The 1,053,353-nt window shown below is 47.8% G+C and overlaps 1 protein-coding gene across 1 annotated transcript; it reads left to right on the top strand.

Annotated features, from left to right (window-relative positions):
- The first annotated feature begins 93,405 nt into the window (after positions 1 to 93,405).
- On the top strand, positions 93,406 to 586,172 carry LOC146862728 (uncharacterized). The gene is made up of 7 exons (XM_085643288.1): positions 93,406 to 93,616; positions 289,719 to 290,126; positions 406,922 to 407,287; positions 510,933 to 511,298; positions 526,042 to 526,140; positions 527,863 to 527,890; positions 585,947 to 586,172. The coding sequence occupies exons 1-7, from the start codon at positions 93,574 to 93,576 to the stop codon at positions 585,948 to 585,950; spliced, it is 1,314 nt and encodes a 437-aa protein (XP_085499414.1). The 5' UTR covers positions 93,406 to 93,573; the 3' UTR covers positions 585,951 to 586,172.
- The last annotated feature ends 467,181 nt before the right edge of the window (positions 586,173 to 1,053,353 follow it).

Below are 1,053,353 nucleotides of genomic sequence, written 5' to 3'. Positions count from 1 at the left end.
TCCCCTCACGGCTGGTTCGAATGGAGCAGAAGTGGAACAACCAGGTAAGCGCGCGTCCCGCGCTGCGGTGGTGCTGAGGGCCTGAAGTAGGGCCCGGGCGCTGCAAGATGACGTATGCAGTGCGCGCCGGGCGCTGAGGCCACTGGGTAGTGTAGTCTTTTCCCGAGCCGTTCCCCTCACGGCGTGGATACAGGCAATATCGAGGCAGGGATGTCAGGACTTGGTAAGCCCCACAGATGAGCCGTTCCCCTCACGGCTGGTTCGAATGGAGCAGAAGTGGAACAACCAGGTAAGCGCGCGTCCCGCGCTGCGGTGGTGCTGAGGGCCTGAAGTAGGGCCCGGGCGCTGCAAGATGACGTATGCAGTGCGCGCCGGGCGCTGAGGCCACTGGGTAGTGTAGTCTTTTCCCGAGCCGTTCCCCTCACGGCGTGGATACAGGCAATATCGAGGCAGGGATGTCAGGACTTGGTAAGCCCCACAGATGAGCCGTTCCCCTCACGGCTGGTTCGAATGGAGCAGAAGTGGAACAACCAGGTAAGCGCGCGTCCCGCGCTGCGGTGGTGCTGAGGGCCTGAAGTAGGGCCCGGGCGCTGCAAGATGACGTATGCAGTGCGCGCCGGGCGCTGAGGCCACTGGGTAGTGTAGTCTTTTCCAGAGCCGTTCCCCTCACGGCGTGGATACAGGCAATATCGAGGCAGGGATGTCAGGACTTGGTAAGCCCCACAGATGAGCCGTTCCCCTCACGGCTGGTTCGAATGGAGCAGAAGTGGAACAACCAGGTAAGCGCGCGTCCAATACCAGTACTTGCCCCGTTGTATATTTTGGAAAACTGATCAATCCATTAACCCTCTGAGATAGCTACTTCAATAGTTGGGCCCCCAACTGGGGTCAAAAACTGTGTTTTAGCCGCTTTCCAGAATGCGGCACTATCTTTTGAGTGTGCAGCTCCGGAAAGCTTCTCCCATGCCTCTTTTCTGAGAGCATTCTTCCTTTCTTGGAGAGCCAGTCTGTAGTTCTTACTCGCCTGTCTGATATTAGTGATGTTCCTTGGTACATTGTGCAGTTCTTGTTTCAAATGGGAATGTGCGCGAGACCAATTTAAATCAAACCATCGCTGGATGGCAGGCTTTTTACCCCGACGTTTGAACATTATGTCCCGAACCACAGTTGCCAAGTTTTGAAATGAGGACAGTATGCTCTCAGGGGATGCTAATTCGTTCAGACAGATGTCAATGTCCTTACTACACCTTGTGATTATTGTTTTATTAACTACCTCGGGGTACATCATGTTCCAACGGAGTGTATAACCATTTTTTTTATCTAGTTTTAAGTGTATCAGGGCATCATCTATCTCCTGGTTCTTTCTTTCCTGGCCAGTCACAACAAGAGTCAATGTGATACATAGAGGGAAATGATCACTCCGAGAAATTGTATCAACTTTAAAAGTAAGCAAACTAGGGGTAAAACTGTTTGACAATAAGATATAGTCTATTGTGGAGCAATGGCCCCCACCATTGTAGGTCTGCGGCATTGGGACAGATCTTGTCCATAGATCATTGGCAAAGCCTAGGTCTAGGTTGAAAACTAGTTCGTTAAAAAGATCACCTGTACCCTGATGGCAAAAGTGTGTATTATGTGTGCCTTCTAACTCATTAAGACCACATATCCTTTCGCCCTCAAAGGGGCACAGTGTACAGTTAAAATCCCCACATACAATGAGCATATTTTCAAGGCCCTTTACATTACACATAGTATTTAGCTCTTTACAGAGTGTGTGAACCACCTTGGAAATACTGTCAGGAAAAATATTATTATAAAAATTAACCAGAGTTATTGAGTTGGAAGCAGATGAATACAAGGTTAAACATTGGTAATAAGGGGACGCCAATTGAGAGACAGTTCTAACAAAATTTAGCTTGTTGCTTACATATATACAGAGACCACCTTTAGCTCTGCCGTGAGACACCCCTATCGCTTGGGTATCAAATGTTCTATAACCATTCAAATGGATTGGTTCCTTTAACCAAGTCTCTTGTAGGCAAATAATGTCCTGTTTTAAAACATATTGAAACCATAAGGGATTGTTAATCTTGGAGCGCAAACCAACTATATTCCAGGATACAAGGCTCTGCCTAGGATTCATATTATCATTGGAAGAACTAGCTAACCCCAAATCGGTCACATTAACAGCAACGTTGCCTTCCACATGCCCTAAACTGGGGCGTGAGTTAGTTGAGGATAGCGGTAATGTGTGTTCCCATGAAATAAGCCATTTGAAATACCCTTGTCCACAATAGTATGCATCGGTGGGAAGCCCAGGGGGACAGCTGATGCCCCAAAGCAAGACACATTATCATGTAATTCAGCTGCTGTAGATTGTTCATGGGGTATAAAGCTTTGGACTTCTACTGTTGTGTAAGGCCTATTTATATGGGTTCTCACACTGCATCCAGACTGCCTAACTTGCCCACCAATAGGACTAATATAATTCCTAGAGTGTGACTGTCAATCAATGTCATCCAACGTGTGGAAGACATCGAAACGATTACTGTATGGGACAGAGTATCTAGCTCGGTTATCTTAGGTGGGCGCCTTCTCCCTAGAAGAAAGCCATGGGTTAGCCGATAGAGCCTGCGAAGATGGAGGGTAAAAGTGCCCTAAGGGTAGTATGGCGGGCTCATCCAGTCTAACTGGCCCATAGCCAGCCCTTTCCAGAATTAAATGAACAAGGCTGGCAATCTAAATGACACCACAATACAATCACCTTTAAGCTGCTTCCTAGATTGACCCACCCAGCCAATTCTACGTGCAAACTTGTATTCTGAGTACAAGAGGTTTGTATCAATCCCAGTCCTGGCACTGAGAAAATGGAGAGATTTATTCCACAGGACAGACCAATGCTTGCTATTATTAGCTGGCAGTGTGTGAATATGTGCCACTACCACAGTATAAGGTGTTGCCTCAGGGTGTAGATGTAAATTTGTGACTAGTATCGGGATAGCATCACGAGCAGGGGACTTACTTCTCATAAAGCTTGGGGGAGGCCACTCCTCGGTTGTGTGAAATTTTCCCTGCTTGTGTTGTGTTGTCACTAGGGTAATTACCAGATGCTCCCTGCAATGGAGGGGTGTGGCTTTGTGCAGCACCACGGCTACTGGTAGGTGTTGAGGACACTAAGCTTCCGCTCTCCTTATTACTAGGGCATATCTTCTGCCTTATAGGGGCAACTAAAGTTGGGTTTAATGGCCCTTTGTCAAGAAGACCATTATCATACCCATTACACCCATGTTGGTACCTAGCTGGATTAACCCCTTCATTCATCTCCTGGTTTACCAGTACTGATTGTGAAGGAGTTGAGAGGATTGTTTCCAAGTTGGCTAACCTGACCTCAATGTGAGAAAGTTTTTGTATTATGGGGTTAAGGAGGCGTGAGAACATTAATTCCATTTGACAAGGGGAATCCTCAGTCAATAAATTGGCTGAAGGTTCGGCTATCGCCCCCTCATCCCTCGCCCACTCAATCATAATTGTAGTTTTGCCTTGACGGTGTTCAGTGAGGGGCTGGGAGGGTTTCCGACCTATATACTTCCATGTGGGTTTTTTGATTGCCCTGCCCTTTCCTTTTCTTAGATGGAGGGGCTAAGACATGGGCCTGGGCGCTCTTAGCCTTTTGGCCCCTGGTTGTAAAAGTGGGGCCTGGGGTACTAATTACCGATTGTATCAGAGCTGGTGGACCTTGATCTATAACACCCGAGTCACCTAAGGGAGGAGGAACCTCCACAATCTCCTCACTCTCCCCCGGGCTCAAAGGTGACGGTATAGGCGGTGTGGAATTTCACATCAAAGGGCATTGGAGATCTAGGGATAGCCTCCTCTCCGTAAATTCAATTTTGTGTACTAGGACTGAGTCCGCCATTTTCAAGAAGGCGTCCAAAGTCCCCACAACTCTCTGCCCAGGTGTAAATTTTCTACTCATGTTGAGGTCCCACAAGACAATGCAAGTACCCCTGTATAACAGGGCAATTTAATATCAGTATCTTGTCGTTATCCAGACTCAGACATGGATCCTCCAGTTTGCCCGATCAATAATGTAGCCCTTTCCGGCCTCCTTCGGGCTCTGACGGGCGCAGACGGGCCCGCCTTTGGCCCGGGCTTTGCCCAGGCACGGCTAGGACACACCCGTGCGCGTCCCGCGCTGCGTGAAGCCTGTCCCCCTTTTGTGCGCCTCACGGCGCTGCTCGTCAGGTGTGCAAGGTCCGCTAAGGGTACTGGGAGCAGTAGTCTCTAGTCCTTGAGACCAGCTCTACTCTCCAGGCGACTCTGGTTTTTACGGCGTGAGCAGGCAGCAACTGACGGTGGCGGCGTGTGCAGACAACAACTGGCAATAAGCTACGGCGTTCCGCTCTGCGTGAAGCCTGTCCCCCTTTTGTGCGCCTCCCGGCGCTGCTCCTCAGGTGTTCAAGGTCCGCAAAGGGTACTGGGAGCTGTAGTCTCTAGTCCGTGAGACCAGCTCCACTCCCGAGGTGACTCCGGGTTTTACGGCATGAGCAGACAGCAACTGTCGGTGGCGGCGTGGGAAGACAACAACTGGCAATAAGCTACAGCGTCCCTGTATGACAAGTCAGGAAGAGGCTCACTTTCTTCCTAGACCTCTTTCGACATAGCAATGACATTTCACTGTGTAATCTCTCCGGAATTAAGGCTTAAGTAGGTTCCCCTGTGGCACCTGGATACACCAAGTAGTTCACATCAGATACCTTCTGCAGTACTTTGTAGGGCCCACAACATTTATCTTCTAAAGCTCGGGGAGAAATGAGCTTCAACACTAACACCCCTGACCTTCCTCGTACCCAGTGAGCATTGCCTTCTGGTCAATCCCTTCCCTCATCAGCGCTTGCCTAGCCTGACCCATGTATTGCACCATCAAATACCTAAGGACAATCCAATAGTCAATTACCTCCTTCTGTGGTGATTCCGAAGTTCCTTTCCATCCTTTTCTTATCTAGGTGAACGGTCCCTGCACTGAGTGTCCAAATAAGAGACATAGCATTGGAAGATCTTACTTCTTTCCTAGGTTCTTTGGTAGAATTCCCATCATACTCTTTAAGGATTTGTTGAACTGCTCTACTAACCTGTTGCATTGTGGATGATACACCGTGTAAAGTGTTCTGTTACACCAGTTTGCTCCCACATGTATGAGGAGATTGTGAGACATTGGCCTGGTATATGCTGTCCACTAGTTAAAGTGGGCACCCTGTACAAGTCCAAACAACCCTTATTTATGATTAGGTTAAAGACAACCTTTATTGAAAGCTATCCTAGTGGTCGCTATGGAGATCAGCCTTCAGGCTGTCTCGAAGGAATGTAAACCAGCTTGGTTTTCCAGATTATAACCTCTTGAATGACCAAATGAAAGGAGAACCACACAAGGGTTATATATAAAATATATGTATTTATTACTAAACACTCTCTACTAACCTCTTTATGAGATTAGAGAACAAGATACAAAATATTAATTCACTAAAACGACAGTAAATAGCACAATACACAGTAGGCCCCAGGGGGAGACCAAACCATATATTAAGAAAGTGGTATAACAACCACGAATTGACTAGACACAGTGCCTAGAGCACGTAGAATCACTGGGACCCCAAGGAACCACCCAAGGTAGTGACACAGGGGACCCACCGGGGACACGTGCAGCGTGAGAACACAGCAGCGAGCTCCGTACAATCCTATGGGAAAGTAGCAGGTGGAATTTTAAAGCTTAAGGATACTTAGGAGAGGACTTTGAGCAAACCCTTCCAAACTTAGAATGTTCTAAGGCCAGCACCCATGTGAGCACCGGAGAACTCGTGTTACCTAACCCAGGGAAGCCGGGTGGATAGGTGCCAAATGGTGTCGGGAATCTTCGTCGTTTTCAATGGCGGGATGCTGCAAAGTGCTGCTGCTGTGAAGAGGAAAAGTGTCCGGTGTGATCCAAGCCTGGATCAGAGCTGAGAAAAACCTGAAAGCAGAGGGGACAGAGTCTGGGTCACTTGCCAGTGACCAGGGGCACGATAGACGAATGCCTACCGATGTCGGGTGTTTCAGGTGGGAAGAGCTGAAGCTTGACTCTGCAGCCACAGGGACCAGGAGACATTGATGATTACCAAAGTCCGCAGGCGAGCTGTCCCACGAAGGATGTCGAGTGCTGGGGGGTCAGTGTCCGGATTGGAGACCAACAAGCCTTGGCAACTGCAACCCACACGGTCAGAGAAAAGATGCTTTGGTGTGGACCAGCAAGGTCCTGTGGACTCCCCAAGCAATGGAGAGTCAGGCCACATCTGGAGCAACCAGGAAAGTCCACTGAAAGTTAAAGTACCCTTCTCAGGGACCCACAGGTCGACAGACCAGGGATCGCGAAGGGACCTCGAGAGGAATCACTAAATACCAGCCCACAGAACACTCGTGGAGTGTAGGCCAGTAATCATCAGTGGAATAACTGCTCGGGTCTGGACTACAAGTAGCCCAAAGCACAGCCTCAGGGATTGCCAAAAAGCATATGTTGCTGCAAATGTGCACGGTGTTCAGGGGTTCGGGTTGCATGGTCCCCACAGGGGCTGCGGGTCTCAGGTTTGCTGAGAGCATTGGTCGGCCTCGGGGAAGCTTAGGATCCCACCTCCTGTCTTGCAAAATCTTCGGAGTCCTTCAGGTGCTGCGTAGATGCAAACTGGTCAGATGCGTCTTTGGTGCCTGCCTTGCATGCTGCAGCCCCTGAGAGGCCTCTGGGGTACCTATGCCATGGGTATATAGTATACCATATACTAGGGACTTATAAGGATACCCCAGAATCCAATCTGAAGTGTACCTAAAGTGCCCATGCGTGGGTCCCGGGCTCACTGTGCCACTGGATTCAATCTAGCCTGGCTGAGGAGGGGTTATGCCCCAAAACCGGTCCCAGGATGCTTGTTTCTGGTCCAGGGAGGACCTCGCTTGGCAGTTCGGACTGGACTGTTCCCATGAGGCACAGGTTCAAGACTGATTTGCATATGGCTGGGTCTAAACTGGGGTGGCATGGTGAGAAAAAGATCAATGTATTTAACCCAGATCTCTTGACTTGGGGTGTATGTTTGATTTGCTCTGCACTCCCTCCATCATCTGTGTGTCTTATACTTTTAGAAAGTAGGCATTTTCTTGTTTAACCATTCTGTGTGCCTTTGTCTGTTTGTGGATTGTCTGCCTGGTTTTGGAGTGACAGGGTCTGTGGACGCGCATTCACTGTAGACAGCCACTGTGGGGTTGGGGCTTGAGGTGTGCCTGGCCCTTCCTGGATGGCTCAGAGCTGAGCTGAATAGACCTTAGCTAAATTTAGTGTAGTGGGAGGAGATTTCCTTGCACCTGAATAGGGCCTGTCTCCCGTGCACAATGCTATCTCCACCCCCTGTCGTCATCCTGCACAAATGAGGAGAGAACTGGTTTGGACTGGGCTCAGAGACCCTTGCACAAAAAGAACAAAGACAAAATGGGGTATAAGTAGTAGACCTTAACCCCCAGAACTTTAGATTACTTTTGGACTCAAGAGGAACCTTTGCCAAGGAGAAGAACTGAAGAGCTGTGAAGAGGAGTACTGCCCCTTTGTTGTGTTGCTATGTGGGGTTGGCCTGCAGTTGCTGTTTCTGCCAAGTAAAGGACAAAGACTGGAATTTTGCTATGAACATGCTTGAAGAAGATCTCCAAGGGCCTGTGTGTGCTGGCGATTCTGAAGTCTCAGGGACACAAAAACTTCACACTCAGCTCCCCTGAACTCTGTTGCTGAGAGTTCTGACCTTCCAGATGGTGCCTATTCCAGTTGTGGACCTCTGGAGGTTGTCCCTGCTGCTGGGAGCTGGAAGAAAAGAAGAACTGAAGAAATTGACGCATCGCTCTTCTTGCGGCACTTTTTTTCTGAAGCAGCACCGCTGTGCAAGAAGAATCTCCACGCATCGCTACGCTGCTGCAGAACCTAAGTAGCGCCTGTCACGGCTGCAAGAACTGATGCATCGAGGGATCGCGACTGAAGAAACCGATGTAGTTTAGTCCAACCATTAAAAGAGGCGGGTGTTACACACTGGAGGGACATAATATAATGGACAGTAACAAATTTTTCTCTTGGGATTACTGGAGGAGTCTTACTAGCGGAGCTCTTTCTAGATTTAAGTATTACCAAATTTCATCTTGGTGTAAGAGCCAAATCTGGTCTTCCCCTGAGGCCAACTCCATGGAAGATGAGTTACAAGATTCAACAGTGAAAAAGAAGGAACTAGGACTGTGGTATCACTATCTTCTTGTTGGTGCAGACAGGAAGATGGAACGTGCATACCTGGTCTGGGAGAGGTGCTTGCCAAGCGGGGAGCTGAAAAATCTCTGGCAAGTATCATTAGACACACTATACCCACTGATGAAATCTGCTGCACTTAGGAGGAATCACTTTTTTACACTCCATAGGATATATTGGTCCCCACTTAAACTCTCCAAAAGAAAGGGCAATGGAAAAGCAAGGTGTGAGAGATGTGGCGCTCTGAAGGCGGATGACATACACGTATTTGTGGCCTGTCCTGTGATTCAAGAATTCTGAGGTAACGTGGGTAAGACCTTGTCCGATGTCCTGGGCATGGAGATTGAGGTAAGCCCTTCTCTTATCCTTTTTGGTATTGTATTGAAGCCTGAAGGGACGCCAGGTTTCTCGGGGCTACAGAATAAATTGGTGTTTTATTTGGTCCTTTAGGCATTGACGGAGATTTGTAAGTTATGGCGCCAGGCGCTACCCCCAACATGGAGAGCTTGGTGGAATGCAGTAAGATACTTTTGAGACTTTTACCAAAAAGTTAATGTATATAGAGACAGAACAGAAATTAGGTTATTTTGTAATTTGTTAGATTGTTTAGATTCCGATTAAATTATTTTACAGTGTCCAATGATTACACCTCTTGGTCAGCTCATGATGTGCGGTGCAGATGGTTCTCGCAAGAACATCAGCAGAGACTGGACCCCTAAATTATGAGCAACAGGGGCAGATCAGATTCAGGTTGAGAGGTTGCTTCATCTACAGAGGTCATATGAGGACAAAAAAAAAAGAAAGCGATGCAGTGCCGCTCGATGCTGCAGCATCCATTGCCGCCACAACACGTATTTCCACTGTATGCAGCAGAACTGTCGCTTTGCCTCCCCGAGGTCTCAGGAACTTACACATCTCTTTGTTTTCGATGCTTCTCATCTCTGCGGCTGTTTGGCCTTATAAATTTTGACGCATCTACAGGTACTTTGTGAGAAATCATGCATCCATATTTTTCTATGAACCAAGTTGTTTGAAACCTTTGAAAAGTCATATTCTTATTACATGTATGTTGGTTTTTTGTCATTTTGGTGTTGTTGGGTTTAGATAAAGATACTTTAACTTTCTAAACTGGTGTGGTGTCCGTTTGTGGTGTTATCACTGTATTACTGTGTGTTTTGAGTACAAATACTTTACGCATTCCCTTTGAGATAAGTCTGTTTGCTCGTGCCAAGCTACCCAGTGGGTGAGCAGTGGTCATCTAAAGGGTGTATCCCCCTTTCCCTGACTAGAAGCAAGGGTCCCTATTTGGACAGAGGTACCTACTAAAGCCAATTAGAGACATCCATTTCAAACACAGAACTAGTTGGATGATGTTTTTTCCTTAGCAGTTGCAGCCTCTGGGACATGTGCAGGGTTCTGCTTTGGAAGTGACAGTGATCGACAACACTGTGCTAGCTTGGGTTGCAAATATTCTTCACACGTTCACCAAAGAAACTATGTAGTGAGCCCGGTGGCCCTTTATGCCTCGGTCTGTGTTGGTTGTGCTCCTGATGGTTGTCAGCTTCTCCTTGGTGTTCCATATGATGGTGCAGGAAACACCACTGGGCTTCCCCAGACAGTCTCTCCTCCTGTTAGGCCAGACAGTCTCCCTCCCTCTGAGCAGCTATGAGTGAAGGTGCTAGAAGGACCCTCAGGCTTCAGGTGATATCTCTTGGTGTCACAGCAGTGCTTTGAGTACTCTGCAAAGCACCGCCTACCTCCATAGGGTGAAGCAGCCGGGAACAGTATAGTGGTTTGGGTCTCACTTTATAATAATTTTTCAGACAGAGGATATTGATCTACTGATTACGTTTCTGGAACTGGTTTGAGATGGTTGCCTAATAAATTTCATTTTTTTGCTGTAGTGCAGACTGCAGACATAGCCTTTGGGCACGTTGATAGCTCTCACTGCAGATAGTGATGATGCTGACTTCAATGCAGAAGAACCCAAAACATGGACAAAATGAAGTCTGAAGACTCTGTACTTAGTTGTCAGTAGCCTTCCTGAAGCAGCAATCAGGGAAGGAGGCAAAAGGCAGCAGAGCACTGTATATTATGAAAGGCAAGCTCAAAGTTAGCGAGCAATAGTGAAGGAGGCTGAGTTGTGAATGATTAATGTGTTATGGTGTAGTGTTCTTTAAAGAGGTGAGGCTGCAACTTTTTCCTAAATTGGAACTCAGTTGGGGCGGTACTGATGGATATAGAGATGTTGTTTCAGATACTGGGTGCATAGATGGAAAAGGCCTGCTTTCTCACTTTTATACTTCTTAACCTGAATTCTGATGGTGTCCTGGCTGCAGGTGTGCCAAGAGCAACCAGATATGGTGACATTGTCTGCAAGATAAGTGAGGGTGCTGGTTGTGAGGGCTTTGTAAATTATGCAGCTTGTTTTGAAGATTGTGTGGGCTGGCAAGCATGACCAATGGAACTCTACCAGACTAGGGTGATGTGACCATTTTCTTTCAGGTTCCGATCAATGCATGCTGTATTGTGTAGGCTGCCCTTAAAGGGTGCTAGTATTGAGTCTGGGAGGCCATGTAGCAGGACTATACCACCATACAGTTGCAAGTGTAAAAGGGCTTGAACAACAGTTCTGATGTTGCTCTCTGGAAGAGAGAGCTGGTACCAGGTCAACTTTTGTTTGCCAATGTGTTCCTTGAGGGAGTGATTTTGTGAGAGCTATAGTTTGAAACTGCCAAAGTTCATGTCAGTGAGCCAGGTTTGCACTGAATCGTGTTTGTTGTTCTTGGCAAGTAATGGACATTCTGTTTTCATTTGGTTAAGCTTCAGGTTGGTAGTAGACATCCAGGTCTGGATTATGTGGAAGCTGTGTTTGAGGCATTGAATGTCTAAAGCAGAGGAGACTTTCAAGTAGAGTTGTGTATCAATGGCATATTGGTGAATCTTGATGCTGTTATGTGTGAGTAGTGCAAAAACAACAGTTGATGGACAGAATGCAGAACAATGTCATACATCTAAATCCATCCTTTTTTTTATAACCATGTCATTCCAGTTTGAACCCAGCCATATGCAAATCAGTCTTGACCCTGTGCCTCATGGGAACAGTCCAGCCCATACTGCCAAGCCAGGTCCTCCCTGGACTGGAAACAAGCATCCTAGGACTGGTTTCAGGGTTTCACCCCTCTTCAGCCAGGATAGCTTGATTCCACTGGACTGGAAACAAGCATGGCGTAGTGGGCAAAAGAACAATGGATTTAACCCAGATCTTTTGACTGGGGGAGAATGTTTGCATTGTCAGCATTCTGTCCATCATTTGTTAGCTGTAACACATTTCGCCCTAAGTGGGATGGGTATGCCCAGACGTGGGTCCCTTGCTTACTGTGCCACTGGATTCAAGCTAGCCTGGCTGAAGAAGGGTGACATACCCTAAAACCGGTCCCAGGTGCTTGTTTCCGGTCCAGGGAGGACCCGGCCTGGCAGTTCGGTCTGGACTGTTCCCATGGGGTACAGGGTAAAGACCACTGTTCCCAGCAACGTGCGTGCGTGCGCGGGCGCGCACCTCTTTCACTCCCAGCGCGCAGTGGCTTTGAAGTGCGCACATACAGCACAACCATTCCCCTAGAGGCAAGAATTCATTTTGATCGCTGCCCCCTGTAGAAGCATGATGGGCGCTGCGATCAACAGGAATACTTTAACAAAAGCAGACAATATACTTTAACAAAAGCAGACAATCTGCCCCCAGCTGCGCTGTATTAGGAAAGGGCATGCTTGCTATTAACAAAAGGCATGCAGCAAGCCTAAAAGCACGACCTGTGCTTTCACAATCACTAATATATATTAGTAACTAATATATATTAGTGATTGTGAAACGAGTGCTTTCACAATCACTTTTAGATATTAGTGATTGTGAAAGCAAACGTCGTGCTTTTGGGCTTGCTGCATGCCTTTTGTTAATAGCAAGCATGCCCTTTTGCGTGCCTTTTTGAAAGGTTTCTTGTTAATTGCAGCCCGTGTATTAGCATTTCGGGTGCTGCAATTAACGCAAAACTTTCAAAATGGCACGCAGTCTGCTGCACTCTATTACCAAAAGGTATGCAGCAAGCCTAAAAGGACGACGTGTGCTTTCACAATCACTAATATATGTAAGTGAGTGTGAAAGTACACGTGGTGCTTCTGGACTTGCTGCATGGCTCAGACCAGTCACAAATATCTGCATTTCTCCTCCGATATGTGTCACGTTTTAGTTTTTTGATTATTGCAGTTTTATATTTCTCCAACTTAAGTGATTTGCTCAGGATCACAGGATGATGAGCCACGCTGAGACTCAAACCAAGTTCCCCAGGTCCAAAGTAGGCAGCTCTTAGCCCTTATGCTGCATCCTCTTCATAATCACTGCTCTGATCCGAAGAACACCCCAAGCGCAAACCCCTAATCCTTCTCCCCCCCCCCCGTTTCCCCTAGCCTGAACAGAAGGGTTAAAGGAGTGTTTCAAACAGAGGCCGGGTCATTCCATATGCCGAGTATTCATTGGACTTAAGTGTGGCGTTTCCAATGTTTGATGTGATTATGTGACGCTATTGTACAGATGGGTCATGGATATTCGAATTAAGTACGTCATATTTTATTCAGAAATACCCAAGGACTCACCAGACACATCCGCTCCATGGGCAGCCTTCATCCAGCGGTCTACCGCAGCGTAAGAAACCCCAATCCCACGGCAGCCCTCCGGGCATACACAATACATGACATTCAAACGTGTACTTACAACACAACACTAAAGTTTGACCCTTTGAGTGACATTTTGTTTCGAGTGGCGCAAACCGGTCCTGCCAATGTAAGTGAATGCCTTTCACGAATGACCCCTTTATATGCACTGTTGGCCCCTCTATTAAAAAGGTACTACTATAGCAGGAGAGACGTTTCCTACATGAGCACGTAATTCAGTTTATGCACCATAAAAGCCCGATCTTTATTGATATATAGTGCTCCTTTTGATTATGTCAAAAGTACTGTTGCAGACAAACTTCGTAAATAATTAAGACCACTTTTATCCAGTATAGGGCTTACTTAGCATTCTGGGACTAGTAGTATTGTAAAACTAGGACCACAAATCCCAGAATGCAAGTGATACGTCTATCATCACTAGTCGTGACACAAGTAGCTGGGAATTGTGGAAGGTATGCTCATGCCTCCACCTTCCCAGGAGTGAACTGGGCCTCTCCTCCTCCAGGTCTGTACCAACGTTATGTCTCCACAACAAGGGGGTTCTCAGCCCCTCTCCCTGGCTTGCATTTTACTTTTCCAGTCTGAGACTGACCCAGATTGTTCTCAGGGGCAGAACTGGCAGCTTCTTTTCCATGATCAGTCTCTACCCTAATGTTGACTGAGGGTTTTTAGGTGTCGATCTCTTTGCACTTTGTCCACCACCCAAATTAATTTCATATTTCCCTATACTAATTCCCCGCTAATCCTGTTTGGGTTTCGGAGTAGCGTGCTACTCACAATCAAGCAGGAATCCCTATGTCAGAACCCCTGTTGCTGCACCCCAACGGGCGGTACGGTTCTTGACGCACATAGCCTTGGCTGCAGATCACAGAGACCTTACACTGCCGCACACAGAGGAAAAGAATTAGAGGGAACATTGGTCAAGACTGATTTTCATATGGCTGGGTCCAAACTGGGGTGGCGTAGTGGGCAAAAGAACGATGGATATAACCCAGATCTTTTGACTGGGAGAGAATGTTTGCATTGGCAGCAGTCCGTCCATCATTTGTTAGGTGTAACACTTTTCGCCCTAAGTGGGATGGGTATGCCCAGATGTGTGTCCCTTGCTCACTGTGCCACTGGATTAAAGCTAGCCTGGCTGAAGAAGGGTGACATACCCTGAAACCGGTCCCTGGATGCTTGTTTTCGGTCCAGGGAGGACCTGGCCTGGCAGTTCGGTCTGGACTGTTCCCATGGGGTACAGGGTCAAGACTGATTTGCATATGCCTTGTTCCAAACTGGGGTGGTGTAGTGGACAAAAGAACGATGGATATAATCCAGATATTTTGACTGGGGGAGAATGTTTGCATTGTCAGCATTCCGTCCATCATTTGTTAACTGTAACACGTTATGTGTGAGTAGAGCTCCAAGTGGCTCCACGCAAAGGTTGCAGTTGACAGGAGGCAGTATTGAGTCCTGGGAGACGCCAGATGTGATAGGGATCTTGTGTGACCTGGCAAAGTCCATGTGAACAAACTGGTGTTGGTTGGAAGGATAGGACGAGTGCCAGTGAAGGACTTTGATGATGATTCTCATTCACGACTCAAGGGGGTGTATGAGGGTGGGATGGTTGACTGTGTTGAAGGCAGCTGAGAGGTCCAGCAGTATCAAGAGACAGAGGTAATCCTCATCTGTGGTCAAGAGAGCATTGACTGTGATGTGTAAGGTGGATGTCTCCATGCTGTAGCTTGATCTGAAGCCAGACTGGTAGTTATGCAGGTGATGGTTTGCGTTGATGTGACCTTGGAGTTGAACATGGTCTGCTTTCTCAATGATCTCGCCAATGAATGCAGGTGAGTGATGGGCTGGTAGTTGGAGAGGTCATCAGGTTCTAATGACAGTTTCTTTTTCAGTGGGAGGAACTGGCCTGTCTTGGGAGCTTCTGGGAAGATGCCTTGAGTGAAGCCGACATTCTTATTGGTAAGTAGGGGTAAGACAGCATTCCCAGAGACAGCTTTGATAAAGGACGGTAGTAAGACTTCATCTTCATAAGAAGTTGTGTTGAGGGACTTGAGTATGTCAGCCAGATCTGGGAAAGGGAGTGCTTTGAAGGTTGACGATTGCAAGATTCTGTGGGAAAAGGTGAGTGCGAGAGATGAAGCATGCTTGGTATCATTGATTGGCTGTCAGATCTCCTATATTTTTTTCACAGAAGAAAAGGTTGATGGCATTGCACTTTTATGTGGAATGAGGCACAGGTGGGTCTGGCAGGAAGTTATTGCAGAACTTGTCTATGTAGACGTCTTAGAAGGATCTGAAGGTTTGGATTCTCTTTTGTATTGACCCTGGTTTGTTGGCAGTACATGAGGCAGGACGATAGGTTTGGCAGAGTAATCAGTCCAGTCCCAGGGTACGGGTGGTTTGCATTGAATTTTTGTAATGTTGAGAAGACAAGATCAAGGATGTTGCCTCTGGAGTGCGTTGGTTGTGTAACCTGCTGTGTCTTGTTGAGTGTATAGATGAGGTTGAATTGGGTGTCTCTTGTTTTTCTTGCGCTAAAGTCACCCAAAAGAGTGGTTTACGTATGCAAGAGAGGAGAGATGAGAATTCATCAATTCTGTCCTTGTCCTGCCAGGCCTGTAGATGAGATGGAATGTGGTGGTCTGAGTTGCAGAGAGAGGAAAATGGCATGTCAGCAGCTCCATGGAGTTGAGTGTTACTTGGTTGCCTAGTGTGCAGGACTTCAAGTTCAATTCAACATGAACGTATCAGTGTTTATGTACTATGGACAGCCCTGTGTGTATATCGACGTTTCGACCCAAAGAGAACTAATCCACAGATCTCCTCACAAAAGCACCAACTCACTTGTATTTTTAAACCAAAGCAATATTTGAATGTCAGAAATGGTTGTTACAAACATTTAGGCCATGTTCAAGAGATACAAACCTTTTGGCACAGGCAAACATCTGTGTTCAGTAGGCACATGACTTGCAACCACGGTCCATTTCTGAGATTGAATTCATGTTGAAGTTCGATTCATTCTGGATACTTATTGTTATTCGGGTTTATATATGTAAATATGTTTTTTTGCACTGAGCACTTTATGCACCTTGTGCCGTCTGCACCGATTTTTACAATTTTGTTGTCATAACATGAAAATAATATCAAAATAATATTTAACGTTGACATTGTGCTCTGGGCCTATTGTTGCATTTATTGATATAATACCATACCCATAGCAGATAAAGTCCCAGGGGGGTGGAAGATCTTTGGTAAATATTTGATCTATAGGGCCCTGTGTGTGTTTGCTTAGCAAATCAAGTGATGTCACTTCCTATGCAGATAGGTGATGGAAAATGCAGTGATATCACTGTGTGCAGATGGATGATGGAAAATGAAGCCTACTTATTTGGCTTTTTTTTATTTTCTGGGCTAAACCAGTGATGTAATTTCCTGAGCAGATGAATGACGGGAAATGCAGCGATGTCACTTCCTGTGCAGGTAGGTTATGAGAAATTAGTCGTCTTGCTTGGCTTCTTCTTTTATGGATCAGTTCTGTTTATTGGGGTTAGATATATGCTGAAGCAATCATCTTTCTACAGCTTTCTGTCTACAACCCATGGTCCGGCAGCTTGAATCAATAGCAAACTGGTAACAAAACCCAACTTTTATCCCTGTAAAACTGCCACCTCTCTCTCCTCACTCCTGCAAAAGCATGACACATATAGAACACTATGCCATCTAGTACGCAAACTGGGGCTGAGGTTAGATTGCGTCCTGCACCCTGCGCATAGTCTCTAGATGTCATTGGTTTATCTCAGAGGTGTTGAGGGTGGGATCAAGTGTTGTAGCTTAAGATAGTTCAGACAGATTGGCTCGTTGAAATTCAGGTGACAGGATGTTAATAATTGGAGCCTACAGCTCCTGATAGGTGTTTGCTTTAAACTCCACTGGGGGTGTCGGTTTTTCAATCCCTAGAAGGAACCAGAGTTTATGTGGCATGCTGTGTAGTCTGGGGTTTTGTCACAGCCCTATAGTGAGAGTGTAGCTTGGTGGGGATCTCCTAGGCAGGGACTGTCTTCCGCTCCACCATCAACTTTAGAGGGTAGGTCGAGGGATTGGGAAGCCCCAGTATTGTGTATGCAGGGAGCCTCGATAATTCAGTGTTGAGGGCTCTATCAATATCATTGAGTATTTTCCCCCAGAAGTGGACCAGCCTAAGGCAGTGCCACAGATAATGCATTAGGGTGCCAGTTCCACCACAGCCACTCCAGCATTCCCCTGTGTTCTCCGGACTCCATTTTTGAACACACGCAATACAAGGCTAGTTTGAAAGCAACCTCTGTACAAGCCATTGTAGGAAAGTAGGATCTGCTACTTATGGTTACCCCCTCTTTTTGCTTGATGTTACACTGTTTTTGACTAGTCTGACAGAGATCCTGCTAATCAGGACCCCAGTCTACCACTTTTTCCCTAAAATGTATTGACATGTACTTAGGTACACACCAGATTGGATACTGGGGTACCCTTATAAATCACTAGTATATGGTACACATGTACCCAGGGCATAGGTACCCCAGAGGCCTCCCATGGCCTTAAGCATGTATTGTGCCACCAATGAGAGGCCATGAAAAAGGGAACTACATGCCTGCCATTGCAGCCTGTGTAAGATGGTACATGCATCACTTGCTTTAGATATAGTTTTACTAGATCTATAGGTCAGTGCACTTAAAACCTATAACGTACCTCTATAGCAGGCCTTGACAATCCTGAAGGCAGGGTGCTGGGTTTTACGTGAGAGGGTGCCCTGGCATGAGCAGGGCACTCCTGCAGCCTTCGGAGACTATTCTCCGGGGTTGTCGGTGACGCAGCCCGACATATAGGTAGAGGTGCATTATAGGCTTGCGTAAAATGCTATCTCGAAAACGGCTGCAACAAACTATCTTGTGTTTGGTATCAAACACCTTGGAATCATACCTCCACACCGGTATCCGGTGTGGGAGGTATGATTCCACCCCTCAGAAGCAAGCTTCGTGGGTCCCTGGTCTTCCCGGTACCAGCCTTCTCGACCTGGACAACACAAAATGGATGCTGCCAACCAGAGACACAGTTCTGCCCTCCTGCTGCTGAGCCAAGCTTGAGCAGAGGAAGGCAGCACGATAAGTATGCTGTCACAGGGAGCTGTGACCACCTCCCAGACAGAATTTAGTGTATTGTTGCTAGGCGGGTGCAATTCCAGTGTGCCTGAAAGTCTGCACCAGGGGCACATTTGGTGTCCCTGTGCACAGTCCAGTTCAAACCAGTTCTGGGAGCCACTGGCTCCTGCTCTGGTGCAAAACTGGACAAAGGACATGGGTGTAACCATTCCCCTGCCCTGACCCTTGCCTAGGAGGGTCCCCTGAATCTGTCCAACCCTCTCCCATGGGTACAAAAGGGCTTACCTGGCTGTTGGAGAGGTAACTTTGCTACTTCGTTATCCACGGGTGGGGTGGCTCTCCAACTTTCAATGTTCCAAAGGGTTTCCTCATAATCCACTGGGAAGGATCCATAAACTTTAAAACTGCAACCGCAACTCTCCCATTGAATCGTACGTAGCACGCGGACATGTTCTCACACTGCACCCGTCCTCCGTGGGGTCCCTACTTACTCACCTTGGGTGGTTCCTTGGGTTCCCAGAGATTAAATATCCTCTAGACATTGTCTTGACTCGAGTCGTGGTTCTTATACCACTATTTTAGTATATGGTTTGGTCTCCCCCTGGAGCCACTGTGTATTAGTGCTACTTACTATTGTTTCTGTGCTAAAGTATTGTGTGCTTTCTGTGTATCTGCGTGTAGCAGACACTGCAAGGTATTAGGGTGTGTTATAATTTTAAATATATATTCTTATAACTACTGTGTGGTTTCCTTTTATTTAAGCAATGCAATAAGGTTGCATTCTGGTAAAATAAGCAGCTTAACATTCTTTCAAGACTAAGCCTGAAGGCTGCTCTCCACAGTTACCACTTGAAAAGCTTTCTAAGGTTATCTTTGAACTCTTAAATCACCATAAGGGTTGTTTGGACTGGTGCAAGGTGCCCACTTTGATTAGTGGACATTATATACCAGGCCAACTTCTCACATTGGTGTGCAGTGGTTGGGATTCAAGCCTGCATTGTTTTACCAGATACATCTTTGTATTTATTAACTGAAAACTGCTAAGTACTAGGTACATATAATATTAGCTTAGAATAAGTAAGTTCTACTGAATTTAGAGTTGGGTAAGCCAAGGGTCTAGCACACCCTACCTCCAACCTCAGAGAGTTTAGTTCCCACTAGGTTAGGTAAGTGCAACACCTTACCACACTTAGTATGTCTTCTAAAGGAGATGCCAGTGGCTCTCTGCCCTCTAGATACAGTGAGCTTTCATTCCAAGAATTGAAAGTCCTATGTGCCTCTAGAAAGCTGAAGACAGGGAGAACTGCAAACACCCACCGCCTCATAGAGGCCTTGCTGCTAGATGACCTCAGGAAGACCCCATGGTCAGATGAACAGGAGAAAGTGGGTGGGACAGAGAATGAGGACAGGTCAGGAGGTGACACCTTCTATGACCTAGACTCAAACCCTGACCAGGAGGAACAAGATGATTCCCACCTGGACAACTCAGACCTTCAGGGAGATGGTGAAAAGGGCCAAAATGGCCCTCTCTTCACTCCTCCTGGAAGAGTGCAGAGTTTACCAAGGATATCTAGATTTCCCTCTGCAGAGTCACATCACTCAGGACAGTCTGTAGGGACCTCTGTATCTAGTAAGAGGGACCATTCCTTGGACAGGGAGTACCAACTGCTTGAACTTGAGGAAGCTAGGTTTAGGCTCAGGCAAGAGCAGTTGACCCTAGACAAGGAATCCCTAGAAGTCCAGAAAGCTAGAGAAAAGTTGAGACTAGAGTCCCATGGTGGCAGCAACAGTGTCCCTAGAGTTAAGGAACATTCTTTTGACAATAGGAACCTGAGCAAGATTGTCCCTCCCTACCATGTTGGGGATGACATCCTTCAATGGATAACTGCTTTAGAGAGGACCTGTAAAGTTCAGAGGGTCCCTCAAGAGCAGTGGGCATCTATCTTGTGGCTCTTCTTTGCTGACAAAGGTAGAGAAAAGCTCCTCACTGTTAGAGAAGAGGATGCTGACAACTATGCAGTCCTGAAGAGTGCTCTCATTGATGGGTTTGGCCTAATTACTGAACAGTACATGATTAAAGTTCAGAGACACCCAGAAGGCACAGAATCAGGACTGGGTAGACTTTGTGGATAGTGCTATTAAGGCTCTGGAAGGCTGGTTGCTTGGCAGCAAAGTGAATAATTTCAGGGGATTGTACAATTTGATTATGAGGGAGCAGATCATTAATAATTGGTAAAATCAGTTGTTGCATCAATACCTGGTTGACTCTGTTTTGACTTCTCCCCAAGAATTGGGAAAAAAGGCAGATAAGTGGGTCAAAACCAGGGTGAAGCAGATAGACCAGAACTCTGGAGGTGACCAGAAGAAGCAGGATTCTAAAACCCCAGATAAGGGTGGGCACAAGGGTAAAGATCAAACGTCTTCATCAGTGCCCCAAAAACCTGCATCTGGGGGGGAGTCCCAATCCAACAAAGGAAAAGGCAAGAGAAAACCTTGGTGTTACTTTTGTAAGGTAAAGACCCATTGGACAAAAGATGCTGATTATCCAAAAGCCAAGGAAAACCCTCCTACCACCACTGCCACTACTGCAACTGCGCCCCCCAACACAATTACAGGTGGTGGTACAGGGAACAAGGGATTAGTAGGGTTAACCCAGGGCTCTGAGGTGGGTTGTGGCATAGTCAGAACTCCAGCTCACGCTGTGCATGTCTGTGATGTTGGCGTGGATATTTCCACCTTATTTGACAGTCCCAGTAACCTGGGCAAATACAGACAACATCCTTTGATTAATGGTAAGGAGGCCATGGCATACAGGGACACAGGTGCAAGTGTCACTATGGTGACAAAAGATCTTTGGACCCTGATCAGATCATACTTTGTGAAATGTACTAAGTGACCAATGCTAACAATGCCAGGACTGATCATTCCTTGGCAGTTGTTAATTTCAGCTGGGGAGGGGTAACTGGTCCAAATAAAGTTGTGCTTAGCTCAGACCTTCCAGTGGAATGCTTGTTGGGCAATGATTGTGAAACTTCAGCCTGCACTGAAGTGGAATTAAGGATTCATGCAGCAATGCTGGGCATCTCTGCAGATGTGTTTGGTGTGACCAGGTCACAGGCCAAACTGATGTGTACTGAACAGTCCCTGAATTCTGAAAAAATGGACAGGTGCGTTCCAAGAGAAGGAGCAGGAGGGGTAATGCTGTGTCTTGCCCCCATGCTCAGAGAGAGGATCAGTCTCTTGAGGCAGATGATCCCAGTCCCTGTGAGGGAACTGTCTCAAATGAACTGGAACCTGTTCAGGTTGAGTTCTTGGGAACAGGAGGCCCTTCCAGGGCAGAACTGAGTCAGGAGCAGCAAACCTGCCCCTCTCTTGAACCCCTCAGACAGCAAGCTGCTGCTGAGGCTGCTGGGAGTGTCATTGGGTCCCACAGGATCTATTGGGATAAGGGACTCCTTCACTCAGAGGGTAGAGACACCAAGCCTAGTGCCACCAGGAGGTCGGTCATACCTCTGAAGTTTAGGGGCTTCCTACTCACCTTGGTGTGTGACATTCCCTTAGCAGGACACCTAGGCAAAGTAAGACTTTGGACAGGCTTGTCCCACACTTTCAATGGCCTCACATGTCAGAGGACACCAAGGAGTTTTGTCGCTCCTGCACCACCTGTCAAGCCAGTGGTAAGTCAGGTGGTGCCTAGAAAGGCCCCCTTAACCCACTACCTGTGGTGGGGGTTCCCTTTGAGAGGTTTGGGATTGACATAATTGGTCCCATGAACCCTCCAACTGCATCTGGGCACAGTTATATTCTTGTGGTGGTGGACCATGCCACTAGGTATCCAGAGGCTATACCCCTTAGAACCACCACAGCTCCAGTGGTGGCCAGGGCCCTCCTGGGAATTTTATTCCAGAGTGGGGTTCCCTAAGGAGGTCTTAACTGACAGAGGTGCAAACTTCATGTCTAGTTACATCACTGCAATGTGGAAGGAGTGTGGAGCGAATTACAAATTCACCACACCCTATCACCCACAATGCAATGGGTTGGTTGAAAGGTTTAACAAAACCCTAAAGGGCATGATCATGAGCCACCCAGAAAAGCTTAGGCGAAAATGGGATGCCCTGTTTTCCTGCCTTCTCTTTGCCTACAGAGAGGTCCCACAAAAGGGGGTTGGCTACAGCCTTTTTGAACTTTTGTTTGGACATATAGTTAGGGGTCCCTTGTGTTTGGTGAAGGAGGGATGGGAGTTACCTCTCAAACCTCACAAGCAAGACATAGTGGACTATGTACTTGGTCTCCACTCCAGGATGGCTGGGTACATGAAGAAGGCCAGCAAAAACTTTGAGGCAAGTCAAGAATTCCAAAAAAGCTTGGCATGACCAAAATGCTGTACTGACTGTGTTTCAGCCAGGACAGAAAGTATGGGTGTTGGAGCCTGTGGCCCCAATAGCTCTCTAAGACACGTGGAGTAGACCCCATACTATTCTTGAGCATAAGGTAGAGGTCACCTACTTGGTGGATCTTGAAACTCCCAAGATCCCCTATTGGGTGCTCCATATAAACAGGCTCAAACCCTATGTGGACAGGGCAGACATGGGCTTGCTCATGGCTACTGATGAGGGACAGGAGGAAGAGAGTGACCCACTCCCTGACCTCCTCTCACAGAACCCTGATGATGGATCAAATGATGGTGAGCCTTGGCAGGCCGCCTCACTGAGAAACAACAGATTGATTGCAGGAAGGTCCTCAATCAATATAGGCACATGTTTTCCTTGACTCCTAGTCAGACCACTTAGTGTACCCATAAGGTGGACACAGGTGAGAGTCTACCTGTTAAAAATAAGATTTACAGGCAGCCTGACCATGTCAGAGATTGCATCAGGACTGGAATTGGGAGTGATTGAACCCTCAGATAGCCCTTGGGCTAGTCCAGTGGTCCTGGCACCCACACCTCATACCCAGGGTGGTAAGAGAGGGGTGAGTTTTTATGTGGACTACAGGGGGCTCAATGCAGGCACTAGGACTGCTGCTCACCCTATTCATAGGGCAAATTAACTCATTGATACTTTGGGCTCAGCCAAGTTCCTGAGCACATTTGACCTTACTGCTGGTTATTGGCAAATCAGACTAGCTGAGGATGCCAAACCAAAAACAGCATTTTCAACACCTAGTGGGCATTATCAATTTATTGTGATGCCCTTTGGCTTGAAAAATGCACCTGACACATTCCAAAGGTTGGTGAATAAAATCCTTAAAGGCCTGGAAGCCTATAGTGCAGCATATCTTGATGATATAGCTGTCTTTATCTCCACCTGGGAGGATCACTTGGTCCACCTAAAGAATATTTTGGAGGCCCTGCAGAAATCAGGACTCACTATCAAGAACACCAAGTACCAGATAGGGCAGAGCAAGGTTGTGTACCTGGGCCACCTTGTGGGTGGAGGCCAAGTTTAACCACTGCAGAGCAAAATCCAGACATCTGACCCTCGGTCTAGGTCCACACTCCCGCAGCTCTGCTGTGCCGTCTCTTGCCTCCAGACCCCGACCTCCTCCTTGGGAGGTTTGAGGCTGCTGTCCACTCCTGCGCCTGCTGCCCACTCCAACTGGGACCAGACTGCCTGCAACCACCGTAACCTTTCTTAATTTTTCCCTGTTGTGCCAGTGTTATTGTGCCCATCTGTGTCTTGCTCTAATTCAACCACTGTTTTCATTTTCTCGTGCCTGCCTGTTCCTTTCGCCACTGCTGCCCCTGCGGCCCCTCCCCCCCTGAATTCCCCCTGGGAATTCCCCCCTGAAATTCCCCCCCGGAATTCCCCCGCTTCCGCCTCCCAGCCCCTTCTCTCTCCCACCTCCCCTACTTAATGGCGGCCACTGCGCGGTCATGCCGCTGGCGCGCTGAAGGATCGCCAAAGGCAAGCCCGTCTGCCACCCACTACCCATCGCTACGACACCCCCACCCTCCTCGCACTCAACCCTGGAAGACAGAGAGAATGCCAACAGGCCTCGCCAAACACGACCCACGGCCAGTTCTCCTGCATCCACTGCCGCCAGACCCTCACCTCCACCCCGGCCTCCAACACCGCCAATGGCAGCACCGGCGTCACTCTAAAATGCATCCTCCTCAACGTACGCTCCGTACACAAACACGCCATGGAAATCTGGAACCTACTCAACTCTCTCTCGCCCGAAATTGCCTTCTTCACAGAGAGACCTGGGCCAACGCATCCTCCGCCCCTGACATCAGCACCGCCATCCCAGACGGATAGGAGATCCAGAGGAAAGACCGCCCCACCCACCCAGGAGGGGGCCTTCCCATTGCCCACAAGAGCACCCTCCGCCTCACCACCTCCAGCAAAACCTTCCCCTCCATCGAACACCTGCACTTTCAGATCCAGACCACCCCCCAAAGCCACACTCCGAGGACCCTCCGGCCCTCGAACACCCTTCGCCACCACCATCACCAACTTTATTGCACCCCACGCCATTGCCTCAACAAACTAAATACTCATTGGAGACCTGAACTTCCACCTTGACAACCCCAGCGACCCCAACTCCACTATCCTTTGTGACAACCTCGCCAGCATCGGACTTAAACAGCTCGTCAACATACCAACCCACAGAGCAGGACACACCCTCGACCCTATCTTCGCGGCAGGAAACAGCATCCAATTCAGCCACACAACACAGCCGCCATGGACCGACCACCACAGCGTACACTTCGCCATCAACAAACCCAAGACACCCAAACCAGCCCCACGCCCACCACGAAGGAACTGGAGCAAGGTTACTGACAAGAAACTTAACTCTACCCTCACCCGAGACAACCACACCTGGGCACTCGACGCAAACGACGCAGCCAAAGAACTCCACAACTGGATCTCCGACTGCACAGACGAGCTCGCTCCAATACGGAACCTCGAAGAGAATGCCCCAGGAAAGCCACCAGGTTCACCACTGCTCTCCACGAAGCCAGACGCACCTGCAGACGCCTGGAGAAGAACTGGAGGAACACCAAGACAACCGAAAACCACACCACCTACAAGGACGCCATGACGGACTACCACAACCAGATCAGACCCACCAAGAGGAACTTCATCCACAACAAAATCCTGGCCAACTCCACCAACTCCAAGGAACTTTTCATTGTCATTCAAGAATTCACCAACCCACGCAGCGAAGCCACAGACATCACCCCATGCCAAGACCTATGCGACAAGCTTGGAACCTATTTCCACCTCAAGATCAAAAACCTCTACGACAACTTCATCCACCATCCACCAGGTGCCACAGACGCCCCCCCGCCCCCTAGAAACACCAGCCAGCCTACCTTCCCCAACTGAACACCGATCACGCCCAAAGACACCGCCTCGACCATGAAAAGCATCCACTCGGGGGCCCCTACTGACCACTGCCCCCCTCACATCTCCCACAGAGCCGCGGCCACCATTGCACCGGAACTACAACACACAATCAACACCACCTTCAAAACAGTCACCTTCCCAGATGACTGGAAGCGTGCAGAAGTCAGACCTCTGCTCAAGAAGCCCACATCTAACCCCACCGACCTCAAGAACTATCGGCCCATCTCGCTCCTGCCCTTCGCAGCCAAATTTGCAGAGAAAACAGTCAACAGGAAACTGACACGATTCATTGAAGAGAACGCCGTCCTCGACCCATCTCAATCCGGATTCTGAAACAACCACGGCACAGAGACCGCCCTACTTGCCACCACAGATGACGTCCGCACTCTCCTGGACCAAGGCCACTCCACAGCTCTCACCCTACTTGACCTATCAGCGGCCTTTGACACCGTCTACCACTGCACACTAGTCGCCAGACTACACGATGCAGGCATACAAGAAACAGCCCTGGTCTGGATCTGATCATTCCTCACCGGAAGAAGCCAAAGGATCAGACTCCCACCCTTCCTCTCCAACCCCACGAAAATCATCTGCGGAGTCCCAAAGGGTTCATCCCTGAGCCCCACCCTCTTCAACATCTACATGGCCCCCCTCACAGCCATCGTACGACAACACGGCCTCAACATAGTATCCTACGCCGACGACACCCAGCTCATCCTCTCCCTCACCAAAGACACCACCACTGCCAAACTCAACTTCCAGAAAGGAATGCAAGACGTTGCAGTCTGGATGACCAACAGCTGCCTGAAGCTCAACGTCGAGAAGACAGAAGTCCTCGTCCTCGGTACCACCCCTTCTGCATGGGACAGCACCTGGTGGCCGACTGCCCTCGGAAGCCCACTTACCCCCTCAGACCATGCCAAGAACCTCGGCAACGTACTCGACTCATCACTCACCATGAACCGACAGGTCAATGCCGATACCTCCAGCAGCTTCAACACCCTCCGCAAGACCTTCTAGTGGATCCCCCCTGAGTCAAGAAAGACAGTCACCCACGCACTCATCACCAGCAGACTGGACTATGGAAACACACTCTATGCCGGCATCAACAAGTCCCTACTCCGCAAACTCCACACAATACAGAACACCGCCACCAGACTCGTCCAAGGCATCCCCGATACGAACACATCAGTCAACACCTACGAAGTCTCCACTGGCTCCCTGTGGAGAAAAGAGTCACTTTCAAAATCCTCACTCACGCCCCCAAATGCCTACTCAACAACGAAACCAAATACCTAAACGACAGAATCAACTTCCACGTACCCAAAAGAAACCTCCGATCTTCCAACCTCGCACTGGCCGAAACCCCGTGCATCCACAGAGCCAGAGCAGGCAAAAGATCCTTCTATCACATTGCAGCCAAGACCTAGAACGAGCTACCGGCAGACATCAGACGTGCCCCCTCCCTGAACAACTTCAGGAAGACCATCAAGACCTGGCTCTTCGGCTAAACAGATCTGCGGAACCCCCCCTCGGCGCCTTGAGACCCTCAAGGGTGAGTTGCACGCTTACAATTCCCTGATTGATTGATTGATGATGGACTGGGTAGCTCCCAGTACCCAGACTCAGGTCAGAGCTTTCTTGGACCTGACTGGGTACTACAGAAGATTTGTGAAAGTATATGGGTCTAAAGTGACTCCCTTGAATGATCTCACTTCAAAAAGAATGCCCAAGAATGTTCAGTGCAAAAACAACAGTTGATGGACAGAATGCAGAACAATGTCATACATTCATCCCAGTACAGAGATCTGGGCCTAAATCCATAGTTTTTTTGCTCACCATGCCATTCCAGTTTGAACCCAGCCATATGAAAATCAGTCTTGACCCGTTGCCTCATGGGAACAGTCCAGCCCGAACTGCCAAGCCAGGTCCTCCCTGGACTGGAACAAGCATCCTAGGACCGGTTTCGGGGTTTCACCCCTCTTCAGCCAGGATAGCTTGATTCTAGTGGCATGGAGAGCACGGGACTCACGTCTGAGCATACCCGTCCCACTCGGGGTGACAAATGCAATAACAACAGTTGATGGACAGAATGCAGAACAATGTCTTACATTTACCCCAGTACAGAGATCTGGGCCTAAATCCATCGTTTTTTTGCTCAACATGCCATTCCAGCTTGAACCCAGCCATATGCAAATCAGTCTTGACCCTGTGCCTGAATCTTGTCCCTGAACCGGTCCTAGGATGCTTGATTCCGGTCCAGGGAATACATGGCTTGACAGTTCGGGCTGGACTGTTCCTATGAGGCACAGAGTCAAGACTGATTTGCATATGGCCATGTCTGAACTGGGGTGGCGTGGTGAGCAAAATAACGATGGATTAAACCCAGACCTGTGACTGAGGGTGAATGTTTTGCCAATGTGCAACATTCCGTCCATCATCTTGTGTGTTTTGTTGTTCGCCCTATGTGGGAAGGGTACGCCCAGACGTGGTTCCCGTGCTCACTACGCCACTGGAGTCCAGCTATCCTGGCTGAAGAGGGGTGAAACCCCGAAACCGGTCTTAGGATGCTTGAATCCGGTCCAGGGAAGACATGGCTTGGCAGTTCGGGCTGGACTGTTCCCATGAGGCACAGGGTCAAGACTGATTTGCATATGGCCATGTCTGAACTGGGGTGGCGTGGGGAGCAAAATAACGATGGATTAAACCCAGATCTGTGACTGGGGGAGAATGTTTTGCCAATGTGCAACATTCCGTCCATCATCTTGTGTGTTTTGCTGTTCACCCTATGTGGGCAGGCTATGCCCAGACGTGTGTCCCATGCTCACTACGCCACTGGGGTCAAGCTATCCTGGCTGAAGAGGGGTGAAACCCCGAAACTGGTCCTAGGATGCTTGATTCCGGTCCAGGGAAGACATGGCTTGGCAGTTCAGGCTGGACTGTTCCCATGAGGCACAGTCAAGACTGATTTGCATATGGCCATGTCTGAAATGGGGTGGCGTGGTGAGCAAAATATTGATGGATTAAACCCAGATCTGTGACTGGGGGTGAATGTTTTGCAAATGTGCAACATTCCGTCCATCATCTTGTGTGTTTTGCAACAAAGTTCAGTGGACAGTTAGCTGTCAGAAGGCATTTGATGACCTCAAGCAGGCCATGTGCACTGCTCCCATGCTGCAAAGTCCTGACTATTCCAAACAATTCATTGTCCAAACAGATGCATCTGAGTTGGGAGTAGGGGCTGTATTGTCACAACTTAATGCAGAGGGTTAAGATCAACCAGTAGCTTTTATCAGCAGAAGGTTGATCCCCCCAGAGAGAAACGTTGGCCAGCTATTGAGAGGGAAGCCTTTGCTGTAGTTTGGGCTCTGAAGAAGCTAAGGCCATACTTGTTTGACACTCATTTCATTGTTCAGACAGACCATAAGCCCCTCTTATGGCTAAAACAGATGACGGGTAAAAACCCCAAACTTTTGAGGTAGTCCACGTCCCTACAGGGGATGGACTATACATTGGAATATAGACCTGGGAGTAACCATGCCAATGCGGATTATCTCTCCAGATATTTCCACTTAAATAATGAAGACTCAACTGGGCAAGGTTAGTCTCATCTCCTTACGTTGGGGGGGAGGTTGTGTCGGAAAGTAGGACCTGCTTCTTATGGTTACCCCCACTTTTTGCTTGATGTTACACTGTTTTTTGACTAGCCTGACTGGGATCCTGCTAATCAGAACCCCAGTCTATCTGCTTTCTCCCTAAAATGTATTGACATGTACTTAGGTACATGCCAGATTGGATACTAGGGTACCCTTATAAGTCCATAGTGTATGGTACACATGTACCCAGGGCATAGGTACCACAGAGGCCTCCCATGGGCTGAAGCATGTATTGTGCCACCCATGAGAGGCCATGTAAAATTGAACTACAGTCCTGCCATTGTAGCCTGTTTTACGTGAGAGGGTGCCTATGCATGAGCAGAGCACCCCTGCAGCCTTCGGAGACCATTCTCCGTGGTGTCGGTGACGCAACCCGACATATAGGTAGAGGTGCATTATATGCGCGCCTAAAATGCTATCTCAAAAACGGCTGCAACAAACCATGTTATGTTATGTTATGTTAAGGGAACTTATATAGCGCAACGATTACCCGGAGGTTTCCTGGCGCTGATTATTATCCCTAAGTAAAGAGACGGTGAACTGCTATTACAGGTTAAAAAGCCAGGTCTTAAGGCTCTTCCTAAAAGTCAGGAGGTCTGGGCTTTTTCTCAGGTGGAACGGCAGGTCATTCCTTGCTTTTGTAGCCCTTACAACAAAACTTCTTCCGCCCCAGGAGGCTTTTCTTATAAGTGGTACAATAACCAGCTTGGCTTCCATGGAGCGCAGTGTCCTTTTAGGCCAGTACCATCGAATCTTCTGTTTCAGAAACTCAGGGCATGTGCCCTGAAGGGCCTTGAACACTGTACACAAGGCTTTAAAACACACTCGTTTTCTGACTGGTAACCAATGAAGTTTTGCTGATTTCCTTGGAGATGGACGCAAATTTGGGTGTGCCCGACAGCAGCCTTGCTGCTGAATTTTGCAGCATTTGGAGTCTATTCATAAAGCGGTCCTGTGGGCTCAGATAAAGGCCATTACAATAATCGAGCCTGGACAGGACAAGCGCTGTGACCACTGTTCGTTCGCTGTCAGCCGGTAGAAAGGGAAGAATGTTTTTGATCATCCTAAGTAAGTGGAAGGTGGCAGATGAAATTGAGTTGATCTGATCTCCAAAATTGAGCTTGTCATCTATCATGATGCCTACATTTTTTACCTTCCTTGACGGTGTGGGAAGAGTGCCAAGTGTTATTGGTCACAGATTAGGGGTCCAAAAACTAGCATAATTCCCAAAGAGTTTAGTTTAAGGCAATTTTGGGTCATCCACCTCCCCACAGCTTCCATACAATCGTGGAACTGATTATCTAGTTCAGTATCCTGGCCTGGGCACAGTGACACAACAATCTGTGTGTCATCAGCGTAGGATGTCAATTTAAAATCATAGGAGCTAATCAATGGGGCAAGTGATGAAACATACACATTGAAAAGTAGGGGGCTAAGCGAAGACCCCTGAGGCACTCCGCAGGGCAGGGTAAAAGGCTTGGAGTGAAATTTATCCAATGCAACTATTTGTGAACGCTCCAATAGGAATGACTTTAGGATCATCCGAGCTTCACCTTGAACCCCGCAAGCCAACAAACGGTCTATCAATAGGCCATTATGGACCGTATCAAAGGCTGCCGATAGGTCAAGCACGCCAGGGCAGCCTTACCTCCCCTATCCAGAGCTTCGCTAATCTCTTCTGTCGATTTTATTAATGCTGACTCAGTGCTGTGACCCTCTCTAAAACCGTATTGCGTGGGGTCCAACACTTGGTTGTCTCGTAGGACGACAATGATTTTTGCCGGTAGTGGGAGGCGAGAAATCGGTCAAAAGTTGTTTGGGTCCTTCGGATCGAGGCTCGGGTTCTTTAGCAAGGGTAGAACCGAAGCGAATTTCCACAATTTTTAGAAATGCCCTGTATCAAAAATAGCATTAAAAAGGGAAGTAAGTACCTGCGCTACAGGAGTCGGGCGAGTTTAGTCACCGAAACCGGGCAGGGATCAAAGGGCGAGCCTGATCTTGGTGCCATGAGAAATTTCTTAATGTCCATTAGGGATATATCGGCAAATTTATTGAAGACATAGGGAGGGTCCCTAAAAGGCCCAACTCCTTCCTGCAGGACCGCCGGATCTGTGGCACTTGCAAGAATAATTGCCGAAAAAATGACCTCCACCTTGTTCAAGAAGAACCTTGCGATGTCCTCGCATAGTTCCTGACTAGATTCGATTTTTACTGGCAAGGGGAGACCAGATTAGATACAGTTTTAAACATTTCTTTTGCCGAGTTTCTTGCTAAGTTGATTTGATTTGCGAAGAAACTTTTCTTAGCATTGAAAATTAGAACCTTCTATGACGCAAGACTCTGTTTGTATCTCTTTCTATCTGACTCCTCATATTTTATTCTCCAGTTCCGCTCAAGGGATTTACATATGAGTTTCTGATTTCTCAGCTCCTCCATATACCACGGGGCTGTTGGGTGAGATCTTTTTGGGAATCGGAGTTTTATAGGGGCTAGTTTATTACATGCTGATCCCAGTCAGTTTGTTAAAGAAGTAGTTGCCTCGTCTGTTCCTGTGGGAAGCGGACCCGAAGTTGCTATAAGTGTCGCCTCTAGTTCTTTTCCCTCAATTCTGTTCCATGACCTACTCTCAATGTGTCTGTTAGTGCCCCTCTTGCTGGTGCCGTGACCTGTACAGGTCAGTTTAAAAAGTACGGCTGAATGATCGGTCCATGTAAGGGGTAGCACGCCCGTGCGTGTCAACTGTAGGGTGAATAGAAAAGATACCATCCAAAGTGTGGCTTGCTATGTGTGTAGGTCCTGTCACCTTTTGATTGAGATCCCCACTCTTCATCGTGACAATAAGAGCCAATGTATCAGGATCCAAGAGTGCTTCCAATGGTAGTTGAAATCAAACACCTTGGAATCATACCTCCACACCGGTAACCGATATGGGAGGTATGATTCCACCCCTCTGAAGCTAGCTTCGTGGGTCCCTGGTCTTCGCTGTACCAGCCTTCCCGTCACAGACAGCACAAAATGGATGGTGCCGACCAGAGACACATTTCTGTCCTCCTGCTGCTGAGCGAAGCTTGAGCCGAGGAAGGCAGCCTAATAGGCATACTGTCACAGGGAAGTGTGACCACCTCCCAGACAGGATTTAGTATATTGGGGCTGGCTGGGTGCACTTCCAAAGTACCTGAAAGTGTGCACCAGGGGCACACTTGGTGGCACTGTGCATAGTCCCGTTCAAACCAGTTCTGGGAGCCGTTGGCTCCTGCTCTGCGACAAAACTGGACAAAGGACATGGGTGTAACCAGCCCCCTGTCCTGACCCTTCCCTGGGAGGGTCCCCTGAATCTGTCCAACCCTCTTCCATGGGTACAAAAGGGCTTACCTGACTGTAGGAACCTAGGTTCAACATGGACAAGATTCTGAACAAGAAACCACTGACCTTCGACCGTCTGGACACTCTGGACTTCGACTGGGCCCAACTTCGTCTCCCCCTCCGTCCAAAACATCCGTGCACCATAAAGGCTCCATGCAGGACCTGTGGAGCATCAAGGACAACTGAAGTATCTCCCTTGGAGTGAAGGAGTAACTCCCCTGCGTTTGCAGGCACTGTAACGCAACTGACCAGTCTGCTGATCCTGAGCTCCTTCGGACTCCGAAGGCTCCAGCAACACAGGAGGTGGTTTCCTACGTTCCCTGAGGTTGAGCTACCCTCTTATCAAGTTTTAGGCCAGTATCCCTCATGGGGACGGTATAACCCGAGCCCCTGTGTACCACGTACTTTGCAATTGCATATGCTTGTTGGGGTTCCCCAACTTTGTGCATTGGGCTGTCAATAGACCTCACCTCTGTGCACATTTTGTACAAAGGACTTTGGCCTTCTCACACTTTGTGCCCTGCAAGCTGTTGCTTTGTGAAACTGCTAGAGGTCTCTTTGTGACTTCTGTGCCTTCGGTCTGTGGGTCCTTTTGAGGGACAACGCTGCTATTTTAATATATAGTTTGGTCTCCCCCTGGAGCCCACTATGTATTAGTGCTACTTACTATTGTTTCTGTGCTAAAGTATTGTGTGCTTTGTGTTTATCTGCGTGTAGCAGCTACTGTGAGGTATTTAAGGTGTGTTATAATAATAAATATATATTCTTATAACTGCGGTGTGGTTCTCCTTTCATTTAACTAATACAATAATGTTGCATTCTGGTAAAACAAGATGCTTAACATTCATTCAAGACTAAGCCTGAAGGCTGCTCTACACAGCTACCACTTGGATAGCTTTCTAAGGTTATCTTTGCCCTCTTAAATCATCATAAGGGTTGTTTGGACTGGTGCAAGGTGCCCACTTTAATTAGTGGACATCATATACCAGACCAACTTCTCACAGCCATATTGTGTGCTATGTGCCTCGCTCAATTGTAGATGTCTTCCCATTCTTTGTGCTTGAGTGTGCGGCCCAGCTCTGCTTCCCATCTTCCCAGCCCTGCACTCTTATCTTGTGGGGCGTTTGTCCAACCAGAGCATAGATTTCAGTGATGAGACGTTTGCCATCCCACTTAAGAAATATCCATCTCTCAAAGGGTGTCAGAGGCCTCTCAGCATATGTTTTGATGGACGGGTGCATCACCCAGTATCAGATTTGTAGATACTGAATACAATTTACCTCCACCAGCCCACAGTCTAATTTTATTCAGTTAAACAAAATGGTTCAGTGGGTATTGAATAGACAACCTATGCGTTTATGGCCATCTTTGGAAGCCCTCATCCTGTAGGCCTGGCATGAAGTCTGGGTAGGCTACTTTTGGGAGTCACTGGGGAAGAAAACAAAGTCAGCCCAGCTTGAACCGCCACTTCATCCCACTCCTTGAAAGTTAATTTAGTGACAGGTGATAAGTACAGACTCCAGGTAATGTGCTTGTGAGGTAACCAAGGCACCCTCCAGATGTGTGTACCAGCCACTATCTGGTCCATGAAGCACTAGTGCTTTTCCATGGTTGTTCTGCCTCATTCCACCATGAAGTGGATTTGCATTGCCTGGTAGTACCTTGTAATCACAGGAACATTCAGGCCCCCCCCTAGCATTGTACCGTAAAGGAGCTTCTTGCGCAGACAAGGTTTTTATACCCTCCTATTTAAATGTATTTATCCGTAGTTGCAAGGAACGGATGGTGTTCTTAGGAGACATCAGCTGCAGGGATTGAAATATAAATTGGAGTTTAGGGAGAAGGTCATCTTTATAGATATTCTCTAAAGCCAGTAGAGTTGAAGCTGGCGCCATTTAGCCAAGTCTGCCTGGACTTGCACACTAAGGGCAGAGTAGTTGATCTCCACTGTCTTGTCTACAGTGCGGAACAGTTGGATCCCCAGGAATGATATGGTTGACTCAGTCCAGCCCATGTGGAAAGCGGTGCGAAGGTGCTCTTCATGGAGCGTGGGAAACTGACAGGTTAAGTATTTGGGATTTTTGGAGATTGACCTTGAACCCAGATATGGCCCCAAAGTGTCAAAGTTCTGTCACAATGGCGGGTAGTGATGACATTGGCTAAGTGAGTGGTAAGATAACATCATCAGCATAGAGGCTGATAGTGTGTGTAGTCCTTCTGAAGGGAATGCCTGTGATGTTGGGGGCTGTCCGAAATGTGTGGGCTAGTGGCTCCATGTAAAGAGCAAATAGGAGAGAGGAAAGAGCGGGCAGCCTTGTTGTGTTCCCCTCTGAATGAGAAAGGGCCTTGACAGCACCTCATTTACCCTCACTGTGGCCTGGGGGGAGCTGTAGACACTGAATCCATTGGGACAACTTGTCCCTGAAGCCAAAATGCTTCAGAGTTGCAAATAAGTAGGGCCAATGCACTCTGTAGGATGCTTTTTCTGCATCAATGGCAAGAAGCAGTGCCTCCTTCTTAGACCAGTGGATTTTATCAATGAGGTAGAGGATACGTTTAGTCTTTTCTCCACAGTCCCTTTTGGAATGAAGCCTGCCTGGTCAGAGTCGATCAAGCCGGACATGAGATGATTGAGTTTTTGTGCTAGGATGCTCATGAACAGTTTGGCCCCCACATTGAAAAGGGAAATAGGTCTTATGAGCTACAGAGTGTTTTATCTTTGCTGGGCTTAGGAATGACTGTGATGCTGGCGTATGTTTTGTGGGCTGCGGAATAAAATGTGCAGTCTTTAGCAGTAGGGTGGGATTGGCTCCACACATCTCCCAGGCCACACTCGCTCTCTCAACCATTTCAAACCTCCAGCTGAGAAAGCCCCAGTTTGAATGAAGCGCTGGCCTGATCAGTCCATGTCATTGTTCATAATGAGGTTTAGACCACCTTACACCAAAATGGCTGCATCTGGGGATTGCAGAGCTTGCATCAGGGCTTCCTCACTAAAGTGTTCCTGTTGTTCATTAGGACCATTAATAGAGGCAATTGTGACATGGAGGTGTCCTATCAGTATGCGATATGCTAGCATCCGCCCCTTAATCTCGATTAATTTACCCACTACCTCTCTCTGGAGGCCCCTTGAGAGCAATATAACCATCCCTTCCTTCTTCACCTGTCCTGACAATCAAAATTGGTGAGGAAGCCAGCTTCATCGTATGCTTACCCTTGGCCAGTAAAGGTGTCTCCTGGAGTAGGCAGATGTCACATCCGCTACGCTCCAATAAAAGTATAGCAGCCCTCTTGATCGGTTATTTAGGCCTCTAACATTGAGGCAGGTGATTTAACCTCCATAGTATCAGTTCATAGTCCATTCCGATCTAAAGACACCAAGATCATCTGCGGCGTACCCCAAGGATCGTCCCTCAGTCCGACACTCTTCAACGTCTACATGGCACCGCTCGCCAACATCGTCCGATCGCACGCCCTCAACATCATCTCATATGCCGATGACACCCAGCTGATCCTCTCCCTTACCAAGGCCCCCACCACTGCCAAAACCAACCTCCACGAATGAATGAAGGCCATCGCCGAATGGATGAAGAACAGCCGCCTTAGACTGAACTCAGACAAGATGGAGGTCCTCATCATCGGATCCACCCCCTCCGCCTGGGACGACTCATAGTGGCCGACGGCGCGGGGAGCTGCACTGACGCCCACTGACCACGCACGCAACCTGGGGGTCATCCTGGACTCATCGCTGTCAATGTCCAAGCAAGTCAACGCCGTCTCCTCCTCCTGCTTCAACACCCTCCGCATGCTACACAAGATCTACAGATGGATCCCCACCGGAACCAGAAGAACGGTCACCCAGGCCCTCGTTAGCAGCAGGCTGGACTACGGCAACACCCTCTACGTGGGAACCTCAGCCAAACTCCAGAAACTAATACAACGCATACAGAACGCCTTTGCACGCCTCATCCTCGACATCCCCCGCCACTCGGGCTGGTATCCTTTGGGTTTGGGGCCCTGGTTCTCTGCACCATCCTAACAGCCTGGGCGACGTAGGAACACTCTGCATGTCTTACGCTGCCGCCATCTTGGTCATGCCTCACCTTGGCTTCTTCTTTTAAAGACAGTTTTGGCAGGAAATTGATGCTATCGCTTCCTGTGCAGATGGAGAATGCAGTGATGAGTGATGTGACATCCTGTGCAGAAGATATAGTGAAAATCATTGTCTTGTCTTGTAGGTCACTAATATTGTGGGCACTTTCAGCTGTGGCAATTCTATTCAATCTACGCTTGTGGGTAAAGTGTTGAGCGATGTAAATCATATGTGTGTCACACAACTGGTTAAAGCAGTGCTCTGCTTCTTCCTTTTGTAGAGTGAGCTTTTCCGTCTACATTGGGGGAGCAAGAACAAAGTAAACACTACCTAGAGCTCCTCTGACTCAGCACAACGTAAGGTGTTGTGTGGATTTTATGAGATGTGTACGATTGTATGTTGAAATAACGATGACAGACACTTTGTGCTTCCAAAATATTGTGGCTAAATATTGAGGACCAAATTATTGAAAAGTAAGTGAATATAGAAGTATAAACGTACTATTCTTAACACTCCATCTGCGTAGCTTGAAGATGTATAACGGCAAGGCACATGGGTGTGGATTTAAGGCATGTAAAGCTGTACTTATTAACTGACCTTCATGAAAATGTATTGCTCGTTATTTTGTCCACCATATTTTGGAGTCACTATTAAAAGGGAATATCATATGTACAGGATACAGGTAGGATCGAAGTCACGTGAAAACCTCAATGTACAGATTAGGACACGCAATCTCTGAGATGTTATACTACATTCTCCCTACCGAAGGCATTTGCGGCGCTTGCTCGCACTTGCTCATCAAACACAGCATCTTCACTCCTCATGAATGGTGCAGAACTATGGCTCCCCGAATTGCCCTTGAATCCAGAAATAGCTGAGAACTAAAGCTGGAGGCATCTTTGGACAGTGGAGACGGGTAAACTAGAGTTCAGTTCATATCGCCAGGAAGGTCGCTCTGGTGACTACCGTTATTTCAAGCTCAGCAGGGCCACTGAAGGGACTCTGTTATTCAGGCTCTTGCGAAATGGAAGTCAGAAAATGGTGAGACCAATATAAATGATGCAGTTTTCTTCAAAAATGGGCTGTAGCAATTAGATCTCAAACCCCCTCAGATTTACAATGAACTAAAAAATACAAAAACATATAAAACATCTGCAGAGTCTGACTTGGCCACGATTAAAGGCAGCAAACACTGCAGAAAAGTTCACATCTTAGAGAGGCAATATTCAGGGCCACTAGAAATACGAAGCAATGGACCACCACATTATGTGACGTAGCTGGCTACATTTTGAGACAATGAAAGGCAAATTATGCAGCATTATGCCACACTTTGGGTTTCACCATTCACTACTTCGACATTTCAACTCATAATGTCTGGAGAAAGGATGCACCTCATTAGTTCCAGTTTAACACCCGAATACAGCAAATAGCAACAGAGAGGTCATTAGTTAACCCTTACAAAGAGCCTATTGTTGCTAGAGCCGAATGGTGCTGCTTTATTCACTTCGAGCAAGAAATACTGCACATCGCTGGTGCCAGGAATGACAATTTATCCAGTCTTAAGACCATCCGTGACGCTTTTGCGGTACTAAGCTTGAATCTTTCCTGCATATTTGTAGGAAATGTGAATATTTAGATTCTTCAAAAGAAGGTTTGTGGCCCACTTTTGACCAAAACATGTGCCAACTAAGAATTGTGACTGCATAGTTGTGATGCCACTGGCTCAGTTATAACGTCTGTTTACTGTGAATTATGTAATTCTGGTACTTGATTTTAATGTATCCACGTGTATGGTTTATCTAGGAAACAAATGCAGTACCTGTGGTATTGCACCACACACTTGACCAGTTGATTTTTCCCAATGAACTGGCATACTAAGGTGGGCAGGCAGGTAAACTACTGTCAGTATGACTCAGAACATCTGTGAGAAAGGGCCATCTTTCTTGCATGGTATGCCCCCACATTTTGCTGAATTGCTGAATGTACTTTGACTGAGTGTGCCCTGGACTCCTGCCAATCAGGTGCACAGGGCCTATGTTCCTTCTCTAAACAAATACCTCAAACCCAAATTGGCTAACTCTGGCCACATGTCGACCCCTGGTAAATGGTACCCTAGGTACCCAGGGCCTTGTGACCAGGGAAGGCCTCTAAGGGCTGCAGCACTCATTGTGCCACCCTTGGAGACCCTGTAACCTAACACACACACACTGCCCTTGCAGGCTGACTGTCTGTGTACAAGACAAAACAAAGAGTCGACATGGCACACGTCCCTGTGTGCCATGCCCACCACCTACACTGCCCTGGCATACATCAGCCACCCCTCTAGCTGGGTGACCTATGCCAGTAGTGTGGGCACAGGAGCATGGGCCCTGTGCCCCTACAGTACCCAGGTCCATTCCTGGGCCCTGTAAGTGCAGTGCTACCATTTAAGAGTACATGGTGCTGAGAGCTCGTCAAACACGAACTCCACAGCACCATAATGGTAACACTGACGACTGAGAATTTTGGTATCAAACTTCTCAGCACATTAAACCCACACTGATGCCAGTGTGGGATTTAATGTACCAAGCACCACAGAGGGCATCTTAGAGATGCCCCCTGAAACCTAACCTACAATCCACATCTGGTCTGAGAGGCTGCCTAGGTTGTCACACAGCAGACATGTTGCTGGACCCCTGGGTAGGAGAGCCCCTGCTCTCCTGGGCCTGCAACAATGCACATCCTGGGCGAGGTGCTAGGTCTCCGCCCCCAGGATGGACAGGAGGAAGCTTCAAAGGCATGCCACCTCTGTGAGCTTCCCCAGGCCACTTGCAACCCCCACTCTGATGGGAAGCCTAGCCAGAAACCCCAAATAAGGACAGGAGATGTGCCAGCCTGCCAACCCCACCCCTCAGGTGAGGAGGCGAGGTGAAGCACATCTCCGGGCACTCGCCATCTTGAAGATGGGAGGCCCTACCCAATCAGGACTAGGCTACTGCCCCCCTCCACAGGAGAGTGGCAGAATAGGGGGTGTACCCACTCCAGGACAGGAACCCATTGGTGCCTGCCCTTTACCTACCTGTAACGCCCCTAAATCTAGTATTTAGGGGCACCCTGAACCTTCCTTCCCCAGATTCCAGATTCCGAAATACAAAGAAGACCAAGAAGAAAGAAGACCTGCCCTGCAGCTGCTAAGAAGAGGAAGACACCAACTGCTTTGGCCCCAGCCCTACCGGCCTGTCGACCCTCGAACCTGCTCCTGCTACAACCCGGCACCTCTTGTGGCCAGCAACTTCACAAACCCCGGAGGACCTGGCTACCTTTTGGCTCTAAGCACCTGGGACTCCCATGAGTAGAGGCTCTACTCAATATCAGCTTCTAATCCCTGGCATCAGCCTGGAACCGCGAACCCTGCACATTCTGCACCAGCCAAGCCTGGCCTGTGCCGGAGTGAACAAAGACGATGAGGACGACCCCCGGCGACTGTGACCCTGAGTCCGGCACCCAAGGACTTCCCTCAACGCTCCTGACGATGCCTGCTGCCTCAGAACCAGGTACCCCCCCAACCACGATCAACAGAGGGTAAGATTTCCCGACACCAAAAGGCACCCCTGCACCCGGCGCCCTGCGCCCCCCTGTGCCCAACTCCTGGGTACCTGCCTATCCTCCAACTACCCAACTTACCTCTCGAAGTGGTGGTGGCACCTGAAGAATCTTCGTCCCCGAGCTTGCAGCCTTTTTCCAAACCGGAGCTTTCCCATTGAAATCAATTGAGCACCTGAAGGCTCAAAAGCACCCTGCACCCAGCCGCCCGAGTGGCCCTGGCAGTGTAACCTCTACACCTATCTACTTCCCCATTTGCCCTGAGCAAGTGACCAGGAGCCCAGCTCCCACTGCCGCGTGGCCTGCTAGTCAGCAGCCACCAACCAAGGCCCCCCTGCCTCCCGTAGGATAACATTGGGCCTAACTCACTCTGCACCCGGCTGCCCCTGCGCCGCTGAGGGTGTAACAACTGTACCTACCTGACCCTGGGAGACCCCTGAGTCTGTGCCCAGAACCTTAACTCTGCCAGTCGAGTACTTACCCAAAAGCCGATAACTCAATTTTCTCCATAGGGTAACATTGACTGGTTTCTTCTGAAATTTCTTCAAAGTGTGGAGTTTCTAAAACTTAAAATATTCACCAAAAATCAATCAAGTAACGAAAACGAAAATACTCACCTGCTTTTAGGAGCGATCCCAGTGCTGGATCTTGGTTTCCAGCACTGACCCTGAAAAATATTCACAACCGTACTTACCAGTAACCCAATTTTCTTCCATAGGAAACCATTGACTGTTTTTCTGTGAAATTTCTTGTGTGTCGATTTTTGCAAACTTTAAATATTCTTTAAAAATCGTGCTAACTGTGAAAACGTAATTACTTACCTGTTTTAGATAGAGGTCCCAGTACTGAGTCTAGGCACCCAGTACTGGATTACAAAAGTGACGAGAACATACTATACCTGCAACTTGCAATTTCTTCCATAGGGAATCATTGACTGTTTTCTATGAAATTTCTTCTAAGTGTCAACTTTTAAAATAGCAAAATATTGCCTAAAAGTCCTAGCAGTAACTAAGTTGACTTTTATCACTTGTTTCGAAGAACTGTCCCAGGAATGAATCTAGGATCCAGTCCTGGAATTACAAAAGTAATCCCGAGAGTAATCTATTGCAAATAACGTGAAACTTCCATTGAACTCAATGCATTATTGTGTTTAAAATTGTGTTGCCTATTGCAACAACTTGTAATTATCTACAAAAGCCAATTGCGTATTGCAAAAGTATTTACCTAAAGCATCTCATTCTGAGAAACTATATTTTAATACCTATTGTTGGTTCTAAAATAAAACAAGCATATATTTTTTATATATAAACCATTGGCCTTGAGTTCAGTTATTGAGTGTGTGAAACCATTTGCTGACTGAGTGTGTACAACAAAATGCTTTACACTGTCCTCTGATACTGCCTTACGGCTCGACCAAGCTACCACTTTAGAGAGTACGGTTATATCTAACTTTAGCCTCTGCCAAACCTCTGGGGACTGTGGACTCTGCACACACTCTACCTATTTGGGAACAGTATATACAGAGCCACTTTCTCACATTGGTTGATCAGCGGTGGGATACAAACTTGCATTTGTTGGACTACTTAGTTACCATCTGATCACACGACAGAACTCTTAAAATTGCCTTTAGAATTCTGATTGGTGTTTCCCAAAATACTAAAAGTCTTGTCCCAAGTTGCTTAAGTTCCATTAGAATTTAGAAAAATAAAAGTCACTATAGTCAGGGTAGAGGATTAGAACTGGCAGGTTATAATGACTCAAACGAACCCAGCTATTAGTGAAAATAATAACATGGACCTGGTGGAGGAGCTCGACCTCACACCTTACTTACAGTTGTCTTTCAAGGAATTGAGGTCGCTATGCAAACTTAAAAATATACCAATGGGCCTACATTCAACCAAACTAGGGCTCCAGGAGCTCTTGGCTGAGTATGCTAAGGACCACCCATCTGAACATGGTGATGGCCAGTCAGATGAGGAAAGGGAAGAAGAGGGGGTGAAAACTGACCCACCCCCACACTATTCCCTAGGGAGGAGAGGGCCCCCATACCCTTCAATCCAAGAATAAGCATCTGGGGACCTAGGGATCACACAGGTGACCCTGGTGCCAGAGAGATCACTGGGGGACCCACCAGTGAAGAGGACAGCCGTTTAGCAAGGCTGGCCAAAAGATTAGAGCTAGAGCTAGAGTTAGAGTTCAGGCTCCAGGCTCCTGGCTCTAGAAAAAGAAAGGAGAGAGATGGGTTTAGCACTCATCAATGGCGGCAGTAATAACAAAAACAAGGATAGGGAGGAAACCTCTGGTCCTAAAATCGCCAAAGGGATTGTCCCTAAATTTTAGGAAGGTGATGACATCACCAAATGTTTCACAGCCTTTGAGAGGGCTTGTGAAATAAGAAGAGTAAATAAACCTCTCTGGTGGGCACTCCTGTGGGAACTGTTCTCTGGTAACTGCAGAGACAGGCTTCTGACCCTCTCTGGGCCAGAGGCAGGATCCTATGACCTCATGAGAAGACTCTGATTGAGGGATTTGGATTCACTACTGAGGACTATAGAATTAGATTCACAAAACCCAGACCCAGTCCTGGATTGACTTTGTAGACTTCTCAGTAAAGACACTGGATGATTGGTTAGCTGGACATGGTGTGCATGATTTTACTGGATTGTATAATTTATTCATGAAGGAACACATATTAAGTAACTGCACAAATGAAAAGTTGCATCAGCATTTGGTAGACCTAGGTCTAATTTCTCCCCAAGAATTGGGAAAGAAGACAGACCACTGGGTCAAGACTAGGGTGACAAGGACAGCCACTGGGGGTGACCAGAAGAAGGTGGTCACAAAGCCTCCCCAGGGGAAAGGTGGTGAGAATCCCCAGGATAAAAAGTCTGAGTCTTCCAAAGGGCCCCAAAAACCTGCTCAGGTGGGTGGGACCCAAACTACTCCCTATGTGCCTCAACCCTATAGGGGGAAGAACTTTGATCCCTTAAAGGCCTGGTGTGATAACTGTAAGAGGTCAGGACACCTAACTGTAGATACATCTTGCCCTCATAACAAAGCCCCTAAGGCACCCAGTACAGCTACTCCTGGGGCAGCAAGTATACAGATGGGATCAGAAGTGTACCCTGAGCAAATCTGGGAACACACTGAAGCGAGTCTAGTCTCACTGGGGGAAGTGGAGTTTGCCACTGTAGCTGTGTGGCCACCCAACGTGAAGAAATATTTGCAGTATCCCTGGGTGAATGGAACTAGGGTAGTAGCTCTGAGGGATACAGGTTGCCAGTGTCACTATGGTGAAAGACACACTGGTTTCCCCTGAGCAATGTTTGATTGGGAAGTCTTACCCAGTCACCAATGCTGACAGTGTCACCACTAGTCATCCCATGGCCATAGTGACATTAGGCTGGGGGGTGGTGGTTACTGGCCTGAAACAGGTAGTGGTCTCTCCAAAGTTGCCAGCTGCATGTCTGCTTGGAAATGATCTGGAAACCTCGGCCTGAGCTGAGGTTGAGCTAAAGGCCCATGCCGCCATGCTGGGCATCCCTGAATTGGTGTGTGTATAAACCAGAGCACAGAGCAAGAGGAAGGGTGAAAAAGTAGGTCTGGAGCCTGAAGTAATGGCCCGACCAACCAAGAGAAAAGGTAAGAAGACTGGGGAACCAGCTTCTGCACAGTAAGACATTCAGGACCCCTCTCCACAGGGAGAAGATTTGGATACCCCTGAGGGAACTGAGCCCATGGAGCTTGACCCTTACCAGGTTGAACTCTTGGGCCCAGGGGGACCCTCAGGGAAGAACTGTGTCAGGGTCAGCAAGACTGTCCCACTCTTGAAAGCCTGAGGCAGCAAGCTGTTTCAGAAGCAAAGGGAGATGTCAGTGGTGCCCACAGAGCTTATTGGGAAGAGGGATTACTGTATGCTGAGGCAAGAAACCCCACTCCTGGAACCACCAGGAGGGTGGTAGTGCCACAGAAGTACAGGGAGTTCCTCCTAACATTAGCTCATGACATCCCCCTAGCTGGACATCTGGGGCAATCCAAAATTTGGGAAAGGCTGGTGAGTCACTTTTACTGGCCCCAGATGCACCAAAAGGTGAAGGAGTTTGTCAGCTCCTGTGTTACCTGTCAAGCCAGTGGCATGACAGGTGGCCACCCAAAGGCCCCCCTCATCCCACTACCAGTGGTGGGGGTGTCCTTTGAAAGGGTGGGAGTGGACATTGTGGGTCCACTTGAACCTCCCACAGCCTCAGGGAACACATTTATTCTAGTAGTAGTGGATCACGCTACTAGGTACCCTGAAGCAATTCCACTTAGGACTACTACAGCTCCTGTAGTGGCCAAGGCCCTCCTGGGTGTTGTCACCAGGGTAGGGTTTCCTAAGGAGGTGTTTTCAGACAGAGGTTCCAACTTCATGTCTGCTTACTTAACACACATGTGGAAGGAGTGTGGTGTGCAGTACAAATTTACTACACCCTGCCATGCACAAACCAATGGCCTTGTTGAGAGATTCAACAAGACATTAAAAGGCATGGTCATGGGTCTCCCTGAGAAGCTCAAAAGGAGATGGGATGTCCTGTTACCATGCCTGCTTTTCGCTTACAGAGAAGTACCACAGAAGGGAGTAGGTTTCTCACCCTTTGAACTTCTGTTTGGTCATCCTGTGAGGGGACCACGGTGTCTTGTAAAAGAGGCTGGGAGAGGCCTCTTCAAGAGCCTAAACAAGACATAGTGGACTATGTGCTTGGCCTAAGGTCTAGAATGGCTGAGTACATGGAGAAAGCATTACAAAACCTTGAGGCCAGCCAGGAGCTTCTGAAGCACTGGTATGACCAAAAAGCTGCACTGGTTGAATTTCAACCTGGGCAACAGGTGTGGGCTTTGGAGCCAGTGGCACCAAGGGTCCTACAAGATAGATGGAGTGGCCCTTACCCTATCTTAGAGAGAAAGAGTGAGGTCACCTATTTAGTTGACCTGGGCACTAGCAGGACACCCAAAAGGGTTATCCATGTGACTCGCCTTAAGCTCTACAATGACAGGGCTGACATCCCCATGCTGATGGTGACTGATGAGGAACAGGAAGCAGAGAGTGAACCTCTCCCTCACCTCCTCTCCTACAGCCCACAAGATGGGTCAGTAGATGGTGTGGTCTTTTCAGACGCCCTCTCTGCCCAACAGCAGACTGACTGCAAGCAAGTCTTGCAACAGTTTGCTAGCCTCTTTTCCCTGTCCCCTGGTCTCACAAACTGGTGTACCCATGATGTGGACACTGGTGACAGTGCACCTGTCAAGAACAAAATCTATCGCCAGTCAGACCAAGTCAAGGAAAGCATCAAAGCTGAGGTCAGCAAGATGCTGCAGTTAGGGGTCATTGAACCCTCTGAGAGCCCCTGGGCTAGCCCAGTGGTTCTGGTCCCCAAACCTCATCAACAAGGTGGAAAGAGAGAGATGAGGTTCTGTGTGAACTATAGAGGGCTCAACTCTGTCACCAAGACAGATGCTCACCCTATTCCAAGAGCAGATGAGCTGATAAATAAATTAGGGGCAGCCCAATTCCTCAGTACCTTTGACTTAACTGCAGGGTACTGGCAGATTGGCATGGCCCCAGGAGGAAAGAAAAGACAGCATTCTCCACCCCTGATGGGCATTATCAGTTTACTGTGATGCCCTTTGGGTTAAAGAATGCCCCTGCCACCTTCCAGAGGTTGGTTAACCATGTCCTGGCTGGGCTGGAGTCCTTTAGTGCAGCTTATCTTGATGATATTGCTGTCTTTAGTTCCACCTGGCAGGATCACCTGATCCACCTTGGGAAGGCTTTAGAGGCTCTGCAAAATGCAGGTCTCACTATCAAGGCATCCAAATTTCAGATAGGGCAGGGCACTGTGGTGTACTTGGGCCACCTTGTAGGTGGAGGCCAGGTACAACCCTTACAACCCAAGATCCAGGCCATCCTGGACTGGGTAGCTCCAACAACCCAGACCCAAGTCAGGGCATTCCTTGGCTTGACTGGGTACTACAGGAGGTTTGTGAAGGGATATGGGTCCATTGTGACCCCCCCTCACAGAACTCACCTCCAAGAAGATGCCCAAGAAGGTTAACTGGACAGTTAGTTACCAAAAGGCTTTTGACACCCTGAAAGAAGCAATGTGCTCAGCACCAATTGTAAAAGCTCCAGATTATGCCAAGCAGTTCATAGTGCAGACTGATGCCTCTGAGCTAGGGATAGGAGCGGTCCTATCCCAGACCAAAGATGAAGGCCAAGACCAACCTGTTGCTTTTATAAGCAGGAGGCTAGTCCCCAGAGAGCAGTGTTGGAGTGCCATTGAGAGGGAGGCCTTTGCTGTGGTTTGGTCCCTGAAGAAGTTGAGGCCATACTTGTTTGGTACTCACTTCTTGGTTCAAACTGACCACAGACCTCTCAGATGGCTAATGCAGATGAAAAGGGAAAATCCAAAACTACTAAGGTAGTCCATCTCCCTACAGGGAATGGACTTTGAAGTGGACCACAGACCAGGGACTGCCCATGCCAATGCCGATGGACTTTCCAGGTTCTTCCACTTAGACAATGAAGACTCCATAGGGCAAGGTTAGTCTCATCACCTTTTGTTGGTGGGGGGGGGGGGGTGTTGTGTGAGAAAGCGCCATCTTTCTTGCATGGTATGCCCCCACTTTTGACTGAATTGCTGAATGTACTTTGACTGAGTGTGCCCTGGACTCCTGCCAATCAGGTGCCCAGGGCCTATGTTCCTTCCCTAAACAAAAACCTCAAACCCAATTTGGCAAACCCTGGCCACATGTCGACCCCTGGTAAATGGTACCCAGGGTCTTGTGACCAGGGAAGCCCTCTAAGGGCTGCATCACTCATTGTGCCACCCTTGGAGGCCCTGTACCCTAACACACACACACTGCCCTTGCAGTCTGAGTGTCTGGGTACAAGACAAAACAAAGAGTCGACATGGCTCACGTCCCTGTGTGCCATGCCCACCACCTACACTGCCCTGGCATACATCAGCCACCCCTCTAGCTGGGTGCCCTATGCCAGTGGTGTGGGCACAGGAGCATGAGCCCTGTGCCCCTACAGTACCCAGGTCTATTCCTGGGCCCTGTAAGTGCAGTGCTGCCATTTAAGAGTACATAGTGCTGAGAGCTCATCAAACACGACCTCCACAGCACCATGATGTCAACACTGAAGACTGAGAATTTTGGTATCAAACTTCTCAGCACATTAAACCCACACTGATGCCAGTGTGGGATTTAATGTACCATGCACCACAGAGGGCATCTTATAGATGCCCCAACCTAACCTACAATCCACGTCTGGTCTGAGAGGCTGCCTAGGCAGCCACAAAGCAGACATGTTGCTGTACCCCTGGGTAGGAGAGCCCCTGCTCTCCTGGGCCTGCAACAATGCACATCCTGGGCGAGGTGCTAGGTCTCCTCCCCCAGGATGGACAGGGGGAAGCTTCAAAGGCATACTGCCTCTGTGAGCTTCCCCAGGCCACTTGCATCCCTCACTCTGACGGGCAGCCTGGCCGGAAACCCCAAATAAGGACAGGGGATGTGCCAGCCTGCCAATCCCACCCCTCAGGTGGGGAAGGTAAGGTGAAGCACATCTCCGGGCACTCGCCATCTTGAAGATGGGAGGCCCTACCCAATCAGGACTAGGCTACTTCCCCCCTCCCACAAGAGAGTGTCAGAATAGGGGGTGTACCCACCGCAGGACAGGGGCCCATTGGTCCCTGCCCTTTACCTACCTGTAACGCCCCTAAATCTAGTATTTAGGGGCACCCTGAACCTTCCTTCCCCAGATTCCAGATTCCGAAATACAAAGAAGAGCAAGAAGAAAGAAGACCTGCCCTGCAGCTGCTAAGAAGAGGAAGACACCAACTGCTTTGGCCAGAGCCCTGCCGGCCTGTCGACCCTTCGAACCTGCTCCTGCTACAACCTGACACCTCTTGTGGCCAGCAACCTCACAAACCCCGGAGAACCTGACTACCTTTTGGCTCTAAGAACCTGGGACTCCCATGAGTAGAGGCTCTACTCAAAAGCAGCTTCTAATCCCTGGCATCAGCCCGGAACCGTGAACCCTGCACACTCTGCACCCGCCAAGCCTGGCCTGTGCCGGAGTGAACAAAGACGACGAGGACGACCCCCCAACGACTGTGACCCTGAGTTCGGCACCCAAGGATTTCCCTCAATGCTCCGGACGACGCCTGCAGCCTCAGAACCGGGTACCCCCCAACCGCGATCAACAGAGGGTAAGAGAGTAAGGTTATATCTAACTTTAGCCTCTGCCAAACCTCTGGAGACTGGGGACTCTGCACACACTCTACCTATTTGCGAACAGTATATACAGAGCCACTTTCTCACATTGGTGGATCAGCGGTGGGATACAAACTTGCATTTGTTGGATGACTTAGTTACCATCTGATCACACGACAGAACTCTTAAAATTGCCTTTAGAATTCTGATTGTTTTTTTCCAAAATACTAAAAGTCTTGTACCAAGTTACTTAAGTCACATTAGAATTTTAGAAAAATAAAAGTCACTATAGTCAGGGTAGAGGATTAGAACTGGCAGGGTAGAATGACTCCAACAAACCCAGCTATTAGTGAAAATCATAACATGGACCTGGTGGAGGAGCTCGACCTCACACCTTACTTACAGTTGTCTTTCAAGGAATTGAGGTCCCTATGCAAACTTACAAATATACCAATGGGCCTACATCCAACCAAACCTGGGCTCCAGGAGCTCTTGGCTGAGTATGCTAAGGACCACCCATCTGAACATGGTGATGGCCAGTCAGATGAGGAAAGGGAAGAAGAGGGGGTGAAAACTGACCCCCCCCCCACACTATTCCCTAGGGAGGAGAGGGCCCCCATACCCTTCAATCCAAGAATTAGCATCTGGGGACCTAGGGATCACACAGGTGACCCTGGTACCAGAGAGATCACTGGGGGACCCACCAGTGAAGAGGACAGCCTTTTTGCAAGGCTGGCCAAAAGATTAGAGCTAGAGTCCAGGCTCCTGGCTCTAGAAAAAAAAGGAGAGAGATGGGTTTAGCACCCATCAATGGTGGCAGCAATAACAAAAACAAGGATAGGGAGGAAACCTCTGGTCCTAAAATCCCCAAAGGGATTGTCCCTAAATTTGAGGAAGGTGATGATATCACCAAATGGTTCACAGCCTTTGAGAGGGCTTGTGAAATAAGAAGAGTAATGAAACCTCTCTGGGGGGCACTCCTGTGGGAACTGTTCTCTGGGCCAGAGGCAGGAACCTATGACCTCATGAGGAAGACTCTGATTGAGGGATTTGGATTCACTACTGAGGAGTATAGAATTAGATTCAGGGGGGCTCACAATCCCAGACCCAGTCCTGGATTGACTTTGTAGACTTCTCAGTAAAGACACTGGATGGTTGGTTAGCTGGACATGGTGTGCATGATTTTACTGGATTGTATAATTTATTCATGAAGGAACATATATTAAGTAACTGCACAAATGAAAAGTTGCATCAGTTTTTGGTAGACCTAGGTCTAATTTCTCCCCAAGAATTGGGAAAGAAGGCAGACCACTGGGTCAAGACTAGGCTGAGAAGGCCAGTCACTGGGGGTGACCAGAAGAAGGTGGTCACAAAGCCTCCCTAGGGGAAAGGTGGTGAGAATCCCCAAGATAAAAAGTCTGAGTCTTCCAACGGGCCCCAAAAACCTGTTCAGGTGGGTGGGACCCAAACTACTCCCTATGTGCCTTAACCCTGTAGGGGGAAGAACTTTGATCCCTTAAAGGCCTGGTGTAATAACTGTAAGAGGTCAGGACACCTAACTGTAGATAAATCTTGCCCTCACAACAAAGCCCCTAAGGCACCTAGGGGCACATGCATCAACCATTTTTGCGAGCGCAAACGGTGCGATTCGCAAAAATCGTCCGTTTGCGCCCGCAAAAAGGGCTTTTGCGATGCATGAAGGGTCAAGGCACTCGCAATTTGAGAATTCGCAATTAATTGTGAGTTCTCAAATTGCAATTGCATTTAAGGAATCGCAAATTGAGATTCCTTAAATGCAATGCATTAAAGTAAAATAATTAGTGATTTCGCTGATAGGGGGCGCAAATTGCCATGAGGTTGAACTTCATGGTAATTTGCAAAAACTTTGAAAAAGGCACGAAAGTGCATTTTTCAAAGTGGTAGGTTACACACACACATGTCCTTTGGACATGTGTGTGCGCAAAATTTGTACACAGATCGATTTCAGGGGTGCAACAGGGTGTCGTTTTGACACCCTTGCACCCTTGAAATTGCATTCTCAATTTGCGATTCTCTAATTGAGAATCGCAAATTGAGAACTTCCTCCCATTCATTCCTATGAGCCTCTAGGCCCATAGGAATGAATGGGGAGGTATTCCTTAATTGCGACTCGCAATTTGCGACTCGCAATTAAGAAATATTTAGAAATCGCTATTTTGTAAGCAATTTCTACATGCATAGGCTTTTGCGATTCCTTATTAGCGAATCCTTATTTTTCGCTAATAAGGAATCGCAAATGGCATTTTTGATGCATGTACTAGCTAGTACAGCTACTCCTGGGGCAGCAAGTATACAGATGGGATCAGAAGTGTACCCTGAGCAAATCTGGGAACACACTGAAGCGAGTCTAGTCTCACTGGGGGAAGTGGAGTGTGCCACTGTAGCTGTGTGGCCACCCAACTTAAAGAAATATTTGCAGTACCCCTGGGTGAATGGAACTAGGGTAGAAGCTCTGAGGGATACAGGTGCCAGTGTCACTATGGTGAAAGACACACTGGTTTCCCCTGAGCGCTGGGATTGGAGAGTTGCAGGGTGACGTAGACGCTCCTGATTGGTGCGTTAGTGTAAGGTCGCGCTGCGATTGGACAGAGTAGCAGTACAGTCAAAGAGGAGAAACTAGTGAAACACGGAAAGACAGAAAAGATGTATTTTGATCCGCCAGAAAAAGAGAAAAAGTCCTGGTTTGGGAAAATTAAAAGGTGGTTTAAGAAGGACAAACCGATTGTGACAAGTGAAGGACAGTTACTTCCTCCACCGAAAACCCCCGCATCCTTCATGGTTGCGAAATATGGGTACCATACCTGTATTTGGTTAGACAATTGGGTAAAATACACTAAGGACGACGGAGTATTGGCTTTTCCAGAGCATGGTTCTTTTAATTTGGCAGTTTTCAGAAATTTAAGGGAGAAAATGATGAGTTTAGAACCGAGACCTAGACCGACACAATTTGAAGCATTGACTGAATGGGAAGGTGAGATGCATGATAGAGAAAGACAGAGGAGTGGCGGAAGGTATAGGTACAGGTTTGGTCGATCGTACGGATACGAGACTCATGATGATCGAATGAGAAGGTGGCGAAATGCGAGTATGACTGAAGGTGTGTTTCCTGTAAGAACGTCAGAAGAGACTGAAGGAAGAAAATGTGTAGAGAAGAGACATAATGTGGAATCGAGAGGGTATGGAGTGAATGAATCGGAGGACGATGTTCTTGATGATATGTTTTATAAAAATCCACCTCCGAATCGATCAGAACCCGAAATGTTGACACCAAGTGCCCCAATGAGAGAAACTTTACGAATTATAAAGTCAGAACAAATGTCTCCAGAATTAGAGAAGGGTAATTCCATTAGAGAATTGGGAAAGAAGTCAGAGAGTAAAATAAGTGGTGAAAATTCAGCGGTACTAGCCAAGACAACCCTAGAATTGACAGCGAAAATAAGAGAATTGACTAAAAATCTAGAAGCGGTAACAATTCCAGTAACGATAGGTCCAGTGATGCCTATATTTGATAAACAGAAAAATAGCGAACATTGTTTGACAGTTCCTTATAAAAGCAATAACCAGGTTGAGCAGCCAAGAACGAGTCAAAATGAGAATCAGTGGAGACAGACAATGAGTATGATTGAACCAAATGTTTCGAATAATCCATTTGTAGGGCAGAATTTTTCTGAAAGGGGTACAATAGTAGAACCGATGTTAGAATCACAAAAGGATTTAGGACGAGGTAGTGTAGAGAAGCCAGTAGGACCATCTACCGAAGAATTGAGTGAATGGTTGAGAAGCTTGCAGAGAAAAGACAATGAAGCACAATCAATAGATGTGGCCAAATTACGAATGGTATTAGAAGAATTAATAGTAGGGACCATCCCCACAGAGAAATTGAAAAATTACCAGGATGAGGAATTGTTATTTTTGTGCAAAAGTGTGACATGGAGAGCGAAAAGTCTGCATGAGCGACTAGAAGAGGTAGCAAATGAAATGGGCATAGATATTGAAAAGGTAAAGACTTTGCAAAAACCCTATCGAATTGATTTCACTGAGAAAGATATTGAAAATTTGAATACCACAGGAAGAATAAGTCAGATTAAGGAAATAATTGTTTTGTTGAGCAAATGGGGAGATGTGGATAAATGGAGAAGCAGGTGGTATCGGAAACGTGATGATGCCTCAGATAAAACTTTTGCAACATTTCCTGTAAGAGAAAAAGAAAAGGCAGTGACTGAATCCCCTATGAGAGAGATTGCAGGAGGATGATATGTGCATGTTCCATGGACACGACAGGATATTTTGTCTTTTACCAATGATTTCCCTCGACTACGCGAAAAGCCTGTCGAGTGGTATAGACAAGTGGACAGATTTGTGAAATTGTCTAAAGTCTTATGGATTGACTTGAATAGTCTATTTGACATAATAGTACCAGCAGATTTATGGACAGAGTGTAAGCTCATGATCAATTGGCCAACACAAGAATACCCTAGGGAGCCAAAAACAGGAGCACCAGACCCCGAGGTAATAAAGAAGTATGAGCAGGTAATTGTCTTTCTGAAAAACAAAGTACCTCCCAAAGAAACAGATTGGGTAAAGATTGACAGAACACATCAGGAAAGCAAGGAATCAGTACAAGCATATTATGAGAGATTGACATTGTCTTTTAAACAGTTTAGTGGAGATGAACACCTGAGTGAAAAGGATTTGAGTCACTTTGTATACAGATTTGTATACGGTCTACGTTCAGAGATTAGTGAGATGATAAAACAGCATACTGTAGATTGGCAAAACAAGAAAATAGATGAAGTATTGAGACATACTAAATATTTTAGTGATGAGATTGAGGCAAAGCAACGAAAATTAAAAGAAAAGGCTATGTGGGCACAGGTAAAGGTAGCAGAGAGGAAGGAAGCTCAATTAGTGGAACAAGCAAATAATACAGGATCAAGACCAAAATTTTATCCTGGGAAAGGTAAAGGAAATATAGAAGAAGCAAAGAAGAAATTCCCGTGCCATAATTGCGGTCGGATAGGGCATTGGAAATCTGAGTGTAAATTTCCCCTGAGTACTAACAATGAAAATCCATCATTGAATTCACAGGTGCAGAATGAGGTGAGTGGACAACAGCAGCGACAGCAGCAGGTTGTAACACAACAGAATCAGGTGCCAAAACCGCCTTTGCCTCAGAGCAAAAACTCTCAGAAATTTAGTCACGAAGCGGGATTCTACAGTGAAGAACAGGTAAATAAGCTGCCACGTGCAAGCGCTGTTTCACAGTATTGGCTGCAACGCGATGAGAGTGATTCGGAAGAGGGTTATTGACGGTGCCGTAGGGAAGAAGAAGAGTGCGTACTTGGCGCAACTCTAGAAGTAGACCAGACAGGCCCATTTGTAGATGGAAAAATTAACAATGAAAGTATTACTTTCCTAGTTGATACTGGTGATACTCGATCAACTGTTAGATCAGCTGATGTTAAGAATCTTCCTCTCTCGGATGAAACGATCCAAGTAGTTGGTGTATCCAACAGACAAGTTAAAGCGTACCTGACAGAACCAGTGAAAGTGAGTATAGGGAAATTTTCTGAAATGCACCGCTTTGTCGTGTGTGATACTAGTCCTGTGAATTTATTAGGTAGGGACTTGTTGTGCAAAATGAACTGCACTATATTTTGTTCCCCAGACGGGATAGCATTTGAAACTCCAAATGAGGATGTGCTGTATAAAATGACCATGGCAAACAGGGAGAAGGAGGTTATTGGAACCTATGCTGTATTCGATCCTGACGAGTTACCTAAAGAATTGAAAGAAACTGTAAAGGCAGAGGTTTGGGATTTCACAGGAGAAGATGTGGGATTAATGAGAAATGTAGATCCAATAAAAATAACAGTGAAGGAAGGAGTAAGTTATCCAAATGTCCCTCAATATAAATTGACACCAGAAATAATTGAAGGAGTAACTCCTGTAATTGAGAAAATGATAAAACAAGGAATTTTCAGAGAAATAATGAGTAGTCCATGTAATTCACCAATTATGGGACTGAAAAAGCCTAATGGAAAGTTCAGGATAGGACAAGATCTGAGAAAGGTAAACAAAATTGTTGTATCATGCTGTCCTATTGTACCAAATCCATCTATGATTTTGTATCAGAGTCCCCATGACGCAGAATGGTACACAGTGATTGATTTGTGCCATGCTTTCTTTTCTATTCCATTGCACCACGACAGTCAGCAAATTTTTGCGTTTCGTTTTGGCGAGCGTATTTTGGATTGGTGCCGAATTCCTCAGGGGTATACTGAAAGTCCCTCAGTATTTAATCAGCTATTGAAGAAATCTTTGGAAAGTCTAGAAATGCCTGAAAATTCAGTGTTAGTTCAATACATCGATGACCTTCTTGTGGCGTCGAAAACACATGAAGCCTGTGAGATAGACACTATAGCTTTGCTGAATCACTTGGCAGATGGAGGACTTAAAGTGTCACCATCAAAACTACAATTTTGTAAGAAAGAAGTACAATATTTAGGACATAACATTGAGAAAGGCCTGAGAAAAGTGACTATAGACAGAATCAGGATCATAAAAAGAATGAGTGCACCAATGACCCAAAGAGAAGTGAGAATGTTTCTGGGAATGGTTGGATATTGTCGTCAATGGATTAGCAATTTTTCCTTGATTGCAAAACCTTTGGTGCGACTGACAAGAAGTGATGTGAAAGATCCCATTGATTTGACCAAAGAAGAGTTGACAGCATTCAAAAGATTGAGAGATGGATTGTGTGAAGCACCTGCATTAGGTATGCCTGACTATGAGAAGGAGTTTGAGTTGTACTGCAGTGAGAGAAATGGATGTGCGCTCTCTGTGCTAATAAAGAAGCACGGAAAACTGAGGAGACCAATTGCATATTTTTCATCGATGCTTGACCCAGTAGCTGTAGCCTTGCCTGGATGTCTGAAAGCAGTAGCTGCCACATGCCGAAGTTTGGAACAGAGTGAGGGAATTGTGATGGGATATCCTGTGAAAGTGTTTGTGCCTCATGATGTGGCAATCCTTTTGACAAGAAGTCACACTCAGTATATGACACATAGTCAGCTGACTAAGAATGAGAAGGTGATACTAGGTGCAACAAATGTAAGTCTTGTGAGATGCGTAAATGTGAATCCTTCAACGTTGTTGCCTGATGATGAGAATGTGGAAGTCAGAGATGAATCACTTAAGAGTCAATTGTGCACTGCGTGGTTGCATGCAAGATCCTAGTCTGTGCCGTGCTCCTGGGTATCACTCCCTGCTTAGGAGTGTTGAAGTATCAAAATATGTAGCAACCCCACCCACGTGGGGTGTCTCCCTGGGCACTGGTCTGTGGCTGAATTAGCTTTTCACTTGGTTGTAAGTAAATGTGTTACTCAATCGTTTGCTGAATGTTCAAGATTGTTTTTATTTTCACAATCATATCTTAGTTATTCAGAAAAGAACTTCATTTCCCAAAATGCAATATTGATGTTTGCTTCAAAGCATCGTCTTATTCAGCGTTCCAATGCATTTCGGCGTATCGCCTTCATCAGGGAACATCGGTGCTGTGAGCTGGCGTGCTTGTTCGCCCGGAAATCTGTCGTCTGTGTGTGAGAGATTAATCAACCATATTAATGAAAGAATTACACGCGGGATTTGCATTTGCATGGCTGAACTAATTTGTATACTAATATATGTACGCATATTAATGGTAGAAATTAGAATATTGCATGATATATGTTGCTTTTGTGATGTATTCGTAAGTTGCACCAGATGACATCACTGGGTGAATATAAACGCTTGAAATGTGGCTATTATGCTAGATAATTACACACACATAGGGGAATTAGTGAGGGTTTAACATTTTATTAGCCATTTCCATGTTGTAATTAAGTTTTGTGTTTGTTTTGCTTAAGTTGACCATTTGGGCCTAAACAAGATGGCTGACCGAGACGAACGACATGACTGCGTCTGTTTCACGAGGTTCTGGGTGAAGTGCGCCTGCGCGACTGCCAGCGACAGTGGCCTAGTCCTGACCCCAGGAAACGTGTACCAAATAAAGGACACTCTGGGAACATCGCCGGAATATGAAAACAATGGAACTGTCTTCAAACCGGAACCAGCAAGTGCGATGACTTAACCTAACGGACTATGTGAGAACTTTGCTGAATGACCCCAGACCAACCAATCAGAATTGCCTAAGACTGATACTTGTTGCATTTTGACATTAAAATCCTTATAAAAGACGGTAGAATAGTGAGGTGACAACTTCCTATTTCGATTTCCTGACGTTATGCTGACGGAGAGGGACGGTGACACTGCTGGACAGCTGTTTCCTGAATCTTTGACGGACTGAACTATTGCCGATTTGATGAATTAAAGATTTTCCTACGACTTGATTGACTTAGAGGACGACTATTAGCCAGATTAGGTAAATATGATGTTTCGTGATGTGACTAATGATTTATTGAATTTTGAAGAATATTAGATAAAGTAAGTTTGATTATTACACAAATGTGTTGGGTTGTTTATTGATAAGGTTAGATTAACGACGAGAGGAAGGATTTGATCACCAATAATCCAAATACAACAAACTGATCTGTCGACAATAATGAAAGGAATATCTCGAAGAATAGGGGTTTGATTGGAGTATTGTGTCGATTGAATTCTAAGGTAATTAGGTATTTCTTTCATGCCAGCGTTTGGAAACCGCATCCCTCCCAGGAGTAAGTAGTTGGTGTTATGGGCCCCACCAATAAGAGTTAGGTAAAAAGTGCTAGCGTGACATACGAAGGGAGGGATTGACATTCCACGCTGCAGCACTCCATACACGGCGAGACCAACTGGATTTTATGACTAACAACAAGTGTAACATGCACTGGCAAAGCTAATGGGTTTCACATTTGTAACCTCTGTGTTCTAGTTGTTTCCCTGTTTCAGTGTGTCTCTCCTCTCCCAGTGTCCTGTGTTTCCCTGTCCAGTATATCCCAGCCCCTGTGTGTTCACCTTGTTGTGTTCCAGCAGCTGCCTGTTCCATTGTGTCCCTGACCCAGTGTTTGTGTTTCTGTTTCAGTGAATCTCTTTCCCAGAGTCTGCTTTCCTTATTTTACTGATTACTTCTGCCAGTGACGCATTTCCCTGTTCCAGTTACTGTATCTGTGGCCGATTGTGTGTGTGCAGGGATACATTCCCTGCTTTCAGAGCTAAATGGCCAAATCGACTTTTTTTTCCTTTTTTTTTTACTAATTTGCTAATGCACATTTTCCTTTTCTTTTTCATGCACTTACCTTTAATAGGCCCATAAATCCCCTTACAATCCAGGTTTACTGTGCAGCATAGATATTGGAATTTGAAGGTACTTCTGTAAATTGTCAGGGTATACCTCACGAAATTTCAGAAACTACTAGTTGAATTTAATATAAAGGAGAACAACGGACGTATTTATGTCGCTTAAAAAAAAAGGCTGCGTTAATGGATAGTTTTGCCCATGGTTTGTTACAAAAACGTTAACAGCCAAGTTAAAGACAGTTCATAGGTTAACACATACACAAAGGGCCTGGCATTTCCAACCGCTTCTGCTGGGACTCTCTGGGCGCATTGGTGCAGTGAGCACATTTTGTTCTATTAATTTAAAAGTGTCAAACGTACCTAAAATCATGTTAATTCACCAGGGCGCTGGTTACCCGGAGGAACAGAGAAAACCTGGGTGTGAAGTATACCGGTAATGAGTGACTACTGCTTTTAAAATTATAAAAGGCAATGCCATTTACAATGACAATAGCTCTAAAATTTGCAATTGCGAGACCTATTGCATTTTTAATATTTGTTGAAAACAGTATTGTGGATTTTTGTCGTTTGTGGTCTTGTGTTAAGTCTATATAAAGAATACTTATTTTTATAAAACCAGTGTGGTGTCCATCTGTAGTGTTTTTACTGTGTTTCTGTATGTGTTCACAAATGCTTAACACACTGCCTCTGAGATAAGCCTTTCTGCTCGTGCCAAGCTACCAAGGGGTGAGCAGGGGTTATCCAGGAGTGTAATCCCCTTTCCCTGACTTAGAAGCAAGGGACCCTATTTGGTAAAAGGTACCTACCTTTGCCAACTAGAGACCCCCAGTTCTAACACAGTGTGTAAAGCATTTGTGAACATATACAGTAATACAGTGAAAACGCTACAAATGGACACCACACCAGTTAAGAAAAATAAGTAATCTTTACTAGACTTAACACAAGACCAACAACAAAAATCCACAATACTGTAATAAAAATATTATTTTAAAATGATAGAAATAGCTAAGTTCAATGTAGATGGTAAATGCAACACTTTACTCTCAAAGTACCTTGGATGCATCACGCAATACAAACAATAGGGTCGCATGGAAGGTGATGCATCGGTTCCTTGCTTCGGGGGAAGTGATGCGTCGGTTCCTTACTGCAGCGCAGGGGTGATGATGCGTCAGTTCCGTACCGGAGAGGAGGTGATGCGTCGGTTTCTTACTGTGATCCTGTGCGATGCGACAAGATGGCGCCTTTGATGCGATGCAGCAAACGGGGATGCGATGCGTGCACGCCCGACGGCCGTGCTGCAAAATCGATGATCTTTGGAGCCGCGACAGTCCCTGCGACACGCTTCTTCAGTGATGCGACCTCTGCGGCGGCGGCATGCTTCTCCGGTGATTCAACACGCTTCATCAGTTGTGGTGGCGGCATGCTTCTGAGGTGATGCGACAGCAACTGCTGTGGCGGTGACACGCTTCTCCTAGTTGCATCGTGCTTCCAGCTCCCAGCGACACGCAGTCTCTCAGAGGGCTCAACAGCAGGCACCTCACTGCAGGTCAGAATTCCCAGCAAGGAAATTCAGGGGGAACTTCAGACTGTGTCCCTGAGACTTCAGACAGGAGGCAAGCTCAGTTCAAGCCCTTGGAGATCTTCCTCAAGATGGCAAAGCAAACAGCAAAGTCATTTTCTCCTTTCCTTGGCAACAAGTAACCACTGCAGGCCAACACCAGATAGCAAACAGCACAGGGGCAGTAATCCTCCTTCAGCTTCTCCTGTTTCTTCTCCTTGGCAAAGGTTCCTCTTTATTTCCCAGAAGTGATCTAAAGTTCTGGGGTCTGGGTCCCCCTTTTTATACACACAAATCCTTTGTCTCTGAAGGCAGAGAGTGTCTGTACCTAGTCCAAACCAGTTCTGGGTGCATTCTGCCAGTGCACAACTTTTTTCATTGTCAGTGTGGGCCAGGGTCATTAGACGCACCACAGGAGGTGGAGCCAGCATTGTGGAAGGCAGGCACAGCCCTATTCAGGCCCAGGTGCTACTCCTTCCACCACTCCCAATGCAGATATGTCTATTCAGTATAGTGCAGACTCACCCTGCCTCCTGGAGCCACCCCAGTCCCTGTCACTCACAAACCAGAAAGCAATACACAACCTAGCAGAGGCAGGCTGGATGGTTAGACACAAACCGTCCTACTTTCTAAAAGTGGTAATTTCAAACACTGAATGTTAAAACCAACTTCACTAAAATATGTATTTTATCATTCTGAGTTCAGGCATACTAAATTCGTTTTTCTACCATGTTCCCTGGGTCATTTAGGATTATCAGATGTTATAATCAAACTGCCCATTCTGGCATATGGAAATAGGTAGCCTTGCAATAGTGAAAAACGAAATTGGCTGTAGTTCACTATCAGGGCATGTCCTACCTTTCACATACAATGCACCCTGCCCTAGGGCCTACCTTAGGGGTGGCTAACATGTAGAAAAGGGAAGGTTTAGGGACTGGTAGGTGGGTGCACTTACCAAGTCAACATTGCAGTCCCATTCTGCATACAGGCCCAGCAATGGTAGGCCTGAGCCATATTTTACAAGCTGCTTCTGTGGGTGGAACACCAGTGCTGCAAGCCCACCAGCAGCATTTGATTTACAGGCCCTGGGAACACATGGTGCACTGTACTAGGGTGTGACAAGTAAATCAAATAACCAATCATGGAGTCACTAATCCAAAACATAATTTAAAAAAGAGAGCATATGCACTTTAGCACTGATCAGCAGTGAAAAAGTGCCCAGAGTCATAAAACTAGCAACAACAGGTCAGATTAAATACAGGAGGAAGGCAAAAAGTTCAGGGGTGACCCTGCAAAAAGGGCCAAGTCCAACAAAGGTGAAGAAGATGAATGTGACCCTTTACCCTAGGAGAAGGATGTACAAAGAGATAAACTACTGGAAGTGGTTTTGCATATTTGAAAATGGTTGGGTTTTAAGGAAGCTGAACTAGAAATTACTTATGATTTATACACCCAATATGACTTCCCTGTAGCAGTGACCCTTTCCCCTTTCTCTTTCATATGATCATGTGGGGTATGGTGTCAAAAAATGGAAGGACATTGACAAGACATGAATTCCCCATTTACTAACTTTGAAGAGGTTCCTCAAGTGAAACAAATGTATTCCATTCTTGCCAGCATGGCTACTTCATTGACCTTGGAGCCTTAGAGAATTGCCAAATTCAATGCATAACAAGTTACAAGGGGCACTTAAATGCTTTTTTACGGCTTCCAATTTTTCCATCTGGGCTGGTACTTATGTTACCTATGCTGCAAGGCCATGTTAAAGGATTTCCACGTTCTCTTTGAGTGCATGAAGAAAGATGATGCTCTGTCTCCATTATTGAGTGCCACAGACAATTTAGCATGTTTCCTTTCTGACCTCATATTTGATCTTCTGCAGTCCTAAACTATGGCAGGCAAATTCGTCAAATCGTGTCGATGTCACTTGTGGTTAAAACTTCAGAAATTGGTTGGGGAACAAAGGGCTTTGATTGATTTGCCATTCCCCAAGCCTTTATTTTTTGGGCCACAACTTAACCCCTTCAGTGCCCGCCCCTTTCCCCGCCCAGTGCCGGCCGTTGCATTAGCGGGCGGGGTCTATGACGAGCTGGACTCGTCATGGGCACAGCGCCACCGCGGCCCATGACGAGTCCAGCTCGTCATGGGCACTGAAGGGGTTAAAGGATTCATTCATAAATCTGCGAAGCAACAAAAATTCTTCAACCTTTTAAAGTCCTTCCTGTTTGCTGCTGCTCCTTTGCATTTTGCAAAACATCACAAGGGGGTCAAGAACATCACCATCCCTTTCACAGTCAAGCATTAAACTTTCAGGGGCATATTCACAATGAAGTGACAGAGCACAGCGTTAGCTTTGTTGGTTTAAGGCAGCGCTCCGCAACTTCAGAAACGAGGAGCTGTACCGTATTTACAAGAATACAGTCAGCCCTGCATTTCTCCCTGCTCTGGTGCTAATTGCAGCTACCTAGAGCCAACACAGGTACTCTTGCACCATTGTTGTGCAAGGGTGCCTGCGCTACAGGGAAAGATTGTTTATGTGCAGGAAGGTTTCCTTCTCTGCACATAAACAATCACAAATGGTGTTTTTTAACTTCTATGTGTGCTGCAGAATGCAGCACACATAGAAGTTGCAACGCACATTCTTTTTTAAAGATTGTTTATGTGCAGGAAGGGACACCTTCCTACACATAAACAATCAATGGAGTTTTGCTGTTTCTACGTGTTGTGCACAATTCAGCACACATAGAAACAGCAAAAACAAGGAAAAATAAAGCATTTCTCCTCTTTTCGTCAGGGTAATGCCAGGTTTTTTCTGATCTTAATTTTAGCACTGCCCCATATTTACACCACCCTTGTAAATATGGGGCAGCATCAAAATCAATAGGAGTTGCGGTGGAACGCCCACCACAAAACTCATTGCCTTCCCCTTTCATGCGAAGTATAGCGTGAAAGGTTGCCTTATTTACAAGGCAGCCTAAAGCCACGTAAAGTGGCTTAACGATGCCTTGTAAATAAGGCAAAGCTGTACCGCCACCACAACATCACTAAAAGAGACATTCTGGTGGCGATAGGGGCTTGTAAATATGCCCCTCTGATTCGTGCATTTCTACAACAGCATTCTCCAAAAGTATGACTTTGCCACCTCAGGAGATCAGATCCAATCTTCTTCTGGTAAAATATGACTGGCTTCTGAACACTATCAAACATGGTTATATTAATGAGTTCTCTCATCCTCTCCATGTGCCACATTTGAGGATCACTCCTCTGCCTTATCTCCTGGTCTGTCATCAAGCTTTAATAAGAGGGATTTCTTCACTCCCGCCTAAACAGGCCATTATTCTGGTTCCATTAAATGAAGTAAAACAGAAATTCTCTATCCTATTTTTGAATTCCAAGCAAGAGGTAAATATTTGAAGGAAGTGAACCAATTTGTTTGTTGCATTGCCCTCACAATGGTGATTCTACAATAAACAATTTAATTGGAGACTCTAAGGCATTATCTGGCCACTCTAGATCTCAAGGATAATGTTAGACATTGGAGTATTAGTTGAGAGGGGTGAGAACACACCTCAATTAATAATCACAGACCTTGTCAGGGTGAACCACAACAGTCACCAAATAAACCTTTGCTTATCCCTCTAGTAGCTTGCCGCATAAGTTATTAGGCTGAACTTAGACCTTAGAAGCAATCTCAAAAGTATTTTTTCAGCACTAAAACAGTAAAAAAGTCAAAACACAACACAAGAATAAACCAAAACCAATTCTGAAACGTAGATTAAATGTTAATGAATAAAATACCACCTAAACACCAAAAATCATATTAGTGGAGCTGGAGACATGAATTTTTAAATTTTGAATTAGAAATAGTACCAAAAATCACAAGGTCTCAGCCATGGTTATGACGTCGTGCTAGACCAGGTGAAATTCAAAAGTTAAAGCCAACTGCAATGGAGCACATGTCTGAAGCAGAGACAAGGTTCGTACCGGTATAAAATGTACCTTCTGACATAGAAACGTTAATGAAGGAATAATGGATGATGATGAGTCGTCAACGGGGCAAGCTTAAGCTGGATCCAATAGAGGACTTAAAGACAACAGGTTGCCTAAGAACAGGCTGGTGTTACGGTCATCGACGATGGTGGAAAAGTTTCAAGCGAGCGAAGTTGATGCCTAGGATGGCCTCGCTGTCGATCAATGCTCTTCTGCATTGGTCCTGATGCAGTCCTCTACCTTCAGACTTAGAAACGTTTTTGAAAGTCAGATCTCTTTCAGCAGGGCAAACCAGTAAGCTGAGGCCAATTGGGGATTCGACAGCTGCAGTTTACATGGTGATCCCCGTCTCAGTCGGGTCTCAAAGCAGAAAGTTGTCAAAAAGTATAGAAGTCCAACTTTTTGCAGTTTGGGGACAGGAGGAGTACACTCTAACATCTTAACACCAGCCAAGGGCCCGGGACCAAGGAAGCAGCACTTGGGGATTAGGACTTACTCCAATAGAGGCCCGCACTAGGGTTCAGGGCAGGTCTAGTTGGAACTGGTTAGCTGGGCAGTCTCTGGGAGCAAGGCCTCTGGAATCTTGGTGTGTCCCTGTAGTTCAAATAGGAGGTCAGGAAACTTACCCTTGGAGTCACTTCTTGGGTCCTGGGCTCAAGGTAAGCAGGTTTCAGACATCAGGGCAGTCCTTATTCTGATCTTCATAGGTCCAGGAGTGTTCTGAGGAGAGGTCTGTGGGGTCCACCTTTCTGCCCAATGCCAGCATGTGGTTGGAGGACAAGCCTTTGTCACTGTCTAAACCAGTTCTAGCCAGTTCCTCTATCCTCACTGTATTTGGTTCCAGCCTGGCTAGAGAGACAAATGGGAGGCAGGCCTAGGTGTGAGATTCATCTGCCAGTGAAAAGGTAGGTATCCTTTGTAGCTCAGGAAGGGGCTGGGCACAGCCCTCAATTCAGCCTGTTAAGGGAGGCATCCCCCAAGTCACACCCAGATCTATTTGTCCACTGTCTGGGTGCAATACACATCTCACCACAGGAAAGCCATCACTGGTCAGGTGACAACTGGACACTGGTTTTAGGTAGCAAAATGAAAACTTTCTCAAAGTGTAATTTCCAAAACAGCAACATAAAAACCTGCTAGACCATTAAGTTGGATTTTAAATTACAATTTAAATTACCCCTTAAACCATTTTTATAGCATCTCCCAAACTAAATGTAGCACTTATTAAATGGGACATTGTAAATCAGTGTTATCCTATAGGAGAGCCAGCCATGCCACAGTGAAATATACACATGTCCTACTTTTAAATACAATGCACCCTGTCCTATGGGCATTTAGACCCTACATTAGGGGTGATTTATAAGTATTAAAAAAGAAAGTTTAGATATGGCCAAAGGGTTATTTTGCAATATTTTGCAATGCCAAAATCAAACTGCACACCAAGGCTGCACTGGCACGCTGGAAAACATGTCTTCCAATGCTACTTTAGTGGGTGCCATAATGAATGCTGCAGCTCACAAATAGCTTTCAATTTCGAGGACCTAGGTAACTGTGGTACCATATACTAGGGACTTATACATAAGTAATTCAAATATTACAACTGGGGTATGCTAATTCCAACAGGTATAAAGAGGAGAGCACAAGCACTTTACCACTGGTTAGCAGCTGTAAAGTGCAAAGAGTCCTTTGGTCAGCAGAAACGGGGTTAGCAGCAGATGGCTAAAATCTGTGGTGACCCTTCAAAAAAGGCAAATTCCCAGCATAACCCCAATCTCCCCCCCCCCCCCCCACCAAAAGCCAGGGTAGCCTAATTAATACCTTGAGGGGCTCACTACTCAGGCAATGGAATCTGTGCAATTTTCCTCTTCTGCAGTGGCACTTGTCTATTCTATGCCCTTCTGAACCTAACTGTGCCCTTCTGTCACCATCCTCCTAAGTCACTGCACTGGCTCATGGGCAACCAAGGACTGCAACCAACATAGGTCACTGACAACTGGCAGTGTCAAGCCTGTGGCAATCCAATGCCAGGTGGAGGTTCTGATCTGGTGTCTTTGTCAGGCCCCACTTCCAACCTTATAGCTGGACAGGAGTCCCCCACTTGCTCCTGAGGTCTTACTTGCCTCAAAGGTTTAGGACAACAGCCCTGGGTTGATATGCACCCTATTTTCACTTTCCCTTCCACCACCTCAGAGGTGGCTTCCTGAGACTGGCCAGTCAACCTATGGTCTATACTGTGAGAATAAAGAGGTGCCTGGCAAGCCAAGACCTATAGGGGGGAACCACCCCCCCAAGGTTGATTCCCTGGGGCATATGTACAAGCCGCTATCGCCACCACCACGTCACCTATATTGACATTGTGGTGGCGATAGGGGCTGTGCCTTATGTACACGCCAGCATTAAGCCACTTAACGTGGCATAAAGCTGCCTGTACATAAGGCCCCCTTTCAAGCTATTGTTAGCATGAAAGGGGTGGGCAGTGGGTGTTGCAGTGGGCGTTCCACCCCAACACCCATTCATTTTGACACTGCCTCCTATGTACAAGAGTGGCGTACATAGTAGGCAGTGCCAAAATTAAGACCGGGTAAAAACTGGTCTTAAGTTGGCGAAACAAGGAGAAATGCATTATTTCGCCTCGTTTTTGCTTTTTCCATGTGTGCTGCCTTGTGTATGAAGCAGCACACATAAAAGTGACAGAATGGCATTTCTAGGATTGTTTATATGCAGGAAGTGGCACCTTCCTGTACATAAACAATCCTCCCCTGCACGCAGACACCCTTGCACTATGGTGCAAGGGTGCCTGCGTTGGCGCTAAGTTGCTAAACTTAGCGCCATCACAGGGGTAAACGCAAGGCTGCAACACATTCTTGTAAATATGGTACAGCCTTGCGTTTCAGAAGTGGAGGAGAGAGGCGTTAAGCCAGGGAGGCTAATGCCTCTGTCCTCCACATCCTTGTACATATCCCCCCTCTGTCTTGCAGGGGCTTGCCTGGTGCAGGTTTCCTGTTTTCTGTCTCTGTGACAGCACAGGTAGCACATCCTCGTCAGAAGTGGTCTCACCAGAGTCAGTCTTGGAGTGCTGTTCTCTCAGAGAGGGTGAACATGAATCCACTGGTCCTCCTACTATGGATTTGATCCACCTCCTACATCCTGTTCTTCATCTGGGCCAAGGAAGGGGATATCTCGATCTAAGAATAGTAAATCATCATGCTTGCTTTTGTTGATCACTCACTACATTTAGGGAGAGTCTTCTCCTTGTAAATATATCATACTCATGACCTACACAGATGTCTGCTTTCCACATCACACATGTATTACTACCTCGATCGATACCTAGGCTTATGTATAATATTACTGATATTCTTTTGCCTACTTAATTAGTATGCTGGTATTGCTACACCATGTATTGTTGTCCTATATGGCTTATTACTCTTTTGCACGTATATATAATCAATATATATAATAGTTCAATACCCTGACTAACATGACTAATACTAATGTATATGCACAATACCATTAATAGCTCTGTCCCTTTTGATCATTAATTGTTTGATTTATGTAATTTTGTTTTCCCTTCATATCTTCACTCCAGCTTGTATCACATCCTCTATCTCTTATTCATGTTCTTCTAATTACCCTTTGTTCTGAGTGCTTATTCTGGAAGCACACTTATCGTTTATGTTTATGGATTTATAGAGCGCATAGCTGTCCAAAGGCTTCCCAAGGCTGAGAAGGTGCTGTGAGGGAAAATTTGAGTTATCATCTCTCCTTCACGCATCACATCTACGTCAATCCTATACACGCCCCCCTTTTCATTACACTATCCTATTCTTATCTGCCTGTCACTACTTTCCTTACAGGCCTCTACCTAACATCTACTTCCTGGCACACACCTCTTTCCCCTCTTGTGTATTTGTGTGCACATTTCATAATCAGCCTTGAAGAAGCCTGGTCTGCTGGTCTCTGGGCGAAACACATGTCGGCTGTTTTTGCTTTCATTTGTTTTCTAATAAAGAAGGATACGACTATAACGACATAGCATTCCACTCCCTGTTTCTTGCACTCCAATCCAGATTTTGGGTTTTTATTACCTTGTGATTCAATTTAATAATTGTGGGCACAAACCTATCTGTTTTGTGAAAACTTACCCTATACCAGGTGGTCCCTGGGTGAAACAACCGATTAGGCATGTGCCATAGCTACATTTGGGTACTGACCAATTGTGTGTGAACCCTGGTAGCACCCACTACCCGCTAGCACTAACTGTGGTTATCTAGTTGTGCTAGACGGGTCAAAGTCAAAATTCAAGGCCGACCACGATGGAGCACAGGTCGGATACCTTATGTCTTAGAAACATTTATGAAGGAAAAGTGGGTGTCAGCAAGTTGTTGGTGGAGGAAGTTCAAGGTGAATCCGTGGGGGCTTGATGATGACAGGCTGCTGAAGAACGGGGTCCCAGTGCATTTGCCAATGACAGTGGGAGAGCTCAGAGCAGGTCAAGTCTGAAGTTTTTGCCAAGAAAGGCCTCAATGCCTATCGGATGCTGCACGACATTGCTCTAAATAAGTCATCTACGTTCATTCTTAGAATTGAGTTGTCAAAACCTTTCTAAGCTCCACTTCTTGAAGTTTGAAGACAGGAGAAGCACACTCAAACATCAGCTAATAGCCCAGGACCTGGGGAGCACCACTTGGGGGGTAGTATGCACACCAATACAAGCCAGCAGCTGAGTTCAGGGCAGGTCTAGTTGGAACTGGTCAGCTGGGCAGTTGCAGGGCGAGAGGTCTTTTGAAGATTGTATAGTGACACAATAGGACACACCTGGAGCCTGCACTCCCAAGAGGAGGCAAATGCACTACTGCACCTTTAAACAGCACACATTTAACAGCACTCTCAAAAGACGAGGCGATAAAACAAAACCCAGCACTCTCTTAAGGCGAGGCAGGAAGACAAATTCAGGTGCATTTAAAGTGACACACACATGTTTATTAATTCAATATTTTAGAAAGGAAGGCAAAATATATCAGGTAATGCAGACTCCCAAATATCAAATGACTCAAGTGCAAAACCAGAATGAAATGCAGCATATATACATTTAGCAAAGAGCAAAGAAACTTAGAAATTATGTACATAAAGGAAGGAACACCTCACCAATCGATCATGCAACATCCTTGCAAACTCAAGCTGGAGAAACCCTTCGACAGCCCAGGAAGGAGTTCGATCGGGGCCCAAGTTCCGTCACTTTCACAGCAGTATGTCTACTCTGTGATGAGCTTCTACCTGTTCAGCATATAGCTCACTGGTAGTATCGCAGTATGTTAGACTTGTTAACTAGGCCGTGTCTTTTGTCAAGTATTTGCTTCCCCAGTGAAGGGCGATCTTTCAATTGGCTAGTAACAATGCAATAGCAGTGAATGTCGGACACCCCCTTGTATATCCCTGACATAACCCATCAAGGCCAGCAAAGGTGCAAGATCAGTACCAATCATGAGTGAGAGCTGGAAGAATATGTCAAGCCAAAAGGTCTTGATGTGACTGCATGTCCATGTCAAGTGTTCAAAATTGGACCATCTGCATGGCACTTGAGGCAGCTAGAGGATCTGGTGGGGTCTATTCGTGACTGTGTGCCTGGTGTGACATAGGCTCCACTGAGGAATTTTCTAATGTGTGAGCTGGTGGCGGTGGTTGGGTGAGACTAGTTGTATTTGGGCACAACAAAAGAACCAAATTTTGTCAGTCTGGTGGGGGTTCCAGGTTGTTAGTAGCCACAATATTGTGGTTCCTTGCCGGGCTTCAGTAAAGGGTTATCACCGCTTCCCGTAGTGTCGGGGGGAGTACCCCTTTGTCAAGAGATCCTGCATATATGGTAAGCAGGTGAGGGGAAAATATGTTTAAAGATTTTATAAAAGACTCCGTTAAGCCTGGCTAGGCCGGGGGCCTTAGACACATCTAGTGTGTCGATGGCTTGTACTATCTCTTCGCTCCAAATCAGCTCACTGAGGAACTGCCTCTGGACATCTGTGAGTAAGAGTCCCACGCTCCCCGTCAGTCGTTTGTAACTCTGGAATGTAAGAGCTGCCTCTAGGCTGTCAGAGTAACCTGGCCAGTGTGCGGCCTAGTCACTCACCCTCCCCAAAGCGCTGGTGTACTACCCCAAGTAATGTGTCTCACGCACTGACAAGTCTTGATATTTGGCCAGGAGGGTGATACATCAGTGTAGTTGTGGCCTATGGGGTTGTTCAGCCTCTGTGTGGTCAATGTCTATCAATTCAGTTTCTATACGAGTCAGGCTATTACGTATGCCATACAGTACCCCAGTTTGTTTGTAGATGCACACCCCATGGATATAGGCCTTAAAGGCCTCCCAGAGGGTGGTCTGTGTGGCGATGGAGGCCTCATTGAGCTCGTAGTTCGAGTTCGTAGCGGAACAGTTCACCTTGTAGTGCAGTGCACCGGAAGCACAATTGATGCTCCAGGCCCCCCACCAAAGGGAATACAAGATCTGGACCGGGGAGTGATTGGAAAGTGTGCACATGAGGTGTGTAACAAAGTTCAACCATGGGAAAGCATGGTGGAGAGAAGCCAGTAATCTATACGAGTCCACATGTCATGGGGTGCGGAGTACAATGTGAATGCCAGGGTGGGGGTATGGTGTAGACGCCGGGTTTCTGAGTAAATAGGTATCACAGATATCGCGGAGGACCTGCAACAAGCATGGCTTACCAGCAGGTGAGCCAATGGTGGTGTCCAGCAGCAGGTGGAGTAGCATGTTGAATTCGCCACCCATTATTTATTTGAAAGGTTATATATCACGGGAACGTGACCCTCACGGGCATCAGAGCTCTTTACAACCAAATCAAACCACAAACATATATATCAGTCCAACATGGTCTGTAAGCATACATCAAAGAAAAAAAAATGTTCAAACAGGAAAAAAAAATATGTACTCTAATCTAGAAATTTGCTTATAAATGTAAGTTTGACTTCTTTCTTGAAAGATGTGGTTGAGGGGATCATTCTTATTTCAGGGGGGAGAGAGTTCCAAATACGAGGGACAATGCCAGAGAAAGCTCTATTGTTGGATTTCTTCCTGAAGAATCTCTGTGGTTTTAGCAGTAAGGTGCTGGAGCTTTTAGAGGATTTTGCACCTCCCGAAGTTCAAGCTTCGGGTATTGAAGTGTAAAGCTTTATGAGTCATGCATGCAATTTTCAGTTGAATTCTTGCTTTATAGCGGAGCCATTTGAGGGATTTCAGGTCCGGAGAGATGTGATTGTTCCTTTTTGATCCCGTGATGAGTCTTGCAGCTGAGTTAAGGGAAGCCCTTAATTTTTTTAAAAATGTTTTTATTGTTGTTATAGTTTCATTAAAGTTTGAGAAACAAAACAGTTTACAAACAGTCTGTATACATTTTTGGTAATCTCTGATACAGGTGTCCAATACAGTGTACAATATGGTTATGTACAATATACAATGATTTATTTAAAAGAAAAAGGTTATAGCTCAGCCATCAATGAGGATAATACACAGTCCAATATACTGCGAAGTTGAGAAAACAAATGTAAATGGGGGGGAAGAAATCAAAAGGATATATTAGGTAATGGGGTCTCAATCAGTACATATAAATGGAATCATGTTTTACAGTAATACAGCCTCTCAGTCTAAATCACATGAGGTTAAAAGGAAGGGGTATAACTCCAGTCCAATAAAGTTCTGCTGGCTTAGTGACAGACCCTAGAATAGGTATAAACATTGCCTTCTGTGTGATCGCTGTGCGAGTTAAGATTTCAATGAGCACTAACAACCAAGTATGTTGCAGCCATGTATTAATGTATCTGGGTGGGTGACATTGGTGGGACAATGTCGTTATTGATATGTACTGCCATGTCAGTTGTTGCATCCTGATCTAGCTCCGCCGAGCGAAAATCTAACAATATTGCATCCCAAGCCGGCGCCAATGGTTACCTACGTATCCCTATCGCACATTCGCGGTAGAAGTGCAACACTCTCCACCTGCGCCCAGCATCAGAGGGAGCGGTACCAGGCCTTGGCCGCTGAGGGTTCAGGAGATTTCCAACGGCGTGTGAGTAACCGTTTAGCTACTAGGAGGCCTAAGTCTATGTATCTGGATGTCACTTTGTGTTTCTTAGACCTGTGATAAAGACCCAGGTTACACACATTCCAGTTCCAATCAAGTGCCAGCTCTTTGTATAATGCCAGTCTCCTAGTAACTTCGGCCCAGTGTGGCTGAATAATAGTACAGGACCAAAGCACATGTAAAAGATCCACCCCCAATTCGTTACATCTGGCACACTTTGTGTCTACACGATTAAAAATTCTATTAATTTTGGCAAGTGTATGGTAAGCCCTGTGGAGGATATATTACTGGATGAGCCTAAAACGTGCATTACGAGGAATTTACCTGGAGCTCTCAAGTATGTGGCTCCATTCATGGTCTGTGACCTGCCGTTGAAGGTCCACATTCCAATGGGCACGCAGAGAGAGCAGCGGCGGCATTGTGTGGGCCCTTAGTGAGTCCGTGAACCATTTGGTGAGATGGCGACCAGCCCCAAGTTCGTGCAAATAGTGTATGGTAAGATGTGTGTCTGGCTCGTGTAGCTTGGTTCCCCACTGTGAAGTGAGCGTGCGAGTCACCGAGGCATGCAGGTGGAACTGCCTGCGTGGCGGGCCAGTATTTTCAGCCAGGTCTTCAAAGGGGATAAGTTGTCCATCAGTAAATAACTCTCCCACAGTTAGTATGTCCACTTTCTACCATTGTATGAGTTCCGCCTTAGATACCGCTTGTTGCCTTCTGGGAGTACCCAGTATAGGCAGAGAGGGCACATAAGGTACCAAGTGGTGTGTCAGGCGAAGGCAGCGGCGATAGCATTGATAAGCTATCTTCAGAAATAATTGTATAGGGGGCTCCCTTTCCTGTTAGGGTGAAAGAGCGCTACTATTTGAGGCTGGGTGTGTCTGGGGGCCTGTGTTGCCGTGTCTCCAAGATTGCGGGCACTGAGCCAGCGTGTCACTCACTGAAGTTGTGCTGCTAAGTAGTAGTGTTGCATATTGGGTAATGACAGGCCTCCCTGTGTGGTTGACGGGTACATTTTAACCATTGCCACCCTGCTGCGTGAATCATGCCAGATAAAGTGCCGTACATCAGACTCCAAATCCTTAAAAATAGGAGGACGGAGATAAAGTGGCAAGTTAGTAAAATGATGGAGTTATCGTGGCAGGACCACCATTTTTATTAGCGCGATTCGGCCCATAACTGATAGGGGTAAGGTTTTACGGAAGGACACTTGTGCCCGTATTGCAGTGACGGCACGTGTCAGATTGACCTCCAGGAGATCCTGCTGCTCGCGGTATATATGAACTCCGAGATAACGGAACGCTGTCATTTGCCAATGCACTGGTTTACCATTAATAACTAATCACGGGTTTTGGACAAACACCACGAAGGAATAGAAACATAATTTGTCCCAATTCACTTTTAGTCCAGATACTAAGGCAAAATGTTCCAGCGTACGCTCGACTGACCCGCAAGGCCGCCAGACATCTCAAAGATAAATGAGCAGGTCATCTGCATACAGCGATACCGCATGTATGTCGTCGCCTAGTGGAATCCCTATTCATCTTGCGTGACCTGTAAGGTTGAGAATGGACAGCCCTGCCGCGTGCCACGCCTAATGGGAATTTGGGTCGACACATATTGTCCAGTCCTGACTTTGGCTGTGGGGTTCGTGTATAACAGTTTAACAAGACTCAGAAACACATCCCCAAGGTCATACCTTTGTAACGCTTCAAACAGAAAACCCCATTCCAAGGTGTCAAAAGCCATTTCTAGGTCCAGAACCAAGCACCCAGCACCCAGCACGTGGCAGTTGACTCCAGAGTAGTGCGCTACTCTAAAGAATTGTCTCAGGTTCAACTAAGTATTCCGAGTTGGCACGAACCCATTTTGATCCATGTGTACCAACTGAGGCACCAAAGGAGCAAGCCTATTCGTTAGCACCTTCGCCAATACCTTAGTCCTTATTAAGGAGTGCTAGTGGCCGATAAGATCCGATCAGCTCCGTATCTCTATATGGTTTAGGAAGGGATACTAATAAGGATTTGCATAACGTGTCTGGTAACAGGCCAGTCTCCTGTGCATTCTGGTATACCGCGAGAAGTTGTGGTGCTAGAATTTGCCGATAAGCTTTCGAATATTCAGCCGGGTAGCCATCCGACCCAGGTGTTTTGCCCGTAGCAAGGGAGGAGATAGAAGCCTGCACCTACAGAAGCGTACGCGGCTCATTCAGCTCAGCACGTTGCTCAGCTCTGATGCAGGGTAGTCTTAGAGGCGTAAAGGACGCCTCCATATCAGTAGGTGTCGCGTTATGCGCAGATTGGTAGACACTGTCATAATGTGTGACAAATGCTTCATGAATGTCACGTTGAGTAGTGAGTAGCAGTCCAGTCTCAGAGCTCAGCCGCATGATTGATGTGTGTGCATGGTCCTGCCGAATCATACGTGCTAGCAGCCTTCCCGCCCTCTCTGCGGATGAATGAGAGTGCACAGCATGGGATGCATAATTGAGACAGTGCAAGAGTTCCAATACTGTGGTGTGTTGAGCTCGACAGTCATCCATTTCTGTCCGAACTGTAGCGCCTCGTGCAAGTCTAACTAAGGGAAGCCCTTCATGGGGCTGTAGTGGATCTGGGCAGGCATGAAAGGGTTGCGCTCCCATATTCCAATCTGGAATTCACGGGAGGGCTTGCACTGCAGATTTGAGGTCTTTTTGGGGGAGGAAGGGCTTTAGTTTCCTTAATATGTACATATGGAGGTTTGCTTCTTTGGTAGTGGCACTTATGTGCTTTTGCATATTGAAGTTTTTGTCAAGGGTAATTCCTAGTGATTTTGCTGAATCAATAATTTGTGATGTGCAATTGAATGTGGTCAATTGCATCATCCATTCATTGACAGTATGTGGCTGATTTGGAGGGGCAATTAAGAGGAATTTAGTTTTTTGAGTGTTAAGTTTGAGGTGGTTGCATGACAGCCAATTTTGGATTTTTTGAAGAATAGGATTGAGGGCTCATATGTCTTCAGGGGATAAGATTTTCAAGTACAGTTGAATATCATCAGCATGCAGGTGATAGTGGATGTTGGATGCACTGAGGATTTCTGTTAGTGGCTCCATGAATAGGTTAAAGAGGGTGGGTGAGAGGGAGGAGCCGGGTTGGACCCCGAGTGTGACCGAAGCAATCTAAGAGAGGGATTGATTTACCTTGACTTTTTGTATTCTATTTTGAAGAAAAGAGGTAAACCAGTTTAGTACGTACCCTGAGATACCCATCTTGTGTTCAAATAAGTTAAGTAGATAGTCATGCTTAACCATATCAAATGCTGAGGAATGGTCCAGGAGGATTAGTAGGCATGATTCTTTTTGATCCAGCATTTACAGAGCATCGTCCATTATATGTGTCAGGGTCATATCTGTGCTATGCCTGGAGCAGAAGCCAGATTGGAATAGGTCAAAAAGATGGAATTGCTCAATGTGGTTACACATTTGGATGTGAACACATTTGTCAAGAAGCTTCGCCAGCATCGAAATGTTGAATACGGGGCGAAAGTTGTTGAGGTTGGTTGGATCAGCCATTTTCTTTTTAGAATTGATGTGACCTGACCCGATTTTAGATAGTCAGGGAATTTAACTTGTACAAGTGGGGCATTTATAATCTTGGTTCAGAGTGGAAGTATGGCCATTAGGATCTTGTTGAAGAGGATGGGCGGAAGAGGATTGATGAAGTGGTTTGAGGGTTCCAAGTTTGTTCGAATTTTGAGGATTGCGTTTTGATCAATTGCTTCGAAAGAGCTCCAGAAAGCTTTGGTTTTGAGGATGTGATCTGGAAAGTACATGGCCCCATCCATCAATGTGGGCGGACTTTAGTGATTAGTGAGTGGGGACAATGCTCCAGAATTTTCTTCAGTTCGTTTTCATGTTGTTTGTTTTTCAAGGAAGAAAATAGAAAACTCTTCACATTTGGGTAGTGGGATGGATCAGACCAGGGAGCGGTTGGGTATGCCACTAGATTGATGCTTGACCAAGTCAAATAATTTTTTATGTCAGTTTTTGGCTTGATCCAGTTGGTTTCGGAAGAAGTTCGCTTTGGCATTTCTAATACATTTGTAGTAAGTATTCCTATGAGATCTTAGATGTGAAATATTTACCACATGATGGCGCCCGAATAGGGACACTTTCTCATCTCACGCGCCGGCGGTGCGTTGCAGGCCCGGTCTCCTGCCACAGCTGGACGGACAATAACGCGTACCAGCAGGATTTCCTGTATCTCCCTCCGGTCAAGCGGGGGCGACTGAGACTGCAATCAACACCCAGACGAGGCGGTGAGAAGTGCGAAGTATCCCGACCAGAGCCTAGCTGAGAGAGCAAGATCCGAGGTATACAGAGACCCACCAGTCCGACGTCAAGCCCAGTGTCCGACGAGTCGAGTCGAGTCCAGTCCAAATCCGAGTCAAGTTCAAGTTACTGAGGCCTTCCGTTTCCGAAGCTACCCGGTGAGTACCATTACTGGGGAGGCATTTCTGACGTGCACATAGGTTGTGCCGGTCAAGACGGGTTTGGGTACACAAATCCGGTCTGCACTGTTTTAGCAGTGTATCTGTACTGTTTAGCAGTATATCAAGTATTCCGAAGTGTCTAGTTATTATCTAGTTATTGTCGAGAATTAAGCTTGGTGATTAGTTATGCAGACGATCATCATTGTTGTTTCAGTTAAAGGTTTAATGTTTAATGTTTGAAGTGTTTAAGTATATCGTGGTATGAATGACTGTTCATTATCGTGTTTATTGTATTAAGTCTGTTCAAATTCAAGTATCAGGTCAAAATCAAGTATAAGGTCAGTTCTCAATATGCCGTTCTTTTCGAAATTAAGACAGATCACTACCAGAAAAGGGGTTCTCGAAGAAGCCGTCCCTATTCCTCCTAGGGACACCCCAGGGCACTTTATGTATCACAAACATGGATTAGACGCTATATTATTTCTTGATTTATGGGTAGACTATACCAAGGGATTACCAGAAAGTCAGAGGTGGCCCACAGCAGGGACCTGGGATGCAGAGTGCATCATGAAAGTCGAGGAAGAGTTATGGAAAAGGAAAGTCAGACAGTCACAGAAAGACGCCGTTGAATTATGGCGTAAAGAATCACATAGACGAACAGAAAAAGCACGTAGACAGGAAGAGAAGAGTAAAGAGAATTCCAATAAAGTTCGAGAGAATCTATTAATTGAGGAAGGTATCCGAGTGAAATCAGAGCAAGTAGACAGACAAAGAAATGCCCTTATGAATGGTATGTATCCCCTTCTGGCCGAAGGATTACCTAAGGCTACTCCGGAAACGCCAAAAGACTTGCCAACCCCATTGTTCCCCATAAAGGTACATCCTAAGGGGCATCCTAGAACCGCAGAAGATGTTTTTCTTTCCTCATATTTAGATGACGCAGCTCCCGAGTATGCCAATTCCGCCCCACGTAGACCGCCTACCAGGGAGGTTCAACGCCAAGATCCAGTACCCGTATCCCTACAGCAACAAATCGAGTCACAAGTTCCGGCAAGCACATCGGTTTCTGTATCCGCTCCTACAGCTACTTCTATGGCTGTGTCCACACCTGTAGTTGCTGTGTCACGTTCAACGAATCCTTTTACACCCGACGCCCCAGATGGAGCCGCGGGAGGAGCTACCAATGTCTTTTCTACGCCACCCAGAATAAATAAGCTTACTTTTCAAGAGTCAGCGCATTCACGTACACCCAAACTCCTTAGTGCCCGTGCGCTTAAGGAACTTCTTATAGATTGTAGATATGACCCGGTGCCTGGAAAAGAGGACGAAATGACCCTAGCATCATTGCGTATCAGACGAGCCGCAGTGTATTTAGCGAAGTTACCAGGAATGACTGCGCATCTAGATAATATATATCATTTTGTCCAAACAGGGCGAGATCCAGAATGTATTTACAGAGCTATGGAATACCAGAAAGTAGAGATACAGGGGGAACTGTTACGTTTCCTCATAAACTGTGTGATCAGAAATCAAGACCGACCGGGGGTAGACCCGGAAGCCATGAGAATTCTTACAAGATGGAGCCAGAATATATCAGAAGGGAGACATGATAAACAAAATTGTATAATAGCCATGTGCCGAAAGATCCGTAAAGAAATAGAACGCCTACACGAAGAGAGATTAGAGACAGACGAGTTCGAACAAAACGAGGAAGAAGGGCCAGGACTGCCCACAGGACAGTCAGACACCATAGCCTATGTAGGTAGAGGAAGATCTTGTAATAGGAATCAGACTAGATATCATACTGACTCAATACATCCGACGTGTCCAGATAATAACAGGAATTTTCAAATACCTATAATTAATATAAGGTCTAACGAGCATTCGTTCCAAACCGCCGACAAACTACTCCGAGAACGAAGGGGTTATCATTTCCTCGATTCTATGGATGAACAAGATTTAGCCAGGGCAGCTGTCCATTGGGTGGACAGTCCCGGAAAATATAGTGATGATACAGTAGTACGCACATTTTTTAATCTTACCCCAGATGAACAAAGGTTAGCTGGGATTTATATGATCCAACAACTCATTATACTATATCGGAGTCAGCATTCGGACCCTGGTCCCTTGCCTGACATACTGACTGAATTACTTATGAATAAATGGAGAGGTCCAGGTACTGAATTAATTAAAGAAATTCTAGAATCAAGAAAGCAGTATATTCTTTTCGTATGTTCAGAACATGTTCCATTGTCCGTCAAGGAAAGAACTACGTATCACATAGATAGACAGAATCCGTTACGAGAAGTGCACCCAATAAAGGGTGAGGAAAATGAGTTTAAACGCGTATTTGTATATACGCCTATATCGAAAATAGAATTATTAGAAATGAAGAAAGTAGTACCCAGTCATGACAAGGACCCAGCGGGGTTTCACCGAGAAATTAAAGACATGTTACTCATGGGAGAGTATACCTACCCCGACATTATGACAATATTAAAGGTGTTGATGCCTGCTGGCATTTATGAGAAACTCAAAGAAAAAGAGTGGGAGGTAGGTGATCAAAAGATAGAATGGTCAGCATTAGAAGCAGAAGAAAGGGCCCGAGGTCCAGGTTCGGGGCTTGGGGACAAAACTAAGGCATTACCAGGACTACTAGTACAGGTACTGCCACGTTTATTAACTACGAAAAAGGAAGATTGGGGTACAATTTCAGCCTGTAAACAGAAGCAAGATGAAGACACTAGTGATTACTATGCCCGTTTTGAAAAATGTTTTGGTATAAATAGTGGCATAAAAGCAAGTAGCGAATCATACCCACATCTGTTTGTAACAAAATTAGTAGAAAATGCTCTGCCTCCAGTAAAGAATAGAGTATTAAAATTCGAAAGTACCTGGCAAGGTAACACTCCAACACAAATGTTACAAATGTTACAGTACCACCACAATAGAATTAAAGAGGAACAAGAACATGAACACAGACGCATGAAAGACACAAAAATGAAAATGCTAGTTTCCCAGACAGTTCCAGCTGAAGGACATAAAAAGGGTATGACACATTCCGATTCAGCAGGACCTGTAAAAGGGACATGCAATTATTGTAAAAAGCCAGGCCATTACATACACGATTGTCCAGTTTTAAAACATAATATCGCCATAGGTAAAACACAAGAAAGATCACGGCCACTCAGACAAGACCAGAATGAACAAGGAGCTATACAGCATGTCCAGGCAATGCCAGCCGCACAACAGCCAATACAGTTTGTGCCAGCTGCACCCCCATTGCCTGTTGCTGCCACACAAACAACAACACGACAAATGTATCAGACCGCACAGTATGAATATCCCGAGTATCAGCGTTACGCATGAACTAGCCTAGAGAGGGAAGTTGACTTACCCCTTATCGAGATTCCTGTAGATCAAGAAGGACCTTATGTACATAGTAAATTATTAGGTCAAGATAGAAAATTTTTACTCGATACAGGGGCAAGTCGAACAACTATAAAACGTAGTGAAGTTCCAGGGGCACCCCTCTCAGGCTCACAGAATATTTCCCTTGGTTTTTCAGGCAAACCTATTGTTAATGAAGTGTCACAGCCTCTTCCACTCACGATAGGACCTCTGACCCGAACTACAGATTTACTGCTTACTAAATCATGTCCAGAAAATTTATTAGGAATAAAAACGTTAAAAGCTCTAGGAGCCATAATATGTTGTTCTCCGGAAGGAGTAAGATTGTTTTTACGTGATTTTAAAGGTCACTATGTATCTAGAGACATGGATCCCCGACTACAGACTTTACCTACACATCTATGGGCACAAGGCCCTACTGATGTTGGTTGCATGAATATTACACCATATCGAGTCACACTAAAGGCAGGAGTGGTGCTACCACGAATGCGACAATACAAGTTACCACCAGATGCTGTAGTGGCTTTACTACAAATCATTGACGAGCTCATTGCCCAAGGAGTAGTTGTGGAAACAGACTCCAATATATGTAATTCACCGATAATACCGATTCTTAAACGAACAGATCCGAAGGCCCCGCCAGTATATCGATTGGTTATTGATCTGCGCGAGTTAAACAAATGCATTGTGCCACAATTCCCTGTGGTCCCAGATATCTCGTCATTACTGACAGCTATTGATTCCGAAGCGACATTCTTCACTGTAATCGATCTCAAGAATGCCTTTTTCAGTGTCCCAATAGATCCGGAAAGCCAATATTTGTTCGGATTTAGTTTAAATGGACGTAGCTTTAAATTCTCACGCGCTCCTCAAGGATTTACAGAAAGCCCCAGCATCTATAGCCAAGCATTGAAACGAGAACTTGACAGTATCCACATGCCAGTTAACACGGCTCTGTTTCAATACGTCGATGATCTGCTGATCACCGCAAGAAGTGAACCTGAATGTGAGAAAGCATCACTGACAGTTTTACAATTTCTAGCCGAAAAAGGGCACAAGGTGTCCCCTTCTAAGCTGCAATTCTGTGTCCAGCGAGTTGTTTATCTTGGACACTCGCTGGACAAGGAGGGAAGGCAGCTTACACCCGACCGCATTCAGTTGATAGCTAACATGCCAATACCCAAGACACAAAAGGAGGTGCGGGCTTTCATAGGCCTCACTTCATATTGTAGACAGTGGATCCCGCAATATGCATTCCTAGCAAAACCACTCATTCAGTTGACAACCCAGGAGGCAGCCACATCGACTGTTCTCCCTTGGACTCAGGAACACACACAAGCTTTTGAAAAACTAAAGAAAGCTTTATGTCAAGCACCAGTTTTAGCAACACCATGTTACAGAAAACAGTTTACACTCTTTGTTACAGAACGCGAAGGTACTGCTTTGTCAGTACTCACACAGGAACAAGCAGGAGCACACAAACCATGTGCTTATTTTTCTAGTACATTAGATCCCGTAGCTCAGGCTTTGCCTGCATGTCTGAAATCAGTGGCAGCAACAGCCTTAGCAATCAGACAAAGCGATGCCATAGTGTTAGGACATCCATTAACAGTTCAAGTACCACACGCAGTAGAGGTTCTTGTAAATAGAACACAAACACAACACTTGACCGTAGCACGACTTACAGGGTATGAACTTACATTGTTTCAGCCACATATAGAAATAAGACGCTGTAACACATTGAATCCTGCCACACTTTTGCCAGTAATCGGAACAGACCCACTAGCCCATGACTGTATTGAAGTTATTACTGTAACGACAAAACCCAGACAAGACTTGACCGATGTTCCATTGTCAGATCCAGACCTGACATTTTATGTCGATGGTTCATGCATGAGAACAAGTACAGGAGAGTTAGTAGCCGCTTATGCAGTCACAACAGATACTGAAGTCATTGAAACTAATCGTATAAATACTTTGTCAGCTCAAGCCGCAGAGCTCATCGCTCTGACACAAGCCTGTATTCAAGCCACGAATAAAAAAGTCAACATATACACTGATTCACGTTATGCATTCGGAGTTGTACATGACTTCGGCGTGCTGTGGCGAGAGAGAGGTTATTTAACTTCCCACGGTGCCCACATTCAGCACGGACCCCTCATTCATGCATTATTAGATGCAATACATCTACCCACTGCAATATCAATTATGAAATGTAAAGCCCATACAAAGGTTACTGATACCATTTCCCAAGGCAATGATCTAGCCGACAGAACAGCTAAACTGACTGCTCAAACTCAAACCCCCGATATGACAAAGACAATAGTCCCGACACCGACACATTGTATGACAGTTAAAGCTCCTACTCTTGACGTAATTGACATACAGACACATGCTACACCGGACGAAATAAAGAAATGGACTGAATTAGGAGGGATCCAAACGGACCAAGGATGGATGATGAAGGAAAGGTCTGTATGGTTCCTCCCTGATTCAATGGTCCAAGTCATAATTAACACTATACATAGTCCAGCACATCTAGGAGAAAAAGCTATGCTAGATAGCATTCAACACATTTGGTTTAATAAGCATTTACGAGCAGCAGCCAAACAAAAGGTCCGTACCTGTATGATCTGTTGCCAGTTCAACCCAGGAAAAAGTGTTCCCGTAGAACAGGGTGGATTTCAGCCTCCTGATCACCCTTTTGAAGTCCTACAGATGGATTATATCCAGATGGAACGATGTCGAGGATTCAAATATGTTCTCGTAGTTGTCTGCGCTCTGTCCCGTTGGACAGAGGCGTACCCGGTTTCAGATTACACTGCCCCGACTACTGCCAAACAGTTGGTTCGAGAATTCTTCCCACGATACGGTTTACCACGTGTTGTCTACTCAGATAACGGCCAGCCGTTCTCATCCGAATTAATGAAACACGTTTCACTTCTGTTAGGTTATCAGTGGAAATTCCACTGTGTCCGACATCCCGAGGCAGCAGGTCTCGTAGAAAGACATAACCAGATACTGAAAATCAGACTGTCCAAAATATGCAGAGAGAAAGGGGTCGACTGGATAGTAGCATTACCAGTTGCACTCTTTTACATGAGAATGGTAGCACACTCTAGAACAGGGCTATCCCCGTATGAGGTGATCTTCGGTAGACCACCGAATATGTGGGGGACGCCCATACCACGCAAAATAACTGATATTGACTGTAATATGCTGACAGATTACTTGGCTTCCTTGATGTCTGCACTACAATCTTCTCGTTCACAGGTAGCTGCAGCCTTTCCCGACAACACTGAGGTGAAACCCCATGACGTTGTTCCGGGTAATCTTGTCTTTGTGAGAAATTTCGACAGAAAAACTCAACTGGAGCCCAGGTGGAAAGCACCCAAGTTGGTCCTGTTGACCACAAGAACAGCCGTGAAGATCGAGGGCCGCAAGGGCTGGATTCATTCAAGCCACATAAAAAAATTTCATGGACTACCTTCGGATATAGACATTGTACCCTGCACTCCCTCCCAGACTGATACAAAACTCCCTTTTGTTGAACCTAACAAATCTGAAAATTACAAACTAAAGCTTAGGCCCACCAAGTCGAGCAATTTGATTGTTTAAGTCCTCTCCAAGGTGAAGCGGTTGAATTGTCTCTGACATGTATCCCCTGGACCTAAGTAGAGGAAATACCGGAAAAATGTTGAAACGACAGGCGTATTGTAAATCACTGCGAAGCCACTGCATAGTGACATTATTAATTTTGTTTTTATTGAGTCTTTTAATAATTATTACAAGTATGTTGTTGCACATATATTACCCTATTTCTAGACATGTTTATAATGTTGCTGCTGAACATTCTTTTAGTGACTTACCTCCGCATGAATTGTCTTATAGACTTGCGCTGCGCAATAACACTTTCATTAGTATGTTACATCATTCCCATCAGACTAGTAACGCCACCAATTGTTGGGTGTGTGGCCGACTCCCTCCCTATCAGAATTATGAAGGAGTCCTGCCTTTCTTTCCGCATCCATTTACACATAATGGCTCCTGTGGGGCATGGTTTAGTTTAATTAATTCCATAGACTCAGACACAGCAGTTTACCAAGACCATTGGATATGGGGAAACCTGAACCTAGTTTTACTCAAAGTCTGCTACCCTGACAAGGAGGGTCGCCCCAAAAGAACAGGAACTGATCTAGAAAATGAAGTATATGGATTAGGTAATTTTACACCTAATCTCATGATTCTAAATGTCGTATCCGAAGTTGAGCTAGTCTTACCCACCATGTCAGTATTCCCAGCAAAAGGTGAATTGTGTGTAAGAAAGGTTGGTTCTATACATATGGGCCATAGTAAATGCACTACTACAGTAGAATTCAGTGATCAAGGCAAATCTTCATTCAGAGCTTCTCGCCACTCCTACTTTATATGTGGTCAGACTGCATATATGCGTCTACCTCTAGATTGGGATGGTACCTGCTACATAGCATTCCTTTTGCCACCTGTTTTCCTAGCTCCTCCTGATTATTACAGAAATATTCATTTAGTACACAACAGAGAACGGAGAGATCTCCCCATTGTCGATTACACTGAGACGGCATGGGACAAGTATGTAGATTTTAATAAAGGCATCTTTCCCTATATAGGTACTGTTACTAATAGTAAGCTAATACGTAGATTAACTAGAACCCTTGAAGCAGTAGTGAATGAAACTATTTCCGCCTTAGGCAATTTAACAGAAGAACAGTCTGCTATGCGGATTGTTGTGCTTCAAAATCGTCTTGTCCTTGACGTCATCCTGGCTGATAGAGGCGGAGCTTGTAGGGTCATCGGATCAAGCTGCTGCGTATTCATACCAGAAAATTCGCCATCCGTATATAAAGCCATCACTCGCCTTCATAAGATAGTAAGCCAGATACACCAGAACCCAGGCACTTGGACTTGGTCCAGTTGGTTTTGGAATACGGTATCAGCCTGGGGATGGAGAGTTTTATCCTTCCTAGGTATTGGCCTTCTCATACTATTCAGTTGCTGTCTATGTCTGCAATGTGGACCAGCAATTTGTGGTCTATGTGCCACATCGTGCATTCCACATCAAGATTTTCATTCAAGATCCCGGAAGAAGAAAGAAGAACAAATGATGCTATATGAACAGATCAATGGATTGATGAAGATTGATATCTCTTGAAGGGCAAGAAGGGGACAAGGAGGGAATGTGGAAATATGGATTTTTCTGGTCAGTTATGTCCCCTATCTTGGACCCCAACGGTTCTATGTGCATGTCGCAAGTACATGTATGCTCCCTCCAGTTCCAGTAATGATGACGCAAACACATGTGCGTCCACCGTCAACATGTCCTCTGTCAGATCCGCCATAAATGGGCTGGATATTCCATTCCTAAATATGAAAGGCCACCGGCTTTATATGGTTCACTTATGCCATTTTACAGTCCAGGCAAGTAGGCCCTGATTCTGTCATCGAACTCCTTTTGCCTTCTGCCTCTGAAAGCTCCAGTTCAAGCCTGCATCTGTGACCATGAACTTTGTCTCATTCTCTGCGCGGCTCACGAAGCCTAACATCAGCCTATTCTCTGCCAAGAACTGTATTTCACCTTCGAATTATCTGCTTCCCCCTCAGCCGATGCATTCCTGCCTAGTAGCTTAAGTAAACATTCTTCCAGTTACCAAGCAAAAAGGCCCATCTTCTCTGTCCTCATGCAAGTAATTCATAGCCCTGTTACCATGGAATATTCCTACCCCCTCGCATTCAGTGTAGACACCTAGACGCTTGTACACGCATGCACAGTCAGTATAGAATAGATTCTGTCCGAGAGTCCTTCTTTTGTGGATAACATAGTTCTTTAAACATAGGATGTTAGATATGATTTGGGATTAGGTTGACTTGACCCCCCAGACTTCCTGTCTCCACACGTAGAGCTAAATGTCAAGTCCCCGTCACCCCCTAGTTACACGTCAATTACACGTCAGACTGCTGCGCGCGCATCAATGCCAAGTATTATCTTATAGATCCACCTATGTATTACATCATAGCCAATCATGTTCCTTTTTACTCATTATTACACCCATTTTCGGTTACGCAAACCAAACGTCAATGTCCTTATCAATTGTTACGCCTACTGTATTCACTTCATTATGATGTATGTATTATAAAAGTTACTGCTTGTCAATAAAGTATGTACTTCACTTCCTGAACTCCCGTGGTGATGGAACTTGAAGCATCCGATTATAATCGCTTATTGGAATAAAGCCCATTCTGAAACTCTAATATCACGGATTCTGCCTCTCATTTCATTGAGCTATTTTACTATGTTCCTGTATCAAATTCAGTCCCGGTAAAGGAGAAATATTTACCACAGTTAGTGCGGTCTTGTACAGCTAGTATATCGTCTGGGCGTATTTGGATATTATGGCTGAGGAATATCAATTTGGCCAGACTGATATTTCTTGTATTTCTTGTATTTCTTTTCCACATTTTTGGTTTGAGTGCTTGTGTAGTAATAGATCTAAAGAGTATAGAGATGAGGAATGTGATGCGATGATGGTCAGACCAGTCTCATGGAAGGATAGATTTAAGTTGGATAGAATAGTCATTAGCGATGATAAGATCTAAGATTGTACCCTTGTAATGTGTGAGACAGTTACAGATTTGTGTCAAGTTGAGGTCAGTAAGAAATGATTTGAGGCTGTCAACTATAGGGTCATTCAGATCATTCAAGTGGAGGTTGTAATCACCAAGGAAGATTATGATGTGTTCAGTGGCTATGTGTCCAATTAGGGATAGGAGTGTTTGAAAGAAATCTGGGTCAATCAATATTAGGGGCATTCACATTAAGCAATAGTATTCTCTGTCCTGCCAGGGACCCTGCCACTATGACGTAGCGATCGTCTGCATCCAGAAAACTGGCATAGGGATGAAAGGGGAGGCTTTTATGTACCAACATGCAAACAACGTGCAAGTAGGTACTATAGCTCGAGAAGTATCTGTGGGGGCCACATGATGAAGCTAAAGTGTGAATATTCCCAGGAGGGAGATGAGTCTCATCTAGGAAGGCGATCTGTGTGCCATGTTGGGTGAAATTCTGCAAGACGGGCTTTTCATTATGGGGCTTATTGAGGCCTCTGATGTTCCAAGAGAGAATGACTGACTTCCCAGTATTGCATGTTGTCTCAACCCAACAGCGTAGTCATAACGTGCCAACATTCCGCACATACAGTATTCTCTACTGTGAATGAATGCAAACCTACTAAAACAAACATTCAAACAACTGTCACCTGCGCCCCCCACCTACATCAGGCAACAACAAGCCCAGTGAATCCCTGTATTGGTGCCTAAAGAAGCAGAAAACCCTCAAAATTCCCAGGGTGGTTTTCATCTTGGGGGGACAGAGGAATGCTGTGGCGGACAGGCCCTAGCTACGGAATGGTCTGGAGGAGGGGAAGATAGTAATGGCCACGTAGTTATTATCAGGGGTACGTAATTCGGGGTGTTGTTATGTGGGGAGCCTCAGAGTGTTTTAAGTGACCTGCTCAGGGGCAGGTCAAGGGAGCACAAAGCCATGGTCCATGACTCTCTGGGGGTGTTAATCTGAAGTGAAGAGGGCAACAATTGCCGAGGTATGCATATCCAGAGTAGTGAACTCAGTCGTGCTACAACCAGGAAGGGTCTTTTCCTTGGCATGTTGTTTACAGAAAGCAAGAACCTCAGTCAGGGTTTCAAAGAAATGGAGTTTACCATGAAAATCAACTCAATAGGCAGGGTAGGGCATCCCATAGCATAGTCCCAGCTTCCGCAGCAGAGACTTAAAGTTGGAGAATTTGTGACATATCTCCTGCACCTCCATTGTGAAATCTGGAAATAAGGAAATAAGGGGATAGTGGAATCCTGCAATGGGACATGTACATGTGCCAGCCCCAGCACAGTGTCTTGACCCCTAACATTTAGATGCCAGGCAATTATAAGATGTGGTGGAGGGACCGGAGTGGGGCGTGTGCTGAGCAACCTGTGGGTCCGCTCCTCAACGAAAGTTTTGGTGGCCAAAGAGTTTGGTGAGTAGGTATTCTACAAGTAGGTCGAGGCAGCCTGTGTCGGTGGATTCCACTGTGCCGAGAATGCGGACGTTGTTGCGGTGGCTGCATGCTTCTAAGTACTTGTTTTTGATGGCCACCGTTTTGAGTAGGTGTTCCAGCTTTTTCAGCCGTTTAGCAGTCATCGCTGCCCCATCCTCCAAGCCCAATATGTGCTCCTCTGTGCCATCAAGTCAAGTGTTTTGGCAGTCCAATCATCCTCTCCATGCGGTCTAGGCAGCCGGCAATGGTTTTGAAATGGACAATGATGGAGCGGAAGCCTGCGTGGAGCTCTGCCATGATTGTGTCGGTCCGCTGCTCAGGATCCAAACCCCCGGCTGCTCCACCCCCATCTCCGGGGTGACCCCCGACCTATCAGACATCTTGGGCCACTCGAATGACAGCTTGCTCTGCTTGGGGTCACCTCGCACCATGTCTGTGACGGGCCCCTCAGCAAAGAGTCGTGGGTGGCAAGGCTGGTTTAGTCAATGGGGATTTAGCGCCACTTTCCACAAAGTGTTCCACCCCATATGGTGAGCAAAGGGAGGACCCGGTCAGGTGTTGTTGCCAGCCAGCGTTAGCAGGAAGAGTGAGGCCTGAGTCTGGCCAGTAGCAGGGAGATGGACTGAGTTGTGGTGCTCCTCCATCAGTTAGATAGAGCCCATGCTGCAGCTACCAGGAGCGCACTGTGGACTGGCGGAGTGCGCCTGGCAGGCCCGAGTCATAGAGGCACAGTGGCAAATGTAGAGTTTCCTTGGCGATTCCTGGTCCACAAGCGGGGTCAGCGACCATGCGAGGCAATCCCTGCTGGAGCCGAGGCATCCTACCGGCAGGTGATGTGTGCAGTGGGCGCGGTCAGTCCTCCAGGAGCAGGGAGTCAGGTGTCTCTGTACTGCTGTATTAGGGTGCCATCATTTAGCATGACGGCGTCTATGGGTCTGGTGTTATGTGCAGCACGGCCCCCAGATATCACGTCAGAATGGCTCCCCACAGTGATATCGCGGGCGGGGAGAGAGATGGTGATAGGAGCATCTCGGACAGCTCGGCGAGGCCCAACGGTCTTGTGCCTCAGGCTCACCTGCGGCCCCTGTCACCGCCAGGTCTCTGAGGCATGGTCTGGGCCACTGGTTGCTGTGTGCCAATGCGGCGCATCAATTGTACCAGAGAACCCCAAACCGCTAAATCGCAGGTCGTGTATGGCGAGGTTGTGGGAGAGCACCCCTGATGTTTAGGGATGCAGATTGCAGCCCATTCCCATTTCGCTGGGACCGAGTTTGCCAGAGCTTCAACGTCACATGGCCATGCACCCTGTGTGGATTCTTTTGTGGTGTTTTCATTGTGTTACTCTGTGCGTCTGTTGCACAAATACTTTACACATTGCCTCTCTAGATAAGCCTGACTGCTCTGTGCCAAGCTACCAGAGGGTGAGCAGGGTTATCTTTTAGTGTATATCTAGCATACCCTGATTAGGATTGTGGTTCCTGATTGGCCAGGGTGCATACCTCTGCCAACAAGAAACCCAATTTCTTGCACCGTACGTGGGCGGACCCTAGGGGACGATTTGCAGTATTGGAGGCCCAGTGGGAGGGAAGAGCGCTTAACATGATTTCATTATACCTGCCTCCAGGGTTGGGTAAGGAAGCCCTGGTAAACCTTGGTAGTATACTGACCGACCTTCCCGAGGGCGCCTTACTCCTGGGAGGTGACTATAATATGACGATGGATGACACAGTTGATAGACACCCACAGCGACTGGGAGCGAGAGCGAAAGGGCTCATGGATGAATTTACCACAGCGATGGGGCTGACGGATGTTGGGCGGGCACTACAACCGAATAATACACAATACACGTACTTTTCCAATGCACGTAAAAGTTTATCTCGTATCGATTATTTCCTAACACATACAGCCTCACTAGGTAACTTTAGACACCCCATAGTCCTGCCGAGAGGCATTTCGGATCACTCCCCGGTCAGGATTGAATTCACACATCGGGAACAGCAACCGCGCACTACTTTAGTCCTGAATCCGTGGCTGCTGAAAATTCCTGACATAAAAGAGGAATTGTGTGTACAAACGAGCAACTATTTCAAAGAAAATTTAGGCTCAGTGGATTCAGCACAGACCATATGGGAGGCATATAAAGTGGTTTTGAAGGGGCAAGCCTTGTCCTTAAAAACCGGGTATCTACAAAATAAGCGCCGATTATTATTTCAGATGGAAGAAGAACTCCAACAACTGGAGTCAGATCATGCGAATAGCCCATCGGAAGACACCCAACACTGCTTGGCACTTAAACAAGAAGAGTACAGAATTAAAACTAGAGAACATATGATGGCCAAACACCACAGTATTCAGCATAGACTGTTCGAATTGGGTGACAGGGCCAGCAAAACCCTAGCGTGGTTGGAGAAGCGAGAACAGGGAACAAGATGGGTGCCCAGGTTAACACTGTCAAGTAGCGAGATCCTCACTCACCCTAGGGACAGATGCGAAGGCATTCGCTGACCATTTAGAGAAGATATACTCCCCCTCTACCAACTAAACAGCAGAAGACTCGCGTCAATTCCTCTCGGATAGTGACTTGCCGACACTCTCGGAATCAGATAGGGATACCCTTGATGAAGACCTAACGGATGAAGAGATTCAACGGGCCATCGGTCAAATCAACTCGGGAAAAGCGATGGGACGTAAAGGTACTCTTATCGAGTTTCTAAAAGCAACGGCCTCTCAAGTAGCCCCACACTTAAGAGCTATGTACGATGAAAGCTACAAGAAGGGACAGCTGCCTAAGGACCAGCGTCTGGCTACCATAGTAGTTATTCACAAGTAAGGGATGCCTGGGGATGGTTGTGGCTCATACAGGCCCATCTCGCTGATAAACGTAGAGGCTAAAATCCTAGCGAAGGTCCTGTCCATGCGACTCGTGGCAGTCATCTCCTCCCTAGTCCACCCAGATCAGTCTGGCTTCATACCGGGAAGGAATAGAGCACTCAATATCCGTCGTCTTCATAACGTGATGGCGCGCAGAGAATTCTTAGCAGAAGATGCAGTGGTGCTGTCGTTGGATGCCTCCATGGCATTCAATTCTATAGAATGGCCATACTTATTTGAGGTGTTAAGCAGGGTGGGATTTGGCCCCAAGTTTCTGGGGTGAGTTAAACTGCTCTATACCAATATAAGGGGACAAGTGCGAGTCAATAACTACACGTCCCACGCTTTCACGCTACGGAGAGGTACCCGACAGGGTTGTCTGTTGTCTCCACTGATATTCTCCCTCATTCTAGAACCCCTCGCTGCATGGATACATCGTGACGTGATAGTAAGGGAGCTGAAATGGGCAGAGGGTCAGGAGGACCGAATATCCTTATATGCCGACGACATATTACTGTACCTAGCCTCCCCTTATAAATCCATACATGCTGTTTTAACCATTTTCACAAACTTCGGGAAATATTCAGGATATGCAATTAACTGGAGTAAGTCGGTATCATTTGTGCTTAGTGGCCCCGCGCCTTCCAGTGAACTGTACGATAGAAGTGGCTAGTGAGGTGTTCCGATATTTGGGGATATTTGTAACGTTAGAACGGGCTCTTTTTCACACCAATAATCTAGCGCCCCCACTAGTCAGGCTGCGATCTGATGTAAAGCACTGGCAGTCCCTACCCCTGTCCCTAGTGGGCCGTGCCACCCGCTTTAAGGTGCTGGCCCTTCTGCGCTTTTTTTATATTCTTCAGAACTGCCCAGGCCGTGTCCCGGATGCATACTTCACAGCAGTGGAAAGTGACGTCCCCACGCTGCTGTGGGATAGAAAGGCCCCTAAGGTGGCGACGAAAAAGCTAACAAAAAGTTGGTATGATGGGGGTATAGCACTACCAAACCTTAAGCTTTACTATTGGGCCGCACAACTGGTAGCGATAAATCACTGGATGTATCACCTCCCCAACGATCCAGCCTATGCTCTCGATAGATACCAAACAGACCGCTTGGGGTTTTTAGGAGTCCTATATTCTAAAACCAGGAAAGGCTGATATTTTGGGCCCACCTTGCACACGTTAGGGATTTAGCACCAAGTAAACTCTCGACTGGGCTGGGCTGCCACCCTCACCAAAGCAACACCATTGTGGTACACCCAGAAATTAGGCATGCTATGTCAACAGCCGGGATTCGACAAATGGGACTTGATAGGAATTTCAGTGGTGGGTGATTTTGTTAAGAAGGGATCTATCCTTAGTTTTGAGGAACTCCGGGAACACTACCAGATGGCTCAAGGGGAACTATTTAGGTACCTGCAAATAAGACACGCCCTACAGACAGCTTTTCCAAATCTTAAAGATATACCAGAATCATCCCCATTAGAAGACCGATTGTTAGACGGGCCACTACACTCGAAAGCTATATCTTTAACATATAATGTAATAATCTGCCCAACATCTTCAGTAAACTTAGAGAGCAGTGGCAGAAGGACCTAGGACCTATTGATGAGGAGGATTGGCAGTCGGCCTTAATGTCCCCCAGGGAGGCAGCCATCACACTCCGCTTTCGATTAATACAGCTTAGGATTTTTCATCGGTCCTATATGACAGGGATCACCTTGGCTAAAATAGGCGCGAGACCTGACGAACTCTGTCTGAAGGGCTGCCAACAACCACCTTCTACCACATTGTCTGGGGTTGCCCCGCCACTTAACATATATGGGAGGAGTCCACGACTGATATTCAGACCGCACTGGGAAAGGAGGTGGCTCTCACTCCACAGCTGGGACTGCTAAATATTTGGGCGGTGACCGACCTTACCGAAATTGAACAACAGCTGGTGACGCTGGGATACACACTAGTCAAGCGGCAACTGGCGTAAGGGTGGGGGGGCAGCTCCGCCTTCCACTTTGGTCTGGGCGAAAGAATTAGACAAGTTCATGATAGCGGAGAAGGAAGTATTTATAACCCGGGGGTGCCCCAAAAAATGGGACAGGGAATGGTCCAAATGGAACGTATACCGTCGAAACATATGTCTATCCCCAATGGTGGAGCTGGAAATGCGCAGAAGTGAGAACAGGGAGGTATTTGATTTATGTATGTGATCTGCTGACCCCGTACTATTTACTTATTGGCATTGTATGTACGATTACAATTGACTTCGATAAAAAGTTTATTATATTTCTAACAGTAATTAAAACATTATTATATACAAGCCATTAGTTAGGGGAACATTCCATGTTAAACTTATCATGTGACCTTTTAAATGTAGGTTTCATAAAATAACATACACTTGCATTTGGGAGCTCGGGACTGACGTGAACATTTTAAGAAGGTAACTTCTGAATCGGAAACTGTCTTTCAGGATTCGATTGCTCACTAACAGGTTTATCTGAGTGTTTTTTTTTGCTCCAAGGGTAATAGGAAGACTGTGGTTTATTTACAGTTCATCAGCACACACAGACATCTTTTGGAAGAAGTGGTATAATGTTGCCTTTTGCCTCTACATTGGCAGTGTCTTCAGCAGTTACATGTAAGATGATGACCATGATGCAAAGTGCAGTATGTATTAAATAATTTGCATTATGTAAAAGTTTTAAAAAGTCGTAAGTCCACGAACAACATCAGCTCCTGAATTGTACTACAGTAGTCAGAGTCAACCGAGGGTATAGCATTTTTTGCTAGCGGACAAGAAGTGGGTGCATAGGTGTCTCTTGCATTTAAGAATGACTGTTCATTGCAGATTTTGGTTCTCTTATAGGGTCTATTTTTCATAGTCCCGTGGCATTATAAACTCATTCCGTTTCCCAGAGGAGTCTTAAAGCAGCTTTATACCTTCTCCATTAAGGAAAACCTTTATAAACAAAGGTTAGCTCATTCTTTTAAGTCCATGGCAGAGAAGGTGGGTGGTTATTTTGCCTGTTCTGTGAAGCTCATGAGTGTTTTTTTTAACAAGTTCCTCCTCTGAACACCATGTGATTACAAAAACATAAATAGAATTGCAGTTTAGGCCGTGGGCCTTGCTTCTCCGAATAAGTGAAGCTCATAGAGGAAATTGGGCCTTTCTGGATGTTGCAAGCCTGTTTCAGAAAAAGCGTAATGCTAAAAAAAACACAGGGACGCTGAAGAAAACACTCCCACACGGAAGCACGTTTAGCATTTCTTCACTTCAGATGGCAATCTTCTGAAATATTTCCAACCTGAAGTAGCACCATGGCTGCCCCTCTCATTCTCCTGCTGCTGACAGCACTCTGTGGTGAGTAGCCGCACGCGTTTTGTGATGGCAGAGCGTTTATGTTTGTAGTGCGTGTTCTGTAAATCTTGCCCGTTTATAGAGAAGTTTAGATTATGTGACAGAAATGTAATGCGCCTGTCCTCCGGGTATTTCCAGGACTTTCAATTTGGTGTCTCTGAGTGGATTCCTGTGGCCATCGGAATGATCTTCTTAGTCCTCACTGTTTATTCCACCGTTCCAGTCAAAATGCTATCAAATCTAGGAAGGGGGTTCTACAGCAGCAAGCTTGGGATTCACTTAACCAAGCTGCAGAACTTTCTAATTACACATTATTTTGGGCAACGGTTAACTCCCCATTCCTCAAAGAGGCTAAGGTACCCGAGCTAACAGCAAACGTCTCCAGTGAAGGCTGGATTACTCACTTTTCGACTATTTTTGACTCTGACAAAACCAATGATTCTGGCTCATCTAGTTGGCCTATTTTGCCACTTGATATCTCTGTGGATGAGGTTATTAGTGGGATTCGGGCGAGTAAGGGCGGGAAGGCTCAAGGCCCGGACGGGGTCCCGATTGACGTTTATAAAGCCGCACCTAAAGTCTGGGGTCCTCTGTTGTCCGTTGTTTTTAATGCTGCTGTCTGTATTGAGCCCCCTCCAACCTGGGGGGAGTCCATTATCGTTCCAATTTATAAAAAAGGAAGCAGGTCTGATGCAAAGAATTACCGCCCTGTCTCCTTATTGGACTCCTCTATAAAGGTTATGAGCAGAATTATGCTTATAAGACTGGAAGAATGGGTGGAACAGGATGGTATTCTGGCAGACAGCCAGTATGGTTTTAGGAAAGGCAGGGGTACGCTTGATCAATGTGTTAATTTTGAACTGTTGATCGGGAAGTACAGTGACGCAAAACCCGGCCTTATGCACCTATGTTTCGCTGACTTAAACAGCGCTTTCGACATGGTTGACCACTCAATTTTGTGGCCAACCTTGTTGAATATGGGAGCACCGGAGGGTATAATATTTTTTCTTGCCAGGATGTATGAAAAATTAAAAACCTGTGTGCGTTTTGGCAGGAAGGGAGAATGTACCCCAAACTTTAGTGTCAAACGTGGTATTAGGCAGGGTTGTGTTTTAGCTCCTCTCTTATTCATTTTATTTATTAATGGAATTGATGCCATTTTAAAGGAAGTGAACGCAGATGCTCCTAGGATCAATGGTGTCTCAGTGCCGGTGTTATTATACGCCGATGACGCTGTATTGTTATCCAGAACTCCTGTAGGATTGCAGCGGTTGATGGATAGCTTTGCATCCTTTATTAAAGATAGGAAATTAGTTATTAATAAAGGGAAAACGTACACCATGACCTGTGGTCCCAAGAATCCAAAACAGACCATAAAAGGGTATTTTATTGATAATGTAAAGGTGCAACATGTGGATAAATTCTGTTATTTAGGTATTACCTTCTCAAGTGATAAGAAGTGGACTTATGAATTCAATAACATACGCAATAAAATGGCTAGAAATGCCCACGGCATCTTTAGATTTGCCGCTAAAATTGGGGACTGTAGGACCGGGGACATGCTTAAAATTTACCAGGCTAGATGCGTAACAATTGCGTTGTATGGGGCAGGAATCTGGGGTTATTGTTGCGCCCACAATCTGCAGCTCGAAGAAAATCTTTTTCTTAAAAAACTTTTATGCTTGCCCGCATCAGCCTCTAATGCTTTGAGTCACCGGGAATTATCTGTTAACCACCTACTTGACCTTTTATCCCTTAGGCCTTTGATGACCTGGCGGTCCATTTGGCTGAAGGATGAGAAGTCTTTTACTAGATCTATTATCCAGGACTGTTTGCAACTAGACAAATTTGTAGCAATACCCTGGATTAAATACATTATTGTGTGTTTTTCAGATATTTTTAACCTGAACATTGTAAATGATCCCAAAGCAGTTTTACTGATCCCCAAAGTCGAGTTAAAAAGGGTTTTTCTGGCCTTTGTAGAGAGAAAGAGGGCTGTTGCCGCTGGAACTCTGTCCACTGTCACATTTTATAACAGATATTTATCTACGGATGGATTTCCTGTCTACTTAACCTTGGTCACAAGACCGTCACATAAATTTGTGTTAACAAGACTCAGATTTGGAATGGCGCACCATTTGGTGGGCCATCCAACAATGAAAAAACATCCATCTGGGCCTTGTAGATGTGACGGGATCTCCATGCAAAGCACATTGCACTTTATGCTATTTTGCAAATTGTATTCTAATTTTCGGATTGCCCTTCTCAAACCAATGTTTGTTAAATATGGAACACGCTCAGTTGAGCAAGCAATGAAACTAATTTTTAATTTGCAATCTGCGGATATTTGTTTTTATACTGCAACCTTTTTAAACAAATGCATCAATTCCAGGAAAAGTATGTGTTTTTAACCATGGGTGCAAATGCCCCTATTTTTTTAATTAGTATTAATTAATTAATTTATTGTTTTTAATGTATTGTTATGTCTACTATAATCTGCCCTTGTATTTATTTATTTATTTATTTTCTTATTATGTTTGTGTATTGTGCTTTTATGGTCATTAATTTGCACCGAATAAAGCTTAATTGAATTGAATTGAGCTTGTTTTATGTTTTAAACTTTTGACACAAAGATTTGAGAAAAAGTGCTTAAATAAATGAAAACAAAATTGCATTGTTTGTATATTTGCATACTGACTGTGAATTGGACTGCGTAATGCACATATGAATTGTGAATTCTGTATAGTGACACTGAAAATAAATTCGTTTTGTACTCTGAGTCTGTGTTGGACCTACGGCACTAGCTTTCACTTGTGGTGTGTGTTGTGTTACTGCTGTTTAATTGAGGTCCTAGCAGTTAATTGTCCTCTGCATTGGGTACAGATGCTGAGCTGTATATCTTGGTGCTAACAGTGCTATAGGTGTTAGGAGTTAATTGGGGTGCACTGGAGATGATTCAAGTGAGTTGAGTTTTGTACTGAGGATGCTGACTCCATGAGAGCATTAGAGGTGTTGGTTATGTATTAATGTGCTTCTGTTCTCTCAACGAACTGGGAATCAGGATGAGGGTCTAGCAGTTTACCACTGTGCATTTGGGGAAATGGTGGCATGTCATTGTGGTATTAGCAGGCTACTGCATTGTATTCTTATTGTTGGCTGGATATTTTATTGGGCGTGTTTACAGTTGTGTTCGATATTGGGTTCTAGGCTGACTGGTGAGCCCTAGACAAATAGCAACCACAACCTAGTCAGGGCAAGAGGAAGGCAAACCCTAAATTAATTTGCACTCATCCTCTGGTAGCTTGGTACAGAGCAGTCAAGCTTGTCTTTTGAGGCAATGTGTAAAGTATTTGCACAACACTTCAAACAGTAAAACAGTAAAAACACCACACAGAAAGATTCCACAACAGGTTAGAAAAATAGCTCTTAATCTAATAAATAAAAACAAGACCAAAATGACAAAGATCCAATAAGTAGAATTGATATATGAATTTTTAAAGAATAAACTGTAAAATACCACTTAGTAGCAATAAGCGTTTATGTGGAATATCTGGTCACATCATAGGGGGACAAAGTCAAAAGTTCAGGCCGACCGTGATTCAGCACGGGCTGGATACAGGGATTCACTGAGGTCCTCTGAACAAAAGTACCTTAATCCTGGCTGCATTGACGTCGAAGATGCGGGGTGCAGCCGAAGCGATGTGTTGGTGTTGATCCACGTAGTGGCGATAGCACGTTGGTCCGGATCCGTGCAGCAGCAGCGATGGGTTTGCTCCGATGAGCAGTAAGCTGCGATCTGGAAATTCGACATCAAGACAGCCATCGAGAAGTTGCGAGGACCTTGCGCGGAGACAAGTGGTGATTCCGAAGGCGATGTGCCGGTGCCGATCCTTGCAGCAGAGGCGATGCTCCGGTTCCGATCCATGCAGCAGAGGCAATGCATCAGTTTTGAGCTGCACAGAAGCGGCAATTCATCAGTTCAACAGCGGTTGTGTCTGTTCTCCTGGAACAAACACCTAGGGCCCACTTCGAAGGGTCCAGGACTGGGGGACACCACTTGGTAGGGTAGACTCACAGATGGCAGAGTCCAGGTGCAGAAACAGGGTGGTTGTAAGTCTTATGTCCCTGAGACTTCAGATCAGGAGGCCAGCCAGCTAGCCCTTGGAGTCACTCTGGGTTCAAGTGATGCAGATCCAGTCCTTCTGACCCAGGCCGGGGACCAGCAGGCAGCAGGGCAGCCCAGCAAGGCAGGAGACCAGCAAGGTAGCAGTCCAGCAGTGACAGTCCTTTCAGCAGCACAACAGTTCTTCTTCCTGGCAGAGCCTTTACAGGTCCAAAAGTGTACTGGAGTGATGGTGTCAGAGGTCCAGTATTTATACCCAGTTGGGGCTTTGAAGTGGGGGAGACTTCAAAGACTGTTATTTGAAGTGCACTAAGTTTCATCCCTTCCTGTCCTGGCTCCAGACTCACTACCGGGTGGTATGCAGTCCTTTGTGTGGGGACGGGACACAGCCTATTCAGGTGTAAGTTATGCTGGGTCCAGCTTTTCTCTTCCATCCTTGCAGGATGGCCCATCAAGTCAATCAATCAATCAATCATGGGTTTGTTAAGCGCAGCTACTCACTCGAAAGTGTCTCAAAGCGCTGGGGGCGGAGGGGCACGCAGCTCCTGAATGCTCATGGAGATTCGTCGAAAAGGCCAGGTCCTGTGGTCCATTAAAACCCTCCAGGGTCCGTGCAGCTCCTGGATGCTCGCAGTGATTCATCAAAGAGCCAGGTCTTGAGGTCCTTCAGGAACTTGGAAGAGAGTTGGTGTCTGGCAGAGGTGGAGAGGGAGGGTGTTCCATGTCTTGGCTGTGTGGAAGGAGAAGGAGTGGCCTCCTGTTCTGGTCTTCATGATGCGCGGCACCATCACAATGGAGAGCTGGGCTGAGCGGAGGGATCTTTGCGTTGCGTGGATGGAGAGGGGTTGGTTCATGTAGATGGGACCGGTGTTGTGGAGGGCTTTATGGGCGTGGGTGAGAAGTTTGAAGGTGAATCTCTTCTTGACGGGGAGCAAGTGTAGTTCCCGCAGGTGTTGGGTGATGTGGCAGTGGCACGATAGGTTGAGGACTAGTCTGGTGGAGGCATTCTGGATGTTCTGGAGTTTGACGGTGAGGTTCTTGTTGATCCTGACGTAGAGTGCGTTGCCGTAGTCCAGTCTGCTGCTGATGAGGACGTTGGTGAAGGTTTTTCTGTGTTTGAGGGGACTCCAGTTGAAAGCCTTTTACGTAAGAGACTGAGGGTGTGGAAACAGGATGAGGTGATGGCATTGATTTGGCAGTCCATTTTGAGTTCAGAGTCCAGGATGATTCTGAGGTTGCGTGCGTGGTCCATGGTGGGTTCACGAGGGCGGGGGACCACCAGGTGTCGTTCCAGGCATGGGCCTATGATGAGTACTTCGGTTTGTCCGTGTTAAGTTGTAGGCAGCTGTTCTTCATCCACCTGAAGACTACTTCCATTCCTTCTTGAATATTGTGCCTGGAGATGTTGGGTTTGTTGAATAGGGAGAGGATGAGTTTACGTACGATACGATATTGAGTCCGTGTGATCTGATGATGGATGCCAGCGGGGCCATGTAGATTTTGAACAGGGTGGGGCTGATGGAGGATCCTTGGGGGACTCTGCAGGTGGTTGGTTTGGGATCAGGGTGTGTGTGAGACTGTTTTGAAGGCCGCGGAGAGGTCTAGGAGGATGAGGGCCACAGTCTCTCCTCTGTCGAGTGGGGAGCTGATGACGGCTGTCGCGGTGATAAAGGCAGTTTCGGTCCTGTGGTTCTTCCTGAAGCCTGATTGGGAGGAGTCGAGGATGTGGTTTTCATCAATGAAGGAAGCGAGTAGGCTGTTGACAGCTTTTTCCATGACTTTTGCCTGGTACGGAAGTAAGGAGATCGGTCTGAAATTCTTGAGGTCGGTGGGGTCCGCCGAGGGTTTTTTCAGGAGAGGGTTGATCTTGGCGGGTTTCCAGTCATCGGGGAAGGAGGCGGTCTCGAAGGAGCGGTTGATGATTCTTTGCAGCTCAGGGGCGATGATGTCTGCGGCTCTGTGGTAGATATGGTGGGGACAGGCGTCCATGGGGTCCCCGGAGTGGGTGGTCTTCATAGTCTTTAGGGTGTCTTTGATGCTGCGGGCAGTCCAGCTGTCCAGGGATTGGAGAGTGTGGGTTCCTCTTGGATATTGTTGTTGTCAAAGTTATCATAGATGGTCCTGATTTTATGATAATAGAAGGCGCTAAGTCTGTCACAGAGGTCCTGGGAGGGTGGTATGTCGGCAGTCTCACTATTGGGTTGGGTGAACTCTTTGATGATGCCGTAGAGTTCTTTGCTGTTGTGTGCGAGGGTGGAGATTCTGTCCTGGAGTGCTTTCTTCCTTGAGTGTCAGATAAGTCTGTGGTGCGTGGTGGTGGCTGCTTTGTAGTTGTCAAGGTCTGCTGGGGTTTTGGATTTCCTCCGTAGCTTTTCGAGACGTCTGCAGGTTTTCTTGGCATTAGGTTTGGAGGATTTCTTGAAGGGGGAGATGGTGTAGGCGCAGTCTGTGATCCATTTGTGTAGGGTACGGACGGCAGTAGTAGGGTCGTCATATGTGGTGGTGGGAGCGGAGCTGGTGAGGGAGGCGTTGAGCTGGTTGTTGGAATTCTTGCTCCAATTCCTACATTGGAGCTGGGGAGTGTGTCTGCGGGAGATGTTTGCTTTGAAGGTGAAGTGGACGCAGCAATGGTCCGTCCATGGGAGTTCGGAGGTGTGGCTGAAAGTAATGGAGTTTTCTGATGTGAAGATGGGGTCAAGGGTGTGTCCTGCTGAGTGCTTTGGTTCCGGTACGATCTGTTTGTGTCCGATGATGTAGAGGTTGTCCAGGAGGGAGGTGGAGTTGGGATCTTGGCAGTTGTCGAGGTGGAAGTTGAGGTCTCCAAGCAAGGTGTAGTCGGTGGAGGTGATGGCATGCGGGGTGATGATGTCGGTGAAGGAGTCGGAGTAAAATGCACGGGGTCTGGTGGGTCTGTAGATGAGAGTGCCTCGGAGGGTGGCCTGTATCTTGAAGTGGAGGTGTTCTATTAGGTCTGTGGGCCTGTCGGTGTAGGTGCTCAGATGGAGTTTGGCCCTGTGGGCGATGGCGATGCCTCCACTGGGGTGATTTGGGAGGTCCTTCTGAGTGATTTTGTATCCTTCGGGGATGGCGATTGCGATGTCTGGTCCTGAGGTGGCATTCGTCCAGGTTTCGGTAAGTCAAGTCAAATCAAAGCTCCCTTTGTGTGTAGGTGCCTAGGGGGAACACACAAAGCCGGGCTGTCAACCACCCCAGACTGACCAGAGACAGGCAGCAGGCACCACATGGCTAAAGCAAGAAAATGCCAACTTTCTAAAAGTGTCATTTCCCGAAGTGTAACTTAAAGTCTGAATTCATCATAAATTAGGATTCCAGAGACACCAGACTTGGGGACCTGATCTCTTCCCAGTTGGAAATGACACTTATAAAATGTAATAAGGTAATCCCAATGATATCCTATGGGAGAGATAGGCCTTGCTGTAGTGAAAAACAACTTTGGGATTTTTTCAGTACTAGGAGATGTAAAACTTAAAAGTACATGTCCTACCTTTTAAATACATTGCACCCTGCCCTCTGAGTTGTCCTGGACCTACTTCAGGGGTGACTTATATGTATAAAAATGTATACATGTATAAAAAGGGAAGGTTTGGGCCTGGCCTAGCAAAAAGTTTTTTTTGCCAGGTAGGAATGGCAGTTTAAAACCACACACACACACACGCTGCAATCGCAGGCCTGCTACATGTTTAAAGGGCTACTTAAGTGGGAGGTACAATCAGTGCTACACACCCACAAGTAGCATTTAATTTACAGGCCGTGGGCACATGTAGTGCCACTTTAATAGGGACTTATAAGTTAATTAAATATGCCAATTGGGGATAAACCAATGATATCATGTTTAGGGGAGAGACCACAAGCACTTTAGCACTAGTTAGCAGTGGTAAAGTGTACAGAGTCCTAAAGCCAGCCATAACAAGGTCAGAAATGTGGAGGAGGTGGGCAAACAGTTGGGGGGGAAAACCACCCTAAGTCTGTCAGGTCTAAAAAAGTTGAAAGTAGCATATCGGATTGTGTATGTAAGTACTGACAGTGCATGTGGTTGGCCTTCAGTTGCTGTAGGTGTGAAACAGTGTGTTTGCCGGGTTTCGAAGGGTATTAACATGATCTTGGACGGGTTGCATTATAAAGTACTTCACATGGTAAGTGCTGGTTATTGACAGGTTGGATTCCTGCCTGTCTATTGCAGTCATGCTGAATGTCGGCTATCGACATATCGTTCGACTACTGGTGGTATCCATGTTGAGTGCTACCTCTTAACATGTTCTTAAACTGCTGACAGTATATATTTGGGTTGATTATGAGTACTGTTTATTGACATGTTGATGGGCTATTTGCAATATTTAGTAGTCCGGGTTGAGTGCTGATTATATATTTGTTCTGGCTAGCAGCAGTTTTAAGCAATTTGCATTTTAGTGTCTTTGGAGTTTGTGGCATCTCATGAAATGATTTTTAGGGGGAGCACATATTGGTCCACATATCTATCTATCTATCTATCTATCTATCTATCTATCTATCTATCTATCTATCTATCTATCTATCTATCTATCTATCTATCTATCTATCTATCTATCTATCTATCTATCTATCTATCTATCTATCTATCTATCTATCTATCTATCTATCTATCTATCTATCTATCTATCTATCTATCTATCTATCTATCTATCTATCTATCTACCTACCTACCTACCTACCTACCTACCTACCTACCTACCTACCTATCTACCTACCTACCTACCTACCTACCTACCTACCTACCTATCTATCTATCTATCTATCTATCTATCTATCTATCTATCTATCTATCTATCTATCTATCTATCTATCTATCTATCTATCGATCTATCTATCTATCTATCTATCTATCTATCTATCTATCTATCTATCTATCTATCTATCTATCTTAAAATGCCTAAGTTTCACTTTGCATACATATGTGTGTGTGTGTGTATATATATATATTCACTTAAAAAACCATAGGTTTCACACATGTTATAGTTAGGTGGACATTTCACTCGTAAAAAACCAATGAAATTCCCCCGTTATAGTTAGTTCAGATAACTATAACTCGCGCGCCCGCAATCCACTGCTGATGACGTCACATATTACATCACTCATGACATGGTCAGTGGCATCACTCATGACATCACTGATGACATCATCCTTGTGATAGAGTGGCGGTAGCGCGAGTTATAGTTATCTGAACTAACTATAACGGGGGAATTTCATTGTTTTTTTACGAGTGAAATGTCCACCTAACTATAACATGTGTGAAACCTATGGTTTTTTAACTGAATTTGCAAGGTTTTTTAAATGCTAATTCCTAACTATAACGTGTGTGAAACCTATGGTTTTTTAAGTGAATTTGTACGTTTTTTTAAATGCTAAGTTATGTATTTATGACTTTTTTTTTTTCAAGGTTTTTAACCGTGCGCGCACCGTACGCGCACGGTGCACTGCGCACATGGTGGGCGCGCTTTGGTTGCACCATGCGCGCACCCCCGCGATTTTTTTCAAAAATAATAAAATGTTTTTTTCACCCTTGGGGGTCCTTTTGTGACCCCCTGACAAAGGCTAGGGGGTCAGGATCTCTCTTCCCTGCCCCCTTTTCACGTTTTCCACCTTTTTTCCACTTTTCCTTTTCAGTGCGACAGACAAAATGGCGGCCGACACTTCCTGATTTCGACCGATTCGAATGTTTACTGATATCTATCAATCAATCAGAATTTCGCTCGCGCACGGCACCATGCGCGCACAGTGCGCGCACGGTGCACGCGTATAGATATTTATATGCTTTTAAATGCTATTTTCTCAGGAAACACTGAACAGATTGACACCAGACCTGCAAAAGGCACTTCCCTGACCTGAGGACTACCTCTCTGCTAAATTTCAAGTAATTGTTTTGGGACCCCCCTTTTTTCTCAGCCCCCCCCTTGATGAATCACCCCGAGACTTTCAGGGTAGGAGCTGAGCGGAGCGCCCCATTAGTTTTGAAAATTTCGCGAGGATTCGTCATCCGGCGCCAAAGTTATTCAAAATAGAATTTTGAGATTTCCTATGGAAACACGATCCTAACTATAACTATCTACTGGCGACCGCCAGTAGATAATATATATCTATATATCTATAGGGATATATATATATATATATATATATATATTCACTTAAAAAACCATAGGTTTCACACATGTTATAGTTAGCTGGATATTTCACTCGTAAAAAACCAATGAAATTCCCCCGTTATAGTTAGTTCAGATAACTATAACTCGCGCGCCCGCAATCCACTGCTGATGACGTCACATATTACATCACTCATGACATGGTCAGTGACATCACTCATGACATCACTGATGACATCTCAAATGACATCACTGATGACATCACTGATGACATCATCCTTGTGATAGAGTGGCAGACCTCCTCTCACCCTAATATAACCTTTGATACACACATTCAAAAATAGAGACTAAACTTTTCAAAACAATGGACATACCAATACCAGTTACAACAACCTCTTCAGTAATTCTAAGATCCACATACACATCCACTCATTCACCAACAGTCCTATACAGTCACTCATACATGTATTCACTCATCATATGTACTCATACACCTATACATCCTGTTACACAATGCCACTCATCCATAGAGTTACTCACACACAGTCACTCATGCTAATAAAGAATCAAACATACATTTATTTGCATATACAGTTATACACACACCACCACACTTACTAAAACACACATCCACTGCCGGATGTGTAATACTTTTTATTTTACTCTCTGGAAAGGGGACGAACATCACTTGAGAGTCACAGCGCGCTCCTGGCAGAGCCCAATGCTGTGTTACACCCACCATTGCCTGCTGAGTGCCACACACCTCTGTGTTGTATTCCACTAGCTAGTGCATATGCTATGACACTCTCTAGCCCATGTGCACTGCAACACCACCTCGTGAATATGTCATGCCACACTTGTCTTTGCACGGGTTATATTGCCCCATCTAACGTGCCTTCCTCGATGCCTATGTTATAACGCACAGTGCTATGCCATACATATTACAATCTGGGATCCATATCTTTGTCACAGTGCATATGCAACGTTACACTCCCCAGCACATATTTTATATTACAACTTTAGAGACTAGTTAGGTTACACAACACCTGTGCATATTACACTCCAAGGCACATATCGCATAGCACGCGCTAGTGCCTGTGCAATCTCGCGCTCTCCAATGAATCTGTCATTGCGCACAATGTATTGCATATTATGTTTCACGCCCGGTTCATCTTATATCACACTTTTTGGTGCATAGTTAATACCAGACACTATATCTAGTTTTCATTTTCAATCGTGCTCTCAGGACTATGTTCTATATAACACTGTGTTCACCTACCCTTTTCACGGGCATTACATTTTGTGATAGGGGGTGGAGGGTCAGGGGGTGTTTCTGCCAAGTGAGCCCGGAGTCACAGTCACAAACGTCCTCTTCTTCCTGAATAAAAGTGAGATTATGCAGCATACTTGTTCATATTTTAAGTAGTTCGCACAGACACACGTTTTAAAAACAATAAAGTTCCTAATACCCGCCTTCTCTGAACAGTTAGCTTGCTGCCCCATCCCCCTCCTCCCTATCCTCTGTTGTGTGAATCCATGGACTAGCCTCCTCCCTCCTGCCATGCATGGTCTGATGTGCTGCCACTGCCCTCAATTTAGTATGATGTACCAGTCCACTCCTCCTGCCCTCCATTGCCCAATTCTATGCCCCATCATTGACCTCCTGCTTAAACTCTGTGCTTAGCTTGCTGCCCCTATTCTCCTTCCCCCTGCCCTCCGATGTCTTTGTGTATGCCCCTGCTCCATCCTTTTTGCCCACCATGTTCCATGGACCTGCCACTCCTATCTACTCTGAGTGTTCTGTTGAGCTGCCACTCCCCTCCCACCTGCCTAGCATTGTCAGATGACTGTAACCTGTCCCTGCCACCTCCACCCTGCCTGTCCACATGCCATGCCCCTATCCTCTTCCTCCTGTCCTACATGGTCCATTGTACTGCCACACCCTTCTGCCCTCCCTGGTCTGTTGTGCTGCAGCTGCTCCTCCTGCCTGCCCCGTGCGGTCTGTTGTGAGGCCCCTTCCCCTGAACTTTCTTGTCTGTGCACGGGTCCTGACCCTCCATTCTATCCTCCATTGTCCTTTGTGCATGCCCCTGCACCCTCCTTCTTGCCCATCATAGCCATTGTGCTACCACTAACCCTCCCACTTGCCATGCATGGTCTTCTGTGCTGCCATGGCCCCTCCCACCTTCCCTGTGTAGTCAGTTAGCTGCCCCTGAACCCCTCCCACCTTCCCTCCATGGTCTGTGTGTATGCCATCACAGTCTCACTGTTGCTCTTCATGGTGTGTCTTGCTTCTAGTGCCCATCCTGCCTGACCTCCATGGCTATCTTGCTGCTCCTGCCCGGCCCCCTTGCCCCCAGCTCTCTGTTTACATGTGCAGACCCCTACTCCCTCCCTCCTGGCTTGTCTGTTCCATTGTAATGCCCCTGATCCATCCCTCCTGACCTTTATGGTCTGTTATGCTGCAGCTTTCTCTCCTGTCTGTCCATTATGGTCCTGCCTCTTGCCCCTCTGTTCTCTGTTGTCCATGTGCATGGTCCTGTCCCCTCCCTCTTGCTTTCTATGGATTGTTGTGCTGCACTCCCGTCCCGCATGCCCTGTGTGGTGTATTGTGCTGCTGCAAACCCTGATGCCTGCCCTGCAGGGTCAGTTTGGTGCACCTCTCCATGTCCCTCCTGTCCTCTGTTATCCAAGTCCATGTCCCTACCCCATTTCCTTTCATGATCCAATGTACCATACTTGCGAACATTTTGAACTTGGTAAGAGGGAGATTTTGAAAAAAAACTGGGGTATTGATTTTCCCCTTTGAGTTACATTGGTAAAGAGGAGATTGTAGACAGGAGACAGATAAAATAAAGCCCATTTGAGCTTAAAAACATTGGACGTTTCCTGGCTGAATCGGGTCTGTTGGCATGTATGGTTGTACTACCATTGCCTCTTCCTTCTGCCCACAATGGTCTATTACATTGCCACAGCCTCTCTTGCAAGTCCTGTATTGTTGGTTTGTTGCCCCTTCCCCCCTTTCCACTGCCCTCCATAGTCTGTTGTGCTGCCACGGCCCTTCCTGCCTGCTCAGTGTGGTTAAATTGTTGCCTTTGCACCCTCCTACCTGCCTTCAATTTTCAGAGTCCGTGCCCCTGGCCTCTGCCTCTCAACAGTATCCTAATGAGCAACTAGATTGCTAACATTCTATATTACAAAAGTGTGGAACGCCTGACGTCATCTTGATGTAATCAAAACTGTAATACCTAGAGCATTTCCTTTAGAAATTACATATATGAGAGGGTCTTATTGGCATCAAAATTATGGTTAGTGCTCTAAAAGACTAAAATAAGGACATATTTTCTGAGTTTTCAAATAGCGAGAAAGCACTTTTAAATTATTTGTTACCTTTATGTTTTTTTATCCAGTTGACCACTTGATTAAATGTTGCACTCAGGGGAGAGGATGTGGTGTTACTTCCAGAACTGCAGACTTTGCAACTGGGGAACCAGGTTGGAGTTTCTGCTTCAGCTCGACATTCTGTGATTCTGGTCAAATCACTTAGTCTCCCCATGTCTACAACCAAAAGGAATTTGTTCTTGTGTGATGTAACCAATGCTCATGTAAAGCACTCCAATACCTGACAAGTCTGCACTATATAACACTGCAAAAACACAAAATAATAAGTGTTTTGCACACTTCTGTCATTGGGCTATATTTGGGCTACATCTGGGTGATTTTGGGCTACATTTGGGCTCTTTTGTCTCCGGTGGCCATCTTGGGAGATTTATTTGTTATGAAGTTTCCTAATTTCCTCATGTACTGCAGTCTCCTCAGTAGGAAATGCTTTCAGTTTTTTACTTTGATTCCATCATGAAAGTATTCAGATATGTCACACATTTGCCACCAATTCTGAATGTTAGCACTCTAGTTGCTCATTAGATCACTGTAGTAAAACTACTGTTCACCATGGAAGTCTGCTCCTGGTATTAAAAGTGCATGTTTCAGTCTGCATGTCAGAATTTTTTAATGAAATAGAAGAGGATTGAGAAGTCACTCAAAATGTGCCCTCATTTTCTTTCTTCAGCATTAATCATAATTTCTATGGCAAAATGAACCCCCTCATTGTGTTCCTTTTTAAATTAAATGTTTTAAGTGTTTCCAGTTTATTCCAATCAAGATGGCTTCAGGTGTGCCATACTTTTGTCATAATGAAGACAGTAAGCGCTCTAGTTGTTTTTAAGAACACTCTGGGACATTCTGTCATTGGGCTATACTTGGGCTACATCTGGGTGATATTTGGGCTACATTTGGGCTCTTTTGTCTCTGGTGGCCATCTTGGCAGACTTATTTGTTATGAAGTTTCCTAATTTCCTCATTTACTGCAGTCTCCTCAGTAGGAAATACTTTCAGTTTTTTACTTCGATTCCAAAGGCATTCAGATGTGTCACACATTTGCCATAAATTCAGAATGTTAGCACTCTTTTTGCTCATTAGATCACTGTAGTAAAACGACTACTGCTCACCAGGGAAAACTGCTGCTGGTATTGAAAGTGCATGTTTCAGTCTGCATGTCAGAATTTTTTTATGAAATAGAAGAGGATTTGAGAAGTCACTCAAAATGTGCCCTAATTTTTCTTTCTGCAGCACTAATCATACTTTTTATGGAAAAATGAACCCCCTCATTTTGTTCCTTTTTAAATTAAATGTTTTAAGAGTTACCACTTTAATGCAAGCAAGATGGCTTCAGGTGTGCCATACGTTTATCATAAGTAGGACTGTTAGCGCTCTAGTTGTTCTTTGGAACACTCTGGGAAGCTGCAGTAGAACACAAAGGAATAAACTGACAGTCTCTGCCCTTGTTGGATGTACATGTTTTACTGAGAATGTCAGACTTCATTCTCACATGACTGAGAAAGATAATGTGAATTTACAGAAAATAAGCTCTCAGTTTAGTTTATAAATCACCTTCCAAACCTCTGTGGGAAAAGCATGAGAAAATATTTTTCTCTCAATCATGATATCCCAGCAGAAGGCTTTTTCACATGGTGAAATCACCTTAGAACATACCACAATTCCTAAAATGAGTATGGTACCATCAACAAATGATTTATAATGTAACTAAAGTCTTAAAACCTTCTATTAACTGCAATGCTTTTTAATGAGGTGCTATCATGTATATTGGTCCCAAGATGGCTGCCAACACTTCTTGGATGAAGTGCTGACAGCCAATCAGATCTCAGGATGAGATGTGTGGTTAGGCTCCGCCCACATATATATATGATTTTAATTTTGATTTTCTCAGGAACTACTGAACAGATTGACACCAGACCTGCAAAAGGCACATCCCTGACCTGAGGACTACCTCTCTGCCAAATTTCAAGTAATTCTGTTCAGCCGTTCGGGCTGTACCTTGGACTAAAGGTCCCTATGGAAAATTGCATGGGGAAAACGCGTTTTGGGACCCCCCTTTTTTCTCAGCCCCCTCTTGACGAATCCCCCCGAGACTTTCAGGGTAGGAGCGGAGTGGAGCGCCCCACCTATTTTGCACATTTCGCGAGGATTCGTCAACCGGCGCCAAAGTTATTCCAAATAGAATTTTGTGGATTTCCTATGGAAACACGGTCCTAACTATAACTATCTACTGGCAACCGCCAGTAGATAATATATATATATATATATATATATATATATTACTTCATTTCCAATCCGGTGATGATAATCCGCCGAACAAAACAGGACACAGACCCAGAGTAGGTGCTCAAAATTAACGTTTACTCCTTCTTCGCCATGACGCGTTTCAGCTCATCAAAGCCTTGTCCCCTTCAGAGTCTGAAGGGGATGGGCGGTCCAGCGTCATGTTGACTAACATGATTGTCAGACGGACCAGGGGCAACAGGCAGCAGCTGCAGCACAAGTGCGCATGAGTGGGGAAGGTGAGCGAATTTTCGCGCCGTACCCAGTCATGCGCACTTGTGGCTGCACAGGCTGGCAAAGGCTTAAACCTCGGTCTCCTAATGGGCAGGCGGGCGAGCAGTAACCGTGTCCTAAGCCAATTCTGGCGCTGCTGGCAGCGGCAGGATTGTCTGAGAGGGGCTGTAGGCGCCATTGCGCCAACGGACCTGAGGCGGCGCGGCCCTGCGCAGGACCTCGGGTAGGATAAGGATTTTTATACTCCCCCTCGCGGCACCCCGTCCTTCCCCACGCGAGCCACAACTGGGAGCTACAACAGATTTGAGAGAAGCGGTCCGGGCCGTCCGAATTCTACAAGAGGAGCCAGTGCAGCTAAAACGCACCTCTAGCCAAATCATCCTGCAAATTAAAGGTTAAGAAGGTTTTAACACAGTTTCTTTTATTCAATTTATCGTACTACGTATTGTTTTCAAATAAAAGAGTGTGCGCATTAAATGAAAGTTAATATGTTCATGTTCGCGACTGTTTGGCAATCATTATTTTCCCTTTTCCACGCATCGTTGTCTTATAATCCAATTAATACATCTCAACAGAGGCCAGCGCTGTAACATGACCAATCACCGTATGGCTTTATCATGAAGCCATGCTGTGATTGGCCATTTCTGCTCGTGCCTCTCTTTTCACTTCACTTCGTGCACATTGCCGGTTTTGCACATGAGGGAGCGCTGCAGTCAAGACCCCTCCTTCCCAGGGGCTGCTGGTGACTTTTGAAAAAGGTAGGGCGTAAACGTTGTGCGTGAGTTACCAGCGGCAAGAGAGATTGACTGTCAAAAGAGGGGTTCAGGGAATTTCCCCCTGAGAAAATTTTGAAAAAAAGAGTGGCCAAATGGTGCATTTTCAAGCAAATTTGAAAAAGCAATTTGGTTAATAAATAAGACCCCTCCTTCCATCAACTCGTGAGTCCCCTTCCCCACTGGACATGTACCGGGCCGGCCGAAATTACAAGCACGTTTCAAGTCACAGAAGCGGCGGGCCACAGAGTAAAACAAAAGGTAAACTCTGTTTTGTTGATTTTCTATGTTTAAGTGTTTCTATGGTATGCCAATGCCGCCGTCGCCAATGTTTGAATATGCAGCTGTAGGCTAGTGCAGTTTATTTTTAAGGGTGCTGCTAATAATAAATTGTGTTTGTGACTATTTATAAATTACAAGCAGGGGAACCCGGCTTGAGTCTCTGCGTCCGCTCAACCTCCTGTGATCCTGGGCAAATCTCCTCATGCCTCAAAATAAATAAAGTGTCTTTGTGTAAAGTAACTGCTGCTCATGTAAAGCACTCTACTACCATCTTACATCCTGCTATGAAAAGTTACTTTTGTTTTTCTTGTTACTAGTGCATGCATTGCTGGCCGTGATACACTGCAGAAACAAATTAGATTACAATGAATGTCTGGCCTTTCCCTTGGATGAAGTATGACTGAATTTATTTTAATTTTTTCAATGGAGCGAACAGCAAAAACGTGTGCGTTGTTTGCCCTTGTGAAGAGCTGGGAATCTTGCCTCGCTATAAATCGAAGGGTACTGTAAAATCCAGTGTTTTCAAGCTTCTGGGGTTATGAGGCCTGATCAACTCTCTTTTGTCTTTATTGTCGCTTTACATATGCTCTATGACTGGGGTAAGTGCAGGCCCTTATCTTGAGATAGATGGTAGTGTGCTGGTGTGTCAAAAGTCTCAGACTTCCACGGATTTTGACTTTATTTATGGAAAGGCCAAGGGAATCTCCTTTTTAAATGCTGCAAATGCAGACTTGCCTGCATGTGGCACATTTTTGCTAGGCCTATGAAGGAGCCAGGGTTGATCTCCCCCATTCACAAAATTTATATATTGGAAACAGTGCACTTTGCTGTTAAAATGAAAATAACTTTTCCGGGCCCCCACATGTGTAACTCCGTTCTGTCAATCAGCCTGAGAACTAATATAACCCCATAAAAAAATGCACAGTAAATCTCCACGGACTTCCATTAAAATGTCGTGCCCCCTCTCAGCTCACCACTGTCAGACTTCACCAACCACCACTGACACTTAGTAAGTCTTGCTCCTGTAACGAGGCACTGCTGCCATCGCAGCATCAGATGCAAGATACTTCACTAGCATATTCCGAGGTGTTATCGCAAAGTCTGTTAAGTTCTGTGGATATACTGGATAAGCAGCTACCTATGTCATTATCATATGAAATCTTTTTATTGATTTATTAACCAACTTGCTTTCTCAAATTTGCTTGAAAATGCACCATTTGGCCACTCTTTTTTTCAAAATGTTCTCAGGGGGAAATTCCCTGAACCCCTCTTTTGACGGTGAGTCTCTCTTGCCGCCGGTAACTCACGCACAATGTTTACGCCCTACCTTTTTCAAAAGTCAGCAGCCGCCCCTGCCCACACCCAAGGCTTAGGTGCGATTGGTTGATGAGTCTGCTCACTATTTTGGAGAAGGTCCACACACTCCAGCACGGATCTTGTCCAGGTTAATGAACACTAGAGTCTTCCCTGGATGGTCCTCAGTTCTGGGAAATACTGTCTTTTCATGGAAAACCTAAAAACTGCATGGTCTCTCCAGAATCTAAGGAGGCGCACTAGCTCTTTATTCAACTCTTGCATGAGTTAATGAAGTGACTTCGCAGAGCTCTTCCAGAATAAATGAGAATCACCCTTTTCTGGAGATAGGAGGTCTGCTAGCCCCACTGTCAATTTTTGGAAAGAAGAGGGAACTCGGGGCTAATGCTAAAAACCCCATTGGACTGTAAAGCTTGCCTTTCCCTGGGACCGTCTGTTTCTGCAGAAAATAATACATGAAGAGGGGAAGGTATCAGTGGACACTGCTGCCAAATGGTCTCTTTTTGGTGCCCATGAACAGAAAGAAACAAAAAGATGATGGATGGATGCTTGAATTGATCTCTGCCACTGATAGTTACTATGGGGTGCATTCTACATCACCATCCATCCTGCAGTGAAGACACAAAATAAGATGCCACTGCTGCATTAGCATATGCCCTGTCTCAATCCCACCACAAGCTGTGACCTTGATCCCCACTACAACATGTACTAGCTCCACTTGACCATTGATCCAGCGGGTTACCAACCTTAGATACTCAACTACCATATACTCACCTGGGCCCATAACACACACTCATTCACATAGGCTAGTGGATATCGCTGGGGTCAATTTATTGAACTAATATCTGTAAGATGAATTTATCTAACCATTTCTTACCAAACCTTTCTGATCCAATGTACTTCCTCTGGTCAATGGACCTTTTAGTTAACTGAGTATGCAAACATTACATAGAGTAAACCTTCTTTAAATAACCACAGACTGGAGAGTTTTAAATGTTTATCCAGTAAATTCATGTGAGCCAAGCGCCAAAATACAGTTATAACACCGTCTTCTCCAAGGAGAGGAAGGGAATGAAATTTAATTAGAATAATCGTTAAACAAAGTTATTACGATGACAGAACCTGAATAGGGAGGAAACAGAGAGAGCAGTACGATGACATACTACCCAGAATTATAGTTACCTAGAATGGTGTGGAAACCAACCCATTGGCCAAGGAATTGGAAAGGGTCCCCTGGGACTGATCAGGTGACAAAGGCTCAGGACCTCTTCTAGATACGACGCCTGCGTGGCACCCCTCTCTGACACTATCTTCCTCCTCGATTCTTCCGCGATCTTCTATTATGTGCCTCCTCGATTCTTCCACGATATTCTTCTAATTAATTGGCTCAAAAGTTCTAAGTCTGGAAATGGATCTTCTTCAGTATTCACTTAATTCTCGGACAGCATCTCGGTCTCTCAGCATTCTCTGTCTCGCTGTGGTGTGTGACTAACTAAACTACCTCAATTATACCTTTCTAATGGTATGTACCACCCCTAAATGTTTCAACTTTATGAAACTTCTAACTCTGATTGGACAGGAAAAGGGGAGAAGATCATCACACCATGCTAAGTTTAATATTTTTCATTAAGCTCGTTGTTCTATGTTCCCGCCCCTTAATTTACTTTCCCATGCTTTATTTCCCAAGAGTTCACATTTTTATCAATCAAAAATATACAATTTAATAACTTCTTTATTCATCGGTCATGAAGATGATTCTGTTCCCAGGACAAACAGAGGTTGTGGCCTTGGATGAGTTTCAATTCATTAGTCATGATTCCTGGCGGGTTGAAAATACGCATGTGCAGGGGACACATTGGGTATGGAGACCTGTCATCCCTTGAGGCCCAAAATATGAACTAATAAAGAAGTCAGAAAGAGACATATTAAATTCAAATAAAATGATTTCACTGTTTCCCACCTATCTCTACTCTAACCCCTTTTACTTATATAAATCTTTCGCATTAGCATTTTATTAAATTTGCAGGGTTTAGTTTCAGCTTTAGCATGCGCATTAACATGTGAGTTCCAAACGGCCATTTTGAAAGCGATTGCGCAGCTGCAAAGATTTCCCTCCAAAGCATAGTACGTCATTACTACGTAGATGAAGTTGACGCATGCGCAGTAAAGATTCCCGCGTTAGCAGCCATTTTTAATCACTCTCGGCTTACTTGTTAGTACGACACATAGGCAAGCTTCCCCTAAGCTTAAGTGTACGTATTTTCGACATATTATTAGTATTTACGCACACAATTAATACGGTATTACAAGTTATCTGAGAAGATTGCATTCGAGCAAGTCTCTTTTATACGAGTCCTAGCTCCATCAATCCCCTCTCTGATGGCATTATAGGCCATCACTAATTTTCCCATCACTTAAATTAGATGCCAACTTTAGCACATCTTCAACCTTTTCATTTCCTTCCTTTTCATTTCTGTACTGTAAACCCTTCATCCTTTTATATAGTTTTCCTTTCATTTCTTCAAGTTGTATTTCCTCATACTTTCCTTTCTTTCCAATTTCATTCACTTCATACCTTTTTCTTTTCTTGCAACATTTGAGCCATATCGTTACTATTAAAACTAATAATGCTATTCCCAAGATTGGCAGTATTATTTGACCTGTTAAGCTCTTACCTATGTTAGAAAACCAGCTCCCTATTGCAGTAATACTATTTGTTAATTTCTTCCATACACTATAAACTTCCAGTGGTTTAAAATCTTCTTCCAATTTCGTGATTTTTTTAATATATCCTCCATTTTCAACACTTTTGTCAGGTATGTGGGTGCCTCAATGTTGCGCCTTCAGCATTATACAGACTCCGCCCTCTTTTACCAATAATATATCATGAGCAAGTCGATTTTGCATAACAATAGATCTAATTTCAACCATTTCTGTGTTGATCATCAAGAATCCTCCAGCAGTGTCAGTAGATAACCGATCTACCACCGTAGACAAATGACACATTTTTCGTGAATTCAGAATTACTCCCACTGAAGGTATCAATGCACTGAAAATATCACCTACTATTTCAGAAAAACTAACTCTTTTTATACGTGTTAGTTCCTTTGCGTCTTTATTGCTTCCAGGGATTCTTTTCACATGGTAGCAACTCCCGTACCAATGATCAGGCAGACTGATATAGGCTTTATTGCCACATACGTAATAAACTCCAGGAAATACTGGATCTGCTCCACCTTTTAGTCCCCATCCCCCAATAACTAAGAAATTATCTTCACATTCACTGGAACCAATAAATTCATTGTTATGTTCAGTCTTAAATCCATGGAGGCAGATCTTCCCTTTCTTTTCAAAGTCCAAGGACATAGCAGCATGAGTCTTGCCAGTTTTATAAATTTCATCTTTCTCAGCCCATTGAGGTATCTGAGGTTTCAGTTCAGAAGCCCTTCTTTGGAAGTCCTGTCTCCTTTGCTCAACTAAATTCAAAAAGATCTTTTCTTCTTTGTGTAATTTACATTTTAAATTGTGCTTGTGTGCTTCAGCTATATCTATTGTTTTCATAGTTAGAAAATGTTCTCCCATAAACTGTGCATCTTTAGTACTAAGAACTGGGTTCATGCTCTTTCGCATAGGAACCTCGGAAAAAATCACATCTACATTCTAATAATAATATTTTAATCTCCCTGTTCTATAAAACAAACTTACTAAAATACTACAAGAAACACCATAGGTTAATGGAATATGGTAACATGTTCCACTTTCTGCTACTGATGCAGGTAATTTCATACACACATAACAATCACTAACTTCCATAGTGTCCACATATTGCACTTATAACTTTGTAAATACATTTAAAGCAGTGTCATTATTTGTCACAGTGTGGTGTACATCTAACTCATCTGGTGCTCCTAAATCTACTCTGTCTCTTTTAGTTTTTGGCTCGTCTGGTGCTTCTAATGCTACTCTATCTCCTTTAATGTTAGCTACCCTTTCATGCGTATTTGTGTTATTCTTTTCTTTTGTAACCATCAAATAAGGGATGGCTACTGTTAGTACTACCCAAATTATAAGTAATAAAAATATACTACATATACATATTCTACAACATCTTTGTATACAATTTCGTTTTGGTTTTCCAGCAGCACTGTCATCAGCAATTTTGCGTTAAGAAGATTTCTCTTATTTACTTTTGAATTATTTGTGAAATTCAAAATTTCTTGGGGAAAGTTTCAGGTTGGTCTCACTTCTTCGACAATCTGTTCTGCATTAATATCTTCATCACTTTCTTCATTTAAATCTAAATTCTAGAATTCTTCAAGAATTACATAGGTCCATTCAGGACCCTTGAACTTATTTTTCAATACTTTTAATCTTTGACTTCTTCCTTTGGGCTTATCAGTAGATGTCCCAGACTGAATAGAAATTTCGTTTCCTGGTCAGGTTCTTTATTAATTGTCTTGAAATGATACTTTCACTTTTCACATCACCTGACCAATAATCACCTCTTCTGACCCTTTTTGCTTGCACTGCACTGTTACTGTCTTCGAGAGTTCTTTTATTTCATTAAGTTGTGGCACAATTTGATTATCTTCGTTTTCGGAATCCCTCTCTGTCTGACCCTGTCCAGGGCTTATTCCTGTAATGTCCTTTTCTGCCTGAATGTCTTCTTCTTCCCTGATTTGACCCTGTTCAGGTTTTATCTGGATTTTCTCTTCTTCTTTTACCTGAACCTGTTCTTCTTCTCCTAACTGGTCCTGCTCAGGTCTTACTGCCCTTTGGCTTTCTGCAGCCTGAACATGTTCTTCTAGACCTATCTGTCCTTCGTCAGACTCATGAATGGTTTCATTCACTTGTGTCTGAGTTCATTGTTCTTTCCTTCTCTGATCCTGCTCAGGTTCTCCAACAATTGTATTTTCACTTTCCTGAGCTTGTCCTTCTATACCTGACTGGTCCTCACTATTCTCTTGTCTATCTAACCGGGTTTGACTTCTTGTTCTCACATTTACTTCAGGTATGTCAACCACTAGTATCCAGTCATCCTGAATTATTCTTGGTTGTTCTTGATCAGCTACTTCAGGATCTGTTATTCTATGTCCTTCAGCTGCACAACCTTCTGCAGCCTCAACTGCTTGAGTGAGTTGGGGTCCTTCCTCGTCAGGTGCTGGTACTCTCTTAGTGTGGCTTGCATGAATCCAATTAGGCAAGCCTGCACACTTCACTGCTGTTGTTGTAACCAATATAACCTGATGTGGTTTTTCCCACCTTGGTGCTAGGCACGACTCTCGAGTGTGATTCTTCACCAATCCCCAATCACCGGGATTTAGATCATGTGCTTGATCCAGCTGCCTTGCAACTGCGTCCTCTCTAACCTGGAGAGAGATAGAATGCACTAGCTCAGCCAGTTCTTTGCAATAGTTTAATACCAAATCATCAGTTATATTCAACGGTTTGTGTCCTGGTATACATGCCTGCCTCATTGCTTTTCCCATGAGTATTTCATGGGGACTCAATCCTATATTCTTGTCAGAAATGCTTCTGAGTCCTATCGGAACAAGAGGTAAAGCATCAGGCCACTCCAGTGGGGTGGATCCACATACTTTTGCCAGTCTTGTTTTTATAGTGCCATTTATTTGTTCTACCACTCCAGAAGCCTCTGGGTGATATGCACAGTGCTGTTTTTGTTCAATTTTAAATGCATTACAGATTAGTCGAATTATTTCATTATTAAAATGAGACCCTCTATTTGATTGCAAAGTTACTGGAAAACCAAACCGTGGAATCAGTTCTCTCAACAATAGCTTGGCAACTGTTATACTGTCTTTTCTTCTAGTAGGGTATGCCTCATCCACCGTAAGAACAAACAAACTATAACGAGTATGTACTTCAAACCTCTGCAAGATGGTAATTGGATAAAATCTATTTGTAGCCTTATAAATGGGCCTTCTGCCTTTCTAATTTTTCCCATACAGACCACTGTTTTCCTTTCTGGATTCATTTGTTGACATGTTGCGCATCTCTGGCATAGACTCTCTGCTACATTCCTGAACTTTGGATGAAACCAATCCTGTCTAAAGGGTCTGATCATGGCATCCCTGCCTATATGGGTGTCTCTGTGATACATCCTAGCCAATTGTGAAAGCATACAGCCTGGCATTACTGGCCTGCCATCTAGATAAATCCATACATCATCTTCTGACCTCTTTTGGCACCCTACTTTCACCCAATCCTCTTTTTCTGTCATCTCTACCTCATCTTGCAGTTGGCTTACTTCTTCCCATGTTTCCAATCCTGGGAGTAACATAAGTTGGCAGCTAATTCTACTTGTTTCGATATTCTTGTTTACTGCCAATTTATTTCTGGCACAGTATTGGGCAACCTGGTCAGCATGCCTATTTCCGGCTGACACATAGTCATCTCTTGACTGATGTGCGGCACACTTGACCACTGCCACTTCTTTTGGCAATTGTATTGCTTCAAGCAATTCTTTTATGAAATTTCCATTTTTAATTGGGGACCCTGAAGAAGTCATGAAATCCCTCTGCATCCAAAGTTGGCCAAAATCATGCACAACCCCATAACCATACTGGCCATAAAAATGGTTACTTTCCAGTTTTTCCCAATTTTGCAAGCATTAATCAAAGCTATCAATTCGGCTACTTGTGCAGATTTGAATCCTGGCAAATAGGATGCTTCGACTATTCCAGTCAATGTACATATAGCGTAGGCAGCACTCAGTCCTCCCTCCTCATGGTGCATACATGAGCCGTCTACAAACAGCTCATGTTCAGCATTCTTCAAAGGTTCTTCCTGTATGTCTGGACGGGGCTTGGTGCAAAGTTCAGTCACATCCAAACAGTCATGCTCGACTTCATCCCTTACTTCTTCTCCATATACATCTGGTAACAAGGTATCAGGGTTCAGTACCGTACACCTGACTATTGTCACATTTTCAGCACCTAATAATTTTATTTCATACTTAGTCATCCGACTAGGAGTGCGATACTGCGTTAGAGTTCTTCTTAGGAGAATCTCAACTGAATGTGGAACATGCACCTTTACCGGATGTCCCATCACAATTGATTTGCTTTGTTCCAGACTCATGCAGGTTGCAGCTACTGCTTTTAAACAGCCAGGTAAAGCTGAGGCTACAGGGTCCAAAGTGGTAGAGAAGTATACCATTGGACTCCGCATCAAACCATGTCTCTGGGTTAAGACTGGAAGTGCACAACTCTCTCCCTCTCTCTCTATCACACACACACAGTCTCTCTCTCTCTCTTTCTCTCTCTTTTTCTTAAAGCAGAACAAGGAAAAGCATCACTGAATGGTTGCCTTGTATGCTCCACGTGCAGCCACCTTGGACTAGTTTTTTAAAAATTGGGCGTCTTTTAATACAGGAGCAGCCAGAGTGCGAGGAGGAGCAAGGGAGTCAATTATTTGAATAATGAAAGTGGGGGATGAGAATAAGAAGGGAAACTGGAAGAATACAAATAAAGAAAGGAATGTGGAGGTGAGCGAGTGCTGGGGGATAGCCAAATATTTAAATGAAAAGTTAAGGGAAGTAGAAAAGGGAAGCATGGGGCAGGGAAGGTACGGTCAGAGAAAATAGTTCCTTAGGCACCACAGTGCAGGGCCCTGGTGTTGGCAGTGGAAGTATATCACAGATTCGATCAAAAAACAGTGAGGCCGAAATGCTTCATGGGCAAGACAAGTACAACAAGCATTGGCATAGGCAATAGGTCTCGCCTTTGGGACCTTATAAGTGTTTAGCCATGCAACAGTTGATGTTGTTGCACCAAGGATATTGTGCTGCATAACTAAATACTTATAAGGTCCCAAAGGCGAGACCTATTGGCTATGCCAATGCTTGTTTGAGACTGGCACTTATATTTCCTCAACTAACTGATGCAGAGAAAGAGAGAAAAACACAAAAGGGGAAACAGAGAAAAAGAAAGCTAGAACACCAGTGATAAAGAATGAAAGCCAGAATGAAAAAAAAACATACTACAGTAACAAAGACAGGAAGTCTCTGGTGGTGAATTAGAGACATAGGTTACAATAAACACTACATAGTCTTGCTATTTGGCACCCCAAGCTTTCATAAAACCAGCTGCGATCTTAGGAACAAAAGCTTTGGGCCCAGATTTTTTATAAACAAAAAAAGCAAGGACATGTTAGGCATTTTTACACATTGCATTAAATATTACACATTTACAAGTACAGTCACAAGGATATTCTATAAATTACACCGAGTCACACAACATACACACAAAAGCAGGAGCATAGATTAGAATCCAAGAATACACTTTGGAAGTAGACAGCTTAGCCACTGCACCACTTTCGTTAGTTTTATACCCATCAGTAGTTTTGCAAACTTAACTGCCTCAGGTGCAATGGAACAAGCCGTTCAAAATTGTGCAGACAGAAAAAACTGCATATTAAGTTATTTTATTAACTTATTGATTGCTGACACAAACTACACCTTTAATACTTGATTTTTTTGTGAAAAATCTGTCACAAAACACATTTAGTTTAAAAAAAACACCAGTAGTGAAACTCTTTAAAAAAAAGCTTAATTAGCAAGAATTTCTCATGGGCATATCACCTCGTTTTTCCTATTATAAAACATTACTAATATTACTAAATTCTGATTTCAAAACAAGCATGTAGTCAGCACTAAAAAAAATATCTGAGCAATATTAAAAAATATATATATATATAAGAAACCATTATATCGACCATAAACTCACCAGTGCTCGGCTTTAATTCACATCCCTTTCTATGATTCGAGGCGACTGTGATAGACTCCAAATGCGCCTAATTCGTTTTGCAAGCAGCAATAACTATTTTGCCTTGACACTTCTGTATTTAATTTAGTTAATCCTGTCAGACTTCCAAAGCCAAGCCTACTAGTAGGGTGACTAAAAACAGATCGTTAATTCTCACAAACTTTCAACAACTCAGGTCTGCATTGCAGCGCTTCAAAAACACAGATTTGGTGGACTGAAATACCTCACCCAGGCCTGTTTTCAAACACAATAATAACCGTTCTGCATTCTCAGAATCCTCCTTGGATATAAATGGACATCAATTCTTCAAAAAGGTAAATGCCATTGTGTGTTGCACTCGGGCGCGCCCTAGGCTGGCCTTGTAATTGGCAGTAATGAAGGTCATATGCACATCCTTGAGCTGTCCTGCTCCCTGCATCGCTGGTCCTAAGAACCCCACAAAAGAAGCGACAATGAACCCGAAGCACCCACGAAAAGGATGTATGCTGCCAACCTGCATATTCAAATTATTAAAAACGAAACCCGAACATAACGTGCTTTGTTTCCCTAGTTTAACCCCTTCCCCGCCCATGACGGAACCGCTCCGTCATGAACCACGGTTGCCGTGTGCTCATGACGGAGCGGTTGCGTCATGCCACGACCGTTGGCGGCCGCTCCGCCCACGCGGCGCTGTTTCCCCGCCTGTGCGGGGGGACAGCGCAACTGGGCGGAGTCATGACGGAACCGCTCCGTCATGAGCACAGCTCAACCGTGGCTCATGACGGAGTGGCTCCGTCATGAGCACAGCGCCACCGCGCTGCCCCCCCGCACCCTCCAGCGCTGCGGCAGAATTCCCGCCGCAGCGAAGGGGTTAATGAGGACCTTGTAACAGCACACACGGTTTACGTCGATGTGGCCTAACTGCCAGAGTTGCCGACTTAGGAGCTGGGGAACCTGGTTCGAGTCTCGGCGTGGGCTCAACATCCCGTGATTCGGGGTAAATCCCTTAATGTCCCCGTGCCTACTAAAAACGAATGCGTCCTTGAGTAACGTAACTGGTGCTCATCTAAAGCGCTCCGATACCTACGGGTCGATTTCGCGCTATATAAAAACTGCAAAAACATTGAAAATACATTGACTGTAATGGTGGAGATTTACAAGGGCATCTGGGCAACATTTCCACTACCGTAACCCGGCCCCGCTTACAATACAGTGTCAAACGATACAACTCATGCGTGTGCATATGCGCAGGCTCAATGACAAAGAGAACGTAAAGCACACAAGCACAAATGCACGCAAACACGCGCAATAAACCAGAATAATAGTGAATATGGGCTAAGAGGCGCTACATGACTGACAGATTACTCGGGGTCCATAACAATGTCATTCGTGCCAGCAGCACAGCACAGCATTACACAACGTGGGAACGGATGCGGCCGTCATCATGAGCGCTGCGGTGTCCTATTGAGGGAGGGAGTCGGAGAAGGGAGGGTGTAGGAGAGAGGATTAAAAACCAAGCATTTGCAATGCAATAGGTCTCGCATTTATAAGAGTTTGAGCTATTGGCATTGTAAAATTACAATGCCTTTTAATTATGTTTTGGTTTTTAAACAAATAAAAGGCATTGTCATTTACAATGTCAGTAGCATAAACTCGCATAAAAGCAGTGTGTGGAGTGCAGCAGTGTGCGGCGTGAAGCAGTGTGTAATGCAGCAGTGTGTAATGCAGCAGTGTGCGCAGCAGTGTGTGACGTGTGGTAGTGTGCGGCGTGCAGCAGGGAAGAGGAGAGACATCCACTGTAGGCAGCCAGAGGATGAGACAGTGGAGCAGAGAGGCGGGCATCAGATCACCGACAGCCACACGATAAAACAGGGATGGGATGAGAGATCGAAAGAGAGGAATGGGGGCGACAGCGCAAGGAGCGAAAGATAGATGGGAGATGCAGTCAAACAGATAAAATGAGATAGGGGGAATACAAGCATTGTGAATAGAGCGAGTTAAGAAGAAATCCACGCCAAGCAATCAACACCATGAAAAGAGACAATAGGAGAGCGACAGAAGCAGGGTGGGAGACAAATGGACGTGAAAGGGAGACAATAGACAGGAAGAGCAGAAGAGCGCATGGAGGGAGGCAGTGACAGGAAAGGAGACAGATGGATAGTGGCAGGCAGAGACAGGGGGACAAGTAAAGCAGCAGGCTGTGTGTGCCGTACAAAGAGACAACAGACAGCAGGAACAGTCAACAGCCAGGTAAAGACAAGATAGCGGCAAGGAGACAGGCAGGGAAAAGGATCACCAGGGACAGGGAAAAGACAGACGAGAAGACGGACAGGAAAACATACGGAAAGGGCAGAAGTGGAGCATGACTGATACCGAAAAGGCATGCAATGCAGACGGGGAGAAAGCACAGAGGAAGGCAGGGCGTGGGGCAAGAGGAGAACCCAAAAGAGAGGGATAGGAACAAAAAAGGGTAAGAGGCATAAGGAGTAGCCGACGGAGACCACCAAAGTCAGGCGGGGACAAGCGGCAGTCAGGGACAAGGGTGAGTGCACGTAGAGAGGGTTTTAGGCCAGTGAGTGTTAGAGAGTCATATAAAGAGGCAGATACGGGAAAAGGTAGATCGATAACAAGCGGAAGGCACACAGGATGACAGCAGTCACACAGACCAGTAGAGGGAGTGGCAGGAAAAGCATCAGGCAGAGTGTCTAACAAAGAGACATAGGCCAGCAGGCACAAGTGGGGTGATACAAAGACGCGAGGAGCAGCCAGACACAGGGAAACGCGTATGCAGACCGGAAGAGAAGCAGGAAAATTAGGCAGCCAGATCTGGAGCACGACTGATATTCACCACGATGCAGAATAAAGGGAGAGGGAAAAAACAGACAAGGGTAGGAGGAGGGCAAGGAGACTGGAAGAAAGGCAGAGTGACGTGATAACAAAAAGTCAGTCCAATCATGGAAAGGCAGACAGAGTAGAAGACCGAAGCTATACGTAACAAGGGGACTTCACAGACACAAGGAGCTTGGCAAGTGGAGCAACAGGGAGAAAAATGGCAGGCAGAGATTGATTGAATGGCAGAGTATGTGACAGAGAAGGGCAGACAAACAAAATATGCAGAAGAAAAGCATGGAAAGCTGCAGGCAGGTGAAGGGTAGACGAGGAGACACTCAGGTGGTGAATGAGACACATGGAAAGGAAGAACAATAGACAGTGGGGCAATAAGCACAGTTGACAAAGGCCAGCAGCACAGACGTGTAACTGGTAAAGACATGAATCGCAGACAGATAGAAAGAAGGATCAGAGGAGACCGGAAAAGAATTAGGAAGATTGGAAGGGACGCTGGAATACAAAAATAGGGACACAATGAGCATGGCTGATATTCAGACAGCGGCAGATAATGAGGGGGCATGCAAACAGGAAGAGTGGGGGGGGAAGTTGAGACAGGAAAACACGAATAAGGCCAGACATGGAGTATAGCTGATGTTCAACCAGAGGGAAGCAGTGGAGGCAGGAAGTCACAGGATGTGGTGCCAAGTGACCGGAAAGAGGAGCAGGCAACCCGACACCGGGAAAGTGAGATCCAGTAGGAGACAGATGGAGCTGGGGGAAGGGCTCAGAGCCAAGAAGATAGACAAGTAAAGAAAAGAGGCAGACGAAGATGGGAACAGGAGCTGGGTGCAGTGTGAAGGTGCAAGCAGCGTGGTAGACAGCAACAGAAATGCGAAAAGGTTGTGAGCAGACAGAACAAGACTGAGGCGCAAAAGTGAAAGCAGGCTGGCTGGCGAGTGGTGTGCGATGTGCGCGCACCATGACGAGAGAGGAAAGCCATATGGCACCTCTCCTCGCCATTGTGCACGTAACCGCACGCCCGTTGCCAGTGCACATGCCAAGGGTAAGAGGAGGGCAAGGAGACTGGAAGAAAGGCAGAGTGACGCGATAACAAAAAGTCAGTCCAATCATGGAAAGGCAGACAGAGTAGAAGACCGAAGCTATACGTAACGAGGGGACTTCACAGACACAAGGCGCTTGGCAAGTGGAGCAACAGGGAGAAAAATGGCAGGCAGAGATTGATTGAATGGCAGAGTATGTGACAGAGAGGGGCAGACAAACAAAATAGGCAGAAGAAAAGCATGGAAAGCTGCAGGCAGGTGAAAGGGTAGACGAGGAGACACTCAGGTGGTGAGTGGGACACATGGAAAGGAAGAACAATAGACAGTGGGGCAATGCGCACAGTTGACAAAGGCCAGCAGCACAGATGTGTAACTGGTAAAGACATGAATCGCAGACAGACAGAAAGAAGGATCAGAGGAGACCGGAAAAGAATTAGGAAGATTGGAAGGGACGCTGGAATTCAAAAATAGGGACACAATGAGCATGGCTGATATTCAGACAGCGGCAGATAATGAGGGGGGCATGCAAACAGGAAGAGTGGGGGGGGGAAGTTGAGACAGGAAAACACGAATAAGGCCAGACATGGAGTATAGCTGACGTTCGACCAGAGGGAAGCAGTAGAGGCAGGAAGTCACAGGATGTGGTGCCGAGTGACCGGAAAGAGGAGCAGGCAATCCGACACAGGGAAAGTGAGATCCAGTAGGAGACAGATGGAGCTGGGGGAAGGGCGCCGAGCCAAGAAAATAGACAAGTAAAGAAAAGAGGCAGGCGGAGATGGGAACAGGAGCTGGGTGCAGTGTGAAGGCGCAGGCAGCGTGGTAGACAGCAATAGAAATGCGAAAAGGTTGCGAGCAGACAGAACAAGACTGAGGCGCAAAAGTGAAAGCAGGCTGGCTGGCGAGTGGTGTGCGATGTGCGCGCACCATGACGAGAGAGGAAAGCCATATGGCCCCTCTGCTGGTCATTGTGTGCGTAACCGCACGCCCGTCGCCAGTGCACGCGCCAGTGGCCTGAAGCGCTTCCCCAAAAGTGGATTGCATGGCGGCACGATGCACGTGATTGTGCGTATGCTCACCATGCCATCCGCTTTTGGGAGCACTTTTGGGAGCCCCTTACTAGAGTCTCGCTGGGCGATCGCTTACGCGATAGCCAGGCGAGACCTAAAAATGACATCACGCAGCAATGATTGCGGAGAGGCGAAGCGAGTTTTCAAAGTGCTGCTGGCGGCCGGCTGCGCGCGTGCACGCATGCGTGAACACAAGCGCTAGGCCAGCCAGCAGCACTTTGAAAACTCACCTAGAAAATGGCTCTCCGAGCAGCACATACGCGCTGACTCAGCGAGACCTAAAAATAGGGAGGAAGGCCATTGAATCCTGAGCAGGTAGCTGAGGCAGTTAGGAAAGCCTTTGAATCAACACCTAAAAAGCAGGCCTGACCTGTTCGCTCACAATGCAGATATTACAACCACACGAGTAGGTGGTGCCAAATGTCACGTTTTCTCTTTTCCTATCAAACTTGTTTTCCTATTTATGAGGTGCTTCTTAAACTACAAACTGGAGAGGTTTTGCTGTGGGCCCCCTAAAGCCTTTTAACTGCTTTGCTCTGGGCCCCATAAAACCATTCAACAGGCCTGGTATGATTACACTGACGTTTGATTTCACCAAAAATAAAGATTTTGTACCGAAACATTACAAAATCTTTACTATATTATTTTTTGAGTCCTTATTTTGTATAAGTTTGAGCTAATTATCAATTTACCTATGAACCCTTTACCCTCCAAAACGCACTTGCACGTTTAATGAGAGGGGAACAAAAAGAAAAGAAATAAAAGATATTGCTTTGTGACATTGCACATATTGCTGAAAATGTCCTGAAGTTAAATAAACACACGCACACTAATTCACTAATATAATTCTAGCACTGATATCCTCATCACTCTCAGGTGGCTGCAAATGGTTTGAACAGACTTTCATGCCCCCACCTAAAAGGCAAGAGCGCCATAGGGACAGTGGTGCTTTGGTCATTAGATATCACAAAAAAGAAAAGAAAAAATGGTAATTCAAAGTAATGAAAATATGTGACAGGTGAATGACACCAACCTGGGCTCTGATTGATAGAATATACAGTAAAAGAGTGATGGGGAAATGTAAATGTGAAGTAGTATTGCTATTACCATGGCATAAACAGGTGCAACAAATATCACTGTAAGTAAAGGGAAGAAAGCCAAACTGTTTTTAGAAGGGTTTTGAGATTCTCTCATCCCCGAGATATTTTTGAGAAAAACAAAACAATACAAATGATGAAATCTGCAGCAGAAGTTTCAGACAAAATGATTTAAAATTCCACAGGTTCTACAGTGCCCTACATATTCTCAGTCGGATGTGGGATCTCACACTCACACAGACTGGGTCAGCGAAAAGTATCTCGTCTAGTGAATGACTTTCATACACGACAGGAAGCGCCTCTAAGCTGATGGGTCCCGCACACTCTGGCCAGCGCTATGAGCTGGTCGGTCTCACACAAACTGCTTTCAGTGTCTAGAATCGTGTATACCCAATACGTTCCATCCACTACAGTCGGTGCCTACAGTACCCTGTAGGTGAGGGGTCTAACACACTGCACTCAGCTCCTATTATCCTATAGAGTTTATGGGCCTCACAAACTGCATCCAGTGCCAATAATTCTCCTGCATCTGTAGGGTTTGCACACAACTGTCAGCCCCTTGAATCTCCTGTACCTGATAAATGCCAGACAGTGCAGTTAATGTCTAGCTTCCAATATAATTGGCTGGTCTCACAAAATGTAGTCAGTTTCTCGTTATCTCTCATACTTGACACATCACACTGCAAACAATTGCCAGCAATATTCTGACCCAAAGCCCGCTGTAGGTACTTAACATTCGGCAGCTGTCTATAGATGAAACTAAAAAATATCAATAATATCTGAGTGAATATTTTGTATGCGTCACAACTGTATTTAAGCCCGAGAGCAGAAGCAACAAAGAGGAAGTGGGTCATGGCGGGTATAAAATAGTGCAAGATTAACCAAAAAATAGAGAACTTCAAAGTATTTTACTCGCAGGGGTTAGTTTTACATGATCTCTTTTGTGGTGACTGCAGGCAGCTGTGCTAAAACAACAGCACCAGGGGGCGTGCCAACACACTGAGCCCAGGTATGTGTGGGCTCACTTGTCAATTGCCTTTATTGTGGTACCGACCCTCTTGGTAAGGCACCCTTACCGATTGGTTTAATGCAGATGAGCAGTATCAGTGCTTAATTTGTGAAAGAATAAGTGCCAGGGCCCAATTTGTTCCATGAAACCTACTGGCTCCACTGCCGGATATATGAAAAATGACCAATACCAAGACAATCCAGTCTTTGGTCAGGATTTAGAAGTTGGCGGACGTGCCATCCTCCAAAATATAAATCTCATAATATCCTATGGGATTCATATTTCTACTGCCGGGATATTCCACACCACTGTGACGAGTAACCCGACCGCCGAATTCTAAATCAGGCCTTTTATTTCACCTGATGCCTCTTTTATCCTTCAATATACTCTCCCTGTGCCTATATATATATTTCTTTTCATCTCTGCTTTCTTACTTTGCCACTGTTATTTCGTCTTTCTTTTGCTCTCTCTTTCCCCCTTTGTTGTTTTTCTCTTGTTCTGGGTCAGTCTAATGATTAAAAATAAGTGCCGGTCCCCGGAAAATGGTGCCCGTGGTCCCAACCTGCAACTACTAGCTCAAATTAAGCACTGGTAATAGCCTAAAACTGAATGCAGATAGTGAAATTTTCCAGTGCTGGTAGCTTGGCCTGGTTTGTAAATCCATTTACTGTTGTCATGATTGTCTAGTAACACTCTTCCTCCCTTTTCATAATGTCTTCTCAGTGAAGGAGCATGGCTGCGTTAAATTACATTTCTGGAGATTGTTGCAGGATGTCCAGAGAGAAGCCCCTGATGAGCTGGGGGGTAACCTCAAGGGGGCAGTTTGGAGTCTTACACCACCTAATAAATGTTTTTTAGGGTAAATACTTGGCTACAAATGCTTTCAATTGGGTATGGTGAAGTGTCTGTTAGATTTAACCATGGACCTTTACATATACAAAAACGTGCACACAATTCCCCTCTCTCTGTTTTGAAAGTCTTAACAAATTTTTCAAAATACCGTGTTTTCTCTTACTTAGTACCCCTACAAATCTGCATTCCTCTCCCTTTCCACTGCCTCTTAAGCCCCTCTCATGTGCCCTCCTTGTATTATATATTTAATTATTATACGCCCACGTGATTGTTAGAAAATCTGAAGCTCACCCCCCGCCCTCCCCCAGTCTTGCTGACCAAGCTACTCCCCCTGCTGATGAGGTACCAGAGAGAAAGAGAGAGGAGAGAGTCAGTGTAATATTAGGGATCACAACTGATGTGACAGGAAGTACATGATGTGCGACGAGTGGTGTCGGCAACCACAGAGAGCCCAAGCTGTCAGTGAAATACTGTACACAGGCTCAATGCACAGAGCAGCTCGGAACTGCGTCATGTTATGCTATATTGTATTATGTTGTGCTATGTTTTGTGTACTTGTAAAACACACTACCACCTGCTGGGGTATCCTGGTGCTGAGCAAGGGTGTGCCTAGCCCTGCCAAGGATAGGTTTGTTAATTGAAAAGCCAGATCTTCAAGATCCTCTAACCACAGATAGAGACCACACAAGAGCTGTGACTCTACTTTCAAGAAGTCCTTGTGAAGAAAAGTAGAATCAATTGGTACTGCTGGTAAGTCCTCACATCTCATTCACGGCAATACCATGCATTTCTGGAAGGTTTGTGAATACAAATATTAGGGCAAAATGTAATGCCATGAATATTTGCTAAGAAGATGGCTCATTAGAACAATTATTCAGCACTATTGATAAATACATGCCAGGCAAGTTTTCATTTTACCCTTCTGTGACATTTCCATGTTTTAGTGGGCAGGACGCGAGGGGCGGCGCTTGGTTTAGCAGCTCGGCGCAGTGGTTCCCCAGTCCAGATCCATCAGGAGAGGGCCGGTGGGTTGCAATCAATAAGCGGGGGTTGGGGCTTGACTGCAGCCGAGGCTATGACCACTGAGACAGGGTTGGATTGGGAAGGTGGGCAGTCTGGTGTTGGGTGATGGGCCGGTGCCTCCGGGTCACCTGTGGGCCGTTTTTTAGGGCCTCTGTAAACCAGCCCAAGAGAATTACTTTCTTCCTCATTCCCCGCCAGGCCACTGTAATGTGGCTCTAGTATCATGGGCACTCCACTGCCATGCTGTAAATTGAGGTGGAGGCCAGGTGTTGCTTTGGTCTTTGGGGCATTCTCACCTCGGCGCCCTGCCTTGTTGTGGCCGGCCCTACTAGAAACAGTGTTATCCCCCGCTGGGCCATTATGGTTAGGCCATGGTGGGTGTGGGGACGGTGGAAGTATGCAGCGGCCTCGCAAGGGGGTCAGGTGATTTTGGGACATTCACACCTAAGGCCCCCTGGTGCAGCAGTGAGCTTTTCTTGAGTAAGAGAAGTGGCCTCCCTAGGGGCCAGGTGTTGTCACCTCGGCCCCATTGTCTTTTAGGCATTGTTGGGGAGGGGAAGGTTATATAAAATTAGATGTTGCATTATGGTTAGAGCTACCGATGTTGAAACTAGGTTTGAGGCCCAGTGCCAGCTCAACATCCTTTGATTCTGGGCAAATCACTCAATTTTCATATCTAAAATAGAAATGAATTATGTAATGTAAGTGGTGCTCGTGTACATTGTTCCAATGTTGTTGGGTCGAGTTCACATTATATAAAGCTTCCAAAAACAATTTAACAAAAAAAAATCAGCCAGATTCCAATGAGACTAACCAGATGGTGATCCATGAAAGGGACGATCTGCGAATTGGGGCACTATTTTGGGAGTGCCCGGGCCTAAGTGTGATCCCAATCCGACCCTCCACTGAGACCACGGAGCTCTCCAAAAACTACACGGCCCCTGGAATCCCCCAAGACTAGCGGCTCACCAATTTGTTTGGAGATGGGTTCGCTGCTTGGCCGCCTGATGGGCTGGATTGCTTGTGCTGTGTAGGATTTTGGAGGCTCAGGCGGGAGCGAGCTTGGGGCATTAGGCACCTGTAGGAAGGATTGAGTGTGGGGTGGAGTGGGATCGGCCCACTTAGGAGTGGGTGTGTCTTGCTACCCCCTTGTTCCCACACCCCATCTGCCCTGTTGCCTTAGTATATGGTCTAACTGGCGGTTCTCCAAGACCTAATCATCTGATCCATATGGGCTGCATCTAGCTGAGTCAGCAGCGGGGTCAAATTGCACCAGCCCGGTGAGCCATCAGGCCAGCAGGTGAGAGTGAGCGTGGAGAGTCCTAATCAAGTCAACAGGTTTCAAATCAGACATTTTACAACATATAATTTACAAGGTACAAAGTACCACTTTCAGCAGTTTAAGGAGCTTACACGTCTCTCAGAGCACAAAAATAGTCGAGGCTACAAAGGTAGGCAGGTGCAACTGGATACTTGAGGTTAATGATGATGGTGATAAATCAAACAAGGCAACTAAGGCAATCAAGGCAAGATTCCAAGGTGTCACCAAAAGAAAACGCAAACATCGAGCAATCCAAAGCAAAATTCAGGAGTTTTTTTTATAAACCTCACGAAGGGACTCAAGCCCATGACACCCCTAATTCATTGGTTAAGCACTGAAACCCAGGAGTCCTGCCTCCCTATCCCATCAGGTAAAGTTGGAGACTCCAAGTCTCCTACCGAGAATGTAACACGTGAAAAGTCACCTAGGCTCTCCCCCACATGCACTGCTCCTTCAGATTCTTTTAATTCCCTAAATATGGCTTCTCAGCTAACAAACTAAAATATCGACTAGCGAGAATCTGGAATATACCACCCATCCTAGGCCTTCAGTAACTTTGGATCTTCAAATCCCCAAATCACAGCTGAAGGCAATGGAGGAACCCAAGGGGACAAAACAGGATCCCAATCATCCATACCGCCTTAGACAGTGTTGGTAGAAAAGTGGGAGCATGGTCAAAGTACCTGGATACAATTCACCATCTGGGTGAAAAAAAAATACCAGAACCAACACAACCCACAAAAGGACAGCCTAGCCTGGACAACATTGAATCACCAGGAAGGTCAATGGAGCATGGGCTAGGAAAAATCAGTGCAAACAATGTTTCCTTCTGTGAAACAGTGCAAGCGGGAGGTCGCTTAAAGCATACTATGGTTTATGACAATGAGTTGTGCACTAAGGTACAAGAAGAGGCCCCCCGGCAGTAAGTAGAGTCAGTACAAGCGGAAGGGCCATTAAAGCACACTAAGGTGTATGATGATATTTTGTGTAGAAAGGTGGAAGAAGAGGCACCCCGGCAGAAAGAAGGGTCATAAGTCACACAAACCAGTATTCATTACATCAACGCCAATGGGGGTGCAAAGGAGGACCTTTGATTATCCATCTTAGCTATGGCTCAAGCTACAATCGAGGCCTTAAACTTCCACTCCGAAAAACTAGTGATTCAGGTGGAGCTACTCCATAGGCTGGCACTGTATGTGACTGGAATTGATGCTGAGCTATAAACATTACTAAACACCTCTTCTCAGTTAATAGGGTCTCACAATGTTGATTCCAAGGATTGCTCGTGCTCTCCTCTTGTAGGCAATTAAGTTCATTACAGAGCATTTTACAATCCCTAATAACAGAGTTAAAGAACAATCCAAAGACCTCACTTTCCAACAGTCCGATGAACTGTGCAAAACAGCTAGTACATTGTGGTATCTGGGCTTAGGTGCTATGTATCTTCCCCGCTTACCTGTCTTGCTGCTCAGCCTGTGTGGATGGATAGTGGAATGTTGGTGTGTGTGATGTAATGATAGAATGTGGAGGCTACCTGATGGATGGATGTCAGTTGTGAGATTGGGATGAGCAGCAAGGGAGCTGCTCCTGGTGGGGCTTTCTATATTTCTATACTTAAGAGCTGATTCTTCGGTAATCCTGTACTAAAGATCTAATAAACCTACTTAATCATCATCTCCGGCTACATCTTTTAATTATTACATTTGGCGACGATTGGATTGAACCTACACCTGAAGAAACTTCAAGAAACTCCAAGATTAAGATCTACAAGCAAGACAAAAGAATTCCTCAAAAGCAACTCAAGCTTACTGGCACCCCGACCTAGCCCCACCAGTGACCTTCCACCGGTCGCCCTCAACTTTGGATGTGCCAGTTACTGCCTGCATACAATTTAAGTGTGCCAGTCCCTGACTGTTCACAGCATCACGCTTCTTCCTGCCTGTCTCTACTTGCCATTGAGACCACTACCTGTTCAGTGTGGAAGAGCGCCAGGGACTACTGCAATTTCCACCTGCCCACAGATCCTGCTTTGCTGCCTTCCTTCACCCTTCAGAGAGACAGAACTGAGGAAGGAAATCAGAACCGGGACAAGAAATGTCTACCGGGTCAGTGATTCCTGATCTGCATCAGCGAGACGAAACCGGAGAAAGAGACCCAAGGTCAAGAAGCGAGCTGAAGTGTAAATTACGTAATTTTATTGTATACCAGTGGAAACAAGTGGTTACGTGCTGCCACCTAATGGAGGAGTCATGTTTAAGGAAGTTAACTTTCTCGTTCTACTTTCCCGTGTCTGTCATAAGGGAAAAAGATCTACTGTTTCTGCATATGCTGCTGGGGCGTGAGCATTATACGTGTTACCAACACCCCTGTGCTGCGATGGTTTACCGGCAGCTACAGCCGTGAGGATTTGCCAACCCGGTGAGCTAATGCGTGTATCTAAGTCCATTGGCCGTGACTGTGAGTTTTATTTTGTTTACTTTATTTGATGCGCTTGAGCAATTTGATGAGTTTGTGCTACGGCAGTTGAACTGCTACTGTAATTTGAATTCAATCACACAGCGCGTGCAACTTACCTGGTCCTGCTCCTGCGATGCCTCTTAATTTTCTCCCGTGACGTTTCTTCTCACCGTCACCGCAACTACCCAGGAATCTTTGGAGTACTCATCCTCCGTGAGACATCTGGTGCAACGTCGCCCGTACGTCCCGCCATCTTGTATTTGGCACACCATCTCTTCACGGAAGTCATTCAAGTCATCTTTGCCGACCACGTGTTTTTTCTCGTGTCACTTTCAATAAAGTTATTTTGTAAGACGTCGCTCCGCCTTTTCATCGGCACTCCAGTGAAATCTTCACTACTTGGTGATGTGTGCTGGCACGATTCTTTGGATTACGATGTACTTGAAGGTCTGTTGGTACTTCAGTGAGACAGATTTTCTGAAAATAATATTGCTCCGTTCATGTCTCCATGCTCATTTCTTCCTGACTGTTCTCACCTAGTTTTATAACAGTAAATAGTAATGTGGGGATAATTTCAGTCATTTCATTTTGTTGCAGTTTTTAGTTACGAGTTCAACAGCGCTTTCTAGTTAAGAATGTGAAATATGTATAAGCTTTGGCAAAGTAGTTTCTGATTTAATGTAGTGGAAGCAACCTATGTTATTTATACTGTAGTTAGAGCTCCATCTACTGGGCACGTTAATTAATAGCTAAATTGTATTTCTAACAAGCATTTAATTCCACAGGGATATCATTTTCTTTACAGGTTTGTCTTTCGAATGTATTTCATTTAATCCACATTGATAATGCATATCCTGTTTATGCTAATGTCCATTTTAAATTTAATTGTTTGCATTCGCACCTTCACATGAATATTTGTAGGTGGAATTGTATTCACTGTTTCTGTTTAGAGTTACAGGTGTAACATCCATTTTATTGTTTCCACTTGTGCATTTATGCATAATTAATGTGCGTGGATTGGTTAAATGTTTAGATCGTAATAGCTTCATGGCTATGTGACATGCCACCGTTACGTGGATTTGTCACCTATTCTGTTTTAAAGGATTTCCTTACAGCGTTTTTGTTTCGCAAGTGTTAGTAAGGACAGTGTTATGGATTTAGTATACATTTTAATAGTCTTCGGACTATGTGACCTTTAGTGCATGATATTAAACTTATTTAATTTGCAGTGCTATGCGTGTGCATATGAGCATGTGACCTTCCACCTTTCTTCAATTTAGTGCCCGTGGATTCGTCACTCACTTGTTTTATACATATTATTTTATCTATAGTACTTTGCATGTGACTTTCCACTTTTACTTAAAGTATTGCCCGTGGATTAGCCACCTACATGATTCTTACATGTTTGTTCACAAGTTTCTTCATAGGAATTGTTATTAAGTTAGGTATGTGTTGTAGTAGCTATTAGCTATAATTTTCTATAGGTGTTTTTCACTTTCACATGGTACCTGTGAGTGACTTCGCACCTACTTACTTACTATCTATGGATTTATTTTAACGTGAGTACCTCCTTGTGCCTTTCATTTTTTCTTTTCTCTGTTACCATCACCATGCTGGTCTGGCCAACTAGTATGTCCTGTTGGTGACAAAGAAATCAATTTCTTGTTTTCGTTCTCTATGCTTGTATTATTCATTTGTTTGCCTTCCTTTAAGGGGGAAGGTGTGTGGTATCTGGGTTTAGGTGCTATGTATCTTCCCCGCTTACCTGTCTTGCTGATCAGCCTGTGTGGATGGATAGTGGAATGTTGGTGTGTGTGATGTAATGATAGAATGTGGAGGATGCCTGATGGATGGATGTCAGTTGTGAGATTGAGCTGAGCAGCAAGGGAGCTGCTCCTGGTGGGGCTTTCTATATTTCTATACTGAAGACCTGATTCTTCTGTAATCCTGTACTAAAGATCTAATAAACCTACTTAATCATCATCTCCGGCTACATCTTTTAATTATTACATACATAAACAATAATATTACAAGAGACAGTAAAATCAAAATCAGAAAACACTAAAAAATAAGGAAGATAATATACAGAAACCAATAATAGTAACTGCCGAGGTTTAACATAGTGGGAGAGACCTTGAAGTTCCTAAAATCCCCGGTTTCGCCGGCTGGTTTCCCGCTTGAACCCAGAGTCCCATGACCAAAACTCTTCGATCACTTCCCCACAGGAAGCTGATTCTCTGGGGCCCCTGTCCTCAAATCAACTGCAAAGCATAGCTCCCTGTGAAAACACCACAGACACTGCAGTCACGGCAAATTTAAATGGGTGGCTGGATGGCTTCACAGGGACCCCCAAACCATCAGTTGCGCAAGGGTAAGAAAGCTATAAATTGTCAAAACGCCAAAGTAAAAGATTACCTAAGGGTAAAAACAAGGTGCAACCTTTAGCCACTCAGGAAGCATCATCACGGCCAAGCTAACTAGCACAATGCACTAAACTCTTCCCGATTTTCCAGAGATAAAACTCAAATCCGGTTCTCAAGGGACTCCAGATAAGTCGTCAGGAGAAGTAAGTGTCCAGAAAATGGGCACAGGGGATGGGACCAACCACCTTGAAATAACATCCAGACTAACAGATGCAAAATCTATCTGTGATGACAAAAACATTGAGAGCTGTAAAGACATAAACTGCCCCAGCCCTGCATCTAAAATTAACTGTTAAGTCTCCAGGGGCCCAAGCCACACTCTGATCTGAAAGATAAGCAGCAAGAAATTATCACCCTTGGTACATGGGGTGACCTGTTAAATGAGGTTGACATAATTCATGAAAATGCCAATAATGTTCCAGGCATAGGAGATAATGGGTTTGAACTCCAAAGTAAATCCAGAAGAAATCCACCAAAGGACTCTCAGGACAAGGCTCCAAAAACTGTAACATGCAGCATATATGTCAACCTGCTAAACAGAGGTGACAAAACACATGAAACGATTACAGCAAACCATAGTCATAGTAAAGAAAGAGCCAGAAATTCAAAACAAACCCCGAAGAAATCCAGATACGAGAACAATGCGAAGGGCGCAGTCAGTCAAAACAACCAGGTAGCAGTCAATGAGTCAAACCCTCTCTCCGTCGGTCGGCATCCTGGACCAGACCAAGATCTCCAAACTGCCAGGTCTAAATCCCTGTTTGAGTCCCCAGAAAGAGCGTTGTTTAACAAAGGAAACCATCTCGCAGTCGGGAGTAGCTAAGTGTAAGGAACACAATGTACAGTTACTCCTGACATCAATGTATGTCTGCGGGGGACATCTCCTTATATTTAAGACCTGGCATCTTTTGGCGTGTTACCCTTGTCTTTTTGCTTTCTGAACTCCTGGTTTTGGCTCTGTTTTTGCTGGTTTAGTGTCTCTGTGCACTTTCTCACTGCTGTTCAGTGTTAAAGTGCAAGTGCTCCTACTGTAAATTATATTATGCATTGATATTTCGATGATTGGCATATTTCATTTTCTGGTAAGTCCCTATCAAAGTGCACTGAGAGTGTCAGGGCCTGTAAATCAAATGCTGCTAGTGGGCTTGCAGCACTGATTGTGCCACCCACACAAGCAGCCTTTCAAAGGGTTCTCAGACCTGCCACTGCAGAGTCTGCGCACAGTTTTTACTGCCATGTCGACTTGGCAAGTGCACCTAACCTTCCCTTTTATTTCATGTAAGTCATCCTTAAGGTTGGCTCAAAGTACCCCTATGGGCAGGGTGCAGTGTATTTGAAAGGTAGGACATGTCCTGGTGTGTGTGACATGTCTTGATAGGTAAATACAGTGTATTTCATGTTTCACTGTTGAAAGGTTATCTGTCCCATAGGCTAGAATGGGTGTTTACTTATAACATGTTATAAGTATAACTTCCCATTGGGACAAGATGGGAAGATGGAGTTTAGTATGCCTGAACTCTGAATATAAAAATACTTCTTTTAGTAAAGATGGTTTTTATATTGTGTTTTTGAAAATACCACTTTTAGAAAGTGAGTATCTTCTTGCTTAGCCATCTTGTGTGCCTCTGCTGGGTTGTGGATTGACTGTCTGCCTTTGGAGTGACAGGTGTTGAGGGTGTGCATTGTCTTCAGAATGCCTCTAGGGGGTGGAAGTGTGTCCTACCTTTTCTGGATGAATCAGGGCTGGGCTGAATAGAGTAGTGGGAAGAGATTTCCTTGCACCTGAATGGTTCTAGTCTGCCTTGGACAATGCTGTCTCCACCTCCTGCTGGGAAGCTGAGCCAGAGAGGACCAAACTGGTTTCAACTAAGCACAGACACTCTCTGCCCAAGAGAACAAAGAGAAACACAGTATAAATATTGGGGCCCAAACCGCAGAACTTTAGAACTCACCGGAATCAATGAACCTGCCAAGAAGAAGAGCTGGAACAACTGCCAGGAGGATTACTGCCCCTTTGCTGTGTTGTTGCTTTGCTGAGTTAGCCTGCAGTTGCTGCCTCTGCCTTGGGCAGTGAAAGGACTAGACTGAACTTTCTTTACTTGTTGCTGAGTATCTCCAAGGGCTTGAAATAGAGTTTTCCTCCTGTTCACGAAGTTTAAGGGACAGCAACGACTTCACTTACATCTGGGTACCGCCTCTGGAACCGTGGTTTCAGTTGCCACAAAGGGGGAAAGCAGCCAACACCATCACCAACACGACTGTGGGCTCCATGCCTGAAGGTACCGCAGAGGGCACAGCCACACTTCGCACCCCAAACCTGGTCTTATTGACGACCACCGCCGCCACTGAGCAGCTGCTTGCACAGTGATCTGTGGGCTCCACACTCTGTGCCGCCTCGCTTTACTCCACTGCCCTGGTCTCACCTACGACGTCGCTGCCTGCTGACTGCAACACCTGTGACAGCACCGCTCATACGTTACACAATGCACCACCCCATCCCACAATGCAGTCTGGGCCGTCCAACGCCAGCTCCCATCAACCGGCACTGTTGTTTGCACCGTGACATGTCAGCACCACAACGAGCACTGCCTCACTCCGCACCGCAGCCCTAGTCTCATTGATGCCGCTGGGTGACCGTCACCGAGCCGCTGCCTGCACCGCGACTTGAAGACACCGCACTTCGAACCGCTACACTTCACATCGCAACCACGATGGTCACCACAACCAGCCCGCACCGATGCAGTCGGCCGGATCCAAAGGTACTGTTTATGAGTCTCCTGACACTAAAGCCAGTCTGCACCGACGCGGTCAGCTGGAACTGTTGGATTCTGTTGTTTTCAGCACCGAGATAGCACCGGATGGAGCTACTGACTTGAAGGAACCTCATTTTTGAGTCATACTTACAAAGTGTCTATTTTTGGTTACTGTATGTTGGTCTTTTGTCGTTTTGGTCTTGTTTGCACAGATGAGTATTGGTTATTTTTCTAAGACTGGTGTGGTTGTAGTGGAGACGGAGTTCCATGTACACACATTGCTATGTTAGCATAAGCACCTTCAATGTAAAACGTCATCTTGCCACTTTTGCTGCTTTTACACACGGCACTGCATGTAGCTGTTATTATAAGAAAATCTGCTTGCTTGCTTTTTCTTCAGATGAGAACGGTCTGTTGTTCACATCCCTAGACGTGCACCGCGACCTTAGTCTGAACACTGTGTGCAGAAGCTGTCAAGGTCAAATAACAATGTATGCTTTTGAATTCATGTTGATCGGCCCACGCTCTAGCCATAACATGCACACAGCTGCAAATATCTGAAACTCGGGAGCCTTTAATATTGCATTTGCATGCATGATTCAGACACTTTGGAGAAAACCTTTTCCAGACACAGAGCAGAGCTGACCCTGTGATGTGATTCACCTAAGATGATATTTACGGTATGGGCTTCCCCATTCAAGCCTAGAGACCTTCTATTAGTTTCATAAAACTAGCTTACTAGCGAAGGGAGGGTGGCTATATTCCACTTTCATTTGTCACATGATTTCTCCCTTAATTTTCTATGGTATTGTAACAATGCTGATGGTTTTGTTTTTAATAATTTGTCTGCTTATGTTAGCCAAAGTACTGCACCTTAGGGCACGTAGTTAAAAATAAACATTTTAAACTTTACTGTGTCTCTGATTACTCTTGTTGTGGACTGATATGAGAATAATAACAAAAAGGTGTTTCTGATTCCCACCATTCCTGGAAGTACTCCAAGTCGCTTGTTCTGGGTTGTCTAATCATTCGTAGCTTCGAGATGATACGGAGAACGAATGACACACTGATGCTAGTCAGATAGGGGTTCTGGGTACTGAGGTGAGTTTTTGGTACACCGCAATTCACTGAGGTCCTGGTTTCCTGCACATAGTTCTGTGCATGAGCAGAATCCCTGCAACATGGCGCACCTAACGTTTGGTCTTATGTTTGAGATGCCTTAGTAGTGCTTATATTAGTCCACAATACCCTCACTCTTGTTTCCAGATGGCGGGAGTGACGGTTTTGACCTACCTAACTAGTTGATGTATCGGTTCTCTCAAGCTTGACAATTAAAAAGGTTTCATTTTATCTTATACCCCTTTTTGTGCTACAGTTAGTATAGATTGTTTTTCGTCTCTGTGTCCTTATGGCTGAAGTCGCTATTGCAGCGCATAGTCACGCGCCTCTCCGGCGTCATTTGACGCAGGTCGGGGTGCCTGGCGATGGGATGTCTATTATCTTTGTAGTGAGTGCCGATGCATCGCATCCCTATGAGCTATTTTACTCTTGGGTTACCTTGCCGGAGGTGAATGCGGATGATGGTACGCTTCACTCATACACTCCTACGGCAGTCCAAGCAAATTACACGCCATACAGGACGCAGGAAATTCCAATTTCCGCTTGGCAGCATCGTATTTGGTTCAATGGCGCCTTCCCCCACACGGTTACACCAGTTCGTTTGGGTCCCTTGTCCATTCCAGGGGCCACTTGGCCAGTGTTGGCCGGGTTTACACCACATCCACGTTATTTGCAAGCCACGGTGAATGAGTTACGTCAACTCCATACCGCCCTGATTACGGTACATCGGGTTTTAGTTAAATACGTTTCATGCAATGTCCAGGTAGGGGCACCTGTGGTTGCAGGGCAACCAGCTGGCCCGGCTGGGATTACTATTAGTCCCGTCATGGTTAATTTGGTAATGAGCAAGCGTCCCCAAAATAAGGACGATATGCCTTATTGGCTTGCTGAGAAATTTGACCAGCTGGAAGCAGTTTTTCCGAATTCTACTCCTGTGGAAAAACACAGTATTCTCACCATTAGTTTGCAGAAAGACTTGGTCCCAGAGGTAGCTGATTGTGATAACTGGGGTAAAGTGTTTGCAGCAGTCTACTTGAAGTGCTTCGGCACCCCGTCTATGGCTGTACTGCCCTCCGTGGTCAAACGTGTTCAGGATCAACATGGTCCGGAGGCGGCGGTCGAGTTAGGAATGAGGCTTGTCGGCGTGTTCGACGTAGTTACCACACTCATCCTTGCCAACGTCAAGGGAGATGCGGTTAACTTTCAAGTGTCGAATGAGCTGCGCCTCGTCGCCGACGTCGATAAACCCCGGCAGTTACCAAAGATTATTGCGGAGGCGTATAAGACCATTGGCCGCAATATTTTAGGGGTTAAGCCTTTTGTTCAGACAACAGCTACACAACCGCAAACTAAAACGGGGACGTCTTCTAAAGACGGCCGTCCAGCTTTTCCTAAACAAAATTGGAAAGCTAAAAAACAGGGGAAGCAGCAACAGAAACAGGGGTCTCGTCCCGCGTCGCCAGTCCAAGCAACTACTGAACGCACATATGATTTGCACGATCGCACTAGGATTAGGTCTCCTGATAGATTTCAGGTTCCTGAACAACGTTCTCCTCATTCTTCACAGGAAACATCGGTCTCACAGTCCGGTGGAGGAGAACGTGGCAAAGGTCGGGGTGCCCAACAAGGACGTGAGCTGCCCCGCCAGACTGACGGTAAAGGCAAGCAGTACGAATTTGCACGACAACGACCCCCGTTTCAAAAGAAAAAAGTTGCTGCACTAACAGCGAGGTATGCCAAAGATAGTGAGAACGCAGCTTCGGAACCTGACATGGGCACTAACGCTGCTCGACAGTGCGGCGGAGGTTACAGTAGTGCGGCAAGCACTGCGTCCATATCTGAAGGCGACAGCAACTGACACATTCATTACTGTAGAAACTGCTGATACTAGAGTGGCTCCCCCTGACAGACTATATGTCATAGTCCTTTTGATTGAAGGTGACATACAACGTACCATAAAAGGGATTTTTGGGGAAAATCTGACCTCTACATATGACAGACTGGCCCCCGGCTTTCGTTTTGGCCGCTCCTAGAGGGGAGGAGGTAATCCTCCCATCTTTCACGCACACTGTGCCGAAGGATCAGGCACAGAACTTTGCAGACGAGTGGGCTCAGGTACTTGCTCCGGCGTTGTACCGTACTCAGGTTGGGTAGGATAACTTGTCGCCAAGCCATGAGATTCCATTACGGTCTATGCCCCAGCCGCAACCCCAATATCCCATGCGCCTCGAAGCTAGATCTCACGTTGCAGAAATCCTTGAACAATTGGAATATCAAGGTGTTATTTAAACATGTGTGTCACCCATGAATAATCCTCTATTCACTGTAACTAAACCTGATGGGTCGTACTGCCTAGTTTTGGATTACCGGCATTTGAACTCTCATTGTCGGACCTGTGCTGTACAGAATACCCACAGTTCTGCCCTAGTTGATAGTCTCGTGAGAAAAAGGTTTAAGACCACACTTGACATCTCCAATGGCTTTTATAGCCATAATCTGTCCTCTATTAGTAGTCAATGGACAGCCTTTACTTCAGGCGGCAAACAAAAACAATTTAAAAGATTAGCCATGGGCTATAAAAACAGTCCAGGTGTCTTTGCCGCACGTGTAGTCTCTCTGTTAGAGAGCATTGACCCTGATGCATACTTGTATGTTAATGATATCTATCTCACAGACGACGAATTATGGCCGCATTTGTGTCGTGTTGACCGCATCATTGTCATGTTTGCGGACTTCGGTTACAAATTCAACTTTGCTAAGTCACACATTGCAGAGTATACAGTGTTGTTTTTGGGCTATGAACTCAACAATGAAGGGCAAGGATTAGCACCTCACTTCCTGGAAAAGTGCGCATGTTTACGTGCTCCGACAACACTGAAGAAACTACAATCTTTGCTGTGTTTTTAAAATTTTGGGCGTACTTACATTCCCGATTATGCCCAGCGTATCAAGCCGCTATATGCCTTGGTACAACCTACTTTTTCCAAATCGAGCTGGCTGCCAGAACATTCAGCTATCCTGCAATCTTTGCAGGCTGATCTTCTTGCTTCGAAATACTTACTGACGCATGATAACCACACTAACCTGGTAATAAGAATTGTGCCTGGAGCAGTGGGTTTCACATACTTAACGTTCAATGAGGGTGGCACAGTCCCCATTGCTTACAAATCACACTTGTACACTTCGGCTGAAATGCCCTTTTCCACTGTCGAGATTTTTTTTTGACTGCGGTGCAGATGGCGATTCTAAAGGAGAGAGTGCTGTCACAAGGGAAACGCATGTTGGTTGTCACATCGTATCCTGCCCTAGAGGCAGTGACGAAAGCCAGCGTACCTAATTCTAAAGCTTTGCATCCACATTGGATAGAATGGGCCACTTCTTTGACATCGCCGGATGTCACTTACATCTTTGATGCCTCATTGCAGACTCAGGAGTACTTGCAGTATGAATTTGTTCATCCAGCTCCTCTGTCTTTGCGCCCACTTGAGGATTACCATTGTGTCATTTATACTGACGGTTCGGCGCAACTGGCATCTAAGCATGCTTATTCAGCGGCCTGCGCAATAGTGGCTGGTACTTTCGTGAATGATTAATTAAAATCTGAAGTCGTACACACGCAGTCATTGGGTGATTGTACCGTCCAATTGGCAGAGCTACGTGCCCTGGTGCTTGCACTGGAGTTTGCTGATCCTCGAGTTACTACTCTTATAGTAAGTGACTCTTTTTACTGTGTTCAGTCTTTTAACGACAATTTATTCTTTTGGTCTCAAAATGAGTATCGTGATTCCATAGGTAGCACAATCAAGCATAAAATGCTTTGGGTTCGAGTCGCAGAACTTAAACAGCATCTGCCTCTCGTGAATGTAATTCATACTCTTGGGCACGCTGTCTGAAACAGCTTAGCTGATGAAGCAGCGAAAACAGCAGTGGCAACATATCTAGTAGCAGCAGTTACAAGATCCAAAAGTAAGATTGATGATGACATATTGGCAGCTATTGCTGCAACAGAGAAGGGAAATGATTACCCTAGAGGTTTCCCTTCTAAATACTTTTATCATTTAAGTCCTGCTAAAGTTCCCTATGTGAGAATTAACGACGTTGGTGACAGATTAATTCCCAACGCGGACTGCAGACTAACCCTGGGCTTGACACTACGCTTCGCCCACGTAGTGTACGTAGAGCTGCCTGCTTCTCAGTTTTCAAAGTAGGCGAAGCAGGCAGCGCTACACACACGCCAGGGCGAAGCGTAGCTGCCTGCCGCCCACCACCTGCCTCCCGCCCGCCCTCCTTTTAAAACATACCCTGAATGTAAAATAAATAAAAGCAAAGACACTTACCTGAAGCGCGGCGTCTCCGGGGCTCCCTCTTCCTGGTTTCCAACTTCTTCTGACAAATGCGCATGCGTGGACGCCCGCGCATGCGCATTTCTCGCAAGAAGTTGGAAACCAGGAAGAGGAAGCTCCGGAGACGCTGCGCTTCAGGTAAGTGTCTTTACTTTTATTTATTATAAATTCAGGGTATGTTTTAAAAGGAGGGCGGGCGGGAGGCGGGTGGCGCGTAGTGGGGCTACGCGGAGCGCGTAGTGTGCGTAGATTTGGGCACACTACGCGCTGCTTCATGTAGCCCCACTACGCCCACTACGCCCACCCTTACTGCAGACTTTCCTTGATAACAGCGGCTCACAAAGGTATGGCTTCTGCACATGCCGGCGTTTCAGCGACTGTTACTCTATTACAACAACGTTACTGGTGGCGCGGATTGTATAAACAGACTCGATCTTATGTCCTTAATTGTGACATCTGCCAGCAGATTAAGCCTTCAACTGCTGCGTGCCCACCACAAACACAGTTGTACATATCTAATAAACCACTTGGGCGCGTTTATTTAGATCACTGCGGTCCTTCCTCCTCTGATACTGCGTATAAGTACATCTTAGTTGCAGTAGATTCGTGCACACGTTTTCTTTGGGTCTGGCCGCAACGGAGTGCTGATGCTCGAACTGTCATCAGGGATTTGCGTGTCTTTGTGGGAATTTTCGCATGTGGTACCCTTCATTCTGACCAAGGTCCTGCGTTCGCCTCTAAGGCGTACAAAGAAGCCATGAGATCTTTGGGGGTCAAGTCAAATTTTCGTCTCCATACCGGCCTGAGGGCAATAGTGTTGTGGAGCGAATGAAACGTGAATTAAAGCAATCCCTGACAGCTAGGGTTTTAGGTACTGGCAGAAACTGGTTGGCCCATCTGTATAGCGTTCAACGTGCACTTAATAATCTCCCTAGAATGTCTCTGGGTGGGCGGACCCCATACGAAATGCTCTTTGGCATAAAGATGTTTGTCCCGGACCTTGATGGTCTAGACATGACGGCTTCAGTCGCACCCTTTGACGTAGATGATCACTGTGCTGTATTACAGAATCTACAAGAGACCAGAGAGAGTCTTGCAAAGGAACACTTGCCCTCCACAACTGATGCTGCGCTTCAGATTCTGGTAGTTGGCTGGCTACCTCGAGTTGGTGACCTGGTCCGGAGAAGGTGGAGAACAAGAAGGAGTTCGGCCCCTCTTATCGTGCTCCAGTTCCAGTGCTTGGCGAGCAGGGTACAAGAGCAGTCATTTTATCTCCACTTCCTGGTCACAAGCATAACAGGTACATCTCCATTGACAATGTCAAACTACAGCGAGTGGCCGATTCTTCTTAGTATGACTCCAGCGGTCTCTTGTCCAGCAATGCTAAGAAATTCTGTTTTGGCTCCGGCGACTACCAACAGGCCTGACATTGCCATCGAGATGCATACAGTTACTAATCCTTTATTGCCTCCACCGGCTGGTGGTCCAGTTGAAGATACTGAGTATACTTATCCCACAGATGTGTCGTTGCCTGGTTTACAATCAAGTGCAGTTGACCAGTTACGTTTTTCATTTGACACTGACTCTATGACTTCCAATGCCCCATCGAAAATTTCTATTTTTGCCGCTTGGTTTAAAAGAAATTTTTTAATTCCCCCTTGGACTTACATTTGGCTGGTGCTCATTTATTTTTTTGTTTATGTCAATTGGATTTGTGGTCTTATTTTTTCATCTTGTAAATGGACACTATCTCACCGAAAGATCTACAATTAGATTAATTGATATAACTTTGGCACCCCACTCCTCGTCACGCATCATGAAGAGGGACCAGACTTTTGTGAATATTACTGCCTGGCCTGTGTTAGATGGGATTGTATGGGATGCTGTTAAATTTCAAATTCATGGTCCCACAGAGGTGATTAATGTCCCCAATGTACTTTGTATTTCTATGGGGGATGTCCAAGCCATAGAGGCTCTTTTTTCTGATTTGAAATATTATAGTGCTTTTGATGCTGAAGATTTGTATTTGGACACAGCAAACTACGGAGAGTTGTTTTGCTACGAACACTATGGCAATCATTTCCTGCATAAAGCGAATACATTTAGAAATGTCAATTATACGCAATGGGAACATTGCCCAGCGCCCATTAAAGGCAGCTCCAAAACTCTAGTGAACAAATTCACTTATTTTACTGATTTCAGTGTATCTGAACCTGAAGCCTTTTATTTTAAAGTGGCGGCTGAGCCAGCTTCCAAAGTTAGACTGACCCACACTAATTTATTGTATTCCAAGTCCTTTATTGATGAATTGGCTATTGGGGGCTATGAGTTGTGGAAAGATACCATTGATCTTACATCTGTTTGGGGTTCTAAAGCATGGCAGGTACAAGGTACAGAAGCTCTGCATCGTGCTTGCCTTATCCCAAACCACATGTTGTTTTTGTATTCTACCATTTTTCAAACCATCTGCTTTGGGTTGGCTACTTCTAAAAATATTAATTCCCTACCTATTCCTGATCTGGACACTTATCCATAATGGAATAATCACACAGATATGTCCCTTGCTGCGTTGCAGTCATATGTTATTAATACATCCTTAAGGATGGTTGATATGGCAGAAGAGCTCAGATTCCTGTCAACATCGTTTTCTGGGTCTATACCCTGGCTATTCACAGGTTAGAGTGGACCCCCGATTTGAATCTTCCCATTCTGTTACTACCTATTCTGTGGGGAAGTTATGTCAGAACTGGCTGTAACATTTCACCTTGGCATCTGTTAAACTTAATTTATCAAAATTAAATGACAAAGTAGATTTTAATTATTTTGTTAAGTGTCCTGTGGGTGTCAGGTCCAAAAGATGGGTGTATGCTATTTATAACGAAGTTTGGAAATTATCTCAAATTGTTTAAGTTCAGTTCATGTATGAAACATTATGCTCTAGGCAGATATGAACCATTGGGTACTGCTTTCCTGCATGAAGTTTGGTCACTCCCATTTACATACAGATACATGAGAGAGGGTAAAGAAGTTTATTTGAAAGGAGAGGAATGCACTTCCACACCTGATCACTCAGTAGTCTGTAGGCACATCCAATTGCATGGCGCCTGCAACGTTCAGGCACCGAATTTAGCTTGCATTCTGAAGGGAAATCCTGTGCCTGCAATTACGCCCACTTTTACATTATTAGCTAACTGTAGTTATTTGCATTTAAATAATGAGGCATGCTGCGTGATGCTAGTGGGGATTCCGTACATTGTAACTGTCTCACAATGCGTAGTCTGCTGTAAAAATGTCCTTTTCCCACCCCCGCATGGGAGACTAGATGTATCCATCTGGCCTTCCATCCCAACCTTGAAAGCAGAGTTCAACAAGATGAGCAGAATACGGGCTCTATTGTCTCAAAAGAAGTCGCTCTGACTTCCTCCTGTGAAACATTCGTCCTTCACGTGGCAAACACCCGCACCTAGGTGCATGCGCTTTTAAATACTGATCTCCCCCTTCATTTCGGTGCTCTGATTCATACTATATTCAATGCCTCGTGAACAACTGGCTTAGTGCATTTTTTCAAAGTTGTAGGCTCCGGCCTCGAGACCTCCTTCCAAACAATATTTGGTGTGATACCGGCATTTTTTCATTCTATTTTTTCCAGCGTCTTTGGCGGGCTTCTGTTGATTCTCGCCCTCACTGCTGGTGTGCTCCTGTTGGTCTGCTTGCTGCGCAATGGCTGCACGATATGTATCACACGACAGCCTGCCCCGGCTGCTTCATCTGCGTAACCGGATGCTAGAATACTATGGAACATTACCACTGGCCACTTTAAGCGTAGCCTATGGATTATCCTTCCGGTTCTCCTACTTTACTTGCGTGCAACCTGTTTTCCATTGCCTAGATTATCCATTCGAATGGGCTCTGGATTTGTGCCTGTCGAACTCGGCATCTCCTGCCCCAGATTATGATCGACTAATGAGTCCCTTAGTGGCTCATGAGTTAGACTGTTCTGGCATCAGGATTATGGCCTGTGGAGCAGCACATGGAGTCCTTGGGAATTGGGATATGTATGCGGAAGCTTATGACTTCTTGGCGAGAAGTTATCTTGAAGAACACGCAAGTTGTCCTCTGATTGTGCTAGAGGCTCCGGTTATCAAAGAACATGTATGTTCATTTACTTTGCTAGACTGGATGGCGGAATCTTTTACAGAACATTATAATTACTTCCTCTTGGAGGCAGTTGCTACTTATTGTGCCTACACATTGATGGATTAAATCGTTAGTAGTCCTTCTTCCGCAAGTCCAAACCCAATTTTTTTTAAAAATTTCTTTTTTACTCTACACTTAGGCTCTGTCAAGCCTCTGCGAGATGTTTTAATTTTTTTTGCTCTTTTCGAACTGTCACTACCAATTATATGGATTGGCTATACATGAACTTGGTTCTGTCTCTATCGAACTTGAACTCTGCGTTCCTACTTTGCTTCCCTATTTTGTTCGTGGTCAGATCAGGGGAGGGTGTAGTGGAGACGGAGTTCCATGTACTCACATTGCTATGTTAGCATAAGCACCTTAGATGTAAAACGCCATCTTGCCACTTTTGCTGCTTTTGCACACAGCACTGCAGGTAGCTGTTATTATAAGAAAAACTGCTTGCTTGCTTTTTCTTCACATGAGAACGGTCTGTTGTTCATATCCCTAGATGTGCACCGCGACCTTAGTCTGAACACTGTGTGCAGAAGCCGTCAAGGTCAAATATCAATGTATGCTTTTGAATTCATGTTGATCGGCCCACGCTATAGCCATAACACGCACACAGCTGCAAATATCTGAAACTCCTTTAATATTGCATTTGCATGCATGATTCTGACACTTTGGAGAAAACCTTTTCCAGACACAGAGCAGAGCTGATCCTGTGATGTGATTCACCTAAGCTGATATTTACCGTATGGGGTTCCCCATTCAAGCCTAGAGACCTTCTATTAGTTTCATAAAACTAGCTTACTAGCGAAGGGAGGGTGGCTATATTCCACTATCATTTGTAACATGATTTCTCCCTTCATTTTCTATGGTATTGTAACAATGCTGATGGTTTTGTTTTTAATCATTTGTCTGCTTATGTTAGCCAAAGTACTGCACCTTAGGGCACGTAGTTAAAAATAAACATTTTAAACTTTGCCGTGTCTCTGATTACTGTTGTTGTGGACTGATATGAGAATAATAACGAAAAGGGGTTTCTGATTCCCACCATTACTGAGAGTACTCCAAGTCGCTTGTTCTGGGTTGTCTAATCATTGGTAGCTTCAAGATGATACGGAGAACGAATGAGACACTGATGCTAGTCGGATAGGGGTTCTGGGTACTGAGGTGAGTTTTTGGTACACCGCAATTCACTGAGGTCCTGGTTTCCTGCGCATAGTTCTGTGCATGAGCAGAATCCCTGCAACATGGTGTCCTTTTGTAGTCTTTTCAATGTATTTACTTTTGGTTATGTGTAAATGCTTTACGCACTGCCTTCTGAGATAAGCCTGACTGCTCGTGCCAAGCTACCAAGAGGGTGAGCAGGGGTTAATTTAAGAGTGTGTCTCCCTTATCCTGACAAGAAGGAAAGTCCCCTATTTGGACAAAGGTGCAAATCATTGCCGACTTGAGACCCCCATTTCTAACAATATATTAAACTGAAGAAATATCCTCTGGCTGATCTGGAGCATTCCGATTCTCCGGGACATTAATTCTTCTGACATAGTACCTGCTAAATGTGTCCCAAACACAAGATCTTTAGGTGATTCTAAGGCTGAAACAATAGTTACTTGGCACTCAGCGGAAATAGCCAAGGCGGTACTGACGAGTAAACCACACTTCGAGAAGTGAGGTATAGACATAACAGTGCATGCTGAGGAGGTCTATCCACACATCCTTTCGAGGAGGCCCCTACCTCAGCTAAGTGCATCCTCCCTACGTGCAGTACTCCATTCTCTAGCTTACTCGATTCTCAGGAACCTTATTGATAAAAATTTGTCAATTATCAAGGCAAAGGAGTCCCAGCCGAACACACCCACAAACACATGCACTCCATGGAAACTCTCGGTTGACAATGGGAGTTCGTTCCTATTGACCCTACTAGTAAACAACAAAAGAGTATGGATAAACATTAAAAAGGGGAGTAAAGCCAGCGCAAAATCAATCAAAATTGTTAAAAGAGCCCTCACTCACCAACCTAGTGGTGACATGCTTCATCATTGGGCTCCCACCAGGGAGGTCGAGTACCTCCCCGGTGTGCTACTACGCCTGTTTACAGCAGAGCTGGTGATTGAATGTAATGTAAGAGTGCAAAAAGAATTGGTGAGTGCAAAAAAAGGAGTGATTAAAAAATGCCTGAATTTTAAACCAAAAACCATTTATTATGGTAAATCCGGCATTAGTTAAAAAAGGTCATAAGGTCGTGGGTCGATGGTCATGTGACCAAATGGGAGGAGGGATGTTTGTGGCGGCCATATTGGAGTGGTGAATGTTTACCGTGCGCTGAATGTGGAGGAGAAGGAAAACCGCTAGGCACTGGCGGTGGGAATAGTGGTGTCCAGTTGGAAAAAGAACGTAGAGCATTTAGAAGGTGATTGGAGGACAGAGAAGTGCGTTAAAAGGATCGCGTGTCAGGGGAGCGAAATAAGGGATGGTTGCTGAGTAGCAGCGGCCATCTTGGAATGGTTAGAAGATGCAGTGAGTACACTGGGGAGAAAAAGGGGTTTCATCCAGTGAGAAGATGAAGGGATAGGGATTAATGATAGTCAGAAGATCAATTTGAATGAAGAAAAAAGAGTAGCATTGTAGTAATTAAGAGAAAAACGTTACAGCCATCAAGGGTCTACATCAAACAGTTACATGCAAGATGTAATAGATGCAACGTAAATCAGTCAAAGCGCAGAGGGAATGAATGTTGGTACAATGATAGGGTTACAACAGTGTTGTCCAGTCTTCAAGGCGGTTTAACCCTGTGTGGATACTGCCCGTTTTAAGGATACATTTCAATTCCTCTTTGTTGAGCAGTTGCGAGAGGTCAGCTCCCCTCGGTGGTACCTTAACCATGCTTATCACTGTCCAGCGTATGTCATCTTCAGTATGACCTGAATTTTGGAAATGTTCAACGAGAGGAGCATTGGGCGTGTTGCAGCGGAGTCTGCTCCTGTGTTGGCAAATTCTGATCCGAATCTTTTGCGTTGTCTGACCTATGTAGATCTTATCACAGGGATATAAAATAGCATAGATAACATTGCTAGTGTTACAATTGGAAAATTCTCTGTCTATATGTTTTATAGTGCCAAACACAAATTCCTTACAGTCAAAGGTAAATCTACAGGCAGTATAGTTACCACACTTCGTGTGTCCGGTTAGGCGTGGGAGCCCCAATGGTCATGAAGAGTACCTGTGTGGGGCAGACAAGGTAGGGCTGCCCTGACTAGGTGGTCTTTAATGTTTTTATTCTTTTTGAACGCAAAAAGTGGTCTGTCAAGGTTAAGTACGCCAGCATTGATCACATTCCAGTGTTTTAATACGCTCTTACGTAGTTTGTTTGAGGAGGGAGAAAAAATTGTAACACATACAAGCAAAAGTATTGAGCACCAAACTCACAGCCAGAGGATATCCTAAGAGATTGATACGCAATGCCCTCAAAAGAGCATGGTATTGCCCGAGAGAATGCCTCCTGGTACCCAAACCAAAAAAGACACAGAACCGCATTGTATGTGTTACAACATTTTCTCCCTCCTCAAACAAACTACGTAAGAGCGTATTAAAACACTGGAATGTGATCAATGCTGCAATGCTACTCTTTTTTCTTCATTCAAATTGATCTTCTGACTATCATTAGTCCCTATCCCTTCATCTTCTCACTGGATGAAACCCCTTTTTCTCCCCAGTGTACTCACTGCATCTTCTAACCATTCCAAGATGGCCGCTGCTACTCAGCAACCATCCCTTATTTCGCTCCCCTGACATGCGATCCTTTTAACGCACTTCTCTGTCCTCCAATCACCTTCTAAATGCTCTACGTTCTTTTTCCAACTGGACACCACTATTTCCACCGCCAGTGCCTAGCGGTTTTCCTTCTCCTCCACATTCAGCGCACGGTAAACATTCACCACTCCAATATGGCCGCCACAAACATCCCTCCTCCCACTTGGTCACATGACCATTGACCCACGACCTTATGACGCCTTCCCTATCACATCAGTCAGATCCATCCCGCTGCACCGGAATCCACCGTCGGACTTCACTCCACCCGCCCATGAGGTAAGCACCATCACTCCTCGTAGACGACTCCGTCTCTCCCCGTAATCCCCAGCGTTACACCATCAGCCTCGCAGGCCTTGACATAATGGCTATCCTCTCTTACAGGCCTGTCCCTCCACCGCGAGTTTTAAATACTATTGAATCTCCTACCTTCAATCAGTAAGGTAAGACCCACCTTCACTTTCGGTTTAATTACCCTCCTATGTACCGCAATCCCGCCCTCACTCCCACCCCTTCCATTTTAGGTTTCAAACAAATTGTCCCACTCCGGGATGCTTCGGATTCGCCTCGCCCTTTTTCTACATTGAGCCTCCGTGTCTTATACACGAGCACCGCGTCGTCTGAGGGTTTTACCCTATTTTAACCTTCTACTTCCCCGCAGACCTCACTTATTCCTTCACTGTTACCAGCTCGTTCACGTGTTATTCCTGGCACGATATTTTTGTGCACCTCGCATCAGCCTCTCACTATCTTGTCCATCACTTCACCTTAACGTAACTCCATTGGGTTAGCCATTAATTCGAAAATTCGAAAATGCATGGCCGCGCTTAGATAGCTTCATTATTGCGCAATTCTCTCACTTGTAAAGCTGTCACTATGCCGTTCCGCTTAAGTATGCATGATTCTGACGCCATTCTTTGACTTCACCAGTCACACCGTACTGTTTCTATGTTTCTTATTCATCAACTAACTCCAGTATTATGGCTATTTTCTTTTTTCCCTCTCCAATTCCCTTTTTTTCTCTTACTTATATTGTAATCTTAGGCAATTGTTCACAGGCATTTTAATTGTTAAAGTCCTGATGATGATCCGATATCTTTTTGATAAGGATCGAAACGCTGTCGAGACAGTTGTCAGTCTTACACATATTATTTTCCGTATCTAAGTTCTTGTGAAGGTGACCTCATGTATATTAGTTGTTTCGTCATTTAAGCATTTACTGAATGAAACAACCACAAAACTGCTTGAGCCTTTTTTCTGTACTCAACTGTTTGTATGATATGTAAGTCCTCGGATACAGGCTTGTATCCCACTGTCATTTGACTTGCAATGTATGTACCTTTATTTCAATATTGTATATATTAAAATGCGCCTTTGTCCGGCTGGATATTGGTATAAATATAGCACTGATTGAAGCTATATTCATTGTACTAATATTTTCTAATTTTTCAGGGACCTCTGTCTCTAGTAACAAATTAGTTCCCAAGGTCCCTGACCTATCGCCTTTGGGTGCCCTTGTTTCTTATATATTCCAATGCATTACGTCATGAGCAACACTTTGCCATAGGGAGAAGAAATCAGTCAAATCCATGCAGTGAGATAACTTCCAGAAATGACCCTTTTATGCTCATTACTATGGGCTGGATATTGCTTTAATCAGTAGCAACATGCCGGAAGTTCCTAGGCAAACTACTTCTGGTGGATCCACTTGGAATACAAGCATTAAGCGAGTTTCTCGGGCTTGGCCCATGAAATACAGATGATTGTGTGCTGCACTTACATCAGATGCTGAAAAGCTCCACCTTACTTATGGTGAACATAAAGTGAAAATGGCTCCCTTTGGGGCTTATTTATGAGCCCCTACGTCACTTTTGCTCTGCCACTGCGTCACTTTTTGTAACATAGCGACGGCGTAAAATATGCGCCACGTTGTGCCCTATTTACAAAGTGACACATCCAGGAAGATGCGTCACTTTGTAAAGCCCTGCGCCACATCATACCTGAGTTAGATATAATGTATACAGGGTGGGTGTTCCCCCCCAAGTAAGCCATGTAGAAGCGGTGCAGTGAAATCTCTGAGATTTCACTGCATCACTTCTAGGATGCCAATGTGTCAAAACCATACGCCTGCCTCATGGCAGGCATAAGGGTGACGTAGTACCATAGGCATAGGCTTACCCAAGGCATTGCTGGAGCTGTGTCATTCTTACGATGCTTCTCCAGGAATGCATGGGTTTGTGCCAACAGATGCGTCAGGATTTCTGACACATCTGTCTTTCCTTGTGACATGGAGTGTCGTACATTAAATACGGCGCATCCATCGTGTCGCAAGGATGGCGCAGAGAAACTGACTTCAGTTTCTCATAAATGAGGCCCTCTGTTTTTACTACACGCGGGCATTTGTTCCCTAAATTGTTCAAACACATCTATGTAGGTACACATTCACCGCTTCACTGCCCCTATGTCATCACTGCCCCTTCTCATGCTACCGCCTTTGCTGCCCATTCTCATTGCCCTCCTCTTACCCTTCAGAGAATGATTGTTTCTTCATCCATCCATGTATTCACTTACCCATGTAACTATCCACTCAAGCAATCTATCTTTTATCCATGTTTTTAATCCCTCACAATCCTATCCAATTAATTAAACTATAGAGTTATTCTTTTTTTTATAAACAAATGTTATTGATTTTGAATCATATACATGGTCCGGAGGGCTGAAATATATAGGAAGAAAATCATAAGAGAAAAAGGCATAAAAAAAAAGAAACTACCTGCACACCTAGCCCTGCCCCACAATCCACCCACTTTATAGCAATAAGATACACAACAAGTCTAATAATCAGATCACTTGTTCCTCCCCGACCCTTCCCCCACTCATCCCATGAACGTTCGAATTTCATCATTCACTAGTTGTCTCATAGAATGTACAGGTTCTAAATCATGTGCCTCTATACTCCGCTCAAACCTGCCATATCTTGGGATGTTTCTGTGGACAGCCTCTAGGCTTGCACACCGCCAACTCCAGGCACATCCAGTGGTCTATACCTTTCTTTCAGACTGCCAGGCACTGGGTGGGGCCGCAACCTTTCACTACCTCGCTATGTCTCATTTCGCTAGTGTCAGGCCAAGAAACAATAGTGACAACTTATACCTATTGCCACCCAGAGTGTCTGTGATATGGAGGAGAACACCTTTTGGGTCCATCGGAACTGATTTGGTCACAACCCTCCCCAGGCAATATGTCATTCCATGTCAAGGCTCTCTGCTGATTCAAGACTACTCTAGTCACTGTAAGAAGATCACCACTGCTGCCCTCTTCGTATAGATATGAGCCAAGAGGGGTGTCTCCTATTGCCCATCTCTCAGATGCAAAGGCGGGTTCACCCTGGAGGTTGTACCATTAGTCATTGATGACCAGCAGATGCAAAGGCGGGGTCACTGTGGAGGTTGTAGCATCAGTCATTGATGACCAGCAGATGCGACGCACAATAATATGATTCAATATCAGCCGCAGAGATACTCCCACAATAAGTAGATTGAAAGCATATACTGAGGGCAATTCAGGGGTCCCACCCTCCCAGAGGAAGAATGAAATTCAGTTTTCGGCACCAGTGCTGTGGAATGTCATACAGAAAATTCTGCAGCTGGTATAGAAACCTGGAGAATGACAATTTTTTTAAAATTGCAGCCCTACCAGTCAGGGATAGCGGCAAGACCGGACAAGCCTGCACATCTTCTCTCAGGAGCCAAGGCAGGCTCCAAGTTACATGACCATGCCAGTGCGGCACGGGTGGACACAATGACACCCCAGGCACTTGAAGCTACCCGAGGCAATTTGCAATCCCGACGCCCAACCAAAGTCCTGCAGGCAACTACCTGCCAGGAACTCGGTAGATTTCTATGCATTAATGTAAAGAAACGAGGTTTCACCAAAAATTTGCAGAATTTGCAGGTTGTGAGGCCTGAGGTCTCGGGGACGGTGAGGAAGAAGAGGACATCATCAGCATGTAATGCTATTCTATCAGAGAGCCATTCCCCCACTCAAAACCATGTATCCGAGCATCCATCCTCACCCACACAACCATAGGCTCCATGGCAAGAGCAAGGAGCAGGGTAGACAGAGGACATCTCTGCCTAATCCCCCGCTGTATACAAAACAGATCTGATCTGGCACCAGCCACCCGCACCATCGCTGTTAAATCAGTGTTATAGCAGTCTGATCTAGGAAAGAAGCCCAGGGGCAAAAATTAGGTGATGAAGGAGTATAAACAAGCACTCTCAGCTCTTGGAGTCAAATTCCTTGTCAATATTGGCAAGGAGATCTGCCGCTGGTCCCTCCAATCTATTGGCTAGCACCAACGCGTTAAATAGACATTGAATGTTATGTTGAGTGGCATGACGAGACATAAATCCTGATGCACCAGATCAGGAATTAATCACACAAGCCTATTCGCTAGCGCTTTCGCTAGAATATTAACCTCCAAATTCAAGAGGCAAATTGAGCAATATGAGGAGTGTTCTACCACCGGCCAGCCAGGCTTAGGGAACACCACACCGTCCGTGTGTTGCAAATCAGGCAGCCGAATGAATTACCCACAGCATATGTTCCTGGAGTCTAGGCATGTAGGCTTTGAAGAATTCACAGGTGAACACATTAGGCCCTGGGGCTTTCCTGGGTTACAACCTCAACGAAGCTCCTCCCCAGCGAGCACACTCTCCAATCAGTCAGGATCTACAGATAGGAGGGTTCATAAGGAAATGGCATTTACAAAGTCTACTATCAGTTCCTGTGATAGGACCTCCTTCCGAGTGTACACATCTTCAAAATGGGCAGCAAAACTGCAAGCTACCTCCCCGGGATCGGTGACCAATGTGCCATATGGGTCCTGAATGAGTGGGGTGGAAGAAGAGTGACAAGTAATCTGGCTTAACCTGTGTAGGATTTTACTCGACTCCTCTCCCTATTGATATTTGCAGCTCTGGGCCACCAGCCAGGAAAGATTGGCCTCTCCCAGCAGAGTTTGCAGATCTTGTTGTTGTACAAGACCCAATTGTCAATGTGCCATGTGGCCCTCCTCCCGGCGACTCTGTGCATCCAAATCCTCCATCTGGGATTCAAGATCCACCAAGTCATGCATCCGACGTCACCGCTCCGACATAGAATAACTAATATCTGCACTGCAGTGTGTTTTTCAAAGCCTTCCACAGCATCGCCCGAGATGTTAGGGAGCCAACGTTATGTGAAAAATATTCCTCAATGTAGCACTCTATATGCAACCGATAAACAGATTATCTCAGTTTTGTAAACTCCAAGGTGAGAGGCATCATCTGAAAGCCGGATGCAGACGGCCCACTCGGATATAAATATCCACGGGGCGTGACCACCAAGATAATGGCATCTGAAACTAGAGGTATGTATGTGTGATAAGAAAATAATCGAGGTGGTAAGAGGAGCCGTGTACTGTGGAGAAAAAGGTGTAACCCCCCTGGAAGGATGATGTGTCCTCCAAACATCAACCAAACCCAGAGCGGTTGCAAAAGTAGACAGGTGAGTTTTCCCAGACCCCATGGGAGGTCCATGTGAATGCCATCGGTCCATGACTCCACTCCAATCTTCCCCCAACACCGTGAGCCCCTCAGGATGGTCACCCCACAATCTTGTTATAAAATCCACAAAAGCCTGGCTAAGAGGGGGTTGGGCGTAGATACAAAGGGAGACCCCCATACAAAGAAATGTGAAAGATTTGCCATATAATGTGCCTGTGATTGCCATGTATCAGCCCTGTTGGTCTAACCATGTCTTAACATGCTGGAATGGAACATGATTTTTTTTATTCAAAGGCCTGTCCTCCTGACTGCCCACATGAACCCAGAGTGGGAAACTTAAGTGTTGCCAAACAGGGTCAGACAAGGGACCTTGTTACCTACAAGATGTGTTTCTTGAAGTAGAAGAATGTCTGCCCCCATCCTCCTAGCATGTTTTGTTGAGTAAGTGTTGGAAATTGTCCTTTTTGCAGGTTTATCCCTAAACATTTTGCTTCTTCCTCCTATTTTTCCTGACCTGTTGTTGTTGGCTATAGGACTCTGGGCGCTTTACCACTGCTGATCAGTGCTAAAGTTCATAGGCTCTCTGTGCAAATTGTTATTGAGATTGGCTATCCATGATGGGCGTATTTGTTTTACCAGTAGGCCCCGAGTAAAGTGCACTGAGTGTGCCAGGGCTGGTAAATCAAACACTACTAGTGGGCCTGCAGCACTGATTGTGCCACCCACATGAGTAGCCCTGAAAAGATGTCTCAGGCCTGCCACCACGGTGCCTGTGCGCAGTTTGTTAACTGCCATGTCGACTTGGCAGGTGCACACACTTGCCAGGCCCAAACCTTCCCTTTTCTTACATATAGGGCACCCCTATTGTAGGCCCAAGGTACCCCCCTGGGCAGGGTGCAGTGTATGTTAAAGGTAGGACATGTACTGGTGTCGGTAACATGTCCTGATGTTGAAATACTGCCAATTTCGTTTTTCACTATTGAAAGGCTAACTTGCCCATAGGACAAAATGGGGAATGCTTTGTAACATTTTACAAGCATATCTTCCCAGAGGGATAAGATCGAAAAATGGAGTTTGGTATCCCTGAACCCAGGATTTAATAACACATCTTTTAGTTAAGATGCTTTTTAAATTGTGTGTTTGAAAATACCACTTTTAGAAAGTGGCTATTTTCTTGTTCAACCTTGCTGTGTGCCTCTTCTTGTTTGTGGATTGACTGTCTGGCTTTGGAGTGACAGGGGCTGGGGAGGTGCAGTGGCTCCAGGAGTCTGGATGAGTCAGCACTAGGCCGAATAGGCCTGATATGCATTTGGAGTGGTGGGAGGAGTAGCACCTGTACCTGAATAGGGCTGTGCCTGCCTTCCACAATGCTGGCTCTGCCCCCTGTGGTGTGTCAGGATCCAAGGCTCACACTGACAATGGATGTTGTTGTGCACTTGCAGAGTGCCCCCAGAACTGGTTTGAAATGGGCTCAGAGCCCAGTGCACAAAGAGAACAAAAACATTTTGGGGTTTAAGTATTAGACCTAAAACCCCTGAACTTTAGATAATTCCTGGAATTCAAGAGGAACCTTTGCCAAGGAGAAGAGCTGGAGAGACTGCGAAGAAGGACTTTGCTGTGTGCTGTGTCCCCCGCTTGAAGGAGATCTCCTAGGGCCTGAAGTGAGCTGGCCCCTGTTCTGAAGTCTCAAGGACACAAAGACTTCATCCACATCTCCCCTGAACTCTGCTGCTGTGAGTTCTAGCCTGCCAAGAGGTGTCTGTGCCAGTTTTGGGCCTCAGGAGGTTGTTGCTGCTGTTTGGGAGCTGGAAGAGAGAAGAAACTGAAAGAACTACAGAAATTAATGCATCGTTCTTCTTGCGGCCGTTTTTCGGACGCATATGCACAGCGCAAGAAGAATTTCCACGCAACTCCGCCTCCTGTGAAAACCGTTGCAGCGCCTGTCGCAGCTGCAAGAATCGACACATCGAAGGATCGTGGCTGAAGAGGACCGATGCAGCACAACGCTGCCACATCGATCGCTGGCGCATCCCGGATTTCCAGGCTTCGTACCTGTGCGACAAGTTTTTCCGACGCATCACCTGTGGGCCGGAACCAGCACGAAGAATCGATGCATCACTCCCCATACAGACTGGAATTGACGCAACCCTTCCTCTGTGTGCAGCGGGACTGTTGCATCGCCTCCTCAGGGTCTCAGGAGTGTTGCATATCTTTGTTTTCCGACTCTGCGGCTGTTTGTGTTGGTGAACTTTGACGCAACTACAGGTACTTTGGTGAAAAGTCATACATCCATAGTTTTCTATGGTATAAGTTCTTGAAACCTTTTGAAAGTCATATTTTTAACTGTGTATGTTGGATTTTTGTCGTTTTGGTCTTGTTTAGTTTAGATAAAGATATTTTATTTTTCAAACTGGTGTGGTGTCTATTTGTGGTGTTTTCACTGTGTTACTGTGAGTGTTGGTACAAATACTTTACACATTGCCTTTGGGATAAGCTTGTCTGCTCGTGCCAAGCTACCCAGGGGGTGAGCAGGGGTTATCTAAAGTGTGTTTCCCCCTTAACCTGACTAGAAGCAAGGGTCCCTATTTGTACAAATGTACCTACCTCTGCCAACTAGAGACCCTTATTTCTAACAGTAAGCCATTCACTTTCTACGAGACCACATGACGCTGGTCGACAGAATTGCCTATTGTAGAGCTACTAATGATGCACTAGGGTGGAGTTCCCGGCAGATAGGGTGTGCAGTTGAAAAGACACATGGCAGGTTTACTGAACAAAACTAATAATGATAACAGAAACAATTTCCAAACTCCCCGTACTTCGAAAACAAGAAGTATCTGTCATGAGGCAGACCACCGCATGGTCCGAACAGGGAACCCCTTTAGGCCTCTCGCAATGAATCTCCATAACCAACAAAGTGATTAACTAGGAAGCTAAATACACTGCCCTCAAAGTCTTGCGGTCATGAATGTTCTGGACCACATCGAAGTTTGCTGGAAACAACACAAGGATCAATTTCTATCATCAGTGTCATGAAGGAAGCGATTTGCTAACGGCTAACATCTGAGGTTCCGGGGGTTCCCCACCCCCACCCAGAGCCCTCTCATTCGTCTGGGAGCTCCTCTAGGAAGAGCAAGACCTGTTGCGTCTCTTCGCTTGGGTTTTAGCCTGCTGGTTGCATCTGTCCCCTTGAGACAAGTCAGAATCTATGTGCGGGGGAGTGTGTGGATTCAGATGAATCATGTAATCGGCCCATTGAAAGACCTCCCCGGGTGTCTCAAAGAAGAGGGTCTGCGATTTGTAGATGACCTTTCATTTAGCTGGAAAGATGAGCATGGACTGACTTTTGAGGTCACAGAGTTGTTGCTTGGCTGGCAAAAAGGATTGTCATTGCTGCTGCACCAACCTGGTGTTATCTGAAAAGATCATGATGGTGTGAGACTGGTAGGTGATCTTGTCTTGGCGCCGAGCTTGTTTGAAGATAATATCCCTGTCCATATAGTTTAAGAACATCACAATCACAGGTCGGGCCGAGCCCCTAGAGGAGGGTGCTGCACCAATGCTCTGTGGGCCCGTTCACTGAGGAAGTAGGAGGATAGGGCCTCTGAGGGCATCAAAGTGTAAAACCATTGGTATAGGAAGCGTTCCATCAAAGGACCTTCACACCGCTCAGGGAATCCCACAAACCTCAGGGTATTGCGGCAAGCTCTGCCCTCTCATCCCCTACTCTCACCTCTAGTTAAGTCATTGTCTGTTGTAGTGTGCTACCAGAGTACTCCACCCCAGAGACCCTGGTCTTCCACCCCAGAGACCCTGGTCTAGGCCTAGGGAATCTGCTCGATTGTGTTCCTGAGAGCTTGGCAGAGCAAAGTAACTGTCAGGACTCAGTCCAGGACACTGGCATGTGTCAGGGACTCTGGCAGTGAGTGGTGCCAGAGAAGATAAAGTAGGCAGAATACTGGGTACAGAGCTACCGAACATCATCCAGCGAGTCAAAGAAGAAAGGGAATTCTAAGAGGAAGCTCTGTACAAGAGACTAAGAGTTAAGGCTCAGAAAGGAGAGGCTCTCAGAGGTCATTTAGTATTCAGAAAAACTAAACACAGGATGGATATGCAAGACATTTATATAAACCAACATTAACAATAAAGGCTGAAGCTCAGTAAGTTTCTCATCCACAATTGCTGTTACAGATACTGACTGCAAATACTTACATATAGGCTATGCATGCAAAGGCAGGGTCTGTGGAGCTGATACCTATGGTGATGTTTTAAATGTTACTCAAAGACAATACTCACAGTGACAAGAAACACCACCTAGGTTGTCAGCTGTGCCCATGGATCCTGGCGATCAAACAGGAACACGCAAGACAGTAACAGCAAGGGGGGTAGAATTAAAAACATGCGCACGATAGACAAGGAGCTAGCAAGGAGGAGTGCTTAGTAGGAAATCACGGGACACACGTGGCAGAAAGCAAGTAACAAACATACAAGGTAATTAGGAGCAAGACAGCAGGAATAGAAAGACAGCAACTAGGAACTGGAAACAAGAAAATGGGAAGAAAAGCAGGGACTGGAAAAGGATATAAAGAAGGGGAGGCTACAAGGATATACTAGAATAGTATTGAATCAGAAGACAAGAAAACACAGTAGCACTGAAGGCTGTGCAGGAGCAGAAACAAGAATTTAGCAAAAGCTCAAGAGCCAAGGTAGCACCGCAGGCAGTGCTAGTTCAGGAACAGGAAATTACTATTGTTTAGGAGTCAAGGAAGTACTGCAGGCACTGCTAGTTCAAGGAAACAGGAAATAGCTACTGCTTAGGAAACTAAGAGTCAAGAGAGCATTGCAAGAGGTGCAAATCAGGAACAAGAAATAGCTGAAGCTCAGGAACAGGAACAAAGAATAACTTTAGCTCAGGAACTCAGAAAACAAGGTAGCACTGCAAGCAGTGCTAATTCAGGCACAGGGAATAGCTATATCTCAGGAATTCTGGAAACAAGGATAACAATAGTTCAGGAAACAGGGTCAGTGGCACTGGTACACAGCTACAATGACCAACTTTGGCCTGAAGGGAGTCGGGCTTAAAGAGCTCACAGTAATCACATGCATTAGGTGTGAGCAGGCTAGCAGCAGCCAGCCACATGTGAGCTGGTTTCCTCCACCCATCCTTGGCCTGCAGGGGTTGAGACAAATCAGTGAGCGTGGAATTCTAGGTAACAGAGTGTCAAACATTAGCAGGCTGGCTTCAAGCATGAGCAGGCTGGCTTTCACAAAACCCGGCATGGATTGGGAATGGATGTCGATGCCCAAATAGTGACCAAATGGATGGTAGTTAGGATATGCATGCAGGGAAGTATCTGGAAGCTTATTAGAACACTGGAGAGTCCCACAGTTCAGCCCCCTGGTGGTGGATATGAGAATGCATGGAGCGAGTTGTGACAGTAATATTGGTACCCAATGTTCCCATTTTAGCATCTAGCATGTCATGTGACTGAATATTAGCCACCAGGAGCTTAGCATTGTCCACATTTGGGCCATCTTGTCCGCATGCCCCAGAAAGAGATGAGGGCCCCCAGGCTGGACATATTTGTCTAAAGTACTCTGTTTGGTGCCGGGGGGGATTTTATACTGGTCATGTTGGTGAGAGTGGCAAGGGACAAATCAGCCTGACTCTCACCGTGTCCTAGCACATGAGGCAGTACGAGCAGCCAGAGTCCAAGGCCTTCGAATATGGGAGTGTCCACGAAGCACCAAGGGAAGGGCAGTAAGGTCCAGGAGGAGAACAGGAGAGGCCTACCACTGAAGACTGCATCAGGGCTTGGCCTGTCTGCCTCGGCCATGAACACACCATCTCCCAGAGTTACCCCCTAACAGGGTTACATGCCAAAATTATGAATGGGTCCATCCAAGACACCAAGGAGTGGGCGCATTAAGAGGAGGAAATATACAGTAGAAATCACCACATCAGTGACCAGTCGCAGCGACCTCCTAGGCTCCTCACACAAATCACTCATGCCACAATTCACCCTGGGGTCCGCAGCCTCCTCACCAGCATCTATCATTGGAATCCTATGAAAGGCACTACCGCTGGTGCATGGGCCGAGGCTCATCATCCTCGACATACCAATCTAGGCCACTGGGAGTTATCACAGGTCCAAGAGAAGTAGTTGCTCCCAGCAGGGGAGTCCAGGGAAACCCCTATGTCCAGGAGATGAGGGTTTGCGGAGTGAAGCCAACATTGTGCCCCCCTGCATCCAAAAACTTGAGGAGAGGACCTACCACTCCACTAACAGCAGCAATATTTTGGGCTCTTTGCAGCACATGGCATTCCCAATGTCCTCTGGGGGCCCACCGCTTCCTCTCTGGTGTATTTTGCACCATCTCAGGAGAGTTTAGGAGAGTGGGAGTGGAGCCGGAGCCTCGCTCTTCACCACATCCATCCTTGGCCGCAGAATGACATCGAGCTCCCAGCCACGTGATGAGCCAAGACAGAGCAGCTGCCCCAAGTGGGGGAATCAGAGACTGGGGGAGCAGGGAGACCCCCATTGGCACCCTCCGGAGCCACACCCTTGGCCCCAATGCCAGGAAACTGTAGTATGTCCCCACGTCGACCCCGTGCAGTGCCAGTCCGCACCATCCGATGCAGCCCACTCACCCTGCCTGAACTGCTGTCGGGGCACCCACTAACACCAGACCTCACCTCTGGCGTAAGTAAAGCCAAGTGGTTCCCAGCCAGTCAATTCTAAAGCGCCTCCAGCTCTATGTGGGCCTCGATGATGGATAAGTGGCAACTGAATGGAGCAGCATTAAGGGACAGCAGACAAGCCACGCCCACCCCCATAGACCAATAGAATTCTTCTTCATTTATCCCTACCACCATACAAATAAACAGACCAACTGACTTTGCCAATGCTTGAATGCTGTACACATTCTATGTTATGTGTGGTGTTTTACGATGACAGGAGGTCACGATAGACAGCTAAAACTGTCTCTAATTAGAATTTTTTTTACATCTTTGTAAAGTGAGCTAGAAAAATAGTAAGGTAAAATCTCTACCCTGCGAAATAATTAACGTAACTAGATGAATACAGACTCATTGACAGTTGTTGATGTGTGCCATAAAAACAACCATGTTGTTTATAAAGAAATCAACAGGGTAATTGTAGAAGATCCGTTGCTAATCCTAGTAGTGTCAAAATAGGCAAAAGATGGGGAGGTTCAAAAGGAGATGCCATTCGAGAATAAAAGGGGTTGAAGTCTCAAAGACCTAAGAGGGATCAGGGATAAACATGCTACAGGGGTGAGGGAAAGGTTAGAGGGGACGATGAAATCTTGGCATAGACAGAGATGAAAAGGTAGACCACGACAGAAGACTAGACAGCATCACCCGCACATTGTATATAGGGTCATCGCTGAGTGGCAGAGCAATCGATCTAATGAAATGAATTGATGTTTAAGAGAGCCAAATCCCATTGACCATTAATACCGCAACCACCATGTTCTAATGAACCATCAATATACTATGCTCAGTAAAGCTAGAAATAAATAAATAATAGCATATTTGAAAACATGACAGATTAGAGAAGTACTAATTCAAACATGTTCCAGGACAAGGGAAGAACAAACAGGTCCCTGTACCAGCAGGCCCTTGCGCCAGCTCCCATCGCTGCACCCTTGCAGTTCTCTCTGATGCTGCCACTTTGTGCTTCTGCCGCTCACCCCCCTGCTTGTCACTGATCGCTGCTCCCGCCCATTTACTGTATTCAGCCCAGCTGCTTATCTATCTCAGTACAGCCTTTTCTGCACAGTATAGCTACTCGTGTTAGCGCGGCCTTTGTTTTCCTGTATAGATTAGTCATCTGTGTAGCCTTTCTTTCCCTATATAGCATGTTAGCAAAGCCTGTGTTTTCCTGTGTAGATTAGCCATCTGTATAGCCTTATTTCCTAGTATAGTGTAACACACTAACGCCTACCCCTTGTAACTGGTGTTATTCTGTTGTTTTTCACTCTCACTGTTGCACTTGTTTTGTTTTTCTACTCTGCGAGCTGGCCCGACTCACCTCTCTCTTTCACGCAGTTTTGAAGCTCTTGTCTCCCACCACTCAGCGCCTCGCCTTCCCCCCAGGGCTTAGTTAATGAGGCCGCAGGGCGGCCACGCTGCCAGCGTGTCAATGGCAAGCCTTTTTTCCGCACCTGGACAATGCCCAGCACTAGGAACCCTGTCCCTCCTGACACAAAAACATACTCCGCCGCAGAGCTCCGAGCCCTGGACCCCAGACACTGCAACAACAACTGCTGCATCGCATCTCCTCTATCCATGGTAGGCCCCTTCATCTACTGCTGCTGTCTCTCCGCCTGCAAATCCGGACATCTTGCCCGCACGGAAACCTCCACCACAACCGCCCCGCCTATCGCGACCACCACGGAACTGCTCCATTGCTTCCTGATCATCGTCCAATCACTTTTCAAACACACCACTGGAATCTGAGACACCATCACCACCATCACTCCTGACGTGATCTTCATCACAGAAACCTGGCTCAACTGCTTCTCCACCCTGGACATCACCACCGCAACACCCAACGGCTACAAGATGATTCACTGGAATTGCACCAACAAACATGGAGGAGGCATTCCCATCATCCACAGAGAAATAATCTGCTGCACCACCACTGAAGATAACACCACACCGATCATGGGACACCTCAACTTCCATCTCCAAACCTATTGAAGAACCACCATCAGACGTACCCTCGTCTACAGACCCCCAGGACCATGCCCCAGCTTCTGCGATGCCATCCCCGAATGCATTGCCCCTCTAGCTATTGACTCCAAGTACTACATCTTCCTCAGCATCCTCAACTTCTCCCTTCGATGACCCCAAAGATGCTAATTCCACCAACCCCATGGAAGGCATGAGCACATTGGACTCACCCAACTGGTCACCAACCCCACACAGCGCAGGACACTCACTTGACCCAATTTTCATGTCTAGCAACAGAATCAAGTACAGTCATGTCACCAAACTCACTTGGACTGACCACACCATCGTCCACTTCACCATCGCAAGATCCATGTGCACCACCATCAGGCCCCCCATTCCCTTCCACCACAGCTGGAACGAAGTGACAGAGACTCAATGGACCCTCAAGACAACCGAGTACGATGCCACAAACACCCTGGAACAGGTCATCCAGAACGTATCCACCTGGATCACTAACAGTGCCGACAGAGTTGCCCTTACCAAGCCAGCCAAGACCAGCAGATCCACTAAACATTACTGCTGGTATACACCAGGACTCAAGACCATAAAACGCATCTGCAAACGGCTGGAAAGAAGATTGTGCGCCAGCAGAAATCTCACATAGCGAGCCACCTTCAAATTAGCCCTCAACAAATACCGCTAACACCTTAAGGACAGGAAAAAAAGAAACCACCCGGGCAGACCGCATCGAAGCAAGTGCCAAACACAGCAAGGAACTTTTCAGCATCGTCAGAGAGTTTTCCTGCCATTAAGCCATAGAGAACTTGATCTATCTTTCCCAGGAGCTCTGCAACGCCTTGTTGAACTATTTCCAAAACAAAATATCCACCATCTACAGCAACTTCGAACCCAAAACCACCGAACTGTACAAACTCCTCACACCAGCGGATGCCACCAATCAATCAATCAGTCAATCAGGGGTTTATATAGCGTGGCTACTCACCCGTATGGGTGTCAAGGTGCTGAGGGGGAGGGCTGTTGATCTGTGTGTGTGGGTGCAGGGGTTCATTCGAAGAGCCAGGTCTTGAGATCCTTCCTGATTTGGGTCAGAGAAGGGGATTGCCTGAGGTGGAGAAGCAGGGTGTTCCAGGTCTTGGCGGCAAGGTGAGAAGGATCTTCCTCAGGTTCTGGTCTTGTGGATCCGTGGGATGGGGGTCAGGGCCAATTGGGCGGAGGGAAGATGTCTGGTGGGTACGTGGAATGAGAGGCAGTGGTTCAGATATGCTGGTCCTGCGCCATGGAGAGCTTTGCAGGCATGAGTGAGGAGCATGAAGGTGATTCTTTTGTTGGATGGGGGCTAGTGGAGTTCTCAAAGGTGTTCATGATGTGGCTGTGGTTTAGGATGTTGGGGACCAGTCTGGTTGCTGCATTTTGAATGTTCTGTAATTTCCTGAGGAGTTTCTGGGTGACGCGAGGATATAGTGTGTTGCTGTATTTGAATCTGCTGGTGATGAGTGCATAGTTTTTCAAAGCAGGTGGAGCGATTGGAAGCAAGATGAGGATATGGTGTTGATCTAGCGGTTCATTGTGAGTGAGGAGTCCAGTATGATGCCATGGTTACATGCATGGTCCATGGGGGTGGGTTCCCAGTGCGGCGGGCCACCAGGAGTTGTCCCAGACTGAGGGGGTGGATCCCAGGATGAGTACTTCTTTCTTGTCTGAGTTGAGCTAAAGACAGCTATCTTTCATCCAGGTTGCAATGGCCTTCATCCTGCTGTGGGAGTTAATTTTGGTGGCTGTGGATTTGTTGGTGAGGGAGAGGATCAGCTGGGTGTTGTTGGCGTGGGAGACAATGTTGAGTCCGTGGTTGATGACGATGGCAGCGAGGGGTGCCATGTAGATGCTGAAGAGGGTGCTTATGGAGGAGCCCTGGGGCACTCCGCAGTTGATCTCTGTAGGTTCTGAGAGGAACCAAGGTAGTCCAGAGCCTAGTCGTGGATGCCAGCGTCTTGGCGTCTCGTGAATAGGGTGCGGTGGGAGATGGTATCGAAGGCAGCTGAGAGGTCCAGTAGGGCTGTGGTTTTGCCTTGGTTGAGGCGGGAGCAGATGTCATCCGTGGCAACAACCAGTGCGGTCTTGGTGATGTAGTTGCGTTGAAAGCCAGATTGGTAGATGATAAACTCAGAGAGTTGGGACACTGATGTCCTTCTCGATGACCTTGGCTGGGCGGGGAGCAGGGAGATAGATCTGAAGTTCTTGAGGTCTGTCGGGTCGGCGGATGGCTTCTTTAGCAGGGGGTTGATCTTAGCGTGTTTCAAATCATCAGGGAAGGTGGCAGTCTCAAAGGAGCAGTTGACGGAGTTGCCAAGCTCAGGGGTGATTGAGGTGGCTGCTGTATGGAAGATGTGATAAGGGCAATGGTTTTGAGTGCGTCGCCTGTGGTGAGCGGAGTCCAGTCGAGCAGGATCTGTTGGGGTGCAGCGTGGTTGCGTGCTGTGGTTTCTGGTGTGATGGGAGGGTCTTAGGTGTCGAAGCTGTCGCAGATCTGGCTGATCTTGTGGTGGAAAAAGGTACTGAGTTTGTTGCAGAAGTTTTGGGACGATGGGACGTCTGTGGTCTAGCTGTTGGGCCTGGTGAACTCCTTGACGATGGCAAAGAGTTTTTTTCTGTTGTGTGCGTTGGTGTTGATTCTGTCTTGGAGGGCCATTTTCTTTGTGGTTTTGAAGAAGAGGTGTGTGCGTTGATGGCAGTTTTGACAACCACCTACTTACTGTATGGCAATAGCTCACCTCACAGCAGGGCCGGCTTTAGGACTTATGGCACCCAGTATGACAATAATGTTTGGTGCCCCCCCAGTGACCTCCTCCATAGATCCCCTCACTACCACGGGGCAAATGTGCCCCTCACCTCTCCATAGCCCTTCTCTCACATATATTTAATTTGTTTTAAAGCACTGGTAAAGGCTGACTTTAATAATAAGAATGTATATTTACCCAATCGCCCCTCTTTAGCAAGATTATGAACAAATAATTAAAGACTGGGGGAAAAAATATAACGTCCTAAGCTATTTTATACACTTTGCATGCAACTCTTTGATGACAGTTGTTACCAGTCACTGTTTTATATTAGAGTTGTATCTTATGAACTGTGGTAACAAAAGGATCTCTGTGACTAAAGCAGTAATCCACTCAGCTATCCACATAAAATAAGGATCTGTGCTCTGCATGGTACGCGTTCTGTACAACAGGCATGTTAACACTCTGCGCTACTTTATGGATAGTTAAAACTGCCCCTTGACAAAACTCAGGTCTCTCTCTAGCAGGAACATTAACCACCAGAGTAATCTTAACAATTTTATTGCTGCCTGAAAGCTGAACACACAAGGCACTCTGAAACAGGTGTTTTTAAATCTTGAGTTACTGCTGAATGCAGTGCCCCCTAAAGGCTAGCGCCCCCTCCCCAGGTCAGCGCCCAGTGTGACAGCACCAGATGCACTGCGCTAAAGCTGATGCTGCCTCGCAGAGCACCACAGACATTATGAACTCCATCCACGGTGGAGCACCGAAGAATCCCTGCCACCACCACTTTTTCAACCTCAGGAGCAAGTTAATTAGCCATGAACTCAGCTCCATCCTCAACTCCTCCATCACTATGGCTGCCTTAACCCGACATGTAAACACACAGAGGTCTGACTCCTCCTCAAGAAACCCTCCGCCGGCCCCAGTGTACTCAAGAACTACCACCCCATCTCACTGCTCCCCTTCCCAGCTAAAGTACTCAAGAAGGCCATCAACCTCCAGCTCACCGAACACCTGGAGAGAAACAGCATGCTGGGCGCCTCTCAATCGAGTTTCTGCGCGAATCACAGCACCGAGACCACTCTGATTGCTGGCACCGGCGACATCAGAATCCTCCTCGGCCTGGGTGAAACAGCTACCCTGCTCCTCCTTGACCTCTCAGCCACATTCGATATAGTATCCCACCACACCCTCACCGAAAGACCACATCAGGATCCAGGGAGACACCCAGGAAGGGATCATATCCTTCTTCGTAGGATGTACCCAGAGAATCCGCCTTCCACCCTTCAACTTGGAACCTAAGAGCATTATCTGTGGCTTCCCTCAAGGTTCATCTCTCAGCCCCATCCTGTTAAACACCTACATGAGGCCTCTGAGTGAAATCGTTTGAATCCATGGCCTCAACATCATATCCTAAGCAGATGGAACCCAGCTCATCCTCTCGCTATCAGAAGACCCCTCCATCACTAGATCCAACTTCCACAACTGCATGCAGAGTGTTGCGGGCTGGATAAAGACCAATAGCCTAAACTAAAAACTGACAAGACAGAAGTGCTGATCTTTGTGAAAAACACCTCCCCATTGAATGACACATGGTGGCCCTCTGAACTCTGATCCACACCGACCAACTGTGCCAGCAACGTTGGCATCATCTTGGACGACAAATTCACAATGAATTGCCAGAGAAACGCAATCTCCTCTGCCTGATTTCACACCCTCCGCATGCTGCGGAAGATGTTCAGGTGGCTCCCCTTCAGCACCAGAATAACTGTCACCCAAGCCCTAGTCACCAGCTGTCTGGACAGCGGCAACCCGCTTTATGCTGGAATCACCACCCAACTCCTTAAGTGACTCCAGATGATACAGAAATCAGCCACCAGACTCATCCTCAACCTCCCCAAACAGACCCACATCATTCCCCACCTTAGGAACCTCTACTGTCTCCCTGTCCAGAAAAGATGCCTTTTCAAGATACTGACACACCCCTACAAGGTCCTCCACAACCATGGACCAGCATACATCAACCACCGCCTGAACTTCCACCAACCCTCCAGACACCTGCTCTCTGCCTCCCTTGCCCACACTCCCAACGCGGCATCCACAGACATCTCCGAATCACGGGCAGGGTCAAAATATTTCCAACATGGTTTGTGCTGAGAAAGCTTGTTTGGTCACTTGGAAAGCTTCCTCTTGGGCGGGTGCCCATCCCCACACCACACTTGTTTTGGTCAGTTCTCAAAGTGGAGCTGTGAGAGTGGTCAAGTTCTGAATAAATTAGCCACAGTATGTGACCATCCCTAAGAAAGTGTAGAGGCCTGCAACACTGGTTGGCACCACAACTTTTGCAGGATTGTACTTGACCCCATTCTCAAAGAAACAGTGTCCGTAGAAACCTATCTCCTTTTGGAGAAATGCACACTTCTCATGGTGTAGGGTGAGAGTAATGGCTTGCAATCATTTTAATCTTGCCCTCAGACTGTCAAGATTTTGTTCGATGGCCAGGACATGCACTAGGATGTCATCATTGACATTGATGACCCCATCAAGACTAGCCAACACACTCCTGAAGGTATCTTGAAAAACTTCAGCCGCACTTGACACCCTGAAACTGAGCCGTTTGTATCTCCTGAGGTCCACATGAATGGAGAAAGTAGTGATGGAACTTGATAAAGGAGCCAGCAGAAGTTGATGGTATCCTACTTGGAGATCCATCTTTGAGAACCATCTTGCACCACTCATTACTGCCACAATATCATCCATGGTGGGTGTCAGGTAGCGTTCACGCTGGATGACCATGTTAGATAAGCGCATGTCGATGCAAAACTTAACTTCACCAGACTGTTTAGGCATGCGGGCTATCACAATTGGGGAGAACCAATTGTGATAGCCTTCTACCCTCTCGGTGATATCCGCCTGCTCCAGTTTTCTCAGTTCATCCTCCAACTTCAATCTAGATGGAAGACCACCCGGCAATGTCTCAGTGTGACTGGCTGGATCGACTTGTCTAAGGGGAGGTGTATGGGGTGGTCCTTTGGACACCCAATGCCTTGGAATAGCTGTGAGAATTCAGTCAGCAGGTCATCCACACTTCCTATGTGCACACTGAAAGCAAAAGAGACTAGGTGAAGTAGTTACGCTGTTTGGCAGCTCAGCAACATTCCTGAGCCACTCTTGGTGACATACACCTTGGCATGTATTGAACGAGACTCATGCAAGATCTCTGTCATAAAGATCACTGTCAGTGGGAGTTGCGTGAAGGACCCATAGGTAAACACTTGGGTGGCAGTGGGACGCAGGACAGGCTGTAGCAGGCGAGTTTTCAGTGCAGGCTGTGCAAGAATGTTTACTGAAGCTCCCTTGTCAGTCAGGGCCGGTATTTTGTGACTAGACAGGAAGACTGTGCACTTCGTGATGCTCCGTCGGGGGTACGTTCCTGGCTGCATAGAGTATATGACATGTACCGCCCCATCCACATCATCATCATCCATGTACACTTCGTCATCTTTAGCCACAGGTGTCTGCATGACATTGACTGACTTTGGTTTTTATGCCTTTTGAGATGTAAAGGATTGACAGACTATTGCAAAATGATTTAGTTTGTTGCAGGTGGAACATATCTTTCCCTGGGCAGGGTATGACCCCTGATGAGGGTAGGGTCCCACGCATGTGTGGCATACCTTGTAACTTGTAGCAGGCTTGGAACAGGTCTTCTTCTTTTCTGCCCCCATGGTCGTAACACTTGACTTGTCGTTATATAGCTGCTTCCATGTGCTCAGCGTGCACCTTAGAAAGTTCCTTTGACCATCCCACCATAAGTATGTCGGCCATGGACATTATTGGGACCTGTAGAATATTTTCCCTCAGCTTGACAGATATGCAACCCTGTATAAACTGTGCACGAATCTTATCTTCTGCATCAGGCAGCATGCAGGTCCTAGCAAGTTCTTTTAGTCGAGCATGAAAAGTGTCCACAGATTCCCCTGGAAACTGCTTGACCTGGCGTAGGAAGAACCGCACGTAGTCAAGATTTGCAAGCGGTTCAAAATGCGCCGCTAGGGCTCGCTTCACGCTTCAAAGCAGCGTAAGGAAATGGCGGACCAGCCTCAAACAGAGACTTTTCCAGCTTATCAATGGTGGCACCTGCTGGATGCAGGAGCATTGGGCTATGTCTATTTTTTCTAAGGCCTCAGCAGCAAAGTAGTTTTCCAGTCTCTCTCCCCAGTCTTTACACTGTTGCGCCTGCACAGATGGAGGTCTCTCAACGACAAAAGGCCCAGGTGCTGGTACCAATATTGGCTGCCATGGAGCAGTATGGTGGAGCAGTAGGGGAGGTGGGGGTAAATAAAAAAATAAAAATTGACTTACCTGCTGGCCGCCTCTTCTCCTCCATCCTCTTCCGTCTACGCAGACAGGTAGTGGGAGCCTGTGCATGTTCTCCAGCCAGGCTATGCATTACAGCCCAGTGGTGAATATGTTAAGTGCGCATGACTGTTTGGCCCGGGCCAAGACGGCCGGCCAAACTTTCATGCGCACTTAGAAGGTGCTCACCACTCCTCCCCCTGCTCCGTGGGCAGCTCCACCCTGCACCATTGGAGTCTTCTGAAAAATAAAATGATAATAACGTGGTGTGATTATAATTTTAATATTCCTGTGGGGAGACGCTTCTCTGCAATATCGGAGGAGCCGCTGCTGGCTAGTACTGAAGCCATCTCAGACAACCAGGTGGCCTATGTGCAGGAAGAATAACGGTGCAGCAAAACTCCCCACACAGGAAAACAAAGAGTGAAAGGGACACCCACCAGGCGGAGAGTACACGCTGGGGGCAGTTAGTTAAGTACCACCCATGAATACCAGAAGACACACTTGTCACAGGTCTCTATGAGGCAGCAGACGTCAAACAGACAGCAAGAAGATTCTCACCCCCATTTAAGAGCAGGCAGCAGGCAGCAGAGAGCTCTCAGCGGAGCAGGTGGCGTACCCGACTCCACGGTGACACATGCCGTGCAAAGCCAGGATGAGCAGAGTAACTTGCACACCCTGTAAGATCCACCTCAGACAGAAGAGAAAGTCGTAGCAGCGAGGCCAGGAGCAACAAGTAGCACTCCCCGGCCACCAGCAGTCAGGCAGCACAGCACCACTTGCCCTGACAGGGTGTGACGCGCTGCAGGTGAGCAACGGAACAAAAGCAGGGTGCACTGGTGGGGAAATGAAACCCCCACTCCTCACCAATTTGCTGTGTTGCGGCACACCTAGATCAGAAGGGCACCGCGTATATGAATAATGGAGCTGATACCTTACTTTAGTTTTCTGGACTATGAGGTCTGGGCCACTGGCCTTTTATTCCCTTCCCCGTACACGTCATGACCACTACTGTTTTGGTCATGCGTGTTGGTGAGAGGGGCGCCGTGCATATGTATAATAGAGCTGACACATTACTTTTGTTTTCTGGAACACAAGGTCGGGCCCGGGCCTTTTATTCCCTTCCCCATACACGTCATGACCACAACTATTTTGGTCATGCGTGATGGGGTTACTCTTTAAACTCCCTTCTCCTGGGTTGCTAATTGGTACATTCCAACCCCAACACACCAAACACTATACCCTAGGGCATCCAACAGAAATGTGTTGCTGCAAGCTAATGTGAAAAGTTTGTAAAATCTGCCCTAAATCAGGACACTTAGGGCACCACCCAAAAGGCATGAATCCAAGAGGAGTTGAAGAAGTCATGTCCCAGTGCAGAATACAGGTGTGTTAGGAAAGTATTCTCTTATGGAACAGATGTCAGTCTGCAAGCTAATTGGAGTGCTGAAAATCTGGACAAGCAGTTTTTACAGTGAGTTACTGGATAGATCTGGCAGTCATTTCAGGATTCCTTGTTGTTGCTTCTACTTACTAGTGAAAATTCTCTGGGGACAGTTTCGGTACCAGGGATCCAATATTGATTCATGTACTACTAAAAACCTCGTGGATTTGAGGAAGTTGTAGAACAACTCCTTCTCAAAGCAGTTCTTTATCAAAGCAAGGACTAAGGGAATATGTTGCGTCTAATTTAATTATTTAAACGTTGATTTATGAGAACCAACATTTGGCAGTCAGGAACAGTTTCACATTCAAATCTGGTGACTGAGTGAGTCCTCCCTTTTTAGGTCGAGCATTCAAGACCTCTTGTATATACTTTAGTTCATACTTATATGAGTATGTACTTTGTGGGCTCTGGAGATCAACCCAACAACTTGTCTTCTTCTGCTTAGGGACTTTTTTCTGTTCAACTGCCTCTATTTAACTGTCTTGATGGAAAACGACCAGTAGAGGTCAGTAAAATACCAGATATTGCTTTCTGCTTGTTCAGCTGCCTCTATTTAACTGTCTTAATAGAAAACAACCAGTAGAGGTCAGTAAAATACCAGACTTGCTTTCTGCTGAGGGTCTTTCTTTTTTTAGTTTTCTGGCAACAGACTCTATCTACCTTTCTTGATAGAAAACGACAAGCAGAGGTCAGTAAAATACCAGAATCACTTTAGCATTCTCTAGATTACAGTTCATAGAAATTGTCTTCCACAAGCACCTGTAGACAATAATATTTTTTTCAAATCTTGTATTTTCAGCGATATGACCACCGAAGGCCCTGATTTTATATTAAAAACAGAGCTTTGGACTATACCATTTCCAGCTTGAAGGCAATATTTCTCTACATGTGTTCCCATACCTGAAGTGTCACGCCGTTTGGTGCTTATTTTCCCTCCATGTTAAACAGTAGATGTTTCAGCACCCAGGCTAATGTGCTGCATAGCTAAATAGATATAAGGTCCCAAAGGCTAGACTGGTTGCATTGCAAAGGCTTGTTTAGTGCTCACGGCCATACTGTCACCCTACCTAAGATTCTTAACACAGAACATATGTGTTATGTTTTGTTAGTGTTTTCTTGTAAAATTCCAACTATCCCTACAGCTGCTGAGCACAAAAATAACCTGATATGCAAAGGTGCTTTGCAGTGGCAAAGCCTGGGATTTTCAAAATAAGAGGGTTTACGAGTGCGAAATGCCTTTTTACTATTTACAAAAATCATTTTACAATTGGGAGACGTCTTTCTCATGTATAAAAGAGTTTATGTGACCCTGTCAGACCACCAGTAGGAGGGGGCATGAAAGAGGCATGCCCCACCTATCTGCAATTTGGAAAGGGGTGTATCAATGGTTTGTGATTTCACTCACAGTCCCAAACTATTGATTTGATACTGACGCCTCAGAGGAGGTTGTACCTGATTTCCAAAGGGAAACTGTCGTGTAGGGTATCGTTCCCTTTGGAAATCATGTTGCCAGCCTTAGGGTGGGGAGCCGGCAGTGGCCCAGCGTTTCCAATATGGAAATGCAAATACGGGATGGAAGTCGGGCTGTCCATTGCAGGCCTTCACCACATTGCGACTTGCAAAATTAATATTGATTAGGCAGGTCATTTGTGACCCGCTGTGAATGGACAATTTGAAAGTTGCATTCCCAATCGCAAACCAGTTGGTGTGCAAACCGCACATCCCTGGTTTTCGACTGGCAATAGTACACTAGGTCTTAGACTGTGAAAGGGACGGAGAGCAACTAAAGCTCTGTTTGCATGCAATACATTACAGGAGCGTTGTAGCCCTTTGAAAGAGAGTGTGGCACTTCGACAGACAGCATGTGCTACTATTTGTTATCACCATAGACGATGGTAGCATCCAGCATCTTAATCCAGCAGCTCACCAGCATCAAAACCCAAGTCCAGGTTCAAACAATTCATAGTGACTATTTGAAAAGTAACCTCATTGCTACGCGTTCTAGCTTCACATTTTACAAGCAACACAAGGTAAACAATCAATCAATGCACAAATAAAGGCCAGGATAAAACTGACCTTTGCATTTGATGTGTAGCTGAGGAGCCATGACACAGAAAACTTGATAATAATGTAGAGTGAATCCAAAAAGGAGAAGTGAAGGCAGGAAGCTTGGGTGACTTCCTAATTAAGTAAAGCAATGGTGTATTGTGGTGATTCTGGGAAAGTGAGGGTTTAGAGTTAGGTCACCGATAAATGCAGAAGTGGTGTGAAGTGTGCCAAGCAAAGCCATGCAAATCAATGGCATTTATTCAGCGAGGACTCAGTGGTTTTTATGGAGGTTCCAAGAACTGGAACGTGGGCGTTTTCTTCAAGTCTCAATACTACAAGAGTGAGTTTGAGTGCAAAATAAGTGAGGGTGACTTGCCTGAGTCAAAGCTTCTCTGTGAATATGGACATAGAGAGCTGGCATGGGGTCACAGTGATGAACACTTAGACGAGCTCCACTACCTTCAAACACTAATCTCAGGAAAGAGATGTGGATAACGCCGTAGCACAGATTGAAGTTAAAGTTTGGCCTTTGTTGAGCCCATGAATGGAAGCCAGTCCCAGGGGCAGAGTGTGCTGGCAGGGGTTCCATTGATAAACACATAGGGGCCTAATCACAAGCTGCATTTTATGGTATATTTAGTAGTAATATAATAGTACTAATTAGCGCAGTACAAAATGCTGGTCACTATCCTAAGTGTCGGAGGTCTGTGGTTTCGCCTCTTCTATCTTTTATGTTCGGAGTTCTCTGCTTCAGTTGCAGAGATCTCCATACATATAGGTATACATTTTAGTAATAAATGTGTGAGGGACAAGGGGAAGTTGCTGTAAAATGGGGAATACTTATGACTAAAGGGGAGGGGTTAAGGGAGGAGTAAGGACTTGTTAAGAGAGGAGTAGGGAGGGGTTCACGGAGGGACATGCAAACATCCACAAAACAGTAAACCCATTCCCATTCACAAACTGCACTTCTATATTAACTACAGCCCAAAATGGCTCACAAAATAACAAATGTATTCCAGCTCAGAGGTGCAGTAAGTCCAGCACCACCCATGGCCACTCACATGTCTACAACAGAGGCTCAACTAGAGCCAAATTTCGGGGGTGGGGGGGGAGGGCTAATTTAAATTCAGGGGGCAGTAATTCTTCCTGCAATAGACAGAGTGGAGATGCAGGGGCTCTAAGAAGGGGTGGAACAACAAAGCCTCATTAACAAGTAAAAGGTCTTTTAAAGACCTGTGAAGTACTCGGGAACGGCTGTGTGTGTGCCCAGGAAGCTGTCTCAGCCCGGGCTGACACACACGACGGGGGTGGGGGGTGGGATGTGGGGGGTAGGGGAGCTGAGCCCTTTGAGCCCAATGGTCTACTACACCCTCCCATAGAAGACAGACCGTCCAGGATTTAGCGATTTGCAGACAAATTGCCCTACGGGCAATCACCTTTCTCAGGAAACAGTTAGGGTCAATGCCATAGCACAAAGAGAAGTTAAAGTTGGGCCCCTCAATGGAAGGCATTTCCAGTGGCAGGGAACCTCGGTGACATAGTTACTGAAGAATGCTACAAGGCTGAAAGTGATGGGAAATGAATTTCTTGTAATGTCAAACAGACAAAAGGTGACTAATGAAGTATTCCACATAGTCTATACCACTGTCTATTGCTTTGGGTAGTATTCCAATCCATTGTTTTTTAGCACTCCCTGTATAGATGACATCTGACTTCACTCCCAGAGAGATGTCGCTTTCCCATAATGCATGATTTATTTGTATGAGGAATTTCAATATATGAAACAATGCATGTTTTTACCCCTAAGTCCCCACTCTGGTCAGGTAGCCACGATTGTAGTGTGCGTTCTAGAAACACATCACTGTTGATAACACTGCCAGAGTGGAGGAGCGGCCTTCTCTTCCTCCGGAGACTGCAGCCTGCAGTATTAAGTGGACCTGCCTGCTCGCGCCCGTGAGGAGCTGCGAGTGACTCTCGGCATGGAGAGGCCTGGCTGATATGGCCAGGTACTACCTACACCTCCTCCTCCCCACTCAAGACCCGTGACAGGAGAGAAGTTTTTGGATGCGGGGGCGTGACACCCCCCGGCCGTATTTATTATACACAATTAATAAACATGCTGCTTTTTCGCTCCATCTTCCGGGGCCTGCTTCGGAAGTGGAAATCGTACAGGCACCGATTTGTGCCCTGGATTGCGTTAAACGTGTCCAAGAACCGCAGATTCACAATTGCGCCAGAGCTCTACCCTGCCAGCACCTCGCCAGCATTGTTTGCCACCGGGGACACCAAGTCCCAGAGGTCCGTACTCCCTGGAGGGAGGAGCTAACCCCAGCATCGTGCTCAAAACGCGCGTGAACACCCGCGGCGTGGGACGCGCCCGGGCCAAGAGCGGGCCCGTACTTGCCCGTCACTGCCCGGAAGCGGCTGGGCTGGGCCACCCCCCTAACATCTGTCGTTTTCCACTGACCGAACTAGATTGACTGTGCTGCCACTGGACTGCCCGCAAAGGTACTGTTTTCCAAAAAACATTCTCTTCGCGGCCCCATAATGGGCAAGAGGAAACTCATGGAGGGAACCGGGGGTGTGGGGGGACCGAATGCTGCAAATGCAGACCAGGGGCCAGAAAACCCAAGAAAGCTAAGAAAAGTAAGAGAATGCTTATCGAACATGTTATGGAACGAATTGAAACACTAGTTGATGAGTGTGAGGGTATACTAGCGGTAGACTCCATCCAAAGTCTAGAGGTTAACAAACGACCACCGCCAGTTCGCATACCCAAGATATTTTGTAAAACGCCAAGTATAAATCCGGCTACTGGAAGTAGTAATACAACATTTAGTCAATCTAGTTTAGGGTTGATCACCACCTCGCCTGACCAAGTACCCACCCCCTCTTTGGCACAGTCAGTAATGAGTCATCTAGAGCCTCCTGTTATAGCTTGTACTAATTGTTATACTGCTCTGGCTGAGGAAATTACTCCATCTGATGATCTGGCCACCCAGGCTCCACTAGAAGCACTTTGTCTTTCTCAATTGAATAGCGAAATAGACCATAATGGAAGTGGCCGGATGTTGATGCCAATTATAAATTCACTTGTAGCTCAGGTGAGGGATCTTAAATCTTTAGTTCTAGATTAAACAGCCACTGTCAGAACACTATCTCTTCAACATATGGCCAGCATACCTCCAGATGTTCCCCCGCTACCTGTACCGATACAAGATAATATTATTATTGCAGAGAAATCTATTCCCGTGCACGCCACATTCACTCCTTCTGTTTCCCCTCACTCACTAGCAGGGCAAAATGCGACATCACAGCTGACCAAAGCTAGAAGGCTAGTTAGAGCTACACAGAATAATAGTGACATCAATCTTGCAACCCCAAGAGCTAGACCTTTATTGCCAACTTCAATCGCATCCGGTCCGCATTTTTCCGGACCTACCACCACATGCAAGAGGCAGCCAGTGTTTATGGTTAACGTTGCAAAATATTTTGGCCATGAACCCGAGGATTCTCTTAAGAACAAGGTCATCCATTGGATCCGTCATGTTATAGGGTGCCGGTCGCTGATAAGAGAAGATATTGCTAAAGTGAAAAGGCACTCCTCTCATGACCTCCGACTAGTTACAATAGAAATCATTTTGACTTCTCCCCAGTTGGCCGAGGACTTATTAGCTCTAGACTATAGGACCTCTGCCCCTGGTCTATCCAATATCCAATTTAGATCTACCCCACTTGATTCTAACACAAACACGAGGGCCACAGCTCCCAAACACAAATCATCCAGGGAGTCGCAACTAGATGAAAATGACTGACTATCTCCAGTTGTACAAAGTTCTCTTGGGTACAATATAATTCAGGAGTGTGCTACTTTGGCCAAACATCCTAATGCACCTATTGTACGGCCTAGTTTATCTAACCAGGCGATACCATCTGTCATTGAACCATCTCATATATCTATTAGTAAACAACATTCCCTGCACATAGATATAAGTATTGTCGAACAAGGGTGTCCCAGAGATAGTATTTCTAATCTCAAAATTATCTCTTGGAACATAGCCGGTCTGTCCAAGAACCTAGCCATCCCTGACTGGAACAGACATATTGACAACTACACTATTTGTATCTTCCAAGAGACTTGGAGTACGATTCCCCACCATAAAGTTGGCTTTGCTTTCTATTTTATTCCTGCAGTATTATCAGTATCAGGAAAGGGGCGGCCATCTGGTGGCCTCCTCATTTGGGTTCGCATTATACTGGATTGCACGATACAAATAACCAAGTGCAATTGCCCAGACCTTCTAAGACTGACCCTTAGGGACAATAAAGGAGGGAGGTCTCTGGAAATTTTCAACATCTATGTATGTGGTACAAGGGGTGGAGTCCAGTCTCCAATAATTAGCTGTTTGGAAGCAGGACTTTCTCGTTACCCCCCGAATCTAGCATCCTGGTGGCGGGAGATTTCAATTGTACATTTGAACCTCTCTCCACCGAGGATCTGTTGGGTTCGGAGGAGGATGACGTAAAGCAGGGAATCCCCCTGCTGAATCTACCCCCTATAAAAAGGTGGACTCAACTAGTCATCCAGCTAAATTCTATATCATTGGAGTATGGTCTTAGGGCTACTAATGGAAGATCACCCTCCGACCCCTTAGGAGCACATACATATAACAGGGTGGGCTTCTCCTCACGTATTGACTGTATCTTGTTAAATCATAATCTCTGGAGACATCTAATAGACATGGAGGTTATACCTACTATCGATAGCGACCATAATTTGCTGTCCCTGTCGTTAAATCCCTTATGGCTCTCCAACCCAGAAAATACGAGCAGAGACGCCCATATGATATCAAGGGAGGTTACCCTCTCGAATTGTGGAAGGCGCCTTAAATGGCAAAAGTTAGCAATGGATGAGGGAACATTATCTGCTATAAGGGAGACCCTGACAGAGGCACTGAGTGACCTACAAGAAATCGCTATAGATTTAGATGGTACCCAGAAGGTATTTTCAATCTATGCGGGATTGGTCAATACTCTAGGGTTCCTATTTTTACAACTACGGGTAGCAAACCATGTACCTCGAGTAGAAACACCACCAACCCTTGGTACACGAGGACTTGCAGACGGAAAAAATCATCCCTAATTATGGCCATTAAAAGCAAGTCCCCTGTCAGGATCCAGGCTGCTAGAAAGGACTATAACCTGACAGTCCTCAAAGCGAAGAGAGAGTGGGAGGAACAGCACTGGCAAGCATTAGAAGCAGCCAGTACAGCGAAGGATGCTAGCCTTTTTTGGAATCTGGTCAGGAAAAAGGTTCGTCCCGATAGTGGGCTAATAACGAACAACATCTCGAGTAAGAGATGGTATGACCATTTTCTGAACCTATATTCTGACCTACAGGAAATTACCTTAGACGGCCAATCATCGATCCTTGGGCTCCGGGCCAGGAACCAAATACAGAACCTTTTTCCGATCTGGAGGTTGAAGCTGCTATCCAGCGAATAGTCCCGGCCAAGGCAGCAGGACCTGATGGTCTGCCAGGGGACCTCTTCCGAGCTGATTCGGTAAAATGGGCAAAACTTATTGCACTGTTAATTAATGCTATTGATCATGGTTGTCCCATCCCAGATTCTTGGAAGGGGGCAGAAGTTGTGCCTATTTTTAAAAGGGGGGGCAGGGATGACCCGACCAACTACCGCCCGATAAGCCTGATCGACTCAACTCAGAAAGTAGTTGGTCGGGTATTGCTAGAGAGGATCCTTGCATGGGCTGATGAAAATAGGATCCTTTCTGACTATCAAGCTGGCTTTAGAGCGGGGACAGGAACTATTGAACAGGCGTTCAGGCTTTTACTCCTATATTGGAAGGTGGTCAAGCTAGGCAAAGGCAGTCTTTACCTTGCATTTATTGACTTAAAGACTGCCTTTGACCTGGTCCCTCGTGAGCACCTGTGGCAAGTTCTGTCAGAGCAGGGGGTGCCCAGGTATATCCTTAACATGCTAATTCGCTTGCATGAGGCCAATTATGCCCAAATAAGATGGGGTTCACAAGGGCAAACAACAGCACGGATACCGGTGAACAGGGGAGTCCGCCAGGGCTGTGTGCTAGCTCCCACCCTATTCTCTTTGTATGTTAATGGGGTGGTTGAGCACCTACAGCAAATACCATCTGATGCCCCAGCCCTGGTGGGGGGAAAAATCCCTACTCTCCTGTTCGCGGACCTGTTCACCGTGAGGGTACTTCCCCCCGATTACCCCCGTACGCTCAGTACCTGTTCTCCATGCACCGTAGAAGGCCAACGAAAATGCCACTGTGAATAACCGTACCTCCCCTGATGTGCTGCAAATTGCGGGGAGGGCTGCTAGTAATGACGTCAGGAGCTCCACCCCAATTGGCTGCCTTGTGTCTGGGGCCGACCCTTGGAGGCGTTGCCAACCTTTCAGAGCCTTCCTCACTGTACAACTATTAGTGGGATCCCCCCTGTCGCTGATCTGAGCGAAGAAGGAGATCGCCGCCACACGCCACTTAGCTGCTGCAGCCAAACGCCCATTGGTCTTTAAACAACCCAGGTACTGAATGAGTGCCCCAGTGTCGTGCCACCTCTCAGCCCACCCCACACCCAAGAATGAACAATATACCAGAACGCCCCTTCGTATGCTTTCCTGTTCCTGGGTGCTAGGCTGGCTGCCAGGAGGTCCGGTAAGTGGGGGCACCAATCTGCCAGAGTCGTTCTGGGAAGAGGGTGGCATACTCTGCTGCTGCTGGGAGGTGAGCCCTGAAAACCTGCATCTTAAAGCGAGAAAGTGCATCAGCAGCATGATTAAGGTACCCTAAATTGTACATTCAATTTCATGCATGTGAGAACAATCTCCTTCAAGAGGCGGAGAATCATCTTACACCGGGCTGCTTGCTGGTTGATGTATTCAACGACGGTCATGTTGTCTGACCAGAAAACTACTGACTGATTACGCAATTGTTCAGGCCATACAGTCAAGAGCTCCAGGAACCCAATGTTACCTGTTAGGCCGTTCCCTACCCACCATGCCGGCCAACGTTGTGCGACCCACTCGGTACCGAGTATGGTGCCAAATCCCTCACTGCCCGCGGCGTCAGTCATTAAACCCAACTCCGCGGAAGCAGTGGGCGGACCAGGCCACACTACTCTGCCATTGAAATCCTGCAGGAATGCCATCCAAATCCGCATGTCCTGCCGAACTTCAGCCGACAGCCTTGTGTGGTGATGTTTCTCCTTGAGGCCCGCCATGGCTTGGGAGATAGATCTGGAGAAAGGTCTAGCCATTGGAATGACCCTTAAAGCGAAGTTCACTTGCCCTACTGTCTGCTGCAGCTGGTGTAGTGTGACCTTCTGTTTGGCCAAGCATAGCTGTAAAGCAGCTCTGAATTTGTTGACTTTGTCAATGGGTAACCTAAAACACCTCTGAATAGAATCCAACTCAATGCCCAGGAACTCTATCGTAGATGCCGGCCCAACTGTCTTTCCCGGAGCCAAAGGAACCCCCAAAGCCTGCATGAGAGCGCAAAATTCCTGCAGCGCCCACCCACATTCAGGGGAGCCCTGTGTCCCCAGGATAAGAAAGTCATCCAGGTAATGCATGACCCACTGGTGCCCTGTCTTTTGTCTGAAAACCCATTCCAAGAATGAACTGAATTTTTCAAAATATGCGCATGAAACAGAGCAGCCCATTGGCTTACACATATCCATATAAAAACTTCCAAGCAGATGATAATCGTCCGGATGTACTGGGAGTAACCGAAAGGCCGATTCTATGTCAGATTTTGCCATCAATGCTCCAGGGCCCAAACTCCTGAGGATCTGCACCGCTTGGTCAAAGGACACGTATTTAACACTGCAGAACTCATCATCAATTGCATCATTCAGAGAATTACCTTTGGGAGCTGAAAAGTTGTGTATTAGTCTGAATTCCCCTTCTACCTTTTCGGGGATTACACCGAACGGGGAGCAGGTTTGCTCCATCCTATGCCAACCTCTTTATGGAGTTGTTTGAGATGGAGCATGCCTGGGGCCCGGGGGCTAAAACATGGGTTGACAATATTCTTTTCTATACAAGATACATCGATGATGTCTTTTTGATATGGAGAGGTAGCTCTTCCGAACTCAATTACTATTTTCTTTTTCTTAATGACAATGAACGGAACATCAAACTCACTGTGAATAGCTCGAAGCATGAGATCACTTTTTAAGACCTTAGGCTCTATATAAAAGAGGGTGTTATTCACAGTGACCTGTATAAAAAACCAACTGCGTGTAACAGTGTGTTACATGCGTCAAGCTGTCACCCTAAGACTACAATTGCTGCCATCCCATATGGTGAGATGGTACGTATTCGCCGAAACTGTAGTGAGGATAATAACTTTGAGAATCACATGTGTAAAGTAAAAAGGGATTTTAAAGTAAATCCGATTAAGCAAAAGAAAAGACACCCTAACACACAAGAAACGGGATACTGACAGGACTACTTTTGACCAGTTAGCATTTATTACAGAATATGGGATATACAGCAACCATATCTTTAATATACTTAGAAAAAATTGGCATTTGCTCAAAACTGATAGTCTTCCACCTGATTCTGTTTAAAAAAAAACTAAGATAATCTATCGAAAAGGGACCACCATCAAGAAAATCTTATGCCCAAGTCATGTCGTGACACCGAAGACTGTTCCTTCAACATGGTTACCAGTTAAACCAAACGGGTTTTACATCTGTGGCAATTGTTCCATTTGTAAATATGGTTTGAATAAAAAGAAGGTCTTTCAATACAATGGTCGAAAAGAATATCAGGTTATGTCCTTTATCAACTGTAACACAACGCACACTATTTATGTAATCATATGTGCATGCGATAAAATCTATGTAGGCAGTAGTATTAGGAATCTTAAAATTAGAATTCAAGAACATGTAAGGGATATAAAAAATGGCGATGTAAGAAATCTGGTAGCCCAACATATTGTAGATGTCCATCCCAATAAAAGAGATATTACATTTCATGCTATAGATCACATTGATTTTAATATCAGGGGAGGAAATAGGACCTTACAACTTAGACAGATGGAAGCACGCTGGATCTGTAGGTTACGGTGTGTGCCACTAGGATTGAATGTTCATAAGGAATTTCATTATTTCCTATAACAATCAAAACAGAGCAGTATATGGGTAAAATGATGTCTCCCATTGACGTTTTTGCGCTAACTGAATACTAAAAACAAAAACAATTGTTTCAAGTAACACCTTTGCTAATCTTGTTATCCCATATGTGTAAATAAAATTATCTATAGTGAAAAAATGATGCACGAGATTTTCAACAATTTGTTCAAAAAATGTTTTACTTTATATTTGAAATTCAAAAACTCACAATGTTTCAATGATATATCTTAGCTCAATATATAAATTCAAAAGAGAATTAGTTATATTGGCACAATTTGCGCTTTACTGGAACTTGTAGTGTCTGAGTAAATTCATATCTTTACAAGATGGCACCCAAAGTAATAATGTTACGATCTGATCTATCTCAGATTTGAAAATAAATACTAAAATCATAGACATCTAGCTTTTGTGATTAGTGTACTAAAAACCTCTAATATACACTCCTGTTGACATATCTGCATATGTTAGATTGCTGTGTGGATTGTATATAGACTTTAAAAAACTTTCGTTCTGTCCAGTCAGCCCGTTCCAAAATGGCGCTTGATTTCTGCGTTTCTTCTTAGTTTCCTATTCTATTTGGAACTTGCACTTTCTGAGTTTTTCATACCATTACAAGATGGTGCCCAAAGCGATTACGTTCCGATCCGATTCATTTCGGATTTGAAAATAAATACTGAAATCATAGACATCTAGCCTTTGTGATTAGTGTACAAAAAATTTGTAATATATATTCACGTAGATTTATCTGTATATGTCAGATTGCATTATGGATTACATATAAATTCTAAAAAGGCTTTCGTTTTGTCCAGTCTGCCTGTTCCATAATGGCGCTTGATTTCTGCGTCTCTTCTCAGTTTCCTATTTTACCTGGTTTCTTTGGCGCGAAAAAGAGGCACTGATTAGACCAATTGTTTGACTCAATTGATCAATTTACCAATTGTGTTGTATATAAATACACGGTCTAACGCAGATTCACCTAATCCTCAATGTGAACCGGACGGGCGTGTGAGGACGGACGAATACTGTGACCGTAAGTTTCCGTTGGAAGTTCTTTTTCACTAAACGGATCGTTATAGTTGATCTATAAGATCTTTTCAACATAGTTTTATAATATACATTAGTCAGATCGTGATAATATTGAGAATATGATTGAGAAGGTACTACTTGTGGCTGTTCTAACCATTTCAAAATGGTTGCCGAAATTTTCCTTCGTGCAGACTATATTTCGGTAATATGAACATTTGCTTATAGCGAAGTAGGAACACTCAACTGTCTTAATGCAGTATTTTTGAGGTGTGAATTTTAAAAAGAGAAACCAAGATAGGCGAATATAAAAGCCAGCTAAATTCAGTAACACTATATACACGTACCTCTCTTTGATAGACTTCATCCAAAATTAAAATCGAATATTTGCATTATTCAAGTAATATAGGATCGATATACATTATTTACTTGCATTATTGTATATACTTTTTTTAGGACCCATTATCTGCCCCAATGGAAACATAAGATGGACGATGTCCGGACAAATCTTTACGCAAACAGACTTTGTTAACCATATTGAATATGAATAATTGACAATAGAGAAAGCTTACTGTTGAGGTATGTGTGCTCTTAAAATGATTTCTTAAAATGGACAAAATTGTTACAGTGATTAATGAAAATATACTAGATTTATAAAAAAGAACCTAATAGGGTATATATAAAAAAGAATTCTCTATAGATGACTGCTCCTCCTTCATTTTCTTCTTTATATATGATCTTTGAATTAAGTTCGGGATGGTGTACATACACCTGGTACATAATGTCATGTGGTTACTTTTGTTGGATTAAGAAGAGAAATTTATAAAGATTCTGACTATATTGTACATATTTTTGTATAAAACGTTTTTAATTCTTGTATATACAGTAGTGTAAATAGCATTTTTTCTATATATTTTTGTAGCCCTAAAGAGTCCATGTGTGGACGAAACGCGTTGGCGGTTGCACAATGAATAAAGATGAAAAATCAACATCAACTGAATAACGTTGTCTCTTTATATAAGCATACAACTACACTATAATTGTACCTTACTGTGGAATGCTGAGAATCGAATATTTACAAGTGTGCAGAGCTATCTCTTGTTGTGGGGAGCAGACAAAGCCCTCAACCGGCACAGACTCGAGAGGGCCCGCCACCCTACCCAGGTGCAACTCCTTGGCAATCTTTGTGGAGACTATACCTGGATTGGTCCGGGCAGAGAGTTGGTTCTGGCACTCAGATGATCCCACATTTTTGTAGCTGGTATCCTAAACCCATCCCTGAAACCCTCCAACAGAGTTCTTGCTGTAAGGTGGCATGGGTATTTGTTGAGCCATGGTGTCAGAGCCGTCACATTAATGGGGGAGCGCGCTTTGAGCGGGGACCCCATCTGACTCCTGTTTCTTCCTACCCTTATCCTTTGATCTTTTGAGGCATTTGGATTCGGGGTGGGATGGGTTGGCGCAAATGGAACACGCGTGCTTGAACCTGCACTGACCCTGTGGTCTGGTGCAAGTCTGCCTGTTGAAGTCCCAGTACGACCCTTTCCTTCCACCATTACCGTTTGAACTAGTGGTGTAACTTGTGTTACCCTGTGACCGAAAGGGCTGAAAAGGCTGAGTTGACTGCGGGGACTGACTCTTTGTGGTACCGTGCCCCTCGCCCCCAAAAAGATCCAACCAAGATATTGTGTACATTCGGTCCCATGACAAGGATGGGTCGGATGCTTTGGCCACCCTGAAATTTTTATCATACACTAACCCCCCTCTGCCTGCAAATTTATCATGGGCCAGCACTATCCTGTTCTGGTAACAAGCCATCTGCGCCTGCAAATTAGGGAAACGCTCAGCTGTGACTGCCATGAATATGGAAAAGGCTCTGATCCAGTTGAGTACGTTTTCCTCTACCCTGTACTTCAACATCTCACTAGCCCATTCCCTGGGGAGCATATAATCTTTGTTCTTCCTTGACTCCTCCCTCTCCCTTTCGCAGATCAGTAATGAAAACGTGTTAATATATTCACCAGCCCAAATTCTGTTCTTCAACTCTAGAGACACATGCCTGCCTAAAAACTCCCGCTCAGAGCTGGTCTCGCCCACGCCCAACATTGGTAATGTTGGCAGTTTACCTTTTGCCGTGGTCCCAGGTGCCTCCTGTTGAATCACTGCTGCCGCACTGGGGACTGACAACCCCTTGTTCTCCAGAGTGCCGGTACCCCCCCCCTGAAATGACAGGTAATGATGCAGTTGGCCCCGGAGTGATTTGATCCTTGGGCCCCGAATTAAACTTTGCCACAATTCACATTGCTTCCGCTAAAGCATCGGTACCCAAATCTTTCGCCCCCACAGCCGGAGCGAGAATGCCTGCCTTCCAAAACCATGGCAAGATTGCCGCCATATGCGACACAATGTCTTGTGGGACCACCCCCTCCCCCGGCGGTGTCTCCCCAGCGGGTGTTGGTAAAGGAACAGTAGATGGGATGCCCGTGACTGGCGCCCCTGGGGGGGTGGGCTGGGGCATTGGGACCACAGGAGTCGCTTGCGGCTCTGGAAGCGGAGGTGGGGTCAGTGGTGCCACTGGTGGGGCAAGCACTGGCGCCACCGGAGGGGCTGTTGCCGGGACTGGTGACATTGGGCTCACTGGTCCTGGTACTGGGACAGGTACTGGGTTAGGTGGCACGGGATCGTTACCACTGGGGATCTCAGGAGTGGGTGGAGCTAGTCCATTCCCCACGCGCTTCTAGTTCTCGCCCTTTTAGGGATTGGAGGGAACGCAGCCTTGGGGGCACGTTGGGGCGCTTAGCCTTCTCTCCCTGTCCCTCCCACCCCTCAACTTTCTCCCTGAGGTTGGCAAGATCCTGTCCCATCTCAGTCACTTTCAGCATCATATCCTCCAACAGCCTCTCCATACGAGAGCCCTGTTCCTCCCCTCTTAGCTTTTCCCGCCATTAAGCGATAAAACCTAAAAAAAAACACAAACGCCCTCTAAATACAACCGTTACCACAACCTTGATTTTACAACCGTTAGTAAGGATGTGAACGGAGAGAATGTGAAGCTGCTAATTACATTCAAACAGAAAGCAGTAAAAAATCATGATTTAGACAATGCAGAAGTAAAAGGCAGTCTTGCGTAATAATTCACACCACATTTAGCTTACTGAGAACCCACACAAGCAGAAATCAGGCAACGTTTCAGCAATTCAATTTGTGCCAATAAATTGCCCCCAAAACTAGACTGCACTCTATTCGTGAAAAGAACTTAAACAATCATACTGCCCCCGCTGAATGACAACCGCGCATTTAGTACATGCGCTGCACCGACGAAAAAACAGCTGACGCACGTGAGAAAGAACGAACGGGAATCTATCAGCCGATCCTCCGGATCGAACCTTCGCGCCTTAAATTCACAAGCTGCTGACTAGCGTGCGGTGAGCGATGCTCCGTAACATAACTGATGCGCGTGAGCAAGCCAGGAATTATTTAAAGGGGCCGTTATAGCAATGTGAACGTGCCTATGTACGCAAACAGTATGGCTGAATTGAAGCTGTAACCTTGAGAGCAAGAGTCTCTAACCCTTATGCCCCAATCGTTCTGAACATTGCGGGGAAAGCAAACGGTTTAAAACACCCCCGCGCACTATGCAAGTTATACGCTTGGCCACAACCTTGTGAGCAATGACCCCGCTAGCGCTCCGACTTAAACCGGCGCCCCGCTAGGTAAAATTAGGCTCCCCATAATTAGCAGCTGGAGGGATGCGCGCGCCCACGAGCTTCTCGCGCCACCTCCCGATACCTGGAGTGACCCTACACCGTCTCGCCCCTGCAGTCTCCGCGATCGGGTCCTCTGTCCTCGCCACACGACCCAGGCGGAGCGCAGCTCGACCGGGGACCAGGAGACCAACGTTCCGAGTCGATGTTCCTGCTCGCCGGTCGATCGGGAACACCAGAACCAGGACACCAACGCTCGCAACGCGACGTTGAGTCTTCGATCCAGCCAGGAAATACGACCTGCAGAAAGATAAAAAAGCAAAAGTTAACACCTCCTAGCGAGGCTTGGGGGCAAGCTGGGGAGCCAGGAACAAAGAGGCAGATTCCTGGGCTCCCCAGCCCTTTATACCCTAGGTGGCCCGGCCAGAGCTACTGGCCGGACGTTTGCCAATCGGCACGACCCGGAAGTGATTCGAATCACTTCCGGGTCGCGCCCCAAGACTGGGACCTATGGTGGTAGGGGGCGCGCCTGTCGCGTCACAGAGGTGTGTGAGAGGCACGCCCCCTGTTGTAGTGGAGGGGGCCGGCTCGACCGCCATACCTTTGGCGTGGCCGATGCCGGCCCCGCCATTCTACTTCCTTCTCTCAAGACTAGGCTGATCGGCGACGGCATCTGGACCTGGTCTGAAGCGGAGCCCCTTGCTGGGACAGCGCATGGTGGGGTCTTGGGGGGGAGGGGGAGCATCGTCTGTGCTTCAAGCTTACTGAAATCAATTGCACATAACCGAGGGGTCGAGTACTCCCGAGCGCGTGAAGCGCGTTCCTGTGCATCAATGCACTCTCGGCCTGAGCCCAAACCTGCTTAGAGAGAACCCACACGGAGCACATTGAAGGGTTCGCCCCTTTCCAGTTCTGGGTAACCAGGCTCTTCACCAGAAGGAGGGCTAGGCCATTACCATTTTATGATTTTTGTGTACCGTTTAAGTCCCAGGATGCAGAGCTCCATGCAATGTGCTAAGTGTGTTATGACATCATGTCAGTTAATGGCCAACGAGGGACAGGACCACAGCATGTGAACTGGACTCGTCTAGTGTCAGACAACGGGGGCAGGTAGTATGGGTGCGATGAAAATGGCAGTTGATTTTGCTGGGAGTCAAGTAGGCTCGATTTAAAATATACAATTGGATCAATTTAAAATTAGCATTGCTTGACACCAAGGAAGGGTATGCTAAAATAGCCAGGCAATCACTATCTGTGCAGGCGCTGCCAAGATCTGTGTCCTGGTGTCCAGGCAGTGTGGCGAGAGGAAGTGCCGTGTGTATGCGCAAAGCACCGGCTATTCACCTGGTCTGAAATCTACCCGCACCCAGTATGTGTAGGTATTGCATAGCTAAATGTTGCGGGGGTTCCTGTTGTATCTCACCCCAGATGTCAGTGCATCGATAAAGGAGGCATGTAGTAGGAACCGGCCTGGTGGGAGCTCAGTGCTAGCCGTTTGTTCTTCTATTGGAAGGAGAGATCCAGCGTTCTACAGGCCACATACGCTGTGTAGGCCTGCTGCGTGCCACAGTGTCAACTCCCTGACGGTAGTAGATACGCGTCCTCGTGGCATGCCAAGCAGCGGCAGTGCTGGGGAATGGGGCATAATCAACGGAGTGAGGAGTAGTGCCCTGTGGTAACACCAATAAGGGACTTGGAGAAGAAGGGTGTTTGGTGGCGGAGCCATGGCAAGTTTTAGAAATAGGGTTAATATATGCTCCAAGTCCCAGGAGGGGAGAAGCGAGGCAGTGTAAGCAAGATTCGTGCTAGCAAACCAGTGCAACACCCACTGAAGTTGGGAAGCCAAATAACAGTGCTCGAAATTGGGGACATTGGGGTCTATTTGTATGTCGGGCGGATTGCAACCGCCCGCATGGCGGTGGCGATCCGCCCGACATTTACGTCCGCCCGCATGCCATTTCCCCACCGCCATATTAGTATGGCAAGGGGGACCCCGGCGGATGAAAAGACCGTCTGCCGGTTTTCCGCCAGTCGACGAGTCGCTGGGTGGAAAGGGGCCCTTATATGGTGGCGGTGTCTGCAAGACACCGCCAACCATATTACAATTCATGCGGTGAAATGCCTTTCCATGGCGGCGTTGCCGCCATGGAAATGCATGTGGTAACTGCATGCAGGGGCCCGTTGCGGGTCCCCAGGGTAATCGGCAGTGGAGGGTGCACATGGGGGGTACCTATGGTACCCACCTGCATTTGCATGCACAACATGGCAGGCACGGTGCCTGCCACGTTGTGCATGCAAATGCACAACATGCCTTTTTGCCATTGCGGCGGGTGCTGCTGAAAGCACCGCCCGCTGCAATGTTAAAAATGCGGGATGCTCCCACCAGTGTGGCGGGGGCATCATAATCTTCCCCACAGGACCGCCGCACATATGGCGGGCTGTCCCATCACCGTTAGGGTGGCGGGCGGACAAGAGTCCGCCCGCCATCCTAATCAGGCCCATTGACTCTGCCAGAATCACTGACATAATATCGATGACAAAAATATATATGTCAAAAATATCAATGTTAAAATATCGACATCCTATATATTTAAAAAGTAAATGACAAAAATATCGAAAAAAATATAGATGTCAAAAATATCGAAGTCCAAAATATTGTTTTTTTAATATATAAAAAATAATGTTAAAATACTTATATTGTTTTTTTAATATATAAAAAATAATGTTAAAATACTTATATTATAAAATTAAGTAAAATAATAACCACTTAGATATAATAAACATTAAACAAAATATAATAAACACTTTTTATTTAACAAAAATGTAAACAGAGATATATAAAATTAAATATATAAATGTATATTTACTTAAAAAAAATTAATAAACTAATAACTCTGAGAGCATGCAATGGCCGGACAGCCTCAGACACACCAGGGAAGTCCACCTTTAATAGAACCGGCCACACCTCCCTTCTTGATTATATCCTAGTGAAGACAAAGCATTGGCACAGTGTTGACTTTGCAGTATATTCTCGCCATGACAGCGATCATAACGCTTTATCCCTTGTAGTGGATTTACCAGACCTGGGAACTGCCTCTACCACTACCCCCGCCGGAGATAATTGGCTAACGTTGGCTAACAACAGGAGAAGAATAAAATGGGAGGTAATATATCAGTCTCCAGGGAAGCTGTCCGTGTTATATGCAGCCGTAGCCCCAGTCCTAACAAAATTAAGTGAACTGGTCTCAGGGACACCCACGCCTGACTTATTTAAAGAAATTGCAGCATTGCACGCAGGGATGACATCTACATTAGCGGACGTGTTCCACCCAGAGATGCATACTTAGAGGAACAAAGTAGTCATACACTCCTGGTTTAATGATAGCTGCCGCAAGACCAAGCAGGATCTATTGGCGGCTATAAAAGCCAACAATAAACCACTTATCAGGCTAAAGAGGGTGTCGTATAAAGAGATCACACGCCTAGCAATAGAGGAGTGGGAACTGAACAGATGGGATGATTTAAAAACTGCATTAAGCTCTAAAGACTCGAAGAGGTTCTGGTCAATAGTCAGCACGGGCAGTAGTGAGGGAAAACTAGCAGTGGAACCCAACATAGCCGCAGAAGTGTGGCAAGCGCACTTTCAGGCTCTGTGCACCACTAAGGAAACTCTGGGCTCCTACTCCCCCCCAGCACCATCGCTCTACAGGGATAGCTGCGAAGAAGTATCACAGTTCACCCTGCCAGAGGTGGTAAAAGTGATAAACAAACTCTCGCCCGGCAAAGCTCCTGGATTGTACAAGATCCCAGGAGATCTTTTCCGGCATGAGCCAAAATTCTGGGGACCTTATTTCCAGACCCTATTCAATGCCATTTTGAAGGGTATGCCAATCCCCGAAACCTGGGAAGGAGTGGAAATAGTCCCAATTTTCAAAAAAGGTTCCCCTCTCATACCAGCCAATTACAGACCGATCAGTCTGATTGACGAGGCACAAAAGCTCTTCGCGAGAATAATTCTCGAATGCCTACAAGGTCGGATGAATGACCACGCGATCCTAAGTCCATACCAGGCTAGCTTTAGGAAGAACACCTCCACAATTGATCAAATCTATAGACTACAACTAATTCTGTGAAAAACCGTGAGAATGGAGGGTGGAAACCTTTATGTAATTTTTGTAGATCTAAAGTCGGCTTTCGACCTAGTGCCCAGAGGAAAACTGTGTGAGGTACTTATAGAACTAGGGCTTCCCCCTATCTCCTGACCATACTTGTTAGACTACATGATACAAACTTTGCTCAGGTGAGATGTGGGAAAGGAGGAGAAATGACAGCGCGGTTTCCAGTTGACAGAGGCGTAAGGCAGGGCCGTGTGCTCACACCTAACCTGTTTTGCCTCTTTGTCATCGCTTTACTGGCCCAATTTACTGAGGTGAGGGAAAACGATGCACTCAAACTGGCCGGCACCAAGGTCCCCGCTATCATGTTTGCCGATGAGTCGGACACCCTCCTAATGTCCAAATCCCCTATGAGCATACAAAGGATTTTGGACTGTTTTGCCACCTTTTGTAATAAACGGGATTGGAGATAAATACTCAAAAAAACAAGTTTATTGTTTTTAATCCACCTAAAACACTTCACCCCAACCCCAATTTAGATGGCACCAGGGTGACAGTATTTGAAACATCTAGGGGTCACCCTGACAGAAAATATGGAGTGGGGCCCACAAATTGCCAAATCGAAACTTAAGTTAGCGCAGACATCGGGGGGAATCATTAAATTATTTAGAAGCTCTTCCTCCAAACCTGCTGGCCCCGTAGTAGAGATTTACAAGATGTAAGCCAGAGGTGTGACACTATACGGGGCCGAATTATGGGGGCACTGCTGCTTTCAAGTTCTGAGTAAAGTCGAAAATAGCTTTATGAGGCACATTTTGGGTTTCCCTTCCAGCACTCCTCTCATCCCACTCCGGCTAGACCTGGGGATCAGGCCAATTGGGGAGGAAATAGGATTTAAACCCCTCACGTTCTGGCGCAGATTATGGGTGACAACCGAGTTGACTGTTTACAGAACGGAACTGAAGGAGATATTGAGTATTCCTGGTGTGGTAAAAATCCCCTGGTTCATTCATGTACAAAAAGAATGCAGCAGGCTGGGCAAACCAAGCCTGTGGACTAACCCGGAGGAAGCTTGCCCTTCAATTTCCCGTTCTGATCTAGTGAATGCCTATCGAATGAGCAAGCTAGCAGAGGTGCTAGGGAACCCGTCCATTGGACAATTGACAGCTAAATTCCTATCTCTGAAGGAGGAATATTTATTTGAGGCTTTTCTAGACGATATCCCTCCACCCCTGACAAGGAAACTTTATGTTCAGTTTAGACTGGGCACCGTCCCGCTCCGCGCCTTTTCCAGTAAATGGATGGGCGCGGTCCGGAGGGAGTGCCCAGCCTGCAGTTGGGAGGATGAATCTGAGCTTCATGTTATCTTTTTTTGCCCAGCCTCTAAATCAGCATGGAAATCTTGGATTGTTCCGCTGTGCAGGAATTTAGGGTTTGCACAATGTACAGAGGCATTCAGAGTTTTAAAATACGACACCTGCAGACCCATTGTATTTGCTGTATCGCGATTCTTGACCTCTATGTGGCGCAGGCGCTGGAAGTTTGTAGATAAGACCAAACAGTAACAAAATACATTTTGTTCTCATAAACTGTAGGTCCCACAAATAATTTGTATCCCTCACTAGTTTCAATCAACAAAAAACCAATTAAGCCGGCATGTTTTTAGAAGTATAAGTCACTGTCTGGTTTTATTTAGTCATAACATGTACTAAGGAACTGAAGTTGCATGGCTATTTTACATTTTTAGACAATTTTATACTATTTGGACCATGTCTGTTAATATTCATGGGCTTCTATCAGTGCTTTGTTACAGCAGCCAGTGCCTCTGTCTTTGTAATTACTCAACCTATATGAGCTCAAGAATTATTGTATATAGGTGAGGTGTCATTGTATATGTGTTTGTACTGCTAGATCCATGTAGGTGCTGTAACTAGATCCATGTAAACAAGTATGGTAACTACTGTATAATTTTAAAGTGACATGAATTTTAATGTACTCTTTTTCTATGCACGTTTTTATGGTCGCTCGACCGAAATAACGTTTTATGAAAGAAAGAAAGAATAACTTTAATTTATTTTAAAATACTATAAATATCTAACATAAAATATAATAATAAAAACATTATATTATGAAATAAAATACTAAAATATTTATACATTTTTAAAATAACATTTTGCACTCCATTGAGTGCAACAGTAGGAAAATTGTTGAATAGCGTAGGGGTAAAAATATACTATCCCCACAGCAATTACTGCAACATTAGGGTGCCGATTCTGATCCTGTAAAACCCGGGTACGAATGGTCGTATCCATACGACTTGTACCCGGGAAATCCTCCTTACAAAGCAGCAAGTACGATTCGTACAGAAATACCATTTCCATACGAATCGTAAAAAACAACGTGTGCCGAAAAAATACCCACAATTCCGATCCGGGACATCGCGTATGTGACGTCCGGACGGAGTCAGGCAGCGTTTTACGGACCAGCAAGTACGATTCGTGCCTACGTCACTCCGCACGGCTAATATTTTACGGCAGCCAAAAACTCCTGGGAAATTGAGGACGACGTGAAGAAGGAGCACTGGCACGCGATGGACAGCCATGGACCCCATCCTACGTGTCATCCCGGCCCTCCTAGCCTACGACCTGGTGCACCGAAAACGCCGCGCACGCCGCAGAAGGTCAGAACAACACCCAGGGACAAATGGGGGGGGGGGGGGGGGCGAGGGGCAGGAAACATAACTCCTACCCAATTTAAAAAAACTATATTCTGTACATACATTACCTCCAGGCTCTGGTCACTTCGGGGGGCGTGTCCACCGATCCCTGCGTACCGCCACAATGGAAGTGGACGTCTACGCGTTCCCGTCACCACTACAATGGTGGGATGGACCGTACCCATGCTCTGAGGGCTTGGGTATGGTCCGTACCACCATAGTAGTGGTGATGTAGGGGTACGTGTGGTACGGACCGTACCCATGCCCTCAGAGCGTGGGTACGGTCCGTACCACCATTGCAGTGGTGATGTAGGGGTACGCATGGTACGGACCGTACCCACGCCCTCAGAGCGTGGGTACGGTCTGTACCACCATTGCAGTGGTGATGTAGGGGTACACGTGGTACGGACCGTACCCACGCCCTCAGAGCGTGGGTACGGTCCGTACCACCATTGCAGTGGTGATGTAGGGGTATGCGTGGTATGGACCGTACCCACGCCCTCAGAGCGTGGGTACGGTCCATACCACGCGTACCCCTACATCACCACTACAATGGTGGTATGGACCGTACCCACGGCCTCAGAGCGTGGGTACGGTCCGTACCACACGTACCCCTACATCACCACTACAATGGTGGTACGGACCGTACCCACGTCCTCAGAGCGTGGGTATGGTCCGTACCACACGTACCCCTACATCACCACTACAATGGTGGTACGGACCGTACCCACCCTCAGAGTGTGGGTACGATCCGTACCACCATTGTAGTGGTGATGTAGGGGTACACGTGGTATGGACCGTATCCACGCCCTCAGAGCGTGGGTACGGTCTGTACCACCATTGCAGTGGTGATGTAGGGGTACGCGTGGTACGGACCGCATCACCCGTACCCCTAGGGCACCAGTACATTTGTGAGGCAAGGCGTACACACGCCACAAATGTTGGTTTAGGGCCTGGTGCAGCATATAACCAGTACATTGGAGGGGTGTATGGCCAGGACAGCAGGCAACTGCACCAAGGGTGCATGTGGGTGGGTGGGTGGCTGCCTAGGATTCCCAGCAGTGGACAAAGACATTTGAGGTGTGGGTGCAGAGGAATACAAGCAGTGGACAGAGACATGTGAGGGGTGGGTGCAGAGTACTCCTAGCAGTGGACAGAGACATGGGGTGGATGCAGAGGACTCCCAGCAGTGGACAGAGACATGTGAGGTGTGGGTGCAGAGGAATACCAGCAGTGGACAGAGACATGGGGGTGGATGTAGAGGACTCCCAGCAGTGGACAGAGACATGGGGGTGGGTGCAGAGGACTCCCAGCAGTGGACAGAGACATGAGGGTGGATGCAGAGTACTCCCATCAGTGGACAGAGACATGTGAGGGGTGGGTGCCTATCACTCCCAGCAGTGGACAGAGACATGTGAGGGGTGGGTGCCTATCACTCCCAGCAGTGGACAGAGACATGGGTGTGGGTGCAGAGGACTCCCAGCAGTGGACAGAGACATGTGAGGTGTGGGTGCAGAGGAATACCAGCAGTGGACAGAGACATGTGAGGGGTAGGTGCAGAGGATTCCAAGCAGTGGACAGAGACATGGGGGTGGGTGCAGAGGACTCCCAGCAGTGGACAGAGACATGTGAGGGGTGGGTGCAGAGTACTCCCAGCAGTGGACAGAGACATGTGAAGGGTGGGTGCAGAGGACTCCCAGCAGTGGACAGAGACATGGGGGTGGGTGCAGAGGACTCCCAGCAGTGGACAGAGACATGTGAGGTGTGGGTGCAGAGGAATACCAGCAGTGGACAGAGACATGTGAGGGGTGGGTGCAAAGGACTCCCAGCAGTGGACAGAGACATGGGGGTGGGTGCAGAGGACTCCCAGCAGTGGACAGAGACATAGGGGTGGATGCAGAGTACTCCCATCAGTGGACAGAGACATGTGAGGGGTGGGTGACTATCACTCCCAGCAGTGGACAGAGACATGTGAGGGGTGGGTGCCTATCACTCCCATCAGTGGGCAGAGACATGGGGGTGGGTGCAGAGGACTCCCAGCAGTGGACAGAGACATGCGGGTGGGTGCAGAGGACTCCCAGCAGCGGACATAGACAAGGGGGTGGATGCAGAGGACTCCCAGCAGTGGACAGAGACATGGGGGTGGGTGCAGAGGACTCCCAGCAGTGGACAGAGACATGTGAGGGGTGGATGCCTATCACTCCCAGCAGTGGACAGAGACATGTGAGGGGTGGGTGCCTATCACTCCCAGCAGTGGACAGAGACACGTGAGGGGTGGGTGCCTATCACTCTCATCAGTGGACAGAGACATGTGAGGGGTGGGTGCCTATCACTCCCAGCAGTGGACAGAGACATGGGGGTGGGTGCAGAGGAATACCAGCAGTGGACAGAGACATGGGGTGTGTACATCATTATCAAATGACTACAACTCCATGGGTGAATGTACGCATCCCTAATTTTCGACTATGTCGAAAGTGCCATAACAACACATCACTGACAGCAGTGTCCCACTCCCATGAGGATGGATTTCCTTCCCCCTCTGCATGACACACCACATGTGGGTGTGAGGACAAATGACACATGCATACTCACCCCTGGCGGATGCAGCACAATACACACACAGAGATCATGCCTCAAGACTGTATAGTCATGTCAATGCCTACTAAACTAAGAGAGCCAAAGGGAACACACACTGTCACGCACATCCCAGGACTGATAGGAATGTACAGGTGTTGGGACAGCCACCAATATGTTGTCTCTATTGGAAGGAATAGGGTGGAGTTTCCACAGATACAATGGCCACAATTGTCAGTCAGGTGCCCAAATACCCTGCAGAACAAGTACCATATGTGTGCTAGGCTGGGATTACACACATGCATAGTGCGGAAAAGGGAGAATTACTCCCTGAAGGCATGGCAACATACTCAATACACAAGTACAGCGACCAGCAAGGATGGCACAGACGATGCAGCCGGAGACATTGCTGAGCAGGTATGGCCATAGTTGAAGGGATCCGTCACCAACAAAGGGAATGTATACACAGGTCAGCACAACAATTGTGCAACTCTCTGCAGGGAAGATGTCAGGTGCCACGGAGGAAGGGACACACCTTGGTACAATATCTCAAAAAACAAATAACACACACAACCAAAGATCCTTTGCAGAGACCTTGTGATGGCACGCAGATCCCATGGGCCACCTCCTGACCATCAGACTCAAACCTTTGCCCGTAACATAACACATTACCACAACCCCAACTCCTGGAGGATCAGCACCAACATCAATACCTGAAATGCAATAGTGTGCAAAGTCAAATGAAAATGCTTTAATCAGCATAAGATAAAAATTGTATCAACAACACTATATACAAAGGCCAATGGCCAGTCCAGAATAGAAGTCCTTGGGAGGACACATGGGCACGTGTCTCCTCTAGCTTGCCTGCACATTAGAACCCTCAGGTTCGTCGACTGGGGGGGGGGGGCATCATGTGGGGAAGGACCAGGCACCGCAGGGACAGGAGGTGGAAGGGTAGGTGTGGTGGGTGCAGGGCTGGACGCCTCCACCACAGGGGGTGGGGCAGCGCCAAAGGTGGAGGTGAGCTCGGCGCTGCACACTTCTGCCAGGTCGTCCAGAGTATCCCCTGCACCGGAAAAAACCACAGGCACAAAGGAGGGGGTGGGGTCGGAGGGATGGGGTGCAGCGCTACTTGGGTAGGGGGTGGACAGGGGGGGATCAACTCCCCTAACCGGGGAGCGCCTTGCCCGTTTGCGGGCTGGTGAGCCAGTGGGGCTGAGGCCCAGCACAGCCAAGTAGCTCTCCTCGTCTGACTGTGTGGCAGGGGAGCCAAGGGGAGTGTCTTTGAAGGGACTGGGTAGTGAGGCATGCAGACTGTGGCTGTGTGTATGCCTGTGTGCCCCAGACCCAGTGGGTGTGCCTTTATCACCCTGAGTGTGCGTGCCAGGAGGTGTGTGCTTGCCCTTACGTGTTTGTGTGCTGCCTGTGTCTGGTGGGGTGCGTGCTTGGGAATGTCTGGGTGTGCATGGGACAGGCATGGGAGTGGGAAGTGTGGATGGTGCAGGGATAGGGGGGAACGAAGCGCTGCAGGAGACTCACTGCTGCCGTCAGTGAAGAGTCCATGGACCTCAGCAACATCCGTTGGTCAGACATCGCTGCTGACATGCCCTCCATGAATGACACCATCTGTGTCAGCAGTCTGGTGTGGCAATGGCGGACATTCAGCATCGATGTCTGGCCAACCTGCAACTGCCGCTGAATGTCCACAGACTCTGCAGTGAGGGCAGCAGGGGGGACAGAGGCAGGGGGTGCGGTGCCTGGCACGAAGGAGACACGGTGGTGCCCTTCACGGACAGAAGGGACCGGAGCAACTGGGAGGGCGGTGATGGGAATGGAGGAGGCAGTGACAGATGTTGTGCTGCTGCCAGGTGTTGTAGCAGCCTCCACCCCCTCGAGGAGTTCAGCCTCAGACCCGTCAGCATCGTAGTCGGTGTCGCCACCAGACAGGTCCTCCGCCTGACTCCCCTCGCCCTCCGTGCCACTTGCTCCCGCAGACTCGCCAGCAGTGGTGGCACCGGTGCTGGATCCCTCCTCAAGGTCCGTGCAGGTGTCTCCCTCGATGTCCTCCAATGATGCTGTGGGCAAGGTGAAGATACAGAAAATAATCAGTCACCTGTATACATCTGACACATGAGTCCAAACAAAATAGGTCACAGTGCATATCAGGAAAAGCATCATGAGTAACATCTACATTACTCCGCACATATGTAAGCCCTGCACTCCCCAGTTGATTGACCCACCATGCCACTTGGAAACAAGGAAAATTAGGACACAACAGCAAATGACTTGATATCGAATTATACTGAGAAGCTAGTGTCTAGGAACAGTTGAGCACAGCAATACTATGAAGGCATGCCACCTCTTGTTTACTGTGAACGAAACACTATTGGTGCACCCAAGGCTAAATAACAGACCGCAATGCTGAAGGTGTCCCCACAATCAGAGACCTGTGAGTACTTTGGAAACCCAAACGAAAGACATTGTGATCCCTTGGGTATCACAACGCTTTACACAATCTACATGTTTAGAATGTGTGAATGTGCCACTTTGTGAACAGAACACACATGTGCCTGTATAAAAGAAGTCACATAAGGAGGTGCACACAAAACTACATTTACACAGTCATTGTATGAGCTGCCAGCCTTATTCAAACAAGCCACTGTTAGAAAGAAATGGGGTTTCAGTAAGTATATATACATGGCCCCACGGCGGTCTGGATGACTTGACACTCGTAAGTTGGTATCAGCAACAACCAAGGACTTACCCAAATGCCACCACACTGTGGGAACATGGATATGTATTACCTTAAAAAAGTGTTATTCGAACTGTGCCTTTCTTTAATATGTGCCAGCGTGTCCCCTGAAAGTGTAAATGTGGTTTCTTGTGCACTTCCGTGGGAGACATCTGTCATGCAGGCACATTATTGTCCTACACAACAAAACATCAAAGTGAAGCATTGAAAACATAAAGACATGTTGACAAGTGTAGTGAGTGCCAGGGTACAAGACGTCTTGACTAACAACTTGAATCATGCCACCTGTCACATGGCCATCCGTACCATGATGACACAGTTGGCAACACATCTGACCCACTGTCTGTCATGTTGAGTGGCACACATGTCCAAACACAGGACAATGCATAAGATAATGGGCCTGCAATTGTGTCGGAATAAGGAGCACCTGCACTGAGGAGACACACTCTTGGCAAGCAAGAATGTCCACACAGATGTAACCTTACAAAGAACAAACTACGTAGCATCTGGACCACACACTGGTGCCAAAAATGGATGAGCAGGAATCATGTATTTAAACTTTTGTTACATGCAGCAAAGCACTAAAATTAAACCTTGCACAACATGACTGGGTCACTGCATGTTGAGTGTCTGTCCAGACAATAATCACACATAGGCCAGACCTGGCAAGGAGCCATAAGCTTTTGAATTGTAGGCCTTGCCCGCACAAACCCCCATACCTGACACAATGTGATTGAGACAGATCAACAGGTTACACCTCTTAATCTGGGTTTACTAAAATGTGCATCAAGAAATCCCAAATGTACTCCAAATCACCTCATGAGGCTGCCAACACATATTTGTGACAAACAACCATCAACAGATAGTTGTACATAGACACACAGGCACTGCCCAGTGTGAGGATGCACAAGCCAAATGGGGTCACCCTGTCCAGTGGACACATGTAGCACACTTTACATAAATACAAATGAGGCCAGGGAACAATGCCACAGATGCCAACCTATGCTGAACACACAGAGAATGGGCACAGTGTTGGATGACACACATGATTCCGAGGCAAGGGTGTCTCAGGGGACTGTAGTGGGCACACTGCTCCATGGTCCTGGAATGATCTGACTGTAACATGAGCAACCGTCCCGGCACTATGCATTTCTCCCACTCATGCACATCATGTCTGAGGCCACAACATCGGTCATGCATGCTGCAAGTCTGTTAATTTGAAACCTCACACTCCTATGTTGAGACTCAGCATCAGTGCCAACAAATATAGACCCCCAAATGACTGAACAGGACAGGGCACAGGCAAGGTACCAACACATGTCACAGACCACGCCCACACATGATGCAGAAAGCAATGTGCACTTGGATTAACTGGCAGCCTAGATGACCATGTGCAATAGTGTTTACACACAGACCAGGGAACACATGTCAAGGAGGGGAAGAGAGGAAGAACAGCACCGGTTGACTTGGGGGAAAAGGATATGCACTGCATATATAAACCCTGGCAGTGTATCCAGGCGACTGAACACTTCCAAAAGCTGGTGACACACAACAAACACACCTGTACCTACCCCCTTCCTGCTGCTGAATCTCCTGTAACCGCCTATCCATGTCAGGGAAGACCACCGCCAGGACACGCTTCATCTGGTGGGTCAGGCGTCGGCGCCCGCCTTCAGCAGGACCCAGGCGATCCTCCGGGTCCAGCACCGGATTCCTGCCACCGTTTTCTTACTTGGACTAGGCGCCGACTGCGACCCTCCACCGATCTCACGGCCCTGACGGCCTGCTTCCAGATCTTCCCCTTCACGTAGGCAGTTACCTGTGAGGATGACAAAGTGAGACAACATCACTACACCTGCTCCATGTCAGAGAGACACAGATTTGAACATCTTTGATATGTTGAACAGGGCTTAGGATGCTGCCAAGGAATAGCATCTTAGTCCTATGGACATTGGCCTCTGTGGAAGCCCCAATGCACTACATGGCATATAAAGTACACAGGTGGCATGAGGGGTGCGACACACTCCATGAACTTGGTACACACTGTGCATCACAAGCAACACCAGGCTGATGGACAGCACCTCCAAGCATTTACATGCCCCAGGCCACTGACGCAACCTCAGCAGAGTACACAGACACACACAGGCACAGATCAATCACATGCCATTGGCAACAGCGGATACAAACCTCACTCTGCACATGTGCCACTTGCCTGTGGGGTGTCACAGGTGTGGGGCTAGCTCAGCAAGTCAGACACACAGCACGGCTTACTTCTCACATCAGATGGGTAGAGCTGTTGCCTCCTCCATGCAGCTGTGGTGCAACACTTCACATAGACACTCACCCACATGACAAGGAACATTTACACAGATCAATGTCCAGGGGGCGTACACATCACTTGGACACTCTCACCACAGCTCCACTCAACTCACACACATCTGTGGGTACAGTCACCTGTCACACCGGGGGGACCACTGAATCACCTCAGGACTATAGACAAAAAATGCCACAAAGGATTCGCCAGGTTGAATGTGTCATGCACTATGCAGTGAATGTCACAGTAAGCACAATGCAAGTGAGGAGTGCACACATGAAGTACATCATGCTCTGCATGGGAGACATAAGCCATTCCCCCCTGGGACCCACTCTAAACAACATTGCATGTCTGTCACACCTGGACACAATGCCAGAAGTGACAGTCACACAAAAGGTGCACAGTCAAAGCTAGTGGAGTCAGCACTCACCTGCTCCCCTGGTCTCCCATACAGGCTGGGGTACTGTGGGAGGATGACATCCAGCAATGCCTCCTTCTTCTCCTGGGTGAATGGCTGGGCCCTCTCCACAGACCTTGACATGGTTCCAGAGGAAGCACAGACAGCAGCAGTGTTGTCGACAGGAAACTTGTGCAGGCAAGTGCCCTCTCATGGGTTCTGGCTGACTTATATCTGTCTTGCTGAGGGGCATTCATTTGGAGGAGTACATAGTGATTGGTCAGATTCATTCGCATCTTACGTTTACTCCAATCCCTTTCCACATAGAGCAGTGACAGCATTTGCATCGTTCAAAATTTCAGAATCATGTCAAGTCAACAACCACTTTGAAACATTGTATTTTGTGGCCAACTGACTTTTCCAGGCCACCTGATGGAAAATTTGAACAGAAAACTCTGTATCCATGACAACCAGCATGCATTTAGTACCTAATACTTGTCCCTTATGTGTCCCCTATGTAATTTTCAAATCCACACACAGGTACGGTGTGTTTCACACGTACCCCTACGGCACCAGTTGCACAGTGCCTTTGACACGTACGTGTAGGCACTGGTAGTACACGTACGTGTCCGCAAATACGTACGGGTATGTGTACTACCAGTGCCTACACGTTCGTATCTGCAATGGTAGTACACGTACGGGTACGTGTACTACCAGTGCCTACACGTATGTGTACTCACAGGGCCTACACATACGTGTAGGCACTGGTAGAACACGTACGTGTAGGCACTGGTAGTACACGTACCCGTATGTGTACTACCAGTGGCTACACATACGTGTACTCACAGTGCCTACACGTACGTGTAGGCACTGGTAGTACACGTATGTGTACGGTCCGTACCACGAGTGCTCCTACGGGCACACAACTCTAGTGATAGGGACCATACACACGCCCTCAGAGCGTGTGTACAGTGTGTTTCACACGCTTACACTGTTGATAGGATGCCCACACAAAAGGAATGGAGGTCTCAGACCCGCAGAAGGATGTACATCAAGTCATTGTCATTGCTGTCCTACATGTGCAGGGCCTAGGTGTGTCAGGCAGTGATATTGCACATCTCCTCATTATTTGCACAATTGATGTGTGATGACCTGTGTACACATGTCATGTGTGATGGGGCACTATGTGGCACACTTCCCCTTCACACTTTGCACAGGTGTGCATGTAGTGCAAACGTGTCACGCACAGCATCACTGGTATGGCACAGTCACCACCACCCGCAACTCTCCCCTGATGCCAGGCACAGGGACACTGACAACTTACATTTAACGACCAGCGTGCACCGATGTGACTATGTCATGTGTGTGTCATGTGTTCCCATGAGCTTGCTGTTGGTGTCCCGTCCACTGCATCTGCTGTTCCTGTATCCAACATGTGTCTGTGTCTAGATGGGCATGGCACACATCTACGCACACCATGCCACATGTGGATTTCCACATAACGTGTGTCTGTATGCATGGAACTTGATATTTTGACATGAGGACATATCTGTGTCGTCTCAATGTCTGTGTTTTCTGTTTTCACGTGTACCCCTTCATCGCAATGTGTGTGATCTGTACATTTGACCTTCCATGTGATCTGTGCGTGTAGCTTGCCGTCAGCTGTCTGTATGAGATGACATCCTTAAAATGCTGAAATGTGGATGTATGTCACTCTTGTGATTTCTCTGGCTATTCACTGACACTGGCCCACAGCTCGTTTCAGGGCATGTCATGTACACTTGCCAATCAACGGGTGTAGCTGGCTTTTCGTAGGAGTATCAACTGGCTGGCATACGTGTCCTGGATTTATTGCACAGACCAGACTCTGTATTTAGCAGATGTGTATTAGCAGTTGAGCATGTGCTCAGTTCATTGACATTGATGTTGTTATGTTCTCACTGTTCGTTATTTATTCCCAATTTCTGCAGGGCACTGCCTGTCCCCAGACCAATGCCAGACATAGGTGCCATGAGGGAACGTGACTGCATACGCCGTTACAGATTCACCCGACAGTTGATTGAGGACCTGACAAACAGGCTGGCACCACACCTCCAACCGCGACACAGTTATCCTACTGCGCTGACCCCCAAGATGAAGGTGATGGCAGCCCTACATTTTTTTGCCACAGGTACGTTTCAATTCACCATAGCTAATGTTGGTGGCATGTCCCAGACGATGTTCAGCCATGTCCTGCATGCTGTTTTGGCAGCCATGTTGGAGCACCTGGATAAATTCATCCATTTTCCGACTCCTGAGGAGTTGACAGGTGTCAAGGGCGATTTCTATGCCCTGGGAGGGATGCCCCATGTCATTGGGTCCATTGATGGGACACATGTGGCTTTTGTACCACCACAGGCACAGGAGGTCGCCTATCGCAACCGTAAACATTACCACTCTATAAATGCCCTTGTGGTGTGTCTTGCTAACATGCTGATTTCCCATGTCTGCGCACGTTTTCCAGGGTAAGCACACGATGCCTACATCATGAGGCGTAGCAGGGTGCCAGGAATGATGCTGCGGCTGCACAATGAATGAGCATGTCTTGTTGGTGGGTATACTCTGTTTGTCCTGTGTTTTGCGGTATCTTTGTATCTTACGGCATCTCCTGACCCACTTTTTACATGATGTTTCCATGTAGGTGACTCTGGCTATCCCAACATTCCATGGCTGATGACGCCTCCCCGCAACCCCAGATCAGCTGCAGATCGCCGTTACAACGATGCACACGGGCAGACCAGGCGAGTGATTGAGAGGACGTTTGGCCTCCTGAAGAGCCGATTCCGGTGCCTTCACAAGACAGGCGGGTCCCTCCCATATGCACCGGTGAAGGTCTGCAAAATCTTCCTCGTGTGCTGCATGCTGCACAACATGGCAGTGGAGAAGGCAGTGCCACTCATCCTGGAGCAGCATGAGCAGGAACATCCACCCGTGGAGGATGAAGGGCTTGGTCACGAGGCAAGTGAGGAGGAGGAGGAGGAGGAGGAGGATATCCGGAGTCAGCTCATACGCAACTTCTTTTCATAATGGTGAGTCACTGGGTCTGAGTGTGCACGCTTGGAGCCTTGTGTGGCATGTGTTGCAATGTGTGTGTCCAGCTGACTGTATGCTAAGTGACTTAGATGTGTGTTCTGATGTGTCACTCGAGTGATGATGTCATGCCACTCATTATAGATAAGACACTAAATTTTCAATTCGCATGGCGACAACATTATTCCTGTAGAATAAAAAACCATGTAAGCGGATAACAATCTTTTAGCTGACTTCTTGTGTGTCTGTCCTCCACAGGTTCTTGCGCATGTTGTCTGGTCGTGTCATCGTTGGCCTCCTGCTATTCCTCATGAGTATTGCAACGTGTGCTGAATCAGCGTTCCATGCACGGACATGGGGAAAAGTCATTTTGGGTGAGGATTGCAGCAAGGCATTTTGGGGGTGTTGCGTGTTTGGAATGTGTGGGGACTGCTCCTGTGCATGTTGGGTTACCATGCATACATGTCGACTCACCATGGGGCACATGACATGTAGCATGACTCCCATGAATTGATAGTCAACCTTCGTGACAGTCATCTGTAATGGTTTGTGGATTCTGATGAAGGCCTCAATGTGTGTAAAACTTCCCTCAGAAACATACGGGATGCTACGGGTGGACATAGTGTGGGACATCCCCATAAGAGGCTCAATGGGTAATTGCAGCCTCTCCGTGTGCAGCAGGGGGTGTTTGGCTCATCCCCTTAACTTGTGTGCCAGGTCATTTGGATTTACTACGTCTGTGTTGTGAACGGGGTGTCCAGTGTAGGTCCCACATGTTCAGCCAAATGACCTGTGAGTCTGTTCATATTGATGCATTTCCCTTAGTGTGAGCCTGAGTAATAAAGGGGTTCCTCACCCTCCAAGGTGCCTCATCTGTGTCAATGCAGGTCTCTTGCCACTTTGCATGCGGCATCTCTGGCATAGTTGTCAAAGATTGTGCATATGAGTCTATGTGTAGTTTGGCTACATGCATGCAGTTCTTCATGGGTTAGAATCTCTATTGTGCATGAAGTCCATGGTTGTGTATGTATTTGGGCATGTTGGTCCCCACGACAGGCCGTCAACGCCTGCTGAGGGTCTGTCTCCTGTGTGCGGCTCGGCCTTCTGTTTCCTGATCCTGTGTCAGTCATCTTTGGTGATTGTGCATCCATTTTCTCTGGGTGTGCCATGGGTAACCGGACACTCCTTCCTTTACATACGCCTGTTGCAGTTGTCCTTTCTGACATCCTTGTCTTTGTGTGCTACTTTTGGCATACTTTCCAGGACATGCCGCCTGTTGCTGTGGCCCCTGCAGCAAGGGCCCACAAAGTAGCGGGATTCGGCAACACACACGCCTCAAAGATGCTCCTCCCTGCCTCCCTCCAACCATTCATTTGGCTGTCATCATCTTTTCTGTGCCACTGTTGCGGCCACGCGGTGCCAAAGGTAGGACCATCAGCACATGCAACGTGCACACTGCACGACCCTCATGTCCTTGCATGACCCACATCACACTGCAGTCTGATGTTGCAGCCACCCTCCAAGCAATGTCCATCCGAAAATCAACCGCCTGCTCTCAGGCATACCCTAAGCGCACACACGACACCTTTGCATGCTGAGTGTGCAACTCCAACTGCCTACACAGCGCTGCCCAGCCTTCCAGGCCCTGTCACACCAACCAGATCATGTCCCTCCTGCTCCACACCGGCTCCGTCCACCAGCAAGGCCATGGGAGTGGGACTCAAGCCTTCAGCATGTAGTATAGTGGCGTCATCTGGCACAGGGCCCAGGGAATATCTCTCAGCGTGTCAATCTTCAATGTGTCCAGGACCCCCTTCTCCACCATCACATGCGCACACAACCTCCTCATCATGTCGTATGCCATTGACACGCAGGTGCTCCCCACCCTCACCAAAGACGCAGCCATTGCCAGTTCCAACCTTCAAGAAGGAATGAGGTCCGTGGATGAATGGCTGAACATCAGCCACCTGAGGCTGGACTTGTACAGGACTGAGGTAATCATCTGAGGATTGTCCCCTTACAGCTGGCTCAACTCCTTGTGTCCCACCCGCAGGGGCCCTACACAAGCACCCAGTGGCCACGCACACAAGATAGTGTGCATCATGGATTTGTCACTCACATTTGCCATGCAAATCACCAGCATCTGTACCTTATGCTGCAACACCCTCTGCATGATGCACATGATCCACAGATAGATCCACTCTAAGGAAAGACAGACCATCCCCCAGGTCCACGACACCAGCCTTGTCAACTACTGCCCCGCCCTCTACGGAGCAAGTACATCCAATCTCACTGGAAACTTGTCCACATCCAGAGTGCATCTGCACACCACAGCTTCAACATCCCGCACCCCATCCACATCACCGTCCACCTGAGATAGCTGCAAGGGATCACTGTGTGCTGCAGGATGACCTTCACACTCCTCACACACACTCAGGAGGCAGTGAACAACCCCAGACCCCAAAATCAACCTTGTACGTCTGTCATCCAAGACCCCGTTGGCCCAACTCTATGCATCCGAACTTGGCCTGGCCACCATTCTTCACAACCACAACACTCCAGCATGAAGGAGATGGTTCTCCCACCTGGACAAACATACCTGGGACTCCCTCCCCAGGAACCTCCACATGAGCCATGACCTCTAGGCCTTCATCATCCTCTTCCTGATTGGTGTGTCCGCACATTATTGCAAGCCCCCCCTCAGCAGCTTGAGGCCATCACGGGTGAGTATTGGGCTCCCAGGCTGTATCGGATGATACATTGTGACCCATGTGTGTCCTGTACCGGACTCAGATCCCAGGGTATGGATGGCTGGAGTTAGTTCAACACTCAGGCATAGTTTGACATTTACCCACACGTATGTTGTGGACTAATGCAAAATGGCTGCAACATCTAATAATGAATAAATAGTTTTATTCTCGGTGGGGTGCGTGTTTTGTTAGAAAAAAATAAGGTGCTCTACCGGGTGCATAGAATCCAAAGTTCACAGGGGGAGATGGGATCCTTGGCATTTGAAGTCATCAGAGTCCAGACCACAGTGTTGGTCATCATTGGTCAGACTGTGACCAGCAAGTCCATGTGGCAGAGAATGTCAGTGAATGAGGTGCTGCTGTTGCGCATGAAGGCCAGGTGCCAGGCCAGGTGACCTGGGAGATGTGGATGGTCCGCTGCCTCTCACGGTCTTTTCCGTGGACGACCCACCTTCCTACGGGAACCCTCAGTTGCAGGCCTTGACGATGCTTGGGACGCTCCGTCGGACGAATCCTCCTCCTCCTCCCTCCCTGTGGCTGGTGCTGGTCTGCGCCTGGTGTCACAGGGAGGTTTGCCCATGTTGTAGGTGATCCAACGGAGTGAATGGCTTATGTCCCTTTGCACCGCCAGGAGCTCAGCCAGTCTTGCCTCCATCCGTCCTTGGTGTTGTTGTTGGCTGGCATGTTGCTCGGCCTGCTGATTCTTAATGTCTGTGAGGGTCGCCACTACCTGACTGATGGCCCTGGTGTCACACCGGTATGCCTCCATGATGTTGCGTACGTGTGACATACCGGTTCCTTCAGCTGTCTGGTCAGGTTCTCGCCTCCACCTGCCTCCACTCCCACCACCCCTGCCCACACGAGCCTGGCCTGCCGTTGTGGGCACATCGGGTCTACGGGACCCCTGAGGGATGGCAGTGTCGGTGTTGTCTGCGTCCTCCTGAGTGCCCGGCGAACCTTGTCCCTCCAGGTCAGACTGGCTCAGTTGTTCAGTGTGGGCAGGGCTCCTGGGTGTCTCCTGGGATGTGGCAGTAATGGGGGTAGTGGTTGACACAGATGTACCTGAAGCAGGTGCTGCAGGGGCTTGGACACCAGAGGGGCCAGGTGGGTTGGGGTCATCCGCGGAGTGTTGTGAGGTGTCGCTGCCGGTGGGATCAGGTTCCTCCCGAGCCTGGGACTGTGGTACTTCCCCCCCGTTGTTGGGGGGAGATCCATGACGTTGCCCTGTGTGTGAGAGAGAGACAATGTTAATGCTGTTTAATGCGACATCCATGTTTCATACATATTCTTGTTGCCACAGTTCCTCCAGGTAGTTGTATGTGCCTAGCATTCACATCAATGTTCACTTGTGGATGGGTATGTCGCAGGGGACTGATTGAAATGTTCTCCAGGGTGTTTGACATGTCAAATTTGCGCTTGGATGCTTCTTTGGCTGTGGCTTGATCTTGTTGTGTCACATGTCCATTGTGAGAGTGGGTAACTCCATTGGCTGCCCCGGGGGTGTGTGCTTGTGTAAGGGGTGAGTGATCATCCCTCAGCCCGACGCTGTTCAACATCCACATTGCCCCCCTCACACAAGTTGCTCGCCACCACAACCTCAACATCATCTCCTACGCAGACGACACCCAGCTCATCCTCTCCCTCACCAAGGACCCTCACACCGCCAAAACAATCATCCACGAGGGTCTGAGGGCCATCGCCGACTGGATGAGGAGCGGCCATCTGAAACTGAACTCTGACAAGACGGAGGTCCTCATCCTCGGACACACACCCTCAGTCTGGGATGACTCCTGGTGGCTGACCGCTCTGGGATCAGCACCGACACCCACTGACTACACACGCAACCTAGTATTGATCCTCGCATCCTCCCTCTCCATGTCCAAGCAGGTCAACACCGTCTCCTCCTCCTGCTACAACACCCTACGCACGCTCCGCCAGATCTACAGGTGGATCCCGACCGAAACAAGTAGAACAGTGACACAGGCCCTCGTCAGCAGCAGACTGGACTACGGCAACGCACTCTACGCAGGACTCCCATCCAAACACCAACGGCGGGTACAACGCTTCCAAAACGCCTCCGCACGACTGATCGCCAACGCCCCCCGCCACAGCCACATCACCCCCTTCCTGAGTGACCTGCACTGGCTCCACATCGACAAGAGGATCACCTTCAAGCTCCTCACCCTCGCACACAAGGTACTCCACAACGCCGGACAGGCCTACCTGAACATCAGACTCAGCTTCTACACCCCCACCCGCCAGCTCCGCTCCGGCAGCCTCGCCCTCGCAGCTGTCCCCCGCATCCAACGTACGACTGCCTGCGGCAGATCCTTCTCCTACCTCGCTGCCAAGACCTGGAACACCCTCCCAACCCACCTACGACTGACCCAAGACCTACTTGCCTTCAGAAGACTCCTCAAGACCAGGCTCTTCAAGCAGTAGTGGTACCCCCCCCCCCCCCCCCCTCAGCGCCTTGAGACCCTCACGGGTAAGTAGCGCACCTTACAAGTACCCTGATCAATTGTTGATTGATTGACGGTGTCTGCTGGCGGGTGTAGTGTGATTTGGCAGTGGGCCTCCCAGATAGTGTATCTGTCCCCCTCTGGAGCATGCTGCCATGTCAGTGGGTGTGGGTTCCTGTCCTAGATATCTGAGCTTGTTGTGTTTGTGTTAGAGTTTGCAGTGGTCACAGTAGGGCCTTGTGCTGCCTACAGCAGGGCCAAGTGTCAGCTACCTTGTCAGTACTTTGCCAGTACCTGTGCATTGAGCATGGTGCATGGGTATGTACCTGGGCAATATGGGCTGAGGGCAATGGTGTCTGGTTCTGAGTTGTACAATATGTTTTGTGAACCCCACCCTCCCAGCATCCCGGACATCCAGTCTTGGGTTTGTGGTTTGTGTAGCCTGGGACATGGCATGACCTTGCTTTGTGAATGGGGCATACACATGTTAGTGGCATGAGCATTGTTTTCGAGTGTGGTTGTGTCTGGGGAGGGCTTGGGGGTAGGTGAGTGCATTTGTTGTAGTTGGGGTGTGGATGCCATTACCCCCATGTTACGTAAGTTGTTTGTGTACTCACCAGGCTCGGCAACTCCTTCGACTCCGTGTACTCCCACCGGCGGAAGCAGGGCCATCACCTTCTCCTCCCAGGGATGGTAATGTACCGGTCTGCGGGGCAGCCCACCTCCAGTGATGTTGCTCTGGGCGTAGTCCTCGTTCATTTTGCGCTTGACTGCCCTCCGCAGATCGTACCACCTGGCTTGGCATTCATTCCTGGTCCTTCTGATGGGCGCAACAGCATTCACCCGATCGACGATCCTCTGCCACAGGCGTGATTTGTCGGCTATGCTGGTCTGTCTGACCAATGTTCCAAAGAGCTGTGGCTCGACTCTGATGACTTCGTTGACAAGGATGTCCAGCTCCTCCCTTGTGAACTTTGGATTCTTGTCTGTGGGCATGGTGTGAGGTGTGGGTGTGGATGGTTGTGGGTGTGTGGGTGTGAATGTGTAGGTGTGTGTGTGAATGTGTAGAGGGGGTATGTGTGAAGGAGGTTGTGTGAAGGTGTGTAAGTTAAGGTGTATGGGTGCAGTTGTTTGTGTGTGGTGTCTGTCAGCAGTGGGTCTGTAGCAAAGACTCATGGTTTGTGAGTGTGGGCCCTTTTTATTGGTCCATTTGTGGGTGTGGCTGGGTTTGAAATTTTGGTGGGTGTGTTATAAGAGGTGGTTGTGAGTTTGGGCCTCTGTTTGCCTGTTTGGATGTGTCAGGTCAGTTTTTTAGATGTTTTTTCTACTGTAGACGTGTTTTGTGGTGTTGTGCGAGTCGAATTGACCCTCCTTGTGCTGTTTTACAGTGTCCTGGTTCTGTACGAGTCGTTTTAGCGTATGTAAGGTGCGTACATACCCGATGTTGTTGTACAATGCTCACATATGCAATGTTGTTGTACGGTTCGTACATACGCAATGCTGGGGTACGGTGGTGGGGTACGGTGCATCCAAGTATGGGACTGGGGTATGGTCTTGGGGTATGGTGTGTACAAGTACGGTGCTGGGGTACGGTGTTGGGGTACGGAGCGTACATGTACGGGGCTGGGGTACGGTGCGTCCAAGTACGGGCCTGGGGTATGGCACTGGGGTATGGTGCGTCCAAGTACGGGTCTGGGGTATGGTGGTGGGGTACGGTGCATACAAGTACGGGGCTGTGGTACGGTGGTGGGGTACGGTGCATACATGTACGGGCTGGGGTATGGTGTTGGGGTATGGCACGTACATGTATGGGGCTGAGGTACGGTGTTGGGGTACGGTGCGTACATGTACAGGTCTGGGCTACAGTGCGTCCAAGTACGGGGCTGGGATACGGCGGTGGGGTACGGTGCGTACAAGTACGGGGCTGGGGTACGGTGTTGGGGTATGGTGCATACATGTACGGGCCTGGGGTATGGTGGTGGGGTACGGTGCATACAAGTACGGGGCTGGGGTATGGCGGTGGGGTACGGTGCGTACAAGTACGGGGCTGGGGTATGGTGTTGGGGTACGGTGCATACATGTACGGTGCAGGGGTACGGTGGTGGGGTACGGTGCGTACATGTACGGGGCTGGGGTACGGCACTGGGGTACGGTGCGTCCAAGTACGGGCCTGGGGTACGGCGCTGGGGTACGGCGCTGGGGTACGGTGCGTCCAAGTACGGGGCTGGGGTACGGTGCGTACAAGTAAGGGGCTGGGGTACGGTGGTGGGGTATGGTGCGTACATGTACGGGGCTGGGGTACGGTGGTGGGGTACGGTGCGTACATGTACGGGGCTGGGGTAGAGTGTGGACATGGGGGGGTACGGTGCTGACATATGGGGGGGAGGAGGGTCTGTACGACTCGTATCCCGGGCACAAGTCTACCCGGATACGAGTGGTACGGCGTTCGCTCCGTACGGGGCCTTTTCCATGCGCTTGTGTTTTCGGAAGGGCGGTACGGATCGTACTTGCGCGCTCGGACTTCATTTTTACAATTTGTATGTAAAACTGTCCGGGGACGTCTCGTAGACTTTTCCTGAAGCGATTCATTTGTATTTTTCACGTACAAATCGTACTTCACCGGTGGGACGGCACTTGTACGATTCGTACGTAAAAAAATACGGATATGAGTTGTACGGTAATTTTTTTTCACGGATCGGAATCGGCGCCTAAATAATTATACTTAACAAACAATTAACAATTAATTAATAATAAACAAATTACCACAAACAACACTATAAAAAATATAAAATAAATACTAATAAATAAAAATTATTAATTACTTTATTCAAAATAAATTACTTCCCACCCTATGCCCCTATACACCCACAACTCACTACTAAAATCCCCACAATTTACATAATTAATTAATTAATAAAATGTAATAACCAATCAATATTTAATTAATAAAAATGCAATTATAAATACTGATCAATAAAAAATAATTACTGTATTATAATTAAATTACTTCCCACCCTATTTCCCTATATACCCACAACCCGCTCCTAAAAAAACACAATTTACATAATTATCAATTAATTAATAAATACAATTTGACAACTAATTAATAATTAGTTTGATAAAAACTGATTATAAATACTAATAAATTAAAATTATTAATGACTTTATTATAATTAAATTACTTCCCACCCTATTCCCCTATAAACCCAAAACCCACTCCTAAAACAAATAACACCATTTACATAAGTATCAATTAATTAATTAATAAAAAATAATCCCAATTAATAATTAATTAATAAAAATGAATTAGAAATACAAATACATTAACATTATTAATTACTTTTTATAATAAAATTACTTCCTACCATATTCCCCTATAAACCCACAACCCATTCCTAGAAAAAACAACACAATTTACATAGTTATCAATTCATTAATTGATAAAATTAATCACCAATTAATAATTGATTGATAATTTATTTTACAATAAATACTAACAAATACAAATGATTAATTACTTTATTATAATTAAATTACTTCCCACCCTATTCCACTATAAACCCACAAGCTGCTACAGAGCTAAAATACGCAAAATTTAATTGGCATAAAATTAATCACTTCTAAAAATTTCACACATACATTAAAAAAACAGCTATACTTATACAAAAAACAGTAGATCACATACTTTCAACATACATACTAAAATACAGAACACTAATATAAATATCGATATTATTAACAACGATATTTTGATAAACGATATTACTGACTTCGATATTACAGAAATCAATATTTTCTTACCTTCAAGTCGATATTCTGGTCACCGATATTCTTGAAGTCGATATTCTGCCACTTCGATATTTTCAACTCGAAATTCTGGCACTTCGATATTCCAGACTCGATATTCTGTCTATGCACGGCTGAATACTTAAGCCGAACGTTGTCCAATCACAACCCCCTCAGACTGACACTTAACTGGGGCGTAATGTGGACTAATATATCTTGTTGTCATCTACCTACAGAGTCACTTTGGGATTCTCCTTTAGAGCCACAATTTCAGAAAGTATTGATGACTAATTTGCGGAGAATGCAGGAACAGCAGCAGACACCACAAGGGAATGGGACGCTTTTAAGGTGGTAATAGCGGGACTTTGCATTAAATCCTTTTATAGGGTTAGATTGGTTCTTCTAGGGGAACTGAGGGTACTTGAAGAATAAATACTTGCTCTAGAGGTTCAGATGGTGTCAGATCCCACTAAGGCACAACATCTGGCTAAGATTAGGTGGGTGGCCTTTGACTATAACTAATTAATCAATAAGTAACACACGGAGGAGGAAAAGGCTGGGAGAATGCTTGACTAGCTCCTAAAAGTGAAAATGCCTAGAACTTTGATTGGTGTATTACGGAATTTACGGGGTGTCGTGGTGAATACTCAGGGCGATGTCAATCAAACATTTATGGATTACTGTAGTAGTCTGTGTTAGACCTGAAATCCTTGGTGTGGTATTCCCCCAAACGTTTTGCCTTGACCCCTCCTGTTTTGCTAGAATTCACTTTTGTTGGTGCACTTTACCACTGCTAACAAATGCTAAAGTTCTTGTGCTCTCCCCCTATAAAAATTGTCTTACACCTGATTGGCAAAATTAATTTCCCAGTAAAGTGTACTACATGTACCCAGGGCCAGTAAATGAAATACTACTAGTGGGCCTGCAGCGCTGATTGTGCCACCCACTGAAGTAGACTTTTAAAACATATCCTAGGCCTGCCACTGCAGCCTTTAGTGGAGTTTTAAACTGCCATTTCGACCTGGCAAAATAAACCTGTTCAAACATTTGGAACCTCTTCAGGCACCAAACCCAGGATGCACAGTGAGTGTACATGAATCATCCAATAAAGTTCAACCATATTCATTAGTATTTTAATATTTTTTATTCCAAGGTAATCCCAAGCTCATCTGTGATTTCCATTTACAACATTCCATGTTTCATCAAAGTTCAACGAGTGCCCTTCAGGCTTTGCTCACATGACCCACAGAGGTTCAAGACCCAATCCATTTCGGGCAATTATTGCCCTTCCTCAGGGGTAACCTGTCAAGACCAGTTCCATTCCTCAGGAGCATTACCCTAAAGATGCCCACCTTCTGGCAGTTTCGACTCTGATTGATATAAAAACAGAGGATCGGAATGGCCAGATGAGGGGAAGGGTTTAGGAAGGGCACTGTGGGGAGGGAGACCTGAAACAAATGTTTTCAACACGATAAACAACTTTACTTTTAGCTACAATGGCAGGTATAGAGCTAACATGTATGTATATAACGACATGTACAAGGAAGGATTACCTGAAAAGAAATGATAGTTTCTGGTATTAAAGCAGTTCTTGCCTTGTATCCAACATAATCCGAGTTCTTTGTTTAAAACAATATGTGAGCTTTGTCCAAAAACATCAATATCAGAAAGATAGTCTGAACAGAACACTGTACTTAGTGCACAATGACCTTGATTAAAATATCCGGAATGAAATGTTTAATGTTTACCAAATTCTTCCGGAAACTCAAAACTGCAATATACTTGTTTAGTGCTTTCACAAGGAGTCCTGAATCTAATGAAGGCTAAAGAATCACTCTGTTTGTCGAAGTCCCAAAACCATCGGCTCTGTTCTTAGCGTGCCTCCATGTTACTCTGAATTGCTTCATGCTTTCAGGAAGAGATAGGAAAACTCTCTTACCTGTCTTCTGATGTCCGAACCTCAAGAATATCCGCTGCTCGAACGCACATCCAACCAGCTCGACCACCTGCAGTCTGCAACCATCAACAAACTGCAATAATCCTCACCGGAAGGCAGCGTGTGGCCGTATAGATAGGATGACGGCGGGGACGACGTGCGCAGGCACACGCCTAAATAAACTGTAAACTGAAAAGAAAAAACTTTAACAAAAGAATACTAGCGCCCAATACTAATCCAATGCGCTTTACTGCAAACACTATGGGCCCGATTCACAGAACTAACTTAAGACAAAATCCTAAACTTACTACCATTTTGGTATTCACAGAAGGCACTTACTCATTTTGGTATTCACAGAAGGCACTTACTCATTTCGGTATTCACAGAAGTTAGGAGTCCTAACTTTAGGACTCCTAAATGCCTTCTGTGAATACCGAAAGTCTTAAAATTAGGATTTTTCTCAATTTAGTAGTCCTAAATTTAGACTTAGGACTACTAAATTGAGAAAAATCCTAATTTTAAGACTTTCGGTATTCACAGAAGGCATTTAGGAGTCCTAAAGTTAGGAGTCCTAACTATACTACTACTAAACTGAGAAAAATCCTAATTTTAAGACTTTCGGTATTCACAGAAGGCATTTAGGAGTCCTAAAGTTAGGACTCCTAACTTCTGTGAATACCAAAATGAGTAAGTGCCTTCTGTGAATACCAAAATGAGTAAGTGCCTTCTGTGAATACCAAAATGGTCGTAAGTTTAGGATTTTGTCTTAAGTTAGTTCTGTGAATCGGGCCCTATGTTGCTTTCAATGTACTATAGTGTCTCACAACACAGCCTAAGTACAATACACATTACAATTGGTCAGCTATTAGACATTATAGCACTGACCTGCTGGTATTTTTATAACTTTCGCTCCCTGATGTGTTCTATGTGTATTTTACCCATTAATTGACTTCTCTTTTTGTAGTTTGCTGCATACGAATACGTGCAGCTGAAGGATAGGTTTTGTAGTTTGCTGCATACGAATACGTGCAGCTGAAGGATAGGACACATAGGGTCCGATTCTGATGCGGTTAGGAAAGCATTCCCACCTAGGGCCCGAGTACAATGCAGTTAGGAAGGCCTCCTAATGACATTTTCTCCTTCCGAATCGGATCGGGAACGTGTCTTCCCGATTGAGGGAAAGATTACGATGCAGTTAGGAATATAGGCTCCCATGGAAGTCAATGGGAGTCCAACCAAAACGTATCTGGAAGCATCCGGATGCATCATACTCGGTCGGTCGGACTCTCCCGGTCCGAGTCGGCCAGAAACCATTTCCAAACCAATTCGGTCGGGAAGCTTTCCAAACCGCCTCAGAATCGAGCCCATATTATTTAGCATATTTGAGAGTTCCTGACATAACCACTGTAAAATCCAAATACAGCCAAGTGTTATATGACTTACAACTTCTCTCAGTTTATACATGTTACTCAATTTAGTACAGCTATGTCTTATAATTACGCCCCATATTGCAGTGCTCAGAATAGATAGTGCCTACAATTTAAATCAACTTAAATTATGCCCAGTGCTCACCAAGGGGCCATTAGGATGTAGGGCGGTGGCACCACCGCGGCGCTGGCGGTGCGGAGAAATGCCCTTTTCCGCCCACCAGCAGCAGACATCTGCCCGCCACATTAGTATGTACAAACATAGGCCAATTCCCGACCGCCGCGGTGCAACGCGCACTGCCATCAAAGTGCGCCCACCACCGCGGCGGTGAGAGCCAATGGAGTCTCTACGCCCTGCGGAATGACGTCTGCCCTGCTCCACAAATTAGGATGACTCAAACAAGCAGACGCACCGCAGCGGAGACACCGCCCAACCAGAGACGGCGGAAGCTCGACAGCGGAGCGTGATACCAGAGTCCCGGTCACGACCGCCATGGACCTAGCTCTACACGTCTTTCCGGTGTTGTACCTGCTACATCACCAGGAACTTATGGACAGCTGCGGATGCCGCCGCAGGTACGCAACAACACAACACACAGCCTGACACAGGGTCCAAATCCACATCAGACACCCTAGGGGGGTCAGGGACACATCCACAAGGGCACCCACACATCACCCAACTGCCACAAAGTCACCCCGCTGGATCCTGGACACACAGCTACTGCCACCATGCAGCAATGTCCCGGTCACATCACCGCAGCGGCGAACACAAGGGAACACATACGCACAATGCAGAAGGCAGAACCAGTGCCAGGCATGGGCAGGGCACATAGACCACAGGGCCACACCCACTCCCACCACACACTAGCACACCCCATGAAGGCACATCCCTGTGCACCCCATGCACAACAACAAGCCAGGGCAATACACACCCTGCACCACACAACAAACAATAATGGAGACACACAATGCAGGAGTGGCTGCACTGGAAAACACAACACACAGCACAGAAGAACAGGGCCAGGGAAACACACACCACCAGCACAACGCCACACTCAGGGAAACTAAAATGAGGACAAGCAGCAAATGAACACATACAAGGAATCAACATCCAAATGGACACACAGCCTACACAGTCACACATACATACCACAGACTGACACACACACATACACACCCCACATGCCAACAGCTATGGAGCACAACAAATAGGGAAACCAACAGTAGCGGTCCGTGGTGGGAGTGCTGCTGGGCGCTGACGTGGGGCGGGGGAGGGGTAGGGTGGGGGGTAGTAAACTACGGATTATGGCTGATTAGAGGTAAGTAAACATTTAAATACATAAAACGAATTTCGTTGTGTGCGCTGCATCGCATTTGGTGATGCAGCGTGCACAACGAAATTCATGTTATTTATTTAAATGTTTACTTGCCTCGAATCAGCCATAATCCGTAGTTTACAACCCCCCACCCTGCCCCTCCCCCGCCCCACGTCAGCGCCCAGCAGCACTCCCACCACGGACCCCTACTGGAAACCAAAGTGGGCTGCACACAAATGGAAGGCCATGGAGACACACAACAAGCATGTGTACATCACATCAACACAAGGAACAGAGCAAAACACCCTCACACCATCAAAGCACACATGGCTGGCACAGCCAGTGAATTCAAACCACAGACAGCTCAGCGCAACAACACAGGGAGACAGCAAGGCAAACCACGTATAGGCACAAGGTTGAAATGAAGGCCCTGAAGTCACACTGGGAACAGCCACACATCCATACAACTACTTCACATGAGTATACCAGCAGCACTACACACAGGGACCATCTACACACCTCAGGACTGACAAACACCAGTAAGAATCTACACACATGCCCCCCTCACAGTGCCAATCACACTGAAGGCTGGAAATACTTGACAGGCAACACACACACAAACAAGCACACACCCTGGGCTCAGCCACAAACATCACACACACACACACACACACACAGGGATGCCATCACAAATGTGGAAACAAATACAACAAACACATAGCCCAACAGAAACACACACAGAGCCACAACAACAACAACAGACATGCCCTATGCAGCTAAACTGGGGAAAGGCAATGGGAGCACAGACGCAACAGGAGTGCACAACCTCCTCACCCAGGAACAATGCACAGACAACATACCACAACACACACAAGAAGTGCTCCATCACAGAACAACACAGCCACAGCAAACAAACAACAGATGCCCAGGCAGAACAATCACATAGCAAACACAGCAGGACATCAGGGGATGCACACCAGGCAATCACAAGGCAACATACACACACAGCACTGCATGCACAACAAGCGGTGTGTGCACACCAAGCATACCAGACACACACAGACATCAGTGACAGAACAGCAACCCACACAACACCATACAGCACAGTACAAAGACAACAGCACACCCAGGAAGTTAAGTAATAACACAGACAACACACATACATCCAACACAACACCCAACAGATGCACAGGTCTGGGACATAAAGGTGGAAACAACTTGACCACAGGACTGGGCAGCACACACAGTATGTTAGAAATGGGATTTCTGGTTGGCTAGGGCTTGCGCCAAAGCCAGGCATAAACCACCACTCTAAGTCAGGGCCGGGGAGTTACACGCCAAAGATAACCCCTGCTCACCCCCTTGGTAGCTTGGCACGAGCAGTCAGGCTTGTAATGACCTCAGCATTATCATAATAGAATCAGGTATAAAACCTATCCTGTATACATCACAGGGGCATAAACACATTATGCGATCTCTCACATGTCTAACGCATTAGACCCTACCTCCTAAGTATAATTACACTAGGGGCGTACATCACACAGGGAAGTATTACCTCCCTAACATCAACCTAAACAGGTAAAACAACCTCCTATGCAGAAATCATATCTAGAGGTATAAAACACAGGGTGCGCAAAACATGCTACACACAGTACATTTCCTAACACCCAACGCAGTAGTATATAAATCACAATAACACCTAAATCACATTAGGGTCCAGGTTGCGCCAGAACCTAAACGTAGCAGCTGCCCACTACTTGCTGGGCAGCTGGGGACAAGAACAGGGCCTAAACGCTGCAGCTGGCACTAAGTGCTGCGCAGCTGTGGAAGTCAAATAAGGCCTGGGCTCTCAAAGGCCCTTGAAATAATGTCAAAACGTTGGCACCACCTAGGCTCTAAAAACGACATGTCCCCCAGTACTGTGGGGCCACATGGGGCTCCTGAAATTCATATGCGCCAACACAGAACAAGCCTGGGCCCTTCTGGGCCTATCTAAATTATGTGCGCCTATCGTTGGAGCCACGTAGGTTCCGAAACGAACATGCTACAACTGGGGCAACCACGGGGCTCTGAAGATAAGTAGTGCTGCCAAGCGTTGGAGCCACTTAGGCTCGTAGAATAATGATGCCCAACGTTGGAGCGGCCTGCTGCCAGACGGGGCCGCTCTGACTCCGTACGGCCGTCAGGGTAAGGTACGGGCACCACTGGGGCCCTTTAAACAAATATGCTCCCATTGGAGCGGCCCGCTGTCAGGTGGGGCCGCTCAGAAGATAGGCACCGATCTCACCTCCCCTCAGCCATCCCACTCACCGGGCTCTCTCTTGCAGTCGGACTCTTCACCCGGTCCCCTCTTCCGGGACCGGGGCTTCTACTCGCGCTGCTCATAGGTTGGCTTCGCCCGGTCCCCATCTCTGGACCGGGCCTCTCACTGCGGAGTGGGCTCCTGCCAGCGACACTCCTCTCTTCACCCGGGCCCCCTCCTGGGACCCGGGACTCCTCTCTGCTTTTGTGCTACCGCGGGGCTCCCTCGAGCATCGGAGCCCCGCGTCTCTCTTTCACGCCGGCCTCTTCTGGCTCGGATGCAGGCCCCGCCCATGTCACGGCGGCCCTGCCTGACTTCCGGGCTTCTCCTCCTCCGGCGGCCATGAGGGGTGGGCTCCCTCGGATACCAATAACTGTAGAAGCGGGGTGGTCATCCGTTTCGTTTACAAATCGAAAAGAAGGGCACAATGAGGGGTAGGCTCCCTCCGAATTTAGCATATAAAGCAGGTTGGGCTCCTGCTATTTAAATCAAAAATAGCGGGCTAAGCGGGGTGGGCACCCGCAACAGGACACAATGCGGGGGAATCCCTACGTCGGGATTCCCTCAGAAGATCGCAGCCCAGCGCTGCAAAGACAAGGCACAGGCTCCCTCTCGAATCAAAGGGGGCCAATTAAGATAAAGCGCTCCCAGGCGCTAGAAGACTGCAAAGGTTCTGGGGCAAGGAAAATAACTCCAAAAAGGTCACAGAAGTCCATCAGGCATCCAGGGGCTGGCTAAGGGCCCAGGGAGGCAAGCCTTCCCCTGGGCCCCAGCAGCATCACGCCCCTGGTAGATTCAAGTCAGAGCAAGAACAAGAAAATGTTCATGGGGTCACAGCCCCTCTTTTATACACAGAATCCTTTGTCTCCAAAGGTGCAGGGAAGGGGCGAACCAGATGCAACTGGTTCCTGAGCACTTTGTTTTGCTCAGGCCAGGGACATTAGACGCACCACAGGGGGTGGAGCCAGCCTTGTGTGGGGAATGCCGAGCCCTATTCAGGTCCCAGGTGTACTCCTCCCTGCCATCAACATGCAGCTCTCTCCATTCACCGCCGGGGCAGACCCATCCTGACTCCTGGAGCCAGACACACCAGCCAATCGCAAGCCAGACAGTCACTGCACTTTTATTATACAGACAGGCCAGCTTCTAGAAGTGACACTTCCACACTAGACACAGTAACGCCGCACACATTATCGCGCAGCATTCAATCTCACGAGTTCGCACATACCAAACTCGACCCTGCACTCCTCTCACATCAGGACTTAACACGGTCACTCAGATCCCCCATGCATTCCTATGGGAGGGCAGGTCAGTCTCACTAAAACATACACAAAGCGCACGCGCTTTCCACTGGGACACAGTGTAAAAGCTCCTAGAGGCCTAAAACTACTAGTACAACACAGGAAAAAGGCTAGGATAATGCAAAAAGCCAGAAGGGCCAAGTCCAACACAGTAGAACTGCATAGGAGCAACCGTGACTGACCAACAGCACCAGACCAACACACAAGACCCATTTGGGAAATGCCCTGAGTGACACATTGACCCTGGACAAGAACAGCCCCACAAAGCACAGTGTCACAAATGAAGTCATGGGGAGGCACACACACATACAAACCAAGGGGACAGCTCAAAACAAAGTGAAGTGTACTGCATGTCAGTAGAGGACATGGCAGGAGTGTGCCATACACAAAGAGAGGGAGTGCAGACCCACTGTGGGTAGGCAGCTGAAGCACAGATAGGGGATGACATGACAACACACACAACATGCCACACTGGAGGCAAAAAGGCACCATGTGACAGCAAGGCATGAGAAAACACAACCACAATGTCAGTGTGGAGCAGCAGGTCTGCACAGTCCCCACAAACAGCCACCAGACACATGGATGTGCAACAAAACACAACACCGACTATCTAAGGAAGTTCCTCCTGAGGCCATTCCTAAGAGAAACACAAGTCAGGACCTGCAGTGCGGCTGTGATAAAATGCCTCAGTGGGTCTTCGATACAACTTTCCAGTAAAACGATAAAATTCCTGACATTAGCTGCTCAAGAGCTTGAAAAAAAGGTAGCGGTAAAAGAGGAACTGGGACATATGGACACCTTGCTGCCGAACCCAGATCCTCTTTCATTTTCTTTACAGCCACGCTCCTCCCCCTCCCCTTCTCATTTATTTTAAGACACTGCAAGCATTTTATTTGAGACAAGAGGGGACAGTTACATCTAATCAAATATACGCCCTTATGTGTGCAGCACCCCCTGTTATAACAGTCATTTGTTGGCCCCAATCTTTTAATGAGAGGGTCATTGCTTTATAAAAGTGTTACCCCTGTTTCTTTTTACCTTTGTACATTTAAATACGCTCTCCCTGTTTTGACTTATCATGTATATCTGTGCAAAATCACCCAGGACACGGGGGCATGTTTTATGCTGTTTTACGCTGATTCAATACGTTGATGTTTATCACATGGTGGTAAGTTCCACCCTTTTATGATTTTAACAAATCAAAATAAAAGTATTTATGTCCACAACACCGACTTGCCAGTAACACCTCTGCATACTCACAAGTGACAAAAACAACAAGTAGGAATCAAACAGAACTGCAAGGACACACCAACACACTGCACAGTGCACCACATACAACTCACACATGGGCATACAACCACATCCACAGGGATGAACAATCAAAACATCATGCACACAACTCATGGGTGACACATGTGTGCAGTTGACATTGCAGAGGCATGTCCACATCAACACTCCCCACAAACTCACCCCTTTCACACTGCACACTACCTGGCCATCCAAGAGCACAAATGGAAAGTAAGCCATGGGACTAGGATGACTGGCCATCACAAGATGACCACACACATACACCACTGGGCACACATCTAGGGTGAACACACACACATGATGACCCTGGACAGCCTGCCTGCAATACTGTGTTCAGAAATCCACTCTGTGCTGGCAGTGCCCCTCTCCACCTGACATGTGTACAATATAGCCAACATGAACTAATCAAGTAAATGACTACTGATAACCATTCGAAATTGACACCATTGCCACCAAAAGTATCTGGGTCAAGAAGAATGAAGACCCTGTCACCCCTGAAAAATAAGAGAGTAAGTGAGCCCAAACATTGACCATGTTGAAGTGGCACAGCAAACCATAGACACACAGCAAAAGAACTTTATTCAGTGAGGATACTGACAAAATAGACATCAGGGGCAACTGTCTTTATTCACATTTTGCAGATATGTACCATGAGAAGAGAAGAGCAAGGCACAAGATGCAGAGCATGTTCATGCAAAGCTGCACAGGCAGGGGGCACACAACAGTGAACGACAAGGCCAGTGGCCAGGACAAAGTGCAGACTGAGTCCATGAGAACCTGCACAGGGAAGGGTCCAACACAGCAAAGAGCAACAAGGCCAGTGGCCAGTCCCGCGTGCAGACTGAGTCCATGAGAAGCTGCACAGGGAAGGGTCCAACACAGCAGTGAACGACAAGGCCAGTGGGCAGGACAAAGTGCAGACTGAGTCCATGAGAAGCTGCACAGGCAGGGGGCACACAGCAGTGAACGACAAGGCCAGTGGCCAGGACAAAGTGCAGACTGAGTCCATGAGAAGCGGCACAGGCAGGGGGCACACAGCAGTGAACGACAAGGCCAGTGGCCAGGACAAAGTGCAGACTGAGTCCATGAGAAGCGGCACAGGCAGGGGGCACACAGCAGTGAACGACAAGGCCAGTGGCCAGGACAAAGTGCCGACTGAGTCCATGAGAAGCTGCACAGGCAGGGGGCACACAGAAGTGAACGACAAGGCCAGTGGCCAGGACAAAGTGCAGACTGAGTCCATGAGAAGCTGCACAGGGAATGTGTGCGACTGTACCTTTCCATGGCCAGCAACACAGTCAGGGGGCAACAATGTGCAGTACAGGCCCACCTGTGTCGGACACAGGTGTGTGAGGGTGAATAACACTCAGACTTGGCTGTCAGGCGGACTGGGAGGTGGCTGTGTTTCGGGGACTGTCGGGACACTTGACGGGGAGAGAGCGGAACAGCTGAGGTAGAGCTATCAGTGGCTTGGTGTTAGACCTGGCGATTTCTGGTTGGCTAAGGCTTGCGCCAAAGCCAGGCAGAAACCACCACTCTAGTCAGGGCAAGGAAGTTACACGCCAAAGATAACCCCTGCTCACCCCCTTGGTAGCTTGGCACGAGCAGTCAGGCTTATCTCTGAGGCGATGTGTAAAGCGTTTGCGCGCGCACCCAGCAACAACACCCAAGGCCCACCACAAAGGAAACTCCACACAAGGTATTCTATAAAAATAGCCTTTGTATTATACACAACACATTAGATAAAAACACACACTTTACAATGTGCCAACAGGCACGGGCAGAATTTACAAGGGATTATGTACAAGACAGGGCCACCTGGACCACTGTCAGGAATTAGCACTTTTAGATATTTAGCACATAAAATATATAAAATCACTGTAGCACAAAAATAATATGTATCGCACACAACCAGTACTTACTGGTATCAAGAAAGTATCAACTACGCAACCCTAACCACTTTAGGAGAATACTGCGCAGGGAACTAGAACCTCACTAGCACCACCTGTACTAGGAGAAAGCAAACAACCACCTACGTATCACAATACCAGTAGGGGTAATAGAACGTTACACATGATGCATCGCAACACATTCAGAGGTGTAGGGAAGGAAAACACATGATGCCTAAAAACATTCAGAGGTGTAAAGCAATGGCACATGACGCATAAAAACACATTCAGCGGTGCAAGTTAGGGAAACACATAAGCCACCACTGTGGCAGTCCCTAGGCCCACTGGCCTTGTCGGGGCTCGGACACCCTGTGTCCAGTCAAGCTGCGCCAGCGGCGCAAGCCAAAAGCGTAAAGACCCCCAACCTAAACGTGGCAGCTGCCCACTAAGTGCTGGGCAGCTGTAGAACTGAGCGTGGGCACCACTGTGCCCTCCAATGCAAATCTCTCGCTCTTGTGGAGCCCCTCTGGGCTCTTGAAACAATTGACGTACCCCCTAGAGCCTCGCGGGCTCTAAATAATATTGTGCTCCTTCGTTGGAGCGGCTCGCGCTCTAGAACTGCAGGGTTCCCCACGTTGGAGCCACACAGGGCTCTAGCAACAATGCCCCACACGTTGGAGTCCTGCTCAGGGACTCGCGAGCCTCACAGGGCTCGTGAGCAATGCAGCGTTGTTGGAGCGCCACGCGCTCAGATCTTGACCAGGTCTCTGGTCCGTCAGAGTCCCACACCTACGGAGTCCCCCAGCCCTTCACCACTTACCGGGCTCTTCTCTGGGGACTCCGGCGTCAGGACAGCTCTCTCGCGGCGGGGCAGGCACCGACAATGTGCCTCGGGGCCCCGCCGCCTCAGCAGTCCTTCTCTCCTGGGGGAAGTGCGGGGTAGGCTCCCACCCGCTTCCTCCCACGACGTCCTCGCTTCACCCGGGCACTTGCGGGACTCTCCGTACGGAGGGGAGTCCCCTGCTGCAGCGCACTTCACCTCACCCGGGGCCTACGCAGGAGCGCGGGGTAGGCTCCCGCCTGCTTCCTGCTTCGAAGTCCCGCCCCCGTCTCAACGAAGGCTGCCTGACTTCCGGGCTTCCCCGGACCGGGCTGCAGCGGTGATCGAAAACCTCAGCAATAAGAGGGGTAGGCTCCCTCGTCATAAACGCCCATAAGCGGGGTGGGCACCCGCAAGCAGAATCAAAGCGCTCACAGCACTATAAAGCCACGCACAGCGCTCCCAGCGCTATAAAGCCCAACAAGCGCTCCCAGGCGCTACAAAGATAGTAAGTCCAGGAAAACAGCGCGCACAGCGCTACCAAGTTCAAGGAGCGCTCCCAGGCGCTGTAAGTCAACAAAAAGGTCCAGTAAGAAATCCTTCAAGAACAGGGGGGCAAAGGCTGGGCCCAGAGCCAGCACACAGGGCCCTCCAGCAGGGAGGCAGTCCCTAGTGGCGGTCTCTCCTGGCGCCCAGCAGCAGCAGGCCCCCCCCTCAGATGATCCTGCAAGAGAACACACACTGTAAGGGGACACAGCCCCTTTTTATACAGTAAATTCTTTGTCTAAAGGTGCAGGGAAGGGGCGAACCAGTTCCAACAGGTTCCTGAGCACTTTGTTTTGCTCAGCCCCTCTCCCTATTCACTGGCAGGCCAGGGTCATCAGACGCACCACAGGGGCCGGAGCCAGCAGTGTGTGGGGAAAGCCCTGTCCTATTCAGGACCCAGGTATACTCCTCCCATGCCATCAATATGCTAACTCCCTATTCACCACTGGGTGACTCCTCCTGACCCTGGGGATTTCCCTAACCCGTCACGTGACCTCCACCAGCCAATCGCCAGACAAGCCACACATTTCATACTGCACACTGAAGTGCCCACTTCTAGAAGTGGCACTTCCACACTAGGTACATGCACGCCGCACACATCATCGCGCAGCATTCACTCACACGAGTCCGCACATACCAAACTCGGGCCTGCACACCCCACGCATCCGGAACTACCAGGACACATACATTCCCCCATGCATTCCTATGGGAGGGCAGGCCAACCTCACAACACGCACACACTTTACCCTGGGACACAGCGGTAAAGTGCGCAGAAACCCAAAAGTACTACACCAAGTCACCAATAAAAAGCAAAAAGTCTCGGGGGTGAACCTGCCAGAAGGGCCAAGTCCAACACTTGGCAAGCCGGAGGGCTGCTTGGACCAGGTGGTGTAGTGGCACGTGGAGGTGGAGTCATGCAGACGGGAGACACGGTGTGGCTGGGAGATTGTGGAGGGGTGCCCTTCCACTTAAATGGCTTGCCTGACTTTGGATCAATGGGAAGTGGTGTGGGCACAACAGGCACACTCACCACCACTGCAGCAGCAGGCGCTGGCAACCCTCTGGTGATGTGCTGGACCCAGCGGAACGCTTTGCCTTGCTTAGCCTCTGCCCCCCTTTCCCTGTTTTTAGTTGGTGTTACCCCTTCAGTGCCCTCCGGCCCCTGCTTCACTGGGCTTGGAATGGGAGTTGAGGTGGTTGGTGATACTGCCTTGGAGCCCTTCCTAGGTGTACCCTTGGCATGCACCACCTCCTTGGTGAGCACAGACACTGTACGATTATCTTTGTGCAATGCTTTAGGGGCATGAGAGTCCTTGGATGGGGATGCCACTGAGGCATGTGTGCCTGAGGTCTGCTGCTTTGCTATTTGTCCACTGGTGTCACCTGATGGGCTTTTCTCCCTGCGCTCTGGGGTGCCTTTGGTCTTCTGTGGGATGGTGTCTGTGACCGAGACCGCTTGAGTTGCTGCTGCTGTGTGCTCCGTGTGCTGTATCCTGACTTTGATGTATGTGGACCGTGGTCACTATCATCAGACGTGGCCACTGCCAGGGGGGTGAACAAAGGGACTGGAGCTGGACTGTGAGTATGTGCCTGTTACGGGCAGACGTCACTGTTGATGACAAAGCCTGGACTATCCGGTGCAGCCCACCCACGTCGGAATGTATGCCCTCCATGAAAGCAACCGCCTGGGCCAATTTCTTGTCGTGGTCAATGAAGGCATTGAGGAGAGCTGTCTGGCCTACACACAGCTGGTGCCAAAGGTCCACAGACTCAGCACTGATGGCAGCAGGGGGGACAGGGGCTGGGGCAGTGGTGCCAGGGGTGAAGGACACTCTTACCCTCTTACTGAGGCGGACACAGGCAGCACCTGAGGAAGTGGCTGGGAGGGTGGGCAATGGCCAGTGTGTGGTGGAAGTCGATGCAGCGTCCCCGTTCCCTGTGCCCTCCAACATGGATGCAATCCTGCTGGCATCGGATGATGTGATGCTTTGCGTCTCAGGCTGGGACTCCTCCAGCAGACTCATGTTCCCCTCTGAGGCGCTGGTGACATCTGTGTCACTGGGATCCTGGGCAGCTGTGGTGCTAGTTTCACCCCCACTGGTGTCCGTCTCCTGTCCCTCCGTAACGACAAGTGATGCTGCATGGGAGAGAGAGATGTAGGGTCAGCTCAGTGTCAGCAACAGAACAAACATATGCAAGCAATGCATGACAAAAGTTGACCAAATCTACATGTTGCACACCACCATGTGCAATCACATCGTGCCAACTCACTACATAGACTCAAGCAGTGCGTGGAAACAAGATACTCAGGCATGAGTGAGCCATGTGATGACCACACAGCACAACACCCTGCTTGTGGCTCTGTTCAAACAGACATACAACTCGTTCGGAGCACACCTAGGGACATGATGGGAGCACACTAATTGTTGCCAATGACAGAACTGGATGTAACAGCAGGGGACAACACAGACCCAGACTACAACATGACAGTCCTCAATGGACATTAGCCCATGCCACCCACCATGTCGTACCTTGGGGACAATATAATGCTGCATATTGCTGTAAGATGTGTAGGCCTCCCGAATATGGGTGCATGAAATAGACGCATTGATGTACGCACAGTCATATTGGGCACACTGTCGTTCCCTCCCATGGGATTCCCAAGAGTACACCAATGCAGGAGAAACCTGAAGAGCACAACTCAGAATGTAATGTGAAGGCACAGCACCCAAATCACCTTTGTAAGTACAGGTAGGCCAAATGCATGCCACAGGCACCCAGGCCAGCAGCCACTTACATGCCACAGCATCACACTACCAACATCACAGAGGCCAGCGCTGGCACAGCGTCTGTACACATGCAGCCACTCCCAGTCAAAGTCAGACCCCCCAAATGCTCACCCCTGGCTTGCTGCTGATGCTCCTTCAAACGTGCATCCAGCTCAGGCTGTGTCACCGCCAAGATGCGCCCCATTAGTGGTGTCATACTGCACCTTGCCAGACACCCAGTGCGAGGAAGCAGCCCCAAGGTCATCTCCGCCACATTCTTTGCCAGCCGGCTGATGTCGTCCCATCTCTTGTGGCAGTGGGTGCGCCGTCGGTTTGAGACCCCCAGGGCTCGCACCTTGGCTGCAATGGCCCCCCACACGGCCTTACACTGGTGTACCTTGAGCTGCAGGCATGGGAGACAAGAGGGGGAAATGATCAGTGACACAGTGCCATGTACCGACATCTATCACTATAGCAGCAAGATACAAAATCATCACATATCCAACGAAATTGGCGATCAGAGACTATAGTACAGCTCACATGGGACATCTGCATGGGAAAAGCTGATGTTAAAGCATGCAGGTGTGAGGGGAAACACAGTCCCTGCACATCTCACGCACATGCAGGATGCCAGCACGTAAACACCCATGTAGCCTACCCCCACTCCAGTCCATTCTTGGCTTGTGCAAAACATACATCACATGTCAACCTGTGTTTGGGGGTGGACTCACTGTGTCCAAGACTGCGCAGCCATCAATGTCCCTGTCCTGTTAATAGATGAATGTGTCATGGTGGTCACATTAAGGGACATGATCACACAAATACAAAATGCCATTCACAAGGACAGTTGTGTGCAAAATACAGTGCTGAGATGGCCCATAGCTGGAGTGCAATCTGAAAAGACTGATGTCATACTCTGTGAGTTGAGTGAGGTGTCCTTGTCTTTGTAGGCAGGTACTGTGCAGGCCAGCTAGGCTCACACTGAGAAGGACTACAGTGGCACACACAGCCATCCAGCCAAGCAATCACTGTCCTGACTACAGCATGAACAACCTTCTGTGTCACTGTATGGCTGACAACACAACACAGGTGACCCATACATACATGTGCTGGGAGGGAAAGCTGTGGCATTGGGTACACACACCCTCCCACTGGAGACAGCATGTCAGGCAGTGCATGACACTGCCCCACACTCCCAGGCACATACTACATCAGTCCAACTACATGTGTGGCCCCCTGCCCTACCCCACAACTGTTGAACACTTACCACAACATTTGGGGCACCATATAGCCTTGGGTACTGTGTGAGCACCTCGTCCACCAGGACCTCCAGCTACATGCTCATGAAGGCAGTGGCACGAATCTTCTCTGTCCTTGCCATCACTGTGGACGTGAGACAACAGAGGTGGAATTGGGTGGTTAGGGTTCTCAGGCAGCAGTCCCTGGAGGCAGCAGCAGATGAGGGTTCTCAGGCAGCAATCCCTGGAGTCAGCAGCAGGTGAGGGGTCTCAGGCAGCAGTTCCTGGAGGCAGCAGCAGGTGAGAGGTCTCAGGCAGCAGTCCCTGTAGGCAGCAGCAGGTGAGGGGTCTCAGGCAGCAGACTCTTGGAGCAGTGGAAATGTGAGGCTCACTCCCACACATGTATAGCCCCCTGGGGTCGTTTCAAAGGTGCCAAGCTGCAGCAATTGGTGGTCCAGGTCTGCCTCCTTCAAATGCATCCAATGACCGCCTCCGCGGTAGCGGAGCACACCTACCGCGATCTTCAAAATTGCATCATGCCACCGCAATCATGGCTCCCATTGGCTGCAAGGGCATGCTCCATGGTGGTGACACAACACGGGCCCGGGGTGCGCTACCGTGATTTTAGTGGCAGAGCATGCCAACCACCATTTCCACATGTCTCCGCGCCTCTCACTACTGCACTTGTGTAGATGGTGCCATACATTGACACGAGGCTCTGCTATTCAGGCTGCGGAGCATGCCAAAATCCATTTCCACATGTCTCCATGCCTCTCACTACCGCACTTGTGTGAATGGGTGGGGTGGTGACACACCGCCGAGGCCAGGCGGTAGCTACCGCGATTTGGGTGCCATACAATGGCCATCTGTCAAATATCAACAGTGCACAGTGCCAACATGTTCAATGGCACATCATTGTGCACACAATGCCAATGTTCAATTTACTGCACTGATGGCTACACATGCCATGTTTGTGTGTGTGTAACGTAGATTGGCCTGTACCCACTTATATGTTACTTATGGATTTGATGTTGGTGTAGGCAGGACAGTGTTGTTCTGGACTGTACAATGTGTACACATGTCAATGTGTTGAGGTCCAGTGACAATCACAGCGATGCTTGTCCCAATGAATGATGATCTATTTAGCACTGCCTCTCACGTCTGCTCATGAGCACATTTGTCATTCCAGCGCCGACTGTGGTCATTGTGTCATGGATGTGTGCCAGGTTGTAATGACGCATTAAGTTGTGACAGGTATATCAGCTAGGTATGAGACAGTGGTTTTGATTAGTTACACATATGCTGGATGCTATACTCCCAGGCGTGCCCATGTGAACTGTGGCCATATCCCTATGTGCATTCACATTGGCCAAGGTGGTTTTTGAGGTACTTGTCTTGTGTAAGTTTACATGTGTGCCCTTTGTGTAGCTGAAGGTGTCCCTCCATGTAAGCTGGTCTGTTAGTCACTATAGATGTCAGTCATTGTTGTCGTTGTGTCATCCAGAACGTGATATGCTGTGCACATTTCATGATGTATTGCATTGACATGTGTCCACTATCATCTCAAATAGGAGGAGGCCAAATTTGACTCGTCACTTGACGGTACTGGAGGACATGGAGGATGTTGCGATCATATGGAAATGCCGCCTGGACAGAGCCACCCTGAAAACCCTTTGTGATCTGTTGGAGCCCCACCTGCAGCCCCGCTAGACATATCCAACAGCTTTCACCCCTACTTATAAGGTGATGGCAGCCCTGCATTTTGTTGCCACAAGATCTTTCCAAGAGACAGTGGCCAGCGCTGGTGGGATGTTAGAACCGAGGTTCAGCATGGTGCTGCGTTATGTACTGTCCGCCATGATACTATACAAGGACAGATACATCCATTTCCCCAGGGGGGCTGATTTACCAGCTGTGAAGGGAGACTTCTATCCCCTTGGACACATCCCCAATGTTGTTGGGGCCATTGATTGCACCCATGTCGGTTTTGTGCCACCACAGGCAAGTGACCACATTTACCCCATTCGCAAGCATTACCACTCCATCAATGTGCAGGTGGTGTGCCTGGCAGATATGACCATCTCGCACATGTGTGCCAAATTCCCAGGCTCGGCCCATGACTCCTACATCCTGCGGAACAGCATAGTGCCCCAGCTGATGGCTAATCTTCTTTCCGAGTGTGCATGGATTGTGGGTGAGTATGCCTAATCTCGTGGCGTGCTGTGTGTGTGACCTGCTGCCCTGAGCCTCTGCGACGTTGCAATGTCTATTTGTGTTTGTCATACCTAGGTGACTCTGCATATCCCAACCGTCCCTGGTTGCTGAGCCCTCTGCGGAATCCCAGGTCCCCGGCTGAAGTCTGCTACAATGAGGCCCATGGGAGGACATGTCATGTGGTGGAGCGTACTTTTGACCTGCTCAAGTCACGTTTCCGCTGCCTGGACAAGACCGGAGATGCACTGGCATACTCGCCCTGGAAGGTGTGTCAGATTGTAGTGGCATGCTGCATGCTCCACAACCTGCCATTCACAAGGAGATTCCCCTGCTCCTGGATGATGATGAGGACCCAAGGCCCCAGCCTGAAAATCAAGCCATGTCCAGTGATGAGGAGGAAGGTGTTGACCTGCGTGAACAGCTCATCACCCGCTACTTCACTTGACGGTGGGTGTCAATGTGCAACATACCCATTGTCTGATAATATTGCTGTTGTCGTGAAGGGGCATGTGAGAACTGTATCATCAGCCAGTTGTAGACTCAGTGGTGGTTGGAAATGTTTCTGGGACATGTCATTTGTGAGCATCAACAGGACGTGTATGTTGACACTTGTTGGCCATTGTAACATGTGCATTTTGGGTTATCCTGATAGTAGGGGTTGTGTGATGTCTGTGATGCCACACCCAGACCAGTGACAGTTGTTCTGTTGTGTTTCCCTAGGTGCCTTCTACTTCTCCTTGCCTACATACAGTCCATGCTCCTGGTACATTGTGATCATGTTGAAGACTGTACATCCTGCAATAAAGGCGGAGCAGACACGACAAAATGTGTGTGAGGATATTTTATTTACAATGGTGGGATGGGAGGGGGGTGTACATTTCCATTGGGGGTGGGGTGGATCATGGAGTTGAAAGTTGTGGTAGATGAGATAGTCGAGTAGTCACCACATTGCTGTGGTGACCCAGTCCAACAGACAGATGCCATCCACAAGGCAGTGTGGGGAAGGACAGTCCAAAAATTCAATGCAGTGGTGGAGAGGGTTGCCATCATGGCTGGCTCCGTGACTGGCGTCTGGCAGGTGCTTGGGCTCCAGATACTTCCAGAGTCTTCTTGGGACGGCCCCTTCGTCATTTGGCAGGGGGGCCCTGCTGCAGGGCCAGTGGGGTCTGAGGACTCACCCCTCTCTGTGGGCGCAGGGGAGGATGGTGAACTGTCATCGTGCGGCCCACCAGAGGGAAGTGGAGGTGTTGTCTGTGGCGCATGCCTGTCCCTCAGTACTGCCACTTGCTGGCCCAAGAGGTCCACGATTTGTCCCAAGGGTGTGTCGATGGACCCCATCAGCAGGAGGAGCTCGTGCAACAGTCCGTCCGACCTGCCAGTTCGTCCCTGGGCCTGTTCGTATGCACCCAGGACTCTGGTGATGTGTTCCAGGGAGTGGGTCCTGGTGTCCCTGGGTGACCCTGCCCCTCCCACCTGCCCTGCTGCCACGGACCTTTTGCCTCATCACTGTGGGCACCCGCATCCTCTCCCTGCCCTCCTCCGTCGGTGGTGTGTGCTGGTCATCCTTTGGGACAGGGAGAGTGTTGCAGGCAGCACTGGTGGAGGTGGTGGTGGTGGTGATGGCGGTGGCGGTGGCCACACAGGCCATGACAGCAGGGGTCTGCTGTGGAATTGTTGTTGGCGCAGATGTGGTGGGGGGGACGATGGGGTCCTGGGACCTGTTGCTCCCTGGCACACCAGATGGGCCGGCCACAAGCTCATCGTCCATGGAATCCTGGGAGTCAACATCCGAGAGTCCTTGTACCGGGGGTGGAGACTGGCTCTGCAGGTTGCTAGTGTTGTCCTCTGCAGTGAGTTCTTGGTCACCTGTGGGTCAGATGTGAAATGGTCATTGCAGTGCACCCGGCAAGCTTTGTGTTAGCTGTGTGTCATTCACTTTTTGTACACTGCACAATTGACATATCATCGCATTGTTGACTATGTGCAGTAATGTGCTTCCTGACATGATGCAGTGGTACAGGCATTACTTGTCCATGGTGTGAGGTGTCAAGGCATACCATGCGACCCGTGCACAATTAAGGTTTACAGGGACTTGTTAGCATCTAGGGCCAGTCACAACATGTGTTTAATTGAGAACTCATAGTTTATTTGTCTGACCTAGCAGACGTCACATCTGGCCATGGACTGGCCATTGTCATCTCCTGCATACCTTTGTCCTGTCATGTGCATATCTTGGTTTGTGCCACCACACATGCTTCATATTTTTCGATTGGTCCTTGTTGCACTTGCCCCATGGCGATGCACATGTAACTATGTGCTGTGCATAATTGTGCCCTGACTTTCTTCTACTTGTGCATTGGTGTGTCACAGTTTGGTGGCTGTGACACTTTCCTTGGCTTACCTGTGTGCACACTGTGCTTGGCAATGGGGTAGGTAAGCCTCTTTGTGCAATGAGAGGGCTGGTGTTGTCATATGGCACCATTTAATTTGTGGAAAATGGGTGGGTGCACGCACTGGCTACTTACCTGTAGGTTTGTTTGGTGTACTGCAATGGCTTCCAACTGCTTCTGGGTGAGGGAGTGCTCCATCCTGCTCAGGTGTGGGACGGAGGGAATGTTGGGAGTAGTAGTGCAGGCCTACCACCCCCAGACAGCCTCCCAGGGAAGTTGGCTACCTACCTGTAAGTTTGATGTGGGTTTTATAATGGCTGACACATGCTTCGGGGGGAGGGATCCATCTCGCTAGGCTGTGCGACAGGGGACATGGTGGGAGTAGTGGTGTAGGCCTCCCACCCACAAACACCCTCCCATGGAAGATGGCTACCTACTTGTAAATTTGTTTGGTGTACTGCAATGGCTTCCAACTGCTTCTGGGTGGAGGAGTGCTCCATCCTGCTCAGGTGTGGGACAGAGGGAATGTTGGGAGTAGTAGTGCAGCCGCACCCAGACACCCTCCCAGGAAAGTTGGCTACCTACCTGTTAGTTTGATGTGGGTTGTGTAATGGCTGACACATGCTTCTGGGGGGGAGGGATCCATCTTGCTAGACTGTGGGACAGGGGGCATGGTGGGAGTAGTGGTGCAGGCCTCCCACCCACAAACACCCTCCCATGGAAGATGGCTACCTACTTGTAAGTGTGTTTGGTGTACTGTAATGGCTTCCAACTGCTTCTCGGTGGGGGAGTGCTCCATCCTGATCAGGTGTGGGACAGAGGGAATGTTGGGAGTAGTAGTGCAGGCCTTCCACCCCCAGACACCCTCCCAGGGTAGTTGGCTACCTACCTGTTAGTTTGATGTGGGTTGTGTAATGGCTGACACAGGCTTCTGGGGGGGGAGGGATCCATCTTGCTAGGCTGTGGGACAGGGGGCATGGTGGGAGTAGTGGTGCAGGGCTCCCACCCACAAACACCCTCCCATGGAAGATGGCTACCTACCTGTAAGTTTGTTTGGGGTGCTGCAATTGCTTCCATCTGCTTCTGGGTGTGGGAGTGCTCCATCCTGCTCAGGTGTGGGACAGAGGGAATGTTGGGAGTAGTGGTACAGGCCTACCACCCTCAGACCCCCTCCCAGGGAAGTTGGCTATCTACCTGTCAGTTTGATGTGGGTTGTGTAATGGCTGACACATGCTTCTGGGGGGAAGGGATCCATCTTGCTAGGCTGTGGGACAGGGGGCATGGTGGGAGTAGTGCTGCAGGTCTGGCACCCATAAACACCCTCCCATGGAAGATGGCTACCTACCTGTAAGTTTGTTTGGTGTACTGCAATGGCTTCCAACTGCTTCTGGGTGGGGGAGTGCTCCATCCTGCTCAGGTGTGGGACAGAGGGAATGTTGGGAGTAGTAGTGCAGGCCTACCACCCCCAGACACCCTCCCAGGGATGTTGGCTACCTGCCTGTCAGTTTGATGTGGGTTGTGTAGTGGCTGACACATGCTTCAGGGGGGTGGGATCCATCTTGCTAGGCTGTGGGACAGGGGGCATGGTGGGAGTAGTGGTGCAGGCCTCCCGCCCACAAACACCCTCTCATGGAAGATGGCTACCTACCTGTAAGTTTTTTTGATGTACTGCAATGGCTTCCAACTGCTTCTGGGTGGGGCAGTAGTCCATCCTGCTCAGGTGTGTTGGACAGAGGGAATGTTGGGAGTAGTGGTACAGACCTCCCACCCACAAACACCCTCCCAGGGAAGATGGCTACCTACTGGTAAGTTTGATGTGGGTTGTGTAATGGCTGACACATGCTTCTGGGGGGGATCCATCTTGCTAGGCTGTGGGACAGGGGGCATGGTGGGAGTAGTGGTGCAGGCCTCCCACCTCCAAACACCCTCCCATGGAAGATGGCTACCTACCTGTAAGTTTGTTTGGTGTACTGCAATGGCTTCCAACTGCTTCTGGGTGGGGGAGTGCTCCATCCTGCTCAGGTGTGGAACAGAGGGAATGTTGGGAGTAGTAGTGCAGGCCTACCACCCCCAGACACTCCCCAGGGAAATTGGCTACCTACCTGTCAGTTGGATGTGGGTTCTGTAATGGCTGACACATGTTTCTGGGTTGGGGGGAGGGATCCATCTTGCTGATGCTGTGGGACAAGGGGGCCTGGTGGGAGTTGTAGTGCTGTCTGCCTGTACACATGCCCCCATGGTAATGTTGCTAGCTACATTTGGGGTGAATGGGAGTGGGTGAATGTTGGATCTGTGAGCCATGTTTTTGCGAGTGTGTTGGGCAGCAGGATGGCATGTGTCCTAGGTGGTGTAGCTTGGTAGTTATGCAAGACAGTACATAGCAGAGTGGCGGTAGTCATTTGTTTGTACTTACCAGCCTCCATTCCCCCGGCTACTCCTGTGAGACTCTCTGGATGCAGTATGGCAAGCACCTTCTCCTCCCATTGTGTGAACGTTTTTTGTCTAATGGGAGGGCCACCCACAGTCCTCTGAGCCAGCTCACTGTTCTTGCTCCTCCTCTCCTTGACCACCCTCTTCAGATCATGCCACTGCTTCATGATCTCCTTTTTTGCATCTTGGGGTGGTCCCTACTGTTTCGACCTTTGGACTATCCTTGCCCACATTTGTGTCCTTGTGGCTAATGGTGTCTGTTGGACCAGGGTGCCGAAAAGCTGTGGTTCCACTCTGACTATCTCATCTACCATGACCTTCAATTCACTCTCAGTGAATTTGGGAATTTTCTGTGTGGTCATAGTGTGTGGTGTGCAAAGTGGTTGTGGGTGCAGGAGTGTGAGTGGTGGTTGTGGTTGTGCTGTGTATGGTGTGTGTTGTGCAGGGGGGTTAGTTGTGCTGGTGTGGAGGTGGTGGTGGTGCTGTGTGTGGAGTGGCTGGTGATGTTGCGTCCTTTGCCTCTCCTGTCAGCTGTGGTATAAGTCCCTTCTCTCCTGGAGTTTTGCAAGGGATTGTGGTCAGGGAAAGGGCTGGTTCTATACTCAGCTATGTGGGTGTGTCCACTTGGGATGTTGCTGACAGGTGTGTTGTACTGGGATTTGTATTTTTCGTTTTGCCATGTGGTTGTGCCATTGGGGTGTGTTTTGTGTATTTGGGGGACATGGCTAGTTTTCTGTATGCACTTTTTGGCCTTCTTGTGGGGTTTTGGTTTCGTCCGCCATATTTTTAACGGTTTGTCCGCTGCTGTGGCTGTGCTTCAGCTCTTCCGCTGGCTCTCCCATTCATCCCTTTGTGCGACCGGGGCAGTCGGTGACAGCGGTACGTACCGTGGGACCGCCGGGGATATCCTAATTTCCGGTGCGGTGTCTCCGCTATACTTGTGGCGGGTTGGTGTTTTTCCGCCGCGATTCCGACCACCGCGGATGGATTTAGGCCTTCTCTGCCCGTTACGGGTGGTTTTTCTTGGCCTCGTTCCGCCGCGGTCGGATTTTTGGGGCGGTTAATCCTAATTTGGCCACCGGTTTTCCCACGGTGCCGGCGGGCGGTTGTTTTTCGCTTCCATGGCGGTCAGGATGTTTTTCCGCCTGCCATTCTAATGGACCTCTAAGTGTTCTCATTGTATGCTCGCTGTAAACAGTTCATATTAATCGTGCTCTCCCCTTACTTTCAATCCGTCCCTCCAGTTTACAACTCAACAATACACATGAGATTAAAAAGGAACTGCAAAAGAACCCTTCCTAAAATTGTGCCCAAAATAAACCGTTTAAAATTATGCCAAAGCTACCAAATCCACAGATGACCAATGTGCAACATGCTTTCACACTGTGATATAAACCTGCACGTTCAATTCAGCCCTGCGTTCTCAACTAAACCCCATCTCAGGTATGTCTGTTCTTTATAGCAGGTATCACGTGCCTGCCCAAGTCACATGCTCTGACCTCTACCAGGCCTAAACCTTCCTTCTTAATACCCTTAGGGTAGGTCCTAAAGGCCAGTAGGACGGGTGTTCATGCTTTACATGTCCTGACTGAAAAAATCCTAAATTACTTTTTCAATGTTGTAAGGCTTATCTCTCACAATAACTAAAACACGGTTACCCTATTACAGTTAATGTGATAACTTTGTATTGGGATCGGATAGAGATATGCTGTTTACACTGAAATTAATTGTAATTTATAGCCTTCTTCATTGGTAAAGTCAGAATGTAAGTCAACCAGATATTAAGTTCTGAAAATGCGACTTTTAGATAGTCGGTAACTTCTTGTCCTAACCATTTGTGACTTCTGCCAGTGTCCTGGGTCACATGGCTATAAATGGCTCATCTATTTGAGTTTTTATATTCCTTTCAGACACTGACACAAAGGGGTATAGGTATGGACTGGATGGGCCATCCTGCCCGCATGGCTTGGGGGAGGATCTGTGGGACAGGGCTCTTCAAAGGGCTTGCCTCCAGCACACACAAAAGAACCTGACACTAGTCTTTTGCTAGCCCAGACTTCTTGGATCCTTGACAGGGGAAGGAAAATCTTTTCAGGACCAGATGTGGGGGTATTATAGGGAATCCTCAACTTCAAGAGTTGGCACCAGGTATAAATATTGTGCCCTCTGAGCCATTCTCTAGTACGCTGCTGGACCTGTCGAGATCACAGAAGAAGGACTCCCTTGCTACCTAGAGGATTGCCCTGCTCTTACCAGAGGACTGCTGTACTGCATGAGGACTTCCTTGCTCTCCGAGAATGAAGGCTGTACCTACTCCCTTCATACCAGGCTATCCTGAGGGACTCCAAGGGTCAGTTGACTGACCTCCTACCTGAGCTACAGGGACACAAGAAGCTCCAAATGCCTCCCTTCAACTGCACAGCTGACCTGCTGCAACTGGGTCTGCCTTGCCCTGCAACTGGACCTGCCTGTGCCCAACTGGCCTCTGGTAGAGAGAGTTCCTGATCCCCAAGTGGTACTTTTCGAGGTCTTGGACCCTTAGCTGGCATCAGTTGAGTTCCTCCTGTGCAGAAAGGTGAAATCCTGAAGATTTGAGCTCTTTCTGAATGGGCCTGTTCACGCCAAGACTCTGCCGCCCGCGACGACTTCCAGCTCGGAATTTTGGCTATCCCAACTTCTCATGCTACAGTGACTGCCAGTGACCACCGGCAAAGTGTGATCTGAACTTCGCACTGCAGCAATGACAGCCAGCGGTGGCTGCAAAGATCCAACTGGATCTTTGTGCTACAGTGACGACTAGCGTAACACTCTCGCAGCTCTTCGCGACCTTCTCCACTACAAAAGGAACTCTTTGCACCGAACTTTGACTCGCCGATGCGATTAGCGCAAGGTAAGAGGATTTATTAATTTTTTTATTTAATTTGACCTATCCCATTGTCTATTGACTTCTGCCCACCACGCCCCCGCCCACCACCCCACCGCTCTTACCTGTGCTAGCCACCACTGCCTTACTGCTCACTACGTCCTTTAAATATTAAGGTGCCGATTACGATCCGGCAAAAACCGGGTACGAACCGTCGGACGGAGGCTTTTTTCCGTCCGACTCGTACCCGGTCGTAAAACTTTACAAACATGCAAGTACGATTCGCACGGAAACACCATTTCCGTACGAGTCGTACAAAACACCGACCGACGAAAAGATACATACAAATGGGATCCGGGGAATGCGCCGACGTGACGTCGGGACGCTCTCAGGCCGCGTTTCACGACCCAGGAATTACGATTCGAACCGACAGCAGTCCGGACGGCAATATTTTTACGGCACCCAAAAAGTGCCGGAAAAGCGAAGTACGGCGCGAAATGACCAGAGTAGGTGGCCCGGTAAGCGCCGTACCCCCCCCAGCCCCCGCATGTACGCGCCGTACCCCCCCCAGCCCCCGCATGTACACGCCGTACCCCCCCAGCCCCCGCATGTACGCGCCGTACCCCCCCAGCCCCGGCATGTACGCGCCGTACCCCCCCAGCCCCCGCATGTACGCGCCGTACCCCCCCAGCCCCCGCATGTACGCGCCGTACCCCCCCAGCCCCTGCATGTACGTGCCGTACCCCCCCCAGCCCCCGCATGTACGCGCCGTACCCCCCCAGCCCCCGCATGTACACGCCGTAACCCCCCCAGCCCCCGCATGTACACGCCGTACCCCCCCAGCCCCCACATGTACGCGCCGTACCCCCCCAGCCCCCACCCCCCAGCCCCCGCATGTACGCGCCGTACCCCCCCAGCCCCCGCATGTACGCCCCGTACCCCCCCCAGCCCCCACATGTACGCGCCGTACCCCCCCAGCCCCCGCATGTACCCCCCATACACGGGGGGGGTTCGACACGTACTCGGGTGTACATACACGGGGGGGTTCGACACGTACTCGGGTGTACATACACGGGGGGGTACGGCGCGTACATGCGGGGGCTGGGGGGGGTACGGCGCGTACATACGGGGGCCGGGGGGGTCAACTCGAACGTACGGGGGCCAGGGGGGGGTTCGGCACGTACAGGGCACCTGTTTGGACGTCTCCATTGTTTGCTATAGGAGTTCGGTGCGGACGGTCTTTTAACCATACGGTTGTACATTCGGACGCCCGGGACGGATCGTGATTCCCCGGTCGGACTTCGCTTTTCACGTTTGTACGGTAAATCGTCCGAGGACGTGTCGGACACATTTTCCGACCCGAGGACGTGTGGGGAATAATTCCCAAGGCGGTTCGTATGGACTTTTTACCATGCGAATCGTGATTGCCAGTTTGTACGGCACTTGTACGATTCGTACGGTAAAAAGACCGGATACGAGTCGTACGGGAATTTTTTTTACCGGATCGTAATTGGCACCTGAGTGTTCATATTTATCATCTTGAAAAAGACTTAGCGGATTGGAATATAGGATGGGAGATGATTTAAGTAAGATGGTCAGTTCCTTTTTGGAGTGTACTTCCGTTGTCACTCAGGGGTGTTATCTCAATATCCAGGAGACACTTTCTTCCCTGACTGCTGTACTTTTTCAAGCACTTCCTATGCTACTTAAAAGAGGTTTTTTTCAAGAGCTTCAGTCATTCTTGATTGGATTGATTTGAGGCACTGGTAGATGATGGATTGCATTGGTGACATGTTCTGCTCCTATATCAGAAGGCGGTCTGGGGTTTCACCCAATTATGGGCTCTACTGTGCTGCAGCACAGTTGGAATGGCCAATCTGGTGGCTGGATTGTGATCCCAACCTAGAACTGGGGCATCAATTCACCACCACTCATGGCACAGGAGTGCTGGAATGGCTTATGGAACCAAGTGAGCGTTCAGGGAGGAACGGGGAAATATCTTGATGAAGGTAGCCAAAAGCTGCTGGAAAACATATTTTAATTTAGAGGGTTGTCGAACTCCCTTCACACAGGAGCTTCGCTTGTGGTTGTTGCCGCATGGCACACCTACAGGATGATTATATATTTTAATGTTTTTAATGATTTAATAAAGATAAATGGACTCCCACCTGAAATTTTCTACTGTACTCTGCACTGTCTTGCCATTTTCGGCTAACTTAAAGTTACACTCACGATACTCCCAAGGCCTTACCAGTTTTACCAATGCTTATGTCCCATGGTTGTAGTAGGTGGGCAGTAATGTTCCCCTGTGGCGCATTGCTGCGCTGTAATGGATTGAAAAAAATACACTTTGGGGATGGTGGGAGACCCAATTCGGACAGAACTTTGAGATACCAACTGGAAACAGTTCCTACTGATGGTTAAGAGAATTTCTAAAAATGCTCAATTAAAGTATACACAATTCATCTTCTTCCATTGAATGTACTTAAAACCTAAATAGATTGGGCACATGTACCCAGGCACTTACCATGAGTGTCCACGATGTGCTGAGGAAGAGGCTGACTTCTTCCACATGGTGTAGACATGCCCAGTCATTGATTGATATTGGGATCAGGTGTTATCACAGGTCTTAGCTAGTAAGGGCACATTGACACACAAGGAAGCCCTGCACTGCCTTTTGGCCCAGACCACATGTGCAAAGGCAAGTATGTGCCTGAAAAAATGTATAGTTTTAGCACTGATAGATGCCATGGCTTGGAAATCATCAGCGGCACAACTGGTAGGGATGTGGCTTAAATATCTGAAGAAATGGGTGTACACAGGAATAGATGTCCTAACTAAGGTCTGTTTGGAGACACTCATTTTGGGAAAGGGTTTCATATCTGGAAAAATGTGAAGCAAAGTCTGACCAACGGCCGCTGTGAAAGTAATTTCTGCTCTTTACGATTACAATAACTAAAAGGGCGATACATGCTCCTTTAACTATTCATACTCCCATATCAGTTATATAATCCTAATGATGTGAGTTACTGCATTGTACAGTGCCCTCCTCTCTACCTTTATGTGTTGCTATTATTATATACATATATTTAACACAGGAATTGTGTTTAATGGCCAAGATACACATACCTGGCAGTTTCTTTTGTTCATATTTTCAATGGTTTACACATTTGTTACCTCAAGAGTAATAATGCATTTCCTCGTATATGTGTATTACAATCCATGTTTAAATGTAAAGTGTGTCAATTTTAATTTGTTGCGGTATGCTCTTTTTTTCTACACATTGTGAAAATGTACCTATGAGAAAGTGGATAAAGAGATACTGAGTAAAAGAAATTCTGGCTAATACTTAGGGGCCTATTAGGATGGCGGTCGGAAAATCTCCCCGACCGCCTTGGTAGCTGGAAAAGACCACCCGCAAGGACCGTGGTATAACTGCCGATCCAATTAGGATGCTCCGCAGTCGAAATCCAACTGCAGCGGTCGGATTGTGACGATTAACATTGCGGCTGTTGCTGCTGCCAGCAGCACCACCGCGGTGTGAAAAGGAGCAAGTTATGCATGTCACTAAACTGCGTGGCAGGCAACCCAGTGTTATGTTCTAAAAGGTTCTGGAAACCATCAATTACCATAATTGACAATACGTGAGGAATGCAAAAACTAATGTAGTAAACTTAACATCATAGACAGAACTCACTGCAAAACATCATCACATTGGCAATGATGTGCTGGAATTTTTATATTTTGATTTGTTTAGATAGCATAAAAATATTGATTGACACAATAAAATGCTACATTGTAATGTCCAATCAAGATGTAGGGCCAACCACTGGATTACAATGCTGGCAGGCCATGCGATTTGGCTGGACTGAAAGAGCCTTGACTCCGACAGGGTTAAGGAGCCCATCGGGGCGGTGGTCGAACCATAATCCCTACAACTGGGGTGGATTCCAAAGTCCATTTCCCTCTGCCTTTACATGGCGGTCTGACCGCCATATAAAGGCAGCATATGGAAAGGACTTTGGAGGACCCTAGCAGGGCCCCTGTCACCATGGGCCTACTAAATGGGGTCATGGGGGGGCGCCTATGGTGCCCCCCCAAACATTCATGCACCGTTTGCCAGCACCACGTGGTGCCTGGCACATGGTGCATAGATGTTCAAAAACATTCCTTTTTCAATTTAACGATTGTGCTGTGGCCCTTTTCTGGGCCGCAGCACATTCTAAAATAAAAACCAAGACAGAATTAAGATATTTGACAAAGGCTTAACATTGAAAAGTAAGCTTTGTGAAAATGAAATATGAGAGATCTAAATATATATAATAAGAATTTCTAGATCCTAGACACTCTTCCTCATAAGGCTAACCAAATAATTGATGGTGCTTACTCCATTATATCTAATAATAAAGTGGCAGAATTATTCAGAAGATAAATGAGGTAGACATTACGGGGCCGATTCCGATCTCACTCGGAAGGGCTCTGAACGCGATCCGGCTGGAAAAAGTACGAGCCGTACGCGTGTTCTCCGACCGTCTCGTACAGCTGTATGAGCGAGCAAGTACGATGTGAGAAACGCAAAATCGCCAACCAAATCGTTTCCGGGTCCGAACCGCTCCATACGCCTCGTCCATAAGCAAACCGTGCCGTGCAATGGAGGCGATTTCTGACCGAGCCAGTACGATGCATGCGTCAGACAGCCGGATTGAGCTGAAGTTTCCGACTCACAAAACGTCCGGGAAGCTGCCTTTGGGGGTCCGCGTCGGACCCCCTGTTACCCACAGCCTTACGTTTTGGAAAACAGGGAGAGACCCAAGGGTCTCCCCAACACAGGCATTTACGGTGCGGATGGTACTGACACGTACCCACTGCAGGGGAGGCCCTTGTGCGAGACGTACCCATTCAGTCAATGGGAGCCCATGTACACGTCGCACGACCAGCTCCCATTGACTTCTATGGGAGTCCGACCGAACCGAGTCCGGCAGCATGCGGCCGCATCGTACTCGCTCGGTCGGACTGCAGGAGTCCGGCTCGGTCGGAAAACACTCCCGATCCGGCTCAGTTGGAGAGCTTTCCGACCCAGATCGGAATCGGCCCCTAAGTATCTTATAGTCAGAGACTTTGGAATTGTATAGTAGGGGCGCACCAATTCATGTGACAGGCTTGAATTTATTATGTGGCAGTATTATGTCATTATTTTGACATTATCACATGTTAACACTGTCCGGGCTAAGGGTTCACTTCAGTACTGTCGGCTTAACACCTAAATACAGCAGTCAGCAACTGAAAGGTGACTAGTTAAGCTTTGCACAGGATCTATCACTGCTCGGCAAATGAATGGCACTGTTTTTAGCAACTTGGGAGCTAGATCATTTTTTGTTAAAATCAGAAATGTATTCAACAGCTAATAGATTATGGGGCAAATGCAGCAAAGCCCCAAATATGCAAGAAACGTTACAGCCATAGAACAACATAGTCCCAATGGCCCTGGCTATTTAAACGGCAATTGCTAGCTGGTCAGATAATGTGTAGTTATTAAAGACAATATATTCAGGATAATTCCTATCCATAGAAATCTGGTGTGCTTCAACAGTGAATTAGAGCACATCTAATGTTATTTTACAGTAGTACATTAGTTTTGGCTAGGTCGTCATTGTGAAATGTCTGGTTGCTGTCCAGACTGACATAGCCAAAAAGAATTAAAAAGTCTACAAAACAAAGAATGTTTAATACAAATTTCAATAATTCCTGTTCGCAATGTAAAGGCAGGGGTAATGGCACATTGGATAGATGCTGCACATCTCAAGATTTCTCATTGCATTTTGTCTACTATATAAATGGTATAGTAGATGTTTTGTAAAGAACAGAAGCCGAGAACTTATCAAGCATTGAAAACATAACACATTCTACCCAATGATAATTAAGTATTGACAAATTAGAGAGTTGTTGAGTCAAATAAATATGGAACTAGTATGCTCTCATAGTGTAAAAAAACTGGTTTGTAACAAAAATAGATATCTGCTGAAAAGAAGGAGGATAGAGTTCTTTAATAGGGATGTGAAATCATTATGCTAAACTATCCTGGAACTAATTAACTAAGTTAAAAAAAAAAAACCTTTTAAACTTTGTGGACCCCATCACTGAATCACTAATCAAAGGCAGGGACCCTGGCCAAAGGAATTTCTAAACTTTTAACCTCAAATCAAAACAAACAAATATAGAAATGTGTATAATTCAAACAAGTACACAAATTATGTTATATTTTCTTTAAATAACAAGCAAAAAATGCTTAAATTTTATTTTTAACTTTAATGGGAATGCTCCAACTTTTCAAAATATGATTTTATTTCTAAATGATGAAGCGATATGCGAAGCTCTAGTATGTCACTTTACCTTTATTGCTCCTAAAGAATGCTCTCTTGTTGTTGGAGCATACGATGCTTCAATTTAGGCGACTATCCATCCATACTAGATTTGTTGTACTTGTGTGCTCCCGCAAATCAAGCTAAGAATATCAACTTATTTTTTTAGCCTCCTATTTGAAATTCCTTCACATTTATAGAACGTTTTTTTTAATTTAACATTTTGCTTTTTTTGCACAAATATTTTGCTAATCTGCTAATGTATTTTATTTTCAAGAAGACCCACTGAGTAGGTTTTATGGACCCCATGTTAAAAAGTGCTGAGCTAAGGCATCCACTGAAAAACCTAGGAGGCTACTGTTAACATTGTTAAAAACTTAGTCATAAAATATCAGTAGATTTCCTCACAGAAATACCAGTTCTGCATCTGAAGTTAGTCATTTAGGTGGCAGTAGTGAAATAGTTGTTTTTTTAACTTTGGATAAGGTTCAGTTGTCAGATAAACCAATGCTGCTGTTTTTCAACTGTTGCAATTCTATGGAATAATTTCTGCGACTTTTAGTAATGGAGCTACTTGATGTACTTCTATGTTCAAGGGAGAGGATTAAATAATTTATTAGGGATTAAAACCAATTTGCCTCAGTTTATTCACATCATTTGATTGTAACGCTAAAATGATAAACAAAACAATTAAAGAATGTCTAAAATATTTATAATCAGTTTCAAAATTGTAAATTGGAATAATGGTATGGCTAAATATGTTTGCGATAATGATATATCTCCCTTTTCTTCTGATAACAAGGATGACTTCACCAATATCTTTCAAAGGCAGTTTTTTTATCGCCCAGTACATCTGGGTAAACATATAGAGCCTAATTCACAAACTGCATTTTGTAGTAGGTAAAGTAGTAATACAGTGGTACTATTAAAACACTACCTAGGGGCCGATTCCGATTCCGGCCGCAAGATGAACCGACCGACACGGACCCGGACCGAATACCGACCGACACGGACCAGCGCCGTACGACCCGTGCAGTACGATGCAATGCGAGTGAATTACAACTGACACGTATGGAATATAAGCCGTACGACCGAGCCGGAGGGAAAATAGTGATCCGGCCGGAAAACCGACGTGATTTTCGCCGACCGACACAAACCCGGAATCAACTCGACTGACCCGTACGCGCGATGTACGATTAGTGTAGTACGATGCAATGCGTGTAAAACTAGACTGACTCGCACGGAGACCAAGCCGAATGACCGGCACACACAGACAACCCGGCACACAAGCAATAGAGACCGCCGCGAACAACGCCTACCAAACACAGAAGACAGGCAGCGTGAACGAGGCGGAGAAGCCCGCACGGGACAACAGCAGCGTCCGTTTCCGTCACATGAACGTCTCCTACATGCCTACAAAACACAAAGGAAAAAACACCAAAAAAGGACCAAACAAGCAATGACTAAGCCAATAAATACCCAACACAAATTAATTGGACAAAGACACACCCAGAACTACAACTATATAAAGGACTACAATCACTACCATCATCCCTTGCAAACAGGAGACACAGCCAGCAGCAAACACCAGTACACAGCAACCACAGACACACTCACAACTCACACATCACACAACTCACACACCATCAGCACCTCATACAAAAGCACACACACATACACACAGCAAAACCAACACCAAACCAACATCACTTGCACCCTCACACACACATCTCTCACAACCACCACCCATCACCATGCCTCCAAAGAAGAATCCAAAGTTCACAGATAGTGAGTTAGAAGTGCTGGTAGACAAGATCATCAGAGTAGAGCCACATTTGTTTGGTAAATTGGTTCAAAGGACCCCCATCTCACAGAAAACCAAGATGTGGGCGAGGATTGTGGACAAGGTGAACGCACAAGCACCAATGTTGCGCACAAAGGACGATATCCAGAACAGGTGGTATGATGTGCGCAGGAGGGTCAAGAAACTCATCGAGAAAGATCACGCCTTGAGTCAGCGCACCGGCAGTGGCCCTCCTGCCAAACCATTCTACTTCAGGACCTGGGAGGAGAAGGTGCGGGACATCCTACCACCAGAGAGTGTCCATGGCCTAACAGACATCCCAGAGACTGGTGAGTACACAAACAACAAACCCAAGATTATGTGACAAGGGGACAGTGAAACCATGCACCCCAAGCAAACCTACACTAACCAATAGATAATCAACCCAAGATTTGTATGCCAGTCACACAAACACAATACCTGCCATCTCATAGTGACTGGGGACTGTGTCATGACATGCACCAGCCTATAAACAAATAGAGCGAGCCACTGGCACTAAGCCAAATACATCCAGCAAGACCGTTTGACACCACAAACACACCACCTCACAGTGCAGCTGACTGTCAGGAAGGAATAGTGGGGATGCAGGTAAAGTGAGTGTATCCATAAGCATGATGGGGCCTGTAGTCACAGATAATGCTCCCCCTCCTGATTGGCCCATCATCAAGACCTATCTGAAACATGCCCACATCACAGGGAGTGGAAAATGACTGACAAGATGGCTGACACTGGGTCCTGCTGTGGGGAGCACAAGGCCATGCTGGTACTGCTAGCCAAACAAACACCAGGATTCCACAGTCAGCCATCTTGCCATTGCTGTCACACCCCCTCACAGGGTAGCAGAGTCAAGAGGGAGGAAGCATGGGCATGCTGGGAAGGGGGGTGTAGCCAAGAGTATGATGGGACTCGCAGTCACAGACAAACTACACCCACCCACATGGCCCAGCAAGATCAACCTGAACCATACTCACCTCACAGGGAGTGGGAAGGGACCGACAAGATGTCTGACACTGTGCTCGGTTGTGGGGAGCACAAGGCCATGCTGGCAAATGGCCAACAACAAGATCAAACTCTGTCCGTGACAAGCTGGGAAAAAGCAGTGTACAGGCAGGCATCTGTATGAAAAGTAGAAAATGTCATGTTTGTTAACCAACGATGCATGTAGAAACATAAATCACATTGTATGTCTCTTCCAAACACAGGTCGTGCTGGGCACCCAGTGACAAATGACGAGGATACCCAGTCCCAGACTCTGTTGGACACTGAGCTCTCTGGTCTGACTCTCTCACTGTCCTCTTCGGATGACGACGACCAACCTGGCCCCTCCGGTGTGAGCCATCATGCAGCACCAGCAGCAGCAACATCTGCCCCCCCTGTACCCACGCCTCCACCATCTGGACACCGACAGGGCACCCCCGCCAACACAGACAGACCAAGGACAATCAACACCCACAGCACAGGGACACAGGACCCCCGGAAGCTATAGCCAACACCACCAGCAACACCACCCAAGGGGTCCCAGGGTCACCTGTGCATACCGCCGCTGGTCCTGCCCGTGTGGAAAGGGGTGCTGGGAGTGGTGGGAGGCACAGGGCACACCTTGCAGAGGGGTCTGGACTGCATGATGACCCCCAACTGGCACGCATCATAGATGCGTACCAGAATATCACCGGAGGATTTGGCCAGGTAGTGGGGATCCTCAGGGACATAAAACAGGAGCAGGTCGCCCACCATGCCCGCATGGAGGCAAAGTGGGATGCCCTTACTGCGGTGCATCGGGACATACTACAATGCCTCCACCAGATCAACACCAACCTGTCCCTACCCCCCTGTGTGCCCACAACATCTGTCGCAACACCATCTGCCAGTGCCACAGGGAGGGAGGAGGACTCTGGCGGAGAGTCCCCTGCACCGCTGAGGTCTGCACATGAGGATCCCCCCCGGAAGAAGAGGGGTCGTCCGAAGAAGGACATGTGAGAGGCAGATGTCCCAGCACATCCCCCAGGGCCTCTAAACCTGTTCTGGACAATGTTCTTTGTGCGCAACCCGTTCACCTTGTCCAATCGCACACAACTCGCCCACATGACATGGAGGGTTCATGTTGGGCCAATGTATCAGATGACTGTGGACTTTACTCTGGACATTTCATCTACCAGCACGTCCAACTCAAATGTGAACTTTGGATTCCCAAAACAATGTACAGCACCCACCATCCTGTGCACCTCACTCACACATGTTTGTAAATAAACTCACCAGTACACCATACTTGCCTCTGTTGTGATTCAAACTTGTCATGTTCAGGGCGAAGTCGATCTGCTACACAACACAGTGCATGCCAAATGCTGCAACAATGTGACCAACGTAAGGTCAGTCATGGGGATGTGACACATGTGAGGGAGACACACCACTATGGCAACACAAAACATACTCACCATGGACATGTGACTCATCACACACAATGATGTTGACCTGAAACACATTGGCATGCACAGGTACAACACCAAGCGCAGTCAGTGGTAACAAGTCCACAGGTGAGGTAATCAGATATCACTCAGATGAGGGAAGACAGACAACGCACATGACAAAGCGTAGCACAGGTTCATTACACATCAGCAACACGTTTGTTCCACAATAGTTGCACGGTAATTCTACGTAACAGTGGACACACGCTCACAATGTTTTGGAGAATGGAAGTCCAGGGATGTGTGGTACATCAGTTGATGGGAATTGTCAACTTCCACACTGGTGTTGGCTTCTGGGTGTTGGGGGTCAGTGTTGACCACACAAGAGGCAAAGGGCCCTGGGAAGGACAGACAAGATACAGTCAAAAGCACAGACGAACAGGAGAGAAATGCAATACACATGCACAAAATATGTTGCAAAACACCTACACAAACACTAGTTAGCAGTACTACCCTATTGTGGAGTACACACCACTTGAATGGACACATCACAGTACGCATCCAGTCAAGTGGCACACAGACACACTCAGACAGCAACAAAGCTGGCTCAAAACATTCCTGGCTACCTCCATACATTCACATAACAACTCTGGAAACTCACTTTCAGGTGAAGAAGTTGTTGATGAGCTGGGAGCGGACGTCACCATCATCTTCATCATCACTGGCATCGTGGCCCAGGCCGGGATCCTCCACAGGTGCCGGACGTTGGTCGTCGTCATCCTCATCCCGGATGAGAGGCACCTCCTTCCGCACCGCCATGTTGTGTAGCATGCAGCAGACCAGTATTATTTTGCTCACCTTTGCAGGCTCATATGGGAGGGCCCCTCCGGTCTTGTCCAGTCAGCGAAAGCGACTTTTCAGGAGGCCGAATGTCCGCTCAATCACCCTCCTGCTCTGGCCATGTGCCTCACTGTAGCGCAGCTTGGCTGGTGTCACAGGGTTCCTGAGGGGTGTCAGCAACCACGGCATGTTGGGGTATCCGGAGTCACCTACACACACAAAAATGAACAAGTAGATGAGTTTGGTAGGAGTGTGGAATACAACACTGACAAACAAACACAATGAGAAACAGTCAGTACACATCGACAAGCCAGGCACACTGAGCTGGCATCTGTGACATCAGCGTTGCAATGTGACTACTCCTCATTATGTAGGCATCGTGCGCCGAACCAGGGAACCGTGCACACACATGTGTGATCAAGATATCAGCAAGACAGACCACCAGAGCATTGATCGAATGGTAGTGCTTCCTGTTACGGTATGCCTGCTCATGTGCCTGTGGTGGTATTAGGGCAACAATTTAAGCCTGGGCGTAGTGGGGCTACGTGTGGCAAAATCTCCGAGCGCTCCGCGTAGCCCCACTACGCGCCACCCGCCTCCCACCCGCCCTAATTTTAAAATAATTTAAAGAAGGTTAAAAGTATATATAAACCTCCTTACCTTCAGCGTGTCTAAGAGACGTACATGTAGGGCCGGCATGGACAACAGTGGCCACTACCTGTGGGACTTACGCTTGCCTTGTGGTGTGTACGTGCTACGCCATGTCCTTTGCTGTGTTGATGTGGCAATACAGGGAGCCTGGGTTTCTGCATGGCAAAGATATGTGATGCCTGGGAGACATGAGTCCTCATTAGTCACTGGGGTGGGTTTTTTGAACGTTGCAGCAGCACATAGGTTTGGTGACACAGCCAGATGATTAGCCCATTGCACTACATGGGATCCATGTGGACATGTGGAATTGAGATGTGAGGTGGTGGTCTTGTAGGTGACATATATGTCCATGACCAACAGCACACACCTCAGTACATTGTGTAATGTCATGAACTAGCATGTGAGAGTGCTCGTGGTCATGGCCACATGGGGGGATGTACTGACAATCTTCCTTTATGCATCTCTGTACTGCAGGGCACCAGCTGTGCATCATCCGTTCCCAGATCTTGCAACCACACAGGAACGCGACAGCATCAGACGGTACCGCTTCACCAGGCCACTGATTGAGGAGTTGGCGGAGCAGTTGGCGCCACATCTGCTACCTGGCCGGACATACCCTACAGCACTGACCGCAGAGGTGAAGGTGATGGCAGCCCTGCACTTCTTTGCTACTGGTACCTTCCAGTACACTGTGGCTACTGCTGGTTGTATTTTGCAAACGATGTTTAGTCGGGTGCTACGCGATGTCTTGGAGGGGTTGCTGCAATTCCTCGACCTGTATATCAAGTTCCCGAGCCAAGATGAACTCCCTGAAAATAAGGATGCCTTTTATACACTGGAGAGGATGCAAAACGTCATTGGATCCATTGATGGGACACATGTTGCCTAACCCTGGGCGTAGTGCTCTGCTTCGCCCACGGAGTGCTTCGCCGTTTACGAAGTAGGCGTAGCAGGCAGCGCTACGCACACACCGTAGCGAAGCAGAGCTGCCCCCCACCCTCCTCCCGCCCGCCCTAATTTTAAAATAATTTAATGAAGGTTAAAGTTAAATAAACCTACTTACCTTCAGCGTGGCGTCCCGGGGCTCCCTCTTCTTTCTGACGGTAACTTCTTCACGCAAATGCGCATGCGCGGATGCCCGTTCATGAGCATTTCTCGCGAGAAATGCGCTTGTGCGGGCGTCTGCGCAGCTTCGCTACGGTGTGTGCGTAGCGCTGCCTGCTACGCCTACTTCGTAAACGGCGAAGCACTCCGTGGGCGAAGCAGAGCACTACGCCCAGGGTTAGGCAACATGTGTCCCGTCAATGGATCCAATGACGTTTGGCATCCTCCCCAGTGTATAAAAGGCATCCTTAATTTCAGGGAGTTCATCTTGGCTCGGGAACTTGATATACAGGTCGAGGAATTGCAGCAACCCCTCCAAGACATCGCGTAGCACCCGACTAAACATCGTTTGCAAAATACCACCAGCAGTAGCCACAGTGTACTGGAAGGTACCAGTAGCAAAGAAGTGCAGGGCTGCCATCACCTTCACCTCTGTGGTCAGTGCTGTAGGGTATGTCCGGCCAGGTAGCAGATGTGGCGCCAACTGCTCCGCCAACTCCTCAATCAGTGGCCTGGTGAAGAGGTACCGTCTGATGCTGTCGCGTTCCTGCGTGGTTGCAAGGTCTGGGAACGGACGATGCACAGCAGGTGCCCTGCAGTACAGAAATGCACAAAGGAAGATTGTCAGTACATCCCCCCATGTGGCCATGACCACGAGCACTCTCACATGCTAGTTCATGACATTACACAATGTACTGAGGTGTGTGCTGTTGGTCATGGACACATATGTCACCTACAAGACCACCACCTCACATCTCAATTCCACATGTCCACATGAGTCCCATGTAGTGCAATGGGCTAATCATCTGGCTGTGTCACCAAACCTATGTGCTGCTGCAACGTTAAAAAAACCCACCCCAGTGACTAATGAGGACTCATGTCTCCCAGGCATCACATACCTTTGCCATGCAGAAACCCAGGCTCCCTGTATTGCCACATCAACACAGCAAAGGACATGGCGTAGCACGTACACACCACAAGGCAAGCATAAGTCCCACAGGTAGTGGCCACTGTTGTCCATGCCGGCCCTACATGTACGCCTCTTAGACACACACCCCATCAAGGTTGATACATATACCACATGGATGTGGAGACTGTCACTCATTGGTAACATGTGATCAGACACATCTGAGGCTCAACATGCACACAGACTGTGGGTGCACATCAGTATTGGGGCTACAGGTCTCACTGTGATATAAATGCCATCACCACCAGGACTCAGGGTGTATGTGACATGCCCCAAACATATCCAACCTGACACTGTGGCCTTCACTCATGCCAATTACTGTCCAATTGCACATCACAGTGCTAGTGTGCACAACACACAAAGGACTCTCCCCCCATGTACAAGATAACAGCCTGGGAGTGGCTGCACAAAGTGCCAGACAAAAAAAACTGATGTGGCCCCCTCAAACACCCAGGGAATGCAGCCTTACATGCCATGGGACACTGTGCAGCCAATGCTATAGTGTGGCAGGTGTGTGCAGGTGTCCATGGCGCGTATATGTGTGTTGCATCTGTCTAATAGTCACACTAATGCGGTCCGACGCGGGTGACAATGCGTACGCATTGCATGGGTCATGTCCGAGCCGTGCTTACGCCTTGTCATTGAATGCAATGAGATCCGACGCAGGTGACAATACGTTCACATTGCACGGGTCATGTCCGAGCCGTGCGTACGCCTTGTCATTGAATGCAATGAGGTCCGACACGGGTGACAATGCGTACGCATTGCACGGGTCATGTCCGAGCCGTGCATACGCCTTGGCCATTGAATGCAATGAGGTCCGATGCGGGTGACAATGCGTGCGCATTGCACATATCATGTCTGAGCTGTGCGTACGCCTTGTCATTGAATGCAATGAGGTCCGACGCGGGTGACAATGCGTACGCATTGCACGGGTCATGTCCGAGCCGTGCGTACGCCTTGGCCATTGAATGCAATGAGGTCCGACGCGGGTGACAATGCGTATGCATTGCACGGGTCATGTCCGAGCCGTGCGTACGCCTTGTCATTGAATGCAATGAGGTCTGATGCGGGTGACAATGCATACGCATTGCACGGGTCATGTCCGAGCCGTGCGTACGCCTTGTCATTGAATGCAATGAGGTCCGACGCGGGTGACAATGCATACACATTGCACGGGTCATGTCCGAGCCATGCGTACGCCTTGGCCATTGAATCGTATGGAGACGGGTGCATGTGTACATTCAAAATACGCGTTGTACAATCAGTTGAATGAGCCGGGTGCACCCATTGGCTCAGGACTGTCATGGAGACGGATGCGGATTCAAAACTTGTACGAGTTGTGCACTGGAAATTCAGTTGGATGCCTACAACAATGTTGCAATTTCAAGTGTTCCATGAAGGTGAAGATTTGAACGATGCGGAAGGCGTGTACGAGTCGTACTTTTAAATGGATTGGCCAGATTCATAGAATGCAACCATGTTGGACCTATCACTTTGGACACATGGCACAGAGTCTGCCTCTGCAGCACAGATATAAGGCTGGCTGGACCCCAGGGAGCTCACTTGCCTGCACTACATGCTACTGGACCACATCCCTGCTACCACTGCTGCTGTCTCTGCATCCTCTGGCTCCTGCTATGGCACGTACACTGGAGAGGGCCCCAGCCTTCACTGAGGAGGAGAACCGGGCCCTGCTGGACGGGCTCCTTCCAGAGTACAGAAAGCTCTATGGGACACCTGGGGAGCAGGTGAGTGTGCTATCCACTGCCTTCCTAATTAAGCATATTGTCTGACTAACAGTACTAGCAGTGTGTACAGCAGTGGCAAGCATTATCACTGACTACTTTCATCCCCCAAAGTGTGTAGGGACATGTACTGAATATTTTTCCTGCTGCTAAAGTGCATTTTTGCCAGCTTAAACTATCCATGCATTGTTAACATGTCAGACATGCAAGTGAGTTTTCATTCCCCAGGGTTGCACTACCTGTGTAATTATTTTCCCTTTGTGATGATGACATGTATGTCTAATTGTGTGCTGCACAAATCTGGGGCATGTGTGTTAATGTACTTTTCACTGTGTCCTCCTCACAGGTTGATGCCCACCAGAAGCAGGAGATCTGGCTGACCATCGCCCGGGCTGTTCGTTCTGTGGGGGTCTACAAGCGCCGCATCCGCATCTGCCAGAAGAGGTCGCAGGACCTTCGTGGCTGGACCCGGAGGATAGCTAGAGTCCAGCTGAAGCTGTCACCTCCACGCAGGAGGGGCGGACACCAGACCCTGTCTCCCCACATGCTCCGGTTACTGGTGGTGGTCTTCCCGGACCTGGATAGGCAGCTGAAGGCCAGACAGCAGCAGGAAGGGGGTAAGTCCATGCCTGATCTGTGTACTATGTCTGACATGCAAATAGCAGTCTTTTGTCCGGGTCACACTTCCACATTACGTAGGTCTTGTAGTCCCAAAATCAGGTCCCTCATCTGTGTGATGCACCCTCCTCATCTGTTCCACAGGTGTAGCCCCTACAGTCTTTTGATTGTGTCACTAGGGCACTGAGTCCCTGCAGCCAGCTATGTATCAGGTACCAGTCAGCATCAGGTCCCGTGACTCTGTTGTGTTTGTCATGGGTGGGTCAATTGTTTACACAATGCCTGAGATCTGACATGTGAACTGTGTGTGCCCTTGAGATGTGTACCAATTGCTGGTCTGACTCGCAACATGTTTCTGGGGTATTCAATATAAAACCATGCAGCAAGGTACTCCAATTTTTGGGCATCAGGAGTAGGTATGGCAAGTATGCCACAATTGCTTAGCCACCTGACTACTGTCCGGGGCAAAACACTGTTTCACTTAGTCCTGCCAGTCCTGCCCCCTCAAGGGTATTCAGAAACACTCTGTAATCCCACTCCTGTGTGTGAAATTGCAGGTTGTGCTTTGTGACATGTGCCCTCAGGTGTGTGCCTCTGTGTCATTAGGGTGTGCTTGTTGCTACGTACAACTGGGGTGTCCATGATTCCGAGGGTCAGCATGACATCTGCAATGCGACTGTGGGAGAAAAGACCTGTGTGACATATAGGTGTGTGAGCATCTGACAGCGCACAATGGTGTATGCAACTCTGTCCCTCACGCAGCTGGGTTATATGCATGGCAGACTGTGATGTGTTAATGTACATGGATTCGTGTTTGCGGAGACTCATATGTCTGATTTTCATGATGTGGAGTCTTCTGGGTCCTGGATATGTTGTTTGCATGGGATGGGCAAGTGCGCCTGAGCTAGGATTGTGAGTCAGTGCATATTGCTGTTGTCTGGATGCCCTGCCCCTGTGACAGGAGACAGTGTTGACTGACTTACAGGGCATCCCAGTGCCGTGGCATTGAACTTGCTATGAATGAGCCTGCGTTGTGTTCAAGTGTGCACCATGCACCCCATTGTGGCCTTACCCATCAGGACATGAGTACATCATAGTGTGTGTTGCTGGCATGCATCCCAAGCATGTGAAATGAGTCTCTGCCCATCCCTTCATCCGGACACCTGTGCTGAGTCAGTCGCAAGAGATGTGCTGTGGGTCTAGTGATATACTCCTACATGTTCACTTGCATGTACAACTAATGCGTGGGTGGTGCATGTTGGCACATTGGGGTGTTAGCATCCAACATGCAACAGAGATATGTGTGCAAGTCAAGAAGGGATATGTGTGTCATGGTTGATGTTGGAAATGACAATTGTCTTATTCTAAACAGTGTTGGCACTTTGAGCTGTCTTCAGCTGATGATGCCAGGGCTTGCCCTGTGATGTGATGTACTCACTGTGGTGTGTTCAATCGGTGCAGGTGACTGATGTTGTTCTGTTACTTCCTATTCCTATCCAGATATATCCACGGCCACAGGAGGGGACAGCTCCACGGAACAGGAGGAGCCACAGAGCCTTACAGGGACAGAAGGAGAGGAGTCAGGTGGACCCAGTGGCACGGAGGGCGATTTCAGCCACACAGAGGAGTCGTCAGCACCATCCACCCCAGCTGAAGGCCACAGCAACTCTGAGGATGACTCCCCTGTGAAGGCAGGTGTCAGAAGCCACCAAACCCCAGCTAGTGAGGCTGTCTCCGCCACCACCACCACCACCACCACCCCCCTCCCATCGGCTCCCATCCCAGAGGTCCCTGTGGGCTCCTGTGTTCGTGAGCATATCTCCTTTGTGCCAGGCACCGCACCCCCTGCCCCTGTGTCCCCTGCTGCCCTGAGTGAGGAGTCTGTGGACTTACTTAGACAGATGCATGTGGGGCAAATGTCGATGCTGAAGGTCCTCCATGCACACACAGGTCTGTTGACACAACTGGTGTCTTTCATGGAGGGCATTTGCTCGGGCATGTCTGCCCTACAGAGGATCAACCAGTCCGTGGCCTCCTCCCTGACAGCAGCAGTGTCCCTCCTCCAACAGTCCCACACTCCTCCTACCCCTGCAGCACCCACAATTCCTAGCACACTACCTGTCCAAAGCACAGAAACCCCCAAACCAAGGGCTAGACGTGCACACAAGCAAGCGCAGGGGACTGATTCCACACTCACAGGGGCTGGTTTGCTGACACACACCCAGTCATCCGCAACCTCTCTGCAGTCCTCCGAGACCTCTCCCTCCCAGCCCCCTTCCCTTACCTCACCTGCAACCCCATCCCCCCAGAAGCTCTTCCTCTGTGACCTTGGCCTCTTCCCCACTGACCCAGCAGATCCGGATTACAAGGGGAAGAGGAAGTCCCCACACACAGAAGGGAGTGCCCCTCACACCCAGACACCCTCCCCCAGGCGCACTCAGACCAAGACGCCCACCCGCAAGTCCCCCCTGTGCATGAAGAGCAAGACCACCCTGCCAGCATGCAGCTCCAAGGCAAAGTCTCTGTCCTCCATCCCCCCCTAGCACTTGCTCCTCCACACCTGGTCAGACAGTTGCTGCCACTGATGTGGGGACCGTGTCACCACCCCCCGCCCTGCAGACCTCACCTGTCCCCCATTCCGCTCCCATGGATGTAGGCACTGCTTTGGAGTCCACGCCCACCCCGTCTGACTTGGGCACTGCAGTGGTGAGCCAATCCACTCCATCTGACCTGCCCACTGGAGTTGTGCCGGCACCTACCCCATCTGACTTATGCCCCACAGTTGTGACAGCACCCACCACTTCAGTCATCTCCACTGCAGTTGCAAGTGTCTCGCCTGCATCCCCCACCTCTTCACTGCCTCCTTCTGCTGCGCCCTGATCCTGTCCCTGCGGTGCCTGGCCTGCCCCCATGTATGCCCCTCCAAGGGGATGACCCCGATCCGTAGCAGTGCAGGCAAGCAAGGTGTGACAGTTGTCACTCTAGTTCACTCCTTGGCAATTTGGCATGGACTGGCCATTGGCCTTTTGGTTGCACAGACCTTTCGAATTACATATACTGAATTTGTGACTCTAGTTCACTCCTTGCCCTTTGGACATGGACTGGCCATTGGCCTTTTGTTGGAACAGACATTTCACTTTTCATATGCTGAATAAAGCTTTTTACTTTGTCCCTGTGAACTTGATTTAGCTGTACATCATGTTGAGGTTGTTTTAGATGCTCTTGCACCTGTAATGCTTGGTTTACAATGTTGCATACTGATGTGTTGCTGTGAGGTACTCTCTGTGGTCCATGAGATATGTATCCTATTCTGGTGGGTATCCATGTCATCCTTTGCAGCTACCTGGGTGTGTCTGGATCAACCTTTTTGTGGACATCTCTCTGTGAGCATTTAATTGCCATGGTCACATCTGTGGCTTGCACCCCTGCACATATGATGTACTTCCCATTGTCCAAATTGTCACTTCCACATACTTCGTGCTCATCATCACTACTGGCCCTACAGGTGTGGGCATCATTGTAATAGGAGAAACTGGGTTCACTGTGCAACTTGCTAGACATATGTTTGGGGTATGTGCAGCTGACTTAGGGGTGACTCCCGTACCCAGGCTGTTGTGACCAGAGCCTTCTTGTGCGGTAACTGATGGCTGACTGACCAAGTGTTCTGCAGACATGAGTGGGACTTGCGGTGAATATGTTTGGCACAGCTGGGCTCCCACAGGGGGTGTGTCCCCTCAAGTTAGTTATGTTATGTTATGTTATGTTAAAATGGCTTTTATAGAGCGCACGGCTACTCAAAAAGAGTGTCCCGGCGCTTTTATTTAGGGTAGGCTGCAGTATACTAACATAACACATTAAAAGAGAAAGTGTCACAGACAGAAAGAAAACAACGAGCAAAAAAGACCTACTGGGTGAACAACCAGGTTTTGAGGTCCTTTCTAAAAGCTAGTAAGCTGGTGGCTCCCCGAAGTGTAAGAGGCAGAGAGTTCCACAGCTGTGGCGCCAGTAGTCCAAAGGAGCGACCTCCCAAGCGCACTCTCTTCACTCGCGGGACGATCGCCAAAAACAGGGATTCTGATCTCAGAGAGCGAGCCGGTCGGTAGAAGGCAAGTCTCCTTTGGAGGTACTTAGCTCCCGTCGCATGGAGGGCCTTGTATGTCAGGGTCAAAGCCTTAAAGGCGATCCGCTTGCGGATTGGGAGCCAGTGCAGGGTCTGGAGCAAGCCCGCAGCACTAACGCGTCTATTCAATCCAAAAATCGCTCTCGCCGCAGCATTCTGCACAATTTGGAGCCGCTGTAGCAGGTACTCTGGCAGGCCCAGGTACAGAACGTTTGAATAATCTAGCCTAGAGCCTATCAGGGCCTGCACAGTCAGCTTCCTGTGCTCCTCCGATAAGAGGGGAAGAAACCTCCGTAACATCCTAAGGAGGCCGAAGCAAGTGCCCGACACCCCCAGGATCTGGGACTTCATAGTCAACCCCTTGTCCATCTTGACCCCCAAGTTCTTAGCTATTTGGGATGAACAAGTTGGGGGGAACATATTGGTAGGCCACCAAGCCTGCCAGTCTGGCTCCGTGTCACACCCAAAGAAAAGTACCTCGGACTTATCGGAATTGCACTTGAGGCTGTTCAGTTGAAACCATTGAAACACAGCCCCAAGGCAATCCCGGATACTCTCCCCATCAAAGTCTCCTCCTCTCTTACACGAGAAGAGGAGCTGGGTGTCGTCTGCATAAGATACGATCCGGGCCCCAAACGACTCCGCCAACGCCGCCAAAGGGGTCATGAAGATATTAAAGAGGGTCGGGCTCAAAATAGAGCCCTGAGGGACCCCGACTCCCAGAGGCGGCATCACGGCGGAATCTGGCGAGGCCCAGACCGTTTGCCGGCGGCCCGCTAGAAAGGAGGAAAACCAGCTGAACACCGTCCCCCGTAGTCCAATCTCATAGAGTCTTGTGAGAAGACCGTCATGGGGGACGGTGTCGAAAGCCGCCGACAAGTCCAGCATCACCAGCATGGCTTTGCCCCCAGTATCCAGAACCCCTTTAATAGTTTCTGAGACCTCGAGGAGCGCAGTCTCCGTGCTGAGATTTGGGCGAAAACCCGACTGGGTGGCATGCAGAATCTCATTCGACTCTAGAAAATTGGACAGCACCGTCTGCACGTGCTTTTCAACAACTTTCGTGAGAGCCGGCAGCAGAGAGATAGGCCGGTAGTTGACTGGGGCCTTTGGATCCAGACCAGGCTTCTTGAGCAGCGGGATGACCATTGCCTGCTTCCAAGCCTGCGGAACCACTTCCTGGCTCAGCGAGAGATTCAGTAGCGGGTTGGCCAATGGATTAACCACCTCGGCCAATTTCGCCAGAATTTTAGCAGGGCATGGGTCCAGGGGCGAGCCCGATTTCAAGTTGCCCAAAAGTGCTAAAGAGGCGGGCGCAGATATAGGTGGAAATACGCCCAGCGTCAAGCCTGGCGAAGCCGGGGGCGATCGGTTGGCCTCAGAATTAATTCGCTCCACGGGTACAGCCGATGGAAAAGAATCCTGTATAAGTTGGACCTTGCTGGTAAAAAAACTAGCAAGATCAGAGGCCCAAGAGTCAGAGGGTCTCTCCTCAAAGATGTTAGTCCGTGGAGAAATAAATTCTCTAACTATAGAGAAAATCTCCTTACAGGAGTTGGAGGCAGCTTCTATCCTCCCTGCCAAGTAGGCTTTCTTACCCAGGCGAATGTCCCGGTGATACTCCTTAACCGCGCTCTTATAGGTCAACTTAGCATCCGAGTCATATTTTACCCGCCAGGCTCTTTCAGCTACCTTGCACTGCTGCCGCCTGGCCGACAGTGCTGCGGTGAACCAAGGGGCGGAAACTCGTTTAGGAGTAAGACGGGGGGCCAGTTCCGGGGCAAGATCGTTGAGCCTGTCAGAAAGCCATGCCTGCAAGGACTCCAAATCCTTCGTCAGGTCGCCAGAGAGGGGGCAGGGATGATCCAGGGCAGCCTGAGCCAGCATCTCAGGGGTCACTCGATGGTACGCCCTATGGGTGCGACCATGCTGCTGTGGGGCAGCAACAGCCGATTTAACTGTGCCTTTGATCGAAAATTTAGCCAGCGAATGGTCTGACCATAGTACCGGGATAATCTCTAGGACCTCAAAAGGGGAAGTCGAGAAAACCTGGTCAAGAGTGTGCCCCTTGTCATGCGTCGGCCCCTGCAGATAGGGGAGCAATCCCAGCGGTGCCATAGCCTCTGAGATTTTAATAGCGGCCGCGTCGGATGGATCATCCATCCGGAAGTTGAAATCTCCGGCCACGATGCAGTGTTCTGCTTTCAGGGCCAGTCCCAGTAAAACAGAGTCAAGATCTTCAAAGAACGTTCCGGGTGGGCCAGGCGGTCTATAGACCAATAATCCCTTGACTGATTGATGCGGAGCCAAAGCGATAGAAAAAGCGAGGGACTCCGAGCCACGAATATCCTCCACTGGCAGGATAGTACAAGCTCTGTCCTTCCTGAAGACGTTATAGTCAGGCGGAATTGCCATGGCGACGTCTGGATTCGAAAATTCTCCCCACCATGTCTCGGTGAGCATAAGACACAGTGGCTTAGCCGTGTCAAGAAGCTCAAAGACGTCTTGTGCATGTCTGCACGCCGATCTGGTGTTTAATAGCATGCAGAGATATCCCACACTGGCGATGTTATTGCCAGGGGAACAAGGCAAAGCACGGGAGGGACGCCATCCGCACCCGGGGCAGATGGACTTACCACGGTGACGCCCAGGAAAGACAGTACCGCAGCCACTGGAAGCAGTGAGGAGAGCGCGGAGCTCCCCAGCAGTATAACGCAGCGCGAGTGGTCCTGTATGGCACATGCTGGGTGGCCGAGCCTGTCCCGCCGCCCCGAGCGCCTCCGGGACGCTGACGGGCGCAGACGGGCAGGACTCTGGCTTGACTCCGGCGCGAGACAGGTGCTACCGCTGCGCGTCACCGCGCGGGTATAGCGAGCATTAAGTAGGGCTCACCTGTGATCGTAATAAGCGCTAGAGCGCTCAACAAGTGGCACAGTCGACACTAGCCACCCCCAAGATGGCGACCACGCGCCAAACGAATGCAGAAAGATCACAAATCCGCTCAAAACGCGGTGAGGGCCCGATTTAAAGTGCAGGTGTGTGGGCGCTACAAGAACAGTTAAAAACAGGGTAAAATTGAAATTAAAACAAAAGTAAATAGAAAAACGGTAATTTTAAAAATGACCAGCGCTGCAGCCTACAATTACAGCAGCATAGCGCGCGTGCGTGCTATTACCTTATCCAAGGTCGAGCTAAAGAAATGCTCGCCTTAAGTAGGGCTCACCTGTGATCGTAATAAGCGCTAGAGCGCTCAACAAGTGGCACAGTCGACACTAGCCACCCCCAAGATGGCGACCACGCGCCAAACGAATGCAGAAAGATCACAAATCTGCTCAAAACGCGGTGAGGGGCCCGATTTAAAGTGCAGGTGTGTGGGCGCTACAAGAACAGTTAAAAACAGGGTAAAATTGAAATTAAAACAAAAGTAAATAGAAAAACGGTAATTTTAAAAATGACCAGCGCTGCAGCCTACAATTACAGCAGCATAGCGCGCGTGCGTGCTATTACCTTATCCAAGGTCGAGCTAAAGAAATGCTCGCCTTAAGTAGGGCTCACCTGTGATCGTAATAAGCGCTAGAGCGCTCAACAAGTGGCACAGTCGACACTAGCCACCCCCAAGATGGCGACCACGCGCCAAACGAATGCAGAAAGATCACAAATCTGCTCAAAACGCGGTGAGGGGCCCGATTTAAAGTGCAGGTGTGTGGGCGCTACAAGAACAGTTAAAAACAGGGTAAAATTGAAATTAAAACAAAAGTAAATAGAAAAACGGTAATTTTAAAAATGACCAGCGCTGCAGCCTACAATTACAGCAGCATAGCGCGCGTGCGTGCTATTACCTTATCCAAGGTACAAGTTAGTGTGTTGTCCAGTGACATGGCCTGGGCCCATGGTGTGTGTTGTATGTGCATGTGTGTGTGTCCTCATCCCTGTTCATACACAGACAGTGTTCCCTTGATATGTTCCTGTGGTTGATGCTTGCTGAGTGGTACTGGGTTAATCCCACTACTTTTCCAATGGGCTACCAGATGTGTGGGTGCATGACTCACTACTGTTAATTGGTGTATCATCATTGTGATTTGTCAGTTCTGAGTGTTGATGATGTTGTCAGACACAGATGGGACACAGTGAGGGTTCCTCAAGGCACTTGTTTGTTCGCAATATCATGTAGTTGTCCCTAGGCGGTAGTTTTCAGTGATTGAGACATTTGTATGTGTGTGTGACTGCTCCCACTCATCGGGTTCACGGCAGCGATGCTGGCAGGTGTCAGCATGGGTGCCTCGTGTTCCTCCTTGGCATCTGCATAGTCCTGAGACAGTGGCATGGATTGTGAGGGTCACATGAGCTTCGAGGTCATGGCCATGTACCGCATACTGTGCAGTGTGTCTGTCATTCCCCAGGGTTGTAAACAGTCCTTGTGTGATGTGTGTGTGCACCTTAGTTCCTGCCAACATTCCTGTGTTTGTCATGTGGGCATGTGCAATGTCACCTGTGCATGTGGGCTTCACAGATAGACATTGTTGCAGTTCAGGTGTGTGGTGTTGATGGTGAACTGATGTGAATGTTTGCATGGATGGTCCCCTAGCTCCCGTTTGTCCATGGATAAGGGGCCATGCTGAGTGATTTGTGTTTGTGTATGTGTGATGTACGTTTGTGGCACAGGACACATGTCTGTGTTTCCCAGTTTGTACGACATCTGCATTTGTCATCACAGTGGAGGTGTCATGCATGCTTGTGTCACACCAATGACTTGTCCCTGGGGATTGTGCTGTTGTGTGTCAGTCTCTTGCTGTGTTAGTTGGTGTTCATTCCAGCTAGTGTCACATGTGTCTGTTGTGCTCCCTCTCATCTCCCAACGCCTGATTGCCCACTGAGGGTGTCCCAATGATGGTTTACTTTTGTATGGCACTGTGTCCACATCTGTGTCACTGTGGTTCAGCCCCTCTCATGTGTTGGGTAGTTGCCTGTGGATACTGTGACACACACACATGTTGTGTCCGATGTGCAGTGTGAGTTACCTGTTTGTGTTTGTGCATCTGCACCAGTGCATTGGTATTGCTGTTGTGGGCCTTTGTCTGGATGCTGTTTCTGTGATTTTGCACGCTGTCCCTGTGAGTCATTTCACATCATTGTGCACATTCATCCTGGTTGTTGGGTGCTATTGCTGGCATGGAATGTGAGTTAGTGAGCTGACACATACAGTCTACACATGTTGTTTTGGTTGGTGTGTCTATTTTCGAGATGTGTGCATGCCTGGTGATGGTCACTTCTGCTGTTGTGTCATTGTACACTGTGTGCATTGTCAGCCCCCATGTGTGGTGCTTGTCTGCACATGGTTGAGAGTGTTATGTTTTCACAGCACTGTTTGCCTCAACACATCTCTGTGTGTATGGGTCACAACCACTGTTTTCCCCCAGAAGTGTTGGATGTGTTGGGAGCACGGATCATACATGCTGTTTGTTATTTTCAGCTTTGACCATGATGACACTTACCTTTTGGTCACTGTGATGAGGGGGGTTTGGTCCCCATCACCACAATGCTCCACATCTGCTGCATTTTGTGAGCCCCCACTTAACTTTTGTTCTACACAGTGAGGGGAAGTTCTTTTTACATTGCCACAGTGCTATGGTGATGCTTGCCTTGTTTATGTCACACTCATGTGTTGGTCACACATGTGCTGTTACTTACATTGTATGCTCATAGCCATATTCACTGTTGTGGGCATTTGTCACAGATTACACACTGTTGTCATGATGTCGTGGGGGATGTATTTTGCAGACATACCTGATGTTTGCATATGCTGGATGTGTTACGCATCACCCATCCTATGGCTGGGGGTGGCAGGGGTAATGGCCAACAGGTCCCCTGTGAGTGGGGGTGGCAGTGGTGATGGGAAACATAAGCCCTGTGAGTGGGGGTGGCAGGGGTGATGGGCGACATAAGCCCTGTAAGTGGGGGTGGCAGGGGTGATGGGAAACATAAGCCCTGTGAGTGGGGGTGGCAGGGGTGATGGGCAACAGGTCCCCTGTGAGTGGGGGTGGCAGGGGTGATGGTCAACATAAGCCCTGTGAGTGGGAGTGGCAGGAGTGATGGGCAACATGTCCCCTGTGAGTGGGGGTGGCAGGGGTGATGGGCAACATAAGCCCTGTGAGTGGGGGTGGCAGGGGTGATGGGCAACAGGTCCCCTGTGAGTGGGGGTGGCAGGGGTGATGGGAAACATACGCCCTGTGAGTGGGGGTGGCAGGGGTGATGAGCAACATAAGCCCTGTGAGTGGGGGTGGCAGGGGTGATTGGAAACATAAGCCCTGTGAGTGGGGGTGGCAGGGGTGATGGGCAACATATGCCCTGTGAGTGGGGGTGGCAGGGGTGATGGGAAACATAAGCCCTGTGAGTGGAGGTGGCAGGGGTGATGGGAAACATAAACCCTGTGAGTGGGGGTGGCAGGGGTGATGGGCAACATAAGCCCTTTGAGTGGGGGTGGCAGGGGTGATGGGAAACATAAGCCCTGTGAGTGGGGGTGGCAGTGGTGATGGGCAACATATACCCTGTGAGTGGGGGTGGCAGGGGTGATGGGAAACATAAGCCCTGTGAGTGGGGGTGGCAGGGGTGATGGGAAACATAAGCCCTGTGAGTGGGGGTGGCAGGGGTGATGGGCAACATAAGCCCTGTGAGTGGGGGTGGCAGGGGTGATGGGAAACATAAGCCCTGTGAGTGTAGGTAGCAGGGGTGATGAGCAACAGGCCCCCTATGGGTGGGGGTGTTAGTGGTGTTGGCCATGCAACCCCTATGGTGGGCTGTTGTTAGTGGCCAGGATATGTATCCCCTGTGTGTGTGTGCCTTTTTGCGGGTACGTGTCGTTTGTTTATGTGGTAGGTGTCTGACTTACCGTCTGCGCCATCGGCGTCGGTCCCTGATCCGGTCATAGATGTAGAGTACTAGTATGACCTGCGCGATGGGATTCATGATGTGTTTGTGTCGTACACGCTGCTTGTTGCTCTGTCTCGTACCCGCTGCAAGCTGTTCTGTCTCGTAGCCGTGTATTGATTTGTGGCGCGAATCCTAGCTGATATGCTTGTTTTCCGGATGCTGTGATGTGCCGTACGTGACGACCCGTCCGGCGCGTAGGAAGTCCACATCGTACTTGTCATGCCGGAAACTGCTATGGATACTGCTTCAGGACGACATGGTTACTCTTTGGGAGTTACGGCTCGGACGGAGAATGGGTCTTGATTCACAGCCTATGTGTCGGTCGTGTTTTTGGCAGTTATGCACATCGTACTTCCTATACAGGACGGACCGGCTCCGGGTACGTGTCAGTCGCAGGGTAAGGCTACGGACAGCTGTCCGACCGGCCATCGGAATCGGCCCCTAAATGCAGTTAACAATCATATGGCCGGCAACCGCAGCCTCCCCCTTTTTTTCTGTGCGAAAATTCCTGCTTATAGTGGAGGAGATGTCTGTGCAAGTAAATGTACTATCGTAAAATAAATGAGGAAAGGACCAGGCAAAGTGCTGGGAGATTGGGGAATCATTGATAAAAAAATGAGTGGGATTTGGGGTAAATTTAAGGAGTGGTATGAGAAGGACATGCTAATGCAAAACATACACCCACAATATAGCAGGACAATTGCAGTTCACAAAGTACACTTCTAAAGTGAATAAAAAAAAGTGTCAAAACATGATTAAAAGTACTTCAACTTAGCCCCGGAGAAAATCAAGCATGACACTTGGATGTTTTTGGTGACAGTCTTAAAACTCCAGCATTCCCAAGTTAAGACTGCCCTAAAGAATGTTTACTGTGGTGCATCGCATCAAATATCTACAAGGCTGTGCACTTAGTATAATAATCATACGTTTATTTTCTAAATATTTACTTTAATAACACATACATATATACTGAAATGTAAAGTCAACCATCTTGCAGTGAAGCCTGCCAAAGTATGATTCCCATATGAATTTGGCAGATAGATTTCTCATTTCCAACGATATCACCTAGCCTAGGTATTTGTTTCTTCCCACAATCATTTTATGACAAAGTTAAGGAGGACCTCTGCAACTATTCTTTTTCCAAACTTTCTTTCTAATGACAGACCTACATTCTTGTGAGATTCTTAAAGGGCTAGTACATGGTTTAATCTAAGAGGGATCTGTGAATATGCGCAACCACAGGGAGGTTTATTCAACTATTATGATTTAAAAGATCTTCTAGACAGTGTCGATATGATAAAAAATTTGGATCAGACCATTGTGAGAAGTTAGCCTGGTATATGCTGTTCACTAATTAAAGTAGGCACCTTGTACCAGTCCAAACAACCCTTATTGATGATTAGGTTAAAGGCAACCTTTATTGAAAGCTATCCTAGTGGTAGCTATGGAGAGCAGCCTTCAGGCTAAGTCTCGAAGGAATGTAAAGCAGCTTGGTTTACCAGATTATAACCTCTTGAATGACCAAATGAAAGGAGAACCACACAAGGTATATATATAAAATATATGCATTTATTAATAAACACTCTCTACTAACCTCTTTATGAGATTAGAGAACAAGATACACAATATTAAAGCACTAGAACGACAGTAAATAGCACACTACACAGTGGGCCCCAGGGAGAGACCAAACCATATATTAAGAAAGTGGTATAATAACCACGACTTGACTAGACACAGTGCCTAGAGCATGTAGAATCGCTGGGACCCCAAGGAACCACCCAAGGTAGTGACATAGGGGACCCGTGAGAACACAGCCGCGAGGTCCGTACAACTCTATAGGAAAGTCGCGGTTGGAATTATAAAGATTAAGGACACTTAGGAGAGTACTTTGAGCAAACCCTTTTAAACTTAGAAGGTTCTAAAGCCAGCACCCATGTGAGCACTGGAGTACTCGTGTTACCTAACCCAGGCACGCCGGATGCATAGGTGTCAAATGGTGTTGGAAATCTTTGTCGTTTTCAATGGCGTGATGCTGCAAAGTGCTGCTGCCGTGAAGAGGAAAAGTGTCCGGTGTGATCCAAGCCTGTATCAGAGCTGAGAAGAACCTGAAAGCAGAGTGGACAGAGTCAGGGTCACTTGCCAGTGAGCAGGGGCTCGGTAGACGAATGCCCATCGATGTCTGGTGCTTCAGGTGAGATGAGGTGAAGCTTGACTCTGCAGCCACGGGGACAAGGAGACGTCAACAACAACCAAAGTCCACAGGTGAGCTGTCCCACAAAGGATTTCGAGTGCTGGGGGGGTCAGTGTCCGGATTGGTGACGAACAAGCCTTGGCAACTGGTACCCACGCGGCCAGAGAAAAGATACTTCGGTGTGGACCAGCAAGGTCCTGTGGACTCCCCAAGCAATGGAGAGTCAGGGCAGGTCTGGAGCAACCAAGAAAGCCCACTGAAAATGAAAGTACCCTTCTCAGGGACCCACAGGTCGACGGACCAGGGATTGCGAAGGGACCTCGAGAGGAATAACTAAATACCAGCCCACGGAACACTCGTGGAGTGTAGGCCAGTAATCTTCAGTGGAATCACTGCTCACGGTCTGAGCTACAACTAGCCCAAAGCACAGCCTCAGGGATTGCCAAAAAGCATATGCTGCTGCAAATGTGCACGGTGTCCAGGGGTTCGGGTTGCATGGTCCCACTAGGGCTGTGGGTCTCAGGTTTGCTAAGAGCACTGGCTGGCCTTGGGGAAGCTTAGGAACCCACCTCTTGTGTTGCAAAATCTTTGGAGTCTGTCAGGAGCTGCATAGATGCAAACTGGTCAGATGCGTCTTTGGTGCTTTCTTTGCAGGGGAGCAACTCCTTTACTTCAAGGGAGATTCTTTGGTCATCCAACGTAGTGTAGATAGTTGAAGTACTTGGTTTCTGTAGCAGAGTTTCGTCCAGGTAAATCTAAAGTCCTGTAGCCAGGGGTTCCTACTTTATACCCAAGGAAGGGGTGCAACAAACTCTGGGGACCCACCTATGAGAGGGTCAGGACAGAGGGGTGGCTACACCCATGTCCTTTGTCCAGTTTCGCGCCAAAGCAGGGGCTGATAGCCCCTGCAACCGGTTTGAGCTGGACTATGCACAGGGACACCAAATGTGCCCCCAGGGCAGACATCAAAGCACTCTCACAGTGCACCCACCCAGCCCCAATACACTAAAGCCTGTCTGGGAGGTGGTCACACCTCCCTGAGACAGGAAACCAATTGTCCAGCCGTCCCCTGCCGGAGTTTCGTCCAGCAGCAGGAGGGCAGACTCGTGTCTGTGGCTGGCAGCATCCATTTTGTGATGCCAGGGTCTGTAAAGCTGGTACCGGGTGTACCGGTGCTGTCATATTCCTCCCTTTAATAGAGTGGAATCATACCTCCACACCAGTTACTGGTGTGAAGGTATGATTCCAAGGTGTTTGACACCAAACACGACATGTGTCCATGCAGCCGTTTTAAAGTTAGCATTTACCGCAAGGTTATAATGCTCTTAAGAGTATGTGGTTGGCTGCATCACAAACAACCCCGGAAGAGAGAGAAAGTTTCAGCCGCGACGCTGAGGAATCTTTGTATCCTCTTAGAATGAACATGGGCCACAGTTGACCTCTTGAATCTTTGGAAATTGTTTAGGACAAACAGAGGTGTAACAAATCATATTCGCCCGTTGACTTTTGTTTGTGGGGCTTTTTTATTGTGCCAAACGGATTCGCCTACTATGGAGCATTTTGGGCTTGTAAAACAGATTACATCTGCCTGTCTCCATGGGTGTTTTTTTTATCATATTCGGATCCGTCCTTTTGGCAATCGTTGGAATTTTCATATACTGTTAAAACAGGCCTACATAGGAACAGACTGTCTTTTGTGAGAAGCCAACTTATCTGATGCTATTAATAAAAAATGGTTGGCACTTTGGCAATTTGGACTTTACAAATGATATATTTTTCTGCCCTGATGAAGTTCCCTATATGGGAATGAAACGCGTTAGCTGGATTGCCTATATCTGATGATCTTAAAGAAAGATTTTGGAAATAAAGAAGTCACTTTTCTATCAATTTTGGCCTTTTTGACTTCTTGAGCTGTGCACCCCCATATGTCATAACCCCGGAATAGAAGTTCTGAAAGCTGCTGAGGGGCTCTGCTCATTCATGGGCACTCTTTCACATAAAACCCTGCACCCTGCCCTCAGGATTGATAAGGCCTGCCATAGGGGTGACTGATAGGTTTATATGTGCAGTGATATGGATAGATATAGTGAACCTATATCTAAGTAAGGGGTGTATACACCACCTTACACAGGCTGATGCAGCAGACCTGTTGTGTCATTTTGAATGGTCTCCCAGGGGTGGCATAATACATGCTGCAGCCCCTGAGAGGCCTCTGTGGTACTACCTATGCCCTAGGTACATAGTATAACATATACTAAGGACTTATAAGGGTACCCCAGAATCCAATCTGAAGTGTACCTAAAGTACATGCAATCAATTGAGGGAGAAAGCAGATAGACTGGGGTCCTGATTAGCAGGATCCCAGTCACACTAATTGGAAAACCAGCAAAACACCAGGCAAAAAGTGGGGGTAACCATGCAGTCAGATTCCATCTTCCTACAACCACATTTGTATCCAAAACAAAAATGGCTATATACCTCCCCTATGTGGTGCATTTCTTAAGTCCAATTTCTCAAGCAATTTTATTATGGGAGCCAATTAAGGCAAGTTACAAATCTACCTCAGGGAAACATTTTGAGATAAATGTAAGTCACCCACAACCCTGAGCGAAATAAATTCCCATACTAACTACAAATATTACTAATGGGGCAGAGAGAGGTCCATTGCTTAATTTGGAGACTAGGTCAGCAGCAATGTGATGGCTGTAAAGGAAGTGCACTTATTTGTCAACTGGCTGTGTCCTTACTGGACTGAATATTTTTTCGAAGACCACTCTGCCTCTCTCTTGAATACATCCTCAGGGACATTTAGAGCCTTCCGCATGCTACTGGAGTTGCGGAATTAGCTTACATCGGGGTCCATGTGCCTTTGTACCCTGTTAGTATTCCCTGATAGTATTCTCATCATGCGAGGAGCGCTGGGATTTTGCATCTAGGAGCCTGTGCAGTTGGAGTCCAGGATCGGAGGAGAGACGGAAGGCTGAGGCCGTCAGAGCGGCAGTTAAATGTGATTTTAATTATTTTTAGTTGTGCGTTTAGTTTTTGGTTGTATTCCCCCTGCGCCCTACCGCAAAGCGATAATAGTAGCCGCCACTGCTTCTCACCTGGTAATTGTCCGTATTTATAGGCTTTCAGTGGAATCAAGCCAAGTCACAGCCATGGTAGTTGTGTTTTGATGTGAATTTTTAGTTGACACAATAAATATGATGAGAGTGTTAACTGATATTAGTCCACTGTGAGATGAGCGTGCGCTTTTGAGCGAGTGGCTTGTAGGTCATCTTGAGATGACAATAGCCTGGTTTGTTTCGGCAGTTTTTTTAAAATACCTTTTTCGGTGGTAGAGCACCTTGAATGAGCTCTTTGGCTGCAGGCCGAGTGATTGCAGCCTAGTACAAATTGTGCATTTCTGACGTTTTATCGGAAATAATACCCCACAGAAGCTGCTTGATGTATCCCAGCTCCGCTACTACCATCTTGGTACAAGGAGAGAGATAACGTGCATAAAGAATATAATCTTGACAAGGCAAGACGAATTAGGGCCAGCACTGTGCATGCTGGTAACTGGAAAGAATGTCTATAACACTGACATTTCACCAGATCCAACCAGAAAGATAGACGAAGGAGCCAAATGTGAGAATGGGCATCAATTTGCAGTTGATATCTTTGCAAGTTGCAGAAAGGTCTAGGCACAAGAGTTTATTAAAGATGCACTGAAAGGCATAAAAAAGAGGCATTTGCCATAGTAGCCAATGCCTCATTTGCACAGCTGGATGACCTTGGTCATTTAGCCCAGTACTTCATGTGACTTAGTGGTTTCCTGTTCTCAGAATCGGCACTTAATTGCCAGCACCGGGGCCTGTGACACTCTGCCACAATGTGGCGCTGTCTGTCTAATTTAGAAATGACCACAGTACAGTTAGTTATTAATTCACTTTACGTTATAAATGACTATTACCTGCAGCCCAGGCCATTCTTATAGCTTTGGGGGCCTTAAATTGTCCAAACTGTCACACTTGTAAGAGTGTGATGGTTAGTAGTTGTGTTGTTACCATCATTGGCAGCATGGCAGGGGCAATGTGTGGTACAAGCTGCAGTGCCCTCCCGACGACAGCCCTGGCACTTATTGTTTTGCAAACTAAGCACTGATCGAGTCATAAGCCTAGATATTTGATAACAGAAACTCTTTCGATTTTCTGGCCATTAATATGCCAAGCTCAGTACTTCTTTTTGCAAAATCTTTTAATTGCAAGTAAGGTAAGCAGTAATACAATATCAAAGAATTCGAACACTGTAGCATCGTGTCACAGCCTTGAAAATATGGAAACTCATTAAGACCAATTACCCTATAGTTCCCTTTACCCTATCCCCTCGGCAGGGCGACAGTAGGGTGTTCCAAACAGAAAGTATCAGGTCCATTGTGAGCAATAGGGGTACATAGTCCACCTTGGAAGTCGTTCCATTTCCCCAATATTTTGGCCCATTTTTTCAGACAGCTCCTCTCTTCGTAGATTGCCCTCTCCGCCAACATGCACCAATCCTTGTCTTTTTGCCAATCACTCAATTGCAGCACCTGTGTGACCCTCCATTCACATGCAATATTGCGTTTAGCCACCACTAACCCCAATTTCCTATAGATCTGGTCCATGTGGGGGAGGTCCGTAGTTCGTAGGCACCACTTTGCGGAGGCCTCCATATTGCTTCCGCACCCATCATTTAGGCATGTTACCACTGAACTCCAGTAGTGCTGTATGGCAGGGCAGCCCCATTTCATGTGGAAAAACATACCCTCTTGGTTACAGCTTCTGTGACACAATGGGGTTACTGCCCGACCCATCTTTGCCATGGTGGTACACGCGTAATCGCAGTAGGGCAGGACTTTTAATTGCACAAGGAGAAATCTAGTGCTAATAACCACCTCCTGGGGGTATGCCAATGCCTCCAACCATTCATCATCCTCTAATCCCTCTAGGTCTCTATCCCATTGCTCTCATAACCTAACTACGAGGTCCCTATTCCACTACTCTTGCAACCAAACTAAGGTGGTGGGTGATTTATTAATCAATTTGTGGTACAAGAGGGAAATTGCCTTTTTAGGCATATGTTCATCAAGTAGTCTATCCTCAAGCAGGGAGGACTCGGGCGGTACCTCCCCCTTGGCAATACCATCTGCAGTGCGTGGCATATTTGCAAGTATCTATATGTTTCTGTGGGTGCCATTTGATACTCTTTCTGTAGGTTTGTAAATGGGGTGACCTCTCCCTGTCTCCCATAGAGAAAGCAGGCAGTGCCATCTTTTTAAACAGAGCAGCTTTCCCGAGGAGTGACACAGGTAGGGTCTTACAATGCAGTATATCTCCTCTTAGGTGCGTACGAGGTGGCTCCAAGTTATGTGTAAAGAACATGTCTGGGTCTGCTGTAATGTGGATCCAGAGATAGCAGAACCCCCTTCGTCAATTTTCAAAGTGCAGCCTCGTGGTAGACGTGGATGCTCTCCGTAAAGGAGATAGACGAGTGATTTGTCCCAATTAATGGTATACCCTGAATAGCGGCAGATCAGGGTGAGGATCTAAATTATTCTGTTGAGGATAGGGACCAGATCAGATATATGAATCAGGATGCCATCTGCGTAAAGGGAGATTCGATCCTCCCATTCCACTATCTATTTTAGTCCTTGAATCAAGGGATCAGATTTGATCCAGGCCGCAAGCGGTTCCAGGACCAGGGTAAATTTGAGAGCGGGCATACCTGCATTGTGCCTCGTCGCAGATGGAACACAGAGTACATACGGCCATTAACCTTCACCTGGGCCGGCGGGTAGTATATAGGAGTCTCACCCACACCCAAAAGCGCGGGCCAAAGCCTAGATTAGCTAAGGTCTCAAACATGTATGTCAGTTTGCCGGTGTCAAAGGCCATAGGCTGGTCAAGTGACAGCACGATGGCTCCTTAGCGCGTCCCAAACTCCATATAGTCAGAGCAGGTTGACAGAGGTATTGCACCCCGGCATAAAGCCGGATTGGGCGGAGTGGATTAATGATGTGATCACAAGGTTCAACCTAGTGCCCAACAGTTTTGCTAATATCTTCATATCAACATTTAATAATGAGATTGGCCTATAAGAGCACAATCTTTGGGAGGTATACCCTCCTTATGTATGACTATGATCTTGGGGCAGGAGGCCCAAATCACGGCTTTCCTTGAAAATTTGTAGTTAAAGAGGTGCAACCGTAGGTGCCATGAGTTTGTAGCATTCTATAGGCAGACCACTGGAGCCTAGAAATTTGCCTGCGGTTCAATCAAAGATCGCCTGGATTACTTCATCTGCTGCGATTTCCTGTTCCAAGAATGCCCTATCTGCCAGTGCCAGTCTAGGTAACTGAATGTCAGCTAACAGCTCACGAGACTCCTTAGTGGAGGCGGTGAGCGCTGGGGAGTAAAGGTGTGTGTAGTAGGCCACAAAGGCATTTGCCTCTCCTTGCTGGTCCCCAACCTGTTCCCCCCTCCATCGGTTCATATAGGAGGGACCCATTGATTGGTCTTATGTTTCTTATCGAGTCAGGCCAGGAGTTTTCCTGCTCTGTCGCCCACTTCATAGAGACGCTGCTGAGCAAGTCCAGTACTTGATGTTCTTTTTTCCTAAAACCAGAATCTTAGTTTTTGCTACATTGATGCTAAGCTTATTGACTTTGCAGTAATCTACCAGACATGTTATAGATATTTGTAACCTAATTGCTGTTTGATTCAATAAAATAGTGTTGTTGGTATATTGCATTAAAGGCAGACTTCTGCCTGCAATTTTGGGAGGAGATGGTTTAGCTGGATTTAGGTGGTTGTTCAAGTCTGCTAAATACAGGTTAAAGAGTAAGGGAGAGAAAATACAGTTCTGCTTGAGGCCTCTCTTTGTGTGGATCTTCGCTGATGAAGACCATTTGGAGGATACTGTTACTTTCACCTATGTGTTTGAACAGAGGCTCATGATGGCAGTCAAGAGGTGCAGGGAATGTCCTAAGCTGACAGTTTAGCTCACAGCAGACCTCTATCCACTTATCAAATGCTGTGGCAAAGCCAATAAATGCACTAAAGAGTTGACCTGCACCCATTTTTGTCGAATGGTTAATCAGTGCTGTTATGCATAGCAGCTTGACCTCAGTTCCATTGCCCTTTTGAAAACATGTTTGTGTGGATCATTGGCTTATAATTCACCCATTCTTCGAATTCTTTGTCCAGGATTTTCGCAAAGCATTTCCCTTCCACACCCAGTAGGGCTATGATGCAGATGTTTTCTGGCTTGTCAAAGGAGCCCTTTTTGTGGATTGGACCTAGGAGGGAGCTGCCAGCTCCTCTGCACCTGATTCCTAGTTAACCAGTTATTAAACAGGACGGTCAGCCATTTTGACTGATTTTGCAGCCTTGAAAATGCTAGCTTGGAGTCCATTTGGACCGGGAACGCCTGCCGAACACGTTGAGGCCCAGGTATTAACAACCATGTCCTACATGATGAGATCCCGGGTTTTGCAGTGGGCACAGGCTCTAGTCACATCTTGGTTGGTCACGGGCAGTTGAATAATAGGGTCAACATACCGCGAAGAGATATATGCTAACCATCCGGATGCTTAGATGTTCAATAATTCTCTATTATGCTGGATCTCTGAAAAATTGTGAACCATCAGCCAAAAATGTTTAGAGAGTGAATTTATTGCTTAGAGAACAGCCTTCCATTGAGCATCCTGCGCCTGCAATTTTTCTCCATACATGCGGCGCCAATCAATTTTTGCGTAGAATTTTATGTTTCTCCTTCAAGGCAGTATTTGCTCTCTCCTTGTGTGCAGCTCTTATGCTTCTATTTAGGTGTCTTTTTTAACTTTTTAACATCAAGAGATCTTGGTTTTTTGGAAAACAAAGGTTATATGAGCATTGGACCTGCAGACTTGACCATAAAGGAACAAGAGATTTTTATAGACCATTAGTGAATTTGGGCCACCTTCAATTCATTGTTTAGATTCTCTTTGTGAGGACAGTAGGTATCCTTGTATTTACTCGATCATATTGACATTTGAGCCACCAACACATTGGATCCTTCTGATGATTTCCATATCTGATTGATGTTCCAGCATTGGCTCTTTCTGCAAACTGGATGTTTTTAGGTGGAAAGAACAGGAAAATATGGCATGATCACTTATAAAAGTATGGTCAATTTTAAAATTAATGACACAGTGGAAATGCTGAGTCGTTACCCACAGGTAGTCAAGTGTTGTCAGTCTGTGGTGTGACCTGTGCCTATATGCTGATTCTTATTCAGTGCTGCCTCTGCCATTCAGTGCTCTCAAACCTAAGGCATTCAGAGCAGTTGTCAGAGTAGTACAGAGCTTTCACCTTCTAGTGGGAAAAGTTACATTTGAAGGTGGAATTTTCCATAGTTTATCTTCTATATGCAACCTTTCCTGATCATTCGTTATCGTTAGCAGGTTAGCATTGAAGTCACCTGCTAATAACCATATGGAGTTCTAGTTGCCATATCTTAATCGGCTCAGGGTGTCAATTAAATACTGTCTCCCTTTTCTTAACCAGTTTGCACCCTAGCGGGACTACCTCTGTGGGACATGGGCTCTACCTTCTGCCGTGGCCGCTCTTAGCCACTGTGCTCACTTCACCTAAGTCATCTCGTGGCACAAGCACAGGCTGGGAGAGTGTTGTCACTCATCTCCACTGCAACTCCTCAATGAGCTCCTCAGTAAAATACCTATTCTTTCCTTCGACTTCCTTCAGCTCTCAGCAGCTGGTTTCAGCCAACAGTGTCCACAACAGCGGCAGGCTCAGGGCAGACCTCAGGCGGGGAAAGCAGAGTGACAATGTGGCGACGTAAGCAGTGGTATGGAGTATCAAATATGGGGTGATATGGAGCATGTAAGGCAGGACTCGGGCCACATTTATATCTAATAGATCAGGCTAGTAATCTCCTGGCTCCAAAGCTGTTAATGCGACTGGTCAACCAAACCCTATGTACTTGATTACTCTTCCAGTATTAAACAACCTCCTCTCCTCTAGACTCCAGCTCTTTCACCAGACCACACCTCTTTCACTAAAGTATATTTTTAATACTAGACTATACTATCTCAACTTGGTCTCTCGCTTGAATGTGTAACATCTCCACTGCTCCTCTGCCTCTAGATCTTCAAACGTGATTACTTATTCTTACTTACATTAATCTAGAAATCTGTAGGATCAAATGAAACTAAAAATGTATGCTACCTTTGTAGATCCACCAAGGTATACATTGGCAATTAATTCTTTGTTCTAATTCTGACTGTGCTGTGGAAATACTATATACCTTGCAGCCCAAAAAGGCTATTGCAAAAGAAAGAATATGCGCACCTAAGTCAAGGGGCAAAAACCAAGCTTGATCAAGTTTGGAGAGGGAATAAAGCATTACTTTTTCATCTGTAGGTTTTAGCTGTTCAGCGTTGGAAATTGATCTCTTATTGTAATTTAAGTTGCAGAGGTCTCGTTATGTATTGTTATTACAGTACCAAGAAGATTTTCAAACACATGCTAAATAAACAAATTTAAGATAATGTAACACAAAATTGGTATTATTTTCTCTGCATTTATTGGACTCTATCAGATTCTTTACTGTGTTTAGCTTATGTATTCATTTTCCCTTGCCTTCTTTATTCAGTTACTTTAATGCATGTGTTGTTTAGAACCTAATTACCAACATGGTTTTCTTTTTCCTTACACACATTCACAAAATGTATACATTCTCAAGGTCATTAAGTCAAATACTATGTTATTTTCTCCTCACTGCGTTCTGAAATCCTCTCACCTTCCCAGGGTTTTAAGTGGGATGAATGTTTTTTTTAAGTGGCATGGCCTATATAATAAAGGGTGTGATTAAACAGGTAAACTACATTTCTGTGACTCCCATAGTGTGCCACCCGACCGGTATTTTAGTTCCTCTCCGAGCTTTCCGTTAATGCATCCAAATATATAACACAACTGACACACACCTAAAACCAGCCAGGCTTATTGGCTTTGTCAATGGTTGTTAGCTGTTTAACATCCATGAGTAACAGCAACAATCCTGTTGTAAGTATTACTGAAAGTGAATTGTGCGACTGAATTAAACATTAGTGAGGTTAGTGGTCTTCAGAGTGTTTCAATCACTTCCGTTATGTTCACTCTACTTTATGGTTTATGGTTTAAATCTTTGATTGATTTTCAAACAAGTACAAAAAACAAGACCCTCAGTTCCTTGAAGACAGTCCAAATGAGACAACGAGGTCGCAGGGCATATCATTACCAAAGGCAATAAGAGTGGAGCAGGACTGCAAAAATTAAAGAAGAAACAAGACAAATAAATGAAAACCAACAGTACCCCTTCCCCTTCCTCCCCCCCCCTCCCTCCTCTCGTCCACCATTAACAGAAAAGAGCATTCTAGGGATCAGCGCAGTTGTTTGCGACGCTGAAGGTAATCGCTGCCTGGGAGCTGTGTGTCTGGAAGGCGAAGTAGTCGAAGGTAATGAGGACACGTCAACTCTCGGAATTCGGACACTAGTAAGGTTAAGAAGGGCTGCCACAACCCTGGGAATTCAGACCCTCTGCCGGCTACCGTGAGAGTTTGTTTCGCCATGCCTAACACCAGCCAGAGTCTCTGAAGCCATCCGGAATGTGTTGGAAGTTGGGTAGAGCACCAGTGTCTCAGGATATTTTGTGTCGCTGCGCCCAAGGCAATAGCGATCAGTCAACCCCTCCGGGACCTAAGTGGGTATGTTAATGGGTTGGGTAAGCCAAGGAGAACATAAGTAGGAAATCGCGGTAGTTGTGTCTCAAAATGGAGATCTATTTCATCAGGGATTTGGGACCAGTATGGTTGTATACAGTTACAGCTCCAGAGAACGTGTTCGAGAGTACCCACCTCCCCACACCCCCTCCAACATAGTGCGCTCTGGCGGGAGTCAAATCGGTGTAAGCGCTCCGGTGTGTAATACCAATATGTGGCAATCTTGGTCAAGGTCTGTAAGACCCATATGGTATGCCGAATGCCGCGCCCTATGATAAATGCCTTCCCATTCCTTGTGGCTTAGAGACCTACCCAGGCCCTTTCCCAGCGGGTTCGGCCTGCGTTCTATGTGTGTGTGGTAGTAGCTAAAAGCATTTTGTAGAGGTTGGTGATCATTTTCTTATCGGAAGTGCGTGTTATGAGCCATTTTTCATAAGGGGTCAGAAGACGCTGTGCCTGTGGTCGGATATGCGGGTGAAGTGCCCAATGTCTGATTTGCAGATAGGGCAGGCGCTCTGATTCTGAAAGGCCATAGTATTCTTTAAGCTGTGTAAATGTGATGATTCCGTCCGCGTCGAAAAAATGACCTAGGGACCGGCAAGAGGAGGCGCGCCAGGCATGGAAGGCCCGTGCGTCCATGCCTGGATGAAACTCTGGATTATCAAACAGTGGTGTGAGGGGGGATGGGAAGGTGGTCAGTTGGTGGGCTATATTAGTGCGGTCCCAGGATTCCATAATAGTGCTTGTGATGTATGAGGCATAAAGACTGGGCGGTCTATGCTGTTTACTGATGGTTGTAATAACCGAATAAAGTTTGCATTATTATTATTTAAAAAACTTTCGCCTTGGCAATATTTTGGCATCTGTGTACCTCCTTTACACATGTGCACAGAATCTCAATTGTAAATGGAATAGGTGGTCATGGCTTTTTGTGCTCTGCACTGAGGCCAGGGCTTTTAATGGCTATGTATTCCAAACACCTTTTTGACTTACTGACAGGCACTTTAAGAATTGTGCCCTGCCTTCAGCCTCAACTCCAGAGCTCTTAATCGTGGTTCACTATAAACACCTGGAGGCGACTCAGTTCAAAGTGTGGATTATACAAGAGCAACATGCTGCACGAGGAAAACACGACAGGCTGGAAATAGCTAACACTCTTAAGGAATGCAAGTTTAAGTAAACGTTCTGCCTAGAGGGACACAGAATATGTTATTTGTTATTTGTTATGTTATTTGGTATTTTTATAGCGCACAGCTGCCCCAGCAAAGGGGCGTCCTGGCGCTTTGACAGATGCTATAACATAACACACAATAAAAGGAAAGAGATTAACTAGATACCGGGAACAGGAAGGTTTTAATCGCCTGCCTGAAGGTGAGCAGATCTTCAAGAGCACGAATGTGTACAGGGAGCGAATTCCATAGGCCTGCCGCTAGCACCCTAAAGGAGCGGCCACCCATTCTGCTCAGCTTGAAGCGCGGACAGATGGCCAGATGAAGCCCCTCCGATCTCAAGGATCTCGAAGGCATATAGGGTGTAAGAAGAGGAACAAGTGTCGGCGGCGAAAAAGATTTCAGAATTTTAAAGGCCAGGCACAGCGCCTTGAACTTAATTCGCTGTCTGACCGGGAGCCAGTGCAAGGCCGTGATGGTGCCAGACACTGAACAATGTCTGGGAAGGCCCACAATGGCACGTGCCGCGGCGTTTTGTACTCTTTGGAGCCTAGAGGCCTCCGCTTGATTCACCCCTAACAGCAATGAGCTGCCGTAGTCCAGCCGAGAAAGTATTGAGGCCTGGACTACAAGCTGTCTGGTAGGGGGATCAAAGTACTTTAAGACCGGCCTAGTACCACGCAGAATTCCGTAACACGTAGCAGCCACCTTCTTGGTGTGATCTCTGAAGGTCAGCGCAGAATCTACCCATACTCCTAAATTTCTCAGTCCAGCGGCTGGAATAGGAGTGACACCAAGCTCCGATGGCCACCACTGATTTCCCCATAACTCTGCATGCTTACCTAGGACCAACACCTCCGTTTTGGTGGCATTCAACTGAAGGCAGTTGGTGCGAAGCCAACCGGCTACTGCCAAGAGACCCGCACGGAATCTGGGGGCCTCCACCTCAGGGTCTTCACTAAGTGTCACCGCTAGCTGTGTGTCGTCCGCATATGAGGCCATCGTGAGACCCCACTGTTTGACGACACCAGCCAACGGTTTCACATAGAGGTTGAACATTGTCGGGCTCAACGAAGATCCCTGTGGTACCCCGAGCTCCAAGGGATAGGTGGCAGATTGACCAGGTGGTATAGCCACTTTAAAGGAGCGGTCTGCCAGAAAAGACCGAAACCACTGGAGGGCGACATCCGTCACTCCCGCCTCCTGTAAGCGTTGGATAAGTATATGGTGGGACACAGTATCGAAGGCAGCGCTTAGATCTAATAATATAAGCGCTGCAGTATGACCTGAGTCAAGTACCTGGCGAAGATGTTCCGTGATGTAAAGTAATGCCGTCTCGGTACTGTGTCCTGACCGGAAGCCGTTCTGACTGGAATCCAGAATAGTGTAAGAACCCTAAATTCTGCATTGACAAGTGGCAAGGGCACTAGCATTCCCAGCCTGGGGTTATGAGATTGGAGGTAGTGAGGTTTGGTCACATTCTGAGGCTGTTGGCAAGTATAGTTCCCTCTGTCCACAGCCATAACACCCTGATTGCACCCATCCCAGTCAGAGGTGCCAAATGTAAACCATCTAGTCGAAAAAATGGATGAATCACAACAAGGTGCATAATTCACATGCATACCATTTATCTCGAGCAGAATTATCACTTGAACCGTCTTAATTTCATCCAAAATCAAGGTGCAGCATTATTTTTTAAGTTTAGAATTCATGTACTTACTTTTAATACAATGTTGCTCTGTACTTTATGATTGCCCTCACAGTACTGGGAAAATACAGCAAACAAAGATTGATTAAAATCCTTTGCTTTTAATGATTTGTGGACTGGCCAACCAATGGCTGGGCAGACGTAGGCAGTGCATCGTTTTTAAAATGTATGGCTGCGTTTGCAGTTTTTTTTTTATGCAAATTGGAATCTGCCACTATGATGCACACTGCTTTGGTGATATAGTTGAGGATAGATGAGCCAACCCCTAGTGATATAAGCTGCCTGCAATTTTTTTATTTTCCCATGAGAGGCACCCAATAAGGAGGTAGTCTTCAGAAAAGAAGAAAACAATATCCTCAGAGGGCTTGGAGTATTCGGTCAGAAAAAAGACCATAAGACGTTGAATAGGATGGAGCGTCCTGAATATGCTGGCCTACAGACGCTATTTACACGAGCGCATACTGGGAATCATATAGTATTGACTTCAAAGGTCTTTTGGAATGTACATGCTACATTAGAAGGCTGACATTATACATAGTTTGTAAAATTGGTCTTTACTTCACTACGTCTTGAGAAGGCAGCAATTTTCTGGCTCCATCTGGAGTATTATCACATGCCCCCAGTAAAAGTTGTGTGTAACACAGAGAAAAAGAGGCTGAAAGGGGCCCACATCTGCCTCTCAAAATACTACCAAATACAAAAGATGGTGTGGTGTCCTTCTATCCCAATGCCTAAGGGAATTCCCAAGGCCTGAATCTCCTGTTTTTAATTTTTCCAGCTAGATCCCTCCATGTCCCCTACTCAAAGTGGCAATTCCAATAATTGGACGAGGTGGGCATGCTTCACCATAGGCCATCCAGTCCTACCCTGATAAGACAGTACTACCAGGACGGACTCCATCTCGGGTTGAGCTATCCTTAGGGAGTTCTTAGGTATTAATTCTTTTTTTCTGGATAGCTTTGGTCCAGTTACTATCTAAAAGTACCTCAGGAGCTCCCAGGGGTCGGCCAGGAACACAGGATCCATGTCCATACCCCGAAATGACCTAGCAGTATTTGTAATCGCACTCGAGACACCGTGGCAATGAAGGACACTTTTGTGGCCGCTCCCTAGGCTGAGTCCGTCCTGGTAGTACTCTCTTACCAGGGTGTGATGAGGTGGCCTATGATGAAGCATGTCACATTGTGTGAGTGAGCCCATCTCGTCCAAATCTTGGAATTGCCACTCAGTAAAGGTCAACCACATGCCTTGCTCACTCATTTTTTTAATCAGATCTCAGTACTTCAAACATATTTTTCAGTTTTTTTGTGACATGCTTTAATCTAAAAAAACAGATCGAAACTCCAAGAGAACTTAGCTGTCTTGCCACTGGTTTTAACACCCTTTGTATATTATTGTTTTGTGTGCAAGAAGGTGGAGTACTCTCACAAACTGTTTCTGTGCCATAGCTGTGTGCTTTGAGAAAATGTGTTTACACGAAGTTGGTAACACCTGACACCTTGCCAATTATTTCCCAATCCTCTTTCCGCAGGGCCTGTTGCTGCTGACGACGATTTCTGCGTGGAACAGCCTGAATCCCTCCGTGTGCGGGTTGGGGGGTCGGTCACCATCCCCTGTACGTATTCCTACCCCAGGAGTTTCGATCCTGCACAAATGATCAATGTGTCCTGGAGATTCACCACAGGGGATCTCTGCGGGCCGTCTCCATTCATCTATAATTACACGAGCACGTATCTCCCCACGTACACCCACGCGAACTACGCAGCCCGTCTGACTCCAGTAGGAAATGTTCTTGACAGGCGATCTGGAGCCATCCAAATAGACAATCTCACGACCTCGGATACTATCGGGAGATATTGCTGCCGAATAACCATACAAGATAAAGATTCTAAACCGCAAATGTGGCAAAACAGACACGCGACACAACTGGTGCTTGCAGGTACGTACAAAGATGCACATCCGGAAAGATGTTCCACACGAGGGTATGTCACACTCACAAACGTGTTGTTTACTGCATTTGGCGTATGACATAACGTCAGCACCGAAAGAGCTCATTTGTGGCACGGTCTGTGACAGCTTTTGGTTGACTGGTCTTAAATAGTTTGAATGCTGCTTTTTTTTTTGTTTGCAATTTTAAATAGCGTGGACGTGGCCCGAAGCATCAGAGCGCTAGCAGGATACAAGTGTACAGCAAGTTACAGTTACAGTAATTGAATTCAGACATTTGCATCGGTAGAACAATTGCGGTAGATTGGTGAGAGGTCACACGCACTTCAGGCATGGATCGGGATGGAGTCTCATAACGAAGGTAGGGGCATATTAGCAAGGGCTGGAGATATAATTATCGCAGCTTTAGCGTCCGTTTTTGGGCCAAAAGCAGCGATAATTATATTGCAATACCATCAAGGACACGCTAGCGCGTGTTTCCTTGATGTAGAGCCCGTTTTTTCACAGCCTCACCTCGCATCGCTAATGAGATGCAAAGAAGGCGTGGCTGTGAAAACAACACATGTTAATATCGTGAAGGCAGCTTCGCGATATTAACAAGGAGGTGCAACGATAAAAAAAATCGCGCTACCTCAGCCGTAACTCAGGAATTTAATGTCTGTTAAATTCCTGACTAAGGCATACTTTTAACGGGAGATGGATTATGCTGAGAGGACCACAGGGTCGTATCAGCAATGTTATCGCTATTTTCAATGCAACATCGCTGGAAAACCAGCGATGTTCCATTGAAAACACAGCTACCACTGAAATATTATCGCCATAGCGCTATGCGTTGTAAATATAGCATTATCATGGCGATAATTTTCAGCAATAGCCGGCAATAATATTTCTATCGCTATGTACGGCCAGCGATAGCCATTGATAATATGCCCCGTAGTTCGTTTCCTGGTAAAGCGAGTAGTTAAGTATGGTCGAGGGTGGTTAACCAAGGTATCTGTCAAATAGGAGGATCTTGAGGTCCTTTTTGGAGGTGATTAGGCAGTTGGTTAAGTGGGGCTCTGTTTTATTACCTTAGACTACTGTAAATGGTTGTTTGTGACTTGACCTTTAAAGGGATATATATGCTCTTGGCTGAAATGCTGACATCCCTAAAGTAATTACAGACCACAACAAAAATTAGCATCGTAAAACGCCAAACGAAAAATATCAACACAAGGAAAACGTTACAGGGTACAATGCAACAAAACAGAATGTAACACATCAACCACATTATAACACGATACAAGCAGCGGCGTCACTATGGGGGTGCGGGGGGTGCGGACCGCACCGGGTGTCACCCTCACATGGGGTGACACCAACAGGGCCGGTGTGCGCAGAGCAACCTGACCTTTCAGGAGGAGGAGGTGCCTGTGCGCAGTGCGCACTGTCTCCTCTCCTTTCTTTTATTTGCTCCCCTGTGAAATGGATCCAAAAAAGAAAATCACTTTTGCTGGAAATCAATGTCTTATTTTTCAGACATTTAATTCCAAAGTGCAGCATCTGGAATAAAAGTTTAAAAATATGAAAAATGAATAACTAAATAAAGTAAGACAGAGTGGTAGCAAACTGGCCAGATTGATTTTATTCACACCCAAACACATTAGCGACACTTTTACAGAGTTTGCCAGTGAAGCACTATTTTTGTTGTCTTGGCTTTGTTTTCCCTGGGCTTTTTCAACTAGTGCTCCAATCCTGGAGGTACTGCAATGTGAGGATTGAAAAACAAAATTTGCACTGCTGCTCTGTATCTTGGGATGTTGTCTTTTTTTACCATACTGCTTATGTTTGGTAAGGATATAAGCAATGGCATTTGAAATGGGTCCATTCAGGGCCCTGTTGTCATGTCCTTAACTTTTCAGGCAAAAGCACTCACTGATTTCTGAAAAGTGAGTGTAAAAGTGTTAAGGTAACGATGTTGTTCCTGCTTACATTTCACATGGTTTGCAAAATGTTGCATTCCCTATGATTTTTTGCTTTTTCCTGGATGCTGTCATGTTTTTTTTGTAGGCCACATATTGCTCTTGCCCAGTGCGTAATTTAAATTGAGCCGCATCCAGGTGTTTATAGCTGGCAACAATTGGGTTGTAGTTGAAGGCAGTCTGAGTTTTTCTCAGTGGGGCAGTATGGTGTTCAGTGGGGGAGAGGATGTGGCACTATGGCCAGAGCTGCTGAATTTGGAACTGGGGAACCAGGTTCAGCCTTAATAACCAGTCCGCCAGACCACTCTCCTGAGAGAGCACAATCCCATGCTAGACCTTAGAAGGCTTCACAAGACATTAGAAGCCCCGGTGTCGTAGCACCAGCAGGTGGACCCTAGCATGACAAGTGTAGGTTAACCTTCAAGGCTTGTCCACCACTATCCATACTGAAGTTCACCTCCAGTCTTGTGGGCAGGCCTATGAGGCAGTACACCCTAGAACAACAGTGACCCTGTCACTGAGATCACAGGACCCTTGAGAAGGGCCAGCTCTAGGGCGGTGCAACCAGTGTGACCGCACCAGGTGCTGACTTTAGGTGGAGGCATCATTTTTGCAAGTATATTATGGTTTTAAAAGCGCTTGCTGCCTCCTTCCTGGCCTCCAGCAATTTTCGGTAACAATAAAAATGTCATGATGACTCTGGTGATTAATCTTCTTCGTAGAGAGAGATCGGAATTTTGTCTAATGGAAGATTTTACTCATGGAAAGGTAGCTCAGAGGGTTAATGTACCTGCGGCAAAGAACATGTACCATGCAGATCACAAAATGCACATAATGTAAATAGGCCAGTGGGCTACTGCTTTTGTCAGAGAGATCCTTTTGTTACTTGCAGTTTATAAGTTAAAATCCTAACATAGAACAGTGAGCTATTAACTGTCATCTACTCCGCAGCAACACAAGTCAAATTTTTTATTAATTTTTGATACGTTTGAGCTACAAACAATTTATTAGTTTAAATGGTCAGATCATGCTGCAGATCTTGCATTATGAGGCAAATATGGCAGAGCCATTATTATTTAGAAAACATTTGCAAACTAGGAGTTTTAGCCATTCATGTTTGAACTGCTGTTTTGGAAAAGGGAGAAGTTCTGATGACAGAAACTCCATGGCTCGGAGACAAATGGCTTGTGCTTCCACATTTTATCGTTTTCGGGGACATTCTGTGATTAGAAGCATATCCCACTTTGTGAATACATTTTACTGTCAATAACTCATTATAACCTTAAATAATCATGTGTATCCATTGGTTGATAAAACTGGGCAGTGAAACCAAACAAATACCAAAAATTGGGATGTTTGCGCATTCTGGCCACGCCTCTAGCTCCGCCCACTGATCCAATCCTTGGGTTATTCCGGCCCTCTGATTCTCCGCCCACAGTTCCCCTACTTTTTTCCCCCCACTTCGACCACTGATATATCGTGTTGCTGGATAGTGGGAACACCACACAAGTACAAAGTACCATACCTATGATATTATAAATTTCAATAAACTGTTGACTAGCAGGTAGCCCACTGTACAACCTGATTAATGAGTCATTAGCACACTGTTGTTAACAGGCACATTTTGTAAATATAGGACCTACATTTGCTAACGTTACTAAGGATTCTGTATGGTCCCGTTATTTGCCAACTGTGTCCACTAGCGGACTCGGGGCGGAGGAGGTCCATGCCGTAAGTCGTGAGGGGGTGACACCATGAGTTGCCTGCACCGGGTGACACCAACCCTAGTGACGCCACTGGATACAAGCATTTGCAAAGCAATAGGTCTCGCATTTGGTGGAGTTAGAGCTATTGGCATTGTAAATAGCTTAAGTGTTTTATTTAAGTTTTTTTGTTTGCAGTGAAGTGATTATTTATAGAAAAAAGTGCACCAGTATGCCTCACCACCCCAAAGGCAATTTTCAGAACAAAGGGTGAAACACATCATATGCAATACAAAGAAACGATGTCAACTGTTTCTATAAAGTGGTCACCTGGTCAAAACCTTCTCCATTTATGCTAATACCCCAGCGTTTAGACAGAAATATCTTTATTGAAGCAGCCCACGATGGAGCACTCTCTGAAGCTTTCCTTTTGTTTGAAAGCCGCATTTTACAGCATATCCATTTCAATATAGTGTTCCTGGCAGGCTTTTCACTATCTATTCTTCTAATCAACACCGCCATGGAACGTCCAAGATGCACCTGAAATCACTGCAGGGAAGTACGGAAAAAAACAGAGCCAGACCACAAACTGATTCATCTTAAAATGACTCTGTGTAGTGCTTCGTTTTGTCTGTTACGAAATAAAGCCTTAAAACGACATGACTCAGCACGTTTATTAATTGCTTTGTGAAAATGTGGAATTCGCCAGGAATATGGAATTGGTATGTTCCTCTCCAAGAACAGGGGCATTACCTTTCCTAGATTGGGCTTGGATAACTTTTGGTAGTTTATCCAGTGTCAGCTCACAACATAGCCTTACATGCAGCACAATTCAACACGATTGTCTGATTAAACAATGTACAACCTTTACAGGCCACAACAGCCAATATGCCACTGCTTCGCTGTCCTGAATACTTCTGAAAACGAGAACGAAGGTCTCTGCATTTATTCCTGTTCTCCTGCACCCTGGAAAGACGCGGCAAAAGAAAAATAGACTGGTAATTAAATGTTTCGACAAGATAGAAATCAGACATACCTTTAGCATTAAAGACTTCTACGCAGTCCTTAATTTGTGTCAATGGTTTCAGGTAGAACTGGTGACCTCGAAGTACCTGCACTTTAAGTAAAGCAAATTCCGTAACCGAGACAGGAAACCATTAAAACTGGCGCCGGGCTTAAAATATAAAGCGCAGTGCCTGTGCCATGGCTAGAACAAAAATAACAACAAAAAAAAACAACGCGAGCCATGAAACTATTAAAATAAATTTCAAAAGTGGGTGCTGTGCTAAAATATAAAGAGCGGCACCTGTGCCATGGTGACAACTAAGAAAAACAACACGAGGCAGGGAACAATTAAAATAAATGTAAAAAGTGGGCGCTGTGCTAATATATAAAGCACTGCACCCGTGCATATTTAAGGTATGTGCATGGCGGCTCGTGATGAGGGCACCATGGTGATAATAAAACAAAAAAAACAACGGAGCTGAGCGCCATGCTGGGCACCGTGGTGGCAGAATATGAAATAAATGAAGTAGTCCCTAAACAGAACAAAGTAAAACGTACAGGGTAACAAAACTGTAGTTGGTCGGTGCTCCTTGCGATACAACAGAAGTGATATATCAGGAGCACCAACCAATAAGGAGACAGCAAAGAAGACTGACTCAGGAGTCAGCCTATGGTAAGCAGCAGGCGGGATTACACGCCATATACTGACTACCACAGGTCTTGCAGACAACGCATGCGTGCTGATGCTCAACCTAAAAACACTATGTAATAATGCAGCACAGAAAACATCATGTGACAAAAAACACAATACATCACCACCAAGTGCAACACAGCAAATAAGCACATATAAACGTGTCGCCACAAACACTTTCAGAAATATGCTTTCCAATGCACTGGTAAAGGTGCTTGTACCAAGAGCTGCTTTACTTACCACGAAGGACAAGTAATAGCGCCAGTAAAAATGTATTTGACTCGGCCCTTGGCTCGGTAGTAGAAGTGATGGGTCTGTTTCATGAAAACTGCACACTTGCACATGGCACGGGTGTATGTTCGTTTGTATGTCCAAAGTTCATAAATGTAACTTATAATGTCTTCGCATTTGAGAGTGAGCTGCAAGCACCACTTCCAGGAACCAAAGAGAGACAACCACTGCACACTGCGCTGTTCTCTCTGCCTCAAATGCACTAACTCTGACAAATTCTGATGTTGCAGAAAAAGAGGCGCACAGCTATGCCCTCCACGAAGGCACACCTTCATGATATAGCCCACAGTCTCCCACTGAATGGCAAACATTTTCAATAGAGCAAAAGGAGGTATGTGAATAAACTAGTTATACAGTCAGTTGTTAGCAATAGGCAAAATGGCGCTCTAAGGTCTATAACAAGTACAAATCAGTTATGGCAGGTAATCTGGCATGGTGCATAAGGTAGGGAAAAACCACCAGATCCCCACGTGTGTGGCCAGCAGACCACTTCTGCTATGTATACAAATCATCTGCACACGTTCAAAAGTAAATGCATAAAGTTACATAACATAGCACAATGATGCTTGTCTCTATATTTTCAGATGCTTTAATTCAAGATCTTTAAGCCTTCTTAGCCACGTGTGCAGAGGATTTGCATATGTGAATAAAATAGGCCTGGTGGTGAAATTCCACTCCACTCGTGGAGTTTGCAGAGTTTTCCCCACTACACGCTCCCCGGATTCACATTTAATGCATCATACATAGGGTGAGTAAAATGATAAGAAAACATTTGATATACATATAGAATTTCTGGTATTGAATTACAACTCCCTATATTGTATTTATTGTTAGACAGTGAAATAGTAGAACTTGTGAGTGCATCAAGATATGTCCTGTGATAGATGAGTTAGGGTCTGACCATAGTTGCTTGGTAGAGACACATCTTATGATCTGTATAACCGAAGAGGTGAGTCCCGAGAGATCATCAGAAGGTATGTATATCATCTTGTGGATTGTATATCACAGAGATGTATCACAATTAGAACAAGCACAACGATAGGGGGAAGAAGAGGGAAGAGGGGCAGGGAGAATGCAAGCACGGAAATAGTATTGCAGTGTCCTAGATAACGATCTCATTGTGTAGCCACGGGGAAAGGGTGATGTTGTTGCTTTCCATGTATATATCTAGCATTGGCCAAACTTCCTTCGATATCTTGGGGTTGTTTGGAGATTCATCCTGGGAGTTGCGGGCTCCCCTGAGATAGGTAATTCACCACCATGTGTAGTGAGATATGTTGGAGAATGATTTCCATCCTGATAGGATAATTTCACCGCAATTGTTAACAGAAGGTCTAACAGGGCCATGTCATTGGGCTTGGGATTCCAAGCAGTTGAAGAGGCCCTAGGGCTCAGGATGATCATTTGGAAGTTTGGGAGGACAGGAGTGGTAAATGGAGTTGCTAAATGGTTCTTGATCGAGAACCAATAAGAAATCAGAAGGTGGCTACTGAAGAACATATGTTCCTGGGAGCCTGCAGATAATTTGCAGTTTCAACAAGCGTCACTTTCTCAGGGCTTTAGTTTGTGTAGCCTGTCTGAGGTCCAGGAGAAAATTAATTGTAAAGAATTTTGATTGTAGGAGTGAAGATAAAATTTTGTTTGCATAGTGCAGTCTTACCTGTTGTTGAGCATTTTTCATCTGTGATGTAGTCGACAATTTCTGGTTCTAAGTGACAGGACCATTTCAATTGAAGTGATAATTTTAGTGTTGAATGAGGTCTGGATTTAGTTTTATATATTTGTCATGAGGAGTGCCATGTAATCAGTCCTGACAGGAAAGTTGGATGTTCATCATGCTTAAATGTAGACAGTTTTACTTAGTGAATGAGGAAACTGTAGAAATCTAAGTTAAAACGTTTATGTAATCCTTACAGCTGTGCAAAGGAACGTGGGATTTTTTTTGTGTCATATATCTTCTGCCTTTGGAAGCCCACAAGGTGCCTAAATTATCAATAGCCTCCGCCTTGATTTTGGGGTTGTGCTAGAGTGATGCTAATGTAGAGTTATGGATGGAGTTTGGTAGGCTTTTGTCTAATAGTTTGAGTGCATGTGCATTTTCAGTGAATATTTGTTGAGAAAGCGTAGGTTTAAATTTAGTCATTGTGTTAATGGCGGCGGTGTTGAAGGGGGAATGTAATGAACATTCTATTTCAATCCAGTGGGGATGATTGAAATTGTCTGGGAGCAACCAGTAAGCCCCTTATATGCTAGGAAGGAAGTTTAATACAGATTCCAATCTGGGAGGTTACAGCCCCCATCTTCAAAACTTAGGGGCTGATTGCGATGGCGGATCGGAACTGGGGCACATATATGGTGGCGGTGCCTAGCAGGCACCACCATCCATATTATGATGTTGGTTTTTAAAGGCCTTTCTATGGCAGCGATGCCGCCATGGAAAGGCTGGTGAGGACATGACTAGGGGGCCCGTTGCAGACTCCGGGGGTGTGGGGGGGTGCACTTGGGGGGTACCTATGGTACCCCCCTGCATGTCCATGCACAAGGTGGCAGGCACCACCCGGTGCCTTCCACCTTGTGCACAGAAATGCACAACATGGCATTTTACCCTTGCGGATGGTGCTGCAGCCATTACAAAATAATGGGGTGACCCATACTAGTCCATGGACCTGGGTAATGCTCGGTATAGAAAACAATGGTCCAGGTCTTGCATCACAAGCACAAGCGCGAGTCTGAGCGAGTCTGAGCGGGGGCAGCAGCAGTAGCGGTAACCGGTGCGGCGTGAGCCTGGGGGCCGCGAGGAACCACGGGGGCAACGAGAGGGGGCAACGAGAGCCCGTGAGCCTGAGAACCCATGAGCCCTTGAGTCGCCTGGTGAGTGCCGTGAGTTGCAAGCCGCTGTCCCTCCGAGCCACGGCAGGGTTAGCCACCGCAGGAGCAGGGCGGGAGCGGCGTAGGAGTGGAGCCGCCAGACAGCTGCCTACTGGCTCTACCTGCTCTCCTTCTTGCCTGCCTATAGCGGGGTTGGTCTCCCTCCCTTACCGATATTCTTTCTGCCTGCCTCCCTGTCTCCCTGCCTGCAGGAAAAGCCTCCCTGCCTCCCTGCCTGCGGGAAAAGCCGGGTGGCGGGCAGCGGTAGTGGCGGGAGTAGCGGGAAACCCAGTCCCAGTCCCCAGGATTCGAAGGAGGACTGTGGAGGACTACAGGGTGGACCACGAGGACCACAGGAACTACCATAGGTCATAAGGCCACGTAAGGCTACCACAAGGCAGCTGCAGCATGGGAGCGTGAGAGTGCGGGAATAGTGTGGGGAGCATCAGGAGCATCAGGAGGCAACAATGTTCAACTCCCACTCCCACATCCATTGTCCCTGCCAGGGGAGCAGGGGCAGTAGTGGTAGCAAAGATTGTGGAGACCACAGACCACAGAGAGAACAGAGACCATAGAGGAGGACAAGTCTGAGGTGAACCGCGGTGGCAAACGGTGGCAATTGACCCGGTATGGCTTTTCTGGGGTAGTGCTGGTGGCAGAAGCGGCAGAGCCAGTGGAGCCAGTGGTGATCAGCTTTTAGAGTACCACCTGTGCAGCCACCTACAGCCACCTGCAGCCACTCCGGGCCACTCCGGGCCTGTGGTCCCCCCCCATTTTTTATCACCGGGTTGTCGCATTGTCGCTCTGTTTCGGGCCCCATCGAGGCTCAGAGGCTAAGAGGCCACTTGTGGCCAAAGCACCACCTCAAACTCAATTGTAAAAGTATAAGTGAAACAGAAGGAGTGCAAAGGAGCAAAGAAGCAAAGAAAGAAATGAGATCGGGGAAAATTCGTCAAGTGGTGACAGGCAAGAAAATCAAAAAAAGTCAAATACAAACAATCCTTCGAAGAAGGCTCACCTACAAGGCAAAAAGGAAAGGCTTCAAGACAGAGAGAGAGGTTGGTCTCAGCGCCGACTCCTGATACAACAACGCTGAGCCCGAGAAGGAAAACCGGTTTTCACAAATTCTTCTTTTTAAAGGACCCAATGGTGTCGTTTTATGCACCAACAGTTGAGGCCACCAAATTGCCAAGCCCTATTTTCCCAGACAGAACAAATGCTCCTTCTGTACAAGTTCTTGCAAATAACAACGACGCTCCAATAGGGAAGCAAGCCCCACAGAAATCAATGATAGATCAACCAGCGAGCAAGCTGGTAACAGTAACTGCACAGGTGCACCAGTTTAAATCCACAACAAACGTAAGGGAAACAACTAGAAGCGCAGTAAACAAGGGAAGCGTAGAGGAATCCATGGAGGAAAAACAAAAACTAAACAAATCAAGCAGAAGTGTAACAATCAGAGGCATAGCAACCAAGGGAAACATAAATGTAAAGGAACATATGGCGGAACCTACGGAGGAAATATTAAAGTTAAGTGAATCACCAGAGCGGGTAGCCCTAGAGGAGGAACCCTGGTCAAACTCATTCTCCTTATCCAATGACCAATGGCCCCAACTAGAAATCATAGAAACAATAACACTGGAAAAAGAACCCCAAAGGAACCCCTAAGGAATGCCTTGCTATCAGAAACTTGTATGGAAGCTCAACAGAGCAGACTGGGAATGGCGGTATCAACCCCACGAAGCCCGCCGCCTATCAATGATCAACAACGGATTGTGTCAGATGATAGCAGAAGTTTTTTAACAAAAGTAAACCAATTTAATCTGTCAGCGCCAATAACAATTTCATGGGTCAGTATGATAAATCACGAGTCAGGGGTTTTGGGGAAGTGCCGTGCACAACAGCCTAGCACACAATGGAGTCAGTCCTTGCTAGGCACACAGGACCAAGCAATAAGGGTACTGAATTATCAATCTGATAAAATGGAAGTATAAATAGAACTCATAAATCTAATTGCTGGCCACATCTCAAGCATAAATGCCAAGATGGACTTAATTGGGTCCCTACTAACACACAGGGGAAACCCAGAGCAACAAACAAATAAAGATAAACAACTGCCTAATTGCGGCTGCGGGAGTATAATTGAGAAATTGGCAAGTCTCCCTGACATTTTAAAGGATATTCTAGGGGCCATAAAACTAACCTGTAACAACAAGCAGAATATGGAAACTCAACATATGACGGATATGAAGGTAACTTCAAAATGCAACAAATCAATAACAAAGTCAAGTAGCAAAGCCAATGGCGAACCAGATCAAGTGGAATTTGATGAGCAACAGGACACTACAGATAATCAAATGGAAACAACACAGAATTCCCTTAAGACCTAGCCTCCAGTAAAACCGACAAAAAGGCAAAGAAAATGTGCAAGGAAGGCCAGGCTTAACTATAAATATAAAAAGCAACAAAGCATAGATTCAGAGAAAAACTTTTCAATATTTACAATCAAAACATCCCGAGGGGGTAAAAGCAAATCACTGAACGCGCCCACGTGTTGCGCAGCATTAACTGATGTAGTTCAATTGAAACATACTCCAGAACCCATGCCAACGGAAGATAGATCACTCGTCGCTGTTTACACCGTCCCCACTCTTCAAAAAAATAAGAGGAATCAATGTCTCCTTACAGATGTAGGACGCCCGCCAACAAAAGAAATAGATCAAAAGTATAGACAAGAAACACGGATACCTGAAAGACCTCAATCAATTAAAGGTGTAGGGCAAGTAGTAACATCTCAAATTGTAGATAAAAACGCCTCTTGGAGTGAAACACATCCAAACACAGATATAGGAGATAAATCTTCACATCGGAATGAGGAAAGTAAAATACGGAACGAACAAGGAAGACGGGAAGATTCAACAAGCAAGAGGTGGCTGGAGAAAACAAAAATCAAACCTCAACTCAAGCATAATTCGATAAAAGTCACAATAATTGTAAAGGACCGAAGATGCATGCTTCCTCCCATGGAATCAGAACCTGAGCCAACAGGGATAAGGATAACAAAAAACCCGGGAAAAATAGAGAAGAAAAAGGAGAAGGTGAATGAAGAACTAGTGGAACAAGAAGCCCATGTTGTGTGTGACTCAGTAACAATCAACAATTCCGCGGCTGCTAAAGACGAAATCTTACAATCTCCCGATGGCTTTCAAAACCAGTCAGATGCGTTCGAATTTAAATTGACATTCATGCCTGAATATCCGACCAAAGGAAGGCAAGATATTCTGAACCGAGGGAACTTGTTAAAGTTGTTTAAAGAACTCCCAGAACTAAACGGAATAGCCTCACAAGACTTAATAGCTGTGGAATTTTAACAAAAACGATTAAATCCAGACATTGAAGAATCCGTGACAACTTGGTCCTCAAAGGACCTAGTGGACAGGATGTACTCTACAAGATCAAGATTCAGAGCCTGGGGAATCATGTTGATGCTACACAAACGTCCAAGGTACCCCTACCCCCTCTTAAATAGTCCAAGAAACACAAAAAAAGAAGACAGATTCGGGAAAAGCCAGAATACATGCATACGTGGTGCTCGATCCACCACGCCTGTTACGTCATCCATCGGAAATGGGGCTAATATATCAGCAAGCACACTAAATGTGGGAAGCCGAACATTGGACAGGCTGGATTGGTATTGGGTGCCAAAGGCATTAAGTAAAAAGCATACCTAACGAAGAATCAAAACCAATAACGGAAGAAGAGGCGCAAGACCAGAAGTCGGAGGAAAAAAGGCCGGATATTATTACGATCTGCTCATGGAACGTCCACGGTTTTAAAGATATGGACCAGGACCATGAAACCCTAGCCTTTTTCCAGCAACAAGACATAATCTTGCTCCAGGATACTTGAAATATGACTCCAGCTTCCATTCCATGATTTAAAGAACACCACACTCTCGCAGAAAGATTTTCATATTTTGGGCACCCGCGAGGCGGTTTATCGATATATGCCGCCCAAAAGTATGATTGGTTAACTGAAGTACTGGATGCTAGGGTTAACTGGGTACAAGTGATTAAAATTAGTGGTAAGTCCCCACTAAATAAATTAAAGTGGCAACTACTACTGATTAATGTTTACATTCATCCAGAGAGAAAGACCCAGAAAGAAAAATATTCTACTTTAATGACCTTGATAAAAGCAATGCAAAGATCTCATGAGCAATGCCCTATGTTCATCTCAGGAGACTTCAATTGTAATCTCACAACCAAAAATTGGATAGAAGGAAAGAGGCTAGTGAACTGGGGAGGACGAATAATAACGAACAAATTAGAAGACCTTGGATTGACAATTCTGAATGGTAACAAAAAGGGAGACACACCAGACGCAATAACACACTTGAGTGTTAATGCTCGTTCAACAATAGATTTCACAATTATTAGTAATAGGTTATTCCCTTGTACTGAAACATTTCATATCGTCCAGCGCATAGAAAGTGATCACTTCCCCCAAATTACGAGAATGAATATCTCTCTCACACAGGCCCAAAAAATGAACTCCCTTAGACAACATGCCGAAAAGTTTAACCTAAGAAAACTAAAATGGCGAGGTGGGGACTTGAAAAGCATTCAGGAGACAGCAAGGGAGTATGTGAGCAAATTGGGGCCACAGACAGAGGAGGAACGTGTAAAAAACTGGGAACAGCTGGCCCAGGTCCTCACCCGAAAATTTTCAGCCTTGCCGGGTAGCCAAAGAAGAATAAACACCAGGAGGGAACCATGGTTCAATATTGACTAACTAGACCTAAAGAGAAGGAATAGCAAGAGAGGTACGATTACAAACACCGGCGATAAGAATGGGAAGAAAACCAAATAAAAGTAAATTAAAGGAAATAAGGAACAACTACAGGAAGACGTTGAGGAATGCTAAAACAGCATATAAGGAAACCATCTGGAATAAACTATTGTGTGCAAGTAAACTGCCAAACAGCAGGGACTTCTGGGGCATCATAAATAATTTGAATAAAGGAGCAAGACTTCAACAAGAAGCAGGAATTGGAGAGGAAATGTGGGTTCAACATGTGCAAAATATGTACAGTAGTACAGAATTAGGGACCATTGAAGGTTCCCGAGGGCCATCGTTGGTAGTGGAAAAAATAAAAACAAAATCCAATTAGGACAAGGCGGAATGCGAAGATCCAGAACAAGAGAAAGGTGGTAATGAACAAAATACCCTGACCAACACTAAACAACTACGAAGTATAATACAAAAACTTAAGACAGAAGGAGCGGCTGGTCCGAATGGGCTGCCCAATGCGCTTTTCAAGAATGACCCAGATTTCTGGTCGGAGAACCTAATGCCTCTCTTCAATCAGATTTATACCCAAACCGACGTCCCCGACTCTTGGAAAGGGAACATGATCCATCCAATATTTAAACAGGGAGACCATCGCAAGCCAGGGAATTACAGGCTGATATCTCTAATTGATTTAGAGGCCAAGCTCTATACATATTGCCCCCTAGTTCAGCTGCGAGATTGGATGGATGATAAGAACATGATTCCCAAGTTCCAAACAGGATTTAGACCAGGGATGGGCATAATAACAAACTTGGTAATCTTGGTGCTTTTAACTGAAAAAGCAGTGAAAAAGAGAACACAGCTGTATGCATGTTTTGTTGATATAAAATCCGCTTTTGACCGAGTGAGTAGAAAGCGTCTCTGGGAAAAGCTAAACGCATGGGGATTGCAGAGTCAATTACTAAATGCAATAATTGCCCTATACAGTGACACCTGGGCAAGAGTGAAATTAGGCGAGGGATGCAGTACAACTTCGAGCATTGACACGCAGCAAGGTTTAAAACAAAGATGCGTGTTAGCACCAAGCCTATTCAATTTGTTTCTCTCAGAAATCAGCAAAAACATGGAAGCAGCCGATTGTCATCCGCCGAATATGGCCAACAAGCCGATTACCGTTTTACAGTACACGGACGATATTGTAGTGCTAAGCCAAACCCCCATTGGTCTACAAAGAGCAATAAATAACCTAGTATCCTATTTGGACCAGGAAAACTTGGAACTGAATAAAGAAAAAACAAAAGTCGTCCGCCTAGGGGATTCCAAAACAATTAAGTTTAAATGGTTGGTGAAAGAGGCAACGGTGGAGGAGCAAGGGTCCTATAAATACCTTGGCATAACAATAGGGCAGGGCACAACACAACTAGCACAAACTGGCCATAAAAGCCAAAGCGCAATCGCTAATTTTTGCGTACAGACTACTAAAAACAAAATTGGATTGCCCGAATCATAACCACCTTTTAAAAGTGATGGCTGCGCAAATCTTGCCCACCTTGTCATACGGTTTAGTCACTTGGTGGGGCAAGGAGCCTGATCTATTAAATGATCTCCAGACGAAGATTTACAAGGCCGTTTTCAATCTGCCAAGGTCTTCCTCCCCGTCGCAAGTTCAGCTTGAATTCGGCCTCCAAAACCAGAAATTCCGGGGCATGAGCGGCTTTGTAAAGCTATGCCAGAAATTTAGCTCCGCAGACCCAGACACAATGGACAGCTTATGCTCGGAAGAAATTGAGCACCAGGTGGACCAAGAAACATCGGGCTCATGGGGAAGTTATTTGAGAACTTGTTTGGCTGACTTGGCCCAAAACATTTTTTGATAGGCAATGTTGATGTCGCCTCACTATGTTTTGGGCCCTTGCCTGTCGCGGGTACTTGGGCCTCCCACACAAGTGAGGCACCATTTTTATCGGGAGACCTGGGGGAACGGTGGGTGGTGGGAAATTTGTGTGAGCCCGGTGATGCCACAACTTTCGCACGCAAAAATGTGTGAAAATTTATTTTTTCAACTAAAATTGAGGTTTGCAGGGGATTCTGGGTAACGAAACGTTGGGGGATCCATGCAAGCCATACCTCCCTGGAAGCCCCCAGGTGTCTAGTTTTCAGAAATGTGTGGCTTTGGTAGGTTTCCCTAGATGGCCACCGAGCACGGGGCCAAAAACCCAGGTGACCCCCCCTTGCAATACCAGGTGGTTTGAGATAGGCAATTTTGATGTCGCCTCACTACGTTTTGGGCCCTTGCCTGTTGCGGGTACTTGGGCCTCCCACACAAGTGAGGCACCATTTTTACCGGGAGACCTGGGGGAACGCTGGGTGGTGGGAAATTTGTGTGAGCCCGGTGATGCCACAACTTTCCCACACAAAAATGTGTGAAAAAAGTGATTTTTTCAGCTAAAATTGAGGTTTGCAGGGGATACTTGGCCCACCCATACAAGTGAGGTACCATATCTATTGGGATAATTGGAGAAATGCAGGGGGGTTGGAAATTTATTGTTAATTTCCGCCGTGTGAAAATTTGGGCTCAATAATGCAAGGAAAATGTCACAGTCACATTTTGAGGTTTGCAGGACATTGTGGGTAAGATAACTTGTTGGGATCCACATGAGAGACATCACCATGCACTCCCATGGGTGTTGAGTTTACGACAAAAACTACAGTTGTTAGGTTATTCTTAAATGAAATATACAGCTTGGCAGAGAGACAAAACAGACAAAGATTACTGCACAGCCATCCATTCCTCAAGCACACACACATACTGGTTGGATTTGGCACCAGGGCGAGTGATGGTTCAGTATATAAAATTGTATTAACAAGAGATTTCACAAAAATGAAATGCACTGTCAATAATTGAATGGACAAAAAACTGAATCAGTGACTCGCAGCTCATGAGCTGTGAAGCCACTTTAAGGCACCAACCGCTTTACAGGCCATTCACACACCTTTCATACATGATACACACAAGACCATTGACACCACCAGGCACAAAACCAACACATTACAACATTCACAAAAAAGGACAAGGTACACCCTGCTTGACAAAAACAGAAAAGACACATTTTTATGCACAACCACCAATTCCTCAAGCACACATACATACTGGTTGGATTTGGCACAAGGGTGAGTGATGATTCAGTATATACAGTTGTATTAACCAAAGATTTCACAAAAATGAAATGCACTGTTAATTGAAAGGACGAGAAACTGAACCATTGACTCACAGCTTGTGAGCTATAAAGCCACGACAAGGCACTAACCTCTTTACAGGCGATTCATACACCTTTCATATGTGGGACACATACAAAACCATTCACAACGCCAGCTGCGGGCCCAGCACATTACAACACTCACACCAGCAGACAGCGCCATTCAAGGGCCCATCACTTTCACACACCCACATTCCTGACACAGCAACCACACCAGCTCATAGATTGCGTTGAGTGGCGTTTGGCTAGCAGTGTGTGTAGTGACCAGCAGCTAGTCACTACTCACACACCGCCAGCCGAGCGCCAGTCCACGCACACTGCCAGCCAAGCACCAGTACAAACACACCGCCAGCCAAGTGCCAGTACAAAAATACACCGCCAGCCAAGCACCAGTCCACGCATACTGCCAGCCAAGCACCAGGCCATGCACACCACACCGCCAGCCAAGCACCAGTCCACGCATACCGCCAGCCAAGCGCCAGTCCACACACACCACACTGTCAGCCATGCGCCAGTCCACGCACACCGCCAGCCAAGCGCCAGTCCATGCACACTGCCAGCCAAGCGCCAGTCCACGCACACTGCCAGCCAAGCGCCAGTGCGAACACACCGCCAGCCAAGCGCCAGTACAAGCACACCGCCAGCCAAGCACCAGTCCAAACACACCACCAGCCAAGTGCCAGTACAAAAACACACCTCCAGCCAAGCGCCAGTTCACGCACACCGCCAGCCAAGCGTCAGTGCAAACACACAGCCAACCAAGCGCCAGTACAAATACACCACCAGCCAAGCGCCAGTCCACGCACACCGCCAGCCAAGCGCCTGTCCATGCACACCGCCAGCCAAGCGTCAGTCCACGCACACCACACCACCAGCCAAGCGCCAGTCCACGCACACCGCCATCACATTTAGGATTTTTTTAAATATAAATAAGAAAACACAAACAAATTGCAAATAGATTCAAATCTACTAACACAAAAACTGAAACTAAATACACTACAAAAATGACAACCTTGAAACTGAACAAAAAATATTAAACAATAGAGGCCAGGTAGGTCACTGTACCAATCATGGATGCTCCCAAAAATTATTTTGCGTATGGTACATTCTAAAATAAGCAGGCACACACAGCCCAGGGTTAGAAGGACACTCGGGGCAGTACATAAGAGTCTCCTTCCGCATACCTCTTCGCCAACAGACTCTACATCTCCTACTGGGAAAGTCTTTTGAGGGTGTGGGAGGAATGTGATCAGGAAAGTGGCGATCTTTCAATCTAGCAACATCCTCCACCACTCCAACTCTAGGAACACTTGCCTGTTCCACTAAAACAAGGCTGCCTATTACAGACTCCTGAAACTTAGCAAAAGTCATCTTTGACTCAGGAAAAGAATCCTGGAACACACCAAAAGCATTAAAGGTTGCCAAGTGGAAAAGATGTATAGCCAACTTCTTGTACCAAATGTAAGCCTTACGAAGCGCAGCGTAATGTTCCAACCTCTGATCTACTCTGTCAACACCACCCATGTGCCTATTATAGTCTAAAATGCACACAGGTTTTCGCACTTCAGCAACCTGACCCCAAACAGTCACAGGTGAAGTGCTTTCATCATGGATGGTAGTCAGCATGTAGACATCTCTCCTGTCTGAAAATTTCACAGCTAGAAGCTCCTCGCAACGCAACGCACTGCACTGTCCCCGCAAAAGCTTTTGACAAACAAGTTCTTTTGGGAAACCTTTACGGTTAGAGCGGATTGTGCCACAAGCAACAGTGTCCACTTTGACCAATTCCTTGAACAACCGCACACCAGTGTAGAAGTTATCTACATATAAATGGTGGCCTTAGTTAAAAAATCCTCTACCAAGTTCCCACACAATTTTCTCAGTCACTCCAAAAGTGGACGGACAACCAGGAGGGTTAATCCTGGATTCCTTACCGTTGTACACCCTGAAATTAGAGTCATATCCAGTCCTACTGTCACACAGCATATACAGCTTAATTCCATAGCGTGTCATCTTACTAGGAATGTATTGCCTAAAAACCAAGCGGCCCTCGAACATCACCAAAGACTCATCCACTGCTATTTCTTTCCCTGGAACATAGATCTCAGAAAATCGATCACCAAAGTGATCAAGGACAGGCCGAATCTTAAAAAGACGGTCACAATCCGGGTGATCTTGTGGCAACGCTAAACCATTATCGACAAAATGCATCATCCGAAGCAGAAGCAAATACCGATCACGACTCATGACTGCCGGAAATATAGCAGTTGCCATCAAGGGACTTGTAGACCAATATGAAGAGATTGATGGCTTTCTTAGCAAGCCCATCAAAAAAGTTAAACCCTAGAACTTCTTCATCTCATCCAGATTTGTGGGAGTCCACCGGGTAGCTCTAGAGTGTGGCTTAAGGCTGGCACTGTTGTCCCTCAGAAACTGTTCGGCATACAAATTAGTCTGCTCAACAATCTCTGCCAAAAATACATCATCCATAAACACCTGAAAAAAAATTATTGGAAAAAAGTTTTCAGTATTCACCCTGGAACACCAGTAAAGTCTGGCAATGCTGACTGCACCATCCCTGGGGCAACCCAGACGTCAGCACTTTCAACGGGAAGCCTTACAGCCCCAGGCTGCAGTCCAGATGCCTCTTGCCGCACTATTCCAATGGGAAGCCTTGCAGCCCCAGAACTCTCTTGACGCACTACACCAACAGGAAGCCTTGCAGCCCCAGGCTGCAGCCCAGATGCCTCTTGCCGCACTACACCAATGGGAAGCCTTTCAGCCCCAGGCTGTAGCCCAGATGCCTCTGCACATCAATGTCCTCCTCTAACACTGGCACTTCATCCGCACTAAGAGTAGCTTCATTCGCACTGAGAGTAGCTTCATCATCCGATGATGCCATGTGGAGAGAAAACTCACTGCATGAATCTTCCCCTCCCACCTCTGCCTCAGAATCAGAGTCAGTCTCTGGACCATGGTCAGAGGAAGACTCAAAAAGCATACCAACAACCTGCTGAGCAGTAATCCTGCGGCTAGCCATTATCCTTACTAAGAAAGGAAACTGCACAAACAAGTCAACAACAACCAACACTGTGCAAAATAAGTAAGTAAAAAAAAATGTGTGCCTTTATCACAAAGATCAATTTACTCAAAAACTATACAATTCACTTGCAAGAGACTGCTACACTCACCAGCACCTACTCTGCAGAGAGACAGCAAAACGATATCCCACTAGAAAGAAAAAAACAAAACCAATTACTCACAAAAGAACAACATACACATCAGGCACAAATGCAAAAAGTTTTTGACACTCAAAAAACAGAAGCCAAACATACTGCAATTCTTACATCATTTACAAAAAACACATTCATGCAGAGGAATGAAAAAGATTTAGATTGTACAAAAAAAGACTCTTACCAAACACAAGCAACTACCCAAACAGCAGAACCAAAAGTAACGAAACCGCAACCAGGAACAGTCAAAAGAGCAAACGCTTTCAACTAGAACAAAAAGGGAGAAAAAAAGCATTACAATTGAAATTCACAAACAATAAAAGAATGAACATTATAACACACTGTCACTACCCAATTGGTCAATCTGCCAGATGGGCCTTCTAATAGGGCTGTGCAAAAATGGGGGTGAACTTGCCCAAGGGGTCGGGTGAGCTTGTCTGAGGGCGGGGCAGAAAACAGCAGACAGAAATATGCCCCCTTGCAAAAGAAATAAATCCCTGGTGCCTAGTAGGGTTTTCTGTCCCCCCTCCCGCCTAGGGCAAACAGGCCACAAAAAAAGGGGCATATCTGTCCACAGGAGGGGCAGAAATAACAATAACCAAATTTATTAAAATGATCTGCCCCTGGGAGCGACACTTGCCCAAGGGGTTGCTTCCATTTTAATTTCAAATACGTCCCTGGTGTCTAGTGGGGTATTCTGCCAAATACACGGGCCGATCTGCCCGCAGTGGGGGGTGGGGGGGGGGCAGAATACACATTAAAAAAAAATGTGCCCCCAAGGAAGCGGCCCTTGCCCAAGGGGTTGCTTCCTTTAGATAATAAAAGGACTCCCTGGTGTCTAGTGGGGTATTCTGCCCCGTCTGAGGGCAGAAAAGCCAAATACACGGACTGAGCTGCACCCAGAGGGGGCAGAGTACACATTTAAAAAAAATTAGGGGCCTGGAAGCGACCCTTCCCCAAGGGGTTGCTTCCGTTTTTATAAATAATAAATCCCTGGCTCTAGTGGGCCTTTCTGCCCCCCCGGGGCCAAAAACGCCAAAAACAGTCCCCAGGGGGGGCAGAAAAGACTTTAAAAAAATTTGCCCCATAAGGAAGTGACCCTTGCCCAAGGAGTCGCTTCCTTTAGCTAAAAAAAAGACTCCCTGGTGTCTAGTGGGGTATTCTGCCGCCAAAAATACGAGCCGATCTGCACCCAGGGGGGGCAGAGTACAAATGTTTTTTAAATGCAAGGTCTGGAAGTGACCCTTTCCCAAGGGGTCGCTTCCGTTTTTAAAAAATAAATATCCCTGGCTCTAGTGGGCTTTTCTGCCCCCAAACACCAAAAAACCGAGGCGATCTGGCCTCAGGGGGGGAAGAAAAGTCTTTCAAATATTTGCCCCCCTTAAGGAAGCGACCCTTGCCCAAGGGGTTGCTTCCTTTTAACGCAAAAAGCATCCCTGGTGCCTAGTGGGGGCATTCCTGCAGCACGATCGCGACGCTGTGCGCGATCGTGCTGCAGGAATGCCCTGTATTGAGACATCAGGGGAGAGGAATACTCTTTCCTCTCCCCCGATACCTCAATACTTTAAAAAATCCCCCCCGCGGCCCCACCGGAGAGCAACACCTACCTCCTCCTGCTGGGCCGCCTGGAAGCAAATGGCTTCCAGGCGTCCCAGCGCTTCCTGATGACGTCGGCGCGCGCTGTGCGCGCTGACGTCATGGGGAAGCGTTGGGGGGTCGGGGGTGTCAGCGGAAACTCTTCCGTTGCCATCCCCCTCTGTGGGGGCAAGATCGATGCCCCAGGGGGGAAGCGCCAGCGCTTCCCCCAGGGGTTGTGCTCATGACGGAGCGGTTCCGTCATGAGCACATCCCAACCGATGTTCATGACGGAACGATTCCGTCATGAGCATCAAATGGGTTAAATCGCCAGTCGAAAACTGACATCGTAATCCCGACATCGGAAACGCCATCCATAGGGGATTACGGCACGGTTCTGACCAGCCGGGAGACTCTGGGAGCAGGTCAGAACCATGTTAGAATGACTGGCCGGTTCATGCTCCCGACCGCCGACCTTGTAACTCAGCGGTCGGACCGAAAACCAACCGTGTTGGTCGGAAAGCTTCCGACTAGCAGTCAGAGGCTTTCTGACTGACATCGTAATTGGCCCCTAATTCTACTATTTATAAGTTGTAGTGAGTATAGTATATGTATTAATTGTAATATTTTGTAGTTTACTTTCTGTTGTTTAAACTTATATCAATATGTTTTTGGTTATCTAAATTAGAATATTTATAATTAATAAATTGTTTTTAATCTTTTATTTATTTTTAGTTAATGCATCATTTTTATTTTGTTTCAGTTTTTGTTTTGTAATTAAAATAGTTTGCTTTTTAAATATTTTATGTAATTTGATATATATATATATGTTGATATTTATTTTTTATGCTATTACATTTAAAAAACCATTAAAAAATAATATAAATTAAAAGTATTCATTTGGTTATAAATTTAAATTAGATATTTTTAAATAAAAATATGTATATGAATGTATATGTTTGTTTTAATTGCTTTAAAAAATTAGAATTGTTCTATTTTTCAAAACAATTAATAAATATAATATATTTTCATTATATTAGTATTCATTACATTTATATATATTTAAAATCAATATTGTAGACAACTATTTTAGTGAAAAGGATATTTTTTTCAATATTTTTGTCCTTTTAATTATAAGTATATGGAGTCGATATTTTTAAATTCGATATGTTTAACTTGATATTTGTATATGTAGATTTTTTTTTACTCAATATTTTGTCAGTGAACCCACCTCTGCAACCATTCCTTCCTCATTGTTAGGGTTTCTTTAAATCCAATTTTTATTTCCTGAAGGAGGACTATTTTGTCAGACAGGTCATTGCAGTCATATAATATTTTAGTTCTTTTGATTGGGTGGTTCAACCCCTTGGTGTTTGGGTAGCCGTTGGGGTTAACCGTTAGTGTTTTGGGTTGAAGGGGCCTGAGTGAAGCCTTTGGCTTCTTTGATACTGACATCTTTGCAAACGGTATACCACTGGGTCGGTGGGGGGGTTGCAGGAGAAGAAAACATTAGGGGAATCTCACAACCAACTGTAAGAACTTACATGGGTTCTAAGATCACAGACTGGTGATATCAGCATCCCTCCCACCAGTGGGAGTGTGTGAAAGATGAATTGCAATGGGGTGATTCGTATTGGAGAGTGGCTGGAATGGCTGTATCCGGCGTAAGGGGCCAGTAAGCAAAGCAATCATGCAGACATGAAGAGGTGCATGGGAAAGAGTATAGCAATGGTTATGTGTGTTACCCGAGCAGTGTGCGCCTCATCTTGGGAGGATGTGTGGGTAAAGCTGGCCAATGCAAGCAGGGAGAGTAATTGTATGTCGCAACAGGAGGTTGGACTGCCTGATGTGATGGAAAGTATGTTAATACAAGGCCTAGAGGACAGAATAGGAGGCCTTGCAGATATTGTTGATGTTAGTACATGTGTCTTGACCATAACATGTACATATTGAAACAATATAGACCAGTTTCGAGTTGAGCAAATTAGCCTATAAATGTAGATATGAACATATATCTATATTAAATCTACAAGCATGTCTTTATGATGTACATCTTGATAGTATGTATCTTTACCAGTGTAATTTAGATATTGCAGCCTTGTATGGGAAACCTAGGAGTAAAGATTGTTAGAGGATACCAGGGAATCAACATGTAAAGGATCGATGAGGTAAGTATGCACAATTTAAATCAAACATTAAGGCGCCGATTCTGATCTTGTTCAGAAAGCATTCCGACCGAATCTGTTCCAGAATGCTTTCCGACCGACTCGACCGTGAAGCCTTCCGAGCAACGGAGTACGATGGATTCCAACCGAGTCGTACGGAAACACAATTCTTCCGAACGAAGAGTCCGGAAACTCGATGCTACCGACTCATATGCAAATGCTCAAGAATTGCATGCCGGTTACGAATCAGACTCGTTTTACCCCTCAAGCAGATGACAATGCATTTGACTCGGTCTTGGAACAGTGTCGGTCTGTGTATAAAATGTCAAGGGGAAAAAGACAAAACAGTCAAAACAACCATTGTCAACGCCAAATACATAAAAAATAAAAATCTGCCACACCCACAAATTCCCCCTTATATAGGGCCAACACCATGACCATGATCATTTGCTACAACTGGTAATAGGTCCAAGGAGCCACCACCACACATTCCCTGCTTTCTGCCCCTCTCACTCACACACCACACAATTTTCACAGATTTAATTTTATACAAATTCTCACAGACACACACACGTTTTTATATTCACCCTCACCCTCACCCTTACCTTCAGAACTCACACTCACCCTCACCTTCACCTTCCCCCTCACCATGGCCCAAAAGAAGGCAGCCACATTTTACAGAAAAGGAGTTGGAAGTGCGTGTAGATGAAATTGTTAGAGTAGAGCGACAGTTATTTGGGAACCAAGTCCAACAGACCCCCCTTTCCCAGAGAAATAGGATGTGAGAGAGGATAGTCAACAAAGTGAATGCTCAAGCACCTTGCAGACACACAATGTATGATATCAGGAACAGGTACTATGATGTGCGAAGGAGGGTCAAGAAACTGATGGGCAGGGAACACGCCCAAAGCCAGCAGACTGGCGGTGGCCCTCCTGCACAACCTGTCCACTTCACTTCCCGGGAGGAGAAGGTGCATGCCATCCTTCCACCGGATGGCGTCCATGGAATACCAGGAGTACCAGAGACTGGTAAGTATACAATCCATATTCAAATGAAGTTACCAATTACACCCCTAGAGACTTCACTTTAAAGGATACAGTTAAACAAATGACAGTATTAACATAGAAATAAAACTAGATTCAAAGAGCATGTGATGTGTATGTCAGAGTGATAACAAATACACCTTCAATGAAATTGAAAATGCACAAAAAAATAACCATGTACATATTTCTCACAAAGGCCTCATGCTCCAAACAACATTCACCAGTGTCAGACATCTTGCCAGTATTTTTCCGCTCACTCACAGGAAAGCTGAGTCACAGGGCTGTTTGGGATGGCTGGGAAGGTGGGTGTGGGCACAGGCTCCATGGGACTTGTAGTCTTAGCAAACAATCCTCCCCACACACAACTCTAACAGACCCACTGGAACTATGCGACCCTCACAGTGAGTGGAAATGAACCAGCAAGATGGCTGACACTGCTGCATGGTGTCTGAAGCACAAGACCTGAGGGGAGTTGTAGTCAAATCAAACAACAAGCACCAGCATCAGACAACTTTATAGTGGACTTCCATTCACTGTCAGTAAGCCATAGCCAGAGATGAGCTGTTTGGGCAGTGTGGGAAGAGGACAACATTTCTTATCAGGGTCTGTCCTACACACACCTTCCTAAACAGCCCAACCAGGCCACCAGGAAGAGTGGTTCCTGACAATGAGGGGATGTGTACTTGTAAGATGTCTGACACTTGTGCATGGTTTCAGCCTGACCACAACTCCCATCATGACCATGTGCTCCTCACACCAGTCCCCAGTGTCAGCCATCTTGCTAGTACATTTGCATTCACCATCAGGGATAGCATAGTCCCAGGTCTGCTGGCTGTGCTGGCTAGGACGGTGTGTGTAGGACAGGGTATGATGGGAGTTGATATCAGTGCAAACACTCATCCTGACACACAGACCAACAAGCCCACATAGAATTGAACTTCCCTGACAGTCACTGGGAATGTACTGGAAAGATGATTAGCCCTGCACACTGCTGTTTGAGCTCAAGGCACTGTTGTTGAGTTTTGGACAAATCAGACACCAGTCACCAGTGTCAAACATCATGGAAGCACATTGCCACTCACTGTCAGGAAAGTAGAGTGGCAGGCAACATATTTAGGATGGGTAGGAAGGTGTGTGGAAGACTGAGCCAGGTGGGAGATGGAGTCAGGGCAAACACTCCTCCTCCCAACCAGCACAAACAGACCTCCATGAATCATGCTTACCTGATAGTGAGTGGAAATCTACTGATTAAATGGCTGACACTGTGGATTGGTGTCTGGACAACTATGCCCTGCTGGGAGTTGCGGACAAATAGGCACCAGTCATCAGTGTTAGACAACTTGCATGTATAATCAAACTCACTGTCAGGGAAGCTGAGTCACAGGTAGGTTTTTAATGCTGGCTTGCAAGATGTGTGTAGGACAAGGTATGATGTGACTTGTAGCCATTGCAAATACTCATTCTCACACCCAGCCGTGCTAACTCCTCTGGGCATATGCGTACCTCACAGTGAGGGGAAGTGTTCTGGCAAGGTGGCTGACACTGCTGCATGGTGTTGATCTTGAAACCAACTCCCATCAAGGCCCTGTGCATAAAACCTCATGCAACTGTGTCAGCCATCTTGTTACTACACTTCCATTTACTGTCAGGTAGCCTTTGCCACAGATGAGCTGGTTGAACTGGTTGGGAGGAGGAGTGTTTGCCCTGCCTACATCTGCCATCAGGCACTGGCCTCCACACATCTTCCTACATAGGCCAAATAGCTTACCTGGGACTCTGCGTATCTGACAGTTAGTGGCAATGTGCTGCCAAGATGGCTGACATGGCTGCATGGTGTCTGGAGCAGAAGGCCTTGATGGTTGTTGCAATCAAATTAAACAATTGAGTTGGGTGGGAAGGTGTACGCAGGACAGGGCCTTATGCAAATTGTAGCCAATGCAAATACTCCTCTTCCCACCCAGCCCAGATAATTCCTCTGGGCCTAACCTTCCCTCACAGTGAGGGGAAGTAGACTAGCAAAATGGCTGACACAGCTGCATGGTGCTAAACTTGAAGCCAACTCCAATCAAGGCCTTGTGCTTCCAAAATCAGTCACCAGTATCAGATATCTTGACAGCACATTTCCAATCGCTGTCAGGGAAACACAGTTTTGGATAGGCTTGTTGTGCTGGGTGTGAGGAGGAGTGTTTGCTGTCACGATAACTCCCATCAGGCCTGGGGCCACACACATCTTCCCACCCAGCTCAAACAGCCCATCCTTAAGAGTGGTGGCCTGACAATGAGGGAAAGTGAACTGGCAAGATGTCTGACAGTGATTCCTGTTGTCTGAGTTAAGACAACTTCCATTGGACATGTGGTTTGCACAGCCGTCCCCAGTGTCAGCCATCTTGTCAGTACATTGCCACTCACTATGAGCTATGCATAGTTCAGGTAGTCTGTTTGAGCTGGCTGGGAAGGTGTGGGAAGATGTGGACAACACAAACACACCTGTGTCATTCATAGGGTGTCAGGAACCAGTCAATGTCTTTGTACATGTAATGTAAACTAAACACAACAGGCCCATTTATACACATATCTGGATATGTGCATCAATCCCCCTCTTGTCTAAAATACATAGTTATCCCAAAAAATAGGCCAAGATCAAGGATGAACAAAGCCAATCTATCTACAGTAACTCATCAATAGGTTCAGTAGCCTGTGTAATGTGTATGATTTGAGGGGCAGTGGACACTCACAGCAGTCATTGTGTTATGTTTGTACCCACTTGGCTAGCTGGGGACACCACTGGAACCATACAGGACACCCAGGGCCAGACTCCAGTCGACTAGGAGTCCTCTTGCGTAGATGACTCTCATCTATCTTCGGACGACGAGGACAGACCTGGCCCCTCTGGTTTAGGTCACCCCACTGCACCAGCGGCAGCAATATCTGGATCCTTTGCGATCACTCCCGTCTCAGCAGACAACCTTCAGCTGACTCCCACCTGCATGGACACAGCAGCCTGGGACAACACCAACAGCACAGCAACACAGGGCACTCTGGAGTTGCCGGACAACAACCCCCGTGTCAACAAAGAAGGAGGCTCTGTGTGCACTGTGCCAGCAGCAACTGGTCCTGCTCGGGTGGGTAGGGGTTCGTGGGAGAGGCCATGGGGACTGGCACCATCATGCAGCTGGTGCTGCTGATGAGGAGACCCAAAACCTCTCCAGAAACCTCCATGCATATGAAGATTCACACGGAGATTTTGGCCAGGTCGTTAGGATCCTCATGACCATCCAACGGCAGCAGGCAGCCCAAAATGACAAACTGGACAGGTTCATGGAAAGAATTGATGACATGATTGCGGTGCACATGGACATTGTCACCTGCCTCCAACAGATTGCCACCAACATGTCCACACCTCCCCGTGTGCCTACAACATCCAGAGCAACAAAATTTGCACCAGCCACAGGGAGGAATGTGGACTCTAGTGGAGAGCACCCTGCAGCACTGCTGATTGCACCTAAGTGTGAGACCGGCCTCACGGCGTATGCCCTCCCGATCATTCAGCCAACCTGCAACCACCCCCAAGACACGGCATCTCCGACTCCGGCCGCCCCAGCCACACAGACCCAAGGGCCGGCCAGAGCCCCCGACAGACTCGACACCCTATCACGCTTGTCCGACCGAGGGAGCGGGAACCCCCGAGCCAGACCCAGAGGCGCCAGCCCAGTCACACCTCGGGTCGCCTTCCCCCGGGAGGACTCGATCGGCCACCAGGCCCCTGGGGAGCAGGCGCCTCGCCTGCCGAGCGTCTGGGGTCCCTCCCAGACCCACCTGAAAAGACCAAAGAAACGAGCGGCAGGAAATCCCGCCGAACCCCCTCAGTCTCCCAAGGCCCCTCTCTGCGAGGACTCCGGACTTCAAAGGGCAGGGGGAGTATAATAAGGGGTGCCGGAGGAACGAATGGCAGAGAAGACCTGGAACCATCGAAGCCTGCTGACGCTGTCGCGGCTCCCGAACACCGAACCACCTGGGCCTGCTGAGTGACTCGCGGCCCCCAGCCATTGAACCATCTGAGCCCTGCTGACGAGATCGCGGCTCCCGAACTCTGAACCACCTGGGCCTGCTGAGTGACTCGCGGCCCCCAGCCATTGAACCATCTGAGCCCTGCTGACAAGATCGCGGCTCCCGAACTCCGACTACCTGTGCCTGCTGAGTGACTCGCGGCTCTCCCCTCGAGGACAAATTGGCAAGAGATCGCCCAGAGAAACAACACCCTCCAGCTCGAGGATTGTGAGCTATCCGCAGGGTACTTCGCAGAGACACTACCACCAAAGACTGTCCCGCTACCCCCATTCCCCTACCACCGATTTGTAGACTCTTGTGCCGCTGATGTACTGCTTACGCTTTGGATCATAAAGATCCCTTGAAACCTTCGATAAAAGAACCTATCGTCCTACAAAGAATACGTGTGGTGTCACTCTGTTCGTAGTGTAAGCTCAGGGTGTGCGCGCCTGGTTCGGCCTACTTGGGAGAGGTGGGTCAAAGGGGTGGGCAAGACGTGCATCGAACCCCCCTCCGGCGAACGCCTTTCCAACATTTGGTGGCAGCGGTGGGATCCGAGCCGACACCGGAAGAGAGCGTGCAGTGAACGACTGACGCACTACCAAACAGAGATGGAAGGAGAAACCTCCCTGGGTGCTGCAGGTACCGAAATGAGCTCGACGTTCCGAAAGGATCAATTGGACTATTATACGCATAGAGAATTAAAACAATTTTGCAAAGACCTTGGAATCGCTACCACCGGATTAAGCACAAAGGAAAACTTCCAAAAAGTATTGAAGACCTGGGTCGAGTAGGGGTGCCCCCGGCCCAAACGGAAGGAGACTCCGCCCATGAACCACAAAGCATCCCGGTGAGAAACAGCGGGCCAGAGGGGAACCTGTCCCCCGAGGAACTAGCAGACTGAGAGAGAGGCCGCAACCACGAACTTGAATTGGCCAAGCTGAAAATCGAGGGAGAACTAAAACTGGCCGAGAAAAAGCTAGCCGTCGAGCAGTTACGGCTACAAGGGGAACTCGAGGAAAAGAGACGCCAAAGAGAGCACGACGAAAAGAAACTCCAGCTGGAACATGAACGCAGCCTGAAAGAGATCGAGTTGAGGGCTAAAAGCGAAGAGTCACGACCTTCCGGGAATCTACCATCCGCTTCCACCGTGGAAGCCAAAGTCCACATCCCCAAGGATGTAGTTAAGGAGTATTACAAAAACGACGATATCCAGCAGTGGTTTAAGGCCTACGAAGTCGCCATGACCTCTCACCGAGTCCTGCAGAAGGATTGGGGGGCTGGGCTATGGGGCCGGTTCTTAAGCGAAAGAAGAGATACCCTGCTGGATCTGCCCTCCACGGTCATGAACTCCTACAGCCACATGAAAGAAGCCCTCGTGGGCTGGTATGGACTCACTCCCGAGATGTACCGGCAACGGTTCCGAGATTGCAAAAAGATACCGGGCACCACATGGGTAGAATACGTGAACTTTTACAGCCGGGCCTTGGACGGGTGGATCAAGGGCAGCAAGGTCTCCACCTTCGAAGAGCTGTTTGATCTGATCGCCTGGGAACATTTAGCGGCCAATTGCTTTGTAGAACTGCGCCAACATCTCCTGGACAGTAAACTCACCGACCCTCGGAAGCTGGCCGCCGAGGCTGACCGTTGGGTGAACACCCGGGCCACCCGAGGCCCCGTGGGAGACTATGGTCGCCACAGTCAAGGACCCCCCCGCCAGAGGGGCGGAGGAAACCACGGCCGACCGAGAGACTTCCCAGAGGGTCCCCCGCACAGCCCTCCCAGCAGCCCACCAGCGGCAGGTCCAGCTCCGTCCCCAGCCAGCACGGAGCCCCGGGGCGGCTAGGGCCACGAACCAGGATCACCTGCTTCCGCTGCCAACAGCCCGGATACTACGCCAATGACCCCCAGTGTCCCCAGTATCAACGAACCGCAACGACCAACCCCCCGGCCCGGCAGATGGCCTCCGTGGCCCTAGGGGAAGAGATCGAGGACTCCGAAGAGTGGGAACCAGCTGCCATGGCCCTGGTCTCCCTTGGTGATCGAGAAATGGTCCCCGGGACACCATTGCCTGCCAACACGAAGAAGTACCGACAGCAGGTGACCATCAACGGCCACCGAGTCGAGGGCCTCCGCGATACCGGGGCAAGTGTCACCGCGGTCCACCGCAACCTAATCTCGGAAGACCAGATCCTACCCGATGCCCTCTGTCCGGTCATATCCTCCGACAATTCCGAGAGCCTCTGCCAGATGGCTCTGGTGCCCTTCGAGTGGGGAGGAGTCTCCGGAGCATTGAAGGTAGCCGTCCGAACGTCACAGCCCATAGACTGCCTCCTGGGCAACGACCTTGAGAGTTCCCCGTGGGGGCAAGTGGAACGAAGAGCCCATCTCGAGATGATGGGCCTACCCGAATGGGTCTGCGCCACCACGCGCTCCATGACCGCGCGATTGCCCCTCTCCGAGGGCGGTGAGGCCCTCCCACCGAACACTGACCCCGAGAACCGGGGCACCCTGCCGGAAACGGACAACCTTCCTTCGGAAGGAGAAGAAGACACTAACCCGGGAGAAGGGCCGGAACCTTCCGCCCCTGAGGCTCTGACGGAGCTCGGAGAACTGCCCGAGATGGCCCAGTGGCGCTGTGAGGGAGGTCCCTCCCGTGAAGAGTTCTGCCAGGAACAGGCCACCTGCCCTTCCCTCGTGGGACTCCGACAACAAGCAGAAGCACAGACCGCCGGTGACCGGACCGGAACCCACTGGGTCTATTGGGACAATGGCCTCCTATACAGTGAACAAAAGTCAGCCGAGCTAGGCGCAGCCCGAGTACTGGTAGTACCCCTGCGCTTCCGAAGCCTCCTCCTGGGCCTGGCCCACGATGTACCCTTGGCAGGACACTTAGGCCAAGACAAGACATATCAGCGATTAGTTACCCACTTCTATTGGCCCAAGATGCGAGCAAATGTAGAAGTCCACTGTAAATCCTGCCTCACATGCCAGGGCAGTGGGAAAAGTGGCGGAAAGCGCAAGGCTCCATTACAACCCTTTCCCGTTGTGAGTACCCCATTTGAGCGGGTCGGCATCGACATCGTGGGACCCCTGGATCCGAAGACCGCCCAGGGCCACAGATTCATCCTCGTCCTGGTGGACCATGCCACCCGCTACCCCGAGGCCATTCCCCTCCGCACCGTGACGGCTCCCGTGGTGGGCCGGGCTCTCATGGGGATCTTCTCCCGTGTCGGATTCCCTCGCGAGGTTGTGAGTGATCGCGGCACTAACTTCATATCCCGCTACATGAAGTCCCTGTGGCAGCAGTGCGGAGTAACATATAAGTTCACGACCCCCTACCACCCCCAGGGCAACGGCCTGGTGGAACGCTTCAACCGAACCCTGAAGGGGATGATCCTGGGCCTCGAGGAGCCCCTACGCCGAAGATGGGACGTCCTCCTCCCTTGCCTCCTGTTCGCGTACCGGGAAGTTCCCCAAAAGTCCCTGGGGTTCAGCCCATTCGAACTACTATACGGACACCCCGTCCGGGGGCCCCTGACCCTGGTCAAGGAGGGCTGGGAGACAAGCCCCCGGGGGACCCCTCCTGATGTGTTCCGCTACATCCTGGCGCTCCGCAACCAGACCCGGAAGTTCCGAGAACTGGCAGAGGCTAACCTCGAGGCCAGCCAAGAAGAAATGAAGCGCTGGTATGACCAGAACGCAACTCTGGTCGAGTTCCAGCCGGGCCAGCAGGTTTGGGTCATGGCCCCGGTGAAACCCTGTGCCCTACAGGACAAATGGACTGGCCCCTTCAAGGTGATCGAGCGAAAGAGTCAGGTCACGTACCTGATCGATGTACAGTCCCCACGTAACCCCCTCCGGGTTCTCCACGTGAACCGTCTCAAGCCCCACTTTGTGAGAACGGAGCTGAGTTTGCTACTGGCCACCGATGATGGGGCGGAAGAAGACACGGAACCCCTGCCCGACCCCCTGTGCGCTAAAGAACTGGATGGTTCCGTGGAGGGAGTGAAACTGTCGACCACCCTCACTCCCCAACAGCCATTGTCTGTCGCCAGCTGCTCAGACAATTCGCAGACCTCTTCTCCCTCATCCCAAGAGTCACCGACTGGTGTGTCCACGACGCGGACACCGGCGACAGCCCACCTGTGAGACACCGAGCCTACCGGGTGCCTGACCGGGTCCGCACCTGCATCAAGACCGAAGTACAGAAGATGTTAACCCTTGGAGTGATCGAACCCTCCGATAGCCCCTGGGCCAGCCCGGTAGTCCTGGTCCCGAAAGCGGCCGCCCCTGGGGTCGCCCCCGAACTAAGATTCTGTGTGGACTACCGGGGGCTCAATGCGGTCACCCGAGCGGACGCTCATCCTATCCCCCGCGCCGACGAGCTCATCGACCGCCTTGGGGCCGCTCGTTTCCTCAGCACCTTCGACCTGACCTGTGGTTACTGGCAGATTGCGCTCACGGAGGGAGCAAAAGAACGCTCCGCCTTCTCCACACCCGATGGACACTACCGCTTCAGGGTCATGCCGTTCGGGCTGAAAAATGCCCCGGCCACTTTCCAGCGGTTGGTAAACAAGGTCCTGGCCGGACTCGAGGAGTTCAGCGCAGCGTACCTTGACGACATAGCCGTATTCAGCTCTCAATGGCACGAGCATCTCCAGCACCTCCGGCAAGTACTGCTGGCCCTGCGCCAAGCCGGCCTAACAGTGAAGGCCAGCAAATGCCAGCTCGGGCAAGGCTCCGTGGTCTACCTGGGGCATCAGGTGGGCAGCGGGCAGGTCGCCCCCCTCCAACCAAAGATCAACGTCATCAAGTCCTGGGAGCCCCCCACCACTCAGACGGAAGTCCGGGCCTTCCTGGGCCTCACAGGATACTACCGGAGGTTCATTAAAAACTATGGTAGCCTTGCAGGGCCTCTCACGGAGTTGACCTCCAAAAAACTCCCGAAGAAGGTGCAGTGGACCCCCCCGTGCCAACAGGCATTCGACGCCTTGAAAACCGCCATGTGCACCGCCCCAGTACTCAAGGCACCGACTACTCCCAAGAGTTTGTGGTCCAGACCGACGCATCCGAACACGGCATCGGAGCCGTCCTCTCGCAGTTCAACGACAAAGGCATAGATCAGCCCATAGCCTTCATCAGCCGAAGGCTGCTGCCTCGCGAACAGCGTTGGAGTACCATAGAACGAGAGACCTTCGCCGTAGTCTGGGCCCTCAAGAAACTACGGCCCTACTTGTTCGGAACCCACTTCCGAGTGCAGACGGACCACCGGCCCTTGCGGTGGCTGATGCAGATGAGGGGAGAGAACCCCAAGCTATTACGATGGTCCATCTCCCTCCAAGGGATGGACTTCACTGTCGAGCATCGCCCTGGAACGGATCATGCCAACGCCGACGGCCTGTCCCGGTTCTTCCGCTTCGGCGAGGAGAACCCCCCAGTGGATGGGTAGTTCTCCACGCCTTTCAGCTGGGGGGGACGCGTGTGAGACCGGCCTCACGGCGTATGCCCTCCCGATCATTCAGCCAACCTGCAACCACCCCCAAGACACGGCATCTCCGACTCCGGCCGCCCCAGCCACACAGACCCAAGGGTCGGCCAGAGCCCCCGACAGACTCGACACCCTATCACGCATGTCCGACCGAGGGAGCGGGAACCCCCGAGCCAGACCCAGAGGCGCCAGCCCAGTCACACCTCGGGTCGCCTTCCCCCGGGAGGACTCGATCGGCCACCAGGCCCCTGGGGAGCAGGCGCCTTGCCTGCCGAGCGTCTGGGGTCCCTCCCAGACCCACCTGAAAAGACCAAAGAAACGAGCGGCAGGAAATCCCGCCGAACCCCCTCAGTCTCCCAAGGCCCCTCTCTGCGAGGACTCCGGAATTCAAAGGGCAGGGGGAGTATAATAAGGGGTGCCGGAGGAACGAATGGCAGAGAAGACCTGGAACCATCGAAGCCTGCTGACGCTGTCGCGGCTCCCGAACACCGAACCACCTGGGCCTGCTGAGTGACTCGCGGCCCCCAGCCATTGAACCATCTGAGCCCTGCTGACGAGATCGCGGCTCCCGAACTCTGAACCACCTGGGCCTGCTGAGTGACTCGCGGCCCCCAGCCATTGAACCATCTGAGCCCTGCTGACAAGATCGCGGCTCCCGAACTCCGACTACCTGTGCCTGCTGAGTGACTCGCGGCTCTCCCCTCGAGGACAAATTGGCAAGAGATCGCCCAGAGAAACAACACCCTCCAGCTCGAGGATTGTGAGCTATCCGCAGGGTACTTCGCAGAGACACTACCACCAAAGACTGTCCCGCTACCCCCATTCCCCTACCACCGATTTGTAGACTCTTGTGCCGCTGATGTACTCCTTACGCTTTGGATCATAAAGATCCCTTGAAACCTTCGATAAAAGAACCTATCGTCCTACAAAGAATACGTGTGGTGTCACTCTGTTCGTAGTGTAAGCTCAGGGTGTGCGCGCCTGGTTCGGCCTACTTGGGAGAGGTGGGTCAAAGGGGTGGGCAAGACGTGCATCGAACCCCCCTCCGGCGAACGCCTTTCCAACACTAAGGGTCCCCCGGAAAAACCTGGAATCGGTTGTCCGAAGAAGAAACGATGAGAGACAGATGGCTATGCATCACCCTCAGGAAGTGACTACCTGCTCCTGATATCCTCTATTGTTTGCCAAGCATTTACTTTGTTGACTGTCACTGAACTGTCCCCCATTGGCTGGAGGGTCTAAGTTAGACTATGGACTCAAATAACTGTGGATCTACTTTGGAATACCTCATCTACAAACACTACCAACTCCTATCTGCACTTTTTCTTTTTTTTTGGTTGAGTATATCACCATGATGTGGACTGATTTCATCACATCATGCACTAGAATAAATCACTTTGCACACAAAACTTGCTCATGTTGTGACTTTGAATGCCAAATGTAAAAATTGAAATGATGCTAACAATCTTGAGGAAGAAAGTGTCTACAACACTGGTAACACATCACTTTAAGTAAATTACTGGCTGGTGAGTATATGGTGAGTATATGTACCTTGTCACAGCATGATAGATAGACACAACCAGGTCATAACACAACCCATAGAACATGTTACTGATGCAATGCAAATCTATTGCTTAACCCCTTCGACGTTTGTGACGGAACGGTTCCGTCATGCACGTCGGTTGGGCTGTGCTTATGACGGAACCGTTCCGTCATGGCCCCGCCCGCGCTCAGATCCTTCAGCACTGCGCGGGAATCCGCGCAGCGCTGAAGGGGTTAAAATACTAGCACCATTTGCAAGCACAATCAACAATCATCAATAGCAAACCAGTTCTTCATGGAGCATGTTTTGCTTCAAAATAACCCTTGGATGTGTGAACACAGACAAGGCACAACTCATTGTGTAGCACAGGTTTATTCTCCTGATACAACCTGATGCCTTAACCCAATTTCAAATGACATCACACAGTAACAAAATGCTCTGAAGTAAAGATAAATGTCCATCAGTCCAAAAGGAAGTGCGTGCCATGGATTTCCAAAACAGTACAATGTTGGAGTATGTCACAGCATCGGGGTCTGGTGATGTCACAACTTGGGGGTTGACATGGAAAAGTACTCTGGTAAGGAGAAACATAGAACAGTGTTAGGCACATAGGACTAAGCCAGTTCAATTTAGCAAACAATGTCATCTGAAGCACAAGATTTACAGTGTGGACACTAGCTAGGATTCACAGTAACACTGTACATGTCAACTTTTCCATCTCAAAAACTTATCATACAACAAACATCAGGGCAATTTTCATACACTCACAAGCATACACAGTGTCTTCAAAATGATTACGAACAACGGGCATAAAGAGAGATGTGTGCCCATCCTTTTTAATTTGTATACTGCGGACCTGGGGGACTCTCTGAAAGATGCTAATTTAGTAGCACCTAGATTAGAAAGTGTGAGCCTGCCAGTACTATAATATGCTGATGATACAGCTAATATGGACCACACTAAAGTGGGCCTACAAAGAGCCCTAAATGCACTGAACCGCTTTAACAAGGATAACTTCCTGACAGTGAACCAGGGGAAGACCAAGGTAATTATCTTTGGGAGCTACCATCACAAAAGGAAAACACAGTGGAAATTGGTAGATCTGCAAATCAGCACAGTGGCCTCATACAACTATCTGGGGGTTTGGCTCACGGAACAGGCCAAGGCGAACATCCTTCAGAAACATCTGACCTCCAAGGCCAACAATGTCACGCATCTGTTAAAACAACACAGCCAACATCTGATAAGCCCTTCCGCCGGGCCCAATATTGTCGTAAAAGCGAAACTGCTTCCAGCTAACAGTTATGGCCATCTGACCTTCCCAGGGTCGTTGGATGCCTTTCTAAATTCAGCTCAAGCTAAAACTTATAAATCAGTGCTCCTTATCTCGAGGTCAGCCAGGTAATCAAGGCTGAGACTGGAGCTAGTTCTCACGAGGCCAGATCTGACATGTCAAGGAGAGCTCATAAAGTTACACCTAAGGATATTGAGGGCTACAGCCAACTCTTTAAGCCACCAGCTGAGATCTATTTTCGAGGAGACTGGTTCAGTCTTGCAAATCGGCCTTGGCAACACACTGAAGATAGAGTAAGCAAGTCTACAGTCACTGGAAATTCCACTCAATGCTTGGAAAAAAGCGATAGACAAGTGCACGAAATATCTTTTGCTCAAGACATTAAGGGGCCCATTAGGATGTAGGGCGGATCGGTGGCGATCTGCCCTAAATCCTTCCCCGCCCGCCACCCATTTCCCCCGCCATATTAGTATGGCGGGGGACCCCGGCGGACGGAAAGACCGTCCGCCGGTTTTCCACCGGTCACACGGGTGACCGGGCGGAAAAGGGGCCTGCTATGGTGGCAGTGTCTGTTAGACACTGCCATCCATATTAGGAAGGCAGCGGGAGCTGCCTCCACCACGAAAAGACATGCGGACAGTGACTTCGGGGCCGGTTGCGGGCCCCCAGACCCCCTGGCCCTCGCAGATGCCAGCCCACCCGCCAGACCTACAACGCCGCCACTCTCATCGCACTCACCACCAGCCGATTCCCCGGCTGCTGCCGCGCCGCCCCTAGACGCACCCACGGACCCTTCACCTGCCAGTCCTGCAAATTCTCCTGCATCCGGACCCGTACTACACCCGCCAAGCCAAGTACCAGCAGCAACCACCTGAAATTCATCCTGCTCAACACCCGCTCCGTCCACAGACACGCCGTGGAACTCTGGAACCTGCTCGACACCACATCTCCAGACGTCGCCTTCTTCACGGAAACATGGATGAACGCCTCCTCAGCGCCCGACATCGCCATCCCGGACGGATACAAGATCACCCGGAGGGACCGCATCAACCAGACTGGAGGAGGCATCGCCATCGTCCACAAGAACACCATCCGCATCACGGCCAACTCCGACGACACCCTCACAGCCGCCGAACATCTTCACTTCCAGATCCACACCGACCCCAAAACCACACTCAGAGGCACCCTCATCTACAGACCCCCAGGACCCCGCCCACAATTCAGTGAAGACATCGCTGACTTCATCAGCCCACACGCCCTCCCCTCCGCTGACTACATCCTCCTAGGGGACCTCAACTTCCACCTGGAGAACAACAGCGACAACAACACCACCACCCTGCTGGACAACCTCGCCAACCTCGGACTCAAGCAACTGGTGAACACCCCCACACATTCCACTGGACACACGCTTGACCCAGTCTTCTCCTCCAGCAAGCACATCTCCTTCAGCCACTCCACCGGACTCCACTGGACAGACCACAGCTGCGTCCACTTCAGCTTCAGAAGAACCACGACTCACCACCACCAGCAACAGGCTCCCCGCAGGAGCTGGAACAAGATCACCTCCGACCAGCTCTCCACAGCACTGAGCCAGAACCCTCCCGCCAGCTCAACGGACCCCAACCAAGCAGCCAACAACCTCTCACAGTGGATCACCAACTGCGCCAACGACCTCGCACCCCTGAAAAAACCGTCCCAACAGGACCAAAAGCAAGACAGCCCCCTGGTTCAACGACGACCTCAAGAACTCCAAGAAGAACTGCCGCACCCTCGAGAAAGCCTGGCGAAAAAACCCGACTACAGACAACATGAACACCCTCAAGCACGCCTCCCGCAAACACCACCAGCTGATCCACACCACCAAGAGGACAGCATTCAAGGAACGACTAGACAACAACGCACACAACAGCAAGGAACTCTTCAACATCGTCAAAGAGCTCTCCAACCCCAGCGCCGAAAACAACGACATCACTCCCTCACAAGACCTCTGCGACTCACTGGCATCGTTCTTTCACCGCAAGATCGCCGACATACACAACAGCTTCGGCACACAGACCACGCACCCAACCACCGAACCGACGCCCCCCACCATCACCCTCCGCGCCTGGACCCCGGTCAGCACCGAAGACACCATCCGCACGATGAACACCATCCACTCTGGATCACCAACCGACCCATGCCGCCACCACATCTTCAACAAGGCCGACTCCGTCATCGCACCCCAACTCCGGGACATCATCAACTGCTCCTTCAACACCGCCACCTTCCCGGAGAGCTGGAAGCATGCTGAACTCAGCGCCCTCCTGAAGAAACCATCAGCAGACCCCACCGACCTCAAGAACTACCGCCCCATCTCGCTCCTTCCGTTCCCTGCCAAAGTCATCGAGAAGACCATCAACAAACAGCTCACCACCTTCCTCGAGACGAACGGATCCCTCGACCACTCGCAGTCCGGCTTCAGAGCCAACCACAGCACCGAGACCGCCCTCATCGCAGCCACTGATGACATCCGAACCCTGCTCGACAACGGGGAAACAGCGGCCCTCATCCTCCTAGACCTCTCCGCAGCATTCGATACTGTCTGCCACCGCACCCTGGTGCAGCGCCTCCGCAACATCGGAATCCAAGAGAAGGCCCTGGAGTGGATCATCTCATTCCTCGCCGGAAGAACCCAGAGAGTTCGCCTCCCCCGTTCAGATCCGAGGCCACCGAAGTCATCTGCGGCGTACCTCAAGGATCATCACTCAGCCCCACCCTCTTCAACGTCTACATGAGCCCCCTCGCAGCCATCGCACGCCGACACAACCTCAACATCATCTCCTACGCTGACGACACCCAGCTGATCCTCTCCCTCACCAATGACCCAGCCACCGCCAGAACCAACCTGCACGAAGGGATGAAAGACGTAGCCGAGTGGATGACAAACAGCCGCCTGAAACTTAACTCCGACAAAACGGAAGTCCTCATCCTCGGACCATCACCCTCTGCCTGGGATGACTCCTGGTGGCCCCCCGCCCTGGGCAGCGCCCCCAAACCAACGGACCACGCACGCAACCTGGGCTTCATCCTGGACTCCTCCCTATCGATGACCAGACAAGTCAACGCCATCACATCATCATGCTTCAACATCCTACACATGCTCCGAAAGATCTTCCGATGGATCCCCACCGAAACCAGGAAGACGGTCACCCAGGCACTCGTCACCAGCCATTTGGACTACGGCAACACCCTCTACACGGGAACCACAGCCAAACTACAGAAAAGACTCCAACGCATCCAGAACGCCTCCGCACGACTCATCCTAGACATCCCCCGACACAGCCACATCTCCGGATACCTGAAAGACCTTCACTGGCTCCCCATCAGCAAGAGAATCACGTTCCGACTCCTCACCCACGCACACAAAGCCCTCCACAACCTGGGCCCCAGGTACCTCAACAACCGCCTGACCTTCTACACTCCCACCCGCCAGCTACGATCGTCCAGCCACGCCCTCGCCGCCGTTCCACGCAATCGAAGAGCCACCATGGCAGCCAAGACATGGAACTCCCTCCCCATCCACCTCCGCCTCACCCAAGACCACCTCTCCTTCAGGAAGTATCTCAAGACCTGGCTGTTCGAGCAGTAGCGGACCCCCCTCCCCTAGCGCCTTGAGACCCTCCGGGTGAGTAGCGCGCTTTACAAATATATTGATTGATTGATTGATTGATTGGGGGGTGGGGGGTGCACATGGGGGGGTACCATACATGCACAATGCGGCGGGCACCGCGCGGTGCCTGCCACTTTGTGCATGCAAATGCACAACATGCAGTTTTACCATTGTGGCGGGGGCTGCTGCAAGCACCGCCCACCGCAATGTTAAAAAATGCGTGATGTGCCCGCCAGTATGGCGGGCGCATCCTAATCTCCCCCACGGGACCGCTGCACATATGGCGGGAGGTCCCGTTTTCCGTCAGGATGGTTGGTGGACAAAGTCCGCCCACCATCCTAATGATGCCCTAAGTCTCTCTGCTCAAGCTCTAACCTTGATCCACTCAATAAATCGTACAAGTCAGGAAAAAGCCCAACTCTACATGAGTAAGGCCCTAACACCACAAGATCGAAGTAAAATACTTTTTATGAGACTTACTACATTAGGTATTGCTGATTTAAATCCAGCATAGGCCCGCAAGGGGGAAAACACAAAATGCCGGCTGTGCTCCTACATGCGGGAATCCTGGTTGCACCTCCCATGCTGCTGTCCCAATCTTCACAATGAACGTCGGCGACTCCTGTTCTCGACTTGTATTGCTAATGGAGCCAAGACCTGCAGTGAAGCGTCAGCCTTGTGCTTTTCCAAAACAAATGCTATGACCTTAGCAAGACTGGGGAAATTCACGCATCTGATCAGGTTTGCCTCAAATTCCTCGAATTAATGTAATCCAACTTCGGTGACCGGTACACCAAACCCTGCGGAAGCAAGTGGACTGGTCCCCGACGGGCACTGAGGAGAGCGTCCCCTTTTTCACCAGCCCTTTTAAGACTTTGCTTTTAAAATTTCTACTGAGGTGTTTTTAATCAAAATGAGTTTTAAAGAACATTTGGGACAGCAAAGGTGTTTGTTTAAGGACACATGGTCAACTACAAATCGAGGTTTGGGTTGGGTCGGGAGGGTGCTGGGGATAGGAGGGTGGCTTTTTTTGCCAAGTACAATTACAATTCTTTTAATGGTGTCTGTTCTTACTGTAATGATTTTAATTAATTGAACAGTTAATAATACATTCATTCAATTCAATTCACATTGTCCACCAACAAACCAACAACAACAAATTTGAGATAGTCCCCTACTATCAATGCATATATACACTCATGTGAAGAAGTTCTGGATGAGCTGTTGTCTCAAATCCACGCCATAATCATCATCCCCACTGTCATCATGTCCCAGTCCAGGATCCTCCCTCGCTGGTGGCTGCTGGTCTCTGTCATCCTGTATGAGTGGTATATCCCTCCGTATAGCCAGGTTGTAGAGCATGAAGCAAGCTGTGATGATCTTGCACACCTTCTATGGGGCATATTCAAGGGCTCCTCTTGTCTGATCCAGACAGCGGAATCTTGTCTTCATGAGGCCAAAAGTCTGCTCAATGATTCGCCGGCTCCTACCATGGGCTTCATTAAACCGCACTTCTGCAGGGGTGAATGGGTTACGGAGTGGTGCCTGGAACCAAGGCTTTTTGGGGTACCCAGAGTCTCCTATATTAAACACAGGAAAAATAATCATTTTTTCGTTAACAGAGCATTATCTGACATACCATCAACACACACAACACAAGACACACATGCCACATCAACTACCAACAAGCAAGGCACGGTCAGGTTGTAGCTGAGACATCAAACAGGGGATGGTGCTGTCCCTCACGATATATGGATTATGTGCCGATCCAGGAAAACGTGCATAGACGTGGGAGATGGACATGTCAGCCAAAGATACCACCTGGACATTGATGGAGTGGTAATGTTTGCAGTTGCGATACACCACCTCATTTGCCTGTGGTGGTATCAATGCAACATGGGTTCCATCAATAGAGCCAATGATGTGAGGTATCCGTCCCAATGCATAGAGTTCCCCCTTGATGTCTGACAACTCTTCAGGTGTTGGGAACTTAATGTAGTGGTCCAGGTAATGGAGTAATGCCTCAAAAACATCATGAATATGGTTTGTGACATTCCACCAGATGTTGTCACTGTGTATTGAAATGAACCGATGGCAAAGAAATATAAAGCTGCCATAACCTTCACTTTGGGCATCAGTGCAGTTGGATATGTGCGACCAGGCTGCAGATGAGGTGAGAACTGTGCGCAGACAAGTGTTCAATTATTGGCCTGGTGAATCGGTACTTCCTAATGTTGTAACGTTCTTCCATGGTCTGCAGGTCTCGAAATGGCCTGTACACTGAGAGTCGTCTGCGATATGTATGTGCAGAGTGTAAACACAGTTGGTGCCAAGTCGCAATGAACAATGCAACATGCATTCAGACAAACAGAATATGAAATGTGAACACAACCGAAGCTACAGAGCAATTGAAATACAGATTTCAATTAAAAAGGATGACCTTAGATACATCTCACAGCATCAGCACCCTTCCCAGACATGTTACCAAGGTATGTTGACACAGCAATTAGAGTGGTGTAGTGTACAAATCACCAGTGGCTGACATCATCAATGTGAGCAAGCATCACATACTCAACTGTTCCACGGAAAAATATTAAACATTTAGGTTTTTGTGAACAATTACATGTTTAATAGGTAGACAGATTAGGAACAAGTAATGCAATAGATGTGTGACACCTGATATACACAGCATCTCACATACGCAATCATGCCCACCACAGTCAGAGGTTGGATACTGTCATGTTGTTATGTCTGCATTACACATACAATGACATACACAGACCATGTTCAATGTTGATGATGCAATTATATGTAACAACACAATACACTGAAGTTTTGGGCACACAGATAGACTAGTAATTCACATTACACAAACAAGCTGAAGTGCAGAATAATGTCACTGTCTACTCATCCAAAGGTAAAATCTTCAGCAATTACTTACACAACAGACATCTACAGTTTGAAATGACAACCATTGCACAATGGGTCATACAGTGCACAAATGCAGTGACAAGGCAAGAATGCACATGTCCATCCACACAAAAACAATAGACATTGTGACCAATCCAATGCGGATTACTGGATTTGACCAGCTACATGCTGGTATTTACCATAAAACAGTGTGTCATGTGCTCCTCAAGTTTAGCTTCTCATGGAAGTGTGTCTTACCCATTTCAAGGTAACTTTTTTCATTTAGAAAGTGCATTCACACATGTAATGAACAAAAATACAACAATCACAGAAGTGTGTGCTCTGACGACCGATTATTCAAAGGATGCGGTTGCTGCATCTGAACCGATTCGGTGCAGCCATTGGCTGTTGGTTGTTATGGTGAGCAATGCGGGTGAGTATTCAAAGGATGAGGTAGCCACATCCGAACCGATTCGGTCACAGCCATTAGCTGTTGGTTGTTCTGGTGAGAGACGCGGGTGAGTATTCAAAGGATGTGGTAGACGCATCCAAACCGATTCGGTCACAGCCATTGGCTGTTGGTTGTTATGGTGAGAGACGCGTTTCATCCCGTGGAAACTGAATCGGCTACCTCCCATCACTAATGTATTTAAAGTCAATAGTGGTGCGATGACAAGTTTTTGAACATCGCTGTAGACGTGTCTTTTTTAAGCAATGTAATGCATTGGACCGATTCGGAAAATGCGACCGATGTGGATCTATCAATTTTGATGCATGGATTTGAGACCACCTCTGCTGTTTAGATATAAATATGTCTGTTCCCTAGAGACTGCACTTGCCTGCACCACCTGCTTCATTCCTGCACCTCCCCATCTCTCTGCTGCAGTTACCACATCCTCTGGTAGCCACTATGGCACGGACACAGCCCAGGGCCCCAGTTTTCTCAGAGGAGGAGAACCAGGCCCTGCTGGACACACTCCTGCCACTGCACAGGCAGATATATGGAAAACCAGCGGAGCAGGTGAGTGAGGGTTACAGTGCATTGCCATTGGACATATGCAATAACCGTGCAATACTGGCATTAGGAACCTCATTTGTAAATAATTATTTTGGGTTTTTGCAAGTTTAAATGTGTGTAGGGAACTTTTCTGGGCATGTAAACTGCTGTAGAAGTGTATGTACTGGGGCAAACATATCATCACTGTCCTCATGGGACCGAGTTGTCATTGAACACAGGACTAAGGCACATGATGCCATATGCTTTCCCCTTATTTACATTTCTGCCAATCTGACTATGACCTATGTGTAGAAGTGTCTGACTCAGAAACATGTAGCATGTGAACTAAGGGACTGTCACCATGTCATCCTTACAGGTAAACCCCCATGAGAAGGTGAAGATGTGGAGGACCATCGCCCGGAAGGTGCATGACGTGGGGGGTCGCATATTGCCACGTCCGTCATTGCCGCAAGAGGTGGCAGGACCTTTGTGGCTGGGCCAAAAAGATAGCTGAGGTCCAGCTGGGCCTGTCACAACCTGGCAAGAGAGGGGGGCGGCAAACCCTGATCCCCCACATGCTCTGCATCCTAGTGGTGGTCTTCCCTGACCTGGATGGGTGGTTGAAGGCCAAACAGCAGCAAGGAGTGGGTGAGTATGTGCCTGGTTGCACGTCTATCTTTAATCATGCATGTTGTACTATCTTAGCCTTATTGCACTTTTACAGGTCGTAAGTCTGCCAAACGTACAGTTATTTTCACAAGATGCGTATGCAGAAGGTAATGCCCCTTACATCAGGGATATGTGAGCAAGTTATGTTCAGGGTAGTAACAGTAGTGCCATTCATGTGAGTTCATCCAAAATTCTGAACAGATGTGCATTTGTATGAGCTTCAGCATGAAGCCCATAGCTTGACATGTGTCTGCACATTCACTGATGGGTGAGCCTGTTCTCAGAGTGGTTTTAACAAATCATTGAAGTATTTTGTAATTGGAGCGCTCAATTATAGAAATCCCATACTATACATTTTGGCAGAATGTGCTGTCAATGTTCAGGCCTAGGTGAGTTTTGCTTGGTCCGTGTGCCGATGTTTGGTCCCAGCCGTGCTGCTAAGTGTAATCACATGTATCCCATGAGCCAATCACAGCTAGGCTAACTCTGGTCACATGTCACACTGACCTTACCCATGTTATTGTTGAGAATTCCATACTAACCACTCTAAAGAGTGAGTCCATTTGTCTGACTCTCTTTAAGGGTGAACACACAAGCCATTCAGTGTCAAACACAGGTTGTCACTGGTCGAAACATGGCTGCACTTGTGAGGTATGATGTGAGATACACAGTCACAACAGTTGTGTGTAAATGGTATTGACTATTCCTACTTGATGGCTTAGTGAACAATGTGTTTGATGCATCACTGTCTGATTTAGAGATGTCAAATATGCATCAAATTTGAGTTGGTTACTGGAATGAGATGTTAAACAGGAGCAATAGCAGCTGTACAAAGTGTGCATAATGTCTAATCAAAGTGAGGGGCATTCAGACTTGGCCCATACGAATGGGGACTTGTGCAGTCTAGACAGGATTGGACCACAGTGTTGACTGTACTCATGCTGGATACTGGTTCAGTAACAAGAGTCTCTACAGTCAATGCACCCAGATGTGCCTGTGGAATACTTTTCGACCTGAGGTATTGTGAAACTGTCTTGGAAGTCTGTAGACCATTTTTCACAGCTGTTTTCAATGTGCAAAACATTCTGATTCTGCTACATGACACCGTTTATAGATGACACAGGACAGAGTGCCACATGCCTGTCAGTCTAGCTATGCGTACTGCCTTGGTGTCTCCGCAATAAGAGTCGTATGTATGAACTGACAGCAGAGAAGCAAAGTTACAGGACAAATGTGATCAATCACTGTTATCTGTGTGACACGACTCATGCAATGACTACGCATTGTGAATGTTTGACAAGGAAGACATTTGAGCTGTGATATATGAGCCAATAGTTCCCCATTTGATGACTATGGATAGCAGTATGTATACCATGTCTCAATTCACATCTGAGAATCATATTCCCATTGTGATGGCTAAACACACTTGCAGGAGAGGAGAAATGTCAGGACACAAGACCGTCATGAGCACAAGATTAAACATCCCCTGCTACATAGTACATTAGTCAATCTTGTGGTTTTGTAATTTGACATTGATACACCCAATGTTGAAGATCACATATTGTGTCTTCAACAAAGCCGACTCCATCATCGCACCCCAACTCCGGAACATCATCAACAGCTCCTTCGCATCCGCCACCTTCCCAGAGAGCTGGAAACACGCCGAGCTCAGCGCCCTCCTGAAGAAACCCACCGCGGACCCCACGGACCTCAAGAACTTCTGCCCCATCTCGCTCCTCCCCTTTCCAGGCCAAAGTCATCGAGAAGATCGTCAACAAACAACTATCCGCCTTCCTCGAGACCAACGGATCCCTCGACCCCTCGCAGTCCGGCTTCCGAGCAAACCACAGCACCGAGACCGCCCTCATCGCAGCCACCGATGACATCAGGTCCCTGCTCGACAACAGGGAAACAGCTGCCCTCATCCTCCTGGACCTCTCGGCAGCCTTCGACACCGTATGCCACCGCACCCTGATACAGCGCCTCAGCAACATCGGAATCCAAGGAAAGGCCTTGGAATGGATCATCTCGTTCCTCGCCGGCAGAACCCAGAGAGTCCGCCTTCCCCCATTCTGGTCCGCGGCCACCGAAGTCATCTGCAGCGTCCCGCAAGGATCCTCGCTCAGCCCCACCCTCTTCAACGTCTACATGAGCCCCCTCACAGCCATCGCACGCCAACACAACCTCAACATCATCTCCTACGCTGACGACACCCAGCTGATCCTCTCCCTCACCAACGACCCCGCCAGAGCCAACCTCCAGGAAGGAATGAAAGACGTCGCGGAATGGATGAAGCTCAGCCGGCTGAAACTGAACTCAGATAAGACGGAAGTCCTCATCCTGGGAACACCCCCCACCGCCTGGGACGACTCCTGGTGGCCCCCTGCCCTGGGCTCTGCTCCAAAGCCAACGGACCATGCTCGCAACCTGGGCTTCATCCTGGACTCCTCCCTCACGATGACCAAGCAAGTCAACGCCGTCTCGTCATCCTGCTTCAACACCCTGCGCATGCTCCGAAAGATCTTCCGGTGGATCCCCACCGACACCAGGAAGACGGTCACCCAGGCCCTCGTCACCAGCCTACTGGACTACGGAAACACCCTCTATGCTGGAACCACAGCCAAACTACAGAAAAGACTCCAGCGCATACAGAACGCCTCTGCACGACTTATCCTGGACACCCCCCGCTTCAGCCACATCTCTCCCCAGCTGAGAGACCTGCACTGGCTCCCCATCAGCAAGAGGATCACGTTCAGACTCCTCACCCACGCACACAAGGCTCTCCACGACATGGGACCCACATACCTCAACAACCGCCTCACATTCTACACACCCACCCGCCACCTCCTCTCCGCCAGCCTCACCCTCGCCACCATCCCGCGCAAGACCACCGCCGGAGGAAGATCCTTCTCCTACCTGGCGGCCAAGACATGAAACTCCCTCCTCACCCACCTACGACTGACCCAGAACCATCTCTCCTTCAGGAAACAGCTCAAGACCTGGCTCTTCGAGCAGTAGCGGATCCCCCTCCCCCCAGCGCCTTGAGACCCTACGGGTGAGTAGCGCGCTTTACAAATTCATTGATTGATTGATTGATTGATTGTGTGATTGAGCAATGGTTAACTGGCAGACTAACAAGTGCCATGTATGTTAATGTAGCAAGAGCTAAAAGAACAACTCAATGTTATGTTTTATATCTTGGATCTGTGAACATTTGTGATGTTACCTATGTGTCAAGTACATATGGATGACTCATGAAATTCTTTTTTATTCATGGTCACAGCAACATCAGCGGCCACCGGAGGAGACAGTGCCACAGATGTGGTGGGAGCAGTAAGACAGTCTGAGTCCAGCGATGAGTCGTCTGAGGGGGACCCAGTGACGAAGAGGGTGAGGGAAGCCTCACTGGGAGCAGCTCTGCAACTCCATCAGCAGAGTCCAAAGCAGATCACAGCTCCAGTGACGGCTCCCATGTGGTGGTGGGGGACACAGTGACTCGATCAACAACCTCAGAGTCCACTACCACTACCATCTCCACCCTCCCAGCTGCTCCCCATCACACTGTCCGCTGCCGCTCCTTCGGCAGGGGAAGCACCTCCTTTCGATCAGGCACCTTACCCCCTGCACCTGTCTCCCCTGCTGCCCTCAGTGTGGAGGCCCATGACCTCCTGAGGCAGATCTCTGTGGGGCAGACATCCATGCTGAATGTCCTCCATGCACACACCACTCTTTTGTCAGAAATGTCATCGTTCATGGAGGGCATTCACTCTAACATGTCTGCTCTACAGCGATCAAATCAAGCTATGGCCTCTACACTGATGGCAGCACTGTCCCTTCTCCAGCAGTATCTCAACCCTCCTACTTCTTCCTCATCCACTGTCCTAGCTACCCTCCCTGACCCAAGCACATGCAAACACACACATGTACACACCTCAACATTCACACCCAGCACACAGATACACAGAAACAACTTGTAAACCACACACACGCACACTCAGGGGACAGACAGCACACTCGCCACCAGGGACATGACAGCACACAACACACATGGATCCACAGACACTCTGCATAACTCACAACCTTCTGCCTCCACAACCCCTCCCATTTCCTCTCCTGTAACCCCCTCAGCCCAGGCACACAAGCTTGTTCCCATTGAATTCTTCCCTCCCGAAGCTTACACCCCCTCTCCTAAGAAGAGAAAGTACCTCCCTCCTGACCCGGTTCAGCATCTGCCCCCCGGAGAAGAAACCACATAAACAAACAACTCCATCAGAAAATGCCGCTGATCCCATAAGACAAAAAACACTCCAGCAACCCATAGCTCCCAAGACCTGCCCAGTACCTCTGTCTAAAAATGAAACCCGGCTATAAAGACCTCTCCCATCCCTATTCCCGACACACCCCTCAAATTTTTCAAAATCCCCAAATTAGTTAAGGTCACCCCATCCCCAGCTTCATCTGCCCATATCACTACAGCTGCCCCCCCCCCCTCAATTAGAGCCAACCACTGCAGTGGAGTCCCACCCCGCCATCAGAATCTACCACTGCAGTTAACTCTGACACCCCTCCTGATCCTATCCCTCCCAAAACACAACCCAGTCCCCGTTAGTTTGTGCCCTTTGGTGCCTGGCATTCCCCCTAGATCTCCCTCCCTCCCAGGGGAGGTGTCCCCTAGCAGAACCTGTGCAGGCAAGAGTAGATGGGCATGATCTTTTTGGCTCATCAAAAGCATGAACATTGATAGACTGGCCAATGGCCTTTTGCTAATCATTGATTTTTTTTGCGGCTGAGTAAAGCATGTTTTAATTTTTGTTTACAATTTTCTGTGTCCACCAACTTGTTTTTTAGTTAACGGTATAACATGTACAATTGGTAGTTTACATATACAATGATGTTAGTATGGCATGGATTGCATATGTTCCATGCAGTATGACCACTTTGACAGTATGTATTCAATAATGCTGTGTCTACATTTCCTGGGTGTCATTATCAACATCAGTTTTGGGTAGGAGTGTGACATGAAGTCACAAAGCTTTAACTTTTTTATGCACACTTACACATAGGTCATGCTTTCATTTGTAAAAAATAGTGCAAGTGTCTCAAAGTGAACAGTTTAGGTGAGCCATGCTGCATATGTTTGGGATGTGCATAAAGACACCTGTCTCATCAATTTACCTGGATACATATGGATTTTGACAGCATGCCAGTGACTTTGTATACACCCATGTACACAAAGTGATGTTACAATACTTGTATGTGACTTGAAAGTGGTATATCGATGTCTGTGTCTTCTCCAGTTCTTGTAGAATAGAGGCAATCTCAACCTTGTCACAGATGGCATGCCACTGTGGGCAAAACCCCTTCATGGCTGTAAACACATCTGATGCATTTCCTAAGCCCATGGTGAGTGTCAGGTGAGCAGTATTAGAAAATATCAAAGAATTGTAATGCTCGCGCACAACCTTGTTGTGAATTGAGTTTAGAGTAATTTTATGCCCTTTAGTTGTGCTCCTGGGGTAGCGTTCTCCGGTCTAGGAATGTGAAATTATCATTCAATGTTTGCGTACCCTGTGTAGGGTGCGTTCACCTGGGTACTATCTGTCCTCTGGTAGGGGTTATTTAGTTGAACACATTTTTAATCCACAATTGGTTGAATTTAATGTGTTTCCCACAATACATGAATTTAATATATTCAATCCATGATTGTCAGTCTGTATTCACACACATTTATCCATAATACATTACAAAACAAAGTTTTAAGTTTAGTATAAGTTCCAATGCATTTCGGGCCGATTGCCCTTCATCAGGGAACTACTCAATTTCAGGACTCCCACGGGGGCTACTACTGTCACTCAGGCCACCGGCAGCAACGGGCTCCATTCATGTATTGTGTGAAACACATTAAATTCAACCAATTGGCACCAATTGTGGATAAAAAATGTGTTCAACTAAATAACCCCTACCAGGGGGATGCACCCTACACAGGTTACACAACCATTGAAAGGCGAGCAGTATTCTCACAGTCTTCCGACTCTGTTGCCTCAACAGGACACCAATTACTGCAGGGATTTTTGTTGGCAAGGTGTGTGTGTTGTCTTTATAGTCTATTGCTTACTCATTTACAAGTCGTCCATGCCATCCTGCTTTTGTTTGGTGACATTACATATATGGTGTTTATGGATTGTCTCAGCTTTGATTTCATTTTGCAACCACACACCAGTCATAGTTGAGCATATGAAGTCTGTGTTATTTGTATTTTGTGGATGACTGACAATGGTGTTGACTTGAGCTTAGATTGATGCTGTTCCACATCACACCAAGCTGAACTATTAGTGCTGTGATGTCTGTTGAATTGGCAAGTGCTACATGTGGTAAGGCAAGTGGACAGTGAGTGCACAGAAAGAATGGGTGTCTGTCTACTGTGCTGATTATCCAAGATCTGGAGTCTCCACCATGCTCCTAGTTGCCACACATGGGAGGATGTGTTAATGGGAATATGCGTCCTGGCTGCAGATGTATCATCAAGGGTTCATGTTGCATATGCTGAGATTGCTTCAATAAGGGTAAAGGTATAGTGACTAGTATTTTAAATTTTGTTTGGAGTGGAGATTACATATCTCATGGTGGCAGGACAAATTTAGTGATTGTCAGAGAGTGTGAGGTATGAGTTGAGTGCATAGGCAGATCTTGTGTAGGAGGCATGAGGTATTCACATTCACGCTATGGGGTCGATTCCGATCCGGGTCGGACAGCTCTCCGAGAGATGTTCGTAGCCTTACCTTGCGACCGACACGTACCCATAGCTGGTCCGTCCTGTTCATGAAGTATGATGCGGATAACTGCCAAAAACCCGACCGACACGTAGGCTGTGATTCAAGCTCCATTCTCCGTCCGAGCCGTAACTCATAACGCCGAACCGAGTCGCCCGGAAGCAGTACCCATAGCAGTTTCCGCCCTGACAAGTACAATGCGTACTTACTACGCGCCGGACGGGTCGCCACGTACGGCACGTCACAGCATCCGGAAAAGAAGCATATCAGCTACGATTCGCGCCACAACTCAATCCACGGCTACGAGACGGACCAGCTTGCAACGGGTACAAGACGGAGCAATATGCAGCGTGTACGAGACGAACACATCACGAATCCCATCGCGCAGGTCATGCCAGTACTCTACATCTATGACCGGATCAGGAACAGGCGCGGACGGCGCAGACGGTAAGTCAGACACCTACCACGCAAACAAATGACACGTACCCACAAAATGGCACACACACACAGGGGATCCATATCCTGGCCACTAACAACAGGCCACCGTAGGGGTTGTCTGGCCAGCACCACTACCACCCCCGCTCATAGGGGACCTGTTGCCCAGCACTACTGCCACCCCCACTCATAGGAGACCTGTTGCCCAGCACTACTGCCACCCCCACTCATAGGACTTATGTTGCCCATCATCCCTGCCACCCCCACTCATAGGGCTTATGTTGCCTAGCACTACTGCCACCCCCACTCATAGGGCTTATTTTGCCCATCACCCCTGCCACCCCCACTCATAGGGCTTATGTTGCTCATCACCCCTGCCACCCCCACTCATAGGGCTTATGTTGCCCAGCACTACTGCCACCCCCACTCATAGGGCTTATGTTGCCCATCACCCCTGCCACCCCCACTCATAGGGCTTATGTTGCCCAGTACTACTGCCACCCCCACTCATGGGGCTTATGTTGCCCATCGCCCCTGCCAACCCCACCCATAGGGCTTATGTTGCCCAGCACTACTGCCACCCCCACTCATAGGGCTTATGTTGCCCATTACCCCTGCCATCCCCACTCATAGGGGTCCTGTTGCCCATCACCCCTGCCACCCCCACTCATAGGGCTTATGATGCACATCACCCCTGCCACCCCCACCCATAGGGGACCTGTTGTCCATCACCCCTGCCACCCCCACCCATAGGGGACCTGTTGCCCATCACTACTGCCACCCCCACACATAGGACTTATGTTGCCCAGCACCCCTGCCACCCCCACTCATAGGGCTTATGTTGCCCAGCACTACTGCCACCCCGACTCATAGGGCTTATGTTGCCCATCACCCCTGCCACCCCCACTCATAGGGGACCTGTTGCCCATCACCCCTGCCACACCCACTCATAGGGGACCTGCTGCCCATCACCCCTGCCACCCCCACTCTTAGGGCTTATGTTGCACATCCCCCCTGTCGCCCCCACCCATAGGGGGCCTGTTGCCCACCACCCCTGCCACCCATAGGGGACCTGTTGCCCATCACTACTGCAACCCCCACCCATAGGGACTATGTTGCCCATCACCCCTGCCACCCCCACCCATAGGATGGGTGATGCACCACACATCCATCATACTCCAACATTAGGTATGTCAGCAAAGTGCATCCCCCCTAACATCATGACAACAGTGTGTAGTCTGTGACAAATGCCCACAGCAGTGATTATGACTTCCAACATACAATGTAACTACCAGCACATGTGTGACCAAAAAATGAGTGTGGCCTACACAAGGCAAGCATCACTATAGCACTGTGTCAATGTAAAAATAACACCCCCTCACTGTGTAGAACAAAAGTTAAGTGTGGGGCTCCAAACTGCAGCAAATGTTGAGCATTGTGGTGATGGGGTCTAAACCCCCCCTCATCACAGTGACCAAAAGTTAAGTGTCATCATGATCAAAGCTGCAAATGCCAAACAGCATGTATGATTCCCGGTTCCAACACATTAAACACTTTTGGGGCAAACTAGTGGTTGTGTCCCATACCCACAGAGATGTGGTGAGGCTAACAGTGCTGTGAAAACAAAACATACTCTCGGCCATGTGCAGACAAGCACCACACATGGGTGCTGACAATGCATACAGTGTACAATGAAACAAGAGCAAAAGTGACCATCACAAAGCATACACACATCTCGAAAATAGACACACTAATCAAAACAACCTGTGTAGACTGTAGGTGTCAGGTCACAAATTCCCATTCCATGCCAGCAATGGCACCTAACAACCAGGATGAATGTGTAGAATGATGTGATATGACTCACAGGGACAGCAGGGAAAATCACAGTAACAGCATCCAGACAATAGCCCACAACAGCAATACCAATGCACTGATGCAGATGCACAAACACAAACAGGCAACCTCACACTGCACATCTGGCACAACATGTCTGTGTGTGTGTGTGTGTGTTTCAGTATCCCCAGGCAACTACACAACACATGAGGGGGGCTGAACCACAGTGACACAGATGTGGAAACAGTGCCATACAAAAGTAAACCATCAGTGGGACCCCCTTAGTGGGCAATCAGGCATTGTGAGATGAGAGGGAGCACAAAAGACACATGCGACACAAGCTGGAATGAACACAAACTAACACATCAAGAGACTGACACACAACAGCACTACCCCCAGGGACCAGATATTGGGTTGACACAAGCATGCATGACACCTCCACTGTGATGACAAAGGTAGATGTCTTACAAACTGTGAAAACCAGACATGTGTCCTGTGCCACAAACTTACATCACATCTACACAAACACAAACCACTCAGCATGGCCCGACATCCATGGACAAACGGGAGCTAGAGGCCCATCCATGCACACATTTACATCAGTCCACCCTCAACACCACACACCCTGAACTGCAACAATGTGCATCTGTGAAGCCCACATGGACAGGTGACATTGCACATGCACCCATGACAAACACAGGAATGTTAGGAGGAACTAAGGTGCACAGACCCATCACACAAGGACAGTTTACAACCCTGGTGAATGACAGACATACTGCACAGTATGCGGTACCTGGCCATGATGTCAAAGCTCACGTAACCTTTAGAATACCTCCCACAGTCCCAGGACAATGCAGACGCCAAGGAGAACCACAAGGCACACATGCTGACACCTGCAAACATTGCAGCCCTGAATCGGACAAGTGAGAGCAGTCACACACACATACACATGTCTCAATCACTGAAAGGTATCACCTAGGGACAACTACATGATATTGCAAACTAACAAGTGCCTTGGGGACCCCTGACTGTGTCCCATCTGCGTCTGACCACATCATCACAACTCAGAACTGAAAAATCCCAATGATGAAACACCAATTAACAGTAGTGTGTCATGCACCCACACATCTGGTAGCCCAAGGCAAAGTTGTGGGATGAACACAGTGCCACTCAGCAAGCATAAACAACAGGAACATATCAAGGGAACACTGCCTATGTATGAAAAGGGATGTGGACACACACATGCTCACAAAACACACACCATGGGCCCAGGCTATGTCACGGAACACCACACTTACTTGAGGGGACCCAACTCCGGTAGATGCCCAGCTGTGCCAAACATATTCACAGCACGTCTCACTCATGTCAGCAGAACACTTGGTCAGTCAGCCATCAGCTACCACACAATGAAGGCTCTGGTCACAACAGCCTGGGTACGTGAGTCTCCTCTAAGTCATCTGCACATATTCAACACATATGTACAGCAAGTTGCAGAGAGGACCCAGTTGCTCCTATACCAATGATGCCCACACCTGGAAGTCCAGTGGTGATGCGCCCAAAGTCAGGGAAATAGACAAATTGGACAATGGGAAGCACATCATATGTGCACGGGTGCAAGCCACAGATGTGACCATGTAAATGAAATGTTCACAGAGATGTCCACAAATTGTTGATCATGACACACCCAGTTAGCTGCAAAGGATGACATGGATACCGATCAGAATAGGATACATATCTCATGGACCACATGGAGTACCTCACATCAACACCTCAGTATTCAACATTGGAAACCAAGCATTACAGGTGCAAGGGCATGCTAAACATCATCAACCTAATGTACAGCTAAATCAAGTTCACAAGGATAAAGAAAAAAGATTTATTCAGCATATGAAAATTTAAACATCTGTTCAAACAAAAGGTCAATGGCCCATCCATTATGAAATGACAAGGAGTGAACTTGAGTGACAACTGTCACACGTTACTTGCCTGCACTGGTGAGGACAGGGGACATCCCCTCGAAGGGGCATACATGGGGGCAGGCCAGGCACCGCAGAGACAGGATCAGGGCGCAGCAGAAGGAGGCAGTGAAGGGGTGGTGGATGCAGGAGAGTCACTTGCAACTGCAGTGGAGCTGACTGAAGTGGTGGGTGCAGTCACAACTGTGGGGCACAAGTCAGATGGGGTGGGTGCCGGCACAACTTCAGTGGGCAGGTCAGATGGAGTGGATTGGGTCCCTAATGCAGTGCCCAAGTCAGACGGGGTGGTCGTGGACTACACTGCAGTTCTTAAATCCACGTGAGCGCAATGGGGTGCAGGTGAGGTCGGCAGGACAGAGGGAGGGACACGGTCCCCACATCTGTGGCACTAACCGTCTGACTGGGTGTGGAGGAGCAAGTGGTAGGGGGAGGGCCTCAGCATTATGGGGATGGTGTATCTGTGGGTGGGGGAACCCGGGGCAAGGTGTGGCGGGGGAACCTCTGGAGTGGTGGCCTGGGGGATGGAGGACGGAGACTTTGCCTTGGAGCTGCGTTGCGGCGGTGGGGCTCTTGCTTTTCCGGCTCCGAGGGGACTTGCGGGTGGGGGCCTCAGTCTGACTGCGCTTAGGGGAGGGTGTCCGGGTGTGAGGGGCACTCCCCTCTGTGTGTGGGGACTTCCTCTTCCCCTTGTAATCTGGATCTGCTGGGTCGGTGGGGAAGAGGCCAAGGTCACAGAGGAAGAGCTTCTGTGGAGATGGGGTTGCAAGTGAGGCAAGGGAAGGGGGCTGGGAGGGAGAGGTTTAAGAGGACTGTGGAGTGGTTGTGGATGACTGTGTGTGTGTCTGCAAACCATCCCCTGTGAGTGTGGTATCAGTCCACTGCGCTTGCTTGTGTGCACGTCTAGCCCTTGGTTTGGGTGTTTGTGTGCTGCCTGTGTCTGTGGCTTTGTGAGAATGTGCAGGTGTGTGTGTGCTTAGGACAGGTAGGCTGCTAGGAATCGTGGGTGGTGCAGGGCTAGGAGGGGTGCGGGACTGTTGGAGGAGGGACACTGCTGCCATCAGGGAGGAGGCCACGGACTGATTGGTCCTCTGTAGGGCAGACATGCCCGATGAAATGCCCTCCATGAACGACACCATTTGCGTCAACAGACTGGTGTGTGCATGGAGGAAACTCAGCATCGATGTCAGCCCTACATGGATCTGTCTAAGTAAGTCCACAAACTCCTCACTCAGGGCAGCAGGGGACACAGGGGCAGGGGGTGCGGTGCCTGGCACAAAGGAGACATGCTCCCGAACACGGGAGCCTCCACGGACCTCTGGGATGGGAGTCGATAGGAGGGTGGTGATGGTGGTGGTGGGGCGGTGGCGGGGACAGCCTCACTAGCTGGGGTTTGGTGGCTGCTGACACCCACCTCCACAAGGGAGTCATCCTCAGAGCTGCTGTGGCCCTCAGCTGGGGTGGATGGTGCTGACGACTCCTCGGTGTGGCTCCACTCGCCCTCCGTGCCACTGGGTCCCCCCGACTCCTCTCCTTCTGTCCCTGTCAGGCTCTGTGGCTCCTCCTGGTCCATGGAGCTGTTCCCTCCTGTGGCCGTGGATGTATCTGGATAGGAATAGGAAGAAAGAGAACAACATCAGTCACCTGCACTGACTGCACACACCACAGCGAGTACATCACATCACAGGGCAAGCCCTGGCATCATCAGCTGAACACTGCTCAAAATGCCAACACTGTTTAGAATAAGCCAATTGTCATTCTCAACATCAACCATGGCACACATATCCCTCCTTGACTTGCACCCATATGTCTGTTGCATGTTGGATGCTAATACCCCAATGTTCCGACATGCACCACCCACACATTAGTTGGACATGCAAGTAAACATGTAGGAGTATGTCACTATACACACAGCACCTCTCTTGCCACTGACTCAGTACAGGTGTCCAGATGAAGGGATGGACAGAGATTCACTTCACATGCTTGTGATGCATGCCAGCAACACACACTATGATGTTCTTATGTTCTGATAGTCAATGCCACAATGGGGTGCATGGTGCACACTTGAACACAATGCAGGATCACTCATAGCAAGTTAAATGCCATGGCGCTGGCATGCCTGGAAAGTCAGTCAACACTGTCTCCTGTCACAGGGGCAGGGCATTCAGACAACAACAGTATGCACTGTGCCACAATTATAGCTCAGGGGTAAAGCTAACTCTGCAGATGACAAGTGCACTTGCCCATCCCCTGCAAACAACATATCCAGGACCCAGAAGACCCCATATCATGCAAATCAGACAAATGAGTCTCTGCAAACACAACTCCCTGTACATTAGCACATCACAGTCTGCCGTGCATGTAACCCAGCTGCCTGAAGTACACAGTTGCATACACCATTGTGCGCTGTCAGATAATCACACACCTATATGTCACACAGGTCTTGTCTCTCACAGTCACATCTCAGATGTCCTGCTGACCCTCAAAATCATGGACACCCCAGTTGTACGTAAAAGAAAGCCACACCATAATGACACAGAGGCAGACACCTGAAGGCACATGTCACTAAGCACAATCTGTAAGTTGATACACAGAAGTGGGATTACAGAGTGTTTCTAAATGCCCTCGAGGAGGCATGACTGCCCAGGTCTACGTGAAACAGTGTTTGGCCCTGGACAGTAGTCATGTGGCTAAGCAAGTGTGACATACTTTATATACATACTCCTGAGGTACACAAATTGGAGTCCCCTGCTGCATGGTTTTGTTTGAAATACCCCAGCCACATGTGGCGAGTCAGACCAGCAATTGTAACACATATCAAGGGCACACACAGATCACATATCAGATCCCAGGCATTGGGTAAACAATTGAACCACCCATGAAACACACAACATAGTCACGGGAACAGATGCTGTCCGGAAGCTGAAGTCTAGCTGACTGCAGGGACACAGTGCCCTAGTGACACAAGCAACAGACTGTAGGGGCCACACCTGTGGAACAGATGAGGAGGGTGCATCACACAATTGAGGGACCTGAGTATTGGACTACAAGACCTACGTAATGTGGAAGTGTGACCAGGCCAAAAGACTGCAATAATAATATCAGACATAGTACACAGATTAGGCATGGACTTACCCCCTCCTTGCTGCTGTCTAGTCTTCAGCTGCCTATCCAGGTCTGGGAAGACCACCGCCAGGATCCGGAGCATGTGGGGGGTCAGGGTCCGATGTTCGCCCCTCCTACGAGGAGGTGACAGCCTCAGCTGGACTCTTGCGATCCTCCGGGTCCAGCCCCGAAGGTCCTGCCACCTCTTCTGGAAGTTGCGGATCCGGCGCTTGTAGACCCCCACCGAACTAACTGCCCGGGCGATGATCAGCCATATCTCCTGCTTCTGGAGGGCATCAACCTGTGAGGATGACAAAGTTAAAAGAACATTAACACACATGCCCCAAATTTGTGCTGCACACATATGGATATACATGTCATCATCAGAAAGGAAAATGAGTTACGCAGGTAGTGCAACCATGGGAAAGGACAAATAATCTGCATGTTGACATGTTAACAATGCCTGGGAAGTTTAAGCTTGCACTAATGCACTTCGGCAGCCGAACACCAATGAATGGCCATTGCACTACATGGGACTTATGTGGACATGTGGAATTGAGATGTGAGGTGATGGTCATGTAGGTGACATATGTGTCCATGCCCAACAGCACACACCTCAGTACATTGGGTAATGTCATGATGTATAATGTGATATTGAGCCTGGTCATGGCCACATGGATGGATGAACCGACAATCTTCCTTTGTTCATCTCTGTCCTGCAGGGCACCACCTGTCCATCGACCATTCCCAGACCTTCAAACCATGCAGGAACGCGACTGCATCCGATGGTACCTTCACCAGGCCACTGATTGAGGAGTTGGCGGAGCAGTTGGCGCCACAACTGCTACCTGGCCGGACATACCCTACAGCACTGACCCCAGAGGTGAAGGTGATGGCAGCCCTGCACTTCTTTGCTACAGGTACCTTCCAGTACACTGTGGCTACAGCAGGTGGGATGTCGCAAACTATGTTTAGTCGTGTGCTACGCGATGTCTTGGAGGGGATGTTGCATTTCCTTGACCTGTACATCAAGTTCCCTAGCCCAGCTGAACTCCCTGAAATAAAGGATGCCTTTTATACACTGGGGAGGATGCCGAATGTCATTGGATCTATTGATGGTACACATGTGGCCCTGATACCACCACAGGCACATGAGCAGGCATACCGGAACAGGAAATATTTCCACTCGATCAATGCTCTGGTGGTATGTCTTGCAGACATGTGTATCACACATGTGTGTGCACGGTTCCCTGGTTCTGTGCACAATGCCTACATAATGAGAAGTAGTCACATTGCAACGCTGATGCCACAGATGCCAGATCAGCGTGCCTGGCTTGTCGGTGTGTACTGACTGTTTATCATTGTGTGTGTTTGGCAATGTTGTATTCCGCACTCCTACAAAACTCAGCTACTTGTGCATTTTTTTGTGTGTAGGTGACTCCGGATACCCCAACATGCCGTGGTTGCTGACACCCCTCAGGAACCCTGTGACACCAACCGAGATGTGCTACAATGAGGCACATGGTCGGAGCAGGAGGGTGATTGAGCGGACATTCGGCCTCCTGAAAAGCCGCTTTCGCTGCCTGTACAAGACCAAAGGGGCCCTTCCATATAAGCCTGCAAAGGTGTGCAAAATTATTCTTGTATGCTGCATGCTACACAACATGGCAGTGCGGAAGAAGGTGCCTCTCATCCAGGATGACGATGACCAACCTCCGCCACCCGTGGAGGATCCCGGCCTGGGCCACGATGCCAGTGATGATGAGGATGAGGGTGACGTCCGCTCACAGCTCATCAACAACTTCTTCACCTGAATTTGAGTTTCCAGGGTTGTTATGTCAATGTATGGAGTTAGCCTGGAATATGTTGTGGCTGCTCTGTTGCTGTCTGAGTGTGTCTGTGTGCCACTTGACTGGATGCGTGCAGTGATGTGTCCATTCAGGTGGTGTGTACTCCACAATAGGGTAGTACTGCTAACTTGTTTCTGTGTAGGTTTCTTGTGACATGTTTTGTGCATGTGTATTGCATTTCTCTCCTGTTCTGCTGTGCTTTTGACTGTGTCTTGTGTCTGTCCTTCCCAGGGTAATTTGCCTGTTGTTTGGTCAACACTGACCCCCAACACCCCTGGACACCCCTGGACTACAATTCTCAGACACTCTGTGACCGCGTGTCCACCGTAACGTACAATTGCCTTGGAACTATTTTAGAATAAACATGTTGCTGATGTGTAATGAACCTGTGCTACGCTTTGTTAGGTGCGTTGTCTGTCTTCCCACATCTGAGTGACATTTGCTTACCTCACCTGTGGACTTGTTACCAATGACTGTGTATAGGTGTTGTGTTTGTGCATACCTATGTGTTTCAGGTCAACATCATTGTGTGGGATGAGTAACATGGCCATGGTGAGTATGTGTTGTGTTGCCATAGTGGTATGTCTCCATCACAATATGTCACATCACCATGACTCACCTCACATTGGTCACAATGTGTCACATCACCATGACGCACCTAATGTTGCAGTATTTGGCATGCACTGTGTTGTGTAGCAGATTGACATCTCCATGACACATGACAAGTTGGAATCACAACAGAGGCAACTATGGTGTACTCGTGAGTTTATTTTCGAACATGTGTGAGGAAAGTGCACAGGATGGTGGGTGCTGTACATTGGGTTTGGAATCCAAAGTTCACATTAAAGTTGGAAGTGCTGGTCGATGAAATGTCCAGAGTAAAGTCAACAGTCATCTGCTACATTGGACCAACATGAACCCTCCATGTCATGTGGGCGAGTTGTGTGCAATTGAACAAGGTGAACGGGTCGCGCACAAAGAACATTGAACAGAACAGGTTTAGAGGCCCTGGGGGATGTGTTGGGACATCTGCCGCTCACATATCCTTCTTCGGATGACCCCTCTTCTTCTTGGGGGGGGGATCCTCCGGTGTAGGCCTCTGCGGTGCAGGGGACTCTCCGCCAGAGTCCTCCTCCCTCCCTGTGGTGCTGGCAGATGGTGTTGCAACAGGTGTTGTGGCCACACAGGGAGGTGTGGACAGGTTTGTGCTGATCTGGCGGAGGCATTGGAGTATGTCCCGATGCACCGCAGTATGGTCATCCCACTTTGCCTCCATGCGGGCATGGTGGGCAGCCTGCTCCTGTTGTATGTCCTTGAGGATCCCCACAACCTGGCCAAACCCTCCGGTGCTATCCTGGTATGCATCTATGATGCGTGCCAGTTGGGGGTCATCATGCAGTCCAGACCCCTCTGCAAGGCACGCCCTCTGCCTCCCACCCCTCCCAGCACCCCTATCCACATGGGCAGGACCAGCGGTGGGACGCACAGGTGACACTGGGACCCCTTGGGTGGTGTTGCTGGTGGTGTTTGCTGTAGCTTCCCGGGGGTCCTGTGTCCCGGTGCTGTGGGTGTTCAGTGGCCTTGGTCTCTCAGTGTTGGCGGGGGTGCCCTGTCGGTTTCCAGATGCTGGAGGCATGGGTACAGGGGGTGCAGATATTGATGCTGCTGGTGCTGCATGATGACTCACACCGGAGGGGCCAGGTTGGTCGTCGTCATCCGAAGAGGACAGAGACAGAGTCAAACCAGAGAGCAAAGTGTCCACCAGAATCTGGGCCTGGGAATCCACTTCATTTGGTGCTGGGTCCCCAGCACCACCTGTGTTAGGAAGAGACACACAATGTAAGTTATGTTTCTACAGGCATCAATGGTTCACAAACATGATATATTCTACTGTACGAATGGATGCCTGCCTGTATACTGCTTTTTTCCGGCTTGTCACGAACAGAGTTTGATATTGTTGTTACACATGAAGAAACATTTCAATGTGCATGTCGAAGTGTGTGCATGCCCAGCTCATGGATAGATTTGTCTGTACATGACCATTGCTACTCAAGGGCCATCACATTTCTGGCACAGGTGTGTCATCCCTGTACACATGTGAGCTTTAACAAGGACATACGTGTTATTCCACTGGGGATATATTGTACTATTGGGGCATGTGTGGTAGCAGAGTTTGCTAGTCTTTGTGTGCCACATTGGTGTATTGGTACGACATGGTCGCAGTCCGGTATGCCTGTGATCTCTTTGGAGGAAGTGTTTTCTTCCAGTGTTCCTAGTTCCCATCTCATTTCATACAACTGATGATGTCACCATCATTAATGATTCTGTCGCTGAGTTTTGTACGTGCATATGTGATTTGACTTGTCAATGTTCCACATGTTGACATGGATTGGGCAAGGTAGCACTCTGGCTTTTCAATGTTCATGACAGTGAGGGCCGGTGGTGTGTGTGTTGCAGTTTGGCTGCTGTGAGTAGCATGTCTCCTCCAATGCTGTCCATGTTTTACCTTGTGTCTACAGTGTCTATGTCAGTGAGTGGTGTGTTGTGTGAAGGATGCCCATGTTTCAGCACGATGTAGGGGTGGCATGCAGCTCACAACAGCCCCGAGTGTGAATGTGACCATGCTATGGTGTCGGCTATATTGGTGTGTCCATTCCATTCACTGTCAGATGTCCCCTGTCAATGATGTATATGTGAATTCCTGTGTGTTTTGTACAATATATCATATATATGGCTCAGCGCATTGGTCATCTGCAAGACACACCTCCCCTGCCCGGCCAGGGGGCACCCCTGGACAATGCATCCCCAGACAATGATTTAGAACATATGGTTGCAATGGCTGTGTGTGCGACCGGGTTTTGTTTGGTCAGTGCACATGTGTGATTGTCAGCCACATCATTTCTCGGGCCCAGTGTCAGACATCTTGACAGTCCCTACCCACTCCCTGTGAGGCGAGCATGGTTCAGTGTGAGCTTGCTGGGCCATGTGGGTGGGTGTGGATTGTCTGTGACTGCAACTCCCATCATGTTCTTGGCTACACCCCCCTTCCCAGCATGCCCATACTTCCTCCCTCTTGACTCTGCTTCCCTGTGAGGAGGTGTGACAGCAATGGCAAGATGGCTGACTGTGAGGTCCTGGTGTTTGTTGTTGCCCAGTTCCCAGCAGGGCCTTGTGCTCCCCACAACAGAGCCCAGTGTCAGACATCTTGTCAGTCCCTTCCCACTCCCTGTGAGGCGAGCATAGTTCAGTGTGAGCTTACTGGGCCATGTGGGTGGGTGTGGATTGATTGTGACTGCAACTCCCATCATGGTCTTGGCTACACCCCCCTTCCCAGCATGCCCATACTTCCTCCCTCTAGACTCTGCTTCACTGTAAGGGGGTGTGACAGCAATGGCAAGATGGCTGTCTGTGAAGTCCTGGTGTTTGTTGTTGCCCAGTTCCCAGCAGGGCCTTGTGCTCCCACAACAGAGCCCAGTGTCAGACATCTTGTCAGCCCCTTCCCACTTCCTGTGAGGCGAGCATGGTTCAGTGTGAGCTTGCTGGGCCATGTAGGTGGGTGTGGATTGTCTGTGACTGCAACTCCCATCATACTCTTGGCTACACCCCCCTTCCCAGCATGCCCATACTTCCTTCCTTTTGACTCTGCTTCCCTGTGAGGGAGTGTGACAGCAATGGCAAGATGGCTGACTGTGAAATCCTGGTGTTTGTTTGACTACAAGACCAATGAGAGCCCCTGTGCTTCACACAGCAGCACCCAGTACGGTGTATATTTTGCTGATATTTCACTGAGGTGTGGGTCAATGCATTCTACCCAGTGAGTTGTGTGGAGTTTGTGTTGAGGGGGGTGTCTCCATATGCTGGTAAGTATGGTCAGAGCTGTCAGTCCTCCTTCCCACCCAGCCAGACATCCCACCATGAAACGTGCTTCCATTGAAGTGCGTGCAAGTTGTCTTTCAGGATGTCAGTCAGTGGTGTCCTGCTACCGATTTGCACACAACCCCTACCAGGGCCTTGTGCTCCCCACAGCAGGACCCAGTGTCAGCCATCTTGTCAGTCATTTTCCACTCCCTGTGATGTGGGCATGGTTCAGAGTGGACTTGATTGGCCAATCAGGAGGGGGAGCATTATCTGTGACTACAAACCCCATCATGCTTTTGGATACACTCACTTCACCTGCAACCCCACTATTCCTTCCTGTCAGTCAACTGCACTGCGAGGTCGTGTGTTTGTGGTGGCAAACTGTCTGGCAGTGTTTATTTTGCTTTGTGCCACTGCCTTGCTCTATTTGTTTGTAGGTTGGTGCATGTCATGACACAGTTCCAAGTCACAATGAGATGGCAGTTATTGTGTTTGTCTGACTGGCATACACATCTTGGGATGATTATCCATTGGTTACTGTGGCTTTGCTTGTGGTGCATAGTTTCACTGTCCCCTTGCCACACAATATTGGGTATGTTGTTTGTGTACTCACCAGGCTCTGGTATGTCTGTTAGACCATAGACACTCTCTGGTGGTAGGATGTCCTGCACCTTCTCCTCCCAGGTCCTGGAGTAGACTGGTTTGGCAGGAGGGCCACCGCCAGTGCACTGACTCAGGGCATGATCTTTTTCAATGAGTTTCTTGACCCTCCTGCGCACGTCATACCACCTGTTCTGGATATCGTCCTTTGTGCGCCTTGCTGGTGCTTGTGCATTCACCTTGTCCACAATCCTCGCCCACATCTATGTTTTCTGTGACATGGGGGTCCTTTGGACCAATGTAACAAACAAATGTGGCTCTACTCTGATGATCTCGTCTACCAGCACTTCTAACTCACTATCTGTGAACTTTGGATTCTTCTTTGGGAGCATGGTGATGGGTAGTGGTGGTGAGTGATATGTGTGTGAGGGTGCAAGTGAGGGTGGGTTAGTGTTGGTTTTGCTAGCTGTATGTGTGTGTGCTTTTGGATGAGGTGCTGATGGTGTGTGAGTTGTGTGATGGGTGAATTGTGAGTGTGTCTGTGGTTGCTGTGTGATGGTGTTTGCTGCTGGCTGTGTCTCCTATTTGCAAGGGATCATGGTAGTGATTGAAGTCCTTTATATAGTTGGAGTTGTGGGTGTGTCTTTGTCCCAGGTTTTTTTTATTTGATATTTATTGGCTTTGTCATTGCTTGTTTGGTCCTTTTTTTGTCTTTTTTCCTTTGGGTTTTGTAGGCATGAAGGAGACGTTCTTCTGATGGAAACGGACGCTGTTGTTGGCTCGTGCGGGCTTCTCTGCCTCGTTCACGCTGACTATCTTCTGTGTTTCATACGCGCCGGTCGCGGAGATCTCTATTACTTGTGGGCCCAGTTTTCTGTGCGTGTCGGTTGTGCGGATTGGTCTCCGTGCGAGTCGGTCTGGTTTTACACGCATTGCATCGTACTGCGTGGGGGTCGGACCTCGCGGGTACATGTTGGTCGGGTTCATTTCGGGTTCGTGTCGGTCGGTGAAACTCGCGTCGGTTTTCCGGCCGGATCACTATTTTCCCTACGGCTCGGTCGTACGGCTTGTATTCTGTCCGTGTCGGTTGTAATTCACACACGTTGCATCGTACTGCGCGGGTCGTACGGCGCTGGTCCGTGACGGTCGGTCTCCGGTCTGGGTCCGTGTCGGTCGGTATGATTTGCGGCCGGAATCGGAATCGGAATCGGCCCCATAGTAAGCGTTTACAGATAAGTTATGTGATTCAGAGTGTGCTACTGGTTAAATCCGGTGCAAAGTTTGGTATGAAAAGGTAGAGGTTATAGGTGTTTAACCACTGAGACAAGGTTTTATTCTGATAGGAGGTGAGCTGTAGTATGTGCCTCTACAGTGAGGGATGACTGCAACCAGGCATTTCCAATGAGTGAGGATAGTTGTTGATGTGCATAATTCAATGGTGGTATGGAGCATGTAAGTCATATGTGGATGTGACAGGGCCACAGTGAGACAAGGTTCAACTTGTCATTTGTGACATAGTGGATAAGTGTATGTAAAGGGTATAGGCCAGTTGTGTAATTTACTGTGCTGAATGGTGAAATGTTTGGTGTCGTATGGTTAATGTATATTGTTTTTGCATCTGTGTATGCATGTGTTTTAGAAATGACAATCTGTGAAACGTAAGCAGAGTACAGTGGGTGTGTGGTGATGAGTGACGGACTGAGGACATATCCATTGAGAAATGTGAGCGTTTTGTTGTAAGATATGGTGATGTGTAAAGTGTACATGTCAGAGTGGGCAGTGATGCTGCACGTTGTGATATGAGTGCAGTCCAAAGACATTACTAAGGGTGCGAGTGGTAATGAGTGTGGTCCTTTTGACATGTTACGTTTGACGTCTGATGAGGAGGTGATGAGTACAGTACATTGTGTGCATGTCATGCATGTGATGTGATGTGACATAGTGATGAAGAGTGGTGCTGTGCATGTAGGTGTGTATGTGGGAAGGGCAGTGCCAGAGTGAGATTGTGAGAATTGGGTTTGGACAGTTTTAGTACAAGGCTGTAGCTTGCGAGGGAGACATGTTTTTCATTCTAGCAGCAGAGTGGGGTCCTTTCGTGCTTGTGTGTTTGATAGTTTTGAAAGTGGTGAATGTACTTTGAGGTGGATGTGAGAGGGGCCATACTTGCACACGCAGAGTTCATGCAGGCCGGTAATGTTGATAAGTACATATGTGTAGATTTTGTGTGTGTAAGCTGTCCAATACAGTTGCCAGAGTAAATATGAAGATGTGAATGCATTGTCTGCAGCTTGCTGTCTGCCAATGGATGTTCATGACTTTTGGCTCCACCTTGAGTTGTGTTTTGGCATATGTGATGTTTCCCCCTTTGTAGGTAATTTAACTCATTAATTGGTCATTCTTGGCCTTGGAAACTGCCCTGGGATGGATGTGGTGATTGGTAAATTTGCAATGTCATGAATCCAGAACATTGCGTGGCAGTCCATTCCTTAGAGGGGTATAGCCGCATCAATGTTCAAGTCATGGGTGTGTGTTGTGCCACCTGCTGAAAGACTACTCCAAAACACATGTCCACACTTGCCAGTATACTACACACGCATGGTTATTGGTGGCAATCTGACTTTGAATGTCCAAGATATGTGGACACCAAGGGAGATGGAGCCATTGTGATGATATCTCTGGTTGTGCGATGGAAAACGCATTGCACTGTAAGCAAACACACATTTGACACTGGAAAAGTACACTCAGTTCCATAAGTGTTTGCATTCTCTACATTTTGGTAGATCGGATCTGGTTTTCCAAGGCTAGCTCTTGTGTGTGTCCATGAGTGCTCCCATTGTGCCCATTAAATACTGCCCTAGGGCATGATGGTAATGTGTGTTTGTTGAAGGTCTCCTTTATGTTTCCATAGATTTTTGGACAGTGTTTCAGTGCCAAATGTGGACAAATCAGACATAATTCAGCACATGTCTTTCTTCCTCACAAGATGGACCCATATCCCCTGGCTTGAGGACGGAACATATATCCTTACAACGCACGCGAATACATCGCATGCCATTACAACGCGGTCGTTACAACAACCGCGTTGGTAGAAAGCATACCATTACATTGCAAGTCATTACTACGACTTGCTGTAGGGGGCGCGCTGGACTTAGGAATAGTATTATTTACTATTCCTACTCCAGTTTGTGCAACAGCAGGGAAGGTGCTGGATTTTAAATCCAACACCAGTGCGCCCTCTACAGCAAGTCTTGACTTGCACTGTAATGGTATGCGTAGTAACAACGCAGTCATTGTAACAACCTCGTTATAATGGTACTGCATTGAGGAGACATCGTTGTAAACACTGTTTCACTTGAGGATGACTATGTCAATTGTGTTTGTGAGCCACAGATTTAGCCACCACCCCAGCATCCTCACCTGTGTTGGCAGCTTATCTTACACAATGAACTGTGCACTAGACACACCAATACGGTTTGTGGATCCTACATCCTGAGACTCATGCGTACTCCTACATCTGTGCAGGATGCAAACTGCACATTCAAAATTTGGATTTAATTTTCGGCACACACTACAGATTGAGGAGCTAGATTCAGATTTCCTTCAAATGACATTCTCCAAAGATAATGGTAGGCACATGCAGATTGGGAATTGTGTGCAGTGGCACCAGTCCACACATGGGGACTGTATCCTACATTGTTGTTGGCCCATGCATCTTCCAAAAACCAAGATGGATTTTGGCTACAAATATTTCCATGATGACTGTGACACAACCACTTCTGTATTGTTGCATTTGGAGACACTGAAATCAGTACTGAGTGGATGGGTCTGTTGACATGTGTGTTGTCTGGGCCAATAGCCTCTGTGCTTTACTGTTGACACAGATGCTTCACAATGTCATACTATTGTGAGTACATTGTAGTTCTGTTGTCCTGTGATGTTTCTGTGTGTGTTGTGGTGGACTCATGGTTTCACTTTGTGATACACACATATGTGTGGTTTTCCTGTTCCACCTCCAAATGTGTGAATCCCCTAGTATTTAGCATGCTAACTGTACCTACCTGATGATGACATTCCCTCCTTGTACATAAACGACATGCTATGGACCCATCTTCATATTTTGATCACAATGATGCTCTGGCCCTCAGAAATTAATTTGCACACAATCTGTGATCATCTCTTGAACCTGGCCTCTGTGCTTTTCCCTGTTAAGGTTATTTTTTAATTAGGCACACTGCTGCTGATCAAGGGGGTGGTATGTAGGTCACACTGTCCAGATGTGACTTGACTCCCTGCAAGGTCCATGCACCTGCATTGACCTGAAAGTGATGGTCATGTGGTGGAGATGACACTACCTCTGTCAAGGCATGTAAGGCAGTGCACCATGGTGGCTATCCTCCAAAGACTGTCCCCCTGCCTCCATTTACAGCACAGCTGGTGATCCGAGAAAATTCTGGCACCACAATGCAGTGGCCTGGTGGGGACAGTGTAAGTGAGTCAGTCTATTGGTGTGTTATACGAAGGCCCCCAAAACCGTGTTTTTTGTGTGTATGTTTCCAATGATTTATTCCTGCATGTCACTTTTAAAATTGCCGACCACATTCACAACACCATTAGGCATTCAAGCGCTTCGTTTAAAGTGTTGCATGCTCGAAATATAGTTTTTCCGTTTATCACCACGCAAACGTTCTTATGTCCGCTACCACAATGGGTATAATTCTCTTTGAGCTAACATTCAGATTGATCAATCTTAACTAGTTGCTTGGGATGAATTTGATATCTGGCTGCATACGAGAATGGGCTTTCATTTTCAATTGGGCTGAAAAATCTTTCACTGCAAGTTATCCAGGCACTGTACTTCTAATTTCAGTATTCTGTTCATTTGATTTCTGCACAGCTTCCAATTGAGGTGTTGGTATGATTGCATTACTCGTTTTTTCACTATTTTGAACTCACATGGAGCATGTTATCATGCTATACATCCAAGATCTGTAATCATACCACCACATCAGCTTGTAATTATCTTTTACATCACCAACACATGCCGGACTATCATGGATTAGTCAGATGTTTTGGTTTCCCCCATTTTCATTTTCATTTAACCATTATATTTCTCTAGAATTATCCCCCGATGAAGGGCTGGATGCCCGAAATGCATCGGGAGGGATGACTAAGAAGGAAAATGGAATGTGTTTCAAATAATCAAACGCCGTTTAATGGATGAAGAATAACGTGGAGTTTATTATTTTTATTTCACATTTAATAAGCAACAAACCTCAGTTGATGGGTATTCAGTAGTGCCAAGGGGGACATACCCTATACAGGGTCAAGGCATGTAAGGCAGTGCACCATGGTGGCTATCCTCCAAAGACTGTCCCCTGCCGCAATTTACAGCACAGCTGGTGATCCGAGAAAATTCTGGCACCACATTGCAGTGGCCTGGTGGGGACAGTTAAGTGAGTCAGTCTATTAGTGTGGTATACGAAGGCCCCCAAAACCGTGGCCCACAGGTGACCCTGGTACACCAGCCCATCGACCAATGCGCAATCGCTATCAGGGCCAATACAAGGGTATGCTGAACACATTCAGATTGGATCTCAACACCCACATGGCTCTGTGTGCTTCAGCCCCCCTGTTGTGTGTGTCATCCTGGGCTTAGACAGCTTCCCCACACACACAAACAGTCCTTGAGCTGCTGTAGGTGTCTGGTCTGTCTTGTTTGCGCATCAGCCCCCCAGTATTTCACTTGTTTTTAAGGGACCATTTAGTAGATGATGAGGTTTTGTTTGTTTATTAACTGTCCCTGGAGCACTTTCATATCCACTCTGCCCATTCCTCAAAAGTTGCCAGTTACTTTTGCTGCAATAGTATGGGAATGCATTTCATTGTCAAAGATCGTTGTGTTTGTTTATGTAGGCATTCCTGCAGCATGTACTCCACCTGTGGGTATTGAGGCACTTTGCATGAGCACAAGTTACATTGTTCATGTACACATTGCTTGGGGTATTTGCCCTCCAAACCCCAGATTTGCATCTACATGAATGGGGTATTTGGCCCCCAAATCCCAGATTTGCATCTACATAAATGGGCATTGCATCTACATGAATGGGCGTATTTGCCCCACCAACCCCAGATTTGCATCTACATGAATAGGGGTATTTGCCCCACAATTCCCTAGTTGCCTATACATTGCTGTGGGTATTTGCCCACCCCAATTTGGCTGTACATTTCTGTGGGTATTTGCCCCCCCAAATCGGCTCTACATTGCTGTGTGTATTTGTAATACAACTCCCAGATTGGCTCTACATTACTGTGGGTATTTGCTCCACAAACACCAATTTGACACTACAGTGCAGGAAGTATTCGCCCCCCCCCGTTTGGCTGTAGTTGCGCCCCTGCTTTATCTTGAATTGTCTTTCATGGGGTAGTTACGTTATTGTGTATGGGTAGGTGTTGGACTTGTTAAATGTTTTTATTTTACTTGTTCTTCCGCTAATCATCAAGGAAGCAGTTACTTTTTGTTATTTAACCCTCACACACCCTATTGGTGTCATGCTTCATCATCGGTTTCACCCTGACTCCTAAAGGTCAGGGTGGGCTCGACTATATTTCAGGGAGTTCTTAGGAGATGTAGGCAAGGGGGACTTAAAGATAAAAATCCTACTTCTTTCCACAGGTATCCCTTTTATTCTCGGGGACGTAGTGGATATTAAAAAAGTAATAAAACACGGTCTTTTTGGAGTTATGGTCCCATGACCCTAGTAATCTGCAAACATGTTTCAGCCCAGAAAAATTGACCTTCTAGGTCCATGGCTTTCATCAGGGCACACCAAGGATTCCCTCCCTGGCATTTACCGAAAGTAATCCTATATATTGTTTTGAAGGAGCAGAAAGCTGTAACCTCCATGCAATAACATTTATAATGGGGAGTATACTTATCTCCCTTCTTTATGTGCGTGAAACATTCCGCCTGTAGGGGGAACAAGAAGGCTAAAGACATACAATTATGCAATTCAATAACCATAATATATATTGTACAGTAGCACCCATCATGCACGGGTGCCTGTAATCCCATACATTTAAAATCAATAATTCGTGATCATTATTATGAACTCATATAGATCTGTTGATCTCACCTCGCCCTTTAGGCGGTATGTGTGAATAATCGCACTTTATTTTATTCTCATTAGTGCACATTACCTTATCTTCTAATGCACAACATCCCCTCTATTGACATTGCACGATTTCGGGACGATCATTACTGTTCCTTTTCTAAGGTACTGTGAATTTAACTTAACTTAGCTGACTTGGAGACTGTATAGCGGCTGGTTCACAAAATGAATAGGTCTAAGTCTGTAACAGGGCAGGGAGTTGTAGGGACACTGGATGCTTTTTTACTTATTGATGAATCGGAACTCATACATGAGTTAGAACTCACGGAGCGGAGACTATCCATAGAGCCCCAATGTTCCCAAAATCGATCTGTATCCACTACCACTGTATTACCAACTAACAATGAAGATACTTCCTCTCACTTAAACATGCCGCATTCCACGGCCTTGGACTTTGAAATTAATAATGTTTCGGAGATGACTGATAAGCAATCTAGGCCAAACGTTACCACCAGGGGCCAGAAAGAAAAGATAAGTCATGGGAACAGTCTCGCACCACCATCTAAGAAAAGGAAGGGGCAGGGCACTTATAAACAAAGCCAGCTATTGCCAAAGCAACTAGGACGTAAAATTCTTCCAGTTGATAAGGAGGCCAACCAGGGGCTGATTTCGGCATTAAAAGAGGGAGCAATAATGGGAACATCACTTACTCAGGAGAAAGAAGATTTTTGGGGAAAGCTCGAGTCAATGCTATCAGTCCTCCTGGATCTGATAATGCAAAAGTTAACTCAAATTGAAGCCAGGTTACTCAATCTCGAAAAGCCCATGACCAGTACCTCCTTAATCTCCTCCGACACTCGTCGAATCTTGGCTGAGGTCACTTCCATCAATAATCAAGCTGAGAGTCGTGAAATAACTAGGGGTGTGTGTCATTCTAATCCCCATTTAAGATCCTGTAACACTATACCCAAAGCCAGCAATCTGGCTGAGAAAGACATGCCATCCATCATAATAAACAACACTGAGACCCCACTCTGGTTAGGTGGAGCGAGTTTTGGGCACGCCTCGACCACACATGTCTCAAACAGGGACCTCACTGATAGGGATAACCGTACTCAACCTGAGAGAGTCCAGCCTTTAAGTACTCTGGGGTGGGGCAGCCATTTGACCAAAGGGTTTATCCCAGCCCAAACACAAATTTACATTTACCTCCAGAAGTAACCCAGTATACTGTGGTGTTGACTAACGTTCCTATCGCGCTGCCCAGCAATAATGAGCATTGGTCATCACTGAGGAACAAATCCCTACATCTTCTTAGTGCTAGTACTGGGATATCAAATAGTTATTGTTTTCAGAATTTAAGATGGCCCGTTGGATCGGTTGGGTTGGAAGGTCTAGTAAGTCATTACCTGGAGATTGCGTTGTGTTGTCATTCAGGTCCCCAGGCCTGGTACAGTCAATACTAGAAAGGGCTGGCAATTGGCCCATAAGGCCAAATGAGAAAGCTATTCTACCCCTGGGGTATTTCTACGCACCATTTAGACATCCATGGTATTATACAGAGGAAGAGAGATTCACTCGGGCTAACAAGTTAAAATATGCAGTCCCAATCAGTAACCATTTTGATATCCTGAATACACTAGAAGACATTGATTGACTGGCCTCTCAGAGCTACTGTCCGAGATTTGCAGATGGACGACACGGGTACCCTGGAGATAAAATGTTAAGGCAGGACAATAGAGTTCAAACCATAATAGAGCAGGAAAACTCTATGCCATTCCTGAACCCTACAGAGGAGGAAGCCCAGGTTCAAGGCCTTACTCTCCGAGACCAGGCCTCTCCTCCTGAATTATCTGATCCTCAGACTATGGCCCAATCACAGACCTGTAATGGTGACTTTAATCCCCATAATGTGGTGGTAGCCAGACTTCCATGTACTTCTGTGAGTTCTGGCTGCAGTCTTATCTCATGGAATATATTAGGCCTACGCTCTAAGATTAATAATCCCCAATGGCCTGATTTTATATTAAAACACGATATCCTGTGTTTTCAGGAAACGTGGTCGAAGGAATCATTGCATATAATTGGTTTTTAAACGTTTAATACCCAAGCAGTAGGGGGTCTACATGGAAAAGCAAAAGGTGGGCCCTGCACGTATATATCCAATAAGTTAAAAATAAATAAGATTGAGACTTATCTTGAGATACCGTACTATCAACTAATTATATTGTATCTAAATGCAACCCATTGTATTGTTCTGGCAAATTTTTACAACAATATTCCATCAGATAGCCTTTTCACTGTGGTTAAGAAACTGGGTAATGAATTGAAATCAGTGTGTAATGATAATGTTAGAGACAGGATGTTAATATTGGCTGGTGACTTTAGCTGTGCTTTATGCCCTTATGAGGATGGCACAATATGTGGTTTTAATGTTGAAGAAGGTATAAGTAACACAGATTTCTGCTACTCCAGTACTGGGGAGCTGTTCAATTAATTGATTTTTACTTTGGACCTAGTATTTGCAAATTAACTATGTGCTAGACCTGCTCCTATGCCCCAGACTTTTAATGGCAGAGGCCTATGTTCAACAATAGACTATATATTATTGTCAAACACCCATCCACCTAGGCTGCACTCTTTCACAGTTGATGTAAATCCTGTGAGTGACCACTTTCCCCTCTGTATATCGGTCTTACTCCCTACTAATAAATCGGGAAGTGATGAACAGGACAACCAGGCATTAGCAAATGTAACAATTGATAAAGTTAACGGATAAACTTTACGCTGGACCATGCTGGACCCCGACGTGGTTACAAAACAATTGGTTACCAAGTGTAGACCGGCCTTTGACACCTGCTTCAGTGAGTCAGCTTCCCCCGATAGTGTTTTATCCTCCTTCCAAGTAATAGCAGGTGTGGTAAGGGAAGTGTTACTCACACAAAATAGAAAGAAGGCTGGCTCCCAACGGTGGTTTGACTCGATGTGCACCCAAGCTTATTCTAGTCTGAAACTCGAGTTGCACAATTTACCAAAACACATTATTAAGATTAGGCACGCTAGAAGGGATTACAAATCAACCCTCATAAAAAGAAAGCATGCCTTGAGAAATGAAGCGTGGGAATCCCTTAACACAGCCTCACACATGAAAGATAGTGCTGCTTTCTGGAAAGCAGTAAAAACTCAATTTTTGTCCCCAGGAGGTGGTCCCTCAATAGAAATAGCCATAACCGAGGATCAATGGATTAAACATTTTTCCACGATGTACAATGGGCAGGATATTTCTATTAACCAACATAGCAATACACAAGTAGCCTCGACCCATACCCTGGATCTTCATTTTACCCTAGACAAAGTAAATAGAGCACTCCTAGCAAGTTTAGGTGGCAAGGCTCCTGGGCCAGATGGGGTCCCAGTGGGCTTGTTTAAGTTCAACATTAATCTCTGGGGCCCAATTATCACACAAATAATAAATGCCAGTTGTCAGGTCTCATTTCCATCAACCTGGGTGGAATCCATTATTGTTCCTATTTTTAAAAAAGAGAACTGTCAGGACCCTGCCTGTTACAGGCCTACTTCGTTATTGGATTTGTTGGCCAAAGTTGTTGGGCGAATCATTCTGGAACGCCTACAGGATTGGGCAGAGATAAATCAGATTCTATCTGATATCCGATACGGATTTTGCAAAGGATTAGGGACAATAGAGCAGAGCTCAAATTTAGCCATCTTTGTGGGGAAGTACACTAGGGTGAAGAAGGGCAGATTGTTTTTAGCCTTTGTTGATCTCACTGCAGCCTTCGATTGTGTGAGGCATGACAAACTTTGGGAGATTTTGGAAACTTTGGGGGTTGACCCTAACATTATCCATTTTCATATGTGCCTCTACAGTGGAGCGAAGTCTCGAGTGCGCTTTGGTCTGGGTGGAAAGAACACTGCCTCTTTCCCCATCAGGAGGGGGGTCAGGCAAGGCTGTGTCTTATCCCCCTTCTCTATGCAGACGACGCAGTACTGATTTCTCGAACGCAGATTGGTCTCGAGAAGGTTGTAAATAGCTTTTTTAACTTCATGAAGGACCTTGGTCTCAGTATTAATACGTCAAAGACTTTTATAATGAGATGTGGACGTGGGAACCAGAGGTCAAGGGACATGTTGGTGGATGGGCATTTAATAGCCCCCACCAAGAGTTTTCATACCTGGGTATTTTATTTAATCAGAATGATACTTGGACCCAAGCTGTCTCTGCAAAAAAGATGGCTTTTATTAGAACAACAACTGCCTTGGCCACCTTCTAAAACAAAAACGGGTAGGAAAATGCCAGGAGAACTTTTACAAATGTATAAAGCGAAATGCATTTCGACCGCAATGTACGGAGCGGGGGTTTGGGGCTTTGCTGACACACACCTGATACAACTAGTGGAGAACACTCTTTTAAGGTACATTTTGTCAGTTTCTGCCAGTACCTCCACTTACGTATGCCATGCTGAGTTGGTCCTCCCATACATTTCCGACCTTATAAAACTGGAACCTATTCTCCTTTGGCTCAAGATCTGGTCAAAAGATCAGACCAAGCTAAACAGGGAGATCCTACAGGACAGTTTGAAACTGGAAGGGGCCCTAAAAATCCCATGGGTTAAATTTGTGAAGGAATTTATGAAAGATCTAGGTCACCCGGAATACTTTACTAATCCGAGCTCCATTCAGTTGATTACTAGAAAAAACTTAAAGAAGGAGGGTCTCCAACTGTTGGAAATGTTAAGATTATCCGGGGAAATTATGAAGCCAACTGTACAACAACATCATATGGTTCTTACTACTTTTAGCCTGCAGCCATATTTAGTATTTGTCCCTGGTGGATATGATAGGCTGCTATTAACCAGATTTAGACTGTGGATCGTCCATAGATTTGTTTCTTTCCCAAAAATGAATGACTGGGCACGCAAACTACAGTTATATCCCTGTGATAATCACTCGCTCCAATCTACAACCCATTTAGTTTTGCTCTGCAAATTTTATTCGGAGTTAAGAAAGTCGTGGTTAGTTCCACTTTTAAAAGCCTGTGGGTTGAGGCAATGTCGCCCGGCACGAATCAAGCTCCAGTTCTTAGAAAACAAACATATAGCTTGGAGGATATCCATGTTTATGAAAAAAGTGCTATGTCAAAGGAAGAGTATTGTGATATAAGGGGCGAGATTGTTAAGGTGCAGTGTTAGTTTCATATTCACTCTTGTTTATAATCCAAATCATGTAATTTTAAGATGTTTTTAATGTTTATTGTATTTTTACCTTTATGTATATCCTTGTGCAAAAGCTGTTTATATTTTATGTGCTTTTATGATTGTAGAAAAATGGGTGAGGAGTTGGCCTAACGGCTAGGGCGCTCAACGTCGGACCTGTGGAACTGGGTTCGAGTCTCGGTAATGACGCTGAACATCCTGTGATTCTGGGCAAATCTCTTAATCTCCCTGTGCCTAACAAAAAATGAATGTGTGTCCTCATGTAACGTAACTGGTGCTGTGTAAAGCACTCTGATACCTGATTGGATTCGGGTCAAGTTCGCGCTATATAAAGCTCTGCAAAAAAAAATAAAAGCTTTACTTGACAGGCTGCAGAAGCCCCCAGTCTTTTTATCTTAATTCACAACAACCCGTTTCTACCATTCAGCACCCCAACATACACACAGAAGGCCTGGCTGCAATAGGTCTCGCATTGCTGAAAGTTTGAGCTATCGGTTTTGCATTATTATTTGCAACGCATATGCTTGTTTCTCCTGGATTCAGTACACAGTGTTGATTTGTACTGCACATCACCACTAACCCTCAGATTTTCTTGTGGGTATTTTATACATTTTACATTTATGGTTTTTCGTTTCATTACTTACAGATTTAATTACCCCTGACGAAGGGTTCACCCGAAAAGCATTGGGTCCTGATGACTTGCCTCATTCATTTCTATGATGATATTATTTTTTGAAGGAATTTGACAACAACTATCTTGTTAAATAAATACTACATAATTCCAACCTAATGTCCTTTTGCTGATTAACATTGGATGAACCTCCTTCGGGAGTTTGGCTATGCAATCAGGGGACGTTTCCTGGTTGGATAACACCCTCTACTTCTATATCTGTATATACCACATTTACCATCTTTAGGGGTAGAAGCATATGCACTTTACCACTGGTCAGCAGTGGCAAAGTGATCAAAGCCCTAAGGCCAACAAAAAGAATCAGCAAAAAGTGGAGGTAAGCAGGCAAAACAGTTTGGGGGAAGACCACCCTAAGGATGCCAGGTCTAACATGACCTCATATGTTTTTGAGTGGACGCCATTAATCCAAAATCACAGATTAAATAATGTAATTTCTCCACAGAGGTTAGCAAACACAGAAAGAGTTTGTTGAGAGGAAGGCCAGCCAAGCTCGGAATTTTAAGCATTTGTGTGCACTATGGTAAATACCCTATCTGATGCACATATGTTGGACATATGACTCGCCTAGTAGGAGGGCACCCACCTTTCCCCTTGGACCAATCACACAAACATGTATATATTCAACTCTGAATTTAGCCAAGACCTTTTGGTTTTAATAAAACTATATGTACTATATATTTATGGTGGCTTTCAGCCAGCTGTCTTTATCCATTGGTCCATTACTGTAGCATTAAAATGTTAATCCCGCCCATTACAGCAGACAGTATGGGGCAACGGGTCAGTTCACTTCAGCCATTGGTTAACTTAACTGTGAGTGATGAAGTCTTCCCTTTCACAAGGAGTAAAACCAAAAGATTGCCAGCAGATGCCAGACCTATTGACTTTCCCAGTGCTTGTTTTATTCATCTACTTGTTTAGCCTGAACCGAGCCAGGAAGCTGCGTGGTCTATTCAGAGAGAACATTGTAACAAATCCTGACATACTTAACAGACAATAAGGAGAAGGCAGGAAAGGGATCTTGCCCAGCAACATTTAACAGTGGCATTAGATCAATAAATGGGAAACAAGTACTTCTTTAAGGTTTCCTGTATAGGATCAACTGAGAAAAAGTCTCAGTTTTATAGAAGGCTGGTTTTGCTTTTTGGTTTTCTTCACTCAGTGGATTTACAGGGTAAAACCGAATTTCCTTTGCGCGAGTCTATAGTCCCCACCAATGACATTCTTATCATTTGCGAACTAAAAATACCCCCAGAGGATAACCTCGACCGCCACTGAGCTTGTTTCCATAGGGAGCCTGTCAAGGATGTGTACTGTGTGGTCGTAATTTTTGGCACCTGTTATAAATTTACCATATCTGTCTAAGATTATTTTTCAGCGGTCACGGAGGAATTAGTACGAATCCCCAGGACATTATTTCCTCCATCGATGTGCCATAGTACTAATACGTGCCCTATAGTTCTGAAGCAATTATACGGTACCACTGGCCTTAATTTTCATGGTAATTTAAGTTGGATGATGGCAGATTTCGGTATTTTGTGTGATTGGGTATGGCGGAGGGAGTACATGGTTAAGTGAAAGATAAAGTACAGGGAAGTATAGTGAGGCTATTGGTTAGGCAGGTATAGATCTGAGAAAGAGGGAATGCCTGAGGAAAAAAAAAATCTGGTTTGATTGCGTTAAATGTGAACAAGAGCACAGCCATTTAAAGTTCAAAGGTATCCAGGAAGAATTCTCAGATGGAATTGACTTCAGATGCGACAAACATTCAGAGACATTTTAAGGCATGGGCAAAGTGGGCTCTGGCCCAGGGCCCCAGCCTTTCAGGGGTCCCCAGATAGAGCCAGCTCTGTTCTGCAAAGAGTCTTGCACTGATGACCTTGAATAATTCTTAAACAGATTGTTTTTAAACACCCGTTTTACTTTAATTTATTTTTAAAGTGGGTGAAGTGTGTCTATTACAGACATTTTTCAGAGAAATGTTGCATTTATGTTTCATTCTATTAGATCAAAACAAGACCCCCACATATTCATATGTCACAGAGATTATTTGCAGTAATATTAGTGAGCTGCTGCTGTGTTACAATATTGAAAACACAGGTCACTATTCCTAAATATTAGATGTAGACACATTTAGAATTTGGAGCAGTGAGCAATTGCACTGTCAGTGACCTGGCAAAAGAGGCTGTGAAAGAGCTGAAACTGGATCATAAATTCAAGGCTGTTCTGAACAGGGGCTCCAAAAATATATTCAGCAAATCTCTCCATGCCAGTGTTTGCCTTGAGGTGATTGCTGCTTTCTTGTTTTAGGTCTCACCTGGTGTTAGCAGCGCGCAGACGTTGCTCTCGCCATGCGAGAGCTTCTTGGAATCGATCCAATTCCTGTCTGAACTCCGCCCGCAAATCTGAGTGGTGTGCGTCATTTGACGTCAGTTATTATTCAGAAGGGACTTTGTTGATTGTCCAGGAGTGTTTTAAGTCCCTCCTGGTTACCACCCTGTCTGTTTTAGGCCACGCCCAGCGGGATTGGATCTTTTACTCGCGGCGTGCCACTAAGCACTTTTTCCCTAGCCTCGCACTCTGCATTGTATAATTCTTCAGTCTCGTTCGATTATACATTTTTTTTGTAGGTTTTGGGGTAGTCTTGTCCTCGCCCTGCACTCTGCATTCTCTAGTTGTGTTATACTTGTTATTCGCCCTGCACTCTGCATTCTCGAGTTGTGGTATACTTGTTATTTTTGTGTGCGGAGATCCACAATAAAAAAGGCAGTGCTCAGTTTTGACCGTTGTTTACTTCTATTTTTGGCACCTAATAAGAGCCTAGTGCATAATTTTACAACGGAATTGCCCTGGTGTTGGAGAGTCTGGTTGGGTGGGCTATTTTAAACATTTTGATGAGACTTTTCGGGGATGTCGTGTAAAAAGCGGTCATTGTCGCTGCTTGCAGCTACACACTGCGCTCCGTTCAGGGGTGCAACGTGATTTAATTATTTTGAAAGTCCCCCACCCCAGAACTTATTTGATTATCGACAGGGTCAAAAGCCTAGTTTAATATGCATACCTCAGTGCGTCCTACTGACGCAGAAAAAAGTATTCCAATAGTACACATTTCTAGTGTGTGTTCAAGTATTAAACTGCACCGAAAGCATACGTGGACAATGGACTGAATAAGGAATGTTCTAAAATCGTGATACGTGCAGGCGAATGAATGCATGGCTGAAACCAGGCAGCGCAGATGTAAGTAATCTGACAGCTAAACATGGGGTGTACCCAAAATACCAGATTTTCGATCCTTAATTCAGTGAAAAATGCGCTATTTTTAGCATCTACTCAAACAGAGTGCATACACACCAAGAGACCCGAATCGGGTGGGAGGCTCCCGATTTCTGAAGGCAAAACTGGCTTTATTTTGGCTTTCTCACGTCTAGAATAGCATCTTCAATAAAAGTCAACGGGGGAAGGAAATATATTCTTTTGATTTTTTTTATCCCTAGCTTACTTCTTCTTAAATGTTGTTATGTGCGAGAGTGAACTATAACAAATGGATGACTCGATAAATGCAGCTCTATTTCTTCTAATTGTGCCACACTAAACAAGTCGGGCAACTGGTGAACGTCTCACATTCGTACAGAGCGACAACCCGACTCTTAATTTGGGGACCACCCATATAGAGCAACTCACAAAATATAAACTAACTGGAGCCAACAAGAACTCTGGGGTCTGCCTTTTATGGGATTGTGGACGGTTCTTGTTTGAAGGAGGGGCGGGCATCATTGGGGTGGGGGCGCCCCGTGGGCAGTGCCGATGTGAAGCGGTTTACGCTTAGGAATAAATTCATTGCTATCCTTGTGCAATAAGAAGAGGACACTGAACGGTTTGAATGCGGTTTGCAGCCATTGACGCCCAGGCATGCACAGATACTGCTGGTGCATGCTCTGAGAGGTAAACATTCACCAGTGCACAAACTTTTACTGCCTTAGGCCTTGCTAAATACAGCTTTATATCTGGATAAAGGTGCCAAGGGTAGCAGCTCTGGGACACAGGCTCTTGTCTTACAGTTTGTGCTCACTACTATGCATATCCCCCCCTCCACACACACAGACATACACAAAAGATTCAAGGTGCGCTGAAATACAATCACGAAAGGTAGAGGCACTAGAGAGCTGTGTCTATAAACACCCCCACTGGAAGTATATGCCATGTGGCGACCAGGAAATGCTGTAAATCACATCAGCGTTTCATGTTGATGTGCCTCTGTGTGCAAATACGGTATAGAAGAGTAATACGAGGGCTATTATAACCACGGTGGCGTGGTCAGGCGATGCGACACTTATCTTATTAAGGTTGTAGGTCACCTGTGGCCCCTATCATGCAGCATGTAGGGACACCCACAGGGGAGGTGGGAGCCCTGAGCAGAGGCGCGCTTTCTGAGGAACTGTCACCTGTTTATTTTTCTTCCTGAGTGTAATTTTTGACCACAGTCCTATAAAAAGAAAATCAAGCATTAAAAGTGCAATAGGTCTCGCCTTTCATTAAGTTAAAGCCATTTGCTTTGCTATACAATACCATTAGCAAAGCAAATGGCTTTAACCTAATAAAGGTGAGACCTATTGCATTTTCAATGCTTGTTTTTTATTGGGGTGCCCCCAGTGATAGAACAAAACTTGAATGTGTCCTCCTGTGAAGTACATGAGGGAGACCCTCCACGACCTGATTGTGAACGTAAAGCAGTTGTTGCAAATGTAATTTTTGTAAGACCAGGTCTGTTTAGTGCGTCGTGAGCAAACATAGCGAGGGAGCCTGACACTGCACGTTGGGTTTGGGGGTTTCCCCTCAAGAAAATGTTAGAAACAAATGGCAAAAATTGGGCATTTTACAACACAATTTTCATTATATATTCCAATGTATAAACGTTTATAACATAGCAATGATGACCCTACAGTGCACCAGGATACCCAGTCATATTCAAAGACATTCTTACAGAGAGCAAAAAATATAAGACAAACCGGTAACATGAGGTGAACAGCAAAAGAGTGGGACCATGCGAGGAGAGCTCTCGGAGCGGGGTGGAGGGTGAGAGGTGGGGTTGGGGGGAGACGGAGTGGGGGGGAAGGGGTTGGCACGTTCTCGCTCCAAGGAAAGGAGGGAAAAAATTGCAAAGCTGGTGCATTTTACAATGGTAATTGCTGGCTGCTGTTGGACTACATTGCCACTGAGCACTTTAAAAGCCTGCCACCTAGAATTTATTCTGTACAGAGAAAATAAGAAGCCTGCAGAGTGCACCGGGGCATAGTGCACACGGCATGCTTGAAAAGTGCTCTGTCTTTTAGTGCATGTGAGGTAATTGCACTCTGAGGCCCTTGATAACTGCAACCTAGATAACACCCCAAGCTTCTCAGGCACTGTATGCCAGAGGATGATACAAGTCAATCATGTTCTGCACCACTATGCACTTTACAAGCCCTTTGGCAAACTCTGTACCACAGAGCACTTTAAATCAATCCTTCAATATAAATATTGTAAGAGAGAGCACTCAAAAGCTTTAACCATAAACTTTGGTGAAGCAATTTAAAAGCTTCTCAAATATCTCAGAACATGTTTCACGCATCGCAGCTAAACTGAGTCTAAAAGCACTTTACAAATCCTAAATATAAACTTTAACAAAAAAAATGTTAGAACCCACTGTTATTCTGTACCCAGAGCACTTTGAAAGCATTTCACATACAGTGCGCACCTGATCATTGTAAACATGTTTAATCCGCACTGTATCCCAACGCACTTTACATGAATCTCTGCCCGTTTTCCAGAAGGCAAGGGATTGTGGCTTGCATGGGACTGCAGGCCTTAGCTGCCATAAGCTTTTTTTATATCCCCATAGGGGGCATTAGAGTGGACCCACCCGTTTTTACTGGCCTCAGACTTTAACAGCCTGATACCTAGAAAGACATGGCTGGAAAGACTCGCATATACAACTCTTTCCATGGTAGCGCTGTGTCAATGTGCCTGCTGCAGAAATCTGCGCAATCTGCAGGACGTTTGCTTAAAGTGTGAGAAAAAGTGCTCAGCAGATTAATGCCTCTTGCAAAAATGTATGTATAAATTGCAGGTCATGGATTCAGTGCCAACAGCACTGACTCAGCCTTTCATCCTTTTGAGATGAATGAAACCAGAACGCATCACAGGCTGGATATAATTTGCATACATTACAGAAAGCTCTGCGAAACAACTTCACTTGTGGCAAGACCTGTATTCATAACATATGTGGGCTCCCAGATACAGCAAATAGCAGACAGGGATTACAAGGTGATGTGCCTCAATCTCCATCCTCACTGCCTCCCACCACTCACAATAGTAGATGTGCCTTTGCATCAAGCCACTGCTGAGTATTCAGATTGTGACCAGGGAGCCACGGTTAGTGGTTTACTCCCCCCTGCAGCGAACTCTGCAAAATCTACTGAGTATTTTCATCTCATTGGTGGACTCCCTTCTGGCTCAATATGTGTGGAATGAAGCAAGCCTTGCGTACAGACGGTAAATTACTTCAAAAAGAGTACACAAGTACAGAAGCATCAGGGTGGGAAAAGAGTGCCTGGGTAATGACATAGATTTATTTGATTACTGAAAAATATCTGCAAAGGCCTACAAAGAAAAATTGACCAAAGTCTAAATGTGTCATTTTTTTTTTAATACAGAGATTTATGGGGGCATATTATCAAGAAACGGTGTTAAAATTATCGCCGCTTTTAGCGGCAGAAAACTGCCGCTAACGCGTCGCTAATGGGCTTGATAATATGCCCGTGAGAATTCCCATAGAAGCCCAGGTTGACACTAGAACATGGACTTCTATGGGAATTCTCCAGGGCACATTATCAAGCCCATTAGCGCCGCGTTAGCTAAAGAGGCGATAATTTTAACGCCGTTTCTTGATAATATGCCCCCTAATTTCTTGCATATGGCACTCCCCACACCCTCAGGTTAATAATTAACCAATAACTAGGTGATTTAGAAGTCAGAGCCCCTTGACATTTTTTTTATGGCAGTAAACACTGTCCAGAAAGAAATAGCCATTAGGGCCCTCTATTATCAGCGTATATAGTTATCTTTCTTCTCAAGGATTAGCCCTTCATCATTTCCCAAAAGATACCAAAAAGTGGTGACATACGGAACTAACGCCTGGGGCCTCCTCATGCACCAATCTTAAGTTGACTGTGAAATGTTTTCACTGGTTAATGCTACCTACAGTGATGTCATTGCTGCGATGGTGGACATTTATAGGATAGTGGTCATTGTGAGGGACTGAACTACTGGCAATCACAAACATTATCATTACATTGACTGTTAATCTCACAGCCACTTACCAAGGTATCTGTCTAGCTGAAGCTGGGGCGCTGTAGTAGTAATGACCGGCTAGTGGCTGCAGGTGGTGGACTACTAGTTTACCACTACTAGTCACTCAAGCTGCCACTGGCCTGGGGCCTGGGCCTGTCTGCAGCTGTCTGCCCTGCTGCACGATGAGGATGACGAGGTCAGAGTAGGACTCCCTCGCGGCTGTGTGACATCATGTCACGTGGTGACAAGGCGAGGCACAAGGGGGGCGGGGAGCGCAGGGGAAGGCCAGTGTAATTAATACCAGGGTCGTCATTGGTAGCACTTTCCTGGGCTGGAGATTGACGGCCCGGTGTGGAAAGTCAAAGCAGACAACACATAAAACTGCTGCTGTTTTGAAAACGTTATAAAATTTAACACCAGCCCTAGTCTAGGGACAGTGTTAAATTTCATAACGTTTTCAAAACAGCAGCAGAGAAGTCAGCGTGTGAAGAAGTGTTGTCCCAGGGAGGCTGGAAAGTGAGTGAGTGGACAAGTGGACTAATGGATTTTGGATTTGCTGCTGCTGCCCTGCTGATTTAGTTGCTGTGGGCCGATATTGTAGCACTGCTGCAAAATGTGCCTCATTAACAAAATCAGCCCCAATAACAAAAACTGGCCCCCCACCCTTCTAGCCCCCCGGGGTCCAGTGCTGGCCTCCTCCTCCGTCCCTCCGTCCCTCCACCTACCACTTTTCCTGGGAGCTCGGGGTCCCCCGCACTAAGGGCTGAAGGGGCTGCGGGGGTTAATGAGAAGCCACTGGGTGCCCCCTTTCCTCCGGCTCCACTTCCCAATTTGCTGACAGGCATTTCCCCACCTACCACTGCAGGCTTTATAGACATCTGCATACCGATGGATAGAGATGTGTTTGCTGTGGCTCCATGCAGATGTCAAATACGATAAGGGACAAAGTAAAGTCCTTCTGTATCCCACATGTGAGGTAGAGATTTGGGAACCTTGAGGATTCCATTTGTATAAATTGTGACTTTAGTCAGAAGGAGAAAGTCTTAATATAGCCTTATAGCCCGCCGTAGCGGGCTATACCGGCTATTAAAGGCCCGCTGCAGCGTTAAAGGCCCGAGCCGAAGGCGAGGGACTTTAACAAAAGCAGCGGGACTTTAATAGCGGTATAGCCCTGCTACGAAGGGCTATAAGGCTATTAGAACATTCTGCCACTAGAGGGCAGAATGTTCTAATAAATTAAACATTGGCTTCTCGAAGCTCGAGGGGATTTAAATCCCCTCGAGCTTCGAGAGGTTTTTGTAAAACATTGGAATGTTGCTCTGCGGGCCTATACCTGCCCGTAGTAGCATGGAGCACTCCATTGTCTACAATGGAGTGCTCCACATTCCAATGTTCTAATATTATTTATGTTATCTATTCAAATGGGGATTCATAATTTTAATTGATATTAGAACATTGGAAAGTTGGGAGCACCATTGTAGACAATGGAGTGCTTCCTGCTTCTACGGGCCGGTAAAGCCCGCAGAACAACATTCCAATGTTTAACAAAGGCCTCTCGGAGCTCGAGGGGATTTAGATCCCCTCGAGCTTCAAGAAGCCTTTGTTTTATTTGTTAGAACATTCTGCCCTCTAGTGGCAGAATGTTCTAATAGCCTTATAGCCCTTTGTAGCAGGGCTATACCGGCTACTAAAGTCCCTCACCCTTGTTAAAGTCCCTTGCCTTCGGCTCGGGCCTTTAATAGCCAGTATAGTCTGCTACGGCAGGCTATAAGGCTATATTAGAATATTGGAATGTTGGGAGCTTTACTGAAGACAATGGAGTGCTCCCTGCTTCTACGGGCCGGTAAAGGCCCGCTGAGCAACATTCCAATGTTTTACAAAGGCCTCTCGGAGCTCGAGGGGATTTAAATTCCCTTGAGCTTCGAGAAGCCTTTGTTTTATTTGTTAGAACATTCTGCCCTCTAGTGGCAGAATTTTCTAATAGCCCTTTGTAGTAGGGCTATACCGGCTATCAAAATCCCTCACCCTTGTTAAAGTCCCAAGCCGAACGCGGGAGCGGGCCTTTATTAATGCCTGTCATAATAATGGTCTACTGTCTACCATGCAAATAACAGATCTAGTAAAAGCTCCAGACTGCATCACTGTGATCAAAGACTCACAGAACATCAAAATTACCTGGAATGGGGGTATTTTCAATCTTTCACATGGATTTTGATCCTGCATTTAAATTATGAAGGTGATTATTAGTGGTAATTGTTAGGAAAGTTAACATTTTGTGTCTCATCAGGTATCAGATCAAGAGATTACACATTTCCCTGTTTTATCTAAGTAGATGGGATTAGGTTATGATAAATACACCTTTTCTTTGACTTCTCCTTGTCTTTTCATTGTATCTTTGATTTTGTTTTTGTTTTTGCTCGCTTGATTTTGTTGCTTTGCTGAAGTTTCAAGAATTATCCTCATCAATATTGAATGCAGTAAAAGTGAGCAATCAACCAGTCCATACTACGACCATCTTATGAACAACAACCTGTGCATTGAGAATGTTATTTTTCAATCAAAGATGGTGGCAGATTCCAGACATGATCTGAAGTCTTGAGAAAGTCCAAACATCCCCTTGTTTATCACATCCATTTTTGAATCTGTAGTATGTTAAAATGCTTACCCTAGAAACCTTTGCTTTCCAATTGATGTGACAGTCTGTCATGTCTCTGCATGTTTGAAGCAAATTGTTTCTTCATGTCCCAGTAACTATTTGTTTCCCATTGTCCTCTCTCTGGTTGTTTTCGGCCTCCTTTGTAGAACCTGGCATTTGTCTAAGTTTTCCCGCTTGCTACCAACTGGATTTTGGACTGTCCAGCTAATGTAGTGCTGTTATATAACTTACTTCTTGAACGATCCTTGTAAATCTGAACTGTGCTGGGTTGTGAGGTCAACAAACGTTTACCCTGAAGAAATACTGAACACATATATAGGGTTTCCAGTGATCTCAATCCTTCCCTTGTCCAAGCAGGTTCTTTGAAACATAGCTGACCAGACATCTTCAAGAATACCTGGGACTGAGTCATATGCCTGACAATCAACCCTGGCTCAAGTCAATGAGGGGTCAGCCATCCTATTCCTTGGCCTCTGAGCAGCATTTGACCCAGTTGACCACAAGATCTTGCTGAAGATGGCTCATAAAATGAACTAGTGTATCCTGCTCGACTTTCCAAATTATTTAATTCCTCTTCTTCAGCCACAGGTAATAAGTTTTAGTTGAAACACATTGTGACTTGTAGCACAGGGCTAATCCCTATCCTGCCTGCTCTTCAAAATCTGTGATGATTGTCAACAGTCCTGTCCCAGGTACCAGTTGAACATCCAAATGTACTCTTATAACACCCAAATCCACCTCTAGTTGGAAAAAGTGTGAATGAAGCAGCCCAACATCACCACATGTTCTATTAGATGAAAAAGAACATATTTTGTAAGATTGGAGCCAACATGGAGATCCCAGTGCTAGGAGGATCGGAACCCGACTTTTACATTTAGGATAATCTCTATCCACTGTACTATGGGTACCTGAGAGACCCAATAAGTTTGGAGCGCCCCCTCATTCCGCGAGTGAGTGCGGTGGTCAAGGATATTATTTAGCCGCTGTCCATGCTGTCAGATGTCCTCCTGCTCTTCCAAATCAGACAGTAGGTCAAGATGACAACAGCCCTATTGACTGCACATTTAGAGTATTATAGCAACAACTACAAAGGCCATCCAAAGACACTTTACTCTGGTTTCTGATGAATGCAAGAAATAGGTTTTAAGTTACTGTACATTCTCATAGCAGATTTGGACAACCAGCTTAAAGAGCTCCTTGTTCGTCAACTTCTTGCTTTGCCACCTAAAGTCTTTAAATGGATGGAGCATACAATCAGAGTCCCCTGGATGTGGAATGCACTAAACCTAAGTCAGAGTGCAGAACTGCATGAGATACAGAGAAAGTCTTAAATGTAAATGTTCTGGCTTGCCCACAAGTGATCTCTGAGCAAACAATCTGTGGAGGTCTTGATTTGAGAGTTTTAAATTGGGGCTAGCGTTTCCGCATTGGATTCGAAAGAACTCACCTCTCAATATAAGATACAGAGTTCTGAATTGACTAGACGCTGACAACCACCTCCTTAAAACTACTTACTAAATGAATGAATAAAACATAAATAAATAGGTTACTTGTGTGACTCCTATAAACAGCCACACATGCAGTAAAATGTAATTTTTTTGCGACTAACATGGATAAAATGTATGCTTTCAAGCAGGACTTCCCAGTTTATTTACATAGTTTTGGAACTTTGCCCTATCTTCTGTTGGCAACACAAGGCAGAACAATCATCACCTGTACTGGTGTTATGTATGTTTGAGTATTGTTGATGGAACAGCCATAAGTGGTTAAACTGGTTATCTTCTTATATGGACTTGGTGAAATCAATGGTTACCATGCAGCTGGATGAAGGAACATGTGACTCAATTACATGTGAGCATCAATTTCCATGGAAGGAATATTCAAATCATAACTACAGCCTCCAGCTGCCAGGCACAGTTCAAGGGAGGGCTCAGCACAGAGGAAGCAGGAGCGCTGGCAGTGCAGATTATACAGGGGGCATCACAACAGCGGAGGCCTTGAAGGCAAACCTGGATCGCTCAGCGAGGGTTGGTGCCATGGGGTATTAGGCATATTGTTCTGGTCTTCCCTGATCATGAGCGATGAGGGTGCTCATGGATGATGCTAAAAAATGTGTGCTGGTGGGTAAACAGTGTTAACAGCTCTGTCTCCACAATGCAGTACCATTACAATGTGGTTGTTACAACGACCGCGTTGTTACCACGCATACCGTTACATTGCAAGTCATTACTATGACTTGCTGTAGGTGGAGCACTGGTGTTGGATTTAGAATCCAACACCTTCCCTGCTGTTGCGCAAACTGGAGTAGGAATAGAAAATAATACTATTACTAAGTCCACCGCGCCCCCTACAACAAGTCGTATTAATGACTTGCAATGTAATGGTATGCGTTCTAACAACGCGGTCGTTGTAACAAACGCGTTTTAATGGCATGCAATGTACTTTGTCAGGGTATATATTTTGTGCTGGTTATGTACAACATTTCAAGTCTGATGGAATCTGTTTTTAAACTGTTTTTGGAAAATAAACTTCTCCCTCACTTGAAACTAAGGTGACGGCATTGCTGCTATTTGCATATTGGTTTGTTTGATGGAATAGAACAGCAATTTCAAAGTGAAAACAATCTGTATTAGCCTTTAAGTTAAAAACCAAAGTACCCATTTAGAATATGGGCACCCCCTTTGCCAAGCGCTGCCATGCTGGTCCTTTTTAGGTCTCAGCTACAGATGGCTTTAGATGTCAGTAGGCATACCTATTATGTTCAATACATAACATATACTTGGAATGGGTGATTTTACTGTGTATCTCAATCATCTACTCTTGGTTTGATGGCTTTCCTGCTTATGATTGTGTTTATCTTACCCAGGAGCATTTTGGCCTGCAAGTGTTCTGACTGGTAGAGTTATATTCTTCCACTGCATATTCTCTTTTTGTATTCAGCACTCCATGGGAGTGCATGTCTTTCCTTGCTGCCTCCCCTTGCTTTTGTTCATGCCCCCACACTTACTCTAAGGCAGCAGTCTTGCAGAACTTTCTCTAATCACACATCTTGTCTTGCTGCTTGGTGGGTGACACATTTTTGGGGTCTCAACCTCTGCTTCTTATAGTCTATTTCCAGACACCAGATATGATTTTGGGACTGTGTCTTCGAAGTCTTATTTTGGGGTTCTGCTTCTTTTGAAGTGTACACTTTTCTCTTTCTTCTTCCTCTTGAAAGGCTGCCTGTTACAGCAGGAGGAGCTCCGAAGCTGATAATCTCACAAACACAGGCCATGGCAGTGACTAAATTCCACACCTAGATGCCAGGCACAGTGACATGTGCATCAAAAGGTCAATCCCGGGCTTTCAGCCCTACTCTTTATGATTCCCTTATCAGCCCCATCACCTTTCTGAGATGTGTCAAGGCCCTTTCCTTGTGATATATCACTAAATTAAAGAGCTTCTTTTAAAGTATACAGGGGGAGTTTCTCTCGCCCTTCTCTAGTGTGTTCCACCCAGCACACAGGAATGCAGTAATACACAAATCTGCCTGGGGGGATTTATCTACTCCCCATGTCTTTACTAGCCAGGCCGGGGCTTCCCAGGGTCCTCCGTGTAATGTATCATTAAAGGCACACTTACACTCAGAGTATGGACACATCACACACTCTATTCAGTGCTATTACCTGCATGCATTGTGCTCTCACAGACACACATATTCAACACACATTTATCAGTACACTCGCTTTTCTGTATTGTGCCACGTTGTGCCATTTGCAAACACACACACTGCCATACACACATTCATCATGCACGCACTGCACAACACAGCCTTTCATGTATTGCACTGTTGCAAGCACACATACAACCAACACGTGCTTGCACTGGGCAGGCACTGCACATCTATAATGCTCTCATGTATGGTATTCCTCGCAGGTATACATACACTCAGTACATGCACTCACCAAGCATGAATGCACGGCAATGCTTTATCCCTGCACTGCACCTTTTCCAGGCACACATACTGCCAGCGCAGAGTCACCATTCCTGGCCTGTGCAGCACATTACATCTAACTGATGTAGGCCAAGGTTGAGTTATGCACACAGCGCGTGGCCTTTAATAAAGTGAGTGAGCCTGTTGGCCTCACTCCAGTGGCACGGGGTCTATAGGACATGTTCACTCCTACAGAGCACTACACGGTATGCTGTCACCACTGTGCTCATATTGCTTAACCCCTGGTAAAGGCAGTATTCTTCCACCACTATGAGATTAGCACTTTGGGCACCCCTCCCGGTCTAACAAGACTGCAACCCGTGCGACAAGCCTATATTATGGTGCACAGGGATGATCCGTGTTTGCCTTTGACAACAAAAAACAGCATTAGGGATACAGACAACAGTACAGTTGGGCACTCAGGGCAGAGGTACACGTCCTTTACCATGCAGAGGATTTTTCCATCCCAACAGAGTGTAATATTCACCCTTAGGCCAGTAATGCAGACATGAGCAGTGGCAACACATACAACCCGAGAGAGCCTGGGTTCAGATAGTCAGAAGACCTGCTCTCTCACCTCACAAGTGGATAGATAATAATTAGGCTTCTTGGGCCTGATAAATGAAATTCCATTTGCAAAAAGTGGCTGCAAATTGCGCACCAACCATTTGTGAATGGAAAAGAAAACCTCGTCCTCATTCATGAAGTTGAACAGAAATTGTGACATACTGCGATTATATGCTATATAAGAGATGGTAGTTGGCTGGGGTCAGCAGACCAAGATGTCTGTGATAGCATTTTAGGAGGGGCCTCACACCTACCCCCAAGCAGAAACAGCATTCAGGGCGGTAAGCCTCAAAGGCATCCTGCTCTTTGATATGCTAGCCAGGGCCTCCCGAGTTAGTGTAGATGCGTGCCCTCATGACCAGGCCCCACTTTTGGCGGCAAGGTTAGCAGGAAAATTAGTAGTCAGGAGATGTGTGACCCCTCCCTGCCAGGGTCACCTCTAAGGTACTCTGGAGGAGTTTTGGGAAAGAACACAGGCCCTGGGAACCTGATTGTCAGGGACCAAGGACACACTCAGTCAAAGCGCATCAGATATCAGGCAAAAAGTGGGAGGCAACCATCCAAAAGGGGCATTTTCCTACATACGTCCTTTGAGTTATCGGTAAAATTTCAATGTTTTGTGAGGGGATTTCAGTCACAAAACATTGATGTATACCTTAATAAATCACCATTAACATGCCGCTTCCAACTAGTGATTCGCTAAGGGTTCCTAAACTCATCTTATGATTCAGTAACGTTACCAAATTGCAGAAAGATTTTAGTAACATAAAAAGAAGCCATTTTGCACCTGTCAATGCTGTGATTTTTTGAATCACAGGCTTTGAGATCGCAAATGGCTTTGTACTTTAGGCCCAAGTTCTTGCATTTCAACTGATTTTCACTAATAATTTTAACCTATTGCCTTGCCATTTTTCCCTCAAACTTATCCTTCCAAACCCTTTCATTAACAATGGTGTAAGGCGATCCTGAATCGGCATACACACTGACTTTAACACCTCCCAAGGATATTTCACATATTGGTTTCTCTTTCACACAATTATCCACAACATTCAAAAGATAATTTGCTTGTAAACTCTTGACACAACTGTCTTCAACTTCAGCATCCCCTTCAGTTTCCTCCTCATTGGTACTCACATATTTTACATTATTTTTTCTACGACACATCTTACTGAAATGTCCTATCAGCCCACATATGACATTTTTTTTTAAAGCAGGACAATATTTGCTGAATGCTAGGTGTTCTCTGCTATCGCAATGATAGCATCTTCTCTCTTCCCATTTTCTTTCTACTCCTGCGTTCTTTTGTGATTGGTTCCGCCACTGTCCATTTATGTTTTGTCTTTGGTTCCTAGTTGGATTTTGTAGTCTGAAAACACCTCCACCGTCTTTCTCTGGCTCTTTGACCACTGTGGCACACCTCCCAGACATTTCAGCTTTTTTTACAATCGCCAAAATATCATCTAAGGGTGCATCACCATTCACCCACAATCGATCTTGGACGGAGGAATTGTTACTGTGCATTACCAATTGGTCACGAATAAGATCGTCATATAAGCTTCCAAACTTGCAGTCAATTGCAAGTTTTTTAAGGTCATCCAGCCAGTTATCCATAAGTTCTTCTTTATTTTGTTTCCTTTGAAAGAATTTATGTCTCACTACACCAATACACACCTTTGGTGCAAAGTATTTATCCAAGTCTTTAAACGCATCGTCGAGCACATTCTCTTCTACTCCTGCACTTTTGGACATGCACATTTTTTTTTAAACCTACTGGGCCCAAGGAGTGAAGTAAAATCCTCTTTTTTTGCTCAGGTTTCATTTTCCTTGCTTCATCGATAGCCTCAATTTAATTTACAAAATACTCCTTCCACTCCACCCACTTAATACTGGGCTGAGAACCATTCACCCAAAATGCATGTGGATTACTAATTGTGAAATTCTGTTGTGCCATATTTTCTTCTATTTCTTGGTCTCCTTGTTCCATAAATACATTTATTAGTGGTCACACAAAGTCTTTATAACCACTTATGGCATGGCATAGTCTCAAAAAAATTTAAATATATATAATCCACAATCTATCGGATAGTTTACTGGTGATATGCTTAAAACAATTAAAATTCCCCCAAAAATACTGTTTTAATGAGACCCCGAACTCTCTCACCTGTTTCCTCATGTCTTTCTTATTTCATATTAGTTGAAACAAAATCTGCCGTTTAAAATAACCTCTCATAGCAGAACGGGATTGACAGCTCCGATATCTTCCTGATCTCACCTTTGAGATTGTCTTCCTAAAAATGGCCGCCACGCAAAGGTCGCGTTCGTAACCTTGCACGATGATGTGCCACTTTAATAAGAGAACAATGCGGGTGCGAGATCTCCGCTCGCAGTAGGAACGCTTTGGCAGCTTGAAAGACGCCGCCGCTGTCTGTTGGCTCGCGCGACTATCAATTGCTAAGTAGGGGCCATATGTAGGAAGCCAAATTGCGATCGCAAATGCTGAAATTCGCCGAATTTCAGCATTTGCGATCGCAATTTGGGCAGTGAGCTATGTAGCACACAAAAACCCACACGCAAAATAAGGAATCGCAAAATTTGCGATTCCTTATTTTGCTAATGCATTTAAGGAATCCCAAATTGCGATTCCTTAAATGCAATGTAGGAAGCACCCAGAGTTGTGCGATTTTGGCTTAAGGAATCGCAAATTACCACCAACTTCAGGTTGGTGGTAATTTGCAATTTCTTTGAAAAATGCACTTTTTTGCATTTTTCAAAGTGCCATGTGGCGCACATACATGCCCTTGCGCCACATGTGCACAGATGTTTTTTTCAGGGGTGCAAAAGGGTGTCCTATTGACACCCTTGCAACCTTGAAATTGCATTCTCAATTTGCGATTCTCTAATTGAGAATCGCAAATTGAGAATGTCTTCCTATTCATTCCTATGGGCCTTCTAGCCCATAGGAATGAATGGCAAGGTATTCCTTATTTGCGAATCTCAATTAGAGAATCGTAAATAAGGAATAGGTGGGAATTGCAAAATATTTTGCTAATCCTACCTCCATTGCGTTTTGCAATTCTCTAATTGCGATTCCCTAAAAATTGCAAATAGAGAATCGCAAAACACGTTTTACCTACATATGGCCCTAGGTGATTTTTTTAAGCTTTTCCTGCTTCAGTATGTAAAAAGGATTATATTTACATTACCAAAGGTCCGGAAACACCATAAAGTTGATCTGCTTTATCTTAGCAGTCACAGGCACGACGAAGTCTTCATATGTCGTTAAAAAAGTTGTCCTCCTCCTTTGTTATCCTGTGGGTTCTGATGATGAATACTTTCTCCAATCGTCGCCAATTGTAAAGATGAGGATGCGTAGTGTAGATTTTTAAATGATTTATTTGGAAAGGAAACAGGTGAGCGCCAGGCGGTACGACCTCCACTCCAGGACACCAGTAGCAACTGACACCCTGGACTGGAACTCGTGATGGTGACAACGAGTATTCCACCCCACGCTCCACATAAGAGAATTAAAGAGACAATCACAAATACTATGCATATACCACAACCACTTTAATATCAAATATTAAAGATTGCAACAGAGTTGTCAGAACAAAAATGGAAGATATACTGAAGGTTTTCCAGAAATTCTATTGTAAAGTATACACTCAGGGGCAGATTTACAATAACTGGCGCATCCCTGCATATCAGCAGGGATGCGCCAGTTATTTTGTGTCACAGCTCCGCCACCATGGATGCGCCGCATTTACAATGCGGCGCACCATGGGGCAAAAACGGGAAGATGCGTGACGCATCTGTGCCGTAAAGGCGGCGCATTGCTGGAGTTGCGTCGCAAGCGCGACGCAGCTCCAGCAAGGCTCTGGGGTGCCCTATCTCCACAATGCTGCGTCAATCCTTACACTTGCTTCAAGCAGGCGCAGGGTTTTGACACAGCATGGGCTCAAAAGTGACTAAGGTAAAATCTTTTAGATTTCACTCAGCCACTTTTAGGAGGCGTTCCTGCGACGGGACGCCCCCCCTGCACTGGAACGCCTACTTCTGGCTCCCAGATGCGTCACGTTGTAAATACCCCACAGCCTGGTGCTGGTTTTGCGCCGCCGCTGCGTCACAAAAGTGACGCAACGGAGGCGTAAAAGTGGCGCAAGGCGCTTATAAATCTGCCCCTCAATCTATACCTCTAGAAATGTTTGCTCAAGGTTCTGCCAGACTCTCCCAATGAAATCCATTTCAGATTCTGACAAACTCCCTCTAAATAAACCGATAGAAAAAAAATAATTTTAAATGCAATCAAATGTCTCCCAGCTGGTAAACCCTAAGTCCTAATGGTCTGACCATTAGCTTTTTGACACGTTTAAACATGGGCATACTGGAAAAAGTTCCAAGTAGATTCCTGAAGGCATGAATGGGAAGTGAATGCGGTGAACGACATCTCCCAGAATACCGAGGGAGGCTGTAGTCTCTTTGTCTGTCTTCCTGTTCTACATAAGCCCCTCCCGCTCTGCTACCGGTGCTTGTCACCTGAAACCGGAGCTTAGAGTCATCCGGAATTTTGACCGGCTTTTTTAGCACTTTCCTGCTGTTTCTGTGTCACGCTAAGAAGAGAGGCACTCCCAGTACTTTCAAGAGCGCGATCTTCGCTATTGCCACGTCCTAGGTGTGCAAACGGATCCACGCTTTGAGAGCGTACGGACGCACTGAAACCTTTCATTTCCTTTGCGCTGGGGTGCCAACTGTGATTCAGAAGAGCGCGCGGATGCGCTGAAACTTTTCATTTCCTTTGCACTTAGAGTGCAAGCTGGATACGGGAGGCGCACGGCAGCACTTCCTGAAGGTATATGGAAGAGCTTCAATTTATGTTTTAAAAGCGCATGGACGCGCTCTTTGTTCACACATCTTGCGCTGGGGCGCAAAACTTATACAAAAAGCGCTCGGTCGCGCTTCCTGGATTCCTGAAACCGGAAGGAGTATTCCATTGGTATTAATGAGTTGTTGAGAGGCTTGGATTCTTGGTTTGGTTTTTTACCTTTCTGTTTGTGTGTTCTGCACACAGTTTGTGTGGAAATGAAGAATCTTATTTTTTGGACATTAAAGGATACAGACACCAGTTACCAGAGGTCTACCTGGTAACAGATCAGTACATTGTATTATCTGATTTCAGAACATCTATCTGTCTTTGTACTACAGAGGGTAATTCATCACTGAGGAATAGTGATAAAAACACTACTTGTTTTCTTTTCTTTATTTTTACCTTTTGTGCCTTTTTAAGTGCAATGCGTGCAGCAGCTTTAAACGTAAGTGTACTTCAGCACATAGTTTACACTGATAGAGATTGAAGGATTTGTGTGGAAACTTATGTGTGGTATGTTGTGTCTCTTATACAGGAAACACGGGGCTACCATAGGAGTGAGATCTACAAAACTCCACGCCAGCGCTCGGTTGAGTGTTTTCACTCCTGCAACTTTGTTTCGTTTGTCCCTTTTTTCCCCTTCCCCTATTGTGGTGTTATCTGCTGAGTGTTTCTAGTACTCACAGGTGGATCCATATAGGGGGAAAAGGAAACATTGCATCTTCCATCGCCCCCGCTGTATCCGGCTGACCAGGTTAGTGTTAACCTATATCCATGTCAAGACACTTTTATAAGACATTTGCCTACATGATCATAGATCCACTAAAGTCAGTCCTTAATCAGTTTGCCTCATATGGGAAGGTAACTGGCACCACACTGGAAGCTACAATTGCTGTCATTTCAAAGTAGGGGAAAATCCATTCTGACCCTAAGACCTTCAGACCGATCTTGGAGATAAATATGGAAACCAAAATGAGTGCCAAAATTTTACCTACATTTCTAGCACCATTTATTCCTAAATTAATCAATTTTTCTTGAGCATGTTTTGTTAAAGGCAGATTAGCCAGTGAAAACATACTCACGTTTTTTCATATCAGTGAAAAGATCTCTTTTAGACCTATCATCCATAGTGTGATCTTCCCCAAACCTTTTGTCTGCTTACCTCCACTTTTTGTCGGCCTTAAGACTCTGAGCACTTTACCACTACTAACCAATGCTAATGTGTATGTACATCTCCTGTAAACATGGTGACCCTGGTAGATACCTGATTGACATATTAAGTTTACCTATAAGTCCTTTCTAAAGTGGTATACCTTAACCTATGGCATGTAATATAAATGCTACTGGTGGGCCAGCAGGACTGATTGTGCCACCCTCAGAAGAAGCTTTTCAAACCTGTCTTGGGCTTGCCATTGCAAAGAAGATGGGTGCAGTTTACTGTAACCTCAACTTGGCATTTGAAACCACTTGCCAAGCCTTAAGCTACCCTTTTATTAGACATGCGTCCCCTCTAAGGTAGGCCATAGGTGCTGTGTAACTAAAAAGGTAGAACAGGAACTTCTTTTTTTTAAGTTTCAAACGGTAAGTTTATTAAAAGTATGTCACACTAGATAGAACATTAAGATCACATGTCAAAGCAACAGAGATAAACAATATAATGCATTATACAAATGATATGTAAGCAATACATCATGAGAGAGAGGATGGTTCAAGGAAACAAGGCAAAAAGTAACAGGAGAAAAAGAAACATGTACAAATCCTAATCAAATTGTCAACTAGTAATAAAGGCATAAACTATGAACTGTAAGTGACAAAATGACAGAGTCTAAGAAATCAAGGAGGTTTAGCAACTTCTTGAGTATGCAGTTCTGGAGCAAAGGATCTCTTAGCACTTTTGTCTAAGAATTCTGTAACAGGTAACCATAAAATCAACCTCTTATGCTTTAGAGAAATGGGAAATACAAAAGTTGTGTCAAGTCTGTGATTAGAATACCACCAAGCTAAGTTTGAAAGTTTAGAGGCGCCTTTCCAATTTTTTGTGATCTGTTGAAAGGCAATGGCTAATAATAGGTCAATAATTTGAATCTGAGCAATTGGTTTGTTCCAACACGTAGAGAGACTTCCTAGGAAAATATTCATAAAAGTAAGAGGGGTGGAGGTCTTAAAAATAGTGTTAATTTAGGACCAAACTGATTTCCAGAATTGTAAAACATGAGGGCATGAAAAAAGTAAATGTAGTATATCAGCCTGTGGAGATGAACAAGACTAACAAGTGTCAGGATTATCTACATGTATGTTATGTATAGTGGCTGGCGTCAGAAGTAATCTGTTATAGATAAAGAAGAGAGTTTGTGTAGTGCTAGCGGCTCTGGAAGATTATCTGATTTTTGACCAGATTTTGTCCCAAAAATGTATAGGCCATTATATACTTAGATCTGACTCCCAGGCAGTCTCAATTTTTGTTTTATCTCTTGATACAAGTGGAATTAATAAACAAGTATAGAGGGTAGAGGCCTTAGGTGTTTTGCGTCGGATGTGAGACCAGGAGTGATCGGATAATGGAGGCGAGGCAGGTAAGGATTGTAAATAAGAGTAAGATTCTAAATTAGCAGAACGTAAAAGGGAGAATTTATTGGAAAATGATAAAGGTAAACAAAAAAGCGATCTGGCTTTGGAGAAGGACATGAAGATATGCCCTCGAATAACTGGTGCACCCATATAATGCCTTTATCTCTCCATGTTTTCCAATAAATCGGTTTATCCTTAATACGAATACATTTATTGTGCCAAATGGTAGAACTAAGGAAAGTATTAACATTGTGTGGTTTGAAAAGAAGAAGTTTATTTAAGGTGGCGCATGAGTGTTTGATAATTGGGGTCTGTAAATTTTGTGGTTTCCTCGTGAAATATAAATATTCCTGAAAGGAGAATGGAGAGAGGAAAGAGTTTTGCAAATCTAACCACAGGGGGAGATCTGGAGAGGGAATCGATAACCATTTAGAAACGTGTTTTAATAGAAAAGCCTTATGATACTTGGGGAAATCAGGGAAACGAACACCTCCTTCGGATTTCGGACGTGACAGTTTCAGTAATGACATTCTAGGCTTTTTATTTAACCAAAGGAAAGAGATGAGAATGGAGTTGATTTTATGAAACCATTTCATGGGGATGGAGGTTGGGATGTTAGATAAAAGATAGAGGATAATAGGAGTTAGCATCATTTTAATAGTATCAAGCCGTCCCCACCAAGACAAATATAGAGGATGCCATTTGGTAGTAAGGGAGCTAATTTTCTCAATACATTTATTAAAGTTTAGGTCAATTGACGATTTGATGGAAGTCGTAAACCAACGTAAATTTTACAGTAACGCAGATCTTTTCCCTCCTTAGGAATAAGACATATTAAGGCATCCATGAACGTGCCAGAGGAATATCCAGTAGAGAGAAAGGAGAGAATTAAAGTGTGTAACTTAGGAAGGAAAAGTTGGGCAAAGTGTAAAAAGAATTCGACAGTAAAGCCATCAGGTCCGGGGGATTTGTCTTTTTTAAGGGATTTAAGAGCATTGAGTAAATCAGACTGAGTAAGGTCAAGTTCAAGGAGGTCAAGATGGGAAGACGTAGAAGGGTGTTTTTGAATCAAAGAAAGGTAAAGGGAGATATCATCTTCAGTATGATATGATTCAGGGGTATATCACTTCTTATAAAATTGAACGAATTCATGCAAGATATCGGTATCGGTATCTTTGTGTTTAGAAATGTCGGCATCTGAAAAGATAGAATCAATATGAAGCTTGTTTTGCTTGGTTTTTAAATAATTAGCAAGTAGTTTGCCAGATTTATTTTGGCCGCCATAGAATTTAGCACTAGTCTTTAAGAGGAATAAGGAAGCAGCATCAGTTGTATCCTTGTCGTATTGAATTTTGGCATTAATGAGCTCAGTTAGACAATCTTTCGATTTGGAAGCATAGTAAGTGTGCTCTAAAGATATTTTTTTTGGAAAGGAGTTCTGTGTTTGAAGCCCGAAATGATTTACGTTTAGAAGAAGCATATCTGATGATAAAGTCTCGAGCAGAAGCTTTAAAGGCGTCCCATACTATATGAAAGGGCATATTTTCTACATCGTTTAGAAGAAACTACTAATTGAAGAAAGAAATAAAGGAGGCATTAAAAACCGAATCAAGAAGCAAAGAGTTATTGAAACGCCATCTGCGGGGGTGATGTATGTGAGGTAAGAGGTCAAGCAAAATGAAAACAGGGGCATGGTCCGAAATGAGAATGGGGCCAATATCTGCAGAAATGAGAGATTGGGAAACATTGTGTGAAGTGAAAAAATAATCAATCCTGGATTGAGTCTGATGAGGAGCAGAAAAAAAAGTGTATTCTTGTAAGGCCGGATTACAGAGTCTCCACGCATCAGATAAGTGTAAGTGTTTGATAGTTTGTGTCAAAGCTTTATGTGATTTTGAGGGAATGAAAGAGGATGTAGATTTTCGATCTAAAAAAGGGTCAAAAACTTGATTACAGTCTCCAGCTAGGATTACATTATTATCAAAATACTGGGATATCAATTGATTCTTGTGGACCCAAAAGGGAGCATCTCCAGAGGTAGGGGCATATACTTTAAAAAGGGAAAGGGGAGTACCCTCAATCACTATCTTGGTATAAAGCCATCTGCCTTCTTCATCTTTCATTTGTGAAATAAGGGAGGTCTTTAAAGATTTATGAATTAGAGTAACAACACCGTTTATTTTACCATCACCAGGTGAGTAAAAAAGTTTGCCAACCCAATTTCTTTTAAGCTTTAAGGATTCAGAGTCAGTTAGATGGGTGTCCTGCAAGAAGACTATCTTGATATCCAATTTAGATAGATAAGACAAGACCCTCTGTCTCTAAATTGGGGAATTTAAACCTTTAACATTCCAAGTACATACTTTTAAAGCCATATATCAAGGACAAAAAGAATCAAGTACAATGAACCAAACTTAATACAACTGCCAAAACAAAGCATATCAATAAGAAAAGAATGCATGTAAACTTTGAAACTTGGAGTATAGAAGAAAGATAAGAAAGAGAGAAAATGAAGAAAGAAAAACGAGAGAGAGGATGAAAGAAGAAGAGTGGGATAGTCCAACAAAAAGAATGCAAAAAAGTGTGATGAGAAAGATAAAATAGGAATAGAAAAAGAAATATAATATGAATCACTTGTATAAAGTGGAAATAAATACAATAACGGTAAAGAAGACTTGCATGTGCCAAACAAAAAATGCAAAAGAGAAAAACATTATACGCAGTATCAAGATAAGCATAGTGAATTAGGAATATGCTAAGGAAAAGGAGATGATAAGAAAGAGGAAGAGTAAAATATAAGAAGTAAAAAGAGGAAACAATATGCAGATACAGGTTAAGAACGAATGACAGTGAATGAGTAGAGAAGGGTAGAAATATTTTTAAAGATAGAGAAAAGAAAGAGAAGAAAGAGACTATACCTAAAAGTAATCCAAAACATGAATAGGGTGGGGAGGGATGAGGCCACATGGAACGATGACACGTCCGGACTCCACAGGATGAGACGGCACAACTTCAGGAAGAACAATTACAGACAAGAGGGAAAGACAACGTGAAGAGGAAAAAAAATGAATCCATTGTGGTATCTATAAACAATTAAATAACTGATAAAACTTTGTATGTATAAATATACTTAAATAACGAGTAAAGATCGCATTAAATAGATCATAACAATATATAAATGAGTGTGCAGTCAATGAGCTACAAAATCAACATCAGCGAAATAGAAATTTAAACTTGCGCTTAGATATTCTGCAAGAGGACATTCATCAAGGACGGGGTCTAGAAATTTCCATTCTGTCAGGGCAGTGAGAGTTCAAGAAACTTTTGAGTTTAATCGGGTCTTCATGAGTAACAGTGTTATTGTTGAAAGTTACTTTGAACAAACAAGGGTGTAATAAGCCAAACTGTGCACCAATGGCATGTAGAGCAGGTCTCATAGACAGAAACTCCTTTCTTCTATCTGCTGTAGGTTTGGCGTAATCCTGTGAGAAATAGAGCTGGTTTCCTGAGGACGAGATTCGCTTTAGTGAACGAACTGCAGACAGTACCTTAAGGAGATCAGTGTACCCCAGAAAATATAGTATGATACCTCTTGGTTTGCATTGACCAGTTGGCAAAGAGTGCAAAGGGCCTAGTCTATGGGCACGCTGAATGTTTAAGACTGTGGTTTCCGGCAACTTGAGCACTTTTGGCAGGAAAGATTTGAAGAAGGCTATAGAATCTAACCCCTCTGAACCTTCCGACAATCCGTAAATGCGTAAGATATTCCTTCTATTTCTGTTTTCAAGGTTTTCAATCTGCTTCTGACAGGATGCAAACTGTGACTGAAGAGCTTTCACCTGAGCACAAGACGAAGTTTTTTAATTTTTTTTAATTTTGTAATTTATTTTTAACTAACAACACATGATGACATACATAGCTGTGCGCCTACAACCTTGAGGCCGGCTGCGATGTTACTAACGGTCACGCCTCATCACAGCGTATCCCACATCCCGGAGGCTGGGCATCACTGTGTTCAAAAGTTGCAGTTTGGTATATCTTCAAGGTTAGCAATCCTGTATGCCATTTCTTGTAGACTTTTCCCCCGTGAGGGAACACAGATTTTCCTACTATAAACAAAACACCCAAAGAAACCTTACCCCTCCCCGCCCCCCTACTCATAACTGTTGAGGTGTCCTGTCAGCAACCCACCTAGAATTTATCCTTGCACTCCTCGCCAGTTGTCCCATCACCTCACAGAGGTGGCTTACATGCCTATTACTCATCTCAGACCAGAGCACGCCAGTGAGTGGCCTTTGCGCCTTCCCCACTACCATCCATCCCCTGTTAGTATAGGGACTCTCCCCCCCACCCCCACTGCAATGCGGCTCCACAAGCTCCTGGAGGGCACCCCTCGTATCCCTCAGGCAATGGGAGCGCTCGGGGTCTCCACGTCATCCGTCCCCACCGCAGTCTCCGTAACCCCACCACCCCTCCCGAGATAGTCGGCGTATAGTCCCCAAAAATTCTTTGGTCTGCTGCGCGGAGGGAGAAGCTCGCTGAACCTCTCTGACTGCGTGCAGCAGTAGAGCACGTCTCGTGCCCACTGCGCTACTGTAGGCAAAGGGCCCCGCATCCAACACAGTGCTACCCTACGCTTTGCTATAAGCACACCCATGTCCACTAGCCGAAGTGCTGCCTTGGGGGCCACTGCAGGATCCGGAGTAAGATCTAATTCTACCACTCTTCCTATCTGCTGATAGATCGCTTCCCAGAAGCTGCGGACACCAGGGCAGTCCCACGCTAAGTGGATAAAGTCAGCCACTGGGTGGCTGCATCTCTCACAAGTCGCCCCCTCCCGCAGACCATACCGGTGCAGTCTCTCCGGCGTATAATAGACTCTGTTTATGAACTTAAAATGAATCAGCCTGTGCTTGCCGTGTAAAGATATGCGATGTATACCAGAACAGCAGTACGCCCACATGGCATCATCTATTGCAGTGTCAAGGTCCCTCTGCCAGGCTAATCTGGCCTTAGTATATTCCTGCGATCTCTGCGACATCGCCATGCCGTATAGTTTAGACATCAGCTTATGGGGACTTTTGTGTTTGATGAGAAGTGATAATTCCAGAACCTCAGGGGATTCAGCCATGTCGTCCCCTAGGTGTTGCCGCCATGCCCTTCTCACCCTATGTAATTGGAAGCGCTGCAGTTGTGTGGCGTTGTCCACTGTGGCAGCAACCTCGTCCCATGTCTTAGAGACGCCGCCCGAAAACAGGTCCCCCATCGAGTGTATACCCAGCTCCCGGAGGGACCGCACCACCCCGCGGTCCCTGCAGGGGGTCAACCAGACCGCCCATTCAAGTGGCATTGCTGGGGAGTATAATAATGCCCCCGCTGATTGCTGCAGTATGTTATTCCATGCATGCCAGGTTGAGTTTAGTGAGTCTAAGAATCCCGTTCTACGATCCAGCGTCTCAAAAATAACCGCGGGAAGCGGGAGAGGTGCAGCAAACAGTTTCTCTAACTTTAGATATGGTACCGATTCCTCGCCATGTATCCAGATGTGCGCCTGAGCGCCCTGTGCAATCCTGTAGTACAGCTCCAAATCAGGCGCCCCTAAGCCGCCCAGATGATAAGGCAACGTCAAGACGCGCCAACTAACACATGCGTGCTTACCCGCCCATGCCAGACGCAACAGGGACTTAGTAAGCCTAGCAAAAAGGGCGCGCGACAGCACAATAGGGATGTTAGCAAACAGGAATAAGAATCTGGGAAGTACCACCATCTTCATAAAGGATATCCGACCCACCAGTGACAGGGGTAGCCTGATCCAGGTCTCCACATCGTCTTCTAGTTTATCAATGGCCCTGCCGTAGTTCTCAGAGAGTACTACCTCAGAATCCATATGCAGTTGAATCCCCAGGTATCTGACCGAATCGTCCGACCACTGGAGCGGATACTCCACTTACTTAGTCCAGTTTACCCTCAAGCCAGAGAGCGCACCGAAATGTACCACCTCCCGCAACACCGGTGCTAAGTTATTCTCCGGGTCCCTGACATGCAGCAGGGTATCGTCTGCATATGTGGAGACCACAATCTTGTATGCTGGGAAGCTTACTCCTCTAAGGCTGTGGTATTCCCGAAGGGCGCACGCCAAAGGCTCCGCCACCAGGGCGTACAATATGGGCGACAGTGGGCAACCCTGACGCGTTCCCCTCGAGATGGGAATAGCATCCGTAACCAGGTCGCCCAGTCGTATCCTCACAGTAGGTCCCCTATACAGCACCCCAACCATCTGCAAGAAGACCGGGCCCAGCCACATTCTGGTCAGTACCTGTCGCATGAAGGGCCATTCTACCGAGTCGAAGGCCTTCTCCATGTCCAGAAAGACTGCAAGAGCCCGCGTGTCCCTACGTACATGCTGCATAGTGCCAAACACCGTCCTCAAATTATACGTGAGGTTTCTGCCGGGCACAAACCCCGCCTGTTCCGGGGCAATCAGCTCCGAAGTGAGCAGGGCCAGGCGCGTGGTTAAGACTTTCACAAAAAGTTTGGTATCGACATTTAGCAGCGACAGCGGTCTATAAGAACTGCATTCCTCAGGCGCCTTACCTGGTTTGGGGATCGCCACTAGAATAGCCTCTCTCATAGACTGTGGCATGTGTCCCTTAACACACATATCATCAAACAGTGCCGATATATGTGTGAGTAGCAGGTCTAAAAAGGTTCTGTAAAACGCGACCGTAAGGCCATCTGCCCCAGGAGCACTATGCGCCTTCATGCACGCCAGTGCCGCCAAAATTTCATCTCTCTCTAAGGGGAGGGCCAGAAATTCCCTGTGCGCATTAGTAAGGAAAGGCAACTTAATGTAATCCAGGTAGTCTCGTATGCTCTCTTCCATATCGGTCTGTTGGGAAGCGTAGAGAGTAGCATAATACGACTGGAAGCGTGCAGCAATGTCGGCCCCTTCCGTTAAGAACACGCCTTCGTCTGATCTAATCTTGGTAATAGCGGCTCTACCCCTCCGGGCTTTTAGTATATTAGCAAGTACCGAGCCGGGCCTGTCGCCCTCCCCATATACCCTGGCCGTAGCGTACTTCCCCAGGTGCAGCACTTCCGCATCTGCAGCCTCATGATATTCCGCTAACAGAGCCTTCAGCTCCTCTGTGGTGTCTGCCAACGCCTCTGACTGTTGCCTAGCCTCCAAGTCCCCCAGCTTGCGCTCCAATGTCGAAAGTCTCTGTCGGATATCGCGCAGCACTCCGGAATGTTTGGCTATTGCCTCCCCTCTAATATAAACCTTAAACGTTTCCCAGATCGTTTGAAAGCTATCCACGGAACCTATATTGGTTTCGAAGAACAATGTGATCGCCTCAGCCAGTTCTTCCTTAAAAAGGGGGTGTAGTAGTGAGTATGGGGGGAACCGCCATAGAAATGGGGGGATGGTCTTTCTGGGTGTTGCCAAGGTCAGCAATATGGGGGAATGATCAGATAGTGTGCACGGCAACACCTGGCACGCCCGGACCTGTGGCATAAGAGACGTTGATGCGAGCCAGTAATCAATGCACGTGTGTAAGTTGTGATAGGAAGAGTAGTGTGTGAAGCCCCCTGCAGTGGGATTAAGAGTTCTCCACAAATCAGCAAGAGCCATACAGAGCATTTCCCGTCCGATAACTTTAACTGCTGATGTCTACGTTCTAGCCGGGCCTCCAGATCTATCAAGGTCAGGATTCAGGACCATGTTGAAGTCTCCTCCCCACAACATGTGCGGCACCCCGCAGTCCCTCACCGTGTCCGCCAACGCCGCATAAAACTCCGGGCAGTCATAGTTTGGGCCATAGATATTAACCAACAATAAGTCCAGTCCTCTACCCTGACAGCGCAAGAGCACGAACCTGCCTCCATCGTCCGCAGCCAGCAAGTGCGACCTGTAGTCCGACTTAGGGTTGAACCAAGTTATCACCCCCTGGCATGGGTGGTGAAACCAGCTGCGTGTGCGTGACCCGCCAATCCTCTAGAGCGCAGCATGGGGCTATGGTTAGGGAGATGCGTTTCCTGTAAGAAGGCTATATCTATAGGGTGCATATTAAGGTAGTGCAGGACTTTACGTAGCTTCCGATGATCATTCAGGCCTCTGACATTCCAGGTCAGCATTCTAACAGAATCAAGCGCTCCGCGTGTAGCTGTGTTACTAGGCATTGCTATTCTGTCTGAAACGCATAGCGTCTATCTCTGAGTGCCGCATGCAACATGTATGCTGAAGGATTCACCACATTGTATACTGACAGTCGGACCACGTTGACTCCCTCCAACTCCCCGCACTCCGCAGCTCGTTGGTCAGCAGCTCTGTGGCCGAGACTGCACTCTATCAACTTCCCCGGGATGTCAACTGTGGGCTGCACTCCAGGCCCCCTCTCACTGTGCACCTCGCGACTTCCTGCAGCCAACACCCCCGTGGCGGCCACAGCTGCGGCCCCAGGGGTACACTCCAACACCCAGGGCGGCCAGCGCTCAGCTAGTCCCTCTGGCCAGCGCGATCATCAAGTCGGCACTCCAGCAATGGCCATCTCGCCGCGTCCCGTGGCCGCTCTCGCCACGTTTAAGCCAGGCCACCTGTGGTTGGGGGCTCCCTGCAGTGAAATCGCCACTGTCTGCCACTCACGAGTGCTCCTGCCTTGCCCCTCGTACGTAGCCTCAATTACTTAGTCTCTGCGGGCGCAGCTCCAGCCGCTGCTCCGCGCCTGTCAGTGGCGGCCGAGACTCCTCCAACTTAGGCCCTTCGCGGCCCGAGTTTCAGCAAGTTATGGGGGTGCCAGCTATCCAAATCGCCCCTCCCGCCACCTCCGTGGCTTGGGCCGCACTCCGGGCGTCACTTCATAATCTCGTTCCTGAGCCTGGACTGTGAAAACAGGAGGGGGCTGGAACGGACCGCGTCCTCGCAGTCCCGCGGGCCGCATGCACAGCGACGCAAGTCCGTCTGTGCGCGCACCCGAGGCCGGGATCAGCGGCCTAGCGTCACCTCCAGAGCCGCCGGCCGCCACACTGTGCCGTCAGCGCACACCGGCAGAGGAGTCGCGTCGCCGAGTCGCACACCGAGCCCGGTGCCAAAGTCTCAGCGTTGGTTGCAGTCTCAAGGCGTGCGGGGCCGGATAATTTAAGGATTGGTATACTGCTTGCTGGAGCTCAGGGCTCAAGCAGCCATCTTCACTGCGAGCTAAGCTCCGCCCCGCACAAGACGAAGTTAAAGAGTCCACATGTTGTTCCACTGCTGTGATTCTCTCTTCCATTTTTGACCATCCCTCAGTCAAGACTTGTATCTTCGTATTAGTCTCCTCTACAAATGGGCGTAATGCCCGTATTTCTTCCAAGAGAGTATCTATTGAGACAGACGAAGAATGCTTTGGAGGTGATGGCGGGTCTTTTTTCAGCCGCTTGGATGAAGCCTTGATATTTACAGCAGAAGAGGCAGAGGCACCCTTTAGAGAAGAAGCCGGAGAATCATCCATTTTGAAACTATGAGCGTGTAGACAAGCACGAGAGATAGATGAACGGTTCACTGAAGACACCGATATTTTAACTGTATTCAATCTGCCCGTAAAGATAATGTATGAAAGTAATCTTGTCCATGAAAAAATAGGTTAGGGAAATATAATTCCTATTGCAACCAAATATGCACATAAAACTGAGAAAGTTATCGATTGCTCAGGATACATATGAAGAAAGAGCACCTGTATAACCTTTGGAAAAAATAAGAGGTTTTAAGTGTGAAGAAGGTGCCTTATAACAACAATATAATAACCCATATGACGACATTGGTGAAATATATGTGAGCTAGAAAATAAAACAGTGCCAAAGTTATAACCCTCTCAGCAATACATTGAAAAAGACAAGAGAAGCTAGGAGTGTATATGCAAAGTAATAAATAGATGCAGGCGGTATAGATATAGTAATAAGATGCGCAAACAGTGTTCATGTGAGGCTCTGAAAGCGGACACTCTTTGAATCTAAAATGGCCGCTGATGACAGAATTGAAGGTAAAGAAATCCGGATAATTTCAATCCCGTAGCGCGACCTCCACGGCGAAAATCACATCACCGGGAGCCGCCTAAGTTCCGACGTCTGCGGTGATAATTTCACTGTTCTCCTCACGCAGGAATCATAATAGTGCCTCCGTTGCCGCCGTCGTCTCCTGGAGCTCTACGGAGCCACCGCCATCTCCCGTGGGCACTAGCCACTCCCCCAGAACAGGAACTTCTAAGTTCTACATGTCCTGGCATTGACAAACAACTACATTCATTGTTCACTGCTCTGAGGCCTTCTTCTCTCATAAGCTAGCATTTCAAAGTCATTAAAACACTTTTAAGCTGTAATTCCTGATTTTTAAAGGAGTAGCTAAATTATATTTCATATCTTTAGAATAGTAATGAGTAATCCTCTTTAGTGGTACAATTGGATTTAACATTACTATTTTAGAAATTACACTTTTAGAAAGTGTGCATTTCTCTGCTCTTAACTTAGCTCTGTGTGCCTGCAGCCTGTCTCCAATACACGTCTGGGCTGGGTGACAGCTGCACTTTGCGCATTCCATCTAGACAGCCACAAACACAGGAAGGGTGAGTGTGACAGAGGACTCATCTGCATTCAACTGCATTATGATAGCCTTCCTGGACAGGAAGGGGGAGAGGGAGCTGCCACTTACATCTGAATAGGCTGTGTCCTGTTCTCACACAAGGGCTGATAACCCCCCACAGATAGCCTGGCAGACAGGGCTGGCTGGGACCTGTGCAGGTATAGGAACGGTTTTGAAGCCCCCACCACTTCAAAGGCATATTAGGGTATAGGTAGTGGGGCTCTGACCCTACCAAATCAGTACACTACTGGACCTGTGAAGTAGTCTTCTAGAAGTAAGGACTGCTGTGCTACAAGGATTGCCAGTCAGCTTGACCGACTGTTCTAAGTCACTGCTGTTTTGAGCTGCCCCTGCTTCCTGCTAATCTCTGCCCTGCTGAGGACAAGGACTGGACCCATCTCACTTGAACCTAGAGTGACACAAAGGGCTGGATGGCTTGCCTCTTGTTTTCTGAAGTCTCAGTGTCACAAAAGACTACCTACAACTCTGCTGGTGCTGCTGGAATTTGCCATCTGTGGCTCCTTCCATTGCCTGAGGTGCCTCCACCGCTCCTGGACATCAGAAGTGAGTTCTGCAGCTGTTTTTGAATCAAAATTGGCGCAGTGATGACTTTGCATCGATCAGAACCGACGCATTGCCTTTCAACACCGATGTAGGTGCCTATTGATGACATTGCTTTGACAGACTGCATGGCTCCACACTGACGGACAGCGCGGTTCGACATCCACGGAATGCTTGCATTGTTGGGGAGTTCGACGCTGAAGCTTTAATTGGTTGCACGGATTGGCACCGACGCTTCCCCTGCATCCAAGGGATTGAAGATGACGCGCCACCTCCTCAACTCCTAGCATCAAATCTTCGACGTCGACACTTCATCTATCCAAGGTACTTTGTCAGAGGGACCTGGATGAGTCTTGTAGCTGGGATGCCCTCCATCGCAGTGAGCCTGAACTTTGGATTTACCCCAGTCTAGCGTGACCTCAAGTAAACTTTTAGTGCTATTGAATGATAGGCACGATTTTAGGTGTATTCTTTAAAAATTCTTAACTCTGGTTTTACTCATTGGATTTGTATAGTTTGGGTCTTATTGTACTCAGAAATATATTATTCTCTATCCTTCTAAACCTGAGTGGTGTCTTTTTGTGATGTTTTCATTGTTTAGTGTGTATGTGTTGCACAAATACTTTACACGTTTCCTGACTGTCTGTGCCAAGCTACCAGAGGGTGAGCTATTTTATGCTGTGTATATAGCTTACCCTGACTAGGATTGTGGTCCCTACGTGGACTGGGTGCAAACTTCTGCCAAGTAGAGACCAGATTTCTGACAGCCTCCCTACTTCAATCACCCACTTTATAAACTGGCTGTACCTGGAGGCTGCCCTGTACAGATATAATCTAGATGACCTTTACATTACAATGATCATGTCCCTTTGTTCTAATCCCATGCGAGAATCAAAATAAATGGTCCCACGTCCACGCCTTTTTTTTTTTGCCACAAGGCACCCCCCAGGGTTGCCTGCTCTCCCCTCTTATTTTTCTCCTGGCCATAAACCTAATGTTAATAATTATACACTAATCCACTGAAATTAAAGGTGTGCACTTTGTCAATACCATTTTCAAAGCTGCAGCATTTCCAGATGATATGTTATTCTTTATAGAAGATCCTGATGATGCCATAAATATTATTGAAGCATTCTCCAGTTTTTCAGGCTATTCCTTAAACAAAGCTAAAACTGAAGTTTTACCCCATAATTCATTGCCCCCCTTCCTTTATTGGGGACTCAGACTTACAAAGGCAATCAAAGTTTATTAATTATTTAGGTATCTGGTGTTCTGGTAACCTAACAGAATACGTCTTTCAGAATGTACTAAAAACCATTGAAAAAACTAAGACTTGTTCACGCATGGTCCCCTAAACACAACTAATGGTGGGGTAGATTGGAAACGTTAAAAAATTATGGTGACCCTGCTAGTCAATTTTTCTCGATCATGCTGTCTGTCTTCTCTCAGACCTTTAATTTCATCTATTAATAAAATCCCCTCTGGATTCTTGTGGTGCAAAAGAAACCCAAAATAACTTTTTTTAAACTCAAGTTAACCTTTAAATTAGGAGGCTTCAATCTACCGAATTGGTTCAATTACCTGAGAGCATTCTTATCTGCTCAGAGTGCCTATTGGTTTGAAGATGATCCTACTAAGGTGGTCTCCTGACTCAGTATTGAGCGCCATCTGAGCTACCCTTTCTCCTTACAAGCAACATTAATTATGTCTCATCACAATTTCACTGACTCTAAAAAAATATTTATGACACAATTAAAGTCATGCTAAGAGTGGACAAAAACCTCTTCTCCAAAGAAGTCAATAAATCCCACTCTATCTCGCTATGGAACAATAAAAATATGGAAATAACAGTTTGCCCTACATTTTCTGAGAAAGGCATTAACTTAGTATCAGATCTACTTTTAGAAACTGAGCCCCTATCCTTTGCTGCTCTGCAAGAGAAATATGACCTCTCCAACTTAGGTTTTTATGACTTTCAGAAAACCCAAGCAAAGATCTTCAAACTAGGTTCTGGCATCAAACCAACTTTCTTTTCCCCTCTTATGTAAATGTGTCTGTGGCGACATGTTGCAACCAAGATTTACAAATCTCTGTGTAGTCTCACTAGTCAATCTAATCCTCCCATTCAGAGTAAATGGTCTATCTACTTCCATAATACAAGTACAACACCTCCCCCAGCACAGACCTGGCCTAAAATCTGTTCTCATTTGCTCCAGAAGACATGTATCCCTTCATTAACACAGACTACTGGACCCCAAAGAAACTCTTTAAGTTAAAACTAATAGACTCTAATATTTGTTGGTCATGTAAAACAACATTTGGTGATCCAGAACAAATGTTTTTCACAGGCAAATGGTTGAAACCTGATTAGGAGAAAGTTACTCCCCAACTGAGTAAAATCTTCAAGACAAATATCCTACTTGATTTTCTAACAAGAATGCTTGATCCGCACGCACCCACAACTCCAATTGAACTTCCAGGTTTGGAACTTGCCCTTCTAATAACCATTGTACTCAAAGTCATTATCCTAGTTTGGAAATCTGATAATAATGTTTCCTTCCACACATGGTGGCCTGGGTTAACCATCTCAGAGGCACACACAAAACTATGTCATAGATCACAAGGAAACTTATTACTTCAAAGTGCATATGGAAGACACTGGATGTTTTCATCCACAACATATGATAGAATGTTTGTCTTTCCTGAGCATTACATCTCAGTACTCAACACCGTGGTAATGCTGGTTAAGTGACCCCTTCCTGGATGTTATGTTATGTTAAGCAAGGATTTATAGAGTTCACAGCTACTTAACATAGTGTCCCGGCGCTAGGACAGAGGAGACAGAAGACCTGAAACTCAAAGACCGAGAAGGGCTAGTTCATCCAGGTAATTGTTGGAACATCCAAGTTTTTAACTGTTTTCTAAAGGCCGACAGGGCTGAGGCCTGCCTGAGTGGTAATGGCAGTCTGTTCCAAGCATGCGCCGCATGCACCTGAAAAGAGCGACCGCCACAGCGCGCTCTACAGAAGCTAGGCTTCCTAATTAGATGTTGATGTGCTGATCTAAGCGATCTGCTTGGCAAATGATAGAGGATTCTTTTCTGAATGTAATGTGCCCCCAGCCCGAGAAATGCTTTAAACACAAGAACGAGGGCTTTAAAGAGAATTCTGGACTGAACCGGTAACAAGTGATGAGAAGTCCGTTCTCTGGGCCCTAGCTTGAGTACTGCTCTGGTGGCAGAGTTCTGAACAATCTGAAGCCTGTTCAGTAAGAACTCCAGCAGGCCCAGATAAAGGACATTAACATAATCCAACCTGGAGGTGACAAGAGCCTGCACCACCGTCTTTCTATGCACGATCGGTAGCAGATAGAGAAACACGTGCCAGCCACGGTCTGAACTTGGGTTTTCATGGATACCATGCATTCTTTCTTGGGTTTTCATGGATCACATGCCTTCTTTCCTCCCTGTCCTCACTTCTCTCTTATCCTTCCACTATCATATTCTTTCTCTGTTTTTCCCCATATATTTATTTATTTATATAGCGCAACTAAGACGCTGAGGCGTCTAGGCACTTGGCAACTAAACGTGTGAACATTCTAATAGTTTGAAAGAAGGCCTTTTCTGAAGGAGAGCAGGTCAGGGGAGTTTTAAAGCTTTATTGGCAGCGTGTTCCACAATCTGGTTGTGATGCTTATAAAGCTTTTACTGCCCCATCTCGGTAATCGGAAGTTCGGAACCTTCACCAGTTTCAGAGAAGTGGGCCGAAGAGTGCGAGATGAAATGTACCATTGGAAACGATCTGTTAGATAAGCGGGGCCTAAATGATGTAGTGCTTTAAAGGTGATGCACAATGCCTTGAAATTGATTCGTTTTTCCATTGGAAACCACTGAAGAGTGTTAAGGGCACGTTTAGCTGATAAATATTAGGATATGCCAAAGAGCAGCCGGGCTGCAGAGTTTTGAAGAACCTGCAGTTTTACCAGTAATGCCTTGTTTACACCAACCAGAGCCCGTTACAGTAGTCCAGCTTAGACAGGAAAAAGGTGGATGAGGTGAGCGCCTTCACATGATGGGAGAAAGACAGAGTAGTGTCAAAAATGACCCCTAGGTTTTTAGCCTTGGCGGCTGGAATGGGATGAGGACTTAGCTCCGCCGGCCACCAGTCTGTGGACCAAAAGGATGTAGGTGCCTCAAGACACAACCAAAAGTGTCTTTTTCAACAAACTTCCCCCAAAATCAGCCAATTAACCGTAGCACCATTGTATATTATAGCAGATTCCCAGATTTACTGTTGTAGTTTTATCTGATCCACAATTGAATGTCGACCCAATCTTGATATACACGGTCTTGACTATTTTTCATAGCTATTTCTTTGATTGTATGACATAGGCCAGCCATGCAATCTGTGTTTAAGCACCTGAACATACCAGTCATGAATATATAGTAAAAGTATTGCTTGGTTCTTATAACTTTAAAAATCAATCAAATCTTTAGAACCCTAAAAAAAAAATCTTTGAAAAAGGAATTTATAATACTTTTCTAACGTCATCTCCAGCTGCCCCTATGTTGAATTTTCTTCCTACAGGAGGAGGGTATTGAATGACTTACAGATTTTCTCTAAAGTATATTGCATGTTATCGTTGCTCTGTACTAAAATGGGCCCTATAACTTCCTGGGCATTGAGTTCAACATCTCCCGTCAATTTATTTTAGTAGATTTATTTTCCACTGTAATACGTTCTTCTCCCCCACCACCCAGCTTCCCTTTTGCTTCTCTCCTCTTGCTATCTATTTTATTTCCCTCCTCCTTTGCACGCCGATATCCCCGGCTCTTGTTGGTGCTAAGCAAACTCAGTAAATAAATTAATAAATCTGTAACCTTTCACTGAAAATAATAATATTAACTGACCAGGAATAATTTACTGATGGTGACGTAGCTGCAATCTGATGTTTCTAGAACATATTCTACATAGCTGTTTCCTTGTGTCTTTGATAATGTTGTCCCTTTTCTGTTTCACTAGATAATCCCCCCTCCCGCGTCAATCAGCTGGATGCCATTCCTGGCAGGCTTGGAGGATCTGTCACCATTCCCTGTGGATTCACGTATTCTGAGAAGCTGGACTTCAGCAAATATGTCAAAGTCTACTGGAAAGCGGGGTCGGGAGATCTCTGTCTAAACTTTGAGTACATCTACAATCAAACTGATAACTACATGCACTATGAATACAGAGATCGCGTTACACTAGTCACAGACCCAAGGGGCAATGGGACAAGTTCCCTTCACATAACAGGTCTGACGGTAAATGACAGCAAGAGGTACTGCTGCAATGTGCTGGTGAATGGCAAATGGATATCAAGTTCTCACGGGACAGAGCTTGTTGTTGGAGGTAAACATTGTTTTTCTTTTTTTAATTACCAGACGTTTTCTGAATGTTTACAAGTATGACTGAAAGGTCTCAATTCGCAGTCATGACAGATATAGCGAGAATAAGCCAAGTCCTACATTAACAAAAATATCACGATGCCATTTAAGACTATAAAAATATTTTAAATCAAAATGTGCAACAAGAGGAATACTTTTTAATGTATGCAAGAAGAAAGATGTAGTGCTTTTGGTGAGGTAACCAACGCTCAGTGGGGCATATGTATGAACACGCCTTTTTGCGATTCCTTAATAGCGATTTTTAGCGAATTACTATTAAGGAATCGCAAAATGCCATGTATGTAGAATACCTTCCCATTCATTCCTATGGGCGTAGAGACCCATAGGAATGAATGGGGAGATATTCTCAATTTGCGATTACCAATTAGAGAATCGCAAATTGAGAATGCGATTTCAAGGTTGCAAGGGTGTCATAAGGATACCCTGATGCACCCCTGAAATGAGCATGTGTGCACATGTGGCACACATACATGCCCTAAGGGCATGTATGTGTGCCACATGGCACTTTGAAAAAACCAAAAAAGTGCTTTTTTCAAAGAATTTGCAAATCACCACCAACTGTCAGTTGATGGTAATTTGCGATTTCTTATGCCATATTCGCACAACTTAGGTGCTTTCTACATCGCACTTAAGGAATCACAATTTGTGATTCCTTAAATGCAATCGCAAAATAGAGAATCGCAAATTTTGCGATTCTCTAATTTGCGATGCCCTTTTGTGATGATACATCTCAAAAGGCCTTTTCCCGTACGCAAACGGGTCGATTGTGAGAATCGGCCCGTTTGCGAACGGGAAAAGGGCTTGATACATATGCCCCTGTGTGTTGCATGTTCTTGTGCATTAGAGGTAGTTTTAGGTTGGATCTCTTTAAGGGTTGTGTTATCTTTATAATGTCATTCTTCAGTCTGTTTCCTTGCTTATGTTCCGGATCTAAAATTGTGGGGACTTGGGATTTGACTGCCTTGGCTGAAGGAAGGTACTCTGCTGTCTTCCCAATACATCTTTAAAACTTTTTCCTGGAATGACTGGATTTACACTGAAAAATAGAATCCACCGTTATATTGGGTATGTGCCACTTATGGACGAAAACCCTGACTTAACCCAAGAGGGAAGGAGCAGGACTTGCTTGCACTCTGCCCCTCATCACCGTTTCGAGTTGGTAGATCCAACACGTGCTTTTGCACTCCTGCTCCTTCCCTCTTGGGTTAAGTTGTAGCCCACACGGGGTACCTTGCAGTCCCCGTGTGTTGGAGGAACCCAATGATGAAGCATGTCACCCTCGGGTGAGTGAGGGTTTTCGTCCATAAGTGGCACATGCCCAAGATAACGGTGGATTCTATTTTTCAGTGTGCTACCCTATATCTTATGTGAGATTTATTCGTATTGGAAGTTAAATAGGCCAACAGCTGTTGTAAGTAGCTTAATTCTTCCCTCTAACCCTCCTTTTTGTGTGAGAAACATGACTGGATTTACTACATGGTGCAAAGCATGTTAAAAGTATAGTGACCTTTTCGTTTGGCTATTGGAAGTTAGGAGGAGTGACACATTGCATCTCTATTTTTAAGTCAACATAACATTTACAACACCTTACAGTTTTCTCAATATGCCCGTATGTGTTCACATGTTTCAAATTTTTACTATAGTTTGTTTTTTATATATTGCTGCTCTTACTCTTGGGGTGTTGAAGAGCTTTGAAGTTTACAAATCTTGTGACTTGGATTCCTGGAAAACCAATTGATCTGGCTCATTTATAAGTTAAATTGCTTCTTTATCAATTGATGATATTGTGTGAATGTGAGATGAGTCAGTAATAGGGTGGGAGAGTGAATGCATGGATCATTGAGTGGCTGAGGGCATGGCTAATGAATGGGTGAGTGCACAGATGAATGATTGAGCGAGTCACCTGTTAAAAAATGACACCAGAGCCATACTTAAATTTAATGGCTGGATGAGAGGTCAAGTCACTGAATGTCCTGCACATCAAAGTGGCCAATTCTTGGCTCTTAGGATCTCCACCTGTTAATAGTGAGGGACTCTGGTATACCCAAGTGAGGGACTTGGCGATTGCTGAATGTGTTTTTGTACATAGGAAGGCTGCATGTTATTGTATCTCAAAGAACAGTACTTAATCTGAGCTGGTGGTTGTTGGTGGGGACCACTGACACCTTTTTTTGGGACCAGCACATATTTTTCTGCAAGAGATGGAAAAACAAACAAAGTAGAAAGACGGAAGATGAGCCATCATGAAGGTAGAAAGCAGAATCCTGTTACAGTGAGATAGAGGGACAGTGAGTGTCTTGTAGTGGATTAAGGATGCATGAGATGTTTTCAAGACTGCCAGCCTTAGTATTTAGTGTGCCAACATTTGATTGCAAAAGACACACAATTGATGGACGGAATGCAGCAGGTTTCCGATCAGAGCTTTGGGCGGCGGCACTCATGCCATTACAAATTAAGCACTGTCGAAGAAGTGTGACGTTTAGACTGCAAGATTTCTCAGTGAGTACATTGCTTTCAGCTGAGACCTGGTGTCACCTATTCACATCCAGACAAGCCCAATTTAACATTTCATCCTCTTGCGATTAGGAAACTGAATACACTTAAATTGGGTCAAATTCACACCTGTTAAGTGCAGGGGTTCAAAACACCAGACCTGAAGTTCTAATTAGAATAGAATATATAGAAAAATAGTTCTGGATACACAGGCATTTTGAAGAGCTGATATGAATTTAACCTTGCATAAGAATATTGTATTGCGCCTCACTCTACTGACTAGTACCAAGCAGAATGAGAATGAGAATTATTCATCAACAGTTATGCATAGGATTTGAGGTACTCTGCCTGATTTCCCCAGTAAACTCCCATGCTGGTCCCTGAAGCACCCACTGAAGATGATGTTCTTGATTGCTGAATGATTGTTACTAGGGATCGTATCAGGTAAGTGCAGGTTTCAGCCAGTGTGTCCTGTGAGAGCAATTGCTCGTGCTTGGTGTCCTGCCTGTGCTCAAGAGCTGGTAGCCCCCATTGGGGATGACTGTAAATTATTGTACATACATGGTATTTTTGAAGCATGAACCCTGGCAAAATATCCAATCAGCGCGAGATTGACGGGTAGCGGGTATCTAGAAGCCAGAGTGGAATGTTACTCTATTTTGATATAGTGTTCCTTTGAGAGATATGTCTTCAGTTCTTTCTTGTGGCCTTTTTAAGAACTTGGTTTCTTAAGTTATAGGCTCATATGGGATCTAAACTTTTAAGCCGGTTGTTCCCTGTGCAACAGGTATCACCTTCTGCTAAAAGATGGGATCAGAGCGACGCCTATATTTAGTAAGTGATAGATCAGTTCACTGATAGACTTGTGTATTAAATTAGTTTCTTCTTAGCTCGGAAGATCTGAATGAATGAATCAGGGGATTTATAAAGTGCACGGCTACTACTTGAGTATCCCTGCGCTAGGCGTGTGGCAAATATAGAAGTCAACGACAATCTATTCTTTAAACAGGTGGGTTTCCAGTTGCTTACGGAACAACTTTATGTCTAGTAGACTTCTGAGGGGAAAATTAAGTTAATTCCAGTGTTTAGCCACCAGCAGTGAACAGGCTTAGCCACCCCACATTTTCTTTTTGTGCGTGGGATGGACAGAAAATGACATTCAACGTAGTGGTTGATAAATTGCACACCGTTTTATTCTATGATTTATGTTCATCAGTTAATTCCAACACTATTCTCGATGTAGGCGTGCTTGCTTGTGCAAATGCTCTGTCCCTTTAGCACAGTTCTGAAATATCCACAACTAGCTGGTGCAACATTTTGCGCCAGACACAAGCCGCGACAGCCTTGTTTGCAGAAATTGCGATTCATCAAACATTGTACTCCAATTCTTTCTTGAAATTCCATTTTATTCAAATGGTTAACAGCGTTATCAAGTCTTTCACAGAGGCTGCGTGCTTCAATACTTTAACTGCTGCAAAAATGCCAATCCAAGCCTTAGTTTGCAGCCCGCCAAAAAGCACGTTGTACCTGAGTGTACACCCAATGCATTTCGGGCCTAAACCAGCCCTTCGTCAGGGGTCTGCAATATAAAAGTAGCCCATCAGTAACACTGATCGTGCCCCGAAGAAAAGGAAAGCTTTCACAAAAAATCACCCCACCCACAGAATATGTAAATCTATCTCCAAACCAAACCAATAACTGTTTGCTATAATCTGTGGTCCCTCTACGTCTTTACTCAGTTTAAACTGTTGGTTTTCAAAAGATATGGTACTTTCACACATATTCTACATTAAATGTTTAAATAACAAACAAAAAACGGTGCTTCACCCTCCCTACGTGTCCTGGTATTTAAACTGAAATGCCCGTGCATTGTTCACCCATGATGAAAAAAGACTTTAATATCCGCAGCCCAACAAACAACAAACTCACCCTGCTCAAGTTTTTGAAATCCGATTCTGCTTGCACCATCGTTAGCAGCGTGACCTTATCAGTAGAATACACAGGTGTCGATTCCGATCCTGGAGAAACCGGGTACGAACCGTCGGACAGAGCGTTTTTTCCGTCCGACTCCTACCCGGGAAAAACACTGTACAAACATGCAAGTGCGATTCGTACAGAAACACCATTTCCGTACGAATTGTACAAAACACCGACCGACACAAAAATACAATGTGATCCGCGACATGCGGACGGAGTTAGGCAGCTTTTTACGTACCAGCAAGTACGATTCGTACCGACAGCACTCCGGACGGCAATATTTTTACGGGACCCAAAAAGTGCCGGAAAAGCTAAGTACGCCGCGAAGCGTGAGGAAAAGGGGGCCCGGTAGGCACCGTACCCCCATCCCTACACGTCCGCACCGTACCCCAACCCCCGTATGTACGGTGTGTACCCCCGTATGTATGGTGCGTACCCCCACCCCGTATGTACGGTGCGTACCCCCGTATGTAGGGTGCGTACCCCCACCCCATATGTACGGTGCGTACCCCCACCCCGTATGCACGGTGCGTACCCCCGTATGTACGGTGCATGTACGGTGCGTACCCCCGTATGTACGGTGCGTACCCCCACCCCGTATGTACGGTGCGTACTCCCACCTCGTAGCGCTGGGGTACGCACCGTACATACAGGGTGGGGGTACGCACCGTACATACGGGGTGGGGGTACGCACCGTACATATGGGGGTACGCACCGTACATACGGGGTGGGAGTACGCACCGTACATACGGGGGTACGCACCGTACATACGGGGGTGGGGGTATGTGCAGGGGGTACGTCGCGTACATTGGGGGGGTGTTCGGCGCGTATGCGGGCACATGTTTGGACGTCTCCATGGTTGCTATAGAAGTTCGCTCCGTACAGTGTTTTTCCCATACGGTTGTACATTCGGACGGACGGGACGGATCGTACTTGCGCGCTAGGACTTCAGTTTTCCGATTCGTACGTAAAACTGTCCGGGGACGTGTCGGTGACTGTTCCCGATCCGAGGACGTGTCGGGGAATTTTCCCAATGCGATTCGTATGTACTTTTTCACATACGAATCGTACTTGCACGTTTGTACGGGACTTGTACGATTCGTACATAAAAAAATACGGATACGATTCGTACAGGGAATATTTTTAACGGATCGGAATCGGCACCACAGTGTAAACTGCCTAAACCTAAATACTAGCCCCCAGGTGCAAATCATTGTTTCACAACGTGCTGTGAGATTTAAACAGAACACGTTAGCATCATGAAAACGAGAAAAAAGAAATTAAAAGTTCACATGAACCCTTGCAACATAAGGTGCACTAATAACGTGTTTTCATGTAAAAACAATAAGTTATAACTATTATAACAGGATACAAATCAACATCCATTAAAACAACGAAGGCCAAAGATATTGCAAAGAAATATCATCTTTTTAGGAGAGAGTGTTACGAGTTTGGGGAGGCAACAGGTAGATGCTTAGCCAAGAAGATCAGATGTAAGGAGGTTAAAAATAATATTACGGCAATTGAAGACTCAATGGGGAACATAGTAGAAACATCAGAGGGGATTTTAGAGGTCTTCAGGGTTTTTTTTTTTCAAAGGTATTTTTATTAAATTTTCCAGCATACAATCCGAGATAGTACCATCACAGCATCCCACACAGGGGAGCAGTATAATTCAACAGAGTTATAATTGCCAAACAAGATGCGTTGCCTAATATACATCAAACTCCTTTCTCAGTGAGTGGCTCAATTGTAGGATACAGTTTCCGGTGATAATGGAGCTTGGAGTGGGTTCATTCAGGCACAAAATACGAGTAAACGATTTTACAGCTGTTTCAACTTCTTTCTGCGACGGTAACTTCCCTACGCCTTCCAACTGGAAGGTGCTATATGGAGTGAACAGAAATCATATACATATAATTCCCAAAAGGGAGAAAACGTAAATAGAAATCGCGAAAATGCAGAAAATCTCTGCAAACACGCCGGAAATATCGCGAAGACGCGGAAGTTTTTTTGCTGCCTGTTCGCGGTATTTCTTGCGTGATCGCGGGTCGCCAACTTACCCATGCGGTTGCTCACGGGCGCGGCCATCTTGTTTTCACTTGTCCCGCCCTCTCGCGATGCTTACTTCCTGTTCCGGGTCGCGCAATGTATGTTCGTGCCTGTTCGCGGTCGATATTTCCTGTTCGCGACCGCTTTTACTTGATCGCGTTGTTTTTTGCTTGCTCGGGGAGAAAATATTGCGCGAACTTGCGCACGTGGTCGCAATGGGCGCGACCATCTTGTTTTTCACTCTATTGCATGGTTCTGGGGCCTGATTTTCAATCCTCCCTAAATCTTTTCAATCCTTTGTTTATAGCCACTTTTTTTGGATCTTTATTACTTATTATTTCTCTAACTATTTTCCTGCTTCTATATTTTTGGTTTTTGTCTACTTTTTTTTTGTTTTTTAGCTACTTTTTCTCTTTCTATTGCCTGCTATTTATTTCCTTTACTCCTTTATTTATTTTACCTTTTCTTTCCCGCCCCGTCCCCAGAACCATGTCCAAGGGCAGGGCTGTTCGCCGGCGCAGCCAGAGCCGTGACCGCCTTCCTTGCGGAAGGCGGCGCCCACAAGGGGTGCAGGCACGGGCCTTATTTGGGGAGGCGGAGTTGGCTGCACTAATTTTCTTTGTGTAGCGCCACCTCCCCTCAACCCTGGCAGCAGGTGGCAGGCCAGGGTCCGGGTACGGCCTCCGGGAGCGTCGGCAGCGGTGGGGGAAGGTGCGCCGGGCAGTGTCGCGCATCTCTGGGGTCCGGCGCACCCAGGCACAGCTGACGCACCGGTGGTCCGACATCCTGGACCGTGAGCAGGACCTGCTGGACCTGCTAGGAGTGGAGGTCCCGGGGCTCGGTGAGTACCTATTTAATTATTACAACTTTGTGTCTGTTCTTCTGCTCTATGTTATATATTGCGAATATCTTTTTTTCCTTCCAACCAGCTAGAATGTTGCTGCTTACAATACATTCCAGGTTAATAACGTTTAAAAGTCTTCTGTGATTATGACACAGGTGCTCTTCTGCGCTACTACTAATCTTACTTGTTTGCAGCTTTGCGTTTGCGCTTGCTTAGCGTGATTCTTTACGAGTTTATTTTAGAGAAATTAAGTTACGTAATGCTACAGTGACTCACGTCCACTCCTTACTTGTCCTGTCACTAATAGATAGGGGCGGATTGATACTTAGGTTTAGGTACTTTGTAAGGACCTTCTAATTGGTTAGTGGTATGCGTGATGCCCCCCCTCACTCAGTTACGTGACGTGCTGCTAGTACGGCAGTCTTTAGAACCTTTTCTAGTTTTTTCAATGAGTGGAGGTAGGCTTAGCAGTTACTTAGCAGTAGCAGATCAGCATCAATCAAACCAAAATTTGGTGTATAAAAAAAATGTAGTCATGTTCATGTGTCCTCCATGATTGGACCATACACATTGTTGAGGAATACAGTGGAAATGCATACTTAATGTACAATTGGCATGCCTGGAATAGGTGGGCTAGGTTGGGTGGTACGTTGTACTACTACTTAGGCTTAGTTGTAACTTAGTTTTCTGGAATCAGAATGGAAGACTGGATTACTGTTGATAAATAGTAACTTAAGTAGTCGAACTGCGAATCCCCCGATATTACATGTTGACCAGATGAGATCGGTCAATGTAGTTATTGCAATTGTTGTTTACATAAGTGTTTTTTGACCGTTGTTGAAAAATATTGTATTTGTTTGACACCATCCATCAATGTTTGTCTCTTTCTTATATCTTTCCTGTCCATCAGCACCCAGGGGCAGACGGACAGGGACTGGGCTGTCGGCGGGACAGGAACACCACCAGGAGGACACCGCTGAGGGCTCCCCTGCTGGCCCCAGTAAGTCTTCTTGTTTTTAATAATATTTCTTATTCCATAACTTTTACTGCCCCATTTCTCCCGAACTATAGTGTGTTTCCAAATGCTATTTTTTTACCACCAATTATCCTTCGATCTGTACGGTTTCAAAAATCTTATCCCTGCCTCCGCTATGATGACTGAGTACTACTACATACTATCAGTCTGTCTGTACTGTAGTAGCTAGTCTTGCCCAGTTGGCCAGTGCCACTCTTTGTGAAAGGTTGTAATATAAAACTCATATTCACCAGTAGCTCGTTCAATCCGTTGGGTCGTTGTCTTGTACTACTTTTACTCTTATTGATGTTGAGGCTTTGAAAATTCACAGCAACAGCCCTACCAGATTTCTTAATATTTTGATATGATACCCTATAGGACATACCACTGTTGTAGGGATCTTGCACATACATTTGCACCAGAAAATAGGATGTTGGTGATGGTAGGTTGGACCTTCCTTGCACACCTCAATCAGAAATTCCGCACCCACCACAATTCCACTGCTTGACTATAGTACTGTCTTGTCATACCTATTAGGTCTCGGAACCCTCCCCCCAAGATACCCAACAAGTAGACAACCCAGAACATAACACACCCAACCTCTGTCGTGGAAGCAATTCACATGCACACCCTTACTTTAATTTGCTCACTCGTGTAAGTTAGTCCACTCCACACCAAATACCACGAAGTCTATGGAAGTTTAAAATGTTTATTTCAATTTGAGAAGGTCTGTACACTGTTTTCTTAGCAGCACCAACCGGCAAATCAATAACATTAAAACAATATAGATTGTTACACTTATACAGTTGGGAATTAAATCATGATAACTGAACAGTGGTGGAAGGCAGCACCACCATCCCATAGCAATTTAGTTTATATACATTTATAAATGAAGATGTGAGTGAAGGGACCCCTCACCTCAGAAGAACCTAGTACTGGTAGTTGGTGCATCGTTCAGAAGCTCTGGTTCGTAGAAGGGAATCTTGCGTCTGTAATGCGAAAAAAGAAATGGTGTGCGTTAGTATATTGCAACTTGCAAGCATTTCTCAGCCGTGCCAAAAAGTGTAGCATCTATGGATAAGCAATATGGACTAACAGTAACAGTAGTACACCAGTTCTTCCTAAAAAAGTGGCTTGTTAATGTTTGTTGACCGCTTGTACGCAGCGCGTAGACTAGACAGTAGCAGTGTGAGGCAGGTCATGTGGGCAAAAAGGTGTCTTAAGAAGCTGCAAGGTAAAGGTAACGTCACATGTGCATGGCTAGGGCTAATCAAGCAAAGGCTACAATGATCATATAACTATTAGTGTCTACTCTACTACTACCTGATTTGTACTAGTGATGTATGTTAGTATTAACTCATTTTTCAACCTTGCTACTGATCAATAGGGGGGAGGTGTATATGACGCCTAATAAATGTGTAATGTTTTCTAGGTGCACTACCAACCACCATTGCTGGGGCCAGCGAAGGCGACGCCGAGGGCGAGGATGCGGCAGTTGCAGATAGCAACGGAGCGTTAGGGGGAGTGGCAGCACTAGTGGCAGGTGGTGGTAAGTTAAATTCATAATCTTTAACTATTGTTGAACTTGACAGCACACTCACTGCAAGGGTGTACTGTATGTATATGTATACTGTACAGTTGTGACTTAGGGCCCCATTAGGATGGTGGGCGTATTGCCCCCGCCGGGCCGGCTGGAATTCACTGCCGTCACCGCAGGGGCAAACCTCCCGCCATCCCTGTAGAAAATATTCAGACATGTCCAGGCGGAAAAGGGTTCAATATGGTTCAATATGGCGGTGGTGTCTCTCTCACCACACCGCCAGCCATATAATCTGCATTTTGGAATGCCTTTGCGTGGCGGCATTGCCGTCCGCCACGGAAAGGCATGCACACATTGCAGAGTATGCTTGGGGGCCCCCATGAAGGGTACCTACCGATGCTATGGTACCCCCCCGACTTTCAAAGCAAAACGTGACAGGCTCCGTGCGGGGCCCGTCATGTTGTGCTTGGAAAAGCAGCACAACATTTTAGCATTGCTTTCAGCAAAGCCAACCAGAATTTAAATTTAAAAAAACAGGGTGCGCCCGCCACTGTGCCGGGCGCATCATCCTAATTAATTGTCCCCACGGGACCCCCACCCTTTTTAGCAGTCGGATGGCGGGCGGACAATGTCCGCCCGCTATCCGATGTCGTAAGTAAGTATGAGTTCTTGGGGACGTTTGAAGAGTGAACTAGAAGACTAGAATTCCCTTTAATTGTTATAGGACTAGGAGCCGGAGTATTGAGTAACCAATGGCCTCATCTATCTGATTTCAACTCCGCTTTGAAAGTTTTATGGAGAAGAGCACCTGGTGCACTGTTCAACTAAAAAGTGTAAGACAGGTGGAAGGAAGAAGGACGGGCGACATTTAAAATGTTATGTACTACTGTGCTTTATTTTATAGTGCTACTCTACCATGCCACTATGTGTATAAATAATTACCTTGTCCTACTGTTTTATTAAGACTATATTTTACAATTGTCTTGTTTTTTTCTTTTTGATACACAGCAACTCCGAAACTCAACCGGAAGGAGTTGGCCGCCAAGGCACGGCGCCGGAAGCTGGAGGCGATCCAGCAGGAATACCGGCGGCTGGTGGTCCTAGCCGAGGAGGAGGAGGAGACTGCAGCAGCTATTGAAGCCTCCTCCAGTGCCCCGGGCCCCAGCCACCGCCCTCCAGCGGTACGGCGCCACCGCCTGGCGGCTGCCCGCCGCCACCGTGTCATCTCCAGTGCCCCCCCCACTGTGGCTGCAACTGCCGCGGCCTTAGACGCCGCGTCGCCCATTTAGAGGACGAGATGCGCCAGATGCGTGTCCTCCTCCAGTCCCGCCCCACCAGTTAGTCCCTGTCACTGCCCCTTTTTTAATTCCTGTTCTTTACTCGTTTGGCGTTTGACTTTTTTCTACTGTGGACAGTGGTTGGGGTTAGGGAGGTGGGTGGGTCAGCTTTTGTGGGTTTAGTTTATTTGTTAGGGTAAATTAAATATATTTTTCTATGTTACATGCAATGTTGTTAAAGCTGCGGAATGCGGAAATTTTAACATTTTCGCGCTTTCCGCGGAACGCGAAAATGCCAAAATATCGCAATTTCCGCGAACGGAACGGAATTTTGGCCCAGGCCTAGTAATCTGCACCCTCTCCAGCATCTATCGGAGGTGGTGTGGAGAATATATGTTGTTACTACGCATTCCGTTGCAATGCATGCCTTTTCCACGCATGCGTTCCAACGGAATGTGTTTTCCACGCTTTCCCCTTACCCCGATTTTACCTTTACTCCGCTTTTTCTTTTTTGGGGGGGAGACCCCCCCAAGCCCCCTTTCTTCTTTTTTTTTCCTTTTTCCGCAGGTCTCCGCCGACACTGAAAATGGACTGATGCTTTTTTTTGGATTAGGATGACGTTGTTCCGGGATGACGTTGCTTGCGTGGTGAAGATGGTCGTTGAAGCATTATGCGTTGTGAAGACGTTTACGAGGTAAGTGTATCGTTGTAAACGTATTGCGTAGAAAATGCTTCGTGGTAAAGGCTGTTTTCCTGGTGGGCAAGATCTGCCTAAGCTTGGACGGGTGTAGGTACCAGTCCATCATGGTCTTCAGGTGAGCTTCCCGGAGCTCTGTGGAATGATTGAATCTTATGATGTCGGACCATAAGTGTGTACATTCTTCATCAGAAATAGCATGCTGTAATAAATCTTCCCACATGGACATGTACCGCGGGTGAGGGGATAGTGTGGCCTTAACTAAGAAGTTATATATAAACGAAATCACCCCTTTCATAGAAGAGGTCCTGGTGAGGAAGCCCTTGAATTTAGTGAGAGGCCGAGTAGCTGCCTCTCGTACCTGAGGAGTAAGGGCCCAGTGCATCAATTGAGCATAGTGATACCTTTCTGTGTTCCCTAATTCATAGTCCCGTTTGCAATTATCAAAAGTGAGAGGGTCAAAATTGTGAAACAAGTGTGTCAAGGCTAGGCATCCACCCTCCCTCCAGGCGTCAAAGGGCCCCTCATGTAGGGCCGGGGGGAATGCTGGGTTGAAGTGGAGTGGTGTAAATGGAGAGGGGAACGAAGTCCACCTGTTGTCACCTATGACTGAGTCCTACACTCTTAAGGTTGTGCGTGTGGGGGTGCTGATGTACGTATTCTTAGGTCTGTCCCTTCTGGGGCGCCAGACCAGATCCCATATGGTCCTCCCCATCACATTGCGGTCCATATGTAACCAATGTTTATCGGATTCCTGCTTTGACCATTCAACCAAGACTCTCAACTGAGCCGCTTTGTAATATAAGTGAATGTCTGGAAGACCAACCCCCCCTTCTTTGAGAGAGCGACGCAGTAGAGAGAACGAGAAACGAGCTTGTCCCCCCTGCCAAATAAAGCGTAGGATCATAGCCTTCACTCGTCGGAAGAAGTCTCCCTCTAATTCTATGGGCAAGGCCTGAAATAGATAAAGGAGCTTAGGGAGAAGTGTCATTTTCACGGTGTGTATTCGGCCTAACCATGACAGGAAGAGAGGCTTCCACTTCGTAAGTTCTGCTTGAATTCGTGCAAGTATGGGGGGGAAAGTGGCAGCATATAGCGTCTCTATTTTTGGTGTTAGCAGTTTCCCAAATATTGAATAGAGGAAGTGGCCCACGGGAGAGGTGTAAGAGACTGAAGTCTGTGGACTTCCACCGGCGGGAGAGTGAGGTTGAGAATATACGATTTGTCTACATTTATTTTAAACCCTGCTACTGCTTCAAAGCGTTCAAGTTCCGACTGCAAGTGTGGGAGAGACGTAGCAGGTTCAGAGAGGGACAGGAGGACATCGTCTGCGAACAAGGACATTTTATGAGACTCCCCTGTGAATGGTAACCCCTGGATTCCAGGATTAGCTATGATCGCTAGTGCCAATGGTTCAATGCTAAGAGCAAAGAGTAAGGGTGAAAGGGGACACCCCTGTCTAGTGCCTCTAGAGTGGACAAAGGAGGATGATTGTACCCCGTTTACCACCACTTTAGAGTGGGGGTGGAGATAATTAGCTCAAATCATATTAAGAAATGTAGGTGAGAATCCGAAAGCTGTAAGTGTGTGGAAAAGAAATATCCAATCAACCCTGTTGAAAGCTTTCTTGATGTCCAATCCTACTAAAACCGCAGGAAATTGGCGTCTGTTGGCCTTCTCTATCAGGTGCATAATGCGACTGGTGTTATCGTGTGTTTAGCGTCCTTTGATAAATCTGGACTGGTCAGAGTGTATGAGGTCAGGCATGAGGTCATTTAGTTGTTTGGCTAAAATAGAGGAGTACAGTTTAGCTTCAAGATTTAGTAAAGCAATAGGCCTATAAGAAGCGCATCGAAGAGGGTCCTTCCCCGGTTTGGGTATCACCAAGATCACGGACTCTGACATGGTGCTGGAGGTTGCGCCTTCCTCTGCCATCTTGTTAAAAAGTCTTGCTAGGTGAGAGCTGATGTCAGGAGCGAATGTCTTATAGAAGAGGGCGGTATAGCCGTCCGGCCCGGCAGCTTTGTGGGGTTTTAATGCTTTAATAGCAGCGGTAACAGCATCTATGGTAATAGGAGCGGTGAGCAGTTCATTCCATTCAGCAGACACCTGAGGCAGGGGCAGTGTCTGGAGATAATCCCATTGGGTATCTGGATCTAGGGTCTCCCCAGAGTATAAGTTTTTGTAGAAGGAACCAAAGATCTCAGCCTTGTCCTCGTCTTTATGTGCAGTTTCTCCAGAGGGACCTTGAATGCCACCTATGTACTCTCTCTCTCATTTATCTTTTAGTTGTCTGGCAAGGTGTTTACCAATTTTGTTGCCCTGGGTATATGATAAATGCCGTAGTTTGAGAAGTGTGAACTCTGCTCTATTATTATAAATAGCCCGGAGTTTACCTCGGAGCGCCGTTAGATTGCGAAAAGTTTGCCTTGTGGGGTTCAATTTATGGACATGTTCAAGAGAAGACAGCTCATTCTCCAGTTGTTCCCTCTCTCTAGTGCGCTGCGTATTTAGTGCTGCATTAAGGGCAATACATTTCCCTCTTACGACCGCCTTAAACTTGTCCCAGGTGATATACTCCGACGTGTCCTCTGGTTTATTGATAGCAAAGAATTCAGTAATGGTTTCTCTTAGTTTGGTACAGGATTCCTTGTCCCAAGCAAGCGACGACGGGAAGTACTACCTGGGAGTAGTCGGGGTGTACCCACACCAAGTGAGACCAACAGAGAGTAGGCTATGATCTGATACTGAAAGGGGGAATATCTTGGCCTCTTGCAGGGCACCTTGCTGGGACTGGCTAATAAAAATGTAATCAAGCCGAGAATATGTACGATGGACATGTGAATAAAACGTGTAATCCCGGGTCTGTGAGTCCAGGAGGCCCATGTCATGTAGTCGCTGTTGTGTATCCATAGAGAAGGAGACCGTGTCCGAGCGTTGTGAGTGCGTACTGTCCAGTTCTGTCTGCCATATTAAATTAAAGTCACCCATGAGGATTAGTAGACCTTCTACAAAGTCTGTTAATTTCCCCAATAATGTGTGCAAGAAAACCATCTGGCCAGTATTGGGGGCATAGACTGCTGCGAAAGTGCAAATTTTCCCTCTCAAGCGTCCCTTGACCATAACCCGGCGACCATCTTTATCACTCTGAACTCCCAGTGGTTAAAATTGTATAGAAGAACGAAACATAATCGCCACCCCCCTGTGTTTCATGTGGGCTTAGGACCTATAAATTAATAGAAAGTGTTTGTGCCTGAGGCGCGTGTCCTCGGCTCTGGTTAAGTGCGTCTCTTGCAGGGCTACTATGTCAAGGTGATGGTCAATAATGTATTTCCACACTTTGTGGCGCTTTTGGGGGGAATTAAGACCCTTAACGTTCCAAGTTCCAATAGTGATCGGCATTATGTTATGGGGAAAAAATTACATCTCTCCAAAAGCTCCAACAGTCTTATCATATCCCTGGTCTTGGCCTATCCCCGAGGTGGTGTGTAGTGCCAGATCGTGCCGACTGTGCATGTACAGACATCCGAGAACCCCTCAAAGTCAACTGTTAAAAAGCCACCACCATGTCCCTCCCGTTCCCTCCCCTTAACCCCTAAAAGAATGAAAACAAACATGAACAAATGTACAATACAAGAACTACTATTTGGTCCCCTTGTGGGGCTAAAACGACCCCCTAGGAACCAGGGGGGACAACAGGTCCGAGGACCCCGCCCACGCCCGTCCCGGTGGAAATCTCATATGAGAACATATTTGTACGGCTGAAAAATAAGCCATAACAAAGATCTATGCCTAGAAGAACGTCATCGGTAATTTATCTGCAATGAGGAATAGGACATATAGCAATACCCCAGATACCAATATATATCCAAAGGCAATTATAGTATCAACCTTTAAACCCGTTTAATATAGAAATAAGGAATCAGCACTGTTTTTACGTATAAAGCCAACAATGTCCACGGCTTCCCCATTTCCTGAACGTGTGGCCGAAGCTCCAGATAACGGGGCAACCGAGGATCCGAGAGTGGGATATTTCGGGTATGAGCAGACCCCTGTCAGTTGTCACTGGATGTGTCTGGAGACGTTGGCCTCAGCATGAATTATTCAGAAGCCTGTGAGGCTCAATCTCATGGTGCAGTCCTTAAGAGTTCATCGACTCCCCCTGCGTGTTCCAACAGACCAGGCGGAAGTTGATGTAGATCCTCGGGTAGATTCTCCAGTTTTACCTTGGGTGGGGCCCTCCTCCTCAGCAGGAAGGCCCAGAAGGTCCAAACCTTCCTGTAGGTCAGTAATGTGGCGTCGCTTGTTCTGAAATTCAAAACTGTTCCTCCAACACACGGGGACCGCAAGGTACCCCGTGTGGGCTACAACTTAACCCAAGAGGGAAGGAGCAGGACTTGCTTGCACTCTGCCCCTCATGACCGTTTCGAGTTGGTAGATCCAACACGTGCTTTTGCACTCCTGCTCCTTCCCTCTTGGGTTAAGTTGTAGCCCACACGGGGTACCTTGCAGTCCCCGTGTGTTGGAGGAACCCAATGATGAAGCATGTCACCCTCGGGTGAGTGAGGGTTTTCGTCCATAAGTGGCACATGCCCAAGATAACGGTGGGTTCTATTTTTCAGTGTGCTACCCTATATCTTATGTGAGATTTATTCGTATTGGAAGTTATATAGGCCAACAGCTGCTGTAAGTAGCTTAATTCTTCCCTCTAACCCTCCTTTTTGTGTGAGAAACATGACTGGATTTACTACATGGTGCAAAGCATGTTAAAAGTATAGTGACCTTTTCGTTTGGCTATTGGAAGTTAGGAGGAGTGACACATTGCATCTCTATTTTTAAGTCAACATAACATTTACAACACCTTACAGTTTTCTCAATATGCCCGTATGTGTTCACATGTTTCAAATTTTTACTATAGTTTGTTTTTTATATATTGCTGCTCTTACTCTTGGGGTGTTGAAGAGCTTTGAAGTTTACAAATCTTGTGACTTGGATTCCTGGAAAACCAATTGATCTGGCTCATTTATAAGTTAAATTGCTTCTTTATCAATTGATGATATTGTGTGAATGTGAGATGAGTCAGTGATAGGGTGGGAGAGTGAATGCATGGATCATTGAGTGGCTGAGGGCATGGCTAATGAATGGGTGAGTGCACAGATGAATGATTGAGCGAGTCACCTGTTAAAAAATGTTACCAGAGCCATACTTAAATTTAATGGCTGGATGAGAGGTCAAGTCACTGAATGTCCTGCACATCAAAGTGGCCAATTCTTGGCTCTTAGGATCTCCACCTGTTAATAGTGAGGGACTCTGGTATACCCAAGTGAGGGACTTGGCGATTGCTGAATGTGTTTTTGTACATAGGAAGGCTGCATGTTATTGTATCTCAAAGAACAGTACTTAATCTGAGCTGGTGGTTGTTGGTGGGGACCACTGACACCTTTTTTTGGGACCAGCACATATTTTTCTGCAAGAGATGGAAAAACAAACAAAGTAGAAAGACGGAAGATGAGCCATCATGAAGGTAGAAAGCAGAATCCTGTTACAGTGAGATAGAGGGACAGTGAGTGTCTTGTAGTGGATTAAGGATGCATGAGATGGATTCAAGACTGCCAGCCTTAGTATTTAGTGTGCCAACATTTGATTGCAAAAGACACACAATTGATGGACGGAATGCAGCAGGTTTCCGATCAGAGCTTTGGGCGGCGGCACTCATGCCATTACAAATTAAGCACTGTCGAAGAAGTGTGACGTTTAGACTGCAAGATTTCTCAGTGAGTACATTGCTTTCAGCTGAGACCTGGTGTCACCTATTCACATCCAGACAAGCCCAATTTAACATTTCATCCTCTTGCGATTAGGAAACTGAATACACTTAAATTGGGTCAAATTCACACCTGTTAAGTGCAGGGGTTCAAAAGACAGACCTGAAGTTCTAATTAGAATAGAATATATAGAAAAATAGTTCTGGATACACAGGCATTTTGAAGAGCTGATATGAATTTAACTTTGCATAAGAATATTGTATTGCGCCTCACTCTACTGACTAGTACCAAATTCGAGGTCTGGGATTCAGCGAGCCACACCAAGCAGAATGATAATTATTCATCAACAGTTATGCATAGGATTTGAGGTACTCTGCCTGATTTCCCCAGTAAACTCCCATGCTGGTCCCTGAAGCACCCACTGAAGATGATGTTCTTGATTGCTGAATGATTGTTACTAGGGATCGTATAAGGTAAGTGCAGGTTTCAGCCAGTGTGTCCTGTGAGAGCAATTGCTCGTGCTTGGTGTCCTGCCTGTGCTCAAGAGCTGGTAGCCCCCATTGGGGATGACTGTAAATTATTGTACATACATGGTATTTTTGAAGCATGAACCCTGGCAAAATATCCCATCAGCGCGAGATTGACGGGTAGCGGGTATCTAGAAGCCAGAGTGGAATGTTACTCTATTTTGATATAGTGTTCCTTTGAGAGATATGTCTTCAGTTCTTTCTTGTGGCCTTTTTAAGAACTTGGTTTCTTAAGTTATAGGCACATATGGGAGCTAAACTTTTAAGCCGGTTGTTCCCTGTGCAACAGGTATCACCTTCTGCTAAAAGATGGGATCAGAGCGACGCCTATATTTAGTAATTGATAGATCAGTTCACTGATAGACTTGTGTATTACATTAGTTTCTTCTTAGCTCGGAAGATCTGAATGAATGAATCAGGGGATTTATAAAGTGCACGGCTACTACTTGAGTATCCCTGCGCTAGGCGTGTGGCAAATATAGAAGTCAACGACAATCTATTCTTTAAACAGGTGGGTTTTCAGTTGCTTACGGAACAACTTTATGTCTAGTAGACTTCTGAGGGGAAAATTAAGTTCATTCCAGTGTTTAGCCACCAGCAGTGAACAGGCTTAGCCACCCCACATTTTCTTTTTGTGCGTGGGATGGACAGAAAATGACATTCAACGTAGTGGTTGATAAATTGCACACCGTTTTATTCTATGATTTATGTTCATCAGTTAATTCCAACACTATTCTCGATGTAGGCGTGCTTGCTTGTGCAAATGCTCTGTCCCTTTAGCACAGTTCTGAAATATCCACAACTAGCTGGTGCAACATTTTGCACCAGACACAAGCCGCGACAGCCTTGTTTGCAGAAATTGCGATTCATCAAACATTGTACTCCAATTCTTTCTTGAAATTCCATTTTATTCAAATGGTTAACAGCGTTATCAAGTCTTTCACAGAGGCTGCGTGCTTCAATACTTTAACTGCTGCAAAAATGCCAATCCAAGCCTTAGTTTGCAGCCCGCCAAAAAGCACGTTGTACCTGAGTGTACACCCAATGCATTTCGGGCCTAAACTAGCCCTTCGTCAGGGGTATGCAATATAAAAGTAGCCCATCAGTAACACTGATCGTGCCCCCAAGAAAAGGAAAGCTTTCACAAAAAATCACCCCACCCACAGAATATGTAAATCTATCTCCAAACCAAACCAATAACTGTTTGCTATAATCTGTGGTCCCTCATCATCTTTACTCATTTTAAACTGTTGGTTTTCAAAAGATATGGTACTTTCACACATATTCTACATTAAATGTTTAAATAACAAACAAAAAACGGTGCTTCACCCTCCCTACGTGTCCTGGTATTTAAACTGAAATGCCCGTGCATTGTTCACCCATGATGAAAAAAGACTTTAATATCCGCAGCCCAACAAACAACAAACTCACCCTGCTCAAGTTTTTGAAATCCGATTCTGCTTGCACCATCGCTAGCAGCGTGACCTTATCAGTAGAATACACAGGTGTCGATTCCGATCCTGGAGAAACCGGGTACAAATCGTCGGACGGAGCGTTTTTTCCGTCCGACTCGTACCCAGGAAAAACACTGTACAAACATGCAAGTGCGATTCGTACAGAAACACCATTTCCGTACGAATTGTACAAAACACCGACCGACACAAAAATACAATGTGATCCGGGACAGCGCATACGCGACATGCGGACGGAGTTAGGCAGCTTTTTACTTACCAGCAAGTACGATTCGTACCGACAGCACTCCGGACGGCAATATTTTTACGGGACCCAAAAAGTGCTGGAAAAGCTAAGTACGCCGCGAAGCGTGAGGAAAAGGGGGCCCGGTACGTACCGTACCCCCATCCCTACACGTCCGCACCGTACCCCAACCCATCGTATGTATGGTTTGTACCCCCGTATGTACGGTGCGTACCCCCACCCCGTATGTACGGTGCGTACCCCCGTATGTAGGGTGCATACCCCCACCCCATATGTACGGTGCGTACCCCCACCCCGTATGTACGGTGCGTACCCCCACCCCGTATGTACGGTGCGTACCCCCACCCTGTAGCGCTGGGGTACGCACCGTACATACGGGGTGGGGGTACGCACCATACATATGGGGTGGGGGTACGCACCGTACAGACGGAGGTACGCACCGTACATACGGGGGTACGCACCGTACATACGGGGTGGGAGTACGCACCGTACATACGGGGGTACGCACCGTACATACGGGGGTGGGGGTATGTGCAGGGGGTACGTCGCGTACATTGGGGGGGGGTGTTCGGCGCGTATGCGGGCACATGTTTGGACGTCTCCATGGTTGCTATAGAAGTTCGCTCCGTACAGTGTTTTTTCCATACGGTTGTACATTCGGACGGACGGGACGGATCGTACTTGCGCGCTCGGACTTCAGTTTTCCGATTCGTACGTAAAACTGTCCGGGGACGTGTTGGTGACTGTTCCCGATCCGAGGACGTGTCGGGGAATTTTCCCAATGCGATTCGTATGTACTTTTTCACATACGAATCGTACTTGCACGTTTGTACGGGACTTGTACGATTCGTACATAAAAAAATACGGATACGATTCGTACGGGGAATATTTTTAACGGATCGGAATCGGCACCACAGTGTGAACTGCCTAAATCTAAATACTAGCCCCCAGGTGCAAATCATTGTTTCACAACGTGCTGTGAGATTTAAACAGAACACGTTAGCATCATGAAAACGAGAAAAAAGAAATTAAAAGTTCACATGAACCCTTGCAACATAAGGTGCACTAATAACGTGTTTTCATGTAAAAACAATAAGTTATAACTATTATAACAGGATACAAATCAACATCCATTAAAACAACAAAGGCCAAAGATATTGCAAAGAAATATCATCTTTTTAGGAGAGAGTGTTACGAGTTTGGGGAGGCAACAGGTAGATGCTTAGCCAAGAAGATCAGATGTAAGGAGGTTAAAAATAATATTACGGCAATTGAAGACTCAATGGGGAACATAGTAGAAACATCAGAGGGGATTTTAGAGGTCTTCAGGGTTTTTTTTTTTTTCAAAGGTATTTTTATTAAATTTTCCAGCATACAATCCGAGATAGTACCATCACAGCATCCCACACAGGGGAGCAGTATAATTCAACAGAGTTATAATTGCCAAACAAGATGCGTTGCCTAATATACATCAAACTCCTTTCTCAGTGAGTGGCTCAATTGTAGGATACAGTTTACGGTGATAATGGAGCTTGGAGTGGGTTCATTCAGGCACAAAATACGATTAAACGATTTTACAGCTGTTTCATCATCTTTCTGCGACGGTAACTTCCCTACGCCTTCCAACTGGAAGGTGCTAGATGGAGTGAACAGAAATCATATACATATAATTCCCAAAAGGGAGAAAACGTAAATAGAAAACAAAATTACCCCCCCCCCCCGAATCCTCCCCCCACCCCTACCATGGTGGCGGCAACATTCATACAGTGAAAGTATCTTGAGATACTAGAACTCCACTCAAAATTGAAAGAGATTAAGGGTTCTAATGGTGGAAGGACAGACAGCCGATGGAAGGCCCCGTGAAAGAAAGGTGACTAGGGGGCCCCACTTGTATTCAAAGTTCTTATAGTTATCCCTGAAAATGTCAGACATGCGTTCTAGGCTGAGCAGTTTCCATAGACGGGAGTGCCAAAGGGAGATAGCCGGCGCCTCCTTCCTCTTCCAGGCGGCTGCCAGGGTAATCTTAACTGCTCCAATACAAAGCCACATAATCGTTTTATCAGCTTGGGTCTGGTGTTCTAGGGAAGAATCACGAAGCCCCAAAAGGACACCCGCCATAGTAGAGGGGATGGGATATCCCAATATATCCTTTATATGTTCTAGAATTTTTTCCCAGAAAGGACGGATAGTCGGGCAATCCCACCATATGTGTTGAAAGTCCCCAAGTAATCTGCACCCTCTCCAGCATCTATCGGAGGGGGTGGGCAAGATCTGCCTAAGCTTGGACGGGTGTAGGTACCAGTCCAACATGGTCTTCAGGTGAGCTTCCCGGAGCTCTGTGGAATGATTGAATCTTATGATGTCGGACCATAAGTGTGTACATTCTTCATCAGAAATAGCATGCTATAATAAATCTTCCCACATGGACATGTACCGCGGGTGCGGGGATAGTGTGGCCTTAACTAAGAAGATATATATAAACGAAATCACCCCTTTCATAGAAGAGGTCCTGGTGAGGAAGCCCTTGAATTTAGTGAGAGGCCGAGTAGCTGCCTCTCGTACCTGAGGAGTAAGGGTCTAGTGCATCAATTGAGCATAGTGATACCTTTCTGTGTTCCCTAGTTCATAGTCCCGTTTGCAATTATCAAAAGTGAGAGGGTCAAAATTGTGAAACAAGTGTGTCAAGGCTAGGCATCCACCCTCCCTCCAGGCGTCAAAGGGCCCCTCATGTAGGGCCGGGGGGAATGCTGGGTTGAAGTGGAGTGGTGTAAATGGAGAGGGGAACGAAGTCCACCTGTTGTCACCTATGACTGAGTCCCACACTCTTAAGGTTGTGCGTGTGGGGGTGCTGATGTACGTATTCTTAGGTCTGTCCCTTCTGGGGTGCCAGACCAGATCCCATATGGTCCTCCCCATCACATTGCGGTCCATATGTAACCAATGTTTATCGGATTCCTGCTTTGACCATTCAACCAAGACTCTCAACTGAGCCGCTTTGTAATATAAGTGAATGTCTGGAAGACCAACCCCCCCTTCTTTGAGAGAGCGACGCAGTAGAGAGAAGGAGAAACGAGCGCGTCCCCCCTGCCAAATAAAGCGTAGGATCATAGCCTTCACTCGTCGGAAGAAGTCTCCCTCTAATTCTATGGGCAAGGCCTGAAATAGATAAAGGAGCTTAGGGAGAAGTGTCATTTTCACGGTGTGTATTCGGCCTAACCATGACAGGAAGAGAGGCTTCCACTTCGTAAGTTCTGCTTGAATTTGTGCAAGTATGGGGGGGAAAGTGGCAGCATATAGCGTCTCTATTTTTGGTGTTAGCAGTTTCCCAAATATTGAATAGAGGAAGTGGCCCACGGGAGAGGTGTAAGAGACTGAAGTCTGTGGACTTCCACCGGCGGGAGAGTGAGGTTGAGAATATACGATTTGTCTACATTTATTTTAAACCCTGCTACTGCTTCAAAGCGTTCAAGTTCCGACTGCAAGTGTGGGAGAGACGTAGCAGGTTCAGAGAGGGACAGGAGGACATCGTCTGCGAACAAGGACATTTTATGAGACTCCCCTGTGAATGGTAACCCCTGGATTCCAGGATTAGCTATGATCGCTAGTGCCAATGGTTCAATGCTAAGAGCAAAGAGTAAGGGTGAAAGGGGACATCCCTGTCTAGTGCCTCTAGAGTGGACAAAGGAGGATGATTGTACCCCGTTTACCACCACTTTAGAGTGGGGGTGGAGATAATTAGCTCAAATCATATTAAGAAATTTAGGTGAGAATCCGAAAGCTGTAAGTGTGTGGAAAAGAAATATCCAATCAACCCTGTCGAAAGCTTTCTTGGTGTCCAATCCTACTAAAACCGCAGGAAATTGGCGTCTGTTGGCCTTCTCTATCAGGTGCATAATGCGACTGGTGTTATCGTGTGTTTAGCGTCCTTTGATAAATCCGGACTGGTCAGAGTGTATGAGGTCAGGCATGAGGTCATTTAGTTGTTTGGCTAAAATAGAGGAGTACAGTTTAGCTTCAAGATTTAGTAAAGCAATAGGCCTATAAGAAGCGCATCGAAGAGGGTCCTTCCCCGGTTTGGGTATCACCAAGATCACGGACTCTGACATGGTGCTGGAGGTTGCGCCTTCCTCTGCCATCTTGTTAAAAAGTCTTGCTAGGTGAGAGCTGATGTCAGGAGCGAATGTCTTATAGAAGAGGGCGGTATAGCCGTCCGGCCCGGCAGCTTTGTGGGGTTTTAATGCTTTAATAGCAGCGGTAACAGCATCTATGGTAATAGGAGCGGTGAGCAGTTCATTCCATTCAGCAGACACCTGAGGCAGGGGCAGTGTCTGGAGATAATCCCATTGGGTATCTGGATCTAGGGTCTCCCCAGAGTATAAGTTTTTGTAGAAGGAACCAAAGATCTCAGCCTTGTCCTCGTCTTTATGTGCAGTTTCTCCAGAGGGACCTTGAATGCCACCTATGTACTCTCTCTCTCATTTATCTTTTAGTTGTCTGGCAAGGTGCTTACCAATTTTGTTGCCCTGGGTATATGATAAGTGCCGTAGTTTGAGAAGTGTGAACTCTGCTCTATTATTATAAATAGCCCGGAGTTTACCTCGGAGCGCCGTTAGATTGCGAAAAGTTTGCCTTGTGGGGTTCAATTTATGGACATGTTCAAGAGAAGACAGCTCTTTCTCCAGTTGTTCCCTCTCTCTAGTGCTCTGCGTATTTAGTGCTGCATTAAGGGCAATACATTTCCCTCTTATGACTGCCTTAAACTTGTCCCAGGTGAAATACTCTGACGTGTCCTCTGGTTTATTGATAGCAAAGAATTCAGTAATGGTTTCTCTTAGTTTGGTACAGGATTCCTTGTCCCAAGCAAGCGACAACGGGAAGTACTACCAGGGAGTAGTCGGGGTGTACCCACACCAAGTGAGACCAACAGAGAGTAGGCTATGATCTGATACTGAAAGGGGGAATATCTTGGCCTCTTGCAGGGCACCTTGCTGGGACTGGCTAATAAAAATGTAATCAAGCCGAGAATATGTACGATGGACATGTGAATAAAACGTGTAATCCCGGGTCTGTGAGTCCAGGAGGCCCATGTCATGTAGTCGCTGTTGTGTATCCATAGAGAAGGAGTCCGTGTCCGAGCGTTGTGAGTGCGTACTGTCCAGTTCTGTCTGCCATATTAAATTAAAGTCACCCATGAGGATTAGTAGACCTTCTACAAAGTCTGTTAATTTCCCCAATAATGTGTGCAAGAAAACCATCTGGCCAGTATTGGGGGCATAGACTGCTGCGAAAGTGCAAATTTTCCCTCTCAAGCGTCCCTTGACCATAACCCGGCGACCATCTTTATCACTCTGAACTCCCAGTGGTTAAAATTGTATAGAAGAACGAAACATAATCGCCACCCCCCTGTTTCATGTGGGCTTAGGACCTATAAATTAATAGAAAGTGTTTGTGCCTGAGGCGCGTGTCCTCGGCTCTGGTTAAGTGCGTCTCTTGCAGGGCTACTATGTCAAGGTGATGGTCAATAATGTATTTCCACACTTTGTGGCGCTTTTGGGGGGAATTAAGACCCTTAACGCTCCAAGTTCCAATAGTGATTGGCATTATGTTATGGGGAAAAAATTACATCTCTCCAAAAGCTCCAACAGTCTTATCATATCCCTGGTCTTGGCCTATCCCCGAGGTGGTGTGTAGTGCCAGATCGTGCCGACTGTGCATGTACAGACATCCGAGAACCCCTCAAAGTCAACTGTTAAAAAGCCACCACCATGTCCCTCCCGTTCCCTCCCCTTAACCCCTAAAAGAATAAAAACAAACATGAACAAATGTACAATACAAGAACTACTATTTGGTCCCCTTGTGGGGCTAAAACGACCCCCTAGGAACCAGGGGGGACAACAGGTCCGAGGACCCCGCCCACGCCCGTCCCGGTGGAAATCTCATATGAGAACATATTTGTACGGCTGAAAAATAAGCCATAACAAAGATCTATGCCTAGAAGAACGTCATAGGTAATTTATCTGCAATGAGGAATAGGACATATAGCAGTACCCCAGATACCAATATATATCCAAAGGCAATTATAGTATCAACCTTTAAACCCGTTTACTATAGAAATAAGGAATCAGCACTGTTCTTACGTATAAAGCCAACAATGTCCACGGCTTCCCCATTTCCTGAACGTGTGGCCGAAGCTCCAGATAACGGGGCAACCGAGGATCCGAGAGTGGGATATTTCGGGTATGAGCAGACCCCTGTCAGTTGTCACTGGATGTGTCTGGAGACGTTGGCCTCAGCATGAATTATTCAGAAGCCTGTGAGGCTCAATCTCATGGTGCAGTCCTTAAGAGTTCATCGACGCCCCCTGCGTGTTCCAACAGACCAGGCGGAAGTTGATGTAGATCCTCGGGTAGATTCTCCAGTTTTACCTTGGGTGGGGCCCTCCTCCTCGGCAGGAAGGCCCAGAAGGTCCAAACCTTCCTGTAGGTCAGTAATGTGGCGTCGCTTGTTCTGAAATTCAAAACTGAGCCCAAATGGGTAGGTCCACCTGTATCTAATTTTGTCGTCTCGCAGTTTAGTGGTGACGGGTCTGAGCAGCTGCCTCCGTGCCAGAGTGGACGGTGCTACGTCCTGGTAGATGGTGCCAGAGTGACCCTGAAAGGAGATGGAGTCCTTCATCCTAGCCACCTGGAGCACTGCCTCTTTGGCTTTATAGGAGTGAGACTTCACCAGGATGTTGCGGGGTCTTTTCTTCTTGCCTTGTTGTAGGTTCCCCACTCGATGAACTCTGTCCAGTTTTATTTTAAGGGTCTGTGGGACCAGCACCTCCGCCAAGAGGCCCACCAGGATGGCCTCCAGATCATGCCCTTCCGCCCCTTCCTCCAAGTCCCTGACCCGTATGTTCTCCCGCCGTGCTCTGTTTTCAAGGTCTTCTGCCTTGAGCTGTGTCTGGTGCAGCTGTTCCTTGAGTGCGCGTACGTCGTCCCACAATTCAGTGGAGAGTTGTTCCTGTTCCTGGTGATGTGTCTCGAGGTCAAGTACTCTAGTGCCCACAGAGTCCACATCTTGTTGCAGGGAGGAAAAGCGTTCCGTCAAGTCTGACCGCAATTGGTCCATGGAGGATTTGATGTCTTGGCTAATGTCACTGAGTAGTTCAGATTTAAAACCTTGAACATGTTTAGGAGTTCGGCCTTCGTAAGGGCCATTGCTGCAGGTCCCACGTCGCCTCTTAGCGTTGATCGTTTTTCTGAGGACGTGAAGAAGTCCGAAACCTTGTTTGGCGTCTTGCTCGTCGCCTTCTTAGACAGCATATTGATTAGACCACTAGAGCTGTGCCGATCTGTCAAGGATGAGGCGAGTGTGCAGGGTTCCGACTGGAGTGTGTCATGAAACAATGCTTAGGTGCAAGCGCTCCTTCAGGGTTTTTTATGAGGGGTTGTATGCAGAGGATAGTGTCACTCAGGGAGGAGGGAAAGACTTATATAAAGATCCATATAGGAAAATTGTGAATGAAGAACACCAGGAAGCACTAGAGGAACCAATTACAATGAAAGAGCTTGTAGATGCCGTAGGTTCGCTTGCTACAGGGAAAGACACTGGCCCTGATAGGCTCCTGCTAGAGTTGTGTAGGCTCTTTCTACCAGAAATACAATCAGGTATGCTAGCTGTATTTCGGGAGGCACAAAAGGGCGCTGCCCCTGCATCATGGGATGCAGCTAGTATTATCATATTTCTTAAAAAAGACAAGCCACCCTCACTTCCAGGGTCATTCAGAACGATATCTCTCATAAATTGCTATGGGAAAATCTACGCAAAAATATTAGCATCGCAACTATCTCGAGTGATCACACCTTTAGTTTCGGTCCACCAACATGGATTCATACCAGGGAGAGGCACGGTCAACCACATAAGCAGAGTTACGACAATGCTGGATATCGCTAATAAACGTAAACTGCCATGTAGGGTGATACTATTGGACGCAGAAAAAACTTTGACCGTGTCTCCTGGGCCTTTTTATGGGCAATGATGAGGTGGCAAGCTATGTCCAAATCACCAAATGCTCGAGTTTGCATGCTGGGGCTAGAGTCGAACCCCGTGTCCATATCAAGTGGTACCTGACAGGGCTGCCCCTGTTCTCCCCTGTTATTTGCACTATATATTAACCCGTTTCCTAACCTATTGGAACAAAGGCTAAACGTACAACCATTAGGCCACAGGCAGGAACGGGTTAAAATATTAGCATATGCAGACGATATAGCGATAGTCTCGCTGATCCCGCCACCACATTGGTAGAGACGGAACAACTAGCATTAGTATACGGGAGGAGCTCAGGCTATAAACGAAATCTAGCTAAGACACAGGTTATATGTACAGATCAAATACATTTTAATGATCCTAGAGCCATGAAGGAGGCCACATATTTGGGGGTGCGTTTGAATGCGTGCCTTGATACGATGGTTGTGTCTACCTGGGACCCTCTGCTACGCAAGGTTCTTTATTTTTTTAGGGCGGTCCCACTAGAAATTACAAGGAAACAGATCCAGAAATTACAATCTATTTGTAGCAGTTTCCTGTGGGCACAGGGCAAACCCCGCCGAGCATTGAAATGTATGTGCCTTCCACGAGAACGACGAGGAGGCTGGGTGGTCCCCAACTTCCAGTTTTACTATTGGGCATGTTTATTACCATATATGGAAATTTTATTAGTTGGGGTAAAGCATAGAGGATATACCTCATATTTTTCAGCTGTTATTAGGCTCTACAACAGAGAGAACTTTGTGTAAGATCCTTGAGCCCAGTTTCTACAAAAAAACTTGCTTTAAGGTGCTTTAGGCAGCTCATAAGGCCTGGCTTCAGATCAGGCGGCATCTGAAGATTGGCAGGATTAATTATTATACCCCAACGTATGCCCCAGCTCTACTTCCTGCTATTTTCTCGGATGACATCAATCAATCAATCAATAAATCATTGCATTTATAAAGCGCACTACTCATCCGTGAGGGTCTCAAGCCGCTGGGGGGAAGGGAATGTTGCAACTGCATGAAAAGCCAGGTCTTGAGGAGTCTTCTGAAAGTCAGCAGGTCTAGGATCTGCCGTAGGTGGATGGGGAGGGTGTTCCAGGTCTTGGTGACGTGGTGGGAGAACGATCTGCCGCCGGAGATCGCTCTTAGGATGCGGGGGACTGTGGCGAGGTCGGCGGAGCGGAGCTGGCGGGTGGGGGTGTAGAAGCTGAGTCGTCTTTTGAGGTACTCTGGTCCGGTGTTGTGGAGTGCCTTGTGTGCATGGGTGAGGAGCTTGAAGGTTATCCTTTTGTTGACGGGGAACCAGTGCTGGTCTCTCAGGTGGGGTGTGATGTGGCTGCGGCGGGGGATGTCGAGGATCAGGCGTGCAGAGGTGTTCTGGATGCGTTGAAGCCGTTTCAGGAGTTTGGCCGAGGCTCCTGCGTAGAGGGCGTTTCCGTAGTCCAGCCTGCTGCTGATGAGGGCCTGGGTGACCGTTCTTCTCGTTTTGGTGGGGATCAATTTGTAGATCTTGCGGAGAATGCGGAGGGTGTTGAAGCAGGAGGAAGAGATGGCGTTGACCTGCTTAGTCATGGAGAGGGTGGAGTCGAGGATGAGCCCTAGGTTGCGTGCGTGGTCGGTGGGTGTTGGAGCTGTTCCCAGTGCGGTCGGCCACCAGGAGTCATCCCAGGCCGAAGGGGTGGATCCGAGTATGAGGACCTCCGTCTTGTCCGAGTTCAGCTTCAGTCGGCTGTTCGTCATCCATTCAGCGACGGCCTTCATTCCTTCGTGGAGGTTGATTTTGGCGGTGTGGGGGTCCTTGGTGAGGGAGAGAATCAGCTGGGTGTCATCGGCGTAAGAGAAGATGTTGAGGTCGTACAGTCGGGGGACGTGGGCGAGCGGTGCCATATAGATGTTAAACTGCGTTGGGCTGAGGGATGAGCCCTGGGGTACGCCGCAGATGATCTCAGTGGCTTCGGAGTGGAAGGGGGAAGGCAGACGCTCTGTGTTCTGCCGGAGAGGAAGGAGGTGGTCCAGTCCAGGGCCTTCCCTTGGATCCCGGCATCGTGGAGGCGTGTTCGTAGTGTGCGATGGCAGACCGTGTCGAAGGCGGCTGACAGGTACAGGAGGATGAGGGACGTGGTTTCTCCGTTGTCTAGCAGGGACCTGATGTCATCGGTGGTGGCAATGAGGGCAGTTTCGGTGCTGTGGTTGCTGTGGAACCCAGACTGGGACGGGTCCAGGATCCTGTTCTCCTCGAGGTAGCGGGTCAGTTGTTTGTTGACGGTTGAGCAGGGAGATGGGCCTTCTTGAGGTTCTTGGGTTCCGCCTTGGATTTCTTGAGTAAGGCGTTGATCTTGGCGTGCTTCCAGCTCTCCTGGAAGGTTGATGTCTTGAAGAAATGTTGATGGTTTTCCGGAGATGGGGTGCGATGGCGGTGCTGGCTTTGTTGAAGATGTGGTGTGGGCATGGGTCTGATGGAGATCCGGAGTGGATGGTGTTCATGATCTTGATGGTGTCGTCGTCGTTGATATTGGTCCAGCAGAGCAGGTGGTTGGTGGAGGCAGAGGTCTCAGTGGTTGCCGGGGATGTCGTGCCATTGAAGCTGTCGTGGATGTCTTCGATCTTGCGATGGAAGAAGGGGGCCAGCGAGTTGCACAGGTCTTGCGAGGGTGGGATGTCGATGGTGTTGGAGCTGGGGGTTGGAGAGTTCCTTCACGATGTTGAAGAGCTCTTTGCTGTTGTGTGCGTTGTTGTCTAGGCGGTCTTTGAAGGTGGCCCTTTTGGCGGATCTGATAAGGTGATGGTGTCTGCGTGTGGTATTCTTGTGGGCTGCGTAGCTGTCCGGTGTTTGTTCACAGAGCCAGTTCTTCACCAGCTTTTGGCAGGTTTGCTTGGAGGCCTGGAGGTCTTCAGTGAACCCGCTGGCTTTCTTTCTGGTGTGGCTGTTGGAGGGTATCTTGAGCGGGGCGAGGGTGTTGGCGCAGTCGGTGATCCAATGTCTGAGGTTGCGGGCGGCGGTGTCGGGGTTGGTGGGGTCGGCGGGTGGGCTCTGGGTGAGGGTGGTGGTTAGCTGGTCTTCGGTGACTTTGCTCCAGCAGCGGCGAGGCATCTGTTGGGTACGGTGGTGCGTGGTGGGTTTCCGGAAGGTGAAGTTGATCCAAACGATGATTTGTCCAGTGGAGTTCGGTGGTGTGGTTGAAGGAGATGTGGGGACTTGCGGAGAAGATGGGGTCGAGCGCGTGGCCGGCAGAGTGGGTGTGTATTGTGATGAGTTGTCTGAGTCCGAGGTTGGCTAGGTTGTCGATCAGGGTGGTGGAATTGGTGTCGTTGTTGTTCTTGAGGTGGAAGTTCAGGTCCCCGAGGAGGATGTAGTCCGTGGAGGCGAGGGCGTGTGTGCTGACGAGGTCGGCGATGGAGTCGCTGAACTGTGGTCAGGGTCATTGGGGGGTCTATAGACGAGGGTTCCTCTGAGGGTGGTGCTGGGGTCGGTGTGGATCTGGAAGTGCAGGTGATCCGCGGTGCTGAGGGTGTCGTCGATGTTGGTTAAGACTCTGAGAGTGTTCCTGTGGACGATGGCGATTCCGCCTCCTACTCCGTTGGTGCGGTCCCTGCGGGTGATCTTGTAGCCTTCCGGGACGGCTATGGCAATGTCGGCTGCTGAGGAGGGGTTCAGCCAGGTCTCTGTCAGGAAGGCGACGTCTGGGGAGGTTGAGTTGAGTAGGTCCCAGAGTTCAACGGCATGTTTGCGGGCGGAGCGGGTGTAGAGAAAATGCATCTGAGTTGGTTGCGTTCTTTCCTGGTGGGTGGCTTGGCGTGGCGGATGCTGGTGAAGCCGCAGTTCCAGCCGGTGAAAGGTCCTTGGGTGCGCTTCGGGGTGGCCAGGAAGCAGGTTTTTGATCGTCCGATGTTGAGTTTGTGGAGGGTGCTGACATCGTAGCGGCGCGGGGTGTCGTTGTGTTCGGGGGCCAAGGGTTCTGGCGCTGGGCGCGGTCCATCATGAATAGATGGAGAAGTAAAGGAATTCTGACTTTAGGAAACCTAGTAGATAGTAGTGGTGTTAGGACATACACTTCACTAATGGCTAAATATGATCGCCCTAAAGCAGATTTTTTTAAATATCTACAGATTCGAGACTATTTGATTAAAAGAGGTGATGCCTCATGCTTAGCATAGAAAAATAATCTATTAGAAGTGGTGAAGGTATTGGGAAAGATTGGTAACATATGTCAACCACTTATTGAAATACAAAAGGATGACGTGGAGGAACAAAATGATAAATGGAATATCAGGTTGTCTCTAGGAGGTAATATTCTGCAAGAGTCTATTATTTTAGCTGATAAACTTTTAATATCCTCCAATCTTAAAACACAACAGTATAAAACCATGTTTAGTTTGTATTATACTCCGGCAAAAATTGCGCGTCGGGGGGAATGAACAAGAACAAATGTACCCGGTGTGGGAGGGACCAGGCATATATAGTTCACATGTTTGCTACATGCCCAGAATTGAAAAAACTAATCAATATGATGCAGACCTTCCTGACGGAAGTTACAGGGGTGCCGATTGAGATAATCCCAACAGTTATGATGTTGGGGGTCCTAGAGGATGCTATGCTAGCCCCGGGAATGTACACATTCAGATATTTATTATATTGCTGTGGCTGTGGCTAGATTATGTTTAGCATCACTGTGGCGTCAGAAAGAACCCACTGCTTTTGAGATGTGGAGAAGAAGGCTATTTGCTATATGCAAACTAGAAACTAACCTATATGCCATCAAAGGGTTACAGAAGCGGAGACTGGGCGTTAAAATCTGGGGGGCTCTTTCTGAATTTATAACACCTGCACATAAGGAAACTAAAAATCAAACCCCGGGAGGCCAATATCGGATACTACTTTTATTCATGCTCTCCTCTCGCTATTCGCCCCTTTTTAGGTCTCGCGAGCCAAAGGCTCGAAAGAGACATTTTATAACTGGGTTTTTCAAAGTGCTGCCGTGGCCTAAAGCTACAGTGCACGTGAACGTGCACGCGCGCAGCCGCCAATCACTGCTGCGCGCGCACCACTCGCGATCGCTATTACTTTCGTTTTCGGCCGCGCGGCCGAATGCTTGTTTTTCTTTTGCTTCTGCTTGTTTTGTATTTTCCTGTTTCACTTTGCTTCCGCCCCCTCCCTTTGTCCGTGTTCACTTTGTTCTTACCACCTTCCCGCTGTAGTTTGTGTTGTCTTTCTTCCTGCCCCTTCCGTTGTCTGTATTACCTTTGTTGTCACCGCCTCCCATTGTCCGCGTTGTCTTTGTTCACGTCCTCCTCCTGCCATACTTTCTGTTGTCTTTTGTCCCGCACCCTCATGTTGTCTGTTTCTTATCTGCCCCCTCCCGTTGTCCGGTATGCCTTTCTGCCCGCTCCTCTCCCTTTGTCCGTGTTGTCTTTCTTCCTGCCTCCCTCCTGGGCTCACCCGTGACCTGCACAGCTGTAACTACCTGGGGAAGTGGTGCAACATCTGCACTGGACAGGTGCGGGGTGAGTCGTGCTTTTACAGAGGTTATCACATAGGGCTACTAGTCTACTCTATATGGACCAGCGGTGCCTTATTTTGACAATTTCCTATTAAAATGCATTACTTCGAAGTAAGTGTATCTCCCACAGTCTTACTCACAGTTAAAGTCTGAAAGGGGTTATTTTCTTTAAAAACGCTCAGTCCTGCAGGTGAACTTTGCAATACTTGTGCCGCACATGCCTCTGTGTAAGAACCATACTCCACTCTACACAGCAAAGAGAGCGTGCTGGTCAGCTCGGCTCTCATCTGTGAGCATTGCGCGCACTATGCTTTTTGTATCTCCCACATACTTTGGTTTGTCTCCTTGTGACCATTTCATGGTCTTCCATGTTGTGATCCTCTGCGGGGTACTCATTTGTATGCTTTTCGCACACAGTACCCTCTGCCACGTCATGGAAGCAGCTGTTTGCGCCACGTGTTTTTTGGTAGGCATGGATAGAGCTAACACCGAGACTAGAACCCGGTTCGCCAGTTCCAAAGCCAGCAGCTCTGGATGCTATGCTGCATGTTTGTGTTTCCCTGTCTAAATGACCCGAGATCCCAGAACACAGACCAAATTCCAGATCCTGGATAAGCTACTCTGTCATGGCACCCTGTGGGCTCCGAGTATGGTGAGTAATGGTGGAGCTCACATCATGCACAACTGTCTGCATATTTATTTGTTTGCGGTTTTTACACAGCAAGTTCGTACCAACAATGCAGTTTTGCCCATCTTTGCTCATGTCTTTTTTGTTGTTTTTCTTTCGAGGGTACACAGGCAGCCATCATCCAGCAGGCCAAAGAGGAGTGTGTCCCCTTTATGGAGGGGCTGAATTAATCTGTTCATTAGGGCTGGGCAGTACAGTAGGGAAGCTGGTCCCAGTAGAACAATTCTAAATAGCACACACACTTTAAAATGAATATGCATTAATACGATAATATTCCTTAACTTTAGGTTCAACGTTATTTAATCACATTGAACGGATGCTCTTATATCAACAAAAAATATAAAAATGTGTACCAAACAAGTTCCCCATGCAAAAAGGGGGAGAAAGGGAGAAGGTAATGTGAATCAAGTAAGGGTTGAAGGAGTGAAAAAGGAAGGGTAGTGACACTAAATCCATCCCACCATTATTTACAGTAAAACTGGCTTTTCTCAGCCTCACAGTTTAACAAATAACGAATACATAGCCAATTGTTTGTAATCGCACAGCCGAAAATCACCGTTGATCCACATTACCTTCTCCCTTTCTCCCCCTTTTTGCGTGGGGCACTTGTTTAGTACAAATTTGTATAATTTCTGTTGATATATGAGCATCAGTTCAATGCGATTAAATAATGTTGAACCTAAGGTTATGGAGTATTATCGTATTAATGCTTGTTCATTTTTAAGTGTGTGTGCTATTTAGAATTGTTCTACTGGGACCAGCTTCCTTACTGTACTGCGTTATACACAGGTCCCAGTGACTTATTTGGGTCTACCCTTTCTCTATAACTACATTGGTCCTGGGTGGCAGCTATTGTGGATGTGGACGCTTCCTGTGAATACACTAGCATTGTTGAGGTGAGGAGTCTACCTCAAATCTTAAACTGTGAAGGATGTGAATTAAGGCCCTAAAAGTTCAAACAGCATTAACCTATGGGCACAAATATTACCTTAACTACTGATCCATATTGTGGTACTATAATCTGGCAGCCAAAGGGTTTGTGCTGCAGGTGGTTGGGCCTACTTGTCTCGAGGACAAAATAAACATGAAAACTTGTCCTTGACCCTGAACAATGTCCTGGGCGTCAGGTTCAAGTAATTCCACACCCCTGCATCATGTATTCATGTATCAGACTGCACCACCCAGTGTGCAGTAATTATATAGCTCTTCAATTTATGGTGGCACAGCACCAAGGATAATGTACTGCACAGCTAAACACTTATAAGGTCCCAAAGGCGAGACCTATTGGCTATGCCAATGCTTGTTTTTTTTGTATGTATTATTTAATTGATGTGTCTATGGTTTAATATGCCTGGAGGGGTATTTTATAAGATTGCTACTTTGGAATGATCAAATTCTATTGTGCTGCATAATCTCCTGTTCTTTCTTTGATTTTATGTATGTGTTCCTCGCAAATCGCAATTTTTATTTCTGCTCTCCTCTTGCTATTCGCTTATTGGTATGCAGTATTTAATTGTCGTGCTTAGGGTTCAATTTGCCTGGTGGGGTTTTCTATAGGTTTGCTACTTTGGAATGTTCAAATGTTACTTTACTGCATACTCTCCTGCTTCGTTTGTTTTGTTTGTTTTATGTATGTGCTCTCTGCAAATGATTACTGGCTAAAAAAACAAAAAAACAAAAAAACTAAAAAAACAACAAAGGCATATGCGTGCACAAAGTGAAAAACTGTCCATGTTTGAGGAATGTTACTTCTGTGAATTTTCGTGGTATGATAAATGTTACTTCTGCTGAGTTTTCATTAACAGCCTGGCTCTTTTCTATCAACGCGATGTCACTCTGTTACAGTACTTGCTAGTTGTGGATATTTCAGAACTGTGCTAAAGGGACGGAGCATTGGTACAAGCAAGCACACCTACATCGAGAATAGTGTTTGAATTAACTGATGAACATAAATCATAGAGTAAAACGGTGTGCATTTTATCAAGCACTACGTTGAATGCTTTGCAAGAACTGTCCCCCCCCCATAACTTGCACCCATAAGAATAAATAGCAATACACATCAAAAGAAAATAACGGAGGCTACTGGGTAACAGCGTGACATCCCGTTGATAGAAAAGAGCCAGGCTTTTTAATGAAAACTCAGCAGAAGTAACATTCATCATACCACGAAAATTCACGGAAGTAACATTCCTCAAACATGGACAATTTTTCACTTTGCGCACGTATACGCCTTTGTTGTTTTAATGGATGTTGATTTGTATCCGGTTATAATAGTTATAACTTATTGTTTTTATATGAAAACACGTTATTAGTGCACCTTATGTTGCAAGGGTTCATGTGAACTTTTTGTTTCGTTTTTCTCGTTTTCATGATGGTCACGTGTCCTGTTTAAATCTCACAGCACGTTGTGAAACACTGATTTGCACCTGCGGGCTAGTATTTAGGTTTAGTCAGTTCACACTGTGTATTCTACTGATAAGGTCACGCTGCTAGCAATGGTGCAAGCAGAATCGGATTTCAAAAACTTGAGCAGGGTGAGTTTGTTGTTTGTTGGGCTGGGGATATTAAGGTGAACAATGCACAGGCATTTCAGTTTAAATAGCAGGACACGTAGGGAGCTTTCCTTTTCTTGGGGGCACGAACAGTGTTACTGATGGGCTACTTTTATGTTGCAGGCCCCTGATGAAGGGCTGGTTTAGGCCCGAAATGCATTGGGTGGATACTCAGGTACAACGTGTTTTTCGGCGGGCTGCAAACTAACGCCTGGATTGGCATTTTTGCAGCAGTTAAAGTATTGAAGCATGCAGCCTCTGTGAAAAACTTGATAACGCTAACCATTTGAATAAAACGTAATTTCAAGAAAGAATCGGAGTACAATGTTTGATCAATCGCAATTTCTGCAAACAAGGCTGTCGCGGCTTGTGTCTGGCACAAAACGTTGCACCAGCTAGTTGTGGATATGGACAGAAGATGAGCCATCTGCAAGCGCAGTGATCTTGGTGGGCAGTAGTTGGTCAGTCTTCCTGACTGATAGCCGGTGCCCATTTTGTAGAAGGCCGACTGTGCCACTGTTAATGCTTTAAAGATGATCCTCCTCTTTACCGGTAGCTAGTGTAGCTGTTTATGGGAGTAAGTGATCAAGGTGAGTTTTGGGAGATTACATTTTAATCGAATGGCCATGTTCTAGACTTTTTGTAATCTATGTGCCAGGTAGTCTGGAAGTCCTTTGTACAGGACATTTGCGTAGTCTATCTTGGATAAAATCAGTGCCTGGACAACTGTTTTTGAGTGAGCTTCCCAGAGTAGAAGTTTGATGAATTTCCTCAACATACTAAGAATCCAGCACATACTTTTGACAAAGGTTGTAATCTGGGATTTGAGGGATAGAAAGGACAGTGGAACGGCCAAGCCGCTGACCAACCTTGGATGGTGCCTGATTCAAATAGTAAGACCTCCATTTTGTCTGGGTTGCATTGTAATGCATTGGATTTGAGCCAACCCAACACTGCTGTCATGCAGGCAGCGAAGTTTATTTTAGCCTCGTAGTCATTACTGTTATATGTTAGCAGCAGTTGGGTATCATCCGCAAAGGAGACCACCTGGATGCCCAAGGATTTGATGAGTTAGGCCAGTTGGATCAGATGTATATAATAAAAAGAGTAATGCTCAAGGCTGAGCCCTGAGGTACAACATATTTAATTGCTTTTGTTTCCGAGCAGAATGGGTTGAGCCAGACCACCTTTTCCCCTTGTTTTTGAAAGGATCCTAGTCAGGCTAACGCCTTACCTTCCAACCCAATGGAGGTGAGGCGACATAGCAGGATCTCATGTGAGATCAGTTTAATTCGATTTAGTGGTATTGCTTGATAGGGCTAGTGGCGCCACTCAGGAGAGTAACATTGGTATAAACTCGCGAAAATCTTGATCTCGGTGCTGCAAGGTAGGGAGAACCACCCGTGTCCCCTAATCAGTGATCAGAGTCACTTACTACATAAATACAAACTCCCCAGCACACGATTGACATATAATACAATTGTCTTGGTGCAGAGTGTGAGCACAGATTCGACACCAGTCTATGAATTCTTGTTCTCCTTTCTTTTAATTATTCCTCCGGTCTTCAAAACAGCCGACACGTGTTTCGTTGCTAACATGGGAAATCGTCCCACGACTTTATCAAGGCTTTCTTCCTGGTTAATCTGTCCATTATCAGTGGTGATACTTACGACCCACAGAGAGGTTCTGTTGTCCTAGATGTCCGCTGGTGTGAATTTTATACGCAACCCAAAGTTCTGGCTTGACTTCGCAATCGTAATTGAACGTGTATCATAATCCCCGATCCGCGTATATCCATTCGTGTGCGTTTCCGAGTGCGGAATACCTATTCCGCACTCGGAAACGCACACAAATGGATATCCCATGTTAGCGACTGAACACTTGTCGGCTGTTTTGAAGACCGGAGGAATAATTAAAAGAAAGCAGAACAAGAATTCATAGACTGGTGTCGAATCTGTGCTCACACTCTGCACCAAGACAATTGTATTATATGTCAATCGTGTGCTGGGGAGTTTGTATTCATGTGAGATCAGGTCGAAAGACGCTGAGAGGTTGAATAGGATCAGTGCGGCATTATGTCCAGCATCTATTGTGAATTAATGGAGTTTGTGATCTCCATCAGTGCAGATTCAGTACTGGGTTGGGTTCTAAAACCGGATTATGAGTGAAGGAGATTGGAGGTTTGCAAAAATTACATTAGCTGGGTGCTTACTGCTTTTTCTAAAATCTTAGAGACTCTGGGAAGCAAAGATATTAGTCTGACGTTTGACAGTATTTCCAGGTCTGCATTAGATTTTTTTTGTCAAACATATTTTATTCGATTTTATGCACAAAATACAATAGATAACAGGAGTTTCAAGGCATCCTCACATGTGGGCACTAGGTGCAATGAGGCTGTAAGTAGCTGCTAACACTGAAGATTACAAATCAGTCCAACCCGGTAACATTGGAGTGCTAAAGGGGATTACAGTTCCTTATATGGATGGGTATGGGTTGTATCCAGAACAACTATAGATGATAGCCAGTGTGATAATAAGCGTTCCATCTTTCTTTTGCAGTGAGAATAGCCCAAAAGCCCTTTACAAAAGGAGGCATTGGAACAGCTCATGGTTATACAATAACAATCCCCAACTGGGGAAAAACAGAAACAAGAAATCAAGAATGAAAAAAAAAAAAACAATCCCCCCTTCCCTCCCACCCCCCTCCCAGACAATGGTGGCGGCAGCTAACCCACAGCCGGGCTGGCTATGGCTGTGTGAGGCAGATCATAATTGGATGAGATGAAGGGCCCTAAGCGACGAGGGGCATACAGCGGATGGTAGACCACGTGAAAGGAAGGCAACCAGCGGTCATTACATTTTTTTTTTTTTTTAATAGGGAAATGGCATTTGCCTTTTTCCATGCAGGGGGCACTATCCCTGAGTCGAGGGAAGTGGTGAACAGTTTTTGGTAAATGGAATCCAAGCTAGGTAACTGGAACCCAAGTTAGTCCCTAATAACTTTATAGCTTCTGGTGGGAGGGGAAACCAGATCTACTTTTGGATAAGCTCTTTCCCAGTTCCTTAGTTGTTGGGGGGAGAAATAGCGATAGTGTGTCCTGTGCCTTTGGTATAGGGAAGCTCAGGTTGTTTATGGGGCCCATGTCTTGTAGTAAAGTGAGGTTATCTTGATTTTTTAAATATTTTGTCCTCAAATAACGAGCTCAAGAGAGAACACAAAGATGCACTTGTCTCAAGTGGTGGTGCATGTTTTTTGGGATCATTGATGTTTGAGACAATATTGAAAATTTCCTTTGCGTTATTGTTTGCCTTTTCAATTGTGTTAGAGGAGTAAAGTCAGCATGTAGCTTTCAAATTATTGTGGTACTTGCTCATTGCCTCTGTATCAGCATTTGTCATGTTCTTCATGGTGTTTCGGCCATAGGTTCTCAAATACTTTGCATCTCTTTCTTTCATCAGCAATTTCAATAGTGAACCAGTGGGCGGAGTGCAGATGTCTATTGCTTTTCCTATTGAATATAGGAACAGTCCAATTTGCGGCATCAGGAGCCAGTTGCTCACTGTATCCTCATCATGTATTATATTTCCTGTAAGACTAGGTTTGGTAGCATTCGGTGCCACTTTCAGGAGAGAAATGTCTACTTTGTCCAGGCATGGGTTTAGTGTGTGAGCTTCATTCTCCCTGTCTTTTTGTTGCCGACCAAGACCATGAGATCGGTTGTATGAAGTGGTCGGACCAGGTACCTTCCTGTGGTATGCCTACATCTAATGTGGTGTTTGTTAAAATATCATCTAAACCGTGTCCTGCTTAATGGGTAGGACCTTTTATTGAAAGATCGATGTCTGCAAAGGATTCCAACAATTAGGAAGCAGGGTTACCTAGGGAGTTGTCCAGCTAACTGTTAAAGTCCCCTAAAATGGTAAAGTTTGCGTAGTTAAGAACTTTCTGGCACATGCATCAACAATGCCATTTGCTATTCCTTAATAGCGAAAATTAAGGATTCGCTAATAAGGAATAGCAAAAGGCTATGCATGTAGAAATCGCTTACAAAATAGCGATTTCTAAACATTCCTTAATTGCTACTCGCAAATTGCGAGTCGCAATTAAGGAATACCTCCCCATTTATTCCTATGGGCCTAGAGGCCCATAGGAATGAATGGGAAGACTTTCTCAATTTGCGATTCTCAATTAGAGAATCGCAAATTGCGCATGCAATTTCCAGGGTGCCAGGGTGTCAAAAGGACACCCTGTTGCACCCCTGAAATCTGCATATGAGTACATCTTGCACGCACACATGCCGCAAAAGGCATGTGTGTGTGTAAAATGGAACTTTGAAAACTGCACTTTAGTGCATTTTTCAAAGTTTTTGCAAATTACCATGAAGTTCAACTTCATGGTAATTTGCTCCCCCTATTAGCGAAATCGCTAATAGTTTTTACTTTAATGCATTGCATTTAAGGAATCTCAATTTGGGATTCCTTAAATGCAATCGCAATTTAAGGAATCGCAATTTAGAGATTCCTTAAATTGCGATTTTTGCATTTGGGATGATGCATCCCAAATGCAAAAATACCGGTAGCAAAGGGGCAGATTCTGAGAATCTGCCCGTTTGCGACCGGCTTTTGCTTTGATGCATGTGGGCCTTTGTTGCCCAGAGCTTGGGAGATGGAATTAATGAAGTCTCTTGTGTGGCCAGGGGGTCAGTATACCAAAGCTCCTGCACAAGAGCATTAAGCTGAGGGTGAGATAATGAATCCCATAACGTCAGCCTGTACCATATCGTCTACCTCAAATGTTGTACATTTTAGTGACTTTTTCAAATGCTATAGCTACCACTCTGCCCCTCCTACCCTCTCGATCTAGGTGGAGGCAGGAGAAATGTGGGGAGAGAGCTGATTGTAGGTCAGGATGGGAATCCTCTGCTAACCATGTCTCAGTCATGAGGAGAACATCTAGGTTCTCTTCCTCGATTAGCTTGTATACATATGAAGCATGTTTAGGGAGTGAGCATACATTTATGAGTGCAGCTTTAAGTTTATTGTTGGTGACCGGAGTTCCCCTTTATCTTTGAGTCCAGTGTTTAATGGACTTAAGGGAAAGATTGCAAAAGTGGCAGGAAATAAGGCGAAAGCACTCAGTGAGTAGGCGATTAATACATTGCATTGGTCATTGGTTGTGTCGATGTACTACTGCCAAAGAGTAGGTAATTTGAGGTCTAACGTCTGACTAAAACCAGCAGGGTGGCTGGCGCTGGTCGTGGTCGGGTCACGGACGAGCGCAGATAGGCTTGCCTTAGGAGCACCTTAGGCGCACCCGCACAGCAGCCATGCTTTTATGTCTATAATTAAAAGGAGGCCTGAACCACTAGAGCGCTGTCTTCATGATCAGTGTCCCACCCTCAGGAGTGCCTTTACAGCGCTGTACAGTGCATGCAGGAGCATAAGTGCAGTTATACAAAATGCAATGCGGTGATCTATCATTGAAGGTGAGAGCTACAGTTTCAAAAGGCTTTCCCACGGCGCAAGTGCACAGAGTTAATTGTTTCAGATTACGCAGCGATAAAAGGTTAAAAGGGGGATTGTTATCTAGCACATCAGATTCATGACATTTCCGACACTGAACAATGTTCAGAGTAACATTTTTTGGTATAATTTTTCAACTTATTTAAAACAACGAGCAGGATGATTTTGCTTAGTATTCCTCCTACAACAATGTCAGTTACCTCTAAGGCCAGCAAGATCTGTGGCTGCTAAAGGTGTGGAATCGGGTAATCGCTGTGTGTGCGGGAGAGAAATGGCTACTTACTGTCCTGGTCTAGTGCTGTACTCTGAAAGATGGCTGAAATGTGGAACAGCCAGCCTTTCACACTGAAAATCTTCAAGGACCAGTTCAGCATGTTTTGCTTCCGTGAATGGTACAATGAGTGTAGTTAAATTGGGTGGTAGTAATAACTACTAAGTATCGTGCTTTACAATTGAGAAACTGCAATAGTAATCGGCATGTAGAGAGTATACAGAAATTATCATTAGTAGAGGATAGAAAAGGCATTTTGGGGGCTGACACGAGGTGAAATGTGCAAAAGAACACCGCATTTGGGATCACCCTACACATCAGTTCTAAATTCTAGGGGGCAGATTTATGTTAGACTTGCGCCACTTTTACGCCGCCGTTGCGTTACTTTTGTGACGCAGCGGCGGCGTAAACCCTGCGCCACGTTGCGCCCTATTTACATCGTGACGCATCTATGGAGATGCGTCACGGTGTAAAGCCCTGCGCCACATTAAACCTGCATCAGGTTTAATGTATGCAGGGTGGGCGTTCCATCGGAAAAAGCCTCGGAAAAGTGACGCAGTGAAATCTACAAGATTGCACTCAGTCACTTTTCCGACACTGCTGCGTCAAAACCTTGCGCCTGCTTGAAGCAGGCGTAAGGCATGATGCAGCATGTTAGGTATGGGCAGCCCCTAAACATTGCTGGAGTTGCGTCGTGCTTGCGACACGACTCCAGCAAGGCGCCGCCCTTACGCCATCAGATGCGTCACGCATCTGTTTATCCTTGCGCCACGATGCGCTGCATTGTAAATGCGGTACAAAAGGGGGTGGTGATGGACGGAGCATCAGAACCAATCAAACACTCACACCCAGTCAACAGATCTGGGTTTGATCCATCACCGTTCTTTAGCCCACTCTGCCACCCCAGTTCAGACATGGCCATATGCAAATCAGTCTGACCCTGTGCCTCATGGGAACAGTCCAGCCCGAACTGCCAAGCCATGCCTTTCCTGGACCGGAAACAAGCTTCCTAGGACCGGTTTCTGGCATTTCAGCCGTCTTCAGCCAGGCTTGCTTGAATCCAGTGGCAAAGTGAGCAAGGGACTCACGTCTGAGCATACCCTGCCAACTTATGGCGAACAAAGCGGTACAAAAGGGGGTGGTGATGGACGGAGCATCAGAACCAATCAAACACTCACACCCAGTCAACAGATCTAGGTTTGATCCATCACCGTTCTTTAGCCCACTCTGCCACCCCAGTTCAGACATGGCCATATGCAAATCAGTCTGACCCTGTGCCTCATGGGAACAGTCCAGCCCGAACTGCTAAGCCATGCCTTCCCTGGCCCTGAAACAAGCTTCCTAGGACCGGTTTCTGGCATTTCAGCCGTCTTCAGCCAGGCTTGCTTGAATCCAGTGGCAAAGTGAGCAAGGGACTCACGTCTGAGCATACCCTGCCAACTTAGGGCGAACAAAGCAAAACCAAAGGAAATGATGGACGGAGTGTTGAACATTGCAAGCACTCACCCCCAGTCAACTGATCTGGGTTTAATCCATCACTGTTCTTTAGCCCACTCTGCCACCCCAGTTCAGACATCGCCATATGCAAATCAGTCTGACCCTGTGCCTCATGGGAACAGTCCAGCCCGAACTGCCAAGCCATGTCTTCCCTGGACCGGAAACAAGCTTCCTAGGACCGGTTTCTGGCATTTCAGCCGTCTTCAGCCAGGCTTGCTTGAATCTAGTGGCAAAGTGAGCAAGGGACTCACGTCTGAGCATACCCTGCCAACTTAGGGCGAACAAAGCAAAACTAAAGGAAATGACGGACGGAGTGTTGAACATTGCAAGCACTCACCCCCAGTCAACTGATCTGGGTTTAATCCATCACCGTTCTTTAGCCCACTCTGCCACCCCAGTTCAGACATCGCCATATGCAAATCAGTCTGACCCTGTGCCTCATGGGAACAGTCCAGCCCGAACTGCCAAGCCATGTCTTCCCTGGACCGGAAACAAGCTTCCTAGGACCGGTTTCTGGCATTTCAGCCGTCTTCAGCCAGGCTTGCTTGAATCTAGTGGCAAAGTGAGCAAGGGACTCACGTCTGAGCATACCCTGCCAACTTAGGGCGAACAAAGCAAAACTAAAGGAAATGACGGACGGAGTGTTGAACATTGCAAGCACTCACCCCCAGTCAACTGATCTGGGTTTAATCCATCACCGTTCTTTAGCCCACTCTGCCACCCCAGTTCAGACATGGCCATATGCAAATCAGTCTGACCCTGTGCCTCATGGGAACAGTCCAGCCCGAACTGCCAAGCCATGTCTTCCCTGGACCGGAAACAAGGTGTGAGTGTTGGATTGGTTCTGATGCTCCGTCCATCACCACCCCCTTTTGTACCGCATTAATGAGCGGTGCCCTCGAACCACGGTGCAAGTAGCGGCGTCCATTTCGGCGTGGAGCGTCGTCCTCGGGGATACCAAGGCAGCGTTGTGAATCGAGGCGATGCGGAGTGCGGTGCCCACAGGCTGCGGTGCGAGTAGCGTCTCGGTGGCTGCGTCAGCAGGTGTCGTCGGTAAGACCAGGGTCGCAGTGCAGCATTGTGGCGGTGCCCTCTGCGGTGCCTTCAAGACACGGAGTCGGCAGCGGCATCATAGATGGCGTCGGGTTGCTTTTTCTTCTGTTGCAGCACAAAACACACAGTCCCCAGTGCTGAGGGCAGAAGAACTTGAAGTCTTTGCTGTTCCTGAGACTTCTTGAACAGGGGGCAAGCTCTACCTCAAGCCCTTGGAGAAACTCACAAAAGTAGATTGCGAAGAAGAAACTCTGCTAAACAGAAGAAACCTACATCCTACTACTATTCTAAAAACGTAATTAAATATTCTTTTCTAACTAAACTGCCAAATTAAACTAAAACACTAATTTATCTTTACTCAAATAAATAACTAACTTATATATTCCATCTCTTTATGTTTCCACTACAGATATTACTCCAAACAGCTAAAGAAAATATTGAAGATTGCCAGAAAAGACTCACTAAAAAGTAAGTATACTATCAAAATACTTTATAAAATATTAATTAAATCCTACTGAAACCCCAAAACATCCTAAACCCCTAAACAAATCCATGTTCTCTTTTTTAAGTTTTAAAAAACCTGTATAAATTAACACCTATAGTCTATACCACTGGGCATGAGGGAAGGCTCTGTTTGCTTAGGGAGAGGTTGGGCTACTCCATCTTATTTATTAGGGAGGAGGGGCACATAGTAAGAGGGGTAGGGGACGGGGGTACATTGACATGTGGTGGGGGAGGGGGAGGGGGTAGAGAACTGGGTGGGAAGGTTGTTCCTTCTCCTGAATAATTGGTCTTGATGATAAATGTTTGGTACTTCCGGGACAGGTGAAGACGGGGCATGTTTTTTGAGTTGTTGATTTGTAAAACAATAAAATACGTTTCAATAAAAAAAAATATGGTCTATACCAAACAGCAATACCACCCCACTTAAAAAACTAAACCAACCAAAACAATATATGTTCTTTAACTTTCAGAGACTGCATCAACTAAACAGCATTTTGTCTACAAACAACATCTTCATTCAAATACAACCAAAAACACTTGGTAAGTATATATAAAAAAAAATCTTTTTTGCTATTTTCATTTAAATATATAAAGTACTATTACATATATTTTCATATACATTTTTTCCAGATTTCTAACACATCACGATGACAGAAGAAGCCCAATTTATAACTTCGCAGAAAGGAAAATTCCTATTGTGTTACATGGGTTACACATACACCCAAGAAAAGCAGATGGACCGAAAAGTGAACTGGAAGTGTTCTAAATATTATTCTAACAAATGCTACGGACGAGCAACAACAAGAGAAACAACTGTACTATATACAAGAGAGCATAACCATCCACCCAATCTCTCTGAAATAGAAGTCAGATCAACCCTTGAAAATATCAAAGAATTAAGCACTGGTTCACAAACTGCTACAAGTGTAATCCTAAAAGAACTATTACCTAGAGTGCCCAAAGAAGCAAGAGGCCAATTACCATCAATTGCTTCTATAAAAAGAACTATTGCTAGGACCAAAAAAGCAACCACGACAACTATACCATCCCCTAAAACTTTTCAAGAGATCATCATTCCACCAGAATTAACTATCACCCATAATAATGAACCTTTTATTTTTTATGATAACAAAAGCACAGAAAAAAGAATCATAATGTTTGCTACTGCAAACAATATAACTAAACTGCAACAATGCCAAACATGGATGATGGATGGCACCTTTACAATATGCCCAAACCATTCTACCAGCTTTACACAATACACGGTCAATATCACAACACTTCCATACCTTTAATTTATGCACTATTACCTAACAAACAAAACACAACATATAATGAAATGCTAGGAAAACTTAAAAAAAGAATCAAATGATTTTTACCCTCAAAGAATTATCATAGACTTTGAGCAAGCCATGATAAATTGCATTCTAAAACTGTACCCCCATACAGCTATCCAAGGATGTTACTTCCATCTAAACCAATGTATATGGAGACATTTACAAAAATCTTCACTAAGTGTAGAATATGCCACTAAAATAAGTTTTGCACATCAAATAAAACTTCTAACAGCCCTAGCTTATGTACCAACCACAGATGTTGCAGAACATTACAATCTTTTATTAGAAAGTCCATTCTACAAACAAAATGAAGTAAAGTTATCTCCCCTCTTAGATTATTTTGAGGATACCTGGGTGGGGAGACTACACAGATCAGGCCATAGACGTCAGCCCAAGTTCCAAATACCTTGGTGGAATGTATATGTAAGTACACTCAACCAACAAGCCAAAACTAACAACGCCGTCGAGGGCTGGCATAATGCATTCCTAACTTCTACTGGGAGAACAACTCCAACACTACAAAAACTACTAATTGCCATACAAAAGGAACAAAGTTTCCAAGAATTAAGAATGCAACAATCTGTCCTACAATTAAAACCAAAACAATCTAGACAAACTACTCAAATGTATAATTACCTACAACAACAAGTACAGCTATACCCATCCACAAGAGGACTTGAGTACTTAAATATAATAGCTCAAACTCTCTTCTAAACCCTTTCCTAAATATTAACCCACAATTCTACTAAAACAACCATCACAACATAAACAAACCACTTTATTATATCACATATTTAATTATGTGGTCTAAAATATATAAATCAATATATATTTAGACAACATAATTAAACAAACCAAGTACACAACAACAATATTAAATATATAAGGTTTGGCCACCAACAATTAAAATATTTAAATGAACTTACCTGTGTAGTTGCTCCAATGGGATAATAACATTCCTTCCAAATAAATCCAGGTAGTTCAAAATCCATAGGTATCAAAAAAAAATCCAAATAAAATGTAAAAATACAACTGTTTATCGAAAACAACGTCTACTCAAAAAAACGACTATCCATTAACCATAAAAATCCCGAAAAATATTAAAAATGTAAATAACCGCTCCTGGAAACCCGAACAATAAAGGAAGTGTAAAATAAAGATTAGTAAACACAACTAATACACACTTCCTTTAAAAAAAATAAGGTGTTTGAAACCGACGAAAATATCTTCTCCTTAAAACCTACAAAAGAGAAACAAACATTCCCACCCACACACAAACACACATAAAGCACCTAAAAACATCACTACAAACGTTATTCAAACACTATAAAACTTTAACACACCGAAATAACAAAACACTAACAAAGCCACAAACACGGAACACAACGTAAATTATAAAACCGTATACAAACTATTACTAACACCCTAACTTCTACAACATCAATCCATACACACTTATTACAACATTACTACTTCCACAAAACACTTAAAACTATTTAATAATAAAGAAAATAACTCTTACCTTCTCAAACGCGAAACAGCTCCCGACCGCGACCTGGATTCGACCAAAATAACCCAAAACAACAGCGAGCGGTTACAAAATAAAAGACCCAAACAAACATAACAACTAAAAAAATACCAATAAATGCCCTAACTATTTATTTAACATTACACATTACTTTAAAAATTAGTAAAACATTATAATAAAATACTCAAAAAGAATACCTATTTTTTTTATCTATGTGAAAATTATTTAACGTATTAAAATAAATATAATAAATAAAATATTTTTATTAATATATCAATAAAACTGTATATATTACCAAAATAAATAGATGAACATGATATAATTAATATATTGTATCTACAACATACCAAAAAAAATAAAAAAATACATATTCTAAAATGTAAACAATTTCAATATTAATTATGTAATATAAATATTAATAATTAAAATATATTAATCATATATTTCAAAACATACAATTTCTTATAAATTCAAATAAAGTCTAAAAATTTTGAGAGTACACAATATAAATTTATAAATATTAAACAGCTATAAAAATCAGATTTTTTTATTTTTAATTATTTTGTGTGTTCATATATTCATGTCCAAAATATACATTAAACAAATATATATCCATTATAAAAAAATTATGACTATAATACAAATGTTAAATATTAATTATTTTATTACATGTTTATTTCAATGATTTAATTATTAGAATATGCGTAATAATAAACAAAATTTTCTCTCTAATGAATATACATTCCAACAACTATAAAACAAATCTTATTTTCCTTTCTACTATTTTATAAAAAAAATTGGAATTTGCATTCTGATATAACTTCTATCTTTTATCAAACCAAAACTAAAATCTACAGATTTTTTGTAAATTAAAACAAATTAATTTAACTGTTCCTATTCAACTCTATATTTAATTGTAATATTTGCTATTTACCAAACTTAATTAACATACTACTCCCACTACAGACTGAACTTAATTAATTTACTATTCTCACTCCAACCTATATTAAATTATAGTAGGTGCTGGACACTGAACTAAATTAATTTACTATTCCCACTCCAGTCTATATTTAATTAAGATAAGTGCTGGACACTGAACCTAATTAATTTACTATTCTCACTCCAATCTATATTTAATTAGGGTAGATGCTGGACACTGAACTTAATTAATTTACTATTCCCACTCTAGTCTATATTTAATTAAGATAAGTGCTGGACACTGAACATAATTAATTTACTATTCTCACTCCAACCTATATTAAATTAGAGTAGGTGCTGGACACTGAACTTAATTAATTTACTATTCCCACTCCAGTCTATATTTAATTAAGATAACTGCTGGACACTGAACTTAATTAATTTACTATTCTCACTCCAACCTATATTAAATTAGGGTAGGTGCTGGACACTGAACTAAAATAATTTACTATTCCCACTCCAGTCTATATTAAATTAAGATAAGTGCTGGACACTGAACTAAAATATTTTACTATTCCCACTCCAGTTTATATTAAATTAAGATAAATGCTGGACACTGAACTTAATAAATTTACTATTCTCACTCCAACCTATATTTAATTAGAGTATGTGCTGGACACTGAACTTAATTAATGTACTATTCCCACTCCAGTCTATATTTAATTAAGATAAGTGCTGGACACTGAACTTAATTAATTTACTATTCTCACTCCAACCTATATTACATTAGAGTAGGTGCTGGACACTGAACTTAATTAATTAACTATTCCCACTCCAGTCTATATTTAATTAAGATAAGTGCTGGACACTGAACTTAATTAATTTACTATTCTCACTCCAACCTATATTTTATTAGAGTATGTGCTGGACCCAGAACTTAATTAATTTACTATTCCCACTCCAATCTATATTTAATTAAGATAAGTGGTGGACACTGAACTTAATTAATTTACTATTCTCACTCCAATCTATATTTAATTAGGGTAGATGCTGGACACTGAACTTAATTAATTTACTATTCCCACTCTAGTCTATATTTAATTAAGATAAGTGCTGGTCACTGAACATAATTAATTTACTATTCTCACTCCAACCTATATTAAATTAGAGTAGGTGCTGGACACTGAACTTAATTAATTTACTATTCCCACTCCAGTCTATATTTAATTAAGATAACTGCTGGACACTGAACTTAATTAATTTACTATTCTCACTCCAACCTATATTAAATTAGGGTAGGTGCTGGATACTGAACTAAAATAATGTACTATTCCCACTCCAGTCTATATTAAATTAAGATAAGTGCTGGACACTGAACTTAATAAATTTACTATTCTCACTCCAACCTATATTTAATTAGAGTATGTGCTGGACACTGAACTGAATTAATTTACTATTCCCACTCCAGTCTATATTTAATTAAGATAAGTGCTGGACACTGAACTTAATTAATTTACTATTCTCACTCCAACCTATATTACATTAGAGTAGGTGCTGGACACTGAACTTAATTAATTAACTATTCCCACTCCAGTCTATATTTAATTAAGATAAGTGCTGGACACTGAACTTAATTAATTTACTATTCTCACTCCAACCTATATTTTAATAGAGTATGTGCTGGACACAGAACTTAATTAATTTACTATTCCCACTCCAATCTATATTTAATTAAGATAAGTGCTGGACACTGAACTTAATTAATTTACTATTCTCACTCCAATCTATATTTAATTAGGGTAGATGCTGGACACTGAACTTAATTAATTTACTATTCCCACTCTAGTCTATATTTAATTAAGATACGTGCTGGACACTGAACATAATTAATTTACTATTCTCACTCCACCCTATATTAAATTAGAGTAGGTGCTGGACACTGAACTTAATTAATTTACTATTCCCACTCCACTCTATATTTAATTAAGATAACTGCTGGACACTGAACTTAATTAATTTACTATTCTCACTCCAATCTATATTTAATTAGGGTAGATGCTGGACACTGAACTTAATTAATTTACTATTCCCACTCCACTCTATATTTAATTAAGATAACTGCTGGACACTGAACTTAATTAATTTACTATTCTCACTCCAATCTATATTTAATTAGGGTAGATGCTGGACACTGAACTGAATTAATTTACTATTCCCACTCTAGTCTATATTTAATTAAGATAAGTGCTGGACACTGAACATAATTAATTTACTATTCTCACTCCAACCTATATTAAATTAGAGTAGGTGCTGGACACTGAACTTAATTAATTTACTATTCCCACTCCAGTCTATATTTAATTAAGATAACTGCTGGACACTGAACTTAATTAATTTACTATTCTCACTCCAACCTATATTAAATTAGGGTAGGTGCTGGACACTGAACTAAAATAATTTACTATTCCCACTCCAGTCTATATTAAATTAAGATAAGTGCTGGACACTGAACTTAATAAATTTACTATTCTCACTCCAACCTATATTTAATTAGAGTATGTGCTGGACAATGAACTGAATTAATTTACTATTCCCACTCCAGTCTATATTTAATTAAGATAAGTGCTGGACACTGAACTTAATTAATTTACTATTCTCACTCCAACCTATATTACATTAGAGTAGGTGCTGGACACTGAACTTAATTAATTAACTATTCCCACTCCAGTCTATATTTAATTAAGATAAGTGCTGGACACTGAACTTAATTAATTTACTATTCTCACTCCAACCTATATTTTATTAGAGTATGTGCTGGACACAGAACTTAATTAATTTACTATTCCCACTCCAATCTATATTTAATTAAGATAAGTGCTGGACACTGAACTTAATTAATTTACTATTCTCACTCCAATCTATATTTAATTAGGGTAGATGCTGGACACTGAACGTAATTAATTTACTATTCCCACTCTAGTCTATATTTAATTAAGATAAGTGCTGGACACTGAACATAATTAATTTACTATTCTCACTCCAACCTATATTAAATTAGAGTAGGTGCTGGACACTGAACTTAATTAATTTACTATTCCCACTCCACTCTATATTTAATTAAGATAACTGCTGGACACTGAACTTAATTAATTTACTATTCTCACTCCAACCTATATTAAATTAGGGTAGGTGCTGGACACTGAACTAAATTAATTTACTATTCCCACTCCAGTCTATATTAAATTAAAATAAGTGCTGGACACTGAACTTAATTAATTTCCTATTCTCACTCCAACCTATATTTAATTATAGTATGTGCTGGACACTGAACTGAATTAATTTACTATTCCCACTCCAATTTATATTTAATTAAGATAAGTGCTGGACACTGAACTTAATTAATTTACTATTCTCACAACAAACTATATTAAATTACAGTAGGTGCTGGACAATGAACTTAATTAATTTACTATTCCCACTCCAGTCTATATTTAATTAAGATCAGTGCTGGACACTGAACTTAATTAATTTACTATTCTGACTGAAATCTATATTTAATTATGGGATTTGTAAAATTCTAAATTATATTTAAATTTTATAAATAATTATTTTTTAAAATAATAAAATATATAAACATTTTAAATTAACTTCCCACCCTTATCCCCTATAACCCAACATTCCGCTCCTAAAATTATTTGTAAAATTCTAAATTTAATTTACAATTTCTAAATAATTTTTATAAAAAATTAACAAATATGTAAAAAAAATTAAAACACTTCCCACCCTTATCCCCTATCAACCAACATCCCGCTCCTAAAATTATTTGTAAATTTCGAAATTTAAATTACAATTTCTAAATAAATTTTTACAAAAATTAAACAATATATAAACGTTTTTAAAACACTTCCCACCCTTATCCCCTATAAACCAACATCCTGCTCCTAAAAATATTTGTAAAATTCGAAATTAAATTTACAAATTCTAAATAAATGTTTTAAAAAATTAAACAATATATAAACTTTTTTAAAACACTTCCCACCCTTATCCCCTATAAACCAACATCCCGCTCCCAAAAATATTTGTAAAATTCGAAATTTAATTTACAATTTCTAAATAATTTAAATACAAAATTAACAAATATATAAACATTTTTTAAACACTTCCCACCCTTATCCCCTATAAACCAACATCCCGCTCCTAAAATTATTTGTAAAATTCTAAATTTCATTTACAATTTCTAAATAAATTTTAAAAAATTTTTAACAATATATAAACATTTTTAAAACACTTCCCACCCTTATCCCCTATAAACCAACATCCCGCTCCTAAAAATTTATGTACAATTCTAAATTTAATTTACAATTTCTAAATATTTTTTTTTTTTAATTAACAAATATATAAACATTTTTAAAACACTTCCCACCCTTATCCCCTATAAACCAACATCCCGCTCCTAAAATTATTTGTAAAATTCTAAATTTAATTTACAATTTCTAAATTTTTTTTTTTTTAAATTAAACAATATATAAACATTTTTAAAACACTTCCCACCCTTATCCCCTATAAACCAACCTCCCGCTCCTAAAATTAAATATACATTTCACATTTTAAATAAAATGTACTAATTAAATTTTACAATATATTAAAAAAATTAATTAACTTTTTTAAAACACTCCCCACCCTTATCCCCTATAACCCAACATCCCGCCCCTAAAACAATATAAATATTTCTCATATTATATACATTTTAACTATTTATACAAACAACTTCAAAATATTTACTAAACACACAATGGCGATATTTTCACATGTCGATATTATTACTAACGATATTACTTACATCGACATATAAGTAAAAAAAAAACGATATTTTTCACATCGATATTATCTATTTTGATATTTTGTACATTCGATATTTTTGACTCGATATTTCTGTCCCTCGATATTAAAAAGTCGATATATAGACTGCTCACCCTGTATCAGTCTGTCAGTTGGTATTCAAGCGGCTCCATGCGTTGGTGAGTAGCTACATGAGTGTCTATATGGGTTATCGATTGTTTGTCTGAGTATGTGTGGGAAGGTGGTAGGTGTGTGACTGTGCATAGATGTATGAGTGGGTGATTCACTGGGTGTATGGGTTCAAGAGTGCCCCTGTGAAAGGCTGTATGGGTGGGTGAGTGTGTGTATGGGTGTACTGGTGAGGGAATGGATGTCTCAGTGGTATATGTGTGATTAGCTATATATGTGAAAGGCAGTATATGAGAGCATTGGAGAATATAACTGAGCATATGTGCGAGTGAGTGATTCTGAGAGTGACTGTATGGATGAGTGTGTGCTTGTGTTATTGATTGTATAAGAGAGTAAGTATGTGTAAGTATCACTATGAATAAGTGAGGTGGTCTGTGTATAACTGTATACGTGAGTAAATGGGAGTATGATTGATTCTTTGCATGATTGATTAGGTGTGTGACTAACTCTATGGGTGAGTAGCGGTGTGTAAGTGTCAACAGAGGAGTATGAGTGCATATGATAATTCTGTATTGGTGAGTGACTGCATGTATGAGTCACTGTATTTGTGAAAGAGTGGATGTGTGTGTAGACCTAGGAATCTGTGAGTGGGTATGTAGTAACTGGTATTGGTGTGTCTATTGTTTCAAATATGGTAGTCTGTATTTTAGAGTGGGTGTATCAAAGGTTATATTAGGGTGTGAGGAGGTGCATCAGATTTTCACATGGATGATGTCATCAGTGATGTAATTTGAGATGTCATCAGTGATGTCACTGACCATGTCATGAGTGATGTAATATGTGACATCATCAGCAGTGCATTGCGGGGGCGCGAGTTATAGTTAGCTCAACTAACTATAACGGCCGAATTTCTCTGGTTTTGTACGATTGAAAGGTCCGACTAACTATAACGTCCCTGAAACCTGTGTTTTTTTCAGTGAATTTAAAAGGTTTTTTTAATGCTAATTTCTACCTATGCCTACAGAGGTAGGACATGTGAAGAAAGAGGAAGAAAGGCGCAGAAAGAAGCAAGAGAAATGCAGAAAGAGGCAGCAGAAGTCCAGATAGGCGAAGAAATGTACAGAAAGAAGTAAGAGATATGCAGAAAGAGGCAACAGAGGTGCAGAAAGAGGCCTTGTTTTAAATTCATCCTGTGCCCGCAACATATTACTGACTAGTACTGGTGGTAACTGACTGTGAATAACCAGGCCTGGAGCCAGTGCTATGCTGAAAGACACTTAAAATACAGTGAAAACACCTACATACACTAGGATACACTTTGGTTTGGGGTATCCCTATGATTGGCATGACCTCCCATGTATGGCCCTAGTACATAATAGGGCAGGGGGATTAAAAGTACCTAAAACTCAGAGGTGCAGAAAGAGGCAAGAGAGGTGCAGAAACAGGCAGGAAAGGTACAGAAACAGGGAAAGGGGGTGCAGAAAGAGGCAAAAGAGGTACAGAAAGAGGCAGGAGGGGTGCAAAAAGAAGGAAGAGTAGTACAGAAAGAGGCAACAGAATTGCGGAAAGAAGCAAAAGAGGTGTAGAAAGAAGCAAGAGAAGTGCAGAAAGAGACAAGTGACATAGAGAAAGAAGCAAGAGCAGTGCAGAAAGAACCAACAGAGGTGCAAAAAGAGACAAGAGGAGTGCAGAAAAAGGTAGGAGGGGTGCACAAAGAGGCAAGAGAAGCACAGAAAGAGGCAAGAGAATTGCTGAAAGAAGCAACAGAGGTGTAGAAAGAAGCAAAAGAAGTGCAGAAAGGGACAAGTGAAGTGCAGAAAGAAGCAAGAGCAGTGCAGAAAGATGGAAGTGAGATGCAGAAAGAACCAAGAGCAGTGCTGAAACGACCAACAGAGGTGCAAAAAGATGCAAGAGGGGTGCAGAAAAAGGTAGGAGGGGTGCACAAAGAGGCAAGAGAGGTACATGAAGAGACCTAAGCTGAGCTTGTTTGCACAACTCTCGCTCCTGAGTGTATTCCCTTTGCACAAACATTGTGGGGTAGCCTGTGCTCTCCTATCATTTTTTGATTGCGTGTACCATAGGGCATGCATACGTCTAGCTGCGACATCCTCTACCGCGTGTAGGCACTCGGGTTCCCTGCTCCTACACTCAGAGGACACCTATCTTTGCCTTACCCGCAGGCTGCATGATCCTGTGAAGGGGGGTGGAGGGGTGTATGTGTTGGTCCACGCCCACATTGGGTTTCATGCTTTTTTGTATATCCTACACGTGGGCGTGCGCTCCTTTATGTGTGTGCAGTCTCCCTACTCCTTTGTGCCACTGCTGAAATGTGTGCATGCTGTCTTCTGGATGGACAAGTGGAGGTAGGGAAATGCCTCGTGTGAGCTTATGGATAAAACTTTGCACATCCATTTAGTTGTGTGCACACTCCTGAAAAAGTGTTTGCTCTCCTGGTATACAGACACCGGTGTCTTCCAATCCATAGGATGCATCCAAATTCACCACTCTTATGTGCATGTGTGCTGCTGTTGCGTACATTTGCATTTCTGTACCCTTTCTCGGGATTTGACATACCAGAGTATGTACTCTGCTTTGTGTGTGCCCATTCGCTGCTCCTGTGCACGTGTATGTTCTCTTCGTATTGTTCACACTGCACTCTTGAGATCGTCTTGGAGTACGTGTGTGAGTATATACGCATTAAATGCTAGCTTATGGGTAGCTCTCTGTCCTTGTGTGCATGGTCTTGTAGCTAGATATGTGTAAATGCTTGAAATTGTCTTATTGCAAGTTTTGTACTACTGAACTTGGTGCACAAACTCACTGATCTTGTGTGCACGCACTCAGATCGTCAGTGCATGAAATCTAACTTCGTTATGTGCACACTCATGACGTCATCTCTTTTGAAGGTGTGAACTCACCTTGGTGCAGACACGGTCACTGAACACGTGCATGCATTTGTCCCGGCTGTCTAGGCATGCTAACATCGGTATGTGCACACTTCACATGCTCTCTCTTTGGAAGGTGTGTATCCTCTGTGTGTTAGCAATCTCGAGGGTGTGCACGTTACTTATGTTTGCATGCTCTTTGCTCTGCTCAGAAGTGCCTGCCTTTGTGCACACTTTTGAGATTCTCTCTCTGAAGTGTGTGCACTTTTCTGTGTGCACACACAGCCATTCAGCACTCAAGTGTGTATGCACGCTCTTTGCTCGTGTGTGCATGCCTCGCCTGGATGCTGGTTGACTTGCGTCCTTGAGCGCAGGAGCTGCAGTGGCTGCTTTAGAAAATGATGGGGTGGCGGGTGCGCACAGGCGCGCAGCCGATGCTGCCTCCTCCGAGTGCTGCTGCTCTCGCTCCCCCCCAGGGCAGGGGGATGTGCTAATGGAGGCGGCTACGCTCCTCTCCCTGGGATCATTTTCATGCCACAACCTTGTGTATCTAAGCTTCCTACCCCTCGGCGCTCCGGTGGATTTGGCGCAGAAGCCGGGCATCCTCAGAGCGGCCTATCACCACCTTTTCCCTCCTAACACTCATGCACATGAACACAGAAGACTCAAGCGCAACAAATCCCTCCTCACACTCGCGTGCATACACACATAAGTCCATCAGCCTGTAGCTCCAGTCACACACACATCCCCTCCCTTCACAGAGGCATGTCACTACCCTCCCTATGTCACTACCCTCCCCTGAGGACTCGCACACATACACACACTGGCCCCAGCCACTCAACCGCACACCCACCAGCCCTAGAAGCGAACCCACGGCCGCACAAACGCCCCTCGCGAAGGTATTCCCGTCTGTCCCCGCACAAGCACTGCGTCATGCACACACTCAGGATTGTCTCACCCGTGCACATGCAATGCCGCGCTCCATGTATGCACACATATCCCTATAAGTCACATACACACCTCATGCCACACACAGGCACACCAGTCCCTACTTTCACACCTCACCTGGCAGGCACACCAGTCCTCACTCCCTTACAAGTTATATATATATATATATATATCTACACACACACACACACACACCAAGCCCTCATTACACAAACACGCATACGTCAAACTTCATGCCAGCAACACCACCAAAACTCACTCACAAACACGGGAGGGATTCATGTACACATGTACATTACTGCTCAGGACGACACATAGGTCCACACCTCAAAAACGCACACAGACACACACAGTGGAACGCGTAACCCTCCCCCCCACTTGTTATTCCCAAACACAGACACACACCAGCCTTTGCACCCACACAAAATTCTAATCGGCTCAGCATATCTGCCTCACACAGCATCACCTTTAGCTCTTCCCATGCACCCCACAACCGCCTTCGCACCTCATCGCTCAACGCCTTCACGCTCCCCAGCACTCCCACAGACCAACACATCTGTACTCAGGGGTGTAATGCAGGCTACTGCAGCCCCTGCGGAGCAACATGGCGCCAACCGATAATCAAGCTCCTAACCCATCGGGGGTCCCCATTAAGCCCAAGGCCGATGAATATTTGTAGGGGCAACCATTTTAGGTTACGCCTGTACTGGGTCCCTAGCACATTGCTCTTAACCGTACACATCTCTCTACCATATCAAAATATCTGCTTGGTCACATATGTCCTCAAAGCAAGCTAATCCTCCCCGCCTCCCTCCTCACACACACACTCCCAAAATGCCCTTCCCGACCAGCACATCTGGCACAGAGCATCAAAAGCCCCCTCCGCGCCACGCCTGTACTCATGCTATATATTTCTCATCACATCTGCCCCTCTCCCCCCCAAGAACCATGTCAGCCGCAGATCACCACAACCAGTACCAGAACAGCTACCCTGAGAGGAGCTGCCCACTGTAACTACCCACCCAGACCCCGCATTATATGCCTCTCACCAGTGCCTCAGCTCGCCCACAACTCCCCCCTGCGACACATCTGGCCTTAGTCTGCCGGCTGTACCATGTCAGCCCTCCACCACACCAGCCCCTGCATATTGTCCTAAAACACAAGCTCTGTTTCAGCCTATTACCTAAGACCCACACACACTCGCACACAATTCTCTTTGTTCATTTCTTAGAAAGTGAGTTTGAGGGGAGAGGCGTGTAGGTATGTGCATCCCCGCCTCCCCCACACACATTTTAAATGAATAAGCCGTGGGAGAGAAAGTAGGGGCTCTCTAAGTCCTGCGGGGGCACGGGGCAGAGGAGTAGTGTGTTTTTTGTTAGAGAGAACGGAACCCTGTCATTCCAGTGTTCGAGGCCTCAGGGTCTGTGCAAGGGGGTGGACTGACGTTTCGGTTCTTTTGCTGAATTGTTTGTGAGGGAGTGTGCATTTGTATTTATATAGCACTCCTTAAGGGCACTTGCAGCTTCAGAGCGCTCCCAAGTGCATCGGATACACAAGTCAACGAAACAGCGCTTCCAGGATCACACAGCGCAGCTAAACGCAGAAGCCAGGATTAGGACCTTGTCGGCCAGAAAAAGATTCAGTGATGGGCTTCAATCAGAAATATTCAAATGCTACCCTGGAGTGAAAGGGTTAGCCCGGCAGATATTATCAACGTAATGTCCCTACGCCTCGGTGTCCACCTCCCAGCTGCTGGATCAGCAAGTCTGGGCACTTAGCGCATAGCTGCCCGTTAAACCGCAACCTGGTGTCTTTCCCATGCAGAACCGTACACTGCAGCCGGGGATTCTCCCAGGGAGGCAGGTCTGGGGGAACGTGACCCTTTTTCCTTGAAGTCAGCTGAGTGAGCCTGCAATGGTCCAGGGTCGGGAGCCCTCGTCTGCCTCTGCAGTCCAAGGCACTGGCAGGGAGTGGCCCGTCTCAGAGAGCCTCCCCCCTCTCTCTGTTCCTCTTCATGCAGTGATGCGCTACCGGGGTGGTAAACTCCCGGGGCGGTAATCCATAGCCCCCGCAACATAAATTAGCACACCCCCGGGACCTGGCCCACCCGGGGGCTTAAATACAACAAAGCGCGGGAGCCTGCACTTCGTTTTTAAAAACAATTTCAGCAGGATTCGCAACTTCCACCGAAATTATACAAAAGAAATGCTTTTTGTTGGCCCTGGGGGTCCTTGTGGGACCCCCTGAGCAGGCCTGTGGGGTCAGGGTGTTTCTACCCTGCCCCCTTTTCTTGTTTTTCATCTTTGTTTTTACAGTTTTTTTGTGACTCGGTTCTACCGAGTCACAAGATGGCTGCCAACACTTCCTGGTTTGGAGTGTTGGCAGCCAATCACAATGAAGCTCGTGGTCGGGAGGGTTCACCAATCCACCGCTGCCCTAGATATCGAAACTTTTTCTTTTTCAAATTTCTCAGGAACTACTGAACGGATTTACACCATTTAACAAAAAGGGCTCTTTCTGAACCAAGACCAACCTTTTTGCCAAATTTGGTGTGATTCCGTTCAGCAGTTCAGAATGTAGCTGTGTCTAAAGTTTCCTATGGAAAATTTCATGGGGAAAACCCATTTTGGGCCCCCCTTTTTCCTCAGCCACAGCTTGTCGAATCACCACAAAACTTTCACGACAGTAGCTGACCGGAGCAGGCCACTAGTTTTGAAAATTTCGCGAAGATTCGTCAACCGGGGCCAAAGTTATTGGGAAAACAAAAAACGCTTTTCCTCTGGAAACTAGGTCCTAACAATAACTACCTACTGGTGGCCAGTAGGTAATATATATATATATTCACTTAAAAAACCATAGGTTTCACACACATTATAGTTAGGAATTAGCATTTAAAAAACCTTGCAAATTCACTTAAAAAACCATAGGTTTCACACATGTTATAGTTAGCTGGACATTTCACTCGTGAAAAACCATTGAAATTCCCCCGTTATAGTTAGTGCAGGCAACTATAACTCACGCGACCGCAATCCTCTGCTGATGACGTCAGATATTACATCACTGATGACATATGTGTCTTTCTGAAAAAAAAATATTTGTAATATATGTATAGCTAAAAATTAATGGAAGAAGACATGGGTAAATAAGTAACTAAATACAGTGATGTAATATCTGACGTCATCAGCAGAGGATTGCGGTCGCGTGGGTTATAGTTGCCTGCACTAACTATAACGGGGGAATTTCAATGGTTTTTCACGAGTGAAATGTCCAGCTAACTATAACATGTGTGAAACGTATGGTTTTTTAAGTGAATATATATATATATATATATATATATATATATATATATATTATCTACTGGCGGTCGCCAGTAGATAGTTATAGTTAGGATCGTGTTTCCATAGGAAATCCGCAACATTCTATTTGGAATAACTTTGGCGCCGGTTGACGAATCCTCGCAAAATTTTCAAAATAGGTGGGGCGCTCCGCTCCGCTCCTACCCTGAAAGTCTCGGGGGGATTCGTCAAGCGGGGGCTGAGAAAAAATGGGGGTCCCGAAACGCGTTTTCCCCATGCAATTTTCCATAGGGACCTTTAGTCCAAGGTACAGCCCGAACGGCTGAACAGAATTACTTGAAATTTGGCAGAGAGAGGGTCCTCAGCTCAGGGATGTGCCTTTTGCATATATGGAGTCAATCTGTTCAGTAGTTCCTGAGAAAATCAAAAGTAAAATCATATATACATGTGGGCGGAGCCTAACCACACATCTCATCCTGAGATCTGATTGGCTGTCAGCACTTCATCCAAGAAGTGTTGGCAGCCATCTTGGGACCAATATACATGATAGCACCTCATTAAAAAGCATTGCAGTTAATAGAAGGTTTTAATACTTTAGTTACATTATAAATCACTTGTTGATGGTACCATACTCATTTTAGGAATTGTGGTATGTTCTAAGGTGATTTCACCATGTGAAAAAGCCTTCTGCTGGGATATCATGATTGAGAGAAAAATATTTTCCCATGCTTTTCCCACAGAGGTTTGGAAGGTGATCTGTAAGCTAAACGGAGAGCTTATTTTCTGTAAATTCACATTATCTTTCTCAGTCATGTGAGAATGAAGTCTGACATTCTCAGTAAAACATGTACATCCAACAAGGGCAGAGACTGTCAGTTGATTCCTTTGTGTTCTACTGCAGCTTCCCAGAGTGTTCCAAAGAACAACTAGAGCACTAACAGTCCTACTTATGATAAACGTATGGCACACCTGAAGCCATCTTGCTTGGATTAAAGTGGTAACTCTTAAAACATTTAATTTAAAAAGGAACAAAATGAGGGGGTTCATTTTTCCATAAAAAGTATGATTAGTGCTGCAGAAAGAAAAATGAGGGCACATTTTGAGTGACTTCTCAAATCCTCTTCTATTTCATTAAAAAATTCTGACATGCAGACTGCAACATGCACTTTCAATACCAGCAGCAGTTTTCCCTGGTGAGCAGTAGCTTTACTACAGTGATCTAATGAGCAAAAAGAGTGCTAACATTCTGAATTTATGGCAAATGTGTGACACATCCGAATGCCTTCTTGATGGAATCAAAGTAAAAAACTGAAAGTATTTCCTACTGAGGAGACTGCAGTAAATGAGGAAATTAGGAAACTTCATAACAAATAAGTCTCCCAAGATGGCCACCAGAGACAAAAGAGCCCAAATGTAGCCCAAATATCACCCAGATGTAGCCCAAGTATAGCCCAATGACAGAATGTCCCAGAGTGTTCTTAAAAACAACTAGAGCGCTTACTGACTTCATTATGACAAAAGTATGGCACACCTGAAGCCATCTTGATTGGAATAAACTGGTAACACTTAAAACATTTAATTTGAAAAGGAACACAATGAGGGGGTTCATTTTGCCATAGAAATTATGATTAATGCTGAAGAAAGAAAATGAGGGCACATTTTGAGTGACTTCTCAAATCCTCTTCTATTTCATTAAAAAATTCTGACATGCAGACTGAAACATGCACTTTTAATACCAGGAGCAGACTTCCATGGTGAACAGTAGTTTTACGACAGTGATCTAATGAGCAACTAGAGTGCTAACATTCAGAATTTATGGCAAATGTGTGACATATCTGAATACCTTCATGATGGAATCAAAGTAAAAAACTGAAAGCATTTCCTACTGAGCAGACTGCAGTACATGAGGAAATTAGGAAACTTCATAACAAATAAATCTCCCAAGATGGCCACCGGAGACAAAAGAGCCCAAATGTAGCCCAAAATCACCCAGATGTAGCCCAAATATAGCCCAATGACAGAAGTGTGCAAAACACTTAGGTGCCGATCACGATCCTGTAACAACCGGGTACGAACCGTCGGACGGAGCAAATTCTCCGTCCGACGCGTACCCGGTCGTCAAAATTTACAAACAAGGAATTACGATTCGCACGGAACACCATTTCCGTACGATTCGTAAAAAAGCCCGACCGAACAAAATAAACCTACCAATGCGATCCGGGAAAGGGCCGACCTGACGTCGGGACGCTCGCAGCCTGCCATTCACGAACCAGGAATCACGATTCGCACCGACGTCATCCCGCACGGTGAATATTTTCCGGCTGCCAAAAACTGCCGGGAAATCAGGACGACGCGAACAAGGACCACCAGTACGCGACGGACAGACAGGACTCCGCGATCAAGGAGGACCAGTACGCGACGGACACACAGGACGACGCAAACAAGGAGGACCCGTACGCGACGGACAGACATGGACCCGAACCTACGTGTCATCCCGGCCCTCATAGCAGTCCACCTCCTCTACAGGTTCCGACGCAGACGCCGCAGAAGGTCAGAACAACTAAGGGAGGGGGGAAAGTGGGGGGGGTGGGGGTGGCAGGACCAGGGCAGGCCACAAAACCCCCACCAAAGTCACACACCACACATGCCCAGGACATACCTGACACCCATGCCCTGGTCACTACGAGGGGGTGGGGGCGTGTCCAGCTAAGCCAGCGACCGCCACAACGGAAGTCCGTCACCACGCGAACCGGCAACACAACCAGACCGGTACGTCCCGTACCCACGCCTCAAGAGCATGGGTACGAGACGTACCACGCCCACACCCACGTCACCCCAACAATGGCGGGACGGATCGTACCCACGTGGCAAAGGCCTGGGTACGGCCCGCACAAGCATCACATAGCGTGGGGACAGAGATGTACGGACCCTACCCCCACCCCCCCTATGCATGGAACGTACACCCACCCCACCAGTGTAAGTACGACTCGTACCCTCACCCTCGTATGCATGGAGCGTACCCCCACCCCAACCGCGTATGTACGTACCGTACCCCCACCCCAACAGTGTAAGTACGACCCGTACCCTCACCCTCGTATGCATGGAGCGTACCCCCACCCCAACAGTGTAAGTACGACCCGTACCCTCACCCGCGTATGCATGGAGCGTACCCCCACCCCAACCGCGTATGTACGTACCGTACCCCCACCCCAACAGTGTAAGTACGACCCGTACCCTCACCTCGAATGCATGGAGCGTACCCCCACCCCAACAGTGTAAGTACGACCCGTACCCTCACCCGCGTATGCATGGAGCGTACCCCCACCCCAACCGCGTATGTACGTACCGTACCCCTACCCCAACAGTGTAAGTACGACCCGTACCCTCACCCTCGTATGCATGGAGCGTACCCCCACCCCAACAGTGTAAGTACGACCCGTACCCTCACCCTCGTATGCATGGAGCGTACCCCCACCCCAACAGTGTAAGTACGACCCGTACCCTCACCCGCGTATGCATGGAGCGTACCCCCACCCCAACCGCGTATGTACGTACCGTACCCCCACCCCAACAGTGTAAGTACGACCCGTACCCTCACCCTCGTATGCATGGAGCGTACCCCCACCCCAACAGTGTAAGTACGACCCGTACCCTCACCCGCGTATGCATGGAGCGTACCCCCACCCCAACCGCGTATGTACGTACCGTACCCCCACCCCAACAGTGTAAGTACGACCCGTACCCTCACCCTCGTATGCATGGAGCGTACCCCCACCCCAACAGTGTAAGTACGACCCGTACCCTCACCCTCGTATGCATGGAGCGTACCCCCACCCCAACAGTGTAAGTACGACCCGTACCCTCACCCGCGTATGCATGGAGCGTACCCCCACCCCAACCGCGTATGTACGTACCGTACCCCCACCCCAACAGTGTAAGTACGACCCGTACCCTCACCCGCGTATGCATGGAGCGTACCCCCACCCCAACAGTGTAAGTACGACCCGTACCCTCACCCTCGTATGCATGGAGCGTACCCCCACCCCAACAGTGTAAGTACGACCCGCACCCTCACCCGCGTATGCATGGAGCGTACCCCCACCCCAACCGCGTATGTACGTACCGTACCCCCACCCCAACAGTGTAAGTACGACCCGTACCCTCACCCTCATATGCATGGAGCGTACCCCCACCCCAACAGTGTAAGCACTACACACCTTTGCAAGGTCCTCCAGGGATTCCCCTGCACCCGAAGGATCCACAGGCCCCAAGGAGGGGGGGGGTCAGAGGGATGGCTCCCAGCGCCACCGGGGGAGGGTATAGACAGGGGGGGAGAATCAACCACCCTGACCGAGGACTTCCTTGACCGCTTGCGGGGTGGCGTCACTGTGGGGCTCAGGGACAGAGCGGCCATGAAGGAGTCCTTGGGGGAGATGTGGCCAGGAGAGCTGAGGGGAGGGGATTTGGAGGGAGTGGACTGGGTGGAATGCGGACTCCCACTATGGCTGCGTGTCACACGTTTGCCCCACGACCCAGTGGGTGTGCCTACCTCACCCTGTGTGTGCGTGTCAGGAGGAGTGCGGTGGACCTTCCCTGCTGGTGTGGTGCCTGTGTCTGTTGATGTGGGTGCATGCCGACGTCTGGGTGTACGTGGGACAGGCATGGGAGTGGGAAGTGTGGATGGGGCAGGGGTAGGTGGGGGGAGGTCGTGCTGCAGGAGACCCACTGCTGCAGTCAGTGTGGAGTCTATGGACCTCAGCAAGTTGCGTTGGTCAGCCTGCGATGAATGAATGCCCTCCAAGTATGCCTCGATGTCATCATCATCATGAGCTTTTATTCGATATGCAAGATATCTTATAAGCACAATTAGAATACAATCATTACAGTGTACAAAAAAGCATTGCTACAAGAAGCCAGTATAAAATTCATTAGAAAAGATAAAAGGACATGAAATGCCCGTTACTAAATTAGCTAAAAAAGGAATTAAACAGCTACTGACAATCTCTTCCAACGAATAAGCCAAAACTGCTTTAAAAATGTTGCTGTTCCACACACTATAGGGGGGGGAAATGTCCGTGGTTAGGATACACAAGGCTACTAGGTGGCTACGTGTGCCCATATTTCGACAGAGGTTTCAACCAAAAACTCCTAGGCCTTGCATAATCCGGGCATTCAAATAGGACATGCGCAGTGGACTCAACCCTACTCGGACAACATGCACAGTTTGGAGAAGTACGGGCCGCTGATGTCCAATTCGATACCACAGCACCTAGCGGGAGGGATCCAACTCTAAATTTAAAATAAAGGGCTCGGTCAAAGGGGAGGGTGATCAGGTCCAGGTAGGGTTCAAAAGCCACAATGTCTTTGATTTGTAAAAAGGCGACAGTGGACTTGCAGTGGTTAGGGTTTGTAATTAGACGCTCCGCAGTCCATTTCCAGTAAAGCGCCTTGACAACTTCTTTTGGAGGGGCTGAGCGTGATGACCAACAGTCTCCTAGACCGATCTTCTCCAGAAGCTTTTTAGTTTCTCTTAACCATCTTATCTTAGCCCAACCCCCCAGACTCATTATTTCCCCCAGGGCATCAGCATAGGATTTTAGTTCTTCACCCCTCCAGATTCGTGTCCATAGCAGGAGCGGGCGAAGCTGGGCCTGATCTTTGATGTTTTTACAACCCGTGTCCAACCACACTGGTACATATGGTGTGCTCAGTGGAATGGAGATAATGGATTTCAGTAGCTTGCTCTCCGCTGTCACTAGGGCGTCCAATCGGCAGTGGCCCCACAGTTCTGCCCCATACAAGGCTGATGTCACTACTTTGGCCTTGTAGATATCGATTACTGGGGTATGTGATCTTTTAGGTGAGGCCCTGAACTCCCTCATGAGAGCTCCTCCTACTCTCCTGTGGTTGAGGACCATTTTGTCAATATGATTTGCCCAAGACATCCTATCCGTAATCCGAATACCGAGGTAATCGAATTCGGCTACTTTCTCTAAGGGAATCGAGTTAAGTGTAGGTGGACGGCCCAGTTTCTTAGGAGGATTTAGGACTAGGCATTTTGTTTTGTCCACATTTATTATTAAGCCTTTTGCAGCACAGAACTCCTGGAATCGCGTTAGCAATTTCTGGAGGCCTTGTGGGGTCTTCGAGATCAGGAGCGTGTCATCCGCAAAAAGCAGGGTGGGGATACGGACTCCTCCGAGACAGGGGGCGTCGGCTGGTTCTTGTTGAAGATGTTTTACCACCCCATTCACATATAGTGAAAATAGGGTGGGTGCCAAGACACAGCCCTGTCTTACGCCCCTGGACACTGGTATCTTCTCGGTGAGCTCTCCATTTTTACCCCAACGGACCTGTGCAAAGGTATGGGCATGAAGGCTAATGAGAAGGGACAAGATGTAAGGGGGTAATCCCAACTCATAAAGCACCCTCCAGAGCTCTTCCCGGGGGACTAGGTCAAAGGCAGTCTTCAGGTCTATAAAGGCCAAATAAAGGCTACCCTTGCCTAGTTCCACCACCTTCCACCCCAATAGTGCCAGCCTAAACACCTGTTCTATTGTCCCCATACCAGCCCGAAAACCTGCCTGAAAGTCTGATAGGATTTTATTCTCCTCCACCCAATGGAGAATCCTTCCAAGGATAGCTTTACCAGCTATCTTTTGGGTGGAGTCTATCAGACTTATAGGGCGATAGTTCCCCGGTGTTTCCCTGCACCCTTTTTTATAAATCGGGACCACCACCGCCCCTTTCCAGGATTCTGGCACAGCCCCTCCCATCATGATATCGTTTAGGAGAGCTGCTATGACCCTTGCCCATTCCGCTGGGTATGCCCTCATAAGGTCCCCCGGGAGGCCGTCTGGGCCCGCTGACTTGCGAGGCGCTACCCACCCTATAACCCCCTCAATCTCTAAAGGAGTGAAGAGATCATAGGCATGAGGTTCAATTGCTCGTGTAAGGTCCATCCCCACGTTCAGTTCCCCATCTGGGGGGAGGTATAGGGTCCCAAAGGGATTTACCCAGCTTTGAGGTGGGATGTTGCAGGGTCTCACAGATGCATCGGGTTTATTCCGTGTGCTTATGAGATTCCAAAAGGCCCTTGAATCCCTGATTTTACTAGCCTGGAGCAGGTCTTCCCAGAATTTGTCTTCCCACTCCCTCCTGGCAAATTTAAGGGACTTATTGTAGGACTTCCTTGCTTCCTGTATCACACTACGGGACTTGAGTTTAACCGCCTCAACTAACTTGGCCTTGCGAACCCTACATGTTTGGGTATACCAACCATCGAGTGGTTTTTTAAATTCTTTGTTGCCCGACTTGTTAGGGTAGAAGGTAAACAAGTTAGTTAAGGCTTCTACCAGGGAGACAAAAAGCCCACTCACTCTACCCACCCCTTCTAAGGAGGTTCCGAGGGTTGTTACCGCATGGTTTAAATGGGATTGAATTTCCCCTACCTTTGCCTCGGATAAAACCAATTTCGCCCATTTTATTCGTCTACCACAAGGGGAGACTTCAGACTCGTCCGGGGGTGCGGCTACCAGATTAATGTTGTCCTTCCTTAAGGGGCGCCACCACTGGACCATACTTAGGGAGAGTGAATTGTGGTCACTTTCAGTCGAGGGGACGACCTGCATGTCCCTTACATAAGACCATAAGTATACATCTATTAGGAAATAATCTAGCCTAGAGGTGTGTCCTGGTCTATTGTACGTGTGGGCACCCCCCCTATCCGAGGATGGCCTCCCATTAGCTGCCCTTAAGTTGAATTCGAGGCTCAGGGAGTATATCTGGAGCGCCACTTCTGTCCACCTTCTGATCGGTGGGATTTCCAGTACCGGAATCCCCAACCTGGTATCCTCCTCGTCTTGGTCGAGGGAGACGTCCGAGCCCAAGGGCTCGAACGTACAGTTCATATCACCTGCAACCAATGTACGAGTCTTATATGGAGTATTATTTAGCAAGGTCTCGAGGAGAGATATTACAGGAGACTTCCTCCCGCCCTTGGTTCCCCGGGCATAAACATTATAAAAATTTAAGACATTATAAACATTTAAGACAATTCTTCCCCTTTGATCTATTAGGGTGATGTTTTGTATGTCAGGGGAACCTGTGGGAGACTCCACTACTCTGCAGTCTAAAGAAGCCGCGACCCAGATGAGAAGGCCACCCGAAGGTCGCCCTCTCCCTGTTTTCGAGACTTGCGCAGGGGAGGAATAGGAAGAAAAACCCACCCTATGGACCGCCACCAAGCTCCATGTCTCTTGGAAAAGGCACAGGGAGTGCTCATCAACCCAAGCAGTAAAGTCCGGTAGAGCCAGTTTTCTTGCAATCCCTGCGACATTCCAGCTGAAAACCTTAAAGACTAGGTCCGTCACAGCTGAAGTGTCGCTGGGTGCCAGAATGCCCCTGTCTATGGACCTCCTCGGAGGTATCTGAGCGGAACAGGGATCTTGTGGGGTGGCTATAGAGACTCCTATCCCACTTGCAAGGTTTGCTTGGGTGGGTGATACTCCTGCTGGCTCTACTCTACTCCCAGTTTCCAGTCAGTAAGGCCCTGGTGCCCGCAATTGGTTCTCCCTAGTACCCCCCGAGACCCCAGCCCAGTTTTGACCAAAAGTAGGGAACTTAAACTTCCTCCAGTTGGGCTAACAATTTGCCTGGGGTAAAAATAAGAAAGATCTACCACTTTAACCCCCGGAGCCCCCATACTTTTAATAGGAGTGCAAATCGATGGTACTACTCTTTGGTCTTGGAAATTTATGATTATGCAATCCCCCTCCTGCGTTTTTTTCCCCTGCCCTAACCAACCCACTCTGCGGACACTTAGAATAATACCATCCACACCCAACGGGATTGGCTTGTTTGCCTTCAACCAGTGGATACACTTGTTCTTGAGTGATTGGTGGTTTTCCAACTGGCCTTCCTTTAGAGGGGGCACATTAACCATGAAAGCAACAAAAGGTTGACAGTCTGGTGGGAGGTTTACTGGGGGGATCCGTCGTACTGGATTACTTGGGGCCGGTGAGGGGGTAGATGGGGCAGTAGGTTGGGATACAGACCTAGGGGCTTTCCCTGTCGCTAACCCGTTGGATTTGCTGCGTGCCCCAGGTTTTTGGGAGTCTTCCGTTTTGCCACTAGCTATCTGTGGCTGCTTTTGTGGAAGAGACTTAGGCTTATTTTTGTCAGGCTCTAAGTGTGTTGATGGACCCTTATGTTTTGGCCCTGCTTTGGGACGGGGAGGAGATTTAAGAGCTGGAATTAATGGACTATTAGGAACAACTTTGTTTAGACATATTGGGGGCTTAGGGACTCTCTGAGATGGTGGTTCATTCCCCTTTGCGCCCAAGTCCTTATTTTCAGTCACTCTGGTTATTTGTTTAAATGTTGTTTTGAGTGAGTGAAACCCGTCAAGGGTTAATTGCTCTAATTTGTCTATCCTCTCCCCTAGACCCTTGACTTGTATTAGTAACGGTTTCAAGAGGCTGTATACCTTCTCAAAGATATTTTCAACTGTTACTGAGTCAGAGAGCTTTGAGACCTTGGCAGTGTTAGCGTCTGGGTGTAGCCCCTTGGGAGAGATCAGAACATCCCCTTCTATGTCCCCTTCTATGTCAATTTCATTCGCTATAGGCATACCCCTTATGGTTCTCGTACCAGATCCAGAAGGCTTTCTTACTCTTTGGTAAAGAGCGGCCTGTCTCACTAGCCAACCCTTTTTGCGTTTTCGTGGCTTTCTACTTAAGGGCCTCGATGTTGTTGAGGGTTTGCCCGTGGGCATGGAGGACATTAAGGATCGCAGCCTGACCAACCTGCAGTTGCCGCTGGATGTCCACAGACTCAGCATTGGCGGCAGCAGTGGAGACAGGGGCAGGGGGTGCGGTGCCTGGCATGAAGGAGACATGCGGTGACCGGGCACGCTGGGAAGGGACACGAGCAAGTGGGAGGCGGCTGATGGGAACTGAGGGGGCGGTGCGAGGTGTTGTTCCGCTGTCAGCTGCTGGTGCAGCCTCCGCCCACTCGGAGACATCCTCCTCGGACCTGTCAGCTTCGTATTCTGATGTGCCAGTCGACAGGTCCTCGGCCGCACTATCCTCCGCCTCTGTCCCACTCGATGTGCCAGCCCCGATGTCACGGCTGGCACTGGTGCTCGGTCCCTCCGCCTGGTCTGTGTCCATGTCTCCCTCTGTATCCCCCGACGATGCTGTGGGCAGGGTGGAGAGACAGAAATTAATCAGACACCTGTACACATCTGTCACATGAGTCCAATCTACATAGGTAACATTGCATAGCCTGAAAAGGAAGATCCCTAACATCTACTAAACAAGGTACCGATGTAGGGCATAAAACACACAGTTGGTTGAGCCACCATGCCACTGAAATACCATGGAGAGCATGAGACAATAGCTAAAGACAGGAAACGGAGTCTGACATAGCACCCAGGCCCTGGGAACAATCCAGCACTGCATCTGCACCACACAGCGTTGGCGAAAATACCGATGACCAGGGACCATATCCATGAACTTGAGACACATGCTGCATAGGTAATGCTGAAAACATGCACAACATGACTCGGTCACTGCACCTTGCGTGTGTGTCCAGACAAACATCACACACTGCCCAGACCCAGCAAGTAGAAATCTGGATTTGACATATAGGCTTTGCCCGCCCCAACCACCCCCTACACGAGGCAAATAGTTGAGACACAGGTGGCACCAACATCTCATAGTCTGGGTGATAAACACAGGGGCAGGCAAAATGCAAGATTGGACGCCAAACAGCCAAGGTGCGCCTGTACAAATAATGAGGTACCAGTGCCCATCCTCAGATGAGTATAACAAGACACACAGGCACTAGCAACTGTGAGTATGAAGAAGGACATTCAGGTCAGGCTGCACAGTGGACACCTGTACAAAATAGCACGTCTATATACATGGTGCCAGGGGACAATGGCACAGAGCACAACCTACGCTGTAGACACTGAGAGTGTCCACGTTTATGATGACACATACAACACCGATGAAAAGGTGCCCCAGGGGACAGTAGTGGCCACGCAACTCCATGCTCCTGAATGGTAATGACTGCAACACACGCCACCATCCCTGCACTATGCGTATCGCACACTCATGCACATCATGTCACAGGCCACTACATAGGACATGCGCGCTGTAAGGCATGACACATGAGAGACCAACTCCCATGTCTGGAGTCAGCATCAGTGCCAACTGACATGGAACCCACATGCAGTGAACTTGACAGGGCACAGCCAAGGTCCCAAAACCTGTTACACACCACCCCCACACATGATGCTACAGGCATAGTTCTCGTGGACAAAGCGCCAGCCTACATTACCTTGTGAAGGAGTGACTACACACAGACCAGGGAACACATTGCAAGGAGGGGAAGGGTGGCAGGGGCGCAGCGCTATACTGGGGCAAAATGGATCTGCATAGCACCTTTAAACCCTGGCAGTGAATTCATGCTACTGTGCCCTTACAAATGCCGGTGACACACAACAAACACACATGTACCTACCCCCTTCCGGCTGCTGCTTCGCCTGTAAGCGCCTATCCAAGTCTGGAAAGACCACCGGCAGCACACGCCTATGGAGGTGGCTCAGACGGCAGCGGCCGCGGTTCTTGTGGCTCTCAGGTGAGTCCCCCAGCAGGACCCGTGCAATCCTCCGCGTCCAGCACCGGATATCCTGCCAGCGTTTCCTCACCTGGGACAGGCTCCGCCTCCGACCATCCACACCCCTCACGGCACTGACGGCGGTCAGCCAGATCTGCTCCTTGGCAGTGGCGCCTACCTGTGAGGAAGAACAAGTGACACCACATCAATACACCAGCCACATGTCACAGAGAGACATTTGATAACAAATTAGCTGGTAACAACAAGGCATGTCATGCAGCCAACGCATTGCACCTTTGTCATAGGGACATGATCCTCTGGTGAGGGAAAAAGCAGTACGTGCCATAGTGGGTACACAGGTGGAATGATGGCAATGTCACAATCAATGATCAAGGCTCACACTGTGCATCACACCCACCCCTCCTGTCTCAGGGCACTGCTGGGAGCACTCTGTACCCACCCCTCCTGTCTCAGGGCACTGCTGTTAGTGATAGGCACACACCCCTCCTGTCTCAGGGCACTGCTGGGAGCACTCTGTACCCACCCATCCTGTCTCAGGGCACTGCTGTTAGTGATAGGCACACACCCCTCCTGTCTCAGGGCACTGCTGGGAGACATCAGGCATCCCCCCCCCCCTGGGACCCCCCCAACAGTACATGGCATGTGTGTCACACCAGGACACAATGCCAGAAGTCACAGTCACAACATAGGGACAGTCTGTGCCAGTGACCTATGCACTCACCTGATACCCTGGTCGCCCATACAGCATGGGGTACTGTGGGAGGATCACATCCAGCAATGCCATGTTCTTCTCCAGGGTGAATGGCTGTGACCTCTCCACAGTCCTTGACATGGTTCCAGGGAATCAGTAGCAGCAGCTGGGTCGACGAATTCAAAGATGTGCAGGCAAGTACTCCCTCATGGGACCTGGCTGCCTTATATGTGCCTTTCTGCCCTGTCTCATGCACAGGAGTACAGAGTGATTGGTCACTCACATTTGCATCCTATGTTTCCACCAATCCCTTCAAACCTAGCAGTCTGTGTGTACTCTATCGGTTTCATTCTCCTGCATGATGTCAGCTCCACAAACACATTGCAACAAAGTATTTTTATTCCAACTGACTTCTGCTGTTCACCTTCCAGAAGAAATTCGAATTTTGAACTTGGTCTCCATGACAACCAGCATGCATGTAGGCCTTAATACTTGTCCCTCATGTGTCCCCTATGTAATTTTGAGCTCCACACACAGGTACGGTGCGTTCCGGGGCCCTAGGGCACCCCAAATGCATTGCAACGGCCCGTACACGCGTGACTACGTTCACTATCAGTATGGGTGGCCTCGCGTATGCGTACTCGTAGTGGTACGGGCCGTACACACGCCTGTACGCTCCCTATCACTACGAGTACGCATACGCGAGCCCACCCATACTGATAGGGAGCGTACACACGCCTGTACGCTCCCTATCAGTATGGGTGGCCTCGCGTATGCGTACTCGTAGTGGTACGGGCCGTACACACGCCTGTACGCTCCCTATCAGTATGGGTGGCCACGCGTATGCGTACTCGTAGTGGTACGGGCCGTACACACGCCTGTACGCTCCCTATCATTACGAGTACGCATACGTGAGCCCACCCATACTGATAGGGAGCGTACACACGCCTGTACGCTCCCTATCAGTATGGGTGGCCTCGCGTATGCGTACTCGTAGTGGTACGGGCCGTACACACGCCTGTACGCTCCCTATCAGTATGGGTGGCCTCGCGTAGGCGTACTCGTAGTGGTACGGGCCGTACACACGCCTGTACGCTCCCGATCAGTATGGGTGGCCTCGCGTATGCGTACTCGTAGTGGTACGGGCCGTACACACGCCTGTACGCTCCCTATCAGTATGGGTGGCCTCGCGTATGCGTACTCGTAGTGGTACGGGCCGTACACAAGCCTGTACGCTCCCTATCACTATGAGTACGCATACGCGAGCCCACACATACTGATAGGGAGCGTACACACGCCTGTACGCTCCCTATCAGTATGGGTGGCCTCGCGTATGCGTACTCGTAGTGGTACGGGCCGTACACACGCCTGTACGCTCCCTATCAGTATGGGTGGCCTCGCGTATGCGTACTCGTAGTGGTACGGGCCGTACACACGCCTGTACGCTCCCTATCACTACGAGTACGCATACGCGAGCCCACCCATACTGATAGGGAGCGTACACACGCCTGTACGCTCCCTATCAGTATGGGTGGCCTCGCGTATGCGTACTCGTAGTGGTACGGGCCGTACACACGCCTGTACGCTCCCTATCAGTATGGGTGGCCTCGCGTATGCGTACTCGTAGTGGTACGGGCCGTACACACGCCTGTACGCTCCCGATCAGTATGGGTGGCCTCGCGTATGCGTACTCGTAGTGGTACGGGCCGTACACATGCCTGTACGCTCGCCATCACGATGGGTACACATACGGCAGCACTCCCATAGTGATATGGGAACGTACACAGGCCCTCTTTGCAGCAGTACAGCGGTATTCACACATCACAGTGGTGACAGGCGGCACACAGGTAGGGATAGGGCGGACATACTTGTCCATGGATGGACATACTTGTCCATTAATTGACATCGAGGCATCGTCTGTGCATCACTACATGTGTGGGGCACAGGTGTGAAAGGCCTGTGATGTGGAACATTACTCCTGAGTCGAGAAGGCACCAGATGTATGATGAGATGTCTACAGATGTACTGTGTGATGGTGCGATGTGTGCCAGGCATGCCCTTGACTCCTTTGACATGTGTGCATGTCGTACTGCGCACTTGGGGTGAGCGTCACTGGCATGGCACGGACACCAACACACGGAAGTGTCCCCTGATGCCCGGTACAGGGGTTATGACACCTGACTTGTCACTACCCACGGTGCACAATGTGACTATGTCATGTATGTGTGGGGGCTTCCCATCAGGTTGATGTTGGAGCACCCTCAAAAGCTGCAGCCGTTGCAGCAACCAACATGTGTCTGTGTGTAGATTGTCATTGCACACTGTTCCGCACACCATGCCACATGTGGTATCGGATGTGAGGTGCACATGTATGCATGGGACACGGAGTAGCGTGACAAGGACATGTCAGCATCCTCACAAGGTATGTGTGGTGAGTCATGACATGTGCACCTTCATGGCAAGGTGTGTGGGCTGGCCTAGTGTAATGTCATGTGACCTGTGGCTCCAGTGTTCCGCTACCAATCTCTGCAATCGGCATCCTACTGCTGCTGATGTGTGGGCGTATGTCACTCCTGTGTTGCGTCTGGCTGTTCACTTGCACTGGGACACAGCTATTCCCATGGCGTGGCATGGGGAGGTTCTCAATCTCCATGTGTAGCTGGGTCTTTGAAGGAGTGTCACCTTGCATCCATACGTGTCCTGGCCATGTAGCACATACCTGACTCCCTATGTAGCATGTGTGTATTGCCAGATTAACATGTGCTCAGTACACATGAGTTGTTGTCGTAGTGCACTCACTCTTCGTTGTCACTTCCAAATTACTGCAGAGCGCCGCCTCTTGCCCGAAGAATTCCAGACTTGGCTGCCATGCAGGAGAATGACAGCATCCGGCTCTACCGCTTCACCCAACCGTTGATTCTGGAGTTGACGGCGAGACTGGCACCACACCTGCAACCGCAGCACAGGTATCCCACGGCACTGACACCCCAGCTGAAGGTAATGGCTGCCCTACATTTTCTTGCCACGGGTACCTTTCAAAATACCATAGCTCATGTTGGTGGCATGTCCCAGAGCACGTTCAGTGGTGTGCTGCATGATTTCTTAGAGGCCATGTTGATTCACCTGGATGACTTCATCAAGTTCCCAACCCCTGAACAGATGACTGAGGTCAAGCGTGGATTCTATGCCCTGGGAGGGATGCCCCATGTCATTGGGTCCATAGATGGGACACATGTAGCTTTGGTACCACCACACGCACGGGAGGTGGCGTACCGCAATCGGAATGCCCTTGTGGTGTGTCTGTCCAACATGGTGATTTCACATGTCTGTGCTCGTTTTCCAGGATCAGCACACGATGCCTACATCATGAGGCGTAGCGGGATGCCTGATATGATGATGCAGCTGCGCAACGAACGGGCATGTGTTGTTGGTGGGTACCGTCTGTCTGTCCTGTATTCAGTATAGCCTACCAGCACGACCGCTTCAACACTTCTAACGATGACCATGTGCTTTCCATGTAGGGGACGCTGGCTATCCCAACATGCCTTGGCTGCTCACACCTCTCCGCAACCCCATCACGCCGGCCCAGCTCCGCTACAACACCGCCCATGGCCGGACAAGGCGAGTGATAGAGAGGACGTTTGGCATGCTGAAGAGCCGATTCAGGTGCCTCCACAAGACCGGCGGCGCACTCCCATATGCCCCGGCGAAGGTCTGCAAGATCTTCATGGTCTGCTGCATGCTGCACAACATGGCAGTTGAAAGAGCAGTGCCACTCATCCTGAATCAACATGACGAGGACCATCCACCCGTGGAGGACGAAGGGCTTGGCAATGGGGCTAGTGATGTGGAGGATGTGGAGCCGCAAGAGGACATCCGGACTCGGCTCATACGCGACTTCTTTGCATAGTGGTGAGTACCAGTGTCTGAGTGTGCACGCATTGGTCCCCGTGTGGCATACGTTGTGATGTGTGTCTCCACCTGCATGTATGGCACGTGAGTCAGAGGTGTGTGTGGGTGTGTCACTGGAGTGATGGTGCCAGTGATGGTTGTACTTCCTCAGTCATAATTGTGACCTAGCATGTTGTCATCCATACATGTGTCGAGTAAATGCACATGCAAGTGTCTGTGCTTTTTGTGGCTGACTTCTTGTGTGTCTCTCTTCCCCAGGTACCTGCGCATGCCGTCTGCTGGTTGCATTGTTGTGGCACTGCTATTCCTCATGGACATGACATCGTGGGCTGACTCAGCGTTACAGGCACGGACACGTTTGGAAGTCTCCATGGGGTAAGGGATGCATCTGGGGTGTATTGGGTGTGGCAGTTGTTCACGATGTGTGCACACTGCCCCTGTCGGTGTTTGGTTCCTCTGCAGCCATGTCGCATCCCCATGGGACACGACATGCAGCTGTGTACACCTGAATAGATGGTCTGCCTGGTTGACAGTCATCAGTGATGGGATAGGGGATTGTGATGATGGCATCAATGTGTGTGACACTGCCCTCGGACACATTCGGTTAGCATTGGCTTGACATGGTGTGGGACTTCGACATCCGCGGATCTATGGTGTATGGCAGGCTCTCTGTGTGCAGCTGTGGGTATTTAGCTGTTAGCCGACGCTTGTGTGCCAGTTCCATGGCGAACACGCATGTGTGCTGCTGAAGGGGGGTGCCAGTGTTGGACCCACATGTTACTCCACATGATGTGTTCATGTGTACTTCGAGTTGCCTCTGCAATCCCGAATACATGACTAATAAAGGTGTCCCTATGCCTCCAAGGTGCCTCTTCTCAGTCAATGCTGGTGTGTTGCCACGGTGCATCCTGCTTGTCTGGCATGGTATTCCCTGATTGTGGCTATGTGTCAATGTGTTGAGTGGCAAGCTGCAAGCTGTGTGTGTGGGCTGAGACTGTGTATTGGGCATGATGTCCATGACTGTGTGGGTATTGTGACATGTGCCATCCCCATGCATCCAACGTTGGCCAGGCCCCCATTCTCTGCATCCACCGGACTCAAGCTTGCAGGACATGTTTCTGCCACCTGTCTACACATACCTGGGTGCACCCCAGGACACTGGACTGGATCCCTGACCTCTGCGCATGACTGTTGCTGTACTCAATGTGTGTGTCAGCACGGTTGTTCGGTAACCCCCTCAGCTGGTTGGGCCCATCACGGGTGTGTATGGTGCTCCATGTCTGTCTTGCCTAATACACTGTGACCCATGTGTCCTGTGCCAGACTCAGGCCCCAGGGTGTGGGTGGTTGAAGACAAAAGATGACTCAGGCATGTTTTGACTTTACAAGACACATGTTAGGTAATAATGCTACCAGCAGGCATCTACTCTTCATAGTTTGATTTATTATTGGGGGGGGGGGGGACAACAAAGTGAGTGTCTTTCCGGGAATTTGGAATCCAAAGTTCAGTAGGGGAGTTGGTGTCCTTGCCATTGGATGTCCTCAGAGTCCATGCCACAGTCTTTGTCAACATTGGTCAGCCAGTGACCAGCAGGGCCATGTGGCAGAGAATGTCTCTTGATGCTGTGATGCTGTTGCTCCAGTGGGCCAGGTGCCAGGCCAGGTGTCCTGGGAGATGGTGATGTAGCGCCGACCCTCACGGTCCTTTCCGTGGATGACCTGGCCTCCTGCGGGGAACCTCAGCAGCAGGCCGTGACGACATCTGGGATGCTCCGTCGGATGTTTCCTCCTCCTCCTCCTCCTGATCCCTCCCTGTGGGTGGTGATGTTCTCCGCCTTCTGGCACAGGGAGGGTCGGCCATGTTGTCGGCCATCCGACGGAGTGTAGCGTGAATCCCCTGGAATGCCGTCACTTGCTCAGCCTGTCTGTCCTCCATCCTCCGTTGGTGTACCAGTAGACAGGCATGTAGCTCCGCATGTTGCTGGGCCTGCTGGGTCTTTATCTCATCGAGGCTCCCCTTGATCTCATTGAGGGTGGACACAACCTGGGCCATGCCCGTGGTATCCTGCCGGTATGAGTCCAGGATGTTACGGACATGGGAAAATACCGGATCCCCAGCCAACTGGTCAGGCTCGTGCCTCCGCCGTCCTCCACTCCCACCACCCCTGCCCACTTGTGCCTGGCCTGCCCTTGTGGGCACATCGGGTCTCCGGGACCCCTGAGGGGTGGCATTGGCGTTGTCGCCTGCCTCCTCCTGGGTGCCCGGGACACCGTGTCCCTCCTGGCCAGCCTGGCTGCATTGTGGTGTTGGGGCAGGGATCCTGGGTGTCTCCTGGGATGTGGCAGGAGTGGGGGTGGTGGTTGGCACAGTTGTACCTGACGCAGGTGCTGCAGGCGGTTGGACACCAGAGGGGCCAGGTCGGTCGGGGTCGTCCACAGAGTGGTGAGAGTGGTCGCTGCCGGTGGGATCGGGCTCCTGCAGATCCGGGTCCTGTGAGTGTTCCCCCCCAGTGTTGTGGGGTGCACCACGACGTTGACCTGTGTGTGAGAGAGACAATGTTAATTTTGGTCCATGCAACATCCATGTTTCATCATTTCCAAAGTTGGCACATTTCCTCTTGGAATTAGGATCTGTCTTGCATTCCACTCACAGTGCACTTGTGCATGGGTGTGTCCCTTGGGCACCACTTTGGCCCCTTTAACTATGTGTGGCACAGTCTTACTTGCTGCGTCAAGTGTGACTGCAGTCAGCAGTGGAGTGGGCAGGTGTTGCGAGCCATGCATTGGCGCCTTCCGTGTAGCACTGTACATGTGCACATGGAGTTGTTCCACACACTTATGTGATGCAGGTAGCTGTCATTGTGCTCGTGCACAGGTTGTGACATGGCCCTGTTTTTTGCCATGGAGAAGAGGGGGGGTTCTGGCACGGGCCACCCTTGGCTACATGCACGCAGTCTACCTGCTGACGAGCAGACATTCCCACACACCACACGGCTGATTTGCTCTCCCTGTGTCTCCCTTCCTCTCTGTCCCCCTCTCCCTCCCTCTCTGTCCCCCTCTCCCTCCCTCTCTGTCACCCTCTCCCTCCCTCTGTGTGTCAGCCTCCTCCCTCTGTCCGTCTCCCTGTGTCTCCCTCCCTCTCTGTCCCCCTCTCCCTCCCTCTCTGTCCCCCTCTTCCTCCCTCTCTGTCCCCCTCTCCCTCCCTCTGTGTGTCACCCTCTGTCACCTCAGCCCAGCTTCCTGGGCACACACTGTTAGCAGATCTTTGAGTGGCCCTTGGCTTGTTGATGTGAGTTTGTTTCTGATCTCCAGGCACCCATTGGGTGTGATGTGTGTCTGTGCGCTGCTGCTGTGGTGGTGTGTGCTGCCACTCTTTCACAATGTTGGCTGTTCATTAGCTGCTGTCATGTGCAAAACAGTGCCTTCACCCCCATGTGTTGATGCAAGGCGTCCGCCATTTGCTGGCAAGTCATTCCTGTGTTGGGACACACTGTTTGTCTGGCTGTGACCTAGGCCATATGGGCAGAGTGCATTGTTGTCTGCTTCGGAGTCGCACTATGTGATTTTTGGGGCCCAGCCTCCCGCCATCCGGGTTACCGTGTCATGTGTTGTTGTCTTCTGTGGCCTGTGACTTGACATTCTCCAGCTGGGTGCATGGGGCATGGTGGCAGCAGTGGCATGTGCGTGCTCATGGAGTGTGGTTGAGTAATGCGATGGCTTGTGGTGGTTGCGTGCCTGTTAGTGATTTTGGTTGTGGATGCCGTTCCCCCCATGTGAGGTGCGTTGTTTGTGTACTCACCCGGGTCTCGGAGTCCTTCTAATCCTTCGACTGCCTCCACCGGCAGTATGGCCATCACCCTCTCCTCCCAGGGATGGTACTGTACGGGTCTGCGGGAGGGCCCTCCTCCGGTGGCGTTGGCCTGGTCGTGTTCCTCCTGCCTCTTGGCTCTGACCCTCCTCCGCAGATAGTACCACCTGTTCTGGCATTCCTGCCTGGTCCTTCTGGTGTCCGCAACAGCATTCACAGCATCGACGATGGTCTGCCACATGGCTGTTTTTGCTGCCAGGCTGGTGTTTCTGACCAATGTTCCAAAGATCTGTGGCTCGACTCTGAGGATTTGATCAACAAGGACCTCCAACTCTCGGTTACTGAACTTTGGATTCTTGGTAGTGGGCATGGTGAGGGGTGTGGGTGGGGATGGTGGGGGGGGGTGTGTGGATGTTGGGGGGGGTGTGTGGATGGTTGTGTGTGTGTGTGTGTGTGTGAATGTGATGAGGGGGTGTTTGTGAGGGTGGTTGTGTGAAGGTGTGCAAGTGTAAGGTGTGGTGTAGCTTGTTGTATGGTTCTGTGGTGTCTGGCAGCAGTGAGTCTGTTGCAAAGGCTCATGGTTTGTGTGTGTGGGCCCTTTTTATTGGTTCATGGGTGGGTGTGGCAGTGTTTGAATTTTGGGTGAGTGTGTTATAAGTAGTGGTGGTGTTTTGGGCCTCTGTTTGTCTTTGGCAGTTGCAGGTCAGTGAAGGTGTATTTGTAGTGTTTGTTGGCCATGTTTAGTGGCTTTGTGCCATTCGAATAGTGTCTTCTTGTGTTGTTTTGTTTTGTCCTGGTTGTGTACGTGCGTTTTGAGCGTGTGTACGGTGTGTAGATGGGCCATTTGGTTGTACGGTGCTGTCCTTGTGTGTGGGTTGGTACTACTCGTACATGCGGTTGTGATGTTGGGGCCTGGGGTGCGCTCCGTACTTAGGAGGTTGTGTTGGGGGTAGGACCGGAACGTACTGGGGTGTACATAGACGGTGGTACGACACGTACTGGGGTGGGGGTACGACTGGAACGTACTGGGGTGCAGGTACACGGGGGTATGACACGTACAGGGGTGGGGGTACGACTGGAACGTACTGGGTGCACGGTGGTGCGACACGTACAGGGGTGGGGGTAGGACTCGAACGTACTGGGGAGTACATAGACGGTGGTACGACACGTACTGGGGTGGGGGTACGACTGGGACGTACTGGGGTGTAGGTACACGGGGGTATGACACGTACAGGGGTGGGGGTACGACTGGAACGTACTGGGTACACGGTGGTGCGACTCGTACAGGGGTGGGGGTAGGACTCGAACGTACTGGGGTGTACATAGACGGTGGTACGACAAGTACTGGGGTGGGGGTACGACTGGAACGTACTGGGGTGCAGGTACACGGGGGTATGACACGTACAGGGGTGGGGGTACGACTGGAACGTACTGGGTGCACGGTGGTGCGACACGTACAGGGGTGGGGGTAGGACTCGAACGTACTGGGGTGTACATAGACGGTGGTACGACACGTACTGGGGTGGGGGTACGACTGGAACGTACTGGGGTGCAGGTACACGGGGGTATGACACGTACAGGGGTGGGGGTACGACTGGAACGTACTGGGTGCACGGTGGTGCGACACGTACAGGGGTGGGGGTAGGACTCGAACGTACTGGGGAGTACATAGACGGTGGTACGACACGCACTGGGGTGGGGGTACGACTGGGACGTACTGGGGTGTAGGTACACGGGGGTATGACACGTACAGGGGTGGGAGTACGACTGGAACGTACTGGGTACACGGTGGTGCGACACGTACAGGGGTGGGGGTAGGACTCGAACGTACTGGGGTGTACATAGACGGTGGTACGACAAGTACTGGGGTGGGGGTACGACTGGAACGTACTGGGGTGCAGGTACACGGGGGTATGACACGTACAGGGGTGGGGGTACGACTGGAACGTACTGGGTGCACGGTGGTGCGACACGTACAGGGGTGGGGGTAGGACTCGAACGTACTGGGGTGTACATAGACGGTGGTACGACACGTACTGGGGTGGGGGTACGACTGGGACGTACTGGGGTGTAGGTACACGGGGGTATGACACGTACAGGGGTGGGGGTACGACTGGAACGTACTGGGTACACGGTGGTGCGACACGTACAGGGGTGGGGGTAGGACTCGAACGTACTGGGGTGTACATAGACGGTGGTACGACACGTACTGGGGTGGGGGTAGGACTCGAACGTACTGGGGTGTACATAGATGGTGGTACGACACGTACTGGGGTGGGGGTACGACTGGAACGTACTGGGGTGTAGGTACACGGGGGTATGACACGTACAGGGGTGGGGGTACGACTGGAACGTACTGGGGTGTACATAGACGGTGGTACGACACGTACTGGGGTGGGGGTACGACTGGAACGTACTGGGGTGTAGGTACACGGTGGTGCGACACGTACAGGGGTGGGGGTAGGACTCGAACGTACTGGGGTGTACATAGACGGTGGTACGACACGTACTGGGGTGGGGGTACGACTGGAACATACTGGGTACACGGTGGTGCGACACGTACAGGGGTGGGGGTAGGACTCGAACGTACTGGGGTGTACATAGACGGTGGTACGACACGTACTGGGGTGGGGGTACGACTGGAACGTACTGGGGTGTACATAGACGGTGGTACGACACGTACTGGGGTGGGGGTACGACTGGAACGTACTGGGGTGTAGGTACACGGGGGTATGACACGTACAGGGGTGGGGGTACGACTGGAACGTACTGGGTACACGGTGGTGCGACACGTACAGGGGTGGGGGTAGGACTCGAACGTACTGGGGTATACATAGACGGTGGTACGACACGTACTGGGGTGGGGGTACGACTGGAACGTACTGGGGTGCAGGTACATGGGGGTATGACACGTACAGGGGTGGGGGTACGACTGGAACGTACTGGGTGCACGGTGGTGCGACACGTACAGGGGTGGGGGTAGGACTCGAACGTACTGGGGTGTACATAGACAGTGGTACGACACGTACTGGGGTGGGGGTACGACTGGGACGTACCGGGGTGTACATAGACGGTGGTACGACACGTACTGGGGTGGGGGTACGACTGGAACGTACTGGGTACACGGTGGTGCGACACGTACAGGGGTGGGGGTAGCACTCGAACGTACTGGGGTGTACATAGACGGTGGTACGACACGTACTGAGGTGGGGGTACGACTGGAACGTACTGGGTACACGGTGGTGCGACACGTACAGGGGTGGGGGTAGGACTCAAACGTACTGGGGTGTACCTAGACGGGTGGGGGTATACATACACGGGGGGTAGGTGTCGGACGTACGGGGGCTGGGGGGAGTGTTGGGCGCGTATGCGGGCACATGTCTCCATGGTTGCTATAGGAGTTCGGTGCGGACGGTGTTTTTTCCATACGGTTGTAAGCTCGGACGCACGGGATGGATCGTGATTCCTCGGTCGGACTTGGCTTTTCACGTTTGTAAGGTAAATCGTCCGAGGACGTGTCGGACACATTTTCTGACCCGAGGACGTGTGGGGAATGATTCCCAGTGCGGTTCGTATGGACTTTTTACCGTGCGAATCGTGATTGCCAGTTCGTACAGCACTTGTACGATTCGTACGGTAAAAAGACCGGATACGAGTCGTACGGGGACATTTTTTACCGGATCGTAATTGGCACCTTATTATTTTGTGTTTTTGCAGTGTTATATAGTGCAGACTTGTCAGGTATTGGAGTGCTTTACATGAGCATTGGTTACATCACACAAGAACAAATTCATTTTGGTTGTAGACATGGGGAGACTAAGTGATTTGACCAGAATCACAGAATGTGGAGCTGAAGCAGAAACTCCAACCTGGTTCCACAGTTGCAAAGTCTGCAGTTCTGGAAGTAACACCACATCCTCTCCCCTAAGTGCAACATTTAATCAAGTGGTCAACTGGATAAAAAAACATAAAGATAACAAATATTTTAAAAGTGCTTTGTCGCTATTTGAAAACTCAGAAAATATGTCCTTATTTTAGTCTTTTAGAGCACTAACCATAATTTTGATGCCAATAAGACCCTCTCATATATGTAATTTCTAAAGGAAATGCTCTAGGTATTACAGTTTTGATTACATCAAGATGACGTCAGGCGTTCCACACTTTTGTAATAAATATAGAATGTTAGCAATCTGGTTGTTCATTAGGATACTGTTGAGAGGCAGAGGCCAGGGGCACAGACTCTGAAAATTGAAGGCAGGTAGGAGGGTGCAAAGGCAACAATTTAACCACACTGAGCAGGCAGGAAGGGCCGTGGCAGCACAACAGACTATGGAGGGCAGTGGAAAGAGGGGCAGGGGAAACAAACCAACAATACAGGACTTGCAAGAGAGGCTGTGGCAATGTAATAGACCATTGTGGGCAGAAGGAAGAGGCAATGGTAGTACAACCATACATGCCAACAGACCTGATTCAGCCAGGAAACGTCCAATGTTTTTAAGCTCAAATGGGCTTTATTTGATCTGTCTCCTGTCTACAATCTCCTCTTTTTCAATGTAACTCAAAGGGGAAAATCAATACCCCAGTTTTTTTTCTCCCTCTTACCAAGTTCAAAATGTTCGCAAGTATGGTACATTGGATCATGGAAGGAAATGGGGTAGGGACATGGACTTGGATAACAGAGGACAGGAGGGACATGGAGAGGTGCACCAAACTGACCCTGCAGGGCAGGCATCAGGGTTTGCAGCAGCACAGTACACCACACAGGGCATGCGGGACGGGAGTGCAGCACAACAATCCATAGAAAGCAAGAGGGAGGGGACAGGACCATGCACATGGACAACAGAGAACAGAGGGGCAAGAGGCAATGGTAGCTAGCTGACCATAATGGACAGACAGGAGAGAAAGCTGCAGCATAACAGACCATAAAGGGCAGGAGGGACGGATCAGGGGCATTACAATGAAACAGACAAGCCAGGAGGGAGGGAGTAGGGGTCTGCACATGTAAACAGAGGGCTGGGGGCAAGGGGGCAGGGCAGGAGCAGCAAGATAGCCATGGAGGTCAGGCAGGATGGGCACTAGAAGCAAGACACACCATGAAGAGCAACAGTGAGACTGTGATGGCATACACACAGACCATGGAGGGAAGGTGGGAGGGGGTCAGGGGCAGCTAACTGACCACACAGGGAAGGTGGGAGGGGCCATGGCAGCACAGAAGACCATGCATGGCAAGTGGGAGGGTTAGTGGCAGCACAATGGCTATGATGGGCAAGAAGGAGGGTGCAGGGGCATGCACAAAGGAGAATGGAGGATAGAAGGGAGGGTCAGGACCTGTGCACAGACAAGAAAGTTCAGGGGAAGGGGCCTCACAACGGACCGCACGGGGCAGGCAGGAGGAGCAGTTGCAGCACAACAGACCAGGGAGGGCAGAAGGGTGTGGCAGTACAATGGACCATGTAGGACAGGAGGAAGAGGATAGGGGCATGGCATGTGGACAGGCAGGGTGGAGGTGGCAGGGACAGGTTACAGTCATCTGACAATGCTAGGCAGGTGGGAGGGGAGTGGCAGCTCAACAGAACACTCAGAGTAGATAGGAGTGGCAGGTCCATGGAACATGGTGGGCAAAAAGGATGGAGCAGGGGCATGCACAAAGACATCGGAGGGCAGGGGGAAGGAGAATAGGGGCAGCAAGCTAAGCACAGAGTTCAAGCAGGAGGTCAATGATGGGGCATAGAATTGGGCAATGGAGGGCAGGAGGAGTGGACTGGTACATCATACTAAATTGAGGGCAGTGGCAGCACATCAGACCATGCATGGCAGGAGGGAGGAGGCTAGTCCATGGATTCACACAACAGAGGATAGGGAGGAGGGGGAAGGGGCAGCAAGCTAACTGTTCAGAGAAGGCAGGCATTAGGAACTTTATTGTTTTTAAAACGTGTGTCTGTGCGAACTACTTAAAATATGAACAAGTATGCAGCATAATCTCACTTTTATTCAGGAAGAAGAGGACGTTTGTGACTGTGACTCCGGGCTCACTTGGCAGAAACACCCCCTGACCCTCCACCCCCTATCGCAAAATGTAATGCCCGTGAAAAGGGTAGGTGAACACAGTGTTATATAGAACATCTTTCTGAGAGCACGATTGAAAATGAAAACTAGATATAGTGTATGGTATAAACTATGCAACAAAAAGTGTGATATAAGATGAACCGGGCGTGAAATATAATATGCAATACATTGTGCGCAATGACAGATTCATTGGAGAGCGCGAGATAGCACAGGCACTAGTGCGTGCTATGCGATATGCGCCTTGGAGTGTAATATGCACAGGGCTGTGTTGTGTAACCTAACTAGTCTCTAAAGTTGTAATATAAAATATGTGCTGGGGAGTGTAACGTTGCATATGCACTGTGACAAAGATATGGATCCCAGATTGTAATGTGTATGGCATAGCACTGTGCGTTATAACATAGGCATCGAGGAAGGCACGTTAGATGGGGCAATATAACCCGTGCGAAGACAAGTGTGGCAGGACATATTCACGGGGTGGTGTTACAGTGCACATGGGCTAGAGAGTGTCATAGCATATGCACTAGCTAGTGGAATACAACACAGAGGTGTGTGGCACTCAGCAGGCAATGGTGGGTGTAACACAGCATTGGGCTCTGCCAGGAGCGCGCTGTGACTCTCAAGTGATGTGCGTCCCCTTTCCAGAGAGTAAAATAAAAAGTATTCCACATCCGGCAGTGGATGTGTGTTTTATTAACCACGAGGGGGGTTTCTTGCATAGTTTTGGTCGCATTTTTGTCGAATCCCCTTTGAATGGCTTGGTGTGCATGTGTATTAAATGTGCCCGTCAATAGCTACCCATGTTTGTATGAATAAACGACAAGGGTGTCTACCGGGATTAGGCACGGTAGGGCATCAGACATGTCAGAGCTTCACTAGTGGTGTAAATACATTCCACGTGGATTCATTGTATGCATAGTCACCTTTTAATGAATATCACGCAAATCGTCATGGTGATAGGTACGTACGGTTTGTCCAGCATGTCCTAGGTGTGTCTATAAATTTATATTTTTTTAAAATAATAAAAAACAGTGGCCGGCCCTGGGGATTGGGGTCAAAAAAATATAATTAGGAGACCGGCCCTGGGGGATGGGGTCATCAGGGCCAATCAATTAGAATAAGAAGGGGAACCACACAGCCCCCCTTATTAAAAAATTAAAATAAATAAAAGACTGGCATCGCGCCGGAGGCCACGCCCCCTCCTTGCAGCACTCTGCAAATGCGCCCCCTGGCGAGTTGTAAGTTGGGGAATTAATTCCTCTTCAATACTGAGGGTCCCTGAGGGCCAACTAGCCCAACAGGCATCTCCAGTATGCGCCAGGGAGCTGCGCTGCGGACAGGTGTTCTGAGGCCAAGCCCCTTTTTACACCTCTCTGCAACGCAGCTCTGTGGCGCTTACTGGAGGTACCTAGTGGTCTAGTTTGACCCTAGGGACCCTTAGGATTCAAGGGGACTTAATCTCTCAACTTAGAACAGCCACAGGGCGCGTTTACACAGTGGTGAAGGGAGGGGACGGGGCCTGAGGTGACGTGTGCAAACACGCACTATGGCACGTTTTAAATTGGGGATATAATTTCCCTTCAATACTGAGGGCCCCTGGGGGCTAACTAGCCCACCAAGTGCTTCCAGTAAGCGCCACTGAGCTGCATTGCAGAGAGGTGGTCCAGGCCGTGCCACTTTTTACACCTCTCTGCAACGCAGCTCTGTGGCACTTACTGGAGGTACCTAGTGAGCTAGTTGGACCCTAGGGACCCTCTGGATTCAAATGAACTTAATCTCCCAACTAAAAACGGACACAGGGCGTGTTTACAAAGTGGTGAAGGGAGGGGACGGGGCCTGAGTTAACGTGTGCAAAAACGCCCTGTGGCCTGTTTTAAGAGGTAGTTTCAATCCCCCTGCCCTATTATATACTAGGGGCTTACAGAGGAGGTCATGCTAATCACAGGGGGACCCCAACGCATAATGTTCCCTAGTGTATGTAGGTGTTTTCACTGTATTCTAAGTGTCTTTTAACATAGCACTGGCTCTAGGACCGGTTAGTCAGACTCAGTTGCCACCAGTATCCGTCTGAAAAAGTTGAGGGTACAGGATGATTTTGCAACAAGGCTTCTTTCTGCTCTTCTTTTTGTTCTTTCTGCACGTTATCCTTCTTCCTGCACTTTTCTTCGTCTTTGAGGACTTCTGTTGCTTCTTTCTGCACTTCTTTTTTTCTTTCTGTGCATTTTTTCTTCTTTCTTCACATGTCCTATCTCTGTAGGCATAGTTAGAAATTAGCATTTAAAAAACCTTTGAAATTCACAGAAAAAACCATAGGTTTCAGGCACGTTATAGTTAGGAATTAGCATTTAAAAAACCTCAGAAATTCACAGAAAAACCATAGGTTTCAGGGGTGTTATAGTTAGCTGGACTTTTCACTTGTACAAAACCATTGAAATTCCCCCGTTATAGTTAGTTCAGCTAACTATAACTCGCGCGCCCGCATTGCACTGCTGATGACGTCACATATTACATCACTCATGACATGGTCAGTGACATCACTCATGACATCACTGATGACATCTCAAATGACATCACTGATGACATCACTGATGACATCATCCTTGTGATAGAGTGACAATGGACATACCAATACCAGTTACAACAACCTCTTCAGTAATTCTAAGATCCACATACACATCCACTCATTCACCAACAGTCCTATGCAGTCACTCATACATGTACTCACTCATCATATGTACTCATACACCTATACATCCTGTTGCACAATGCCACTCATCCATAGAGTTACTCACACACATAGTCACTCATGCTAATAAAGAATCAAACATACATTTACTTGCATATACAGTTATACACACACCACCACACTTACTTCTACGGAAACTTACACATACTTAGACTTTTAAACAATCACTTATAGAAACACATACTTATTCATACAGGAACTCTTTCAATCTCTCACTCTCACATATACTCACTTATATACACCAATAGTCACATATACTAGTTTAAAACATATGTAGTTACTCATAAAGACACTATTGAGACAGTCATTCACTCACTAACACACCCTTACACACACTCATCCACCCATACAGTCCTGCACACATGCTGTCTTCAACACATACAAACAGTGAGTCACTCATTCATGCACCTATGCACTACGTAATACCCCCCACCGAACCATGCAGACACTCAGACTGATACTCAAAAAACCAACTAATAACCTATATAGACACCCATGTAGCTACTCACCAACCCATGCAGCCACTTATACACAAAGTAAGAGACTGATACAGATATTTACATATTTAAACATTACTCACTAAGCCATGTATTCACTATGATACACTTAATCAGTCAGTTACACAATCAATTTTTCAAAAACAAATCATCCATTTAGACACTTATATACCCATTTATTCGTCCATCGACCTTGAGATATACATATAGAAAACATATTTAATTTTCAGTAAAACACACATTCACTGGATGATGTCATCAGTGATGTCATTTGAGATGTCATGAGTGATGTCATGAGTGATGTCACTGACCATGTCATGAGTGATGTAATATGTGACGTCATCAGCAGTGCATTGCGGGCGCGCGAGTTATAGTTAGCTGAACTAACTATAACGGGGGAGTTTCAATGGTTTTGTCCAAGTGAAAAGTCCAGCTAACTATAACACCCCTGAAACCTATGGTTTTTTCTGTGAATTTCTGAGGTTTTTTAAATGCTAATTCCTAACTATAACGTGCCTGAAACCTATGGTTTTTTCTGTGAATATATATATATATATATATATATTATCTACTGGCGGTCGCCAGTAGATAGTTATAGTTAGGACCACGTTTCCATAGGAAATCCGCAACATTCTATTTTGAATAACTTTGGTGCCGGTTGACGAATCCTCGCAAATTTTTCAAAATAGGTGGGGCGCTACGCTCCGCTCCTACCCTGAAAGTCTCGGGGGGATTCGTCAAGCGGGGGCTGAGATAAAAGGGGGGTCCCAAAACGCGTTTTTCCCATGCATTTTTCCATAGGACCTTTAGACACAGCTACAGCCCAAACGGCTGAACAGAATTACTTGAAATTTGGCAGAGAGGTAGTCCTCAGGTCAAGGAAGTGCCTTTTGTAGGTTTGGTGTAAATCTGTTCAGTAGATCCTGAGAAAATAGCCTTTAAATCAATATATATATCTGTGGCAGCTTACGGTGCGCTTACCGTGCGCTTACGGTAAGCTTACCGTACGCGTACGGTGCCGTGCGCGAGCGCGATTCTGATTGGCTGTTAGATCTTAGTAAACATTCGAATCGGTCGAAACCAGGAAATGGCGGCCGCCATTTTCTCTCTCGCACTCTGACAGGGGGTTGAAAAACAAAGTCCAAAAACATGTAAAGGGGCTGTTTAGACAGCTCCCAAGCTGAGGGAGCTGTCTAAACAGCCCCTTTGTTGAGGGAGTCCCCAACGATCCCCCAAGTGAAAAAAGGCAAATTTAATTTTTTCGAAAATTTCGCCGATTACGCTTACCGTACGCATACGGTAAGAAATATAAAAAAAATAAAAAAAATATCCACATTCTCCCCACCCCGTGTGCAAAAGATGTCCGCAGGGCACCTTTTGTGCATGGCTTATATGAGATAAATCAAACATATATTTTACCTGTCACAACGATGCTCATCATATGTCCTCCATGTGCGCACGGTGCGCGAAGCGCATCGTGCGTTCATGGCCCATGTAGCGTGACGTGGGCACGCGGTGCGCGAAGCGCACCGCGTGCTTACTGTGCGCGCACGGTGCGCGAAGCGCACCGTGCCCGCACGGAACAAACTGCGTTAAGTGGGCGCGCACGCCACAAATGGCGTAAAGTAACTTAGCATTTAAAAAACCGTACAAATTCACTGAAAAAACCATAGGTTTCACACACGTTATAGTTAGGAATTAGCATTTAAAAAACCTTGCAAATTCACTGAAAAAACCATAGGTTTCACACATGTTATAGTTAGCTGGACATTTTACTGATAAAAAACCAATGAAATTCCCCCGTTATAGTTAATGTAGGCAACTATAACTCATGCGACCATAATCCTCTGCTGATGACATATGTGTCTTTATGAAAAAAAAATATTTGTAATATATGTATAGCTAAAATTTAATGGAAGAAGACATGGGCAAATAAGTGTCTAAATACAGTATTAGCATCAGCAGAGGATTGCGGTCGCGTGAGTTATAGTTGCCTACAGTAACTATAACGGGGGAATTTCATTGGTTTTTTATCAGTAAAATGTCCAGCTAACTATAACATGTGTGAAACCTATGGTTTTTTCAGTGAATATATATATATATATATATATTACCTACTGGCGGTCGCCAGTAGGTAGTTATAATTAGGACCCTGTTTCCATAGGAAAACCGCAACATTCTATTTGGAATAACTTTGGCGCCGGTCGACAAATCCTCGCGAAATTTTCAAAATTGGTGCGGCGCTACGCGCCGCTCCTACCCTGAAAGTCTCGGGGGGATTCGTCAAGCGGGGGCTGAGAAAAAAGGGGGGTCCCAAAACGCGTTTTTCCCATGCATTTTTCCATAGGACCTTTAGACACAGCTACAGCCCGAACGGCTGAACAGAGTTACTTGAAATTTGGCAGAGAGGTAGTCCTCAGGTCAAGGAAGTGCCTTTTGTAGGTCTGGTGTAAATCTGTTCAGTAGTTCCTGAGAAAATAGCATTTAAATCAATATATATATCTGTGGCAGCTTACGGTGCGCTTACCGTGCGCTTACGGTAAGCTTACCGTACGCGTACGGTGCCGTGCGCGAGCGCGAATCTGATTGGCTGTTAGATCTTAGTAAACATTCGAATCGGTCGAAACCAGGAAGCGGCGGCTGCCATTTTCTCTCTCGCACTCTGAGGGGGGGCTGAAAAACAACGGCCAAAAACATGTAAAGGGGCTGTTTAGACAGCTCCTAAGCACCTAGCCATGATGAAGGAGTCCCCAAAGATCCACCAAGGCCAAAAAAGCAATTTTATTTTTTTTGAAAATTTCGCCGATTACGCTTACCGTACGCGTACGGTCAACATTTTTTTTTTTTTTAATTTATCCATATTCTCCCCACCCCGTGTGCAAATGGTGAACGAAGTGCACCATTTGTGCATGGCATATTAATTCAATGAAAAAATAAAAGATTACCTTTCAAAACGAAGCGCCAAATATGTCCTCCATGTGCGCACGGTGCGCGAAGCGCATCGTGCGTACATGGCCCATCTAGCGTAACGTGGGCACGCGGTGCGCGTAGCGCACCGCATGCTCACTGTGCGCGCACGGTGCGCGAAGCGCACCGTGCGCGCACGGAACGAACTGCGTTAAGTGGTCGCGCACGCCACGAATGGCTAAAATTTAATGGAAGAAGACATGGGCAAATAAGTGTCTAAATACAGTATTAGCATCAGCAGAGGATTGCGGTCGCGTGAGTTATAGTTGCCTGCACTAACTATAACGGGGGAATTTCAATGGTTTTTTATCAGTAAAATGTCCAGCTAACTATAACATGTGTGAAACCTATGGTTTTTTCTCACTGAATATATATATATATATATATATATATATATTTTTTTATTTTTTTATTTTTTCAGATAGAAGTACGGATTGCTTCACCTCTAACTAGCCCGAAGAGAGACATTCTACTTAAAACTAATGCACATGCTCCAGCTGCAAAAAGCATCTGAATTCACTCAGCTAAGCCTTGCTTTCTTCAGTGATAGGTTTGAAGGTTGTCATGTTCTATAAAAGACAGTGAGTGTATTCACGGTGAAAGTAACTGACCAGAGAACAGCTTGCAGTTTCTGCACACACAAACTAGCTACTGCAATGCAGGAGTCTACTTGAGCTCGAAATGAACGGTGTGTGTTCAACTGGCCAGCTGCAACATGCCCGGCTTTCAGGCATGTATTTCCCTTTGGTTACTGATTTTGGATTGGTCTGTTACTTTGATAGCTACCGAGGGTTCACACGCACATTGCCCCCAAGCAAGTCGAGGGCTGATTGAGAGGTTGTGAGCTTCAGGGGCTAAAGTTCTGCAACTTTATTTTTAATGGATCTTTTTATTGAACAGTTGCTCAGTGTACAGCAAATACAATTGATAGATCGCTCGCTTAATGCACATCGTAAAGAAGCAAATCACGGGACAATCCCTAAAGCTATAGATATCAAGTGGAAAGTCTCCAACGTAAACAATCATAAATATCACGTTCGGGTAAAATTGAAATAATAGCCCGGGTCTATCCCTCAAGGTGTCATTCCTCATCTTCTCACTCATTGGCCACTATAGTTATGCCAATTATCCAAAAGTTCTGCAATCTTGATGTAAGTTTCACGAAGAACTATGGCCAATGTCTCCAGACATGAATCACAGACTTCAACTCACTAGCACCTTTCGGCACAATGTAGACTGTTGAAGCGAGATGTTAAAACCCAGACATAGAATGGGCAATTTACATCAGATGAATAACAAATCTAAGGCCGGTCAGTGGCATGCAAGCACTTTGGCCGCCTGTGCCACCCCCAAAACAAGTGCCGCCTGGGGCAGACTTCCCCACCGGCCACCTTTCAGTGCATTCCATTAGGAACCGCAGCATTGAATCTGGCACCGCCAATTTGCAACCAACATATCACTGCCACTGCATGGAGAAGATAGACGTATCACCCCTCCAGCATGGATTAACCTGGTGCGTTGCCTTCGGAACCACTGCACTCTAAACCGGCGCTTCGCTCAACAAACCCAATGCATGTCTGCCTATGTGTAAATAAAATGAATGCATCACCATGACTGTAGATTCGACATTGATGCATCTCTCTTCTGCACCACTCACATCGCTGTTGCGACCAGGATCAAGGTAATCTGTTCACTCGGCCTGCTTGGCTCCTGTCTCTGGCCTGCACTTTATTGCCGTTGGTTTGAACTGTTGACTTTGCCCTGGTCCAGCACGACCAGATAACCCCCATCGGCGTATGTTGCTTCTAAGTGCTAGAGCTCTTTTTATTCTTTAAAAGATCATAACTCAACTTCTACTTATAAGATTTTTGTCATTTTGATCTCAATATATTTATAAAATTATTGTCTATTTTCCTAAATCTTTGTAAAGTTTTTTTGCAATGTTTTTATTGTATTACTGTGTAAGTTGCATAAATACTTTACACCGGGCCTCTTTAGATAATCCTTACTGCTCTGTGCCAAGCTACCAGAGGGTGAGCACAGGTTATCTTTTAGTGTGTATCTAGCTTACCCGGACTAGAGTGGTGGTCCCTACATGGGCAGGGTGCACAACTCTGCTGGACTAGAGACACCATTTAAAACAATCACATACTATTACATTACAGGAGTTTTTTTTGGGAAATACTGTTTATTGATTTTTCATGAGCTTGTACACCAATTCTTTACAGCATAGATTGTGTGTATGTTCTACCTTAAGGTTGCTAGTACAGGGATGATGTAAAAAAGGATATATAGACGACTTATATGTAGAACAACGATATTGTACAACATTGATTTCTCATCAGGAACTGGCAGTTACATTATTTTTGTAAGTATATGTCAATAAACATTATTAATAACAGTAATGTTAACAACTGTCCATAATGTACCTCACATGCTGTTGACAATTATTCACTTTGGGCATGGTGCCTGCTACAGTCAGTTTGTTTATGCATTACTGACAACGTGGGGTAACAAATGGGATGAAAGGTCGTATAGTGTTGAGTGTGTTAGTGCAAGCTATTCCTGGGGATGTGGGTTAGGGTGTGCTCGTGGACAGGGGATTGTTATTGTTTCCATCCTTACTTAGCTGTCAGCTTGGTAGGGGCAGTGTGATAGGGGCAGGATATGAGGGGGGAAAGAGAAAGAGAAGGGGAGAGGTTTAATTGAGAAGGCACAAACATTTCTTTATGGTTCAGTTCTTTGTGAGTTCTCATGCAGGTGCAGTAGCTTGGTCCTGGCTCTGTTATGGTGTGAGGTTTATGGTATTTAATTTTGATTCCATGAAAGTTAGGTATATTTGCCAGTCCATGGGGGTTGTTGTGGCAGGCAGGTGTGCAGCGTTGGTTTGAAGAATTTTGTGTTCTGCTACTAGCGTCCCTACAGAGATCTGAAAGTCATTTGTGTATGCTGGGCCCTACTGCCTACTTCCAGGCCATGACCAGTTTGTGCTTGGCTAAGCCTAGCACCAGGTCCAAGAACTTGTTAAGATCCTTGCGACGTGCATTGCATTTTGTTATGCTTAGTATGAAGTGTAACCCCTGAGTAGGCACTGTTGTGTCTGTTGCTTCGTACAGCTTCTCAGACACACAGCCCCAATATGTTGTCAGTTGAGGGCAGCTCTAGACCATATGAGGAAATGTAGAATCCATTGTCTGGCATCTAGGGCACTTGTCAATGGCATTTGCATACATACGCACCAGTCTATGTGGGTTTGAATATGTATCATGAAGGTAGTTAAAATGTGTATATTTAATTCTGACATTCATAGATATCAGTTTGGGGAAACCAATGCATTGTGACCATTGCTTATCGGTGACTGTGACTGTCAGCGCTGAGTCACAGTATTTGCGTCGTTGTGCCAGTAGGAGCGCTGCGTCCGGTCCTAAGGAGCTATATAATCTAGTAATCGCTCTCCTGCCCATTCTGTGTGTTAATAGTGCCTCTAGTGTGCTGGATGTTGTGGGTTCAACTCAAGTGTACCCCCATGTCTGCGATTGTTGTCGCCTTAAAGTCGCATATAAAAAGAAAGTTCCCGGGGGCACTCCATAGTCATCAATCAGTACCTCAAAGTTGCATAGACTTGAATCCACGAATAGGTCGTCCCAGGTAGTGATGCCAGTGGCTGACCAGTCTTGTACCTCCAGACGCTTAAGATTAGTGTACGGTCTAGGGCGTGTGTCGCGGGGGGATCAGGGGCGTATGACGGAGGTTGGTCAGTGCCACATATTTCGGCCAGCTATTGTGGGCCACTGTCTTCAGGATATTCACTGCTACTTCTGTGCTGGTGCTTTGGAATCGAACAACCACTCCAGCAATTCAGATCGCCAGAAAGCAAGTGTCCATGGGTCCATCTCAGATAGATTGCTGCCCGCCAGCCATCGCTTGGGCCACTGGAGTTGCGCTGCCGCGTATTAGTGTTCGTAGTTGGGTGCCCCCTGGCCGCTCTCCGTAAGGGGGGAGGTAGAGCTTTGAAAGTGCTTCTCTGGATCTGGATCTACCCCAAACAAGAGACACAAGGATTGATCTCAGGTCGCTGAATATTTTACATGGTAGCCGGTAGGGAGGGCTGGGAAGAAGTACAGGAGTCTGGGGAGTAGAATAATTTTAGATATGGCGATGCGGCCCATGGGGTATAGGGATACTTCCGTCCAGCATGGGAGGGCAGCCCAGGCACCATAGATTGCTTTACCTAGGTTGCCTTCAATCAAGTCAGCTTGGGAGTGGTATATTTGGCCCCCGAGGTATCTGAAGGAGTCACAGGTCAGGCGAGTGGGGCTTAGGGCAAATGCTGCCTCAGCTCTGTGGACAGGGGCTTCATTAGGAATCATACTGATTTACCCCAGTTTACTATCAAGCCGGACATGCGGCCATGCTTGTCCAACAGAGCCGTCCTGCCCATGTGCCATTAATTGTATGCCCTTATACCCCAATCAATGTTGGAGCTGTGGAGCGCACATGCCAGTTCCATGGCTAGGGCTAAAATAATTGGTGACAGGGGGCAACACTGTTTGGTGTCCTGTTCTATTGCAAGGGTGGCTGAGTTGAACCGTCCTGTCTTTACTTGAGCTTGTAGTGCTGTGTTTAATATCTGCACCCATCTCAAGAACTGGGGACCCATGCCGTATTTCGCAGGACCTCTCGTAGATACTCCCACCCTAGTGTATCAAACACTTTTTCGATATCCAGAGAGGCTATCCATGGCAGTATCTCTTCTGTGTACGCCCACTCAAACAACTTGAAGAGTTGACGTAGATTTAAACCTGTATTTTGGCCAGGGATGAAGCCGTTCTGGTCAGAGTGTACCAGCAGTGGTACTATCTCTAGTAATCTATTGGCCAGCATGCAACCCAGAATTTTATAATCCAAATTTAGGAGGGATAATGGACGATATGAGCCCATCTGGAGTGGGTATTTGCTTGGCTTGAGCAGTACCACCTGTATGGCCTTGCATAGGGAAGGAGGCAGTTTGTCACGGGCAAATGCCTAACCATATATGGCATGCAAGCAGGGAATCAATTGAGCGTCAAATGTCGTATAAAACTCTAGGTGCTCTCCATCTGCCCCCAAAGTATTGCCTCTTGCCAATTGATGTATAGCTTCGGAAATATCTGTGTATGTTGGGTTCTCGAGAGCTGTGTATTGCGTCTGTATAATCTGTGGGAGAACTGTGTTCTATAGGAATTGATGTAGCTCTTGTCAATCTGACACAGGGAGGGGCCTTGTAGAGAGAAGCATAGTACTTATGGAAGGATCCGTTGATTTCATGTGCGTGTTTGCCAGACAGCCATCACTGTTATAATTAGCTGTGATGGGAGGTTGAAATGTTCCATTTTTTTAACAGCCATGCCAGGGTTCGCCTGCCTTGTCCCTTTCTGCATGCTGTCTTGCCACATATTGCTTGAAATCCAGGGCACATAATCTGTCTAGTGTTTCTTTATAGGATAATTTGGCTTCGGCCAAAGCAGGTACAATATGTGGGTCAGTAGGCTTTCGCAACGCTGAATATCAGTTTCTAAGTCTTTTAGTTCTTTGTGAAGGGACATGCAAGATCTGTATACTGCTTTGATTGTGTGTCCATGTAGGACCACCTTATGCGCATCCCACTCCATAACGGCAAGGGATGCTGTACCTACGTTGTGTTGAAAGTATGATGCGACTGATTGTGTAAGGGAGGCATGCAGCAGTGTAGTGAGTGTTTCCGGGGTTAAATGCATCTTGTGCAATAATGCAATTGAGACCTTGCGTCGGTGTAGGTATTGGTGTATTGATGTATTGATATACCTTGTGTCATTTGGCACAGACAGCTAGTCCCCGGACATTCCGGGTTATTAACAGTAATTGATTAGCCTGCATCCCGTGCACTGAAAGAATGGTGAGCTACCCTCAAGGGGGCTGCAATGTGTGTGCTCCCTCTTGATGTGTACCGGAATCCCCATTATTGTGCTGTTTGGTGAACGCTCCTTGTGTAGTATAAGTGGTGTAACAATATGGACTAGGCTTTTTGAGCATTGTGAATACCCAACTCCCAGTCCCAGGCCAATATCCCAACGGGCGTTTGGCCATCTGCACTGAACTGCGATTGTACTTGATAGTAAACAACAAGATAAGGAAGACAGGAGGTAAGATAGCAGGTTTGAGAGTGAGGAAAATGTAGAGAGAGAGAGTAGCATCCTTATAGTTCTATATCAGACACTTATCGTGAGAGGGGGGTGGCGGTCTGCCAACTTCGTTGGGCCCGCTGAGATAGTTGTTGCTTGCCAGGCGCCTTGGTTTTTCACACATCCTCGTGCATGAGTCCCATTTCTGCACACAGTGTGTAAATTTTTTAGCCCAAAGTTGTTTTAATATCCATTACTGCTGCCATTCGTTCATCGAACCAGTGAGAGTGGTCTGTTTTGGTCTGATGTTGTTGATTTCTGGATTTGAGCTGGATCTGCAGCGCGATCCATCTGATTCAATGGGTAACTAGTCATAATATCGAATTAAAAATATCGAGTGGACAAAATATCGAGTTTTTAATATCAAGTGGACAGGATATCGACTTGCAAAAATATAGTGCTGCAGAATATCGAAATGCAGGTAAGAAATATCGATTTTCATTATATCGAAGTTATTAATAACGACAGTCACAATATAGTTGTTAAAAATATCAAATTTTTTGAGTGTTTTAAGTGTTAGTATAAGTGTTAAAAGTATGTATTATTTTTGTAATGTATGTTTGAATTTTGTAAAAGTAATGAATTTTATCTTAATTAATTTTATGTTAATTAATTTTTGCTTAATTTAATTCCGTGGAGGGTTGTCAGTTTATAGGGGAATAGGGTGGGAAGTAATTTAATTATAATTTATATTTTTAGAATTATTTAGAATTAATTAATTATATGTTAATCTATGTGTAATTTAATTCTGTAGCGGTTTGTCGGTATATAGGGGAATAGGGTGGGAAGTAATTTAATTGAAATTAATTAATTAATTAATTAGTCATATAGTATTTCATAATTTATATTGTCAATTAAGTTAATTAATTTATTATTAATTAATTCTAAATTGATTAATAATGATTAATAATTAATTGGTAATTATGTTAGCTGTGTTATTTTTTTATTAATTAGGAATTAATTAGATATTAATTATTAATTATTTGTAAATATGGTAATTGTGTACTTTTTTTAGGAGTGGGTTGAGGGTTGATAGGGGAGTAGAGTAGGAAGTAATTTAGTTTTAATATCATTTTTATTATTTTTTATATTATATTTATTAAAAGTTATTTTATTGTGTTAATTGTGTGAATTAATTTAGATTTGATGGTTATTAAATGTATTGTTAATTGTTTTAGTTAATTAATTAATTGTTAATTAATTATGTTCATTTATTAATGTTTTACAATATTGTAGGTGACGTTTAAAGGGAAAAATATTGGGAGGTAAATTAATTTTGAAAAAATAATTACTTGTTAATTAATGCAAATTATATTGCAGGAGTGGGTATATTAAATTATTCCCCTATGCTATCCAACACTTTCCCTACTGTTACACTTGGTGGAGTGGGAATATTAAATTATTCCCAACCGCTATCCAACACTTTCCCTACTGTTGCATTTGCTAGAGTGGGAATAGTAACTTTTACCCTCCCGCTATCCAACATTTTCCTTGTGTTGCACTTACTGGAGTGGGAATAGTAATTTTTACCTACCCGCTATCCAACACTTTCCCTACTGTTGCACTCACTGGAGTGGGAATAGTAATTTTTACCCTCCCGCTATCCAACACTTTCCCTACTGTTGCACTCACTGGAGTGGGAATAGTAGTTTTTACCCACCCGCTATCCAACACTTTCTTTATTGTTCCACTCGCTGGAGTGAGAATAGTAATTGTTATCTAACCACTATCCAACACTTTCCCTACTGTACTACTTGTTGTGGAATTTTATACTTTACGCTATGCAATGTATTTAGTATTGTTATATTTAATGTAGTGTAAAATATTATTTTTAAAAATATGATTTATTTTAATGTTTTAACCTTATTATATTAAAAATATATATATATTAGTATCATAGGTTTATATATATATATATATATATGTGTAATTATATTTTAAATTATGTTTTTTATATTTTAAAATTAAAAATATTAAATATTTTTAATATTATTACATTAATATATATAATGTAAAAAAATGCATGTTTTTTTACATTACATTTATTATTTATTAATGTTAACTTTTGTTATTATTTGCAAGTATGTTTTACTTAATTATATTTTATAATATTTTTTAGACATTTAAAAAAGTCAATATTTTAGCAAACTATATTATTGACAACGATATTTAGGATTCGATATTTTTGTACTTACCTGTTTGTAGATAGGAATTTGATATTCTGTCACTCTATATTTTCTCATCGATATTCTGGCCGCTCGATATTCTGCTCCTCGATATTCTGTCAGTGATCCGATTCAATCCGCCCCCCTCCTGGGGCTGTGTTTTATCTGCCCTTGGCTTAACCATCTTGGAGAGAGAGTTGGACGTTTTGTGCTATTTTTGATTGGACATATGGTTGTGGGGCCTCTGGAGATGTTCAGACAATGTCAGCTGTGGTCATACACGTGTGTTTCTTGCCAATGGGCCCTGCGGCGCTGTGACAGGTGTGGGGTTAGCCGTGAACTGTATTTAGAGCAGACCCAGACGCCTGCTCCAGCCCACAGCGCCACTCCAGATACAAACACTACGCTTCAGGATTAAGGAGCAGAGTGTGGGCATTCCTTGGAGGAGCAGGAGTTTGATGCCAGATCATCTGTGCCATGTTTATTAATGCTGCAGTGGCACATGGTGTAGGGGCACAGCGTTACTGCTGCGGGTGGTTTATAGTTGGCAATTGCACTTCTGGTGCAGGATTTTGAGCAGCCCAGGCACAGAGCTGATTAAAAAGCATCCTCCACGGCCACCATCTTGGCCACGCCCCATCGCGTTACAGGAGAGTTAAATTTGCCAATCAGGGATTAGTTATTTTGTACATGTTTTGGGGTCAGAGCACATACACTGGACATTGGACAGCAGTACTCCAGTGTGCAGAATATAAAACCCAGCAATAAAATTCAGCAATGTCATGTAAGTTGTTAAAACTATTGGTGGTGTATACTGCCTAAGTTAATTGACTATCTTGATAGGTGTTCTGTCAAGGTGTTTTTAATAGCATGTGCTCCCTGTGCTGTGCCTATTTTTAAGCTCTCTTCCAATATTTTGAGGATATGGGAAAGAGTGTGAAGTAGATTGTGGGACCTCTTCTTTAAGCCCTTGGGCAGTGGTTGGTTTATGAAAAGTATCCGATCTGGACACTGTTGTTTAGCATTTCTGTTTTAGGTCTTAAAAACAATTTCATTCCATTTGGATGAAGGAGTTATATTATTTTGCAAACCTGTCTTTTCTAAGGTGCCAGTAATTAGCAGCCAAGGTTTACTCCAGGAGTTGGTAAAGGGGTTGGAGCTCAAATACAGTATTACAGAGTAATCAGATTTGATAAACTCAATCCCTAGCTGATTTATATCTTTTAAAAGGGCTTTATGTAGAGGTAGGGATCATGGAACTAAACCCCCAAAGTGTTCTGCAAAGTGACAATGGATATTGAAGCCATCTAATCCAAACCAGATTACATAATGTCAAACCACCATGAATAAACAGCTTCACATCTGTGTACAAGGGTAAACGTCACATGTGCCATATTTTGCAGTGTATTCAAACAGGGTAGATATATTAAACAGGAAACAGCATCATAATTGGAGATGTTGCATCTTCTCTTGATTTGTTTATTTGACTCTCAATTATTGTTCCAGATCTAACAGCAAAAGAAGGGTATAATGTGACGCAGCCAGAGGTCATTGAACCACAGCAAGATCTGTTCACTGTGAACTGTACCCTTAAGTACCCTCAAGAGAAAGACCCCCTGTGGATCGGGGTGTATTTAGTGGACGGTGTTGAGTGGGAGAAAATTATCCACTTCCCGAGCCAAGAGTCTATCAACCTTGGTTATAAAAGAACCGCGTTGGAACTGAGCAGCAGCATTTCTTTTCCGGTCAACAATGTGGCAGACATTGGCGCTAAATCAATTTACTGCTTGGTGGTCTTCAGGTTCTGCAAAGGATTAAATAGCTTCACATCTGTGATCCAGCTGGGATCAGGAACAAGGCTGGTAATGAAAGGTAAGGTTTGAAGACATGATTTGCTCAACTCCCATGTTTAGCTTTCAGAAGCAATTTTTAAGAAAATTAGTAATTTTCAGAGTCTTAGTCACATTGCTCTCAACAGCCCCTTCTGTGTCCCATCCTAGTAACCCCCATTGCCCACTCAATGAAGGCTATTGTTTGAGTTCTGTGGCAGTGCTGCTTCACCGTGGAGTACCTTTGGTAGCAACTGCTATTTACCACCTGTGTCCCATGGCCTCAGTTGCTGTATACTTGTACATGTATATACCAGTTGAACTTTTGTATACTTGACTCCCCCAGGCTCCAGGAGGTTGTGGTAGGGTTGAAACTCTGTAAAATGTTTACTAACAAAGAAACTAAGAGATTATGGCACATTCTGAGGCCAAGATAAAACCCATTTAGGTGCTATGTTGCTCATGTAGTTAAGGAACTATATTTCAAATAACATAAGCATTGGAAGTCAGCATTAGGTTATGAGGCAGGTTCTTGAGGTCTTGGCTATCCTTGGAAATCTGGTGGTTACCTGTTATTTTCTGTGATTTATTGAACACTTGTCTACTGTAGGTTCCTTAGCAGTAAGAAAACACAGCAATTGCAGACAGAGCTGAACAAGACTAACCCACTTTAGGGAAGAGCCAGGTTTTCTGGGCACATCTGAAAGTCCTATGATTAATTATGTCACACAAGTAATCCGGGAATGAACTGAATATGCTTTCTTATTTGACATCAATGAAGTTGTGTGAGGATTGGGCAGGCATGCTGTAAAAACTGAAATCTTTGAATCATGTAACAATTCAAATCTACAGAAAATGAGGCCTTTAGGATTCCAAATAACTTAGTCAAAAGTCCAGTAACATGACAAACAGGCTTCAGCGCTCAGTGATGGGGGACAATGGACAAAGTTTAATGGGGGACCAGTTATTAACACACCCAACAGGACAGTGGACCAAATGAGCAGCCAATCAGGCACCAATCCAATAAAATCACCAAATCAAATTATTCAAAAAGAAAAGTACATTTTTGTGTGCAGGAACTCCAAAAGTACCCCTTGCCCAAGAGCACTCCCCTGTTATCAGGGGCAATCAAAGCAAAACAAAATTGGAGATGCACCACTTAGTAACAATATTCAATAGAGTCCTTTGAATAATAATTCTCTACGGATCCATATAGTCGTTGTACACTGGTCAAGATTTTTTCTTTTATTTAGCTCTTAAAAAGACAGACAGCCAACGCGTTTCATCCTAAAAAAACAGGACTTCTTCAGGGCGATGTAGGAAAAAAGTAGCGACTTATGGCATGATAACCTTGGCCAAATAATACATTGTCTGTTTTGCGGGGATCAGTTATTGTTCCAACTGGTCTCTAAAGTCAAAACTGACTACTAGTGCTGGGGATGGGCAAGCACTGTAGGCCCCCAGGAGTACTACAATTTGGCCAGTATCTCATGAAAGACTGGCTGGAGTCAAATTATTCATAGGCACCTACGGGATTTAGAGAGCCTGCTGCCGACCACATACCTCGGCTGGTTCTCAGAAGCAGATGAGAGTTAGGTTTCTAGACCTAATGAGTCTTTAAATTGTATATTTCTAGAGTTAGAAGGGCTGAGGAAATTCCAGAGTCTGAGCATCCATCCACAGTCATTTGGCCATAATGCTAAGACCTAGACTGAAACAAAAAACTGCGCTGTTCTCAAATTTGGAAAGGGGCTCGCACAAAGTGACGATGATACTAGGTTAGACAAGTCAGTTCAGGCTCGTCACTCTTTGAGTCATGGAATGTCTTGTGCAGATCCTTGACCCTCTTAGAAGTAAGTCTTCATTTTGTCCTGGCTAATCGGGCTGTGAAGCTCTTGGGACTCCAGGAAGGCTGACCTACAAGACAATTCAGACTTAAGCCATCTGGACGTTGCTTCTTGCCTTCTAGTTAGGTATCAGCTCCTCTCCTCCCACGTTTTTGAAGTAGAGCTTCTGCAGAGGTTGAGGTGAATACAACCTAGAAGTACTAGTCAATTTTATCGAAATCTGGGGTTAGTGGTGTAAAGTTGGGGCCAATCAGATTTTGGTGTCAGGTTTAAAATCCACAAACCCCGCCAACCAGAGTGATGTTTCTCATTTGTAACTGCCTTGAAATAAGCATTAGTTTATCGAAGACGGGTGTGAATATGTGAATGAGGAATGGGCCATGATTTTGCCATTTTTATGGATGATGAGTGTAAATCACATTTCAAACCTGTGACAAATACGTTCCTAGCACGTGTTATTTCACCTTTGCTAGAAATCTATAAGGATTTGTAAATGGCAGAGGTCCAGGGAGTGGTGTCAGAAGAGTAGTTTAGTTGTCATCATTCCATTTATTACCCGGAAGTATTTATCAGCTATTGAAGTTCAGGGAGAGCAAAATGAGTGATAATTTTAGTAATATTGTTAGAGGCACCTGGCAGCCAAATGATATAAAAAGTCTTGCAGCTTGAGTTTATAAGTTTGATAATCTGTTGCTGCCGTCGGAGGCATAGGGCTTCATTATCACTGGATAATTCGGATTCCTGCGTAAATCTATGTCGCTGGAGTCATAAGTATTCGTTAATGTAGACTTTATCACACTTGGTAATTCCTGAGTTCTAAAAGGTTCACACTTCTGGCAAATTTGAGTCGGTCAGACCTGCTGGAATTTACTGGTTGAAGAGGCCTAGTAATTACTGGGACATTTGGATTTTTGTGCGATAAGAACCAAAATCCTCATGGTATTCTTCAATTCTCCATTATTGGGAAAAACACACAGAATACATGCTGTTTATTGTGTCTGATAAATTCCAAACCCCTGAGTGTGGAAAGGTTTTATAATTACTGTATACCACTCCAGGACTTTTGCATTCAGGCCTCAAGGACGAAATGGTTGGAGAAAAGAGGTAGGTGAGATGACAGGGAAATGATGAGAAAAAGGCAGAAATGGGTTAATAGACGTCGTTAAGGGTGAAAATAGATGGGGAGGGATTGTGTAAAAAGAGAGAGGGAAAAATCAAGAACATACCACCAGGAAAGTGATGAAATGTCTAAGTTAAATATATGTATGTAAGTATAGTAATAAAAAAGAATGTCTACAACATCGTAGGCCTTGTTTAGAAATGTGCAAAAAACAAACTAGATTTATAAAACAATAATAATCCTTAGTAGGAGCGCAAACACAATAACATGACGGACGGAGCGCTGAAAATTTCAGACACTCACCCCAAGTCACTATTAGATCTGGGTTGAATCCATCATCGTTCTTTTGCTCACTTCGCCACCCCAGTTCAGACTCAGCCATATGAAAATCAGTCTAGACCCTGTTCCTCATGGGAACAGTCCAGCCCGAAGTGCCAAGCCAGGTCTTCCCTGGACCGGAAACAAACATCCTGGGACCGGTTTCGGGGTAACACCCCTCATCAGCCAGAATAGTTTTAATTCAGTGGCAGAGTGAGCAAGGGACCCACATCTTGGCATGCCCTGCCAACTTAGGGCGAACAAAGCAAACAGAATAAGATGACGCACGGACAGACACTGATAAAAAAATCAGCACCATCTAAGAGAGGAGAAAGAATGATTATGTTGCATGAATATTACAGATACATAATGTAAGACCATTTTCCTTAGCGAAATAAGTGCCTGAGTTATTTTAAAAAACATTCTGGCCTCATATACAAAGGGGTTTTGCTGGCTCAAAATACCTTTTTAAAATATATCAAAGACCTTTTGTGAGTTGAAAAATAATTTCTGACTTGTAAAAGGGCTTTTGCGATTCATTATGAACCGCAAATAGAAGTGTGGGTTCAAAGAAACTACCTGTCCTATTTGGGTCCAATTGTTGCCGCATACAATTCAAAAGTTACTGACCTCCAAGTTGAAGTGATAACTGATTCATAAAGATGAAGGTGTATGTTTGGAATAGCTTCCTCTTTTGCAATCATGTAGACAACCTTGGGGAAAACAAGCAGAGATCCAGGGGACCAGTGAACACTCTCCCCAAAGTGTGGCCCTGTAATGATCCTGTTTAGAAAGGAAGGGCCTATTACACAAAGTTAACTTACATTTCTGAGCAATTGACACTTTTGAGTAAGTTTACTATTTTTTGACTATTCAAAAAATCTGAGTGTAAGTGTACTCCAAAAGTGTAATTTACATTTCTTTACCAAATTGAAGGACACAGGCAGCCGCGGCCCATGCAGGTAAGAGTGGTGGGATGGTGGGGCCGGTATGTGGGGGGGTGGGGATTCGACAGATGACCACGAGGGAAAATTACATAATTAATTTTCCCTCATCGTCGTCTGTCGAAATCCCCCCCACCCAGCCCCAGAACTGCTCTTACCTGCATGGGCTGCGGCTGCACCTAGGGGCTTTCACAAGTTGCAGGGCACTCTTTTGAGTAATTTTACTACTTTGGCCTAGTCACACAATCTGAGTGTAAAGCTACCGAAAGTGTAAGAATAAATTGCACATGCAATTTGCTCAAAATTATGTTACCTTTGTAAATAGTCCCTTTTTCTGGATCTGGAGTCCTATGTATTCAATGACAATGAAACACCTAGAAGACACATCAAAGATAACTGCAAAATACACCGTTTGTGCACTAATGTGCCTAAGTAAATTAAAGTAAGCTGATGGCACTAGTGTAGCAAGGTTGCCAATGGCACTAATGCAAGCACTGAAAATGCACAGATGTCTTCTCCAGATGACTAAACCCTCAGCAACACCCATACACCATCAACATGACTTGCACCTGCTCTCTCCTTTGCCACCACCACCTAAATAGACACACAAGCGTTTATGTTGAGATAACTTATTTTTGCATGAAAGAATCCTTCAATGAAAAAGAACAATTGATTGACCAGTACAGTAGCGGTTATTACAAAAATATGGTATGCATCACTACAGCAATTGCAAGAGATTAGTAAAAAATGGTATATGGGTGCTAATTTTGTCTTAATGGAGTTAGTCAGCCAATATGTGAATACATGCTCTTTCACAATTAAAAAAGCTACCAGTATGAGGTTTCTCTGCACTAACATAATATGGTAATGGCACTGAAATACATGCACGGTTTCTTTCACATATGACATTTTGCCTAGTAACTCTTTAGTGCACTGCCTTCTGAGCCATCTGCATTTTCCACTGACAAAAGCAGAGTGTGTGAAAATCAGCAGTCAAAGTGCATAAACAAGGTATAGGAATTGTGATGCTGCATGCAATGGGGGTGGGGTCAGGGAGCGTGGGGGGGCAAAGGTGTGGCTAAAAAACAAAATATTCTGTACGTTTTTTGGGCCTTTCACCTTCAGGTAGCTACAGTTAAAATAGCGTGCAGCTTAAATGAGAGATACATTTTATTTATTATTTGTTCATCATGCATAGATAATGCAACCATTACATGTTCGGAAATACAACTTATAAACACGTTAAAACAATGCCGAATGATTAAACAATACATTTATATTTCATTTTGTCTAAACCTGACTAGTGTTTAAACTGCACTGTAACTATACTGTACTTATACTGTACTGTCCAATAAAATAATCCGAGTAAATATAAAAGACCACTGGAGCCTTCTTGGATTGAAGTTCTTTTTCTTTAGATTTTTTTTAAGAACAACAAGAAAAAGAATAGCAAAGCAATGAACACAACAAGTCCTATTTAACAGAATGATTGTAGGGAAACAAGAATATATGAAGGGTATAACTCTCAAGGTGTATATAAAGAAACAATACATACTATATAAACAATAAAGGGAAGGGATATGGGAAGAGAACAATATATATTTACTTTATGATGTTAATAGTAAGAAAACATGAATAATCAATGGTTTAACACTGTAAGCATAACAAAAAGAAAAACTAAATGGATTGGTAAAAATATGAGGGTACAAATATCTACTAATCATCTGGAAGAGAGACAAAGGGTGAAGTTAAGGTAGCTTCCGTACATTATCTGATACAGTAATGACTTTAACAGCAGAAGAGGCAGATAAAGATACATACATAGTTAATGGAAGCCATAAGATATCTCTTTTAAATGCTAGAGATATAGGGGAGACATAATTAGTGTGTAATCTACGATGAAAACATACAGTGTTCCACCAGGATCTAAAAATGACTTTAACAGCTTGTTTCCAATTTGAGGTTATTAAATGAAAAGCAACAGCTAACAATAGATCTAACAACTTAAAACGTGATGGTAACTGCGGCTATTGGGGTGACAAAGTGCCTAGGAATATATTGGTTAGAGAAAAGGAGACATTAACTTTGAAAATCTTCCTGATTTGGATCCAAACTAACTGCCAAAACTGATTGATAGGAGGCACTCGAATAACATGTGTTTTAAGTCGGCATTAGAGCAGGGACAGGACCAACAAGTAGAAGACATACTTGAAGAGAAAGACGCTAGAGCCATTGGAGAAAATAACAGCCATTGGTAAACAAAATAAAGGGTATGTGTGGTGTTAGCAATTCGTGAGATTTTGTGAAGCTTAGACAACCATAACTTGTCCCATGTTTCAGTTGGCCAACATTGTAATACATATTTTTCCCAGACCAATTCAGTCTTTGAATTGAGTCTGTCCGGGGGTAATTGTAAGGTCTTGTATATAGTGGATGCAGAAGGGGAAGTATCTTATGATGGAGAAAGAGTAGTGCATTTTGCGGGGGGATTGGACGTACTCGGTAATGCAAGGAGATATTGGTTGAGGGAAGGACAAAGAAGATCATACTGTGATCTAAAGGTAGCTGGTAAAGAAAATTTTGTTTGAAGGTCAGTAAATGATAAGGGTTGATCGTCAAGTAGAAGTTGAGATATCCATCCCAAGCCCTTAGAACACCTATTTTTCCAATATATGGTACGATTCTTGATTCATAGTGATTTAATATGCCAAATGAGTTGCTGTTGATAAGAATTAAGTTATGGATATGATGATGGTAGGAGAGGAGCTAAAAGTTCACGGGAGAGAGAAATGATAGGAGAACGTAATAATGAGATATTAGTAGTAAAAGCAAGGATTTCCTGAAAATCAAAGGGGGAAATAAGAGATTTCTCTATTTGTACTCACAAGGAAGGATATGCAAGGAGCTCTGTAGAGAGCCACCGGGCAGCTTGTTTTAGGGAAAAGGCAGAATGATATGTTTTGAAATCAGGAAACCCAATACCTCTGTTAGGTTTATCCTTTTTTAAAGAAGACAAAGCTATGCGAGGGGGTTCATTTTTCCATGGAAATTTTGTTGAGAGAGAATCAATTTTCTTAAAATAACATCCAGATATGTGAACCGGAATCATAGAAATATTATATAATAAAAGAGGTGTGAGCATCATTTTAATCAAATTCCATTCGGCCCCACCAGGAGAGAAAAATAGGATGCCAACGTGTAATAATATAATTTAATGTTTTGGTAATGTGATAAAAATTTAATTTTAATGTTTCAGGAATTGTCAGGGAGAACCACAGGCCCAGATATTTTATTTTAGAGGGTTGCCAAGAGAAGCCTGTGTGAACAAAACAATGCTTTTGACATAAAACATTTAAAAGTAGAACTTCTGGATTATCAGTATTAAGCTGATATCTTGATAGCTGGGAAAATGAATTGGCTGGTTGAAAAAAAGGTGGAGAGAGGTTACAGGGTTAGAACAATATAAGAAGATGTCATCAGCGTTAACAGACATTTTAACCTGATGAGGATCAAATTGGAAACCTGAAATATGAGCATCCTGCCTGATTTTGGTTAGAAAGGGTTCCAGCGCAATAACAAACAATAGAGGTGATAAAGGACACCCTTGCCGTACCCCCCAAGCAAAGGGAAGTAATCTGAGGTTCTACCATTAACAAAAATTGAGACTGTGGGACCTGAATATAGCAGGGAAATTACTGCAACCAATTTAGGTGGAAAACCAATCCATCTTAATGCGTGAAACATAAAATCCCATTCAATCCTGTCAAAGGCGTTTTCTGCATCCAAAGCAATAGCAGCAATAGGGTGATCCAAAGATGAAGCCTGGCTGAGGACATTGAAAACGACTTGAGAATTGTCAGAGGCTAATCGTCCTTTAACAAAGCTGGATTGTTCAGGACACATCAGATAAGGCAGGACATGGTCAATGCGCAATGCCAAAGTCTTGGCATAGATCTTATAGTTAGTATTAACTAAAGAGATGGGGCAATAGCTATCACTGAGAGAGTGATCTTTATTTTCTTTTAGAATTAAGCAAATCATGACTTCTTGGAAAGTCCTTTGAGAAATACCTTTCTGAGAAAAGAAATTAAATAGAAGTAAAAGATTGGGTAGGAGGAGTTTTTCAAAATGGTCATAAAATTCAACAGTAAAGCCATCAGGCCCAGGGGCCTTTCCTCGATGTATCACCGAAACTGCATGAGTGATTTTCACTAATAAAAATCAGTTTCTAATGAGTCAAAATCAATGTGATGGGAAGGCGGAGAAGCAATGAACTGAAAATAATTGGAAAGATCAGACTGCTTTGGTTGTGTTTCTGGAGAATATAAGATTTAATAAAAAAGAATAAATTAATTTAAAATGTAATTGTCTTTAAAAAGAAGAGTCCCCACAGGGCCCTGTAAAGATTATATTCTAATTCTATCCCTTCTTACTTTTAAATAATTAGCCAGCAGTTTTCCCCTTTTTATTCTGACCCCTATAGTAGCGAATACTACTTTTCAATAGATAGGAAGCGACAGCATCCTTAGAAAACCTATTAAAAGTGAATTGAGCATCAATAAGATTTTTCAAGGAAGACTCATAGTTGGAGAGATAGTAAGTATTTTCAAGCTGTTTGATTTTACTAAGTAGTTGGGTAAATTAGGCATCTAAATATTTTTTCTTTTGTGAGATGACTTTATTATAAAACCCCTGGCGGTTGCCTTGAAGAAGTTCCAAATTATTACAAAAGAGGACTCCGGGGTTGAGTTAATAGAGAAAAATTCAGAGACAAAGGAACTGAATTGTTGGCTAAATGTAGGATGTAAGAGTAAAGAATTGCTAAAGCGCCATCTGCCTTAGTGCAGAGATAAAGGGATGAGGTCTAAGTCCACATGCACTGGAATGTGATCTGATATTAAAATTGATCCTATCTCAGCTTGAAGAGCGTGTTGAGCTGAAGATTTTCTCAGAAAAAAATAATACGGGATTGTGAGCGGTGTGGGGCTGAATAAAAACTGTAATCCCAAAGGTCTGGATGGCAGAGTCGCCATATATCAACTAATGATTTACGTCATATAGAGGAAGTAAAATGTGAGTGCATTTTAGTGGGAACAAACGTAACTGTCGAATGTCTATCTGATAAGGGATCATGAATTTGGTTGCAGTCACCATCAAATATAATGTAGTCATCATCATATAAAAGCAGTTTCAGAGATTTTTGTCCAGAAAACCTTATTGACAGAAACTGGACCATATACATTGAGAATAACTAAAGGTATCTTATCAATAAGGAGCTTAACAACAACCCACCGACCTTCAGTATCAGATTATTGATCAACAACTAAAACATGCAAAGAATCAGAACCCAATTTTTCTTACCGAAAGCAGGAGAATTGAACACATGACCCACACAAGATTTTTGTAATCTGCAGACTCAGAAAGATGTGATTCTTGCAGCAATGCAATATCAGTTTTTAATTTTTATAGATGAGATAACACCCGTTGTCCTTTAATAGGGTTACCTAGCCCTTTAACATTCCAAGTAGTATAGTAACACGGAATGTAACTTAAAGGTAAGAACATGAACAATCAATATGCTTACAGTAGATTGAGAATAGGATAAACCAGATATCAAAGAAAATGATAGAAATAAAGCGTTTGTTTAGTAAGAAAAAGAAGGAAGAAAAGAGTGATAAAGTAGATAATAGGAAGAGGAAATTGATAAAAAAGAATCCCACAGAAAAACATAAACAAAGGGGAAATAAAACAGGAAACAAAAAGACAGTACAAGTCATACGAATGACGACTGAAGAACATACCTACAAAACACAAAGATGATATGGGGGTGGCAACACCAGGAGACAACAACTACAGCACTTGAGTCCCACAGGACATAAGGGTAACCTTCGATGGGTAAGGATATCAGCACATTGAGGAGACAATGTGGGAGACGGGATGCAAAAAATACACCTGTGTTAGGAAGAAGAGAGACAATATGAGTAAAATAATTTTATAAAAAAGAGAAGAAAAGGAGAAAAAAGAGAAAAGAGACAAACAAATAAGTATCTTAAAAGTTAAACAAGAATGAAACAACATTCGAAGAATTATACAGAAAGGGAAACAGCCATATAAAACAAAACAAAATGGCACTCAACTAGACTTTGAAGTGTCCATGAAATCCGCTACATGTTGCTGAAGAAATTCCTGTAGTGCTGCTGGCTCATCAAAAGTTATAGTCTTCTCCTTATAAGTAACTTTAAAGAGGCAAGGGTGGATTAGACCGTGTCTGGCATTTATAGTTCTTAGCTGAGGATGAAGATCCAGGATTTTTTTCCGACTGTCTGCAGTGCCATTAGAAACATACTGAGAGAAAAACAGTCAATGACCCTCACAATAACTTTGTTTTTGGGATTTGACAGTAGACAAGACTTGTAGTAGGTCAGTATATTGCAGGAAAAACATGATAACACCATGTGGTTATTTTGAGACCCTGAGACCAAGTCTATAAGCCTATTATATGTTAAGTGGAGAAGTAGTAGACATGTCCAGCAGCATGGGCAAAAAAGTCTGAAAGAAAACTGTCGGATTAGAACCCTCCATATTTTCAGGGAGTCTGTAAATGTTGAGGTTATTCCTGCGGTTCCGATTTTCCAAGTCCTCCCTGAATGACACTTCAACTGAAGCATTTAAACTATGAGAATTAACTGCTCCAGTATGGTTGCCTTTTCACAAAAAGTAGGGCAACGTTTTGTCATAAATTAAAAAGGTATGGTCACATTGTGCACCTCCGATCCCGTCCACTTCAGCCTCTGGTGAAAAAGCCATGCACTGTGTGCTTTTTAAAAAGAGATATTTCAGATTCCAGAAAAGAGATGTGAGAGCAGGAAGATTGAAGAGATTAATTTTTTTGTTCCACAACAAGCACACGTGATTCCAAAGAGGACCATTTGTCATCCAGATGTTGCAGAGTTTTCTTAGTTTCCTCCATGAAGAGTTTTAAGGCACGAATTTCAACAAGAATCAGGAGGATCCCACAGGCATCTTGCTTAAGAGATGCGATTTTGTAATGGTGCCTGGTGAAGGTTTAGATTTATGAGGTGAGGTATCCTCTATGTCGTTATGAGTGGAATCTGAGTCCAAGTGTGCAATGTGTTTGGAGGAAACTGAAAGTTTAAGATTTCTTAATTTCTCCATATACAAGAAAAGAAGGTTATGTAAAGAACTGCGCAAGTTGCATACTAAAAGCAAAACCTTCAAAAATGTAAAGTAGTTTCCATCACACAGTGAAGAGGAGAAAACCGCAGTTAAAAAAGAGAGCAACACACACAAGTATAGAAGAAAACCACGGGGCTGGCCTCCCTTGCCAATAGCCGAAATGAGGGTTCAGTAAACAGTGACTAGTGTCCATATGATTAAAACCATTGACATATCCGTCATGTGTTGAAGGAATTACTCCACAGAAATTATTTACCGAGGAGAAAAAAAGCTTCCAAAATATAAAAGGTGTATCTTCTTGTAGAGAAACATGCCAAAAGCACAATAAGAGAATTAAAATATGTTGGGAAGAAATTTTAAGGAGGTATATGGTAATTCAGGCACATGTAAGGTATCCAGTAGTGCCGTGAACACAGTGTAATGAAGCCGCTTTAGATGAAAAAGGAAACAAGCTTGCCTTCCAAAATGGCGGGCGCGACCTTATCCTGAGGAGAAATCTACCGGGCCATTATGGCCCTGAAAGGCACAGAAGCGGGAGTTGTAGTAAACTCCAACGACTCACCGAGACATGAGGGAGAGATGCCATGCCGTCCGGTCCCTTGGCGAGCGCTGACGCTATCTCTGGCCGCCAAAAGACTCCCTGGTCATTCGGAGCTCCGCGTGGTCACGCCATCTTGGATCGGCGCCAAGACCACGCCTCCTCTGATTGAAGTTCTAATATGCTTTATCTCCTGCGGGTTGGTAAAGTGCAGAAATGTGCAAACAACTGGCTGGGGAATCTTGATAGAATTTGAATACCTTGACCTATATCCACTCTTGCTTAACCAGTTGACCTTGAAGTACCAGAATATCGTATGCATGTTGGTGACTTGATTATTGAAGTGCGATTGCACTTCCAAATTGCTCAAAAGCATCCTTGATTTATACTGATCCAGCGAATAATTTTCCATGTAGTGCCAGGAATTTCAATAGTTTACAATTAATCTGGGGATCTGTGGACATTTAAAAAAGTTACATTAATTAGTGGGAAATCCACTATGGTACATTATGAAACCTCTATCCGTTATTATTGCATTGCAGAGGTCTGTGTGTCACCAGAGAGCCACTGAATTAAATCTTGGTTGGTGCACTGGAGAATAGAGACGTTTGTTTTCAGTACTATGAGGTCCCATCCTGTGACAGAAAGGACTCTTATTATGTAAGTCATTATTTTAAGCTTGCATTATACACAGCATAAGATAAACTGCTATTATATGCACAGAAGTTTTTAAGATAAAATGGTCATTCCAAAATATAGATTTTAGTAATACCCAGACTGTATGTAATGCAATTGTTTTTATATAACTGTCCCTTAAAAGCACCCACTTCAATGCTCAGCTGGTAACTTCCTTGCACTACCATTAAAAGAATAAATCTTTGTCACCACAAACCTTCAAGTGATTCCATCAATTAAAGAAGGTAGAGGCTTCAAAGCACCTTTTACATTTGCAGGTTAAACAGTTGCGCACATTTGCATTTCTTACAGGCAGGCAGGCACCCTGGCAAGAAGGCTTGGAACTTGTGTAGCTGTCTGCCTGTATCGGTTTCACAGAACAGGAGACTCCCTGAATGACACTTCAGCTGAAGCATGTAAACTATGAGAATTAACCCCTCCAGGATGGTTGTCTTTTTACAAAAAGTAGGGGAACATTTTTAAATAAATTAAAAAGGTATGGTCACATCGTGCACCTCCGATTCCGCCCACTTTGACCTCTGGTGAAAAGCCATGCACTGTGAGGCAGGTTCAAAACCCTGAACTAGCAGTACAACTCACCAGGTGCAAAAGGCCACATCTCTCTATATAAGCCACTAGGGGTGTGTGCTGTTTGGGCCTCCATGTCCATTTCGGCTCTGAAGTAAGCATAGAGACAGCAAACGCAAAGTCTGAAGTACAAGCCATTCACGTGTACAACCCATAAGCCATTTGAAAAAGATCTTATTTCGAAAAATTCAGGCTCATCATAAAAGCAAACATTAAAAACCAAACTTCACTGGTTCAAAAAAAGTAACAGAATGACCGAATTTCCACCTTCCTTAGCCAAATGTTTCATATACGGAAAGGAGTTAAACCCTCTTCTGTGGCACACTCCATGACTTCAGTACAGACTTTGAGGGAGGATCGTTGACTTTTGTGGGAAAACCAGCTGCCAGGAGTATCAGTGCAGGTTTGCATCACAACGTAGGCGGTAGTGGCACTGAAAAGTGGTGAGGTGCCCTTGAGACTGCCATGTCTCACAGATAACCATAGGCCTTAGGATGAATGGGGGCCCGTTAAGGGTAGAGGCCCTCCTTTCACCCCAGGGCCCTTTGGTCCACCCCAGGCCTTGAAACATGGAATGTCCCACATGTTCTGGGAGTTTCATCACAGAGCAAGGGTGACGTGTTTCTGTCTTGGGCTGATGCTGTCCACATGGCCATCATAGCAATCCCTAAGTAGCGCATCCGTGACAATGTCATACTCACGAGTGGGTGTGCCGCTCAGATGGTGTTTCAATTAGTGTCGCTGGCAGTGTCTTTGCCATAAATGACTCAGGATTTGCCAGCCTCTAGTTAAAGTGGGGAGCAGAAACAGAGGGGTGGGTAGATGGATGTCCAGTTATCACCCACCCGCAAGGAGGCCTCGTCTTTCCGTTGAAAGAAGTACCTCTAGCTAAGACAGGAACATAAGCTTCAGTGACCCATACATGAGACCTGAGATTGTTCTTTATGTCTAGTGCTCAAGTCTGGTTCATCATGAGAGAGACCTCCCTAAGTGATGCCAGCAGCATCCATTTCAGAAAATTCAGTGTCTGTCAAAGTGTGGAGGGAACTCAGCTGTAAAAGTATGAGTGATGTTAGGGGGAACTGCAAATGTTGCAATTGATTATTCTGGAGTTATTCTATCTTTATGCCAGTTTTATCCTTGACATGTCAAGTATCTCTTTGTTGAAAATGGAAAATGGAGACATCTTCCCTTGATTGCCATTGGACTCTTGACATATCTTATTTAGAGCTGAGAGAGGAGCCTTCCTCTCCGCTGCCTCTCTTGTAATGCGTGAGTGAGAGTGAAGTATCCATGACTTTTCAAGATGGAGATCAACCAACAGTGGGGAAAATAGTCCATGTAGCCTTTGTGAGCTGAACAGTAATATGAACATACTCAGTGAGATCCAGCCATCCTGGGGAGGCTGGCAGGTCATACATATCTGGCTGAGCAGTCAGCATATGACGTGATATTGATTATTTTTAATACATTATGTTTTAGTCCCTTTTTTTAGATTTTTACGTTTGTCTACTGTTCTTACGCAAGTAATTGAATTCATATGTTAATATTTCTTACAGACACCGGATTCGGATTAAAAATCTTCATTATTGGAATAGCTATCAAATGTGTTTTTTTCCTGATTGTAATCCTCATTGTTCTGTTTCTGAAGAAAAAAGGTACGTCATTGTTTATTCATCAGTCAAGTACATGAAATGCAAGTTATTATGTCTATAAAAAACGTCTAAAATGCACTTTCTTACCAGCCCTAATACAGCGAAATGACCCTACTACAGCATCTGTTTCCCCATCCATAGCAAACTTCCTCCCAGCAACCCCAAAGCTGACAAGAGCAGCATTCAACATGATTAAATGTATATCGATTGCATCATGTTGAAGGGAAAGGATGCATAAGGTGGAGAAGTGAGGCTCAATGGTTAGAGCAGCGGACCCTGATGCAGAGGTCAGGCCCGGGACCAGGGTTCAATTCCCGTCTCGGCGGGTCTTGGGCTCATAATTCCTCGGACCTGATTTCTCGCCTCGGTGCCTATTCTAATCATGGGTCCCACGCTGCAACTCTGTGCAATGGCTTGCTTAATCTCCACAACGGCCCCAACAGCGCTGGGATGCCTGGCTTCACCCTGGGGATGCCCAGGAGTGGACATTTCACAGGGAAAAACCAGGAAGGGTTCCCTAGCGGTATGAGTACAGCGCCGGGAAAGCTGTGCGCTATATAAGTACAAACACATAAGGTAACCTAGCACAAACGTGCACGTCATTACAGTAGAAGTAAGAGTAATACCACAGATTTTATTGACGCACACTTTTGCTCAGAATTAATATTTTCTACACATGGCGCAGAGATTCCAATTGTTTTCAACTATGAACTGTATTTGTCTCGTAAACGTTGCCATGACCCCGCTAATGCTCTGTTAAAATGTGCTCGGCAATATATAAAGTCACCTGAAGAAACTACTGAGTCTTTCATTCCACTGACCATTTGTGACGTCCCAAACATGTTCTGAAACAATGTAGCATTCCTTGTCTATGAGATCAAAGTCAGAGGAACGTAAGCCTCGGAAACCCTTGTCTGTGACGTCACATGGGCCCAGAGTGCTGTCTGTCTCCAACACTAAAAAGAGTTCAACTTCCTTAGTGGGGAAAACCGTGCACTGTTGTCCTTTTACTTTTTCGGCTGATTAGTAAAAACAAACCCGCTTTCACCCAACTTTATACTAACCAAGGAAGTTAAATCATATCACATATGCAGCCACTCCCTGTTAGCCCAAAATGATCGTCGCATCACTCAGGAACCTAACTTCAGTGATGCTAAGGATCTCCATATAAGAATCCATGTACAAAACGATCCACTTAATTTTATTACAAATATACCCATAGACATCCCCCTGAAATAGAACAGAAAATAAGAGACGCAAAGTCTTTGGTGAGGGTGTTATGAAATGAACATATCGCTTGACTCTCCTCGTAGTTTTGAATTCGGGTAGACTGTACACCGGGTTGGAGCCATTAAGCTGCCTCCCTGAAACTCCTTGAATATGAATATTTGTCACAAAGCTGTTACTGACAAATTATTATGTTGCAAAGTGGACTTTTTGCTCTCTTTCTTGCCCTTTACTAATACGGCCAATGATGCAGCACTGTTGCAGTATGTACCATTGCAATGCTTAGAGTAACTTGCTAGTGGTATGTTGTATGTTGGAAAACCCACTAATAAAATTTGTTTAAAAAAAAAAAAAGAATATTTGTCTACAACTAGATACGTATACTCCCTGGAATCACAACACAGTGATACTCAGTGATAGTGTTGTGACTCTACAATTAAATATATCTCACATAATGTGCCTTAAATTTCATTTATATTTCATATTTCTTTTCTGCAGGTCTCATATGCAAAGGTTCCAAAGCAGTGTAAGTTACATTTACAATCTCATATTGTTCAAATGCCCCATGTCTCAGGGTGCTTGTAAATGTCCTAACTCTAGTATAGCATGATACTTATAATTTTTTTTTAATTTAACTCAGTTTATACCGCAAACTTACCAGACTCACCTATGTCTAGTCACTGACAGAAGCAGAACAAATGTGGATTAATTATTGAGTATTTCAATTGAGTGAATATGGCCCAAGGGCATCGGAGCACTTTAGAAATTAGCAAAAGCCTCGGCTACAAATGCTAATAAACAAAAACAACTTGAATCATAGATGAAATGCTGTAGATACAGCTGATTAACACAAATGTCATCTTTTAAACGACTTTCAGGGGGCGATTAAGACTTGTTTCCTCTGTGTATGAAAATAAAGTGTATTCCAGAATCCCGGTCCAAGCACAGAGCATCTCTGGCCTCCAAGCGATTTCCAATAAACAATAACAACTTAAATCATAGATGAAATGGTGTAGATACAGCTGATTAACACAAATGCTATCTTTTAAACGACTTTGAGAAGGCTATTAAGGCTTGTTTTCTCAATGTATGAAAAGAAAGTTTATTCCAGAATCCAGTTCCAAGTACAGAGAATCTCTGGCATCCAAGCGATTGCCATTTTATGAAGATAAGAAAAAGACTTCTTGGGCTAGTACCTTGAGAAATGTTGCCTGAGATTTGAGAGAACCATGCCCTGAAAGCCTTTATAAACCAAGGCCGATAACTTAAAGTTAATCTTGTATTTACAAGCGGTAAGTGAATTGATTGTATTAGATGGAAGACACAATTCATTTTGTGAAGGTGGACTGTACTGAAGCGTTTTGTAAACTCTGGAGGTGCACCAACTGATATTCCACAAGTCCACCCCAAAAAGCATCACCAACGTTCAATTTGAAATGATTTAAGACTCCAACTAAAAACAATCTTTTAACAGTAAGAGGTGGAAGGCTGATCAGGCTTGAACCTTCACACCATATTGGCTCTATCATGTTGAGAAGTAAGTTATCTGTCTGAATCATAGATAAAAGGAAGCTTTTTTGGTTTACAAAATTCATTTAGATGCCTCACAGAGTATGAGGAGGAGGGAAAAATACTTGGGGACACACAGATATGTTCTGCCCTAGGAAAATCACCTCTGTCTTGGATGAGTTTAATTTTAAACTCCCTATGCCAATATGTGGTTTTAAAAAGGTTTAAGATCTCCACCGCAAAGGCAGATTTGGGAGCCAATAGTTAAAGAATTACATTTTAGTGTCTGCTGGTGTATCAATTGGAAAATGGTCGTATGTAAACATTATAGAAAGGGATAAAGGGCATTTTCTTCATCTTGTATTGCATGTTCAACCTACTTTTAGTCTGTTCTGACCTTTGATAGGAATTGCGCATTTGCTCATGTGCTTATGTTTTGAATCGTTTGCTTAGCTTGTATTCAAAATGTGAGTTTCTTTTCTCAAGCGCTCTGACATCTATGGTCAAAATGTTTGCTATAACTAACCATATAAATAAAATAAATAAATAAATAAAATAATCTTTCTTTATTATCTTTGCTGCCATGCTGGTCCAGCAAACGAAGAGTAATTATTTAGGCTCTCGCTATCTAGTGATGATTTGTTTAGGAGCGGTGTCACCATTCTTTTCTTAAGCATGGCAGATGCTATTCCACGGGTCAGTTAACAGCAGTATATACCCCAGCAGTAGTATAAGTATTAAAAAAAAATCCTCTAAGCATGGAAAGAGTGCAGTACCACAGGCTGTTACTAGGTGTCCCTGTGGAGTTTTATAGGGACCTCCACACATAAGGTACTGCCTCTTTATTGTAATTATAAATAGAAACATTGCAGCTGGGCATATGTTTCCATTTGTTTTTATTAGAAATTAGATTTTTGCTAGCTTGCATTTTAAAAAGACACCATTTGAATAAACAGCAATGGTGCATTTTTAAACGCAAGCTAACAAAAATCTCACTTCCAACAAAAAATAAATGGAAACGTATGCTGAGCTGCAATCTTTCTCTTGAAAATTGCCTGAAGGGTTCAAAATGTAATGTGGCTAATAGAGGTCCCTTTACAGCTCCACAGAGACACCTAGTAACAGCCTGTGGTACTGCACTCTTTCCTTGCTTCATGGAATATTTTTTAGTACTTATGCTACTGTTGGTATATTTTTTAACCAAACAAATACAATGACAAACATTTGCAATTGTAATAGCTCAAGTTTCACTAATTTAAGACCTATTACATTGAAAAATCGTGTTTATCTTGCATACACAATCTGCAGAAAGTTGAAAAGACATGCTTGAAACGGGATATCTGTGTTGACTGGGTGCGGTCGCCTGTTTTCCTGTCAAGGTCTTTCCTTAGATCTTCCATGTGAGTCGTCTCTTGAAGAGGCAAGGAGGGAATGTGGTAGATGGAATATAAAAGAGGGATCTTTAAAAACAAAAAAGAAGCATTCCCTTTTATACACTCCACAAACTGTACAGATTTTTAAAATGGAAAAACAATTATAAATGCTTACATTGGCAAGAAAATATTTTTTAGTACCTATCGAATAAGATGTTCCTGCTGAAAAAATTAAGTGGCATGACTGAAAGAGCAGTGAAAATAGATTGAATCACGACTTATCCAGTATCGGTTTGAAAAATCCACAATCTATTTTGAAGAGACATTTCTTCGAGGTTGGATTCTCAGGATGTTTGGGACAGAACAGGAGTCCTTTCAGAGGCGCAAATAAAGCAAGTGGAGGAGGTTAAGACTGGTTGGTCATCACAGTATCAAGTTCTTCAGCAAATACGAATGTGATCTCAGTGATACACAAACCGATAACCAGGGCCACTGGAATTCTGTGGCAGGCGAGGGCCAAATTAAGTGGTAGGGTCGAATAATTTATGCAGTCAGAAAATACAAATTATGTGGCACATTTCATGATAGTATTACTTCATTACAGTGTTATTTTTACACTTGTTAACACTGTTAGGGTACATGTCGCATCTCAATAGTAATGATTTAACACATATATATAGCAATAAGCAACAAAAAGGTGACCAGTGAACCTTTCCAAAGTCTGTTCCACTGCGCAGTAGCATATGTTACTCTGTTTTTAGTAACTTTGAACTGGTTGAGCTAGAGAACATTTTTCTTGTTGTTGAAATCTGCAGATTATGCAGCAGACGATGGCTGTATGGCAAATGTGGCAAATTCAAAATTATGTGAAAATTGCCATGGCCAAATAATCTCATAATTCCCGTGGCCCTGCCGATAAGCGGTTACCACCCCCAAAGCACTGGTGATAAATACACAGGCCGAATTGCACAACCCTGTGTGTGTAAATAGCGTCATGAAATACTCTGTATACCCGTACAAAATAAACATGACATAGGCATGTCTTTAAGTACACGTTATTTCAGTTATACATATGTTCATTGTCAGTGGGAAGAACACCTCCTAGACACTGCACACTCAGGAAGAAAGTGCACCAGTAAACCCTTCAACATCATAACTGCAGAGAAGCAAAACATGCACGTGACCTGTCTTCATGCAGCACCATCGCACTTGCATCACTCGTCTTGTTTGCTTCCTTGCTGAGCAGCTTTATCAGTAATGCATAATAAGCATATTTTCACAAAGATATACTGTACCACAAAGTAAGCACATGTGCAAAATACCACGTAAAACCAATGGAAAATAGCACACATAGGCGCCAATCAATAACCGATGCTATGGACTGGTGCAATACCCAAGTACAAGAATAGGCAGTGCTATGTACTTGTCCCTTATATTAGCGATGGTGTCCTGCCAATATATAACAATCCTGCAGTCCCTTCATGCACAGCATGCGGCAGCATAAGCCCCAAATCTCTCCAATTTGGAATCGATCTGTGACAGTGTTGCATGTGTTTGGTCTTGGCCTGTACTTCGACAATCAGGGCTGCTAATGTTTCACTGAATTGTGTGTGGCAGCTGACCTCCCGCCCGCCTAAGTACCAAAAGCCTTACCTGCCCATGCAATATGTCTGGCCGCTCACAAGCCGGTATTGTTAGTTAATGGCTCTATGATGAATAGCACCGAGGCCAGAGGAGGTTAATCCATGCCCTCTTTTGTAAATGACAATCACAAGGGGCCCATATGTCACGCTGTGAAAGACACGATGTCTAACGTTAGTATCTGGTATGTTGGCAGGCTAAGTGAGCAACTTAGTTTTTTGGGATTCAGTCTTCATCTGAGTCTGACAGGGTTAAGCAGCCAGGCTGTCTGCAGCATTTTGTTCTGCTGCATGCCAAATGCACACGTTCACCTTTGAGTTAGGCAAACTGATTCATTTTATTGCTCTTGCAGAGAAGCCGTCAGGCCTACTTTATATGTACTGTGTGAAACGATTGCAACTCTTGTTGTTTTGTTCCGAGACTGAAGCGATCCCTTTCTCCCCTGACATCTGCCTCCTGCAGAAGCTTGTCACCCGTCTGACATCGGTCAGCGAAGCCAGTTCACTTCTCGGTCAGCCGTCCTTTCCCGATCACCTGCTAAAGAAATAAAATAAAGGCGAGGCTCTCCAAACTCTTTTTTTCAATATTTTATACTTTTAGTAAGCAGCGCAGCATGTCGCCTGTGCCGTGCTGCTTATTAAAAGAATGGAATATTGAAAAATAGAGTTTGGCGATCCGCGCCTTTCATTGGAATGGGGCGATGCTTACCAAGAGGAAGGGGAAAGGCACGCTGTTGCTGCAAAAAAACAAGTGTTCTAGCGCGGGAAACTCCTACTGATGCCCGCACAGGTCGCAAGTATTTGACCCGGTATAAATCTGCCAGGAACGACAAGGTACACTGGGCGCGTTAATCTGTGACCGGCAGGGCAATCAACAACTAGGCTACAAGAACAGACAAAAAATCTTCACCGCACTCCAAATCCCCAAATACAAATACCAGACAAGCTGTCGCCATTGTGAAAATAATATAGGGCTTACTGACTAATGAAGGAGACAGTGTAACACCGCAAGTAAAAGATCCAGTCTTGATGGGCGGTCCCAAAAGGAGACAGGGTGGTAACAAGGAGGGACTAGGAAGCCTCATTCTCAATTGGAAGCCAGCGTTTACCATGGACAATGACGCCAGCATATAAAAAATATGTGTGGGGCTTCCAGACCACTTCTAAAAAATACCCTAATGCAGCATGCCTCGCAAATCGAGCAGCGCATGTGCTGCAACACTAGGCTCGACCTAAAAAGGAGTTGCTGGTGAGATTTTCTAGATGAAATAAAGAATCAATGCGCTATCTTACAACGACAAAATAATTGTCTAAGGCAGGTCATCCAGAAATACTTTGGAATGGAGTCTGTATTATTACATTAGTTGTATAAGGGAGCCAAGATCTCTCACATGAGCATGGACTTGCCACTTGTGCGAGAGTAGTGAGCACTCACATCCACCGTCTAGAGTCAAAGAAGCTCCTGCAATGGTGTGTTGCAGCCACTATAGTGCTTCAGTTGAGGTGTGAAAGAGAAAGAACTCTATGGTGGATAAAAGGTGGGAGTCTTTCTCAGCAGCTTCCTCAAAACTCATTTGCAAAGTAATCGATCTCGCCTTTGGGACCCTGTAAGTGTTTAGTCATGCAGCATATTATCCTGGGTGCTGCAACATCTACTGTTCTTTAACATGGAAGCTTTGACACTTATAGGCACATTATCACACTGCTTTTAGGCTGCTACATCTCTTCCAGCCATCTAGCCTACATTTTAATAGATCAATGTTTTTTTAATTTTTTGAATATATATTCTTCAGCCTCTCGACCTAAAAACAAAGGAAAGCATGCAAAACCAAGAAAGGAGGTATCAGGGCCTCTCACCCCAAGAGCAGAATGGAAAACAAAACAGATGGCTTTATTTTTCTTCCATTCCTTGATATCAAACTTTGCTGATGAATTCCAAAGACATTAGGGGGTGAGGGAAACACAGTGTTCTTTCGGTGTAAAGGTGATAGGCAGTGAATAAGGTTTCAAATGAGTGTGGCGGGGACGATGAGACTGAATCCAGCCTTATACAAATGTATTTACCCTTTAAAAAGATGAAAGGCGACAAGTGGAAAGTGATTATCACCAGTTATGTACAAATGAACCTTACTGTAAAAATTATTCCACATTCGTCCCACTGTTGGGGGTTGCATAAAGGAACACATTTAAGAGGAGAATGAAAAAGGTATCATTGGGGGCGTAGCGTGATGGCCACTGCCTAGTGAAGCTCCGTGAACTCCAACTCTTCCCCGCATATCCAACACATTTATCCGAAACACCGAGAGGGAATAAAGTGACAGGAAGGCGCCCAGCCTCGGATCCAGCAAAAGCTGAATTCACCGGCCGCCCACGAGTCAAGATAGAGAGCACTGCAGTTTGCGGCCTGCAGCAGGAGCATGTGCCGGGACCTCAAGTGACAGCGGAGGCGGCTTACGTGCTCACGCAGACGGAAGGATTGTGCGCCTGATCCTGGGACTGCCTCACTGTTCCACCTCTGGGGGTACGTACATGGCGGTACCCGACTGAGGCAAGAGTCGGGAGGGGGCTCCGCAAAGAAACCGCGAGGCAAGGGCAAGAGAGCCTGAAAAACAAACACCGGACAGCACCGTGGGGAGAAAGTGTGCCGGTGGCGCAGTGAGTCCGGGCCGGAGGCTGCCATAGACGTGGAGTGGGTGGGGGCGGTCGGAGGCCTAGAGCGAGAGTTGCACGGCCACCCCCCCACCACCGTCCCATCCGCACCGAGAAGTAGAGGAGGGGTCTTCCCCCCCTGAAGGATGGAACGGAGTCCGGACAGAGAGCTGTGCCCACACGTGATACCCACCGGGTGTGAGGTGGAGGCGGGGGGCAGCCCAGGCCTACAACAAGCCCCGGAGGACTGAGAAGAAATGAATATTGAAGAGAGGAGGATCGTGACCTACCCTGGGGCTGCGCTCTGTAATGGCAGGAATCACCTCATAACCCGCACACCGGGCACCCCACAGTGCCACACCAGGGAGTGAACAAATAGTGGAGCCAAAGTGCAGAACTCATTGACACCAGGGCGGGGATTCAGGAGAGACAACACAACCCTCGTCCACCCACCGTCTTTCCCTAGTGGTCCGACCGGTCCATTCCTCGGAGTTTGAGCTCAGAACCCACTGTGTTTTTTTCCCTTATTGGTGCCATGAGAGGGAGACAGACATTGGCCCTGCCGCCTACTACGCCAAACGGAGGGAATGAACCGGCCTAGGAGAGGCACGATCACATCCACGAGGAGCCCCAAAACAGTACAGATGAATAAACTCGACCGCTATACGCTCCCCAAAGAGTCCTCGCAAGATCCCCCGCTCAGGGACAAAAGCACTGAAGCGCAGGGGGAATGAACCCGGAACCCGGTCATGGCGACAATAGCAGGAGTCAAAACCTCGCTGGAACAAAAGATGGACTCCATAACCACCAAAGTGAACCTAATACGGGCGGACCTAACCAAAAATAGTGAACGAGTCAAGCAGGTAGAACTTACAACCACAAGCCTAGTAGAAGACACCTCACAACTGCAGTCAGACGTTAAAGATTTACAGACGTTCCGGATCTTTGCAGAAACAAAGCTGGATGACTATGAAGGACGTCTTAGGCGAAATAACGTGCGCATACTGGGTGTACCGGAGAAATTGGAGGGCCAAGCAACAGATCTCTTCATGGAAGACCTCATCCTTAAGCACCTCTTTGTCATTGAGTGAGCACCCAGAATGCCCGGGGGTCGTCTGAAATGGGGAGCCCCCCCCTCATCCAATACTGGCCAGAGTTCTCAACTTCCGCGATCAAAATGTCATACTCCAGCACGCCAGAGCGGGGCCCCCTCTCCGATATGACAAAGCAGATATAACCTTCTTTCCCGACTTCACCCAAATGGTCCAGAGGCAACGAAGATCCTTTCTGGGAATCAAGAAGACACTTAGAGACAGAGGCAAGTATGCTATGTTGTTCCCAGCCCGGCTCCGGTTGGAGGCGGATGGAAGGGCCTGGTTCTTCGACTAGCCGAAGTCAGCAGCCGACTGGTTGGAGAGCCGTTGAGCATGAGGTCATACAAGTAGACTTGGTGGACTATAGTCAGACTGCACAGGTTATGGCCCGAGGAAGTCCATGACTGGACGTACAACGGTGCGAGGTACGTCAGGCCCTGGCAGGGGTCGGGAACAGACACACGGGAGCACTGTTGGACTTGTAAAGAGGGCGCTTGCCTTCTAGGGACAAAGGACATAAACTGGTTTTGGTTTCCTCTCGGGGAACCGTATTGTAGTTACATATGGGGGGAGGGAGGGACGGAGCACCACGTACCCCACTTTTCTTCACTTAGTTAAGTAGTTGGGCGACAGGCACTCTGCAAGTTAAGAATGGGCGGTTTTAAGCCCAGAGTGCAGGGACGCAGGGAGGGGGACGGTTGGGAGGGGGTCCTAGTATTGTTAAGATTTTTTTGAAAATCTTTTTATTATATTCAATAGAACCAAGACACACGTCATAGAAACATCGTACACCTATGTTACATTTCAGCGTTTGACATTTCGGAAACACTGGCTCTTAATCAAACCTCCCATTATAGTTATTATCGGCGTCCCTTCGTTTATTCCCCCTTCTCAATTTCATTTTCATCGTCAGTGCCTTCTTCCTCCAGTACACTTGGCTGTGCACAAATGTATCCCCTGAATTTATTCCAGTTCCCCCACACCATGTTCCACTTTCACGGACAGCCACGACTGACATACACTGTTTTCTCGGCCACCATAGCTGTGTCCATATCTCTTCACCATGCGGTGAGTGTTTTTTGTGCAATATTACGTTTTGCAAACATTATCCCCAACGTTGCCCAATTCTGTGCTGTGCGAGTAAGGTCATTTGGCTCCCAAATATTTAATAAACATCTCTTGGGCTCAGGAACCAGTGACACTTCCTCCGCCTGCGATATTGTTCTCATCACTTTAATCCAATAATCTCTGACCTTTGGGCATTGCCACAGGGTATGGTAAAATGTGCCCTCCTCCCCACATCGTCTTAGACAATACGGGTGTAATGTTGTACCTATTTTGTGAAGAGTGAGCCTTGTGTAGTAGGTTTGGTGCAGTATTTTAAGCTGCACCAACCTGAGTTTTGAAGGTATTCCCACCTCCCTCGGGGAAGCTAGTACCTCCTGCCAATCTGTGTTGTCAAGATCTCCCACATCACGGGACCATTTTTCCCGAAGTGTCGCGGTAGGATAAGGCAGGTTGTTAATTAGTTTTCGGTAGGTGAGAGAGGTAGCCCGTTTGTGCATGTAATCTGTCAGCAGCCTATCTTCTAGGGGGGTTGCCTCCGGGACCTCAGTGCCCGGTGTCAAGATTTCAGAGGGTGTCAGCTCGTACTGTTGTTGAAGACGTTCGAATGTGATTACTTTTCCTTTGTGCCACATGTCCCCCACTGTGGATATACCAATTCCGTCCCACTGCGCGAACCCCTTATAGTTCCTGAGCCTTCCCAGTCGTTGCACATCCCAGAATTGAGTGAGTTGTGTTATTACCCCCTGCCAGCCCAGTTTGGTATGCGCTGTGTGCCATAATGTAACTGTATGCTTTGTGGGCCCTACTAATGAGGTGGTTTGCTTCTTGTTATAAAGGTCTGGCCGCACATCTTCTGTTTCCAATCCTGATCTGTCCGCTTTAAATGCAGGGTCCGCCTGAGGGGCTTGTATCCATTGATTAATGACTTTTAACTGAGCTGCCCAATAATATAACTGTATGTTTGGAAGTGCTATCCCTCCGTCATACCAGCCCTTAACCAACTTGTCCTGCGCAATGCGTGCTGGTTTGTTCCCCCACAGTAGACTAGCGACCTGTGCTGCTATCGTTTTAAAGTAGCTGGGTGGCACTGGAAACGGCGTATTTTCCAGTGCGTACAGGAAGCGAGGGATTGCCATCATTTTAAAAAGCGCAGCCTTACCCAGTAGCGTCAATGGTAGTGTTCCCCAATGCATCGCATCCCTTTTCAGACGCTCCAAGGGGGGCGCAAGGTTTTGTTTAAAGAAGTTATCTGGGTTGGGTGTTATGTAGATACCCAAAAATATAAACACATCCTGCGTGATCTGCAAAGGGCAATCTACTGGGAGTTGAGGCGGTGGACCACATAAGACAAACGCCTGGGTGAAGTCATATACAATAATACATCATCCGCATAGAGGGAGATGCGGTCCTCCCATCCTTCTACCCATCTGATTCCTCGGATCATTGGCTCCCACCTGATCCACGCTGCCAGTGGCTCCAGCACAAGTGCAAAAAGCAGTGATGACAGAGGGCAGCCTTGGCGAGTGCCCCGTGTCAATGGAAAGTTCCCAGAAATATGACCATTGGCCGTAACATGTGCTACCGGCTTAGTGTACAATAGACGTATCCATGCACAGAATTTAGGGCCAAAGCCCAAATGCATAAGTACAGCGAATAGGAAGGTCCACTCAACCATGTCAAACGCCATTCGCGCATCCAAAGAAAGTATGACAGCTGGCTCCTGAATGTATGGGATACAGGCCATCTCCCCGTGCAGGCGTCTTAGATTTAGAGCCGCGTTTCTACCCGGCATGAAACCGGATTGGTCCGGATGTATTAGAGTCGCCAAATGTGGCGTCAGTCTGATCGCAAGGAGTTTCGCAAGAATTTTGGCCTCTGCGTTTATTAAAGATATTGGGCGATATGAAGCACACTCCTCAGGGGGTTTTCCAGGTTTTGGGATCGCTATTATGGTGGCTATTCGTTGATCTAGCGGGAGTTCACCCACCTGTAGACTGTCATTATACATATGTAACAGGTGTGGGGCAATGGTCCCAGCCGCCGGCTTATAGAGTTCTAATGGTATACCATTTGGCCCCATCGCCTTTCCAAATTGCAGTGAACTAATCGCCACTAACAGCTCTTCAACCGTGAGATCAGCCTCCAACGTCAGGGCCACCTGTTTGGACATATCAATATCCTTTATATATGACAGTGCTTCATCCGCAGTCATCTCGGAGGACGATTCATATACCTGCTGAAAGTGTTGCGCTAGGGTGTGCGCTATCGTCCCTGGATCAGTCGTCTCCTGCCCTTCCCTCGTTCGAAGTCACGCTATCCATTTTTCCCCTGCTCCTTTTTATCAAGCCACGCCAGGAGTTCCACGTAATCAAGGTCAAGGGAGCAACGTGAGTCATGGGAGACGACCTCTGATCAGTGGCCAGTGAGTCCAATTCCGCCATAGCTGTTATATTGTACAAGAAGTAATGCGCATTCAGTTGCTCGATGTCCTCAAATATGTGTGCCGTTACAAAAACTACAATAAAGAAAAAACCTAACCACATAACCAATCCCAGTCCCTCCACCCCCCTCCCTGCCTCCGTGCTAGACGGATTCCAAACTACCCGCCACCCCAACTTTGCAGAGTGCTTAGTACCCAAACCCATGAACAGTACTTGCGTGTGGGGGTGAGAAGTCCGAGGCATGCCACAGTCCATCCCCACCTCAAAGAAGATCTCACAACAGAGTACTACTGCAGCTTCTTGGCTATACCACTGCCGTGGGCCTCGGCGCTCCCCCCGACGGGTGGTATCAGGTTCTCACAGTCCCATCTGCGCCGAAGTCCTCCGCATAAACACACCCAAGTTATGTACTCTGCATCTGATTTCGGTGATTTCGGTGAGTCCCAATTGTGCATTCCTCGACCTCCGGTCGCCTCGTGGTATCTTCCCCCTGTACGGTTCCTCCTTCTCCGAAGTCCACCTCCTCCTTTCGCTGTTGTTGGCATCTCTCTGATCGCCTGGATCCATCCACTTGCCACCAACCCTCGAGCCAGTCGTGGGCCTCTTCTGGCGTGTCAAAAAACCAAGCCTTGCCATCTGCCACCACCCGCAGCTTAGCCGGAAATAGCATGGAGTAAGACAGCTCTCTCCGCCTAAGTTCTTTCTTTATTTCAAGGAAGCTTCTGCGACATTTAGTGACCGCCGCCATGTAGTCTGGGAAGAAGGATATCACCGAATTGTAAATCTGCAGCGGCGGAGCCACTCGCGCTGTTTGTAGAATAGCGTCTCTATCATGGAAATTGAAAATACGGGCCAATATTGGTCTGGGGGGCGCCCCCGGTTTGGGCCTTCCTCCCGGCACCCTGTGTGCTCTTTCCACAGAGAAAAAGGTTGAGAGTCCTCTGGGCTGGAGTCTGGTTTTAATAAGGTCTTCTATATAAAGGTCCATGGCTGGACTCCCTTTGCTTTGGGGAACGCCCGTAATTCTAACGTTATTGCAGCGGGACCGCCCTTCTTGGTCGTCCAGCTTCACCGCCATCATTCTATTTTCGTCTTCCAGTTGGCTGACCTTTTGGATTAGTCTGGTCGAGTCTTTAGACAAGGATTTTGTCACATGTTCCACCGCGGTGACCCTGGCGGTAATTTTTTAGAAGTCGGCTCTCAAGAACGAGACATCAGTAGAAATGGATCCCACCGTCGACTGCACCTTAGTAAGAGCAGCCATAATGTCATCTAGCGTCACTTTACTCGCTCCTTCCCCATCGGGGGCCATGTCTGTAGCAGCTGTATGATTCGGCTGAGCAGGGAAGTCCTTAGCATAGGCATATTTATCCAGCTTTATCTGTGAGGTCGTGCGTTGTCCTTTGCCCCCATCGCAGACCGGATAATATTGCGTTGTTCGGTAGTCACCGCTGCCTGCCACATGACCTCCCTTCCTGCGCAGCCTGCCGGTTTTCCCGCCTTGTCAGAATGTATGGGCAATGGGGTACTTATCTAGACATGACAATCCAACAAAAGGGCAATCATTCACCGTGGGTCCTAAGGCAGCCGGCGTACTTCCCACTCTGTTTCGGCGATCTCCACTTGATCTTCAATCAATTAAACTTGGTACATATATAGCTGCAGCTCAGGAGGTCGCCGACCAAAGATGTACCACCGATGTAAATGAGGGAGTTAGACCCAGCATGACTCCTCTGGGGCACCAATCCTGCCCTTTGCCGCCCGTGTGCTGTTGGCCGGTGTTTGGGCTTATTCTCCCGGTGCACCACTGATAGCGCGGAGTTACGTGTTGCCTATTCCTGGCTTTGTGGTCTACCAAGCGGGTCTCGTTCACATGCGAGACTCCGGTCTCAGCCGGATGGGCAAATCGCTTTCCACAAAGGAGCGCGCAGCGCTGTGATGGCTGTCCATTTATTGGGGTGTTTAAATGCGTTTGTAGGCGTGCGGCCCCAGGATCAACATCGGGCGTCTCAGGGCCTGCCCAAGTACTCCCTGGTCGTGGCTGCAGTCTCAACACGGCCTCACTGTTTTTCGCCCTTTCCAAGGCGCGCCGCTCTCCAAGCTGGGCCGGTGCTGCCCCCTCCGGCGCCCTCCGCCGGCCGCCGGCCGCCCTCCACGTCGAGCAGCAGGGGGATCAGCGCCGGGTAGCGTCTAGTGCAGAGGAGCCGCTCCTGCACCCAGTTCCCGATGTTCGCAAAGGTGTCTCCCTCACCTCAACATGCTCACTGGGCCGCGAGCTCCCCCTCCATGCCACAGTCTCAGGAGAGTCCCCGGTCTCGGCCACTCGGTCAGGCCGCACCGCGCCGCACGCTCTGCCCAGCGCGCTGATAGTCTATTTTAGCCGGAAATGTGGGCGATCAAAGCCCCGCTGCCTCCGCAGAGGGTGATCGTCTTTGGGACAGGATAATTAGCCGGATTAGGTACCGGATAGTTGGGGGAAGCTACGTCTCCCTCGGAGCTCCTCTAAGCTGCGGCCATTAGGATCAGCTGCAAGCCACGCCCCCCCCATTGTTACGATTTTTAGTTAATGTAGTAGTTGTTCTAGCGACAGCACAAGATCGCATCGCAACAGAGGAGAAAGACAGAGACACAGATTTATATGAATGCACAGTGGGACACAGGGATTAAGATCCTAAACTGGAATGTCAATGGGCTTGGTGATAAAGTCAAGCGTAGCGTGGTCCATCAGTACATAAAGCAACAAGCCCCAGACGTTATCATGCTGCAAGAAACACACCTTGTGGGGATACAAATTGATAGCCCATGCAGGCTTCACCACCAGCTCGCGAGGGGTTGGCATAATGGTTATATCAGTCTACATGCCCCCTGGTTTCCAAAGTGACACTTTTAAAGACCTAGGCACGATCCTTTTATCACTTACTTAGGGTCTACTAGTAGGGGGTGACTGTAATGCAGTGGTCTCAGGGGTACTAGATCGGCACCCCCCCGTGAAATCAGGCCTTCTAGTAGATGGTTGCCCAATTTTCTCGAGGCAATGGGGTTGGTGGATAGGATTCAGCACACCTCTCTGTTGGGGGCCCACCATATCCTCTCTCGCATTGACTACATTCTGGTCCCAGCGTCGCAGGTAGACAATATTTGAGAGGTCCAGCACCTGGCCAGGGGAATTTCCGACCACTCACCAATATGGGTAAATATAGTCTTAGGCCAAGCAAGGGTTGGGAGAGTCACTCCCATCAGTCCCTGGTATCTCCGGGACCCAGGAGTCAGGAAAGAACAAAACCGGGCTACGGACCATTACTTTCAGGAGAATGAGGGTACTGTGGACTCTGCCCAAACGTTGTGGGAGGCTTATAAATCAGTAATCCGTGGGCAAGCCCTGTCCCTGATCGCAGTTAAAAAGAAAGACAGGCAGAAAGACATGGTGCAGGCAGAGGACGCGGTCCGCAGCCTGGAGGAAGAGTTAGAACTAGAAGTAACCCATGAGAAACTTCACACACTACAACTCAAACAAGAAGAGTTTAAAACATTGGCCACTGATAGAGCCAGGACCCTGTGGAGAGAAACATAAAGTAAAATATACAAACAGGGGGATAAAGCAGGGAAATTTATCGCATGGCTCGACAAGAAGGAATGGGCCAGCCATCTGTTACCTGAGTTGAGGGGGGAGAAGGACACTCCAATCACTGATCCACAAGAAATAGCAAACCAATTCGGCGAATATTATCAGACGGTATATCACACTAGAGAACACTACTCCGAGGAAGACTCCTAGTCATAAATACATGACATTAGACTCCCCTCCCTGACGGAAGAAAATTTAAACTATCTAGAAGCTGAGTTCACTAATGATGAAACCGCACAAGCGATCAGAGCTCTTCACTCAGGAAAGGCCCTAGGCCCCAATGGGATACCCATCGAGCTATACAAGCTCAGACCCAACAAGATAGCCCCACAAAAAAGGGCAAGGCTCCCAGAAGACCAGAGGGTAGCCACCATTGTAGTTATCCACAAGGAAGGTAAACCAAACCAGCTGTGCCTCCTATAGGCCAATATCCCTCCTCAATGCAGAACCCAAAATCCTAGCGAAACTTCTTGCAAATCGGTTAGTGAAAGTAATAGGCAGCCTAGTGCATCCAGATCAGTCAGAATTTATGCCACACCGAAACACCGTCTTAAATCTACGTAGGGTTCACAGGGTGCTGGGGAGAGCTGCTACTATCCAAGAGGCGGCAATCCTGGTGCCATTGGACGCCACCATGGTGTTCGACATGGTTGAATGGCTGAATCTCTTTGCAGTACTCGCCAAAATGGGTTTTGGGCCTAACTTTACGGACTGGGTTCGGCTATTATATTCAGAACCGAAGGCGCAGGTGGTAGTGAACAACAGGGAGTCGGCAGTATTCCAACTAAGCCGCGGGACACGCCAAGGGTGTCCCTTGTCCCCTCTCTTGTTCGCTCTCGCCCTGGAGCCTCTGGCGGCATGGATCCGCAAAAATCCGAGGTCTGCGCTGGTCCCCTGACTGGATTTCCCTTTATGCTGATGACATTCTGCTATATTTGGCCTCCCCAAAAGCATATTTAGTGTGCGTACTGAATATTCTGGGAGTATTTAGCAGATATTCAGGGTTCACGATCAACTTGAGTAAGTCCCTTATTTATGTCCTGAAGGGAGAGCCGCCCACCCCACCGCGGAATTGTCCAATACAAACAGCAGCAGAGGGCTTTAAATACCTTGGCATTTTCATCTCACTGAGTCCGACACTTCGTTTTAGCCAGAATCTACTGCCACCAATACAGAGATTGAAACGCGATATAGCTAGCTGGAAAACACTATCACTCTCATTGTTGGGCAAGGCGGCCCTCTTTAAAATGATGGCGTTGCCCCGCTTCCTGTACGCCCTACAGAACTCATTGGACCCTGTCCCTAAGTCATACTTCCAAGAAATTGAGGGCCTACAGAAGGACCTATTGTGGGACGGGAAGCCCAGAATCGCATTGACTAGACTTACCCTAAACTGGTATAACGGGGGAATTAACCTCCCGAATATCAAAAAGTACTATTGGGCGACCCAGCTTGCAGCCATAAACCAAGGCACCTATTGCCATCCAGATAACCCGGGGTATGCCATGGATAGATGGCTTTTGCCTGGAGGAAACTACAGTAGAGCACTCTGCTCCCGACCACGGAGATACCCCTTAACAGGACCGACTAACTACTCGGTCCATATATGGCACGTAGTGAACAAACACCTGGGCTGGGACCCTAGGCTCACGCTGGCAACCCCCTGGACTCCAAAAAGCTGGGGAATTTGTGGGGGTACGCAGGGATTTGATAAGTGGGATCTCATCGGGATCTCGCAGATTAAGGATTTGTGGGTCAAGGACGAAATGATATAGTTTGCCTCCCTCCAACAGCAATATAGCTTGGCAGAAACGGAGCACTTCAGATATTCCCAGATCCGCCATGCTTTACAGGCCCAACTTTCCAAGAAGTCTTCCCCCCCGGAAGCCTCTCCCTTAGAGGATAGAGTACTGGACGGCCACCTGCCCAAAAAGGCCATCTCCCTGATTTACGAAAAACTAATCAATAACATGGCGGACCCGCTTCAGTCGCTTAAAGAAAAATGGATTCGGGATGGCATAGAGCTCGATGAGGAAGAGTGGCAAGAGGCGGTGTCTTCCCCGAGGGAGGCGGCAATCCAGGCTAGATTGCGCTTAGTCCAACTAAAAATTCTCCCTAGGATCTATATAAAAGGACCGTGTGTGGTCCGCATGGGTAGAGCAGAGAGTGGGGAGTGTAGGCGCAAATGTGGAAAAGAGGGCACTTTCATGCACATCATATGGGAGTGTGACCAAATACAAACCTACGGACGTGCAACACATTTCATCCTAAGTGAGGTACTTACACTTGAACTCCGTCTGGAGGATCGTAGGTGCCTCCTAAATATATGGGAGCCTACGGACCTTACTTCTTACAACAAACTCTGGGCAACCCTGGCTGTGATGATAGCGAAGAGAAAAAATATTGCGCACCACTGGGGAGCCTTGCAGCCACCCAGAATAGGTACCTGGAAAGAAGATCTAGACTGGTGCATGTTTAGAGAGAAGTCAGTCTACATAGTTAGAGGGTGTCCGGGGAAGTGGGACCGGGTTTGGGGCCCTTTGAACACCTACCAAGTTCATATTTGTACCTCGCCACTGTACACTAATAATGAAGATCCCCCAACCCCCTAATCTGTCTGCACAGTGTATTGTTGTATGAATCTATGTAATAATATATCCAAAAGAACCAAAATGTACTATGTCTCCTCTGCATAATATGCATGTTATGTCGATGATAAGTTAATAAAAAGAAAGTTAAAAAAAAGAAAAAGGTATTGTTTTCTTCAATAAGCAGTGGAAGTAGTAGGTCAACATGCACACCTCCGAGGAGAGGAGGGATAAGGGCTTGGGGTTGTGTTAGAGTTCTACAAAAAAATAAGAATGACAATCTTTTCCCTTTGGGACAAAAGTCTACATGAGGGGGGATTTGTAGGGATTTAGAACATTTCAGATAACTAAAACAACACTGAAAATACAATTGTGAACAACGACTGAAAAAATATGACAACAAATCTAACAGCCAATGGAAATCTTGCGAACCACTCGGTTGAAGGTGGTACGCAATTAACAAACAAAAAAAACACAATTTGAAATCAAAAATTCCACAGACTGTATGAATGAGGCATTTACGTGATTATTGTGTTGCAATGCTTGATGCATTTAATTTGAGGACAGATATCATGAGCTTTACAAACCATGCATCACTGATGCTTAGATTTGTTCATCTAAAGTTCTTCCAACCCTCTTAACTAGAGGTGGGACTGTGTGAAGGGCTCTCATTTACTACAAAGAGATGTCTAAAAACTACTTGACTTCCCGGTTCACCCTTTTAAAACACCCAGTGACCGGAGCGATGTTGATGTTGGTTAAATGATACCAACTGCGGGGCCTGCTGTGAGGATTCACTCAAAAATCCTAGTTGGCCTCATTCATCTTTTGGTGGTTCGTCAAAGCGCAAGACTATGGGGCCCAAAACGTTTTCCAAACTTCCCACCAAACACGATTGGGCAACGATAAATCCAGCAGCATGGTCTCTGGGAATCACGCACAAGGGATATGATGGGAGGCACGGCGCATGTCTGGAGGAGCCACTAGACCAACCTCCTGCTGAAAGAAGCCCTAAACAAGCAAAACCTGCCGTACGAGGTGTGGTATGCTCTGTACAGAATGTGATCACTCGTGCGGGGTTCCATGTTCCACTTGCAACGGGTGGTGCATTGGAGCTACGTGCGTCTTGGATGTGGTTGTCTAAGCTGTTCTTCCTTACTTGGAATAAACCCAACTGGAAACCTGATTTTGGCTACCTTGTTCCTTACTTCACATTGGCGACGATCGGGATTAAGGGAGAACAGCGTTCACTGGACCAAGACGAAAAAATATTTTTTTTTCGTCCATTTAAGTGCGATTTCATACGCACCGGCGGCTGATTAATTAACCGTGCTTTGATTGCACCTGCGGCAGAATTACTGACCCTGAGTCAAGTGTCAACGTGTCAAGTCTATCTGAGTGTTGCGGATAAAGAAACTGGTGTTCGCGAGGCTGCCAGAGTAAACAGGGAAATGTTTACTCCATGATTATAGAAGGCAGTCCAGCCTGTTTATGTGCTGCGCGCTGCAGAGTAACTATGTTAAATTGACACCTTTTAAGGGAATCTCTTAAATTTTATTCCCTGATCATCCTTAGAAGAAGCTGCGAGGTTGTTCATCTGCTGTAAGGGGTCAGGAGGAGAAGGAGGGGCGGGAGGGAAGAAACAATGAATAACAGTGCCAAAGCTGAAAAGGGGCAGAAAATAAATAAAAACAAGCATGTGGATGCCGAGAATGCTGCGCTTTTAACCCCTTGGCTGCGGCGGATATTCCGCCGCAGCGCTGGGGGGGGTTTGGGGGCAGCGCGGTGGCGATGTGCTCATGACGGAGCCACTCCGTCATGAGCCACGGTTGAGCTGTGCTCATGACGGAGTGGTTCCGTCATGACTCCGCCCAGTTGCATTGTCCCCCCGCACAGGCGGGGAAACAGCGCCGCGTGGGCGGAGCGGCCGCCAACGGTCGCGGCATGACGGAACCACTCCGTCATGAGCACACGGCACCCGTGATTCATGATGGAGTGGTTCCGTCATAAGCGGGGAAGGGGTTAAACAAGGCAAATGAATATGTACAAGTACACATGTCTGCCAGTCTCGAGGAATCCAAAGGCACATGGATGTGGATGCCTGCTTTGGCCCTGCAGGCACAGAGGCGCGCACAAAGAGCACAGGAGCCCACAAGGAGGTCCCTGCTTGTGCCCAAGGGGAACGGTCGAGTGCGCCCTCCATCGGAGTGTAAAACTGACCAAGGCAGAGAGCTAAGCAGTTGAGGCAGAGAAAGAAAAGGTGTTGTGGAGAAGGAGGGATGTGAATCAGAGAGCGGGAGGAGGGGCTACGCAGTGAAAAGTAATGTGAAGCAGAGAGCAAAAAAAGGCACGCACATAGGCACTGAAAACATGGGGAAAAAAAGTCCCAAAGCAGAAAGTAAAAAGGGGAAGCAGACAAGTCCTACGGCAATACTGCACAGCCCGTAAAGTACATACAACAGATAATCCTGCAGCGCAAGTACTGTAGACTCAGCCTAAAAAGGGGGTTGAGCCAAATTTATGAGTGTAAGTTACTACTGCCAAAAAGAAAAGTAGTAAGTCCAACATGACGCTTGGCCAACCACTGTTACTGCAACACCCTCCCACAGCGAATCAAAATAAAACCCCATGGGAAATAATGTTAAAATGAATTTAATTATTCAAAATAGTTATATATGCGTTTCAAAACTTCCACCAAAAACACGCCACTCACATTTCAGGCAGGTGCTGCTACTTCGCATTGGTGGACCGCGATTCAATCGCTTCAGATTCCTTCGTACCACAAAGTTCGTAGCTCACACACGAGTCTATGTAAATGAATTATTTTATTTTATATTTTCACTGTGGCAGACAAACACGTTTTGGCCATACCGGCCATTGTCAATGTCACCGCACAACATACTTTTACCCAATTTAAACATTGTTCTTTATCACAATGGAAAACAAACTCACGTCTATATGCACAATAACTAGCAAATGGTTGCAGCCATCTTAGAATGGTAAAAGTGCATCAATCGTCGTTATAAAACACATTCGATGATTCATTTCTTGTTTCAATCAAATATATTCAATAGAGAAATACATCAGCATACTATTAATTTAGAATGTCTCATGTTAAAACATCTCATTATCACATAGAGCTGATATTGCGCAAAGTGATAATATCACTTAAAAAAGGTGTTAGGACGTTTTCATATTATTGAGCCATGAAGTGATTTTTATTTGAATATATATTCACTACATGATCATTCAAACAAAAAAATTAAATTAAACCCTGAATGAGCAATGTTACTTCCATAAAGTGACACTCTCTACGGGTTTCTAAGCCTTTTACATAATTAATGCCTTTATAAAGACTAGTAATGTTGAGGATGACCTACAGATTACAACAAAATATGCAGAATACTGGGTAAACATTAGAACATTCTTAAAGTAGATGGAATGATAGGATATCTCATCCCCCACATCCCAGCGTTATGTACAGAAAAAGTACCTTTTTGAAAGATTTACTAGTATACAGTCATTTCTCGAATAAAAACAGGGAAGATCCAAAAGACAAGGGTTTTTATCATTTTTTATACTGCCAGGCTTGCAGGAAGAGCATTAAGACTAAGGAGTTCTCAGTTCCAGGTAGGGACTCCAAGAGACAGATAACAAAGTTACATAACTGTAACACTGATTTTGTCATGTACTGCTTGCTAAGTTGTGCAATCTCATATATGTGGGCAGCACGGTAAACCAAACGAAAAAGAAAGTCCTAGAACACATGCGGGTGATAACTAAAAAGGACAATAGTTATCCTGTAGCCAGGCATTTTGCAGCCCAACACCAAAGCAATAGTAATCTTTTAAGTTTATGTTGTATAGATCATGTACACATGTTGGAGAGAGGAGGTGAAAGAGTAAACATTTTGTGTCAGCTGGAGTCAAAATATATTATTGAGCTAAGGACATACGTTTCCCATGTTCTCAACAGTGAGGAAGAACTATGGGTCCTTGTGGGTTAGAGGTTGTATCTGTTCAAATAGTTTAGACTATGCCTCATTTCAATTGGATATATGAAGAATAATGCCACACATAAGCATAGTTGTTTCTCTCTTCTCTCCTCATCTTTCTCTCTCAATCTTAATGTCTTTCTCTTGTGGTGGAAATTTGAAACAGAATGATAGCATATCATTTAAGATGAGAAAGCACTGTTATAATGTGGTCCGTTGACGTACCTCTTGTTATGTATTATATTATGTTTTTATGGTTGTAATGTCTGGTATAGCACTTTAAAGGGACATACTTGAAATTTATGATTTGGCCATCAGTAGGGATTTTTAGTAATGATAACTACAGGTCAGTATGGCTGTCCTTTGGATGGAATTTCTGTAATGGAGAGGAGATAGTATATAGACATTAGTCTTTCATCAGTGGTAGATTGTCACACTGAGGGGCCGATTCCGATGGCCAGGCGGACAGCTGTCTGTAGCCTCACCGTGTGGCCGACACGTACCCGGAGCCGGTCCGTCCTGTTGAGGAAGTACGATGCGCATAACTGCCAAAAACACGACCGACACATAGGCTGTGAATCAAGCCCCATTCTCCGTCCGAGCCGTAACTCCTAAAGATGAACCGAGTCGCCCGGAAGCAGTATCTATAGCAGTTTCCGGCATGACAAGTACGATGCATACTTCCTACGCGCCGGACGGGTCGTCACGCACGGGACATCACAGCATCCGGAAAACAAGCATATCAGCTACGATTCGGGCCACAAATCAATCCACGGCTACGAGACGGACCAGCTTGCAGCGGGTACGAGACGGAGCAACAAGCAGCGTGTACGACACGAACACATCATGAATCCCATCGCGCAGGTCATACCAGTACTCTACCAAAAAACAAAGGGGACCCCTAGAAAGCTAATATGGGTAGAGAATCAGGGGAAGATCAATTAAAACACAAAAACTATACTCTACCCTTATTCTTTAGACTGGTACAGTGTATCATATACTTGAGCACACGCTAAAGACACTCTGGCTGGATCAAACCCGAAATATATATACACATATATGAACACGACTTGAGAATTAAGGAAAGATAAGGAAAAAGGATATCACATAAATTTTTCTTTTTTTATTATTATTATTTCTTTTATGTGTTATTATTAAATTCTTTCAGATATGATCAAAATATACAAATCACATTTTATAGATATAATAAATTCAGAAACACAATTCACATCAAGAAATAATAATTCAGACAAGTGCGATTAATGCACAAAAAATAAGTGAATCACAAAATACAATTATAATGCAAAACGGAAAAAAGGGGGCGAGAGAGACAGGTTCCCAATCAGGAAAAAGAGCTTAATAAATCATGCACTCATTCATATCCAAAACACATTCATGCAACATCACACAACCACATTGTTCATTATGGTGCGGACCGACAGCACTCATAGGCCCCACCCAAGAACAACACCTCAAGAAGTAGTTTTTCAAATAGATATATAAGTATATATAAAGATGGTATCCAAGGTTTTTAAGAGGCACAATTTCAAGGTTCAATCGGGTAGGAGAAATAGTGGGGCCTTGTTCAAAACGCCCAGTACTCTACATCTATGACCGGATCAGGGACCAACGCCGACGGCGCAGGCGGTAAGTCAGACACCTACAAAACAAACAAACGACACGTACACGCAAACTGGCACACACACACAGGGGATCCACATCCTGGCCACTAACAACAGCCCACCATGGGGTTGCATGGCCAGCACCACAAACACCCCCACCCATAGTGGATCTGTTGCTCAGCACTACTGCCACCCCCACTCACAGGGGACCTGATGCCCATCACCCCTGCCACCCCCACTCACAGGGGACCTGTTGCCAATCACCCCTGCCACCCCCAGCCATAGGGCTAATGTTGCCCATCACCCCTGCCACCCCCAGCCATAGGGCTTATGTTGTCCATCACCCCTGCCACCCCCACTCACAGGGGACCTGTTGCCCATAACCCCTGCCACCCCCACTCACAGGGGACCTTTTGCCCATCACCCCTGCCACCCCCACTCACAGGGGACCTGTTGCCCATCACCCTTGCCACCCCCAGCCATAGGGCTGATGTTGCCCATCACCCCTGCCACCCCCAGCCATAGGACGTATGTTGCCCATCACCACTGCCACCCCCAGCCATAGAGCGTATATAGCCCATCACCCCTGCCACCCCCACTCACAGGGGACCTGTTGCCCATCACCCCTGCCACCCCCAGCCATAGGGCTAATGTTGCCCATCACCCCTGCCACTCCCACTCACAGGGGACCTGTTGCCCATTACCCCTGCCACCCCCACTCACAGGGGACCTGTTGCCCATCACCCCTGCCACCCCCAGCCATAGGGCTGATGTTGTCCATCACCCCTGCCACCCCCAGCCATAGGGCTTATGTTGCCCATCACCCCTGCCACCCCCAGCCATAGGGCTTATATAGCCCATCACCCCTGCCACCCCCACTCACAGGGGACCTGTTGCCCATCACCCCTGCCACCCCCAGCCATAGGGCTTATATTGCCCATCACCCCTGCCACCCCCACTCACAGGGGACCTGTTGCCCATCACCCCTGCCAACCCCACTCACAGGGGACCTGTTGCCCATCACCCCTGCCACCAACAGCCATAGGGCTGATGTTGCCCATCACCCCTGCCACCCCCAGCCATAGGGCTTATGTTGCCCATCACCCCTGCCACCCCCAGCCATAGGGCTAATGTTGCCCATCACCCCTGCCACCCCCACTCACAGGGAACCTGTTGCCCATCACCCCTGCCACCCCCACTCACAGGGGACCTGTTGCCCATCACCCCTGCCACCCCCAGCCATAGGATGGGTGATGCGCAACACATCCAGCATACTCCAACATCAGGTACGTCCGCAAAATACATCCCCCATAACATCATGACAACAGTGTGTAGTCTGTGACAAATGTCCACAACAGTGATTATGGCTACGAGCATACAATGTAAGTAACTTGCTGGAGCCGTCACGTGAACGGGCTAGAGGCTGTATCTGGAGTGCATACTTAAGGTGGGTGGGAGAGAGTCTCATTCTTGATATCGCCTGCACCTAGCGCTACCTGGCAGACGCCTGCTATCATTTTAATAGCCCTCGTTTTGTCGTATGTTTTCTTGTTAATATGATTCACTTTGACCCCGGTTTTTAATTAGCTTAGAACTGCCTAAAACATTCTATAGTTGCCCCTACCTGTGCTTCTATTCCCGGACCGAATCTCTGCACTGTAAAACTTGGTTGCTTTCACCGCCATTTGGGCGGCCCGGTCCCCGCGCTCTGTTTTCCTGGGGCGCCATCTTGGGTGGGTCTTGGAAGCACTCCGCAGCCACTTGATGGAGCCGTCACGTGAACGGGCTTGAGCACTACTTAATTGGTTGGTCATGACGTGCAGCGTGTACGCGCATCGGGGACGCCACAGTGACGCCGGAGTCACGCCAGGGTCCAGCCCGTCTGCGCCCGTCCGCGCTGAGGACGCGCTGGGTGGCTGGACTCTGGACTCGGACGAGGCTGTTGCCTCCTCATGGAGATATACGCACCAGGAGATGCTACGCATGAAACCTCGCCACTTGAGATGCTCACACATCTTTGAACCAGACGACTTTCTTCGCCCCCTACTATGTGATTGTCACTATACGTGTTCATCGGGTAATTTTGCTCCCCCCTCCCTTCACCCCTCATTCAATCCCCCCGCCGTTATCAGCCCCAAGACAATGGGAGTAGAAGGCATCTTGATCAATGCCCGCTCCCTGGTTAAAAATAAAATAATGTTTAGAGAGATGGTCTTGGATAGAAAGCCTGCCCTACTGTTTATCACTGAAACTTGGGCTAAAGACTCATCTGGCCCTGATCTGATTGAAGCGGTCCCGGAAGGATACTGCCTGGCCAGATTGGACAGACAGGGACGAGTGAGAGGTGGGATAGCCATTCTTTATCGAGATCTCCTGCAATGCCACACAGTGCCTATACCTGATCTTCAGGATGGCGTTCAGGCTCTCTTCTTTGCGGTAAAGGAAGGGCGTTGCCCTCTTTTTAATGGAATGCTACTGTATCGACCTCCTGGCCCGAGGACCGACTTCATGTGTAATCTCCTCCAGTATTTGGAGCCCTACTTTGGTCGAGAAAAATTCTCCATTCTAGGGGATTTTAATTACCATTTAGAACGGCTTGATCTAGCAGATACTTCGTGTCTTATTGATGCCCTGGCGTCCTGTGGACTCACGCAGCGAGTCCGCGGAGCTACCCATCGTGCAGGCCATATTCTAGATGGTATCTTTTCTAACGACCATCGTTTGACCGTTAAGGATCCGGTACATCTGTCTTGGTCCGATCACCTTGCGGTCCCATTCCTGTTGGAATGCCCTCAGATGGATGGAAGCAAAACAGGGAAACACACTATGGGAACTGGCAGAAATTTTAGAAACATTAGTAATGATTCCCTTGCACCATGGGTTGTCAGTCTTTCTACCGCGGGCTTGGATAGTGTCCAGACCGCGGTCGGCCATTTTGAGCAGGTTATTACTGAGGCCCTGAATGAATTGGCTCCACTACAGACCCGTCGTCGAGCTAGGAAGAGACCCTCTGCTCCATGGTATTCGGAATCCCTTAGACTTCTCAGGCAAGAAGTGAGGAGGATGGAGAGGCTCTGGCATGCTAGCTGGGACCTCAAGAATAAGGAAGCTCATAGACTCCTGGTCAGGAAATACAAGGCTGAGATTGTGCAGGCCAAACAAGACTACTTTGTGGCCACGACAACTTCCCTCTCCTCGCCGAAGGAGCTTTTCAGAATCGTTGACTCTTTGGTCAACCTACAAACATCTGATCCGGTCGTACCCTCGCAAGATCTGTGTGACAAAATTGCTTCCTTCTTTCACACCAAAATACAGGATATCCACCTGGCTCTTGAGATACAAAAAGCTTCGATCAGTGGGCCCTCTGCCCCGGCTGAGATGGATAGGACCACGTCTGACATCTCCCCATTGAGTATTTTCGACTCTTTCCCCCCGCTAGTCTTACAAGATCTGGAGATCTTGCTCAATAAAACCAATTCTGGCTCCCCCCTAGACATCTGCCCCTTGAAGATCATCAAGCAGTGTAGGGAATCTCTCTTACCGCCTCTACTAGAAATCATGAATCTATGTATGAGAGATGGTATCTTCCCCTTGGAGTGGAAGAGTGCAGTAGTTAAACCTCTGCTAAAGAAAGCCTCCCTTGATCCGGAGGTCCTAAAAAACTTCCGTCCGATCTCTCTGCTTCCAGCCCCTGCGAAGATGCTTGAGGCACATCTAAACAAGCATCTCGCTGCCTTTGTGGAAGGCTCGGGCTTTTTGGACTTTTCCCAGCACGGATTCAGGAGGGAATACAGTACTGAGTCGGCCCTCACTATCGTGCTTGATAAGATCCGCACTAGAGTGGATGGGGGCCAGACCACCCTCCTGGTCCTGTTAGATCTAACTGCGGCCTTCGACACCCTCTCCCCCTCAATACTTATACATCGTCTGAGGGAGGTGGGGGTGAGGGACGCAGCTCTAGATCTGTTGACCTCCTTCCTTAAAGGAAGGGAACAAAGAGTCAAGCTGGGAGAGTTCCTATCTCCATCCCGACCGGTGCTAAGTGGGGTCCCGCAGTGGTCGGCCCTTAGTCCGACCCTATTCAACATCTACGTGACCCCACTGGCCAGATTAATTAGAACTTTCGGGATGGAGGTAGTCTCTTATGCAGATGACACCCAGATCCTCGTCTCTCTTTCCCACTCAGATGTACCAACTGCCTCCAATTTTAGATCTTGTATGGAGGCAGTTGGTCAGTGGATGGTTCAAAATTCGCTTAAACTGCATGGGGAGAAGACTGAGGTGATGGTGTTTGGAGGGAATCAGAACATCTGGTCAGCCAGTTGGTGGCCTGATTCGTTGGGAGTATGCCCTTCCCCCACGATATCTGCTAGGAATCTTGGGGTGATGATAGATCCTGCCCGGGATATGGGTGGACAGGTTAGCAGAACCATCTCTACCTGTTGGGGCTTAATTCACACCCTGCGAAGAATCAGGAAATATCTTTCCCTACAGTCCAGAAAGCAAATAGCTGTCGCTCTCATCGGCTCACGACTAAACTACTGTAATGCGCTGTATGCGGGGCTAAATAGGAGCCTACTACAGCGCTTGCAGGTAGTCCAGAATGCCGCTGCTAGATTTGTTCTGGATGTTCCCAGACGCTCCTCGGCCACTCTGGCCAGGAAAACACTGCATTGGCTACCGGTAGAATATCGAGTACGGTTTAAAGTTTTATGTATGACCTACAGAGCCATTGCAAGGAACAACGACATGGGAGTTGGCTCTATCATCTCCCACTATATTCCTGGAAGGGACTTGCGTTCCTCCAGGAAATTGCTCCTGACAGTTCCCCGTATACGAAGAGCCAGGTGGGGTGGCAGGGCTTTCTCCACTCTGGCCCCTAAGTGGTGGAATGATCTTCCTTTGGATCTCAGGTCGTTACCTTCCCTACAGAGATTCCGAAGTGCCCTTAAAACTCGCCTCTTCCTGCGAGCCTACGTGTAAGGCTGTACATTTATATCTCTATTTCTTTTTGTTAGGCGCCTTGATACCTCCGGGTTATTGTCCTGCGCAATATAAATCTTTTATCATCATCAACAGCACATGTGTGACCAACACATGAGTGTGACATACACAAGGCAAGCATCACCATAGCACTGTGGCAATGTAAAAAGAACACCCCCTCACTGTGTAGAACAGAAGTTAATTGGGGGCTCACAAAATGCAGCAGATGTGGAGCATTGTGGTGATGGGGACCAAACCCCCCTCATCACAGTGACAAAAAGGTAAGTGTCATCATGGTCAAAGTTGCAAATAACAAACAGCATGTTTGATCCCTGCACCCAACACATCAAACACTTCTGGGGCAAACTAGTGGTTGTGTCCCATACACACAGAGATGTGGTGAGGCTAACAGTGCTGTGAAAACATAACACACTCTCGGCCATGTGCAGACAAGCACCACACATGGGGGCTGACAATGCATACAGCGTACAATGACACAACAGCAGAAGTGACCATCACTAAGCATGCACACATCTCGAAAATAGACACACCAATCAAAACAACATGTGTAGACTGTAGGTGTCAGCTCACAAACTCACATTCCATGCCAGCAATGGCACCCAACAATCAGGATGAATGTGCACAATGATGTGAAATGACTCACAGGGACAGCATGCAAAATCACAGAAACAGCATCCAGACAAAGGCCCTCAACAGCAATACCAATGCACTGGTGCAGATGCACAAACACAAAGGGGCAAACTCACACTGCACATCGGACACAACATGTGTGTGTGTGTCATAGTATCCCCAGACAACTACACAACACATGAGGGGGGCTGAACCACAGTGACACAGATGCGGACACAGTGCCATACAAAAGTAAACCATCATTGGGACACCCTCAGTGGGCAATCAGGCATTGGGAGATGAGAGGGAGCACAACAGACACATGTGACACAAGCTGGAATGAACACCAACTAACACAGCAAGAGACTGACATACAACACCACTACCCCCGGGGACCAGACAGTGGGGTGACACAAGCATGCATGACACCTCCACTGTGATGATAAAGGCAGATGTCGTACAAACTGGGAAAGACAGACATGTGTCCTGTGCCACAAAAGTACATCACACATACACAAACACAAATCACTCAGCATGGCCCCTCATCCATGGACAAATGGGAGCTAGGGGACCACCCATGCAAAAATTCACATCAGTCCACCCTCAACACCACACACCCTGAACTGCAACAATGTGTATCTATGAAGCCCACATGGACAGGTGACATGGCACATGCACCCATGACAAACACAGGAATGTTGGGATGAACTAAGGTGCACAGACACATCACACAAGGACAGTTTACAACCCTGGGGAATGACAGACATACTGCACAGTATGCGGGACATGGCCATGACCTCAGAGCTCATGTAACCTTCAGAATCCCTGCCACAGTCCCAGGACAATGCAGATGCCAAGGAGAAACACAAGGCACACATGCTGACACCTGCCAGCATCGCAGCCGTGAACCCGACAAGTAGGAGCAGTCACACACACATACAAATGTCTCAATCACTGAAAACTACCACCTAGGGACAACTACATTATATTGTGAACAAACAAGTGCATTGAGGAACCCTGACTGTGTCCCGTCTGTGTCTGACAACATCATCACCACTCAGAACTGACAAATCCCAATGATGATACACCAATTAACAGTAGTGTGTCATGCACCCACACATCTGGTAGCACATTGGAAAAGTAGTGGGATGAACCCAGTACCACTCAGCAAGCATCAACAACAGGAACATATCAAGGGAACACTGTCTGTGTATGAACAGGGATGTAGACACACACACATGCTCATACAACACACACCATGGGCCCAGGCCATGTCACTGGACAGCACACTTAATTGAGGAGACACAACTCCTGTGGGAGCCCAGCTGTGCCAAACATATTCACCGCACGTCCCACTCATGTCTGCAGAACACTTGGTCAGTCAGCCATCAGTTACCACACAATGAAGGCTCTGGTCACAACAGCCTGCAGATACCCCAAAAATATGTCTAGCAAGTTGCACAGAGGCCCCAGTTGCTCCTATTACAATGATGCCCACACCTGTAGGTCCAGTGTTGATGAGCACAAAGTAAGTGGAAGTGACAAATGGACAATGGGAAGCACATCATGTGTGCAGGGGTGCAAGCCACAGATGTGACCATGCCAATGAAATGCTCACAGAGAGATGTACACAAATAGTTGATCCTGACACGCCCAGGTAGCTGCAAAGGATAACATGGACACACACCAGAATAGGATACATATCTCATGGACCACAGGGAGTACCTCACATCAACACATCAGTATTCAACATTGTAAACCAAGCATTAAAGGTGCAAGGGCATGTAAAACAACATCAACATAATGTACAGCTAAATCAAGTTCACAGGGATAAAGAAAAAAGCTTTATTCAGCGTATTAAAAGTGAAACGTCTGTTCTAACAAAAGGTCAATGGCTAGTCCATGTCCAAATGCAAAGGAGTGAACTAGAGTGACAAATTCAGTATATGAAAATCTAAACGTCTGTGCAAACAAAAGGCCAATGGCCAGTCCATGTCCAAATGCCAAGGAGTGAACTTGAGTGACAACTGTCACACCTTGCTTGCCTGCACTGCTAAGGACCGGGGTCATCCCCTCGGAGTGGCATACATGGGGCCAGGCCAGGCACTGCAGGGACAGGATGAGGACGCAGCAGAAGGAGGCAGGGAAGAGGTGGGGGATGCAGGCGAGACACTTGCAACTGCAGTGGAGCTGACTGAAGTGGTGGGTGCTGTCACAACTGTGGGGCACAAGACAGATGGGGTGGGTGCCGGCACAACTCCAGTGGGCAGGTCAGATGGAGTGGATTGGCTCACCACTGCAGTGCCCAAGTCAGACGGGGTGGTCGTGGACTCCAAAGCAGTGCCTACATCCATGGGAGCGGAATGGGGGACAGGTGAGGTCGGCAGGGCAGGGGGGGACATGGTCCTCACATCAGTGGCACCAACTGTCTGACCAAGTGTGGAGGAGCAAGTGCTAGGGGGGGTGGCCTTAGCATTTTGGGGATGGTGTATCTGTGTGTGGGGGAACCCGGTGCAGGGAGTGGCGGGGGAACCTCTGGAGTGGTGGCCTGGGGGCTGGAGGACGGAGACTTTGCCTTGGAGCTGCGTGGTGGCGGGGAGTCTTGCTCTTCTGGCACCGGGGGGACTTGCGGGTGGGCGTCTCGGTCAGACTGCGCCTGGGGGAGGGTGTCCGGGTGTGAGGGGCACCCCCTTATGTGTGTGGGGACTTCCCCTTCCCCTTGTAATCAGGATCTGCAGGGTCGGTGGGGAAGAGGCCAAGGTCACAGAGGAAGAGCTTCTGGGGGATGGGGTTGCAGGTGAGGTAAGGGAAAGGGACTGGGAGGGAGAGGTCTCGGAGGACTGTGGAGTGGTTGTGGATGACGGTGTGTGTGTCAGCAAACCAGTCCCTGTGAGTGTGGAATCAGTCCCCTGCGCTTGCTTGTGTGCACGTCTAGACCTTGGTTTCGGGGTTTCTGTGCTTGGGACAGGTAGGGTGCTAGGAATCGTGGGTGGTGAAGGGGTAGGAGGGGTGCGGGACTGTTGGAGGAGGGACACTGCTGCCGTCAGGGAGGAGGCCACAGACTGATTGGTCCTCTGTAGGGCAGACATGCCCGAGGAAATGCCTTCCGTGAATGACACCAGTTGTGTCAACAGACCTGTGTGTGCATGGAGGACCTTCAGCATCGACGTCTGCCCTACATGGATCTGTCGAAGTAAGTCCACAGACTCCTCACTCAGGGCAGCAGGGGACACAGGGGCAGGGGGTGCGGTGCCTGCCACGAAGGAGACATGCTCACGAACACGGGAGCCCACAGGGACCTCTGGGATGCGAACCGATGGATGGGGGGTGGTGGTGGTGGTGGGGGCGATGGCGGGGACAGCCTCACTAGCTGGGGTTTGGTGGCTGCTGACACCCGCCTCCACAAGGGAGTCATCCTCAGAGCTGCTGTGGCCCTCAGCTGGGGGAGATGGTGCAGACGACTCCTCTGTGTGGCTCAAGTCGCCCTCCATGCCACTGGGTCCACCCGACTCCTCTCCTTCTGTCCCTGTAAGGCTCTGTGGCTCCTCCTGGTCCATGGAGCTGTCCCCTCCTGTGGCCGTGGATGTATCTGGATAGGAATAGGAAGTGACAGAACAGCATCAGTCACCTGCACCGACTGCACACACCACAGTGAGTACATCACATCACAGGGCAAGCCCTGGCATCATCAAATGAACAAGGCTCAAAGTGCCAACACTGTTTAGGATAAGACAATTGTCATTCTCAACATCAACCATGGCACACATATCCCTCCTTGACTTTTACACATATGTCTGTTGCATGTTGAATGCTGACACCCCAATGTGCCAACATGCACCACCCACACATTAGTTGTACATACTGACTCAGTACAGGTGTCCAGGTGAAGGGATGGGCAGAGACTCATTCCACATGCTTGTGATGCATGCCAGCAACACACACTATGATGTACTCCTGTCCTGATGGTCAATGCCACAATTTGGTGCACGATGCACACTTGAACACAATGCATGCTCACTCATAGCAAGTTAAATGCCATGGCACTGGTATGCTCTGAAAGTCAGTCAACACTATCTCCTGTCACAGTGGCAGGGCATCCAGACAATAACAATATGCACTGACTCACAATCCTAGCTCTGGGGTAAAGCAAACTCAGCAGATGACCGGCGCACTTGCCCATCCCATGCAAACAACATATCCAGGACCCAGAAGACCCCACATCATGCAAATCAGACATATGAGTGGCAGCAAACACTAATCCCTGTACATTAACACATCACAGTCTGCCATGCATGTAACCCAGCTGCATGAAGGACACAGTTGCATACACCATTGTGCGCTGTCAGATGATCACACACCTAAATGTCACACAGGTCTTGTCTCTCACAGTCACATCGCAGGTGTCATGCTGACCCTCTGAATCATGGACACCCCAGTTGTACGTAGCAACAAGCCACACCCTGATGGCACAGAGGCAGACACCTGAGGGCACATGTCACTGAGCACAACCTGCAATTAAATAATCAGGAGTGGGATTACAGAGTGTTTGTAAATGCCCTTGACAGGGCATGACTGGCCAGGACTAAGTGGAACAGTGTTTGGACTTGGACAGTAGTCAGGTGGCTAAGCAAGTGAGACATACTTGATATACATACTCTTGAGGCCCCTAAATTGGAGTCCCCTGCTGCATGGGTTTGTTTGGAATACCCCAACCACATGACCAGCAATTGGTACACATCTCAAGGGCACACACAGATCACATGTCAGATCTCAGGCATTGTGTAAACAATTGAACCACCCATGAAACACACAACAATTTCACGGGAACTGATGCTGACCGGTACATGAAGCATAGCTGACTGCAGGGACACAGTGCCCTGGTGACACAAGCAACAGATTGGAGGGGCCACATCTGTGGAACAGATGAGGAGGGTGCATCACACAAATGAGGGAATTGAGTTTGGGACTACAAGAGCTACGTAACATGGAAGTGTGAACAGGAAAAAAGACTGCTATTTGCATGTCAGACATAGTACACAGATCAGACATGGACTCACACCCTTCCTGCTGCTGTCTGGCCATCAGCTGCCTATCCAGGTCTGGGAAGACCCCCGCCAGGATCCGGAGCATGTGGGGAGTCAGGGTCCGGTGTCCACCCCTCCTGCGTGGAGGTGACAGCTTCAGCTGGACTCTAGCTATCCTCCGGGTCCAGCCCCGAAGGTCCTGCCACCTCTTCTGGAAGTTGTGGATCCGGCGCTTGTAGACCCCCACAGAACGAATAGCCCGGGCGATGGTCAGCCAGATCTCCTGCTTCTGGTAGGCATCAACCAGTGAGGAGGACAAAGTGAAAATTACATTAACACACATGCCCCAGGTTGCTGCAGCACACATTTGAATAGACATGTCATCATCACAAAGGGCAATAAATTACACAGGTAGTGCAACCATGGGGATTGCAAAAGCACATGCATGTCTGACATGTTAACAATGCCTGGATAGTTTGAGCTTTCAATAATGCACTTTAGCAGCAGGAAAACTATTCATTGCATGTACCTACACAATTTGGGGGATGAAATCAGTCATTGAGACTCCTTGCCACTGGTGTACACACTGCTAGTACTGCTAGTCAGACAACATGCATAATTAGGAAGGCAGTGGACTGCACACTCACCTGCTCCCCTGGTTTCCCATAGAGTTTTCTGTACTCTGGAAGGAGCCCGTCCAGCAGGGCCTGGTTCTCCTACTCAGTGAAGGCCGGGCCCTCTCCAGAGTACGTGCCATTGCAGGTGCCAGAGGATGCATAGACAGCAGCAGTAGTAGCAGGGATGTGGTCCAGTAGCATGTAGTGCAGGCAAGTGAGCTCCCTGGGGGCCAGCCAACCTTATATCTGTGCTGCAGAGGCAGAATCTGTGCCATGTGTCTAAAGTGATAGGTCCAACACGGTTGCATTCTATGAATCTGGCCAATCCATTTAAAAGTACGACTCGTACACGCCTTCCGCATCGTTCAAATCTTCACCTTCGTGGAACACTTGAAATTGCAACATTGTTGTAGGCATCCAACTGAATTTCCAGTGCGCAACTCGTACAACTTTTGAATCCGCATCCGTCTCCATGACAGTCCAGAGCCAATGGGTGCGCACGGCTTGTTCAACTGACTGTACAACGCGTATTTTGAATGTACAAATGCACCCGTCTCCATACAATTCAATGGCCAAGGCGTATGCCTGTCTCGGACCATGCCTGTCCGATGCGTATGCATGATAGTTACCCGCGATGGACCTCATTGCATTCAATGCCAAAGCGTACGCACGGCTCGGACATGACCCGTGCAAAGAGTACGCATTGTCACCCACGTCGGACCTCATTGCAATCAATGCCAAAGCATAGGCACGGCTCAGACATGACCCGTGCAATGCGTACGCATTGTCACCCGCGTCGGACCTCATTGCAATCAATGACAAAGCGTACGCACGGCTCGGACAGACCCGTGCAATGCGTATGCATTGTCATCCGCGCCGGACCTCATTGCATTCAATGACAAAGCGTACGCATGGCTCGGACATGACCCGTGCAATGCGTACGCATTGTCACCCGTGTTGGACCTCATTGCAATCAATTATAAAGCGTACGCACGGCTCGGACATGACCCGTGCAATGCGTACGCATTGGCACCCGCGTCGGACCTCATTGCAATCAATGACAAAGGGTACGCACGGCTCGGACATGACCCGTGCAATGCGTATGCATTGTCATCCGCGTCGGACCTCATTGCATTCAATGACAAAGCGTACGCACTGCTCAGACATGACCCGTGCAATGCGTACGCATTGTCACCCGCGTCGGACCTCATTGCAATCAATGCCAAAGCGTACGCACGGCTCGGACATGACCCGTGCAATGCGTACGCATTGTCATCCGCGTCGGACCTCATTGCATTCAATGACAAAGCGTACGCACGGCTCGGACATGACCCGTGCAATGCGTACGCATTGTCACCCGCGTTGGACCTCATTGCAATCAATTATAAAGCATACGCACGGCTCGGACATGACCTGTGCAATGCGTACGCATTGGCACCCGCGTCGGACCTCATTGCAATCAATGACAAAGCGTACGCACGGCTCGGACATGACCCGTGCAATGCGTCCGCATTGTCATCCGCGTCGGACCTCATTGCATTCAATGACACAGTGTACGCACGGCTCGGACATGACCCGTGCAATGCGTACGCATTGTCACCCGCGTCGGACCTCATTGCAATCAATGACAAAGCATACGCACGGCTCGGATATGACCCGTGCAGTGTGTATGCATTGTCATCCGCGTCGGACCTCATTGCATTCAATGACACAGTGTACGCATGGCTCAGACATGACCCGTGCAATGCGTACGCATTGTCATCCGCGTCGGACCTCATTGCATTCAATGACAAAGCGTACGCATGGCTCGGATATGACCCGTGCAATGCGTACGCATTGTCACCTGCGTCGGACCTCATTGCAATCAATGACAAAGCATACACACGGCTCGAACATGACCCGTGCAATGCGTACGCATTGTCACCCGCGTCGGACCTCATTGCATTCAATGCCAAAGCGTAGGCACAGCTCGGACATGACCCGTGCAATGCGTACGCATTGTCACCCGCGTCAGACCTCATTGCACTCAATGACAAAGCGTACGCACGGCTCGGACATGACCCGTGCAATGTGTACACATTGTCACCCGCGTCAGACCTCATTGCACTCAATGACAAAGCGTACGCACGGCTCGGACATGACCCGTGCAATGTGTACGCATTGTCACCCACGTCAGACCTCATTGCATTCAATGACAAAGCGTACGCACGGCTCGGACATGACCCGTGCAATGTGTACGCATTGTCACCCGCGTCGGACATCATTATACGGATGCAACACACATATACTGGCCATGGACACCTGCGCACACCTGCCACACTATAACATTGGCCACACAGTGTCCCATGGCATGTAAGGCTGCATTCCCTGGGTGTTTGGGGGGGCCACAGCTGTTTTTTTGGCTGGCACTTTGTGCAGCCACTCCCAGGCTGTGCACGTGTACATGGGGCAGAATCCTTTGTGTGTTGTGCACAAAACCACTGTGATGTGCAATTGTACAGTAATGGGCATGAGTCAAGGCCACAGTGTCAGGTTTGATATGTGTAGGACATGTCACATACACCCTGAGTCCTGGGCGTGATGGCATGTACATCACAGTGAGACCTGTAGCCACAATACTGATGTGCACCCGCAGTCTGTGTGCATGTTGTGTCTCAGATGTGTCTGAACGTTACCAATGGGTGACAGTCTCCACATCCATGTGGTATATGCATCACCCTTGATGGGGTGTGTGTCTAAGAGACGTACATGTAGGGCCGGCAGGAACAACAGTGCCCACTACCTGTGGGACTTACGCGTGCCTTGTGGTGTGTACGTGCTACGCCATGTCCATTGCTGTGTTGATGTGGCAATACAGGGAACCTGGGTTTCTTCATGTCAAAGATCTGTGATGCCTGGGAGACATGAGGCCTCAATTGTAACTGGGGTGTGTTTTTTGAACGTTGCAGCAGCACATAGGTTGGGTGACACAGCCAGATGATTGGCCATTGCACTACATGGGACTCATGTGGACATGTTGAATTGAGATGTGAGGTGGTGGTCTTGTAGGTGACATATGTGTCCATGACCAACAGCACACACCTCAGTACATTGTGTAATGTCATGATCTAGCATGTGATAGTGATCGTGGTCATGTCCACATGGGTGGATGTACTGACAATCTTCCTTTGTGCATCTCTGTACTGTTCCCAGACCTTGCAACCATGCAGGAACGCGATAGCATCAGACGGTACCGCTTCACCAGGCCACTGAGTGCGGAGTTGGCGGAGCAGTTGGCGCCACATCTGCTACCTGGCCGGACATCTCCTACAGCACTGACCCCAGAAGGGAAGGTGATGGCAGCCCTGCACTTCTTTGCTACCGATACCTTCCAGTACACTGTGGCTACTGCTGGTGGCATGTCGCAAACGATGTTTAGTCGGGTGCCACGTGATGTCTTGGAGGGGATGTTGCAATTCCTCGACCTGTATATCAAGTTCCCGAGCCCAGATAAACTCCCTGAAATTAAGGATGCCTTTTATACACTGGGGAGGATGCCGAACGTCATCGGATCTATTGATGGGACACATGTTGTCCTGATACCACCACAGGCACATGAGCAGGCATACCGGAACAGGAAGCACTACCATTCGATCAATGCTCTGGTGGTCTGTCTTGCTGACATGTCGATCACACATGTGTGTGCACGGTTCCCTGGTTCTGCGCACGATGCCTACATTATGAGGAGTAGTCGAATTGCAATGCTGATGTCACAGATGCCAGCTCAGCATGCCTGGCTTGTCGGTGTGTACTGACTGTTTCTCATTGTGTGTGTTTGTCACTGTTGTATTCCGCACTCCTACAAAACTCAGCTACTTGTTCATTTTTGTGTGTGTAGGTGACTCCGGATACCCCAACATTCCATGGTTGCTGACACTCCTCAGGAACCCTTTCACATCAGCCGAGATGCGCTACAATGAGGCACATGGTCGGAGCAGGAGGGTGATTGAGCAGACATTCGGCCTCCTGAAAAGCCGCTTTCGCTGCCTGGACAAGACCGGAGGGGCCCTCCCATATGAGCCTGCAAAGGTGTGCAAAATAATCCTTGTCTGCTGCATGCTACACAACATGGCGGGGCGGAAGGAGGTGCCTCTCATCCAGGATGACGATGACCAACCTCCAGCACCTGTGGAGGATCCCGGCCTGGGCCAAGATGCCAGTGATGATGAAGATGATGGTGACGTCCGCTCCCAGCTCATCAACAACTTCTTCACCTGATTGTGAGTTTCCAGGGTTGTTATGTAAATGTATGGAGGTAGCCTGGAATGTGTTGAGCCAGCTCTGTTGCTGTCTGAGTGTCTTGACTGGATGCGTGCTGTGATGTGTCCATTCAGCTGGTGCGTACTCCACAATAGGGTAGTACTGCTAACTAGTGTTTGTGTAGGTGTTTTGCCACATGTTTTGTGCATGTGTATTGCATTTTTCTCCTGTTCTTCTGTGCTTTTGACTGTATCTTGTCTGTCCTTGCCAGGGTACTTTGCCTGTTGTGCGGTCAACACTGACCCCCAACACCCAGAAGCCAACACCAGTGTGGAAGTTGACAATTCCCATCAACTGATGTACCACACATCCCTGGACTTCCATTCTCCATTGGGAGCGTGTGTCCACTGTTACGTAGAATTACCGTGCAACTAGTGTGGAATAAACGTGTTGCTGATGTGTAATGAACCTGTGCTACGCTTTGTTATGTGCGTTGTCTGTCTTCCCACATCTGAGTGACATCTGCTTACCTCACCTGTGGACTTGTTACCACTGACTGGGCTTGGTGTTGTGTCTGTGCATGCCAATGTGTTTCAGGTCAACATCATTGTATGTGATGAGTAACATGGCCATGGTGAGTATGTTTTGTGGTGCCATAGTGGTGTGTGTCCCTCACATGTGTCACATCCCCATGACTCACCTTACGTTGGTCACATTGTTGCAGTATTTGGCATGCACTGTGTTGTGTAGCAGATCGACATCTCCCTGAACATGACAAGTTGGAATCACAACAGAGGCAAGTATGGTGTACTGGTGAGTTTATTTACAAACATGTGTGAGGGAAGTGCACAGGATGGTGGGTGCTGTACAGTGGTTTGGGATTCCAAAGTTCACATTAGAGTTGGAAGTGCTGGTAGATGAAATGTCCAGAGTAAAGTCCACAGTCATCTGATACATTGGCCCAACATGAACCCTCCATTTCATGTGGGCGAGTTGTGTGCGATTGGACAAGGTGAACGGGTTGCACACAAAGAACATTGTCCGAACAGGTTTGGAGGCCCTGGGGGATGTGCTGGGACATCTGTCTTCTTACGGGGGGGAACCTCATGTACAGGTCTCTGCGGTGCAGGGGACTCTCCGCCAGAGTCCTCCTCCCTCCCTGTGGCGCTGGCAGATGGTGTTGCGACAGATGTTGTGGGCACACAGGGGGGTGTGGACAGGTTGGTGTTGATCTGGCTGAGGCATTGTAGTATGTCCTGATGCACCGCAGTGATGTCATCCCACTTGGCCTCTATGCGGGCATGGTGGGTGACCTGCTCGTGTTGCATGTCCTTGAGGATCCCCACTACCTGGCCAAATCCTCAGGTGCTATCCTGGTACGCATCTAAGATGCGTGCCAGTTGGGGGTCATCATGCAGTCCAGACCCCTCTGCAAGGCGCGCCCTGTGCCTCCCACCCCTCCCAGCACCCCTCTCCACACGGGCAGTACGCACAGGTGACACTGGGACCCCTTGGGTGGTGTTGCTGGTGGTGTTGGCTGTAGCTTCCGGGGGGTCCTGTGTCCCTGTGCTGTGGGTGTTGATTGTCCTTGGTCTGTCCGTGTTGGTGGGGGTGCCCTGTCAGTGTCCAGATGCTGGAGGCGTGGGAACAGGGGGGGCAGATGTTGATGCTGCTTGTGCTGCATGATGGCTCACACCGGAGGGGCTAGGTTGGTCGTCATCATCCAAAGAGGACAGTGAGAGAGTCAGACCAGAGAGCTCAGTGTCCACCAGAGTCTGGGACTGGGTATCCTCGTCATTTGGTGATGGGTGCCCAGCACCACCTGTGTTTGGAAGAGACACACAATGTGATTTATGTTTCTACATGCATCGTTGGTTCACAAACATGACATTTTCTACTTTTCAAACAGATGCCTACCTGTACATTGCTTTTTCCCAGCTTGTCACAGACAGAGTTTGATATTGTTGTTGGCCATTTCCCAGCATGGCCTTGTGCTCCCCACAACAGAGCCCAGTGTCAGACATCTTGTCAGTCCCTTCCCACTCCCTGTGAGGCGAGTATGGTTCAGTTTGGTCTTGCTGGGCCATGTGGGTGGGTGTAGGTTGTCTGTGACTGCGACTCCCATCATACTCTTGACTACACCCCCCTTCCCAGCATGCCCATGCTTCCTCCCTCTTGACTCTGCTTCCCTGTGAGGGGGTGTGACAGCAATGGCAAGATGGCTGACTGTGATATCCTGGTGTTTGTTTGGCTACAAGTCTCAGCATGGCCTTGTGCTCCCCACAACAGAACCCAGTGTCAGACATCTTGTCAGTCCCTTCCCACTCCCTGTGAGGCGAGTATGGTTCAGTTTGGTCTTGCTGGGCCATGTGGGTGGGTGTAGGTTGTCTGTGACTGCGACTCCCATCATACTCTTGGCTACACCCCCCTTCCCAGCATGCCCATGCATCCTCCCTCTTGACTCTGCTTCCCTGTGAGGGGGTGTGACAGCAATGGCAAGATTGCTGACTGTGAAATCCTGGTTTTTGTATGGCTACAAGTCCCAGCATGGCCTTGTGCTCCCCACAACAGAGCCCAGTGTCATACATCTTGTCAGTCCCTTCCCACTCCCTGTGAGGCGAGTATGGTTCAGTTTGGTCTTGCTGGGCCATTTGGGTGGGTGTAGGTTGTCTGTGACTGCAACTCCCATCATACTCTTGGCTACACCCCCCTTCCCAGCATGCCCATGCTTCCTCCCTCTTGACTCTGCTTCCCTGTGAGGGGGTGTGACAGCAATGGCAAGATGGCTGACTGTGAAATCCTGGTGTTTGTTTGGCTGCAAGTCCCAGCATGGCCTTGTGCTCCCCACAACAGAGCCCAGTGTCAGACATCTTGTCAGTCCCTTCCTACTCCCTGTGAGGCAAGTATGGTTCAGTTTGGCCTTGCTGGGCCATGTGGGTGGGTGTAGGTTGTCTTTGATTGCGACTCCCATCATACTCTTGGCTACACCCCCTTCCCAGCATGCCCATGCTTCCTCCATCTTGACTCTGCTTCCCTGTGAGGGGGTGTGACAGCAATGGCAAGATGGCTGACTGTGAAATCCTGGTGTTTGTTTGGCTACAAGTCCCAGCATGGCCTTGTGCTCCCCACAACAAAGCCCAGTGTCAGACATCTTGTCATTCCCTTCCCACTCCCTGTGAGGCGAGTATGGTTCAGTTTGGTCTTGCTGGGCCATGTGGGTGGGTGTAGGTTTTCTGTGACTGCGACTCCCATCATACTCTTGGCTACACCCCCCTTCCCAGCATGCCCATGCTTCCTCCCTCTTGATTCTGCTTCCCTGTGAGGGGGCGTGACAGCAATGGCAAGATGGCTGACTGTGAAATCCTGGTGTTTGTTTGGCTACAAGTCCCAGCATGGCCTTGTGCTCCCCACAACAGAGCCCAGTGTCAGACATCTTGTCAGTCTCTTCCCACTCCCTGTGAGGCGAGAATGGTTCAGTTTGGTCTTGCTGGGCCATGTGGGTGGGTGTAGGTTGTCTGTGACTCCGACTCCCATCATACTCTTGGCTACACCCCCCTTCCCAGCATGCCCATGCTTCCTCCCTCTTGACTCTGCTTCCCTGTGAGGGGGTGTGACAGCAATGGCAAGATGGCTGACTGTGAAATCCTGGTGTTTGTTTGGCTACAAGTCCCAAGTGAGCCCCTGTGCTTCACACAGCAGCATCCAGTACGGGGTATCTTTTGCTGATATTTCAATGAGGTGTGTGTCAATGCATTGTACCCGGTGAGTTGTGTGGAGTTTGTTTTGGGGCGTGTCTCCCCATGCTGAGTTTTATAGTCAGGGCTGTCAGTCCTCCTTCCCATCATGAAACGTGCTTCCATTGCAGGGCGTGCAAGTTGTCTTTCAGGATGTCAGTCAGTGGTGTCCTGCTTGTGATTTGCACACAAGCCCGAGCAGGGCCTTGTGCTCCCCACAGCAGGACCCAGTGTCAGCCATCTTGTCAGTCATTTTACACCCCCTGTGATGTGGGCATGTTTCAGAGAGGTCTTGATGGGCCAATCAGGAGGGGGAGCATTATCTGTGACTACAGGCCCCATCATGCTTTTGGATACACTCACTTCACCTGCATCCCCACTATTCCTTCCTGACAGTCAGCTGCACTGTGAGGTGGTGTGTTTGTGGTGTGAAACTGTCTGGCAGGGTGTATGTGGCTTAGTGCCACTGGCTTGCTCTATTTGTTTGTAGGTTGGTGCATGTCATGACACAGTCCCCAGTCACTATGAGATGGCAGGTATTGTGTGTGTCTGACTGGCATACACATCTTGGGCTGATTATCTATTGGTTAGTGTAGCTTTGCTTGGGGTGCATGGTTTCACTGTCCCCTTGCAACCCAATCTTGGGTATGTTGTTTGTGTACTCACCAGGCTCTGGGATGTGTGTTAGGCCATGGACACTCTCTGGTGGTAGGATGTCCTGCACCTTCTCCTCCCAGGTCCTGAAGTAGACTGGTTTGGCAGGAGGGCCACTGCCGGTGCACTGACTGAGGGCGTGATCTTTTTCGATGAGTTTCTTGACCCTCCTGCGCATGTCATACCACCTGGATGTCGTCCTTTGTGCGCCTTGCTGGTGCTTGTGCGTTCACCTTGTCCACAATCCTCGCCCACATCTTGGTTTTCTGTGAGATGGGGGTCCTTTGAACCAATGTACCAAACAAATGTGGCTCTACTCTGATGATCTCGTCTACCAGCACTTCTAACTCACTATCTGTGAACTTTGGATTCTTCTTTGGAGGCATGGTAATGGGTGGTGGTGGTGAGGGATGTGTGTGTGAGGGTGCAAGTGATGGTGGGTTGGTGTTGGTTTTGCTGTGTGTATGTGTGTGTGCTTTTGTATGAGGTGCTCATGGTGTGTTGGTTGTGTGATGGGTGAGTTGTGAGTGTGTCTGTGGTTGCTGTGTACTGGTGTTTGCTGCTGGCTGTGTCTCCTGTTTGCAAGGGATGATGGTAGTGATTGTAGTCCTTTATATAATTGGAGTTGTGGGTGTGTTTTTGTCCCTTTTTTGGGGGGGGTATTTATTGGCTTTGTCATTGCTTGGTTGGTCCCTTTTTTGTCTTTTTTCCTTTTGTAGGCATGAAGGAGACGTTCATGTGATGGAAACGGGTGCTGCTGTTGTCTCGTGTGGGCTTCTCCGCCTCGTTCACGATGCCTGTCTTCTGTGTTTGGTACGCGTCGTTCGCGGCGGTGTCAATTGCTTGTGTGCCGGGTTGTCTGTGCGTGTCGGTCGTGCGGCTTGGTCTCCGTGCAAGTCGGTCTGGTTTTACATGCATTGCATCGTACTGCGCCTGAGTGTCACTTTATGGTAGTAACATTCCCCATTCTGGGCTTAATTTAATTTATGTGTTTGAACGATCATGTAGTGAATATTTACATTAAAAAAAAATCCCTACGTGGCTCAATAATATGAAAAGTTTCCCCACCTTTTTTAAGTAATATTAGCACTTTGCATAATATCAGCTTTATGCGATAATGAAATGTATTAATAAAAAACTATAACTCACGCGACCGCAATCCTCTGCTGATGACGAAAGATATTACATCACTGTATTTAGACACTTATTTACCCATGTCTTCTTCCATTAATTTTTAGCTATACATATATTACAAATATTTTTTTTTTCAGAAAGACACATATGTCATCAGTGATGTAATATCTTTCGTCATCAGCAGAGGATTGCGGTCGCGTGAGTTATAGTTGCCTGCACTAACTATAACGGGGGAATTTCAATGATTTTTCACGAGTGAAATGTCCAGCTAACTATAACATGTGTGAAACCTATGGTTTTTTAAGTGAATTTGCAAGGTTTTTTAACTGCTGATTCCTAACTATAACGTGTGTGAAACCTATGGTTTTTTCAGTGAATTTGTACGTTTTTTTAAATGCTAAGTTATGTATTTATTATTTATTTATTTTTTTAAGGTTTTTCACCGTGCACGGTGGTTTTATTTAACAAACGCCGACCAAAACCACCGCCTGAAAAGCATTCTGTGTCCGCGGTTGCTGTCTATCGCGATGAGGAATTACAGCGTTTCGTGGATTTCAAGAGGTTTGCCTCCTCGCCGCGGACTACCATTGTGAGTGGTTAGGGGAAAGGCTTCTATGGTGCGTGTGCGCTGTTCTACAGTTTATATATATATATATATATATATATATATATATATATATATATATATCTATATATCCACACCGTCACATTTATTTAAAATTAGCTCGCTCTCAGAAAATCGCAAAACTCCGGGAGAGTGCTTGTATCACCATTTATTTCACAACGCGTTTCGATTCAAAGAACCTTGATCACGTGAAATGTAACACCCAATCCCGAGACAACTTATTCTCTAATGCAAACATTGAAAAAGGACCAGTCAAGCTACTGTGTCGGACATCTTGGAATGGTAAAAGTAAATATAATACTGTGCTTGGCATATCTGATACGATATTACATGTACCAACAGCTTCCTATGTACATTGCTTGCGTAAATATTATTTACATGGGTATTTGCCTAAACAGTATCATGATCGGCCAACCGAAGTATAGTCCTATTGACTCTATTGTAAAATGTCATTGGTCTTCATCAATAAAGTTTTCAATAAAACTTTATCAGTCCCTGATGTGAACCATATTTCTGTATTAAGTTTAGACAGTATAGATCTGGTATAACAACATGTTAGACAAATATAAGACATCCAATAAGTCTCTGAGAATACCAAGGCAAGGTCACTATCCAAGTGGATCGTGTCATCGTGATGCGGAAAATATCGTCTGAGTTCACATGTATACTCTAAACAGTTGTTATTAATATGTACACCATAATCATCTAGGCAAAACATAAGGAACAGGACCACGAGCAAGTGCCCGCAGACCCCTATACACCAGTGTGTCTCTAATCATACTGGAAACTGAAAAAAGGTCCTGTTATAATCAATACTCATAACTCAACTCATGAGTGCTTGAGAGAAGTCTCGTGTGAGTTCTGAGGTGCCGCACAGGACAAAAGAGGAAAGTAGAAAGGGTAGGCAGCCCGTGTAAGTGAACAGGAACTAGATCAGGGGGGTGGAGAGTTGGGCTCATCTATTAAGACCACACAATGTCTGGCTGAATGTGGGATTGTAACAGATGCTTCAACTCTCTCTGGCTTTAAACCCAAGTCCACTTTCGTACCTTGTCTTTCCTATGACAATATTGATACATTCCAGGATATTGTTGGTAAAGAACTCAATAGCTACAGACATAAAAGCAAAAGCAGGAACAACGACAATAACAATCTTAGTTATGCTCAAAGGCAAATTCTTAAGTCTCTGGCAGAAGATGGAAGTGTTGTCATTCGCCCCGCTGATAAGGGTGGTAATGTTGTTATTCTTGACAGGGAAACATACCTAATCGAAGCACATAGGCAACTAGATGATATGTGTTATTATATCCCCATTGGTTTAGAGGAATACTCTACGAGTATCACCACCATTTGGGACCTCTTGGGCAATTGGAGGGACAAGGGTATCCTCGAGTGGGAGGAATTCTGTTACCTCAATATTATATATATATATTTCCACAGTTACCCCTTGAAATAAAAGAGGGCTTTTACCGGCAGTGCTTTCTTTTCGTCATCTTCACTTACGGCCCATGAAGAAGGGCGTTCCTGCCCGAAACGCGTTGGCTAAGCTAAGAGGTTGTGGCTGAAAAACCGACCTGTAATGAAGGAGCGATCCCGAGTGGGCCCTTCACCTGAAGGGGTAACTGTGGAATTAAATATATATATAGATATATATATATACATATATATATCTATATATATATATGAAAATATTAATTATTGAACTATACGGTAATTTAACAACCAATGTTAATATATATATTATTGTAACATTAATATTTAATAAAACATGGATAAACTGCTTTTAATTAATTTTGTGCATCACTTTTAGTAGTTATTAATGCATAGCAAAACATATTTTTATACTTTATGTGAGACCTTATATTTTAATTTAAACTTTAAAAAAATATTAATTAATTTTAATATGTTTAAATAATTTAAAGATTTAATTCAAAACTGAGTTCATAGTGCTGTAGCATGTTTTTCTTTTGTTCACATTGAAAATAAATATGTAAAATAAATTACAAAATAAATTAACGTAAACCTATTTTTACTAATGTATTGTAAAGTTTAATAAACATTTTTAATTTTCCCTATGTCTTACCACATTGAGATTGTCACCTTGATTGCGGGAAAGTAAGAAAGGAAGAAGTGAAAAGTGTATTTAACTAAAATAAATTAGTAAAAAGGTTTTTATATTTACTATTAATGTATATAAATTGTATATATCTACTTTAAATGTAGAATATGAAAATGCTACAGCACCTTTAATATAATTTTGAATTAAATATTTAATTGAATTAAACAATAAATTCAATATTTTGTTTGATGCTTAAATTAAGAAATTAATTCTCACCTGAAATAAAAAAAAGAATAATTATTAAAAGTGATGTATAGAATGAATACAAAAATAATGTAATTATATTTTAATAAAAAATAATGTTACATTAATTTCTAAAATCAAAAAAGGCTGATTATTAGTTCATAATGAAATAAGACATATATTTTATTTGAAACGTTTAATTTTAAATTATATTTATTTATTTATATTTTAAATACTCTAATTAATTTTGACGTTATTTGCTATGAGATTACATTTAAAGTCCTTACAAACATTATTGTCTATGGAAGGGTGTTGCAGTACCAGTGGTTGACCATATGTGTGACAGGTTTTACCCCAGTCCTCAGCTACTCTTTTTGGTAACGTTTTGACTGTTATAATCTTAACAGTGCAGTTTGCAAAGAGCAATGGGCTTACTCCTTGGGGGTAGGTCCATGCCACTATATTTACCCCTCACTAAACTCCCTGTTACTCCTCAATAAACCCTTCCCATTTAGTGGTAAGGATGCCACTTTTCTCAGCCACTCCCCTTGGTCCCTTCTACATTTAGTACTAAGGGGCCGATTCCGAATCCGGCCGCAAAACGTACCGACCGACACGGACCCGGAACGGAGACCGACCGACACGGACCGGTGCTGTACGACCCGTGCAGTACGATGCAACGCATGTGAATTCCAACCCACACGTACGGAATACAAGCTGTATGATCGAGCTGTAGGGACAATAGTGATCCGGGCGGAAAAACGATGCGAGTTGCACCGACCGACACAAACCCGGAATGAACCCAACCGACACGTACCCGCGATGTCCGATCCGCGCAGTGCGATGCAATGCGTGTAAACCCAGACCAAATTGCACGGAGCCCAAGTCGCATGACCGACATGCACAGAAAACAGGGCCCACAAGTAATAGAGATCTCTGCGACCGATGCGTATGAAACACAGAAGAAAGTCAACGTGAACGAGGCGGAGAAGTCCGCACGAGCCAACATCAGCGTCCGTCTCGGTCAGAAGAACGTCTCCTTCATGCCTAGAAAACCCAAAGGAAAAAAGACAAAAAAAGGACCAACAAAGCAATGACAAAGCCAATAAATATCCCAAAAAAAACCTGGGACAAAGACACACCCACAACTCCACCTATATAAAGGACATCAATCACTACCATGATCCTTTGCAAATAGGAGACAAATCCAGCAGCAAACACCATCCCACAGCAACCACAGACACACTCACAACTCACCCATCACACAACTCACACACCATTAGCACCTGACCAAAATCACTCACACATACAGTTAGCTAAGCCAACACTAACCCACCCTCACACACACATCACTCACCACCACCACCCATCACCATGCCCCCAAAGAAAAATCCAAAGTTCACAGATGATGAGTTAGAAGTGCTGGTAGATGAGATCATCTAGAACCACATTTGTTTGGTACATTGGTTCAAAGGACCCCCATGTCACAGAAAACCAAGATGTGGGTGAGGATTGTGGACAAGGTGAATGCACAAGCACCAACGTTGCGCACAAAGGGCGATATCCAGAACAGGTGGTATGACGTGCGCAGGAGGGTCAAGAAACTCATCGAGAAAGATCACACCTTGAGTCTGCGCACCGGCGGTGGCCCTCCTGCCAAACCAGTCTACTTCAGGACCTGGGAGGAGAAGGTGCAGGACATCCTGCCACCAGAGAGCTTCCATGGTCTAACAGACATACCAGAGCCTGGTGAGTACACAAACAACATACTCAATATTGTGTGGCAAGGGGACAGTGAAACCATGCACCGTTAGCAAAGCCACAGTAACCAATAGATAATCATCCTAAAATGTGTATGCTAGTCAGACAAACACAATACCTGCTATCTCATAGTGACTTGGAACTGTAGCATGACATGTACAAACCTAACAACAACTAGGGCAAGGCAGTGGCACAAAGCCAAATAAAGACTGTCAGACAGTTTGCCACCACAAACACACTACCTCACAATGCAGCTGACTGACAGGAAGGAATAGCGGGTATGCAGGTGAAGTGAGTGTATCCAAAAACATGATGGGGTTTGTAGTCACAGATAATGCTCCCCCTCAAAATTGGCCCATCAAGACCTCTCTGAAGCATGCCCACATCACAGGGAGCGGAAAATGACTGACAAGATGGCTGACACTGGGTCCTGCTGTGGGGAGCACAAGGTCCTGGTCGGGATTGTGTGCAAATCAGTAGCAGGACACCACTGACTGACATCCTGAAAGACAACTTGCATGCCCTCCAATGGAAGCACGTTTCATGGTGGGATGTCTGGCCTGGTGGGAAGGAGGACTGACAGCTCTGACCATACATACCAGCATGTGGAGGCACCCCCCCTCAACACACACTCCACACAACTCACTGAGTAGAATGCATTGACCCACGCCTCAGTGAAATATCAGCAAAAGATACACCGTACTGGGTACTGCTGTGTGAAGCACTGGGGCTCTCTTTGGACTTGTAGCCAAACAAACACCAGGACTTCACAGTCAGCCATCTTGCCATTATTGTCACACCCCCTCACACGGAAGCAGAGTCAAGAGGAAGGAAGTATGGGCATGCTGGGAAGGGGGGTGTAGCCAAGAGAATGATGGGAGTTGCAGTCACAGACAATCCCCACTCATCCACATGGCCCAGCAAGTTCACACTGAACCATGCTCGCCTCACAGGGAGTGGGAATGGGCTTACAAGATGTCTCACACTGGGCTCTGTTGTGGGGAGCACAAGGCCCTGCTGGGAACTGGGCACCAACAAACACCTGGACTTAACAGTCAGCCATCTTGCCATTGCTGTCACACCCCCTCACAGGGACTGACAAGATGTCTGACACTGGGCCTGAGAAATGATGTGGCTGACAATCACACATATGCACTGGCCAAACAAAACCCGGTCGCACACACAGCCATTGCAACCATATGTTCTAAATCTTGTCTGGGGATGCAGTGTCCAGGGGTGCCCCCTGGCCGGGCAGGGGAGGTGTGTCTTGCAGATGACAAATGTGGAGACCCATATATGGTACATTACACAAAACACACAGGAACTCACATATACATCATTGACAGGGGACATCTGACAGTGAATGGAAAGGACAGACCAATAAAGCCGACACCATAGCATGTTCGCATTCACACTCGGTGCTGTTGTGAGCTGCATTCCACTCCTACATCGTGCTGAAACATAGGCATCCTTCTCACAACACACCACTCACTGACATAGACACTGTAGACACAAGGTCAAACCTGGACAGCATTGGAGGAGACATGCTACTCACAGCAGCTAAACTGCAACACACACACCACCGTCCCTCACTGTCATGTGCATTGAAAAGCCAGAGTGCTACATTGCCCAATCCATGTCACCATGGAGAACATTGACAAGTCAAATCACATATGCACGTACAAAACTCAGCACCAGACTCATTAACGATGGTGACATCATCACTTGTATGAAATGAGATGGGAACTAGGAACACAGGAAAAAAACACTTCCTCCAAAGAGATCACAGGCATACCGGACTGTGACCAGGTCGTACCAATACACAAATGTGGCACACTCTCCGACCACACATGCCCCAATAGTACAACCTATTCCCAGTAGAATAACACGTATGTCCTTGTCAAATCTCACATGTGTAAAGGGATGACAAACCTGTGTAAGCAACGTGATGGCCCTTGAGTACTAATGGTCATGTACCGACAAATCTATCTATGAGCTGGGCATGCACACACTTCGACATGCACATTGAAATGTTTCATTTTGGCTGGGCAATGTGCAACAACAGTATCAATCTCTGTCCGTGACAAGCCGGAACAAAGCAGTGTACAGGCAGGCATCCGCTTGTACAGTAGAAAATGTCATGTTTGTGAACCATTGATGCCTGTAGAAACATAACTTACATTGTGTGTCTCTTCCAAACACAGGTGGTGCTGGGGACACAGCACCAAATGAAGAGGATTCCCAGTCCCAGACTCTGGTGGACACTCAGTTCTCTGGTTTGACTCTGTCTCTGTCCTCTTCGGATGACGAAGAACAACCTGGCACCTCCGGTGTGAGTGATCATGCAGCACCAGCAGCACCAACATCTGCACCCTCTGTACCCATGCCTCCAGCATCTGGAAACAGACAGGGCACCCCCGCCAACAGGGACAGGCCACAGAACACCCACAGCACAGGGACACAGGACCCCCTGGAAGCTGCAGCCAACACCAACAGCAAGACCACCCAAGGGGTCACAGTGTCACCTGTGCGTGCCGCTGCTGGTCCTGCCCGTGTGGATAGGGGTGCTGGGAGGGGTGGGAGGCAGAGGGCACGCCTTGCAGAGGGGTCTGGACTGCATGATGACCCCCAACTGGCATGCATCATAGATGCGTACCAGGATAGCACCGGAGGATTTGGCCAGGTAGTGGGGATCCTCAAGGACATACAACAGGAGCAGGCTGCCCACCATGCCCGCATGGAGGCAAAGTAGGATGCACTTACTGCGGTGCATCGGGACATACTCCAATGCCTCCGCCATATCAGCACAAACATGTCCACACCTCTCTGTGTGGCCACAACATCTGTTGCCACACCATCTGCCAGTGCCACAGGGAGGGAGGAGGACTCTGGCAGAGAGTCCCCTGCACCGCAGAGGCCTGCACCTGAGGAACCCCCCCAAGAAGAAGAGGGGTCGTCCGAAGAAGGACATGTGAGAGGCAGATGTCCCTGCACATCCCCCAGGGCCTCTAAACCTGTTCTGGACAATGTTCTTTGTGCGCAACCTGTTCACCTTGTCCAATCGGACACAACTCGCCCACATGACATGGAGGGTTCATGTTGGTCCAATGTAGCAGATGACTGTGGACTTTACTCTGGATATTTCATCTACCAACACTTCTAACTCTACCGTGAACTTTGGATTCAAAACCCAATGTACAGCACCCACCATCCTGTGCACTTTCCTCACACATGCTCAAAAATAAACTCACCAGTACACCATACTTGCATCTGTTGTGACTCCAACTTGTCATGTGTCATGGAGATGTTCATCTGCTAAACAACACAGTGCATGCCAAATACTACAACAATGTGACCACCATTAGGTGAGTCATGGTGATGTGACACATGTGAGGGATACACACCACTATGACAACACAACACATACTCACCATGGCCATGTTACTCATCCCACTCAATGATGTTGACCTGAAACACATTGGTATGCACAGACACAACACCTAACCACAGTCAGTGGTAACAAGTCCACATGTGAGGTAAGCAAATGTCACTCAGATGTGGGAAGACAGACAACACACCTAACAAAGCATAGCACAGGTTCATTACACATCAGCAACATGTTTATTCTAAAATAGTTGCAAGGCAATTGCACGTTACGGTGTACACGCGGTCACAGAGTGTCTGAGAATTGAAGTCCAGGGGTGTGTGGCACATCACTTGATGGCAATTGACTACTCCCACACTGGTGTTGGATTCTGGGTGTTGGGGGTAGGTGTTGACCAAACAACAGGCAAAGTACCCTGGGAAGAACAGACACAAGACACAGCCAAAAGCAAAGCAGAACAGGAGAGAAATGCAATACATATGCACAAAACATGTCACAAGAAATCTACACAGAAACAAGTTAGCAGTCCACCACTATTGTGGAGTACAGACCACCTGAATGGACACATCACTGCACGCATCCAGTCAAGTGATACACAGACACACTCAGACAGCAACAGAGCAGCCACAACACATTCCAGGCTAACTCCATACATTGACATAACAACCCTGTAAACTCACATTCAGGTGAGGAAGTTGTTGATGAGCTGTGAGCGGACGTCACACTCATCTTCATCATCACTGGCATCGTGGCCCTGGCCGGGATCCTCCACAGGTGGCGGAGGTCGGTCATCGTCATCCTGGATGAGAGGCACCTTCTTCCACACTGCCATGTTGTGTAGCATGCAGCATACAAGGATAATTTTGCACACCTTTGCAGGGTCATATGGGAGGGCCCCTCCGGTCTTGTCCAGGCAGCGGAAGCGGCTTTTTAGGAGGCCAAATGTCCGCTCAATCACCCTCCTGCTCCGACCATGAGACTCATCTCGGCTGGTGTCACAGGGTTCCTGAGGGGTGTCAGCAACTACGGCATGTTGGGGTATCCAGAGTCACCTACACACAAACAATTGAACAATTAGCTGAGTTTTGTAGGAGTGCGTAATACAACATTGCCAAACACACACAATGGTAAACAGTCAGTGCACACCGACAAGCCAGGCACGCTGGTCTGGCATCTGTGACAGCAGAGTTGCAATGCGACTACTACTCATTATGTAGGCATCATGCGCAGAACCTGGGAAACGTGCACACATGTGTGATACACATGTCTGCAAGACATACCACCAGAGCATTGATCGAGTAGAAATGTTTTCTGTTCCGATATGCCTGCTCATGTGCCTGTGGTGGTATCAGGGCCACATGTGTACCATCAATAGATCGTATGACGTTCGGCATCCTCCCCAGTGTATAAAAGGCATCTTTAATTTCAGGGAGTTGAGCTGGGCTCGGGAACTTGATGTACAGGTCAAGGAAATGCAACATCCCCTCCAAGACATCGCGTAGCACACGACTAAACATAGTGTGCGACATACCACCAGCAGTAGCCACAGTGTACTGGAAGGTACCAGTAGCAAAGAAGTGCAGGGCTGCTATCACCTTCACCTCTGGGGTCAGTGCTATAAGGTATGTCCGGCCAGGTAGCAGATGTGGCGCCAACTGCTCCGCCAACTCCTCAATCAGTGGCCTGGTGAAGCGGTACCGTTGGATGCAGTCGCGTTCCTGCATGGTTTCAAGGTCTGGGAACGGTCGATGGACAGCTGGTGCCCTGTATAACAGAGATGCACAAAGGAAGATTGTCGGTTCATCCACCCATGTGGCCATGACCAAGCAAAATATCATATGATACTTCATGACATTACAAAATGTACTGAGGTGTGTGCTGTTGGGCATGGACACATATGTCACCTACATGGCCATCACCTCACATCTCAATTCCACATGTTCATATAAGTCCCATATAGTGCAATGGCCAATCATTGGTCTGTGTCACCCTACCTATGTACTGCTGTAACGTTACAAACTCGCACCACAGTGACAAATGAGGCCTGATGTCTCCCAGGCATCACAGATCTTTGCCATGCAGATACCCAGGGTCCCTGTATTGCCACATCGACACTGGCATGACATGGCGTATCACGTACATGCCACAAGGCAAGCGTGAGTCCCACAGGTAGTGGCCACTGTTGTCTCTGCAGGCCCTACATGGACGTCTCTTAGACACACACACAACGTCAAGGTTGCAGCACATACCACATGGATGTGGAGACTGTCTCCCATTGGGCACATTTGATCATCCACATTTGAGACACAACATGCACATAGACTCTGGGTGCACATCAGAATTGGGGCTACAGGTCTCACTGTGACGTACATGCCATCACCTCCAGGACTCAGGGTGCGTGTGACATGTCCTAAACATATCCAACCTGCAACTGTGTCCATGACTCATGCCCATAACTGTACAGTTGCACATCACAGTGGTAATGTGCACAACACACAAAGGATTCTGCCCCCATGAACACGTGCACAGCCTGGGAGTGGCTGAACAAAAGTGTCACACAACAAACCAAATGTTGCCCCCCAACACACAGGGAATGCAGCCTTACATGCCATGGGACACTGTGTGGCCAATGCTGTAGTGTGGTATGTGTGCACATGTGTCCCTGGCAAGTAATTGTGTGTTGAAGCCGTCAAATAGTCACACCAATGAGCTCGGACGTGGGTGACAATGTGTACGCATTACGCGGTTCATGACTGAGCCGTGCGTATGCTTTGCCATTGACTGCAATGAGGTCCGACGTGGGTAACAATGCGTACGCATTACACGGTACATGACCGAGCCGTGTGTATACGTTGCCATTGACTGCAATGAGGTCTGACGCGGGTGACAATGCATACGCATTGCATGGTACATGACCGAGCCGAGCCGTTCCTTTCTATTCGGTTTGCCTACAAATGTTTGTACCACATGAGCACTCTAGCTAAAAATGGTTTTATTCGTCTTCAAGATCGGATTGGGTCCAGCAGTATCAGGTATTTTGTAGATACGGGGGAGGGTGAAGTGTTTCTGCATTTCTGCTTCAACAGTTATGTTTTCAAAACAGCACAACATGGCTAAAGGAATTGCTTCAGCATCTGTACTGAATTCCGCCGATACATGTGTGCTGGCCAATGTTCCCTCTAATTTTTTTCCTCTGTGTGTGGCACTGTAAGGCCTCTGTGCGCTGCAGCCAAGGCTATGTGCACCAGTAACCCGACCGCGTGTGTGGTTGCAGCGACAAATATCCATGCAGATTGTGGGAGCATTCATGTTAATCGCAGCGCCAGTCATGTGCTGCAATTACCATGAATACTTTCTCAGAGGCAGACAATATGCCCCGCACACAGCCGGCCTTAGCGCTGGTGGCGCCCTGTGTGACAACGTTTGTTGGCGCACGTCAATGACCACCCCGCCAGTGATTCCCTATTACCCTTTAACAGTGCCCCTTGAAGTTCTCCATTACCTCTCTCTCTGAGATGTATTTAATTCGCTTTTATAACCTCTCTCATACCAGTGTGGGGTCTACTTTATATTGCGCACATATTAACCAGAGACAATCAATCATAGGTATGTAAATCAGTGTATAAGAAACGTTACATATGACAGAGAACTGCAAGGTACAGGAGTGACATGCCATCCATACTGATAGGCAGTCTAATTTATGAGTGCTTTGTCTGGAGCATCACAAACTCAGAATTTAAAATGTAACACCATGGTTAGGATTTCTCTTTAATAAGAATCACATTAGGATAATGAATGGCTGGGAAAAAAAATCATAACGCTCTAATCTATACCTTGTTGTACGCATGAAGTTCTTTGATGACAGTTAATAGATTAGTGTTCTATATTAGGTTTTTAACTTATAAATTGCAAGTAACAAAATGACCTCTCTGACATAAGTAGTGACCCGCTAACCAATTTTCATTCTTTGCACTTTGTGATCTTCATGGTACACGTTCTTTGCAGCAGGCATATTAACCCTCTGCACTACCTTAAAACTTCCATTGCAGAAAATTCCAATATCTAATAAAACAAGTAACATTACACCTACAACAAGTCAGGACTATTGGCTTTGTCAATGGTTCTTATTTGCATATGATAAATAAGGTGGCTTTTTATTATTGTAACATCTGGGACATCAAAATAATGAGCTGGCAACCCTAATCATAAGAGTGAAAGTTTGTTGCAGGATCAGCACATTATTTATTTCCTCCACCCTCGATCCCTGATTAATGCCATAATAGCAACAGTTTAACTTGTATCTGAAACCTTACGCTGCAGTCAATAACATGCTGAGTTACTTCAAGTGTCTGGTAATCAACCCTGCATTCAGACAACTCACTCCTCATTCTCGCCCTTCACTTTCACACTCACAGCGATCACAATTCACTCACACTGATCATCATGCACTCACACCATTCACCCGCTCACCCTGCACTCACAGTGATTACGCTGCACTCACAATACATGTATGCTGTTCGCCCTGTACTTCACCCTGCAGTCCCGGAGCACACTACTCACCCTGCACTCATGTGACACTCCACTCACTTGTCCCCCCACTGATCAATCTGCAATCTCACTCAAATAAGCCCATCACTAACCATGCATTCATTTGTCCTACTCTGCACTTACAGCTGCACCCACATTCATGTGGTAACCTCACTCAAACTGCAGTCACTCCTCTTACCGTACTCACACTGTTGCATCACTCACTGTGCACTCACATGGGCACTCCTGCCAGCCACACAGCGCAGAGAGTTAATGTGCCTGCTACAAAGAATGTGTACCATGCAGATCACAGAACTGAGTGTGAGTAAACTATGAGTAGCGCAATAAAAAAATTAAATGTTGGTCAGAAAGGTGCTATAGAGAGAGGTGCATAGTTGGTGAGTGGTAGTGGGGGAATTCATGGAGAAGGAAATGGGGGAGGGGTACCAAAAAAGACTGTTGCACCGTGTGCGACCAGTGCTAGGGCCAGCCCTGGCTGTGAGTGTTAGCCCCCGCCCCCAAGTTCAGGTCTACTTGCGCCCCCGCGTCTCGGCACCTGCTGAGCACAGCCGGCAAGACCCGGCCCACTTAATGTCTTGGGTTTGGGGTTACTTTCTGTGCCTGTCTGCTCTCTGGCGCAGCGAGTCACAGGCATGAAGTAAGTCTGTTGACACCACGGGATGGCAGATCAAAGCACGTCATGCTTGTAGTCAGGGCTTTAAGTGGGATGAAAAAAACATTGGTGGGGGTCTCTCATAGGGGCTTGGCTAATGTAATTAAGGTAGTGGTTTGAAATACGTAAGCTAAAAATCTGTACTTAGCATAGTGTGCTGCCCCACTGGTATTTTGCTGCGTCTGTCTATTTAACCATTTTTTTTAAGTTCAAGAAAGCTTTATTGAGTAATACCAAGGTGTCAATACGAAGTACATCTTAATAACCTCATAGTGAAATATCCAGCAAAAACATATTTATAAATATACGAATCAGAGTCATAAATGACAATATAAGAGATACAAAAAACATCTGAAATCTGAAGACTAGTAAGATATAGAAAAGAAGTAGGAACATTTGGGGGATCTGGGAGGTTTGGGAAATTCTTGTTGTAGTGGATGTGGCTGAGAAAACCTTTGAGCACTTACATCAAGAAACATTGTGACAGGTGACCATAAATCCAAACGTTTCGTTGCCATTGTTAGAGGATAAACAAAAGCAGTATCTTACCCGTGATTATGGCAAACATTATACCACCAAGCTCTATAAGAAATTTTTGTAAAGTCCTTCCAGTTTATAGTAATTTGCTCAAAAGCGACAGCTAATAACAGATCAATAATTTTAACATTAAACATCATGTTTCCCCATACAGGTGAGAGGCGCCCTAAGAAGACATTGGTAAAGGAAAAAGGAAACATAGTATCAAAAATTAAATTGATTTGAGTCCAAACTTGTTTCCAGAAATTGCAAACAAAATCACAAGAAAACAACATATGGAATAAATCGGCTTTTGGAGATAAACATGTCCAGCATACATCGGAAACAGTTGAAAAACTTTTGCTTAAAACGTATGGTGATAATAAAAGTCTATTATAAGCAAAGAACAGTGTTTGCGTTATATTCGCTGCTCTAGAAGATTTACGTCATTTAATCCATAAGTTCCTCCATAAAGGGATTGACCAAGAGGTCTGAAAATCGTGTTCCCACGCTTCCTCAATTGTGGATTTCTGTCTGGTAATGGCTGTGCGTTGTAGAAAATTATAAATAATGGAAGCCTTGGGTGATTTTTTTAATATGGTATATAATTGTGAGAGGGAGTCATCGTTATTTGATATAGCAGGGACGTTTGATAATTGAGTGTAAGTGGTCATTACGGCTTCTTTTAAGAGACTGTATTTAGTAATAAATGAAGTGGGCAAGTTAAACATTTGACTGAGTGAAGAGAAGGGCAAAAAAACTGATTGGGAAAATAACTGGTGGACCCAAAGTAATTCTCTCTGTCTCCAAGTTTTCCAATAAAAAGTTTTATCACGAATGAGCAGGTTCTTATTATGCCAAATAGTAGAATTGAGAAAGGAGTCCATAGTGTTTCGATCATCCGTAGGCTCAAGCAGCCAAAAGGATGCCTGGCGTAGAAGAAACGTTTTCTGATATGTCCTAAAATCTGGAAAATTGACTCCGCCTTCATCTTTAGAGCATTAGCTTTTGCAGAGACATTCTAGGTTTTTTGTTATTCCATAAGAGAATTGAGTTGATTTTATGCAATAGTTTAACAGGAATCAGCAGTGGTATATTAGATATAGTGTATAAAACTATGGGCGTCAACATCATTTTAATAGTGTCCATGCGTCCCCACCAAGATAGATAAAAAGGATGCCATTTAGTGGTGAGTTCTACGAGCTTTTGAATAAATGTATTCAAACATAGTAAAACTGTATCAAAAATACTAGAAGTAATATATAGTCCTAGATATTTAATATGATTTGAGCTCCATGTAAAACTAGAGGCGCTGTAGTCTGGTTTAAAAGTGTATTTAGTTAAGGGCAAAATTTCGCACTTATCATTATTTAGCTTATAGCCAGAAATAAGGGAGTACGCTTGGACTTCAGCAAGGAAGGCAGAAATTGATTCATTTGGATCGGAGATGAAAAACAAAATGTCATCAGCATAAGCTACGAGTTTAATATGAGAGTTGGACATCTTGAAACCATGTATATGTGAATTCTGGCGAAGTTTCGAGAGAAAAGGTTCCTAAGCCAAATTAAACAAAAAGGGAGATAAGGGGCATCCTTGACGGACTCCTCTACCTAAATCAAAAAAAGAGGAGACCAAACCGTTGGCGCAAACTGCAGCCCGGGGATTGGAGTGAAGGAGAGAGATCAGAGAAATGAAATTAGGACCGAAGCCAAACCATTTAAGAGTATAAAACAGATAAGTCCACTCAACCCTATCAAACGCTTTCTCCACGTCTAAAGCGATTGCAGCCAGGGAGTGCTGCAGGCGGGAAGACTTGGACAGGATGTTGAAAAGAAGTCGGGTATTATCTGTAATAAAACCGCCCTTAACAAAGCCAAACGGTTCTTTTCCCAATAGATTTGGTACGTAGGAGTCTAATCTGATAGCTAATGCTTTTGAAAAGATTTTGTAATTGATATTGACCAGTGAAATGGGTCTATAGTTCTTACAGAACTTAGAGTCTTTACCATCCTTAGGAATAAGTCAAATGTGTGCTTCTGAAAAGGAGCCAGAAGGTTTGTTGGAAGAGGTGAAAAAATGTATTAAAAAATACAGCTTAGGTAAAAGGATTTTGGAAAAGTGTAAGTAAAATTCTACAGTGAAGCCGTCCGGACCAGGTGCTTTATCTTTTTTGAGATGCTGAAATGCAGACAGTAATTCCTGTTATGTAATGTCTGACTCTAAGGAGGACAGGTCTAGATAGGAAAGGTGAGGTTTTGGTATGTTAGAGAAGAAATGTGATAAGGACTGTTCAGTGAGTTGTGTTTCGGATGAATATAAAGATTTGTAAAAGAGAGAAAATTCACTTAGAATTTCAGTGTCCTTAAATTTTAAGTTCAAGTTTACTATCATATATCGATTCTGTATTTAATTTTTTCTGCCTAATCTTTAAGTAATTAGCCAGTATTTTGCCGGCTTTATTTTTACCACCATAGAACTTAGCACTCGATTTTAACAGGTATAGTGAGGCATCATCAGTCGACTTTTGGTTAAATTGCATCTTAGCGTTTATAAGAGCTGTGAGACAATCTTTTGAGTGTGAGGTGTAATAGGAGTGCTCTAGCTTCTTGATGGCTTAGAGAAGATTTTTATTCTGTAAACGGCTAGATCTACGTTGTTTAGCAACAAAACCGATGATGAAGTCTCTTGCTGATGCTTTGTAAGCATCCCATAAGGTTGAAAATGGGATATGTTCCGTATGATTTAATTCAAGATATTCGTTGGAAAAACTGGTAAAAGAAGTGATAAACTCTGGGTTTAAAAGAAGAGAGTTATTGAATCGCCATCTTTTAGGCAGAGAGGATTTGGGTAAAATATCGATACCAACGGAAACAGGAGCATGGTCTGAAATTAAAATAGGACCAATATCTGCATTTGTTAGCGTTTGTGATATGTGGTGGGAAACAAAAATGTAATCAATTCTGGACTGGGTATGGAGGGTAGGGGAGTAAAAGGTATATTCCCTAGTAGTTGGATTGCACAGTCTCTAGCATCCATAAGTTTGTGTTGGCTTATGGCACGAACAAAGGATTTATGCGGTTTGTTGGGGACAAAAGGAAATCTAGAGTTCCTGTCTATAAAACGGTGAAAAACCTGATTACAGTAACCTGCTAAAATAAAATTGTCTTCCATTGAGTGTGCAATCTGCTTGGCTAATGTGGACCAAAAAGAGAGTTCACCACACGTGGGGGCATAAACGTTAAGAAGAGAAACCGGAACATCTTTTAATAACAGTTTGACAGATAACCATCTACCGTCACTGTCCGATTCTTGGGACAGGAGTGAAAATGGAAGTGACATGCGACAAAGTATCGTTACACCATTGCGCTTCCCATCTCCTGGAGATGAGAAAACATTCCCTGCCCACCCTCTATTTAATTTTAATGATTCAGTATCTGTTAGATGAGTCTCTTGTAAAAACTCCAAGTCAGCATTTAGTTTAGCTAAGTGAGCAAGGACTCTTTGTCTTTTGATAGGTGAATTTAGACCCCTAACGTTCCATGAAATGAGCTTCAATTACATAAGTAATCAGAAACGAAATACAGCAAAACTCTGAGGGAAACATCTGATTCGTTGCAACAACATTGTAGATTCATGAGAAAAAGTAAAGAGAATAGGAAAAAGAGAAGAAAGGTAAATAGGAGAAAGATGTAAGGTATGGAAAATATTGACCAGGAAAAAAAAGACAAAGTTGATAAAAAGTAAAGCATAAAAGTAGTGAGAAGATGAAGCAGATGTAAGAAAGAAAAAATGCTGAATAATGAAATAAAAAATGATAGAGTGCAGAGGTAAGAAAAAGAAGAAAAATGGATGAGATTATATAGGACACCAGAAGCAAAAAAAGAGATCATGTGCGAAACAAGACAAAAAACGAAAGACAAAACGAAAGACGTACTTACAGTGAGGGAGGAAAAGAGTGGGGAGAGGTGGGACCGCATGGAGCGGACGAAACATCCAATGAGGACTGGACCGGACCTTGGAGGGGACACGCCACAACATAAATCTGGCAATAGAGACAAAAAGAAGTGAGATGAGAAGATTAACTCTAGTTTATATGCTAAGCGTAAACAAAAACTGGTAATGCTACTTAGTAATAACAAGGAGTGACTAGATTGGAAAAACATATAGTAGTATAAATATGAAAAGCAACATGAGAAATGACAGCCCAAGTAGCAAGCTTAAATAAATCAAGTTCCATGTGAGGAAGATGATCCTGAAGAGTCGATGGAAACCGTGCTATGCGCATTGATGAAACTTCGTAGACATACTGGATCCTCATATGAAACAGTATTGTTATTGTAGGTTACTTTGAACAAGCATAGATGGAATAGGCCATATCTGGCGCCCATGGACCGAAGAGTTGGTCTCATATCGAGAAAGGCTTTACGTCTTGACGCAGTAGCTCTGGAGTAATCCTGTGCAAAAAATATTGTGGCACCAGACCAGGTGATCTTTTGACGGGCCTTAGCAGCAGCTAGAACTTTTAACAAATCTGTATACTCCAAGAAGTATAGGATAACTCCTCTTGGTTTCTGTATAGACGTCGCGCTGTTGGTAGCACGGCCTAGCCTGTGAGCATGTTCTATGTTCAGCCTGGTGTCTTCTGGCAAATGAAGAACCTTAGGTAGGAATGACTGGAAGAAGGCAATCAAATCTGTACCCTTGATCCCCTCTGCTAAATTGTATATGCGTAGATTATTTCTCCTGTTTCGATTTTCAAGGTCCTCACTTGAGACTTTAAAGAGGTAACACAGTTTGTGGTATCCTGAAAAGAGGAAACCCTCTGTTCCACAGTTGAGAGTCTAGCGTCAAGTTGCAACCAGTTATCGGACAAAGATTGTAATTTGGTGTTTGTTTCCTCCATGAACGGTCTGTGGGCCCTGATCTCTTGTAATAAAAGTTCCATTGATACTGGAGAGGTTGATTTTGGCGGAGATGGGGGGTCCTTCTTTAACCTTTTTGTATTCGATTTCCCCGTAGGTGGTTGCGAAGGATCCATATCTGTGCCGCAAGGAGACCCAGACTATCCAAGTCAGAAAATGCTGAGAAGACTTTAGAATTTTTGATGAAGATGTGTTTAGGTTTTGAAATAGCAGAACTAGTGCTTTTTGTTCTTCCCATGTAAAATGAATTCACTTAGACCGCACTACAGAGTATGCAACTGAGTTGCTTGAGGAGACACTGTGAGGCAAATCGAAATAAATCCAAGGAGCAAGAGAGCATCCCTCAAAAAAAGAGCGGTTTCTACACCACTTCTCAAAGTAATAGTAATGTAGGTAAGCCAGTACGGCTCTTATATATGCTGCAAAAATGTCACTTAATTTAAAGTGAAAGAAAGAAAGGCGTCTGTAACCACATCACCCCACCCTCTATAGAAAGGTGAGGTAAAACTGGATTACTGCACCACCATCAGACTCTCACCTAAATATTAAAGGACTGATGCGTACAGCAATAGGAACTTGTAGGCAAGCAAAAAGCGTTTACGCTCCGATTTGGAGAAGGGGGAAAGAGACAATAAAATAATAATATGTTGACCGATTTAACATTGCTTCATCAATGCGCCAACAGCATCAGGGAAGGGCTGCTGAATAAAGATAAAGTGCCCTGAGTAAGCATTAGGTTAAGCGCACAATAATTGTATCTCCAAAAATGTTCATGGCTGCAGTAGGTTGAATACGTGTATGACCTTTAAAATGGCGGCCGGGAATGCATTTCCTCATAGCATGTGGTAGTCTGAGGGAGAAGCAGTAGTAGCCCCTTGATAAGATAGAAGGCATGCAAAAATAATCTTGTATCCAGGGAGTTTAATAAAGTCCTGATGCTGAATTTGGGACCAATGCTAGCAAATACTGCAACTTCAAAAAGCTCTTGCGGCAGACTCCGGTTGACAAAATTGCAGCCGCCGCCTCATAGAAGAGCACGGCTGCGTTACCTTTGGGGAAGTTTTAGAAAGCCACTGCAGGAGGCCGCAAAGTATTCTCTGTCTGCGGGAGCGTTAGTTCATATTGCGGCTCGGCCAGAAAGCGTCTTGCTGGGAGTGTTGTAAGTACGTTCCCCCAGCGCCGGACCGGGAGCCTCAGTGAAGCGCCACCATCTCCGCGGGGTGCCAAGCCACGCATCCCGTCTATTTAACCATAAGTATAAATATATAACACAACGAGTAACATTACACTTACAACAAGCCAGGGCTTTTGACTTTGTCAATGGTTGTAAATTGCATAAGTAATCTATCGTGCAGCACTAAGGCTATACCATCAAGCCTGCCGAAAAGCAAAAGCACTCTTTGTTTCTCAGTCAATTGCTAAGGCTATAAATCGACCTAAAGCCCTATTCAACATGGTCAAGAATTTGGCTGGCTCTAACACTGCCCCCACACCTCCTGTGCTTGGAGAAGCGCAATGCAATGAAATAGCCGACTTCTTTCTATCTAAAGTCGAAGCCATTTATAATACACTGTCCTCTGTCCCCCACGTCCATGTATCCAACCCTTCCACTCAGGCTCCACTGACTCCATCAGCTCAGCACACATTGCTTTCCAAATGGCCTTTGCTGGATGCTAACTCATTGTCAGCTTGTCTCGCCAAAGTCAATTCAGGCTCCCCCTTGGACCCTATTCCACCGAACATCCTCCGCCAACTTTCGTCTGATGTTCTCCTGATTATCCAAGAACTTATTAACTCTTCTCTGAGGGAAGCCATTGTTCCAGACGATTGGAAAAGGGCTCTTGTGGTACCCCTTCTGAAGAAACCTGGCGCCGACCCTAAAATTCTCGCCAACTTTCGGCCTATTTCCTTACTGCCCATGTTCTCTAAGATCCTGGAGCGTCATGTCAACCTGCACCTCACTTCACACGTGGAGTCCACTGGGTTTTTACATCCTTCCCAATCTGGCTTCCGCGCCCAATTTTCCACCGAGACCACTCTGTTGGGGGTCACTGAGAACCTTCGTTTACATCTCGATGACGGCCAGACTACGGCGCTTATTCTTTTGGATTTAAGCGCCGCTTTCGATACGGTCTCACATTCCATTCTGCTGAAAGTTCTGAGATCTGCAGGGGTGTCGGGCTCGGCCCTCGACTGGCTGTCCTCGTTTTTAGACCATCGCACTTTTCAGGTGGTCTCGTCTGGCTCTTCTTCCTCGGTTCGTTCATCAGCGCACGGGGTCCCGCAGGGGTCCTCGCTGAGCCCACTGCTTTTTAACCTCTATGTGAAGCCCCTCGCTTCCATCGTCGAAGACTCTGGTCTCTCCTTATATTCATACGCCGATGATACCCAGATCATTTTCTCCCTCTCCTCTGCTACTGCTAATTCTCCTTCCATTCTCAAACTTGGACTTGGGCGAGTCGCTGATTGGATGCAGACTAATCTCCTGAAATTAAACGGAGACAAAACTGAAGTGCTCATCCTAGGCAAGCAAAAACATCTCTGGGGTCCTTTACACTGGCCGGCTGAAATGGGTCCTGTAGCTATTCCAGTGACTCATGCCCGCAATCTCGGTTTTATAGTGGATGACTCTCTCTCCATGCGTCAGCAGGTGGTGAAGGTAGCGGCCACCTGTTTTTCCATCTTAGGTTGGCTACGTAAAATCTTAGGGATGCTCCCAGAAGGTTCCAGACGTCAGGTGGTCCAGGCCTTGGTCACCTCTCGCCTGGACTATGGCAATGTACTTTATCTTGGCATCACTCAGGAGCTGCAGCGAAAACTTCAGCTGGTTCAGAACTCTGCAGCTCGCCTCCTCTGTAAGGTTCCGTGGAAATCCTCAATCTCCCCTTTTCTCAATGACCTTCACTGGCTCCGCATCACTCACCGAATCAAATTTAAGGCCCTCTGCTTCCTGCATAAAATCAAGCAAGGGCGCGCCCCTGGCTATCTCATGGCCCTTGCTCAACCTTATTCCCCCTCTCGCACTCTCAGATCGTCCACTCAGGGCAATTTTAGGACCCCTCGTTTCAAACTGTCCAAAATGGGCGGCTGTTCTTTTTCCTGTATCGCCCCCAAACTGTGGAACTCTCTTCCGTCCACATTGAAATTGGAACCATCTCTCACCAAATTCCGCAAGGACTTAAAAACCTGGCTCTTCTCCGCACAACTTCTTTGATGTACTTTATGAATCTACTGGCGCCGGGAGACCCCATGTGGGTAGCTGTGCGCCTTATAAATTCAACACAAATACAAATACAAAATAAATAGGAAATAGCTATGACTTTGTTGTAAATAATTTTGGAAATGCTTTTGTACTTGTGGGCAAGGTTGTGGCTAAGGCTAGAGCTGCTGTCTTTCGAGCTGCGAAAGTAACTTCTAGCATCACGTCGCTCAACATCCTAAGAATCAAAGCTTGTAGTCTTGCTCATTTAATTTGTTAATAGAGCTCTGCACACAATCTGCACCGCTCTATTAGCAAATGAAATGGAGCAAGTCTACAAGCACGACGTGTGCCTTCAGGTAATTCTGAAAGCACAAGTCCTGATTGTAGACTTCCATAGCTGCCAAAGGATTTCTATGTGCGACATTCTCATATTTTCAGTGTAAATATGAGTGACATTTCAACCACTATGAGTGACACTTTCTGGCACACAAAATCAAGCAATAAAGGCAAAGCAAACATGTAAATATAAGCAATTGCACCCATCTCAGCAACGAGAAACTCCGAGAAGAGTCGCATCATATGCCACAGGCTGTATTATTGCAAGAGAAAAGAAGTTCATCAAGAAAATCATTAGCTGACAGAGCTGTCTGCCCCGGTCCAGCTTAGCGCCCCCTACCTGCCAAACCCCGCTGGCAGCAGTCACATCAGGCACAGCCTGTCCCCACAGGCTCTACTGACTTAGTGACACTCGGCATGCTGAGAAGTTAAGTTGACAGGCACCACAGTGGCCCTCCGACCCAAAAAGAGTTAGTGGGGGTGACTAGTAACGTAGCTTAAAACTGCCAGGGAGCAGTTCCCTGCTGTAACAGGGCAGGCAGACGGCAGCTCAGAAGGTGCTCAAGACTGTCACAGCGAGTGCCACTAAAGCGCATTTTTATTGGGATGAAAAGTAACACCGCCTCGTCATGTCAGGCAGCGGTAATAACACAGCGCTGCGCTTTACACTGAAAGTGTACTACAACTTTGCACACACGTCACCGGTGTGGTCCATCTGAATGTACTGAGGAGCTGGTGACCAGACGTGTGTGCAAAACAGCATACACAAACATGAAGGTCACGTGTGGGCTGTCCCCAATTGGGGATTATACATGCACACATTCATATATAATACTATCATTAAAAATATGCAAAGTGATCACCGTTGATGGCGTCTGCTCTAACGCCCTCTTTCACTCTGCAGCTAATCCTCCTGCATGCATAAATAAGGCCTGTTAACAATTTTAGGCCTAGGAGATTACCTTACTGAGATGAACCCGACTCGAACCCACAGCAATTGGCAGGCCGTGGCCGCGGCGACTCATGGACTCCTCGGCAACGCCCAGCAGCAGTCTGGCTCAGCTGTATGTGCTGCCTCTGGGCTGCTAAGGAACCGCTCGGGTCGGGTCCGGTTGTGGGACCACTTTACAGTGGTGCACGCATAGCAGCTCTGCGCTGCCATGATGAAGAGCACTCACTGCAAGTTCACGCCAGCCTCACTTCTTTGTATTTCTTTTGTTGAAAGGAGGCAGCTGTGGGACAGATTGTGTGCCTTTGTTAAAGTAATCATGTTCATTGAAGCGCATGATGGGCGCTACGATTAACATGAATACTTTCGCAAAGGCTTACAATCTGTCCTGCAGCCGCACCCTTCCAACAAAAGAAATGCAGCAAGTGCAGGAGACACTTGCTGCTGGACCAACCTGCTGTAGTGCGCGCTTCAAATGCCACACTACGCGCTCGAAGAGAGACCAGTGGGCAGATTACTGGGCACAATGGTACTGGCATATCACATTTTTTAAGTGCACTACGGCAGCCTTGCATGTGTGTGCCTTGAAAAGTGCATTGCTTTTCAGTAAGTCCCATTTGCTTCTCATGGTTAAAAGTAGTGAGCTGAGTGGAGCTTTCAAATTTTTTTTTTAAAGGCGCCTTTTGTGTTCTCTTTGTAATTGTGTTCTCCTTTCACAGCGTCATTTGTGTTCTCTTTGCATTTTACCAGGCAGAACTTAAGGGCCTTACCCTTTTTTCAAATATGCTGTAGCAGTTGCTTAGCAAAACCCTGGATTTGTAATGTAATATTCAGTTAAATGTCACATATGCTTTCCGTCCCCATAAAAGTTTATTTCAAAGAATTGGAGTTTAGCCTCTTAAGTATTTTATTTAAGAGGCCTTGTTTCTCACATGTGTTTGTTTTAAATAGTTAGTTCAAGGTAAATATTGTCTGCTTTGATGATTGGAAACATTATATAAATTGTGTGAGGTGTGCGATATTGTCTTGTACTGTAGAAATATAACTTAGATAACCCAATGTATCCAAGGGTGCTGTGCTCACCTACTGATGAAGTTCCACAACTAATGCTTTCGGGGGGTGTGGGGTTGCCATTGTGCACTTGTATGGATCCAACTGAACGGTGTGCCTATCTCTCACACTTTTACATCCATCATACTGGTAAGTGCTGTGTCCCAGAACAAGATAGCAGCACCACAGCAGTCTCCCTGTACGACACAGAAACACTTATAGGATCAAAACCAAGGAAACCCGCTTCCAACCACACTCCTTACAAGATGTAGCATGCTAGGCATGTATTCAAGCGCTTTAATGCCCACCTAGGTAGTAAGCACTGTGAGAAGTTGGCCTGGTATATGCTGTTCACTAGTTCTAGTGACCACCTTGTACCATGCCAAGCAACCCTTATGGTGTGGTTGTAAGTCAACCTTTTCGGACTAGCTGCCCTAGTGGTAGCGTAGGCTAAGCAGTCTTTGAGGCTAAACTCGTTAAAGTGTGTTAAGCAAGCTGTTTTACCATATGTAACCCCCTTTTATACCAATGAAAGGACACCACACAGATATATATTCAAAATATATATGCATTTATTTCTCAAAGTATCCCCTGGACTCTTTATGTGCACAGGAGCACAAATCGTTAAACAAGACAATGTAATAATATACAGAAGTTGCACGTTATATGGATAGGCCCTGGTGGCCGCTCAAACCATATACTAAAATAGTGGTATAAGAACCACGACAAGGAAAGGGAAAAGGCCTAGGGCCTCTAGAATCGCTGGGCCTACAAGGAGCTAACTTCAGTTAGTGACCAGGAGGTCCACGGGTCGCGTGTGCAGTGTGTAAAGTTACACGCGGGCACCCATAGGTTTTCAATGGGTGCGTAAAAGTTAAAAAGTTACTGCAGAAAGGATCTTCTGGTTGGACTACGATCTCAAGATTTGAAACACAGACACTAGAGATGATTCTCTACACTGGGGTACCGGAGTGCCAGCTTTACCTCACCCCCAGGAGCGGGTGCATAGGTCTCGAAGTGCGTCGGGTTTCTTCTATCGATTCAATGGAGCCTGATGACAAAGATGCTGCAGGCGGTCGGTCCGGAAGAGCTGCGTTGGATCCAAGGGTGGATCGGAGTTGTAGAAGACCTGAAAGCAGAGGGGACAGTGTTCACAGTCACTAGCCAGTGACCGGCGTGGCACCAGGTAGGTACCAGGCGATGTCAGGTGCAAACAGGCAAAGAGGGGTAGCTTGTCTCCGCAGCCACGTGGTCCCTGAAGGTCGACGACGTCCAGGAGTCGGTTCACGAGCTGTCCCATGCAGGTTCTCGCTGTCGGCGGTGTCGGCGACTCGAAAGAAGCAAACAAGCCTTGGCAAAGGCAGGAGTCGTGGAAAGAGAGGAAAGCTGATTGTTCTGACCAGCAAGGTCAGAGGTGCTGCTCCTTTGGAGGGAAGCAGAGGCCAGTCTGGAGCAACCAGACCAGCGTCGTTGTTTTCAAGTTTCGTCGCCAAAATGGCCACTAGCCAACGGGCCAGGGACCGGGCAGGCGCGTCGAGATGCAAAGTGCAGAAGGGCCCCACGCAGATCGTGGAGATGCTGGAGGGCTCACCTTTGGTGCAGATGCTGCTTGGGTGTTGGGCTTCTCAGGACCCAAAGCACAACTCGGAGGGAGCCTCTGTTGTCGCGCTTGCAGCTTGTCGTTGGTCTTTCAAGATGGCTGGCTCCACGTGTCTCGGTGCCTCCACGGGTTCCTTCTTTGCAGGGACTGTGGATCGGGCTGTGAGAGGTCTGGAGGTCCAGGTCTTGTTGGGCTCTGGGCTCGGGCTCCGGCGGGAGGCGGCGGCAAAGCAGACATTGATTCGCTGGGTGGTGCTTGCGTTAGCAAGGTGGTCACTCCCTGACCACAGGGGAGATTTCCTTCAGTCCTCTGTGCAGCAGAGCGTCGAAGTTCCCGTCTTCTTCTTTGTAGTAAGTTGATTTCAGGATGTCTGAAGTCTTAGGACACAGCTCCTACCTTTAAGCGGATTCTAGGGGCCGGACTACCTGCTAGGTCCCTCCCTAAGGATGGGACCAGGAAGGGGGGTGGTTACACCCCCAATCCTTTGTCCAGCTCGCCCCAGGTCCGGGGCTGGTGTGCCCCAGGACCGGTTTGAACTGGCATATGCACCGAGGCTCCTTGTGAGCCTCAGGCATGTCTGATTCTATTCAAGCCCTACCTGACCAATACACAAAATCCTGTCTGGGGTGGTGCATGCACCTTCCCTGGCAGGAAACCCTTTGTCCACGTCTCCCAAGCTGGAAGGACTCCCAGCAGCAGGAGGGCAGACTTGTGTCTGTGGTGGCAGCATCCATTTTGTGGAGCTGAGGCTATGTCTGATTTTACCTGGGTTTCAGGTACTGTACATGTCGTGTCCCTCTAGAAGGGTGGAATGCTAACCCCGTCGCCAGAATTGGCGAGGGGTTAGTATTCCAATTCGTATGACACCTTACTCGACATGTTTTGATAAAGCCAAACCAAAGTTAACATTTAACCGCGAGGTTCATAATGCACTTAAGAGTATATGGTATGACGATATCTGGAAACAGTAGAAGGAAGTTGTTCCGACCACTGCAGACAGGCTCAGCTCATGCAGAGCACCATCTCACATGGAACCAAGCACTCTGCCTTCAGGATTGTTAAGGTCTGCCATAGGAGTGACTTATAGGTTTACATGTGTCCCATTTAAGGTTAGGGATAGGTATACTACACCTAAGTAAGAGGTGGTTACACCAACTTACCCCAGCTGAGTGATCAGCCAGTTGTGTCAAATTTGTTAGGCCAGGCCAGGGGGGCATAATACATGCTTCAGCCCCTGGTAGGCCTTAGATACACCAATGCCCTGGGTACCTAGTGTACACTGGTACAGGGGCTCACAGGGTGATCTAGTTCCAATGGGGTATGCACCTAGGGTGCATGGAGTCCATTTTAAAGAGAGAGCAGATAGGTTGAGATCCTGAATCGCAGGATCTCAGGCCAACTAAGTCGAAAAACCAGCTAGACACTAGGCAAAAAATTGGGGGTAACCATAGTCAGATATCCACCTTCCTACACAACCCCCCCCCCAAACGAAGGGAGATAAGGCTGTCCTTGACCAGGTAAGCGTCTATTGCCCAAGTGGCCATATAAGGAATAACCAGCACTGGCATGGTTACCCCCTGTCTCATGGTCCACTAAGCAATCCCTCACCCTAAAGGTATCATAGGGTCTCCACCATAGGGAATCTCTACCTTTGGTGTGTCTTTGCAAAGTAAAAGGCTGGTGTTGAGATGGAGTACTGAAGTGAGTGTCCTCAAAGTGAGGCCTCAGCTTCCTCCAATCATCCTCCACCATGGATGCCTTTCTTTCTGTAGCTGAGTTGCACTGTGCTCTCAGGGTCAGCCTCTGGCTACCTAAAGCTGGAGGCTGGGTCCCTTTCGTGGGCTTACTGGAGGGACAGGTCAGGTTTGGGGCCCTAAGGTCCCATGTTTGCCTGTGCCCAACAGAATCACTCTGGGGAGGTCCCTAACTACCTGTAAAGGAGATCCCTCAGGAATGTTTTTACCCATCACCTGGCTAGGGCTACTAGCCAGGCAATCCTCATTCTTTTGCTGGGGAGGTTCTTGTGGACAGGGGCCCTCTTGGGGTCCACTGGCCTCCCTGGCCTCTGCAGCCCTGGGCTGACTGAGGCAGGGTAGAGAGAGGCAGGCTACCTGCACCAGACTGGGTCCCACCTTGGAAGGAGCCACTGACATCAGAGGCTCTGCCAGGCCAGGCCTGGCTACCTCTGGGGCAGTTCCTTCACAAGGGGTGAGGTCAGATCCCTGAGGAGGCTGACCTTTTCCTAATGTCTGGGGAGAGGGAGACTTTTCTTCCTCCCCACTACTCTCTGTTTGTGTGGAGTGATCCATAGTTTCAGGCTTCACTACACCTATGTCAGTCTGAGTATAGGCTGAGACCATTACAGCCTTGCCAACCTTTTCAGGCAGGCACTCAGTTTGGGTTTGAGCTGTGACTGTCACAGCTCTGCCAGTCTCTACAGGGAAGTCTGTCTTACCCTGGGCTGTGGCTACCACTGCCCTTCCAACCTTTCCAGGGAGGAAATCTATTTGGACAGGGGTTGTGAATGGCACAGCCCCACTACCCTCTTTTGAAAGGCCTACCATTTTAGAATGGGTGTCTTGTTCAACTCCAGCCCAAGCTGAGAGTTCTAAGTCATTCCCCAGTAAGCAGTCTACAGGCAAGGTTGGGGACACTGCCACCCTTTTAGGGCCAGTGACACCTCCCCAGCTGAGACATACCTCTGCCATGGGATGACCGTTCTGTTTGCCATCAATGTTAGTTACCTGGTAGGAGAAACCAGGCAAAAGCTGCTCAGAGGGAACTAGCCAATGGGCCACCATAGTGATGCTAGCTCCAGTGTCTCTGTAGGCCTCAGCTTTTATACCATTGATGTAGGGCTCCTGTCTGTACCTACCCAAATTGTTGGGACAGGCAGTGAAGTTGGCAAACCCCATGCCACCATCACAGACAAGAGTAGTTGCTGTAGGGGAATTGGCTAAGCCAGGGTTCCCCTGTGTTCCCCAAGTAAACCCACCCAAATTCTTGGGGGCACTCCCACCACCTGGGGAATTACTGCTGACAGTAATAGGTGGTGTGACAGGAGTAATTGGAGGAACAAATTTTGTTTTTAGCCTTTGGGCAACTGCTGTCAGTTTTCCAATGCCCAGGAATTTTACATTCATGGCAGTAAGGCATTTTACTTGTGGTAGAGGAGGGAGCTTGGGACCCCCCACCCTGTGTGGAGTTTTGGGGCCCTGAGGAAGATTTCTCTTTTGCTTTATCCCCACCCTTCTCTTGAGGCTTGGTGGTATCTTTCTTTTGGTCACCACCCTGGTTTTTAGGCCTGATCCTGGTCCTGAACCATGTATCTGCCCTCTTTCCCAATTCTTGGGGAGAGGTCAAATCTGAGTCTACCAGGTGTTGATGGAGAAGCTGGTTTTGACAATTACTTAAAATCTGCTCTCTCATCATCAAATTGTACAATCCTGTATAATCAGACACCTTACTTCCCAGCAACCAACCCTCCAAAGCCTTAGTGGCACATTCCACATATTCAGACCAGTCCTGAGTCTGTGCCTTCTGGGTATCTCTGAACATTAACCTGTACTGTTCAGTGGTTAAGCCTAACCCATCAACCAGGACACTCTTCAGGGCTCTGTAGTTTCTGACATCCTCCTCTCTAACAGTGAGGAGTCTATCTCTGCCTCTACCTTCAAAGGAGAGCCATAAGATTGCTGCCCACTGGTCCTCAGGAACCTGCTGTACTTTGCAGGCTCTCTCAAGAGCAGTCATCCATTTGTGGATGTCATCCCCACTTTTGTAGGGGGGCACAACCTTGGACAGGTTCCTATTATCAAAGACCCTATCTTTGTCCTTGAGGACAATGCTGCCACCAGTGGGTATAGACCCACCTTCTCTAGGTTGCCTAGCCTTACTCCGTTTCTCCTCCATCAGAGCTACTTCTAACTCCTGTCTCCTGATTCTCAGCTGGGCTTCCTGCATTCTGGCCTCATGCTCCCTCCTCTGACGGATGGTCATCCTTCTCCTGGAGTGACCTTGAGAGCCTCTAGAGGTATGAGAAGCATTAGATTCACCTGAGTGATTCCTTTGCCTCCCAAGCCCCTGGTTAAGTCCACTGGGGAGATCCAATGGGATGATCCCATTGTCAGTCCCCAATAGCCTCAGGTTAGCTGGGCCACGTATAACACTTGGCACTGGGCTAGTTCTCCCTTCATCCTCACTACCTTCAGTATCAGTACCCTTATCACTCTCATCCTCTGTAGTATGGTTCTCATCTAAGGGGTTACTATTGGAAAGGGGTACTTCAGTAGCATCTTCAGAAGGGGGGCCTCCTGTTCCTGTCCCTAAGGGGCCTAACTGGGAGGCTTTGAGAGCTCTCTGATTTTCATCAGCTTGTAACAGCTCTCTGAGTTCAGCAGAGTTAGGGTTCTTGGGCTGTTTAAGGCCCCTGATATTAGCCAACTGCCTGAGCTCATTTTGATTCAGGGTAGCAAAGAGAGTTGGTGCCCTCTGGGGGTCACTCTCGACAGAGATGGGTACCTTGGACCCCTCTGCCCCCTCCATTGCTCTTAAGTGTGGGTGGATGTGTTGCAATCTACCTACACTTGGGTTTACCTACTAAACCTATCTAGTAGTTGTAGTCAGGGTGTGCTACTCCCTTTGCTCTACAACAACTAAGTTCAGTAGAACTTAAGTATATCTATCTTGTTTTATATGTACCTACAGGTACCTATGTGATCTTTCAATTGGTAACAAAGAGATTACAAAGGTAAAACACAGCAAGCTCAAATCCAACCGCTGCTCACCAATGTGAGAAGTTGGCCTGGTATATGCTGTTCACTAGTTCTAGTGACCACCTTGTACCATGCCAAGCAACCCTTATGGTGTGGTTGTAAGTCAACCTTTTCGGACTAGCTGCCCTGGTGGTAGCGTAGGCTAAGCAGTCTTTGAGGCTAAACTCGCTAAAGCGTGTTAAGCAAGCTGTTTTACCATATGTAACCCCCTTTTATACCAATGAAAGGACACCACACAGATATATATTCAAAATATATATGCATTTATTTCTCAAAGTATCCCCTGGACTCTTTATGAGCACAGGAGCACAAATCGTTAAACAAGACAATGTAATAATATACAGAAGTTGCACGTTATATGGATAGGCCCTGGTGGCCGCTCAAACCATATACTAAAATAGTGGTATAAGAACCACGACAAGGAAAGGGAAAAGGCCTAGGGCCTCTAGAATCGCTGGGCCTACAAGGAGCTAACTTCAGTTAGTGACCAGGAGGTCCACGGGTCGCGTGTGCAGTGTGTAAAGTTACACGCGGGCTCCCATAGGTTTTCAATGGGTGCGTAAAAGTTAAAAAGTTACTGCAGAAAGGATCTTCTGGTTGGACTACGATCTCAAGATTTGAAACACAGACACTAGAGATGATTCTCTACACTGGGGCACCGGAGTGCCAGCTTTACCTCACCCCCAGGAGCGGGTGCATAGGTCTCGAAGTGCGTCGGGTTTCTTCTATCGATTCAATGGAGCCTGATGACAAAGATGCTGCAGGCGGTCGGTCTGGAAGAGCTGCGTTGGATCCAAGGGTGGATCGGAGTTGTAGAAGACCTGAAAGCAGAGGGGACAGTGTTCACAGTCACTAGCCAGTGACCGGCGTGGCACCAGGTAGGTACCAGGCGATGTCGGGTGCAAACAGGCAAAGAGGGGTAGCTTGTCTCCGCAGCCACGTGGTCCCTGAAGGTCGACGATGTCCAGGAGTCGGTTCATGAGCTGTCCCACGCAGGCTCTCGCTGTCGGCGGTGTCGGCGACTCAAAAGAAGCAAACAAGCCTTGGCAAAGGCAGGAGTCGTGGAAAGAGAGGAAAGCTGATTGTTCTGACCAGCAAGGTCAGAGGTGCTGCTCCTTTGGAGGGAAGCAGGGACCAGTCTGGAGCAATTAGACCAGTGTCGTTGTTTTCAAGTTTCGTCGCCAAAATGGCCACTAGCCAACGGGCCAGGGACCGGGCAGGCGCGTCGAGATGCAAAGTGCAGAAGGGCCCCACGCAGATCGTGGAGATGCTGGAGGGCTCACCTTTGGTCCAGATACTGCTCGGGTGTTGGGCTTCTCAGGACCCAAAGCACAACTCGGAGGGAGCCTCTGTTGTCGCGCTTGCAGCTTGTCGTCGGTCTTTCAAGATGGCTGGCTCCACGTGTCTCGGTGCCTCCACGGGTTCCTTCTTTGCAGGGACTGTGGATCGGGCTGTGAGAGGTCTGGAGGTCCAGGTCTTGTTGGGCTCTGGGCTCGGGCTCCGGCGGGAGGCGGCGGCAAAGCAGACGTTGATTCGCTGGGTGGTGCTTGCGTTAGCAAGGTGGTCACTCCCTGACCACAGGGGAGATTTCCTTCAGTCCTCTGTGCAGCAGAGCGTCGAAGTTCCCATCTTCTTCTTTGTAGTAAGTTGATTTCAGGATGTCTGAAGTCTTAGGACACAGCTCCTACCTTTAAGCGGATTCTAGGGGCCGGACTACCTGCTAGGTCCCTCCCTAAGGGTGGGACCAGGAAGGGGGGTGGTTACACCCCCAATCCTTTGTCCAGCTCGCCCCAGGTCCGGGGCTGGTGTGCCCCAGGACCGGTTTGAACTGGCATATGCACCGAGGCTCCTTGTGAGCCTCAGGCATGTCTGATTCTATTCAAGCCCTACCTGACCAATACACAAAATCCTGTCTGGGGTGGTGCATGCACCTCCCCTGGCAGGAAACCCTTTGTCCACGTCTCCCAAGCTGGAAGGACTCCCAGCAGCAGGAGGGCAGACTTGTGTCTGTGGTGGCAGCATCCATTTTGTGGAGCTGAGGCTATGTCTGATTTTACCCGGGTTTCAGGTACTGTACATGTCGTGTCCCTCTAGAAGGGTGGAATGCTAACCCCGTCGCCAGAATTGACGAGGGGTTAGTATTCCAATTCGTATGACACCTTACTCGACATGTTTTGATAAAGCCAAACCAAAGTTAGCATTTAACCGCGAGGTTCATAATGCACTTAAGAGTATATGGTATGACGATATCTGGAAACAGTAGAAGGAAGTTGTTCCGACCACTGCAGACAGGCTCAGCTCATGCCAGAGCACCATCTCACATGGAACCAAGCACTCTGCCTTCAGGATTGTTAAGGCCTGCCATAGGAGTGACTTATAGGTTTACATGTGTCCCATTTAAGGTTAGGTATAGGTATACTACACCTAAGTAAGAGGTGGTTACACCAACTTACCCCAGCTGAGTGATCAGCCAGTTGTGTCAAATTTGTTAGGCCAGGCCAGGGGTGGCATAATACATGCTTCAGCCCCTGGTAGGCCTTAGATACACCAATGCCCTGGGTACCTAGTGTGCACTGGTACAGGGGCTCACAGGGTGATCTAGTTCCAATGGGGTATGCACCTAGGGTGCATGGAGTCCACTTTAAAGAGAGAGCAGATAGGTTGAGATCCTGAATGGCAGGATCTCAGGCCAACTAAGTCGAAAAACCAGCTAGACACTAGGCAAAAAATTGGGGGTAACCATAGTCAGATATCCACCTTCCTACAAGCACTATATAAATATTGCAATGCAATTCAGAGTGCAAAGGAAATAGAAGAAGAGGCAGCAAGAGAAGGAGAGTGATGGATAAAGCAAGGCAAGGAGAAAAAGGAGGAATCAAGAAAAATGAGAAATTGACATAGGGAAGGGAGACAGAAATACAAAATGGGAATAGGTAGAGGAAATGTTCTGAAGAATACAATAGTTATGGAAATTGAAATGGAATGGAATACGGTGGTTTGGTGTGGCAGGGCAATAAGAAAAGGAACAGAGTAATGGATGTGTGGAAGGACATAGAGGGTAGAAAAGAGGGGATTTATATTTCTGAACGCCATCCACAAAAGTATTGTGGTACAGGAATAATCTAAGCAGGATGTCAACTGCAAAAATGTACCTCAGGTAAATTTATAAAGCTGCATATAGATTTACTATCCTTAATTCTAAATCTATTCACTTTGAGACACCCACCCATGAAGTCCCACGGTAACAGTTGCTCTAGCTCAGTACACTTGCGCGTACATTATAATTCAGGATTTAGTCTTACGCCCTATTACTTTCAAAATTCACCAGCCGCCACTGTTCTGCAGCACACATAAAAGGAGCAAAACACAATTAGTGATTGATTTTGTGCAGGAAGGTGTCCCTCCCTGCACAAACACAATCATCCCTGCAACGCAAGCCCCCTTGCCCCATGGTGCAAGGGAGCCTGAGTTGGTGCACGGCTGCTGTTTGTGCACAGGTGCAGGGGAAAGCACAGGGGTGTGTCATATTTTCGTAAATTTGGTTCATCCTTCATTTTTAAACTGACACAGCTCGGTGCAACAAAATTACTTTTCCATTTCATTGCAAATATGCCTCTGTGTTTAGACATAAATCACACAGAGTCCAAACGCGATTGCACACTTTCCCCTCAACCGGTCATTTTCAAAACTTTGCAATTGTAGGAAGTGCACAAATGCTTCCGGTGTTCTCGCTCATCCAACCACACTGTCTAATGAGGCTGTACACAAACCACATGTGCTGGGAGGTTGTGACAATGATTATGTTTGAGAATATGGTGAGTCGAGCCTCTGTGTGAACATTGGTTGTGGAAGATCTTGCCACATCCTCTTTGTGGTGATCAAAACCATACTCTCAGACATTCAACAATGCCTACCCATAAATTACGCTTTCCTTTTGCTGTGTTCAATTTTCATGCAGTCATGTGAAAAGGTTCTTTCACATCTTCCGTTTGCCCTGCTGAAATGCTCCGCAACATCAGGTGAAGACGGAACCGGTTAATGTGGTCAATACAGAGGAGAAGAAGGTCAAACTTAACTTCCAAGATGTGTTATGGATGCAGCAGGTCATATCCACACCAGGGACCCTGCTCTGCTCACGGAAAATGGTGTTCAGCATGCAACAAAGCTAACCATTTTGTCAAGGTATGCCATCCATCCATGCCAACGAAGGCACCGAAGCCCAAAGCAATCCATGTCATGCAGTCCACTACTATACCAGAGGATGAAGAGGACATGGATGATGACGATGACCAAGAAGGAGGTATGCATGTCATCCTTGCACTTCAACATAGTGGGTACCCATGGAGGGGATGTATGACGTTACAACGCACACTATTACAACGCATGCACTTACAACGCATTTTTTACAACGCATAATCCATTACAACGCATGACATTACAACGCATGACACTACAACGCATTTTTAAAAAATACCTTTACAACGCACTACCATTACAACGCATACTACCTTTACAACGCATACCATTACAACGCATAATATTAAATTACATTTAAGGTAAGTATTAGATAGTATAGGGGTAAAAATTACTATTCTAACTCCAGGGGGTGCAACAGTAGGGTAAGTGTTGGATAGTGTAGGGGTAAAAATTACTATTCTAACTCCAGGGGGTGCAACAGTAGGGTAAGTGTTGGATAGTGTAGGGGTAAAAATTACTATTCTAACTCCAGGGGGTGCAACAGTAGGGTAAGTGTTGGATAGTGTAGGGGTAAAAATTACTATTCTAACTCCAGGGGGTGCAACAGTAGGGTAAGTGTTGGATAGTGTAGGGGTAAAAATTACTATTCTAACTCCAGGGGGTGCAACAGTAGGGAAAGTGTTGGATAGTATAGGGGTAAAAATTACTATTCTAACTCCAGGGGGTGCATCAGTAGGGTAAGTGTTGGATAGTATAGGGGTAAAAATTACTATTCTAACTCCAGGGGGTGCATCAGTAGGGTAAGTGTTGGATAGTATAGGGGTAAAAATTACTATTCTAACTCCAGGGGGTGCATCAGTAGGGTAAGTGTTGGATAGTATAGGGGTAAAAATTACTATTCTAACTCCAGGGGGTGCATCAGTAGGGTAAGTGTTGGATAGTATAGGGGTAAAAATTACTATTCTAACTCCAGGGGGTGCATCAGTAGGGTAAGTGTTGGATAGTATAGGGGTAAAAATTACTATTCTAACTCCAGGGGGTGCATCAGTAGGGTAAGTGTTGGATAGTATAGGGGTAAAAATTACTATTCTAACTCCAGGGGGTGCATCAGTAGTGTAAGTGTTGGATAGTATAGGGGTAAAAATTACTATTCTAACTCCAGGGGGTGCATCAGTAGTGTAAGTGTTGGATAGTATAGGGGTAAAAATTACTATTCTAACTCCAGGGGGTGCATCAGTAGTGTAAGTGTTGGAAAGTATAATGTAATATTATGCGTTGTAATGGTATGCGTTGTAATGGTAGTATGCGTTGTAATGGAATGCGTTGTAAAGGTAGTTTTTAAAAATGCGTTGTAGTATCCTGCGTTGTAATATCATGCGTTGTAATGGATTATGCGTTGTAAAAAATGCGTTGTAATGGTAGTGCGTTGTAAAAGTTGCGTTGTAAAGGTTGTTCCCCCCATGGAGGTGGGTTCCCAAGTGCAACATTTGCCTGGCAGGCTATCAATTACTGGCTTTAATCGACACAGGGGCTCAGGGTAACCTCAGGGTAACAGTGCGCTCTATAAATGTGAAAAATAAATAAATAAATAAATAAATATTCTGGCGACACTCTCCTTTCAACCAGTGATACGACTCACCTCCACCCAAGTATTCGCCTATGGATTGTCCATGCCACTCCCACTAGCCAGCGTTTTCACTGCCGAAATTACACATGATACTCACTCAACTTGTGCCAAGGTGTAAGTAACAAAAGGAGGCTCAGGAATGCTGTTGAGCTGCCGTACGGCAGAGTGTCTTCAACTTGTTACTTTTGCCTTCAGCATCCAGTTAGGAAGTGTGGATGACCTGGTAGCTGAATTTGCATCTCTCTAGAAAGGCATAGGATGTCTAAAGGACCATCTGATACAAATCTACATATTGATGAATCCATACAGTTTCTCGCACTAAATCATCGCCAGGTGGCATTCCACCTACGGCCCAAAGTTGAAACTGACTTGAGGAAGTTGGAACAAGAAGACATCATAGAGAAGGTGGATGGCCAGACGTCTTACGCCCACTGTTAATGACATTGTGGCTCCAGGTTGTTTTCTAAAATGGACGTATGTGCCGGGTACCACCAGCTCATGCTTGGCCTGGAATCTAGAGCAATTACCACATGTTCCACCCATATAGGTTTGAGAAGGTACAAGCGCCTTCGCTTTGGAATGCTGACTGTAGTGGAAGTTTTTCAGGACACGATCAGGGGAGTTCTGGCTGGTCTCTCAGGTGTCATAAAAGTTAGTGATGGCATCCTGGTCCATGCCCGACACTAGGGGAACATCTCAACCGTTTAAGAGCCACGTTTTAAAGTGTTATGTTCCATATAGGTACCCCAATATAGGCTCAGTTAGCATCTTACCCTTTCCCCTACCATTACACTACATAACGGTTTTTGGGACTGACCTTCTCCCTAGTTACGGTACTGCTAACAGGACGTAGGGTTTTCCCTGAAAACTAGCCTCATCCATTATGCATGAGGATTCTTGGAAACTCAGCAGGACTACCATCTCCTGTATAATTAATGTGTATAAGGGTCATTCCTTCCATCATTCTAAGTCCGACATGACACAGCAGGTAGAAACCTTGAGGGTACCACTTTGGGTATATAAACACCGTAACTTTGCTGAGGCAGGCAGAGGAGAAAAAGGACTTCCATGCTGACACACTGATGTGAGATGCCAAGCTTCCTTCATGCAGACACTCCAGCTCGCAGTGGTCTGACATCCCTGGCAGGGTGTCCATCTCGAGACCAAGTCTCTCACTTCAGGTAATGGGGTTGACTTTATCCTAGAGGGATTCTTGGCTACACACCTACATACATGCTAGGTACACTTAGATACATCTTGTTAGGGTCGCATCATAGGAGTACGCATTTTTACTGTCATGTATTTTATATACCTGCCTGTATTCATTGTTTTAGCACTATGGTAAAAATCTACCATCCTTTTACTCTATTGGTGCTTATAATCATTTATATCTGTTTCTGTTTTATGGTTGTTTCAGCACACCAATTTTACACCTGAATGACACTGGCTCAATAAATGCTTATTGAAATACGTCCCCACCATTTATTCTGTGTATCTCTCTGAGACAAAGTGAGTACGAGTGACTGAGTGAAAAGTAATGCACTGTTTCCACGATCTTTGATGGGACACAGTTGTCATGTTCGATAGTTGCCAATAACTATTTTCTCCTTGGTAAGAGGGGTTTCTAGTGTCACTGTGAGCTTGCTGGTATACAGGCAAACATACTCAATAGGGGTGTCTAGAATCAGTCTGGACACCAATCCAACAGTCTATGTTGTATAAATGCGCAGATCCTATATAGGTTTATAGGAACTACATGACAAAAGGCTAAAGGAAAATGGTCTTACCCTCCACCAAGAGAAATGTGCTTTTCCTCAAAAGAAGATAACATTTTTTGATACCGTTTCTCAGACGCAGGGGTCATGCCAGATCCATCAAAAGTCCATCACATCCAATCGGCACAGCGCCCACCCCTGTAACCGGAGTGCACAGTTTTTGAGGGATTGTTATGTACTTTGAGTGGTCCATCCAGAACCTGACCGCTCTAACTACCCCGCTTGGAGAATTAACTAAAACCAATGCTCCGTGGAGTTGGGGTCCTCCCCAAACAGAGCTTCTCCAGGCCACCAAATGAGCCCTGTCTACAGACACCATATTAGTGTATTTCGACCCCAGCCAGGATTCAGAGCTGTCTGTGGATGCCAGTCCCATTGGTTTGGGGGCCGTATTGTCACATAGACATTACAATGGTGAATGGGCCCCCACGGCATATGCCAGTTGTGCTCTGACTGAAACTGAGCAGCACTATTCCCATATTGAATCGGAGGCAATTGCGGTGCGTTGGGGCTGCTGCCACTTTCATATTTATTTGCATGGCCAACCATTCACGGTTCAAATGGGCCACAAACCACTAGTCCCTCTTTTCATCTAAACTGCCCCATGAATTGAAAAATTAATTATTCAGCTTCAGGCATACCATCTCTCTGTAGTATATAGGCCTGGTTCAAAAAATCCTGCTGATTCCTCATCCAGTCATGCCAGACCTGCCACTGTGAAAGAAGAGTCAGATGCAGAGGAGGTGGATGAATACGTTTGAGTGGCAGTGGAATGATCCAGGCCGCTTCCCATCTCCCTTGTGGACATTGTTACAGCCACTACCATTGATGAATGACTTCAACTGGCCATCTCTGCAGTAAGATCTGGGCAATGGCACACCCTCATTCGAAAGGCTTCCCACTGTACCGAGAAAGTGAGACTGACCCTGACATCTTTTCACAATACTCACCTGGAGTTAGCCGTTTCTCTGGAAGGTTGCTTAATCAGGAGTCCTCAATTGCTAATCCCAAAAACCATGCACCAACAGGTGGTTGATTTCTCTCATACAGCTAATCAGGGGATCATCAGACCAAAGTCAGACTGCGATTCTGATGGAGCGGGTAGTACAAAATTTTGTATACCCTCCCTATTTTGCATGAAAATACTAATTATATAATTTCTTAATTATAATATTATTAAATGAGCTTGCATGTTTATTAATCAACATTATTAATATTCAAATTACACGTGGGATTAGCATTTTGCATGGCTAAATAACCTTTATGACTAAAATCCGTACGCATACTAACAGTAGTATATGTAGTAAATAGAATACTGCATGATACATGTTGCTTTTGTGATGTCTTGTAATGTTGCCCAAGAAGAGGACCAAAAGGGTGAATATAATTGCTTTAAATGTCGCTATATGCTAGATAAATACAAGCACATAGAGGGATTAGCAAGGGGTTAACATTAGATTTACTATTTCTATGTATTAATTACTCTTTTGTGTTTGTTTCGCTTAAGTTGGCATTTGGGCCTAAATTAAAGATGGCTGCTAACGCTACACGTCGAAGCAGCCACTGTCCCCATGAGGTGCGGAGTGAACTGCGCAGAAGCGACAAAAGTTTTCCAGACCTCGTCGTGACCTGTGCTCTCCGTGTACTCAAGCAAGGACACAGTGGGAAAACCGCCAAAACCAAGAACAATTGACTTTACAGTAAACCGGAACGAACTGACTTTTTACTGACTTATGACCTCACCCCTCGACCTGTACTGAAAGACCAAAACTTGCATCGGACGATCTCAACCAGCCAATGACGACTGTTCTAAAACATAAAATGTATCATCGTAGTAGAATAGAGAGGGTATCTACTTCCTACGGCGTTTTTCCTGAATTCTAGAAGGTTCGGATGCTGCCCGATCATCTGATGACTGCGAACTTTTCCTAATTTACGGGCAATGATAGCTGCTTGCACGTATCTGGTCCTATGCTGATCTTTGGGGCTGTAGCATGCTGAGCGAAGAACTTTTGAGATTTGACCTGCTATCGGACGATTGACTGCAAATTTGACTATGCAGAGCCAATGAATTAGAGGACTCCAAATAGCCAGATTAGGTAAATATGACGTTCTGCGATTTATAATAAAATTGATAAACTTTCCAATACTTGATGAGACAAATGCTAATTATGAAATTTTAGATAAACAATTATTGTTTGACAGGAATTCATGAGTAGCGAGTTTTCATTTAAGGGATAGGTTCTGAAGTCTTAAAATGTGTTTTAGCTGGTTTTAAATCTTCCTCAACCAATCCAACTAATTTGGTCCACTGACCGAAGTGGGAGGAGTGCCTTGATGTTTAGGATTAAGGATCTGTAGGCGAAAGGGCGTTAATGTATATTCGTAAATGACTTTTCTCTCCCTATATTCCTCCTGTGTGTACAGACCGGTGTGGAAGTAAAAGTATGAGTGTTGGTGTTATGGGCCCCACCAATGACTGCGTGAGAATGAGTTAGTGTGATGTTTGGTCTGTGACGAAGGGAGGATATCGCTTCGGGTTGTTTCCGCGTTGCTAGGGATTTTGTGCTGCATCAGTATTTCTGGTAGCAGAGTTATGGTTTTATTGTTTTGATTTGGTGATTATTGCTTGTAAATTGCTTATTGATTACAGATTATTGATTAGTATTGGTTTATGTATTAACACTCTATGTTGAGTTGTGTCGAGTTTTATGTTGTTTGACAACTTCTGGGATGTAGGAAGTCGGAAGTTTGTAACGGTTCCGTAGTAGAGCAGAGGTAAGCGCTGCTCTCGGGAAAGACGGAATTGTTGTTGCCCTGTAGGTACACGGGGAAAACGTGTGACGATTGGAGTTGCATGACGCATTGTCTGGGCTCGATTCGGTAACATCGTCGTGTGTTGCCATTAGGCACATTTTCTGTATGAGAGAAATGCATGGTAGCGAAGGTCACCTGTGAAATATTGGTCTTAGGCACCAGAAGTCCAAAAGGAGCTCTGATTACGCTTATCACTGGAAAGGTAATAGGTGTTCCCTAAGCTTGCTAGAAGGATAAAGTAGAGGGAAGTGCTACTTTGTTAGCGAGTGTCATAATTCTGTAGTAGGACAGACTGTTCGCTGTTCTCGGGAAAGACAGAATTCTGTGTGAATGTACTACATTTTTTCCGTGTGAAAGTGCGTGAATGAAAAGGCATTCAGGATTATTGCGAAACTCTGGTTTTATTTCTCAGGAGCAAAGCGTCTCCAACTAGGTGTCTTAATTCTGGAGAATCGGTTAGCTGATGCTTGCTAGAAGGGTAAGGTAGAGGGATGTGCTACTTTATCAACGGAAGTAACGATTCCGTAGTACGGCAGAGGTAAGCGCTGCTCTTGGGAAAGACGGAATTCTTGTAAGAAAGGTCTTTGACTATCCTTGGTTAGCGAAACAGATGATGGTGGCGTTTTTATGTCGTTACTAACAGATTTGTGAGTTTGGAGAACGAAAAAAAGCGTACCGAGAAAATTTAGCAAATGAGGGGTCAGCAGGGGCAGGAGTAAGAGCCGTGACAGCGAGAAAGGCTGACGTCAGAAAAGCTGCGCTGGGATTGGCTAGCAGTAAGAAACGTAAAACGCTCCTGATTGGTTAGTATGAGTCGCGCTGGGATTGGAGAATTGCAGAAGTGACATAGACGCTCCGGATTGGTGTGTTAGTGTGAGTGGCGCTACGATTGGGTAAGGCAACAGAATAGTCGTAAGGAAAAACTAGCAATATACAGTATAGACAAAATTATGTATTACGATCCACCAGAAAAAGAGAAAAAGTCCTGGTTTGGAAAAATCAAGAGTTTATTTAAAAAAGACAAACCGATTGTGACCAGGTAAGGACAATTGCTTCCCCCACCAAAATCGCCCGCATCCTTTATGGTTACTAAATACGGATACCAAAAGTATACAAAAGATGATGGAGTTTTAGCTTTTCCAGAACAGGGTTCGTTCAATTTAGCGGTTTTGAGAAATTTAAGAGAAAGAATGATGAATCTAGATCCGAGACCTAGACCAACCCAGTTTGAAGCATTGACAGAATGGGAAGATGAAATGCATGACCGAGAAAGACAGAGGAGTGGCGGAAGGTATAGGTACATGTTTGGTGGATCATACGGAAGAGAGAATCATGATGATAGAATGAGGCGATGGCGAAGTGCAAATATGGCTGATGGTTTGTTTCCTGTAAGACACGCTGAAGACGTTAGTGGTAGAAAATGTACGGAAAAGAGACATGATATAGAGTCAGGAGGGTATGGAGTGCATGAATCGGAGGATGATTTTCTTGACGACATGTTTTATAAAAATCCACCCCTGTATCAACCAGAATCTGACATGTTAACACCAAGTGCCCCATGAGAGAGACTTTGTGAAATATTAAAATTGAACCAGTACCCCAAGAGATAGGGAGAAATAATTCTTTTAGAGAAATAGAGAAAAAACAGGATGGTAAAGTGAGTAGTGAAAATTCGGCAGAACTAGCAAAAACCACTTTAGAATTAACTGAAAAGATTAGGGAATTGACTAAAAACTTAGAAGCCGTGACTGTTCCCATAACTATTGGTCCTGTAATGCCTATTTTTGATAAACAAAAAGATAGTGAACATTGTCTAACGGTCTCTTATAACAGTAATAAACAGATTGAGAGGCCAAAGCAAAGTTCAGACGAAAACCCATGGAGACAAACAGTAAATACGATAGAGCAAAATTTTCCTAAAAACCTGACAGTAAACCCAAATATAGTGGAAAGACTGACAATGACTACAGAATCTGTATCAGAAACTCCAAAAGACCTAGAACGAAGTAATGAAGAAAAACAAGTAGGTCCTACTTCAGAAGAATTAAGCGAATGGTTGAGGAGCTTACAGAGAAAAGATAGAGAATTCCAATCTATAGATGTGGCCAAGCTAAAGATGGTTCTGGAAGAATTAATAGAATTAATAGTAGGGACTATCCCCACAGAGAAGTTAAAAACTTATAAGGATGAAGAATTACTATTTCTGTGCAAAAGTATAACTTGGAGAGCAAAGAATCTGCATGAAAGACTAGAGGAAGTGGAAAATGAAATGGGTATAAATATTGAAAAGGTAAAGGCTTTACAAAAACCATATTGAGTAGATTTGACTGAAAAAGATATTGAAAATGTAAACACCACAGGACGAATAATTCAGATTAAAGACATAATTATTTTGTTAAGAAAATGGGGAGAGGTGGATAAATGGAGGAGCAGGTGGTACCGAAAACGAGATAATGCCTCAGATAAAACCTTTGCAGCTTTCCCCATAAGAGAAAAAGAAAATGCAGTAACAGAATGTCCCATGAGAGAAATTCCAGGTGGAGGATATGTACATGTTCCTTGGACTAGGCAAGATATTTTATCATTTACAAATGATTTCCCTCGACTATGCGAAAAACCAGTTGAGTGGTATAGGCAAGTGGATAGGTTTGTAAAATTATCGAAAGTTGTGTGGATTGATCTAAATAGTCTATTTGAAATAATAGTACCAGCAGATCTATGGACAGAGTGTAAACTCATGATCAATTGGCCTACACAGTAATACCCTAGAGACCCTAAAACGGGAGCCCCTGACCCGGAAGTGATGAAGAAATATGAACAAGTAATTGTTTTCCTGAAAAACAAGGTATCCCCCTAAAGAGACTGATTGTGTAAAAATAGACCGAACACATCAGGAGAATAAGGAGTCGGTACACGCGTACTATGAAAGGTTAATACTTGCTTTTAAGCAGTTTAGTGGTGCCGAACATTTGAGTGAAAAGGATTCGAGTCATTTTGTATACAGATTTGAATATGGTCTACGTCCAGAAATAAGTGAAATGATAAAAAAGCATACAGTGGATTGGCAAAATAAGAAAATAGATGAAGTACTAAGACATGCAAAATACTTTAGTGATGAAATTGAAGCCAAGCAGCGTAAATTAAAAGAAAAAGCTATGTGGGCACAAGTAAAGGTAGCAGAAAGACCGGAAGCTCAGCTGATTGAACAAGCAAATAATACAGGACCAAAACCAAAATTCAGTCCTGGAAAGGGAAAGGGACATTTTAATATAGAAGAGGCCAAAAAGAAATGGCCATGTCATAATTGCGGAACAATAGGGCATTGGAAATCAGAGTGTAAATTTCCCCCAAATACTAATAATGATAATGCATCATTGAATCCGCAGGTGCAGAATGAGGTGAGTGGTCAACCGCAGCAACAGCAGCAGGTTGTTACCCAACAGAATCAGGTGCCAAAACCGCCTTTTCTACTGAGCGTAAATTCACAGAAATACAGTAATGAGACAGGATTCTACAACGAAGAACAGGTAACTAAGCTGCCGCGCACTAGCGCTGTTTCGCAGTATTGGCTACAACGCGATGAGAGTGAGTCAGAAGAACGTTATTGACGGTGCCGAAGGGAGGAAGAAGAGTGCGTACTTGGCGCAACTCTAGAAGTAGACCAGACAGGCCCATTTATGGACGGAAAGGTAAATGATGAAAATATTACTTTCCTAGTAGATACTGGTGCTACTCGATCAACTGTTAGGTCAACTGATGTTAAGAATCTTCCTCTCTCGGACGAAACAATCCAAGTGGCTGAAGTATCCAACAGACAGATTAAAACGTATCTTACAGAACCAGTAAAAGTCAGTATAGGGAAATTCTCCGAAATGCACCGCTTTGTTGTGTGCAATTCAAGTCCTGTGAATTTGTTAGGTAGAGACTTGTTGTGCAAAATGAATTGCACTATATTCTGTACCCCTGATGGTATAGCATTTGAGACCCCTGATGAAGACGTGCTATATAAAATGACTATGGCTAATATGGAAACTGAGATTACTGAAGCCTATGCTGTATTCACCCCTGACAAACTACCAAAAGAATTGAAACAGACAGTAGAAGCAGAAGTCTGGGATTTCACAGGAGAAGATGTAGGGCTAATGAGAAATGTGATCCAGTAAAAATAACAGTGAAGGAAGGAATAAGCTACCCAAATGTTTCTCAATATAAATTGACACCTGAGATATTTGAAGGAGTTACTCCCATAATCGAGAAAATGGTAAAACAAGGTATTTTGAGAGAAATAATGAGTAGTCCATGTAATTCACCAATTATGGGACTGAAAAAGCCTAATGAGAAGTTCAGGATAGTGCAAGATTTAGGAAAGATAAACAAAATTGTTGTGTCATGTTGTTCCATTGTACCAAATCCATCTGTGATTTTGTATCAGATTCCCCATGATGCAGAATGGTATACAGTAATCGATCTATGTCATGCTTTCTTTTCCATCCCATTGCATCGTGACAGCCAACAAATTTTTGCGTTCCGTTTTGGCGAACGTCTTTTGGCATGGTGCCGAATCCCACAGGGGTATACTGAGAGCCCCTCAATATTTAATCAGATACTGAAAAGGTCCCTAGAAGACTTAGAAATGCCCGAGAATTCGGTGTTAGTGCAGTACATTGACGACCTGCTTGTGGCGTCAAAAAGTAGAGAGGCTTGTGTAATGGATACTATAGCATTGCTAAATCATTTGGCAGATGGAGGACTTAAAGTGTCACCATCGAAATTGAATTCTGTCAAAAGGAAGTACACTATCTAGGCCATAACATTGAAAAGGAACTGAGGAAGATAACTACAGACAGGATCAAGATAATAAAAGGAATGAGAGCTCCAATGACGCAAAGAGAAGTGAGAATGTTTCTTGGAATGGTTGGATATTGTCGTCAGTGGACAAGTAATTTTTCCCTGATCGCGAAACCTTTGGTACGCCCGACGAGAAGTGATGTAAGAGATCCCATTAACTTAAATAGGGAAGAACTAGCAGCTTTTAAACAATTGAGAGACAGTTTGTGTGAAGTGCCATCATTAGGAATGCCTGATTATGAAAAGGAGTTCGAGCTGTACTGCAGTGAGAGGAATGGATGTGCACTCTCTGTATTAATACAGAAACATGGAAAATTGAGAAGACCAATTGCATATTTTTCAGCTATGTTAGACCCTGTAGCGTTGCCAGGTTGTCCGAAAGCAATAGCTGCCACATGTAAGAGTCTGGAACAGAGTGAAGGGATTGTGATGGGATATCCTGTGAGAGTGTTTGTACCTCATCATGTGGCAATTGTTTTAACAAGGAGTCGCACTCAGTTCATGACACATAGTCGGCTGACTAAGTATGAGAAGGTCATATTAGGTGCAACGAATGTGAGCCTTGTGAGATGTTTGAATGTGAATCCTTCAAAGCTATTGCCTGATGCTGAGAATGTTGAAGTCAGGGACGAAGTAGATCATGATTGTCTGGATGTACTCAACTTCTATACCAAACCACGTCCTGATATAAAAGATGTACCTTTGCCAGAAAGTGATTTTGTGATGTTTGTGGACGGGTCATGCTTGAGAACAGACGAAGGAATGCTGAGTGCAGCATATGCAGTATGCACAGTTGCAGCAGTAATGGAAGCATCTTACCTGAAGGGAGTAAAATCAGCACAGGTAGCTGAGGTTGTTGCTTTGACTAGAGCATGCAAGATAGGAAAGAATATGAGAGTGACTGTGATAACTGATAGTCAGTATGGCTTTGGTGTTGTGTATGATTTCGGCCAGATATGGCTGCAGCGAGGATTTCTGATTTCAAGTGGAACTCCCATAAAGAATGCTGAAGTGGTTGGGAAGTTGCTTGAGGCGATAGAGCTGCATAAGCAATTGGCCGTTGTGAAGTGTGCTGCCCACAGTCAGACGGGAGATTACATCGCTGTTGGTAATAAGTATGCCAACGATATGGCTCAATATTGTGCTCGTAATCAGAACTCAATCAACAGGGCAAAAGAGAGAGAAATTAATTCTTACACTCTACTGTTTACTAACATTGTGAGTACCTGGGAGGATGTGAGGCAATTGCAGGAAGAAGCAGGAGATGAGGAAATGAGACAGTGGGTAAAAGCAGGATGTGCACCAAGGGAAACAGATCATGTGTGGGTCTATCGGGATGGAAGACCAGTCATGCCTGATAGCATGATGTCTGCCATGGCACGGATGTATCATGGAGAAGCACACATAGGGAGAGATGCGATGATTCGGTCCTTTAAGCAGACATGGTACAATGCAAAATTTAGACTTGTAGCTGAGAGCCTTTGTCAAAGATGCCTTATATGTCAACAGTTCAATCCTGGAAGAAAAACAGTTATAAGTCTAGGAACGATAGGTCGAGAAGAAGGGCCATTCACCAGAATGCAGATTGATTTCATTGAAATGCCTCCCTGTAACAGACTGAGGTATGTTCTAGTAATGGTCTGCTTGTTTTCTAGATGGGTAGAAGCATCCCCCACAAGAAGGAGTGATGGAATTACAGTAGCAAAATTGCTTTTGAGGGAATTCATCCCTAGATTTGGGTTCCCAGTAACAATTGAGTCAGATAGAGGAAAGCATTTCCATAATGAGATCATGAAATTGATTTGTGAAGCATTGAATTTACAACAAAAACTACATTGTGCCTATCGCCCAGAGGCTTCTGGTGTGGTGGAACAAATGAATGGCACCATTAAAAACAGATTGGGAAAAATGTGTTTAGCCACAGGTTTGAAATGGCCCGATGTCTTGCCTCTGGTACTCATGACTATTAGATCTATTCCAGATAGGAATACAGGTCTGAGTCCACATGAAATTATCATGGGAAGAGCAATGCGCCATGTATTCATACCAATCAACCAGCTGTTGCCTATAACTGATGACTTGGTGTTGGATTACTGTAAGGGGCTGGCTGACGCAGTTCATTCTGTGTTTCATCAGGTTGGATCGGATGCCACCACCCTTGAAAAGAAGCAAGCTCAGGATCTGAGCCCAGGAGACTGGGTGAGAATTAAAGTACACAGAAGGAGGAACTGTTTGGTCCCACATTGGGGAAAACCACGACAGGTTATTTTGACTACAACAACAGCTGTGAAGTGTGCTGGGATCAAGAACTGGATCCATGCTAGCCACACATTGAGAATTCCAAATCCAGTGGATAACAAAGAAGGAGAATATTTTGAGGAGTCAGAGAGTAGTTCTGAATCAGATGCTGAAGAAATGAGAACAAGAGAAAATCCTGAAAGGGGGGAGACAGAGCCAAATCTGACCGTTGCCCCAGAAAATATCCCCTTGAGAAGGAGATTACAGATTTTTGATACCAGCTCAGACTCAGAGACCGAACAGATACCGGCACCTTCCGGGAAAGAGAAAAGCAGTGAAGAGACAATCAGAGAAATTGTTGATAAGGAAGTTCCTGATGAAAAGCTGAGAGAAATTCCACCTGAAATAACAAAAGTAGATGAACAGGTGCCAGATACAGAAAGAGAGGGAAAGATTCTTGCGGAAGACCCCCGAGGAGTCGTAGGGAATTCAAACATCCAGTTAGAAGAAGGGACAATTAGTCAGCAGGAAGATATTGTGTAAGAAACATGAGGAGGGACATAAGTAGGGAAAATAAAAGAAGTGGTGGAAAGAAGAACAGCTGAAAGCAAAAAGCAAGTTGAAACAGAATCAGAGGATAGTGATGAAGAAGTACCAGAAGGTCGAGTCCTGGGAAAGAGAGCATGGAGAGCTGAAAAGAATGATAAAGGAAGTAAATTGAAAAGATCTGCAAGAGTTGAAATTTGGCGAAACAAAATAAAGAGACTGAGATATCAGCTGACATGAGTAAATTCACCAAGAGCTGAACAAGTGAATGAGGTATCTAGTCAAGAAAAATCAAAAGACGAGACAATAACTACAGTTGAGGAAAGCAAAAGAACGAGAAAACCTAACCAGAAGTATAAGTCGCCGGAATGGTCGTATGTGGCCCTGCTTGAAATAAAAGAAGAGGCGGATAGCCAAGAAAACCCAGAGGTGACTGTACCAGAAGTGGTTGGGGAAGACGAAGAATCGGAAATCCTGAGAGTCATCTTGTCCGATATTGGAGAAGAGACGGATGTTCAGGAAGTTCATTATCCAGATTACGAAAGAAAAGTGAAAGACGATCAAATGCCAAACTAAATAAAACAAAAGTGCTGCTGATGGAAAGACAATAAAATACTGAAAAAGACATAACTGATAGAACCAAGTAGGTGCGTAGAGCCTTGGGTTAGACAAAACTAGTTGTGAAGTAGAAGAGGCTAAGTCAAAAAACACTGATCATTCTTACGAAAATGGCAAACACAGAAAGTAGAAAAGTTAAATGTGTATTTCTAAAACGATGGTTTAAAATGTGTTGTTGTTGTACAGGATTACTAATGCTTTTATGGAGTGTGTTGGCTTTGATGATCCCATTTAAGATTACCTGGGAAACAATAGAAGGACATAGTGAAAATAAAACTAATATAGAAAAGATTCAGAATGTATATCCGACTAAAATAGATAGAAATTATCTACATAAAGATAGGTCTATTAATGATTTCTCTAGCAATGTATTTTCGAAACTACTGTATGAATATGTAAAGACAATGGATGTGAGGGACTACTACGTCTGCATGCAGCTACCTGCATCTGTATCGGAGGGAGTGACCTACCATCACCTTCCAGTAACCTATGGAATAACATGTTGTGTAATAGCTAGTCTGTTTTATAAAATAGGGAAACTAGAATATTATTTTTCAGATGTAGATAATATATTTTCACAAGTACCTGCAATTAATAAATTGAATAAAGTAAAGCCTGCAAAGGTGTTAGGTGAATTTTTCTTAGAAACTAAAGAACTAACATTACAATATATATTTAGAAATAATTCGACTTGCAGTTTAAAGAAAGAGGAAAAGACGTTCTTGGATATGGTTGAAGAAAGGAGATTGAAAATGCAAAAGAAAGCATCTGAAGGGAAAGAGGAAAAGACAGTCTGGGATGTTTAAATGGAAAAACACTTGAAAGGAGAAGCTAGTCCAACTATGGCTTTAGATTGGCCTCAGAAAGAGAAATTGTGTATTAGAAGGAATCAAACTGCATATGATAATTACTTTGTAGGTAATAGTGAGTGCCATGATACATACCGAATCATGGGTGGATGGGGATTTAAAGGAGGAAATGATCCAGTTTTTCCTAGGTTATATTTTATCTGCGGGAACAAGGCATATTATCGTTTGCCAGACCATTGGTATGGCACATCTTATGTAGGTCTGGTTTTCCCAAAGATATTCCACATGGGGAGAGGAGAAGATGATGTACATAAGTTAGGTAGTTATCTAGCACGTAGAAAGAGAGAATCCTGGTCAGAAATTGTGGGATACATTTTTTGGAGCATTGATACCAGCAGTGGGAATATCTCTGAATGCACACAAAATTAGAAAACTATCAACAGTAGTGGATCGCTTGTCAACAAGCACCGCTGCAGGATTTTTATTGGTGAATACTGAAATGGTTGCCATGCGTGCCATGGTAATGCAGAATCGACTTGCCCTTGAAATATTATTGGCAAAGGAGGGTGGAGTCTGTGGAATGCTGAAAGTTCAACATTGTTGTACTTACATTCCTGACGAAAGTAAAGATCTAAAAGTCTACTTTAAAAATATAACTGAATTGCATGAGGAAGTTACACCACTGGAGGTTGAAAGTGTTTGGGAAAGGATTGGGAAGAAGCTGTCTTCTATTAAAGATTTCCTGTTAAACTTAGGTGGTACATTTATAGGTAGAATCCTATTTCCATTAACGTGTGATTTTTATAGTATTAATTTTAAGATTAGGATGTCTATGTTAAAAAAGGAAGAAAATACAGAAAAAGTTAAAAAGAAAATTTTAAAAGAAGACATATTAGGAAATAAGAGAGAGAGTTTGAAGAAGTAAAATTAGAGGAGATGAAAGACAGCATGTAAAGAACAGCAAGAAGAGAGGAAATTGGGGAAACAGAGATGTGAATCAAAAACAAAGAATTCATTTCGCTTTCATGACAAATTGATACAAAATTTTAATGGTGTGGTGATAAAATCACCAAAGGGGGGACTGATGGAGCGGGTAGTACAAAATGTTGTATACCCCCCTATTTTGCATGAATATACTAATTATATAATTTATTAATTATAATATTATTAAATGAGTTTGCATGTTTATTAATCAACAATATTAATATTCAAATTACACGTGGGATTTGCATTTTGCATGGCTTAATAACCTTTATGACTAAAATACGTACGCATACTAACAGTTGTATATGTAGTAAATAGAATACTGCATGATACATGTTGCTTTTGTGATGTCTTGTAATGTTGCCCAAGAAGATGACCAAAAGGATGAATGTAATTGCTTTAAATGTCGCTATATGCTAGATAAATACAAGCACATAGAGGGATTAGCAAGGGGTTAACATTAGATTTACTATTTCTATGTATTAATTACTCTTTTGTGTTTGTTTCGCTTAAGTTGGCATTTGGGCCTAAATTAAAGGTGGCCGCTAACGCTACACGTCGAAGTAGCCACTATCCCATGAGGTGCGGAGAGAACTGCGCAGAAGCGATAAAAGTCTTCCAGACCTTGTCGTGACCTGTGCTCTCCATGTACTCAAGCAAGGACACAGTGGGAAAACCGCCAAAACCAAGAACAATTGACTTTACAATAAACCGGAACGAACTGACTTTTTACTGACTTATGATCTCACCCCTCGAACTGTACTGAAAGACCAAAACTTGCATCGTACGATCTCAACCAGCCAATCACGACTGTTCTAAAATATAAAATGTATCATCGTAGTAGAATAGAGAGGGTATCTGCTTTGTACGGCGTTTTTCCTGAATCCTAGAAGGTCCGGATGTTGCCCGATCATCTGATGACTGAAAACTTTTCCTAATTTACGGGCAATGATAGCTGCTTGCACGTATCTGGTCCTATGCTGATCTTTGGGACTGTAGCGTGCTGAGCAAAGAACTTTTGAGATTTGGCCTGCTGTCGGATGATTGTCTGCAAATTTGACTATGCAGAGCCAATAAATTAGAGGACCCCAAATAGCCAGATTAGGTAAGTATGACGTTCTGCGATTTATAATAAAATTGATAAACTTTCCAATACTTGATGAGACAAATGCTAATTTTGAAATTTTAGATAAACAATTATTGTTTGACAGGAATTCATGAGTAGCGAGTTTTCATTTAAGGGATAGATTCTGAATTCTTAAAATGTGTTTTAGCTGGTTCTAAATCACCATCAACCAATCTAACTAATTTGGTCCATTGACCGAAGTGGGAGGAGTGCCTTGATGTTTAGGATTAAGGATCTGTAGGCGAAAGGGTGTTAATGTATATTCGTAAATTACTTTTCTCTCCCTATAGGTTATAAGGTATTTCCCCCACATGTCCAGCGCTAGAACCATTTATTCCTCCTGTGTGTACAGACCGGTGTGGATGTAAAAGTATGAGTGTTGGTGTTATGGGCCCCACCAATGACTGCGTGAGAATGAGTTAGAGTGATGTTGGGTCTGTGACGAAGGGAGGATATCGCTTCGGGTTGTTTCCGCATTGATAGGGTTTTTGTGCTGCATCAATTCAAAGTATGGTTCCCAGATATGGATGATCTAGTGGAATGTACGGTTCAGCAGTGCGTGCTGTATCAAGCTGCTGGACCGGCGGAATCATCAGCACCCATCATCAGTGAGACCATATCACCCATCTGGTGGCACAGAGCCACTGCTGATTTCCGAAGTCTACCTGATGGCAGACATATGCTGGTTGTGATAGACAATTTTTCGAAATATCCTGGAGTTGAGATCATTGAGCCAACAACAGCCAGCCACACGATTCCCTGTCTGGAAAAGGTGATGGCCACGCATGGCTAACTGCGTGAGCTACAGACAGACAACGATCCACCGTTCTCTAGTCAGGAGTTCACTGAGTATTTACAATCCTGTGGCAGCTGTCATAGGTTAATCACGCCATGCTGGCCTCAAGCCATTGGAGAGGCCGAATGATTTATGTGGACTGTAAACAAAACCTCAGAATTGCTTTGGTAAATGGACAGAACATAGTATATGCTCTCTATGTTTTCCTGAGAGAATATCGGCTCACCCAACATGCCACGGCCAAGGTGAGCATGATTGCTCTATGCATGATTCGGCTATGAATGATACACTTCCACACGTGGATGAACCCTCGGCCTTAAACCATGTATCTCAATCAAGACGTGCCAATAGACAGTCCATTTGCATTGGTGAAATGGTGCTAGTCAAGAATCAACATCCCTGGAGCAAATTCTTACTGCATTTTGAGGTCGACCCCTGCCCAGAGACAAAATGAGACTGTCATGAGAAATGTGTCCTTTTTCAAGCTCTACCATCAACCACTTGCTGTCTTGGCTGATCAATTGCCCACTGTCGATCGGGGTATGTTAGCACCTGAAGGGAATCACTCTGAGTCTGAATGTCCAAGCAATCCATACTAGTCGCCCATGCCAACATCCTCTCCAGAGGATAATGAGCGGCCAGTGCTGATAACCCTGTTCGGATCCAGTGAGAAGGTGGAGAAGGACAGCTTCAGTATGCACTCTGCTCCAGAGGCCCGTAAGCCACAAGAGAGGCCTGGAAGTGAAGTTGAAACTCTCAGGTGATAAGGAGCTGAGATATACCACTTTCGTCGCGTCCAGTGAAGTCTTCCCATCTGAGAGACTTTGTAGTAAACTGATCTTAATGAGCGGACATTCTGTTCCAGTAAATAATGTGTAGTTTCACAAGCTTTTTCTCTCTCTCTCTCTCTCTCTCTCTCTCTCTCTCTCTTGCTATTCTCTCACCTCACTAAGGATGATAACATTACCATGTGCCACTCTCACTGTGCACTGTATTAGTACTATTGCAATGTTTTATATTTGGTAAATTTTGTTCTCTGGATAAAGGAGGAATGTTATATATGAGGTACGGACCACTACACGGTGGGAAAGCTGCAAGGATTGTTTCGCTACACGAACCCCATGAATATGGTGAAAGTGGTCGCGGCTGTGACGTGGTGGGAGAAGGTAATAAAAAGGGGCCGGGACTGGACCTTGTGATCTTCAGCCAGCCTGTGAGCCCATTTATAGTGTATGCGTCATTCATTAAAGCTCACATACACAACACGCACCACTTCTTATTGATTTATACCTTGCACTGGCTACTGCTGTATGTGAAACCTATTTTGAAGTTGGCCAGCCTTTTCCACAATAGATGAGTTTAATGACTTCAGTATATATGAAAATACTAAATATGTTATTACATAATTAATATTTTTCACAAATATCCGACTTTTCAAGATTTACCAACAATCCCAAGAGTACATCTAGAAATCTATATGTAGAATTTCCTGTACAAGGGCCCTAAGTGTAAATGTGACATAACATAAGTATTTGTAAAGTGCACGTTCACCTGTATTGTTATGCAACTCAATGGTAGTCATTTTGTAGACCTCAGATGGATGAAAGGCTGAGTAGATCCGCCAGGATTCGACCCTGTGACCGAGAGCTTGAACACAGGTTTCTGCAATGGATGCATTAGTCCACTGAGGCACCCGACCTGGCTTTAGCTATGCATACATATGCAATAGACTTGCTAAATCTTTGTCAGTACCAATAAAGATATTGCTGTGTGGGTATTTCAGATGGTTTGCTTAGCTACCTCCTCTCTACTACTGAAATGACCACTGCAGATAATCCAACAAACTAGAGAAATGTCCCAGTAGTGAGTAGGATCTGCTGTTACAAATGATTTGCAAACTGTGACTTGTTTTGCACTGAGGTCGAACATAGGTGTTCAGAAAGTGTCAGACCCTATGTCCCTTTTTCGGTAATGGCGATACCCCAGATCTTTTGCTGTGCACATTAAGAAAGAACAAAATATACGGAAAGGGACTGTGAGTCAGACACCTTCAGTCGCTGGTTGCTTTGGGCCAGCTCCCCTCACCAATTACTTGAATAAAGTGTCATTCACATTTTGTAACGGATCGGCCCAAGGTAGTTTGACCATCATGTTGCTGCTTGAGTATCAGCTGTGTTAGTCTGCCTACAGACTTCCACTACAAAGCATAAGGTGCATTTTTCTCACAACCAGCAGCAGTTGGAAGGGAATATTTGTTTCAACATTGTTGCTCTTTTGAGAAAAAGCCTTCCCCCGCTAAAAACAACCGATTCTGAGGAATGAACAAACGTTGATTTCAAGAAATATGTAAATAAATATGTAAATATAAATATGTAAATGCACCATATATGTCAAGTGTTACTTATGTAGAACATCGTTTGCTTTTGAGTGACAAAATGCCACAATGAAACAACAAATCATTTTATTCAAACCTAACACGCAAGAAGAAGCACACTGGATGTTTACATATGTATGTTTTGTCACCCATGACATGAACAGATTGCCTGAAAGGAAGTAATAACCAAGGACATGTTGTACAAGGATTCCATATAAGAAATTGTAAATTGCGACAAATAACAATTTGTGTAATTTGCGATTTCTCATTTAGAATCCCTGAAATTAATGTTGGAGAAGTGGTCGCAATTTGCACACTAACTCCTAACAAATGCATTGGTATTTTCTGAACCAACCTATGTATTAATAGGTTAGTTCACAAAATACCGATTCATAGTGGGTTGCAATTCGACCCACTTCATTAAGATGCATGACCACTGCTTGCTTGCGAAAAATGATTTTTTCAACATTCAAAAAGAAGGTGTCCCATGAGGAAATAATCCCGTTTCTGAATGGTGACCACCAATTTTGAATTGGTGGTAAAATATTACTGTTTTGCGACCAGACCTTTGTTGAAAAACAGTACATAAGTTAAGGAATCAGTATTTGGAAGGGACCCCCTTTCCAAGCACCCTTTCTATATCTATTTTGAAACCCAAACTGTTACCGAATCACACCTTGGGCTTTGTACATTTTAAAAAAACCTTTTGCAGTGACAAAATATCAAATTAGACATTTGGGAAGGTACAGTTGCTTTGTACATCAGGCACACAATTCCTATGAGCAGAAACTACTAGATATCTTTGAATAGCAGCAGCGTTTGTTCTTCACAATATGAGATAAATAAAATAATCTTATGCCATGTACAAAGGGGTTTTTCTGAGACACACATACTACAGTGCATTTATCAATAAATAAAACAGCATGGTCTATAAAAGGCTGTGGTACCGCACAATACATATGAAAATGTGGGCAAGGCACAAGCACCTATAAAGTATAAAAGTATTCGCAAAGTGGCTCATTTTGGAGCAACAACAGAAAAATCTATAATAACTCATTTCTTTACAACTACTTTGAAAGCAATGGATCTATCAGCTCCAATTCCGCAGGAAGGCTATCAGGAGCTAACTACCGTTACAGATGCACATAAAGTAGGCGCAAGAATGATGGACTTCGATACCTAATACGGATCTATACAAGGAAGTAGCTCACAAAAGTAACCAGACGCCAGACCTTTCCAAAGTCTCAGAGTCCATGCCACCTTCAGAGTTTGTGGAATTGTTGCCAGAGAGAGAGCACTCCAGTCATAATCCAGTGATAGAACAGCTGGAGGCTCTACAAATTCCAGCTACTGACTTCACTCTTCCGGATATAAACCATATATCGCCTCTCCAACCTGTCTCTAAAGAAACCTTAAACATCCAGTACATTTGTCTTCTAGCACTCCGAGTAATCTTATAGAAGCCGTACAAAGTTTCTCACAATCCTCCAAATTTCCTTCATTCATCATGCCACAATCTTTAAACAGGCAAGACCCTATTTCAAGTACCATTGAGTCTCTGCAGATAATTCTGGATTCCATATTATCACTCTTAGAAAAGAACATGGAAAATACAGACCAGATATTGGAATCTCAAATAGGAACTCTGCAATACCTCGTAGACAAAAAGAGGAAATAACAATCTACTGAATCCATTCAAAACGTTCAAACGCTATTCTCAAATTTAGAGACTGACAAAGGCAGTGAAGACAAGTGTCGCTATAACCCCTCAGTATCTAGCAATTCTTCATTGCAAAAAGAGCAGAAGGCGACTCAGACGGGGCGGGGGGGTTCTCAAGTTAAACAGAAACTGAAAAGCAACAGTTTTATTGGCGATAAAATCTATTCTCTCCGAAAACTATTCAAAGAACCCCTCTCAAAGAGTTCTTCACAGAAACCCGTACTAACAGCCATCCCCTTATTTCCAATTTTTGCTCAAAAAGATCAACAAAGAGGACCTTTCCCCTCTCCTGCAAAAGCTGAAAAATCGTCAGGGGAAGTTTCCATTTCAAAACAAATAACTCAAATAGAGTCTACAACACCGCCAATTAAAAAAGGGAAACACTACCAAGGGAACTCTACTAAAAATAATAACAAGAAGAAAAGAACCAAGCGAATGAATAACAAGAAGATCCTCAAGAAAAGTTCCCTCAAGTATGCTCCAAAGAGCAAGCAGATGAAGAAATTAGCTACACCATGAAAGTGTGTAACACATCTCAAACCATACGCCAACAGTCTGCTTCATATGTAACCCAAGCACATTCTAAGGACCTAAACCCTCTCGCACCAAACTTCATAATAACATTTCCAAAACATAACTCCCTTGATTCAGTAAATCATCTCGACAATCAGAACATCGAGGGCAGTGAGGTATATCCAACACCTAGTGCCCTAGAGTTAACAGATTTATTCCCCAGCGGCAACATTCCACTTAACCGTGGGAGAATAGTCAACTTATTACATAAAATTAGATCTCTCCAATCACTTACCACAGCAGAAATAAAATTAGTCTCTTTCCCAAATAAATCCCTCTGCTCGGTGGCAATTGTCCAATGTAATTCCTCCTATAATAATTAAAGAAAGAGATACTCTTCACAAAAACTGATTTGACATATCCATAGTTAAAGAAATCGGAGCTGCCTATAATCAGTCAAAAGAGTCAGAAGGTGTTGAGGTCCCCCTCAATAACTACAGCCTGCAACACATGGGCTGTAAAACATCGAAGCACAAGCAGGACAGCCCTCTGATGATCTCCTTTAAATACGGAGTGCGCCGAATCTGGGATTGTTCAGACACCAAAAAACAGCCTCATTCGGGTGAAAATACTTGGGCATGGATCACTGGCTCTTTAAATAGTAATAAAAGGGGCAAAGATTTAAAACTCCCTTTTTAGCAGTAACTTAAAAATAGTATCATGGAACATAGCCTGAAAAACTTCAGAAAAGTTATCTTTTATTTTGGAAAATTCACTGTCTATCGTGTTACTGCAAGAAACTTGGTCCTTGGTGCCTTTCTCTCAAAAATATTATTTCGTGTTTGTCACTGCAGCAGAGGCTTCAAGGAGAGGACCCTCAAAAGGGGGCAAGCGATCCTACTAAAAGAAGCAATCGACTGAGATCAAGAAAAAATAGAGCTTTCTCTCCCAAATGCGCAATGCATCAACATCAAGTGCCGTGACAAAAGAATGGAGCCTGCTCTAGAACTACTACTCTTTAATATATACATTTCTTCTGGTTCTTCAAATGACCATCTCTTGGAAAAAGCCTTGTCGAAAATCGAACAAACTCTAGAATCCAGGGGGTATCCTCCGATGACGATAGCAGTGGACTTCAACAGGAAAATCTCCAACGCCTTATTTAACAACAGGGGGAAGTCACCACAAGAAACAGCATGTTCAATTTTAACCCCTGTATTCCCTGATAAGGTAAGAGTAGATAAATGACGGAAATTGCTTCTGTCTCTCATCGCGGTAATCAATGGCGCCATCTTAAACGAGAGGGCAGATGGAGATATTCCGGCTGCATTCACTCCATTGGGTTCCTTTAATTCTTCAATTTTAGATGATCTAATCTGCAGTTTAGACTTGTTTGCAAAAGTTCATCATTATCCATCCAGTATACACATAAAAGCGATTATGCATCTTTGATCATGGGAATCCATATTTTGACACAGATCATATCACCATGGTCTTTAGGTATTTTAGACAGCCGGGCAGACATAAACCAAAAAACATGTAGGATTCACTGCAACTCCAAAGCAATTAACAAAATGAACTCTGCAATTTCTTTCTCTCCGCCAGCCTCTATAAAAGGAGAAGTTGACCCCATATCTAGATACAAAGATACAATACATTCAGCAGTGGCTTCCCTTCAGGCAAATACAACAAGCCGAGAAAATGCAAAAACAAATAGCTTATCTGTCTCGGCATTTAAATAACCTGGCCAGAATGCAATTTCAATCTTTCTGTGCTGCAGGACAAGGAGAAATAAGAAAGCTGAAAAAACTCCGCCAACAAAAAAAAGAGAAAGAAAAGCAAGAACCAAAAGACAGAACCTGGGTTAATATCCAAATCGCAGTAAAACACGAAAACAATAAGGCATTCTGGAACATAATTGCCCCACAAATGGGGATAAGTAAATCAATTCAAGCAACACCAGTCTCATCATCTGAGTGGGAAAAGCACATCCTCAGACTTTATAAATTTAATTCTCATAACAAAGTTTCTCCCGGCCTGCATTTGGTCCAAAAGGGCCAAATCTGCCAGGTCTTGTCAAACATTTAGTCTACACAGATATCCGCTTTCATAAAAGCTTCTAGATCATCTGCAGCAATGGGCCTGGACAATATTCCAATCAACGTCCTACAAACAAACACCGATGACTGGGGTAAATTTCTAGCCCAACTTTTCCAATAGTGTTTCGAGACTGGGAAAATACCAAAATCTTGGTGGGGAGCATGGTGGTCCCTCTCTTAAAACAAGCATTTGCAATGCAATAGGTCTCGCATTAACGCGGGTTTGAGCTATTGGTATTGTAAATGACATTGCCTTTTATTTATGTTTTGGTTTTTAAAACATAAATAAAAGCCATTGTCATTTACAATGCCAATATGTCAAACTCCCGTAAATGCGAGACCTATTGCATTGCAAATGCTTGTTGTTTCCGAAATGCCCTTTCCACAGCTCATACTGGCTCCTTTAATGTTACTCACAAAAACAAAAAAAGGCACGTTAACCTTCCTTCACAGCTTCAGTTTGAGCCCGGGAAGAATGTAGCTGAATCTTAGGAGTGGGAGGAGGAGGAAGAGCTTGGGAGGGCTGGTGTTGAAAAAAACTCGGACCCCGGATGGGAGAAAAGTTACAGAATTCAGCTGTTGCTGGTTTAGGGACTGATGGGAGGAAGAATTTATCGTAGTGCTCAGTGGGGGTTGGGAGTGTGGTAACTGTTTTTTTCTGTGCGAATTGCCTGTGAAAAGTGGTTAAATAAAGTGCAAAAGCAATTTCTCTATCAAGAAGCCGCGGTTTTCCTAGACCTTAAGATTAATTGACCAATTCATCTTGCACATTTGAATTTAAAATGCAGGGTCGGAAGGCATTTATTAGGGACACACACACAACACAATGAAGAACAAACTGCAGACTGACAGAAGAAACAAGTTAAAGCAGCAATTATCACAGGTTTTGCCTAGTACTTAATGATCTTACATGTTGTACTGCATACATAAACAGCCAAATGTAATGCGAGTGCCATGCTTAAACAAAGCGTGGCACCCGTGCACATAAACATTAGGCATGTGGCGGCCCGTGACGCGGCCATCACGGTAATAAGCAAGGAGTATCCCCAGAAGTGTATAACGCACAGAGGAGGTTGAAGGGAGGGGCTGTAAGGAGAGATTATTAATGCCTATGAAGAAGGCAGCAGTGTCCCGGCTGCCGTTCCATCATCCCCTCATGTGGGCAAGGGCCGAGACATCGATGCCTTATAGCCTTGCAGCGTCGGGCCCGTGTAGAGAGCGGTGGAGCAAGGCGTCGGGTGAGGGCAGGCACATCTAAAATGTCTCCAGCAGCCACCAGAGGGATCAGATTTCACGATACCGCAAGAGCTTTCGGAAGACGGGTTTGATGTTCAAGGCGATACGAACGCCAAAGTGTTGTTAAGTTATTGCGCTAATTTGTAATCAACCCCACAACATACAAGCATTTGAGGCGGCTGTCCGGGAGTAGCGCGGGGAGTGGCAAAGCGTCGGTCCCGGGTACAGAGCGGTGGAGCAAGGCGTCTGGTGAGGGAAGGCACATCTAAAATGTCTCCAGCAGCCACCAGAGGGATCAGGATTCACGATACCGCTGGAGCTTTCGGAAGACGGGTTTGATGTTCAAGCCGATACGAATGGCAACGTGTTGTTTACTTATTGCGCTAATCTGTTATCAACCCCACAACATACAAGCATTTGATGCAGCTGTCCGGGAGTAGAGCGGGGAGTGGCAAAGTGTCGGTCCCGGGTACAGAGCGGTGGAGCAAGGCGTTGAGTGAGAGCAGGAAGTTGGTAGATGTGCCAGCGGCAGCAGAGTGCAAACTTCGGGAGCAGCAAAGAAAGCAAGCAGTCCCTAAATGAAAAGATAACAACCAGCAGCAGAACTAAACTGTAGTTGGTCGGTGCTGCATCCTGCAAAACGGAGGCAAAATGGAAGTGACGTATTGGATCAATAACCAACCATAAGTCAGTTAAGAAGACCAATGCCAGAATCAACCAATGGCAAGCTACAGGAGAAATTACCCTCCATATTTGTGTTTACTATAGGTCTTGCGACAGCGCATGCGCTGTCTAGGCGAGACCTAAAAAGGCTCAAGATTGAATTAATCAAACTACTGACAATTAGCCCTTTTAGATGCCACTGGAAAGATCTTCACACCATGCGTTTTGGATCATCTAAAAGACTGGGCATTCTCAAATAACGTGATTCCTATGACACAGGCTAGCTTCTGCCCGAAACACTCAACTTCGGACAATATTGCAGTTCTTCAGACTGTCCTTGATAAGTATCTTATGTTAAATTCACAAATAGTTTATTGTGCTTTTATTGATTTTTCGACCGTTTTTGATAGCGTGGACAGACCAACATTATGGAAAAAGCTAGAGAGGCTTGGGATTCCTACTGATCTTCTGACAGTAATTATCTCCCTGCACTCAGCAACATGGTGGAAAAAAGGGTTGCACTATAGCACTTTTGCAGGCTTGGTCTCCAGCGCATCTGAAGCTCATTTAAAACCTACAGCACCGAGAATAAGCTATGAACGGGATAAAGAATATTGTATCCAATTAAAATATTATAAAAAATTTGCGGAAAACATAGTATTTAAATCCCCTGAGCACTATCTACAGTTCCTGTTAGAGCACAGAGTAAGGAGCTGTATCTTTCTTTTGCGATTAGGAATTCTTCCTTTAAAAGCATATTCCGCTAGATGGATTGCCACCGAAAAGTCTCTAGGTAAATGTGACTTGTGCAATCGCGGATCACAAGATCTCTCTCACGTTTTACTAATGTGTCCTAATCCGATTTTGGTAGAGACCCGGCGTCGATTCATTTAGTCAATCCATTTAAGATATAACACTATTTTAGTTCAAGATCTAATCACGGTGTGTAAGTCTCCCCCCAATGAATTTGTATGCTACAACTTGTTTAAGTTTTCAAAGAGTTTCATGAAACTATTTAAAAAAAGATTAAAAAGTGCACAAATTTAATAGTTTTAATCAATGTATGTTGTTCTTGCGGACCACAAACTACTTTAAAATGTTTCACCTAATAAAGAGATTTTTTAAATCGCTTTTAAAAATATAATTTAATATGTTTTATTTTTATGTAACTGTATTTGTTGACCTCAGTAGAGGTCTGATTCAAATAAAGTAATTGATTGATAGTGGGCTGTGTTCCCAGATATGTCTGGAGTTCATTATTAATTTAATAGAAATACATGATGTGATTTATTATAAAGTATATCGTATGAATGGTTATTTTTGTATGTCAGATCGCCATTGCTCGGTAATGCGAGTCCTTCTTTTATGTCAGGTGGTACTGCTTTCCAGGTTTTCCGCCTCCTTAGCTGTCAACAGAATTATAAGGCACAGCAATAGAAATGGAAGATTCATGTCATGAGCTGCACATATATAAAGAACCAACCTTCGAATTGAATAGTTTCTCTATGTAGTAAAATAGAGGTTATCAAAATAAACAAAAAGCAAGACAGTTTCAGAAAAAACAGTTGAATTCAAAACAAATTGGGCAACGGAACATCTCTATTTAATTTATTGTACTGCAATGGACATTGACATGATCGGCAAGAGATATATTGTTCTGTGTTACACAAAAGATGTAAGAAAAAAGTATATTGTCAATGGGGAGAAAGGAGCTACAGTGCCACAACTATGGGGGTTGGGGCTATTTGCTTCTGGTGTCCTGGGTAAAGCCAACTATGCCTTTGCAAACTGGGTCAAGTACACCCCTTCTGTACTTGACTTTGAGGGTAGCGAGGGGGAACAGCCAAATGCTTCTCAGGCAGGCAGTGTGGGAGCAATGACTCAGAACTCAGCAGTCAAACAGGCACAATAATTCACAGACCAGCCCAGTACTTGTTTTCATGTAAAGAGAAAAGGTAATACAACAAAAACACCAATGTGAGTTCAGTACAGAGTTTGATGATCCCGTCTAAGAGTTGTAGCTAAATGTGCTACAAGCTTTGAAGGCTTAGTCCAGTTTCCTGTGGTGCCCCCAATATCTGTGGTATCCAAAATAACTAAGAAGAGTCACAGGTTTGAGTTCAATAAGTGACAACGATGTTAGGCAACTTGTCGGTCAGATCTTTTGATCCTGACCAGAAAGAGTTGATACTCACAACGCTACTTCAGTAATGACATTCTTATTTTTACAGTTCAATACACAGTGGGCCATATTATTAAGAATGGCGATAACATTATCGCCGCTTTAGCGGAAGGAAACTGCCGCTAAAGCGGCGATAAGGGGCTTGATAATATGCCCTTGTAAATTCCAATAGAAGTCCAGGTTTGATGTCCTTGACACCAGAACCTGCGCTTCCATTGCTATTCTCCAGGGCATATTATCAAGCCCCTTATCGCCGCTTTAGCGGCAGTTTCCTGCCGCTAAAGCGGTGATGATGTTATCGCCATTCTTGATAAAAATGACCCAGTGTCTCAGTCTTTCATTTCAATGCCCTGTGGTACCTGACTGTAAGGGATGCATCTGGGGCAGCTCCCAGTGGTGTGGTTGTCTGGTACAAGATTGTGACATGTTCAGGAGTGATGCCTCACTCTTTATTTGGGAGGCTTAGATGAACAGTGTGGTAAACCTGGTCGGCGGGTGCTTGTCTTTGGTAGTTGCGGCCTGTGCCATGGGGCAGGCAATAATGATCTTTGCATGATACAATGAATGTTAGGCAGTCCCTCTGAATAGTATGTGATGGTGATGGACAGCATACTGGGGTTTACATATTTTCTCATACAGTTCACCACCTGAACCATGCAGCAAAGGGGTGACTCTCTCATGTCGGGTCAGCGCTGGTTGTGCTGCTGATGTCAGTTGGCTTCTAAATGCTCATATCTGGGCTTGTCCTCCTGGGCAGTCTCTTCTTCTCTTTCAGAGCTGGTAGGCATACCTTTAAGCACTAGGCAGACCGACAGCTTCTTCAGCCAGTTACGCAGACTTCCAGTGATGTCACTTTGGGAGACTGGCTGTAATGCAGACAATAGCTCTGTTCTCACAGCAGCTCTTCCAGAACTCTGTATAAGCATTCCTTTCCATAGTCAATGAATCAGCATAGAACAGGAACACAGTGGGAGGGTTTAGATTCCTCCTTTATACTCATTTTCCACACAGGACATGGCTCCACTAGAAAACGTTTAATGTGGATCCCTTTAAAATGTTATTTTCTGGCTATAAAGCAGACACAGTTTATGTACAACGTGATAGATCTCACAGCAGGTCGTGATGTTGCTGGCTTCAAGTAGGAGTATCCTCAAACATAGGCACAATGAAGTCTGAAGACTGCACTTGGCTGACATCAGTCTTAAGGAGCAGCAATTAGTGAAAGACGAAAGAGAAGGCCCTTCCGATGAACTTCCTTACTCTAAACAAAATAATCTGCTGACTGACCCCCTACACCAAATGGCACTGCTCAGGAAGCACTAATCAACAATTCCCTGCTAACGCGCTATAGTACAATTTCAATGGGTAGCTCAGTCTTCATTCTCCCTCGCTTCAGTGCCTGGGTCTTCATCTTCTACCTTCAGGTATGCAGGTAATACACTTCCACTGTATAGAGAAGCTGTTTCTCACCCACCACCATGTTCCATGACAAATCATGGCCATCCAAAATAGATCCGCCTTGGCTCCTCTAATCATAGACTCACGTCACATGGAGTCATGCAACGATACAATTGCTGCTCATCCACCCTGCATGCCAGCAGTCGATAGGAACATGGAAGTGCAGTGCAAGGGTCTGAGTGTTACATCTCTGCAGAACTCAACATGGCTGGGGATATGCCCTAAAACAGAAAAAGCCTGCTCAGTGTTATTAATCCACATAAATTGGTATGCTGCCATCACCACTTCATGCCATCAACATAGGACATGGAAAGTAGCTCCATGTCATTAAAAAGGACTTGCTTGGTGTGACACTCAGTATAACAGAACAGGTTCTGAACCTTGGGTTAACCATGGTCAGGACTAGGACTCAAAACACACACTAAATTAGCAGGCTAGCTAGGCCAACAAAAACTGGATACCCGTGTGCACCTCTTATGCCATGGAGTAGACATCTCCATTCTTACATATACTTTATTAAAAAGTTGCTTGTCTATTCATGTGTAAGGACTGAAGTGCAAACCTCAAGCTACATTGGCTGCAGTTCTGGGATTTGTTTTTGAATATTAGTATAACCTGACCCTAAAATCACCAGTGCATTGTCTCACAGGATTGCACCTCTTGTGGTTGGTCTTGCAAGAAATCATCCATACCCAGGCCTGACACTGTGCTTGCCACAGGTGGCATCTTGGGACACCTTGCTGTCTCCCCACTCTCCCAAATGTATGTCTGCCACCGCACACTGCTGGAGCTGCAACAGATGATGGTGTATTTTTTTAGTGGTGAGATAGGGTGGGTAGGCTGTGCTTTCTATTGCTCATAAAGGAGCTTTGAGGGGCTTTCTTCCCAGAAGGGTGCTGGGTCAGAGTAGTTGTAGGTATAGGGAGCCTGGCATAGGTTTAAAGGGTCTCACAATGGAGTTGCAACAAGGAACCTGTAAGATTACATACATGCCTCATAACAAGATACACAATCAATGGGGTTTTTGTTACCTATTCAGGAAAGAGCACCAATTCTCTTCCTTTCTCGGCCCTATCATGCAACTCTTGCCTCTAGAAGAGAATGTGCAGGCTATCTATTCAGATGATATTTCTCCAAATGGCTTTACCAAATGTTCCTATCTTGGCATTGGCAAAGGTCTATTTTAAAAATTGCAGCAGTGCAAATCTTACCTTGGCTTAAATGGAATGAAAGCATGTAGGGGCATATTATCAAGGACGGCGTTAAAATTATCGCCGCTTTAGCATCAGGAAACTGCTGCTAAAACGGCAGTAATGGGCTTGATAATATGTCGCAGAGAATTCCAACAGAAGCCCATGTTCACACCAGAACATGGGGTTCTATTGAAATTCTCTGCGGCATATTATCAAGCCCATTATCATCCGTGAGGGTATCATGGTGCTGAGCAGATGAGTGAGGCTAGCCTTGATGGGACTTAGTTCAAGAGCCAGGTCTTAACTTGTTGCAGATTTTATGAACTGATGATGAGGCTCTAATGTAGTGTGGAACGTTGTTCCGTGCCATGGAAGTGATGGATGAGAAGGGATGACTTTCTGATTTGCTTTTGCGTATGTGTAGGACATGTACAAGTGAGAATCTGGCTGAGTGGAGCTGCCTGGATGGTTGGTGGAACTGCATACGGTTGTTCAGGTAGGCAGGGCCTATGTTATGTAGTGCTATGTATTTTTGGGTGAGACGCTTGAACTGTGTACTTTTATGTATTGGGAGCCAGTGAAGTTCCCTCAGATGTGGTGTGACGTGAACTTGGCGTGAGAGGTTAAGGACTAGTCTGGCTGCTGTTTTTAAGGATGGCCTGAAGTATTTTGATAGGTTGATGATTCATGCATAGAGGGTGTTCCTGTGGTCCAGTCAGCTTGGCTGGTGGTTTTCCTGATGCTGTTGGTTAGTCACTAGAAAAACTTTTTCAGCATCCCCGGGGTGTGGATGCAGGATGTGGCAACTGTGTTGGCCTGGGTGGAAATGCAAGGCATAATGTTGATTATGATTCTGAGGTTCTTTGCTTGTGTGCTGGGTCTGGGGTTTGGTCTGAGGTCTGCAGACTACCAGGTTGAGACCCACAGCAAGGCGTCTTTTCCGAAAGTCACTATTTCTGTTTTGTCCGTGTTCAGCTTAAGGCAGTTGGACTTCATCCAGGTGGCCACTTTGGTCATGCACAAGTTGAAGTTGTTCTAGGTTCTGGGTGTGTTGTCTAAGAGGGACAGCGTCAGTTGCGTTTCATCAGCGTAGGCTAGTATGTCGATGTGACGTGCAAAGATGACGTCTGCCAGTGGGTCCATGTAAATGTTGAAGAGGGTCAGGCTTAGGAAGGACCCCTGCGGGCTCCACAAATTAATTTCCAGGTTTCTGAGGAATATGGTGACATGATGAGCAATTGGGTGCTAGATGGCCAGACTGTGGATGCCTGCTTTGTGCAGGTGTTTGATCAGTGGGATGGGAGACTGTTGAAGGCTGCAGAAAGGTTGAGAGAATGAGGGCTTCGGTATCTCCTCTGCCAAGGACTATTTGGAAATTGTTCATTGCTGTGATGAGGGCTGACTCTGTGGTCTGAATTCTGACTGTGTGGTGTCAAGATGCTCGGCGAGTCATCTGTTTCCAGCTTTATCAAGGATCTTGGCCGAGTATTGTAGGCGGGAGAATGCAAGCTTAGTAGGGTCTGCTGAAGGCTTCTTCAGGATGGTGTTGATGACTGCATGCTTCCAGGCTTCTAAGAAGGTAGCTGTATTGATGGAGGTGTTTAGGATGGTGGTAAATGCTCTGCAAAAAGGGGTTGAACCTTTGTTGAAAAAAAGTGGTGAAGGCAAGAGTCTGACAGTGCCCCGGAGTGGATGGTCCTCATGATTATTGTTGTTTTTTCTGTGGTGATAGTGCTCCATGAGGTTGGGGTGTTGCTTTTGCCCAATAGAGGGAGACTTATTGTAAGGTTGACGGGTTCCAGTTGTGGGTTGAAGTTGCTGCATATGGTTATGTTGCTGCAGAAAATGTTTGAGAGGTAGTTGCACAGTTTGTGGGCTGGGGTGATGTTGCTGGAGGTTGCTGGTGGTGTGTTAAAGCTCTTGTTGTGACAGACCTGGACAATAGATAGCTTTTACTGCACTTTATGATACATTTTAACATGTAACACATGAAAGGCAATTTTTCAGCATATTTAAATAAGGGTAACATAGGGGGTGGAGCCAGGCATTGTGGCCCCTGGCTGAATCCCAATAGAGCTGCTGAGCACTGGCCATGTGATTATAGTGTCTGCTGTGACAGATGCAGGCAGGACAGCAGCTAGTATGCCCTAGGGACACTCTGATTATGTGGCTATGTCCCAGAAGCTGTCTCAACTGTACACATAGGTGTCCCAGGAGCTGTGGTCTGAGGTGCGAGGATAATGTGCTCCAACCCTACATTTAGTTGCAGACAGGGTGTGCTGCCCCAATGATTACCATGGCATTGGGGTGTTTAAACCACTAGAAGGTTGATGGGCAGTGGTTTGTGACAGTGCTGCCCCCTTCCCCGCATCTCTGTTGTGGTCACAGGGCACGGAGGCCTACTTGCTACTCGCGGGTTAGTGTTCCAGAAGGCCCACATACTCAAATCCCAATCCCCTTCATTACAGGTGGTGCCAAGGCCTAATTTTACGTGCTTCCTGAGACACCAGCAGGCCTGGAAGATCATCACAGCAGCAAAGCAGCATGGCCCCTACCAGATTAATAATCACATTTACCTCTCAGCAAATTTTTCTCAAGTCACTAACCACACCGAAAGCTGTCCTTGGCCCTGCGCCCATGCTGACAGAAATGGCCTGCTGGAACTGGCCACAATGATCATCACAGTTAAAGGCAGGATGAAGGAGTACGATGAAGGAGTACAATGAACCAGAGGATTTGGAGAGATTACTGGATGCCATGGACACCTAAGCTATGGACACACTGGTAACAGCAGACTCACCCTTACGGCAATCATAACAAGGGCCAGAGACACGCAAAAGTCACTCAACTGTGGTTGTTGGCGAGAAGGCACATATCACAGGGCCAAAGCCAACCTCAGGACCAATCTTGCTTGCCTTTAAAATTCTGATGGCAACACAGATGACCCGTACTCTATTATACAACACTTTTCTACACTCAACTCCAATTTATAAATGTTTCCTAGACTTTATGCTATGCCCCTTCAGTGTATACCACCCAACTCTATACTAATGCCTTGTGCCCTACTCCACTCTGCGACACTCCACTATACACCACTCAGTGCTACCATATTCAACTCTATGCCACTCCATTCTTCTACACGTCACTGTAAGTTATTCCACTGTAAGCTGCTCCACTTTATGGTAATCCACTCTACGCCCTTACAGTGTACACCACTCTACTCTATGCCACTCCATTGTATGACACTCTCCTCCACTCTATTTAACTCCACTCTATAAAAGTCTACCACACTTCATGGCACTGTATGACACTCTACTTCACTCTATCCCTCACTCGACTGTCCAACTATATACTACACTCTGTGCCAGTACACTCCAATATACAACACTTTATTCCACTATACAACACTTTTCTATATGACACAGCACTCCACTCTATTGTACGAGAGCCCACTCCAATTCATAAGAGTTTACTACCTACTCTACGCTACACCAGTATACTCCTCTTCATGCCACTCTACTGTACCACACACCAATACACTCTATTGTACTTTACTCCACACTATGTCGCGCCACTCCACTTGACTCTACTCGACTGTACAAGACTTTACCTCACTCCACACTATATACAACAATCCACTCTATGAAGCTCCACTGTTTCACACACTACTGTACTTTAAGCAACTCCACTCTACAACACTTGACGACACTGCATGTGCAACAACAAAAAACAACTGTGACCATGAGGTGGAACACAGGCCCCTGCAGCGGATGCCTTCGGCCACATACACGTCTCTCTCTCTCTCTCTCTCTCTCTCTCTCTCTCTCTCTCTCTCTCTCTCTCTCTCTCTCTCTCCTCTCTCTCTCTCCCTCTCTCTATCTCCCTCCCTCTGTCTGTATCCCTCCCTCTCTCTATCTCTCTCTCCCTCTTTCTGTCTCCCTCGCTTTCTCTGTCTCCCTCCCTCTGTCTTCCTCCCTCTGTCTCCCTCTATCTGTCTCCTTCCATCTGTCTCCTTCTATTTGTCTCCTGTCTCCCTCTCTCTCCGTCTCCCTCTCTCTCCGTCTCCCTCTCTCTCCGTCTCCCTCTCTCTCTGTCTCCCTCTCTGTCTCTCTCCGTCTGTCTGTCGCCCTCTGTCTGTCTCCCTCTGTCTGTCTCCCTCTGTCTCCCTCCCTCTGCCTCCCTCCCTCTGCCTTCCTCTGTCTGTCTCCCTCTGTCTGTCTCCCTCTCCATCTCCCTTTGTCGCCCCCTGACTCCCTCCCTCTGTCTCCCTCAGTCTGTCGCCCTCCTCTCTCTGACTGTCGCCCTCCTCCCTCTGTCTGTCTCTCTCTGTCTCTCTCTGTCTGTCTCCCTCCCTTTGTCTGTCCCCCTCTGTCTCCCTCTGTCTCCCTCCCTCTGTCTCTCCCTCTGTCTATCTCCCTCCCTCTGTCTCTCCCTCTGTTTCCCTCCCTCTGTCTCCCTCTCTCTGTCTCCCTCTCTCTGTCTCCCTCCCTCTGTCTCCCTCTCTCTCTGTCTCCCTCCCTCTGTCTCCCTCTCTCTCCCTCTCTTTCTGTCTCCCTCTCTCTCTGTCTCCCTCCCTCTCTGTCTCCCTCTCTCTCCGTCTCCCTCTCTCTCCGTCTCCCTCTCTCTCTGTCTCTGTCTCCCTTCCTTTGTCTCTCCCTCTGTCTCTCCCTCTGTCTCTCCCTCTGTCTCCCTTTCTCTGTCTCCCTCTCTCTGTCTCCCTCTCTCTGTCTCCCTCTCTCTGTCTGTCTCCCTCTGTCTGTCTCCCTCTGTCTGTCTCTGTCTCCCCCTGACTCCCTCCCTCTGTCTCCCTCCCTCTGTCTCCCTCTCTCTCTCTGTCCCTCCCTCCCCATCTCCCTCCCTCTCCCTCCCTCTGTCACCCCCTGTCTCCCTCCCTCCCACTCCCTGTCTCCCTCTGTCTCCCTCCGTCTCCCTCTCTGTCTCCCTCTCCATCTCTGTCTCTCTGCCTCTCTGTCTGTCTCTGCCTCTATCTGTATGCCCCTGTCTCTGTCTGTCTGTCCCTGTCTCTGTTTGTCCCTGTCTCTGTTTATCCCTGTCTCTGTCTCCCTCCCTCTGTCTCCCTTTCCATCTCTGTCTGTCTCTGTCTGTCTCTATCTCTGTCTGTCTCTATCTCCGTCTGTTTCTGCCTCTATCTGTCTCTGTCTGTCTGTCCCTGTCTCTGCCTCTATCTAGCTCTGTCTGCCCGGTCTCTATCTGTCTCTGTCTGTCGGTCCCTGTCTCTGCGTCTATCTAGCTCTGTCTGCCCGGGTCTCTGTCTCCCTCCCTCTGTCTCCCTTTCCGTCTGTCTGTCTCTGTCTGTCTCTGCCTCTGTCTGCCCCGTCCCTGCCTCTATCTGTCTCTGTCTGTCTGTATCTCTGTCTGTTTCTGCCTCTATCTGTCTCTGTCTGTCTCTGCCTCTATCTGTCTCTGCCTCTATATGTCCCTGCCTTTATCTTTGTCTCTCTCTCTCTCTGTCTCTATCACTGTTTGTCTCTGTCTTTCTCTACCTCTATCCGTCTCTGCCTCTATCTGTCTCTGTCAGTCTGTCCCTGTCTCTGCCTCTATCTAACTCTGTCTGCCCCTGTCTCTATCTGTCTCTGCCTCTATCAGTCTTTGCCTCTATCTGGTTCTGACTCTATCTGTCAGTCTGTCCCTGTCTCTGTCTGTCTCTGTCTGTTTCTGTCTCTCCCTACTGCCCTCTGTCACCTCACCTGACGCTCACACCCTACTGTCCTCTGTCATTCTCTGTCACCCCCCCCCCCCCCCCCTTGTGTGGCAGCTGAGGCAGCTTCCCTTCCTGGGCACACACACAGCCCCACCCAAGTACTTCACAGGTCTTTAAGAGACCATTTGCATGATAACGAGGCTTTGTTGTATTTCACCTCTTCTTTGCGCCCCTGCAGCTCCACTCGGACTATTGGCCCCACAGAGCAGAGTCTGTGTTTGCTGACACTGTAAAAAAACCACAAAAAAAACGGGTACGATGTCTGCAAGGTCCGCGGGCCGCCAAGAAAGGCTTGCCGGGCCGCTGGCGGCCCGCGTGCCATACTATGAGTACCCCTGCTCTAACACATTACTTCTGTCTATACCTTCACTCTACTGTACAACTCTGCACTATGATGTATGCCACTGTACACCATTCTACTCTACAATACTGTAGTCCACTGAAGGCAACTCTTTTTATGCCACTGCACTCCACTTTACTCCACTCTACTCTGACACAGTCCTCCATTGTACTCCAGTACTTTACTGTTGGCACTCCACTCTATGCCACTTTATGCCATTGTACTCTATAACACTGCATGTCAATCTACTCTACCACACTCTACAAAACGGTACTGTACTGTACACTTCTCTACTGAACTATAATGTATGCCACTCTACTCTAGTCTACATCACCTTCCAATACTGTACAACACCCCACTACAGTCCACTGTACAGCACGCTACTCCAATTTATAACACTTTACTCTACTATATGCTACACCACTCCACTCTATTGCACTCCACCCCACTAAAGTCTACAACACACCACTGCACTCTATGGCACTTTTCTCCACTCTACAGTACCCCATTCCAGTGTACTTCACCCCACTATACTACACTCTACTACCCTTTATCTCACTCTACTATACTCCGGTGTCTGCCGCGCCACTGTCCGACATTCTACTCCAGTGTATGGAACTCCACTATACAACACTGTACTACACTCCATGCTACTCAATGACACTCTTTTCCACTCTGTGCCTACCCACTGTACGCCACTATACTACACTATACGCCAGGTCACTCGACTTCTCTCTACTATACCCCACCCTGACGCAGGGAATCTGCTGCTAAAGTAGAACTGTGCCTTGGGATGACAGGATGTCAGCATGTAGGGACTGAATCTCTCTACAATGTCAGTATCTGTCGGCCCAAATCATGGCTAGCTCACAGTGCCTCAACTGAACTCCTAACCTTCCAAGAGTAGCAGGTCATTTTGGCAACTTGGAGCATGACACTCTAGTTCTCATGGGAACCGTGGACACAGATTATCACCTTTTGTCTCTCACTCATGCTCTTAGTAAACAAAGGAAAGAAACAATGAAAGTTTACAATACATTTATTGAAACTATCGTAGTCTCTTATGAAGCAAATGTGCTGCGATAAGTAGGGAAATAAAACTGAGAAATATAATCAACAATGCTAGCAGGCTGTATACAATAAACATCCAACCATGGCAAATTATCTATCTGTCTATGCCTATCCTTACTGTGTAAGCAAAGGGATATATTAGGGATCTCTGGGATTAACACCAGACCCCATTCCTGGTGTACGTGGTGTGCATCATGAGTGTTAACTCAGCTTATGCAAGGGTGCATGTCAGGCTTTGAGTGTGTTCATACCAGGACAGGTCTCTCTGGCACAGTTTATATGATGAAACTACAGTGTTGCAAAGCTGCAGCTGTGCTTTTGTGTTAGGTCTAAATCGTTAAGAACCGTTGCTAAGCGAGCCAAAAACAGTACAATACTGTGTTATGTATTCTAGATGACCTTGTACGAAATGTGCAGATGGAATCCCAAGAAGTCACTGAATAACAAAACAACATGTACTGTGTATTTCTAAAATAATGACAAAAAAACAAAAGTGTTATGTGTGGTTATGCAAGCAGAAGCAGCCTATAACAGCTAATATGTTAAACTAAGGGAGAACCAAAGTGCACCCAAAAGAGACATCACTACACCCCCTCCTTGGTCGGGAAAGTAACTTAGTGACTAACAAAAGTAATGCATTTCATAAGTCATGCTAATTCAATGCAATGCTAATAAGCATAAAATACAAATGTATATACATAATAAAAATGGAACAGGAATTTTTCGAAAAGGGGACAAATTAGGTCGAACTGACAACCAAGATTTCTTCCACAATATTAATGTTTAGTGAATCCAGAACGGATTCAGTCTCTGCAGATGATTTCTGAAAATCCTCATTCAAAACTTCCAAAGAACAGACATGATCCTCATTATCAACCGAAGCTGAGGAAGTAGTCTGTTGTCCTGCATCCATTTTATGAGAGCTGGGGTTTGGAAATCCTGGTCCTGAGGCACCTATTTCCCCAGTAGTACAACATGCAATTCCACTGTATAACTCGCTGCTCCACTCTACCATACTTAACTCCACTATATGAGACACCATGTCACTATACTATAAAACACTTTACTACACTGTACGATACACTACCACACTCTAATGTACTTCACTCTATTCCAATCAGCAATACTCTACTCCTTGACAGTAGACTTTACAACACTTTCCTCCACTGTATTGTGCAATACTCCACATAACAATTCTCCTTTGGTGACACTGAACTATACTGTTTGAAACACATTTTTATTAAAAATTAATAAACACCATTAAAATTCAATGAAAAAAGCTACGGTTAAATCTAAGTTATAGTTAGGAAAATGTATTTTCCCTATACAAACTAAGTTTAAACTGCACAAACTTCTAAAATTCTATAGTTACAACTTTCATTTACAATTTATCCACCGCCTTCAAATTATTATAAGTAGCAGACCTCATTACACACTCTTATCACTAACTGTAACTCACCATTCTACCATGCCTTGTGTTCTCACAAATAATGATACTCCACTGTACAAAACTACACTGTATGCATTCTCCCGACTCTACTGAATGACACTACACTCAACAAAACTGAACTATACAACACTCTACTCCACTGAACTCTACTCTATGCCACTACACTATACAACACTCTGCTACACTCTATGCCACTGTACGATACTCTACTCAATGATGACACTTCACTCCACTGCACTCTACCCCATCACGCTGCATTTCATGACACTCCAGTTGATGACACTCCACAGTTCAACTCTCAGATCTACTGTTCAACATTACACGGCACAACACGCTACTCAATTCTCCGATACTCCACTCCACGATACAACACACCACGCCACACCACTCTACTGTATAACACTACTCCACTGTACGTTGCATCAGTCCATTCTATTCAACTCCACTCTATTCCACTCTATAATACTCCACTCTATAACACTATAATCTGCAGCACTCCTTACTAAACCTGTACCACACTCCACTTTACAACGCTTCAAGCAATGACACTCCACACTGCGATTTGAAACACATTTTTATTAAAAAGTAAAAACCATTAACATACAATGAAAAAAGAAAAGGCTAAGGATAATTTACAGTTAGAAATACCTTATATATTCTTTCTATTCACACCCAACTAAAAATAACCAGTCTATAATTCATGCACCACCTTCAAATTACTATAAGTCCCACACCTTCGAACAGTTGTCACCTCACTTGCCACACTACATTAACTATAACTCATGCCTTTTGTATGCACTGTTTATACCCTTGGCTACTAGATCACATGTGAATCATAGCATTCACTTATAACTTCTCAATGACATTAGTTGCCACAACAGTGCCTGGTAGAGTGGCGAGTTATCGCTAGTGTTCTCTGGTTAGTGAGCTGAAAAGAGTGTGTAACGAGGTCCGCTACTTATAATAATTTGAAGGTGGTGGATAAGTTGTAAATGAAAGCTACAACTGTAGCATTAGACTTTTTAAAGTTTGTGTAGTTTTAACTTGATTTGTATAGGGAACTAAGTTTTCCTAACTACAAATAACATTTAACCTTTGTTTTTCATCTATGTATGTATATATATATATATAATATATATACATATATATATTCACTTAAAAAACCATAGGTTTCACACATGTTATAGTTAGCTGGACATTTCACTCGTAAAAAAACAATGAAATTCCCCCGTTATAGTTACTGCAGGCAACTATAACTCACGCGACCGCAATCCTCTGCTGATGACGTCAGATATTACATCACTGTATTTAGACACTTATTTACCCATGTCTTCTTCCATTAATCTTTAGCTATACATATATTACAAATATTTATTTTTCAGAAAGACCCATATGTCATCAGTGATGTAATATCTGACGTCATCAGCAGAGGATTGCGGTCGCGTGAGTTATAGTTGCCCGCAGTAACTATAACGGGGGAATTTCATTGGTTTTTTACGAGTGAAATGTCCAGCTAACTATAACATGTGTGAAACCTATGGTTTTTTAAGTGAATTTGCAAGGTTTTTTAAATGCTAATTCGTAACTATAACGTGTGTGAAACCTATGGTTTTTTCAGGGAATTTCTACGGTTTTTTAAATGCTAAGTTATGTTTTTATTTTTTCAGGTTTTTCCCCGTGCGCGCACCGAGCGCCCATGGTTCGCATTGCACGCAGGGTGCGCGCACCTCGCGATTTAAAAAAAAACAGAAATTCGTTTTTTTCTCCCTTGGGGGTCCTTCTGTGACCCCCTGACCAAGGCTAGGGGGTCAGGAACTGTCCACTCTGCCCCCTTTTCACGTTCTCCACCTTTGTTTTTCACCCCCTCAGACTGCGAGAGACAAAATGGCGGCCGGCACTTCCTGGTTTCGACCGATTCGAATGTTTACCGACATCTAACAACCAATCAGAATTGCGCTCGCGAACGGCAGGGTGCGCGCACAGTGCGCGCACGGTGCACGCGTATAGATATTGATATGCTTTTAAATGCTATTTTCTCAGGAAATACTGAACAGATTTACACCAGACCTGCAAAAGGCACTTCCTTGACCTTATGGCTACCTCTCTGCCAAATTCCACGTAATTTTGTTCAGCCGTTCGGGCTGTAGCTGCGACTAAAGGTCCTATGGAAAAATGCATAGGGAAAACGCGTTTTGGGACCCCCCTTTTTCTCGGCCCCCGCTTGACGAATCACCCCGAGACTTTCAGGGTAGGAGCTGAACGGAGCGCCCCATTAGTTTTGAAAATTTCGCGAGGATTCGTCAACCGGCGCCAAAGTTATTCAAAATAGAATTTCGAGATTTCCTATGGAAACTAGGTTGTAACTATAACTATCTACTGGCGACCGCCAGTAGATTATATATATATATATTACCTGCTTAATCATGTGCACGTCTTTGCCTTCCCATCAACGCCATGCCATGAAGAAGGGACAAGCTCTCGAAACGCGTAGGCAAGAGGCGCTTTACTACGCTGTGGGATGCTCTCTGAGTCCGCTGCTGCCTCCCGAATAAATAAGGATGAATCATACGTTGTGTGGGTGTCCTCTTTTGCATGGCAAAGTACATTTGGAATATATATATATATATATAAATATATATATATATCCGGCTCACTTTTCCGTCACGCCCCTTCACTCGCGGTCGGGTGCTTTCTATGCGGCGACGGACACCGCACTTAGTCAAAGCTCCGGGTACAAAGGCACCAGCACTCACGGGAACAGTCGTCCAACTTTATTTATTTGGACCAGCTTACAGCAAAACGCGTTTCGGCTATCGCCTTCGTCAATTGCCAGAGGCATCAGCTTTTCAGTGGACATAAATACTCCATTACAAACATAAACATCAACATGGGACTTACTTCAGTCCACCTTGGCGGCCATACTAAACATGCAAACTTCATTCTCAATTGCAATACAATTCATGCCCTGAATGGGCCTTTCAATTGGTTGACATCACGCCCTGGATGGGTATTGTCCTGTCATATGTTGAAAAACAATTTAAGTGATAATAATAATACTTAATAATCAGGAGCAAATATCAATACATAGATACTTCAAACTACAGGTGGACAGCCAACTCCTCCCCACTGTTAAGACCAAGTGGCATTTTGGTCTGTACATCAATAATATACCTGGATTCAAGTTTCCTTAATTGTAACTGTCTGTCACCCCCACTAACATTTAATGGTACGTGATCCAGGCAGAAGAAGCTCAACAGTTCCCTGTTACTCTGGTGAAAAGATTCAAAGTGTCTTGCCACTGGATATGACACATCTCTGGTATTGATAGCCCTCATGTGTTCCAAAATGCGTACCTTGGTTGGGTGAATAGTGTTCCCTATGTAATATAAACCACAGGGGCAAACCAGACAGTAAACTGTGAAACTGGTGTTGCAATTCATTAGCTTGTTAATCTTTTTAGGGGACTGGAGACCTGGAACTTTATAGTGTGTTGTTTTCCTGCTGTTTCTACAAGCACTGCATTTTAAGCATGGATAAAATCCTGTTATTCTCCCAAAAGGTGATGTTATCCTCTCTTTACTGCGATGGCTTTGTACTAGGTCATCACGTAGCGTTCTGGCTCTCCTGAATGTTAATGGTGGTGCCTTAGGTATATCTTTCCCTAAAACTGAATCAGTTTTCAGGATATGCCAATTCCTTCTCAATATATTTCTGATGACCTGAGCATCCTCAGAATAATCAATAATTATCCTGAACTTGTTGTCAATCTTTCTTGCTGGTCTGAGAATGTGATCCTCATCTTTAATCAAATCAAGTCTAGACTTCATTTCTGCTTTTCTCATAGCCTCATTTAGGATGTCCTGGTGGTAACCTCTCTGCCTGAACCTATTCATGCTTTCTCTTGCTGCCACTTGATAATCACTATCTAAGGAACAATTTCGCTTAATCCTGAGGAGTTCACCGTAAGGTATACTGCTTATAGTCTTCTCAAAATGGCAACTTCGGGCATGCAATACGGAATTCCCCGCGGTCGGTTTTCTATGCAAACGAGTGCACAGTCTACCTTCCATGGGGAACACCACTAGGTCCAAGTAGTTCACACACTTATCACTAATATCCCCTGTGAACCTGAGGTTTAGGTCATTGTTGTTGAGTATTTCAACAAAATCATTTGCCATTTGTTCAGTACCATTAAAAACAATGAACAAATCATCAATGTATCTTGTCCAACAAATGACTTTCTGAGTCCAACTTACATTGGTCTCCGCCCAGGCCACCTGCTCCTCCCACCAGCCCACGAACAAGTTCGCGTAGCTGGGGGCGAAGCAGGTCCCCATCGCGGTACCACGTATCTGTTTAAACAAGACATCCTGAAACAGAAAAATATTGTTATACAAGCAAAATCTCACAAACTCAATGATCATTGTATTATGTTCAGCTAAATTGATTGGTCGGTCATTCAAAAAATGTTGGACCGCCTGAATTCCTTGGTCATGATTGATGCTTGTGTATAGACTAGATATGTCGATGGTCATCATTACAAAATCATTCTCCCAATGTACATTTTGTACTCGTTTCAAAAAATCCTTGGTATCCTTGATGTAGGAGGTGAGTTTAGTGACAGGTTCAGACAAAAAGAAATCTACATACTTAGACATATGTTCGGTCAGACTTCCCAATGAGGAAACAATTGGGCGACCAGGGGGGTTAACAGGGTCTTTATGTAACTTTGGTAGGTGGTAAAATGTAGGAATTTTTGGATACCTGCATTCCAAAAAACCATACTCTTCTTTAGATAACATCCCCTTATGGTACCACTTATTCAAAAGATTCCTGTAAGATATTACACTGCTCTCAAATTCTTTACGTGTTATCATCATATAGCTGGATGCATCGTTGAGTTGATTCAGTGCTTCCTTCTGATAATAATCAAAGGTCATCAAAACGACATTACCTCCCTTATCAGATGGTTTACAGATAATAGATTTGTCATTCTGTAAATCCTTGATCGCCTGTTTTTGTTTCTCAGTAATGTTACCCCTCCTTCTGTTGTCCATATTGTTTCCTCTCAGTTTAATCAAATCCTTCGTCACTGCCTCTGTGAATATGTCAATAGAGTCAGCCGGCATCATCGGCACAAATTTAGACGTTGGTTTAAATGGGCTGCCCGGATTGATTTGAATAATCTCTGGTTGATCCACCCCTTTCTTTGTGATCAATTGTCTGGGGTCACCCTCGTGCTGTAAATCTTCCATAACTGCCAATGTTTCTAGATCGCCAGCTGTGAGATTTTCCATTTCACTGGCAGATAATGTTCCTTTCTCTTTTGTAGATTTTTTGCCTTGAAAGTATTTTGCGAGTTTCATTTTTCGCGCAAATCGGAACAAATCAATTTTAGTTTGCGTGTATTCAGATCTCTTTGAGGGGCAGAAACTTAGTCCATATTGTAGAACTTTTAATTCAGCCTCAGTTAATATTCTCGGTGTTAGATTCACCACTGTAAGAGATTCCGATGTTATCGTCTCGCCCCTCTCCTGCTCCGGGTGATCCGAGGAGATGCGGTACTGCTGCTTGCTCCAGCCGCCTCTCCTTGTTCTACGTTATATATATATATATATTAATCAATCAATTGACTTTTCTTTCACTGACAAATGGAGCCCACTTCAGCATGCGTTCAAAAGTTCATTTTATTTTCCTATACGTCAGCCATGAAGTGTTTCAGCTGTCAGAGCGGCCTTGTTCACACAGTTTAAATATATAAATTGTAGGATCTCCTGGCAAATGGCAAAACTCTTGCCACCCAGTATTGCCCTTTATTAAGAATTAATCTCCCATGTGCTGGTAGACCTAACAGACATGGGAACAGACCTAAACTGTAACCATGTGAAGACCACGTTGACACTACACTGATTTAACACAGTCTATGTTTTGACCAAAGTTTTTGGCCACATATAATATTGAATTTTCCCGCACAGAAATGTGATAACATTTTGTGGTTTTAGCTAAGTTTTATGTTTGCAGGGCATTTTAGGGAAGGAAAGGTTGTGAGATCCACCCAAGCCTCACTTACCAGGACTTCCTTGGGTATCTAGCTTTCAGTAATATCTGAGAATGGTAGGTTTCCCTTTGTACCAGCCAACCCTGAGTTCAAATTCCACTGAAATGATTGAAATTCACTGAACAAATACTGAGATTTCTGAGAAGTTTGGAAACACTGGGTGGCAGGACTTTTGTCAATCGCCACTGATTCTGGAACTTACAGTCATAGAAATGTGAGAAAATTCAATGATTTTAGCCAAAGTTTGATGTTTGCAAGGCATTCTAGGTACAAAAAAGTAGTGGGATCCATGAAAGCCACATAACGAGTGTCTATTTTTAAAAATGTCTGGGGTTTGTAGGTTTTCCTGGGTGCCGGTCGCCCTGGGCTGAAACACCACAGCTAGTCACATCCCCAGAAATATTTAAAAAATCTTGATGTCTCCACTCCGCATTTTGGGGGTCTTTCCTGTCATGGGTGATGGACCTACTCACACAGGTGGAGGACTATTTTTATCAGGAGGAGTGTGAAAACATTGGGTGGTGGGACTTTTGCTGCTTCTTACAGATTCTGGAACTTCCCCACTCAGAAATCTGAGTAAAAGCTGTTATTGTAGCCACAGTTTAAGGTTTTTAGGTCATTCTGAGTAAGAAAAAACATTGGGATCCATACAAGCCACACCAACTTGAACTCCCTTAAGGTTTCTAGGTTTCATAAATGTCTGGAGTTGGTAGGTTTCCCTGGGTGCTGATCAACCCTGGGTGAAAATACTGCACTTATCCACATCCCCAGAAATTTGGAAGTTGCAACAAAACATTTTGATGTCTCGATGTTGCCTTTTGAGGCTTTTCCTGTCATTCAAATTATAGGCCCACAACTGGGGTCGGTTTTTATTGAGAAAAAAGTGGGAACACAAACTAGTAGAACATTTGGTTTCCAAATGTAAGATAGTGTGGAAGAACGAACACTTATTACAAATTGCTCTCTGAATGACATTACTTTGTTATTCTTGGGCATATTTTAAAAATGCACAGAATTCCTTAAAACCAGTTTTTCATTCATTAGATTTTACTTTGTGAATGGATGCATGATTGATACACAAGGGAAATTATTATGAGCTGCAGTCAGCTGATGGCACTTTGTTTTGCCTGTTTGCGGACAATCAACAAGCACTATATATCCATGCGACCAGAAGAGTCTGATGGGCATAACAGTGCATTATTTTTGTAGAACAGGCATCAGGAAAAAAATTACAAATTAAAACATTTTCACCTATTTCTGTTTTTCCTACTTGTTTTCATTAGTTATTGATTTCAATCGTTAATTTAAAGCATTTTCATTTACTGCCCAGAACATCTAGGCAGATATCTAATATGATAATGACCTTTAAAGTTCAAAGCAAGAACAAATATTAGAAAAAGGGTAGATCCAGAATTCATCTCTTAAGTGCTTGAGGCTTCCTCCTCCCACCCGAAGTGTTGAGCCCTTGTACTGATGTTTGGGGTAGTTCCCTCTTTGGCAATCATACCTTTTTTTCCTCAAATGACATTCAGGTGAAATGTACACTTTTTTCTCCTACATGTTGACTATTCTAAATGTACCTAGGCTTTGTAGATTCCCCTAGGAGAAAGCAAGAAAACAGCCAAAACGTTGAAAAGTTTACTTTTTAGAAAAAAATAAAAATGGCAATAGTGCTGTGCAAGAAAAACTTTTTTTTTTAAATCACCAAAATGTTCACTTTTGCTAAGATTGCCCCCTTTCCAGCTTTTAGAAACCACCAGAGTTGTAAATCATTTTTGCACAGCAATTTTTGCAGTTTTCTAAGTTGTGGTAAATATATCCTATTGTTGCAGTTTCTACCTACTCTCAGTTTGTAGGGGAAAGAGGAGTGAAACCAATTGGTGAACTTGGAATGCTCTACATTTCTAGAAAAAGTAGACACCATTTTGAAAACTAGACCATCTGTGACACTTGCTCTTGCTTTGAACTTTAAAGGCAACTATCATATGAGATTTATGCCCAGACCTTATGGCAATAATTGAAAATGCTCTTTATTCAGTACTGAAATGTTTATGGCATTCTATATTTTGTCCAAATAAAGAATGAAGCTGTTTCTCCAGCAGTAGTCCAATTTGAAACACTGACTGATCATCCAAACAGTAAGATTCCTATATATTCTTTAATCTAGTAGCTGTGTCCGTGGTTGAATAGGACAGACTGTTGAAGTTCGACAAGTTCAAAATATTTATTATTGTTAAAATTATATAAATAATAAAATAATACTAGGAAATAAATAATACTACACATTGATTTAATAAATAATAACACTATACAATTAATTATAATATAAAAATTTAGAAAGCATAATACAATTAATGAATACAAAAAGTATTAAAAGCAATTAAAAAGTACATTATTTTTTGTAACAGTTCTTTTTATTGAATTTTAAACATTTCAAAACATATAACAACTTTTTACCAGTAAGCAAACACCACACTGTCACAGATAGAATGAAAAGAAAAACAATGTCATATTATCCTTGCAGTATATATGAATCCCATTAAAGAATGTATGCATAAGTATACCACCCAACATAGGCATGCAACGTTTCATGTATTATATTATATTATAGATCTTCACTATATCTGAGATAGCCGTCTCATACTCTGGAGTGCTTTCGAGGAAACCACGGGCCTCGTTGATTGGCTTCTCATAGATTCAATGAATTTAACACAATTCCATCCAGAACCTGTTGGAGGGTCGGTCTGCTTTTAGTGTTTCGCAATATTTTATTCAGCAATCATAAGACCAAAATTAAGTAGTGTCCTCTCACTCTCAGTGTAACCTTCATCTTTCACTAAGCCAAGTAAGGCCATTTAGGGGGTCATAATGAGAGGCCTGTCCATCACAGAACCAAAAGACATGGAGCTCACTTCAGCTCTATGTAGCAGGAAAGAAGTCACCTACTGCTACTACACACCGGATACAGTACAGAGTTGGGCTTTTATTCATGTGCCAAAGGCAGTGAGGGGTCAAATGATCAATGTTATCTGAATAGAATGAGTCCAAACCGTGTCGAGGCTGCAGCCTCTCAAGGAGACTAAAAGTCATCAAGCGGACCAAGGTCCTGCTTCCATTTACTCTTTAGATCAGGGAAGGAGTCTGGAGTGTTTATTACTAATGTTTTGTAAATAATAGTTTAGTTAGCAATGGCCTGGCAGACAGGACATGGTAATTTTGGCTTCCAGTGGATTGTTATCTGTGAGGTCTACAATGTCGGAGAGATAGGGGCTAAGATTATGTGTGAGCTCTCAAGTCAGGTTCCTGAAAGGATCTCACCCTGTAGTACTGACCACATGACCCAAGAAGAAGAAGATTCCTAGGGAGTCCCAGTTAACAAATCCCTCCCGGGTGGTGATCTATGGCAGCCTTGTACCATGCCAAAATTTACATAATTCATAATGTAATTACTGAATGAACAGAAAGAAAATATTTTTTTTAGTATCTTTATTAGTTTCAACAGGCATAATGACAGACAATAAATGCAAGTCAGATATAGAAAGCCAATAGGGAACAAACCCTTCCTCCCCTCCCCCGGGCAGAACGAATTACAAGTTATTGTACTGTGGTATCCTGGGTGTCATGGTAATGTCTCTCTGGCACCTGGTTATCTGCGCTATCTGTGTTATCGTGAGTAGGAATTCTCAGTTGTTGCCTAGGTTAGAGAATGCCATGTTTGAAGAGGGTTCTAACAACTGTGGCGGTTGGGAGAAAGAAACTGGGATTGTGCAGAGCTGGATGTAGGATTGGATGGGTCCTATTGTATTTGGAAATAAACCTGCTTTTACTTCATGAACTTCCTTCTCCAAGTGGTCTCACTTTGTCTAAAGGAGGATTTCACATTGGCGTAGTCGGCAGCTGAATTGAAGAGGGACCCAACTCCCACAACGTTCTGTTTTGAATTTATGAAGGTACTGTGTAAAGGGCATTAGGGGCTGGGAGCTCTTCGCCGTGAATAACAGTGACAGTGCTATTTTGGATATCGTCACGGGCTCGTCCCTAGTGGTTAACATGAAATTGGATTACATGTGTTTGTAAAGAAGACTGCTTCGTTGGAATAACGCAAAGGAGTTTACCTGATTGCAGCGTCGTATTTTTGATGTGGTTTGCTGCTCTGGAGCTCTGTGGTTCGAGTGGAGTCTGCCTATGCACCTTGCTGTTCGTTGGGCGTTTGAGTTCGTCGTTGCCTCGGAGGAGCTCTTCGCCTGTCAAGCTTCTGGTGGAACTGGTGACGCAATGGAATCCTGCAAGGGGATTCGGTGATGAACAGCGTCTTGCAAGGTGTGCGTCTCCAATGGTTTCTGGTCAAGTCATGCATGCGCAGAGTTCAAGACTCTTCTATTTGCGGCGAGGCAGCTGCTCTTTGTTGAACTTTACGCATGCGCAGAGTTCAAGACTTTTCTATTTGCGGTGAGGCAGCTGCTCTTTGTTGAACTTCCAGCGGAGTGTCTGGTTTTCGCGCATGTGTGGTAATGTTCATCAGCTTCATCAGAGGAGGTCTAATCTCCCGACGTGACTGATCCCTTGCTGTGACTGATCCTATTCATATGCAAGAATGTTCATCAGCTTCACCTCGCGATATCAATGGTGGCATTCAGGTTTTGGTAAAGATCGACAGTTTCACCAAAGGGTGTCTAATCTCACTGTGCTTTATTGTATGCATACACTGCCATATCCTGGTCAAATTTATGCCATTCTTTTTGTGCCATTCTTTTTGTTGTTTATGTGGGGATGTGATATTCACTTAGTATTTTGTTAATTTTTCATTGTATTTTAACAGTTGCTTTCATCAATATTGGGTGTTAATTTTAAGGGATTTACATTTATTACAGTTGCATATATATTTTTCTTTCTTGTATAAGCATGCAGAATGTGACTGCTCCTCCATTTTTTTCATCTGAACCTGGTGAGCCAACTATCAGATGGAAAAAATGGAAGAAGGTTTTTGAACGATATGCTAAAGTTTGTGGTGCGAATCTTGGTGCAGAGCGGAAAACCGCTCTTCTGTTACATTGTCTTGGCTCAGAGGGACAAGACGTTTTTGATCATCTAGCAGATCTAACTGCAGTGGAAGCAAGGGGTTTGAATGAATATGAGGTGTGTATTAAGAAGCTAAATAATCATTATTTACCGAAGGTTAGTACGATACTTGAAAGGTATCAATTTACTAAAAGTTTACAGAACGATTGTGAGTCGGTGGAAGTGCATGTTACACAATTAAGGAAGCTTGCTTCTTTTTGTAAATTTGATCAATTATTAGAGGAAAGATTAAGAGATCAGTGTATGTTGGGGTGCAACTTAGAAAAAGTTCGTGAAGAACTCTGGTTAAGAGATGAACCCTCCTTAGATGAGGTTTTACAGGTGGCTAAAAGAATTGAACATTCAGTAAAGTGTGTTGACACCTTGAAGAAGGATGTGAAAGTTTCTGTTCAAGCGGTTAAAGAGGGTGTTATTGGTAAAGATGTGCCGAGAGGGGATGATAGTCTCAAAAGCAAATCTAAAGCTTTTGTGCCGAAATGTTTTAGATGCGACAAGCTGGGACATTATGCTAATGATAAAAAATGTCCGGCCCTAAAGGCAATTTGTGCAAAGTGTAAGCGCAAGGGTCATTTATCTGTTGTTTGTAAAACAAAATTTGTTCCTAGCAATGTCAAAACTGTGGAGACAGAGTCTCGTGAAGAAGATTTTGTATGTGGTCAAATTGTGGTCCAAATCAAATCTGATGTACAGCAAAGTATGAATGAAGAGCAAAGATCTTGTCCTTTAGATGTCATACAAGTTGAGGGCGAATCTACTAAAGTACTTTTTGATTCAGGGGCAAAAATTACCATTGTGTCTAAAATGTTCTTTCAAACAAAACTTGCTGGGAAAGTCAAATTAATGAAACCGGACATACGTCCTTTAGCATATGGGGGTGAACCCATACCCCTGTGTGGGTATTTTGTAGGTTTAATTGAATATTGTGGACGCTATGTTGCAGCCAAGTATGTTTCACAGAAAGGTGATAGCATCATCAGCTGGTTTCACCAAGCAGATTTGGGAGTCATGTTAGATCCAGGTAGTCCCTCTCCAGTCATTCTTAAGGAGAATATTCAAACGATTCATTTGGATGCTGACAGAAATGTTGTGAGTGACATAAAAAGGAAATTTTCAAAGGTGTTTCGAGAGGAGTTAGGATGTCTTAAGGATTTCAAATTGAACATACCGTTGCTTCCCAATGTCCAACCTTCTACTTGTAAAGTAAGGAGTGTACCCTTAGCAGTTAGGGAGGAGATGAAGAAAGAACTAGATAAGCTCAAAAATGGTGGAATAATAGAAGAGGTATCTAGCACAGAGTGGCTTGCTCCGGTTGTAGCCGCGCGCAAGGCCAATGGATCGTTGCATTTGTGTGTGGATTTGAGACAACTAAACAAGTGGGTGATTGTGGATAGGTATCCTCTACCTAACATCTCAGAGCTACTCACATTACTTGGTGGAGCGAAAGTGTTTAGCACGATAGATTTAGCCTCTGCGTATCACCACATTGAGCTTGAGATGTCTTCAAGAGATTTAACTTCTTTTATCACGCCTTTTGGAATGTTTAGATTTGTTCGGATGCCGTTTGGCTTAGTGTCTGCGGCATCTGTGTTTCAGCGAGCAATGGAGAAAGTTTTTCAGGGGTGTGATGGGGTTTGCGTCTATCAAGATGACATTTTAGTCTTTGCTAAAGATCACAAGGAGCATAGGAGGATTCTTTATGATGTTTTGGGGAGACTTGAAGGTGCCAATTTAACCATAAAGCTAGAGAAGTGTCATTTTGAAACTTCCTCTATTCATTATTTGGGACACACGATCTCAGGAGCAGGGATCTCTCCAAAGCCTGAGTTGGTTAACACGATTTCTCACATGCCACCTCCATCTTCTAGAGAGGAACTTATGAAGTTTTTTGGGATGGCTGAATACTATAATAAATTTGTGAAAGGTTTTGCAGAACATTGTTACAGTATGAGAGCACTGTTGAGGAAAGGTGTGGAATTCAAATGGTCTCGGCAGTGTGATGAAGAATTTGTTAAGCTTAAAGAAAAACTTCAGAATGCACCTAATCTTAAAGGCTTTAATCCTTCTAGGACTTCTGTGGTAACCACGGATGCAAGTGTAAAAGGGTTGGGAGCAGTGTTACAACAGGAGGGTGAGGAAGGTTTGGAAACGATTACTTTCATTTCAAGAGGTTTAAAAGATACAGAAACACGCTACTCGGTTATTGAGCGTGAGGCTCTTGCTGTGTTTTGGGCGATCCGGAAATTAAAGAAATTCTTGTGGGGTACAAAATTCTTGGTTAGATCTGATCACAAACCTTTATGTGAGATATTTTTGAGGAAGGGAATTGATCAGGTTTCTGGGAGAATAAGTAAGTGGGTCATAGCTCTTCAAGAGTATGATTTTGAGATGAAATAAATCTCAGGCATTGAGAATACTGTAGCTGATGCTCTTTCTAGACTGGTTGAGGGGTCCAGTGATGAAGAAGACATGGATGATTGGGTTGAGAGTGATTCGCATGTGTGTTTAGTTACTGGAGGTATCATTGATGAGGAACAGTGGCGGTTTAAGTTGGCTAAGGATCCTGTTTTGTCTGAGGTGATGTCTTTAATAAAGAATGGTTGGAACAAGAAAAATGCAGGGTCGCTTGAAACTATAAAGTTTTGGGGTGTGAAGAATGAGTTGGGTGTGTGTAATGGGGTCTTGGTACGTGGTACACGTTTAATACCACCTTATGAGGTGAGAAAGGCTCTGGTGGATATGGCGCATGATTCACACTCAGGTATGTCTAAGACGAAAGAGCGAATTCGTGCCACTTATTGGTGGCCCGGTATGGACCTTCATGTTCAAAGGGTAGTTAGAGATTGTATGGTCTGTGCGGCTAGTGAGATGTCAAAACTTGTTAGGGTTCAACCCATGGTCGTCAGGGAACTTCCAAGGGGACCTTGGAAAGATGTAGCACTGGATATTGTGGGTCCTATTCATTTCAATGGTCAACAGAATTTTATAATAGTGCTTTTGGATTTATTTTCAAGGTGGCCTGAGATACAGTTTACATCTGGAATAGAAACTGTTCATGTTATTAGGTTTCTTGAAAATCTCATGGGTAGGGAAGGTTTTCCAGAGTCAATTCTGACGGATAATGGGGTGCAGTTAGTCTCGAAAGAGATGGAAACATTTCTAAAGGAAAGAGGCATAAAACATAAAAACAATTCCCTGTATCACCCTGAAACCAATGGAATGGTTGAAAGATTCAACAGGGTGATTAAGGAGACAATTTCTTTGGCAAAAAGCTAGGGAAAAATTGGAAGGATCAAGTCTTGAGAAAAGTTGAAGACTATAGGATGACTCCTCACAGCTCAACGGGTCAGTCTCCCTTTGTTCTTTTTAGAGGGAGAGCTCCTTGTACTCAGGTAGAACCCTCATGGGTTCGACGTCTGGGTGATAATCTTTCTAGGCCATTTGAGAGTACTGGTGAAGAGTGGAGAGAAAAAGAAGAGAGAAAGTGTTTAGAAAGGAAGGAGAATTTTGATGTGAGGAAATCTGCTAAGCAAACGAAAGTTAAGGTTGGAGATACAGTGGTGGTAAGACTTCCTGGTTCAAAAGTGAAATTTTCTGAGCCTATGCAAGTTGTTAAAGTGTTTAATAATGCGGTTAGGACTCATGATCACAAGATCTGGAATTTGGGAAGGATTTTTGTATGTTCTGATGTCAATGTGGATCAGAAAAAAAATATGTCAAGAGATGAGTCTGTTTTGTCTGAGCTTCCACGCAAAACCATTAGGGTTCAAAGGAGGCCGGATTATTTGAAAGATTATGTTATGTAATTTATTGTTGTTTTCTTTTCTGTTTGGACTTTGGTCTTTCTTCAAAACATGTTTTGTTTTTGATTAACGGGGGAGGTGTGTGGTATCCTGGGTGTCATGGTAATGTCTCTCTGGCACCTGGTTATCTGTGCTCGTGAGTAGGAATTCTCAGTTGTTGCCTAGGTTAGAGAATGCCATGTTTGAAGAGGGTTCTAACAACTGTGGCGGTTGGGAGAAAGAGACTGGGATTGTGCAGAGCTGGATGTAGGATTGGATGGGTCCTATTGTATTTGGAAATAAACCTGCTTTTACTTCATGAACTTCCTTCTCCAAGTGGTCTCACTTTGCCTAAAGGAGGATTTCACATGTACATTTTGAGAATTCCTGTGCATCATAAACAGACAGATACAGAGCAGCAAAGTCCAAGGCAGAAGGTGAACTATCGCAGTGAAGCCTCTAGTACAAACAGATTAAAGGGCGTATAGGACCTTAGGCTACATGTATAGAGAAGCAAAGACAAGGGCAGTGGGTGAGTTTGCATGATAAAGCCGCTGTTACATAAAGATTAAAAAGGCATATATTTCCATAGATTACATTAAATCCGGGAGGGACAACAGGTATGCAGTGAGCAGGGCCCAGAAATCGTTGGGGCAGGACTTCTCGGGTAACTTCTCCTCCTAAATCAACAACTGATCCCTACGGTAAAGCAGATGCTGGAGCCACTTTTTTACCTTTGTAACAGTCCTAGCTCCCCAACATTGCGCGACTGCCCTCTTTGCAAACAAAGTGGATACTGCAACTATGCGTCTGTTACAAGGCTTAAGGCGTTTAACATACCCAGGGAGGCAAATCTCAGGAGTGCAATGCACTGGTTCTAGCACAATATCAGTAAGTGTCCGCACCACCCCAGACCAAAAGACAGACACACCCACACACAACCATGCCACATGCAGGAAGTCCACATCAGCCTGCCCACATCGCACGCAGCTAACAGACTCACGCATGACCATACCTACATAGTTGTAGAGGGGTATAATATATTGGTGTAAGAATTTGAAGTGAATTTTTCTGAGGTTAAAGTTCGCTGTGAGGCAACCAGTGAGCTTGCAGCATGCCTTCCAAGTGTCAGGTGTGAGGGTGGTCCCCAACACTGCCTGCCATCTGAGACAGGAGGGATGGTCACTCAGTTCCCGCTCTCGCAAGGAAGCATTATAAAGTTGAGTAACTAAGCCTTTACGCGCCTCCCCTGCCAGCGTCGCCTGCAGTGTCCGTAGAGTCGTGGGTTCCACCGGATAGTCCAGGTAGATAGTTCAAATAGCTTGTTGGACTCGGACATAGGTAAAACTGAACATAAAACCATGATCCGCAACCGTATCTCCTGCAGTGTCCTGTCCGCCCCACCGTATGTCCTGCAGTGTCCTGAACCGACCATGCGTGTACAGGTCCCCCATCCGGGAGACACCAGCTTTAGCCAACTCCCTGTGAGCAGGCTTCTCCCGTGCCACAGAGATGTCGGGGTGCGAGGCCAATGGCAGCAATGGAGCATAGAAATATGGTAGCTGAGCCCTACTCGCTAGCATTCGCCAAGCCCACGCCGTGCAGTGTACAAGGTTTATTTCAGTCCATGGGCCACCCGAGCCGCCAGACAGGGTAGCCGCCTGCAGTGGCATTGGAAGAACGGCATCAGATTTAATAGCTACGTGAGGTTGAAACCGCTGTGGGAAATGCCAATAATGCACAAATTGCGCCTAGGCGCACAAATAGTATAGTCTGAGGTTGGGGGCCTCAAACCCGCCTCGGTCAAAAGCTTGAACCAGAACATTCCACCGGCATCTGGAGTTCTTTCCACCTCATACAAATGTCAGCAGCAATGATTGAAGTGTTTTAAACAACGCCACATTCAGCTTTATGGGGATGTTAACAAAAAAATAGAGCAGTTTGGGGAGGAAGGATATTTTTACAACAGCTATCCTATCTGCTAGCGAGAGGGGCAAGTGCGCCCACTGCTCAGCCAGTGCAGTGATACGTGTGACGGTGCATCCTTAGTTCTCAGTGATCACCTTATCTGGATCCCTATGTAGCCACACCACCAGATATTTCACGGGATCTGACGTCCAGGTTAGGGGAAAGTCCACCTCCATCTCTCTTGTACCAGCCATCAGTGGAAACACCAGCAACTTTTTCCAATTAATCCAGAGACCGAAATATCGCTCAAACTTCACATACTCTCGGAGCAGTGCGGGCAGAAATGTGGTGGTCTCTCGGACATAAAGTAACATGTTATCTGCATATAGGGAGACCACAAGTGGTCTCTGCCAAAAACGCAGCGCAGCAGCTGCGGGCTTCTGACGGAGCTTACAGGCCAGGGGCTCCAATGCGAGGGAGAAGAGCATTGGCGACAGGGGCACCCCTGCCGTGTGCCTCTTTCGTTTGGAAACGCCGATGATACCCAACCCTTAACACGCACCGAGCAACTGGATTGTCATAGAGCACTCTAATCCATTGCAGGAAAAATGGGGGGAAGCCCATTCTAGTTAAGACTGTGAACATGTAGGTCCATTGGAGAGAGTCAAAAACCTTTGCTGCATCTAGCAGCACTGCAACGGCTTGGAAGTCCGAGTCAAAGTAGTGTAAGGTGGAAAAAACAGTGCATAAATTATGAGTCGTGGAGCGAGCAGTTACAAACCCAGATTGGTCAGGCAGAACGAGAAGAGGGACCAGCGGTTGTAGCCTGGTGGCAATAATTTTTGCCAGGATCTTTGTGTCGATATTAATTATCGAGAGAGGTCGGTAGGACTCGCACATATTTGAGGGCTTATCAGGTTTCAGTAGAGTGACCAATAAAGCCTCTTTAAGAGTAGGTGGCAACTGTCCCTTCTCATAAGCCTCCGCATAGACTTCAAGAAGTCTGGGGGCAAGATCTGATACATAGGCCTTGTGGAACTCGCTGGGTAGCCCGTCCATCCCTGTGGTCTTACAGGTCGTTTGGGACATTTTGGCGAGTTTAACATCCTCTAACTCAACCGGCTGCATAAGGTATTCACGATGTGAATTAGACAGCCACCATAGCGCAACGTCATCCAGATAGGAGTCAATCTCCTCAGGCGGTGGGGAGCTCCTAGCGGCGTAAAGCTGAGTGTAAAATTGCAAGACTGCATCGCAAATATCTGGAGTCGAGTAGCGGGCAACCCCCATTCTCATCTAATAGTTCCGTTATACATTCCTGACTATGCGGCGCTGACAACATTTGCACCAAGGAGTGACCAGGACGGCCCCCCTCCCCATAATAATGAGCAAGCTGCGGCGAGATCGGTGCAATAACTCCTGATCAGCGCAATAACTCCTGATCAGCTGTTGTGTTGTGTTCCATGACCAGTTCTCGTATTGCAACCTGCTTTTCTGGGGAGGGATTGGTCTCATAATCACGCTCGAAAGTGGAGATGTCAGACGCCAATTTTTTTATCCTACGTCGGATATCCTGCAGCACTCCAGATTGTGCTCCTATACAAGCCCCCCGAATGGTCCCTTTGAACGCTTCCCAAAGCGCTCCAGCATTATCCACAGACCCCTCATTTTCATTAAAAAACAATTTGATCGCCTCTCCAATTGTCTGCCTAAAAATTGGATCAGTCAACTCAGTCGGCTGTAATCGCCACATGAAGGGCGGTCGCTCACACGTGGGTACTTGTAATGCAAGGACTACAGGGGAATGGTCCAAGAGTTTTTGAGCCTTATGCTCCACCCTCTCTGCCAAGGTGCAGACCAACCAGAAATCTATGCGTGACCAAGACCCATGTATAGAAGATACAAATGTGCTCTCCCGACAAGCGGGATGCCGAAGGCGCCAAATATCGTGTAAATGGCCCGCATCTAGTAACCCCTATAGCACTTCCACGGCCTGTTTAGTCCTCGTCGCACCACTACCAACCCTATTCAAGGTAACATCTAGACAGACATTAAAATCACCTCCACAGATGACTGCAGCTGGTGGGAATGCTGAGATCCTGTGCCACACATCCGAAAAGACGGATGGATCATCCGTGTTTGATCCATAAACATTCACAAGCAGCACACTCATGCTGCCCAGTTGCCCATGTACTATTGCCACTCGCCCATGCTCATCCGTATCAGTCCGAACCACAGTAAAAGGAACACCATTCTTCACAAGAGTTAGCACACCCCTAGAGTAGGTAGGGTATTAGGATGCAACTCTTGCACTCGCCCAGCACGCTCCAACTTTTTGTGCTGATTCACTAGTGAGGTGAGTCTCTTGCAGCAAGGCTACCTGCACATCCATTCTATCCAAATACGCTAACACTGATCTAATCTTTTTTGGGGTATTGAGCCCACGCACATTCCAAGTGAGGAACTTAACTTTACTGCTCATATTGTCGAGCCATCATTAACCAGATACATGTGCAATAGCGCATATAGTGCATGTCTGAAGTACCAAAAGATATACCTGAACAAAGGTTTCACAGCACAGCTGCAAGGTCATTCTGTCTTCCATAAACACGAACTCCAAACCCCCCATCCACTATAGCGTCCTCAACTCGCCCAAGCTACCCCAATACAAAAACCCCAACCCCCAACATTCCAGGACAAAAGCAATATGCATTTGGGGTACACTCAGTAGGAGGTGGCCGAGAAGGTCAAGTAATGTGCCAGAATGTATAAACTGTGGACATTTAGCGCACAGTTTAACAGAGTGCAGTGTCTCCAGGAAGTGTGGGACACCCCAACCAGAGCATACCCTGACAAGACAAGTCGTTACCTGAAAATAATACAATTTGGAGTGTAAGAGTGAGATAAGAAGCAAGGCATAAAAAGGTGTAGAACAGCAACAACAAACATTCCAGTTAATCATCTTCTTTTTGGGCTGTACCAGACCCGTGTTTTCTGCATTTCAGTTGCTTCGCGTGTTCGAGAGCTGCCTTGGAGTTGGAGAAAATCTTAGAGTCCCCATCAGGACCAACACGTACGCGTGCGGGGTATAGCATGGCATACGGAAGCCCTTCCGATTGTAGAAACTTTTTTACTGCACTGAATTCCCGCCTCGTCGATTGTACGCCCACAGTAAAATCGGGAAAAAAGGCCAAGGTGTTGCCCTGATGTTCAATAGTTCCCTTATCCCGAGCGAGGCGTAGGATAATATCCCGGTCTCTGTAGTTTAGGAGCCTGGCTATAATAGGACGTGGAGGGGCACCTGGGATAGGTCCCGGATCCAGAGAACGATGGGCCCGCACGATAACAAACATGTTGGAAAGGTGTTCAGACCCAAAAAGTTCCCTAATCAGGTTCTCCAGAAATATCTACATTCTCCCCACATTCGTGGACCCCGGCAGCCCAGTAAGTCTGATGGTATTGCGCCGGGACCGCGCCTCCAAATCTTCATTCTTGGCCTGGATGATGGACAGCACTTTCTCCATATTGAGCGCCTTGCCAGCCACTTCGCTTAAACCATCTTCGGTGGCTGAGACTCGGTGTTCAACCTCACCCATGCGGGCATTGCGTTTCTCCATCTGTGAGGACATATGATCTAGGCCAGGAGTCTCCAACCAGTCGATCGCGAGCTACAGGTAGCTCGCCGACCCCCTGGGAGTAGCTCGCACCAGTATCTAATAAGGCTTCATTCTGAGCATTCATTTATTATCATGTCAGTGTCTTTTGCCCGCCCTCACCCAAACCGGCTGCTCAGAATGGCTGAACTGAGCTTAGATGGGGCGGGCGGGCCGAAGAACTTGACGTTCTTCCTGCACTCTGCACAGTCACGCGCCTTTTCCAGGCTGGCACAGCGCTTGATATCTGCCGCTGATCCTCACCGAGAAGCTGCATAGGTAGGCAAGCCATTGTTCTAGTACCCACATATTCAGTAAAAGCGGCTCAGTGCAGGCAAAGCCCTTTGATTATAGCGTCGGCTGCCACGCGCTTTAAATCTACCTTCAATAATAAAACACGGTGGCAGCCAACGTTTAAAATCCAAGGTCCTTGCCTTCACTGGGCCACTACCACGTTGTACATTGCCTTCCACAGTAAAGTTCGGTGGCAGACCACGTTAAAATTCAAGATCCTTGCCTGCGCTGAGCCGCTTTCAGTGACTACACCGCGCTTTAGGTTTGCATGCACGTAGTAGTCAGTAAAAAAGGCTCAGTGCATGCAAGGCCCTTTGTTTTCAACGTCGGCTGCCACCGTGCTTTACATCTGTGTTCAAAAGTAAATCGCGGTGGCAGCGGAGGTCAAAATCAAAGGGCCTTGCATGCACTGAACTTCTATCGTGCTGTACATTGCCTTCAATAATAAAGCGGGGTGGCAGCAATGTTAAAATCCAAGCCAGGTCCTGTAGTGTTACGCTCTAGTGGTTAGCGCCCCAGGGCATGCTGGGAAGGGGCGTGGCTTCACGCGCGTTGAGCGCGAACACAGAGAGAGCGCGAAGGAAGCAGGAGACGGGAGTGTCCCGGCGCTCGGTTCCGACCTGCTTAAATAAATAAGCACTTGCTAAAACAACAACGGTGTCCTGGTTATTTGGGTGCAAATCCATCATTACAAATGGCGACGATGACGGGATGAGACTTGCACAGAACCCAGGCACCTCGTGAGGAAACCGAGCGTGGCAGAGGCACACAGTCACCCCATGACACAGGGACAACAGCCAAGAGTGTCACCGGCAGCCCGAGGGCGCAGAGCGCAGCAGCAACGACGAGCAAGGCAGCCAGATACAGGGAAGGAGTGAGAGCCATAGAGGGAGACCACAAGCACAGGAGGCCTGGCAGGGTAAGAGGAAGTAGCACACCGACCGGCACAGGGCGCACCTAGCGAGGGGGCCACACCTGGGGAGAAGCATCACCCGGCTGCACAGAGGCCAACTGCACTGCTGCGTCCCGAGCGACAAAGGAGGCGGGAGGCAGGCTAAAGGCGACAGCACAGGGTGCCGACAGCAGCTACTCAGGGCCCACCGGGGAAGACAACGACAGACCTGGCGACCCCAGAGCCATCGCAGAGGGGGCAAGACAGCCTTTCGATCACGCAACCAAGCAGCTTGAGAGGGAGACAAGCTCCAGGGAGCCCTCCAGGGACAGACGACAGGAGAAGTGCAGCCCACGACGAGAGGGGCAGGATGTGCGCACAAACGACGTCCCTCACCAACTTAGTGCCCTTCCTGCCTAAAAGAGGAGACCCGGCGATGCCCTGGGAGGACTGGAAACGGTATTTCTTGAATTATATTGAAGCCCTAGAAGAAGAGAGTGAAGGGGAGTTCTCAAGTGCAAGGAAAAAGAAGATACTACTACACAACCTAGGCCCGGAGGGCATCATGGTATATGACAGTTTGGTGAAGGAGACCAGACCAGCAGCGGACACAGAAGTGTTTCAACACGCGCTGGAAGACTTAGACGCTCACTACAGGCCAGTGGTGTGCACGGCCATCGACAGATGCAACTTCTTCCAGAGAAAACAGAACAAGGGAGAGTCTGTAGATGAGTACGTCGCGGCGCTACAGAAGATGGCGGTAACCTGCAAATTCGGCGCACTTCATGACGAACTTATCAGAGATCAGATTATCATGCACACCACCAACACGGCCATACAGGAGAAACTGTGGGTCAATGGGGCTGCTCCGCTAAAGGAAGTGGTAGTGTTAGTGAAGAAGGCTGAACTATCTAAACGGTGTGCAGAAGCGGCCAAAAGAGAGGGCAACGACCGCACGCCAGTCTGCCGAGTAACAGACGGGGACAGACCAGACGCTTCGAAACAGCAGGCTTCAAGCGGCATGAGGTATCAAAAGAGGTTCCCGCAGAGGACCATGAAGAACCAGAAGCCACCAGAAGAGCGGAAGAATAGATGCTACAGGTGCGGCAGCCAAACACACCAAGGCAATGACAAGGTTTGCCCCGCGTTTCGAGCCAAGTGTGCATACTGCAAAATAATGGGGCACTACGAAAAGGTGTGCAGGCGCAAGCTCAGCAGGGGAGACGTGAAGTACGTGGCACAAGATCCCGAGGGGGAAGAAGAGCCCCAAGTAGAAGAAGACGAAGAAGACGAGGTCTTGTGCATCGACGATCAAGTGCTGGGAGTGAATTGCACACGGACCAAGAAACCAGCGCTACACATGAAGATTGGCGGGGTACAAGTGCACATAGTGGCGAACTCAGGCTCCCCGTATACGATTGTCCAGAGGACAGTATGGGAAAACGAGTTTGGTTCCAAAGTCGGGGACAAGCTACTACCCACCGACATTCATCCGGTCACGTTCACCGGAGAGCCCATACCCATGGTAGGATATCGCAAGTTGATATTCGAGTTCAGAGGACGTAGAGCAGAAGGGAAGCTGTACGTGGCAGAGAAAGGACCCTCGGTACTGGGGTGGAAGGACCAAGGGAACTTGGGAATACAGCTCAACCCAGGAGGCTCCAAACAAGTACTGCTAATAGAAACCAAGCAACAGAAAGAAGAGGGCAAGTGGATGGAAGAGTATCCCGAGGTGTTCAAGGGAACCATTGGGAAGATGACAAAATTCACACACAAAATACGACTCAAGGAAGGAGCTAAACCAGTGAGTCACAAAGCCCGTAATATTCACTTCAGATGCAGGGAGGCAGTTCAGGAAGAATTGAAGCGGTTGGAAGCAAACAGAGTCATAGAGGCGATTGAGAGCGCGGAATGGCTGGCGCCATTGGTGGTAGCCCAGAAACCAAGTGGGAAGGTGCGACTATGTGTGGACTTGAGGGAGCTCAATAAGAACATCCTAGTAGACAAATTCCCTCTACCCAGGATAAATGAAATGTTGGCGATGACCAAGGGAGTCAAGTGGTTTTCCACCATAGACCTCACCTCGGCGTATCACCAAATTGCATTGCATGCCACCTGCAATCATCTGACGTCGTTCATCATGCCCTTCGGGTGTTACAAATTTCTCAGGATGCCCTTAGGCCTAGCATCCGCAGCGGCGGTTTTCCAAAAACTGATGCATAGGTTGTTCCAAAAAGTGGAAGGGGTCCAGTACTTCCAGGACGACATCCTAGTGATGGGGAAATCCCAGGAAGATCACGACAAGAAACTACACACGGTGCTGGCGATCCTAGATCAAAATGGACTCACAGCGGAATGGCAGAAGTGCAAGTTCGGAGTCAACTCTGTGACCTACCTGGGCCACGAGATCAGTGGAAGGGGCATAGAACCGAAAAGAGCAAACATGGCAGCCATAAAGGACGCACCCACACCGACGAGGAAGGAAGATGTTCGCTCCTTCTTGGGCATGGCTGAATTCTACAGCAAGTTTGTCCCGCACTTCGCGACCAAAACGCACAACATACGGCAACTCCTGAAGGAAAAAAATGTGTTCAGGTGGACACAGGAGGAGCAAAACGAATTCGAGAGCGTAAAACAAGACATCTGCACAGCCATTCCCCTGGAAGGGTTCGATCGAGAATCATTGTCCATACTGACCACTGATGCTAGTGACAAGGGCCTGGGGGCGGTCCTGATGCAGAAAGCCCGAGGCGGAGAGGTCACCACCGTCAGCTTCGCTTCAAGAGCTCTAGCGGCGAACGAGGAAAAATTCAGCGTCATAGAGAAGGAGATGCTAGCGACGGTGTGGGCGATGGAACGGTTCAGGCAGTACTTGTGGGGCGCGAAGTTTCTGCTCCGTACCGACCACAAGTCTCTAGTGAAAGTATTGACCTTGAGCAGGCATGCGCATGCGACGCCTCGCATTGCTAGGATGAGCTTGAGGCTGTTGCACTACGTGTATGATGTGGAGTACATCCCCGGATCCAGAAACAAGGTGGCGGATTTCTTGAGCAGGGCAGCTGCCATGGAACCCGCAGGAGATAGAGAACCTTCGGAATGGGAAGAGTACGTGGTAGCAGTTAAGCAAGACCATGAAGGAGCTGTCAGCATACAGGAATGGGAAGAGGCGTACACAGCGGACGAGACCACGAACACAGTGAAAGGTTATGTGACACATGGGTGGCCCGACAAAAGGCACCTGGATAGCGAGCTGAGGAAGTACTGGGAAGTCCGAGAAGAGCTGTCCATTGGAGACAATCCTGTGTTTCTATTGAGAGGGGACAAGGTGGTCCCTCCGACCTTAATGGTGAGCCATCTCTTAACCATCCTACATGAGGGACATCTGGGGATCATGAAAACTAAGGCGAGAGCGAAGCAGGCATACTGGTGGCCAGCCATGGATGCTCAAGTAGAAAGACACGTCAGGACATGCAAACAATGCAACAGGGCGGATAAGGCGCAAACCCTACTACGTCCACCACTGGGGAAATTCCCAGGGATGTCAAGTCCCTGGGAAATGCTGTCAGTGGACATCCTAGGCCCAGTCCTGAACGCGGAGGGAGTACCCAAGTACCTCGTAGTGGCAGTGGGCAGATACTCGAAATGGCCAGAGGTAGATGTCTGTGAAAGTGCCGACACAGAGACGGTGTTAGCATTCCTCACGGCCACGTTCCTGAGAGAAGGAATACCCAAGGTAATAACGTGTGACAATGGCCCACAATTTGTTTCAGAAAGGTGGAACGCCTTCATGTCCAGGAATGGAATCGAAATCAAACACACTCCAATCTACCACCCGGCGGGAAATGGACTGGCCGAAAGATTTAATAGAGTGATAATGGGATCCATACAAGCAGCTATCAGTGCAGGGCTGCAGTGGGAGAGGGAACTCCAACGCATGCTCTGGGCGTATCGCATCACTCCGACCAGCACGGGGTACAGCCCGTTCAAGATATTAAGGGGGCGTGAACCCTTTACAAAGGACAATGTCGCGTGGAAACACCTCATGGTACAGAGCAAATGGTCGCCGGCAGTGGTGAGGCGTAACCTGGACAAAGCACAGGCAATATATACAGAGTACTATAACAAACGCCGGAATACCAAAGGGGTGACCCTGGAGAAGGGAGAGTGGGTAAGAGTAAAACAAGCCACGCTGAAAAGAATAGGAGAAAGTAAATTTAGCCCGCCGCTGCAGGTCATAGAAACATACACCAGGTCAGCTTTATTGAGCGACGGGAAAGTAAGGTCGCAGGACAGAATGGCGAAATGCAATAGAATTGTGAAATGGGAAGTCCCGGAGGACAGAAGAACACCGGGCCCCACGACGGAGGGTGTGCCGGAAAGGAAGGAGAGTCAAGCCGAGGATGAACCAAACCCAACATCTCCCGGGAAAAGGGGGGAGAGTCAGAGCCAGAAGACTTTAGGAAAAAGTTCAAAGGAGAGCTTCACGGAGGCTGAGAATCCGGCGCAAGAAGAAGAAGAACAAAAAGAGGGTGCAACCGGGGGAGAATCCCCGGCTAGAGAGGAGAAGGTGGTTCCGGAGAAAAGACAGAACTGTACGAGATCGGGCAGAGAAGTCAAGATGCCAAGAAAGTTTGAGGACTATGATACGTGAACCAAGTAAGACTGAACTAAAGGGGGGCCACCGGGGATTGTTGTTTAAAGACAATAAAAGGGGAAGATATGTAGTGTTACGCTCTAGTGGTTAGCGCCCCAGGGCATGCTGGGAAGGGGCGTGGCTTCACGCGCGTTGAGCGCGAACACAGAGAGATTGCGAAGGAAGCAGGAGACGGGAGTGTCCCGGCGTTCGGTTCCGACCTGCTTAAATAAATAAGCACTTGCTAAAACAACAACGGTGTCCTGGTTATTTGGGTGCAAATCCATCATTACAGGTCCTTGCATGCACTGGGCCTCTTTTACTGACTACACTGTGCTTTTTATTTCCATTCGCATAATAGTCAGTAAAAGCGGCTCAGTGCATACAAGGCCCTTTGATTTTAACATCGGCTGCACTGTGCTTTTCATCTACCTTCAGTAGTAAACCGAGGCGGCAGCCGATATTGCTGTGCTTTTCATCTACCTTCAGTAGTAAACCGAGGCGGCAGCCGATATTAAAATCAAAGGTCCTTGCCACTTCATTTGTCGCGCTTCATCTTTCTTCATGGGCGACGCACTCTCTTGTTACATTTTGACCGAGCCTAGGGAGGCAAAGGAGTCCCTCCCTTTCAGTGAGATTCCTTTCATAGTGGCCATTTTGGTTAGCAATTTGTCTTCCTGCTTGCCAAAACCCACATGGTGAAACAGATCCAGAGGAGGACATTGCCCTAATGGAGGCTCGGGGTAGGACGTTCAACTAATCAGAAATACCCTGCTCTCGCAGTTTAAATAACCTCTGGTCTCTGTTGAGCAGCGCTGCAAGAATAACCCAAAAGAATGCATCATTATAGCCATGGGTCCCAATTCTTCCCTTTGTACTTTGCGCAGAGGACTCTCCTTGTGACATCAGCATTAGTGATATAATTTTGCATCTCCTTTCTGCGGACTCACATCCCTCATCATCCTGAACTGCAAGTTTCCCCACTCCAGCATGGCAGGCACCCAGAACAGCTCTGTAGTCCTTCTCTGTCGCTGTGTTGGTGTCTGTCTCCCTCTGTGCGGTCAGGCTGAACCTCCGGTCTGCAGGGAGTGCTGCTGGTACTTAGTCTCCACCGGTGGTTCTGACTGTTTGATATTAATGCCTGCTGCCACCGTGCTTTACAGCTGCCTCCCATAGTAAAGAGTGGTGGCAGCCAAGGTTAAAATCAAAGGGTCTTGAATACACTGAGTCACTTTCACTGATTGCCAAACGAAGGCAGATATAAAGCACGATGTTGATGAACAGACAATAGCTGTGTATTTTCTGAGAAGGACTTTGCCGAGTCGAGCCATGTGTTCTAGAACTGAGTGAAGTGCTTTTTCAGAGAGAGTTGAGCATTGGCATGGTGGAAAAAGGACAGTTTTTTTTCTAAAGGTTTGCAAAAAAACGCAAGAGTGTGGGCTTGTGCAGAGAGTGCATGGCCTTTCTGGGAGCTTTGAAGGGTGGGTAGGAGCTACATTACTCCTAATGCAAAGATATTTACCATGAAAGAAAATGATTCCTATGTGGATGCCATGGATTTATCCAGAATACTCGAGGACTCGAGGGAAACACCTGGCCAATTACATAAAAAAAGCAACAGCATTGGCATCTGCTAACAAGTCCTAAGAGTCAATACGTTTTATAGTCATGCTGTAAAAAACTACACAAAACCACTAATACTGTCAACATTTAAATGTAATGCTTTGTTTAGAGTGTTTAAATGTGGTTTTATAATAATATTTAAGTAATGGGGGATCCAGACTTACAGGCAAAACTGGTACCATGAAATAATACAAGTATTGGGGGCTGCACAGAGTGGTGCCTCTGCTTACTATGTAACCACAGTATGGGCTCTAAAAAGAAATTTGGCTAAAATCACTGAGGCTGGGTGTGAGCCGCTCTCACTCGGAAAAGTGTGCGCGTTGCGTGGCCTTTAGTAGCTCACAACCATTTTTACTTATCAGAAATAGCTCTCACTGCAGACAAGGTTGGAGACCCCTGATCTAGGCGGTGGTTTACTGCTGCCATAGTACCTTCAATAGATTGAAGGCTGCATTGCATTGCCAAGAGAGTAGTTTCCAGTGTGGGGGAGTCATTACTGTGGGCATCCGCTTCCGAGTCCGCCTTTTGAGAAGATTTGGCTGGTTTGCGGGCCTCAAAAGTGAGGCGAGGTTGCGATTTGTCAGTTCTCCCCATGTTGAAGCTAGTAAGGCTTGCTTCCCTAGTCCATCAGGCCCTGCCCTAACATGACAAATTATACACCAAGGAGGCCCAGGATAGAGACACTGCAGAGGGTAGAGAAAAAGTGAGAGCAACAGGAGTCCTCGAGAAGAACTTATACCACCCACGATGCCAAGGGGGGCATGTCAGTCCAGCGCCAGACTATAGAGTCCCAGCAGGGTCAATGTCACTCGTAGTGCCACCACGATGACACTCCCAAACACAGGATGTGCGCAGCACCCCCACGGCAGCTCACGAAATGCGGGGTGATGTGTTAAGCCTGCCACAAGAAGGGAACCACGTGGAAATCCAGGAATAGTCTCTCGGGACAACAGCAGGTCTTCCGGGCAATGATTCACCTCAAACACCCAATGGGCCACCAGCGGGGAATGCAGCCGCCAGGCACAGAGCCGGGAGTGGCCAGTCAGCGGACCCGCAATCATGGGGCAGCCATTCGTGACACCAGCGGCTCAGAGGAGGCCTCAGTACAGCAAGGAAGGTGCGGGCCAAGCAAAATTATCCAGCGAGCAGCAGCTGCAATCTGTACCACAGCCCAGGCCCACCTCGCGCGCAGAGTGGCAGCCCCGCTGAGGCTCGCTCCCACCAGCCCAGCAGCAGCAGGCAGAGTGCGGCACCAGCCCAGGGCCCTCACCCACCTCCACAGCTACGGGCTCAACAGGCGCCGCACTCCACTCACCACTGCCGGAACCAGGAGCGATGCGGTGCAATGGCAGACATTCGAGGCTCAGCTCCGGCCACGAGGTGATCCAGGTAAGCAGCCGCCGTCCTCTGATCACCGCCGCACACTACGCAGTCGAACAGGCAGTCCGGTGCATCCAAAATCATAGGTACTTCAGGCCCAGAGCGCCGCCTCAGCCCAACCAATTCTGTAGGAGAGCCAGCTCACGCGGACAGGCCGAGGTATCCAAGTCTCAGGGGCGCCCGGCTGCCCCCATGTTGCAAGCGCTAGTCGGCGGGACAGGCAGGCAGAATGCAGTGCATTGCGGTAGACTAAAGCGCAATCCAACTTTCTCAGCGCTTACAGGGGGGCTCCACAGCACTATCACGTCCAGTCAGGGGTAGGGATGTTGCGATTTTCAGCAGATATTAGGCAGATGATGTCTCGGCTGGGCGGAGCAGCACTACAGTGCGGCCATCTTGCCGTGCCCCCTCTAGCGCCCCCCCAGAAAAATACATTTTAATGTTTTAATTATCTTTTAAATGATTTATAAATCAAATAGATTACTTAGTTAATGATAAACTTAACTAATATAAACTTATGATATGAACTATTCAGAAACTATTTATAAACAAGTATAAAATATATATTAAAATAACTTCTCACTATGCAAACCCAACAGCCCACCAACTAATAATAAAATTCAAATAAAATAAAAAAAGCTTTAAATATATTACCAATATATTCTAAACTATTCCAAAAAATAATTGCACATAATTAACATTAAAATAATTATAATTTAAAACAAAAAAGTAATACAACATCACACAATTATTGAGAAACATATATTATATAAAACTATATTAAAAAAACTATATTAAATTGTTAAAAAATGATATTCTTACCTGAAATATTTTGCCTCACATTATTCCTGGCATCACAATATTTTTGACATATTTGTGTCCAATTATATTTTTGACAATATTAAGATTGTACAAGAAACACTGGCCCTACAGCTGAAAGTAATACAATCAAGACTGATGAACTAAATGGGTTTCAATCTTTACTTATAATAAATCACATATAAAGAACTTTTATAAAAAAATGTTTGCTTTATGACAGCACTGCGGGTGTGTAGAGGGAAATGTGCTCTAACATGTACTGATGAGATAAGTGTATTCTCTCTTATCCTTCAATGGCCTTTCTCGAAGTTTTAATTTGACCTTTTCCTTTCTGCCTCACTCTCAGTTCCAAAATTGCAATGATAACAATTTAATAGTCTTTAACGTTGGCTGGCACCATGTTTGGGCTATGTATTTTAATGTAAGCATTATCTTGTATAAATCATGATTATTAGGTTTCGTGAAATTTCAATGCAGATGATCTCCCTAATACACCGAGGTAGTTTCTCATGTGACTTAACATATGTAAAAACATATCATGGATACAATTCTCATGCAGATGACCACCTAACCCTCATTAGCATAACTCTCCCAAAAATGATATGGATTACTGGATAATTATATTACATAATTGCGCGGGGGCCTTGCTAGCACTGGTGCATTCTGCATGATGGTTGTACAAAATTGGTCTTACATATAAATGACCTGGAGAAAAGTTGGATTAGTGCACTCCCACTCAGCCAAGGAAGCACTCAGAAAACTGACGTCGCCCCACAAAGAAAAGTCCAGAGTGAGCGAAGTGGGTGAGTGTAACCACCCCTAGAAGTGTTCTAGAATGGGTGTTGTAGCTGAATGGGCTTACGTCTCATAATATATTTTAAGTCGGCTAAATGGTACATTTTACAGCATACCAATTTGTGAATTTCTAATGAAATAACTTCCAGACGGCTCTGACAGTGTTATCATTAAGTGATAAATAAACATAAAGTGCTGTGAATGTACTGAGTGGGACTGACTCCAGAGGTGTGGGGGAGTTCCTTGCTTCCCTTTCCCCCTATGCAAATTTCCTTCTTTCTTTCCAATCCACTTTTTCCCTTTTTCCCTTGGTCAGATCTTTACCTTTTAGTATCAACATTTGTTTTTCCCTGTCTTCATCACTATACTTGGCTCCTTTGGCACCACTTGACTCCCACCACTTAACTTTTTCATATAGTACCGTAAGCTGTTATTTTTAAGCTTATGTTTGAAAGGGGCCCATAAAGCACTAATTAGACTTTAGTGTGACCCAGCCTGCCAGGCCATCAGTTCCAGTGGCCTTTAGCTGGTGAAGACAAATGTCACTCTTAAGTCCGGTTTAGTCTAACTGACACTGGAATCCCTATACAGTACACCAGCAGTACTTCTGCCCAACAATCACCACATTGCAAGCACTTGCATGGTTGTCCTCATAGGTGCTACACATACAACTCGTTTGATGGTTTTTCCCATTTTTGGGATTTTGTTTTTTTCTACCACTTCTGTGTTCTTATCTTTACCTTCTTTCTCTGTGTCAGTGTGTGTTTCTGACAAACAGCCCTGTTGTTGAGGGGGTTGACACCCATGGGTGTTTTACTATTCCTTTTATTCATCAACTCTTTGCACAAACCTCAATCTTATACTTGTGGAACAGACTGGCAATTTTTTAAGGTCTGGTGTTAACCAAGATCTTTCAGCCTTTTCTCTTCATCCATTGGTCAGTCGTTTTGACATTCACATTTTGTTTCCGCCCACTACAGCATGGGGCAATGGGTCAGTCTACTTAAGTCACTGATTAACCTCACGTTGAGGGATTGCATTTTGCTGTCTCACAATGAGCACATCCACAGACAAGGTGTATCCCTTCGGTGACAGCGTTTTAGTTTTTTACTACAGTGTTGCCTTTGTGTTTAGAGCCTGATGTGATAGCAGGACACTTTCTACTACCTCCTTATGCACAGATCACATTCTGCTTTATCAGTTCCTGACTCCTGCAAATTCTGTTGTAAATTCCTTTTGGAGAGTCCTTTTTTTATCTGGCTGCAGTTTTTTTACACCTACCAGATTGTGCCCATTTGAAACTATTCTGTATTAGGTAATCCTACAGTAGAACACGTTTATTCTGGACTCACTTTCACCAATGGTTTAAAAAAAACAACGTTTTTTTGTTTTTATTTATTTGATTTTATTGAAATTGCACATAAACAAAGTACAGCATATGTATTAGACAATCAGCATTTTTCAAGAGCAGGGCAGAGTAAATAGCATGTAGCACAGCAATATTACATCCATTTCCGCACATACACTACAGTGATATCTTACAGGAATGTCACATATTAGAACCATCATATAACAATGTGTGGTTAAATAAAAAGGGCCATATACACAGGGGGTGCGTAAAGAAAAACCGTAGCATGGAGTGTTTAGGCCTGATTCCATAATGATTGGAGTGGTTAAAAAAAAACAAAAAAACTTTGCTCAGGAAGAAAACTGGCCGTTTGTGTATTTAATTTGCTGAGTCGTAACAATTTTTTCATTCTTTTCTTTCCGTTATTGCTTTCCTTCTTTCTTGCTTTCCTTCCTTCTGCTTTCCTTCTCTCTTGCGTTCTATCTTTTCTTATGTTAATTTATTTTTCTTTCTTCCCTTTTTATGTCTTCTTGCTTGTTGTCTTTCATTCCATCATTCTTTCTTTCTTACCTTCGTTCTTTCTGTCTTTCCGTTTTCTTTCTTCCACTCCCTCTTTATTTTTCTATCTTTCTTCCATTCCTTCTTTCTTGTTGCCTTCTTTCTTTCATGCCTTTTTTCATACCTTCTTTCATTTTTACCTTCTTTCTTTCCTTCTATTCTGTTGTTCCTTCTTTTGTTCCTTCTTTTGTTCCTTCTTTCGTTCTTCCTATCCTTCTTTCTTTGTTCTTTCTTTCCTTACTGTTCTTTCTTGACATCTTCCTTCTGCGTTGTTGGCTTCTTTGTTTCATGCCTTCCTTCTCTTCTCTTCTCTTCTCTTCTCTTCTCTTCTCTTCTCTTCTCTTCTCTTCTCTTCTCTTCTCTTCTCTTCTCTTCTCTTCTCTTCTCTTCTCTTCTCTTCTCTTCTCTTCTCTTCTCTTCACACATTTCTCCCATTGCTTATGCACGGAGAGGCAACGCACTGTCCTTTACTCTCCTTGTTTCATCACTGGATGGTGGTGCATAAGCCTTTGCCTGTTTTTTCATGCCTGAAAATGGCAACTTGGCTTTTTTACCCATATTTCCTTTGTCTTGGAGCCTGAAGCAGTACCACCCCCATTTTCCACTGTGCCCTTCCAATAAACTCTTTAATTTCCTTTGTTGTAGATAGCAGGTGTCCAGTCTGTTCCCTCCATTTGGCATTCAGGCTTCACAATTCCCATGTTCCCAGTACTTATGATTTCACCTTGTGCATGTCTCTGGCATTTTGATCCCTGTATTTCTCTTGTTATATAGCCCACTTGTTTTCAATCCTTCTTCCTCTGCCATCCCTCCGGAGCAGCTGCCTAGGAAATTTACCCTTTGCTCTGCCCATGGCGTCCATAGGTTCTTCTTTAGCTGTCCCTTGCTGGAGTGGTCATATATTTTTCCTTCTATACTCTTGTTTTCCTCTCTCTCTCTAGTTTGCTGAAGCTGGACCACGTAAATAGTAGTGAGGGCTACATTCACCTTTCATCTCCTCTTCCTTGTGGGCGAGAGACATGCATAGTGGCATGGAAATAGCTTACCTACTGGATTGCCTAAGGTGTTAGCATAATCCAATCTGAAATTAACTACTGACCCCTGAGGGTAAATGGTGAGGGGCAGGGGTGCAGAATAGGCAATCAATCAATCAGGGATTTGTATAGCGCAACTATTCACCTGTGAGGGTCTCAAGGCACTAGCAGATGGCAGGTGGATATGGTTTCTGTGTGAAAGAAGAAACAATAAATTATTGCTGACTGTGAAATCAATTGGGCTTTCATTGACACACCAAGATTTTTAACATCATCTCAAATTATACATGACATCTAGTACTTTTCAAGCCTGTGGGTTCAGTGGTTGCATCCTATTTTTTTAAATTTTAATGTTACTGGGAATTGAATGGTGCATGGCTACACCAAAAGGGGCTTCCCAGCATGCTTGGAAAACTGCTACAAGATGGAAAATTAGAACAACCATGTCTTGAGCTGTTTTTGGCAAGTTCGTAGGTGATTGAAGGAAAAATTGGATGGAAGGCTGTTCCAGAGCTTGAGGCCAGTCAACTTGTCTTGCCAAATTGAACTGTGATACGATGGCTACGCTAAGTGCCATAGATCTGAGACGTCTAGTGGAGTGGTAGGTCTTCAGAAGGAATTTCAGGCACAAAGGTCCAGTAACATTCAGAATTTGATGCGTGACACAGAGTGTCTTAAACTAGATCCATTTCTCTTTGGGGAGCTAGCGATGGCTATGCCGCAGCTGACTAGATGTCGAATGAGCTTTAGGAAGATGTCCAAGCAGTCTCTTTACAGCATTTAAGATCAGTTGAAGCCTCTTTCTGGATGACTCAATGATACCAAAATATAGTCTGTTGCCATAATCGAAACAAGACATAACGAGGGCTTGAATGCTTGGCCTCTGAGTGGAGAGAGGACATCTCTGCAGATTTTTCTTCAGTCTCCTGTGCATGCCAAAGCAGCAGGGTGTCCAGGGACAACTCCTCCATTTGAGTGGAGAAGCGTCGCCCCACAAAGAAAAGCCCCAGTCCAGAGCTGAACAAGAAAATGGTAATAACGTTTATTTATTACCATTTTCTTTTTCAGCAAAAGAATTGAGTGACAGGAAGGGGCTGGGCCAGTGCTGCCGAGTGGAGCTTTAAAAAGCGCATGTATGTTTGGCCGGTTGTCTTGCGATGGACAACCAGACATGCACATTTTAAACTTCTGAGACAGCTAGGTTAGATAAAGTGCAGGCCTCCGGTGCTCTTGATAACGCTGAGTGAGGCCGCTCCCTCCAATCCTGGTGCTGCTCATGCTGGTGAGAGCAGGGCCAGGATTGGTTCGGGGAGGTGGCTGCTTCCCGCATTGGAGTCTGCTTTCAGAGAAGACTGAAGGAGAACGTCACTTCAAGCAGTAAGGTAAGCGTATTTTATTTATTTCTTCTTTTGTGCCCCCCTCCCCCACCACATGTCAGCTGCCACTGAGGCTGTCATTGTCTTTAGTTGTGTAACAAAAGATAAATCATTTTGCAAACTGAAAATTCTGACAATGACTCACCATTTCTGAAATACAAAACTTCAAGTTTTGTGTACTGTGGCACTTCTATCCAGTACTCAGTCTTTCTTCATTGACTGTAAATCAGAGATTCAATTCCTGGTCTCTCTACTGCCCCCCAAAGTTACCGGACCCACAATAGCCCTGATAATTACATTTCAAGACTTTTTTGTAATTAATAAAATGGATTTTGGGACTAAGGTTGGACCTAGAATGCAGGTCAACCCGTGTTGGACCCGGCCTCGTGGCGTGGTCCTGGCCCCCTTTTCAGGCCGACTGGGGACCTCTTCACCATTCGGGGTCCCCCCTGGATTGTATACATCTACCCGCACCAGCCAACGTGACCCGGCTCCTCCCGGCCGCGGCCCCAGCGAAACCCCAACATCGAGGCACCCCGGGGGCACCACGTGGCCAATCCCCCGATCCCGGAGGAGGGGAGTTTCGATGGGACCCCCAACCGTCTCCCAACGCCTGGGTGCGATCGCTCTCCGGCCTCCCTGGGCACTGGTGCCTCTCCCGCTGGGCGTCTGGCCTCTCCCAGCCCGGCCTCTCCGCCCCCCGGACGCAAGGGTCTGGACATCAAAGGGCTCCAGACCTATATCTGGGGCGAACCCGCACCAGGACAGTAGTTGTATCCTGGAGTCGAGAGCCCTGCTGATCGGATCGCGGCTGACCCTACGGAGAAAAGACTCTTGCTTGGAACTGTACCTCGAGCCCTGCTGACTGCGTCGCGGCTCCACCTTACTGAGAATAAGATCCTCACGGAAACCTCGGGGCCCTGCTGACGCCGTCGCGGCCCAGCCTCGCTGAACTACCATCGGAGCCCTGCTGACTTCGTCGCGGCTCGAGCTAGCTGAACTGACCCTCCGAGCCCTGCTCCATCGCGGCTCGACCTCTTCGAGCCGCCCTTGTGTCCGGCCCCCGACGCTCCAACTCCCGGAGTCCCTCCCAGCTTGAGGCGTAATACCTGGGCGCAGGGTACCCCCGTACCAGGCTGATACTGAGACTGTCCCGCTACGCCTTCCCCACAAAGACATTGAGACTCTTTTCGGATCCCTCGATCCACCTGTACATATTGCCAAAGAAACCTACGATAATTACCGATAAAAATATATGAGAACTGATACCAGTGTCGAGTCCTGTGTGGTGGTGTTACTGGGCTAGTACGATTATAGGGGAAGGACCTCTCCTAGGAGGCTTCTCAGCGGCGCTCGGCTACTTCCTTGCAGTAAGGAGGCCCACTGGGTGGTCCCGCCGACTCCTCAGAGGTCCGCCTTCCAACATTTGGTGGCCAGCGACGGGATCCGAGCCGGACGCAAATCGTACAGCAAGTAACTCACCCGCTACCTAACCAGACGCAGAATAACCATGAGCAGCCAGGAGACCACCACGACCGCGGGGTTCCAACAAGAACGGTTGGAGGAATATACCCACAAAGAACTCAAACAGTTCTGTAAAGACAAAGGCATTTCGACCACCGGATTAGGCTCAAAAGAGGACATGCAGAAAGCCCTAAGAGCCTGGGTAGAGTCCGAAGTAGCGTCGCCTCAAAGCGAAGGAACGTCAGAACTAAACATAGCCTTACAGCCAACCACGGCCCCGGCAAATGTGGGAAGAAACAGCATGGAAACCGGCCTATCCCCAGAAGAGATACGGGAGCGGGAGAGGGTCCGGACCCATGAGTTAGAACTCGCACGACTCCGGCTGGACGGAGAACTCCTGCTGGCGGAAAAGAAGTTGGCCCTAGAGCAACTACGGTTGCAAGAAGAGATTGAGGAAAAAAACGGCACAGAGAACTGAAGGAGAAAAGGCTAACCCTCGAGCACGAGCGGAGCCTCAAGGAGCTTGAACTTAAGTCCAAAAAGGGGGAGACCGGCACCCCCGGAAACAAGGACACTCCCCCGCCGCAGAGGCGAAGGTACATATCCCCAAGGATGTCGTCAAAGAATACTACAAGAACGACGACATCCAACCATGGTTTAAAGCCTACGAAGTGGCCATGACCTCCCATCGGGTACCCCGGAAGGATTGGGGTGCCGGCCTATGGGGAGGATTCCTCAGCGAGGGTCGAGACACCCTGCTACAGCTTCCGGACGACGTGATGACCTCGTACGATCACATGAAGGAGGCCCTGCTCACCCGCTATGGCCTCACCGCAGAAATGTACCGCCAGCGCTTCCAAGACTGCAAGAAACTCCCCGGTACCACTTGGGTGGAATACGTCGACTTTTTTAGCAGAGCCCTAGAAGGGTGGGTCAAGGGCAGCAAAGTCACCTCCTACGAGCAGCTGTTCGATCTCATTGTCTGGGAGCACCTCTCCAACAATTGCTTTGTCGAGCTGAGACAGCACCTCCTCGACAGCAAACTGCCCCAGAGTCCTCCTCGGGGTCTGCCCTCGAACCGCATGTCCCCGACCCTAGCACGAAGGGGGACAACCCCAGCCCGACCAGGACCTCGGCCAACGGTAACCTGCTACAGCTGCCAACAACCAGGGCACTATGCCAGTGACCCAACCTGCCCCATGAACCGACGAAGCGGGACCACCGGGCCCCCGCCCCGACAGCTGGCAGCCGCCGTCCTGGGGGAAGGGGAGGAGGAGGAAGAGAACACCGACGCCGGGTCCACCGAGTGGGAGCCGGCCGCCATGTCCCTCGTATGCCTGGGCAGCCGAGAAATGGTGACCCAAACCCCCATCCCGAGCAACACCCAGAAATACCAGCAGTGGGTCACCATTAATGGACGCCGGGCCGAAGCCCTCCGTGACACTGGAGCCAGCGTGACCGCTGTCCGCTGCCACCTGGTGACCCCCGAACAGATCCTGCCTCATGTACTGTGCCCCGTCTGGACGGCCGACAACACCCAGAGCATGTGCCGGATGGCCCGGATTCCATTCGAGTGGGGAGGAGTGTCAGGCCTGCTGAAAGTGACCGTCCGCGACGACGCCCCGGTGGACTGCCTCCTGGGGAACGACCTGGAAAGTTCCCCCTGGGCCCAGGTTGAGCACCGGGAGCATCTAGGGATGCTGGGACTGCCCGAATGGGCCTGCGCCCCCGACGAGCCCGAGGGGCCCGACCCACCACCGCCCTCTGTCGAGGAGGAACCCGACGCGGATGCCGGGCCGTCCGAACTTCCCCAGAACGAGTTTGCCTCCCTCGGCGAACTCCCTGAACTTGCACAATGGCGCCACGACGGGGGCCCCACAAGGGAACAGTTCCAGCAAGAACAGAAAACCTGCCCCTCCCTCGAGGGGACCCGACAGCAGGCGGCCGCCCAGGCCGCCGGTGACCAAACGGGAACTCACTGGGTCTATTGGGACAATGACCTTCTCTACAGCTAGCAGAAGATCGCAGAACTAGGGGCCGGTCGAGTGCTGGTGGTCCCCCTCCGATTCCGAGGTTTCCTCCTCAATCTGGCACATGATGTGCCCCTCGCCGGGCACCTGGGGCAAGACAAAACTTACAGCCGCCTGGTGACCCACTTCTACTGGCCCCGAATGCGTAAGGACGTGGACAATCACTGCCGGACCTGCCAGACCTGCCAAGCCAGCGGGAAGACTGGGGGACGGGTCAAAGCCCCTCTCCAGCCCTTCCCAGTAGTCAACACCCCGTTTGAGCGAGTAGGGATCGACATAGTGGCGCACCTGGACCCCCGAACCGCCCTGGGTCACCGCTTCATCCTCGTTCTAGTCGACCACACCACGCGATACCCCGAGGCCATCCCTCTCCAAACTGTGACAGCCCCCGTGGTGGGCCGGGCCTTGATGGGAATCTTCTCGAGAGTGGTGTTCCCCCGGGAAGTGGTGAGCGACCGAGGTACGAACTTTATATCGCAATACATGCGCTCCCTATGGCAACAATGCGGGGTCACCTACAAGTTCACCACCCCGTACCACCCCCAGGGGAACGGACTAGTCGAACGTTTTAACAGAACCCTGAAAGGGATGATCAAGGGCTTGGAAGAGCCCCTGAGGCGGAAATGGGACGTCGTGCTGCCCTGCCTCCTATTTGCCTATCGGGAGGTCCCGCAGAAGTCTCTGGGGTTCAGCCCCTTTGAACTCTTGTACGGACACCCTGTCCGAGGTCCCCTCAGCCTGGTCAAGGAAGGCTGGGAGACGAACATCCAAAATGCCCCTCCCGACGTCTACCGGTACCTCCTGACCCTGCGGAACCAGACCCGGAGGTTCCGGGCACTGGCCGAGGCCAACCTCGAGGCCAGCCAAGAGGACATGAAACGCTGGTATGACCAGAACGCCTCCTCCATTGAGTTCGAGCCAGGCCAGCAAGTCTGGGTCATGTCGCCCGTGGACCCCTGTGCCCTCCAGGACAAATGGACCGGGCCCTTCAAGGTGGTGGAGAAGAGGAGCCCCGTCACCTACCTAGTCGACCTGGAGTCCCCCAGGAACCCCCTCCGGGTTCTACACGCAAACCGGCTCAAACCCCACTTTGCCCGAACGGAACTAAGCCTGCTGCTAGCTACCGACGATGGGGGCGAAGGCGACTCCGAGCCCCTACCCGACCTCCTGAGGACCTCCGACCAAGACGGCTCCATAGAGGGCGTCAAACTCTCTGCCACCCTGACCTCGGAACAGAGCCACGACTGTCAACAGCTGCTGCAACCCTTCGCTGCCCTCTTCTCCCTCACTCCCGGGGTCTCTCCCTGGTGCGTCCACGACGTCGACACCGGGGACAGCCCCCCCGTGCGACACCGAGCCTACAGGGTGCCCGACCGGGTGTGTGCCTGCATCCAAGCCGAGGTCGCCAAGATGCTAGCCCTCGGGGTCATCGAACCTTCCGACAGTCCCTGGGCCAGCCCAGGGGTCCTAGTGCCAAAGGCCGCCGCCCCAGGCACCACCCCGGAACTCAGATTTTGCGTGGACTACCGAGGGTTGAATGCCGTCACCAAGACCGATGCCCATCCCATTCCTCGGGCAGACGAACTAATCGACCGCCTAGGAGCAGCCCGCTACCTAAGCACCTTCGACCTCACTGCCGGATACTGGCAGATCAGGCTCACCCCCGGCGCCCGTGAGCGATCCGCCTTCTCCACTCCCGATGGGCACTACCACTTCCAGGTGATGCCCTTCGGCATGAAGAATGCCCCGGCGACCTTCCAAAGACTAGTGAACAAGGTCCTGGCCGGGCTGGAAGCGTTCAGCGCCGCCTACCTGGACGATATTGCCGTATTCAGCAGCCACTGGGCCGAGCACCTGGGGCACCTCGGGGAGGTTCTGGCCGCCCTCCAGAGGGCGGGACTCACGATAAAGGCCAGCAAATGCCAGATAGGCCAGGCATCCGTGACCTATCTGGGTCATCAAGTGGGGAGCGGCCAGGTGGCTCCCCTCCAGCCAAAAGTTGACGCCATCCAGGCCTGGGAGCCCCCAGCCACCCAAACCGCTGTCCGGGCCTTCCTGGGCCTCACGGGCTATTACCGGCGGTTCATCCAAAACTATGGGAGCCTTGTGGGACCCCTCACGGAGCTTACGTCCAAGAAGCAACCCAAAAAGGTGAACTGGACGCCCCGCTGCCAGGCGGCCTTCGAGACCCTCAAGACAACAATTTGCACCGCTCCTGTGCTGCAAGCCCCCGACTACAGCAAGGAATTCAGAGTACAGACCGATGCCTCGGAGTACAGAGTTGGGGCGGTCCTGTCCCAAGTAAATTCGGAAGGCCTTGACAGACCAGCGACCTTCATCAGCCGGCGACTGCTGCCCGGAGAGCAGAGATGGAGCACCATCGAGCGAGAGGCCTTCGCCGTGGTATGGGCCCTCAAAAAGCTCCGGCCCTACCTCTTCGGCACCCACTTCCGGGTCCAAACCGACCACCGGCCCTTGCGGTGGTTAATGCAAATGAGAGGAGAGAACCCGAAGTTGTTACGATGGTCCATCTCTCTGCAAGGGATGGACTTCACAGTGGAACACCAGCCCGGCAACGACCACGCCAATGCCGACGGCCTGTCCCGTTTCTTCCGCCTTGGCGAGGAGAACCCCCAAGGAGATGGGTGACTCTCCCTGCCTTTGGCTGGGGGGGACGCCTGTTGGACCCAGCCTCGTGGCGTGGTCCTGGCCCCCTTTTCAGGCCGACCGGGGACCTCTTCACCCTTCGGGGTCCCCCCTGGATTGTACACATCTACCCGCACCAGCCAACGTGACCCGGCTCCTCCCGTCCGCGGCCCCAGCAGATCCGGCCCGGGGGCACCACGTGGCCAATCCCCCGATCCCGGAGGAGGGGAGTTTCGATGGGACCCCCAACCGCCTCCCAACGCCTGGGTGTGATCGCTCTCCGGCCTCCCTGGGCACTGGCGCCTCTCCCGCTGGGCGTCTGGCCTCTCCCAGCCCGGCCTCTCCGCCCCCCGGACGCAAGGGTCCGGACATCAAAGGGCTCCAGACCTATATCTGGGGCGAACCCGCACCAGGACAGTAGTTGTATCCTGGAGTCGAGAGCCCTGCTGATCGGATCGCGGCTGACCCTACGGAGAAAAGACTCTTGCCTGGAACTGTACCTCGAGCCCTGCTGACTGCGTCGCGGCTCCACCTTGCTGAGAATAAGATCCTCACGGAAACCTCGGGGCCCTGCTGACGCCGTCGCGGCCCAGCCTCGCTGAACTACCATCGGAGCCCTGCTGACTTCGTCGCGGCTCGAGCTAGCTGAACTGACCCTCCGAGCCCTGCTGACTCCATTGCGGCTCGACCTCTTCGAGCCGCCCTTGTGTCCGGCCCCCGACGCTCCAACTCCCGGAGTCCCTCCCAGCTTGAGGCGTAATACCTGGGTGCAGGGTACCCCCGTACCAGGCTGATACTGAGACTGTCCCGCTACCCCTTCCCCACAAAGACATTGAGACTCTTTTCGGATCCCTCGATCCACCTGTACATATTGCCAAAGAAACCTACGATAATTACCGATAAAAATTAATGAGAACTGATACCAGTGTCGAGTCCTGTGTGGTGGTGTTACTGGGCTAGTACGATTATAGGGGAAGGACCTCTCCTAGGAGGCATCTCAGCGGCGCTCGGCTACTTCCTTGCAGTAAGGAGGTCCACTGGGTGGTCCCGCCGACTCCCCAGAGGTCCGCCTTCCAACAACCCGAGTAACAACAGCATTCTCTGCACCATTCCTTTCAGAAAATATTCATGTGAGGGAAGGTTACCGAGGGCTTCTGTGGTCCTTAATGCTAAATGAGAAAATAGCCCATATCCCAGTGATTGGTTGGTAAAAAGAAAGCCGAAATTGGGGTACGCATGTGGCAAAACAATTGGTTAACAAACATGGAGTACTGTGTGGCCCATAAACAATGCGAGTAGGTTGGGCAAAATGATCAGGTGGGGAGGTAGGGCTCAGGAGCAGACATTGTGAGGGTCTTGGAGCACAGAAAGAGTTGGCATGTTAATAGTGCTAGGAGCAGGGCACTTCAAGTGATACCCAAAGACAGCCAGTGTACGGCGGGGCACAAAGCATCCTGAGGTGCATAGACAGTATGGTGGGTGAGGTACCCATAACAGTGCCGGGGAGTGGGGGTGTCAGGGTGTGTGAAGCTTCAGACAGACAGCCACTTGGAAGGTGGGGCTCCAAAAGTGTGCAAAGCTTGGTGCACATGCATAATGCTTAGAGCGTGGTGATTAGTGAAAATGAGGCTTATTAGGCACATTGGGTACGGAATAGCGTTCTGCTCATGGTCGAGAGTGTCAGCGACTCGTCTGAGGTATAAGTGCTATGTAAATGCAATGAAAGACCTGTTCAGTAGTGAGTAAGGTGCCCGTTGACAGGGTGAAGAATGTGAGGCTTGTAGATAGAGTATAGGGGAGCCTCATTCGCATGCATATCCAGCTGATTTACCCTGAAATCAATAAAGGGTCGGGATGCTGAGTATTGCACTGTTACAGGTCATGTTTAAGACATTAGTGTTATGTGCGTGGCTCATGCAACCCTTCTGCATAATAAGCATGCCACTTCCGCATAGCCGCACAACATTCGGTGTTAATAAACATATATGATAAATAATTAAGGTATAATTTTAATAGTCATATGTTGTAATGGCAAGGCTTTTTATTAGGTATTTGAGGATACATTATCGAAACATGATGTATTTCAGCAAGGTCGACTTTTGATACTAAAAAAATCAAGTATGTGTGCAGAGAAGTTTGCTAGATGAATGACCCGCCGACACAGTGCTAAAATATAACTGCAATATCCCCACCTGAAAAACTACAGATTCGCCAGTGCCTGATGCATACATGTGCCAAAGCACAGAAATATTGTAAGCATTAATTACCATTTTGCAGAAGGGCATGATAGCAATCAGAAATAACACAACTGAGAGTGGCAGGAGGGCGGATATGCAGACGGCGCTCAACATTGTATTGTAAACACTCACTTTTCATAGGCTGTGAAGCGGGCGGTACTGTCACGTCACGGGGGAGTGCAAGCCACTCTTCTGAATCAGCAAGAGAGATGTGTACGCCTAAGTTTAATGTTTAATGTTCAGAATCCTTCTGTTCGTGAAGGCAGTGCGCTGTGCAGGCAAAAAAAAAAGTTCCACTTCAAAAGCTGGTGAAAACAGTACTTGGACCATGGGAGACTGATAAGAGAAACACACAAGGAGCAACAGGAAATAGTATGCTACATCCAATAGAAATGGAGGAAAAGCAAGTGGCAAACACAGGAACCAATGAAAAGCAAGTATGGGATGTAAGCCCCTTTTAAGATTTATATTAACAAGATATTTCCCAAGCACAGCGCAAGCGCTCTGCAGGTCAAACCTAAAAAAGGAAAATAATGTCATTGTTATGAAAGCTAGCAGAAAAACATGTATGCTCTGGATGTTATACGTTAATGTGAGCATGAGAGTATATGGGAATAACGTACCTCTTACTGAGCTCTATATGTAACCTCAAAGTCACTAGTTCCAATTCTAGTGAGAAAATTCAATGTGTTAACATACCAGTTGCAGAGATCTCTGTGTATCCTGCAGATCACAGATTATTACTCAGGTGAAAACCCCATGGCCTGGTACATACATTGGGGTGATTTGTGTGTTATCTATTGGTCACAGGATCCAGTGACAGTGAGATGGGTCAATAGTGCAAAGCACTTACTGTACCCAATATGTCACCAGTTCCAGTCTTAGCAAGATAGATCCCTTCACACCTGTGCATTAACAGTAAAGAATTCTATAGCAGCAAGGGTTAATAGAGGGAATTTGAGACAACTGACAGATTCAAACAGTTACTCCTAATGTGCTCCAGTGTTGCATTTATGAAAACTGAAAGCCCAGCCAATACTCCACACCCTGCCCCCAATCAGGGTCCTATGCCTTGAATTTACCGCTGCCATGTGTAAAGGCCGGTCAAGCTGTGGCAATCAGCTTCAGTCAGACAGAGCGTGATGCGCCATTGACTGACGCTGCTCAAGCCACATCAAACCTTTACAAAATATATATATATATTGAGGGCTAAGGTTTCAGACATCATGATGTTTTACTTTGAATGAAACATCAAAGCATTGTTTAAAATCAGTTTTGATATCATAAATCCTTTTGTTAACATGCAGCCCCTCTAGGGCGCTTCAGTGTTAAGGTGATTTCTATACAAACACCACTAGTCCGATTGAAGGGGACTAGAAAAGGTAAGGTCGACACAATGGACAACAACTTGAATCAATGTGTGGAGCCACGGTTTCGAAAGTGCTCAAAGGATGTAATTGCCAATGGGCACTTCTCCTTTCTACCTATTTCTAGAAGGTGTTTTCACAACACTTTCAATTCGGCATGGACAACTGCAAATGCAGATCCCCATCAGTCGCTTGTCAGGATTTCCTCTAGATATGCTTCCGGAACGCCTGCTTTGATGCCACCAGAGTACACGCATGCAAACATCCTTCCGTTCACCACTCGTATCTATAGCCCTCTACAGCTCAGCAATGCCCATATCTGAGTTAGCTGCTACCAACCAAGGAGAACCTCAGATAACGCCTTGCTTTCTTGCCAGCAATCATCTTTACACCAAGGGGCATTATCAACACTTTATTTATTTATATTTTCTATTAAGAACACAATGCCTATCCGAAGATAAGCAATGATAATGTGCTCAATAAATAATACAGTGAATCGACAAAATATATGTCAGAGTGGATATGAATGGTGGGGGAAAGGCCAACCACAGACAATAATAAACAGAGGGGCATATGTACAATGAAGTGGCGGAGCGGGGGTTAGCTCCAAAATTGCTAACCCCACGCCCTGTCAGTTAAAAAAACGCAGGGATGTGCTGTATTTACAATAATACAGCGCACCCCTGCGTGTTCCCTAGCGCTGGTGCTAAATTCAGCTGGCTAGCGCCAGTGCAGGCACCCTTGCACCATAGTGCAAGGTTGTCGGCATTGAGGGAATGGTTGTTTATGGGCAGGAAGATGTCCATAATTGTGATTTGTAACTCCTATGTGCGCTGATTGTGCAGCACACATAGAAGTCGCAAATCGTCATTTTTTTAATGATTGTTTTTGTGCAGGAAAGGACGCCTTACTGCACATAAACACTAATTTGTGGCAATTTGCTGTATCTTTGTGTGCTGCACAATGAAGCACTCATAGAAACAGCAAAAACGAGGAGAAATTTCTCCTCGTTTTGCCATGTTAAGACCAGGTTTTTTTAAATCTTAATTTTGGCGCTGCCCCATATTTACGCCAGCCTTGTAAATACATGGCAGTGTCAAAAAGCAATGGCTGTTATGGCAGAACACCCACCACAACATCCATTGCCCGCTGCTTTCACACTAAGTGCTGCGTGAAAGGGGGAGTTATTCACAAGGCGGCGTTAATTAACTCTGCTTTGTAAATAATGCGAAGGGTTTATCGCCACAGGAACATCATAAAAAGTGACGTTCCTATGGCGATAAACTCTTGTAAATATGCCCCTGAGTATCGACAGGAATCATGGTGTGCAGAAATACACCCCACCGATGCCTCCATTGTTCCCAGGTGACAGGACGTGCTAAAACAACTATCTCTTAGACATCCGCTTCCCTGTTTAAGAGTGATTCTCTTATCCTCAGCCTCACTCTACAACTTGATGTCATCAGAAAATAATGCAGGGTCCCCAGATGTCTCTCATGTGTGATCTAATTGTAGCAAGGGTGGCAAATATCTCAGCCATGTCATTACATACAGCCATAAGTAGCATCCATTCTTCCATCGAAAGGAGCAATGCTTGCGCCAGCCCAAGGGCTTCTTTTCATTTTGTCTGAAGGGAGGTTAAAGCATATCATTTCCTGCCATGTTTGGGGATGTTCTTTGCATATTTCAAATGTTAGATCTGACAGCCTTAGGGTCGTCTTCCCTCCAACTTTTTGCCTACCTCCTCCCCTTTTCAGACCTCGTTTTTGCTGGCTTTAAGACACTGTACATTTTACCACTGCTAACCAGTGCTAAAGTGCATGTGCTCGCTCCCTTAAACAAGGTAATATTGGCTAATCCCCAATTGACATATTTGATTTACATATACGTCCCTAGTAAAGTGTACTACATGTGCCCAGAGCCTGTAAAATAAATGCTACTAGTGGGCTTGCAGAACTTATTGTGCCACCCACTTAAGTAGCCCTCTAGCCATGGCTCAGGCCTGCCATTGCAGAGCATGCCTGTGCAGTGTACACTGGCATTTCAACCTGGCACAATAAACCTTTTGCCAGGCCCAAACCTTCCCTTTTTATACATATAGTTCATGCTTAAGGTCAGCCCTGGACAACCTAGAGGGCAGGGTGCAATGTATTTAAAAGGCAGGACATGAACGTTTACATTTTACATGTCCTAGTAGTGAAAAACTCCCTAAATAATTGTTCCCTACTGTAAGACCTATCTCGCCCATATGATAACATTTGGATTACCTTATGACCAGGGCCACTGGAATTATGCAGCAGGAGGGAGACGGATTATGCAGCAGGGTTGAGTAAATTATGTGGCAAGACTGTCTGGGCATTGATTGCATCACATTAGTGCCATTTTAATAACCAAATATAGCAAAAAGCAAAAGAAAGGTGATGAATCCATCTTTGCAAAGGGCCTTCCACTTTGCGGCAACACGGGTCGCTACATTTTTAGTAAATTTCAAACCGTTTGCGCTAGAAACTATTTTTTTTGTTAAAATCTGCAGATTATACGGCAAAGGGTGAATTGTGTGGCATATTTGGTAAATCTATAATTATGCGAAAATTGTGACAGCCGCACAGTTTCATGAGTGTGAGTCACAACCTGGAAGAGACAGACTTTTTAAGCTTGGTGTCTCTGGAATCTCAATTTCAAATTACAATTTTTGATGAGGTTGGATTTTAAATTGCTATGCTGAAAATGCCACTTTTAGAAGGTTGGCATTTTCTTACTTTAACCATTTGGTGCCTACTGCCTGTCTCTGATCACTTGTCTGGGGTGGGTGACAGCTGCGCTTTGTGTATTCTCCCTAGACAGCCACACACAATGGGAGCTTAGGTGTGACCTGATGGGCAAATCCTGGGCAGATGAGAGGGAGGAGCTGGACCCAGCCTCACTTACACCTGATTAGGCTGTGCCCTGTGTCCACACAAAGGGTGCATACCCCCTGTAATGAGTCTGGAGCCAGGGCAGGAAGGGAGGACCTCTGTGCACTTCAAAGGCATGTCTTTGAAGTCTTCCCCACTTGAAAGGCACAACTGGGTATCAGTGCTGGACCTCAGACAACACCACCACAGTACAGTTCTGGACCTGTGAAGACTCTGCCTGGAAGAAGGACTGCCATGCTGCTGAAGGGACTGCCCCTCTGCTGGACTGCTGCTTTGTTAGACTCCTGCTTTGCTGTGCTGACCTGTTGGCCTTCTGGCCTTCTGCCCTTCTGCCTGGGTGAGAATGACTGGCCTGAATCACTTGAACCCAGAGTGACTCCAAGGGCTAGCAGACTGACCTTCTGATCTGAAGTCATCTGTGAGTCTACTCTGCCAAGTTGTGCCTCCCGAATGCTGTTGCACTGATGCATCGCCGTTTCTTTGTGGAGCAGAACGAATGCATCGCCTCTCCTGCAGGGATCATAGCCATCGCATCACCGCTGTCGCATTGATCAGAACCCATGCATTGCCTTCGGAGCCACCACTGCAAGACTCTCTTCCCGGCGCAAGGTGCTCTCATCTCCGTTGATGCAAAAACAACAATTGATGGACTAAATACATTCCCCCCTGTACAGAGATCTGGGCCTAAATCCATCGTTTTTTTGCTCACCATGCCATTCCAGTTTGAACCCAGCCATGTGCAAATCAGTCTTGACCCTGTGCCCAATGTCAACAGTCCAGCCTGAACTGCCAGGCCAGGTTCTCCCTGGACTGGAAACAAGCATCCTAAGACTGGTTTCGGGGTTTCACCCCGCTTCAGCCAGGATAGCTTGACTCCAGTGGCATGGAGAGCACTGGACCCACATCTGGGCATACCCGTCGACCTCAGGGTAACAAATGCAAAAACAACAATTGATTGACTGAATGCAGAACAATGTCATACATTCACCCTGGGTCTAAATCCATCGTTTTTTTGCTCACCATGCCATTCCAGTTTGAACACAGCCATATGCAAATCAGTCTTGACCCTGTGCCTAATGGGAACAGGGCAGCCCGAACTGCCAGGCCAGGTCCTCTCTGGACTGGAAACAAGCAGGCTAGGACCAGTTTCGGGGTTTCACCCCTCTGGAGCCAGGATAGCTTGACTCCAGCGTCCTTGCACACTGTGGCACCGGATTCAAGCTAGCTTGGCTGATGAAGTGTAATACACAGAAACCGGTCCCAGGATGCTTGTTTCCAGTCCAGTGTGTACCTGGCTTGGCAGTTCGGTCTGGACTGTTCTCATGAGGGCACAGGGTCAAGACTGATTTGCATATGGCTGAGTCTAAACTGGGGTGGCATGGTGAGCAAAAGAATGATGGATTTAACCCAGGTGTCTTGACTGGGGGTGAATGTATGATTTATTCAGCATTCCGTCCATCAGTTGTTTGCGTAGCACTTTTCACCCTAAGTGGGATGGGTATGCCCATCGGTGGGTCCCTTACTCACTGTGCCACTGGATTCAAGCTGGCCTGGCTGAGGAAGGGTAATACCAGGAAACCGGTCCCAGGATGCTTGTTTCCGGTCCAGTGAGGACCTGGCTTGGCAGTTTGGTCTGGACTGTTCCCATGAAGCATATGGTCCAGACTGATTTGCATATGGCTGGGTCTAAACTGAGGTAACATGGTGAGCAAAATAATGATGGATTTAACCCAGATCTCTTGACTGGGGGTGAATGTATGATTTATTCAGCATTCCGTCCATCAGTTGTTTGCGTAGCACTTTTCACCCTTAGTGGGATGGGTACGCCCAGACGTGGGTCCCTTGCTCACTGTGCCACTGGATTTAAGCTAGCCTGACTGATGAAGGGTAATAGCCAGAAACCGGTTCCAGGATGCTTGTTTCTGGTCCAGTGAGGACCTGGCTTGACCGTTTGTTCTGGATTGTTCCCATGAGGAACAGGGTCAAGACTGATTTGCATATGGCTGGGTCTAAACTGGAGTGGCATGGTGAGCAAAAAAATGATGGATCTCCGTTGATGGCAGCCTCGACGATGAACCTCCGCATCGCAGCTCACTGCTCATCGGAGGTGACGCATCCCCACTCCTAGGTGGATCAGGATCAGCATATCGCCATCACTGCGTGTGTCAGCACTTGCTCAACTGTACCACACATCCTCAATGTCGACGCACCCAAGATTAAGGTACCTTTGTTCAGCGGACATCATTGGTTCCCTGTGTCCAGCCTGTGATCCATTGCGGTTGGCCTGAACTTTTGACGTTGCCCCAGTCCAGCATGACCAGATATCCCAAATAGCACTTTCTGCTTCTAGTCGCTATTTATTCTTTTGTCGTAATGATCTACATCGTGGCTGACAATATTTCAGACAACCCCACCCCACATCAGAATGTTGTGAGTACCCAGATAGGTGAATAACATCTGCCATGTCGAGTTTTACATTTGTGACATTTTGGAGGCACTGACTCATCTATCCTACTACCCTTCAAAAGGATGTAAGACCCTGTGGAGAAATTACAAGTGAGAAAGTTAAAGTCTAGTGTTCAGAGACCTGTAATGTTTGACTGCAGCAGTATTTTCATTGTTCATTTGTGAACATAGTCAAGAACAGCATCCCATTACTCCCTGAATGTCATCACGTCCCAGTTCTTCCTGTTAAAGGCAGCGGTGTCATATCAGGATGCAAGCCAGAGGGTTTGCATGATATGGGTAAGCATCGCATATGTAGGAGGCTCCTTTGGGAATGTCTTATATAATATCCATATAGAGCGTCATAGTGACTGACTGCCGTCAGATACAAAAAGTGGTGGGCGGGGGGAAAGGGAGCGGGGGAGCACGGGAGGGGCCACAGGGGAGGGGAGGACGAGGGACTATAATAATAAAAAAAATGTTAAAGTTAAACTTATCTGTTGCCGGCTGCCTCCCGCATCGCTCCTCAGTGCTGGGTCTTCCGTGTCCCAGCAGACACTGTGACTACATCACAGACTCCCTGTCCAGTCCCTGTGCTGCAGAACAGCGCTGGGATTGGCCTGAGTGCGCAGGAAAGACGCTCCGCTCAGGTCAGGGAGTCTGTGGGGTCTGTGGGGTCTGTGGGGTCTCTCTAACCCCACTGTTCAAGACAGCCTGGTTAGGAAAACCTAAGTACGCCTGTGTATTTTGGTCAGCCTGAGACGGTCGGCCAAACACATGAGCACTTAGGGAGTGCACGTAGCACTCATCCTTCTCCCTCCTATGCCTCGGGCCCTCCCTTTCCTGGATAATGAAATATCATTTTATTTTTTTGCAGCTGGCTCTGAGCCAGTGGGGAGATGCTCCTCTGCCACTGTGGTGAGCCCCCCCTGGTCATAGTCTGACGTAGAAAAATCATGACCAGCCTCTCAATATCATAAATCGGTTCAGTGCAAGGCATCATCTATCCATAAATAAGTTGCCCAGACACCTTAAACTGCATTGCATTGTTGTTTCCTTGGGCTTTCAAAATCTGGAATAGCGGGATTGAGGGCCTGTTAGCCAGGGGAAGTGTTAGTAATTGGAAACTTGTAAACTTTCCTTCTTAGGCCAGGTTAACCCTGACCGGATTGTTAGAGACCGCCAAATGAATCTATACTGGTGATCTTAAATGCTACAACAATAGGATGGTCTACAGAGTCCCATCTGAGATTAAGTCCTTCTTGAACACCTAGTGTCATGGTGTGGGAGCAGGTGATACTAGGATGCAACAAAATACACATGGATTGCTTACTAGTATTGTTCATGTTCCTGGACTGCTATGCCTACCCTTTTGTAAGAGAGTTTTAGAAAGTTCCATTGTACCCTGGGATGCTTGTTTGCACATATAAGTCATACCAGCAGAATCATGAGATTAAAAAATATGGTATTATTAAGTCTTATACGGATATTACAAAATACAAAAAACATTTGGGCAGCACTATCATTTTATTGTTTTATTAGTGCTATTTCCGCGATGATGGAAAGTGGATGCCAATTTGTTCTTCGCAGCCCCATCATTATTCCTCTTTAGCGCATCTAAGTTTATGTGTACCTTCATAGCCAATTAGTGAATGGAAGTCATATCAAAGGGAACTTCAAATCCATCAACTTGGTGGACTTGGTGAGCAGAAAGAAATTAAGCGTCAATCAGTTTATACATAACCATGAGTATCGGCTAGATCTAATGAATTCCAGAGAATTTGGCAATATTTACACCTAGCTCTCTTTGATAAATAAGGGCTCTTTTGCCCTATAGGAATAGTAAACATATTTGCATGGAATAAGCAAGATCTCTGATAGCATGGTATTCACTCACACTTTATCCATGTGGCGTCTGTGCGATAGCGAGAATCAGAATGGAATCCCAGCATCCTTATCTCATTCTGTGAATGGTGATGGAGTCAGAGACTGCCCCTTTGACTCTTAACGTAGTAACCATTCTTGAGCACAATAGATCAGCTACCTGGAGCAGAAGCTCCTAATGCTCATCCAATGTATCACCTCCAACAGCAAGACCCAACACAAACAGCCAAAAGCCTTTTCTGCATCAAGAAACACCTCAGCAGCTTTCTTTGTGTGCAAATATGGTGAATGAGGGCAAAGAAGGTCAATAGATTGTGTGTGGTTTCCATACTGGCTCTAAAGATAGGCTGATCCAGGCACAGAGGTCCTGACAACAGTAGTATCCATCTGTTCATTATCACTCATGCTAATGGTTTTTACCATATATTCTTCTTAAGGGTAGAAGTTTATAGTTAGAAGAGTGGATGCTGTCTTTGACTGATTTTGGGAGTGTGATGAGACCTCTTGAAAACGAAAAAATAAAAAGAATGCTTGTTTTCAAATGAATTTGAGTAAGCAACAGAGATTGGCTATCCAGACATTTCACACTGATAATAATCTGGTAATGAAACCCTCTGATAAGGGCGATATTACCCTACTAGATGCTACAAAGTATAAAAAGCATATATACAACTACAACATTCTGCTTGCAATGAGATTATCACTAACACAAAGTATAAGGTTACTATAACTAACTCCATGGCATATTATGAGATGGAAGGAAAATTGTATTTTGGATTTTGAGGAAAACTCTTTTTTTTAAGATGAGAAACTGGTGTTGCCTTCTTTTTACCTCCTGAATAAACCTGACAAACACCCTACTAATCCTCCAGGCAGATCAATTTCAGCTTCAGATAGCCGTCTACTTAAGAAAATACCACGTATATTCACCATTTTTTTTCTTATCTTTGGGCCTGATTTAGATCTTGGAGGAGGGGAATACTCTGTCAGAAAGCGTGACGAATATCCCAACCGCCGTATTACGATCCCATTTTATCCTATGGAGATCGTAATACGGCGACGGGATATCTTTCACGTTTGTGATAGAGTATTCCATCTGCCGGGATCTAAATAAGGCCCTTTGTCCTCATACTGCAGAGGCAGTACTCACTTTCTGAGAAAATTTCACAATATTGGTTTGGAACAAATGTTCATTATGGCTACACCTGATGTACCGTCTCTGTATATTAGTATTTCATGTGAGAAAGGACTATATGCTTATGCTCATTTCTTACAGAGCATCGTATTAGCTATCTTGACCATAACAAGAAATTATCACAACTTATTGAGTTTATGGCTTAATTAAAGCATAATTATGTTTGATGACACTCATTTTAAGCAGACATTTAGAACAGCCATAGACACTTGTGTTAAACCTGTCATACTTAGGGTGTTCATACTCCAAACATTTTTCTTGCTTACCTCCTCTTTTTGCTGATTCTTTTTGTTGGCCTGAGGGCTCTGAGCACTTTACCACTGCTGACCACTGCTAAAGTGCATTTGCTTCTCCCCTAAACATGGTAACATTGGTAACATTGGTGTATCTACAATTGGCATATTTAATTTGCTTGTAAGTCCCTTGTAAAGTGGTATACCATATACCCAGGGACTGTAAATTAAATGCTACTTGTGGGCCTGCAACACTGATTGTGCCCCCCAGATAAGTAGTCTTTTAAACATGGTTCAGGCCTGCCACTGCCAAACCTGTTCGTGAAGTTTTATTGCCACTTTGACTTGCCATTTAAAACCTTTTAGCCAAGCCTGAAACTCCCCTGAGGTAGGCCCTAGGTAGCCCATAGAGCAGGGTGCTGTGAAAGTAAAAGGTAGAAATACACGTTTCATCTGAGATAATTCATAATATCATGCACTCAATGCATTTCAGGCAAAAAACCCTTCTTCGGGGGCAACTATAATGTAGAGAGATACTAATCAGCAAGCCATCAGCAAGCCTCAATGACATCACCGACACAACCATGTAAAAATAATTACACACCTTATAATACAAAAATGTCCGAAACTAACAACAAAACATGCTGTAAACAACAAATTACTGGGATGAAACGTGTATTTTGACATGCTGTGAAAAAGCCACAATGGCCATTTCCCATGCACTTGAAGATTGGATTCACATTGCCTTTGCATACATTTTTAAACTTTGGAAGAAACTAAATAAACTTTGATTACTTTGGATTACATTTCAGGGTATGCATCTCGGGACTAGTGCACTCTGAGTGCACTAGCTTTTTCTTGGAATATTAACTGTGCTATGGGGCAGAGCACAAGCTGAGTGCAGCAAGTCAATATTCTACCATCAAGCATCTCAAAAAAGCATTGCTTGTAGACACAGAGTACATTCAACCACTTATTCAATTAATTAAGTAAAAGGTAGGGCGTGTACTTTTAAAGTTCCCATGTCCTGGTAGTGAAAAACACCCAAATGTGTTTTTTGACTACTGTGAAGCCTAATCCTCCCATAGGTTAACATTGGGAATTCCTTAATACTCTTTTAAGCTGTACTTCCTGATTAGAAAGGAATAGTTGTGTCCTGATTTATATCTTTGAAATGGTAATGGAAAATCCTCTTTTCTGGTAAAGTTGGGTTTTAGATTGCTAAATTAGCAATGCCACTTTAAGAAAGTGGACATTTCTCTGCTCTTACAGCTCTGTGTGCCTGCAGCCTGTCTCCAACACATGTCTTGGATGGGTGACAGCTACACTTTGTGCATTCCCTCTAGACAGTCACAAACACAGGAAGGTCAGGTTTGTCTCAGTACTCATCTGCATTCTGATGGCTCTTCCTGGGCAGGAAGGGAGGGAGGAGCTGACACTTATACCTGAATAGGCAATGTCTGTCTCTACACAATGGGCTGATTACCCTCCACAACTAGTCTAGAGCCAGGACTGGGACGAAAGGACTTCTCTGCCCTTGAAAGACCCTTCTTTGAAGTCACCTCCACTTCAAAGGCACAGCTGGGTACTGGTGCTCTGACTCCACCAAATCAGACACTTCTGGACTTATAACTGAACGTTGTGAGAAGAACTGCTGTGCTGCATCTAGGACTGAAACTCTGCTGGACTGCTGATCTGGAAGACTTACTTTTCTACTGTACTGCTCATCTACCCTACTGCCTGCTGCTCTCTGACCTTGCTCAGCTGAAGTGAGCTCCACAACGGGCTTGTTGGAATGCCTACTTTTGCTTGAGACTTAGGGTTTTCAACATGTCTACACCTGCTCCTGTGTTTGGTACACTGGAAGTGGACAATGATACTTGCACCAGAGAAATCAGCGCATCTTCAGTCTCAATATAGAGGAAATGGCGATTTGACCCTGTTACGAGAGTAGAATCGGCACATCACTCTCGGAACCAGTGTATCACCGTCGGAGCCCGATGTATCAGAACCTCACATCGCTGCCGCAGCAGTGTGGAGAAATCAACGTATCCCCTCAACTTCATGGAGAAACCCGGCGCATTGCACTTTGGAACCAACGCATCTTGGCTCAGCTCTTCGTCTTTGGAACTGACCCATCACGACCACTGCGTGGAGAAAAACACATCGCTCGTCTGTACCCCGCATCTCGGTGTTTTGACCAGGATCAAGGTACTCTGTTCATTGGGTCTGCATGGCTCTTGTTCCCAGCCTGTGCTCCACAGCGGTAAGCCTGAACTGTTGACTTTGTCCCAGTCAAGCGTAACCAGGTAACCTCCATAGGCGCTTATTGCTCCTAAGCGTTAGAAACACTTTTATTCTTTAAAAACTACATATCTAAGACATGCTTGGGCAACAATGACCTCGTATGGTCGGTTATCCCCCGCATCCTACCTATCTTGCACTTACTCCTTGCACCTAAAAATCAGTTTTATGGCTGCCAGACTGGGCGATAGGCAATTTCTAAAAGATCTGCCCGTCTGGCGCCGTCTGTCAGAGGATGTAATGTGCAGAGGGTGCGGTATGTCTCCCGAAACCCTGGAGCATATAGTATGCCTTTGTCCCTCCTTTATGTCACAACGCAGACGTAAATTGAAAATTGAGTGGAATAGGCTGGGCATCCGGTCGTGAAGACAAGCAATTATTGCAGCTTTAACGCCAGAAAACACAGGTCTAAATATTGCTTTTACAACTTTTTTACGACATGCATACCGCACTCTTAGGCAGTAATGGGTTTGGTATTATTATGCCTTCTTTAAGAGCTACTTCATTTCATCCTGTAATTTCTCAAATGCTGCTAATATTACTTTTACATGATTGACGCTTTGCACAATCGGTTGTCATTTTATGAAATATTGGATTGCACTTACGGTTGTCTGTCAAACACTTGAAATCAAATGTATTTTAAACGTTATGCTTGTCATTGCATTTTGCACACCAAGTCCTTTTACCTTTTATATATCAATGAAGCTTTTATTGCAATTTGAAGTTTTTAAAAACCACTGCTCTTATGCTAAGGTCTTTGTTGTTCCTTTCTTTAAAAAAAAATGTGTATTGCTGTTGTAACTTTGAGGTGTTCTTTTAAGGATATTTTTATATCTAAATAAAGTATATACTACTACATATCTCAACTTCTGCTTATTGGATTTTTGTCATTTTGGTCTTGATTCATATGTAAAAGTATTGTCTGTTTTTCTAAACCAGTGGGGAATCTTTTTGTGGTCTTTTCATTATGTTGCTGTGTGTAGTTCTTTTACAAATATTTTACACATTGCCTCTTTAGATAAGCCTGTCTGCTCTGTGTCAAACTACCAGAGGGTGAGAACAAGTTATCTTTTAGTGTGTATCTCACTTACCTTGACTAGGTTTGTGGTTCCTGCATGGACAGGGTGCATACCTCTGCCAACCTGAAACTCAATTTCTGACATTGGTGATCAGCGGTGAAGATAGGACTTGTGTTTGTGCAATACCCTATGGTAACTCATTGTTTGCTACTACTCTATACTAAAGACCAATTAAAACCCTTTTTCAATTTTCCCTAAATTGGCTTTTTGATTTTTTGGGAAAAACATGTCTCTATCTGTAGAAGCAGCAACTGCACCTACAGTAATTGATTTTGAGCTGGCCAAGTTGGAGACCTATACTGTGGTCCAACTCAAGGAATTTTGCAAGGAGGTTAAACTGTCCACTAAAGGCTGCACCAGGAAGGTCGAACTGCAGAAGGCTCTGATACCCCGGTCAGAGGCCCATAATGCAGGGGCTAGATCCCCAGAGGAGGATGAGCTAGAAATTGAGGAGGAGAATAAGGAGCTGATTCTAGAGTCTAATGTGGATCTGGGACTGCCTGTGAAGAGGATCAACACCTTGCTGGAAGCGCTGGAAGTTCCCAGAGCAGGGAGCAGCTTCTCATCAAAGCACCTGTCCCTAGAGGAGCTGGCAGACAAGTGAGAGGAGAGAAAGCTCCAGCTGGAGCTAGCTAAGTTAGAGCAGAAGCATTAACTTGCTTTGACTAAGAAAATGCAGACCCTAGAAAAGAGGAAGCTGGCCATGAAGGAGAGGAAGATGGCCCATGAGCTAAGCTTCAAAGAACTGGACATCAGAACACTTCAGGTGGGGTCCAGCAGTAATGATGGCAGAATACCTGCAGTGCCCTTTAGTGAATTCAGAATCTGCATACCCAAATACTTGTTGCCCAGTTATGTGGTGGGGGATGACATAGATAAGTGGCTTGTAGCCTCATAAGTAGATTTAAGGGCCTCATTACAATGGCGGTGGGACCGCCACCATCAGCCCGTCGTTGACGGTCCCAACGCCATCTGACCATGCTTGCTCGCCCACCTCACCTTGATGGCGGGCGGATGGAGGGACGGTCAGAGAGACCAACCGCCATGGATCCAACAGGCTCAAGGAGCCCGTCGGAGGCACAGTAATCCCTACAATAGGGGCGGCCGCCTTCCCCACAGGCCGTCCGCAATGGGCCCTGCACCATGTGGCAGGCTCCGCATGGTGCCTGCCAAATAGTGCAGGGACATGCAAAATGTGTTTATTTTGTACTCATTCCCTATCTGGCCACCAGAAATTAACTACCCTACAAGAGACAGCAGCCTAAAATGCCCAAGTGATATGAGTGGTTTGAGTATGGGCACTACAAGGGGGATCCCAAGTGCCTAAAAAGACCACAACCTCCCACTGGAGGAAAAGTCCCAGGGGTGGCGAGTATTGTGCCTGGGGAGGAGTTTGTCCTAGTAAGTTGGGGGAGTTCAGTGGGGTTACCCTGGTATCCCTGGGTGATTGTGAGATGATTCCTAAAATTCATGGCTGTCAAATGCTACAAAGTATAGCCCGTTGGTTACCATCAATGGGCAAGGTGTTGAGGCTCTGAGGGACACAGGTGCCAGCATGACTATGGTAAGAAGTCAGTTGGTGTCCCCAGAGCAGTGATACACAATGCATTCCACCAGGTTGTGGTGGCTGACAACAGAGAGGGTCACTATCTAGTGGCACTTGTTCAATTTAAGTGGGGGGAGGTTCAGGTCTTATGAAAGCTGCAGTGAGCCCTGCCATGCCTGCGGACTGTTAATGGCCTTGAGCACACTACATGGAAGGAAGTGGAGCTCAAGGCTCTCTCGGAGATGAAGGGTTACCGGAGTGGATCTGTGCAACCACAAAGACCATGGCTTCTGTCAAAAACAAATCTTACAGATTGTCTGATAAGGTGAGGGCTAGCATTAAGGAAGATGTTTCCAAAATTTTAAAGTTGGGGGTAATAGAACCCTCCAGTAGCCCCTGGTCCAGACCTGCGGTACTGGTTCCAAAAGCTGCTCCACCGTGCACCACACCTGAACTCAGGTTCTGTGTAGACTATAGGGGCCTCGATTCAGTCACCAAGACTGATGCTCATCTCATTCCCTGGGCTGATGAGCTGATTATTACATTAGGGTCCTGACATATCTCCCTAAAGGAGGGAGCAAAGGAGAGCTCAGTCTTCTCCAATCCAGAAGGCCACTATCAGTTTAGAGTGATGCCCTTAGGATTCAAAAATGCCCCTGCCTCCTTGCAGAGGTTTGTGAACCAGGTCCTTGCTGATATGGAGGCTTTCAGTGCTACCTATCTAGATGACATAGCTGTCTTCAGTAGCAGCTGAAAGGACCACCATGTTCAACTTCAGGGGAAGTGCTTCGGGATCTGCAACAAGCAAGCCTGACTATTGAGGCCAGTAAGTGCCAGATAGGGCAGGGGCCTGTGGTGTACTTGGGGCAGCTATTAGGCAGGGGTAAGGTGCAGCCCCTCCAGGCCAAGATAGATACTATAATCTCCTGGGAGACCCCCAAAAGCAAGACTGAGATCAGAGCACTCTTGGACCTCACTGGGTACTATAGAAGGGTTGTCAAGGGATATGGTGCTATTGTTGGCCCCTCGACAGAGCTGACTTCTAAGAAGCAACCCAGGAATGTGATTTAGACAGAGGCATGCCAAAAAGCATTTGACTCCTTTAAGTGTGCCATGTGCACAGCCCCTGAACTCAAGGCCCCTGACTTTTGCAGGGAAGGTATTGTTCAGACAGATGCCTCAGACCATGCTATAGCGGCAGTACTTTCATAACTTAATAAAGAGGGCTTAAACCAACCTATGGCCTTCATCACCAGGAGGTAACTTCCCAGGGAACAAAGGTAGAGTGCTATTGAGAGAGAAGCTTTTGCTGTGATCTGAGCAATGAAGAAGTTGAGACCATACCTGGTTCAGACTGACCACAGGCCCCTCAGGTGGCTGATGCAAACGAGGAGTTACAATCCAAAACTGTTGAGGTTGTCCATTTCCCTACAGGGTATGGCCTTCATGGTAGAATACAGACAAGAGGTAGACCACGCCAATGCTGATGATCTATCCAGGTTTTTCTGCCCTAGTAATGAGAACTCCCTAGAGGTTGGGTAGCTGTTCCCACTTTCAGCTTGGGGGACAAATGTTTGACCTGTCATCCTTAGGGGGGTGTACCCCCAAACCTTTTGCCTGCTTACCTTTTCTTTTTGATGTTTTGTTTTGATGCTTTAGGACTCTGAGCACTTTACCACTGCTGACCAGTGCTAAAGTGCATGTGCTTCTCCTCTAAACATGGTAACATTGGTTTATACACAATTGGCATAGTTAATTTACTTGTAAGTCCCTTGTAAAGTGGTATACCATATACTGTGGACCTATAAATGAAATGCTACTAGTGAGCCTGCAACACTGATTGTGCCACACACACAAGTAGCCCTATAAACATGTCTCAGGCATGCCATTGCAGAGCCTGTCTGCGTACATATCCTGGTAGTGAAAAACACCCAAATTCATTTTTCCCTACTGTGAGGCCTGCTCCTCTCGTAGGTTAACATTGGGCATTCCTTAAAACACTTTTAAGCTATAGTTATTGATTAGAAAGGAGTGTCATATTTCATATCTTTGGAAATGTAATGACAAATCATGTTTACTGGTAAAGTTGGATATCACATTAGAATTTTAGAAGTGCCACTTTTAGAAAGTGAACATTACTCTGCTCTTACATCTTGGTGTGCCTGAAGACTGTCTCCAGGACCCTTCTTTTAAGTCACTCCCACTTCAAAACACATCTGGGTATCAGTACTAGGGCTCTGACCCCAACAAATCAGACACTTCTGGACCTGTAACTGAACTCTGTCAGAAGAATTGCTGTACTGCATCAAGGGTTGACACCCAGCTGGACTGCTGATCTGGAAGACCTGCTTTTCTGCTTGTCTGCCCTGCTGCTCTTTGATCCTGCTAGAGGAGAGCTGGGCTCTGCCTTGCAATTGAAGTAATCTCCAAGGGCTTCTTGGTTTGCCTCCTTTTGCTTGAGACCCAGGGCTATCAAAGTCTCTACACCTGGGCCTGGTTCACTGTAAGTGGACCCAGATATTTGAAACAGAGAAATCACTGCATCTCCGAGCTGCGTGTAGCAGAATCGGTGAACCGATCCTGTTGTGGTAGTAGAATCAACACATCGCTCATGGAACCAGTGCATCTCCTTGAGAGCCCAACACATTGGAGCCATGCATAACCGCCTCAGCATCCCCTTGACTACCTGGAGAAACCTGGTGAATTGCACTTTGGAACCAACGCATCCTTGCTCAAACCTTGGTAGTTTAGCAAACAAACAGTCAGGCTTAACTTGGGAGACAGGAATGTGTAAAGCATTTAATACCACCAAAACAGTAATAAGTAAAAGACACAACACAATAAAAATACAACACAAATTTATAAAAATAGAGAATGTTTTCATTTTCAAAACAACACCAAAATGCCAAAAATCCAATTTAAAGAACCTAGAGATATGCATTTTCAAAGATTAAATAAAAAGTGGTGCATTCTAGTGCCAAGAAGCTTCAGATCGGATAGAGGGCTAGGTCCACTCCTTTGAGTCAGGCACAGTCCTTTCTTGATAGAAGCGTGTGAGTGCATCAGGTGCAGTCTTTCTGAGTGCAACCCTTCTGTGGAGCATCAGGTCAGTGCTTCTTATTCTTTTGTTCCAGGCAGTGTGAAGAGCTTCTGCAGCTCTGCATATTTATCCTCCATTCTGGGCTTGCAGGAGGGGGGACACCTTAACAAATAGGAATACAGATGCCCCCTCCCTGCTCTGACCACTGTAGCTTATTTGTGACTTAGAATGCATTATGTTCTCAAAATCAAAGCAGAGAAAGTCTTTTCTTGGTGTGTGTGTCTGTGTAGCCCAACCCAGAGGTGTGGCTAACAACTGACTATGATCCCCTCCAATATCTCCTCTCCTAATCTAATTAGGCGGGTTCCACCTGGCTAGTGATCAAGAATGTGGGGGAGGTGGATCCTGTGACATCTGTTTTCTGCAGAGGCTGCTGTCCTTGAAGTCCTGTTTATCAGTATTAATGACATCGGGTCTCCTGCTACCTGTGCTGCGTCAAACAGGGTAATAGCCCGCCTGACATGTTTCGTGGTGCTTTTCTTTGGGATGAAACCGTGTTGCCATTCTGAAACTAGGGATTCAACCACAGAGGATATTCTGATTGCCATTATTTTAGAGAAGACCTTAGAGTCGCAGTTAATAAGTGTAATCGGTCTGTATGAACCCATTTCTAACGGCGATTTGTCCTTTTTCGGTAATATGTATATTTTGGTGTTAGACCAGGAGGCGGGAGGGGAAACCCCGTTAAAGATTGAGGTCACTTCGTCAGTATAAATGGGTTTAATTTGAGGAGCGAAGGTTTTATAAAACTCCACAGGAATGCCATCTATTCCTGCCTCTTTCCCATCTGGTAGACTGGTTAGGGCTTCCAGGGGAGGACGCGGAATACCGTCTTGTCACAGATACGTGCACAGTGCCCTTATCATGGTGGTACTGGATGACTGAAAAGAACTGTTCACCCAGCACATTTCGTAACCTATCGAGAGACGACTTCTGGTTTACATTGGATTGCACTTGCATTGTTACTCATGCCCTGACGAAGTTCATGTTTTGAACGAAACGCGTTGGCTGAGGCTTTGTTTCAACAACTGAATTAAAATAAAGACTTTGTTTATATACCAACTACAGACCACTTGGTGTAATTTACTGAAAAACCTACTTGGTGGTGCACCACCCCAAAACCCCTTTTGAATTCTCATTGATCTGCTTGGCAGTTAGCATCCATCAACGGCGGATGCAGGGGTGTTAGTATGCACACCATCATCTAATACTATTCTATATACATTGGGAACTCAGTAAGGAGGTGCAGTCATTGGAGTCCGCCGTTAATCCTGTTTGCTTTAAATCATCCTAGGTTGGGGTGAGATCCAGCTGCTCACTACTATCAGAGGTAAGTTGTTCTAGGTCAACCTCATTCAAGTAGATAATTATCTCGCTTCCTACTGAATCGGCTCCCCTGCCGTTCTCTTCTGTGTATAGTTCAGTGTAGAATTCTTGGAATCCTTGGAATTGTGCTGGGATCGTTGGTCTCTATCCCTGTTGCCAGTTTAATTATGTGTATTTCGCTACTAGCGAACTGTTGCCTGGTTTTGACGGCAAGGTGATGTCCAATACAGTCACTAAACTCGTAATTCTTTTCCCGCATTGTCGCCCATTTTGCTGAGGTTTTTCCTGCGAATACTGCCCCTATTTCTGCCTTTGCAAAAATTACTTATTTTTGAACATTTTCAATGTCCTGTCCAGAGTTAACCATTAGGACCAGTCTAGTTTCTGCTTGCCTTAGTTTTTCCTGAAGATCACAAATTAACAGCTTCTCCTTCCTGTTTTTCCTAGTTGAAAACCTCAGAGTTTCACCCCGAACACCCCCATTAAAAGTGTCCCAAACAATCATGGTTGAGGCAGTTCCATTGTTTATTTCCAGGAACTCCTGTATCCAACCTTGCATATGTAGCCGATAACCTGCGTCTTGTAAAAGGGCTTTCTCAAAACTCCACCTTGGTGCCTCTTTCCAGTTCCCTAATCCCTTGATGTTTAATATAAGAGGATTGTGGTCTGACATGAAGCGAGGTGCGATGTCTATGGTGCATTTGCTAAGTAAGGAGGATGAGATAAAAAAGTAATCTAATCTGACAAATGTATGATGCGGGGCAGAGAAGTAGGTGTAGCCAGGTTGGGCAGGGTTTAAACTAGCCCAAATGTCGCTCAGCCCATGAATCTGAGCTAAGTTAATTAGTGCTTGGTATGCTAGGGGCTTTCTGCCTTTATTCCTATATATATATCCATATTCCCTAAAAAGGACAAATCGCCGTTAGAAATGGGTTCATACAGACCGATTACACTTATTAACTGCGACTCTAAGGTCTTCTCTAAAATAATGGCAATCAGAATATCCTCTGTGGTTGAATCCCTAGTCTCAGAATGGCAACACGGTTTCATCCCAAAGAAAGGCACCACGGAACATGTCAGGCGGGCTATTATCCTGTTTGACGCAGCACAGGTAGCAGGAGACCTGATGTCACTAATACTACTAGATGCCGAAAAAGCATTTGACCGGGTTTCCTGGCGGTTCTTGTGGGGTGTCATGGGCAGGATGGGTTTTGGGCCAAAACTTACACAGGCTCTATATCAAAAGCCGACAGCCTGTGTTTCTATCAACGGGCGGCTTACGGAGCAATTCAACATCTCCCGGGGTACTAGGCAGGGCTGTCCTTGCTCCCCCTTGCTATTTGCCCTCTATATAGACCCATTCATCAAGAAAATTTAAAGGAACCCCGCTATCATGACAACAAGAATGAAGGGTAGTAACACTAATATTATGGCCTATGCTGACGACCTGGCCATAACTTTCCCTGATCCCGAGAATGCCATTCTGATACTGGAAACGGAGGCACAAAAATTTGGGAAAATCTCGTGATATGCACTGAATAAAAAGAAAACCCAAATAATAATAAACAAGGAAATCACCTGGACCGACACCCGGGTAGTTCCGAAGGCAAAATACCTGGGGGTCTTCATTACCGCTAACATTGATGAAATTGTAACGGAGAACCTATCCCCCCTTGCCGCAGAAACAAAGAAAGCCCTTAAGCAAATTGACAACCTGCACCTGACCTTCATTGGCAGATGTAATGTAATTAAAATGACCTACTTCCCAAAACTGCTCTATTTCTTCCATACCATACTACTGGAATTCAGCAAAATCAATTTGCAGAAATTTCAGCAAATATTTACACAGTTTATCTGGGCCTATTCACAACCAAGGCGGGCTCTAAAGCAACTGTCTCTTCCTAGAGAGCGGGGCGGCTGGGCCTTCCCCAATATTGTGCTGTACTACTGGGCTTCGGTCCTGCAGTATAGTACTGAATTGTTGAGGGAACACTCCCCCTCCCCTCCATCTGGGCTTGCCTCACCATTTCAGCTTTTACTGGGTGAAGAGCATCGTGGCTGCCTCTTCCGGCAGATAACCTTTGGAAATTACAAACGTGTGAGATTTAAGACTTTAATGAACTCTTTTAAGGTCTTCCGTAATATCCGCAGAATATTTGGGCTGGGGAGATTTAATTATTATTCTCCTATCACTGCAAATTGTAACCTCCATGCCATCTTTGATAGGTCCTACCTTTTAGAATGGCATAAGGCAGGCATCACGAAACTGGGAGACCTAATCTCCAGTGAAGGAGTTAAATCCTTTACAGACCTGCAAAATAAGCACGGTCTGAAAAGTCAAGATGCCTTTAAATACTTTTCCATACGTGATTTTCTCTCCAGAAAGGTTGGGGGCAGCGCAGGGTTTGCTGAAATAGAACTCGTCAATACATTGCGGGACACTGCGACTCCTCGGATAGGTCATATATACAATGCACTAAACAGACAAACTCCAGATGATCTACCGAGAATAGCGGACGAGTGGCACACTAAACTCGCGGCCCCACACAGTACGTTTTATAACTCTTTAGAACTTTCTCAAAACATCTTGCTGTCAGCCAAACTGCAGGCACAACACTTGAAAACCATCTTTTTTCTGTATATTACCCCCAGCAAAATTGCCAAATGGGGAGTCGGCAAAGGGACATTGTGTCCCCGGTGTTCGGAGTTTGGTGCTGACTCAGTTCACATGTTTGCAACTTGTCTAAACTCGCTCCAGTCCTCTTTAAGGTACAGGAATTTCTGGGGAAAGTCACCTCTCAGGCCATCGCACTAACCCCAACAGTCATCTTGCTGGGGACTGAGACCGAAACCAATAGGAACAAAGGTAGGGCACTAATTTTTGTTGCTATGGCAGTGTGGAGGATCTGTGTTGCTTCAGTTTGGCTGGATGTTGATCCCCCACCATTCTCTCAGTGGCTGGCCAGGCTAGTTGCAACCTACCATCTAGAAAAAGCTGTCTATGCCAGAAAAGGTCATAAAGGGCGAAAGAAGGGTCTAGACGTCTGGGAAGTTCTCACTACTTGGTTGGAGCAGTCGGTCTAACCCGGCTTGCGATTTCTCCCCTGTTCGCTTTCTCTTGGTTTCTAATACTTCTACTTTTCTTCTTTACTTTCTCCTCCTCCTAGGGTATCACTGCTGACCTAGTGATCTTGTACTCTACACTTCGTTTCTTTTCTCGCCCTTCTCTTCTTATCTTTTCTTTCTCCACAGTGCAATTAATTTGTGGTCTTTCTTTTTCCTTTTTGTGTCCTTGAACCGTTAGTCTAGTGGTGTGGGGGGGGGGTAGGGGGGCTTTAAATGTCATACCTCTGTATTGTTTTGTTCAACGACAATAAAAAATAAAAAAAATTAAAAAAATGAAGTCCTGTTTATCTACTCACCCCCTTCCTCTCACTGTCTTCTATAGAAAGCAAATCTTCTTCCACAAAAAGGCTGTATTGTTGCAGCCCCATGCCTTTTCACACCTTCTCAGGTAGCAGCTTGGCTCTGGCTGTGAAAAGGCTGATGAATCAGAAGAGGCTGCTACTGGGCTGCTTTAGGTATCTTTGGGTAGTAAGCTCTAAAACAACTTTCCTGTAATTGTTATAATAAATCTGACCATTCCAAGTTATTTTGATACTTATAATGGTTTTTCTAGCTTGCTCCAATTAAAAGATACTTACTTACTTATGCCTACTACCCCTCCTAGGGTATAGGGCATGTTAGACGGACCGGGAGGGTCGGCCGAGGACCAGGGGAGAGGTCTCCGGGGAGAGCCGTCTCCAGCGATCGTACAGATGCGTAACTTCCCCCCCACAGATATTCACCACACAAGGATAGGATTTAACGTTCTTTATAAGCGATTTCTTAAGGTACGATGGAATGGTACAAGGAGGTCTGGACTCAGGGGTCCCCTCGATTCAAGTCTCTTGGCTTGGGAAAAGGGGGGTAGCGGGACAGTCTGGTTACCAATCTGGTAGCTGAGATGGTCTGATGGATAGCTCACAATCCTCGAGCTCGATGTTCTAGCTTTGGACGGGCCGCGGCAGCGCCAGCAGGTCCCGGTGAAGGTGGTCATTACACGGTCCGCGGCAGCGCCAGCAGGTCCCGATGAAGGTGGTCGTTACACGGTCCGCGGCAGCGCCAGCAGGTCCCAATGAAGGTGGTCGTTACACGGTCTGCGGCAGCTCCAGCAGGTCCCGATGAGGATGGAGGATGTAGAAGGCCGTGGCAGCGCCAGCAGGCAGGACGATGGTTCACAAGGCAGGGCTACGGCAGCGCCGGTAGTCCGTCAAGGCTGAGTTCTCTCGGTGTCTCTCGACTCCAGGATACAACTGCCCTCCTGCTCTGGAGCTGCCCTAGTTATAGATCTGGCGCCCTTTGATGTCCGGACCCTCGCACTTGGAGGTCGGGGGGTCCGGGATGAGGGAGTCCAGACACCCAGCAGGGGGTGGAGCCAGCGCCCGGGGGAGCTGGAGGGCGATCGGCACCTGGCGGGGGGAGCCATCGACCCTTCTTTCTCCCATTGACCTGCCAAGTGGTCCGTTCACCTCCTGGGTGGATGGTGGTGCCGGGCTGTCGGGGCCGGGCCAGGCCCAGGGTTAGGGTCGAGCTGAGGCCACGCGGCCTCGTGGCGCAGTGTCCAAGATGGCGGCTGATCCGGCCGGGGGAGCCGGGAGGGGTTCGGCCCCATGATACATGGATGTCCGGGGGCAGGAGTTCCGTCGGGAGACGGGGTGCGGGTTGCTCTTGTGGGTAACACCTAGGAGTCCGGGGCTTGGGCCGTGTCATGCGGGGAGGGAGCGAGCCCTTCATGTGGCCTGTCCAACATGCGTCCCCCCCAGCTGAAGGCGGGGAGAGTCACCCATCCTCTTGGGGACTCTCCTCGTCGAGGCGGAAAAAGCGTGACAGGCCATCTGCGTTGGCGTGGTCTTGGCCCGGTCGATGTTCCACAGTGAAGTCCATCCCCTGCAGGGAGATGGACCAGCGCAATAGTTTTGGGTTTTCCCCCCGCATCTGCATTAGCCACTGCAGGGGTCGATGATCGGTTTGCACCCGGAAGTGGGTACCGAAGAGATAGGGCCGGAGCTTTTTGAGGGCCCACACCACTGCGAAGGCCTCCCTCTCGATTGTGCTCCAGCGCTGTTCTCGGGCCAGGAGGCGTCTGCTGATGAAGGCCACCGGCTGGTCAAGACCCTCGGGGTTCAGCTGGGAGAGAACCGCCCCGATGCCGTGGTCGGAGGCGTCCGTTTGCACAATGAATTCCCGACTGTAATCGGGGGCCTGGAGCACAGGGGCGGTGCACAGGGCGGCTTTCAGCTTCTCGAAGGCTGCTTGACAGTCGGGGGTCCAGTTAATCTTCTTCGGTTGGTTTTTGGACGTGAGACCCGTGAGGGGCCCCACAATGCTGCCATAGTCCCTCACGAACCGCCGGTAGTAGCCGGTGAGTCCCAAGAAGGCTTGGACCTCGGTCTGCGTGACTGGGGGTTGCCAGGACTGGATGGCAGCGATTTTGAGTTGCAGAGGGGCCACCAGACCGCTTCCCACCTGGTGTCCGAGGTAGGTCACGGACCCCTGACCAATTTGGCACTTGCCGGCCTTGATTGTGAGGCCGGCCCGCTGGAGGGCCTGCAGGACCTCTCGGAGGTGGTGGAGGTGGTCGGACCAGTGGTGGCTGTACACAGCGATATCGTCCAGGTAGGCGGCGCTGAACTCTTCGAGCCCCGCCAAGACCTGGTTCACTAGTCGCTGAAAAGTAGCTGGGGCATTCTTCATGCCGAAGGGCATGACCTTGAAGTGGTAGTGGCCATCGGGGGTAGAAAAGGCGGACCGTTCTTGGGCTCGGGGTGTGAGACCGATCTGCCAGTAGCCCGCTGTCAGGTCGAAGATGCTGAGGTAGCGGGCAGCCCCCATGCGGTCGATCAATTCATCCGCTCGGGGGATGGGATGAGCGTCGGTCCTGGTGACAGCATTCAAGCCCCGATAGTCGACGCAGAATCGGAGTTCAGGAGTGGTGCCGGGGGCAGCGGCTTTGGGGACCAGCACGACCGGGCTGGCCCAGGGGCTGTCCGAGGGCTCGATGACCCCGAGCGTCAGCATCTTGAACACTTCCTCTTGGATGCAGGCCCGCACCCGATCTGGTACGCGGTATGCCCGGTGTCTGATAGGGGGACTGTCCCCCGTGTCCACGTCGTGCAAGCACCAGGGGGTGACCCCTGGGGTGAGGGAAAACAGGGTAGCAAACTGCAGCAGGAGGTCCCGGCAGCCTTGGCGTTGCTCTGGGGTGAGGGCATCGGAGAGCCGGACCCCGTCCACGGAACCGTCTTTCTCCTGAGTCTTCAGGAGATCAGGGAGAGGCTCGGAGTCTTCTTCCGCCCCACTGTCTGTAGCCATCAGGAGGCTGAGTTCCGAGCGCACAAAGTGGGGCTTGAGTCTGTTGGTGTGGAGGACCCGGAGGGGGTTCCGGGGAGACTCCATATCGATGAGATAGGTGACGGGGCTCTTGCGTTCGACCACTTTGAAGGGCCCCGTCCACTTGTCCTGCAAGGCACATGGTTCGGTGGGGGACATCACCCACACTTGTTGACCAGGTTCGAATTCGACGGAGGAGGCATTTTGATCGTACCATTTTTTCATGTCCTCCTGACTGGCCTCAAGATTCGCTTTTGCCATTTCCCTGAATCGCCGGGTCTGATTGCGTAGTGCCAGGAGGTACTTGAAGACGTCTGGAGGGGTCTTTAGGGGGGCCATCTCCCAACCTTCTTTGACTAGGCTGAGGGGCCCTCGCACAGGGTGCCCGTACAACAGTTCGAAGGGGCTAAAACCAAGGGACTTCTGGGGAACTTCTCGAGAGGCGAAGAGGAGGCACGGAAGTAGTACATCCCACTGGCGACGGAGGGGCTCTTCCAATCCCCCAATCATTCCCTTGAGCGTGCGGTTGAATCGCTCAACCAGTCCGTTTCCTTGAGGATGATAGGGGGTCGTGAATCGGTAGGTGACCCCGCACTGTTGCCAGAGGGACTTCATATATTTCGAGATAAAGTTTGTGCCTCGGTCGCTGACGACTTCTCGGGGGAAGCCCACCCGGGAGAAGATCCCCATTAAGGCCCGGCCGACCACCGGAGCTGTTACAGTTCGCAGGGGCACAGCCTCGGGGTAGCGGGTGGCGTGGTCCACCAGTACCAGGATTAACCGATGTCCTTGTGATGTGCGGGGGTCCAGGGGCCCCACAATGTCTATTCCCACCCTCTCGAACGGGGTGGTGACAACTGGGAAGGGTTGCAGAGGTGCTTTGAGCTTGCGGCCGCTCTTCCCACTGGCCTGACACGTGGGGCAGGACCGGCAGTGGTTGAGGACGTCGTTTCGCATCCTCGGCCAGAAAAAGTGGGTCACCAGGCGACTGTAGGTTTTGTCTTGGCCCAGGTGTCCCGCCAGAGGGACATCATGGGCCAAAACTTAGCAGGAAGTCTCTGAAACGGAGGGGCACCACCAGCACTCGACTGGCCCCTAACTCCGCGATTCTCTGTTCACTGTATAACAGGTCGTTATCCCAATAGACCCAGTGGGCTCCGGTGGAGTCCCCTGCGCTCTGGGCGATGGCTTGCTGGCGGAGTCCCTCGAAGGAGGGACAGGTCTTCTGCTCCTGGCGGAACTGTTCCTGGGTGGGCCCCCCTTCTTGACGCCACTGAGCCAGGCCGGGAAGGTCCTGGGGCTGGGCGACCCCTTCGGGGGTTGGCTCTGGGGGGTCGGTATAGTCGGTGTCCTCTACTGGAGCGATCGGTGGAGGAGGTGCAGGCCATTCTGGTTCTTCTGGTCGGGAGATGGCACGGGCGGCCATGGACCGGGTGGTTACGCACGCCCAGTCCGGGAGGCCCAGCATCCCCAGGTGCTCTCTTCTTTCGACGGCGGCCCACGGGAAACTCTCAAGATCATTCCCCAGGAGACAGTCCACGGGGGCATCATCCCGGACCGTCACCTTCAACATGCCGGAGACCCCTCCCCATTCGAAGGGGACGCAGGCCATCCGACATAGACTCTCGGAATTGTCGGCTGAGCGGACGGGGCAGAGAATGTTCGGCAGGATCTGCTCTGGTTTTACCAGGTGACAGCGGACGGCCGTCACACTGGCCCCTGTGTCACGTAGGGCTTCGGCCCGGCGCCCATTAATGTTCACCCACTGGCTATATTTCCTTGTGTTGGCGGGTAGGGGAGCCCGCGGGACCATGTCTTTTCCCCCTAGGCACGCTAGAACCATGGCGGCCGGTTCCCACTCTTGTTGTGCCTGCTCATATTCTTCTTGTTCCTCGGAGATTTGTTCTCCCCCCAGGGCGGCGGCAGCTACCTGGCGGGGTTTTGGCGTTTGGTTCTGCGGGCAGTTCGGGTCATTGGCGTAGTGGCCGACTCGCTGGCATCGGTGACACGTGACGTTGGCTCGGAACCCCGGGCGCATCGGGGGGTTGCCCCGGCCGGCCGGGGGCGGGGTGCTGGCAGCGGGAGTGGCCGGGACGGTGTCTCTCCCTCACCCCTGGCCTCCTCCTCCTCCTCGGGGACGGTGCTGACCTTGGTTGTTCCGGTTTTGCTCGTGTGGCCCTCTCCGGCCCACTCGGGTGCTTTCCCACCGGTCAGCTTCGGCGGAGAGTTGCCGTGGGTCAGTCAATTTACTGTTGAGGAGGTGCTGCCTGAGCTCGACGAAGCAGTTGTTAGACAAGTGCTCCCACACCATGAGGTTAAAAAGTTGCTCGTAGGTCGTTACGTGGCTTCCCTTGATCCAACCCTCGAAGGCTCGGCTGAAATAGTTGACATATTCCACCCACGTTGTACCCGGGATCCGGGTGCAGTCCCGAAACCTCTGGCGGTACATTTCGGGTGTGAGCCCATATCGGGTGAGGAGGGCAGCCTTCATGTGGTCATAGGATGACATCTGATGGTCTGGGAGCTGCAGTAGGGCATCGCGGCCTTCGTTGACGAACCTCCCCCATAGGCCGGCTCCCCAGTCGCTCCGATCGATCCGGTGGGAGGTCATGGCGATCTCGTAGGCTTTGAACCACTGTTGTATGTCGTCCTCTCGGACATACTCTCGGACAACATCCTTGGGGATGTGGACTTTCTTTTCTGTCGCTCCCGGGGTGCGCGGTCGCTCGGGCACCTCCGGTTCTTTGTTCTGCTTCCGTAGTTCTATTTCTGCCAGTTTGCGCTCGTGTTCGAATGTTAGTCTTTTTTCTTCGAGCTCTCTCTGCCTCTGTTTTTCTTCCCGTTCTTCTCGGAGCCGCAGATGTTCTAGGTTCAGTTTTTGCTCGGCTAATTTTAGTTCACCGTCCATTTTGAGTCGTGCCATTTCCAACTCATGTAATCTGTTTTTTTCTCTTTCTTGGATCTCTTCCTGCGAGAGGCCCGTTCCTCGCTCCTCGGGAGCCGTGGCGTTCCTCTCCGATGCTGCACCGTTTTGGTCTGGGGATCCGGCGACCCCGGTTTCTGCCCACGACTCAATGGCGTGCTTAAAATCGTCTTTGGTACTCAGGCCGGTGGTAGCAATGCCTAGTTCCATGCAGAATTGTTTCAGTTCACGATGGTTATACTCCTCCAATTTATCCATCTGGAATTTCTCGGTGGATCCGCTCTCTTTGGTTGACATCGTGGTTTTGTCGTGGGGTGAGCTACTCTCTGTACGATTACGCGTTGATTCGGATCGCGCCGCTGACCACCAATGTTAGACGGACCGGGAGGGTCGGCCGAGGACCAGGGGAGAGGTCTCCGGGGAGAGCCGTCTCCAGCGATCGTACAGATGCGTAACTTCCCCCCCACAGATATTCACCACACAAGGATAGGATTTAACGTTCTTTATAAGCGATTTCTTAAGGTACGATGGAATGGTACAAGGAGGTCTGGACTCAGGGGTCCCCTCGATTCAAGTCTCTTGGCTTGGGAAAAGGGGGGTAGCGGGACAGTCTGGTTACCAATCTGGTAGCTGAGATGGTCTGATGGATAGCTCACAATCCTCGAGCTCGATGTTCTAGCTTTGGACGGGCCGCGGCAGCGCCAGCAGGTCCCGGTGAAGGTGGTCGTTACACGGTCCGCGGCAGCGCCAGCAGGTCCCGATGAAGGTGGTCGTTACACGGTCCGCGGCAGCGCCAGCAGGTCCCAATGAAGGTGGTCGTTACACGGTCCGCGGCAGCGCCAGCAGGTCCCGATGAGGATGGAGGATGTAGAAGGCCGTGGCAGCGCCAGCAGGCAGGACGATGGTTCACAAGGCAGGGCTACGGCAGCGCCGGTAGTCCGTCAAGGCTGAGTTCTCTCGGTGTCTCTCGACTCCAGGATACAACTGCCCTCCTGCTCTGGAGCTGCCCTAGTTATAGGTCTGGCGCCCTTTGATGTCCGGACCCTCGCACTTGGAGGTCGGGGGGTCCGGGATGAGGGAGTCCAGACACCCAGCAGGGGGTGGAGCCAGCGCCCGGGGGAGCTGGAGGGCGATCGGCACCTGGCGGGGGGAGCCATCGACCCTTCTTTCTCCCATTGACCTGCCAAGTGGTCCGTTCACCTCCTGGGTGGATGGTGGTGCCGGGCTGTCGGGGCCGGGCCAGGCCCAGGGTTAGGGTCGAGCTGAGGCCACGCGGCCTCGTGGCGCAGTGTCCAAGATGGCGGCTGATCCGGCCGGGGGAGCCGGGAGGGGTTCGGCCCCATGATACATGGATGTCCGGGGGCAGGAGTTCCGTCGGGAGACGGGGTGCGGGTTGCTCTTGTGGGTAACACCTAGGAGTCCGGGGCTTGGGCCGTGTCATGCGGGGAGGGAGCGAGCCCTTCATGTGGCCTGTCCAACAGGGCATTAACAAGAACTCCCCAGTCACCTCTGTCCTGGGTTTTTATTTCAATTTGAATCAAGGTGTAACCAATCTCCTTGCATTCAGCATTGAGGTGTCTGAGACAGGTGTTTCTTGACCTTCCCCTTTTCTTTTTTTCTTTTGGGTTCCAGGTCAGAGCTTGCCTGGAGGTGTTTGATGCAGGCTTATGGAGTGTGTGTGACCTATCCAGCTCGAGTGCCTTTTCATGAGCAGAGAGTTGGAAAGTCTGCTGCCACTGGTCGTTGTTGCTGATGGTGTTTGGCCAGCAGATTTGGAGGATTTTCCTTAGGGAGGTTTCGATGAAGGCCTGGACTTTGTTGGTGGTGGTCACTGTTGTCCTCCAAGTTTCAGAAGGACTGATTTTACGTTGGTGTTAAACAGCCTGATCTTGGCTTGCATCGTTGGGTCCTTGGAGCTCCAGATCTTCTTTAGCTGAATTAGGGCAGCCCTTGCTTTGCCGATTCTTGCCTTCACACCGGTGTCCGTGCTGCCCTGCTTGTCAATGAAACTGCCCAGGTAGGTGAAGGCCTCAACCTCTTACCGTGCATTTACCTGCAAAAGTAACTGCATTTGTGCTGCCAGTGTTGCTTTGGCCAAGTTGTACCCCCCCACACATACTCAGGGAGTAGCACTGATGCTAATGTCTGCAGCTAACAGAGCTCTGATCGGATGGGAAGCCCAGGGTCCCAGAATCATCACAGTCACCTTCTGCAAAGAAAAAGAGGATCAAAATGAACATTTTCAAAGTGCTATGCATCTACAGCTGACAGCAAAGAAGAGAAAAAAATAACAATTTTGCAGCAGGCTCTAGTCCATCCTAGAGAAATACCTCGAAATAGACAGCACCATACTAATGGGGGACCTCAATGCCAAGATTGGAAGTGACAACACTGGGCACGAAGAAGTCATGGGCAACCCAGGCCTTGGCGACATGAACAAGAATGGTGAAAGGCTTGCAGATCTCTGTGGCCTGAACAGTCTGGTGATAGACAGTAGTGTATTCCCACACAAAAGGATACACATGGCAATGTGGGTGCCACCAGACCATTCAACAGAGAATCATATCGACCCTGTCTGCATTGCCACGAAGTTACGGAGGTCCCTGAGAGTGATGAGAGGAGCAGACATGGTGTTGTCATGGCTAGGCTAAATCTGAAGAAGGCATGGATTGAATCGATAAACCAACAACAGCAATATAACATCACCCTCCTCAAAGATGCACAGAAATGGAGTAAATAGTAATTCACCATCAATAGCAAGTTTCAAGTTCTGCAAGAACTAGAGGATGATAGAGACCCAGTAGAAAGTCAGTGGGAAAAGATCAAAGAAACAGGGACAACAACCTGCCAGGAGGTACTGGGTACAAGGAACACTAGCACTGAGACTCTCCGCAAAATCCAAGAGAGAAAGAGAAAGAGAGCTGAAGTCAACACCAGCTGAACAAGAGCAGAAAAAGCAAAGGCTTAAGGCGAATACACTAAAACCAACAAGGAAGCAAATAGAAACTTAGAGCTTGGAAATTAAGATTCATCAATAGTCTTCCCAAAGAAACCCGGGAAGCAGCAAGCCATGGAAACTTGAAAGAACTCTACAACATAACAAGGAAACTCTCCGGCAGATACAACAATCCAGAAAGACCTGTTAAAGACAAAGTTAGGAAGACAGTCACGGGTAATGAAGACCAACACCGAAGATGGGTGGAGAACTTTGAAGAACTGCTGAACCAGCCCATGCTGCAGTGTCCGCCAGACATCCAGCCAGCTGACAAGAACTTGACCATCAACTGCAGCATACCAACCAAGGAAAATTATGGCAAGCCATAAAACATCTGAGAAATGAGGAGGCAGTAGGACCCGACAACCTTACTGCAGAGGCACTGAAGGCAGAAATTGAAACATCAGTAGTTATGCTCTACCTCATGTTTGGAAGGATATGGAATGAGGAAAAGGTGCCGTCAGACTGGAAGGCGAGAAATGTCATCAAGATCCCCAAAGGAGGGTAACCTTAGTAACTGCACAAACTACAGAGGCATAACTCTTTTATCAACCCCAGGCAAAGTGTTCAACTGAGTCTTCATGAACAAAATGAAGAAACAAGTTGACGCTCAGTTGTGAGATAAGCCAGCTGGCTACTGCAAAGATAGATCCTGTATAGACCAGATTGCAACACTGCGCATCATCGTTGAGCAGTAGAGGGAATGGAACTACCCCCTGTATGCCAAGTTCATTGACTATGAGAAGGCATTCAACAGTGGCCGGCGAGACCCTTTGGAAACTCCTCCACCACTATGGTGTGCCAGATAAACTTGTGAAAATCATCAGAAACTCTTATGAGGGAATGACCTGCAAGATAGTCCATGGAGGATAGCTCACACAGGCCTTCCAAGAGAGGACCGTAGTCCGCCAGGGTTGTTTGCTCCTGCCTTTTCCCCTTTTTGTAGGCCATAGACTGTATCATGAAGACATTCACAGCAAGGAGATGAAATGGGAACCTGTGGACAACTTTAATGCAGCTCGACGACCTGGCTTTTGCAGAAGACTAACAAGGTGGCAGCCACGTTTATATGTGATTTAATTGAAAAATGATTTCATGGAGTAGCATTACTGAGAAACCATTTCATTTAAACTGTTTAACGGAAATTATTAGAATGAATAGCATGTACGTTTTCATAGAAACCAATTCATAGAAAGTCTTTTTGGTCGAAATTGGCTTTTGAATGCTTATTTATTATGTGTAAATGCAGGGGATAAAGGTCTATCAGAAACACTTTTGTCGGAGATATTTATTTCAGTGCTTTGCTTCAGGGGACATTGTTTCATATTTTTAATGTCTACAATATCAGGCTTTTACTTTGGATGCATTTAATTCTATGAATTATCACCACCTGAAAACACCATAATAATAATAATAATAATATGAAATTTATAATGCGCTCAGCTTACCCGGGGGCATCCCGGCGCAACAGACCAGAAGGAGAGACTCAGCTAATCACTACTATGGAAACAAGTGGGTCTTAAGAAGTTTCCTGAATGGTAGGATCTTGGGCTCTGAGCGAATCTTGAGGGGCAGAGAGTTCCAAAGAGAGGCCACTTGCACAGAGAAACGCCTGCCCCCAGAACGAGCTCTTCTTACTCTCGCTAACTGCAAAAGGTGTTTTTGGTCCGAGCGCAGCAGACGTGGGGGTTTGTAAGGACGGGCCATGTTAGCAAGGATGGGGGGGCCTTTGCCATGTAAAATTTTGTGGGCTGTACATAGCGCTTTAAATTTCACCCGCTTCTTAACGGGGAGCCAGTGAAGCGCTTTGAGGGCCGGAGCAGCAGACTGCCTTCTGGGAACATCCATAAGGACTCTCGCAGCTGCGTTTTGCACCTGTTGGAGGGTTTTGAAGGTCGCTTCAGGAGCACCGAGAAACAGCGCATTCCCATAATCGAGCCTCGATAGAATCAGGCCACGCATCAACAGCTTCCTTGCTGGATCAGGAAGCAGAGGTAGCACCTTTCGGGCTGATCTCAGTAAACCAAAGCAAACCCCTGCGGTCTTCCTGGCATGAGTCCTGAAGGACAGGTCTTCTTCCAACCATACTCCCAAGGACTTGATCTCCTTCTTGGGGGATGGTGGGTCACCAAGAGACCGGGGCCAGCAGCTCACAATAATGGAGGGGCTGGAATTGCCCAGGAGCATCAGCTCGGTTTTACCTCCATTAAGCTTTAGGGCGGAGATAGACATCCAACGATAAACATTGGCAAGGCAGTCGTGTAACACCTCAGGTTGTTCCGCCAGCTGAGTGAGGCCCACCACCAGCTGAGTATCATCAGCGTAACTGACGATCTTCACCCCTGAAGGGGCGACCACTCTTTCAAGTGGAGTCATATATATATTAAATAGGGTAGGGCTCAGCGATGAGCCCTGCGGGACTCCACATTGAAGAGGGATTAGGGCAGATTGCTCTGACCCTTCCCAGACTTGGTAGAAACGGTCAGAAAGAAAAGATCCCAACCATTTCAGGGCCGTCCCTGAGACACCTACCTCTGACAGACGTTGGAGGAGCACCTGATGACTCACGGTGTCAAAGGCAGCACTCAAGTCCAGGAGGATCACTGCCACTGACCCTCCTGTATCTAGAGTGCTCCTTGCCTCCTCCACTACTGCCAGCAAGGCAGTGTCTGTTCCATGGCCGGGGCGGAAACCAGTCTGGGAATCTCCTAGCGGGTGGTTAGACTCAAGATGGTGAGAGAGCTGACGGTTGACCAACTTCTCTGCAATTTTAGAAAATCCAGGCAGAAGTGAAATTGACCTGAAGTTGGTCAAATTGGATGAATCCAGTCCTGGTTTTTTCAATAGGGCTTTCACCACAGCCTTTTTCCATCTCTGGGGCACTGTGCCCTGAGCGAGTGAAAGGTTCAAGAGATCAGTCAGAGGAGTTGACAAGGTGTTAGCCACGAGCTTAAGATGTTTTCTGGGAACTGGGTCACTCGGGGAGCCACTCTTCATCTCCAACAGAACTTTTATCACCTCCTCTTCCGAGAAGGGGCCTAAAGATGCTAGCTCAATCGAGCGACTTGTGAGGCTAGTAACCGGTTCATGGCTTTGAGGAATAGTGGGTAAGGAGGATAAGATTTTCTCTATTTTTGAATGGAAGAAGCTGGCCAGTTCCTCACATTTTTCTTTGGGATTATCATGCAACACTGGAGGGACCGGGGCTTTCAGAAGTTCCTTGAAGATTTTAAACGATTCTCCAGAAGAATTGCTTGCTCTCTCAATCCTGTCGCTAAAGAAAATCTTTTTAGCGTCCTTCAGTGCGCTTTTATATTTCCTCAACTCCCTTTTGTAATTGGCCCGGCTTTCTTCCGTCTGCTCTCTCCTCCAAGCACGTTCAAGCCTTTTACAAGAGGTTCTGATGCACCTAAGTTCGGGGGTATACCAGGGGGCAGAGCCAATTCTTCTCTCCCTGACAAGCCTCCTTTTATTAGGGATCAGTAAGTCCAGAGAGTTAGTCAGCCATTCGCCCAAGAGCTGATCAGCGGTGTTGGGGTCATCTACGGGGTGAGGACAGGTTCTAGCTAGTTCTTCCGCCCAACTGTCCACCGGGAGCTTCGACCAGAGTCGTTCCACAATATGTTGTCTTGGTGCGGGGTCTCTCCGGTTCCCCAACAACCAGCTAAACGGAATGAGATGGTGATCGGTCCAGGGGAGAGCCAACATCTGGAGAGCCTGTAGGTTCGCAGAATTAGCAAAAACCGCATCAAGCTGATGACCTCTAATATGAGTAGCTCCCATATTAACGAGATATAGGTCCAGTGCCCCGAGCGAACTTAGAAAATCCCTTGCCACTACGTCATTGGGGTCGTCAAAATGAAAGTTGAAGTCCCCAAGAATGACAAAGTTGGACGAGGCAGCAGCCAGAGGGATAACAGCCTCCATGAAAGAATCCACAAAGTTCCCTAGCGTAACGGGAGGCCGATACACAAGGAGGCCAGCAATAGAGACAGTAGAGGAGACGCGAAGGGTAAACTGACAACTTTCGGCGTTGTTTATGCCGCAGTCTACTGCTTTGCATAAGAATGTGTCTCTGTAGACAATGGCCACTCCACCCCCTCTCCCATCCGGCCTATCAAGATGGAACATGAGGTATCCCGGGGGGAGAGCGTTGACAATGTCGGGGTCGGAACCTGTAGTCAGCCACGTTTCCGTCAGGAATAAGACATCCAGACTATGGTCCAAAAGGATGGAGTGAACCTCCGTGGCATGACAAGGCAGTGATCTGCAATTAAGCAGAGCCATAGTCAGTGAGTCAGGGTCCTTGCAAGTGTTATGCGGGCGACAGGCAAGACAATGTTTAAATGCGGAACCCTCAATCCAATAATAGCAACAGCTGGGGTGTCTGGCCGGGCGTTGAGCAAGCAGTGTGTCCCGCGAATACCTGTGAAAGGGGGTCCGAGGGCTAGAAGAGTTAAGCAGAGTGGTATGCCCTAAGCCCGTCTGGGCCCGGACGGGCACAGACGGGCTAGTCTTTGGCGTGTCTTCGGCGTGCTGAAGGTGTGCCCGCTGCGCTCGACCGCTGCGCTGTCGAGTTGTGTGCATGGTAATGAGGTGGAGGAGTAGTGGGCGTGGCTAAAAGCGATGGGCGTGGCCCCAAGTCACGTGGGAGCTTAACGCTGAAAAGGGATATTGATCTTCCCTTTCAGGCGCTCGCTCTCTAAACAATGTGCAGTTTTAAAAAAAACCACAGAAAACGAGTGTGCAGTCACAAGGAATAAAAGCAGTTTAGACAGAAGAAAACCCTGGCTTCCGCCTCAGGGTCCTATCAGGTCAGCACCGGCTGCTTGCTCAGCCCGGCATTTTGTACTTCCTGGGTGGGCGAGGCTAAAAGCGATGGGCGTGACCCCAAGTCACGTGGGAGCTTAACGCTGAAAAGGGATATTGATCTTCCCTTTCAGGCGCTCGCTCTCTAAACAATGTGCAGTTTTTAAAAAAAACACAGAAAACGAGTGTGCAGTCACAAGGAATAAAAGCAGTTTAGACAGAAGAAAACCCCGGCTTCCGCCTCAGGGTCCTATCAGGTCAGCACCGGCTGCTTGCTCAGCCCGGCATTTTGTACTTCCTGGGTGGGCGAGGCTAAAAGCGATGGGCGTGGCCCCAAGTCACGTGGGAGCTTAACGCTGAAAAGGGATATTGATCTTCCCTTTCAGGCGCTCGCTCTCTAAACAATGTGCAGTTTTTAAAAAAAACACAGAAAACGAGTGTGCAGTCACAAGGAATAAAAGCAGTTTAGACAGAAGAAAACCCCGGCTTCCGCCTCAGGGTCCTATCAGGTCAGCACCGGCTGCTTGCTCAGCCCGGCATTTTGTACTTCCTGGGTGGGCGAGGCTAAAAGCGATGGGCGTGGCCCCAAGTCACGTGGGAGCTTAACGCTGAAAAGGGATATTGATCTTCCCTTTCAGGCGCTCGCTCTCTAAACAATGTGCAGTTTTAAAAAAAAAACACAGAAAACGAGTGTGCAGTCACAAGGAATAAAAGCAGTTTAGACAGAAGAAAACCCCGGCTTCCGCCTCAGGGTCCTATCAGGTCAGCAATCCCTGCCCTTCTAAAACCCCTGACCACAACTAAACAATGATCATCCCTGAAGCCTAAAAGTCCTTTCTACCCACATCCACCACCCTTGAACCCTAACATCACTCCCGACCCCTAACCCCACCCATTCCTGCAACCTAAAACCCCATTATACGCCTAAACCCCACCAATCCCATACCCCTTAAAACACCGCAGCATATCAAAGCTTTACCCTTTCTCAAATTTTAAAGAACCCTCAACATCCTTAAATACCAGCCACCCATTACCTATAAGAACTCATCAACCAAAATACTCATCCCTGAACCCTAAAACACCTTTCTACATCTAAACTCCACCCATCCCTTAATCCTTAAAACTCCTCATCACCCTAAACTCCACCCCATCCCGAACCCTAAAATCTCCTCACCCCCCAGCTGCTAACCATAATGGAACCCAAAAAATCATCACCAACCCTAAACTAAACCCATTCATGAACCCTAAAACGCCTTGACATCCATACACTCTACCCATCCCTGAAACCTAATAATACATAACACACCTAAAAATCACCCATCCCCGAACCCTAAAAAGCCCTCACCATTACTGCACTGCACCCATCTCTGAACCCTAAAAACCTAATTCTATTCCCTAACGCCAATTATTTCTGACCTTTAAGAAACCTCTAATTATCCAAACATGATCCGTCCCTAGCCCAAAAAATCCCACAGTGTTTCTAGACTCGACCCAAGTTTAATTGAATTTTGGATTTTCTTTAAAATTATCTTTACTTTAAATGCAAAATGTTTCATTTAATTTTGGATTTTTTTGTATTTCCCTAAAATTGCCTTTCCTTAAAAATGGTTTACCATGATTTGGTTTCCTTCAATGTGGTTTCTATGTTTTCGTTTCTCTATGAATTCACCTACTACCGGTAGTCACATCAGCAAAATGCAAAGATAGACTTTATAAAATTTGAATAAAGCCTTCCACAGGTTAGCCTATGGGGTTAGCAGCACTACACTAAGAAAAAACAATGTTGTCTGTTTATCCCTACCAGGACACACAAAACATTTTATATTGGTTTTGCTTTTTATAACAATGCACCCTACCCTTTGGTTACCTAGGGCAGACCGTAGGGGTGACTTATAGGTAATAAAAAGGTAGCTTTGGACGTTGGAAGAACTTTTAATTCCAAATTCGAATGTGGACATAGTTTTATTTGAAAACTAGTTTGCAATGTAGGCCTGTTTTGAAATTACACTAGACTCCACAGCAGTGCATACTTAAGTCCACTGGGGTCTCCAAACCTACATGCCCTTCCATATACTAGAGACTTAGAGGTAGATTGTCTTTGCTAATTAGAATTACACCATTTACCACATACTTTTAGAGGACTGAGCACTGGCCCTGAGACCAGGCCACTTTCAGTGTCAGTAACCACCAGCATCAGTCACAAAAAGAGGGGGGGGGCGGGGGTCAGGGCAAAATGGGTGGCTTTCCTACAGATGCACACAACCAAAGGCCGCGCAAAGCAGTGGTTGGCTGCCCATCAATTGTTGGTTGCGGGGCCTGACCAGAGGTCAAACCACACTGCCCATGACCAAAGTCTGTTCACTGCAGGTGTTGGCCAGCATGGACAGCTATGCCAAGGGGGTGGGAGGCCTGGCCCTGCAGCCAACACCCACTGCACATGGATAAAGGCCTTGTGCAACTGAGTTTGACCCCATGTGAAGAATTGGATGCAGGGCCAGGCCAGAGGTCAGACCCTATGGCTAACACCCCATTTCACACAGCTGAAGGCCTTGTGCAGTGGAGTTGGACACAGGAAATTCTTGGATTATGATTTTAAAAAATCACTGCAAAAAATACCCACCACTGTCTAGACAGAGGTTGCAATTTTGCCAACATAGCGGATGATGCTCTAACAATTGTTTTTTACTTTGCAATCTCATACCTGTACTTTTAGTTTTCTAGTGAGGAGAGTGCCAGAATGCAATGTAAAAGAACGGAACTGAATATTCCACTCATACCTCACATGGGCAACAGGAGAGCTCTGAATAATTGTAACTCAGATTTGTACCATGTACAACCATCCCATATCTCCATGAGAAAGCCGACGAACGTTCAGGATGCCCCTGAAATGCACACAGTCACCCGAAATATCTTTTAACTTAAATGAACACCTGTTCCACTTGTTTACATGAAAGGAACAACTCCATTACCCATCCCCTCAAATAACTACCTTTCAGTATGAAATTTGCAATTTCTTTTTTCTATGTCGGTCTGCTGCAAAATTGTGTGTCCCTTCCCTATCCTTGTCATCTCTCTCTCAGGGGCAGCTCCTCCGGTAGGGCAGAGGTGTGTTGCCCCACTGCTCTTTGAGCAGGAAAAATAAAATAATAACATATTCGGGCTGGGTTAGGGTGGGGTGGGGCTAGAGGCACAGGGGGAGGAGTGGTTTGCACACTCCAAGTGCGCATAACCGGTTGGCCGGCTGTCATGGCCCGGCCAAACAGTCATGCACACTTTGCATGTTCCCCACCAGGCTGCAGTACACAGCCTGGTGGGGAACATACCCTTGCCCCCTTTCCCCATCTGAGCACCAATCCACGGGGCTCAGACGTATCACATCGCTGCATTGCAGTGTTGTGATTGGCTTAGGGGAGCAAGTCACAATGCTGCATTACAGATTGTGATTGGCTATGGGGACCCTGGTTGCTTTCAGGTTCTGGAATTCCTGGAGAAGCGGAGGAGAGACGTGGCCAGAGAAAGAGGTAAGTGGTATTTTTTGTATTACTATTTTGGCCCCTCCCCTCCATGTTACCTACCCAGGCCTCTCCACCCTCATTCCCTGCCAGATGCTACTGCTCTCTCTGTTTGGCTTTTTGGAATCAGGTGACATTAGGTAATGAGTAATATGGCCCAAAGTATAAGGAGGAATATGTTAATGCCCTTCAGTCTGAACGTCACTCTTGGCCTTAGATCCAGAGGCAAAGTGAACAAGCATTGGCATAGCCACTAGGTCTCGCTTTTGGGACCTTCTAAGTATTTAGTTATGCAGCACAATATCCTTGGTGCAACCACATCAACTGTTGCATGGCTAAACACTTATATGGTCCCAAAGGCGAGACCTATTGGCTATGCCAATGTTTGGTGTGGTTGTGTGTGTGGTTGTGTGTGTGGTTGTGTGTGGTTGTGTGTGTGTGGTTGTGTGTGCATGTGGTTGTGTGTGTGTGGTTGTGTGTGTGGTTGTGTGTGTGTGTGGTTGTGTGCGTGTGGGATTGGGTGTGGTTGTGTGTGTGGTTGTGTGTGTGGGTGTGGTTGTGGGTGTGGGTGCGGTTGTGGGTGCGGTTGTGGGTGTGAGTGTGGATGTGTGGTTGTGTGTGTGGTTGTGTGTGTGTGGTTGTGTGTGTGTGGTGTGTGGTTGTGTGTGTTGCTGTGTGTGTGGTTGGGTGAGTGCGGTTGGGTGTGTGTGTGTGGTTGTGTGTATGGTTGTGGTTGTGTGTGTGTGTGGTTGTGTGTGTGCTTGTGTGTATGGTTGTGTGTGTGGTTGTGTGTGTGGTTGTGGTTGTGTGTGGGTGCGGTTGTGGGTGCAGGTGTGGTTGTGGGTGTGTGTGTGGATATGTTGGGTGTGGTTGGGTGTGTTTGTGTGTGGTTGTGTGTGGTTGTGGTTGTGTGTGTGGTTGTGTGTGTGTGGTTGTGTATGTGGCTGTGTGTGTGTGGCTGTGTGTGTGTGGTTGTGTGTGTGTGGTTGTGTGTGGTTGTGTGTGTGGTTGTATGTGTGGTTGTGTGTGTGGTTGTGGTTGTGTGTGTGGTTGTGTGTGTGGTTGTGGTTGTGTGTGTGTGTTTGTGTGTGTGGTTGTGGTTGTGTGTGTGGTTGTGTGTGTGGTTTTGTGTGGTTGTGTGTGTGGTTGTGTGTGGTTGTGTATGTAGTTGTGTGTGTGTGTGTGTGTGTGTGTGTGGTTGTGTGTGTGGTTGTGTGTGTCTGGTTGTGTGTGTGGTTGTGTGTGGTTGTGTGTGGTTGTGTGTGTGGTTGTGTGTGTGGTTGTGTGTGTGGTTGTGTGTGTTGTGTGTGTGGTTGTGTGTGTGTGGTTGTGTGTGGTTGTGTGTGTGTGTGTGGTTGTGTGTATGGTTGTGGTTGTGTGTGGTTGTGTGTGTGCTTGTGTGTGTGCTTGTGTGTGTTGTTGTGTGTGTGGTTGTGTGTGGTGTGTGGTTGTGGTTGTCTGTGTGTGGTTGTGGGTGTGGTTGTGTGGTTGTGGCTGTGTGTGTGTGGTTGTGTGTGTGGTTGTGTGTGGTTGGGTGTGTGGTTGGGTGTGTGTGGTTGTGTGTGTGTGTGTGTGTGTGTGGTTGTGTGTGTGGTTAGGTGTGGTTGTGTGTGGTTGTGTGTGTGGTTGTGTGTGTGGTGGTGGTTGTGTGTGGTTGTGTGTGGTTGTGTGTGTGTGTGGTTGTATGTGGTTCTGGTTGTGTGTGTATGGTTGTGTGTGTGGTTGTGTGTGTTGTGTGTGTGGTTGTGTGTGTGGTTGTGTGTGTGTGGTTGTGTGTGTGTGGTTGTGTGTGTGTGGTTTTGGTTGTGTGTGTGTTGTTGTGTGTGTGTGTGGGTGTGGTCGTGTATGTGTGTGTGGTTGTGGTTGTGTGTAGTTGTTTGTGTGGTTATGTGTGTGTGGTTGTGGTTGTGCATGTGGTTGTGTGTGTGGTTGTGTGTGTGTGGTTGTGTGTGTGGTTGTGTGTGTGGTTGTTTGTGTGGTTGTGTGTGGGGTTGTGGTTGTGTGTGTGGTTGTGTTTGTGTGTGTGTGTGTGGTTGTGTGTGGTTGTGTGTGTGTGGTTGTGTGTGAGGTTGTGTGTGTGGTTGTGTGGTTGGGTGTGGTTGTGTGGTTGTGTGTGGTTGTGTGTGGTTGTGGGTGTTGTTCTGTGGTTGTGCGTGTGGTTCTGTGTATGGTTGTGTGTGTGGTTGTGTGTGTGTGTGTGTGTGGTTGTGTGTGGGGTTGTGTGTGCAGTTGTGTGTGTGGTTATGTGTGTGGTTGTGTGTGTGGTTGTGTGGGTGTGGTTGTGTGTGTGGTTGTGGTTGTGTGTGTGTGTGGTTGTGTGTGTGGTTGTGTGTGTGGTTGTGGTTGTGTGTGTGTTTGTGTGTGTGGTTGTGGTTGTGTGTGTGGTTGTGTGTGTGGTTTTGTGTGGTTGTGTGTGTGGTTGTGTGTGTGTTAGAAAAGGTAGACGGACCGGGAGGGTCGGCCGGGGTCAGGAGGAGAGGTCTCCGGGGAGAACCGTCTCCAGCGATCGTACAGACAAGTAACTTCCCCCCCCACAGACAGATACCACACACGGATAAGGTTCAGTGTTCTTTATAAGCACTTCTTAAAGGTACGGTTGAATGGTACAAGGAGGTCTGGACTCAGGGGTCCCCTCGATTCGAGTCTCGCAAGGTAGGAAAGGGGGTAGCGGGACAGTCTGTTTACCAGTCAGGTAGTTCGGATGAGATGATGAGCTCACAATCCTCGAGCTTGGTGGTTAGGTGGTACGGGCCGCGGCAGCGCCAGCAGGTCCCGGTGATGATGGTCGTTACAACGGGCCGCGGCAGCGCCAGCAGGTCCCAGGAAGATGGTCGATGTACGGTCCGCGGCAGCGCCAGCAGGTCCCGGTGAAGGTGGTTGTTACAACGGGCCGCGGCAGCGCCAGCAGGTCCCAGGAAGATGGTCGATGTACGGTCCGCGGCAGCGCCAGCAGGTCCCGGTGAAGATGGTTGTTACAACGGGCCGCGGCAGCGCCAGCAGGTCCCAGGAAGATGGTCGATGTACGGTCCGCGGCAGCGCCAGCAGGTCCCGGTGAAGATGGAGGTTGCAGAAGGCCGCGGCAGCGCCAGCAGGCAGAACGATGGGTCACAAGAGCGGGCTACGGCAGCGCCAGTAGGCCGTCAAGGCTGAGTTCACTCGGTGTCTCTCGACTCCAGGATACAACTGCCTTCCTGCTCCGGAGCTGCCCCAGTTATAGGGCTGGTGCCCTTTGATGTCCGGACCCTCGCACTTGGAGGTCGGGGGGTCCGGGATGAAGGTGTCCAGACACCCAGCAGGGGGTGGAGCCAGTGCCTGGGGGAGCGGGGGGGCGATCGGCACCTGGCGAGGGAGAGCCTTTGACACCTCGTTCTCCCATTGACCTGCCAAGTGATCCGCTCACCTCCTGGGTGGATGGTGGTGCCGGGATGTCGGGGCCGGCCAGGCCCGGGGTTGGGGTCGGGGTGAGGCCACGCGGCCGCGTGGTGCAGGGCCCAAGATGGAGGCTTGACCCGGCCGGGGAAGCCGGTGGGGCTGGACCCCGTGATGAGTAGTGGTCCGAGGGCAGAAGATCCGTCGGGAGATGGGGTACAGGTGCTTGTCGCGGGGGTATGCCTGGTGGGCCGGAGCTCGGGCCCTGTCGTGCGGGGAGGGAGCAAGCCCTCTGTGTGGCCTGTCCAACATGCGTCCCCCCCAGCTGAAGGCGGGGAGAGTCACCCATCTTCTTGGGGACTCTCTCCGTCGAGGCGGAAAAAGCGGGACAGGCCATCCGCGTTGGCGTGGTCTTGGCCTGGTCGGTGCTCCACGGTGAAGTCCATTCCCTGCAGGGAAATGGACCAGCGCAAGAGTTTTGGGTTCTCCCCCCGCATCTGCATCAGCCATTGCAGGGGTCGATGGTCGGTTTGTACCCGGAAGTGGGTACCGAAGAGATAGGGTCGGAGCTTTTTGAGGGCCCACACTACTGCAAAGGCCTCCCTCTCGATGGTGCTCCAGCGCTGTTCTCGAGCCAGGAGGCGCCGACTGATGAAGGCCACCGGCTGGTCATGACCTTCGGGGTTCAACTGAGAGAGGACGGCCCCGATGCCGTGGTCGGAGGCGTCGGTCTGCACCACAAATTCCCGACTGTAATCGGGGGCCTGGAGCACAGGGGCGGTGCACAGGGCGGCCTTCAGCTTCTCGAAGGCCGCTTGACAATCAGGGGTCCATTCAATCCGCTTCGGGTGGTTCTTGGACGTGAGACCCGTGAAGGGCCCCACGATGCTGCCGTAGTTCTTCACGAACCGCCTGTAGTAGCCGGTGAGCCCCAAGAAGGCTCGGACCTCGGTCTGGGTGGCGGGGGGCTGCCAGGACTGGATGGCCGCAATCTTAAGTTGTAGGGGGGCCACCAGCCCGCTCCCCACTTGGTGCCCAAGGTAGGTCACAGACCCTTGGCCAATTTGGCACTTGCCGGCCTTAATGGTGAGGCCGGCCCGCTGGAGGGCTTGTAAGACCTCTTGGAGGTGACGGAGGTGGTCGGACCAGTGGCGGCTGTATACAGCGATATCGTCCAGGTAGGCAGCACTGAACTCTTCGAGCCCCGCCAAGACCTGGTTCACAAGGCGTTGAAACGTGGCGGGGGCATTCTTCATGCCAAAGGGCATGACCTTGAATTGATAGTGGCCATCGGGGGTAGAGAAGGCTGACCGCTCCTGAGCCCTGGGTGTGAGGCCGATCTGCCAGTAGCCTGCTGTTAGGTCGAAGATACTAAGGTAGCGGGCGGCCCCCAGCCGGTCGATCAGCTCGTCTGCTCGGGGGATGGGATGAGCGTCGGTCCGGGTGACAGCGTTCAAGCCCCGGTAGTCGACGCAGAATCTCAGTTCAGGTGCGGTGCCGGGGGCAGCGGCTTTGGGAACCAATACAACCGGACTGGCCCAGGGACTGTCCGAGGGCTCGATGACCCCGATCGTGAGCATCTTGGCCACTTCCTCTTGTATGCAGGCCCGTACCCGATCTGGTACGCGGTAGGCCCGGTGTCGGACAGGGGGACTGTCCCCGGTGTCTACGTCGTGCAAACACCAAGGGGTGACCCCGGGGGTGAGGGAGAACAGGGCAGCGAATTGCAGCAGGAGGTTCCGGCAGTCCTGGCGTTGCTCCGAAGTGAGGGCGTCAGAGAGCCGGACCCCGTCCACGGAGCCGTCGTTCTCCTGAGCCTTCAGAAGATCCGGGAGGGGTTCGGAGTCTTCCTCTGCCCCGCTGTCCGTAGCCATCAGGAGGCTGAGTTCTGAGCGCACAAAGTGTGGTTTGAGTCGGTTGGTGTGGAGGACCCGAAGGGGGTTCCGGGAGGTCCCCAGGTCGATGAGGTAAGTGACGGGGCTTTTGCGCTCGACCACTTTGAAGGGCCCCGTCCACTTATCTTGCAAGGCACATGGTTCGGTGGGGGACATCACCCATACCTGCTGACCAGGCTCGAATTCAACGGAGGAGGCGTTGTGATCATACCACCTCTTCATGTCCTCCTGGCTGGCCTCGAGGTTCGCCTTGGCCATCTCCCTGAAGCGCCGGGTCTGGTTTCGTAGGGCCAGGATGTATTTGAAGACGTCTGGAGGGGTTGTTAGGGGGGCCATCTCCCAACCTTCCTTGACTAGGCTGAGGGGCCCTCGCACAGGGTGCCCGTACAGGAGTTCGAAAGGGCTAAAACCGAGGGACTTCTGGGGAACTTCCCGGTAGGCGAAGAGGAGGCACGGGAGTAGTACATCCCACTGGCGACGGAGGGGCTCTTCCAATCCCCCAATCATCCCCTTGAGAGTGCGGTTGAAACGCTCCACTAGTCCGTTCCCTTGGGGGTGATAGGGGGTCGTGAATCTGTAGGTGACCCCGCATTGTTGCCAGAGGGACTTCATGTATTTGGATATGAAATTTGTGCCTCGGTCGCTGACGACTTCTCTGGGGAAGCCTACCCGGGAGAAGATCCCCATGAGGGCCCGGCCAACCACCGGAGCTGTCACGGTCCGTAGGGGCACCGCCTCGGGGTAGCGGGTGGCATGGTCCACTAGCACTAAGATGAACCTGTGTCCTTGTGCCGTGCGGGGGTCCAGAGGCCCCACAATGTCTATCCCCACCCTCTCGAACGGGGTGGTGACCACAGGGAAGGGTTGCAGAGGGGCTTTCAGCTTCCGACCACTCTTCCCGCTGGCTTGGCATGTGGGGCAAGATCGGCAGTGGTTCAGGACGTCATTCCTCATTTTTGGCCAGAAAAAGTGAGTCACTAGGCGACTGTACGTTTTGTCCTGGCCCAGGTGTCCAGCCAGGGGGACATCGTGGGCTAAGTTGAGTAGAAAGTCTCTGAAGCGGAGAGGTACCACCAGAACCCGACCGGCCCCCAGCTCGGCGATTCTTTGCTCGCTGTAGAGCAGGTCGTTATCCCAGTAGACCCAGTGAGTTCCGGTGGCGTCCCCTGTGTTTTGGGCGCTGGCTTGTTGGCGGAGTCCCTCGAGGGAGGGACAGGTCTTTTGTTCCTGGCGGAACTGTTCTTGGGTGGGCCCCCCTTCCTGACGCCACTGAGCCAGATCCGGAAGGTCCTGGGGTTGCGCGTCCTCTTCGGTCGTCGGGTCCGGGAGGCCGGCCTCGCCGTTGCCCTCTACTGGGGCGACCGGGGGCGGCGGTGCTGGCCATTCGGGTTCTTCTGATCGGGGGGCGGCACGGGCGGCCATGGACCGGGTGGTTATGCAGGCCCAGTCTGGGAGGCCCAGCATCCCCAGGTGCTCTCTTCTCTCGACGGTGGCCCACGGGGAACTCTCGAGATCATTCCCCAGGAGGCAGTCCACGGGGGCATCGTCCCGGACCGTCACTTTCAGCAGGCCGGAGACCCCTCCCCATTCGAATGGGACGCAGGCCATTTTACACATACTCTCAGAATTATCTGCCGAGCGGACGGGGCAGAGAATGTTCGGCAGGATCTGCTCGGGCTTCACCAGGTGACAGCGGACGGCCGTCACACTGGCGCCGGTGTCACGCAGGGCCTCGGCCCTCTGTCCATTAATGGTCACCCACTGACCGTATTTCCTGGTGTTGGCGGGTAGGGGAGCCCGCGGGACCATGTCTCTTCCCCCTAAGCACGCCAGGACCATGGCGGCCGGTTCCCACCCTTGCTGGGCCGGCTCATACTCTTCGGGTTCCTCCGATAATCGCTCTTCCCCCAGGGCGGCGGCCGCTACCTGGCGGGGCTTGGGTGTTTGGTTTAGCGGGCAGCTCGGGTCATTGGCGTAGTGGCCTAGTCGCTGGCACCGGTGGCACGTGACGTTGGCTCGGAATCCGGGCCGCAACGGGGGGTTGCCCCGGCCGGCCGGAGGCGGGGTGCTGGCCACGGGTGTTGCTGGCAAGGCGTCTCTCCCTCGACCCTGGCCCCCTCCTCCTCCCCGAGGACGGTGCTGGCCTTGGCTGCTTCTGTTCTGGTCGTGTGGCCCTTTCCGGTTCACTCTGGTGCTTTCCCATCGGTCAGCTTCGGCGGCGAGCTGCCGGGGGTCAGTCAGCTTACTGTCGAGGAGGTGCTGCCTGAGCTCGACGAAACAGTTGTTTGACAGGTGCTCCCATACCATAAGGTTGAAGAGTTGGTCGTAGGTGGTGACCTGACTCCCCTTGATCCAACCCTCGAAGGCACGGCTGAAATAGTTCACATATTCTACCCAAGTTGTACCTGGGATCCGGGTGCAATCTCTGAACCTCTGGCGGTACATCTCGGGTGTGAGGCCGTAGCGGGTGAGGAGGGCAGCCTTCATGTGGTCGTAGGACGACATTTGGTGATCTGGGAGCTGCAGTAGGGCATCGCGACCCTCGTTGATAAACCTCCCCCAAAGTCCGGCTCCCCAATCACTCCGGTCGATCCGGTGGGAGGTCATAGCGATCTCATAGGCTTTAAACCATTGCTGTATGTCGTCTTCTCGGACATATTCGCGGACAACATCCTTGGGGATATGGACTTTTTTCTCAATTGGCCCCGGGGTGTGTGGTCGCTCAGGCACCCCCAGTTCCTTATTCTGTTTTCGCAGTTCTATCTCCGCTAGTCGGCGCTCGTGCTCGAGCGTTATTTTTTTCTCCTCCAGCTCTCTCTGTCTCTGCTTCTCTTCTCGTTCATCGCGGAGCCGCATGTGCTCCAGGTTGAGTTTCTGTTCAGCTAACTTGAGTTCCCCATCCATCTTGAGTCGTGCCATCTCCAACTCGTGTAATCTGATTCTGTCTCTTTCTCGGATCTCCTCCTGTGAGAGGCCCGTTCCCCGCTCCTCGGGAGCCGTGGTGTTCCCCTCTGGTGTGATGCTGTTTTGGTCTGGTGTGACGCTGCTTTGCTCGGACGATCCTGCGACCCCAGTTTCTGTCCATGACTCAAGGGCGCGCTTTAGATCATCCTTGGTACTTAGGCCGGTGGTAGCAATGCCAAGTTCTATGCAAAATTGTCTCAGTTCGCGGTGGTTGTATTCCTCTAATTTCTCCATTTGGAATTTCTCGGTGGGGCTGCTATCTTTGGTCGACATCGTGTTTCTGTCGTGGGGTGAGCTACTCTCTGTACGATTACGCGTTGATTCGGATCGCGCCGCTGGCCACCAATGTTAGAAAAGGTAGACGGACCGGGAGGGTCGGCCGGGGTCAGGAGGAGAGGTCTCCGGGGAGAACCGTCTCCAGCGATCGTACAGACAAGTAACTTCCCCCCCCCCCACAGACAGATACCACACACGGATAAGGTTCAGTGTTCTTTATAAGCACTTCTTAAAGGTACGGTTGAATGGTACAAGGAGGTCTGGACTCAGGGGTCCCCTCGATTCGAGTCTCGCAAGGTAGGAAAGGGGGTAGCGGGACAGTCTGTTTACCAGTCAGGTAGTTCGGATAAGATGATGAGCTCACAATCCTCGAGCTTGGTGGTTAGGTGGTACGGGCCGCGGCAGCGCCAGCAGGTCCCGGTGATGATGGTCGTTACAACGGGCCGCGGCAGCGCCAGCAGGTCCCAGGAAGATGGTCGATGTACGGTCCGCGGCAGCGCCAGCAGGTCCCGGTGAAGGTGGTTGTTACAACGGGCCGCGGCAGCGCCAGCAGGTCCCAGGAAGATGGTCGATGTACGGTCCGCGGCAGCGCCAGCAGGTCCCGGTGAAGATGGTTGTTACAACGGGCCGCGGCAGCGCCAGCAGGTCCCAGGAAGATGGTCGATGTACGGTCCGCGGCAGCGCCAGCAGGTCCCGGTGAAGATGGAGGTTGCAGAAGGCCGCGGCAGCGCCAGCAGGCAGAACGATGGGTCACAAGAGCGGGCTACGGCAGCGCCAGTAGGCCGTCAAGGCTGAGTTCACTCGGTGTCTCTCGACTCCAGAATACAACTGCCTTCCTGCTCCGGAGCTGCCCCAGTTATAGGGCTGGTGCCCTTTGATGTCCGGACCCTCGCACTTGGAGGTCGGGGGGTCCGGGATGAAGGTGTCCAGACACCCAGCAGGGGGTGGAGCCAGTGCCTGGGGGAGCGGGGGGGCGATCGGCAGCTGGCGAGGGAGAGCCTTTGACACCTCGTTCTCCCATTGACCTGCCAAGTGATCCGCTCACCTCCTGGGTGGATGGTGGTGCCGGGATGTCGGGGCCGGCCAGGCCCGGGGTTGGGGTCGGGGTGAGGCCACGCGGCCGCGTGGTGCAGGGCCCAAGATGGAGGCTTGACCCGGCCGGGGAAGCCGGTGGGGCTGGACCCCGTGATGAGTAGTGGTCCGAGGGCAGAAGATCCGTCGGGAGACGGGGTACAGGTGCTTGTCGCGGGGGTATGCCTGGTGGGCCGGAGCTCGGGCCCTGTCGTGCGGGGAGGGAGCAAGCCCTCTGTGTGGCCTGTCCAACAGTGTGGTTGTGTATGTAGTTGTGTGTGTGTATGTGTGTGGTTGTGTGTGTGGTTGTGGTTGTGTGTGTCTGGTTGTGTGTGTGGTTGTGTGTGGTTGTGTGTGGTTGTGTGTGTGTGGTTGTGTGTGTGGTTGTGTCTGTTGTGTGTGTGGTTGTGTGTGTGCGGTTGTGTGTGGTTGTGTGTGTGTGTGGTTGTGTGTATGGTTGTGGTTGTGTGTGGTTGTGTGTGTGGTTGTGTGTGTGCTTGTGTGTGGTGTTGTTGTGTGTGTGGTTGTGTGTGTGGTGTGTGGTTGTGGTTGTGTGTGTGTGGTTGTGGGTGTGGTTGCGTGGTTGTGGCTGTGTGTGTGTGTGGTTGTGTGTGTGGTTGGGTGTGGTTGGGTGTGTGGTTGGGTGTGTGTGGTTGTGTGTGTGTGTGTGTGTGTGTGGTTGTGTGTGTGTGGTTAGGTGTGGTTGTGTTTGGTTGTGTGTGGTTGTGTGTGTGTGTTGTTGTGTGTGGTTCTGGTTGTGTGTGTGTATGGTTGTGTGTGTGGTTGTGTGTGTTGTGTGTGTGGTTGTGTGTGTGGTTGTGTGTGTGTGGTTGTGTGTGTGGTTGTGTGTGTGTGGTTTTGGTTGTGTGTGTGTTGTTGTGTGTGTGTGTGGGTGTGGTCGTGTATGTGTGTGTGGTTGTGGTTGTGTGTAGTTGTTTGTGTGGTTATGTGTGTGTGGTTGTGGTTGTGCATGTGGTTGTGTGTGTGGTTGTGTGTGTGTGGTTGTGTGTGTGTGGTTGTGTGGTTGTGTGTGTGGTTGTTTGTGTGGTTGTGTGTGTGGTTGTGGTTGTGTGTGTGGTTGTGTTTGTGTGTGTGTGTGGTTGTGTGTGGTTGTGTGTGTGTGGTTGTGTGTGAGGTTGTGTGTGTGGTTGTGTGGTTGGGTGTGGTTGTGTGGTTGTGTGTGGTTGTGTGTGGTTGTGGGTGTTGTTTTGTGGTTGTGCGTGTGGTTCTGTGTGGGGTTGTGTGTGGGGTTGTGTGTGTAGTTGTGTGTGTGCGGTTATGTGTGTGGTTGTGTGTGTGGTTGTGTGGGTGTGGTTGTGGGTGTGGTTGTGTGAGGTTGTGTGGTTGTGTGTGTGTGTGTGGTTGTGTGTGTGTGATTGTATGTGTGGTTGTGTGTGGTTGTGTGTGTGTGGTTGTGGTTGTGTGTGTGTGATTGTGTGGCTGTGCGTGTGGTTGTGGTTGTGTCTGTGGTTGTGGTTGTGTGTGGTTGTGTATGTGACAGTAATACTAAAGGCATCTCAAAATAAAGGAACACAAACATCGAGTTTGTGGAAAGAGAAAGCATGTTGTAAGTCAAACGGGCGCAGCAAAGCATTAGCACAACAACAAAACAAACAAGATCACTTAGCGAAGACTGAGTGCTGATAATGGATACACACAGCCCATCATCTTAAGAGTTTGATTGCAGCCAATGTGCACTCAAACCTGCCCCCTCCTTGTGAGTTGCACCCCATATTTCATGAGTTGTAACTGCTGCACCCACCATAGCACTTTGAGATCTAAAGCGCTACATAGGTCTAATCGATTAACCAGTCGTCAACATGCTGTGCTTTTAAAGGGAATGTGCCAAAAGTTTCCAGCTTCCTCATCATGTCCTCATGAAAGCGCCAACGAAAGGATTCCCTGAATGGTGCAACGGACATGAAGCAGCCGCTGCGATCAGAAATAAACACTGTGAACGTTGTCCAGTTTCACAGTAACATTTCCTTAATGTTCTTTAAGTCACAAAACAGTTATACTAAAAGCATCTCAAAATAAAGGAACACAAACATTGAGTTTGTGGAAAGAGAAAGCACATTGTAAGTCAAACGGGCGCAGCAAAGCATTAACACAACAACATGTTCTTTGATGTTTGATGTTCTTTGAACGAGAACATCAAAGGGGCGCCTCGAAAGTGATCGCGGGCGAAAGTGAAAGTGATCGTGGTCGCTTGATGAACAGGACGAGATTTGCGAGCCTCAGCTCCTAAGCGCGAGACCGCACACATGCACTGTAGCTCCAGGCTGGCCATGGTAGCATTTTTTGAGCCCTCACAAAAAGTCTCGCCAGGACAGCGCATGCGCTGGGTCAGGCGAGACCTAAAAAAGGGAGCTGCCCAGGGGTTGTCCCCTGCACTTTCGAATTGAATTGCTGACTACTTAATCTAGGTAGTAAAGAGGGAAACAAAAAATGTGCAATTAAACCGGAATGCTTGTCCAGCACTTTTAACGATCTCCAGATATTAATAACTTTGCATGGAATCACTTGTGACTATGTTTTGTTTTGCATGTTTTGTTCCCAAAGGTGGAAGATGGCCTTCTTTATGCCGCTTTAAATTTGGACAATGCCAAAAGTAAGGAATCCAGAGCCCAGCCTCTCCCTCAGGAAGAAACCGTCTACTCAGCAGTGAGAATGAAATAAGACAACTTGGAAATGGCACTCCTGGCGTGTGTTTGTAAATATTTAGTATTGTTCTGCTGAAAGTACAAAAGACTGAACGTTTTGGGTGGCAGACATTTCCTTTTCTGTCCTGAAGTCTACCAGCCTGTTTCACAAATATATAACCCCATTAATTGAAAATGCATTCCTTTGCTGAGAGGGGGAGTTGGCCACCTATTAAATCTTAAATGATCCACCCCAACCTCACCCGTGTAGAGCATGACCGACTCTTAGGAACTCTTCTGAATCACACTCCCCTCAGCCTTCACCTTACCTATCGCATCAATTTAGCCACTGTTGGAGCCTCCAGTTCCTTATTTCAAAATTGGGACCGGATGTCTTAATTCACAGATTGTCTTTACTCCACTCACTGTCCTTTATGTGCACATGATAATCACTAACAAGACACACTATTTGACTTTCCAATACACACTCTAGCCACACCCACTCTCACTGCAGCCCTGCATCCCATACTCTAATCTACCTTACTGATTCTGCGCACACATGCTCTCACCTGACCCCGTGCTCTCTTCTTCGAGCATCTCTCCACCTTTTTACTGTCAACTGATGTCACCTCATTGCTTGCATCTTTGTTGTTTCTCCAACAACTTCAACTGTGGCGATGTACAGATACCCCTTGCGATGCTCCACCCTCATCTCCCTCCTTATAGAGATCCCAGACATTGAACTGTCCGCCCCTCTAATGATAAATGAATCGGATACTGGAATGAGTTACTTGCAAGCATCGGGTTCCCATGCTTCCTATCTCCTATGAAGTTACACTTTAACACCCTGTTCCTCCACCAGGAACTCCCATGTCCAATTCAAGGATGACATCCTTTATCACCTCCACCCTCCTGCAGGCAGGTCCCAGTTATTCAGTATCAATATCATGTGCACAGACCACCACTTTCATATTGATAAATTGCTGATGAATTTTGTGGCCCTCATTAACCCCTCACCTGCCTTCATCCGTCTCCATGGATAACATCATCAGCTTGGCTACATGAACGCTTTTCAACCCCAACCGATACACCCTCTCTCCCCTGCCACCACCAAGCTGGCAGTGTTCAAACTTCTTGACCTGGTTTCTAGGCAGCCCGTGGCACCTCGCCTTTTTACCTTACTGAGAGACGTGCAACATGAGCTTTGCGACCCACTAATAACAATACCTATCTATGCCTGTACCACCCTCTTCTCCATGTAGGTTCAGGTCCTTTGAACAGCTCGGATGTTTCTACTGCATCCTCTCCCAGTAAATCTACCCTTGCTACAATTAGTACATCCTTAGGACCAATCTTGTTGCACATCTGCCCAGCAGTCTCCAAGCTCTCTATCTAAGCCAGCCTTTCATTATGATGTGAGAATGCAATCTGTTACTATCAACTGAACTTTGATACCACATTTATGTACCCCTGTGTTACTATGTACAGAATGTTTGTTCAAAAGTGTTTATTTCAAATAAATACCAGTGATATTGAGATTTATGGAGAACATGTTTATCTGGTGAAATATTGTCTGTGCTGCATCTGGCCAGCAGCCCCTCTGAAAAGGAATACAGTGCCACATCCTAAAGTATCCAGATGATATATCTTTGTAGGAGATGAAGGATACTTCAAAGGAGTATGTGATGAATCACTTAACTTGAGCACCAATGGTCATGAGGATTTTTGGCTTGTTCATTTCTTACGTTACTATTGATTATTTTACTTAACATATGCCACACAGTAAGATTCGTTGTGATCGAAGAACAAACTGATGCTGGTCGCTGAAAATCATGCAGAATTAAACAACCAGATGCAAATGTCTGTTATACTAGCTGTGGAACATATCAGCAAAAAAAAAGATACAGCCACAATTGTAGATTGATCAAAGAAGCCCTTGCATGGATGAAGTAGAAGAGATTAAGAAATGCAGAGTCAGTTAAAGTAGTTGGACAACAAAAATGTGTTTTAAGACAGAATGCATAGGCGGCAAAAAATGTATGATAAGATATGTGAAATCTGGAATCAAGATTACACAATCACGAAAGAGAAACAAAAACAGCAGCGCAGCATTTTTAGAAAGTATTAGCAATCCCAACAGGGCTGGCTTTATTACATGGCACACAGACAAACAAAATGACAGCCTCACACAGACAACAAACAGAAGAAAACCTGCCAACTCTACAGGCAAACATGCACAAGCAAGAAATGTAAAACAGTCACACATGATCACACACACACATGTGCAAACAAACATCACCAAGTTATAAATTGTTATATAGTTGATTATTCACAAATTAAGGAACTAAGGTAAAGTCAATTACACATGCAGGGGTGTGGAATTGTTTAAAAAATCTACTTGTCTAAGGGACACTTGATACATTGAAGCTGCCATTTGAGAGAACAGTGTCAACAAAGAGGTTGCATATTCGAATCAGAAATTATCAGTATAATATAGACCGTGGTAATGTGTAAGTCAGTATTACATATTTACAGGATAACATTTTTGCATAACGTATTTACAAAGAATATAATACGCAGTCACATATCGGCTAGAACCAAGCTGATACCCGCAAAGCATTTGAGATCCAGGCAATAGTCAGGGGTGGATATGAATGTGATTTGTGATTATGTCTAGATTAGAGTGTCCTGCTCAGGAAAGCATAACTTTTCTAGCTGTCCTGGGCAAGGTAAGAGACAATTCCTTTTTTCCTAAGGGACGGGTCCTCAGATTTCAGTCCCACTTAGATCAAAGTATCATCTCTAAAAGTGTGTAAGGTTTTCATTTGGATGACTCAATCTGTGACATTGTGATCCATAACAGCAAGATTTGGGTGGGGGGGGGGGCACACTTAGGCCTATGCTGTCGAAGTCTTGCCAACATTACACAGGCAGTCCTAGAAGCACTATTAGGGAATGAAGTGCCCTTTGGAGCATGTGGAAAAATCACTAAGCCTGAATCCTTAATGCACCAGAGACGTGTATCTAAGCATCCTAAAGAAAGAGTCTGCAGCAGCTTCAAAGGAACACCCATCATGAGAGTCCACTGCAATACTGGCTCCCTGGTCAGTAATATCTTCAACCAAGCCCAAGACTCAATTTGCTATCCAGGATCATAAAACAGTGGCAGACACTCCTGAAAGAGACCATAAACTAACAGTCGAGGACTGGGGCGAATTACTCTGCCCCTGCTTGCTATATGGAACTGATACAGGGACAGTTCATGTACTGAATTGCACATGATCTAAATTAACATGTCAGTGGCTGATATTTAGGCCAGGAAAGTACCATTGCTTCTCTGATGGATATTGTTCATTTCCACAGGCTCCAGACACATCAAGGTACAAACTGTATGAATTTGTGTCTGTGAAAGTCTACATGCATGCTGTGCCAGTGATTGAAACCTGAATGTTACCATTGGATGGTGGCAGGCTTATGTGGCAAATTTAAGACAGAAATGTCACCTCGGGAAGAACTGTGGTTTTAGGCTTTATGGACAACTCACGGTTGCTTTCAGTAGGCCAGTTACAGAAGTGGTCAACACTTGATGCAAAAATCATTCTCCAGTCAGGACAGTCTTTCTTGAAAAAATAGTTGTTTGTGAGAGTATCACTGATAAAAAATATTGTGTTCTAAATATTATGTATACAAATATTACTACATTGGGGCCATAGTATTCTGGTATCATAAATAAAACTAAAGATCACTTTATTTGGGTCCAGAGAGCAGAAGTTGTTTATCTTTTGTTTCTGTGTGGCGAAGACCTGGAACTCCCACTTCAGTAATGTTTGTCCATCAATAAAGTTGAGTATAGCTTGATCCTCTTGTAAAGATCATGTATGCAGTGTGATCTGGCCACAAATACTGTTTTTTTAATCTGGACCAGTCCGCTTTTAGGATCTTGGACTCAAGACTTGCTTTTAAATAAAGTATACTGTGGTGTAAGAGGAAAACCAGGTAAAAACACGAGGAACAGATCTTACAGGACAAATCTCCTAGCAAAAAGAACCAGAGGTCTGTTTAAAATAAAAAAAGCCAGAAGTAAAAACGGTTTTGTTTTCAAAACATTTCCCATCTCAGCTGGAGACTAGAGACTGATCTATCAAACTGTGGGGGCATTTTGAGTGGGTATGGTGCAGACATCGAAGAGGTAACCATCCGCAATAGTTTGTGAATCATTTATTTTGTGGTCTGTAGATGTGCTCTGGCCTCATTTTGTTCAAGAAAGACATCTCGCAAGTCCGCAGGTAGAGAAATTTAGAGGAAAGATGGTTATGGAACAAAGTAAGAAATATGGGACAACTTTAAAGAAAGGGTAACATACCTGGGGGTTTGGAAAACAACGGAGGGAGAGATCTGAAGAGTAGAGAATTTAGGACATTTACAAGAGAAGAAAGAGGGATGGAAAGCTGAAAGCATTGAAAAAAAGAGAAATGACAGGAAACGACAAAGTCATCTTGGCCCCAAGGATAATATGTGGTAGTTGTACCAGTATTCAACCTTCAAAAACCAATAACATCCAAATGATGTGATCAGTGATTCACAAACCCTGGTAGGTGTCTCCTAAGGACAGCAGCTGGATTACAAGTTCATGAGACGACTGAAGCAAGTGTTGTGCCTGTTCACCAAACACAGCAAGGTTAAAGAGAAGCAACAGTTGGTGTCTTCCAGTGCATAACAAGATCCAAGCATGTCCTGACACACGAACATGAAACACCTCTGCCATCACTTGTATGATAGAGGTGACCACACTTGGAGACCTTCACAGTAGCGTTACATAGAACCTGGAGATGGAAACTGTGTTACACAGCAAGACCAAGAGATTACACTTAGAGACAATGATGTCTTACGGGGGGGAGAGTTACAGAGGAAGGGATTATTGCCCTAAGGGACAATTGCAGAGGGATCCAGTTGCAGCAGAGTGGTTACAGTGGGAGCCGGTGTTGGTCTATTAGTTCACAAGAGATTGGAGAAGTGTTAAAGATAAAACCACTGATGGCTTGAGGGGAGGGGATAGACTAGAGCTGGAGAAAAGCTGATTTTGTTCTCTACAGAAGTAAGGGGATGCGCTAGGAGCTAAACAGTTGAAAAAGGAGATGAGTAAGATAGGGAACTAGATGGATGCTAGAGAGAAGCAAGAGAATGGAGAGCAGTAGGGCAGGAAAATGGGGGGATAGTGGTTTTACATCAGGAGTTTGAGAGGGGAAAGAGGTGAGCATCCAACTGAGAGCAATAGAAAGAAGGGTAAAAGTTGGGTAGAGATGTTTGAGGATTTAGATCCAAAGAAAGAGAAGGAAGTCGACTTAGATGGTGAAAGAGATATAACATGAGGTTTAAACTAGGCACAAGACTGGGAACCAGACCAAGGGTAGAAGGTTGAGACAGCAAGAAAAAGACGAGTTGAATAGGGAATTCGAAAAATTACAGCGTGCTGATAGTAAACAGGAGAAGGAAGCGTCATAGACACAAGTTGATGTGGTTGTCGTGGTAAGTAAGGGAGGTTCTGTAGTTGGCATTTTGTGATTTCAGATATAAGGCAAACAGCATAAGAACAATTCCACTTGTTCTGCTGCATCTCTGGAGAGGTTTGTAACATTAGCTCTTTTTGAGTTTCACAGCTTCTAACAGGACTTTCTACAAGTGATTACTTTTCAACAGCAAAAAACAACCAACCCTTCCTCACTGCCTCGGGGTACAGACCTTATCTCTGTGGTGCCATTTCAAGCACCTCTCCCTTGCAAGATGTACGTGTAATATAGAACCCAGGGCATAGAGTAGAGAAGGCCAGCACAATACAAAGGACAGACATCCAGGCCCAGAGAGGCATTTACAGCCTGAAAGCAACGAGTCTTGCTGTTGTGAAGCAACAGAGGGCCTCACCAACCTATCTACTCTAACCAGGATTTATTTGGACACATTTACATTACTATGTTCGCTTTACTCTTTACACTTTTAAGAAACCCATTTAAATGCACTGCATAAACACACTATCCAGCAATACATGCACCTTTATTTATTTACCCCTCCCAGTATATTTGAGGTAACCATTCCACATACCTGGTTTATATTAGCGTGCATTGCACCAGGCTCTTGTAGGGATGTGGCTTATCAGCTTCCAAACGAGGGTGCTGAGCCTCTAACCTAGACTCACCACCACTTCTCTAGTCCTCCATTTCCTAATCTTGCAAGATTAGTATGGCTCACTTAAAGGTTAACTCATTTTAATAAGAGCTACCTAAAACAACAGTAAGTTGCTTAACAGCACAGGACCACCGTTTTTAACCCTAACTCTGATAGTATTTGCAGGGGGCAGTAGGGACAAGAAGAGCTTCCTGCCTGTTATTGATTTAAATAAGGTAAAATGTGGGAATGCCTGTGGTCACGCCTGTTGTCAGTCAGACCAGAGCTTTAGTCAAGCCACTGGAATTATACGGCAAGAGAGGTCAAAATTATGTGGCAGGGTTGAGTAAATCATGCAGCAAGAAAAGGCAAATTATGTGACATAATGCAGCACATTTTATTAATATTGTTTTAGTTCATTATTTCATCATTTGTAAACTTGGTAACACCCTGTGGGCATTGGTTGCAACTCATTAGTATCAATTGAACATCCAAATACAGCAATAAGCAACAGAAAGGTGACCAGTCCAGATTTGCATAGAGGCTTCCACTGCGCGGCAAAAAGCATCGTCACATTTTTAGTAACTTTTAAAGCGTTTGAGCTAGAATTTTTTTTCTTTGTTTTAAAATCTGGGGATTATGCAGCTGATGATGGATTATGTGGCAAATACAGCAAATCTATAATTATGTGAAAGTGGCTGCAGACGCTCAAATTCCAGTGGCCCTGGCTTTTGTCTATGTGACGGCCTGAGGTCGCATCACATAGCAGATGTTAATGGATGGCTTATGTTCTGACTTAAAGAAATCACCCTCAGTCTAGGGCCCCATGGCTGCTTTAAAGTCATGCTTGCTGCTGCACATAACAGCATATAAAGCCTCTCATAGTTTCAAATGCAAGATTTTAGTGACACCGTATCACAGACAGTAAGGCTTAGGCGTGTAGTTTGTGTTAAATATATCATTGCAAACCTGCCTTCTGGCAAACTCTGCCTTGTCCCTTCTGTTTTCTTTCTCTGGCATCCGAATCCTGGGTGCTGGTGAAGGAATAAATGCAGAGCCAATCGGGGGGGGACAAAAGAGCGTAGTGCAGGCACTGGTTTAGAAATTCGAGGCTCGTGAAAATGAAAGCAACAGGGGTGGGCCTGTGGGATGCACCAGAGCCCCACAGGGAAAGTAAGGTGCTTTGACGTAGACTTGGTTGAGATAGTAGAGCCTGAGAACTCAGGCACAGATGGCAAGCAATGTGCGAAGGGAGGGGCCCAAGAATTGCATGACAAAAGAAATCAAAGCACTTTATTGCAAGCCTCGGATGCAAGGGGAGGGGTGGGGATGAGAGCGACATGGGTTCAGCACGATAGGCCCCAGGGTGGAGTCAAGAAAGGGCAGGATCAGAAGGGTGAATAAAGTCAAAGAAGTTGGGTAACAGCAAGAAGCAGAGAAGCCACTCTCCTACCCATTGCTGGGAGTGTTCTCGAGCTGCAAAAGCTCCATGTTCGCCCAGTGCTCTAAGGAAATACTGCAGACCATTCTCTCTTGAATGTGCTGGTTTGGAAAAGTCAGAGCTACACAAAGTTCATGCTGTGCTTTTTCTTTGTGAACACACTGCACTTAATTGAAATAGGTCTAAGAGCTTTTGGGTACAGTTAGTTGGTTTACCCCACTTGCACTGTGCTCAAGAGACAGAGCTTGAAATCTTAAAATCCATGTGCACACTCTCCTCACTGTGATTTCCTGAGTATTAGATCCAAAAGCTGTGTCCTATGTACTATAAGCGGTAAAGAATCACTGCCTGCCCAACACCTCACAATTTATCACAATCGGTACCTGTGATAAGCAGGGCCATCATCACTCGTTTCACCTGGCTTCGCTCGACTGCCTAGGTGAGCTCCATGATCGAAAACAGGCTCCTCTGCATCCTGCCGTAAATTGTGTCATGTGTGCGTGGGTTACGTGATTACGCTGTGGCCGAGACACAGACTGGCAATTTGAAGAGTACTTAATTTAGGATAATTTACTGTCTACTTATCCTTCGACAAAACAGTAATTAAAACTTCTTGCCCTTGCAATAAATCTTAATGTCTCAGGAGTCGGGCGATACAAATTACCCACCCCTGCACATGATTATTCTTCCATGTGATACATATATAATGCAGTGACAGATAAAATTGGGAAAGGAAGGGATTAACATTCAACCCACACCACGTGGGTTTCCATCTCAGAAAATTTAAAAACCATTGACTTCCACGCAAAAAGTATGGTCCTTAAATTGGTTCACAATATCTGTTTTTTTTAGCTACTTTGATATGCTATATACATGTGTCTTTCTAATGTAATCTCCTCCTGAACTATTGACTTCTTAAACTATTAAAATAATGTAATAGTTAATTTCCCTGGTACTGATAATTTTTTGGATGACTTGCAAGCCACAGGACCTAAAGTTAGGAAAGAAGGAATAACAACTCTGTAAAAATGCATGCATTCTCAGCTACTTCAATGGTCCATATTAAACAGAAAACTTCGGAATAGTCTGCTGTACACATGCCACTGCATAAATTCAAAAGTTATAAGAAAAATTGAATATTCAAACGTTACAGAGAAACTACAAAACTGCATGATAAGCAAATATTCAGAAACCAAGCAAGGATAAGTGAAATGATGAATGTGTTTGGGTGCATGTTAGACCTGGCACCATTGGAGTGGGTCTCACCTGCATTTTTTGCCTTTGCCTCCTGTGTTTCTGCTATATGTTGGACTCCGTTTTGCTGGTCTAGATTCTTTGGGCACTTTGCCACTGCTGTTCAGTGCCAAAGTGCAAGTGCTCTCTTTGCCAATTACCATTATGGATTGGTGTTTCCATGATTGGCTCTTTGATTTACTAGTCAGTTCCTAGTACAGTGCACCATGTGTGCCCAGGTCCTGTAAATCAAATGCTGCTAGTGGGCTTGCAGCACTGGTTGTGCCACCCACGGAAGCAGCCTGTAAATGTAACTCTGGCCTGCCATTGCAGAGACTGTGTGCAGTCTGGTGATGCCATGTTGACTTGGCAAGTTCACCTACTTGCCAGGCCCTAACCTTCCCTTTTCTTACATGTCAGGCACTCCTAAGGTAGGCCCAAGGTACCCCTGTTGGCAGGGTGCAGTGTATTTGAAAGGTAGGACATGCCCTGGTGTGTGTGGCATGTCCTGATAGTGAATTACTGCCACGGTTGCCTGATCCAATAGGACTGAATGGGGAATTTGGTTAATTCACATCATACAAACATAACTGGCCCTGGGAACAAGGCAGGAAAATGAAGTTTAGTATGCCGGAACTCAGAATGTTAAAGCGCATCTTTTAGTGAGGGTGATTTTTACATACTGTGTTTGAAAATACCACTTTTAGAAAGTAGGTATTTTCTTGCCTAACCGTCCAGTGTGCCTCTGCTAGGTTTGTGTATTGCATGTCTGGCTTTTGGATGACAGGGCTGGAGAGGGGCAAGGAGAAGAGCTAGAGAAGCTGAGGAGGAATACTGCCCCTGTGCTGTTTGCTGTCTGGGGTTGGGCTGCAGGGGCTGGAGATCTCCAAGGGCTTGAAACTGAGCTTGCCTCCTGTTCTAGAGTCTTAGGGACAAAAAGACTTCACCACCAGCTCCCCTGAATTTCCTTGCTCGGAATTCTATCCTGCAAAGAGGTGCCTGCTGTTGTTCTGGACCTCTAGACACTGTTTTCTGCTGGGAGCTGGAAAAACCACGCAACTTCAAAGAAGCGAGAAACATCCGCACTTGTTTCAAATGCATCGCCAAGGGAAGCGTCGCAGAGCCTGCTGCAGCTCGAGAAATCTGGCATTCCTTGAATCCGAAGTCCGAGATCATTGCACCGAGTTCGACATAAGGCCTGCTGTGCGGCTGCACAGGTTTACGCATCGTCCCATATCGTCACATCGAGGCGCCAAGTCAGTCGCATCATTGGGGGACGCAGTAAGAAACCGACGCATCATCTCCCCACGCAGTAAGAAAGGATCACCTCCTCTCCGGTAAGGAACCTACGCATCACCTTCCCTGCGCTGCAGTAAGGAACATACGCATCACCTCACCCGGAGCAAGGAACCGACACATCACCTTGCCTGAGTGTAAAGAACCTACGCATCACCTTCCCTGCGGCCCGTTTTGTTTGTTTGTGTGACACATCCCTGGTACTTTGTGAGAAAAGTGCTGCATCTGCAATTTGCTTTGAACTGAACTATTTCTACCACCTGAAAGTCATATTTTTATTACTGTATTGTGGATTTATGTCGTTTCGTCTTGTTTTGGTTTAGACTTATTTTTTTTTATTTTTCTAAACTGGTGTGATGTCCATTTGTAGTGTTTTCACTGTATTACTGTATGTGTTTACAAATGCTTTACACACTGCCTCTGAGATAAGCCGGTCGGCTTGTGCCAAGCTACCAAGGGGGTGAGCAGGGGTTATTTTAGGAGTGTATCCCACTTACCCTGACTAGAAGCAAGGGTCCCTATTTGGAAAATTGTACCTACCTCTGCCAACTAGAGACCCCCATTTCTAAAATTGGTGGTCAGCGGTGAGGATCTGGACGTGCATTTGTGTCTTACATACAGTGATTGGTGTACACTACTAGTATAGTGCAGACCATTATGCAGCCACATACATTTGGTAGAATCTTTTCCTGGGAATATTTTGCATCTTGAGAACTGCCAATTTTCACCACGAGTAAACCAGCATCCATTGCATCTGTGGATATAGAATTTGAAGAGGAAAGGGTTGATACCTACACTGTGCCACAACTAAAAGCTGTCTGTAAAAAATGTGAAATCTCTCTGAGAGGCCCCACAAGAAAGGAGGAATACCAAAAGGAGCTGAGGTCCTGGTTGGAATCAAGGAATGCCAGTAAGCATACCAAGGAGCCTATGGTGGAGGGGAGAATTCAGACGGGCAGCAGGAGGGGCTATTGGGCCTGACTGGGGGGGAAAGTTGCCTTCCAGGGTAGGCTGCAGTGTGTCTTCAAAGGGTCTGTCTCCAGAGGAGTTGGAGGACAGGGAGAGAAGCAGAGTGCATGAATTGGAGCTTGCTAAGCTCAAGCTGGGGAGCCAGGGTGACATCAAGAATATGAGATTGGAGTTGGAGAGCAAGAATTGGGCCATGGAGGAAAATACGATGCTTTTAGAGCATGAGAGACGGTTGAGGGAGTTGGATCTGAAAGCAAATAGTTTAGAGATCAATCCCTCTGGTGGCAGCACACCTTCAGTGCCTGGGGAAGGAAAGATATACATTCCCAAAGATGTTATCAATGATTTCATGAAGCATGAGGACATTGGGCAGTCGTTTAAAGCCTACGGGGAAGCAATGAGGTCCCAACGGGTCCCTGAGAAGGATTGGGAAGGAGGGTTGTGGGACGCTTTATCAGTGAAGGGAGGGAAACCCTGCTGAACTTGCCCATTGATGATCAGATGTCCTATGCCCCCATGAAGGAAGCCTTGATAGCCAGGTATGGGTTGATCCCAGAGCTTTATAGGCAGAAATTTTGAAACTGCAAGAAGCTGGAGTCAAGTACTAGGGTGGAGTATGTGTCTTACTTTTGCATAGCATTGGATGGTTGGGTGAGGGGTAGCAAGGTGAATGATTTGCAGGGGCTTTATGATTTGGTTGCATGGGAGCACTTGTCAGATTATTGTTTTCCAGAGCTTCGCCAACCCTTGATTGACAGTAAGCTGACTGACCCCGGGAAGCTTGCTGTGGAGGCGGACCGCTGGGTCAGCACCAGGGTCCAAAAAGGTTGTGTGGGAGACTCGGCCAAGGGTGGGCAGGGTCCCCAGCAGAAGAGTGGGGGACAAGGGTAAATAGAAGGTGTTCCAAAAAAGACCCCAAAGTAATCCCCAAGGGAAACAAGGTAAGGGTTCCCAGCCTCCCACTGAGAAGAAGCCATGGGTCCCGATAGGTAAGCCTGTTCAGAGGGGTTCCAAAGCATGTTATGGTTGTGGTCAGGTGGGCCACTTCCAAGGAGATCCTAAGTGTTCCAAAAAGGTTACCCCTACACCCACTGGTGCACCGCTCCAGGAAATGGCTACTGTAGCCTTGGGGGAAGAGTCGGGTGCTCAAGAGGGCTGGGGTCCCACAGAATTGTCCCTGGTCTCTTTAGGAGACAGTGAGATGGTCCCAAGAGCTCGTCTGCCTGATAACACTAAAAAGTACAGGCAGTGGGTGAACATCAATGGCCATAGTGTGGAGGCTCTGAGAGACACCGGGGCCAGTGTAACAGCTGTCAGTTGTCAGCTGGTGTCTGAAGAGCAGGTAGTCCCCAACGCTTTCTACCCAGTAGTTGCTGCTGACAATTCAGAGTGCCTCTGCAAAGTGGCACAGGTTCCATTTGAGTGGGGGGGTCTCAGGTATCTTGAGAGTAGCTGTGAGGTCAGTCATGCCTGTTGACTGTCTGCTAGGCAATGATTTGGAGAGATCCTCTTGGGTGAAGGTGGAGCAGCGGTCTCATTTAGAGATGTTGGGTCTGCCTGAGTGGATGTGTGTGACCACTCGGTCAATGGCAGCTGGTAAGGGCATTCAAGAGGACCTAGCGCCTGAAAGAGTGGCACAGGTGCCTGCCAGAAACAGGAGAGGCAGAGGGCATGGGAAACCAGCCCCGAAGTTCCCACAGTCCAGGAGTAGGCAGACCCTGAGGGGGATGCCCTGGATCCTAAAGGGGAATGAGTGGCTGAACTGGGGGACCTGCCTGAGCTGACCCATTGGCAGCGGGAAGGAGGCACCACCAGGGAGGAATTCTGCCAGGCGCAGCAGAAGTGCCCTTCTCTTGTTGGTTTGTGGCAACAGGCTGCAAACTAGGCAGCAGGTGATCAGTCTGGATCACATTGGATTTATTGGGAGAATGGTCTCCTGTATAGGGAGCCTAAGGTTGCTGAGCCTGGGTCAGCCCGTGTGCTGGTGGTACCCCACGCTTCAGAGCCTTCCTACTGGGTCTGGCTCACTAAGTGCCTTTGGCTGGACATTTGGGGCAGGACTAGACCTTTGAAATGCTTGTCACCCACTTTTAGTGGCCCCAAATGTGTAAGGGTTCTGATACTCATTGTAGGTCTTGCCAGACTTGTCAGGCAAGTGGTAAGAGTGGGAGGAAGTGTAAGGCTCCTCTCCAAGAGGAACCTTTGCCAAGGAGGAGAGCCGGAGAAGCTGAGGAGGAATACTGCCCCTGTGCTGATTGGTGTCTGGGGTTGGCCTGCAGTGGCTGCTTGCTGCCAGGGAAAGGAGAAAAGCACTTTGCTGTTTACTTTGTCACCTGCCTGAAAGAAGATCTCCAAGGGCTTAAAACTGAGCTTGCCTCCTGTTCTAAAGTCTCAGGGACACAAAAATGTCACCTACAGCTCCCCTGAATTTCCTTGCTGGGAATTCTAACCTGCAAAGAGGTGCCTATTGCTGTTCTGGATCTCTAAAGACTGTTTTCCACTGGGAGCTGGAAAAACCACGTAACTTTGAAGAAGTGAGACGCATCTACACCTGTTTCTGATGCATCGCCAAAGAAACCATCGCAGCGCCTGCCGCGGCATGAGAAATCACCGCACGCCGCATCGAGTGAACCGATCTCCAAAGTCCGAGATCATCACACCGAGCTCGATGCAAGGTCTGCTGTGCGGCTTCACAAGTTCACGCATCATCCTGGATCGTCGCATTGCATCTAGGCGCCAAGTCTGTCGCATCGTTGGGGGATGCAGTAAGAAACCGATGCATCACCTATCCACACAGTAAGAAACTGACGCATCACCTCCTCTCCAGTAAGGAACTGACGCATCACCTGCTCCGGAGCAAGAAACCGATGCATCACCTTCCCTGAGTGTAAGGAACTGATGCATCACCTTCCCTGCAGCCCGTTTTGTTTGTTTGTGTGGCGCATCCCAGGTACTTTTTGAGAAAAGTGTTGTATCTGCAATTTGCTTTGAACTGAACTATTTCTACATTCTGAAAGTTATATTTATATTACTGTATTGTGGATTTTTGTCGTTTGGTCTTGTTTTGATTTAGATAAAGATTAATTATTTTTCTAAACTGGTGTGGTGTCCATTTGTAGTGTTTTCACTGTATTACTGTATGTGTTCACACACTGCCTCTGAGATAAGTCTGCCTGCTTGTGCAAAGCTACCAAGGGGGTGAGCAGGGGTTATTTTAGGAGTGTATTCCCCTTACCCTGGCTAGAAGCAAGGGTCCCTATTTGGACAAAGGTACCTACCTCTGCCAACTAGAGACACCCATTTCTAACAGTACATTATTGAGATTCCTTCCGATTATTGCTCCGAAGCTAAAAAATGTAGGTCTTCCAAGTCAGAAAAAGCTGCACAATCCACAGGAAATAAAAAAATAAGGAAGATGCACTCCCCTTACTTGGCTCACCAATGAAACTGCCATATACGTCAGTTCAGTGACAAAACTCCATACGTTATTGGCGACAGTTAGGATCAACCAATAGTTGATAAATGTAATGACGCAATGATCAACCAGTGGCTGAGCGAGAGACAGCTCAAGGTACTTTCTCTATAATTTACATTAGCTCAGTGAGACAGTTTAAGCTGCCAAACTAACATGTTTACTGTTATATATATTTTAACATGCTTTTGCATAACCACTGTAGAGCATCATACAGTCTGTTGACTATTCACAGTTATGCAATTAAATGAAACCCCTTTTTAGGCAGATCCAATGTTTTAGAAGCCCCAACTCAATAGTTTATTGTTTAGACTTTTTGGTGGTTCAACTAAACACTGAACAATGTGCATTGGCTTCTTATAATTGTGCGGTGACACCCATGGATTGAATTCATGAAAAGTATTGTTGTTTTATGTGAGACCGGCCTCACGGCGTATGCCCTCCCGATCATCCAGCCAACCTGCAACCACCCCCAAGACACGACATCTCCGACTCCGGCCGCCCCAGCCACACAGACCCGAGGGCCGGCCAGAGCCCCGACAGACTCGACACCCTACCACGCATGTCCGACCGAGGGAGCGGGAACCCCCGAGCCAGACCAAGAGGCGCCAGCCCAGTCACACCTCGGGTCGCCTTCCCCTCGACTCGATCGGCCACCAGGCCCCTGGGGAGCAGGCGCCTCGCCTGCCGAGCGTCTGGGGTCCCTCCCAGACCCACCTGAAAAGACCAAAGAAACGAGCGGCAGGAAATCCCGCCGAACCCCCTCAGTCACCCATGGCCCCCTCTGCGAGGACTCCGGACTTCAAAGGGCAGGGGGAGTATAATAAGGGGTGCCGGAGGAACGAATGGCAGAGAAGACCTGGAACCATCGAAGCCTGCTGACGCTGTTGCGGCCTCCGAATACCGAACCACCTGGGCCTGCTGAGTGACTCGCGGCCCCCAGCCATTGAACCATCTGAGCCCTGCTGACGAGATCGCGGCTCCCGACTCCGAACCACCTGGGCCTGCTGAGTGACTCGCGGCCCCCAGCTATTGAACCATCGGAAGCCCTGCTGACAAGATCGCGGCTCCCGAACTCCGAACCACCTGGGCCTGCTGAGTGACTCGCGGCCCCCAGCCATTGAACCATCTGAGCCCTGCTGACGAGATCGCGGCTCCCGAACTCCGACTACCTGTGCCTGCTGAGTGACTCGCGGCTCTCCCCTCGAGGACAAATTGGCAAGAGATCGCCCAGAGAACCAACACCCTCCAGCTCGAGGATTGTGAGCTATCCGCAGGGTACTTTGCAGAGACACTACCTTCAAAGACTGTCCCGCTACCTCCATTCCCCTATCACCGATTTATAGACTCTTGTGCCACTGATGTACTCCTTACGCTTTGGATCATAAAGATCCCTTGAAACCCTCGATAAAAGAACCTATCGTCCTACAAAGAATACGTGTGGTGTCACTCTGTTCGTAGTGTAAGCTCAGGGTGTGCGCGCCTGGTTCGGCCTACTTGGGAGAGGTGGGTCAAAGGGGTGGGCAAGACGCGCATCGAACCCCCCTTCGGTGAACGCCTTTCCAACATTTTAACATCTGTATAACGATTACTGTCCCTTTGTGGGGGCATTGAAGCACTTACCCATGTCTATTGCTAGTTATATCAGGCAGGATGTGGTTGGAAGAGTGTTGTATTTATTGTGAACCTATGCGGACAGTGTTTTCATATCGCGTCTGATAACTACTGATGTGTAGTTATACAATGCAGCACTTGACAGTGTAATGGCTAAGGAAAGGGAGAAAGACACACTGCGCGCTTTATAATTTTATGGAATGCTGTCATCTCTGGTTAACTCTACACTTCCTGTTATTGTGTGTGTAATTTTTTTATATTATCATTCCAGTGTCTGCTGCTGGCTGTGGCAAGCGGTCATCCAACCTGAGGTTTTATGTATCAGAAGGTAACTGGTGTAGAGAAGCAGTGAAGTCAGCCAGGCATCTCTCTTGTGGGACTGTGCTACAATCCTCCTTTATACTATTGTCAATATGGGCGTCAAGTAGTCTGATTTGCCAAAATGCCCTGCATTATGTTAATTGATTATAACCTTAACTTTATAAGATGTCAGTGTTTAGAGTATGCCACTATTTGGGATATGCAAAGATTATATTAGCCCTCCAGTAACAGGAGCATAGCAGATCTCTTCATTGATAGCAGACCAGCTTCATTGATATTAAGTTATTATTTGTATCTCACATCAGGGCCTGTTTTGGTCCCAATAGAAGCCGTCACCCACTGTAGAACTGGGTTTTCAGGCATTCTGCACTGCCAGATGGCACCAGGTTGAAAGGGTCAGTGTGTGGGCTGGTGTTTTTAGTCCAGCCATTGGCCAAGTGCCCAAAATAAATGTCCCACTCCCTGGCCCTTTCAAGCTGGCCCACCTGACTGAGCCAGGCTGCTAGCCTGCCCAAAAGACCAATTCATCACTGGTGGCACCAGTAATGCTCACAAGGGGGCCGATTCCAATCCTGGAAAAAGGCTGTACGAATCGTTGTACGGAGCATTACGACTCGTACCTGGTAAACTTTTCTTACAACCTAGGAAGTAGGATTCATACTGAAAGCCTTTTTCCATACGAATCGTACAAAAGACCACACGGGTAAAAAAAAACAACGATTCTTATCCAGAACAGCTTGTACGCGACGTCCGGATGTATTTAAGCAGCGGTTTCCGGCCCAGCAAGTACGATTCGTCCCTACGGCACTCCGTACGGCTCTTTTCTAACGGGAGCCAAACACAGCCGGAAAAGCAGAGTCCTAAGTGAACCGCTATGCAACGCAGCCCCGGTACGCAACGTACACGCCATGAACCCCATCGTACGTGTCATCCCGGTCCTCTTAGCCTACGACCTAGTGCACCGGACCCGACGCACACGCCGCAGAAGGTGAGAATAACACCCAGGGGCCAGGGTGGGGGTGAGGGGCAGGAAACATACCCCATACCCAAATCCAAACCTATAATATGGAGCCCATACATTACCACCAGGGTCTGGTCACTTGGGGGGGCGTGTCCAGCAACCCCTGTGTACCGCAACAACGGAAGTGGACGTGTACGGTGCGTTGTACACGTACCCCTATGGCACCATTAGAATAGTGATACGGACCGTACACATGCAATGAATGCGTGGGTACGGTGCATTGCACACGTACCCCCACGGCACCAGTACAATAGTGATACGGACCGTACACACGCAATGAATGCGTGGGTACGGTGCGTTGCACACATACTCCTACGGCACCAGTAGAACAGTGATACGGACCGTACGCACGCAATGAATGTGTGGGTACGGTGCATTGCACACGTACTCCTACGGCACCAGTAGAACAGTGATACGGACCGTACGCACGTAATGAATGCGTGGGTACGGTGCGTTGCACACGTATTCCTACGGCACCAGTAGAATAGTGATACGGACCGAACGCACGCAATGAATGCGTGGGTACGGTGCATTTCACACGTACTCCTACGGCACCAGTAGAACAGTGATACGGACCGTACACACGCAATGAATGCTTGGGTACAGTGCGTTTCACCCGTACACCGTTACGGCACCAGTACATTTGGGATACGAGGCGTACACACGCCAGGAATGTGGGGTTACGGTCTGGCCCTGCATGTTACCTTCATATTGGTGTGTGTGTAGGTCCAGGCCAGCAGTGTACTGCTCCAAAGGGGTGGGTGGGTGGGTGCAGAGGATTCCCAGCAGTGGCCAGCCATATGGGGGTGGCTGCAGATGAATACCAGCAGTGTCCAGACATATGGGGGTGGGTGCAGAGGACTCCCAGCAGTGGACAGAGACATGGGGGTGGGTGCAGAGGACTCCCAGCAGTGGTCAGCCATATAGGGGTGGCTGTAGATGAACACCCGCAGTGTCCAGACATACGGGGTGGCTGCAGATGAATACCAGCAGTGGACACACATATAGGGGTGGGTGCAGATGAATACCAGCAGTGTCCATCATGTGGGGGTGGGTGCAGAGGAATCCCAGCAGTGGACAGAGACATGGGGGTGGGTGCAGAGGACTCCCAGCAGTGGACAGAGACATGGGGGTGGGTGCAGAGGACTCCCAGCAGTGGACAGAGATATCGTGGTGGGTGCATATGACTACCAGCAGCGGCCTGCACTATGAGGGGTGGGTGCAGAGGACTCCCAGCAGTGGACAGAGACATGGGGGTGGGTGCAGAGGACTCCCAGCAGTGGACAGAGATATGGGGTGGGTGCATATGACTACCAGCAGTGGTCTTCAATAAGAGGGGTGGGTGCAGAGGACTACCAGTAGTGGACAGAGATATGGGGGTGGGTGCAGAGGACTCCCAGCAGTGGCCTGCAATATGAGGGGTGGGTGCAGAGGACTCCCAGCAGTGGACAGAGATATGGGGGTGGGTGCATATGACTACCAGCAGTGGCCTGCAATATGAGGGGTGGGTGCAGAGGACTCCCAGCAGTGGACAGAGACATGGGGGTGGGTGCATATGACTACCAGCAGTGGCCTGCAATATGAGGGGTGGGTGCAGAGGACTCCCAGCAGTGGACAGAGACATGGGGGTGGGTGCAGAGGACTCCCAGCAGTGGCCTGCAATATGAGGGGTGGGTGCAGAGGACTCCCAGCAGTGGACAGAGATATGGGGGTGGGTGCATATGACTACCAGCAGTGGCCTGCAATATGAGGGGTGGGTGCAGAGGACTCCCAGCAGTGGATAGAGACATGGGGGTGGGTGCAGAGGACTCCCAGCAGTGGACAGAGATATGGGGTGGGTGCATATGACTACCAGCAGTGGTCTTCAATATGAGGGGTGGGTGCAGAGGACTACCAGTAGTGGACAGAGACATGGGGGTGGGTGCAGAGGACTCCCAGCAGTGGCCTGCAATATGAGGGGTGGGTGCAGAGGACTCCCAGCAGTGGACAGAGACATGGGGGTGGGTGCAGAGGACTCCCAGCAGTGGACAGAGATATGGGGGTGGGTGCATATGACTACCAGCAGTGGCCTGCAATATGAGGGGTGGGTGCAGAGGACTCCCAGCAGTGGATAGAGACATGGGGGTGGGTGCAGAGGACTCCCAGCAGTGGACAGAGATATGGGGGTGGGTGCCTATGACTACCAGCAGTGGCCTGCAATATGAGGGGTGGATGCAGAGGACTCCCAGCAGTGGACAGAGACATGGGGGTGGGTGTAGAGGACTCCCAGCAGTGGACAGAGAGATGGGGGGGTGTACATCATCATCAGATGACCATACCTATATGGTGGTATGGACGCATCCCTAACTTTGGACTATGATGATAGTGCAATAACAACATATCACTGACAGCAGTGTCCCACTCCCAGGAGGATGGATGTCTTTCACACACTGCATGACACACCACATGTGGGTGTGAGGACAAATAACACATGCATACCCACCCATGGCGGATGCAGCACAATACACACCCTGATACCATGCCACAGGACTGTATAGTCATGTAACTTCCCACAAAACTAAGATAGCCGAAGGGAACACACACTGTCACGCACATCCCAGGAGTGATAGGAATGTTCAGGTGCTGGTCCAGCCACAAAGATGTTGTCTCTCATGGAAGGAATAGGGTGGAATTCCCCTACATACAATGCCCACAATTGTGAGTCAGGTGCCCAAATACCCTGCATAACAAGTACCATTTGTGTGGTAGGCCGTGATTACACACATGCATAGTGCTGAAAAGGGTGAATTTGTCCCTGAAGGCATTCCTACATACTCAAAACACAAGTACAGTGACTAGCAAGGATGGCACAGACGATTCAGCAGGAGACATCGGTGAGCAGGCATGTTCATTGTTGAAGGGATCCGTCACCAACAAAGGAAATGTTGACACAGGTCAGCACAACAATAGTGCAACTGTTTGCAGGGAAGATGTCAGGTGCCACAGAGGAAGGAACACTCCTTGGGACAATGTCTCAAAACAAAATGAACACACACTACCAATGATTCTTTGCAGAGACATTGTGATGGCACACAGATACCATGGTCCACCTCATGACCATCATACAAAAACATTTCTCAGAACCCTAACACTTTACCAGAACACCAACTCCAGGAGCCTCATCACCAACATCAAGTACCTGCAATGCAATAGTGTTGAAAGTAAAACAAAAGGCGTTATTCAGCACCAAAAAAAACCACCAAAAAATAGACTATGTACAGAGGCCAATTGCCAGTCCAAATTTCAAGTCCAAGGGGGGACGTAGGGGACTGCGTCTACCCCTAGCTTGCCTGCACAAAGGAACCTCAAGGTTTGTCGACCGGGGGGCATCATCTGTGGCAGTACCAGGCACCGCAGGGACAGGAGGGTGAAGGGTAGGTGTGGTGGGTGCAGGGGTGGACGTCTCCACCACAGGGGGTGGGCCAGCCGAAGGTGGATGCGAGCTCGGCGCTGCACACCACTGCCAGTACGTCCATCCTAACCCCTGCACCTGAGGATTCCCCAGGGTCAAGGGAGGGTGTGGTGTGGGAGGGATGGGGAGCAGCACTCCTGGGGAGGGCGTCGATGTGGTGGGTGACTCAACTCCCATGCCCGGGGACTTCCTCGGCCGCTTGTGGGGTGATGGCTCAGCGGGGGCGAGGTCCAGATCACCCAGAAAGAGCTGCTTGGGTGAGCGTTTGGCAGGGGAGCCAAGGGGACTGGTTTTGGAGGGACAGGATTGTGAGGACTGCGGACTGCGACTGTGGCTGCGTGTATGTCGTCTGTCCCCAGACCCTGTGAGTGTGCCTACATCCCCCTGAGTGTGCGTGCCAGGAGGTGTGCGCTTCTCCTTACTTGGGGGTGTGCTGGCTGTGTCTGGTGGGGTGCGTGATCGTGACTGTCTGGGTGTGTGTTGGACAGGTATGGGAAAGGGAAGTGTGGATGGGTCCGGGGTGGGGGGGGACGGAGCGCTGCAGGAGAGTAACTGCTGCCGTCAGGGAAGAGTCCATGGACCGCAGAATCCTGCGTTGGTCAGACATCGTTGCTGACATGCCCTCCATGAATGACACCATCTGTGTGAGCAGTTTAGTGTGGCCATGGAGGACATTCAGCACCGATGCCTGCCCAACCTGCAACTGCCGCAGTATGTCCACAGACTCTTCACTGAGGGCAGCAGGGGTGACAGGGGCAGGGGGTGCGGTGCCTGGGCCGAAGGAGACATGGTGGGCCTCTGCACGGACAGAAGGGACGGGAGCAACTGGGACGGCAGAGATGGTAACGGAGGAGGCGGGGACAGATGTGGGGATGCTGCCAGGTGGTGTTGCAGCCTCCGCCTCCTCGAGGAGGTCAGCGTCATACCCGTCGGCGTCGTAGCTGGTATCGCCTCCAGACAGGTCCTCGGACTGACTCCCCTCGCCCTCCGTGCCACTGGCTCCTTCTGACTCCACAGCACTGGTGGCACTGTTGCTGGGTCCCTCCTCCAAGTCAGTGCAGGTGTCTCCCTCTGTTTCGGATGATGATGCTGTGGTCAAGGAGAAGAAACCGAAATGCATCAGTCACCTGTATACATCTGACACATGAGCACAAAAACAATTGGTCACAGTGCATATCAGGCAATGCATCATGAGTAACAGCTAGATTACTCCGCACATATGTAAGCCATGTACTTCCCAGTTGGTAGACCCACTATGCCACTTGGACACAAGCAAAAAAAGAACACACCAGGCATCAACTTGCATGAGAAATACACTGAGAAGCTAGTGTCTGTGAACAGGTGAGCACAGCAGTACAATGAAGTCATGCCACCTCTTGTTTAGCCTGAAAGAAACAGTAGTGGTGCATCCAAGGTAAAGGAACACACCTCATTACTCAAGGTGTCACCACACTCAGAGACCTGTAAGTACTTTGGAACACAAAATTAAAAAATGTTGTTACCTTGGGACTCTCAATACTTTACACAATCGACATGTTTTGGATGTGCCAATTCGCCATTTAGTGAAAAGAACACTCATGTGCCTGCATGAAAGATGTCTCCCAAGGAAGTGCACACAAAACTACATTTACACTGTCATTGAAGAAGCTGGCACCTTTGTCAAAGAAGCCACTGTTAGAAATAAATGGTGTTGCAGAAAGTATATACATGGGCCCACAGAGGTCTTGATGTCTTGACACTCGTTAGTTTGTATCACCAACAACAAAGGAGTTTCACAAAATCAAGACCACTATGGGAACATGTATATGGAGAATCAGCAACACCATTTAATTCTAACAGTGGTTTCTTTGAAAAGGTGCCAGCGTGGTCCATGAAAGTGGAAATGTCATTTGGTATGCACTTCCTTGGGAGACATCTTTCATTCAGGCACATTAGTGTTCTTAACACAAATCATGAAATTACCACATTTAAAACATGAAGAATTGTTGACAAGTACTGTGAGTGCCAAGGTACAATTTTTTGTGATTAACAACTTGAATTATGTCAGTTGTCACAAGGCCATCTGTTACCTGATGACACAGTTGGCTACACATATGACCTACTGCCTGTCATGTGGAGTGGCACACATGTCCAAACCCAGGACAATGCCATAAGCTAATGGGCCTGCAATTGTGTTGTAAAAATGCATAGCTGTACTGTGGAGACACCCTCATGGCAAGCTAGAATGTTCACACAGATGTCAGCACACACAAGACCAAACTGCGTTGCATCTGAACCACACACAGGTGCCAAAAATGTATGAGCAGGAATCATGTTTTTAAAAAACTGACAGGCTGCAAAGCACGAACTTTAAGCACTGGCCACCATCACAGGGGCACTGCACGGTGATTCTTTGTACAGCCAATTCTCACACACAGGCCAGACCTGGCACGGAAAAATCAGGGTTGCCCATGTAGGCCTCTCCCACACAACCCCCCCATACCTGAGTCAATGTGATTGATACAGATCAAGAAGTTACACCTCTTACTCAGGGTTACAAAAACTGTGCAGCAAAAATTGCTACATTTACACAACATCACCTCGTGGGGCTGGCAACACATATTTGTGACAAACAACCATCAACAGATTGTTGTGAATAGCCACATAGGCACTGCCCAGTGTGAGTATGCACAAGCAAAATGGTGTATCCCTGTCCAGTGGACACATGTAGCACACATTTGAAAAATACAAACTAGGCCAGGGAACAATGCCACAGAGGCAGACCTATGCTGAACCCACAGAGAATGTGCACAGTGTTGGATGACACACATGATTAGGAGGCCAGGGTGTCTCAGGGGACTGTAGTGGGCACACTGCTCCGTGTTCCTGGAATGAGCTGACTGTACCATGAGCAACCGTCATGGCACTATGCATATCTCCCACTCATGCACATCATGTCTGAGGCCACAACATCGGTCATGCATGCTGCAAGTCTGTTTATTTGAAACCTCACACTCCTATGTTGAGAATCATCATCAGTGCCAACAAATATGGACCCCCAACATAGTGAACAGGTCATGGCACAGGCAAGGTACCGACACAAGTCACAGACCACCCTCCCACATGATGCGGAAAGCAATGTGCACTTAGATTTACTGACACCCTAGATGACCATGTGCAAATGTGATTACACCCAGACCAGGGGACACATGTCAAGGAGGGGAAGGGAGGAAAAAGAGCACAAGGTGACATTGGGGAACAGAAAATGCACTGCACATATAAACTCTGGGAGTGCATCCAGGCTACAGAGCACTTCCAAAAGCTGGTTACACATAACACAACAAACAGCCATGTACCTACCCCCTCCTTGCTGCAGTCTCTCCTGGAGAGGTCACGGAAGACCACCGCCAGGACACGGGTCATGTGGGGGGTCAGGCGTTGGCGGCCGCCGTGGGGGCGAGGAGGGTCGATCCCCAGCTGGACCCGGGCGATCCGCCGGGTCCAGCACCGGATGTCCTGCCACCGTTTTCAGACCTGTGGCAGCTGCCGACTACTATCCCCCGCAGATCTCACGGCCCTGACGATGCCCCACCAGATCTCCCTCTTCTCGTAGGCAGTTACCTGTCAGGATGACAAAGTGAGACAACATCAATACACCTGCGCCATGTCCCAGAGACACGCATTTGAACATCTTAGGATGCTGACAGGAATTGCATCATTCACAATAAGAAATTGGCCTGTGTGCAAACCCCAATGCACTATATGGCATTGATAGTTAACAGGTGGCATGAGGGGTGCGACACACTCACTGATCATGCCACACACTGTGCAGCACATGCAACAGCAGGCTGATGGACAGCACGTGCCAAGCAGTCACATGTCCCACTCCACTGACGCACCCTCAGCAGACTAGACAGACACACCCAGGCACAGATCACTCGCCTGTCATTGACAACAGCGGATACAACCCTCACTCTGCACATGTGCCACTTGCCAGTGTGGTGTCACAGGTGTCGTGCTAGCTCTGCAAGTCATACACACAGCACGGCTTACTTGTCACATCAGATGGGTAGATCTGTTGCCTCCTCCATGCAGCTGTGGTGCAACACTTCACATAGACACTCACCCACATGACAAGGAACATTCACACACATCAATGTCCATGAGGTCGTACACATCATTTGGACACTCTCACCACAGGTCCACTCAACTCATTCCCATCTGTGGGTACAGTCACCTGCCACACCGGGGGACCACGGAATAACCTCAGGACAATAGGAAAAAAAGCCACCAAGGATTTGCCAGGCTGAATGTGTCATGCACTATGCAGTGAATGTCACAGTAAGCACAATGCAAGTGAGGAGTGCACACATGAACTACATCATGCTCTGCATGAGAGACATCAGCATGTCCCCCCCCTGGGACCCACTCTAAATAACATTGCATGTCTGTCCCACCTGGACACAATATTGACAGTCACACAACAGGTGCATAGGCAAAGGTAGTGGAGTCAGCACTCACCTGCTCCCCTGGTCTCCCATACAGCTTGGCGTACTGTGGGAGGAGGCAGGCCAGCAACGCCTCATTCTCCTCGAGGGTGAATGGCTGGGCCCTCTCCACAGTACGTGACATGGTCCAGAGGAAGCAGAGACAGCAGCAGTGTGGTCGACTTGAAAGTTGTGCAGGCAAGTGCCCTCTCATGGGTTCTGACTGCCTTTTATCTGTCTTGCTGAGGGGCATTCATTTTGAGGAGTACATAGTGATTGGTCAGACTCATTCGCATCGTACGTTTACTCCAATCCATTTAAACATAAACCAATGACACGCATTCGCATCGTTCAAATTTTAACAATCATGTCAAGTCAACAACCACTTTGCAACATTGTATTTTGTGGCCAACTGACTGTTCCAGGACACCTGATGGACACATTTCAACTGAAAACTCTGTATCCATGACAACCAGCATGCATTTTGGGCCTAATACTCTTCCCTTATGTGTACCCTGTGTAATTTTGAAATCCACACACAGGTACGGTGCGTTTCACACGTACCCCTACGGCACCAGTACAATAGTGAAACGAAGCATACACATGCAATGATTGCGGGTGTAGGGTGCGTTTCACACGTACCCCTACGGCACTAGTTGCACAGTGCGTTTCACACGTACAGGTACGACACCAGTTGTACCGTGCATTTCACACGTACCCTTACGGCACTAGTTGTACGGTGCGTTTCACACGTACCCATACGGCACCAGTTGTACGGTGCGTTTCACACATACTCCTAAGGCACCAGTTGTACGGTGCATTTCACACGTACCCCTACGGCACTAGTTGTACAGTGCATTTCACACGTACAGGTACGGCACCATTTGTACGGTGTGTTTCACACGTACCCCTACGGCACTAGTTGTATGGTACGTTTCACACGTACCCCTATGGCACCAGTTGCACGGTGCGTTTCACACGTACCCCTATGGCACCAGTTGTACTACGGCACCAGTTGTACGGTGCGTTTCACACGTACCCCTACGGCACCAGTTGTACGGTGCGTTTCACACGTACCCCTACGGCACTAGTTGTACAGTGCGTTTCACACATACCCCTACAGCACCAGTTGTACGGTGCGTTTCACACGTACCCCTATGGCACCAGTTGTACTACGGCACCAGTTGTACGGTGCGTTTCATACGTACCCCTACGGCACCAGTTGTATGGTGCGTTTCACACGTACCCCTACGGCAGTAGTTGTACAGTGCGTTTCACACATACCCCTACAGCACCAGTTGTACGGTGCGTTTCACACGTACCCCTACGGCACCAGTTGTACAGTGCGTTTCACACGTACCCCTACGGCACTAGTTGTACAGTGCATTTCACACGTACAGGTATGTCACCAGTTGCACGGTGCGTTTCACATGTACCCCTACGGCACTAGTTGTACAGTGCATTTCGCACGTACCCCTACGGCACCAGCTGTACGGTGCATTTCACACATACCCCTACGGCACCAGTTGTACGGTGTGTTTCACACGTACCCCTACGGCACTAGTTGTACGGTGCGTTTCACACGTACCCCTACGGCACCAGTTGTATGGTGCGTTTCACACATACCCCTACGGCATTAGTTGTACAGTGCATTTCACACGTACCCCTACGGCACTAGTTGTACAGTGCATTTCACACGTACAGGTACGGCACCAGTTGTATGGTGCATTTCACACATACCCCTATGGCACCAGTTGTACGGTGCATTTCACACGTACCCCTACAGCACTAGTTGTATGGTGCGTTTCACACGTACAGGTATAGCACTAGTTGTACAGTGCATTTTACATGTACAGGTACGGCACCAGTTGTACGGTGCGTTTCACACGTACCCCTACGGCACTAGTTGTACAGTGCGTTTCACATGTACCCCTACGGCACCAGTTGTACGGTGCATTTCACACGTACCCCTACTGCACCAGTTGTACGGTGCGTTTCACACATACCCCTACGGCACTAGTTGTACAGTGCATTTCACACGTACAGGTACGGCACCATTTGTATGGTGCGTTTCACACGTACCCCTACGGCACTAGTTGTACGGTGCGTTTCACACGTACCCCTATGGCACCAGTTGTACGGTGTGTTTCACACATACCCCTATGGCACCAGCTGTACTACGGTACCAGTTGTACGGTGCGTTTCACACATACCCCTATGGCACCAGTTGTAAGGTGCGTTTCACACGTACCCCTACGGCACTAGTTGTACAGTGCGTTTCACACGTACCCCTACAGCACCAGTTGTACGGTGCGTTTCACACGTACCCCTACGGCACCATTTTTACGGTGCATTTAACATGTACCCCTACGGCACTAGTTGTACAGTGCGTTTCACACGTACAGGTATGTCACCAGTTGCACGGTGCGTTTCACACATACCCCTACGGCACTAGTTGTACAGTGTATTTCACACGTACCCCTACGGCACCAGCTGTACGGTGCATTTCACACATACCCCTACGGCTCCAGTTGTACGGTGTGTTTTACACGTACCCCTATGGTACTAGTTGTACGGTGAGTTTCACACGTACCCCTACGGCACCAGTTGTATGGTGCGTTTCACACATACCCCTACGGCATTAGTTGTACAGTGCGTTTCACACGTACCCCTACGGCACTAGTTGTACAGTGCGTTTCACACGTACAGGTACGGCACCAGTTGTACGGTGCATTTCACACATACCCCTATGGCACCAGCTGTACGGTGCGTTTCACACTTACCCCTACGGCACTAGTTGTATGGTGCGTTTCCCACGTACAGGTATGGCACTAGTTGTACAGTGCGTTTTACACGTACAGGTACGGCACCAGTTGTACGGTGTGTTTCACACGTACCCCTACGGCACTAGTTGTACAGTGCGTTTCACACGTACCCCTACGGCACCAGTTGTACGGTGCATTTCACACGTACCCCTACTGCACTAGTTATACAGTGCGTTTCACACGTACTCCTATGGCACCAGTTGTACGGTGCATTTCACACGTACCCCTACTGCACCAGTTGTACGGTGCGTTTCACACGTACCCCTCCGGCACTAGTTGTACAGTGTGTTTCACACGTACATGTACGGCACCAGTTGTACGGTGCCTTTCACACGTACCCCTACGGCACTAGTTGTACAGTGCGTTTCACACGTACCCCTACGGCACCAGTTGTACGGTGCTTTTCACACGTACCCCTACGGCACTAGTTATATGGTGCATTTCACACGTACCCCTACGGCACCAGTTGTACGGTGCGTTTCACACGTACCCCTACAGCACTAGTTGTTCAGTGCGTTTCACACGTACCCCTACGGCACTAGTTGTACAGTGCGTTTCACACGTACAGGTACGGCACTAGTTGTACAGTGTGTTTCACATGTACAGGTACGGCACCAGTTGTACGGTACATTTCACACGTACCGCTATGGCACTAGTTGTACAGTAGGTTTCACACGTACCCCTAAGCACCAGTTGTACGGCGCGTTTCACACGTACCCCTATGGCACTAGTTGTACGGTGCATTTCACACGTACCCCTACGGCATTAGTTGTACAGTGCGTTTCACACGTACACCTACGGTACTAGTTGTACAGTGTGTTTCACACGTACAGGTACGGCACCAGTTATATGGTGCGTTTCACACATACCCCTACGGCACTAGTTGTACGGTGCGTTTCACACGTACCCCTATGGCACCAGTTGTACGGTGCGTTTCACACGTACCCCTACGGCACTAGTTGTACAGTGCGTTTCACACGTACAGGTATGGCACTAGTTGTACAGTGCGTTTCACACGTACAGGTACGGCACCAGTTGTACGGTGCGTTTCACACGTACCCCTACGGCATTAGTTGTACAGTGCATTTCACATGTACCCCTACGGCACCAGTTGTACGGTGCTTTTCACACGTACCCCTACGGCACTAGTTATACGGTGCATTTCACACGTACCCCTACGGCACCAGTTGTACGGTGCATTTCACACGTACCCCTACGGCACCAGTTGTACCGTGCATTTCACACGTACCCCTACGGCACTAGTTGTACAGTGCGTTTCACACGTACCCCTACGCCACCAGTTGTATGGTGCTTTTCACACGTACCCCTACGGCACTAGTTATACAGTGCGTTTCACACGTACCCCTACGGCACCAGTTGTATGGTGCGTTTCACATGTACACCTACGGCACTAGTTGTACAGTGCATTTCACACGTACCCCTACGGCACTAGTTGTACAGTGCGTTTCACACGTACAGGTACAGCACTAGTTGTACAGTGCGTTTCACACGTACAGGTACGGCACCAGTTATACGGTGCGTTTCACACGTACCGCTATGGCTCTAGTTGTACAGTGCATTTCACACGTACCCCTACAGCACTAGTTGTACGCTGCGTTTCACACGTACCCCTATGGCACTAGTTGTAAGGTGCGTTTCACACGTACCCCTACGGCACCAGTTGTACGGTGCGTTTCACACGTACCCCTACGGCATTAGTTGTGCAGTGCGTTTCACACGTACCCCTACGGCACTAGTTATATGGTGCGTTTCCCACGTACAGGTATGGCACTAGTTGTACAGTGCGTTTTACACGTACAGGTACGGCACCAGTTGTACGGTGTGTTTCACACGTACCCCTACGGCACTAGTTGTATGGTGCGTTTCACACGTACAGGTACAGCACTAGTTGTACAGTGCGTTTCACATGTACAGGTACGGCACCAGTTATACGGTGCGTTTCACACGTACCGCTATGGCTCTAGTTGTACAGTGCGTTTCACACGTACCCCTACAGCACTAGTTGTACGCTGCGTTTCACACGTACCCCTACGGCACTAGTTGTAAGGTGCGTTTCACACGTACCCCTACGGCACCAGTTGTACGGTGCGTTTCACACGTACCCCTACGGCATTAGTTGTACAGTGCGTTTCACACGTACCCCTACAGCACTAGTTGTACAGTGCATTTCACACGTACAGGTACGGCACCAGTTGTACGGTGCTTTTCACATGTACCCCTACGGCACTAGTTGTACAGTGCGATTCACACGTACCCCTACGGCACCAGTTGTATGGTGCGTTTCACACATACCCCTACGGCACCAGTTGTACGGTGCGTTTCACACGTACCCCTACGGCACTAGTTGTACAGTGCAGTTGTTGTAAATGTTGTAGACTTGTAAAGCGCACAGCTGCCCCAGCAACGGGGCATCCCGGCGCTGTAGACCGCTGGGGAACCCGTCCTGGCTATTCCTGTGAGATGGTCCCTTTCTGGGTATCTCCAAGGTGAAACCAGGCATCCCCGGCGTCTGTGGGGGGCCGTTGTAGAGATGAGGCAAGCTTAATGCCCAGAGTTGCCGAGTGTGTTCCTGGTTAGAGTAGGTACCGAGGTGAGAATTATCGAGTCCGTTTTTGACCCTGGTCCACGACCCTGCCGCGTCGGGAATTGAACCCTGGTCCCTGGCCGATTCTCTGCTTACGGGTCTGCCGCCTCTAACTAGTGAGCCACACCTCTCCACGTACAGGTAAGGCACCAGTTGTACGGTGCGTTTCACACGCTTACAATGGTAACACAGGCGTACACATGCCAGGAATGGAGGGCTACGAGTCGCACAAAGATGTCCATCAAGTACTTGTCATTGCATACTTTCATGTGCAGGCCCTAGGTGTGGCAGCCAGTGATATTGCACAGGTCATCTCATCTAGTTGCACAATTGATGTGTGATGACCTGTGGACACATGTCATGTGTGATGGGGCACTATGTGGCACACATCACCTTGACACTTGCCACATGTGTGTCTGTAGTCCAACTGTGTCATGCACAGCAGCAGTGGGATGGCACAGTCATCAACATCCGCACCTGTCTCCTGATGCCAGGGACAGGGACACTCTATCAACTGACATGTCACGATCAGCGTGTCCCTATTTGAATATGTCAGGTGTGTGTCATGTGTTCCCATGAGCTTGCTGTTAGTGTTCCGTCAACTGCATCTGCTGTTGGTGCATCCAACATGGGTCTGTGTGGAGATGGGCATGGCACACATCTACGCACACCATGCCACATGTGGATTCCCACGGCTGTAGGGTCGGTGTGCATCGGATATCATATTTCCCCAGGCATACATGTCTGCGTCGTCTCAATGGCTGTGTTTTCTTGTTGTCACGTGTGCCCCTTCATTGCAATGTATTTGATATGTACATTTGACATTCCATGTGACCTGTGCGTGTGCCTTGCAGTCAGCTGTCTGGATGAGATGACATCCTTCCAATGCAGCTATGTGGATGTGTATCACTCCGGTGATATCTCTGGCTGTTCACTCAGACTGGCCCCTAGCTCATTTCATGGCATGTCATGTAGACTTGACAATAAACAGGTGTATGTGGCTTTTTGTAGGAGTGCCAGCAAGCTGGCATATGTGTCCTGGATGTATTGCACACACCCGACTCCATAGGTACCTGATGTGTAGTAGCAGTTTAGCATGTGCTGTGGTCATTGACATTGATGTTGGCCGACTCTCAATCATCATTTTTCCAAACAATGTCCTGCAGGGCACCGCCTGTCCCAAGACCAATGCCAGACTTGGCTGCCATGAGGGAACGTGCCTGCATCTGCTGTTACAGATTCACTCGACAGTTGATTGAGGACTTGACAAACAAGCTTGCACCACACCTCCAACCGCGACACAGGTATCCTACTGCGCTGACCCCCAAGATGAAGGTGATGGCAGCCCTAATTTTTTTTGCCACAGGTACGTTTCAATTGACCATAGCTGATGTTGGTGGGATGTCACAGACAATGTTGAGCCGTGTCCTGTGTGATGTTTTGGCAGCCATGTTGGAGCACCTTGATGAATTCATCAAATTTCCTACTCCTGAGGAGTTGACAGATGTCAAGGATGATTTCTATGCCCTGGGAGGGATGCCCCATGCCATTCGGTCCATTGATGGGACACATGTGGCTTTGGTACCACCACAGGCACAGAAGCAAGCCTATCGCAACCGAAAACATTACCACTCAATAAATGCCCTTGTGGTGTGTCTTGCTAACATGCTGATTTCCCATGTCTGTGCACGTTTTCCAGGATCAGCACACGATGCCTACATCATGAGGCATAGCAGGGTGCCACAAATGATGCTGCAGCTGCACAACGAACGAGCATGTCTTGTTGGTGGGTATACTCTGTTTGTCCTATGTGTTGCGGTATCTTTGTCTCTTACGGCATCTCCTGACCCACTTCTTCACATGATGTTTCCATGTAGGGGACTCTGGCTATCCCAACATGCCATAGCTGATGACAGCTCTCCGCAACCCAAGAACAGCTGCAGATCACCGGTACAACAATGCACACGGGCAGACCAGGCGAGTGAATGAGAGGACGTTTAGACTCCTGAAGAGCCGATTCCGGTGCCTGGACAAGACAGGCGGCTCCCTCCCTTATGCCCCGGAGAAGGTCTGCCAAATCTTCCTCGTGTGCTGCATGCTGCACAACATGGCAGTTCAGAACGCAGTGCCACTCATCCTGGATCCGGATGAGCAGGAACGTGGAGGATCAAGGGCTTGGTCATGAGGCTAGTGATGAGAAGGAGGAGGAGGATGATATCCGGAGTCAGCTCATACGCAACTTCTTCTCATAATGGTGAGTCACTGGGTATGAGTGTGCAAGCTTGTAGCATTGAGTGGCATGTGTTGCAATGTGTGTGTCCAGCTGACTGAATGCAAAGTGACTCTGATGTGTCACTCGAGTGATGATGTCATGCCACACAGTTTTGCAGAGAGACTTTCTTTGAAATTTGCATGTGTCCAACATTGTTCATGTTTTGTAAATGACCATGTGTGCAGTGAGAATTGTTTTAGGTGACTTCTTGTGTGTCTGTCATTCCCAGGTTTTTGCGCCTGTTGTCTGCTCGTGTCATCGTTGTCCTCCTGCTATTCCTCATGAGGATTGCAACGTGTGCTGAATCAGCGTTCCATGCACGGACATGTGGAAATGTCAGTTTGGGTAAGGATTGCAGCAAGGCTTTTTGGTGGTGGTACGGGTTGGGAATGTGTGGGGACTGCTTCTGTGCATGTTGTGGTACCATGCATACATGTCTTCTCACCATGGAGCATATAACAAGTAGCATCACTCCCATGATATGATAGTCACCCTTCTTGACAGTCATCTGTAGCGGAGTGTGGAGTCTGATGAAGGTATCAATGTGTGTAAACCTTGCCTCTGAAACATTGTGGATGCTACGGGTGGACATTGTGTGGGACATCACAACAACAGGCTCTATGGGGAATTGCAGCCTCTCCGTGAGCAGCAGGATGTGTTTGGCTCATCCCCTTAACTTGTGTGCCAGTTCATTGGGATTTACATCATCCGTGTTGTGAAGCGGGGGTCCAGCGTATGTCCCACATGTTATGTCAACTGACCTGTGAGTCTGTTCATATGGATGCATTTCCCTTTGTGTGAGTTTGTGGAATAAAGGTGTTCAGCACAATCCAAAGTGCCTCATCTCTGTCACTGCAGATCTCTTGCCAGTTTGCATGCGTCATCTATGGCATAATTGTCAAAGATTGAGCATATGGGTGTATGTGTACTTCGGCAACATACATGCAGTTCTTCATGGCTAATAATATCTATTGTGCATGAAGTACCTGGTTGTGCATGTATTTGTGCAGGTTGCTCCCCACAACGGGACATGAACGCCTGCTGATGGTGTGTCTCCTGTGCGCAGCTCCGCATTTTGTTGCCTGATCCTGTGGCCGTCATTTTTGGTGACTGTTCACACATTTTCTTGGAGTGACCCATGAGTAACCTGACACTCCTTCCTTTCCATACACCTGTTGCACTGTGCCTTTCTGACCTCATTGTCTTTGTGTGCTACTTTTTGCCTAGTTTCTCACCCCTTCTGCCTGCTGCTGCCTCACCTGCGGCGCTGCCCCACCGAGTGCCCTGATTCTGCAACCCACACGCCTCCAAAATGCTCCTCCCTTCCCCCTCCACCCATTCTAAATGCAGCCAGCAGCTTGTCTGTGCCACTGTTGCACCAACGCTGTGCCAAAGGCAGGGCCGTCTGCGCCTGCAACGTGCACAGTGCATGACCCTCTGGTCCTTGTATGACCCACGTCACACAACAGGCTCATGCTGCAGCCACCCTCCAAGCAATGTCCTCCAGACAATCAAGCGCTCGCTATCAGGCAACCCCTAAGCGCACACACGACACCTTTGCATGCTGAGTGTGCAACTCCAACTGCCTACTCAGCACTGCACCGCCTACCAGAGACCCAGTCAGAATAACCAGGTCATGTGCCTCCTACTCCACACCCGCTCTGTCCACCAGCACGCCATTGGACTCTGTTACCTCCTCAACACAACAGCCCCACACATCACCTTCATGACAGTAACTCAGCACACAACTTCTTCATTGCCATCTCAGCAGGGACGGCACCAACAATCCGAGAGGAAGAATTGCAATTTATTCCCAAGTACACCCTCAGAGTCACAAATCCGGTTTTGCACCAACCGCCTGGCAACCCTCAGAGTAACACTCATCTACAGATCTCCAGGCCTACATCCACAATTCCGCAAAGCCATCAACACCTACATCTGCACGCATGCCCTCACCTCCACAGGCTACATGTGGCTGGGGGCCAGTAACTTCTTGCTGGAGGAGAACCACACCACCATCCATCATTGGTCCATCAACATTTGCATCCACGTCTCTGACAAGCAACACACTGCCCCACACCCCGCTACCGATCTCCCAAAGATGCTTGATGTAAGTCACCACAGACAAGCTGTGTGGGGCACTCAAAACAACACCACCGCCACACTCTGTAACCTCACACACTGTATCAGCAACTGATCCAACAATCTTGCCACATTGACGGACTTTCCTGTGAAGCACAACAACAGTTAAGCCACCTGGGACAAGGCAGACCTACTGGACTCATACAGATCTAGCCGGACTCTTGTGCAAACCTTGCAACACAAAGAACCAGCAGTTACCTTACAGCCCTGGAAAACGCCACACACAGCCATCACCATATCATCAGCAAGGACAAGTGGAGACCCTTCAGATAGATACACGACATAAAGGAGCTCATCAGCATTGTGAGTGAACTGACAGCAGATCTCCATCCAAAAGACACCCCACCCTTGCAAGGCAGATCTAATCCCTTGCACCTTTCTACCACTGCAAGCTCATGGCCATACATGACAGCCTTGGCACACAGAGGCAGACAGCACTATTATCCGCCGGACAAACCCCCCTCAGGTTCTGGACTTCCGTCAACAGCAAATACACCACCTGCCTCATGTGCACCATCCACTCTGGCTCTCCATCAGGCCCCTTTCTCACACAACATCTCAACCACATCATTCCCCATCCTTGAAGCCCACGTGCAGTGCGTCATGTATGTCTCCTTTGAGTTTGCCACATTCCATGGGAGCTGGAGGCATGCAGAGACCCAGGCCCTTCTTAAACAACGGACGGCAGTAACGCAGGATCTCATGGAACATCACCCTGCTTCCCTACCCAGCAAATGTCATCATGAAGACACTCAAAGAGCAACTGACAAACTTCCTCCACGCAAACAGCTCCAGGCAACCGGCACAAGACCATCTTCCACAGTAATCACACCACTGCAACCGTCATCATTGGCACCACCAACGACAACTTTGCCCTGCTCAACAATGGTGAGACCACCCCCCTTGACCTTTCAATGGCATTCTACACCATGCGCTGCCACACTGTCAGCTCTCACATCTCCAACACTGGTATCCAGAGGAGGGCCCAGGATTAAAGCAACAAGTAGCTCACCAGCAAGGCCCAGGGAGTCGGCCTCCACCCTGCAGCATGTAGTACACTGGGGTCATCTAGAACATGCCCCAGGGCTCATCTCTCAGCGTGACGATCTTCAATGTCTCCATGACCCCCCTCTCCACCATCAAATGCGCACACGACTTCATCATCATCTCGTATGCCATTGACACCCAGCTGCTCCTCAACCTCACCACAGACCCAGCCATTGCCAGATCCAAGCTTCAAGAAGGCATGAGATCCGTTGACGAATGGCTGAACATCAGCCACCTGAGGCTGGACTTGGACAGGACTGAGGTCATCATCTGAGGGTTGTCCCCTTATGGCTGGGTGAACTCCTTGTGTCCCACCGGCCTGGGCACCGCACCCTCACCCAGTGGCCACGCACGCAAGCTGGTGTTCATCATGGACTCATCGCTCACAATTACCATGCAACTCACCACCATCTGTACCTCATGCTGAAACACACTCCGCATGCTGCAAATGATCCACAGAGAGATCCACTCCAAGGCAAGACAGACCGTCCCCCAGGTCCACAACACCAGCCGGGTCAACTACAGCACTGCCCTCTACGGAGAACAACAGCAAAACTGCAGGTGAACTTGTCCACATCCAGGGTGCATCCGCACACCTCATCTTCAACATCCCCCGCCCCAGCTACATCACCGTTGTTGGAAGGCGGACCTCTGGGGAGTCGGTGGGACCACCCAATGGGCCTCCTTACTGCAAGGAAGTAGCCGAGCGCCGCTGAGAAGCCTCCTAGGAGAGGTCCTTCCCCTATGATCGTACTAGCCCAGTAACACCCCCACACAGGACTTGACACTGGTATCAGTTCTCATATATTTTTATCGGTAATTATCGTAGGTTTCTTTGGCAATATGTACAGGTGGATCAAGGGATCCGAAAAGAGTCTCAATGTCTTTGTGGGGAAGGGGTAGCGGGACAGTCTCAGTACCAGCCTGGTACGGGGGTACCCTGCGCCCAGGTATTAAGCCTCAAGCTGGGAAGGACTCCGGGAGTCGGAGCGTCGGGTGCCGGACACAAGGGCGGCTCGAAGAGGTCGAGCCGCGACAGAGTCAGCAGGGCTCGGAGGGTCAGTTCAGCTAGCTCGAGCCGCGACGAAGTCAGCAGGGCTCTGATGGTAGTTCCGCTAGGTTGAGCCGCGACGATGTCAGCAGGGCTCCGATGGTAGTTCAGCGAGGTTGGGCCGCGACGGCGTCAGCAGGGCCCCGAGGTTTCCGTGAGGATCTTATTCTCAGCAAGGTGGAGCCGCGACGCAGTCAGCAGGGCTCGAGGTACAGTTCCAGGCAAGAGTCTTTTCTCCGTAGGGTCAGCCGCGATCCGATCAGCAGGGCTCTCGACTCCAGGATACAACCACTGTCCTGGTGCGGGTTCGCCCCAGATATAGGTCTGGAGCCCTTTGATGTCAGGACCCTTGCGTCCGGGGGGCGGAGAGGCCGGGCTGGGAGAGGCCAGACGCCCAGCGGGAGAGGCGCCAGTGCCCATGGAGGCCGGAGAGCGATCGCACCCAGGCGTTGGGGGATGGTTGGGGGTCCCATCGAAACTCCCCTCCTCCGGGATCGGGGGATTGGCCACGTGGTGCCCCCTGGCCGGATCTTGGTGCCTCGATGTCGGGGTTTCGCTGGGGGCGCGGCCGGGGGAGCCGGGTCACGTTGGCTGGTGCGGGTAGATGTGTACAATCCAGGGGGGACCCCGAAGGGTGAAGAGGTCCCCGGTCGGCCTGAAAAGGGGGCCAGGACCACGCCACGAGGCCGGGTCCAACAACCGTCCACCTGAGATAGCTACAATGGCTCACTGTCTGCTGCAGGATCACCTTCAGACTCCTCAACCACACTCAGGAGGCAGTCCACAGCCCCAGGCCCAAAACCTACCTTGGACGTCTGTCATCCAACACCCCGTTGGCCCAACTACGTGCAGCCCACCTTGCCCTGGCCACCATTCATCACATCCACAGAAAAACTGCATGCAGGAGATAGTTTTCCCACCTCACCAAACAGACCTGGGACTCCCTCCCCGGGCACCTCCACATGACCCATGACCTCTTCACCTCCATGATACTCTTTCAAATTGGTCTGTCTGAGCAGTATTGCAAGCCCCCCCTCAGCAGCTTGAGGCCATCAGGGGTGAGTATTGGGCTCCATGTCTGTATTTGATGATACATTGTGACCCATGTGTGTCCTCGACCGGACTTAGATCCAAGTGTATGGATGGCTGGAGTTAGTTCCACACTCAGGCATACTTTGACATATCCCCACACATATGTTGTGGACTCATGCTAAATGACTGCAACATAAAATTTCATTTATTAATTTTTTTATTATAGGTCTGGGGCGTGATTTGTGCACAGAAAAGGGTGCAATACAGGGACCATAGAATCCAAAGTTCACAGGGGGAGATGGGATCCTTGGCATTTGAAGTCAGCAGAGTCCAGACCACAGTCTTTGACATCATTGGTCAGACTGTGACCAGCAAATCCATGTGGCAGATGATGTCAGTCAACGAGGTGATGCTGTCGCACATGAAGGCCAGGTGCCAGGCCAGGTGACCTGGGCGATGTGGATGTGCCGCTGCCTCTCACGGTCTTTTCCGTGGACGACCCACCTTCCTCGGGGGACCCTCAGATACAGGCCTTGACGATGCTTGGGACGCTCCGTCAGACAAATCCTCCTCTCTCCCTGTGGCTGGTGGTGGTTTTCGCCTGGTGGCACAGGGAGGGTTGCCCATGTTGTCGGCGATCCGACAAACTGAATGGCTTATGTCCCTTTATACCGCCAGGAGCTCAACCAGTCTTGCCTCCATCCGTCCTTGGTGTTCTTGTTGACAGGCGTGTTGCTCGGCCTGCTGGTTCTTCATCTCTGTGATGGTCCCCTTTATCTCTGTGAGGGTCCCGACTACCTGGCTGAACTCCCTGGTGTCACGCCGGTATGCGTCCATGATGTTGTCTATGTGTGACATACCGGTCCCTTCAGCTGGCTGGTCAGGTTCTCGCCTCCGCCTGCCTCCACTTCCACCACCCCTGCCCACACGAGCCTGGCCTGCCGTTGTGGGCACATCGGGTCTACAGGACCCCTGAGGGATGGCAGTGGCGGTGTTGTCTGCCTCCTCCTGGGTGCCCGGCGCACCTTGTCCCTCCTGGGCAGACTGGCTCAGTTGTTCACTGCGGGCAGGGCTCCTTGGTGTCTCCTGGGATGTGGCAGGAATGGGGGTGGTGGCTGGCACAGATGTTCCTGAACCAGGTGCTGCAGGGGCTTGGACAGCAGAGGGTCCAGGTCGGTTGGGGTCATCCGCGGAGTGTTGAGAGGCGTCACTGCCGGTGGGATCAGGTTCCTCCGGAGCCTGGGACTGTGATTCTTCACCCCCATTGTTGGGGGGAGATCCATCACGTTGCCCTGTGTGTGAGAGACAGACAATGTTAATGCTGTTTCATGCAACATCCATGTTTCATACACATTCAAGTTGGCACTGCTCCTCCAGGTAGTTGTATGTGCCTAGCATTCTCCTCAATGTTCACTTGTGGATGGGTATGTTGCGTGGGACAGATTGATATGTTCTCCTGAGTCTTTGACATGTAGATTTTTGCCTTGGATGCTTCTTCGGCTATGTATTGGTCTGGTTGTGTTACATATCCATTGTGACAGTGGGTAAATCCATTGCCTGTCCCAGGGGTGTCTGCTTGTGTAAGGGGTGTGTGTGACAGGGCCTGCTGGTGGGTGTAGTGTGATTTTGCACTGGGGCTCCCAGGTGATGTAGCTGTCCCCCCATGGAGCATGCTGCCATGACAGTGAGTGTGAGTTCCTGTCCTAGATATCTGACCTTGTTGTCTTGGTGTTTGTGTTTGCACTGGTCACAGGAGGGCCTTGTGCTGCCTACACCCGGGGCAAGTGTCAGCTATCTTGTCAGTACTTTCCCTATCCCTGTGCATTGCGCATGGTGCATGGGTATGTACCTGGGCCATATTGTGTCTGATTTGGAGTTCAACAATGCGTTTTGTGACACCCACCCTCCCAGCACACCGGACATCCATTCTTGGGTTAGTGCTTCGTGTAGCATGGGACATAGCATGGCCTTGCTTTCTCAATGGGGCATACATATGTTAGTGGCATTAGCGTTATTTTTGACTGTGGTTCTGGACGGTGAGGGCTTGGGGGTAGTTGCGTGCATTTGTTGTAGTTGGGGTGTGGATGCCATTACCCCCATGTGTACTCACCAGGCTCTGGAACTTCTTGAAGTCCATGTACTCCCACCGGTGGAACGCAGGGCCATCACCTTCTCCTCCCATGGATGGAAATGTACTGGTCTGCGGGGCCCACCACCTCCAGTGATGTTGCTCTGTGCGTAGCCGTCATTCATTTTTCGCTTGACCGACCTCCACAGATCGTACCACCTGGCTTGGCATTCAGTCCTGGTCCTTCTGATGGGTGCAACAGCATTCACCCTATCGACGATCCTCTGCCACAGGCGTGATTTTTCGGCTATGCTGGTCTGTCTGACCAATGTTCCAAACACTGTGGCTCGACTCTGATGACTACATTGACAAGGATCTCCAGCTCCTCCCTTGTGAACTTTGGATTCTTGTCTATGGGCATGGTGTGGGGTGAGGGTGTGGATGGTTGTGGGTGTGTGGGTCTGAATGTGAAGGTGTGGTTCTGAATGTGAAGAGGGGGTATGTGTGAAGGAGGTTGTGTGAAGGTGTATATGTTAAGGTGGATGGGTGCAGTTGTTGGTGTGTGCTCTCTAGCTGCAGTGAGTCTGTTGCAAAGGCTCATGGTTTGTGTGTGTGGGTCCTTTTTATTGGTCCATTTGTGGGTGGGCCTCATTTTGAATTTTTGGTGGGTGTGTTATAAGGGGTGGTTGTGAGTTTGCCCCTCTGTTTGCCAGTTTGGATGTGGCCAGGTCAGTCATTTCCATTTTTTGTGCACTGTAGACCTGTTTTGTGGTGTTGTGCGAGTCGAATAGACCCTCCTTGTGCTGTTTTACAGTGTCCGTGGTTCAGTACGGTACAGGGGTACGAGTCGTACAGGCACACACCCCCATGCATTGTGTATGTACGGTGCGTACACCAACATTGCTTTATGTACGGTGCGTACACCGACATTGCGTATGTACGGTGTGTACAACAACATTGGTGCATACAACATTGCGTATGTATGGTGCGTACAACAACATTGGTGTGTACAACAACATTGTGTATGTACGGTGCGTACACCGACAATGTGTATGTACGGTGCGTACACCGACATTGCGTATATACGGTGCGTACAACAACATTGGTGCGTACAACATTGCGTATGTATGGTGCGTACAACAACATTGGCGTGTACAACAACATTGCGTATGTACGGTGCGTACAACAACATTGGTGCGTACAACAACATTGCGTTTGTACGGTGCGTACACCTACATTGCGTATTTACGGTGCGTACACCGACATTGCGTATGTACGGTGCGTACAACAACATTGGTGCGTACAACAACATTGTGTATGTACGGTGCGTACAACAACATTGGTGCGTACAACATTGCGTATGTACGGTGCGTACAACAACATTGGTGCGTACAACAACATTGCGTATGTACGGTGCGTACACCGACATTGCGTATGTACAAGTCATTCCCCGTGTACGGGATGTTTTCCGTACAATTCGTAAATCGGAAAGCCGGTCCGAATCATACTTGTACGGTCGGACTGTATTTTTAGGATTCGTACGGAAAAGTGTCCGGGTCCGTCTCGTACAACTTTTCCCGATCTGCTTCGTACGGATAGGGCAGATCCGTATGTATTTTTCCCATACGAATCATACTTCATGGGTCGGGCGGGACTTGTACGATTCGTACAGAAAAATTTACGGATACAAGTCGTACGAAAAAAAAAAATACAGGATCGGAATCGGCCCCAAGGTCGGGAAATGAGTAAGGAGGGAAAGAGGATGATGGGTGTAGGGATCCCTTATTAAATATCGATGTAATTAACATCGACATACAAAAATATCGACTCCCTATACTTAAACAGGTAAGTACAATAATATTGAAACAAAAATATCGATGTAAAAAATAGATTTAAAAAATATCGATTTAAAAAATTTATGTAACTTAAATAAAATGTATTAAATAATATTAATGTTTTTAACAAAATTAATTAAATACATTTCATATATATATTTTAACTAAATATAACAAATAAACGTAATTTTAAAAAATATAAACACACAAAAATGTGTACATATACATATATTTACTTAAATACATTTTATTAACTATTATCTTTATTTAATTTATAAACTTTTTTAATTATATAAAAATATTATATACACATATATAAATAATTTAAAATAAAATAAAACATTCTATAATTAATTAACACATTAAACTTTAAATATATATATACATTTCATATAACAATAAATACAACAGTAGAGAAAATGTTGGATAGCGGAGGGATAAAAATCACTATTCCCACTCCAGTGAGTGCAACAGTAGGGAAAGTGTTGGATAGCGGAGGGGTAAAAATTACTATTCCCACTCCAGTGAGTGCAACAGTAGGGACAGTGTTGGATAGCGGAGGGGTTAAAATTACTATTCCCACTCCAGTGAATGCAACAGTAGGGAAAGTGTTGGATAGCGGAGGGGTAAAAATTACTATTCCCACTCCAGTGAGTGCAACAGTAGGGAAAGTGCTGGATCCCACAGCAATAAAAAATAAAAATAAAAAAATAAGTTTTTTTAATTAAATTTCATTTCCAATATTAACATAATTAATAATTACATTTAAATATATTATTATAAAAAAAAATCATTAATTACACATTATGTAACACTATAATATCCAAAACACACATAAAATTAATTACACAATTACAATTACTATTTACTAATTAATGAATGGAAATGAATTAACAAGTAATTAATAATTCATCAATAAAAAATATATTATTTCCCACCCTTCACACCTATAAACACCACAACACACACCTAAAATTAATTAAAAAATTACCATAATTAATTAATTGAAATTAATTAACAACTAACTATCAAACAATTATTAATAAATTAATTTACACATTTAACTCTATAACATCACAATTATACATATTAATTATTGAATAAATCTTATGTACTTAAAATACTTTCCACCCTATGCCCCTATAAACCCACAACCCGCTACGGAACTAAAAACGCAAAATTCAATTAAAAAAATGTACTAACTACTATAAATAATAAATAAAATCTATATATTTAAATAACTTCCCACCCTATTTCCCTATAAACCCACAACCCGCTACGGAACTAAAAATGCTAAATTCAACTTAATAAAAAATAATAACTGGTAAAAGTTTAACACATATAAAATAACAAAAAATTCTCATACAAAATACTAAAATGCATAACATTACTAATAATTCGATATTTTTAACAACTATGGTGCCGATTCCGATCCTGTAAAACCCGTGTACAAATGGTCGTACGGAGCGTTTTCTCCGTACGACTCGTACCCAGGAATTCCACCGTACAAACCAGCAAGTACGATTCGTACAGAAATACCATTTCCGTACGAATCGTAAAAAACACCGTACGGCTAAAAAATACATACAATTCCGATCCTGGACAGCGCGTACGCGACGTCCGCACGGAGTCAGGCAGCGTTTTACGGACCAGCAAGTACGATTCGTACCCACAGCACTCCGCACGGCTATATTTTTACGGGAGCCAAAAAGGGCCGGAAAAGCTAAGTACGCCACGATGCACGAGTAAAAGGGGGCCCGGTGCGCACCGTACATGCCATCACCCACATCATACGTGTCATCATGTACGGTGCGTACCCCAACATTGCATATGAACGGACCGTACCCCCAGCCCCCCGTATGTATGCGCCGTACCCCCAGCCCCGTATGTATGTGCCGTACACCCAGCCCCCCGTATGTACGCGCCGTACCCCCAGCCCCGTATGTATGCGCCGTACCCCCAGCCCCCCGTATGTACGCACCGTACCCCCAGCCCCATATGTACGTGCCGTACCCCCAGCCCCCGTACGCGCTGGGGGTACGGCGCGTACATACGGGGCTGGGGGTACAGCGCGTACATACGGGGGGCTGGAGGTACAGCGCGTACATACGGGGGGGCTGGGGGTACGGCGCGTACATACGGGGCTGGGGGTACGGCGTGTACATACAGGGCGTTGAGGGTACGGCGCATACATACAGGGGGTGGAAGGTACGCGCCATACATACGGGGGTGGGGGGTACGGTGCATATGTACGTGGGAGGGGTGGAGGCTGGGGGGGGGCTGCACGACTCGTACCCCGGGCACAAGTGTACCCGGGGTAGGGGTCGTGCAAAGTTCGCTCCGTACGGGACGTTTTCCATACGCTTGTGTATTCGGGACGCCGGTACGGATCGGACTTGTGCGCTCCGACTTCAGTTCAACGACTCGTACGTAAAACTGTCCGGGGACGTCTCGTAGACTTTTCCCGAGGTCATTTTTATGTATTTTTCACGTACGAATCGTACTTCGCCGTTTGTACGGGACTTGTACGATTCGTACGTAAAAAAATACAGATATGAGTCGGACGGTAAATTTTTTTAACGGATCGGAATCGGCACCTATATTTTTGTAAACGATATTTAACACTTTGATATTTTTGCAATCGATATTACTTTCCTGACAATCGATATTGTTGTCCACGATATTTTTGCTATCGATATTTCTTCCCCACAATATATTTACGTGGATATTTGTGTATATCAATATTTCTACATCGATATTCTAGCTCTGCACCGGGTGTAGCGTTAAGGAGAGGGACTCTCGCTTAGGCGAAGAGGCAGAGATAAATCAGAAACAGTTGATAAAAGAGATCAAAGCAACTCGAACAGAAAAACAGCAGTTATCAGTTTAGTGTTTGTTTTTTCTATAAATGTTAGCGTTTTGATAGGGCCTAATTTTGAGACACATTTCAGTCACGGGACTAACATAACCCCATACACTCTTCTTCTTCTTTCGATTGAAAATGTAATAAGGGTGACCATCCATTGATACCACTGCTGCTATGCGAATAAAATGGAGGTCCTTGGCATGAAATAGAGTTTAGTGCCCAGTCTTCTCAAGAAACAGTCAATATAAAATGAATGAAGCCTAACAAAGAAATGATACAACACAGATTGAATTACACAAAAACCTTCAACAAACAAATGCAAATTCAAAAGAAAACCAGCATCTAGCACAACATAAGTAAGACAAACCAGAGGATTGAGTAGCAAATGTGCGCAGAATTTAAACAGAATTCACCTGCCTTTCAATGGGTCTCCTCTGTTGGTCGGCCTGGAAGTAGTATTTATAGATTTGCTTTGGGGTTGCAGATTATGGGATTTCCATCTTCCTTTCTGACACACAGCATTCTGATCCATTAGATGTCAATGTTTCCCATGCAATGCATACGACTTAAAATTGGTTTGCAAATGGTTCTTTTAGGTCTGCTTGGACAGCAAAGCTGTTTCTAGACCTTATGCGATCAACATCAAAAGAGCTCTAAGAAGCAATACTAGGAGAGGTACTTTGTCTCCACCCTCATATTGTTCTTCTTCTTTACTATTGTTGATAGAGTAGAAATTGTGGGTTTCCACTGAAAAAATGACTACTTGAACGCTCAGTGCAATAGGCCTGGATTGGTCATGGTGATAAGCCAATAATCAAGGCTGGAAGCCAGATTGGTTCATTCGAAAATGTTATGTCAGATGCCATAGGTTTGATCTGTTTGTTATGAAACGTTTTGGCAAGCAAGCAGTAGGGCTGAATTATTTATTTACGTATTGTGAAAAACATGTTAAATCCGATATACCTTTATGAAACTGCTTGCCAAGAAAACATACAAACTGTCTTTACATTGTTAACTCTCTGCCAAAAGCAATAGGAAAGGATTTTATATTCCGAATGCCATTACAAACATTGAGAATGCAATTTCAAGGGTGCCAGGGTGTCAAAAGGACACTTGAAGTTGGTGGTAATTTGCGATTTCCTAAGGAGAAATCGCACAACTTGGGTGGTTTTTACACCGCATTTAAGGAATTGCAATTTGCGATTCCTTAAATGCAATCGCAAAATAGGGAATCGCAAAATATGCGATTCCTTATTTTGAGAGGGTTTTTTTGTTTTATACATTGCACACTGCTGATTTGCGATCGCAAATGCTGAAATTCTCTGAATTTCGGCGTTTGCGATCGCAAAATTGCCTTCATATATTTGGCCCATAGTCCATTTTCGCAAAAAGAGTTGGAGTTTTGCCATTTCTCCATTGAGTTCAAACCTATTGCCGTTGAGTGACAATGATGAATTTATTGGTACTCTAGCGATTTCAGAATGGCACAGAGGTTTCATCCTCTCTCAGGTAGGCGGACTTGTGAATCACTTGCCACCTTATATTCTCAGAGTTGTGGTTGTACTTTGTGAAGTGAGACACGAGGGGGGCCTTGGCAACCTCACATTTAATTCTACTTCTATGTTGCCCTGTACACTGTTTGACCTGTTACATGGTTTGTTCTAAGTATATAAGATGACAGGGGCACCAAATTTAGTATACCACGGTAGAGGAGTTACAGTTGGATATTGTTTTTAACTTGTGATTGATTGCACCATGTGTGAACGTTATGGTATTGGTAGTGAAAAGCAATGCGGTTAAGACACTTGAAGTGGCCCAGCACAGATTTGCGAACCCCAACTGTCTTCCAGCGTGCAATGCTGCTCATTGACTTTCCCTGCTGAGTGCACCACATAGTCTTTTATGTTTTCCCTTTCTTGGAGAATAATTGCACCTCAAGTGGCATACTATTAGCTTGAAGGACGAGCCAATGCTTTTTGATAATTTTACCCACCTGGTTGACATGGGGGAGAAGCTAGGCGTTTTCTTGTCTAGTCTTGGGTCTTGATTTCAAGAGTTCATCCATAGGGGAGAGTCAAGCCCTTTTTTATTGCTGACCTAACTAGTTTACAGGAGTAGCCCCTTTCTACTAATTTGAACACGAGAAGGTGAGCCTCAAAGCCGTCGTTTTACTTATGTGTATTTCTTTCCATAGGCTTTCTATAGAGTCTCATGAATAGTTTCCCTTCGGCATGCCTAATCATTAGGTCAACGAAAAGTGTCATGCCATGATGGGAATTGTTCATACATTTGAGGTTGGGTTGAATTGTGTTGAGATTCTCTATGAAATTCCCTGAAGAATGTTCCCAAACCATGAAGACATTGTCAATGTACCTCTTCCAGCATATCACCTGTGGACGGACTGGGTTAGTGTTGATCAGGACAAGTTGTTGTTCGAAGTGATCAAGTAGTTTTTTGAGGGAGCAATCTCTAAAGGTTGTGTGATGTACTCAGTGGGGGATCTATGTTGGTAATGGTTTAAAATTCATGCCTTCTAGTAGATTGATCATGTGTGTACTATCACATAAATAAGCGGGTATTTGGTGTATGAAGTCTTTGATGCAGTAATTTATGCATTCCCCCAGTGGTTCTATGATAGAGATGCAGCCAGAGTGAATTGGTCACCCTGGTGCATTTATCAGATCTTGGTGAACCTTCAGCAAGCTATCAAAGACAGGGTTCTCTTTGAGAAGAAGGATCTCAAAAGGAAAAAGCTCTGGTTAGAATTCTTGTTCCTGAGTCGGTGAAAGAGTGTTTTTACAGACTGAAAATAGGTATTGTCAGATCAGCTATTGCCCTTCTGGTCCCCATCTGTAATATATCGTCCTGTTTTGTCTGTCCCCTGAGATTTGGTCCTTTGCCCACCCCCTGCCTCTCTTGTCTTTCTGCCCTCTAGACAAAAAAGATTGTCCTGAGGCCTGATTACCTGTGCTCAAACCTTCTTGCAGGTCAGAGTCGAGCTACCTGAGGCCTCTGAAAAGGTCACCGATTTGTTCTTAAATCTGCCCCAGGTTTGATAAGTTTTGTAATTCTGACTCTGGGTGTACGAATCTTCTGACAGGTATAAATATGTTTTCTCTTAGTTATAGTTTCATATGTCTTTCTGTCCCTTGTCAGTCTTTCTTTGTAGTTCAAATGTATTGAATTATTCAATTGTTTTGTTCAAGTTATCAAGAACTTGTTTAGCTTGAGATGCAGGATCTGTTTCCACTAGCAGTTTTTCTAGTTCTGTTCTCTTCTCTGACACTTTCTTACTATGTTTGAGTTCTTGCGTACTTGGCTACTTGAGCTAATCTGCCCAAGTTACATCCAAGTGACAATTCCTTGAGGCAAAGTATTGCAAAACACTAGCTGCCCTGAGAAAGATCACCTTTCCAGTGCAAAATACTTTTGGTAATGGGAAGTAGATTTCTTTGCAAATGTTTGCACTGCTTTTTCGTCACTTTCTGTGGCTTTGCCTAGGCCCAAACCTTTAGAAAATCTGGCCTAAAGTATCTGGAAAACACACAAAAGAAGTTGGGAAGAATGCTTCCAATTTGTCTAACCACTGCCAGTCGCTCAGGGCAGCATACCAACCCATTTTTCTTTTTCCCACCATGTCACCTTAGTTTGGACCCAGCCACACAAATCAGTCTTGATCCTGCTCCAGTGGGAACAGTCCAAACACAACTCCCATGCCAGTTCCTTCCTGAACATGAACATAAGCAACCCATGACTTGTTTCGCCCTGTATGGGGCACTTCAGTCGGGTGTATCTTGGTTCAATTGACACAGTAAGCATGGGCCACAAGCCTGGGCACATCCTTACCACCTAGGGTGGTACATCAAACACACAAAAGGTGGCATGCTTGCAGTATGTCTCACCAATGGCAATCGTTTGGAGTAGTATTCTAGCCCATCATCCTATTGGAGCAGGGTTAAGACAAATTTGCATTTGACTTGGTCAAACTGAGGTGGCATGGAGTGCAAAATATTGATGGAATAGGAAGAGGCCCGAGTAATTACTAGTGGCTGACATTAATCAAGCATTCCATCTATCATTTTGTTGTATACTTAAGTATCTGTAAAGCATGCTCAGCTGTCAAATTAGAAAGATGAGCTGTTTTTTATGAGCAAAGTTGTTATGCTGGGAATTTCAATGTTTCAATATACTATTGCCCATTTAGCCCATGTCTTAAAATGTCCGCCTTCAGCATACCGAGCTGAGCATTAGCTGTAAATATCAAGATCCCATAAACTAGGTGTGGGAAATTACCTTCTTTTTCATGGTATTCCCCCAGAATTTTGCATCCTTTTGCTGAACCTGTGTTTGCTACCAATCAGAGGTAAAGTGCCTGTATTCTCTTTTCGAAACATAGGTAAATTGGCATACATGTAATTTGCACATTTAATTTACGTATATGTCCCTAGTGTATGGTACAACATGCACCTGGGCTTGTAAAAAAAAGAATACAAGGTGGTTGCAGTATTCATTGTGCCACCCACTACAGTTGCACTGTAAACATGTCCCTAGGCCTGCCCTTGCAGCCTGTGGGTGCAGTTTTAAACTGTGTTGGACTTGGCCCTTTCAGCAGGGCACCCCAAACATTTGGCCATTCTCCTTCTCTTTGTGCTGACCTTATGTTGGCTCTAGGACTCTGGGCAATTTACCACTGCTAATCAGTGCTAAAGTGCATGTGTTCTCTGCCTAAAACATGGTAACATTGGTTTATCCACAATCCACATTTTTAATTCACTTCTAAGTCTCTAGTACAGTGCACTACATGTACCCTAGGACCTGTAAATTAAATGCTACTGGTGGGCCTGCAGTACTGATTGTGCCACTTCAACATGTCTCAGCCCTGCCATTGCAGAGCCTGTGTGTGCAGTTTTAAACAGCCATGTCGACCTTGCAAGTTAACTCTCTTGCCAGGTCCGAACCTTCCTTTTTTGATACACAAAAGTCAACCCTAAGGTAAGCCCTGGATAGCCCCATGGGCAGGGTGTAGTGTATTTACAAATGTGGACATGTGTTTTAAAGTTTTACATGTCCTGCTAGTGGAAACACTACTGTAAGGCCTATCTCTTCCATAGGGTAACATTGGGATTACCTTATTACATTTCATAAGTGTAATTTCCAATTGGGAAAATATGGAGATTTCGAGTTTGGTGACTCTGGACTCACAATCCAAAGTCACACTTATGGTAAAGTTGAATTTCAAGTTGAAAATCTCAAAATGCCTCTTTTAGAAACTGGACACATACCATGGAGTGCAGGTCTTATTGCATATGGCTGGGTCTAAACTGGATTGGCGTTGTTAGCAGAAATATTGAGGATTAAACCCAGATCTGTGACTGGGGGTGAATGTTCGATTTGTTCTGCATTCTGCCCATCATCTGTTCTTTTTGCTTTTGTTGCCCTAAGTGGGAGGGGTATGCCCAGACGTGGGTCTCGTGCTTACTGTGCCACTGGATTCAAGCTAGCCTGGTTGATGGGGGTGACATCCCGAAAATGGTCCCAGGATGCTTGTTTCTGGCCTGGCAGTTCGGGATGGACTGATCCCATCGGGAGCTGGGTGAAGATGGATTTGGATATGACTGGGTCCAAAGTGGGATGGCTTTGTGTACCTAGAGAATCCTATCTGGAAGGTTGTGGACTTCTGGTCTCAACTGGAGATGTGCTGTGCTTTCGACCACACAGTCCATGGCAGCCTATTAGGGGAGGTAGAAGGAACTGGAGCCTGAAAGTTCCCATTTTCTGGTAAGGAGCTGAGCTTCAGGGAAACACCCCAGAGCCTAGATGGTAAGAAATTACTGCCCTGGGAGACCTGCCTGAGCTAGCCAGGTTACAAACTGCAGGAGTACCATCCCAGTCAGAGTTCTGCCTGGCACAGAGGGAAGTGCCCCACTCTTGGGGGCTTACGGGTGGCAGGTCGAGGCCCATTGGGGGGGCAACAACTCTGGTGATCGCCACATCTATTAGGAGAATAGTCTCCCGTATAGTGAGCCTAAGGTACCATAGCCAGGGTCAACCTGAATGTTGGTGGTCCCCAAGTGCCAGACCTCCAGAGCACCTGGCAAATGCGGTGTGCGTTGTGCGCATTACAGAACCAAAGACGCTACCCGAAAAGAGAAGATTGGACCAGGAGCTACACTTGGAGGCTGCTGTGGCATAAGAGAAACTCGAAGATGGCCACCGAGTCTCCAAAAACTTTTGCGGTCTAGTTTATTTTCCCCTCAGCTGTTTGGAATCTTAGTAAAGCGTGCTCTCCCTAACGAATGCGCACTTCACTGAACTATTCCCCGAGCTCGTACCACATAGAAATTGCTCTGTGTAAATGTTCGGTTTACCTCTTAGTTCAAGTCGGTAGTTTCTCCCGGTTTCCTGCCGTCCTAATACCTGTCGGGAGTAGGACTTCCCAGCATTTCGACAGAAAGTTTGCGCACTTGGTCCCTGGAGCAAAGGGCGTATTTTCAAGGAGTTCCTATCCGACGACGCCCCGCCTTGAAGAGAAGAGTCTCCAGTAGTCTTACAGCAGTTTTCTGAAACGACAAGAGAAAAGAAGAAGATTGCAAGCTAAGTGGCATAATTGTTAAAACGTTTTTTGGCGTGAAAGAAATCTAATTAAGGACATTTAGGCAATGTATATAGTTGTTAGTAGGATAAAAGAACTATCTCTGGATTGATGTTAGCGAACCCTGAAAAAAAAAGAGAATAAACTCAACAATAGGATTAGCAGTACAGAAATAATCATAAGTACAGGAGTAATTAGAAGTAGCGGAAGAAAAGAATAATAAAGTAAAGAAGAAAGATTGATGGTCAGAGGGTTCTGGTAGGTGGATTATTAGCAAGATTTAATCACATAGTTTAGAATAGCAATAGGTAGAAACAATAGTAACTAAGTCATGTTAATTAACAGGTGACACCTTCTGAATGTGGTACCCAATAAAAGAAGAAAGAGAAAGATATTGTCAACAAACAATATAAGAAGAGAAGCTCAGTTCTTGGGGCGTTGGGCATGTAGTAAGCACATAGGAGAAAATTATAAAAGAAAGAATAGAGTAGAATAGGGGGAAACAGTAATTGATTGTGTTTAGTTTCCTCAGGTCTTCTCAGTCCCTCAGGCTGCAGAATGGATGGGCACGAAAAGAGAAGTTGGGAAATCAGAGGTCCAGGACCAGTCTCTTCTGTTGTTTATTATTTTATCCACTCCCCCTGCCCCCTTGGGGGTCTTTTGGAGACAAGATTTATATCGGTCTCTAGGGTATCCCTGAGAGGAAGTAGGGAACTAGCATCTTCTGTTCCTGTGCAAGTTCTTGGTAAGAATCATCTGCCTTAAACCCTGACACCAAGTGATATAAGGCCTTCCTACAGAAGCAGACTTTTGAGATACCCTCAGTAGGACATATGGGGCCGTAACAAAACCTTCAACCACCTGGTCACCCACCTCTACTGACCCAGGTGAGGGCCAAGATAAATGCCTTCTATTGGTCCTGCGTTATGTACTAAGGCAGTGGTGAGTCAGGAGCAAATTGTAAGGTGCCCCTGTAACCCTTCCCTGTGATGGAAACCCCTTTGAGAGGGTGATAATTGATAATGTGGGGCCTCTGGAGCCAAAAACAACCCTAGGCACCAAACTCATCCTGGTCTTGGTGGACTAGACCACCTCGCACCCACTATCCTGAGGCCATCCTGCTGAAGTTAGCAATGGCGCTTGTGGTGGCCAGGACACTGAAGGGAATCTTTACCTAAAAGGGTTTCCCCAAGGAGGTGGTGTTTGACAAGGACAACAATTTCATTTCTGCCTACATGAAAGCCAGATGGGATCAGTGTAGGGTAAGCTACAAGTTCTCTACACTAGTGTTTCTTAACCTTTTGACTGCTGTGGACCCCCACAGAATCATTACTAGAATCCAGGGACCCTCACCAAGTCATTATTGGAAGCCGGGGACCCCCAACCTAAGCAATTTCTATGATTTGAAGCTCAAAACAATACACACACATACAAAAACATGCGGTATGCAGTCATAATATCAAGTTTTAAATATCGATATACCAAAATATCGATGTTTAAATCTCGATATGACAGAATATCAGCCTGCAAGAATATCGTCAACAAGAATATCGACATGCAGGTAAGAAATATCGTTTTACTGAATATCGAAGTTAGTAATATCGTTAGTAAAAATATCATTGTTTATAATAATATTTTTTTAGTGTTCTGCAAGTTAGTATATGTGGTAAAAGTATAGCTTATTTTTTAATGTATGTTATAATTTTTTTGAAATAATTTATTTTATGTTAATTAATTTTTGCATATTTTAGTTCCGTAGCGGGTTGTGGGTTTATAGGGGAACAGGGTGGGAAGTAATTTAATTATAATATATTTATTATTAATTTTTTAGAAGTTATTAATTTGTTTAAAAATAAAATATTGAGTTTTAGTTCTGTAGTGGGTTGTGGGTTTATAGGGGAATAGGGTGGGAAGTAATTTAATTGAAATTAATCAAATAATAATTTTATTAATTACTATTTTTGTAGTTAATTTATATTGTTCATTGTGTTAATGAATTTTTTATAAATATATTATTAATTGGTTATTAATAATTAATAATTAATTGGTAAACATGTTTATTGTGTAATTGTTTTAGGAACGGGTTGTGGGTTGATAGGGGAGAAGGGTGGGAACTAATTTAATTATAATTAATTCATTAATGTTTTAATAATTCAAATTTATGTAATTAATATTTTATATTGTGAATTGTGTTAGAAAATGTTATTAATTAGTTATTAATTCGATATTAATTATTAATAATTAATTGGTAAATATTTTAGTTGTGTAATTGTTTTAGGGGCTGGTTGTGGGATGATAGGGGAGTAGGGTGGGAAGTAATTTAATTATAATTAATTAATTAATATTTGTAATAAGTAATATGTATGTGATTAATATTTTATATTGTTAAGTGTCTTAAAAATATTATTAATTAGTTATTAATTGGATATTAACTATTGACAGTTAGGTGCCGATTCCGATCGTTAAAAAGATTTTGCGTACGACTCGTATCCGTATTTTTTTATGTACGAGTCGTATAAGTGCCCTACAACCGGCGAAGTACGATTTGGACGTTAAAATTTTTTACGAATCGCGTCGGGAAACTGTTACGAGAGGGATCCGGACAGTTTTACGTGCAAATCGTAAAACAGAAGTCCGAGCGCACAAGTACGATCCGTACTGTTCGTCCGAATATACAAACGCATGTAAAACGCTCCGTCCGAATATACAACTGTATGTTAAACGGTCCGTACGGAGCGAACGATGAACCACACTTGTACACGGCTATACTTGTGGTGGCGGACGAGTCGCACAGCCCCCCCCTTCCCCCGCATATGTCAGCACCGTACCCCAACACCATACCCCATCCCCGTACGCACCATACCCCATGCCCCCACACCATGCCCGTGCCTGTACGCAACGCACCCCAACACCGTACACCGTCCCCGCACCTGAACACACTGTACCCCAGGACCGTAGTGCCTGTACGCACCGCACCCCAACACCGTACCACACGCCCGTGCCTGTACGCACCGCACCCCAACACCGTACACCATCCCTGTGCCTGTACGCACCGCACCCCAACACCTTACCCCATGCCCGTAGCTGTACGCACCGCACCCCAACACCGTACACCATCCCCATGCCTGTACGCACCGCACCCCAACAGCGTACCCCATGCCCGTGCCTGTACGCACCGCACCCCAACACCGTACACCATCCCCGTGCCTGTACGCACCGCACCCCAACACCGTACACCATCCCCGTACGCACCTTACCCCAACACCGTACCCCATCCCCGTGCATGTACGCACCGTACCCCAGGACCGTAGTGCCTGTACGCACTGTACACCAACACCGTACCCCAGCCCCCCACCTGTACGCACCATACACCAGGACCGTACCCCATGCCCGTGCCTGTACGCACCGCACCCCCACACCGTACACCATCCCCGTGCCTGTACGCACCGCACCCCAACACCGTACACCATCCCCGCACCTGTACGCACCGTACCCCAGGACCGTAGTGCCTGTACGCACCGCACCCCAAAACCGTACCCCATGCCCGTGCCTATACGCACCGCACCCCAACACCGTACACCATCCCCGTGCCTGTGCGCACTGCACCTCAACCCTGTGCCTGTACGCACCGTACCCCATGCCCCTATACCAACACCCTCACCCAGCATCGCGCATGTTCAATTCGTACTACACCATTGCATATGTGAGCACTGTACAACAACATGGCGTATGTACGCACCTTACAGACGCGAAAACCACTCGTACTGAACCAGGACATTGTAAAACACCACAAGGAGGGTCAATTGGAATCGCACAACACCACAAAACACGTCTACAAGCCTAAACACATCGAATACACTGACCTGCCACATCCAAACAGGTAAACAGAGGCCCAAACCACAACCACCTCTTATAACACACCCACCCAAAGTTCAAACACAGCCACACCCACAAATGGACCAATAAAAAGGGCCCACACACACAAACCATGAGCCTTTGCAACAGACCCACTGCTGCCAGACCCCACAGACAAACCACTGCACCTTACTTACACCTTGACTACACCTTACACTTGCACACCTTCACACAACCACCTTCACAAACACCCCCTCATCACATTCACACCCCCACCGTCACATTCACACCCACACACCCACAACCATCCACACCCACACCCCACACCATGCCCACAGACAAGAATCCAAAGTTCACAAGGAACGAGCTGGACATCCTTGTCAACAAAGTCATCAGAGTCGAGCCACAGCTCTTTGGAACATTGATCAGACAGACCAGCATAGCTGAGAAATCTGCCATGTGGCAGAGGATCGTCCAATCAATGACACTTATAGAGCGGGCTACATACCCGTAGGGTCTCAAGGCGCTGGGGGGGGGGGGGGGGGTGCCGCTACTGCTCGAACAGCCAGGTCTTCAGCTTCTTCCTGAAGGAGAGGTGGTCTTGGGTCAGGCGCAGGTCGGTCGGGAGGGAGTTCCAGGTCTTGGCGGCCAGGTAGGAGAAGGACCTTCATCCTGTAGTCGCTCTTCGGATGCGGGGGACGGCGGCGAGGGCGTGGTTGGCTGATCGGAGGTGGCGTTTGGGAGCGTAGAAGTTGATCCGGCTGTTGAGGTAGCTCGGGCCTTGGTCGTGTAGGGCTTTGTGTGCGTGGGTGAGGAGGCGGAAGGTGATTCTTTTGTTGACGGGGAGCCAGTGGAGGTCTCTCAGATGTCCGGAGATGTGGCTGGTTCGTGGGATGTCGAGGATGAGTCTGGCTGAGGCGTTCTGGATCCGCTGGAGTCTCTTCTGGAGCTTGGCGGTGGTACCGGCGTAGAGGGCGTTGCCGTAGTCCAGTCGGCTGGTGACGAGGGCCTGGGTGACGGTCTTCCTGGTCTCGGTGGGGATCCACCAGAAGATCTTCCGTAGCATGCGTAGGATGTTGAAGCACGCCGAGGAGACGTTGTTGACTTGCCTGGTCATGGAGAGGGAGGAGTCCAGGATGAAGCCTAGGTTGCGTGCGTGGTCCGTTGGTTTGGGTGCGGTGCCCAGGGCGGGAGGCCACCAGGAGTCGTCCCAGGCGGAGGGTGAAGAGCCCAGGATGAGGACCTCCGTCTTGTCAGAGTTCAGTTTCAGGCGGCTGGTCGTCATCCACTCGGCTACCTCTTTCATCCCTTCGTGCAGGTTGGCTCTGGCGGAGGCGGGGTCGTTGGTCAGAGAGAGGATCAGCTGGGTGTCGTCGGCGTAGGAGATTATGCTGAGGTTGTGTTTGCGTGCGATGGCCGCGAGGGGGCTCATGTCGATCGGGTCAATGCTGTTGCGCCCATCAGAAGGACCAGGCATGATTGCCAATCCAGGTGGTACGATCTGCGCAGGGCAGTCAAGCGCAAAATGAATGAAGAACATGCCCAGAGTAACATCACTGGAGGTAGACTGCCCCGCAGACCACTACATTACCATCCCTGGGAGGAGAAGGTGATGGCCACGCTTCCGCCGGTGGGAGTACATGGACTTGAAGGAGTTGCAGAGCCTGCTGAGTACACAAACAATTCACGTCACATGGGGGGAACGGCATCCACAACCCAACTACAAATAATGCACGCAACTACCCCAAAGCCCTCACCCGACACAACCACACTCAAAAAACACGCACATGCCACTAACGGGTCCATGCCCCATTCACTAAGCAAGGCCATGCCAAGTCACAGGCTACACGAAACACAAACACAAGACTGGATGTCCGCCATGCTGGGAGGGTGGGCCTCACAAAACACATTGTGCAACTCAGAAGCAGACACCCAGGCCCTCAGCCCATATGGCCTAGGGCAGAGCTTTCCAAACAGTGTGTCCCAAAACAGTTCTGTGTCGCCTGCAAATGGTGGGCGTGTCGCAGGATGACATCGGTATGAACGGCCATTTAGCAGATAACTGCAGCTAATTAAGAGGCATTCCTATGAAAGAGTGTCAGCAAACACCGCCGCAGCAGCGCAGACTCAGAGACACTCTGCTCAATGGGGGCCGGGCAATTCAAAACAAAGCCTCATGAACAAGCAAATGGCCTTTAAAAGACCTGCGAAGTGTGTGTGCCCAGGAAGCTGGGGTGAGGTGACAGAGGGTGACAGACAGAGGGTGAGGGAGGGAGAGAGAGGGCGAGAGAGGGAGACAGACAGAGGGAGGAGGGTGACAGAGGGAGGGAGAGAGGGAGGGTGTGAGGGAGACAGAGGGCTGGAAACAGAGGGAGAAAGAGAGAGGGAGACTGAGGGAGACCGAATCCCCCTTGGGTGGTTTGGGCTTGCTCGCTCGTCAGCAGGTGGACTTTGTGCATGGTTTCAAGGGTTGGCAGTGCGTGAACCAGCCCTTTTTGTGTCGTAAATCACTGGGGCATGTGTCAATGTGTGCATGATTATATCCTTTCTTCAGGCACAAACCTAACCTTACACCCAGTTTTGCCAGTCACTCTCTTTGTTAGAACTGATTCACAAATGCTTTAGTAACCTTCCTGCTCTCTCAAATTGCCTTGCAAAAGCACCATTTGCCCACTTTTATTTCAAACCTTCAGGCGGTTCGGGCTCGCTCGCTCGCTACACTGCCTTACTGTGTCCCAAAATGATGCATCTCCAAAAAGTGTGTCACCAACATGAAAAGTGTGGAAAGCTGTGGCCTAGGGACATACCCATGCAGCATGCTCAATGCACAGGGACTTGCCAAGTACTGACAAGGTAGCTGACACTTGGCCCTGCTGTAGACAGCACAAGGCCCTCCTGTGACCACTGTACACTCAAACACCAACTCCACATGCCACCTACCTAGCACAGGAACCCACAACCACTGTCATGCCAGCATGCACCATTAGGGGACAGACACATCACCTGGGAGACCCAATGCCAAATCACACCACACCCAACAGCATGCCCGCTCACACCCCCCCCACCCCCGGGGAAGGCAACGGATTTTGCCACTCCCACAATGGACATGTGACACAACAAGACCAATCCTTTGCCAAATAAGCAGCCTAGAATTACTGCCACAGGCCAAAGACTCAGGAGAACACATCAAACTGTCCCCCGCAACATACCCATCCACAAGTGTACATTGAGAGGAATGCTAGGCATATCCAACTACCTGGAGGAACTGTGCCAACTTGAATATGTATGAAACATGGATGTCGCATGAAACACCATTAACATTGTCTCTCTCTCACACACATGGCAATGTCATGGATCTCCCGGGGGGGGAAGAATCACAGGCCCAGGCTCGGCATCAAGATGATCCCACCGGCAGCGACGACTCTCACCACTCCGTGGATGACCCCGACCAACCTGGCCCCTCTGGTGCCCAAGCCCCTGCAGCACCTGCTTCAGGTACATCTGTGCCAACCACCACCCCCATTCCTGCCACATCCCAGGAAACACCCAGGAGCCCTGCTCGCACTGAACAACACAGCCAGTCTGACCAGGAGGGACAAGGTTCTCCGGGCACCCAGGAGGAGGCAGGCGAGCCCGCAAATGCCATCCCTCAGGGGTCCCGTAGACCCGATGTGCCCACAACGGCAGGCCCGACTCGTATGGGCAGGGGTGGTGGGAGTGGAGGACGGCGGAGGCGAGAACCTGACCAGGCAGCTGAGGGAACCGGTATGTCACACATACGCCACATCCTGGACACATACCGGCGTGACACCAGGGGCATCAGCCAGGTAGTGGACACCCTCACAGACATCAAGGGGACCCTCGACGAGATGAAGAACCTGCAGGCCGAGCAACATGCCAGTCAACGACAACACCAAGGACGGATGGAGGCAAGACTGGCTGAGCTCCTGGCGGTGCAAATGGACATGAGCCGTTCACTCCGTCGGATTGCCGACAACATGGGCAACCCTCCCTGTGCCACCAGGCGAAGATCACCACCAGCCACAGGGAGGGAGGAGGAGGAGGATTCGTCCGACGGAGCATCACAAACATCGTCAAGGCCTGCATCTGAGGATCCCCGGAGAAAGGTGGGTCGTCCACGGAAAAGACCGTGTTAGTCAGCGGACCATCAACATCTCCCAGGTCACCTGGCCTGGCACATGGCCCTCTGGCGCAACAGCAGCACCTCATTCAATGACATTCTCTGCCACATGGACTTGCTGGTCACAGTCTGACCAATGATGACCAACACTGTGGTATGGACTCTGATGACTTCCAATGCCAAGGATACCAACTCCCCCTGTGAACTTTGGATTCTAGACACCCGCGGAGCACCTCTTTTCATCCACCAAAACACATACCCCACCACAAATAAAAAATCTCAAAATCATGAGATGTTGCCGTCATTTTGCATTAGTCCACAACATGTGTGTGTGTAAATGTCAAACTATGCCTGAGTGTTGAAGGAACTCCAACCATCCATACCCTGGGATCTGAGTCTGGCACAGGACACACATGGGTCACAATGTATCATTCAATACAGACATGGAGCACAATACTCACCCGTGATGGGCTCAACCTGCTGAGGGGGGGCTTGCAAAACTGTGCTGACAGACCTATTTGGAAGAGCATCATTAATGCGCAGAGGTCATGGCTCATGTGGAGTTTCCTGGGGAGGGAGTCCCAGGTATGTTTGGCCAGGTGGGAGAACTATGTCCTGCATGCTGGAGTAAGGTGGATGTGGAGAATGGTGGCCAGGCCAAGGTTGGATGCACGGAGATGGCACAATGGGGTATTGGATGACAGTGCTACAAGGTTGCTTTGGGGTCATGGTCGTGGCCTGCCTCCTGAGTGTGGGTGTGGATTGTGAAGGTCATCCTGCAGCAGACAGTGATCCATTGCAGCTATCTCTGCTGGACGGTGATGTGGCTGGGGCGCCGGATGTTGAAGCTGAGCTGTGCAGATGCACCCTGGATGTGGACAAGTTACATGGGAGTTGTAATGTACTTGCTCCGTAGAGGGCAGGGTAGGATTCAACACGGATTTCGTAGTGGACCTGGGGGATGGTCTGACTTGCCTTGAGGTGGAATGATCTGGGGATCATGTGCATAATGCAGAGGGTGTTGCAGCCTGAGGTACAGATGCTGGTGATCAGCATAGCAAATGTGAGAAACCAATCCATGATGCACACCAGCTTGTGTGCGTGGTCACTGGGTGCTTGTGCAGGGCTCTTGCGGGTGGGACACAAGCAGTTGAGCCAGCTATAAGGGGACAATCCGCAGATGATGACCTCAGTCCTGTACAAGTCCAGCCTCAGGTGGCTGATGTTCAGCCATCTGCCAATGGATCTCATGCATTATTGAATATGAGAAGTGGCAAGGTCTGCGTCTTTGGGGAGGGTGAGGAGCACCTGGCTGTCAATGGCACACGAGATGATGATGAGATGCTGTGCGCATGTGATGGTGTAGAGGGGGATCCTGGACACATTGTAGAATGACACGCTGGAAGATGATACCAGTGCCATGTGGCAGACAACCACACCATACTACATGCAGAGGCCTTGAGTCCCACTCCCATGGCCTCGTTGGGGTACATAGCCGGTGGGGAGTAGGAGGGACATGACCTGGTTGGTGTGACAGGGCCTGGAAGGCGTGGCAGCGCTGTGTAGGCAGTTGGAGTTGCACACTCATCATGCACAGGTGTTGTGTGGGCGCTTAGTGCATGCTTGAGTGCAGGCAACAGATCTTGTGGATGGACATTGCTCGGAGGGTGGCTGCAACATCATACTGTAGTGTGATGTGGCTCATGCAAGGACATGAGGGTCGTGCAATGTGCACGTAGCATGTGCAGACGGTCCAGCCTTTGCCACCGCGTGGCCGCAACTGTGTCACACACAAGCTGATGACACCCAAATTAATGGGTGGAGGGAAGAAGGGAGGAGCATCTTAGAGGCGTGTGTGGCCAAATCTTAAAACTTCCTGTGCCCTTGCTGCAGGGCCTGCAGCAGCAGGCGGCATGTCCTGGAAACCATGCCACAAGTTGCACACTTCTGACAAGGATGTCAGAAAGGACAACTGCAAAAGGTGTATGTTAAGGAAGGAGTGTCCGGTTCAACATGGCACACACAGAGACAATGGATGCACAATCACCAAAGATGACTGACACCGGATCAGGAAACTGAAGGCCGAGCTGCGCACAGGAAACAAACCCTCAGCATGTGTCGACTGAGATGCCAAAATACATACACAGCCATGGACTTCATGCACAATAGAGATTCTAATCCCTGACGAACAGCCTGCATCTTGCTAATCTCCACATAGACTCATATGCACAATCTCTGATAACTATGCCAGAGATGCCGCATGCACAGTGGCAAGAGACCTGCATTGACAGAGATGAGGCACCTTGGAGGCTGAGGGACACCTTAATTATTCAGGCTCGCACGTAGGCCAAAGCATCAATATGAACAGACGCACAGGTCATGTGTATTAACATGTGGGACCTACACTGGCACCCCCCTTTGCACCACAGATGCTGTGAATCCATTGAACTGGCACACAAGTGACGGGGTAGAGCCAAACACCCCCTGCTGCACACGGAGAGGCTGCTATTCACCATTGAGCCTCTCATGGGGATGTCCCACACTATGTCAACCCATTGCATCCCGTATGTGTCCGAGGGAAGTTTTACACACATTGATGCCTTCATCACAATCCACAATCCCATTACAGATGACTGTCACCAAGTGTGACTATCAATTCATGTGAGTCATGCTACATGTCATGTGCCCCATGGTGATTCGACATGTATGCATAGTAACAAAACATGCACAGGAGCAGTGCACACACATTCTAAACAACTACCTCACCCAAAAAGCTGTGATGCAATCCTTACCCAAAGGAGTCTTTTCACCATGTCCGTGCATGTAACGCTGATTCAGCACATGTTGCTGTACTCATGAGGAATAGCAGGAGCCCAACGATGCCACCAGCACACAGCATGCGCAACTACCAGGGGATGAGAGACACACAAGAAGTCAGCCAAAAGATGCTCATCCGCATGCATGGGTATGTACTCGACACGTATAAGGTTGTCAACATGCTAGGTGAAAATAGAGTGTTTCAGCTACAATTTGTTGAATGACATCATCACTCGAGTGACACATCCGAACACACCTCTGAGTCACTTAGCATACATGCAGATGGACCCACACATTGCAACACATGCCACACAAGGCTCAATGCGTGCACACTCAGACCCAGGAACTCACCATTATGAGAAGAAGTTGCGTATGAGCTGACTCCGGATGTCCTCCTCCTCCTCCTCATCACTTGCCTCGTGACCAAGCCCTTCATCCTCCACGGGTGGATGTTCCTGCTCATCCGGATCCAGGATGAGTGGCACAGCTTTCTCCACTGCCATGTTGTGCACCATGCAGCACACGAGGAAGATTTTGCAGACCTTCACCGGCGCACATGGGATGGACCCGCCTGTCTTGTGAAGGCACCGGAATCGGCTCTTCAGGAGGCCAAACGTCCTCTCAATCACTCGCCTGGTCTGCCCATGGGCGTTGTTGTACCGGTGATCTGCAGCTGTTCTGGGGTTGCGGAGAGGTGTCATCAGCCATGGCATGTTGGGATAGCCAGAGTCCCCTACATGGAAACATCATGTACATAAGTGGGTCAGGAGAAGCTGTAAGATACAAAGATACCGCTAATTACAGGACTAACAGAGTATACCCACCAACAAGACATTCTCGTTCGTTGCGCAGCTGCAGCATCATTTCGGGCACCCTGCTACGCCTCATGATGTAGGCATCGTGTGCTGACCCTGGAAAACGAGCACAGACATGGGAAATCAGCATGTTAGCAAGACACACCACAAGGGCAATAATGGAGTGATAATGTTTCCTGTTTCTATAGGCTATCTCCTGTGCCTGTGGTGGTACCAAAGCCACATGTGTCCCATCAATAGATCCAATGACATGGGGCATCCCGCCCAGGGCATAGAACTCACCCTTGACACCTGTCAACTGCTCACGAGTTGGAAAATGGATGAATTCATCCAGGTGAACCAACATGGCCTCTAAAACATCATGCAGGACATGGCTGAACATGGTCTGGGACGGATGTATGACGTTACAACGCATGCTATTACAACGCATACCTTTACAACGCATTTTTTACAACGCTAGTACTACTACAACGCATTACTTTACAACGAATTCTCTTACAACGCAAAACCTATTAAAATACTGAAAAGTGCTGTTACAACGAAATATATTACAACGCATACCATTACAACGCGATTTTTTTTTTTTTTAATTAAAAGTACAATAAAATCTGGCACGGGATGCAGGGAAATTAGGGGTTTTAGGGTGGGGAAGTGTATTAAAATGTTGAGAAAAACTGAGCGTAAATCTACTGAAATGCATTACCAAATTAATACTCGAGTATTAAAATTAATACTCGAGTATTAAAATTAATACTCAAAATCCCCCATAAAATTCCGTTTTCACACATTTCAAAGTTTTTCAAAAAGAACGAAAATTTTAAAAACAGTACATACACATTTTTATCATGATTACATCGGAAAGTAAGTTATCAAAGTAAAACATAAGACACATACACATAGGCGCCATTTTAACCATCTCACTTGTAAAACTTGTCCTACCACAGTTTCTATGTAAACAATACCAAAAGAGATGTTCCAAAATGGATGCCAAAACGGAGCAAATGAATGAAAACAATATTTGTTAAAAAGCATTTTTAAATTATCATTTTCCACAGTAAAACAAAGCATTAAAAAAAACACAACGAACGCAGTTTTTAAAAAAATTAATAGTGACACAGAGTAAAACTTATAAATACATGGAAGACACCATTTTGCACTCAGTTGATTATCAACTAGCAGAGAGAGCAGACGTGATAAGCTGACCCTCTGTCACCTGCACTGCGACCTCCTCAGAGAGAGCACGGAATTCACTCGTGAAAGCATAACAACAGAACAACTACTAGTAAGTCATTATTATATTTTTAAACGTTGGTTTTGAGGAAAATATATTTTCATAACCCAAAAAAAATTTAATTTAAATTAATAATAATAACTTTACAAATGTACTGTTTCCAATATATTATCACTAAAATTAAACACAAACTTAAAACAAGTATTTTATTTTCAAAAAGCAGAACATCGGAAGATTTTGAGATTCCACAATAGCTGAACCTATTTGGGCACCCCCACCACTTTAACGACTGACAAACACAATTGTTAAGGTAAATGTTATTTATGTGTAATGGTTTTACTTGTAAAATTTATTTGTAAAAATTACCTACAATCATGTATGGCAGAGGTGTTTTTTTTTTAAAACTCAATCTCACCACATAATAAACGAAAAATTACCATGATGCTGGAGTAACAATTACTAATAAGACTTCAGTTAGGTACCACATCTGAAAAAGCGTTTCATATTACTAGGGCAACTATTTCTATTCTAAGTCCATGAATGTTCAGCATTTTAGTAATTTAGTAATAGTATCGAAATTACCTTTTATGTTTTTTTTGAAAAATGCTTCAAATGTGTAGTATGTTTACTTTCACCAATTGTTACTCATACTCCTTTTTCATATCTCAAATGGTTTATATATTGTATTTTTTTTCTAACCAACGTTGGCAAAGGAACAATAATTTTTTTTTTTTTTTTCTCCAGTGAACATCTGTTCCCTAAAAAAACTTTAACCTCCTGCAAGCATTAGCTTAAAGGCACGAAAACAAAAAACACCTGGAAAAGGTATGTTACCTTTTCCGTATTATTATTACTATACATTATTAATCCTTCCTTTTGCAATTATACCTCCTCTAACGTACCTAATTAGAAAAGTAATGGATAGTTTAGAGAAACAATATACTATTTCTACTCTAGGAAGGTGCAACATTAGGGATATTTTTGTGTAGTGTAGGGGTACATATCTCTATTTCAACTGCAGTAAGGTGCATTGATTAGGACAGTGTCATGTAGTAATAGTTATATTGTATGTCAGTATTATTTTAAAGATACTCAGATTTAACATTTCAAACCACCGTTAATTATTTTTTTCTCCTCTTTTTTTTTCCAAAGATAACAATTTTGAATCGCAACTGAAATCTTGAGCCAACAAAGCAAATCATCTTCAGCCACCTCATCCAGAAAAGCAAGTTCTACAAAACAAGGTATTTATTTACAGCATGGTTTCTTAACCTTCAAAATATTAGACTAACTATCACATTGCTAAAGTTTTCCCAAAAAAAACAATACAATTATGGTTACATTTCCACATTTCAGAATTTTATTTCATGACTAAAGGATGGTGTAGCATTACGGAAAGTGTTATGTGCTGCAACTTATATCAAATGTGCAATTTTTGTAGAAAAATTTCTAAAAACGCATTTCTCAACATCGTTCTGTTTTCTCATTTTTTTCTTTTATCACTTTTCCAGACACTTATTTTTCCATTCGACAACAAATCACCTCTTAAGTGTCTACTCCAGCCTACACACCAATCCCACTGAACAAGAGTCAGCAAGAAAAGCAAATTCGAAAGAAAAAGGTATTTTTAACCAACATTCTAAGGTGCAGCAGTTTTAAAAATGTACCATGCTGTAGGGGTAACAATTTACTATTCTAACTCCAGGAAGGTGCAGCAGTAGGGAAAGTGTTGGATAGTGTAGGGGTAACAATTTACTATTCTAACTCCAGGAAGGTGCATCAGTAGGGAATGTGTTGGATGGTGTTGGGGTAACAATTTACTATTCTAACTCCAGGAAGGTGCAGCAGTAGAGAAAATGTTGGATAGTGAAGGGGTGCAATTTACTATTCTAACTCCAGGAAGGTGCATCAGTAGGGAAAGTGTTGGATAGTGTAGGGGTATCAATTTACTATTCTAACTCCAGGAAGGTGCAGCAGTAGGGAATGTGTTGGATAGTGTAGGGGTAACAATTTACTATTCTAACTCCAGGAAGGTGCATCAGTAGGGAATGTGTTGGATGGTGTTGGGGTAACAATTTACTATTCTAACTCCAGGAAGGTGCAGCAGTAGGGAAAATGTTGGATAGTGAAGGGGTGCAATTTACTATTCTAACTCCAGGAAGGTGCATCAGTAGGGAAAGTGTTGGATAGTGTAGGGGTAACAATTTACTATTCTAACTCCAGGAAGGTGCAGCAGTAGGGAAAGTGTTGGATGGTGAAGGGGTGCAATTTACTATTCTAACTCCAGGAAGGTGCATCAGTAGGGAAAGTGTTGGTTAGTGTAGGGGTATCAATTTACTATTCTAACTCCAGGAAGGTGCAGCAGTAGGGAAAGTGTTGGATGGTGAAGGGGTGCAATTTACTATTCTAACTCCAGGAAGGTGCATCAGTAGGGAAAGTGTTGGATAGTGTAGGGGTATCAATTTACTATTCTAACTCCAGGAAGGTGCAGCAGTAGGGAAAGTGTTGGATAGTGTAGGGGTAACAATTTACTAATCTAACTCCAGGAAGGTGCATCAGTAGGGAAACTGTTGGATAGTGTTGGGGTAACAATTTACTATTCTAACTCCAGGAAGGTGCATCAGTAGGGAAAGTGTTGGATAGTGTTGGGGTAACAATTTACTATTCTAACTCCAGGAAGGTGCAGCAGTAGGGAAAGTGTTGGATGGTGAAGGGGTGCAATTTACTATTCTAACTCCAGGAAGGTGCATCAGTAGGGAAAGTGTTGGTTAGTGTAGGGGTATCAATTTACTAATCTAACTCCAGGAAGGTGCATCAGTAGGGAAAGTGTTGGATAGTGTTGGGGTAACAATTTACTATTCTAACTCCAGGAAGGTGCATCAGTAGGGAAAGTGTTGTATAGTGTAGGGGTATCAATTTACTATTCTAACTCCAGGAAGGTGCAGCAGTAGGGAAAGTGTTGGATGGTGAAGGGGTGCAATTTACTATTCTAACTCCAGGAAGGTGCATCAGTAGGGAAAGTGTTGGATAGTGTAGGGGTATCAATTTACTATTCTAACTCCAGGAAGGTGCAGCAGTAGGGAAAGTGTTGGATAGTGTAGGGGTAACAATTTACTAATCTAACTCCAGGAAAGTGCATCAGTAGGGAAAGTGTTGGATAGTGTTGGGGTAACAATTTACTATTCTAACTCCAGGAAGGTGCATCAGTAGGGAAAGTGTTGGATAGTGTTGGGGTAACAATTTACTATTCTAACTCCAGGAAGGTGCAGCAGTAGGGAAATTAATGGATGGTGTAAATGTTATGTTTTAAGAAAATATTAAATTTTTTCAGGCTAATTTTTTTGTCTTTTCTCCTTTTTTCAGATAATGTCTAGCCTGGGAGCTGCCAACTTTATTAAATCCAGGAAGGGCAAAAATTTGTTAAACCATGGTGGATACATATATAGTAAGGAAAGAATAAGTTTAACTAGAAATCATTGGAGGTGCGTGCAATACTACACTACCCATTGCAGTGGCAGAGCGGTTACTGTTGATAATTTGGTTGTGAAAACCACAGAACATAACCACTCTGCCTCTGCAATGGATGTAGAAATCAGAGAGACAATAAATGAGATGAAAGCTATTGCAAGCACCTCCAATGATTCTACAGGATCAATTTTAAGAGAGGTTGCACAGCATGTCCCCAGTCATGTTGCTAGTAACATGCCTATAATACCCAATTTGAGAAGAATTATTCAGAGACAAAAGCAGGCAAGTAACATTCAATTGTCTACACCACATACTTTCTCTGACATTAGAATTCCTCATGATCTTTCTATTTCTTTTTCTGATGAACCTTTCCTTCTGCATGACAACGAAAACCCTCAGAAACGTATTCTAATTTTTAGTACCCCACGTAACCTTGCTAAGTTAGAAAGTAGTGAAATTTGGATGATGGATGGGACGTTTAAAAGTACACCCCATCCTTTCACTCAAATTTACACTATACATGCTAAAATTAACAATAGTGTAATTCCCTTAGTGTATAGTTTGCTACCTGATAAGACTTCTGCAACATACACTGAACTTTTATCAGTGATTAAAAGTAAAACATCTGCAAGTCCTCGAAAAATAATTATTGATTTCGAATTGAGCATGATCAATGTGATCACTAAAACGTACACGGATACCCAAATTCAGGGATGTTTTTTCCATTTTTCGCAGGCATTTTGGCGTAAATTACAGAAAACATCCCTAGGTGCAGAATATTCTCGGGATAGCAAACTACAATTTGAACTAAAAAAATTAACTGCACTTTGTTTTGTTCCTCCCGATAGTGTGGACGAGTACTACACTGCAATTATAGAATCTGTTTATTATACGAGTAACGAAGAAAAATTGGCACCCATTCTAAATTATTTTGAGGACACATGGATTGGACACCTAAGCAGATCGGGTCGCAGGAGGAAGCCACGATTCCATGTGGAGTGGTGGAACTGCTACACGAGTTGTTTAGAGGGAGAAGCCAAAACAAACAATGCCATTGAGGGATGGCATAACTCCTTCAATCATACAATTGGTAAACCACATCCTAACTTCTACTCATTTTTGGAAACTTTGAAGAAGGAGCAAAGTTTCCAAGAAATGAGAATAGCACAAACACTCGCAGGTAGTCTAAACCCACGAGTAACAGTCAAAACAAGGGAAATGTCTGAGAGACTATTGGCAATTCTACAACAATTTTCGTTGTGTGTGGCTATAGACTACCTGGAAAATCTTTCTAACATTCTTTCTTTTTAAAACAATGAATTTACTTACTTTCCTGCTTTGCTTTAAATTTTACTAATTTTAAAAATTCAATTGGCATACCAAAATATTTTCTAAAAATTTTTTCAAACAAACAAGTCGGGTTATTTTTTTTTTAAAACAAATCTTCATTTCCACCCAAAAATACCAATGTTTACAAATGTACTGTCTCATAGTATTTGAACAATTTTTCTTTATCGGAACTCCATTAATAAAATTTCCGAAAAATTCCAATTTAATTACCGTCAAAACCAATCACCAAATCTCAAACAGATGTAGAATATACAAATCAAACCATATTCCGAAATGCACTTTGCAGCTGAATCATCATTTTTATGACAATCTTGAATTTTCAAAATTTTAAAGTACGCACATTTTTTGTACTTTGAAATGAAGATCGACAGTACGTTTTTTACTTCGTAAATAAACAAATCAACTGTCTGAACAGTAACTTTTAATTTTTAAAGAGTTACATACTTTTTATAACTAAATAAATAACTTTTAGCGACCCGACATAGGCATGCATTAATGACATTAATGTGGACATGTTTAACAACATTTAAGACATCAATTAGTTTTCCCGCAACCTCCCCTTATTCTTTCCTGACTATATATGTATCCCTTTTAAAGGTTTAATCTATAATATCAACTGTAAATATTTCCTACCTGGACGCAGATCAGCTTCCTGCTGCTTCCTCCTCCGATGCTCTGCAAAATGGCGTATTACGTCGACGCTCACGTCCTTACGTCATCGCGTGCATCTCAATTTATAGCGGACTACTTTTTTAAAATAATCTGTAAATAAATGTTTATATATGTAAATAAAATATTTATATTTTGTTATAAAAATGTTACTTACATTGCAAAATTTTAGAAAAATATGCTTATTTTTTTCATGATTTTTCAATAAATTAAAAATGTGAAAACAATAATTGTTTGCTGTCATTATTTTAAAAATAGTTATTTAAACTCCAAAATTGTAATTAAATAAATGTAAATTTACTAAATATGTTCCTTACCTCGACTCTATTGTCTTTTCCCTTCAAAACTTTCTCTTTCTTCACTTTCTGAACCTTCTTTTCTTGTTCCGCGGGTTGTATATTCTGAGGCTGCCAAAATAAATAAAGGACAAAGACGCTCATAGACTTCAATGGAAAAGCGTGGGAATTTTTTTTAAAAAGTAAGTAATTATTTTTTTTTCAATTTTCAAACTATTATTATTTTTAAATTGGTTAATTTATTACTCTTTTAATCTTTAAAGTATTATTTTTTGATTTAAAAAAAATTTAATTTATCTTAATTTTAAAATAATTAAACCAAAAATACTCTTCCATTTCTTAAAAAATAAAGTTCACTTTTTTTGGAACTTATAAATACTCTAGTATTTTCATATGTGATGACTTAAATTTTAGATAAACACTCTTGTAATATTTTATAAAATACTGTAGTATTAAAATTTAGTTACTCACTCATATTTATTTAAAGTAAAATATTAAATACTCTTTACATTTATAATACTTCTAAATTATTTATTTATTTTAAAAAATACTCACTAATCACTGTAATATATTTAAAATTAAAGTTAAAGAAACTCATTCAATTTAGAGAAATACTCAAGTATTAAATTAAGTAATTATTAAGTATCAAGTTTTAATATTTAAAAACTCTAGTAGTAATTTAACTATCCAACAAAACATTCCTACTAGACAAAATAGCCAAGTATAAATATTAAAATACTCAAGTATTAATATTTTGATAAACTACTCACTTTTTTCAAATTACAATTGCTTTATTAAAAATAATTAAAATACTCAAGTATTAATTTAACTGCTATCCAACCAAACATTTCTACTAGACAAAATACTCAAGTATTAATATTTTGATAAACTACTCACTTTTTTCAAATTACAATTGCTTTATTAAAAATAATTAAACAAGATAAATATTTATTTTAATGGAAACACCAAGAAAAAAAAATGCGTTGTAATAGTATATGCGTTGTAAAAGTACTTACCATATAACATCTTGCGTTGTAAATGCATGCATTGTAAATGCATGCTTTGTAAAGGCATTTTCAAATAATGCGTTGTAAAGGTATATGCGTTGTAAAAGTACTTACCATATAATGGCACGCGTTGTAAAAGCATGCGTTGTAAAAGTTTTTGCGTTGTAAAAAATGCGTTGTAATAGCATAGCGTTGTAAAAGTTGCGTTGTAAAGGTGGTTCCCCGTCTGGGACATGCCACCAACATCAGCTATGGTGAATTGAAACGTACCAGTGGCAAAGAAATGTAGGGCTGCCATCACTTTCATCTTGGGTGTCAACGCAGTAGGATACCTGTGTAGCGGTTGGAGGTGTGGTGCCAGCTTTGCGGTCAAGTTCTCACTCAACTGTTGCGAGAAGCGGTAGCGTCGTATACAGTCACGTTCCCTCAGGGCACCCAAGTCTGGCATTGGTCGGGGGAGAGGCGGTGCCCTGCAGTTATTTGGAAGGGATAACGAAGAGTGAGTACATTACAACACCAATGTCAATGAACTGAGCACATGTTCAACAGCTAATACACATATGCTACATACAGAGTCTGGTCTGTGCAATACATCCTGGACACGTATGCCAGCCAGGTGATCCTCCTACCAAGAGCCAGCTACAAACGTGGATTCTCAAGGTCAACATGACATGCCATGAAACTAGCTGTGGGCCAGTGTAAGTGAATAGCCAGAGGCATTACAGGAGTGACAGACATCCACATATGTGCATTAGAAGGATGTTATCTCATACAGACAGGTTGCGGCAAAGTAGACGCGCAGGTCACATGTCATAGAAAAAGGACAGACCACACACCTTGCCATGAAGGGGTACATGTCAAGACTGCTCACACATACATTGAGACAACGCAGATATGTCCTCGTCTCGCAAGTCCATGTTCGATGAATACATACACACGTTACGTCTGCTTCCACATGTGGCCTGGTGTGCGTAATTGTGTGCCATGCCCATCTACACACAGACAAATGTTGGATGCAGCAACTGCAGATGCATTTGACGGAACACCAACAGCAAGCTCATGGGAACACATGACACACACATGACATAGTCACATTGGTGCCACGCAGATAGTTATATGTCAGGTGTCATTATTCGTGTACCTGGCATCAGGGGACAGTTGCGGGTGTTGGTGACTGTGCCATGCCAGTGATGCAGTGCTCGACAAGTCTGTACTACATGCACACATCTAAAAGGTGTGAAGGGGAAGTGTGGCACATAGTGCACCATCACACATGACATGTGTACACAGCTCATCACACATCTATTGGGTTCAAACATGAGGAGAAATGTGCCACATCACAGCCTGACACACCTAGGCCCGAGACATGAAGGACTGCACTGACAATGACTTGATGTCCAGCCTTGGTCAAGTATGACAGCTCCATTCCTTCCTGTGTGCCGCCTGTGACCAGTGTAAGGTGTGAAACGCACTGTACACACGCTCTGAGGGCATGTGTAGGGTCTGTATCACTATGTTAGTGTAGCCGTACGCGTACGCCATAGTGATACGGTCCGTACACGCGTGTGTAGGGTCCGTATCACTATGGTAGTGTAGCCGTACGTGTACGCCATAGTGATACGGTCCGTACACGCGTGTGTAGGGTCCGTATAACTATGGTAGTGTAGCCGTACGTGTACGCCATAGTGATGGCCCGCTTCCATATCTTCCCCTTCTCGTAGGCAGTTACCTGTGAGGATGACAAAGTGAGATAACATCACTACACCTGCTCCATGTCACAGAGACACACATTTGAACATCTTTGATATGTTGAACAGGGCATAGTATGCTGCCAACGAATAGCACCTTTGTCATAGGGCCTCTGTGGAAGCCCCAATGCACTACATGGCATTGAAAGTACAGAGGTTGCATGAGGGGTGCGACACACTCCCTGATCATGGCACACACTGTGCATCACAAGCAACACCAGGCTGATGGACAGCACCTCAAAGCAGTCACATGCCCCAGGCCACTGACGCAACCTCAGCAGAGTACACAGACACACACAGGCACAGATCAATCACCTGCCATTGGCAACAGCGGATACAAACCTCACTCTGCCCATGTGCCACTTGCCTGTGGGGTGTCACAGGTGTGGGGCCAGCTCAGCAAGTCAGACACACAGCACGGCTTACTTCTCACATGAGATGGGTAGAGCTGTTGCCTCCTCCATGCAGCTGTGGTGCAAAACTCCACATAGACACTCGCCCACATGACAAGGAACATTCACACACATCAATGTCCAGGGGGCGTACACATCATTTGTACACTCTCACCACAGCTCCACTCAACTCACACACATCTGTGGGTACAGTCACCTGTCACACCGGGGGGACCACTGAATCACCTCAGGACTATAGAACAAAAATGGCCCAAAGGATTAGCCAGGCTAAATGTGCCATGCACTATGCAGTGAATGTCACAGTAAGCACAATGCAAGTGAGGAGTGCACACATAAACTACATCATGCTCTGCATGAGAGACATAAGCAATTCCCACCCCTGGGACCCACTTTAAGCAACATTGCATGTCTGTCACACCTGGACACAATGCCAGAAGTGACAGTCACAAAAATGGTGCACAGTCAAAGGTAGTGGAGTCAGCACTCACCTGCTCCTCTGGTCTCCCATACAGGCTGGGGTACTGTGGGAGGATGACATCTAGCAATGCCTCATTCTCCTCTTGTGTGAAAGGCTGGGCCCTCTCAACAGACCTTGACATGGTGCCAGAGGAAGCACAGACAGCAGCAGTGGTGTCGACTGAAAGGTTGTGCAGGCAAGTGCCCTCTCATGGGTTCTGGCTGACTTATATCTGCCTTGCTGGGGTGTTTCATTTACAGGAGTACAGAGTGATTGGTCAGACTCATTTGCATCCTACATTTCCTCCAATCCCTTTAAACATACACCAGTGAGTGCCTTTGCATGGTTCAAAATTTGAGCATCATGCCAAGTCAATAACCACTTTGCAACATTGTATTTTGTGGCCAACTGACTTTTCCAGGCCACCTGATGGAAATATTTGAACTGGAAACTCGGTATCCATGACAACCAGCATGCATTTAGGCCCTAATACTTGTCCCTCATGTGTCCCCTATGTAATTTTGAAATCCACACACGGGTACGGTGCGTTTCATATGTACCCCTACGGCACCAGTTGCACAGTGCGTTTGACACATATGTGTACGCACTGGTCGTACACATACGTGTACTACCACTGTGTACACAGACGTGTACACGTACGTGCACACACTGGTCGAATAGGTACGTGTACTACGGTAGTAGACGTACGTGTATGACCAGTGTGTACACGTACGTGTACACACTGGTCGTACAACACGTACGTGTACTACCAATGTGTACACGTACGTGTACACACTGGTAGTACACGTACGTGTGTACGGTCCGTACACACATGCGTACTCCTTAATTAACACTAATATAGTGATACGGACCGTACACACGCCCTCAGAGCGTGTGTACAGTGCGTTTCACAACTTACACTGGTGATAGGAGGCGCACACGAAAGGAATGGAGGTCTCAGACTCGCACAAGGCTGTACATCAAGTCATTGTCATTGCAGTCCTTCATGTGCAGGTCCTAGGTGTGTCAGGCAGTGATATGGCACATGTCTCCTCATGTTTTAGCACAATAGATGTGTGATGAGCTGTGTACACATGTCATGTGTGATGGGGTACTATGTGGCTTACTTCCCCTTCACACTTTGCACATGTGTGCATGTAGTACAAACTTGTCAAGCACTGCATCACTGGTATGGCACAGTCACCAACACCCGCAACTGTCCCCTGATGCCAGGGACAGGGACACTAACACCTGATATCTAACTACCAGCGTGCCCCGATGTGACTATGTCATGTGTGTGTCATGTGTTCCCATGAGCTTGCTGTTGGTGTTCCGTCAACTGCATCTGCTGTTGCTGCATCCAACATGTGTCTGTGTGTAGATGGGCATGGCACACATATACGCACACCATGCACATGTGGATTCACACGTTACGTGTGTCTGGATGCTTTGAACATGATTTTTTGACATGAGGACATATCTGCGTTGTCTCCATGTCTGTGTTTTCGTTTTTCACATGTACCCTTCATCGCAATGTGTGTGATCTGTAAATTTTTAATGACATGTGACCTGTGCGTCTAGCTTGCCGCCAGCTGTCTGTATGAGATGACATCCTTCAAATGCAGATATGTGGATGTATGTCACTCCTGTGATGTCTCTGGCTGTTCACTTACACTGGCCCACAGCTAGTTTCAGGGCATGTAATGTAGAACTTGACAATCAACGGGTGTAGCTGGCTCTTCGTAGGAGTATCACCTGGCTGGCATGCGTGTCCTGGATGTATTGCACAGACCAGACTCTGTATTTAGCAGATGTGTTGTAGCAGTTGAGCATGTGCTCAGTTCATTGACATTGATGTTGTTATGTACTCACTCTTCGTTATTCCTTCCAATTTTCTGCAGGGCACCGCCTCTCCCCCGACCAATGCCAGACTTGGGTGCCATGAGGGAACGTGACTGCATAAGACGTTACCGCTTCTTGCAACAGTTGATTGAGAACTTGACCGCAAAGCTGGAACAACACCTCCAACCGCGATACAGGTATCCTACTGCGCTGACCCCCAAGATGAAGGTGATGGCAGCCCTACTTTTTTTGCCACCGGTACGTTTCAATTCACCATAGCTGATGTTGGTGGCATGTCACAGACCATGTTCAGCCGTGTCCTGCATGATGTTTTAGAAGCCATGTTGGAGCGCCTGGATGAATTCATCCATTTTCCGACTCGTGAGCAGTGGACAGGTGTCAAGGGTGAGTTCTATGCCCTGGGAGGGATGCCCCACGTAATTGGGTCCATTGATGGGACACATGTGGCTTTGGTACCCCCACAGGCACAGGAGGTAGCCTATCGCAACCGTAAACATTATCACTCTATTAATGCCCTTGTGGTGTGTCTACCTAACATGCTGATTTCCCATGTCTGTGCACGTTTTCCAGGGTCAGCACACGATGCCTACATCATGAGGCGTAGCAGGGTGCCACAAATGATGCTGCGGCTGCACAACGAACGAGCATGTCTTGTTGGTGGGTATATTCTGTTTGTCCTGTGTTTAGCGCTATCTTTGTATCTTACGGCATCTCCTGACCCACTTCTTTACATGATGTTTCCATGTAGGGGACTCTGGCTATCCCAACATGCCCTGGCTGATGACGCCTCTCCGCAACCCCAGAACAGATGCTGATCACCGTTACAACAACGCCCATGAGCAGACCAGGCGAGTGATTGAGAGGACGTTTGGCCTCCTGAAGAGCCGATTCCGGTGCCTTCACAAGACAGGCGGGTCCCTCCCATATGCACCGGTGAAGGTCTGCAAAATCTTCCTCATGTGCTGCATGCTGCACAACATGGCAGTGGAGAAGGCTGTGCCACTCATCCTGGATCTGGATGAGCAGGAACATCCACCCGTGAAGGATGAAGGGCTTGGTCACGAGGCAAGTGAGGAGGAGGAGGAGGAGGACATCTGGAGTCAGCTCATACGCAACTTCTTCTCATAATGGTGAGTCCCTGGGTCTGAGTGTGCACGCTTGGAGCCTTGTGTGGCATGTGTTGCAATGTGTGTGTCCAGCTGACTGTATGCTAAGTGACTTAGAGGTGTGTTCAGATGTGTCACTCGAGTGATGATGTCATTCCACACATTTTAGCTGAGACACTCAATTTTAAACTAGCATGGTGACACACTTATTCCTGTAGAGTAAATGACCATGCATGCGGATGACAATCTTTTCGCTGACTTCTTGTGTGTCTGTCATCCCCAGGTAGTTGCGCATGCTGTCTGCTCGTGTCATCGTTGGCCTCCTGCTATTCCTCATGAGTATCGCAACGTGTGCTGAATCAGCGTCCCATGCACGGACATGGTGAAAAGTCTTTTTGGGTAAGGATTGCTGCAAGGCATTTTGGTGGTGGTAGGTGTTTGGAATGTGTGGGCACTGCTCCTGTGCATGTTGTGTTACTATGCATACATGTCGACTCACCATGGGGCACATGACATGTTGCATGACTCCCATGAATTGATAGTCACCCTTCGTGACAGTCATCTGTAATGGGATTGTGGATTCTGATGAAGGCATCAATGTGTGTAAAACTTCTCTCTGAAACATACGGGATGCTACGGGTGGACATAGTGTGGGACATCCCCATAAGAGGATCAATGGGGAATTGCAGCCTCTCCATGTGCAGCAGGGGGTGTTTGGCTCACCACCTTCACTTGTGTGCCAGTTCAATGGATTTACAGCATCTGTGTTGTGAAGGGGGTGTCCAGTGTAGGTCCCACATGTTCAGCCAAATGACCTGTGAGTCTGTTCATATTGATGCATTTCCCTAGGTGTGAGCCTGAGTAATAAAGGTGTTCCTCACCCTCCAAGGTGCCTCATCTCTGTCAATGCAGGTCTCTTGCCACTTTGCATGCGGCATCTCTGGCATAGTTGTCAAAGATTGTGCATATGAGTCTATGTGTAGTTTAACAACATGCATGCAGTTCTTCATGGATTAGAATCTCTATTGTGCATGAAGCCCATGGTTGTGTATGTATTTGGGCATGTTGGTCACCTGCTGAGGGTGTGTATCCTGTGCGCAGCTCGGCCTTCAGTTTCCTGATCCTGTGTCAGTCATCTTTGGTGATTGTGCATCCATTGTCTCTGGGTGTGCCATGGGAAACCGGACACTCCTTCCTTTACATACGCCTGTTGCAGTTGTCCTTTCTGACATCCTTGTCTTTGTGTGCAACTTGTGGCATAGTTTCCAGGACATGCCGCCTGCTGCTGCGGCACCTGCAGCAAGGGCCCACAAAGTTGCCGGATTCTGCAACACACACACCTCAAAGATGCCCCTCCCTTCCTCCCTCCACCCATTCATTTGGCTGTCATCAGCTTGTCTGTACCACTGTTGCGGTCACGCGGTGCCAAAGGCTGGACCGTTAGCGCATGCAATGTGCACATTGCACAACTCTCATGTCCTTGCATGACCCACATCACACTACAGTCTGATGTTGCAGCCACCTTCCAAGCATTGTTCATCTGAAAATCTACCGCCTGCTCTTAGGCATACCCTAAACGCACACACGACACCTTTGCATGATGAGTGTGCAACTCCAACTGCCTACACAGCGCTGCCCCCCCTTCCAGGCCCTGTCACACCAACCAGGTCATGTCCCTACTACTCCCCACCGGCTCCGTACACCAGCAAGGCCATGGGAGTGGGACTGAAGCCTTCAGCATGTAGTATAGTGGCGTCATCTGGCACATGGCCCAGGTATCATCTCTCAGCGTGTCAATCTTCAATGTGTCCAGGACCCCCCTCTCCACCATCACATGCGCACAGCACCTCATCATCAGATCGTATGCCATTGACAGCCAGGTGCTCCTCACCCTCACCAAAGACGCAGACATTGCCAGTTCCAACATTCAAGAAGGCATGAGATCCATTGATGGCTGGACTTGTACAGGACTGAGGTAATCATCTGAGGATTGTCCCCTTACAGCTGGGTCAACTGCTTGTGTCCCACCCGCAAGAGCCCTGCACATGCACCCAGTGGCCACGCACACAAGATGGTGTGCATCATGGATTCGTCACTCACATTTGCCATGCTAATCACCAGCATCTGTACCTCATGCTGCAACACCCTCTGCATGATGCACATGATCCACAGATAGATCCACTCCAAGGAAAGACAGACCAGCCCCCAGGACCACGACAACAGCCGTGTCAACTACTGCCCCGCCCTCTACGGAGCAAGTACATCCAAACTCCAGGGAAACTAGTCCACATGCAGGGTGCATCTGCACATCAGCTTCAACATCCGGCACCCCAGCCACATCACCGTCCACCAGAGATAGCTGCAAAGGATCACTGTCTGCTGCAAGATGACCTTCAGACTCCTCACCCACACTCAGGAGGCAGTCCACAACCCCAGACCCAAACCGACCTTGGACGTGTGTCATCCGACACCCCGTTGGGCCATCTCCGTGCATCCAACCTTGCCCTGGCCACCATTCTTCACATCCACCGTACTCCAGCATGCATGACATGGTTCTCCCACCTGGCAAAACATACCTGGTACTCCCTCCCCGTGAACATCCACATGAGCCATGACCTCTACGCATTAATGATACTCTTCCAAATTGGTCTGTCCGCACAGTATTGCAAGCCCCCCTCAGCTGCTTGAGGCCATCACATGTGAGTATTGTGATCCATGTCTGTATTGGATGATACATTGTGACCCATGTGTGTCCTGTACCAGACTCAGATCCCAGTGTATGGATGGCTGGAGTTACTTCAACACTCAGGCATAGTTTGACATTTCCCCACACGTAGGTTGTGTACTCATGCAAAATGACTGCAACATATAAGTAAAGAAATGAAGATTTATTCTCAGTGGGGGGCATGTTTAGTGTGGACAAATAGGTGCTATACAGTGGGCATAGAATCCAAAGTTCACAGGGGGAGATGGGATCCTTTCCATTTGAAGTCATCAGAGTCCAGACCACAGTGTTGGTCATCATTGGTCAGACTGTGACCAGCAAGTCCATGTGGAAGAGAATGTCATTGGATGAGGTGCTGCTGTTGCGGGGTACGGTGCGTACATGCACGGGGCTGGGGTACGGGCCTGGGGTCTGGTGCGTACATGTACGGGTCTGGGGTACGGGACTGGGGTACGGTGCGTACAGGTACGGGGCTGAGGTACGGGGCTGGGGTACGGTGCTGGGGTACGGTGCTGGGGTATGGTGCATACAGGTACGGGGCTGGGGTACAGGGCTGGGGTACGGTGCGTACATGTACGGGGCTGGGGTACGGTGCTGGGGTATGGTGCGTACATGTACGGGGCTGGGGTACGGGGCTGGTGTACGGTGCGTACAGGTACGTGGCTGGGGTACGGTGCTGGAGTACGGTGCTGGGGTACGGTGCGTACAGGTACGGGGCTGGGGTACGTGCGTACAGGTACGGGGCTGGGGTATGGTGCTGGGGTACAGTGCTGGGGTAAGGTGCGTACAGGTACGGGCCTGTGGTACGGGGCTGGGGTAAGGCACGTACAGGGCTGGGGTACAGTGTGGACATGGGAGGGGTACGGTGCTGACATACGGGGGTACGGTGCTGACATATGCGGGGGGAAGGGGGTGTGTACGACTCGTATCTGGGCACAAGTTTACCCAGGTACATGAGTGGTACTGCGTTCTCTCCGTACGGTGCCTTTTCCATGCGGTTGTGTATTCGGACGGGCGGTGCGGATCGTACTTGCGCGCTCGGACTTCAGTTTTACGATTGGTACGTAAAACAGTCCGGCTCCCTCTCGTACCCTTTTCCCGAAGCAATTTGTATGTCGTTTTTCACGTACGAATCGTACTTCGCCGGTTGTAGGGCACTTGTACGATTCGTACGTAAAAATATACGGATACGAGTCGTATGCAAATTTTTTTTAACGGATCGGAATCGGCACCTAAATGTTTATACAAATTCAATTCCGACATAATCCTTTTCAATACATAGATAAATTGACAGTACAGTTTGTATTGCACTAATTTGATCATAATATAATATGGAATCAACAATTCTAGCAGCATACTATATTTTTCACATGTGTTATTAGACCACCATTTGCAATAAAATCAACCTCATGTAAATAAAACACTGGCAGTGATTTGAGGAATACCACCAACGCGTTTCAGCAAATGCCTTCTTCAGGATTTTCTTTGCCAGTGAATACTGTTACTAGATGTTGGTGTTTCTTTAATGTTTCCTCTTTTGATCAGGATACACGAATGAATCCAACGAGTTTCTTTATTTTAGGATGCTTTTTATACCATCTGTTTAGTTATCTTATCTAGTTGTAGATATCGCCGGCTGTTGGAAAACGAAGAAGCATCTGTGAGGCCTTCACAAATAACATGGCTACATTTGTCCTTCACTGGGAACCAAACACCCAATTGTAGCGCCTGACTCTTAGAGGGTAGCGTTGCAGAGCAGTCTGAGGCTTACTCAAAGGAGGTGGTGTGGGCTAGTAATCGCCATTTGCAGGTGCACAAAAATAACACTCAATAATAGATTGTCCAGTCTGTACTTTGCTTTATAAAAGTAAGAGTACATTTATTAAACACACACACTACTCAATACTATGCACCAATTTACAAATATACATAGGGGCAGATTTATGAGCCCCTTGCGCCACTTTTGCGTCACTTTTCCCATGTTAAAAGTGACGCAAAAGTGGCGCAAGGGGCTCATAAATCTGCCCCATAGGCTGTTGGAATTACTTTGTGACGGTCTAGTACCACCACTCCCATGTATGCACATCAACTTGCCCCCAATGCAGTTAGTTGAACATAACCTGGAGCGAGGGCCCTGCGTGCTGGCACCATCCCAGTGGCGACCCACCCCATTACCTCAACAAGCATTAAAAAGGGGTAAACCTGCCTTGGTGACACATGACCCTGACTGAGCATCTCCTACTGACCATAAAGTATGCACCTCTATATCTTAAGGGCTAGCAGTCTGGGGTCTTCACCTAAGCGCAGCAGCAAGAATCCATGTTTACACACACTTTAGAATGAGAGTACTCATCACCTTGGTTGATCATTTGAATGCATTGCAATTACAGCCCCTAAAGGCATTACAGATTAAATCACAGGATTGCGCATATACAGCCAGACACCCTAGCGGGACTGTCTGGCAACATAACCCCACTTGGCTTATGACATCTCCTTACACATGTGACTTACAGTCCCTTCAAAAGAAGTACTCCTGGCAACTACACTTCTCCTGCAGTGCGCCTCTTCACTTTAAAAGGAATCACAGGTAAAAGCATGGGATTACATAAATACAGCCAGACCCCCTAGCAGGCAGGTCCAGCAACATAACTCCATTTAGCTTAACATCACCTTACACAGGTACTTTACTTTACACATGTGACTTTCAGTCCACCTAAAAAGAAATAACCACTAGTAAATGCATTTCGGTGCAATTACACCACTTCACCTCCAGGAGATGCACTTCTTCACACATCCCCAACTCAGCCCTTCACTTCATGATGCACTTCTCCACACACCCTCAGCTGTAGAACAACATTTCCAGCCTAGAATGTGTTTGAATGCTAGCTGAGCCCTTGAGGGGTAGTTTCCTTAAGGTCCCCATGACACTGAGGGTGGGACTTTTCTTCATGCTGGGGGGGAGACTGCGCTTCTCCAGCAGCTCCCCCAGCACCTTTTCACAAGTGAGGGTGACCCCCCTCCTCTGGGGGCCACAAAGCACCAAAACGGCAGATTTCTTTGTGCTGGCGGGGGGGGGGGAGGGGAAAGACTGCGCTTGTCCAGCAGCTCCCCCCAGCACCTTTTCACAAGTGAGGGTGAACCCCTCCTCTGGGGGCCACAAAGCACCAAAACGGCAGATTTCCAAATGCCTGGCGAGGCATTATGGGGCGCTTCGTGCTCCTCTTTACCAGCCCCAGCCACTGGGAACACTCTCCTCTGCCCTCTGGGTCTCTGAGAGGGTAGATTCAGCAGTGTGCTGTCTTCACTGGCTACCTGCGCCAGCCTTTCGCCTGGCTCTCTTTCTGGGCCTCTCTTCTCCATGCGCAGAGGCCCCTGCTTCTGTGCACCAGTCCCGGGCTCTTCTTCTGGTGCTGATAGGGTCCTGGGGGCAGTCAGGGGGACTCTCCTTCCAACTGCCAGGCTCCAGCACCTTCAGCCTCAGCAGACCACACCCCAGAGAGAGCTTCTCTTCCTGTGCAGGCACTTTTTAAAAGTTGAGTAGGGGGCTGGCAGGAAGTCCCTGTTGGTCCTATCAAACAGCGACACACTACTTTCCTGCCCCTGCTCCCTCCTTCTTGTCCAGCCTCTGGGTTTGTTAAAAATGGCGTCATCCAGTGTCTCTGGCCACATGTCTGAAGCCCCTTCCGCCCACACTGCCTTCCCTCCTTGGTGCAGCCTGGTGCCTGGCACCCAGCGACAGCAGTTGATGGATTGGCCTGCAGCCCCATCCATCTTCTCTTCGTGGAGAGGAGGCCCTAGCTTGTGGAAGAAAGGTTATCAATCCATCCAGCTGAGGTCAGCCCTCAGCCTGGGTCTGGTCATGGCTGGCTCAGAGACATATGACAGTTCTGGATGACCCAAAATCAGTACAAATATGACTTTGGAATTTGGACTCTGCAGAATACTTCCTTTCACATTTGCTACATTGGACTTAAGTACGTGTCTGGAACGTGTAGGCCTAATGGAAGTTAATCTAGCCCCTGGCTCCACATTCCCATAGGGGAATAATGAAGTGAAAAAACAGTAAGACACACTGACTTTCCCTGGCATGTTTCTTTCCAGTGTATAAAGCCTATTCCATGTCACCACCAATACTGCATAAGTCCGACCACACCATTCACTTTGTAGCTGCTCCTGGACTGCGCACGCTAGGAATCTCCCCTGCGCAGCCCGTACACGTGTGCACACGCATGTACACATGTGTCTGCATGTAACCAGCCCGGTTTCCCTTACTCCAGCTTCTGCGCAGTGGCCTGGTCAAGCCAGGGGAACACCAGTAAAATCCCCATGCAGTCTCTTACATCCTGAGTTCACTGTGGGTGAGTCCCAACTTATGAGGTTCCCCCACAGTAAAAGCTCAACAATCAGGTGCTCAAAAAGCGAAAAAATCCGGGTGGCCCATAGTGTCAGGGCCACCTTCTAACACACGCCGCGCCCAGCTGATTCCTACAGGGAAGAAGTAGCCACTCTACCTGGGTACACTTCCCGTAGTCAGCGATAACTAGTTATAAGGGGTTCTGACCAGACCCCCCTTACTGACCAGTTATCCGCTCAGACCACCTACTCCTCCCATCCATGAAATCTCCACCCATGACAGGGATCCCAGACTACCCTAAGAACCCTCCGGGCTCTAGGTTAGATACCTCTAGGTCACTCATGGTCTACATGGACTCAGCCTAACTAGGCTCACCTTTGCCCTTGGGCATGCAACACTATGCCTACCACTTCTCTGGACAAGGGTCCAGTGCCTCAGCACCGATGCGGTCTTCTGGGATAGGTCTAAATCCCATACCCTTGGTCACTAGCTGGTCTCCCTTCCAGAGTTTGTTCCAACCAGTACCCTCTCTCCGTTTGGTCCTTGCACCCCAAAGATGCAACCTCTCTGGACCCTCACCCTCAGCCTGCCGCTGAGGTTTTTCTGCTGCCACCACCCTTTCGGGATGACTGTCTTCCCTGAAGGAAGCACAGCCACTAATGCATTTCCTACACAGAAAAGCACCCTTTGGCCACTGGCCTGGCTGCTTGATAGGAGCTCACACTGGCCTCACCACCACACTGGCAGTGCCAGGAAGAAACACTGAGGGTGCCCCATCAGACATCTTACAGCTCATTCCCCCCATCAGTAGCTCCACACGGAAACTACCCCGAGAACCTAGACCCCTTCCTTGTTCTCTGCTGCGAGAACAGGGCCTATGTACCCTTCCCTCCGAGAGGCGCGCTCTCTCCCCGGAGTACCCTTAGAGAGCCTGTGGGCCCCGAGTTAGCTAGACCCAGGCCCACCTCTCATGGCACTCCCCGGTCTCTCTGCAGTGCCTTGGGAGACCGCCCAGGGACCTACATGGTCCCTGGATGGCCTGCACCACCACTTATGAAGAGCAGGGTTCCTTCACTTAAGATAGGCCCCACCTGCCTTCAGGGTAGTACTACCACTCTCAGCCAGGGACCCTAAAGATCCCGGCTAGGCCTGTACCACCCCTTCACGAAACACAGGGTCCCTTCACTTAAGATAGGCCCCACCTGTGTTCAGGGTGGTACTACCTGGCAGAAGTCCACCTCCTGCCTCGAGCTAGGGGAACACCCCCATGCTCCTGGTCCTTGGGTCCAAGTCCCACCGGACCTACCGGACTGGTCACCGGCCACCCGACCCCGACATCTCAGGGTCCACCACTAGCACTTCCCCTGGAAACTAGGGAGCACATCGCCCCCACTCAGATCTCCACTGGGTCAGTTACCTAGCCCACCTAGGGTACCTAGGGGCTACCACTACACACCATCACTCAAGAACTACCCTCCTTGGGGGCCACCCACTACCAGGGGCCACCCCTGGGTTGCTCACCTCCCCATCAGTTAACCTGGGGGACCTGCTGGACACTCAACTCTACCACACCCTCCTCCCCCTATGGGAAATGTTTCTTGGGGTCCCCCACCATGGGTACCCCTGGGACGCTACTACCCGGGGTAAAGAAACCTCCTGCCCCACCCTTCCAGTGGTTTTGGCCGGCGCCATTAGCAAGAAACTTCCAGTGGGGGAAGGATATCTGGGGCCCCTCCTGTGGAATTCCTCCCTGCCCTTAAAAAGCGCGGGAACCTCCCAGGACCCCTACTTCTCCTGTCCCCCTTGAAGGTCAATCCACCCCTACACCCCCACCTGTGATGTAGGTATCAGTTGCTGTCCCTATCTCTTGAGGAGACACCCTCCTCATGCAGGTGTAGTATATGTAGTGTTGGGGTTCAAAGGTGTACAATATGGCTTAGAACTTTTGTATGCAATCATTTCCTGGAAAGCACCATCCCGCTAGCACATTATAATCAACATAGCGCGGTCATATCAATACAGCTTACATTTAAACCATAATAACTTCACATGACACATATGGGCGCGGGGCTTTCCTTTCCCATACCTTTAGCTCACATAACCAAAACTTTGAACCTTTCTCAGAGCCTTGCGCTCTTCCATTTGCTCATTACTGCATAGGTAATGTGTGGCAAAACTGGACTTATCAAATGCTATAAATGCGCACCAGAATGGGATACTAAGTTTCCCGCCACTAGACACCAATGTTGGAAAACGAGGCAGCATCTGTGAGGCCTGCACAAATAACATAACTACATTTGTCCTTCACTGGGAACCAAACTCCCAATTGTAGCGCCTGACTCTCAGAGGGTAGCGTTGCAGAGCAGTCTGAGGCTTACTCAAAGGAGGTGGTGTGGGCTAGTAATCGCCATTTGCAGGTGCACAAAAATAACACTCAATAATTGATTGTCCAGTCTGTACTTTGCTTTATAAAAGTAAGAGTACATTTGTTAAACACACACACTACTCAATACTATGCACCAATTTACAAATATACATAGGCTGTTGGAATTACTTTGTGACATTGCATAACATCTCCACACCTCCCGCGGGGGGGTGGGGATTAGTACCGCCACTCACATGTATGCACATAAACTTGCCCCCAATGCAGTTAGTTGAACATAACCTGGAGCGAGGGCCCTGCGCACTGGCACCATCCCAGTGGCGACCCACCCCATTACCTCAACAAGCATTAAAAAGGGGTAAACCTGCCTTGGTGACACATGACCCTGACTGAGTATCTCCTACTGACCATAAAGTATGCACCTCTATATCTTAAGGGCTAGCAGTCTGGGGTCTTCACCTAAGCGCAGCAGCAAGAATCCATGTTTACGCACACTTTAGAATGACAGAACTCATCACCTCGGTTGATCATTTGAATGCATTGCAATTACAGCCCCTAAAGGCATCACAGATGAAATCACAGGATTGCGCATATACAGCCAGACACCCTAGCAGGACTGTCTGGCAACATAACCCCACTTGGCTTATGACATCTCCTTACACATGTGACTTACAGTCCCTTCAAAAGAAGTACTCCTGGCAACTACACTTCTCCTGCAGTGCACCTCTTCACTTTAAAAGGAATCACAGGTAAAAGCATGGGATTACGTAAATACAGCCAGACCCCCTAGCTGGCAGGTCCAGCAACATAACTCCATTTAGCTTAACATCACCTTACACAGGTACTTCACTTTACACATGTGACTTTCACTCCACCTAAAAAGAAATAACCACTAGTAAATGCATTTCGGTGTAATTACACCACTTCACCTCCAGGAGATGCACTTCTTCACACATCCCCAACTCAGCCCTTCACTTCATGATGCACTTCTCCACACACCCTCAGCTGTAGAACAAAAGTTCCAGCCTAGAATGTGTTTAAATGCTAGCTGAGCCCTTGAGGGGTAATTTCCTTTAGGTCCCCATGACACTGAGGGTGGGACTTTCCTTCGTGCTGGGGGGGAAGAGTGCGCTTCTCCAGCAGCTCCCCAGCACCTTTTCACAAGTGAGGGTGACCCCCCTCCTCTGGGGGCCACAAAGCACCAAAACAGCAGATTTCCAAATGCCTGGCGAGGCATTATGGGGCGCTTCATGCTCCTCTTTACCAGCCCCAGCCACTGGGAACACTCTCCTCTGCCCTCTGGGTCTCTGAGAGGGTAGATTCAGCAGTGTGCTGTCTTCACTGGCTCCCTGCGCCAGCCTTTCGCCTGGCTCTCCTTCTGGGCCTCTCTTCTCCCTGCGCAGAGGCCCCTGCTTCTGTGCACCAGTCCTGGGCTCTTCTTCTGGTGCTGATAGGGTCCTGGGGGTCTCTCCTTCCAACTGCCCATTGCGCCAGGCTCCAGCACCTTCAGCCTCAGCAGATCACACCCCAGAGAGAGCTTCTCTTCCTGTGCAGGCACTTTTTAAAAAGTTGAGTAGGGGGCTGGCAGGAAGTCCCTGTTGGTCCTATCAAACAGCGACACATCACTTTTCTGCCCCTGCTCCCTCCTTCTTGTCCAGCCTCTGGGTTTGTTAAAAATGGCATAGTCCAGTGTCTCTGGCCACATGTCTGAAGCCCCTTCCGCCCACGCTGCCTTCCCTCCTTGGTGCAGCCTGGTGCCTGGCACCCAGCGACAGCCGTTGATGGATTGGCCTGCAGCCCCACCCATCTTCTCTTTGTGGAGAGGAGACCCTAGCTTGTGGAAGAAAGGTTATCAATCCATCCAGCTGAGGTCAGCCCTCAGCCTGGGTCTTGTCATGGCTGGCTCAGAGAAATATGACATTTCTGGATGACCCAAAAGCAGTACAAATATGACTTTGGACTCTGCAGAGTACTTCTTTTCACATTTGCTACATTGGACTTAAGTACGCGTCTGGAATCTGTAGGCCTAATGGAAGTTAATCTAGCCCCTGGCTCCACATTCCCATAGGGGAATAATGAAGTGAAAAAACAGTAAGACACACTGACTTTCCCTGGCATGGTTCTTTCCAGTGTATAAAGCCTATTCCATGTCACCACCCAATACTGCATAAGTCCCGCCACACCATTCACTTTGTAGCTGCTCCTGGACTGCGCACGCTAGGAATCTCCCCTGCGCAGCCCGTACACGTGTGCACACGCATGTACACATGTGTCTGCATGTAACCAGCCCGGTGTCCCTTACTCCAGCTTCTGCGCAGTGGCCTGGTCAAGCCAGGGGAACATCAGTAAAATCCCCATGCAGTCTCTTACATCCTGAGTTCACTGTGGGTGAGTCTCAACTTATGAGACTCCCCCACTGTAAAAGCTCAACAATCTGGTGCTCAAAAAGCGAAAAATCCGGGCGGCCCATAGTGTCAGAACCACCTTCTAACACCGGCATGTAGTATCTATATGTATATCTCTCCTAGCTTGCACAGGAACATTTCACTGTATCGCGATTACTAATTGCAATTTGCCCCAAATGTGTCAATCTGTTTGGCAAAATTGGAGAGTCCTAAAGTGTCATGTGTAGCCGTTTTCTTTCTTCTTCAGGTATTTGTTTTTTGATTTCTAATCGGCATACTCTTTTTTTCCATAAATCTGTTTTTTTATTTCAAGGCCACTGAATGTTTGGAGGCTTGCAGACTGTTCATGGAGATTTCATCTTCTCACACATATAACATGCATTTTCATTGGCTCATTCTGTGTGTCATCATTTCAAGTGCTACGTCATCGATGACACACACATCAGGAAGTAAATCTTGAATGCAGTCAAGTGGTGCCTCGGTAGTAACGCGGACAGAGTAACGACGCTGTATTTCCAACAATCATGTCATGTTCTTAACATTGCTGCCGAAAGTAGTTGTAGTTGTTGGCTGCCCGACGGTGAAGTGAATACTTACAGCAGCAGACTGCAGCATGCACCCCCGGGCATTTTGGGCATGGCAGCCTTAGGCTTGGTGAGGCAACACACAATTAGTCGCAGCCCACCCTCAGCCTCGAGCCTGTAGCCCTGCCCAGGGCAGAACTTCAGCAACACTGCAGGCAGCTGATGTGATCACGCGCTGCCGCTTACACTACTAAACAAAAACATATTGTAGGTCAAATCAGCTGCTGCCTTCAATACATTTTTAGGTCTCGTCTGAGACAGCGCTTTAGCGCTGCTCTGGCGAGACTTATAGTAAGCGAGTTTTGGAAGTGCAAACAGTGGCTTTTCAGGCCTCCAAATACAGTGCATGTGCCCCGGGCGCGCGCACCATTTGGCAGCCTGAAAAGCACTGCCTGATCACTTGCTTTGATGTCCTCAGTGAGCCGCGCGGCCACTGAGGACATCAAAGTGCACACCATTTGCCACCCCCTTCTTGCTTGTTTACTTTGATCCCTATCTTTCCCTTTCTCAAGCTCACCCTCTCCCTGCCTTTTACAACTGCGGCCCGCCCCCACTCCCCCCTCCCACACCAGCGTTTGAAGAAGGCTGACTGAAGGCTCCTGTAAGTAGGCATGTATTTGTCTAACAAAAACAAAAGACCTCGGCTAATGCCACACCTAAACATTAAATGTCACGCTTTGCTGACATATACATCAATTTATAAGCACAGCTTCAGAATAAAACCATAAGGAATAGATAATAAAAAACTTGGCAAAGATTCTAAGCTAACAGTTATTCCTGACAGTAGCATTAACGGCTTCACGCAGGGACATTGCTTACCAAGGAAGGGTAGCACAGAGGTCTCCAAGTCATATTAAACAATATAAATCCAATTGTGTGCCGTTGAATTATGATGTACAGCAGATGGTGCGACAAAATAACAGGTTCTGGAGCAGAAGCACAGAAATCCTTATCGCGGAAATGACATCACGGGAACCCCTCAGTATCGAACCGGGCTCATTTTGAGCGCGTGCCATCTGCTGCCTTCTTCACAGGGCCCTTTTACAGCCAGCGCACTGGAAACACAAATACATGTCATCTTTGGATTAATGCTTCAGGCGGAATTTTATTTCCTGAAAGGGAGTTTTCGCGTGCCAGTAAACACAAAAGGAGCAGAATGCAGAATTCTGGCAGCGCGTTGTTTGATGGCTCGGATCTCCTGAGAGCAGGCGCGCAACACCCATTGGACTCAAAGGGCTTCAGCCCCCCCTCCCCCCCCGTCGTGTGTGGCAGCCCGGGATGAGACACCTTCCTGGGCAAAAAAGCAGCCGCACCCGAGCACTTCACAGGTCTTTAAAAGACCATTTGCATGTTAATGAAACCTTGCTGTTGTTTCACCCCTTCTAAGAGCCCCTGCAGCTCCACTCTGCCTATTGCTTAAAGTTCAGCCCCCCCCCGAAATTTTTGCTCAGCCCCCCCGAAATTTGGCTCTAGTTGCGCCTCTGCCTGAGAGGAAGGCGCTTCGTGCCCATGAATGCGCATCCGGAAAATCTGGCACTGCTCTTCGACAGCACGCGCACCACTTCTTAATCATGCCATTTGTTACAGGATGCATTTGTGAGGAGCGTTTGATGAACTCAATGGTTTAAGAGCAGGCACGTGCCAATGACCTCGCCTGTTCTGAGCCGCTCTAGAGGCTCGTGGCGTTCATGAATCCACCACCGCGTCTGTGTTTAGCCAAGCAGACAGACACAGGTGTGAATTACGTCTTTTCCTCTGCTCTTTTCATCCAACAGGGGTCAATAAACAAGTACCACTGATCTGGGTAACGGCAAGCATCTGTTGTTACCTGTCACTGAGGAGGAAATTCTGCTGTGTGGCTCCAGGGGCAGTCAGTGGATGGTGGTCACGAATCTTTGGTGTGCAATGGGATTTACCACTATATGCCTGCCAGACACCTTAGAACAGCCATTGCCTTCTCTAAAAGGGTTTACGTTTGTCATTATTTCATCATCTTCAGAATGTATGCATCTTCAGAATATGTCTATCTTCAGAATGTGTGCACCTTCAGAATGTGTGCACCTTCAGAATGTATGCATCTTCCGAATGTGTGCATTTTCCGAATGTGTGCATCTTCAGAATGTGTCCATCTACAGAATTGGGGCATCTTTAGTTTGTGTCCATTTTCATAATGTGTGCATCTTCAGAATGTGTGCAGCTTCAGAATGTATCCATCTTCCTAATGTGTGCATCTTCAGAATGTGTGCATCTTCAGAATGTATGCATCTTCAGAATGTATGCATCTTCAGAATCTGCGCATCTTCAGAATGTGTGATGTGTGCATCTTCAGAATGTGTGCATCTTCAGAATGTGTGATGTGTGCATCTTCAGAATGTGTGCATCTTCAGAATGTGTGCATCTTCAGAATGTATTCATCTTTCCGAATGTGTGCATCTTCAGAATGTGAGCATCTTCAGAATGTGAGCATCTTCAGAATGTGAGCATCTTCAGAATGTGAGCATCTTTAGAATGTATGCATTTTTAGAATCTGCGCATCGTCAGAATGTGAGCATCTTCAGAATATGTGCATCTTCAGAATGTGTGCATCTTCAGAATGTGTGCGTCTGTAAAATGCCCCTACCCTTCAGCAGTCTGCCTGAATCTTCCAACTCAAGGGGTGCTTTTAATTCCATCATTCTTGTATCCTTACCCCGAGAGTCTGTAAGGCGACTACAAGTTGTCTTGCAATTTTTTCAAAATCTCAAACAAAGTAACAACAAGCATTTGCAATGCAATAGGTCTCGCATTATAAAAGTGTGAGCAGTTGGCATTGCTAATAATAATGCAACACTAGCTATTGGCATTGTAAATGATAATGGCATGTATTAATGTGTTTGTTTTATAAAATAGATAAAAAAGGCATTGTCATGACCAATGCCAATAGCTTAAACTTTTGCAAATGCGAGACCTATTGCATTGCAAATGCTTGTTTTACTGTAGGTAACACACTGTTTATCTGACTTACTTCAGCTTGTGAGGCCACGACTCGAGACAATAGGTTAATTACAGTCAGGCACGGATGCCCGCCTGCCTCCTTAGAGTCTAGTACTGGCCTTCACTGTCACTCCCGCTGCAATTCGTGGAAGGGGGGGGACGTTCATCAGGATTAAGTTTTTTAATTTACTGCAGCCACGCAGCACTACGAGCAGCGCTGCCATGATTTGCCACAACCACTAGGGAACACCCGCTCGGACAGCACTAGCAGAACTTGACGTTGCGGCGCATAAAGTCTCTGATCCTGTATCATGAACTCAGAGTCGTCTGATGATGTCGTATGCATTACGCACTATCTCACCTCATGACGTCAGTGAAAGCCCTGCTTGCGGCAATGTCCTTCTATATTGTTGGCACATTGTAGTAGCCAGCTGCTACTAGCCCAGCCAACCAACCCCCAACTACCTGCGGGACCAGTGCGTGCACGGCATGAGCATGCTGCCAGCTACTCCAAGCGCATTTTGTGTGCATATCAGTGCAGTGATGCGGAGCACCACATTGAAATGCGTTAGTCTAACACCAGATGTGTGATACTTGGCAGTACTGCTTGTGTGGTATTCCCCCAATCTTTTTGACTTCATCTCTCCTGTGTGCTGAATTTGGTGCTAAGCAGTACTAAAGTGCTTGTGCTTTCGCCCTAAAACATGGCAAAATTTTACTGCACCTAATTGGCACATTTAATTTACAACTTGTAAGTCCTTAGTAAATAGTACTACATGCACCGAGGCTTGTAAGGTAAATGCGACGAGTGGGCCTGCAGCACTCATTGTTCCACCCACTGAAGCAGTCTTTTAAAACAAGTCTTAGGCCTGCTGTTGCAGCTTGTGGTGCTGTTTTAAACTGCTTTTTCGACCTTGCAAAGTGAACCTATTGCCAGGCTGACTCTTACTTTTTAATATATAAAAGTCACTCCTAAAATAGACCATAAAGGCTCACAGGCCAGTGTGCATTGTCTTTAAAAAGTAGGACACATGAGTCTACGTTTTAGATACCCTAGCAGTGAAAGACTCCTAGAGTCGTTGTTCACTGTTACACGGCCTAGATGGCCATTGACTATCTTTGGGTTACCTTATTATATTTAATAAATGCTAACTTTGGATTGTAAGCAGAGAAAAATACACTGTATGAACTGAAATGTATTGCAATTTAAAATCCTCTTTAATGGTGAAGTTGGATTTTAATTAACAATTCTGAAAATGTCACTTTTACTAAGTTGGTATTTTCTTGTCCCAACCATTTGTACCTTCTACCAGTGTCCTGAGACACATGCCTGTGAATGGCTCTGTTGTTTTGAGTTTGTGTATTCCTTCCAGACAGTGACACAAAGAGGGCTTAGGTGTGGACAGGTTGGGTATCCTCGTTGGAGTCGCACCCAGCCCCAATTGTGCTTGAAAGGTTTCTGCCTCACACACACAGGCCTGCCCCGTCTTTTGACTCCCCAGACTTCTTGGAGCCTAGACAGGGGAAGGAAAGCTTTCCAGTACCAGATGTGGGCGTAGTATAGGGAATCCCCCCACTTCAGAGGCTGGCACCAGGTGTTGGACCCGGCCTCGTAGAATGGCCCTCCGTGCCCCCGCACCACCGAAACCTGGTACCTACAGCCCAAGCACCCGGCCCAGCCGAACCTCCCCACCAGGACACACGCACCGACCCGGACATCCCCGTCCCTGGCCTCTCTCCTTTCGGCCACCCCGGGCCCGCATGCCCACTTCATGCACCAAGATGGCCGCCCGGCCCCAGCGCGACCCGGGCCTAGAGGCGCCACTCCGGCTGGAGGACATCACGCTTCCAGGGGATGAGAGAGGGAGGAGCAGTTTCTATCGCACCTCTGAACTCCCCCGGGACGATGGGTTTCGATCGGCCCTCCGGCCTCCCTGAGGGCTGGCTCCACGCCTGCTGGGTGTCTGGGACTCCTCCCGACCCGGCCCTGAAAGGATCAAAAGACTATAGCAGGAAGTCCCGACAAGCGACCCCCAGGTGACAAGACCCCTGCCTGCACAGACTCCGGACATCAAAGAGGGGTCGACCTATAACAAGGGGTGCTCTGGGTCTGTCCGGCAGATTCGACGCTGGAACAACGAGAGCCTGCCGACGCGGTCGCGGCTCCTGGAACTTGGACCCACCTGAGCCCTGCTGAGTGACTCGCGGCTCCCTGAAGATCGTAAGACCTCCGAACTTGTACCTGAGCCCTGCTGAGTGACTCGCGGCTCCCTGAAGATCGTAAGACCTCCGAACTTGTACCTGAGCCCTGCTGAGTGACTCGCGGCTCCCTGAAGATCGTAAGACCTCCGAACTTGTACCTGAGCCCTGCTGAGTGACTCGCGGCTCCCTGAAGATCGTAAGACCTCCAAACTTGTACCTGAGCCCTGCTGAGTGACTCGTGGCTCCAACCGACTCTCACGGTCCCGCCGGACCCCGACTACAACATCGTATCCCCCAGCTCGAGGATTGTGAGCTGTGCGCCGGATACGTCCCTGCTTGAACCTTTACCAGAGACTGTCCCGCTACCCCCTACCCCTTCCGAGACTCTTGAGCCCGTGCTCACCTTGTACATATTTGCAGTGATAACCTACTTGATAAAGATTGTTTTCTCAGAATACCCGGTGTGGTCACTCTGTGTCGTGTGGTACCAGAAGTACGATCCTAGATACGAGATTCCTCCCCCTGGGGAGTCTCCCGCCAGTGCCCGGCTACGATACTTTGAGGGTGGGTCTCAGGGTAGTCAGAACCCCTTCCAGGCTCCTCTGAGGTCGCCGTCTAACACCAGGTATCTATATTGGACCTCAAGAGCCACTCATCAGTACACTTCTGGACCTGTGGACATTACAGAAGTAGAACTGCCTTGCCCCCCAGAGGCCTGCCCGGTTGCTTCGAAAGAGCTTTCTTGCTCTCTGAGAGGAAGCTTAGACCTGCTCCCTTCATCCTAGGTCAGAGGTCTTCAAACCTTTTGATGCAGAGACCACCTTGTCAAACGTTTTTAGGCATAAGGACCCCCTTCTGAAGAAATTTTTTAGAACCTGGTACTCCTCATCATAGACAACTTTTCCCACAGCAAATAATTTTTATGATGGGGAAATAATATTAAACAGTGTTTAGCAAACCAAAGGTCAGTGATCATGGGGGTGTATTCAAAGGTGTAGCTAAACATAAAGGGCCTTATTTATGAGGAATTGGCGTAGGGCAGAGCCACAAGTCTTCTTACTGCACTGCCCTATGGCGTTGTGAAAGGGCAGTATTGCACAGTATTTATGAAATACGGTGCATTCTCCCAAAAAACAATCCTGAGAGGCGTTTTCCTCTTTCGATGTGAGCTGCAGTATGCAGCACACATGGAAAGAGGAAAAAATTAAGAGAAATTAAAACATTTGTCTGTTTTAGTGCTACCCCAGGGTTACATGATTTTGTAAATATGGGGCAGCATCAAAATCCATGGGTGTTGCGTGGAAACCACACGCAAAGCCCATGGAACACCTCCTTGACGCAGAGTAAGGCAACACAGTGATTTGCGCTGCTATGTCTTATTCTGTATGTATGAGGCCATGCAGGGGGACTTTACACAGTCTCATAGGTATGGTTGAGACACTTGCGCTACCGGAGCGTCAAAAGAAGTGATGCTCTGGCGATGAAAGCCTCTCATAAACAAGCCCCAAAATATTCTGTACGTTTTTTAGGTCTTTTATTATCAGGTATCTACATATAAAATAATGGGCAGCATAAATGAAAAATACATTTTAAAAATTGTTACTCAGTGGGAAATGCACTGTAGTACATTATGAAACCTCCATTAGTTAATGCACTGCAGAGGTCTGTGTGTAACCAGAGAGCCACTGAATTAAATCTTGATTGGTGCAGTGGAGAATAGGGATGTGTATTTTTAGTGCTACGAAGTCACAGCCTATGACAGAAAGCACTGTAAATATGTAAGCCATTACTTTATACTTGCATTACACACTGGGGTCGATTCCGATCCGGGTCGGAAGGGCACCGAACGCGATCCGGCCGGAAAAACTGCAAGCCGTACGTGTGTTTTCTGCCCGACTCGTACAGCTGTACGAGGGAGCAAGTACGATGCGAGCTACGTGAAATTCACCGACCGAGTTGTTTCCAGGTCCGAACCGCTCTGTACGTCTCGGTCCTAAGCTAACCGCGGCGTGCAATGGATGCGATTCACGGCCGAGCCAGTATGGTGCACGCATCAGACAGCCGGTGCGAGCCGGAGTGTCCGTCTTGCAAAACATCTGGGTGGTTGCCTTTAGGGGTCCGCGTTGGACCCCGAGTCACCCGCAGCCCTACGAATCAGACACAGGGGGAGATCCAAGGGTCCACCCAACACAGGCATGTACGGTGCGGATGGCACCGACGCGTACCCATTGTAGAGGGCGCCCTTGTGCGTGACGTACCCATTCAGTCAACGGAAGCCCATGTACGCATCGTACATGGGCTTCCATTGACTTCTATGGGAGTCTGACTGAACCGAGTCCGGCAGCATACGGCCGCATCGTACTCGCTCGGTCAGACTGCAGGACTCCGGCTCGGTCGGAAAACACTCCGGATCCAGCTCGGTCGGAATGCTATCCAACCCGGATCGGAATCGGCACCCCAGTGTTAGCTAGAGTGCTGCAAAACGTACAACTAGTTTTGCAATAAAATGGTGCTTCCAAAATGTAGATTTTAGTAATACCAGAGCGCATGTAATGCAGTTTTCTTTTTTACATAACTGTCCCTTCAACACACCTTTGAGGGTACTTAGGGCTGTGTAAATGCAGTTAAAATTCAAAGCACGCACTTCACAGCTCAGTTGTTAACTCTTTCAACTGCCACTCAAAAAAAAAAAATCTTTGTCATCACAAAGCTTGGAGTTATTTGATCAATTAAATCCAGAACCAGCTCCCAAGCACCCTTTACACTTGCAGATTAAGTGATAGGCACATTTGCATTTCAGTCAGGCAAGATGGCACCCTGGCACAGACCTTTTCACAGCACAAGAGACTCAATTGATGGAAGTTCAGCTGATAACGATCTAAATTAGCCATCCCAGGACTGCTGTCTTTATCTAAAACGAAAGCAAAAGTTTTAGATTGCAGGCACAAGTGAAGCTGATGAATGTGGGACTCCGTTCCCAGGCCTCCACGGCCCCCCTGGGGGTCGCGCTCCACAGATTGAAGACCTCTGTCCTACGTTAACCTAAGTGACTCCAAGGATCAGTTGGCTGACTTGTGATGTGAGATATATAGGGACACAGTAATCCCCAGAGGCCTCCCTGCAACTGCACTGGACCTGCAAACTGTGGGGGCTCCTCCGGTAAGGCGGAGGAGCGTCCCCCCACTGCTATTTGAGCAGTGTAAAAAATAAAAGTAAAATGATAACAAACCATTATTATCATTTTATTTTTCTGCGAGGGATTGGAGCAAGGTCCTGGCGGGGGGGGGGGGGGGGGGGGGCTGAGCACACCGAAGAGTGGTTTTTGCACTCGCAAAGTGCGCATGATTGTTTGGCCGAACAATCATGCACACTCAGCATGTTCTCCATGGCACTGTGTTGCACATCCCCGTGGAGTACATGCCCAGGCTCCCCGGTACTGTCTGAGTGGCCAAACAGGCAGCTCGGACCAATCACAATGCTGCTCATGCATCGTGATTGGCTGGAAGCCTGGGTGCTTCCAGCGCTGCAGAGTGAGGATGGAGAATAGCGTGCGGCATCTGCAAAGAAGGTAAAACATTTTTTTAAATCCAATTCCCGGCCCTGCCCTCGTACCGAAGCAGCCGCCACTGCCTGCAATTAGACCTGTCTGAACTCTGCTGGAGTGAGTTTCTGATCCCAAAATATGCCTTCTCAGGTCCTTAACCCTTGGTTGGTATCAGTTGAGCTCTTCCTGTGAAGAAAGGTGAGATCCTGAAGTTTCAGACTCTTCTCGACTGTGAACGGGCCCAGTCATGCCGAGATTCTGCCTCCCGCCATCAGTGCAGAGCTTCGGTAAACCCGACTTCACACTACAGCGACTGCCAGCAATGTGAGATCTGCATTTCGCGCTACAGCAATGACAGCCCACGGTGACCACCAACGTGAAGGTCCAGCAACAACAGTCCATGATCCCAGACAGGTGCTTTGTGCTACAGCATCATCAGCCCTCACCTCCCGGCCTGCTCTTCACATCATTTTTGTAATTGGTGTGACAAAAATGAAGCTTTAGATACTCAATCGTAATATCACTAATCTTCTATCAAGTGTTGATGTAGAAGTGATATGGACTCCAGTAGTCCCTACAGCAATGCATCCTCTGCACAGTGACTGAAGTGGGAATGGGATATAGAAAACTGCCATGTTCAGTGACTTTCAAATGACTAGAGCTGCATGGCTGCTGCTCAGCAGAAGTACAGCTTTTTCTGCCCGTTATGTAGGCTGGTTAGCACACTGTTGTATCAGATATCACTCAAAGGGATCAAGCAAAAAGGGGCAGAAGTGTAGACAATATATTGTTTCACATGACCGGATGTTCAGTTATGACTCGTATTCTTTACTTGCAACTCTAGCAGCAAAAAAAAAAAAGCACAAGAATAGAAACCAAAATGGACTCTGAAATGTCATGTTATCAGGCAGGAAACCCTGTATAAATAATCATGAAATATTCCACACTTCCTCTTCTTTTTTGAGGCTTTAATGATCAGGTTGGGTGGGCCCTTCCTAGTGGATCACTGCCATAATATCGGTTACCAAGATATCCCCATACACAAATATCGACACAAAATCAATGTCAAAAATATCTAAAAATAATATCGATGTAAAAAATATCAATGTACAAAATTAAATTTTTTATAAATAAAAAATAATGTTAAATGAAATAATGAAATTAACTTAAAAAAATGTATAGTACATTGTAACAAATATAATAAATACATCTAATTAAAAAAATAAACCTACATATATAAAATGTAATATATATATGTATATTAACTTAAACAATTAATACACTAATAATTTTAATTTATTTTAAAATGTTATAAATATATAAAAGATTACATATAGATATATATATATATATATATACATACACCTATAACATAATATCTAATTAAAAAAAACATATAAATTAAAACTGTAAAATATTTATAAATTTTTAAACTTACATTTTGCACTCCATTGAGTGCAACAGTATTGAAAGTGTTGGATAGAGGAGGGGTAAAAATTACTATACCCACTCCAAATACTGCAACAGTAGGGAAAGTGTTGGATAGCGCAAGGGTAAAAATTACTATTCCCACTCCAGTGAGTGCAACAGTAGGGAAAGTGTTGGATAGTGGAGGGGTAAAAATTACTATTCCCACTACAATTAATGTAACAGTAGGAAAGGTGTTGGATTGCGGAGGGGTAAAAATTACTATTCCCACTCCAGTGAGTGCAACAGTAGGGAAAGTGTTGGATAGAGGAGGGGTACAAAATAATATTCCCACTTCAGTGAGTGCAAAAGTAGGGAAAGTGTTGGATAGCGGAGGGGTAAAAATATATATTCCCACTGAAGTCAATTCAAACTTAAAAACAAAAAAATATCTACTACAATAAAAAAGATGTTAAAAAAGAAAACATATAAAAATATTAAAAATTACAAAAGATAGAAACATATTAGAATGTTAATAAAATCAAAAAATTACCTGTAAAGATTATTTTATAAAAACATTATAAATAATTTACAAACAAATAACTATATTTAATAGAAATTAATTATAATCAAAAACATTGTTACATAAATGTAATATTTATTTCCCACCCTATAACACCACACAATTCACAACACACGTCTAATAAAAAAAATGTATCTCCATAATTAATCTAATTAATTATCAAATAAACAAATATTATTATTTAAAAAACAAATTAAAACAGATACAAATTAATTTACTCACCAAATGTTACCCCTATACATCCAAAATCCACACCCAAAATAAAAATAAACAATTACCATAAATATTTATCAATTAATGAAGGAATATTAATGAGCAACTAATTATTATTAATGAAACCTAAAATACTTTTCACCCTCTACCACAATAAGCACCACAACACACACCTAAAAATCATTACACAATTTCCATAAATAATTACACAATTATGTAATAATTTTACATTATTAAAATAATTTCAATTAACAACAACCTGTTAATTAATTTAAAAGAATTTACTTCCCACCCTTTACCACTATAAACCCCACAACTCACATCTCAAATTAATTACACAATTGCCATATTTAATTTTTAATTAATTACCATTAATTATTAATTAATTATAAAAAAACTTACTTCAACCCCTATTCCCCTATAAATCCCACCAACCATTCCTAAAATAATGACACAATAAACAATTAATTACCAATTAATTAATGAATAATAATTAACAATTGATAAATAAATATTAATAAGCTCGGGGGAGAACATGGCGGCAGTCGGCTGACTTGCTGCGGTGCTCCGGGATCAAGCTCCCGCTGTACTCCGCCTAGATGCCTGATGCCTGAGAAAATGTGAATGATTTCCGTATAGAAAAGTTTTTTATAATCTGGTGGATAAATTTTTAGTGGCCAAAAGCTTTGGTTTTACAAAAAGAAAGAAGGAAGGTTACGGAGTATTCTCTCTGATTTCTCCCACCGTACCTGGCATCCGGCGTGGCTGTCTGTCCTCCCTCTCTATGACGGGAGTTTCAGGCGGCGAGTCCAGCATCCTGGTGGTGGAGGCAGCAGGGGTGCAGTGTGTGCTACTTGCTCTAAGCACACCGAAGTACCGGCCGTTCTGAGGCTGTGGTCCGTTGCCGCCCTGGAGCTGCGACGGGGGAGGAAGGCACGCTGTTTGGCGCTTGCTGCATGTAGCGTCTTAGCTAAATCCCACGTTCAAAAGTTCGAGTTTACTTCTCGAGGAGCAGTGGAGGGCAAAGTGGCTGGTGTGTGTCCCAAGGGCACGAAGAAGGTGGAAAGCTGTTTGGAGGGGCTTTCAGAGGAGCTCGCAGAGGAGTGTTTGCAGGCACACCAGCAGTCACCCAAAAATAGGGGTAGAGGTACTCGCAGAAGAGGCAGGGTGCCCACAAAGACGCCTGCCTTCACCCCACGTGAGGTAATATTGGCCAAATAGGTGCACCCTGGATCTACACCCCTTGAAGGTAAGAAAGCCTCATCTTACTTGTCTGCGGAAGTGAAGTCGAAGTGCGTAAGATCAAACGGGGCCAAAGGTAAAGCTAAACTTAAAAGGGATTTGAACGTGGCACTGGATTTGGGCTCTAAGATAACGCCATCCCTGCGCTCATATTTTAAAGTAATACCGCAGGTGCTCTGTTTGACAGAGGCACAGGACATGTCTGCCCCCTTGACAGTAATAGATTCTGGTGTTGCAGATTTGCCTGTTTCAGATGCCCTGGTTGTCTTGGATGTCCCAGTCTTAGATTCTGTCCCTGCTTCTTGTGGCCCCTTCGGAGGAGGGGCCACTCTGCTCACTTCTGTGAGTGTTCCCTCTGAGGTGGAGTCGGTTCAGCCTTGGACACTGAATCCATCTAAGGGCGACTTATTGACCAGTGGCTTGATCGGGCCATCAGTATCTGAGTCCCCGGAGGGAGGAAGGCATGTTCTAGCAAAAGAAGGGGGAGGGGCAGGGGATTTTGATACTCCCAATCTGGTATCCCAAGTGGAAACTGAGGGCACAGAGTTGAATAGGGAGAGGATGGAAGATTGCCCCCTCGTTCTTGACCAGCAGCAAGCTCTTCTACCAAACCCTGATACAGAGCGCACAATTTCTGCGGCCTCTTTACTGGCAATGTTTTCAACTCTATCTCGAGACATTAAAAAAGGGTTTGAAGAGTCTTCTGCCAATCAGATGGACATTCGGAACTATTGTGAATCGCTAGACAAAAAGATCGACGAGCTAACCTCCAGGACGGGGGTGCTAGAAGAGACGGTCGCTGTCATGTCAATGCATCTGGATAAAGCTGAAGAAGATATTGTTAAATTACAGAAGGAGGATCAGGCCCTACTAGATAGGATGGAGGTGTTGGAGAACAATGCCAGAAGATCTAATATCAGCATACTTAATGTACCGGAACGTTCCGAAGGATCTGACGTCAAAATATTTGTGGTGCAATTACTGAAGGAGTCGTTGTGTTTAGATCAATCCTTAGAGGAGTTGACCATCGACATTCAAAGGGTCCATAGAGATCCGTTCAGGAGAAATCAACAAAGATCTAAGCCCCGCAAATCCTCGTCAATTTTCATACCTATGCCCTCAAAGAGCAGATCCTCAACTTAGCCCTAAAACAAAAATCTCTTCCTGGCAAGGGATTTACTTTTCTTATTAGATCTGATCTCTCTAGGGTTACGTTAGAGAAACAGTGGGAGTTTGGCAGGCGGCTTGATGCATTTAGAAAGTTGGGGGCAACTGCTCAGTTAGTGTTCCCTGCCGCCTTGAAGGTGATGTTCAATAATAAGATGTTTAATATCAGGTCAGTACAAACTGCTGATGAGCTCCTTTTAGATTTGGGCAATAAGGCGGCAGGCTAATATGTTTATGCCTAATATATATATGTCTCGTAACATTCAGACCAAGAAAGGGTCCTGAGTGTTAAAGGATAATTGCATAACTGTGGGTATTGAAAAATAAACAAATAATCTTTACTAATTAGAAATTGTATTTATGGCAGCAACATAATTATTAAAGGAAAAGAAAAAAAAGTGGGAAGAAAGTAGTAGAAGGAAAAGGGGGAAAAAGGGGGAATAAAGAAGGGAGAAGGGTAAGAAAGAAGAAAAAGGAGATAACCACGTATATACATACACATATACACATATATTTCCATGATTCCTTTTTTTTTCTTTTTTCTTTGTATACACTTTTACTTGCACATATGTATTGTGTTAGCATAAATGCTCACTTTGGTCACTTTGGTGAAAAACTTGGCTCAGAGATCGGGGTGGGTCACGGGAGCTTGAGATGGGGTGCCATCTACTGGACTCGATCCGGTTAGATACACCAAGGGTTCTCCATGGGAGGGAGGAGGGTCACGGGGTAAAATGTTTTATAAATTCCTCATGTGCCAACTTTGTGTTCTATTGTACTACGCTTGGCGTATGTCAATCTTAGATATGCTGCTATCCGACATAAGGGTAGGTCAGACGAAAGAAGTTCCAAGCCCCTGTGTAAGGTTGGGTGGCGCTAGAGGCAGTAGTCAGGATAAGTGTTATGGCTATGGCTAATCTAAAGATAATATCTTGGAACGTAAACGGCCTGCGTACTAAATCTAGGGCCAGGATAATATTACAATATCTTCGGGACTCAGAGGCACAGGTCATTATACTGCAAGAGATGCATCTGGTTAAGGATGAAATGGACGCCTTAGTTAAAGGGAATAAGTGGATCGACTTTGCAATTTCTACTTCTCAGTCCTTGACCTGTAGAGGGGTATCGCTTATCTTTAAAAAACATCTCAGGGCTAGGGTATTAGATCTTAAGGTTGACCCAGCAGGTAGATGGGTTATTGCCTCTCTTTCCATCTTGGGTACTCAGTTTACTATGGTGGGGTACTATGGTCCTAATCAGGACGATCCGTCATCCTTGGAGGCAATTTTTTCTCACCTTTTGTCTTTCCCAGAGCCTGTAATTTTTGCAGGTGACTTTAATATTGTCTTAGACCCCACTTTGGATAAATCTCGTAATAGTCGGTCTCGAATTCCGTCAAAATCAAGGTCCTTTTTGCTAAACGCACTGAAGCAGTATGGTTATGTAGACATTTGGAGGTTAAGGGCAGGTGAACAGCAGGGTGTCTCTTATAGAAACTATAAATATCGCCATCAGTCCAGAATAGATTTTGTATTAATTAACCATACCTTAGTGGATTTCGTTAAAGATATTAAATACCTCCCACTACACCTATCTGACCATTCTGCAGTAGTTATGGAGCTTATATCGCTGCTAAGGGTGCCGGCCAGGAGCTGGTTCTTTGATCGTTCCTTACTTTCCCACCCAGACGATGTTCTTTTCTTTAAGTCTGAGGTGAGCCATTTCTTAAAGATAAATGTAGGATCGGCAGGCATCGGAGTGGTGTGGGACTCCCTTAAAGCATTTTTGAGAGGCCTTATTACAAATAAAACGGCTTATAGGAGGAGGGAATATAGGGAGGCCGTGACATCAGTGGAAGCAAATATTGCTAAGACTCAGTTAGATCTAGTCGCTGATTTTAATACAGAAGCGGTCCGCTCTTCTCTGTCTGAAAGATTACTCTCTTTAAAGGGCCATCTAGCTTCGATCCTAAATCAGCGGATACAAGAAAGGTGGGGGGCCAGCAAACTCGCACACTTTCAGTATGGAGAAGGAGCGGGGAAGCTATTGGCATGGAAAACAAAAACGGACCAAGTCCGTAATAATATCGAGGTGATCAATGTCAATGGCTTCCCACTCTCCCGAGATGACGATATTAGATCTGCCTTCAGAGAATTCTTTCAAACTATCTATTGTGAGGACAAGAATATCAGCCTAGTTACCATTAAAGATTGGCTCAGCAAGATTACTCTTCCAGCACTTTCTGATGAGCAAGGCGAGATGTTAGATAGTGAAATCTCGGAGGAGGAAGTTATTAAGGCCATACATAATGCTAAAAAGGGGAAGGCGTCTGGTACAGATGGCCTACCAGCTGAAGTATATAAAGCTCTGGAGCGGGAACTTGTCTCCTTCCTGGTATTACTATTTAATAATATTCTACTGGATGGTGGTCGTCCTCCGACGTCATGGGACAGTGCGTCTATAACAGTAATTTTAAAACCGGGGAAACCATCCACTGAATGTGGTTCATATAGGCCAATCTCCATACTAAATGTAGACTACAAAATATTTACTTCAATTCTGGCCAACAGATTAGCTCTTGTTGCCCCCAACATTCTACACCCTGATCAGAAGGGGTTCGTCAAGGGGCGGCAGCTATATGAATTAACCTTTGACTTAATAGGGGCTATTGACTTGGCAGTTTTGGAGTCTCTCCCCTGGCGGTCCTTACCCTGGATGCCACCAAGGCCTTCGACAGAGTCAATTGGTTGTATCTGTCGGAGGCCCTGGCAAAGTTCAATGTGGGAGCAGGTTTTCGCCGGGCAATTGGTCTTTTATATCAGAACCCAAGTGCTTGTGTACTGGTCAATGGTACTTTATCTGACCCCTTTAACATCTCGAGGGGCACAAGGCAGGGCTGCCCCCTCTCCCCGCTTCTTTTCGATCTATACGCTGAACCATTCGCCCAAAGTCTGAGGGATAATGTTAATATCAAGGCGTTCGCGTACAGGGGAGAGAAAAGTGGCCCTGTACGCTGATGATATCCTCATCTTTACATCTGATGCCCACATGGCCCTCCCGGAAATATTCAAGCTAGCCTCGGAATTTGGGGAAGTGTCTGGGTATGAGATCAATGCCACAAAAACCCAGATGATGACCTGGGGTATGGACCAGAATTTCTGTATTGCTGGTATTCGGCCCGGTAGGAAGATGAGATATCTGGGCCTTGATATTGAAGAGGATATAGACCAGATTGTCAATACTAATTTCTCCAAGGTAGTTAAGGACTGCCGTAAGTTACTTCAGTCTTGGTTCCATCTTCCATTGTCACTATTGGGAAGGGCTAATTTGGTCAAGATGTCGGTTTTGCCAAAGATTTCTTTTCTATTTAACACTATTCCCCTGTATTTTGATCCAATTCCCATCAAAACATTTCAGGCCGAGATTAACACCTTTATCTGGAATAAACATCTTCCAAGAATTTCGTGAAAAAAGTTAAGGAGGCGTAGGGAAAAGGGTTGGTTGGCTGCCCCGGACATCCAGGTGTATGCCTGGGCGTTCCAATTATCTCATGCCAGGATGCTGTTAAAGAAACCATTAGAATATGGGGTGGGAACTCTATACACCACTTTGCTTAACGAGATCCCAAGTTTTAAAAAAAAAATTAAACTAAAGATTCTACTGGGAATGGCAAGGACTTGGGCCCAGATATTAAAATCTATTAAAATAGGGTACTATGGCTGCAGGACTCCCTTATGGGATTTGCCCGATAATCCGCCCTGGTTGGGAGATTCACTCGCAGTACCTATTAGAGAGGCAGGGGTGGAGGTTTGGGGAGGCCTATTTGTTGAGGGGGAATTGCTCTCCTGGGAGTGTTTGAGTAGGAAGATTGGCCCAGGCCTAGCTAGGGTAAAATATCTGCAGATGTCTAGCTGGTCTCGCTCTTACACCGCACAGCCCTCTCGAAGAAGCAAGCTCCCACTGGGTGGCTATAGTGCCCTTTGCTATCTTTGCTAATTGATAAACCCCCTGCTAAGAAGGAGATTTCATCTTGGTATAACCTGATTTTGGAGGAGATGGATGGAGTATTCTTGTTACCAGATGAACTTTGGGGGCCAGATATAATCAACACTAACTTGCAAGAGCTATGGAGTGCATCATGTAGAATGTTGTGGGATGTTGTGAAACCGGCGGGGTTGCGCAGGAACCACCTATTTACTATCCACAGAGCCTACTACTCTCCCCTTCGACTTTCTAAATTTATTCAGGGGAATATGGTGGTGTGTGCTAGATGTGGGCTCTTGGCAGTCTCGGACATCCACATGTTTTATGAGTGTCCTCTTTTGTCTCAGTTTTGGGAAGCCATTTGCAAGACCCTGTCGTCTTCAGTAGACTTCAATATAATATTAGATCCCCAGTTGGTGATTTTTGGAATCTTAGAGGGGGTTTCTACATTGGCGAAGAAGTTAGTCTTTTATACCATACTACTTGCTAGAAGGGAGATATGCAGGAAGTGGAAGGACTCTTCACCCCCTTCTATCAATGAATGGTTTGCTTCTGCCCTGCAGGTCTCCATGCTGGACTTGGCTAGAGTAGGGAACCCAGATAATAGATCCTTTTGGCGCCTCCTGAAATGGGATCATTGAAGGACTGGGGTTTTTTTTGTGGTTTTTTTTTTTTCCCCCAGGTCCAATAATTAAGCCATCTATCCCATTCCTGGAAAAAAGCCGTGCTCCGATACTTCTTTCAGTAGTCTGGCTGAATCTCCTGAAAACCCCCTTAAGGTTATGGTATGGTGATCGCAGGTATATCAAGCCCTATCGCTGTGGGACGCGGCCCTCGCTCCATGTCTGTCCCTTCCAGTTGGTATGAACTGTGGCAGCATATCGCTTGTTAGCCTATAGATTGCTTATATAAAAACCTTGCTGGCATATGAGGACAAAAAAAACAAAAAAAAAAACAAAAAAAAAAATATTAATTAATTTAAAAGAATTTACTTCCCACCCTTTACCACTATAAACCCCACAACTCACATCTCAAATTAATTACACAATTGCCATATTTAATTTTTAATTAATTACCATTAATTAATTATAAAAAACTTACTTCACCCCTATTCCCCTATAAATCCCACCAACCATTCCTAAAAAAATGACACAATAAACAATTAATTACCAATTAATTAATGAATAATAATTAACAATTGATAAATAAATATTAATAAATTAATTCCCGTAATTAACACTATAAATTATAAATTAAATAAGTATTAATATATGAAAATAAATGTATTAAAATGCAATTACTTCCCACCCTATTCCCCTATAAATTCACAACCCGTTCCTACAAAAATAACACAATTAACATAATTAGCAATTAATTAATAAAAATTAACGTCCAAATAATTAATTAATTTATAAATTAATTCCCACAATTAACACTATAAAATCTAAATTAAAGAAATACTTATAAATACAACATATTTATTAATTTATTATAATTAAATTACTTCCCCATCCGATTCCCCTATAAATCCACAGCCTGCTACAGAACTAAAAAACACAAAATTTAATTAACATAAAATTAATAACTACTAAAAATGTAATACATATATTAAAAAACAAAAACAATACTTATACAAAAAAATAGATCACATATTTTTAAAATACATACTAAAATACATAACACTAATTTAAAAATCGATATTTTAAACAACTATATTTTTGCAAATGCTATTTCTAACTGCGATATTTCCAAAAACTATATTTCTTACCTTACAGTCGATATTCTTGACCACGATATTCTTGCTGTCGATATTTCTCTATCACGATATTTCCAACTCGATATTTATGTGTCGATATTTAAAACTTGATATTCTGTCTGCACCCTTCCCAGTTGTATATTTTGTGTAATAGTGCGCCAGGTCCCCTCCCACTTTCAGAATGTGTCTCTCTATTTGGACCCATGACGTTGTGGATCTATATGTTTGTAGCATGTAGACTGAGGGGTCGATTCCGATCCTGTATTTTTTTTTTCCGTACGACTCGTATCCGGAAATTTTTCCGTACAAATCGTACAAGCCCTGTCCGACCCATGAAGTACGATTCGTACGGGAAAAATACATACGGATCTGCCCGATCCGTACGAATCAGATCGTGAAAAGTTGTACGAGACGGACCCGGACACTTTTCCGTACGAATCCCAAAAATACAGTCCAACCGTGCAAGTATGATCCGGACCGGCTTTCCGATTTACGAATTGTATGGAAAACGTCCCGTACACGGGGAATGACTTCACCCGCTACGAAGCGAACTTTTTACGACTCGTATCCCGGGAAAAGTTGTTCCCGAGGTGCGAGTCGTACAGGGGTACGAGTCGTACAGCCCCCCCATGCATATGTACGCACCTTACGACAACATGGCGTATGTACGCACCATACATACGCAATGTCAGTGTACGCACCGTACATACGCAATGTTGTTGTACACACCAATGTTGTTGTACGCACCGTACATACGCAATGTTGTGGTACGCACCGTACATACGCAATGTCGGTGTACGCATCGTTCATACGCAATGTCGGTGTACGCACCGTAGATACGCAATGTTGTTTTACGCACCAATGTTGTTGTACGCACCGTACATACGCAATGTCGGTGTACGCACCGTACATACGCAATGTCGGTGTACGCACCGTACATACGCAATGTCGGTGTATGCACCGTACATACACAACGCATGCGTGTGTGTGCCTGTACGACTCGTACCCCTGTACAGTACTGAACCACGGACACTGTAAAACAGCACAAGGAGGCTCTATTCGACTCGCACCTATCACATAGAGGTAGGTAGTACACACCTGGTAGCCGGGTACAGCGGGAACGATGAGTGGCTAGCTAACCCTATCCCCTTGGGGGTGACACCCATGCGTGCTCAATAAACACGACACGTATACCACCTCCTCCGGGGGAAAGGGAAAAATGGGACAAAGAAACCAAAACGAAATAATCTGCTGCTGAAGGTGCTGGCAAGGGATGCTTCACTAGATCGAACTTCAATCGCCTAGGCTCCACCCCATAAACCCTGTGAGTGAGACAGAAACACACAATGCATCATGCTAGCGCTAAGGACACACCTCCCCTGTCCCCGCAATCCCAATGAAAACACACTTACAGAAACAAAGCTTATTATCCTTCCCACAGCAGTCACGTCAAAACACATAGAAAGCCTTGTTGCTTATGCAGCCTCTTGTAATACGTGGAAGGTACTTATCTCAAGAATCACGGAGTCTCTAAGGCAGGGCCCGGATAAGAAACCTGTCTTGCACCAAGTGACAGGCGTAGAGGAACGATGCTTTCCTGCTGCAGTGTAGTTCCCTCTCGTCCTCGTAGGTCCGGAGCAATCTGAGAAGGCACTGGTTTCGCCCTCAATATTGTCGGCCAAGTCTTCTCTGCTGTGCAGAGGCTCCGCGCCATAAGACGCGCTGTGGGGTCAAGGTACGGGGAGCCGGTGCTGTTTCCTTGTTCGTGGCCCTAGTATCAATGGCGCATGCGCCCAAAGCAGTTCTAGTAGCGCGACGCACTACGGCAAAGAATGTTTCCTGTAAATGGGCTCCACGCCCGGTGATGTTGCCGTCTGAAGAATACCTGTGACGGTCTCTCAATACGGGTGGATTTCGCTCGTCAGCTTACCTTCGGTCCTCAGGGAAATCAGGAAGTGTTCCGAGTGGCAAGCCCCACGTTCCCAGTGGGCGGAGCTTAAATAAGCCAATCCCATTGCGCTCCCAGGATTGTGGGAGCGGTAGTTCTGTCTCCCCGTCTCATGGGAGAGGTAGTTCCAAATCCCCCCTCCACATTCACACCATGCGTTATGTGCCTCCTCTAGAGCGTCTCCCCCCCCCCTAGACCTGACAGCACAACACTACAAAACACGTCTACAGTGAACAAAACATGGAAATGACTGACCTGGCCACATCCAAACGGGCAACCAGAGGGGCAAACTCACAACTACCCCTTATAACACACCCACCAAAAACTCAAACTGAGGCCCACCCACAAATGGACCAATAAAAAGGGCCCACACACACAAACCATGAGCCTTTGCTACAGACTCACTGCAGCTAGAGAGCACACACCAACAACTGCACCCATCCACCTTAACATATACACCTTCACACAACCTCCTTCACACATAACCCCTCTTCACATTCCGACCTACACCTTCACATTCAGACCCACACACCCTCACCCCACACCATGCCCACAGACAAGAATCCAAAGTTCACAAGGGAGGAGCTGGAGATCCTTGTTAATTAAGTCATCAGAGTGGAGCCACAGCTGTTTGGAACATTGGTCAGACAGAGCAGCATAGGTGAAAAATCACGCCTGTGGTAGAGGATCGTCGATAGGGTGAATGCTGTTGCACCCATCAGAAGGACCAGGACTGAATGCCAAGCCAGGTGGTACGATCTGCGGAGGTCGGTCAAGCGAAAAATGAATAATGACTACGCCCAGAGCAACATCACTGGAGGTGGTGGGCCCCGCAGACCAGTACATTTCCATCCCTGGGAGGAGAAGGTGATGGCCCTGCTTCCGCCGGTGGGAGTACATGGACTTCAAGGAGTTGCAGAGCCTGGTGAGTACACAAACAACTTATGTAACATGGGAGTAATGGCATCCACACCCCAACTACACCAAATGCATGCAACTACCCCCAAATCCTCACTGGCCAGAACCACAGTCAAAAACAATGCTAATGCCACTAACATGTGTATGCCCCATTGAGAAAGCAAGGCCATGGTATGTCCCATGCTACACGAAGCACTAACCCAAGAATGGATGTCTGGTATGCTGGGAGGGTGGGTGTCACAAAACGCATTGTTGAACTCCAAATCAGACACAATTGCCCTCATCCCATATGGCTCAGGTACATACCCATGCACCATGCGCAATGCACAGGGATTGGGAAAGTACTGACAAGATAGCTCACACTTGGCCCTGGTGTAGGCAGCACAAGGCCCTCCTGTGACCAGTGCAAACACAAACACCAAGACAACAAGGTCAGATATCTAGGACAGGAACTCACACTCACTGTCATGGCAGCATGCTCCATGGGGGACAGCTACATCACCTGGGAGCCCCAGTGCCAAATCACACTACACCCACCAGCAGGCACTGTCACACACACCCCTTACACAAGCAGACACCCCCGGGACAGGCAATGGATTTACCCACTGTCACAATGGACATGTAACACAACAAGACCAATACATAGCGGAAGAAGTATCCAAGCCAAAAATCTACATGTCAAAGACTCAGGAGAACATATCAATCTGTCCCCCGCAACATGCCCATCCACAAGTTAACATTGAGGAGAATGCTAGCCAAATACAACTACCTGGAGGAGCAGTGCCAACTTGAATGTGTATGACACATGGATGTTGCATGAAACAGCATTAACATTGTCTGTCTCTCACACACAGGGCAACGTGATGAATCTCCCCCCAAGAATGGGGGTGAAGAATCACAGTCCCAGGCACGGGAGGAACCTGATCCCACCGGCAGCGACGCCTCTCAACACTCCGCGGATGACCCCGACCGGCCTGGACCCTCTGCTGTCCAAGCCCCTGCAGCACCTGGTTCAGGAACATCTGTGGCAACCACCACCCCCATTCCTGCCACATCCCAGGAGACACAGAGGAGCCGTGCCCGCAGTGAACAACTGAGCCAGTCTGACCAGGAGGGACAAGGTGCGCCGAACACCCAGGAGGAGGCAGACAACACCGCCACTAACATCCCTCAGGGGTCCCGTAGACCCGATGTGCCCACAACGGCAGCCCAGGCTCGTGTGGGCAGGGGTGGTGGGAGTGTAGGCAGGCGGAGGCGAGAACCTGACCAGCCAGCTGAAGAGACCGGTATGTCACACATAGACAACATCATGGACGCATACCGGCGTGACACCAGGGAGTTCAGCCAGGTAGTGGTGGCCCTCACAGAGATAAAGGGGACCATCACAGAGATGAAGAACCAGCAGGTCGAGCAACACGCCAGTCAACAAGAACACCAAGGACGGATGGAGGCAAGACTGGTTGAGCTCCTGGCGGTGCAAAGGGACATAAGCCATTCACTCCGTTGGATCGCCGACAACATGGGCAATCCTCCCTATGCAACCAGGCGAAGACCACCACCAGACACAGGGAGGGAGGAGGACGAGCATTCATCCGACGGAGCGTCCCAAGCATCGTCAAGACCTGCATCTGAGGGTCCCCCGAGGAAGGTGGGTCGTCCACGGAAAAGACCGTGAGAGGCAGCGGCCCATCCACATCTCCCAGGTCACCTGGCCTGGCACCTGGCCTTCATGTGCGACAGCATCACCTCATTGACTGACATCATCTGCCACATGGACTTGCTGGTCACAGTCTGACCAATGATGCCAAACACTGTGGTCTGGACTCTGCTGACTTCAAATGCCAAGGATCCCAGCTCCCCCTGTGAACTTTGGATTCTATGGTCCCTGTATTGGACCTTTTTCTTTGTAGAAATCACGCCCCAGACCTATAATAAAAAAAAGAATAATTGAAATTTTATGTTGCAGTCATTTAGCATGAGTCCACAACATACGTGTGGGGATATGTCAAAGTATGCCTGAGTGTGCAACTAACTCCAGCCATCCATACACTTGGATCGGAGTCCGGTCGAGGACACACATGGGTCACAATGTATAATCAAATACAGACATGGAGCCCAATACTCACCCGTGATGGCCTCAAGCTGCTGAGGGGGGGCTTGCAATACTGCTCAGACAGACCAATTTGGAAGAGTATCATGAAGGCATAGAGGTCATGGGTCATGTGGAGGTGCCCGGGGAGGGAGTCCCAGGTCTGTTTGGCGAGGTGGGAGAACTATCTCCTGCATGCAGTTGTTCTGTGGATGTGATGAATGGTGGCCAGGGCAAGGTGGGCTGCACATAGTTGGGCCAATGGGGTGTTGGATGACAGACGTCCAAGGTCGGTTTTGGGTCTGGGGTTGTGGACTGCCTCCTGAGTGTGGTTGAGGAGTCTGAAGGTGATCCTGCAGCAGACAGTGAGCCATTGTAGCTATCTCAGGGGGACGGTGATGTGGCTGGGCGGGGGATGTTGAAGATGAGGTATGCGGATGCACCCTCCTGCAGTTTTGCTGTTGTTCCTCCGTAGAGGGCGGTGCTGTAGTTGACCCGGCTGGTGTCGTGGACCTGGGGGACGGTTTGTCTTGCCTTGGAGTGGATCTATCTGTGGATCATTTGCAGCATGAGGTACAGATGGTGTTGAGTTGCATGGTAATTGTGAGCGATGAGTCCATGATGAACACCAGCTTGCGTGCATGGCCACTGGGTGCTGGTGCGGTGCCCAGGCCGGTGGGACACAAGGAGTTGACCCAGACGTAAGGGGACAATCCTCAGATGATGACCTCAGTCCTTTCCAAGTCCAGCCTCAGGTGGCTGATGTTCAGCCATTCGTCAACGGATCTCATGCCTTCTTGAAGGTTGGATCTGGCAATGGCTGGGTCTTTGGTGAGGTTGAGGAGCAGCTGTGTGTCAATGGCATACAAGATGATGATGAGGTTGTGTGCGCATGTGATGCAGGAGAGAGGGGTCATGGAGACATTGAAGATCGTCACGCTGAGAGAAGAGCCCTGGGGCATGGGCCAGATGACCCCAGTGTACTACATGCTGCAGGGTGGAGGCCGACTCCCTGGGCATTGCTGGTGAGCTACTTGTTGATTTAACCCTGGGCCCTCCTCTGGATACCAGTGTTGGAGATGTGTGAGCTGACAGTGTGGTAGCACATGGTGTAGAATGCCGTTGAGAGGTCAAGGGAGGTGGTCTCACCATTGTTGAGCAGGGCAAAGTTGTCGTTGGTGGTGGCAATGATGACGGTTGCAGTGGTGTGATTACTGTGGAAGATGGTCTGGTGCCGGTTGCCTGGAGCTGTTTGTGTGGAGGAAGTTTGTCAGTTGCTCGTTGAGTGTCTTCCTGATGACATTTGCTGGGTAGGGAAGCAGGGTGATGTTCCAGGAGATCCTGCGGTACTGCCGTCTGTTGTTTAAGAAGGGCCTGGTTCTCTGCATGCCTCCAGCTCCCATTGAATGTGGCAAACTCAAAGCAGACATTCATGACGCGCTGGACGTGGGCTTCAAGGATGGGGAATGATGTGGTTGAGATATTGGCAGGTGGTGTATTTGCTGCTGACGGGAGTCCAGAACCTGAGGGGGGTTTGTCCTGCGGATAATAGTGCTGTCTGCCTCTGTGTGCCAAGGCTGTCGTGTATGGCCATGAGCTTGCAGTGGTAGTAAGTTGCAAGGGATTTGATCTGCCTTGCAAGGGTGGGGTGTCTTTTGGATGGAGATGTGCTGTCAGTTCACTCACAATGCTGATGAGCCATTGATGTTGTGTGTTTTGGTGCCTCGGCCCTATCTGAAGGATCTCCACTTGTCCTTGCTGATGATATGGTGATGGCTGTGTGTGGTGTTTTCCAGGGCTGTAAGGTAACTGATGGTTCTTTGTGTTGCAAGGTTTGCACAAGAGTCCGGCTAGATCTGTATGAGTCCAGTAGGTCTGCATTGTCCCAGGTGGCTTAACTGTTGTTGTGCTTCCCAGGAAAGTCCGTCAATGTGGCAAGATTGTTGGATCAGTTGCTGATCCAGTGTGTGAGGTTGCAGGGTGTGGCGTGGTGTTGTTTTGAGTGTCCCACACAGATTGTCTGTGGTGACTTACATCAAGCATCTTTGGGGGATCGTTAGCGGGGTGTGGGGCAGTGTGTTGCTTGTCGGAGACGTGGATGCAAATGTTGATGGACCAATGATGGATGGTGGTGTGGTTCTCCTCCAGCAAGAAGTTACTGGCCCCCAGCCACATGTAGCCTGTGGAGGTGAGGACGTGCGTGCAGATGTACGTGTTGATGGCTTAGCGGAATTGTGGATGTAGGCCTGGAGATCTGTAGATGAGTGTTACTCTGAGGGTTGCCAGGGGGTTGGTGCAAAACCGGATTTGTGACTCTGAGGGTGTACTTGTGAATAAATTGCAATTCATCCTCCGGGATTGTTGGTGCCGTCCCTGCGGGTGATCTTGTATCCGTCTGAGATGGCAATGAAGAAGTTGTGTGCTGAGGATGCTTTTATCCAGGTTACTGTCATGAAGGTGATGTGTGGGGCTGTTGTGTTGAGGAGGTAACAGAGTCCAATGGCGTGCTGGTGGACGGAGTGGGTGTGGAGTAGGAGGCACATGAGCTGGTTGTTCTGACAGGGTCTGGTAGGCGGGACAGCGCTGTGCAGGCAGTTGGAGTTGCACACTCAGCATGCGAAGGTGTCGTGTGTGCGCTTAGGGGTTGCCTGATAGCAGGCGGTTGATTGTCTGGAGAACATTGCTTGGAGGGTGGCTACAGCATGAGCCTGTTGTGTGACGTGGGTCATACAAGGACCAGAGGGTCGTGCACTGTGCACGTTGCAGGCGCAGATGGTCCTGCCTTTGGCACGGCGTTGGCGCAACAGTGGCACAGACAAGCTGCTGGCTGCATTTAGAATGGGTGGAGGGGGAAGGGAGGAGCATTTTTGAGGCGTGTGGGTTGCAGAATCAGGGCACTCGGTGGGGCGGCGCCGCAGGTGAGGCAGCAGCAGGCGGAAGGGGTGAGAAACTAGGCAAAAAGTAGCACACAAAGACCAGGAGGTCAGAAAGGCACAGTGCAACAGGTGTATGTAAAGGAAGGAGTGTCAGGTTACTCATGGGTCACTCCTAGAAAATGAATGAACAATCACCAAAAATGCCCGCCACAGGATCAGGCAACAAAATGCGGAGCTGCGCACAGGAGACACACCATCAGCAGGCGTTGACGTCCCATTGTGGGGAGCAACATGCACAAATACATACACAACCAGGTACTTCATGCACAATAGAGATTATTAGCCATGAAGAACTGCATGCATGTTGCCGAAGTACATATACACTCATATGCTCAATCTTTGACAATTATGCCATAGATGACACATGCAAACTGGCAAGTGATCTGCAGTGACAGAGATGAGGCACTTTGGATTGTGCTGAACACCTTTATTCCACAAACTCACACAAAGGGAAATGCATCCATATGAACAGACTCACAGGTCAGTTGACATAACATGTGGGACATACGCTGGACCCCCCCCTTCACAACACGGATGATGTAAATCCCAATGAACTGGCACACAAGTTAAGGGGATGAGCCAAACACATCCTGCTGCACACGGAGAGGCTGCAATTCCCCATAGAGCCTGTTGTTGTGATGTCCCACACTTTGTCCACCCGTAGCATCCGCAATGTTTCAGAGGCAAGGTTTACACACATTGATGCCTACATCAGACTCCACACTCCACTACAGATGACTGTCAAGAAGGGTGACTATCATGTCATGGGAGTGATGCTACATGTTATATACTCCATGGTGAGAAGACATGTATGCATGTTACCACAACATTCACAGAAGCAGTCCCCACACATTCCCAACCCGTACCACCACCAAAAAGCCTTGCTGCAATCCTTACCCAAACTGACATTTCCGCTTGTCCGTGCATGGAAAGCTGATTCAGCACACGGTGCAATCCTCATGAGGAATAGCAAGAGGACAAAGATGACACGAGCAGACAACAGGCGCAAAAACCTGGGAATGACAGACACAAAAGAAGTCACCTAAAACAATTCTCGCCACACACATGGTCATTTACGAAGCATGAACAATGTTGGACACATGCAAATTTCAAAGAAAGTCTCTCCGCAAAACTGTGTGGCATGACATCATCACTCGAGTGACACATCAGAACACACATCAAAGTAACTTTGCATTCAGTCAGCTGGACACACACATTGCAACACATGCCACTCAATGCTACAAGCTTGCACACTCATACCCAGTGACTCACCATTATGAGAAGTAGTTGCGTATGAGCTGATTCCGGATATCCTCCTCCTCCTCCTTCTTTTCATCACTAGCTTCGTGATCAAGCCTTTGATCCTCCACGGGTGGATGTTCCTGCTCATCCGGATCCAGGATGAGTGGCACTGCGTTTTGAACTGCCATGTTGTGCAGCATGCAGCACACGAGGAAGATTTGGCAGACCTTCTCTGGTGCATATGGGAGGGACCCGCCTGTCTTGTCAAGGCACCGGAATCGGCTCTTCAGGAGTCCAAACGTCCTCTCAATCACTCGCCTGGTCTGCCCGTGTGCATTGTTGTACCGGTGATCTGCAGCTGTTCTTGGGTTGCGGAGAGCTGTCATCAGCTATGGCATGTTGGGATAGCCAGAGTCCCCTACATGGAAACATCATGTGAAGAAGTGGGTCAGGAGATGCCGTAAGAGACAAAGATACCGCAACACATAGGACAAAAAGAGTATACCCACCAACTAGACATGCTTGTTCGTTGTGCAGCCGCAGCATCATTTGTGGCACCCTGCTACACCTTATGATGTAGGCATCGTGTGCTGATCATGGAAAACGTGCACAGACATAGGAAATCAGCATGTGTTAGCAAGACACACCACAAGGGCATTTATCGAGTGGTAATGTTTGCGGTTGCGATAGGCTTGTTCCTGTGCCTGTGGTGGTACAAAAGCCACATGTGTACCATCAATGGACCCAATTACATGGGGCATCCCACCCAGGGCATAGAAATCACCCTTGCCATCTGTCAACTCCTCTGGAGTAGGAAATTTGATGAATTCATCAAGGTGCTCCAACATGGCTGCTAAAACATCACGCAGGACACGGCTGAACATAGTCTGTGACATCCCACCCACATCAGCTATGGTAAATTGAAACATACCTGTGGTAAAAAAATGTAAGGCTGCCATCACCTTCATCTTGGGGGTCAGCGCAGTAGGATACCTGTGTTGCGGTTGGAGGTGTGGGGCCAGCTTGTCTGTCAAGTCCTCAATCAACTGTTGAGTGAATCTGTAACGGCGGATGCAGGCACGTTCCCTCATGGCAGCCAAGTCTGGCATTAGTCTTGGGACAGGTGGTGCCCTGCAAAACATAGTTTGGAAGAATGAAGATTGAGAGTCGGCCAACATCAATGTCGATGAACAGAGCATATGCTACACTGCTAATACACATTAGGTAACTATGGAGTCGGGTGTGTGCAATACATACAGGACACATATGCCAGCATGCTTGCACTCCTACAAAAAGCCTGATACACCTGTTGATTGTCAAGTCTACATGACATGCCCTGAAATGATTTGGGGGACATTCTGATTGAACAGCCAGAGATATCACCGGAGTGACACACAACCACATAGCTGCATTGGAAGGATGTCATCTCATCCAGACAGCTGACTGCAAGGCACACGCACAGGTCACATGAAATGTCAACTGTACATATCAAACACAGTGCGATGAAGGGGTACACGTGACAACACAAAGACACAGCCATTGAGACAACGCACACATGTATGACTGGAAAAATATGATGTCAGATGCACACAGACCCTACAGCTGTGGGAATCCACATGTGGCATGGTGTGCGTAGATGTGTTCCATGCCCATCTCCACACAGACCCCTGTTGGATTCACCAACAGTAGATGCAGTTGACGGGACACTGACATCAAGCTCATGGGAACACATGACACACACCTGACATAGTCCCAAAGGGGCACGCTGATCATGACAAGTCAGTTGATAGAGTGTCCCTGTCCCTGGCATCAGGAGACAGGTGCGGGTGTTGATGACTGTGCCACCCACTGCTGCTGTGCATGACACAGTTGCACTACAGACTAGGGGTGGGCGGAATTTGCAAAATTAACTTTTGCAAATTGTCGCGAAAACGCAAAAAATCTCCACAAACACGCCGGAAATATCGCGAAGACGCGGAAGTTTTTTTCCCGCCTGCTCGCGGTATTTTTTGCGTGATCGCGGGTCGCCAACTTACCCATGCGGTTGCTCGAGGGCGTGGCCATCTTGTCTTCACTTGTCCCGCCCTCTCGCGATGTTTACTTCCTGTTCCGGGTCGCGCAATGCATGTTCGCGCCCGTTCGCGGTCGAAATTTCCTGTTCGCGACCGCTTTTACTTGATCGCGTTGCTTTTTGCTTGCTCGGGGAGAAAATATCGCGCAAACTTGCGCACGTGGTCGCAATGGGCGCGGCCATCTTGTTTTTCACTCTATTGCATGGTTCTGGGGCCTGATTTTCAATCCTCCCAAAATCCTTTCAATCCTTTGTTTATAGCCACTTTTTTTGGATCTTTATTACTTATTATTTCTCTAACTATTTTCCTGCTTCTATATTTTTGGTTTTTGTCTACTTTTTTTTTGTTTTTTAGCTACTTTTTCTCTTTCTATTGCCTGCTATTTATTTCCTTTACTCCTTTATTTATTTTACCTTTTCTTTCCCGCCCCGTCCCCAGAACCATGTCCAAGGGTAGGGCTGTTCGCCGGCGCAGCCAGAGCCGCGACCGCCTTCTTTGCGGAAGGCGGCGCCCACAAGGGGTGCAGGCACGGGCCTTATTTGGGGAGGAGGAGTTGGCTGCACTAATTTTCTTTGTGCAGCGCCACCTCCCCTCAACCATGGCAGCAGGTGGCAGGCCTGGGTCCGGGTACGGCCTCCAGGAGCGTCGGTAGCGGTGGGGGAAGGTGCGCCGGGTAGTGTCGCGCATCTCTGGGGTCCGGCGCACCCAGGCACAGCTGACGCACCGGTGGTCCGACATCCTGGACCGTGAGCAGGACCTGCTGGACCTGCTAGGAGTGGAGGTCCCGGGGCTTGGTGAGTACATATTTAATTACTACAACTTTGTGTCTGTTCTTCTGCTCTGTGTTATATATTGCGAATATTTTTTTTCCTTCCAACCAGCTAGAATGTTGCTGCTTACAATACATTCCAGGTTAATAACGTTTAAAAGTCTTCTGTGATTATGGTGCTCTTCTGCGCTACTACTAATCTTACTTGTTTGCAGCTTTGCGTTTGCGCTTGCTTAGCGTGATTCTTTACAAGTTTATTTTAGAGAAATTAAGTTACGTAATGCTACAGTGACTCTAGTCCACTCCTTACTTTGTCCCGTCACTAATAGATAGGGGCGGATTGATGTTTAGGTACACTACTTTGTATGAGCTTCTAATTTGTTAGTGGTATGCGTGATGCCCCCTCACTCAGTTACGTGACGTGCTGCTAGTACGGCAGTCTTTAGAACCTTTTCTAGTTTGTTCAATGAGTGGTGGTAGGCTTAGCAGTTACTTAGCAGTAGTAGATCAGCATCAATCAAACCAAAATTTGGTGTATACAAAAAATGTAGTCATGTTCATGTGTCCTCCATGATTTGACCATACGCATTGTTGAGGAATACAGTGGAAATGCATACTTAATGTACAATTGGCATGCCTGGAATAGGTGGGCTAGGTTGGGTGGTACGTTGTACTTAGGCTTAGTTGTAACTTAGTTTTCTGGAATCAGAATGGAAGACTGGATTACTGTTGATAAATAGTAACTCAAGTAGTCGAACTGCGAATCCCCCGATATTACATGTTGACCAGATGAGATCGGTCAATGTAGTTATTGCAATTGTTGTTTACATAAGTGTTTTTTGACCGTTGTTGAAAAATATTGTATTTGTTTGACACCATCCATCAATGTTTGTCTCTTTCTTATATCTTTCCTGTTCATCAGCACCCAGGGGCAGACCGACAGGGACTGGGCAGTCGGCGGGACAGGAACAACACCACCAGGAGGACACCGCTGAGGGCTCCTCTGCTGGCCCCAGTAAGTCTTCTTGTTTTTAATAATATTTCTTATTCCATAACTTTTACTGCCCCATATTTTTCCTGAACTATTGTTGGTTTCCAAATGCTATTTTTTTACCACCAATTATCCTTCGATCTGTATGGTTTCAAAAATCTTATCCCTGCCTCCGCTATGATGACTCTGAGTACTACTACTACTACATACTATCAGTCTGTCTGTACTGTAGTAGCTAGTCTTGCCCAGTTGGCCAGTGCCACTCTTTGTGAAAGGTTGTAATATAAAACTCATATTCACCAGTAGCTCGAGCCATTGAGTCCAATCCTTTGGGTCGTCGTCTTGTACTACTTTTACTCTTATTGATCTTGAGGCTTTGAAAATTCACAGCAACAACAGCCCTACCAGATTTATTACTATTTTGATATGATACCCTATAGGACATACTACTGTTGTAGAGATCTTGCAAATACATTTGCACCAGAAAATAGGATGTTGGTGATGGTAGGTTGGACCTTCCTTGCACACCTCAATCAGAAATTCTGCACCCACCACAATTCCACTGCTTGACTATAGTACTGTCTTGTCATAACTATTAGGTCTCGGAACCCTCCCCCCAAGATACCCAACAAGTAGACAACCCAGAACATAACACACCCAACCTCTCAGTCGTGGAAGCAATTCACATGCACACCCTTACTTTAATTTGCTCACTCGTGTAAGTTAGTCCACACCAAATACCACCAAGTCTATGTAAGTTCAAAATGTTTATTTCAATTTGAGAAGGTCTGTACACTGTTTTCTTAGCAGCACCAACCGGAAAATCAATAACATTAAAACAATATACATTGTTACACTTATACAGTTGGGAATTAAATCATGATAACTGAACAGTGGTGGAAGGCAGCACCACCATCCCATAGCAATTTAGTTTATATAAATTTATAAAAGAAGATGTGAGTGAAGGGACCCCTCACCTTAGAAGAACCTAGTACTGGTAGTTGTTGCATCATTCAAAAGCTCTGGTTCGTAGAAGGGAATCTTGCGTCTGTAATGCGAAAAAAGAAATGGTGTGCGTTAGTATATTGCAACTTGCAAGCATTTCTCAGCCGTGCCAAAAAGTGTAGCATCTATGGATAAGCAATATGGACTAACAGTAACAGTAGTACACCAGTACTTCCTAAAAAAGTGGCTTGTTAATGTTTGTGGACCGCTTGTACGCAGCGCGCAGACTAGACAGTAGGAGTGTGAGGCAGGTCATGTGGGCTCAAAGGTGTCTTAAGAAGCTGCAAGGTAAAGGTAACGTCACATGTGCAAAAATAAAAGCCACAAATGTAAATTGGTAGCATGGCTAGGGCTAATTAAGCAAAGGCTACAATGATCATTTATAACTATTAGTGTCTACTCTACTACTACCTGATTTGTACTAGTGATGTATGTTAGTATTAACTCATTTTTCAACCTTGCAACTGATCAATAGGGGGGAGGTGTATATGACGCCTAAAAAATGTGTAATGTTTTCTAGGCGCACTACCGACCACCAGTGCCGGGGCCAGCGAACAAGGCGACGCGGAGGGAGAGGATGCGGCAGTTGCTGCCGATACCGACGAAGGAGCGGTAGGGGGAGTGGCAGCACCAGTGGCAGGCGGTGGTAAGTTAGATTCATAATCCTTAACTATTGTTGAACTTGACAGCACACTCACTGCAAGGGTGTACTGTATGTATATGTATACTGTACAGTTGTGACTTAGGGCCCCATTAGGATGGTGGGCGTATTGCCCCCGCCGGGCCGGCTGGAATTCACTGCCGACACCGCAGGGGCAAACCTCCGCCATCCCTGTAGAAATTATTCAGACCCCCCACATGTCGACCAGGCGGAAAAGGGTTCAATATGCCGGTGGTGTCTTTCTGAACACACCGCCAGCCATATAATCTGCATTTTGGAATGCCTTTGCGTGGCGGCATTGCTGTCCGCCACGGAAAGGCATGCAGACATTGCAGAGTATGCTTGGGTGCCCCCATGGAGGGTACCTACCTATGCTATGGTACCCCCCGCCTTTCCAAGCAAAACGTGACAGGCTCCGTGCGGGGCCTGTCATGTTGTGCTTCGAAAAGCAGCACAACATGTATTTTTAGCATTGCTTTCGGCACCGCCAACCAGAATGTTAAAAAAACAGGATGCGCCAGCCACTGTGCCGGGCACATGATCCTAATTAATTGTCCCCACGGGACCCCAACCCTTTTTAGCGTAAGGATGGCGACATACGATGTCGTAAGTTTTAAGTATGAGTTGTTGTGAACGTTTGAAGTGTGAACTATAAGACTAGAATCCCTTTAATTGGCATAGGAGCGGGAGTATTGAGTAACCAATGGCCTCATCTATCTAATTTCAACTCCGCTTTGAAAGTTTTATGGAGAAGAGCACCTGGTGCACTGTTCAACTAAAAAGTGAAAGACGGGTGGAAGGAAGAAGGACGGGCGCGATTTAAAATGTTATGTACTACTGTGCTTTATAGTGCTACTCTACCATGCCACTATGTGTATAAATAATTAACTTGTCTTACTGTTTTTCTAAGAGTATATTTTACAATTGTCTTGTTTTTTTCTTTTTGATACACAGCTACTCCTAAACTAAATCGAAGGGAGTTGGCCGCCAAGGCACGGCGCCGGAAGCTGGAGGCAATCCAGCGAGAATACCGGCGGCTGGTGGTCTTAGCCGAGGAGGAGGAGGAGACTGCGGCTGCAATTGACGAAGCCTCCTCCCGTGGCCCGGGCCCCAGCCACCACCCTCCAGCGGTACAGCGCCACCGTCTGGCGGCTGCCCGCCGCCACCGTGCCCTCTCCGGTGCCCCCCCCACTGTGGCTGCAACTGCCGCACCCTGAGACGCTGCGTCGCCCGTTTAGAGGGCGAGATGCGCCAGATGCGTGTCCTCCTCGAGTCCCGCTTCACCAGTTAGTCCCTGTCATCCTGTTCTGCCCCTTTTTTAATTCTTGTTCTAACTTCTTAACTCGTTTGGGCGTTACAGACTTTTTTCTATTATGGACAGTGGTTGGGGTTAGGGAGGGGGGTGGGTCAGCTTTTGTGGGTTTAGTTTATTTTTGTTAGGGTAAATTTAATATATTTTTCTATGTTACATGCAATGTTGTTAATGTTTTGTAGGTGGGGTAACTGTTTAACATCACACTGTTTCCTTGCTGGTGCATGGCCGCCCACAGCCTGTGTTTGATTTCAATAATTGGCTGACTGTATAAGACACAAACAGATAGATGAGAGACACACCTCACTCATTGACTGGTCCTTCTAGTACTTTCAGTCTGTCCTCTAGTCTATGCATTCTTTGTACCGGTGTGTGAAAACGAAATCATTGACATGTCCATTATTAATTCTGCCTCACCCAAACTTGTCTCTTACCGGTGCTTGATGTTTATGTCCAACTGTGTCACAGCACTGGCTGGATGGTGAAGATGGTTTCCTTTTTCATACATGCCATGATTGGGGTGGTGGTGGTGGTGGTGGTAGTATAGTAGTAGTAGTAGACACTGGCAGGGCGGCAGCATTTCCAAAAAAAGAAAAGGAGACAGTCAATCGCCTTTGAGAGACTGTTAGAGGAGTAGTTGAATGAAGTACAGTACAGAACTTACCGAGCAACAATAATATGCTCAAATATTTGACAAAAAAACTGAATGGTGGTTAGGAGGATAGCCTACTAGACAGAGTTACAAACTATAGTTGTGTCGAGTCACTTGACTATGCCTACAGCCTAACAGTTAGTGCTGTATATGAGGAATGACAACAAACAAATCCAATCAATGCCGGCAATTCATGCTGAGGTATATGTTCCTTTGTTAAATAAAATAACCTCTGAAATATCCTACTCATGGGTGGCCAAGCAGAAGAAGATCATCGCTCTGCCTTGAAATTGAAGTAGTGTTGCTTTCACCACATCCGCCCCAGCAAGTGTGTGATTAAGTATTGGTGTACATTTAATTTAGTTACACCTCGACAATTAGTCACACAGCCCGGGGGAAGAGGTTTAGGGTTTGTTGAATGGATGGGAAGGAGGTTTTTGGGAAAGGTTTGACATAGAAAAACAGTATGCATACATAGACAAACAAACGACAATCATTGAAGACTACCATATCCATATGTTAAGAGAGAAAAAGGCAATGCATGCATGATGATGAGAGACCCGGATTACATGCACTTCTAGTTCTTGTTCTGTTGTTCCGGCCTTAATACTTTAACACAAAGCAAACAGAAATTTTAAATATTGGTAGGGAAGAAACGTAAACACAGAGCAAACCTAATGATGATAACAACTCCAAAAACACACTGTTGTAAAGATTGTATACAAGATATTAATCAAATTATTTAAAAGAAGATAAAAGTGGATACTGTTACTGTCTTATCCCGGTCAAAAATGTGGACTGGATTTGCATCTCGGCATTCCTCTAGCTCCTCTCGTCCATCAATCTTGGGTGTGTCGCCTCGCCACTGCCCGGCTGGAAAAAAAAAGGTGATGGATTGGTAAGGTAATTAATATGCATTGTAATGTTTTACAAAGTTTAGGGCAAGGCCCGGCCTGTAATTGTAGATGGAAAACCAAAGAGGATATTGAGAAAGAAAGTGAAAACAAATGCACAAGTGATGGTGTAGTGCAACAAGAACACTTTCCGAGGTGGCATGTATGCATCATCTCTACTCTAGTCAGTTTCCAGCATTGACCTTCAACAGTAACAGGAGAGAGCAGGCCCACATTGCTTAGCATTAGCACATCCTACGTTAACACTTTAGAGTCCTTTTTTTTCTCTCAAAGAGTTGGACAAACGCAAAGCACATTATCCATTCCAAACATAGCATTTTACAGTTTAAGTTAGTAAAATCAATGCACTGAGTCATCCCACCGCTACACTTTATTCAACTTCTACACAGACATTTGGGTCTGCTGTGATTGTTGTTGACGTGTTTACCTTTAGGCTTTTCCGTTTTATGCCACTCCTGAAACATCCTCCTGACTTCATCATCATCTCTGATACTTTTACTGACTGACTGACTGAAGATCGGCCTGCAGTATAAGTAAAATTTTTATGACACAACAAGAGTAGAAATATAAATATTACTGACTTGAGTCATTCTTTATTGTGTACAGAAAGATAGATTACTACTAGTACACTTTGACATCACTTTGTGCACAACAAACAAACAACGCAAACACAAAGACCAATAGCTCAGAGTCAGGTGTCCAATGCATGCCATTAATTGTCATCATTCATTACCTGTTCCTTCTCATCTTAAGTTAACGGGCCATCTCTTTCGCCATCATCATGATGGACGGTGCTGTTGTGTCACAGTCATTTGCATTGCGCAGATTGAGTGAGTCCCCTTCCTGTATTGAATTAAAAGCAATGTATCACCAAGATGCAGGAGAAGTACACATTTCTTATTTGCAAGGAAGGGAAAATTAGTGTGTTCTGTAGAAAGTTGATTAGTGGCAGTGCACAATTACATAAATTCATGCGCAACAAACACAACAAAATCTACATCATTCAGTCTGCGACTCTGCGGCCAATGCATGGCATCAATCATTACCTGTTCCATCTCATCTTGTTAACGGGCCGTCTATTTCGGCATCATCATCATGGACGGTGCTGTTGTGTCACAGTCATACGCATTGCGCAGATTGAGTGAGTCCCCTTCCTGTATTGAATTAAAAGCAATGTATCACCAAGATGCAGGAGAAGTACACATTTCTTATTTGCAAGAGGGGGGAAAATTAGTGTGTTCTGTAGAAAGTTGATTAGTGGCAGTGCACAATTACATAAATTCATGCGCAACAAACACAACAAAATCTACATCATTCAGTCTGTGACTCTGCGGCCAATGCATGGCATCAATCATTACCTGTTCCATCTCATCTTGTTAACGGGACGTCTATTTCGCCATCATCATCATAGACGGTGCTGTTGTGTCACAGTCATACGCATTGCGCAGATTGAGTGAGTCCCCTTCCTGTATTGAATTAAAAGCAATGTATCACCAAGATGCAGGAGAAGTACACATTTCTTATTTGCAAGAAGGGGAAAAATAGTGTGTTCTGTAGGAAGTTGATTAGTGGCAGTGCACAATTACATAAATTCATGCGCAACAAACACAACAAAATCTACATCATTCAGTCTGCGACTCTACGGCCAATGCATGGCATCAATCATTACCTGTTCCATCTCATCTTGTTAACGGGACGTCTATTTCGCCATCATCATCATGGACGGTGCTGTTGTGTCACAGTCATACGCATTGCGCAGATTGAGTGAGTCCCCTTCCTGTATTGAATTAAAAGCAATGTATCACCAAGATGCAGGAGAAGTACACATTTCTTATTTGCAAGAAGGGGAAAAATAGTGTGTTTTGTAGGAAGTTGATTAGTGGCAGTGCACAATTACATAAATTCATGCACAACAAACACAACAAAATCTAAATCATTCAGTCTGCGACTCTGCGTCCAATGCATGGCATCAATCATTACCTGTTCCATCTTATTTTCAGTTAATGGCCAGTCTTTCTCGGCTCTGAAAGGAGGATAGCTATAGTAGTCATCTGATTCATGGTCCACTTGTTTCGGAAGGACGAGGAAAGTTTGAATTTGTTGTTACCATCATCCAATCATCATTCATGAGGGAAATGGAATTGAGCAGGAGATTCAGTATGATCGAGCGGAGGAGCTGGATTCGGAGGACTGTACTGTCAAATGGCAGACACCTGAAACTTGTATATTAAATTAGAAGAGTAGAAGACGGTGATAATGGATTTGTTGCGATTCACAAGTTTATAACCGGAACGACAGACACATAAACAAAGGGGGAAAAAAGGGAGGAAGACAGTAAGTGCGAGCCTAATTGTCAGGGAAGTATAGCTCGTCCTCAAACTCCGGGGGTTCTTCCAGTAGTAGGTAATCATCTGACACAATACTTCCGTCACCTGAGCCGCTGTCCTCATATTCCTCTGTTGATTCACATATTGTGTAATTCGGTGGTATGAAGTGCTGATTCATTTTGATCATTGTTAACCTCTCCACGTTTTTTGGAGATAGACTGGTCCTTCTCAATGTTACAATGGAACCAGCAGCACTGAAAACACGTTCCGAAGAGACACTTGCGACAGGGCAAGCCAGATAGCTTATCGCCAGCCTGCTGAGCTGTGGCCATTCAGACCTTTTCCTATACCAATACTGCAATGGGTTTTGATCAACGTACACCTCTGTTGGGTTGTCCAGATAGGCCTGGACCATCCGCTCAATGTTCAGGGTTGCTGATGGTAAGCTTTTGTGCTGTTTTTTCTGTGCATCAGCACTGTGCTTACAATAGCCCATCTTTACATACCAATCCTGTAATGATAATGATTGTACTCGGCCTAATGATCCAGTTTTGTTTCTGTAGTCGATAGTGATGGTGAGTGTTGTGATTGTGAGCCAACCGCACTGCCCTCAGCCGACGAAGTTGCACTTGATTCTGCATGGCCTGCTTCAGTATCAGTACTTGTTGTGGGTTGATGTGGCGGGCTTTTAATTAGCAGCCCTTCGTTTTCAAACTTAATTGCTGCTTCAGCTATACAACTTTTGTAGCGGGCAACATCATTGTCGGAAAAAGCAAGGAATGTCTTCACTAGTCCTAATTTTGCACGTGGATCCAGAATTGTGGCACAAATGTAATGTTCTTGTGACAAAATTTTATTTTGTATCCTTACATTTTCAGTTAAGCACCTGGATAAGCTCTCCACCAAGTCATGGGCTTGCCTTCTGTCCTCTACACCTCTGTAGGATTCAGACACATTATGCAGCTCATGCTCTAGCATTTGCAACAATGGGATAGCTTGGCCCATTGTACAGTCCTCCTTGCTGACTTCACATGTGAAGACCTCAAAAGGAGACAGCATCTCAGTCAGGCATTTAATTAGGGTCCATTGCTCCCTCTGAAGGGTCATGCCTTTAACACTAGCATCACTGCTTCTGTACCAGACATATTCATGGAGGGAGCTGTGCTGTTCGTACAGACGATCAAGCATGTAATACGTTGAGTTCCAATGTGTTGCCACCTCCTGGATGAGTGCCTTGACTGGCATCCTGTCAGGTGCTTCTTTATTTGCGAACCACACAGGAGTAGAATGACGCAAGTTCCCAATGCCCTTCTCGGAACTTTCCCCACCAGGTTTCTTTAGTTACACCTTAGTAAGTGAGTACCGAGGGGGGAAAGGGGATGGGACAGAGAAGAGAAAAACTCCAAACTCAGTGGTTCAGCAGGAACCTCCTTCCTCACCGATAGTGACAGCTGTAGACACAATCATGAAATTAAATGGCGAAAACATTCATGACTTACTTGCATTTAGAAACTAAGATAACTTATCTTACCAGGAAGTGTTTTGAGTTTTGCCCCTCTTCTACTTCTCTTGCGTTGTAGGTGTCTGAAGAGAAGTCTTAACTCTGTTTGTTCTATCTTCGCAGGAATGCTACTTTTCACTACTCTACAAAAATTGGAAGACAAAGGTAAGTGTACAACCCTATTTAATTCCTAATAATCTGTAATTGCGTTTTTTCCTTTCTTTTCTAAGTATACTCCCTGATTGTTACAGAGTTGATTCAATTAATTGGAGTCTAGTGTATTTTCTATTCTGTGTATTGCCTTTGCTATCTTGAGAGAACTAATCTTAGTTTAATACTTATTTTTCTTGTGGTAAATTGACTCCCAACGTTATTAGGGTTTTAATCCACTTGAGAAGGCAATTAGAAGATCACGGACTGACTAACGTCCGCAATTCTTTAATTAGATATTTTATGAGCCAAGAAGCGAAGCAGGTATATTTGTTCTCCTTCGCTTGACTTGGCTTTAATGTATTGGTATCTTGAAAGCGTTCTATTTTTCTGCCAGCTGGTGGTGCTGTTGGTTCGAGTTTAGCCAATGTTATGACTAGCTCGTTTTTCCTTTGAGATAATAATTTGACCTTCAGTCAGCACACGAAGTGAATGACATTTATTTCACTCGCGTGTATAACAGTTTTATCTGAACACCGGCACGGAGGCTCTGTGCCATATTTCCAAGGTTTAAACTAATTAGTCACTGTGTGTTATTTATTTATAAACGCGGCGAACAAGGAGATATTTGCCCGCGTTTCTTTACAATTTTTCCATTACAGTTTTTTCCTTCAAGTAAATTCAGGCTCTCTTCAGCAGAAGTATTTACATTAATTTATCATTGTTCTTCCATAAGTTACTGCAAGCTGAGGTTTAAACATTCAAGCCTTTTTCTTATAACAATTCTTGAGTTGTTTAGTCAGAAAACGTTAATTACACTTGACATTACAAACTAACCTGAGATATTAACCCGACGGAACTAACCCCGAGTTTGACGCCACTACCCTGACTAGCTTTCACGACGCAAAAACAGGTGCTGCTCCTGAGGAATCTTCGGTGAAGTGCACCATGGAATGTTGGAGCACACCTCACCAACTGTCATTCACTGCAAGACTAGACTGCTAACAGCAATATGCTATTGCAGCAAGTTGGCAGCCATGTTGGAATTTCTACGATGCCAACAAGCACTCCAACTCAAAGGATTGGCTGCTTTCTGAGTTTGCGAAGAGAGCATATTAGCCACGGAAGCAGAAGGAGGAGGAAACCTTCTGTGATTCCTGACACATCCTAAATTCACGTTGGATGATCCTCAGCTGCTTCCGAGCTTTAAAAGAATGGCTGAAATGAGTGCATATTCTTCGGCAGATGGCCAGTAAATTGCTGACTATGGGTTCTTTTTTCAGAAAGTCTTGCACTATAATGTTTATGCAGTGTGCCAAACACGGAACCCTGAAATAGGAACCAAGTTCCATGGTCTTAAGTACATCACTGCCATTGTCTGTGGCAACAAAACCAATACCAAGCGCTCTGGGCCGCAGCCATTCCAAAACCTTGGTGCGAAACTCTTCTAAAATGTTTTCAGCCGTATGAGATTTCTCCATGGCGAACATGGCTACAGTTGCATGTTTCCGAGTACCTTCAAAAATCGCAGCTGTGTCAACAACACCTCGTGCAGATAGTTGATCTTTAACCCCCACAAAAGAGATCCAGTGTGCAGTGATGCACATGTAATCTGTGGCTTGGCAACTGGTCCACATGTCTGTTGTCAGGTGGATATTGTGCACAGCACTCTGCTGCAAACCGTGACCAACCAATTCCAGCACATCATGATGTAGTGCCGGAACAGCAATTCTTGCGAAATAGGACCGGCTGGGAACTTTCCATTTCGGGCAGATGGCAGACACAAATTCAAGGAAACCCACCCCTTCCACAAATGAAAAAGGAAGAAGGTCCAGCGCTAACATTTTAGCCAGCTTCGCATTGTACAATCGTGCTGTTGGGTGGTTGCGTTGGAACTGCCCCTCCAACCTCAACATGCTCTCAATGGTAGGCTGGCTTACTTTCCTTAGTGGTGCTGTTTTCATTAACCCACTAAGGCTAAGCGACACAGATTGTCTCATTGAGGTACTCGCCGGTCACCTTGGTGTCTCACCCAGACTCTGAGTATGGCTCTTACTGCGGTGACACTCTGATGTTACTGAGGAGGATGTGGGCGTTACCACTGCAGTGACTGCACTACTGGAGACAGGGCTAGAAATGTCTCCCTGTTCTTCACCTGCCACCACAATAATATCGCTCCCTGATTCCTGACCAACTTCAATTGGTTTACTTTTTCTACTTTCTTTTAACTTAAGTAGGTGATCCTCCCACACGATAGTGTGGTGTATTTTTAGATGACTTGCTTGTCCTCCGGTACCATAGTTTGTACCAAGCTTACCACGCCGAACACCTTGCCGACAAATTGAGCATATAGCAACGTTCTCCTCCTTGGCGCTAACAGAAAAGAAGTCCCAAACTGGGGAGGAGAACTTTCTGGCACTGCTGGATGGGCCACTTTCAACACCAGATGAACTTGAGGGGGTGCTTGAAAATATGTGACCCTGTCCACCTACACTGTGACTTTTACTACCACTACCTACTGAGATGGTTGAGCTAGTTGTAGGTCCCTGCCGGGCCTTGGAAAATATGGCAGCTGGAGGTATTGGTGGTGTAACCTGTGTTGGTGAGATCCGTGCTACATCCCGCTCAGTAGCAGCCTTTCTGGATAGGGTGAGAATGTCGGTCTCCAATCCCTTTGGGGCGGGAGTAATGTGCGTGATGACTGGCTCGTCTTCATCAACATCATCACCCCCCTCTTCTACATCTACCTCCATAACTCTAAGTTTTTCTGGGACCTTCCTTTTCAGAAGCATTGTCTTGTGGCGTATATCACTCTCAGACCGAGCTGGTGGGACCCAAGTGTCATCACGATCATCAGAAGCGGGGCTTGAAGAAGAAGATGATGGACTAAGCCTCCTTTTCCTTGCTGGTGGTCTGGAAGACAATAGATCTTCTGAAACAGTGGTTTGACTTTGCTCCACTTTGTCTGCAGGAAGCTCGATTTCCTGAAATGCCCCTACGTCAGGAGCAACAACTACTATGGTGGGCTGTTGCGGCGGCTGCTGCTGTTCTTGTTGCGGCGGCTGCTGCTGTTCTTGTTGAGGCGGCTGCTGCTGTTCTTGTTGCGGCGGCTGCTGCTGTTCTTGTTGCGGCGGCTGCTGCTGTTCTTGTTGCGGCGGCTGCTGCTGTTCTTGTTGCAGCGGCTTGACACTGATCTGCTGAGTTTGCGCCTGCGTTGAACTTGATTGTGTACTACTTTGCGGTAATGACATTTCTTCAACATCGCTGCTCGTTAGTAGACTGGCTACCTCTGCGACACTAAAGCCCTTGGGCCTAGGTTGGTGGGGTTGGACCGCTGTGCTGCTCCCAGCTTGGTTCCCGGACAACGCTTTGGTGCCAAACAAAAACATTGGCCGGCACACCACCAGTCGTAGTTAATGGCACTTCCTTTTTCTGTTCCTTCTTCTCACCGGCAACTTTCTTGGTACTGGACCTGGTACCTTTCTTTGGGGCCATCTTCTTCAGATGTCAGGCAGGATGCAGATGCACAACAAGTTCTGGTCACACGTGGACGTGATGCGCAGCAGGACTTCTGTCTGGCTGGCAGTACAACGGGTAGCCGGGTGATGCTGATGACACCTCCTACTCTGCCTTTTGTGAACCTAAAAGCAAATAAGACAGGAGAAGAACATCAGTGAAATGTTGCATTTGTTGTTGTTGTTCAGTTACTTAGTACTGTACTAGTGCAAACAAAAGATAGTCTAGCCATTTATGACTTTTTTTTAACTAGAGCTATGTTATACTGCTAGTACTGTGTACAGCCACACACTTCACTCTCAGGAAGGATAGGAAAGTTAATAATAAACAACAAAATAAACATTTAATGGAAGTGGGGTGGACCATTGCATTATTTGAGCATCTCAGCATCCATGGAGCTGCTGCTGGCAAAGGGGGTGGATGGATGGAAGCAGTAAGCCAAAGAGCCAATAGGAAAACCATGCAGGCCTATGGCAAAAGCAGGACACTAATAACTCACAGTCCAAATACCTAAAAAGGCCACCACCCACATGGACACACACAAATCACAAACAAGCCGGGGGCCTGGGAAACACCAGGAGCTGACAAAAGGCCTATAAAAGACAGGTAAAGGATGCCTGCTAAAGCACACTCTCCTGCCTTTTTAATGCAACAAAATGTAAATACGAACATTCACAGGCCCCAAAAAGCTCTGCAGGGTGCATGAATTGCACACCAACACACCAGACAGATACAACAAAAGCATGTCTTTAAGACAACCAACATCAGAAAGGCCACCCCAAAAAACACACTTCCCCAACTCAATCCAATGCCATCCATGCCCAAAATGATGTCTAAAAATTCAATAGACCACACAGAAAGCACTTGATTAATAAAGCTGTGGCTACCTGCTCTGATCCTAGTGGATGAAAAAGCAGGCCTGTTGGCAGACAAGGCCAGGCAAGCTTGCAGGCCTAGGCTTCACAATGACCACCAGCCACATGGCCAGGCCCAACAACATCACAAAGGCCACCCCAAAAAACACACTTCCCCAACTCAATCCAATGCCATCCATGCCCTAAATGATGTCTAAATTTAACAGATCACACAGAAAACACTTGATTAATAAAGCTGTGGCTACCTGCTCTGATCCTAGTGGATGAAAAAGCAGGCCTGTTGGCAGACAAGGCCAGGCAAGCTTGCAGGCCTAGGCTACAAAATGGCCAAAAGCCACATGGCCAGGCCCAACAACATCACAAAGGGCACCCCCAAAAAACACACTTCCCCAACTCAATCCAATGCCATCCATGCCCTAAATGATGTCTAAATTCAACAGATCACACAGAAAACACTTGATTAATAAAGCTGTGGCTACCTGCTCTGATGCTAGTGGATGAAAAAGCAGGCCTGTTGGCAGACAAGGCCAGGCAGGCTTGCAGGCCTAGGCTTCAAAATGGCCACCAGCCACATGGCCAGGCCCAACAACATCACAAAGGCCACCCCCAAAAAACACACTTCCCCAACTCAATCCAATGCCATCCATGCCCTAAATGATGTCTAAATTCAACAGATCACACAGAAAACACTTGATTAATAAAGCTGTGGCTACCTGCTCTGATCCTAGTGGATGAAAAAGCAGGCCTGTTGGAGGACAAGGCCAGGCAAGCTTGCAGGCCTAGGCTTCAAAATGGCCACCAGCCACATGGCCAGGCCCAACAACATCACAAAGGCCACCCCCAAAAAACACACTTCCCCAACTCAATCCAATGCCATCCATGCCCTAAATGATGTCTAAATTCAACAGATCACACAGAAAACACTTGATCAATAAAGCTGTGGCTACCTGCTCTGATCCTAGTGGATAAAAAAGCAGGCCTGTTGGCAGACAAGGCCAGGCAAGCTTGCAGGCCTAGACTTCAAAATGGCCACCAGCCACATGGCCAGGCCCAACAACATCACAAAGGCCACCCCAAAAAACACACTTCCCCAACTCAATCCAATGCCATCCATGCCCTAAATGATGTCTAAATTCAACAGACCACACAGAAAACACTTGATTAATAAAGCTGTGGCTACCTGCTCTGATCCTAGTGGATGAAAAAGCAGGCCTGTTGGCAGACAAGGCCAGGCAAGCTTGCAGGCCTAGGCTACAAAATGGCCAAAAGCCACATGGCCAGGCCCAACAACATCACAAAGGCCGCCCCCAAAAAACACACTTCCCCAACTCAATCCAATGCCATCCATGCCCTAAATGATGTCTAAATTTAACAGATCACACAGAAAACACTTGATTAATAAAGCTGTGGCTACCTGCTCTGATGCTAGTGGATGAAAAAGCAGGCCTGTTGGCAGACAAGGCCAGGCAAGCTTGCAGGCCTAGGCTTCAAAATGGCCACCAGCCACATGGCCAGGCCCAACAACATCACAAAGGCCACCCCCAAAAAACACACTTCCCCAACTCAATCCAATGCCATCCATGCCCTAAATGATGTCTAAATTCAACAGATCACACAGAAAACACTTGATTAATAAAGCTGTGGCTACCTGCTCTGATCCTAGTGGATGAAAAAGCAGGCCTGTTGGCAGACAAGGCCAGGCAAGCTTGCAGGCCTAGGCTTCAAAATGGCCACCAGTCACATGGCCAGGCCCAACAACATCACAAAGGCCACCCCCAAAAAACACACTTCCCCAACTCAATCCAATGCCATCCATGCCCTAAATGATGTCTAAATTCAACAGATCACACAGAAAACACTTGATCAATAAAGCTGTGGCTACCTGCTCTGATCCTAGTGGATGAAAAAGCAGGCCTGTTGGCAGACAAGGCCAGGCAAGCTTGCAGGCCTAGACTTCAAAATGGCCACCAGCCACATGGCCAGGCCCAACAACATCACAAAGGCCACCCCAAAAAACACACTTCCCCAACTCAATCCAATGCCATCCATGCCCTAAATGATGTCTAAATTCAACAAACCACACAGAAAACACTTGATTAATAAAGCTGTGGCTACCTGCTCTGATCCTAGTGGATGAAAAAGCAGGCCTGTTGGCAGACAAGTCCAGGCAAGCTTGCAGGCCTAGGCTTCAAAATGGCCACCAGCCACATGGCCAGGCCCAACAACATCACAAAGGCCACCCCCAAAAAACACACTTCCCCAACTCAATCCAATGCCATCCATGCCCTAAATGATGTCTAAATTCAACAGATCACACAGAAAACACTTGATTAATAAAGCTGTGGCTACCTGCTCTGATCCTAGTGGATGAAAAAGCAGGCCTGTTGGCAGACAAGGCCAGGCAAGCTTGCAGGCCTAGGCTTCAAAATGGCCACCAGCCACATGGCCAGGCCCAACAGCATCACAAAGGCCACCCCCAAAAAACACACTTCCCCAACTCAATCCAATGCCATCCATGCCCTAAATGATGTCTAAATTCAACATATCACACAGAAAACACTTGATTAATAAAGCTGTGGCTACCTGCTCTGATCCTAGTGGATGAAAAAGCAGGCCTGTTGGCAGACAAGGCCAGGCAAGCTTGCAGGCCTAGGCTTCAAAATGGCCACCGGCCACATGGCCAGGCCCAACAACATCACAAAGGCCACCCCAAAAAACACACTTCCCCAACTCAATCCAATGCCATCCATGCCGTAAATGATGTCCAAATTCAACAGACCACACAGAAAACACTTGATTAATAAAGCTGTGGCTACCTGCTCTGATCCTAGTGGATGAAAATGCAGGCCTGTTGGCAGACAAGGCCAGGCAAGCGTGCAGGCCTAGGCTTCCAAATGGCCACCAGCCACATGGCCAGGCCCAACAACATAACAAAGGCCACCCCATAAAACACACTTCCCCAACTCAATCCAATGCCATCCATGCCCTAAATGATGTCTAAATTCAACAGATCACACAGAAAACACTTGATCAATAAAGCTGTGGCTACCTGCTCTGATCCTAGTGGATGAAAAAGCAGGCCTGTTGGCAGACAAGGCCAGGCAAGCTTGCAGGCCTAGGCTTCAAAATGGCCACCAGCCACATGGCCAGGCCCAACAACATCACAAAGGCCACCCCCAAAAAACACACTTCCCCAACTCAATCCAATGCCATCCATGCCCTAAATGATTTCTAAATTCAACATATCACACAGAAAACACTTGATTAATAAAGCTGTGGCTACCTGCTCTGATCCTAGTGGATGAAAAAGCAGGCCTGTTGGCAGACAAGGCCAGGCAAGCTTGCAGGCCTAGGCTTCAAAATGGCCACCAGCCACATGGCCAGGCCCAACAACATCACAAAGGCCACCCCAAAAAACACACTTCCCCAACTCAATCCAATGCCATCCATGCCGTAAATGATGTCCAAATTCAACAGACCACACAGAAAACACTTGATTAATAAAGCTGTGGCTACCTGCTCTGATCCTAGTGGATGAAAAAGCAGGCCTGTTGGCAGACAAGGCCAGGCAAGCTTGCAGGCCTAGGCTTCAAAATGGCCACCAGCCACATGGCCAGGCCCAACAACATCACAAAGGCCACCCCCAAAAAACACACTTCCCCAACTCAATCCAATGCCATCCATGCCCTAAATGATGTCTAAATTCAACAGATCACACAGAAAACACTTGATTAATAAAGCTGTGGCTACCTGCTCTGATCCTAGTGGATGAAAAAGCAGGCCTGTTGGCAGACAAGGCCAGGCAAGCTTGCAGGCCTAGGCTTCAAAATGGCCACCAGCCACATGGCCAGGCCCAACAACATCACAAAGGCCACCCCCAAAAAACACACTTCCCCAACTCAATCCAATGCCATCCATGCCCTAAATGATGTCTAAATTCAACAGATCACACAGAAAACACTTGATTAATAAAGCTGTGGCTACCTGCTCTGATCCTAGTGGATGAAAAAGCAGGCCTGTTGGCAGACAAGGCCAGGCAAGCTTGCAGGCCTAGGCTTCAAAATGGCCACCAGCCACATGGCCAGGCCCAACAACATCACAAAGGCCACCCCAAAAAACACACTTCCCCAACTCAATCCAATGCCATCCATGCCGTAAATGATGTCTAAATTCAACAGACCACACAGAAAACACTTGATTAATAAAGCTGTGGCTACCTGCTCTGATCCTAGTGGATGAAAAAGCAGGCCTGTTGGCAGACAAGGCCAGGCAAGCTTGCAGGCCTAGGCTTCAAAATGGCCACCAGCCACATGGCCAGGCCCAACAACATCACAAAGGCCACCCCAAAAAACACACTTCCCCAACTCAATCCAATGCCATCCATGCCCTAAATGTGCTTGAAAATGAAATACATTCAAAAAACAACAAAAGGAACAGATGCTTCATCATGCACACACACACCCATGAGGCCATGCCCATGGCTAGCTCGGGCCTACTACTACTACCCACAAAGTTAAAAAAAAAAAAAAAGGAATGATGATAATTATCAAAAATAAATTGTAGTTACAACAACTGCAATGCCCACAATCAAACAAACACAACAACCACTTACTTGTAAAATATCCTATTCCAAAAATCCTCAAATCCAATTGCAATGATGCAGCAGACAAAAAGAGTGATCTTTCCAGCTCCAAATCCAAAGGCAGAATGAGCAGGAGATGGACAAAGCACTTGGAGGAGCCTGCTGGACAGGAACAGGAAGTTGGAGATTCTGTGTCACTTCCTCCCTCTCTCCAACCTTTAAAAAAATGACTCCTTGCACAAAAAAGAAAAGCCAAATGTCAATGTAAGGAGTTGTTTTCATCCAAAATCAGCATTTGCAGAAGGTTTCATGCTGCTAGAGCCGATATTCCTCTCCAAATTGAAAATTTTATGTTCTTGAGTTCTCGAGCTTCACATTACTTCCGCCGGCGTGTCGAAAAAGACATGATCGCGTTCTCTTCTTTGTCCCTGTCGCGTTGGATATGACGTGTTCGGGGTCTCTTTCTCCTGTTCGCGTTCGATTAGACTTGCCCGCGTCCTCATCCTCTGGCTCGCGATGTAGAATGACGTGTTCGAGATCTCAATCTTCTCATACTCGTGCGGTGCATGATCGCGAGAAGAAAGACGTGATCGTGCGACAAATGACGTGATCGCGCGACAAATGACGTCAATGCGGCCGCAAACTGTCGCGAGACAGCGCAAAATGGCTACCAAAATCCAACATCTCGTGGAGAACGCGACCGGGTCGGGAAAACTTGTCGGCGAACGCGGGGATTCAGGCAAGGCGATCGCGCGAACGCGAGAATGTATTTTTTTACAGCGCGAGCAAGAAACAAATTATGGCTAAGCAGCGGAATGCGGAAATTTTGACATTTTCGCGCTTTCCGCGGAACGTGAAAATGCCAAAATATCGCAATTTCCGCGAACGGAATGGAATTTTGGCCCAGGCCTACTACAGACACACATGTGGCAAGTGTCAAGGTGATGTGTGCCACATAGTGCCCCATCACACATGACATGTGTCCACAGGTCATAACACATCAATTGTGCAACTAGATGAGATGACCTGTGCAATATCACTTGCTAACACACCTAGGGCCTGCACATGAAAATATGGAATGACAAGTACTTGATGGACATCCATGTGCGACTCGTAGCCCTCCATTCCTGGCATGTGTACGCCTGTATTACCATTGTAAGCGTGTGAAATGCGTACCCGTACGTGTACTACGCTTACTACACGTATGTGTACTACCAGTGTGTACACGTACGTGTACTACCAGTGCGTACATGTATGTGTACTACCAGTGCGTACCTGTACGTGTACTACCCTTAGTACACGTACGTGTACTACCAGTGCTTACACGTATGTGTACTAAGATAGTACACGTACATGTACTACCAGTGCTTACACGTACGTGTACTAAGGTAGTACACAGTACACATACGTGTACTACCTTAGTACACGTACGTGTACTACCAGTGCGTACACGTACGTGTACTACCCTTAGTACACGTACGTGTACTACTAGTGCGTACACGTACGTGTCAAACGCACTGAACAACTGGTGCCATAGGGGTACATGTGAAACGCACCGTACCTGTGTGTGGATTTAAAAATTACATAGGGGACACATAAGGGACAGGTATTAGGCCCAAAATGCATGCTGGTTGTCATGGAGACAGAGTTTTCAGTTCAAATTTGTCCATCAGGTGTCCTGGAAAAGTCAGTTGGCCAAAAAATACAATGTTGCAAAGTGGTTGTTGACTTGACATGATGCTCAAAATTTGAACGATGCAAATGCTGTCACTGGTGTATGTTTAAAGGGATTGGAGTAAACGTACGATGCAAATGATTCAGACCAATCACTATGTACTCCTCAAAATGAATTCCCCTCAGCAAGACAGATATAAGGCAGCCAGAACCCATGAGAGGGCACTTGCCTGTACAACTTTCCAGTCAACAACATTGCTGCTGTCTCAGCTTCCTCTGGCCATGTCACGTGCTGTGGAGAGGGCCCAGCCATTCACCCCTGAGGAGAATGAGGCCTTGCTGAACGCCCTCCTCCCACAGTACACCAGCCTGTATGGGAGACCAGGGGAGCAGGTGAGTGCTGAGTCCACTAGCTTTGCCGATGCACCTGTTGTGTGACTGTCAATATTGTGTCCAGGTGGGACACACATGCAATGTTGTTTAGAGTGTGTCCCGGGGGGGTCATGCTTATGTCTCTCATGCAGAACATTCTGTAGTTCCTGTGTGCACTCCTCACTTGCATAGTGCTTACAGTGACTTTCACTGCATAGCGCATGACACATTCAGCCTGGCAAATCCTTTGTGACTTTTTTCCTGTGGTCCTGAGGTGATTCAGTGGTCCCCCCGGTGTGACAGGTGACTCTACCCACAGATGTGGATGAGTTGAGTGGACCTGTGGTGAGAGTCTCCAAATGATGTTTACGACATCATGGACATTGATGTGTTTGAATGTTCCTTGTCATGTGGGTGAGTGTCTATGTGAAGTGTTGCACCACAGCTGCATGGTGGAGGCAACAGATCTACCCATCTGATGTGACAAGTGAGCCGTGCTTTGTGTCTGACTTGCAGAGCTAGCACGACACCTGTGACTCCCCACTGGCAAATGGCACATGTGCAGAGTGAGGGTTGTATTAGCTGTTGTCAATGACTGGTGAGTGATCTGTGCCTGGGTGTGTCTGTCTAGTCTGCTGAGGGTGCGTCAGTGGAGTGGGACATGTGACTGCTGGGCACATGCTGGCCATCAGCCTGCTGTTGCATGTGCTGCAAAGTGTGTGGCATGATCAGTGATGTGTTGCACCCCTCATGCCACCTGTTAACTTCCAATGCCATGTAATGCATTGGCGCTTGCACACAGGCCAATTTCTTGTTGTGAATGAAGCTATTCATGTCAGCATCCTATGCCCTGTTCAACATTTCAAAGATGTTCTAATGTGTGTCTCTGGGACATGGAGCAGGTGTCTTGATGTTGTGTCACTTTGTCATCCTGACAGGTACGAGAAGGGAGTGATCTGGAACAACGTCGTCAGGGACGTGAGATCTGCGGGGGAGCATAGTCGGCAGTTGCCTCAGGTCCGCAAGAGGTGGCAAGACATCCGTTGCTGGACCCGGTGGATCGCCCGGGTCCAGCTGGAGCTGGACCCTCCTCGCCCCCACGGCAGCCGCCGACGCCTGACCCCCCACATGAGACGTGTCCTGGCGGTGGTCTTCCCTGACCTCGATAGGCAGTTACAGGAGAGACTGTAGCAAGGAGGGGGTAGGTACATGGCTTTTTGTCGTGTTATGTGTTGCCAGCATTAGGAAGGGCTATTTTGCATTAATACACTCCCAGAGTTTATATGTGCAGTGCATTTTCTGTTCCCCAATGTCACCTGGGGCTCTTTTTCATCCCTTCCCCTCCTTGACATGTGTCCCCTGGTCTGTGTGTAATAACATTTGCACATGTTCATCTAGGGTGCCAGTAAATCTCAGTGCACATAGCTTTCTGCATCCTGTGTGAGGGTGGTCTGTGACTTGTGTTGGTACCTTGCCTGTGCCATGACCTGTTCACTATGTTGGTGGTCCTTATTTGTTGTCACTGGTGATGATTCTCAACATAGGAGTGTGAGCTTTCAACTGAACACCCTTGCAGCATGCATGACCAATGTTGTGGCCTCAGACATGATGTGCATGAGTGGGAGATATGCATAGTGCCATGACGGTTGAACATGGTACAGTCAGCTCATTCCAGGACCACGGAGCAGTGTGCCCACTACAGTCCCCTGAGACAGCCTGCCCTCCGAATCATGTGTGTCATCCAACACTGTGCACATTCACTGTGGGTTCAGCATAGGTCTGCCTCTGTGGCATTGTTCCCTGGCCTAGTTAGTATTTTTCAAATGTGTGCTACATGTGTCCACTGGACAGGGATACACCATTTTGCTTGTGCATACTCACACTGGGCAGTGCCTGTGTGGCTATTCACAACAATCTGTTGATGGTTGTTTGTCACAAATATGTGTTGCCAGCCCCACGAGGTGATGTTGTGTAAATGAAGCAAGTTTTCAAGCACAGTTATTGTAACCCTGAATAAGAGGTGTCACTTCTTGATCGGTATCAGTCACATTGACTCAGGTATGGGGGGGTGTGCGGGAGGGGCATACATGTGCTACCCTGATTTTTCATTGCCAGGTCTGACTTGTGTGTGAGAATTCGCTGTACAGAAACTCACCGTGCAGTGCCCCTGTGATGTTGGCCAGTGCTTAATGTTCCTGCTTTGCAGCCTGTGTCAGTTTTTGACAAACATGTATCCTGCTCATACATTTTTTGCAGCTGTGTGTGGTTCAGATGCTACGCAGTTGTGACTTTGTGTGCTGACATCTGTGGGTACATTCTGGCTTGCCATGAGGGTGTCCCCACAGTACAGCTAGGCTTTTTTTCAAAGCAATTGCAGGCCCATTAGCTTATGCATTGTCCTGGGTGTGGACATGTGTGCCACTCCAGATGACAGGCAGTAGGTCATATGTGTAGCCAACTGTGTAATCAGGTGACGGATAGCCATGTGACAAATGACATTATTCAAGTTGTTACTCTAAGAAATTGTACCTTGGCACTCACAGCACTTGTCAACAGTTCTTCATGTTTTAAATGTGGTCATTTGATGATTTGTGTTAAGAACACTGATGTGCCTGCATGAAAGATATCTCCAAAGGAAGTGCACACCAAACGGCATTTCCACTTTCATTGAACACACTGGCACCTTTTCAAAGGAGCCACTGTTTCAATTAATTGGTGTTGCAGATTCTCCATATACATGTTCCCACAGTGGTCTTGATTTTGTGAGACTCCTTTTTTGTTGGTGATACAAACTAAAGAGTCTCAAGACATCAAGACCTCCGTAGGCACATGTATATGTACTTTCTGCAACACCATTTCTTTCTAACAGTGGCCTCTTAGAAAAGGTGCCAGCTTCTTCAATGACAGTGTCAATGTACTTTTGTATGCACTGCCTTGTGCGACATATTTCATCCAGGCACATGAGTGTTCTTTTCACGAAATGGCGAATTGGAACATTCAAAACATGTCGAATGTGTAAAGTATCGTGAGTCCCAAGGTACCAACATTTGTTTGTTTTGGGTTCCAAAGGACTTACAGGGCGCTGAGTGTGGTGACACCTTGAGTATTGAGGTTTGTTAGTTTACCTTGAGTGCACCACTACTGTTTCTTTCAGGGTAAACAAGAGGTGTCATGACTTCATTGTATTGCTGTGCTCACTGGTTCACAGACACTAGCTTCTCAGTGTATTTCTCATTCAAGTTGTGGCCTTTTGTGTATTTATTTTCCTGGTGTCCAAGTAGCATGGTGGGTCTACCAACTGGGCAGTACAGGGCTTACATATGTGCGGAGTAATCTAGCTGTTACTCATGATGCATTGCTTGATATGCACTGTGACCAATTGTTCTTTTGCTCATGTGTCAGATGTATACAGGTGACTGATGCTTTTTTGTTTCTTCTCCTTGCCCACAGCATCATCATCCACAAGCGAGGGAGACACCTGCATGAACCTTGAGGAGGGACACAGCGACAGTGCCACCAGTGCTGTGGAGGCAGAAGGAGCCAGTGGTATGAAGGGCGAGTGGAGTCAGTTGGAGGACCTGTCTGGAGGCGAGAGCATGTACGACACCGACGGGTCCCAGGCTGACATCCTTGAGGAGGCGGGGGATGCAACAACAACTGGCATTATCCCACCATCTGTACCCGCCTCCTCCATTGCAATCTCCGCCCTCCCAGTTGCTCCCATCCCTTCTGTCCGTGCAGGGTCCCACCGTGTCTCCTTTGGAACAGGCACCTCACCCCCTGCCCCTGTCACCCCTGCTGCCCTAGGGGAAGAGTCTGTGGACACACTGCGGCAGTTGCAGGTTGGTCAGGCATCGATGCTTCATATCCTCCCTGAACACACTAGACTGCTCACACAGTTGGTGTCGTTGGTGGAGGGCATGTCATCAACGATGGCTGAGCAATGCAGGATTCTGCGGTCCATGGACTCTTCACTGACGGAAGCAGTTTCTCTCCTGCGGCGCTCCGTCCCCCCCTAGCCCGGACCCATCCACACTGCCCTCTCCCATGCCTGACCAACGCACACACAGACAGTCATGGGCACGCACCCCAACAGACACATCCAGCACACCCCCAAGTAAGGCAGAGCGCACACATCCTGGCACGCACACTCAGGGGATGTAGTCACACCCACAGGGTCTGGGGGCAAACGGCAGACATGCAGCCACAGTCAGAGTCCGCAGTACTCACAACCCAGTTCCTCCAAAACCACTCCCCTTAGCTCCCCTGCCAAACTGTCACCCAAAGAGGTCTACATGGCTGGTCTGGCCCTCAGCCCCACTGTGACACCACCCCGCAAGTGGACAAGGAAGTCCCCAGGCAGGGGAGTTGAGTCCCCCCCATGTCCACCCCCTCCCCCAAGAGCGCTGCACCCCATCACTTGGTCACCCCCCCTCCGTTGGCCCTGGGGTTTCTTCAGGTGCAGGGGTTACTCTGGACGACCTGGCAGCAGTGTGCAGCGCCAAGCTCATCTCCACCTTTGGCGCTGCCCCTCCCCCTGTGGTGGAGACGTCCAGCCCTGCACCCACTACACCTACCCAACCCACTCCTGTCCCTGCGGTGCCTGGTACCCCCACTGATGATGCCCCCCCCCCCGGTCGACAAACCTTGAGGTTACTTTGTGCAGGCAAGGTAGGGGTGGACACAGTAGCCTACGTCCACCCTTGGACTAGAACTATGGACTGGCCATTGGCCTTTGTAAATAGTGTCTTCTTAATTTATTATTTTTGTGTGCTGAATAAAGCCTTTTCTTTTAGTTTCAACACTATTGCATTTCAGGTACTTGATGTTGGTGATGAGGCTCATGAAGTTGGTGTTCTGGTAATGTGTTAGGGTTCTGAGAAATGTTTTTGTATGATGGTCATGAGGTGGACCATGGTATCTGTGTGCCATCACAATGTCTGTGCAAATAATCATTGGTAGTGTGTGTTCATTTGGTTTGGAGACATTGTCCCAAGGAGTGTTCCTTCCTCTGTGGCACCTGACATGTTCCCTGCAAACAGTTGCACAATTGTTGTGCTGACCTGTGTCAACATATCCTTTGTTGGTGACGGATCCCTTCAACAATGGGCATGCCTGCTCACCGATGTCTCCTGCTGAATCGTCTGTGCCATCCTTGCCAGTCACTGTACTTGTGTTTTGGGTATGTAGGTATGGCATCAGGGAACAATTGCCCCTTTTCAGCACTATGCATGTGTGTAATTACGGCCTAACACACAAATGGTACGTGTTATGCAGGGTATTTGGGCACCTGACTCACAATTGTGGGCATTGTATCTAGTGGCATTGAACCCTATTCCTTCCATGAGAGACAACATCTGGGTGGCTGGACCAGCACCTGGACATTTCTATCACTCCTGGGATGTGCGTGACAGTGTGTGTTCCCTTTGGCTTTCTTAGTTTTGTATGCAGTTCCATGACTATACAGTCTGTTGGCATGAAATCAGGGTGTGTATTGTGCTGCATCCGCCATAGGTGGGTATGCATGTGTTATATGTCCTCACACCCACATATGGTGTGTCATGCAGTGTGTGAAAAACATCCATCCTCCTGGGAGTGGGACACTGCTGGGAGTCCTCTGCACCCACCCCAATATCTCTGTCCACTGCTGGGAGTACTCTGCACCCACCCCTCATATGCCTGGACACTGCTGGGAGTCTTCTGCACCCACCCCCATATCTCTGTCCACTGCTGGGAGTCCTCTGCACCCACCCCTCATATGCCTGTACACTGGTGGAGTCCTCTGCACCCACCCCTCATATGCCTGGACACTGCTGGAGTCCTCTTCACCCACCCCTCATATGCCTGTACACTGCTGGAGTCCTCTGCACCCACCCATCATATGCCTGGACACTGCTGGAGTCCTCTGTACCCACCCCTCATATGTCTGGACACTGCTGGTAGTGATATGCACCCACCCCCATGTCTCTGTCCACTGCTGGGAGTCCTCTGCACCCACCCCTCATATGCCTGGACACTGCTGGAGTCCTCTGCACCCACCCCTCATATGCCTGGACACTGCTGGGAGTCCTCTGCACCCACCCCTCATATGTCTGGACACTGCTGGTAGTGATATGCACCCACCCCTCATATGCCTGGACACTGCTGGGAGTCCTCTGCACCCACACCTCATATGCCTGGACACTGCTGGAGTCCTCTGCACCCACCCCTCATATGCTTGGACACTGCTGGGAGTCCTCTGCACCCAACCCTCATATGCCTGGACACTGCTGGTAGTGATATGCACCCACCCTTCATATGCCTGGACACTGCTGGAAGTCATATGCACCAACCCACGCACCCCCTTGGAGCTGTACACTGCTGGCCAGGACCTACACACACAACAATATGAAGGTAACATGCTGGGCCAGTCCTCTATGCCCACATTCCTGGCGTGTGTACCCCTCGTATCCAAAATGTACGTGTGGTACGGACCGTACCCATGCATGTATGCGTGGATACGGTCCGTACCTGAGTTGTCATAGGGCCGTAGGGGTACGCACCGTACCCACGCATGTATGCTTGGGTACGGTCCATACCTGAGTTGTCATGGGGCTGTAGAGGTACGCACCATACCCACGCATGTATGCGTGGGTACAGTCTGTACCTGAGTTGTAATGGTGCCATAGGTGTACATGTGGTACGCCACGTACCCACGCATGTGTGCGTGGATACGGTCCGTACCACTGTTGTGATGGTACCATAGGGGTACGTGTGGTACGCACCATACCCACGCATTCATGCGTGGGTACGGTTCGTACCACTGTTGTAATGGTGCCGTAGGGGTACGTGTGGTACGCACCGTACCCACGCATTCATGCGTGGGTACGGTCTGTACCACTGTTGTCATGGTGCCGTAGGGGTACGTGTGGTACGCACCGTACACGTCCACTTCCGTTGTTGCGGTACGCAGGGGTTGCTGGACATGCCCCCCAAGTGACCAGTGCCAGGTGGTAATGTATGGCCTCCATATTATAGGTTTGGGTTTGAGTATGGGGTATGTTTCCTGCCCCTCACCCCCACCCTGGCCCCTGGGTGTTGTTCTCACCTTCTGCGGCGTGTGCGTCGGGTGCGGTGCACCAGGTCGTAGACCAAGAGGACTGGGATGACACGTACGATGGGGTTCATGGCAGTATATCGCGTACCGGGGCTCCGTGGCGTAGGGTTCTGCTTTCCCGGCAGTTTTTCGCTCCCGTAATCAAAGCGTGGTACGTAGTGACGTTGGGACGAATCGTACTTGCTGGTCCGGAAAACGCTGCTCAAATACGTGCGGACGTCGCGTACAAGCAGTTCCGGATCAAACTCGTTGGTATTTTTTAGCTGTATGGTCTTTTGTACGATTCGTACAGAAAAAGGCTTTCTGACAGAATCGTACTTCCTAGGTTGTAGGATGAGTTTACCTGGTACGAGTCGTATGGAGAAAATGCTCCGTACGACCATTCGTACTGCCTTTTTACAGGATCGGAATCGGCCCCTCGATGTGTACTTTCATTTTGCAGTATTTTTATAGGGAGGTGGATTCCCCCCTTTACAATTATTTGAGAGGTTACTTCGAGTGTTTGGTTTATAGGGAGGTGGATTCCCCCTTTACAATTATTTGGGAGGTTACGGCGAGGTGTGGTTTATAGGGAGGTGGATTCCCCTTTACACAATTATTTGGGAGGTGTTAGACCTGTTAGCCCTAGGATGGTCTTTCCCTGTTTTTTTTCTCCTTTGCCTCATTTTTTCCACCCTCTTTTAGTTGGCCTTAGGTCTCCGAGCGCCTTCCCATTGCTAATCAAACCTAAGGTGCAGGTGCTCTCTTCTTCCAACATGGCTGCCACAGGCCCCTGTTACTGCGGTCTTTTTCGTAGCACCCTAGTTGCCAGGAGCTGGCTGGGACCCTAAACATTGTTGCCACACCAGCCTGCCTTTTTCTCCCATAGTTAGAATAGGGAAGCTCCTGGAACCTTCCAGAACAGGGGAGGGGTCTGATTTTTGCAGCCTTAGAGAGTGGTCACCTGACCTGGGCATATATAAGGGAAGGAGGGAAACTTTTTAGTCAGTTGGGGCATCACTGACCTGGGGGAACCTACGCAGGAGACTTAGGCGGTAGGGCCTAGTCAGGGACCTATACCACTGGGAGCGACAGGGCTTAGGTGCTGCCTTCCAAGCTGTGTGAGGAACAATGGACTAGCCCCGAGATCTGGCCCGGTGGGAGGGGAACCCAGGGACGATCTGCAGTGACTGACTAACCTGCCTTCAGCCACCAACTCAACCCCCCCCCCCCTCAAGAAATCATCTACTAAGGGTGCAGGAACCATCAAGCACTGAGAAGACCCTATAACTGCCCACAGGACTACTGGGGAATCAACCAGGTATTGGCGCTGTGTCACCCCTGCGCTCCCTGACTGCACCTGGGACCCCTGTACTGAACTGCCACTGTCGTGTGGCCTGTCCTGCCTGGCCTGCACTGCTAACCTGAGGTGCTGCAGGCGAACTCACCGTCGCAGCCCAGCGCCGCTGTCATCTCCAGGGCCTCTGAGGGGTTCGGGGCACCGCCATCGCTGTCGCGACCGGGGCGCTCCACCCGACGTGGGCCCAGCGGCTGGTTGACACTCGTGACGGCCCTCGGTCAGCAGAGGGCCGCCGGAATCCAGAGTGGGCCGCGCTAGGCCCTGAGCCCGTCATCCCGTCTCACGTGATGGGGCGTCCTCCCGGACTCCGCCCCTGCCGCTCACCCATTGGCTCTCGTGGCCGCACCCCCGCAGGCCACGCTGCCGTTGGCAGGTGCGACTTCACCCTGGGCTGCTACAACCGGTCCCAGGGCCCCAGGAGCCATCGGAGGGCCCGGGACCGGCCCCCTGACAGTGCGGGGCTCCCCGGCCTCCCCCAGACCCGCCGGAGGCCCCACGAAGCCAATACTCATCCCGGGCACTGCCAGGAAGCCCCCTCTGATCCCGGGCACTGTCAGGAAGCCCCCTCTGATCCCGGGCACTGCCAGGAAGCCCTCACTGCTGGCGCGAGGGGCCCCAAGCAGAGGGAGCCCCGATCAGCCTGCAGTACGCCGCAAGGGCCCCGAGAGGGCCACAGAAAAAGGTAACCCCTGGGGAGGAGGGCGGAAGGCCGGAGGGAGGCCCCGAGATCGCCCCTCCCCTGGGGAAGACTGGAGTTGGGCCCTGTAGGCCCCCACTTGACCCAGGAACGGTGGACAATCCGGCCCGATGCCATGTTGACTCCTGCTTCAGGAGCTGGTCATTTTTGTCCAAGGAAACAATGCTACCCAGGTTGAATGAAATGTTTATTCCTGCCTGACAAAAGGTTTTATTCTTGCCTAATGAAATGTTGATTAATTACATTCAATGACATGTTTATCCTTGATGAAATGCTTTGATGAAATAGAGATACCGTGATTATTGATTACCCTGACTCTGATATAGATAAAAGCTATTTGATTTTTACTCAAATTCACTGGTGTGGTGTCAGTCATTGCGTGCGTTTCCTGTCCCAGTGGATGTGTGTGCTGTATGGTCACTTTACATATAAGCTTTCGGGTGCCTGCCTGCTCGCGCCAAGCTACCCACTGGGGAACTGGGGACCCCAGTTCCTACATTGGTGTTCAGCGGTGGGATCAGGACCTGTGGCTATACAGCACCCTCCAGTGGGACGGTGGGCGCCACAATTATACGCCTATTGTGTATGCGAGCTGCATCGATTGACCCCCCCCCACTGTCTAAGTTGAGAGTGCGGAGACCTGTTTAACCCGATACTGTTACCTACGTCCTAGTGTCTTTCCCTTTGATATCTGGGCCCCCACCTGTCAAAATGGAGTTCCAGCTAGCCAACCTTGAAGAGTATACAGTGGTGCAGCTGAGGGAATTCTGTCAGGGGATGGGGGTGCCTGTTGGGCGGAGAGCCAAAGGAGAGGAGCTCCGTGCAGCCTTGAGGGCATGGGTAAGGGCCCACCCAGAGGGGAGAGGGGATGGGGGACAGGAGGGGCAGGGCACACCGCAGGAGGCGGGCGCACAGGAAGAGCTAGACCTACTACGTATTGATGTTACTGAAAACTTGCTACCAGGGAGACGTTCCGGGGCAGGCAGTAGTGTAGGGTCTAGGAGGAGTGCGTCGCCGGAAGAATATGAGGATAGGATGGAGGAGAGGCAATTGAGGTGGGAGCTTGCCAAGCTGGACCACGAGAGGGAGAGAGAAAGGGAAGGTAGGAGATTTGCAATGGAGGAGAAGAAGCTGGTGCACGAGGTTCAGCTTAAAGAGTTGGAGCTGCGAGCATTGCAGTTAGGTGCGCCAGGGAATGCTAATGGTGGCAGCGTACCAAAGGCTCTATATGAGCCTAAGTTTTATTTACCCAAAGATGTGATCGCGAGTTACACTGTGGGGAATGACATCACCAAGTGGTTGGAGGCGCATGAGGTGGCCTTGACAGCCCATGGGGTGCCTGAAAGCTGCTGTGGAGGTGGCCTGTACCGATACATACCTCCCAATGTCAGGTACACCCTTCTGTACTTAGAGAAGGTGGACCAATTTAGATAAACCCCCATGAAGGAGGCACGACTTAAAAAGTTTGGCCTCAACCCAGAAAGGTACCACCAGAGGTTCCGTGGCAGCCATAAGCTGCCCACGCAAAATTGGGTAGACTTTTTTGACTATGCCCGTAAGGCTCTGGATGGTTGGGTGCGTGGCAGCGAGGTGCATGATTATGAGGGCCTGTACAATCTATTTTTGAGAGAGCACCTTTTGGATAAATGTTTTCCGGAGCTGCGCCAACATCTGGTGGACCGCAAGCTGACTAATCCCCGTGCACTTGCGGAGGAGGCGGATACTTGGGTTAGCACCCGGGTGTCTCACAAGGGCCCCGGGGGAGATGGCCCGAAAGGCGGACAGGGTTTCCCCCAGAAGAGAGAGGGGGGATGTTAGACCTGGCACCTTGGCGTGAGTCTCCCTTCCTCTTTTTGTCGCTGTGCCTCATGTGTTTTTATGGTGTTGGCCGCTCAGCGCGCTGTGCCACTGCCAACCAGTGTCGCGGTGCGAGTGCTCCCTATGTAAATTGTATATGTTGGTTGGATTCCATGATTGGATTGTTTGGTTTACTATCAGACCCCAGTAAAGTGCGCCAGGGGCGCCAGGGCATGTAAATACGAACACCGCTGGTGGGCTTGCCGCACGGGTTGTGCCACCCACAGAAGCGGACGGTAAAATACGTCTAAGGTCTGCCATCGCAGAACCTGCGTGCAGTCTGGTACTGACACGCCGACCGACAAGTGCCCACACTTGCCAGTCCCTAAAACCTTCCCTTAGCTGCATGTTAGTCACCCCTCTGGTAGGCCCACGGGCAGGGTGCATTGTACGCCTAAGGTAGGACAAGCCTGGATGCGTGGCATGTCCTAGTAGTGAATTACCGCCATCTTGCTGTTCACTACTGCAAGGCTACCCTGTTCTCATAGGCCAGTATGGGCGGCCTGGATTATTACACCCTATGATCCTAACCGACCCAGGGAACATGGTAGAAGATCGAGTTTAGTGTTAGACGGCGACCTCAGAGGAGCCCGGAAAGGGGGTCCTGACTACCCTGAGACCCACCCTCAAAGTATCGTAGCCGGGTACTGGCGGGAGACTCCCCAGGGGGAGGAATCTCGCAGCTAGGATCGTACTTCTGGCGCCACACGACACAGAGTAATCACACCGGTTATTCTCAGAAACAATCTTTATCAAGTAGGCTATCACGGCAAATATGTACACGGTGTGCACGGGTGCAAGAGTCTCGGAAAGGTAGGGGGGTAGCGGGACAGTCTTTGGCAAAAGTTCAAGCAGGGACGTATCCGGCGCACAGCTCACAATCCTCGAGCCGGGGGATACGGGGTCGTAGTCGGGGTCCGGCGGGGCCGTGAGAATCTGGGGGGAGCCGCGAGTCTCTCAGCAGGCTTAGGCGCAAGTTCAGAGATGTTACGATCTTTCAGGAGCCGCGAGTCACTCAGCAGGCTTAGGCGTAAGTTCAGAGATGTTACGATCTTTCGGGAGCCGCGAGTCACTCAGCAGGCTTAGGCGTAAGTTCAGAGATGTTACGATCTTTCGGGAGCCGCGAGTCACTCAGCAGGCTTAGGCGCAAGTTCAGAGATGTTACGATCTTTCAGGAGCCGCGAGTCACTCAGCAGGCTTACGTTGTTCCAGCGTCGAATCTGCGGACCGGCCCGGAGCACCCCTTGTTATAGGTCGACCCCTCTTTGATGTCCGGGGTCGGTGGAGGCAGGGGTCTTGTCACCTGGGGGTCGCTTGTCGGGGTTTCCTGCTATTGTCTTTTGATCTCGTTCAGGGCCGGGCCGGGAGGAGTCCCAGACACCCAGCAGGCGTGGAGCCAGCTCTCAGGGAGGCCGGAGGGCCGATCGAAACCCATCGTCCCAGGGGAGTCCAGAGGTGCGATAGAAACTGCTCCTCCCTCTCTCATCCCCCTGGAAGTGTGATGTCCTCCAGCCGGAGTGGCGCCTCTAGGCCAGGGTCGCGCTGGGGCCGGGTGGCCATCTTGACGCATGAAGTGGGCATGCGGGCCCGGGGTGGCCGAAAGGAGGGAGGCCATGGACGGGGATGTCCGGGCCGGGTGCGGGTGTTCTGGTAGGAGGGGCCGGCTGGGCCGGGTGGTTGGGGCTGCAGGTACCAGGTTTCGGTGGTGCGGGTGCACGGAGGGCCGTTCTGCGAGGCCGGGTCCAACACGCGTCCCCCCCAGCTGAAAGCCGGAGAGAACTGCCCATCATCTTGGGGGGTTCTCTTCGCTGAGGCGGAAGAACCGGGAGAGGCCGTCGGCGTTGGCGTGGTCCGTACCAGGGCGGTGTTCTACGGTGAAATCCATCCCCTGGAGGGAGATTGACCACCGCAGTAGCTTGGGGTTTTCTCCTCGCATCTGCATGAGCCACCGCAAGGGCCGATGGTCAGTTTGGACTCTGAAATGCGTGCCGAACAGGTAGGGTCGTAGCTTCTTGAGTGCCCAGACCACGGCAAAGGCTTCGCGCTCTATGGTGCTCCACCTCTGCTCTCGGGGCAGCAGCCGCCGACTGAGGAAGGCGACGGGCTGGTCTAGGCCTTGGTCATTCACTTGGGACAGGACGGCCCCAATGCCATGTTCGGAGGCATCGGTCTGGACTAGGAACTCCTTGGCATAGTCGGGAGCCTGGAGGACGGGAGCAGTGCACATGGCCTTTTTTAGAGCATCGAAAGCCTCTTGGCAGGCAGCCGTCCACTGCACCTTCTTTGGCTGTTTTTTAGATGTGAGTTCGGTGAGAGGGCCGACCAGGCTGCCATATCCCCGAATGAAGCGTCGGTAGTATCCTGTGAGTCCCAGGAAGGCTCGGACCTCCGTCTGGGTGATGGGTGGTTCCCAGGCCAGGATGGCGTCGATCTTTGGTTGTAGAGGGGCTACCTGGCCGCTCCCGACCCGGTGCCCCAGGTAGACTACGGAGCCTTGCCCGATCTGGCACTTGCTAGCTTTTACTGTGAGGCCTGCCTGGCGCAGGGCGGTTAGCACCCTCCGGAGGTGCTGGAGATGCTCACTCCACTCCGAACTGAAGACGGCGATATCGTCTAGATATGCCGCGCTGAACTGTTCCAACCCGGCCAGGACCCTATTCACCAGTCGCTGGAAAGTTGCCGGGGCATTTTTCATCCCGAAGGGCATCACGCGGAAGCGGTAGTGCCCGTCGGGGGTGGAGAAAGCGGACCGCTCCTTGGCTCCTTCGGTGAGCGCAATCTGCCAGTATCCGCAGGTGAGGTCGAATGTGCTGAGGAACCGAGCTGCCCCTAGTCGGTCAATGAGTTCGTCGGCTCGTGGAATGGGGTGGGCATCGGCTCGGGTAACGTCATTGAGCCCCCGGTAATCCACGCAGAATCGGAGCTCGGGGGCGACACCGGGGGCCGCTGCCTTCGGGACCAGGACCACGGGGCTGGCCCAGGGACTGTCAGAGGGCTCAATCACCCCCAGGGTCAGCATCTTCGAGACCTCATCTTGAATGCAGGCCCGGACCCGGTCAGGAACCCGGTAGGCTCGGTGTCTCACCGGCGGGCTGTCCCCGGTGTCCACGTCATGAACACACCAGTTGGTGACCCGGGGGGTCAGAGAGAAGAGATCGGCAAATTGTCTTAGGAGCTGGCGGCAGTCCGCTTGTTGTTGGGCCGTGAGGGCTGGGGAAAGGTTCACTCCCTCCACGGAGCCATCCTGCTCCTTGACACACAGGAGGTCCGGGAGGGGATCCGACTCATCTTCGGCCCCGTCATCGGTGGCCAGCAGGAGGCTCAGTTCTGTCCGCACGAAGTGAGGCTTGAGTCGGTTCACATGCAGGACCCGGAGGGGGTCCCGGGGCGACTGGACGTCCACCAAGTACGTAACTGGACTCTTTCGCTCCACCACCTTGTACGGCCCAGTCCATCGGTCCTGGAGGGCGCCAGGCTTCACGGGGGCCATGACCCACACCTGCTGGCCCGGCTGGAACTCAACCAGAGTGGCATTCTGGTCGTACCAGCGTTTCATCTCTTCTTGACTCGCCTCCAGGTTGGCCTCGGCCAGTTCTCGGAACTTCCTGGTCTGGTTCCGGAGGGCCAAGACGTATGGGAACACATCTCGGGGGGTGGTCTGGGGTGCCGCCTCCCACTCTTCCTTTACCAAACTGAGGGGACCTCGGACGGGGTGCCCATAGAGTAACTCAAACGGGCTGAATCCTAGGGACTTCTGGGGGACCTCTCTATACGCGAACAATAGGCAAGGGAGCAGGACGTCCCACTTCCGCCGGAGGGGTTCGTCTAGGCCAGCGATCATCCCTTTCAAGGTCCTATTAAATCTTTCTACTAGGCCGTTTCCTTGGGGATGGTACGGGGTGGTGAACTTATAGGACACTCCACATTGTTGCCACAGGGACGTCATATACTTTGAGATAAAATTAGTGCCGCGATCGCTCACGACCTCGCGGGGAAACCCCACCCTGGAAAAGATCCCCATCAGGGCCCGGCCCACCACAGGGGCCGTAATGGTGCGCAGGGGGATAGCCTCTGGGTAGCGGGTGGCGTGGTCCACTAGGACCAAGATAAAACGGTGGCCTTGGGAGGTGGGGGGGTCCAGTGGTCCCACGATGTCGATCCCGACTCGTTCGAAGGGGGTACTGACGACCGGGAAGGGTTGGAGGGGAGCCTTGAGTTTCCCTCCACTCTTTCCACTAGCCTGGCACGTGGGGCAGGACTTGCAATGGGCCTCTACCGCTGCTCTCATCTTAGGCCAGTAAAAATGGGTCACAAGACGGTTGTACGTCTTGTCCTGTCCCAGGTGACCGGCGAGGGGGACGTCGTGGGCTAAACCCAGGAGGAAACCTCGGAAGCGGAGGGGTACCACCAGTACCCGTCCCGATCCCAGCTCCACCGACTTCTGCTCACTGTACAGGATGTTATTCTCCCAATAGATTTGGTGCGTCCCGGTCTGGTCACCTGCGGCTTGGCCCTCGGCTAGGCGCCGCAGCCCGACCAGGGACGGGCAAGTGGCTTGCTCCCTGCAAAACTCCTCCCGAGTGGGTCCGCCCTCGTGGCGCCATTGGGCCAACTCGGGTAGATCGCCTAACTCAGGGACTGGGTCCGGGTCGGATGGTGTGGGTTCATCGCTAGCGACGGACCCTTCTGATGGGGGGACGGAAGGACCCTCGGCGGGGACTGTTCTGATCTCTTCGATCGGGATGCTCTCGACCTCCCTCTGGGGAGTGAGTCGGGCGGACATAGATCGGGTGGTGGCGCACACCCACTCGGGGAGTCCCATCATTCCCAGGTGGGCCTTACGCTCTACGTGCTTCCATGGGGAACTCTCTAGGTCGTTCCCTAAAAGGCAGTCGACCGGCTGGGAGGTTCTTACGGCCACCTTGAGTTTGCCTATCACCCCTCCCCACTCAAATGGCACCAGGGCTACCTGGCACATGCTCTCTCTATTGTCTGCGGATATCACAGGGCAAAAGACGTTGGGGAGGATCTGCTCTTCGGGGACTAGGTGCCTGAGGACACCGGTGATACTGGCCCCGGTGTCTCGCAGGGCCTCTACTTGGTGGCCATTGATTTTGACAAGCTGCCCATACTTCTGGGTGTTGGAGGGGAGGAGGCTACCAGGGACCATCTCCCTATCTCCCAGGGATACTAGGGCCATTGCTGCGGGTTCCCACTCTTCGGATTCCTCTACCCCCTCCCCCAGGGCTACGCTGGCTATCTGTCTCATCGGGGGGACTTGGGGGGCCATGGGGCACTCTGGGTCATTGGCGTAGTGCCCGGGTTTCTGGCAGCGAAAACATGTGACGGTCACCCGGTGTCCCCGTTTCCCAGGGGGCCCGGTTACTGGTGGAGGGGGCGCCGGGAAAGGTGGAGGTGGTGTCTTCGGGGGGCTAGGCTGGGACTCTCTCGGCCCTCCCTGGTTCCCTCCTCCTCTCTGGCGGGGTGGTCCCTGACTGGTTCGGGGGTACTCTCCTACCATGCCCCGGGAGACCCGGGTGTTGGTCCAGCGGTCGGCCTCCACAGCCAGCTTCCGGGGATCTGTGAGCTTACTGTCCAGCAGATGTTGACGTAGCTCTACGAAGCAGTTCGCAGCTAGATGTTCCCACAACATGAGATCAGTGAGTTCGGCCAGGGTGGTGACCTTGCTGCCCTTGGTCCACCCATCGAAGGCCCGACTGAAAAAGTTTACATATTCCACCCATGTGGTGCCCGGGATCTTCCTGCAGTCCCGGAACCGCTGACGGTACATTTCTGGGGTGAGGCCGTATCTTGTGAGTAGAGCCTCTTTCATGTGGCTGTAGGAGGTCTGCAGGGAGAGGGGTAGGTCGAGCAGGGTGTCCCTTCCTTCGCTCAGAAACCGCCCCCACAACCCCGCCCCCCAGTCCTTCTCCGGGATCCGATGGGAGGTCATGGCGACCTCATAGGCCCGAAACCATTGCTGAATGTCATCGTTTTTATAATATTCCTTGACCACATCCTTCGGGATGTGGACCTTCTGTTCCGCTGGGGAGACCGTCTCTCGGTTACTTGGGGGCCTCCCTTCCTCGTTTCGGGCCTTGAGCTCGAGTTCCTTTAAGCTGCGTTCGTGCTCCAGCTGGAGCTTCCTTCCTTCGTGCTCCCGTTGGAGCTTTTTCTCCTCCAGTTCGCCTTGTACACGCATTTGTTCTACCGCTAGTTTTTTTTCCGCTAACTTCAACTCGCCCTCAATTTTGAGTTTGGCTAGCTCTAGTTCATGATTGCGGCTTCTCTCTCTGTCCGCGAGTTCTTCTGGGGAGAAGCCCCCGTCTGGTACGCCTCCTCGCACCTGATTGCTGCTGCTTTCACTTTGGGGAGGTTCGGTTTCGTCGGGGCGCTCCCCCGTGCCTTCCGGGCGGGAGGCCCCGGTCTCCACCCAAGTTTTCAGTGCTTTCTGCAAATCTTCCTTCGTGTTGAGACCAGTGGTAGCGATTTTAAGTTCTTTGCAAAACTGCTTCAGCTCCTTGTGTGTATATTCTCCTAGATGCTCCACCTGGAACACCCTGTTGGCGTTGGTTTCTGCGGGGCTCATGGCGCTTCCTTCTGCCATCCTTGTCGGTGGTGCGTCCGTTGTTCACGGTACGATCTCTAGGTGATGGGCCCGAATCCCGTCGCTTGCCACCAATGTTAGACGGCGACCTCAGAGGAGCCCGGAAAGGGGGTCCTGACTACCCTGAGACCCACCCTCAAAGTATCGTAGCCGGGTACTGGCGGGAGACTCCCCAGGGGGAGGAATCTCGCAGCTAGGATCGTACTTCTGGCGCCACACGACACAGAGTAATCACACCGGTTATTCTCAGAAACAATCTTTATCAAGTAGGCTATCACGGCAAATATGTACACGGTGTGCACGGGTGCAAGAGTCTCGGAAAGGTAGGGGGGTAGCGGGACAGTCTTTGGCAAAAGTTCAAGCAGGGACGTATCCGGCGCACAGCTCACAATCCTCGAGCCGGGGGATACGGGGTCGTAGTCGGGGTCCGGCGGGGCCGTGAGAATCTGGGGGGAGCCGCGAGTCTCTCAGCAGGCTTAGGCGCAAGTTCAGAGATGTTACGATCTTTCAGGAGCCGCGAGTCACTCAGCAGGCTTAGGCGTAAGTTCAGAGATGTTACGATCTTTCGGGAGCCGCGAGTCACTCAGCAGGCTTAGGCGTAAGTTCAGAGATGTTACGATCTTTCGGGAGCCGCGAGTCACTCAGCAGGCTTAGGCGCAAGTTCAGAGATGTTACGATCTTTCAGGAGCCGCGAGTCACTCAGCAGGCTTACGTTGTTCCAGCGTCGAATCTGCGGACCGGCCCGGAGCACCCCTTGTTATAGGTCGACCCCTCTTTGATGTCCGGGGTCGGTGGAGGCAGGGGTCTTGTCACCTGGGGGTCGCTTGTCGGGGTTTCCTGCTATTGTCTTTTGATCTCGTTCAGGGCCGGGCCGGGAGGAGTCCCAGACACCCAGCAGGCGTGGAGCCAGCTCTCAGGGAGGCCGGAGGGCCGATCGAAACCCATCGTCCCAGGGGAGTCCAGAGGTGCGATAGAAACTGCTCCTCCCTCTCTCATCCCCCTGGAAGTGTGATGTCCTCCAGCCGGAGTGGCGCCTCTAGGCCAGGGTCGCGCTGGGGCCGGGCGGCCATCTTGACGCATGAAGTGGGCATGCGGGCCCGGGGTGGCCGAAAGGAGGGAGGCCATGGACGGGGATGTCCGGGCCGGGTGCGGGTGTTCTGGTAGGAGGGGCCGGCTGGGCCGGGTGGTTGGGGCTGCAGGTACCAGGTTTCGGTGGTGCGGGTGCACGGAGGGCCGTTCTGCGAGGCCGGGTCCAACATTTAGTATGCCTGAACTCGGAATAATAAGGTACATCTTTTCGCAAGGTTTATTTTAATATTCCGGGTTTGCAAATGCCGCTTTTAGAAAGTCGGCCTTTGCTTGCCTAAACATTTCAGCCGCCTCTGCGTGATGTGTATCTGATGTCTGGCTGGTGTGAGTGACAGGGCTGGGGGAACCCAGATGGGCAGGGCTAGGTAGCCTGGTATGAATAGGACGATCGACAGGTAGATGGGTGGGAGGAGTGCTCCTAGGTTCTGAATAGGACAGTGCTCCGCTACCTCGATGCCGGCTCCACCCCCTGTGGAGCGTCTGATGACTCTGCCCTGCACTCTGAAAGAAGAAGCCTGCATCACGTAAACAAAGTGCTCAGAAACCGGACTGAACTAGGCAAGGGCCCCCCTGGCCTGGGAGAACAAAAGATTTGTGGTATAAATGGAGGAGCCCTGCTCCTAAGAAACTAGATCCGCTTTTGACCAAGAAGAATCTCTGCCTGAGGAGGAGGCACCGGGAAAGCTGTAGGAGGAAGACTGTCCCTATCCTGGGGGATTGGCCTGCAGTGGTGACCTTGCTGCCAAAGGAGAGAAGAGAAACTGTTGCTGAAGACTTTTACTTTACTTTTACTTTCAAGACTGGTGCTTTTCCAAAACGATCTCCAAGGGCTTGGAACTGAGCTTGCCCCCTGAACTGAGCCCCAGGACCATTGGGCTCTACCTGATCTTCACTCGCCTGCTGCTGGACTGTGGTGTCCTTTCCCTCGCCGGAGCTGTGACCCTCGTGCCCAGTCCCTCCCTGAGCCGTGACCAGGACTGCTTAGCCGCCCCCGCCTTGGGAAGAGCCTCGCTCGATCGGAGCCGCTCCCCCTACGCTGTGCTGGGCTGCCCCGTCACCTCGCTCGTGGAGGCTCGCTGTGCACCTTCACCCTCCCGCCGGAATCGGCGTTTGTGAGCATCCCCAAGCCTCGGACGGCCCGGACGTAACTGCGTGCCCGGCTGCCCCGCTTTGTTCACCCGCCACCTGCAACACCCCGCTCTTGTCGTGAGCCTGAAGATCAGACACCCTCGTGAAGTGTGGGAGCCCCGGACGCCGCCTCGCTCTTCTGTCGAAGAGCCGCTGAAATCCCGCACCCGCCTTTGCGTCAAGAAACAAGGTACTGTACTTACAAACTCGACCACGAGCTCGTATCGGATCCAGGGTCCGCAACGTTCTTATTTCCCTGTCATCTGCTGTGTGCTTCCTGGGCGCTGCCTCAGCACGAAGTGCGCCGAGGCCTACAGTTACCTTGTGCCCGCCTAAAGAACTTTCCGTAACACCAAGAGAACTTTACCGTATTTCCAAGAATTGTGGCCCCATCAGTTCAACGTTACTGGGCCTTGTATTTGAATCTGCTGAATCTACATAAAAGCTTATTTTTATATACTTCCTGATTGGTGTCCGTTTGTGGTGCATGCAAGGGGTTTACTGTATGTGTAATTGCATTTGCTTAACCGTGTACGCCTGAGACTTAGCCTAGACTGCTCGCGCCACGCACCTAGAGGGTGAGCAGGGGTTATTCTGGGGAGTCATCCTTCGCCCTGACAAGAAGTAAAGGGTCCCTGCTTGTTGTGGGTTCACACCTGCGTCAACCAGAGCCCCCTCATTTCTAACATTGGTGGCAGCGGTGAGGATTTACGGATTTGCATTTGTGGTTTGCGTATAGTGAATCACTGATCACCACGTAGTGAGAGCAGACCAGTAACACAGCCACAAGGCTAGCATTTGTTTTTGTTTTGCCAAGAGTCTCCGTTGTTAGAGCCATGCCTGGTTCACTTTCCGCCGGAAGGGCGGCTTCCATAATCTCTGGATTTGAAGACGTAGATTGGGAAGAAGACGCGCTTCTGAATCGTACCAATGAAGACTTGAAAGGTCTTTGCTCCAAGTTCAGGATTGCCCAAACTGGATTGAAAAAGAAGGAACAATTTGTGAAGGCGCTGAGGGCCTGGTATGAGTCAAAGGCACCAGAGAATCAGGTGGAAGTGGTTCCACCAGAAAGTGTCCATGAGTTTGGCAGGTGCCTGTCGCCAGAAGAGTTGGCAGACAGGGCCGCAACCCGGGCACACGAGGTGGAAATGGCAAAACTTCATGGGCAGATGGATATGGAAAAACAAAGATTAGCCATGGAAGAAAAGAAACTACAATTAGAGCATGACATGAAGCTGAGGGAGCTGGAGCTGAAAGCAAAAAGTTTGGAGCTTAATCCCTCTGGTGGCAGCACACCGCCAGTACCGGCGGAACCAAGAGTTTATATTCCCAAGGATGTAGTGAAGGAGTTCTTCAGGAATGACGACATCGGGCAGTGGTTCAGAGCCTACGAGGTAGCCATGTCTTCCCACCGGGTCCCTGAGAAAGATTGGGGAGCGGGGTTGTGGGGAAGGTTCCTGAGTGAAGGGCGGGACACACTGTTAGATTTACCTGTTGATGTTCGTAATTCTTATGCCCATATGAAGGAAGCATTGATGGCTAGGTATGGGTTGACCCCTGAGTTATATAGACAGAGGTTCAGGGGTTGCACTAAGATTACCAATAGTACGTATGTGGAGTATGTGACTTTCTTTTGCAGAGCGCTGGATGGTTGGGTAAAGGGTAGTAAGGTAAATGATTATCAAGGGCTTCTTGATTTGATGGCATGGGAGCACTTGTCCAGTAATTGTTTTCCTGAGCTACGCCAGCACCTGATCGATAGTAAGCTGACTAACCCGAGGAAGCTTGCTGAGGAGGCGGACCGCTGGGTCAGTACCAGGGTCCACAAGGGTACCGTGGGAGATTCCGCCAAAGGTGGGCAGGGTCCCCAGCAGAAGAGTGGGGGGGACAGGGGTAAACAGAAGCAGTTCCAAAAAGGGCCCCAAAATAGTCCCCAAGGGAACCAAGGGAAGGGTTCTCAGCCTCCCCCACCCCAGAAACCGACCGGGGCCCCGACAGGTCCTCCTGTTCCAAAGGGGCCCGTAAGATGTTACAGGTGTAACAATTTGGGGCATTTTGCCTCTGATGTAAAGTGTCCATTGTTTGGTAAACCAGCACCCACTGGTGCTCCACCCCGGCAGGTGACTAGTGTAGCCTTGGGGGAGGAGAGGGATGTCCAAGGTGGGTGGGGTCCCGCAGAGATGTCCCTGGTCTCGCTAGGAGACCGTGAAGTGGTCCCTCCAACCCAGCTGCCTGAGAACACTAAGAAGTACAGGCAGTGGGTGACCATCAATGGCCATAGAGTGGAAGCTCTTAGAGATACAGGAGCCAGTGTGACGGCTGTCAGGTGTCACCTGGTGTCTCAGGAGCAGGTGGTCCCCAATGCATTCTATCCCGTTGTTGCCGCTGACAACACAGAGAGACACTGCAAGGTGGCTCAGGTTCCCTTTGAGTGGGGGGGGGTCTCTGGTACTCTTCAGGTAGCTGTGAGGCCCGCCATGCCTGTAGACTGTTTGTTAGGGAACGATTTGGAGAGCTCACCTTGGGCTAAGGTGGAGCGGAGTGCTCACCTGGAGATGTTGGGTATGCCGGATTGGGCGTGTGTCACCACACGGTCCATGGCAGCCAGTAGAGGTACTCAAGAGGTCCTGGAGCCTGAGAGGGAGGCCCAGGAACCGGCCTCAGAGAGAAGGAGCAAGGGGCGCGGGAAGCCGGCCCCTGAAGTTCCCACGGTCCAGGAGGAAGCAGACCTTGAGGGGGATGCCCTGGAGCCTACAGGGGAGCAGATAGCTGAACTGGGAGACCTGCCGGAGCTGACCCATTGGCAGCAGGAAGGGGGTCCCACCAGGGAGGACTTTTGCAAGGCACAGAAGGAGTGCCCTTCTCTCGTGGGTATGCGGCAGCAGGCTGCAGACCAGGCCGCAGGTGATCAGTCAGGATCACATTTCGTTTACTGGGAGAACGACCTCCTATATACAGAGCCTAAGGTTGCTGAGCCTGGGTCAGCCCGTGCGCTGGTGGTACCCCAGGACTTCAGAGCCTTCCTACTGGGGCTGGCTCACGATGTGCCATTGGCAGGGCATTTGGGGCAGGACAAGACCTTTGAAAGGCTTGTCACCCACTTTTATTGGCCTCAAATGCGCAGGAGTTCAGATACTCACTGCAGGACATGCCAGACTTGCCAGGCAAGTGGAAAGAGTGGAAGGAAGCAGAAGGCTCTACTCCAGCCATTCCCTGTGGTCGGTACCCCATTCCAGCGAGTGGGGATTGACATTGTAGGGCCCCTGGACCCCAGGACAGCGATGGGCAATAGGTTCCTCCTGGTCCTGGTGGACCATGCCACCCGGTACCCGGAAGCCATTCCTCTAAGGACAGTGACGGCCCCCGTGGTGGGACGGGCACTGATGGGAATTTTCTCCCGAGTGGGATTCCCTCTAGAAGTGGTGTCTGACCGAGGTACCAATTTCATGTCCAAGTACATGAAATCTCTTTGGCAAGAGTGTGGTGTAACCTACAAGTTCACCACCCCTTACCACCCCCAAGGAAACGGGTTGGTTGAGAGATTCAACCGAACCCTCAAAGGCATGATAATGGGCCTAGAAGGAGCCATGAGGCGTAAGTGGGACGTCCTCTTACCATGCCTTCTCTTCGCTTACCGTGAGGTGCCACAGAAGTCTCTGGGGTTCAGTCCCTTTGAGCTTCTGTATGGTCACCCAGTCAGAGGACCTCTAAGTCTGGTCAAAGAAGGCTGGGAGCAATCTCCCAGGAAGCCTCCCCAGAATGTATATAGTTACATGCTGGCCTTCAGGAATCAGACTAGGCGATTCAGGCAACTTGCTGAGGCAAATCTGGAAGCCAGCCAGGAGGAGATGAAGCGGTGGTACGACCAGAATGCCACTCTGGTAGAGCTTCAGCCTGGACAGAAAGTATGGGTCTTGGCCCCCGTGGAGCCGTGTGCGCTCCAGGATAAGTGGACCGGTCCCTTTGAGGTGGTGGAGCGCAAGAGTCCTGTTACCTACGTGGTGGACCTGAAGTCTCCTAGGAACCCCTTAAGGGTCCTACATGTCAACCGCCTCAAGCCCCACTTGGAGAGGTCCCAAGTGGGCATGCTCTTGGCAACAGATGCTGGAATGGAAGAGGAGACAGAACCTCTTCCTGACCTCCTGTCAGCCAAGGAGCAAGATGGGTCAGTGGATGGTGTCATCCTCTCTTCCACCCTGACCCCTGAGCAACAGAATGATTGTCGCCAGTTGCTGGGACAGTTTTCTGACCTGTTTTTCCTGGTCCCTGGTGTCACCGATTGGTGCGTCCATGATGTGGACACTGGGGATAGCCCACCTGTGCGGCACAAGGCCTACAGGGTGACTGACAGGGTGAGGACATGCATCAAGGAGGAGGTCTCCAAGATGTTTGCACTCGGGGTAATTGAGTCTTCTAGCAGTCCTTGGGCCAGCCCCGTGGTCTTGGTCCCAAAGGCTGCAGCGCCGGGAGCCACACCCGAACTCCGGTTCTGTGTGGACTACAGAGGACTCAATTCGGTCACTAGGACCGACGCACACCCCATCCCCAGAGCTGATGAGCTCATCGATCGGCTAGGGACTGCCAACTACCTCAGCACGTTTGATTTAACGTCTGGGTATTGGCAGATCGCCTTGACCGAGGGGGCCAAAGAGAGGTCAGCATTTTCCACCCCAGATGGGCACTACCAGTTCCGGGTTATGCCATTTGGGATGAAGAATGCCCCTGCCACCTTCCAGAGATTGGTCAACCAGGTGTTGGCTGGGCTGGATTCGTTCAGTGCAGCCTACCTGGATGACATCGCAGTGTTCAGCTCCACTTGGGAGGAACACTTGCGTCACCTCTGGGAAGTGTTGATGGCGCTGCGCAAGGCAGGCCTCACGATCAAGGCGAGTAAGTGCCAGATCGGGCAGGGTTCCGTGGTGTACTTGGGACACCAAGTTGGGAGTGGCCAAGTGGCACCCCTTCAGCCCAAGATAGAAACCATCCTGAATTGGGAGGCGCCCAAAACCCAGACGGAGGTGAGAGCCTTCCTAGGTCTCACCGGGTACTACAGGAGGTTTGTCAAGGGGTATGGCAACATGGTTGCCCCCTTGACAGCGCTGACTTCGAAGAAGCAGCCCAGGAAAGTGATCTGGACTGACACCTGTCAGAAAGCTTTTGAGGCCTTGAAAACTGCTATGTGCACGGCGCCCGTGCTCTTGGCTCCCAACTTCTCCAAAGAGTTTATCGTTCAGACAGACGCTTCAGAGCATGGTGTGGGGGCTGTTCTTTCACAGATTAATGAGGAGGGCCTAGATCAACCCGTAGCCTTTCTTAGCAGGAGGTTACTTCCACGGGAACAAAGGTGGAGTGCTATTGAGCGTGAGGCATTTGCTGTGGTCTGGGCGCTGAAGAAGCTAAGACCCTACTTGTTTGGGTCTCACTTCCGGGTTCAGACGGACCACAGGCCCCTCAGATGGTTGATGCATATGAGGGGTGAGAATCCAAAGCTGTTGAGGTGGTCCATTTCCCTACAGGGTATGGATTTCACGGTGGAACATCGCCCTGGTACAGATCACGCCAATGCTGACGGTCTGTCCAGATTTTTCCGCCTTAGTGATGAGGAACTCCCTGGGGTAGGGTAGTTCTCCCCACTTTTCAGCTGGAGGGGACACGTGTTAGACCTGGCACCTTGGCGTGAGTCTCCCTTCCTCTTTTTGTCGCTGTGCCTCATGTGTTTTTATGGTGTTGGCCGCTCAGCGCGCTGTGCCACTGCCAACCAGTGTCACGGTGCGAGTGCTCCCTATGTAAATTGTATATGTTGGTTGGATTCCATGATTGGATTGTTTGGTTTACTATCAGACCCCAGTAAAGTGCGCCAGGGGCGCCAGGGCATGTAAATACGAACACCGCTGGTGGGCTTGCAGCACGGGTTGTGCCACCCACAGAAGCGGCCGGTAAAATACGTCTAAGGTCTGCCATCGCAGAACCTGCGTGCAGTCTGGTACTGACACGCCGACCGACAAGTGCCCACACTTGCCAGTCCCTAAAACCTTCCCTTAGCTGCATGTTAGTCACCCCTCTGGTAGGCCCACGGGCAGGGTGCATTGTACGCCTAAGGTAGGACAAGCCTGGATGCGTGGCATGTCCTAGTAGTGAATTACCGCCATCTTGCTGTTCACTACTGCAAGGCTACCCTGTTCTCATAGGCCAGTATGGGCGGCCTGGATTATTACACCCTATGATCCTAACCGACCCAGGGAACATGGTAGAAGATCGAGTTTAGTATGCCTGAACTCGGAATAATAAGGTACATCTTTTCGCAAGGTTTATTTTAATATTCCGGGTTTGCAAATGCCGCTTTTAGAAAGTTGGCCTTTGCTTGCCTAAACATTTCAGCCGCCTCTGCGTGATGTGTATCTGATGTCTGGCTGGTGTGAGTGACAGGGCTGGGGGAACCCAGATGGGCAGGGCTAGGTAGCCTGGTATGAATAGGACGATCGACAGGTAGATGGGTGGGAGGAGTGCTCCTAGGTTCTGAATAGGACAGTGCTCCGCTACCTCGATGCCGGCTCCACCCCCTGTGGAGCGTCTGATGACTCTGCCCTGCACTCTGAAAGAAGAAGCTTGCATCACGTAAACAAAGTGCTCAGAAACCGGACTGAACTAGGCAAGGGCCCCCCTGGCCTGGGAGAACAAAAGATTTGTGGTATAAATGGAGGAGCCCTGCTCCTAAGAAACTAGATCCGCTTTTGACCAAGAAGAATCTCTGCCTGAGGAGGAGGCACCGGGAAAGCTGTAGGAGGAAGACTGTCCCTATCCTGGGGGATTGGCCTGCAGTGGTGACCTTGCTGCCAAAGGAGAGAAGAGAAACTGTTGCTGAAGACTTTTACTTTACTTTTACTTTCAAGACTGGTGCTTTTCCAAAACGATCTCCAAGGGCTTGGAACTGAGCTTGCCCCCTGAACTGAGCCCCAGGACCATTGGGCTCTACCTGATCTTCACTCGCCTGCTGCTGGACTGTGGTGTCCTTTCCCTCGCCGGAGCTGTGACCCTCGTGCCCAGTCCCTCCCTGAGCCGTGACCAGGACTGCTTAGCCGCCCCCGCCTTGGGAAGAGCCTCGCTCGATCGGAGCCGCTCCCCCTACGCTGTGCTGGGCTGCCCCGTCACCTCGCTCGTGGAGGCTCGCTGTGCACCTTCACCCTCCCGCCGGAATCGGCGTTTGTGAGCATCCCCAAGCCTCGGACGGCCCGGACGTAACTGCGTGCCCGGCTGCCCCGCTTTGTTCACCCGCCACCTGCAACACCCCGCTCTTGTCGTGAGCCTGAAGATCAGACACCCTCGTGAAGTGTGGGAGCCCCGGACGCCGCCTCGCTCTTCTGTCGAAGAGCCGCTGAAATCCCGCACCCGCCTTTGCGTCAAGAAACAAGGTACTGTACTTACAAACTCGACCACGAGCTCGTATCGGATCCAGGGTCCGCAACGTTCTTATTTCCCTGTCATCTGCTGTGTGCTTCCTGGGCGCTGCCTCAGCACGAAGTGCGCCGAGGCCTACAGTTACCTTGTGCCCGCCTAAAGAACTTTCCGTAACACCAAGAGAACTTTACCGTATTTCCAAGAATTGTGGCCCCATCAGTTCAACGTTACTGGGCCTTGTATTTGAATCTGCTGAATCTACATAAAAGCTTATTTTTATATACTTCCTGATTGGTGTCCGTTTGTGGTGCATGCAAGGGGTTTACTGTATGTGTAATTGCATTTGCTTAACCGTGTACGCCTGAGACTTAGCCTAGACTGCTCGCGCCACGCACCTAGAGGGTGAGCAGGGGTTATTCTGGGGAGTCATCCTTCGCCCTGACAAGAAGTAAAGGGTCCCTGCTTGTTGTGGGTTCACACCTGCGTCAACCAGAGCCCCCTCATTTCTAACAGGGGAGATAAGAAAAGGAGTTCTCATGAGGTACCCCACCTCAGTCCAGTTCCCCAAAGCCCACTTACCCTGACAAGAGTCAGCAGCCAAGAACTGTCCGGTGCTACGAATGTGGGGAGGTTGGACACTACAAGGGCGATCCTCAGTGTCGCAAGAGACCCCCAGCCCCCACAGGAGGTAAGAGACCCGGGGTGGCTAGTGTAGCGCTTGGGATGGAGCTGCCCCTAGATAGGGAAGGGGAGTGGACAGGCCTGACCCTGGTTTCACTCGGGGATAGAGAGATGGTCCCAATGACGCCCTTACCATCTAACACTGATAAGTACCAGCAGAGGGTGAAGGTTAACGGGGAGGAGGTGGAGGCTTGAGGGACACAGGTGCCAGCATGACCACCGTAGTGAGGCGGCTGGTGTCCCCTGAGCAAGTGATCCCTGATGTGTTCTATCCGGCCGTATTGGCTGACGGCAGTGTGAGTCACTATCCTGTCGCTCAAGTACCCTTTGATGGGGAGGAGTTAAAGGCCCGTTGAGAGTTGCTGTGAGCCCTGCCTTGCCTGTGGAGTGTTTACTAGGAAACGATCTGGAACATACCGCCTGGAAGGAAGTGGAGTTTAGAGCCCACACTGAGAAGCTGGGGTTACCAGGATGGACTTGCGTGGTCACGAGGTCCATGGCTGCCTGGCAAGGAACTCAACATGGGTTGGAGCCGGAGACAACGGCCCAACCCAATGCTGGTCATGAAGAGGAGAATGTTGTGGAGGACACGCCCCGTGTGATGGATGGGGAGGTGTTGGACCCGGCCTCGTGGCATGGCCATCCCTGTCCCCGCACCACATATCCTGACCCATGCACCTCAGGCAGCCCCCGAGCACACGGCCTAGCCGATCCTTCCCACCAGAAAACACACACACCCGACCCGGACTTCCCCGTCCGTGGCCTTCCTCCTTTTGGCCACACCGGGCCCGCGTGCCCACTTCATACACCAAGATGGCCGCCCGGCCCCCAGCGCGACCCTGGCCTAGAGGCGCCACTCCGGCTGGAGGATATCGCGCTCCCATTGGGATGAGAGAGGGAGGAGCAGTTTCCATCACACCTCTGAGCTCCCCTGGGAAGGTGGGTTTCGATCGGCCCTCCGGCCTCCCCGAGGGCTGGCTCCTCGCCTGCTGGGTGTCTGGGACTCCTCCCAACCCGGCCCTGAAAGGATCAAAAGACACTGGCAGGAAACCCCGACAAGCGACCCCCAGGTGACAAAACCCATGCCTGCACAGACTCCGGACATCAAAGAGGAGTCGACCTATAACAAGGGGTGCCCTGGGACTATCCGGCAGATTCGCCTTTGGAAACACCTGAGCCCTGCTGAGTGACTCGCGGCTCCCAGAAGATCGTAAGACCTCCGAACTTGTGCTTGAGCACTGCTGAGTGACTCGCGGCTCCCTGAAGATCGTAAGACCTCCGAACTTGTGCTTGAGCCCTGCTGAGTGACTCGCGGCTCCCTGAAGATCGTAAGACCTCCGAACTTGTGCTTGAGCCCTGCTGAGTGACTCACGGCTCCCACAGACTCTCCTGGGCCCACCGGACCCCGACGACGGCAAGCGTATCCCCCAGCTCGAGGATTGTGAGGTGTGCGCCGGGTACGCCCCTGCATTTGATCCATATCCCCAAAGACTGTCCCGCTACCTCCTACCCTCCCCGAGACTCTGTGAGCCCGTGCTCTACTTGTATATATTTGCCTTGCTGATCATAAAGATCCTACGACTCCGATTTGATAAAGATTTGTTCTTAAGAACTCACGGTGCGGCGTCTCTTTGTCGTGTGGTGCCGAGTGTACGATCCTAGATACGAGATTCCTCCCCCAGGGGAGTCTCCCGCCAGTGCCCGGCTACAATACCTCGAGGGTTGGTCTCAGGATAGTCAGAGCCCCCTCCGGGCTCCTCTGAGGTCGCCTTCTAACAGGAGGCCTCGGAGGTACCCCCGGAGTCCGCGGAGGTGGATGTTGTTCCCATGGGGGACTTGCCGACCCTTGCCGAGTGGCATGTGGAAGGATGGCCTACCCGGGAGGAATTCTGTCGGGCGCAGAGAGAGTGCCCCACGCTTGACGGCATGCGGCGGCAGGCCGAAGCCCAAGCGACCAACCAAGAGACCGGCAGTTATCATGTTTACTGGGAGGATGGCCTCCTTTACAGTGAGCCTAAGGTTCTGGTGCAGGGATCCTCAAGGGCCTTAGTGGTCCCCCAATGCTACCGGGCCTTCCTATTGGAATTGGCGCATGAAATACCCTTAGCTGGACACCTGGGTCAGGACAAAACCTTTGCGCGGTTGGTCCCGCATTTTTATTGGCCCAGGATGAGAGTTGCCTCTGACACCTACTGTAAGACCTGCAAGACTTGCAAGGCGAGTGGCGAGGTCGTGGTGTCAGATAGGGGCACAAACTTCATGTCGGCCTACATGCAGGCCATGTGGAAGGAGTGTGACCTATCGGTTCTCCACTCCTTACCACCCCCAGACTAACGGGTTCGTAGAGCGCTTTAATAAGTCTCTGAAGGGGATGATCAGGAGCCTGCCAGAGGACTTGAGGCGGAAATGGGACGTCCTCCTCCCTTGCCTGCTGTTCTCGTACTGCGAGGTGCCGCAGAAGGGAGTCGGGTTCAGCCCTTTTGAGCTGCTCTATGGCCACCCCGTTAGGGGGCCCCTCAGCCTGGTGAAGGAGGGGTGGGAGAAGACTTCGAAGAAGCTTCCCCGTGATGTTGTCAGCTACATGCTGGCATTCCGCAGCCAGATGGCCAAGCTGTGGAAGGAAGCCTCAGACAACCTGGAGGCTAGCCAAGCCGTCATGAAGGAGTGGTATGACCGCAACGCTCGGACGGTGGAGTTGGACGCTGGACAGAAGGTGTGGGTCATGGAGCCTGGGGAGCTTAGTGCCCTCCAGGACCAGTGGACTGGTCCGTACGAGATTGTGGAGCGACGAGGCCAGACTACCTATGTCGTTGATTTGAAGACCCCCCGACAGCCCCATCGGGTGCTCCACGTCAACCGCCTGAAGCCACACCATGAGCGATCTGAGCTTGCTCTCCTCATGGTGACGGATGGGAGCGAGGAGGAAGAGAGTGAGCCTCTTCCTGTCCTTCTGGCGGCCCAGGAGAAGGACGGATCGGTGGAGGGAGTGGTCCTCTCCCCATCCTTGACCCCAGAGCAACAGAGGGACTGCCACCAGGTGTTGGAGCAGTACACCTCGTTGTTCTCCCTCACACCTGGAATCACCCATCTGTGTACCCATGATGTGGGCACAGGGGACAGCCCACCTGTAAAAACCAAGTCTTACCGGCTGTCCGATAGAGTCAAGAACAGCATCCAGTGTGAGGTGGCTAAAATGCTGGAGCTGGGGGTGATCGAACCTTCCAGCAGCCCGTGGGCTAGTCCGGTAGTGTTGGTGCCGAAAGCGGCCCCACCGGGCACCACACCCGAACTTCGGTTCTGTGTGGATTATCGGGGATTGAACTCTGTTACCACAACAGACGCTCACCCGATCCCACGGGCATATGAGCTGATTGACCGGCTGGGAGCAGCCCGGTACCTCAGCACCATCGACTTAACATCAGGGTACTGGCAGATTACCATGGCCGATGGAGCAAAGGAGAAAACCGCGTTCTCCACCCCGAGGGCCACTTTCAATTTAGGGTGATGCCCTTTGGGCTCAAGAATGCTCCGGCCACTTTCCAGCGGTTGGTGAACCAGGTGCTGTCTGGCCTGGAGTCCTTCTCAGCGGTGTACCTGGATGACATTGTTGTCTTCAGTAGCACCTGGGAGGACCATCTGCAGCATCTCCAGGAGGTGCTACAGGCTCTGCAACGTGCTGGCCTAACCATCAAGGCTAGCAAGTGCCAGATTGGACAGGGATCGGTCGTCTAACTGGGACACCTGGTGGGCGGGGGTAAGGTGCAATCCCTCCAGGCCAAAGTTGAGACCATCCTGGCCTGGGAGCCCCCCAAAACCCAAACTGAGGTCCGAGCTTTCCTCGGCCTCACTGGATATTACCGCCGGTTTGTCAAGGGGTATGGTACCATCGTAGCCCCCTTGACTGAGTTGATGTCCAAGAAGCAGCCACAAAAAGTGATCTGGACGGCTGCTTGCCAAGAGGCATTCGAGACCCTGAAGCACGCGATGTGCACCTGACTTCACGAAGGAATTCATCGTGCAGACGGACACCTCTGAGCATGGCATAGGTGCTGTGCTTTCGCAACTGAACAACGACGGCCAAGACCAACCTGTGGCCTTTATCTCTAGAAGACTCCTCCCTCGGGAACAACGGTGGAGTACCATCGAGCGAGAAGCCTTCACTGTGGTCTGGGCTCTGAAGAAGCTGAGGCCATACCTTTTTGGCTCTCACTTCCTGATTCAGACAGACCACCGATTCCTTCGCTGGCTCATGCAGATGAGAGGCGAAAATCCCAAGTAACTAAGGTGGTCCAGTTCCCTACAGGGGATGGACTTTCGGGTGGAACATCGGCCCGGAGTTGACCACGCCAATGCTGACGGTCTCTCCAGATTTTTCCACCTTAGTGACGAGAACTCCCTAGAGGTTGGGTAGCTCTCCCCACTTGCGGCTGGGGGGACGCGTGCTAGACCTGTCAGCCCTAGGGTGGTCTTTCCCTGTTCTTTTTCGCCTTTCCCTCATTTTTTCCACCCTCTTTTAGTTGGCCTTAGGTCTCCGAGCGCCTTCCCATTGCTAATCAATGCTAAGGTGCAGGTGCTCTCTTCTTCCAACATGGCTGCCACAGGCCCCTGCTACTGCGTAGCACCCTAGTTGCCAGGAGCTGGCTGGGACCCTAAACATTGTTTCCACACCAGCCCGCCTTTTTCTCCCATAGTTAGAATAGGGAAGCTCCTGGAACCTTCCAGAACAGGGGAGGGGTCTGCTTTTTGCCGCCTTAGAGAGTGGTCACCTGACCTGGGCATATATAAGGGAAGGAGGGAAACTTTTTAGTCAGTTGGGGCATCACTGACCTGGGGGAACCTACGCAGGAGACTTAGGCGATAGGGCCTAGTCAGGGACCTATACCACTGGGAGTGACAGGGCTTAGGTGCTGCCTTCCAAGCTGTGTGAGGAACACTGGACTAGCCCACTGATCTGGCCCGGTGGGAGGGGAACCCAGGGAAGATCTGCAGTGACTGACTAACCTGCCTTCAGCCACCAACTCAACCACCCCCCCTCAAGAAATCATCTATTAAGGGCGCAGGAACCATCAAGCGCCGAGAAGACCCTATAACTGCCCACAGGACTACTGGGGGATCAACCAGGTATTGGCGCTGTGTCACCCCTGTGCAACCCTGACTCCACCTGGGACCCCTGTACTGAACTGCCACTGTCGTGTGGCCTGTCCTGCCTGGCCTGCACTGCTAACCTGAGGTGCTGCAGGCGAACTCACCGTCGCAGCCCGGCGCCGCTGCCATCTCCAGGGCCTCTGAGGGGTTCGGGGCCCCGCCATCGCGACCGGGGCGCTCCCCCCGACGTGGGCCCAGCGGCTGGTTGACCCTCGCGACGGCCCTCTCCTGACCTATAGGGAGGTGGAATCCCCCTTTACAATAATTTGGGAGGTTACTGTGATGTATAGGGAGGAGGATTCCTCCTTTTAGAGGCTACTGTGATGTGTGGTTTATAGGGAGGTGGATTTCCCTTTTTGTGTGATCTTGCAAAAGTGTGCAGTAGGGGTAAGTGTACGGTATATTACTGTGCGTGCAATAGAGGGCATGTGATATTACCTGGGCCTGCTATTTGTTTACATTTATTATTTCTATTTTACAGTTTCTTATTTGCATTATTATTACTGCATTACTATTATTACATTTTACATTATTATTATTATTATTATTATACTACAAAAGGAGAGTTTTTCTCATTTTAGTACTGTGTTATATTATGTTTATTTCTGGGATGTTTATCTTCTCTTCCTTTGTTTATATATGTGTATACTGTTTGATTTTCTTCAATCGTTATAAAGGGGAAGATGTATAGTAATCTGCTTTGATTAAGTAATGCATCTTTCCTGCCTTTGTTCCCTGCCTGATGCTCTTATAGTATGATGTCATTTGGAATGTGAGGAATGTTTTTACTGATGGAAGGGCAGTTGGAGAAGATGGGCTGAGTAGCCAGGAGGCTGCTCCTGGTGGGGCTTATATTAAGACTTACATTGGAACTTACTAAAATGTAACTTGAAGAATAAACTACCAACTACAAGACTTCTTTCATTTCTACAAACACTTTCCCTACTGTTGCAATTACTGGAGTGGGAATAGTAATTTTTACCCCTCTGCTATCCAACACTTTCCCTACTGTACCATTCGTTGGAGTGGGAATAGTCATTTTTACCCACCCTCTATCCAACACTTTCCCTACTGTTGCGCTAGCTGGAGTGGGAATAGTAATTTTTATCCACCCGCTATCCAACACTTTCCCTACTGTTGCACTCACTGGACTGGAAATAATAATATTTACTCCCCCCGCTATCCAACACTTTCTCTACTGGTGCACTCGCTGGAGTGGGAATAGTAATTTTTACCCGCCCGCTATCCAACATTTTCCCTACTGTTGCACTTGCTGGAGTGGGAATAGTAATTTGAACCCCTCTGCTATACAACACTTTCCCTACTGTTACACTCCGTGGAGTCGGAATAGTAAATTATTCTCCTCCGCTATCCAACACTTTCCCTACTGTTGCAATTGCTGAAGTGGGAATAGTAAATTATTCCCCTTTGCTACCCAACAATTTTCCTACTGTTGCACTCTCTGAAGTGGGAATAGTAATTTTATCCTCTACGCTATCCAACATTTTATTTACTGTTGGAGTTGCTGGAGTGGCAATAGTAAATTATTCCCCTTTGCTATCCAACAATTTCCCTACTGTTGCAGTCTCTGGAGTGGGTATAGTAATGTTATCCCCTACGCTATCCAACATTTTATTTACTGTTATATTTAGGGTCCGATTCTGATCCTTTAAAAAGGCAGTACGAATAGTCGTACGGAGCGTTTTCTCCGTACGACTCGTGCTTGCAACCTAGGAAGTACAATTCGTACAGAAAGCCTTTTTCTGTACGAATCGTACAAAAGACCATACAGCTAAAAAATACCAACGATTCTGATCCGGAACTGCTTGTACGTGACGTCCGCTCATATGTAAGCAGCGTTTTCCGGCCCAGCAAGTACGATTCGTCCTGACGTCACTACGTACCATGCTTTGATTATGGGAGCGAAAAACTGCCGGGAAAGCAGAACCCTATGCCACGGAGCCCCGGTACACGACGTACAGGCATGAACCCCATCGTACGTGTCATCTCGGTCCTCTTGGCCTACGACCTGATGCACCGCACCCGACGCACACGCCGCAGAAGGTGAGAACAACACCCAGGGGCCAGGGTGGGGGTGAGGGGCAGGAAACATACACCATACTCAAACCCAAACCTATAATATGGAGGCCATACACTACCACCTGGGAGTGGTCACTTGGGGGGCATGTCCAGCAACCCCTGCATACCGCAATAATGGAAGTGGACGTGTACAGTGCGTACCACACGTACCCCTACGGCACCATGACATCTCAGGTACGCACCGTACCCACGCATGAATGCGTGGGTACGGTGCGTACCTAAGTTGTCATGGTGCCATAGGGGTACGCACCGTACCCACGCATTCATGCGAGGGTACGGTGCGTACCCCTACGGCACCATGACAGCTTAGGTACGGACCGTACCCGCTCATGAATGCATGGGTACGGTGCATACATAAGTTGTCATGGTGCCGTAGGGGTACGCACCGTACCCACGCATTCATGCGTGGGTACGGTGCGTACCCCTACGGCACCATGACAACTCAGGCACGGACCGTACCCACTCATGAATGCGTGGGTACGGTGCGTACCTAAGTTGTCATGGTGCCATGTATGCGTGGGTACGGTGCGTACCTAAGTTGTCATGGTGCCGTAGGGGTACGCACCGTACCCACGCATTCATACTAAAACCCAAACCTATAATATGGAGGCCATACATTACCACCTGGGACTGGTCACTTGGGGGGCATGTCCAGCAACCCCTGCATACCGCAACAACGGAAGTGGACGTGTACGGTGCGTATCACACGTACCCCTATGGCACCATGACAACTCAGGTACGCACCGTACCCACGCATGAATGCGTGGGTACGGTGCATACCTAAGTTGTCATGGTGCCGTAGGGGTACGCACCATACCCACGCATTCATGCGAGGGTACGGTGCGTACCCCTACGGCACCATGACAACTCAGGTACGGACCGTTCCCACTCATGAATGCGTGGGTACGGTGCGTACCTAAGTTGTCATGGTGCCGTAGGGGTACGCACCGTACCCACACATTCATGCGTGGGTACGGTGTGTACCCCTACGGCACCATGACAACTCAGGCATGGACCGTACCCACTCATGAATGCATGGGTACGGTGCGTACCTAAGTTGTCATGGTGCCGTGTATGCGTGGGTACGGTGCGTACCTAAGTTGTCATGGTGCCGTAGGGGTACGCTCCGTACCCACGCATTCATGTGTGGGTACGGTGCATACCCCTATGGCACCATGACAACTCAGGTACGCACCGTACCCACGCATACATGCGTGGGTAAGGTGCGTACCCCTACGGCACCATAACAACTCAGGTACGGACCGTACCCATGCATGAATGCGTGGGTACGGTGCATACCCCTACGGCACCATGACAACTCAGGTATGGACCGTACCCACGCATTCATGCGTGGGTAGGGTGCGTACCACACGTACGCCGTTACGTCAGCAGTAAATTTTGGATACGTCATGAATGTGGGCCTAGAGGACTGGCCCAGCATGTTACCTTCATATTGGTGTGTGTGTAGGTCCTGGCCAGCAGTCTACAGCTCCAAGGGGGTGTGTGGGTGGATGCATATGACTCCCAGCAGTGTCCAGACATATGAGGGGTGGTTGCAGAGGACTCCCAGCAGTGGACAGAGATATGGGGGTGGGTGCATATCACTACCAGCTGTGTCCAGAGGTATGAGGGGTGGGTGCAGAGGACTCCCAGCAGTGGACAGAGATATGGGGGTGGGTGCATATGACTCCCAGCAGTGTCCAGGCATATGAGGGGTGGGTGCAGAGGACTCCCAGCAGTGTCCAGGCATATGCGGGGTGGGTGCATATCACTACCAGGAGTGTCCAGACATATGAGGGGTGGGTGCATATCACCACCAGCAGTGTCCAGACATATGAGAGGTGTGTGCAGAGGACTCCCAGCAGTGGACAGAGATATAGGGGTGGGTGCAGAGGACTCCCAGCAGTGTCCAGGCATATGAGGGGTGGGTGCATATCACTACCAGCAGTGTCCAGACATATGAGGGGTGGGTGCAGAGGACTCCCAGCAGTGTCCAGACATATGAGGGGTGGGTGCATATGACTCCCAGCAGAGTCCAGGCATGTGAGGGGTGGGTGCATATCACTTCCAGCAGTGTCCAGACATATGAGGGGTGGGTGCATATCACTACCAGCAGTGCCCAGACATATGAGGGGTGGGTGCAGAGGACTGCCAGCAGTGTCCAGGCATATGAGGGGTGGGTGCATATCACTACCAGCAGTGTCCAGACATATGAGGGCAGGGTGCATATCACTACCAGCAGTGTCCAGACATATGAGGGATGGGTGCAGAGGACTCCCAGCAGTGTCCAGGCATATGAGTGGTGGGTGCATATCACTACCAGCAGTGTCCAGACATATGAGGGGTGGGTGCATATCACTACCAGCAGTGTCCAGACATATGAGGGGTGGGTGCAGAAGACTCCCAGCAGTGTCCAGGCATATGAGGGGTGGGTGCATATCACTATCAGCAGTGTCCGGACATATGAGGGGTGGGTGCATATCACTTCCAGCAGTGTCCAGACAGATGAGGGGTGGGTGCAGAGGACTCCCAGCAGTGTCCAGGCATATGAGGGGTGGGTGCATATCACTACCAGCAGTGTCCAGACATATGAGGGGTGGGTGCAGAGGACTCCCAGCAGTGTCCAGGCACATGAGGGGTGGGTGCATATCACTACCAGGAGTGTCCAGACATATGAGGGGTGGGTGCATATCACTACCAGCAGTGTCCAGACATATGAGTGGTGGGTGCAGAGGACTCCCAGCATTGGAAAGAGATATGGGGGTGGGTGCAGAGGACTCCCAGCAGTGTCCAGGCATATGAGGGGTGGGTGCATATCACTACCAGCAGTGTCCAGACATATGAGGGGTGGGTGCAGAGGACTCCCAGCAGTGTCCAGACATATGAGGGGTGGGTGCATATGACTCCCAGCAGTGTCCAGGCATATGAGGGGTGGGTGCATATCACTACCAGCAGTGCCCAGACATATGAGGGGTGGGTGCAGAGGACTCCCAGCAGTGTCCAGGCATATGAGGGGTGGGTGCATATCACTACCAGCAGTGTTCAGACATGTGAGGGCTGGGTGCATATCACTACCAGCAGTGTCCAGACATATGAGGGATGGGTGCAGAGGACTCCCAGCAGTGTCCAGGCATATGAGGGGTGGGTGCATATCACTACCAGCAGTGTCCAGACATATGAGGGGTGGGTGCATATCACTACCAGCAGTGTCCAGACATATGAGGGGTGGGTGCAGAAGACTCCCAGCAGTGTCCAAGCATATGAGGGGTGGATGCATATAGCTATCAGCAGTGTCCAGACATATGAGGGGTGGGTGCATATCACTTCCAGCAGTGTCCAGACATATGAGGGGTGGGTGCAGAGGACTCCCAGCAGTGTCCAGGCATATGAGGGGTGGGTGCATATCACTACCAGCAGTGTCCAGACATATGAGGGGTGGGTGCAGAGGACTCCCAGCAGTGTCCAGGCATATGAGGGGTGGGTGCATATCACTACCAGCAGTGTCCAGACATATGAGGGGTGGGTGCAGAGGACTCCCGGCAGTGGACAGAGATATGGGGGTGGGTGCAGAGGACTCCCAGCAGTGTCCAGGCATATGAGTGGTGGGTGCATATCACTACCAGCAGTGTCCAGACATATGAGGGGTGGGTGCAGAGGACTCCCAGCAGTGTCCAGACATATGAGGGGTGGGTGCATATGACTCCCAGCAGTGTCCAGACATATGAGGGGTGGGTGCATATCACTACCAGCAGTGTCCAGACATATGAGGGGTGGGTGCATATCACTACCAGCAGTGCCCAGACATATGAGGGGTGGGTGCAGAGGACTCCCAGCAGTGTCCAGGCATATGAGGGGTGGGTGCATATCACTACCAGCAGTGTCCAGACATATGAGGGCAGGGTGCATATCACTACCAGCAGTGTTCAGACATATGAGGGGTGGGTGCAGAGGACTCCCAGCAGTGTCCAGGCATATGAGGGGTGGGTGCATATCACTACCAGCAGTGTCCAGACATATGAGGGGTGGGTGCAGAGGACTCCCAGCAGTGTCCAGGCATATGAGGGGTGGGTGCATATCACTACCAGGAGTGTCCAGACATATGAGGGGTGGGTGCATATCACTACCAGCAGTGTCCAGACATATGAGTGGTGGGTGCAGAGGACTCCCAGCAGTGGACAGAGATATGGGGGTGGGTGCAGAGGACTCCCAGCAGTGTCCAGGCATATGAGGGGTGGGTGCATATCACTACCAGCAGTGTCCAGACATATGAGGGGTGGGTGCAGAGGACTCCCAGCAGTGTCCAGACATATGAGGGGTGGGTGCATATGACTCTCAGCAGTGTCCAGGCATATGAGGGGTGGGTGCATATCACTACCAGCAGTGCCCAGACATATGAGGGGTGGGTGCAGAGGACTCCCAGCAGTGTCCAGGCATATGAGGGGTGGGTGCATATCACTACCAGCAGTGTTCAGACATATGAGGGCTGGGTGCATATCACTACCAGCAGTGTCCAGACATATGAGGGGTGGGTGCAGAAGACTCCCAGCAGTGTCCAAGCATATGAGGGGTGGTTGCATATCACTATCAGCAGTGTCCAGATATATGAGGGGTGGGTGCATATCACTTCCAGCAGTGTCCAGACATATGAGGGGTGGGTGCAGAGGACTCCCAGCAGTGTCCAGGCATATGAGGGGTGGGTGCATATCACTACCAGCAGTGTCCAGACATATGAGGGGTGGGTGCAGAGGACTCCCAGCAGTGTCCAGGCATATGAGGGGTGGGTGCATATCACTACCAGGAGTGTCCAGACATATGAGGGGTGGGTGCATATCACTACCAGCAGTGTCCAGACATATGAGGGGTGGGTGCAGAGGACTCCCGGCAGTGGACAGAGATATGGGGGTGGGTGCAGAGGACTCCCAGCAGTGTCCAGGCATATGAGTGGTGGGTGCATATCACTACCAGCAGTGTCTAGACATATGAGGGGTGGGTGCAGAGGACTCCCAGCAGTGTCCAGACATATGAGGGGTGGGTGCATATGACTCCCAGCAGTGTCCAGACATATTAGGGGTGGGTGCATATCACTACCAGCAGTGTCCAGACATATGAGGGGTGGGTGCATATCACTACCAGCAGTGCCCAGACATATGAGGGGTGGGTGCAGAGGACTCCCAGCAGTGTCCAGACATATGAGGGGTGGGTGCATATGACTCCCAGCAGTGTCCAGACATATGAGGGCAGGGTGCATATCACTACCAGCAGTGTTCAGACATATGAGGGATGGGTGCAGAGGACTCCCAGCAGTGTGCAGGCATATGAGGGGTGGGTGCATATCACTACCAGCAGTGTCCAGACATATGAGGGTGGGTGCATATCACTACCAGCAGTGTCCAGACATATGAGGGGTGGGTGCAGAGGACTCCCAGCAGTGTCCAGGCATATGAGGGGTGGGTGCATATCACTACCAGCAGTGTCCAGACATATGAGGGGTGGGTGCATATCACTTCCAGCAGTGTCCAGACATATGAGGGGTGGGTGCAGAGGACTCCCAGCAGTGTCCAGGCATATGAGGGGTGGGTGCATATCACTACCAGCAGTGTCCAGACATACGAGGTGTGGGTGCATATCACTACCAGCAGTGTCCAGACATATAAGGGGTGGGTGCAGAGGACTCCCAGCAGTGTTCAAGCATATGAGGGGTGGGTGCATATCACTACCAGCAGTGTCCAGACATATGAGGGCTGGGTGCATATCACTACCAGCAGTGTCCAGACATATGAGGGGTGGGTGCAGAGGACTCCCAGCAGTGTCCAGGCATATGAGAGGTGGGTGCATATCACTATCAGCAGTGCCCAGACATATGAGGGGTGGGTGCATATCACTACCAGCAGTGTCCAGACATATGAGGGGTGGGTGCAGAGGACTCCCAGCAGTAGACAGAGATATGGGGGTGGGTGCATATCACTACCAGCAGTGTCCAGACTTATGAGGGCTGGGTGCATACCACTACCAGCAGTGTCCAGACATATGAGGGGTGGGTGCAGAGGACTCCCAGCAGTGTTCAGGCATATGAGGGGTGGGCGCATATCACTACCAGCAGTGTCCAGACATATGAGGGGTGGGTGCATATCACTACCAGTAGTGTCCAGATATATGAGGGGTGGGTGCAGAGGACTCCCAGCAGTGTTCAGGCATATGAGGGGTGGGCGCATATCACTACCAGCAGTGTCCAGACATATGAGGGCTGGGTGCATATCACTACCAGCAGTGTCCAGACATATGAGGGGTGGGTGCAGTGGACTCCCAGCAGTGTCCAGACAGATGAGGGGTGGGTGCAGCGGACTCCCAGCAGTGGAAAGAGATATGGGGGTGGGTGCAGAGGACTCCCAGCAGTGTCCAGGCATATGAGGGGTGGGTGCATATCACTACCAGCAGTGTCCAGACATATGAGGGGTGGGTGCAGAGGACTCCCAGCAGTGTCCAGGCATATGAGGGGTCGGTGCATATCACTACCAGCAGTGTCCAGACATATGAGGGGAGGGTGCATATCACTACCAGCAGTGTCTAGACATATGAGGGGTGGGTGCAGAGGACAGAGATATGGGGGTGGGTGCAGAGGACTCCCAGCAGTGTCCAGGCATATGAGGGGTGGGTGCATATCACTACCAGCAGTGTCCAGACATATGAGGGGTGGGTGCAGAGGACTCCCAGCAGTATCCAGGCATATGAGGGGTGGGTGCATATCACTACCAGCAGTGTCCAGATATATGAGGGGTGGGTGCATATCACTACCAGCAGTGTCCAGACATATGAGGGGTGGGTGCAGAGGACTCCCAGCAGTGTCCAGACATATGAGGGGTGGGTGCAGATGACTCCCAGAAGTGGACAGAGATATGGGGGTGGGTGCATATCACTACCAGCAGTGTCCAGACATATGAGGGGTGGGTGCAGAGGACTCCCAGCAGTGGACAGAGATATGGGGGTGGGTGCATTACACTACCAGCAGTGTCCAGGCATATGAGGGGTGGGTGCATAAGACTCCCAGCAGTGTCCCACTCCCAGGAGGATGGATGTCTTTCACACAATGCATGACACACCACATGTGGGTGTGAGGACATATAACACATGCATACCCACCCATGGCGGATGCAGCACAATACACACTCTGTTGTCATGCCAACAGACTATATAGTCATGTAACTGCATACAAAACTAAGATAGCCAAAGGAAACACACACTGTCATGCACATCCCAGGAGTGATAGGAATGTTCAGGTGCTGGTCCAGCCACCAAGATGTTGCCTCTCATGGAAGGAATAGGGTTCAATGCCACTAGATACAATGCCCACAATTGTGACCCAGGTGCCCAAATACACTGCATACCAAGTACCATTTGTGTGTTAGTCCGTGATTACACACATGCATAGTGCTGAAAAGGGGGAATTGGTCCCTGATGCCATTCCTACATACCCAAAACACAAGTACAGTGAATAGCAAGGATGGCACTGACGATTCAGCAGGAGACATCGGTGAGCAGGCATGCCCATTGTTGAAGGGATCCGTCACCAACAAAGGAAATGTTGACACAGGTCAGCACAACAATTGTGCAACTGTTTGCAGGGACGATGTCAGGTGCCACAGAGGAAGGAACACTCCTTGGGACAATGTCTCCAAACCAAATGAACACACACTACCAATGATTCTTTGCACAGACATTGTGATGGCACACAGATACCATGGTCCACCTCATGACCATCATAAAAAAACATATCTCATTACCCTAACACATTACCAGAACACCTACTTCTTGAGCCTCATCACCAACATCAAGTACCTGAAATGCAATAGTGTTCAAAGTAAAAGAAAAGGCTTTATTCAGCACACAAAAATAATAGACTATGTACAAAGGCCAATGGCCAGTCCATTTCTGAAGTCCAAGGGTGGACGTAGGGGACCGCGTCCACCCATACCTTACCTGCACAAAGTAACCTCAAGGTTTGTTGACTGGGGGGGCATCATCTGTGGGAGTACCAGGCACCGCAGGGACAGGAGGGGGTTGGGTAGGTGTGGTGGGTGCAGGGCTGGACGTCTCCGCCACAGGGGGTGGGGCAGCTCCAAAGGTGGATGTGAGCATGTCGCTGCACACTGCTGCCAGGGCGTCCAGAGTAACCCCTGCACCTGAAGATACCCAAGGGCAAACGGAGGGTGTGGTGGCCGAGGGATGGGGTGCAGCACTCTTGGGGGAGGGGTGGACATGGGAGGGACTCAACTCCCCTGCCCGGGGACTTCCTTGCCTGCTTGTGGGGTGGTGTCACAGTGGGGGTGAGTTACAGCTCACACATGTAGGCCTCTTTGGGTGACAGTTTGGCAGGTGAGCTAAGGGGAGTGGTTTTGGAGGAACTGGGTTGTGAGGACTGCAGACTCTGACTGTGGCTGCGTGTCTGTCGTTTGCCCCCAGACCCTGTGGGTGTGCCTACATCCCCCTGAGTGTGCGTGCCGGGATGTGTGAGCTGTGCCTTACTTGGGGGTGTGCTGGATGTGTCTGTTGGGGTGCGTGCCCGTGACTGTCTGGGTGTGCGTTGGCCAGACATGGGAGAGGGCAGTGTGGATGGGTCCGGGGTAGGGGGGGGACGGAGCGCTGCAGGACAGTAACTGTTGCCATCAGTGAAGAGTCCACGGACCGCAGAATCCTGTGTAGGTCAGACATCGTTGCTGACATGCCCTCCATGAACGACACCACCTGTGTCAGCAGTCTAGTGTGGTCATGGAGGACATTCAGCACCAATGCCTGCCCAACCTGCAACTGCCGCAGTATGTCCACAGACTCTTCACTGAGGGCAGCAGGGGTGACAGGGACAGGGGGTGCGGTGCCTGGCACGAAGGAGACAAGGTGTGACGCAGCATGGACAGGAGGGACAGGAGCAACTGGGAGGGTGGAGATGGGAATGGAGGAGGCGGGGACAGATGTGGGGATGCTGCCAGTTGGTGTTGCAGCCTCCACCTCCTCAGGGATGTCAGCCTCGGACCCGTCGGCCTCGTAGATGCTCTCGCCTCCAGACAGGTCCTCCGACTGACTCCCCACGCCCTCTGTGCCACTGGCTCCTGCTGACACCACAGCACTGGTGGCACTGTCGCTGGGTCCCTCCTCCAGGTCCATGCTGTTGTCTCCCTCGGTTTCGGTTGATGATGCTGTGGGCAAGGAGAAGAAACCGAAATGCATCAGTCACCTGTATACATCTGACACATGAGCACAAAACAATTGGTCACAGTGCATATCCGGCAATGCATCATGAGTAACAGCTAGATCACTCCGCACATATGTAAGCCCTGCACTGCCCAGTTGGTAGACCCACTATGCCACTTGGACACCAGGAAAAAAAGAACACACCAGGCCACAACTTGGATGAGAAATACACTGAGAAGTTAGTGGCTGTGAACCGGTGAGCACAGCAATACAATGAAGTCATGCCACCTCTTGTTTACCATGAAAGTAAAAGTAGTGGTGCACCCAAGGTAAACTAACACACCACAATATTCAAGGTGTCACCACACTCAGAGACCTGTAAGTACTTTGGAACACAAAACCAAAAAATGTTGCTACCTTGGGACTCACAATACTTTACACAATCGACATGTTTTGAATGTTCCAATTCGCCATCTCGTGAAAAGAACACTCATGTGCCTGGATGAAATATGTCGCACAAGGCAGTGCACACAAAAGTACATTTACCCTGTCATTGAAGAAGCTGCCACCTTTTCTAAGAAGCCACTGTTAGAAATAAATGGTGTTGCAGAAAGTACATATACATGTGTGTATGACCTGGGTTCACCGGGCCCTAAGGGGGTAACGTGACTCGAGCGGCTGGGCACCCGTAGGCTTAAATGTAAAGCGACCATACAACACACACATCCCCTGAAGCAGGAAACGCACAAAATAATGGACGCTACATAGTAGGTTCAATGAAGATCAATCAAGTTTATCTAAGCAGTTAGATGCAAATGCAGTTCATTAGATGGCAATGGGCATTACTTGGATACATTAACATTAGATTTACCAGCATTTCATTAGGATGCAATAGGCAACACCTGTATGCCTTAGTGTCAGATTCCAGAGCGCTTCCTCATAGGTCCATGGGTAATACCTGGCGAACCTGGGGGGAGCTGTGAACGCAGCGGTGTCTAGTAATTATTAGCGCTTCGACACAGGGCTGGGAAACGTAGCGCCACCTGGGAAACTAATAGCGTTTCGGGGCACAACTTGCGGGCTTACCGCTACTCATGACACCGCTGGCGCTTCAGCGCAAAGCTGGAGATCACAGCGCTACACGGAATCAACAGGCATTAAGCACCTCGGAGAAGAACTGGAGAACACAGCGCTACTCGTAATAATCAGGCATTAGCACTTCAGAGCAGAACTTAAGAACACAGCGCTACTCTTAATAATCAGCATTAAGCACTTCAGAGCAGAACTTAAGAACACAGCGCTACTCGTAATAATCAAGCATTAAGCAAATGGTCCCCTTGTACGCGGCAGTCTAGGAGTAAGGGGCCAATCCCACGGAGGGGAACCAGAGTCTCGGTTGGGCACCGGGAGGCGGTCGCGAGTGGTGCGGTGCCGCTCCCGATCGCTAAGGGGCGCACCGGGTCTTCCTCAGACCTCCCGGGGAGCAGGGGGGTGAGTCCCAGGCCTCCGTACGGCCATGCTACCTCCCAGCCCCCGGGGGTTACCTTGATCTCGGCGTCCTCCACAGGCAGACACTCTGGGGATCTTCACTGTTCCGGCCCCGCAGGCAGAGCGCTCAGCAGCGGGGGCGGCGACGCGCAGTCCGCCCTCGTCACGTGGGTGCAGGAGCCGGCTTCACGGCCTTCCACGACTCAGGCAGCAGCTGCGACGGCAGCGGCGGGGCCCCGGGCTTCTCTGCGGGCCCCGGTTCGATGAGGGGCAGATTCTGGGCCCTGGGCCGCGGCGGTGAGTGCGCCTCTGGTCCCCGCGCCAGGGGGGGGTGACAAATTAAGCCGGGGCGACGGCGGGCTCAACGCTCAGCGCCCGATGTGGGACTGACTCGGGGGGATCCCAGGCAAGGTTGGGGAGTGCAGGGGTCACAGCGCTAATACCTGGTTGATCCCCTGGCAGTCCAGCAGTTACTTTCAGCTTAGGTTTCAATAGGGAGCTTCAGCCTTAGGTTTCAGCATTCAGTTTCAGCATGAAGTTCCCGCGTTTAGTTTCAGCATTCAGTTTCAGCATGAAGTTCCAGCAAGCCTATTGGCGCAGATGTCTCTGGCGCCCTTAGGGGTTCTGTTCCTTGGGGTTAGGGATTGAGTTAGTGACTAGTTCCTTCCTAGTCAAGCTTAGCAGATGGCCCCTGGGTTCTCCTATCACTGGGCTAGATCAGTGGGCTGTACAGGATCCCTCACTCACTTAAAAGGCAGTACCTAAGTCCTGTCACTTTCAGAGGCATAAGTCCCTGGCTAGGCCCTACCGCCTACACTCCTGCGTGGATTTTCCCCAGGTCTGCTTTACTCCCCCTGGCCAACTGACTAGAAAATGTTCCCTCCCTCTGTGAAGTAGCCCTAGGTCAGGTGACCTCTATCCAAGGCGGCAAAAGTAAAACCACACCTCCCTTCTAGAAGGTTCCAGCACATTCCAGGAGGTTCCCCATTCTACCTATGGGACAAAAAAGGCGGGCTGGTGTTGCAACATTGTTGTGGGGATCCAGCCAGCTCCTGGCAGCTAGGGTGCTACTAATAAAGACCACTCCGCAGAAGCAGGGGCCTGTGGCAGCCATCTTGGGAGAAGGGAACACCTGCACCTTAACACTGATTGGCAATGAAAAGGCGCCCGGAGACCTAAGTCCAACATAAAAATGAGGGTGGAAAAAATGAGGCACGATCAAAAATAGAGGGGAGACCACCCTAGGGCTGACAGGTCTAACAATGTGCCTACGGATGTCTTGATGACTTGAGACTCTTTAGTTTGTATCACCAACAACAAAGGAGTCTCACAAAATCAAGATCACTGTGGGAACATGTATATGGAGAATCTGCAACACCAATTAATTGAAACAGTGGCTCCTTTGAAAAGGTGCCAGTGTGTTCAATGAAAGTGGAAATGCCTTTTGGTGTGCACTTCCTTTGGAGATATCTTTCATGCAGGCAAATCAGTGTTCTTAACACAAATCATCAAATTACCACATTTAAAACATGAAGAACAGTTGACAAGTGCTGTGAGTGCTAAGGTACAGTTTCTTAGAGTAACAACTTGAATAATGTCATTTGTCACATGGCTATCCGTCACCTGATTACACAGTTGGCTACACATATGACCTACTGCCTGTCATCTGGAGTGGCACACATGTCCACACCCAGGACAATGCATAAGCTAATGGGCCTGCAATTGCTTTGAAAAAAAGCCTAGCTGTACTGTGGGGACACCCTCATGGCAAGCCAGAATGTACCCACAGATGTCAGCACACAAAGTCACAACTGCGTAGCATCTGAACCACACCCAGCTGCAAAAAATGTATGAGCAGGATACATGTTTGTCAAAAACTGACACAGGCTGCAAAGCAGGAACATTAAGCACTGGCCAACATCACAGGGGCACTGCACGGTGAGTTTCTGTACAGCGAATTCTCACACACAAGTCAGACCTGGCAATGAAAAATCAGGGTAGCACATGTATGCCCCTCCCGCACACCCCCCCATACATGAGTCAATGTGACTGATACCGATCAAGAAGTGACACCTCTTATTCAGGGTTACAATAACTGTGCTTGAAAACTTGCTTCATTTACACAACATCACCTCGTGGGGCTGGCAACACATATTTGTGACAAACAACCATCAACAGATTGTTGTGAATAGCCACACAGGCACTGCCCAGTGTGAGTATGCACAAGCAAAATGGTGTATCCCTGTCCAGTGGACACATGTAGCACACATTTGAAAAATACAAACTAGGCCAGGGAACAATGCCACAGATACAGACCTATGCTGAACCCACAGTGAATGTGCACAGTGTTGGATAACACACATGATTAGGAGGCCAGGCTGTCTCAGGGGACTGTAGTGAGCACACTGCTCCGTGGTCCTGGAATGAGCTGATTGTACCATGTTCAACCGTCATGGCACTATGCATATCTCCCACTCATGCACATCATGTCTGAGGCCACAACATTAGTCATGCATGCTGCAAGGGTGTTCAGTTGAAAGCTCACACTCCTATGTTGAGAATCATCATCAGTGACAACAAATATGGACCACCAACATAGTGAACAGGTCAAGGCACAGGCAAGGTACCAACACAAGTCACAGACCACCCTCCCACATGATGCAGAAAGCTATGTGCACTGAGATTTACTGGCACCCTAGATGAACATGTGCAAATGTTATTACACACAGACCAGGGGACACATGTCAAGGAGGGGAAGGGATGAAAAAGAGCCCCAGGTGACATTGGGGAACAGAAAATGCACTGCACATATAAACTCTGGGAGTGTATTCATGCAAAATAGCACTTCCTAAAGCTGGCGACACATAACACGACAAAAAGCCATGTACCTACCCCCTCCTTGCTGCAGTCTCTCCTGTAATTGCCTATCGAGGTCAGGGAAGACCTCCGCCAGGACACGTTTCATGTGGGGGGTCAGGCGTTGGCGGCCGCCGTGTGGGAGAGGAGGGTCGAGCTCCAGCTAGACCCGGGCGATCCGCCGGGTCCAGCACCGGATGTCCTGCTACCTCTTGCGGACCTGTGGCAGCTGCTGACTACGCTCCCCCGCAGCTCTCACAGCCCTGACAACGTTGTTCCAGATCACTCCCTTCTCGTAGGCAGTTACCTGTCAGGATTACAAAGTGACACAACATCAATACACCTGCTCCATGTCCCGGCAGAGACACACATTAGAACATCTTTGAAATGTTGAACAGGGCATAGGATGCTGACATGAATAGCCTCATTCACAACAAGAAATTGGCCTGTGTGCAAGCGCCAATGCAGTACATGGCATTGAAAGTCAACAGGTGGTATGAGGGGTGCAACACACTCACTGATCATGCCACACACTGTGCAGCACATGCAACAGCAGGCTGATGGCAAGCACGTGCCCAGCAGTCACATGTCCCACTCCACTGACGCACCCTCAGCAGACTAGACAGACACACCCAGGCACAGATCACTCGCCTGTCATTGACAACAGCGGATACAACCCTCACTCTGCACATGTGCCATTTGCCAGTGGGGAGTCACAGGTGTCGTGCTAGTTCTGCAAGTCAGACACCAAGCACGGCTCACTTGTCACATCAGATGGGTAGATCTGTTGCCTCCACCATGCAGCTGTGGTGCAACACTTCACATAGACACTCACCCACATGACAAGGAACATTCACACACATCAATGTCCATGAGGTTGTACACATCATTTGGACACTCTCACCACAGGTCCACTCAACTCATACACATCTGTGGGTACAGTCACCTGTCACACCGGGGGGACCACTGAATCACCTCAGTACCACAGGAAAAAAAGCCACCAAGAATTTGCCAGGCTGAATGTGTCATGCACTATGCAGTGAAAGTCACTGTAAGCACTATGCAAGTGAGGAGTGCACACATGAACTACAGAATGCTCTGCATGAGAGCCATAAGCATGACCCCCCCGGGACACACTCTAAACAACATTGCATGTGTGTCCCACCTGGACACAATATTGACAGTCACACAACAGGTGCATAGGCAAAGCTTGTGGACTCAGCACTCACCTGCTCCCCTGGTCTCCCATACAGGCTGGCATACTGTGGGAGGAGGGTGTCCAGCAAGGCCTCATTCTCCTCCTGGGTGAATGGCTGGGCCCTCTCCACAGTACGTGACATGGTCCAGAGGAAGCAGAGACAGCAGCAATGTTGTCGACTGGAAAGTTGTGCAGGCAAGTGCCCTCTCATGGGTTCTGGCTGCCTTATATCTGTCTTGCTGAGGGGCATTCATTTTGAGGAGTACATAGTGATTGGTCTGAATCATTCGCATCGTACGTTTACTCCAATCCCTTTAAACATACACCAGTGACAGCATTTGCATCGTTCAAATTTTGAGCATCATGTCAAGTCAACAACCACGTTGCAACATTGTATTTTGTGGCCAACTGACTTTTCCAGGACACCTGATGGACAAATTTGAACTGAAAACTCTGTCTCCATGACAGCCAGCATGCATTTAGGGCCTATGTGTCCCCTATGTAATTTTGAAATCCACACACAGGTACGGTGCGTTTCACACGTACCCCTACAGCACCAGTTGTACAGTGCGTTTGACACGTACGTGTACGCACTAGTAGTACACATACGTGTACTACTAGTGCGATCCCCTTACGGATATGCACTAGTAGTACCCGTACGTGTACTAGTAGTGCGTACCCGTATGTGTACTAAGGTAGTACACGTACGTGTATGCACTAGTAGTACACGTACAGGTATGTGTACTACTAGTGCGTACATGTACGTGTACTACCTTAGTACACGTATGTGTACGCACTAGTAGTACACGTACCCATACGTGTACTACTAGTGCGTACCCATACGTGTACGCACTAGTAGTACACATACGGGTACGTGTACTACTAGTGCGTACACGTACGGGTACGCATTTCACACGCTTACAATGGTAATACAGGTGTACACATGCCAGGAATGGAGGGTTACGAGTCGCACATGGATGTCCATCAAGTACTTGTCATTGCATACTTTCATGTGCAGGCCCTAGGTGTGTTAGCCAGTGATATTGCACAGGTCATCTCATCTAGTTGCACAATTGATGTGTGATGGGGCACTATGTGGCACACATCACCTTGACACTTGCCACATGTGTGTCTGTAGTCCAACTATGTCATGCACAGCAGCAGTGAGTGGCACAATCATCAACACCCGCACCTGTCTCCTGATGCCAGGAACAGGGACACTCTATCAACTGACCTGTCACGATCAGCGTGCCCCTTTGGGACTATGTCAGGTGTGTGTCATGTGTTCCCATGAGCTTGATGTCAGTGTCCCGTCAACTGCATCTGCTGTTGGTGCATCCAACAGGGATCTGTGTGGAGATGGGCATGGAACACATCTATGCACACCATGCCACATGTGGATTCCCACGGCTGTAGGGTCTGTATGCATCGGACATCATATTTTTCCAGTCATACATGTGTGCGTTGTCTCAATGGCTGTGTCTTTGTGTTGTCACGTGTACCCCTTCATCGCACTGTGTTTGATATGTACATTTGACATTCCATGTGACCTGTGCGTGTGCCTTGCAGTCAGCTGTCTGGATGAGATGACATCCTTCCAATGCACCTATGTGGTTGTGTGTCACTCTTGTGATATCTCTGGCTGTTCACTCAGAATGTTCCCCAAATCATTTCAGGGCATGTCATGTAGACTTGACAATCAACAGGTGTCTCAGGCTTTTTGTAGGAGTGCCAGCAAGCTGGCATATGTATCCTGTATCTATTGAACACACCTGACTCCATAGTTACCTGATGTGTATTAGCAGTGTAGCATGTGTGCTATGTTCATTGACATTGATGTTGGCCGACTCTCAATCTTCATTCTTCCAAACTATGTTTTGCAGGGCACCACTTGTCCCAAGACTAATGCCAGACTTGACTGCCATGAGGGAACGTTCCTGCATCTGACGTTACAGATTCACTCGGTAGTTGATTGAGAACTTGACAGACAAGCTGGCACCACACCTCCAACCGCAACAAAGGTATCCTACTGCGCTGACCCCCAAGATGAAGGTGATGGCAGCCTTACATTTTTTTGCCACAGGTACGTTTCAATTGACCATAGCTGATGTGGGTGGGATGTCACAGACTATGTTCAGCCGTGTCCTGCGTGATGTTTTAGCAGCCATATTGGAGCACCTTGATGAATTCATCAAATTTCCTACTCCTGAGGAGTTGACAGATGTCAGGGGTGATTTATATGCCCTGGGTGGGATGCCCTATGTAATTGGGTCCATTGATGGTACACATGTGGCTTTTGTACCACCACAGGCACAGGAACAAGTCTATCGCAACCGCAAACATTTCCACTCGATAAATGCCCTTGTGGTGTGTCTTGCTAACATGCTGATTTCCCATGTCTGTGCACGTTTTCCAGGATCAGCACACAATGCCTACATCATGAGGCGTAGCATGGTGCCACAAATGATGCTGCGGCTGCACAACAAACGAGTATGTCTTGTTGGTTGGTATACTCTTTTTGTCCAATGTGTTGCAGTATCTTTGTCTCTTACGGCATCTCCTGACCTACTTATTGACATGATGTTTCCATGTAGGGGACTCTGGCTATCCCAACATGCCATGGCTGATGACACCTCTCCGCAACCCAAGAACAGCTGCAGATCACCGGTACAACAATGCACACGGGCAGACCAGGTGAGTGATTGAGAGGAGGTTTGGACTCCTGAAGAGCCGATTCCGGTGCCTGGACAAGACAGGCGGGTCCCTCCCTTATGCCCCGGAGAAGGTCTGCCTAATCTTCATCGTGTGCTGCATGCTGCACAACATGGCAGTTGAGAAGGCAGTGCCACTCATCCTGGATCCGGATGAGCAGGAGCATCCACCCGTGGAGGATCAAGGGCTTGCTCACGAGGCTAGTGATGATGAGGAGGAGGGGGATGATATCCGGAGTCAGCTCATACGCAACTTCTTCTCATAATGGTGAGTCACTGGGTATGAGTGTGGAAGCTTGTAGCATTGAGTGGCATGTGTTGCAATGTGTGTGTCCAGCTGACTGGATGCAAAGTGACTTGGATGTGTGTTCTGATGTGTCACTCGAGTGATGATGTCATGCAACACAGTTTTGCGGAGAGACTTTATTTGCAATTTACATGTGTCCAACATTGTTCATGTTTTGTAAATGTCCATGAGTGCGGTGAGAATTGTTTTAGGTGACTTCTCGTGTGTCTGTCGTTCCCAGGTATTTAGCGCCTGTTGTCTGCTCATGTCATCGTTGTCCTCCTGCTATTCCTCGTGAGGATTGCAACGTGTGCTGAATCAGCGTTCCATGCACGGACATGTGGATAAGGATTGCAGCAAGGCTTTTTGGTGGTGGTACGGGTTGGGAATGTGTGGTGACTGCTTCTGTGCATGTTGTGGTACCATGCATACGTGTCTTCTCACCATGGAGCATATAACATATAGCATCACTCCCATGACATGATAGTCACCCTTCTTGACAGTCATCTGTAGTGGAGTGTGGCGTCTGATGAAGGCATCAATGTGTGTAAACCTTGCCTCTGAAACATTGCAGATGCTACGGGTGGACATAGTGAGGGACATCACAACAACAGGCTCCATGGGGAATTGCAGCCTCTCCGTGTGCAGCAGGATGTGTTTGGCTCATCCCATTGCCTTGTGTGCCAGTTCATTGGGATTTACATCATCCGTGTTGTGAAGGGGGGGTCCAGCATATGTCCCACATGTTCTGTCAACTGATCTGTGAGTCTGTTAATATAGATGCATATCCCTTTGTCTGTGTATGTGGAATAAAGGTGTTCAGCACAATCCAAAGTGCCTCATCTCTGTCACTGCAGCTCTCTTGCCAGTTTTCTTGCGTCATCTATGGCATAATTGTCAAAGAATGAGCATCTGTGTGTATGTGTACTTTGGCAACATGCATGCAGTGCTTTATGGCTAATGATCTCTATTGTGCATGAAGTACCTGGTTGTGTATGTATTTGTGCAGGTTGCTACCCACAACGGGACGTGAATACCTGCTGATGGTGTGTCTCCTTTGCGCATCTCCGCATTTTGTTGCCTGATACAGTGGCTGTAATTTATGGTGATTGTTCATACATTTTCTCGGAGTGACCCATGAGTGACCTGATACTCCTTCCTTTACATACACCTGTTGGACTGTGCCTTTCAGACCTCCTTGTCTTTGTGTGCTAATTTTTTCCTAATTTCTAACCCCTTCCGCCTGCTGCTGCCTCACCTGCGGCACCGCCACTCCGAGTGCCCTAATTCTGCAACCCCCACGCCTCAAAAATGCTCAGCCCTTCCCCCTCCACCCATTCGAAATGCAGCCAGAAGCTTTTCTGTGCCACTGTAGCCCCAGCGCCGTGCCATAGGCTGGACCGTCTGTGCCTGCAACATGCACAGTGCACGACCCTCTAGTCTTTGCATGACCCACGTCACACAACAGGCTCATGCTGCAGCCACTCTCCAAGCAATGTCCTTGTGACAATCATCCGCCTGCTATCAGGCAACCCCTAAGCACACACACAACACCTTTGCATGCTGAGTGTGCTACTCCAACTGCCTACACAGCGCTGCCCAGCCTACCAGACCCTGTCAGAACAACCAGGTAATGTACCTCCTACTCCACACCTGCTCCATCCACCAGCACGCCATTGGACTCTGTTACCTCCTCAACACTACAGCCCCACACATCACCTTCATGATAGTAACCTGGACAAAAGCATCCTCAGCACATGACGTCTTCATTGCCATCTCAGACGGATACAAGATCAACCGCAGGGACGGCAACACCATGCTATTTATTCACAAGTACACCCTCAGAGTCACAAATCCGGGTTCGCAGCAACTCCCTGGCAACCCTCAGAGTAACACTCATCTACAGATCTGCAGGCCTACATCCACAATTCCGCTAAGCCATCAACACTTACATCTGCACGCACGCCCTCACCTCCACGGGCTACATGTGGCTGGGGGCCAGTAACTTCTTGGTGGAGGGGAACCACACCACCATCCATCATTGGTCCATCAACATTTGAATCCACGTCTCCGACAAGCAACACAGTGCCCCACACCCCGCTACCGATCCCCCAAAGATGCTTGATGTAAGTCGCCACAGACAAGCTGTGTGGGACACTCAAAACAACACCACCGCCTCACCCTGCAACCTCACGCACTGGATCAGCAACTGATCCAACAATCTTGCCACATTGACGGACTTTCCTGTGAAGCACAACAACAGTTAAGGCACCTGGGACAAGGCAGACCTACTGGACTCCTACAGACCTAGACGGACTCTTTTGCAAACCTTGCAACAAAAAGAGACATAATTTTCCTTACAGCCCTGGAAAACACCACACACAGCCATCACCATATCATCAGCAAGGACAAGTGGAGATACTTCAGATAGTGCCGAGACACCCAAACACACGACATCAAGGAGCTCATCAGCATTGTGGGTGAACTGACAGCAGATCTCCATTCAAGACACCCCACCCTTGAAAGGCAGATCCCATCCCTTGCAACTTTGTACCACTGCAAGCTCATGGCCATACACAACAGCCTTGGCACACAGAGGCAGACAGCACTATTATCCGCAGGACAAACCCCCCTCAGGTTCTGGACTCCCGTCAGCACCAAGTACACAACCTGGCTCATGTGCAACATACACTCTGGCTCTCCATCAGGCCCCTTCCCACACAACATCTCAACCACATCATTCCCCATCCTTGAAGCTCACGTCCAGCGCGTCATGAATGTCTCCTTTGAGTTTGCCACATTCCATGGGTGCAGGAGGCATGCAGAGCCCCAGGCCCTTCTTAAACAACGGACGGCAGTTCCGTAGGATCTCCTGGTACATCAGCCTGCTTCCCTACCCAGCAAATGTCATCAGGAAGACACTCAACAAGCAACTGACCAATTTCCTCCATGCAACCAGCTCTAGGCAACCGGCACCAGACCATCTTCCACAGTAATCACACCACTGCAACCGTCATCATTGCCACCACCAACGACATCTTTGCCCTGCTCAACAATGGTGAGGCCACCACCCTTGACCTCTCAATGGCATTCTACACCATGTGCTACCACACTGTCAGCTCACACATCTCCAACACTGGTATCCAGAGGAGGGCCCAGGATTAAATCAGAAAGTAGTTTACCAGCAAGGCCCAGGGAGTCTGCCTCCACCCTGCAACATGTAGTACACTGGGGTCATCTGGCCCATGCCACAGGGCTCTTCTCTCAGTGTGATGATCTTCAATGTCTCCATGACCCCCCTCTCCACCATCACATGCGCACACAACCTCATCATCATCTTGTATGCCATTGACACCCAGCTGCTCCTCAAACTCACCAAAGAGCCAGCCATTGCCAGATCCAAACTTCAAGAAGGCATGAGATCCGTTGATGAATGGCTGAACATCAGCCACCTGAGGCTCGACTTGGACAGGACAGAGGTCATCATCTGAGGATTGTCCCCTTACGGCTGGGTCAACTCCTTGTGTCACACTGGTCTGTGCACCGCACCAGCACACAGTGGCCACGCATGCAAGCTGGTGTTCATCATGGACCCATCGCTCACAATTACAATGCAACTCACCACCATCTGTACCTCATGCTGCAACACCCTCCACATGCTGCAAATGACCCACAGATAGATCCACTCCAAGGCAAGACAGACCGTCCCCCTGGTCCAGGACAGCAGCCGGCTAAACTACAGTACCGGCCTCTACAGCAAAAATGCAGGAGAACTTGTCCACATCCAAGGTGCATCCGCACACCTCATCTGCAACATCCCCCGCCCCAGCCACATCACCGGCCACCTGAGATAGGTACAATGGCTCACCGTGTGCTGCAGGATCACCTTCAGACTCCTCAACCACACTCAGGATGCAGTCTACAACCCCAGACCCAAACCGACCTTGGACGTGTGTCATCCAACACCCCGTTGGCCCAACTCCATGCAGCCCACCTTGCCCTTGCCACCATTTATCACATCCACATAAAAACTGCATGCAGGAGATAGTTCTCCCACCTCGCAAAACAGAACTGGTACCCCCTCCCCGGGCACATCAACATGACCCATGACCTCTACACCTTCATGTAACTCTTCCAAATTGGTCTGCCTGAGCAATATTGCAAGCCCCCCCTCAGCAGCTTGAGTCCATCACGGGTGAGTATTGGACTCCATGTCTGAATTTTGTGATACATTGTGACCCATCTTTGTCCTCGACCGGACTCAGATCCAAGTGTATGGATGTCTGGAGTTAGTTCTACACTCAGGCATACTTCGACATATCCCCACACGTATGTTGTGGACTCATGCTAAATGAATGCAACATGAAATTTCAATTATTAATTTTTTAATTTCTAGCTCTGGGGCGTGATTTGTGCACAGAAAAAGGGGCAATACAGGGACCATAGAATCCAAAGTTCACAGGGGGAGATGGGATCCTTGGCATTTGAAGTCATCAGAGTCCAGCCCACAGTGTTTGGCATCATTGGTCAGACTGTAACCAGCAGGTCCATATGGCAGCTGATGTCAGTCAATGAGGTGATGCTGTCGCACATGAAGGCCAGGTGCCAGGCCAGGGGACCTGGGAGATGTGGATGGGCCACTGCCTCTCACGGTCTTTTCCGTGGACATACTTATCTGTGTCACTTCTTTTACACCTGATTCTACTAGAATTAAGAAAATTATTCTGAGAAACTGGAGTATTCTAGAGATAGGCAGCCTGATCATACCCAAACCTAGGTTTGCATACAAGAGAACACAAAACATCAAGGACCTACTGGTCCACACAAGACCAAAATTGAATATGATCAAAACACAACGCACTATGTGGGATTTACCTACAGTAAAAGGTCACTTCCCTTGTGGTTCATGTGTGGCCTGTAACTTGACTACCACCACTAAGGACATCACTTTCAAAAATGGTTTTCACTGGGTGTTGTCCAGACACACTAATTGCAACACAAAGACTTGTACCTACATGATTACATGCCCTTGTGACCTATGTTACATAGGTATGACTACTCGCATGATCAAGACTAGGATTACGGAGCACAGAAGCAACATACGCTGTCAGAGAGTGATGACTAGACTCTACACACACTTCAAGGAAATGCAACACCATGCTGATTCAATGAGCTGGGTAGTCTTAGAGGCTCATCCGCAGATCTCCAAAAATGCATTGTTCAGGCTTGAGCAGAGATGGGTCCTCAGATTATCCACACACCTGACGGGTCTTAACGACGACATCCCATGGGGTGCACTCACTGGATGAGATCCTCCCGCCCTTAGCTTTAATCCTTAACCTCCACCCGAGCTTGATCCCCCACTTAGACGTTTCTGATATTCCATACAATCTTCCAGACACATCCCGCGGTCTGTGCCCTTTACCACACTTTCTGGCACCTTGGATGACCTCCTTAACAGGCCTCCTTGCCCCGCGCAGCCCCCCCCAAGCACCCCTTTCTACATTGTGGACTTATCTTTGTCCCTTGGGCTTGATTTTCAATTTTTAATTTTTAAATTTACATTTAATTATTCACTTTCTAGCGGGCCCACGCCACCATGGTCTTCACCAACCCGGTGTGCCCTTTGCTGGATATATAACTCTCTCCCGGCCATAGATGGTGGCCGCGGCCGCAGCGGCCACTCCGGGCTTTCTTCTAGGCACTTCTGATCACATGACGTTCTTTACGTCAGCAGGATGCAACCACCTTAGCTTCCTTCCCGTTCCATCATGGCTGCCCCGGCCGTATTATTTCCACCATTTGGGACCCGCGCCTGCGGTCACATGATGCTACACACGTCATCCCCATGCAGCATATCAGGCCCACACCCTGTCTTACCTCCAACCATCCCAGGGCCGGCGGTAGGGGTAGGTTCAGGAATACATGCATTTACCGACACGGGTGAGTACTACACGCATCCTCCACCCTGGTCCAGACCCTTACTGAGGTGAGATTTTTTATGGAGCGGTTTTGGCACCTACTCCATTGTCGTGACTTCATGGGCGCTACCGTCCATGACCTGGCTCGCTTACTATGAGGGGTGGCGGCACTTGTCCCTCACACCAGGAGGACAGCATGGGCGTGTTGTGACACAACCACCCCCCCATGCACCTGGCTTTCGCGCCGCCTGCCCCTTGTTTTGCTGGGTTACCATGGCTGCACACCATACCGCCTGTGTTAGTTTACTACGAGGTGATGGGCCGCCCTGACTCTCCTTGGTCTCTCTCACCTGCGTGGGCTTCGTGGATTGACCCTCCATACTCCTTTTTAGTACCGGTTTCGGTACCGCGGGTTTCTACATTTATTTTAATCCTTTTTTCTCACCCTTCCGGCATTAATGTTTAGGACCCACATTGGAGTCCATCATACCCGCCGGTCACTGCTGCAAGATTGCCTTGATAGCAGTTTAGGTGAGTTTTCCCTCTACTGCTTTGATTGAATTATGCCGTTTACTGCATTGATTGTTTTTATCACATTACTGTGAACAATTTTATACTTTATATATTTCCCTGCACCTTTGTTTGTCCCCTTTACTATGAGCCTCCTAATGACTAGAGTCTGTGTCATCATGTGAGTGCATTCCAATGTGTTGTTTATTGTCACGTTTTTGTTGTTTTTTGTCTTCCCTTGCAGGTTACCTTATTTCACCTGCTAGGTATGTAGATTAGTCACTTACCTTTTGTTGTAGATAGTTCTTATTATTGATCCTGAGGAAGTGCCCTGACCATTTTTTGGCTACCAAGGCACGAAACATGTCGATCTTCTTGAGAGTAGGGTAAGCATAACTAGCTACATAATCACTAGTGCCTATACCCACCTCAACTTTCATTGTTTTTAATTAGGCTGTTTACCACTTTAATAAAATTCATGTGTGGACTAACAGTACCTATTTTATACATTCATTTACATCTACACACTCTAGGGCCCCTTACCCCCATGGCACCCTTCGGCAGGAACAAAAGATCCCCGCCAAAGAGCCCCATTATTGGGAGCCCGTCAGGATTTGCAGCGCCGACCTGACGAGGGGCAGGCTCAAATGATGAAGCATGACACCTAGCTTGCTGGGTGTGTGAGAGCCCAAGTTCCAAAAAGGGTCTCCCCCGTTTACTTTCTTGACCTGTACTACTCATGACTAGGCCTTATTCTCCGTGACACGTGACAATACATCCCTTTGTTTCCTTTCCCCCCCCCCCATCTCTCACTTTCTCGACTAGAGGAACTGTGTACCTTTTTGCATCAGATGTGGATGGGCCACTGCCTCTCACAGTCTTTTCCGTGGACGACCCACCTTCCTCACGGGACCCTCAGATGCAGGCCTTGACGATGCTTGGGACGCTCCGTCAGATGAATCCTCCTCCTCCTCCCTCCCTGTGGCTGTTGCTGGTCTGTGCCTGGTGGCACAGGGAGGGTTGCCCGTGTTGTCAGCGATCCGACGGAGTGAATGGCTTATGTCCCTTTGCACCACCAGGAGCTCAGCCAGTCTTGCCTCCATCCGTCCTTGGTGTTGTTGTTGACTGGTGTGTTGCTCGGCCTGCTGGTTTTTGATCTCTGTGAGGGTCACCACTACCTGGCTGATCTCCCTGGTGTCACGCCGGTATGCCTCCATGATGTTGTGTATGTGTGACATACCGGTCCCTTTTGCTGGCTGGTCAGGTTCTCGCTTCCGCCTGCCTCCACTCCCACCACCCCTGCCCACACAAGCCTGGCCTGCCGTTGTGGGCACATTGGGTCTACGGGACCCCTGAGGGATGGCAGTGGCGGTGTTGTCTGCCTCCTCCTGGGTGCCCGCCGCACCTTGCCCCTCCTGGTCAGACTGGCTCAGGTGTTCACTGCGGGCAGGGCTCCTCGGTGTCTCCTGGGATGTGGCAGGAATGGGGGTGGTGGTAGGCACAGATGTTCCTGAACCAGGTTCTGCAGGGGCTTGGACACCAGAGGGTCCAGGTCGGTCGGGGTCATCCGCGGAATGTTGAGAGGCGTCGCTGCCGGTGGGATCAGGTTTCTCCCGAGCCTGTGACTGTGATTCTTCACCCCCATTGTTTGGGGGATATTCATCACATTGCCCTGTGTGTGAGAGACAGACAATGTTAATGCTGTTTCATGCAACATGCATGTTTCATACACATTCAAGTTGGCACTGTTCCTCCAGGTAGTTGTATGTGCCTAGCATTCTCCTCAATGTTCACTTGTGGATGGGTATGTTGGGGGGACAGATTGATATGTTCTCCTGAGTCTTTGACATGTCGATTTGTGGCTTGGGTGCTTCTTCGGCTACGTATTGGTCTTGTTGTGTTGCATGTCCATTGTGACAGTGGGTAAATCCATTGCCTGTCCTGGTGGTGTCTGCTTGTGTAAGGGGTGTGTGTGACTGGGCCTGCTGGTGGGTGTAGTGTGATTTGGCACTGGGGCTCCCAGGTGATGTAGCTGTCCCCCCATGGAGCATGCTGCCATGACAGTGAGTGTGAGTTCCTGTCCTAGCTATCTGACCTTGTTGTCTTGGTGTTTGTGCTTGCACTGGTCACAGGAGGGCCTTGTGCTGCCTACACCAGGGCCAAGTGTGAGCTATCTTGTCAGTACTTTCCCAATCCCTGTGCATTGCGCATGGTGCATGGGTATGTAGCTGGGCCATATGGGATGAGGGCAATTGTGTCTGATTTAGAATTCAAACATGCGTTTTGTGGCACCCACCCTCCCAGCATACCGGTCATCCATTCTTGGGTTGGTGCTTCGTGTAGCGTGTGACATAGCATGGCCTTGCTTTCTCAATGGGGCATACACATGTTATTGGCATTAGTGTTGTTTTTGACTGTGGTTCTGGCCGGTGAGGGCTTGGGGGTAGTTGCGTGCATTTGGTGTAGTTCGTGTGTGGATGCCATTACCCCCATGTTACGTAAGTTGTTTGGGTACTCACCAGGCTCTAGAAGTCCTTGAAGTCCATGTACTCCCACCGGCGGAAGCATGGCCATCACCTTCTCCTCCCAGGGATGGTAATGTACTGGTCTGCGGGGCGCACCACCTCCAGTGATGTTGCTCTGGGCGTGGTCTTCATTCATTTTTCTCTTGACCGCCCTCCGCAGAGCGTACCACCTGGCTTGGCATTCGGTCCTGGTCCTTCTGATGGGTGCAACAGCATTCACCCTATCGACGATCCTCTGCCACAGGCGTGATTTTTCAGCTCTGCTGGTCTGTCTGACCAATGTTCCAAACAGCTGTGGCTCGACTGATGACTTCATTGACAAGGATCTCCAGCTCCTCCCTTGTGAACTTTGGATTCTTGTCGGTGGGCATGGTGTGGGGTGAGGGTGTGGATGGTTGTGGGTGTGTGGGTCTGAATGTTATGGTGTGGGTCTGAATGTGGAGAGGGGGTATGTGTGAAGGAGGGTGTGTGAAGGTGTATATGTTAAGGTGGATGGGTGCAGTTGTTTGTGTGTGCTCTCTAGCTGCAGTGAGTATGTTGCAAAGGCTAATGGTTTGTGTGTGTGGGCCCTTTTTATTGGTCCATTTGTGGGTGGGGCTCAGTTTGAATTTTTGGTGGGTGTGTTATATGGGGTGGTTGTGAGTTTGCCCCTCTGTTTGCCTGTTTGGATGTGTCCAGATCAGTCCTTTCCATTTTTTGTGCAGTGTAGACGTGTTTTGTGGTGTTGTGTGAGTCGAATAGGCCCTCCTTGTGCTGTTTTACAGTGTCCGTGGTTCAGTACGGTACAGGGGTACGAGTCGTACAGCCACACACCCCTATGCGTTGTGGATGTACTGTGCGGACCCCCAACCTCACGTATGTACGGTGCGTACCCCCAACATCGCGTATGTACAGTGCGTACCCCCAACTTCGCGTATGTACGGTGTGTACCCGCAACATCGCGTATGTACGGTGCGTACCCCCAACATCGTGTATGTACGGTGCTTACCCCCAACATCACGTATGTACAGTGCGTACCTGTCACATATGTACGGTGCGTACCCGCAACATCGTGTATGTACGGTGCGTACCCGCAACATCGCGTATGTACGGTGCATACCCGCAACATCGCGTATGTACGGTGCATACCCCCAACATCGCGTAAGTAGGGGGCGTACCCGCAACATCGCGTATGTACGGTGCGTACCCCCAACATCGCGTATGTACGGCAGATGTTGCGGGTACGCACCGTACATACGCGATGTTGGGGGTACGCACCGTACAAACGCGATGTTGCGGGTACACACAGTACATGCGCACTGGGGGTACGCACCGTACATACACAACGCACGGGGGTGTATGCCTGTACGACTCGTACCCCTGTACGACTCGCACCCCGCGAACAACTTTTCCCAGGATACGAGTCGTACAAAGTTCGCTTCGTAGCCGGTAATGGCATTCCCCGTGTACGGGACGTTTTCCGTACAAATCGTAAATGGGAAAGCCGGTCCGGATCGTACTAGTACGGTCGGACTTCATTTTTATGATTTGTACGGAGATGTGTCCGGGTCCGTCTCGTACAACTTTTCCCAATCTGATTCATACGGATAGGGCAGATCCGTATATATTTTTCACATACAAATCGTACTTCATGGGTCGGACGGGACTCATATGATTCGTATGGAAAAATTTACAGATACGAGTCGTACGGGGGTAAAAAACTACAGGATCGGAATCGGCCACTTAATGTAGTGCAAAATATTTTTTACAAATAATTAATCATTTACATATTTTTATTTATTACATACATACATTTTATTTTTATATTTATATGACAGGTTATGTATATGTGTATATATATATATATATGTATTTATAATTTTTATTATGTTTCTAGCATTTTATAATTAAATACAATAATAATTTTTTATTATTAAGTTTCTATATATATATATATATATATACATTTTTTAAATATGTATGTTTAATTTTTTTCAATGTTATATTTATTATTTATCATTTTTTATTTTTTTTTAAATTCTAACTATGTTTTTGTTAATTATATTTAGTATTTGGTTAATTTTTGTTGGACAGGCCACACAGAGGGCTTGCTCCCTCCCCGCACGACAGGGCCCGAGCTCCGGCCCACCAGGCATACCCCCGCGACAAGCACCTGTACCCCGTCTCCCGACGGATCTTCTGCCCTCGGACCACTACTCATCACGGGGTCCAGCCCCACCGGCTTCCCCGGCCGGGTCAAGCCTCCATCTTGGGCCCTGCACCACGCGGCCGCGTGGCCTCACCCCGACCCCAACCCCAACCCCGGGCCTGGCCGGCCCCGACATTCCGGCACCACCATCCACCCAGGAGGTGAGCGGACCACTTGGCAGGTCAATGGGAGAACGAAGTGTCAAGAGCTCTTCCCCCGCCAGGTGCCGATCGCCTCCAGCTCCCCCAGGCACTGGCTCCACCCCCTGCTGGGTGTCTGGACACCTTCTTCCCGGACCCTCCGACCTCCAAGTGCGAGGGTCCGGACATCAAAGGGCACCAGCCCTATAACTGGGGCAGCTCCGGAGCAGGAAGGCAGTTGTATCCTGGAGTCGAGAGACCCCGAGTGAACTCAGCCTTGACGGTCTACTGGCGCTGCCGTAGCCCGCTCTTGTGACCCATCGTTCTGCCTGCTGGCGCTGCCGCGGCCTTCTGCACTCTCCATCTTCACCGGGACCTGCTGGCGCTGCCGCGGACCGTACTTCGACCATCTTCCTGGGACCTGCTGGCGCTGCCGCGGCCCGTTGTAACAACCATCTTCACCGGGACCTGCTGGCGCTGCCGCGGACCGTACATCGACCATCTTCCTGGGACCTGCTGGCGCTGCCGCGGCCCGTTGTAACAACCATCTTCACCGGGACCTGCTGGCGCTGCCGCAGACCGTACATCGACCATCTTCGTGGGACCTGCTGGCGCTGCCGCGGCCCGTTGTAACGACCATCATCACCGGGACCTGCTGGCGCTGCCGCGGCCCGTACCACCTAACCACCAAGCTCGAGGATTGTGAGCTCATCATCTCATCCGAACTACCTGACTGGTAAACAGACTGTCCCGCTCCCCCCTTTCCTACCCTGCGAGACTCGAATCGAGGGGACCCCTGAGTCCAGACCTCCTTGTACCATTCAACCGTACCTTAAGAAGTGCTTATAAAGAACACTGAACCTTATCCGTGTGTGGTATCTGTCTGTGGGGGGGAAGTTACTTGTCTGTACGATCGCTGGAGACGGTTCTCCCCGGAGACCTCTCCTCCTGACCCCGGCCGACCCTCCCGGTCCGTCTACCTTTTCTAACATTGGTGGCCAGCGGCGCGATCCGAATCAACGCGTAATCGTACAGAGAGTAGCTCACCCCACGACAAAAACACGATGTCGACCAAAGATAGCAGCCCCACCGAGAAATTCCAAATGGAGAAATTGGAAGAATACAACCACCGCGAACTGAGACAATTTTGCATAGAACTTGGCATTGCTACCACCGGCCTAAGTACCAAGGATGATCTAAAGCGCGCCCTTGAGTCATGGACAGAAACTGGGGTCGCAGGACCCTCCGACCAAAGCAGCGTCACACCAGACCAAAACAGCATCACACCAGAGGGGAACGCCACGACTCCCGAGGAGCGGGGAACGGGCCTCTCACAGGAGGAGATCCGAGAAAGAGACAGAATCAGATTACACGAGTTAGAGATGGCACGACTCAAGATGGATGGGGAACTCAAGTTAGCTGAACAGAAACTCAACCTCGAGCACATGCGGCTCCGAGATGAACGAGAAGAGAAGCAGAGACAGAGAGAGCTGGAGGAGAAAAAAATAACGCTCGAGCACGAGCGCCGACTAGCGGAGATAGAACTGCGAAAACAGAATAAGGAACTGGGGGTGCCTGAGCGACCACACACCCCGGGGCCAATTGAGAAAAAAGTCCATATCCCCAAGGATGTTGTCCGCGAGTATGTCCGAGAAGACGACATACAGCAATGGTTTAAAGCCTATGAGATCGCCATGACCTCCCACCGGATCGACCGGAGTGATTGGGGAGCCGGACTTTGGGGGAGGTTTATCAACGAGGGTCGCGATGCCCTACTACAGCTCCCAGATCACCAAATGTCGTCCTACGACCACATGAAGGCTGCTCTCCTCACCCGCTACGGCCTCACGCCCGAGATGTACCGCCAGAGGTTCAGAGATTGCACCCGGATCCCAGGTACAACTTGGGTAGAATACGTGAACTATTTCAGCCGTGCCTTCGAGGGTTGGATCAAGGGGAGTCAGGTCACCACCTACGAACAACTCTTCAACCTTATGGTATGGGAGCACCTGTCAAACAACTGTTTCGTCGAGCTCAGGCAGCACCTCCTCGACAGTAAGCTGACTGACCCCCGGCAGCTCGCCGCCGAAGCTGACCGATGGGAAAGCACCCGAGTGGGCCGGAAAGGGCCACACGACCAGAACAGAAGCAGCCAAGGCCAGCACCGTCCTCGGGGAGGAGGAGGGGGCCAGGGTCGAGGGAGAGACGCCTTGCCAGCAACACCCGTGGCCAGCACCCCGCCTCCGGCCGGCCGGGGCAACCCCCCGTTGCGGCCCGGGTTCCGAGCCAACGTCACGTGCCACCGGTGCCAGCGACTAGGCCACTACGCCAATGACCCGAGCTGCCCGCTAAACCAAACACCCAAGCCCCGCCAGGTAGCTGCCGCCGCCCTGGGGGAAGAGCGATTATCGGAGGAACCCGAAGAGTATGAGCCGGCCCAGCAAGGGTGGGAACCGGCCGCCATGGTCCTGGCGTGCTTAGGGGGAAGAGACATGGTCCCGCGGGCTCCCCTACCCGCCAACACCAGGAAATACGGTCAGTGGGTGACCATTAATGGACAGAGGGCCGAGGCCCTGCGTGACACCGGCGCCAGTGTGACGGCCGTCCGCTGTCACCTGGTGAAGCCCGAGCAGATCCTGCCGAACATTCTCTGCCCCGTCCGCTCGGCAGATAACTCTGAGAGTATGTGTAAGATGGCCTGCGTCCCATTCGAATGGGGAGGGGTCTCCGGCCTGCTGAAAGTGACGGTCCGGGACGATGCCCCCGTGGACTGCCTCCTGGGGAATGATCTCGAGAGTTCCCCGTGGGCCACCGTCGAGAGAAGAGAGCACCTGGGGATGCTGGGCCTCCCGGACTGGGCCTGCATAACCACCCGGTCCATGGCCGCCCGTGCCGCCCCCCGATCAGAAGAACCCGAATGGCCAGCACCTCTGCCCCCGGTCGCCCCAGTAGAGGGCAACGGCGAGGCCGGCCTCCCGGACCCGACGACCGAAGAGGACGCGCAACCCCAGGACCTTCCGGATCTGGCTCAGTGGCGTCAAGAAGGGGGGCCCACCCAAGAACAGTTCCGCCAGGAACAACAGACCTGTCCCTCCCTCGAGGGACTCCGCCAACAAGCCAGCGCCCAAAGCGCAGGGGACGCCACCGGAACTCACTGGGTCTACTGGGATAATGACCTGCTCTACAGCGAGCAAAGAATCGCCGAGCTGGGGGCCGGTCGAGTTCTGGTGGTACCTCTCCGCTTCAGAGACTTTCTGCTCAACTTAGCCCACGATGTCCCCCTGGCTGGACACCTGGGCCAGGACAAAACGTACAGTCGCCTAGTGACCCATTTTTTCTGGCCAAAAATGAGGAATGACGTCCTGAACCACTGCCGATCTTGCCCCACATGCCAAGCCAGCGGGAAGAGTGGTCGGAAGCTGAAAGCCCCTCTGCAACCCTTTCCTGTGGTCACCACCCCGTTCGAGAGGGTGGGGATAGACATTGTGGGGCCTCTGGACCCCCGCACGGCACAAGGACACAGGTTCATATTAGTGCTAGTGGACCATGCCACCCGCTACCCCGAGGCGGTGCCCCTACGGACCGTGACAGCTCCGGTGGTTGGCCGGGCCCTAATGGGGATCTTCTCCCGGGTAGGCTTCCCCCGAGAAGTCGTCAGCGACCGAGGCACAAATTTCATATCCAAATACATGAAGTCCCTCTGGCAACAATGCGGGGTCACCTACAGATTCACGACCCCCTATCACCCCCAAGGGAACGGACTAGTGGAGCGTTTTAACCGCACTCTCAAGGGGATGATTGGGGGATTGGAAGAGCCCCTCCGTCGCCAGTGGGATGTACTACTCCCGTGCCTCCTCTTCGCCTACCGGGAAGTTCCCCAGAAGTCCCTCGGTTTTAGCCCTTTCGAACTCCTGTACGGGCACCCTGTGCGAGGGCCCCTCAGCCTAGTCAAGGAAGGTTGGGAGATGGCCCCCCTAACAACCCCTCCAGACGTCTTCAAATACATCCTGGCCCTACGAAACCAGACCCGGCGCTTCAGGGAGATGGCCAAGGCGAACCTCGAGGCCAGCCAGGAGGACATGAAGAGGTGGTATGATCACAATGCCTCCTCCGTTGAATTCGAGCCTGGTCAGCAGGTATGGGTGATGTCCCCCACCGAACCATGTGCCTTGCAAGATAAGTGGACGGGGCCCTTCAAAGTGGTCGAGCGCAAAAGCCCCGTCACTTACCTCATCGACATGGGGACCTCCCGGAACCCCCTTCGGGTCCTCCACACCAACCGACTCAAACCACACTTTGTGCGCTCAGAACTCAGCCTCCTGATGGCTACGGACAGTGGGGCAGAGGAAGACTCCGAACCCCTCCCGGATCTTCTGAAGACTCAGGAGAATGACGGCTCCGTGGACGGGGTCCGGCTCTCTGACGCCCTCACTTCGGAGCAACGCCAGGACTGCCGGAACCTCCTGCTGCAGTTCGCTGCCCTGTTCTCCCTCACCCCCGGGGTCACCCCTTGGTGTTTGCACGACGTAGACACCGGGGACAGCCCCCCTGTCCGACACCGGGCCTACCGCGTACCAGATCGGGTACGGGCCTGCATACAAGAGGAAGTGGCCAAGATGCTCACGATCGGGGTCATCGAGCCCTCGGACAGTCCCTGGGCCAGTCCGGTTGTATTGGTTCCCAAAGCCGCTGCCCCCGGCACCGCACCTGAACTGAGATTCTGCGTCGACTACCGGGGCTTGAACGCTGTCACCCGGACCGACGCTCATCCCATCCCCCGAGCAGACGAGCTGATCGACCGGCTGGGGGCCGCCCGCTACCTTAGTATCTTCGACCTAACAGCGGGCTACTGGCAGATCGGCCTCACACCCAGGGCTCAGGAACGGTCAGCCTTCTCTACCCCCGATGGCCACTATCAATTCAAGGTCATGCCCTTTGGCATGAAGAATGCCCCCGCCACGTTTCAACGCCTTGTGAACCAGGTCTTGGCGGGGCTCGAAGAGTTCAGCGCTGCCTACCTGGACGATATCGCTGTATACAGCCGCCACTGGTCCGACCACCTCCGTCACCTCCACGAGGTCCTACAAGCCCTCCAGCGGGCCGGCCTCACCATTAAGGCCGGCAAGTGCCAAATTGGCCAAGGGTCTGTGACCTACCTTGGGCACCAAGTGGGGAGCGGGCTGGTGGCCCCCCTACAACTTAAGATTGCGGCCATCCAGTCCTGGCAGCCCCCCGTCACCCAGACCGAGGTCCGAGCCTTCTTGGGGCTCACCGGCTACTACCGGCGGTTCGTGAAGGACTACGGCAGCATCGTGGGGCCCCTCACGGGTCTCACGTCCAAGAACCAACCGAAGCGGATTAACTGGACTCCTGATTGTCAAGCGGCCTTCGAGAAGCTGAAGGCCGCCCTGTGCACCGCCCCTGTGCTCCAGGCCCCCGATTACAGTCGGGAATTTGTGGTGCAGACCGACGCCTCCGACCACGGCATCGGGGCCGTCCTCTCTCAGTTGAACCCCGAAGGTCATGACCAGCCGGTGGCCTTCATCGGTCGACGTCTCCTGGCCCGAGAACAGCGTTGGAGCACCATCGAGAGGGAGGCATTTGCAGTAGTATGAGCCCTCAAAAAGCTCCGACCCTATCTCTTCGGTACCCACTTCCGGGTACAAACCGACCATCGACCCCTGCAATGGCTGATGCAGATGCGGGGGGAGAACCCGAAACTCTTGCGCTGGTCCATTTCCCTGCAGGGAATGGACTTCACCGTGGAGCACCGACCAGGCCAAGACCACGCCAACGCGGATGGCCTGTCCCGCTTTTTCCGCCTCGACGAAGAGAGTCCCCAAGGAGATGGGTGACTCTCCCCGCCTTCAGCTGGGGGGGACGCATGTTGGACAGGCCACACAGAGGGCTTGCTCCCTCCCCGCACGACAGGGCCCGAGCTCCGGCCCACCAGGCATACCCCCGCGACAAGCACCTGTACCCCGTCTCCCGACGGATCTTCTGCCCTCGGACCACTACTCATCACGGGGTCCAGCCCCACCGGCTTCCCCGGCCGGGTCAAGCCTCCATCTTGGGCCCTGCACCACGCGGCCGCATGGCCTCACCCCGACCCCAACCCCGGGCCTGGCCGGCCCCGACATTCCGGCACCACCATCCACCCAGGAGGTGAGCGGACCACTTGGCAGGTCAATGGGAGAACGAAGTGTCAAGAGCTCTTCCCCCGCCAGGTGCCGATCGCCTCCAGCTCCCCCAGGCACTGGCTCCACCCCCTGCTGGGTGTCTGGACACCTTCTTCCCGGACCCTCCGACCTCCAAGTGCGAGGGTCCGGACATCAAAGGGCACCAGCCCTATAACTGGGGCAGCTCCGGAGCAGGAAGGCAGTTGTATCCTGGAGTCGAGAGACCCCGAGTGAACTCAGCCTTGACGGTCTACTGGCGCTGCCGTAGCCCGCTCTTGTGACCCATCGTTCTGCCTGCTGGCGCTGCCGTGGCCTTCTGCACTCTCCATCTTCACCGGGACCTGCTGGCGCTGCCGCGGACCGTACTTCGACCATCTTCCTGGGACCTGCTGGCGCTGCCGCGGCCCGTTGTAACAACCATCTTCACCGGGACCTGCTGGCGCTGCCGCGGACCGTACATCGACCATCTTCCTGGGACCTGCTGGCGCTGCCGCGGCCCGTTGTAACAACCATCTTCACCGGGACCTGCTGGCGCTGCCGCGGACCGTACATCGACCATCTTCCTGGGACCTGCTGGCGCTGCCGCGGCCCGTTGTAACGACCATCATCACCGGGACCTGCTGGCGCTGCCGCGGCCCGTACCACCTAACCACCAAGCTCGAGGATTGTGAGCTCATCATCTCATCCGAACTACCTGACTGGTAAACAGACTGTCCCGCTCCCCCCTTTCCTACCCTGCGAGACTCGAATCGAGGGGACCCCTGAGTCCAGACCTCCTTGTACCATTCAACCGTACCTTAAGAAGTGCTTATAAAGAACACTGAACCTTATCCGTGTGTGGTATCTGTCTGTGGGGGGGAAGTTACTTGTCTGTACGATCGCTGGAGACGGTTCTCCCCAGAGACCTCTCCTCCTGACCCCGGCCGACCCTCCCGGTCCGTCTACCTTTTCTAACAATTTTATATTATTTTTAAGACATTTTAAAAAAACAATATTTTATACAATGATATTTTAAACGATATGTTGGTTTCAATGTGAGCTTTAGGCCCTTCGAGCTTCTGTTTGTAAACCCTTTGAAAGAACCTCTCAGCCTTGTTAGCAAGCTCTGTAGAAACCCCAGTAAGATGTAGTGAGGTACATTTTAACCCTCTAGTTTCAGAAAAAGAAAGCGCTTCTGGAGAGAGACCTCTGAGGACCGGGAGGCAACCAAGGGTGATAAAACAGGGGTAAGACCAGTAGACCACTCTAATGGCCCTATGCTATCAAGAAGAGTGAAGCCAACTATGTGGACGACTTTAAGATAAGACATCCAGGAACCCCTTAAAGTTCTGCATGTGAATCATCTCAAACCACATTTGAGAGGTTAAAGACGACAATGCTCATGGTGACATGATGGTGAGGAGAAGGAGAGTGAACCTCTTCTAGAGCTCCTGTCTTCCAATGAGCAAGATGGGTTACTAGAACTGGTTGTCCTCTCCCCTACCCTGACCCCAGAGCAACAAAAGGACCGTCAATTCTTGTTCAGGCAGACACTATCAGTTTAATGTGATGCCCTTTGGGTTAAAGAATGCTCATGCCTCCTTCCAGATGTTGGTCAACTGGGTCCTAACTGGAATAGAGGAATTCAGTGCAGCCTAACTGGATGACATAGATGTCTGCAGCTCCAGCTCAGAGGACCACCTGTGCCACATTTGAGGGGTACTTCAGGCCATGCATAAGGTCTATCAAGGCCAGTACATACGACAAAGGGCAGGGCTTGTTGTGCACTTGGGCCACCAAGATGGTGGAGGCCAAGTACAACATTTCCAGCCCAAGATTCAAACCAACATTTCGCTAAAACACAAATGCAAGTGATGGTCTTCTTAGACCTCACTGGATACTACAGGAGATCTGTTAAGGGGCATGGCACCATTGTTGCTCCCTTAGCAGAGCTCATTTCCAAGAAGCAGCCCAAAAAGGTGATCTGGACGGAGGCAGGGCAGAAAGCCTTTGACACCATGAAGGAAGCCATGTGTACAGCACCAGTACTCAAGGCACCTGCCTTCTCAAAAGAGTTCTTCATGCAGACAGATGCTTCAGAACTTGGGATTGGGGCTGTTCACTCACAGCTGAGTGATGTAGGCCTAGACCAAGCTGTAGCCTTCATCAACAGAAGGCTACTTCCCATGGAGCAAAAGTGGTGTGTAATTGAGAAGGAGGCATTTGCAGTGGTCATACCATACCGCTTGGGACACATTTCCACATTCAGACAGACCACCGACACCTCAGGTGGCTAATGGTAATGCAGGGTGAGAATTCTAAACTATTGAGGTGGCCCATCTCCCTACAGGGTATGGATTTGTGGTGGAGCATCACCCTGGGATTGACCACACCAAGGCTGAAGGTATCTCCAGGTTTTTCTGCCATAGAGATGAGAAATCCCATGGGAGTGGGGTAGGCCATCTGGAGATGGTCATCCTTCGTGCAGAGTAATAATGGAGGCCCCCGCAATGTGGGGGTAGGGCTTGGGTACTTTGTTTTGGTGGGGGACCCCTTACCTCTCAAAACCATGCCGTTGCATGCCTTGCATAATTGAGTTCAAGACCAATTAATATGTTTGCTATCTGAGAGACGACGAGCCCCTCTTCACATTGATGGTGTTACATCATTTTGCATGGTATTCCACTGGATTTTTTCCTCCTTTTCCTAAACTGGCCATAGGACTCTGATCAATTTACCTCTGCCAATCAGAGATAAAGTGCTTGTCCTCTCCTATCCAAACATAGGTAAGCTGGCAAACACCTAAGTAGCACATTTAATTTACATGTCAGTCCCTAGGATATGGTACTACATATAGCTAGGGACTGTAAATTAAATGCTACAAGTGGGCTGCAGGACACATTGTGCCACCCACTACAGTATCACTGTAAAACATGTCTCTAGGCCTGTCCCTGCAACCTCTGTGTGCAGTTTTGACCTGCCATTTCGACCTGGCAAAATAAGCTTTTTGCCAGGCCTATAGCTTTGTTTTTAATACTTATCAGGCACTGCTAAAGTAGGCCATAAATGCCCACATGGCATGGTACAGGTATCTAAAAAGTAGGACATATATGTTTAATCTTTTACATGTCCTGGCAATGAAAAACTTTCAACTATGTTTTTCACTGTGGCAAGGTTAGTCCTCCCATAGGAAAACACTGGGTTACATTATAACAATTCAGAATGCTTGTCTTCAGTTTGGGAGCAGATAGAACCATGATTCAATGACTTATTTGAATGGTAAGTTAAAATACAGCGTAATGGACAGGTCAGATTTTATATTACTATTTTAGAAAATAACACTTTTAGAAAGTTGTAATTTCTCTGTCTGTACGGAGATTAAAGACTTCAAGTGGCTGGGTACTGATCTACAAGAGAAACTAAAGAAACACAACTACTCTACATGAATCATTGACAGAGCCATGAAGAGGGCACGTAACAACAACAGGGAAGCACTGCTGGAACCGAGAGTACCCAAGGACCCAGAAGAGAGACCAATATGTGTCACTACTTACAATACCAACTCCAATCATGTGACAAAAATTGTAAACAAACATTGGAGACTTCTGGCATGCGGAAACCTCAACCTTCCCAAACCAATGTTTGCACATAAAAGGGGAAGGAGCCAGAGGGACATGATGGTCCACACAAGACCACAACACACCTTAGCAATTGAGGCAGATAACACCCTCCTACCCCCAGTGAAGGGCGATTATCCTTGTGGTAATTGCAGCACTTGCCACCTGACGAAGAAAAGCAAAAGTATAAAATTCAGGAATGGTACGGAATGGGAGCAGAGGAGATTTACGAAATGCAACAGTAAGAATGTGGTTTATATCATCACTTGCCCATGCGGAATGGAATATGTCGGAAAGACAACTAGACCTGACAAGACACGCATAGGAGAGCACAGGAGCAACGTACGTTACAAAAGAAGCACTATGAAAATGGCTACCCACTACTTGACAACCCAACACACAAATGGAAGACCTACAGTGGATCATTATCAAACAACTGAACAGTGAACACGGCCTTCTCGAGAAAGAACAGAGGTGGGTGTTCCTCTGGGGACACACATTACAGGTCTGAATGACAACATCCCCTGAGGACAATTTAGCTGATTTGTATCTCCCCGTGACTTTTGTCACTATCTCTGGGATGAGAAAACTACTGCAAATACACTGCATAGAAACTCTTGAAATGACTGGGCAGAGCCCTTATGTTAGCCAACCTTCTATTAAATAACCCTGGGCTTAGTTCGCGAAGTAGCGCTACGTGTAGCTACGCAAAGTACACTTCGCACTACGCGAGCTACGCGTAGCACTTCGCGAACTGCGTAGTACCCTGTTCGCACTGTGCAAGATGCCGTTTTCAATGATTGCACAGTGCGGACAAGCATCCGCCACTGTGCAATCATTGAAAACGGCATCTTGCACAGTGCGAGCTGTAGTTTTCTGCCGCTCGAGTAGATTTTTACTTGAGCGCCAGCTTTCTCAACGCGGACTGGTAGTTTCTCATAGCGAGCGGTCGCAAGCATACGCGACCACTCGCAATGAGAAACCTGACCTCCCCGCGTTGAGAATCTCGCCGGGAGGGTTTATTTTCCCCGCTCGCGATCGCCAACTTGATGTTGCAGATCGCGAACGAGGAAAAAGTCTCGCTGGGATGTCATTTTGCTTGCTCGCGGTCGCCAACTTGACGTTGAGGACCGCGAGCAAGCAAAAAATGACCGGTGCACTACGCTATGCGTGTTTGCACTGTGCTACGTGCAATTCGCGTAGTGCGAAGTAGAGCAAACTTCACAAACTACACAAGCGTAGCGTAGTGCTTTGCCCAGGCTTACTATTAAACACTTGGGGCCAGCAGGAAACACCCTTGAAATAATGTGGCCTGTACATCACCCTGTGGAATTTAATGTCCTGCCACACGTTTTTCCACTCCTATTCACTAATGCCATCTTGAGCTCACCCTTCTGTAGAGAGGTGTCATTACCACTGTGAGACCGGCCTCGTGGCGTGGGCCCTCCCGACCAGCAAGCCACCCTGCAACCGCACCGATCCTCCATGTCACAGACTTCCGGCCACCATGGCCCAACATCCCGATGGCCGGCCAGGCCCCCAACACGCATGCCCGGCCGAGGGAGAGTGAAACCCCCCAAGCCAGACCAAGAGGCGCCGACCCTGTCACACCTCTGGTCTCTTCCCCAAGGGAGGTTTTGATCGACCACCAGGCTCCCGGTGAGCGGCCGCCTCGCCTGCTGGGTGTCTGGAGTCCCTCCCGGACCCACCTGAACAGTTCAAAGGGCCGAACGACAGGAAGCCCCGACACACCGCCCCCCAGGCACCAAGACCCCTCTTGGCGAGGACCCCGGACTTCAAAGAGGAGGGGAAGTATAACAAGGGGTGCGGAAGGGACGGGAGGCAGAGAAGACCTGGACTGACGAGAGCCTGCTGACCTGGTCGCGGCTCGATCGCTCCCCGAACCAAAGAACGCTACCCGAACTCTGAACCATCTGAGCCCTGCTGACGCTGTCGCGGCTCTCCGAACTCTGAACCATCTGAGCCCTGCTGACGCTGTCGCGGCTCCCCGAACTCTGAACCATCTGAGCCCTGCTGATGCTGTCGCGGCTCCCCGAACTCTGAACCATCTGAGCCCTGCTGACGCTGTCGCGGCTCCCCGAACTCTGAACCATCTGAGCCCTGCTGACGCTGTCGCGGCTCCCCGAACTCTGAACCATCTGAGCCCTGCTGACGCTGTCGCGGCTCCCCGAACTCCGAACCACCTGTGCCTGCCGAGTGACTCGCGGCCCCCTCCTCCAAGAGAATCGGCAGAGATTGCCGAGAGAAGCAACATCCCCTCAGCTCGAGGATTGAGAGCTGTGCGCCGGATACTCCGCAGAGACACTGACTCAAGGACTGTCCTGCTACCCCGAGATCGCCGCCGTTTGTGACACTAATTCTGTACCTGCCTTCCGGATCATAAAGGTCCCCTACAACTAACGATAAAGTATATTGTCTTACGAAGAACTACTGTGTGGTGTCCCTCTATCAGAAGAGAGTAAGCGCAGCGTGTGCGATCCTAGGTACGAGACCCTTCCAGGAAGGGCCTCCCCGCTCTTGCTCGGCCTAACTCTGGGAAAGGTGGGTCTCCGGGTGGTCAGGAACGCATTCCGCAGCCTCCCCGGGGAACGCCTTCCAACAACCACTATATGTCCTCTCCATAAAAATCTTTTGAAGCAACTGGGCAAAAACCCGGTTTTGTTAACACTCCGTTTTTTAAGAAACACTAGGGGCCGAAATAAAAACGTCTACAATGTTGCCATGAGGGGCCGAATAGAAACATGGGAAGTCATTGCTTTGCCACAAGACTTGCCACTCTTGTATTTATTTGTTTATGCCATCATGAGTTAACCCCTCTACTGTGAGGTGCAAATGCCCCCATTTTGTCGTGCATATTATGAAACATGAAAAAAACACTTTGGAGTAACCCGCATGTCTGGCTGCACACTCCCTTGGTACAATGTCTACCATAAACTCGATTACTGTACCATTAGAAAATACTTGCCCAGACCTGGTTTACTTTATTTTTAATATTATTATTATTTTTTTTCAATATACGCTCGTACAACAGGAAGCTTTTTCGGTGAGCGCTCCAGTCTATTGCGCTCTGTATATGCTATCCGGCTGGTCCACATTTTACACTCGGATAGTTTAAAGAGTTAGGAGGAGGTAGTGTCCTTTTAGTTAGTGCACTAGTCTTTTCACAGGAAGTAAGGAACAAACACCCTCGAGCAACAGGAAGTGAGGAACAAACACATTCAGCCGGAGGTGCCATTCTAGGAAACCATCTTGGATTTTCTGACAGACCTGTGTTTGTACCAATTAGTGCAGTTTTTTGGTGGCAATACTACCAATTATGCTCAGTTTTTAAGAACACTGCTCACACTGGCTCAATGTTCCATGGAGCCGCGGCGAGGCAGTGTCCTGGTGAGGAGGTAACCTTGATATTGTAAGTACGGCACAGTCGATTTGCAATAGTGAAACGCTGCTCAATTAGGAAGGATCTCAGAACCAACAGTTTTCTTTTTCTTTGTCAATTTCTTTTAACAGTGTGTGACTATAGGTACCCCTTCCCTCCCATTTTGAAGGCTCATGAGGCATTATCTGGGCGACATAAGAGTACGTGAACAGCCTAAACTTTGGAGGCTTCTTTACCTGTCACTAAACTGTTTTTTGAAGGAGAGATATATTTAACAGATACTCTCAGTTATACTTATCATATGGATACGGACACCACGCAGTCCTTAGATATAGAGGTGCCGATTACGATCCGGTATAAATTTTCCCCGTACGACTCGTATCCGATCTTTTTACCGTACGAATCGTACAAGTGCCGTACAAACTGCCAATTACGATTCGCATGGGAAAAAGACCATACGAATCGCATTGGGAATTATTCCCCACACGTCCTCGTGTCGGAAAATGTGTCCGACACGTCCTCGGACGAATCACCGTACAAATATGAAAAGTGAAGTCCGACCGCGGAATCACGATCCATCCCGTGCGTCCGATGTTACAACCGTATGGAAAAAACACCATCCGCACCGAACTCCCATAGCAACCATGGAGACATGTGCCCGCATACGCGCCCAACACTCCCCTCAGCCCCCATACGTTCGAGTCGTACCCCCCTGTGTATGTACACCCCGACCCGTGTATGTACATCTGTGTACGTGTCGTACCCCCCCGTGTACGTTCGTGTCGTACCCCCCCGTATTTACACCCGTGTACGTTCGTGTCGTACCCCTGGGTATGTACAGCTGTGTACGTGTCGTACCCCCGTGCATGTACACCCGTGTACGTTAGAGTAGTACCCCCCGGGTATGTACACCCATGTACGTTAGAGTCGTACCCCCGTGTATGTACACCCCCACCCGTGTATGTACACCCGTGTACGTGTCGTACCCCCCGTGTATGTACACCCGTGTACGTGTCGTACCCCCCGTGTACGTTCGTGTCGTACCCCCGTGTATGTACACCTGTGTACGTGTCGTACCCCGTGTATGTACACCCGTGTACGTGTCGTACCCCCCCTGTATGTACACCCGTGTACGTGTCGTACCCACGTGTATGTACACCCATGTACATGTCGTACCCCCCGTATGTACACCCGTGTACGTGTCGTACCCCCGTGTATGTTCGTGTCGTACCCCCGGTATTTACACCCGTGTACGTTCGTGTCGTACCCCCCCGTGTATGTACACCCGTGTACGTGTCGAACCCCCCGTGTATGTACACCTGTGTACGTGTCGTACCCCCCCTGTACGTTCGTGTCGTACCCCCGTGTATGTACACCCGTGTACGTTAGAGTCGTACCCCCACCCGCGTATGCATGGAGCATACCCCCACCCCAACATTCTAAGTACGGAGCGCACCCCAGGCCCCAACATCACCACCTTCACACAACATCGCGCATGTACGAGTCGTACCAAGCCACACACAAGGACAGCACTGTACAACAAAATGGCCCATGTACACACCGTACACACGCAAAAAACGCACGTACACAACCAGGACAAACCAAAACGACACAAGAATACACCATTCGAATGGCACAAAGCCACAAAACATGTCCAACAACCACTAAAACAACACATTCACTGACCTGCAACTGCCAAAAACAAACAGAGGCCCAAAACACAACCACTCCTTATAACACACCCACCCAAAGTTCAAACACAGCCACACCCACCAATGGACCAATAAAAAGGGCCCACACACACAAACCATGAGCCTTTGCAACAGACTCACTGCTGCCAGACCCCACAGACAACCTACAGCACCATGATAGAAGCTTTACCACACCTTACACTTGCACACCTTCACACACACACCTTCACAAACACCCCCTCATCACATTCACACACACACCTGCACAACCACACCCACACACCCACAACCATCCACACACCCCCCACCATCCACACCCACACCCCTCACCATGCCCACTAACAAGAATCCAAAGTTCACTAGCCGAGAGTTGGAGGTCCTTGTCGATGAAATCCTCAGAGTCGAGCCACACCTCTTTGGAACATTGGTCAGACAGACCAGCACTTCAGCAAAAACAGCCATGTGGCAGACCATCGACGATGCTGTGAATGCTGTTGCGGACACCAGAAGGATCAAGCAGGAATGCCAAGCCAGGTGGTACGATCTGCGGAGGAGGGTCCGAGCCAAGATGACCGATGAACACAACCAGGCCAACGTCACTGGAGGAGGGCCGGCCCGCAGACCCGTACACTACCATCCCTGGGAGGAGAGGGTGATGGCCATACTGCCGGTGGTGGCAGTGGACGGAGTAGATGGACTCCGAGAGCCGGGTGAGTACACAAACAACTCACCTCACATGGGGGGAACGTCATCCACAACCAAACTCACAAACAGGCACGCAACCACCCCAAGCTATCGCATGACTCAACCACACTCCATGAACACGCACATGCCACTGGCGCCACCATGCCCCATGCACCCAGCTGGACAATGTCAAGTCACAGGCCACAGAAGACACCAACACATGACACGGTAAGCCGGATGGCGGGAGGGTGGGCCCAAAAAATCACATAGTGCAACTCAGAAGCAGACAACAATGCCCCCTGCCCATATGGCCTAGGTCACAGCCAGACAAACAGTGTGTCCCAACACAGGAATGACTTGCCAGCAAATGGCGGACGCCTTGCATCAACACATTGGGGTGACGGCACGTTCTTGCACATGACAGCAGCCAATGAACAGCCAACACTGTGAAAGAGTGGCAGCACACACCACCACAGCAGCAGTGCAGACACACACACTACACCCAATAGGTGCCTGGAGATCAGAAACAAACTCACATCAACAATCCAAGGGCCATTCAAAGCTCTGCTAACAGTGTGTGCACAGTAAGCTGGGCTGAGGTGACAGAGGGTGACACACAGAGGGAGGGAGAGGGGGACAGAGAGGGAGGGAGACACAGGGAGACGGACAGAGGGAGGAGGCTGACACACAGAGGGAGGGAGAGGGGGACAGAGAGGGAGGGAGACACAGGGAGACGGACAGAGGGAGGAGGCTGACACACAGAGGGAGGGAGAGGGGGACAGAGAGGGAGGGAGACACAGGGAGATGGACAGAGGGAGGAGGCTGACACACAGAGGGAGGGAGAGGGGGACAGAGAGGGAGGGAGACACAGGGAGACGGACAGAGGGAGGAGGCTGACACACAGAGGGAGGGAGAGGGGGACAGAGAGGGAGGGAGACACAGGGAGAGCAAATCAGCCTTGTGGTGTGTGGGAATGTCTGCTCGTCAGCAGGTGGACTGCGTGCATGTAGACAAGGGTGGCCAGTACCAGCACCCCCCCACTCCTCCATGGCAAAACACAGGGCCATGTCACAACCTGTGCACAAGCACAACGACAGCTACCTGCATCATATAAGTGTGTGGAACAACTTCATGTGCCCACGTACAGTGCTACACGGAAGGCGCCAATGCACGGCTCGCCACACCTGCCCACTCCACTGCTGACTGCAGTCACACTTGACGCAGCAAGTAAGACTGTGCCACACATAGGTAAAGTCGCCAAAGCTGTGCCCAAGGGACATACCCATGCACAAGTGCACTGTGAGTGGAATGCAAGACATAACCAAATTCCCAGAGGAAATGTTCCAACTTTGAAACGAATGAAACATGGATGTTGCATAGAACAAAATTAACATTGTCTCTCTCACACACAGGTCAACGTCGTGGATCACCCCCCAACACTGGGGGGGAAGACTCACAGGACCCGGCTCGGCGGGATGAAGGAGCCACCGGCAACGACGACTCTCACCACTCTGTGGACGAACCCGACCCGACCAACCTGGCCCCTCTGGTGTCCAACGACCTGCAGCACCTGCGTCAGGTACAACCGGGCCAACCACCACCCCCACTCCTGCCACATCCCAGGAGACACCCAGGATCCCTGCCCCACCACCACAAAGCAGCCAGGCTGGCTAGGAGGGACACGGTGTCCCGGGCACCCAGGAGGAGGCAGGCGACAACGCCAATGCCACCCCTCAGGGGTCCCGGAGACCCGATGTGCCCACAAGGGCATGCCAGGTGCAAGTGGGCAGGGGTGGTGGGAGTGGAGGACGGCGGAGGCGCAAGCCTGACCAGTTGGCTGGGGAACCGGTATATTCCCATGTCCGAAACATCCTGGACACATACCGGCAGGACACCACGGGCATGGCCCAGGTTGTGTCCATCCTCGAGGACATCAAGACCCAGCAGGCCCAGCAACATGCGGAGCAACATGCCTGTCTACAGCAACACCAACGGCGGATGGAGGACAGACAGGCTGAGCTCGTGACGGTGTTCACGGGAATTCACAGTACACTCCGTCGGATGGCCGACAACATGGGCAACCCTCCCTGTGCCAGCAGGCGTAGAACATCACCACCCACAGGGAGAGATCAGGAGGAGGAGGAGGAAACATCCGATGGAGCATCCCAAACATCGTCACGGCCTGCTTCTGAGGGTCCCCGCAGGAGGGCGGGTCGTCCACGTAAAAGACCGTGAGGGTCGGCGCTACAGCACCATCTCCCAGGACACCTGGCATGGCACCTGGCCCACTGGAGCAACAGCAGCACAGCATCAAAAGACATTCTCTGCCACATGGCCTTGCTGGTCACTGTCTGACCAATGTTGACAAAGACTGTGGCATGGACTCTGAGGATTTCAAATGGCAAGGCCACCAACTCCCCTAGTGAACTTTGGATTCCACACACCCGGAAAGCCCCTCATGTCAAACCCCCCCCCCCCCCCACTAAAATAAAAAGTCACACCATGAAGAGAAGATGCCTGCTGGTTGTATTATTACCTTACAAGTGTCTTGTAAATTCTAACCATGCCTGAGTTCTCATTTGACTTCAACCATCCACACCCTGGGGCCTGAGTCTGGTACAGGACACACGGGTCACATGATATTAGGCAAGACAGACATGGAGCACCATACACACCCGTGATGGGCCCAACCAGCTGAGGGGGTGGCCGCACAACCGTGCCGACAGACATATTGAGTACAGCGACAGCCATGCGCAGAGGTCAGGGATCATGTGGAGTGTCCTGGGGGGCACCCAGGTATGTGTGGACAGGTGGCAGAACCATGTCCTGAAAGCTTGAGTCAGGTGGATGCAGAGAATGGTGGCCTGGCCAACGTTGGATGCATGGGGATGGCACATGTCACAATACCCACACAGTCATGGACATCATGCACAATACACAGTCTAATCACACACAAACAGCTTGCATCTTGCTACTCTACACATAGACACATAGCCACTATCACGGTAAACCATGCCAGACATGCCGTATGCCCCATGGCAACACACCAGCATTGACTGAGAAGAGGCACCTTGGAGGCATAGGGACACCTTTATTAGTCATGTATTCGGGATTGCAGAGGCAACTCGGAGTACACATGAACAGGTCATGTGGAGTAACATGTGGGTCCAACACTGGCACCCCCCTTCTGCACCACAAATGCGTGATATCCATGGAACTGGCACACAAGTGTCGGCTAACAGCTAAACACCCCCTGCTGCTCACGGAGAGCCTGCCATACACCATAGAACCGCTGATGTGGAAGTCCCACACCATGTCAAGCGAATGCAAACCGTATGTGTCCGAGGGCAGTGTAACACACATTGATGCCATCATCACATTCCACAATCCCATCACTGATGACTGTCAACAAGTCTGACCATCTATTCAGGTGTACCCAGCTGCATGTCATGTGTACCATGGTGATGCGACATGTCTGCAGAGGAACCAAACATCGACAGGGGCAGTGTGCATACATCGTGAACAACTGCCACACCCAATACACCCCTGATGCATCCCTTACCCTAAGGAGACTTCCAAACCTGTCCGTGCATGTAACGCTGAGTCAGCACACGATGACCTGTCCATGAGGAATAGCAGTGCCACAACAATGCAAGCAGCAGACGGCATGCGCAAGTACCTGGGGAAGAGAGACACACAAGAAGTCAGCCACAAAAAGCACAGCCACTTGCATGTGCATGTACTCGACACATGTATGGATCACAACATGCTAGGTCACAATTATGACTGGGGAAATACACTCATCACTGGCACCATCACTCCAGTGACACATCCACACACACCTCTGACTCACGTGGCATACATGCAGATGGACACACACATCGCAACACATGCCACACGGGGACCAATGCGTGCACACTCAGACACTGGTACTCACCACTAAGCAAAGAAGTCACGTATGAGCCGAGTCCGGATGTCCTCTTGCGGCTCCACATCCTCCACATCACTAGCCCCATTGCCAAGCCCTTCGTCCTCCACGGGTGGATGGTCCTGATCATCTTGATCCAGGATGAGTGGCACAGCTTTCTCAACTGCCATGTTGTGCAGCATGCAGCAGACCATGAAGATTTTGCAGACCTTCGCCGGGGCATATGGGAGGGCGCCGCCGGTCTTGTGGAGGCATCGGAATCGGTTCTTCAGGAGGCCAAATGTCCTCTCTATCACTCGCCTTGTCCGGCCATGGGCGGTGTTGTAGCGGAGCTGGGCTGGCGTGATGGGGTTGCGGAGATGTATGATCAGCCATGGCATGTTTGGATAGCCAGCGTCCCCTACATGGAAAGCACATGGACATAAGTAGGACAGGAGAAGCGGTCGTGCTGGAAGTCTACGCAAAATACAGGACATACAGAGTGTACCCACCAACAACACATGCTCGTTCGTTGCGCAACTGCGTCATCATTTCAGGCACCCTGCTACGCCTCATGATGTAGGCATCGTGTGCTGATCCTGGAAAACGAGCACAGACATGTGAAATCACCATGTTGGATAGACACACCACAAGGGCATTGATGGAGTGGTAGTGCTTGCGATTCCTGTACGCTACCTCCTGTGCCTGTGGTGGTACCAAAGCCACATGTGTCCCATCTATAGACCCAATGACATGGGGCATCCCTCCCAGGGCATAGAATCCACGCTTGACCCCAGTCAACATTTCAGGGGTTGGGAAATGGATGAAGTCATCCAGGTGAAGCAACATGGGCCTCTAAGAAATCATGCAGCACACGGCAGAACATGCTCTGGGACATGCCACCAACATGAGCTATGGTATTTTGAAAGGTACCCGTGGCAAGAAAATGTAGGGCTGCCATTACCTTCAGCTTGGGTGTCAGTGCCGTAGGATACCTGTGCAGCAGTTGCAGGTGTGGTGCCAGTCTCGCCGTCAACTCCAGAATCAACCGTTGGGGGAAGCGGTAGCACCGGATACAGTCATTCTCCCGCATGGCAGCCAAGTCCGGAATTGGTCGGGGAAGAGGCTGCGCTCTGCAGTAATTTGGAAGTGACAAGGAAGAGTGAGTGCACCACAACAACAATTTATTTGTACTGAGCACATGTTAATCTGTCAATACACATATGCTACATACAGAGTCAGGTATGTGCCACATGCCCTGGATACGTATGGCTGCCAGGTGACACTCCTACCAAGACCCAGCTACACACGGAGATTGTGAACCTCCACATGCCATGGCATGGGATTAGCTGTGTCCCAGTGTAAGTGAACAGCCAGACGCAAGACAGGAGTGACATACATCCACACATCAGCAGAAGTAGGATGTCGATTGCAGAGACTGGTAGCGGAACACTAGAGCCACAGGTCACATGACATTACACTAGGACAGCCCACACACCTTGCCATGAAGGTGTACATGTGATGACTCACCACACATTCATAGAGAGGATGCAGACATGTCGTTGTTACGCTACTCCGTGTCCCATGAATACATACGCACCTCACATCCGATACCACATGTGGCATGGTGTGCGGAACAGTGTGCCATGTCAATCTACACACAGACACATGTTGGTTGCTGCAACAGCTGCAGCTTTTGAGGGAGCTCCAACATCAAGCTAATGGGAATCCCCCACACATACATGGCATAGTCACATCGTGCACCGTGGGTAGTGACATGTCAGGTGTGGTAACCCCTGTACCGGGCCTCAGGGGACACTTCTGTGTGTTGTTGTCCGTGCCATGCCAGTGACGCTCATCCCAAGTGTGCAGTACGACATGCACACATGTCAAAGGAGTCAAGGGCATGCCTGGCACACATTGCACCGTCACACATTACATGTGTACACATCTCATCATACATCTGGTGCCTTCTCGACTCAGGAGTAATGTGCCACATCACAGCCTTTCACACCTGTGCCCCACACATGTAGTACTGCCCAGACAATGCCTTGATGTCCATCCATGGACAAGTATGTCAGCCCTATTCCTTCCTGTGTGCTGCCTGTCACCACTGTGATGTGTGAAAACCACCGTACTTTCGCAAAGAGGGCCTGTGTACGTTCCCGTATCACTATGGGAGTGCTGCCATATGTGTACCCATAGTGATGGTGAGCGTACAGGCGTGTGTACGGTCCGTACCACCATGAGTACGCATACGCAAGAACACCCATAGTGGTACGGACCGTACACGCGTGCGTACGTTCACTATCACTATGGGTGTTCTCGCGTATGCGTACTCATGGTGGAATGGACCGTACACACGCCTGTATGCTCACTATCACTATGGGTACGCATACGCGAGAACACCCATAGTGATAGTGAACGTACGCACGCGTGTACGGTCTGTACCACTATGGGTGTGCTCGCGTATGCGTACTCATAGTGATAGTGAGCGTACAGGCGTGTGTACGCTCCGTACCACCATGAGTACGCATACGCAAGAACACCCATAGTGGTACGGACCGTACACGCGTGCGTACGTTCACTATCACTATGGGTGTTCTCGCGTATGCGTACTCATGGTGGTATGGACCGTACACATGCCTGTACGCTCACTATCACTATGGGTACGCATACGCGAGCACACCCATAGTGGTACAAACCGTACACACGTGCGTACGCTCACTATCACTATGAGTACGCATACGCGAGAACACCCATAGTGATAGTGAACGTACGCACGCGTGTACGGTCCGTACCACTATGGGTGTGCTCGCGTATGCGTACTCATAGTGATAGTGAGCGTACAGGCGTGTGTACGCTCCGTACCACCATGAGTACGCATACGCGAGAACACCCATAGTGGTACGGAGCGTACACACGCCTGTACGGGCCGTTGATATGCATTTGGGGTGCCCTAGGGCCCCGGAACGCACCGTACCTGTGTGTGAAGCTCCAAATTACATAGGGGACACATGAGGGACAAGTATAAAGGCCTACATGCATGCTGGTTGTCATGGGGACCAAGTTTAAAGTTAGAATTTGTTCTGGAAGGTGCACAGCAGAAGTCAGTTGGAATGAATCTACTTTGTTGCAATGTGTTTGTGGGGTTGACATCATGCTGAAGAAAAAAACACAATAAGAACCCACTGACTGTGCTAGGTTTGAAGGGATTGGAAGAAACATAGGATGCAAATGTGAGTGACCAATCACTCTGTACTCCTGTGCATGAAACAGGCCAGCAAGGCAGATATAAGGCAGCCAGGTCCCATGAGGGAGCACTTGCCTGCACATCTTTGTATTCCACGACCCAGCTGCTGCTACTGATTCCCTGGAACCATGTCAAGGTCTGTGGAGAGGTCACAGCCCTTCACCCTGGAGGAGAACCTGGCTTTGCTGGATGTGATCCTCCAACAGTACCCCATGCTGTATGGGCGACCAGGGTATCAGGTGAGTGCAGAGTCCACCGACTGTGTCCCTTTTTTGTGAGTGTGACTTCTGGCATTGTGTCCAGGTGTGGCACACATGCTATGTACTGTAGGGGGAGTCAGGGGGGGGGAATGCCTGATGTCTCCCAGCCAGTGCATGCTGTGGTGCATGTCTGCCGTCCTCACTTGCATTGTGTTTACTGTGACAATCACTGCATGGTGCATGCCACATTCTGCCTGTCTTGTCCTCCTGGGAATGTAGCCTCTACAGTCCTCATGTGATTCTGTGCTCACATCAGTGTGACAGGTGACTGTACCCACAGATGTGTGTTAGTTCTGTGTACCTGTGCTGAGAGTGTCCACATGATGTGTTCGTACCCTGGACATCGGTGTGTGTGTAAGTCCCCTGTCATGTGGGTGGGTGCATATGTGGAATGTAGCACCCCAGCTGCATGAGGGATGGATATACCCTGGCCATGTGATGTGAGCAGGGAGCAGTGCTGTGTGTCTGACGTGCAGAGCCAGCCCCACACCTGTGAGCCCCCCCCCAGTCTAGTGGCACATGTGCAGAGTGAGGTATGTCGCTGCATTTGGCAATGGCAGGTGAATGTCCTGTGCCTGTGTGTGTCTGTGTACTCTGCTGCGGTAGCGTCAGTGGCCTGTGGCATGTGACTGCTTAGAGGTGCTGCACATTATCCTGGTGTAGCTTGTGATGCACAGTGTGAGCCTGGATCATTGATTGTGTAGTTGCCCTCATTCCACCTGTGTCCTTTCAATGGCACGTACTGCTTTTGCCCTTCCCCAGAGGATCATGTCCCTATGACAAAGGTGCAATGCGTTGGATGCATACTATGCCTTGTTGTAAACAGCAAATGTGTTCTAATATGTGTCCCTGTGACATGTGCCAGGTGTATTGATGTAGTGTCACTTGTTCATCCTCACAGGTAGGCGCCTCTGCCAAGGAGCAGATATGGCTGACCGCCGTCAGCGCCGTGAGGAGTGCGGATGGTCGGAAGCGGTGCCTGTCCCAGGTGAGGAAACGCTGGCAGGATATCCGGTGCTGGACGCGGAGGATCGCACGGGTCCTGCTGGGGGACTCACCTGAGAGCCATATGAACCGCGGGCGCCGCCGACTGACCCACATCCACAAGCGTGTGCTGCCGGTGGTATTTCCAGACTTGGAGAGGCGCTTACAGGAGAAGCAGCAGCAGGAAGGGGGTAGGTACATGTGTGCTTGTTGTGTTTCACCAGCATTTGTAAGTGCACAGTTGCATGGATACACTGCCAGGGTTTAAAGGTGCTGTGCAGATCCAGTTACCCACAGTATAGCTGTGCTCTCCTGCCTCCCTTCCCCTCCTTGCAATGTGTTCCCTGGTCTGTGTGTAGTCACTCCTTCCCAAGGTAATGTAGGCTGGCGCTTTCTCCACGTGAACTATGCCTGTAGCATCATGTGTGGGGGTGGTGTGTAACAGGTTTGGGGACCTTGCCTGTGCCCTGTCCAGTTCAGTACATGTGTGTTCCATGTCAGTTGGCACTGATGCAGAGTCCAGACATGGGAGTTAGTCTCACAAGTGTCATGCCTTTCAGCGCGCATGTCCTATGTTGTGGCCTGTGACATGATGTGCATGAGTGTGCGATACGCATAGTGCAGGGATGGTGGCGTGTGTTGCAGTCATTCCCATTCAGGACCATGGAGTTGTGTTGCCACTACTGTCCCCTGGGGCTTATTTTCATAGGTGTCATGTGTGTCATCATAAAACGTGGACACTCTCAGTGTCTACAGCATAGGTTGTGCTCTGTGCCATTGTCCCCTGGCACCATGTATATTGACGTGAAATGTAGTACAAGTGTCCACTGTACAGCCTGACCTGATTTTCCTTGTTCATAGTCACAGTGGCCAGTGCCTGTGTGTCTTGTTACAATCATCTGATGATGGCCATTTGTACATGATTATTTGGACAGGCGCACCTCGGGCATTTGGCGTCCAATCTTGCATTTATGCATCCCCTGTGTATTTCACCCAGACTAAGAGATGTAAGTGCCACCTGTGTCTCAACAAATTGTCTCATGTAGGGGGTGGTTGGTGCTGGCCAAGCCTACATGTCAAAACCAGAATTCTCCTTGCTAGGTCTGGCCAGTGTGTGATGTTTGTCTGGACATACACTCAAGGTGCAGTGAGCCAGTCATGTTGGGCATGTTTTCAGTATTACCTATGCAGCATGTGCCTCAAGCTCATGGATTTGGTCCCTCCTCATCCCTATTGTCGGCAACGCTGTGTGGTGCAGATGCAGTGCTGGATTGTCCCCAGGGCCTGGCTCCTATGTCAAACTCCATTTCATGTCATTTGCTATTGTGTCATGCTCTCCATGGATTTTCTGTGTCATGGTGGGTCAACCAACTGTGTGTTGCGTGCCCTACATCTGTACCTTGTTTTCTAGATGTTACTTAACTTTCTTTGCAGGCTATGCACTGTAACCTATGTAGATTGGACTCATGTGACATATGTATACAGGTGTGTGATTAATTGCTGTCTCTTCACCTTGCCCACAGCATCGTCGGGGGACACGGAGGGAGACATGAGCACAGACGGAGCGGAGGGACCGAGCACCAGTGCCAGCGTTGACATCGTGGCTGGCACATTGAGTGGTACAGAGGCGGAGGAGAGTGAGGCCGAGGACCTGTCCACTGGCACCACTGAATATGAAGCCGACGGGTCCGAGGATGATCTCTCCGAGTGGGCGGAGGCTGCACCAGCAGCTGACAGCGGAACAACATCGCACCCCGCCCCCTCCATTGCCATCAGCCGCCTCCCACTTGCTCGTGTCCCTTCCCAACGTCCACGGTCACCACATGTCTCCTTCCTGCCAGGCACCGCACCCCCTGCCCCTGTCTCCACTGCTGCCGCCAATGCCGAGTCTGTGGACATCCAGCGTAAGTTGCAGGTTGGTCAGGCTGCGATCCTTAATGTCCTCCATGGCCACAGCCAAGTGCTGCACAACATGGAGGCATACTTGGAGGGCATTTTTTCGTCGCAGGCTGACCAACGCCAGTTGCTGAGGTCCATAGACTCGACACTGACTGCAGCAGTGGGTCTCCTGCAGCGCTACGTCCCACCCCCTACCCCTGCCCCATCCACACTTCCCACTCCCATGCCTGTCCCACGTACACCCAGACGTCAGCATGCACCCACCACAACAGACACAGGCACCACACCAGCAGGGAAGGTCATACGCACACCTCCTGGCACGCACACACAGGGTGAGGTAGGCACGCCCACTGGGTCGGGGGGCAAACGTAAGACACGCAGCCAGAGTGGGAGTCCGCATTCCACCCAATCCACTCCCTCCAAATCCCCTCCCCTCAGCTCTCCTGGCCACATATCCGGCAAGGACTCCTTCATGGCCGCTCTGTCCCTGAGCCCCACTGTGACACCACCCCGCAAGCGGTCAAGGGAGTCCCCGGTCAGGGTGGTTGAGTCCCCCCCTGTCCACACCCTCCCCCAGTGGTGCTGCGACCCATCCCTCCGCCCCCCCCTCCTTGGGGCCTGTGGTTCCTTCGGGTGCAGGGGAGACGCTGGAGGACCTTGCTAAGGTGTGCAGCGAGATCCTGGCCTCCACCTTTGGCCCTGCCCCACCCCCTGTGGTGGAGTCCTCCATCCCTGCACCCACGACGCCTACCCTTCGCCCTCCTGTCCCTGCGGTGCCTGGTCCTTCCCCCCAACATGATGCCCTCCCCGCTGTGGAAGACGAAGGAGTCTGACTGTGCAGGCAAGCTAGGGGACACGTGTCCCACTGTGTCCCCCGTCCAGCTGTGACTCATGGACTGCCCTATGGGCTTTGTAAATATTGAACTTTCTACGAACACACTATTTAAGATCATGCTGATTAAAGCCATTTTTGTTTCCTTTGAACACTACTGCTTTTCTGATGTTGCTGTTGGTGGGGCTGCTACATGATTTTGGGTGGTAATCATGTGTTGGGTGTGTGGGAAATGTAGTAGTGTGCTGGTCATAGGGGGGACCCTGGTATCTGTGTGCCATCACACAGTGTTAGCTAGGTTTCTCTGTTCATGTAAGCAGTTACTGCATGGTGAAATTGTCCCAAGGTGTACTCCTTCCTCTGTGTACCCTGACATCTTCCCTGCAGGGTGTTCCCAATATTTAGCGCTGAGCTGTGTGTACATTAGCTGGGTGTGTGACGGACTCCTTCAACTTTGCACATACATGCTGAGCGATGTCTCCACCTGCATCATTCGTGGCATCCTTGGTAGTCATTGTACTTGTGTATGTGGACTATTGACATGACTTCATGTGGACATGTTTTCTTTTCGGCGCTATGCATGCATATACTCCCAGCCTCGCACACATGTGGTACATGTACTGCAGGGTCTTTGTGCACCTGACTGACATTTGTGGGCATGGTATCTGTGGCTACTCCACCCTTTGCGTTCCATGGGCACTGCTGGGAGTGTTAGGCACCCACCCCTCCTGTGTCTGGGCACTGCTGGGAGGACTCTGCACACACCCCTCCTGTCTCTGGGCACTGCTGGGAGTGATAGGCACACACCCCTCCTGTCTCTGGGCACTGCTGGGAGGACTCTGCACCCACCCCTCCTGTGTCTGGGCACTGCTGGGAGGACTCTACACATGCACACACCCCTCCTGTCTCTGGGCACTGCTGGGAGGATGCTGCACCCAACCCTCCTGTGTCTGGCCACTGCTGGGAGGACTCTGCACACACCCCTCCTGTGTCTGGGCACTGCTGGGAGGACTCTGCACCCACCCCTCCTGTGTCTGGGCACTGCTGGGAGGACTCTGCACCCACCCCTCCTGTCTCTGGGCACTGCTGGGAGTGATAGGCACACACCCCTCCTGTCTCTGGGCACTGCTGGGAGGACTCTGCACCCACCCCTCCTGTGTCTGGGCACTGCTGGGAGTGTTAGGCACCCACCCCTCCTGTGTCTGGGCACTGCTGGGAGGACTCTGCACCCACCCCTCCTGTGTCTGGCCACTGCTGGGAGGACTCTGCACACACCCCTCCTGTGTCTGGGCACTGCTGGGAGGACTCTGCACCCACTCCTCCTGTGTCTGGGCACTGCTGGGAGGACTCTGCACCCACCCCTCCTGTCTCTGGGCACTGCTGGGAGTGATAGGCACACACCCCTCCTGTGTCTGGGCACTGCTGGGAGTGTTAGGCACCCACCCCTCCTGTGTCTGGGCACTGCTGGAAGGACTCTGCCCCCACCCCTCCTGTCTCTGGGCACTGCTGGGAGGACTCTGCACACACCCCTCCTATTTAACAATATGTACGCTTAGAACATACACGTGTGTGGGTTCGCTCCATGCATACGAGGTGGGGGTACGTGTCGTACATACACGGTTGGGGTGGGGGTACGCTCCATGCATACGCGGGTGGGGTTACGGGTCGTACTTACACTGTTGGGGTGGGGGTACACTCTATACGTACGCGGGTGGGGTACGGTTTGTACTTACACTGTTGGGGTGGGGGGTACGCTCCATGCATACGGGGTGGGGGTACGGTCCGTATGTACACTATTGGCATGGGGGTACGCTCCATACATACGCGGGTGAGGGTACGGGTCGTACTTACACTGTTGGGGTGGGGGGTACACTCCATACGTCTGCGGGTGAGGGTATGGGTCGTACTTACACTGTTGGGGTGGGGGTACGCTCCATACGTCCGCGGGTGAGGGTACGGGTTGTACTTACACTGTTGGGGTGGGGGGTACGCTCCATACGTCCGCGGGTGGGGTTACGGGTCGTACTTACACTGTTGGGGTGGGGGTACGCTCCACACGTACGCGGGTGAGGGTACGGGTCACACTTACACTGTTGGGGTGGGGGGTACGCTCCATACGTCCGCGGGTCAGGGTACGGGTCGTACTTACACTGTTGGGGTGGGGGTACGCTCCATACGTCCGCGGGTGAGGGTACGGGTCGCACTTACACTGTTGGGGTGGGGGTACGCTCCATACGTCTGCGGGTGAGGGTACGGGTCGTACTTACACTGTTGGGGTGGGGGGTATGCTCCATACGTCCACGGGTGGGGTTACGGGTCGTACTTACACTGTTGGTGTGAGGGGTACGCTCCATATGTACGCGGGTGAGGGTACGGGTCGTACTTACACTGTTGGGGTGGGGGGTACGCTCCATACGTCCGCGGGTGAGGGTACGGGTCGTACTTACACTGTTGGGGTGGGGGTACACTCCATACGTCCGCGGGTGAGGGTACGGGTCGTACTTACACTGTTGGGGTGGGGGGTACGCTCCATACGTCCGCGGGTGGGGTTACGGGTCGTACTTACACTGTTGGGGTGGGGGGTACGCTCCATACGTACGCAGATGGGGTACGGTTCGTACTTACACTGTTGGGGTGGGGGGTACGCTCCATGCATACGGGGTGGGGGTACGGTCCGTACATACACTATTGGCATGGGGGGTACGCTCCATACGTACGCAGGTGAGGGTACGGGTCGTACTTACACTGTTGGGGTGGGGGGTACGCTCCATGCATACGGGTGGGGGTACGGTCCGTACGTACACTATTGGCATGGGGGTACGCTCCATATGTCTGCGGGTGAGGGTACAGGTCGTACTTACACTGTTGGGGTGGGGGGTACGCTCCATACGTCTGCGGGTGAGGGTACGGGTCGTACTTACACTGTTGGGGTGGGGGTAGGCTCCATATGTCCGCGGGTGAGGGTACGGGTCGTACTCACACTGTTGGGGTGGGGAGTACGCTCCATACGTCCGCGGGTGGGGTTACGGGTCGTACTTACACTGTGGGGGTGGGGGGTACACTCCATACGTACGCGGGTGAGGGTACGGGTCGTACTTACACTGTTGGGGTGGGGGGTACGCTCCATACGTCCGCGGGTGAGGGTACGGGTCGTACTTACACTGTTGGGGTGGGGGTACGCTCCATACGTATGCGGGTGGGGTACGGTTCGTACTTACACTGTTGGGGTGGGGGGTACGCTCCATACGTCCGCGGGTGGGGTTACGGGTCGTACTTACACTGTTGGGGTGGGGGGTACGCTCCATACGTACGCGGGTGGTGTACGGTTCGTACTTACACTGTTGGGGTGGGGGGTACGCTCCATGCATACGGGGTGGGGGTACGGTCCGTACATACACTATTGGCATGGGGGGTACGCTCCATACGTACGCAGGTGAGGGTACGGGTCGTACTTACACTGTTGGGGTGGGGGGTACGCTCCATGCATACGGGGTGGGGGTACGGTCCGTACGTACACTATTGGCATGGGGAGTACGCTCCATACGTCCGCGGGTGAGGGTACAGGTCGTACTTACACTGTTGGGGTGGGGGGTACGCTCCATACGTCTGCAGGTGAGGGTACGGGTCGTACTTACACTGTTGGGGTGGGTGTACGCTCCATACATCCGCGGGTGAGGGTACGGGTCGTACTCACACTGTTGGGGTGGGGGGTACGCTCCATACATCCGCGGGTGGGGTTATGGGTCGTACTTACACTGTGGGGGTGGGGGGTACACTCCATACGTATGCGGGTGAGGGTACGGGTCGTACTTACACTGTTGGGGTGGGGGGTACGCTCCATACGTCCGCGGGTCAGGGTACGGGTCGTACTTACACTGTTGGGGTGGGGGTACGCTCCATACATCCGCGAGTGAGGGTACGGGTTGTACTTACACTGTTGGGGTGGGGGTACGCTCCATACGTCCGCAGATGGGGTACGGTTCGTACTTACACTGTTGGGGTGGGGGGTACGCTCCATGCATACGGGGTGGGGGTACGGTCCGTACATACACTATTGGCATGGGGGGTACGCTCCATACGTACGCAGGTGAGGGTACGGGTCGTACTTACACTGTTGGGGTGGGGGGTACGCTCCATGCATACGGGTGGGGGTACGGTCCGTACGTACACTATTGGCATGGGGGTACGCTCCATATGTCTGCGGGTGAGGGTACAGGTCGTACTTACACTGTTGGGGTGGGGGGTACGCTCCATACGTCTGCGGGTGAGGGTACGGGTCGTACTTACACTGTTGGGGTGGGGGTACGCTCCATACGTCCGCGGGTGAGGGTACGGGTCGTACTCACACTGTTGGGGTGGGGAGTACGCTCCATACGTCCGCGGGTGGGGTTACGGGTCGTACTTACACTGTGGGGGTGGGGGGTACACTCCATACGTACGCGGGTGAGGGTACGGGTCCTACTTACACTGTTGGGGTGGGGGGTACGCTCCATACGTCCGCGGGTGAGGGTACGGGTCGTACTTACACTGTTGGGGTGGGGGTACGCTCCATACGTATGCGGGTGGGGTACGGTTCGTACTTACACTGTTGGGGTGGGGGGTACGCTCCATATGTCCGCGGGTGGGGTTATGGGTCGTACTTACACTGTTGGGGTGGGGGGTACGCTCCATACGTACGCGGGTGGGGTATGGTTCGTACTTACACTGTTGGGGTGGGGGGTACGCTCCATGCATACGGGTTGGGGGTACGGTCCGTACATACACAATTGGCATGGGGGGTACGCTCCATACGTACGCAGGTGAGGGTACGGGTCGTACTTACACTGTTGGGGTGGGGGGTACGCTCTATGCATACGGGGTGGGGGTACGGTCCGTACGTACACTATTGGCATGGGGAGTACGCTCCATACGTCCGCGGGTGAGGGTACAGGTCGTACTTACACTGTTGGGGTGGGGGGTACGCTCCATACGTCTGCAGGTGAGGGTACGGGTCGTACTTACACTGTTGGGGTGGGTGTACGCTCCATACATCCGCGGGTGAGGGTACGGGTCGTACTCACACTGTTGGGGTGGGGGGTACGCTCCATACATCCACGGGTGGGGTTATGGGTCGTACTTACACTGTGGGGGTGGGGGGTACACTCCATACGTACGCGGGTGAGGGTACGGGTCGTACTTACACTGTTGGGGTGGGGGGTACGCTCCATACGTCCGCGGGTCAGGGTACGGGTCGTACTTACACTGTTGGGGTGGGGGTACGCTCCATACATCCGCGAGTGAGGGTACGGGTTGTACTTACACTGTTGGGGTGGGGGTACGCTCCATACGTCCGCGGGTGAGGGTACGGGTCATACTTACACTGTTGGGGTGGGGGGGTACGCTCCATACGTCCACGGGTGGGGTTACGGGTCGTACTTACACTGTTGGTGTGGGGGGTACGCTCCATATGTACGCGGGTGAGGGTACGGGTCGTACTTACACTGTTGGGGTGGGGGGTACGCTCCATACGTCCACGGGTGAGGGTACGGGTTGTACTTACACTGTTGGGGTGGGGGTACGCTCCATACGTCCGCGGGTGAGGGTACGGGTCGTACTTACACTGTTGGGGTGGGGGGTACGCTCCATACATCCGCGGGTGGGGTTACGGGTCGTACTTACACTGTTGGGGTGGGGGGTACGCTCCATACGTACGCGGGTGGGGTACGGTTCGTACTTACACTGTTAGGGTGGGGGGTATGCTCCATGCATACGGGGTGGGGGTACGGTCCGTACATACACTATTGGCATGGGGGGTACGCTCCGTATGTACGCGGTTGACGGTACGGGTCGTACTTACACTGTTGGGGTGGGGGGTACGCTCCATGCATACGGGGTGGGTGTACGGTCCGTACGTACACTATTGGCATGGGGGGTACGCTCCATACGTCCACGGGTGAGGGTACAGGTCGTACTTACACTGTTGAGGTGGGGGGTATGCTCCATACGTCCGCGGGTGAGGGTACGGGTCATACTTACACTGTTGGGGTGGGGGTACGCTCCATGCATATGGGGGTGGGGGTACGGTCCGTACATATCCGTCCCCACGCTATGTGATGCTTGTGCGGGCCGTACCCAGGCCTTTGCCACGTGGGTACAGCCTTCCCACCATTGTTGGGATGACGTAGGTGTGGGCGGGGTACGACTCGTACCCACGCTCTTAAGGCATGGGTACGGGACGTACCTGTATTGTTGTGTTGCCGGTTCGCGTCGTCAAGCACTTCCGTTGTGGCGGACGCTGGCTTTGCTGGACACCCCCCCCCTCGTAGTGACCAGGGCCTGGGGGTCAGGTATGTCCAGGGCATGTGTGCTGTGTGACTTTGGTGGGGGTTTTGTGGCCTGCCCCTGGTCCTGCCCCCCCCTTTCCCCCCTCCCTTTGTTGTTCTGACCTTCTGCGGCGTCTGCGTCCGAACCTGTAGAGGAGGTCGACTGCAATGAGGGCCGGGATGACACGTCGGTTCGGGTCCATGTCTGTCCGTCGCGTGCAGGTACTCCTTGTTCGCGTCGTCCTGATTTCCCGGCAGTTTTTGGCAGCCGGAAAATATTCACCGTGCGGGATGACGTCGGTGCGAATCGTAATTCCTGGTTCGTGAATGGCAGGCTGCGTTCGTCCCGACGTCACGTCGGTGCTTTCCCGGATCGCATTTGTATGTTTATTTTTGTCGGTCGGGGTTTTGTACGAATCGTACGGAAATGGAGTTTCCGTGCGATTCGTAATTCCATGTTTGTAAGTTTTGACGACCGGGTACGCGTCGGACGGAGAATAAGCTCCGTCCGACGGTTCGTACCCGGTTTTTACAGGATCGTGATCGGCACCAGATTGTGTGTTTTATGTTTTGTGTGTGTATGTTTTTGCATTGTTACATCTCGCCGACAGAACACAGCACTGATTACCAATTATAACAGATAAAGATAAGAAAAATGTATCACAGAAATATATCACTTTTCTTTACAGGTTAACACCACATATGGTGCAGTTTGAATGTGCTATGTTATTTTAACTCTGTTTTTATTCTTCCAGAACCCATTCAGCAATATACCTACTGGGGTATAGTATAGTATACTGTGCATGTGGAATTTATGTGCACACTTACTTAGGATTATATGTAAATACACAGTTGTTTTGATTTGAGTGTAGAAGGGATCTCTTCTGAGAAGCCTGGGGAGGGCTTCGAAACATGTCAACACAGGAGACACTGCTCATTAAAGCATAGTATCCCCATCTCATTCCCCACTTTTAACGATACCAGCTCAAAGGAACATTAAAATTTATTTTTTCTACTGAGCCAGGTATTTTTTTAATTTTTCACTATTCACCATTCACTCACTTCTGACCCTTCCCCTCACATTCCTGCACCGCACATAGGGGTCCATTAGGATGTAGGGAGGTGGGACCACTGCGGCGCTGGCGGTGCGAAGAAATGCCTTTTTCCGCCCGCCAGCAGCGGACATCACGCCCGCCATATTAGTATGGTCAAACATAGGCCAATTTCCGACCGCCGCGGTGGTGGGAGCCAATGGAGACCCTCCGTCGTGCGGAATGACGTCCGCCCCGCTCCACAAATTAGGATGACTCAAGCAAGCAGACGCACCGCAGCGGAGACACTGCCCAACCAGAGACAGCGGAAGCTCGACAGCGGAGCGAGAAAGCAGAGTCCCGGTCACGACCGCCATGGACCCAGCTCTACACGTCTTTCCGATGCTGTACCTGCTACATCAGCAGGAACTCATGGACCGCCGCGGACGACGCCACAGGTACGCAATAACACAACACACAACACATAACCTGTGGCCTGACACAGGGTCCAAATCCACATTAGACACCCTAGGGGGGACAGGGACGCATCCACAAGGGCACCCATACATCACCCACCTGCCACAAAGTCACCCCGCTGCATCCTGGACACACAGCTACCACCACCATGCAGCAATGTCCCGGTCACGTCACCACAGCGGCGAACACAAGCAAATACATGCGTACAATGCAGAAGGCAGGGCCAGTGCCACTCCCACCACACAATAGCACACCCCATGAAGGCACATGCCATGTGCCCCCCCTGTGCACTCCATGCACAACAACAAGCCAGGGAATTACATACCCTGCACCACACAACAAACAATCATGGAGATACACAAGGCAGGAGTGGCTGCACAGGAACACACAACACACAGCACAGTAGCACAGGGCCAGGGAAACACACTCAACACCACACTCAGGGAAAAAGCAATGAGGACAATCAACAAATGAACACACACAAGGAATTAACATCCAAATGGACACACAGCCTGCACAGTCACACATACATATCACAGACTGACACACACACACATACACACCCCACATGCCAACAGCAATGGAGCACAACAAATAGGGAATCCAAAGTGGTCTGCACACAAATGGAAGGCCATGGAGACATACAACAAGCATGTGTACATCACATCAACACAAGGAACAGAGCACAACACCCTCACACCATCAATCACACATGGCTGGCACAGTCAGTGAAATCGAACCACAGACAACTCAGTGCAACAACACAGGGAGACAGCAAGGCAAACCATGTATAGGCACAAGGATGAAAGGAAGGCCCTGAAGTCAAACTGGGATCAGCCACACATCCATACAACTACTTCACAGGAGTACACCAGCAGCACTACACACAGGGACAATCTACACACCTCAGGACTGACAACCACCGGTAAGAATCTACACATATACCCCCCTCACACCAGCAGCACACAACACCAGTGCCAGACACACTGAAGGCTGGCAATACTTGACAGGCAATACACATATAAACAACCACCCACCCTGGGCTCAGCCACAAACATCACACACACACACACACGCACACACACACACACACACACATACACACACACACAAAGGGATGCCACCACAAATGGGGAATCAAATACAACAGCCAAACACATAACCCAATAGAAACACACACAGAGCCACAACAACAACAACAGACATGCCCTGTGCAGTTAAACTGGGGAAAGGCAATGGGAGCACAGACACAACAGGAGTGCACAACCTCGTCACTCAGGAACAATGTACAGACAACATACCACAACACACATAAGAAGAGCACCCTCACAGAACAACACAGCCACAGCAAACAAACAACAGATGCACAGGCACAACAATCACATAGCAAACATAGCACAACATCAGGGGATGCACACCAGGAAATCACAAGGCAACATACACACACTGCACTGCATGCACAACAAGCTGTGTGTGCACACCAAGCATACCAGACACACACAGACATCAGTGAAAGAACAGCAACCCACACAACACCATACAGCACAGCATAAAGACAACATCACACCCAGGCAGTGAAGCAATTACACAAACACACATACATCCAACACAACACCCATTAGATGCTCAAGTCTCGGACACAAAGGTGGAAACAATTTGACCACAGGACTGGGCAGCACACACAGTTGAACTGCATAGCAGCAACCATGACTGACAAACAGCACCAGAACATCACACATGACCCATTGTGGAAATGACCCTGGACAAAGAACTGCACCACAAAGCACAGTGGCACAAATGAAGTCAGGGGGAGGCACACACACATACAAACCAAGGGGACAGCTCACACCAAAGTGAAGTGTACTGCATGTCAGTAGGGGGCATGGCAGGAGTGTACCATACACAAAGAGAGGGAGTGTAGACCCACAATGGGTAGGCAGCTGAAGCACAGATAGGGGATGGCATGACAACACACACAACATGCCACACTGGAGGCAAGAAGGCACCATGGGACTGCAAGGCATGAGAAAACACAACCACAATGGCAGTGTGGAGCAGCAGGTCTGCACAGACCCCACAAACAGCCACCAGACACATAGGATGGAAGGAACCTGAAAGCAGAGCGGACAGAGATGGGGTCACTTACCAGTGATCAAGGGCAGGATGGACCAATGCCCACAGATGTTGGGTGCTTCAGGTGAGTTGACGTGTGTCTTGACTCTTCAGCCACGAGGAGGTGCCGATGACAACAAGGAGCTGGATTCGAGCTGTCCCACAAAGTTTGTCGAGTGTTGCGGTGTCGGCGACCAGATTGGACCCAACAAGCCTTGGCAACGCCAAGTCACTTGGAAACAGAGAAAGGATGTCGGTGCAGACCAGCAAGTTCTGTGGGACTCACCCAGTGAGGGTAAGTTGGGGCACGTCTGGAGCAACCAGGAAAGCCCAATCAGAAGAGGAGTTGCCTTCGTGGGGACCTACTAGACAACGGGCTAGCGATCATGAAGGAGCCTTGAGCGGTCGCACTGGAAACTGGCCCACGGGTCACTCGTGGAGTGGAGGCCAGCAATCTTCAGTGCAGGAGGTGCTCAAGGCAGGGGCTACTTGGAGCCCAAAGCACAACTTCAAGGAAGACCATGAAGGTGTTGGAGCAGCAAAAGTTCATGGTGTCCAGGGGTCATGGTTCCACATCACCCACGATAGCCACAGGCCTCAGCTTTGCTGTGGACTCAGGGTAGCCTCGGGGAAGTCTGGAAATCCACCTCTGGTTATGCAAAGACTTCGGCTTCTGGTGGGAGCGTCAGCGGACTGTTCAGTTGCTTCTTTGGTGCCTGCCAAGCAGGGGAGTCACTCCTTGACCCCAAGGGAGATTTCTTCAGTCTTCTAAGCAAAGTAGATCATCGAAGATCCAGGATATATATTGCAGAGTTTTGTCCAGGGTAATCTAAAGTCGCATGGACTGGGTTCCCATACTTATACAAAGTTTGGGGGTTGGACATACTCTAGGGACCCACCTATGGGAGGGTTTGGAAAGAGTGGTGGTTACACCCATTTCCTTAGCCCCTGCAACCGGTTTGAACTGGACTATGCACAGGGACACCAAGTGTGTGCCCAGTGCAGAACTTCAAAGCACCAGAGAGTGCTCCCGCCCAGCCCCAATACACATCTGCCTGTCTGGGGAGGTGGTTACACCTCCCTGGGACAGGAAACCTATTGATCAGGCCTCCCCTGCCGGAGTTTTGGTGGGCAGACCCGTATCTGTGGCAGAGGCATCCATTTTGTGATCCCAGGGCTGTAGAAAGTCCTACCGGGTTAGACCAGTGTGAACATGTCTCTCTCTCTAGAAGGGTGGAATGCTACCCCCGCCACCAGAACTGGTGGGAGGGTAGTATTCCAAAGTGTTTGACACCAAACACAACATGTTTCCGTGCAGCCATCCCAAAGTTAGCATTTACCGCGAGGTTATAATGCACTTAAGAGTATATGGTCAGGCTGCACCACAAACAGCATCAGAGGAGATGCTCCGAACTCTGCAGAGGGGCTCTGATCATGCAGGGGCACCCTCTCACATAAAAACCAAGCACTCTGCCTTCAGGATTGTTAAGGCCTGCCATAGGAGTGACTTATAGGTTTTATATGTGTGTGCAATGGTAGTGATATAGGTAGCCTATACCACTGTAAGGGGTGCAAGCACCACCTTACCCAGGCTGCAGTAGCAGACCTGTAGTGTCATTTTGGAGTGCTTCCCAGGGGTGGCATAATACATGCTTCAGCCCCTGGTAGGCCTCTGAGGTACCTCTGCCCTAGGTACATAGTATACCATATACTAGGGGCTTATAAGGCACTCCAGGATCCAATTAGGTATGTACCTAATGTACATGGAAACCATTTTAGAGAGGAAGCAGCTAGGCTGGGGTCCTGATTAGCAGGGCCACAGCTAGACTAAGGTCGAAAAAGTGAAACACCAGCAAAAAGTGGGGGTACCCATGTGAAGCAGATCCTACTCTCCTACAATGACTACCGTACTTGTGTGAATGGAGGTGCTGGTGACACACCGCCGGGGCCAGGCGGTAGATACTGCGATATGGGTGCCATACAATGGTGATGGCCATCTGTCAAACATCAACAGTGCTCAGTGCCAACATGTTCAATGCCACATCATTGTACACACAATGCCAATGTTCAATTTAGTCCACTTTTGCCATGTTTATGTGTGTAACCTAGATTTGCCCCTACCCACTCACATGTCACTTAAGCATTTGATGTTGGTGTAGGCAGGACAGTGTAGTCCTGGACTGTAGAATGTGTACACATGTCAATGTGTTGAGGTCCAGTAACAATCACAGCAATGCTCATCTCGATGAATGATGATCTATTTAGCATTGCCTCTCATGTCTGCTCATGAACACATTTGTCATTCCAGCGCCAACTGTGGTCATTGTGTGGTGGATGTGTGCCAGGTTGTAATGACGCATTAAGGTGTGACCGGTACAGCAGCTAGGTATGAGACAGTGGTTTTGATTAGTTACACATATGCTGGATGCTAGACTCCCAGGCGTGCACATGTGTACTGTGGCCATATCCCTATGTGAATTCACATTGCCCAAGGTGGTGTTTGAGGTACTTGTCTTGTGTAAGTTGACACGTATGCCCTTTGTGTAGCTGAAGGTGTCCTAACATGTAAGCTGGTCTGTTAGTCACTATAGATGTCATCATTGTTGTCGTTGTGTCATTCAGAACGTGATATGCCGAGCACATCTCATGATGTATTGCATTGACATGTGTCCACTATCATCTCCAATAGGAGGAGGTCAATTTTGACTTGTCACTTGACGGTGCTGGAGGACATGGAGGATGTTGCGATCATACAGGAATGCTGCCTGGACAAAGCCACCCTGAAAACCCTTTGTGATCTGTTGGAGCCCCACCTGCAGCCACGCAGGACATATTCAACAGCTTTCACCCCTACTTATATGGTGATGGCAGCCCTGCATGTTTTTTGCCACTGGATCGTTCCAGGAGACTGTGGCCAGCGCTGGTGGGATGTCAGGACCGATGTTCAGCATGGTGCTGCATGATGTACTGTCCGCCATGATGCTATACAAGGACAGATACATTCATTTCCCCAGGGGTGCTGAATTGCCAGCTGTGAAGGGAGACTTCTATCCCCTTGGACACATCTCCAATGTTGTTGGGGCCATTGATTGCACCCATGTCGGTCTTGTGCCATCACAAGCAAGTGAGCACATTTACCGCAATCGCAAGCATTACCACTCCATCAACGTGCAGGTGGTGTGCCTGGCAGATAAGACCATCTCGCAGGTGTGTGCCAAATTCCCAGGCTCGGCCCACGACTCCTACATCCTGCGGAACATCATAGTGCCCCAGCTGATGGCTAATCTTCTTCCCGAGCATGCATGGATTGTGGGTGAGTATGCCTAGTCGTGTGGCGTGCGGTGTGTGTGACCTGCTGCCCTGAGCCTCTGCGACGTTGCAATGTCTATTTGTGTTTGTCATACCTAGGTGACTCTGCATGTCTCAACTGTCGCTGGTTGCTGAGCCCACTGCGGAATCCCAGTTCCCCGGCTGAAGTCCGCTACAATGAGGCCCATGGGAGGACACGTCGTGTGGTGGAGCGTACTTTTGGCCTGCTCAAGTCACGTTTCCGGTGCCTGGACAAGACCGGAGGTGCATTGGCATACTCGCCCAGGAAGGTGTGTCAGATTGTTGTAGCATGCTGCATGCTCCACAACCTAGCCATTCGCAAGGAGATTCCCCTGCTCCTGGATGATGGTGAGCACCCAAGGCCCCAGCCTGCAAACCAAGCCGTGTCCAGTGATGAGGATAGTGGAGAGGAGGAAGGTGTTGACCTGCGTGAACAGCTCATCACCTGCTACTTCACTTGACGGTGGGTGTCAATGTGCAACATACCCATTGTCTGATGATATTGCTGCTGTCGTGAAGGGGCATGTGAGAATTGTAGCATCAGCCAGTGGTAGACTCAGTGGTGGTTGGAAATGTTTATAGGACATGTCTTTTGGGAACATCAACAGGACGTGTATGTTGACACTTGGTGGCGATTGTGACATGTGCATGTTGGGTTATCCTGGTGTTAGGGCTTGTGTGATGTCTGTGATGCCACACCCAGACCAGTGACAGTTGATCTGTTGTGTTTCCCTAGGTGCCTTCGACTTCTCCTTGCCTACATACAGCCCATGCTCCTGGTACATTGTGATCATGTTGAAGACTGTACACCCTGCAATAAAGACGGAGCAGACACAACAACATGTGTGTGAGGATATTTTATTTGCAATGGTGAGATGCGAGGGGGTGTACATTTCCATTGGGGGGTGGGGTGGAGCAGTGAGTTGACAGTTGTGGTAGATGAGATAATCGAGTAGTCACCACATTGCTGTGGTGACTCAGTCTAACAGACAGATGCCATTCACAAGGCAGTGTGGGGAAGGACAGTCCAAAGAGTCAATGCAGTGGTGGAGAGGGTTGCCATCATGGCTGGCTCCGTGACTGGCGTCTGGCAGGTGCTTGGCCTCCAGATACTGCCAGGGTCTTCTTGGAATGGCCCCTTTGTTGTTTGGTGGGGGGGCCTGCTGCAGGGCCAGTGGGATCTTAGGAGTCACCCCTCTCTGTGGCGCAGGGGAGAATGGTGAACTGTCATCGTGCGACCCACCAGAGGGAGGTGGAGGTGTTGTCTGTGGCGCATGCCTGTCCTTCAGTACCGCCACTTGCTGGCCCAAGAGGTCCACGATTTGTCCCATGCGCGTGTCGATGGACCTCATCAGCTGGATGAGCTCGTGCAACAGATCGTCCAACCGGCCCGTTCATCCCTGGGCCTGTTCGTATGCACCCAGGACTCTGGTGATGTGTTCCAGGGAGTGGGTCCCAGGCTCCTGGTGTCCCTGGGTGACCCTGCCCCTCCCACGTGCCCTGCTGCCACGGACCTGTTGCCTCACCACTGTGGACACCCGCATCCTCTCCCTGCCCTCTTCCGTCGGTGGTGTGTGCTGGACATCCTCTGGGACAGGGAGGGTGTTGCAGGCAGCACTGGTGGTGGTGGTGGCAGTGGCCGCACAGGCCGTGACAGTAGAGGTCTGCTGTGGAGTTGTTGTTGCCGCAGATGTGGTGCTCCCTGGCACACCAGATGGGCCAGCCTCGAGCTCATCGTCCATGGAATCCTGGGAGTCAACATCCGAGAGTCCTTGTACAGGGGGTGGAGACTGGCCCTGCAGGTTGCTGGTGTTGTCCTCTGCATTGAGTTCTTGGTCACCTGTGGGTCAGATGTGAAATGGTCATTGCAGTGCACCCGGCAAGCTTTGTGTTAGCTGTGTGTCATTCACTTTTTGTACAATGCACAATTGACATATCATCCCATTGTTGACTATGTGCAGTACTGTGCTTCCTGACATGATGCAGTGGTACAAGCATTACTTGTCCTTGGTGTGAGGTGTCAAGGCATATGATGCGAACCATGCACAATTGAGGTTTACAGGGACTTGTTGCCATCTTGGGCCTGGCACAACATGTGTTTAATTGAGGAATCATAGAGGGGGCATGGTGGGAGTGGTGGTACAGGCCCCCTAACCCCAGACACCCTCATTGTGAAGATGGCTACCTACCTGTAAGTTTGATGAGGGTTGTGTAATGGCTGACACATGCTTCTGGGTGGGGTGGTGGAAGGGATCCATCTTGCTAGGCTGTGGGACAGGGGGTATGGTGGGAGTAGTGGTGCAGGCCCCCCACCCCCAGACACCCTCATTGTGAAGATGGCTACCTACCGGTAAGTTTGTTTGGTGTACTGCAATGGCTTCCAACTGCTCCTGGGTGGGGTGGGGGAGGGATCCATCTTGCTAGGCTGTGGGACAGGGGGCATGGTGGCAGTAGTGGTGCAGGCCCCCCACCCCCAAACACCCTCATTGTGAAGATGGCTATCTACCTGTAAGTTTGTTTGGTGTACTGCAATGGCTTCCAACTGCTCCTGTGTGGGGTGGGGGAGGGCTCCATCCTGCTCAGGTGTGGGCCAGGGGGCCTGGTGTGAGTTGTAGTGCTGTCTGCCTGTACACATGGCCCCATGGTTATGTTGTTAGCTATGTTTGGGGTGAATGGGAATGGGTGAATGTTGGATCTGTGAGCCATGTTTTTGTGAGTGTGGGTGTGAGTGTGAGTGTGTGAGGATGGTATGTGTCCTAGGTGGTGTAGCTTTGTAGTTGTGCAAGGCAGTACATTGCAGAGTGGCGGTAGTCATTTGTTTGTACTTACCAGCCTCCACTCCCCCTGAGGAAATATGAATTTTGTGATCAGTTATGTCCCCTATCGTAGACCCCAACGGCTCCATGTGCATGCTATAAGTACATGTATGTTCCCTCCAGTTCCAGTTTTGAAGACGCAAATACATGTGCGTCCACCGTCAACATGTCCTCTTTCAGATCCGCCATGAATGGGTCAGATATTCCATTCCTAAGTATGAAAGGCCACCGACTTTATGTGGTTCACTTTCCACATTTTACAGATTCAGGCGAGTAGGCCCTGAATTCTGTCATCAAGCCTTTTCCTGCCTTCTGCCTCTGAAAGCTCCAGTCTGAGCCTGCATCTGTATCCATGAACTTTGTCCTACTCCCTGCGCGGCTAACGGTGCCTGATCCAGCATATTGCCTGCCAAAAACTGTATTTCACCTTCAAGATTATCTGCTCCGCTCCTCATCCGATGCATTCCTGTCTAGTAGTTTAGGTAAACATTCCTCCAGCTACCGTGCAAAGGGCCAGGCCTCGCTGTCCACATGCAAGTAATTCATAGCCCCCGTTACCATGGAATATTCCTACCCCCTCGCATCTCATGTAGACACTTAGACGCTTGTACACGCACTAACAGTCAGTATAGAATAGATTCTATCCTAGAAACCTTTCCTTTTGGATAACACAGTTCTTTAAACATAGGATATTAGATATGATTTGGGATTAGGTTGATATGACCCCCAGACTTCTGTCTCCACATGTAGAGCTAAATGTCAAGTCCCCTTCACCCTCTAGTTGCACGTCAATCACACGTCATGCGGCTGCGCGCGCATCTCTGCCAAATATTTCTGCTGACATTGCAGGATTCTTTTATGGATCCACCCACTTGTGACATCATGTATAATGACGTTTATTAAATTACGCCCATATGTCCGCCTCTATTAGTTACGTATGCACATTTTATCTGTATTATCAGCTGTTACGCCTCTTGCATCTGTTTCACTGTAATGCATTTCCTATAAAACTAATTATCTGTCAATAATGTATGCCCTTCCTTCCTGAACTTTTGTGGTGATGGAATAGAAGCCTGCAATTCGAATTGTATTCCTTTGTATAGGAATAAAGCCTTTTAGAACCTCTAATACCACGGATTCTGCCTCTTATATTTACTGAGTTATTCTTACTAGACTTTACCGGTACCGGTAATGAAATATTTACCACATAAATTGGCGCCCGAACAGGGACACTTTCTCATCTCACGCGCCGGCGGTGCGTTGCAGGCCCGGTCTCCTGCCACAGCTGAACGGACAAAAACGCGTACCTGCAGGATTTCCTGTATCTCCCTCCGGCCAAGCGGGGGCGACTGAGGCTGCGATCAACACCCATACGAGGCGGTGAGAAGTGCGAAGTATCCCGACCAGAGCCTAGCTGAGAGAGCAAGATCCGAGGTATACAGAGGCCCACCAGGTTCCGAAGTTCCGAGTCCAATCGAGTCGAGTCCAGTCCGGTCCAGTTTCAGTTCCGTTCCGAGGCCTTCCGTTCCGAGCTACCCGGTGAGTACCATTACCGGGGAGACATTTTACGTGCACATAGTCTGTGCCGGTCTAGACGGGTTTGGGTACACAAATCCGGTCTGCACTGTTTCAGCAGTGTATCTGTACTGTTTAGCAGTATATATAGTATGTCTTGCATATAAATAAGTATTATCTAATGTCAGTATTATGTCAGTAACTAGTTTTCTATTAGTTATCACCGTTCGTTAAAACTGTTAAGTGTTAAATGTTTTAATACGTTCTATATATTGTGGTGTGAATGACTGTTCATTATTGTGTTCCTTGTATAAAGTGTGTTCTAGTAATGGGGCGTGGCTTGGCAGCCGACGGGCATGGACGCGTGAGCGACGAGCTCCGCATCCAGCCCAGCCATTAATCCTGAAACGAGTGTCCCCCGGGCGGTTTGACGCTCCCGGAGGGCTCCCCCTGCCACCTCGGGACCCCTGGAGCAGTTGGACGGAGCGGACCGCGGCGCGGTGGGCGGACGCAGCGACGGAAAGGGGACGGAGGCGGGCGGCCGCCGGCCATCTTGGGCGGCCTCTGAGGGGACGGGAAGCAGCGGCCCACAGTGCTGGCGGAGCGGGCCGGAAGTGAGGCTGCATCGGCCGCGAGCACCGGAAGTGCCGGCCTGGTCCTGCTGGAGAGTGGCGGCGGGGCTCACCCTCGGTGCGAAGCTTGGAGCTGAGGAGCCAGCAGTAGAGAGTGACCTAGAGGCGGTGGCTGCATAACGGAGCAGTGGCGACACGGCGGAAGGCTCTGGGCTGGTGGCGGCGAAGGAGGACCTGGGCCTGGGGCGCCTGCAGCGAGACGCCACATGCTAGGTGGGCCAACACGGTGGGTGCAGTGACCCCTTGGTGGTAGCGGCTTGACTGCCCACAGGCAGCGGACGGGCGGTTCTGGCCCCTGGGTGGTGCGACGATCCCGACGCCGCTCGGAGGACGGTGGAGAGGGCCGGACGCGGCCCTGGACTCAGCGGCTCTAGCGGCGACTGGTGGCCTCCCCGCTGAGGAGCCTGGTGAGCAGAAGGAGGGCGCTGGTCTCCCGGTGGACTGCAGGCACGGTGGAGCGGGCCCCTGGGGCCGACGAGGGGGTGCGCTGCCCGCAGGTCTGGGGAGCGGCCCGGAGGCCGCCTGGGGAGAGCCTATCGGACGCACCGCCTGGTCGGGAGCATGGTCAAGCCACGACTCAAGCCGGCAGGGCAGTCGGTGGAGTCGGCGGGGGACCCTACCGGTGGCGGCAGGGGTGGCGCTGGCGCCGAATCTGCGGCGGGCCTACAGCAGCGACAGCTTGACCAGATCTTGCAGGCCATAGCGGACACAAAAACGGCGCTGCAGAATGATATCGCCCAGGTATCCTCGGACCTGGGGCTGCTCCGGGCGGATCACAGGAAGCTGGTGGACAGGGTCAAGACCACAGAGGACAGGATGGACCTGGTGGAGCCAGCGCAGAAGGTATTGGAGGATCAGACAGCGGATCTCCTACGGCGAGTGGTGACTTTGGAAAAGAGGGCCGAGGATGCTGAAGGGCGCAACCGCCGCAATAACATTCGCGTAGTCGGGCTACCGGAAAAGATCGAAGGGGGAGATATGATAACCTACCTGGAGACCTGGCTGCAGGAGGTGGTGGCGCCCGAGGGACTCACGCGGTTCTTTACTCTGGAGAGGGCGCATAGGGTACCGGCCCGCCCCCCGGACCCGGGCAGGCCGCCCCGGCCGGTGGTGGCCCGACTGCTGCATTACAAGGACCGGGACATTATCCTTCAGAGGGCCAGAACTTCGGGACCCTATCAGGTAGAGAACGCTCGGGTCTCTATTTACCCGGATTACCCCATGGAGGTTCAGCACAGACGTACCTCATTCCTGGCGGTGAAGAGAGCACTGCGGGAAGAGGGGCTGCAATATTCTTTGTTGTTCCCGGCCCGTCTCCGAGTGGTGATGGATGGGGAAGCTGTCTTCTTCACTGACCCTGCAGCAGCCTGGAGTTGGTTGGAGTCGGCCAGGCCCCGAGCGACGGCGCATGATGCCGGAGAGGGGCCACGGGGTACTCCGACGAAGGCCCGTCGCACCAGACGCAACAGGGCGAGGACAGCGGGGGCCCGATCTCCGGGTGCGTCCCAGACGGCGCTGGAGAGGCGAGCCGCGCTGCGGGCGGTCTCTGTGATCTCCGGGGCCACGGCCTCCCAGCCCAGCGAGGATTCGGGCTCTAGGAAGGGCACGGAGGACTCCCATTCGGATGGCGCTGTCGACGAAGTGGAGGTGCTGCCAGATGTTACCCCGGGGACGGCAGATGGAATGTTGGACGCTTGAAGGTTTGGGGAGTGCTTGGGCCCTGAACTAAGGGACTTGGGTTGGGAGGACTGGGTACGTGTGGAGAGGGACACTGCTTCGGGCTCGCTGGGGCCTACGGAGGGCCGAATAGCGGGTGGCGCCCATGGCTGGACGGTCTGGAGATTCTGGGGGACCCCGGGGGTGGGGGTGGGGGAGCCTGCGGGGGATGGACTGCTGGGGGGGGTGACATTGATGGAGTCTGGGCATGGATGCTTTGGGGAGGACCACTGTCAACCCGTCAGGCGTAGAGTCACCACCTCAACCTCACGGACATAGTGAGACTCTGGTGGCTACCAGAGTATTTGGTTTCTGTTTGGGGGAGTATTTGGATGGGTGACTGCGGTTTAGAGCCTGTTCTGGGGAGGGGTGGGGATTCGGGGAGTTGGGGTGTTTTAGGGTGTCAAGGGATTGTCAGTGTGCCTCGGAGGGGTAGGATGGGATGGTTGGTCCGACGATGGGATGGGGACCCCCCTTGAATTGAGAATTGTGACTTGGAATGTGAGAGGGCTCACCTCTATGGTGAAGAGACATAAAATCCATGCATACTTAGTGCGGAGAGGGGTCCAGGTAGCCTTCCTTCAGGAGACCCACTTGGATAAAGAGGAGGGGAAGGCATTGCAGCGGCGCTGGCGGGGCCAACTATACTACACCACCTTCTCGAGGTTTGCTCGGGGGGCCCTGATCTGGGTGAGAGCGGGTGTCCCTTTCCAACCCCTGATGACATTGGTGGACCCGGAGGGCAGGTTTGTGGCAGTGCAGGGGCGGCTGGATGGGAGGGACTTGAGCATGTGTGGTGTATATGCCCCTAATGTAGACCAGGCGGCGTTTTTCTCCAGGCTGTCAGGGCAGTTGGCGGCGTATTTGACGGGGCCGGTTGTGCTGGGAGGGGACTTTAATTCTGTCACGGATGTGGAGTTGGATAGATCCCACCCCCCCCTGGCACAGTCGGCGGTGCGTCGGGTGGCCACTGCTCGGAGTAGCTGGCAGGGCACCTGGGGTCTGGTGGATACCTGGCGTGCTCATCACCCGCAGGACAGGGACTACTCATTTTATTCTGCCCCCCATGAGCTGTATGTCAGGTTGGATGGTATATTGTGCTCCTCGGACGTCCAACCGCTGATGCGACATAGTGAGTATCTAGTGAAAACTCTCTCGGATCATAACCCCTGTCTGGGGGTGTTGCAGTGGTCCAGGCAGCGGCAAGCTATTCCCACGTGGCGTCTTAACCCTCTGCTCCTGGAGGACCCGGTCTTCCGGGCTGAGGTTAGCGACTGCTTAACACAATATTTCGAGCGAAACTCGGGTACGACGGCAAGCCGGGCGACGGAATGGGACGCGCTTAAGGCGGTGGTCAGGGGGGTCTGTATCTCGTCCACGGCTGGGGTGAGGAAGTCGCTGCTGAAGGAGGTGGAGGGGGCGGAGGCCCTGCTGCGGGCGGCGGAACTGGCGCATCAGTCGGGGACCGGAGAGCTGGCTGCGGTCGCTGAGGCGCGCGAGGCGGTGGCGGTGCAGGTGGAGAGGCTCCGCTGCTTTGACCATAAAGGCTACCTAATGAGAGCGCACGCGGAGCGTGATAAGGTGGGATCCCTTTTGGCTTGGTTGGCGAACCCGGCGGCCCGGGGGGAACCGATACTGGCCCTTGCTGACGCGGGGGGCGCCCCGGTGTATTCCCAGAAGGGGATAAATCAGCAGTTCGCTGGCTATTACGCTGGGTTATACGACAGCACCATGGCGGGGGAGCCAGAGGGCCTAGCGGACTTCTTGTTGGAGTCCCGCCTGCCTCGCCTAGACCCGGAGGTGGGGAAAGAACTTGGCGGTGCCATTTCGCTGGGTGAAATTCGGGCGGCGATTCGACATATGGCGCGCCGGAAAACCCCGGGGGCGGATGGGCTGCCTGTCGAGTTCTATGCGGCGTTTTCGGACCTGTTGGCCCCACAGCTGCAGGCCCTCTACGGCGAAGCTTGGCGACGTGGGCGTCTACCCGCCTCTGCTCGGGAGGCGATTGTGATCCCCTTATTAAAGCCCGGAGGGAAGGCCGACGCGCACACGGCTTATCGGCCGCTCTCCATGTTGACGGTGGACTATAAGATATTGAGCAAGGTACTGGCGTCGCGCCTCCTGGGTCATATGGCCGCCTTAGTCCACCCGGATCAGGCGGGCTTCATTCCTCGACGTAGCACTGCCACTTCTGTGAGAAGGTTGCTGCGAGTGATGGAACTGGACCGGGAGGTCTTCCCGGAGGCCTGTACGCTGTCGGTCGACATAGAAAAGGCCTTCGACAGTGTGGAATGGCCTTATTTGTACCGAGTGTTGCGGGAGTTCGGTTTGGGGGAGGACTTTGTGCGCTGGACCTCGTTACTTTATAGCGAGGCTACAGCCCGGGTGAAAACAGGGGTCACTATATCGGCCTCCTACCATGTCCGGAGGGGGACGAGACAGGGGTGTTCCCTCTCCCCCTTGCTGTTCGCGCTGGCCATTGAACCATTGGCGGCTCATGCCCGACGAGGGGGTGCGTATGTAGGGGTGGCCTTGCGGGAGGATACGCATTATATCTCCCTCTATGCGGACGATCTACTGATGTTCTTGGAGGACACGACGGGTGCACTGGAGGGAGCGGTGGCCTTATTGGAGGTGTTTGGTCGGCTGTCCGGGCTTAAGGTCAATTGGCGTAAAACCTGTTTGTTCCCGCTGTCGCGAGGGGGACAGCCCCCGCAGGCGTTAGGCCAAATCCGCTGGGAAGGCAGCTGTCTCCGATATCTGGGGGTTAACATCTATCATACCCAGGCTGATTTGCTGGACGGTAATGTGGGTAGGGCGCTTCGTGGCCTAAGGGGTAGTATGGGATTTTGGAAAACGCTCCCGCTCTCGTGTGCTGGGAGGGTGGCGCTGCTGAAAATGGTGGCGCTGCCGCGGCTCCTTTACTATTTTCGCACCCTTCCAATATGGATCCCAGCGTCGTTTTTTGCGGCACTGCGGGTACTCACCACGAGCTTCATTTGGGGTTCGGGAAGGCGTCGAGTGGCGCTGACCACCTTGCGGCGACCGCGGGCGGAGGGAGGCTTGGCGGCTCCGGACTTCGAATGGTATTATCTGGCGGCCCAGCTCCAGTGGCTCACACAGGCGGTGGCCAGGGAGTACAGGGGCCCGGACGGTCCCCAGGGCAGGCTAATCCCGCGCCACGTGCTGGCCTTTATAGTCCTTCACCAGAGGCTGGACCTCGCCCAGCTCACCATGGAGGAACGTACCCTCCGGTTATGTTGGAATAGATGCCAGAGAAAGGCCGCCATAGTTCACCCCTATGCCCCTGAGATCCCCCTGGGGATGTGCACGGCGTTCCCGCATGGAGGAGACTGGTCGGGGTTGGCGGTCTGGGAGGAAATGGGGGTCCAGATGGTAGGGGATCTATTTCGAGAGGGAGTACTGCTGCCTTTCCAAGACTTGCAGGACTCTTATGGGCTTCCGCGGGGAGACTTCCTGCTCCATGCGGCCTTGGTGGCGAGCCTTCAGAGGCATTGGAATGTGGGGCTGTCGGAGCCCCCGACTGCCACGGGTTGCCAATATGTGGTGATGGCGGCGGGGACGACCAAGGCCATCACATGCCTTTATCGTAGGCTGTCAACGGAGAGCCTCCCCCCATTGGGCGCCTTGAGGGGAAAGTGGGAGGTGGACCTGGGGAAGGAGATCCCTGAATCCACATGGTCCACGCTGGTGCGGAGGGCATGGAAGGGGACGAGGAATTCCAGGTTCCAGCTTGTCCAGTTTTTTACACTACACAGAGCGTACCTGACGCCGGCAAAGGTTTTACAATATTTCGGGGGAGCGCACTCTCAGTGTCCGCGGTGCGGGGCGGACGGAGCAGACTTTCGACACATGTTTTGGGCCTGTAGGCAGTTGGGGGACTACTGGGAAGCGGTGGTGGAGTGCCTGAACCAGGTTACGGATCGCTCCATTGGTCCGGAGATGGGCACCTGCTTGCTGCTTTGGTTCCCCCACACCCGTCGCACGAAGGTCACGAGCAAATTCTATGATCTAGGGCTGATATTGGCCAAGAGGGAATTGACGCTGCACTGGAAATCCCGGGGGGGACCCAGTTTCCTGCGCTGGAGATCAGCCCTGGAGCGCTGGGCGGGGGCTGAGGGCACGCTCCGGGTGCAACTGGCCCTCCGGCGAGATGACGAAAAAGCGCTAGCGACAGCCCGGGCGTGGGAAGCGTTGGTGGTAGAACTCCAGGGGCTGATGTCCGAGCCGGGGGAGGAAGGGAGCGGGCCTGATGAGGAAGTGGTAGTGGGGAGTGGGGAGTAGTGGAGGCGACTGGCGGGCCCTGACCGACTGCACTCTGGATAGGGTTGGGGGGGAAGGTATTGTGGCTGTAGGGAGAGGTGGGGCTCCTGTATTGCATTGATTGAGGGGAGGGGAAGCATCGAGCGTGGGACCGGGGTAGCAGACGGGGGCACACTGACAGAGGGTGGGGGGCGGGGGGGGAAGGGGCCGGGTGGGACAGCTGAGTGGAAATGCTGGTATATGTGGGGTATTTCCTGACTGGGCGGGGATTGAGTGCTGGTTGTTGTATTGCTGTGTATGAAAACAATAAAAAATGTTTCAACAAAAAAAAAAGTGTGTTCTAGTAATAAGGTCTAAAAATGCCGCTCTTTTCGAAATTAAGACAGATCAAAACTAGAAAAGGTGTACTCGAAGAAGCTGTTCCCATCCCACCTAGGGACACTCCAGGGTATTTTATGTATCATAAGCATGGCCTAGATGCCGTATTATTTCTTGATTTATGGGTGGACTACACCAAGGATTTGCCAGAAAATCAGAGATGGCCCGCAGCGGGGACCTGGGATGCAGATTGCATCATGAGAGTAGAAGAAGAATTATGGAAAAAGAAAGCCAGACAGTCACAGAAAGATGCCATTGAATTATGGCGTAAAGAATCATATAGGCGTACAGAAAAAGCGCTCAGACAGGAAGAGAAAGGTAGAGAGAATTCAAATAAAACCCGAGAAAATCTATTAATTGAGGAAGGTACCCGAGTAAACTCAGAACAAGTAGATAGACAAAGAAACACTCTTATGAATGGTATGTATCCTCTTCTGGCCGAAGGGTTACCTAAGGCTATCCCGGAAATACCAAAAGACTTAACTCCTCCATTGCTCCCGATAAAAGCACATCCCAAAACACATCCCAAAACAGCAAAGAACGTTTTCCTTTCCTCCTATTTAGATGACGTAGCTCCCGAGTATGCTAATGCCATACCACACACACCGCTTGCCGATGGTGTTCAACACCAAGAGCATCCGTCTGTATCCCCGCAACTACAAACTCCTACACAAGTTCCCACAGGTCCGTCCGTTTCTACAGTTTTTCCCGCATCTACAATCTCTATCCTACGTCCAACGAATCCTTTCTTGCCCAGCACCTCAGATGGTGCTACAGGAGGTACGACAGACATGTTTGCCACCCCGCCGCGAAATAAACAGACCCTTAGAGATTTAGCACTCCAACGTACACCCCAATTAGCGACATCCGACATGTTTAAAGAACAGCTTGTGGATTGTAGATACGATCCAGTGCCAGGTAGACAGGACAAATTGCTCCTATCATCACTACGTATACGACGAGCTACATTATATTTAATGACGATACCAGGAATGGTTGAACACCTAGACAATATATATCGCTTTGTCCAAACAGGGCGAGGTCCAGAAAGTATTAACGAAGCTATGGAATACCAGAAAGTGGATGTCCAAAGACAACTACTACGTTTTTTCATAAATTGCGTAATTAGGAATCAAGACAGGCCTGGGGCAGATTACGATACCATGCAAAGACTTGCCAAATGGGGTCAGAACATATCAGAAGAGAAACATGATAGACAGGCGTGTATAATCGCCATGTGTCGAAAGATCCGCAAGGAAGTAGAACGAATACATAAAGAAAGACGAGAAGCAGACAGAGTTGAATCAGAGGAAGAGGAGGAGCAAGAATCAGAACAATTAGAAACGATAGCTTACGTAGGTAGAGGAAGACCCCATAATAATACTAGAGGTTTCAATGATCCGATACGTCCGATACGTCCAGAACATAATAGACATTTTCAAACCCCTATGTTAAATACAAGATCCCCTGAACACCTATTCCAAGCCGCTGATAAATTACTCCGAGATCAAAGGGGGTACCACATGCTCGATTCCATGGATGAACAAGAATTAGCCAGGTCAGCAGTACAATGGGCTGACAGTCCCAGCGAATACAATGATGATGTACTTGCACACACGTTTCTGAATCTTGACCCATACGAACAGCGTTTAGCTAGTATATACATGATTCAACACCTCCTTATATTATATAAAAGCCAACACTCCGATCCAGGACCCTTACCTGACATATTGACAGAACTACTCACGAATATATGGAGAGGGTCAGGTACTGATTTGATTAAAGAAATTCTAGAATTTCGAAACCAATATTTAACTTTCGTATGCCCAGAACACGTTCCAGTTCCCATCATGGGAAGAAAAATGTATCACATAGATAGACAGAACCCGTTACGCGAAGTACACCCAATCAGAGGTGACGGTAATAACTTTACACGCGTGTTTGTGTACACGCCTATAACTAAAATGGAATTATTAGAAATGAAGAAAGTAGTACCCAGCCATGACAAGGATCCGGCAGGTTTCCACCGTGAGATAAAAGACATGTTACTCATGGGAGAGTATACCTACCCCGACATTATGAAAATATTAAAAGTCCTATTACCCGCCGGTGTTTACGAGAAACTCAAAGAAAAGGAATGGGAGGTGGGAGACCAAAAGATAGATTGGACAGCATTAGAAAACGAAGAAAGGGCCCGAGCTGCAGGAGCAGGGCTTGGGGAAAAGACTACAGCATTACCAGGATTACTAGTGCAGGTACTGCCACGTTTATTAACTACGAAAAAGGAAGACTGGGGTGCAATCTCAGCCTGTAAACAAAAACAAGATGAAGACACTAGTGATTTCTATTCCCGATTTGAAAAATGTTTTGGTATAAATAGTGGCATAAAAGCAAGTAGCGAGTCATATCCACATCTGTTTGTGACAAAATTAGTTGAAAATTCCCTACCACAAGTCAAGAATAGAGTATTGAAATTCGAAAGTACCTGGCAAGGTAATACCCCGTCACAGATGTTGCAGATGTTACAATATCACCACAATAGAATTAGAGAAGAACAAGAACACGAACAAAGACATATGAAAGATACGAAAATGAAAATGCTTGTTGCTCAGTCAGTCCCAGCTGATGGTCATCAAAAGGGTGATTCCGCAGGTCCAACGAAAGGGACATGCAACTATTGTAAACAACAAGGTCATTATATACACGATTGTCCAGTCCTGAAGCATAATATTGCCACAGGTAGAACCCAGGAAAGACCACGTCCACCTAGACAGGATCAGAATCAACAACAAATCCCTCAGCATACACAACCTAGGTTAGCTCCGCAACAACTAGCTCCGCAACAGGGAGCTCCACAACAGACCGTAGCACCACCACAAGCGCAGCCTATTGCTGCAACACAAGCAACGACACAACAGATGTATCAGTATGCACAAGCAGATTATCCCGATTATCAGCGATATACATGAAATAGCCTAGAGAGGGAAGTTGGCTTACCCCTTATTGAGGTTCCTGTAGACCAAGAGGGACCTTATGTACATAGTGAACTATTAGGGGAAGACAGAAAGTTTTTACTTGATACAGGGGCAAGCAGAACAACTATAAGACGCAGTGAAGTTCCAGGGGCACCCCTCTCAGGCTCACAGAATATTTCCCTTGGATTCTCAGGAAAACCTATCATTAATGAAGTAACACAACCTCTTCCACTCACGGTTGGTCCATTGACACGTACTACAGATTTATTGCTTACTAAATCATGTCCAGAAAACTTGTTAGGTATAAAAACATTGAAAGCTCTAGGAGCCATAATATGTTGTTCTCCGGAAGGAGTACGACTATTTTTACGTGACTTTAAAGGTCACTACGTGTCCAGAGACATGGATCGCCGACTGCAGAATTTACCTACACATTTATGGGCACAAGGCCCCACTGATGTTGGTTGCATGAACATTACACCATATCGAGTCACACTGAAAACAGGAGTAGTACTACCACGAATGCGACAATACAAGTTACCACCAGATGCTGTTGTGGCTTTGCTGCAAATCATTGACGAGCTCATTACACAAGGAGTGGTTGTCGAAACCGACTCCAATGTATGTAATTCCCCGATAATTCCGATTCTTAAAAGAACGGATCCAAAAGCACCACCAGTATATCGATTAGTTATTGATCTGCGCGAATTAAATAAATGTATTGTACCACAATACCCTGTGGTCCCAGATATCTCTTCATTACTAACAGCTATTGACTCAGAAGCAACGTTCTTCACTGTAATTGATCTCAAGAATGCTTTCTTTAGCGTCCCAATAGATCCAGAAAGTCAATATCTGTTCGGATTCAGTTTAAATGGACGAAGTTTTAAATTCACGCGCGCATCTCAGGGATTTACAGAAAGCCCCAGCATCTATAGCCAAGCACTGAAACGAGAACTTGACAGTATCCACATGCCCGTTAACACTGCCTTGCTTCAATATGTCGATGATCTGCTGATCACCGCCCGAAGTGAACATGAATGTGAAAAAGCGTCACTGACGGTTTTGAAATTTCTGGCCGACAAGGGGCACAAGGTGTCCCCTTCTAAGCTGCAATTCTGTGTCCAGCGAGTTGTTTACCTTGGGCACTCGCTGTCCAAGGAGGGAAGGCAGCTTACACCCGACCGCATCCAGTTAATTGCTAACATGTCACCACCCAAGACACAAAAGGAGGTGCGGGCTTTTATAGGTCTCACTTCATACTGTAGGCAGTGGATCCCTCAATATGCATTTCTAGCAAAGCCACTCATCCAGTTGACAACACAGGAGGCAGCCACATCGACTGTCCTCCCTTGGACTCAAGAACATACACACGCCTTTGAAAGCTTAAAGAAAGCTTTATGCCAAGCACCTGTTTTAGCAACACCATGTTACAGTAAACAGTTTACACTCTTTGTTACAGAACGCGAAGGTACTGCCTTGTCAGTACTCACTCAGGAACAAGCAGGATCACACAAACCATGTGCTTATTTCTCTAGTACATTAGATCCAGTAGCTCAGGCTCTTCCTGCGTGCCTGAAATCGGTGGCAGCAACAGCTTTAGCTATCAGACAAAGCGATGCCATAGTGTTAGGACACCAATTGACAGTACAAGTACCACATGCAGTAGAGGTTCTCTTGAACCGCACACAAACACAACACTTGACTATAGCGAGACTCACTGGTTACGAACTGACATTGTTTCAGCCACACATAGAAATCAGACGTTGTAATACGTTAAATCCTGCCACACTGTTACCAGTAGGCGGAACAGATCCATTGGCACATGATTGTGTCGAAGTCATTACTATCACGACGAAACCCAGACAAGACTTGACAGATATCCCTTTGTCAGATCCAGACTTGACATTGTATGTAGATGGGTCATGTATGAGAACAAGTACAGGAGAGTTAGTGGCCGCTTACGCAGTCACAACAGACACTGAAGTCATTGAAACAAATTGTATTAACACTTTGTCAGCTCAAGCAGCAGAGCTCATCGCTCTGACACAAGCCTGTATTCAAGCCAAAAATAAGAAAGTCAACATATACACAGATTCACGTTATGCATTCGGAGTCGTCCATGACTTCGGCGTACTGTGGCGAGAGAGAGGTTATTTAACTTCTCACGGTGCCCACATCCAACACGGACCGCTCATTCAAGCCCTATTAGACGCGATTCATCTACCTACTGCAATATCGATTATGAAATGCAAAGCCCACACAAAAGTTACCGATATCATTTCTCAGGGTAATGACCTAGCTGACAGAACAGCTAAACAGACTGCTCAGAATCAGACTCACACAACTGACATGACAAAGACAATTGTTCCGACACCAACACATTGCATGACAGTTAAGGATCCCACCCTTGATGTAATTGACATACAGACACATGCTACACCAGAAGAAATAAAGAAATGGACTGAATTAGGAGGGATCCAAACGGATCAAGGATGGATGACGAAGGAAAAATCTATATGGTTTCTTCCCGACTCCATGGTTCAAGTCATCATTAACATAATACATAGTCCAGCGCACCTAGGAGAAAAAGCTATGCTAGACAGCATTCAACACATTTGGTTCAACAAACACTTGCGAGCAGCAGCTAAACAAAAAGTTCGTACCTGTATGATATGTTGTCAGTTTAATCCAGGTAAAAGCATCCCCGTAGAGCAGGGTGGATTTCAACCTCCCGATCATGCTTTTGAAGTCCTCCAGATGGATTATATCCAGATGGAACGATGTCGAGGATTCAAATATGTTCTAGTAGTTGTTTGTGCTCTTTCCCGTTGGACAGAAGCCTACCCGGTTTCAGATTACACTGCCCCGACTACTGCCAAACAGTTAGTTCGAGAATTCTTCCCACGGTACGGTTTACCACGTGTTGTCTACTCAGATAACGGCCAGCCGTTCTCATCCGAACGAATGAAACACGTTTCCCTTTTGTTAGGCTACCAATGGAAATTCCACTGTGTCCGACATCCCGAGGCAGCAGGTCTCGTGGAACGCCATAATCAAACTCTGAAAATTAGATTGTCCAAAATATGTAGAGAAAAAGGTGTCGATTGGATAGTAGCCTTACCAGTTGCGCTCTTTTACATGAGAATGGTAGCACATTCTCGAACAGGGCTATCCCCGTACGAGGTGATCTTCGGTAGACCACCAAATATGTGGGGGACGCCTATACCTCGCAAAATCACTGATGTTGACTGTAATATGCTGACAGATTACCTGGCTTCCTTGATGTCTGCACTACAATCTTGTTGTTCACAGGTAGCCGCAGCTTTTCCCGATAATACTGAGGTGAAGCCCCATGACGTGGTTCCTGGTGACCTGGTTCTGGTCCGGAATTTCGACCGGAAGACCCAACTGGAGCCTAGGTGGAAGTCGCCGAAGCTTGTTCTACTAACTACAAGGACAGCCGTGAAGATCGAGGGACGTAAAGGGTGGCTGCACTCGAGTCATATCAAGAAATTTTATGGACTACCATCTAGTGTGAACGCTCAGCCCTGCATTCCCTCACAGACAGACTCAAAGCTCCCCTTGGTTGAACTAACAAACACTGAACTTTATAAACTAAAGTTAAGGTCTAGCAAGTCAGACAATTTGATTGTTTAAGTCCTCTCCAAGGTGAATCGGTTGAATTTGTCTCTGACATGTATCCTCTAGACCGGAATAGAGAAAGAAATCAACAGATGCAGCTTAAAAAGCATGCGTATTGTAAATCACTTCATAGTCACTGCACAGTAACATTATTAATTTTGTTTTTTCTAAGTCTTCTGATCATCATTTCCAGCATACTATTGCACATGTATTACCCTATTTTTAAGCGTGTTTACAATGTAACTGCAGAACATTCTTTTAGCGAATTACCTCCGCATGAGTTGTCCTATAGATTTGCGCTGCGCAACAACACATTCATTAGTATGTTACATCATTCCCATCAGACCAGCAATGCCACAAATTGTTGGATATGTGGCCGACTCCCTCCCTATCAGAACTATAAGGGAGTTTTGCCCCTCTTTCCCTATCCGTTCACACACAATGGCTCCTGTGGAGCATGGTTTAGTTTGATTAATTCCCTAGATTCAAATTCCGCAGTTTATCAAGACAACTGGGTATGGGGAAACCTGAACCTAGTTTTGCTTAAAGTCTGCTACCCTAACAAGGAGGGACTTCCCAAAAGAACCGGAACTGATCTAGAAAATGAAGTATATGGATTAGGTAATTTTACACTTAACCTCATGATCCTGAACGTTGAATCTGAAGCTACACCAATCTTGCCCGCTATGTCAGTATTCCCAGTAAAAGGGGAATTATGTGTAAGAAAGAATGGTTCCATACACATGGGCCATAGTAAATGCACCACTGTAATAAAATTCAGTGATCAAGGCAAGTCTACATTTAGAGCTTCCCGTCATTCCTACTTCATATGTGGCCAGACCGCATATATACGTCTACCTCTAGACTGGGATGGTACCTGTTACATAGCATTCCTTCTACCACCTGTTTTCCTAGCTCCTCCTGATTATCATAGAAATACCCATTTAGTACACAATAGACAGCAGAGGGATCTCCCAATTGTCGATTACACTGAAACAGCATGGGAGCAATACACAGATTTCAATAAAGGTTTCTTTCCCTATATAGGTACAGTCACTAATAGTAAGCTGATACGTAGATTAACCAGAACCCTTGAAGCAGTAGTGAACGAGACTACTTCCGCCTTAGGCAATTTAACAGAAGAGCAGTCTGCTATGCGGATTGTTGTGCTTCAAAATCGTCTTGTCCTTGACGTCATCCTGGCCGATAGGGGCGGAGCTTGTAGGGTCATCGGATCAAGTTGCTGCATTTTCATACCAGAAAATTTGCCGTCAGAATATAAAGCCATAACCCGCCTTCATAAGATTATAAGCCAGATACACCAGAGTCCAGGCACCTGGACTTGGTCCGGTTGGTTTTGGGGCGTGTTGTCAGCCTGGGGATGGAGAATCCTATCCTTCCTAGGTATTGGCTTTCTCATACTATTCAGTTGCTGCTTATGTCTACAATGTGGGCCAGCGATTTGTGGTCTGTGTGCCACATCGTGTATCCCACATCCGAGTTTTCGTTCAAGATCCCGGAAGAAAAAAGAAGAACAAATGATGCTATATGAACAGATCGATGGATTGATGAAGATCGATATCTCCTGAGGGTCCGTAGGGGACAAGGAGGGAATGAGGAAATATGAATTTTGTGATCAGTTATGTCCCCTATCGTAGACCCCAACGGCTCCATGTGCATGCTATAAGTACATGTATGTTCCCTCCAGTTCCAGTTTTGAAGACGCAAATACATGTGCGTCCACCGTCAACATGTCCTCTTTCAGATCCGCCATGAATGGGTCAGATATTCCATTCCTAAGTATGAAAGGCCACCGACTTTATGTGGTTCACTTTCCACATTTTACAGATTCAGGCGAGTAGGCCCTGAATTCTGTCATCAAGCCTTTTCCTGCCTTCTGCCTCTGAAAGCTCCAGTCTGAGCCTGCATCTGTATCCATGAACTTTGTCCTACTCCCTGCGCGGCTAACGGTGCCTGATCCAGCATATTGCCTGCCAAAAACTGTATTTCACCTTCAAGATTATCTGCTCCGCTCCTCATCCGATGCATTCCTGTCTAGTAGTTTAGGTAAACATTCCTCCAGCTACCGTGCAAAGGGCCAGGCCTCGCTGTCCACATGCAAGTAATTCATAGCCCCCGTTACCATGGAATATTCCTACCCCCTCGCATCTCATGTAGACACTTTGACGCTTGTACACGCACTAACAGTCAGTATAGAATAGATTCTATCCTAGAAACCTTTCCTTTTGGATAACACAGTTCTTTAAACATAGGATATTAGATATGATTTGGGATTAGGTTGATATGACCCCCAGACTTCTGTCTCCACATGTAGAGCTAAATGTCAAGTCCCCTTCACCCTCTAGTTGCACGTCAATCACACGTCATGCGGCTGCGTGCGCATCTCTGCCAAATATTTCTGCTGACATTGCAGGATTCTTTTATGGATCCACCCACTTGTGACATCATGTATAATGACGTTTATTAAATTACGCCCATATGTCCGCCTCTATTAGTTACGTATGCACATTTTATCTGTATTATCAGCTGTTACGCCTCTTGCATCTGTTTCACTGTAATGCATTTCCTATAAAACTAAATATCTGTCAATAATGTATGCCCTTCCGTCCTGAACTTTCGTGGTGATGGAATAGAAGCCTGCAATTCGAATTGTATTCCTTTGTATAGGAATAAAGCCTTTTAGAACCTCTAATACCACGGATTCTGCCTCTTATATTTACTGAGTTATTCTTACTAGACTTTACCGCATAAAAAATAGTACCGGTAATGAAATATTTACTCCTGTGAGACTCTCTGGATGCAGTATGGCAAGCACCTTCTCCTCCCATTGTGTGAATGGTTTTTGTGGAATGGGAGGGCCACCGCCAGTCCTCTGAGCCGGCTCACGGTTCTTGCGCCTCCTCTCCTTGACCACCCTCTTCAGATCATGCCAACGCTTGTCGATCTCCTTTTTGGATCTTGGGGTGGTCCCTACTGCATTGACCCTTTGGACTATCCTAGCCCACATTTTTGTCCGTGTGGCTAATGGTGTCTGTTGGACCAGGGTACCAAAAAGATATGGTTCCACTCTGACTATCTCATCTACCATGACCTTCAACTCACTCTCAGTGAATTTGGGCATTTTCTGTGTGGCCATGGTGTGTGGTATGCAAAGTGATTGTGGGTGCAGGAGTGTGAGTGGTGGTTGTGGTTGTGCTGTGTATGGTGTGTGTCGTGCAGGGGGGCTAGTTGTGCTGGTGTGGAGGTGGTGGTGGTGCTGTGTGTGGTGTGGCTAGTGATGTTGTGTCCTTTGCCTCTCCTGTCAGCTGGGGTATGTATCCCTTCTCTCCTGGAGTTTTGCAAGGGATTGTGGTCAGGGAAGGGGCTGGTTTTATACTCAGCTATGTGGGTGTGTCCCATTTGGGGTGTTGCTCACAGGTGTGTTGTCCTGGGATTTGTATTTTTCTTTTTGCCATCTGGTTGTGTCATTGGGGTGTCTTTCATGTCTTTGGGAGACATGGCTAGTTTTCTGTGTGCCCTTTTTGGCCTTCTTGTGGGGTTTTGGCTTCGTCCGCCATATTTTTGACGGTTCGTCTGCCACGGTCGCTGTGCTTCAGCTCTTCCGCTGGCTCTCCCATTCATCCCATTGTGCGACCGCGGCGGTCGGAGACAGCGGTACATACCGCGGGACCGTCGGGGATATACTAATTTCCAGTGCGGTGTCTCCGCTATACTTGCGGCGCGTTGTTTTTTTTCCGCCGCGATTCCGACCGTCGCAGATGGATTTTGGCCATCTCCGCCCGCTACGGGTGGTTTTTCTTGGCCTCGTACCGCCGCAGTCGGATTTTTTGGGCGGTCAATCCTAATTTGGCCGCCGGTTTTCCCACGGTGTCGGCGGGCGGTTGTTTTCCGCTTCCATGGCGGTCGGGGTGCTTTTCCGACCCCCATCCTAATGGACCTCATAGTACTGTTTTTCATAACCAGTGCTCCCACGTAGTCGTAGCTCACAGCACGCCCCATCCCGCAGCGGGGCGGGAAGACCCCGATGATGAAGTATGCCACCAAGGGTCCTTTTGGTGGGTGAGGGGTATTTAAACAAAGCTATGTGCTTTCCACCAATGTAGGAGACACACGTAGTCTGGAGGAACACTTCTATACTTTCCCATAGGGGTGGATCCCTTTGTTTTTTGACAATATAACTTGAGGAAGACAGTGGACAAAAGGCTTAGGTGTGGAGATGTGTTTTTCTTACTTGTTGGAAAGCGGTTCCCGGGGAGGCTGCGGAGTGTGCTCCCAACCACCCTGGGGCCCACCTTTCCCAGAATTAGGCCGAGCAAGAGCAGAGAGGCCCTGCATGGCAGGGTCTAGCACCTAGGATCGCACGCGCTGCGCTTACTCTCTCTTCGGATAGAGGGACACCACACAGTAGGTCGTTTATAAGGTAATAAGTCTTTATCGATAGTTGTCAGGGATCTTTATGATCCGGTAAGCAGGTACCAAAGCAAATGCCACAAGCGGCAGCGATCTTGTGATGGGGAAAAAGGGGGTAGCGGGACAGTCTTTGAATCAGTGTCTCTGCGAGGTATCCGGCGCACAGCTCTCAATCCTCGAGCTGAGGGGATGTTGCTTCTCTCGGCAATCTCTGCCGGTTCTCTTGGAGGAGCGGGCCGCGAGTCACTCAGCAGGCACCGGAGGGTCTTAGTTCAGGGAGCCGCGACGGCGTCAGCAGGGCTCAGATGGATCAGAGTTCGGGGAGCCGCGACGGCGTCAGCAGGGCTCAGATGGTCTCAGGGTTCGGGGAGCCACGACGGCGTCAGCAGGGCTCGGATGGTTTCAGAGTTCGGGGAGCCGCGACAGCGTCCGCAGGGCTCAGGTGGTTTCAGAGTTCGGATAGCGATCTTCTGTTCGGTGAGCGATCGAGCCGCGACCAGGTCAGCAGGCTCTCGTCAGTCCAGGTCTTCTCTGCCTCTCGTCCCTTCAGCACCCCTTGTTATACTTCCCCTCCTCTTTGAAGTCCGGGGTCCTCGCGGGGAGGGGTCTGGTGCCTTGGGGGCGGTGTGTCGGGGTTTCCTGTCGCTCAGCCCCTTGATCTGTTCAGATGTGTCCGGGAGGGACTCCAGACGCCCAGCAGGAGAGGTGCCCGCCTACCGGGGGCCTGGTGGTCGATCGAAACCTCCCTCGGGGAAGAGACCAGAGGTGTGACAGAGTCGGCGCCTCTCGGTCTGGTTTGGGGGGGTGTCGTTCTCCCTCGGCCGGGCATGCGTGTTGGGGATCTGTTCGGCCCTCGGGATGTTGGTCCACGGAAGCCGAAAGGCCGTGCCCACGAGGTTCGGCATGTTGGTAGTGTGACTTGCTGGTCGGGAGGGCCCACGCCACGAGGCCGGTCTCACACGTGCCCCCCCCCAGCTGAAAGGCGGGGAGAACTACCCATCCACTTGGGAGTTCTCCTCGCTGAAGCGGAAAAATCGGGACAGGCCGTCCGCGTTGGCGTGGTCAGTCCCGGGGCGATGTTCCACAGTGAAATCCATCCCCTGGAGAGAGATGGACCAGCGTAGCAGCTTTGGGTTTTCCCCTCGCATCTGCATCAACCACCGCAGGGGTCGATGATCCGTTTGCACTCGGAAGTGTGTTCCGAACAGGTAGGGCCGTAGCTTTTTGAGGGCCCAGACTACAGCGAACGTCTCTCGTTCAATTGTGCTCCACCGCTGTTCCCAGGGCAGCAACCTTCGGCTGATGAAGGCGATGGGCTGATCTATGCCTTTGTTGTCATATTGCGAGAGGACTGCCCCGATGCCGTGTTCCGAGGCGTCCGTCTGGACCACAAACTCCTGGGTGTAGTCGGGTGCTCTGAGTACCGGAGCCGCGCACATTGCGGCCTTTAGGGTGTCGAACGCCTTCTGGCAGGAGGGAGTCCAGTGTATTTTCTTGGGGTGTTTCTTGGAGGTTAGTTCTGTTAGGGGGCCGGCGATGCTGCCATAGTTTTTAATGAACCTACGGTAGTAGCCGGTGAGGCCCAGGAAGGCTCGGACTTCCGTTTGGGTGGTAGGGGGTTCCCAAGACAAGATGGCGTCGATCTTCGGCTGGAGGGGGGCGACCTGCCCACTCCCCACCTGGTGCCCCAGATAAGTTACGGAGCCGTGCCCAATCTGACATTTGCTAGCTTTGATGGTGAGGCCGGCCCGGCGCAGAGTCAGCAGGACTTGACGGAGGTGCTGGAGGTGCTCGGTCCATTGGGAGCTGAAGACTGCTATGTCGTCAAGGTATGCCGCGCTGAACCCCTCCAGTCCGGCCAGGACCCTGTCACCAGCCGCTGGAAGGTGGCCGGGGCATTTTTCATTCCGAACGGCATCACTCTAAAGCGGTAGTGCCCATCTGGAGTGGAGAAGGCGGAGCGCTCCTTGGCTCCCTCGGTGAGGGCAATCTGCCAGTACCCACTGGTCAGGTCGAAGGTGCTGAGGTAGCAGGCGCCCCCAAGGCGGTCAATGAGTTCGTCGGCACGGGGGATAGGATGAGCGTCTGCTCGGGTGACCGCATTGAGGCCTCGGTAGTCCACGCAGAATCTCAGCTCGGGGGCAACACCCGGGGTAGTCGCTTTCGGAACCAGGACTACCGGGCTGGCCCAAGGGCTGTCGGAGGGTTCAATCACCCCGAGGTCTAGCATCTTTGCTACCTCGGTCTGGATGCAGGTCCGGACCCGATCAGGGACCCGGTAGGCCCGATGTCTCACGGGCGGGCTGTCTCCGGTGTCCACGTCGTGGACACACCAGCTGGTGACCCCAGGGGTCAGGGAGAAGAGATCCGCGAACTGCCCTAGTAGCTGGCGGCAGTCGTCGGTCTGTTGGGCTGTGAGGGCGGTCGACAGTCTCACTCCTTCCACGGATCCATCGGTTTCCTTCGCCCCCAGGGGGTCTGGGAGGGGCTCGGTGTCTTCTTCGGCCCCATCGTCGGTGGCTAGGAGTAGACTTAATTCGGTCCGTACAAAGTGGGGCTTGAGGCGGTTCACGTGGAGAACCCGGAGGGGGTTCCGCGGGGACTGCACATCGATGAGATATGTGACTTGGCTCCTCCGCTCGATCATCTTGTAGGGCCCAGTCCATTTATCTTAGAGAGCGCAGGGTCTCACCGGGGCCATGACCCAGACTTGTTGGCCCGGCTGAAACTCGACCAGCGTAGCATTCTGGTCATACCAGCGCTTCATCTCTTCTTGACTGGCCTCAAGGTTTGCTTCTGCGAGTTCCCTGAATTTTCAGGGCTGGTTGCGGAGCGCCAAGATGTAACGGAACACGTCCGGAGGGGTCCCCCGGGGGGTCGCTTCCCACCCCTCTTTGACCAGGCTCAGGGGTCCTCGGACGGGGTGTCCGTATAACAGTTCGAATGGGCTGAATCCCAGGGATTTTTGGGGAACCTCCCGGTAGGCGAACAGGAGACATGGGAGGAGGACGTCCCACCTCCGGCGTAGGGGTTCCTCGAGGCCCATGATCATCCCCTTCAATGTCTTGTTAAAGCGCTCGACTAGGCCGTTTCCTTGGGGGTGGTACGGGGTGGTGAATTTGTACGATACTCCGCACTGCTGCCAGAGGGACTTCATATAGCGGGAGATAAAGTTTGTGCCCCGGTCACTCACGACTTCGCGGGGGAACCCCATGCGGGAGAAGATGCCCATCAAGGCCTGGCCCACCACGGGGGCCGTTACGGTGCGGAGAGGAATGGCTTCGGGGTAACGGGTGGCATGGTCCACCAGGACGAGGATGAATCGGTGGCCCTGGGCGGTCCTGGGGTCCAGGGGTCCGACAATGTCGATTCCTACCCGCTCAAAAGGGGTACTGACAACGGGGAAGGGTTGGAGCGGAGCCTTGCGCTTGCCCCCACTCTTTCCGCTGGCCTGGCACGTGGGGCAGGACTTGCAGAGGGCCTCCACATTTGCTCGCATTTTGGGCCAATAGAAGTGGGTGACGAGTCGCTGGTAGGTCTTATCCTGGCCTAAGTGTCCGGCCAGGGGTACATCATGGGCCAGGCCCAGGAGAAGATTTCGGAAGCGTAGGGGTACGACTAGTACTCGGGCCGATCCCAACTCGGCCGACTTCTGTTCGCTGTAAAGCAGTCCGTTCTCCCAGTATACCCAGTGGGTGCCAGTCCGGTTGCCGGCTGCTTGGGCCTCGGCCTGTTGTCGGGGCCCAATGAGGGACGGGCAGGTGGATTGTTCTTGGCAGAACTCTTCACGGGAGGGGCCCCCTTCGCAGGGCCACGGGGCCAGTTCTGTCAAGTCTCTGAGTTCGGTCAGGGCTTCGGGGTCGGAAGGCCCGGATTCTTCGCCGGGAGCGGTCGGTTCGTCCAGAAGGGGGTCGTTGGCCTCTGGTGGTGTATCCTGGCTCTCGGGGAAAGTGGCGGTGCTCAGGGGCCTGGCCTCTCCCCCCTCGGAGGAAGGCGCCCGGAGAGTCATCGAGCGCGTGGTGACGCATACCCATCCGGGTAGGCCCATCATCTCGAGGTGGGCCCTTCGTTCCACTTGTCCCCACGGGGAGTTCTCCAGGTTGTTGCCCAGGAGGCAGTCCACGGGCTGGGAGGTTTGGACCGCTACTTTTAACTTGCCGGTGACTCCCCCCCACCCGAAGGGGACTAGGGCCATTCGGCAGAGGCTCTCGGAATTGTCTGATGATATGACGGGGCAGAAGGCGTCAGGCAGGATCTGATCCTCGGAAATCAGGTGGCAATGGACCGCTGTGACACTCGCCCCTGTGTCCCGGAGCCCCTCGATGCGGTGACCGTTGACCGTTACCTGCTGTTGGTACTTCTTTGTGTTGGCGGGCAGGGGCGTTCCGGGGACCATCTCCCGGTCCCCTAGGGAGACCAAGGCCATGGCGGCTGGTTCCCATTCTTCGGAGTCTTCCATCTCTTCCCCCAGGGCTACAGAGGCCATCTGTCGAGCCGGCGGGGTTGTGGTGGCGGTCCGCTGGTACATGGGACACTGAGGGTCACTGGCATAGTGTCCGGTCTGCTGGCAGCGGAAACAGGTGATCCTAACTCGGGGCCCCGGCCTCCCGGGTGGCCCTGTGCTGGCCGGAGGTGGAGCGGGAAAGGGTGGAGATTGTCCTCTGAGAGGGCTGAGTGGGGATCTCCCCGGGAGCTCCCTTGGCCGGCCTTGGTTCCCCCCGCCCCTCTGGCGGGGTGGTCCCTGACTGTGGCGACCGTAGTCTCCCACGGGCCCCCGGGAGGTCCGGGTGTTCGCCCACCGGTCAGCCTCGACGGCCAGTTTCCGAGGGTCTGTGAGTTTGCTATCCAGGAGGTGCTGGCGCAGCTCTACGAAGCAATTAGCGGCCAAGTGTTCCCATGCGATTAGGTCTAACAGCTCCTCAAAGGTGGAGACCTTGCTGCCCTTGATCCATCCGTCCAAGGCCCGGCTATAAAAGTTCACGTACTCCACCCAGGTGGTACCGGGTATCTTTTTGCAGTCTCTAAACCGTTGCCGGTACATTTCAGGGGTGAGCCCATATCTGGCTACCAGGGCCTCTTTCATGTGACTGTAGGAGTTCATTACCATGGAGGGCAAGTCCAGCAGGGTATCTCTCCCCTCAATCAGGAACCGGCCCCACAGCCCAGCCCCCCAGTCTTTCTGCGGGACTCGGTGGGAGGTCATGGCAACTTCGTAGGCCTTGAACCACTGCTGAATGTCGTTGTTCTTATAATATTCTCTCACCACATCCTTGGGGATGTGGACCTTCGGTTCCACGGTGGAGGAGATGAGTTGGGTTTCCGAGGGTCGTGCCTCCGCCCTCTTGGCCTGGAGCTCGATTTCTTTTAGGCTACGTTCGTGCTCTAGTTGGAGTTTCTTTTCTTCGTGTTCTCTCTGTCGTTTCTTTTCCTCTAGTTCTCCTTATAGGCGTAACTGTTCCACCGCCAGTTTTTTCTCGGCCAGTTTTATCTCTCCTTCGATTTTTAGTTTTGCTAGTTCCAGTTTGTGGTTGCGACCTCTTTCTCGGTCCGCTAGTTCCTCAGGGGATAGGCCCCCCTCGGGGGCGCCGTTCCTCCCCGGGCTGCTTCGTGGTTCGTTGGGGGTTTCTCCTTCTGTTCGTGTCCGGGGAGCTTCTGCCTCGACCCAGGTTTTTTAATGCCCCCTGGAAGTCCTCTTTCGTGCTCAGTCCGGTGGTAGCGATTCCAAAGTCTTTGCAAAATTGTTTCAGCTCTCGGTGCGTATAAGATTCTAACTGGTCTTTTTGAAATGCCGTGCTTGGGTTGGTGCCTGCGGCACTTAGGGAAGTTTCTCCTTCCATTCTTCTCGGTAGTGCGTCAGCCGTCTACTGCACGATCTCTAGGTGTTGGCTCGGATCCCGTCGTCTGCCACCAAATGTTGGAAAGCGGTTCCCGGGGAGGCTGCGGAGTGTGCTCCCGACCACCCTGGGGCCCACCTTTCCCAGAATTAGGCCGAGCAAGAGCAGAGAGGCCCTGCCTGGCAGGGTCTCGCACCTAGGATCGCACGCGCTGCGCTTACTCTCTCTTCGGATAGAGGGACACCACACAGTAGGTCGTTTATAAGGTAATAAGTCTTTATCGATAGTTGTCAGGGATCTTTATGATCCGGTAAGCAGGTACCAAAGCAAATGCCACAAGCGGCAGCGATCTTGTGATGAGGGAAAAAGGGGGTAGCGGGACAGTCTTTGAATCAGTGTCTCTGCGAGGTATCCGGCGCACAGCTCTCAATCCTCGAGCTGAGGGGATGTTGCTTCTCTCGGCAATCTCTGCCGGTTCTCTTGGAGGAGCGGGCCGCGAGTCACTCAGCAGGCACCGGAGGGTCTTAGTTCAGGGAGCCGCGACGGCGTCAGCAGGGCTCAGATGGATCAGAGTTCGGGGAGCCGCGACGGCGTCAGCAGGGCTCAGATGGTCTCAGGGTTCGGGGAGCCACGACGGCGTCAGCAGGGCTCGGATGGTTTCAGAGTTCGGAGAGCCGCGACAGCGTCCACAGGGCTCAGGTGGTTTCAGAGTTCGGATAGCGATCTTCTGTTCGGTGAGCGATCGAGCCGCGACCAGGTCAGCAGGCTCTCGTCAGTCCAGGTCTTCTCTGCCTCTCGTCCCTTCAGCACCCCTTGTTATACTTCCCCTCCTCTTTGAAGTCCGGGGTCCTCGCGGGGAGGGGTCTGGTGCCTGGGGGGCGGTGTGTCGGGGTTTCCTGTCGCTCAGCCCCTTGATCTGTTCAGATGTGTCCGGGAGGGACTCCAGACGCCCAGCAGGAGAGGCGCCCGCCCACCGGGGGCCTGGTGGTCGATCGAAACCTCCCTCGGGGAAGAGACCAGAGGTGTGACAGAGTCGGCGCCTCTCGGTCTGGTTTGGGGGGGTGTCGTTCTCCCTCGGCTGGGCATGCGTGTTGGGGATCTGTTCGGCCCTCGGGATGTTGGTCCACGGAAGCCGAAAGGCCGTGCCCACGAGGTTCGGCGTGTTGGTAGTGTGACTTGCTGGTCGGGAGGGCCCACGCCACGAGGCCAGTCTCACATTACTTGAATAGGATGAGCTGGGGGGTTGTGCCAGCCACTTTCTGAGTGTCAAAAACTGCCTATCCTGTCACTGGCAGATGTTGCTCACACCTAGGCTTGCCTGCCTTTCTCTTCCTAGTCAGCCTGGCTCCAAACCCAGTGGGTTGGCTGCCCCAGAACTAGGTTGGATTGAACACAAGGGGGGTTTGGCCATTATCACAGCCATGCCAATGGGACAGCACATGGAAATCTGACATGGGGATGAACGGTTCTGCCATGTTGTATTTAGGTAGAGAGTTGTATTTAGATAGAGAGGGGCACTGTGGCATAGTTGACAGTATAACAAACAGAAAGTGCTGCAAAAGTGGGTAGGGTCAACCCTGGGAAAGTTTTACCCACGGGGTAAGTAGTGGCCAGGTGTATCCCCCACCCACAGGCTGGCACCGAGCATACATGTGGCATCTCCAGTATCATCCTCAGATCACTTCTGAATCTGTGGAAGAACAAAAAAGGACTGGACCTGCTGTCTGTGACCAGAGAAGAGCCTTGAAGTTTGGATGTACTTTTCCTCTTGTGCTCAGGACAAAGAATTGGACTCCAGGGACCATATGTCTGACACCTTGTTTGGGTTACAGGGACACAACAAGTTCCAAAAGACTACTCCTTTTGACGTTTCCTGAAACCTGGGACTTTGAAACTTTTTGCCAACTTTTTGCCCCGGGAACCGACAGGGGACTGGGACCAACCGGCCATGCTGATCCAACGAAAGTGCATTGCCCCAAGGCCAACGTCACTATGTTCTTCTCCACAGCACCAAATCTAATTCAGCTGGATCTCTCACAGAAGGAGTTCGGCATTGTGGAGCCCTCTTTAGCTCTTCAGCTGCACCCTGCAGCCTAGCCCCTCTGGAAGAATATGAGCTCCAAAAAACAAGACTAAGGGGCCACTAAGGATGGCAGGCGGTTCGCCCCTGCCGGCTCGGCGGTAGCCACCACAGGCCTGGTGGGGGCGAACCTCCTGTCATCCACACCAGATAGTAGGATGGCTGGGGGGTCCGTGGCAGATGGAAAGACCGTCCACCGCTTTTCCGGCGGTCGACTCGTCGACTGGGTGGAAAACATGATTAATATGGTGGCGGTGTCTGCAAGATACCACCATCCATATTAGGATGTTGGCGGAGATCAGCCTTTCCATGGCGGGAAAGGCATGCGCTCTTTGCTTTTGGGGGCCCGTTGCGGGCCCCCAGGGTGTTGGGGGTTAGGGGAGCACATGGGGGGTACCTATGGTACCCCCCTGCATTTGCATGCACAAGGTGGCAGGCACCACGCAGTGCCTGTCACGTTGTGCATGCAAATGCACGACATGCATTTCTGACATTGCGGCGGGTGCTGCTGACAGCACCGTCCACCGCAATGTTAGAAATGCAGAATGTGCACGCGGGGGCATAATAATGAGTACGGAGGGACCGCCGCACCTATGGCGGGTGGTCCCTTTAGCCATTGCGGTGGCCGGCTGACTTTGTCCGCCCGCCATCGTAATAGACCCCTAAGTTTGAAGGCAGAAATCTTCATCTGGGTAAGACATGAAAAGTATCCAATTGATGAGGAATCTTCTCTTTTTGCGAAATTCAAATTTCTCCCTCCAGGAGCTTTTATACCAAAAGCCAACAGTTTCACTGAGACCTTGTCGAGCCTGCTGCCTTGCCCTGCTGAGGATTTTTGACTTCCATTCCAGGGCGTAAGGACCTGATTTAGAGTTTAAAAAGGGATACTCTATCACAAAGGAGGTGGATATCTGTGCTCTGTGGTTGTGATGGAGAATACTATCCTCCAAACTCCAAATAGGGCCCTAAGTCCAAAGCTAAAGTTTTTCGCTGGATCAAACCTGGTCCCTGTATACAACTTGCACTCCATCACAGTCAGTCTTAACTTTTGACTTTGCTCCAGTCAAGTGCAGCCAGATGACAATGGTTGGCTATTAACAATTTTTGGTGCTATTTATAATCTTAAACTTTCAAAAAGCCTAACTCCGAGGTATATGTCATTTTGGTCTTGTTTTATTTAATAACATGCATTCTATTTGTCTAAATTGGTTTCAGGTTTTTCTTGTGTTGTGTCTTCACTTTATTGCTGTTTGAGTACTGCTCAAATTCTTTACACATTGCCCCTAAATTAAGCCTGACTGCTTTGAGCCGAGCTACCAGAGGGTCAAGGCCAGGTTTATGTAATGACTTTTGTGGTTCACCCTGCCCAGGTTGGTGATTAATATTTGAGGTGGGGCTCCACCCCCACTCAACTAACACTCCAGTCTCTTGTACAAATCATTAGCGTTCAGCAAAGCAGTAACTGGTAAGTATGTATCCTTTTAGAAACTGGTATAGTGAATTATGCTGCATTAAAAAATGCATTTGATTACTTGTTTAAACCATTAACAAACCTACACTGGTCAAGCAGACTTTCCTTTTGATTAGAAACGACTGAGCCTTAGCCGACAGAGGCCTCGTGTCAAATGTGATAACTTCAGCCTGCCCTTTATTTTAAAGCCGACAATATTTTGTATTCCAGGACCTATGATTTAAATTGTAACACTGTACATTTGAGTTCGAAGATCCCACCATGCATACATAGTACACAAGGCTAAAGACCCTAGGCTGCTTACAAAGTCTCCAGTGTGGCAAACACGAACGAAGGGTGAAGTTAGTAGGCGAGACTGCAGCGCCATAATGTGGTGCTGGGTGGCAGTGGTAGACTCCACTTTCTGTTTGGGGCTAGTGGTGTTTTCGTGTTTTCCCCAACAGGACTGTATTTTGACGTAGTACGGTCCAGGTCACGTGAGGTGAAAAGGGGCTTTAGATCGCAGCACGTGGCCAGATAAGCCCCCGCTCACTGGATCGAGGCCTGGACGTGCAGCTGGGAATCAGGTGTGGTGCAGGGGTTAGCCGCTGCTTTCACCCCCCTCAACACCTCACATATGTTTAAAAAAAATACAATATATATCTATATATATATATATATATCCAAACAAGAGTTGCCCCCCAGATGAAGCCACATCACAGCGTGTTAATCCATTTATTCCAAGGATTCTATCAGCCTGGTTACAGCACACAAATATTGCCAAACGCGTTTCGGGCGTAACACCGCCCTTGATCACTGGCACAGGAGATCCAATAACTCGAGCAGTCCACCTGAGCACAATTTAATGTCCCGCCCATGTGGGCGTGTGCTGTAGAGGATTCTGGTAAGTGTAGTCCGCTCTTTTATTTTAACCCCAGTGGGTGATGTGGGCCCCCGGAAAAATTAACAGTCTTACCCAAGTGGGTATGCGCTGCAGCGCGGCTTGAAGTTAATTTCATCCTCCTCGGAATGGACACGTTGTTCCTGTAGTGCCTCTTAGTATCCTGCAGTACGGACCTGCATGTTACGCAGTGGGCCCTCACCGCGACCGTGCCAGCCACTATAAATCCAAACAAGAGTTGCCCCCTAGATGAAGCCACATCACAGCGTGTTAATCCATTTATTCCAAGGATTCTATCAGCCTGGTTACAGCACACAAATATTGCCAAACGCGTTTTGGGCGTAACACCGCCCTTGATCACTGGCATAGGAGATCCAACAACTCGAGCAGTCCACCTGAGCACAATTTAATGTCCCGCCCATGTGGGCGTGTGCTGTAGAGGATTCTGGTAAGTATAGTCCGCTCTTTTATTTTAACCCCAGTGGGTGATGTGGGCTCCCGGAAATATGAACAGTCTTACCCAAATGGGTATGCGCTGCAGCGCGGCTTGAAGTTAATTTCATCTTCCTCGGAATGGACACTGTTAGACCTGGCACCTTGGCGTGAGTCTCCCTTCCTCTTTTTGTCGCTGTGCCTCATGTGTTGGCCGCTCAGCGCGCTGTGCCACTGCCAACCAGTGTCACGGTGCGAGTGCTCCCTATGTAAATTGTATATGTTGGTTGGATTCCATGATTGGATTGGTTGATTTACTGTCAGACCCCAGTAAAGTGCGCCGGGGCGCCAGGGCATGTAAATGCGAACCCCGCTGGTGGGCTTGCAGCACTGGTTGTGCCACCCACAGAAGCGGCCGGTAAAATATATCTAAGGTCTGCCATCGCAGAACCTGCGTGCAGTCTGGTACTGACACGCCGACCGACAAGTGCCCACACTTGCCGGTCCCTGAAACCTTCCCTTAGCTGCATGTTAGTCACCCCTCTGGTAGGCCCACGGGCAGGGTGCATTGTACGCCTAAGGTAGGACACGCCTGGATGCGTGGCATGTCCTAGTAGTGAATTACCGCCATCTTGTTGTTCACTACTGCAAGGCTACTCTGTTCGCATAGGCCAGTATGGGCGGCCTGGATTATTACACCTTATGATCCTAACCGACCCAGGGAACATGGTAGGAGATCGAGTTTAGTATACCTGAACTCGGAATAATAAGGTACATCTTTTCGCAAGGTTTATTTTAATATTCCGGGTTTGCAAATGCCGCTTTTAGAAAGTTGGCCTTTGCTTGCCTAAACCTTTCAGCCGCCTCTGCGTGTTGTGTATCTGATGTCTGGCTGGTGTGAGTGACAGGGCTGGGGGAACCCAGATGGGCAGGGCTAGGCAGCCTGGTATGAATAGGACGATCGACAGGTAGATGGGTGGGAGGAGTGCTCCTAGGTTCTGAATAGGACAGTGCTCCGCTACCTCGATGCCGGCTCCACCCCCTGTGGAGCGTCTGATGACTCTGCCCTGCACTCTGAAAGGAGAAGCCTGCATCACGTAAACAAAGTGCTCAGAAACCGGACTGAACTAGGCAAGGGCCCCCCTGGCCTGGGAGAACAAAAGATTTGTGGTATAAATGGAGGAGCCCTGCTCCTAAGAAACTAGATCAGCTTTTGACCAAGAAGAATCTCTGCCTGAGGAGGAGGCACCGGGAAAGCTGTAGGAGGAAGACTGTCCCTATCCTGGGGGATTGGCCTGCAGTGGTGACCTTGCTGCCAAAGGAGAGAAGAGAAACTGTTGCTGAAGACTTTTACTTTACTTTTACTTTCAAGACTTGTGCTTTTCCAAAAACGATCTCCAAGGGCTTGGAACTGAGCTTGCCCCCTGAACTGAGCCCCAGGACCATTGGGCTCTACCGGATCTTCACTCGCCTGCTGCTGGACTGTGGTGTCCTTTCCCTCGCCGGAGCTGTGACCCTCGTGCCCAGTCCCTCCCTGAGCTGTGACCAGGACTGCTTAGCCGCCCCCGCCTTGGGAAGAGCCTCGCTCGATCGGAGCCGCTCCCCCTACGCTGTGCTGGGCTGCCCCGTCACCTCGCTCGTGGAGGCTCGCTGTGCACCTTCACCCTCCCGCCGGAATCGGCGTTTGTGAGCATCTCCAAGCCTCGGACGGCCCGGACGCATCGGCGTGCCCGGCTGCCCCGCTTTGTTCACCCGCCACCTGCAACACCCCGCTCCTGTCGTGAGCCTGAAGATCAGACCCCCCATCGTGAAGTGTGGGAGCCCCGGACGCCGCCTCGCTCTTCTGTCGAAGAGCCGCTGAAATCCCGCACCCGCCTTTGCGTCAAGAAACAAGGTACTGTACTTACGAACTCGACCGCGAGCTCGCATCGGATCCAGGGTCCGCAACGTTCTTATTTCCCTGTCATCTGCTGTGTGCTCCCCGGGCGCTGCCTCAGCACGAAGTGCGCTGAGGCCTACAGTTACCTTGTGCCCGCCTAAAGAACTTTCCGTAAAACCAAGAGAACTTGACCGTATTTCCAAGAATTGTGGCCCCATCAGTTCAACGTTACTGGGCCTTGTATTTGAATCTGCTGAAACTACATAAAAGCTTATTTTTATATACCTCCTGATTGGTGTCCGTTTGTGGTGCATGCAAGGGGTTTACTGTATGTGTAATTGCATTTGCTTAACCGTGTACGCCTGAGACTTAGCCTAGACTGCTCGCGCCACGCACCTAGAGGGTGAGCAGGGGTTATTCTGGGGAGTCATCCTTCGCCCTGACAAGAAGTAAGGGGTCCCTGCTTGTTGTGGGTTCACACCTGCGTCAACCAGAGCCCCCTCATTTCTAACATTGGTGGCAGCGGTGAGGATTTACGGATTTGCATTTGTGGTTTGCGTATAGTGAATCACTGATCACCACGTAGTGAGAGCAGACCAGTAACACAGCCACAAGGCTAGCATTTGTTTTTGTTTTGCCAAGAGTCTCCGTTGTTAGAGCCATGCCTGGTTCACTTTCCGCCGGAAGGGCGGCTTCCATAATCTCTGGATTTGAAGACGTAGATTGGGAAGAAGGCGCACTTCTGGATCGTACCAATGAAGACTTGAAAGGTCTTTGCTCCAAGTTCAGGATTGCCCAAACTGGATTGAAGAAGAAGGAGCAATTTGTGAAGGCGCTGAGGGCCTGGTATGAGTCAAAGGCACCAGAGAATCAGGTGGAAGTGGTTCCACCAGAAAGTGTCCATGAGTTTGGCAGGTGCCTGTCGCCAGAAGAGTTGGCAGACAGGGCCGCAACCCGGGCACACGAGGTGGAAATGGCAAAACTTCATGGGCAGATGGATATGGAAAAACAAAGATTAGCCATGGAAGAAAAGAAACTACAATTAGAGCATGACATGAAGCTGAGGGAGCTGGAGCTGAAAGCAAAAAGTTTGGAGCTTAATCCCTCTGGTGGCAGCACACCGCCAGTACCGGCGGAACCAAGAGTTTATATTCCCAAGGATGTAGTGAAGGAGTTCTTCAGGAATGACGACATCGGGCAGTGGTTCAGAGCCTACGAGGTAGCCATGTCTTCCCACCGGGTCCCTGAGAAAGATTGGGGAGCGGGGTTGTGGGGAAGGTTCCTGAGTGAAGGGCGGGACACACTGTTAGATTTACCTGTTGATGTTCGTAATTCTTATGCCAATATGAAGGAAGCATTGATGGCTAGGTATGGGTTGACCCCTGAGTTATATAGACAGAGGTTCAGGGGTTGCACTAAGATTCCCAATAGTACGTATGTGGAGTATGTGACTTTCTTTTGCAGAGCACTGGATGGTTGGGTAAAGGGTAGTAAGGTGAATGATTATCAAGGGCTTCTTGATTTAATGGCATGGGAGCACTTGTCCAGTAATTGTTTTCCTGAGCTACGCCAGCACCTGATCGATAGTAAGCTGACTAACCCGAGGAAGCTTGCTGAGGAGGCGGACCGCTGGGTCAGTACCAGGGTCCACAAGGGTACCGTGGGAGATCCCGCCAAAGGTGGGCAGGGTCCCCAGCAGAAGAGTGGGGGGGACAGGGGTAAACAGAAGCAGTTCCAAAAAGGGCCCCAAAATAGTCCCCAAGGGAACCAAGGGAAGGGTTCTCAGCCTCCCCCACCCCAGAAACCGACCGGGGCCCCGACAGGTCCTCCTGTTCCAAAGGGGCCCGTAAGATGTTACAGGTGTAACAATTTGGGGCATTTTGCCTCTGATGTAAAGTGTCCATTGTTTGGTAAACCAGCACCCACTGGTGCTCCACCCCGGCAGGTGACTAGTGTAGCCTTGGGGGAGGAGAGGGATGTCCAAGGTGGGTGGGGTCCCGCAGAGATGTCCCTGGTCTCGCTAGGAGACCGTGAAGTGGTCCCTCCAACCCAGCTGCCTGAGAACACTAAGAAGTACAGGCAGTGGGTGACCATAAATGGCCATAGGGTGGAAGCTCTTAGAGATACAGGAGCCAGTGTGACGGCTGTCCGGTGTCACCTGGTGTCTCAGGAGCAGGTGGTCCCCAATGCATTCTATCCCGTTGTTGCCGCTGACAACACAGAGAGACACTGCAAGGTGGCTCAGGTTCCCTTTGAGTGGGGGGGGGTCTCTGGTACTCTTCAGGTAGCTGTGAGGCCCGCCATGCCTGTAGACTGTTTGTTAGGGAACGATTTGGAGAGCTCACCTTGGGCTAAGGTGGAGCGGAGTGCTCACCTGGAGATGTTGGGTATGCCGGATTGGGCGTGTGTCACCACACGGTCCATGGCAGCCAGTAGAGGTACTCAAGAGGTCCTGGAGCCTGAGAGGGAGGCCCAGGAACCGGCCTCAGAGAGAAGGAGCAAGGGGCGCGGGAAGCCGGCCCCTGAAGTTCCCACGGTCCAGGAGGAAGCAGACCTTGAGGGGGATGCCCTGGAGCCTACAGGGGAGCAGATAGCTGAACTGGGAGACCTGCCGGAGCTGACCCATTGGCAGCAGGAAGGGGGTCCCACCAGGGAAGACTTTTGCAAGGCACAGAAGGAGTGCCCTTCTCTCGTGGGTATGCGGCAGCAGGCTGAAGACCAGGCCGCAGGTGATCAGTCAGGATCGCATTTCGTTTACTGGGAGAACGACCTCCTATATACAGAGCCTAAGGTTGCTGAGCCTGGGTCAGCCCGTGCGCTGGTGGTACCCCAGGACTTCAGAGCCTTCCTACTGGGGCTGGCTCACGATGTGCCATTGGCAGGGCATTTGGGGCAGGACAAGACCTTTGAAAGGCTTGTCACCCACTTTTATTGGCCTCAAATGCGCAGGAGTTCCGATACTCACTGCAGGACATGCCAGACTTGCCAGGCAAGTGGAAAGAGTGGAAGGAAGCAGAAGGCTCCACTCCAGCCATTCCCTGTGGTCGGTACCCCATTCCAGCGAGTGGGGATTGACATTGTAGGGCCACTGGACCCCAAGACAGCGATGGGCAATAGGTTCATCCTGGTGGACCATGCCACCCGGTACCCGGAAGCCATTCCTCTGAGGACAGTGACGGCCCCCGTGGTGGGACGTGCACTGATGGGAATTTTCTCCCGAGTGGGATTCCCTCTAGAGGTGGTGTCTGACCGAGGTACCAATTTCATGTCCAAGTACATGAAATCTCTTTGGCAAGAGTGTGGTGTAACCTACAAGTTCACCACCCCTTACCACCCCCAAGGAAACGGGTTGGTTGAGAGATTCAACCGAACCCTCAAAGGCATGATAATGGGCCTAGAAGGAGCCATGAGGCGTAAGTGGGACGTCCTCTTACCATGCCTTCTCTTCGCTTACCGTGAGGTGCCACAGAAGTCTCTGGGGTTCAGTCCCTTTGAGCTTCTGTATGGTCACCCAGTCAGAGGACCTCTAAGTCTGGTCAAAGAAGGCTGGGAGCAATCTCCCAGGAAACCTCCCCAGAATGTATATAGTTACATGCTGGCCTTCAGGAATCAGACTAGGCGATTCAGGCAACTTGCTGAGGCAAATCTGGAAGCCAGCCAGGAGGAGATGAAGCGGTGGTACGACCAGAATGCCACTCTGGTAGAGCTTCAGCCTGGACAGAAAGTATGGGTCTTGGCCCCCGTGGAGCCGTGTGCGCTCCAGGATAAGTGGACCGGTCCCTTTGAGGTGGTGGAGCGCAAGAGTCCTGTTACCTACGTGGTGGACCTGAAGTCTCCTATGAACCCCTTAAGGGTCCTACATGTCAACCGCCTCAAGCCCCACTTGGAGAGGTCCCAAGTGGGCATGCTCTTGGCAACAGATGCTGGAATGGAAGAGGAGACAGAACCTCTTCCTGACCTCCTGTCAGCCAAGGAGCAAGATGGGTCAGTGGATGGTGTCATCCTCTCTTCCACCCTGACCCCTGAGCAACAGTATGATTGTCGCCAGCTGCTGGGACAGTTTTCTGACCTGTTTTCCCTGGTCCCTGGTGTCACTGATTGGTGCGTCCATGATGTGGACACTGGGGATAGTCCACCTGTGCGGCACAAGGCCTACAGGGTGACTGACAGGGTGAGGACATGCATCAAGGAGGAGGTCTCCAAGATGTTTGCCCTCGGGGTAATTGAGTCTTCTAGCAGTCCTTGGGCCAGCCCCGTGGTCTTGGTCCCAAAGGCTGCAGCGCCGGGAGCCACACCCGAACTCCGGTTCTGTGTGGACTACAGAGGACTCAATTCGGTCACTAGGACCGACGCACACCCCATCCCCAGAGCTGATGAGCTCATCGATCGGCTAGGGGCTGCCAACTACCTCAGCACGTTTGATTTAACGTCTGGGTATTGGCAGATCGCCTTGACCGAGGGGGCCAAAGAGAGGTCAGCATTTTCCACCCCAGATGGGCACTACCAGTTCCGGGTTATGCCATTTGGGATGAAGAATGCCCCTGCCACCTTCCAGAGATTGGTCAACCAGGTGTTGGCTGGGCTGGATTCGTTCAGTGCAGCCTACCTGGATGACATCGCAGTGTTCAGCTCCACTTCGGAGGAACACTTGCGTCACCTCTGGGAAGTGTTGATGGCGCTGCGCAAGGCAGGCCTCACGATCAAGGCGAGTAAGTGCCAGATCGGGCAGGGTTCCGTGGTGTACTTGGGACACCAAGTTGGGAGTGGCCAGGTGGCACCCCTCCAACCCAAGATAGAAACCATCCTGAATTGGGAGGCACCCAAAACCCAGACGGAGGTGAGAGCCTTCCTAGGTCTCACCGGGTACTACAGGAGGTTTGTCAAGGGGTATGGCAACATGGTTGCCCCCTTGACAGCGCTGACTTCGAAGAAGCAGCCCAGGAAAGTGATCTGGACTGACACCTGTCAGAAAGCTTTTGAGGCCTTGAAAACTGCTATGTGCACGGCGCCCGTGCTCTTGGCTCCCAACTTCTCCAAAGAGTTTATCGTTCAGACAGACGCTTCAGAGCATGGTGTGGGGGCTGTTCTTTCACAGATTAATGAGGAGGGCCTAGATCAACCCGTAGCCTTTCTTAGCAGGAGGTTACTTCCACGGGAACAGAGGTGGAGTGCTATTGAGCGTGAGGCATTTGCTGTGGTCTGGGCGCTGAAGAAGCTAAGACCCTACTTGTTTGGGTCTCACTTCCGGGTTCAGACGGACCACAGGCCCCTCAGATGGTTGATGCATATGAGGGGTGAGAATCCAAAGCTGTTGAGGTGGTCCATTTCCCTACAGGGTATGGATTTCACGGTGGAACATCGCCCTGGTACAGATCACGCCAATGCTGACGGTCTGTCCAGATTTTTCCGCCTTAGTGATGAGGAACTCCCTGGGGTAGGGTAGTTCTCCCCACTTTTCAGCTGGAGGGGACACGTGTTAGACCTGGCACCTTGGCGTGAGTCTCCCTTCCTCTTTTTGTCGCTGTGCCTCATGTGTTTTTATGGTGTTGGCCGCTCAGCGCGCTGTGCCACTGCCAACCAGTGTCACGGTGCGAGTGCTCCCTATGTAAATTGTATATGTTGGTTGGATTCCATGATTGGATTGGTTGATTTACTGTCAGACCCCAGTAAAGTGCGCCGGGGGCGCCAGGGCATGTAAATGCGAACCCCGCTGGTGGGCTTGCAGCACTGGTTGTGCCACCCACAGAAGCGGCCGGTAAAATATATCTAAGGTCTGCCATCGCAGAACCTGCGTGCAGTCTGGTACTGACACGCCGACCGACAAGTGCCCACACTTGCCGGTCCCTGAAACCTTCCCTTAGCTGCATGTTAGTCACCCCTCTGGTAGGCCCACGGGCAGGGTGCATTGTACGCCTAAGGTAGGACACGCCTGGATGCGTGGCATGTCCTAGTAGTGAATTACCGCCATCTTGTTGTTCACTACTGCAAGGCTACCCTGTTCTCATAGGCCAGTATGGGCGGCCTGGATTATTACACCTTATGATCCTAACCGACCCAGGGAACATGGTAGGAGATCGAGTTTAGTATACCTGAACTCGGAATAATAAGGTACATCTTTTCGCAAGGTTTATTTTAATATTCCGGGTTTGCAAATGCCGCTTTTAGAAAGTTGGCCTTTGCTTGCCTAAACCTTTCAGCCGCCTCTGCGTGTTGTGTATCTGATGTCTGGCTGGTGTGAGTGACAGGGCTGGGGGAACCCAGATGGGCAGGGCTAGGCAGCCTGGTATGAATAGGACGATCGACAGGTAGATGGGTGGGAGGAGTGCTCCTAGGTTCTGAATAGGACAGTGCTCCGCTACCTCGATGCCGGCTCCACCCCCTGTGGAGCGTCTGATGACTCTGCCCTGCACTCTGAAAGGAGAAGCCTGCATCACGTAAACAAAGTGCTCAGAAACCGGACTGAACTAGGCAAGGGCCCCCCTGGCCTGGGAGAACAAAAGATTTGTGGTATAAATGGAGGAGCCCTGCTCCTAAGAAACTAGATCCGCTTTTGACCAAGAAGAATCTCTGCCTGAGGAGGAGGCACCGGGAAAGCTGTAGGAGGAAGACTGTCCCTATCCTGGGGGATTGGCCTGCAGTGGTGACCTTGCTGCCAAAGGAGAGAAGAGAAACTGTTGCTGAAGACTTTTACTTTACTTTTACTTTCAAGACTTGTGCTTTTCCAAAAACGATCTCCAAGGGCTTGGAACTGAGCTTGCCCCCTGAACTGAGCCCCAGGACCATTGGGCTCTACCGGATCTTCACTCGCCTGCTGCTGGACTGTGGTGTCCTTTCCCTCGCCGGAGCTGTGACCCTCGTGCCCAGTCCCTCCCTGAGCCGTGACCAGGACTGCTTAGCCGCCCCCGCCTTGGGAAGAGCCTCGCTCGATCGGAGCCGCTCCCCCTACGCTGTGCTGGGCTGCCCCGTCACCTCGCTCATGGAGGCTCGCTGTGCACCTTCACCCTCCCGCCGGAATCGGCGTTTGTGAGCATCTCCAAGCCTCGGACGGCCCGGACGCATCGGCGTGCCCGGCTGCCCCGCTTTGTTCACCCGCCACCTGCAACACCCCGCTCCTGTCGTGAGCCTGAAGATCAGACCCCCCATCGTGAAGTGTGGGAGCCCCGGACGCCGCCTCGCTCTTCTGTCGAAGAGCCGCTGAAATCCCGCACCCGCCTTTGCGTCAAGAAACAAGGTACTGTACTTACGAACTCGACCGCGAGCTCGCATCGGATCCAGGGTCCGCAACGTTCTTATTTCCCTGTCATCTGCTGTGCGCTCCCCGGGCGCTGCCTCAGCACGAAGTGCGCTGAGGCCTACAGTTACCTTGTGCCTGCCTAAAGAACTTTCCGTAAAACCAAGAGAACTTGACCGTATTTCCAAGAATTGTGGCCCCATCAGTTCAACGTTACTGGGCCTTGTATTTGAATCTGCTGAAACTACATAAAAGCTTATTTTTATATACCTCCTGATTGGTGTCCGTTTGTGGTGCATGCAAGGGGTTTACTGTATGTGTAATTGCATTTGCTTAACCGTGTACGCCTGAGACTTAGCCTAGACTGCTCGCGCCACGCACCTAGAGGGTGAGCAGGGGTTATTCTGGGGAGTCATCCTTCGCCCTGACAAGAAGTAAGGGGTCCCTGCTTGTTGTGGGTTCACACCTGCGTCAACCAGAGCCCCCTCATTTCTAACAGACACGCTGTTCCTGTAGTGCCTCTTAGTATCCTGCACTACGGACCTGCACGTTACGCAGTGGGGCCTCACCGCGACCGGGCCAGCCGCTATAAATCCAAACAAGAGTTGCCCCCCAGATGAAGCCACATCACAGCGTGTTAATCCATTTATTCCAAGGATTCTATCAGCCTGGTTACAGCACACAAATATTGCCAAACGCGTTTCGGGCGTAACACCGCCCTTGATCACTGGCATAGGAGATCCAACAAATCGAGTAGTCCACCTGAGCACAATTTAATGTCCCGCCCATGTGGGCATGTGCTGTAGAGGATTCTGGTAAGTGTAGTCCGCTCTTTTATTTTAACCCCAGTGGGTGATGTGGGCCCCCGGAAAAATGAACAGTCTTACCCAAGTGGGTATGCACTAGGCCTGGGCCAAAATTCCGTTCCGTTCGCGGAAATTGCGATATTTTGACATTTTCGCGTTCCGCGGAAAGCGCGAAAATGTCAAAATTTCCGCCTTCCGCAGCTTAGCGATAATTTTTTTCTTGCTCGCGCTGTAAAACAATACATTCTCTCGCGCGCGCGATCGCCTTACCTGAATCCCTGCGTTCTCCGACAAGTTTTCTTGACCCGGTCGCTTTCTCCACGAGATGTTGGATTTTGGTAGCCATTTTGCGCTGTCTCGCGAGAGTTCGCGGCCGCATTCAAGTCATTTTTCACGCGATCACGTCATTTGTCGCGCGATCACGTCTTTCTTCTCGCGATCATGCACCGCGCGAGTATGAGAAGATTGAGATCTCGAACATGTCATTCTATATCGCGAGCCAGAGAATGAGGACGCGGGCACATGAAATCGAACGCGAACAGGAGAAAGAGACCGCGAACACGTCATATCCAACGCGACAGGGACAAAGAAGAGAACGCGATCATATCGTTTTCGACACGCCGGCGGAAGTAATGTGAAGCTCGAGAACTCAACAACGTAAAATTTACAATTTGGAGAGGAATATCGTCTCTAGCAGCATGAAACCATCTGCAAATACTGATTTTGGATGAAAAGAACTCCTTACATTCACATTTGGCTTTCCTTTTTTGTGCAAGGAGTCATTTTTTTACAAGGTGGAGAGAGGGAGGAAGTGACACAGATTCTCCAACTTCCTGTTCCTGTCCAGCAGGCTCCTCCCAGTGCTTTGTCCATCTCCTGCTCATTCTGCCTTTGGATTTGGAGCTGGAAAGATCACTCTTTTTGTCTGCTGCATCATTGCAATTGGATTTCAGGATTTTTGGAATAGGATATTTTACAAGTAAGTGGTTATTGTGTTTGATTGTGGGCATTGCAGTTGTTGTGTAACTACAATTTATTTTTGATAATTAATTATCATCATTCCTTTTTTTTTTTTTTTTTTTTTTAATTTTGTGGGTTGTAGTAGTAGGCCCGAGCTAGCCATGGGCATGGCCTCATGGGTGTGTGTGTGCATGATGAAGCAACTGTTCCTTTTGTTTTTTGAATATATTTCATTTTCAATCACATTTAGGGCATGGATGGCATTGGATTGAGTTGGGGAAGTGTGTTTTTTGGGGTGGCCTTGCTGATGTTGTTGGGCCTGGCCATGTGGCTGGTGGCCATTTTGAGGCCTAGGCCTGCAAGCTTGCCTGGCCTTGTCTGCCAACAGGCCTGCTTTCATCCACTGCTACCAGAGCAGGTAGCCACAGCTTTAGTAATCTACTGTTTTCTGTGTGCTCTGTTGAATTTAGACATCATTTAGAGCATGGATGGCATTGGATTGAGTTGGGGAAGTGTGTTTTTTGGGGTGGCCTTGCTGATGTTGTTGGGCCTGGCCATGTGGCTGGTGGCCATTTTGAGGCCTAGGCCTGCAAGCTTGCCTGGCCTTGTCTGCCAACAGGCCTGCTTTCATCCACTGCTACCAGAGCAGGTAGCCACAGCTTTAGTAATCTACTGTTTTCTGTGTGCTCTGTTGAATTTAGACATCATTTAGGGCATGGATGGCATTGGATTGAGTTGGGGAAGTGTGTTTTTTGGGGTGGCCTTGCTGATGTTGTTGGGCCTGGCCATGTGGCTGGTGGCCATTTTGAGGCCTAGGCCTGCAAGCTTGCCTGGCCTTGTCTGCCAACAGGCCTGCTTTCATCCACTGCTACCAGAGCAGGTAGCCACAGCTTTAGTAATCTACTGTTTTCTGTGTGCTCTGTTGAATTTAGACATCATTTAGGGCATGGATGGCATTGGATTGAGTTGGGGAAGTGTGTTTTTTGGGGTGGCCTTGCTGATGTTGTTGGGCCTGGCCATGTGGCTGGTGGCCATTTTGAGGCCTAGGCCTGCATGCTTGCCTGGCCTTGTCTGCCAACAGGCCTGCTTTCATCCACTGCTACCAGAGCAGGTAGCCACAGCTTTAGTAATCTACTGTTTTCTGTGTGCTCTGTTGAATTTAGACATCATTTAGGGCATGGATGGCATTGGATTGAGTTGGGGAAGTGTGTTTTTTGGGGTGGCCTTGCTGATGTTGTTGGGCCTGGCCATGTGGCTGGTGGCCATTTTGAGGCCTAGGCCTGCAAGCTTGCCTGGCCTAGTCTGCCAACAGGCCTGCTTTCATCCACTGCTACCAGAGCAGGTAGCCACAGCTTTAGTAATCTACTGTTTTCTGTGTGCTCTGTTGAATTTAGACATCATTTAGGGCATGGATGGCATTGGATTGAGTTGGGGAAGTGTGTTTTTGGGGTGGCCTTGCTGATGTTGTTGGGCCTGGCCATGTGGCTGGTGGCCATTTTGAGGCCTAGGCCTGCAAGCTTGCCTGGCCTTGTCTGTCAACAGGCCTGCTTTCATCCACTGCTACGAGAGCAGGTAGCCACAGCTTTAGTAATCTACTGTTTTCTGTTTGCTCTGTTGAATTTAGACATCATTTAGGGCATGGATGGCATTGGATTGAGTTGGGGAAGTGTGTTTTTTGGGCTGGCCTTGCTGATGTTGTTGGGCCTGGCCATGTGGCTGGTGGCCATTTTGAGGCCTAGGCCTGCAAGCTTGCCTGGCCTTGTCTGCCAACAGGCCTGCTTTCATCCACTGTTACCAGAGCAGGTAGCCACAGCTTTAGTAATCTACTGTTTTCTGTTTGCTCTGTTGAATTTAGACATCATTTAGGGCATGGATGGCATTGGATTGAGTTGGGGAAGTGTGTTTTTTGGGGTGGCCTTGCTGATGTTGTTGGGCCTGGCCATGTGGCTGGTGGCCATTTTGAGGCCTAGGCCTGCAAGCTTGCCTGGCCTTGTCTGCCAACAGGCCTGCTTTAATCCACTGCTACCAGAGCAGGTAGCCACAGCTTTAGTAATCTACTGTTTTCTGTTTGCTCTGGTGAATTTAGACATCATTTAGGGCATGGATGGCATTGGATTGAGTTGGGGAAGTGTATTTTTTGGGCTGGCCTTGCTGATGTTGTTGGGCCTGGCCATGTGGCTGGTGGCCATTTTGAGGCCTAGGCCTGCAAGCTTGCCTGGCCTTGTCTGCCAACAGGCCTGCTTTCATCCACTGCTACCAGAGCAGGTAGCCACAGCTTTAGTAATCTACTGTTTTCTGTTTGCTCTGGTGAATGTAGACATCATTTAGGGCATGGATGGCATTGGATTGAGTTGGGGAAGTGTGTTTTTTGGGGTGGCCTTGCTGATGTTGTTGGGCCTGGCCATGTGGCTGGTGGCCATTTTGAGGCCTAGGCCTGCAAGCTTGCCTGGCCTTGTCTGCCAACAGGCCTGCTTTCATCCACTGGTACCAGAGCAGGTAGCCACAGCTTTAGTAATCTACTGTTTTCTGTTTGCTCTGGTGAATTTAGACATCATTTAGGGCATGGATGGCATTGGATTGAGTTGGGGAAGTGTGTTTTTTGGGCTGGCCTTGCTGATGTTGTTGGGCCTGGCCATGTGGCTGGTGGCCATTTTGAGGCCTAGGCCTGCAAGCTTGCCTGGCCTTGTCTGCCAACAGGCCTGCTTTCATCCACTGCTACCAGAGCAGGTAGCCACAGCTTTAGTAATCTACTGTTTTCTGTTTGCTCTGGTGAATTTAGACATCATTTAGGGCATGGATGGCATTGGATTGAGTTGGGGAAGTGTGTTTTTTGGGCTGGCCTTGCTGATGTTGTTGGGCCTGGCCATGTGGCTGGTGGCCATTTTGAGGCCTAGGCCTGCAAGCTTGCCTGGCCTTGTCTGCCAACAGGCCTGCTTTCATCCACTGCTACCAGAGCAGGTAGCCACAGCTTTAGTAATCTACTGTTTTCTGTTTGCTCTGGTGAATTTAGACATCATTTAGGGCATGGATGGCATTGGATTGAGTTGGGGAAGTGTGTTTTTTGGGGTGGCCTTGCTGATGTTGTTGGGCCTGGCCATGTGGCTGGTGGCCATTTTGAGGCCTAGGCCTGCAAGCTTGCCTGGCCTTGTCTGCCAACAAGCCTGCTTTCATCCACTGGTACCAGAGCAGGTAGCCACAGCTTTAGTAATCTACTGTTTTCTGTTTGCTCTGGTGAATTTAGACATCATTTAGGGCATGGATGGCATTGGATTGAGTTGGGGAAGTGTGTTTTTTGGGCTGGCCTTGCTGATGTTGTTGGGCCTGGCCATGTGGCTGGTGGCCATTTTGAGGCCTAGGCCTGCAAGCTTGCCTGGCCTTGTCTGCCAACAGGCCTGCTTTCATCCACTGCTACCAGAGCAGGTAGCCACAGCTTTAGTAATCTACTGTTTTCTGTTTGCTCTGGTGAATTTAGACATCATTTAGGGCATGGATGGCATTGGATTGAGTTGGGGAAGTGTGTTTTTTGGGCTGGCCTTGCTGATGTTGTTGGGCCTGGCCATGTGGCTGGTGGCCATTTTGAGGCCTAGGCCTGCAAGCTTGCCTGGCCTTGTCTGCCAACAGGCCTGCTTTCATCCACTGCTACCAGAGCAGGTAGCCACAGCTTTAGTAATCTACTGTTTTCTGTTTGCTCTGGTGAATTTAGACATCATTTAGGGCATGGATGGCATTGGATTGAGTTGGGGTAGTGTGTTTTTTGGGGTGGCCTTGCTGATGTTGTTGGGCCTGGCCATGTGGCTGGTTGCCATTTTGAGGCCTAGGCCTGCAAGCTTGCCTGGCCTTGTCTGCCAACAGGCCTGCTTTCATCCACTGCTACCAGAGCAGGTAGCCACAGCTTTAGTAATCTACTGTTTTCTGTGTGCTCTGTTGAATTTAGACATCATTTAGAGCATGGATGGCATTGGATTGAGTTGGGGAAGTGTGTTTTTTGGGGTGGCCTTGCTGATGTTGTTGGGCCTGGCCATGTGGCTGGTGGCCATTTTGAGGCCTAGGCCTGCAAGCTTGCCTGGCCTTGTCTGCCAACAGGCCTGCTTTCATCCACTGCTACCAGAGCAGGTAGCCACAGCTTTAGTAATCTACTGTTTTCTGTGTGCTCTGTTGAATTTAGACATCATTTAGGGCATGGATGGCATTGGATTGAGTTGGGGAAGTGTGTTTTTTGGGGTGGCCTTGCTGATGTTGTTGGGCCTGGCCATGTGGCTGGTGGCCATTTTGAGGCCTAGGCCTGCAAGCTTGCCTGGCCTTGTCTGCCAACAGGCCTGCTTTCATCCACTGCTACCAGAGCAGGTAGCCACAGCTTTAGTAATCTACTGTTTTCTGTGTGCTCTGTTGAATTTAGACATCATTTAGGGCATGGATGGCATTGGATTGAGTTGGGGAAGTGTGTTTTTTGGGGTGGCCTTGCTGATGTTGTTGGGCCTGGCCATGTGGCTGGTGGCCATTTTGAGGCCTAGGCCTGCATGCTTGCCTGGCCTTGTCTGCCAACAGGCCTGCTTTCATCCACTGCTACCAGAGCAGGTAGCCACAGCTTTAGTAATCTACTGTTTTCTGTGTGCTCTGTTGAATTTAGACATCATTTAGGGCATGGATGGCATTGGATTGAGTTGGGGAAGTGTGTTTTTTGGGGTGGCCTTGCTGATGTTGTTGGGCCTGGCCATGTGGCTGGTGGCCATTTTGAGGCCTAGGCCTGCAAGCTTGCCTGGCCTAGTCTGCCAACAGGCCTGCTTTCATCCACTGCTACCAGAGCAGGTAGCCACAGCTTTAGTAATCTACTGTTTTCTGTGTGCTCTGTTGAATTTAGACATCATTTAGGGCATGGATGGCATTGGATTGAGTTGGGGAAGTGTGTTTTTGGGGTGGCCTTGCTGATGTTGTTGGGCCTGGCCATGTGGCTGGTGGCCATTTTGAGGCCTAGGCCTGCAAGCTTGCCTGGCCTTGTCTGTCAACAGGCCTGCTTTCATCCACTGCTACGAGAGCAGGTAGCCACAGCTTTAGTAATCTACTGTTTTCTGTTTGCTCTGTTGAATTTAGACATCATTTAGGGCATGGATGGCATTGGATTGAGTTGGGGAAGTGTGTTTTTTGGGCTGGCCTTGCTGATGTTGTTGGGCCTGGCCATGTGGCTGGTGGCCATTTTGAGGCCTAGGCCTGCAAGCTTGCCTGGCCTTGTCTGCCAACAGGCCTGCTTTCATCCACTGTTACCAGAGCAGGTAGCCACAGCTTTAGTAATCTACTGTTTTCTGTTTGCTCTGTTGAATTTAGACATCATTTAGGGCATGGATGGCATTGGATTGAGTTGGGGAAGTGTGTTTTTTGGGGTGGCCTTGCTGATGTTGTTGGGCCTGGCCATGTGGCTGGTGGCCATTTTGAGGCCTAGGCCTGCAAGCTTGCCTGGCCTTGTCTGCCAACAGGCCTGCTTTAATCCACTGCTACCAGAGCAGGTAGCCACAGCTTTAGTAATCTACTGTTTTCTGTTTGCTCTGGTGAATTTAGACATCATTTAGGGCATGGATGGCATTGGATTGAGTTGGGGAAGTGTATTTTTTGGGCTGGCCTTGCTGATGTTGTTGGGCCTGGCCATGTGGCTGGTGGCCATTTTGAGGCCTAGGCCTGCAAGCTTGCCTGGCCTTGTCTGCCAACAGGCCTGCTTTCATCCACTGCTACCAGAGCAGGTAGCCACAGCTTTAGTAATCTACTGTTTTCTGTTTGCTCTGGTGAATGTAGACATCATTTAGGGCATGGATGGCATTGGATTGAGTTGGGGAAGTGTGTTTTTTGGGGTGGCCTTGCTGATGTTGTTGGGCCTGGCCATGTGGCTGGTGGCCATTTTGAGGCCTAGGCCTGCAAGCTTGCCTGGCCTTGTCTGCCAACAGGCCTGCTTTCATCCACTGGTACCAGAGCAGGTAGCCACAGCTTTAGTAATCTACTGTTTTCTGTTTGCTCTGGTGAATTTAGACATCATTTAGGGCATGGATGGCATTGGATTGAGTTGGGGAAGTGTGTTTTTTGGGCTGGCCTTGCTGATGTTGTTGGGCCTGGCCATGTGGCTGGTGGCCATTTTGAGGCCTAGGCCTGCAAGCTTGCCTGGCCTTGTCTGCCAACAGGCCTGCTTTCATCCACTGCTACCAGAGCAGGTAGCCACAGCTTTAGTAATCTACTGTTTTCTGTTTGCTCTGGTGAATTTAGACATCATTTAGGGCATGGATGGCATTGGATTGAGTTGGGGAAGTGTGTTTTTTGGGCTGGCCTTGCTGATGTTGTTGGGCCTGGCCATGTGGCTGGTGGCCATTTTGAGGCCTAGGCCTGCAAGCTTGCCTGGCCTTGTCTGCCAACAGGCCTGCTTTCATCCACTGCTACCAGAGCAGGTAGCCACAGCTTTAGTAATCTACTGTTTTCTGTTTGCTCTGGTGAATTTAGACATCATTTAGGGCATGGATGGCATTGGATTGAGTTGGGGAAGTGTGTTTTTTGGGGTGGCCTTGCTGATGTTGTTGGGCCTGGCCATGTGGCTGGTGGCCATTTTGAGGCCTAGGCCTGCAAGCTTGCCTGGCCTTGTCTGCCAACAAGCCTGCTTTCATCCACTGGTACCAGAGCAGGTAGCCACAGCTTTAGTAATCTACTGTTTTCTGTTTGCTCTGGTGAATTTAGACATCATTTAGGGCATGGATGGCATTGGATTGAGTTGGGGAAGTGTGTTTTTTGGGCTGGCCTTGCTGATGTTGTTGGGCCTGGCCATGTGGCTGGTGGCCATTTTGAGGCCTAGGCCTGCAAGCTTGCCTGGCCTTGTCTGCCAACAGGCCTGCTTTCATCCACTGCTACCAGAGCAGGTAGCCACAGCTTTAGTAATCTACTGTTTTCTGTTTGCTCTGGTGAATTTAGACATCATTTAGGGCATGGATGGCATTGGATTGAGTTGGGGAAGTGTGTTTTTTGGGCTGGCCTTGCTGATGTTGTTGGGCCTGGCCATGTGGCTGGTGGCCATTTTGAGGCCTAGGCCTGCAAGCTTGCCTGGCCTTGTCTGCCAACAGGCCTGCTTTCATCCACTGCTACCAGAGCAGGTAGCCACAGCTTTAGTAATCTACTGTTTTCTGTTTGCTCTGGTGAATTTAGACATCATTTAGGGCATGGATGGCATTGGATTGAGTTGGGGTAGTGTGTTTTTTGGGCTGGCCTTGCTGATGTTGTTGGGCCTGGCCATGTGGCTGGTGGCCATTTTGAGGCCTAGGCCTGCAAGCTTGCCTGGCCTTGTCTGCCAACAGGCCTGCTTTTTCATCCACTAGGATCAGAGCAGGTAGCCACAGCTTTATTGATCAAGTGTTTTCTATGTGATCTGTTGAATTTTTAGACATCACCTTCCTGAGAGTGTAGTGTGTGGCTGTACACAGTACTAGTAGTATAACATAGCTCTAGTTAAAAAAAATTCATAAATGGCTAGACTATCTTTTGTTTGCACTAGTACAGTACTAAGTAACTGAACCACAAAAACAAATGCAACATTTCACTGATGTTCTTCTCCTGTCTTCTTTGCTTTTAGGTGCACAAAAGACAGAGTAGGAGGTGTCATCGGCATCACCTGGCTACCCGTTGTACTGCCAGCCAGCCAGAAGTCCTGCTGCACATCACGCCCACGTGTGACCAGAACTTGTTGTGCATCTGCCTCCTGCCTGACATCGGAATAAGATGGCCCCAAAGAAAGGTACCAGGTCCAGTACCAAGAAAGTTGCTGGTGAGAAGAAGGAACAGAAAAAGGAAGTGCCATTAACCACGACTGGTGGTGTGCCGGCCAAGGTTTTTTTTGGCACCAAAGCGTTGTCCGGGAACCAAGCTGGGACCAGCACAGCGGTCCAGCAACCCCACCAACCTAGGCCCAAGGGCTTTACTGTCGCAGAGGTATCCAGTCTACTAACGGGCAGCGATGTTGAAGAAATGTCATTACCGCAAAGTAGTACACAATCAAGTTCAACGCAGGCGCAAACTCAGCATATCAGTGTCAAGCCGCCGCAACCAGAACAGCAGCAGCCGCCGCAACCAGAACAGCAGCAGCCGCCGCAACCAGAACAGCAGCAGCCGCCGCAACCAGAACAGCAGCAGCCGCCGCAACCAGAACAGCAGCAGCCTCCGCAACCAGAACAGCAGCAGCCCCCGCAACCAGAACAGCAGCAGCCGCCGCAACCAGAACAGCAGCAGCCGCCGCAACCAGAAAAGCAGCAGCCGCCGCAACCAGAACAGCAGCAGCCGCCGCAACCAGAACAGCAGCAGCCGCCGCAACAGCCCACCATATTAGTTGTTGCTCCTGACGTAGGGGCATTTCAGGAAATCGAGCTTCCTGCAGACAAAGCGGAGCGAAGTCAAACCACTGTTTCAGAACATCTATTGTCTTCCAGACCACCAGCAAGGAAAAGGAGGCTTAGTCCATCATCTTCTTCTTCAAGCCCCGCTTCTGATGATCGTGATGACACTTGGGTCCCACCAGCTCGGTCTGAGAGTGAAGTACGCCACAAGACATTGCTTCTGAAAAGGAAGGTCCCAGAAAAACTTAGAGTTATGGAGGTAGATGTAGAAGAGGGGGGTGATGATGTTGATGAAGACGAGCCAGTCATCACGCACATTACTCCCGCCCCAAAGGGATTGGAGACCGACATTCTCACCCTATCCAGAAAGGCTGCTACTGAGCGGGATGTAGCACGGATCTCACCAACACAGGTTACACCACCACTACCTCCAGCTGCCATATTTTCCAAGTCCCGGCAGGGACCTACATCCAGCTCAACCATCTCAGTAGGAAGTGGTAGTAAAAGTCACAGTGTAGGTGGACAGGGTCACATATTTTCAAGCACCCCCTCAAGTTCATCTGGTGTTGAAAGTGGCACATCCAGCAGTGCCAGAAAGTTCTCCTCCCCAGTTTGGGACTTCTTTTCTGTTAGCGCCAAGGAGGAGAACGTTGCTATATGCGCAATTTGTCGGCAAGGTGTTCGGCGTGGTAAGCTTGGTACAAACTATGGTACCGGAGGACAAGCAAGTCATCTCAGAATACACCACACTATTGTGTGGGAGGATCACCTACATAATTTAAAAGAAAGTAGGAAAACTAAACCCTTTGAAGTTGGTCAGGAATCAGGGAGCGATATTATTGTGGTGGCAGGTGAAGAACAGGGAGGCATTTCTAGCCCTGTCTCCAGTAGTGCAGTCACTGCAGTGGTAACGCCCACATCCTCCTCAGTAACATCAGAGTGGCACCGCAGTAAGAGCCATACTCAGAGTGTGGGTGAGACACCAAGGCGACCGGCGAGTACCTCAATGAGACAATCTGTGTCGTTGAGCCTTAGTGGGTTAATGGCACCACTAAGGAAAGTAAGCCAGCCTACCATTGACAGCATGTTTAGGTTGGAGGGGCAGTTCCAACGCAACCACCCAACGGCACGATTGTACAATGCGAAGCTGGCTAAAATGTTAGCGCTGGACCTTCTTCCTTTTTCATTTGTGGAAGGGGTGGGTTTCCTTGAATTTGTGTCTGCCATCTGCCCGAAATGGAAAGTTCCCAGCCGGTCCTATTTCGCAAGAATTGCTGTTCCGGCACTACATCATGATGTGCTGGAATTGGTTGGTCACGGTTTGCAGCAGAGTGCTGTGCACAATATCCACCTGACAACAGACATGTGGACCAGTTGCCAAGCCACAGATTACATGTGCATCACTGCACACTGGATCTCTTTTGTGGGGGTTAAAGATCAACTATCTGCACGAGGTGTTGTTGACACAGCTGCGATTTTGAAGGTACTCGGAAACATGCAACTGTAGCCATGTTCGCCATGGAGAAATCTTATACGGCTGAAAACATTTTAGAAGAGTTTCGCACCAAGGTTTTGGAATGGCTGCGGCCCAGAGGGCTTGGTATTGGTTTTGTTGCCACAGACAATGGCAGTAATGTACTTAAGGCCATGGAACTTGGTTCCTATTTCAGGGTTCCGTGTTTGGCACACTGCATAAACATTATAGTGCAAGACTTTCTGAAAAAAGAACCCATAGTAAGCAATTTACTGTCCATCTGCCGAAGAATATGCACTCATTTCAGCCATTCTTTTAAAGCTCGGAAGCAGCTGAGGATCCTCCAACGTGAGCGTAGGATGCCAGTCAAGGCACCATTCCAGGAGGTGGCAACACGTTGGAACTCAACGTATTACATGCTTGATCGTCTGTACGAACAGCAGAGGTCACTCAATGAATATGTCTGGTACAGAAGCAGTGATGCTAGTGTTAAAGGCATGACCCTTCAGATGGAGCAATGGACCCTAATTCAATGCCTGACTGAGATGCTGTCTCCTTTTGAGGTCTTCACACGTGAAGTCAGCAAGGAGGACTGTACAATGGGCCAAGCTATCCCATTGTTGCAAATGCTAGAGCATGAGCTGAATAATGTGTCTGAATCCTACAAAGGTGTAGAGGACAGAAGGCAAGCCCATGACTTGGTGGAGAGCTTATCCAGGCGCTTATCAGAAAATGTAAGGATACAAAATAAAATTTTGTCACAAGAACATTACATTTGTGCCACAATTCTGGATCCACGTGCAAAATTAGGACTATTCCTTTCTTTTTCCGACACTGATGTTGCCCGCTACAAAAGTTGTATAGCTGAAGCAGCCATCAAGTTTGAAAACGAAGGGCTGCTAATTAAAAGCCCGCCACATCAACCCACAACAAGTACTGATACTGAAGCAGGCCATGCAGAATCAAGTGCAACTTCGTCGGCTGAGGGCAGTGCGGTTGGCTCACAATCGCAACACTCACCATCACCATCGACTACAAAAACAATAACTGGATCATTCGGCCGAGTACAATCATTATCAGATTGGTATGTAAAGATGGGCCGTAAGCACAGTGCTGATGCACAGAAAAAACAGCACAAAAGCTTACCAGCAGCAACCCTGAACATTGAGCGGATGGTCCAGGCCTATCTGGACGACCCAACAGAGGTGTACGTTGATCAAAACCCAGTGCAGTATTGGTATAGGAAAAGGTCTGAATGGCCACAGCTCAGCAGGCTGGCGATAAGCTATCTGGCTTGCCCTGTCGCAAGTGTCTCTTCCGAACGTGTTTTCAGTGCTGCTGGTTCCATTGTAACCTTGAGAAGGACCAATCTATCTCCCAAAAACGTGGAGAGGTTAACAATGATCAAAATGAATCAGCACTTCATACCACCGAATTACACAATGCATGAATCAACAGAGGAAGATGAGGACAGCGGCTCAGGTGACGGAAGTATTGTGTCAGATGATTACCTACTACTGGAAGATCCCCCAGAGTTTGAGGACGAGCTATACTTCCCTGACAATTAGGCTCGCACTTACTGTCTTCCTCCCTTTTTTCCCCCTTTGTTTGTGTCTGTTGTTCCGGTTATAAACTTGTGAATCGCAACCAATGCATTATCACCGTCTTCTAATCTTCTAATTTAAGATACAAGTTTCAGGTGTCTGCCATTTGACACTACAGTCCTCAGAATCCAGCTCCTCCGCTCGATCATACTGCATCTCCTGGTCAATTCCATTTCCCTCATGAATGATGATTGGATGATGGTAACAACAAATTCAAACTTTCCTCGTCCTTCCAAAACAAGTGGACCATGAATCTGATGACTTCTATAGCTATCCTCCTTCAGAGCCGAGAGAGACTGGCCATTAACTGAAAATAAGATGCAACAGGTAATGATTGATGCCATGCATTGGCCGCAGAATAGCAGACTGAATGATGTAGATTTTGTTGTGTGTGTTGCGCATGAATGAATTGATGTAATTGTGCACTGCCACTAATCAACATTCTACAGAACACACTAATTTTCCCCTTCTGGCAAACAAGAAATGTGTACTTCTCCTGCATCTTGGTGATACATTGCTTTTAATTCAATACAGGAAGGGGACTCACTCAATCTGCGCAATGCAAATGACTGTGACTTAACAGCACCGTCCATCATGATGATGGCGAAAGAGACGGCCTGCAGCGTTAACGAGATGAGATGCAACAGGTAATGATTGATGCCATGCATTGGCCGCAGAATGGCTGACTGAATGATGTAGATTTTGTGGTGTGTGTTGCGCATGAATTGATGTAATTGTGCACTGCCACTAATCAACTTTCTACAGAACACACTAGTAATTACTAATTTTCCCCTTCTGGCAAACAAGAAATGTGTACTTCTCCTGCATCTTGGTGATACATTGCTTTTAATTCAATACAGGAAGGGGACTCACTCAATCTGCGCAATGCAAATGACTGTGACTTAACAGCACCGTCCATCATGATGATGGCGAAAGAGACGGCCCGTTAACTTAAGACGAGAAGGAACAGGTAATAAATGATGTTAATTAATGGCATGCATTGGACACCTGACTCTGAGCTATTGGTCTTTGTGTTTGCGTTGTTTGTTGTGCACAAAGTGATGTCAAAGTGTACTAGTGGTAATCTATCTTTCTGTACACAATAAAGAATGACTCAAGTCAGTAATATTTATATTTCTACTCTTGTTGTGTTATAAAAATTACACTTGTACTGCAGGCCGATCTTCAGTCAGTAGAAGTATCAGAGCTGATGATGAAGTCAGGAGGATGTTTCATGAGTGGCATAAAACGGAAAAGCCTAAAGGTAAACACGTGAACAACAACCACAGCACACCCAAATGTCTGTGTAGAAGTTGAATAGAGTGTAGCGGTGGGATGACTGCAGTGCATTGATTTTACTAACTTTAACTGTAAAATGCTATGTCTGGAATGGATAATGTGCTTTGCGTTTGTCCAACTCTTTGAGAGAAAAAAAAAGGACTCTAAAGTGTTAACGTAGGATGTGCTAATGGTAAGCACTGTGGGCCTGATCTCTCCTGTTACTGTTGAAGGTCTATGCTGGAAACAGACTACAGTAGAGATGATGCATATGCATACATGCCACCTCGGAAAGTGTTCTTGTTGCACTACACCATCACTTGTGCATTTGTTTTCACTTTCTTTCTGAATATTCCCTTTGGTTTTCAATCTAAAATTACAGGCCGGGCCTTGTCCAAAACTTTGTAAAACATTACAATGCATATTAATTACCTTACCAATCAATCACCTTTTTATTCCAGCCGGGCAGTGGCGAGTGGTGAGGCGACACACCCAAGATTGATGGACGAGAGGAGCAAGAGGAATGCCGAGATGCAAAAAACCAGTCCACATTTTTGACCAGGATAAGACAGTAACAGTATCCACTTTTCACTTCTTTTAAATAATTTGATTAATATCTTGTATACATTCTTTACAACAGTGTGTTCTTGGAGTTGTTATTATCAATCATCATTACGTTTGCTCTGTGTTTACGATTCTTCACTACCAATATTTAAAATTTCTATTTGCTATCTGTTAAAGTATTAAGGCCGGAACAGAACAAGAAATAGAAGTGTATGTAATCCGGGTCTCATCATGCATGCATTTCCTTTTTCTACCTTAACATATGGAATGGATATGGTATGGTAGTCTTCAATGATTGTCGTTTGTTTGTCTATGTATGCATACTGTTTTTCTATGTCAAACCTTTCCCAAAATCCCCCTTCCCATCCAATCAACGGACCCTAACCCTCTTCCCCCGGGCTGTGTGACTTATTGTCGAGGTGTAACTAAATTAAATGTACACCAATACTTAATCACACACTTGCTGGGGCGGATGTGGTGAAAGCAACACTACTTCAATTTCAATGCAGAGCGATGATCTTCTTCTGCTTGCCCACCCATGAGTAGGATATTTCAGAGGTTATTTTATTTAACAAAGGAACATATACCTCAGCATGAATTGCCGGCATTGATTGGATTTGTTTGTTGTCATTCCTCATATACAGCACTAACTGTTAGACTGTAGGCATAGTCAAGTCGACAAAACTATAGTTTGTAACTCTGTCTAGTAGGCTATCCTCATAATAACCAGCATTCAGTTTTTTTGTCAAATATTTGAGCATATAATTGTTGCTCGGTAAATTCTGTGATGTACTTCATTCAACTACTCCTCTAACAGTCTCTCAAAGGCGATTGACTATCTCCTTTTCTTTTTTTGGAAATGCTGCCACCCTGCCAGTGTATACTACTACTACTATACTACCACCACCACCCCAATCATGGCATGCATGAAAAAGGAAACCATCTTCACCATGCAGCCAGTGCTGTGCCACAGTTGGACATAAACATCAAGCACCGGTAAGAGAGAAGTTTGGGGGAGGCAGAATCAATAATGGACATGTTGTCAATGATTTCAGTTTCAAACACCACTCCAAAGAATGCATAGTAGGACCAGTCAATGAGTGAGGTGTGTCGCATCTATCTGTTTGTGTCTTATACAGTCAGCAAATTATTGAAATCAAACACACGCTATGGGCGGCCATGCACCAGCAAAGAAACAGTGTGATGTAAAACAGTTACCCCACCTACAAAACATTAACAACATTGCATGTAACATAGAAAAATATATTTAATTGACCTTAACAAATAAACTAAACCCACAAAAGCTGACCCACCCACCTCCCTAACCCCAACGACTGTCCATAGAAGTAGAGAACGCCCAAACGAGTGAAGAACGAACAGGACTTAAAAAAGGGGCAGTGACAGGGACTAACTGGTGGGGCGGGACTGGAGGAGGACACGCATCTGGTCCTCTAAATGGGCGACGCGGCGTCTAAGGCCGCGGCAGTTGCAGCCACAGTGGGGGGGGGCACCGGAGATGACACGGTGGCGGCGGGCAGCCGTCCGGGGGTGGCGCCGTACCGCTGGAGGGCGGTGGCTGGGGCCCGGGGCACTGGAGGAGCCTTCAATAGCTGCAGCAGCCTCCTCCTCCTCCTCGGCTAGGACCACCAGCCGCCGGTATTCCTGCTGGATTGCCTCCAGCTTCTGGCGCCGTGCCTTGGCGGCCAACTCCTTACGGTTGAGTTTCAGAGTTGCTGTGTATCAAAAAGAAAAAAACAAGACAATTGTAAAATATAGTCTTAATAAAACAGTAGGACAAGGTAATTATTTATACACATAGTGGCATGGTAGAGTAGCACTATAAAATAAAGCACAGTAGTACATAACATTTTAAATGTCGCCCGTCCTTCTTCCTTCCACCTGTCTTACACTTTTTAGTTGAACAGTGCACCAGGTGCTCTTCTCCATAAAACTTTCAAAGCGGAGTTGAAATCAGATAGATGAGGACATTGGTTACTCAATACTCCGGCTCCTAGTCCTATACCAATTAAAGGGAATTCTAGTCTTCTAGTTCACTCTTCAAACGTCCCCAAGAACTCATACTTACTTACGACATCGGATAGCGGGCGGACTTTGTCCGCCCGCCATCCGACTGCAAAAAAGGGTGGGGGTCCCGTGGGGACAATTAATTAGGATGATGCGCCCGGCACAGTGGCGGGCGCACCCTGTTTTTTAAAAATTTAAATTCTGGTTGGCTTTGCTGAAAGCAATGCTAAAATGTTGTGCTGCTTTTCCAAGCACAACATGACGGGCCTCGCACGGAGCCTGTCACGTTTTGCTTTGAAAGTCGGGGGGTACCATAGCATCGGTAGGTACCCTCCATGGGGGCCCCCAAGCATACTCTGCAATGTGTGCATGCCTTTCCGTGGCGGACGGCAATGCCGCCACGCAAAGGCATTCCAAAATGTAGATTATATGGCTGCCGGTGTGGTGAGAGAGACACCACCGCCATATTGAACCCTTTTCCGCCTGGACATGTCTGAATATTTTCTACAGGGATGGCGGGAGGTTTGCCCCTGCGGTGACGGCAGTGAATTCCAGCCAGCCCGGCGGGGGCAATACGCCCACCATCCTAATGGGGCCCTAATTCACAACTGTACAGTATACATATACATACAGTACACCTTTGCAGTGAGTGTGCTGTCAAGTTCAACAATAGTTAAAGATTATGAATCTAACTTACCACCGCCTGCCACTGGTGCTGCCACTCCCCCTCCGTTGCTATCTGCAACTGCCGCATCCTCGCCCTCGGCGTCGCCTTCGCTGGCCCCAGCAATGGTGGTCGGTAGTGCGCCTAGAAAACATTACACATTTATTAGGCGACATATACACCTCCCCCCTATTGATCAGTAGCAAGGTTGAAAAATGAGTTAATACTAACATACATCACTAGTACAAATCAGGTAGTAGTAGAGTAGACACTAAGTTATATGATCATTGTAGCATTTGCTTGATTAGCCCTAGCCATGCACATGTGACGTTACCTTTACCTTGCAGCTTCTTAAGACACCTTTGAGCCCACATGACCTGCCTCACACTGCTACTGTCTAGTCTACGCGCTGCGTACAAGCGGTCAACAAACATTAACAAGCCACTTTTTTAGGAAGAACTGGTGTACTACTGTTACTGTTAGTCCATATTGCTTATCCATAGATGCTACACTTTTTGGCACGGCTGAGAAATGCTTGCAAGTTGCAATATACTAACGCACACCATTTCTTTTTTCGCATTACAGACGCAAGATTCCCTTCTACGAACCAGAGCTTCTGAACGATGCACCAACTACCAGTACTAGGTTCTTCTGAGGTGAGGGGTCCCTTCACTCACATCTTCATTTATAAATGTATATAAACTAAATTGCTATGGGATGGTGGTGCTGCCTTCCACCACTTCAGTTATCATGATTTAATTCCCAACTGTATAAGTGTAACAATGTATACTGTTTTAATGTTATTGATTTGCCGGTTGGTGCTGCTAAGAAAACAGTGTACAGACCTTCTCAAATTGAAATAAACATTTTAAACTTACATAGACTTCGTGGTATTTGGTGTGGAGTGGACTAACTTACACAAGTGAGCAAATTAAAGTAAGGGTGTGCATGTGAATTGCTTCCACGACAGAGGTTGGGTGTGTTATGTTCTGGGTTGTCTACTTGTTGCTTATCTTGGGGGGAGGGTTCCGAGACCTAATAGGTATGACAAGACAGTACTATAGTCAAGCAGTGGAATTGTGGTGGGTGCGGAATTTCTGATTGAGGTGTGCAAGGAAGGTCCAACCTACCATCACCAACATCCTATTTTCTGGTGCAAATGTATGTGCAAGATCCCTACAACAGTGGTATGTCCTTTAGGGTATCATATCAAAATATTAAGAAATCTGGTAGGGCTGTTGTTGCTGTGAATTTTCAAAGACTCAACATCAATAAGAGTAAAAAGTAGTACAAGACAACGACCCAACGGATTGTACGAGCTACTGGTGAATATGAGTTTTATATTACAACCTTTCACAAAGAGTGGCACTGGCCAACTGGGCAAGACTAGCTACTACAGTACAGACAGACAGACTGATAGTATGTAGTAGTACTCAGTCATCATAGCGGAGGCAGGGATAAGCTTTTTGAAACCGTACAGATCGAAGGATAATTGGTGGTAAAAAAATAGGATTTGGAAACACACTATAGTTCGGGAGAAATGGGGCAGTAAAAGTTATGGAATAAGAAATATTATTAAAAACAAGAAGACTTACTGGGGCCAGCAGAGGAGCCCTCAGCGGTGTCCTCCTGGTGGTGTTCCTGTCCCGCCGACTGCCCAGTCCCTGCCCGTCTGCCCCTGGGTGCTGATGAACAGGAAAGATATAAGAAAGAGACAAACATTGATGGATGGTGTCAAACAAATACAATATTTTTCAACAACGGTCAAAAAACACTTATGTAAACAATTGCAATAACTACATTGACCGATCTCATCTGGTCAACATGTAATATCGGGGGATTCGCAGTTCGACTACTTAAGTTACTATTTATCAACAGTAATCCATTCTTCCATTCTGATTCCAGAAAACTAAGTTACAAGTAAGCCTAAGTATTAGTACAACGTACCACCCAACCTAGCCCACCTATTCCAGGCATGCCAATTGTACATTAAGTATGCATTTCCACTGTATTCCTCAACAATGTGTATGATCCAATCATGGAGGACACATGAACATGACTACATTTTTTGTATACACCAAATTTTGGTTTGATTGATGCTGATCTGCTACTGCTAAGTAACTGCAAAGCCTACCTCCACTCATTGAACAAACTAGAAAGGTTCTAAAGACTGCCGTACTAGCAGCACGTCACGTAACTGAGTGAGGGGGGGCATCACGCATACCACTAACCAATTAGAAGCTCATACAAAGTACCTAAACCTATGTATCAATCCGCCCCTATCTATTAGTGACAGGACAAAGTAAGGAGTGGACGTGAGTCACTGTAGCATTACGTAACTTAATTTCTCTAAAATAAACTCGTAAAGAATCACGCTAAGCAAGCGCAAACGCAAAGCTGCAAACAAGTAAGATTAGTAGTAGCGCAGAAGAGCACCTGTGTCATAATCACAGAAGACTTTTAAACGTTATTAACCTGGAATGTATTGCAAGCAGCAACATTCTAGCTGGTTGGAAGGAAAAAAAGATATTCGCAATATATAACATAGAGCAGAAGAACAGACACAAAGTTGTAATAATTAAATAGGTACTCACCAAGCCCCGGGACCTCCACTCCTAGCAGGTCCAGCAGGTCCTGCTCACGGTCCAGGATGTCGGACCACCGGTGCGTCAGCTGTGCCTGGGTGCGCCGGACCCCAGAGATGCGCGACACTGCCCGGCGCACCTTCCCCCACCGCTGCCGACGCTCCCGGAGGCCGTACCCGGACCCAGGCCTGCCACCTGCTGCCAGGGTTGAGGGGAGGTGGCGCTGCACAAAGAAAATTAGTGCAGCCAACTCCGCCTCCCCAAATAAGGCCCGTGCATGCACCCCTTGTGGGCGCCTCCTTCCGCAAGGAAGGCGGTCGCGGCTCTGGCTGAGCCGGCGAACAGCCCTGCCCTTAGACATGGTTCTGGGGACGGGGCGGGAAAGAAAAGGTAAAATAAATAAAGGAGTAAAGGAAATAAATAGCGGGCAATACAAAGAGAAAAAGTAGCTAAAAAACAAAAAAAAAGTAGACAAAAACCAAAAATATAGATGCAGGAAAATAGTTAGAGAAATAATAAGTAATAAAGATCCAAAAAAAGTGGATATAAACAAAGGATTGAAAAGATTTAGGGAGGATTGAAAATCAGGCCCCAGAACCATGCAATAGAGTGGAAAACAAGATGGCCGCGCCCATTGCGACCACGTGCGCAAGTTTGCGCGATATTTTCTCCCTGAGCAAGCAAAAAGCAACGCGATCAACTAAAAGCAATCGCGAACAGGAAATATCGACCGCGAACATGCATTGCGCGACCCGGAACAGGAAGTAAACAACGCCAGAGGGCGGGACAAGTGAAAACAAGATGGCCGCGCCCGTGAGCAACCGCATGGGTAAGTTGGCGACCCGCGAACACGCAAAAAATACCGCGAACAGGCGGCAAAAAAACTTCTGCGTCTTCGCGATATTTCCGGCGTGTTTGCGGAGATTTTCTGCATTCTCGCGATAATTTGCGGAAGTTAATTCCGCAAATTCCGCCCACCCCTAGTATGCACTGCAGCGCGGCTTGAAGTTAATTTCATCCTCCTCGGAATGGACACGCTGTTCCTGTAGTGCCTCTTAGTATCCTGCACTACGGACCTGCATGTTACGCAGTGGGGCCTCACCACGACCGGGCCAGCCGCTATAAATCCAAACAAGAGTTGCCCCCCAGATGAAGCCACATCACAGCGTGTTAATCCATTTATTCCAAGGATTCTATCAGCCTGGTTACAGCACACAAATATTGCCAAACGCGTTTCGGGCGTAACACCGCCGTTGATCACTGGCATAGGAGATCCAACAACTCGAGCAGTCCACCTGAGCACAATTTAATGTCCCGCCCATGTGGGCGTGTGCTGTAGAGGATTCTGGTAAGTGTAGTCCGCTCTTTTATTTTAACCCCAGTGGGTGATGTGGGCCCCCGGAAAAATGAACAGTCTTACCCAAGTGGGTATGCGCTGCAGCGCGGCTTGAAGTTAATTTCATCCTCCTCGGAATGGACACGCTGTTCCTGTAGTGCCTCTTAGTATCCTGCACTACGGACCTGCAAGTTACGCAGTGGGACCTCAAAGCGACCGGGCCAGCCGCTATAAATCCAAACAAGAGTTGCCCCCCAGATGAAGCCACATCACAGGGTGTTAATCTATTTATTCCAAGGATTCTATCAGCCTGGTTACAGCACACAAATATTGCCAAACGCGTTTCGGGCGTAACACCGCCCTTGATCACTGGCATAGGAGATCCAACAACTCGAGCAGTCCACCTGAGCACAATTTAATGTCCCGCCCATGTGGGCGTGTGCTGTAGAGGATTCTGGTAAGTGTAGTCCGCTCTTTTATTTTAACCCCAGTGGGTGATGTGGGCCCCCGGAAAAATGAACAGTCTTACCCAAGTGGGTATGCGCTGCAGCGCGGCTTGAAGTTAATTTCATCCTCCTTGGAATGGACACGCTGTTCCTGTAGTGCCTCTTAGTATCCTGCACTACGGACCTGCATGTTACGCAGTGGGGCCTCACCGCGACCGGGCCAGCCACTATAAATCCAAACAAGAGTTGCCCCCTAGATGAAGCCACATCACAGCGTGTTAATCCATTTATTCCAAGGATTCTATCAGCCTGGTTACAGCACACAAATATTGCCAAACGCGTTTTGGGCGTAACACCGCCCTTGATCACTGGCATAGGAGATCCAACAACTCGAGCAGTCCACCTGAGCACAATTTAATGACCCGCCCATTTGGGCGTGTGCTGTAGAGGATTCTGATAAGTGTAGTCCGCTCTTTTATTTTAACCCCAGTGGGTGATGTGGGCCCCCGGAAAAATGAACAGTCTTACCCAAATGGGTATGCGCTGCAGCGCGGCTTGAAGTAAATTTCATCCTCCTCGGAATGGACACGCTGTTCCTGTAGTGCCTCTTAGTATCCTGCACTACGGACCTGCATGTTACGCAGTGGGGCCTCACCGCGACCGGGCCAGCCGCTATAAATCCAAACAAGAGTTGCCCCCCAGATGAAGCCACATCACAGCGTGTTAATCCATTTATTCCAAGGATTCTATCAGCCTGGTTACAGCACACAAATATTGCCAAACGCGTTTAGGGCGTAACACCGCCCTTGATCACTGGCATAGGAGATCCAACAGCTCGAGTAGTCTACCTGAGCACAATTTAATGTCCCGCCCATGTGGGCGTGTGCTGTAGAGGATTCTGGTAAGTGTAGTCCGCTCTTTTATTTTAACCCCAGTGGGTGATGTGGGCTCCCGGAAAAATGAACAGTCTTACCCAAGTGGGTATGCACTGCAGCGCGGCTTGAAGTTAATTTCATCCTCCTCGGAATGGACACGCTGTTCCTGTAGTGC

Source organism: Triturus cristatus, chromosome 2_2 (genome assembly GCF_964204655.1).
Source record: "Triturus cristatus chromosome 2_2, aTriCri1.1, whole genome shotgun sequence".
NCBI classification, from domain to species: Eukaryota; Metazoa; Chordata; class Amphibia; order Caudata; family Salamandridae; genus Triturus; species Triturus cristatus.
Note: the sequence above shows the minus strand (reverse complement) of the source record. Positions and strands in the feature narration are given on the sequence as shown.

Excerpts from the sequence above, each read along its gene's own strand:
- LOC146862728 (XM_085643288.1), top strand. The coding sequence starts at position 93,574 with ATGGCTGCCCCTCTCATTCTCCTGCTGCTGACAGCACTCTGTG. Across the intron at positions 407,288-510,932 it reads GACAGAGCTTGTTGTTGGAG|ATCTAACAGCAAAAGAAGGG; the intron begins GTAAACATTGTT and ends TTATTGTTCCAG. Across the intron at positions 526,141-527,862 it reads TCTGTTTCTGAAGAAAAAAG|GTCTCATATGCAAAGGTTCC; the intron begins GTACGTCATTGT and ends TCTTTTCTGCAG.